Consider the following 1,153,433-nt stretch of genomic DNA (forward strand, 5'->3'; position numbering starts at 1 on the left):
GGGGTTTACAGGAGAGAGCTTGTAGCTCGCTCACCCTCCTAACAGATGTTAGTGCTACCAATAGGACGGTTTTAAGCGTGAGAAATCTCAGCACGCAAGAGTGAAGTGGTTCAAATGAAGTGTCCATTAACAAGTTTAAGACTAAATTTAAGTCCCATAAGGGAACCTGGAATGGTTTTGGAGGGTAAACATTAGTTAGTCCCTTGAGAAATTGTACCACTAGAGGAATTGTGAAATACAAAGGTTCCTCCGCAGTGCGCTTAAAGATAGAAAGCGCTGCAAGATAGCCTTTTACAGTGCCCACTTAAAGGCCTGAATTTGCCAAGTAGAGTAGAAACGATAACACCGTTGGTGTACCACATGAAAAAGGGTCGATATTCCCTTCCCTACACCAGCTGCAAAATTTGTTCCAACGGCAGCGGTATAAAGACTTTGTTGCCGGTCTTCTGGCCGAAAGCAATACCTCCATGACGTCATCAGGGAGATCCAAATCCTTGTACCTCAACCTTTCAGAAGCCAAGCGTGAAGGTTGAGGGTTCTGGTGTCTGGATGGAGAACCTGACCTCCCTTCTGCGAGAGAAGATTCTCTGAGTGGAAGACGGATTGGAGGACAGATGGACATATCTAGAAGGTCCGGGTACCACGTTCTCCTGGCCCAATCCGGGGCAATTAGGATCATGGTTTTCCAGAATCTTCTCAACCTCCTGATCATTTGAGGAATAACAGGGACTGGAGGGAACACGTAAAGGAGTGGAAACTCCCAGTCCACTACGAATGCATCTCCTAGAGCTCCTCTCGGGGGAAATTCCCTTGAACAAAACAGATCGCACTTCTTGTTGTTGCTTGTGGCGAACAGATCCACCTGAGGGGTTTCCCCAAAGGGTGAAGATCTCTTGAAGGACTTCCTGAGCTAGCTCCCACTCGTGGGAGACTGTGCTCTGCCTGCTCAGAGCATCCGCTGTCAAGTTCTTCTCTCCGGCTAGGTGGACAGCCGATAGAGAGATTCCTTCTTGGATTGCCCAAAACCAGAGCTGCATTGCCTCTCTGAACAGTGGCAGTGATCCTACGCCTCCTCTTTTGTTGAGTTAGTGCATGGCCACCGTGTTGTCCGTCATTATCAGGACATTTCTCCCCTGTACTGATGGCAGGAAAGCTTTCAGCGCTAGTCTGATTGCTCTCAGCTCTAATAGGTTGATGTGTAGTCTGGACTCCGATGGAGACCAACGACCGCTGATGGTCAAGTCGTTGGCATGGGCTCCCCACCCCATGAGTGAGGCGTCTGGGACTACTGTTATCTCCGGCCATGGTTGCCAAAACAGTTCTCCTTTCAAGATGTTCTCTGGATAGGCCCACGCGGGCTACCTTGTCCGGAATCCGGAGGAGATCTGTCATTCTCCCTGAGAATTGCGACCACTGACTTCTCAGTGCCCACTGAAGAGATCTCATTCTCAGGCGAGCCTCTGGCACAAGGAAGATGCAGGATGCCATGAGGCCTAGCAACCTAAAAAAGTCGAAGGCTGGGAGACGTTGGGCATTTTGAAACTTGGTGGCCATCTATAGAATATCTTGAGCCCTCACCTCTGGTGGCGAGGCCTTTCCCAGGGAAGTGTTCAGGACCGCTCCAATGAACTGGAGTCTCTGCGATGGTATCATCTGTGACTTCTTTAAATTGAGGGAGAAGCCCAGTCTGTGAAGGAAGTGGCAGACATAATCTAGCTGGGCCTGGGCCTGTTCCGAAGATACAGCCCTGATCAGCCAGTCGTCCAGGTAGGGGTAGACGTGGATCCCTTCCCTCCTTAGACTCGCCGCCACTACCGACATCAGCTTGGTGAAGACCCTCGGGCGGAGGTCAGCCCAAATGTCAGAACTCGAAATTGATAATGAGAGTCGCCAATTGCGAACCTCAGGTATTTCCTGTGTTTGAGATGGATTGGCACATGGAAATAAGCATACTGAAGGTCCAGAGATACCAGCCAGTCCTGGAGCTGGAGGGCCTGAAGGACCTGAGAGAGAGCTACCATCTTCAACTTGTCCTTTCTGAGAAACTTGTTCAATTCTCGTAAATCCAGGATGGGTCTCAGTCCTCCGTCCTTCTTTGGTATGAGAAAGTAGGGGGAGTACCAGCCCTTGTTCCTTTCTGCTACAGGTACCGGTTCTATGGCACCTTTCTCTAGCAGGTCTATAATTTCCTGCAAGAGGAGCGGATCTGAAACTTTCAGAGAGCTGTTCCCCGGTGGATGACTCAGGAATGTGTAGAAAGGGTAGGCAGTAACCTTGGGCAACTGTTTCCAATGCCCAAGCATCTGACGTTATAGCCTGCCATTCCGTCAGATGGTGAGTTAACCTGCCCCCTACAGGTGTATTGTGTGGAAAGGCCTCAGAGTGGTTTGGGGCGGCTGATGCAGATGCCGAGGGTAAAGAGGCACCTGCTGTTGCTGCGGCCTTAGTACTTTTGACCCGTCCACCTCGGGTGGATCTCCTTTGGCCTCTTTGAGCCGGCTGTCCTCTGCCTTTCCCGAATGCAGAATAATAGCGAAAGGACTTTCCTCTTCCAGAGGTTCCTGAGGGGCGAAAAGAAGGTTGGCGGATAGCAGCTCCTAGATTTTGCTGCTGCTTTAGAAGTCTAACTTTTCCAGACTGTCATCAGCCTTTTTCCCGAATAATGAAGAGCCGTCAAAGGGCATATTCAAAAGTCTGGCCTGTACATCTGGAGCAAAGGCCGACTTTCACAACCACGCATGCCTGCGGATTGTTGTACTTGCCGCCATGGCCCTGCTGATACTGTCAGCGGAATCGATGCCAGTTTGAAGTGATTCGCACATGGCATCCTTGCCATCTTTAATAATGTTAAGGAAGGCTTCCTTTTCCTCTCCTTCGGGTATGCAGTCAGCCGCTGATGAAGCACACTCCCATAGTGTGTGACTGAATCTGGCGAGCGTACAGGTGGCGTTGATGGACTTCAACCCCATACTACAGGCAGAGAAAACTTTCTTCGCCATAGAGTCGTACCTCTTGTCATCTCTATCCTGTGGGACAGTAGGGTAAGCGGTCCTACTGCTAGATGAAGTTGCCGCTTGAACCACCAGGCTCTCTGGAGTCGGGTGTTTTGATATGTATTCAGGGTCAGCAGCCGCTACCCTGCAGGGGTATTGACTGCAGGGATAACTTCGGGAGTTTCCCAATTAGATGCAATTTTACTTTGGAAGGCTGCATGGAAGGGGACCACCGGGTCCTCCTGTGGGCCTTTGTCTAATATATCTGTTAGGTCATCCTGTTGAAAAACAGGTGAAGGCGCAGACCAACCCATAAACTCAATAATTCTTGCCATCAGGGTTCTATAGGGTGTTTCGGCATGTTCCCCTGGGTCTGGCTTAACAAATTCCACTTCTGGGGAAGTGTCCAGCCCACTTGCCTCTTGTAGTGACTCCTGTAGGTCCTTCAGCTTTCTTTCCTCAGAGGTGAAATCCTCTGCAATAGGCAGTGTGGTCCTCTGTAACCCGAATGTTTCCTGGTCAGAATCTTCCCCCTCTTCATAAATTGAAGAAAGTACAGGGTATTCCGACCTCTGAAATGGAGTAAAACCCATCTCTAAGGCAGAAGGAGCCAAACTCGTCGTTATTGGACGAGAAAACGTCGATGTCGTCGACGCCGATGTAACAGGCTTCGAAGGCGCCGAAAACGGCGTCAAAAAAACTGGAAGGGGTCTCGAAGAACTCGAGAGGATCGGGATCCTACTCGAGGGCATCGACGACGGTCTCAGCGTCGTGCCGAAGGCCCTTGAAATCACTGTTGGCTGTGGGGTGGCCTTGGTCCTCACTTTCATCGGCGTCGACGATGGCGTCGAGTCGATCGACCGACCGACCGATGCGTCGAGGAACCCTTCGACAACGGCGTCGATGGCGCCGATCCGTGAGTCGAAGGAATCTTCAACAACGGCGTTGAAGGAATCCTCGACGACGGCGTCGAAGATGGTGCATTCTTACCCGATGGCTCATGGCGCTCTCAGGTGGAATGTTTCGCCGGGTGCTGCGACTCGCGGCGTTTTGATTTTTTGGGTTTTTCACCCGGGGTATCACCCTCAGCTGTCTTCAAGGGGGTCGAGGCCGCATTCTTGAAGACGCATAACATTTTCTTTCTGAATTCCTCCCACTCAGCTTGAGAACTGTGTTTAGTGGGACAGGAGACTCTTTCTGGGGACACAGAAGACGACGAGGAATGGGACCTTCGACGTCTCTTTTTTGAGTGTCTTGATCTCGACGAATGGTGGGAGCTGCTTCGAGATCTAGAATGGGAATGTTTGACGGCGAGGAGACAAATGCCTCGACTCAGCCGACGAAACTTTTGAGGAGGTTTTGGCTGACTTACCTCTCTCGAGCTTTCCCTTGCGCTCCTTCAAGGCTTTCGCCGTCATAGACATGCAGTCCTCACACTCCGAACAATGGTGCTCGGATCCCAAGCACCATAAGCAGATCCTGTGTGGATCCGTTATTGACATTTTTTTACCGCAGTCTCGACATTTCTTGAAGCCGGATCGCGGCGTCGTTGGTTCTGATGAAGAAGCCATCGAGAACGATAAGGTATATTCGAGTAGAAATAGATAGTTATCCTGACTGAACTGAGCAACGACGTTCTGAGGCCTCACGAAGCGTGGAAAAACGGAACTGAGCAACGGACGCAGTGCGTGGCTATTCATGGGCATGGTGACGTCGGCGCCGATACGCTGGCCGCTGAAGGTCATTCACTCGGTGGACATCGACGCGCAGCGCCCTCTACAGAAAAAATTTCCGAGGCTAGCAAGCTGGAAACGTATTATCAAAGATAAGGAATACGTCGGAGAACACAATCCCTTGAAAGAGAATTTTCTTCAAAACACTTTGCATAACCCACAGAGCAATCAATGTCCAAGCAGCACAATTTATACAAGGAAAAAATCTCCATCTACAAACCAAACAGAACACCAAGTTCCAGCAATAGCATTCGCCTCGAACCAAAATACACAGAGCAGAAATGTTTTGAATTCACTCCCGGAGAAAAACAAATAGAAGATCACCTACAATTCAGGAAACTGCTAAAGAAATGTCTCTTTAACTCACTGAGCTAAACAGAAAAATAAACTTGAGGAATGACCAACATAACACAAGAGGAAACGCCCAAAATAATCCAATCCCATTTGATCCAAAACCTGGACACTCAATTGGAACAAAGAAATTAACGCAAATCACTCTATAAGAATATGATCCCAGACAGACTGACTTAACCAACGCAGAGAAAGGCACAAACAACACCCATCACTAACCCTCATTTGTTTCCAATATCCTGCTTACTCATCCTCCAACACCAAACTAAACACCCACATACCTTTCCCACAGCATAAACATAAAACCACAGCAAACTGCACACACTCTGCAACACCTAACCAAACCCAACAAACCAGAGAAAACTAAAGCTCTTACACACAAACCATCTCTCTCACAATCATGCACCGAACACCACCCAAAATCTACCAGCTTAACACAAACAAACCCAGCACACAGTGACCGATTTTCCGATGTGAAGCTACCAACAGCACATCAAAGCTTTCTAGCTCTATCCCTCTCGATCCCATTAATCAACCCCCCCCAAGCCCTCTTTCCTTTTTTCAGATCCACCAGAGTGCCTGGAGACCACGAAAATGGCAGCAGTGGGCAGTACAAATCACAACAACATAACATAAAATGCTTTAGTGACTCAAGTTGCAACAAGCCCAGCATGAAACAAACAAGTACTGACTATGGTTCTTTCAATGCTACACATATTAGGTATTCTGCTGGGGCTGATAAAGGTGCCATAGGCACATAAGCTTTCACAGTTTTTTTTATACCTTGACAAGTTCTCATGTTCTTGTTTAAATATTTGTATTAGTGATATCGAATGTCAAAAATTATATCAAAGTTAATACAATTTTTTGGAAATAACATTTGAAGGATGTATACATTGAATAAATATAGTTCATATTAGATGTTATGAGTACTTCAATAAGATAAATGGATGAATGATGAAATTCAGGTGATAACAGAATTAAGGGGAATTTAGACATTAAGACCAGACAAGAGACAAAAGGGGAGAGAAGGGTGGGAAGAAATAACTAGAAGAGCTCATCTATTATACACTAGTATTTAAGTATAGAATTAATCTATTCCATTTCTTATTGAAATTATATAGATTATCAGATAATACAGCATGATAATACAGCACGAGATTGTTCAATTCGATGAGTCAAGCATATTGAATTCCACCAGATATTGTATGAAAGATTGGTAGCATTTTTCCAATTGCATGGAATATGAATAGCGATATAAATTAACAAGTTAAACAAAGAAGTAGAATTAATTTGGCTAATGATAGGATTGGTTAAAGAACCAATAATTAAATTAGTAAATGTTAAAGGTTCTGTAAAGTGAAAAATGTACTGTAATTTGAAGCCAAACTTTCAACCAAAAGGCATAAGCATATGCACAGTTGAAAATTAAATGTATAAAATCAGCTTTGGGTTCATTACATGACCAACATTTATTGGAAGCACCTACTAAGCTCTTAGCAATACAAGATGGAGTAAGATAAGCCCTATGTAAGATAGAAAAATAAGTTTGGGCGAGATTGGCTGCAGAGGAAGTGGAATGACAAATCTTCCAAATTTGAGTCCAGATGTCCGGGGAATGTTGTAGGTTCCAATCTGTTTCCCAATATGCGAAAGCATTGAGATTAAGTGAATTAGGGGAGTTGGCATCATTCAAAAACATATACATTTTAGCTGCTTTGACTAAGGGAGTGTTGATTAGAAGATTTAGAAAAGGAGAAGGGGATTTCTGCTTAAAAGTAGTTATACATTTAGTAATTGATTTGATTAATGAAGCATGAAAGAAGAAATCTGATGTGGGAATATTGTATTGTGTACATATTGTCGGAAATCTGATGACTAATTCCTTTTGAATAAGTTGTCTGATTAATTTAATTCCTGAAGAATACCATCTGTATATAATCGATAGATTTGATTTGGTAGAGTTTTGTTTGTGGAACCATAAAAGAGAATCTTCAGGCTTAATTTTATTAAATGAATTTGGAGGAAGTCGATTCCAAATGGTCTTGAAGAAGTGAAGTGATGGATAAGAAGTAACATTAAGCCAGGAGGAGGTAATTAAAAAATGAGAAAGAGTAAGTGGGTAAATTATATTAGCTTCAATGACTATCCATAAAGGAGCATTGTTTAAGTGGGATTCCTGATGACTAAAGGCTATTTGTTTTAGAATAAAAGCTTTATGATAGAGTTGAAAATTCGGGAATTTAACTCCACATAAGGATTTAGGGAGTTTTAGTTGGTTTATTGTAATACAAGGGGTTGTGTGGTTCCAGAGAAATTTCAGAAGTAATGAGTCAAGTATTTTATAATACCAAGATTGGATTGCAGTGGGAATCATGGATAGCAAATATAGAACAATAGGAGTAACCATCATCTTGATAGTGACTAAGCGTACCAACCAAGAGAGAAAAAGAGGTGAGCATCTTTCAGTCATTTCAGTGACTTTTTCTAATATGTAATTAGTATTAAGATTAATAGTGGTAAATATGTCTTTGGCCACTAAAATTCCTAAGTATTTGATATGAGATGATTGCCATGATAACCCGCAAAGGGGAGTGTCGGATCTGTTACATGTAAGAGTAAGGGGCAAAACCTCTGATTTATCTAAATTTAATTTGTATCCTGAAACAGCTTGATAATCATTAATAGTGGAGATTAAGTGAGGTATAGAAGAAGTAGGTTCAGAAAGATATATTAAGATATCATCAGCATAAGCTGAAAGTTTGGTCTCAATATTCTTTATTACAATACTTTTGATGTCTAGGTTAAGTTTAATATTTTGAAGAAGGTGTTCTAAAGCAAGGTTAAATAATAAGGGAGAGAGAGGGAAACCTTGACGGGTACGTCTCAATTCTAAATGGGGATGAGAGAGAGTTATTTATGAGGATACGAGTGGATGGTGAGGAATATAAAATTTTAACCAAATTAATAAAATTGGGAGGGAGTCCATGCCATGTTAGAGAGTGAAACATAAAAGACCAAGAGACACTGTTGAATGCTTTTTCTGCGTCGAGGGCGATAAGAGCCAAAGGTATGTTTGAGTTTTGGGAGTGAGCTAAAATGTTAAATTATAATCTTGAATTAGAAGAAGCATGACGTCCTTTACTAAATCCTGATTGATCTTGACAAATAAGATTAGGAAGAAGGGTTTCTAAACGTTTAGCAAGAATTTTGGCATAGATTTTAGAGTCTGAATTAATAAGAGAAATGGACATTCAACAGATCTTTGTCTGGTTTAGAAAAAAGAACGAGAAGGACTTCACTAAGATCCACGACTTTATCCAATATTAATAAAGTAGGAGTATAATTCTAAGCGTTTAGGAGCAATAGAATCTATAAAGGATTTATAAAAATCTAAAGTGAAACCATTGGGACCTGGGGCTTTGTTAGGTTTAAGATTGTGTATGGCTTCTTTAATTCCCGAAATGGAGATTGGTGAATCAAGGAGAGAAGGGTCTAATATATTATGTATGCCAAATTTTTTTATTATTTTGGAAGAAAGCATTTATATTGTCAGATTTGATAGTGGGACCATTTGAATATAAATTGGAATAGAACGGATAAAATGTAGTGCTAATGTCTTTAGGATTAGATCATCTATTGCCATCAGGAGAGGTTATTTGAGTGATAATCAATTTTTCTTTTTGAGATATGAAGCTAACATTTTGTCAGCTTTATTAGAATTATTGTACATTTTTCTTTTTGATCGGAGTATGGAGTTGGCTGCTTTGTCCGTATACATTTCATTAAATTCAAAGCGTTTGGTTTTAAGGGTTTTTAATACGATTGGATTTGGTTTTGCATAATATGATTTTTCAAGTTCTTTTATTGAAGTTAAGAGGGAGTTGTGTATAGATTCAGACTGTTTCTTTTTGATAGCGACAATTTGGATTATAAATCCCTTAAGGAGGCTTTGAATGCATCCCAGTTATGTATCGAAGTTTGTTGGAGGAGATTATTTAAAAAAAATCTTTAAAGAAGGAGTTGGTTTTGTCAATAAACGATTGATCTTTCAAAAGAAATGAGTTGACTCTCCATCTCAGTAAAAATGTATTAGGCAAAGACCATTCCAGTGCTGTAGATACTGGGGCATGATCGGAAATAGTTATAGGGTAAATTTTGCAATTTAGAATAGAGGGGGCTAATGTTGAATTGACAAAGATATAGTCAAGCCTAGAGAAAGATTGGTGAGGGGAAGAGTAAAATGTAAAATCAGATGTTTGAGGATGACAGAAACGACATTAGTCTAGTAAGTTTAGATTTGGTATTAAATTTTGGAAGCTATTTCGGGATTTGGAATTAATGAAGCTAGATGATGATTTCCGGTCAAGGGCAAAATCCACCATCTGATTCATATCACCACAGAAAATTAAAGTGTCATATGTTTTTTGTGTAAATTGGGTTAGTAAATAGGACCAGAAAGAAGGATAAGGTGCATTGGGGCCATAAACATTGACTATAGTTGCATGGAGGTTATTAATTATACTCTCAACAATTATCCATCTACTTTCTGGATCTTTTTCTTCACTCACTAGGGTGAAATTAATTTGCTTATTGATTAATATTAATACTCCGGCTTTTTTATCCAAGGCATTAGCAAAAAGTATGTGGCTGGACCAAGAGGCTTTAATCTTAAGATTTTCTTCATCAGAGCATGAGTGAGTTTCTTGTAGAAATTATTCTACAGGGGAAACCCCACACTTTGGTGATATTCCCTCCTACTAAGTGAGGATATAAGATATATTTTTCTACAAAAGGAAGGAACAATCAACATATTCACCTCAGATAGCAATTTCAAGACACAGTCCTTAAACAGATATAGGCTGTATTCTGTGTTTCAAATCATCATCAGAAAACATTTTCTTCACAAAATATCATTTTTAATATATTAATCTCTTGTTAAGCACAAGTAATACAAAAATTCTTTAAAAAACATATACACATCACATAATCATATACATGATAAAATCACTACCACCTCACAGTATCGAAACTAGTATGCTGAAATATTCAACCAGCACACCACACTCATGGCAACTCAATGAATCTCATTTTCCATTGTGTGACAAAGCCCAACTTATATAAGTTTCTGTCCTCTGTGTTCAACGTAACCGGACATTCATCAGGGGCAGAAGTAGTCCTGTGCTTTAGGTAGAGTCTTCCCATTAATACACCAATAGCTATCTCTGAGGATAAAAACATAACACAAACGTATCACTGATACGGGCATAATAGGTTCAATTTATACACCATAGCCAATCCCCCATCACCAAAAGGGTGTCCAGTATACAGTCAATCATATATCTGAACCATGGTAACAAGAATTTCATGTCTTGTACCTCATAAGTCAAACACATTCTGACTCTTCACTACTAGAGTAGGCAGAAAACACTATAGAGTACTATGAATAGTCTATTCACAAACCATAATTAGGTCTTTCCAATTTATACTGACAGGGCCAATACCCCAATCATAGGTAGTTGTAACCTATCAAATAACGTGGGAGTCATATTAAGGTTAAAGATTTCATAAAAAAGGTACTAGGCAAAATGCTCATACAACCCTATGAGTCTGCCTAACCCTGGAAGTTCTTACCTACCATGGGCTATTTCAAAGGTCCTCCAATCTGCAATCAATTCAACGTCCTGCAAAATAGGACCTCTTCTCTCTATCAGGCCGAAATCCCACTGGTTCTAAAATAAATAAGAACCAAGTAAGACCCACATAACGGAAATAATGTCAGTGAAACACACCATACCCCAATCCTCAAATTCTCAGAGCAATATGTCATAGAACTCACTTATTACGGGAAAGTTGCACGTCCAATCATCCAGTTAATGTAGACAGCTGTAATCCAAAATACGGCAACCAACGGACAAATCCTGTACAATGCCGGCGATCAGCCGTTCCAACTAGACCACTGCGGGAAACATCCGACTCCGAAATCCCACTCGTTCTAAAATAAAATAGGAACCGAGTAAGACCAACATAATGGAAACAATGTCAGCGAAACACTCTCTGACCCGATCCTCAATTTCACAGAACAATATGTCCTAACACTCACTTATTACAGGAACGATGCACACCCAGTCTTCCAGTTAATGTAGACAGAGTCCAAATACGGCAACAAGCCGACAAATCCTCTACAATGCCGGCGAACCGCCATTAAAGTTAGATCATTGCGGGAAACGTCCGCAACGTCATGACGATGACGTGCTGAATGACGCGCGATGACATCGCACGTCATGACGTCCGCCCAAGTCAGGCAAAGTCAGGCAACCGTCAGGGCAAGGAGGCTCACAAAATACAACGCGTTCATGAAGGGCCAAAACAGAGTTTCCTCATACCAACGCAGCAAATTCATAAAGCTAAAGGACAGAGTGCCTCACAGTATTAAAATGGAACCCTGATAGGTCAATAGAACACTCTCAGACCGTCAGCATCCAGTACACAGTTCTGTCCCTGATGTAAAAACCGGGTCACCGGGAACACACAGAGACAATAAAGAGGAACCCTCATGGGGCGGGTGTAAGTCTGAATGAAGCAACAACCAATACACCCAGCCATCGCCTTATGTCAATTAACATTTTTTCTTCACTCCTGAGCCTCGAAATAAATCAGGTAACCACCAGAAAGTGCAACAATCATATGTCCTTGAGAGACCCAAGGTGATCTTATTTAACATTGTGCCACTCAATATTCTCATTCAAACCTGTAATGTGACTATTGCTGAGAAAAATTAACTTCTGCTCCAAATTAATTAATTTCCTGTTGATTTCATCTTGGGATCTACCCCTGATCTTTTTTAGTATACACCATTTAAAATCAGAGAATGAATGTCCTTTCTCATCGAAATGTTTTACTAACGGAGCTTTATCAATATGGTTCTTTAGGCAGCTCCTATGTTCGATCATACGAGTCTTGCACTTTCTGTTAGTTTTACCTATGTAAATTAAATCACATGGACATTTAATCATGTAGATCACATTTTCCGTTTTACAATTTGTATGTTCTTTTAAAACCCATTCATAAGGTAGTCCCAAATCGACAGATGTCATCTTCTTGGTAAGGGGGCACATGACGCATTCCCCGCAGGGATGATGACCAATTACTTGTGGTAAACCCCACAACGTACTTTGTGCAACCTCTTTACCTCTCTCCTTTTGTACCTCATTTTTCATTACAAGATTCCGAATGTTGGTACTCTTTTTAAAGGCTATCAACGGCAGAGGGCTGTTCATAGTTTTTTTCCAATTTTTTCGTATGATGTTCTTAATCTTATAAGACATATTGCTAAAAGTGTTAACAAACACCAGTGGGGTATCTTGTTTAGCAATGTCTTTATTTTTCTTTTCCAAAAGAGCTTCCCGGTTATTATTGAACGCTCGTTTGGCAGATAGCCTAATGACCTTTCTCGGGTAACCCCTGTCAATCAGTTTGTTCATTAAAATGTTAGCCCCAACTTCATAGTCATGTTTGGTGCTGCTGTTACGTTTCAACCACAGAAATTGTCCAAAGGGCAGGTTGTCCCGTACATGTTTGGCATGATGGCTTCTGTAATGCAATAAAGCATTTTTGTCAGTGCTCTTGACATACGGTTTCACCCCAAGTTGGTTATTGTGGTGGTAAATTGTCAGATCTAAATAGTTCACCTCCACCGAGCTCATGACAGCTGTAAATTTCAGATATCTATTCTGATTGTTTAACCACATCAAAAAATTGTTGGCTTCGTCCAATGAACCATGCCATAACATAAAAACATCATCGATGTATCTTAGCCACTGAGTTATCTGTTGTTTGAAAGGATTGGTTTCCGAATAAATCACTGTTTGTTCGACCATGTCTACATATAAGTTAGCCAAATTCGGAGCCATGTGTCATGATCTCTGCTTCCAAAAGGTCAGGGTTTTCCCAACTCCCTTGGAAGCAGATCCATAACCCAGGTTCCGAGTGCCAACCAGTCCCAATTGGGACCTTTTGGACCCAGTCCTGGCGCCAGTGGCACCAGGCTCATAAATATGCCCAGTCCCAGCGCTGGAAGCGCCGGGCTCATAATGCTTGGGTGGACTTACCTTCAGCAGACCATGCTGCTTACTTGCCTGCCAGTTGAGCCTCTGATCCTCTTCTGTTTGGAACTACTTTTCCTGTTGGGTGGGGCTGGAGCCACTCCCTAGATTCAGAACACTGGAACTCTTCTGGAAGGCAGGAACTCTTTTCTTACCAGGAACTCTTTTCTTACTTAGGCGTGGCTGTGGAAGGAGACACCTAAGCACTACAGGAGGCTATTTAAACCACACCCGGTGGATGAATCTTGCTTTGCGTTATTCTGCAACTTCTGCAGCAGAACGCTCATTGTGTCTTCTGCATCCGGTCCTGGGCCTAAGGAAAAAGGCTTACCATCCTGAATCCAGTCTTCAGCAACACCTATAAAGACAAGAAAGAACAGGTTGGCATTCCGGCATCTGAAAGGCTAAGGCTTACCATCCTGAATCCAGTCTTCAGCAACACCTATAAAGACAAGAAAGAACAGGTTAGCATTCCGGCATCTGAAAGGCAAAGGCTTACCAACTCTTCGCACGCTCCGGAGGCCTTCGGCGCTGCATCCCGCATCTGAAAGACAAAACAAGGTGCGTTTAAAGACATTGGGGAACTTTAATACTCACGTGCCATTACTCCTTTCCACATCTAATCCAGTGGGTATTCCGGCACCATGCAGCCGCTCCGAACTCGTACCTGCAAAATAAAAAGACAGTTAGAGCGCATAGTGAAGCAGGCAAGAAGCGCTTACTTACGTGCTTCCAGGCGCTTCTATTCATCACACGGGCTCCATCTTCAACTCACTTCAGCCCGTCATCCGCCATCGCCGGAACCCTGCAAAACAAGAGACATCATTACTAAAGACTTTAAAGACATTTGAATGACTCGAAACTTACCGTTCGTGCAGTAAACGACGGACAGCAGTCCCCTGAAGTCAAGAGGCCTGCGCTACCTATCCAGTGAAGAAACTGGTTACAGCACCCTGCCCCGAGGCAGATGGAGAGCTCGGCATTCACTTACCTAAGGTGAGAGCGTTAACCTTTGGGGGTCTACAGGAGAGGAGAAGAGGAAAGAGATAGGGACACCCCAATAACCCCAGTTCATTAACCCCATATTTTCTATCTGCAGACATCTTACTCTACACGTCAGGCATACAGTGCACAGAGGTCCAGCCCAAAGAGCCAACCGGGTGCTACACATCACCTTTGAAGATACGGTAGTCGCCCAGTCAAGACCGGCGCCTCTGCGAGAATCAGGTGAGCGTTACACCATGGCAGCACCCATGGCTGTGCCCTCTAACTGAAGGTAGAATTGGCCCAAGAATTGGAAAAAGTTGTTTGTCAACGCTGTTTCTGTACACCATAGGATAAAGGCGTTGCTAACAGGATGATTATCTTCCCGTTGAAGCAAGGTCTCCTCAGCCACTTCTAAGGTGGCTCGTTGCGGAATGTTTGTATATAAAGATTGAATATCCAAAGAAATGAGTATATCCTGGGTATGATCAAAATTAAGCCCTTCAATTTTCCCAATAGCATCTCTAGTGTCTTGGACATAGCTCTTCATTTTCATTACGAATGGACGTAAATAGATATCTACAAATTTCGATAAAGGTTCCAAGATGGAATTAACACCGGATACGATGGGTCTACCAGGGGGTCTCATCAGGTCCTTATGAATTTTAGGTAGAATATAAAAGATAGGAATTCTAGCTGTCTCTCTTGTTAAATATTCCCCTTCCTGCTTACTAATCTGTCTGGAATCAACAGCACTGGCCACCTTCTCCTTTATCATTTTAATGAGGTCAGGGCTAGGATCTTGATCAATTTTACTATAGCTGGTATTATCTGCCAATAGTCTCTGACATTCTTCAATATAGTCCTTTTTATTCATGAGGACTATGGCCCCTCCTTTATCAGCCTGGCGAATGACAATCTTCTCATTTTTACCTAGACTCTGTAACATGGCAATTTCTTGTTGACTCAAATTGGAATTTTTAGGAATGCCCTTGGTTTCAAGTTTCTTTAATTCCTGTAAAACCTTCTTTTCAAAAACCACTGATTCAGGAGAATTAGTGTGGTGAGGTGGATTCCAAGTAGAGGGATTCCTTAACCCACTATGATTAATATGTGGACTGGCTGGTTGATCACCAAAAAATTCTCTTAGATGTATCTTACGCATAAAAGCACTAAACTCTAGTCTGAATTCAAAAGGATTGTGATATTTGGATATTACAAAATTCAGGCCTTTATTGAGACATCGTTCTTCATCCTTGGTCAAGATAACACTAGACAAATTAACTACCAGCCCCGGTAACTGCGTGTCTGCATTCTGTCTGTCTGCCATTCCTGCCGACTGTTCCCTCTGCCTAAAAAAGGTGGGCGTCTCGATCCATTCCTGGATCCTGTATTGCGACCCCTCTGTGCCGCAGTGTTCTTTTTTCTTCCTCTTTCTTCTACACCATTATTTACTTCATCCTCGCCAGGTGTACCTCCTTCCTCACTTGAACTATATGATGTATTTCTAAATCTTACCCTGCGGTTCGGTCTCTGACCTCCCGTGGATGCTCCAAAATTATAGTCTTTAGTGACATATTGGAAGGCCTTCTCATGGGCAAAATTAATAAGATCTTTTTTTAGTCTTTTGACTCTCTCAACACTAGATTCCGTTTTGAATGTTTGCATGTCTTTCATGTGGGCTTCTAATTTCGTTTTAAATATTTCAATATCGAAATTCTTTTTCATTTCATCTTCTAATCCTTTCAAATCTACCAGGATTTTTTTGGTAGTTTCCTGTGCTGTTTCAATAATAAGAACCAGCCAGTCTCTCCCACATTTATTAGCTATATAGCTCCATTTCAATTTGAATTCTGTGTTATCTAGAAACAACCTCGGCTCATTCCGTACTATGAGGCCCTGAGGTAACGCCTGATTTTTTAAATATTCCAACATGATTATGGCGTGTAGCTCTGTTCGTACCAATCTCTTGCGTGTTTGGGTAAGTTCATCCCATTTGTCAGCTTTTCCTATGTCTCCCAAATCATTGTCTAACCCCAACTCCGGTATGGAATTCAGAAGTTGAAGAATGTAATCTTCAGTATAAGCCAGACTTTTATCTGCAGATGTCGCCATAATGCTCACTCTGGCTACAGATAATTCATACAAACAGTACTCTAAAAAAAACGTTGGCTGTCCTACTAGCTAATATAGTGGAACCCTACGAGACAAATGTTGCCTCACAGACAGAAATTATTCTACAGGGGAAACCCCACACTTTGGTGATATTCCCTCCTACTAAGTGAGGATATAAGATATATTTTTCTACAAAAGGAAGGAACAATCAACATATTCACCTCAGATAGCAATTTCAAGACACAGTCCTTAAACAGATATAGGCTGTATTCTGTGTTTCAAATCATCATCAGAAAACATTTTCTTCACAAAATATCATTTTTAATATATTAATCTCTTGTTAAGCACAAGTAAAACAAAAATTCTTTAAAAAACATATACACATCACATAATCATATACATGATAAAATCACTACCACCTCACAGTATCGAAACTAGTATGCTGAAATATTCAACCAGCACACCACACTCATGGCAACTCAATGAATCTCATTTTCCATTGTGTGACAAAGCCCAACTTATATAAGTTTCTGTCCTCTGTGTTCAACGTAACCGGACATTCATCAGGGGCAGAAGTAGTCCTGTGCTTTAGGTAGAGTCTTCCCATTAATACACCAATAGCTATCTCTGAGGATAAAAACATAACACAAACGTATCACTGATACGGGCATAATAGGTTCAATTTATACACCATAGCCAATCCCCCATCACCAAAAGGGTGTCCAGTATACAGTAAATCATATATCTGAACCATGGTAACAAGAATTTCATGTCTTGTACCTCATAAGTCAAACACATTCTGACTCTTCACTACTAGAGTAGGCAGAAAACACTATAGAGTACTATGAATAGTCTATTCACAAACCATAATTAGGTCTTTCCAATTTATACTGACAGGGCCAATACCCCAATCATAGGTAGTTGTAACCTATCAAATAACGTGGGAGTCATATTAAGGTTAAAGATTTCATAAAAACGGTACTAGGCAAAATGCTCATACAACCCTATGAGTCTGCCTAACCCTGGAAGTTCTTACCTACCATGGGCTATTTCAAAAGTCCTCCAATCTGCAATCAATTCAACGTCCTGCAAAATAGGACCTCTTCTCTCTATCAGGCCGAAATCCCACTGGTTCTAAAATAAATAAGAACCAAGTAAGACCCACCTAACGGAAATAATGTCAGTGAAACACACCATACCCCAATCCTCAAATTCTCAGAGCAATATGTCATAGAACTCACTTATTACGGGAAAGTTGCACGTCCAATCATCCAGTTAATGTAGACAGCTGTAATCCAAAATACGGCAACCAACGGACAAATCCTCTACAATGCCGGCGATCAGCCGTTCCAACTAGACCACTGCGGGAAACATCCGACTCCGAAATCCCACTCGTTCTAAAATAAAATAGGAACCGAGTAAGACCAACATAATGGAAACAATGTCAGCGAAACACTCTCTGACCCGATCCTCAATTTCACAGAACAATATGTCCTAACACTCACTTATTACAGGAACGATGCACACCCAGTCTTCCAGTTAATGTAGACAGTTAGAGTCCAAATACGGCAACAAGCCGACAAATCCTCTACAATGCCGGCGAACCCCCATTAAAGTTAGATCATTGCGGGAAACGTCCGCAACGTCATGACGATGACGTGCTGAATGACGCGCGATGACATCGCACGTCATGACGTCCGCCCAAGTCAGGCAAAGTCAGGCAACCGTCAGGGCAAGGAGGCTCACAAAATACAACGCGTTCATGAAGGGCCAAAACAGAGTTTCCTCATACCAACGCAGCAAATTCATAAAGCTAAAGGACAGAGTGCCTCACAGTATTAAAATGGAACCCTGATAGGTCAATAGAACACTCTCAGACCGTCAGCATCCAGTACATAGTTCTGTCCCTGATGTAAAAACCGGGTCACCGGGAACACACAGAGACAATAAAGAGGAACCCTCATGGGGCGGGTGTAAGTCTGAATGAAGCAACAACCAATACACCCAGCCATCGCCTTATGTCAATTAACATTTTTTCTTCACTCCTGAGCCTCGAAATAAATCAGGTAACCACCAGAAAGTGCAACAATCATATGTCCTTGAGAGACCCAAGGTGATCTTATTTAACATTGTGCCACTCAATATTCTCATTCAAACCTGTAATGTGACTATTGCTGAGAAAAATTAACTTCTGCTCCAAATTAATTAATTTCCTGTTGATTTCATCTTGATTTCATACTGTGAGGCACTCTGTCCTTTAGCTTTAAGAATTCGCTGCGTTGGTATGAGGAAACTCTGTTTTGGCCCTTCATGAACGCGTTGTATTTTGTGAGCCTCCTTGCCCTGACGGTTGCCTGACTTTGCCTGACTTGGGCGGACGTCATGACGTGCGATGTCATCGCGCGTCATTCAGCACGTCATCGTCATGACGTTGCGGACGTTTCCCGCAATGATCTAACTTTAATGGCGGTTCGCCGGCATTGTAGAGGATTTGTCGGCTTGTTGCCGTATTTGGACTCTGTCTACATTAACTGGAAGACTGGGTGTGCATCGTTCCTGTAATAAGTGAGTGTTAGGACATATTGTTCTGTGAAATTGAGGATCGGGTCAGAGAGTGTTTCGCTGACATTGTTTCCATTATGTTGGTCTTACTCGGTTCCTATTTTATTTTAGAACGAGTGGGATTTCGGAGTCGGATGTTTCCCGCAGTGGTCTAGTTGGAACGGCTGATCGCCGGCATTGTACAGGATTTGTCCGTTGGTTGCCGTATTTTGGATTACAGCTGTCTACATTAACTGGATGATTGGACGTGCAACTTTCCCGTAATAAGTGAGTTCTATGACATATTGCTCTGAGAATTTGAGGATTGGGGTATGGTGTGTTTCACTGACATTATTTCCGTTATGTGGGTCTTACTTGGTTCTTATTTATTTTAGAACCAGTGGGATTTCGGCCTGATAGAGAGAAGAGGTCCTATTTTGCAGGACGTTGAATTGATTGCAGATTGGAGGACTTTTGAAATAGCCCATGGTAGGTAAGAACTTCCAGGGTTAGGCAGACTCATAGGGTTGTATGAGCATTTTGCCTAGTACCTTTTTTATGAAATCTTTAACCTTAATATGACTCCCACGTTATTTGATAGGTTACAACTACCTATGATTGGGGTATTGGCCCTGTCAGTATAAATTGGAAAGACCTAATTATGGTTTGTGAATAGACTATTCATAGTACTCTATAGTGTTTTCTGCCTACTCTAGTAGTGAAGAGTCAGAATGTGTTTGACTTATGAGGTACAAGACATGAAATTCTTGTTACCATGGTTCAGATATATGATTTACTGTATACTGGACACCCTTTTGGTGATGGGGGATTGGCTATGGTGTATAAATTGAACCTATTATGCCCGTATCAGTGATACGTTTGTGTTATGTTTTTATCCTCAGAGATAGCTATTGGTGTATTAATGGGAAGACTCTACCTAAAGCACAGGACTACTTCTGCCCCTGATGAATGTCCGGTTACGTTGAACACAGAGGACATTAACTTATATAAGTTGGGCTTTGTCACACAATGGAAAATGAGATTCATTGAGTTGCCATGAGTGTGGTGTGCTGGTTGAATATTTCAGCATACTAGTTTCGATACTGTGAGGTGGTAGTGATTTTATCATGTATATGATTATGTGATGTGTATATGTTTTTTTTAAAGAATTTTTGTATTACTTGTGCTTAACAAGAGATTAATATATTAAAAATGATATTTTGTGAAGAAAATGTTTTCTGATGATGATTTGAAACACAGAATACAGCCTATATCTGTTTAAGGACTGTGTCTTGAAATTGCTATCTGAGGTGAATATGTTGATTGTTCCTTCCTTTTGTAGAAAAATATATCTTATATCCTCACTTAGAAGGAGGGAATATCACCAAAGTGTGGGGTTTCCCCTGTAGAATAATTTCTGTCTGTGAGGCAACATTTGTCTCGTAGGGTTCCACTATATTAGCTAGTAGGACAGCCAACGTTTTTTTAGAGTACTGTTTGTATGAATTATCTGTAGCCAGAGTGAGCATTATGGCGACATCTGCAGATAAAAGTCTGGCTTATACTGAAGATTACATTCTTCAACTTCTGAATTCCATACCGGAGTTGGGGTTAGACAATGATTTGGGAGACATAGGAAAAGCTGACAAATGGGATGAACTTACCCAAACACGCAAGAGATTGGTACGAACAGAGCTACACGCCATAATCATGTTGGAATATTTAAAAAATCAGGCGTTACCTCAGGGCCTCATAGTACGGAATGAGCCGAGGTTGTTTCTAGATAACACAGAATTCAAATTGAAATGGAGCTATATAGCTAATAAATGTGGTGGAGACACGCTGCTTCTTATTATTGAAACAGCACAGGAAACTACCAAAAAAATCCTGGTAGATTTGAAAGGATTAGAAGATGAAATGAAAAAGAATTTCGATATTGAAATATTTAAAACGAAATTAGAAGCCCACATGAAAGACATGCAAACATTCAAAACGGAATCTAGTGTTGAGAGAGTCAAAAGACTAAAAAAAGATCTTATTAATTTTGCCCATGCAAAGGCCTTCCAATATGTCACTAAAGACTATAATTTTGGAGCATCCACGGGAGGTCAGAGACCGAACCGCAGGGTAAGATTTAGAAATACATCATATAGTTCAAGTGAGGAAGGAGGTACACCTGGCGAGGATGAAGTCAATAATGGTGTAGAAGAAAGAGGAAGAAAAAAGAACACTGCGGCACAGAGGGGTCGCAATACAGGATCCAGGAATGGATCGAGACGCCCACCTTTTTTAGGCAGAGGGAACAGTCGGCAGGAATGGCAGACAGACAGAATGCAGACACGCAGTTACCGGGGCTGGTAGTTAATTTGTCTAGTGTTATCTTGACCAAGGATGAAGAACGATGTCTCAATAAAGGCCTGAATTTTGTAATATCCAAATATCACAATCCTTTTGAATTCAGACTAGAGTTTAGTGCTTTTATGCGTAAGATACATCTAAGAGAATTTTTTGGTGATCAACCAGCCAGTCCACATATTAATCATAGTGGGTTAAGGAATCCCTCTACTTGGAATCCACCTCACCACACTAATTCTCCTGAATCAGTGGTTTTTGAAAAGAAGGTTTTACAGGAATTAAAGAAACTTGAAACCAAGGGCATTCCTAAAAATTCCAATTTGAGTCAACAAGAAATTGCCATGTTACAGAGTCTAGGTAAAAATGAGAAGATTGTCATTCGCCAGGCTGATAAAGGAGGGGCCATAGTCCTCATGAATAAAAAGGACTATATTGAAGAATGTCAAGAGACTATTGGCAGATAATATCAGCTATAGTAAAATTGATCAAGATCCTAGCCCTGACCTCATTAAAATGATAAAGGAGAAGGTGGCCAGTGCTGTTGATTCCAGACAGATTAGTAAGCAGGAAGGGGAATATTTAACAAGAGAGACAGCTAGAATTCCTATCTTTTATATTCTACCTAAAATTCATAAGGACCTGATGAGACCCCCTGGTAGACCCATCGTATCCGGTGTTAATTCCATCTTGGAACCTTTATCGAAATTTGTAGATATCTATTTACGTCCATTCGTAATGAAAATGAAGAGCTATGTCCAAGACACTAGAGATGCTATTGGGAAAATTGAAGGGCTTAATTTTGATCATACCCAGGATATACTCATTTGTTTGGATATTCAATCTTTATATGCAAACATTCCGCAACGAGCCACCTTAGAAGTGGTTGAGGAGACCTTGCTTCAACGGGAAGATAATCATCCTGTTAGCAACGCCTTTATCCTATGGTGTACAGAAACAGCGTTGACAAACAACTTTTTCCAATTCTTGGGCCAATTCTACCTTCAGATAGAGGGCACAGCCATGGGTGCTGCCATGGCTCCGAATTTGGCTAACTTATATGTAGACATGGTCGAACAAACAGTGATTTATTCGGAAACCAATCCTTTCAAACAACAGATAACTCAGTGGCTAAGATACATCGATGATGTTTTTATGTTATGGCATGGTTCATTGGACGAAGCCAACAATTTTTTGATGTGGTTAAACAATCAGAATAGATATCTGAAATTTACAGCTGTCATGAGCTCGGTGGAGGTGAACTATTTAGATCTGACAATTTACCACCACAATAACCAACTTGGGGTGAAACCGTATGTCAAGAGCACTGACAAAAATGCTTTATTGCATTACAGAAGCCATCATGCCAAACATGTACGGGACAACCTGCCCTTTGGACAATTTCTGCGGTTGAAACGTAACAGCAGCACCAAACATGACTATGAAGTTGGGGCTAACATTTTAATGAACAAACTGATTGACAGGGGTTACCCGAGAAAGGTCATTAGGCTATCTGCCAAACGAGCGTTCAATAATAACCGGGAAGCTCTTTTGGAAAAGAAAAATAAAGACATTGCTAAACAAGATACCCCACTGGTGTTTGTTAACACTTTTAGCAATATGTCTTATAAGATTAAGAACATCATACGAAAAAATTGGAAAAAAACTATGAACAGCCCTCTGCCGTTGATAGCCTTTAAAAAGAGTACCAACATTCGGAATCTTGTAATGAAAAATGAGGTACAAAAGGAGAGAGGTAAAGAGGTTGCACAAAGTACGTTGTGGGGTTTACCACAAGTAATTGGTCATCATCCCTGCGGGGAATGCGTCATGTGCCCCCTTACCAAGAAGATGACATCTGTCGATTTGGGACTACCTTATGAATGGGTTTTAAAAGAACATATAAATTGTAAAACGGAAAATGTGATCTACATGATTAAATGTCCATGTGATTTAATTTACATAGGTAAAACTAACAGAAAGTGCAAGACTCGTATGATCGAACATAGGAGCTGCCTAAAGAACCATATTGATAAAGCTCCGTTAGTAAAACATTTAGATGAGAAAGGACATTCATTCTCTGATTTTAAATGGTGTATACTAAAAAAGATCAGGGGTAGATCCCAAGATGAAATCAACAGGAAATTAATTAATTTGGAGCAGAAGTTAATTTTTCTCAGCAATAGTCACATTACAGGTTTGAATGAGAATATTGAGTGGCACAATGTTAAATAAGATCACCTTGGGTCTCTCAAGGACATATGATTGTTGCACTTTCTGGTGGTTACCTGATTTATTTCGAGGCTCAGGAGTGAAGAAAAAATGTTAATTGACATAAGGCGATGGCTGGGTGTATTGGTTGTTGCTTCATTCAGACTTACACCCGCCCCATGAGGGTTCCTCTTTATTGTCTCTGTGTGTTCCCGGTGACCCGGTTTTTACATCAGGGACAGAACTGTGTACTGGATGCTGACGGTCTGAGAGTGTTCTATTGACCTATCAGGGTTCCATTTTAATACTGTGAGGCACTCTGTCCTTTAGCTTTATGAATTTGCTGCGTTGGTATGAGGAAACTCTGTTTTGGCCCTTCATGAACGCGTTGTATTTTGTGAGCCTCCTTGCCCTGACGGTTGCCTGACTTTGCCTGACTTGGGCGGACGTCATGACGTGCGATGTCATCGCGCGTCATTCAGCACGTCATCGTCATGACGTTGCGGACGTTTCCCGCAATGATCTAACTTTAATGGCGGTTCGCCGGCATTGTAGAGGATTTGTCGGCTTGTTGCCGTATTTGGACTCTGTCTACATTAACTGGAAGACTGGGTGTGCATCGTTCCTGTAATAAGTGAGTGTTAGGACATATTGTTCTGTGAAATTGAGGATCGGGTCAGAGAGTGTTTCGCTGACATTGTTTCCATTATGTTGGTCTTACTCGGTTCCTATTTTATTTTAGAACGAGTGGGATTTCGGAGTCGGATGTTTCCCGCAGTGGTCTAGTTGGAACGGCTGATCGCCGGCATTGTACAGGATTTGTCCGTTGGTTGCCGTATTTTGGATTACAGCTGTCTACATTAACTGGATGATTGGACGTGCAACTTTCCCGTAATAAGTGAGTTCTATGACATATTGCTCTGAGAATTTGAGGATTGGGGTATGGTGTGTTTCACTGACATTATTTCCGTTATGTGGGTCTTACTTGGTTCTTATTTATTTTAGAACCAGTGGGATTTCGGCCTGATAGAGAGAAGAGGTCCTATTTTGCAGGACGTTGAATTGATTGCAGATTGGAGGACCTTTGAAATAGCCCATGGTAGGTAAGAACTTCCAGGGTTAGGCAGACTCATAGGGTTGTATGAGCATTTTGCCTAGTACCTTTTTTATGAAATCTTTAACCTTAATATGACTCCCACGTTATTTGATAGGTTACAACTACCTATGATTGGGGTATTGGCCCTGTCAGTATAAATTGGAAAGACCTAATTATGGTTTGTGAATAGACTATTCATAGTACTCTATAGTGTTTTCTGCCTACTCTAGTAGTGAAGAGTCAGAATGTGTTTGACTTATGAGGTACAAGACATGAAATTCTTGTTACCATGGTTCAGATATATGATTGACTGTATACTGGACACCCTTTTGGTGATGGGGGATTGGCTATGGTGTATAAATTGAACCTATTATGCCCGTATCAGTGATACGTTTGTGTTATGTTTTTATCCTCAGAGATAGCTATTGGTGTATTAATGGGAAGACTCTACCTAAAGCACAGGACTACTTCTGCCCCTGATGAATGTCCGGTTACGTTGAACACAGAGGACAGAAACTTATATAAGTTGGGCTTTGTCACACAATGGAAAATGAGATTCATTGAGTTGCCATGAGTGTGGTGTGCTGGTTGAATATTTCAGCATACTAGTTTCGATACTGTGAGGTGGTAGTGATTTTATCATGTATATGATTATGTGATGTGTATATGTTTTTTAAAGAATTTTTGTATTACTTGTGCTTAACAAGAGATTAATATATTAAAAATGATATTTTGTGAAGAAAATGTTTTCTGATGATGATTTGAAACACAGAATACAGCCTATATCTGTTTAAGGACTGTGTCTTGAAATTGCTATCTGAGGTGAATATGTTGATTGTTCCTTCCTTTTGTAGAAAAATATAAAAAAAAATGTGAGTTTCTTGTAGGCATAACATATCAGATGTTTGCTTAGCCAATAATGAAATAATCTTATTACGCTTAATAGGATGACCTAGACCTTTAACATGTTTTAATTGACATTGTAAAGCCTTAAGAGAATGTAAACAATAGTATTATATAACTTTAAAATACAATCAATCATAAATAAGATAACTTAAATACTTTTTTCAAACAAGCCAAAAAAATCAGTAGAATAACAATCATTGTATTCAATGGTGAATTTGGAACATATAGGAAGATACATAAGGTAGGGGAGACAACAAAATAAAAAGGAGAATTAGAAAATAGCATGAATGATTGAGATGAGTAGATATAGGAGAAAAAGTAATGGCAAATAAATACAGAAAAGAAAAGGAGAAAAAATACAACTCACATAGGGGATGTCGAGAGTGAAGATGGAATAGGCATAGTTAAGAGAAGTGAGAACAAAGGAAAGAATAATATTAAATAGGTGATTCAAACACACAGATATTGTATACTTTAAGTGATGAATCATATTTAGTGAGGTGGTACATATGATACAGGACAAAAAAATGAAATATAATCCATACGTTGACTGAACTATCAATTATGTAAAGGAGTGAAATAAGGATCCATTGATTTTATTGGAGATCTAGATTTGTCTCTGAGATGACTGGAGGTAGTAGGAATTTCCAATGGAATTGACGAAGTAGATCTGCTATGTTTGGGAGTATACTTGATATGTTGGTTCTTGGGGATTTTGAAGGATGATATAGGTACAAGTGATTCAGATGAAGTAGGTTTAACTACAGGTTTTGAAGATGGTGTATCCAGCGGAGTGGATTGTAGCTCTTGGAGTAAGTTATAAAGATCATCTGGATTGGAGAACTCTTTAGTGGGACCATCCAGAATGGTGATAATCATTCCTGCTGGGTCGAGCAGACCACATCTAATGTTCGGCGATTTTAGAATGGGTCTCATGTCTAGGAATCTCTTCCTTTTAGCTTACGTGGCACTAGAGAAGTCTTATTTTGGAAGAGAATGGGGGAATTTTTCTTGGTTACCTGAAGAATTTGCTGTGCTTGTAGATGTCGAAGAAAACATGCTATGAAGGGTCTCGGAGAAGAGTCAGATCTAGTAAAGCAAGGTCTTATTCTATGAGGCCATTGTAGTTCTAGTGGTGGAGAAAAGGTGATTCCTAGAGTAGAAGGGATCCAGTTTATTAGAACATTTATGGGATCATCACCTTCCGGTTTTTCAGGAATCCTATAAAAACATAGTTTGTCTCTATGATTCCTGTCTTCCAATTCAGTGACTTCGATTTCCAATAGTAGAATTTTGGTTTGCATATTTTCCAAGCCTTCAACTCTATCCTTCACAGTACTTTCCTTTCCTCCGTTTTGTGTAGTCTACCAGAAAAGAGTTTAATATCATTTTTTGAAGTCTTATTTCATCTCGGATGGAAGATGAGCATGTATCAAGAGTGGAGATAGAGGAGCGAATGTTACCTAGCTCTTCCAAAGAATTTTCCATGCATGCGTTAAAGGGAGTAATTTCGGCAGTAGACTTATTTTGAAGAGTTGGTGAGGTTTGGTTAGATAGAAATAAATAAGCAAGTTCCAAATGATTGTTTCCTGAGTGTGAAGATTGAATCGTTGGCAGGCAAAGAGAGATTGTTAGAGTGAGGATGGTGAGCCAGAGATGAAGTATTCCACTGAAGTAAGAAAATGCTGACGTATCCAAACAACAAGTACTTCAAGGGTATAAATGTGTAGGATAAAGTATCACCAGTTAACAATATTTAATGCGGTAGAAGGTTTAAATCAGCATCCAAGGTAGTCAGCTTTATTCCAGGGGTTTTATATGTAGATGGTGCAGAGCTACATTTCCCAAAGTAAGTAGCCTGTATAAAAGTATGAAAAGGAGATTTCACATCTTCAAACTCTTTTGGCAAAAGATTACATCATGTGTGCAAAAAATATCAGAATATTACTGTATGTATCCACTTGAACCTTCCTTGTAGTTTAGTTGAATTATTTAATCTGGTTAGCGGTGGTCTACCAAGTATAATAATATATTTCATATTTATGTAAAATGATATTAATTAAATAGAAATTAAAATTGTAGAAAGAGGGATGCTACTAATGAAGTGAAATGCCAGTAATACAAGTTTATATGCAGTATAATGCTTGTTGGATTTTCAGTAATTCGTTTTTAAGTTGAAAATAAAAAAGCCTGCTTTAAAATTCTAATTGTAGCAATGTCGGTCATACTCTGGAGAAATATGTATGCATAACGTCATATTCAGTATCTTTGTGTATCCCACTTTAAGGAATGTCTGCAGCGCGTCATCCCGAGCAGCTGACTGAAAGCGTTGGATTGTTTCTTACGCAACACCGCTGCTGAAGGCCTGGCCCCACGTCCGTCCTGTGTATGCATACTTCCTGGAACACACAAATATGAATAAAGGAGGTGTTGGATAGTTGTGTCCGAGATTTGTCGGATCATTAGGTAGGTAACTTTGATGAACGTTCAAATTGTAAATGTATTAGGAGTGCTTCTGCGATGTAAAATAGTTCTGCGTGGTAGCGCTGATAGTATAGAAGCGGCTGCAATAGGAAGAAATGAGCTTTACTCTGATAAATAAGATTTCTGCCACATGGAATCATAAGATTACATCAAATATCCGTATCGGTGTTCAGATGAAGTCCAGTAGAGTTAATCCGTTATGTGTTTAAAGCGTTTATATACATATTTTCTTTTTATTTAGTGTGTTTCAGTTTTTAAAAAAAACTTTTCACACAAATTTCATATAAATTTTAAACATGTTTCACCTTTACATAAATGAATGAATGAGTGAATATACATAAAAAATATACATACTAAAAATAATAAAAATCCATTCAAATAAATTCAAATATGAAACGATCAAGCTATCATCCCTTCCACGAATCCTATGGTCAATAGATGACATCATATGGGCCATAGGGAAATTGAATTACTCAAAGGCTTCCGGGCCGGATGGTATACCTGCATGTGTGATAAAGACGGATGCAATATTTTAGGCAGGCATTCTCAAGTTGAAATTTGAAAATATTTGAAACACTGGTAAAATCCCTCGATCTTGGCAAACATGTCTGATCATTCTTGTATATAAAAAAGGCAATCCATTTGAGACGAATAACTATCGTCCAATAGCTTTGATGGATGCATCATATAAGGTTTTCACTATCCTAATTCTAAACGACATTGAAAACTTTATTCAAAAGAACGATATTCTATCGCAACATCAAACTGGCTTTCGGAAATATATGGAACTACTCTAAATGCAACTGTATTATCTCATGTGCTGTATGCAGTCAAGAAAACAGCAGGAGGCGTAGTCTACATGGCCTCACTTCATGTAAACTCTGCCTTTGATTGCGTAATTGGCAATCTTTTATGGACTTAAATGGTTAAAATGGGATTTTCAGTAACGATTATTCAACTAATACCTATGTTATATAGAGATACTTGTTATACAGTCCGAATCAACAAGCAAGGGGCTCTTACAGGAGAAATTCCTACACAAATGGATGTTTAACTTATACCTTTCTGACGTTGAAGAGATCTGGCAGCAGGTGATCACTTTTCCAATGAAAATAGGACATCTTCGATTAAATTAGCTTGCTTTCGCTGATGGTATCTTACTATTCGACAAAACACCATATGGGTTACAGAACAAACTACAGGTTTTTTCGAATTATGCCTCAGAACACAATTTATGGGCTGATGCTGCCAAATCAAAAATATTAGTGTTTACCGGCAGCAAGAAAATCTCATCATTCCGCTGGACACTTAATGGGGCGACCATAGAAAGGATGCCAGACTTGGGTATTTGGGATATGATCTATTGGATGTTTCCTGCCAGGGAAACTGGCACATATCCTTAAATCATCAGAAATGAAGACCTCTGATTTCACAATTAAAAATTATATATAAAAGATACTGCAAGTTTTCACTAATCCGGCAATCCAATTTTACCTGATGAAAGTAGAAGCCTTATTCTTATATGGTCTTGACTTATGCCTATATGATATTAGCAACTATTTAAATTCTATCCAAGCACGCACTTGAAAGGGTTGGCTAATTCCGTACCAAACTCATGCATAGGAATTGGGTTTATCCAGTCTGTCTGCCCGGTTTCAATGGAGACAACTGAATACATATGCCAAGATGGTTAAACCTCCCAGAAACTCCTTATACCAAGAATTTGCTAATATGCTTGCGAGATCAAACCCACAGTTGATTGTACTCTTTCAAGGCAGAATGGAAAGCATTTTAAAATTGGTTAATATTACGAAGAAAGTTCTCTGGATGCGTCTAGCATACGCAAAAAAACAACTATATCAATGGAATTAGGCAGAATAATAGATGAGATTGGTGGCTACCAGCTATATAGAGAATTTGCGCAATACTCACACAAAAGATTGCCCCGATTGAGATATATTGAATGTTTTCCTTGTGAAAAGATTTGTTCAATATATATACATTTTAGAATGAATCAACTACATACGCTGGAACATAATAAACATTGGATAAAAAATACTACAGAAAGTTGTAGATTCTATTTGCAACATCAACAGCTGGAAACTATCAAGCATTTCGTTATTTATTGTGCACAATATGAAAAAGTGGGAATTGCCTGTTTGGGAGAAAACAATGTAAAAAATACATCTTTTGCGAGGGAATCTCTGTGGTCTAAGTGTATGGTCAGCCCATATAATTCATTTATGTTCTCTCTTGGAGGTTTGTTAACAGAAATCTAATCTGATTTGATGAACCTAATGCCAACCTCGTCTGATTAGATGGAAGAGTATTCAATGAATTACAAGTTCTAAAGCGTTTATATTTCCTTTGCTCTGGAGACTCCAAACTATGCGGCCATCTTCAGTGCAGCTCGGCCACGCCCCCCTACAAGTGCTCATGTTCTGTCCTTAACCTATCAAGGAACAAATATTTAATAAGTTACTGTGCATCCAAAGAAGGAATAGATTCAGGGTTCGAGAACCAATGCTCCAAACCTATAGATCTAAACTTTTGTATTCTGCATTCAGCCATAATATTCATTTTTTCAGAGTTCTCTAACAAATATCCTTAATAAACTCCATGGTTAACACAGCTTCAGAATTTTTCCAGAGTTCCCCAGCACAGCCAAGGTTGCACAGGTATCAGGCTGCGTGAAAAAAGAAACGCCCAACTCCATATGCACATTAAATGTTGCTGTGGTAGAAGGCCGACTTAAAATTGTGCACAAAAATGTATTTATTTATATGGCGCTTATACATGAAGACAGTGTTACAAAGTGCCACAAGGCAACAGGGAAGGGAGCAAGGGAACAAATAAATGGTGGAAAAGACGATGAATAAATAATCACAAACTAACAGCGGTCCTACTAGGCCTTGTGACCTTCAGAGCGTGCAAGTGCAGAGAAAAAGAAGAAAGTGGAGGGAGGGGGCGTAAGAGCTAAAAAGGGTCCCTCGGGGCGGAGTGCCAAAGGTGCCTGTTGGGAAGGCAACAGGTAAGTGCGTGGGCAGAGACATCACAAGCCAAAGAGGGAGGTCTAACGCCCATCAAGTAAGCGCAGGGCTGAGTCAAACCACCCAACTGGCAGCTGTAGGCCCAGAGGGCAGTGCAGGGAGAAGAAGATGCTGGTGGCAATTGTGCAGATGGCCAGGACCCTTTGGACTCTTGAGGGACCAGGCCGACAAACTCAGCGGCTGTGGGGATGGTTTACACAGGAGGGTGAGAGTGGGGGGGGAAGGAGGAGAAGAGAAAGGTCTTGAGTTGTTTACGGAACTTGAGGTGATACTCAAGGCAGAGAAAGAGGGGGAGACTGTTCCAGAGGGAGCCAGCCGAGGAGAGAGATCTTCCCCCAACTCTTGGCTTGGACAAGCGTTCGACCAGCAAGAGAGTTGGAGCCAGAAGATAGAAGGGATCTGGAGGGATAATATTTAGTGAGAGAGTTGCAGGTAGTGTGGTCCCAGGCCCCCAGACAGCATTATGGATGATGCAAAGGGTCTTGAATTTGATCCTTGTAGCGACCGGGAGCCAGTGGAGAGATTTTATGGCTGGAGAGAGATATGGACCCTGGGCTGTAAGCCAAGGATAGGTCTCACGGCCCTATTCTGGATTAGTTGAAGAGAGCAGAGGGAAGAAAGAGGTAGGTTGAGAAAGAGGCTGTTGCAGTAGTCCATCCTAGATAGGACCAGAGCTCTAGAGACAGAGCTTCTGGGGGAAGGTAAGGAAAGGGAGAGTGCCTCTAAGGAGGTGAAGTTGAAAGTGGGCCAAGTGGCAAGGTCCAAGATGTGAGAAATGAAGGAGAGAGAGGGGTCGAAGATGGCCCCAAGTTTTCTGGCTTCAGTGGAAGAAGGAGGAAAGCCCATCAAGGGTGGCCAGAGTGCAGGAGGGAAAGGGGGAACAGGTGTTCCAATAGTAAGAACCACAGTCCTATTGGCATTAAGACCGAGATCAATGAAGATTTACCAGGACTGGATTGAAGACAGGCAGTCCGGGATGATAGAGGACGACGAAGAGGAAGAGGAGGAGGAGGAGGAGGAGGAGGTGCTACTTGTAACTTTCTAGACTCTACATACCCTCAAACAGCCGCACCAAACGCTATCGAAACTGGTTTTGCATTAAAAGGGGTCAGTATTGAAACAATAACATGATTATTAATGTTTTATGTAAAAACAAATATTTGTCACATTAACCTGGGTCATTTTCATTGCTTGTTTGCATGCACACAAGATCATCCAAGCTAAGGATGGAATTAAAACCAATATCCAAAGTTTTAAACTTGGTTCATGTGTCCAATTTATTATGTCACATGTATTTAATTTAACTTTACCTTTATATTAGATTTATTAAGATTAACTATAAGGCCCTTCTCTGTCATTTATGTTAGAAATGCCTTCACGAGATAATACAGGGCTGCTGGGTATGGACTAGCAAAACAGTATCATCTGCATAACGTAATACTGGAATTCGGTACCCACTACCCACCACTATGAAGTATGTCCGAAGTAATGTTTTCCAGGTAGTCATACAGGGAATGACCAAGTTGAAAACAGTCTGCACCAGGACACAACCCTGGAACACTCCTTTTTCCATTTGAAATTATTCACCAACGTCTTCCCTGCCATACCTGACTCTAGAAGTGTTTCTAGAATGCAAGCCAATAATAACATCCAATAAGTTAACAGGCACTGGCATTTCACTAGGTGTCACCCAAGGTTGTTCTTTCGACACAAACTTAAGTATGACAGTCAAGTCCACAAATACATCATACACTACACCTTGTAGGCCAAAGAACAATGGCTATCAAATCAATAATAAATGTAACCCTTGTAAAACAGTAACCAGCCCTTGGCGAAAGCCTAGTTTTCTATGACAGACCTTTGAAGTTGAGCATAAGGAAATCAGTCTGCACGTCTCTGGGATAGCATAGATTCCCCTTTTAGTACAATAGAACATTTAAAATGGTTTCCCAAGTCTCCAGGATTCTACCACTGGACAGATATTGATTAAATACTAACATGAGTAAGGGTGCACATAAACTAAGATCGCTTCTCAAAATATCAACAGGAATACCATACAGACCAACAGTTTTTAACCAGTACAGAGAATTCAGGAGAGTTTGCACCTCTTTCCAAGTAATTATAAAAGGAGTCACCATCTTCATTATTTCCATGACACCGCTCTTGAAGACATTTTTGTTGTACTCTGGGGGTTTATTATTCTTTTCATAGTGGTTTGAAAACTATTCCACCCATAGGAAACCCAATATGTGCCCTTTAAAAGAATAGTATCTGGGTTTGTTTGACAAGGCCACAGTATTAGCCTTGTCAATGAGGGAGGGAAACTCCCTACCTCCTGTTTAAAGAAAATATGATCAATGCCAAACAAGTGAGGGGGTTGTGGAGGTTGGGCGGTGGTGATAGTTCTTAAAACCCTGTGTGCTAGCATGTTCCTAGTGTAAGGGTGCAGAAGTGTGAGTGACACAGTGGTGGCATGCTTGTTGGCAAAGACTTGCATTCATGAACAAAAGTAAAGAAAAATAAAACCTATCTTGCCCTATTTCTAAGAGGGGTGGCTCTACCAAAACAAAAAGACTAAGGAATCTGTCAGGATGTCCAATAAAGTAAAATGTCCACCGTCGTGTGTCCAACCCGATTTCCGTCCCTTACACTCTAGATTAACTAAGGAAAAACTGTGTGTCTTCTTGATCCAGAAGGAGGCTTCTCTAGTTCTGGATGCCAATTTAATGTTTAGTACTTGATGAGGAAACACAAGTTGTTCTCCTATTTAACTTAAAGATCCTTGAAGTTGGATGCTCCTCTAAATGTATATAAAAACAACAGGATGGATGGGGAATTATTTATCTTCCCTCCTCTTTTCTTTCACAGTCTCTTATTTCAAAAAGCACAGTTCCCAAGTATCGGGAGAGGGTGGAGAAGGGGAATCTCTTCCTCTGTTCTTTCCCTGGTACACAAATGTTACATCAAGTCCTTCCAGACTTGAGTGTAGATCTTTGTGTTCAAGAAGGTGTCCCTTCTTTTAGCAATGGGTCCTCGGCCCTTCTCTTCACCTCACACACACCTCTCACTCTCTCTCTCATGTGGTCCTGTGAGAAATCGGAGGGTATTCTCCCAAACAGACCTTGAGAATCCCTTAGTCAGGTGGTCATGGATATGCTAGCGCTCTCAGATCCCAACCCTGGGGTGGACGAGCGAGGGAGGATCACCTGGAAGGGGAGCCTGGGGCTGTGCTCAGGCAAACACCACAGGTGAGACGCTGTATCATACCGGGGAAGAAGGAGAGGATGAGATCCCTAAAACCTTTGTAGGTTGTAACACATCTGTCTCCCTTCCTCCCAATGAAGCTCCCTTACTAGAATCCCATCACCCCTAGACCTCTGAAATTACCAAATCCACTGACCCCTCCATATCTGATTGATACCCTAGAAACCCAACCCCCATTGCACTCCAAATCCATAATTCCCAGAATCACTGCTAGCCTGTTTCCTACTCAGATATTCCCAATCATTCTCCTTCACGTCCCTCTGATAATTCATGCCCGAACACCCACTCTACCCTGACAAACACTACCATTCCCACAATCCCTTCTGTTCATTTCACGATCCCAGCTATTCCCCTTCACTCCACAACCCCTACAAAATCTACCCTTCCTAGATCACTAACAACACTCCCAGTACGAGGGTTACAATTCCCTATAACACATCTTCCATCTTAGGATATTCCGAAACACTGCCCCCCACCTTTTTCCGACCTTAACACTTTTGCACACCTTAGAAAACAGACTAATAAAGCTGTTTACCTGGCATGTCCCCAACCAAAGGGTCAGGCAAAGTGATGACCCTTTCCTTTCCCCACAGGGATACAAGGTGGAGTACAAGAGCACAGGATGAGCAAGGCAGAATGCACAACGTATGGGCTAACTCAGCACTGCTGTGCAGAACTGCTGTTCAAGAGGAGGAGAACGACAGCGCAGACCAAGAGGATGACAAGGAGAGAGTCGACCTTGCCCTTTCCGACCAAGGCCTGTGTAACCTCCACAGAGGGGAATGATAAGTCAGTGAACAATAGCCAACGTGTGTTGCAGCAGATGTCAACGTACACAAGACCCTCCTCCGCTGATTACCAAGCCAGGGAGAGACGCTTGTCTCTGTGGTACCAACCTTGACCCCAATGAGGAAGAAAGCCAAGAGGTTCATCACAGCTGGTGAGTCGAGGAGAGTATCGATAAGAAACCGAACTGTGTTGAACGAAAAGTAGCCAAAGGCTAAATTGAACTTTGAAAAGCAAGCAATACTAATAACGAAGGAGGGGTCGAAACCAGCAACCGAGGAGTCTGGCACCACGTGGGTGCTCACACAGGAAACTCTGGGCGATTATTCAACGGTAAAGACTACCGTAACCAGAAGGCCTTGGGAAGAGGGGAAGAAAGGTCAAAGTGGTCATACAGGGGTCTTGGAAAATCCTCTGTACCGTTGAAAGTCTTTGACCGGCAGATGATTGCGAAAGCTAAGGGAAGTGAATCCTGCATGCTGAACATTAGTACATGAACTGTATTACGTAAAGATTAGCATGAGTGAACCCGGCAGAAGAAAGCTAATGACAAGGGGCAAAGTCTAAAGTCCTGTGATGAATTGTTTTAACAGTCGGCGAGAGTGAAACAGCAGTGGGAAGCCAACAACCAAATATCGTTGAGAGTGAACCCCGCAGGGGGAACCGATAACAAGGGGCAAAGCCCGAAGACCTGTTTAAAAAGACATTAAGATTTGTGAATGCAAGACGTATTTGGAGATCAGGGGAAGTGAATTGTTCCCCCTTGTCAAGTGGGTCCGAGCGCGGTCGAGGGAGATTCTGGGTTGAAAAGTCATCACTCAAAGTTCATTGAGAAAGGGACTGTTCAATTGATTGGTTGAATACGATATGTGAGGGGTCGGCGCCCAGAAGAGGGCGAGCCAGGGGTGAAGCCATCACCCAACGTGAATTGTGGAAAATAACTTTTTGTTTGTTTGTTGTGGAATACATCAGGCCCTCGAGGGCAAGAGATTTCTTATTGAAAAGAGACTTTACCACAGAAGAACCTGATAGCTGGAACAGAACTGTCAGCTTGTGCTGAGAAAGCTTGAGTGTGTGCTATGTCAGTTGGAATGGAACAGTCGGCTCGTGCTAAGAAATTCAGAGCGTGTGCTGTGCTCCAAGGTCCCACCTTGTCCGGTGCTGAAAACGTGGGGATGGGAGACCCTGGCAATCACATCCTGACTTATGATTTGAGTACACTTCTTTCTTTATCGATACCCTATCCCACACTCTTTCTGTAATTACTTGTAAGGAATTGGCAATAGGTTTTTCTTAGTATAGGCCCTTTTTATTTTGACACAACGCCACTAGGACTGCCTTGTTTTTTATTTGATGGTCGACGCTTGCTCCCATCTAAGATTTAGGTTAGGCGTTTTTCCACCCTGCGTTTATAGTTCAATAAACACCTTTGAACTGTGATCACTTGTGTCTGTCTTTACTGTTGCCACCATGAGTTCCTTACAGTTCCTGGCCCTTCTCCATGAAACACAGTTCCCAAGTATAAGGGGAGTCGCTCCCTTCCCCTGTTCTTTCTCCGGTTCACAAATGCAACACCAAGTATGGTTCACTATCCAGCCAGACTGGTCTGTAGATCTCAGAGTTCAAGAGTGTGTCCCTTGTTTTAGCAAAGGGTCCTCGACTCCTTATCCTTATCTTCACTTCACCCCCACCCCCTCTCTCTCCCTTGTGTGAGTCCCAGACCCCTCTATGTTGTTTCAGGACCTCCCCGACTTGCTGTTGGCCCCGGCCCCATGGGTGCGTGCTTCTTCGGACTGATATGGGTCCTTGACCCCTAAGTGCTGTTCTTGCAGGGCTTGCCCGACTTCGTATGGGTCCCAGACCCTGGTGCACTGCTCTTGTAGGGTTCCCCCGACTTCGTATGGTTCCCAGACCCTTCTATCAAGTTCATAGCATGTCGTACCCAGGCCTGGTTCGATGACCTGCCAGGCACGGATTGCCATTTATCCCTTTCATGGCTCTTTCCAAGTACTGGTACGAGAGAGATGGGGTTCTTCAGCCTCCCCCAACCACCTTCTCCATTATTCTTTATCTCTACCACTCGCTATGGTAACCCAAGTACCTTTTGTGGCGTTAGCGGCATTATCGGGTGGCTATGCAGAGCTGCTACTGGCTTCTGCACGCCTTCCAGCTGTCGCTGCACGTCTTCACAGCCTTTCCACGTCTGATCCCTGTCAGCATCTGCTTCTCAGTCTGACCGTGTTGTCCAACTCCTGACCCTCTGATTCTCTAGCCTGGACAACAGGGAACACTGTGTTCAGCGAGGCTCCGTCAGCCTTTCCTGTTCTCTGTGGCAAGCCTCCGGCTGGCTCTCGGTTCCTCCAGGGAGGAACAGACAACATATTTTATTGTTCATTTATAACATGCTTAATACCAGTGAGTGGTTTCTAAGCGCAGGATTGTGATTCAAACCTGTGTTGTGCTGCGTTGTCTTGCTTCCAAGACAAACGTGTTGCCCCTGAGCTATCCTTCCTACCTCTGAGGATAAAACAAAATACACAGTCCTTGCCTTTTGATCTTTGGCCCTATCTCTAGTTGACTGTACCGCACATGTAGGTTCTGCGGTAGGCTTTTGCTCCTTGCCTGTTCTTCGTGTCAGTGGTTGTATGAAGTCCATCTGGGTAGCTCTCACTCTTCCTCGTCCCAGTATGGTATGGATGGACGGATGGACCCTTCTGCCCGACAGAAATACAAAGACGCGTGGGTTCCATAGAGGACTGATTGGGGTAAGAGAAAATAGGGGACAGAAATGGAGGGGTGCATACCGTGTTTTACCAAAATAGTCGTCACTGGTCCCACAGAGGTTTTCCAACCCCATGAGATCCACCAGCCGAGTACCACCCAGGGGGAGATTATCACGCCTCAGCTCCCTGGCCTCATGGCAAGGGGTTGCCCCTATGTGAGCAGTAACAATAACCTGGGATTCATCACACTGGGCAGAACCTTGTCTGTAGCCTTGCCTTCCCAAATAAATGCTCACTGGTGTTTCCTTCTGAACGTGTTAGTGGAAGAGTAATAAGCGACAGATAGCTATGGGCTAACAAGGAAGTTACAGCACTCGTTGGTGCAAGCAAGTAGAGAAAGCGAGCCAGATTAAAATCATCCAGTGATGGAGAGAGAGAGAGGAAGAGCCATTGCAGAAAACCATGAACTGGCATGGCGCCTGCCGAGACCACACAATCCGGGCAACTAAAACCAGTGGGAGCTCATGTAATCAACCCGACCCACTATGCCACCAGGGAGTATAAAGCAGTACCACAACTGTCACGGAAACTGAATCTGAAAATATGAACTCTTACTGGCGCTTGGTAAACCATCATGAATAGTATGCAGTAATTCTGCATGGAGCCAGGTGTGGTGCTTAGCCCACTTCTTAAAGAGTAGCGATTGGAGGGTGGAGTGGAGGATGGAGGGCAGAGTAGTGGATGGGGCAGAGTAGTGCTTGGGGGAAAAGTAGTAGCTGGAGGGCAGAGGAGAGGGTGGAGTAGTGGTGGAAGGGCAGCGTATTGGTTGGAGGACAGAGTAGAGGTGTGGCAGAGGGAGCAGTAGTGTGAGGAGTATGAGTAGTGGAGTGGAGACATTCAAAGGGTGAAGGCGAGAACTAGGAGGAGTGAAACTTCAGAGGGGTATAGGTCTGGTGAGACCAGTAAGAAAAGGGAGGTGGGGACTGAGAGTAGGGAGGGAGAGGTGTACATGAGTGTGAGTGAAATAGCTTGAGTCCCACTGGAAGGTGCAAGGCACAAACCCAAACCACTTTGGAACACTCAACTTTTGTTCAGACTAGGGAAAACTAGTATGGAAGTCCTTAAGGGTGTTTAGATAGCCTGCACTAAAGGAACCAGTAGCTATTAGATAGCAAGGTTTACTGATCAGTATTACCAACATGGGGTTACAGACGTCTGGGTTAGGGAGGAATCACAACGGAGAAAGAGGGATGGCCATAGTGCCCACAAATAAAAATCCAAGTGAAACTGTGCCCCACTGCCAGTTTCCCACCACTATTCACTATTCGCTGCTATGATCTTCCAGAATGTTGAGGAATATTTATTTTTCCACTGCCCCAAACCTTTCAAACAAAGTTCCTCTTTAAGGCTGTTAGGAAAGATTTCATAATTGTATGTAATTTTCCCTCCATGTGTACACCCCCAAACTTTTTGCTGCTGTTTGGACACCCTAGACTGACTTTGCCAGAGAAGCACAGCTTTCAGCTGCACTCCGCTGGGCTTTCACTCACTTTTTATGGAGAAACCGACAACTTATGATAGTCAGTACTGGGAGACTTTGTTTCCCTTAGTCCTTTTCCCATGTTGCAACTTTTGTGCAACATGTAACAAGTACACAATGTACCTTCCAGTACAGTCTCCTTGGGTCTGTAGTCATTTTCCAAAGGCCCTAGAAACTCCTGATGGACTTTTTGTGATATGTGCAGATGTGTCATGGACAGGGCTGGTGGCAGCTATCGTTTTGCGTTATTTTTAACCCTTTCCTGCCATGTTAACCGCGTTAGGCACAAATAGGTGGCCTGGCTCCAAAATGGCCATACCACGAGGTTCTTTGTCCTGTCTTTTGGCAATCTTGCCCCTTCACCTTCCCCAGGTCGGGTCGACCTGGGTCCATCCTTATTTGGTCATGCATTTTCCTGCAAAACACAATGCTTTTGCAGGCTTCTGCATGCCATGTGTGTGTGCCTCCAGGATGTGGGCTGGACTGTCTGAGTCCAATACACATCCTGGGTGCCAGAGAGTCTGGAGTGCTCTGAATGACTGGGACCACCGTGGTCCGTGATTGGTACACGTATGGAGTGTGTGCTTGTGAGCAGATCTCCCATTGGCTCCTCTCCGTTTTGGCGCGAAGGGAACTTTGGATAAGAGGAGGCCAAAAACACCCATACCATGTCGATCTCTGGAGTTCTCACTGAACGAAGGATAAGATCCAAGTATCCTGAAACTACAAAGCTGAGTCAAGGAATCACTGGTGACCCGCTGGAAGGTTTGGCACCCTGAGCCCGCTGTCGTCCAGTGGGACCCCTCTGCATCTGGTTGTCCTAGAAGATCTGCGAAGACGCTTCAACCCATTGGATTAGTGGGACCAACTATTCTCGGCACCTTCATCAAAACCTGCAAGTAAGCTTTCTCAGAAGTGTCTGTGGGCCAACCAGTGGACTGACCAGCTTACCCAGTTGCTTTGCTCTGTCACCTCTGCCGTTTCGAGGAGGCCCTCGAAACTTGATATACTGCTAGCTCTGCGTCCACGGCACCCTCACACAATTTCGTACACTTGGCGTTCCCAGGTCTGAAGTGAGACGAGTGCGCCAGGACCGGAGCATATGCGGTTACTGTGTTGCCATGCCGCAACAACCTTTGCAAGTGCGCTGCATTTGTGACCCTCTTGACCCTGAAGCCTGTTGCAGTGAAAGAAGGTCGATTCATCCATCCGAAGCCGAGAAATCACCACTGTCCCGTTTGGGAATCCTCACTGTATCTCAGGAACTGAAAGCCGCAGAGACGTCCTTTTTGTTACGTTCGAACCTACAAGCGAAGTGGACTGAACTGGTGAAGTGTAATTCTAAAACTAATCGGTGACCCCTAGCGCCAGGGCCCCTTTTTACGCATGAGTGGCCCCTGAGGGTCGCTCTCCTTTCCACTGCTAGTGCGAACTAGCAACTCCATCCTGCACTCTGGAATTGCCTCTGCCTTCAAGTGGAGAGCTTCCCTGAATAGTGGGAACTTATTCTTAATCGCCTCATCCACCTTCCTGAGCCGCTAGAGACCCCTGAAGAGACCCTGTTTTGCCAATTTGAACAACCTCGTGCACCTGCATTGTATGTACTTTTGAGCACAAGGCTCCTCTCTTCTTAGGGCTTGGACTGCCTCTTAGGTGTGTTGCTGATGTCGAGGGGCCTAAAGACTACCTGCTCTGCCTGTTTTCTTCCCATCTAGGTTGTCAACCTATTTCGTTCATTTAACCCTTTAGACCCCAATGTCTTGTATATATATTGTATTGATAGTGTTGTGTTGGTTTACTTAGTATTGCTGTGATTCTTTTGCTATTGTCTGAGTTACAAAGGCCTTGTAAAAAATGTGTTTATATTTTTGATATAACACCTGTCTGGGAGTAATTTGTAAGTGTCCTTGCTCTTTTGTGCTCATTGAGGTCTTTCTGTCACCCTCACCCCTCTTGAGACTTACGGCCTCATTACACGGTAGGAGGTAACCATGGCGTTAATAGCACCATGGCTGCCTCCAAAACCTTACCGACTCTGCCCTGGTGAATTGAGCAATTACCGGTCCATTCCAAGGTTGACGGGACAGGTAATTCCCCATTCACCAGGGCCCTTCCCCATTCCCATTTGAGCCCCCATAGGGCTCAATGGGAATGGGGAAGGCGCTAATAACGGTACCGCAAATTGAGGTACCATTATTAGCTCTAAAGTCTCTTTGCGGGTCCTGTCCTTAACGCCTGGAAAAACCAGGCGTTAAGGAAGGATCCGCAAAGGGAACTCGTAGTAGGACGGTAGGGGATTACCGGCACCCTTACCAGTGCCGGTAATCCCCTACCGCCTACCGTGTAATGAGGACCTTAGTCTTGATTGCCGCCATAGCTACCTTGATTGGTCTGGCTTGTCGAGAGGTTACCCTGTTCCAAGAAACGAGGCTGGCCTTCTGAACTTCTGCCCACCAGGTCAGAGTTCAGAAATCCATTTTAACAAAGGCCATGAGTCACCCCACAAGAAGTCATCAAAAAAAAGCATAGGGCCTTGTCAAAGTGCTTACTTGCTTGAAGATACTTCTATTCATAACTTTAAACAAAGAGCACTTTTTTTAATATGCTTTATTGGGTGGGCATGTCATGCTGTCTCTCACTACCACCTCTCCCCCCCCTCCTGAAAGAAAAGCATCAACCATTCTTCCCCGACACCAGAGAGTCATGCATACATTAAAGGAAACCGTGGCTGACACTATAGATCAGTCATCCTAACCCCACACCAGACGACTATTGGAAAATCTCTCTAACAAGCAGCAAGGGAGCTCACCTACTCTACCCTCAGTTCTATTTTTCTGTATGACAAAATCTTGCAATTGTAGAGGTTCCGGAATTCTAAAGAAATCAACAGATCTCTAGCTCGAGCTTTATTTTATTTTATTTTGGATATTTATTGTGCAAAAACCTAGCTTCTGGAAGCAATGGAGCACTCTACATCGGTAGGGGCTACAGGGATATACTGGATGATTATTGACGGGGGTAAGTCCATAGAAAATAGCATTCATTAAAGGCATACCATTTAGTACAGTAGAGAACAGTTAAAGGAATAGTGCACTCAAAAATGTTCATTGTCCCGAGCGTTCGGGCATGTTGTTTTAAGCAAACTGTGATTGATCGTAAAAACATTTCCTATGCACCTTACCTTAGTTTTCCTCACTTTTACACATGCGAAATCAACAAGTCTGTCACGGCCACTTATGCTAATCTTATCCGTGGATCGATCGCCCTTAGTTCAAGTGCCCCTGCAGCACTAAATCATATCACCCTGAAGCAGACATCACTATTACTAGCAATATTCTCCACCTATTTTCATGACGTTAGTGGGCAGCGTAGCCAAACACGTCCAGTCATCACCTACGTCTTAACGTCAGTTGACGCAGAACCCGGAATATCAACACACATCCCCTCACAGCACAGCACGTTCCAAATCGGAATAGAAAACACTATTTTTAAAGGAAACATCAATACGCTGCAATTTATAATGTGCTTTTATTTAACAAAAAACGCTTACAGAACATCCACTCATTTCGATTAACCACAAATGTCTGAATGTCCTTGGGTTAGAGCATCAAAACCTCATCATAAGGCACACAGTGTTACTTTCAGGAGAAGATGCGCATTCGACGCACCTTGAATCGTAAGGCTTTGGCATCAGCTTCTTGCTAGACTGTAAACGATGACAGGTTGCTCCTTGTTGCTGGTACCGCTAAAGGGCATATCAGTCCCGGGCGATCGCCCCACATCAGCGTAATGGAAATCCATCCATTAAGGTGTATCTGCCACTGCTGGCTGAAGAAACCATCTGTCGGCATCTGGAAACTATGGCATTCGCAGAACGGCAGAATGTAGCTGTGTAGAAGACATAAAAATATATTTTAGTAGCCGTTCTTTATTAAAATGTATCCATTTACCCAGTAATTCTGCACCGGGTGAAACTTAATAACGAACACAAACAACAAACAATGGTAACACAGAAAACATTGGGGAAAGTTTGAGTCTACCATGGCCTTGAGCAGTGTTCCCTCTAAGCTGTGCGCATGTGCGCTTGCCCAGCTTCCTTCTGTGTGCCGCTCAGAAGATTTCTAGCAGCGCACACAGACAATGCTCACCTATTCAAAAATATTTAATAAGGCACAAGCCACTGCAATTAATTTAAATTAGCTTTCTCTTAAAATAAGCAACTAGTCTTGATATTCTGCTAATTTTCATTACACTACTATGCAAGGGTGACCGTAAACACCTAAAATCCCTAACTGCAAAATACACACATAAGAGGTAAAAATCTAATATTAAAAACTGGATCCATGAACATAAGAATCTAACCAAGATATGACTGCATACATTAACCAAATAATGTTCCTCCCCACTCATGAATCCTAAGCTTGATTCTACCACACTTTGACCTTATGACTCTAACTTCTGCCCCCGAACACATTAAGATAGTACCAGACAACCTTGACTCCTCCTCTCTTGGCTCTGCGAAAGGTTAGCAGACGTTTACATACATATACTTTTTTGTTTATTGTAATATGAATAATGTTCACGTGCGAGAATATCTGTTACTCATTGTGCCTTACCAAAAGCATCACCCAAACAATACAATCGAACTACCAGCTAAGATATCAGATACTGACTGAAAGTAAACAGGCTACCTGGATGTGTAACCTTATCCCATACTTCCTCTTCTTTGTACATATGTCACGCAAGTGCTTTGAAGCGGCCCCTTGCAAGTTAACGCATTATAAAACTCAAATATTAATTTGCCCTGTACGGATTTTGAAAAGACAAATGTGATGCTCAGTATCTCCAACTTTAGCATTACTAACATTACCCTATAAGTGGAGAGCAACATTGAAATATCATTTACTCTGTCTACAAGGGATAATGGTTATGGGACTATGCCTGGAATTACTCATCCATAGTATCAGGGCACCGTATATTCAGACAGGAGAATGCTTTTCACACCATCGGCTTTGTTTCCAAGTGCTCAGAGTTACTTTGGGCATAGACCGTCACACATTATATGGTAACTCGCGGCTATGCGCACTGTGTAATCCTACACAAAGATATAAGGGTGGGGTATGTTGCAAACAATCTTGTATGCACTACAAAAGAATTGCGTACATGCAGTCATGACATTCTTAAAATGCACATATGTTGAGCATTAAATATGCCTTGCTTGCAAAGTATTGTGGGTCTGCAAATATCCCAGTGAGTGTTTACTGCTACAATCCCTCACTTTTTACAGTGCTCTATCAACTAGCATTGGAGGCTAGCACAGGGCCGGGTGGAAGAGCACAGGTTTTCACTCCTTGCGGGTGATGAACAAGGCAGCAAATTTAAAAAACCAAGTCAGATGTTTCGGCAGTACACTGAAGGAAATGTGTTGCTTGTTTGCTAAAGGATAGGAAATTCTAGTGTCCATGTAGACAACAGCACCTTCTTTTTCTTTCTATGCTCAGCTGCAGAGGGCTTTTCAATATAACCATGTGCTCTGTATCGTCTCTAGCATCTCCCTGCATCTTATTTAACTCATAACAAAGAATTACAGAAGAGGGATCCATAGTTACAGAAGAAGGGACTCAATCTGTCGTATCTCTTGAGATTTGATGCCATTAACTTATCAGGTATATATATATGTGATTTTCTTACGCAGGGATCCATAATAAACCTCTTGTTTAATTTGTCTAGTCTCTGGTGCCGAAGGGTGGGCAAGACTATAGACTACATTATGTTCCCTGTCATTTCACTTTCTATGTCAGGGTTGCAAGCAAGGGTCTAATCAGATTTTGCTCGCTACTTGGAGTCAAATGATTATTCGGGAGTAAAAAAGTAATTAGCTTTGCCACTAGGGATACTTTCTGCTTATTAAAATGTGTTCTTCCCCTTAAAATTCCTGTTGAGATCAGGCATTAATATTATTAGAGTTCCTTTCTATGCCACTGCTCTGCTGGTCACTAATTCGAAAAAAATTCAGTGGGGCTTTGTGGGTTGAAGCAACAAAATGCTCATTGTTTCTCGTTTTTGTTGGGCACATTTTCATTTTTAGGGAGTAAAAATGGATGGTGTATCTGTCTCTTAGCTGTAAGGCTGGTGTTATCACTACAAATTGGACAACGTAATGCAGATAGTAAGCAGAGGCACAGGAGTATTTACTCATCATATTCTGAGGTGGAGTAATTCTGATGCAATTATCATCCTTACACAAATCATTAGAAGCGTGTTCTCCTGGCCCTTGAATTACTTCATTAAAGTGGCACTTGAACTCCTATCAGCATGTTTTTGACACATTGCTTTTAATTGCCATTAATCCATCGGCAAATGTTGTATTCTGTCTGAATTTCTTGACAGCCACATCAGTTTATGACTGGAGATCTTTGTGTTTTGAAGTACACGAGTGATTTTCCAGTGGCATAAAACGTTTGAAAGGTACTGCGGCAGATGTCGAAGTCTTGGACTGGTTGATGAGTTTTCTGTTTAATCACATATGACATGTTCTATTTTAGCCTATGTGTTTGAAAAAAAATGTTGTAAGATTTGTCAAGAATTGCAGTGGCTGGGAAGAGGAAATTCCTTTCCAAACTCTCTTCTGGTATGGCAGTTCACTAAATACGCATGCTCACAAAGTGGCTTACCTCATTAGTCAGTTGGGCACATGGACAATAATGTGCGCACAACAGCAAACCAGTTCCGCACATAGAGAAAAATAATTAGAGGGAACATTGGTTGCAACTTCATTTTATTTGTAAAAGGAGAGTTTTCAATCTGGAACTTTGTGTGGTGCCTGTTGAAGGGGACCGCAAAGTGGGGAAGGTGGAAGGGAGTCATTCCCTCAGAAAATATTCCCTCCAGACTACTGGTATGGTAGTCCACTCTGAAGAAAACAGACTCACTAACCATTTGTTTTTAGTTAGTAATGTAACAAAGTAAATAGGTTTTTGACACAGGACGGTAGATTTCCGATTTCGAACATTAAGACATATCCTTAGTATTAAGCTGAGACAGGTAAACCCCCTCTTAGAGTTAGGGATAGTTAGGGCTTTCCTCCTTTATTTGCATTGAATAAAAGTCTTTAGCAACAATCATGTCACCTTTGTGTCAGCCTCCTCCTTCCACACCCTTACAACATTTTTGCTGGGGGCATTTTCTGTTGGAATCTGAACAGGTACAGCTTTGACGGTGAAGGGGGAGGAATAGTTTATTGCTTCTTTTGGTCAGGCTCAGATATTGTGAACAAGAGTTTCCTGCTTTGCAATAACAGCCGGGTCTAACAATAAGAGCGGGAGTGATAGAATAAAAACATTTATTATAATATTATTCATGGTTTTAAAATTGATAGTACAAACATAAAAGACAATTTACTGTAAGAAAGATGTTGTCTTTCAGTGAACTGACAACTCATGTACTACAAAAAGCAAAGACACAGCAAGAATATTTCCCCTGCCATATTCAAAATGAATTTAAGATCAAACCTAGGAGCAGTACCATAAAAATGCATATCACAAACAACATTAGCCTTCCCTTGGCTTTACAATCATAATGAAAAAGAAGCGTCAGACAATGCATCAGCAACTCAGTCTTGTGTGAAAAATACAGCAGCAAAGAATTTGCAAAGGCCTCCATAAGGTCAGTTTTCATAGACAAAACTTGCTTAGAGCAGGTCAGGGTTTGCAGTTAAGAGACTTCAGTATTGCGTAGCATATCTTGTGAGAGCCATACTTCGCAGCCCTTGAAAGTGATGAGCCAATAGGCCTGTTGAAGGTTCACCCTTTCAGGATGGTTTTCTAGAGCAGTCTCCAAGAATCTTCTGCATGGTCATGGACCCTGGAACTGTAGAACAGGTAATTGTCTGCAGGTGTGTCCGCTGGGAACTCCTATGCTAATATGTTTTAGGGATGAGATCTATCCAGGTCCAGTCTCATGGTTCCTTTGTATGAGAAGCCATTTATACCATGGAATGCGGGCATTAGAGGAACAAATTCAAGCAATAATCTTTCACTGGGAACTGAAGGTGATTGGATGGTCACCCACCTGAACAGTGTTGGGTAGCATCATTCAATGTGATCCCCTTGATCAACTGAACATCCAACTGATTTATGGAGGAAAGGTTTATGTTAAAAAGCTGGATGTACTCTTTAGCCTAGTATTTATGTGGTTGATTGATGCACAGAGGATAAAGCCATGTTGTTGAGGACATGCAGCAGTTACACTTGTTCCGGCGTAGCCACATACCGTCACGACTGATGGAGAAAACAACCAATGTTATTAGATCTAGTACAATTTCTGTTGGAATGGACCATGTAATGTTGGCATGTTGACAAGAATCGTCAGAAGGGCATCTGGAATAAAGTGGTCCACACTTGAGTGTCAATGGATCCCATACCGAAATGCTTCAACCTTGGGTGTGTGTTGGTTTCACCTCATGCTATGCTATGTGAGCAGAGATAAAAGTCAGTGTGAATCCTCTACTGAAGGATAATTTCTTCACACACAAATTCACAACAGATATTTGTCAAGGGAGAAGGAGCTCTGGGTAGTTACAGCATCAGTGGGATGTGGTATGTAGAAATTATATCATACTACAGGCTGTTGCAAAGGCTGAAACCTTTTAGATACGTCAATCCTAAAGGAGACTCTGTTTTGGCCCAATCTCATCATGTTGGTTGATGAATAATGAATGCCATTTTGGTGCTGAAAAGCTCCTGGGGGACTGAACCTCATGCTACAGACTGATGCACTGTGGATGAAACTGATGTGTTCAGCAAGTCTTGTGGTAGGCTCTCACGGGCCAATTGCATTCTTTTCCGTGCCCTTTGGAATGCATCTACAAATAAAACAGGAGACAATTACATTAGGAAGTTACAGTGCACTAAGGACAATTGTTACATTTCATTACCTCTATCCCTAACCATCACACACAACCCAAACAAACCAGGGAAGCAACAACCAGTTTGTACAACAACCAACAGCCCAACATACCAGAGCTTCCAACACTCTGTGCCTTTCTCCATCTCTTCCTTCATTACTTTCTCACGCTCCCATAATCTGAAGGAGAGACTGAGCACCTAACATATACACCACCAAACTTCAAACTCCTCACACTCACCGAATAATTCTAGCTCTGATGGCACCAAACAAGCACCTCCCAAGATGCAAACGAATAATCTACTTCTCATTCCCTGCTCCCTTAGACTGATCATATTAGCAAGCCATTTTAGAGATACAAAGGGCTTAGCAGTGGATGACTCTCTCTGTAATGATTTTGTAGAAGGTCCATTCTTCTAAAGCTTGAAAATACTACTGGGCACATTTGTGTGTTAAGAAAAAGAAATTAAAGTTATGGGGTGTGTAAAGAGAACCATACCTAGAACATTGTGAATTGAAGACTGCTGGCTGAATCCACCAAGCCGGTCCAAAACACTCTGCATTCTCTTCTTCAGAGAGCTGGAATCCATAAAAGCCCTGTGGAAAACACATAAGGGTTTTAAAGACCAAAACAGACACTCGAGGGACAGACAAAATTGTGATTTAATGTGCCAAGACCTGATTCAAGACATATAAAGCCTCAAATCGAACATCGGAAGACTTGAGGTTAGAGTAGTGGGCCAGACATGGAACTACAGCTATAATTTCTAAAGACATGAACACAACCAACTGGGCCAGCTTTCTCGTGCAGATAGTCCAGTAATTTAACTAGAAGTCAGCCTATAACAAAAGATATAGCACTAGAGTTGTACTGCTCTGTGTCTCTAACAAACCACCTCCTAAGATCTGAACCAATTCCTCTAGTCATAACGCTGCTTCAGTGATCAGACATTCCAAGTGTGATACTGGAAATGCATTGGAGGGACAGGGCCTCCCTGCCCTTGTCTTGTACTCAGTTATGTGTGTTCTGTGTGGTTTTCTGCACGGGAGTACAGCTGGGAGCCCTGTCAGTATAGTTCTTCCTCTTATTTGTTGTGGTGAACGGAGACCCTTGGGATACCATTACCGCGCCCATGGGTGGGGGTACAACTAGCGTATGTTTTTGGGTACCTGTATATTGCCCACAGAGCAGGGCATGGGCTGGAGGCAGCTTCATGCTGATATGACAGAAGCTCCGAGTATCCTCCATTTTGGGATACCCAAGCCCTGCCATATGAATCAGTAGATTCCTGATAGAAGGCAAGATGGCCCCTGGGGCCTCTTGGTTTCTATTGCCTGTTATCTTGTTTTCCGAAACTCCTGGGAAGCCCAGACTCTGTCCCTTCCCCTGACTGGCTGTTGGGTGGAAGAAACATATATGGCATTGTGGGGAAGTCCAGGCCAGACTGGCTGGAGCCTTCCCAGTGACTATGTTGTGGGAACACCCTTGGGGTGGGACCTGGGTGAATAGAGTGTGTGACCACTATGCATCTATGTTATGGGTGTCTGGTTTATGTGTGTGTGACACAATGAATGTGACCCCTGTCTGAAACGGACATGAATACAGTGTGGTGTGCTGAAAGTCTGGGTGCTTTCCCCAATCCACATTCCTTGTTATGGGTGTCTGGGTGGAAGTGAATGGCCTGAATGCCTGTGAGCCTGATTGTTTGCCTGCCTACATGAATGCCCTTATGTGGGATTGGCTGACTGAGCCTGGCTCAGCCAGAATGAATGAGGGACAGATGTATATATCTGGGAACCTCTCACTTACCAATTTGTTCAGAAGCTGAAGTCCTCTCTTGGACTGATTCAAGAGAGGACCTGGCTAGGAGACTTCTCCCCGAGCTATGAGGGATTATCATGTAAAAACTGCTGCTCTTCATCAAAGCATCCTGGAAGCCAGTTCTGTGAGTCTGACGTCCGGAGAAGGGGTCCGCGGAGAATACTGAAGAGAGCGCCTGGACATCGAGGGTCGAAGTCCATTGGCGTCGGCCAGGGTCAGAAGATTTCCGTGACCGCTGGAAGCCAAGTCAAATCCTCTCCCCCAGAAGCGGGGACAACTTGACGCCATGCTGCCCGATGCCTGGTGCAGAGAAAGTTCTACCTTGCCTAAGAACACTTGAGAGAGGGCTCCCTTCGCATCACAGTCGAACATTTTGTCCCGCCGGAGATTGTCGAGGTCGCCGGCTACTGAGGAAGGTCTGCCATGGGTTTACCGCCACCAAAAGCCGCCTAAGACATCCCGAGGACACTGACAGCATGAAGATCCGAGGTCCAGCCTGTGGTTGAGTCCCGATCGCCAAAGCTATCCTGAGGTACGTGCTGCGGCTGCAGCACCAACAGGTCTGAGGACCGCAGACCACGAAACCCGATATCCGACCCCTGCTGCCGGGCCTGCATCCATCACTGCCGAAGGTCTTTCAAAACCACAGTCTTATTTGTGGCACCAAACATTTTGCATTGAGGCCTACCACACACCTGCTCTTCCCAGGACTTCCACCATCAATGAACCGATCGATCGTCGAAGAGCACTGCAAAGGTCAAAGCTGCTGTATCAGCGCAAGCGTTCTACTTTTCCTCAAGGATCTCAATGCCCAGTGGCTCCTTCTTCAAAAGGGGTCCATCCTCTAAGGAACTCTCCTACTTCAGGCCCATTGGGGTGGTTAAACATTTTAAATAAGAAGCCAGGCTTATTGAGCATTTATTGACTGGGCTTGTTAATTCTTATATTACAGGTTGCCAAGGTGGGGGGATCCTCATTCAGAATTGTGCATCTATATCCAAAGAAAGCATTCTGCCATTGCTTAATCTTAACCTGCCTTCCTTCCCTATTTTATATGCCGATACACCTTACTGAATGATTTGTATGCTTTATTATAGCTGCCAGCAGTTGATGCATTTTCAAAGGAATCTAAAGTGGTACCACATTGTAGGAGTAGGGGCTCAGATTCTTAACGGTTAGCCTCAGCATGTAGCAAGCACATGTTAGCATGGGTTTGAACTGCAATAGGGGCCCAGGGGGGTGAAACTCATTTCTGGACTCAAGAGTGAGCGTCTCAGGCAGAATTAAATAGATGCCAATGCACAGAGCACATGCTTGAAATTGCACTTTGCTTCAGTATATTTCAATGAACTGAGCACTAAATACAATACTAATATATATTAACATACTAATGTAACCCAACCCCAGTTAACATGCAACTGAATCCCTTATCATTTAGTGCTAATTAGTCCATGATTAAATAAGCTGAACGCAGATTGGGAAAATGCATGATGCTCTGGAAACTGATATTGATATTTTATTTCTATTGCCCTCGTACACAAGTGTTTCAGAGCGCGACAAGGCAAGGGAGGGGAGGGGAACAGGGGAGAACAAAACAATGATCTTACTAGGCCCAGTGACATTGAGAATGCGCAAGTGCATGGGAGAGGGGGAGGGGCAGAGTGCATGGAGGGGGGAGAAGTGGAAAGTGCGGAGCAAAGGAGATACAGATGAATAATAATAAATAAATAAATAAATAGTAAAGGCAACAAACAGTGGTAGAGCAGCCAGCAATTGACAAGTGCTAGTTTAAGGCAGCAGACAGGGTAGGTCTGATAAGTGCGGGAAGAAAAAGGGGGGGGGGGCTGTATGGGTACAGATACAAACCCCAGTGCAAGGGGTGGCCCGGGGGCTGTGCGGGAGGGTGGCAGGGTGAGTAGGTACCTGGGCCAGGAGGACAGAGGGTGGCCAGGTGCACGGTGCCAAGAGAGAACAGATCAGCAGGGGAGAGGGGGAGCAAAGAGGAAGGTCTTGAGGTGCTTCCGGAACCGGAGATGGTTTTCCTCAAGTTTTAGAGTGGCAGGGAGGCTGTTCCAGAGGGAGGCCCCAGCCAAATGCACAGATCTACCCCAACTCGTTTCTTTGAAAAACGATGGACCCTGAGGGAGTTAGAGGTAGAGGAGCAAAGAGCTCGAGAGGGGAGGTATTTGCATAGGGATAGCTGAAGGTATTTTGGACCCAGGCCCCAGAAAGCCTTGTGGACCATGCAGAGGGTTTTGAATTTAATCCTTGCATCCACTGGGAGCCAATGGAGAGATTTCAGAGCTGGAGAGATACGATTCCAGGGCTTGAGGCCAAGGACAAGTCTCGCAGTCCCGTTCTGGATTAGTTGCAGAGGGCGGAGAGTAGAGGTAGGTAGATTTAGAAAGAAGCTGTTACAATAGCCCAAACTAGAGAGAACCAGAGCTTTGGAGACCATGAGCTTCTGGGGAAAGGCAGAGTACCTCTGAGGAGGTGCAGTAGGAAGTTTGACTTTTTAGAGACATCAGAGATGTGGGCGGAGAAGGAAAGTGTGGAGTCAAAGATGACCCTGAGGTTCTTCGCCTCGCAGGTGGGGCTAGAGGGAGGGCCAAAGGAAGCCGGCCAGACAGTGAGGGGAAAGGATGTTGAAGGTGTGCCGATGAGGAGGATCTCCGTCTTGCTGGCATTCAGACAATGATCATTGGCGGCACACCAATCTTGAATGGCAGTTAGGCAATCAGAGATGAGAGAGGGAGAGGAGGTGGCCAAGGGCAGCCTGAAAATGAGTTGAGTGTCATCAGCGCAACACCAGAAATTTAAAGCCGAAAATGGCAATGCAGTGGGTGAGAGTTGCCAGGTATTAGTTGAAAAGCCGGGGCGAGAGGTTAGACCCCTGGGGAACACCACAGGTAGAGAGGAAGATATATGATAGGAAGGACTCAAGTTGGAGTTGGGAGGGTCGATCAGAGAGGAAAGAGGTCAGCCAGTCTAGAGCCTGATCAGTGATACCCAGGCTATCACGAAGACGGTTGAGCAGGATGGCATGGTTGACCGTGTCGAAGGCAGAAGAGAGATCGAGGAGGATGAGGACAGAGGGAATGTTTGAGTCTAAGATTGGAGAGCAGATCTCCACGAATGTCCAGGAGAGCAGTTTCTGTGCTTCTGGCAGCTCTGAAGCCAAACTGGTGGTCATGGAGACAGCCAACAGAATTGGAATGAAGGTTAAGCTGAGAGATGGCCAACTTTTCTAGGAGTTTGCCCAGAACGGGAGTAATGGAAATTGGGCGATAGTTAGCCGGACAAGAAGGATCAGCTGAGGGTTTCTTGAGAAGAGGATGCACAAGGGAGTGCTTCAGAGGGGAGGGGAAAGATCCAGAGGCAAAGGAGTGGTTGAAAAAAGGAGGAGGTGGCGGCTTGGCTTGGGGGAAGAGAGGGAGAGATGAGAGGAGAGGAGGGAGTGATCGCTCCAGGAGAGAGGAGTGGTCAGAGGAATGGAGAGGGGGAGGTCAGAGGAGATCAAGACACAGAATGTGTTCCCTGCAGAATGATTCGGGCAAGAGGGGAGGATGGCCAGGGACAGGGAGTTGCAGAGGTCATGGAAGAGTACAGAGGTTGAACAAGGAGAGTCTAAATGGATATTGCGGTCACCGAGGAAGAGGAGTTGAGTGGTAGAGGCTAGGAGGGAGGAGGAGAGATCCGCCCACTCAGAGGGAAATCAGGGGATTTGACCAGGAGGTCGGTAGATGGTAGCCACAGTAAGGGAATGGGTAGGAGAGAGAGCCTACAGACAAGGCATGAGTGAGAGTTGAGAGTGGCAATATGAAGAAGGTTGCCAGCCTTAAACACCTTCCGGGGAGGGGTACAGATCAGAGGTACGTCCTGCAGAGGAGAAAGAGCCCTAGGAGGGGCAGAGGAGGAGGAGAGAGAAGGCAAGGTAGCCAAGGGGGGAGAGGAGGGGAACAGCAGGAGATGAGAGGAAATTGATGAGGCGAGGGAAGCGCCTATCAAAGAGGAGGAGATTGGCCTGAGGCCCTTGGACCATGACGGTGCCATTAAAGTAGACATTAATGATGACTTTCGAGGAGTCGACGGAAGCTATGAGAACTTCCCAGCGAGTGCCACCATTAATGGGAGAGGAGGAGATAGGGCAGAGCACAGAGATCATATGAAGAGTCCATAGATCTGGCAAAGGAATGACAAAGAGGATGTCGGTGAGAGTCTGTCTGGAGGAAGTATTGTAGTAGGTGTCTGCGATAGGAAGACCAGGGTTAGAGGCCAAGATATCCTTTTTGAACTTCTTCCTACCAGACTTAGTGAGAAGGGAAGGATAGTCAATGGAGATGCAGTTGGAAAAGATAGGAGAAACAGAAAGCACCATGGGGGTGGAAGCGAGGAGAGGATGGAGACACTGGGGGGGGCTAAGGCAGGTAGGTGTGGGGCAAAATAGAGTGGTGATGTCACTGGGCTGGCAAGTTCCAGAGAAGCAAAAGTATACAAGCAAAATTCAGAGAATTTAGCAAAAACAGCAAGATTTGACTTTGTAGCAAAAAGCAAAAACAGCAAGATTTGACTTTCCAATCAGGAATTCAGATGTTAGGGTTTTAAGAAGCACTGCGCATCAGCATGACAACATGGGAGTAACAAGCAGAAAGAACAGTGAGAGTCAAAGGTGGTAGTAGTGAGTCCAGAAGGAGGGAACTAACCCATAGTTCTGGAGGTGACAATGTCAAGCCAGCCCAGATTTCATAGAGGAGTGAGGTGGCAGCATCATTGTGCTTAAGGAGCAAGGAGGACCCCAAATAGCATTACAGAAGCGGACAGGGAGCAGACAGGGGCCTTAGAAGTGGGCCTTGCTGAGAGGGCCGGCTAAAGCCTGCCGGTCCCCTGTTGGATGGAAGAAAACACTCAGTAACCAATGGGAGTGCTGCACAGGGAGAGGTAGTTCAGCCAGCCTGCCTACACAACAAAGAAAACAATGGCAGCCATCTAGGAAGAGGCAAAAATCAGTCAAATATGCAGGCACTCGTTGGAACACCTGTGCCTTCAAAATAGCAAGGCAGCTTCAGGTATTAAAAAGTTCAAAAAAACTGCAGCACAATGAAAATGCCCAATAAAACAGTGCTTCTCCAACAATTTTGAGCACATTTCATTTTTTTCTTCTTTTTTTCAATTTCGATTGTTCAGGTTCTATAATTCCACTGGAGGTGCAGTAATGCACAGAAAGTGCACCTGCCTAATGGAGGGGTCAGCAGCCAGGCACAAACTCCACATGTGCAGGAAACCACAGACGGCCAGGACGGTGGAAACAGGACCTCACTCTCAGTGAAAGGCAGATGAAAGAAACCAGATCCAGGCAGTGGGCCTTGCTGAGAGGGCTGGCTAAAGCCTGACGGTCCCTGATTGGATGGAGGAAAAAACTCAGAAACCAATGGGAGTGTGCACAGGGAGAGGTAGTTCAGCCAGCCTGCCTACACAACAAAGAAAACCATGGTGGCTATCTTTGAAGGGCCAAAAATCAGGCAAATAAGCAGGCCAAAGTGGGAAAACTCGTGTCTTTAAAATAGCAAGGCAGCTTTTTGAATTAAAAAGTTCAAAAAACGGCAGCAAAATGAAAATGCCCAATAAAATAGTCCTTCTCCAACAATTTTAAGCAAATTTTGTTTTTTTTCTTCTTTTTTTCGATTTTGGATTTTTCAGGGGAAGGGGAAATTAAACGTGCAGACTGAATCTGCGCTGGGTGATAAACAAAAAAAATGTGAAGATCCGTTCTACTGAAAACAGGGCATTGTATTAGAGCAGGAAACTCAAGGAGAGATGTATATTTTACTCTCAAGCAATGAAATAACGTGCTATTTCAGTGGAATGATGTGCTCAATGGAATTTGATAAAGGGTTTTGAGAGGGAGTAGCTTTCATTCATCTTCAGGCACTGGGAGAAAAAGGAACAGAGGCTGACTAGGCAGACTGAATTCCGTGCTGGCAAGCTGTCTGACGCTGAAGCGGTCCTCATCTGGGTTGACCCTGGGCGAGGCAGTCAGAAAGGTTGGGGAAGATTTCCATGCCAAACTGAATCAGAAATACTGCCAACATATCTAGGTAAATATGAAATGAAGTGAGGGGCTGTTGTGAATGAGATCAGGTAGTCAAGATTACGTAGGTCACTTCATTTTAGGCACGGCCTATTTTTAACATGCATGCAATCCTGCATTTATGTTTTGCCAAGTTTCACTGTGTTTTTTTAAAAGTGCATTTCTCTTGCCAAATTCAACGATGCCAAGGACAGTTGGCAAGCCTTGGCACTGAAAGCGCTAAAAGCTATTGCACTGTGAAATACAATATGGGCAGCATAAGTCATACTGTGTAAATTGGATATTTCTATTCTACGATAATAAAACAGATTCCAAAGTAACTTTTAGTTTCATTACATTTATTCTGCATTCAGTCCCTTTTATTTGACATGCATAAAGAGACAGAGGTGTGGTAAGGGATATCCCAAAGTAAAGTAGCTGCAGTTAGTCGTTTATCTAGAGAGATTGAATGAATGTGCAGTATTTCAATTGAATGCTTTACAATTGTTGAAAATCAGCGAACAGGGCGTAGTGTGGTATTGTACATAAGGTACCACAGGAAGGCATGATCCATTCATCCAGAGTATATCAAGTCCAGTATTTTGCTTGTTGGTGTCCCTGGTAAAAACATTTTTGAGGTAATATTCTGAAATTAGTCTCACAACTATAAAAATACCCCAACGAGTTACCACAATATACTACCAAGTATTATAAAATATCACCAAATACCACCATAATAAAAAAATACCACTAAGTAATAGATATAATCCCAAAATATATCCAACATATTTGATGCGTTGGCTGGGAAACTTTAAAACAGTTACTGGGCATGGCCTTGCACTCTAAAGCATAACCATATTGTACACTCATTAATTGAATTAGTGCTATGAGGTAGTGTAGTACTGTGTGCTCATTTGACTCACACAATAGTGTCACCATGTCCCAAATCCGGGTTGCGTTTTCTGAATTGGCAAACTATCTTGAGGCAAAGCTTTATGCCCATGCAGTTTGTTCATCAGAAAATGCGACAATATGGAAAGACAGAATTACCACAGAGGTAGAACAGGAGGCATTTGAAAACATTATTGACGAAGGTAGCATTGTGCAGGTGTGCCTCAAGCTGTTCAAAGCACCAGATTGCAAGGAGGAGAGAAATTGCATCACCAGACTATGCACACAATTGTGGTTTCTGCTACACAGGTCAATAAAGATGCAAGGGAAAGACAGTGAAGTTATTAGCAAGTTACAATGCAGTTTGGACAATGAATCCGATCAGGTGCAACAGTTAAAAGCAGAATTGAAAGAGAGAGCTAGACTAACTAACTAAATAGTTTTTTGTATAGTGCAACTCTCACCCAAAAGTCTCAGGGCGCTCACATAGACACAGAATTGCAAGCTAAATCCAGCCATCTGGCTGCTCCATTGGCTCAGAGAGAGAAGCAATTTAATGAGAGTGAGCAAGAATTAACCCACTTAAAAGCAATTTTAGATGAAATAAGACAAGACCAAGATGTTGCTATTTCGGAAATACAAACCCTTAGAGAAGATAACAGGGAGAAGAACTAGTTACTCTTACCTTGTAACGTTCTTTCGATGGGATGTTCCTCCGACGTATTCCTTATCTTAGATAGATAGATATCCTTCAGCTTTGCTGGCCTCGGAAAATTTTTTCGCCAGAGGGCGCTGCGCGTCGATGATCGCCGAGTCGATGACCCTCGACGGCCTCCGTGCCGACGTCGACGTCATCCTGCCTATAAAGGCCGCGCGCAGCGTCCGTTGCTCAGTTCCGTTTTGTAGTCCCCAGTAATGTTTTTGGATTAGACTAATCACCTTGAAGGAGCATAGGCTGCAAACCCACAGGAAGTCATACTGCGGGGATGGATGGGAGGGTCGATAAGGAATACGTCGGAGGAACATCCCATCGAAAGAACGTTACAAGGTAAGAGTAACTAGTTCTTCGAAGGGATTGTGTCCTCCGACGTATTCCTTATCTTAGATAGACTCCCATAGCAGTGGTATTGTGACTGGAGGCGGGAGTAATAAAAGTTATGTTACCCTTCCAGAATGGACAGAGTGTAACACAGCCTTGCCGAATCTAGTTTCTTGACTAGAGGAGGAATCCAGGCTATAGAATTTGGTAAATGTATGTGCGGACGACCATGTGGCAGCCGCACATATATCTCGAATTGGCACCCCTCTTTGAAGGGCTGAGGATGTTGCGATACCCCTGGTAGAATGAGCCCTTAGATTTTGAGGAGGCTCCTTTCCTGCCAATTTGTAGCACTCCAGAATGGCTAAAATAATCCATCTGGAGATGGTTTGTTTTGTTATTGGAAGGCCCAACTTATGTCCTGCATAACCTACAAAGAGTTGGTCTGCTTGTCTGATCTTAGCCAATCTGCTGATATAGAAGCTCAAGGCTCGCTTAGGGTCCAGCCTGTGCAGTCTCTCTTCCTCCTTCCCCGGATGAGGAGGAGGGTAGAAAGAAGGTAATATAATCTTCTGAGTGATGTGAAACTCCGAGACTACCTTCGGGAGGAAGTTAGGCTTCACCTGAAGAACAACTTTGTCCTTGTAAAAGATTGTATGTGGAGGTTTACACGATAAGGCTTGCAACTCGCTAACCCTTCTAGCAGATGTCAATGCTATTAGCAAAACAGTTTTGAGGGTGAGAAGCTTCAATGAACAAGAGTGTAGTGGTTCAAAAGGGGCACCCTTTAGGAAGTTTAAAATTAGGTTTAAATCCCATAAGGGAACTTGAAAAGGTTTCGGGGGATAAACATTAGTTAATCCTTTTAGGTATTGTATTACCAATGGAATTTTGAAGTATGAAGGCTCCTCTGCAGTGCGCTTAAAGATTGATAGCGCTGCGAGATAGCCCTTAATTGTGCCAACCTGTAGGCCTGAATTAGCCAGGTAAAGTAAGAATGACAACACCATAGGTGTACCACAAGAAAAGGGTTCAATATTCTTTTCTCTGCACCAGCTGCAAAATTTGTTCCAACGGCAGCGGTATAGAGTTTTAGTTGCCGGCCTTCTGGCCGAAAGCAACACCTCCATAACATCATCCGGAAGGTCCCAATCCTTGTACCTCAACCTTTCAGACACCAAGCGTGAAGGTTGAGGGTCTTGATGGCTGGATGGAGAACCTGACCTTCCTTCTGCGAGAGAAGATCCTCTCTGTATGGCAGTCGAATTGGAGGGCAGATGGACATGTCTAGAAGGTCCGGGTACCACGTTCTCCTGGCCCAATCCGGGGCAATTAGGATCATGGTCTTCCGAAACCTTCTCAACCTCCTGATCATTTGAGGAATGACAGGGACCGGAGGGAACGCGTACAGAAGTGGGAACTCCCAGTCCACTACGAACGCATCTCCTAGAGCTCCTCTCGGGGGAAATTCCCTTGAGCAAAATCTGTCGCACTTCCTGTTGATACTGGTGGCGAACAGATCCACTTGAGGGGTTCCCCAAAGGGCGAAGATCTCTTGAAGGACTTCCTGAGCTATCTCCCACTCGTGAGAGACTGTGCTCTGCCTGCTCAGAGCGTCCGCTGTCAAGTTCTTCTCTCCGGCTAGGTGAATTGCCGATAGAGAGATTCCTTCCTGAATTGCCCAAAACCAGAGCTGCATCGCCTCTCTGCACAGTGGTAGTGAGCCTACGCCTCCTCTTTTGTTGAGGTAGTGCATGGCCACTGTATTGTCCGTCATTATTAGGACGTTTCTTCCCCGTACAGACGGCAGAAAAGCCTTCAGCGCTAGTCTGATGGCTCTCAGCTCCAACAGGTTGATATGTAGTCTGGACTCCGATGGAGACCAACGACCGCTGATGGTCAAGTCGTTGGCGTGAGCTCCCCACCCCGTGAGTGAGGCATCCGTGACTACTGTTATCTCCGGCCATGGTTGCCAAAACATTTCTCCTTTCAGGATGTTCTCCCGACAGGCCCACCACTGAAGGTCTCGGGCTACTTTGACCGGGATCCGAAGGAGATCTGTCATCCTTCCTGAGAACTGTGACCACTGAGTTCTCAGTGCCCACTGGAGGGATCTCATTCTCAGGCGAGCCTCCGGCACGAGGAATATGCAGGATGCCATGAGGCCTAGCAACCTCAGAAAGTCGTAGGCTGGGAGATATTGGGCATTCTGAAATCTGATGACCATCTGCAGAATATCTCGAGCCCTCACCTCTGGTGGCAAGGCTTTTCCCAGGGAAGTGTCCAGGACTGCTCCAATGAATTGGAGTCTCTGTGATGGTATCATCTGTGACTTCTTTAAATTGAGGGAGAAGCCCAGCTTGTGAAGGAAGTGGCAAACATAATCTAGTTGTCTCTGAGCCTGTTCCGAAGATACAGCTCTGATCAACCAATCGTCTAGGTAAGGGTAGACATGAATCCCTTCCCTCCTTAGACTTGCAGCCACAACCGACATTAGCTTGGTAAAGACCCTCGGGGCGGAGGTTAGCCCAAATGGCAGAACTCGAAATTGATAATGAGAGCTGCCAATTGCGAACCTCAGGTATCTCCTGTGCCTGGGATGGATCGGCACATGGAAATAAGCGTCCTGGAGGTCTAGAGATACCAACCAGTCCTGAAGCTGGAGGGCCTGAAGGATCTGAGAGAGAGTCACCATCTTGAACTTGTCCTTTCGGAGGAATTTGTTCAATTCCCGTAAGTCTAAGATGGGTCTCAGTCCTCCGTCCTTCTTCGGTATTATGAAGTAGGGGGAGTACCAACCCTTGTTCCTTTCCGCTACAGGTACCAGTTCTATGGCACCTTTCTCTAGCAGGTCTAAAACCTCCTGCAAGAGGAGCGGATCTGGAAGCTTCAAAGGGTTGTTCCCCGGTGGATGACTCTGAGGGATATGTAGGAAGGGCAGGCAGTAACCTTGGGCCACTGTCTCCAGAGCCCAAGCATCTGACGTAATAGCCTGCCATTCCGTCAGATGGTGAGTTAACCTGCCCCCTACTGGTGTTCTGTGAGGGGAGACCTCAGAGTGGTTTTGAAGCGGCTGATGCAGTTGCCGAAGGTAAAGTGGCTCCTGCTCCTGCGGGTGCGGCTTTCTTTCCCCTACCCCGTCCACCACGGGTAAATCTTCCTTGGCCTCTTTGAGCCGGTCGTCCCCTGCCCCTTCCATATGAGGAATAGTAACGAAAGGACCGTCCTCTCCACGATGATCCCGAAGGACGAAAGGTATTCTGACGGATAGCAGCTCCCAATGACTTGGCTGCTGCCTTGGACGTTTGCAGTTTCTCCAAACTGTCATCCGCCTTCTTTCCAAAGAGGGTAGAACCGTCAAAGGGCATATTCAAAAGCCTGGTCTGCACGTCAGAGGCAAAACCAGACTTCCTCAACCACGCATGCCTGCGGATTGTGGTACTTGCCGCCATGGCCCTGCTGATACTGTCAGCAGAATCTAGGCCAGTTTGTAGGGTCTCGCACATCGCATCTTTACCATCCCTGATGATGTTTAAAAATGCGTCCCTTTCCTCTCCTTCTTGGAGGCAGTCAGCCGCTGATGAAGCGCACTCCCAAAGGGTGTGGCTGAACCTAGCGAGCGTACAGGTCGCGTTAATAGACTTTAACGCCATGCTACAGGCAGAAAAAACCTTCTTAGCCATGGCATCATATTTTTTGTCATCCCTATCCTGCGGAGCAGTGGGGTATGCAGATGTGCTGCCTGATGAGGTTGCAGCCTGTACAACCAAGCTCTCAGGAGTAGGGTGTTTTGACAAATATTCAGGGTCAGAACTAGCCACCCTGTATTTTGTTGACAGTTTTTTATTTACTGCCGGGATAATTTCTGGCGTTTCCCAGTTTGTCAAAATCCTTCTCTGTAGAGCAGAGTGAAATGGAACCACAGGATCCTCCTGTGGGCCCTTGTCCAGTATGTCAGTGAGATCATCCTGCTGAAAGGCAGGAGAAGGTGCAGACCAACCCATAAATTCTATGATTCTAGACATCAGAGCTCTATATGGAGTCTCCGCATGTTCTCCTGGGTCTGGTTTGATAAATTCTGCTTCAGGAGAAGTGTCCAAGCCACTAGCTTCCTGAAGTGCATCCTGAAGATTTTTTAATCTTCCTTCCTCAGAGGCGAAAGTCTCTGGCTCTGGTGATGTGGTCCTCTGTAAATCAATATCTTGGTCTGAATCCTCCCTTTCCTCAAAAATCGAGGTTAAAGGGGGATACATTGGTTTTTGGAATGGTATAAACCCCATTTCCAATGCAGAAGGAGCCATCATCACAGGCCTTGAAAACGTCGATGTCGTCGACACCGACGTGAAAGTACTCGAAGGCGCCGTGAAAAGCGTCGAGAAATGTGTACTAGGCCTCGAAGAACTCGAAAGGATCGGAGTCTTGCTCGAGAACGACGTCGACGTTCTCGGCGTCGAGTCGGAGGTCTTTTGTCTAACCGTTGGCTGTGGAGTAGCCGTGGTTCTTTCCTTCACCGGCGTCGATATCGGCGTCGACGTCGGCGTCGACTCGATCGACTGATGCGCCGATGAATCCTTCGACAACGGCGTCGATGGCGCCGACCTCTGTTTCGAAGGAGTTTTCGACGATGGCGTCGATGATGCTTTATCTCCCGATGGCTCGAGGCGCTTTCGGGTTGACTTTTCCGCCGGGTACTGCGACTCGCGGCGTTTAGATTTTTTGGGTTTTTTACCCGGGGTATCACCCTCAGCTGTCTTCGAGGGGGACGAGGCCGCTTTCTCGAAGACGCTTAGCATCTTTTTCCTGAATTCCTCCCACTCAGCTTGCGAGCTGCGTTTTGTGGGGCAATGAACTCTCTCAGGAGAACTCGACGAAGATGACGAAGGGGATCTCCTACGTCTCTTCTTCGAGTGTCTCGATGTCGACGAGTGGTGGGAGCCACTTCGTGATCTAGATCGAGAGTGTTTTTTATGGTGAGGAGACGAACGTCTCGACTCTACCGAAGAAGCTTTCGAGGAAGTTAAAGTTGACCTACCTCTCTCGAGCTTCCCCCTACGCTCCTTCAAGGCTTTCGCCGTCATGGAAAGGCATTCCTCACACTCCGAACTCTGGTGCGTGATTCCCAGACACCACAAACAGACCCTGTGAGGGTCCGTCAACGACATTTTCTTCCCGCAGTCTCGGCACTTTTTGAAACCGGACCGAGGGGTCGTCGGGTCGGAGGAGGATGCCATCGATATCGAGGTAAATAGTAGTTATTATATACGTTATCTTGACGAGAACTGAGCAACGGTGTTCCGAGGCACAACGAAGCGCGGAAAAACGGAACTGAGCAACGGACGCTGCGCGCGGCCTTTATAGGCAGGATGACGTCGACGTCGGCACGGAGGCCGTCGAGGGTCATCGACTCGGCGATCATCGACGCGCAGCGCCCTCTGGCGAAAAAATTTTCCGAGGCCAGCAAAGCTGAAGGATATCTATCTATCTAAGATAAGGAATACGTCGGAGGACACAATCCCTTCGAAAGACACAATTCCATGCTATGGAACAGGAGATATTTAAAGTACTGGAAGAAAATGACAAAAAGGACAAAGCGCTTAAATAGCAATAATCAATAAGGTCAGGGATGAGAATTCTGTTCTATGTCATGAGGCAGAACAGCTTCATGGACAGTGCAAGAACTTATAACAGCAAATATTTAGTCTCAAGTCTCAGGAAAGGCGACAAGGCACTAGATTCAACGGAACTGAACTCAATCACAGGTTTGGCCAAGGAAACAATGTACCAACAGCTATTCCTGTGGCCAGACCTGGTTATAACCCAATGGTGGGGTCAGGATAGTCACAATTATTCCTGCCCACAAGAGGACAGAAATGAGGGACAGAATGACACACCAGAATGCACCATGTAGTCCTATCAAAATTATTAAATCTATCAAGACTTTAATTAAACCATCTAAAAAGGGAGGCGATTGTTGCATGAAAGACCTTTTAGAAACTGTTCACGGTATATACTTAAAGCCCTCCAGATACCTAGGGAACAATATAGACAGTACTTTCACCTAATCCTAGATTCAGCAGCTGCTAGTGTCATTCGTGGTCTCAGTGAACAGGAAAATGTGTCATGGGTGGACTTTGAGAAAGAGGTTAGACATCAATTCTCACCTTATCAGTCTATACAGGATGCTGAAAAGGCAGCTTATACTATGACGGCGAAGCCAGATATGTCCCCCCACTAATTAATTAATTCACAATTTGAAAAGAGCATTTTCATGCTTTGATGTGGCCTTTAACCCTAACTGTGTAGAATTTAAGACTGCATACTTTTATGGACACAAAAAACGAAATTGTATACCAGTTAATTTGTGAATTTGACAGGGAAAACCCACTAGAATGGATAATAGAACAGGGGACCAAACTACATGAAGTGATATTTGGTCAGAGAGATGAAGGGTCTAAGAATAAGGAGACAACACCAACATCTAAAGAACCCACGCCAACAATTTTTAAGGTAAAATCTGTAAAGATGCTGCTAGAATGAGCCCAAACTCAGGCAAGAAACAACATGACACCTAGCCAAAGGGGCATGCCTCCACGGAGGACATCACCCCAAACTCCTGTGTTCCAATTCATTGATCCCAGCAATAGGGATTCTTACATTAGCCCTAGATATTTGAGTAATTCTCCCAGAGTCGGATTTCGCCACGATATGTCAAGCCTAAATAACAATCAACATCAAATGTACAATGGCCCATACCAGACACTGGGGGCCCGGAGTAGATTTGACTCTAATACAATGGTATATGGCCACCAAGAAAGACCAAGATATGTGGATAGATTCATTGAAAATGGAAACCAGCATAGGGGACAATTCCCACCAAATAAAAGACAAAATATTAATTATGTACCTCGCCAATATAACCAATCACCACCACCAGTCGACCATGGTCAAAGTATAGTCACTCCGCTTTACTTTACGCTTGTTACGCGCCAAAAGCCCGCAGGCATCCGCGTTCTCCACTTCCTGTGTCACATGAATTCAGAGGTGTAACAAATAAAAATCAATCTCCAGAGAGGTACCACAATAGGTCTAATAAGGGTGAGTTTAATCACTTCTGGCTCAGGCCACAAAGAGGAATTCAGAGACAGGGACAGGTTTCAATGCTTAGAGGCCCAAGTCAAAATGTTGTCTGAACAGATAGGAAAATGACGTGCAGTCCAAATGCAACAGCCAAGTGAAGGTGCAGAATGTCCTTCGCGGTTGAGGTAAAAAGTGGTATCCTGGTTGCCGGGGTGCTTGGCACAGGCAAGGCGGCCAGGAGATGCTTCAGGGAGGCGAAAAGAAGGCAGAAACTGGTTGTCCCCACCAGTCAAGGGAAGAAGACTCTCCCGGCTGGAGATCTCCTCTGTCGTTGGGAAAAGTGGTGAGACGGTTCCGCAGGGCTCCACCGGTGGTGTCGTCTTGGCAGGTCGGCTCGGCTTCTCCCTCTTCGGGTTCTTAGGTCCTGTGGCGACTTCTGAAGAACCTGGGTAAGCCTGGGACACCCTAACTAAACTTTTCTAAACTTGGTAAAACCTTTCCTACTCACCTGTAAAGACTTGTGACATTGTGTGATCTTGGGCATCTTTTCGCCTGGCTTTCCCTAGAGTGGGCCTGGCAACCGAACTTCCTTGCTCCGCAATAGAATGCCTTTCTAAACTTACTGTGAATCTCTGAAAAGTGTTTTACCTTGCTGCTTTCATTACTTCTGCCTTTTCCCCCCCTTTTTAACTAACTTGTTGGAGTGCCATCTAACGTTAAGCGCTCACCTCTGTTTGGAAATAAGTGGTGTTAACTTAGACTTGTCCAACAAATAACTAGGGATGTACATATAAGTAATAGTGACTGTGTTTTGACTTACTTACCTTTTCTGTGCTAGTGTAATTTATGAGTGTGTCTTTTAAAATAAATAATTATATACTTTTACACCTAGCTCTGGTCAGTGTTTGCTTGTACTACTGTGCCTCTGTACCTATTATGTATGCTCTATATACTGCCTAACTCTTCTTGAGGGATGTCTGACTGCTCAGCCACAGCTACCAGGTAAATCTGGGTGGTACAGACTGCTACCAGGTGGGTTTACTGCCAAACACCTGTAGTCTTAAATCTTTTGCAGTGGTCCCAGAGGGAACTGCACAGGTTTCTGCCTAACAAGGACCTGATCAAAGCGCAAAAGAAAGACCTTATTCTAGGCCTATTTTATAACCATTTCTAAGACGCAGAACAAAATCCTCTGACTGAAGAGGACTGCAAAGGGAAAGAGGAATTTAGAGTGTTATTAAAAAAAACTTAAAGAAAATTAGATGACAAGATGGACTGATGAATAGAGAATCTGTGACAGGCCAAATCCAAGGGCTGATGCCTTTGTCATTTCGGGGATTGATCTTACATCATGACCACGATGCCATAACTATAGGACACAAAGGTTCACAAAAACACATTGGAAATTTTAAAAGATTACGCCTATTGGTCACACATGTCCCAAGATGTTGATCGTTACACCAGGGGGTGTTTGGTGTGTGCACAGTTTCAACCTGCGTCACTGGCTCATAGAGCACTGTTGATGAAAATGGGTTTGACACTCCCATGGTCTGATTTACAAGTCGACTATGTCGGGCCCGTAAGAAGATCAACAAGGGGAAACAGGTACATGCTGACAGTAACTTGTCTAATGTCCAAATGGTTGGAGTGCATTCCAGCTCCAAACCGCAGTACGCAAACGGCTGCCACTTTACTTGTAAATCATATTTTTTCAAGATTTGGTTTACCTCAAAGAATAGAGTCAGACCGAGGAAGTCATTTCACCAAAGCATTAATGAAAAAAATATGGCAATCTTGGGTGTGAAGAGAAAGCTACACATTTCTTACCGGCCCTGCTCTTCAGGGGGAATGGAACGGTGTAATAGATCAATAGTGCATATGTTGAAAAAGTTTGTAGCTGAAGCAGGATCTAGTTGGGATTTTCAGCTTCCATTGGTACTAATGGCTATCAGGTTGACGCCCTCTAAATAAACAAATCTCAGCCCCCCATGAAATATTGACAGGAAGGAAAATTGTTTTGCCACAACACTTACTTTACAGAACAAATGAACAGGTGCGTGTAAATGCGTCCACAATTCATGAATATGTGGAAGAATTGAGAAAGCACTTGCAATATGCGTGTGCATTTGCGCAGCGAAATTTGGAAAAGGCTGCTGATGGTGCAAAGACATATTATAATAGGAAGGCATCTGTGAGAGAATAGGAAATAGAAGACCAGGTATACAAGTTTAATTTTAGGAAAGGGAAACATAAAAACTCTAAATTCCTTGCAGCATAGCAAGGGCCATATAGAATTTTAGATAAGGTTTCACCTGTGGTCTACAGAATTGCTAAAACGGAGGGAGAATTAACAGTGGAACAGTTTGTTCATGTTAATTAAATTAAACCCTTTCAACCAAAAAACATGAAGTGAAAAGACTAGAGCGAGTTGAAACTAACAGGGAGGAAAACAAATAAATGTTTTGCCATAGCAAGTGGTTAGGTGTAAATAGTGCGAGGATATCAAAAGGAGATTGAAAGTGGTAAAAAAAATAATAAATATAAAAACATATATAAATATCAATTTAGGGAACAAAAATACAAATTGACAAATAAGGGAAAGGAGTGTTGTGTTTGAGGCTGTTATCTAAAATACCACGTGGCATTAGTTTGTTTAATTAACGTTGTTTCAGATGCTCGAGTGAGAAAGGAAAGTAAAAGGTTTGATGTGCTTGATACTTAAGTTGTGTTTTCTTTTTACTCTAGAAAACTAATTGTTTTCTCCGTAAGCGCCAGATCCTTGAGGCGCCGGATCTCTCAAGGATACCACTGGATTGGAGTCCCTTGAAAAGCCCCCGGGACCAAAGAAGGGGGTGAAGATGAGGATTCCAAAAGATGTGGAGAGGATGACCCCAAAATAAGTCCCATGGAGTCCCGGAATGGAGGAGTTCCACCAAGAACGATTTCCTGTGTGAATAATTTTTTATCATAGACTATTTTATTACAGACTGTTATTTACAAAGACTATTTTTTATCACAGACTATGTTTATCACAGATTATTTCTTATCACAAACCGATTGGTTTTTACTGGTTTATGCATTTGACTGAAGCCAATGACCGTTTTTGTTGGCTGTATGTTTTCTGAAACGGATAATGTTTTCCTTTGATTAAGAAAAAGAAGATACAAAGGTAAACATGTTTATAAAAAATTAAATTGATCACCAATGGAAAGATAAAACAAAGGTGATCAAAAAATAAAAAATAAAACAGATCACCAATTGAAAACAAAAAAGGAAAAAAATAAAGGTGATCAAGAGATTAAAAAATACAAAAAACAAATGATTTTTTCAAATTCTTTTTTAAAGATATTGTTGCTTTCTTTTGATAAAGACTCGAAGTGTATACCTTATGTTTCTCATGTATGAATTTTGCCATTTGCGCGTTATTTTCAACTGATAAGAGAAGCTTCCGTTGGGAGAAGCACATGTGTTTTAGAACATATGTTTTTGTTTTTCCTGAACTTATTTTGGGTTATATCCCAGCAGTAAAAAAAGGAGGGAGTGTAGGAGTAGGGGCTCCGAATGTTAATGGTTCAACTCTACATTTCAACTGTTAGACTCAGCATTGTAGCAAGCACATGTTAGCATGGGTTTGAACTGCAATAGGGGACCAGAGGGTGCATTTCTCGACTCAAGAGCATGAGTCTCTGGCAGAATTAATTAGATGTCAATGCACAGAGCACATGCTTGAAATTGCACTTTGCTTCAGGATGATATTTCAATGAACTGAGCTGCACTAAATATAATACTAATATAAATTGACATACTAATTTAATCCAAACCCAGTTAACATGTAACTGAATCCCTTAACATTTAGTGCAAATGAGTCCATGATGAAATAAGCTGAATGCAGATTGGGAAAATGCATGATGCTCTGGAAATGGGAAATTAAACGTGCAGGCTGAATCTGCACTGGGTAATACACTAAAAAGATGTGAAGATCCATTCTACTGAAAACATTGTACTAGAGAAGGAAGCTCAAGGAGAGATTTATCTTTTGATCTCCAGAAATGAAAAAATGTGCCATTTCAGTGGAATGATCTGCTCAAGGGGAGGAGTTTCCCTTGAATGACAAGGGGATTTGATAAAAAGGGTTTTGAGAGGGAGTAGCTTTCATTCATCTTTGGGCACTTGGAGACGAAGGAACAGAGGCTGGCTAGGCAGACGGAATTCAGTGCTGGCAAGCCGTCTGATGATGAAGTGGTCCTTATCTGGGTTGACCCCGGGCGAGGCAGGCGGAAAGATTGGGGAAGATCTCCATGCCAAACTGAATCAGAAATACCGCCAACATATCTAGGTAAATATGAAGTTAAGTGAGGGGCTGTTGTGAAAGAGATCACATAGTCAAGATAAAGAAGGTTACTTCATTTTAGGTGCTGTCTATTGTTAACATGCATGTAATCCTGTGTTTATGTTTTGCAAAGTCTCACTGTTTTTTTTAAAAGTGTATTTCTCTTGCCAAGTTCCACGATGCCAAGGACAGTTGGCAAGACTTGGCACTGATAAATCGCTAAAAGCTATTGCACCGTGAAATACAATGTGGGCAGGATAAGTGTCATTCTGTGTAAATTGCATATTTCTATTTTATGCGAAAAAAAAAAGATTTCAAGGTAACGTTTAGTTTCATTACATTTATTCCACATTCAGTCCCTTTTATTTGACATGCATGAAGAGAGAGAGGTGTGTTAAGAGATATCCCAAAGTAAAGTAGCTGCTGTGAGCTGTTTATCTAAAGAGATTGAATGAATGTGCAGTATTTCAATTGCATGTTTTACAATTGTAAAAACTCGGCCAAAAGGGCGTAGTGTGGTATTGTACATAAAGGCATGAGCCATCCATCCAGAGTGGATCAAGTCCAGTATTTTTTTGTTGTTAGTGACCCTGGTAAAAACAATTATTAGTCATGAAGTTAAATCAAAGAGTTCCTGATTTAGCGCAATTCTTAGACAAAAATACACTGGTAATGCACGTCAAAAAATATATGTATACATCACATTTCAACATACATATATAACAACAATCATAGATGGGTGGTTTGAATTCTAACAATTAACAACAAAGTTCGAGGTAAACCCAATTGCTATAACAATTTTGGCATAAAAACATATGTGATTTCATGTGGACAGCTTTAAACACTGCGTGAGAATTATGGGGTACAGTGTTGTCCTTTATGCGTACAACGCGTTTCAGGCTTAGCCCTTCATCAGGTACGGGACAGTGAAGTTTCTGAAATACATAAGTGAATAATATATGTCTTAGATTGTGATTCCTTGAGAGGAATGATTGTAAGACTCTGTTTAGTAGATTCAATAGTTAATAACTGACCTGTGTTCCAACCAGTGGCCCAGTGGTCAGGGAAATGTTCAGTTGGATCAGAGTCAAATGTAGAGGAACAGGGAGCTAAAATCTGCAGTGATTCTAATGGAGAAATATCAAATTCACTTCGAAAGTGAGTCGGTCCTCAATTGAATTTCTGGACGTAAAAATCTACTTGAAACCAGGAAAGTTGCAAACTACCAATTATACTATTTATAAGGTGAAAATGTTTGTTGAATTGTCCCACCTTTTGTTTTTTGAGCATTTTTCTGAAGCCTGTTAACCAGAGCTGCGTCAGTACATTGCTAACCAGAACATTTTGAATCCCTTTAAGCTGGCCCGGCTGACTGACAAGTGGGTCTCCCACCATGTGTCCCTGAAGGATCCCAGTGGGAAGGACAAGGACAAAGAGAAGGGGACCTCTCAGAAGCCTGATGAGTCACATACGCAATCACAGTTGAATAAGCCTAAACATCCCTCTCCTAAGACCCAAAGATTTAGTGGGGATACATCTCATCGGGGTGGGAGCAAGAGTAGTGGTTCGCCTACTACAAAGCAGGCTCCCAGTGGATCCAGTACAGTACCTCGCATTCCTGAACCTGTTGGGACTGTGGGGCTCTGGACCACAAGAAGGGTGACCCCAAGTGTAAAGGTAAGGCACTTGGAGCCCAGGCTGTCAGCCTAACCTACCCTTGCTTCATGCCTGAGGTGGAGGCTGTCTTCCCTCTCTCTAGGAATCACCTTCGGTGCTCCTGCAGAGATTTCCCTTGTGTCCCTTGGGGCCTGGGACCAGTACGCAGAAGTACTGGTGACCATCCCACAGAATACCCGCTGATTTTTGCGAAGTGTCCACCTGAATGGCCAGCCTTCCACTGGTTTGAGACACACTGGAGCAAGCATGACAGCGGTGGACAGGACCCTGCTCATGCCAGAGGACTAGGTAGGTGCTCCTCTGAGAACTAACACAGGTAAGAACACTTGCACACCAATTTGAATGTAATTTAGTTAGGTTTAAACAGAATGGTAATCTATAGTAAATAATTCGAGGTGCGGGGGAGAAAGACACAGCCTTGGTACCTAGGCTGGTTATATACAAAAAACAAAGAAGAAATCCAATGTGGATAGCCACGTCCCCTGCACACTTTCTAGACGGCCAAGATAGGCCTTTTGAACATTTTTTGTAAATTTTTTGAAATACAATATTGATAACTTTCAATCAATTCTGTAGAAAATGTCCATAAATGATTCAGTTGAAACTTTGTTTTATAAAAAACATTTTTTGCTTTTTATTTATCTTTTGGTGAGCCCAACGCGTTGGGAGTATAAAAAACTCTTCATCAGGGGCGGCATTTTTCAACAAAGTAAAGTATACAAAAGAAAATACATATATACTTCAATTAGTAGCAATCAGAATAGAAGCAGAGCTCTGCTAATCTTGGATCATTCCATGAGCCTAATATATGTTCCTGGGTAAGATGGTTGCCCATTTTTCACTTTTCTTTTATTCTGAATGCTACTATTTGACCCACCTTTCCTAGCCTGTTTCTCGCACCACTTCCTCTTTATACTCACAGTTGCTTAAGATATTATACCACGTTCTCCAATTCTGTGTACCACAACTATGGATACATAAGGCACATTACCCCACATTCGAAATTTAATAAGAAACTATACGCCCATACTAGACTTAGGTCATTTGGATATCAACCTTAATTGTTGGTTTTTGACGAAATCCTATAGCGTTTAGCTCTGTGGGAGATGGATTTAAAATGAGGACTTAAAAATGGGATGTTGCCCTATAGACTAGGCTGACTGCCTTGAAAACAATGTATCTGTTAAAATGAATCTAAAAGTTTGATATGATGTTTTTCAAAATTGTGTAAAAACTGCTTTAAGTTCAAACTAATTGAAGTATATATATTTTCTTTTGTAGACTTTAATTTGTTGAAAAATGCCGCACCTGATGAAGAGTTTTTTTATACTCGAAACGCGTTGGGCTCACCAAAAGACAAATAAAAAGCAAAAATTGTTTTTTATAAAACAAAGTTTCAACTGAATCATTTATGGACATTTTCTACAGAATTGATTGAAAGTTATCAAAATTGTATTTCAAAAAATTTACAAAAAATGTTTAAAAGGCCTATCTTGGCCGTCTAGAAAGTGTGCAGGGGACGTGGCTTGGATTTCTTCTTTGCTCCTCTGAGAACTACCAGGTTAGCTGGTGGGCATTCCAAATTATCCCCTGTAGCCCTAGTCACCATGCAGAATGAGGACAAGATAGCATCTGTGAAGGGGGCTTCTTCTCTTCCTGCTGTTTCAGCAACACCCACTGGGATCCAAACTCAGGATGGGCTAGGCCCAGTGGTAACCCGAGACTCAACTCCTGAGAGAGAAGAGCCAGAAGACCCTCCTCAGGGAGAGGTACTCAACCCAGAGGATCACCTTGACCTTCAATGCCTGCTGGCTGAAGGTGGTATCTCTAGGGGAGACTTCTATAAGGGTCAGAGATTGCCACTCTCTTGAGGATGTACAAAAACAGACCCAAGCACAAGGTGAAGTACCTAGGTCATTCAAGATTTATTGGGAGGGTGAGCTCCTTTGTAGTGAGCCCACTAAGCCTGAACCGGGTTCCCTCAAGAGGTTGGTAGTAACCAAGGTTTACAGGCCCTTCCTTCTGCAGTTGGCACATGTGGTGCTCTTAGCTGGTCATCTTGGCACTAAGAAGACCAAGCAAATGCTCTCTGAACATTTCTACTGGCCCTGGATGGGAGTAGAAGTGGAGTGCCACTGCCAGACCTGTCCCACTTGTCAGTTATCTGGCAAGACTGGAAGCAGTTTCATTGCCCCCAATGCAGCCTTTGCCAATGGTTGGCACACCATTTGAGAGGGTAGTCATCAGGTGGACACCAGTTCATCCTGGTACTGGTTGATCATGCCACCAGGTACCTTGAGGCTACACCCCTTCAGACCATTACTGCCAAGGTGGTTGCCAGGGCTCTCCTTGGCATTTTTACCAGAGTTGGTTTCCCTAAAGAGGTGGTCTCTGACAGAGGATCCAACTTCATGTCTAGTTACATGCAAGCGATGTGGAAGGAATGCGAGGTAACTTATTAAACCACTCAACCAGACCATTGGTAAGGGGATGGTAGGAGGTGGAGAACTTATAAGACTCTCAAGGGCATGCTGAGTGCTTTGGAAGAGCCCCTAAAGAGGAAATAGGAGCTCCTCCTACCGTGCCTGCTGTTTGCCTATAGAGAGGTGCCTCAAAAGGGTGTTGGTTTCAGCCCCTTTGAACTCCTCTGATGGGGCCCCTTGCCTTAATCAGAGAAAGTTTTAAAGCCACCCCTCCAGGCCCTTCCCAGCAAGTGGGGTACAATGTGTTAGGTCTCAGAAGGAGGATGGCACGCATGAAGGGCCAGGCATCAGCAAATCTTAAGGCAAGCCAATAATTAAATAAGTACTGGCATGACCTTAAGGCCTCACAAGTGGATTGGACTCCAGACCAGGAGATCCTTGTGATGGAGCCTACCAAGCCTCGAGCTATGGCAGATAAGTGGACAGGACCCTTCAGGATAATCTCCAAGATGGGCGAAGTCAACTATCTTGTTGACATGGGAGTCTCTGGGGTAGCCCCTCAGGTATTCCATGTCAACAGGCTCAAGCCTTTCCACAGAAGAGAGGAAGTCTAATGTCTTCTGCTAGCTTCAGAGCAAGAGGAGGATGAGAATGAGCCCCTTCCTGATTTGCTGCATAGGAACCCACAGGATGGCTCAGTGTAGGGAGTATATCTCTCTCCCCATTTGAAACCAGAGCAGTAGAGGGCCAGCAGGGCACTGCTCCGGCAGTATGCCCCTCTGTTCCCACTGACACCAGGCCTCACCCTGTGGTGTAGGTAGGAAATTGACACTGGTGACAGTCTACCCATCAAAAGCAGATGCTATCGGATGTCGGACACAGTTAACCACCACATCCAGGCAGAGGTCGCCAAGATGTTGGATCTGGGTGTAATTGAACCCTTAACCAGTCCCTGGTCCAGCCCTGTGATCCTTGTCCCCAAGGCAAGTTCCCAGGCAAGTACCAATGATTAGAGTCATTGCAGTCACCAAGACTGATGCTCATCCATTGCCCAGGGCTGATGAGTTTGTGGACACCATAGGTGCTGCCAAATTTGTAAGCACCTTTGACCACACCTCGGGCTACAGTCTGCGTCAAGTCCTTCTTGTCCTGCACATTTCCCTTGCTGGATGCTGAAGGGGTTAACTGCTGGAGCCTGGAGGAGGAGTTGCCCTTTCAAAAGGGCTTTTACACGCAGAGCGCGCAGAGCCCGCACCGAGTCCTTCTTGTCCTTCGTGCTCCGGCGTGTAGCTGAGCACTGTGAACACTGAAAACAAAAGCCTCACGTTTTATGTTGTACGGGAGTTCACGGCTGTCCAAGAAAGAAAGAAGAGCTAACTTAAACTGTAGCAGGTACAGCCATTAGGGCTCATTCTTAACTCCGTTCTACATCTACGAACAGCAAGAGGGTGAGGGGGGGGAAAGAGTCGGACTCGGGCAGCTCCTTAAGATGCCGGGCGTGCCCCACCCTCTGCATTACTTATGTCACATACTTTGCCGTTTACCCCTGTGTTACTCTGCAGTATGGGGCGTGTGCCTTGGAAACCCTGAAAGTTGACGTTCTGGATTATAAGGGCCATTTGAAACACTATTTTCTTTCTGCTAAGCAGTGCCTAAGTTTGGGAGCTTGCAACCTTGACAATTGCAGTCTGCAACTGTTTGCAATCGTGTTGACATTTGGGGGCTGCGAAGTAGCTTCTCCCCCCTCCTCTCGGAGAAAGCTGTTTTGGGGGCTGCAAGTTAATCTCTCCCCCTCCCCCTTTCTTCTTTACTGGCCCACATTGACTTTTCCAACTGCTAACTAGAACTGGCTAAGAGTATATGAAGTTTTGTGACTTTTTACCCTGCACATTTCAGCACTTTAGCATTTTAGTATTGTAGTGTATGTTTATTGTGTCAGGCAAATTGTTGCATATACCATCGCTCGGTGAAGGGCTTTATGGTAGCCCATTAGGCTTAGCTGGGTAATTGCTAGCTATTGACAGTCATGGAAAGTATTTACCTACCGAATTTTAGATTTTTCTTTGTTTTTATGTAGCACTGTTCCTATTTTATTTGTTTTTATCTGTTGGGTGGATTCTGAGTGATTAGCAGCTCTCATTGTGAGCCAACAGGCTGATTTTCACTCCCAAGCCCAAGCCCAATTTAGCCTATTAAGATTTGAATTATGGGAAAAAGAAAAGCCGGGGGCGAAGGGAGAAACCAGGGGTGGGGGGGGGGCGGAGGCCCGGGGAGGGGGGCAAAAAAAACGAAAAATGTAAAGACTGTAAAAGCAGGCAAAGCCGGAAAAACCCTGGCGATTACCACATCCTCACAAATATCCCTTGATTCCTATATGGATGTGATGGTTAACAAAATTGTCAGCTGTATGAATGCTGCTGAGGGTGTCTCTAGAGAGACCGCTCCGCTTTTAGCGGACCTTTGTCAAGGTAATAATGGGGCTATTGGCCCCGAACTCCTGCAACCTGAGAAGAGCCTGGGGGTTGGGGAGGAGGGGAGGCTTACCGGGGGACAGGGGATAGGTCGCGAGTATGATCAGGTATTCATCTCGATGGGCATCCCGAGGGTGAGCTATTATGGATGACTCCATAAGAACAATATCACTGAAGCTAGGCGATTTGGCTAAAGGAGGGCCGGAAGGGGTGGCTGAAGGTAGGCATTGTGCCCTGTTTGAGCTAAAAAAGGGAGGCCGCCCTTTGAGTTGTGATAGGGCGGTAGAAGAGCAGGGTCAGCAGCAAACACCGGTAGCAGTGATAGTGGATGTGGAAGAAGGGCCAACAGCTATAAAGGTGGGGAGGGGACCTAATTGCAATGTTGAGTCGGACAAAACCTTGAAAGCCACAGTACCACCACAAGGTGGTCCCATATGTGGGAATAATTACTGGTTTGCCCGCTCTACCAAAGGGCGGTTATGAATCAACACTCTCCCTAATTAATAAGGCTTTGCATTGGCTTAACACTAACCTGATGGGGCCCAAGATAGATCCCCGCCATTATTCGTATGGCTAGAAGAGTGGGCTGGGTTGGTAGCAGGCCAAAAAATCTGCCAGGAGATTGTGTAGTGGTGACCTTTTCGGATGCAATGATGACCAATCACCTCTTAAATTCCAACCTAGCTCAAGGACTTAAGCCTAATGGAAGCCAACTATATAGTAAGCTTCTTCCCCTGGACTATTTCTATGTGAGGGTAGGGGGGCGGGGGACGTGGGGTCAGTCCCATGGGAGCAGGGCTAGGGAGGAGGACAAGGGGAAAGGAAATCCCTTTGCTCGCCTGGAACCAGACTGTAAGATAGTGGGTGGTTGGAGTAGGATTCCATACAGGAGAGGGAATCCTACTGACAGGGTAAGGGGCACTCCAGGCACGCTGGAAATGGCAAATCAATTTGAGATCCTAACTTCTTGCGAGGATCTGGATTGAAAGACAGTTGCACCGGTTGGGCCCCCAAGTCTTGGAAAGTGGTGTGGTAGAGCAACAGAATGTCCTAATCCGAACCGGAGGAGTTCTGGCAGACAAACCGGTTGAGTTCCGTCTGCTCTCGTGGAACATTGCAGGTTCATTCGGAAAATTGAGCAATGGGCCCATTGTTGAATTACTCCAAGCGAACGAGGTAGTACTCTTACAGGAAACCTGGGCACTGGACACCCCACATCTTGATGGGTTTGTCTCCTTTGGAATCCCAGCCAAAAAGAAGTTGAGAGGTAGATGCTATGCGGGTATGTGCATTATGATTAAGTCCTCCCTAGACTGTGGAATTAGGGTGATTGACACAGGGATGGATTTCCTGCAGGTAGTGGTTCTTTCCACAGCAAAGGAGAATTCGATCTGCATCATTAACTTTTACAATAGTCCATACATCTCAGAGGCGGACAGACTGACAAAAGTGAAGGGGTTCATGGAGGGCCTACTGTCTGCGGGTATGCATAAAAATGAATACTACGTTTGGGGAGGTGATTTCAATATCAAAATGGGGATGGGCGTGGATAAGGATGCTCTAGATCCCCAGGAGGACATGTCTGTGAATAGCCCGGCTCCTTGTATGATAGACGAGAAAGGGATTGCAGATGTGTTCGTGGTTGTTGGAATGGGGGTTGCGCACAGTCAATGGCCACCTAGCCCCGGATATTCCGGGCAAGGTGACCTTCAACAACCATATGGGCTCCTCAACAGACTATTTTTGCATTTCTGTGGGTTTATGGGAACGCACCACAAGATTTGAGGTGGTCCCAAATGTGAATAGTGATCATCACCATATTTGTTTGTCTTTTGTGGGTCTGTTGGGGGCAGGGGTCTCATGGGACGTGGCACACTGCCCAATAAAAGGGTTGACCAGTGGATCCAGAAGAATCAAATGGGGGACCATTGTAGAGGAGAAATTGCACTACAAATCGATTATGGAGAATGCACCCCTTATGGGGGATATTCTGGTGGATACCCTACCTGCAAAGGCAGTTGTTGATAGATCTGTAGAACTAGAGGGGGCTCCAACAACCAAGTTTACAAAAGCAATTAGGGCTTAGGGGAGATCATCACAGAAGGGCTGGTTTGACGAGGCGTGTAAAGAAGCTAAGCGAGCGTTATTATTGATCCTCAAGGACCCAGCTTCCAGTAGAAGAGCATTAACTCAGGCGAGAGCTCATTATAAGAGTGAGCTCAGACGAAGGAAAAAGGAAATTGAAGGGGTGGCCTGGGAAGGCTTTCTGGATAATGCTAAAAGAATGGACCAGAAGGCATTTTGGGAGTTTGTGAAGGGTGGCCCAATTGGGTGTGGAATACATGCGGGTAGTGGGACACATGTGGAGGAAGGAGCTTGGATAAAGCATTTTGGGAGTCTTTTTGGGGTTACTCCAACTGAGGGGCCTGCAGCTATAGCGGCATCCTCCCTAAATTTCGCAGTGGAGGAAGTCAGCAAGGCCATTCTTCAACAGGCCCATAATAGGGCATCAGGCCCGGATATGATTCCTGAAGATATGTTTCAGGACCCCTTGGATTTGTGGGCCCCGCTTCTAAAGATAGTGTTCAATGCTTGCATGAAATCCGGTAACTATCCCAGCTCATGGAAAAGGGCCATCATTTTCTCCATTTTTAAAAGGGGGATATGGCGGACCCTGGGGCTTAAAGGCCAATTTCACTGTTGGACTCCTCCTTTAAAATATTTAGAAGAATATTGTTAACCCGCATCAAATCCTGGCTGACGGAACAATCCATCCTTTCTGATATTCAGCTTGGGTTTTGGCCAGGAGTTGGGATTATGGAACAGAGTCTAAACCTGTACCTGTTAGTGGCCAACTCGGTCTTCTGTAAGGGTGAGGCGGTGTATTGGGCATTCACTGACCTGAGCATGGCCTTTGACAAGGTAGACAGGGCAATGCTCTGGGCCGTGCTCGGGTCGCTGGGTTGTCCGGGTGATATCTTGAGGGTGTTGGTTGACATCCACACGGACAATGAGGAATGCGTGCGCAACGGACCTGGGGGGTCACTGCACAGCCTGCTTCAGTGTCGGATGTGTTGTGCGGCAGGGCTGCGTGTTGGCCCCCATATGTTTTTGTTTGTATATAAATGGTCTTTCTGGAGTCCTCATCAACATTTTTCCTGACTTTTTAGTTTTGGGGGGGAGGGCTTTCCCTGTTCTTGCGTAACCAGATGACACAGTATTGATTGCCAGAACACCAAGAGCTTTACAGACCCTGATCAATGCATATACAACATTCATGTGCTAATTGGGTTTAAAAATGAATACCAAAAAATCTGCTGTGATGGCGTGAGTGGGCAGGAAGCGGCCTGTGGCTATGAGACCGATGCTATGTGTGGGAGAGGTGATATCCAGGGTAAAGGTATTTGATTACCTTGGGATAAGCTTCTTGGAAGCTTAATCTGTAAAGGCACATTTGGCTAAACAATCTACGAAAATGAGCCAGCAAACTGGGGGCATTTTCCGTTTTATGTCATGGTGTGAGGGAGAACCACTAGAAGTGATATCTAAGATTTATAGTGCCCAAGCAATGGCCGTCACCATGTATTGCGCCCCAATATGTGGCTTCCAGAGGGCTGACGAAATGCAAATAAAAGAACACATTTATTAGGAGACTGTTGGTCCTCCCAAACTCGGCTGCAAGTATTGCAATTCACTGCGAAATGGGAATGGAGTTTTGGGAAGACCTGTGGGCGTTGGCCCCAATTTTGTTCTGGGTCCGGCTATGGGCAAACAAATTTGCCTCCCTTTGCCATTTTATCATTCGATCTGTATTGGGAAAGGGGGGCTGGCAAAACATTCCTTGGCTGGACTTTATCTCCATAGCCCCTGAGGAGGCCAACCCAGGCACTCTTTTTCCGCCTGAGGTATTAATAACAGTGGTAGAGGGGAAAAGCCATAAATTGGTGCTGAGGGAGGCTGTTAAAAGGAAGAGAATATTATTGGCGTATGGAATTAAATCTGGTCAATTACACTCGGTGATCTGTAGGCCCTCTGTGATTCAACCATACCTAATCTGGGGGTCTCGTAAAAAAGAATGGTGGTTAATCACAAGGGCAAGGTTTGAATGCCTCCTTCTGCAAGGAAATACAGTAAAATGGAAAGGGTTCCCAGACTCTGCTAGTTGCCCGGTGTGCAGATACCAGCGTGAAGATCCGGCACACGTATTATTGTTATGCATTGGCTACGCTGGGATACGTAGAGCCACGTTGTTACCGGCTCTAAAGAAGACAAAGATCCGCAATTATAAGGCAGCACTCATCTTTCTTTTGAGTGCAGATACCATTTATACTGCCTTGGAATTGCTCTCCTTTTTGAAAAGACAAATGTATTTCAGAAAGGGGCTGATGAGGCTCCAGGGAGGTGGAATCTCTTAATGTAATGATGGAATAAAAGGGGACGTGCTTCCTCAGCGACCAAATAATTGTTATATTCTCTTTCAGGGAAGGGATTATTGGAACAGTGGCTATTATGAATATCAGGTTTTACTATGAATAGACACATCAATATGGAATTGAATATTGGGAAACTGTGATGTGTTCTGTTGTATTTGTATGTTTAATGGATCTTTGCATCCGAATAAACTTTTTTGACTGACTGACAAATAGCTCTGACGGACCAGGCCAAGGAAAAAACTGTGATCTCAACACCTGAGGGGCTCTAACAGTTTAGAGTCATGCCTTTTGGGTTAAAGAATGCACCTGCCAAAGGTTGGTCAATCATGCGCTCAGGGACCTGGAGGCCTTTTGTGTGGCCTATCTAGACGACATTGCTGTCTAGAGTTCCACCTGGGATGAGCATTTGAGTCATTTGGATAAGGTGTTGCAGGCTTTGAAAAGGGCTAACCTCACTATCAAGTCCACCAAGTGTCAGATAGCTCAGGGGAAGGTCACATACCTTGGTCATGAGATAGGAGGGGGTTGAATCCAACCTCTCCCCCAGTAAGGTACAGGATGAAAATGACTGGGATACTCCCACTACTCAAACCCAAGTGAGAGCTTTTTTGGGCGTCGGCGGGTACTACCGAAACTTCATGCCACACTATGGCACCATAGCTGCCCCTCTGACAGCTCTGACTTCATCCAAGCAACCTAGAAAGGTTAATTGGACTGAAGACTGTTAGAGAGCCTGCGCTCCTGATTACAGCCAGCCCTGTATTGTTCAAACTGAAGCCTGCAACAACGGAATTGGAGCCGTCTTGTGCCAGTTAGATGACAAAGGGAGGGAAGAACCTATCATCTTCATCAGAAGTCAACTCAAAAGGTAGAGAACTTAGGTGGGCTACTGTTGAAAAGGAATGTTTCAGTATAGCTTAGAGCCTTAGGTGTTTTAGGCCTTACCTTACTGGGTCGAACATCAAGGTCCAAACCGACCATAAGCCCTTAAAGTGGCTTATGCAGGTGAAGGGTGAAAACCCTAAACTGCTCAGGTGGTCCATTAGCCTCCAAGGGCTAGACTTCACTATTGAGCAAAGACCAGGGAAGAGTCATGATAATGCATATAGCGGAGTAGGTTGACCGTCTGGATGAGGGTGTCAATCTCGTGGGAGATTAGATCACCTTAACCTCAGTCTGGGGGGTGGGGTGGTGACTGTGATGCTGGGAATATGTTGGAGGTACAGGGCCTCCCTGTCCTTGTCCTATACTCCCTTATCATGTGTGTTCTGCGTTGTTTTCTGCACAGGTGTCCAGTTGGGACCCCTGGCAGTGTAGCTCTCCCTCTTTTTGGTTGTGGTGTAAAGAGACCCTTGGGATGCCCTTATGGCACCCATGAGTGGGGGTACAGCCCTTTACCCCTAGTTTATGTTTGTGGGTACCTGTGTGTTGCCCGGAGCAGGGTATGGGCTGGTGGCAGCTTCATGCTGATATGACAGGAGCTCAGAGTATCCTCCATTTTGGGATACCCAGGCCCTGCCATAGGAATCAGTGGATTCTGATAGAAGGCAAGATGGCTCCTGAGGCCTCTTGGTTTCTGTTGCTTGTTACCTTGTTCTCCCAAAAGGTCCTGACTCTGGCCCTTCCCCTGACTGGGTGTTGGGTTAAAGAACCATATATGGCATTGTGGGGAAGTCCAGGCCAGACTGGCTGGAGCCTTCCCAGTGACTGTATGTTGTGGGACCTGTGTGAAGATAGTGTATGACCAAGATGCAATCTATGTTATGGGTGTCTGAATTCTGTGCGTTTGTGACACAATGAATGAGACAGCCCTGCCTGCAACTGACATTAATGCAGTGTGGTGTGCTGAAAGGCTGGGTGCTTGCCCCAATTCACATTCCTTGTTATGGGTGTCTGGGTGGAAGCGAATGGCCTCACTGCCTGTGAGCCTGATTGGCTGCCTGCCTGCATGAATGAATGCATGCCCTTCTGTGTGATTGGCTGACTGTGGCCTGGCTCAGCCAGAGTGAATGAGAGACAGATGTGTATATCTGGGGACCTCTCACTTACCAATTGGTTCAGAAGCTGAAGACGAAACTTGAAGCTGATCCTGGATGCCCAGCTGGAGGACAAGACTGCTGCTGTATTTCCATCAATGTAATCCAAGAGCTGTCGAGGGCTGACCAAGAGAGGACCTAGCTAGGATACCTCACCCCGAGCTACGAGGGACCATCGTGCAAAACTGCTGCTCTTCATCAAAGCACCATGGAAGCCAGTTCTGTGAGTCTGATGTCCGTCCGGGGAAGGCATCTGCCGAGAATCCTGAAGAGAGCACCTGGACATCGAGGGACGTCGAAGCCCATTGGCATGGACCGTGGTCAGAAGATTTCTGTGCCAAGTCTAATCCCGTCACCCAGAAGCAGGGACACCTTGATGCCGTGCTGCTCGATGCCCGGAGCCGAGAAAGCTCCACCTTGCTTAAGAACACTTGAAAGAGGGCTCCCTTGCCATCACCGTCGACCACTTTGTCCCGTCAAAGAAAGTTAAGGTCGCCGGCTACCGAGAAAAGTCAGCCGGTGGGTTTCCGCCACCAGAAGCCAACAAAGACATCCCGAGGACACTGACGGAGTGTAGATCCGAGGACCAGCCCGTGGTCGAATCCCGATCGACGAAGCTATCCTGGAGGTACGTGCTGCAGCTGCAGCACCCACATGCCAGAGGACCATCGAGCACGTCTTACGACATCCGACGCCTGCTGCCGGGCATGCATCCATCATTGCCGAAGATCTTTCAAGTCCACAGAGTCTTATTTGCGTCACCAAACATTTTCTATTGAGGCCAACTGCACGCCTCATCTTCCCAGGACTTCCACCATCGAGGAAACAATCGTTCGCCGGAGAGCACTGCAAAGGTCGAAGCTGCTGTATCACTGCAAGTGTTCAACTTTTCCACAAGCATCTCAACGCCCAGTGGCTCTTTCTTCAAAGAGGGTGCATCCTCAAAGGATACTGTCGAACAGTTGAAGAAACTCTCCCACTTCAGGTACATTGGGGTGGCTGAACATTTTAACTAAGAAGCGAGGCTTATTCCACATTTATTGACTGGGCTTGTTAATTATTTTATTACAGGTTGCCCAGGTGGGGGATCCTCATTCAGAATTGTGCATCTATATCTAAAAAATGCATTCTGTCATTGCTTAATCTTAACCTGCCTCCCTTTCCTATTTTCTATGCTGACACACCTCACTGAATGATTTGTATGCTCTATTATACCTGCCAGCAGTTGATGCATTTTAAAGGAATCTAAAGTGTGGTACCACATCGAATTGTACAGATTTGTCATTTTAGTATTACCAGAGTACAAAGTGTTTTATTGAATGTATATATATATATCTGAACCTTAGTTTTATATAAAGAGTTGTGTTAGCACATAACAGTGTGTGGACATTCCTTTGTGGGGGCTTGGGGCCTCACTGTACTTACAAACCAGCCTGCATCCCCTCCTGAGAGCTTAAACCATGGTTGGTTACTCATCCAAAGCCACCATACAGAGAACCTTGGCTGGGGTGCTCTGTCTCTCTACCCTACCATATATGGGCAGAAATACAGATACCCCCCTCCGGTCTTTACACAAAGGTCTGAAACAGTCTCACTGAACAGACACAACTAAGGAGCTCCAACCTCCAAATACCTGCAACAAGCCCACTGAGAATGATAGAGCAACTTATCTTCTGAATATCTCAATCCCACTATGTGGGCCACCCACAGTATTAGACACCTTATCTACGGGCTGGAGACAGCTGTGCTAGTGTTCTAACTTTTCGAAACCCAAACCCATCCTACTTTGCAGGCACAATCTCAGACCTTTAATCTCACAAGATAAAAAAACAAAACCTGACTGCTGGTATAGATATGTTATGTCTATTTGTTGAGGGCCAAAGCCAATGGGCAACAGAGTGCGTACCCACACACACATAGGACAAAAACAAATGACAAGACAAAGAGAGAAAGAGGTCTGGTTAGTTTATGAGTAAATACATGGGATATTCAAGCCTTTCCTAAAAGCTAGGTGGTCCTTTCCTTTCACAGGAAGCGTGTTCCATGCCTGGGCAATCAGCACAGGAAAGGAACGACCGTTCCCTCCTACTCTCTTGAACCGTGGTATGATGAGACAATGTGCATCACAAGACTAAAGTGCAGCCAGGTTTATACATTGCAAATCTTTCCTTCAAAAATGAGCGGGCATTTCCATATAGACACTTTTGGCCCATAGCTATATAATCTCAATAAACAAACATTTTCAGAATCTTGAATTGCACTCTTACTGTGACAAGGAGCCAGTGTAAATATTTCTGAAGCTGTAAACTTTCACAACTTCTACCAAGATTCATTGGACATACAGGGTGTCTATTATCTCTAATGTGCCAAGAATTGAGCCTACCATGCCCAGCCACGCATAGGGCTAGAGATTTAACCCTTGTGGACCTAAACCCAGCCTGCACTGACAGACACTTCTATAAAGTTATTTCCTGGGTGGGGTGCTGAAAGGGCATATGGCCAGCACATAAAGTCCTTATCACAAAGTAAGAGTGACTAATCGACAAAGGGCATGAATCTTCAAATTCAAAGAAACATTGAAAGGGCTATACCTGGACTGCTGAATACAGTGGAATTTGAAAGTGACACTTCCAGTTGTCTCAGTTCGAAAGCCAAACCGGCTTAAGCGATCTCCCTGCAAAGAAAAAAAAATGTAACAATCTTAGTCTAAAGTGCTATAGAAATATCTATTTTCTGGCAAATAGCAATCTATGGACACAAACATTTTAATGGGCAAACACAAACAGAAATACATGCAGAAATGTTCACATACATACCCCACAACACATACTGTGATGAAGCCCGCACCTGAACTTGGATGCCGACAGTGGGGTGGTAAAAGGGGCCGTCGGCTGCCCAACCTAGTGGATGCTAGAGCGGGTATATGGTGGATCCCCAGATAACCCTAGCTGGGCACCCCTAATAAGGCCAGGGAAGTCACACAAATACCCCTTACCACTCCTATAGATATGCTGGGACATCAAGGTGATAAGCACATGTATGTGCCTAACACCAACCCTCCTGCCCATGGGCAGGACCACAAGGGGGATAGTCACAGGGGTGTGCCTAACTACATCCCTCTTACCCATATGCAGAACCACCAAGGGGGGTAGACACTGGGAAACTCATCCCCCACTGCTTTTGCTAACATATCGGTCCACAAAAGAAGTCACAGAAGCACTCACCCACCCCAATGCCCCACCATGAACCGTCACAGGGAGAGGGACTAGAGCTAGCCCTTAAAGAGACTTCCTCCCAGCTGAACACACTGGGAGAACCATTCATGCTTCCTAGCCAGAGTTAAACATCTAGAGTAGGAAAGGAAGCATCTCACGTTAAGGGAACAATGTTGCACTATGTCAAAGTTCCTGGAGAGTGAGGATATACAACTTTAACTCTGCGCTGGTGCCAGAGAAACCCTCACACTTGCATAACCTGTGGACGCCCTACAGTTACAAAGTTGTGTTCTAGCAATGAGGAAACAATTTGAACAGTGCCTGAAAAAACCAAACTCTCCCAGCGTCGCAGGGATTACAGACTTGAAAATTCCCCACAACGAAGGGAGCACAAATTCACACCTTCCTTCCCATGCATACTGGACGTTTTTCAAACACTCAATTCACAAGCCAGGAGAACGGGGGTGACTCCGAATCATGTGGATAATGGCAGCAGGGCTTCCGATGGGGGTGGGGACTTCATACCGGACTATAGACCTACACATGAATCCAAGACTTGAGCCAGAATTCTTATTTTGGGGTTTCAATGTTAACTTTCTGGGATCCCTTATCTGCCTTAGAATGATTGTGGCACTGTTTTTTTTTGTTTTAGTGAACAGGTTGGTGGTAGTTGTGCTTTAATTTTGGCTTCACCGAGTGTGCTTTAATTTTGGCTTCATCGAGTGTGCAAACCATTGTATTGCAATGGTAGCCCAATGCACCTTTTCAGTAGCTATTGGAGTAGCACTGTTATTTTTTAAATCCTGCTCCCGGCATTTTCATTTTCCAGGGCTTCCCTTTGACTAGGTGACCATGAGGTAGGCTCAAAATGGCCGTTCTGACCTTGTGGGTTCGTCGTGAGTCCATCATGGCAGCCCCCATTCTGGTCCTAATTGGTTTAGGCCAGTAGAGGTCACTGGACTCCTCCTCTCACTTGGGGGTGGCTTTGGCTGAGTGGCAGTCTGAGTAACCAATCAGTATGCTTGGTCATCTGACCCTCTGCTCCAGCTCCTTTTTGAGATTGGGTAGCTGACCTTTGGCCAAGCACCTTTTTGCAGAGGGTATTTAGGTTTTGCCCTGCCTCTAAACTGCTTTTTGCTGTTGTATTCCAGGAACCTGGCAATACTTGCAAAGTGCAGTGGCTTGGTCTTATCCCGGTTTAGGTTTTTTGTTTTCATAGGTCCAGTCTGATTTTCTTGGAGTCTCCAGATAACTCCCCACATCTGCCTGATTGAGCTTCCACTTTGGGACAGTTTCTGGGCTGCTCTACCTCTACAACCCACCATTTAGCACCAGTAATTTTTGCTTGGCCATGGGTTGCTGTGAAGAGGTGCAGTGATTCAACACTGCGCTGGATCTTTACTTTGGGACTTCCGAATTTGCCACCAGCCATTGTTCTCCATCCTGGGACCCTTTGCCAAAGTGCTGCTGCCTTTTGTTCTCCCTGTTGCAGGGACCAGTTGGCTCGTGGTCCCTCTTCTCCTTATAGTTTCCCTCGCTGGATCGTTCACTCCTGGCTTGAAGGTAGAGATCCTGGGAGGTGCCCTTGCTGGCTCAGGGTCCAGGTCCTGCAGAACTAAATCATACAAACCGCATCTGAAGAGAAAAGCAGTCTACCTACCAGGTTGTTTCGGGCTAGGCATTTCCGCCGGAACCACTGGCATGAGTGTCTAACCTGGGGTCCCAGGAAGGTGATTATTCATGATATTACCCCTGGGTGTCACCCTGGTCCTTGGTAGTGAGTCCTGGGAGGAGAGTCCTAACCGCAATTCCCCATAGACGTTTACTGGGTGGTCCTCCTGTGCTGCAACTTCTTCTGTGGTCCATCATCCAACCTCTGAAATTCTTCCTTGGGATCTACTGTGGCCTTCATGGGGGTGGAATGTCACAGCCTCCATACCTGTGGGTTATATCTATACATGACTCCTTCAGTGCGGATGGGTCTTTAACCTTCATCATTATATCCTATGGAACTGTGATCTGAGACTGGAACTCTCCTTAAAGCAGAGGTCTGCAAACTGGGGGTTTAGGGGGAGACCCCAGCCTGAAATGGAGGAAAGAAAAAGTGGGATGGGGGAAGCCCTGGGTAGGGGCGGCTTGGCTATAATGGGTGAGGGGGGAGTGGACCCAGTGACCCCCTCACCCATTATGGAGGAGCCAGCACGGTGAAACACTGATAGCACCCTCAGCTGCTTTCTCCAGCAGAGGGAGCACTCCTGGGCTGGCTGAACTGTCGAAGGGAAACAGTGTTTCCCTTCGACAGTTCAGTTACCCAGCTGTACATGCTCAGTGAGCCATGCAAGGCTGGGGGCGTTTTGCTTCACCAACCTTGCATAGCTCATTGGAAATGCTGGCTGGGGAACTGCATGTCTGTATGTGCAAGGGGGAGCTCCTGCGCCTCCTCGCACATACAGACAGAAGCTGGAGCGGGGCATTTCAGCCCCCACACGCAGGCCCCTGCACACATGTGCAGGAACCAGGAAGCTCTTGCTTTCCGATTCCTGTTCATGATGCAGGAGCTTGGGCGCTGGGGAGGAAACGTCCGGAGCAGGGCAGAAGTTAAGTTTATGTTCATTTATTTTTTATTTAAATATGTCTTTGGATGCGTGTATTCTTGTGTTATGCGTGAGCGTATGGAGATGGGTGGGTGCGCGGGTGGGGGGGAATCGGGGTGTGTGTGTGTGTGTGTGTGTGTGTGTGTGTGTGTGTGTGTGTGATTTGAGCTGATTCTGGCGAGCTGGGGGTAGGGGTGGAAGGAGGGTTGTACAACAAAGGCATTTTAAAAATGCCTTTGTAGCACAATCCCCCTACCCACCTGCCAAAATCAGCTCTCCTTCTGAGGCGCTGTGGAGCCCAGGGGACAGGGATGGTATTTGTTTTACTGGACATCTATCATAGATGTCTAGTAAAAAATGATCATGTCTGCCCCCCAAACCCTACCTTGACTGGTTCAGGTTCCCTCGCTAAGCTAGGTTGCTTTGGCATATCTAGGATAAATATGTATGCCCTTCCATTAAAACAATTCACCAGTTGCCACTGGGACTGTGCTGGGAACGGGGTGGGGGGTGAGTCCAGGGACTGTGGTGGCAGCAGGATGCAGGGGGAGCCGTGGGATAGTGGTGGGAGCAGGGTGTGGAGAGCCCAGGGTCTGTAGTGGGGTGAACCCAGAAAACTGGGTAGGAGTGGGATGAGAGACCCCAGAGACTGATGGGAGCAGGTGGGGGGGGGCATGGACTATACTGTGAGTAGGGTGTGCTGATGCTGCATGATAGTTCATAGCCATTTGGACTTCCTGTCCATTTGGCATTTTGGGCCTGGCCTGCCCACATTTTGCACAGGGGGGCCCAGGCCAAAAATGATTGATGACCACTGCCTTAAAGTGAATTTGGGGTACTTGCCTGCCCTTGGATATTTTTACTGGATCCCCTAGGGGTTCAGTGAGCTCTGGACTAAGAATAATCATTTCTGTACTTATCGGTTATTTTGTGCTACAATTTGTAAAGTCATTCCTTTAATTTCTGCAATGGTAAAATGTACATGAAACACTAACTGGAACAGGTAACAATGTGTATATTTTGCCATGAAATGCATCAGGAAGGTAATTATTGCTAAAATGTTAATTGAGTCCTAGAAGCTTTGGCTAACGTTTACTATAGTTCCATCCTCTGAAATCCTAATGTATTGTTCTGGGCAACTGGACATTAATACTGTTATAAGGCCCTAGAAAGTCTAAATTGATGGAAGTTGGTTTTAGGTCTAGGGATTGTAACTCAATTTTGCTTTCTGGAAAGGCCTATGGACCTTCACATCAACTAGTGTTGGGATTTGGCTTTAGGACACCACTTGGTTTTGCAGGCTTCTGGGTACTTACCTACTTGCTGGGTTGTATAGTATCCTGGTTCTCCCCACACTCGTTTTTTTATGTTGGGTCCTCGCCCTTGGCAAAGGACCAACATATAGACATTGTGGTTATAGGCATTACTTTTTTTATAAACATACTTGGTATTTGTTTAATACTGTGTATTATCCCCTGAATTACATATTTGACTTGATAGTTTTATATATGTGACTTTATTAAAGTATATATTTTTCAGTACATCGCTGTGGCATATTTTCTAGATTTATGCTTGTGGACTAATTGTACCTTTGTTTCTACCTCCTACTCCTAGCTGAGAGTTAAGCCTTGTCGTTCTGACCATGCTACCTGCGTTTGAGAGAGGTTTGGCTTCCCTTTCTTTTCAAGTGTTTTAGCCATCCCCCTAGGGTTTGTTGCTTTGGCATTCCCAACGGAGGGAAGTACAAAAACTGCCTTACTAAATATGTTCACATTCCTTCATGTAGCCTCAGGGCAGCCCCCTTCCAAGCCACAAGATGACCCATTCATAATCCACTTATAAAACAGCGTGGCCCACAATACACATGTGTCCTATTCCCACTAAGCACTCTGCAATGGGAGGAGACAGACTATAAAAAAGGAGTCAGATTAGTATGGCAGTGATGGGTGTTAGAGTAGGAGTTGGAGGATGGAGTTTGGCTGAGGGGAGTAGCTATTGATAGTAATGCAGGAGGCGAGAGCTGGAAGGAACGTCCTAAGGAGGTAAGAGTAAGAAAGCATTGTCATTAGTGCAAGAGAAGTGGCAGAGGTAGACTATCAGAGAGAACGTTGGGAGGAGGTTGCAAGAAGTATATCAAGGCGGTTGGAGAGGACAGTTTAAAATCAAGAGTTGTTAGGAGCCTGTAGGAGAAATGAGACCATCTAGAGAGAGTGGGAGAAGGTTGGAGCGCGGGGTGGGGAAGATACCATCAGGAGAACAACTATTCTGGAAGGGGGAAGGAGATGGAAGCCCTTAAAATCAGTGGCAGAGAGAGAAGAGTTAAAGGGGGAGATAACTCTGCTACCTCTGGGTTTGATAGGAGAATAGGTACCCCTAAAGAGGGAAATCCGATGGACCAGGTCGGTGCACAGCAGAATCTCAAGTTGGTAGGAGGAGGACTGTAGGAAAGGCATGGTATCACAAGTATGACACTGACATTATAGGTACAGTTGGTAAAACCTTTATTGAAGTTTCTGGGGTTGGAAAAACTCCTACTTTGCCCTATAAGTAAGATGGGAGTAGTCCTGACCATGAAACAATAAACAAAACAGTCCTAGTGGAGTCCATCAAATAAAATGGCCTATGCTAACAAAACCTAATGCCTGCCCTATCTCTTGTACAAAACGTGTATAAATAAGAAATGTATGTAAAAGAAAAATCAGTGTTCAAAAGAATAAAATGTGGCTGAACCAGCTCTCCTCCCCATGTTAGACCACACAGAGTGATGCGGTCCCTGTAGGCAGGATGACACAATATGGCTTGGGTTTTCAACGAAATAAACAGTTCCAAAACGTGGATTGGGATCCGCCTGGCCTACCATGGTAAAGTCTCTCTTTCCAGACTCCCAAATAATATTTCAACAAAAAGTTCACATAGGTCCTCCTCAGGCGGGCTCAGACCTCTTCAGAACAAACTTCCCATAGGTCTGCCGCAGTCGGGCTCAGACCTCTTCAGAACAAAGTTCCCATAGGTCCGCCGCGGTCGGGCTCAGACCTTTTCAGAGCAAAAGTTCAACAAGACTTGCAAGGGGCAGACTTCCCTAAGCTTATTACACGTCGGGTCTTCCTCAGTCGGTCTCAGACCGCTTTCGGATGTCGAAGACTTTCGAATGTGCGTGGCTTTCTTTACAGACTACCTTGACTAAAAGCTCAAGGTTCAATTTTCACTCTCCCCTTCTCTAGGAGTTAATTTTGCTTACTTCGCTTTTGCAGTTCATTAGTTTTATCATTACAAACAATGCACCTTTCACAGAGACTTTTGATTGGGCTACTTCCTTTCGCCGGACAACTCCGTTACTCAGTATCGCTGATTTCATAGCTGTCCTTACTGTCCTAACTTCGTTCCTTCTTCACTTGCGATATAATTTTGCCACTTCAAACGTTTACACACAACGCACTCTCACTCTTAGGTCGCTTGCCAACTCCCCGGCTGTGTGCGTTTCTTTCTTGGTTTTACAATTTCAAATTCACGAGTCAAGGTTAGTACCATCAGCTTGGCCTCACCTCCCGAACTCTGCCGTTCACCCGGGAGGGTCGATGGGGTCCTTGAAACACAATGCAGCCTTCTGATGTGGGATCTGGCCTTCTCCACGTGTCCTTCGCAACCTATCTGAGGCAACGACCTCCAGTAGGGAACTCTTGGGGTTTTCGACCCGCTGCTCTCGTCCCTTGGTCCGTCGCTCTGCTCCAGTAGGTCTGCCTTCGACCCAGAAGTGCCGCACATACTCTTGTTCCGCCTTGCTCAGAGTGTGTCTCTAGGTTCTGCCTTTTATCCGTGTGAGGAGAGCTAATTGGTATCAGGTGTAGGCGCTTAAAGACAAGTGCCTGACTTTGCATGACCCGATTAACGGGACATGTATGAGAGTTAGTCTTGTTACTTTCAGTCACCCTCTTCCTCGGACCAGTGTTTGTGTAAAAAAATGGGGCAGGGGGAGTTGGGACCTTGGAGAATCCTAAAAAATAGGATGGGTTAAATGAACAAAAAAGGGTGGAATGCTGCCTAACCCCCACTCCACGAAGACCCCTCACCCAGGTGATACTCTCACACTGGTCCACCCCCAGGAACTGGAACCAAAAGCGATCGCCGTGTCCTGGCCACCTGGATGACAAGTCCCCGATGACTAGCAGGTAAGACACCCTTTGGTTCCTCACAGGACCGAAAAAAGAGCAATCTCACCAGGGGCCAGAATGAAGGTGTCCTTGGGAACACCGCAGAATCCGCCCATGGTAATTCAGCCAAAATCCCCTTGGAGTCCAGAAATGCTGGATTAACACTGCCCTTATACCACTTGTAATCCTGTGGTAAGTCAAAAGGGACTGAGTGGTGGTAATAGTACACAAATATTTCAGTAATTTGGTCGATTGAACACCAAATTACCACCAAATTCGCAATGAGGCCCTATGTAATGTAATTTGACCTTTACAGAGACTGCGTCTAGAGAACAAAGACTGACCGCAGAGCTCGACAGCCACGGCCTACATTCCTGCCACCTTGCCCATCGTGGCTCTCTGCAAAGGCCCCTCAGGCTACCAGCAAGGTATGAAGTGCCCCCTGCCCTCTTACCACCTCAAGGAGCCGCTGCACCAAATTCCTGCTCCCTAAGATGGCCGCCGCCCTGCTCTCGCATTTCTTGTTTATTTCGGTTGCCTAGCAACCACTGGCGCGACGAGCTAAATCAGACAAGGTGAGCCAGAAGCGGAAGCCGGCCCACCCCGCCAAAGGCCCACAATGACCAAGGCCCTCTTCCTGTCTGCACCAGCAGTACAGCACGTGACACTTTCCGCAGCCCCCTCCGTCTCACAAAGCCGTTGGTGCCTACTTGAGCCGGATCTACTTACACTCACCAGAGGGCGAGAAAAAACTATTGTTGCCAAGAACTCCATGTACCGAACTGAACAACATCACCTTCAGCCTCCCCCAGGTTCAAACGTTATTTTCTCACTACACAGCAAGTAATCGCTGTATTCTACCATCACCGGACATCCACTATATATTGTACCATGCGCATGCTCGCCTAACTGCAGAGCAACTTACGAATCGTTTGCTCAAGACACCTAATCACAATGCATCTCTTGCACCTCGCCACTGCCTACCCCAAACTCGCTAATATTATAACGCCCTGCATTATCTGCTGGCGCTTCAACTTGGCCCTGTTGGCTCATTGAAGCTTAGCATATATACAACCTGCCAACTGTGTACTATCGTGAACATTCAACTAATTGTCTGCCTAAACCATACGTATACTCTGTTGTATCAATCTTTATCTTTGCCTAATGTATACCTGTTTCTCATCCACCTTGTTACAATTGCTAGCCCTGACCTACTGTCTTTCATGCCCACTGCACATCCCTATCTCTTAATAAGGGAACACCACGCATCCTGTGAACGACCCGCAAATTGACAGCTCAACTAGCTGTGCATACAACCCCCTAGCGGCACCTTTGTTACCACCTAACTGCTGCCCCAGCTCTACCTATTACTCATGGCCTCCGTTTACCGGCCTGCTCAGGCTTATACCTGATCTGATGTTCCATGCATTCATACCCCTCCTATGCATGTATAAGTGTTCACCAGACGTCATGAACAACTATGTCTTCGGCAGCCCATTAAATGACAGTCACCCTCTTAGGAAACTAGACTACAGTCGCTCCTCAAGCATGGCCACCGCACTCATCCAATATCAAACCATCGGCCCTCCTACCAAACATCATATTATCCAGCACAAAACGTATATCCAACACCAATTGAAGTCGAGAATGCCTCAATCCTGAACAATGGATAAACACATTTGCTCGAAAACCTACCCCGAACGTACTGTGCCCAAACATCAGAAATGCTAGACTAGGCTACAGATTCACCAGAAAATACCCTAAGCTCTCGCCCAGCATCCCACTAACGCCTTGCATCAAATCAGATCTGAACAAAGTCAACACCTCAGGCCACCTACATATCAGCCACAACACCTTAGCCAGTAATGTCACACACCCACCCCTCCCATCACAGACAAACACACTTCCACCTTGAAAGGCGGCCTCATCAGTGCAAGGTCACTAACGGCACACGCTTTGGATATTAATGACCTCATAACATCCAACGACCTAGACCTCCTTGCCATTACGGAGACCTGGCTCCACTCCGCATCAGGTCCCCTCCTATCTCTTGCCATCCCAGACCAATACACAATCATCAGACAAGATAGAACATCCTCCAAGGGCGGTGGCGTCGCTATCATTGCCAAGTCCTCCATTGGCATCAGACAGGCCCCCAGTCAAACCATCCTTTCCGCTAAACACCTAGCCTTCAAAGTACCACTATCACCTACTCAGACTGTCTCAGCCCACTTGATCTACAGACACCCTGGCCCACTCTCCTCCCTCGAGGAAGATCTATCACTGTTGCTCACAAACAAAACTAAACCAAGCTCACAAACTCTCCTCCTTGGAGACTTTAACTTAGGGCTTCATGACATTAACAACAAAAATGCCTCAAATATCAACAAGACCATAACTGATCTAGGCCTCACACAAAGGCTTGCACAATCCACACACGCCAAAGCGCAACAGCTAGACTGGATTGCCGACTGCAACATTTCTATCATGTCGAACCACCCTCTCGCATGGTCAGACCATAATGCCATCCTCTTCCCCATTCCTAAAGATACACAGAACTACGAGAAACCTATAGCTCCCTCGAGACTAGCAAGAAACACATGAAACATAACAGCGGACAACTTACTGCCACTTCTACAATCGCTTCTGCAGGCAAACAGTCTCCGAGCATAGTGAAGACCCTTCGCACTTGGTAAACCTCTACAACATGGCCATACTAAATGCCATCAACAAAAGCTCTGCAAAGCCAAGCCGCACGCCCACCTCAATACCTGGTTCACCCCACAATTGAGAACTCTGTGGAAAAACTAAAGAGCAGCTGAATCTAGCTGGAGAAATATCCCTTCACCCTGTAATAAAGAAAATTTCAGATTAGCCGCTACAACCTATAAATCTGCCATTTTCTTAGCCAAATCAGACTCATACAACAAACGCATTCAAAATGCTAAATCCAGCACTAGAGAACGGTTTAAAATTCTCAAAGAACTAGAATCACCCACACCCCCTCCTACAACTTGCCTGAAGGACACTACCTAGTGTCAAAACATCCAAAATGCTTTCTCAGACAAAATTGAACTCTTACAAAAAAAGATTGAAAATAAAAAAGCCACTTTAAAAAATAACCTGCCTGCTCCTACTACAACTATTCCACCCTCTGACCAACATAAATTATATAAATTTACCCCACTCAGCATCAGAGAAGTAGAAGAAGTAATACTAAGTCTCAATCCAGATGCATGGATGACATCTGCCCAGCACCTATCATTAAAGAAACAGCAAAGGAGATCGCCCTGCACTTATCAATGCCTCCTTCAAATCGGATACCGTCCCCACAAACCTCAAGGAAGCGTGGGTCATACCTCTCCTTAAGAAACCAACTCTTGACCCCAACAATCCTTCCACTGCAGACCTATCACCACCGTACCCTTCCTCTTGAAAATCATAGACAGGGCATAGACAAGGCAGCCTATTTGCAAATCCAACACCACCTGGAAAGCAACAATCTGCTAGGGCTAGGCCAATTTGGATTCCGACCTAGACATGAAACAGAAACAGCCCTAATAGATCTAGTAACCCAAATCGAAAACATCAAAACATCATCTTGCCATCCTCCTTTTACTAGATCTATCAGCGGCATTTGACTTGGTCGACCATAAAACCCTCTGTAATCATCTCCCCTAAGCAGCCCACTTCTCCATCGAAGCAATCACCTGGATCCAGTCATTCCTAGACAATAGAACAACCAGAGTGTTCGCACCCTCTGCACCCCCCTCATCTGTCACATGCGGAGTTCCACAAGGCTCTTGTGTCTCCCCCACACTCTACAACATAGTCACAAAACCTCTTTTCGACAAACTTGACCAATTGTGCATTTCGTACACCAACTATGCTGACGACACGCAAATCCTCATACACCTAACATGCAATTATGACACAGACACTCAAAATCTCAATGACATTTATCTTATCATCCAAGCCTGTCTGGCACAACAAAGACTCTGCCTCAACGACGACAAGACTGAGCTCCTCCTTGTGGGTACCCAATCTAGACTCAACAAACTTGACAACAAATTCAACACCTTCACCATTGATGGCAACAATATCAATGTGTCTGAAGACGTCAAAACTCTTGGCATGTACACAGACTCCTCCATCTCGCTCGGCAAACAAATTAACACTACCGCATCTACTACTGCTTACACATGTAAGCTCATCAACGCATGTAGACCTTTCTTGACGACTGCCAACTGCATCATCCTGGCTAGGGCGCTAGTACTAACCAAACTAGACTACTGCAATGCGCTGTACCTGGGCACCAGTCAGCACAATCTAAACAAATTACAAATCTTTCAAAACAACGCCTTAAGAGCAGCTACCAACTTCCCCAGAAAATGACATCTCTCAGAGTTGAGACGTAGTGTTCACTGGCTCTCTATCAACCAAAGAATCAAACTCAAACCTCTCTCCCTTTTACACAAATGTACACACAATCAAGCACCAAATTATCACTGCAACAAATCCAAATTCCAACCTTCATTAAGACAAACGAGATCCTCCAATTCCAACCTCCTCATCATACCATATTTCAAACTGCAAAAGGCAGGGGGCAAAAGCTTCCCAGTCCTAGCAGCCAAAACTCGGAATGCACTACCCTCCAACATCAGGCTTGAACACTCCTTCCATATATTCCGACATATGGCCAAATCCTGGCTTTGTCTGAACGAAAATGAAGCTGCCTCTTCGCCAACATACAAACACTACTTTGCTCTAGAGAGTCTTGTATCTAGTTATCTATCCTTACTGTATATACCTACTGCTATGTATTTTCTATGCCTATATATGCCTATCCAGGCTTGTTATTGATGTGTTTTTTTACCCTGACTGTAATTGTAAATGATGCAACTTAGAATGCCTGTATTTGTAATAATAATTATGTCCTCTGTACCCAAGAAAAGTGCCCAGTTGCCTCAGGGCTTGACGCGCTATACAAATAAAATACAATACATTTTTTTTCTCTCATAGCCTCTTCCTGGAACCTTTTCCCACTTGTCATTAGCCAACGACTTCAATAATCAAGGGTGTAAGGCTTACCCAAGAGGGCTAAGAAAGGGGGCACCACTTAAGCAAGATGGTTTTAATTTCTTTATTGATACTCATCTTCTTTTTAGTCATTCCTAGCTTATCCTGTCAGAATCATGTTATGTCCTACAAAACACACACAACTCAGGAATACAGACATCACTGGGGTATCAGGCCAGATCTGATTTTGGCTCCCTTACCTTCCTGGGGCAGACAAAAACCTGGAAAATATGGCTTCATTCATTTCATTTCACACAAAAGGAACACAGTTTAGCTGAAAAACTCCCACTTGATTTCCAACACAGGCGTCCACAACTATGACATCCTTCATGATATAGCAAGCTGAATCCCAAAAAGGCAATTCTCTGTCACCAACCGATGGCACCAAAAGATAGCGGCACGCTCACTTTCTAGAGAAAACCGTGTACGTTTGGCCACCCACCTTAACTCAGAGCCCAAGGGTCTCTTCTCAAGGGGCACTTCACAGTGTCATCCCTGGTAAGGCCATAGATGTGGCCTTACCTGGCTAAAGGACTGGTAAATCGGTCAGGAAACAGTTTAGGGCCTCTTGCGTGAAGTACAGCTTAGAACTTTCATCCTCACAAGGACCAGGTATGAGCACACTTAAAAGGCTAAACAGAAACAAAAATACCTCTGCTACCTGCCTACAAACAAATACCCAATATCGAGTGCTTGGCTTACCTGAAAGGACAAAGCATTTAATCAGGTAAAAACTTGCCTGAAAGGTCCCTGGAATTCGCACATAGGTGATATCATCAAGCTCCGGAGAGCCACCAATGAAGAATCTCCTCAGCTCAGACACTGTGTTCAGCACAGTAGGGCGCCATGTTCTAGCAGTCAGCAAGTGAAGGCCTGTGACAAAACAACAAAAAATAAGCAGTTGCTCAGGCCTACTGGCATGCCCAGCTAGCTCAGTGACCATTAACATTTGCAATTTTAATGAGCGAAACGGGCAGCGATGAACCTGATGCACCATGCCAAACAAAATACAGAATACAAAAGAATTAAATTACACAGAACATATAAAAAAATCATGAACTTGATAAATTGATAAACACAATTTGCCAAATTGGTATTAACTCCATGTAAAGCCTGCCCATTCTCCCCCCAGAGTTGAACTGGAACAACGTTTTTTTAATACAATGTAGCAACTCTGTTTTTGATGGATTTATACTAGAAAATGGCAGGTCAAACATTTTCAGTCTCTTAAAGGTCGTTTTTTTAAAGTCTTCAAAAGATTAGAACAACAGGTACTGCAATGTACCTTCGGCATGTTTATGAAGATGTCCAGCTCAGCAATTATATTTATTTGTGTTTCAGACGATATTTTCAATTTTTCACAATCATCAAACGATAATTATTATACAATCAAGATACATCGCAATGCATCATCCAAATGGCACGATTGTCGCATGTTGGACTACTCAGTATTTGGTAATGAAACCCAGGGCTTGGAGTACCCAAACCACTTGTATTGCTACATAAACTTCTTCACAGGCTATCAGTCTGTCCCAGAACAGGTCAGAATGAAGTCTAGCTTCCGGGTTTCCTGCATGCAAGAACAATTATCTCCTCACATCCCACGAACCTCTTCATTCCAACAATATATGTTTTATTGTATTGTATTTGTATTTATTGTGTTTATATAGCGCTTTAATCCAAAGCACTTTACATTATAACAGAATACATAGAACATTATAACAATACAAGCAATTTACAATCATGAAACAAACCAATAAACCAGTAAGTAGAACAATTAATCTGTGGGGGAAGGGGTGAGGAAGGGAAGGAGGAAGGAAACAGAAGGGGTATAGGGTGAAAATGAGGGACGGTAAGGGGAAATGGGAGGGAAGAGAGTGGATCATAGAGAAAATTCGAGGTAAGGAAAGAGAATGAGAGGAGGGGAAGGTTTCATGGTGGGGAATGGAGAAGGAGAGATTTCAGAGAAATGCAGAAGGAGGAAAAGGTAGGTATAGAGCGGATGGAGAGAGGTAAGGAGTTCCAGTGCAGGGGGGCTATGAGCTGAAAGGAGCGAAAGTGGGAGGAGGCACATGGGGAAGGAGGGACGGTGAGCAGGAAATGGTCAGCTGAACGAAGGGAGAGGGAAGGAGTGTAGAAAGAGGAGAGATGAGAGACAAGGGGGAGCAAGATTATGGAGAGATTTAAAGACTAGACAGATGAAATTATATTTAAGGTGGAAGTGAAAGGGAGGACAGCTAAGAAAGGAAAGCGAAGAAGAAATGGAGTCATGAGGGGCAAGGAGACAGAGGGTACGGACAGCTGAATGGTAGATAGATGAGGCGAGAGAAGATACGGGAGGAGATTAAAAGTTTAGTAGCATGGAAGGTGAGAGATGAGCAGACTTTACGAATATTGAAGAGGTGGTAGCGACAGGTGCAAGAGGTGAGGGAAATGTGGTGGGAAAAGGTGAGGGAGGAGTCAAAGTGAATGCCTAGATTGCGAGAGTGGGCAGAGATGGGAAGATTAGAGGGGGGGAAAGTGAACGAAAGGTGGAGGAGAGGGAGGGAGGGGGAAGAGTGTTGGAGGGAAAGAATAAGACTTCAGTCTTATCAGTAATGAGCAAAAGAAAGCGGGATATTTTTAATGGCAGTAAGACAGGAAGAGAGTTTAAAGTGGAGGTCAGAGGAGAAAGAAGAGAAAGAAAGGAAGTTTTGGGTGTCATCAGTCATTTAGAGACTTGATTGTATTTTCTTTACACAAATGACATCCTACCGAGGTCAAACCAGACTTATTACGAGCCAGTAGGACTTCTACAGTGGCGATGAGATTAAGCCGTACCGTTAAGAATTCTCGTCTCATCTTAGAGCTCAGAAAGCGCCTTAGATATCTAGGAAGCTCCTTTTTTTTATTGATAGCAAGAAATTATTTATCCAGTGTTAGTGAGTGCATGGTGTCTATAGTGCGCATCCAATCCAGTCTCTTAAGCAAACTCTTTACACGTAAAGGTTTAGCAATTAGCGCATCAATATCGCCATCACATTCTAACAAAGCTCCCATAAGCAAGAGTTTTACCTTTACCAAAAGGTCCGATTAATTGGTTCTTAATGCACTAGCAATATTTTCATATAGGGAGTTCGCCTGTGGAACGATCAATCTATATAGCAAAATGAGACACCAATCCATATATATTTTCAATGAGCCGAGGCCCAATTCAAATCTTAGAATGGCCATTGGCAGGGACAAAGGTAGTCCCAAGACTCTTTTCCACAGTTGACCCTCCACTCTCGACTAATTGATATGCCATATATCAGGGGTTTGGTGTCTATCCCGTATAGCAAAGCTGGAAGGACATTTGCCACATAGAATTTCATAAGCGGTCCCAATGAGAACTTACAGTAACTTGTGAGCACTTTTTTCATCTGGCATGCCAATCTATTGGACTTTTCTGTAAGATCTAAAATTCAATTGGGTTAGTGTCGGGAATGAGTATAGTCTAAAGTTCAAATAGATCACCTTTTTATCTATGGGTATCTGCTCCTCTTCTAGAACCCACTTTAAGTGGCAAGCCTGCTTGCCGGGCCTTTTACAGATCATTATTTTTTATTTCCTTTTGTTGATCGAAAGATCGTTTTCCTCTTCGCAATTCCCCAAGGCCCTCAAAAGGCTATGCAGGCAAACTAGTGAATAGTCCAACAGGAATACATCGTCAGCATAGGCCAGCCATCTGATGGGAGTGTCACCAATCTTGGGGCCGACCAGTGCAGCAGATGCCAAATCTGTATCTAGATCTGCTAGGTAGAGTTTGAAGAGAAGGGGGGCTAGAGGCAGCCCTGCCTTACTCCTCTCGCCACCCCCACCAGCGCTGAAGGCCTTCAATAGATCAATCCAGGCTCCATATAACACTGTCACTCCCTGCACCCAAGATTTTTCGTTGGCTAGATTCAACACTAATCCATTCAGGGAGGTTGATTGTCCTTTCCTGAAACCCATTTGAGCTGTCAATAAGATCTTATATTTTGTGGACCAGCCCTCCAATTCTCTTAATAATAACCCTGCAAAGATCTTCCTCTCCATATCCAGGGGAGTGATCAGGTGTTAATTACCAGGATCCGCCTGATCGCCTCCCTGGTAAATCGGGATGATTATGATTTACAGGAGATGGGTAGACATTTTTCTCCTAAGATCTCATCAAAAAGTACCCTTAGTAGTCTAGACCAAGTTGCAACACTGCTCTTCAAGATTGCGTTGGTGAGCGGATTTGGGCACGGGTCCCTAGAGGATGAAGACTTAACTATCTTCTCTGATATTAATTCCTGATATTTCTATGTACCACAGGAAGTCCCACTATTAGAGTGGTCATTTGAAGACATTCTATACACAGCAGTGGAATGATTGCACCAATACCTTTCTCTGACCACATTGCTTAGAACCAGGGGCTGGGTGGTCTCGGACCGATTGACAAGGGTCCAAAAATTTCGGGAGTCACCCTTCACCGGTGCTCGGAGCATGGACTCCGCCGGGACCAGTTTCTATACTCATTATGTAGGGATTTTGTCTTCGACATGTATACCGTTAGTTGCAAAGAAGTTATTCTTAGTTCCTTTAGAACTTAACGAAGGAGTCTTTTTCTAAAATAAAAAAAATTGGCAGATGTACATTCCATAACCAACTCATCATCATTCATGTCTGCAAATCTTCGAGAGAATCTCATTAAACCTCATGCCCTGTCTCTTGAAGGTTAGTAGTTTATTCTTACCCTTGTTTCCAGCCCCTTGGGTGCACAAACCTAGTTTTAATTTCGTGAACCCCTAATTCAGTGATCCAGAGATTCTGTTATGATCACTATTACCACCTTCCCATACCTGGAGGCTTCCACATCAGTCAAATAAACATGGAGACAAACACATAATCCAATATTGAACAGGAAGTGCCCAGACTCCAGGTAACAGCCTGATGAACGTTTCTTAATAGCACCATTTACCATCATCAAGTTCCAATCAGTAAGGTAGGTTAGCCACTGTTCCCCTTTTACAGAACCATTTATCTTCACTTTTTTCCCCCACTGGTTATGAAGGGCTGCGCATTGAGGTCTTCTACCAGTATAAGCTCAGGCGATCCCTTGAAAGTTTTTTTTTTTTAATAGTAATTCAGTCAAGCTTTCCAAAAATAAGACCAGGTCAACCCAAGCCTCGTTCCAGTAGAAGTTCACTGCTGCTATTGATTTCCGTTCAGCATTGTGATATAGATTTACCATGACTTTTATTAACAAAAGGGGTGCCTGAATACAGTCCCTGGTCCTCCAGGCATCATCTAATAATCAACAAAAATGGACCAACGGAACAGGGAATAGCCTCTCAATACATTTATCTCTTCATAAATACCAATAAATGTTCAATTGTCAATTTCTAAAAACTTATTTGCATATCAAAAATTCATATAGAATACTAATAAAAACATTTGGGCAAACAAATATCTATAAGTTCCACTCGTACTGATTCACTCCTACCATTCATTCTACTTTTTACTTTTTTACCAAATCATTGGCATATATATCTTTTGGCCTCCTCCATGGACCGCCTCTAAATCTATTTACACAGTGATTGGATAGTCCTCTATACAATCCTCTGATGGTTCCGTCTGTGTGTTCCTAATCACACCGACATACGTCTACACATGTTTCGGTTGTCTTTTTTCGGGACGTCAACATTTGTCGCCCCTTAGTTCTTGCAACCTTCTTCAAGACAAATTTTAGGGAGTTTCCTTATTCCCGTAAGCATCAAGTAGGGTGAGTATCACCACCTAAAATACAATACACAATATCAACACACATTAAAATGACTCAATATTAAATATATTTTTAATATATTTTTAATATCTACTAACATAGGCTATTCCCTCTGATTTTTTACCACACCTAATGTGAAGAAAAGATTCTAAACAGTAATCATTGTACCAATGTCTATGAGTGATAATTCTTGACACCCATTTTCATTGCTGGCTGGATTAATCCTGTCTGCATCTATGCATAGTGGCCACCTCTATCTGCCCACCTCAAAGATACAAACAAACATGTATAATATTATACTTACTCAAATTATCTCAGTGTGCAAATTTATTGCAGACCATTCAGACTCTTTCTTCAAGAGAGGTTCTTCACAACACAATTCAAGAGGAACTGTTAGTCCCGAATAACTCCTAAAAAGAAGAAGGGGACTCCTTAGATAGGGGTTTCTTTGGAAAGGGGAATCTATTTGATAGGGGAGCTGTCAAGATACTTACATCCGTCTCTGATCATATTTGACATAGAATCCTTTGTTAATTACCGCAGCTCCAATATTCAGCCGTGGAGATAATCCTTATGGCGGATCTGTAGATAGATTAGGGGACAAACTGAGACCTAGCCCTCTAAACTCACATTGTTGTCAATGAACGTTTGCTATTAATGATACCATTCGATTGATATACACCTATACGTTCTACCATTTTCAACCCTCTTTTCTGTCTGCTCTTTTCTATTCCACGTGTATAATTGCTGCCATCTCAGTATATACCCCAGCATACACATCTTGTTGCCTGATGCATTATCAAATCATGCTGGCCAAAAATTATATTTCTCGTGGCCTTTGTTCTAAAGGAGTTGGGACCCCTTGTATTCCATGTTACGAATGTCCATTCCTCAGAGGCTAGAGAGATTCCTCCCCTACTCCCAATTTCTCAAATATTTAATTTAAGATTTCAGGCAACATTGACCAGACTTTTGATTTGGTTTTGTTCAGTATTTGTACACACTTCTTTATAGTTAGTGATTGAGAAGCCTTCCGTGTGACTGTTTCAGGCCCTTCCATTGAGTCTGCCAGTCCGATTAACCTCCCCTGAATGCTCTTTGGTTCTTTCTCCGGCCGTGTCATGGAGACTTCGTAGCTCCTGCATTTTAATTCCTGGCTCACAGCCAGGATTGCATCTGCTGCCAACTTAGTTTTTAGTATCGTTTCCAGCATATTCACTGAGTCTCTATGAGGAAAACAAACAAATTCAATATCCTCACTCGATAGTAGATATAAGCCTGGGATTTCCTTAAATACTGATGTATGGCAGTTCGGTTAAGGGCCCTCTGTTCTGCCCCCTTTTTTGTCGACTTTAACCATAGCCTAGGAATGGCAAAAGAGCGCAATACCAGTTCCACCGGTATGAACCACCACAGGGGGAGTGATGTCCATCGTTGGAGGGACTGATTCTCACACCAAGCATTGGGATTGACTTTTGCCTCATAAGAAAATTGGAGCAAGCTTGATTGGTATCCCCAGCTGTCTGTTCAATGGGATCTGGGTTCTGAGGTTGAATACCACGCTCAGAGACCATTCTGTCTGAATACCAATATTTTCACTGGCCCCGAAATTACAGGTTACCTTAATTCAATCAACATCCTATAAAGTGCTGGTTCTTCCATTAGATGCATCTCTGAATCTGGCTTTTTGTTTCTCTTGGTCGAAACAGACCTCATATTCCTATTGGCTTGTTTTATCAGTTTACTTTTGGATTTTTGGACTTCCAGAACCGGATTTGAAAGAGCCTGTATGAAGCTTGTGGTAGTAGTGTTATTAATTTTCCTGGATTTTTGGTGTTGCCACTATTGGCGCACAGTCTCCTTTTTTACTTTCAGACTTCTTTTTCCTGGCTTTGTCCCCATCTTGTTGGACTTGATCTGTTGAAGTCATGGCATTCAGATCCGGTATAGCCAGTTCTCCATACTCTATATTATCTTTATATTGCACAGGCTCCCCCTCACGTTCCACCATATACGCCAGCCGCCGGAACTCTTCCAGGACTGAGTCTGACAGCGGGGTATTATACAAAAATTGTGATCGCTGTGGTTTCTGTCAGGGGGTCTGTGGCCAGGTCTGCACTTCCCTTCTGGCCGGTATATAGATCAGTGAGTCACTGCGGTTTTCCAAGATCTTTACGGGTTTTAAGAGCGCCTCTGATGCTTGGGCCTGTATAACCGCTACCTCAAGTGATTGATTATTTACATCAGATTTCAACCCCTGAATATTCATCATCACTGTGGTGTTTATTGCATTTCTCAGGCCTACCAAAGAGGAGTCACAGGCCCCCACCTACTTTGTCAGTTCCAGAAGGATGCCAGAATGGACCTGGACGTCTCCTCTAGGTTCCTCAAAAACATTTACTAATGAATTAAGTACAAAGTTCAAGGTCTGCAGCGTTACTTCTGTGATAGCAGGACCATTCTGGTTATCCGTGCCTCTTTGCCTACAATCAGAGTCCAAGTCCTGTTGTGATACATGGAGAGGGGCTGATGCTGGGATAGGGCTTAAGAATAACGCCCGAAATGACAGTCTTCCCAGGTGTGGGGGGACTCTTCTCTCCTGCCCCCACCTTCCCCAGATGGACCAGGGTCTGGTCCTCAACCCCCCCGATCTTCCAGATCCATTAAACTTTCTTTATTCATTATTCTAGCAGCAGCCATGTCTCCCAGACTGCTATTACTTATTTTTTAAAGAAGTCCTGAATTTTCCTTTTCATAGTAGTTGTAGTAATCATTAGCTCTAGTCCGGATAAAAGAGCTGACCGTTGCCCTTGTCTGGGTGGCGGAGTCACTCCCCCATGCCCAAGGTGTCCCCATTAAAGGTTCCTGTATCCCCTGGCCTCAATGGATCCCTCTGTGGCTCTGTTTGGGGCTGTAGGGATGTGGAATCCATTTCCACTGAATTTGTAACATTGTCATGCACTTGCGCCTGAACCAGTCAAGAGTTTGCATTGAACGGTTCTTTCACCACCGGCGGACACAGATTCCCCGCCAGGGGGCTGACTGCCATATTTCGGTGCCCTGAGATCATCTATCAGGACTCCACTTCTGAAGAAGTAAATAGACGCCATGCGTCTTTCTGGCCTCTGTACCTGCTCTTGCTGTAATTAGCTCTTTTTGATCTACGGTTGTCTAGGATAGCGTTATCTGCCTCCGCTTTCACCGCTCAGTCAGAATCAGTCAAATTCACACAGCCCCCTTTGCACAGGTCGCAAACATGCACTCACCCGCACTGGTTTGTCAACTGTGCGACATATGCGCTGTTCTCCGGGGCTCCGAGTCAGCTTTTCCTGTTCCTCATGGCAAGCTGAACTCTGCTCGCATCTGGGTGGCACCAGACAACACCAAACGACGCCAAACACACCAAACACTGCCACAGCACTCCGCTTGTGGGGTAAAGTTTTAAAGCAGCAGCGAGGTACTACACCCAGAATTACAGGTGCAAGTGAAGACAGACCAAGGAGTCTGTGACTAACACGCCAAACACTCCCACAGCACTTCGCCTGTAACTTTCTTTAACAGTTAGTTACTAAAGTAACCGCTATATTCCCAGTCCTTCAGTCATATGCATCAGACGCTCTACCATTGGACGATACTGGTGGAGGTGCAATGCACATTGAGTTCCATGAACTGTGAGAAAGGGTGGCTCTACAGCATCCATGATCTGACAACACCCACCTAATCTCAACTGTTTCAGTTCCCTTTGGTCAGACTGTATGGAAATATATCAGTGCCTGATTAGAATGGCTGAAAAGGAGGTCATGTGACTAAAGGGCTCACAGACTCTGCCTTAAAATAAAGATAATGCAGGCTTTTCTCAAAGTGGGTGGAACTATCAAATAGCTGCTTTGCAAATAACAGCAATGGGGCATATCCCAGAAAAGATGTCAAGGGTGCTTTGGTCCTGACTGGGTTAACATGGATACCTGATGGAGAAGATACAAAAATAGGTTTCCATTTTTGGGTCCATGTCCAACTAATGCTAAATTGAGTTCTTTCAAATGCAAAGTTGCAAGGCATGGACAGCTTTACTGCCACATTGCCTTAAGTGGAGCGGACATTAAAAAATAAATAAATAAGCACTACTTGGATAGAAGGAAATAGTTTTGCTCGGTCAAGTAAAAAAGGCTTGCTCAATATCCAGGTCAGGGGAGTGTTCTACCTACGTTGTAGTTCTTTTTGAAAAAAGGCTGAGACAAATCTTAGTTCAAATGAAAACCCATAGCACAACTAAAATAACTTTATATCACTTGCTATGGCTTCCAAAGGTTTATGAGCAAACACATCTAAATAAATGTTCAGTAGACACTTAAATCCAATACTGAATGTTAGGGAGAATTCTCTGTTTAGGCTGAATTTCCTAATCTAGTGAGTCCCCCAGCAGCTTTGCTGGATTTTTTGGGGTTTATTTTTTTCTCCTGCCAAGAGTGAGACTCTTTTACCCTCACTCTTGGGCATGATTTGAGTGTGTTTCTTTGAATCTAGATGTGTTTAATGGGCTATGGGGTATTTTACTCCATAGGGCTTCATGTGTTTTTGTGATGTGTGTTACCCAGCACCCTCAGTGCAGTGACACAGGGGTGTCATAATGACCCCCCAGTATAGACTCCATACCCTGGGACTGACTACTGTCTCCCAGGGCATGCAAAGTCACCATTGACTTTACTAGTCTTAAATTCTGAACAGAACCAGTACAAACCATCATATTGTGGACGTACTGGCTGGGGCAATTCAATTGCCCCGGGGTCTGTTAGTCGAGGGGGCACGTCTCTGTCCCCCCTGATTGAGTTTTGGCTGGTGGCAGTGGATACTACTTTTTATATTCAACCGTGAATATTTTCCTATGGGATTTCCCATTGTTTTAGGCTACTACCTTTATTTAATTATTTACGGTAGCCTCGAACATACCGCCGGTTTATTTAATTAATATTAATTCTCCGGTTGATATTTTTTGCCAAAACTTGATTCTAAAATGGCGTTTGTGTTCTCTTCTGTGACTCCAACCCAAGTCGAGCCCTTTGTTCCACTTTTTGGCAGGCTTCTCCACAGAAGCCCTCCAAAGTGGTGCCACTCTGTCTGGGATACTTAGGAGGGGTTGAGGGGAATTTAGGAACCCTGGACTGAGTTGCCTAGGCAACTCAAGTCGCACTCCGTCCTGATTGGCCCAAGTGGTGAGCCGGCCGGCTCACCACTTAACATGTTTGAGTGACACCTAGGCTGAGTGAATGGGGGTTTTCTGCATAAAAGCAGGGCTTTGGGGACTGGAACTTCAGAAGTCGCCACAGGACCTAAGAATCCGACGAGGGAGAAGCTGAGCTGACCTGCCACGACACCACCACCGGTGGAGCCCTGCTGGACCGTCTCACCACTTTTCCCAACGACAGAGGAGATCTCCCGCCGGAGAGTCTTCTTCCTTTGACTGGTGGGGATAACCAGTTTCACCGTCTTTTCACCTTCCCGACGTACCTCGTGGCCGCCTTGCCTGTGCCAAGCACCCCGGCAACCAGGATACCACGTTTTACCACGACCGCGAACAAAGGTACCACTTTTAACCGGAAAACTCTGCGGCTGGTTTCTTCCCTGGTAGTGCAACGACCTTCATCTTTCCTCCAAGTCGAGATCTTCTCTTCCCCTGGACGACGACGCGACTTGCACCCACTGCCAGGAACAACTGCCACCGCTGGAGGATCCTTCCCACTTAAGGTACCGTGTCCCGCCAGGCTTCCCTTGCCACCGACTGTACGGGGTAGATTTAGCCCCGGGCTTTCGAACCTGGGTTGGCCTGGGACACCCTGGCTAAACTTTCCTAAGCCCTCTAAACTCTTTTTGAACCCTCTGCAAGACTTTCAAAGCCTAGTGTAACTGTGTGATCTTGGGCGCATTTGTGCTCTGCTCTCTCTAAGAGTGGGCCCAGCCTTTGGACTTTGGCTCACCAGTGAATTTTGCTCTTCTGCCTTGCTAACAGTGTTCCTGAATCTTAGAGTGGTGTACCTTTCCATATTCTGTCTTTTTCCCTCTCTTTCTCACAAACTTATTGGAGTGCCATCTAGTTAAGCGCTCACCTCTGTATGAAAATAAGTGGTGTTTTACGGTGACTTATCTGATAAGGAAAAAGGGGTGTATATATTACAATAGTAACTCTGTTTAGAATATTTTACAATAAGAGTGCTGGAGTGTTTCAAACAGTGTGTTTTTAAATAAATAATTATATACTTTGATACCAAAGCTCTGGTCAGTGTTTGCTTGTATTATTGTGCCCGAGTGCCTATTGTGTATACTTTGCATACTGCCTAACTCTTCTTGAGAGAAGTCTGACTGCTCAGCCACAGCTACCAGGTAAATCTGGGTGGTACAGACTGCTACCAAGTGGGTTTACTGCCAACACCTGTAGTCTTAAATCTTTTGCAGTGTTCCCCAAGGGAACTGCACAGGTTTCTGCCAAACACTGAATTAGGTTTCCTAATAGGGGTGGGACAAACAAAAGAGACAAGCAAAATTCTACTTATAACATCCAGTGACGTCGGCTTGACGGAGGCCCTCGAGGACAGCGTACCGACGTCATTGATGCAGAAAATTTTCCGAAGCAGCACAGCTGTTGTGATTACCTGTCATAGATATGGAATACGTCGGAGGACCCAATCCCCTCGAAACAAAGCTTTTTCTTCACAGAAAACCTTAATTTGAATAATAAAAATGTATGCATTTTATTCATTTGTAAAGTGCCAAGGGCCCAAACGCATTAAGGCGCACATAAAAAAAAGACAAGAGAAACAAGCAAACAACAACTAGAGAAACGCTGCAGAGCCAAAGACAAATTCATAAACCAGAAACTGAAACCGGCAGACAGAGGTAGTCAGGGACAGGCCATTAAGGTAGTATTAGTAAATCCAGCAACACATTTTTTAAATAAGTCAGTCCTAAGTGCCTTGTTAAAGAGAGGAAAGGAGCTTAGTTCTCTCAGGTCTAATGGAAGGCTATTCCAAAGATTAGGATCTGTTGAGTCAAAGGCCTGTCTACCAGCTCTTTCAAGTTTTACTCGAGGGATGGTCAACAAATTGGTGTTGCTGGATTGCAATGTCTGAGCACAGGATTTAAAGGCCAGCCTAGATTTTAGATAGGCATTTATGGGCAAGAGTAACAATTCTAAAGGCAAACCGGTGTAGGGCATGACGTGCCCTTGCAACATGATCCCTTCGCTTGATTTGGTTCACTATTCTAACTGCGCTACTTTGAAGTGTATGCAGCTAATTTCTTTTGCCTTGCGTAGTACCGCGCAGAAGGCTGCCAAAGTAATCCAATTTTGCTACAACAATGGTACGGGTCGGGCAAGCACAATTCTACTTGAACAGGAAATGGCGAATTTGGCAGAACAGTTGTAAAAAAAAAAAAAAAAGTTTGAGTTGTTAGAGACAATAGAGACAACATTGTTCGTGTAGGCTTTCCTCGTAAGGTAGGCATCAAGATAAACTGCCAACATAAAGCCAGGACGTGTACGCGGGGGGAGGGGAGGAAGTGGAGGGGTTTGTGTCCAGCCCGATTACACTCCACACACCAGTCATTTTCCATATGCTCAGCCAAATGCAACAGGTATCTAAGTTAGCAGGGCAAGCAGGGGCATATATGAAGGAATCAGGACTATGGTAAAGGAATACAGTAGCAAGTGTGGTTGATAACATTTACTACTTATAAATCTCATCGTCTTTACATCATACTTTAGGGAGATTTCAGAATGGAATACAAGGATGTTACTGATCCCAATTGTACATAGTTTACAAAGGAACACTTGACAGAAATGAAAGTCACCACTTTAACTCACAATCCCTACAATAATGTTAATGCAGAAGCCAATGTGGCTGCCTTAAATTTGACATTACTGGAAAAAAAATTCTGAAATGCTACTAAAGAGGTTTTAGTATCAACAGTGCACGAAGACCCTTTGGAGAAGATAGCTTCATAAGCTTGTAAGCATTCAGAATACAGGATATCTATCTATATGACAATAGAGGACGTAAACTGCATGTCCTGTTTGATTGCCTCCAAATATGATGAGTCGGTATGAGGCCCTCATGCACTTTATCTCATCAAAGTACAGTTTTATGGCTATTCAAACATCAAGCGAGTGTAGAGTTGTCTTCAAGTGCAAGGAGGGATTCTTGACAAAGATAAGACGGACAGATTTCCTGATTTAAATAGAAATCGGAATGAGCCTTTGGCAAAAAACGAGGGTGTGTATGAAGGCAGAGTGTCCTTATAAAAGATAGTGTGTGGTTCAGAAGAAGACAGCCTGTAGCTCATTGATTCCTCTTGCTGATATAAATGCAATGTGGAAGAGCGGTTTTCCATGTCAATAAGTTAAGTCTCACTTGTAGGCATGGGCTCAAAGGGTTTATGAATGAAAGCTGTGATGAAATATTTCCAATCCCACATCGGTTGTGGTGCCTTAACTGAGGAAACAGTTGCGATCGTCCCCATATTTGCCTTTTCAGAACAGGGTTAGAAAGATAGAAGAAAACTGCATCTGAATTATAATAGGACCCAATTATTGCTAAGAATGTTTTACAAGAGTCCACTTAAAGCCCTGCGGCATTGCTAAATGCGAGTTAAATACTAAAACATTGACTAAGTCAAAATATGGAGGTTTTGCCTGTCCCGAAACAAAGCCATTTGCCACTATTCAGAACATTTCCTGTCCTAGGCCAAACTTTCAAGAACCCAGCTGCAAAGTTCCTTTCCTGAAGGGAGTGATGTAACATACAACCCCTCTTTTGCTCTCAACGATTCGACCCATGGAAGTAGAATCTAAGTGGGTTGAGTGACTATAAGATGAGGTCTGAAAATACGGTCACTGCCCCTGCCTTCTGTGGCAAATCATAAGAAGGACGTGGGCACTCGGAGGCCATTTCCGAAGTGTGTTTATTAAAGAATAAGTACAAGGCCTATCTTTGCTTATGAATACAGGTTGTTCCCTACCTATTTAACTACAGTGCTTGTCAGTGAATGTCGAAAAGGAATACGTCTGCCGGCTAAAACTAGCCCTAACTGACCCTATCACTATTCTAAACAATCTAAGGTCAGGAGATGATTGCTTATTGTAGTTGTCTTCTTTCTTCCTCTTTTTAATATGCACTTTTTAAATAGTATCTCATTACTTTATCAAGTCAGTATTCTCTCAAGCTATTATTGGCTTTTCTCTCCTCTGTAGAAATGTCTTTCTTTAATATTTGGCAAATCTTTGGATCTGGGTTAATGAGCTTGGAGTAACCTTGGAAAGTATATTTCCCTTTGTGGCTCTTGTTCTCTCAACAATTCTAGTTCAGCTCTTTCCAGCCTGGTCTCTTTTGCATATTATTTATCTTAGGGGTTTCTGTGTCGGTTATATTCTACTGTTTCCTTGTTGAATAATGGGATAGCTCCCCCTCTTCACAGCGTAGTGATCCCAGCACTACTGGTTTCTCTCTAAGGGTCTTCTGCGCTTCTCTTTCTCACATCAATGCAGATCAAGTTAATTAGCGTCTGTTTCAACTGTTCGTCACTTTTATCCGTCTCCGATTACATAACGAGTACCTTTTGTCCTCCTGGCATTCCCTTTCTCCGAGTTACCTTCACTGCTCCCGGGTAACATCCCCCGGGGCCCCGTATTGGCTTGGGACCTTCTCTTTCATTCCTCTGCATAGTCAGTTTGGTTGCCCCACGGTACTCCTCTTCTTGCGGTTCCCTTTCTTCTTCAAAGGGTCTCAGTACCTCCACGGGTAACCGTACCATTTGCTGCGGTTTGTGCTTGGTGGTGTCAGCGTAGTTGGATGGGTAGTCTACCCATGACAAACTCCTTGTGGTCACACCGCCACTGAGAATGGGGCTCCTGTCTCCTCTGTTTCTTCCTTCTTGCACACGCTGGGCTTCCAGCATCTCCTTCTGCCATTCAGAGCCGGCTTGCTCGTTGCAGGCTTTGCGTCTCTCTTTCGCTATGCCACTGTCATGTGTTACATGTCCAGGGGGCTTCCCCTGTCTGCGTATGCAGTCCTCTCTCCCGCCATCGTTCGGTGTGTACTTGTTATGACTACATGTCAGGGTTACTTGTAAAGGATACCCATGGAGGCCGCAGGTATTCTTCAGGTTACTCTATTCAGCTAGCATAGAGAATCAGGTCTCATCAGGTACATTTAGGAGATGGAGAAGTACAGCGGGGAACCGACAGGCTCCCACCGCCCAGGCTACATCTACCAACTGCCCTGGGTGGAATCACATTCACACACAACATTCCAATCATTCTCCTAGCATTCCATTCATGACATCATAACTAGCATTCACACCTTATGCAAACAGGATGCAGGGACCAAGAAGGAAAGTCAATCACAACACCTCCTTCCATTACCACAATCAAGCCCACTTTGAATCAGATCACATCGCACTCAAAGTCACTACTTCCGTTAGCTTAAACACACAAGCAATCGGATATCACCCATGCACCCGCACATCTGACACCAACACAATAGTTTAACCAGGGGAATGGCTGACCAACCGGGCATAAAACATACAGGTAAGAGTGCCATACCAACATTGCAACCAACCACTACCATCTCAGCAATAACTCAGACACCTTCCACCAACCACTGCCAGTGGCGGGTCACCAGCCTGCCACAATGGAGCGCTAGATGCCCCTCTTTGGGCCAACAAACTTACAAACCAAAACATCACGAATGAAACTCTGACACCTCCCGTCCACCACTGCCACTAGCAAACCTCAGGGCTGCCACCCGCAAGCACAAACTGCCCCTATATGGGCTGGCACGTGGCCAGCTACACCACTACAAGAAAGCGGTGCTAACCAACATATCAGACCATTCCAACCAGCACTGAATGGTTGGATGCATACTTTCCACAACACCCAGATCCATACTGTCCACAAGACCCATGACAAAACACTCACCTGACACGCTCATCACACACACACACACACACACACACACACCAGCAACTTACTTGCACCGCAAAATTCAATTCGGTCAACAAACTCCCAATAAACCAAACCCCAAAGTGTTGGCCAGATACCCTGAGCCTTCAACATCAAACCCCAACTGAGAAGGCTGCCCACTACTGGACCAGCTGAACACAGCACAAAGATGTTAAAAGTTGACCGGGCTTCTAAAATTACCTGAAAATGAATCCAAGATGATTGCGGAAAACCAGACATGAACAAATAAATAATACGATGCCAATCCTAGGTGGGGCTGGCACACAACTACTGGATGCCTAACATCCTCCCACAAATCAAAACCCCGCCTGAGGAAACTCAACTGGTGAGATGGCCTCCATCCAATGGTTAACTGCACCACTGGACGCCGGAACCAAAACCAGAGCGATTCTCGACCAGCACACCACACATCTAACACACCTCATGCAACCAGGATGCAGGGTCCAAGAAGGAAAGTCCACCGCAACAGTATTCCTCCTCTAACCCACTCTTCCCAGTTATCTGGAGGTCCTCATTTAAAGGGGCAATTTCATTGCCTTCCTTATAAGTTTGTTTTCTCTTCAGTCAAGTCTCGGGAGTTGAAATCATTTGGCATATTAGATAGTCCCATGTACGCGATCACGTGAAATGGTTTAGGGAGTTCCTTACACGAACGGAGGTCCTTGCCCCCTAATGGGGAGTGTAAGGAACTCATGGTGGCAATAGTGAAGACAGACAAGTGGTACACGGTTTAAGGGTGTTTATTGAACTTCAATCGGTTGGTAAAACGCCTATCTAACCCTAAGCCTAAAGATGGGAGCAAGCTACGACCATCAAAGTAAAAATAACACAGTCCTAGTGGAGTCTTGTCAAAATAAAAAGGGCATATACTAATAAACCTATTGCCAACCCTTACTTCTAAATACAAGTGGTGTGGGAAAATGATGTATGCAAAAGAAGTAATGTTCATAAAATAACAGGTCAGGATAGTTTAGTGGTAAACTCCCCCTTCCCCACGTTTCACCACGGGATAAGGCGGCACACTCGAGCTTTGAACATCCTCTGGCTTCTGTGTCTCGAGGATGTAGTTAAGGACATAAGTCAGGGCTTTCCACGACAAAGCCTTTTCGGCAAAACAAAGTCTCTTGTTCGCAGGATGCCTGGACACATACAAAACAAAGTTCCTTCTCTTCTTCAGGATTTCTTTAAAATTCACAAGTTTAAGTGTTCACGGTTTCTAATGGGTCTCCCTCAGCCGGGCTCAGACCCTGGGTCTCCCTCAGCTCGGCTCGGACCCTCTCAAACACAAGTTCCCAATAGGACTACCTCAGCCAGGCTCAGACCCGTCGTTCACACTCCTCCTTTATGATATATGATATGATATAGCATTTATAACGCGCCTATACACAAGTGTTTCAAGGTGCAACGAGGCAAGGGATGGGAAACAGATGGGAGGACAAAGACAACGACTAGGACTAGTGACATTGAGATTGCGCAAGTGTAGGGGGTACGGGAAAGGTTAAGTGCCAGCGGCGGGGAGGGTGGGCAAGTGCCGGACATGGGATCAAAACAACCAGTAGTGCGTCCAGCAGGTGGCAAGTGCGAGGGTAAAGTGCACACAGTAGGTGTCCAATAAGTGCAAGTAAGGGGACTGTAGGGTTGCAGATACAGACCCAAGTGTAGGGGTTTCCAGGAGGCAGTGCGGGTGTTCAACTGGGTGGCAGGGACCTGGGCCCGAATTCAGAGGGAAACCAGGTGACCAGTGCAGTATCAGACAGGCGATCAGCAGGGGACAGGAAGAGAGAAGGCAGAAGCAAAGAGGAAGGTCTTGAGGTGCTTCTGGAACCGGAGATGGTTCTGCTCAAGTTTCAGAGAGGCAGGGAGGCTGTTCCAGAGGGAGGCACCAGCTGAAGAAAGATCTAACCCCAACTGGTTGCTTGGAGAAGCTACTGACCCTCAAGGAGTTGGAGGTGGAGGAGCGAAAAGCTTGAGTAGGAAGATATTTCCGAAGAGAGAGTTGGAGGCATTGCGGTCCCAGGTCCCAGAAGGCCTTGTGGACAATGCAGAGGGTCTTGAACTTGACACTTGTAGCCACTGGGAGCTAATGGGGAGATTTCAGGGCTTGAAAGATACGATCCTTGGGCTTGAGTCTAAGGACAAGTCTTGCAGTCCTGTTCTGGATGAGTTGAAGAGGGCGGAGAGTAGAGGCAGGCATATTTAGAAAGAGGCTGTTGCAGTAGTCCAGCCTAGAGAAAACCAGGGCTCTGGAGACAGTGAACTTCTGGGGGAAGGTTAGGAAAAGAAGAATACCTCTGAGGAGGTGCAGTTGGTAGTTTGACTTCTTAGAGACATCAGAAATGTGAGGAGAGAAGGAGAGTGTGGAGACGAAGATGACACAGAGGTTCTTAGCCTTAGAGGGGGGGAGCAGGAAGAGGGCCAAGGGAGGCCAGCCAGAGAGTGACAGGAAAGGAAGGTGCATGTGTGCCAATGAGGAGGATCTCTGTCTTACTGCCATTAAGGCCGAGATCATTGTCGGCACACCACTCCTGGATTGCAACAGACAGTCAGAGATGAGAGAGGGAGAACAGGTGGCAGAGGGGAGCCTGAAAACAAGCTGGGTGTCATCTGCATAGCACTGAAAGTTTGAGCAGAGAGCAACAATGCGGTGGGTGAGAGGTGCCAGGTATTGGTTGAATAACCAGGGAGAAAGGTTAGACTCTTGGGGAACACCACAGGTAGAGAGGGAGATAGATGAGAGGATGGACCAAAGTTGAACCTGGGAGGGTCGGTCTGAGAGGAAAGAAATCAGCCAGGCCAGGGCCTGATCAGTGATACCCAGGTTATCACAGAGCTGGTTGAGCAGGATGGCATGGTTGACTGTGTCAAAAGCAGAAGAGATATCGAGTAAGATGAGGACAGAGGGGTGATTAGCATCAAGGTTAGAGAGCAGTTCTTCACGGATGTTCAGGAGAGCAGTTTCCGTGTTTCTGGCGGTGTCCAGTCATAATGTCGAATACAATAATGTCGAAAGTCAAAATGTCGAAAATATTTAGTCGAAAATAAAAATGTCGAATTACAAAAATGTCGAATTTTTTTCGATTTTTTTTCGAATTAATGTTTAAATAAATAATTAATGAATTATATTTTATAAAACATAATTTTTTTAAATGGTTAAAGGTATATCCATGGTGAGTGGGGGGGATGGAGAGGAGGGGGGGGTTGGGGTAGGGGTTTGGGATGGTTTTTTTTAATAATTAATTATTTAATTAATGTTTTATTAAATACTTTTTTAAAAAAATTAAAGGTATATCCATGGGGGGTGTTGGGGGGATGGGGAGGAGTGGAGGGTTGGGGTAGGGGTTTGGGATGGGGGGTTTGGGGGGGGACCCCCCCCCCAATAAAAAACGTTAGTATGTGTGACATTTTACATAGTTATTTTAACATTGGTTTTTCGATTTTTTTTCGACATTTTATTTTCGAATTAATGACTTTTTCTATTATATGTATGTGTTTTCAACATTTTTGAATTCGACATTTTTTTTTCGACATTTTTGTAATTCGACATTATTTTTTCGATATTATGACTATAAACCGTTTCTGGCTGCTCTGAAGCCAGACTGATGGTCATGGAGACAACCAATGGCCAGCTTTTCCAAGAGTTTGCCCAGGAAGGGAGTGAAGGAGATCAAGCAATAGTTAGCTCGGCAGGATGGGTCGGCTGAGGGTTTCTTAAGAAGAGGGTGCACAAGAGAGTGCTTCATGGGGGAAGGGAAGGTTCCAGTGGTGAAAGAGTGATTGCAGAAGTCGGCCAAGGCTGGAGTGAGGGTGTCAATGTGGTCCTTGATGGTTTTGGAAGAAAGGGGAAGAAAAGGGAAGAACCTGTTTTGACGATACTTTCATAGATCAGACTTGCCGAGAAGCCTTGTCAGGGGTGAACAGAGGAAAGGCAGAGAAGGGGGGAGGAGAGGTGGCCTCAAGGGGGCAGGAGATAGAGGACAGAGTAGAGGGAGAAAGAGGAGAGCAAGAGAGGGTGGACAGGATGTCTTGGGCTTTAGAGATGAAATGAGAAGCCAGGGCCATGCAGAGGGCCTGAGAGGGAACAGGAGAAGTAGAGACTGCAGCAGGATTGGCCAGCTCCTTGCAGATTTTAAAGAGTTCGGTGGAGTTGTTAGAAGCCACAGAGACGCAGGCTTGGGTGTGAGCTCTCTTCTTAGTGAGGACAGAGAGCACGTATTGCCTTTGGAGCAGGCGGCAGGGCAGTTTGTCAGAGGTGACAAGATGCCAGCCATTTCCTCTCAGCCACCCTACACTTGCGTTTAAGGGCAACGGTAGACCTCGTTCCAGGAGTTGCACTTGGCTTTGGGCATCAAGCAGATCCTTATGACAGGGGCAAGTACATCAAAAGAATCAGAGATGGAAGAGTGGAGCGTGGAAAGGGCTGTGTCTGGATGAGAGTTAGCCAGAGGTGGAAGAAGGGTCGAAAAAGTGGCGGCGAAAGCCTCAACTGACACACGCTTCATGGGTCGGATGACCAAGAAGGTGGATGGCAGTGTGTGTGTTGGCTCGGCCTGAGTGGGGGGGGGGGGGGAGGAGAGAGAGGGGGGGAGAGAGAGAGAGAGAGAGAGAGAGAGAGAGAGAGAGAGAGAGAGAGAGAGAGAGAGAGAGAGAGAGAGAGAGAGAGAGAGAGAGAGAGAGAGGAGATATATATCACTCCAGGATAGAAGAGTGGTGAGATGGGGAGGTCTGAGGAGATCAGAACCTCCAGAGTGTGCCTTGCAGAGTGAGTCGGGCCAGACAGAGGGAAGAATAAAAAGAGAGGGAGAGTTGCAGAGGTCGCAAAAAAGTACAGAGGAGGGTCAGGAAGCATCCAGGTGGATGGAGGAGTTCAGTGGTCGAAGCCAGGAGGGAGGAGGACAGGTCCGCCCAGGGAGGTGGTCTGACCAGGTGGCCGGTCAATAGCCACTGTGAGGGAGTGACCAGGAAAGAGAGAGAGAAAGCCAGCAAACAAGGCATTCAAAAGAGGAGTAGGCCTGCATAGGAATGGGTAGAGGCATTAATCCACTCCGGGAACTCCCCTTCTGATTAACTAAGTCAGAGAAAGACCCGGAGGGCAGATTTGTGATACTATGGGGCCACATTGAACAAACAGAGGTATGCATTGTGAATTTGTATCTCCCCAATACCAATATCCCAGCCCACCTGAACTCAATGTATGCGAAAATTGCACAGCACAGGAATGGCTTTTTTATTTGGGGGGGGGGGGGGGACTTCAATTGCGTGAACAACCCAAACCTGGACAGGTTTACACCCCCCACAAGCGGCCCGACGGCGGCCACAACAGAACTGAACTCCATGCTCGAATGCCTGGAACTGGCTGACACCTGGCGTGAACTACACCCAGGGGAAAGAGGATATTCTTATTTTTCATCCCCACATGGTCTCTACACCAGACTAGACTATATCTTTGCCGGAAGGGAACACACATTCCAAATAGAAAAGGCGCAATACCCGGGAAGAACCATCTCAGAACACTCACCCCTGCTGGTGGAGTGGAATAATACTGGCCCCAGACCCCCCCATTCCCATGTGGGGAATGCCTATAGAAGCCCTGAAAGACCAGGCATTCAGGGATGAACTCCGAGACTCTATAGAGAATTACATAGAGACAAACATGAGAAGCATAGACAACGTGAGCATGGTATGGGATGCTCTGTAGGTGGTAATGCAAGGAGAGATTATAGCGAAAGCGGGAGGGATTAGAAGGCTGTAAAAGTCGGAATTGGACAGCCGGGAGAAGGAAATCGAGAGGCTAGAGTCCACCTCCCCGGGTAGTCAACAAGGGGAAGATGCCCTTAGAACGCTCAGAGAGGAATGCAAGGAGGCTTGGGGCAGACTTGCTAAATTCTACTACACCACTAGAACCACCAGGGCACACGCCGAAGCGGACAAACCCAGACGCATGCTGGCCTGGCTCTGCAAGAAAGAACACCCCAGACACCTAACCACTGCACTCAAAGACGAAAACAGCAACCTACACCAGACGCAGCTGAGCATCAACAACACCTTTAAGCACTTTTACGCCCAGCTGTACTCCCACGAAGACCAGATTCCCCTAGAAGAGATCACAAACACCCTGGACGAGATAGGACTGCCCAGACTATCCCCCACACAAACTGAAGCACTGGAAGCAGACAAAACCACAGAAGACATAACAGAGGCAATTAAATCCATAGCCACCTATAAGGCACCTGGCAGTGACGGGCTGCCTTCAGAATTTTACAAAACCAATGAATCATCCCTGACACCCATACTACACAAGGTCTTTCATGAGGCACTAGAGCAGGGAGTCTTGCCTGACAGCATGAGAGAAACTCTCGTGGTCCCAATACTCAAACCCAACAAACCCGCGGACGTGTGTGGCTCATATCGCCCCCTCGCAATGCTAAACTACGACGTCAAAATTATTACTACAATATTGGCCAAGAGGCTGTCCGGAGTTATAGGCGAAATAGTGCACACTGACCAAAATGGCTTTGTACTGGGCCGCAACACCACTTTGAACCTACGCAGGCTTCAGCATATTATAGAACAGACCAATCAGAAAGAAGGCTTGTATGCATTATTGTCCTTAGACGCCATTAAGGCATTTGATTCTATTTATTGGGAATGGTTGACAATGGTCCTTAAACGGTTCAGTTTTGGACGAAGGTTCATGAGATGGGTGAAAGTGCTCTACACTAAACCAAGAGCGCGAGTGAAGTCCGGGAAATGAGTCTCTGCAGCATGGGACATAGGAAGGGGAACCAGATAGGGCTGCCTGCTATTGCCCATGCTTTATATATTGGGGTTAGAACCCATCGCTATCTTCTTCAGGAAGCAATTCTTCGACGCGGACATACGGGTGGGGGGGGGGGGGGGTTGGACCACGTATTCTCCCTGTATGCGGACGATGTTCTCTTATATGTCAGGGACCCACATCTGAATGTACCAACCATGCTAGAAATCTTGGACAACTACTCCAAGGTCTCTGGGATACAGTTCAGCAGGCAAAAATCCTGCCTTTTCCCTCTAGCAGAGCTGAGGGGGCAGGAATGTAGAAGACCTCCCTTCGGTGGGAATACAGTGGCAAATAAACTAATTTCGATATCTCAGGTTTAACATCATGCACACCCCTACACTAATGCACAAGCACAACACCAAGGCAGAACTTCCCACCCTGCGCAAATCCCACCCCTCGGTCCAAGCTTCCCACATCCATAATGGGCAGAGCATCAATCATTAAAATGATTGTCCTTCCTAGATTTCTATATGGGTTTCAAAACGTGCACTACTACATTAACGTCCCCTTCTTTTGCCTGCTCGACACACTGCTTCGAGAATTCCTATGGGGGGAAAAACAGGCACAGATTGGCACTCTCCACACTGGGCCTTCCATATAGATACGGAAGGAATACAGCTTCCAAACCTGGAGAAATATTATTTTAGCGGCACAACTTAGCTTCATAACTAAGTGGCTGTCGGACGACACTACGTCCGAAACAGCCCTACTGCGCCAAATGGTTTCCCCAATACAACTGAAGGAACTTATCTGGGCGCCCGACAGCTCCTGAGAGAGGAGCCCTTACTCGTTGAACTGGGCAAGAAAATATGGCACAGGTCCAAAACATTCTTACATGTGAAGCACCCATATTCACCGGAAATTCCACTGATTGCAGACCTATGCACATCTAGCGCCGATCTGAAGAATATTAGACTCTGGGAAAGAGTTGAAGTTTACACCTGTGGGGGCCTATATGCAGGGGGCACTTTCCGAGAGTTCACTTCGCTACAAGAAGAGTATGGCATGCCTAGCGGCCAGTTCTTATGGTACCAAAGAATCCGAGGGATAGCACGGGTTAAGTGGGAAACCTGGCCTGAGGAACCAGAAGCAGACCCCTTTGTGACACTGTTATATAACCTTGGGGAGGGTGGGAGACCAGTATCCCAAATATACGGCCAACTAAGTGACATCCCGAATCCTCGCAGTGCCACACTGAGATCTAGGTGGGAAGAAGACCTGGGGACGGTAATGACTGACAAAGAATGGGACAGGGTGCTTACTTACCCCAAAGAAGTATCTAGGAATTCCAGGTTCCGCCTCATACAGCTAAACGTATTATACCGCGCGTACTTAACCCCACACAAAATAGCGAAGTTCAACGCGCAGACACTACCCAACTGCGTCTGGTGTAACACCGACGAAGCAGACCTCTTTCACATGCTATGGAAATGCACAAAGGTGCAGAGCCTCTGGGCGGGAGTGGAGCAGGCCTGTAAAAGGGGAGGCATGACACAATAAGAATGGTCCCCCAGCGAATGCCTACTAGGAACCTACCCCTGGCTAGCTAAATCCAAACGTACAATGAAACTCATGGACATAGCGTGTGTTCTAACTAAGAAAACAATTGCAATGGCTTGGAAACAACCCGCCAGCCCACAATATAACACATGGTACAGAGAACTGGAACGCTGGGTGGGCGCGGAAACTGAAGCTTGGGAAGACAGCGTTGCCAGATCTGTAAATGGCACAAGCGAAGCATTAGACGCCTGAAAAGAACTAACATGGAGCATGTTCCACCCCTCAGATGACATGCCCCCATGAGCGCCTCTGGACGAACGCCATAGCAACCTGCCACCCATGGTGGCACCTAAGCTGGAACACCCCTGGAAAACGGCTGGGGCCCGCCCAAGTCCCCCCCGCTCCCCGAACAACCCTCCCCCCACAAACTGGAACTGCTTACACTGGAATATATTGTCAACAAATGGACAGTTAATGTTGTTTATGTTTTTTTCGAGTTCTTCTTTCTTTCTCTCTTCCCTTCCTTCCTCTCATGAACAAATCACCAGATTTGCTATGCAACTATAACAAAATGCCAATAAAGAAATTTAAAAGTAAATCCACTCTGGGAAAATCAAGGCTACACCCCGACCTGAACGGATCTGGGCACACAGAGGATCTTGTAGCCATCAGGGAGGAGGGTGTCAAAGCTCGTGACAGAGCTGGCCGTGAACCATGTCTCGTTGACATCAAGGTCGAGTTCTTCCAGGAGGCAGCAGATGTCAGAGGAGTGTTTGACAGCTGAGCGAGAGTTGAGAGTAGCAATATGGAGAAGGGTGCCACCCTTGAAAGACTTCCGGGCAGGGTTACAAGCCAGAAGTACTCCCTGCGGAGGTGTAGAAGGAAGGAGCCCGAAGGAGGGCAAAAGAGGAAGGCGGAGAGGGCAAGGTAGCCAAGGAGGAGGATGAAGGCACCAGAGAGGTGGCAGAGGGGGAAGGCAAGGAAGCCGAAGAAGGGAGAGAAGGGACAGCGGGGGAAGAAAGGAAATTGAGAAGGCTTGCAAAGCATCTATCAAAGAGGAGTAGGTTGGCCTGAGGGCCTTGGACCAAGACGCTGCCATTCAGGTAAACATTAATGATAACCTTAGAGGAGTGGAAGGGGGCCAGGAGGGCCTCCCACCGGGTGCCACCATGAATGGGAGAGGAAGAAAACAGAGCACAGAGACCATATGAGGAGTCCGTAGGTCTGGCGAAGGAATGACAAAGAGGATGTCGGTGAGAGTCTGTCTGGAGGAATTACTGGTATAGGTATCAGTGAAAGGGAGGCCTGGGTTGGAGACCAGCATATCCTTTGTGAACTTCTTCATACCAGACTTGGTGAAAAGGGCAGGACAGTCAACAGAGAAGCAGTTAGAGAAAGTAGGAGAAACAGAGAGCACCATAGAGAAGGTGGGCGAAAGAGGTGCAAGTAAGAGGGGTGGAGGTGCGGAGTGGGAAAAGAACGGTGAGGAGGGAGACAATGGGGGCGGACACAAGGGGGTGGGTGCAAGCAGACAAGAGGGAACAATAAGTAAATAATTACACTGAATGAGACGAAGAGCTTGTAAGGAAGAGCACAGAGGAACACAAAGCAGTAAGGTGAACAACAATCAGGATACCAGGGCATCAAGAAACAGAGCAGTCGCCAAAAGAAAACCTAGAAGGGGGAAGATCACAGCAGAACACACAGCAAAAGACAGCAAAACAGAGCAGCTGATGAAAGAAAACCTAGAAGAAGGGAGAGCACAGCAGAACACATAGCAGTACACCAAAGGACAGGGAAGCAGTTGGAAGGAGGGATAGGGCAGGGGAAGGCAAGGGTAAAGACCCGCAGGGAGCAAGGACGCTTGGGGCACGTGGGGGCTGGTGAGCTGGAGAAGGGAGGGCGCGAGGCACACGTGATCGGGAGTTGCGAGGGAAAACACAGGTAAGGACGCGCTGCGGCAAACAAACAAAGGATGGAGAGTGCGAGGAACCCACACGATCAAGGATTGAGAAGGACCACGCGTGCTAGGGATGCGCCGGGTGAGCGTGACGAGGATGGAAGGGAAGGAGAGACACGCGATCAAGGAATGCAAGGGACCATGTGGGCAGTGGATGCGCAGGCGTGAGCGTAGCCGAAGATGGAAAGGGTGCTGAGGCACACGCGATCACAGGATTGCAAGGGACCGCGCACGCATAGTGCAAAGTCAAGGATGGAAGTGGCGGGGAGGCACACGCAATCGAAGATTGCGTGGTACCAATCAAGCCAGGGACGTGCATCGCGAACGATGCCAAGGATGTAAGAGCGCAGACGCACACGCGATCAGGGGTTGCGAGGGACCAGGCCAGCCGAGGACGCGCTCGCAGCAGGCAAGGTTAGAAGGGCGTGGGTGCACACGCGAATCAAGGAATGCGGGGGCCACGCAGTGAGAGGACGAGAGGGGGGACAAGGATGGAAGGGCAAGAGGGGAACTCGGGGAGGGGTGTGAGGGCAGCGCAGGTGGAATCAGAGGGGAAGGGGGTACACCCATGAAGGGGCAGGGGTGTAGAACGCAAGGGTGGGGGGGACACAGTCAGGGGAGATGCAGTCGAAAGGGCTAAGAAGTGCAGAGCAAGCAAGCTTCCCAACTTCTTACCTGGTGGCCACAGACAGCAGGATGAATCGCCCGCACTCACTTTCTGTGCCACAGACCCCTTTGTTGCCAAACACCTGCGTCGTTCAACACTGCAGCCTTGTCCTTCGACGGCTTTGCCGCAGAGCGTCTGAACCTCAGATTTTATAGGCTCAGTAGCGTGGACATAACATCAGTGTTGCGTGTCGTCGGGCAGCATCTCCTGCAAACCTAAGTCGTTCAACACTGCAGCCTTGTTCTGCAAGGGCTTTTCACCCTTTTCACTGTTCACAATAGACCTCCCTCAGCTGGGCTCTGACCTGTTGTTCGCAATTCCTTCTTCCTTAGTAGACAGAAGACGTTCGACTGTGCGAGGCCTTTGCTTAACCTCCGCATGACCACTTTGATGTATTTCACATCAATTCCTTTTCTGATACGATACACCAAAAACAGAGAGGTTCGACTGGGCACACCTGAGGTGCCAGACCACTTATTTTATCCCTCCTTTGACACTTACATGCACCAGGTTTCTTTCATTCTCGGAACTCGCTGGTTGCCATGTTCACAGTTCTCCTGTATTTCGCCTTCATTCAGGGCATCACCAGCAGCTTGCAGCCTGCCTTCTCCTGGCTTCCTGAAGACACGTCTCCCTAAACCACGCCAAAGCCTCTCTCCAGCACTGAGTTAGCGTCTCAGCTCCACGTTTCCCTCTAGCCTCTCAAGGCTTCTTTCTGCACTCTGGCTTTCTGGGTCCTGTCCGTGCTCTCGACTTCTCCCCAAAAGCTCTTTGGGTTCTCAGACCCCTCCTTAATGTTCTCACACAAGGGTCTCCCTAAGCAGGGCTCTGACCCCTCGGTTTAAAAAGAAAAAATGGTTTTGGACTTCCAGTCCCACAACGCACTTCCTTGTATTTTGCTCCCATTTCACCAGCTCGCTGAAAATCGCATTCTCGCAGTTTGGGAGCAGCAGGAGCACAAGGGGATGTTTGACTGAGGTCAGGGTCCTACCACCTGCCCTTCACAGGCCTGGGTTCTCCTGTTTCAGCCAGTGGAGGAGCTCTGATGTGAGTGTCGCCAGTCAATCCCAGCTGCCCCTGGTTTGGCTCCCTGGTAGGCACAGCTCCCACTCAATACTACAGCCTCCCCTGCACTCACAGGTCCATTGTTTGGGCAGTTCTTACTCTTCCAGGCCTTCCAGGTTCTCGCCAGCTCAATTGGTCTAACTCTGCCTTCTCTGCACCTTCCAGCATCCCCAGCTTGCTCAAAGTGTGCTTTTGTGCTTTGTCTTATATACTGTCCGGGAGATCGAACAGGTTTCAGGTGGGAATGGTTGAGAAGGGAGGCCCGACCCTGCCTGGCCTCATCGGGACAAAATGGATATTGCCCAAAGGAATCCATGGTACATTGGTTCCTATGGGCAATTTTCGTAGCTCTGTTCCTCTTCTTCCGCATCCCAGTTGTTTTTGAAATTGGGGAGGGGAGAAGGGTAAGATTCACAATATCCCATTAGGGTTGGGAAAGAATAGGATGTTTGGTAACTAGGGAAAGGGGAATACCTGCGTCTCACCCGTGGGCATCCCACTCCCAAGGTCCGTCCACCGAGGTGATCCTGCCACACTGGTCCACCCCCAGGGTCTGGATCCAAAGGCGATGGCATTGCCCTGGCCACCTCAGCCGAGGATCCAGGGGAAAAAAGTGAGAATACCCTTGGAATTCTCACAGGAGTCTCTCCCGGTGAGGTCCCACTTGCCTCTACCCTTGCGGAGTGGGCTCACATCCCTAACCTCATGGGGGTGGGGGGGGCACAGGGCTCCCCCTTGGGGAGAAGGGACAAATTAGCTTGAGTCTCAGTTGTCAGCTAGATACATTTGTTTCACCCTTATGTGAACCGGAGTATTAGAACCACTGATGAACAGAAAGCATAGGAACCCAGACAAACAAGCTCAAAGCTATGTTCTTTCTAGCCACTCTAATGCTGAGTGACCGCTTCCAAGAGAGGATAGCCGAATGGAGAACAATGAATATCTACTGTGAGGGGTCAGAAATTAAAGCCGGACACAAAGTTGTCATGTTTTTGGTTAAATACTTTTATTAATGGAAATGGGTTGGGAAAATGCCTCTCTGGCCCTGCACCAAGAGGAGTTTCCCTACCTAAAATTTAAAACTAGGGAAGTGTCTGTATCAGGATATGAGAAATCAAAAGCCACCCTTGTGTCCAAGTGTTCTATCCTGACCCTCACACTATAAACAAAATAAAGTGAAAAGGGAAAGTCTTCAAACCGATACTTGCAAAAAAGTGTTAATAAATACAAATAAAGCAACTCCAATATAAATGTTCTCCAAGATGAAGACTGTGGTTCTAGAGGGGTCTGCCCTTCCCCTGGATTCTTCAATGACATAACAATGCCTCTTGCATCAACAGTTATTTGCGTCTTTCTTGGCCAACAACAATACTGTTAGGTATAATGTTGTGTAGCATTCTAAGTCCTTCAATAACAAAAGTTCCTTCTTTGTGTACGCCCCTGCCAGGACTACTTATGTACTTGCAATTTCCTGGTATGCTCTCCTGCCGGGATTTCTCCTGCACTCGCACCTGCCAGGTGCACTCTCCTGCCAGGACTTCTCTGGCACTCTCAATTGCCTGCTGTACACTCTCCAGCTTCTCCTTCAGCTCTGCTCCACCACATGGCTTCTCTTCGGCTCCCGGTAAGGACCATGCTGCTTCTCCTGCATGCTGGACGCCCAGGGTTCCTAGCGCCTCCAGGGCACGCCTTTCTCGCACCATGTTTCTTTCCTTTTCTGCTGGCGAGCTCCTTCACTCCGCCACACTAGCTCGGGCCTCCAGCTTCCGCACACCGGCTCGGGCCTCCAGTTTCCGCACACCGGCACGGGCCTCCAGCTTCCGCACACTGGCTCGGGCCTCCAGCTTCCGCACACCGGCTCGGGCCTCCAGCTTCTGCACATCGGTGCATGCCTTCAGCTTTCGTCCTCCTTCAATGGAGTGGCTACCTATTTTCCCGAGCTGCTTGCGTCTCGAGTTCAGTTACCATTTTAAAAGGTCCCACGTACAGGTGTTTTCATCCAACAAGTAGCACGCTCATTACGCTGGTTGCTCTGTATCAATTCCTTCATCCTCCTCGTCTTAGGACTTAAGTGGTTGTGGGAATTGAAGTCCACCGATATTAACTGATGTTTAGCATTTGGAAATTTGGTCTCAATAATCTGTTCCATATAAAGGGGAATTGGAGCATGTGCTTTTTAGACCAAGAATGGAAGGCTGGTCTGAATGATGTTGGGAATAGGCCATTAGTGTACTGGGTATTAAGGGGTCTTCTTCATGGTGAAATGGGGAATTGTGAGAATAGTAATCCTTTTGGAGAATATTGTATAAAAGATTGCAATAGATTTTAAAGGCAAACTAGGTTTGGATGTGTGGAGCTGTGAAAAGTGTCTTTCATAATTTTACAAGGCCAGTTAGTTGAGAGTTGGCCTTTGGGATGCGACCAAAGCTTTCCACTACTCTCCATGGGTGAACGAGGGAAGAAACCACAATGGGCCATTAGATCATTGTAAATGGGGGATTTATCCTGAAAGGGGCAAGGGAGATACTGCGTCTCACCCAGTGTGGTCAGGATATCTCCCCGGAGGTCGTCTCCCCCCAGCCCCCATGTGATCCTCCCACATATAGCCACCTCCAGGGTCAGGATCAGGTAGCGGCTGCCGTCCCCTGGCCACATGGAAGGAGGTCCCCGCTGGGAAAACCGTGAAGACTCCATCAGATTCATCACACAGCCCTTTGTAGCCAAACGTTTGGTAAGGCTCTGGGCCCGGATAAGGTGTCAGTAGATTTGTATTCTTCTGAGCCCAATATTTGGGCAGCCTACTTTTTTTTTTTTTTTAAACTATTCAATGTGGTATTAAGGCATGATGTTGTCCCGTAATCATGGACCCACGTAGGAATAATTTCCATCTTTAAAAAGGGCTGCAGGGACTTACCCAAGAACTACCAGCCCATTTCCTTATGAGATGCCGGGGGCAAGATATTTGCGAGGGCTATCTTTGGTCATCTCGAAACCTGGATAGAGGAACACGATATCCTAAGACATCTGCAGGCTGGTTTCTGTACTGCAACCTCCACGGTGGACCAGAGCCTGAGGTTGCCTGGCCTGTGCGACAAATATGTCTTCCTTAGGAAGATGCGAATTTACGCTGTTTTATAGATCTGCAGACAGCGTTAGATACAGTCCCTAGAGTCACTTTGTGGAACACCTTATGTAGACTCGGGATACCCATACCCCTTGTAAAATCCATTCAAAGCCTGTATACAGAGAAGGCAGTGGTTAGGTGGGGCATTGATGGCAGCACCTCAGAGGCATTTGGGATAGAAATAGCCATACGCCCAAATTGTTTTGTATGTTCATCAATGGAGTAATAGAAAGGCTATTGGAAAGTCCATCAGAGGCTCTTATGCTGGCTAAAGATAGTATACCTATTCTTATGTTCGCAGGTGATTAAGTATTACTCTCGCTGACCCCTGCAGGTTTAAGAACGCAATTTAATGTCTTTACTGAATTCTGCGATAAGAATGGGCTTGTTGTTAATGTTGAAAAAGCAAAGTCCTTGATTTTTAGAAACCCCAGGCAGAGATCCAAAAGGAAGCTAAAGCGCTTACTCAGGGAAGGGCCCATCAAGCAGGATGACTACTATGACTATTTGGGCATGAAGGTTGCAGAAGATTGTACGTAGGCAGGACAAATTGCCATAGCAGGAGTTTCTCTGGCAAGATGCTGTGGGGCACTAGCAAGATTCACAGGGGAGCATGGTAATGTAGCGGTAAAAGGGGCCCTTGAGGCATATAAGGATCAGGCAAGACAAGCAGCCCTTTATGGGACCAAGTTGTGTGGCTATTTAAGTAGCAAGAAGCTCTCAACTATGGAAAAAACATTTTTAAAGAGGATTCTAGTGTTACCCACTAGTGCGCCCAACAACCTCCCAATTCATTTAGATACCAATTTGCAAAACATCAGGGACATCCGCAGAGCAAAACCAGTATACTATTGTGCTAGAGTTTGGAACTCGAAATACTTCGATAGGTATAACAAGGCTATTGATGATCTAATGGGCCAAGACGGAGGTAGATCCTCCTGTGGTTCCAGCCCATCAAAAATGAACTGAGTAGTATGGGCCTGGTGAGTACTGGTATTTCCGTACTACTATGGAGGGTAGCAGCAAAAAGGTCAAAGGATGCATACGGTATTAAAACAGAAATTGAAATTCTTGGGAAAATAGTGCGCTTGGATCTGCTGTCAAGATACTGGGAAATAAAGCAAACGTTTGGGTATGAGGTGTATCTATATGAGGTGCACCTGAAAATGTATGAGAGTGTCTTACATGAAGCTCCGCCTCGTTATATTACCGGTGTCCACACTATGCAACAAGGGGGATAGTAACATCAGGCCCATTTTCCCCTTCTTCCTGATCCAGGTAGAAAGCCCCCCTAATTTTTTCCTAATTTTCCCACATTATCTAGATCTCAGGGGGAAATACCTGAAGCCTCTCAGAAAGAAATGTATAAGAGCCACGGGCGAGGCTATGATGTTGTGTAGCCTCTCATCTGACACACTAGCAGTTCATTCCTCTTCAAATGATGTGACGGGAGCCTGGAAAAGAAGGCAGGCTAAAGTACGACCTGCATTGCGCAATCAGAATTATGTTCTGTGATGGTGACGAAAAGGCACATGATAACTAGCACTTGCACTTTGAATGAATTTTGTACGATTCCTTTAATCAATAGCATGCCTATGCCAACTTATCCATCAATTGAATGGGCTGTTTGATGTTTTTATTTTTCATTATATCGAGATTTAAGAAATGTTTTAATTGTGCTTATTAAATGTAGGTCATGTATTGAACATAGCAAAAATAGTATTTTCAGATTGTTCACCTTCAGGAAGTTTGATACTGTAATGATATATGAATTTTATCGAATTGGCGAATTGTGCATTTATGGTACTTGATACCGAAATAAAGCTATACTGAACTAATGCTGAAATCCTCGGCATGGGGTCGGGGTAAAGTGCTGCCTATTTGAGACTGGGTTGGAAACAGACTAGACTTGCTGACACTTACTGTCAGAAACAGTTTTAATAAGTTATGCTAGGGTGCAAAACGAGGTGTAAATTGTTGAAAGGCCCCGACAGTTCACTTAAACACCCCTTACCCCGGCTCCACTCTACTGGTTTACCAGCATTTTACCCAGATAAATCCACATCCAGGACTTTAGCGAGGACAATACACTGTGTACCCTGAGAGGATGCAAGTCGCTCAGAGTTAAAGCGTGCCCTGTTCCCTGCGTTAATAACTTTGTATGGTTAGTTGTGTTGGCTACACGTGTGGAAATAAATGGAACCCAAGACTATCTCCCTAAAGCAAACTTAGCCTGAAAAGAGGCACAGTTTCTTTCCAATGTGGTGCATAGGACTCCCCTATATGGAAAAACCTTGCTTGAATATAATAGAGAATAGGTGTTGCATTGTGTATTAGACTCTACCTAACATGGAGACTGCCTCAATGTAACGCTAGAGGTGCTGAAGGGTCATATCATGTTAAATAAAAATACATTTCTATCCATCATTTGCTTCAGTGAAAGACAGTACTGGAAGACGAGAACTATATCTGCTGAAATAGGGACATTGTTACATCGAAAAGTGTTAAAGGGATGGTCTAGTAAACATTTTTATTTAAAAAATAGATAGGCCACATTAAAAAAAAATACTAGCATCCTCCGTTTTAAAACTTCCTATGTAAAATTTTGAGCTATTCAAGCTCAAAATTCGAAAAAGCAAGCACAGGGGCGCAGCCATTTTGTGAAATGGAGGCCCTCCTGTGCTGGCTTTTGCTTTTGCGGCACTAATGAAGGAAAAGCCAGCCAGCTGTAGTAAACAAAGTCTACCGCTGGGTGGCTTTCCCTTCATTAGTGCCGGGACTCGGAGGACGCGGAACGGAGACCAGAGCAGGAAAGCTGCAGCTGAATCTCGGTAAGTGCTATTTATTTTTTTTACAAAAAATAAGCACTAGCTGCGTTTTTTTTCTGAGTTTTCCAGGCTGGAGGAGCCCGGAAAACTTAGAAATAAAACCGCAGCTTTAAAAACGTTGTATTTATGTTTGCGGTCGCGGTTTGTGATAGATCGTCTAAAGAAAACGTAAAAATAGTCTGAGTCTGTTCTGTGTTATTCTACGGTCTCCATCTTTTTGCGCCTATTCTTTCCTTTTTAGGGCTCTACAGTTCATTGTGCTCATATGTCTTCCGCAGATAGATTTTCAATTTTCTTGAAGATCACCAGTAAGAATTTTGCCACTGCTAAATTGATACGCATTTTCATCCCCTCAAGAAGAATTTTCCACCAGGTATCAATCTCTATCAAGCAATAGTCTTCCCAGATTTCGCCCAAATACAGAGGTCTTTCATTTTAAGCACCAGACATTCCAGTGTTAGATGTTTCTAAGATTCTATTATGTTTAAGTCTTTGCACAGTCTGCAATGCTTGGGCTAATTTTTGTCTCTTCTCCTATAGTGGTTTTCTCTGCACGGCAGGAGATTGAGACGAAATCGTAAATAGGTAGTCCTCAAAAACCAGTTTGGAAAGAGTTAAATATTTTGGCAATCTGTTTAATTTGTACGGGTTAGCCCAAAAGTCTTTATATACATGGTATTTGAATATTTCCTCATGTGTCTCAATCCAATCATATGTAAACATCTTTTTCTTTTCTCGGTCCGGGTCTTTTGATAGGGAGTCTTCCGGTTCGTTCAAATTTACTAGAATAGTGTTACAAGTTGTTTCACATTCTGTGAGTGTCGGCTCTGTGTGATTTTCAATAGCTTTTCTCAGGGCTTTAAATCCTCCCGACAAAGATTTTTCCAGACATTTACAGTAAAAAGAAATGACTTTCCAATCTGCAATTACGTTCAGAGATGTTAGCGCCAGTTCTTTTCAAATTATTTGGATGGGGTAAGATTGAGCCAGTTGAAGTACCGTTCTCCAAAATAATCCTTCCAGAAGTGGCCATATTTTAGCCAGTAGCAAGAAGGACATTTCTGCTCCATATGTTAAGATTGATACAAGCTTTGCTCTGTAAAATGCCACCAACAGGGCCATGGAGAATCTACAGAATCGTCTTAACAGAATTTTAGCTTGGTTCGTCTTGTTTTTCAGATCAGTGATTCTCGGGGCCTCGTTTCTGTCGTTGTTAATACAGACTCCCAAGTAACAGACGTTACTTCTAGGATTTTCTTGTTTTTTAACCAACATCCAAATTTCTTTGTTTCCTTTGCTCTACTGAGTTTGCCAAATTTCAGGATTCTTGATTTGTCTAGATTAATTATCATGTTATTAGCGTCCACATAGGTCTGGAGAGCTGTCCGCTGATGTTGCAGGCCTATTGGTGTGTGGTCGATCAATACTATATCATCAGCGTATATTAGCCTTCCAACTGATGTTCCCGCTAGGTTAGGTGGAAAAGTTCTTACTTCTGAGAAGGCTTCGGCGATGTCAGATATAAAAAGATTATATAGTTCATGCGCCAACGGGCATCCTTGTTTCAGGCCGATATTAAAAGCTATGTTCTCTGTGAGTAGGCCTTGTTTGTTCAGTCTCACTTTAATTGAGGTATTAAGTCCCTTACTGTTAGTTTCTTTAACGCAGCATATATCATTCATCATTTGTTGCTGGTCAGAAATTTAGTCATAAAAAGGTTTATGAATGAATGGCAGCATAGAGAATTTTTTTCTATTTATAGAAAATTGTGTAAAATGTCAAAACCATGCAACCCCTTACTGTGCAATGCACAGGTGGATTGCCTTGTTTAGTGAAAAGGCAGGGGTGCTTAGATCCATTCAGAAAATCTGAACATTCTTCCAGACTGGATAAGGGAGAAATTAAATGGTGTATACTTTGGAATAAATGGAATTACTTCCTGAATACAAAACCTGCCGATCCAGATTATTGTAAGTATAATGCAAATTGCATACACTTTTGTTGGGAATACCTTGTACCACATTTATTTGAGAAGCTGTGTACAAGAGTTTTCTGATTCTGTAAATAGTGAGTGTCATGGGGAAAAATGTAAACTTTATTTTGATGCATTTGAAAAAGGGATTTTATACCTCATGTTGAGAGATCTATACCAACAAGCGATAGGAGTATAATTGGAATGTCCGGTATTATTTCAATAATATGTATATACATATATGCATGTATGTGATCAAACACATTGTTGGTGTGGAATTAGATGGTCCCTTTGTATGGTCTCAAGAGTATAAAAGCAGTGATGGTGGATTAAAATGTAGAAGTGTACATTGAAGAATAGCATATTTTGAAAGAGAAAAATAATTCAAGTGGATTGTTTATGGTGCTTAAAGGTTGATAAATCGAATATATTTATTGTTCAAATTTGTAATCAGATCTACAATTTAACCATAACGTTGGGTGTCTGGACATATTTGGACACAGTATTGGACATCTATTGGCCAGATATTTCCTGCATGGAAAATTGCTGACACAAGATATAAATGAGAAATGGTGCGAAATGTAGACGCAGATATTTGAGCACCACAAAGCCTGCTAGATGATGCCTTGCAAAAATGAAACCTACCTTGCACAAATGCTGAAGAGATCTGCATTGTGTATCCAGCATGGTGGTATTAGCGATGGGTGCTGTTGGCCATTCCTACATTTAAGCAGACATTGCCAACATCTCCTGCAGAAAGGAATCCAAGTCCCCAGCGTTCTCAGTGCTGGAGCCAACATCGTCTGCAATTCCCTAACAGCAGCTATTACTGCCCTGATTGGTGCAGAGTCCCTGACAGAGCAATTGGCCTTTGTTTTCTTTTTCTTGGGTTTATCAGAGTGCCTGTGTTCAGAGGATCAAGAAGGGCTCGAGTGGGATCTCTTGTCGTGCCACCTATTAGAACTGGTAGAAGGACTAGGGCTGGGATTCAAAACACAGGAGTGTTTGTAGGTTGCCCATACTTAGTCTGCAAATGTCTTCTTGCCGCACTACTGGGACATACGGAGCAGACGCTCCTGAGACCATCTGTCCTTGAATGTAATGCCCTGGCATGCCTCACCTTCTTTGCTGTTGTGAGGAGTGCCGAGGCACCAAATGCAGCGGTCAAGGGTATCAGGAATGGACATCATCCTCTGACATTTGCTGCAGGCCTTAAATCAAGTGTATTTGTTAGTCAATTTTAAAGAAACTGAACAATTCTCAATTAAATAAAACAAATTTAATAGAATTCAAAATTGTATGAGTGTTGGAGCCAGCAGTTTAGAGTGTTCCAAAAGTTCCTTACCTGTGGCTTTGCAGAAGGAAATGTGGGGCTCTTACGGACAGTGCCACTTACACCCTAGACATCATTACTTTCGGTAGATGCCACAAGGCACACCTTTGCAACACCCCAGGTGTAGGTGGCACCACTCAGCGCTGTGCAAGTGGGTTGCAAAGACGTCTGAATAGAATGACATGGTTGATATTGCCGGCTGAAATGAACAGTAGGAGGCTCAAGGTTATCATTGTCATGTGAATGTAACTGATATTGGAAAAAATGACAAGTTATGTTTTCAGTTACAATGTTTTGGATCTGCCTAGAGCGCTCCGACTATCAGTTGGGGAGGGACCTCACGATTGTATGACCGGTTCTACGTTATTTCGTCGACCACTTTTTCATCATTGGACTTTTCATCGCCGACCCTTTCATCGCCAACATTTTTTATTTTTTTTAAAATGTTTTTATTTATGGGGGGGCTGCGCCCCCCAAACCCTCCCCTTACTTAAATAATCATACCCCAACCCGCAGAAACACCCCCCCTAAACATTTTTTTTTAAAAAAAATGTTGGCGATGAAAGGGTCGGCGATGAAAAGTCCCACGATGAAAAAGTGGTCGACGAAATGCGTGTATACCGTATGACCAGCCTAGTGTATTAGAGAGTCAAGGCAGGCAGGATTCTCTTGCATTAGCTTATTGGGAGACTGGGGAGGGTTGAGACTAACAGGATTGTCCTGCACTGGAGCACTTTGATTTGTAGTGCCTTTTGACTGTGACCAAGTGAGGGCGACCAGAGGATCCTCCGCATACTGTTTCGGGGGCGCACATCCACTGGCTTTGGTGTCACCTGGCCCTCTGAATCACTCCCTTGGAGGGCCCCAGACACAGGTGGCCAACTTCATTACAATGCTTTCTCAGCCTATTGGTCTAGTAGTCTCTCTCTCCATGATCTCCTCCCCAATCTGTCCCACGTCACCTCCACTCTTAGCTTCTTTTATTCCTCCCCTGGGTGAGCCAACGCTTTCACTTCCCTGTACTCTCTCCTATTCTTGCTTTTCACTGATGTTGTTCTCTCTTCTCATTGTCCACCTTCTCTGTTCTTCACTCCACTCATTTCCCTTTACACTATCCTTCCTCCACTTGCTAATTTTCTCTCTGACTTTTCTTCTCCACCTCCCCCACTCGGTTACCCCCCACAACTCCCTCCCCCCGGTCTATCCACTCTAGCCCTCCCCCAATTTCAATTCTTTCACTTTTCCGGTCTATCTGCTCTTGTATCCCCTACTCCACTCTACTTCATTCGAAAGGTCTCCCAGCTGTATTAAACCTGCTCCACGCTCTACTCCCCTTTATGACATTACCTCTCCATCTCTCCCACTCTCTACATGTTCTTCCAGGTCTCTACTCTTCTCCCCATCGTCTCTCTTTTTTGGTCTCCATATCGAACACTTTCTGCCTCTTTTCACGTCTCCTTCCTTATTCTGTGCCTCACGTCAGTCAGTCTGCCTTTACCTCACCCCAATCATCTTCCTTTCCAATACTTACTTGCACAGCCTACTTGCCTCTGACTGCTTTTGACTGCCACTGCTAGCTTCCTTCCAAAACTACGCCTGGTTTGGATTGAGGCTGGCTTTCATAGTCATGTGGACTCGCTCCCCATGTCCATGAAATGCAGACTGCTCAGCTGTGCAGGAACTACAGAAGACAAGGTTTGGTTACCCGAATTTGAATTTTCTTACTCAGTTGCTATGCATTGCTGTGTACTTAGCAGAGTCGCTCAATGAAGCAAACGTGCGAGAAATAATTCTGGCATATATACTTCTCCCATTGGTGCTGCTTTTTGTCTACCTTGTGGCTTGCAATCGGTCAGACCAGCATTTATCCCATTTAATGATTTCTCAAAAAGTCTGTTTTTTATGAAAGGGAAGTAGCTCTTGGTTTTCAAAACTTGATATGTTTCTTGAATGTTTGTTGGTTAGACACGGCAGGACTCTGGACATTTATTCCCTCACATGCCCACTGTTACAGACAGATTTCCTTGTGCACAAGGCCTGTGGCAAGTAAATTGATGAATGATGTGCAATATAAGTTTGTTGACTCTCAAGCATGCGTTCTGGCATAGGGTACTGTAATTCTATCAGAACTTAATAAACAACAGGTGTGAGATAGGCATGGTATCAAGAGATGACACAGACAACAGATTTCAAGTTTCAAAAAAGAATGTTTTATTTAAGTATCAGGATGGTGTAAGGCCTAATTTGCCCTATAACTAAGGTAGGGATTTCACTAAACAAAACTAAGGGAAGTCCAAATCAAAACGTCCGTCTGTGTCAAAACCTATGCTTATCTTCACGTTTAAAGAAAAGGTGGTGTGGGATTTTAGCCAACAGAATAATGTTCAAAAAGTAAAGTCTCAGCTGTACTTCGCTCAATGTTTTTCATGGGTTTGTCAGGTTCCTTTCCCCAAGTTCAATACAGTATAGTTCACACAAAAAAGGATATCTTGAGTTCCCTTCCCAAAGATTTTGCTGCAGCATTTATACTGCTTTTTATCGTTCAATTTTCAATACTAGAGAACAATACGTCGACTTGACCCACCTTCTGATGTGCTTTGCCAAAGGTTTCACAGTTCTCAGGAATTATTTCCAATGTCCTTTGCTTTATATTACTTGGTGCTCTCTGGTCTAGGCGGTTCCATGTGTTAATTCCGCTGCAAAAATATCGCGATGCACAAATATCGCCATATTTTCTGCGGCAAAATTCACACATGGACCCTGCGGGGGAGACCCCTGCATCATTTTTTTAATGTGCGGGGGACACCCCCGCAACCCACTCTCCCACATAATATCCCCAACAAAAATATCACCTATGGCGAACCAAACGGCCATATCTACGGCAATATTTTTGTTGGGGATATTATGTAGTGATACCGTCTAGGCGCAGTTGTCAGACCACACAGTCCACCCATTACAGGTCACACAACTAGGAACCCTAAGCTTCTCCTTGACTTGATTCGGGATGTCTGCAATCTTCTCTGTGGGAAACTCCCTAGTCCCGGTGCAGTTGTCAGTCTGTACGGTCTACCCATCACAGGCTACGCAACCATGAGTTCCATTAACCTTATTTGGCTCCCCTTTAGGCTCTTCTGCTTCATGCTTCTGATTGCACACACTTGTATTCACTCTGATTTTTTTTTATAAATGTTTTTATTAGCATTTATTATTAAACATACATTTCAAGCTAGCGGCTGTGATATTAGATTTCAAACAACAATTAAACAGTAAACAACAAAACAACAAATACTGTCTGTAGCTGCCAAAGTTAGTTCATAGTAGTTGTGGATCAGGTGGTGTGGTGGTGTTCTTGCTATGTTGGTGGACCTGGAGGTGTTCCGGCGAGGTGGTCCCTCGATGTTCTCTTTGTGCTATGTCCAGTTTATGTGATGATTTAGTGGTTTTTCAGGGGGGTTTGTCGTCTCCTGTGAGGAACAAGTCTCTAATTAGGGCCTTCCATGCTTCCAGGGTGGGGCTTATGTCACTATCTGATCTTTTATTTCCTTCGGTCCAAGCTTTGGTCTCTGCTGTTGCCCATCTTTCCATTTCCCTGCTCCATAGTTTGTATTATGGTCCTCCAGGTGTTTTCCATGCCATGGCGATTGCCCTTTTTGCCAGTATGCATGCCAGGTCCATTATTTTCGCTACATGCTTGTGCTTGCTTGGTTGAGGGTATGTGCCCAGTAGACATTCTTTCGGAGACTAGCCGTACCTGTGCACTCCTGTCCTCCTGCATGCGTGCTCAATTTTGGCCCAGAATCTTTGTATTTTGGGGCAGCCCCAAAACATGTGCATTAAGTCTGCTTGACCGTTACCACACCAAGGGCAGTTTGGCAAGGCCTGTTTGTTGAAGCTTGCAACTCTGAGGGTTGTCATATATGTCCTGTATAGGATGTTCAATTGGATTAGTCTGAATCTGGTGTTTCTGGACACCTCTTTAGTATGTGCCAGTGCCCTTTCCCATTCTTTCTCTGACAGTGTGTCCCCTAGGTATTTCTCCCATTTCTCTTTTAGTTCGTTGCTGCGAGGGTTGGGCCTATCTGTTAGTTGGCGGTACAGTCTTGATTCACTTTGAGTATTGTGACACTCTTCTGTTAATGTAACACTCTTTTGTATCAGTCTTTTGCTTTACCATAGACTTGTGGGCCTTTCTCACACTGATGGTTTGAATACCCAAAAATATGGTTCAATATTCCATATGCATGCGTTCTGCCCACAGTGATGTTTGTGCATAATCTGACATTCAATATGTTTGTTTAACTCCAAATGTTCTATTAGCTTCCAATGTGCCATGATCTTATTCAGATAGTACTTTTTATTAAGTTCAATTGAATGCTAAATTAGTACTTTCAATTCAGTTCGGTATTCAACCATACACTCTTCCCAACACGGCAGGTCTCTCCAACACAACAATTCTCCTCCACAACATGGTGGGTCTTTTCCTCTTTTCCCCCAAAGATAGCAGATCTGTTTCTCCTTCTCCTGTTTTATACACCAGAGCCCTATTAAGGGTGCTCAGGTGTAAAGTGTTAATTTGTCTTGCCTGGCCATATTTAGTCCAATCAATGGGACATGCCCGACTTTCAGTCTTGCATGCCTTCATATCCCTCTTTGTTGACTCAGTACTATAGTGGCGTTTGCAATGAAACACTTGTGTATAGGCGCGTTACAAATGCCTTATCCGATGATATCAATGGGAAGTGTGCATCACTCCTAGTTGCTTCTTCCTCTTTCAGTACTTGGTAAGTATTTACAGGGGAAAACAGGGCATGAATGGAAGTAGCCCATGAGGGCTAAGGGAAAGGTGGGTAAGTCAGTGTTTAAAAAGGGGCGATACCATGTCTCGCCCAAGGGTATTCCACTTGTAGTCCCCAAAGACCATCCACCCAGATGATCCTTCCTCGCTTGTCGAACCCCAGGGTCAGGATCGAACAGCGATGGACTTTGCCTGGCCACCTGCGCAGAGGATCCAGGGGGAATAGTGGGGAGAATACCCTAAAGTTTCTCACACAGGGAAATAGGCAGATAGGGATTTCTTATAAGAGTGTGCTGGCAGCATTTGTGGGTGATCAGATCTCAGAGGAAGTTCCATGATGTGGTGAGCAAATCCCCAATGGCTGCGTTAGTCATCTAAAAAGCTAAGGATTCTACTTCTCATGTTGAGGACTAAAGGTTCTGGGAAAAGTGGTTACAGGAAATGAAGGATTGAGGGGTTGCTCTTGATCTCTCTTCTATATACCATTCCCTTGTTCTTGACCAACGGACAGTATCTTAACTCTAGCCTGGTAGCCTGGGTTCTCAACTGGGGTTCCCCTTCTTCCAGGGAACCTATTTCTCCGATCATAGGGTCCCTTAAATTTTGGGGGAAGGTATAACTTCCAAGGCTGATGATTAACTGGGAAGGTGGGGGGTTCCCAACCTTATCATCCAGTCTGTACATCACAGTTTGTGGTGACACTCACCCTCCCCCATCCTCACTACTTGCCCACAACATGTGAACTCGACAAAGGCCACTGGTTGGTGGAGACCTTCACAAACTACAATTCTCGCAGACGTTTCCTGTTGGGTTGCAGATCAAGCTTCAGCTCTACGAATTCAGGGGGTAAAAGATCAGAAGACATCTTAGAATCAAGCAGATATTCCTTCTTTGCCATCTGACTCCATCTTGGTACGACATGAGTGTCCGATGGCTTTGTTACTCAACATGTATGCTGCCAAACTAACAGAGATCTCTAGAGTGTGTTGGGCTGGTCCAGGGGGCTTCCTGAAAACAAAGTTCACATACCGGTCCATCGATGACACTGGCTAACTGTTATGACTTACCCATGCATGTGGAGCACCACAAACATAGGCTCCCAAGCTGCGATTGAGTAGCTCCAAATGTCTCTCTTCTACTACAGTTCGGGGACCATTCAAAGGGTCTTGGGTGGTCTTGTCCAGCAAGGCCATCTTAAGCGCTTTTAGGGCCAGGACACAGAGGAATAAAGGGATCCATAATATCTGTCCAAACCTCCTCCCCTCCCCCCATCATCATGATCACAACCCATAGCTTGATAACTTGCCTTGCAGCGATCAAAATAAGCATGGATCTTCCCTTTCAGTCCCATTCCACTCTTCATTCTAGCTGTAATCAGAATGCTAAACAAGTAGCATTTCAAGGACCATTTTAGCAGTCCATGACGAGGGTACTTGTGTTCTAGCATAGGTACAGGACACTTCATCAATAGTAGCCACCAGAAAGGTATACCGACCGTAGTATAAATGCAGGATACAGATCGTATGAAAAAGGTGTGCATAATCCAGAATAGACTGACGACTTAGATTAGCTGCTTCACATAATGTAACTGCACTAGAAGTACAAAAAATTATAACTTCTCTCAAACCGTCAAACTGCAAAGGGGACCGCTGCCCCGCACAGATTATAAAAGATGCAGCAAGAGACCTCTCCCCATTCATTTCCAAACTTATAAACGTTTCATTCTCTACAAATTCAGTACCTAATAATTTGAAACAGTCATGGGTCCTCCCTCTTCTAAAAAAAAACAGACCCTGGACCCAGACATTCCTACTAATTACAGGCCCATCACCACCGTTCCCTTCCTGCTAAAAATCCTGGACAGAGTTGCTTACTTGCAAATCCAGAATCACTTAGAGTCCAACCAATTACTTGGATTGTGTCAGTCTGGCTTTCGACCTCAACATGGAACAGAAACCGCCCTTGTTGATCTCAAAAGTCAGATTGACGACATTAAAGATAAGGGTAAGGCTGCTATCCTACTCCTCCTAGACCTTTCAGCAGCCTTCGACTTGGTCGACCATAAAATACTTTGTAACCACCTCTCTTCTGCCACCCATTTCTCCCCCTCTGCTGTCACGTGGATACAGTCCTTCTTGGCCAACAGAACCATGACGGTCTTTTCCCCTGTGGCAGCAGCAGACCCTATCCCCATCACCTGTGGTGTCCCACAGGGCTCATGCATTTCCCCCACCTTATATATCTTTACAAAGCCTCTCTTTGATAAATTGGATCATCTGGGTGTCACCTATACAAACTACGCGGATGACACCCAGATACTCCTCACTATCTCCGGCAATTACAATACTGATGTTACCAGGATCAATGAAATCTTCTCCGTCATTCAGGCATGGATGGCCACACATGGCCTCTGCCGGAATGACGAGAAGACTGAATTGCTCATTGTTGGTTCACCGAACACTTTACAAAAATTGAGCCCCAACTACTCCAAAATCATCATCGATGGCAACACCATCCCTGTCGCCAAAAATGTGAAAACACCTGGCTTCTCTATCTTGATGCCAATACCAACCTCACCAAGCAAGTCAACTCGACCGCCTCAGCCACCGCTTATACAGGAAAACTAATTCGAGCTTGCAGACCATTTCTCTCCAACAACAGCTGCCTTACGCTAGCTAGAGCTCTCATACAATCTAAGTTAGACTACTGCAACAGCCTCTACCTAGGTGCCAACCAAGCTATAATTAGTAAACTCCAAGTCCTTCAAAATAATGCGCTTTCAAGTAGCACTAGACATTCCTAGGCAAGAGCATATCTCTGCTACCAGAATCACATGCAAATGGCTTACCTTTCAACACAAAATGGACCTAAAAACTCTCTGCCTCACCTACAAAGCTCTCAACCACCTAGACCCCCTACCTCACCAACAAATTCACCATGAAATAGTCCATTAGAACTACTAGATCCTCCAACACCTTATGTCTCACGGTGCCCAGATTTAATTTTAAAAGAGCCGGAGGCTCGAGCTTCACTGTCCCCGCCTCCCTACTCTGGAACTCCCTGCCTCTGAACATCAAGTCGGGAATATCCTTCCAGTCCTTCAGGAAACTTGCCATTGGATGGCTACTGACAAAAAGTCAACATTAAGCCAGACATAGCTACAATTTGTATATACTGCACATGCCTCATTTATGTCATTACTGGATGTTTTTTTATTGCCACTGTCTGTATATTCTGTATATAACCCCTGCTATAGAGTATCACTGTTAATAACCATGTATTGTGCTTTGTAACCTGTACTAGCGCCCTTTTACTCCCGGGTCCGGAGCGCTTTATAAATAAATAAATAAAACATAGAAACAAACAAATAATGTTAAAATTAACAAGCATGTACACAGGAGACCAATTGAAAGTTACACATTCCACAGCATTCATAGTGGATGAAGATTAGAAGCTACCAGGAAGGTGTCCATATCCAGGCGGACTAAGATTAGAAGAGGGCCATGGTTATCAAATAGTGTAGCCATTAGAAAGCAAAGAAACAAGGGGCTGTGGTGTGCAATATATCACTGTTCACCTATTATAGAGGAAGCAACAATATAGCTGGTGAAACCATGAGTGTGGCTTTTTTGAAGATCATACTCTGAGACAAATATCACTCTGAAAAGCATCCATTTCGAAAAGGTTCAGGAACCAGCAATTTTGACAGGTTAGTTTATACAAGATTAAATGTGAGGCCCGGATCATAAATTGGTAAAGAGGTGAAATTGGGATTTGTGACCACTATGCAATTTCTGCACTTTACCAATTTCTTTTCCTGTTCTTACCATGAACTAAAATAAACCAGTTTTATAGAACTGACTTGGGAAGTACACAAATCACAAAACTCACATTTGACCATTTTTAAAAACAAAATTTTATAAAAGCATATTATGCAAAATGGGAACGATTCTAGCTTCCTTGTCTCCATCATCAAGGGAAATATATAAGTAACGCTATACTGATTGGTGTGATCTTAAAAAGGTTCCATCTATCTGGGATTCTCTTTTGCATTTTAAAGCTTTAAATATCCAAACTACAGGCTTATGAAATTGTTATTTATAAACATGCAGAAAAACCTTTAAATGGTAGACAGCACAAGGAAGTCAGTGATATAAGATGTTTAGTCCAGGATCACAGTCTCGTCTGCTGGCAAAGCCAGTATACAAGCATGAACCCTTTGGTTTCAAAGTCTTGAATTTGATTAACTAATCACCTTTCCGACTAACACGTCATGCTCATCATTGGAGGTGGCAGCCTAGATTTTACAACTCCCCGTCTGAACAAGCCAAAGTCTATACCCTTCCCCATAATAATTCTATGTTCGTTTTTACAGCAACCGCTTTCTGGTGACAAAAGCATATATTGTGCTACAAAACAAAGCACATATACATGCAAGTTGTTTATCAACTTCAGATATGGGAAAGGCGGAGTCGGGCTTTCTGAAATTTGGTATTTTAATCTTGCATATAAACACAGTTCTCTGAAATGAGTGCTTAAATACTGAGCTATTGTCTGAACCCTTGCTGCACTGAAATGGAGCAATATTTATTTTGACTTTGGCTATTTCACATGATCAATATTATTCCCACAGAAAGGTGAGAATGCTACTCGAGTTGTGCCAAAGTGAATGCACAAACTATGTATTCCACAGTGAACACAGAAAGCACTACAAGCTGAATTGATCAGCGCAGAATGTATTTGTCTACAACAGACAGACAAAGATTAGAAAGACGAAAATATGCCATACAATATCCTGACATTTGCTATTTAAGTTTGGTAAAGAATTGGAACTGGCCTCTTTAAAATAGGCAGGCTTACGGGCCCCTCCTCCAAAGTGTGGGCCCATGGCAAGTGCCCGTTTTGCCCTCTGTAACAGGGCAGAAGTAAGGCTGGCACACAATGGTGGTATGTTTTTGGATATAGACTTTAATTAAAAGAGGGTTGGAAAAGTGCCTCTATCTCTAAAGCCAAGAGGGGTTTCCTTACCTCAAAATGAACTAGTGAAATTGTGAGGAAGTCCAAAACTAAAAGGCTGTCACTGTCATGTCCCAAAACCTAATTCTGTCCCCAACACTAATATCTAAGACAACTGTGCAAGGATGGTCTTTTCTCAAAGTAAAAAGTGTAAGTTCCCAGTTTCGCTGGTAATAAAGTGATGCAAAATAATGTTCCAAAATACAAGATGGGAATGCTAGGGTTGTGCTCCTTGCCCCTAGACTTATCTTAAGTCACTGAAAAATTCATGAGGAACGGTTTCTTGACTTTAAAGTCCTTGACGCCATCAGCTTGATGGGCTCGGCTACCAAGCAAAGGATTAGTTTTACCAGTCCTAGGGTTCTTGACTTTTATTGTCAAACTTTCATGCGGGTGCGTGTCCCAGACTCGCAATACTTTAAATTGCTTGGTTCACTCTCCTGTCAAGCAAGTATTCTCTCATGGGCTGTCTTTTTCTCTCACAGGGTCCCAGACCCTCTTCGCTTCCAACATTCATTTCTCATATGGCCGCAGGTCCCAGACTCGCACTGTCGTTGTATACGCTTGGTTCACTCTCCTGCCAAGTATACAACTCTCTCTAGTTTGCTTCAGGGTCCCAGATCCTCTTACTCTTGGGTGCGGATCCCAGACTCACACTCTTGTGTTTTATCTGCTTGGTTCACTCTCCTGCCAAGTATACAACTCTCTCTCCTGTGCCTCAGGGTTCGCCCCGTTGCTCCCCCAGACTTCTAACAGCTCCCGGGCAGCCCACATACCCATATGCTTCCTTCTCCGAGGTACTGGCGGTTCCCAGGCAGCTGTGTCCCTTCTGGAGGCTATGATAGCATTTGGGCATCCGGTGGGGTGTGCAGCGGCTCGGCAGTCTGATGCCTTTTCCGGCATTCGCGTTCTGTCTCTTCTGCGCTTCGCCAGACCTGGGGAGGCAGAGAGGATTCACCCGGCAGCAATCAGAGTAGCCCTTGCGTCATGGACCATGCTCTGGTGCTCTCTTTGCTCCAGGTCGGGCTCCCCTTGCGGCTTGTGTCAGCTGCTCCAATGCACGGCTCCAGCTGTTCCTCTTCGGAGGAGGCTCTCCTTCTCTCGCATCTCAGCTGTGCTTGTGCTGCTTTCAAACTCCCTGCGTGGGGTTGATGTACTGCTTTGGGCCAATCACTGGCATTATGAAGCTAGACCGTTCGCTTTGCTTCTCGCCAATGATCCTTGGACTCCCGGCCATCTTCTTTGTCATAGTAACAGCCTTAAAGCTGTACGCATGATACTGTTTTTTCAGTGTTGTTATGTAGGTTAGATTGACTGGTTTGACAAAATAAATTGGCTATATCCAGGCGGGGGAAGGAGGATTTAGAGTTGGAGAAGGGGTTGAATATATTAAGGCACGGCGATACTGCGTTCTATGGTGATGGTCGTCCCCAATCTCAAAGGAGGATTCCTTGCCCATGTGATCCTCCCTTGGTGTACCACCCACAGGTGGACTATTGTACTTTGGACGCACTGCAGTGGCCCCATGCAAAAGGTCTCCCCCTAGGGAAGATGGGACGACATCCTCAGATTTGTCACACCTCCCATAGAGACGTCTTTGTATAGTGGAACACAAGCTAGGCATAAAATGGAGGCCAGAGGGGGATAATCCATAAACCACCACTGGGGGTAGCATTGCAGACTAAGTAGCAGTCCCTGGCCCCCATGATCTCCAGGTCGCCCATCCCCTAGCCTCTGGGGCTGACTTTGCCACAGTCCACACAATTTATATGCAACAATATATTCTTTATATAAAGGTTGTGCAATGTAAAAATGACAAGTATCACAAATAAATAAGAGTAACTATTCAGAATTCTGGAAGACAGTGGTAAGGTCCGACCTGAAACTCCAATAACCCACTTCTGCACCTCCTCCTCCTTCTCTGCAATCCATGCTATCCATTGGTCTTTATTTGGGTGCAAGGAAAAGGATGTGGCCATATATGGAGTTGACTACTCTTAAATCAGAATGTCTGGGTCAATAGCAGCAAAGTCTACACCTGACGAATACTTGAATCGGATATCTGGATTCAAGGCTGAATCGACATCCTGTGTGTTTTTCCAGGAAGAAGGTCAGAATGTTCTGAATGTGGGAACCTACAATGAATGGGTGGCTATCAACTATTTGCAACAATGTTTACTACTGATTTGGGGCTGAATTTGCTATCTGCTCCCAATACTCATAAGATAGAGAAACCTGCCCCTAAAGTTTGTCAATTGCTGGCAAAGGTCAGGAAGCACAGAGACAACCGGAATCCAAAGACAACCATGTGCAAGCTCTTCTGTGGCAGACTGCCCAAGATCACAATCTGAATGCAAAGCGCTAAATGGGTATGTGGATTTCAGCCTTCTTAACCAACCAGAAGGAAGTGTGAGTGGTGCTGCCTTTCCTGGATTCAATGAAACCAGCTGGGTTACAAATCATTGAACCCCTATTGCTCCCAGAAGACTTCCTGCCGCTTGCCATGTGCAGCCTGACATGAAGTGGGAACATGAATGGAACCAGGCATAGCAACAGATACACAATCCTACTGTTACAAATGACAATGTAAACTCAAAGAACATTTATCTAGGATCCTGTGAACTCCAACAAAATAAAAACCTGGGCTAGCCTGACCTGTACCGCTGAGTCACTGTATGCACTGCCAGGCTCCTCTAGCTATGTCATCGGTTGCCAGACAGATTGAATTGTTTATTTATATAGCGCCTATAAACAATGTGTCTCAAAGATGCACTGTGGTCCAGTATCCGGGCACCTTTGTCTTCATTATGGCATCACTTCTGCTAAATTTAGAGTTTTTTTTTTTGAAACTTTATTTACACAACATCCATAACAAATCCCAATACAATCAGCGTATATCAAATAACACATGAAAAAAAAAAAAAACACAAGAAAAGCACAACATTTTACACAGTACTATGTACACAGCGAGATATACAATACCCTAAATCCCCAACATCTCAAATACATCTCTCAATTCCCCCCCACCAAACACCTATAATGTCAATTTAAAACAACTGCAAAAATCTACCCCATATTTTCTCAAACAAAGCCAATTTACCAAGTCTCCTATACATCACTCTCTCCATATTTGCCAATTCGTGCATCTCAGACAACCACGTCTCCACATTCAATGTGAAAGCATTCTTCCAGTTCCTCAATATAATTCTTTTACCAGTCATCGCCCCTCTGAACAACCACTTCTTCTCACTTTGAGTGAGATCATCCAAAGACTCATCACTCCCCAATATGATCACACTAAAATCCAAGACCGGGAGACCAACAATCACTTCATCACACACACGTCCAATCTCACCCCAAAACAGTCTCACCAGCCTACAATCCCATAGCAGATGTTCCATCGTACCAATCTCACATGAACATCTCCAACAATCTGCACTCTCCAACAACCCTCTGTTACACATTCTCTCAGGCGTCCAATAAATTTGATTAAGAATTTTAATCTGTCTCGATCTTTCCGTGATGTCCCAGCAAGCACAACTTCACATTCATACACGTTTTGCCATAAGCCCTCTGTGATATCCAATCCGATTCTCCTGCCCCATCCCTCTCTTAAAGAATCATTCCCCTGATAACACGAGACAAATGCTTTATACAGGCGACTGGCCAGTCCCCCATCCGAACCCACCAAATTCCTTGCAAACAGACCCAATGCAATTCTCCTCTCCAAATCCACAACTCCAATCGCACGTTTAAGCTTCACAAAATCAGAGGGTCTAAAGTTTTCTATACCATATTGTTGCTGCAATTCCCTTGCATTCATCCAACGACCATTTGTAAACAGATCAGCAACCCACCTCACCCCACCCAGAAACCAATCTGCCCAAAAGACCACCTTGCCATCTATTTTGATAGTAGGATTTAGCCACACCGAGGCACCGGGCTCCCTCAAAGCGTCCACCTTCAAATAACGACACAAGCCCTTCCAGGCGCTCCTCATGTTATCCATCAGCAAATCATATCCACAACTCTGTCTAGAGACCGAAGTCAACACAGCTCTTGGAGTAAGAGGCCCATGGAAACTGGTTTCAGCCTCTACCCAGACATCCTGCAAGTCCTCCACAAATGGAACCAAAAATTCTGAAAAGAAAGCCAGGTGGTATGCCCTGAAATTCGGCACCCCAAAACCACCCATATGCAATGGCAATTGTAACTTCCACAACTTCAACCTCGGGGGCTTCCTATCCCACAAGAACTCCTGCAGCATCCTGTCCAACTCTCTCAAAAAGTCTCAGGGAACATCAAAGGGACCATACTCAAAACATAAGTAATTCTCGGGGTAGATATCATCTTTAAGGCATTCACCTTACCCCACAAAGAAAGATTCAAAAGACTCCATCTCTCAAGGTCCCTCTGCAAACCACTACACATGACCCACGCATTTTCCTTAACCAGGTCCCCTATCTCCGGAGTAAGCCAAACCCCCAAGTACAGCAATTTATCTGGACACCACCTGAAGCCCAAGTCCACCACAAACCTCCTATCAACTGAATGCGTCAAAGGCATAATCTCTGATTTCATCCAATTAATTTTGTAGCCAGAACAATGATGAAACTCTGCCACAACATCCATCAATGCCGGTATAGATTTCTTAAAATCACTAAGGACTAAGAGCATGTCATCCGCAAACAGCCAAATCTTCTGCGCTATCCCCCAGCACGAATGACCAACCACGTCCTCCGCCCTCCTGATAAACTCGGCCAGTGTTTCCAAAGCCAACACAAACAGAAGAGGTGACAGAGGGCACACCTGCCTCGTACCTCTCTCCATTTTAATCCTCCCCGACCCCATACCATTGGTGACCACCTCCGCAGTCGGCTCACTATATAGCAACCTGATCCATGAAATAAACCTCATACCAAAACCCATCTTGCCCAACACTGCGTAGAGGAATTCCCAATTCACTCTATCAAACGCTTTCTCTGCGTCCAATGACAAAACAGCACTATCCCCCTCTTGACCACTCACTTTCGATACAATACTCAAAATCTTCCTAATGTTACTGGAGGTCTTCCTACCCTTCACAAAACCAGATTGATCCACTTGTATCACAGACGGAAGCAGACGCTCCAACCTGCAAGCCAGCATTTTCGCCAGAATCTTATTATCGACATTAACAAGACTAATGGGCCTATAACTGGAAGGCAGAGTAACATCCCTCCCTCCTTTCAAGAAAACCGATATCAGAGCATGTCGAGTAGTCTCAGGAAGTAATCCGATGGTCAACGACTCCACATACATATCTAGCAACAATCGTAAAGCCGAATCCGGCAGCATCTTATAAAACTCAGCTGGGAACCCATCAGGTCCTGGGGCCTTCCCGGCATTCAACTTACCAATCGCCATCCTAACCTCATCCAGCGAAAAATCCTCCTCCAACAACTCCGAATCATCCACATTAATCCAAGATAGGCCCACCTTATCCAGAAATTCTGTACCCTCACCTGATACCTCCGACTCATTCTTGTAAAGATCTTCATAAAAGTCTCTGAAAATGTTGTTTATCTCACCCGGATGATAACTTATACTGCCGTCATGCATACGAATCAACGGAATAGACCGCTCCGCCTCCCGCTTCCTCAGCCTATAAGCCAACCACCTGTCACATTTTTCACCCTTCTCATAATACGCACATTTCAAATAGAAGTTACTCCAATCATTACGTTCATCAATGAGTGAGTTCAATTCTCTCCTTACCCTTTTAAGTTCACCCACCGCCTCTCCACAAACGGGATCCACCATCACCCTCCTTGACAATTCGGTAAGTTTAGTCTCCAACAATGCCTCCCTTTCAATGCTCTTTTTCCTCAGCCCACTCGATACACCAATTAAATGGCCCCGTATCATACATTTCAAAGCCTCCCAGACAACACTGGGACGCATCACTCCATCATGATTAAACTCCACAAAACCGTCCACTTCCTTCCTCAATGTCTCCAACACATCATCCTTCTGCAGCAATGATACATTCATCCTCCAAAATGTATGCACAGTCAGTGCATATCGCAGCCGCAATTGCAAAACCACATGCGCATGATCCGTCAAAAGTATGCTACCGATCTCACACGTCTCACAACACTCCGTCATCCGACCAGCAGTCAAAAACATATCTATTCTCGAATAGACCGAATGTGCACCCGAGTAAAAACTGTACTCCCTATCCAAGGGATGTTCCAGTCTCCAACAGTCTAGCAAATTATGTTCCAACAGCAAATCCGCCAAGGCCAAATGTTGTCGGTCCGCACCACCCCTATAACGACTTCCACTCCTATCCGCAGACTCATCCAAAACAATATTAAAATCTCCGCCCAACACAACATTCCTGGATCCCAAATCCTGCAATATTTGCACCACCTTTCTGAAGAAGGAACCGTCATCCACTGATGGCGCATAAATATTACACAAGGACACCTCAAGACCCTGCACATCAAGTAGCAGAGCAATTATTCTCCCCTCTTTGTCAGACACCTCCTTCAAAACCCTGATCGGGACATTCTTCCTGAACAAAACCACCACACCCCTCGATTTGGTATTAAATGAGGCACCATAGACCTGCCCCACCCAACCTTTCTTCAATTTAGAGGTTATAAAGTGTTTACTGTACCTTTAACCACCATGTTCCCCTCCTGAGTGCTGTCCTGGCTCCTTCGCCCACTTTACCACAAGCAGAATCAGGTGGTCTTAAAGAAAATGTATTTTCCTAGTTGGGGCACACTGTATTCACACCAGGAACACAGAAGCAGAGAGGAATCCACCCAACAACTATCATAAGCAATCTACAACAAAATGTGTAATATGGAAGACTTTCATTGGCTACATTGTCCTAACATGTGGCATTATTTTACTAATATACAGAGGTGCAAACAAAACCCATGGGTCTTTTCATGTCTCTTACCTGGGGATGATGGGAGAACAATAGATCCATAACCCTCCACACGATATCTCTGCCAGAAGTCCAGGGAGAGGACTTCAAAGTATAATACTGGCCACTGGGGGAGAGAGCCTGGGAGTAGGAAGGAAAGAAGGAAGGGAAATGGGCAACAAAGGGAGGTTAGGTGTGAAAAGGAGGGAAGTAAGAAAGTCAGGAGGGTGATTAGGTGGATGGGAGAAGATGGAATAAATCGGCGAAAGAGAAAATGGAAGAAAAGTAATAAGACGTCGAGAGGTAATATGGAGACAAGGGGAGGGGTGAAAGGATAAAGGTAGAGGCACAATTGGAAAAGAAAAAGGAAAATGATGGAGTCAGAAGGGAACGAGTGAAGAGGAAATATTTTAGGGAAAGCAAAGTAGGGAATGGAAAATGGAACAGGATAAGACAGTGAGTAGAGATGGGATGAAGAGGCGGAAGATTGGTAGAAAAGGAGGTTCAACAAAGAAGGGTTGGAAGGAGGAAAAGAGACAGGGAGAACAAGGGGGGAAAGGGTGCATGGAAGAGATTAAGAGAAGGTAGGAGTCATAGACAGGAAGTGGGAGGTGGAGACGTATGTGGGCAGGAAGGCAATAGTGGGACAAAGATGTGAAAGGAAAGGTTGGAAAGATGTGAAAATATTGGTAAGTGCAGAGTGATGAAAGGAGAACAGAAAAGAGGAATTGGGACAGTAGGAAAGAAAAGAGTACATAGTAATGATATGGAAAATAGAGAAAATACAGAGAATCAAGGAGAGGGAATAGGGTGTGAAGATCAGAAATAGATAAAAGTTGTAAAATGGAGGGGCAAAAACAGAGAAAACAAAGTAAAAAAATGTTAAGAGTGGAAATGGGGAAGAATGAAAGAGAAAATGTATCTGTTCATTACATGTTTTTGCTTCAGTACAGTCAGGAACAGACCATACTAAAGGACAAAAATAAGAAAAAAAAGAAAAAAGAATCGCTTTTCATCCATGACAATTCTTTTGAGCAAATCTTCTCCAAAATGTCAACCACATCTGCAATTTCTTTAACAAACTGCAAAAGATCATAAACTGCAATTTCTATTTGTAGGAGTTTGGTGATTGCAAAGTCTCCAGCTCCACCCAGATATCACTATTAGTACACAACCTGAGTTCATGTGCAATATTGCCAGTTGATTTGTGTTTGAAGTACAGACTTTCCGCTGTTACTGCAAAGAACATACAGAAGAGACTTTGCTACTAGTAGCTGCGTTGCCTCAATAAGCACTCTAAAGGATTTCTACATGAAGGAAAGGGGTGGTAACTATGGAGAACAAATCAAACGGGCCAATTTCTTGCTCCGATAATACTTCACAGGGGGTACATTTATCATTGAATGGCCATCAGCGTCGGGTCTGTCAGGACTTTGCCTACCTTGAGATCAGTTTCAACCAACGCCTTACCTGGAACACCAATATTGCCAAACAGAGGCTGAGAATGAACCAAGTGATTGGGGGCTTGTTCAGATTTGCAAAGATTGAGGCAGACCTCCGTTGGCCACAAGCTGGATATCTATAGGGGTAAGGCGATTGGCCCCAGGGCGTGTGGGTGTGAGTTATGGGATTGTGGGAACCTGGAAACATTAAAGGGAGACATTTATTTTCGTGCTTGTCCCCTTGGTGTTCCTCCAACTACCACAATGTACCTTCTACAATTGAAAACTGGCCTACCTAAGGGCTTAGCTGAGTACTTTACTGTGGTCTTAAACACTTACCATTGAGTTCTTCTGAACAGGGCTGACTGAATGCCTTTCACTTAAAAGCTATAACATGTCAGTGGAAGGGCACATTAAATTCGGGTGATGGCAATTGCAGGTGTGGAGATTTAGAAACATTGCTGCACTTTGTGCTGCTCTGCCGTCTCTACGACATCTGGAGAAAATACCTATTAAATGTTCTTAGGTCCAGTGGGTTAGGACAATGAAGACCAGCATTTCTGCAATTACTGTCCCTCCGGGACTTTCTTTGTCCTTGCCTGCTTTCTGAAAGCTGCATGTCACAGAAGAACTAAACTGTGCTATGAGATAGATATGCAGTAATGTGCCGTGTACACATTGGGCCTTATTCATGGAACATTTTCCTATGGGATTGCGCCATTATAAAACACTTCCATGAATCAGGCCTATTGTGTTTGCTTCTATTCTTAAACTTACTAATCTGTTTTATATTTCCATAGTGAGAATGTGAAGGCGAATCAACCCTGATTTTACCCTTCCATGTGATATGCATTGTTTTTATCTCTTGATTTTATGATGTGATGTATTGTTTATTATGTGTGTGATGGATTTTTGTAATCTGAATAAACATACTTGAACTGAACTACCTAGCAATGATGTTGGAGACTCTTCTGACACTGATGATTCTTCTGGGTAGAGCTGTAACTACAGTACTTCAACAAAAAGCTATAACCAAAATGGGATGTGCTCCTGAAACATACCAACCAGCCTATGTAATGCCACAGAGAACACACCAAAAATATGGCACAAAATCTAAGTTGTCACAAACCACTAGACAAACAGTGTCTAGACAAACCACTAGACAAACAGGTAACGGTTGTACATAAATTAACTAAAGGAAAGGCTTGCTTGAATTGAAATTCAGATCTAGCATTAGCATAAAACAGCAAGAGCATTAAGTTCACGTTTACCCGCTGGAGTGTTGTGGTGGGGGAGGGGACACTTTTACATGTGGTGAAGGTGTCCAAAACGCTAGCCCTCCCTCATCCCATTAATAAGGTAATGTTAAACACATGCTCAGACCTCCAAGTCTACCTCAATACAGCCACATAATCTATGATGGCAGACAACACCCATTTGTAAATTAGCACGGAAGTGAACAATGGTAGCAGCATGGCTGGCTTTGTTTGAGCGGCATGCAGTTCGATACTTTACTTACTTTCAGTTTCATCATGCTGTGTGAAGGAAGCCTCAAATGTGAAGGGATAGCAGAAATAGGATACATTCTCCTGTAAGAAAAAGGCCAGTGGTATGACAGGATTCTTCAGACAGTGGCCATAAGCAAGTGGATGGTACATACGAATGTTTGGCATTTCGAGGAGAGGGAGAAGCGCAAAGTGAAGTGAAGCAGATGAACATGAGCAAATGGCCCTAATGAACTCCTAGGCTTTGCACATCCAAGTGGGCTGACTGAGGGCTGGAGTATGTTAACATTAGCTTCAGAGAATGGGAGGAAATGTATGCAGCCTATGCTCATTCACATTTATTTTGTACATCCAATCTTTGAACATGGGATGGGCTCAGAAAATCCCCTTGTTACCTGTTAGGCAGAAACCTGTGCAGTTCCCTTAGGGACCACTGCAAAAAGTTTAGGACTACAGGAGTAAACAGTAAACCCAATCGGTAGCAGTCTGCACCACCCAGATTTACCTGGTAGCTGTGGCTGAGCAGTCAGACCTCTCTCAAGAAGAGTTAGGCAGTATACAGAGTATACACAATCGGGCTAAAAATACAGTAGCACAAGCAAACAATGACTAGAGCTTTGGTATAAAAGTATATAATTATTTATTTAAAAACACACTTGTAAAAATACACTGGTACTAATATGTCAAGCAAGTTCAAACACAGTCACTATAAGTATATACACATCCCTAGTTAATTATTCGACAAGTCTAGGTTAAGACACCACTTATTTAGCAAAACCGAGGTGAGCGCGTAACCGTAGATGGCACTCCAATAATTAGTTTAAAAAGGGAGAGAAAAGGCAGAATAGGCAAATAACACAGTACCAACACTTTTACGAAACAACAGCAAGTCAAGAAAGGCAGGGTCTACTGTATAGCAAAAAGTTCATAGGCCAGGCCCACTCTTGGAGAGCAAGGCGGAATGTGTCCAAGATCACACAGTGGAAATGCACTCAAAGTCTTTGCAGAAAAGTCAAAAGAGGTTGGATCAGTTCAGAAAGGTAAAGTTAGCAGGTGCGAGGTCACCCCAGGATAGTGAGTCAAGGATTTATGGGACACCTTGGACAATCTGTTGCAAAGGAGACCAGGCGGGACACAGTACCTTAAATGGTGTGGAAGCTCCAGCGGGGGCAGTTGTTCCTGGCAGCGGGTGCAAGTCAGGGCTTCGCCCAGGGGAAGAGAAGATATCGACGTGGAGGAAAGCTGGAGGTCGTTGCACTGCCAGGGAAGAAACCAGCCGCAGAGTTTCCCGGTTAAAAGGTACGACCCTTTTATTCGCAGTAGTGGTGAAGCGTGGCTATCCGGCTGCCGGGGTGCTTGGCACGGGCGATTCGACCACGAGATGATCCAGGAAGGCGAAAAAGGCAAACTGGTTGGTCCCACCAGCTCAAAGGGAAGAAGACTCTCCTGGAAGAAGATCTCCTCTGTCGTAAGGGTAGTGGTGAGTTCGTACAGCAAGGCTCCACCGGTGGTGTCGTCGTTGTAGATGGCAATCGAATTACCCCTACCAGTACTTCCACAATATGATGGTTTGTACTGGTTCTGTTCGCAATTTGAGACTAGTAAAGCCAATGGTGACTTTAAATGCCCTGGGAGACAGTAGTCAGTCCCAGGGTATGGAGTTTATGTTTGGGGGTCACTATGACACCCCTGTGTTACTGCACTGAGGGTGCTGTGTAACACACATACCAAAAACACATGAAGCCCTATGGAGTAAAAGACCCCATAGCCCATAAAACACATTTACAGTCAAAGGACATTCTCAAATCATGCCTAAGAGTGGGAGAAAAAGTCTCACTCTTAGCAGGAGAAAAAAATAAACCCCAAAAATCCAGCAAAGCTGCTGGGGACTCACTAGGTTTGGAAAATTAGCCTTAACAGAGAATTCTCCCTAACATTACCCATAAAGGCCTCTCCACCCCCAGCGCCATCATAACTGGGCGATGAGCACAGAGATAAAGGGAAGTCAGCCCTCCTTTTGCTTCTGGACTTATCGGCTGCTTTCGACCTGGTAGATCATGGGGTCCTTTGCAGGCATCTGGATTCGGCCACTCACTTTTCAAAAGAAGCCATAGTATGGATTTAATCTTTTCTTAACAATAGGACCATGAGAGTCTTCTCCCCCACTGCAGCTGCAGACCCCATCCCCATCTCTTGCGGAGTGCCTCAGTGCTCTTGTGTCTCTCCCACCTTGTACAACATCTTCACAAAGCCCCTGTTCGATGATCTGGACCTTCTTGGTATCACCTACACCAACTATGCAGATGATTCTCAGATTCTCCTACCGCTTACTGGTGATTATGACAAGGATTTGGGCTTGGTGAACAGGGTATATCTCATCATCCAGGCATGGATGGCCACTCATGGACTATGCCTGAATGATGACAAGACTGAGATCATTATCTTGGGCACTTCCTCAACCCTCAAGAAACTGGGACCTAAATACTCTACATTTAATATTGATAGCACCCCTATCACGGTCGCTAGCGAGGTCAAAACCCTGGGTTTCTACCAGGATTCGACCTTCTCCTCCAGAAAACATGTTAATGCAATGGCATCCGCTACAGCATACACTTGTAAATTAATCAGAGCATGTAAAACCTTCCTGTCCAACAACAGCTGCATTACCCTGGCAAGAGCTCTTGTACTGTTGAAGCTGGATTACTGTAATTCTCTCTACTTCGGGGCCAACAAGGAAATTATCAAGAAAATCCAGTTCCTCCAGAACAATGCGCTTAGAGCAGCACTCTGTATCTCTAGGAGAGAGCATATCTGAAAAACCTGGTTGAAAAACCCAGACCCGCATCCTGGCATATGACTCCACTCCACCGTCTACTTTTACCCTGTATATAACAAAGTAGTACCATAATTGTATATAGTATTTTATCTGTATCCTGAATTTGCTTCATCATCTTATCCTGGATTTGCACACCTGTTTCATGTAAATGTACCTATGGAGATGTACGCTTTGTAATAATGTTACCACAATTGCATATAGTATTCTATCTGTATCCTAACTATGCAATTTCATCTTATCCGGATTGTATACCTTATACTATGCAAATTTATCCATGTAAATGTACTTTCTGTAACCAAGCAAGTTGTCTTACGCAATGCGCCCCGATACTTTCGGGTCTGGTGCGCAATACCAGTAATAAAACAAACAAAACAAACATCTATGGAGAACACATTCAGAGGGCCCTTTGAGAATGCCTTCAAGTTTGCATATGTTCCCATTTGCATGTGCGGAGCTGTACGCACAAATCAAACATTTGCACCTGGGAAAGGCAGATTGACCAATCACAATCTGCCTTACCCGGGAGCGATTGTGCACCTGCTGCATAAAATAGAAAAGGGACTAAATCGCTTTTCGGATGACAGTGGCCATTTTTTCCTTGTTTCTTATGGACGCCATTAAAATAGAAAAGGGACTAAGCCATTTTTTTCCTTTTCTTTGGGAGATGGGCTTGTGCACTATGCGCTGAGCCCATCTCTCGACGAAAAAAGAAATTGCAAAGCATCCGCACCCCAGTAAAAACCAGGGTGCAAATGGCTTTCACGCCCCTTGGCGGGGGGCTGATATGGCCGGTAATGGCCCACAGCCCTATCAGAGGCCCTTGCTTTGCTCGGGCCTACCCTGGCGAGGGCTGGCCATGGGAGTGAAAGTTACCTTTTTACCAGGGGAAGGGTGCTCAGCTAATTAGGTGGCTGGAACAGCGGGCGGGAATACACATTTGCTTGGGCCTAACATGGCTTGGGCTGGTGGGCCGATAAAGGCCATGTACGCCCCCTACAGCAGACATGAAAGCCACTGTCTTTGTGAATAAGGCAATCGAACGGAAAACTGAAATCTCACAAACCATTTGCACATACCCATTTGTGATTTTGCTCTCCTCATGTCAGTGTAATCAATGAAAGCTCTTTTTTCAAAAATCTTTTTCATTAAAGGACACTTATTCATCTATGTGTAGTTTCTACTATTAAGGGGGAAGAGTGCTGGAGACATCAGCTGCCACCTAAAAAAAAGATATCAGTCCAAACCCATGTTTGGCCTGCATTTATGAGCAGGAAAACAATGCTTGGAAACATCCAAACACTGTCAAGTGACCATGCCCACTCACATCCTCCTTTTGTTGTTGTCATGTTTAGAAGAAATCTCTTCAACATCTTTCTTGAAGGCAACATGGAAAAGCTGCTGCTGAGGCTACAACAGCATAGAATCACACATTTCTTTCTTTCTTTTTTTTTTGCCTCCACATCATTTGTAAACTGGAAATGGGGACAACAGTTCCTGAAAGCAATGGTTAGATTGAAATGATGGGGAATGTCTGGAAAGAAACTCCTTCAATCAATGACATCAGAAAATCCGACTTGCTGATGGTGGAAAGCTATATTCTTCTTTTACAGGAAACCTGGGCCGTTCATGACTTGTATGTATTTGGATGGTTTTAGTTTGTAAGCAAGGCTGATTTGAATATTGTCATTCCCCTTTTGTAATGGCTTGGCAGGAGAACAGAAATTCAGATTCATTCCAAACCTTCGAGCCATCACCACTCCATTTGCCGTTCTTTTCCCTGCTTAAGGAGCCTTCCAGCCTCTTCTCCTTTGCAGATGGGGAGCAGGTCCAAGTGGATCTAGGTCACCTGGCCTAAGCCCCGCCCACCTGGTGCCTTCCTGGTTGCCGCTCTTTTCCCCCCACTTAGCAAGCCCGACCCACCTGGTCCCTTCCTAGTTGCTGCTCTTTTCCCTATTTAAGGAGCCCTGCAGCCTCTTTTCCTTTGCAGATGGGGAGCAGGTGCAGGTGGATCTAGGTCACCTGGTCTAAGCCCCGCCCACTTGGTGCCTTCCTGGTTGCTGCTCTTTCCCCTACTTAAGGTGCCCTCCAGCCTCTTTTCCTTTGCAGATGGGGAGCAGGTGCAAGTGGATCTAAGTCACCTGGCCTAAGCACCACCCACCTTCTTAGCCCTGCCTCTTCCTTCCTGCTCTCAACTCTTAGATCAAAGGTGTCTCTCGCTCGGGCGTCCGAAGAAAAGGGCAGACGAAGAAAAGGGCAGACGAAGAAAAGGGCAATTCCTGTTCGGACCAGGAGGACCCAGGGCCTGAACCCCTGCTCAGACAGCAGGTAAGCATGCACCAACATGTGTTTACTCTCTGTCCCACAGGCCATCCCCACCCCCTCTTCTCCCCCTGTGCTGCCTGTTTGGCTCGATTCTTCTACCCTGCTCCCCCCTCCTTCCCCTGCAGCCTACTTCTGCAGGAGTCTGTCCTGATACATTCTGGTTTCACCATCAACGTCTTGTGGCCAATGCTGCATTTGACTTTTATGGACTTCACTGATTCATGGTGCGTCACCCTTTCTCACCTCTCATGCTGAACTTCCTTTGCATCTTGCACTCATGGTGGCTCTGATTCATGCTGTTCCCATCTTCATCTTGTATCCTGGCTTGAAACATTATGTGTTACTCCTGACTTCTGCAATTGTATTCGCTCTCCCCTCTTGCTTCTCCACTCTTTTTGACTGCTTACTCTCTTGTTCTCTCCTCCTCTCCCTTTCTCCCTTTTCCTATCTCCTCCCCTCCTCCCATTACTTTATTCCATGCACTTACTCTATCAGAATTGTCCCTGGACCTAGTATGATAGCAACCTTATCTGTCTACTCCGCCCTACCCTTATTTGTTCCCCCACAGCACTATCTGAAATGTCGTCAGGCCTAGTACGATAGTCGCTTGTTTTGTTCCTACCCTCCCTTTCTGCTTCCCTCTTCCTCACCTTTTGTTTTTCTCTGGCTCTACCAGAAATGTCATCAGGCCTACTACGGTAGTCGCCCATCTGTCTCCCTTTCCGTCCCACTCTCCCCTCCCTTCCTTATGTCTTAGCTCTTGCACTATCTGAAATGTCGTCAAGCCAAGTACGATAGTTAATTTCACATCCTTACTGTTCATGGCCTGTAAGAATGTCATTGTATTTTCACTTGATCCCTCCCTTGCCTTGAAGCGCTTTGAAACATTGTATATAGGCGCTATATAAATTCATGATCATATCAGATCATACCTCTTGTTTTGCTACAGTTTTATTAATAATTCAGCTTGTATCAGATTATGGCATCTAAGAAAGAGAGAGGGAGATATGAAGGTGGGTTCCATGTGATGTTACCCAATCCTCTTTTACCGAAAACAGTAACACTGAACATATTTTACCGGAAAAAAGTTTTTCTGTATTTTCTTTTGTGGGGGTGGGAGGCTCCTCCCAAAGCCCTGTTTTTTCCTGTTTCTATCCCCACCCCATCCTCCTCTCTACCTATTGACCCCACTACCCATCTATTTTTTAAAAAACACAGAAAATAAACATTTCGGTAACATTGGTTCGGTATTACCATTTTCGATATAAAATATTTGGTAACATCACTGCATACCATGAAGGTGGTTTGTGAACTTTGGAAAGTATTCATTGGCGCTAGATCGCAGATTAATAGAGACCAATTCTCCACACCTGTGATCTTATCATGGAAAAAAACAGGAGAAGAGATGGTCTACTTCTTGGCCATTTTTATAATAGCTCTCAGTGTGGGAGTTGTGTTCTAGCACACTTGGCTTTAAAGATCAATATTGATGAAGCCATTTCCGATAAGAATTCCTGCTGAATTATAATTGATGGGGATATTAATAGCAACATCGGAAATGGCCCCCAGCCTACATATATGATAGACAGGAAGATAATGTTTATAAAATTCCACTGCCCAAAAATGTTAGATTCCAGGAGTGTACAACTTTAAGGGCCATCAGGCTGTTCTACTATTGATTACTTTTATATTTATGCGGCTAGATTGAATTCTGTAGTAGAATTTAGAGTAATTTCAGATTAATTCAGTGATCATCATACTTTTACCCTAAAATGAATTGTAAGACTGAAAACATGTGTTTGCATCCAAAATTACTATGGTCATTGATTGAATTAGCCATTCAAGAGAGAATTATTATTTTAGGTTGGGTTGGAAGCCCGTTTTGTGGCAGAACGTTTTGTGGAAATCCTGCTGCATTTTCAAGCAATTCCCTCGGAAATGTCACAAGACGGGAATAATAGAAGATGGTTGGGAGGATTAACATCGATAGGCAGAGTGGGGTAGATGAGGGGACCTGAAAAGGAATAGGAGTGCACATGGAGAGTGGCAGTGGAGACACTTAAATCATAGAGTGTTTTCCCATTAGCACCATAATCTGCAAACAATTCCTTACCGCCAAAGACCATGGGCAGTGGGCCCGTGAGAGGATATAGCATAATAAAACCTGTTAAATTCATGGAAAAACAGGGGGTAGGTGGCGTGGCTTGCAGCCGAACAAAGCAGATGTGAGGTGGCTGAGCTCCTTGCTGAGCTCCTTTGCCCAGACTGACTAAAATCCTGGTCAAATACTTCACCCGGGAAAAGCGAATATCTTTCCTGGAGCGGGAAGGTGCAGAGCGCCAGCGGCCCCACTTTCGGCCAGAAAACCATAGAGATTGGTGGCAAAAAGGGGACTCGGAAGTGCCTCAGTGGAGCGTTCGCCCTTTTGCGGCTGCGCTCCAGCAGATCCCTGCTTCCCTGGCTTATAGAGATAGCTGCGAAATGGGTGATGTCCATACACGAGCACCCTGGATTGTTTTGTATATGAGACTCTGACGAGCATGCCAATCAAAGAAGTTGCCTCACAACGTAAATCCACTAGGCCAGTGGTCTTCAAACTTTTTAGGCCTGCCCACCATCCCCCCAGGCAACATTTGGGCAGGCCGGGCCCCTAATAAAATGCCAAATGGACAGTATGTACTGCGCACCATCACTGCACCCTACTCCTACTATAGTCCCTGGGCTCCACCACCTGCTCCCATCACAGTGGCTGGGCTCCCTCATCCCACTCCTACCCAGTCCCTGGGCTCTCCCCACACCATCACACACCCTGGGCTCTCCCCACCCTGCTCCCACCACTACCCCATGGTCCCCTCCCATCCTGCTCCCACCACTGTCCCTGGGCTCCCCCATCCTGTTCCCAACACAGTCCGAGAGCCAGTGGCGGCTGGCGAATTTTTTAAGTGGTGGGCATAACTATTTCCCCGAAAAATGCCATAGCGACTGAGTGCAGTGAGGGAGTCCGAACCAATCAAGGGGGGATTCAGGGGGGTTTCCCCCGTAAATTTTCTTATATAAATAATAGGTTAAAATGAAATGTTGCATTGTAGAGCATTCTTTAAAAAAAATGGGTAAATATCCAAACAGTTTGCAATTGCTGCTGTGGGGGCCCAGGGGGCAGGCATGACATGTTTTACTGGTCATCTATGATAGATGTCCAGCAAAGATATACCATCCCTAGGCCCAACTAGGCCTAACACAATCAACATGGTTATGTGTGTATGTATGCAAGGAGCTGGGGTGCCAAGGGGGAAAGCATGGTATTTTTGACTGGACATCTATGATAGAAATGCAGTAAAAAAATACTGTCCCTGTCCCCTGGGCTCCACAGCACCTCAGAAGGAGAGCTGATTCTGGCAGGTAGGTAGGGGGATTGTGCAACAAAGGCATTTAGGCATTTTTAAAATGCCTTTGTTGTACAACCCTCATTTCCCCATCTATCCACCACTTGCCAAAATCAGCTCAATGGACCAAAACAAACGCACACACACACACACATTCATAGAGCAATCACTATTATTCACACCAGCATCCATCAACATACACTCACACATAACAAAAGCATTCACGCATCCATACACCTTTCAATAAAAAAATGAACATAAACATACCTTCTGCATTGGCCTGCATGTGGGTGCTGAAATGCCCTGTTCCAGTCTGCTCTGTATGTATGTGCAAGGAGGCGCAGGAGCTCCTCCTCGCATATACAGACATGCAGTGACCCAGCAAGCATTTCCAATGAGCTATGCAATGCTGGCAAAGCAAAACGCCCCAGCCTTCCATGGTTCAGTGAGCCTGTGCGGCTGGGTGACTGAACAGAACTGTCTAAGGGAAATAGGGTTTCCCTTTGACAGTTCAGCCAGCCCAGGAGCACTCCCTCAGCGACAAAAAGCAGCTGAGGGAGTGCTCATTGTTTCACTGGGCTGGCTCCTTAGCTCCGCCATAATGGCTGAGGGGGCCACTGGGTGGACGCCCCCTCGCCATTATGGATGAGCCGCCAGGCTCGGACTGGCCTACAGGGCAATGCCTGCCAAAAATACAAAATGCTAGTGTGGGCCAGTCAAAAGGTGCCACCTTTTTGCCTAATTTGGGCCAGTTTGATGAGTTACTTTACTATGCAGTTAGTAATTTTGACCATTGTTGCTGAATAAATATTCTATAAATATCACAATGTATTTACATTTTAACACAAAGCACCCCCTTGGGTACTATTTAAAGTCTGTGAGTGAATATCCATTTACAACTGCAGGCCACTTTTTCATTGGTGCCCGAGACAGTGTCATCATGCTTCAGCCCGACCATGTGAGCCACCCCTGCCCATTTCTTCCAATCTAAAAAAAAAGAAACGTTATCTTTTTCTTACATTTCCTGCTGGGCTCTCACGCCCCCCCTCCACCCGTGACCCACAAGTTTGAATACCGCTGTGCAGGGGGATGAGCGGACCCGCACACAGACGACAGCGGGGAGAGATACACCTGGAGTGGAGGCGAAGGACCCGGGTCGCTTACAGTGCAGAGCAGACCACAGGCGTCCGTGTTACTGTACCGCCGAGCACCGCCGGCCCTACCAGGCTTCCACTGGACTCCACTTCCCTGTGGCCTGCAGGTGCCAGTGCTGGTGTGCTGCCTGGCCTGGTGGGTAGATCCGGGTGGAAAGTGGAAGAGAGAGGTGGCAGCCAGGTGAATCTGAAGGATGTGTTGCTGGTACTGGCATGTGAAGGTCATAGTTCCACTTCTTCTTTTCGTGCACTCTATGGTGCTGATGAGATATGTACTGTTAACACAATCACTTAGAGAAGAGATTCTGGGGCTGCTCAGTGGGTATGCCCCGCCGCCGTTGAATATAGATCTCCTCCAAGAGCTTCAGGGGTTGTTCGTACAACATCAGGTGGAACACTGGCTTGTGAGCAGAGACATTAACAATGTGATTGACAGCAACCGGGATAGGCTCCCGGGATCGAAAGGAACGAATCGGAAGCAAACAGAGTTTGAGAGTGCAAACAGTGTGCTGATGTGTGGCATAACGTGCACGGTGCACCCATACAAACCGTGCTATTCCTTTCATTCGGAGGTACATCCCTCTCTTTCAAGGATCAATTAATTTCTAGTGCCTAACTCTGATTCCCATAGAGTCGCAGAAGCACAGCTCCTACTGAGGGTCATTTCTGATCAATCTCCGCTGTTGGTTTCAATGGGTGCGGCAGTGAGGAGTGATCACTTTTCCTGGCAATTGAACACATACTTTTTGGGAGGTAGTAAGCAGATTGCAGAATAATACAGACTTTTTACAGTTGAATACCCCCCTCAGTGGAGAGCCCCGGGACACTGGGGAGTTTATAAGGCAGTTATATAAGGGGAGGCAATTTGGGGTCCTCATAGCCAGGGAACGAGAGAGGCTAGTAAAACTGAGACACTGAAATACTGTTAATGCGTCTTTTTTTTGTTCTAAGACATTTTATTAGTTTTATAACATAACAAAGAAAGGATCGTTCTCCAAGGAACGATTTGGTGGTCAATCTTTCTTTGGCTGGGGCCTCCCTCTGGAACAGCTTCCCTGCCTCTCTGAAAATTGAGGAGAACCATCTCTGGTTCTGGAAGCACCTCAAGACCTTTCTCTTTGCCTCTGCTTTCCCTCCTCGTCTCCCCTGCTGAATGCCTGGCTGAAACTGCACTGGTCACCTCGCCACCCCCTGTTCTCGGGCCCAGGTCCCCTCCCTGCCAGTTGCACACCTGCACCGCCCCTTTGGCAACCCTTGCACGTTGGGGCTGTTTTTTGTATCCCTATAGCCCCCTACCAGCACTTGACACCTGGTGCCTGCACTTACCCTTGCACCTGCCACCAGCTGGCCGCACTTTATTTATTGTTCCTATTTATTGTTTCTATTTATTACTGTTTATATTATGTACTGCACTTCCCCTCACTCCTCGCTCTTTTCCCCTTCCCCACCTCCCCTGCACTAGCGCGATCTCAATGTCACCTGGCCTAGGAAGATCGTTGTCTGTCTTCCCTCTGTTCTCCTCCCTTGCCTCGTCGCGCCTTGAAACACTTGTGTATAGGTGCGTTCTAAATGCCATATTTATGGTATCCTTGTATTGAACTGCCAGATTGTGGGCCAATGGGGGATAGAGTGGTGGCTTGTCTAAAACCCAGACGCGAGCAGAAATTGACTTGGGGAATTTAGACAAGGGTACGTCGTGAAGAACTTATTGTGGGAAGTTTGTTCTTGACCCCCGCTTAGGGAATATTTTTAAACCTCTAAACGGGGTTTCTATCGGGACACTGATAATGAAACTGCGCAGCATGAAAGAAATGGAGGGAGAAGGGGATGGGTCATATCTAGGTGAGAACTATGGAACAGATATATCCACTAACCCACAAACTTTGGAAAACATACATTCAAATACCCCTGAGCAAATTCAGGTCCAAATACATGCAGAAGAAATACCTGAAACATTGGCGGACAGTCACAGAGAGAAAAAAAGTGGAAACGGGGACTAGAGTACACAATAACAACAAAAAGAATCCAACAAAAATAGAAAATCACTATGGTTAAAAAAAGGCACAAAAGCCATAGTGACGCTGAAGGGAATCACTCATCCTATGGGAAAAACCAAGACGATCCCAAATTCCGTCCTCAAGTACAGAAATTCTTTTATCACCAGCAAAATTGGGGAATGGTATCTCCATATTAAATGGGGAGGAAGGAGAAGTGTCACCTTCACACCCAAGTATTTGGTTCACTGAAAATATAAATCAGAACTCAGAAGAGCAGAAAGATTCAGCTCAACGCGAAGAATCTATGGAAAAGACCGAACTTAACACTGAAACATTAAAAGCATTAAACTTTGTTTTGGCACACTCCTGGAAGTGACAAAAGAGGTGGCATCATGTGATTAGTCTTTGGTTGGGCTAGTGGCTGCAATTAATACTAATATGACCCTACCGCTTCGAGACCTCAGTCTGGAAGTGGCAAAACAAGGACTTGATATTTCCTCTATAGGGCATAATCTGAAAAAAAAATGAAATGGAACAACAGAACAACAAGCTACTGGGAGAAGTTCTCCATCTTTTGAAAGGAAATCCAACGTCGGATCCAACAGAGGGAAAAGAAGAAAACATTCAGGAGCATCCTTTTGATGATACACCACTTTCAGAATCTATGCTGGAGGAATTCAGAAGGCTAGCCAAAGCAGTAGAAGGAGAAATGGAAACTATTGATGTCAATGATTCATTCAGAAATGATTACTGGAAAACGAACGGAGACCGTCTCAGATTGGCAGCATCCCTGCGCCCAGACTTCGAGAAGCTGGAAAAATATGAGAAAATGCCTAGCTGGAAGGGAAAGGTCAAAAATAGTACATCCCAAAACAAAGAAGAATCTTAAGAACGGGGGAAAAAACAATAAAAGTACCAAAAATGCAGCGGAAAAGGTACCTTGTTAGCCAAGCCCAAAAACCTCTGGAAATGTTGAGGTAACAGAAAATCTAGTAAGCAACTCTCAAGACTCAAGTGGATCCTTTGGGAAGAACATAAAAACTAAAGAGAAGAGAACCCGGAAAAAAATCAAAGAGAATATCGAAAAGGTCATAATGGGCAACTGTGAGAAGCCAGAAGAAACTGTTGCAATCACAAAAGTAAGCACAGCCTCCAAACCAATGCTAAATTAGGAGCGAGTGACAAGCTAAGAACCAATATAGAGGAGAACATCCCCAAAAGTCAAACAAGCAGAGAAGATCTACAAACTATGAAAGCATTAAAAGGAGTTCATCAAAAGAACACTGCACCAAAAGCAATAAAGTGGGCACAGCCCTCGAGAAAGAGTAATAGTCCTAGTGATGTCCCAATAGTACACAGCAACTCCAGTATAAAAATAGCCCCAATATTCGCAAAAACAAGCCAGAAGATCAGCAAAAAAGATTGGGTTCTTTCAAAAACTCTGATTACTGACATAACTTTGAACTCTGCAAAATTGATAGCAACAAAAGTAGATAATGTCCAAAATGTGAAGGGAAGTCGGTAATACTAAACGACCAAAGGAGTCAAGAGGTCGTTCGCTTGGCAATACAGACACCATCAAAAGTTTCTGAACGCTCGAGTCAAAGTACTCTCAAAGATTACACTATCCCAAGAGTATGGATGAGACTGTGCTCCAACACTGGGCATCACAAATCGCTGAGTCGCGCAGACATTGAAAGTGTCATATTTCCGATGTCACAGGACCCCTTTTTGGTCGAACTAGTACTTACCTCGGTAAAGACAAAAACCGCTATGCTGAAAGAATTCAGGGAGTTAGAATCTTATGGGCTAGAAGTCTCATTCAATGATTCAGAAAGTAGTACCATTGTTACCCATTGTAACTCCCCCATTCAAAATCATATGGGAGAGTTAAATGAGTCGAAATCGAAAACAGGGGGGAGTAGAGCGGTGGAATTAAGTCCACAGGAAAACAGTCTTTCACTCATTCCGGAGATTTCTCTCTCAAGTGCTGCAGAAACTAGGGTTAGGTACACAGCAACTTTAGAAAGGAGGATTTATATGCGATTAGTTGGAACTCGCGGGGCTCTAGTACTATAAGGGCAAAAGACATGCGGGTACACTTGTTTAACCTGGGAGACGTTGTCTTATTACAAGAAAACTGGTTAGTGAACCCATTAAACATTGAAGGGTACACGGTATTATGCCTCCCGGCATCACAAAAAGCACATGCGAGACCATCAGGAGGTTTAAACATTTTAAAATATAGCCCCAATTTGGAAAAACACATTAGGTATTCAAGCATGTAGAGCAGAAATACATCAAAAAGGACAACCCTCAATTTGGGTACTGATTACTATCTATTGGAACCCCGCCAGTTCAAAGCTAAACATATTCTTAGAAAACCTGGGCCTCCTACTGGAAGCAGTAAAATTGGATTTGGTCTGCAGTGATTTAATTTTGGCCGGAGACAGACCTTAACACAAATTGCTTACAGTCACAAAGTAATGATTTAAAACATTCTGCAACTGGGAAGCTAAGAAGGGGAAAAATGTGGCTGGACTTCATGGAACGCTGGGATCTCAAAATGGTAAATAGCTCAACGGGGGGAGACCAAGGAACACATACAACATGGCATAGAGGGAAATAGACTTCCACACTAGACTATATTTTTGTTTTCCAGAGACTGTATACATTACCCTCAGTTCTTGCCTTAAAACAAGATGGGGGCAGTGACCACAGTAGATTGGAGTTATCGTTCTCTAATATTCTTCGACTTGTGTCAGATGGAGAAAACTAGAAAAAGAGTATAGGAAAGCCTTGCGAGAAATTAAGACAGCAGGGCATCCAGCAGAGATCTATAATGCAGAAATAAAGAAAGTGAAAGCCAACTATAGATCTTGGTCATTCGTACAAAAGGAAGCAGGGATGCAAAAAGACGGGGAGCATGTACTTACAACCCTTCGAAAAAATAACACCAAAAGTTTCTGGGAAAGACTAAGTCAATTTGAGGGGGGAACAGGTAACTCTCCCTGTAACCTAGTCTCTGAAGGCTGGATTGCGTATTTAACAGAGTCCTATAAGAGCCATAGCACCTGTCATTCTGCGATAAACCCAGATATACCCTGGCAACTTAACTTTGATGAGAAGGAAATTTGTGAGATCATAACAAACTCTTCGACCTCTAAAGCATCAGGACTGAACGGCCTGACTTACCAAATACTTCGGAATGAACCGGAATTATGGTCAAAACTATTGTCTTGTCTTTTCAGGGAAATCCTTAGGAAATGGGCAGTTCCAATTTCTTGGAAAACGGCGTTGGTTATACCCTTTTTTTTTTTAAACGGGGATCGTCGAGCAGCAGCAAATTATAGACCAATAGCGCTGCTCGAGATTGAAAGTTAAATATTCATGAAACTCCTGCTAAATCAAGTTTCAAAATGAGTAGAAAAGTTTGATATCTTATCACGTTTCCAAACAGGGTTCCGAAAGGACATGTCGACATCAATAAATGGTCTGATCCTAAATCTGCTGAATGAACAGACAGAGAAAAAGAAATTGCTCCCATTGTATGGAGCATGGATCGATTTATCTAAAGCTTTCGATCAAGTGGAAAGAGCATTACTCTGGCAAAAACTGCGAGGATGGGGTATGCCGGAATCATTATTGTCTATACTAGTGGAATTACATAGAGATACAAACCTGAGGGTTTGTCTAGATGTAATGGGCCACCTCTGAAAACTAATAAAAGTAAATAGGGGGTTAGACAAGGATATTTAGGAGCACCCCTTGTTTTCAATCTGTTTTTGGCAGACATGGGACCTTTTTTGGAATCGTCTGCGTTGGCCAGCCCCATTTTGAATGGGAGAAAGATCTGTTGGCTGGCCTACGCAGACGGCATAGTACTTCTCGACAGAACAACAATTGGTCTTCAGCATCTGCTTACGAGATTGAATGAGTATGTTGGGATCAATAGACTAACAATTAATCCTGCCAAGTCTAATATTCTCATTTTTAAACATCCCCAGACAAAAGTTAAGCACATTAGCTGGAAACTAGGAGGAGAAAATATTAAAGTTGTTTTTATGCTTGATCCAAAATGGCGCGGGTGCGCAATGCATTCTGGGAGCGCTCAGAGCCATGTTGGATATTTACTTCATACCGCAGTGAAACGCTGCACACATTTTGCTGAGTGTTAGATTCACAGTGCTGAGACAAACATGCTTTTCCAAACCTGGTATACGGTCAAGGTCATGTTTGCTGGGAAAGTGAACGTTGCTATGGTTTGCTACTGTTCTCTGTGGAGCGTGTTTTTAGAGAAGGGAGGCACTGCGCTTCTTGGGGGGAGCTCTCGATTGACCCAGCTGGCAACCGACGGCTGTCCCTCAACTGCGCAAGTTCAATTTCCAGAATGTTCGAGAATTAACTCCCCTTTGTGGAGTGTGTATATATGTGGAAGCCCGGAGGGGGTCAGGTGAGACTTCAGCCAGAGAAGGACGCTTACGTCTGGCCTTCCTGTGAGCTGTGGTACTCTCGGCCTGGCTGTTCCCGGGGTCTTCCAGCCGCTTCTGGACGAGATGAGGAATTCTGTTACGCTCACGGTGATGTATTTCTTTTTGACTTCTTTGCTTTTTCTGTGATCTATGTCCTTATTATTTTTATGAGTTATTTCTATGTACCTGTAATCTTTGAATAAATAGCCGTAAAGAGCTGATTATCTTCTAAAGAGTGCGTGGCTGTGAGTTATTGTGTCTGTTCATGGGTTTAAGTATTTGCTCTATAATTGCGTTGGTGATTTATGGTTGTTCCGTGCACTTTTTGGGGAAGAGCAATACAGTTGTAGAAACTGTAAAATATCTGGGCTATAATGTACATGCCTATCCAGCCTTATATAAGGCAGAAACCGAGATCATGGACAAAATATCACAAGCTGCATCACAAATGATCAAACTGAATTACAAGTTTTGCAAATTTTCCATTCTTCCGTTAGTTAGGTACTATCTAGCTAAAGTAGTCCCAGTGATATTACATGGACTGGAAGCTAGATTGGGTCTCTGGTCAGTAAACTGGAAAATCTTTGAAGGACGGCTGTGGAAAAAAGTCCTGGGACTCCCGAGTTGTACATCTATTGGAAGTTTGAGATTTAAGTTAGGTATAAAATCTCTGAAATGTGTGGGGGATTGGAAATTGATTTCTCTTTTTCGAGAGATAATCACAGGAAGAGAGTCTACTCTCTATGGTGACCTTAGGTGTCAAAGGTTGGGGGGCAAATCAGCAATTCTATCAGTTTTGGGGGGGAAAAGTAATGAAAGCTCTCGCAAAAATTGACCTCGACGAGGAAACTCTAGTCTCAAATCTGCTTAAAATAAAAATAAAAAACTGGAGCTTTTAGACTGGATTGAAACAGTAGAGAAGGTCAGATTGGTCCCAGTTCCAAATCCATTCTTGAGGGGGGAAAAAGAACTTGGGTGCCTTTCGAGCTATTTAATGAAATTCCTTGATAGGAAACTGCGTACAAACTTCCTCAGAATGAGGCTAAACTTGGTCCATTGCGGGGAGGTTTTGGAAAAGCGCAATCAAGGGGACAAGGCTTAAACATTATGTTCGATTTGCACAAATACAGCCAAACAAACATTAAGGCATTTGTTAATGGACTGTGAAGGATCATGAAAATATCGTTCAAGACTTTTCAAGAACTTTGTGCGTCGATAGGAGGACATTATTTCAGACTTTTTGTGGAATAGACTCATCTCAGGTGCAAATGCCGCATTATTATCGGCTGCAGTCCAGGTGTTAATCAACTGTGAAATTAACATATAAGATTATATGTTCTTGACACAACAGCTCTTCACTAACGTTGATCTTTTAGAAGCATGATGAGAATACAAAGATCAACAGTATAAATGCCTTAATAAATTAAAATAAGTAGCCGAGTAAAAATTAGGACGAAATGAGAAATTTAAATTGAAATTGTTTATACACAAAAATGTTTATCTGTTTGTTTTTCTTTCCTTTTGTAAAGGCTCACTGAGTCAGAAACACATTTTTAAAAAAAGAAAATGCCATATCACATTGGTCACAGTGAATCAGAATCAAGATACACATGTCAGTACATTGCCCAGTGTTTGCGCTACCATCATTCATTAGGAGAGACTCTGCCCCGCTCCGATTCCCACCCCCCCATAAAACCCTCAGACACCCTCCCACCCACTGTCTCCAGATTTTGTCTGCCTTTTCCGGGCTACCTTGTGCAGCGTAGATGCGCCGCTCCATTGACACACATGTTCACATCCGCCACCCATTGTCTAACCTGGGGGTGTTCCGTAGCCCCCCCATTTACTGGCAATGTTCCGTTTCATCAATCCAATCGTCGTGGACAAAAACAGCTTCTCGTATTGATTATATGACTTTTCACCCCAAATTCCCAAGAGTAACAGCCTGGGATCTAATTATATGTCTGTGCCTAGTGCCCTGGACAGTTTACAGCAGCACATTGCCCAGAAGCGACTGATCCGCGTGCAACCCCAGAGGATTTGTATAAAAGTGTCCTCCTCCTTCCTGCACATTAGACACTGGCCAATCACACAACCCCATCGGAACAGCGAGACCCCGGGGTAATATACCCTATGGAGGATTTTAAGCTGCACTAAGTGGAGTCTAGATGATATTGCCACCTCCCGGGGAACATCAGGGCCTCCACCCATTCCTCGGGTTCAATGGGTCCAAACTCTGCCTCCCATTTAGCCTTCAGGTTGGGGAACTCCGGGGTCGCAAAGGCGATTATGGCCTGGTATAGAGTGGAGGTAACCTTGGTGGTTATGTGTTCTAGGAAAACATTCCACTCAATGGAAGAGCATTGCGTTATGTCAGGTTGGTTTGCAATTTGTGTACGTAGTGCGTGTGACATTTGCAAGTAGTGCTATTGCTCTGTATCTGGTAGCCCAAATCTGTGTTGTAGATCAGAAAAAGAAGAGGTGGCACCCCCACCCATCATATCACCAATGGTTGTGATACCTGCAGTCACCCACCCCGGCAACACCAGTAACTTTCCCATTTCAGGCGATAAGTGGTTTCCCCAGAGGGGTTGGGCCAGGGTTCATTCCTCATCCGATGTATTTGTGCATTGCTCTCCACACCTAGACTATGTGCTGTGCCATAGTTGGGGGGGGAGCGGGGGGAGCTGCAACTAGGGAGGTTCCATAAGGTTCTATATAGTAACCTTAGACCCTTTCAACTTTGATGCCCAATACTGAGCCTTATACAACCAGATTACCTCTAGTATATCTCTATACACTCCTATCACATTTGTTTTCGATGATGCACGATACTACTATTTAGCTCTATTTAATACCGGTGCCTAATACTATAGTGTGTAGCCGGTGTGAGGTATTCAGCTACCCGTGAGCACTCCAGTTAATGGCTACTCATTGAAGATGTACTTAAACTTTAGTCTCCTCCTGCCATTCTTACATACTGATTGTTCCCACTCTAAGAAGTCGATTGAGACTTGCGCACTTACGATCTTCGTAATGAAGCGGCCAGATTCTATTATTCTCCGCACTATCCCAATTGATTTTGCTATATCAATAGGTTATCTCTATGATACTGTATACCATTACAAAATGGCCGATTTATTGCCCCGTCTGCACACTCGATTCAGCGAGCCTCTACGTTGACCTTACCCATGATTGACTATATGAGTTATAGTCCCATCTCTATCTCTGTATGGCGATTGCTCGAAATTTCGTGTCTGAGCATGCGCTTGAAACCAACCTTCATTTTGCTTAGCGTTTAATGTTGCCATAACAACCTAATCCTCCCTTGCTCCACTTGACCAGACAAGCATTCCGACTGACCCCGCGACAAAAGCTATTCCTTCTCCACGGTAAGACTAACATCAGCGACCTCAGGAGTATATGCACACGAGTACTGGCACACGTTTCAGCCCTGCTTATTATTCTATCTTGATGGAGATCCATTGTATTGGCACGGTTACTATATTACGGCCACATAAGTTTTGCTGTTTCACGTATCGTCGTAGGAGATGCAACTGATAGATCTGGTATCATATGTCGTTTCAGTATATCTGAATACTCGTTTCTACGATTCGCCAGGGTCCTTTACTTAACTGAGTGACTTCTTGGGCACTTATCAGCTTTAGACACCTTTATTAGTGCATTGTCCTGTTGTGATCTATAACCACAGCTTAATGTAATCCATCCCTGTGGCTCTCCATATTTGTGAGCTAGCGTCACGTTAACAGTTTTAGAAATACTGCATTGGAACTGATTGGAATTTGTTTCCTTTGCAGGACTCAGAAATCAACACAGAGTCTGCCTAAACGTACGCTACACATACAGACTGATAGCCAGTACCGCACGCATGTAACCTGAGAAGTTATTCACACGTACGCAGAGTAAGTGTGTGATACGCTACCCCACACTGTTCAACGTAGATAGAAGGAGTCATTGCTTATTCATTCTATTATGAGTGTTGACTCGATCTTTTATTTTTATTTTCATTTGTATCTCTTTAGGGATTTTTGTGACTGCCTCACTGAGAACCATTGCAGTAACAATGGACGAATTGCCGACACTAAGAGACGGTAAGCACCCTAAGTATTCCAGTAATATATAGTATACTGGTACACTAGATAGTTCACCAATACTAACTAGCTCCCTTTCTACTTCTGTATCTAGGTTTGGTCTAGACTCTCTGAATTCATTGAAAGACAAGAGACCGAGGGAATACGCCCATTGCAATTTACCCTTAGGGAGTCATACGTGAGATGTCATATTGAAATAATTTTTCAACACTTACAAGTTCCCCAAGAGGATTGTGCAGAAACCACCTCATTAAAGACACCCTGCGGTCTACCTAATTGACATTTTTCACCCCTGAAGAAGTTCCTAGAATCAGTTTGAAAACCTTATAGGAACGTAAAATGTAGGGCTATTTACAGCACTAATGTCAAGTGTGGAGAGTGGCATAAACCCCGTGGTTGATGTAATATAGACATTTTTGTCAAATACATTAATTATAGAGTCATACATGAACCAAGAACTCTGCATTATGTAATTTCTTGTGTGGTTTGTTTACTAATGATATATTTTCAAACTTTTTGTATATGCATATTTGCACTGTTGAGATTGTATTGAGGTTTTTCCTGCAATTTATTGTTCTGTATTCTATTTGCACACATAATCCTCATTCGGGTGAAAGGCACGGGACACTTTTCTAAGCACTCGTCACTTTTGACATTTTATGAGAATATTTTAAACTGTTTTATATTAAAGATGTTATATTTTAGAATATTGCCTACAAAGTCCGGTGGAATTCTCCATGTACTTCATATTGTTTTGGTGGAACGTCAAGTGCGACATACGCCCCCTAGTCTAGCCAATTTGATAACCAAACCTAAAAAGACAGGTAGCTTTGTTGTAATTTTGGGGTGGGGGCGAGGCCTGCCGCACCAGTCGGTATAGGTAGCAGAGTGGAGTCTCACCATCCATCCCCACCCCTTCTGCCAGAATATGTGGTAGATTTGGCTCCCTGTTAGGCAGAAACCTGTGCAGTTCCCTCTGGAACCACTAAAAAAGATTTAAGACTACAGGTGTTTGGCAGTAAACCCAATTGGTAGCAGTCTGTACCACACAGATTCACTTGGTAGCTGTGGCTGAGCAGTCAGACTTCCCTCAAGAAGAGTTAGGCAGTATACAGAGTATTCATAATAGGTCAAAAGAACACAGTAGAACAAGCAAACACGGACCAGAGCTTGGTGTAAAAGAGATATCATTATTTATTTAAAACCACATCTAATAAAACACACTGGCACTAATATCAAGCAGTTCAAAAACACGGTCACTAAAAGATATACACTCCCTTAAAAGAATATTAGACAAGTCTTAAGTAAAGCCCCACTTATTTTCAGACAGCGGTGAGCACTTAACACAGATGGCACTCTAATAATTCGGTTTAAAAGGGAGAGAAAGGCAGAGCATAAATTGAAACAGATCCCAACACTTTCACAAGAACACATCAAGAGAGGAAGGCAGAATCAAACCGTGAAGTTAGAGTTCAGAAAGCCGGATCCACTTTAAGAGGATCAGAGCGAAATGTGTCCAAGGTCACACGGTTGAATAAGTGCACAAAAGTCTCGAAAAGGTTCATAAAGAGTTGGACCAAAAGAAAGGGACCAGTTAGATGGTCAAGGCGGCCAGCCCAGTCCAGAAGGTTAGGGGATTATTATTACCTTGTAGCAATCTTTAGAAAGGGAGGCCTGGGGGACACGGTACCTTAAAGTGGTGAGAATACTCCAGCGGGGGCAGTTGTTCCAGGCAGCGGGTGCAAGTCGGTGCTTCGTCTGGAGGAAGAGAGGATCTCGTCAAGGAGGAAAGCAGGAGTCCGTTGCACTGCCAGGGAAGAAACCAGCCGCGGAGTTCTCAGTTAAAAGGAGCGGTCCTTTTGTTCGCGGTCCAGTGGTAAGTGGCTATCCGGTTGCCGGGGTGCTTGGCACGGACAATTCGACCACAAGACTTCCTGGGATGCGAGAAAAAGAAGGTAAACTGGTTGTGCCCACCAGTCAGGGGAAGAAGACTCTCCAGCCGGGAGATCTATGTCGTCGGGAAGTGGTGAGTCGGTTCCGCAGGGCTCCACCGGTGGTGTCCTCGTAGCAGGTCGGCTCAGCTTCTCCCTCGTCGGATTCTCAGGTCCTGTGGCGACTTCTAAAGTTCCAGTCCCAAAAGCCCTGCTTTTATGCAGCACACCCCCATTCACTCAGCCTAGCTGTCAATCAAACATGCTAAGTGGTGAGCCGGCCGGCTCACCACTTGGGCCAATCACACAAGAGTGCGACTTGAGTTACCAAGGTCACTCAGTCCAGGGTGCCTAAACCCCCTCCCATACCCCCTGTGATACCCAGGCAGAGTGGCACCACTTTTGGAGGCTTCTGTGGAGAAGCCCACCAAAAAGTGGAACAAAGGGCTCGACTTGCGTTGGAGTCACAGAAGAGAATACAAACGCCATTTTAGAATCGAATATAAAAAGTAGTATCCACTGCCACCAGCCAAAACTCGATCAGGGGGGACGGAGACATGCCCACTCGACCAACAGACCCCGGGGCAATCGAATTGTCCCGACCAGTACGTCCACAGTATGATGATTTGTACTGGTTGCTGTTCAGAATTTGGGACTAGTAAAGCCAATGATGACTTTACATGCCCTGGGAGACAGCAGTCAGTCCCAGGGTATGGAGTCCATGGTGGGGCGTCACTATGACACCCCTGTGTCACTGCACTGAGGGTGCTGTGTAACACACATAGTAAAAACACATGAGACCCTATGGAGTAAAAGACCTCATACCCCATAAAACACCTTAACAGTCAAAGGAACCCCTCAAATATTGTCCAAGAGTGTGAAGCCAAGAGACTCACTCTTGGCAGGAGAAAGAAACAAACTCCAGAAATCCAGCAAAGCTGCTGGGGGACTCACTAGGTTAGGAAATTCAGCCTAAACAGAGAATTCTCCCTAACACTCCCTGTGCAGTATGTCATTGATAACCATCATTTGACTTGCTCAGTAGTAGCATCGGATATTCGGTAGCTCAAACCCGCCCTCCCAGCACGATCCTTGTAATCTGGTCGGGCTATCCGTGCCACCCCACAAAAGTTCTCGGAGGGCTGCCTCAATCGTCTTGAATTCCGGGTCAGGGATCTGCAAGGGGGCATTATGCATGATGTATAGGAAACATGGAAGCACCAACATTTTAAACAGGGCAGCTCTCCCCAAAAAGGTTAACAGAAGGGATTTCCATTGTTGGACATCCCTGAGGAAGCGGTCAGTAATTGGTTGCGGATTGCGTGCAAGTTAAAGTGTGTGATCAATTTCGACATTGAACCCCCAGATACCAAAAGCCATCTTTTTCTTCTCGGTATGGACAATTCGGGGGGACTGCCAGTTCTGCACCCTGAATTGGGAAGAGGACGGATTTACCCCAATTCACTCGCAACCCACTGAAGATTTCACAGTCTCATAACCATTGTGTCACAATGGGGCAGGAGTGGGCCAGGGTGCCTAAGTATACCAGTAGGTCATCTGCGTACAGTGAGACTATCTTCCCACCCTTTTGGTCAACGAAAACCAACCCAACAAGTGTCCTGGCGAAGTTGTGCAGCCAGTCGTTCAATGGCAATAATGAATAACAGTGGGGACAGCAGGCACCCTTGGCGTGTGCCCCTTCCCAGCGAAAAGATCCTGGAGATTCTACCGTTCACTCTAACCTCCGCAATCAGTGCCTCATACAGGAGGCAGACCCAGGCCATAAAACTATTCCCAAAGCCCATCCTATCCATGGTTTCCCATATACTAGCCCACACCACCAAATCGAATGCTTTTTTGAAGTCTATTGCTAACAGCGCCAGCGGTTCTCATGTTGACGCGTCTTGATCAACAATGTCTTAGTGATGGTTCCCAGGGAACAGATTGCCAGCTACAGCAGGCGAGGGATTCTTATTGCACCCTGGCAACCGACACCACGATACAAGCCTACCTGGCATCTTAGGCTAGAGTATACAAGGTGGGAGATAAATCTTGGAAACAACTCGCATGGCTGGAACAGCGGGACTCGCCCCCCCAGACATATGCAAAGAGTTACCAGGGAAGCCAAGGAAAGTGGCGACAGAGGCCAAGCAGATCTGTAAGGCATTTGCAGACTATTAGAAGCAATTATGCACAGTCCAGGAAGGACATAAGTCAGTATGAATGGAATGTTTGGAAGAGTTTCTTCTCCCACAAATTAAAGATCTGCACGTGGAAGCTCTGGAGTCCGAAATCTCAGAGGAAGAAGTGGTATGAGGAGGGTGCCGGGAACCAGCAGTTTCCCGGCAGAGATGGGGAAAAGGATTAGCAATGTGGTGTCAGGACCAATGTTATCAATGTTTCAGATAAGCAAGAGTGAGGGAGAACTGCCCCAAGATTTACAAGCAAAAAGTCATACCTAAAAGAAACAATCCGCCAGAGGAATGTGCTTCTTAATGTCAGGTTTCGCTGTTTATCTACCTTATGAAATTTGTGTTGTCGTTTTCTCTGTATGTTTTCGATTGTTAGGCCTTAACTAAATCAATGCAGTGTGTGTACAGCCTCCCAAGCCAAGATGGTGATTCTCACCTGGCACCCTGATTGGCTGTGGAGAGATTAATGGCAGTAGCTGGCCATTCTAAACTGCCTTTCATTGTCATCAGCCCAGTTGAGAGGGTTTTGAAGTCAGGACCCCAGGAAAAAGGGCCCCATCCTTTAGGGCAAACACATGAAGAAAAGTAATTTTAAGATAATACACAATAGAAACGAAGATAAGCAGATTGCTGGTCGAGTTAACTGGAGTAACAGCTCAAGCTAAGCAAAATGACTAATTTGATTTGTATGGCTGTGAAGTTCTACTGAAGTAACGTTATATTTATATTGTTATTGGACAATTTTCAGTTTGGTTTTTCTTTTTAAAAGCAGAATTCAACATTTAATATTTACAAAGAAGAAAGTCCTGAGCGCTTGTGTATGTTTTGTTAGATGTAAGCTTTGTTGTAAGAAAGATTCTGTTTGTCTTTCTGAAAGAAACATTTTTGACAAAAGGACCACTTGTGTGTGACTTTCGGTTGCCAAGGAACGTGTGCACGCATTGGCTTCCTATTGCTGAAAGCTTTCAAGTAACGCAAGTATCGCAGAAGCATTTAATGGTTACCGCTACTAGCGTCAGGTATAAAATTAAGCAGCGCTTAATGCGCAGACAGCACGGAACTCGTTCGCTAAAGGGAATTAAGGTTTACTTGCACGGCCAGCGTAGCGACTGTGAGCTTTTTGTTTTTATTTTCTCTGGAGACCTGGCGAGCTGAACAAGCGTGCAGACAGGATTCTGACACCAATCTCAGAGACTTTAGGGTAACAGTACGAGACAGCAGGAGAATCGGGAAGAGTCAAGCTGGTTTATCTAAAGGAGTTAAACGCACCTATACAACCAATACTTTGTTCCTCTGCAGGGCAGAAGGCTGAGAGGAAACTTTAGTGTTTTTGAATGTATATACTGTTTTAGGATTTTGAAGACACAAGCAGTGTTGGAACAGGTTAAGGAACAATCTTCCTGAAACAAATCTTCACACCCATTTTTACCAGTAGGGAAGGTTCTAGAAAACAGATGTGCTTTACAGAGTTTCAAGATATTCAAGAAATTCAAGTTCTTTAAATCACATAAAAGACTTTCCTCTGGGCAGTTTACAGAGGAGATCCAGACATTTAAGTTTATTTTATTTAATTTAATGAGTTCAGGGGTTTGATAGGAAATAGAGAGAAGTGTGCAGATGTTAATGTGGCGTGAATTCTGCTTCTTCTCTCCTCTGCAGATTCCGACGAAGTAGCCAGAAGTGATCTGGGTTTATTTTATCCACCTCCTTTTCCCCCTAGGGTGTTACGTGCTTAGCTGTCATGTCAAGCAACTGAGTGTGTAACGCTCTCGACGGACTGTTGGAGTTCAGCAGCTTCTGCTGACAAACTCAGCAAGTCTCAGCCAGACACTTAACAGCCCCTTTCGCTACTTAATATGGAAACAGAAATACTGGGCAATGTGCTAGCGTCAAGGTTGTCAAGCGTCCCTGACAAATGTGATCCATCAGGATCAAAACTGCTTCCTACTGGACAGGGCAACTCATATGAAAATTCGCAGACTTCACACAGTCCTGGATAAAGCCGACTGAATTCTGGATTTGCTGGCACTAGCAGCCATTGATTTTGAGAAAGCTTTCAATTCCGTATACTGGGAGTTTGTCTGGGCGGTGTTGTCGGGTATGGGGTTCAGGCCGACCTTCCTACAATGGATCAGATTATTGTACGAGAGCTCACTGGTGAAGGTCCGAGTTAATGGGGTGACATGTAAGCATGTCACACTGGAGAGGGGACCACAGCAGGGCTGCCCTCTTCCTGTTCACCCTAGCTATTGAACCCCAGGCAATCTGGCTCAGGGAGGATCACTTGATAAAGGGATTTGTATAGCCGTCGGGAGAGGAGGACCGTGTCTGCTTTATACGCAGATGACTGGTTGCTGTATGTAGGAGAACCTAAGAGGTTGATCATGAGGATAATGAAGATCTCACAAATTCATGGACGGCATAGTGGCCTCAGGGTTAATTGGACTAAGTCAAACCCATTCCGATAAAACGGGCGTCCGGACCAATCCCAGACAATTGTGCCTTCAAAGTAGCTGTTGGATCGTTCAAATACCTCGCCATTCATATTTGTAGGGACTCTGGTACCTTTCTAGGGCGCAATTTGATGTCCAAAACCAAAAGATGTATAGCGGATACACAATTTTGGTCGGCTCTGCCCTTGTCCCTGTTGGGGAGGGCAGCAATTTTGAAAATGATGATTCTGCATAGATTTTTATATATCCTTCACAATACCCCCCGGCCCCCTGTTAGGGAATTGAAGATTATTGAAAAAGCTCTGAGGAGATTGTTGTGGCGGGATTCTCAACCGAGAATTGCTTTGCAGTCTCTATACTGCTCGGTATGGGTTGGTGGGATTGATCTGCCAGACCTGAAGAAATATTATTGGGCCTCTCAGTTGGCAGTGGCGAACTAATGGTTGCCTGGGACCCATCTCGTCTACATATCAGACTTGAACGTGCCGATATAGTTTACAAGGACCTGCTGTAAACACTTCATGGTAAGGTGAATATGATTGGGCTGCCCACGATTTCGCAACAGATCATAAGGGTCTATGAGAAAGCCAGGAGGGGGATGGGAAAGAAGGTGGCCTGGGGCGTGCAGGCGTGAGTTGGGACATTGAAAGACCCATTATGGAAAAATTGGGACATGCAGGAATTACAGAAATTGCCCTTTGCGGCTCAATGGCATGCCAAGGATATCCACGTTATGGGAGATGCGCTGTAAGCAGGCCGATTCCGATCATTCCAAGAGCTGCAGGAAAGCTCACAACTGTCAAGTTTGGATAATTATCAGCATACAATTCCGACATGCCATGTGGTCACAATTCTGAGGTAATTATGGCTGACCAGAACAATCTCTGGTGCAAGAAAACCCAGCAGGGGTGGGACGTGGCAACCAGCTTAACTGAGTCCCCCACTGTTGCTCAACCCATGAGTACATACATGAGATCACAGCGGGGATGGATCAACGAGATAAAAACAAGCAGTGCCTGGCAAATTCCTAATACTTATACACAAGCCAAACTGTTGGCTTTGCCAATACTTGTTTTTAACAGGAAATTCCAGGATATCAGGCAGCAGAAACGGTAGGTCTGTTTGCTGGTTTCCTGCCGGCATTACTGGGAGGATACCAGCAAACCTGTAATGACCCCCCCCCACCCAATAACTTATCCATTATTAACCTTTCCATGTATCATTACACCTAGAACTCCTACGTCACTTGATGTTTTTAAAAAAAAATATGAAATATGGCATTCACATCCGGCGGGTCGGGGTAGGGGTAAGGTGGACATGGGCAGTGTAACGCTTACCTCTGGTGCCCTGCAGCAGTGCCTGGTCCGGACTGTTCCGAAGCGTTGCCACCCCACAGGATAACTCTGCTATGGTGAATGCCCAAGCCACTCCTTCCCCCCCACTGGTCTGCTGTTGACCCAAAGCACAGGGAACAGTGAGGTTGGGAGGGACCCGGTAGAACTCAGAGCCTCTGGTAAAATGTGCAAGGTGGTCTGGGTGAAGACCTAGGGATAAGTAAGTGCAGATATTTAATACATGTTCCCCAGCTTTCTCCCCACCTCCCGCTTGTGTCCCTGTAGATAAAATGGCTCACGCGCTGGTGCTCGCCATATTTGGATGAAGAAGGCGGGATTGAGATATCAGGTAAGCATCCGACTCCAGTTGCTTAACTGTGAGTAGTGGTCCAGGCCAGCTGCGACGCACTGTATTCTGAAGGTAATTCTTTGTACAACACTGCTTGTCTTCATGGAGGATTTAGCAGATTGCAGCGCGGAGCGCAGCTTGTTTCATGCTGTTCGCTCTCGTCGAGTGGCGCGGTTCACATTAATACGTTTCTTTCTCTTCCTCTCCTTAGATGCGGACCTTGCTGAATGTCTTTTGCTGGGTTGGCCGATGCGCGAAGAATGAGCAAGGTGGGTGATCGCTTGTTCAAGTAAGTTTGTGCTAAATGGGAAACTCGGGTGGGAATTGGCAGTCAAATTCAATCTCTTACTATTGTTTTCTCATTTCAGGAGATACAATTTCTGTGCACCTTGATCGGCTACCGTTCCAAGTGAGTATCTGGACGGAAACTTGAAGCGGAACTCTTGCAATGAAATTCTCGGGTGTGTACAGCTACAGGTGAGTCTGGGCTACGGTTCCAAGGGAGTATCAGGTCAGAAGCTTGAAGCAGAACTCTTACGATGAAGTCTTCGGGAAAGTATGGCTGTGGATAAGTCTGGGCATGCACCGCACGTGGAAGAAAAGGAGCGGTAAGCATTACACTGCTCTGGTAGGTAGCAGAAGAAACGCTAAGCACAGGGTGGGGCCCGAGCGTGGTTTTATCGCCTGGGGCGGTGCACTGTCAACACTAGGCCACCAGGGATGTCAGATCTTCAGGTCTGCCGGGGGGGCATCTTAAGTTCCATGATGGGTTCTGTCAAGCCATGGTAGGTCCACGCTTTGCCTGGGCCTCAGTGAGGATTATGGGCTGTTGCCGCCCATGTCAGCCCCCTTACCCTCTGCCGGGGCATGAACACCATTCACACCCCTGGGTTCATCAGGGTGTGAATGGCTTTCTTTTTTTCCTCCGGAGAATGTGTTAGGCAAGAAACCTGTGCAGTTCCCTCTGGGACCACTGCAAAAGATTTAAGACAACAGGTGTTTGGCAGTAAACCCACTTGGTAGCAGTCTGTACCACACAGATTCACTTGGGAGCTGTGGCTGAGTAGTCAGACTTCCCTCAAGAAGAGTTAGGCAGTATACAGAGTATTCACAATAGGTCAAAAAGAACACAGTAGAACAAGCAAACACTGACCAGAGCTTGGTGTAAAAGAGATATAATTATTTATTTAAAACCACATCTAGTAAAACACACAGGCACTAATATTAAGCAGTTCAAAAACACGGTCACTGAAAGATATACACTCCCTTAAAAGATTAGACAAGTCTAAAGTAAAAGCCCCACTTATTTTCAGACAGCGGTGAGCGCTTAACGCATTTGGCACTCTAATAATTTGTTTAAAAAAAGGGAGAGAAAATCAGAATATAAATTGAAACAGATCCCAACACTTTCACAAGAACACAGCAAGAGAGGAAGGCAGAGTCAAACCGTGAAGTTAGAGTTCAGAGGCCGGATCCACTTTAAGAGGATCAGAACGAAATGTGTCCAAGGTCACACGGTTGCAAAGTGCACAAAAGTCTCGAAAAGGTTCAGAAAGAGTTGGACCAAAAGAAAGGGACCAGTTAGATGGTCAAGGCGGCCAGCACAGTCCAGAAGGTTAAGGGATTATTATTACCTTGTAGCAATCTTTAGAAAGGGAGGCCAGGCGGACACGGTACCTTAAAGTGGTGAGAATACTCCAGCGGGGGCAGTTGTTCCTGGCAGCGGATGCAAGTGGGTGCTTCGTCCGGGGGAAGAGAGGATCTCGTCAGGGAGGAAGACAGGAGTCCGTTGCACTGCCAGGGAAGAAACCAGCCACGGAGTTCTCAGTTAAAAGGAGCGTTCCTTTGGTTCGCGGTCCAGTGGTAAGTGGCTATCCGGTTGCCGGGGTGCTTGGCACGGGCAAATCGACCACAAGACGTCCTGGGATGCGAGAAAAAGAAGGTAAACTGGTTGTGCCCACCAGTCAGGGAAAGAAGACTCTCCAGCAGGGAGATCTTCTCTGTCGTCAGGAAGTGGTGAGTCGGTTCCGCAGTGCTCCACCGGTGGTGTCGTCGCAGCAGGTCGGCTCAGCTTCTCCCTCGTCGGATTCTCAGGTCCTGTGGCGACTTCTGAAGTTCCAGTCCCCAAAGCCCTGCTTTTATGCAGCACACCCCCATTCACTCAGCCTAGCTGTCACTCAAACATGCTATCACACAAGAGTGCGACTTGAGTTACCACGGTAACTCAGTCCAGGGTGCCTAAACCCCCTCCAACACCCCCTGTGGTACCCAGACAGAGTGGCACCACTTTTGGAGGCTTCTGTGGAGAAGCCCGCCAAAAGGTGGAACAAAGGGCTCGGCTTGGGTTGGAGTCACAGAAGAGAACACAAACGCCATTTTAGAATCGAGTCCTGGCAAAAAATACCAACCGGCAAATTAATATTGAATAAATAAACCAGCGGTATGTTCGAGGCTATGAGAATTCAATAATTAAAGTTGGTAGCCTCGAACAATGGGAAAATCCTATAGGGATATATTCGCGGTCGAATATAAAAAGTAGTATCCACTGTCACTAGCTGAAACTCGATCAGGGGGGACGGAGACGTGCCCCCTTGACTAACAGACCCCGGGGCAATCAAATTGCCCTGACCAGTACATCCACAATATGATGGTGTGTACTGGTTTCTGTTCATAATTTGGGACTAGTAAAGCCGATGGGGACTTTACATGCCCTGGGAGACAGTAGTCAGTCTCAGGGTATGGAGTCTATGGTGGGGTGTCACTATGACACCCCTGTGTCACTGCACGGAGGTTGCTGTGTAACACACATAGTAAAAACACATGAGACCCTATGGCGTAAAGGACCCCATAGCCCATAAAACACATTAACAGTAAAAGGAATATCATGAATCATGTCCAAGAGTGGGAAAAAGAGTCTCACTCTTGGCAGGAGAGAAAAAACAAACTCCAGAAATCCAGCAAAGCTGCTGGGGACTAACTAGGTTAGGAAATTCAGCCTAAACAGAGAATTCTCCCCAACAGAATGGCTGCTGTAAGTGATGCCAATCTCCAAAGGAACCCCCACCCTGCTCTCCCAAACCCCTACCTCAAAAAAGCAAGATGGCTGCAACCATAGGGAAAATGGACTACACGTTTTGTTCCAATTTCTATGACCACCGGAGCAGGTGGTGTGCCGGACCAGAGCATAAAGCTAAGCTCCTGCAGGTAAGTAGAGAGGGGGGTGGTGGTGAAGAGGTTTGTGTTGAGGGGGTGGGGGAGTGGTGAGGCAACAGGGGGGGCTCCATGTTGCCTTGCCACATATATACATTTAAAAAATGGCGCCACCCGTGGATGGCTTTGGGTGGCTGGAACAGCAGGCAGAGAATGTATACTCTCACCCGCTGTTCCAGCCACCTGATTGGCTAATAGGCCTTCCCCTGGTGCAAATGTTTTGTCATCCCTTCGTGTGAGAGACCACTGACAAACGCTAGTGCTTAGCATGGTGGGTCAGACTAGCTTACAGGGCAGTTAAACTCTAAAGCGCTTTGTCTTTGAAAGGTTTTCATTGGGGAATCAATCACTGTCATTTACTTACTGGCGCTTCATGAGTATAAAACAATGCCTTAATGTATTGTTTTTGAGTGCCCTAATATCAGCCATGATAAGACTCTGGGTACACATGCACATTTTAGCTGAGCCAGTGAAACCGGAGGATATTGCCCATGAGTGTGCAACGTATGAGGAGAAAAGAGGAAGAGAGGATGAGTGTTAAGAAGGATGCCTTGGAGGGAGTTGAGGTACTTTTTGTTGACGGGTCCTCGACAATCAATCAGGACACTGGTGAGAGGCATACAGGTGCAGCCATTGTGGGCCTTGTGGATGGGGATACCAGGTCAGACTGAAGAGAACGGTGCCTTTGCATTACTCCACACAACCGGCGGAACTAGTGGCACTTAGAGTTGCTTGGAATTAGTAAGGGGAAGGTAGTCACTATTTATTCAGACTCTGCGTTTGTAACCTCCACTGTACATTCAGGGTTGTCAAGATGGCAGAGAAGAGGGTTTAGAAGATGTGATGTGACTCCTGTCCAGCACGCTGCGTTGCTATCCAGACTAATCAAATCGTTAACCATGTCCACAGAGGTAGGCTTTGTAAAGTGCGCTGTGCATACTAATTGTACTAACCCCATAGCATGTGGAAATGATGCCGCAAACAGGGCGGCGAAGGAGGCCGCGTATTTGCGGTTCACAGATTCCCAGAAAATAGAAGTTGGCACAAGCAAGTACAGTTGCCAGCCCCACATACTGCAGTCCCAGTGCTTCAAATCAAGGAGATGCAAGGGAGAACACCTACAGAACAGGAGCTTTGGGCGAAGAGAGGATGTGCCCTCTCTTGCCCTCAGATTTGCTGTGGAGACAGGAGCTAATGGGAAAGTTAATAATGCCAGTAGAACTGCTTCTTGTGGCTCTAGAGCAACATTACCCGTCGCACACTTCTCGACAACAAATTGCAGCAGAGCTCCAGGAAGAATGGTTCATACCAAACTTCCAAGAACACGCAAGTATATTTGTTAGGAATTGTATAGTTTGTAGAACATTTAATCCTGGTGTGTAGGGAATTGTATAGTTTGTAGAACATTTAATCCTGGTAATACCATGAGGACGATAAGAGGAGTTTAGCCCAAGCCCTCAGGGTCATTCCAAGAACTCCATAGATTTTGTTGACATGATCAAGAAGAACAAGTTACTCTCTTACCTGGTAACGTTCTTTCAATGGGATGGTCCGACGAAGTATTCCATATCTATGACAGTAATCACCACAGCTGTGCTGCTTCTGAAAATCTTTCGGCGTCTGCGTCCTGCTTCGATGATGTCGATACGCCACCCTCGAGGACCTCCTCCGACGGCCAACGTCACTGGATGTTATAAGTATGACGCACGATGCCCGTAGACTCAGTTCCCCAGAACGTGTGGCACCAGTCTTCTGCCAGTCTGACCCCACAAAGCCTTGCGGAAACGTAAGCTGCAATCGCATAAGAAATTCCGTAGCCGGGAAGGCAGGGAGGGAGCGATATGGAATACGTCGTCGGACCATCCCATCGAAAGAACGTTACCAGGTAAGAGAGTAACTTGTTCTTCGAGGGGGTTGGGTCCTCCGATGTATTCCATATCTATGACAGACTCCCAAAGCAGTACCAACGTTAGGAGGTGGGAAAAAGAATTTAGAAGATAGAAATTTAGAATGCCCAATCAAATTGCAGAGTAAAGGACCGTCTTGCCAAAGGCCAGATCCTGCCCACGGATACAATCGAGGGAATAGTGATGTACAAAAGTATGGATCGAAGCCCAGGTGGCTGCATCACAGATGTTACGAATAGGAATACCCCTCTGCAGGGCAGTAGAGGCAGCCATACCCCTGGTAGAATGGGCCCGCAAGCCTATCAGAGGGTCCTTACCCGCCAAGCGGTAACATTCAGAAATTGCCAGGATAATCCATCGAGACAAAGTCTGCTTAGTAACAGCTTGTCCCAAACGCCTTCCAGCGTAACCAATAAAGAGTTGATCGTCCACTCTGACCCGGTACACGCATGAAATATAAAAGCTTAAAGCTCTCCTAGGATCCAGCCTATGGAGCCTCTCCTCTTCCTTACCAGGATGGGGAGGAGGATAAAACGTCGGAAGAATAACCTTCTGGCTTAAATGAAATTCCAACACCACCTTCGGAAGAAAGGAAGGATGAACTCTAAGGACAACCCAGTCCTTGTGAAACACAGTGAAGGGTAGCTTAACTGAAAGTGCCTGTAACTCACTCACTCTGCGAGCGGATGTGACCGCAAATAAAAATACAGGTTTAAGAGTTAACAGTCTCAAAGGGCAGGAATGCAAAGGCTCAAACGGAGCACCCATTAGAAACTTGAGAACAAGGTTCAAATCCCAACCGGGCACCAGGAAAGGTGACGGAGGGAACACATTAGTGATCCCTTTTAGAAACTGAGAAATTAAAGGAATTTTAAAATAAGAACACTCTTCAGATGAGCGCTTAAATATGGACAGCGCCGCCAGGTAACCTTTAACGGTACCCACTTGCAGGCCCTTGTGGGCCAAAGAAAGCAAAAAGACAGAACCACAGGAATGTCACAAGAAAAAGGATCCACATTCGTAACCCTGCACCAGTCGGAGAACTTTCTCCAACGGCAACGGTACAGGGACTTTGTTGCCGGCCGTCTGGCCGAAAGCAACACCTCCATCACGTCTTCAGGGAGGTCCCAATCCTTACACCTCAACCTTTCAGAAGCCAAGCATGAAGGTTGAGGGATCTGACCTCTGGATGGAGAACCTGACCACCCTCCCGTGAGAGCAGATCGTCTCGGTAGGGAAGACGACGTGGAGGACAGATGGACAAGTCAAGAATGTCCGGGTACCACGTCCTCCTGGCCCATGCCGGAGCAATGAGGATCATCCGGGAACCGAACCTCCGTAACCTCCGCAGCATTTGCGGAATGACGGGGACTGGAGGAAACGCGTACAGCAGTGGGAAGGACCACTCCACTACGAACGCGTCTCCGAAGGCTCCTCTTGGAGGAAATTCCTGTGAGCAGAACCTTTCGCACTTCCAGTTGATTGTGGAGGTGAAGAGATCCACTTTAGGGGTCCCCCAAAGGGTGAAGATCTCCAGGAGAATCTCCTGAGCCAACTCCCACTCGTGAGAGATTGCACTCTGCCTGCTCAGAGCGTCCGCCGTCTCGTTTGCTTCTCCGGCCAGATGAACTGCCGAGACCGAAAGTTCCTGCTGGATTGCCCAGAACCAGAGCTGCATCGCCTCCCTGCACAGAGGAAGTGACCCTGCCCCTCCCTTTTTGTAGCGGTAGTACATGGCCACTGTGTTGTCCGTCAGAACCAGGACATTCTTTCCTTGCACAGTCGGCAGAAAAGCCTTCAGGGCAAGCCCGATGGCCCTCAGCTCCAACAGATTGATATGGAGTCTGGACTCCGACGGAGACCAACGACTGCTGACTGTCAACTCGTTGGCATGAGCTCCCCATCCCCTGAGGGATGCGTCCGTCACGAGCGTCACCTCCGGCCAGGGTAGCCAAAATGGAGCCCCCTTCATCAGATTGCCTTTGACGCCCCACCACAGAAGGTCCTGGGCGACCGAGGGCGGCACCTGAACGGGGTCCGACATCCTGCCGGAGGACTGAGACCACTGGAGCATGAGTGCCCATTGCAAAGATTTCATTCACAACCTGGCCTCTGGCACCAGAAAAATGCAGGATGCCATGAGGCCGAGCAATCTCAAGAACTCGAACGCAGGAAGACTTTGGGTATGTTGGAACTTGTGCACCATCTGCTGAATGTGATGAGCCCTCACCTGGGGAGGAAAACAATGCCCCAGGGACGTGTTGAGCACTGCTCCGAGGTACTGGAGCCTCTGAGTTGGCGTCAAGTGGGACTTCTTTAAGTTGAGGGAGAAGCCCAGTTTGTGGAGGGAGTGGCAGGTGACGGACAGATGATCCAGAACTTGCTCGGGAGAGCGCGCCCTGATCAACCAATCGTCCAGGTAGGGGTAGACGTGAATCCCCCCTTTCCTGAGATGCGCTGCCACCACTACCATGAGCTTGGTGAAGACCCTCTGGGCGGAGGTCAATCCGAACGGCAGGACCCGAAACTGAAAGTGCGAGTCGCCAACCGCGAACCTCAGGTACTTCTTGTGCTTTGGCTGGATCTGCACATGAAAATAAGCATCCTTGAGGTCGAGAGACACCAAGCAGTCCTGAAGTTTAATGGCCTGGAGGACTTGAGAAAGAGTAACCATCTTGAACTTGAGGAGTTTGTTCAAACCGCGCAAGTCCATGATGGGTCTCAATCACCCGTCTCTCTTTGAAACCAAAAAATAACGGGAATACCATCCCTTGTTCCTCTCCGCTACAGGCACCAGTTCTATGGCGCCTTTCTCCAGCAGGGAACCCACACATCTGAAGTAATGGCATGCCAATCGACAAGATGCTGCGCCAGCCTTCCCCCCAACCGGCGAACCATGGGACATGGCCTCATAACTGAGCTGAAGCAGCTGCGGCGTTGCCTGAGGGCAAAGAGGCAACAGCCCGAGCGACCTTGGCACCTCGAGTACCTTGTTTTCCATCTCTGGCCCCTTTGACTAGCAGCTCCTTTCGCTTTACCAAAGGATGAGTAATAACGAAAGGAACATCCCCTCCATTGCTGTCCCATAGGATGAAAAGGCGGAGGTTGGCGAACTGCAGCGCCCAACAACTTTGCTGCAGCTTTTGAGGTCTGCAACCTCTCAAGGCTCTCGTCCGCCTTGCTGCCAAAAAGATGGACACCATCAAAGGGCATGTTGAGGAGCCGGGCTTGCACATCAGGAGCAAACTCCCCGACTTCCGCAACCACGCAAACCTGCATATTACGGTGCTCGCCGTCATGGACTGGCTGACGCAATCTGCCATGTCCAAACCCCGAGTCGCATGCTTGGTGGGATAAACGACCCGTCGATGGGCGCAGTCCTCGGACGAGGACGGGGAAGGCAACCGATGACGGCGCTTCCGGGAGTGCCTCGAAGAGGCAGAAGAGTGGCGGGACCCAATCCGGGACCGAGACCCCCTAGACTTACGACGATGATGCAGAGAGTCGCCCCTCGAATCGTCCGTCAAAAGGCCCAGTGGACCTCGACTTCTGGGGCTTTGACACCTTACCGACCGACAGTTTCTTCTTGCGCTCCCGCAAGGCTTTGGACGTAAGCGAATGGCAGTCGACACAATCATCCATGTCGTGGGCCTCCCCGATGCACCAGAGGCAGGCGTTGTGCGAGTCCGTCACCGACATCTTTGACCCGCAGTTCACGCATTTCTTAAAGCCCGGATGCGGGGTAGAAGAAGAGGAAGACATCTTGAAAACTTCTCACAACCGAACAGGTTCAAAGAACCGAAAGAACAGAAACTCCAAAGAGTCGAGGCGCGCTGAGATCTCCGAAGCGAACACGTTCGCGGAAAAAACGGAACTGAGGCTACGGGCGTCGTGCGTCCTACTTATAACATCCAGTGACGTCGGCCATCGGAGGAGGTCTTCGAGGGCGGTGTATCGACGTCATCGACGCAGGACGCAGAAAGATTTTCCAAAGCAGCACAGCTGTGGTGATTACTGTCATAGATATGGAATACGTCAGAGGACCCAATTCCATCGAAATGTAATAATTTTCATTATCTGATTGTTGTGGTCTGCCCACATTCCTGTTGGCTCGTGGATGGCCCCCGCATACACCCTGATGCTAAGTCTGCAGCAACATTTTTGGTGAGGGACATATTTCCATGTTGGGGACTCTAAGGTCCTAAAGTCAGACAATGGGATCCCTTTCTTTAATGCCCTATTCACAGAGATTACTTCACTCTTAGGGATTAAGCACACGTGTTTGGTGTACTACCCTCAGGCCAATGGAATAGTGGAAAGGCTAAATGGTGTTAAGTCTCGATTATCAAAGGTATGTAGTGATTTGCATAAACATTGGCACTATTGCCTACCAATTGTTCTGTTTTATTTGAGGAATCAGTCAGGGAAAGATCACCACCTTAGCCACCATGAGGCTGTAACTGGGCGTAGGTTACACACACCGCTCTGACCTGCACACAGCATCAGATGCACCTAAATCAGCAGAGGTATAGGGTGAGGAGTTTAGGGTGTAATTTAGGGACTTAACCAAACGTGTCAATTCTATCTTCACATGTTGTGTCTTCTCACCAACTGTCTACAGGAGGAAGCGGCTAAGAATCCGACATTCTGCACAAGCAACAACTGTTCCCTGGGGATCTAGTTTTCATCCGCTCCTTTGTGCAACACTAGAATAAGCGATGTTTCCATGGGCCGCACTGCATAATTTTCGCACTTTCGACTGCTGTGAAGGGCAACAAGAGTTGGGTCCACATCAGTGACGTACGAAAGGATACTGGCGCCCCTCCACTGGCACAGGAGCAGGCTCAAAGTTAAGTATGCCATAACGATTCGCAGTTCATTCCAGTAGAAAAGGGGGAACGAACGAAAACGAGTAATTGTTATTTTTCAAGAATAAGAAGACAACTTTGGATTTTAAAATGTATGTAAGAAGAACTAGTTACTCTTACCTTGTAACGTTCTTTCGATGGGATGTTCCTCCGACGTATTCCTTATCTTAGATAGAAATCCTTCAGCTTTGCTGGCCTCGGAAAATTTTTTCGCCAGAGGGCGCTGCGCGTCGATGATCGCCGAGTCGATGACCCTCGACGGCCTCCGTGCCGACGTCGACGTCATCCTGCCTATAAAGGCCGCGCGCAGCGTCCGTTGCTCAGTTCCGTTTTGTAGTCCCCAGTAATGTTTTTGGATTAGACTAATCACCTTGAAGGAGCATAGGCTGCAAACCCACAGGAAGTCATACTGCGGGGATGGATGGGAGGGTCGATAAGGAATACGTCGGAGGAACATCCCATCGAAAGAACGTTACAAGGTAAGAGTAACTAGTTCTTCGAAGGGATTGTGTCCTCCGACGTATTCCTTATCTTAGATAGACTCCCATAGCAGTGGTATTGTGACTGGAGGCGGGAGTAATAAAAGTTATGTTACCCTTCCAGAATGGACAGAGTGTAACACAGCCTTGCCGAATCTAGTTTCTTGACTAGAGGAGGAATCCAGGCTATAGAATTTGGTAAATGTATGTGCGGACGACCATGTGGCAGCCGCACATATATCTCGAATTGGCACCCCTCTTTGAAGGGCTGAGGATGTTGCGATACCCCTGGTAGAATGAGCCCTTAGATTTTGAGGAGGCTCCTTTCCTGCCAATTTGTAGCACTCCAGAATGGCTAAAATAATCCATCTGGAGATGGTTTGTTTTGTTATTGGAAGGCCCAACTTATGTCCTGCATAACCTACAAAGAGTTGGTCTGCTTGTCTGATCTTAGCCAATCTGCTGATATAGAAGCTCAAGGCTCGCTTAGGGTCCAGCCTGTGCAGTCTCTCTTCCTCCTTCCCCGGATGAGGAGGAGGGTAGAAAGAAGGTAATATAATCTTCTGAGTGATGTGAAACTCCGAGACTACCTTCGGGAGGAAGTTAGGCTTCACCGGAAGAACAACTTTGTCCTTGTAAAAGATTGTATGTGGAGGTTTACACGATAAGGCTTGCAACTCGCTAACCCTTCTAGCAGATGTCAATGCTATTAGCAAAACAGTTTTGAGGGTGAGAAGCTTCAATGAACAAGAGTGTAGTGGTTCAAAAGGGGCACCCTTTAGGAAGTTTAAAATTAGGTTTAAATCCCATAAGGGAACTTGAAAAGGTTTCGGGGGATAAACATTAGTTAATCCTTTTAGGTATTGTATTACCAATGGAATTTTGAAGTATGAAGGCTCCTCTGCAGTGCGCTTAAAGATTGATAGCGCTGCGAGATAGCCCTTAATTGTGCCAACCTGTAGGCCTGAATTAGCCAGGTAAAGTAAGAATGACAACACCATAGGTGTACCACAAGAAAAGGGTTCAATATTCTTTTCTCTGCACCAGCTGCAAAATTTGTTCCAACGGCAGCGGTATAGAGTTTTAGTTGCCGGCCTTCTGGCCGAAAGCAACACCTCCATAACATCATCCGGAAGGTCCCAATCCTTGTACCTCAACCTTTCAGACACCAAGCGTGAAGGTTGAGGGTCTTGATGGCTGGATGGAGAACCTGACCTTCCTTCTGCGAGAGAAGATCCTCTCTGTATGGCAGTCGAATTGGAGGGCAGATGGACATGTCTAGAAGGTCCGGGTACCACGTTCTCCTGGCCCAATCCGGGGCAATTAGGATCATGGTCTTCCGAAACCTTCTCAACCTCCTGATCATTTGAGGAATGACAGGGACCGGAGGGAACGCGTACAGAAGTGGGAACTCCCAGTCCACTACGAACGCATCTCCTAGAGCTCCTCTCGGGGGAAATTCCCTTGAGCAAAATCTGTCGCACTTCCTGTTGATACTGGTGGCGAACAGATCCACTTGAGGGGTTCCCCAAAGGGCGAAGATCTCTTGAAGGACTTCCTGAGCTATCTCCCACTCGTGAGAGACTGTGCTCTGCCTGCTCAGAGCGTCCGCTGTCAAGTTCTTCTCTCCGGCTAGGTGAATTGCCGATAGAGAGATTCCTTCCTGAATTGCCCAAAACCAGAGCTGCATCGCCTCTCTGCACAGTGGTAGTGAGCCTACGCCTCCTCTTTTGTTGAGGTAGTGCATGGCCACTGTATTGTCCGTCATTATTAGGACGTTTCTTCCCCGTACAGACGGCAGAAAAGCCTTCAGCGCTAGTCTGATGGCTCTCAGCTCCAACAGGTTGATATGTAGTCTGGACTCCGATGGAGACCAACGACCGCTGATGGTCAAGTCGTTGGCGTGAGCTCCCCACCCCGTGAGTGAGGCATCCGTGACTACTGTTATCTCCGGCCATGGTTGCCAAAACATTTCTCCTTTCAGGATGTTCTCCCGACAGGCCCACCACTGAAGGTCTCGGGCTACTTTGACCGGGATCCGAAGGAGATCTGTCATCCTTCCTGAGAACTGTGACCACTGAGTTCTCAGTGCCCACTGGAGGGATCTCATTCTCAGGCGAGCCTCCGGCACGAGGAATATGCAGGATGCCATGAGGCCTAGCAACCTCAGAAAGTCGTAGGCTGGGAGATATTGGGCATTCTGAAATCTGATGACCATCTGCAGAATATCTCGAGCCCTCACCTCTGGTGGCAAGGCTTTTCCCAGGGAAGTGTCCAGGACTGCTCCAATGAATTGGAGTCTCTGTGATGGTATCATCTGTGACTTCTTTAAATTGAGGGAGAAGCCCAGCTTGTGAAGGAAGTGGCAAACATAATCTAGTTGTCTCTGAGCCTGTTCCGAAGATACAGCTCTGATCAACCAATCGTCTAGGTAAGGGTAGACATGAATCCCTTCCCTCCTTAGACTTGCAGCCACAACCGACATTAGCTTGGTAAAGACCCTCGGGGCGGAGGTTAGCCCAAATGGCAGAACTCGAAATTGATAATGAGAGCTGCCAATTGCAAACCTCAGGTATCTCCTGTGCCTGGGATGGATCGGCACATGGAAATAAGCGTCCTGGAGGTCTAGAGATACCAACCAGTCCTGAAGCTGGAGGGCCTGAAGGATCTGAGAGAGAGTCACCATCTTGAACTTGTCCTTTCGGAGGAATTTGTTCAATTCCCGTAAGTCTAAGATGGGTCTCAGTCCTCCGTCCTTCTTCGGTATTATGAAGTAGGGGGAGTACCAACCCTTGTTCCTTTCCGCTACAGGTACCAGTTCTATGGCACCTTTCTCTAGCAGGTCTAAAACCTCCTGCAAGAGGAGCGGATCTGGAAGCTTCAAAGGGTTGTTCCCCGGTGGATGACTCTGAGGGATATGTAGGAAGGGCAGGCAGTAACCTTGGGCCACTGTCTCCAGAGCCCAAGCATCTGACGTAATAGCCTGCCATTCCGTCAGATGGTGAGTTAACCTGCCCCCTACTGGTGTTCTGTGAGGGGAGACCTCAGAGTGGTTTTGAAGCGGCTGATGCAGTTGCCGAAGGTAAAGTGGCTCCTGCTCCTGCGGGTGCGGCTTTCTTTCCCCTACCCCGTCCACCACGGGTAAATCTTCCTTGGCCTCTTTGAGCCGGTCGTCCCCTGCCCCTTCCATATGAGGAATAGTAACGAAAGGACCGTCCTCTCCACGATGATCCCGAAGGACGAAAGGTATTCTGACGGATAGCAGCTCCCAATGACTTGGCTGCTGCCTTGGACGTTTGCAGTTTCTCCAAACTGTCATCCGCCTTCTTTCCAAAGAGGGTAGAACCGTCAAAGGGCATATTCAAAAGCCTGGTCTGCACGTCAGAGGCAAAACCAGACTTCCTCAACCACGCATGCCTGCGGATTGTGGTACTTGCCGCCATGGCCCTGCTGATACTGTCAGCAGAATCTAGGCCAGTTTGTAGGGTCTCGCACATCGCATCTTTACCATCCCTGATGATGTTTAAAAATGCGTCCCTTTCCTCTCCTTCTTGGAGGCAGTCAGCCGCTGATGAAGCGCACTCCCAAAGGGTGTGGCTGAACCTAGCGAGCGTACAGGTCGCGTTAATAGACTTTAACGCCATGCTACAGGCAGAAAAAACCTTCTTAGCCATGGCATCATACTTTTTGTCATCCCTATCCTGCGGAGCAGTGGGGTATGCAGATGTGCTGCCTGATGAGGTTGCAGCCTGTACAACCAAGCTCTCAGGAGTAGGGTGTTTTGACAAATATTCAGGGTCAGAACTAGCCACCCTGTATTTTGTTGACAGTTTTTTATTTACTGCCGGGATAATTTCTGGCGTTTCCCAGTTTGTCAAAATCCTTCTCTGTAGAGCAGAGTGAAATGGAACCACAGGATCCTCCTGTGGGCCCTTGTCCAGTATGTCAGTGAGGTCATCCTGCTGAAAGGCAGGAGAAGGTGCAGACCAACCCATAAATTCTATGATTCTAGACATCAGAGCTCTATATGGAGTCTCCGCATGTTCTCCTGGGTCTGGTTTGATAAATTCTGCTTCAGGAGAAGTGTCCAAGCCACTAGCTTCCTGAAGTGCATCCTGAAGATTTTTTAATCTTCCTTCCTCAGAGGCGAAAGTCTCTGGCTCTGGTGATGTGGTCCTCTGTAAATCAATATCTTGGTCTGAATCCTCCCTTTCCTCAAAAATCGAGGTTAAAGGGGGATACATTGGTTTTTGGAATGGTATAAACCCCATTTCCAATGCAGAAGGAGCCATCATCACAGGCCTTGAAAACGTCGATGTCGTCGACACCGACGTGAAAGTACTCGAAGGCGCCGTGAAAAGCGTCGAGAAATGTGTACTAGGCCTCGAAGAACTCGAAAGGATCGGAGTCCTGCTCGAGAACGACGTCGACGTTCTCGGCGTCGAGTCGGAGGTCTTTTGTCTAACCGTTGGCTGTGGAGTAGCCGTGGTTCTTTCCTTCACCGGCGTCGATATCGGCGTCGACGTCGGCGTCGACTCGATCGACTGATGCGCCGATGAATCCTTCGACAACGGCGTCGATGGCGCCGACCTCTGTTTCGAAGGAGTTTTCGACGATGGCGTCGATGATGCTTTATCTCCCGATGGCTCGAGGCGCTTTCGGGTTGACTTTTCCGCCGGGTACTGCGACTCGCGGCGTTTAGATTTTTTGGGTTTTTTACCCGGGGTATCACCCTCAGCTGTCTTCGAGGGGGACGAGGCCGCTTTCTCGAAGACGCTTAGCATCTTTTTCCTGAATTCCTCCCACTCAGCTTGCGAGCTGCGTTTTGTGGGGCAATGAACTCTCTCAGGAGAACTCGACGAAGATGACGAAGGGGATCTCCTACGTCTCTTCTTCGAGTGTCTCGATGTCGACGAGTGGTGGGAGCCACTTCGTGATCTAGATCGAGAGTGTTTTTTATGGTGAGGAGACGAACGTCTCGACTCTACCGAAGAAGCTTTCGAGGAAGTTAAAGTTGACCTACCTCTCTCGAGCTTCCCCCTACGCTCCTTCAAGGCTTTCGCCGTCATGGAAAGGCATTCCTCACACTCCGAACTCTGGTGCGTGATTCCCAGACACCACAAACAGACCCTGTGAGGGTCCGTCAACGACATTTTCTTCCCGCAGTCTCGGCACTTTTTGAAACCGGACCGAGGGGTCGTCGGGTCGGAGGAGGATGCCATCGATATCGAGGTAAATAGTAGTTATTATATACGTTATCTTGACGAGAACTGAGCAACGGTGTTCCGAGGCACAACGAAGCGCGGAAAAACGGAACTGAGCAACGGACGCTGCGCGCGGCCTTTATAGGCAGGATGACGTCGACGTCGGCACGGAGGCCGTCGAGGGTCATCGACTCGGCGATCATCGACGCGCAGCGCCCTCTGGCGAAAAAATTTTCCGAGGCCAGCAAAGCTGAAGGATTTCTATCTAAGATAAGGAATACGTCGGAGGACACAATCCCTTCGAATGCTTGTTTATATGTCTTTCTAGTTCCTCTTGTCTTCATGTTCAAAGATGGCAAACAGTATGGATGTGAATGGTTCAAATGTATCTAGTATCTTAGAATTTTATGAAATACTATTGAGGTCACAAAGGAATGTGGACGTGGATTTCCTGGGCAGTGAGGACATTGTAAATTTAGACATGATGGTAGATGCACATGGTTTTGCAGCAGCCATACGAGGAAAGTGGGGAGAGAGAGAGAGATCTGTAGGAATTTGCTACTTCTGCTCTCTCATCCCCCATGCTTCTGGTGTCCGTAGGGCGTTTATCCCGGATTAAATAGAGTTAACAGAGGCACTGTGTCTAGTGCACCTAGCTTTGTGCAGGGTCTGAGGGCAGTTTCAAGGGCAATCAGTCACAGCACTTATTTTACCTATTGACAAAGAATGTTCAGTTCCAGATCGCAAAGAGCAGAAGAATTTTTGTTGTTCGCAAAGAATCCAGTTGAGGTTAAAAGGGGCCATTATCATCAACAACTGATGGGAGCAAGGGGTGAAGAGTTGCAGAGCTGAGGGGATATGGGGATTCATAGAAGGGGTGGCATGTATATATATATATATATATATATATATATATATATATATATATATGTAAACCAAGAATGTGGAAATGTGTGGCAGAAATAATTAAAGTATCTGACATGGCTTAAGGAGCCAGAAAACTCTTAAGGATGTGCTAGAAGGTTCTCTGTTATACTGCTTGGCAACAGGCTCGAGTCCTGTCCTCGTTCTGCGGGACGTTCTAAAAGTATGATGAAAAGAGGACTAAGAGTACCATTGTCACCAAGTTGAGTAACCATTTGGAATAGTTAGATCACTGACTTCGACCAGAAATGCTCAGCTTAGCCATCATACTTGTCAGAAGTACTACCCTCTACTTCGGTGACTTTGGACGTGCAATGCTGCAACCTACATTAAGAGTGGTTGTCACCAACAGCCAGATGTACCTGGGATTGTCATTTCTGCCAACCAGGGTAATAGGGAATACCGGATTTATAGTCCCCCTCCATGTTGGACCCCTCCCAGGTCCCCATTCATTAATACTGGGTATAAAGTCCTTACCGGCCATTACTGTTCAGAAAGAGTTTTGTAGGCTTTCCTCCCATAGACTTCTATCAGACACCCTTTTTTTAGCTTGGACTCCTGACCTAACTTTTGGAGGCAAGTAAAACCTTATGCTTTACTTCCCTTGCCTTTTTGTACATTCATATGGGGAAATGGAACAGTCCATAAGACCTCAGTACTGAGAGACTTTGGGGCTCATTACAAGTATGCCGGTCCGGAAACAACGGTGCTGGTAAGCTTACCGGCACCGTTGTTTCTGGACATGCATACTACAGGTCTTCCTGCCAGAGCCGACGTGCCCAACAGATCTGACTATGCCGGGCACAGCGGCCCCAGTAGGCAGACTGTCACTGAAGCACTGCCACCATTATTAACGTTGCCTGTGCTTCCGTGGTCCCCACTCCCAAGGAGTCCTATGGGACTGTATGGAAATGGGGAACAACATGTTACCGGGAAGTCAGGCGCCTGTAAATATTTACGGGTCCGGCGCAACCCACCGGTATCACCGGCACGATTACTGCCGGACCCGTCATGAGGCCCTATGTCTCACTTAGTTAATTTCTTATATTGTTACAAATACACACATTACACTATAGTTAAGTGCCGCTACAATACTTTATATCCTCAAAACATTTTCTGAAATTACTCTTTGATTTTCTTTTACAATATGCCTAGGATGAGATGGTTGCAGCACATATTTGTCTTCTGTGCTTTATACTTTTTACTGGTGTACTTTCTCATTTACTGCAATGGGCTACTAAAAGGTGGCTAACACTCTAAAATGGCCTTGCCATGAGGCTTTTGATAATACTTTGTCCATATTGTTTTCTGGCTTTCTTCCTGCCTTTTAGGGTCTGGAATTGCTTTACATCGGAAGCCCTTTACCCGGCAAAGAGGAGATATGTGTGTGAGCCAGGATATGGGTGCTGGGACTGTCTGGTGCCAGTGCACATCCTGGTGTCTGAATGTCTGTTGCTGGGCAGATCTTGCGGCAAGTGGCTATCCATTACCTTTGGTGCAACAGAGTAAGCTCTTGCATAAAAGGAGGACTCATGCAGCCATTCTTCCGATCATCATTGGAGCCAAGTTCTCTAGGATAGTGTCTCAGAATTCTGGGAGAACACACACGCCACCTCGGTATGCAGCAGCTCCTGTTGTACTGAGTGTGAGCCAAAACAAAGGTGGGCCATACAATACAAGAGCCATGAGCAAAGGTTTAGGTAAATAACAGACTTATGCCAATTAGCAATTACATTGATGTGATGGGACACACTAGGACCACTGAATCGAGAATATTCAGTAAATAGAATCGTTATCAATCTGAATGAGGTTAATGACAAAAGGTTCTACAATACAGGAATACATTTATGAGAGACGTCACAATTTCACCGTCCTGATGAACGTCAAAACACTTTTGGAATGAGCACAATATCAGTAGCTCATAGAGGCCGGAACACATTGGGTTTCATTCTAAGTCTGGCGGTCCAGAAATAAGGGTGCAAGTAGCAATGTACCAGCACCCTTCCCGGACCACTAGACTTCGAGAATGGCTGCAGGGGCCTGATCTCCCGGCAGGTCTGATCTGCCGGGAGTACTGGCCCCTGCAGGCATGTTTCTCACGGAAGCACCAGCACCATTAGCAACGGAACTGGTGCTTCTGTGACTCCATGGGACTAGGGGGACAGTTCCCGTCGCCTGACATCCTGGGCCGCCGCGACTTGTAATGTCCCGGTGGCACCGGGATAGCAGGCGGTGGGAACGGTGTTACGAGGTCGGCAGCAACCCGCCGGTAGCACCAGCGGGTTATCACAAACCTTGTAATTAGGCCAATTGTATTGACGACATCTTCATGACAGTGCCTAAAAGCATTGGCAAATAGTCTGCAATTCATTTTTCTGAAACTGTACATCCAAAAGAATGGATGATATAGGGTAGATAAAAAGAATGTATAACCTCCCAGTAAAACCATATTAAGTGAAATCTAGAGAGAATCTTCTTTTTGCCTATGTCAGTTGTCAATATTGTGAACACTATTTGTAGGTCACCACAGTTTAAAATTGTGAATACTTGTGTGTCATCACAGTCTTGAGTCTTGCTAGATCGATTGTACAAATGGTGTGATGAAATCACATTTAAAAATAAATTGTTTTACACTGTTTGTGATGAAATATTGTGATGTTCCAAGGCAATCCTGATCAGTTAGTGTTACGCTCACCTGGCTCCCACAGGGGCGTCGATCTGAACTGGACAGCTGCGGTCTCCACCAAAGTGACGCGTAGTGCCGAGATGACGGACTGGACTGGCCCACCTAGCTTCGTTTGCTTGGCCCGTAGAAATATTCTTCTGCAAATGGAGAAAGGGAATTAACCAACCGTGGAGTTGAGCGTTAACGCCCCCCACTCGCGCTGATCTCCCCACTGATCACCTTTGATGCGCCCTCTTATAGTCTCACCTGATGGTTTGAAAAGATGAGCTCTCTATCCTGCATTGAGTGTAGGGGCGCGTAGATAACCAGTTTCTTCACTGGCACGAAGGAATTTGCGAGTTCCAGAACAATACTGACTCTGAGATTCCCGGCAAGACGCCGTAAGTATGTAGTTCGTAAGAGTTCAAATGTCTGACTTTCACTCTGTCCAATTCCTTGCAGGTTGCAGCTTGACCCTAGCGAAGAGTTCCTCGTGGCAACCGGTAATATTCAGGTAAGGATTTGTATTATCCAACACAGTTCGATAAAATAATGTCAATATGTAACCTGTTGCTTTCTCCCGTATTCAGGCGCTGAGAGAAAGTATGAAGTCTCAGGGAATAATGCCTCCGGCGGTAAAATCAGGTAAGTCTATTGTGGTGATGAGGTTTCCCCTTGTTTGTGCCTTTGTTTCACCGTGCTGTCCTTTTGTTTCCCCTTAGGGGCTGGGGTTTGGCGAGAATGCAGTGGAAGCTGCGCCGACCCGTGAAGAGGAATAGTAACCCGGTGGTAAAATCAGGTAAGTCTATGGGGGGTAACCAATATTGCCTCTGTGTATTCCCTTGGCTCACCTTGCTGTCCTCATCTCCCCTTAGGTGCCGGAGTGTGGCGGGAACATGCAGAAGGATGCGGTGAAATGTGAAGATGCTGCGAAGGCCGGTGAGTTCAGTGCGGCACTGCAGCAGGCGAGGCGACGCACATAAAATAACTTCTTTCTTCCAGCTCGAAGGCGCGATGGATCGGGAATTCAGGTAAGGATCAAAGGTATTGCTCTTGTTCTAACCTTTTCTCCTTCTTTCTCCCTTTTTCTAGGAGCTCCTGTCTCGAGGCGGGCGTGGCAGAAGACTGGATGCAGACTTGCAGGCACGGTGAGCGTTACTCTGCTGGTTGCAGAATAACGCGAAGCGTGTGCTGCTCTTCGGGCTTGGTTTAAATAGCCTCCAAAGTAGTCCCAGGTAAGTATTCCTCCCCAGCCCCACCCGAGTAAAAAAATAGTCCCTAAGTAAAGCAGTCCCTTCCAAGCCTCTTTTGGCTTGGAGCTCTTGCAGCATGGCCTGCATCAGGTAAGTTTTAATCTAGGAGCCTGGCGCCTATGGCGCCAGGACTGACTCTCCATATGAGCCTGGCGCCATAGACGCCAGGACTGCACCCAAATTGCCCCTAGCAGGGGTTGTTGGGCTTGCTTGGAATGACTTGATGCCTGCTTCCGGGGTTGCTGGACTTGGTCTGGGTCCCCGGGGGTAGGCATTATGACAGTTAGTGTTGTGTGATTTATATGAACTTGGGAGAACAGGGTCATTAGCAGGTACCCCTTTGTTTGTATAATCTAAGAAGAAGAGCAACACATTTATGACCAGAGGATGAGACCCCTGCAGCTGACCCTGCTCCTCTACCTGATCTCAAAAATATCCTTGTTGGTGCTTTGACTGCTGGACTGGTGGGACAACCATTCTTGGCCCCTGCTTGAGGATCTGTACCTTGTGAGCCTTCGAAAGTGTCAATGGACCAACTAGTAGACTGACCAGCTCTCTTCTGGGCTACCTCGCTGCAGCTGTTGCTGTTGCTGCTCCGAATGCATCTGTGCAACTTGGAGGATCTTCAACTTGTACAAGATGCATGCTCCTGTTTTTCAGCCTTGTTGCATCAACGGTGCCGTTGCATCAACATAAGCGGTGTTTTCCCTTGGAAGATCGCCTGTTGCCGCTTGACCGTGGTGACTTGCGTTGCAATCAGTCTCCTTTGCATTTTAGGGCTGTCCTGAAGTTGCCTGCTCCACAGAAGTCTTCTCCCTCTTCTTCGTTTAGGTGTTAAACTGGAAGCTGTTTTAAAGTGATCCCCATGCGCTGCGACCGAAACTAAATCCTGTGTCCGAAAGTGGCCTCTGTACCTGTGACCCATGGGACATCCTCGACCAAACCAAGAACAAAAGACTGTATCCCCAACAGATTCTGGAACTTCAGCAGTGGTCTCTGGAGACATTAAAGTATAAATTGATATACCTGTCCCCCAACACCCCTGGTGCCACATAGGGCTATATGGGAATAAATGCCTGTGCCCTAAATATATCTTTCCTGACTTTTGTCGTTGGAGGTCTGCTTAAGGATTGCTTCCTCGGCCTAACCTAGTGACTGGGATTGAGCAAGTTTAAGTACCTGACCTTTACTTAACTGTTTTTTTAATCATAACCACTGGTATTGTCCAAACCTCTCAATAAACCTACTTGAAAAACATAACTTTGGAACCAATTACTTTAGGGCACAAGGAAAGTATTAGGAATTCGATTTTCTAGGAGTAAATTATTCCCCAAATTTGATGGGGGATAGCCTTATCGGGAAACGACTCTTGAGAATGAAACTGCAGCTGAGGGTGCGGGGGTTACTGTCACATATCGCCCATGGAAAGTATGGAGGAGATGGTCGATATGGAAGAAGGACTGAATTATTCCATGCAACGCACAGTGCTTTCTAGTCTTCCAGTATTAGCCGCCGTAAAGATCAGCAGATTAGAAGCACCTGTGCGTTGCAACTTCCTTACTTTGTTCCCGCAAGGAAGTTTGCGTACGCTCCCTCTTGTGTTCCCTTCCCGGTGTCTGTCTACCTTGTTGGTTGTTTGTTTGTGGGTTGCGTCCCACTCGAACGGCTCCTTGCTTCCTTCCGTTCTGGACTGCTTTCCTCTCCGCTTGTGCGGTGTCTGTCGCCGTTACCTGTTTGGATCTCTCTCCGCCATTCCTGCTACTGCTGTACTCCCTACCGCGCTGGGCGGTTCCTCAGCTTTCATTGTTTTCTGTGAGTGGTGTCTACCGTTGGAACGGTATGTTCCCGACACACACTTCCTTCCTTGTGTACCACTATATCCGCGTGTTATCCGCACGCCAACTGGACCTCTACCCGGACAACAGGCAATTGCCAACTATGACAACAACCAGTGCATTCTGGTACTTGAAGGCAAGACTACTCTTGCCTTCACTCTAACTGGATTCCTCTACGGACTACATCAACTACCATCCATATCAAGATCTACCAGGGTTTTTTCATCCGGTTTTTCCCTGGTTTGGGGTAGGCTCCCTGGAGTCCCCGCTGCCGGGCACATAGCCTCTTTGGCAAAGTGGACTCTAGGCGAGCCCGTCCTTCTATCTTCAAATCCAAGAACAAGATCGAAACCACCTCGAGAGAAAAGAAGAAGGAAAGTTCTACAGACGAATCTACTGCGTCTCCAACAGATTCATCAGGTGAGGAGTGGGCTAGTGGGGCTAGTTGTGTAGACACTGTACTTGAGCAACCTGTCAAACCTGAGAGATTACAACGCCAAAAGAAGATCGCTAGCTTCAAGCAATATCAGGAAACGGCCAATACCATACAGGCTCCAACTGTGGAAATGCAAAACCTCAGAGCGGATAACACCGCTTTGAGACAGCAAGTTCAACAGAGAGAAGACACCAAGGGAGACTTACCTCCCATTTCCCTACCATGTGGAAAATTTGAGGGCAACCCAAAAAAGGTGAAGGAATTCCTCTATGCTTGTACAATACATTTTACCTTTCGCCCTAAAACATATGAGCTGCACAGGGCTAAGGTGGGATTTCTGATTTCCAATATGGTAGGTAACGCTCTATCCTGGGCAACTCCTTTGGTGACCGCTTCAGATCCAGCCTTAAACAACTATGGCACCTTTGTAACACATCTGAAAACAAGATTTGAAAGACCCGAAGTCTTCTATTCAACTTTTGAGAATCTACTAGACATTCGTCAAGGAACCTTGGACCTACAAACTTATGTCACCAACTTTCAGAAAGTAGCAACTGAAGCCGGATGGCCGGACACGGCTCAACAGGCCATTTTCCGTCGCTGTCTGCATGAAGATTTAAAAGACGAATTGGCAAGAGTGACCAGGCCTGCGCCTTTCCAGGAACTAGTGGCCTTAGTTTTGCAGATAGACTACCGTATGTACGAAAGAAGAGCAGAAAAAAAAGAGACCCCGTTCCTTTTCTGCCCTACCTAGCCTACCCCAAACACCTGAAAAGACACCCACTGAAGAACCTATGCAGATAGGAACAGCAAGAGGACCGCTTACTGCATGCGAACGAAAGACGCAAAGATCTCGGGCTGTGCATGTACTGTGGCTCCAATACTCATTTGTTACGGGGCTGTCCCGAGGTACCTCCCAGAAGACAGGGAAACGAAAGACCCCGACCTTGAACAGGGAAAAGGAAGGGGTAAGTACAATTAATCCCTGTGCATTGGCTCAACCCGCTGTAATTGACAGCAACAGTCTAATGGTGATCAAGATTCTTATTGACTGGAACATTGGAAATCCTGTTGAATGTCTAGCCATGTTGGATTGTGGGGCAGCTGGTAATTTTGTGGACGATAAGTGGGCCCTGGAGCATCAGATACCAAGGCACTCCAAGATACGACCTATCCCAGTTGAAGGGGTTGATGGTACCCCGTTAACCTCCGGACCTATCAGTCAAGAGACACAGGCATTAAAGGTCCAGATGTCCAACCACCATGAATATCTATCCTTTGATTTGATAAGAGCAGCACATTTTCCTATTATCTTGGGCATACCATGGCTTCGAAGACATAACCCAAGCATAGACTGGTGTCGGAACTCGGTTGAATTTCAATCCCATTACTGTTGTCAACATTGTTTGATTCCAGTACCTGCAAAGCCGAAAGTACAAACAATGGTACACAAATCCATAAACAGTGTCGGCAGCTTGATACCTGACCAATACCAAGAATATACTGATGTGTTTTTAGACACTCAACCACGGAATCTTCCACCTCACGGAAAGGAGGACTGCAAGATCGAACTGGTTCCAGACGCAGAAGTACCGTTTGGAAGAATGTTCCCTTTGTCACTACCTGAAAAGGAGGCCCTCAAGGAATACTTAGCCACACATCTAAAGAACGGACTAATCCGGGAATCCACCTCATCGGCAGGGGCATCCCTTTTCTTTATTTCAAAGAAAGGGACGACAGAATTAAGACAGTACTTAACAGTCTAACCATAAAAGACCGGTATCCCATGCCATTGATGAAATACATTATAGAGGCTGTCCAAGGAGCTCAAATTTTCACCAAATTAGATCTTAGGGGAGCGTATCATCTTCTGAGAACCCGTGAAGGAGACGAGTGGAAGATGGCTTTTAGAACACCACTTGGACATTACGAGTACAGAGTCATGCCCTTTGGTTTAGTGAACCCACCCTCCCAGTTCCAACGGTTTATGGACAAAATATTTGCGGATGTCCTATATTCTTCGGTTGTAGTATATTTGGATGATATACTTGTTTTTTCCAACACTCTGAAAGAACACTGCCAACATGTTCAGGAAGTACTACACAGGTTGAGAATGAACAGTGTTGGCAAAACCCGAGAAGTGTGTCTTTGAAGCTACAACTGTATCTTACTTAGGATTTATACTCTCAGCAGACAGTGTGCAAATGGACCCCTCCAAAACACAAGCAATAACTCAATGGCCAGTACCCACATCAGTAAAAGACAGAGATTTTTAGGTTTGGCCAACTTCTACCGTAAATTTATACCCAACTTTTCAGACATCATCTTGCCTATTACTAATCTCTTAAAGAAGGGTGTTACATTTATTTGGGACCAAACGACAGAACAAGCTTTCCAAAGACTTAAGACAGCTTTTGTGACTGCTCCCATATTGAGACAACCAGACCAGTCCTTACCTTTCATTGTGGAAACCTATGCTTCAGGTGGTGCAATTGGGGCAGCACTACTACAAAGGAAGGAGGATGGATTGGAACACCCCATCGCTTACTACACTCGTACGCTTAGCCCAAGTGAAGGAAATTACTCTGTCTTGGAAAGAGAACTCCTGGCTATTAGGCAAGCATGCAAAGAATGGAGACATCTATTACAAGGAACCATTCATCCTTTTCAGGTTCGTACTGACCACCAAAATCTGAAGGTACTCCAGAAGATGGAATGTCGCAATTCCAGACATGCCAGATGGGCCTATTTTTTCTCTCAGTTCGACTTTGTGCTGACATCCTTACCTGGAAAGGACAACCCCCTTGCTGATGCTCTCTCACGCAGTCAAGGAGAAATTGGAGGTTATCAGGGTCAAGAGATCCTTTTAGCAGGGAAGCGGTTTGTTAATACCCTTAACACTTTTCGGCAACAAGTACAATCCGCCCAGAGCAAGGAAAAGGACCCTCTAAACAAGGGTATTACTCAAAGGGGAGAACTGTTATTCAAAGAAGGGTCGTTGTTTCTGCCTACGACCGACTTACAAGAACAAGCAATGGCCTGGTGTCATGATGTACCATTAGCAGGACACAAGGGGCAAAATGCCACTTTAGAATTGGTTTCTAGACAATTCTGGTGGCCCACGATGGCAAAAGATGTCAGGAACTATGTTGTCTCATGTCCTGTATGTGCACAGAATAAGTAAACATATTGCAAACCTCTGGGTCTTCTACAGCAGGAAACCCCTCCAGAAGGTCCGTGGCAACACATCTCCACTGATTTCATTGTAGACTTACCCGTTTCTAACGGGTACTCAGCCATCATGGTCACAGTCGATTTATTCAGCAAATTGGCTCATTTCTCACCCTTAAAAGGATTACCCACAGCAGGCATTACTGCAGAGGTGTTTTTGAGAGACGTGGTCAGATTACACGGGCTACCCCAGACCATAGTATCTGATCATGGCTCACAATTCACATCAAAATTCTGGACTGTTCTATGCAAATCTCTAGGGATAAAAAGATCCCTTTCGTCTGGGTTTCATCCAGAAAGCAATGGACAAACCGAACGTCTCAATGCCACTTTAGAACAGTACATCAGGTGTTTTTGTAATCAAGAACAGAGTGATTGGTATCGGCTTCTGCCCATGGCAGAAATTTCATACAACACCTCCAGACATTCCTCTACAGGCATGAGTCCCATCTCATGCACCTATGGATTCCATCCCCGACACATACCTCTGTTTGGTCAGAATTCTTCTAATGTACCCTCCGTTGATCTGCTCATGAATACTCTGCAAGATCTCCACAGGAAGACAAGAGCCAACCTCGAGATGGCACTTCAGAAGAGCAAAAGGTGGGCGGATCTCAAGAGACAGCCCAACCCTGAATGGGAAATTGGTACCAAAGTATGGTTGTCAACCAAATATCTACCCAGGTGGATACACCGAGCAAGTTCTCTCCCCGCTACATTGGACCCTTCCGGATCACGGCTAAAATTAATCTGGTAGCCTTTCGCTTGGCTCTGCCAGCCAAACTACAAAGAATCCATCCGGTGTTTCACACCTCATTACTGAAAGAATACACAGAGGACCTACACAAAATAAAAATAAAAAAGACAATCAGATTCCAGCAGAAAGAAAACACCAAGGAATACGAAGTCTCCAGACTCCTTGATTCCAGGTACAAGAATGGCACCTTACAGTATCTGGTACTATGGAAGGGGTAGCCAATGTCTGAGAGCTCTTGGGAACCTATTAAACATATACCAGCACCTCGGCTCATTCAGAAGTTCCATCGACTGCACCCGGGAGAACCAGGAGGAAGTCTACTTAGAAGGGGTCATACTGTCACATATCGCCCATGGAAAGTATGGAGGAGATGGTCGATATGGAAGAAGGACTGAATTATTCCATGCAACGCACAGCGCGTTCTAGTCTTCCAGTATTAGCCGCCTTAAAGATCAGCAGATGAGAAGCACCTGTGCGTTGCAACTTCCTTACTTTGTTCCCGCGATTAAGTTTGCGTACGCTCCCTCTTGTGTTCCCTTCCCGGTGTCCGTCTACCTTGTTGGTAGTTTGTTTGTGGGTTGCGTCCCACTCGAACGGCTCCTTGCTTCCTTCCATTCTGGACTGCTTTCCTCTCCGCTTGTGCGGCATCTGTCGCCGTTACCTGTTTGCATCTCTCTCCGCCATTCCTGCTACTGCTGTACTCTCTACCGCGCTGGGCGGTTCCTCAGCTTTCATTGTTTTCTGTGAGCGGTGTCTACGGTTGGAGTGGTGTGTTCCCGAAACACAGTTCCTTCCTTGTGTACCACTATATCTGCGTGTTATCCGCACGCCAACTGGACCTCTACCCGGACAACAGGCAATCGCCAACAACCAGTGCATTCTGGTACTTGAAGACAAGACTACTCTTGCCTTCACCCTGGTAGAAAAAACCCTGGTAGATCTTGATATGGATGGTAGTTGATGTAGTCCGTAGAGGAATCCAGTTAAAGTGAAGGCAAGAGTAGTCTTGCCTTCACTTTAACTGGATTCCTCTACGGACTACATCAACTATCATCCATATCAAGATCTACCAGGGTTTTTTCATCCGGTTTTTCCCTGATTTGGGGTGGGCTCCCTGGAGTCCCTGCTGCCGGGCACATAGCCTCTTTGGCAAAGTGGACTCTAGGCGAGCCCGTCCTTCTATCTTCAAATCCAAGAACAAGATCGAAACCACCTGGAGAGAAAAGAAGAAGGAAAGTTCTACAGACAAATCTATTGCGTCTCCAACAGATTCATCAGGTGAGGAGTGGGCTAGTGGGGCTAGTTGTGTAGACACTGTACTTGAGCAACCTGTCAAACCTGAGAGTTACTGTCCCCCAAAACCCCCTCTGGCAAACCCATTGGCCAGGTGGAGTCAGGACTCGGGCTTTGGGCCTCTTTAGCATGCATCCTCTTCAAAAGCCCTCATGGGGCCAGTCCAGGCGCCTATGGCGCCAGGCTCATACACCATGAAAAACAATGTGCTTGGGAACTACTTTATTGTATTGTCAGCCAACATGGAGGCATCCACATAGCTTGGTTCATAAGAACCAAGCTATGCGGTCTAATGTTTTGGGTGTGGTAGCCTAGGGACTACCTTACCTGGACTATTTTGTTGGGGCTATTTAAACCACATCCGAGCAAGACAACACGCTTCGCGTTACTTTGCAGCGTGACGCTCACCGTGTCCAGCTTTTCCCTCGAACCTCGGAGAAGCAGAACCTGCAAAGAGACAAAAGGAACATCATTAGCAGCAGCATCTTACTTGCAGTCTTCATCTTTAAACACTCGCAGCTACTGAGAACAGCTTCCTCGAATCTGCACACCTCCCGGACAGAACGACATGAAAGAGGAAGATAGAGGCAACATTAAAGAAAGCAGTAGAGACATTTACAAATTACGAACTGCTCAAAAGGCTTACCTGGCTGGTCGCCTCTCGGCTGGCACCACTCCGGACATTCCACTTGCGCTGAAGAACACCGCGACCTAAAAGGAAGGAAAACACAGGTTAGCAAAGGCAAGACTTTGCAGCGCTGCACATAGCGCTTACTTTCCGCATCATAGCGCTCTTAATGCGCCATCATTTACCAGCGGGGCTCAACCAAGCCAGTTCGCCACGCTGAAGCTCCGCATCCCTAAGGGAGAAAAAAAGAGACATTTTAAACAAAGAAAGGCATGCAGGATATCAACAAAACTAAAGAACAGCAATAAAACCTACCTGAACAATATCAAACGGGGCAGCGTCAGTGAAGTAACTGGACCGCATTCGCCCATGAAAGACAACGCGGCCCTGCAAAGAAGGCAGGACGGAGAGCACGCCTAATTCTACCACAAGGTGAGGAGAGGGCGCCAGAGGGGCTGAAATCATACGGGGGTGGAGGGAGGATACTTCACCCAGTCGGTCAGTCTTGAACACAGTCCTCCTGTATTTTCAGGCAGAAACTTCCCCGCAGACCACATCAGGGCAAAGCTGAAGCATACCAGCGAGTAACGCGGCTGGGTGGCATCCCTGTGGATACCAGGTGAGCGTAACAGTTACTTGTTTAATGAACAAGTATAAATGCCCTCCCCGACTTGATTGTTAGGGTGTATAACATACAGGCAAAAGCAACAGTGAAATATAGGGCTTCACTTTGGGGAAACAAACAAGATCCAAGAAATAGTTATATTTGCCCAAATCAGCAGCCAATTATGCAACACATGAAGGTCAAAGCGATATACAAGACTAACAGCAGCTAGAGGGTTTAGGCAAATGAGAGTGTCAGACTTGCTGCGTTGTGAAGAGTATTAGGGCCTCTGTCTCAAAGTTTCCCACAGAGAAATACAAGTAAATTCACTGTGCGAGCCTTGAAGCCACAGGTGTTGGTGTTGTATCACAGGAACCAGGCGCCGTCGAAGACTCCAAGGCTATTGGAGGCAAGGTAAGTATTAGCCAAACAATCACAGTACTTCAATTAGTAATTAACGTAAGATACCAAAGAGGCTTACCTAAACCCAACAGGGAATGACTCGGGATCGAGGGTTGTGGTGCAAGGGCAGCGCAATCAGTTCCTGCAGTCTGGCACACGATGGGAGTGCCGACCGTCAACACCCGCAGGATTTGTGGAAGGTGCGTGGTTCTTGATGAAACGTAGTATTACTGAAGGGTCAAACCAGAGACAGGTCCCAAAGCAATCCAAAGGTCAGTAACAGGTGATCGTGATCACTTCGACAAAACCAGGGATGAGGCAGAGGCAGTCCGTGATCCGTTCTCCAAAGGTCATAGATATAGCAGTTCGTGTAGACAAAGCCAAGGGGTAAGAAGTTGCAATCCGTGGTCCGAGAGCCGAGGTCAGTAATCCGTGAGACTTGATCTTGAAACGAGACGCTGAACAGTGTTGCAGGAGAACAGCTGTGAAGCAACGAGTGGTTTGAAATGGACGGCTTTATACGCCGCCCTGGTCACATGATCGGAGAACAAACCATGTGATCGGCAAAGCGTCCCGTAACCAGGAAGTAATGCGATCAGCTGTTCCAGCCCGTAGGCAACCTCCAAGGAAGTTTCCAATGCAACCGGGGAGCCCAATGAGGACAGCAAACGCCCCTGCCCCGTAATAAGGACTGTCTACGCCTCCCTCGCACCACAGGTAACCTGAGACCATGAATTGGGTATGGGTGTAACTTGAGAAGTCTAGCTATCCCATGTGTCTGGGATTTACCGAGTTTAGGCAAGTCAGTCTCCCTACTTCTAATGGCCTGGATCTTGTCGGTGTCCCTTCCCCGCATGACAGAGCCCCCCTAAAGGCCCACGACCCCATGGGCAGGAAGGACGGGACATGTGGAAACGAGCGACCAGGCGAGGGGCATGGACATCACCCTCAGGAACCCAACAATGCTCTTCAGGGCCAAAACCAACCCAATTCACCAGGTATTGGAGACCACCCCTGAAAAAACGGGAACCCAAAATGCCTGCGACCTCATACTCCTCCGACCCACCCACAGAAACAGGACCAGGGGAATCCCGAAGACAGGTAGGAGCGGGACAGGGCTTCAAAAGGGAAGTATGAAACACAGGGTGGATGCGCCAGGAAGCGGGAACTGCAAGACGAAAAGCCACCAAATTGATCACCTTGGCAACCCTATAAGGGCCCACAAACCGAGGCAACAGCTTCTGACAACCAGGCAATCGGAGATGCCGAGACGAAAGCCACACCCTATCCCCCACAGCATAGGTAGGAGACCCCACACTCCGTTTGTCAGCTGTAGCCTTCGCGGACACCTCAGCCTCCCGAAGATGGGTAAGCGTCCGGGCATGGACGGAGGCCAAATCACGTGCACAGGCAACAGAGGCTGGATTGTCAGGAAGGGCGAAATCAGTGATAGGTAAAGTGCGAGGGTGCTGACCTTACATGACATAGAAAGGAGAGGAGCCGGTGGATGAATGTGGTGCATTATTGTAGGCGAACTCAGCGAGATGAATGACACTGAACCAGGACTGTTGATGCTGCAGAATGAGGCAACGTAGATATTGCTCCATGTTCTGGTTCACCCTCTCAGTCTGGCCATCCATCTCCGGATGATAGGCTGACGAAAAGCGAGAATCAATCCCCCGGAGACCGGTAAGTGCCCACCAGAACCGAGACGTGAACTGGGGCCCTCTATCTGAGATAATGACAGTCGGTAATCCAAACAGACAGAAAATGGATTTGAAGAATATTTTTGACAATACAGGGGCCGAGGGAATGCCAGAACAGGGAACAAAGCGAGCCAGCTTGGAAAAGGAGTCCACCACCACCACCCATATTGTATCAAAGCCCTTAATGCGTGGAAGGTCTGTTACGAAATCCATCGTGATTGTATGCCACGGCCTCAGTGGTACGGGTAGTGGATGTAAAAGCCCCACTGGACGGCCGCGGCGATGCTTGCATTGAGCACAAATCGCACACGTATTGACATAACAATTGACATCCCTTGTCATGGACGGCCACCAACACCACCGTCTGAGAAGTGCCAGCGTCCGTTTCCGACCCGGATGACCATTAATAGCACTGTCATGGGACCACTCCAAGGCGAGGTTACGGGTGTCCATTGTGGGCAGTAGTAGTTTGTTTTGGATGAATGGTAATCCGTCCCGTATCACTGGATCCCATTCAGAGACTTGTTCAGGGTGTTGTGACACCCAGGAGCGAATGGACGAGAGAAGCGGGGGTGGTGGTGTACAGAGACAGATGACATGTTGGTCCAGTAGGGTTTCAGGGAAGACAGGTAAGGAAACCCCACCAGAGGATCTTGATAAAGCATCCGCTTTCCCATGAGACAAACCCGACCGATGCTTGATTTGGAAGTCATAAGCCGTAAAGAATAAAAGCTAAATCCTGGAGATTCCGATCTGTGAATACCGTGATTTGGTGTTTTGCCCCTAGCAGATGACGTCACCAGACTTGAAAGGCATCCTTAAAGGCCAATAGCTCCTCTGTCACTGTGTAATGACTCTCAGCAGGGGAGAATTTTCGAGAATGGAACGCCACAGGGTGGAGTTGACCAGACGAAGGGCAATATTGGGACAATACAGCACCAAGACCAAAAGATGATGCATCGGCCTCCACGATGAATGGAAGTTCTGCATCCGGGTGCTTCAGGACGGGGCAGTAGTGAAAGCAGATTTTAACGCGTCAAAAGCCGCCTGGTGGTTGTCCAACCATAAGAAAGGCACACTGGGACTAGTCAGGGCCGTAAGTGGCGCAACAAGAGATGAGAAACTTTGAATGAACCGCCTATAGAAATCCGAGAATCCCAGAAATGATTGGAGGGCCTTAAGGTTCTGGGGTTTAGGCCACTCGAGTACTGCTCGGACCTTGGAATGGTTCATGGCTAGGCCGCCTGGAGTGATATGAAACCCTAGGAATTCTACACTGTCAGTGTGGAACTGGCATTTCTCCGGTTTGGCAAAGAGGGCATATTGGCGAAGACGTGACAAAACCTCCCGGATGCGTGTCACATGCTCTTTTGGTGTCTGTGAAAAGATAAGAAGGTCATCGAGATAAACAGCAATACATACGTCCAGCAGGTCATCGAATACTTTGTTCATAAATCGTTGAAACGAGGCCGGGGCGTTGCATAGCCCGAACTGCATGACCACGTACTCAAACAAGCCGTAACTAGTGCAGAACGCCGTCTTCCATTCGTCTCCGGGGCAGATCCTGATCAGATTGTACGCCCCACGGAGGTCCAGCTTAGCGAATCCGGTAACGTGGGTCAATCGATCCAATAAGGGGGTGATCAAAGGGATTGGGTAACGATTCTTTATGGTGATGTTATTCAGGCGGCGGTAGTCCACACAAGGACGCAGATCACCCTCCTTTTTGGGCACAAAAAATATGGGGCTGGCCGCCGGTGAGGTGGACGGGCGTATGTGACCAATTTTTAAGGCTTTTTGAATGTATTCCTTTAGAGCATTCTCTTCTGATGGGGACAATGAGTAGATCCGACCTGAGGGAATGGCAGAATCAGGAACCAGATCAAAAGGATAGTCATAGGGACGGTGAGGGGGAAGGACTTCGGAAGAACCCTTATCAAAAACCACTTGAAAATCTTGATACTCCGTAGGAATGCCTGTTGCAATGGCCCCCACTAGGTGTGAATCGGCGGGAGAAGCAAGGTCATCTCTCACTGTAAGCTGCGCAATGGCTCCTAAAGCCAACGATGGAGAATCAATACTCTCAGGTGCAGTATGGCCTGGATCACGTCGGTGTCCCTTCCCCGCATGACAGAGAGGGCTTCCCTCATGCAATGTATTATTTGTGAACTGTAAAAAAATGGATGATGCCCGCAAAATCCTGTGGTTAGAACATATAACAGCCTAATGAGTATTAAGGCACAAGCACTTTGCCAGTAACCAATTGTATTGGATAAAAAAGTTGCATCAGAAATAGAAACTGCTCCCAGCTGTTCAGGCTACAGAACTACATGAAGCCAGAGAGTTCTGAATCAACTCGAATTGTAGCCATGCAGTCATTTCAAGTCCATATACCTTTCAAGCTAACCTGACATGGAGTAACAAACCATGCGATAGGTGGTTAATCACAAGGGCGTGTTTTAACATTCTACCATTAAAAGCTACTATGGCAAAGTAGCCTGATCAGCCAAGGGAAACAAGCCTGCTATGTAATCAACCTAATGAAGATTTGCTGCATTTTGTATTATTTTGTCCTGCTTATTTGCACATCAGACAAACTATTTTGGTAGTTTTAAAACAGATTCATTTTAATCCATGTCAACTGGCCCTCCTTTTCTTGCTTATGGCAAATTTCAAACATGTTAACTGTGCTTTCTTTTTTTTTTGTTGAGAGAAGCTTACAAGATAAGGAAGAACGTTTGGTGTTTTAGCATGGTTTTTTAATTGTGACTAATGTAAAGTTGTGGGCAAACTGTTTCTTTCATGTATTCTATATTGATTTATTGAAGGAAATGTTTGTATTATACATTGTTTTATGGAAAACATTATTTTTGCCGAAATAAACATATCTATCGATCTATTGAGTATTAGGGTAACTGTTCTGGGGTTATTCTGTAGTGTCTTCACTAAATTGCATGCATCTGATTACTTACCTGTGATATACTGGTCATTGAATCATATGCTTTCTTTCTTCTCCTAAGTGTGAATGTATATATCTGTTTTATATAAAGTGTGTGACAATATTTGACTAAAGGTTTACTTGCTTAGTGTAGATTTTAAAGGCCTACTAAATCATTACATATGTTTGCACTTAATGGTCTAAATTATTGGTGTTCTGTGTGGACTCATTGTAGCCCTGGACCACATTCAAAGCCCTGTTGAGATTTCACCTTGCCACTCTGCTACCTTACCTTGATTGGGTTTGGCTATTATCAGTGTCTTCCTCTTCATCAGAGCAGGTTGGCCTCCCAAATGATTTTGGAAGTCCATCTTAACAGCTACCTTTACATTTGGTGGTGTAATCTCAGCATGGGACACCTATCTGGGGGTCTCCTGAGATGACAAAGATATGTTGAAACTAGTTCGAAAATAGAGATTGAAAGTTTTCTTTGATGAATTAGACACAATGGAGATTGGAGAGAGAGATCCAGAAGAACTGCAAGAATTCAGAACAAAAACACCTTCATGCCACCAATAAATGTTCCGTCCATAGAAATTTTTCACACACAAGTGCTCAATGATTTCAAGAAGATTTAATTTAAACAGCCCAAACATTGCAACCTGAAACCTAATGAATTCAATTTTTGAAGGGACTGTTTGGAAATGATAATATTACCATACGACCAGCGGACAAGGGGGCTGCACTTGTCCTTATGGATAGCATGGGCTACCATAACGAATGCATGAATCAACTGAGGAACACGGATGTATATTCAGAAATGGATGGTGATCCTACTGTAGAAATATTAAGGAATCTTGAAGAATTGTTGAACAAGGCGGAAGAATTAGGTTGGATAAGAGACCAGACGAAATAATTCCTCACCAACAAACACCTGAGAATTCCCAACTTTTATACTTTTCCAAAGATACATAAACATCAAAGGAACCCACCAGGTAGACCCATTGTCTCCCGTGTGGACAGCTTATTACAACCATTATGGCAAAATATCGACCAATTTCTTCAACCATTAATACAGAAAACTGACACCTATATTAAGGACACCACTCATTTTCTAGAAAAATTGAAAAACATCAAACACACAGAGAACTCAATTCTATTTACAGTTGATGTAAAGAGCCTGTACACATCCATCCCGCACAATCTAGGTATGGAAGCAATCGAATGGCTATTATTGAAAGAAGGTGATCTGAAAGCTATTAAGGAATTTATACAAGCAATATTACAACTCATCTCTGAAAATTCCTATTTCCAATATAAGAACAAATTCTTCATACAGACATCTGGAACAGCCATGGGTGCATCCATGGCCCTGACATATGCAAATACTTTCATGCATAAATTCGAAAAGGACCATGTATTAGAACACGCCATATGGAGAAATTATATATCTATGTGGGTTCGATTTATAGACGACATTTTCGGTATCTGGATCGGTACAGAAGAATCATTGAAAGATTTTTTCATCTACCTGAATAGTAATGACCAACAAATACAATTTACACATGAGATTTCAAAAACCAATATTCACTTTTTAGATGTTGCAATTCAAGCCCATGAAAACAGTTACCTAACAAACATCTACAGGAAAGAGACCGATCGTAATAACTTATTGCATCGCTTGAGTTTCCACTAACAGAATTTGATCAGAAATTTACCCTACAGTCAGATGAGGGTAAAACGTATAGTGAACGACAGAGTAACATGTGAGAAAGAAATTGAGAACATGGGTGAAAGATTCATAGTGAGAGGGTACAAACCTCTAGAGATAAGTGCAGCAAAAGAACGTTTAGCAACTTCTACTGATAAACCTACAACGAAGGAAAAAAGTACACCTCCCCTGGTTTATGTATCATGTTATTCTCTACAGAGTAATAGAATCAAGTCTGTAATAAAAAAAAAAAACTGGTGCACATTAACAAATGATACAAGAGTGGAACACTTGTTCAAAGAGATATCCACGTTTGCCTACAAAAGGAGTGCAAATCAGAGATAAACTAGTGAAAACCAGACCTGCAATGAAAGGACTTGAAACCACAAGAAAAGGAACATACCCATGTTTACATTATAGCAATTGCAACTTTGTAATTAAAGGATACCCCATCGACCACCCACGCACGGGAAAAAAGATCAAACTCAGATGTTATGCTACCTGTGATACACCGAACATAATATAAGGGATCAAATGCCCGTATGGCATTTACTATGTTGGCCAATCGAAAAGACCGGGAAGGCTGAGGTGGAACGAACATAGATCATGTATTCGAACCAATAATGTGAACTCAGCAGTGGCAAGACATTGGAATCAAATGAAACACAACATCAGCCAGATGAGAATACAAGTCTTAGAAGTCATCAGACAATGTAATGCACAATTTGCGGCACCGTAATTAGCACCTTCCCCATTCCCATTGAGCCCTATGGGGCAAAAATGGGAATGGGGAAGGGCAATGGGGGAAAGGGGAATTACCGCCCCACCAACCTTGGAATAGGGTGGTAATTCCCCTTTCCAAGGCGGTGCCGGTATTTTACCGGCATGGACCAAGGTGCTAATAGCACCTTGGTCCACCGCCATCCGTGTAATGAGGCCCATTGACTAGTCAGAACTTAATACTTAAAAATCCCCAGTGGGTCAGCTGCCCCAGGGTCACATGGTATGTCCCACAGGGAATAACCTCCATTGTGGGACGTAAGGCAGTGCCCAGGAAGAACATCAGACTGGCACTAGAATGTTAGAATGTGTTCATAAAATGGAAGAATACTATGAGTGTGACCAATAGTCAGACACATCTTTGAAAGCAAACAATTATAACTATTATGTGATCGGAACTATGTTATGGTGTGGTAACATTAGAAAAGAGAGTATGAGGAAACATGTCTTTGAACATGACACGATGAGGCTGTGAAAAATTGGTTTTACTAAAGATGCTATGAGTAAAAGATTTCTAATCAGTAATGTGCCTCACTGGTATTAACAACCATGTGGGGATCAGAATAATCTGAGTGTAAATACTAGGAGAAACAATAGGAGGAAGATGTTTCACAACAAGACACTACCATACTGGTCGTGCTCATGCGCGATAGTGAAATATAGTAAGCCAATTGCGTGCACATGCACTACCCAACACCACGATCAGCCGCTCGCAGGGAGCGCATTTGAGTCATTATATTGATTCAAATAGTATTGAGAGAGCCGTGAAGAATAGTAGTTGAGATATAAATATCTCCACAAGGTATATGGTAATCATAATAAGCTCACTACTCACAACGCGCATCACGCATTCGCAGTGAGAGTAGTGTCAGATATACGCACACAGTTCGGACGGCAGCTCCAATGAGCAGCTCGTCCTTGGCAGTACGCGGAAGACAGAGATAAGCGGTCACCATGGAACTTACTAGTAACAGCCAAACAAGTAGAACTAGTGACAGACTGCGTTTTAGATATTTTTTCAGAATGAACGAGCTGCACAGATTGCTATCTGGTAAACTGTGGGAAGTCTCTCTTTGTCTACATTTAATTAATACCGTATATATCCAGTAAGTCGGAGTGTATTGAAATACAATCTTGTGATTCATTTATGCAGGAGATTTGAAAAGCTCTGGGTAGTTGAAGCCCTACAGGTAGAGAATTGTATTACTATCACTGTGGTCTATAACAAATACAAGATGGCATAGCAATATATTGACAATGGAATTCCTTTTCTCCTATTAATTTGTTTTACCTCGTCTTTGGATCAAAACTATGTTTGGGTATGTATTTTTGATTTACCTATTTTCAAAAACAGTGGTGAAAAATAATTAACAGTGCCTATAGCCCTGACGATGGACGGAAGTCCGAAATGCTTTGGCAAAGAATGATTGGGCACAGATGAGTCGGGCAGAAAAATAAACAACATCTGTTATTTGAAATACCATATAACAAGCTCCAGTTTTTTAATTTGTGACTGAACATTATTGTCAGTAAAGTAAATGAATGTACGAAAATCGAATTTACGATAACTCCGGAAAGAGGATTCAGAGTGAGCACACTCAGGAACGGAAGCAATCCATCATATTTTTTTCAAAGATTGGTAGCTACCCCATTGCTTTGCAGGAAACTTAATTTGAAAATATTATGACTAATATTCCTGACTAAGGTGCCAACTATAACATTCAGTCCAGTGCTTACAGTAGAACTTTGATGGACTTCTAACACCCCAAAGAAATCAGACCATGCCTCCGATAAGCAACCAAGGAAGCTTTCATTTTCACCAGATGTGCATGCATATGGTTGAAGGACAAAATAAAAGTCAGAGCAGGACATTGCACATTCAGCCTTAAGCGGCCCAAAGTCAGGGTATGCCTATATGTTGTAAAGTTGTTTTGCAAGGTTTAAGTACTATTAAAAGAGCCTCAATTGATGTTAATGTTAAAGGATATTTGTACCACGCACTATCATCACCGGAGTGGTCGCTTGGCGCTCTGGCGGATCTGAAAAGGAAAGGGGGCGTGGGGTGAAGTTAGTGGGAACGAGCAGGATAAGTGAAAGAGAGCAGTGATGTACTGTTAGCAGCTTCAGTTCGGTTAACACCGTTCGCTGAGCTTGGGGGTGCTTTCTGGTCGGTAGCCATTGAGTGCTATTGTGCAAATCTATGTGTGGTTTGTTTTGTTGTTGCAGTGTAGTAAAGTTTGTGCGGTTTGTGGTGCAATAGTGATTGTGCACATGCTACTTTCTGCATCCATTCCACAAAAATTACATTCTAGCTCACTCCATTCTAAATCTTACCCGATCAAAGGTTTTGCTGGCACAGGTCTGTGTTACGCCAGAGAGCTGTTGGTTTGATGGACCCATCCAATCTGCCAATAAAGTGAAATGAGTGAGGAGGCGGGGCAAACAGAAAAGCCTAGCACAGAGCAGCCCTTAAAACAATACATTCAACTTTCATCCAACTATTTATTACTGATAAAAGGTGTGCATTCACAAGAGGGAAGGAAAACTAAATTATATTCACAGTTGATGAAAGTAAACCTAAATAATAACTGCAGTCAAAGAAATAGGATTTCATATTCAACGTCTTAACTTTTTAAAAAAAATCTTTTATTTGTTTGGTTGATAAAATCAACCTTTCAAATTTTACAACAAATGCAAAACAATAAAATATATTTATTTATTATTATTTTTTTTTTATTTGTAACATCTAGTTTTTACAAACTTTTATTACAACTCATTTTCCCGGTCATTGGTGACATTTTTCCTTGTCGATTTGCACTTGTGCCTTTTAGTTTAGTACTATGTCCAAAAAATTTATCACTGAGCAGGTTAGGAGTATCGAACTTCCGCTCAGTATCCGAAGCCACAGATCTTCCATTTCATCGTTTGCGGGTTTAAATTTGTTCAGATGGATAGATCTCAACTCGTTTATTGCCACACATTCAGTAGTTAGATGTTTTAATGACTCCGCATGCAATTTACAGTGCCGACAAGCTTCTTCGGTAACAGGCTTCATTTTTCTTAACACCAACATTTGGTTAGTTTTCAGAAGGTTCAATCTGAGTCTAAGGAATTTATCTCTGTGATACCTCGACGGAAATTTGCACAGATAATTTGGCGTTTTGTCTACTTTATTCTTTGTTGGCCCAAGATCTAATGCTGTCGGCAATGTTGCAAGTTTGTCCACGTTGTCGATCCAAAGCCATTCTTTCAGTTTTATTCTGGCGATCTGAGGCCGATTAATCAATGTTTCCATTGAAATATTTGCGCTGTACATGATGGCTTTCACTTTCTCTGACCATCTTAAGAGCAGGCCATTGTGAAGATGATTTTCTCCTGATTTTAGTATTTGATAGGCCGGTTCAGGATTCGGTGTTTCCATCTTTCGTAATAATGACAGAGATTTCCATAGAACTGATCCGTATAGGCTTTCAAGTGCCAATTCATGACGTATTATGGTCATTGATAGATATTTTGGTAATCTCAGGATTTGGCGCCAGAATAAGCCTTCTAACTTAGACCAGATCTTTAGGTCAATGTTCCATCCTGCTTCTGCCCCAAATGTTAGTGTAGGGACGACTTTTTGGATATAAAACGTACGTAATGGCAGTACAGAAAATTTTCCATATAAGGTATGCAAACGTGCCCCTTGTAAGGCAAGGATTCGGGTCCGCTGGAATAGATCTTGAGTCCAGCGCCATTCACGAATTGAGGTGTTCATCAGGATTCCTAAATAGCGAATTTCCGTGACTTCTTCAAGAAAATTGTTGTCGATTCGCCATTTAAAGGACTTTTTTTTTGCAACCCGGTCACTGCCAAATCTCATGATTTTTGTTTTATTCACATTGATTGATAAGTCGTTATAAAATATAATGCAATCTATTTAGACAAAATAAGAGCATCTTACATAATCTTTACATGAGTGTCATACCTACACCACAGAGCAGAGAGTAATAACATGAAAATTCAATACAAGTCATTTTACCTCCAAAAAAAAAAAGTGTTCAAGAGCCAAGCAAATTAATAATGAACAATGAAATTAGAAGACAGAATACAGTATTAGTACGAATCAGGAAAAATTGCCTCCAGAAATTGTACGGTGGCTATCTTTACTGAAAGGGAAGTAGTTGTAAAGATACATTGCCACATATTTTTCTGGATATACACATTTTGATTCTCAAAGAAATTTTTGAAGCACTTCTTTCGAATAATAAATAATAGTGGACAATCTATTAAACAATGTTCCAATGTTTCCATTTGAGCAGGATTTTTACAAAACGACATTGATTTTCAGCATTTGGAATTTGCTTCCTATGCGCCAAAACATCTAGGGTTGGCCAGAGGTTCAAGCGGAAGCGAAGAAACATTTGACGAAGCTTTGAACAAGGAGCTTTGGCCAAATAATCAGCCATGATTCTAAATCGTTTATGGCCAAATAAGCTTAGATCAAAGTCCTTATATTTTAAACATTGGTTTTGTGTCATACACCAGTCATGTTGGTGAATTTTCAGTTTTGCTCAGGCTTCATTAGATAATAGCAAATCTAGTTTAACCGAAGCATCAGATAGAGCATTCATAGTAAAGTCACACCACTTCAAAGAGAATGTTTGATTTTGCAAGAGTAAATGTGTTGCCACCTTACCCAATGTGTCTAGACACTCCAAGGATAACAAACATTTTCAAAGGTCTTAACAGTAGATGAGCATTAGATTGCTCTTCAAATAAAAATGTAACTACATTTTTCAGAACACAAGAGAACTAGATGTACTTTAAACTTCAAAATGTGAGAACATCATTGTCCAATCATTTGTCTTAAGTGTTCTTAACATGTTAAAATAAACCTCCACCCTCATTTATTTTGCTGCCCCCTTTATCCTGTTTCCTCTAAATACAAGCATGGGTATTGTTTTTATGTTGAGAGATTTGCATATTGGGTTGTGCACTAGGATCCCCTTTGGTTTTGGATCACTCTAGGCTCAGCGTTAAGCCTCTCTCTGGGGCACATTTCTCTTCCTGATTCAGAGCTCAACTTTCAAATACTTCCCTGAGTATGTGACTGAAGCACTAGTAAACTGGAGCCCTATCCCATACACCAATCATTCACAGGAGAGCAGTTCATCCACCATTGCAGAGACAGGTGATCACGGGCACCGCACCATACTAAAAGGGTTGACAACCAACTGGTACCAGAAGACAAATCAAAAAGCTGGTCGCAGTGCAAGTGGGCTTTAGGACTGCGTGGCAGCGGAAGAAGCAAACTGCTAGGTGTGGGGAACTTAAGGCAAGAATACAAGGTACACGCTCAAAGTGTGGTTCAAACTGTATCAGATTGTCAGATATTTCAATGAGGAACACCTACTGGAACTAGAGGAAACACAAAGGAAGGACTTCTATATGGACCTGTGCCCGGGTGGGCCAAACTGTGATCCCTTAGTGTTTCGAAAAATCCCTTCATGATCGAACATAAAGGTCCAAACCAGTTCTAATAAATCTGAACACAACTATAAGAAAGGGGTTCTGGTTTGTCCTGGCAGTATAGGCCTCCTTTCTTTAAGTGACCATGCTGCTACTGGTGACTGGTGAATTGAAAGTTTCAATGCGCAACTTTGAAGACAACCGCAGAGGACAGTAGTTCTCAAAAAAACTTTTTTTTTTAATTAAGTAGGTTTTATTGAACGGTATCACGTAATATTATCCCCACCAATAATGTCGCTATATATATATATATATATATATATATATATATATATATATATATATCTATATCTATATATATCTATATATATATATAGTCGGGAAACGCATACGCAACACTGATGGGGTTAAGATTAGGTTTAAATGGGAGTAGGGGTGTCCCCTGCTTCCTTGAAAAAATATGGGGGTTGCAGGGGTGTCCCCCGCAGGTTCTATGGGGTAATCGCCACAAAAAAAAGCACCATTCTTGTAAGGTGATATTTTTATGGCAATATTAACAAATGGAACCTATTGAACAAGTTACCAGACATCACTGAATTTTAACTAACTACTTATGTCACTCAGAAGACAGAACAAACACATGTTATGCTTTTGTTTTATTCTTTTAGCCCCTGAAGAAGCATGCATGGTGAATATACATACTACACCTTAGTGTCAAACATGTGTTGGTCTAGTCAGACGAAAATCATAGTTATGATTAAGGAGTTCACAAAGAATATGTCATACTCACTCAATTTAATAGAGATGACCTTTCTTGCTGAATATTAATAGATATTAAAAGTAACTGTGAAATCAAATGTTACCCCATGTAATTAAAGTCAGTTTGACCTATCCTACTGTGTTGTTGGTTTATGTTGCTTCAATGAAATAAAACGATACTGATTACATGTTTAAAGTTAATTTATAACACATCAATGCAATGGTGTAATTATACCAATATTAGTACTCGTCTCAGCACGGGTGCCCTACTTCTGATAAAGAAAGCTCCAAAGGGCAAGCTTTGGATTACAGGACTCACAGTAGAACACTCTCATAGGCCTCATATTCAGCATTCACAACAGTCCTCTTCTAGAGTCTGGCCTTCATGCTAGGGCCTGGAACCATCTTTCCCTAAGGGTCGCTAGTGGACCAGGCTTTGGATTTCCAATTACTGCAAAGAGTTCAGGGGCTGCTGTGCCCTTCTGGTTAGTCTTCCCTCCAGGGCTGAGCAGCTCTCCAACTTCTACAGGATTACCCAGTCTTCCCCCAGACAGCAGCCCTTTCAGGAGTCCTCCCTCCAGCAGCATCCCTTTATATCAAGACAGCATCATGAGGTATATCTCTGCTTCCTCTGGGTCCAACATCCTGAATGACCTAACCCAGCCCCTTTTATAACCGTGTGTTAGGTTTCCATCAAGTATTTCCTTTAGAAAAAGGTTCTGGGTTTGGAAGTACAGCAAAGACGTAATATGTTAAGAACATTGCTAGGGGAGGTATCTTGGGGCAAGTGTATCTTTTTCCTTAACTTTGCCTTTCAGGAGACAACAGTGATTCCAATCCAAAATGGTGAATGTTTAGAGTCAATGATTGGCTCTGGGAGCTGTGAGGTAGTTTGGAATCTTGAGGTAGATTCTAAACTGCCTTTCATTCCAGTCGTGATCAAGGAAGGTCTCACCAACTTCACTTCCTGTGAAGATTGTGAGAAACCGAAGAGATTTGCCAGGAAATTGAAGTCTACTGAGAAGTTTCAGTCAGAGGGAACTAGCAGCTGAATCAGATAAGTGATGCAACAAATTTAAAGAAAACAAGTAATTGTTTGTTTGTTTATTTGGTATTGCGCGCCAAACCCATTAGGTAGCCGGGCGCAGTAGAGGTCAAGACAACTTAAACTTGGTTACATAATGTGTACGCAGAAGCATATAATATACAAGACAGTTTGAAAAAAAAGAAAAAAGAAATAGGCTGCCAGGATGGTTACAGTGGCATACAGGAGGAAGCAAATTAAGAGACATACAGTAAATATAGGAGAGCAAGGTACAGAGAGAGGTAAGCTAACAGTCATTCGTTCGTAGCCATTTTATTACATTGAGTCTAAATTGAGGGTATGGTTGTTCCTTTCTGAGGTCATGCGGGAGTGTATTCCAAGTTTGTGCTGCAATAACTGGGAAGCTAGATCCTCCAGCTGTGGCCCGTTTAAATCTGGGCGTTTCCAGGGTATGGGCATTGGTAGTTCTCGTTGGGCGTGTGGACGATCTTCTAATTATCCTTTCAGCAAGGTAGGGTGGGGCCAAGTTGTTTAAGCATTTGGAGGTAAGGGAGGCTGTTTTTAGAAGTATCTTGTCAGAAATGTTTAGCCAATTAACCTCTCTTCTAGCATCAGAGATGTGTTCTCTCCTAGGGATATTCAAGGCTGCTCTTAGGGCGTTATTGTGCCTTCTTTGTATTTTGTTGATATTTTTGTTGGCACCTGAGTAGAGAGCGTTACAGTAGTCTAATCACGACATTACAATGGCACTGGCGAGGGTGATGCAACTCGGGGTGGAGAGGTATGGTCTGCAAGCTCGGATAGGCTTACAGGTATAAGCTGTAGAGGATGCAAGTGAGTTGACTTGTTTCTTAAGCGAGAGGGTGGCATCAAGATAGAAGCCTAGTGTTTTGACCACTGGCATCACCTTGATGAGATTGTTGTCGATGTTGAAGGCGGTATAGTTAGGGCTAAGTTTTTTATGTTAGTTTCAGAGCCTAGGATTAGTATCTCAGTTTTATCGTCATTCAGGCAGAGGCCATGAGATGCCATCCATGCCTAAATGAGGAGGTATACTCTGTTTACTAAGGCTGTGCCCTCCAAAAAGTTGCCCGAAAGGGGAATGAGGATCTGGGTACCATCTGCATAATTTGTGTAGGTGATACCCAGTCTGTCCAATTTGTCGAACAAAGGCTTAGTAAAGATGTAATACATAGTGGGTGAGACACAGGATCCTTGGGGTACTCCACAGGAGATTTGAGTTGGGTCAGCAGCTGTTAGTGGGGAAAAGACTTGCATTGTCCTGTTGGCCAGGAAGGATTGGACCCAGGCTATGGCTTCCCCTGAGAAATGCGCCGCCAACCTAAAATGGCTACATAAGACTGCATGATCCACTAGGTCAAACGCTGCAGAGAGGTCCAGGAGAAGTAGCATAGCTGTTTGTCCCTTGTCCTTCAACTCGTCAATTTGAGTCTTAAAGGCATGGTGTAGTAAAAATTGTTATTGTCCCTACGGGTCGGCCATATTTTTTTAAGCCCAAGTGGCTCGATTTTAGAAAACTTTCCTATGGACCTTACCCGAGTTTTCGTCCATTAAACGCACGCGAAAACAGGCACCAGGGAGCCGCCATTTTGTGATAATCCTATCACTTGCCGCATCGCCCTGGCTGACCTGCTTCTGCGGCACTAAATCAATTCCCCCGCCCCTGAGCCTAACATTATTCAAACATTCATATTCCCCGCCTCTCTCCGTGACGTTACTGTGCTGCGTAGGCAAACGCGCCCAGTCGTCTTCTATTCGGGATATGAAACTGTAGTTTAAAATCAAACAGCAACACAGTACATTTGGTAAAGTACATTTATTTGACATTAAATGTTTAGAGAATATTCAGCAATTGCCATATGAACTCCGAAAGCCATTTATTTACTTTTATCTGTATCCGCCATGGTACACAGGGTGTTGTTTTCGTTAAAAGAAGCACTTTGGAAGAACGGTGAACCGCAAGGCTGTTCCATCAACTAGGCACTAGTCCATCGTAAAGGTTGATATGTTGCTTCTAGCCACTAGTACAGCGTAAGGGCATGTGGGCCCTTGGCGATCGTCCCATAAAATTGTCAGTGTGCTCCAGTTGTTCACACGAAGCTGCAGGTGTCTACTGTAAAAGCCATCTGCTGGTGTCTCAAACCGATGGCAGTAGCAGAAGGGGAGCAAATACCTGTTATGAAAACAAAAAAATTATAATTAGTCTCGCCAGCCGATCTTCATTAATATTACTCATTTTATTTATTACAGCCGATCAGAAACTATTTGCTTGCAAGGATAGTTCAATGGAGTATGTTCGGCTCTAAAATCAATGCGAAAAGTAACGAAATAAATCGAGGCCAACACACAATGATAAACGACAGTTAGTCTACATGCGTGAGGAATGATATGATATATGATATGGCATTTGTAACGCGCCTATACTCAAGTGTTTCAAGGTGCAACGAGGCAGGTAGCGAACAAAGGCAGACAGACAACGATCCTACTAGGCCAGGTGTCTTTCTGATCGCGCATGGGGAAGGGGGGACAGGGGGTAAAAGTGCTGTATATGGTTAGTTGAATACAAATTAAATAATAGGGCCAGCTGGTGGCAAGTGCAAGGTAAATGCCGGGAGAAGGGGCTGAAGGATACAGAGACAGTCCCGTAGTGCAGGTAGGCAGTGCAGGGAAAAGTGGCTGGGCCAACGACCGAGATCGGTGAGACCAGTGGACCTGCATGCCCATGTGCCAACTACGAACACGTTCTTCTTGCTTTTCCTAGCTCTTCATTCATTCATTTATTCATGCACCCATTCATTAAATCTTCATTCTGGTATAAAAGCGTGTAAAGATTTACTTACATTATATTTGAAATTTCCATTGTGTCTCTTCGTAATGCAGTCTGTAAAACGGACCGTGCTCTTGACAACGATTTTTCGTATACTGAACTAAAATGAAACTCGGTCTAGTTTCTGAATTTTCTGCCTTATCGTCTCTTACGTTATTGCGCACCCCCTTCAAATGTAGTTCTTTCGGCATGGTCCCTGTCTCAAGGTCAAAAAACAATAGACCCTTATACTTCCAGTGTGACTTGTGGGCCTCATCTGGGTGCGAGCTGAAAATCAAAGCTGCTGTCCTTCGCATTCTTTATTTGAAACATCACGTAGTATAGGCATCTGTGAGAACTTGAAGTTTAGAATCCCTCTATGTAATGCGCCTCAATGTGCAAATGCGAACTGGCTTCTCTCCCAAATGCCACGGCCGCTTGGCGCGTTCTAAGTGCCCCAATTTTGTCCCCGTTGTCTGCGAGCTTTGCAGCCCAAATTGAGACATTTAATTTTTGGCGAAAGGTCAGGGAAAGTATAAAGTACCACAGGAGTTGAGTTAAAAGTGAGATTTATTGTTTGTTTGTTTTATTATTTGCAATACGCAAGCCTCCCCTCCGTTAACAGTGCGCAACAGTGCGCAGCATTTACATATACATGAGATGAGACATGAGAAAAATATATACATACACATATATGAGGTGAATATAGAGAATTCAAAGATGACACCCAGCTTGTTCGCCACCCATGATGGTGAAGGTAGGGGTTAGGGTTACAGGTACACTGTACAATAACATTTATTTACAAAAAGACAATCGTATTGCAATTATTTAAAACGGGATTTGTACTTCACAACCAGCTGTGCTTCGGGTAGGCATGGCACAGTCGCAATGTTCGGTGGCAATGGATCACTGCTCTGCACAGAAACGTCCAAAATTCCATATCTGTGCTTCTCTAAAACAGCAACAATAAGGCCTTTCACAAAGACGAACTGCATTTCATCATAGACTGGTTTGATCACCCATTGCTTACTTCGTTTTGAAAACACCTTAGTGTAGCGAGGCATCCTTACTTTACCCCTAGTCCTAGATTGTTCACGTCTGACAATGCTGTTATGGGCCAAGACCGCTACTAGAGTGCGATGTTTCATGCCCCGAAAGCTAAAATGCAAGCGCTTTGGCCTGTACTTTAGGCACATATTGTGGAACACCTCCAAATCTCCTGTGTGACAGAATTCTGTCAGTCCTCTCAAATCTCTTGATAGAGTTTTGTCAAAAACAATCTTCTCAATGGCTTTGTGTGTCGGTAAAGATGGAATCAACCACTTCTTCTTCCGTGCCTCCTCTGGGGACAAAGGGCCATGTTCACATTGGTGGAAATGTTGATTTGCTGTCCAGCGGTGAACGTTGGTACAGTGGTGCATCAGTGACCGCCATTTTTCAAGTAGTATTTCCACTGACCCCTCAAGTTTTTGAGCTCCACCAAAGATGGTTGGTGATAGAATGTGAGCACTGCAAAATACTTTCAAAACCTTTTTTTTTCCTGCAGCCGAAATTTTCTTACTGATTGATTTAGCAAGATGCCATACGTCAAATTGATGATTAATATGTGGGAACTGCTCTCTCAATGTCTTGGCAATTGAAACGTGTCTGTCCATGGCTATGAGGTCGATGTGCATTCCCCTTGATTGTAGATATTCCACTGATTTTATAAATCCTAGTTTCTCCATGGCCACTGATGATGTACATTGTGTTACCTGCACAATCACCGAACTCACAATTTTCTTACTATCCCATGTCCTGAAAGTGGTAGGTGGAGTACTTGGCAGAAAATCCAGGGCTGTCGTACTGTCCATCGCCGGCTAGCCTGAAACGTTTCCCTTCGAATGTACTTGCTAGAGACAATTGTTCAATTTTCCAAGCATCACTAATGACCGGAAACAGATAATCACGTTGGTATATGTAGTACAGCGATTTAGAAATGAAATGGAGTCCCACAAACTGAAAGAAAGCCTCTAACTTTCTAAAACTGGAGCCACTAAAAAGTGATGCAGCTGCACACAGTAGATTGCCTGCTGGCATTTTCCCCAGCATCGTTTGTGCAGACCATGAGAACCTATGATTTAATCGACAGGCGGCATTTATTTTGACGTTACTGCCTTTTATTTGACGAGTTACATTAATCAATGGCTTCCCACATACTTTCCCTCTAACTGAATGTCCACATTTCAGCATACTTATAATTTCCATCAAACAACTGTCGAATACAATGTATTTGCTCCCTTTCATTAGACTGTCATCCTGCGTCAACGTTGTTTCGGCCTGTGACGTTGTGGAGATTTCAACACATTGGAAAGTAATATCGCTGATATCAAGTTCTGATGCGTCTATGGATGCTGCGGCTGGTTCATTCTCTGTCATTTCGACATCTATTACTTCAACATTGATGGGAGAACACAACAATTTCGACAGGTTTTTGGGTGGCAAATTTTTGGCGGGTGTAGATTGTGTGAATTGTTCTGCAACTACTTCAGAGCTATCTTCAATACATTCAATAACATCTTCTTGTGGTGGTGTGGTCGCACAGTAGCAATGGTCCAATGCAACTTTGCTGTAGTCTCCAAACACAGTTAATTCATGTTCTGGCCATTGGACATGAGCATCTCGAGCCTGAACACGCCTCGCCTCAATTAATACTTCCTCCATAGTGTACATGGTCTGGCAAGCAACATCTCTCATTCACTTCACTGTCTGTGTATGTATAGTTCTGACACCCACGGGTAACTGGAGGAGAGATTGGAAAAGGGATGTTCAGTTTAAACACAAGATAAAGTGTAGTTCAATTGACTGGAAAAAAACATAAAATAGTCCCCAGCACAAACATTTTTTTAAAGTTATGAACTGTTTGTAACTAAGCTTTTTTTGTTTTTTTTTCTTTGCAACTTTTTTGACTCGACCTTCAACATCTGCACACTGTAGCTCCGATTCGTTTCCGCATGTCCTCCCTTCCTCTTGCGCTGCAACGACTATATTTTCTGTATCCGCATAGACAGCACGGAATGAGGCTCCATCGTCTCCCTGAAACATAGTACTTTCATTACTATGTATCAAAATATTGTTAGCATAAAACACATGTGAGGACGAACACACAGGTACATCTCAATAGCCAAACACGATTTAAACATTGTGTGCAACAATCAAATGACAAGTATTCGACAAGTGATGATCTATTTCGATGGAGCTGTCAGTATCCATACCTCTGGCTCTGGATGGACTGCCATGAATGGTTGTATTGAAGAGGAGGCATCAGCATCTCCCTGAAACACAGTACTTGCTTTAGTATGGTTTTCAATATTGGAAACATAACACACACTTGGGGTCGACGGCACAGGTACATATAAAGAGATAACCACACATGATGCATGGTCTAAAACAATCAAGGAAAATATAAGTATGCAGATTTCATCGACTTATTTCTCTGATTCCTTTACATCTGCATCATCAAAATGGGATGTTGCGTTTGTAGTGGAAGCTCCATCGTCTCCCTGAAACACAGTACTTGCATTAGTATGGTTTTCAATATTGGAAACATAACACACACTTGGGGTCGAACGCACAGGTACATATAAAGAGATAACCACAAATGATGCATTGTCTAAAAGAATCAAGGAAAATCTAAATATCTAAATTGGATGTTGCGAGTGTAGTGGAAGCTTCGTCGTCTCCCTGAAACACAGCACTTGTGTTAATAGGGAAGAAAGTATAGCAAATGGAATCACGTTATATGATCACGCATGATGGAGCTGTCAGTATCCATACCTCGTGCTGCTGAAGATTTATGGATGTTGCAAATGTAGTGCGCACTTCCGAAAGCTGTTGCGCCGATTCGTATACGCATGGTCCCGCTTCCACTTCCCCTGGAATTACTTGAATGTCAGGCTCTGCATCAAGTGCAGGGGTTGACGCTCCATCAACTGCCTGAAACATAGTACTTGCATTAGTGAGGATTACAATAGTGAAAACATAAAACACACCTGGGGTGGACAGCACAGGTACATATCAACGGCTAACCACGAATGAAACATTGTGTAGAAAACGACAAGAATTCCAGCTCTGATGATGACGCTCGATGGAGCTGTCAGTATCCATACCTCCTGCTGGTGAAGAACATCTAGAAATGTTGTAGATGTGGCAGACGCTTCAGCATCTCCCTGAAAGACAGTACTTGCATTAGTATGGATAACACTAATTATAACTGAAAACAAACACCAGTGGACGATAACTGAGGTGTATATCAATTGGAAAGCACTAACCAAACATTCGGTAAAATAATTACACAATAGAATAAAACTATTACTTGACATGCATAAAACAAGTATGTAGCGGATTAGCCTAGTAAGATTACCTGATACGCGCTAGAAGTGGTTGATAACTGCGACCACGACAAGGATGTAGAATATTCTTGCTTCAGATTCAAGGTATAGTCAAGAAGTTGTAAAGGTAAATTAATGATTGATAATGAAACGCCAATATTAAAAATAGCCATGTAAGGCGACAGAATACTTGAAAAATGCTCAATACAGCACAGTTCCCTGTTCCCATATATATATACACATTGCGTTTGTGGGTTATGAAATCGAAAAAGAATATATTGATAAATGTCATTATTCAAAAAACTATACACTCATATCAATATCGAAATTATTACAAGGGATAGAACACCTACAATATCATTTAATCCATTTGGCTACCTACACACTACCGCAAGGCATAAAGCTAAATACGGACACTTGACTCACCGGTGGCGGAATGTGGACGAATAAAGTAGGAATAGCGTTTGAGCAATTTCCGTGTCGTTCGCCGTTTATTCTTCTTTGTTACCCAAGATGTTGTGTACATGTCCAAGGAAAAGTGCCGGCTGCAGATGCGGTATCGATCACCCCTCTTGTCCTGTAAGACTTGTTGGACTCTACTTTCCAGCTCATTCAGTGGATATCCGCAATGTCTGACCCATTCTCTTATTCGATCAACAGTTTTCGGGAATACATGCATTGTAGTGCCTTCAGATTTCGCATGGGTCTTCGAAGGGCAACCGCTAATCGAACAGGCAGGCATTGTTGATAAATCTGAAAAGTAAATATCGACATTATTATACAATCTTCAAGAATAAAGATTTGATACAAAAGTAAATGAATCATACAATGATCAATGCAAGGTTTGTTTTGGTCGCAGGAACTATACCAGTTCATTATGTACGGCTTATTATTTGCATAAATTACAGTAATGTATAAATGATGTGACTAAAATCTGAACATGTGACTCGTCCCTTGGATGTTCGGTCTTGCACGAGAAGGAAACATGCTTACATTATAGACTGGACCCCCGAAGGATGCAATTCGATGACAATAGACACAGATGAAAATAAATAGATCTATTGATAGCATAGCAATGGAAACTCAAGTCAATAGCAATGAGACCAATGAACATAGCACTATTGTGTACTCTACTCGCAAATAGATAGAAATTTAAAAATCTGCGAAATATGACTAGAATACATGGCCTTACCTTGACCAACAAACAGTTGGATTCAGCAAGCAGAGCAGTATGTTGCAGGAGAATAGGTGGGTGGCCACAGGTAGCACACTGATGGGTTTGCTCTAAGCAGTCACAGAAGTTCACGGATAGCACGGCGACGAGCAGATTAGCGTAGATCTCAGTGGTTGCCAGGTAGCACGTTCAGGAGTTGACTTGCTAAGCACAAAGATGTTCTCATGAGACATATCAAGTGGTTTATAAAGTATTAGAAACAGGGGTGCGTTTGTGAATGAATGACGTATGTATGTCATGGTTTTAGGGGGGCGGAATGTTTGAAGGGGAGGCCTGGCTGGAGACACGGGGTCTGAGGAGACCATGTGACCGATGGCCCCTTGGCATGGGATACCTTTTTAAGTGTACATGCAGTTTGGCACCTTGGCCTTTCGCGCCTCTGACAGCGCGCATCCCCGGGTGCGACCCGCCTTTGATAGAGGGGGTGGGATGGATGGGCCTGGGGCGTGCAGATAAGGCACAGGAAGACTGCTGAATGGAGACACACTTATGTGGATTGCAGGGGGGCGGCCTGCTTCAAGGGGAGGCCTGGCTGGAGACACGGGGTCTGAGGAGGCCATGTGACCGATGGCCCCTTGGCGTGGGATACCTTTTGAAGTGTACATGTAGTTTGGCACCTTGGCCTTTCGCGCCCCTGACAGCCCCCCATGCCAGCGCTCATCCACTGGCGCGAACCGCCTTTGATAGTATATCGTTGCTTATCAATAACAAATGCCACATACCGGAGATTCTTGTGAGCACAGACCCACACTTCAACCGGTGTATTATAGTGGTCCAGACCCTGAGGCCTGTATAATCCAATGGTAATTGTTAGTATAGATATATGTGTGACTTTTATAGGGACATAACCTACTGAAAGACTTTGCACAAGTGTTATTTAGTGCATGCATTATCGAGAATATGTTATGTTAGCTTAGATAGATAGTGACCACCCTGCTTCACAGCGACCAGACCTTCACCCATTCAGAGCACAGATGTCTGACGTCCATCCTTGAATGGAGACACACTTGATTCATTTAAAAAATCGAAACAACCGTTGTTAAAATATATGTGGTGTTTTATTTTGTATCTTATTTTCATGACACAAAAATACAAGACTTTAAAGATTATACAGGTCAGGTTGCAGCACAGCGAGAGAAAAACCCCTGTACTGACCGCTGTCACTCGGGAACGTTTCTCTAATGGCACGAACGGCACAGGCGGGTATCACTCTTCTAACGCGGTGTCCAAGCCTCCCGTGCAGCCACTATGTAAAGGAACAATAGGCCACCAGCCTGTACCACCTGTGAAAAGGAATGAAACAAACTGTTTTTATTTGACCAAGATAAGTTTAATAAACGTTTGTTGTCAATGACAATTCTTGTAACTAATGGCATTCTGCACGGACAAATGCTATCTAGACAATGCACACTATTGAACGACTTACATGCGTTACAATGATATGTAGATGTAATTTTGAATATAGTAGAAGAACATGAAATAGGAGTGGCATGACAAGTAGAGTATACTTACTCGTTACTCGGATTACAAGGACGAACAGTTGCGCGAAGTTCGTGCATAAGCACCATCATTATCCTCAACACGGCCCGTGTGAGGCAGGCTGCCCTGAAGTCTGGCAGCTCGGTGATGCATTGCGGTCGTGGCATGCCTTCCGAAATGTAGGCCAGGCATCCCGAGTTTTCTCGGCAGCAGTTCTCCTCCTCGGTTGGCATTAGCTCGCACCGATTGCATGTGCACCAGGTGGAGACGCCGTCCATGCGACTAGGCCCAGGCTCTTCATCTGTTGATTCGTCCTGCCAACTGCCGTCCGAATCCCCATCGTTTTCGCGTGCTTCCCTTTCCAGTAGTTCCTCCTCGGTATACTCGGGCTCGTACATGTAGGGCATTATTGTAGCCATTGTGTGGTAAACAAAGTAAAATAATTTACCGAGATGGTACAGGTGTTCACATGGGCTACAAGCGGCGAAGGTAGCTGACCAGAGCACAGAAACGAGTCACAAAATACTCTAAGTAACACAGAGATAGGAATGGAATCGAAAATCTTCTGCTGTGTGTTGTGAAATGGTCTGTTTATACTTATTGAGGAAAGAGGCGTCCTGCCATTTTCATGGCGACACGTCATTAGCTGAAGCGCAGCGAATGTTGACACAAGACGTGCTTTGGCGTTGGGAAATGGGCGGTACGAATCTGCTGATGACAGGCTCAGGGGCGGGGGAGATGATTTAGTGCCGCAAAAGCAGGTCAGCTAGGCCGATGGGGGAAATGATAGGATTATCACAAAATGGCAGCTCCCTGGTGCCTGTTTTCGCATGCGTTTAATGGACGAAAACTCGGGTAAGGTCCATAGGAAAGTTTTCTAAAATCGAGCCACTTAGGCTTAAAAAAACATGGCCGACCCGTAGGGACAATAAAAAAAATTTACTAGACCATGCCTTTAAGGTCTAGCAAGGCAGTATCCGTACCGTGGAGTGGGTGGAAGCCAAACTGTCGTGGTCCTAGTAGGTGATTAACTTCTAGGTATTCCTGAATTTGATTATAGGCTACTCTATCAATAATTTTAAGTAGAAAGGGGACAGTGGTAATTGGTCTATAGTTGGTAGGGATGGCAGGGTCTAGTATTTGTTTTTTAAGCAGGGGAAGGACCCAGGATTCTTTGAGGTTATTGGGTACTGCATTGGTTTTAAAGGAAGCGTTTATAAGCTTGGGGATAAATGGGGCAAGGTCTCTAGCCGCATCCTTTATAATTTGTGGTGGGCAACTGTCGCCCTTGCAGTTAGATGGTTTTAGAGAGAGAATGATTTTTTCCGTGTCAAGAATAGAGATTTCTTTAAAGGTAAATGGTGTAGTTGTGTTACACCCTCTGTCAAGGGATGGTTGTTGCTCAGAGGGGGGCAGAGAGGCTTAATTGCTATTTTTTGTTGGAGTGTAGTGATTTTGTTTAGGAGGGCTTTTTGAATTGCAGTGCATCATGGCTTGTCCTTCGGGACTGTGTCTGCCGGTGGAGTTGGGGCTTCCATTTCACGTAAGATGGAGAACAGTTCCTTAGTATTGGAGCTAGCTTTTGAAATTCTATCATTGAATATATTTTTTTTGTGTTTGTTATTTCTTTTTTGTAATATTTGGAGAGTTCTGTTAATTCATCCTTATTGACAGTAGTCGGGGAGTGGCGCCAGATCGTTTGCAATTTTCTTTTCTGTAATCTTAACTCTTTAAGTTGAGGTGTGAACCATGCGTTGAGGTGGGATTTTTGTCTAGCTTTGCGCATTTTTAGTGGGGCGGCTGAGTCCAAGGCTTGGGACACGGCAGTATTGAAGATTTCCACTAGAGATTTAGGGTCAGCATTATTGTTAACGTTATTCAGAGAAGGGATGAGGTGTGGGAGTAGTTTTTCTGCTGTGATGTCCTTTTTGCTTCTTGTGGGGGGTGGGGGTGCCGTTTCAATGGTTTTAGGACTGAGGATGTTGAGTGTGGTTTAGAAGGTAATGAGGTGATGGTCGGACCATAGTTGCGGTACATGATCTGTAATAATGATGTTACAGTTCGAGTCAGCCACCCAATCCAAGGTTCTTCCTTTGATGTGGGTGGGGGATAGGACTTTTTGTGAGAGTCCATGATCTATGAGAAGTTCAGCTATAGCTTGGATGTGTTTGTTTTCAGCTTCACTTAAGTCGAGGTTGAAATCCCACAGTAGTAGGGTTTGTGAGTGGATTTTAGTGTTGCTACTTATCATATCTGTAAGGTCCTCCTCAAAGGTTCCTAGTGGGCCAGGAGGTCTGAATATCAAGTGGATCGTTAAAGTACGGTTATTAGATAGGGGGACATGTAGTTGGAGTGGCAAGTCTGATGGAGAGGCTCGTTTTGGCAATTATAGCTAGGCCGCCACCGCGAGAGTTAGGCCTATCCACTCTGAGTAACTGGTAGCCCTCAGGTATTGCTATCATGAGGGCAGGACCTGCCGCATCATGGAGCCAAGTTTCAGTCATGGCTAGAAGATCTAGATTCTCATTGTGCAATGTATCTGCAATTTCAGAGGCGTGGGCTACTAGGGATCTGGCGTTGATAAGTGATCCAGATAGGGATAGTGTGACTTTATTTGTGTGGTCGGGGGGGGTTTGGTTTCGGGTTTATTGGGACTAGAGAGGTTTTTTCTTACTATGTTGGACGTAATCTGATTGTTAGGCGTGGGTAACACTGTGCAGTTGTTGGTGTTTTTAGGGTCATAGAGCCGGGATAATCTGGATCTAAGTCTCATATTTCTATCCAGAGGAGGGCACGTTAGGGGGGTGGCTAAAGACATAATGACTAGGAGGCCAAGTGTAAATACTAAAGGTAGGGTTCTCAAGTTGTCAAGCATGTTCAGGGCTATGCCGTGGGCTCTCAGATGGTGTTTTGGGTCAGTTTAAGATTCACTTAGTGGGCTTGTAGCAGGTTAGTGTTGATTGTACAACAATTGTACTAGTGGGTTGGGTCGGCAAAGAAATAAGTTGCACAAGTAGGCTAATGTCAATAGCACATGTAGGCCAGTATCAATAGCACAGGTAGGCCAAGATCAGTTGCACAGGTAGGCTAAAATCAATTGCACAGGTAGGCTAAAATCAATTGCACAAGTAGGCTAAAATCAATTGCAAAAGTAGGCTAAAATCAATTGCAAAAGTAGGCTAAAATCAATTGCAAAAGTAGGCTAAAATCAATTGCACAAGTAGGCTAAAATCAATTGCACAAGTAGGCTAAAATCAATTGCACAAGTAGGCTAAGATCAATTGCACAAGTTGGCTAAAATCAATTGCACAAGTTGGCTAAAATCAATTGCACAGGTAGGCTAAAATCAATTGCACAAGTAGGCTAAAATCAATTGCACAAGTAGGCTAAAATCAATTGCACAGGTAGGCCAGTATCAGTTGCACAGGTAGGCTAGTATCAGTTGCACAGGTAGGCCAGTATCAGTTGCACAGTTAGGCCAGTATCAGTTGCACAAGTAGGCTAAAATCAATTGCACAGGTAGGCCAGTATCAGTTGCACAGGTAGGCTAAAATCAATTGCACAGGTAGGCTAAAATCAATTGCACAGGTAGGCCAAAATCAATTGCACAGGTAGGCCAGTATCAGTTGCACAAGTAGGCTAAAATCAATTGCACAGGTAGGCCAGTATCAGTTGCACAGGTAGGCTAATACCAATTGCTTTAGGTAGGCTAGCGAGCAGATTGGATGGGTGAGTAGTATTACATATAATCAAGGCTGGGCTGGTTACATGCGGCCGTTGTGTGAGACAGTTGCATATATAACCCATAATAGGTTGTGGGGGTGACTATCTGGTCATACAGGAGGTAGATGGCTCTGGCATTGTTATTCGAGTTGGCAGGCAGCTCTCTTAGGATCTTTAAAGTTTAGGATTGCGAAGTTTAGGCAGTAGGAGGAGTATGTGGCTCAACGATCGTGTCCGCCCGCTGGTTGCTATGGATTTGCTGGTGGGGGATCGTGGGGCCAGTTCATCGTCGTGTGAGAATGAATGATAACATTTGTGTCGAATGGGAATGGCAGGAATGAGATGCAGGGGTTGGATCATACCGTAAGCTATTACCGATGATAGAGACGGTGCGCATTCAAGCGCAGAACAGGGCCTTTTCCAGCAGGCCTTTGCCGGAAGAGATAGAGCCAGCTTCCGCCTGCCGGTGAATCGATGCTATTGTAAAGCACGCTTGTTGCTATGGCAACGTTGTCAGGCAGCCATGTTTGTCTGCACGACAGCCATTTTGGAGGCAGGCAACTTCGGGAATCGGGGATAAATAGGAGATTTCGGGCCCTTTAAGCAGGGTATGCACAACAGGCACAATGGGCGCTATATTCAGCCAGCTCACCTACTTCAATTATATTCAAGGTAAAGTGAAAGGATCATATTTGAATTGTACATATTTTCAGTACACTCCGATACGGGAGCTAACTTGAGACTGTGTAATTAGAAGCTTGTTTAAACTGTCGCATTGTCAAGAACGTTATTGTAATAACAAATACCAAAAGAAGTCTGAGGAGAAAAGCAGCGCTCGTGTAAAAAAATGAAGTTACTGCGAGCCTCTAATTTTTAAGTAAGCGTGAGGCGGATGTATGCCGAGGAGGGCTAGAGGAAAGCACCCGTGTGCAAGCCCATGCGTCTATAATGTGTCAGAAGGGGCAGAGACTGCGTTAGTAACTAAGCGCAGTTCCATGGGAGGTTGCTGGTGCCAGCGGGTCATTTATTTCAACCCACAGTATGTTTGCCCCAAATGTCACGCGTGCGCAAGGAAATAATCTCTTCATGCAGTGCAAGGAATTCATGGTGGCAACAGTAAAGACAGACACAAGTGATCACAGTTCAAGGGTGTTAACTAAACTGTATAATGTGTGAGAAAAACTCCTAATCTAAACCTAAGATAGGAGCAAGCTATGACCATCAAATAATAAGGCAGTCCTAGTGGCATCTTTTCAAATGAAAAGGGCCTATACTAAACAAAAACTATTGCCAATCCTTACAACTAAGTTACAATATGGTGTAGGATAATGCTCACAAGAAAAGAAGAAGTGTTCACCAAATGATAAATCAGGATGTTATGGCTGGGGTCTCCCTTCCCCACGTTTTTAGCACAGGCGGGACCTTTGAGCACAGTACACTCCTGGGCCTCGCCAGCACGAGGTTACAGTCCCTTTCAACTATGCCAGGACCTTCTGGAGCCAAGTCTCTTTCCTGTATAGTCGCTTGCCTTAGAAGGCCTGCTGGACCATAAACAATAAACAAAAGTTTCTCTGGTAATCTTTCACGTTGGGCGATTGCTCTTCGCCCCTTGGATCCCGTTCAGCCGGGCTCTGATCCTTCTTGAAAAGTTAGCCTCCCCTCAGTCGGGTTCACTACAGCCTTTCACACAAAACGTAGCATTCAAAAAGTCTCAATGTCTTCGCAGGCATCCCTCTGTCGGGTTCACATTTGCCCATATCAAAGTTCCCAATCCCATCAGAAAGCAGGGGTTCCCTTCCCCAAGCTTTCTCCTGGCATCGCTCCATCGGGTTCACACTTGCCAATTTCACAGTTCACTCAGTTTTCCTTACTGTGTCAAAGACTTTCGAGTGTACGAGGGGTTTTGCTCAACCCTTCTAGGACCACTTCGACACTTTAATCTGGGTTCTCCTAAGGCCTCTTGGTTCTCGTAGTTTTCACAAAACAATACAACACAAAAAGGCTCCAGTCAGAGTCCTTCGAATGAGCGCCCCCTCAGCGCCGGACCACTCTGCTTCTGGACATTTTACTTTGGTTTCTTTAAAGTTCAATTTACACAAGTTCTTTGTTCAACAATGTTGCCGCCTGCAACCTTGGGCCGAGCACAGTTCGGTTTACTATCAGTCTGCACCAGCTGTGCTGAACTGTTGGAGCTTTTTGTTTTGGGAGTTTTGGGAGTTGAGGGACTTGAGGACGGTACAACGGCGGCAAGTCCTTTCCCCCGCTTTGGCCATCAGCATGGGAGGGCTCTGTGTGCCGTTGACACCTGTCACACCACACGCCAGCTGGACTTCCTGGTTTTGTGATTTCCCTTTTGGAGGCTTCACGTTAAAAAGGTCAAGGGGAATTACCTTCTCGTCCATGCTTTGAGCTGCTACTAATTCTGATTTCTCCAAATTGATCAGGAATCTTAAGTTATGAATCAAGGCGATGGTCATAACCTGCCGGTCAGATAGTATAGTGAACTAAGTACTTGCCCCTGTAATCTGCGTGCAGCCTGCTGTGGTAGGTTGGAATACCGGCAGGGTCAACTAAGCCTTTAATTCTTCAGAGGTCGGTAAATTGATCAATTACTAGCAGCTGAAAGCATGGAATTCTTGAACTTCCCATTGATACTGCAGAAGAACAAGTTACTTACCCGTGGTAACGTTCTTTCGACTGGATGTTCCTCCCACATATTCCTCATTTTTTAAATGAAAGTCTGCTTGCAGTTTGCATCAGAATGTTTCTTTTTTCATAAGGTCGACTGTCGTGCACCGTTGAGTCTTGGTCCTCGATGGCTTTTGTAGCACCCCTTGTGACGTCAATGCTGGTATATGAAGCACACACGCTGACCGTTACCTCAATTCTTTGTTTTTTCCCTCCTTTAATTTGCATTCTGTGTCATAGGAGGAGAATCTTGACGTTGCGAGAAAGTAAGGTGTAATATACGGAAATTCTAGGAAAGTGAGAGAGGATGGATGGGAGGGCGCTGAGGAAAAAGTGGAGGAACATCCAGTCGAAAGAACGTTACAACAGGTAAAACTGGTTCTTCGAATTGATTGTGTCCACCTATGTATTCCTCATCTTTGATAGACCTCCGAAGCAGTTTGACTTAGGAGGTGGGAGCCAAGAATCGCTGATTTGTTTATACTATGAAGGACGGCTTTGCCAAATTTGGCTTCCTCTCCTGACAAAGAATCTACACAGTACAATGTATTGAAAGTATTCAAGGACTTCCAGGTTGCCCCTCTGCAAATGTCCCTCACTTGTACACCTCTTTCCAGAGCTGAGGAAGCAGCCACCCCTCTAGTGGAATGCGCCCTCAAACCTTCAGGCAAGTCTTTGACTGCCAAAGAGTAACATTATGTTATGCACATAACAATCCACCTAGAGATTGTTTGTTTTGTGACCGCCAAGCCTAAACTTTGACCGGCGTAACCGATGAATAGCTGATCATCTTGACGAATACTTGCCATTCTTGTAATGCAGTAGCTTAGTACCCTCTTAGGGTCCAGGCGATGTCTCTCTTTGTTGTTTGATGCACGGAGAGGTGGATAACAAGATTGTAACACGATATGCTGTGCAACAAGAAATTCCGACACAACTTTCGGAAGGAAAGATTACTTAACTCTTAGAATTACCTTGTCCGTGGAAAAAGACGTGAAGGGTTGTTTGGAAGACAGGGCCTGTAGCCCACTTACCCTACAGGCAGAAGTGATAGCTACTAAAAATGCTGTTTTCATGGTTAGCATTCTTAAAGGGCATGAATGTAAGGGTTCAAATGGAGCTCCCATAAGACATCTTAGTACTAGATTTAAATCTTGTGATGGCACGATGAAGGGAATAGGCGGAAACAAGTTTGTTAAGCCTTTAAGAAATTGTATTTACAATTGGCACTGTGAGAAACCTGTAGGTGTCTCACCCGCTAGTCCCCGGAGATCTGTTATCCAGATGACCAGAATACGGCTATCGCTATTGGATCCAGTTCCATGGTGTGTACCAGTGGAGGAGGATCACCTGAATGGGGGGTGGGGGGTCTTCAGGGAGTGGAAGTGGGACACCGACGGGTGAGATGCGGTACCCCCTTCCTTATAACACATTTTCCCCATCCTACCCAGTAGGATATTTAGAAGCTCTACCCCCCACCAACCCTTTCTGACACAAACACTTTCTTACACCATGAGAGACAACGGACTAATACCAGAGCCGTTTACCTGACATGTCCCAGCACAAGGGCTAGGCAGAGTAGGCAATTGACAATAACTACACACACCTGACGGCTCTTTCCCTTCCGCACAGGGATAAAAGGTGGAGCACGAGAGCACACTTTGAGCAAGGCAAACCGCACAAGGAGACAGTTATTCTAGGACGGCAGTTCAAAAGGAGGAGTGAGGTGGCGAGACCTCAGAGGACGACAAGGAGGGAAGTGCCCTTGCCCTTTTCGACCCAGACCCACTAAGCCTCAGTGAAAGGAATCATAAGACCGGGAACTACAGCTGGCATGTGCTGTAAAAGATGTCAAAGGTGCACAGGGCCTTCGCGCACTAATAATCAAGGTGGGCAGATGCGTCTGCTACAGTGGTACCGTCCTTGACTCCAGAGACAACACCAAGGAGTTCAGCACCGCCGGTGGGTCGGAGGGAGAAACGATCGTAAACCGGGCTGTGCTGAGCAAAGGTTGCAAACGGAAACATTATATGAATTGAAAGAACTTATGAGCAAAGAACTTGTGTGTTAATGAACTTTTGAAGCCCAGGGAAAGACAAGCTACAGAGTGGTCCGTCGCCATGTGGGCGCTCATTCGAAAGACTCTGGGCTGGTCCCCTCTTGTTGACACTACAAATACCAGGAGGCCCTAGGAGAGCCCGATGGAAGAGGTCAAAGCGGTCATACGAGGGTCGAGTAAAACCCCTTGTACAATCAAAAGTCTTTGACCCATGGCCATGAGAAAGTTAGGGGAAGGGAACCCCGCTTTCTGATCAACTGTGAAATTGCAAACTAAAGCAAACGTTAACCCGGCTGAGGGATGCCTGCAAGTTGGGGTGAAACATAATAACCCTGTGAACATTGTGTGGACAAGAGTGAAACCGGCTAAGGGATGTCTGCAGTGAAAGGTTTAGTGAAAACTACAGGTGAAAATATTTTGAGTAAAAGGCCGTATTGAACCCGACGGAGGGAGGCTAACATTCAAGAAGAATCAGAGCCCGGTTGAGGGGGATCCCGGGGTGAAGAGTCATCACCCAACGTAAAAGATTACGGAAAGGAACTTTAGTTTTGTTATTGTTGACACATGAGGCCATTGCAAGAGACTTTGTATGAAAGAGACCAGCCCACCGAAGGTCCTGAAATCGCTAAAAAGACCTGTAACCTTGTGCTGGAGAAGCGAGTCCCGCCTTGCCCCGTGCTAAAAACGTGGGGCAGGGAAACCCCAGCTATACCATCCTGACTTATTTTGTGAACACTTCTTTCTTTTCTGGTGAACATCATCCCACACTATTTTGTAACTTTGCGGTAAAGATTGGCAATAGTTTTTTTAGTATAGACCCTTTTATTTGACAGGACTGCCTTATTATTTGATGCTGCCCATCTTAGATTTAGGTTTAGATTAGGCGTTTTTCTCACCCATTTATCCAATTAAATAAACACCCTTGAACTGTGATAACTTGTGTCTGTCTTTACTGTTGCCACCATGAGTTCCTTACAGCACTTTGAAATACAATCCCTCATCTGGAGATCTCTTAAAGATAGATAGTGCTGCAAAGTAAACCTTCACCGTGGCCACTTGCAATCCAGAACATGGGGAAGCTTACATGTGAAAGGGTCTATTTTCTTTTCCCTGCACCAGCTGTGAAATCTATTCCAATGACAGTGGTACAGGGATTTGGTTGCTGGCCTCCTCACCGAAAGCAACTCTTCCATTATGTTGTTGCGGAAGGTCCCAATCCTTATATCTCACCCTTCCAGACACCAGGTGCGAAGATTGCAAGTCCTGATCTCTGGGTGAAGAATGCAACCTCCCTCTTATGAGAGTAGGTCCTCTCTTTGGGGATGACGAATTGGAGGGCAGATGGCCATTTCCAGAAGGTCTGGGTACCACGTTCTCCTGGCCCAATCCGGAGCAATGAGAATCATGGTTTCCCCTAACTTCCTCAACGTCCTGATGACAGAACCCATCATTCTAGATACCTACACCAACCTAAGAAAATTCGGGACTGAATACGCCTCCTTCATAATTGACGGCAACCTCATTAAAGTGGCCAGTGAGGTGAAAACCTTTGTCTTCTATCTCAACTCAACCTTCTCCTTCACCAAACAAGTCAACATGCTGGCTTCCTTGTAAACTCATCAGAACCGGCAAACCCTTCCTCTCAAACAACAGCTGCATCATCCTGGCCAGAGCCCTCATCCTGTCCAGGCTTGATTATTGTAGGGCCCTTTATATAGGCTCAAACAAAGCAATAGTCAGGAAGATCCAAACACTCCAAAACAACGCCCTTAGAGAGTCCCTTGGAGTGGCTAGGAGAGATCACATTTCTGAGATTAGGGGGCAAAACAATTAGCTCTCGACTAACGACAGAATCAAACTGAAAATTCCATCCCTCACTCACAAATCCCTGAACAACGCTGCTGCTAGCTATTTGGCCGAGAGGTTCCATAAAAGGACCTCCACCAGACCCTCCAGAATAGCCCACCCACAGCTACTGTGAAAACTGATGACCTCACGGATATCTCAGACAGTGGTCCGGTTGCGGAGGCCGTTTTACCATTTTATGCACCCTTAAGGGTGAGAGTCATGAAAATTGCTAAAGGCAGATTCTGGTCCATCTGTTAACAAATTATTAACAAAAGCCTAATACAAGATGGAAGAGATACTATGAGGCAATCTTTACTGTCCAGCCTAGATATGGTGGATTCAGTAAGCAGATCCATGGCTTCCAGTACAGTGCTTAGACGCATGTCTTGGTTAAGGAAATCAGGATTTTCTGCAGAACCTAAAGGCATGTTTGCTTGACATGCCGTTTGATGGAACTTCTCTTTTTGGAGAAAAGGCTGATAGTAAACTGCAAGCTTCACAAGCTGCAGCAAAATCATTAGGGACGGCAAACCGACAACCTCAATCTTAAGGTCAAGGATGGAGAGGACGTCCTTTTCGTTCGTATTCCTCGGTCTCTAGAGGAAGAGGTCCATTCTCGCAGAGAGGCCAAAGAAGAGCACCTCTTGGAGGCAGAGGTAAAGGAGGAAGAGCTCCTGTTCAAAGCCTGCAGAGTTGCCCTCAGCTGCAAGTTCATCTGCAAAAGGACTCCCTCACCCACAAGTCTGTTGTAAGAGGCAGAGTGTCACATCATCTCCAGAGTTGGCGAAGCATAACTTCGGACGCATGGGTGCTATAAACGGTAGCAGACTGTTACTGCCTTCCATTCCTAAAGAGACCTCCTGATTGCGGCCCAAAAAACCAGACCAGCCTTGGTTCCAGATCTGCTGCTTCAACTGAGATTCTCACCCTGTTGGGGAAGGGTGCAATAGAATTGGTACCTGCAGCGGAGAGAAACCAGGGTTGCTATTCCCCCTACTTTCTAATTCCCAAGAAGAACATGGGAGTGCGACCCATCTTGGACTTGAGATGCTTGAACAAGTTCCTCAGGAAGGACAAGTTCAAGATGGTAACTCTTTTACAAATACTTCAGGCCCCTCGACTCCAGGATTGGTTGGTGTCATTGGACCTTCAGGATGCTTACTTTCATGTGCCCATACATCAGAAGCACAGAAATTACCCGAGGTTCACAGTTGGTGGTTCTCATGATCAGTTTCTGCTATTCGGGTTCACCTCAGCCACGAGGGTCTTCGCTAAGGTTATGGCAGTGGTGGCAGCAAGTCTAAGGAGGGAGGGGATTCACATCTAACCCTACCTGGATGACTGGTTGATCAGGGCTTGTTATCCCAAACAGTCTCAGTCATCTTAATTGCACCTGCCACTTCCCCCACGAGCTGGGCTTCTCTCTGAACTTCAAGAAGTCCCACTTGACAGCTTCACAGACGCTTCAATTCATTGTAGCAGAACTGGATTCAGCCTCTGGAAAAGCTTTCCCACCCAAGTTAAGGGCTCAACATCTTTTGAAGATGGTCCAAAAATTCCAAAGGGCCCAACGTCTTCCGGCCTACGACTTCCTAAGGTTGCTCGGCCTCATGGCATCCTGCATTTTTCTGGTGGCAGAAGCTTATCTGAGACTGAGATCCCTTCAGTAGGCTCTCAGATCCCGTTGGTCTCAATTCTCTGGCAGAAGGATGGATTTTCAGGTGCCGAAAGGTCACCCAAGATCTTCTGTGGTGGGCCTGCTCAGAGAAGGTGATGAGAGGAGAACCCTTTTGGCAACCATGGCCGCAGACCACAGTTGTGACAGATGCCTACCTCATAGGATGGGGAGCGTGCATGAAAGATCTTTCAATAAGCGGACACTGGTCTCAGTTGGGATCCAGACTCCCAATCAACCTTTTAGAGCTGAGGGCAATCTGACTAGAACTGATGGCCTTGCTGCCCTCAATACGGGGGAGAGGTTTCCTGATAATGATGGACAACACAGTGGCCATGCTTTACCTCAACAAAAGAGGGGGCGTGGGGTCACTGCCCCCATGCAGAGCGGCAATGCAGCTCTGGTTCTGGGCACTGAGAGAAGGAATCGCTCTTCTGGCAGATCGTCTAGCCAGAGAAAAGAAGACGGCGGCGGACGCTCTGAGCAGGCAGAGCATGATCTCCCATGAGTGGGAACTAGCTCAGGCAGTCCTTCTGGAAATCTTCGGCCTTTGGGGAACCCCTCAAGTGGATCTGTTCGCAACCAGTGTCAACCGGAAGTTCAAGCTGTTCTGCTCCAGGGAATTTCCCCAAAAAGGAGCTCTAGGGGACGCATTTGTGGTGGATTGGGAGTTTCCACTTCGGTACGCGTTTCCAAAAGTCGCTGTCATTCCTCATGTTTGTTTGTTTATTCATTTGAAACGTGCTCAAGACCCGAGGGTATCAGGGCGTGGCAGTTACAGGAAGGTTCTCAGCTTGGTTACACAGATAAATAAGTTAGCAATACAGGTACATACATGCACAGAATAGTCACAGGCAGCAGTGGACATTGAAGTTATACATCACTTTACTGTCCACTTGAAAGTGTTTGAATCTAGTAGACACACGGCTGGAGTTAGATATCGGATGATTTGAGCCAGTTGGTGCATTTAGATCTGAAGTTTTGAAAGGGCTGATCTTCTCGGATAGCAGGGGGCAGAGAGTTCCAGAGCTGAGCCGCTTTAGTAGGGAAGCTGTTGCCACCTACCTTAGAAAGTTTAAATCAACCCGAAGTATACAATTTGTAGTATATTTGTGCCATCAACATCAGCAATAAAATAAAATAAAATACAAATTAGCTTTTATGAATTGTTTAATTTTTCAGTGAATCAAGGACAGGCTCACTTGTCTATGATATGATATGGCATTTATAACACGCCTAAACAGAAGAGTTTCAAGGCGCGACAAGGCAAGGAAGGGTGAACAGAGGGAAGACCAAGACAACAATTTTACTAGGCCAGGTGACATTGAGATCGTGTAAGTGCAGGGGAGGGAAAAGTGTGGGGGGGAGGGGCAGAGCAGTTCATAGAATGACAATAAAATAAATAAGATAAAGAATAAATAAGAGACAAATAAATGTACGGCTAGCTGGTGGCAAGTCTATGAGGGACTTGAAAGAATAGTTGGTGCCCCTTTACGCTCACCTACTCCACAACAATCCATCTCCCCACCATTATAACCCACTACAGAACTGGGTGGGTGGGAACGGCAAAGGTGCCAAACATCATGTACACTTCAAAGATATCTTCCGCCCAGGTGCCATTGTTCCCCCAGATCCAGTGTCTCCAGGCTCCCCTGAAGCAGACCGCGCCCCTCCAATCCACATAAGTGTGTCCTCCCATCAGCTGTGTTCCGGGCCTTTTCTGTACGCCTCATGCCTATCCATCCCCCCTCCAGTATCAATGGAAGTTTGCACCTGTGGATGTGCGCTTGCAAGGGGACTGGCGGGGATGTGAACGGCCAAGGTGCCAAACACCATGTACACTTCAAAAGGTACCTTCCACACAGTGGCCATTGTTCACATTGCCTCCCCAGACCCAGTGTCTCCAGGCTCCCCTCAAGCAGACCCCAACAGAAACAGGTCACACATTCACATACACACCCACTTTTCTAATACTTTATAAACCGCTTGATATTTAGCTGGAGAACATCTCTGAGCACTGGAAGTCAACTCTTGATCGTACTACCTGTTCTCCTGCTACTAACTCCCCTGCTTGCTGAATCTAATTGTTTGTTAGTCAAGGTAAGGGCAGGTCACCTATTAACTTCTCTATATTTATCTATTTCTGATGTCAAATTTTCTATCTATTTCGACAGAATGTACCCAGTAGTGTAATGTTCATTCAGCTCAATGACTTTACCATTGTCTAATGGTCCAAGTGTTTTGATCTCGACATATAGCACATTTCATCAGTGTGCATAGAAATAGAATCGCATCATTCTCGGATCATGTCTATAAGCAGGTTTTCTTTTGATGCATGAAAGTACATTCAACGGACGAGGAACACGTTACGATTCGCATTATATCAATCAATTCTATATGAAAGTTATCCCAGTATATATTCGACTACGCTAAACAAGTTTTGCTTCTTTGACCAGAACAAACACTGCACAGAAAGCTGTGATATAATTCCATCAATCTCATGCATACAGTACAATTTTGTTTGTAATTATGTAAACTTTTTTTATACAGATCTTATAGATTTTTCAAGAATGCCTGCTTGTATGGTTTTGGGTTGCCCTTCTAGGAGCCATGTCAAACGTCAGGGCGGCACAGTTCTACATACACTCCCGAAGGTGGGTTCGATATTGTGGTTTTGCGGTGGACGAGATTGAAAGTAGAGCACAGAATGTCTTGAAGGGCCTGAGGGGCAATCGATTCTGCATCTGCAGCCTGCACTTTACAGACGATATGTACGACCAATTGAAGTACACAACAAAGCGTGGACTCAGAATATTTTGTAAATTGCTTCAAAATGCAATTCCAACTCTATTGATGCACACGCTGCCTCAAGTGAGTCCCAGATGAAGAATTAGCTGTAGGCGGTGGGGTACTGAAAAGGTATCTTAATGAACAGATTGGTGCTTTTGGTGTAAATACGTCTTACTAACGTTTGCATATTTACCAGATTGTATTACATTTAAATTATACCACATTTTACTATACCTCTGTCCCTGGTTTATGGATTATGAACATAGAAAACAATTCCATAGTGCCCTTCAAAAGAAGCATAATGTTCTCGTAATCAGGTTGCTTGACATGTCCATTTTATTAGGAAAGCATACTGATGGATACACAGGCCCTCGCAAGTGACGAAACCACCGACACGTCCAGTATACCAATGGTGAGCCCTACAGACTTGCAGAGTTTCATATTCTCGACAGTTGTATCTTCCCACATATCTAATGCAAATCTAATTTTCCCTTGTACCACTTTATGAAAATGCACTGAAAATGAAGGAGCAAGATTCTGCATCCATTTATTTTCCGGAGTCAACAACAACTTTAAGCGCCTATCAGGTAATTTTATTTCACTTTTCATTTACGAGAATGTATTATGCTTGGAATTTCAAATAATATGAAATAGTTTGTATCCTTTTGGTTGTTTACACTAGGCGTCATTTATGGGTTTCTCTTTATGTGTACCATTGTCTGCATCCCATTGTCTCAGTTCCATTTCACTGTTTTCATCCGTACTAAAACAAGTACTGCGTTACAGGGGGATGCTGGTACTTCGACTACAATTACATCATCGTTTGCAGCTGTTTCTGATTATGTGGTATGCGTACTTAGAGTTCCCTTAAATGAAAGAAAGTGAATCCTAGATAGGATACTATTAGACAGTGGCATTCATATAAATGTGCAGTGTTTCAAACTTGTAGGATTTCAGTTCTAACGTTACACTTCTTCCATAATGCAGAATCCATTGCAAAATGTTTGAGGGCAACATTACAATCAGTATGTTTTGCACAGTGATCTCTGATCAAGTACACTTGCCATCTATCAGGTGAAATTTGAAATGTATATTTTGACTAAATGACATACACTGTTTGCAAGGGTATGTGTGTAAGTGATGTGTGCGATGAAAGATTTTAATTTCCAATACGATTGACTTTTTTTTGGGTGAATATTCTGTTCAAGGAATGTACACAAGGTTTGGAATTAGAAGTGGAAGCACATGGATCAGAGGTGGTGGATCAGCTTGCTGGTGCTGTCGTTACAGAGAAGACCACGGTTTCACAGAAAATCAAGAAAACAAGGGTAACTAACAAGCAATTTCATTTCTCAGAAGTGTTTTTGGCTGGTGTTTTCTTCATAACATGTTTTTGGATTTAAAGTGCTATCTGCTGTATGTGTGCTATACATTGAACATGTTTTTACAACACATCTCCTAGAGGCCCAGAAGGAAAAGAAGTATAAAGACACAGACAACAAATGAAATCAAAGATGTCGCTTGCCAAACAGATTTCACCATGGAGCAACTATTTGAGGCGCAGCGTGGTCCAGTCAATAAGCAGACTCGTGATGCTTACACCCAATGGCCTGAAATTGAATTGAATGTGACCGGCGAAGCCAGCAAAGTGTTCTTGGACCATTGCTACAATGTGAGAACTCGACAAGATGAAACTGAATATAATGAAGATGCATTGGAATTCCTTGCAGACCACTTGACACAATCTATACCCACAAAAAAAGTTCCACCCAATAAACATTCCATGTTGACTGTTTCTCCAATTTGTGTGCAAATAACACAAGCTGAGCTAACAGAGACTGAAGCTTCAATGCAATTGACCGAGGAACTTGCCAAAGATCTCGACTTCAGTTTGGCTAGTTTGGCCGATTTATTCACCACAGTTGAGTCACAAACCCCATTCATGCAGGACGATTGGCAAATAAAGGATCCAAAATACATTGTATTCGACAGCTGCCTGGTAGAGATTAAACTGATGCTCAAATGTGTCCATACATTGAGGGGGAAAAAATGCGGGGAGCCATGGGTGAATGTGTCTCGTGTATTACAAGGCACTAACCTGAAAATCCAAGCCAGCTGCGTCCACCTTCATGATACATTTTCATAGTCCGCTCAACCGATGCTGGTTAAAGTGCCAGCTGGAAATCTATGTTCAGAAGCTTTACTTTTCAGTGGCCCGACTTTCAGTAAGATGTCCAGTTTCTGTCAATTTGTGGAAGTTCAGTTCCTTGCTAAAACCCAGTGCTACAAATATCAAAGGGAATTCTTATTCCAGGCTATTAGTCAAGCCTAGAAAATTGAACAGATGTCAATTGAAAGCACATTATCTGGCAAACCGTTCAGGCTAGCTGGCGACGGGCAGTGTGACAGCCCCGGATTTTCAGCAAAGTACTGCACATACAACTTTCAAGACATGGGAACTAAAAAAATTGTGAGTTCTGAGATTGTGCAGGTATCCCAATGTACATCCTCTGTGGCCATGGAGAAACATGGTTTCATCAAATCCCTCAAACATCTTCAATCGAGGGGAATGCAAATAGACCTCATAGCCACTGACAGACATATTTCAATTGCCATGGTCATGCGAGAGCAGTTTCCAAAAAATGTGTCATCAATTTGATGTGTGGCATGTTGCCAAATCAGTCAATAAAAAAATTACAGCTGCTGGATAAAAAAAAGGGTTCGGAAAATATTTTACAGTGGTCTCAGTCTTTCAGCAACCATCTTTGGTGGAGCTCCAAAACTTGTGATGGGTCTGTGGTAATTCTACTTGAAAAATGGTGCTCATTAATGTACCACCTTTCCAACGTTCACTCATGGACAGAAAACCAATATTTACACAAATGTGCACATGGACCTTCATCAGAGGAGCAGGAACGCAAAAATAAGTGGTTGGTGCCATGTTCACCCCACACAAAGCTCTTGAGAAGATTGTGTACAATAAAACTTTTTCAAGAGACCTAAAGGGACTCACAGAATTCTGTCACACCAGAGATTTGGAGGTGTTCCATAATATGTGCCTAAAGTACAGGCCCAAAAGGTTGCATTTCGGCATCGACGGTATGCACGCCCGAACATTACAAGATATATTAGTGCACAATGAGAACTTAGGGAGAGAACAATCGAGAACTGCCAGATGCTTTGGGATGCTTCGTTACACCTTGGCCTTTGCAAAACAAAGCAAAAAATGGGTGGCCAAGACAGTATACCAGGAAATTCAATTTGATTTTGTGAAAGATCTCACTTTGACTGTGTTGGCCATGCATACTCATGGAATCGATCCTGATTTTGTTCCTAGGACACAGACAATGCAACAAAATATTGCAAATGAGCACTGTCCACCTAAAGCTGAACTTGTTGAACAGTTTTTGAACAGTTGACTTCCCAGTATAAATGATTTGCAGCAATTTTCTTAATATGCTCAATTTAACATTTGGTATATGTTCCAAAATGTTTGTACATTGTACATCAACAATTGAATGATACTAAAGTCGAATTTCAATGTTATAAAAAGTATTCAGAAGTATTTAATTATGCTGATTTTAATCTGGTGTATGATTCATTAATGCATATCTTTTGCCTTCCCTTTATTTATATTACTGGCCCTCGATCAATGAGACACATGTCTGTGATTGCTATTGGTAATATATTTCAAAATAGAATTGCCCTAGCACATCGGTGCAACACTGCACATTTGGGTTTATTAATTATTGACAGACAAATGGATATTTGCCATCAGGCAAAGATACACTGAGGCTTGGTGTCTGTAAATCCCTCTGCTAGACCCAAACCACATCCACTCATGCAGTTCATGGCACTGGTGTTGATGGCTTATGGTGGGTACGATATTCATAGCAATGATCAATCGCCTGACCTGTGTCAACCCCATAACTAACTAACATATAATCAGGCCTATATGGTTTTCCAGACTACCTTTCTGCCACATGTTCTTTCCTCACTAAAGAGCTGCAACCTCGTGGAAGGTTCTGAAAGTTGGACCAGAGATATCTTCCTGTCTTCTGACAGGGTCATCCTTGTCATTTGCTAGAACAGCTTCATAGTGGTACCTGTAGCCCGATCTAGCCAAAGGAGGGTGTTACCCTTTCTATTGAAGTGTTTGCATTCTCTGCCTTTTCTTTTTTAGCACAAATTCATCTCACAGTCAGTTCAGCAATGCCAGGTATTAACCACCTTAGACTGCTACTAAGAAAACCACCCAAGACCAGGTCTCGACTACTCCTGTTCCAGGTACTTCAGAAGGGGTTTGTTTGAGAACTGTTGGACCAGAAGGAGTCAGACTTCAGATTAACATTTCAAGGGTTTTATAAGGCCCATCTATCCCTATCGCCAAGAGACATTTCTCTGCCTACAAACAAAATTAAGGGTGCTCGTCAGTGATCAAAAACCAATAAGTAGTCTCTTTTTAAGTTCCTCAGGAAAATGTGCAAGTCTTTGTACAAACCCAATGTCTTAAGTTCTTGCCAGGAAGGGGCTACACTCTTTGTCTGTTTACACCAACTAGGACCTTTACGTTCCCCTAATACTGGGCCTTGTAAAGATTGATTGAACCCTTCTGGTTCCCTTCTGGTAAGAATATCTTGTATATCTTTAGGGCACACCCGGTCCCTTTGGTCCTCTGGATCACTTATTCCTCTTGCCGTTTAATTCCGCCCTGGGCCTCTATTGAGTTCGACTTTTCCTGCCCGTCTCAGCAGCCCCAGTGATTATCACACCAAGAGTGGAGGATTCTTTCCTCTGGTGTAACCTGTTCTCGGCGTCGGTTCTCAGGCCCCAGACCTACCATGGTTGCAGTGTGGTCACGCCACCAGGTAAGACGGTTCTTCCGCCATCTCCGTTTCAGTCTCTGCAATGTTGCCCTTCTTGGTGTTGGCCTTCCAGCTTCTCACTTCTTCGGTTTCCCGCGCTACCGCCGGTTCCACAGTATAGCATGGCTCCGCCCCTCAAGAACATTCGCACCTCAGAGGCTCGCCTCTGGGTAGGATTCTTCCTCCTCCATTCAAGTTACCTCGTCTCTTTATTCTCACTGTTTAATTCAAAGGGGCATGTTTTCCGTCCGCTGCTGATGTCAAAGGGAATTCCAGAATTAGCTTGAGCCACCAATATGGGAGTTACGTCAATGGGTTTGGAATGCAAAGCAGAATTCACATTAATCTTTTCTACTCCCATTTATGCAGCAAGAGTATTCCTCATAGGCAGTTCTTTATAGGAATGGAAGTCCTTGTCCACAAGAAGGCAGTCGCTCAGAGTGAGGTCCTGCTTTCCCAGACCCATAGGAATTGTCCTGTTTTGCAGGCTCAACCCCTAGCCTCACGGGGTGGCTCCCCCTAAGGGAAGTGATGAATTCCCTGAATTTGTCACAGGACCCTCTACCTCTGAACGAGCATACAGTCTGACCTGTATAGCATCAGTTCTCATGTGTGGCCTGGCTATTGCAAGTAAAACCTTACACTTACCAGACAGTTCTTCTTTTAAAAAATGACTTTGTAAACTTTTGATCCATACAAAGATATAGAAACAACAGCAATTACACTTCAGTAGCTGTATTTCACATCATCAGGGATATCCACCACACGTTCCCCATCAGCCACCCGGTGAGACAACCAAATCAAAGCACAACATTCCCACTATCATGACCCCTTTAACTAGGGTATCGGGACGCGCTACAAGAGGGAAGACACAAACACGCAACACCACACATGAGAAAGGAGTGAAGAGGGAGGGGGAAAAAGAGAAGGGGGAAGGCAAAGGGGCACAAAGGGCCAAGCTGGTTGCATTCCAAGACAGGCTGGGGTGGACATTCCAAGACGGGCTGGGGTGGAAGAAAGGTGGGGTTATCAATTCCCGATGCAGGGGTTTGTCCCCAGTTCCCCATGCAGCTCTGTAGGTCCTCATAGTCATGTTCCCTTTCTCTTCTTGGGAACATCATTTTTTCATAATCTGAAAGGCGCAGCAGGCTCTCAACCCAGTTCTCCATTATGGTGCATCTCACAGTCTTCCAAAGTTTCAAGATCTTTCTTCGCACGTGTGAGAGCTCTATATAACATATAACTATCTCCTTGTATGGGTTCATTACACCACTGAGCCCTGGAAGAAGTTAAACATTGCAACCAGAGGTTCCAAAAGGTATGTAAATCCCATTCACCAACTGCATTCACTCAAAGGAATTTCTCCAAAATTCCCATCTACCCCGCTAACATTTTCAGAACATATGTGCCAATGCTCCTTGCAGGTCCAGCAGTCCTCAGCCTCAAAGAAAGAGGGAGTAGTTTTCCAGGTGCCTAGTAGTGGAACAAAATCAAATGTTGCATTGTGTATCTGAGAGTCAAATCACATCTACTTTTTTCATGCCTGCACAAATGGCCTTCCAGACACACTCACATATTCTCATTGCCAAATCAGTCTCCTGTCTTCCATGTATTTGTCCCCTAGGCCTTAACTTTTTTTTAAAAAAAATACGTAGTGGGAAGAAATGGGCACATAATCCCTTAATAAGTCGTGCCATGTTTTTGTCACTTCGGCTGAAAGAGGACAAAGAGCCCATCTCCCGACACTTCTAAGAACATGTGCACAAGAACAATGCTCAAGTCAACAGTGATGGAAAGTAAACATGCATTGAAAATAGCTGTAGACCCAAATAGGGCTATTTTGTTTAATACAAAAACAGAAGCCACCTTTGTTACTTACGTTTCGGAAGTTCAATGAAGAAATGGACATATAAATTCCCAAATTCATATTCCTTTGCTGAAACTGAGAGAAGACAAAAGGCAATAAATATGAGTCACTGGGAAGAGACAAGTTCCATTAGCATTCCCAGAAGTTATAGGACCACTTGCTGGTTAGAGATGTAAGGAGCAGGGGGTTAGTCACTGAGGAGGTAGAAGAGAAAAGGAATGGTCATGCCACGGAAATGAAACAGGTGAAACAGGTGCAGTGAGGAAGAAAGAAACCGTTATTTTATGTCACGAGGAAGTTGCAATAGAGAAAACACCACACATGGACATTTCAACACCTTTATGGATTCTCTGCAGGGAGGGGTTTGAGGAATAATTATAAGGTTTGAGAACGAACACAAAAAGTGAGAGTCTTGGAAAACAGTCTTAGGACCCATTTCATGGACCCCTCTACCCTAAGCTAAAAAGGCAATTCCGAGGTGTAAACTGGAAAGGGATCCCTCACAGTTTCAGGATGGTTTAAGTGCCACAACACACATACTTCTTTATTTGGCTTTGGCAGATGACCCTACAAAGTACAAAACATAGTGTCTCTGTAAACATATGATGCACTCCTACTGGAGAATGACCTAGCATTCCACCTCTTGCTCCAGGGTTTTTTCTTTAGATGGCTACCCAAGCAATCTTTTGCTGTTTTCTTTCTCTTGCCCTAGGGGTCTCTTTGGGTAGTATTTTCTCCCTCCCCATCCTCCACCAGGGTATTTGTCAGGCTGAAGTAATTTTAGCCCCTGTAACAAAGTTAGTTTGGGGGGGGCTGGGGAACAAGCCCCTGGAGACCCTGGTTTTGAGGGAATGCAGTCCACACCACAACAATGACCCCAGGGACAGTATAGGATGGATCTTACAGGGACTATGCCACATCCCTTCCCTCAAAGACTGTAACCCAATCAGAGACCAATAACCTTTGCAGTGGGCTCCAAGCATTAGTTGTAGTACACAACTAAGTATCTGACTTGAGAACGTAAGCTTGGGGGACTCCACAAGACCCTTTTTCTTTACCCTAGAAACCAAGCAACATCAGATGCCAAGAGCACAAACTGGGATCCTGGCACATCCCACACAGTTTCCCCTGCTCTGGCAGAGGGAAGCTCTAGGTTCATACCGCATGTCGGTGGAGCGCACATACAGAGAAGCACCTCAGCGATACAGATCAGCACTACCATCATGGGGTCCTGCACCCATAGAGAAAGGACTGCCTTTTTCCAAGAGGGCAACACACCTTTTAAGCCATCAGCCTGTGGAGGCCTGAGCCACTCAAGAGTAATTGAAACTTCATTCACAGCCCATGGGTAGGATGGAGGGTAAACAACCAGAAACCAATCATGCAGTCAAGTTACTTGAACTCTTATGCCTACAGTCATGTGGCCGTTAATAAAAGGGAGCCCCATTAAGAACAGGATTGTGGGAGTTAGGAGTTGGATGGCATATAGAGAGATGCAACAAGAGAAAGACACAGAAAAAAAGATATGCGATGGCTCAGCGTGGTGTGTGATCCCTTCATAATGGCTTCTGAAGTGTGGGTCCCAGACCCCTTTACAATGCTTTCTTAAGTGGACCAGAGGTCCCCAGGCAGCACCCGTACCATCTCTCGGGGCTCCCAGCCATTTGCCTCCCTCTCTGGTCTCCGTTCATCTTGATGCAGCTCTTTCTCAGCTGTTTCATGTTCTCGCACTGGCTTCCATGGCTCTGCCACTCTCCTGCACCGGGGCCTTAAGTCTTACTCGTTCTGAGCACGTTGCACTACGGCAAAGCAGGTAGGGACTCAAACTCTCCCTGTTTCGTCCCAGTCAGTAGCTGTCGTCATAGCTCTTTCTGCTGCGGGCAAGGACCTCTGCTCGCTGTGCCTATGAGGAGGGACTGACAAAAATATTTGACCCTCTTACATCTTTAAGACACTTGATACTGGATAACTAGACTGTTCACTCTGATTTTCTGAGAGGTTGGTTAGGACTCTTCCTCATCCCAGTACTTATGTCACTGATATGACAGCGATACATAGAGGAACCTATAGGACACGGGGAAGGCAAGGAAGAGGTGGAAGAAGGGTGGGTAACGGTCTGTTGTACCGCGTTGGCGCCTGAAGTCCTCCCGGTTTCCCTGAGGGGGGATTCCCTCCCCATGAATATAGTGCAAAGGGAAGGCTTCGGGATAACTGGTTGCGCAATCCAAAATCACCAAGAAATACCCATTCCCAAGCCTAGAAGGTTCCAGTGGTCCCACGATATCCATTCCTATTCGAGAAAAAGGGATTTCTATAACTGGTTAGGGCTGCAGCTGTGCAGGTGGTGGATGATGTAAAGTAGTCTTCTGGCACAGAGAGCATGTAGTTAAAACATTTTTGACATTGGCATACATTCCGGGCCAGTAAAACTGGTTCACCACTTGCCTTGGTTTTCATAATTCGACCAGCCCTATGATCGGTGAGTGCAATTTGAGTGGCTTATAACTTCGCCCTCCCTGGAGGAATCCTCACCAAACTTTGCAAAAATAAGTATATGGCCCACTCTGATTTTTTTTGCAATGTTTGGTGAGGTTTGGTCAAGGGGGGGCAAAGTTATAGGGGGGGTCCCAACATTTCTTTTTTTCCCATAGACATAATAGGAAAAAACTTTGCTCACGCCTACAGCCCATACCGCTGGACGGATTTTCACCAAATTTGCGGCAGGAGCGGTGGCTTGGTCCCGAAAGCGTGCTTTTGTTCATTTGGTGTAAATCCGTCCAGTCGTTTTTTTAAACGACAAAAATGTAAGTAAAAAAAAATTGTGATATCTATGTCCGCTCCGCGGACTCACTTCCCTGTACGGACTGGCCTCTGATTGGCCCAAAAATTCACTGACTTTTGCGCGGTTATCGGGACGCGCTCGCTAATTGGCTGTTTGGAAAACGAGAAATGCGTCGGTTTTCCTGAAACTCCTGCCATCTCGGATTCGCAGACTTTTTGGGGGTCCGCGGACAGCGCAGTGAAAACATTTTTTTAAAAACAGCATTTCACGTCAAACTCAACAAACTCAACTCAAACTCTGGGGGAGTGGGGGGGTGAGGATTGGATTGGATATGAGCATAAGAAGCCAAAAAATGGGTTTTTTCTCCTCCCGAAAGTCCACGAACACTCTAGATGTCCTGGGGAAGTACTGTGGTGTTCGCGGACACGTCAGATGTCCTAGGACATCTGTACCCATTTATGAATTACAGGGTTGGGGAAAAGCAGTTTTTGGATGGCTTATAATTTTTGCGCCACTCCATGTAATTTTGCAATTTTATTCTAGGACTAATCCTGAATGGTTTTGCAAAGATTTGTGGGATTCTGTCAAGAGCGGGCAAAATTAGAGAGGGGGTCCCAAAATATTGTAAAGGCATATAAATGTGGTGCCATTTGAGGAATCTGCACAACATTTGGCAAAACGATTTTGGATCTAGATATAAATGGTTTTCTAAAGTTTGGTGTGATTTTCTCAAGAGGGGCGAAATTAGAGGTGGGTCTCAATATTTTTAGATGGCTTATAAATTTGTTGCTATTTGAAGAATGTGGACAAAAGTGTTGAGAAAGATTATAGACCCAACCTTCAATGTTTGTGTAAAGACTGAATGGATTTTGTCAAGTGGGGGCTAAGTTATATGACTATTGTATATACATATGTTTTGACACTTTTTAAATAATAAAACATGGGCGGGTGTAAAACCTGATAATTGGGGAGCTTGGGCTGTTGTTATCATTATGGCATCATTACCCTTTGCTATGGAATCATTCCATTATTGTATCCTGTTTAGTTATCCATCATATATTCTGATTAGTACTGACGAGTATCATTGCACTATCCACAATTATTCTGCCACATATAGGTAGCCATTAGCCATTTGCTTATAGAATGACACACTGTCATATTTGAAGTGCCATGTAGTGCCATTTAGAGACACATTGCAATATTTGTAGAGATATGTTGTTATGTATCATGTATGCATGTAGAGAGACACGCACTTAGAATATGCAATGAGTTTGCATATAGATAGCGCTTGGGTTTGTGAGAGAAAGAGTAAACGCTAGAAAGATTTAGGCATATGGCATTATAAAGCCATTTCTGGAAGGAGACAAACAGAAGCGCCACTGGGCTCTGTGTGAAGTTGTTATGAATTAGTGTGAAAGAAGGTATTCGTAAACAGTTGCTTGGCAGGCAGAGACAGATAACACGACCCTTCTGCGAGTAGAGAGACGGCCTGGCTTATTAGCATGGCTGGTGGTGTTCGCAGAGACAGAAAAGGTGGGAGGCAGCGCCATGGCCTCAGCAGAGGAGCTTTTGCCGTGGTGAGAGGGAGAGTGTGCTTTTGCAGGGAGAGCTCTTGCACACAGACACGGAAAGAGGGATTTCGTGAAGCCAACAGTGGAGAAATGGAGGAATAAATGATGTATTGTAGGCAGACATAAGGCCATGAGATAGATATTCTTTGAAATGTCACATTGACAAAGAACACGACAAGAACACATAGTGATTGCAAGGAAAGTACATGCAAACACAGACTTTCAGGCATTGCTCATATTTAGAAATGCTGACAGAGAGAGAGAGAGAGAGAGAGAGAGACTTTCCTAGCTTAGAGAATGAATGTAACCATAGGGATTTGTATACGTCATTGCATAATATAACGAGGGGAGTTGTTGGAGTTCTAGTTGTTGGAGTTGTTGTTGGAGATGGAGTTTTGGATGTAGCTGCTCTCTGAGAGATAAATCGAGAGACGTTTGGATGACTCTGAGATTGAGGGAGAGGTGTCTTGGTGCAGCAGAATCCAATGGCTTTGGGAGATCGAGAGCTTGGCAAAGGCTTGAGGCAGTTCGAGTGACCAGATCTTGAGAGAGAGAGAGAGACCTGGCCCTGACACTGACTGACTGATTGCAGAAGAAGCGGGAGAGGAGAGACAGAGCTGGAGACCAAGGGAAGCAAATGGGAAGTATGGTAAACTGATTGATTAGAACAGACACTCACAAAGAGCTTTGGGTTTGGGAAAGGGGAAATCAGACAGGGATTGTCTTAAGAGAGAGAAAGTGAGGAATGGTGTGGAATGGAGAGGAATGCTGAATGCTGACGATTACATTAGGCTGCATTAGAATCACAGGCTTGCATTAGAAGCCTGTAAGGCTTACAGTAGTACACTGCATGGTAGATTTGCACGAAAAGTATAAAAGGTGCAAATTCAATTTTTGCATAGTTTTAGTAGTGTCTACATCATGCATTGTTATGTATGAAAAAATGTATTCTATTGTTATAATTGAATCGATTCATGCGTTTCCTTTGTGTCTTATGTTATTGTGTCCATAGGAGTAAGATAGAAGTAAGATAGGAGTATGTTGTTCTAGGAGTAACAGTGCACATAGGCCCTGAGATACGAAAGCAGGGGGGGCATAGTGATCCACACCCCCCTAGAAGATTGTCTAAGACTGGTACTTGATCGCCCAAGGGGGGCTAGACCGTGGTAGGATTTGTTTGTCTAATTCTCACAAAATGGCGCCCATAACGCGGGGCTTCACTAATGCTGACTGATAACATGGAACAGAGGGTTTAGTCTGCAGAGTTTTACGGCTGGCTTGTTGGTCCACTTATCGTTTTGCAGCAGTCGAAGTTTGAACATCGGGTGCAGCTGTGTTTTGTTTTCTGTTAGTTCGTCGTGGGAATAGATATTTTCATGTTTTGTCTGTCTAGGGGATGTTATGAATTAAAGCATGCTTCATCCACAATTTTGTTCACCGTAGGAAGGGGAACGCAATTGTCTGACTGACTTTGAATGCGGAATTTGAATTTGGAATTGATCCAGAGCAGTATTTCATGACTGGCAATATTTTGGGACTAAATGTACATTTATTTAGCCGAGCTAAGAAACAGTTTTTTCTTGAAGACGCTTGTGGTATTTTTTTTGTTTGGAAATCCGCGGAGACTGACACTTTTTGAGGAAATCTTACCTTTGTTTCGGGTTCCTATTGGTTGAAATTTGTGTGCACATTTTTGGCAAGGTGACAACTATATCTGCATGTTTAGAGAAGTCTTGGAACTTGTTTTTTGAAAATCACTTGAGTGTTGTGAGAATGTTTGGAGAGAAATCCCGAGGGTGAATAATTGAAACTGCAAAATGAGCACATTTTTTAATGATTTGAAAGCAATAAGAAATGGGCTTAGAAATATACTTGAGGCCTGGGAAGAAATTTCACCCGCACCATCGATAATGATTGCAGGAGTGAATAGTGAAGTAGCAGGAACAGAAATGCCAGACGTGACACCAGATCGTAGTGACTTGCGAGCAGTAATATATCGTCTCAGACATGTAATTAGTAACTGGGAAAATGTCCCAGCAGTATAAGACCCATTGAAGACCTTTTCAACAGCAGTGATGGGCGGGAACAGAGTTCCTGGAGAAATTAATATTGTTTGTGGGGAGAAAGAGTAACCTCAGAATAATACGAGAGATTTGAGGCACTATGAAAGTATATAATTGGAGACACCTTTGCATGAAAACAGTTATGTGCATGAAGGCAGTTATGTGGAAATCTTTGATTTGAATAGAAATAACATTTGTTATGACATTGGTTGCAGGATTGATAAGAACAGTATTTTGCCTATGTTATCGAGTGAGAAAAATATTTTGTCTATTGACATTGAAACTGGGATAGCATTGAAGGAGAATGTTACTAGAGTGAATCGTGCTGAAGTTGGATGTTTTGAGACTTTGCATTGTTGGAATTTTTTGAGTTTGAATGAGAGCATGGATCGAAGGATTGTTGACGTTTTGCAGAAACATTGCGCAGACTGTTTATTTGGAGTAGGAGAAAGCAGTGGAAATAAGGAATGTTGTTTGAATCTGAATTTGTATTTGTATTTATTTGGTTTATATAGCGCTTTACATCAAAGCGCTGCACATTATAACAACAGGATACATTTATCAATAACAGAAGAACTGGGAGGAGGAGGGAGGAATGGGAAAGAGGAGGAGGGGGGAGATGGAGGGGTAGGGAAGAGGATGGAGTGGGGGAGAGGAGGGATCTGATAAGGGGGAAAGGAGGAAAAGGGAGAGGGGAGGGGAGGGGAATCATGGCGGGGAATGAGAAGGAGAGATTTAAGGGAGGTGTGGAATGAGGAAAAGGTAGGGATAGAGCGGATTGAGAGAGGTAAGGAGTTCCAGTGAAGGGGAGCTAGGAGTTGGAAAGAGCGGAAGCGGGAGGAGGCACAAGGGGAAGGAGGAACAGTGAGGAGGAAGTGGTGAGCAGTGCGAAGAGGGCGAGAGGGAGTGTAGAAAGAGAGAAGGGAAGAGAGATAAGGGGAAGCAAGATTATGGAGAGATTTGAAGACTAAGCAGAGAAAATGAAATTTAAGTTGGGAGTGAAAGGGAAGCCAGGCAAGGGAGGATAGGGAGGCAGAGATGGAATCGCAGGAGGTGAGGAGACAGAGTACGGATGGCCGAATGGGAGATAGATTTGAGGGGGGATAGATTTGAAGTGCGTAGACCAAAGAGTAAGGAGGAGCAGTAGAAGAGGCGAGAGAAGATTAGGGAGGAGATTAATAGTTTAGTGGCATGGAAAGTAAGAGAGGAGCGGACTTTACGAATGTTATAGAGGTGGAAGCGACAGGCACGAGAGGTGAGAGAGATATGATGGGAAAAAGTGAGACAAGAGTCAAAGTAAATGCCTAAGTTGCGAGCATGGTGGGAGAAAGTAAGGTTAGAGGGAGGAAAGTGAATGAAGGGAGGAGGAAAGGGAGGGGGAAGGGAGTTGGAGGGGAAGAAAAGTACCTCAGTTTTGCCAGAGTTAAGGGAAAGAAAGCGAGAAGACATCCAGTCTTTAATGTCAGTAAGACAGGACGAGAGTTTAAGGTGGAGGTCAGGAGAGAAGGAAGAGAAGGAAAGAAAGAGCTGCGTGTCGTCAGCATAGAAGTGGTGAGAGATGCCAAATGAGGAGATGACGGGGGCGAGGGAGGGAGGTGTAGAGTGAGAATAGGAAAGGGCCGAGCACCGAGCCTTGGGGTACTCTGTATTCCAGAGGCTGGGATGGAGAGGAGCGGCCTCCCCAGGAAACAGAGAAAGAGCGGGAGGAGAGGTAAGAGGATAGCCAGTTGAGTACGGAGCCTTTGAATCCGAAGGAAGAGAGAGTGTTGAGAAGAAGGGGGTGATCGACTGTGTCGAAGGCAGCTGAGAGATCAAGCAGAATGAGGACAGAGGATTGCTTAGAGTGTCGAGTGGAGAGGAGGGAGTTAAGGATGTAAGTGAGGGCTGTTTCAGGAGAGTGTTTAGGGCGGAAGCCAGATTGAGAAGGGGGAAGGAGAGAGAGATTGGAGACAAAGGTTGAGAGCTGCGAGTAAGCGAGGCGCTCAAGAAGTTTGGAGAGGAATGGGAGAAGTCAGATAGGACGGAAATTAGAGGCGAGTAGGGGATAAGCAGAAGGTTTCTTCAGAATAGGAATGATAGTGGCATGCTTGAAAGCAGAGGGAAATGTGGCCGAGGAAAGGCAGGTGTTGAAGAAGGAAGTTAGGTAGGGAATAAGAAGAGGGTAGATCTTAGGAATAAGAAGGGAGGGGAAAGGGTCAGTTGGAGCAGACAAGGGGTGGGCTTTGGAGAGGAGGATGGAGACATCAGATGTGGAGACAGGGGAGAAGTCAGTCATGCAGGTAGAGGGGGAGAAGGGGGAGGGGGAGAAAGAAGAGGAATTGATTTTTTGATGAAGGGAAAGAATCTTGGAGGAGAAGAAGTTCGCAAAGTCAGAGGGAGATAGGGTGGAGGAGGTAGAGGGATCAGGGGTAGGGGAAGAGAGAAGACGAGAGAGAGTTTGGAAGATGCAGCGGGGGTGGGAGGCCTGGGTTTGAAGAAGGTTAGAGTAGTAGGAGCGTTTAGCCGAGGAGAGGCAAGAGTCATAAAGGGAGTGGTAAGAGAAGTAGGAGGTTTGGTTGGATAGCGAAGGAGATTTGAGCCAGAGTCTCTCAAGACGTCGAAGGAGATGTCGCATGGAGAGGAGTTGAGGAGAGAGCCACGGTTGAGAGGGTTTCCGGGTTGGACGGAAGAGGGAAAGGGGGTGGAGTAGATCAAGTGAGGAGGAGATAGAAGAGGAGAGAGTGGAAAGTGTGTCGTTGGCCGATAGAGAAGAGAAATCTTGGAGAAAGGGGGAAAGAGGAAGAGCAAGTTTCGAGAAAGATGGAGGGATCAAAGGGAACGCTTAGGGGAAGAATGGCAGGGGAAGGGGAGTAAGGGAGAAGGAGAGTAAGGCATGATCGGAGAGATAGACAGGATGTATAGAGACTGAAGAGGAGGGGTAGGAAGAGTTGAAGATAAGGTCAAGAGTGGAGCCAGAGGAGTGAGTAAGGGAGGAAGGAAGAGGGGAAAGGAGGTAGGAGTCAAGGATGGATGAAAGGGGGGAGGAGTGGGGAGGAAGGGATGTGGAGATTAAAGTCACAGAGAACAGTTAGAGGCGAGGGAGAGGGAGAAATGAGAGAAAGGAGGTGGTCGAGGTCATCTTAGAAGGAAGAGAGAGGGCCAGGGGGTCGATATATAATTAGAAAGGAGATTGGGTGAGGAGAGGAGAAGGATTTGTAAAGAAACTCAAAAGAGGGGAAAGAAGGAAGAGATAGAGAGGAGGAAGGGGAAAGCTATTTGGGGTAGAAGAGGAGGCCAATACCACCGCCACGGCCAGTAGCACGGGGGATATGAGAGAAGGAGGAAGAAGAGGTGGATAAGGAAACAGGGACAGTAGTGTTGTGAGGAGGAATCCAAATTTCAGTAAGGCAAAGGAAATGGAGGTTAAGGCGGAGGAACATGTCAATAACTGCTGCGGTCTTATTGCAGACGGCTCTAGCGTTCCAGAGAGCAATGTTGGAGTGAGGAGGGTTGGACACAGGGGGGGTAGAGAAGATTAGGACGGTGAGAGGGGGAAGGTGTAGTACTGGAGGAGTGGGGGAGGGGATTAATGAGGGGAATGGACATGAGGAGGAGGGAGAAGGAGAGTAGGAGAGGACAGGGGAGACAGAGAAGGAAGAGGGAGGGGAAAGGGTAGGGAGGACGGGGGGGAGGGGTGTGGCCGAGAGCATTACAGGGGGTGAGAAGGCAGTATGGTCCTAGTGAGGGCAGAGACCAGGATGGCGGAGCAGTCAATGGATAATCTGCCTGAGGAGGAGGGGTGGAGGGTGACCCTGTGGAACTGAGATCAGAGCACAGAAGTCAGAGTGACAGTGCTGGAACTGCGTGGGAAGAGGCTGCTGGGGGGCAAGTGGGAAGCAGCAGATGAGGAGAGCAGGAGGGTCCTGAAGTCCAGAGGTCAATGCGGAGTCAAGCAGTAGAAGGAGAGTTGTAGGGCACAGGAGTCCAGAGTGCCAGTGCAGGACTACGCAGGAAGAGGCTGCAGTGGGGGTAGCTGGAAAACAGCCGAATAGGGGCCCTGAGAAGTATGCAGCAGATGAGGAGAGCTGGTGGGCCCAGAAGTTCAGAGTGCAGCACAGTAGTGAGTGGTAGATGAGGAGAGCTGGTAGGCATTGAGGTCCAGGTGACAGCGCAGGAACTGCGCAGGAAGAGGCTGGAGGAGGCAGGAAGTCTAGAGGCCAGCGCAGAGTCAAGCAGTAGAAGGAGAGCTGTAGGGCACTGGAGTCCAGAGTGCCAGTGCAGGACTGCATGGGAAGAGGCTGGGTGGGAGCGGAGTTGAGATGCAGCCGATGAGGGGCCCTCAGAAGGCAGGACAACACAGCTCTGAAGGAGGGTGGGTTGTGGTGTCTAAGAGCGGGGAAGTGGACGTTGAGGGGGACTAGAGGGCTCAAGGGTCTGGAGTGCCTGTGTTGGAGTAGAGCGGGAAAAGGCTGCACAGGGGTCTAGCTGGAGCCAGCCTTGGTGGAATAGGCAGGTAGAGGCACAGCAGTGTAGACGAGATTGGGTAGTGAGGAAGAGGTGGTGGCAGCACCCGCTGCGGAATGAAGGAGCCACAGGCCAGGCAAGATGGACGGCACCTGCCGTGGTATGCAGGGAGCAGCAGGCACCGGGCCGAGGAAGAGGCGGCGGCAGCTCCCGCTGCGGAGTGACAGAGCCACAGACCAGACTAGATGCACGGCACCCGCCGTGGCATGCAGGTTACAACAAGCTTCGGACTGAGGAAGAGGTGGTGGCAGCTCCCGCTGCGGAATGATGAAGCCACAGACCAGGCAAGATGCACGGCACCTGCCATGGCATGCAGGTTGCAACAAGCTCCGGTCCAAGGAAGAGGTGGCGGCAGCTCCCACTGCGGAATGATGAAGCCACAGACCAGGCAAGATGCACGGCACCTGCCGTGGCATGCAGGGTGCAACAAGCTCCGGACCAAGGAAGAGGCAGCGGCAGCTCCCGCGCTGCAGACTGAAGGAGCCAGTCAAGGCAAGATCCACGGCACCCGCCGGAGAGTGCAGGGAGCACCAGGCACCGGACTAAGGTGGAGGGCGGGCAAGTTCCGAGGCGGAGAACAGAGGCTGAGGAGGTTTCTATGGGGGCCGATCTGCAACCGCTGAAGGATCTGAAATCACAGCAGACGACTCAGGCAATCTCGGTGGCAGAATATGATGCAGAACACCTCTGCAAGGTGCACAGTGCGCGTCGTGGCACAAAGGAAGTCCCGGCCCAAGCGGGGGACTGGCGCCGCGGCAGATAGGAGGACCAAGGCGGAAGAGGTCAGAGTGAGGGGCCAGCAGATGAGAAGCCTGTGAATGAGTGGAGGCGGGCGGCGGTTCAGTCGAGGAGCACAGGGGTCCCAGGGAGAGAAGCAACATTCACGTCAGGTCCGCAGGAAGCACCAGCGGGAAACTGATGGTAGGCTGTCCCCGCGCCTGACACAGCGAAGGCCGCACAGAGGAGATGAGCTCGGACTGGGAGAACACAAGTCTGATTCTGGGTGAAATCCCCGCTGGAGGAGCCCCCAGGCTCGAGGAGCAGAAACGGAGGTAGGTTAGTTGAGTAATTGCAATAAACACTGTTTTATTTCAACTGATTCAGCCTGAATTGCGGAGGCGCCGGTTCAGGCGACCGAGCTTCTGCGCCCCCTGCTGGAATTGCATTGCACATGTGAGAGGCAGTGTTCGTTTGAATGAAATCGATTTGTTTTATCAACATGGAGTTATTCAGCTTTGTGAATACTTAATGTTGATATGGGAGTGTGTGACTAGAAGACCTGGAAATGACACAGAAAGTAATGTAGGACATGGAGTGCAACTGAATGAGAGAAATGCAGTGGTGCAGCATTTGAATGTGAAATTTTTGAATGTGTATTTTGTGGAGTATGTGAAATTGGCTGTTCTGTTTTGTTTTGAGAAGGACAGAGATGGAATTGCAGGAGGCATGCATTAAGTATGCATGCATTAAGCAGCAAGGAGTGACAGGCATGGTTAGACAGATGCACTGGCACATTGATACACTAGAACTGATTTGCATACACAGAGGAACTAGTATGGATGTCTTTTGAGAGACATGGGGAGTTTAGAACTAGCTATGTGCACTGCAACGCACAATAGAGAAATGCTGTTTTGTTTTTGGCATTGAAAACATCTGAATCTGATTTGAAGACTGATACTTGCACTTTTGTTTTCTTTGCATGACATTTGGAGAAACACCTTGTCCAGACCAAGATCACATTGATGACAGACCAGATTGCATCGCAGGAATTGACCAGACCATGATTGGCAGCAGCATGACAACTGAAAGCAGCATGACCAGAATGATACTGACCAGACCTTGATGACCGTCTGTTCGAGATCCATGATGGCTGACACCTTATGACATTTGCACTGGTCTGTCTTGAAGCAGCACCGAAAAGAGACTGGCTTTTGTCACCTTATGATGTGACACCATCTGACCTTTTACTACGCTTTGCAGCAGAACTTTTGGGGAATGCCGACCGACCGATTTGAGGCCTTGGGGTGTGGCTTTGTCTAAAGGCTGTGCTCTGAGAATGTACCCAGAAACCCGCTTGCTACCAGACTTCGTGGCATGACAACTATTGCCATGGAAAGTGAAGATCGTGACTGACTTGAAACCGAAACCTTGCAGCATTCTGTGACAAGAAAGAGAGAGAAAGAGCAGAGAATAAAAGTTCAGCAAAGAAGGAGAAATTAGTTTGTGAGCTGTTTTGTAAGCTGCAGCGAGAAGAGAATCCATTTGGAATGCCTTATCTTGTGAACCAGAACCAGACAATTTTGGGCCTGAAGAGAAAGAGAGAAATGGGAATGAGCAGTAAGACACGCTCTGAAAGAATTTGAATTGCTGGTCCACGTTTGAAACGGAGTGAAGCTTTGTCTATTGAGTGAAAGAGATAGAGCATTGATCCATGGTGCTTTGAAATGTGCACTTGCATTCAACGTTGGCTGGTCCCTCATTTGAAGAGCAGGGACTGGCATGGCATGAATACTAGCATGGCATGAGCTGGAATACTGGCAACGGCATAACCTGGCAAGGAAGGAGAAAATTTGAAGCTGGAGTTTGTCCTATGGAGAAGGGCCACTGTGCATGGAATTGCCACTGGAGAGTTGCCATCTGCATTGTTTTGCAAACACTCGCCTTTGTTCCCAAATTTGAATGAACAAGAAATGGAGGCCTAGGGAAAAGGGAGCGTATGAGCTGTATCAATCTGCATCAAATTGGAAGTTCTGACACACGGTTTTCCCGGTGCTACCATTGAAAAGTGAAGGACCAGTGTGATCACCTCATGGGGACAAGTGAGGTGCATATGGTACCAACACAATTGATGCTTGCTCCTGCCTTTTTGGAGCTCTGTGCTAAATCTGCTAACGTTTGCTGCTGTGGAGTACTTTGAGATGAACATTGAAACTCTTTACTGAACACATACACTTGCTTTGTTAACACGTTTTGTTGACATTCCTTGGCTGAAACAGTTGCATTAGAACTGGGTTTGTACTGACTTGGAATTGTGCACAGATGTGAGGGCACACATACCTCATGAGTGAGAACCTGGAAATAACTTGGACTGGAAATATAAATGAATTGGCCTATATGACCAATGCACTGGATGTATACACTGATATGTATGCATTGATCATTTTGTGCTCGACACAGTGAACATGAAAAACCTGATATCCACAGTACACATGCATTGGTTCTATGCATTGCATTTTTCGTTTTGAATATCTGCTTGTAGAGACACTTTCACACTTTTTGGCTTTTGACTTTTGGCTTTTGACTTTTGCTTGACTTGAGCTATGATTTGCTAATGAGAAATTTGGATATGCTATTCTGAATTCTGACATTTTGCAGCTATATATTTGAATTTTAGCTTGGCACCGATAGAGTGAAATGCTTGCATTGTCTATCGTTTTTTGCATGAAATAATATGCTTTTTCCCTTTGCTTGGCTTTAGCATGACACATTGCTATGTCATGTTTGACATATAGGGAGAATGATTATATAATGATAATAGGAGAGATTGTAAAACCTGATAATTGGGGAGCCTGGGTTGTTATCAGTATGGCATCATTACTCTTTGCTATGGAATCATTCCATTATTGTATCCTGTTTAGTTATCCATCATATATTCTGATTAGTACTGACTAGTAACATTACACTATCCACAATTATTCTGCCACATATATGTAGCCATTAGCCATTTGCTTATAGAATGACACACTGTCATATTTGAAGTGCCATTTAGAGACACATTGTGATATTTGTAGAGACACATGTAGAGATATGTTATGTATCATGTATGCATGTAGAGAGACACTCACTTAGAATATGCAATGAGCTTGCGTATAGATAGCGCCTGGGTTTGCGAGAGAAAGAGTAAACGCTAGAAAGAATTAGGCCTATGGCATTATAAAGCCATTTCTGGAAGGAGACACACAGAAGCGCCACTGGGCTCTGTGCAAAGCTGTTATGAATTAGTGTGAAAGTAGGTATTTGTAAACAGTTGCTTGGCAGGCAGAGACAGATAACACAACCCTTGTGCGAGTAGAGAGATAGCCTGGTTTATCAGCATGGCTGGTGGTGTTCGCAGAGACAGAAAAGGTGGGAGGCAGCGCCATGGCCTCAGCAGAGGAGCTTTTGCCATGGTGAGAGGGAGAGTGTGCTTTTGCAGGGAGAGCTCTTGCACACAGACACGGAAAGAGGGATTTCGTGAAGCCAACAGTGGAGAAATAGTGGAATAGATGGTGTATTGCAGGCAGACAGAAGGCCATGAGATAGATATGCTTTGAAATGTCCCATTGACAAAACACGACAAGAACATGCAGTGATTGCAAGGAAAGTACATGCAAACATACTTTCAGGCATTGCTCATATTTAGAAATGCTGACAGAGACAGAGAGACATTCTTAGTTTAGAGAATTAATGTAACCATAGGGATTTCTATATGTCATTGCATAGTATAACCAGGGGAGAGGGGAGTTGTTGGAGTTCTAGTTGTTGGAGTTGTTGTTGGAGATGGAGTTTTGGATGAAGTTGCTCTCAGAGATAAATCGAGAGATGTTTGGATGACTCTGAGATTGAGGGTGAGGTGGCTTGGTGCAGCAGAATCCGATGGCTTTGGGAGATCGAGAGCTTGGAAAAGGCTTGAGGCAGTTCGAGAGACCAGATCTTAAGAGAGAGACCTGGCCCCGACACTGACTGACTGATTGCAGAAGTAGCGGGAGAGGAGAGACACAGAGCTGGAGACCAAGGGAAGCAAATGGGAAGTATGGTTCATGGCCTAAACTGATTGATTAGAACAGACACTCACAAAGAGCTTTGGGTTTGGAAAGGGGAAATCAGACAGGGATTGGCTTAAGAGAGGGAGTGAGGAATGGTGTGGAATGGAGAGGAATGCTGATGCTTGCATTAGGCTGCATTAGAATCACAGGCTTGCATTAGAAGCCTGTAAGGCTTACAGTAAGTACACTGCATGACAGATTTGCACCAAAAGTATAAAAGGTGCAAATTCGATAGTTGCATAGTTTTAGTAGTGTCTAGATCATGCATTGTTATTTATGTATAAATGTATTCTATTGTTATCATTGAATCGATTAATGTGTTTTCTTTATGTCTTATGTTAGTGTCCATAGGAGTAAGATATCAGTAAGATAGGAGTATGTTGTTCTAGGAGTAACACAGTGCACATAGGCCGAGATACGAAAGCAGGGGGGGGGCATAGTGATCCACACCCCCCTAGAAGATTGTCCAAGACTGGTACTTGATCGCCCAAGGGGGGCTAGACCGTGGTAGGATTTGTTTGTCTAATTCTCACACAGGTTTTGAGAAAACTTGTGAGGAGCATTGGCAAGAACATTAAAGCATGGTTTTGCAAATGTGCCCATGTTTTATTTTTTGACAAGTGTCATAATGTAGGTACAAAAAATAGTCATATACCTTTGGTGACTGAGGTATAGCCTGTGGCCGTGGGCAGTTGCCAGATTGTCTGGGTCATGGCATAAGGTCATGACGTGGACTATCTGGCTGCTGGCCATGACCGCTAGGGACGAAAAATGGTGTTAAAGTGGCTAGGTCTACCTGGGACCGGCTATGTGGCAAAGTTATCTGAAGGTAGGATAGGCTTGAAAGGGAAAAAAGTGCTTGTGATAATATGTTCGTAGGGTTTTGCAGGCTGCCATGGCATGGCAAGGGAAGAGGGGCTGTGTACGGAGCCCCGCCTTCTCTTTCCATGTTGGCTGTCTTAGAAAAGGATTTTCCCTTCTACAGCGGGATGCCGCAGGCGTCCCGCTGTAGGAAGAATAATCCTTCCATCTTACAGCGGGAAGAAAAATACATGTTTTAGCACCCTGCGCTCCCGCTTTGGGAGCCAGGGGTGCTAATGGCCTTTATCCCCCATTTCAGGGGCTGCCATGGCCGATAATGGTCCGTAGCCCTCCTTATTTATTTATTTATAACACACCAATGCCCGCAGATATCTGGCTGTGTGGTTCCAGTATTTGTTAAAGAAGAAGAGGTGGAGGAAGACAGCTTACTACTTGCTGAGAAAGGAACAACCTTTCTGAGAGCATTGCGGTCATTGGATTTGGTGTGGCGGCGCATGGAGGTGGTCCCGTAGGAGTACTGTCCAGGTAGTCTGCGACTGAGTACAAAATTGCACTCAGTGCATTTCACTTTGGTAGCTTTAGCCTTTGGTACACTCCCAATAGTAGCAAAGAACTGGCACACCCATGATTCAATGTTGGTGCTAGAAGTAGGAACTTCCTCTACCTCATCTTCTTTGTCTTCTTCATTGTCTTTGAAAGTACTGTGCTTTTTTTGTTGTGAAGGTCCTCCAGCTAGTGGTGGCTCTTGGGGAGGAGGAATGGCAATAACTGATGACATTTTTAAGATAAATAGCAGTTTTGATAAAATTCTTCCAACTATATACTGGGTACTAGATTGGTAATGGATAATGAGTACGAAAAGGTGTAGGAGGTGTGCAAGGGAAATTTTGAAGTTGAAAGTTCCTAGATCAGTAGAAAAGGCAGTACCAAACTGTCCGCGAAGAACAGATCTTATTGTGAAGTGCGAGCGGGTTGTCAGACACGTCATCATACCGCGCGCTAGCGTATGGTCATGTGGCACTGTCCGGAAGATCCGCAAAGAAGTCAGATGTTCGTAGACATCTACGGATGCAAAACTAGTTGCAAAAAGAGTATAGAAGTGTTAAAAATGATTCTAGAACGTGGGAAATGGCAGAGTTTTAAGGTGACACTTTGTAAATTGGACACAAATATTGTTATATTTGGTAAGTATGATATTAGTAAGTTGTAGGAAAATAGCATGCACTGTTAAAAACCCATTAAATTCACTGAAAAAACGTTGTTAAAAGGGACGTTATGGTTACGTTGCACTAATAAAAACATGAAATTCCGTAAAAAAATGTTGTTAAAAGGATGCTATGGTTACAAGTAAAATCGAAAAACCCCTGAAATTCGCCAGTTATGGTAAGCTAAGCAACCATAACTCACGCCACCACCGTGCACTGCTAAGACTAACATCTTTGATGTCCTGGGTGTTAGTCTTAGCAGTGCACAGTGGTGGCACGAGTTGTGGTTGCTAGGCTTACCATAACTGGCGAATTTCAGGGGTTTTTCGATTTTACTTGTAACCATAACGTCCCTTTAACAAAATTTTTACGGCATTTCATAGGTTTTTATTGGTCCAACTTAACCATAACGTCCCTTTAACAAAGTTTTTTCAGTGATATATATATATATATTTATTTATTTCTTTGGAACATTCACTTCAGGCTCGGGCTGTATATCAGCTTCACCAACACCTTTGGTTCACCTGTCCATGGTGTCGGTGTCTGGAGTTTCTAGGAACCTGGGGAATAGAGCTTTTTCTAAGACCCCCTTGAGCAATTCTCTTACCCATTTTTACTTGGTAGGCCTGGTTGCTGTTATTCTGAATAATAATGTTTACATCCCCTCAGTAGACGGGGTCCATTACCTCAGCCATCACATCTAGGCCACGTGTCCAGGTCAAGCCCGATTTAGACACTAGCCTAATGTACGTCCCTTTGGGGGGAACCCGGATTAGACCAGTGGGAACAAGTGTCTTATCGGCTTCAATAATTAGGTCTCTACTACTTGAGAGATCAAAGCCAATAGATGCTTCAGTGGCGACAGAGGGGTTGGAGGCCCTCCCAGTGCGGTTTGTAAATTATAGGGCCCTGCTGTTTGTGTCAACTGAGTCATATCCCACTCTGACACCATATGTGAGGGTGTGGAAGAAGAATACTGACACACAGGAGGCATGGTAAAGACTTATTTGATACCAAAAGATAGAAAAGAAAAACGATCTATCCCGAACTATAAATGGGGTTTCCCTGCCTCAAATAAAACTAAGGAAATGTCAGAATGTCCATAACTAAAAAGTCTACCACCCTGTGTCAAAATTCTACTTCTAACCCTCACACGTTTAACAAAACTAAAATGGATGCGCATTCTCATGGCTTTCTCAGGCTTCTCTTGACAGTCTACTGTGGTTGGAGGATGTCAGCCTTCCATGGGCCTTTCATAGGCTTTTCTTGGCAGGTCAATGTGGTTGTGGGAATGACTCCCATCCTCAGGCCTTTCTCAGGCTCCTCTCGCCAGTTCACTGGACAGTCCTGGTGTACTCGCCTGCAAGGGGCAGTCTTTCTCATGTGTGGGTCCCAGGGCCCTTATTGTGCATTATCTTGCTTCTTCACTAGTCAGCCCTAGTGTACTCTCCTGCCAAGATCCGCCTTTCTCAAATGAGGGTCCTGAACCCCTGCTTCTGTGTCTATTTTATGGGTCGCAGACCCCCTTGAATTAAATTATCTGTGGGTTCAAGACCCCTTCGCACAAGTTTCATAAATGCAGGTCCCAGAACCTTCGTTTTGTCTTCTCAAGTGTGGGTACCAGACCCCTTTACAATTGTTTCTTAAGTGTCCCTGAGATCCCCAGGCAGCCCCTGTGCCCTCTCTCGGGGCTCCTGGTCCTTCGCCTCCTCTCGGGTCTCTGTTTGTTTTCCTGCAACTCTTTCTAAGCTATTTCCTGTTCTTGCACTGTCTTCTGTGACTGCGCCACTCTCCCGTGGAGTCTCGCAGCATGTACCTGCTGCCCTGCGTCGTACAGTACTCTCCTGCACTCAGGCCTTCAGTCTTGCCTGTTCTCAGCACGTCGCACTCCGGCAAAGAATCCCTGGTTAGAAACTCCTGCCTAGCACTCGATGGGTTATCAGATGTATACAAGGATTGGTAGTACTCCCAAAATATTTCTCCTATTTCATTGTTTGCGGTCTCGTCTTCCCCAGCTGCATTTCACAGTTTCATGATCGTCCTGGACCAGACATTACACCTCAAATGTCTAGCCAGAAGCCTATCTGATTGTTGGCTTTCATATAGTACAATTGCTTCGTATATAATAACGTTTTCTTGGCTTGCTTTGTACGAAGCGTCTCCATTTGACCCTGGATATGCCTCAGTGCTCTCGCCAGTTTTTTATTCAGACTCTTAATTATTTCCCCTTGAATATCCTTTAGTTTCCCCTGTAGCTCTTTCTCCCACTGCCACCTCGGTTTATCCCTTGCTGCCTTAATTGCTATCACCTGGCCCCTCAATACAGCCTTAAAAGCATCCCAAACCATCTCTGGTGTTGTATCTGGGGTCTCATTCTCTGCAAAATATATCTTCTCTTTAATTAGCTCAACCTCGACTCGATCATGCAGTAGTCCTGATGAACTTCCAGAGAACCCCCCCCCCCGAATATACCCCAAAGTAATCGTTATGTTACTTGGCATTTATATAGCACTCTATGAGGGCCATTACAAGGTTGGAGGTAGCCATGCCGCTATTTGCGGCATGGCTACCCCCATAGCGCATACCGGGCTCGCTGAATGGGGAAATACCGGGCCATTACAACCTTGGAGGACCCGGTATTTCCCCATTCAGGGAACACATCCCCATTCCCATTGAGCACCCATAGGGCTCAATGGGAATGGGGACCATGCTAACAACGGGCCCATTAATAATGGGCCGGTTGTTAGCATGCTGCTCCTTTAGAGGGTCCCTGGTAAAACCAGGCGGCTTAGCGGGACCCGTTAAAGGACCTCGTAATGCGGTTGACGGCTCCGGCACCTTTACTGGCACCGTTAACCCCTTACCGCCAACCTTGTAATGACCCCCTATATATCAATGGTATGATCTCAAAGCGCTGGTAGATTGAACGCCCTCAGGAACTGCAGTTCAGGTCAGTAGAGAAAGAAGGTGTCCTAGGGTGCGTGGGTGCAGCAGTTATGTGTGCAGCGGATGTAATTGCCAGATGGTAACTGCATCCTAGCATTAGGTGTGATGTTGAGGATATCAGTTGGATGTGTGTTGTCTGGTGGGTGGACATCTAGACTGGGTTTGGCTGCGTTAGGCATGAAGGACGCTTATGTGAGCAACTAGGCCGGAATGACATGGGATAGCTGCGTTTTATTAGGGTGATGAGGTGTTCATGGGGTAGTGTTCGTATGTGAACAGCTAGGCCGAATTTATAAGGGGTATAGCTGTGTTCTAGTTGTGTGATGGTGTATAGTAGAGAGTAGGTGTAGTGATGTGATGGTTCATCTTTAAGGGGCTCGATACCAGGCACATGAACAGGATGGCAGGGAACAAATTGACACACACACACAGTGACAGGGGGCTGGGCTTACGGCGACAGGAGGGGGGCATACAGATATATAGCAACAGCACAGGGAATAAGAAAGCAGGGTACACAGTGACAGATGGGTACCGTGGGTACACATGATGACGAGAGGGTTGGGTAATACATTGGGATACATAGCAACATCACGGGAAAAGGATGACAGGGAGCAAAGCGACATACGGAAACACAGCGACAGGGGCCCGGGCTTACAGCGATAGGAGAGGGTCATAGGGATATACAACAACCGCATTGGGAACAAGAAAGCGGGGTACACAGAAGGACATGCACGGTGGGCACACACAGGAACTAGAGGGTAGGGTAATTCCATCCATCCATCCCTTCCATCGATGCATCCATCCATTTCTTTCATTTCTTCATCCATTAATTCCATCCATCCATCCATTCCATCAATGCATCCATTAATTTCTTCCATTTCTTCATCACTTCCGTTCCATCCGTTCCATCCACTCCATCCGCCTGATACAACTGAGAGAACCCCTTGATCCTCAATTTCCCTCCATCTCTTTTGCATATATGGGTTTCTTGGTACATGATATCTGGGTTTTCCTTCCGCTCCCAACCTCCTAGCTTCTTCCTCTTGCCAGGGGTATTAAGTCCCCTTACATTGAACCACAATATCTTAAGGACCTTCCCCATTACCACAAACCCTGAATCTCCCCATTACCCCTTCACCTTGAAACCCTGGTTCTTCTCCCTCAAACACCCCCCTCCATTCCCCCTTGCCCCCATTTCCCCCCCAACTAATGTGTAGCCCCCTCAACTTTAAATCCTCACCCTCCATCCCCTCCCCTGAGGAAGGCACAGGTTCCTATGATCACCCGGACGTATTGCCCGCCGCGCCTGGCCCTCAATATATCCCAGAGAAATGTTGTGATGCGTACTAAACCCCACTTGTAGATTATAAGCCCCATCCCCCCCCCCTGGATCCCTGGGCCGCTAGCTACATTGAAGCTACATAAGTCTTACCCCATAACCAGGGTTCAAAGTACGTCCACATCTCCTCTTTCCAGAGTCCATCCTGATGGTCGTCCACCGTGGTGGGTGCGCCTCTTTCCTTCAGGTCTAGTTTCCCCCCCTTGCATTTCATCGGTAAAGTTTTCCATTCCAATGGCTTATTGCGCCCTCTTTCTCCTCTCGGTTGACCACCTCGACTATTTGCGTTTTCTTCCTGTAGATTTAAAATATGCTCTTCTTCACAGGTCGTAATCCTGTGTTGACGTCCTTCCCATGAAAATAGAAAGCCAATAGGAATGTCCACTTAAACCGGACCAGATTCTGGGCCAGAAATGTTACCATTGGGCCCATCAATCTCTGTTTTTGAAGCATGGATTGTGCAAGATCTTGGTAGAACTGCACTTCCTCTCCATTAATTCGCACCTGTCCCGCGGTCCTCGCCATCCTCAGGATCTGGTCTGACCATATGATGTTATTGCCGCCAAGACATCCCCCTGCTCCCAAGCCCAGTTCCACTACCCTCTGTGGGCTCACTAGGTAGATGGTACACTAGGACCAGATCTTCTCTGCTATTTGCCAAAATATCTGCAAACTGTTGCTGGACGGTATCTTTCAAATCCTTATCCGCCACTGACTCAGCGATTCTTAATCCTAATATTCGATTTCCATGAGCAGTCTTCCAGGTCCTCACACTGGAGCTGCAAATTATGAGAGAGGCGAGAGAGGTCTTCCAGAGTTTCATCGTTCTTCTGTGTATCCTCCTCCATATTTTGTACTACCTTTTCCAGTGCATCTGTCCTCTCCTAGTTTGGCCACATCTATTTTTACCTCTTGCACCGATTGCTTCATTTCATCTTTCAAAGTCTGAAACTGGGTTTAAAAGGAAGCCATAAACAGGTCCTGAAATTCTTTGAACCACCTCAGCATGTCCTCCTTACGTAGTGCCATTGCCCCATCCTCCCTGGATTCAGTGGGCTTTGACTGATCACCCCACTTCTAGTCTGCGAGGACGTCTTTGAACTCCACTATTTTTTTAATACTCGTCTCGTGCCTGGGGTCTCTTCTGGGCTGCAGACACTGCCTTCCCCATAGTTTTGAACATGTAGAAACAACAGGGCTCTCCTCAAGTTGCACTGGTTATCAGAGTCTGCACGCTTGTTCTTCTCTGATGCTGGGGCCCCAGGAGTTTGCTTTATGCTTAGGAAGAAGACATTTTGATTCCTCCAGATCGCCCTGCTCAGTGTACTGGAAGCGTCCTTAGTGCTGGCTCCACTCAGCCCCCCAGTTATTCCTGGGGCCCGGCTTTATTCTTATTCGTACCAAGCGTTGTGTCAAAAGGCTACACTTCTATCTGACCCTTCTCCGCCCCTCTGCCCCTCCAATCCAGAGGGCAGGACCCTCCTCAAAGTCTCCTCCAGGCTCACCTGATTGCCGTGGTCCCCTTTTATGCCCCAGCTTCTTCCGATGGGCAGCAGGCCTAGTGGCTCCACTTCCCCTGGATCCCCCCCCGGCTGACTCCTTTCTCTCACACAGTGGTGTCAGTGGGTGGGCTCCCTTTTCTGCTCCCTCACCTCCTCGTTCATACCTGGTCTACTCTCGGGGGTTCACGCTCCTTCCTTCCTTCCTTCCTCTCTGATGTTGGACGGATGCCTCCCCTGTTACAGTTCCGGCTGCCTCGTCTCCGCTCTCCCCCTCACCCGATCACAGGTGCCTCTCCTCACCATCCCTCGGCCCAGGGAGATCTGCTCCATCCCTGCTTCCTCCGCACTGGGGTTTCCTCTTCCTCGCCGTGGGGCATAACCTGGGACATAACCTGTCCCTCACTCCGCGGGACGCCACCCATACCTTCTTGCTGCTGCCCAGTAAAGAAGCTCCCTTTCTGCTCACACTTCTGTGATGCATAGTTTCACACCAACATCAGCCAGGCTGCTTTATTTTATTCTTCATTTGTGGCCCGGTGGGGACAGACGCGCTGACACAGGTCCTTCTCCATCAGCTGCCATCTAGGAATCTAATTTGTTCTTCTAATGGACTCCTTCCGCCCACAAATTCCTCATCTATGATAGACTCCCAATGACCTGGAGGAGGGAAGGTAGCAAGGACTCCACCTAAACCAGAAAACTCTGCAGGACATCTCTGCCGAAACGAGCACCCTAACCAGATACAGGATCCAAGAACTAATGCTTAGTAAATGTGTGCAAGGAAGCCGATGAAGCTGAGTGGCAAATATCAAGAACAGGTACTCTACGTGGCAGGCCCAAGGTGGCGGCAAACCCTCTGGTGGAGCAAACGCTCAGGCCCTCAGGGACTTCATTGCAGGCCAGATCTTAGCATTCGTAAATGCAGAGAATGATCCATTGAGACAGGGTCTGTTTGGTAACAGCCCTGCCAGCTCGGGCACCTGCGTAACCAACAAAAGGTTGCTCTTCAGTCCAGTTCTCCCTTGTCTGAGAGATGTAGATGTTGAGGGCCTGCATCAGATCCAGCCAATGGAAACTCTCCTCTGCCTTGGAAAGATGAGGCAGAGGAAGGAAGATTGGTAGAAGAATCTTTTGAGAGATGGAAATCAGAAACCACCTTCGGAAGAAGGGCTTCTCAATGTCGCCTTCTCTTTGGAGAAAGCAGAGAGAGTTAACGGACAGAGCCTATAGCTCACTCACCAGTGTAGCAAAAGTGATGGCAACCAAGAAAATCACCTTAAAGGTGAGAAGGCAAAGAACAAAAACGAAGGGGCTGAAACGGATCGGCCATTAAAAATGTCCACACTAAATTCAAATCCGACACGAACAACAAACTGGCATAGCGGAAACATATTGGAAAGACCCCTCAGGAATCGGAAGACCATGGGAATCCTGAAAAGAAACCCTGCTCCTGGGTCCTCTTGAAGACCGGAAAAGCCATAAAATACCCCTTCACCATACCAATTTGTAGGCCCTTCCAGGCCAAAGACAGAAGACATTTCAAAACGGAGGAAGTGGAGCAAGTAAAAGGAACTAGATTCCTCTCCAGCACCATGCTGAAAATCTCTGCCACTTGCAGGTATAAATGGATTCTAGCAGAAAAGAACAAATGCAAAATGTCATCTGACAAATCACACTCCCTATAACACAGCCTTTCAGCATTATGGTGAACCAGAAGAACTCTGACAAAGGTCATTTCCAAGGTGTTTTTATTAAAATAAAAAGAAGAAATGCCTAACTAGCCCCATCGCTATGAGGGAGGGCTGTCCGTCGGGTTTCTCAGGTTCCCGTAACCTTGTCAGTTTTCCCTGCAGCTACTTGTCTCTGCAGCTATGGTCTGATGCACGCAATGCTGGGGAACTCGGGCTGCCTCATACAATCTGGGGCCGGCGTCCGTTATGGGCCTCCAAACCCACCACAGTTTGTTCCTGGTTGCACCACCAGATGAGATGGGAGCATTCCCGTTTCTGCTCCACCTCAGACCTCAGGCAGGTATAACACCAACCCTCAGGTGTTAAGCTCACGGTTTGCTTACCCTTCTCGTTTTGACTGGCTCTGTGGCCCAGGAAGTCAATGATGCAGAAGCATGCCTCTGCGTAGTGGTTCTCCTTCCTCCATAGGAGTTTCCGCTCTTTTACACATTACAGGAATAAACAGAATGGTGTCCTTTGCTGACCATGGCGTTCAGGCTGTATTCAGCACTGCCAGTAGCCAATACATGTAAAGAGGGATTTTTGGGGAATATAGTTGTTGCAGGAGATATTAAAGTCTTTTCTTCATCCATATAAGCAGACTGGGATGTTTGGACAGGGAGTTCTGTTCTGGAATGGGAGTCCTTGTCCCAGAGAGCGGAGTCACTTCCAAGGAGGTTTTACTTGCCCAGGACCCTAGGGAGGATCTTGCATAGCAGGCTCACCTCCCAAGCCTCAAAGGGGGTGGCTCTCCTCTGGGGAGAAGGCACGAATTGTCCAGATTTGTAACAGCAGCCAGGCATGAAGGTTCAGGCTGCGGAGGTTCGGGTGCAGGATCCTCCCCTCCAAGTGGGAGAGGAGGTCCGTTCTCTGCAGAAGACGCCAGTGAGGGCAGAAGGCCATGTCCAGCAACTTTGGGTACCATGTTCTCCAGGCCCAGACCAGAGCGATCAAGATTATTGTAGACCCGAACAGACACAGTCTCATGAGAACCAGCAGAATGATGGGGATCGGCACAAATGCATACAGCAGGTCAAAGTGCAACTTGACTGTCAAGGCATCCCCCAGCAGTTGCAGACAAGGAAATTCCTTGGAACAGAACCATCTACACTTCCTGTTTACACTTGATGCAAAAAGGTCCACCTGGGGAGTACCCCAAAGGGAGAAAATCTCCTCCAGAACTTCCGGGCTGAGCTCCCACTGGTGGGAGCCCGATGACAGTCTGCTCAGTGTATCCGGTAGAATGTCCTTCTTGCCGGCCAGATGGGCCGCTGTCAGATGCACACTGTTCTCCAGAGCTCAGAACCACAACTGCATTGCTTCTCTGCACAGAGGCAAGGAGCTCGCACCACCCCACTTGTTGAGGTAATGAATGGCTACAATATTGTCTGTCAGGACCAGTAGCATGTTACCCTTCACAGAGGGGAGGGAAGCAACCAGAGCCAGCCTGATAGCCCTCAGCTCCAGCAGATCGATGTGCTCCCGGAACTCTGATGTCCACTCACTAAGGTCTTGGAGATGAGCGCCCCAGCCCATCAGGCATGCATCCGTGACTACAGTCACTTGAGGCCAAGGTTAATTAAAAAGCCGCCCCTTCTGGAGGGTGTCCTTTGTGGACCACCATTGTAGGTCTCTGGACACTCCCTCCGAGACCAGTACAAGGTCTGAAGTCCATCCCAGAAATTGACCATTGTGAGCTCAGAAGCCACTATAGCGACCTCATGGGCAGATGGGCCTACAGTACCACCAAGATGCAGAAAGCTATAAGACACAGCAAGGCAAGCGCAGAAAAGCGGAGGCTGGAACCATCGTATGAAGTTGGAAAACCTGGACCCACTTGAAGAGGCTTGCCACTCTGTCCTGTGAGAAACCTGAAGGTGTCTCACTTACTAGCCCCCGGGGAATCTGTCATCCAGGTGGCCAGGACACATCCTTCGCTATTGGATCCAGTTCCTGGGGGTGGACCAGTGCAGGAGGATCACCCGGATGGGGGGTGTCCTCAGGGAGTGGAAGTGGGACACCAAAGGTTGAGACACGGTATCCTCTTCCTTATGACACCTTTTCCCCATCCTACCCAGTAGGATACTTAGAAACTCTACCCCCCCACCACCATTTTTCCAACACGAACACTTTCTCACAACGTGAACGACAACAGACTAATACCAGAGCCGTTTACCTGACATGTCCCAACACAAGGGTCAGACAATTACCTACAACGACCCACACCCAACTATCCTTTCCGTTACCTAGAGGGATAAAAGGCGGAGCACAAGAGTGCACGCTGAGCAAGGCCGAATGCACGAGAAAAAGCAGCCATTCCAGGACGGCAGTTCACACCGTACAACACTGGTGACATCCACTATGATGGGCTCTTTGGACTACTGCAATGGTATTTACCTGGGACAGCCCAAGTACCAAATCCAACGGATGCAGGTACTTCAAAATTCTGCAGCACGACTGGCACTGATGGTGCCTTGCCTGATCCCTTCATTAGCGCTCCTGCACTGTTTGCACTGGTTACCGGTGGCTGCCCAAATTGAATTTAAGATTCTTCATGTCGTCCATCGAGCTGTGCACAATGTCGGTCCTCACTACTTAAAAGTGAAATTAGAAAGGTATTGCCCAGCGAGAAATTTGCATTCTGAATCCCATCTGCTTCTCAAGATCCCCAAATATCAGCGAAAGCGATTGGGTGGTCGCTCTTTCTCAGTTTTAGCCATCAGTCCGTGGAATGCTCTCCTGTTACCTTTGAGAGCACTTACTGAATATCTCCATTTCAGAAGAGCGTTGAAAAACTCATCTGTTTTCATTTTAGTTTTTTCCTCAAGTTAGAGTATGAAGTAATGGTTGCTTTGGCTCGCTGACCCTTCATAGCACCTACATGCCTTTGGGCCTTAGTCTGCGCTCTATAGATTCTCAAATAATAATAATAATAAACAGAGAAGAAAGGTGGCGAGACCTGAAAGGACGTCAAAGTGGGAGTTGCCCTTGCCCTTTTTAACCCAGGCCCGCAAACCTCTGATGAAAGAAATTTATGACCGGGAATCGCAGCTGGCCCATGGTGTGATGGATGTCAGCGGTGCATGGCACCCTCTCGCACCGATAGCCAGGGCGGGGAGACTCGGTTGCCATTGTGGTACCGTCCTTGACTCCCGCGGCAAAGGAATAGTCAACGAGTTCCGCACAGCCGGTGAGTCGGAAGAAGCGGATAGTCACCCAAAATGTGTTGAGCTCAAGGTTGCAGTGGCAACAGTAAGAAGATAATTAGACCAGAGGTATTTTGTGAACACATTGTTACCAGAGCTAGAGTGGTCCTGCGCCATGTGGGTGCCCAGTTGTCATGATCTCTGCTTCCAAAAGGTCAGGGTTTTCCCAACTCCCTTGGAAGCAGATTCATAACCCAGGTTCCGAGTGCCAACCAGTCCCAATTGGGACCTTTTGGACCCAGTCCTGGCGCCAGTGGCACCAGGCTCATAAATATGCCCAGTCCCAGCGCTGGAAGCGCCGGGCTCATAATGCTTGGGTGGACTTACCTGCAGCAGACCATGCTGCTTACTTGCCTGCCAGTTGAGCCTCTGATCCTCTTCTGTTTGGAACTACTTTTCCTGTTGGGTGGGGCAGGAGCCACTCCCTAGGTTCAGAACACTGGAACTCTTCTGGAAAGCAGGAACTCTTTTCTGACCTAGGCGTGGCTGTGGAAGGAGACACCTAAGCACTACAGGAGGCTATTTAAACCACACCCGATGGATGAATCTTGCTTTGCGTTGTTCTGCATCCTCTGCAGCAGAACGCTCATTGTGTCTTCTGCATCTGATCCTGGGCCTAAGGAAAAAGGCTTACCATCCTGAATCCAGTCTTCAGCAACACCTATAAAGACAAGAAAGAACAGGTTAGCATTACGGTCTTCAGTGACAGCTCTTCACTTACCTGGGCCATCGGCTGTCACCAACGCCTCGCGCTGCATTCTGAAAGACAAAGGCTTACCTACTCTTCGTGCGCTCCGGAGGTCTTCACACTGCATTCCGGCATCTGAAAGACAAAAGCTTACCAACTCTTCGCACGCTCCGGAGGCCTTCGGCGCTGCATCCCGCATCTGAAAGACAAAACAAGGTGCGTTTAAAGACATTGGGGAACTTTAATACTCACGTGCCATTACTCCTTTCCACATCTAACCCAGTGGGTATTCCGGCACCCTGCAGCCGCTCCGAACTTGTACCTGCAAAATAAAAAGACAGTTAGAGCGCATCGTGAAGCAGGCAACAAGCGCTTACTTACGTGCTTCCAGGCGCTTCTATTCATCACACGGGCTCCATCTTCAACTCACTTCAGCCCGTCATCCACCATCGCCGGAACCCTGCAAAACAAGAGACATCATTACTAAAGACTTTAAAGACATTAGAATTACTCGAAACTTACCGTTCGTGCAGTAAACGACGGACAGCAGTCCTCTGAAGTCAAGAGGCCTGCTCCCCTTATCCAGTGAAGAAACTGGTTACAGCACCCTGCCCCGAGGCAGATGGAGAGCACGGCGTTCACTTATCTAAGGTGAGAGCGTTAACCTTCGGGGTTCTACAGGAGAAGAGAAAGGGAAGAAGAGAGAGACATTCAATAACCCAGTTCATTAATCCCATATTTTCTATCTGCAGACATCTTACCCTTCGAGTCAAACATACAGTGCACAGAGGTCCAGCCCAAAGAGCCAGCCGTGTGTTACACATCACCTTTGAAGATACGGTATACGCCCAGTCAAGACCGGCGCCTCTACGGGAATCAGGTGAGCGTTACAGAACGCAAAGCCTACCACAAAACTCCCGTCCAGGCGCTATGGAAACCTCGGATACCGACCAGCTAGCCCAGTTACTTGGGGAACTAAGGGCAGAAGTGCATGCAGCCCGTCAGGAAACGAACGCTCTAAGAAGGGAACTGATTATTTCCAAGGAGCGAACAGATGATCTCGCTAGACAATTGCTACAGTCACAAGCCGGACAGACCCCGTTACCCGCATCTGGGGGAAATCTTCCTTCTACATCCTCTATGAATCCAGTGCAGATCAACCTACCTGGGAATGTACCTCTGGCTCCGCCCGAACGATTTTCTGGTGACCCAAAGAGGTTTGCAGTATTTATCAATCAGTGCCGGTTGCATTTCTTATGCCGGCCAGCAGCCTTTCCAACTGATCAAGCTAAAGTAGCTTTCGTGCTTTCGTACCTAAGTGGCAATGCGGCAGACTGGTCGATCCCTCTAGTAAATCAAGATGATCCGGTCCTCCATGATTTTCAAGCTTTTCAGCTCAGTATGGAAAAACTGTTCGCAAGACATTCACAGGGGCAGGCCTTGGACAATGAGCTTCTTTCGTTGCGACAAGGTAATCAAGACCTTTTGGCTTATATTGCGTCTTTCAACAGACTGATAGTGGAAACTCAAAGGCCTGAGGACAAAAGGATTACGCTGTTTTATAGAGGTCTACGTGGAGAGCTCAAAGATGTGTTAGCCCAAGTAGTGAATCCCCCACAAGATTGTTCGGACTTTATAGACTTAGTCGTTCAAATAGATCACAGACTGCAGAACAGGAAGGCCGATCGTTCCAAGTTTGATGCTCGAGTATTTTCCAAACCGCCAACTCCTTCCAAAGGAGTAGACTCCGGGGAACCCATGCAAATAGGGGGTCTGAAAGGTCCTCTAACACAAAAGGAGCGGGAAAGGAGAAAACAGTTGCAATTATGCCTCTATTGCGGAAACTCAGGGCACTTTCTTCGAGACTGTCCGGTGAAACCTGCCAAGAAGGCAGTAGGAGCTGCAGTTAACAAAGTTGCAAACTCTGAGCAGGGAAACGACCTCGCCCGACAAGAATAGAGGTCCTCTTGCCGAGCGTGAAAACCAGTTCCGTGATCTCGCATTTCGTGATACCTATGGTCCTCATTAGCCCTGATAATCCGGATCGATTACATGCAATTGAAGCTTACGTCGACAGCGATGCCATCGGCAATTATGTGGATCATGAAATGGTTTTGAGGATGAATCTAACTCTTTGTCCCAAGGCTGTAAAGGACGTCATTACTACGGTGGATGGTACGGAGATAGCCTCCGGGCCAGCAACGCATACCACTCAAGAGGTGACGCTAGTAAGTCAAGATGGACACCATGAGAAGATCGTGTTCGATGTGATCAAGGCCCCTCAGTTTCAGATTATTCTAGGAATACCTTGGTTAGAGAAACACAATCCTCTGATCGATTGGCGAGCAAGAACGGTCCAGTTTCCAGAATGTGTCTCTACTTGTCACCCTCCACCTGGTGTTGCACTGGCAGCAATTTCTTCAGAGACTCCCCAGTTACCTCCCGAATACCTAGAATACCAAGATGTTTTCCGGAAGGATCAGGCTAACTCTCTACCTCCTCATAGGTCTTATGACTGCCAGATAGACCTGATACCTGGATCTACTCCTCCTTGTAGTAGAATTTATGCCCTCACCGAGCCTGAGAACCTTCACCTTCGACAATACCTGGATCAATACCTGGCAAATGGGTTTATTCGTCCTTCCAAGTCCCCTGCTTCTTCAGCTTTGTTCTTCGTTCCAAAAAAGGAAGGAGACCTTAGAACTTGTATAGATTATCGTTCCCTGAACCAGATCACCGTTAAGAATAGATATCCGTTACCTTTGATCCCTGAACTCCTGGACCAAGTCAGAAAAGCATGCATATATACAAAGCTGGATCTTAGAGGAGCTTACCACTTGGTACGAGTAAAAGAGGGCGATGAATGGAAGACGGCCTTCCGCACCAAGTATGGGCTATTTGAATATCAGGTCATGCACTTCGGACTTTGCAATGCCCCGGCCGCCTTTCAATATTTTATGAACGATGTCCTCAGAGAGCTCATAGATGTGTGTGTTGTTGTTTACATTGACGACATCCTCGTTTATTCTTCATCGGAATCTGAACATCGGAAACACGTGAAAATGGTCCTCGAAAGATTGCGTCAACACAAACTTTTCGCTAAGTTGGAAAAATGTGTTTTCTACGTGACTGAAGTTGAATTCTTGGGATTCATATTATCACCTGGCGGAGTGCGTATGGATTCAAAGAAGGTCGATGCAGTTCTCAAATGGCCATCACCATCCTCCGTAAAAGGTGTGCAAAGCATGTTAGGCTTCGCTAACTTTTACCGCAGGTTTATCCCCGAATTCTCTCGAATAGTCCAGCCCATCACTGCCTTGTTAAAGAAAAACAAACATTTTGAATGGTCTACCGAACAAGCTTTCCAGGATTTGAAGACTAAATTTATCTCTGCACCAATCTTAAAACACCCTCGCCCCGAACTCCCCTACATCGTGGAAACTGATGCTTCAAGCCTTGCCATGGGGGCAGTTCTATCACAAAAGGACCCGGTAACCAATCAGTTGCATCCCGTGGCATTTTGGTCCCGCAAATTCTCGCCTCCTGAAATCAATTACACGATTACTGACAAGGAACTTCTGGCTATCAAGTCTGCCTTTAAGGCTTGGCGGCATTATCTGCTGGGGGCCCGACACACCGTTACTGTGATTACGGATCACCGAAACCTGCAATATTTGAAAACCGCAAAAGCCCAATCCTCTAGACAACTCCGTTGGGCATTATTCTTTGCCGAGTTTGACTTCATAATTACCTATCGACCTGGTACAAAAAACTGTAAAGCTGATGCCCTTTCTCGGATGGGAGTGGAAGAACACTTGATCAGCCCTAAACCTGTACCAATCATTCCCGAACAAAGATTTCTGGGTGTAATCGCCACACAATCCATAGAGGAAGTTAAGGATAAAGCCAGGCAACTTGTAACTCCAGCAGACATACAGAATTGGCATCTGCAAGGAAAGGACTTTGCAGTAAAGGACAACTTATTGTATTTCCAAGAACGATTATACCTACCCAGCACAGATTTACAGAAAGAAGTAATCTCTTGTTATCACGATTCTTTAATGGAAGGACATCCCGGTATAGCCAAGACCTCAGAAAAGATCAAGCGCTACTTCTGGTGGCCGTCTTGGAAAAAAGATATCAGAGACTTTATAATGTCCTGTGGAGTATGCGCCCAAAACAAGAGTCAAAAGGAAAGACCAGCAGGCCTCTTACGCCCTATTGACATCCCACCTCGCCCTTGGCATACGCTTTCTATGGACTTCATCACCGATCTACCTCCATGCTCCGGATACAATACGATTCTAGTAATCGTGGACTTATCCTCCAAGATGGCGCATTCCATTCCGCTCAAAGGCTTGCCAACAGCAGCAACTCTGGCCCGAGAATTTCTCGAAAACATCGTCCGACTGCACGGTTTTCCTTCGGTTCTAATTTCGGATCGAGGTAGTCAATTTATTTCTCATTTTTGGCGAAGTTGCTGTCGGTCGGCTCAAATTGATGTGAGACTATCGACCAGTCACCACCCTCAGACCGACGGACAAACCGAGAGGACCAATCAAACTCTGGAACATTATTTACGCTGCATGCTGCAACAAACTGAAAAAACTTGGAAAGACATCCTTTGGATAGCCGAATATGCCTACAATAACTCTGTCCATTCGGGAACTGGGAAAACCCCGTTTTTTCTTTTGTACGGCAGTCACCCTCGAACCTCGGAGTTGGATCCCCTCCAAGATCTTGAAACACCAGCAGTAGACTACCTGCATTCTACAATCACCCAAGCCTTTAAGGAAGCTGTTTCTCACCTTCAAAGGGCTAAAGAACAATACAAGAAAGGAGCAGATCAACATCGGAAGGAAGCCCCTCAATATCGAGTAGGGGATCAAGTCTGGTTATCCACCAAATATCTACCTCTAAAAGGGCCACGCACATTCAACCCAAGATACCTTGGTCCCTATTCCATCACTACCATAGTAAACCCAGTAGCGGTCAAGTTGGACTTGCCCCCGCACATGAAGATACATCCGGTCTTCCACGTCTCTCTATTAAAACCCGTGCAACCTCAAACCCGACTAACTAAATCTCCAAAACCTATCCTAGTTGATGGGGAACTCGAGTTTGAAGTCAAAAGCATTCTGGACTCCAAGATCTCCAAATCTAAACTATTTTACCTAATTGACTGGAAAGGCTACGGCCCCCAAGAGAGATCCTGGGAACCTGCTGAATATGTCCACGCTCCTCGCCTAATCAAAAGATTTCACCGAACATTTCCTGACAAGCCAAAACCCCCGGAGAAGCCCGGTTTGGGAGGGGCCTTGAGGGGGGGGGGGTGCTGTCATGATCTCTGCTTCCAAAAGGTCAGGGTTTTCCCAACTCCCTTGGAAGCAGATTCATAACCCAGGTTCCGAGTGCCAACCAGTCCCAATTGGGACCTTTTGGAACCAGTCCTGGCGCCAGTGGCACCAGGCTCATAAATATGCCCAGTCCCAGCGCTGGAAGCGCCGGGCTCATAATGCTTGGGTGGACTTACCTGCAGCAGACCATGCTGCTTACTTGCCTGCCAGTTGAGCCTCTGATCCTCTTCTGTTTGGAACTACTTTTCCTGTTGGGTGGGGCAGGAGCCACTCCCTAGGTTCAGAACACTGGAACTCTTCTGGAAAGCAGGAACTCTTTTCTTACCTAGGCGTGGCTGTGGAAGGAGACACCTAAGCACTACAGGAGGCTATTTAAACCACACCCGATGGATGAATCTTGCTTTGCGTTATTCTGCATCCTCTGCAGCAGAACGCTCATCGTGTCTTCTGCATCTGATCCTGGGCCTAAGGAAAAAGGCTTACCATCCTGAATCCAGTCTTCAGCAACACCTATAAAGACAAGAAAGAACAGGTTAGCATTACGGTCTTCAGTGACAGCTCTTCACTTACCTGGGCCATCGGCTGTCACCAACGCCTCGCGCTGCATTCTGAAAGACAAAGGCTTACCTACTCTTCGTGCGCTCCGGAGGTCTTCACACTGCATTCCGGCATCTGAAAGACATAAGCTTACCAACTCTTCGCACGCTCCGGAGGCCTTCGGCGCTGCATCCCGCATCTGAAAGACAAAACAAGGTGCGTTTAAAGACATTGGGGAACTTTAATACTCACGTGCCATTACTCCTTTCCACATCTAACCCAGTGGGTATTCCGGCACCCTGCAGCCGCTCCGAACTTGTACCTGCAAAATAAAAAGACAGTTAGAGCGCATCATGAAGCAGGCAACAAGTGCTTACTTACGTGCTTCCAGGCGCTTCTATTCATCACACGGGCTCCATCTTCAACTCACTTCAGCCCGTCATCCACCATCGCCGGAACCCTGCAAAACAAGAGACATCATTACTAAAGACTTTAAAGACATTAGAATTACTCGAAACTTACCGTTCGTGCAGTAAACGACGGACAGCAGTCCTCTGAAGTCAAGAGGCCTGCTCCCCTTATCCAGTGAAGAAACTGGTTACAGCACCCTGCCCCGAGGCAGATGGAGAGCACGGCGTTCACTTACCTAAGGTGAGAGCGTTAACCTTCGGGGTTCTACAGGAGAAGAGAAAGGGAAGAAGAGAGAGACATTCAATAACCCAGTTCATTAATCCCATATTTTCTATCTGCAGACATCTTACCCTTCGAGTTAAACATACAGTGCACAGAGGACCAGCCCAAAGAGCCAGCCGTGTGTTACACATCACCTTTGAAGATACGGTATACGCCCATTCAAGACCGGCACCTCTACGGGAATCAGGTGAGCGTTACACCAGTCTAAGGTCCCTGGCTGGTACCCCTCTTTGAACAAAGAGACTATTGAATATTGGAGAAGAAAGAAAACTACAAGTAGCAAGAAGCCATAGGGAAGGCCGGTATTGAGATTAAAGGTGGTCATACAAGGGTCGAGACAAATCCCTTGTACAATCGAAATTCCTTAACCCATTACCGAAGTTTTGACAATGTGAAACAGGTATTTGCACCCGGCCGAAGGAATGTTATGCTCACCTGGTCTCTGCGGGAACGTTGGGGCAAGGTTGGAGCCCTCCCTGGATTAGACTTCCCTGGATCAGTTCTCTCCTCCAGCTGCTGCCAAGTAGACTGCTCTGGATACTGGCACTGCCCCAGCGAGAACACGAGAGGCAATGAAAAGGGTGTGGTTGTATCGTGACTTCCCTCGAACCTTTCATGCCAGAATGAGGTGAGTAAGCATTTACCCTTATAAGCTCACCTGATGTAATGTGAGGATGAGCTCTCCGTCCTGCTTCTCATCAGCAGGGGCCCTTCAAGAGGACCTAGTTGCTTCACTGGTCTCTGGATGTGGCGGCCCAGGCCGGCTGCGACCGAACCAATTTGAAGGTAGGAGTTCTTTGTACTGATTATTGTTCCTATTCGTAGTAATGTCTTTTCACATGATTAATGTTCATATCCTTAGTAATGTCTCTTTTCTCCCCCAATAGATGATAAAGGCCCAGCGGAGTCGCGATACTGGTGGAAAGCCCGCAGTGTTGCCAAATAGATGGTAAATTGGAGTCTTAAGGTAAGCGCAATGGAGATATGGCGCGCAACCTTAGAGAATGTCTGTATGAGGTTTCTAACCTTTGTTGTTCTTTTCCCCTGCAGGTATAGCCTGCAGACGCTTGGAGAGGAGCAGCAGTACGAAGACCTGTCAGCGGGTGATGGATGCCTGCAACCATGAGGATGCTGACCATGTAGAACTCTCCAGTGTCGGTATCCAAGCTGCGGATCAGGTAAGGCGCGCGGCCGGCTGATGTATTACTGGAGCCAGGAAAGTGCGCTCAGTAGGTGGTGGATGGAGTCGCTGCAAGAAGGTAAGAGGCGCTTCAGGCGTAGGTAGAATGCGCTCCGGGCGAGGAGTTCACTAGAAACAGGTAAGGTGCGCCTCAGCGATGGTTTTGCTGGTTCGGATGGAAACAGGTAAGATGCGCCTCAGCAATGGCTCTATTGGTTCTGATGGAAAATAGGTAAGATGCGCCTCAGTGATGGTCTTGCTGGTTCTGATGGAAAACAGGTCAAATGCACCTCAGCGATGGTTTTGCTGGTTCTAATGGAAAACAGGTAAGATGCCCCTCAGCGATGGTTTTGCTGGTTCTGATGGAAAACAGGTAAGATGCTTCTTCAGGCGGCGGTGAGAGTGACACTGTATGAGCAGATTAACGTGAAGAGCTGGCATGCGGGCGGGGCAGGCTTAAATAGCCTGGTCCTGGCCACGCCCCCTTGCTCTGCTAGATTGTTCCACACTGCCACTCCCAGATGATGCTGCACGTGCAGCTCCATGTATTCCTATGGCCACGCCCGGCCCAGATACAGGTGGAGGCTCATTAAGAGATGGAATAACACATGCCCAAGGAAAGAAGTGTGCAGAGCACACTTTTTTATGAGCCTGACGCCAAAGGCGCCAGGACTGGGTCCAACTGGACCCTTTAAGGGATATTAACTGTGGTTCTTGTCCAGTGGCCATGACAGGGAAACGCTGTACGAACTGTGAATGTGTGAAGCTTGACTGGAGGCTAAGAGAAAGCCTGACTGAGGGGCTTAAGAGAAAGCCTGACTGAGGGGTTTAGGAGAAAGCCTGACTGGGCGTCTTAGGAGAAAGCCTGACTGGGGGGCTTAAAAGAAAGCCTGACTGGGGGGGCTTAAGAGAAAGCCTGACTGGGGGCTGGAAAACCAAGAGAAGTGAATCCTGCAAAACACCTATGAACATTGTGTTGACAAGTATGAACCCGACTGAGGGATGTCCACAGTGATTGGTTGGTCTGAACCCGATCGAGGGAGGCTGACAATTGAGAGAAGGATCGGAGCCCGGCTGAGTGGGATCCGAGGGCGACAGGTAGTCAGTCACCCCACATAAAGATTACCTGAAGAAACTTTAGTTTTGTTGTTTTGACGTATCAGGCCCTCTGAAGCAAAAGACTTTGCATGAGAAGAGACTTAAGCACAGAAGGTCCCAAAACTGGAAAAAGGAACTGTAAGCTTGTGCCAGAGAAGCCCAGAAGTGTGCAGTGCTCGAGAGTCTCGCCTTATCGCGTGCTGAAAACATGGGCAAGGGACACCCGGCCACACCATCCTGACTTAATAATCTTTCTTTTCTTATAAACATTATCCCACACTATTTTGTAACGTAGCAGTAAGGATTGGCACTAGGTTTTTTAGTATAGGCCCTTTATTTTGACTAGACTCCACTTGGACGGTATTATTTGATGGTCGTAGCTTGCTCCCATCTTAGATTTAGGTTTAGATTAGGCGTTTATCGCACCCATTTTACAGTTTAATAAACACTGTTGAACTGTGATCACTTCTGTCTTACTTTGATGCCATGCCTTTCGTACAGTTCTCGGGTGGGAAACCCGGCTTAGGCAAGTGTGCAAGACTGCATCGATAAATCGGAGGGACTGGGACAGCGAAACCTGAGACCTCCTGAAGTTCAAGGAGAAACCCAGGCTGTGCGACAGGCTGGAACCTCTGGTACAGGTGTGCCAACGCTAGATCTGGTGATTGGCTTGGACGAGCCAGTCGCCCATGCCTTGCCTTATTCTAAAGCGCCTGGGGGTGCAGGAAGATCGCGTCTCCTTCCCAAGAATGCACTTAGCTGCCTCGGTCATCATTGACCACAGGCCAAAAGAAACGTTGGCCAAGTCATAAGAGGCGTTGACACACTTGAGGCCCAGGCTTGAAGAGACGAAAATCTTCTTTTCCTATGCATCCAATCTTTTGCTCTCCCCATCAGGGGGCAAAGATAGAAATTAGGCGGTCTTAAGGTTTGACCTAGCTGCCTGTATCACCAAATGCTACGAGGAAGCATGGGCATAAAGAAATAATGCGGCTGAATGGGCCGGCCTGTGCTTTTTGGCGAGGCTGCAGTCCACCATGAGGACTGACATCGGATTGGCTCACAGTTCCATGACTGGCCCCTCCAATGCCGGATTGAAATGCAGCAAAATATGCTTTTTAGGACCCACATCCAAGATGTCTGTCTGGTGTGAGAAACCTGAAAGGGTTTTCCTAGCTAGTCCCCGGGGATCTGTCATCCAGGTGGCCAGGACACGACCATCGCTATTGGATCCAGTTCCTGGGGGTGGAATTGTGAGGGAGGATCACCTGGATGGGACCAGGGGGTCCTCGGGGAGTGGAAGTGGGAAACCGATGGGTGCGATGCCCCTTCTTTTACTACCTTTTCCCCATCCTACCACACAGGGCATTCAATACCACTACCCCCTCCCCAACCACCCTTTCCGACAAACACTTTTGCAGGACACACCAGAGAACGGACTAACATCAGAGCCATTACCCTGACATGTCCCAATACAAGGGTCAGGCAAAGTCAGGCAATTGATCTGAATCACACACACCTGACATCCCTTTCCCTTCCCCACAGGGATAAAAAATTGAGCACAGTTTGAGCATGTCAGACAGCACAACAGCACAGCTAACCAGACACGCCAGCTCAAGAGAAGGAGAAGATAACGGGAATCGAGAGGGTGGCGAAGAGAGAAGCGACCTTGCCCCTTCGTAATAAGGCCCGTGGAACCTTCGTGGAAGAGGACATAAGACTGCGAACAATAGCACAAGTGTCTTGCAGCAGATGCCAACGGTACACGGGGCAAAGCAGGAGAGAGGAAGCTCTTGCAACCGTGGTATGGGGCTGGACTCCAGGGAAGCCGAAAGCCAAGAGGATTCATCACAGCCGGTGAGTTGAGGGGAGAGCCAATAAGAACTGGGCTGTCTTGAATGAGAATCACAAAGAGGCAAGTTTGAACCAAGTTCAATGAACTGTGAAAAGTGTTAAGGGGAAACCAGCTGCAAAGGGAAAATGGCACCACGTGGATAATAACTCCAGAGACTTTGGTCAATCCCCATCTGACGGAAACTACAAGTACCAGAAGGCCGTAGTAGTGCTGCCAAAGAGGTAAAAGTGGTCATACAGAAGGTCTAGTAAAATCCCTGTACAATCGAAAAAGACTTTGATCAACAAACTGTGTGAATGCAAGGGACGTGAATCCCAGCAACAGTGCACTAGAGTGAACCCGATTGAGGGATGCTGACGAGAGGGGCAAAGTCTAAACTCCCAAGAAACCGTATGGTGACGGACGTGAACTCAGCCGAGGGACGTCCACTAAGAACTGTTTGAAAAGGCATTGAGAAACTAAGAGAAGAGAAATCCTGTTAGTGAGAAGGGTCTGAGCCCACCGAGGGAGATCCGGCTGAGATTTGAGAAGGGTCAGTGCCCAGAAGAGGGAGACCCAGGGGTGCAGCCATCACCCTACGTGAAATGTGGTTTACAAATGAGAAGGGTCAGTGCCCAGAAAAGGGGGATCCAGGGGTGAACCATTATCACTCAAAAGAATTTTCATTTGGGTTAAAGGAACTTTTTGTTTTTGCATATTGAACATGTTGCGCCCTCAAAGGCAAGAGACTTTCAAAGGAAATGAGACTTGGCCATTGACGGTCCTGAGAGCTGCCATTGGAACCATGGTCTCGTGCTGGAGAAACCCAAGACTGTACTGCGTTCTGTCAAGGGTTTTGACCCATGTTGAATCAATAGACTGGGTAGATGTGGGGATGAGCTGTCGCCACCCATTATTCTATCCCAGAACAAACTAAATCAATAGACTGGGTGGATGTGGGGATGAGCTGTTGCCGCCCACATTCACGCCAGAATCCAGGAGAACTGCGCAGTTTGCGCACACCAAAATGGTCACCTAATATGCCACCCACCAGTGCAAAGAAAGGTGGTTCTGTTCAAAATCCGTTTTTTTAATGTCAAAAAGTTGCTAAAATCATGGGCACAAGACCACTCTAAAGATACAACCTTCTTGTGGGGGGGCTCCACATCACCACTCTACTGTAAGGATGCCATCAAAACAATGTTAAGCAAGGGTCCTATACTATCAAGCAAAAGACCACTCTATTGAAATGCATTAATTCAAGACAGATCCCAAAAATGGGTGCAGTACCAGCTTTGTCCACAAACCGGCGCTAGCAGTCTAAACTCTGACAGTAGGACTGTATCTCAGGAGTGCAAGAGGATCCAGCCTAGCAGGGACTTCAAAGCCTGTTGGTTAATTAAAAATCTTAGCCACCTGCTGTTCCCAGAGGCCAAGAGGCTGAGAACTCTTAACACCCCAGAGACTCACAACAGGAGGCAGGATATCACATGGCCCTTCTGAGTGAGAGGGAGGGGGGTTCCCCTTCAGCCTAGAGGAGAGAGACAATAGCCCCTTTCAGTTGAATGGGGTATGTTAATTTTGAATGTTGGCTGTAAACAGAGAGCTGCCTGTGAGCAGAGACATGTGATCCCTGACCCACCCAGCTTCAAGGGGCGGGCCAGACTTGAGTGTGGATTCCTATTGCAGCAAATATATATTTTATAGAAACATTGATAACTTATTGTAACCAAATGACAGGAATGTACAACTTTGAGATTCTTAGTATGAAAAATGCCCTCACGATTTGAGTCCAAACTCCAATCTCTACAGTGTTCCAGGGCGAAACCCCACTATTTATTGATATTACAGACACCGGGTTTATGCTAGAAACCTAGTAAATTACTGGAATGTGTGTAGAAGGAGGGTGTACACTGGTGTAATTTTTGATACAGATTTAACATTGGTAAACCAATTAAAAACAAAATTAAGTTGTCATTTTTTAATGCAAACCCCCAGGAAGATCAGGGTCGGACAAGCATGGACCATAAGGAATCTGTAATATGTACATTTAATTTCAACAAATTGTGTATCTAGGAAATATGTATTTGGGTCACAAATAGATTTGTGTGCAATTTGACAAGGGGAGGTTCCTCTGACCACATCACTCTGACACTCCATTTCTTCCCCTCAATCAAGGGAGAGATGAAAGCTTGGCCAATGATAAGTGAGAGGGGCAGGCTTAGCTAGGCCCAGGCAGACACCCATTTTCAAAACACATAAAAAGTGCCACTGAAACCCAGGTAGACACATTCACTTTCCACTTTCTTGCGGGACGCTTTGCCGGGAGACTTCAGACTTTACATCCAGAGATCCAGACTTCAAATCCATCAATCTCCAGAGACCAGAAATTAACTCTGGAATTTGTAGCAGAGAGGCCTGAAGCCACAAGCTGAATCCTCTTCAGCAGGCCTCAAAACCAACCAAACTATTCAACAGCCGGGCGAGCTGTTTGAATTCTTTGCCAAAAACTTTTGCAAGAACCTGTAGCAGTATCCAGAAAGCAGTGTTGTATCCGGAATCAGAGAACCAGAGACCAGACGCTGTGAGCAGAACCGCCAGAAGTCCCGTTCAACCTGTTGACCAGATCCGTGACGAGGCCCATTCCTGTCCAAAATCTAGTGTGAGTACCCAGCTAGCACTGTGCCAAAACCAATCTCTTAGTGTAAAATGATCTAATTAAAACTGTTTTAACGTATTTAGAACTACCTCATAGGAATCATGTGCGTCATTCTGTCCTTTTTAAAGCTGAAAACTGTCATCTGCCATTTTGAACTTTTAAATTTCAAATCCGAAAAACTACCTTCACAAAATCGTCCCTATCTCTGGAACCGTTTGTGCTTGGAGCGGAATTTAACTTGTATCTTAAAGCTAAGATTTTAGGCTAAGACTTGCTACTCCTTATAGGGCCTCCGTAATTACGCTCGACGCACATGATTAAATTTGCAGCGATTTGACATTTTGCACAATTTCAGCCACGTGTAAAAATCAGCAGCTCCTTGCTTTCCTTTGCTAAAATTCGTTTTAACCTGCTAGTTACTCATAGAGCATTGCTAAAGTGAGCCTGAACTAATATAAACTAGATATCACCCACCGTGAACCTCTAGAGGGAATTAAAAGCATTTTTAGCACATTTCTCACTTAATTGTCATCACATTCAAAGCATTTTGGGCCTGTGTTTCAAACTTCTACCTGTTTTCCTCTAAGCTTGCTGGGGGGGGAACTGAATTTCGTATTGTATTGGATTGCATTCCTGAGAACTGTGTGCTCTTCTTTCCATCTCCTTATATTGCATAAAGGGGGGGGGAGTGAATTGTCAAGGAAAAGTGATTACATTGTCTTTTGTTGAAGCCATATCAAGTTATTTTCTGTACTGCATTTCATTCATCATTGCGTTTCCTTGAACCATATAAAGCATTCTTTCCCACCTTATTCTTCTGTTCCTATTCATAAGTAACCAAGAACTGTGCTACTGTAGGATTACCTCTTGCTGATTACTGCTCATATTCACAAGTGTACTATCCATTATCAATTTATTTATAGAAGTGTGATATATATATATATATATATATATAGTTTAATTTTTCAAATAAACCTTTTACATTTGCAAAACAAGCCTACTTCTTGGCTCAGTGGGGTCAAGGGGGATTCTAAGAGAGGGGTGTTATACAAGGGTTCATCATCCAGATTATAACTTGCCACAAAAATACATAAATAAGGGCTTCCCTTGGGCATCCCAGACAAGGCACTGACTTAGTGGGATTGCTTGATCGGAGTCACTTACAAAGTGGGGGCTCGGAGCCAGGATATTCTGGGTTAGATTTACCACTTGTGCAGCTTAATACAGTGTGCTAACTGACGGGATACATACATCCGGTTGGATCACCACGCTGTGGTACGCTGTATAGCACTCCTCAAAGGGACGCTCTAAGGAGAAGGTCTGTTTTGCAAAATAAAATACAAACTTCGGTAAGTCAGGAAGGAACTCAAATCTCCAGAATGACGACACTGGTAGACATCAAAATAGCCAGAGAGCACTTCTTACATAAGCTATTTGTGAGAGGTGAATGGACTGAGCAGGGCCAGGATGCGTGGTTGCAGGCGATCACACAACAGGTCACTACAACTGGGTCAGATATGTGGAGAGATCAGGGTCCCTTACATGTGGCCCTGAGTGAACTATATATGGCTCCTAAAGCCGAAGATGAACACAATAAGATTGCCAGGATAGCGGCATATTTGTATCTATATATGGGAGCCATGCAGGACAAATGTGCTGAAGGGCAAGATCTGGCAAATAGGCAACTGTTGGCATTAGAGAAGGCCCAATCTGACCTGGTCTCTTCTGAGCAGAGGCTGCAGAGGAGCCAGGAGTCAGAAAATGATAGTAGGCAGTATATCATTAAAATAAGAGAGGACATGGATATACTGCAACAGGAAAAGACAGACCAGGATACCAGAATTCTGGCTTTGCAGAAGGAGCACCAAGACAGTTTGGACTCCTTACTGCAGAGCCAGAAAAAGCTGGAGCAACAGATCAATTTCAACAGGGCATACACAGAGCAGGTAGCCACCCTGCAAATCCAACTAGACAGAGAGAAAGAGGAAAGCAATAAATTGATTTTGAAAGACCTGGATACCCAGGCAGAGTTTGATGAAGAACGCCAGAAAGCTGGTGCCTTTCAAAGGCAGAGGGACGACCTGGCGTCACAAATGCAGACTCTTGGTCAGGAAAGGGATACCTTAGGCCAGGAAGTCTGCCATTTAAAAAGAAAAATTGAATAAAATCACTTGGCCCTCCAAAAAGAGCATCAGGGCTTGCTAGATCACACCAGGAGGGTGGAGGAGGCTCTGGCAAGAAAGGAGCAGGCCAGTACGGATGGGACTCAGGAGGTAACCCTCCTGCATCAGAGACCGGCCCAGTACTCCAGGACCAATCAGGAGGCACAGAGAGAAAATGAGGCTCTCTGCCAGCACAATGATAGGCTCCAGCAACAGGTAGCCATGCAGGAGATACTGATAGAGTCTAGTAAGGCCTTAACTGAGGAACTGAAAGCGCAGGCTCTTGCATTGCAACAGGGAGCAGTGGCTGATAGAGATGAGGTTCGCTGGGAAAGGGAAACGCCCGAGCATAACCTCAGGAGCCCTGGTACCAGAGGCCTTCATCTCTCCCAGTCCCTGGACTCTGCCATCCCCATGTCCCATGGCGCACATGAGCACAGGGCCATAGGGGTGGCAGATTACCATCCAGCCAAAAGGATGGGGCTCATAGGCCAGTACCACCCAGGAATGGATGGGCGGGCACCCGGGTATGGGCACCTAAGTATAGTGCAATTTAGTGGGGAACCCCAGGAAATTAGGCCCCCTAAAAACCTCTGCCCAGTTAGGTCACTGGGGGGGGTACCCATCAAATCCTGGTAGCAAGGAGGGATCTGAAGACTCCTCTGAGCGTCCCAGGACACAGGAGACCAGGTCCCCACATTCTGCCAGCTATTCCCAGGCTCGCAGAATCCGGGAAAACCTGGAAGATCAGACGGGCACCTCTGGGAGCAGTGCTTCTGAATCAGAGGATGAATGGACCAGGGTTACCCGAACCAAAAAGCCCAATAAGGTGAAAAGAGCCTTGCTTAAGGACCCCTTAAAACAGATTAAGGCAATCAGGAGTGTCATCACGCCTTATCATAAGAACGCCAAGTATTCTGTTTGGGAACATTTGGAGCTCTATGAGCAAATGGAGACTTTCCATTTGAAGGACAGCAGTAGCTGCATCCAGTACATCAAATGGACATTCTCCCCTGAATACTCCAGTTTCTTTGCGGGGCTGGAGGACCAAAACCAATCAAGATGGTCCACATATAGGGCGGCCATCTTGAAACATTTTTCTGCACATAGAAATCCCCAAAAGGCTTGCAAGGCAGCCTACAATTTGCAATGTGGGGAGGATCAGGCCCCACAAGAATTTGTGCAAGAATTGAAGCATGCCTTTGCGCAGACCACCAGAAGGGTGCGCACGGACAGCAGAAAATTCATCAACACATTTTTCCATGCTCTTCCCAAGTACATCATGACCCAGCTCGTGAGAGATTTTCCCGAGAAAAGATCTTTAGACTGGGTCATTGAGCAAGCCACCCGGATCTATGAGGTGCAGAAGCCCATAGAAAATAAAAGTAATGCGCAGAAAAACCCCAAAACCAACAGCACCCCTGCTGCTGCCAAGGTGGCAGAGGTAAAGGTTGCCCCCGTTTTAGATTTGGAGATGGGGGGGCCTAAAAACCTGCCTGCACCAGAAGGCCCTCGGGCCAGTCACAGACAGGGAGTCGAGGAGGTAGTCCCACAAATGGGGTCCCCCGCTCCCCTGACTATGTAAGTCCCCGCTACAATTCCAATCCAGACTGGGTAGATGTGGGGATTGAGCTGTCGCCGCCCATCATTCTATCCCAGAACCAACAATACCAAAATCCCATGGGTCAAACCCATCCTGATGACTGGCTCCAAAAAGGGGGGGGCGGCCCAGAGCCCGAAACATTTCCAGTTGCCAACTTTTTCTTTCAGATTCCCCAGGCTCTCCACAGAATTCTGCCAAAATCTCTTCGCTAGCAATGTCCAAAACCAGACAATTAGCCCACCAGTTGTCCAAAAATGTGCATTATCTGTGCCCCCTTGAGGAGAAGGAGGGAAGATACTGTGCCCCGGTACAAGTACAGGGTACAATTTTGGCACTGGTGGACACTGGATCCCAAGCTACCCTTCTGTCCAAAAGGGCCTTTGATGAACTAAATGCAGGAAGGGGGGGGAGAATTACCGTATTCCTCTCACCTCTCTTCCTGGACAACTGCAGAACTTTGACGGGAAGGAAATTCCTGTCGAGGGGACTTCAGATTTGGACATCAAAATTGGGCGACACAAGGTGAAACACCCGGTCATAGTAGTGACTCCAGAGGGCACCCCTTGTTTACTAGGGAATGACCTCCTGAGAAGGTTGTCACCCCTAATAGATTGTGTAAACATGGTCCTCTGGACCCAGACTGGCCGACCAATAAAATTAAAACAGAGTGTCAACCATGTTAGTTTAAACGGCACCTGCCACATGGTTGAACAAAAATCTGACCAAGTAGAATTTCACTTCCAGAACAACCAAATTCCAGACGTGACAGTAATAGCAGTAGGACAACAGACTGGTGATGGGGGGTCCTCTCTAGTTCTGAAAATCAACCTTCCTTCCAGTTTAAGGTGGTATTCCACACTGGAAGGAAATACTCTGAAATTCTTTACCAATCCACAATCAGACACTCCCACTCCTATAGTCCAGAAAGATGTGAAATCAGATCAGAGCCTGGTTGATATTCAGCAAATTGGAGAGCAGTTGTTCATCCCTGTTCAGTAAAATGATGGGAAGGACTCTGTTCTCGCTCGAGTCTGTGTGAACAACGGTAAGAGCTTCATTAGCAAAGCCATGTTCCGACAACTCCCAAAAGATCCAGCCATTCCCACATTCAAACTGATAGACAAATGGGAAATGGACCTGGAAGCACCTAATTCCAAACATCTCCTGCCAAGCAGGCGTATGCTCAAAATCTCCATTGGCAACAAGAGCATAGTCCATAATTGTTGGGTCGTGCGAGACGTCACTGCCGCCTTTTTCTTAGGCAGTGACATTCTCAATCGCTTCGCCATTAGTTTGGACCTAATAAACTTCAAAGCTTGGTCCCGATTAGCAGATAATCCCATGGGCTTTGATGATCAAGAAAAAGCATTTAGGTCAGCTCAATTGCTACCTTATGCAGTTGAAATTCAGCTTAAAGAGGTCGTCACCATCCCAGAAAGGACCCGACAATTCTCCCTGGAAGTGAAAGTTAAAAGAGGACAAAAATTGAAAAACCCTGATGCTTATATTCATCTAAATGCTTCTCTCCAACAGCAAGGGTTAGGGGTAAACCCAACACCATTAGTCAACATAGAACATGACACCATTCCAATAGAGGTGGATAACAGCAACTTAAAGAGTATTACTCTAGCCGCAGGCACCGTTATTGGAATGGCGGTTGATGACCGACATTTCTCCATTGATTTAGGAAATGAACTGTTAGAACCAATCCCCAAGGACTGTTTTGACAGTGACAGTGATGACAATACAACACCATACAGGATCTTTAACCGGCATGGGGGGAACTTCCTGGTGTACATTTCCTGCCCCTAAGGTAAGGAAGATGTGACTTGTGACTTCAGGAGGGATGAGGTGATTTTCCAGGTCCATGAGGGCTGCCTTTCCCACCTGAAGCCTCCAGTCCAAATCAGCACTCTGACCAGGGACTTCTCCACCCAGCTGGAGGAGGCCGCTGAGATAGCCAAACCAGAAGTCTTTCCAGGCTTCAGGCAGATGGTGGAAGAGAGTCAACCTGGCTGATGCCTGCGTGACACACCGACATCCACACGACAACAATTCCCACGGAACCTGGCATGACTCCAGTGTTTGTGAAGCAATATCGCTTGCCTCTCGCATCCATGGAGTCCCTTACTGAAATAATTAAGAACCTTGAGTCCCGGGGAATAATCCGTCCAGTCCACAGCACTTTCAATAATCCGGTGCTGGGAATATTGAAGCCAAACGGCCAGTGGAGACTCTGCGCCGACCTTAGGGAGCTCAACAAACGGGTCCATACTTCCCGATGGCCTCTGCCCTACATTGACCAAGGGCTGGCCCAGATCCAGGGGTCACAGGTATTCACAGCAATAGACCTGACCAATGGATACTGGACCGTGCCTGTCAGTAGGGAGGACCAATACAAACTGGCTTTTACCTTTGGGGGCCAGCAGTACACATGGACCCGGACTCCCTTCGGATACCTCAACTCCGGCAATTAATTCAACATTTACCTACATAAGGCCATGCCCGACCTGGGTGCGAGGGGTAACCTGGCTTATGTAGATGATGTCCTCATCAAAAGTTCATCGGTGGAAGAACACATAGCGGAGATCTGTCATGTTCTGACACAGTTGAGGGCCGCAGGAGCAAAACTTTCCTTTCAGAAAGCACAGTGGTGTAGAACCCATGTTAATTTCTTGGGGCACGAGATTACTCCTCAGGGTCTGTGTCCCCAGGAAAAGAAGGTGGAAGCACTCCAGAAACTGAAGGATCCCACAACTCTGCGGGAACTAAGGAGCCTCCTTGGACTGACTAATTACAGCAGAAAGTTCATTGAGGGCTACGCAGAGATCACCAGACCCCTGATTCATGGGGTACAGAACAATCTGAGGCAGTAAGAGAACTCAAAAGAAGCCTCTCACAGGCGCCTTGCCTAGCTTACCCTGTCAGAAACAAGGAGTTCTTCCTGGAGAAAGGGTTTTCTAATACGTGCTTGACGGCAGTATTGTACCAAAAGCATGACAAGGTCAATAAAGTAATCTCCTATGCGAGCAAAACTTTATCCTCTGTGGAGGAAAAATTCAACGATTGTGAGAAGTCACTCCTGGCAACGGTGTGGGCATTGAAGAATTACCGCCCGTTTATCCAGGGGGAACACATCATAGTGGAGACTCCACACCAGCCTCTGCAATATCTCCAAAGTGACAGAATCCGGGCTGGAAATGTGAGCAATTCCCGAATTACTTCCTGGATTCTGTCAATGCAAGGCTTTCCTGTGGAGGTCAGATATGGCCAAAACAAGAAGAGTCCCCTTGCGCAAGGTCTGGCTGACTTGCATGATTGTGCCAGAGAAAACTGTCTCGAGGACGAAAGTCTAAAAATCAGGGACAACATGGAGGCATACCTTAATTCCCCACACAAAGTCTTTGAAGAAGACAAGTGTGAGGGAATGCCCACTGTCTATGTGGATGGATGCTCTTACCATGTTGAGAACAACGGGGAAAAAGAACTGGTGGCCGGCGTAGGGAACGCATGGGTGAATGAGTCCCCAGAACCCTCCGCTGGATACAAAATTGGTCCCCGAAGTAGTCAGGTGGCAGAATTGATGGCTGTGCATCAAGCCATCCTCACTGCTGTCCAACATCAACTCCACAAACTGGTCATAATCACAGATTCGGATTATGTACGGAACGGGTTCGTGGAGCACCTGGTTAATTGGAAAACCAGAGGCATGTTATGTGCTAATAACAAACCCTTGAAACATGGGAAGTTAATCCAAGACATTGATGATCTGGTCACCTCGAATGGGATGACCATCTACTGGAAAAGGATCAAGGGTCATTCCAAAGTAGAGGGACCAGACAAAACTGGAAATGATTTAGCTGATCAGCTGGCCAAAACCGGGGCCATCCAAGGGGATCTAATAGAAATAGAGTCTCTGTTGGGGGAAATCCAGGTCACCGCTATCACTAGATCCCAGACAAATGCTCACAATGATCTTTCAACTACACAATGGAGTAAGGAGACCCCTGATGTTGATTTGATTACAGCTCAGAAGGGGGATCCAATAATTGGTAAGTTTTACCAATACATTGAGGACCCTGAGAACTTTCCCCTGACGGATACCGATTACATTGGGAAAGAGGACCTAAGAGGGTTGATGAAATGTCCAAAAAGGTCCCGAATCCAAGACGGTTTGTTGGTAAGGAAATCCCAAGCTGGCCATGATCAGTGGGTGGTTCCTACCTCATTCCGAAGCCTGATGTTAAGTCACGCCCATGATGCGGCCACCGCCGGTCATAGGGGGTTTCACACAACACTTGAAATCTTAAGAGAGATTGCATACTGGCCACACATGGGGCAGGACCTCGACCAATACTTGAAGGGGTGTCTTGTGTGTGCACAGTTTCAGCCATCATCCCTCACACACCGTGCGCCTCTCCAAAAGAGGGGGATGGCACTGCCATGGTCAGATTTGCAAATCGACTTTGTAGGCCCTGTAATTCGCTCGTCTAGAGGAAACAAGTACATGTTGACCGTTACATGCTTGTTTACCAAGTGGGTGGAATGTCTCCCGGCCCCAAACTGCAAGGCAGAAACAGCAGCTGCCCTGATGATTAACCACATCTTTTCCCGTTTTGGTCTACCTCAAAGGATTGAGTCAGACAGGGGTAGCCACTTCACCAGTGAAGTAATGACAAAGATGTGGGAGATACTGGGGGTCAAAAGGAAGCTACATATTGCTTACAGGCCAGCTTCTTCTGGAGCAGTGGAGAGATACAACCGAACCATTGTGAGCAAATTAAAAAAGTTTGTGGCAGATTCTGGGCCAAGTTAGGATATCCGACTACCTCTGGTCCTAATGGCCATCAGATCTACCCCTTCATCTGCAACTAAAATGTCACCATTTGAGTTGATGACTGGACGCAAGATGGTGCTTCCCCAGCATTTGCTCTACAGAACCCAAGAGCAAACATTGATCAATGCCTCCACAACTCATGAGTATGTGGAGAATTTAAGGAAACACCTCCAACATGCTTTTGCCTATGCTCAGCGGAATCTAGAAAGATCAGCTGATAGCATGAAGACCCACTACGACCTGAAAACCACCAGGAAAGTATACAAGGTGGGGTACCGGGTCTATCTATACAATTTCCAAAGAAACCAGGCCAAACAGCAAACATTTTTGCCTATGTGGAAGGGACCGTTTGAAATTATAGACAAAATCTCCCCTGTAGCCTATAAGATCCGCATCCCCAAAGGTAGTCTGGCGGAAGGGGAAGACAAGTGGGTCCATATTAATCAGCTAAAGTGTTGCCATCCCAGGCACACTCTGCAACAACTGGAGGAGTCCTCTGCAATACCAGAGGGGACCGCTCCAGATTAATTCAGTTCCCATCCTAAAATATCCCACATATGGCCTCTAAAATATTATGATTTGAAAAAGAAAATGTTTCATATTATATCTTGTTTTTCAAAATGAGAATGCTATGTCTCTTGGGTTATAAAATGTACATGCCGCCCCACTAGATCAATAGTGGTGGAAAAATGTCTCTGGGGGTACCGCCCAATATTCCCACCAGGACAGGCGAGGAGAACCGATCGATCCAACCGGATGGAGGAAAAGATGCTGAACTGTGCCACCTACGGAATTGGAAGAAGATGATGCGGACATACCAGCGCGTGGATCAAAACATCCTTTGCACCCGACTCCCCCTCGACTAGAAATCAAAGCGCCGTCGGGCGGGTGGGCTTGTCAAGGGTTTTGACCCATGTTGAATCAATAGACTGGGTAGATGTGGGGATGAGCTGTCGCCACCCATTATTCTATCCCAGAACAAACTAAATCAATAGACTGGGTGGATATGGGGATGAGCTGTTGCCGCCCACATTCACGCCAGAATCCAGGAGAACTGCGCAGTTTGCGCATACCAAAATGGTCACCTAATCTGCCACCCACCAGTGCAAAGAAAGGCGGTTCTGTTCAAAATCCGTTTTTTTTATGTCAAAAAGTTGCTAAAATCATGGGCACAAGACCACTCTAAAGATACAACCTTCTTGTGGGGGGTTCCACATCACCACTCTACTGTAAGGATGCCATCAAAACAATGTTAAGCAAGGGTCCTATACTATCAAGCAAAAGACCACTCTATTGAAATGCATTAATTCAAGACAGATCCCAAAAATGGGTACAGTACCAGCTTTGTCCACAAACCGGCGCTAGCAGTCTAACCTCTGACAGTAGGACTGTATCTCAGGAGTGCAAGAGGATCCAGCCTAGCAGGGACTTCAAAACCTGTTGGTTAATTAAAAATCTTAGCCACCTGCTGTTCCCAGAGGCCAAGAGGCTGAGAACTCTTAACACCCCAGAGACTCACAACAGGAGGCAGGATATCACATGGCCCTTCTGAGTGAGAGGGAGGGGGGTTCCCCTTCAGCCTGGAGGAGAGAGACAATAGCCCCTTTCAGTTGAATGGGGTATGTTAATTTTGAATGTTGGCTGTAAACAGAGAGCTGCCTGTGAGCAGAGGCATGTGATCCCTGACCCACCCAGCTTCAAGGGGCGGGCCAGACTCGAGTGTGGATTCCTATTGCAGCAAATATATATTTTATAGAAACATTGATAACTTATTGTAACCAAATGACAGGAATGTACAACTTTGAGATTCTTAGTATGAAAAATGCCCTCACGATTTGAGTCCAAACTCCAATCTCTACAGTTTTCCAGGGCGAAACCCCGCTATTTATTGATATTACAGACACCGGGTTTATGCTAGAAACCTAGTAAATTGCTGGAATGTGTGTAGAAGGAGGGTGTACACTGGTGTCATTTTTGATACAGATTTAACATTGGTAAACCAATTAAAAACAAAATTAAATTGTCATTTTTTAATGCAAGCCCCCAGGAAGATCAGGGTCGGACAAGCATGGACCATAAGGAATCTGTAATATGTACATGTAATTTCAACAAATTGTGTATCTAGGAAATATGTATTTGGGTCAGAAATAGATTTGTGTGCAATTTGACAAGGGGAGGTTCCTCTGACCATAAAACCTACAGCATCACTCTGACACTCCATTTCTTCCCCCCAATCAAGGGAGAGAGGAAAGCTTGGCCAATGATAAGTGAGAGGGGCAGGCTTAGCTAGGCCCAGGCACACACCCATTTTCAAAACACATAAAAAGTGCCACTGAAACCCAGGTGGACACATTCACTTTCCACTTTCTTGCGGGACGCTTTGCCGGGAGACTTCAGACTTCACATTCAGAGATCCAGACTTCAAATCCATCAATCTCCAGAGACCAGAAATTAACTCCAGAATTTGTAGCAGAGAGGCCTGAATCCACAAGCTGAACCCTCTTCAGCAGGCCTCAAAACCAAGCAAACTATTCAAGAGCCGGGCGAGCTGTTTGAATTCTTTGACAAAAACTTTTGCAAGAACCTGTAGCAGTATCCAGAAAGCAGTGCTGTATCCGGAACCAGAGAGAACCAGAGACCAGACGCTGTGAGCAGAACCGCCAGAAGTCCCGTTCAACCTGTTGACCAGATCCGTGACGAGGCCCATTCCTGTCCAAAATCTAGTGTGAGTACCCAGCTAGCACTGTGCCAAAACGCATCTCTTAGTGTAAAATGATCTAATTAAAACTGTTTTAACCTATTTAGAACTACCTCATAGGAATCGTGTGCGTCATTCTGTCCTTTTTAAAGCTGAAAACGGTCATCTGCCATTTTGAACTTTTAAATTTCAAATCCGAAAAACTACCTTCACAAAATCGTCCGTATCTCTGGAACCGTTTGTGCTAGGAGCGGAATTTAACTTGTATCTGTAACGCTCACCTGATTCCCACGGAGGCGCAGGTCTGGCTTCGAGTGCTGATGCTTCTTCAATGGTGAAGCGCAGGACTCTGAAGATGGACAGGAAGGGCCCTCTACTCTGGCTTCTCCGGCTCGCAGGAATATTCCTCTGTGCGTGAAAAGGGAGTATTACCTACTGACTGAGTTATGCTCAAGCCTCCCACTCTCTTCCAACCCTCCACGATACCCTTCCACGATTCTCTGTGAAGTCTCACCTTAGGGTCAGGAAGGATGAGCTCTCCATCCTGCTTCTGATGCAGGGGCGCGTTGAAACCCAGTTGCTTCACTGGATTGAGGATTGGTGGGAGTTCAGGTAAGCTTGACTATTCAGGTAAGGCTCTGTAAAAGTTCTGTTGCAAGTTCAAAAGTCCAAGCTTAATAATAATGTTCATTGTCTTTTTGCAGCAAGCGCTAATGCTTATGTCTTTTTTCCCCTTAGGGGCCGGGGTTCGGAATGCCGGAGATATGGCTCCGACCCGAAGTGAAACGTGCTGTTCCAGTTCCAGTAAATGGCAGGTTAGTTCTGGATGAGCGCTCGGGAACTGTCTTTGCATACGCTCATTCAATGTCTGTCTTTTTTCCCCATAGGGGCCGGGGTCCAGAAAATGCCTGGAAGCGGCAAGACCCGAAATGAAATGGGAATGGCCCAACAGGTATGTCTTATTCCCTTCCTTCTCTCACCTTTTATTTCTTGTCTTTTTCTCTAGGCTCTGGGAAGTGGCTGTGTATCCGGATGATCGCTGCTGAAGATGGAGGAACCCAGGAAAGGTGAGTGAAATGCAGCGCTGCAGCGATCGTAACGAAATGCTTTTAAAAAATAATGTCTTCCCTTTCAGGATCGTCGGTGATGTCTCCGTGGTACAGATTTAGCTGGTAAGGTCTCTTGTCTCCCTTTGCAGGTGACCCAGGATGCTGACAGGCGTGGCTGCAGTCCAGATGCAGGAGCTGACACGGTGAGCGTCCAGCTGCGAGGAGCAGAACAACGCGAAGCGCGAGTTGCTGATCGGGTGTGGTTTAAATAGCTTTGGAAGAAGTTCCCAGTGTGTATCCTTCCACCGATCAGGTATGTATCCTTCCCCGACCACACCCGGGTGGAAAGTAGTCCCACAGGTAAAGTAGTTCCATTCAGGCCTCAAGAGGGCCTGGATGTAGCAGCATGGTCTGCATCAGGTAAGTGCACATTAAAACACTTGAACACATGTCTAGCTTTATGAGCCTGGCGCCTAAGGCGCCAGGACAGGGGTCCAACATGAGCCTGGCGCCTAAGGCGCCAGGACTGCGTCCAAAGGGCCCCAGCTTGGGCCCGCTGGCACTCTCCTGGGGGAAATGATGCCTGCCTCTGGGTTGCTGGGTCGGACCTGGCTCCTTGGAGGTAGGCATCATGACAGTACCCCCCCTCAAGGCCCCTCCCAAGGTTCTTCCCTCCGGGGGTTTGGGCTTGTTCGTAAATCTCTGGTGAAACCTTTGCACTAATCGAGGTGCGCGGACATGGTTACTAGGCTCCCACGATCTCTCCTGAGGTCCATATCCCTTCCAGTCAACAAGATAGAAGAGTTTCGACTTTACCACCTTGGAGTCTAAAATGTCTAACTTCAAATTCTAATTCCCCTTCAATTTGAACTGGATCTGGAGGCTTGGACAATCGGGTTCCTGGTTGTACTGGCTTCAAAAGTGATGCATGAAAAACTGGATGAATACGCATGTTGGACGGTCGATCCAGTTTAAAGGCCACTGGGTTGATTATAGCTTTGATGGGATAAGGTTCTATGAATCTGGGATTGAAGGTTCGCGGACCCTTGAGGGGTAAATGTTTAGTTGCTAGCCATACCTGGTCTCCTACTTGGTAAGGAGGAGTTTTACTTCGGTGCAAATCAGCGTTTTCTTTATACTTTTTCTTGGCTTGCTGTAAATGAGTTGCAGCTTCTTTGAAGGCTCGGGTTATTGTGGAATGCAGATGATTTACTGCGGGCATTTCCAGGGTCAGAGGTGGATCTAGGTCAGAGGTCCGAGGATGGTGACCATACAAAGTATAAAAGGGGGTTTGTCCGGTTCCAGAATGCACTGAATTGTTGTATGCATATTCTGCGATCCAAAGGATGTCTTTCCAATTTAACTCGGATTGGTGTAACATGCACCAAAGATATTGCTCGAGAGTCTGATTGGTTCTCTCGGTTTGTCCGTCAGTCTGGGGGTGGTGGCTGGTGGATAACCGCACATCTATTTGTGCTAGTTGGCAACACTTCATCCAAAAATGTGAGATAAATTGACTTCCACGATCCGAGACTAATATGGAAGGGAAACCATGTATGCGAACTATATTCTCCAGGAATTCCTTGGCCAAGGTGGAAGCTGAAGGCAAACCCTTTAAAGGGATAAAGTGGGCCATTTTGGAGAATAGGTCCACAATTACAAGGATTGTGTTGTAACCAGCACAAGGAGGCAGATCTGTTATAAAGTCCATTGACAGGGTGTGCCATGGCGCCGGTGGAATATCCAAGGGTTGAAGTAGGCCGGCTGGCCTTTTCTTTTGAGCCTTGTTTTGGGCGCAAATCCCACAAGACAGCACAAAAGACTTTATGTCTTTTCTCCAAGAAGGCCACCAGAAGTGGCGTTTGATTTTTTCCTCCGTTTTAGCGATACCAGGGTGTCCTTCCATTAAAGATTCATGATGATGGGCAATAACAAGTTCTTGCAATTCTTTACTTGGCAGAAACAACCGCTCCTGGAAGTAGGGTAAGTCATTCTTAACGGTGTAATGAGGACCCTTTTGACTCCATTCCAGTAAGGTTGAAGAGTCTAGAAGTTGTTTTACTTGCGTTTGGATTTCCTCAATAGTTTGCAATGAAGTTAAGCCTAAGATTCTTTGCTCAGGTATGATGGGCACAGGTTCTAAGCTCGAATTAGGTTCTTCCATGCCAATCCGGGATAAGGCGTCCGCTTTTCCATTCTTGCAGCCAGGGCGATAGGTAATTACAAAATCAAATTCCGCAAAGAATAGAGCCCATTGGAGTTGTCGTGACGATTGAGCTTTGGCCGTTTTTAAATACTGTAAGTTTCTGTGGTCCGTAATTACGGTGATGGTGTGTCTTGCCCCGAGTAGGTAGTGACGCCAAGCCTTGAAAGCAGATTTGATGGCCAGTAACTCTTTATCAGTAATTGCGTAGTTGATTTCAGGAGGAGAAAATGTTCTGGACCAAAAGGCCACTGGGTGTAGTTGGTTAGTTTTTGGGTCTCTTTGCGACAGGACAGCTACCATGGCCGAACTGGATGCATCGGTTTCCACTATGTACGGGAGATCTGGGTGCGGGTGCTTCAATACAGGTGCAGAGGTGAATTTGGTTTTCAGGTCCTGGAAGGCTTGTTCGGCCTCAAGAGTCCATTCAAAGCGTTTGTTTTTCTTTAGGAGAGCGGTGATGGGTTGGACTGTTCGGGAAAATTCCGGGATGAATCTTCGATAGAAATTGGCAAAGCCGAGCATGCTCTGAACTCCCTTCACCGAGCTTGGAGATGGCCATTTGAGGATGGCGTCCACCTTTCGCGAGTCCATTCGGACTCCTTGAGGTGTCAGGATGAATCTGAGAAACTCAACTTCTGTGGTATGAAAAACGCATTTTTCGAGTTTTGCAAATAATCTGTGCTGGCGCAGTTTCTCAAGAACTGCCCTAACATGTTTTCTGTGATCAGATTCTGAAGAAGAGTACACCAGGATGTCGTCAATGTAAACAATGACACAGACATCGAAAAGTTCCCGAAGAACATCATTCATAAAGTACTGAAAGGCGGCAGGTGCATTGCACAAACCGAAGGGCATCACCTGATATTCGAAGAGCCCAAACTTGGTGCGGAATACAGTCTTCCATTCGTCGCCTTCTTTTATGCGCACCAGGTGATAAGCTCCTCGGAGATCTAACTTGGTGTACACACAAGCGTCTTTCACCTGGTCGATAAGCTCAGGGATCAAGGGCAGAGGATAACGATTCTTAATCGTTATTTGATTTAGGGCGCGATAGTCTATACACGTTCTAAGGTCGCCTTCTTTTTTCGGCACGAAGAACAGAGCTGAAGAGACAGGAGACTTGGACGGGCGAATAAAACCATTGGCTAGGTACTGATCTAAATACTGACGCAAATGCAGGTTCTCAGGTTCCTTAAGAGCATAAATCCTACTACAAGGTAGTTGAGCATTGGGTACCAGATCGATTTGGCAATCATAAGACCGATGGGGAGGTAACGTGTTAGCCTGTTCTTTCTGAAAAACGTCTTGGAATTCTTGGTATTCTGACGGTAGCTGTACAGGGGTGGAAGTTGCTGAGGCTAGACCCATAGCTGGATTTCTTGGATAACAAGTTGGTTCACAATCAGGAAAACTTACCTTCTTTGCTCGCCAGTCAATTCTGGGATTATGTGTTTCAACCAAGGAATTCCAAGAATTACTTGAAAATGTGGGGCCTTTATCACATCAAACACGATTGCTTCCCGATGTCCATCCTGACCCACCAGTGTCACTTCAACAGTGGAATGTGTTACAGGCCCTGAGGCTATTTCGGTTCCATCTACTGTAGTAATGACATCTTGGGTTACTTTCGGGCGGAGAGGAAGCTTAATCCTGGAAGCCAATTCACGGTCTATGTAATTTCCAATAGCTCCACTGTCGATGTATGCTTTTATAGCATGCAACTGCTGAGGCTGTTTTGGGTCCACGAGCACCATTGGCATGACAAAATGCGAGGTCAAAGAGTTAGTTTTCAAGCTCGGCAAGCGGACCACTACGCTTACCGGGCTAGGTCGTTTCCCGAATCAGGTGTCACTAATTCGTTATCAGTAGCTCCAACCACCTTCTTAAGTGGTTTAACTGGACAATTTCGATGAAAGTGACCGGAAGTCCCGCAATACAGACAAAGTTGCATTTGCCGCCTTCTCTCTCGTTCTTTCTGCGTTAATGGTCCTTTAACACCACCGATTTGCATAGGTTCAGATACGTCGGTACTCTTGGAGTTAGCGTGGGTTTTGATCGGTGCTCGGTTTTCACACTTGAACAGATCTGCTTTTCTATTTTGAAGTCTGTGATCAAGTTGAACCACCAAGTCAATGTAGTCTGCGCAGACCTGGGGTAGGTTTACTATCTGAGCTAGAACATCCTTAAGCTCTCCGCGCAGGCCTCGATGAAACAATGTGATCCTTTTGCTTTCTGGCCATCCAGTTTCCACAACCAGTCTGTTAAAGGTGGCTATGTAGGACAGAAGATCCTGATTACCTTGTCGTAAGGATAGCAGTTCGTTATCAAGGGCCTGTCCTTGAGAGTGTCGAGCGAACAATCTTTCCATGCTGGCCTGGAAGCCCTGAAAATTCCGGAGAATGGGATCATCCTGATTTACCAATGGAATAGTGCTGCCACTGAGGTAAGATAGTATAAAGGCTACCTTGGTCTGGTCGTTAGGGAAGGCTCCGGGTCTGCACAGAAAGTGTAAACGACATTGGTTCATAAAGACGGCATATTTCTTGGGATCCCCACAAAAAAGTTCAGGCGGGGCCAAAGGCATGTGTCCAGGTAGATTAATTTGTACCGGGTTACTCAAACCTATTGATGTGGAAATGTCTCCGGAATTAGGTAAAGGAGTGTGCCCTGCCTGGGCCTGTAATAACCTTTTGGCTAGGTCATCTGTTCTTTCCTTGGATAAGATCAGTTCTCTTTTGAGAGCGTTAGTCTCCTGGCGGGCTGAGTGCACCTCTGCCCGTAATTCCCCCAAAAGCTGGGCGAGCTGGTCAGTCTCGGAAGTCTCCATAGCACCCAGGTGGGAAATTGTGGGTAGGCTTCGCGTTCTGTAACGCTCACCTGATTCCCACGGAGGCGCAGGTCTGGCTTCGAGTGCTGATGCTTCTTCAATGGTGAAGCGCAGGACTCTGAAGATGGACAGGAAGGGCCCTCTACTTTGGCTTCTCCGGCTCGCAGGAATATTCCTCTGTGCGTGAAAAGGGAGTATTACCTACTGACTGAGTTATGCTCAAGCCTCCCACGCTCTTCCAACCCTCCACGATACCCTTCAACGATTCCCCGTGAAGTCTCACCTTAGGGTCAGGAAGGATGAGCTCTCCATCCTGCTTCTGATGCAGGGGCGCGTTTAAACCCAGTTACTTCACTGGTTTGAGGATTGGTGGGAGTTCAGGTAAGCTTGACTATTCAGGTAAGGCTCTGTAAAAGTTCTGTTGCAAGTTCAAAAGTCCAAGCTTAATAATAATGTTCATTGTCTTTTTGCAGCAAGCGCTAATGCTTATGTCTTTTTTCCCCATAGGGGCCGCGGTCCGGAAAATGCCTGGAAGCAGCAAGACCCGAAATGAAATGGGAATGACCCAACAGGTAAGTCTTATTCCCTTCCTTCTCTCACCTTTTATTTCTTGTCTTTTTCTCTAGGCTCTGGGAAGTGGCTGTGTATCCGGATGATCGCTGCCGAAGATGGAGGAACCCAGGAAAGGTGAGTGAAATGCAGCGCTGCAGCGATCGTAACTAAATGCTTTTAAAAAATAATGTCTTCCCTTACAGGATCGTCGGTGATGTCTCCGTGGTGCAGATTTAGCTGGTAAGGTCTCTTGTCTCCCTTTGCAGGTGACCCAGGATGCTGACAGGCGTGGCTGAAGTCCAGATGCAGGAGCTGACACGGTGAGCGTCCAGCTGCGAGGAGCAGAACAACGCGAAGCGTGAGTTGCTGATCGGGTGTGGTTTAAATAGCTTTGGAAGAAGTTCCCAGTGTGTATCCTTCCACCGATCAGGTATGTATCCTTCCCCGACCACACCCGGGTGGAAAGTAGTCCCACAGGTAAAGTAGTTCCATTCAGGCCTCAAGAGGGCCTGGATGTAGCAGCATGGTCTGCATCAGGTAAGTGCACATTAAAACACTTGAACACATGTCTAGCTTTATGAGCCTGGCGCCTAAGGCGCCAGGACAGGGGTCCAACATGAGCCTGGCGCCTAAGGCGCCAGGACTGCGTCCAAAGGGCCCCAGCTTGGGCCCGCTGGCACTCTCCTGGGGGAAATGATGCCTGCCTCTGGGGTTGCTGGGTCGGACCTGGCTCCTTGGAGGTAGGCATCATGACAGTATCTTAAAGCTAAGATTCTAGGCTTTCCAACGAACCTAGAACCGACTTGCTACTCCTTATAGGGCCTCCGTAATTATGTGTTTCAAACTTCTACCTGTTTTCCTCTAAGCTTGCTGGGGGGGGGGGGACTGAATTTCGTATTGTATTTGATTGCATTCCTGAGAACTGTGTGCTCTTCTTTCCATCTCCTTATATTGCATAAAGAGGGGGAGTGAATTGTCAAGGAAAAGTGATTACATTGTCTTTTGTTGAAGCCATATCAAGTTATTTTCTGTACTGCATTTCATTCATCATTGCGTTTCCTTGAACCATATAAAGCATTCTTTCCCACCTTATTCTTCTGTTCCTATTCATAAGTAACCAAGAACTGTGCTACTGTAGAATTACCTCTTGCTGATTACTGCTCATATTCACAAGTGTACTATCCATTATCAATTTATTTATAGAAGTGTGATATATATATATATATATTGTTTAATTTTTCAAATAAACCTTTTAAATTTGCAAAACAAGCCTACTTCTTGGCTCAGTGGGGTCAAGGGGGATTCTAAAAAAGGGGTGTTATACAAGGGTTCATCATCCAGATTATAACTTGCCATAAAAATACATAAATAAGGGCTTCCCTTGGGCATCCCAGACAAGACACTGACTTAGTGGGATTGCTTGATCGGAGTCACTTACAGCTCCAAGATCCCATCTTACCCCGTGCTCAAAACGTGGGGAAGGGAGACCTATGCTGCTGCATTCTGACATATTATTTGAGAACACTTCTTTTCTTGAAAACTATCCAACACAATTTTTGTATTAGTTGTGAGGTTTGGCAACATATTTCTCAGCATAGGCCCTTTTTATTTGACAACAGCGCCACTAGAACTGCTTTACTTTCATTTGATGGTCGACACTTACTCTCATCTTAGATTTCGGTTTTGTTTAGGCGTTTCTCCGCCCTGCAAACATTATTCAATAAACACCCTTGAATCGTGATCACTTGTGTCTGTCTTTACTGTTGCCACCATGATTTCCTCACACTGGTCACACAGCACCTTGTGCCGTGAAATGGGCGACAGCCCTAAGGGGCCCCAAGGTGTTCTTTGCCATCAGGCACTGGAAAGTAGCATGTGGCTTGCCAGGCATGGCCGCATGGATCATGTTGACCTCTGGTGAGGTGTCCAGGCCACTTGCCTCCTGCAAGTCGTCTGCCAGGTCAACCAAGTCACCCTGTTCCCCATAACACTCCTGTGGGAAGTCTCTCACTTCCCTGGGCTCGAACTGTTCCAGCCCGAAAGGAACAGCATAACCATCCTCATCATAAATGTCCTCTAACTGGATGAAGAGATAACCTTAGGATACTTGGCTTTGGCCCTCGTGTGACTTTAATACGACGCTGGTTTGCAAAGGAGTGCGAGTTAGGTATTACAGAAATGAAAGGTGCTTTCTTAGTTTCTTTTTTAATATTTAATAATAACAACATGAGTTTGCCTGCATTTTGACATTTAAAACGTTTTTCAAGTTTGTTTTCGCTCACTTACTCATTGTCGTTGCAAGCTGCGATAAAGAATGTACTTGAGGAAAGCTCCCTGCATCGTTGTGATATCACGCTATGGAGCGTAATGGGGAAGTGAAAATGGAAGGAAAACACTAATGAAACGCTGAACCATCTTCTGTGTGTCTGGGTGTTTTGGCTTCTGCTTGCTCTGCTACTTCCCTCACTGCTCAACCACTCCTCTCGTGTGTTCCTGGAGCTGCAGAGGGTGTTGATCGAGACACTGTTAAGGCGGTGAGTGCGGAATAAGATGCGTGCATGACTGGTGAAGCGATCATCTTAGGCTCTGGTCTCCGCAGTGATTGTTAATAGTTGTCTCATGTTGGATACATATTTGACGGATATTATTTATGCTGAACTTCTGGGAATTTAATGAAATTGGTTCTCCTAGTCCCTGACCCACATATGTATTGGAACACTCTCAGCAAATGGCACAAGACCATTATATTTATACTGCTGCAACGATCTGCAGTTGCCACTGACCTGTACAATGTTTTTATAGAATACCAGACTATGTTATACAAGACTGTCCAAAGCAGATGACATGATATATAGCATGATGAATACAGTGTTGGTAGTAGTGAACTATAACGCTTCACTGTCTTCTGCCTCCAGTCGACAATAACATTAATAACTTAAAATAATTACTGTTGTGGGTTAGTGGTGGAACATGGATAAGGCTATAGTTACATAGGAGTATTTGCTAAATTTAACAGGATTGTGGGTGATGTGAAAGTGCTAAAGATTCCATGGCAAATCCTGCTGATCGTGCAAAACATTTCATAGGGCATTCACAGCATGTCATTTAGCAGCAATACATTGTGCAGGAAAAGTGCAATGGGTAGGGATTGTAAAGTTTATTAACTCCATTTTATGCTACAATGATAATGGGAAGGGCTCTTTTGCGGCATCAATATTGTGATACTTGTTGGCTGTTTTCAAAGATACATTACTACATATTTGAGGCTATATACTGATATGGGGGCCACGACAGGCAATTAATATGGACAAAACAAAGTGTTTATGCTTCTCCTGCCACAACAAAGGCCAGATATCTAGTTGACAGATACACCATTTATGCAAAACAATATCATTTAATTGACATATTTTCATGGGGATCATGCATATTTTGTTTTCCTCTGGGCCATGTGACAATTGTGTGGGCAATGTTGAGAAATATCTATTTGACAGATACTAAATTGTGTTTGTTTCCGTTTTTTGAATAACTATGCACGTTGTTTGTTGTGATGTTTAAAAGGTACTACTAATCACTTGGGATGGTTAGATAATAGCTAGTTATAATAGGGGGGACTATTTTAGTGATGTATTCGGGTCAGGGGGCGTTTGGTTGATTAATTCTTAAATGGGCATAGGTGGATGGGGGTAAACGGTTCGGAATGAGATGTATTGTGTTCAATATATTGTTTACATTCAAACTAGGTTTGGCCAGACTGTTATGTTAAAGTTTCATTGTTTACCCCCCCTTCATTCTGTTTATTTTGTGCTGTTTTATTTGTATGTGGAATGATGTGTGTGGTGTGTTTGTGGAGACATTTTATTCTCTATTGTTCTGTTGATTCAGAGAAGAGCCTTCCTGAATCAATGCCATTATCCTTATGTGTATGTGGGTAAAATGAAGCAGATGTTTAGTTCAATGAAAAATGGGTGATTTGTCTTTTGTCACATGGAATGTAAAGGGATTGAATTGCCCATGAAAGAGGAAGAAAGTGATGGCAAAGATATGGAGGGCAAGGGCAGATGTGTTCTTTTAACAGGAAACTCACTTACTTGATAAAGCTAAAGACTTCCTGACCAATTCTAGATATTCGAGAGAGCTATCTAATTGCTATTGTTCCAAATCAAGATGGGTTTGTATATTATTTAGAAGGGGCATAAATATGAGGATTGAACATCTAGCTATGGACAATGAAGGTTGGATGGTTTTTACGGATGTGTTCTATGGTGGTAAGGTGCTCACTCTAGGATGTGTCTATGGTCCTTGTCCTCTGGGGGAAGTCCTTTTTTGATGAGCTTACTGGTTTATTTTGCGAGATATACAGGGGGTGGGGTGCAGAATATTTTGGGTGGAGATTTTAATTGTGTTAACCACAAAATGGATCGTTCAGCATCGTGCAGATTCACAAGTCTAGGGGTGAGTAAAGCATCTGATCTTTTTCTTCAGAGATTTGATATGGTGATTTATGGAGAGCTATGCACTTGTTAGCGAGAGAGTTCACATTTTATTCACCTGTGCATGATTCGTTTTCAAGGATCGATTAGATGCTGGTATCTGACAAACTTATTGATAGGGTTGCTTGTGTTGATATTAGGGAACTAGAGGTTTCAGATTATGCTTTGGTGGACTTTTAAGTAGATATGGGCGGTGGGGGTTCAATATTTGTTAGGTGGAGACTCAAGTCAGGTGTTTTGCAAGATTTGGGTGTGGTTTCGGGCATTCGGACACTCATTGAAATCTTCTGGGAAAATATAGTTTAAGCAGATATGTTGACGGTTTGGGATAGTTTTAAGGCAACAATTTATTTTCTTCTTTTTATTAGGCGATGGTTAAAATACAAACCTTTTGCCAATTTTTAATACATCAGAATCGTATCAGTAATAAAAAGATGATATCTACATATAGAAGAAACTAAAACAATTGCGACAAACTAAAACATCAAGAAAGTGGCCGATAACAACCAAATATCACATTTAAATGAAATCACTATTATACACAAATAAATACCTACAGGGTAATTCATAGAATTTCGCAGAAAAGTGTCGCAAGCGTCTGGCGCAGAGTGTCCGCGTGCGATTGTCTGCGCCAGGCACGTGCGCTAAAACCGATTTCCGCGCACAGCGTATTCATGGATTCTAGGCTCCCAAACCAGCCGTGGCGCAGAGTATCGCAGCGACCCTGCAGCAGCGCCAGTAACTCCCGCAAGAACGCCCTCGCGCAAGGAAAAGCCATCAAAATCGCTAAATCATCGCAAAGGGCTGCACTAACCTTGGACCAGTTTACAGGGCTGCCAAACAAGGAACGCAAAGCGGGTAACGTTCATATCAGGGGTACGCGGGAAGTTTTACACGCGATTAGCCAGGGTACGTGTATTACAGGGGTACGCGTGAAGTTTTACATGCGATTAGCCAGGGCACGTGTATTTCAGGGGTACGCGGCAATTATCACACGCGATTTGGCTGGGTACGTGTATTACAGGGGTATACAGGAAGTTTTACACGCGATTTGGCTGGGTACGTGTATTACAGGGGTGCACGGGAATAATCACACGCGATTTGGCCAGGTACGTGTATTACAGGGGTGCGCGGGAATTATCACACGCGATTTGGCTGGGTACGTGTATTACAGGGGTGCGTGGGAAGTTACACACGCGATTAGGCTGGGTGGGTCCTCACAGGTGTACCCTGTACACCCTCCACGGCCCCTGCAGGCCGCCCACACCACAGGGGACTACCCTGCACACCTGCTCATGTCCCCCTGCACCCCCACCCCCCAGCAGTGCAGGGGCACCCTCCACCAGGCCCCCACCCATGTCCCCTATCACCCCCAACCCCAGCCACCAGGGGCACCCTCCACCAGGCCCCCACCCATGTCCCCTATCACCCCCAACCCGAGCCACCAGGGGCACCCTCCACCAGGCCCCCACTCATGTCCCCTATCACCCCCACCCCCAGCCACCAGGGGCACCCTCCACCAGGCCCCCACCCATGTCCCCTATCACCCCCAACCCCAGCCACCAGGGGCACCCTCCACCAGGCCCCCACTCATGTCCCCTATCACCCCCACCCCCAGCCACCAGGGGCAGCCTCCACCAGGCCCCCACCCATGTCTACCACCCTCCCCACCCCCCAGCCACCAGGGCCACCCTCCATCAGGCCCCCACCCATGTCTCCCACCACCCCACCCCCCAGCAGTGCAGGGGCAGCCTCCACCAGGCCCCCACTCATGTCCCCTATCACCCCCACCCCCCAGCCACCAGGGGCACCCACCACCAGGCCCCCACTCATGTCTCCCATCACCCCCACCCCCCAGCCACCAGGGGCACCCTCCACCAGGCCCCCACCCATGTCTCCCACCACCCCACCCCCCAGCAGTGCAGGGGCAGCCTCCACCAGGCCCCCACTCATGTCCCCTATCACCCCCACCCCCCAGCCACCAGGGGCACCCTCCACCAGGCCCCCACTCATGTCCCCTATCACCCCCACCCCCCAGCAGAGCAGGGGCACCTGCCAGCAGGCCCCCACCCATGTCCAACCCATGTCTCCCACCACCCCCACCCACCAGCCACCAGGGGCACCCTCCACCAGGCCCCCACTCATGTCCCCTATCACCCCCACCCCCCAGCCACCAGGGGCATCCTCCACCAGGCCCCCACCCATGTCTCCCACCACCCCCACCCCCCAGCAGTGCAGGGGCACCCACCACCAGGCCCCCACTCATGTCTCCCACCACCCCCACCACCCAGCCACCAGGGGCACCCACCACCAGGCCCCCACTCATGTCTCCCACCACCCCCACCCCCCAGCCACCAGGGGCACCCACCACCAGGCCCCCACTCATGTCTCCCACCACCCCCACCCCCCAGCCACCAGGGGCACCCACCACCAGGCCCCCACTCATGTCTCCCACCACCCCCACCCCCCAGCCACCAGGGGCACCCTCCACCAGGCCCCCACTCATGTCCCCTATCACCCCCACCCCCCAGCCACCAGGGGCATCCTCCACCAGGCCCCCACCCATGTCTCCCACCACCCCCACCCCCCAGCAGTGCAGGGGCAGCCTTCACCAGGCCCCCACTCATGTCCCCTATCACCCCCACCCCCCAGCAGTGCAGGGGCACCTGCCAGCAGGCCCCCACCCATGTCTCCCACCACCCCCACCCCCCAGCCACCAGGGGCACCCTCCACCAGGCCCCCACCCATGTCTCCCACCACCCCACCCCCCAGCAGTGCAGGGGCAGCCTCCACCAGGCCCCCACTCATGTCCCCTATCACCCCCACCCCCCAGCAGTGCAGGGGCACCTGCCAGCAGGCCCCCACCCATGTCCAACCCATGTCTCCCACCACCCCCACCCCACAGCCACCAGGGGCACCCTCCACCAGGCCCCCACCCCCCAGCAGTGCAGGGGCAGCCTCCACCAGGCCCCCACTCATGTCCCCTATCACCCCCACCCCCCAGCCACCAGGGGCACCCTCCACCAGGCCCCCACTCATGTCCCCTATCACCCCCACCCCCCAGCCACCAGGGGCACCCTCCACCAGGCCCCCACTCATGTCCCCTATCACCCCCACCCCCCAGCCACCAGGGGCATCCTCCACCAGGCCCCCACCCATGTCTCCCACCCCCACCACCCCCCAGCAGTGCAGGGGCACCCACCACCAGGCCCCCACTCATGTCTCCCACCACCCCCAGCCACCAGGGGCACCCACCACCAGGCCCCCACTCATGTCTCCCACCACCCCCACCCCCCAGCCACCAGGGGCACCCACCACCAGGCCCCCACTCATGTCTCCCACCACCCCCACCCCCCAGCCACCAGGGGCACCCTCCACCAGGCCCCCACCCATGTCTCCCACCACCCCACCCCCCAGCAGTGCAGGGGCAGCCTCCACCAGGCCCCCACTCATGTCTCCCCACCACCCCCACCCCCCAGCCACCAGGGGCACCCACCACCAGGCCCCCACTCATGTCTCCCACCACCCCCACCCCCCACCCCCCAGGGGCACCCACCACCAGGCCCCCACTCATGTCTCCCACCACCCCCACCCCCCAGCCACCAGGGGCACCCACCACCAGGCCCCCACTCATGTCCCCTATCACCCCCACCCCCCAGCCACCAGGGGCACCCTCCACCAGGCCCCCACTCATGTCTCCCACCACCCCCACCCCCAGCAGTGCAGGGGCACCCACCACCAGGCCCCCACTCATGTCTCCCACCACCCCCACCCCCCAGCCACCAGGGGCACCCACCACCAGGCCCCCACTCATGTCTCCCACCACCCCCACCCCCCAGCAGTGCAGGGACAGCCTCCACCAGGCCCCCACTCATGTCCCCTATCACCCCCACCCCCCAGCAGTGCAGGGGCACCTGCCAGCAGGCCCCCACCCATGTCCAACCCATGTATCCCACTACCCCCACCCCCCAGCCACCAGGGGCACCCACCACCAGGCCCCCACTCATGTCTCCCACCACCCCCACCCCCAGCCACCAGGGGCACCCTCCACCAGGCCCCCACCCATGTCTCCCACCACCCCCACCCCCCAGCAGTGCAGGGGCAGCCTCCACCAGGCCCCCACTCATGTCCCCTATCACCCCCACCCCCCAGCAGTGCAGGGGCACCTGCCAGCAGGCCCCCACCTATGTCCAACCCATGTCTCCCACCACCCCCACCCCCCAGCCACCAGGGGCACCCTCCACCAGGCCCCCACCCATGTCTCCCACCACCCCACCCCCCAGCAGTGCAGGGGCAGCCTCCACCAGGCCCCCACCCATGTCTCCCACCACCCCCACCCCCCAGGGGCACCCACCACCAGGCCCCACTCATGTCTCCCACCACCCCCACCCCCCAGCCACCAGGGGCACCCTCCACCAGGCCCCCACTCATGTCCCCTATCACCCCCACCCCACAGCCACCAGGGGCACCCTCCACCAGGCCCCCACTCATGTCTCCCACCACCCCACCCCCCAGCAGTGCAGGGCCACCCACCACCAAACACCCCACCAACCTGGATGACTCCGTGCCATCTTCCCTCGTTGGGCCCTGTGGGGTCCCAGCTGCCTCTTCTGCTGCCGAGGAGTCCAACTCCGACCTCCGCCTCTTGGACCTCCCCTTGCCAGCTGCGGCCTGGGACGCGGCACCAGACTCCTCACTCCCCGACGAGATCACAACTTGGGAGGGGATCTGGCCCTTGCGTCTCCGGCTGGTGGTGCGACCCCTGCCGCTGTGCTCCACAGCACCTTCTCCGTCCTCTTCATCAGTTGACGGTGCAGACAGGGAGAAAGAAAACACAGGCATCAGGGCACTGTAAAATGGACTCATACACACATGACAGTTATACATGAGTGGCATTGGTAAACCTCACACATGGCATCACAATCCCCAACACACATGTCATTTCAACTTGCACACATGAGCCATACCACAGCCATGATGCAACAGCCAGCACCATCCATTCACATACAACAGCATGTGCAGCCAAAGGTCATCCACACATCACATGCAACATAGGGAGTACACTACACATGCACACACAACACCAAACCTGCATGCATGTGTACACCTCCGCCAACTGTCGCAGTGTCTCCATCGACATCCATGTCACACCTGACAATCATTCCTCCACATCCTGTGCCATGCAAGCCCACACACACAAGCACCATCCATGTGTCACACATGAGACCCCTCGCATGTGTCACCCTCACAGCCCTGTACACCCCCCCTACTTGGCCACATAAAAATACATGTTCAACCTGCACACTCCTGGCACACCACCACACGCACAACTTACTATCAGTATGCATGTACACTTACCGCTCGACTCCAGACGGGTCTGCTTCTCAAGGACATGGATGTGGAGCGCAGGGGATATGCGTTCCAGGACCCTCATCTGATCTTCCGACAAGATGCCCCGCCCGCCCCTTAGCATCTGCTGCCATCATGAGGCGCCGGGCCTTGTTGAGGGTGCTGGACCTGAAGTCCTCCCAGCGCTTCCTGACACATTAGTAGTCGCGGACTGCCACCTCCTCCGCGTTGATGGCAGTCACGACGTCCATCGGCGCGCAACCTTCCGAAGAGGGCATCATACTGCCCCACGACATGCTCCACCAGGACAACAACTTCCCTGGCACTGAAGCTGGTGCCCCTCTGCCTCCTTGGCCGGGGGTTGCCACTGGTGCCAGATGTCGTAGTGCCCGACATGGCAACCCCAGAGGCAGGAGTGGGTGGGCAACTGGGTCCTGGTGCTGGGCTGTGGGGTGACGGAAAACCAGTCGGGAGCCTTTGGTTCCAGCAGGGGTGGTCACAGCAATAACACCCCTGGCTGATGTGCAGGCAGCAAATGGCAGGGCACGTGGCCAGCAGGCAGTCAGGCAGCAGCAGATGGCAGGTGGGAGGGTGCTCAGGGCTCTGGGGGGCAGTAATTTGGCCTCCTGGGCAGGAGCGTGGTCTTTCGTGTGAACGCGTGGCCGCCTGATAGGGAGTGATTTTGCACGTGAAAATCCCACACGTCTGCGTGTGAATCGAAGAAAAGCCCTTAGCGCGTAAACCCATCAACAGCATATGCGCGTCCATGAAGTCACGTGCACATGCAGGAAAATGTTGCGTGACACGTCCGAGTGTCAAAGCGTGTGATTGGAGAAAATAGACCTACACGCAGAAGTCACAAAGCGTGTAAATGGTTAAAATGGACCTACACGCAGAAGTGACAAAGCGTGTGATTGGTGAAAATGGATCTACACGCAGAAGTGACAAAGCGTGTGATTGGTGAAAATGGGCCTAGCACGTACACGCCGCGTAAGTGACGCTGTACGTGTGGGCCTGTATATAAGGTACGTGTAGAACACCATTTCCTTGTACGTGCTTTTCGTGGAGAGCGAGTGGGTGAATTCTGTACTTCTTGTCGTTTCACACGCGATTTACTTCACGGCGTTTCCAGTTCGTACTCCCTGTTACCTCTGACAGCTTTTTCTCTTTTTTCTCTCGTACTGGTTTACCTGGGCCTGTTCCCTCAAACAGTGTCCCCTTCTACTGTTGTCCTGTCTCCTCAGACAGTGTACATATCTTCTTTTGGCGGGGGTGTTGCCAACCAAACGCGCTCATTTTTCACGCTCTTTTACCTGGCAGACGGTGAGTCACGCACGTATCTAACTTCTGTGCTTGCCCCGTGTGTAGCCTACCCCTTCAGAGGTCATTCTAGGCTGCGTGTGACACGCATACGTTCATTCTTGTGTTACTGGGTGCCACAGCGTAGTGCAGGTTTTTCTTTCTGCACACGTGGTCTAGGAGGGGTTGCGTGCACGTCATCTCCCTTTTTTGGGCCTCCTGTGCGTTGCGTGACCCGTCATCTTTCCCCAGGGGTTACAATCAGCCTTGCTAGAGCACTAGGGTACAATTACCATCTGGTACCCAACCCCTTTGACCCCCAATTGCCCAGGACTATAGTCTACAGCCACTCCCATACGCACATTAATATCAGTGCCATGGCTGGGAGGCGAGGATTCCGTAAGGGTGGCAAAGGTGGAAGAGCCACAAGTGGTGGCCGTGGTGGATCCGGTAGGGGACGTGGTCGTAACTTGCAGGGTGAGCCTGTCCCCCCATGTGCGGAGGACCAGTCAAGGGCACCCATTATCCCCCCCCTGAGCCCCCCCTCCCGTTGAGGCTGATGTGGCTGACACCATCCATGCTCAGCCCTTGTTGGACCAGCCCATTGTGGCACCACACCTGGCTGACTCCATGGCTGACTTCCAGGTCAGCAGGGCTACGACACGTGCGCTGGTGCACGTTGATGCCATCATGCCACGTGGATCTGGGGCAGCAAGGTCATCTGCTGCCCCAAGTAGGCAGGGCGGAGAGGCTGCAGGGGCAGCTGCGGCTCCATCCACCCCAGCTCTCACACACCCAGCCAGGACAGTGTCCGTCCTAGTCCATTCTGCTGACATTCCCCATGACACCATTACACTTGAGCCAATGCCTGCACCAACTCCCATGCTGAGTGTGCAATCCCACACACCTGATACAGAGCCCACCAGGGCTCCTGCCCCTAGTGTCCAGAGCGGCGCAGGACACTCAGGATCACCACCACCTTCCAAGCGGAAGAGGAAGAGTGCTCGTCCGGCACAGGCTGATGCCCCAGACACGGCTACACAGTCCGGTCCGTCGAGGAAGCCCAGCTTCACGGATGACGAACTGAATGCACTTGTCCAGTATGCGTCCGGACATGATAACGAGATGGTCATTGTTGCAGGATCCAAGACCACACCTGCACAACGCCAGGCACACTGGCAGACCGTTGCGGACATCGTAAGTGCCCTTGGAATCGTGAGGCGCACAGCCAATGATTGCTACAAGCGCTGGAATGACCTAAAGCGCAGGGCAAAGAAGAAGCTGGCCTCAAGTCATGCCGCAACTCTAGTGACTGGAGGTGGGTCTCCAGTAGAAGACATGGAACTCACTCCACATGAGTCAGTCGCTGGGACCTACGTCACGGAGGAACAGATCCAAGGCGTGGGAGATCTGCCTGATTACGAGGCATTGTCCGGTGAGTGCACATGCATGTGTGTGTCATCCATGTGCATGGTGTGTGTGTGAGGGCATCTGTTTGTGTGCCAGGTGAGAGTGTGTGCGCCTGAGTCGATTGTGTCAGCCATGTGCTTCATGCAATACATCCTGCACAGCTGCATTTGGCCATTGCAGTATCCCTTCTGCCAACAGTAGACATCTAGCCCAACAGCACCCCAGTTGCCCTTGAAGTGTCACCTTGCCACAACATTGTTGCTTATTTTCCTATGTTCAATCAGACAGATTGTATGCATTCCACCACTTATACTAGGCATTCCTCAGTCCTCTAGTCACATGTCTGGCATGGCCATGGTAAAGTGGAGTGACTTTGTTACCTGGATATCATATGTTCACACATGTCCCTGTGCAATTGGACCATATTGGACTGGCAGCTCCAGGTGATAAAGCAGACCTGTTTCAATTAGAAAAGCTATTGCATGTGGGAACTGGACAGAATGAATAAGTGCTGCCCTCCTCTCCATCTACACTCAATAGCAATGGCACATGCCATCTGAGTGATGGCATGTGTGTGTCACCTGGCAATCACAGGGCAATGTGTGATGCCACTGCCAGGCAGCATGCAGAAAATGTGTTCATCTTCCATCTTTGTGTAATGAGTGTGTGCCATTTGCCTGCCCTTCATACGCAGTGAGGGTGCATGCATGGGAGGGTCTTAGTCATGTGGGACATGTGTCAATCAAGTACTGGTTCTCTTGCTTCTCAGCCCTCATTGTGTGCCATGGTGCTAATGCGGGTTTCCATTTCTTTGTTATTATGTCATTGCAGGGGAAGACGCACCTGATACTGCTGGGGTTGTGGAGATGGTGCAGAGCCAGGAGGGGTCCGAGGGCCGACCAACCACCAGTGAGGGACGTGGTGTGCTGGTGGGTGAAAACCCACAAGTGCTACAGGTTGTGCTCTCAAGGGGTGTCTCTGGCTGCACCTCCCCCGAGCTGTACTCAGCTGTTGACTCGGATGATGAGACCTACGTGCCGTCGCAGGTGAGTGTTCCAGGGAGGGAATCTGTTCTGTCCCACCCACCTGCACCAGGGTCAGAACCCTCAATGGGGAAGTCAGTGTTGGCAGCTAGGCCTTTGGTGGTTACGGATGCAGGGTCACACTCCGCGACATCTGATCCTGTTCCTGGGCCAGCAGATCAGAGGGGGAATGCAGTCCTGCAGCCTCAGGCAGTGCCGGCACAGCAAGGCGCAGTCCGCCTTGCCCCAGACAGGTGTGGTGCCCGTACGCCACCTGGCAATACCGCATGGGAGCAATCCATTTACGGTATGGCTACCCAACAGGCAGCATCATCCGAGATGATGGCTCAGGCCATGGATAGGGTGGCCACTTCCATTGTCCCCCCTGAAAGGCTGATGGAGCGACTAGAGCAGGCAACCAACTCCATCTGCCAGTCACACAGGGAGGACATGTTGGCGTCCAACAGGGACAGGCGGGCGGCACTGGCGACTCTGCAGGAGGCCATCTCCATAGAGTCCCAGGGCCACAGGGAAGCCCTGAGGCAGGAGCTAAATCAACTCAGGAAGACTCTTGTTGAGCTTGAGGCTTCAACACACCAAAGGACAAAACAGCAGCTGGAGCGTCTCACCCGTACGCTCTCAGCTGAGATGCAAGCAACGAGGGCGGAGGTCCGGGCATCCCGTGAGTTGTTGCATGGGGACCTCCGCACCCTCATCCTCCAGAACGAGACCTACCACACCCGCATGCTTGCAGCCATGGAGGAACAGAGTAGGGCCTTGCGTGGGCTGCCACCCATAGTGCAACCACCTCCGGATGCAGCTGCACAGGGTGATAATAGCGACAGCAGTGATACTCCCACAATAGGGTAGCCGTGTGGGCCTTGAGCCCATGGAGGTGTTTTTTTTTCCCAGGATCCACACAGGTGGTTTCTGGTGTGCACCCTGACCTCGGACCTCCTGGGTGGCCTCCCCAATCCCCCCGGGCCCTTTAATGGCCATTTTTGATTTTTTTTTATTTTTATTTTTATATTTTTCCCAATTTTTTTGGGACAATTTGTTGGCTTCCGTGGTTCCTGTGGGCATACGCTGCATTGTGGCTGGGCACATGCAGGCTTGTCATGTATTAGGTTCAGATGCCTGGGTTTGAGTCACACACACACCCCTCCTGCTTCCCGTTTCCATGGGCTTGCAAAGGGTGTGCCCAAGTGACATTGAAGTACATGGTGACATTGGACTCCCACTACATGTGTGGGTAGTCTAGTCAATACTGTGTATACATTCCTAGTGCATATTGCTGTTGTGTTGTACACTGCATGTTGCATTGATGTGTAACTCATCATCTGTGTCTGCCTCCCAATTTGCAGGTCCCTTCCTCATGTCTACACAAGGCCCTCGAGTCTGGAGATGGGGTCCTTGTTGGCAGCAGTGCACCTACAACTCTACATGGCACCAACACTGTTCAGTTGGAAGTGGTGGGAGTGCAGGCATATCCAGGTGGTGAGACAACTGATTTATTACATTACTGAAGTCATGTTAATGGTAGTACCTGCTCAAGTTTGTTGTTGGTCCTGCATTACAGTGAGCATTTCAGGTGTAGGAAGTTTCAATTGGGGACACTGTACATTGCAACACTTGTCATGTTGTGGGGATTACTTTGTTTACCTGCACATAGCATGACATGGCACGGTGTGTTGTGTGGCGGTGCTGGGGATGGGTTGGGTGACATGGCACTGTCCTCTTGTTGCATTTAGCAAGTGGGTATTCATTTTGGCTGCTTGAATGTGTTTCTTCACAAAACTGCATTGGTGTTGTGTGTGGGTAGGGATGCACACATTGTAACACTTCCAGGTGAACAATCTCAGGCTGATATGCTTTTCACGGTTGAATCTCCAGACATTCAGGATCAGTGTCAGGTTGAGTCATCATTGACTGTCAGATGGAATGTGCCAGGCCAGTGTGCACTCCACAGGGGAGTGAATACTATGTGAAGTAATTAGCCACTAGCTGTGTACGGGCTGCCTCCCCCCGTGCCCTTTCCCCTCCCATGCGCAGCGGCTGTGCATGTGGTTGGGGACGTGGGGCCACCACCATGTCCACGGGCAGGCCCCGGCGTGTTGCAACGTTGTGCAGGACACATGCTGCCACTATGATCCTGCACACTACTGGGGGAGCGTATAACAGCTGCCCGCCAGAACGGTCAAGGGAGCGAAAGCGTGACTTTAGCACTCCGAATGTGCGCTCCACTATGCCCCGGGTTGTAATGTGGGCTGTGTTATATCTTACCTCGGGTGGCGTGGTGGGGTTCCGAATTGGCGTCATCATGTGGGGGCTGAGAGGGTAGGCACTGTCCCCTGTGGAGGTGGTGATTGGTATCATTGGTGGGGTTGTGACCTTGCTCAGTATCCAACATGCATGCATGTGCAGTGGCATACATACTCACCAAGCAGCCATGTATCGCCATGCCGCCCAGCATCCATGTCCCGGCATAGGGTGGACATTCGGTAAATGAAGCTGTCGTGGGTGGACCCGGGATAGTTGGCATATACTGAGGTGATGATTCCCTTGGCATTACATACTACCTGCACGTTGAAGGAATGCCAGTGCTTGCGGTTCCTATAGATGTGCTCAGATGCCCTGGGGGGACGTAGAGCCACATGGGTGCAGTCGATGGCACCTAGCACTTTGGGGAATCGTGCCACACCGTAAAAATCCAGGGCCGCAGCATGCCTTTCTGCAGGTGTTCTGGGCAGGTATATGTGCCTGCGGACTGATGGGCGTGCAGTGATGATGTCCAAGACCTGGTGTAGGCAGCGTGACTGGGTGGCCTGTGACACCCCACCCACTATGGCACTTGTCCGCTGAAATGATCCAGTGGCTAAGAAGTGCAGTACATTGAGGACCTTCTCCAGGGGGCTGAGTGCTTGGGAGCACAGGGTGGGTGATGTGAGGTCATCCTCCCCCTCACTCACCAGGTCCAGTATTATGTGTGGTGGAAACCTGTACCTTCCATACACCTGGTCATCAGGCATCCCGAACAGGCTGGTTCTGGGTGTGAATATTCTGGCCCTGACTCTCCTCCTCCTCTGGTAGCCCACTGCCACTGCTGCTAGGAACGGTATGTTCATCCTGGCATCTGGCTTGTCATTTGAAAAGTGCGCAAATTAATGCTTTGCGCGTGTACTAGGCGAGCGTGTGACCCGCGCACCCCTGGAATCTAGTTCCCAGTCCAATAGCGTGTGGAAATTCCCACGCACCACGGGATACAGGTGCGCTGACGTACTTGCGTGTGTAAGTGCCCGCGCACCCCTGAAATACACGTACATAGGCCAATCGCGTGTAAGCGCACTTTTGTCCAATTACACGCGATGACACTCGGACGTGCAGTATTTTCACGTGTGCTCCGTCATCACGTGCTGAGTGGGGAACACCCGTGCGGGTCACGTCACAGACGCGCTTACGCGCTGAGGGACTCTGGTCCAATAGAATCGCGTATGCGTGCTGACGCGCTTACGCGCTAAGGGCCTTTCCTCGGATTTCACGCTGACGTGCAGGATTTTCACGTGCCAAATCACTCCGTATCAAGCTGGCCACCCGAAAACACACGGAAGACCACGCTCCTGCCCAGAAGGCCGAGTTACTGCCCCCCAGTGCCCCGAGCAGCCTCCCACGTGCCATCTGCTGCTGCCTGCCCGCCTGCCTGCTGCCACCGTGCCCTGCCATTTGGTGCCTGCACATCAGCCATCTGCAGGGGTCCAGTTGCTGTGTCCACCCCTGCTGGAACTGAAGACTCCCAACTGGGATTACATCGCTCCACAGCCCAGCCCCAGGACCCAGTTGCCCACCCACACCTGCCTCTGGGGTTGCCATGTCGGGCACTTCCACATCTGGCACCAGTGGCAACCCCAGGCCAGAGGGGCAGAGGGGCACCAGCTTCACTGCCACCGAAGTTGGTGTCCTGGTGGAGCATGTCCTGGGGCAGTATGATGCCCTCTTTGGATCGTCCCGCGCCAGCAAGGAAGGACGGGAGAGGATCTGGGCCGACTGTGTGGTTGCCATCAACGCGGATGGGGTGGCAACCCGCAACGTCCAGAAGATCAAGAAGCGCTGGGAGGACTTGAGGTCCAGGACCCTTGTGAAGGCCCGGCGCCTCGTGGAGGGGGGCTGGGGCCGCATGAGTTCCATCCAGAAGAGGGTCCTGGAACGCGTACGCCCAGCGCTCCACGCCCAGATCCTTGAGAGGGAGGCCCGGCTGGAGTTGAGCGGTAAGTGTCCAAGCATTACTGTGTGAGACAGGGCATGTTGCGGTGTGCTGGTTCTATGATACTTGCCTGTATGTGTGCCATATGCCATGTATGCATGTATGTGTGCAGGGACATCATGGTAATGTATGTGCAACCAGTGATGTGTGACCCACATGGTTGTTGCATGTGTCCAAATGCGGCATGGGGAGCCCTATGCAGATTTTGAACATGAGAGCATGCCAGTCTCTGTACCTGGACATGGGTGGGGGTGAGGGATGGGTGCTGATGCCAGGTACATATATGGTAGCCATGTCTGTGTGCCTGACCTGCGTGTCTGTGACTTGTGCATGCCATGGATGCATGACACATGTGTGTGACAATGCACAGATTCAGTGAAGCAGCCAACTTACCCTTGTTTCGGCTGTGTTTGGTGTGTTTGGGGCCAGATGGATGTGACTGAGGTGAAGTGTGTGCATGTGATATGCATGAGCCATGATGCATGTGAGTTACATATCATTGAATGTTTCAAGAGTCCATTGGACATGCATGGAAATATCCATGGCATGCAGCATGCCTGTTACTGTGTGTGTTTTGCCTGGACTGACCCATGTGTTGTGGAGGGACATGATGGAAGTGTACTTTGACAGTGGTGCTCATCTGCTATTACTTCCTGTCTAGGGGACCATTGTGCAGTACCCTGATGCTTGTGTTCTTTGTCTCCCTCTACGCAGCGGCTAGTGAAGAAGAGGGCGGAGACGGCGCTGTGGAGCAAGGCGGCGGGGATGCCCCCACGGCTGCAGCGAAAGGGGTGGGTGAGCCCCCACAGGGGCCTGCTACGGCGGGAGACGGTGAGGAGCCATCCAGGTTGGTGGTTTGCACAGAGGAGGAGGAGGCCACCACTGGGGCACACATGGGGCCTGGTGGGGGCATCCCTGCTGGTGCAAGTGGTGCAGTCCAGGGCCAGGGGCAGGAGGCAACACAGGTCACCGTGGAGGGGCCTGTGCATGTCGCTGTCCCTGACCCTGTGAGTGCACCACCATGCACCAGCAGGGATGCCCCGTCCCAGGCCCGTCCGCAGGTAGTGGGGATGTCCATGTCACCTGACTCCCCTCCACCTGCGGACGTGCGAACCCCTGGCCGTGTGGAGAAGGTCCTGATTGGGGTCGCGATGCGCACGGCTGTGATTCGTGATGCCGTGCGTGCTTCCCAGGAGGAGCACGCACGTCATCACGAAGTGCACCATGCCGACGTGGCCCAATTGGGATCGGCCATGTTCGGGGGTTTCCTGCATGTGTTGGCCAATGTGGCGGCCCTCTCCTCCTCTGTGCAGGCTATCCACCAGTCGTTCTCCGTGCCGTCTTCCGGCCCAGATGCCACCAGGGCCCCCTGTGGACCTGCCCCGACCAATGCAGCCAGCTCGGTGGGGATCCCATCCCTGCCACAGTTGGGAGTCGGAGGTCCAGCAGGGGTGGACAACACTGCAACTGGACCCCAGCAGATGGAAGATGTGACAGCATCATCAGGCAGGGCACGTGCACGACGGCGTCGGTGGTTTCCATCAGCCTGGATGCCGTCGTGCTGGCAGAGGCAGTGGCGTCGGAGGCAGCAGCGGGCTCGACGTGGGAGGCATAATGGCTCGGGGCCATCAAGATCAGAGGGGCAGCCATCGGCCGGAGGGCAGGGCAACCCTGGGATGGTGGTGTCTTCCGTGTGGGAGGAGTTGGTCCAGCGGATAGGTGCGGAGCGGCAGCGGGCGGAAGAGGAGCGGCTCGCCATGGTCAGGGCGGAGTTCTCCATGCGTCGGGCATTGAGGCGGGCTGAGTGCCTCGAGGAAGCTCGCAGGGAGTTTGAGCTGAACATGGGGTTATCCCTGCAAGACCTCGGGGCCAGGACAGTCCCGCCTCCAGGACATCGACATGGAGTTCGATGATGCCCTGGCAAGCAACATCAACAAGTGAGCCGCAGGACTTGCCCGCTGCCTTTGTATATAGTTATTTAGTTAGTTAGTGTTAGGTTTCCTTCATTTTGTTTTATTATTTTGGACCGCTCGGACAATGGCCACTTTTTTGTATATATTTTTTAGATTAGGTAGTAGTAGGTTTCATTTATGGTGTTGGGCTCATGGACCCTGGAACATTCCTGTATATAGTTTGCTTTTTGTAGATACTTCATTTTCATTTCTTATTGTGTTCACCATGAGGAAATGGTTTTTCATTTTTTTCATACTACATGATATTGCTTTGGACGACATTTTTTTTTATTCCTTTGTTTTTTTGATTACGACTTTTGTTCTCGGACATGGACCATTAATTTGCTTATCCACATAGTTGTATGTTTGATTTGTTTACTTATTTTTAATCTATAATACATTTTTTATTTTTACTTTCACTTGTGTTATTTTCTCATTGGTTTCATACATGTCATGATATGGGTTTTGACATTCACTTGCACCCATTGTGTATGTGTGTGTGTCGGGCATGTGTCCATTTACATAGTTGCCATTGGGGTTGTATCATGTAATTGCATTCACTATGTGGGTGGATGCTATCCTTGCCTGGGTGTTTGTGCTGGGTATGCTGCCCATTACTGCCATGATTGTGTATCGTCAGGACCTGGGGCCAGGGGGACATGTGTGGGTGCCTGGTGGAGGTTGCCCCTGCACTGCTGGGGGGTGGGGGTGGTGGGAGACATGGGTGGGGGCCTGGTGGAGGCTGCCCCTGCACTGCTGGGGGCTGGGGGGGTGGGAGACATGGGTGGGGGCCTGGTGGAGGCTGACCCTGGATGGTGGGGGGTGGGGGTGGTGGGAGACATGAGTGGGGGCCTGGTGGAAGCTGCCCCTGGATGGTGGGGGGTGGGGGTGGTGGGAGACATGGGTGGGGGCCTGCTGGCAGGTGCCCCTGGTGGCTGGGGGGTGGGGGTGGTGGGAGACATGGGTTGGACATGGGTGGGGGCCTGGTGGAGGCTGCCCCTGCACTGCTGGGGGGTGGGGGGGGGGTGGGAGACATGGGTGGGGGCCTGGTGGAGGCTGACCCTGGATGGTGGGGGGTGGGGGTGGTGGGAGACATGGGTGGGGGCCTGCTGGCAGGTGCCCCTGGTGGCTGGGGGGTGGGGTGGTGGGAGACATGGGTGGGGGCCTGGTGGAGGCTGCCCCTGCACTGCTGGGGGGTGGGGTGGTGGGAGACATGGGTGGGGGCCTGCTGGCAGGTGCCCCTGGTGGCTGGGGGGTGGGGGTGGTGGGAGACATGGGTTGGACATGGGTGGGGGCCTGGTGGAGGCTGCCCCTGGATGGTGGGGGGTGGGGGTGCAAGGGGACATGAGCAGGTGTGCAGGGTAGTCCCCTGTTTTGTGGGCTGCCTGCAGGGGCCGTGGAGGGTGTACAGGGAACACCTGTGAGGACCCACCCAGCCTAATCGCGTGTGTAACTTCCCACGCACCCCTGTGATACACGTACCAAGCCAAATCGCGTGTGATAATTCCCGCGCACCCCTGAAATACACGTACCCTGCTGTAATCGCGTGTGGGACTTCCCGCGCACCCCTGAAATACACGCGCCCAGCCTATTCGCGTGTGGAAATTCCCGCGCACCCCTGAAATACACGTACCCTGCTGTAATCGCGTGTGGAACTTCCCGCGCACCCCTGAAATACACGCGCCCAGGCTATTCGCGTGTGGAAATTGCCGCGCACCCCTGAAATACACGCGCCCAGGCTATTCGCGTGTGGAACTTCCCGCGCACCCCTGAAATACACGCAACCAGGCTATTCGCGTGTGGAAATTCCCGCGCACCCCTGAAATACACGCGCCCAGGCTATTCGCGTGTGGAACTTCCCGCGCACCCCTGAAATACACGCGCCCAGGCTATTCGCGTGTGGAAATTCCCGCGCACCCCTGAAATACACGCGCCCAGGCTATTCGCGTGTGGAACTTCCCGCGCACCCCTGAAATACACGCGCCCAGGCTATTCGCGTGTGGAAATTCCCGCGCACCCCTGAAATACACGCGCCCAGGCTATTCGCGTGTGGAACTTCCCGCGAACCCCTGAAATACACGCACCCAGGTTATTCGCGTGTGGAAATTCCCGCGCACCCCTGAAATACACGCGCCCAGGCTCTTCGCGTGTGGAAATTCCCGCGCACCCCTGAAATCCACGTACCCTGCTGTAATCGCGTGTGGGACTTCCCGCGCACCCCTGAAATACACGTACCCTGATGGAATGGCGTGTGGAACTTGCCGCGCACCCCTGAAATACACCTACCCTGATGGAATCGCGTGTGGACCTTCCCGCGCACCCCTGAAATCCACGTACCCGGCCAAATCGCGTGTGAGACTTCCCACGCACCCCGGTATACACGCACACGTATTTTTTGTCAGCGTGTCCGTGTTTGTGGGTACCCCTTTGCACGTCATTTGTCCTGGAGGGCCACAGTATAGGACATTCATCATGGCAGTATATGGGTGCTATTTGTTGGCGCACCTTTTGGCGCACATTTCTTACAGCCGCAGAGACGCTACCGCCTGCTTTCTTGTGGCGGTCGTGTTTGTGCCTGTGCGCTGGTTTGAGCGTGCGCTTTTTTGCCCTATTCTATTCCATGAATACGTGTTGTAGGCGAGCGTGTGGGCGTTCCGCGCACTTGTGCCCTGTGCTTCCCCCGTGACGCCCACGTTTTTGCAAGTTGTTCCCCATTCCGAGTGTTACGCCTGTGTTCCGCCTACTTTTGTTGCGTGCGCCGCGCTATGTGCGAATTTCGCTGTGGCCTGTGCGATTTTCGCTGTGACCTGGCGCACGCTGTTAGATGGCCTGTGCGCCAACGTGCGCGGCGCACTTTTTATCGCACATCCGCTGGTTTTCTCGCGCACGGACTTCCATGAATCGACGTGCGCTGCTTTTCGTGCGATTTTCGCACTTGCACTGCGATTTTCGCTATTCCACTGCGATTCGCACGTTTTTGCCCACTTGCGCCGCGCTAATTATTCCATGAATCGGCCTCTGAATCTATACATTTGGTACAGTTAAAATAGATATTTTATGTACAGCCACAGTCCATACATGAAAAGCCGCTGCTGCTGTTACAATACTCTCTGCACTGTATAGAGTATTCCAGAATTGATCATCTGCAATCGAACTAATGTTATTTACTGGCATAATAGTAAATAGTACCAAGAACAGAACATTGTGTTAATAGATGGTGGGCGGTCTTCATATGAGCTTTGCACAATCAGCAGATTCTATGGTAGCGCGCCAGTTTGCTCCATCTCCCTATATGTTCTCGTCTCAGGAGTATATTAAACCGCAAATATAAAACAAATCGCTGTATATTAGTGGATAGCATTTTAGTTAAATAAGTCCGGAGCAACCCCCGACAAAAGCCTTGAGTAGAATACAACTGGTACATAGTCTTCTTACTTGAGTACTGAAAATTAACAACAAAATCAACATTATTTTTTTCTTTTTAAAATACAAGAAACATTGTGTCAAGTGGTCTGAAGCAATGCAGCACTTTTAAAATAGCGTTCGCAATATTGCATTATGGCAGTTCTGAAGCAATATTATCAGTATTAGGTTTGTTATGCTTTATCATGCTTTGAAACATGTATGCGACAGTAATATGAGAAATATGAGAAAAGTGCTGTCAAGAAAGCGTATATGTATGTTCAGCTTCGCACAGCTTGGCTTTTGCTATTAAGCAGTTCCAAATATGGAAATCCGATTCCGGACACAAAATGTCGGATTCATGATAACTAATATGGGCAGGTATTCCGGCGTTTAGACTGGCTACTTAAAATGGCGTCTTAAGCATCCGGATAGCCATATATGGGTAGAACCATATATGGACAACCGACATTTCCTATACTTGTCTGTACAAAGGTTACTGACGGGCACTGCCGTACAAAGGTAACTCTAGTGCGTCTTGAATTAACACGAGGAATGAGAAGGGGTTATTCGAGAGCATTTCAGTGAAGCTGGTTGGATAGCGGCCAGGACACGAAGTGTTGGCTTGAACCCAGCCAGGACAAATTGGCTGCCGTCCCAGCAAATGAGTCATTTAGCGATCTCTGCGGAGACTATAAATAAACCGCAAGCGCGGAGACATTAGGAGACGCAGAGCTGGAGGTGACAGGCAGCGAGCAGGTGCTTCCCCGCAGCGCAATGAACCGGGACAGAGTTCAAGCCAAAGCATAGCGCATAGCGCCTAGATGTGAGTAGTTATGTTGGAGATATTTTACCTTATGCAACGATGCTATGCACTGTGATTGATGGAAAAGAAATAAGATAATACCAAACGAGGCTTGTTGGATTATGTGCTAGCATATCATTTAGAAAAGAAATAATGCAACAAGAGATATGCTGGTTCTATACGCAACTATAATCCTAATATTAACCATTTTTGCTTATTTCTGTAACATCGCTATTTTTATGATACTTAGTTTTATATATAGGAAAATAAATACTTTATAAAACTCAAACTCCTGAGTGGATCTATGCGTGAGAGATGTAATAATGTATTTTGAACCTAAGTGCTCACATTTAATAAATTCATGTCTAGCTAACTTATGCGGGCTCTGGGACGAACAGTGGGCGCAGTTCCAAACAGAGATTTCCAATGAGCAGGCTATCCTAAAACTGTGATATAGTTCTCAGCTCTCCCCAGGGGTAACCAGGGGAGGGTGGGGCTCTATAAACACGACCCTAGGAGTGTGAAAACGTGACAAGTGGCGCCCAACGTGGGGCCTTAGGTCAAAGGTTAAAGGTCAAGTTAACCCTTAGAGCTCAAGGGATAATTCATAAATAATATACCTCCCTTTTGGAGACTGAAGAGGCTGCAAAAGGGTTGTTAAGCTTAACAGTAAAAGGAAACCTTCTAAGAACCATTAGAAGGGTTTAACTGCTGCAGCTATGGCTGCCTATGTAGATGTGGACATACCTGCTGTTTGCCGAGTAGCTGTGAATCGCTGGCTTGATGATGGAGGAGTAAGGGCAATTAATCAAAATTTTACGGTAGTAGTAGGACAACCAGGAGGATTGCCAGGGGAAACCCTTTTTACTTACATGAAAACACCCGGTGCTAGAGCAGCAGGAGTTTTTGATAAATTAAGAATACACAAAAACTTGAACACAATAGAGTATAGACCTTATGTATTTTCAGAGTTAGCTCTGCAACACATAGACCATCTGAATTGGTTTGGAGGCAGATTGCAGTATCCTGACACCTTAGCCAGACATGGTCCGTTCATACATGCAGGATTGTCAATCCAACAACTGGCTAAATTTCACCCAAACAGAGAGGGACCATATGACAGGGAGCAGTACAGACTGTTGGCTACACATTTTGAAAATGCAAGAAATCGTGCTTTAGAGTATGCCATGCAAATACCAATGGGTGCACAACCACCAGGGGTTCCGCCACCAGATGGGGGAGGAATACAATTTCAGACACTGAAACCCTTGCTAGGACAGATGCCTAGGGAATTGGGGGATTTACCCAAATGGTATTCAGAAAAAATAGGGCAACTACAAGCTGCATTTCCACAAGTCACAGCTCTGCAGAGGCAGAGAGCTCTAGCGATGGTACTCCCAGCAGGATGTACTCCGCCGTTAGAAAGTTGTGAAAGCTGGATGTCAGTGTACAGCTGGCTATACATACAACTGATAGGCACTCCGTCTATAACAGCCCTGAATACTATACTGAAGGATATAATAAACTCACAAGGAGCAGCAGCAGCCATGAACCTAGGACTGGCAATATCAGGAGGAAATTACCCGATGGTAGAAGGAATAATAATGCCTTTACTTAGAGGAGAGTCTGCCAGGTTAGAGATTAACAATAGGCTCAACCCGCTCACCCTTCAGCAGAAACAGGAACAATTTGGGGACATAGTAACCGCTGTATACAGATCAACAGGCAGAGACCACCTGGGAAGGAAACCAGGGGAAAATGTAAGAAAGGAATCCAAAGATGCGCAGCCTGAAAAAGGCAATTCTCCCAGAGGTAGATCTGATGGGGGGCGCAGAAGGAACTCCCTTCCTCAAAAGAAAGGGAAATATAGGTCTGACCTAAGCCCAGTAGAAGAGGAAAGGGGAGATAATAGGAGAAGATCTTCGGATGGAGATGGTAATCGATCCCATCAGGAGACACCCAGGAATCAAGCACCTTGGGGAAAAAATAAGTATTACAATAATCGCCAGGATAGCTATGACTTTAGAGATAGGACAAAGCTAAAGCCACCTCAAAGGTATGGAGTTAGTGATGCTAGTTCATCTCATCCACAGACAGAGAAATCGCAAGCCCTGCAACCCAAGAAAGACCAGAGAACTGACAAGAAAGAAAAGAAGCAGGTTGCAGCACTAAAAGTCAGTGATGGAAAAACCACAGACACACAGGATAATACCAGAAACAAAGAGGGTAACTGACTGGATTGAAGTCCTATTGGACTCCGGCTCAGAGATTTCCATCATAAAGACTATCCATAGAGATGTATTGACTTATATTGAAATAAATAAGCGAATTGAAATAACTACACCAACAGGACAAGTACTAGAAGACAATGATGTCTATTTAGTGACAATCCAATTGGAAGGTGAACAACCTAAAGAAATTGAAGCATTGTTTTGGGACCATCTACATATAAGACAAGGGGGTCTTTTGGCACCAAAGGATTGGCCACCACCCTATGTTAGGGAGGCTCCTAGAGGGGAAGAAGTCGTGGAACCAGCCTTCTCAGAAGAAGTAGACAGGGATGTAGCAAAACAATATGCAGCCGCATGGGCAGTGTTGGGGGCAGTACAACTGTATAAGAACCATGTAGGGTATGACATTGAGTGTCCACCACATACAATTCCCATACATTCAGAGCCCAAGCCTCAGAGACAATACCCAACTCCACTGCCTGCTGTACCACATATTCAGAAGACTATAACTCAGCTTGTGGACCAGGGAGTTATAATTGAACAGACAAGTCCTTATAACACTCCAGTGCTTCCAGTGATTAAACCAGATCACACATACCGTCTGGTGTTAGACTATAGAGAATTGAATGCACATGCACGCACTGATGCAGTACAGAACCTTCACAGTTCTGGACTCTTGAACAATATTCTCAGAAACAAGTATAAAACCGTGCTTGATTTAGGAAATGGGTTCTTTGCACAACCATTGGCACCTGAGAGCTACAAGTATACGGCGTTCACGCACCGTGGAAAGCACTTTCAGATGACACGGTTAATGCAAGGGTACAAAAATAGTCCGGGAATATTCTCCAGTAGAATACAAACTCTTTTAGCAGATATAGGAAACTGCTGGCAATATGTTGATGACATATACTGTACAGATGATGATCTAGAAGAGCACCTTGAGAGAGTAGACCAGATAGTGCGTACTCTAGCTTCCAAGGGATACATATTTAATTTTAAGAAATCTTTAATAGCACATAGAGAAGTTACATTTTTAGGGTTTACACTTACTGATCAAGGAAGAGGGCTTTCACCCAATTTCTTAGAGAAATGTGCAAATCTGCAGAGTCCTCGTAGTTTGAAGCAACTACAGGCTATGCTAGGATTATTAAATTATGGAAGAACATATGTACCAAACTATGCAGAATTGATTAAACCACTATATGCACTGTTGAAACCCAATTTCCGTCCATCAGACTGGAAATCAGAACATGCAAATATTTTGAATCATGTATATACATTAATGACTCAGACAGGTCCATTGCAGGACAGAAACCCAGAAAAGGATTTGGAGGTTTCGTTAATGCCAGGTAAAAATGCTTTTGCATACACTATGTGTAACAGAGGGGATAATAGGCCAATAGCCTACAGGTCACACATATATACTATACCAGAGCAGAAATTTGCACTGGAGGAGCGGATTCTGGCAGCAGTTCAGATAATACTGCAGAAGGAACGTTCTATAGCAGCCGGAAAGACCATACATATAATAACACCAATCGCACAACTAGAAGCTACAAATCGTGCTAGTATACCTAATTCAAAAGCACAACATACCAGGTGGGTACAATGGATGTCCACTAGGGCAGCACCAGATGTACAGTTCCATTACAAGGAAGAATTATTACCAATGTGTAATCTTGAATGGACACTACAAAATGAAGATGATGTTAAAGAACCAGATATTCCATTATGGATGTATGCTCATGTATTATACACCGATGGATCGGCAATACCGGCTATAGGAACTCGGTCAAAATACTCAGCAGCTTGTTCAGTAGTGAAAGGAAGATTCAATCATCACAACGAATTTGAACCCTTAGACACACAAACTAAACATCTAGGGGACACTTCAGCACAAGTAGCAGAATTGCAAGGTTTACTATTGGCACTCCGACAAGTTGTACCGAACCAACCAACATTAATAGTATCTGATTCAGACTATGTGGTCAGAGCATACAATACTGACCTACAATGGTGGGTAAAAAATGATTTTAAAGATTCAAAAGGAAAGCCCATCTCAGCGAAGCAACTGTGGCAACAGGTGTGGAAAGTAAAAGAGGGAAACTCTCTTTTATGGGTAACACATACTAAAGCACATAAAACTGACCATGTGCACAGTACCGGCAATGCGCTGGCTGACTTATCCGCAAGGGAAAGGTCAACAAAATTAGTGGTAGCGGCACTAACCCGCTCAGCTACACGCATAGATGAGGATATACAGGCATGCCTAAAGGGTGGTCCATACCCTAAAGGCTATCCAAACACTTATGGTTATAGTGAAGAAGATAATGTAGTGCGAGTAACAATTCCTATGAAGAAAGGCGATCCCATCAAGAGGGTTCTACCGAACCAATCTGAAAGAGAGAAAATGATAACAGCAGCACATGCAGGGCTGTCATCTACGCATTTTGGTATAAATGCAACCACTCAGTTGCTACAAGCTAGATACTGGTGGCCGGAATTGAGAAAGCAAGTAAAACACTACATTGCTAATTGTACCACTTGTCTACAGACAACGGTGGATCATACTAAGAAGCCTAAAGAAACCCCATTACCAAGGGCACAGGTACCTTTTGAGTGCATGTTTATGGACCACATTGGTCCATTACCACCAGTGAATAAATTCAAATATCTACTCATCATAGTTGATTCATGTACCAGGTACACCTGGATATACCCTCAACGGAATGCTGATTGCAGGACAGTCATAAAGGACTTGCGATCCTTATTTGCTATGACATCAGTACAAACCCTCTATGCTGACAATGGCCCAGCCTTTACTGGCAAAGCCGTTCAGGAGGCTGTGACAAGTATGGGGGCAAAACTGTCTTTCTCAACCCCTTTTCACCCGGAAGGGAATGGAGTTGTAGAAAGGGCTAACGGGATTATTAAACAAGCCCTGACTAAATGCATTTTGGCTGGAGGAGGTAACTGGCTAGAACATGTACCCTTGGTAATGAGAAGCATAAACAACTTGCCTCGTCAATCACAGTGCAATGGTAAATCTCCTCATGAACTCTTGTTTGGCGTCCCAATGTATATGCCTGACTTACATAATCCCTCCAGTCCCTCAACCAGGCCAGTTCAGCTGCTGCTAACAACGCTGTTGAGAGATTCTCTCCAGGAGACGACTTCAGAGCCACCTGAAGAACCGACCCTGAAGAAAGGAGACTGGGTGTTGGAGAAAATCCATGACAGAACGCCATTGGGTCCATACTACCGTCCGGCAGTTCAAGTGATCAGTGTCAAAGGAACAAGAACAGTGGTAATTCCAGCTCTTCCGCCGAAGAAAGGTACACGCCAAGTGTCCATCGATCATCTTAAACCAGCACCTGATGGTTACTGCAATGTTTCCAAGGGAACTACAGACTCTAAATGAAAGTCATGAGGAATTTGCATTGGTACCTCGAGTAAGAACTAGTGATGTGCCAAGAAGTGTCACGCGAGGACTAAATATTCGACCAAGGTTAGTGACCTTTTTTCAAGAAAAAAGCAGTAAATTTGTCCAGCAAATTCAGAGACTGTATTGGACTAGAAGATGGAAGATGATCTACATACTACTGGCAGCATTCTACTTTTTGCTGTGGCTAAGTCTCATAGTCTTTTATGCCACACTTACCACTGGACACTTTTTAACATCTGTCAATCCACACCCAGAAAGCAGCCTGGTTAATTTAACACCATTAGCGTCCTCACATGTATTGCATAAAAGGGGAATAAAGGATAAGGATAAAACCGTAACAATAAGCATATATCCACTCCCTTTAGGCCAGTTCTGGATCCCACAATACAGAACATTTGATGGGCCGTCATTGCAAATACAAGTACATACTCTATCTGTAATAGATGAGTCACGCCTTTTTACACCTAACATTCCAGTTTCTCAAATGTACAGGGATATGCTTAGGAATAAGATTGTAACATTCACACAAGGGGCACTGCTAGATCCCGAGGATGATATTGAGGATTTACATAGCCTAGCAGAACATATTTGCTATGTGAGGTACTATGACACTTTTCTATTTTATAAACATGAACCTATAAAATGGATAAATCACACACACTGGGAGCATTGTGCAGTACCTTTTGTAACTTCAAGTAATGAGTTTAAAGCTCAATTCCCATATATAACTCCAGGAGTCCAGGGAGATTATAGATATGAGAATCAATATGAATTTCCGCCAGAACCAAAGGGCAAAACATTCTATTGGTCAACCCAGTCAGTAGTGTATGACAGGGGGTTCTATAGGAACATGACAGAAGAATCCTGGAAAGAAGCGGTACCGTTGAACTCCACATGGGGGGGTGAACACTGGCAGATTAGGGGAGATGAATCCTTAGATCTAGCATGTAGGTTTCCCCACCTCATGTACTTTTTAAATTACACTCACTACCAAACAACCTGTAGTAAGCATAATATCTCTTTCTACCCTGATTGGGAGATGGTAGATGGGGATTTCTGGAATGCCAGCTATAGGGACAAGATGAAGCTGAATGGTTCTAAACCAATCACATACGCTTCAGGGATCCCAGTACTCTGGGCAGTACAGGCTAATGAGTGTAACAGGAGACGGTTTGGTGCTAGCATAGGTCCATACAGGGCTTGGGCAACGCACAATAACTCACAGACATATGCAATTTCCATAGGAAAATTGTGCCAGGCTATGTCTCACACTACACATCTGAGTGAGGTATTATCAACGATAGAAGCCTGGGGAAAATCAGAAAATTGGACAGAAATCATGAAACTAGTCTCCCAATGGGAGGATACTAGTTCTAAGCGAACAAAAAGAGAAGTCAGCTGCAAGAGTGATGCTGAGACGTGTAGCAGAGATAGTAACACATACACTTGGAAGGAAGTCATTCTAGCTATCCAGAGAACGGAGCAAGAAGCGGTAAAGGAAGGCTTTAAAGCAGCAGATGAAAACTTCTACCAGCTACAACAGGGATTGTACATTCTAAGAGATGTAGTTACTTCTGTGATAGGAACTCTGCAGCATGATCTATCGGCAATCAGAAATGACCAACAGGCAGCTTCCAGCTTGACTTTAGTATCAAACTTTCTGGATACACTGACCAGAGGTGTGCCAGACTGGACTCTAATAACATGGCCAAACCAAATGAATGAGCTGAATTTAACTAAGAGAGCAAAGCGGCAGGCTATGAAAAGGACTTCTTACACGCTGTTAAGCACTCTCAGCAAAAAGTTTTATTCTTCATCAGCATGGTCAGACGATGTACAATCATGGACGATTCATGGCATTTTGGACATTCCAGTAGCAAGCGTTTCCACCATGTACTGTCATGCCTTAATGAACTGGGGTACTATGCATCGAGTGGAAGGGCAATGGATACGCTCCAGCTACGTGGTGCCATACACTCACGCTTGTGTCACACATGAAGATCCGACAGTGAGACTTTATGCTTTAGTGAACTGTGTAGGGGCAGCACGATTACAATGTCAGGAAATTACGAGAAAAAATCCATGTAGTCAGTCAGTCCAAGATGAATGTGTGCTGCATGCAGATAAAATGGGAACATTTTCGAGCAAAGCGCATCTACTGCCAAATGGATCATATGTCGTCCAGTTCAACACGTCATGTTGTAATATTCCAAAAGGAGTAACAACGCTGATAACCGTCACGTCAACAGTCAAATGCTGTGGATATATGTTGACGCCGCCAGTACAGGTCAGGCCGACCCAACTTAAATGGCCAAAACTCGTACTTCAACCGATGGATTTTCCTGTGCTGACGCTCAGGTTGGCTGAACTCAGTAAAATGAAAATAATCATTAAAAGCACCGCTCAGACATTCGAAGAAGCAGCCTCAAATGCCATACATCTAACAGAGAACCTTTTGGCTGCTACGTCATCTTGGGGCGAGGCCCTGAGTGCATTGCTTAAAAGCTCATCGTTTCAAGGATTCACTTCAATTTTAAGCAACATCACAGACTGGGCATCAAGTGCAATCAGTACAGCAGGAAAAAGTGTCCTCGGTCTGATCTCGACTCTGGCTTCCGGCCTTTCACCTTTGTTCTACATAGCTCTGATAGGAGGGTTGCTTTTAATTCTCTTTCTGTTGCTAAGACACTGACAAAAAGCGATGGCTGCTTTTCCTGGAAATGCTTTGACAAGTGAACAAATGCGCATGCGCAAAATAACTTGTGAAATACTTGGCTATGAAACTATCAGAGAGTATAATGACACCTTCATGTTCTCTCTAGAACGCATCCGGGAGAGACATAAGGTGGTTGCAGACTGTCGTTTCTGCTACGAAAGAATTCTGCTAATACCAGAAGTGCGCAGACAACTGACATTTGACTCCAAGATTAGACGCAGACATAGAACTTGGCTCTCTCAACATCGTGATCGGTGTGCCACACAAGTTCTATATCCTGAAATCTTCTGTTCAGCCTCAATTGCTGAAGGCAACCCGCTATTGCCTGCACCTCAAGATGGGTCAGAGTTGCAGCAAGCAGGAGAAGCGTCAACAGAGCAGGCGTCCTCTGAGCTCACCGAGACCCAACCGGCGGTGCTCACCGAGTTTCAACCAGCGCTGCTCGCCGAGTCTCAACAGACGGTGCTCACCGAACTTCAACCAGCGGCGCCAGGAGGATACCTATGTAACGATGGAACCTCTGCTTCATCCATTGAGACCCATGGGCCAGACTCCATGTTCAACATTGATGGTGCGCCATGGAATGACATCACATCAGAAGAGATCGCAACTTGGCTTCTCGAGATTGCCTCTTCGTCCTAAGAACTGTCCATGGGCCAGGAATGGTTACTATGCTCCAGGAGTCAACAGAGGCCTATGGAGTCCACCAATTGTGAGAAATCCGCAAACATTAGTCATCATACTACATTGCAGATTGTTTAAGAACTTTCCGTACGCCACTCCAGAACCGATTGCGGTGGGTAACGAGAGAAAATATTGCTTTCCGACTCTGCAGCCACGACCAGGACCGGCATTTACCCCTGAAATACACGCGCCCAGGCTATTCGCGTGTGGAACTTCCCGCGAACCCCTGAAATACACGCACCCAGGTTATTCGCGTGTGGAAATTCCCGCGCACCCCTGAAATACACGCGCCCAGGCTCTTCGCGTGTGGAAATTCCAGCGCACCCCTGAAATCCACGTACCCTGCTGTAATCGCGTGTGGGACTTCCCGCGCACCCCTGAAATACACGTACCCTGATGGAATGGCGTGTGGAACTTGCCGCGCACCCCTGAAATACACCTACCCTGATGGAATCGCGTGTGGACCTTCCCGCGCACCCCTGAAATCCACGTACCCGGCCAAATCGCGTGTGAGACTTCCCACGCACCCCGGTATACACGCACACGTATTTTTTGTCAGCGTGTCCGTGTTTGTGGGTACCCCTTTGCACGTCATTTGTCCTGGAGGGCCACAGTATAGGACATTCATCATGGCAGTATATGGGTGCTATTTGTTGGCGCACCTTTTGGCGCACATTTCTTACAGCCGCAGAGACGCTACCGCCTGCTTTCTTGTGGCGGTCGTGTTTGTGCCTGTGCGCTGGTTTGAGCGTGCGCTTTTTTGCCCTATTCTATTCCATGAATACGTGTTGTAGGCGAGCGTGTGGGCGTTCCGCGCACTTGTGCCCTGTGCTTCCCCCGTGACGCCCACGTTTTTGCAAGTTGTTCCCCATTCCGAGTGTTACGCCTGTGTTCCGCCTACTTTTGTTGCGTGCGCCGCGCTATGTGCGAATTTCGCTGTGGCCTGTGCGATTTTCGCTGTGACCTGGCGCACGCTGTTAGATGGCCTGTGCGCCAACGTGCGCGGCGCACTTTTTATCGCACATCCGCTGGTTTTCTCGCGCACGGACTTCCATGAATCGACGTGCGCTGCTTTTCGTGCGATTTTCGCACTTGCACTGCGATTTTCGCTATTCCACTGCGATTCGCACGTTTTTGCCCACTTGCGCCGCGCTAATTATTCCATGAATCGGCCTCTGAATCTATACATTTGGTACAGTTAAAATAGATATTTTATGTACAGCCACAGTCCATACATGAAAAGCCGCTGCTGCTGTTACAATACTCTCTGCACTGTATAGAGTATTCCAGAATTGATCATCTGCAATCGAACTAATGTTATTTACTGGCATAATAGTAAATAGTACCAAGAACAGAACATTGTGTTAATAGATGGTGGGCGGTCTTCATATGAGCTTTGCACAATCAGCAGATTCTATGGTAGCGCGCCAGTTTGCTCCATCTCCCTATATGTTCTCGTCTCAGGAGTATATTAAACCGCAAATATAAAACAAATCGCTGTATATTAGTGGATAGCATTTTAGTTAAATAAGTCCGGAGCAACCCCCGACAAAAGCCTTGAGTAGAATACAACTGGTACATAGTCTTCTTACTTGAGTACTGAAAATTAACAACAAAATCAACATTATTTTTTTCTTTTTAAAATACAAGAAACATTGGGCATAGCCAATAAGTCATACATGTCCCAGGACCGTCTCTAAGTTGAACAAGGAATCTGTTGCAAGTGTTCCCCCTATATAATCTTGCAATGTAGCCATACATATTCTCATCTTCTACTGGTGTGCAATATATCTAAAAAAATAACTTCCATCGCTGATGTGCCCAAAGTGAGCAAATAGATTGTACACCAAGTTTGCAGCGAATGGCTGGATAAGGACAGAGGAGGGAACCCCTGAAATAAACCGCAACAATTTGGCTTCTCTGCCATACATCCATTTCATCATTGACCTAGGAAATATAGCAGAGCCATAAAGGATCATAGGGATGATGCTTTTGGAGTATATCTCAACCAATCTCCTCCACATTGTTACCACGTTTATTACATATAAATCTCCTGATCTTAAGCCACTTCTTCATTGTTTTCGTATGCATGTAGCCACCATATTTTTGTACGGTCGGAGTATTATAAAGAGGAACACCAAGATATAAATAACTATCCACTTCTTCCAGCAGATTCCCATCATAACACCAGTTGAATTTTGTTTCGGAATCCTTTTTTCCCCAAATACCAGTATCTTCATTTTAGCGCTGTTGACATGCAGATCATTAGCCTGCGCATAAATAGCCAGGGCATCTAAAGATCTCTGCAGACCGATAGGAGTATGGTCTAATATAACTGTCGTCAGCGTATCCAATCCAGGACACTGGTATCATGCCAATAGGTGGAGGGAATGTACGTACTGCTTCATTACAGGCTCCCATGTCTGACACTTAAAGATTATATAGAAATGGGGCCAACCCACAACCCTGTTTCAGACCCATGTTTGTTGGTATATCCTCAGTGACTTCGCCCTGCTGATTAACTCGAAGTGAAACCATGGTATCAGTATACAGGGCGAAAATTAAATATTAGAAGGAGCGATCGATATCCCAGCTATTCAATTTAGCCCAAAGTCGGCTACGGGAGACTGAATCGAAGGCTTTCGAAAAAGTCTACAAAACACATGTATATGTTCCCATAGGTTTCATCCCGGCAAAGGCGGATGATAGATTGTAGGGTGCTGAGATTATGTAGCGTACCATGAGATTTGCGAAATGCCGTTTGGAATGGGGATAGCAAATTCCTAGACAAAGCTCATTTGGATAACTTTCCTTGCAATATGCAAGCAAACTTTTTTTTAGATAACATCTTGCATGGCTAATAACTTATAATTGTCTGTGTCATTTCGATCACCCTTCTTAAACACAGGAATGAGAATGGATGTGTGCCAACTAAGAGGAAGTAAACCAGTACTTAAAAAAGATTCCACAGAACCATTGCCCAGAAGTCCCGGTCAGTTTTGAAAATCATATTTGTGATCATATCTGGTCCTGGGGCTCTAGAGCCATTTAAAGATTTCATAATGAGACTTATATCATGTAACTCAAATCCTTTGGCAAATTGGGTGTTATGGACATAAGATATAAACAAGAGAGCCGGAAGCTTCTTTTTTTTATCTCTGGGGCCATATTGTTTTTATTTATTGATGCAATTGCAGTTTTTCCTATATTATTTTTTCTTAACATGCACTGCAATGTCAAAATTGTTGGTATGTGTGAGATGTTGTGTAATTCCCTTATGAGATCGTTGTAGCAGGTTAATTAAAAAAGAGATGATGTTCGATACATCCCAACCTTGATTAGCAAGCCACTGTGAGAGTATATGGGGGTTGACTCTTGATAAGTTTGCTAACTTTTTCAACATTGCGATTATTTAGCACTATGCGGTTAACTTGAGGGTTAACCGAGACCGGTAAACGCTTCAGCTGTGGACTAGAGGATACATTCAAGGTCTATTTCAAAGTAGCTTGGTCACTAATAACATTAAACATGGCATTAAATGACTCACAATGTTCAGCATTGTACCCATCTATAAACAAGTAGGGCCTCATCACGAGTTGGGCGGTATCCCAGCGGTATTACCACCGGGATACCGCCTGGGCTAATAGTGTTACTGGCAACCGGTCGGGTGCTATTAGCGCCAGATCTTTGTTGAGCGGGAATGGGTATTCCCCATTGGGTCCAAAACAAGCAATTTTCCGGCGCATTTACCCCCAGCTTAGAGTTGAGGGGAGGAATGCTGCCAGACTCGAGATTGGGCGGACCCTTAAATGCGGCAGTAATAGCGTTTCCACTGCATTTAAGGGCTATCGCCCAACTCGAGATGAGGCCTGTAGTCTAAATTAGAATGGCTAATGCCATTTGACCACATGCCTTTCGAGCTCCCATCCTTGCAGGCACTTACATTCAGACATACAAGCTCTTGGGTATGAACCAACATCAGCCACATAGAGTCAGAGGAAGCACAAAGATTTGAATTTACTATTTTTTCCTCCTCTGTCTCAGAGTGGTCACTATACAATTCTCATAGCAAACTAGAGGACCACGCATAGGGTGCCTATCCTGCCAAAGGAAAAGAGTATCTTCTATGTTAGCAACAATCCCCCTGCTTTCTGCCCCTCCGAGAGGGTCATAGATGTTAAAGGCATGGTCTAGTAAAATTTTTTATTGTCCCTACGGGTCGGCCATGTTTTTTTAAGCCTAAGTGGCTCGATTTTAGAAAACTTTCCTATGGACCTTACCCGAGTTTTCGTCCATTAAACGCACGCGAAAACAAGCACCAGCGAGCCGCCATTTTCTGATAATCCTATCTTTTCCCCCATCGCCCTGGTTGACCTGCTTTTGCGGCACTAAATCAATTCCCCCGCCCCTGAGCCTGTCATCAGCAGACTCGTACCGCCCATTTCCCAACGCCAAAGCACGTCTCGTGTCAACATTCGCTGCGCTTCAGCTAATGATGTGTCGCCATGGAAATGGCAGGACGCCTCTTTCCTCAATAAGTATAAACAGACCGTTTCACAACACACAGCAGCAGATTTTCAATTGCATTCCTCTCTCTGTGTTACTTTGAGTATTCTGTGACTCGTTTCAGTGCTCTGGTCAGCTACCTTCGCCGCTTGTAGCCCGTGTGAACACCTGTACCATCTCGGTAAATTATTTTACTCTGTTTACCACACAATGGCTACAATAATGCCCTACATGTACGAGCCCGAGTATACCGAGGAGGAACTACTGGAAAGGGAAGCACGCGAAAACGATGGGGATTCGGACGGCAGTTGGCAGGACGAATCAACAGATGAAGAGCCTGGGCCTAGTCGAATGGACGGCGTCTCCACCTGGTGCACATGCAATCGGTGCAAGCTAATGCCAACTGAGGACGAGAACTGCTGCTGCCGAGAAAACTCGGGATGCCTGGCCTACATTTCGGAAGGCGAGCCACGACCGCAATGCATCACCGAGCTGCCAGACTTCAGGGCAGCCTGCCTCACACGGGCCGTGTTGAGAATAATGATGGTGCTTATGCACGAACTTCGCGCAACTGTTCGTCCTCGTAATCCGAGTAACGAGTAAGTATACTCTGCTTGTCATGCCACTCCTATTTCATGTTCTTCTACTATATCCAAAATTACATCTACATATCATTGTAACGCATGTAAGTCGTTCAATAGTGTGCATTGTCTAGATAGCATTTGTCCGTGCAGAATGCCATTAGTTACAAGAATTGTCATTGACAACAAACGTTTATTAAACTTATCTTGGTCATTTAAAAACAGTTTGTTTCATTCCTTTTCACAGGTGGTACAGGCTGGTGGCCTATCGTTCCTTTACATGGTGGCTCCACGGGAGGCTTGGACACCGCGTTCGAAGAGTGATACCCGCCTGTGCCGTTCGTGCCATTAGAGAAACGTTCCCGAGTGACAGTGGTCAGTACAGGGGATTTTCTCTCGCTGTGCTGCAACCTGACCTGTATAATCTTTAAAGTCTTGTATTTTTGTGTCATGAAAATAAGATACAAAATAAAACACCACATATATTTTAACAACGTTTGTTTCGATTTTTTAAATGAATCAAGTGTGTCTCCATTCAAGGATGGACGTCAGACATCTGTGCTCCGAATGGGTGAAGGTCTGGTCGCTGTGAAGCAGGGTGGTCACTATCTATCTAAGCTAACATAACATATTCTCGATAATGCATGCACTAAATAACACTTGTTCAAAGTCTTTCAGTAGGTTATGTCTCTATAAAAGTCACACATATATCTATACTAACAATTACCATTGGATTATACAGGCCTTGACCACTATAATACACCGGTTGAAGTGTGGGTCTGTGCTCACAAGAATCTCCGGTATGTGGCATTTGTTATTGATAAGCAACGATATACTATCATTGCTATAAAGGCGATATACTATATATTGATATAAAGGCGGTTCGTGCCAGTGGATGAGCGCTGGCATGGGGGGCTGTCAGGGGCGCGAAAGGCCAAGGTGCCAAACTACATGTACACTTCAAAAGGTGTCCCACGCCAAGGGGCCATCGGTCACATGGCCTCCTCAGACCCCGTGTCTCCAGCCAGGCCTCCCCTTGAAGCAGGCCGCCCCCCTGCAATCCACATAAGTGTGTCTCCATTCATCAGTTTTCCTGTGCCTTATCTGCACGCCCCAGAGCCATCCATCCCACCCCACTGTATCAAAGGCGGTTCGCGCCAGTGGATGAGCGCTGGCATGGGGGGCTGTGACGGGCGCGAAAGGCCAAGGTGCCAAACTACATGTACACTTCAAAAGGTGTCCCACGCCAAGGGGCCATCGGTCACATGGCCTCCTCAGACCCCGTGTCTCCATGCAGGCCTCCCCTTCAAGCAGGCCGCCCCCCCTAATACCACGACATACATACGTCATTCATTCACAAACACACCCCAGTTTCGAATACTTTAAAAACCACTCGATATGTCTCATGAGAACATCTTTGTGCTTTGCAAGTCAACTCCTGAACGTGCTACCTGGGAACCACTGAGATCTATGCTAATCTGCTCGTCGTCGTGCTATCCGTGAACTTCTGTGACAGCTTCGAGCATACCCATCAGTGCGCTACCTGTGGCCATCCACCTATTCTCCCGCAACATACTGCTCTACTTGCTGAACCCAACTGTTTGTTGGTCAAGGTAAGGCCATGTATCCTGGTCATATTTCGCAGATTTTTAAATTTCTAATCTATTTGCGAGTAGAGTACCCAATAGTGCTATGTTCTTTGGTCTCATTGCTATTGACTTGAATTTCCATTGCTATGCTATCAATAGATCTATTTATTTTCATCTGTGTCAATTGTCATCGAATTGCATCCTTCGGGGGTCCAGTCTATGATGTAAGCATGTTTCCTTCTCGTGCAATACAGAACATCCAAGGGAAGAGTCACATGTTCAGTTTTTAGACACACCATTTATACATTTCTGCAACTTATGCAAATACTAAGCCGCACATAATGAACTGGTATAGTTACTGCGACCAAAACAAACCTTGCATTGATCATTGTATGATTCATTTACTTTTGTATCAAATCTTTATTCTTGAAGATTGTATAATAATGTCGATATTTACTTTTCAGATTTATCAACAATGCCTGCCTGTTCGATTAGCGGTTGCCCTTCGAAGACCCATGCAAAATCTGAAGGCAATACAATGCATGTATTCCCGAAAACTGTTGATCGAATAAGAGAATGGGTCAGACATTGCGGATATCCACTGGATGAGCTGGAAAGTAGAGTCCAACAAGTCTTACAGGACAAGAGGGGTGAACGATACCACATCTGCAGCCGGCACTTTTCCTTGGACATGTACACAACATCTTGGGTAACAAAGAAGAATAAACGGCGAACGACACGGAAATTGCTCGAAAACGCTATTCCCACTCTATTCGTCCACATTCCGCCACCAGTGAGTCAAGTGTCCGGATTTAGCTTTAGGCCTTGCGGTAGTGTGTAGGTATCCAAACGGATTAATTGATATTGTAGGTGTTCTATCCCTTGTAATAATTTCGATATTGATATGATTGTATAGTTTTTTGAATAATGACATTTACCAATATATTCTTTTTCGATTTCATAACCCACAAACGCAATGTATATATATATGGGAACAGGGAGCTGTGCTGTATTGAGCATTTTACAAGTATTCGGTCGCCTTACATGGCTATTTTTAATATTGGCATTTCATTATCAATCATTAATTTACCTTTACAACTTCTTGACTATCCCTTGAATCTGAAGCAAGAACATTCTACATCCTTGACGTGGTCGCAGTTATCAACCACTTCTAGCGCGTATCAGGTAATCTTACTAGGCTAATCCGCTACAGACCTGTTTTATGCATGTCAAGTAATATTTTTATTTTATCATGTAATCATTTTACCGAATGTTTGGTTAGTGCTTTCCAATTAATATACACCTTGGTTATCGTCCACTGGTGTTTGTTTTCGGTTATAATTAGTATTATCCATACTAATGCAAGTACTGTCTTTCAGGGAGATGCTGAAGCGTCCGCCACATTTCTAGATGTTCTTCAACAGCAGGAGGTATGGATACTGACAGCTCCATCGAGCGTCATCATCAGAGCTGGAATTCTTGTCGTTTGATTGTTCTACACAATGTTTCATTCGTGGTTAGCCGTTGATATGTACCTGTGCTGTCGACCCCAGGTGTGTGTTATGTTTTCACTATTGTAATCCTCACTAATGCAAGTACTATGTTTCAGGCAGTTGATGGAGCGTCAACCCCTGCACTTGATGCAGAGCCTGACATTCAAGTAATTCCAGGGGAAGTGTAAGCGGGACCATGCGTATACGAATCGACGCAACAGCTTTCGGAAGTGCGCACTACATTTGCAACATCCATAGATATTCTACTGCAGCACGAGGTATGGATAATGACAGCTCCATCATGCGTGATCATATAACGTGATTCCATTTGCTATACTTTCTTCCCTATTAACGCAAGTGCTGTGTTTCAGGGAGACGACGAAGCTTCCACTACAATCACAACATCCAATTTAGATGATGCAGATGTAAATAAATCGGAGAAATAAGTCGATGAAATGTGATCATATTTAGATTTTCCTTGATTCTTTTGGACAATGCATAATTTGCGGTTATCTCTTTATATGTACCTGTGCGTTCGACCCCAAGTGTGTGTTATGTTTCCAATATTGAAACCATACTAATCCAAGTACTGTGTTTCAGGGAGACGACGGAGCTTCCACCACAATCACATCATCTCATTTAGATGATGCAGATGTAAAGGAATTGTTGAAATAAGTCGATGAAATGTGATCATATTTGGATTTTCCTTGATTCTTTTGGACAATGCATCATTTGTGGTTATCTCTTTACATGTACCTGTGCCGTCGACCCCAAGTGTGTGTTGTGTTTCCAATATTGAAAAGCCTACTAATGCAAGTACTGTGTTTCAGGGAGATGCGGATGCCTCCTCTCCAATACAACCATTCATGGCAGTCCATGCAGAGCCAGAGGTATGGATACTGACAGTTCCATCGAAATAGATCATCACTGGTCGAATACTTGTCCTTTGATTGTTGCACACAATGTTTAAATCGTGTTTGGCTATTGAGATGTACCTGTGTGTTCGTCCTCACGTGTGTTTTATGCTAACAATATTTTGATACATAGTAATGAAAGTACTATGTTTCAGGGAGACGATGGAGCCTCATTCCGTGCTGTCTATGCGGATACAGAAAATATAGTCGTTGCAGCGCAAGAGGAAGGGAGGACATGCGGAAACGAATCGGAGCTACAGCGTGCAGATGTTGAAGGTCGAGTCAAAAAAGTTGCAAAGAAAAAAAAACAAAAAAAATTAGTTACAAACAGTTCATAACTTTAAAAAAATGTTTGTGCTGGGGACTATTTTATGTTTTTTTCCAGTCAATTCTACTACACTCCATCTTGTGTTTAAACTGAACATCCCTTTTCCAATCTCTCCTCCAGTTACCCGAGGGTGTCAGAACTATACACACACAGACAGTGAAGCGAATGAGAGATGTGGCTTGCCAGACCGTGTACACTATGGAGGAACTATTAATTGAGGCGAGGCGTGTTCAGGCTCGAGATGCTCATGTCCAATGGCCAGAACATGAATTAACTGTGTTTGGAGACTACAGCAAAGTTGCATTGGACCATAGCTACAGTGCGACCGCACCACCACAAGAAGATGTCATTGAATGTATTGAAGATAGCTCTGAAGTAGTTGCAGATCAATTTACACAATCTACACCCGCCAAAAATTTGCCACCAAAAAACCTGTCGACATTGTTGTGTTCTCCCATCAATGTTGTAGTAATAGATGTCGAAATGACAGAGAATGAACCAGCCGCAGCATCCATAGACGCATCAGAACTTGATATCAGCGATATTACTTTCCAATGTGTTGAAATCTCCACAACGTCACAGGCCGAAACAACGTTGACGCAGGATGACAGTCTAATGAAAGAGAGCAAATACATTGTATTCGACAGTTGTTTGATGGAAATTATAAGTACGCTGAAATGTGTGCATTCCATTAGAGGGAAAGTATGTGGGAAGCCATTGATTAATGTGACTCGTCAAATAAAAGGCAGTAACGTCAAAATTAATGCCGCCTGTAGATTAAATCATAGGTTCTCATGGTCTGCACAAACGATGCTGGGGAAAATGCCAGCAGGCAATCTACTGTGTGCAGCTGCATCACTTTTTAGTGGCTCCAGTTTTAGAAAGTTAGAGGCTTTCATTCAGTTTGTGGGACTCCATTTCATTTCTAAAGTGCTGTACTACATATACCAACGTGATTATCTGTTTCCGGCCATTAGTGATGCTTGGAAAATTGAACAATTGTCTCTAGCAAGTACATTCGAAGGCAAACGATTCAGGCTAGCCGGCGATGGACAGTGCGACAGCCCTGGATTTTCTGCCAAGTACTGCACCTACCACTTTCAGGACATGGATAGTAAGAAAATTGTGAGTTCGGTGGTCGTGCAGGTAACACAATGTACATCGTCAGTGGCCATGGAGAAACTAGGATTTATAAAATCAGTGGAATATCTACAATCAAGGAGAATGCACTTCGGCCTCATAGCCACGGATAGACACGTTTCAATTGCCAAGACAATGAGAGAGCAGTTCCCACATATTAAACATCAATTTGACCTATGGCATCTTGCTAAATCAATCAATAAGAAAATCTCGGCTGCAGGGAAAAAAAAAAAAAAAGGTTTTGAAAGTATTTTGCAGTGGTCACATTCTATCACCAACCATCTTTGGTGGAGCTCAAAAACTTGAGGGGTCAGTGGAAATACTACTTGAAAAATGGCGGCCACTGATGCGCCACTGTACCAACTTTCACCGCTGGACAGCAAATGAACATTTCCACCAATGTGAACATGGCCCTTTGTCCCCAGAGGAGGCACGGAAGAAGAAGTGGTTGATTCCATCTTCACCGACACACAAAGCCATTGAGAAGATTGTTTTCGACAAAACTCTATCAAGAGATTTGAGAGGACTGACAGAATTCTGTCACACAGGAGATTTGGAGGTGTTCCACAATATGTGCCTAAAGTACAGGCCAAAGTGCTTGCATTTTAGCTTTCGGGGCATGAAACATCGCACTCTACTAGCGGTCTTGGCCCATAACAGCAATGTCGGACGTGAACAATCTAGGACTAGGGGTAAAGTAAGGATGCCTCGCTACACTAAGGTGTTTTCAAAACGAAGTAAGCAATGGGTGATCAAACCAGTCTATGATGAAATGCAGTTCGACTTTGTGAAAGGCCTTATTGTTGCTGTGTTAGAGAAGCACAGATATGGAATTTTGGAAGTTTCTGTGCAGAGCAGTGATCCATTGCCACCGAATATTGCGACTGTGCCATGCCCACCTGAAGCACAGCTGATTGTGAAGTACAAATCCCGGTTTAAATAATTGCAATACGATTGTCTTTTTGTAAATAAATGTTATTGTACAGTGTACCTGTAAACCTAACCCCTACCTTCACCATCATGGGTGGCGAACAAGCTGGGTGTCATCTTTGAATTCTCTATATTCACCTCATATATGTGTATGTATATATTTTTCTCATGTCTCATCTCATGTAAATGTAAATGCTGCGCACTGTTAACGAAGAGGAGGCTTGCGTATTGCAAATAATAAAACAAACAAACAATAAATCTCACTTTTAACTCAACTCCTGTGGTACTTTATACTTTCCCTGACCTTCCGCAAAAAATTAAATGTCTCAATTTGGGCTGCAAAGCTCGCAGACAACGGGGACAAAGTTGGGGCACTTAGAACGCGCCAGCCAAGCGGGCCGTGGCATTTGGGAGAGAAGCCAGTTCGCATTTGCACATTGAGGCGCACTACATAGACGGATTCTAAACTTCAAGTTCTCACAGATGCCTATACTACGTGATGTTGCAAATAAAGAATGCGAAGGACAGCGCCCAGATGAGGCCCACAAGTTGCACTGGAAGTATAAGGGTCTATTGTTTTTTGACCTTGAGACAGGGACCATGCCGAAAGAACTACATTTGAAGGGAGTGCGCAATAACGTAAGAGACGATAAGGCAGAAAATTCAGAAACTAGACCGAGTTTCATTTTAGTTCAGTATACGAAAAATCGTTGTCAAGAGCACGGTCCGTTTTACAGACTGCATTACGAAGAGACACAATGGAAATTTCAAATATAATGTAAGTAAATCTTTACACGCTTTTATACCGGAATGAAGATTTAATGAATGGATGCATGAATAAATGAATGAATGAAGAGCTAGGAAAAGCAAGTAAAACGTGTTCGCAGTGGGCACATGGGCATGCAGTTCCACTGGTCTCACCGATCTCGGTCCTTGGCCCAGCCACTTTTCCCTGCACTACCTACCTGCACTACGGGACTGTCTGTATCCTTCAGCCCCTTCTCCCGGCATTTACCTTGCACTTGCCACCAGCTGGCCCTATTTAATTTGTATTCAACTAACCATGTACAGCCCTTCCCCATGCGCGATCAGAAAGACACCTGGCCTAGTAGGATCGTTGTCTGTCTGCCTTTGTTCGCTACCTGCCTCGTTGCACCTTGAAACACTTGAGTATAGGCGCGTTACAAATGCCATATCATATATCATATCATTCCTCACGCATGTAGACTAACTGTCGTTTATCATTGTGTGTTTGCCTCGATTTATCTCGTAACTTTTCGCATTGATTTTAGAGACGAACATACTCCATTGAACTATCCTTGCAAGTAAATAGTTTCTGATCGGCCGTAATAAATAAAATGAGTAATATTAATGAAGTTCGGCTAGCGAGACCAATTATAATTTTGTTGTTTTCATAACAGGTATTTGATCCCATTCTGCCACTGCCATCTGTTTGAGACACCGGCGGATGGATTCTTCAGCAGACACCTGCAGCTTCATGTCAACAACTGGAGCATGATCACCATATTATGGGACGATCGCCAAGGGCCCACATGCCCTTACGCTGTACTAGTGGCTAGAAGCAACATATCAACCTTTAGGCTGGACTAGTGCCTAGTTGATGGAACAGCCTTGCGGTTCACCGTGCTTCCAAAGTGATTCTTTTTACGAAAATGAACACCCTGTGTACCATAAAGGAACAGCACGTGACTCAAGATGAAACGGAACAGTTATTGCGGATACAGATAAAAGAAAATAAATGGCTTTCGGAGTTCATATGGCAATTGCTGAATATTCTCTAAACATTGAATGTCAAATAAATGTACTTTACCAAATGTACCGTGTTGCTGTTTCATTTTAAAGTACAGTTTCATATTCCGAATTGTGGCGCGCTGTGTTGTGAGTTGATCTGTGTTGGTTTCCGGGTTCTGTGTGGAGTCGCGCAGAAGACGACTGGGTGCGTTTGCCTACGCAGCACAGTAACGTCACAGAGAGAGGCGGGGAATATGAATGTTTTGATAATGTCAGGCTCAGGGGCGGTGGAATTGATTTAGTGCCGCAAAAGCAGGTCAACCAGGGCGATGGGGTAAAAGATAGGATTATCAGAAAATGGCGGCTCCCTGGTGCTCGTTTTCGCGTGCGTTTAATGGACGAAAACTCGGGTAAGGTCCATAGGAAAGTTTTCTAAAATCGAGCCACTTAGGCTTAAAAAAACATGGCCGACCCGTAGGGACAATAAACATTTTTACTAGACCATGCCTTTAATAATAATAAGGTGGCAACCAATATGTAATAGAGGCAGCCTGTTTGGGAGAATTCTCTAATCAGGCTAATTTCCCAAACCTAGTGAGTCCCCCAGCAGCCTTGCTGGATTTTTGGGGTATGTTGTTTTCTCCTGCTAAGAGTGAGACTCTTTTCCTCCCACTCTTAGGCATGATTTAAGGTATGTCTTTGACTTTTTGTGTGCTTATGGACTATGTTTTTTTTTTACTCCATATGGTATCATTTGTTTTTGTGTATGTGTTACACAGCACCCTCAGTGCAGTAACACAGGGGTGTCATAGTGACCCCCAAACATAGACTCCATACCCTGGGACTGACTACTGTCTCCCAGGGCATGTAAAGTCACCACTGACTTTACTAGTCCAAAATTGTGAACAGAACCAGTACAAACCATCATGTTGTGGAAGTACTGGAAGGGGTTAATTCGATTGCCCCTCGGTCTGTTTTCAAGGGGGCACTGTCCAGTCCTCCCCCTTGTCGAGTTTCTGGTTGGTAGCAGTGGTTACCACGCAAATATTCCACCGGAATATTTCCTACAGGATTTTCCCATTGATTTTAAACGCACCACTTTTTGGTGCAATGTTAAAGATACCGCCGGTTTATTTATTTAATGTTAAATCAGTGGTAGGGTATTTTTGCCAGAACTCTTTTTTAAAATGGCGTTCGTGTCGGTCTCTGTAACTCCAACCAAGGTCGGGCCCTTTGTTCCACTTTTTGGCGGACTTCTCCACAGAAGCCCTCCAACTGGTGCCACTCTGTCTGGGTTCCACAGGATGTGTGGGTGGGGGAATTGGCACCCTGGACTGCGTTGCCTTAGAAACTCAAGTTGCACTCTGTTCTGATTAGGCCAGTGGTGAGCCGCCCGGCTCACCACTTAGCATGTTTGAGTAACAGCTAGGCTGTTGAATGGGGGTTCTTCTGTATAAGAGCAGGGCTTTTGGGACTGGAACTTCAGAAGTCGCCAGAGGACCTAAGAAATCCGAAGAGGGGAGAAGCTGAGCCATCTGCAATGACGACACCACCGGTGGAGCCCTGCTGCAACGACCTCACCACTTTCCCGACGACAAGAGGAGATCTTCTGCTGGAAGAGTCTTCTCCCTCTGAGCTGGTGGGATCAACCAGTTCACCATTTCACCTTCCAGGACGTCTCTTGGTCGAATCGCCCGTGCCAAGCACCCCGGCGGCCGGATAGCCAAGTTTCACCACTGTGACCGCGAATACCAGGAATGCACCTTTTAACCGACAAATTCCGCGGCTGGTTTCTTCCCTGGGCAGTGCAACAACTCCAAGTTTCCTCCTCGAGGAGATCCTCTCTTCCCCTGGTCGAAACCTCGAACTGCAACCGCTGCCAGAAAGAGCAACTGCCACCGCTGGAGCTTCCTTAACTTTAAAGGTACTGTGTTCCACCTGGCCTCCCCTTCTTCGGTTTGCTCAAGGTGACCCTTAAATCCTTGGCTTTCCAACTGGGTTGCCCCCCAGACCTTCTAGCTTTATCTTTTGAACCACCCCAACCTCTTTTGAACCTTCCTACAAAGACTTGAATGCATTGCTAAACCGTGTGATCTTGGGCACATTTCGCTTTGCGCCATTGAAAGTGGGCCTGGCCTATGAACTTTGGCTCTACAGTATACCCTGCCTTCAGTAACTTGATTTTGTCTCTTAAAAGTGTTGGGAACTGTTTTATTGTTATGACCTGTCTTTTTCTCTCCCTTTAACCTAATTATTGGAGTGCCATCTAAGTTACGCGCTTCGTGTTCATCCTCTGACAAACTGGCCTGTCGCCTGCTACAAAGGCAATACCGACTCTCTGTCCTCACCAAGAAGTGAGTCCATATTCAAGCTTGTGTCTCCGCGGCATCTAACAACTCAGCTGAACTCTTTAAAATCTGCAAGGAGCTGGCCAACCCTGCTGCAGTCTCTACCCCTCCTGTTGCCTCCCAGGCTCTTTGCAATGCCCTTGCCTCTCACTTCATTTAAAAAAAACAGGACATCCTGTCCACCCTCTCCACCCACACTCCTCCTCTTTCCTCTCCATCTGTGCTTGCTGACCCTCCTTCAGCCACCCTCCCACCATCCTTCTCGTCCTTTCCTCTTTTCACCCCTGACGAGGTTGCTAGACAAGTCTGATCTATGAAAGCCTCTTCAAAACAGGTTCTTCCCTGTTCCTCTAAAACCATCAAGGACCACATTGACACCCTCGCTCCGGCCCTTGCTGATTTTTGCAACCACTCCTTTGCCTCTGGATCATTCCCCTCCCCTCTGAAGCACTCCTTTGTGCATCCTCTTCTCAAGAAACCCACTGCGGATCCTTCTTGTCCAGCTATCGCCCAATTTCCATTACTCCCTTTCTTGGCAAACTCCTAGAAAAGTTGGCCATCTCTCAGCTTAACCTGCATTCCAATTCTGTTGGCGGTCTCCATTACCACCAGTCTGGCTTCAGAGCTGCCAGAAGCACGGAAACTGCTCTCCTAAACATCCGTGAAGATCTGCTCACCAACCTTGACTCTAATTTTCCCTCTGTCCTCATCCTCCTCGATCTCTCTTCTGCCTTTGACACGGTCAACCATACCATCCTGCTCAACCGTCTCCGTGAAAATCTTGGTATCACTGATCAGGCTCTGGTCTGGCTGACCTCTCCTCTCAGATCGACCTTCCCAGGTCCAACTTGGGTCCTTCCTTTCATCTATCTTCCTCTCTACCTGTGGTGTTCCCCAGGGGTCTAACCTCTCGCCCTGACTTTTCAACCAATACCTGGCAACTCTCGCCCACTGCATTGCCATTTTCTGCTCAAATTTCCAGTGCTATGCTGACGACAAAACTCATTTTCAGGCTGCCCTCTGCCACCTCCTCTCCCTCTCTCATCTCTGATGGCCTAACTGCCATTCAAGATTGGTGTGCCGCCAATGATCTTTGTCTGAATGCCAGCAAGACGGAGATCCTCCTCATCGGCACACTTTCACCATCCTTTCCCCTCACTCTCTGGCCGGCCTCCCTTGGCCCTCCTCCTACTTCGACCCGCGAGGCTAAGAACCTCGGGGTCATCTTTGACTCCACCCTTTCCTTCTCCGCCCACATCTCTGAGGTCTCTAAAAAGTCAAATTTCCGACTGCACCACCTCAGATGTACTCTGCCTTTCCTCTCCTTCCCCCAGAAGCTCATGGTATCTCAAGCTCTGGTTCTCTCTAGCTTGGACTATTGTAACAGCCTCTATCTAAATCTACCTGCCTCTACTTTCTGCCCTCTGCAACTAATCCAGAACAGGACTGCGAGACTTGTCCTTGGCCTCAAGCCCTGGAATCGTATCTCTCCAGCTCTGAAATCTCTCCACTGGCTCCCAGTGGATGCAAGGATTACATTCAAAACCCTCTGCATTGTCCACAAGGCTTTCTGGGGCCTGGGTCCAAAATACCTTCAGCTATCCCTCCGCAAATACCTCCCCTCTCGAGCTCTTCGCTCCTCTACCTCCAACTCACTCAGGGTCAGTCGTTTTTCTAAGAAACGAGCTGGGGGTAGATCTCTGTCTTCGGCTGGGGCCTCCCTCTGGAACAGCCTTCCTGCCACTCTAAAACTTGAGGAGAACCATCTCCGGTTCCGGAAGTACCTCAAGACCTTCCTCTTTTTTTCTGCCTTCACTCCCCCTCTCCCCTGCTGATCTGTTCTCTCTTGGCACCGTGCATCTGGCCACCCTCTGTCTTTTGGGCCCAGGTACCTGCTCATCCTGCCACCCTCCCACACTGCCTCCGGACCACCCCTTGCACTGGGGTCTGTAACTGTACCCATACAGCCCCCCCTTTTTCTTCCTGCACTTATCAGACCTACCATGTCTGCTGCCTTAAACCTACCACTTGCAAATTGCTGGCTGCATTACCACTGTTTGTTGCCTTTATTATTTATTTATTGTTATTTATCTGTTTCTCCTCTGCTGCACACTTTCCACCTCTCCCCCCTTACATGCACTTTTCCCCTCCCCCCTCTCCCATGCACTTGCGCGTTCTCAATGTCACTGGGCCTAGTAAGATCGCCGTTTTGTTCTCCCCTCCCTTACCTTGTCGCGCTCTGAAACAGTTGTGTACGAGCGGGATAGAAATAAAATATCAAAAAAAAAAAACTGTTTCGACAAAAAGTGGTGTTTTAACTTAGACTTGTCTAAATAATTCTTAAGGGAGGTGTGTATACTTTTCTGATTGTGTTTTGAACTTGCTTTGATTAATAGTGCTAGTGTATTTTCTAAAAGTGTGTGTTAAATAAATAATTATATACTTTTGATACAAAGCTCTGGTCAGTGTTTGCTTGTTCTACTGTGTTTTTGGCCCTATTGTGTATCCTCTGTATACTGCCTAACTCTTCTTGAGAGAAGTCTGACTGCTCAGCCACAGCTACCAGGTAAATCAGGGTGGTGCGGACTGCTACCAAATGGGTTTACTGCTTACTCCTGTAGTCTTAATCTTTTTGCAGTGGTCCCCAAGGGAACTGCACAGGATTCTGCCTAGCACAGCTGTAATGTAAGTGGAAGGCCTGACCATGGTGTACTCCTTTAATGTGTAATTTACCAGGGTGCCAATGGTCAGGCCACCAGTAGGTCTGCCCTTGGCACCAGCTTTGGCTGCCAAGTGTGGAATATTATAGCCATCAATAGAAAAAACCTTTTTTGTCCAAGTCTCCTGCAACATAAAAATATCACAGTTTATGTACGATTTACCCGCAGGATGAACAAGAAAGGAACGGAAACCTCGGGTATTCCAACAAAGCCATTTCATCAAGACATCACACAACCCAGGTCAATGCACATTCCGGGAGCCTACAATGTTATCATTAGTGCTTGCTGCAAAGGGTGTGTAAAATTGCATACATATGCATTGTTTGACGTGGGTTGGATAATACATTCATCAATGGTATTGACTTCTCTCCCAAGTGCACAATAGAACCAACTGCCTGCAGGGTTTGCTGATATTTCTTCCCATGGGAAACATTGCAGATGGTGAGCTTAAAGCCCCTCTCAATCAACTCTTGTGCACATGTCCATAACAAAGACAAATGCTGGAGACCGAAATTCAATATATACCCAGTTTGAAACACTCTTCCAAGTAGGCAATTCAAGCCTTAATATAACATTACCAGTAATGTTTGCCAAACAGGAAATAGATTTGAACAGATTCAAAAGGTTTGTACAGTTAAGAAACAAGCTCTCTTTCCTCGAGTTGATTTAGTCTATTTTTACCATACACCCCATAGAAGCAAAAACATGCGTGTTCCCTTTTTGTTGGGCCAAAATATTGCCCTGTGCCTGTGGGGTCAACGAAAGTACAGAGGCTGCTGAATTCTGAGTAGGTATTGTTGAAATCCCATAATGAGTCTGGCTAAGATCTCTTTTGTTCCGTGGTAGATTAGTAGGCAAAATTCTCGAGGCAGACTTTTCTATTGGGTCTCAATAAGTCTTTATTGGTCTTTGGAGCAACCCATTTGTCCATGGCCCGAGCAACACAACCTGTCATCAGTCTGTATTTTGGTGATTCTTCTGGAACCATCTGGGAGGGATGTCAGAATCAGAGTCCATAGGTTTAATAAACGAGGTAAATTATGAATTTTCAACGGCCATTCTTTTCTTGTTACTTGTGCCTTTATCAATGCCAGACGTACACTCTTGGAAGCCATCCTCATAAATAGTTGGACTATCAATCATAGAGAGCCCATTGCAGAGGGCGTCCATAGCATTGTTTTCTAACGCAGCCACAATATTAAGAGTTTCAACATGGCTCTGCGCGTGGCTATCAGAACTTTCCACTGCGACAGATCTCATTTCCCGGAATGTAACGGAGCTCTCATTAGATTTAGACGAGCCTACCAGCCCGTTCTCATCCATGGGCGGCACCGAATGTCCATTTCTTGGCAGAACTACCAGTGATTTTCATGTCCCTCTGGTGAACCCAACGGACCAAATGGCAGCAATGGTATTTCCGCCTGGCAATAGTTTGCTGGTAAATCTGCCGATCTCCCGCCATACTATGAATGAGGGCATAGTCTCTCAGTACTGATAGTCTTATGGAGTAATCGGTATACCCATACAAATGAGCAACTAGGCAAGGGAAGTAAAGCAGAAAACTTTAATTATCTCCAAAAAGTCAGGACAGGGTTCAAAACAAGCAAAAAAGAAAGGGTGCCCTATAGAGGTCTATGGGAGGAAAGCAGCAAAGGACAATCTTTCCTAACTGTGGGAACAACCAGTCTCGACCACTGCTTGAGGATCTCTGCCATCTAAGCCTTCGGATATTTCCCTGCACCAACCATTGGCCTGACCAGCTCTTTCCTGGGCTACCTCGCTGCAGCTGTTGCAGGCCAAGTGCATCCATGGAACTTGGAGGATCTTCAACTTGTGTAACAAGACACCTGCATGTTCAGCCTTCTTGCATCAACAGAAGCTGTGCGGTGTTGCTCCTGTGTTCATCCATTGAGGATTGCCTTTCGCTGCCTGACCGTGGAGACTCCTTTTGTAATTAGTCTTTTCTGCATGCTAGAGGTGTCCTGTGATCATTTGCATCGCAGAAGTTTTCATCTTTTCTTTGCCTGGATGTTCTGCTGGAAGCTGTCTGGAACCGATTCCTAAGCCCCATGACAGACCGAAACTAAATCCTGCACTGAAAAGGCACTGCTGCACCCACAACCTCTAGGCCTTCCTTGACCAGATCAAGCACATAAGATTGTTACCCCAACGGTTTTCTGAACCTCAGCAGTGCTCTCTGAAGAAATCGGAGTTAAGTGGGTAAGTTACCATACCCATTTCTGTACACCCCCTGCTCTACATAGGGTTAAATGGGCATAAAGTCCTGCCCCTAAATTACTCTTTCATGACTTTGGCCGGTGGAGGCCTGGGTCAAGGATCCCTTAATAAACCTATTCTAGTGTCTGGGATTGAGTGAATTTACTTACCTGAGCGTTATTTAACGTTTTGACTCTCTTAATCATAATCACTGGCATAGTCAATCTCTTAACAAACCTACCTGTGAAGTGTATCTATGGAACTGGTGACCTTTGGGCACAAGACCCCAAGCCATCTTGGGGTTGGACTCTATAAGAGCTAGGGAAGCTGTTTGCGCTTATTCTAAAGTGTCTATAGCAAGGGTGATTGCATATGTCTCTTTTATAGTGTTGGTGTGACGATATTTGACTGGAAGTTTTGACTTGCTTAGTGTGTATTTTAAAGGCCATGAGGAGTCGGAAGTAAGGCTCGGACACCGGTGGCATGGTTTTGGGAAGATACTTTCATTATATGAAAAAGGGTTGGAAAAATGCCTCTCTGTCCCTAAAACTAATAGGGGATTCCCTGCCTCTAAGAGACTAATAAAATGTTCACAACGTCCAAATTATAAAGTCTGTCCCTATTGTGTCTCAAAAAGCCTACTTCTGTCCCTAACATTAACAACATAAACCAACTGTGCATGGACGATCTCTTCCAAAAGTAAAAATGTTCTTTGTAGTTCCAAGTGACAGTCACATGTAGTATAGCTCAGCGGCAACATGCGCATCTTGGAAGCAAGATGGCGCAAAGCAACACAGGTTCGAATCCCCGGTCTGCGCTTAGAAACCCAACAAAGAATTATAATTATAAAAAGTTGCTAGTCTCTTGGGCAAAAAGTGGCACAAATAAAGACATTTTTAAAACTGTAGGCCTCCATGGCTAGGGTCGTAATCCTTTCCCCTACATTCCTTATTATACTGTTATTCTCCTTTTGAGGCCGCTCAGGCCTGTACTGGCTTGTACAAATGTCAATTGTCAGTTCACACGAATATCCTCCTTATGCTTCTCCTATTCACCCTACCAATTTGGCGCACACCCTATGCCAAGTAGGATTTGTTGCACTGTATTTTCTTCACTTATTTTTGGGGGCATGTCCCAGACTCGCAATATAACTGCTTGGTTCACTCTCCTGCCAAGCAGTTGTCCTTTCATGAAACATCCCGTTTGGGTACAGGTCCCAGACTCGCAATATTCAATCCAGCTTGGTATAATCTCCTGCCAAACATTCACCCTCTCATGGACTGTCCCTCTATGGGTGCGAGTCCCAGACTCTTAACATTCACAGTTGCTTGGTTTATTCTCTTGCCAAGTAACAGTTCCAACATAGGCTCTCTCTCTTTGGGTGCAGGTACCAAACTCGCAATATTCAGTTTAGCTTTGTTTCAGTTTCTCATATGGGTGTGGAACACATACTCGCAATGTTTGAATTAACTTTTGTTTCTGGTTTACGAATGGGTGTGTGTCCCAGACTCACACTTGGTTTCCAGGGTTCCAGACCCCCTTTTTGCAGCCTTCACCCCTTCGCTCCCCAGATGTCCTGCACTACTTGGGTAACCCGCGTATCTTTTAGCTCCCCACTGGAAGGTACCAGCATTTCCCAAGTGGTTGCAGCTTCTCTGGAGGCTCTGGTCACGTTCAGGACTTAGTTGAGACCAGCAGCAGCTTTCCTGACGTCTGCTTCTTGCCAGCAGTACGTCCTCTCTACTTGGCGCAATGACTGCGCTCGAGGTGCCCATAGGTTCCAATCGGCTATAACATGAGCAGTCCTGGCTTCTGGGATCTTGCTCGCGTTCTCCTCTTCCACGCTCTCGGCTTCCGTCCTGCTGGCCGTGGCAGGGTTGGCTGGTTTCCTCCTCGGAGAATCGTCTCTCCATTGCACTTCAGCTGTCTGATATTTAAACTCCCGCTTTGGGAAAGGGAGTTGTTTTGGGCCAATCACGTTCTTTGGGAAACTAGAGCGCTCATTCTGCTTTCAATAGTGATCGCTGGATTCCTGATCATCATCTTCTTCTCAGTACATGTCATATAGTCAGATGTAACATACTTTGTATTTTCTAGGGTTTGAACTTTGTCAAGTATATTACATTGAATAACCAGACTAGAACAGATGAACAAGTTACATACCACCTGTAACGTTCTTTCGATTGGATGTTCCTTCCACGTATTCCTCATCTTAGATATTCGTATCGTCAGCTTTGCTGCTTCGGAAAAAATGTTTCCACACCAGAGGGTGCTGTGCTCGATGTCGTGGCGTCGACGTCCCTCGAGGGCTGCCGTTGAGGGTCGACGTCATACGTAGTATGAATGGCTCGAGCCGCGCCCGTTGGCTTCAGTTCTGTTTTTTCGATATTCTTAAACTGATGAGTTGACAAGGCGTCCCCTTAGACCGTAAGCTCTCAAGAAACATTGAGTGTAAAATACGTAAACTGTACGGAGGGGTTGGCTGGGACGGTTGATGAGGAATACATGGGAGGAACATCCAATCAAAAGAACGTTACATTTGGTAAGTAACTTGTTCTTCAAATAGATTGCGTCCTCCCACGTATTCGTCCTCCCACGTATTCCTCATCTTAGACAGACTTCCAAAGCAGTGAAAATTTGGAGGAGGGAGTACCAATTCATTTTACTCATGGGCCGTATATAGAACGGCCTTAGCAAAAAGACCCTTTGGGAAGAGGTGGAATCTAAACAATAGTGTTTCACAAAAGTGTTCACCGACGACCAGGTGGCCGCTGCACAAATCTCTTGCACCGGGATACCAGTCTGAAGAGCCGTTGAAGTCGCCATGCCCCTAGTAGGATGAGCTCTTAGCCCATCTGGAGGTTCTTTACCCACCATTCTGTAACACACTCCAATTGCTAAAATTATCCATCTGGATAAGGTCTGTTTCGTTGCCACCAGGCCCAATTTGTGGCTGGTGTATCCAATGAAAAGTGGGTCACTTTGCCTAAATTTGCCAGTCTAGAAATGTAAAAACAGAGCCCTTTTTGGGTTCCATCTGTGAAGCCTTTCTTCCTCCTTACTTGCATGAGGGGGAAGATAGACAGATGGCAAAGTGATCTTCTGAGACAAGTGAAAGTCAGAGACTATCTTTGGTAGAAATTAAGGTTTGACTTTAAGTATAACTTTGTCTCTAAGAAAGATGGTGTGAAGAGGCTTAGAAGAGCCTGTAACTCACTCCCCCTGCGGGCTGATTTAATAGCCACTAGTAGGATTGTCTTCAAAGTGAGAAGCCTTAGCAGAAAAGAATGCAAAGCCTCGAAAGGAATGCATGTAAGAAATGCAAGTACTACATTTAGATCCCCAACAGGGACTGGAGGGTACACGTTAGTGAGACCCTTTAAGACTTGAACTATCCGTGGAAATTTAAAGTAAGATGCCTCTTCTGAGGAGTGCTTAAAAATAGAAAGCGCAGCCAAGTATCCTATTATTGTACCAATCTGGAGGCCTCTATTGACCAATTGTAATAGTAAAGAAAGTACCATAGGTGTACCACAGAAATGGATCCACATTCTTATCTTTGCACCAGTTACTGTACTTGTTCCAACGACACCGGTACAAAGACTTTGTTGCTGGCCTTCTGGCGGAAAGCCATTACGTCATCCAGGAGGTCCCAATCCTTATACCTCAGCCTCTCAGAAACCACGCCTGAAGGCTGAGTGTCTTGACCTCTGGATGGAGAACCCAACCTTCCTCTTGCCCGAGAAAATTCTCTTAGTGGAAGACGTATTGGAGGGCAGATGGACATGGCCAGAAGGTCCGGGTATCACGTCCTTCTGGCCCAATCCGGGGCAATTAGTATCATGGTTTTCCTGAACTTTCTCAACCTCCCGATTATGTGAGGAATCACAGGGTCTCGAGGAAACGCGTATAGGAGTGGAAATTCCCAGTCCACTACGAACGCATTCTAGAGCTCCTCTGGGAGCAAATTCCCTTGAGCAGTACAGTTTGCACTTCCTGTGGACACTGGTCGCGAACATGTCCACTTGTGGGGTTCCCCAAAGGGTGAAGATCTCTTGAAAGACTTCCTGAACTAGTTCCCACTGGTGGTATACTGTGCTCTGCCTGCTCAGAGCGTCCGCCGTCGTGTTCTCTCCGGCTAGGTGAACTACCGACAGAGATTCCTTCTTGTATTACCCAGAACCAGAGCTGCATTGCCTCTGCGCACAGTGGTAGTGACCCTACACCGCCACTCTTTTTGGGGTAGTACATGGCCATTGTGTTGTCCGTCATTATCAGGAAATGTTTTCCCCGTACAGAGGGCAGAAAGGCCTTCAGCGCTAGTCTGATTGCACTCAGCTCTAAAAGGTTGATGTGTAGTTTGGACTCTGATGGAGACCAACGACCGCCGATTGTCAGATCGTTGGTATGAGCTTCCCTACCTGTGAGACAGGCGTCCGTCACTACTGTTATCTCCGGCCATGGTTGCCAAAAAGATTCTCCCTTGAGAATATTGTCCTTGCAAGCCCACCATAGCAGATCTTGAGCCACTCTGGTTGGAACTTGCAAAAGATCTGACATATTCCCTGAAAATTGGGACCATTGTCCTGAGGGCCCATTGAAGGGATCTCATTCTCAATCTGGCCTCTGGCACCAGAAAAATGCAGGATGCTATGAGGCCGAGCAACCTCAGAAAATCAGAGGTCGGCAGATGCTGGGCATTCTGGAACTTTGTTACCATCTGCAGAATGTGATTAGCTCTCACCACGGGAGGCGAGGCTTTGCCCGAGGAAGTATCCAGGACTGCTCCAATGAATTGGAGTCTTTGGAATGGTATCATACTTGACTTCTTGTAATTGAGGGAGAAGCGCAGTCTGTGTAAGAAGTGGCAGGTCATGCTAGGATGTTCCTGGGCTTGTTCGGGTGAACGTGCCCTGATTAACCAATCCTCCAGGTAGGTGTTGACGTGAATCCCCACTCTCCTGAAAATCGCTGCCACTACTGCCGCCAGCGTGGTGAAAACCCTCGGGCGGACGTCAACCCAAATGACAGAACTCTAAACTGATAGTGAGAACTGCCAATCGTAAACCGTACTTTCTGTGCTTAGGATTGGTCGGCACATGAAAGTAAGCATCCTGAAGGTCCAATGATACCAACCAGTCCTGGAGCTGGGGAGCCTGAAGGATCCGAGAAAGGGTTACCATCTTGAACTTGTCCTTCCTGAGGAACTTGTTCAATTGTCTTAAGTCCAAGATAGGTCTCAATCCTCTGTCCTTCATTGGGATGAGTAAGTATGGGGAATACCAACCCTTGTTCCTCTCTGCTACAGGTACATGTTCTATTGCACCTTTCTCTAGCAGGGTTAAAATTTCCTGCAACAGTAACAGATCTGGAATTTTGACAGAGTTATATCCCGGTGAATGGTCTTGAGGCCTTTTTTTAAAAGGAAGGCAGTAACCTTGAGCCACTGTTTCCAGTGCCCAAGCATCTGACGTAATGCCCCGCCATTCGTTCAGATGCTGAGAGATCCTGCCTCCCAGCCGGGTCTTGTGGGTCAAGGCCTCAGAGTGGCTTTGCGGTGGCTGAGGGGACAGATGCCGCTGCTGGGGCTTATCTAGCAGCCTTTCCTCGTCAACCCAGAGGACATTTTATTTGTCCTCTTTGACTAGCCTGTCCTTTTCCTCTTCCAAATGAGGAATAAAAACGAAAAGGACGACCCTTCCAGGAAGATGAGCCCGAGTAGGAGTGTTGCTGAGGTTGTCGTATGGAGGTGCTAAGTGACTTAGCCGCTGCCTTGGAGGTCTGCATCTTCTCCAAACTTTCATCCTCCTTGCTGCCGAACAACCTCAAGCCGTCAAATAGCATATTAAGAAGTCTGGCCTGCACATCCGGTGCAAAGCCCGACTTTCTCAGCCACGCAAACCTGCGTAGCACTGTGTTAGACGCCATGGACTTGCTGATGCTGTCAGCAGTGTGTAGTCCTGATTGAAGTAATTTCCCCATGGCCTCCTTTCCATCTTTCATAATCACGAGGAAGCCGTCTCGCTCCTCGCCCTCAGGAATGTGTTCAGCCGCTGCACTTATACAATCCCGCAGAGTATATGTGAATCTTGCAAGGGAGCAGGTCACATTTGTTGACTTTAAAGCCATACTGCTCGAAAAAAAATATTTCGAGACAATGCGTCAATTCTTTTATCATCCCTATCTGGGGGAATAGAAGGCTATGCAGATTGTCTAGTGGATGTAGCTGACTGGACTACTAAGCTCTCAGGTGTAGGATGCTTAGTTAAATAGTAAGGGTCAGAAGAAGGTGGTCTGTATTTCCTAGTGAAATTTTTGTTCACTGCTGGTCCTGATTCTGGGGTTTCCCATGCAGCCAAAACCTTCCTCTGAAGTGCTGTGTGAAAGGGAAGAACAGGATCCTTTTGAGGACCTTGACTGAGAATGTCCGTCATGTCATCCTGTTCATAAGTGGCTGAATTTCTGTTCCACCGCATGAACTCCGCCACCCTATTCATAATATTTCTGTATGCAGAGTCTGCATGATCAACAGGGTCAGGCTTATCGAATTCCAATTCAGGAGACGTGTCTATACCACTAGCTGTTTGTAGACAGTCAGAGGTCAGACATTTTGGACTGAGGGTCAATTAATTCTTCTGGGATATCCCTTGTACCATATTTTACCCCAAAATGGGAAATCTCCTCTTCAGTGGATTGTTCCTCATAGACTTGAAAGTCTTTTCTTGGCAAAAGGTGAAAAACGTTACCCATGGTTTGAGAAGGCATTGACCTTGGTTTCGCCAAAAGGGGTCGATACAGGTGCCGGAATCAATGTTGCCCTCAACAAAGGCGTTGCTGGCGTCGATATAGTCGACGCTGGCTTTGATAAAGTCGAAGGAGCCTTCGATGTAAGCACCGTCGAGGGAGGTGTCGATGCTACCTTCGACACTGGCATTAAGTATGTCTTCGACAGATGCGTCGAGGAGACCTTCAACAGACTTCGATGGCGGTTTGTCACCCGATGCCATTTTGCCTGGCGTCGCCTTCGGTTTCTCTCGACGACACCCTCGACGAATGTTCACCAGAATGAGAGCGTCTAGTCTCTGACCTTCTTCCGTCATGTTTAGAATGAGCCGGGGCATGGTCTTCACGCGATTACTTCGAGGAGGTCTGGGCCACGTTCTCGAAGATTTGCATCATCGAGGCTCTAATGGCCTCCCATTTTCTAGGGGAATCATGTTTTGATGGACAGGTGATAACCCCTGTATCAGAGGACGAATAGGAAGAGGTAGATCGGTGACGCCTCTTCTTCGAAGAAGACAAAGATTTTCTTGACCAACTCCTCGACCTAGATTTCTTCAATTTACGTCTGGACTTTTCCCTGGAATCTGCGGCGTCCTTATTTTTCTTCGAAGAGGCCTTAGAAGATTCCTCCCCCACCGCCAATTTACCTCTTCCTTCCTTGAGAGCTTTGTTCGTCATAGCCTGACAGGAACCACACTCGTACACTCAATGGTCCAGACCAAGGCACCAGAGACAAACTCTGTGGTGGTCAGTTATAGACATTATCTTCCCGCATTTCTGGCACTTTTTAAAGCCAGTTTTAGGGGTAGAAGGGTTAGATCAGAGGTCGCCAAACAGTCGAGCGCGGGCGACAAGTAGCTCGCCTGAGCCTTTTCAGTCTCCCGCTCTGAAGATACCGAAAAATAAACATTTTCCTAAATTATATTATTTAATGATGCGCTTTGCAGTTATTTTCCGTGTTCAGGATCCGAACCCTGGTCGTCCCAATTGCGGGCAGAGAGCTTTGCTGCTGTGCCACTTGGAGCTGCTAGTAAATCCACTGACAGATGTCAGTATCACGTTCTGCTTCTGCAGGCCGCCTGTAGTACCACAGTTGGCCTTGTGCGCCCCCACGACACTGTCTTGCTTAAGCAAGCTGCTCTTGGTTGCCAGAGATGTTGGAGGGGCTGGGGCAGGATCAGGATCATTGGGACCACGTAATGAAAATATCACAGTAGCACTGCCGCTCGCCTGGAAATGTTCAAAATAATATTTATAAAATGGTGCAATTTCCTTCATGTGGCTTCTTTCCAAATTCCACACTGTACATTTCCAATTTAAATCACTTCCATGACACAGGTACACCCACTTTTAGTACATTAAGCGATCCATAGACACGATGTACAGTAGAAGCCTACCAGGGTAGCTCAGCAGGTTGACAGACCGATGCTGAGATGTTATATATTCAAAACTACAGGTTTTTAAATCGTATGACTTTTTGCAATGCCTTATAAAGAAAAAATTACTAAACAATGTGTTTGCCAGGGTATGGGTTGGGCTGGTTGCTTGCTTATATTCAGGGCCTAGGTGGGGATATTTCTGCCCCTGTAGTGAAAATCAAAAGTTGGCACCCATGAACCCACAGTTTAATTTCCTAAAAACTGCTGTCAGCATGACAGAAGCATTTATTTGTGATTAACCAGTTTGACAAGCATATAACATCTTCATAAATATAACTTGTGCTAAAACACAGAGGGGCACACAAATAATGATAATGATGTGTTATTTATATAGCGCCTTAATCCAAAGCGCTTTACAGAGCACATATTTACATGCAATATCGCCCAACCAAAATTGGTACTCATTTATCGACCTCAGAAGGATGAAAGGCTGAGTTGGCCTTGCCGGGATTCGAACCTGCAATCTGCAGATCACGCTCAGATCGCAGCAGCGAGTGCTCAACCCGCTGAGCTATCTTACCGGCAAATAGCAGAGCATGTGTGGTGTCTGACAAAAATAAAATGTCAAAGAAAACTTGTGAACGCAGGCAGCATTTTTCAATTAGGAAATAACTTTTTGTTTTTATTTAAATTTTTTTGGAAGTGTGAAATGCACATTTGGAAAACAATAGTGTGCCTAGCATGTAGAAAGCCTGCATAAAATGCAAAGGAAGGGGCACAAAAATTACAAGATATTTGTGTGGTAGTCCAACAAATATCTGTCTTTTTGAGACAGCTACTAATAAATAATAATGCAACAAAGACGTTTTTGAAGTTCTTAATATATTTGTGAATGCATATGTTAGTCCATCTGTTTATACAGGGGAAATAATCGAGCCCAAAAAAATATTGGTAAAAATTCTGAGGTTTATAAATATCCCCACCCCGATATCGCCCGCTAGTATCTCCCCACTGTTGGCCTCTGCTACAAGTAGCTCTAGCTAACGTAAAGGTTGGAGACCCCTGGGTTAGATGAAGACATTTCGAAAGACTGAAGCGCCGTTTTCGTGCACACGAAGCAAAAGCTTTTGGAAAAACGGAACTGAAGCCAACGGCCGCGGCTCAAGTGTTTTATACCAAGGATGACGTCGACACTCTACGGCAACCCTCGAGGGACGTTGATGCCATGACATCGAGCACAGCGCCCTCTGGTGTGGACATTTCTTTGCCGAAGCAGCAAAGCTGACGATACGAATATCTAAGATGAGGAATACGTGGGAGGTCACAATCCATTCGAAATTGGCTTTATCAAAAGAAGGAAGGGGAATATTGAACATTGGAGGGGTTTTTAGGGGTACCAATATGGGGGCATACTGCATTTTCTCATTTTCTGAATATTAGTAGTCCCAAATCCCATACGGGGGTTCCTCCCCGCTGTCATCCTCCCTCGGCGCATCACCCCCAAGGCGATCTACTGTACTGTGAATGCACCGCCCCAGTGGGAAAGGTCTCCCTCTAGGGGAGAAGGGATGACATCCTCAGATGTGTCACATGGTCTAATAAATAATTGTATTTTTGTACTTACCTCCCCAAATGGAATTATTAAGTGTTCTACGTTGACTCATTGTAGCCCTAGATCACTCGCACATCCCTCTTGAGACTAAGCCTAGCCACTCTGCTACCTTACCTTGATTGAGTGTGTCTAAAATCTCAGTGTCTTCATGTTTACCATAATAGGGTGGCCTCCCAAAATGTACCCCAGGGTTGATTTTGGAAATCCATCTTAACAATAGCCTGATTAAAGTAGAAAATATCCCTTTCCGCTTGCTTCAGGGCCAATCCACACTTTACTAAATGTGGCTTCCAAGAACCAGAGCAAGAACATGGTCTCCCCCAGATAATTATACAACTGTATCGTTTCCACTGGTGTCCTCCCTCCCAGCAACTATCCTGTATCTGAGAGCATGCATCAACCTCAATACCATCATCTTGGTTTTGGAGCCCTGTTAATCTGAAGCACTTTGGCAGCAAAATACCTTTCCTGCTTGATAAGAGCACTTTCCATTTGTGAGAGAATCACAGTGTCATCCTCAAGGAGAGCGGGTACCTTAGTGCCCCCCATCCTTGTGGTGTTGGCACCCGTCCCCTGCAACCATTCATCCAGATAGTAAATAAATGAGTTGGTGTAGTCATGCAGGGCCCCCAAGATTTCCCATTAAAACCTGATTTATGCCATCCTTCAGCAATGCTACCCAATGAAAGTCCCACAGAATTGAGAGCAGTTCTGAGGTCAACAAAGCTCAAGAAAAACAAACCCTTATATAAATTAATATACTTGGCCATGAGGAGCAAAAGCTGCAACACCATATCTGCGCCCTTTTGGAAGCCTCACTATAGAAAAGTGAGGCATTTTCATCCCACCTTAATATCCTAGAGAGAATGATTTTGTCAAATATGTTTTACTCAAGGCCTTAACTTTTAAATTGGCCTACAATTGTCTGGGTAATTTATACTCTTTTTTTTAAATATGGGCACAACTTCTGCCAATTTACAAGGGGCCAAACTTCAGAATCCATAACTTCATTGAAAAGGCTACAGCCAACTTGGACCCATATTTTATTGAAACACATGAAAAGATAAATGAGGTCCTTCACAAAGCCTGGGCCTTACCAGATTTTTGGAATTTCAGACCCAAGCTCACCTCAGCAAGAGTAACGTAGGAGATTTAAAAACCCTGCCCACCTTCAGTCTGACCATCCCAGCAGCTGTTAAGCAATACACTCAACATTTGTAGGCTGCATCAGCCAGTACAGATGGCTAAAGTGGGCTAGCTGTTCCTCTGGGTTACCAATGATGACATTTTTGCGAAGAAATTGGGGCTTTGAGGGCAGTCGCTCTTAAAATAGCGGGACATTGGGAGGAGTCAGGGACTGTACTAAAAAGTCTTCTACGATATTGGAGAAAGTGAGTTAGCTTTAGGGAGGAAGATGGAGCATCACTCATACAGAGGAGAGTAGGGATGGGGAGGAGATACAGAAAGGTAACCATGTTCATGAGAATGAGTCCCCAAGACGAAATGGGTCTGTGAGTACAATGCATTGAGTATTGACAGGATGCGCAAGAAATTACTAAGTAGCCTGATGCCAAGAGCAGGATGTAAAATTTAAATTCCGAACACCTCTTTATAAACAAATTGTAAGTGACTATGGGATATTCGTGAAAGTAGCATAAAATACAGCAACATGCTTCTGAAACCCACCACATAACAAACATATCAATAAAGCTTAAGAAGTACTAGACTTGCATGTGATTTTAGAAAACTACACAGCAAGAAATGTATTGAAGTGCCAAGACACTTACCTATCTCTCCATTTATAAACAGGCGCAGCGTCCCAGGTGGCGGCTGGAGGAGAAGAAAAATGTTTGTAGAATGATTAGACTTTCACACTGCCTAATGAAGGTCCATCTATCTTCACACCCACTCCCAAATCCTGTACCATCACCGCTTTCAAAAATCCGGGATCTATGGGGAACACTAGAAAAATAACAGCGGCAACGAATGGATCAAGAGCACTAGCTAATGAGATGGCATTGGAAAAGACATAGGATCATTATCCAATTTCAGAACTAAAGAGAGACGATTTGAGGATGCAGCAACTGTATTTATGATAACAGACATCTATGCACTTTCCACGGAAATGTTTCTGAACTGCCGGATCACAAATTTGCTTTTTTCAAACTTTGAATTTCACCTTTGATTAGGGGCATATCGCCTACTCTCTAATGACTCCCATTTTATACAACCTTCACATCCTACACTAACCCTGGTTTTCATCCTAATGTTTTCTGGGGGAGTAGAGGGGAGGTTTGATTTTGATCACAAACTGCCTTTTTGTGATTAGGCATATTTTACTGATGTTTGTGAACATTTTGTTTGTGAAAAGACACACATCGTTCATGAGACTCCTACGTAAAATGATGCAGACACCGACAGCTGAGGAATGGCAGTGAAAAATGCAGTAACGTGGTGTGTGCAGAAGCTCCACAGAAAGTGGTCGAAGAGCTGAATGCAAGGCAGGAGAATAGGACAGTTAATGAGTATTAGGCTAAAAAAGGGGTACAATGAATAATGCATGCCTGCTGGAGGTTTGGGGGGACAGGTTATGAAGAGTCGACACTTAATGAAATTTAGCCGTGGGAACTGTTAGAAATGGGATGTGACACAGACTTTTCAGGACCTGTAAATGTGGTGTTCGTTCTACACAAACACAAACCTCGAGCACAGGAAAATGTGTTGATTTCATGAAGTACAAAAAAAGGAAAACACCTAACAGATCAAATTGTTAGATTATAAGGATGAACATCCATGCTTAGAAACAGCATTTGAAGACCCAGAAGAAAAGTCTTGTATCCACCTGTGTAATGCTTTTGATTAAAACCTGGCACCTGTGTGCAGTGCATTTTTGCTGTGCCCAGAGCTATAATGCACATTTTCTCCAGGTTTCAGTGGAAGCTGCACTTGATGCAAACTATTCTCATATTATTCCACTGGTAAACATGTGTTCAGCACTGCCTATTGCTTATGTCATTCTGCATTGCTCAAAGGACATGTTGGAAAGAAGATGCACGCATAAGCTAGAATGAGCCGGCTGGTACCCAATAAGGTTGTTATGGAATTTGCTAAAGCCGAAGAGTAGTTATGCAGTTGTTTTTGGTTCTTCCTTGAGAAAGGGAAGAGTTTTGCCTCTTGCGGTTACCATGGGTCATTGGGGCCGGGGGCACATGAGAGCTGTCAACAGGTAGAGACTTCGAAAGCCAGAAAGCTCTGGAAAATGCCATCACGCATTTGCGGATGGTTTAAAATGAGGGGCCTCGGAGCAGTCAGACGGAAAGCTTCACTGGAGGATGGATGCATCGCTTCAGGCCCGTTGACGCCAAGATCTCTCTGGCTGACTATTTGGGAGCTTTTCATGGACTGCTGGCTAGACGAGGGTGTGTATTACAGTAGTGTTAACGAGGATGTATTTTATCTCGATTCTTCATTTCTTCATTCATTTGTTGCATTCATACATGTATGCTTATGGTGAATAAATAAGCCGTAAAAGAGCAATTTTACAGCCTAGCTGAGTGTGTGCGCGACTCCTTGCCCTCCAACGTCCAAGGTTTTTCATTCAGTGTACTAGGGAGAAAAATAGAATTATACCTCTGCATTCTTTGAAAAGAAAACACACTGTCATCAACACATTCAAAAGAACACACACAAGTTATGTGTCTCAAGCATTAAATGCTGGAATAATGTGAAAGAACAAAACCAAAGTAGAAGGTAGACTAGATCTGTCAGCACGTATTACAACCCTTGTGAGTTCACATTTTTCATAATGGATTACCAATTACCCCCCAACATTAATAAAAAGGATAACATCCTACAGCTCTGGACTCTCAACAGATAGTTGTAAGAAAGAAACTCCTCTTTTGCATACTTTCTGTGATGCTTTGACCATTCATCCCCAGTGAGTTCCATCCCAACCTCACTGGGGACGTAACTCAACGAAGGTGTGCCCGTTACTCTGCCTGGGTCAGTAGCATGACTGGTTCCGGTTGGTGGTACTCTACTTTAGTATAGTGGCTACATGAGTTGTAGCCATTTTAGTGCACAGAAAGCAAGTACTTCATGGAGGCTCCCAAAAAATAAAAAAGCCTCTACTATTGTGAAATCTAGCATCAAGGCACTATACTTTGCTGCTTGTGGGTGATTGGGTGCAGTCCAGAAATTACCATGTTTTCGCTGGTGGGGATCTGCCCAGGAGCTCCAAAAGGAATGTGTGGGTGTGCATGAGGGGTGAGGACTATCTGGGATTCCTCAAGAATTCACATCCCCTTGGTTTGCTTGCAAAGATGCCCATTGTTAAGATGAATTTACAAAATCAGCTCTGGTGGGAGGATTATGGGAGGCCACCCTACTACAGTGAACACGGAAGACACTTAGGCCCCTATTCTCATCCAGGTGTTAAGTACTGAAAAGAACGTTAAAAGGGTTAACAACCTTTTCGGTACTTAAGACCTATTCTGAAGGTTGCGCATTCTTCCGTTCCGAAGCTTCAACGTTGCAGAATACAACATTGAAGATGCTTGCTTTGGTGCATATGAATGTGTTCATATACACCACACGGTTGTATATGAAAATTTTCACATACGCCAAAGCAAACAGCTTCAACGTTGTATTCGCAACGTTGAAGCTGCTTACTTCTGTGTTCACGGCAGCATTTTCGTAAAATAACGATTCTGTCCTTATTTTACAAAAATGCTGCAGAGATTGGATTGCACCTGTTACAACTGAAAACAGGTGCAATCCACACAGTGCACCATCATGCTCTACAAGGACGCCCAGGCCCACTTGAGAATACTAGTGGAGCCTGCACGTACTCTTTTTGCGCAGTGAATCGTGCTGTTTAGCACCTTCACTGCGCCAAATTCTGAATCAGGACCCGAGAGGTTAGCCAAAACCAATTAAGGTAAGGTAGCTGAGCAGTCAAGGCTCAGTCTCTGGAAAAGTGTGAGCGTGGTCTACTGCTACAATGCATCCACATAAAGCATACCAGTAATTCAAGTTAAACAGCAAGTAAATGAAAATACAATTATTTATTAAGCCTTTAGTTCACACACTAAGCATAGAAAAATCACAGGTAAGTATCAGACAAATCCTTATAATGCACATTCACCATTAGGAGAATAGAATTGCATATTAATCAATTAGCAGTGCAATGCAGGTGAATAGTCTGATGCAAGAAAATAAGCAGAACTCTTTACAAATTCCACTGGACAATATCCCTCAATCTTATCAAGTACAACCCTAAAATGATATGGGGCCTTGTGCACAAAGGTCACCAGTTCCGGTAATTTGATTTGATTTTTATTTATATAACGCTATATGCAAAGGCACTTTACAGGAATGAAATACATTGTACAAGTCACAAGAAAACAATTGGAGAAACACAAATTAACAGGCAAGCAAGTGAGTTTTAAGGTATCCAGGTAAGTTTTCTAAAGAACGCGGTGGCCAGGGCCAGGGCACCCCGTGGGAGTCAGAGGGAGAATGCAACAGGTATGTTCACTTACCCCACTGAATCAGGTTGTTCCGGATTCCTCTTGTGTAGGTTCCAGACTTAGTCCCAGGCTTGTACCTCTGTTCTTGTTCCTATCACCAGGGTCGTCTAGACATTTAGACAGAAGGATACTTTGTTTCACAAGACTTAGTTTAGGTTGGTTGTGGTGCACAGGAATGGATTCCGGACAGCTTCTAGTTGAAGACCCAAACAAAGACAAAGGAGGATTTCTGCAGGGGAAAAGACCATGGGACACTGCAGGGACATGAAGATGTCAAGATCCAACAAAAGTCACCATGGTCAGACGGTGACCAGCGATCATACAAGAGCGGACACAGGAGCAGGCAGGGCACAGGTTCCCTTGGAGTGAAATGGCTGAAAATGCGAAGACAGTCACATTGTGGCTCAAGCTGAAGATCTGCAAAGTTCCAAGCCTCTGCTTAGAAGGACGACGGCTGCAGCGAGGTAGTCCATGAAAGAGTTGAGTCAGTCCAACGGTTGGTCCAGGGACACTTCCGAAGGCTCACCAGGTATGGCTCCTCGAGCAGGGGTCAGGACTGGTTGTTCCCACTGGTCCAGGGGTCGAAGCACCAAAAAAGGCCTTCTTGAGATCAGACAGTGGAGCAGGGCTTCACAGGGCCAATCACTGGAGGCAATGATGGTCAGCTACCGGGGTCGTCCTCGGCACCAGAGTTTGTGGATTGGCACTAGATAGTCCCAGCCCCTTCCTCTGACTGACACACATACACTGAATGTGTGTGAGAGAGAGAGAGAGAGAGAGAGAGAAGAGAGAGAAGAGAGAGAAGAGAGAGAAGAGAGAGAAGAGAGAGAAGAGAGAGAAGAGAGAGAAGAGAGAGAAGAGAGAGAGATTTGATAAAATCATCAAACTCAAAACTGTAATAGAAAGCTCAAAAAATAAAACCCTACACCAAATAGTTTGCTGTCGAATTAAGCGTGTTAAGGCTGATCTGAAATATCAAGAATGTCTTAAAGAACCACAAAGCACCCGTCCGCTTTGCATGTTCAGAAGATTGGAGCAGGATAAAAATCTGACCAGAGGCCTTCAACCCGTTATTTATCTGAACTTCACCACTATTAGAAAAGGAGGTTCTTTTTGCTGCTTTCCATCCATAGAAATCTATGATGGAGCCCCCTGGCTTTTTGCTTCTGTTTTAAACCGGATCAGACTTTTGAAAGTAATTAAAGCCTTTTAGCTTACTTATCTTGCTTAGCTCATATTTTGGAGGCACTGAGCGGTCACTACAGCTATCAGTTCAGGGGGACTCTGTCCACGTACGAAATGCCTTGTTTTTAAGATACACACATCACCTTACAGTAAGGTGTAGTAGGGGTATGTTGGATCCCTTTTCCTTTTGTTTTGAGTCACTTTATGTTACTTGCATTAAGTGTCCAAGAAAGAATGGTGGCAGCGGATAGTTTGCAATCGTGATTTTTATTTTTCTCACGTACACTTTTGCATTTTACCTCATGATGCCATTTTGAGTACCATATATGGCCATGCCAAGTGTTTTCTGCTTGTACTTTGGCCATGATGTCCTTTGGCCTTCTACCTGCCCGCTCAGAGCCCATTAGGAAAGCTCCTGCCTTTCCTGGGCCAAGTGTTGGTATGTGGCAGTGGCCGGATGTTTAGGGCTCGAACTGTCTGGTCCCAGTCCCCATCCTGGTCAAAGTGTCTGCTGCTAGACAGATGTGGTGGTCAGATATGCACCATTCAAACCTGCAGGGGATAGCCCCTGCAGGTTTGAATGGTGCATATCCTTACCATTGGTGGGCTCAGGGGCAGCTCTACCTTGAAATGGGGATAAAAGGAGAACAAATTGTGATTGGACCAACAGCTCTCCCTAGAGAAGCGTCCTGCTGAAGACCTGTAGATCGTCATTGCGGCCAACCAGCATTGTCTCGAGCAAAGTCCAGATGAAGCCCTGCTCCTTTGTTCTGATCTACTGAATGTCTTCATCACTGCTTCAACCTCTGGACCAGACAAAACAACCCATCCAGACCCTTCTCGAGGATCCTGTCCTTGTAACCTCCCATACGTGCTCCAGAACCTCCTGTGGACTGACCAGCTCCCTCCCTCCCTCCCTCCCTCCCTCCTGCGCCTCTATGCTGCACAGGTTGCTGTTGAGAGTTCAGACTTGGAACCTTGCAGACTCTCAGCTTGTGAGACAAGAAGCCTTGACCTGGAGTTGCAGGCGTCCAGAATGAAAAGGGGCCTCATAGGACTAGCACGTTTGTATCTGCCACAAGGGTCGCCTTTCTCTGCCTGATCCCAGTGTTAATCGCTACAGCTTGCCTTCCTGTTCGGGGGTGTTCCCCTTAGGTCAACTGAATAGTAGTGGTGGTCATCTCATCGTGCCAGAGCCATCCAGCTGTCCAGTCACAGGCAATGTTTTGGCAGAAGGCCTAACCACTGACTAGCCAGACCCAATCCTGACACTGAAAGTGACCTCTGCACCAGCAACCCATGTTCCCGCTCCAAAGCAAACACTCAGAGTAAGTGGGGCCCATCAGATTCAGAAACCCCAGGTCTGGTTTCAAAAGCAATCTGAGCTAAGGGGGTGAGTATACATATCTGGTTTTATGAGAAACCAGAGGGTATCTCACCCACTAGTCCCTGAGGATCTGTCATCCAGGTGGCCAGGACACGGCCATCGCTTTTGGATCCAGCTCCTGGGGGTGGACCAGTGCGGGTGGATCACCTGAGCGAGGGGTCTTCAGGGAGTGGGACACCGGATGGTGAGATGCAGTACCACCTTCACCCCATCCTACCAGGTAGGATACTTAGGAACTCGCCCCCCCCCCCACAACACAAACACTTTCGCACGGACTGCCCGCTATGGGGGAAAACAGACTAACACCCAAGCTGTGTACCTGACATGTCCCAATGCATTGGTCAGGCGAGGTCAGGCAATTACTCACTCCTGACTTCCATTAAACTTCCCCACACGGATAAAAGGCAGAGCACGAGAGCACACTCTGAGCGAGACAAAGCACACAAAGAAACAGCAGTTTCGAGACAACAGCTAAACGAGAGTAGAAAGACGGCAAAACAGAAGGGGATTGCAAGGAGGGAAATTCCCTTGACCTTTTCGACAAGGAACCGTTGTTTTCCAGAACCCTCGAGAATAGAAAGCGTAAGATCAGGAAACCAGGCTGAAGAATCCTGCATTGTGTGTCGGAGATACCCGGGCCCTCCCATATCAATAATCAAGGCGGGGAGAAGCAGCAGTTACTGTGGTACCATTCTTGGCTCCAAGAACAAAGCAGCGTCTGTGAAATCAACAAAGCCAGTGAGTTGGGGATACTGATACAAGACGAGTCTGTGTTGAAGCAAAGGTTGCAAGAAGCAACATTGTATGGCGAGCGCTGGAACAAACATTGTGAAAAGACGTGTGTGATAAGAGAAGCAGGTAAAGTTGAACTGCTGACGAGTGATTGAACTTTAAAAGCAAGATACAATACCTTTGACCGAGTGGTCTGGCACCGCGTGGGTGCTCAATCGAAGGTCTCTAAGGTATCCAGCCGAGAAATGGCAAAATTGAAAGTGAGAAAAAGATTATATCAAGAAGAAAACTAGCAATTGTGAATCAAAGTAGTCCAGCGACAGGTCGGGAAAAATCCTGCGCACAGTCGAAGAAAGTCTTTGATTTGGTTGAAGTAAAGAAAGATTGGAAAAGTAGATGACCTTGGTCTGAGGCTGGCGGAGGGGGAGCCAGGGTGAACAGTAAATTACCCAAGAAGTTGTACACGTGAAATCCTAAGAAGAAAGGAAACTTTAATGTTTGTTGTGTTGCATCAGGCCCTCTGAAATAAGAGACTTTGAGTGGCAAAGACTTTGGTACAGAAGGCCCTGATATTGAGATTTTGAACTGCATCCTCATGCTAGAGAAACCAGAGAGTGTGCTAAGCTTGAGTGTGCCGCTTTGTTGCGTGCTGAAAACGTGGGGAAGGGAAGCCAACGGCTTGAATATCCTGACACATTTCATGAACACTTTTCTTTTGCATAACTTTGTTTCCCACACTATTTGTATTTAGAAGTGAGGATTGGCAATAGGTTTATTAGTATAGGTACTTTTATTTTGACAAGACTCGACTAGGACTGCGTTATTATTATTTGATGGTCATAGCTTGCTCCAGTCTTTAGATTTAGGATTAGGAAGGCATTTTTCAAACCCATTTGAAGTTCAATAAACACCCTTGAACTGTGATCACTTGTGTCTGTTTTACTGTTTCATATCATGCCTTCCTTACAGTTAACATGCAGGCTTTGCCAACATTTGTTCTGCTACTTTAAAAGACTCCTAACTAGATTCAAAGGGCTAACTTTGGCACTTGTGACTCTTAGGGCACTACGCCACATCCTCTTTGGCAGAGAAGGACAAGTGCTAGGGTCTTATCTTATAAGGCAGTGTATTAGTGTTTTTCATTTTTTGAAATCTTATTCATTTCTATTTTGTACCAACAATAAAAGGGAACAACAGCTCTGACAGTGTGCAAACATAGGCAGATGGAAACCTTTTAGGAACATCAGTATGCAACCATGGGGGTCTACATCAACTGGTGGGGGGTCTTGGCAACACAAATAACAAAGACGGTGCCCTCACCGGGTGACGCCTCAAGCACATCGACTAGGATAGAACAGGCCAACATTAAATCTGGGAAAGGACCCTCGGGATAGCATATACATTTTCTGTTGACCGGTCACATTATGGAAGAAGATAGCCAACAGGTGGCAGCGACAAACCGGTTACCAGACATTTGGTCGAAAAAAATTGGTCGACTGGACAAATGGTCGAACCAATTTGGTCGAAAACCAAACGGTCACATTTTTTATTTTCACCCCTTTTTTTGGGGGGGGGGGGGTCCCCCCAACCCCCTTTTTTTTCTAAAAACCCCTTTTTTTTTAAAAAACGAAAACCCGGAAAATAAATATATAATTTAAAAAAAAAAAATCGACCATTTGGTTTTCGACCAAATTGCGTCGACCAAATGTCTTTCGACCAGTTTTCAGTCGACCAAATGTCTGGACACCGACAAACCAACAAGAATCAATATGGTCCCCATCATAGACCATTTTGTATTAAGAGGTGAAAGGCGAGGAGAAAGTTCTGTCCTGCCAAAAGGTCCCTATCAAGTGTCAGTGCCATGTGACTATTCTATGGCAATGGATTTTAGCAGCTTGTAAGTGCCCTCCGGATACCTAAACAGATATTCCTTCCCATTCCATGTAACCCTCAGTTTAGCGGGTCGTAGCAGTCCTGCCTGAACACCACACCCCCACAAGACCTTTATTGCGTTCAGCAACTGCCTTCTCTTATCAGTGGCAGGCGAGTGATCAGGGAACAGATAGACTTGGAGGGCTTGGTATTCCAAGGTTTTCTTCCCTGTAGCCTCCCTCAGAATCCTGCCCCTGTCGCGTGCATCACTCAGTCGGACTAAGAGCGTGGGCACACCCACCAGTGCGGTTTTCACAGTGGAGGACAGCGATTTAAGCCTATAACATTTATCCACATATATAGGATTGTCCCCCACCTCAACGTCCAGCAACTCTGGCAACCAAGTGGTGACAAAGTCAATCGGATCTGACCCCTCCGCTCTGGCTGGAAGTGCGATGATCCACAACTGTGGGGCTCGCATTGCGTTTGAGGTACTCTAACATATTCTCCATTGCCTCGTTTCCCCGTACCACGACCTCCAGATCCCGGCTGTTTTTCTACGCTAGAGGTAAAGCCTGAGAAAAACGCTTGTCCAACTCGTCGGTCCGCTGCTCTAATGAGGAAGACCTCACCTTCAGCTGAGCCACCCCTTCAGATAGTTTATCAAACTTGCCCACCAATCTGGAATTTAATTGCTCAATCCGGCTCAATGCTGCCATGACTGGGCCTTGAGGGTCCGGATTTTCTTGGCTGAGCTGTCCACTGCGGGGCGTAAAGTCGTCTGCATCCTCCAAGGGAGTTTTTTTTGTTTTTTGTTTTCCCCAATGCTCTTTCACCTGTTGACTTCATTTCCTTCTGGTTCTACAATACTTACCTGTTTTTCTTCACTTACTTTATTGCATACACTTACTTTAATGCATACCGTTTGATGTGTTCTTCCTTGAATCTAATCTAACCCTCTAAAAAGTGAAGTGCAGATGTTCTTTATCAAGAGCACACCTTGGGGAATGAATATATGTGCATAGTCTGGATTTAGTGATATTACTTATTGTGACAAATCCTTGGATGACGTCACTCTCCCGTATGGGGGAGGGGGAGTATCCTTCTCAAGGGGCCAGGGCGGCGCTGCCACAGTCCAATAGACCCCCTGGGGAGGTGCACAGATGGAGGATCACATGGGGAGGGAAAATCCTTATGGGACAAGGGATGACATTCTGGGGAGAACACAATATACCTCTACCCCTTCACAACCTCCCTCGCCCTCTTGCCCTATTCTGGATCCCATAGTCCCCTACATTTCCATGCACCTGTGTAAGGTAGACACTTCCACCTCCTTAACAAGTACTGAGACGAGGAAGAGTAGGGACTACCCATGTAAATTCCACCACAAGATTGATGAAAAAGAATACCTATGACTCACTGGCCTTGGTAGTCCTAAAGATCAGTACTGGGTCGAAGAAGATGTACAGAGCAATGCAGAGTGCCCTGCGGAACAAACATGAGCAGTCTAGACAACTTGGAATAAGCACGGAGATGAAGAGGGGGAGTGGAGGCATGAAGAGTACTCCTAAGAACCACAATGAGCAATCTAGTTGTTGTCAGCTGCTCATTAGTCAATGTAGAGTAGCAAAGAAAGAGACTCAGGAAACAGTTGTCTAGTCCTCCCTCGAGGAGCTGGCACGTTGCAGGAAGGTGGAAGGAAGCAGACCAGATGCCAAGAGGGGAGCTGAAAGGAACAGGGCCAGTCCAGAGTGGAAGGACCAGAAGGCAAGCTGGCAGACAGAAGCTCCCTGTGTTCCTGAAGCCTGGAAAGTGCGTGAAGGGAAGACAGCACTGCACAGAGGGCGATTGAGACTGCAGTGTTCCCGGGTGAACCAAAACCCAATGCAAGGCTCCCTAGAGGTAGGGGGAGCCCTTGCGCTGGCTGGTGCGCAACTAAGAAGGTGCAGTCAGCATCTTCATAGTCACAGTACCTAGCAGGCAAGGGAACCAGGTCTGTCCCACAACAAGAGAAGCTTAAGGGTCTGGGAGCCACTAAACAAAAACACAAGTCATCTTCCTTGTGGTGGTACTTGGGAGAAAAGGGCCCCCAGTATCCGAAGGCAAAGAAGAGGGGTCTGGGACCCACTACACAAGAACCACACGTCATCTTTTATATGGTGGTACTTGGGAGAAGAGGGCTCCAAGTAACCGAACGTTAAAAAGAGGGGTCTGGGTCCCACTACCATGAAAAGAAGGGAAACCAAGACACTTTTACTAAAGACCATACACTTGGCAAGGAAGTGAACCAAGTAGGCCCAAGCAGAAAGAAAGAAAAGAAGAGGTCTGGGACCTACAAGTGACTTTTCCCAAGGATCATAACCAAGTTGGACCAAGCAGAAAGCGAGACAAGGAAAGGTCTGGGACCTACAAGAGACTTTACAATTGGGAACGAAAGCCCAGGGTAAGGGAGTAATTATCCAGGCATTGTGAACTGTGTGGAGTCATGCAAGCCTTGAGAAAGTCAGGGAAAGGGAAACATTCCCCCTGGGAAAGAGAACATTGTGTTGTTGCGTCATACAATCCTTGGAAAGGGAAGAGAGACATTCCCCCTGGCCAAGAGAACTTTGTGTTGTGTCATACAAGCCTGAGAAAAGCCAGGGGAAGGAAGCCATTACCCTGGTGAAGGGAACTTTTGTGTTTTGTTTTGGGAGAACTAGAGAAAGGTTAGGGGAGCGAGCCATGCCACTAATGTAGTGGAACTTTATAAAGTCAACTTGCTCTGCCTTAAGTGGAACTTTGCTTTGTTCACCTCTGGAGGAAAAGGATTGCTGTCTGGGAAAAGGGAGTCATTCCCTCCTGTGGAACTACCCAGGGAGCATCTGGGTGCGAACCTGCTCTCCAGAAGAAGGAAGTCATTGTTCTAGACTTTTTTGTACTTGTTAGAATCGGATTAGAGTGTAAGGGACAGAGTGAGGTTTTTTAACACAGGACAATGGACTTTATTGGTTTCGGACATTCTGACAGGACCCTTCATATTTACGTTGAGGCAGGGAACTCCTCTTAGAGTTATGGAAGTAAGGATTTACTTTTCTTTTAAAAACTTAATAAAGCAGATTGTTTTAACATTCCACCTGTGTGTCAGTGTCCTCACTCGACACCCTTAGATAATGTTTATTTTTACTTGCAGATGGTGTCCCAATGCCTAATAACTATTTTTATACATACTCCCTTGCTTGAATTATTGGAGGGCATGGTGTGTGTGATTCATTGAACCATCACTACCACCACACTCTCCTGAATCTAGGTGTTCCTGCTCATTCACACTACCTTTATAGAGTGTGGCTGGACTTCCCTGTTAACTATAATACGGTGGCCTCTCAGATTCTGCCCAGAGGGTTGATTTTGTAAATCGATCTGAACAACAGCCTACCTTTTTGATAACTTGCAAATCTGTTATTACATTTTCCTCTAAAAAAATAAGTACTTAAACACAGAATGACCTCCTACAAATCTACGTTTAATGAGCCCCTACAAATCTACGTTTAATGACCCAACCGTCTGTTCAACTAAGAGACATGAAACATCGTGCTTCTTTTACCAACTTGCCTTACCCCATCGTCTGCACCTGGCAAAAGTAATGAAGTCAATACGCGGTTATGGGCAAGTGACCAACAGACAACTCAGGGCTCGCACCACAGGGTGCATACAAATGTACACATATGCACATAGACACATAAAGGCCAAAGGTTCAGTAGGGCTTCGTAAATGAAGGAGGATCTCAAAGAAATCCAAGGAGCAATTACATCTTGTTTAGAACTGCAGTCAGCCAGTCATGTGCCTCAGTTCCCTTCGGCTCCACCTCCAGGCGATCAAATGAAAGGTCACTTGCAGACAATGGTGTTTCAAGTTGCCCCTGCACTCTGGCTTTTTGTAGAGGGCACTTCCTGGGTGAGTGGTGATGTCAGGATAGTCCAAATGGAATGTTGGGTGTAATGTCATGAGACTCTGAAGTGGAATGTTATGGTTTGCTGGAGTGCCTGCATTCCAGGGTGTCAGTTGTAAGCAGATAGTGAGAGTGAATCTAGCCTAGGATGTGGTGCCGGTTAACAACTGCCTACTTGAGTTGTAACCTGTACTAATAAAGCGGACTTACCTGTGAACACTTGCGGCTTCCTGACCTTTCATTAACCGCAACACTGGCGACTAGGAGTTAAAAAGTTTTGCTCCTGCTGCAGGGGGTGCAGAGGCCGGTAACTGCCTCCCACTGAATACCAACACCGCAGGGCTCCAATCACTGCCCTGCTGCGAGTAATCCAGAGCTTGGTATCTGCTGTGGTCCACTCCGCGTGCCAGAGGAGGAAGCAGGAGTGGAAAAAGACCAGGGGCCTGAACGTGCGTTTGGCTCGTTAGTAGCCCTTTTATCTGGACAGGCAGCGGGAGCGCAGGGCGCTGAGCACATCGTCCACCCGCCACCGGCAAGTGAAGTGCATCGGTAGTGCCTTCAGTCATCTGCAAGTACCTCACTTAGCAGCCAATTGTGTGCCCCTGGAGAAATCGGCAATTGAGGCAGTGAGGCAGCGAGAAGGGAAAGCTGCATGTGCTGTCTTGGGAGATCCTTCCTCCATGGATCCTACTGAGCAAATGATGATGTAAGCGGACCTCAACGGACATGCGCAGATGTTGTAATCCCTGTGCGCACATTGCAGTCAAGGGAGGACAGTGTGGCTGCAAATCACATGAGCCCTCGAGTGGATGTTTTCGGCTGTGGAGAAACTCCACACAAAGCGCGGCTGAACTTTGATCGTGAGTAGGAAAATGAAGAGGGAGAGGGAGGAAAAACCACCTCCAGTGCTGAAAAGGTGTCGAAATGGGTGAAAAAAAAGATGTTTCCTTTTAGCAATCTGTTCGAATGGCAGGATACTATGATGGTGGGTCATAGCCCCAAAGGTACATTTGCTGTAATGAGCATTCAAAACCGGCGGAAGCAGGACATTTACACAGCCATTTGCAGTGGTGATGCTGCAGTTGCCTTTGTCTAATAACTGGCCAGCAAAGATGTAATCTGCTTAAAACATCTGTTGTATTAAACATGATTTATTTACATTTATTCGTATTATTCAAAAAAGAACCTTTACAAAACATCAATTAATCACATCAACATCATGACATATAACTTAATTATCCTAAACACTCATACATACAATACATACATATCATAACATTTCATAAAGTAACTTCATTTCATTTAATTTCAATAAGGTCCAACGGGTCATTCACATCATAAAATGGAATACCACTATAGATTACATTACTTTCGTTACTGTCTTTATGTCATCAGATAGACAGCGTTATCCAAATTCAGTGCAGCGCCATATGCACTAACTCCGATTCGGAATTTAAACAAAAACTCCAAAAATCTCTGGTTTTAATGGCATCGTAACTTCCCACAAACTGTCCCAAGATGGTCATATAGGTAGGTCCCAACTTTGGGCATTGTGTCAACACATGCCTAGAGGATTCGATGATAACCTGGGACCTGCAGATACAACATATTCTTAGTTCCCTTGGTATCTTAAGAAGTGCACCTTTTAGTGCTAATACAGGCAATTGATTAGTCCGAAATGTTCAACACAATAGTACGCACTGCTGGACTGGGACACTTCAAGAGGTATTGCTGTGTTTTGAGATACCAATGGCTAATATTGGTACATATTTATAATTATGCAATGTTTGGAGAGTAGAATAATTATTAATCCAATCCTACTGCTCAAGCTTCTTTTTGAATAAGAGCTTAAGAATCTCAGGTTGTGTGCCACGTTTGAAGTCTGGAAACCACTCAATGGCAGAAACGCACTCATTCAATTCCAGGAATTTGCAGGTGGCTACTGTATCCTAGGTCAAGCCCATGAATTTCAACAACAGGCATTGGGGCAAAGATCTGGATTTGATATAGAGTGTACCTCTACGCATACGGCCTTGGCACTTCAATTACACAAGTCCCAATTCTAGGTGAAGATAAGCCATTGGTGTAGACGGCGATAAGTTCAGGAGTTTCCTCCAAAACAGCCCTTCAACAGCATTTCTAGGGCTTCTAGCCTGTATAATATAGCTGGAGAAAAGCTATGTTTGTAAAGTTAATGATCCCTTCGACTGAATAGCCAGCTGTCTGCTTGGAGAATTTATTTATAACAAAAGTAAGCTGGCTGACCTTTTTTTTCTTACCATCTATAATGTCCATGTAGTCTATCAGCCATCGGTTCAAGTCCCAAATATAGATAGCTATTCACATACTATGTGATTAGGCTTGTTAATTGACCCCGCTTATCTTACCACCCGACACCACCATCATCTTTGTCTTGCTCGAGTTAATTGCTAGGTCATTTTGCTTTGCATATTCACTAAGGTCCTTATTTATTTTTGGCCCCCTTATAGTGTGATCAAGCAATATAAGATAGTCTACATACAGTAAATTTGCTATGTTCCGGGGACCCATTTTAATTTAACATTATGAGAAGCCATATGGTTCCCTTGTGTATTAAGGGATGGTTCATAAAGTATGGTGCATAAAGTATGTAAATTGCCAACGTGTTTCATCGACATCTTTTGAAGGGTGAATTACTGATTATAGTATGTGTGTTTGCGTGAAGTACAGTCATCTCATGGTGTGTGTTCCTGAGTGCAGCGGTTTTGTGATCTGTTAAACACCGGGTCCACAAGTGGGAAAAGAAATCGGTAGGGCACTCCAAACAGACAATGCACCTCGCTTTTTTCTTCTAAAGGTTATATCACAATGTGCCTAGCTTCTAGCGTTTTTGCAGGATTTTCAGCATTAGAACTGCTACAAGCAGCAATGACTGTTAAGGTTACCAATAAGCATAATGGAATTAAAATGTTCAGTGTTTTTCTTTCCTTTTTTTCATCAAACAAAGGGGGAGGATATAGTTACAGGACACTCTGAGTCCATGAGAAGTGTATGATTTAACATTAGTACGCCATGGGGGTGTTGTTCAATGCATGAGTAATTTTGCCAAGGGGGCGTTGTTTAGTGTGTCAAATGATTTGCCAAAAGGGCATCTCAATTTCTAATTGGAGTATCAAATGGTCTGTGTGTCAGCAGATTCACAATGGGGTCGTCTCTATCTCCAAGGTTGGAGTATCAAATTCCCAGTGTTCGCCAAGGGGGCATTGTTCTATGTGCCATCAGGTATGCCCAGCGGGCGTTGCCCTTTGTGTTGGGGAATTCGCCAAAGGGGGAGTCTCAATTCCCAAATCTTACATCTTGTTTGTGTTGTGTTATGTTAGCGATTACCCTGTTACAGAGTTTTGGTGAGGAACACATGGGGTTTTGGAAGTTTTTAGCAGTGCTCAGTCGTGGCAGGACTCGGGCCACGGTGGGGCGGGGGGCAGGGACAGAATGTGGCGGAAGATATCATGTTGTTTCAAGGTTGTCCTTCATTTTGGAGGGAGTTTGTGCTCGGATGTGGCAGGATCAAGCCTTGGCAGCCCCAAGTGGGAGGTGTACAGTTCTATTTAAGGTTAGTATATTGGTGTGTAGCTGTCAGTGTGTCGTAGACGGCTGTTCAGGGGATATGGAAGTGCACGCCTTATGCATCCTACCTCTCGGTATGGGCATCCAGTAACCACAACACTGATATGTGGTGAAGGGCAGCTTCCACGGAAGGTTCGGGTGTTACTCTTGTGTTCTATAGGTGTGGACTGTATTTTATATGGGTGTGGACTGGTAGTGCATCCTAGACGGCTGTTGAGGGGGTATTGCCTTCATTGAGGCTGTTGAGGGGGTATTGCTTTAATGTATTGCCTTCATGCATTCTACCCCTTCGGTACGGGGGTCCAGTATCCATAACACTAATATTTTCTGAGTTCTTGCTAAAGAAGTTGTTAGAGGGTTAAATCTAGCTGGTTAGGTGAGGGATTTTGCTGGTTCATCCACTTTTGTGTTCTCTGTGGTGCGTCTACCCTCCTGTCCTCTCCTCCACCCCTGCCGTCCCTGTGCTTCCATTGTAGTGTTCTCACAGTCAGAAACTTGAGGGCCCATAGTTGTGATTCGATTGTTGTACGTTATGTCTGTGTAGGTCAGCTGTGCCTAGGCAATATTCCCTTCTTTTGGGGACTATCTTGTGTAAGTTTACAAAGTGCTCCCACTTCCCCATATTGCATTAGGGAAGTGAGGTTGTAGAGTAGTGAGCAGTCAAACATATTGTGTGTAGGACAATATTGTGTATAGTCAACCATATCTTTTGTTAGTTTCTAGTGCTGAGTTTCACAAGAAATGCTTCCAGTGCATGGAACCTTATGTTTATAGTTATGGTACATAGGACCCATAAGTCAAGTCTTCCAGTGGAGGGAGCCTTCGTCATTGGTTTCATTTACCCCTGCATGTGTTTCTGCTCGGTTGAGGACATTGTGATGTTTGCAGCAGCATTTCTGATGTTTGACGTTGGGCAGCCAATCCAGCACAGCAATGTTCATCTTCCTCCTCATTTCCGGTTATTAAGGGGGAAGCTGTGAAGCGGGCACTACCTGGGTGAGTGGTGATGTCAGAAGAGTCCAAGTGTAATGTTGGGGGTGATGTCATGAGTCTCTGAAGTGGAATGTCATGGTTTGCTTGAGAGCCTGCATTCCAGGGTGTCAGCTGTAAGCAGAGAGTGAATCTAGCCTGCGTGGTGTTGCGGTTACCGTATATAACTGCGTTCTTGAGTTGTAACCTGAACAAATGTACACATAGGCACATAGACACAAAGGCGCAATGGTCCAGTTGGGCTTTCGAAATTAAGGAGGTTCTGAAAGAAATCAAAAGAGCAATTCCAGCTTGTTTAGAACTGCAGTCAGTCTTGTCCCTCAGTTCCTGTCGGCTGCACCTCCAGGCGATCAAATGAAAGGTCACTCACAGACAATGGTCTTTCAAGTGGCCCCTGCACTTTCTTGGCTTTGCTTGCATTTTCCACTGTTCTCGTCTTGGTGAGGATGCAGAATCCTCAGAATGACTATGCCAGGCTCAATGGGCCTGTGTTTGTTCCAGATGGTGCAACACCTGGGTTAGCCATTACCATATCTCACTGATTTGAGGTGAGCTCTGGGATACATGTGGTAGGCCCCCTGGTAGACTTTGCCATATTCACAGCCTCAATGGGTGGTAAATTGCCTCTTCCCAAGGTTGCCTCTGTACAATCCCTCACCCTACTTCGATATTCTATTTCTTCTGAATGTATGGTCTCCTCATTCTTGATACTCCACAATGGTTGGGCGCTCTTCAGCTCTTCTTTTTTGCCTCACTCCTGTCATAACCTCCTTGGGTGGTTCTACTACTCCACCTGTGTTATTTACTCCTTTTATCCTTGCTCCTTTCTTGTTCTTATTCCCATTTGCTTCTTTGGCATTTCTCTCCACTGTCTGCCTCCTCTGCTTACTACTCGCCTTTCCACCTTTTTTGCTTTTCTCCTCCACCACTCGCCACTTCCCTCTCAAGGTCTCTCTTCTTTTCACTCTACTCTGCTTTACACTCTACTCGCTGCTCCAGGTTACTCTGCTATCCCTTCTTTGCTCTTGCTTGCAGCTCTTCCTTCACCTCCTTCCTGCTTGCTCTCTTCCTCCTCACCCTGTATCGCCAGTGCCCCAGCTGTGACTGGGCCAGCGTATTTAGTAGAGCAATACCAGCCTCTTAGGTCAGCGAATTACGAAACTGTGCCGAGTTGTGGTGCAGGGACCACAGAATCCAGTTGTCGCAATTTGAATTGTGAGTAGCGCCGCAGAGTGACGTTACAAGAGGGGAGTCCATCATTTTGCTTTTTTACACTGCTCCAGTAACTACTGTTAGTTTCCTCCTATGTGGCTGCTGATCTGTAATTCCAGTATCTTACTTGTTCTACTTATGGCCTGTCTGGAAGCTTAGTTAACAGTATATCAGAGGAAAGCGCATGCCGGTTATTTTCATATGAAATCATTGTTGAATATCCGTTGATTGGAGAAGGCTGGACCCCGTGACCATTGGTCTTGCTGTCCCAGCTGGAATCGTTAGAGAACAATGCAAATGATAAACACCACTTACGGGTGATTTACTATGCTAGAGAAACTGTCTGCATTGCTTCCATTCCATTTGAACTTTACGGCTTGACACAATGGACAATCCACCAATAAGGGTACAGAAAGGTTGAGAAAGAGAGCGTGAGACAAAGTGGGAAAGAGTGCTAGGGAGGGAGAGAGACATAGAGAAAGAAAAAGAGAGGGCGAAAGAGAGGCACCGTCAGTGAAGACATGCACCATATTTTCATCATGTGGGACATATGAGTCCATTCCAGAGTCCTACCAAGTATTTGCATGTATGCCTCTTCCCCACATACTGCAAGTCAGCTAGGCACCCTCTGGGCAGGTGAGGAAAGGAATGATCAGTGCTGCGGCGTACTGGGATCTGGCTTGCGAACTTCCACTCTGCATGCTCACTGGCAGACGGACGGGGGAGATTGACATTGGAGGGGATTGTTTACAGAAAGGGGCCAAGGCCACAAAGTATTTATCCTATCTGGACCCCTTGTACATCGCTATTATTTCTCCATTTCCTGGGATGTGTCAGCCCTGATTTTGTCAGTTTCGGAGAGTATTATTCTGGCACATACTCAGCACTTTGATGGAAAAAACTTCAACATATTGTACCTGAAAGTATTATTATGGATACCTGGAGTTACATATATGGCCACAAGGCTGCATTTTCTCACAGATATAAAAGATTAAATCATCCTCCCACAGAACAGAACTTGTGACCATATGGGTTGGTACGACTTCAGTTAGTCCAATAATTGAGCAAGGAAATAAACAGCGTCTTTAATGTATATATTTACACAAAGGCATCTAGATTCAGAATACAAATTAGAGACACTTACGGTTTCAAAGTCGGTGCCCACCAAGCTGCTTAGGTATTCCTTGTGTCGATTATACAGCTGAAAAAAGAAAAGGAAGGGCGATGGATTAATTTGAAATATTCCTAATTTCAGACAAAACATTGCACTAGAGGTCCCGCTTGACCATGTTATGTTTTCCCCATGTTACCTGATGGCGTTTCACACAGACCCACATCCCATCCCCAAGAGTTCCAGGTTTTACATTTTATGCTATGGTCTAAAGACTCTTTACTACAGCTAGAACAGCCTCATGCTACCAATGATGGCCGAGATGTTAAAAAGAAAAAGCTAGTTAAATAGCTTTTTCTTTTTAACATCCTAGCTGTAGTATAGAAGGGCATCTCTCTGGCTTGTGCGAGCCTTCTGGAAATTGGGACTAGCTTTGCTTGCTAAAGCAGGCCTTGTTCTGTAGGGAGCAGTAGGTCCAGGTGTATAAGTATGTTGTACAGCGGGAGAATACCCAATGTTGCACTGACATGCCAGTTGCAAAATACAATCTTAACACATAGATGTGTCTGTTAAATCTGAACAATGAAACTGATGTTATAAGTCTGAATAGCAGAAATATTAAGCATCGATAGGTTTGTCTCTTTAATATCTTCGCGACTTATCAAGGAATAAAGAGAAGAAACAAAAAGTGAAAGTTAATATAACATAAATTGAGATGAAAAGGCAGAAGGGAGACATTGTGTGTGTAGTGCTAAAAAAATGACACGAGGTGACAATACTGGAAAGCATATTTCACCAATTTGTAATAACTTGCTCAAAAGCATTAATTAATGCAGGTTAACCAAACCCCTCTGCACATTAATCTGAGTGAGAACCACAGTTGCTGAAAGTGTTGAAATGCAAAAGCTTGGATTCAAGCATAAATCTGAAAATACATTACCAATACATGGGATCTGTTCATAAGCAACATTTAAGAAGACATGGTATTGAGAAGAAGCCCCCGGTCATGTTTTGGGGACTTCTAGTGAGGAGACAATAGGTTTGAGGATGGCGAGGATCATCTGGTCACCCCCACTTAGACCCCTCCATCAGGCACGGCACCATCACTTGCATACAGTACCTACTCCCAGCTCCTTAAGAGAACGAACTGTAGGCAGAAACCCCAAAGACTCCTCCACCGAGACAGTCAGGACACCGCAGCAACATCGCGAACATGGGAATGGCAAATCTAGAGGAGAAGAACAAGAGGGTGGAAGGAGGAGAAGAACAAGAGGGTGGAAGGAGGAGAAGAACAAGAGGGTGGAAGGAGGAGAACACCAGGAAGAAAGACCCAGCAGAGGGTGGAAGGAGGAGACCGCCCAGCAGAGGGTGGAAGGAGGAGACCGCCCAGCAGAGGGTGGAAGGAGGAGACCCAGCAGAGGGTGGAAGGAGGAGACCCAGCAGAGGGTGGAAGGAGGAGACCCAGCAGAGGGTGGAAGGAGGAGACCCAGCAGAGGGTGGAAGGAGGAGACCCGGCAGAGGGTGGAAGGAGGAGGCCCGGCAGAGGGTGGAAGGAGGAGGCCCGGCAGAGGGTGGAAGGAGGAGGCCCGGCAGAGGGTGGAAGGAGGAGGCCCGGCAGAGGGTAGAAAGTAGAGAAATGCAAAAAGGAGAGCAAGTGGTAGGCGAAAATTACGTACCAGAAGAAGCTAGAAAGCAGGAAGAAAGGGAGAAGACTAGGAAGGTTATAACTAATCAGAGGACAAAAGGTATGAAAGGGCATGCACTGGCCAAGGAAGGGGGTAGGAGTGCAGAACCCATCGGAAGAGGCTGAGCCCACAGTGGGAGGATTGATGAGGGGGTCCCAGGACAAGTGCAGGGTTAGAGAAGTAGGACAGACCCAAAGAGGGGAAGTGATCAGTCCATCAACACACCCCCTTTGGCACATGAGTCAGAAGCCTGGGGGCTGGTCTTTCCAGGCCGTGGGACATCAGCCTACAACCATTGCTGCACTTTGGAATGCCTAGACTGCCCCCCCTTCAAGGTCTAATTTGGTATTTGTTTTGTTAATAATTTAGAATTGCAGAATCGAAGAAGACAAGAGACATTCTGGACAACTGCACACTGGTTTGGTCCAGTCTTTTGAATGATGTTTATGGTATAACAGGAAGAAATAAATGACAACGTTGTTAAGCTGGTGTTTTGTGGGTATGGGCAAAAGACCCTAGTTTGCTCTGATCAATTGAACAATTTACATTATGGGAGGTGACCTGCAAATTAGTTGAAAGTTAACCTGGTAAGTGTGGGTGGTCACTAATCTCATGTGATATGGACATACGTTTGTGAAGGTCCTGGACTGGGTAACTGAGCCTTAGAAAGAAACTTGTGTCCCTATCAGATTTCTAAAACAGATGTCTGCACGTGGAGTGCCAAAAGGCAAACTGTGCCTCTTTTTGAGTAGAGATCTGAACATGGAGGCTTTGGTGGGGAATTGAAGTGATAAACGTAACTAATTACGTGGTGGAGAGTTCTGTTTTTTCTATTGGTATTTGCGGTTTTACAACCCCTTTATACCTATATTAAACATTTAATATGTGATCTAACAATTAATCTATACAAGTAATAACTTGCCACAGACATGGATGACAAAGATGAACGCAGGCCACACGCATATGATGTAGAGGGTGCCAAAGTTCCTTGTCCCTACAGGTGCAGCAGGGGAGGAACAGTCTACTGGAGGACCCTTTCGGGACCCTTTCTGAAGAGATCTGGCCCAAGGTTCAAGAACCAGCAAGCCCTAGAGAGCTGGTTTCAAAAAGGGCACAATGTTCACTCCAGACAATGGAAATCAATGGTAAAAGGTATGGATTTAAATCCTACTGCTTCCGTTCCGAGGTGAGTCCTGCAAGTGGAGGCCACTGCAGGATCAGGACCCTGGGACCTGGGGGACAGGTACTCATGGCACTGGCTTATACGATTTTTGGCACAAGAATAGCAGGTGCACACCAGAGTTTGGGTGTGGGGTTTAGGTCTGTTTAGCAGTGGCTGGGGATCCCGGGAGGTGCTGCTCAAACCCACTACCCAGCAAGCACCCAGACAAGTAAGTCCCAACAAGAGACGCAGAGAGAGAGAGAACACTTGAGACAAAGAACCTGGCAGCAGTAAAAGGGGCCCTGCAGGATCCAGCGAGGGCACAGGTCAGCCCAGGAGAACTAGAGGTTCCAGTTTGTCATCAAGGAAACAGTTCCATGATGGAGGCAATGGCTGGAGGAGACTTAAGATGTCCCATGACGGAGCAGAGGTTGAGCAGCAGAATGCCACTCAGATTTCGAAGCCAGGAAGGACTCCCTACCTTAGGCACTTGGGCCATAAGGATATTACCAGGGATTCAGCAACTGAAGGCAAGGGAAAATCCATCAAGACCAGCCAGTACAACCAGCGTGGACGACGGCAGGAAGTAAATGAATAGCACTGGATAGGATTTTACCAGCAAGGAGTAGGATATACAGAACAAATGTGCTAGTGCCCAGCCTGTATGTCCAATCCAGGACCCTCAGAAGCAACCCATCTTTACAGCAGTATTCAGGTAAATATTAGGAACGATAACAGACATTTCTTCAGAGTCTGGGCAATGCCAGACCACCAATAACATTCCAGGCAGCATAGCAAGGTTTTGACAGCCAGCCAAACCACCAATTCTTTTTTTCTTTGTGATTTGGTTTACAAAACCTTGATCAATTATTTTAAAACATTTGATCATCACATCATTATCTCACAATTTACAACACTTAATCCCCTTTACACATTGTAAGGGTGTCAAAAAAGGACGGGTTGAGAAATACTTATTTTTATCAAAAGAAACCCTCACTATCCGCATCTTCTAAGAGGGGTTTCCCTCCTCAAACTAATACTAAAAGTGGGCTATCAGAATGTCTGTCGAAATCAAACTCAATTATCTGGTGTCATAACTTGCTTCTATCCCTTACACTACAACTAAAGAATAAGTCAATAGAAAAGTTCCTTCTCTGTAGGTAATGACTCCCTTCTCATGGTAGTTGGGTAAATGTTCTTTGGTAAAAAAGGATCCCAGGGGGAATGAATCCCTTCCCCTGGCTTGTGGTTCCAACAAACCTTTCTACCAGTCAACTTTCAGGAGCAGGGGAATGCCTCCCTTCTCCTGGTATTGGTTCACCATCTCAAATATAGTTCACACAAAAGTCAGGGGGAATGACCCCCCTTCCCCTTGAGCCCCCCCCCCTGACATCTCTTGCTAATGAGAACTTTCAGAACCAGGAGAATGACTCCCTTCTCATGGTAGTCATTCACCCACACCAATACAGTTCAAATCAAAGCCAGTGGCAATTAGTCCCTACTCCTGGTCTCTCGATTAAAAACATCTTTAATTTTCCTTCAACTTTCAGAACCAGGAGAATGACTCCCTTCAACTGGCATTGGCAGAGTCCCAAGTCCTTCTCGGGGCCTCAGTGGACTCTTCCCTGCCACTGCGATTAGGATGCTTTCCTCAGATGCTCAATATACTGGTATTCGGTCCTAGACCCTTTTTAGGTGGTCAGTGGGCTTGTTGCAACCACTGTGAACAGGAAGTTCTCCTCTGATGCTCGATGCGCCGTTCCCAATAGTTTGACTGTTACTACTGGGTCGGCAGAGAGCCTCTCGAGCCTGACTCTCTTCCACCCCAGTGAACCTCCCGTTACCTTTGTTGGGACTTTGATGCGCTCTAGGGCTTCCTGGGACAGGGCCTGTCTCTCCAGCCTGCTTTTCTCCACCTCCGAGCAGCACAGTGGCTCTGCACTCTCCTGGACTGTTCGGCTTCTTCCTGTGTTGCGTTCGGGTCTGCTCCAGCTGGACCCACAGAGAACTCCTCCTAAGCACCTCACCGGCGTCCTCCGCTCTTCTGCTTCTCCGGTCAGCCAACAGGGTCCGAAACTCCCGCTCACACCTGTTGCCTATCCTGCCTGGGCTTGTTGAAATCTTCAGTCCTTCTTTTCTGATACAATGTTGCCAGTCCCACGCTGGCATATTTTTAAAGTTCTTTGTTGTTCCTGATGGATTGATCTTCATGCATCCTCTGGGTCACCTCGTACCAGTATAGCACAGTGAATAATCTTCATGTCTTCTGTGCTCTTCTTCGTCCTGGTACTTTGTTGTGATGGTTTCTCCTACACTACAGAAATACAAGGACCTACCTTCAAGAAAGTTGTTCAGCATGGAGGTGTGGAGGTGGAGGTCGGGGGCGGGGGCTTGTGGTGTGGCGTTGGCTGGGGACTATATCCTAGGCAATCGTCCTCATCCCCAGAGGGGGAGTCCCTCCCAATGAGGTCCTGCCGTATTATACCATCCCAGGAGGACTATTGGGTAGGGGCCACACCTCCCTAGCCTCATGGGAAAGTGCTCCCCCTTGGGGTGAAGTGACGATAACTTGCGAAACGTCAACATTTATAAAACACTCCATTAATCCCACACAAATATGCAATTTATACAATGCATGCCATTTTTCTCATTATTTCATAAACCTCATTGCTATTTAATAGCAAGTAATCCCAGAAACAAAATTATCCTCTAAAATCCATATAAGAAAAGGTTCATACAGTATTTAATGAGTTGCTTTTATAAAAATGAAATGGTGCAATTATCATATGTTTACAATCGCCTTAAACAACATTTGCCAGAATGTGTTGGCTCGATCCGTAGATTGACCCGAAATGAGTCGGCTTAACCAGTGCTGCCGCAGTAGTTCTATTAGTGAACATTCAAGTATTAAGGACTTCAAAGTTTGCTTAGTGTGTTCACACAACCGGCATACTCAATTATTTTTCTCGATCCCTCTGCCGGGGCCCCATGATATCCAAAGTGCATAACATATTTAGACTGAACCTAAGATAGGTCAACCTAATTTTCCTGTCTGGTAACAGACAGATATGCTGGCAAGATGTCAATTCTATTTAATACTAATTTGTAATGCTCGTACATTTTGTATTTTATCGTTATGTTGTGATCCATTCCATAATTTTACTTTGCCTTTCACCCTGTTCGGGTTAAGGGTTAGGTCCTCACTGTTTGAACCTATTTCATCCAGTACCGTCATGCCTTCCTTAAACATTTTGGTGATAATGTCTGAGGTGCCGTCCAGATAAATACATTTTAAATCTGCATATAAGGATTTCACGCTGATGTAAGCGATTGGTGTAAAGTTCGCCTCCATAAAATGCCCTTCAACCTGTCCGGTGTATAATGTTTAGGCAGATTTCGGATCTCCAACCCATACAGTAGTGTTGGAGTGACTCGCAATGAGAATGCACACAATTTTTCATAGATCTTCCTCATATGAGCACCCAAATGGATTGCCTTGCAGCACTGTCTCTCCATGATGAGTTTAGGGTTCTCAGTTGAATACATAGGAAACCCCAAATACACAATGTGGTCTAATATGCTCATAGATGTTCCGCGTAAAACCACTCGTAATTGGATGACCTCTTTCTCTTCCTGAAGGATTTCCCAGCACTTAGTTAACCCATTGTCAACTAAATAATGCTCTAGTGCAGCAACAGCACAGGTTAACCCAAGCGGTGCCTGGTCAAAAACCATGATATCATTGATTTATGCAAGAATGGTTACCCGCAGAGTCCTAATTTTTGGTGAAACGTCAAGAACCGAGTAAAGCGCCAAACATGTCGGCCAAGTATAAATTGAAGAGACGTGGTGCGAGCATGCAGCCCTGTCTCAATCCAAGGTTTGTTGGCACTTCCCTGGTAACTTGGCCGGACATGTTGATCCTGATTTGTACAGTCGTATCGCTGAGAAGGGAAATTATGTTTAGTAGGCTGTTGGGTATCCCCCAGTTAAAGAGCTTGCCCCACAGTCTTGATCGTTCCATATAATCAAAGGCAGACACAAAGTTGAAACAAGCCATGTAAAATGTACTTGCCGCATAGGCTTGCTGCTGTTATATCCTTAGTAAAAGCCCGTTTAGGGTGCACCAGAGCCCGGATCTAAACCCAGTTTGAAATTCAGGAATAGCACCAATGTTCACTAACCATTTGTCAAGATCTTGCAACACCAGACTCTCTAAGGTCAATTGGCCTGTAGCTCTGTGGATTGTCCCTTGGACCTTTTTATATATGGGGGCAATCCAACTGTCTCCCAAGTTCTGGGGAAAAGCAGTTTTTTTCACAATTTTCACAAATAAACTGGAGAGAACATTAGACCATCATTTTGGGTTCCCCTTTAAAGTCAACCATGCTAAGGCCCCATAGCTTTTGATATGTTGGCTTTAGCAATGATACTTTCGATCTCTCTCGGCATGAAGTGTTTATCCCACACTCCTGATTTAATAAACTGTGGGTAGACAGTGGTCCTGGAGATGCCATTACATTTTCCATGGTAAAACACACACCATGTTTCTTCTGGGATCGTATTTAATTGGATTTCGACTTGTGAGCAACCTATCTCATTGATTAGTGTCCAGGAATTCTTGGAATTATTAGTTATCAAGGTGTGGACCATTGTGGAGCCATCCCTTTGATTGTTTTGTATCCAATAAAAGTTCATCCAATTTTTGTATTGTGTAATTAATCTCAGTTTACCTTCGATACATGCGCCATAATTTCTCTAGGTCCTTTATATTTTGCCTGAGCTTCCTTGTTTGATCCTGTACGGTTTTATCAAAAGGGTATTTTCTTACCTATTGGTGTTTAATCCTTGGAAGATTTCTTAGGACTCCAACACCTCGCATAATGTTAAAGATTTCATTGTTGTAGTTTTTGGGGTTAAACTTATCCTCCCTGTATCCAACAGTAGTGCCAAGCGTGAACTAAATTGTTCATAGAAGTCTGCCATACATATAAGCCTAATAGCAGTAATTTGACTGTTAGCTCAGTCAATGCAAGCACTGGGACTGTTTTACACGTTGGAAGATCTATTCTTAGCTCTAACCGTGCACAGTCACTAGATGTTTTGTCTGTAATCTTAAGGGAGTTGGCCCTCCTCAAAAGACCATCAGATACAAATAGTTTATGGTACTATACCGGTCACCAGCCCCACACGTCCATGTGGATGCATATGGAATATCTCCTGCTAAGCTACCGTTAGCCCTGCATATGTTCCTGTCTACCATCATATCATTCCAGGCCATTCCACTTTTGTCTTTGGCACTATTGAGATTTCACCCACTGTCATTCATGCAATTGCAATTTAAGGTCACCCGCAATTATTGTCTCTTTAGGATTGCTGGCATCTATCCATTCAATTAGCAATTCAGCAATTTCCATGAACAATTAAGCCTGCAGTAGCCTGAGCGTATTTCAGTAAACGTTGATAATCAACATTGGCAACCCGTTCCACAGTGTACTCACTGCTAAAACAGACTCGCACTGGGTAGGCCATTCTTTAGCCTTGGCCCAGTGTTTATCATCAAGGTCGATCAAAAGACTCCCAACCGGACGTCCCTTAGGGCCATTGACAGCCTTTTTCAAGAATGTTGTGTATCCATCTAAAATGAATGAATCTGTAAGCCACACTTCTTGGAAAAGGAATACATGATAATTGCTAATGCTAAAATTCAAGTTGGCAACGACTGTGAAAGTGCAGTAACCAAAAGCATTCCATGACAACAAAACTAAATCAGCAACCTCAAAGACAGCACATTGAGGCCACTACATTAGTATCACTTTTTTGCGGTCAATGCTCCAGCAGCCAGAACCAATCACTGGTTATAGAATTTGATCTCTTAGAAATATTGGAAGCTGGGGTCATTGAAACAACTCCTGCCGTCCTGCTTTGAGGTGCATCTAGTAGGCCTAGTATCATCATAGTTAATATTCGATACCCCACTTGCTCATGATGATGCAAATAACTTGTTGCTGACCAGGGTCACACATCAATACCCACTGACAGCATAATATCGATCTGCGTGAGGATGAGGTTGTAAACCAATCTTGACTTCAGATGCAAAACTACAGAAACTAACTTTGTGTTATTCACAAATTCTACCTGCTGCAGATCACGCGACTCAATAAATCTTAAAGCTGGTACAATAGCAAACATTGATAGTATCATGGAACTGTTCAATATCTTGCAATCATGATAATTAAAATACTCTCCACACCCAACATCCAAGTTGTAACCTGTGGGGTTTTAAGTGAGTGACTTAGCTGACGATTGCAGATGTGGCCCCTTGTGAGAATGGAACTGTTCCTTGCCCTTGTAATATGTGCTGATGTCTTCAGAGCTCTGTTTAAATTCAGCATCAAAGGGCAAACAGAACTACAGTTCACCTTTTTAGCGGCTACTTCCACGGTTTTACTGACTATGTCCATTTGTCCTTCATCCTCAATACTATAAGTAGTGAGGTTAATTAAATCGGCCGCTTATGTTGAAAGGAAATGATCTTCCATGATCTTTGCACACTCTCCCGCAGGTGTCTTTTGTTGTGTTTTCTTCAAGTACAGAACCATGGATGATACATTTTTTGGTAACTTTTTTGTAACGCTCACCTGATTCCCACGGAGGCGCCGATCTGTTCTGGACTGCTATGACCTCTTCTAAGGTGATGCGCAGGACTCGGAAGACGGACTGGACCGGACCCCCAAACCTCGCCTGTCTGGCCCGTAGAAGAATCCTTCTGTAGATGGAAAAGGGGATTAACTGTCTGCTGGATAATGTGTCGGATTCCCCCCCTTCCCCCTCTCACACTCCTCAAACCCCCTCTGCGATTCCCCGTAGAGTCTCACCTTAGAGTCTGAAAGGACAAGCTCTCCATCCTGCTTCCGATGCAGGGGCGCGTTGATTTCCAGTTACTTCACTGGATCTCGGGTTTGGTGAGTATTCAACTCCGCTTGACTTTTCCGATATGAGGCCGTAAGTATTCAGTTGCAAAAGTTCAAGCCTTAATTGTCCGTTGTCCTTTTCTCTATTTCAGATGTAGGATGAAGAATCTTTTTCTCCTTAGGCGCTGAAAGGCGACGGATGGTGCCAATGGTGGCTGAAGAGCCCGAGGGCGCCTCGTGAATGTGAGTGGAACGCGGCACTGCAGCGAGCGATGCGATGCGCTTCTAAAAATGTCTTTTCTCAGGATCGTCGGAGTGATGGTTCCGGACTCCGGATGGAGATAGGTAAAGTTCAATTATTCACCTTTCTCTCCTTTCCTTCCTTTTCAGGTGTTTCAGGTTGCAGGTGGGCGTGGCTGGAGCCAGGATGCAGGAGCAGACACGGTGAGCGTCCAGCTGCTAGATGCAGAACAACGCGAAGCGTGAGCTGCTGTCTGGGCGTGGTTTAAATAGCCCCCAAAGTAGTTCCAGGTAAGTATTCTTCCTCAGCCACGCCCGAGTGGTAAAATAGTCCCATAGGTAAAGTAGTCCCTTTCAGACCTCAAGGAGGTCTGGATCCAGCAGCATGTATCTGCATCAGGTAAGTCCATCCAAGCACTCCCATAATGAGCCTGGCGCCTATGGTCCGAGGACTGATGCCTTCTATGAGCCTGGCGCAAAAGGCGCCAGGACAATGTCCAAAGAGCCCCTATAAGGGGTTGCTGGGTCCCTCCCTGGGGACATGATGTCTGCTTTTGGGGACGCTGGCCCTGAACTGGCTTCCCGGGAGTAGGCATCATGACATTTTTGTTCTGTTCCTTCATCAGAGATTGCACAGCAGTGCTTGTAGATTTCACTGGTTCAGACTCTTGGTTCTCATTTTTCTTGTTCTTTCTTATTTCCTTGAACTTGTTTGGCCTCAGCGACCTTGCCAGCAGACATATCTAGGGTGGATAGATCTTCCTCTCCAGGTATTACCATAATATCATTGTGACTGATATTTAAAGATCTGAAACATTTCCTAGAGTTTTTACTTCGAGCACCCTTTGTTTTCTGCTTCTTGCTTTTTCGACCTTTCTTACACCTAGACATAGAATCCTCCTGGACAACTAGGGTTTTAGCACAAGACTCGATTACAGCCGCTCTGATTTGGCACAATTTAATTGTTAGTAGGAGTAATTATAGTTTGTTGGTTACTCATATAAGGGATCAAGAGTAAGACTCTGACACACTGGCATTTTGGTGTTTGGTACAGAATTTTATTCTCACCCAAAAAAAGAACTAGTTACTCTTACCTTGTAACGTTCTTTCGATGGGATGTTCCTCCGACGTATTCCTTATCTTAGATAGATATCCTTCAGCTTTGCTGGCCTCGGAAAATTTTTTCGCCAGAGGGCGCTGCGCGTCGATGATCGCCGAGTCGATGACCCTCGACGGCCTCCGTGCCGACGTCGACGTCATCCTGCCTATAAAGGCCGCGCGCAGCGTCCGTTGCTCAGTTCCGTTTTGTAGTCCCCAGTAATGTTTTTGGATTAGACTAATCACCTTGAAGGAGCATAGGCTGCAAACCCACAGGAAGTCATACTGCGGGGATGGATGGGAGGGTCGATAAGGAATACGTCGGAGGAACATCCCATCGAAAGAACGTTACAAGGTAAGAGTAACTAGTTCTTCGAAGGGATTGTGTCCTCCGACGTATTCCTTATCTTAGATAGACTCCCATAGCAGTGGTATTGTGACTGGAGGCGGGAGTAATAAAAGTTATGTTACCCTTCCAGAATGGACAGAGTGTAACACAGCCTTGCCGAATCTAGTTTCTTGACTAGAGGAGGAATCCAGGCTATAGAATTTGGTAAATGTATGTGCGGACGACCATGTGGCAGCCGCACATATATCTCGAATTGGCACCCCTCTTTGAAGGGCTGAGGATGTTGCGATACCCCTGGTAGAATGAGCCCTTAGATTTTGAGGAGGCTCCTTTCCTGCCAATTTGTAGCACTCCAGAATGGCTAAAATAATCCATCTGGAGATGGTTTGTTTTGTTATTGGAAGGCCCAACTTATGTCCTGCATAACCTACAAAGAGTTGGTCTGCTTGTCTGATCTTAGCCAATCTGCTGATATAGAAGCTCAAGGCTCGCTTAGGGTCCAGCCTGTGCAGTCTCTCTTCCTCCTTCCCCGGATGAGGAGGAGGGTAGAAAGAAGGTAATATAATCTTCTGAGTGATGTGAAACTCCGAGACTACCTTCGGGAGGAAGTTAGGCTTCACCTGAAGAACAACTTTGTCCTTGTAAAAGATTGTATGTGGAGGTTTACACGATAAGGCTTGCAACTCGCTAACCCTTCTAGCAGATGTCAATGCTATTAGCAAAACAGTTTTGAGGGTGAGAAGCTTCAATGAACAAGAGTGTAGTGGTTCAAAAGGGGCACCCTTTAGGAAGTTTAAAATTAGGTTTAAATCCCATAAGGGAACTTGAAAAGGTTTCGGGGGATAAACATTAGTTAATCCTTTTAGGTATTGTATTACCAATGGAATTTTGAAGTATGAAGGCTCCTCTGCAGTGCGCTTAAAGATTGATAGCGCTGCGAGATAGCCCTTAATTGTGCCAACCTGTAGGCCTGAATTAGCCAGGTAAAGTAAGAATGACAACACCATAGGTGTACCACAAGAAAAGGGTTCAATATTCTTTTCTCTGCACCAGCTGCAAAATTTGTTCCAACGGCAGCGGTATAGAGTTTTAGTTGCCGGCCTTCTGGCCGAAAGCAACACCTCCATAACATCATCCGGAAGGTCCCAATCCTTGTACCTCAACCTTTCAGACACCAAGCGTGAAGGTTGAGGGTCTTGATGGCTGGATGGAGAACCTGACCTTCCTTCTGCGAGAGAAGATCCTCTCTGTATGGCAGTCGAATTGGAGGGCAGATGGACATGTCTAGAAGGTCCGGGTACCACGTTCTCCTGGCCCAATCCGGGGCAATTAGGATCATGGTCTTCCGAAACCTTCTCAACCTCCTGATCATTTGAGGAATGACAGGGACCGGAGGGAACGCGTACAGAAGTGGGAACTCCCAGTCCACTACGAACGCATCTCCTAGAGCTCCTCTCGGGGGAAATTCCCTTGAGCAAAATCTGTCGCACTTCCTGTTGATACTGGTGGCGAACAGATCCACTTGAGGGGTTCCCCAAAGGGCGAAGATCTCTTGAAGGACTTCCTGAGCTATCTCCCACTCGTGAGAGACTGTGCTCTGCCTGCTCAGAGCGTCCGCTGTCAAGTTCTTCTCTCCGGCTAGGTGAATTGCCGATAGAGAGATTCCTTCCTGAATTGCCCAAAACCAGAGCTGCATCGCCTCTCTGCACAGTGGTAGTGAGCCTACGCCTCCTCTTTTGTTGAGGTAGTGCATGGCCACTGTATTGTCCGTCATTATTAGGACGTTTCTTCCCCGTACAGACGGCAGAAAAGCCTTCAGCGCTAGTCTGATGGCTCTCAGCTCCAACAGGTTGATATGTAGTCTGGACTCCGATGGAGACCAACGACCGCTGATGGTCAAGTCGTTGGCGTGAGCTCCCCACCCCGTGAGTGAGGCATCCGTGACTACTGTTATCTCCGGCCATGGTTGCCAAAACATTTCTCCTTTCAGGATGTTCTCCCGACAGGCCCACCACTGAAGGTCTCGGGCTACTTTGACCGGGATCCGAAGGAGATCTGTCATCCTTCCTGAGAACTGTGACCACTGAGTTCTCAGTGCCCACTGGAGGGATCTCATTCTCAGGCGAGCCTCCGGCACGAGGAATATGCAGGATGCCATGAGGCCTAGCAACCTCAGAAAGTCGTAGGCTGGGAGATATTGGGCATTCTGAAATCTGATGACCATCTGCAGAATATCTCGAGCCCTCACCTCTGGTGGCAAGGCTTTTCCCAGGGAAGTGTCCAGGACTGCTCCAATGAATTGGAGTCTCTGTGATGGTATCATCTGTGACTTCTTTAAATTGAGGGAGAAGCCCAGCTTGTGAAGGAAGTGGCAAACATAATCTAGTTGTCTCTGAGCCTGTTCCGAAGATACAGCTCTGATCAACCAATCGTCTAGGTAAGGGTAGACATGAATCCCTTCCCTCCTTAGACTTGCAGCCACAACCGACATTAGCTTGGTAAAGACCCTCGGGGCGGAGGTTAGCCCAAATGGCAGAACTCGAAATTGATAATGAGAGCTGCCAATTGCGAACCTCAGGTATCTCCTGTGCCTGGGATGGATCGGCACATGGAAATAAGCGTCCTGGAGGTCTAGAGATACCAACCAGTCCTGAAGCTGGAGGGCCTGAAGGATCTGAGAGAGAGTCACCATCTTGAACTTGTCCTTTCGGAGGAATTTGTTCAATTCCCGTAAGTCTAAGATGGGTCTCAGTCCTCCGTCCTTCTTCGGTATTATGAAGTAGGGGGAGTACCAACCCTTGTTCCTTTCCGCTACAGGTACCAGTTCTATGGCACCTTTCTCTAGCAGGTCTAAAACCTCCTGCAAGAGGAGCGGATCTGGAAGCTTCAAAGGGTTGTTCCCCGGTGGATGACTCTGAGGGATATGTAGGAAGGGCAGGCAGTAACCTTGGGCCACTGTCTCCAGAGCCCAAGCATCTGACGTAATAGCCTGCCATTCCGTCAGATGGTGAGTTAACCTGCCCCCTACTGGTGTTCTGTGAGGGGAGACCTCAGAGTGGTTTTGAAGCGGCTGATGCAGTTGCCGAAGGTAAAGTGGCTCCTGCTCCTGCGGGTGCGGCTTTCTTTCCCCTACCCCGTCCACCACGGGTAAATCTTCCTTGGCCTCTTTGAGCCGGTCGTCCCCTGCCCCTTCCATATGAGGAATAGTAACGAAAGGACCGTCCTCTCCACGATGATCCCGAAGGACGAAAGGTATTCTGACGGATAGCAGCTCCCAATGACTTGGCTGCTGCCTTGGACGTTTGCAGTTTCTCCAAACTGTCATCCGCCTTCTTTCCAAAGAGGGTAGAACCGTCAAAGGGCATATTCAAAAGCCTGGTCTGCACGTCAGAGGCAAAACCAGACTTCCTCAACCACGCATGCCTGCGGATTGTGGTACTTGCCGCCATGGCCCTGCTGATACTGTCAGCAGAATCTAGGCCAGTTTGTAGGGTCTCGCACATCGCATCTTTACCATCCCTGATGATGTTTAAAAATGCGTCCCTTTCCTCTCCTTCTTGGAGGCAGTCAGCCGCTGATGAAGCGCACTCCCAAAGGGTGTGGCTGAACCTAGCGAGCGTACAGGTCGCGTTAATAGACTTTAACGCCATGCTACAGGCAGAAAAAACCTTCTTAGCCATGGCATCATATTTTTTGTCATCCCTATCCTGCGGAGCAGTGGGGTATGCAGATGTGCTGCCTGATGAGGTTGCAGCCTGTACAACCAAGCTCTCAGGAGTAGGGTGTTTTGACAAATATTCAGGGTCAGAACTAGCCACCCTGTATTTTGTTGACAGTTTTTTATTTACTGCCGGGATAATTTCTGGCGTTTCCCAGTTTGTCAAAATCCTTCTCTGTAGAGCAGAGTGAAATGGAACCACAGGATCCTCCTGTGGGCCCTTGTCCAGTATGTCAGTGAGATCATCCTGCTGAAAGGCAGGAGAAGGTGCAGACCAACCCATAAATTCTATGATTCTAGACATCAGAGCTCTATATGGAGTCTCCGCATGTTCTCCTGGGTCTGGTTTGATAAATTCTGCTTCAGGAGAAGTGTCCAAGCCACTAGCTTCCTGAAGTGCATCCTGAAGATTTTTTAATCTTCCTTCCTCAGAGGCGAAAGTCTCTGGCTCTGGTGATGTGGTCCTCTGTAAATCAATATCTTGGTCTGAATCCTCCCTTTCCTCAAAAATCGAGGTTAAAGGGGGATACATTGGTTTTTGGAATGGTATAAACCCCATTTCCAATGCAGAAGGAGCCATCATCACAGGCCTTGAAAACGTCGATGTCGTCGACACCGACGTGAAAGTACTCGAAGGCGCCGTGAAAAGCGTCGAGAAATGTGTACTAGGCCTCGAAGAACTCGAAAGGATCGGAGTCTTGCTCGAGAACGACGTCGACGTTCTCGGCGTCGAGTCGGAGGTCTTTTGTCTAACCGTTGGCTGTGGAGTAGCCGTGGTTCTTTCCTTCACCGGCGTCGATATCGGCGTCGACGTCGGCGTCGACTCGATCGACTGATGCGCCGATGAATCCTTCGACAACGGCGTCGATGGCGCCGACCTCTGTTTCGAAGGAGTTTTCGACGATGGCGTCGATGATGCTTTATCTCCCGATGGCTCGAGGCGCTTTCGGGTTGACTTTTCCGCCGGGTACTGCGACTCGCGGCGTTTAGATTTTTTGGGTTTTTTACCCGGGGTATCACCCTCAGCTGTCTTCGAGGGGGACGAGGCCGCTTTCTCGAAGACGCTTAGCATCTTTTTCCTGAATTCCTCCCACTCAGCTTGCGAGCTGCGTTTTGTGGGGCAATGAACTCTCTCAGGAGAACTCGACGAAGATGACGAAGGGGATCTCCTACGTCTCTTCTTCGAGTGTCTCGATGTCGACGAGTGGTGGGAGCCACTTCGTGATCTAGATCGAGAGTGTTTTTTATGGTGAGGAGACGAACGTCTCGACTCTACCGAAGAAGCTTTCGAGGAAGTTAAAGTTGACCTACCTCTCTCGAGCTTCCCCCTACGCTCCTTCAAGGCTTTCGCCGTCATGGAAAGGCATTCCTCACACTCCGAACTCTGGTGCGTGATTCCCAGACACCACAAACAGACCCTGTGAGGGTCCGTCAACGACATTTTCTTCCCGCAGTCTCGGCACTTTTTGAAACCGGACCGAGGGGTCGTCGGGTCGGAGGAGGATGCCATCGATATCGAGGTAAATAGTAGTTATTATATACGTTATCTTGACGAGAACTGAGCAACGGTGTTCCGAGGCACAACGAAGCGCGGAAAAACGGAACTGAGCAACGGACGCTGCGCGCGGCCTTTATAGGCAGGATGACGTCGACGTCGGCACGGAGGCCGTCGAGGGTCATCGACTCGGCGATCATCGACGCGCAGCGCCCTCTGGCGAAAAAATTTTCCGAGGCCAGCAAAGCTGAAGGATATCTATCTAAGATAAGGAATACGTCGGAGGACACAATCCCTTCGAATAATGGTTTGGGGAAATCCCATCTATTCCCAACTCTGGGAGGGTGTGAGACAGGCATGGTATGAAGAGAGACACAGACTCAAAAGTATTTGTTTTAAAACCTTTATTTACCAAAGTTCCTGGGGTGGTGGAATGCTGACTGGCACAAACTTTAAACGGATGGTTCCCTTAAATGATGGCCGTCGTCATCCAATAGTTCACAATAAAAGTCTGGCTGTGTCTAAACCTATGCTTGCCCTCATGCTGTACAAAAAGGTGATCAGGAATTTCTTTCAAAAAGGAAAAATAGTGGTTCAACAAAAATGGCAAAACCAAAGTTGGTTTCAGGTGGTCTTCTCACTAGGTGCAATTTGGTAAATGTCACAAAGATGGGTTCACGCACCAGGGCTGTTCGTACAACCTTCTCCACAGGGCCCATATAGTGAGTGCCAACTCCTTCAATGTACTTGAGTTCCTTGGGGTTCCCTTCCTCAAGCTTCAGCTGGTTTGCTTTTAGCTTTCAGTACAAAACACAAAGTCTACTTTTCTCAATAGGCCTCACAGGGTTGCCTTCCCCAAGCTCAGTCCTCTTTCAGCTTGCAAAACAAGTCAGTTGGTCAGGATGGGCCTTTTCTTATGTACAATCTTTCTTGCATATCATCCTCTTGTGGGGTAGAATCAGAGGCTTTTGGAAACACCACGCTCTTTGCTTATCCTCAGTGCGACCACTCTGACCCTTTATCCCTCTCTTGATTCTTTACTTTCACTTCCTTTTGTTCTTATCTTCAGGTGCTTCCTGCACCGTTTCCTGTACTCCTTACTCTTTTCTGTGCACACATGCACTGTCCTTTATTCCTAATCTTAGTGGTGCCCTTTGCACTCTTCTTTCATGCTTTTGTGCACTCTTGTACCCGTTTCTTTATGGGTCACTCGCACCGTTTTTATACTGTCCTTTGTTTTCATGCCTCTTGCACCTTTTCCACAGGCTTCTGGCCCTCTTCCATTCATATCGTCTCATTGCCCAGCACACACGAGCGTCTCGCGCTTACACTGTTACTTTCGTCTTTATCAGAGACTTCCTGTTAGTTTTAAATAAACGCCCCAATAAACGCCCCATTCAAACACTGTCTTCTTCCTTACACGTTTCTGGCGTTATCTTGTATTGTGCTCTTCACAACCCGGCTCTGTATTGCTTTAAGACTTACCGTGCTGACTTCTGCAACGCCGCTTCCCACCAGCTCTTCGTTGCAAGGTCCGGGTCGCACCACCCGCCCTTCAGACACTCCTGGGCTGTCTCACCGGCCATGGGGAACGAGCATCTGCATAAACAGGTCGGGCACCAGCACTCCTCTCAGTCCCCACATACTGACCCTTCTTGACTCCTTGGAGACACAGATCCCTTGCCACACTACTGCCTTTTTGCACGGCAGTTCCTCAGCGTCTCGGGATCCCGTTCACCAACCTCTGGTCCTGGGCAACTTTGGCATCTCGGCTCTCCTCCCAACTCGCTCTCCTGCTTGCTCTCCTATTTGCTCATACATTTGTGTCAGACCACACCTTTTATAGTAAAAAGATCAGTCACGTGAGTCAGGTGTGAATGGTTACTATTGAACGCCTGACCCTGCCTGACTATTAGTGGGACAACTTTAGTTCTTTCTATGGTGGGTTTCCCTCACTTGCCCAGTGTTATTCCTATGGGTAATCTTTACTGATCTTAGTTGCCTCTTCCTCATCTCAGTGTTTGTTGGAAATGGGGAGGGGGAAATGGGTGGAGACTGGAGATACCGCATTAAGGCTGAGGAAGAGTAGACTGGGAGTGTTTTGGAACTGGGGAAATAACATGTCTCGCACTTGGGTATCCTCCTCCCAATCCCTAGTGACCCTCCACTCAGGTGATCCTCTAACTTATCCACCCCCAGGGTCGGGATCCAAAAGCGATGGCCCTTTCCTGGCCACCTGAATGGAAAATTGCGAGGGAGTGGGTGGGAGAATACAGTCGGGTTTCTCACAAGGGGTTTCCCAGCCTCAACAAAACTAAGGAACGGATGTCAGGATGTCAAAATCAAAAAGAGTCCTCAGCCCTGTGTTCAAAATCCTAAGCTGACCCTCACACTAAACTCAATCTAGCGTGACGATAGGGCTCACTGTAAACTGTACACCTGCTGTGGAATCATAAAAAATACAATATTACGGCTGTTACACCGAGCAAAGGAAAATACACCGACACGGGCTTATAAAGATTCCCAGAATCTTTATTACAAAACTGAACAGTATTCAACAAAGTACACAAATAGCTATTTGGCCGTCAATACATCACAGAGACCACCAGCAGGTCCAATATGAGCAGTGAGGGGATTTCCTAGCTGGACATCGGTGTTTTTATACAGTTTGTAAAATGATGTCCAGCCCCTTTACGGGTTAATCATGCACTGGGCTACGGTCGCGCCAGGTTCACTTTCCTAATTTACATATCTCGTGCATGCAGTTTACTTTTCAATACATTTACTAACACACTCCATTATTCTTCCATTTAACATTTACACTCTATATATATTGCTTTAATACAGACCAAACAATGTTTCGCATGTTTATATTTGGATAGCATTACTGTTCTTGTATACTTGTAGTTTAATATTGGCATTTCAAGTAATCCCCTGCCCCGAGGTCAACAAAGGACAAGGTCTACATGACCCTAACATGTAGCCTGAAGGCAGGTTGGACATTAACTCCCCTACAGAGGTTGGAGAGGTTAAGGCAAGAACAAGGACACACGAGACGGCCATTTTAGATTACAGGGTGACTTTGTACAAAACCCCAAAATGGCGGTTTCTAACCTAAAATGGAGGCTTGATTCAAGATGGCGGCTTACATCAATTTCTAAGGTCAAGACCTTGCCGCAGAGAGTTATTCGCATACAATTTTTCAAGCAACTTGGCGTAGGCCAATATACATACAAATCGTTTGTAATGAGAGGCATAATTTAATATCCGGTTTGACACTGCAGCTTCCTTTCAAAGTTTCAAACAAAGTTCAAAAGTGAAGAAAAGAAAACAATTAAGTTCGTCCAGAAAAGGGGACCTCCCTCCACCTAGATTTCTTCTGGCTTTTCAAGTGTCACTTTCACCTGTTCCAAATCTCTTAAGGTGGATGGCTCGTCCTTGAGTTTCCTTCATTTACACAGTTCTTTTGGATATACAGTTTCTTGTTTTCTGGACCTTAAATGTTCTTTTGCAAAGGAGTATAATCCTTCCCTTTCAGACTTGTACTTATTCCAGAATTCACCTTTCAGGGAACTTCCTCCCCCTTTTTCTATCCCTGGTTTACTCTCCTGCCAGGGCTTTTTCAGTTCAGAATTCACTCTCTTTTGTATACAGGAAATTATATTCTTCATATATCGGGTCACCAACCCTTTGCCAATTGTCTCAATCTCTGTATCAAATGTTCCAGCTCCCTTATTTGGGCTCAATCGGCCTGTTAACGTTATGCTGCATTTGCCCTGAAGCACCCCGGTGTCCAAATCTCTTTCTCTGGGCTTACTGGTCTTTGTTGGCGGCTTCGATGTCCCTCGCGTCTCACTGTTTCTTTCACGACTTGCTTACTGACTGGGAGCGCATCTCGCCAGTTCCTCGGTTCCCATTTGCCTTCTCCTTCGTTCGGCAGCTCCTGCTATCCGTGCCTATGGTGCGGCAAACCCGTCTCTGCCCTAGTTTTCTGCACGTCGCTCTCAACAGCCTCCTCACTCCGGTCTGCAGCGTTCTCTACTCCCATATCCAAACCAGTGGTACGAGAAGTGAGTCTGCTTCTCTCTTCAGGTGTGCCATTTTTGAATGTCCCAGCACTTGCTAACATCCTACAACAAAAAGAATGTGGCGTTGGCTTAATGCATCTAGTGATTCTTATTACTCCGTCCCTCTTCCTCGTCTCAGTATCATTAAAAGGGGGAGGGAGATATAAATAAGACTGGTGGCCCAAAAAAGATGGAGATTTTTTATCCACTTTACAATATGCCATACAAGAATGGGGTAAAGGCCCATGAGTGTCACCAAGGAATACTGATAGGGGTCTGGTCTGACCAAGTGGTTTCACTTCGTCTCCCCAAGGTTTGTCCTCTGCCATATGGTCCTTCGTCAGTCACCCCCAGGGTCAGTCAGGTAGCTTCTGCCTTTCCCTGGCCACATGAAGGAAGATTTCCCCCATAGAAGTAGTGACGGCTTCACTAGATTTGTCACACTCCGCAGCTGTTACATTGCTTAGACTGTTACACTGGACCACCTTGCTATATGAACACATATGTGGAACATTAAATATACCTTGTGAAACAACCGTTTCAAAAACCCGAAGAGTCCATGCTGCAAACGGTGGCTTCCTGTACCTCAGAAGGTATATATCTTCTTTCTGCAGTGTGACCCTCTGGCAGGAAGGATGTCAGTTGGTTCATCAAGATGCGCTCCACATCATTCATCTGATGTACTAATTTGTACAAATATGAGCGGTGCTTTGTGATTTCTAGCCTTATGTTGCATGGAGTCTCACCAAGGACTGCAAAACCAGGTGCGGGGCTGACAACGTTGTTGGTTCCATAGAGTTCCTGCCCAAACGTAAGTTCTTAAACGCTATTGAAGTGTACACTGTACCCACTCCAGATCGTCTGTTCAGACATCGGTTGAGGCCCTGTTGGTAATGTCCTGATTATCTCCTGTCATCTCGACCTTGTCGAGAGATTGACAAAATTCAAGAAGAGAATAGTCATCGAAAGTGACTTTTGGTTTATGAGGTAATGGTGCCTGTACAGCAGATATCACATAGCTGTGTCCCGTTTCATTCCTTGCCACCTCTGTGTTCGTACAGGTGGACTTCGAAGAACTTATGTATGGTCTGTGTGGATTTATGAGATTGTAACATTGTCCATTTTTAACACAGGAGCGTTTACATTGTTTGTGCTTTCTGGGTGGCACTCCCAGAGTGAAATGAGGTCCCCAGTTGTCTTATTTGCCCCATGACTCTTATTCCATGTCTCAGTAGATGACTCGACAGGTACTTCTATAGGCGATTGACTTATTAAATCCTTGGTACCTGCTGTATCAAGCGTACTTTCTGCTGCGATATTTGTAAAGACTGGCAATCAATGGGCAAACTTTGTGTCTCCCAGTAGTCACATGCCCTGACCATAATTCAATGCCTGCACAGTAATGGTCTTGTCAGGCATCTTGCTTAAGCCCATACATGTATTGTCATTCCCAACTCCACCTTCCAACTCCATTGTTGCGGCACTCCTTAAATTATAACGGTCAGAGGTCATCTAACTCCAATTCAAAGCCAATTCAAATCAGACCCTAATATACAAAGCAAGTGCAAGTAAAGTGCAGGCAGGTACGGCGGTCCGACGGTTCATAGAAAAGGGTCAGCGCAGGCCAACACAGTTGCGCAACAGTGCTGTCCCGAACAGCATGGAACTACCACTTTCAGGCACTCACCACCATCATCATACAGGAGCAGGAGTGCAGACCGCACAGGCTCCCGCCCACCCCTGTGCCAAGTATCGTTGCCTCTCCAGAAGCAGGGGACAGACATAGCAGCCAAGAGGAGCAGCAGGGGGCCAAGAGGTCACAGGCGTTGCATGTGCCAACAGCAGGTAGAAACTGGCAACCAGAGAAAGCAAGTGGAAGGGACCTGGTAATGAGTTTCAGCATCAAACCATACTGATCGAGATCGCGGTCAGCCGCTTCCGATATGAGCCACTAATCAAACCACCAATCATACAGGCACTACCACACTGGATGTAGATTGGAAATTCTGGAGGACTAGTCTACACCAGTTTAAACCACAAGAGTGAGTGCCATTGTGTCCTCAGGATTACTGCATGCCAGCAAAATAGCTATTTTGGCTGTGCCTCCTGGTTCACAAAAAATGGATGGCCAAAAATAAAATGGGTGTGAGCAGAACTTAAAAAAATACTTTTAGTACCCCAATGGCTACCATGTAGGTACATTCGGCTACTAATGCTGTAAAAGTGGCTACAACACTGGTGCACACAAAATTAAATCACAACCGTCACCAACCTACTCCACAACACACTTTCTGGGTGACAATCACCCCACCACCAAAACGGTGTACATAAAAAGCACCCAAGCACTGGAAGACATAAGGAATACTAAGGGCAGCACACCAGAACAGGTATTGCAGTGACAAGGGGACTTGAGGTGAAGTCCCTCTGGTCCCAAAAATGTTTTTAAAAAACAGGGAAGCTAGAAAAAAGGTCAGGAGATCCAAAAAGAATGAGTGAACATAAAAGCTGTATACAAAATATTTTCAATAAGCTATTTCTTTTCTGAAAGATGGATTTTTTTTTTTTTTTTACATTTTGTAGGTTCCAGTGGGATTCCTAGAAATCACAAGAGTATCCTTACTGATTAAAGGATTAGCCTAACCTCCCCTTAAGCATTTGAAGGCTTAAGTGGACTGAACCATGTAAATGTAGGGAGCAAATATCATTACTTATGACACCTTTAAGAAGTAATGTACAATGAATTTGGAAGGATGTGAAAGATGTACATTGTGTGCATATTAAAAATTGTTTTCTAGATTCTTTATAATATTTGGTCACTATGGGTGATACTACTGTTTCAGGGCTGTGATAGTATGTCAGTTCCTTTGTAAAACTGCATTACTGTCTGTAAGAGATTTCAGCTGATTCCATATTTTTGGGGAATTCTATATGATGGGATCTGTCATGTGTGATATTTTACATGGGATATACGAATGGTTTGAAGTGTCGAAGTGTCGACATATTGTGACCCTGTGAGGGTATCCAAATGGTCAATTTTCCTCCTATGTTTCTTGCCTAAAACTCTATGGATTGTATTGAAGAAGGGTAAAGGGTTTTACCTGGTTAGGACGTTGACTGTATAATGTCAGGCTGTGTTTGGAAATCTTTTCTTTTTGCAGCTTTCCCACCTACTTTTGTGGGTCCCACAGTATATCTCGGGAAGAGTCGGCGCAGAGTCTAATCGAGTCTGTTAGTTTGGAGTGTGTGGCAATCCCTTGGCTAATCTGCTAATTTCGCTTACCTGAAGTTTGCTGAAGGAGTCCCATCACTGACTCTATTAACAGAGGAGGAGCCTAATCAACAAAGACTTCGCCACAACGAGGAGTGTCGCAGAGTCGGCGCAGAGTCTTATTAAGTCTTTGCTAGGCTCAGAGGCGACTCTGCAGTGAATTTCAAACATCATCCCCTACTCCAAGCTGAAGCCACAGACTTCCTTTTCTCAAGTAAGGATCGAGTGTATTAAGCGCTGAACTCTTATGTTCACTACTTCGCAACCCATTTTGCCCCCCCCCCCGGTCGATAGTTGTGTGGTTTTGACATCTTGAGCTACTTGGAGACAGACCCAAAGTTGGTACATTTGTTTACCGTTCACTGCACAACATTGTTAAATACTGCCTTCTGAAATGGAGGTGCGTGAAGGTTAACAGTGCCATTTGGTTGAGGGAGAAGAAAGGACTGTTAGGCAGAAACCTGTGCAGTTCCCTCTGGGACCACTGCAAAAGATTTAAGACTACAGGTGTTTGGCAGTAAACCCACTTGGTAGCAGTCTGTACCACACAGATTCACTTGGTAGCTGTGGCTGAGCAGTCAGACTTCCCTCAAGAAGAGTTAGGCAGTATACAGAGTATTCACAATAGGTCAAAAGAACACAGTAGAACAAGTAAACACTGACCAGGGCTTGGTGTAAAAGAGATTTCATTATTTATTTAAAAACCACATCTAAAAAAACACACAGGCACTAATAGTAAGCAATTCAAAAACACGGTCACTAAAAGATATACACTCCCTTAGAAGAATATTAGACAAGTCTTAAGTAAAGCCCCACTTATTTTCAGACAGCGGTGAGCGCTTAACGCAGATGGCACTCTAATAATTCGTTGTAAAAGGGAGAGAAAAGCAGAGTATAATTTGAAACAGATCCCAACATTTTCATAAGAACAAAACAAGAGAGGAAGGCAAGTAAAACCGTGAAGTTAGAGTTCAGAAGGCCAGATCCACTTTAAGAGGATCAGAACGAAATGTGTCCAAGGTCACACGGTTGAAGTGCACAAGAGTCTTGCAAAGGTTCAAAAAGAGTTGGACCAAAAGAAAGGGACCAGTTAGAAGGTCAAGGTGGCCAGCCCAGTCCAGAAGGTTAAGGGATTATTATTACCTTGTAGCAATCTTTAGAAAGGGAGGCCTGGCGGACACGGTACCTTAAAGTGGTGAGAATACTCCAGCGGGGGCAGTTGTTCCTGGCAGCGGATGCAAGTCGGTGCATCGTCCGGGGAAAGAGAGAATCTCGTCGGGGAGGAAGACAGGAGTCCGTTTCACTGCCAGGGAAGAAACCACCCGCGGAGTTCTCAGGTAAAAGGAGCGGACCTTTTATTCGCGGTCCAGTGGTAAGTGGCTATCCGGTTGCCGGGGTGCTTGGCACGGGCAATTCGACCACAAGACGTCCTGGGATGCGAAGAGAAGAAGGTAAACTGGTTGTGCCCACCAGTCAGGGGAAGAAGCCTTTCCAGCCGGGAGATCTTCTCTGTCGTCGGGAAGTGGTGAGTCGGTTCCGCAGGGCTCCACCGGTGGTGTCTTTGTGGTAGGTCGGCTCAGCTTGTCACTCATCGGATAATCGGGGCCTGTGGCGACTTCTGAAGTTCCAGTCCCCAAAGCCCTGCTTTTATGCAGCACCCCCCCATTCACTCAGCCTAGCTGTCAATCAAACATGCTAAGTGGTGAGCCGGCTGGCTCACCACTTGGGCCAAACACACAAGAGTGCGACTTGAGTTACCAAGGTAACTCAGTCCAGGGTGCCTAAACCCCCTCCCACACACCCTGTGGCACCCAGACAGAGTGGCACCACTTTTGGAGGCTTCTGTGGAGAAGCCCGCCAAAAAGTGGAACAAAGGGCTCGACTTGGGTTGGAGTCACAGAAGAGAACACAAACGCCATTTTAGAATCGAGTCCTGGCCAAAAATAGCAACCGGCGAATTAAAATTAAATAAACCGGCGGTATGTTTGAGGCTATGAGAATTAAATAATTAAAGTTGGTAGCCTCGAACAATGGGAAAATCCCATAGGGATATATTTGCGGTCGAATATAAAAAGTAGTATCCACTGCCACCAGCCAAAACTCGATCAGGGTGGGCGGAGACGTGCCCCCTCGATTAACAGACCCCGGGGCAATAGAATTGCCCCGACCAGTACGTCCACAATATGATGGTTTGTACTGGTGTCTGTTCATAATTTGGGACTAGTAAAGCCAAGGAACAAGTTACTTACCTGTAACTATTGTTCTCCAGCATGGGTCTGGCATGGACTCACATGCTCATGAATATTCCCCGTCGTCAGGCCGGGAATCCTCGGTATAGAAAAAAATCAGTATCAGTTTCGTTTCTGATCTGTCTTTCTTAGTAGTAACCAATCACTGGTCTCTGGGTCATACTGCCCCCAGCCAATGAGTGCCCTCTTCCTAAGCCCCGCCTCTGGCAGCCATCCTCAGATTTGGTAGCACGTAAAGTGGCAGTATGACCAAGTGAAGAGCCACAGAGGGGCAGGCGGGGGGGTTCGCATGTGAATCCATGCCAGACCCATGCTGGAGAACAACAGTTACAGGTAAGTAACTTGTTCCTTCTCCAGCATGGAGTCTGGCATGGATTCACATGCTCATGAATAAGAGAATACATAGCAGTATACACAATCAAGGGAGGTGGCAAGGCTCAACATTAAGCAATACAACAACTCAACATTAAGCATCTCTTACCTCCTCATCAGGCTCATCTTAGGCGAACAGGTTGCGCAGCACTGCTTGGCTGACCCTGGACTCCTCCCTGGAGTCCCGATCGACGCAGTAGAATCTTGTGAAGGTGTGCATCGACCTCCACGTCGCACCCCTGCAGAGGTCTAGCAGGGGCACACCAGACAGGAACGCCGTGGTAGCAGCGATCGCTCTGGTCGAATGGGCTCTCGGACGGCCGGGCAGCGGTCGGTTCGCCAACCGGTGACAGTGCATGATGCAGCCGGAGAGCGATCTGTAAATGGAAGTCTTCGAGAGAGCCTTCCCTTGATTCACAGTCCCAAAGTTCACAAACAGCTGTGACGTCTTCCGAAAACTCTCCATGCGGTCCCCGTAGAACTTCAGCGCTCTAGCTACATCCAGCGAGTGCAAAGTCCTCTCGGCCGGCGACGAAGGCGACGGGAAGAAAACTGGCAACACCAAGGGCTCTTTGAGGTGGAAGTCCGACGGCACCTTGGGCATAAAGGAGGGGTGCGTCCTCAGCATCACCCTCGTGTCATGAAAAGTCAAGTATGGAGGCTTGCAAGATAGGGCCTGGATCTCTCCCACTCGTCGAGCGGAGGTGATGGCCACGAGGAAAGCTGTCTTCCATGACAGGAACTTCAGAGGCGCCGAATGCATAGGCTCGAATGGGGCCCCCCCATGAGCCTGGTCAGCACCACATTAAGCTCCCACGCCAGGGCAGGAGCCTTCACCGGCGGGAATGATCAGAATAGTCCCTTCATGAATTCTTTCACCAGGCGATGAGACCACAAGGATGCCCGTCCCGTAGTCCTGGTATATCGGGAGATTGCAGCCAGATGTATTTTGATGGAGGCCTGAGGAACTTTGTGTCTTTTTAGAATGGGGATGTGGAAGTACGCATCCTCCAAGTCCAACGACGCCAGGAAATCGCCCTCCTCCAGCTGTCCCAGCACGTGCGTGAGCCTTGATGTACTGGTTCAGTCGTCGTAGGTCCAGGATGGGGCGCCATCCTCCTGTCTTCTTTTTTACAAGGAAGTACCTTGAGTAAACTCCGGAGCCCCGAAGCCTCTTTGGTACGAGCTCGATGGCACCCTTCTTGAGCATCGCCCTTACTTCCAACAGTAGTTGAGGGACGTGATTTTCCTTCCTGGCCACGGGTGGAACGCGAGGGCACTTCTTCTGAAACTCGAGGGCGTGCCCTTTGGCCAGGGCGTCCAGCACCCAGCGGTCGGTGGAGATGGACACACGCTGACGAACCTCGCCAGCCGGCCTCCCACCGGGGTGCTTTGGCGGGGGCCCGACCCCACGGTCGGTTCAATCTTGTTTGGAGGCCGCCTTGAATCCTTGACCTCCCTGTCGACGACAACGGGCACCACCTGACTTGCCGAGTCCCCTGTAGGCGTCCTGGGACGAAGATCTTGCCGCCTGGCAGTACGTGGAGGAGCCACTGCCGGATCCCTTGGAGGCACCTTGTCTGCCTCCGGAGCTCCGAAAGGACGGCCGTCGTTGTTGGAGCACTCCCAGTGCCCGGGCAGTCTCTGTGCATGTCTTGATGGCCTGAAGGGACTCATCAACCGCCTTCCCAAACAGGTTGTTCCCATCGAAGGGCATGTCCAAAACCTTGGTTTGTACGTCCTGGCGGAAATCCGTGGCCTTGAGCCAACCTCGTCGTCTCAAGCAAACGCTGTTGCCCAACTGATGGAAACCGGTGTCGGCAATGTCCGTTGCCACCGTGATGGCGTGGTCCGAAGCAATCTCACCCTCCTGTAGGAATTTCAAGGGCCTCAGCCCTTTTGGCGTCCGGAAGAAAGTCTAACAGAGGGGAGATTTTGAACCACAACTCCCCGTCGTAGCAGGCTACGATAGCCAGGGCGTTGGCCGCCTTGATAGTCGTCGCTGCAGATGAGATGATCCGTCGTCCCATCGTGTCCAACTTCCTGCCCTCCCCGTCTGGCGGGGGAAGTTGATGTTGAGGCCGATGCCCCACCAGCTTTCTTCTTTGCCGCCGCCGAGACGACCGAATCCGGGGTAGGCTGTGCCCGAAGGCACAAGGGGGCAGCGTCGGGGACCCAGTACTTCTTCTCGTATCGGTCCCTCTTTGCCGGCGCCGTGGCAGGGTTCTTGAGGAGGGCGAGCCCCTCATCCCAGATGTCATCAAGAACCGGTACGGCGAGGACCATCTTCCTTTTAGCCTTGCGCCGTTGGTAAAGGAACCCTTCTTTCTTCTTCTCTTCTGGGCAGAGCTGGAAAAGCTTGGATGCCCTGGAAATCATGGCATGAAAGGATCCAATCTCGTCGGGCGGGGACGCCCGAACAGGGGGCGACGGGGGACACGTCCCGTCGTCGCCTCCGTCATCATCTGTACCTGTCGTAGCCGTGTCCGTGCCTGTATCATCCCTGTGGGTAGTAGACCGGGGGGAAGGCAGAGCAGGCCGCAGAGGTGGGAGAGGTGGCGTAGGATGCGTCCTCCTCCTCTTATGCGGTGGACTCTCCGGAGGTCCTGGCTCCGGTTCCCCCGTCGGGTCTGGCTCAGGTACCTCCGTCGGGGGAAGGGGCAACCTTGTCCTTATCTCCGAGCATAAGGACTGAATCGCTGACAAAATGGCCGCCGAAGTGTCCTGCGGCGCCGGAAACAACAGGCGCGAGGGCTCTTGAGGAGCCTTGTCGGCGACACCGTCGCTCTCGTCGTCGCCCTCGTCGGGTTCCCTCCTGATGGGCTGGGCCTCTTCCACGACTTCGATTAGCTCTTCTTCAGAGGTCGTGTCCATATCCACGATGGCCACCAGCCCCTCCCCCACCTTTTCCAACGAGGACTTCGTGGGGGTCTTCTCAATGGGCCTGAAAGAAGACTCCCTCCGCGGTGGCAGGGAGACTCTGGGTCCTGAGGGCGCCTCCACTGGTGTAGCCTCCACACGCTGAGCCAGGGCCGCGGCGACATCCTCAATCGAGGTCTTAGCAGGGTGAATTAAGGCCATCGCCACCTTCTGGACGCCTGGGGCCTTCACCTTGGGGGGAGGGTCTGAGCCTCGCTCCCCCCTGCCGGAATCTTCGAGATCGACCGGGGCCTCTACAGAAGCTTCGCCGGGTTCTCGGACTTCCTCTTACCCGAGCCAGAGCGTTGGCTCGTGGTTGATGGCGCCGGGGAGGATGTTCCCTGCCTGGCAGCCAAGGAGCCCGACCGTTCGGCGCTCCCGGTGCCCGCGGACTCGCAGTGATTAGCCTTTTGTTGGGCCCCCGTCGCCGGGGCGCCCTCACCGGACTTAGAAAACCGCTCGGACTTCTTTTTCTTCTTCTCGCCTGACGGGCTCTTCCCTTCCAGCCAGTTGGCGAGACGGAGGTGGCGATCCTTCATGGTCGACTCCGACATGTTCCCACAAAACGCACAGTCCTTCTCCATGTGCGTCTTGTCCTCATGGAGACAGAGGCATAACGAATGCTCGTCCTCCTTAAAAACATTCTGAAGCTGGCATCCAGGGCAGGTCCTGAACAGCTTCCCAGGAGTCGAGCTTCCTTTCTCCTGGGCCATGTCCGGGGTAGGCCTCGGAACTTCTGGAATCCTCCAAAAGCGTAACTCGACGAAAACTTCACCCTTGAGGGGCGTAGAAAACTCCAAAACGGATCCCCGTTGATCGGATGAAGAAACGGTGGAGCCTGAGGCTCTATTTAACTGATAAATGAGAAAAAATCTCCTGAAAAAGTGCGAAAACGCAGCAAAAGCTCGAGAGCTAAGCACGAGGACTCCCCACACTTGAACGTGCGGTAAAAATCTGAGGATGGCTGCCAGAGGCAGGGCTTAGGGAGAGGGCAGTCATTCATTGGCTGGGGGCAGTACGACCCAGAGACCAGTGATTGGTTACTACTAAGAAAGACAGATCAGAAACAAAACTGATATTGATTTTTTTCTATACCGAGGATTCCCGGCCTGACGACAGGGAATATTCATGAGCAAGTGAATCCATGCCAGACCCCATGCTGGAGAATGGTGACCTTACATGCCCTGGGAGACAGTAGTCAGTCCCAGGGTATGGAGTCTATGGTGGGGTGTCACTATGACACCCCTGTGTTACTGCACGGAGGGTGCTGTGTAACACACAGTAAAAACACTTGAGACCCTATGGAGTAAAGGACAGGACCCCATAGCCCATAAAACACATTAACAGTCAAAGGAACACCATAAATCATGTCCAAGAGTGGGAGAAAAAGTGTCTCACTCTTGGCAGGAGAAAAAAAAACAAACTCCAGAAATTCAGCAAAGCTGCTGGGGGACTCACTAGGTTAGGAAATTCAGCCTATAGGGAGAATTCTCCCTAACAAGGACAAGCAGAGTTTCCCATTTAACTCTGGCGATGTCCACCAGATATAATTTAAGGAGCGGCTTACTTATGGACGATCTTAGGGCCCCAGAATGGGAGGGATCCTTAGTATCTCAACCACATTCTACAGAGAACAGGCAGAGTACAGAGAACAGGCAGAGTACAGAGAACAGGCAGAGTCCTCAGCTACATCAAGATGTCCCAGAGAGTCAAGAAGTAATAGCGAGCGCTCAGGTACACAGCTCGATCATTACCCAAAGGCGTAGGGAGGGGCGATGAAATTGGAACTCTAGCCCTGGATTCAACATTAAAGGGTGGGAAAGATTTTACTCTTTCAGCCTCAAATATCAAGGGGGCCATAAATCAGTTTTTCTCCAGGCGGAGACACAGGAGTTTTGGAGAATCACATATGGGCCCCTTAGAGTGCTCACACAAACCCATAAAAAAATCTGGTGGGGTCTAGATTGACAGGTCGCACAATTCCTGACCTACATTTTGGACGGGGTCTTAATCTCTCACCCATTCCACAGAACAGCGCAGTAACTCCCATAATCACATCTAATCCGACGGATGATACAAGGTGGGAGTCAATTCCGTTAAATCACAGGGAACATGATGGAACACTCCATAGTCCATCCCACAGTTCCGATCAAGAGGTGGTTACAAATGATATTACCCTTACAGCCTTGAACTTTGTACTCAATTCATTAGTCAGGGTTTTTAAAATATTGACATTGAGCAATGTGACTTTTCATTGGTGGGGTTAAGAAACGCAATCAATACTTTGGTGCACCACCCTTAATAAAGCTGTCAGAAGCAATGGACAAACAAAACAGGGAAATATCCGGAATTAAAGATATCCTTAAAGCCCTGTGAGAGAATGGAAAAGAAACCCAAACCCTGTTAACTGACCATATACCATAATATTTTTTTTTTTTTTGTTTTATTCGTATTTATATAGCGCACAACAGCCCGAGGACATTGTGGCACTTGTTACAGTACAAAGCTTAGTTACTTAGTTACATGGACATTAGCAATATATATACAGGTTGCAATATAGTTACATAGTCATTAGCAGTATATGCACAGGTTACAATATAGTTATATTACATTTGTGTTATATTACAATATACATGGCAGAAGTGGGAGGGGGCAGTCCTACACTTACTAGTTGAGGAGAGTGGCCTTGTGGTTGTTGCGGAAGACAGAGATGGAAGTTTCAGCTCTAAGGGTGGCAGGGAGTGAGTTCCAGAGTTTTGGTGCAATATAGGAGAAGCCTAGAGCTCCCGCTGTGGCTCTCTTTATGCGTGGTATGTGTAGCTGGTTGGTGTACTGAGCTCTGGTGGGGCGAGTGGATGTGGTCCTTGATATTGCTTCAGATAGGTATGCTGGAGCGGTTTTGTTGATGCACCTGTGAGTGATGGTGAGGATTTTCAGAGTAATACGATATGATATGTTATATGATATGATATGGCATTTATAACGCGCCTATACACAAGTGTTTCAAGGCGTGACGAGGCAAGGGAGGGGAAAACAGTGGAAGACAGACAATGATCCTACTAGGCCAGGTGTCATTCAGATCGCGCAAGTGCAAGGGCAGGGAGAAAGGGAAGAGTGCCAGGGGGAAGGGAAAGTGCAGTACATGGGAAAGAAGAATAAATACGATAAATAAAACGGCCTGATGGTGGCAAGTGCAAGGTAAGAGCAGACTTAAGTGCTGGTAAGGGGACTGAAGGGATACAGAACCAGTCCCTAAGTGCAGGGGGATGCTAGGGAGGCAGGGCAAGTGTGCAAAAGGTGGGACCTGGCCCCAAGATCAGAAGGGTGGCCAGGTAACCAGTGCAGAATTGGCAGGGAATTTCAGCAGGGGAGAGAGGAAGAGAAAGCAGAAGCAAGAGATGGGAAAGACCGAGAAGCCGCAGGTCAATATAATGGTCGAAGAAGGCAAGGAAATCCCCATCTTTGATGATAACCCCCTTTCAGAATCTGTGCTGGAGGAAATTTGGCCTATGTGGTGGATGCTGACTCAGGTGATAAAATATCCCCCGTAGAGGAGGATACTCCACCAAAGGAACAGGAAGGTCTGGAAGGGGACAGTTCCTGGAAGGAAAGCTCTCAGCAAAACCCAAAAAAGAGTCAAAGTCAGTTAATGTAACCATTGGTGACTGAGGAGATCCATGTGACAAAAGCCACAGTAGGAATCCAAACAGAGGAAGTTCTAGGGCCCAATTAGGGAGGCCCTGCCTCAGGTTTACCAAATAATACTGGGAAACCGGTCAAATGGGCACCGATTTTCTTGCCAAGACCAAAGCCAGCCAAAAAGTCCAAGTCGGATACTGGTGTTATTTTGAAATTGTCTCTGATCTTTTTGCTGGGGAAGAAGAAAGAAAAGATTATAATCGGTGGGGTCATGAACATCGGAGATCCCACTTCTAGACCCCAGGTACCTCAATTGGAATCAAACCTAGAGGAAAATGCTACCCCTGTACTAAAGGAGCCAGAACAGCAGAGGGCGGAGAGCATGTGAACTGATGATTTGGGAGGCCATGATGGAGATGACACTGGCCCAAATAATACTGTATCTGGCGTTAGACAAACAAATCTTGCTGTTCCAAGACTTTGGCTCTCATGTTCAAAACATAATCTTAAGGAAAAATATTTCAATAGAGGAGCTATTTTGTCTTTTTTCAAAAAAGGTTCCAGATCTGTATCTCTTTTCAACCAAAGATATTGAATATGTCCAGTTCCCTGATAATGTAGCCACACATATGGTTGAGGTTGGGTTTGCCTCGAAAATGGGGACAAATGCGGTTCTCCTAGCGGCAGGATCTTTACAGAACCAAGGTCTATCTGTTCATGAAACTCAGCCCCTCTTAGAGGTGCGAAGTGGTAAGGAAGGCAGCATTGAGGAGGGCGGTGAAAATGGGAAACCAGTAAAAAACTAAGATGGTAAATACTGGTCAGGGAACACATAGTGGTGCAGAAAAAGAGATATGGTCAATGAAACCAGAGATAATAACACAGGTTTGCCATGAATCGGGGGTGGGCCAGGCTCCTCTTTAGTTGTGAGGAGATCAAGTTTGTGAGTTGGAATACGAGGGGCTCCAGTTCCTTTAAAAATGTAACAATGAGGGAGGTGGTTTTTGGTAATAACAATTTAACACTCTTGCAGGAGACGTTGTTAGTTATTTCTCCCCAATTAGAGGGGTTTACAATTATAACGCAGCCAGCTACTACTAAGGGTAGGGGAAGACCAAAAGGGAGGCCTACTGATAGCATGTAAGAACTTGCTTATTAAAGAGGTGATATCCATCACCTGTAAGCAGGAGGGGATCTTAGTAATCAGGATGTTCATTCTATCAGGGGATGTTATGAAGAAATTGGTAGCTACAAATGTCTACTGGAACCCAGCGACTGCCAAACTCACTGACTTTCAAGATTCTTTGGGGGTATTTTGACCCAGATAAAATTGATCCATCAAGATGTCCCCATTCTTATAGCTGACGATTTAAATTCATAATATGTGTCGAGCAACGTAGGAGGCTCAACATCGAAAGCCAAACCTGTGTCTGTTAATGGAAGAAGCTGGTTGTCCTTATTCTTGGATTGGGACATGAGAACCCCAAACTGCTTATTGAGGGGGCGATCCCCCCAGCCGTAACATGGAATCGTGGGTTATCATCCAAGTTGGTCTACATTTTTCTTTCGTCTAGCCTATTTAACAATTGTAGGAGATTTTGTGTTCATGAAGGCGGAACAAGTGATCACTAACGTCTAGTAGCCATTATCTCCTGGAATTTCAAGGGGAAAATAGAATTATGGCCAGAAAGAGTGGTGACTAATAAACAAAAAAAACATTTAGTTAAGTGTAAGAAAGATGGAGTACATTTAAATGAAGCTCTTTTTCTGACCCGACTAGTGATCTTAAGCAAAAATGCAGTCCTCATGGGTTCCACGGATTTCTGTGGGCAGTTGAATACCCTCAGACCCTGCTTGCACAGAGATCTCGGTCTCACACACATATATATTTGATGAAATTACATGGATCAAAAGACGCGAAATATGCCATGCTATGATAGCCATGAGGCAGGAATTCACGGATAGGTTCAATTGTTTGTAAGGTTGAAGAACATCAAGAATGATTATAAAAATGGGTCCAAACAACACCAAATGATCCGGTTACAGAATGATGGAGAGATGATGCTCAGAGCTTTGGGCGACAATGCATCTCGTAGCTTCTGGGCGATAATTAATGCAGTCGAAACGATCAAAAAAATAATCAATCAAATAATGTGTCCGGACTGGATTGGGTGAAACATCTTACAAAGCAATATCATAAACCAAAGGGTGCTACCATGCACAAGATCTTGGATGCTCCCTGGGTCCTGGAATTCACTGAGGAAGACGTTTGAGTTGATAAATAAGTCCTCATCCTCGAGAGCAGCTGGTCCCAGTGGTTTAACCTATTGGCAACTTTGCGCTGGAAGGGTTGGTAATAAATCGTAAAGACTCTATAGCGCCTTTATCGACCTTTCCAGTGCATTTGATTTAGTTAAGAGACCTTTTATGGTCAAAATTGGATAATTGGGGAGCGCTGAAATCACTCAACATGTTGACGTCCCTCCATGAGGGCAATACGGTCAGACTGAGACTTAATATTGAAGGTCAACTTTCTCAACACGTTAAAGTAGTGAGAGGAGTCCGACAAGGTTGCATGGTGACCCCCTTCTTGTTGATCTCCTACCTGGCTGACTTTGGACAAGAGATGGATCGGCAAGTCTTGAAATTGGACACAATTCCATCAAATGGCTAATGTACGCCAATGACATCGTCCTCCTCGATAGGACAGCCGAGGATCTTCAAAGGTTGTTGAATTCTCTGGATGTACATATGAAGGGAAATGACTTGGTTCTAAATCCAGAGAAGTCAAATGTAATCATCTTTGATGACAAGAGGACTGGGGGTCAGAAGTTCTCATGGTCAGTGGGAGGTCGAGTGATTCCAGTTGTTGAGGAGATTGTTTATCTACGCTATTCCAAGTAAGGGCCAAACTATCAGATTTTCTGATCAAGGGCTCTCAGTTGACATCCCAGATGCAGAAGATCTTTGGCCAGTACTGCAAATTCTCTATACTGCCAGTGGTCAAGTTTTATAAATACAAAATAGTCCCGGTACTTCTGTATGGGCTAGAGGCGAACACCCTGGCATGATCAATGAATTGGCAGATGCTAGAAGGTAAGATCTGGAAGAAAGTCTTGGGCTTGCACAATAGAGTACCAACTGCAAGCCTGCGTTACGAGTTGGGCGTTAGTTCTCTTAAATCACAGGCGGAATGGAGGATCCTTTCTCTCTATAGGTTAATAATAGAGCCCCAGGTTAACACATTATATGAGGACCTTTCAGCTCACCTTAAACTTGATTAGTCTAAGGTCCTGCGAGATCTAAAGATCAGGGCGTTGATATTCTCACCAATTGTGATAGCAATGTGGAGACATTAATCTCCAACCCCATGAATACTAAGAAGGCCCCGTCAACTTCAGACTGGATCAACACTATTGATCAAATGCGGGAATCCTCCGCAGTGGCCTCTGTGTCCATGTGTGACAAGAAGTTTGGCTACCTGCCAAAATATATTGTAAAATTTCCAGATGCTAAGAAGAGGCAGAGTCTGCTTAGAGTGCGATTAAACTAAGCACATATGGGAGAAGTTCTCAATCGTTGGTGGTAAGGGGATAAAGCCAAGACACACTCCACAGTATGTATGGACCCTAAAAACAGACTATTGAACATCTGCTAAGAGAATGTCAGGGGACCTGGCCGGCCAGAGAGAAATATCTTGGTCACCTCAATGACTCACTAGATCGCTTAACTTCTAAGATGTTTTGGGAAAGAATGATAGCTGGTCATGAAACATCATTGACGATAAATGTTCTCAGTGTTCTGCAGCAGATAGGGTTATTCTCCACTGATTAATGATGAAGTTGAGAAATTAGGGGACAGGGTCGGGGAGATTGAGTCTAAGACCCTATTGTATTTATTCTTTTTTGTTCAATTTCAGTTTTCTTTTATTTAGAGAAATTCCAATGCACTGTGTAAGATTTCTTTGTAAAAACTATGTCACTGAATTTAATTGTTTTATATTTATTTTATGGTATTTGTGAAAAACCAAATTTGGTTATACCACAATATAAAAAAAAAAAAAGTATATCTCGTAGTGCCTTGTGTAATCCTAGACTGATTGTTTTGTGGGGGTTTCGGGCCTTTTTCAACTCAACTCCTTGCCTTAATTTACTGGTTTCAGGGGCAGCAGTCAGTCTTTATGGCTAACAGTGCAGGGGGGCATGTGCTTTTGTTATTGCAGTGCTACCTCCCCTAAGGGGAGTAGTACAGGGAAACACTGTTTCCAACTTATCTTCTTTTTAGTGTATCAACACTTTTCAGTGCAACATTGGTAACCTAGTGGCAGTAGACATTCTTTTAACTATTGTTGGGTTGCACTACGTGCCATGAGGTGGCCATGTTACCACAACAGTGTTTTAAGGTGGCTAATCCTTGTGATTTTAAGTCCTGTCTTTTTTCTGGTTTGGCTGTCTAACACCCTTTCAGGAAGGAAATGGCATACATGGTCATGCATGTTTACAGGCGTCTTGCAAGAAGTCTATAAAAACGACCAGCATGTGTGTTGAACTGGTAGGAACCTGGTATTGGGGCTGTCTAGCCACAATGCATTTTCCAGCCAGAGTGAAGTCATAGTTGCTGGGCTGTTTGAATGTTGCAGATGTTTCCATTAGTGGGTTCGGGTCACCCTCAGGCCAAGATTTAGCATACCAGGAGGGGATCTGGAGCACAGAGGAATGCTGGAGCACTGCTGCTAAATCTACATTAGCCAAGCCAATCCACCATCCAGCGAAGCTCTGCTTCTTCTTCGACAATGAAGTCCTACATCTGGTGCCTTCTCTCTTTGGTTAATGGGAACTAATCCTGTGGTCCTCTCCTCCTGGAGCTTCAGCAAGGCACTTGGTCTGTAGCTAGTTTCTACCCACTGGAGAGGAGCATGCTCACTGCACTTCTGTCCATCAGGACCTGGGGCTGGAAACTTTGCAGGCACCCATCGTGGTACTGGGACCTCATTGCCCTGCTGATACTGCCTTATGCCCAACGGTGGAAACCTCCTGCAGCCTGGGTTCACTGGTTCTTCCTCCTCATGTCTGCTAACAACTGTTTCGCCAAAAGCTTTTATTTAAGTTGGGTGCTGCTTTCTCGATTCAGAGTTCGAGAATCTGGGGTGTATACCTGTTCTGGTGACACAATTGTCCCAGTTCTCTATGGGCTTGAAGTCCACTCCTGCAGCTACCTGGGCCCGACTGTTGATTGTGGAATCCGAGTCTGGACATCTCTCCTGGGGGCCCCTTGGTGCACTGGAATAGGTAGTTGACCATTCCCTTTAAAGGATATCTGACTTCAATTTTTTACAAACTCTTGGGAGGATTCTAGGTCTACTCCTTGCATCGAAACCCTTTCTTCCCTATAATGGAACAGAGTACTATTATAAAGTATACTTCAACTATACAAGAACTGGGTTACTTACCTTGCACCTTGGAGTCACTGCTCTAGGATAGGGAACGGATTGTTAAGACTTAGTTGTAATATGTTGGTTTGCCATGTGAAACATAGAAGGCTTATGTAAGAAATGTAAAACATTTTCCCCTTCACTTTAGGTTATTGTTAAGTTGCTTTGTTTGAACTGACACATGAACTGTGTGAATTCCAAAGTGTGGTATATGTTCCAAATGGGACACGAAACTGTGTTTTGTATATGTGTAGCTATTGTTTTATTTCATTTTTCCTAAAGCATATGTCTTGCTAAATAAAAGTACCTTTCTACTTAACTGTGTAGACATTCTAATGCTTGTCAAGCTCATGTGTTTGTTAAATGTACTTTGCAACAAAACCCTACAAACCTGTGAGAATTATCAAGAGAGTTAACACTTTTAGACCCAACCTTTGAAGGTCCAACAAGGTTGACTTCAGAGAACCTCATACCAGTATTGGTTCTGAAAGACTTAACAGGTTGGTAATGGTGTTTCACTGGGCTAAAGCAGCTTCATATTCTAAAGGGTCAGATGACTCACATTAATATTAAAGTGGCTATTGGGAAAACAGTGGTCATCTTGGAACGTTAGAATTATGCCAAAGGAGGGACTAAGATAATATGGAATAAGGCTGATTCGTTTTGCATGAGGAGAAAAGCATAACATTCAGCAATGAACAAGTTACTTACTTTCGATTGGATGTTCCTCCCGTGTATTCCTCATCTATGATATTCCTTTCCAGCTTCAGAAAATGTTTTTCCTCGACAGAGGGCTCTGTGCACTGGTCCCGTCGACTATGTCAATCGAGGGCCTCCCTCCGACTGTCGACATCATCACCAGTATATGTAGCTTGCGCAGCGTCCGTTGGATTCAGTTCTGTTTTGCCCCTTCCCTAGAGGAATTACTAGCAATAGCATAGACTGAAGAATACTCTAAAAGAGCGTAAAGTGTAAAACCACGTACATTCTACGGTGGGGTATGATGAGTAATAAGTGGGAGGAACATCCAATCGAAAGAACGTTATCACGGGTAAGTAACTTCTTCAAATGGATTGTATCCACCCACGTATTCCTCATCTTTGATAGACTCCCAAAGTAGTACCAATTTTGGCGGTGGGAGTAAGCATTTAGACTTGTCCTCCATGGACAGAATGGAGGACAACCTTTCCAAATCCTTCTTCCTTCCTGAGTGGAAGTTGCATCCAGACAATGCTTCACAGAATGTGAATAGTAGACCAGATGGCTGCTGCACGGATGTCCTTAATTGCCACCCCTTCATGCAGAGCAGAAGATGTTGCCATGCCCCTTGGAGAATGGGCCCTCTGACCTTCCGGATGATCTTTACCAGCTAGTCTAACATTCCTCAAGAGCCAGAATAATCCATCTGCATAGGGTTTGTTTTGTCACTGCCAAACCTAATTTATGACCAGCATACCCAATAAATAACTGATAATCTTGATGAATTTTAGACATTCTTGAGATATAGAAACTTCTCGGATCCAGTCTACGTAGCCTCTCCTCCTCCTTTCTAGGAGGAGGAGGTGGGTAAAAAGTTGTACAATTATTTTTTGTGCCAAATGGAAGTCAGACCGTTTTTGGCACAAAAGAAGGTTTCACCTTAAGGACAACTTCCCTATAGAAAACCGTGAATGGAGGTTTACAAGAGAGTGCCTGCAACTTGCTCACTCTGTGTTAGGCAGAAACCTGTGCAGTTCCCTTAGGGACCACTGCAAAAGATTTAAGACTACAGGTGTTTGGCAGTAAACCCACTTGGTAGCAGTCTGTGCCACATAGATTCACTTGGTAGCTGTGGCTGAGCAATCAGACTTCCCTCAAGAAGAGGTAGGCAGTATATAGAGTATACACACTAGGTAAAGAGATACAGTAGCACAAGCAAACACTGACCAGAGCTTTGGTGTAAAAGTATATAATTATTTATTTAAAGACACACTTGTAAATTACACTAGCACACAAGAGGTAAGTAAATTCAACACACAGTCACTATTATATATATAAACAACTCTAATTGCTTATTAGACAAGTCTTAATGAGAAACACCACTTATTTTCAGACAGAGGTGAGCGCTTGGCATACGATGGCACTCGAAAAGGGAGGGGAAAAGGCAGAGTTATGAAGCACACAAATTTCGACACTTTTCAAAGAACCACAGGAAGGCAGGTTAGGCAAAGTCTACTGGAGAGCAAGGAAGTTCAAATGCCAGGCTCACTCTTAGAGAGAGCAAGCAAAATGTGTCCAGGATCACACAGTGGGGTTATGCCCAAAGAGTCTTTTAGATAGTTCGCACACAAAGAATGAAATTAAAGTCAGGAAAAGTTAGCTAGGTCGTCCCAGGCCATCCCAGGTTAGAAAGTCGAGGCTTTACTGTCACCTCGAACGATCTGTCGCAAGGGAAGCCAGGCAAGACACTGTGCCTTAAGTGGGAAGGATGCTCCAGCGGGGGCAGTTGTTCCTGGCAGTGGGTGCAAGTCGGTGTTTCGTCCAGAGGAAGGGGAGTTCTCGACGTGGAGGAAAGATGAAGGTCGTTGCACTGCCAGGGAAGAAACCAGCCGCAGAGTTCTCCGGTTAAAAGGTACTACCTTTCTATTCGCGGTAGTGGAAAACTGTGGTATTCCGGTTGCCGGTGTGCTTGGTACGGGCAAGGCGACCACGAGATGCTCTCCAGGAAGGCGAAAAGAAGACAAAACTGGTTATCCCCACCAGTCAAAGGAAGAAGACTCTCCGGACTGGAGATCTCCTCTGTCGTCTGGAAAAGTGGTGAGACGGTTCAGCAGGGCTCCACCGGTGGTGTCGTCGTTGCAGGTCGGCTCAGCTTCTCCCTCCTCAGATTCTTAGGTCCTGTGGCAACTTCTGAAGTTCCAGTCCCTAAAGCCCTGCTTTTATGCAGCAAACCCCCATTCATTCAGCCTAGCTGTCAATCAAACATGCTTAGTGGTGAGCCGGCCGGCTCACCACTTGGGCCAATCACACAAGGCAACTCAGTCAAGGGTGCCCAAACCCCCTCCCACACCCCTGTAGTACCCAGACAGAGTGGCACCACTTTTGGAGGCTTCTGTGGAGAAGCGCGCCAAAAAGTGGAACAAAGGGCTCGACTTGGGTTGGAGTCACAGAAGAAAACACAAACGCCATTTTAGAATTGAGTTCTGGCAAAAAATACCAACCGGTGAATTAATATTAAATAAATAAACCGGCGGTATGTTCGAGGCTATAGGAATTAAATAATTAAAGTTGGTAGCCTCGAACAATGGGAAAATCCCATAGAGATATATTTGCGGTCGAATATAAAAAGTAGTATCCACTGCCACCAGCCAAAACTCGATCAGGGGGGACGGAGACGTGCCCCCTCGAACAACAGACCCCAGGGCAATCGAATTGCCCCGACCAGTACGTCCACAATATGATGGTTTGTACTGGTTTCTGTTCATAATTTGGGACTAGTAAAGCCAATGGTGACTTTACATGCCCTGGGAGACAGTAGTCAGTCCCAGGGTATGGAGTCTATGTTTGGGGGTCGCTACGACACCCCTGGGTTACAGCACGGAGGGTGCTGTGTAACCCACATCAAAAACACATGAAACCATATGGAGTAAAAGACCCCATAGCCCATAAAACACATGGAAAGACAAAGGAACACCTCAAATCATGTCTAAGAGTGGGAGTAAAAGAGTCTCACTCTTAGCAGGAGAAAGAAATAAACCCCAAAATTCCAGCAAAGCTGCTAGGGGACTCACTAGGTTTGGGAAATAAGCCCTTACAGAGAATTCTCCCTTACACTCGCCCCCCCAGACTAAGGGACAGGAGGATTTAATCCACTCCTGGATGAACCTCATACCTCTAGTCGATGACATACATCCTAGAGAGTCCATCAGCATTTTGATGGTGACATCCTGACCTGTGCTCAAAGGTGAAATCAATCCCTTGCAGGCAGATTGACCATCTCAATAGTTTTGGATTTTCCCCTTTCATTTGCATCAACCATCTCAAGGGTTGGTGGTCAGTCTGAATGACAAAAGTAGAACCATACAAGTATGGCCTAAACTTCTTCAGTGCCCACACAATAGCAAAACATTCTCTTTCGATAGTTGCCCACCTTGTCTCAGGATCCTTCAGCTTTCTGCTGATGAAGCAAATGGGGTGCTCCCTACCTTTCTCATCCAGTTGGCTAAGGACTGCACCTATACCTACATTAGAAGCATCTGTCTGCACAATGAAAGTTTGGTGATAGTCAGGAGCTCTCAATACTGGTGCTTGGCAAAGAGCTTTCTTCAGGTTTTCAAAGGCGTGATTGCATTCCTCATTCCATTTGACCTTCTTAGGGAATTTTGGAGAGGAGATTACATTCAGTGGAGAAGCTATTGTCCCATAGTTCTCTATGAAATTCCTGTAATACCCAGTGAGGCCTAAGGCGGCTCTCACCTGGGTTTGAGTAGTAGGTGTTGTCCAATTTTGCACAGCTTCAATCTTACTGGGCAAAGCCCTTATTTCTCCACCTCCTACCTCATGCCCAAGGTAGACCACCTTACTCTGACCAATTTGGCATTTGCTTGCCTTTATGGTCAGATTGGCCTGTCCAAGAGCCTGCAAAACATGTCCTAGGTAGTTCACATGCTCTTCCCAGGATTGGCTGAATACTGCAATGTCATCCAAGTATGCCATGCAGAAATCCTCCATTCCAGCCAGAACCTGATTTACCATCCTTTGGAACGTTGCAGGTGCATTCTTCAATCCAAAAGGCATAACCTTAAATTGGTATAAGCCAACTGGGGTAGAAAATGCAGTCTTCTCCTTGGCATGGTCTGTCAGGGCTATTTGCCAATAGCCTGACGTAAGGTCAAATGTGCTGAGGAACTTGGCTAAACCAAGTCTATCCACCAACTCATCTGTCCTTGGCAAAGGGTGGGCATCAGTCTTGGTGACTGCATTAAGAGCTCTATAGTCCACACAGAATCTCAATTCTTTGGATCCTGCCTTTGGTACTAACACAACTGGGCTAGACCATGGACTAGTAGAGGGCTCTATTACCCCGAGATCAAGCATCTTCTTGACCTCTCCTTTGATGTGGGTCCTTACATTTTCTGACATTCTATATCCTCTGCTTTTGACTGGCAGACAGTCACCAGTGAGTCTATCATGCTGTCCCCAAGGGGTCAAGCCTGGTGAAAGTGAGAACAGAGGGGCAAACTGATTTAACATGGCTTTGCACTCCTCTTGTTGCTCAGGTGTCAGATTTGAAGAGAGATTTACTCCTTCAATCTTTTCGTCCAAGGGTAAGCCTCTGAGGAGATCAGGGAGAGCTTCACTCTCTTCTTCCTCTTCTGTTGAAGCTAGAAGCAAGGCTCCTACTTCAGGCGTGGAGACATACGCCTTTAGTCGGTTGGTGTGGAAGACTCTGGGAGCCTCCTTGGGATTGCCCAAGTCCACCAGATAGTTCACCTCTCCAAGTTTACCCACAACCTTGAAGGGTCCCATCCATTTATCTTGCAAGGCCCTCTGCCTTGTTGGGATCATAATTAGAACTAGCTGGTCTTGAGTGAACTCAACCATGTTACCCTTTTGGTCATGCCAATGCTTGACCAAAGCTTGTCCAGCTTTCAGGTTATCACTAGCTTCTGCCATCATTTGTGACATTCTCCTCCGGAGACCTATCACATAGTCAGTCACTCTGACTGGCTTGGGGGAAGGAGCACTCTCCAACCCCTCCTTAATCAGGGCCAATGGACCTCTGACTGGATGGCCATAAAGAAGTTCAAAGGGAGAATAGCCTACTCCCTCCTGAGGGACTTCTCTATAAGCAAAGAGAAGGCATGGCAATAGAAGGTCCTACTTTCTTTTAAGGGGATCCTCTAAAGCACCTATCATGCTCTTCATGGTTCTGTTGAACCTTTTTACCAACCCATTTGTCTGAGGATGGTAGGCGGTAGAGGACTTGCAAGTAACTCCACAGGTTTTCTACATGGCTTTCATGTAGTGGGACATAAAATGTGACATCCTGTCAGATTACTTCCTTAGGAAACCCAACCCTGGTAAAAATACCAAGGAGGGCCTTAGCCACAGCCGGAGCTGTAACAGTCCTCATAGGAATTGCCTCAGGGTACCTAGTAGCATGGTCTACTACAACAAGGATAAACCTGTTGCCTGAGGAGGTTGGGGGATCAAGGGGACCAACAATGTCAATCCCTACCCTCTCAAATGGGACTCCCACGACTGGGAGAGGCACTAAAGGTGCCACATTCTTGGACCCAACCTTACCAGAAGTCTGGCAGGTATGGCAGCTCTTGCAAAACTTATCTACCACAGCCCCCATTTTTGGCCAATAAAAGTAGAGTGAGGGCCTTTCCTTGGTCTTCTTGAAACTCAAGTGACCAGCCAAAGGAATCTCATGGGCCAGTTGCAAGAACTGTTGTCTGTTTTCTTGAGGTACTACAAGCCGCTTGTAGTCCCCAGGTGCAGACTCAGTTGGTTCACTGTAGAAGAGGCCATCTTCCCAGTGCAACCTATACTTCCCAGGCTCTTGCCCGTCAGCCTGAGAAGCTGCCTGCTGGCAAAGACCTTCCAGAGTTGGCCATTCTCTCTGTCCCTTACTGAAGTCTGCCCTGTTGGGTCCACCTTCTGCTAGTAAAGACTGCAGCTCAGGATGGTCAACAGGATGCAGATCTCCAATGAGTTCTTGGCCTTCCACTAGCTCTTCTTCAGAGTCTAGCTCCACCATACAGGGTTGTACCTCCCTCTAAGCCTCAGCTGGAGGTGGAGTTACAGGTGTAACTTTGGACAACCTAGGGGAAGTCCTTGGAAGCACTGGAGTGCTTGCTGTTGGCTGTTTCTTTGAAGTCTTGGGTTTCCCCTTTGCTTCTTTTTGTTCAGTGATAGCAAGTTGTAACTCCAGTGGAGTAGGAGTGATATCGGTTTTCATCATCTCCTTGGGAGTACCTCTCATTGTTCTCTCCCTTGCAGGTCTGGTGAGCTCCTATAAACTTTTACTAGGAGGTCTGGGGGTATTTGACACTACTCCAAGAGTATTCAGGTCATTACCCAACAGAACCCTTCCTGGTACCTCACTTTGTATGCTGACAGGTATCTTCACAGTCATGTCATTACACTGGATGAGAACTGGTAATTGGGGAAGCATCTGCACAGGCCCTCCAGCTAACTTGGTGAGGCGTTTGGGTACCTTAGCAACATCCTCAGCCTGAAAAAAAAATGTATCCACCACAGTTATGCTGGCCCCAGTGTCTCTAATGGCAGGAGTCTCCTGACCATTCACCTGGACACTGTCCTTATAATACTCTTTAGTATGATCTGGGATAGAGTTATAGACATCTACATTCTGTTCCCACAGACCCAGAGACACTAAAGAAACACTGGCTGAGACTCCAATGGGTTCATCAGCCAGCAGTAGAAAGTTTCCACTTGCCATTTGTACTTCCTCCTCTGGAGCGAAGGCTTAGGAGATTCAAACAATTGGGCTCCTGGTATGGAACCTATTCTACCCAGGAGGGTTAACTGAAGAACAAAGCACACAAGTGAATAGGTTCAAGAACACTATTGCTCATACACGCGAAATCCCACCATTTTTTGTGTAAACTCTGCCGTTTCTTCAATGAGACAATACTCATAGAGGTTATATCGTAGAGAAAAAAAATCTCTCTGACACAATTATTTTATATATTGGAACTGTGTGAGTGGTATACATAAAAGCACAATTCCAGGGAGCAACTGACATCAAAATGGTTTCTTGGACCACAACAGAACAAACAAGAATATGTTTTCAACACACTGTATCAAGGCGTTTTACAGGCAAAAATAAAGACAGTGTGTGTATAACAAACCCAATCTGTGTGGGGGTTAGTCAAAAATGCACAATTCAATGGTGTGAAGTTACAAAACAAGGTTCTTAAAACAACACAAAACATTTGCAAGGACACAAAAGAGACATTTGCATGTGTGGACAGCAATATATGTGCTGTAGTTTCAGGGAAATAGTGCGTCTACACCAGGTGTTTCGGCCATTTGGAGTTGAGCTAGATGAACCTCATCATTCATATGGCCATCATCAGGACGGGTTCTGTGTGAAATGATGTCTGTGCTGCAGGGGAGGGAGACCATAATCAGACGGGTGTATGAGCAAAATCATTTAAAAAAGAATAAATCAGAGGTATTGTGTAATCAATGTGATTAGAAAACACACAGCTTGTAAATTCCCAGGCACTGTATAAGAGATCCGCTAGCAGCGTTGGCTGGTCTCTAGGTAATCCTGTTATACAAAACAGAACAAGTACTATTGGTGGGGAGTTGAAAAACCCTCCAGTGTCATGCACATAATAATTATAAAAGTGCATGCTTTGTTAAATGTAAATGAGTCTTACCTCTCACCGGCAAAATCCAGGTAAGAAGGTCAAGGAGTGCTCTCTCAAAAAACAACAATCCGCCGTTGGGTGCACGGCTAAAAGATAAATATAAAGTAACAATGAGAGTCCATAACTACAGGATCCTCGTTTTAGTCTAAGCTGGGGACCATAGAAGTAGAATTACCTTGGATCGTGTATCAGGCAGAACTGGTAGTCTGCAGGAAAAAGACAGCGGGCAGCGTCTCCTCATGCTGCTTAGTCACTGGGGAGAGCCGGCAGAAAAGTGTTCCCCCAGAAATTGGTGTATAGCACTTGATCCAGATTAGTATAATTGCACTAAAACAAATACGAGTGTGCCTAATGTTCAAGTGATTATGAAAAAGCAATTTAGGGGCTATTTTCAATCTAAAGCTTGCCCATTGCAACCATCGACCACAAATAAATTCAAGAACGGGTGGAAGGGGGTCAATGCATTGCGGCAGTGGTGCATGTCATGAAGTGCTTACAAATGCATAGAAAAATGAATGCATGCTTCATATGGTCCTCAAAAAACACACAAAAACACCAGGCTATACTTGTTGGTGCAGTGCATATATCATATAGTGAGAGAAAACCATATGTTAGGCCAATTCAGACAGTTACTCACACAGATGGAGCAGGGTGAATTAATGCTCTGAAACAAATAGAAACAACATTGCACTGGGGAAAAAACCAACACCACATGAATCAGTAGTTACAGAAAGGATTTCCATTCTACTGAAACATTTACACCAGCATGTACGGTGTCCAGTCTGTGTACCCACCGCTGTTCTAACTGGGTGAGTGTTTTATTCAAATCCCCCTCCCTCCTGGCTGGTTTAACTTTTTGGAGGACAAACCACCTTAAATCCGTGTCCCTGTGGTTCTTAGCAGTGAAATGATCTACTAAGGGCTTGTCTGCTACCTTATTTCTGATGCAGGAACGGTGCTCCGAGATCCGCATTTTAATTGCACGTATGGTCTTGCCTACATACAGAAGGTTGCATGGGCATTGTATTATGTATATGACACCCTTGGTATTACAGTTGGTGAAATCATTCATTATCCATTGTACTTTATCATGTTGAAAGGATTTCTTTTGCAGAGTCAGTGGGCAGGCCACGCAATGGCCGCATTTATGGTCTCCAGAAATCGGGGGTAGGTCCCAGAGTGTATGCTGTGGTTGCGAGGGTGGCTCTATGTAAGTGTGAACAAGAGCATCTCTAAGATTCCTGTTTTTTTTTAAAGCGAAACAAGGCACATTTTGCAAAGTTCCGGGATGGGTTACCAAGTGCCAGTTCTTCTTGATGGTTTTCTGGATTAGGACACTCAGGGGCCCAAAAGTGGTAACGCACACGAGTCTTCCCAAATCGTTCTTTGGTTTGTTACCCAGACAGATCTCTCTCGGAGTGTATGATTTCTGCCTCAATGCATTGACCCCCTTCCACCCGTTCTTGAATTTATTTGTGGTCGATGGTTGCCATGGCAACCTTTAGATTGAAAATAGCCCCTAAATTGCTTTTTCATAATCACTTGAACATTAGGCACACTCGTATTTGTTTTAGTGCAATTATACTAATCTGGATCAAGTGCTATACACCAATTCCTGGGGGCACTCGATCCTAGCCTGACTCTAAGATGGCTGCCATATAAAACAGCCTCTCTGTCCTGGCAACAGCTTTACTAACACTTTTCTGCCGGCTCTCCCCAGTGACTAAGCAGCTTGAGGAGACGCTGCCCGCTGTCTTTTGCCTGCAGACTACCAGTTCTGCCTGATACACGATCCAAGGTAATAATTCTACTTCTACGGTCCCCAGCTTAGACTAAAACGAGGATCCTGTAGTTCTGGACTCTCATTGTTACTTTATATTTATCTTTTAGCCGTGCACCTAATGGCGGATTGTTGTTTTTTGAGAGAGCACTCCTTGACCTTCTTACCTGGATTTTGCCGGTGAGAGGTAAGACTCATTTACATTTAACAAAGCATGTACTTTTATAATTATTATGTACATGACACTGGAGGGTTTTTCAACTCCCCACCAATAATACTTGTTCTGTTTTGTATAACAGGATTACCTAGAGACCAGCCAACGCGGCTAGCGGATCTCTTATACAGTGCCTGTGAATTTACCCCATAGGTAAGCTGTGTGTTTTCTAATCACATTGATTACACAATACCTCTGATTTATTCTTTTTTAAATGATTTTGTCATACACCCGTCTGATTCTGGTCTCCCTCCCCTGCAGCACAGACGTCATTTCACACAGAACCCGTCCTGATGATGGCCATATGAATGATGAGGTTCATCTAGCTCAACTCCAAATGGCCGAAACACCTGGTGTAGACGCACTATTTCCTGCTGTCCACACATGCAAATGTCTCTTTTGTGTCCTTGCAAATGTTTTATGTTGTTTTAAGAACCTTGTTTTGTAACTTCACACCATTGAATTGTGCATTTTTGACAAACCCCCACACAGATTGGGTTTGTTATACACATGCTGTCTTTATTTTTGCCTGAAAAACGCCTTGATACAGTGTGTTGAAAACATATTCTTGTTTGTTGTGTTGTGGTCCAAGAAACCATTTTGATGTCTGTTTCTCCCTGGAATTGTGCTTTTATGTATACCACTCACACAGTTCCAATATATAAAATAATTGTGTCTGAGAGATTTTTTTTCTCTCCGATATAACCTCCATGAGTATTGTCTCATTGAAGAAACGGCAGAGTTTACACAAAAATGGTGGGATTTCGCATGTATGAGCAATAGTGTTCTTGAACCTATTCACTTGTGTGCTTTGTTCTTCAGCGAAGGCTAAGGAGACAAGCTGGACCCCTGAAGGTTTACCCTTACATCTGGGATCTCCTTTCACATAGTCAGGCGAACCACAAACATAGCATTTACCAAATGCTTTCTGGAATGGTAGCTTGCTCTGACCTCCTTCTGGTTTACCACCAGAGGGCACACTACTCTGGTTTCCCTTGTGGTTTACCCTTATTGTTCTGTTTGGGGCCCTCTTTGGGATTGGAATTATTAGAATTCTCTTTGGAGTCCTTTTTTGACTGTTTCCCCTCATTCGTTTTCTGAGTTACCCCAGAGTCATTGTGAGTAGCCCTGTTGGCAACCCACAAGTCAGCAGCCTTAGCTAGTTTCCTGGAATCTAATTCCTTTGAATCAGCCAAGTGCTGTCTGAGCTCAGGAGAGCAGGCATCATAAATTGACTCCAACATCACAAGATTCTTCATTCCCTCATAAGTGTTCACTTTGTAGCCCTTAATCCATCCCTCTAAGTTCTTCAAACTTTCACTCACCCAGGTAGCCCAAGGGGTACCATCATGCTTTTTGAGGGTCCTAAACCTCTTAAGGTACTGGGAAGGGGTCTTCCCAAACCTAGCTATTAAAGCTAGTTTCACACATTCATAATCCTTCTTATCCTCCTCCCCCAACTCCATTACCACATCAGTTGCAACAGGGGGGGAGCCTAGAGAACAACCAGGAAAGTAACTAATTTCCTGTAATGTTCTGGAGCCCATGATTATATTCAAACAAACTCAACCAATCCAACACATCCAACTTGGGCTCATACATACCCACCAACTCCTTAGGCATCCGGGGTCTTTTGGGACTGGAACTCCTAAAGGATTCGGAGAGAGAAGCACTTTCCACAGCCAATTTTTTCATTTCTAGCTCATGGTTGAGCTCCATTTCTCTGAGCCTTAGTTCTTGGTGCCGTTGTTCTGTTTGACCATTAATTCTTTTGAATTCTAATTCAAGTTTCATTTTTTCTAGTTCCATATATTGAGGATTAAGTGTGGGACCTGGTAAAGGTCCAGTAGGTACAGCTGGCAGGGCAGGTAGAGGCCCAGGGGAGAGAACTCTAACATCTTCCACCTCCTCTTCTGCTTCTGACTCAAAGTTATCAATACTAACATTCATATCAATAACATTGCTGTTATCTACAGTTGCTGGAGTGGTAGGTTCCTCTGAACCCCCATCCAGACTTTGGTTTGCTAACAACCTTTCTATTTGCTCCATTTTCTTGCCCTTAGTCAGGAGATTCTTATGCTTACAGAGAACTCTTAAACAATCAGCAGTTTTTATAGCAAGGGACTCTTGACTATAGCTTTCCATAGTTGACATGTTTTAGCAAATAACTTCTTTAGTGGTAAGCTTTGTGGTTAGTTGCACTAAGGTATCTATAAGCACACTAAAATGTATACTCAATACAAATCCCACCGCTGTACACCAGTGTTAGGCAGAAACCTGTGCAGTTCCCTTAGGGACCACTGCAAAAGATTTAAGACTACAGGTGTTTGGCAGTAAACCCACTTGGTAGCAGTCTGTACCACACAGATTCACTTGGTAGCTGTGGCTGAGCAGTCAGACTTCCCTCAAGAAGAGTTAGGCAGTATATAGAGTATACACAATAGGTACAGAAATACAGTAGCACAAGCAAACACTGACCAGAGCTTTGGTGTAAAAGTATATAATTATTTATTTAAAGACACACTTGTAAATTACACTAGCACACAAGAGGTAAGTAAATTCAACACACAGTCACTATTATATATATATATATACAACCCTAATTGCTTATTAGACAAGTCTTAATGAGAAACACCACTTATTTTCAGACAGAGGTGAGCGCTTAGCATAAGATGGCACTCTAAGTTATTAAAAAAAGGAAGGGAAAAAGGCAGAGTTATGAAGCACACAAATGTCAATACTTTTCAAAGAACCACAGGGAGGCAAGTTAGGCAAAGTCTACCGGAGAGCAAAGAAGTTCAAATGCCAGGCCCACTCTTAGAGAGAGCAAGCGAAATGTGTCCAGGATCACATAGTGAGGTTATGCCCAAAGAGTCTTGCAGATAGTTTGCACACAAAGAATGAAATTAAAGTCAGGAAAAGTTAGCTAGGTTGTCCCAGGCCATCCCAGGTTAGAAAGTCGAGGCTTTACTGTCACCCCGAACGATCTGTCGCAAGGGAAGCCAGGCGGGACATAGTACCTTAAGTGGGAAGGATGCTCCAGCGGGGCAGTTGTTCCTGGCAGCGGGTGCAAGTCAGTGTTTCGTCCAGAGAAAGAGGAGGTCTCGACGTGGAGGAAAGATGAAGGTCGTTGCACTCCCAGGGAAGTAACCAGCCGCGGAGTTCTCCGGTTAAAAGGTACTACCCTTTTATTCGCGGTAGTGGTAAACCGTGGTATTCCGGTTGCCGCGGTGCTTGGCACGGCCAAGGCGTCCACGAGATGCTCCAGGAAGGCGAAAAGAAGGCAAAACTGGTTATCCCCACCAGTCAAAGGAAGAAGACTCTCCGGACTGGAGATCTCCTCTGTCGTCAGGAAAAGTGGTGAGACTGTTCAGCAGGGCTCCACCGGTGGTGTCGTCGTGGCAGGTGGGCTCAGCTTCTCCCTCCTCGGATTCTTAGGTCCTGTGGCGACTTCTGAAGTTCCAGTCCCAAAAGCCCTGCTTTTATGCAGCAAACCCCCATTCATTCAGCCTAGCTGTCAATCAAACATGCTAAGTGGTGAGCCGGCCGGCTCACCACTTGGGCTAATCACACCAGAGTGCGACTCGAGTTGCCAAGGCAACTCAGTCCAGGGTGCCTAAACCCCCTCCCACACCCCCTGTGGTACCCAAACAGAGTGGCATCACTTTTGGAGGCTTCTGTGGAGAAGCCCGCCAAAAAGTGGAACAAAGGGCTCGACTTGGGTTGGAGTCACAGAAGAGAACACAAACGCATTTTAGAATCGAGTTCTGGCAAAAAATACCAACTGGTGAATTAATATTAAATAAATAAACCGGCGGTATGTTCGAGGCTATAGGAATTAAATAATTAAAGTTGGTAGCCTCGAACAATGGGAAAATCCCATAGAGATATATTCGCGGTCGAATATTAAAAGTAGTATCCACTGCCACCAGCCAAAACTCGATCAGGGGGGACGGAGATGTGCCCCCTCGAACAACAGACCCCGGGGCAATCGAATTGCCCCGACCAGTACGTCCACAATATGATGGTTTGTACTGGTTTCTGTTCATAATTTGGGACTAGTAAAGCCAATAGTGACTTTACATGCCCTGGAAGACAGTAGGCAGTTAATTATTTAATTCTCAGCCTTGAACATACCGCCGGTTTATTTAATGAATATTAATTCTCCGGTTGGTATTTTTTTTCCAAGACTCGATTCTAAAATGGCGCTTGTGTTCTCTTCTGTGACTCCAACCCAAGTCGAGCCCTTTGTTCCACCTTTTTGGAGGGCTTCTCCACAGAAGCCTCCAAAGGCGGTGCCACTCTGTCTGGGTACCATAGGGGGTGTGGGAGGGGGTTTAGGCACCCTGGACCGAGTTACCTTGGTAACTCAGGTCGCACTCTTGTGTGATTGGCCCAAGTGGTGACCCGGCCGGCTCACCACTTAGCATGTTTGAGTGACAGCTAGGCTGAGTGAATGGGGGTTTTCTGCATAAAAGCAGGGCTTTGGGGACTGGAACTTCAGAAGTCGCCACAGGACCTGAGAATCCGACGAGGGAGAAGCTGAGCCGACCTACCACGACGACACCACCGGTGGAGCCCTGCAGAACCGACTCACCACTTCCCGACGACAGAGAAGATCTCCCGGCTGGAGAGGCTTCCTCCCCTGACTGGTGGGCACAACCAGTTTTCCTTTCTTTCTTCGCACCCCAGCCCGGTTTGTGGTCGAACTGCCCTTGCCAAGCACCCCGGTGGCCGGATAGCTACTCACCACTGAACTACGAATCACCGGACCGCTCATTGTACCTGAGAAACTCTGCGGCTGGTTTCTTCTCTGGCATTGCAACAGACTCCTGTCTTCCTCCACGACGAGATCCTCTCTTCCCCCCCGGACGAAGCACCGACTTGCACCTGCTGCCAGGAACAACTGCCCCCGCTGGAGCGTTCTCACCACTTTAAGGTACCGTGTCCGCCAGGCCTCCCTTTCTAAAGATTGCTACAAGGTAATAATAACTCCTTAACCTTCTGGACTGGGCTGGCCGCCTTGACCCTCTAACTGGTCCCCTTTTCTGTGGTCCAACTCCTTTTTGAACCTTTACAAGACTTTTGTGCACTGCAACCGTGTGACCTTGGACATATTTCGGTTGGATCCTCTGAAAGTGGATCCGGCCTCTGGAACTTGCCTTCCTCCCTTGTTGCGTTCTTGAAAAAGTGTTGGGATCTGTTTCAATTTGTTCTCTGCTTTTCTCTCCCTTTTTAAAACGAACTATTAGAGTGCCATCTACATTAAGCGCTCACCGTTGTCTGAAAATAAGTGGGGCTTTACTTAAGACTTGTCTAATATTCTTTTAAGGGAGTGTATATCTTTTAGTGACCGTGTTTTTGAATTGATTACTATTAGTGCCTGTGTGTTTTTCTAGATGTGGGTTTAAATAAATAATTATATCTCCTTTACACCAAACCCTGGTCAGTGTTTACTTGTTCTATTGTGTGCTCTTGACCTATTGTGAATACTCTGTATACTGCCTAACTCTTCTTGAGGGAAGTCTGACTGCTCATCCACAGCTACCAAGTGAATCTGTGTGGTACAGGCTGCTACCAAGTGGGTTTACTGCCAAACACCTGTAGTCCTAAATCTTTTGCAGTGGTCCCAGAGGGAACTGCACAGGTTTCTGCCTAACAGCAGGAGAAAGAAATAAACCCCAAAAATCCAGCAAAGCTGATGGGGGACTCACTAGGTTTGGGAAATTAGCCTTTACAGAGAATTCTCCTCAACACTCTGCGGGCTGACGTTATTGCTACTAGTAAAATGGTCTTTAATGTTAATAGTCTTAAAGGACATGAATGAAGTGGTCCAAATGGAATACAGGTTAGAAATTTTAGTACAAGATTTAAATCCCAGAGAGGGACTTGAAAAGCAGTAGGTGGAAATACATTAGTGAGACCCTTAAGAAATTCAATTAACAGGATTTTAAAGTATGAAGTTTCTACCGAAGAGCACTTGAAAATGGAGAGCGCTGCCAGATAACCCTTTATTGTTCCAATCTGAAGCCCCAGATTTGCTAAATGTAACAAAAAAGATAACACCATAGGTGTATCGCATAGAAAAGGATCTACATTCTTCTACCTGCACCAGCTTCTAAATTTGTTGCAGCGATCCAAAGATGCTGTTGCTGGCTTTCTGGCCGAAAGCAAGAATTCCATTAAGGCATCTGGGAGGTCCCAAACCTTATATCTCAACCTCTCAGAAACCATGCGTGCAGGCTGAGTGTTTTGAATCACCGGCTAGGTGAACTGCCGATAAGGAGACTCCTTCTTGAAGTACCCCGAACCAGAGCTGCATCCCCTCTCTGCACAGTGGTAATGACCCTACACACCTCCTCTCTTGTTGAGGTAGTACATGGCCACTGTGTTGTCTGTCATTATCAGGTTATTCTTGCCCCCCATACAGAGCTAGTCTGATCGCCCTCAGCTACAAAATGTTGATGTGTTGTTTGTACTTCGATGGAGACCAACGACAGCTGACTGTCAGATCGTTGGCATGGCTTCCCCCACCCCATCAGCGAGGCCTCCGTACCTCCTGTTATCTCCTGCCATAGTTGCCAAAAAGGTTCGCCTTTCAGAAGGTTTTCCTTGCAAGACCACCATAGGAGATCCTGGGCTACTCTGTTTGGAACCTGAAGTAGGTCTGACATCTACGCAATCCCACACGGTGAACATAAACTTTGACAAGGCACAAGTGGCATTTGCCAACCTTAAAGCCATGCTACCAACAGTAAAGATTTTCCGTGCCCAAGCGTCCACCAGTTTGTCATCCCTGTCCATAGGAATAGTAGGGTATGCAGATTGTTTGGTGGATATGGACGCCTGGATCATTAAACCTTCTGGTGTTGGATATTTAGTCAAATATTAAGGGTCACTAGTGGATGGCCTGTACTTCCTAGAGAAGTTTTTGTTGACTGCAGAAACAGAGTCTTGACATTCTCAATTTGAAGTAACCCTTTTTTGGAGAGCAACATGAAATGGTAAAATAAGATCTCTCTGTGGATCTTGGTCCAGTACATCAGTAAAATCATCTTGCTCAAAAGGAGGAGCAGGCCTACACCACCCTAAAACTTCCACTACCTTGCTCATCAGTTGCCTATATGAGGCATCAGCATGTTCAGAGGGGTCTGGCTTTCCAAATTCTAATTCTGGTGATGTATCAAACTGGCTGTTTGAAGATTTTCCTACACATCTTTAATCCTGGACTCCTCTGAAATGAATGCATCTGGTACATTTGGAGTACCATATTGCAAGCCAAAAACTGAGTGTTATCATCAGAAGGCTGATGGTCTTCATATATTGATGTTAAGGACTTAAAGAAATCCTTTTTTGGCAAAGGTTTGTAAGTCAATTCCTTTGTTGTTGCAGGATTTGATTAAGTCATCGAGAACGACTTCGAAGTCAACTACGTTGTTTTTGACTGTATCGTCGATGTCTTCGACACAGGTGTCGACGACTCCAATGGCATCAATGGAATTGACCCAGTTATCATTGAGGTTGTCGACTTCTTTTTCTTGGAAGGGGCCCTTGAAGGGCTGGATTCTCGACTTGTCGAAGTATGACGATTTCTCGTCAGTTCGAGGGTTTGATGACTCGCAATGAGAATCAGACTTGCGTCCCGGACTCGAGGGTGCACAGGATTTAGTCTTCGACTCCCCTGGTCGACTTTATGCAGAGCGACAGAGGCATGATCTTTCTCCTTCTCTTTCGAGAGGGTGGAGCCGCCTTCCCGAAACTTTCATCATTTTTCTCTGAAATGCATCCCACTTTGTCTGGGAGTCAGATTTGGTCGGGCATGTGATTCTCTGAAGGAAGAAATCGCTTGAGGTCGAAAGAGATCTGTGACGTTGTTTCTTTGCCTTCTTGGACTTAGTGTGACATGATCGATTTCTCGATCGAGATCTTTTCTTAGATCTTTTCCTTCGAGAAGACTCTCTCAACTCGTCGTATTTCGTCTTCTTCGAAATCTTCAAAGGGTTCCTACCTACCGCTTATTTACCTTTACGTTCCCTGAGAGCTTTGCAGGTCATTGCCTGACAGGAATTACACTCCGTCGTGCGATGTTCTAAAACAGCTATACGTGGTGGGGGTTGATGATCGACATTTTTGCCCCACCAATTCTGATATTTTTTAAAACCTGTCTTAGGTGTGGATTGAGCTGACAAAGACATTTTGAATATAAATTAGTTGAACCAGATTTCGATGAAGAACCAAAGTGAGCCGTAATTCTTTGAAACGAAAACTGCGTCGGAAAAACAGAACTGAAGCCAACAGACGCTGCGCGAGCTACATATACTGCCGATGACGTCGACAGTCGAATGGAGGCCCTCGAGGGACATCGAGTCAACAGGACCAGTGCACAGCGCCCTCTGCCGAGGAAAAAGAAATTCCAAAGCAGCTGAAGCTGGAAAGGAATATCAAAGAAGAGGAATATGTGGGAGGACACAATCCATTTGAAGAATATTTTCATGGTACATACAAAATGAACAGTTGGGTGCCTTGTATGAAAGGGGTAGTCTGAGACACAGACAGGCATGAGAGACTACAAGTATATACGTCTATATGGAAGAGGCATAAACTGCACGAGTGGAATTCTTGGCTAAATGAAAGGGAGAGGAAGGCACAACAATTGAAGATAAGTATCTACATACATTTTTTCCGATGACAGCAGTTTTCGACTCTCACGATAAGGAAAAAAGGGGGAGCTGTAGACGTTACTTTGTTCTGAGAGAAAGAGTAAGGCAGAAAATAAAGCAGCAGAATACAACACGTTGACATATGTGGAAGGAAGGAAAAGGTACAGTGAAAAAATGTGCCATCTAAGCAATTATACTGTAGAAGATCTTAAGCATGTCTTAATGTGTGCCCTATACGTAATCAGGTCCTTAAAAAACTATTTTCAAACCTGTATTTTTACGTATGGTATAACAATTCCAGATGCGTTAGGTTTGCTATATTTATCATCCGTTTTAAATAATCAATTTTTTTTAATGTGTTGATTTATGTCACGCTTCACTGCAAGGTGCGCTCATCGCTACGCAGACAGTGTGGCCCTCCAAGCACTCTTGCGCGTTCCTGGCAGTTACCATAGCCGCTCTGTCAATTCCAGGAGCATCTAGCCAGACATTCGCCCACAGCGCCTACATTCATGTTGTCCTGGAAACAGAAAACACGGTGGCACGTCATCGCATATCGCTGCAATCCTTAAGAGGACGGACGCCAAACGCTTCTAATTGAAGTTAGTACTCTCAAGGTTCTGTTTTCCTGTTTGACTTCCTCGTTTTTGATCCTGGCCTTCGTTCTCGACTTTCTCTTCGGATTTCTACTACAAGATACTGTATCTTCTGCCCAGAAATCTCAGTCTCATTTCTGTTTTAACGGACTGCCTTCTGGATTACCCTTTGCCTCGTTTATTATGCTCGTTTGTTGTCTGACCTACACTTTGACTATACGGATTGAGATTGGATTACCCTTAAATGTCATTCTTCTTGGAAGCCGGTCTCTTCACTCTTTCACAATGTAGGATTGAACAGTGTTGGATTGGTTTATTGAGATTAACAGGAGATTACGCTTTGCATTGGACTTCCACTAACAAATATGTAATATTTATGGAAAGCGTATCTCCATTAGTCGTGAGTACGTCCTCGTTCCTCCCAGGGGCAGATCCATACTAACTCACACTTGCAACCTTTCCCTTCCGCTTCTAGGCCTTTTGACAATTCCACTCTTCTGGTCTCATCATAGTTCAACCCAGGGTAGGTTCATTTCCATTTCACCTAATAGTGCTCCTGGTCTCTCATTCAGTCCTTCACATCTTCCTTCATTCTCCAGACATAGATGCCGGGTGATCCCACCAGACGTCCTCCCACTCCTTTTCCTAAACAACGACCAGGTGTATTTCATCAGGTTAGTCCTTCTAGTATCACATTCAGTATACTTTCATTTAGGACACACGCTAATGCCATCTGCTCTTTCTTTCCACAGCCTGGTGTATACTGGGTGGTATCTGCTCTTTCGTGTGAAACTCAGTTTTGTCTATCCAATTGAAACAGGCAGCAAAGCGTTTCATAAGAAAGGTCGCCCTCGTTAGAGGAGACCTTCAGATGGAGAGTGTTCAGGCCAGAACACCGGCTGGGCCATACTAGACCTACCCGTAGCCTTGTGAGTATCTTCTTACCTTCTGTTCTACAAGTACATTTAAATTTATGAATGTTGCAGAAGTATTAAGAAATATTAGGAATGTCATAGTTCTGGATTGTCCTCTACAGAAGTTTTTTCATACACTTTTTTTATTTTAATGTTGCATGTTTCAACTGAATCCTTATTTAAAACAAAGAGCCTCATTACAAGTATGACGGAGCGGGGGGAAAATTGTCGGTAATGGAATTACCGCCAATGTTCCCGCTCCACCATACTACAAGTATGGCTCTTGAGTGGAGGATTTACCTCCAGTACTGTGCCGAAAAATCAGCAAAAAGCCCCATAGAGTCCCACGGACGCATATGAAAATGGGGATTTCCACTGCCACCACCACTTGTAATTCCGCCAGACCAAGTGGTGGTAACGGTAATTCAGTTGGGTGGTATTCCAGCAGATTTACTGCCGGAATACCGCCCAACTCGTAATGAGGCCCGAAATACTTTAACAAACTGGAATGAAGGTAAAAAGGAATGGAAGGTCACATGAAGGTTTGTTCTTAGATTAAGCTTATTCATAGCTGCCAAGTGGCCCCTTGTCCCACATAAAACCCTTGAGCTAGTCCTGGTTTCTCCCATTGCATGCTGGGACTTGTAGGCCCAGTCTTACAATGGGAATAACCAAACTAAAACACATGACATGGGGACACTAAGCAATGTAAAGTTGCAGAAGAAGGACTTTGACACAAAAGGTGGCATGTTTGGCGTTAATTACTTTGATTAAGCAAGAGAAAACCCATCTTTCCCTATTCCAAACTGGGGATTCCTCAACTAAAGATCTATGGTGACATCCTGTGACAAGAAAACCTTACTTATGTCCCTTACACTAGAAACTAAAGGATAGACCAGTACCGTTAAGGTGCCAGGTGAATATCTCCCTTCTCCTGGGTTATGATCAAAGTTCCACACAATGGTTCTTTGGTGGGCCAGGAAAATGTCTTCCTTCTCCTGATGTTCAGGCTCAGATAGCCTGGGGGAATGACTCCCTTCCCCCAAGTCAGAACGTTCCAAACAATATTTACTTTGTAGGCCAGGAGAATGTCTCCCTTCTCCTGGCGTTCTGTCTCAAATAGCCAGAGGGAAGGACTCCCCCAGGATAGAAAGTTATAAATAATATTTTCTCGGTGGGCCAGGAGAATGTCTCCATTCTCTGGGTGGTTGGTCTCAGTCTCAAAGGAAACCCGGAGGAAAGATTCCCATCCCCAGGCTTGTTGAACATTCTTTCTGGTCCGAGTTGCTAGGAGAATAACTCCCTTCTCCTGGTAATTACAAAACCATATCTTACAACCAAGGGGAATGACTCCCTTCTCCTGGTCTGTTTCTTCTTTGGTATGGCCCACTTGGTGCACTTCCCTACCAAGTACTGCCAAAAGGAAGATGATTTGCACCACTCTTGGTTTGGGTCCCGACCCTGGTTTCTTTCCGATTCTCTTCATGCCGCCTGGACTGCCTCGCTTGCCAAGTACTGGGAGGAGGGGTATAGTCCTGCTCGTTATGTCCGTACAGTTTTGGACTCATGTACTTACCAGCCCCTACCAGTCCCTGCGTCTCTCTCGTTACTTTGCCTGTTCCCGGGGTGTGCAGGTGGTTTTTCCTTGCATCTCTCTCCTACTCCGGATGCTGCACGGCCATCTCTGTGAATCAGGGGCTTCTCCTTGCCGATGTCCTGCTCGGCCCTTGGACCGACGGTACGGACGCTGCCTCTGGCGTCACAGTCTGCCAGACTCCTGTTATCGTCTGTCCACCGCCGGTTGGCTAAGGACTCCTGTTGTCCTCTTCACTACAGGAGATGACTGCTGTCGGCTCCATTCTGGCCGTCTCTGTGTCTCCTTCAGGCTTCACGGTCTCTCGTCCTGGTTGGCTGTGTCATAGGTAGTTCTTCCTTGGATCTTATGACTTAGGAGGAACCACACCTCTGCGTAGGTCTATACTGCTGCAGTTCTTCATTGTTCCGGTGTCCCACCATGTCACAGCACTTGGATTACCTATGTTCTTGATGTTCTTCTTCGCCTCAGTACTTTCCAGACCCTTGAGGTAGCCTACCATTTAGCAGTACATAGGTCTGCTGTCTACAATGAGATTACTAGAAGAGGGAGTGGTGTTCTCATAAGGGTTGTACCCTGGATGGTCGTCCTTCTCCTGAGAGGGGGGGTGGGGAGTGGAGTCCCTCCCCCTTAGATTCTCCCACATTATACCACCCCCAGGGGAACTATCAGGTAGCAGTCTCACCTCCCTGGCCTCATGGGAAAGGGCTGCCCCTCCGAGAGAAGTGGCACCATCCAGGGAATTCGTCACAGCAGCTAAGCAGATTTACGCATTTGTAGAGAGAAGGAAGCCATTTGATTTTTATAAATGACCCATTCATGGTCTTAATTCAAGTCATTCTCTGTGATGCAGTGACTGAAGGTTAATAGATCCTACCAATATCCTAAGGAAAGTTCAGAGGTGACTGCTCAGACTATGTTTTGATGGATGTCAAATATTTTATCTTTTCCCATGTCTTCCTGGGTGTGCACCTCTTGCTAAAGTTTGGAGAGTAAGCATTGGTCATATTTGTTATGACCAATGTATATGTGTTCAGATATCCTTTCTTCAAGTGCCTTACCTCCGCTGTAAAACCTTGTTACAGACAATGCAAATTGCATATGTGTAAAGGGTTGATTTTCAATGTGCTGCTGGAAGTGCAAATCTGTAATTCAATTCTTTGATTAGTGCATGAGGGCACATGAAGCAAGTGCCAAATGTGTAAAAGGCTTTTTATGGATTTGTCTCCGGTAAACAAAACAAAAAATAACACATTTATAGTATTCAGTTTATGTATGTTTTAAACTTGTTGTTAAGTTGCAAAATGTGTCAATGGTGTCTTAATTTCGTGTTGATAAGGTGATGTGATGCAGAGCAGAGTGTAACAAACCAGAACTTTCCCTGTGCTATAGATGCATTTGGTTCTTTTTCATCAAGTGCTGACTATGGGTGAGTAAAGAAGGCCTCTTCGTGTTGTTGTTGCAGACTAATACAGATTGGATATCTCTTGATACACAACCTCTCGTTCGGAATCGTTTTTGCAAATTGGCAGCTTCTTGCCCAAATGCAGTAATTGCTGCAATTTCTTTTTCCTCTTAGTAGCATGTCTTTAAGTATATTTGAGGAGTGTTGCTTAGGTAAGCCACCTAGAGAGCAGCTTCTGACTTTACTGGCACATGTTTTCTGTTAATTATGCTTCAAAACAGGGCTCTGTAACATCCCAGAAATAATAAACTAGAATGACAATGAATTAATTTAAAAATTGAGACATAAAGCAATTTACATTAAAAGTAATCTGAACATAAAGAATATTTCAATAATAGTATTAATAAGAATAACAAAGTGATTTTATATAGCGACTTTATGCCATTTTTGTTGGCCTCGCAGCAGTTGCTCTATAACATGACAGAGGCGGTTGTTACAGAAATAGTGGGAGAGATTATGCAAAACCAACAGTGTTCATGGGTGGAGGTTGTGCGTCTATGTGATTGCATTGTCGTTTGGGAGAATGTTATCCTGGTGGCGGAGTCCATGGACTCAGAAGTGTAGGGAATGCTTAGAGACGCGCTGTCCGATAATGTGGGGGTGTGTGATAGAGCTGAAGAGAAGAGCTTAATTCCTAGCTTTCCAACCTTCCTGTGATGCTGGCTAGGCCTGTGATCGCCATCAGTAGAGGGCAATCAGTATGGTGTAAGGTTGAGATTCTGGAGGGTGGATGGTAAATGGGGTAGACATTCAGGGTAAGGCTTGTCGGGGGAAGGGGAACACGTAAACTAAGGTTGGCTAGTATTGGGCTAATATGCGTCTGGTGGTAAAGTAGGCAGGCAGCTTGTTGGATGTTTACAGTGGTAGTTAGTTTTCCTTTTAGTTGGGGGCGCCTGCTCCTTTGTGGGGTTCATTAGGATTGGTTCGTCGGTAAGGGGATGGGTAGCTCCCAGTGGTTTCTGTAGTTTGAAGACTAGCTAAGTGGGAGGGGGATAAGACTTGTAAGTCTATTGATCAGGCAGTCCCGAACAGAGATCACATGGTTGATTCAGTTGAAGAGCTAGGCTTTTCACAGCTTTCTGAAGGTTAGATCTTCCTCTGTGTTGAGGTGTTTGGGTATCAAGTTCCAGAGTTTGATTGCTAGGAGTGAAAAACAGGGCCTCCATGTTATTTCCCGTTGAAGGCTAGCACCATTAATAGTGCTCTGTGGCATAAACCTAGTAGTCTTGTTGGTTTGTAGAGTCAGTGTTCACATCTGGTGGATTCTGGGCCTTTCCCGTAATAGGAGCAGTGAGCGGTGCATAGCGTTTTTAAGTGGATCCTCTTTTTGATTGGGAGCCAGAGCAGTGTGAGGAGTGCTGGGGTGATGTGTGTGTATTCTCAGTCTAAGTATTAATCTGGCTGTTGCATTTTAGACTCTTTGTGGTCTATGGTGTTGATAATTGTGTAGTCCCAGGTAGAGACTGCTGGCATAGTCTTGACATACCAAAGAGATAACTTCCATGATCCTGTGAAATGAAAGTCTGTTACGGCATGATGTGTCTTAAGGTTCAGAATTGGAAGAAATAGTTCTATATGACGGCTTTGATCTGTGATTTTAGAATCAGGTCACTGACCATTGTGACTTCTAGCTTTCTCACAGTGTGCGAAGGGAGTGGGGTAAGGTCCCATTCCTTCTGGCCAGGGAATTTGTGTGTCTGCAGTTAGACTGAGGTGTCGTTGATCATACATTCTGTAATGGATGGTGTTTAGGAGGTTTTTGCACAACCCAAATGTGAGGGTTGTGTAACCATCTAATCTAATGGAAGAACAGTGTGCCAAAATGTCTTATGGTAAGCATAGCAGAGCAGTTGGGCTTAACTACAGGAGGGAGGAAGTCTAGCACAGAGGTACAATTATTCCCAATAGTCACCACAAAAGAATACACCAAACTGCTATCCTCTCAGTTTTATGACAAGGTCCCATATATCATATCTATGTTGGGAAAAATAGCTACTCAGATGAAACATACACACAACAGAGCAGAGTGTAGATGTACAAACCGTAAATGGCCAATTAAGGCCCAACATACTCTTTACCCTTAAATGCAAGCCCATAATTGGTGGTAGACACTATACAAATAGACTTCCAGTGGTAAGTTAAGAGTAGACACCGAGAAAATAACACACATATGCGAGGGGTAAGAAATGTGTGGCGGACAACTTTGCGAAGGTTTTTCAAAAGATGCCAAATTTTATTAACTCAAAAGGTTGGATAAACGCCTCATCATCCCTACCCTGATGAGGATTTGCCTGCCTATCAAAATAAACAAAAGGAAACACTGAAAAAAGATTTCTGTCCCTCACAACTGTTCATACAACACCTCAACAAGGTAACACATGACAATTTCAATATAACAGAAATAACAGTAATGTTCACAACCTGGTAACTGTTTCTCCTGATAATCTGAGGGAATACTCCTTCCTCAGATTCAAGCAGGATTCTATTCAACAGTTCCAAAAGGATAAGGACATCATGTTTTGCAACAAAATTCCAATGAAGTTCTTCTTGTTCCAACTGGGACTCAATCAACAGTTCAAAAATGTTCAACAGGTTTTCTTCTTTCCACTTGTGACAAGAGTTCAAAGCAACTTCTTCTCATTAACCAAGAATATGTCCATAGTTCATTAGGATCAACAAAAATGTGTTTGTTAGGATAATTCTGCAACACCTTAATGGTTCTGCCACTTCAAGACTTTTAACCACACCACAGTACTTCAATGATTTCCACATGGTCCACTCACCTACCAGGTCTACTACCACAAGAACCTCTGCCCTGGTGTACACTCGTGCCAGAACAGAATGAAACTAACTACGAGTACTTCTGTGGTAAAGGTTTGCTTCCAACAAGTTATCAATGTCTTTCACATTACAATTTAAGGTTTGACTACTACTACTGGGAAAACAAGAAACACATTGGTGCTGTTTATTACACACTTGTGATTGCGACACACAATGCAGGTTATGCTCTACTCCTCCTGAATATCCTCTGTCAAAGCGACAGCCTTCCTGCCACTCGTTTCCCCACTTCCACTTCAACCAAATGCTGACAATGATTTTCTCTCACTTTTACACTTCTTTGGCAATGTGGGTTTAAGCCAGTTCCTAATCTGGCCTCCTTCACACATGGGCAATATGATCTGCAAACACTTGGATTCTTAATTGCCCTCTCTTGACTTTAGCAATGTTGGATCTTTTTAAAACTTGCCTTGGTATTATTCTCTTTTGGCTTTGGCAATAGTTGTTTCTATTGGTTTTCGTAATATTGCCCTCTCTTGTTGCTTGCACTTTCTCTGACCCATATAAATACAAGCACACCTTTCTGGTCTGTTTGTCAAGTTCTTATTCTGCCACCTTCTCTTTAAATCAGCTTGGTTTTCAACCGGATTATTATTCAGCTTTACAACAGTTCAGTATTCAAAATCATATTTGTTTTGCCACTTCACTCTCTATATTAGTTTAATACTTGGGGCACCCAGGCTTGGCCAGTGGGAGATCATGGAGCGCTCCGGGGTCACAATACAATAGTGAACTCACCGGATCTGGCGTGTGCGTCTTGCTATGCTACCTCCGGGTCTTCTCCTTCTGGTGCTTTGCACGGCCCGGCAACCTGCCTCTTTCAGTCCTCTGCGGCCCGCACCTGGCGGAAAAGGAGCGCTCTCTGCTCCTCAGGCTCTCTGGTGTTCTCCTGCCACCGGAGCCGACTTACTTTGGGGAACATTATAAAGTTTACGCTTCCCGCTGTGCAACCTCTGCAATCAAGGTCTCCAGAGGAAGAGACCCTCTCAGGTCCGGCAACAGCTCGACACACGATAGTGGTCTCAGCACCTCGCTCTACTCCAGTTTCTGCTGCAACGTGGAGGTACCATGACTACTCCACCTCCTGCTACTGCTTTTCATGGCCTTCACCTGGGGGGCCTTTTATGCCTCTCAGTCTCCCTCGGGTGTGGGTCATTAACACTATTGGGTTGCAACTTGCAGTCTAGTGCCGCTGCAGCCCTCTTCTTCATCACAGTACTGGACATTGTGGGACTTGAAGTACCCATTGTTGAAAACATCTTTTCTTACAGCTTTTTTTTTTTAAACCTTTTATTATTCAGCTTGATGACCCAAACGAGTACAGGCAGAGTCCCCACCGGGGCAAGCATGGACAGTTACAAATCATAGCAATAGGTCACAACATTGTTTTTCTTGGCACCAGTGTAATAAGCTTAGGAGATATAGCAGGCCAGTGACAGCCCAGACAAGTCAGAGGTTCAAGACCCGTTGGATGTGGAAGGGCAGGGAGCAGGGGATGCATCAGAGTCTGTGTCAGCAGGTGCCATACAGGATCAGAACTTCAGCCAAATATTCTGGGGCCTTGAATGTGTCGGCTGTTGGTTAGACCAGGCCTCTTCTTGGTCCGATGCCCAGGTCACCGCCCCGAGCCACTGTGTATGTGTGGGTGGAGCAGGGCGAAGCCAGCATTGTAAGATGCAACGGACAGCCAGCAGCATGCAGAGGCCAGCCAGATTTTTTGAGTCGCGACCCAGACCAGGGAAATCATGGAAGAGACACCGTAATGGGGAGGGGACGATTATACAGTCCAGGATAGCTGCCACAGTAGAGCATACCGCTTCCCAGTACTGCGTAAGCCTAGGGCAGTACCAGAGCATGTGTATATATGTAGTGTGGTCAGTTCCGCACCTAGGGCATCTGCAGGGATGGTCCCTTGACATGTAGTGTAGACTGATTGGAGTAAGATGGTACCTTTGTAGTACTTTGAACTGGATCAATTTGAAACGGGAGTTAAAGGACACATTGTGGGTACGCGCACACATTTGTTTCCAGCGGTCGTCAGACATTTCTATCTTCAAGTCTTCCGCCCATTTATGTTTCAGTTTGTCAAAGGGGGGGTTGTTCTAGTTTGCAGTAGAGTGTATAGTCGGGATACCTTTCCCCTAAAGGAGTTAAAGTCACATAACTCAGCGACAACCGGGTAATTGGGGGTTAGTGCGGGAAAAGCAGGGTATCTAATCTTGAGAGCTTTCCGGAAGGATGAATATTGAATATTGAAGCCACGCGGATGGCTTTTGTCGAAAAGCAGGCGGCAGGCATGGGACCCCAGGAAGGAAGTTCCATAAAGGCAAGTCTTGGTGGAATGGATGGGGAATGCCCAGTAATTTCCAGGTTTTGGAAAGGGCCAGAGAGGTACAGACCACAGGGTCCATGGACTCTGACACAGCCGGCAGGGGAGACAGGATTAAGGAACGGACATCTCAGTCTGACATGGAGAGGAGGGTCCTGTGTGTTGAACCGGTGAGAAGCAAACTGAGCCTGCGCCACTAGCCAGTATTTGAGGAAATCGGGGGCATTAAATCCTCCACTCTCCATGGGAGTGGTCAAAGTCGCTAGTTTTAATGGAACTGCCCCAGAGTGCCACAAAAAGGTATTGATGATGCGAGTTAGGGCTTGGAAGAAACCGTCGCCTGGCCATAGGGGTAGGTTTATAAACTTATATAGCAGTTGTGGGAGTACCACCATCTTTAGGATTCTGATCCGGCCAGCCAGAGATCTGGAGTCTCGTCCAGCCAGACGCCTTTTCAGTAAGTTTCGTGAGTTATGTCTGGTAGTTCTCCTCAAGCAATGTCGCATGGTGACGAGTGACTTCTATACCAAGGTAAGTGAAGTACCACTGGGACCAGGTGAATCCCATGAGATCGTGGGGCGGGGGGGAGAGTGCTATCAGTGAGCGGGAACAGTGTAGATTTAGAACAGTTCACCTTGAGCCCAGAGATACGTCCTAACAGTGCAACATCCTCCAGTATCAGGGCAAGGTTGACCGAGGGGGAACGGATATAGAGCAGGGTGTCATCGGCGTATAAAGAAATAATATCAGCTTGACCCGCGGTTCGCAGCCCCCTGCGTGCATGGCACTGGCGTATCCTGTCGGCGAGCGGTTCCATGGCTATAGCAAAAATTAAGGGAGAGAATGGGCAACCCTGCCTCGTGCCTCTAGCAACTCGGAAGAGGGGGGGGGGGGAGAGTCTGTCCTCGGTGCAGACCCTGGCACCGGGCTGGAATAGAGTAATCGAACCAAAGAGCAAAACCTAGGTCCGAACTTGCATTTTTCAAGGACCCTCCACAGGTACTTCCACGACACCGAATCGAAGGCCTTCTGCATGTCTAGTGCTGCAGAAACTGCCTGCACGTTCGGGCTGATTCTACTGATAATATAAAATAAACGCCTCAGGTTCAGAGAGGTGGATCGCCCCGGGATAAATCCTGCTTGATCGGGGTGGAAGATATATGGCATGTAGGGGGTTAAGCGTGAGGCTAGCAATTTGGCAAAGATTTTAACATCGCAGTTAATTAATGACAGGGGGCGGTATTATCCGCATTGGGAAGGGGTTTTGCCAGGTTTGAGAAGGACGGTTATTATGGCCTCTCGGAGAGAAGGAGGGAGCATACCTACTTCGCAGGCCTCATCCCAAAGGGCCATCAGGTGCCGGATTAGAATAGGCTCAAAGCGTTCATAAAATTCTACTGGGAGGCCATCCGAGCCCAGGGACTTGCCGGCAGACAGCGAGTTTATCGCCTCCGAGAAATCTTCCTTAGTGAACTGCCTCTCAAGGGAGCTATTAGAGAGGCCCGAAAGGGGGAGGCTGTCTAGGAAGGCGTCGATTCCAGCCGTAGGGGCACTCTCGTCCTCCGAGTAGAGGGCTTCGTAAAAAGCCAAGAACTCAGCATTGATATCCTGCGGGAGCGAGGCCATGGTACCATCAGTTCTCTCAATGGCTGGGATGTTGGGAGAACCAAACTCGCGGTGGAGGAGTCTGGCTAAGACTCGCCCCGGTCTCTCACTCCCCCCGTATTTTCTCGCAAGCTGGGGATTATCAAGAAATGTCACCTCACCTCTGCGTGGGATCGGAACACGTCCAGATCCAGACCAAGAGACGCTAGGATCTCAGGGGATTTTAGAAGAGAGTATTGGGACTCAAGGGACGCTAGGACTGCCTCGCTTTTCCGGATATCCCCCCGGAATGCCCTCAGGATGCTGCTTTCCTTCCAGATGGCGATGCCCCCAATGTAAACTTCAAATGTTTCCCACAGTGTAGAGTGCCCGGGACCGAGTTGGTATTGGTCTCAAAGAAGTCTTCAATAGCGGTCTCTGGTTCTGAGGCAAAGGCTGTATCTAGCAAAGAGTGCGGTTTCATTTTCCACCCCTGAGCCTTTTCGTAGTCAGGGTTCCAATCAAGGGAGATAATCACCGCGGAGTGGTCAGAGAGGGTTCTAGGAAGGATTGATTGGAGTGAGACATTTCTAATCAGTATGTCCGATATCAACCATCTATCAATTCTGGAATGGGAGTCATGGACTGTAGAATAGAAGGAGTACGTCCGGGCCTCAGGGTTTAGGAGTCACCAGACGTCTACAATGGCCAACCGGGGAAGGGATGTCAGTATGGCATAGGCTGCTCTAGAGAGTTGGCGGGGTCTGGAGCCCGATCTGTCGAAATCTACGTCTAATATTGTATTGAAGTCGCCTCCCCATAGTATCGGTACCATCGGGAAGCTGGCTAGTAGGGAGGCTAATTGAAGGTAAAAGTCAGGGTCATCGATATTAGGGCCATAAACATTCAACAACACCAGTTCTTTATTTTGCAGATCGCCATGGAGCAATACATATCTACCCAGTGGGTCAGTTTGTGAGAATTTACAGGTGAATTTGAGGCTTTTATGGATCAGGGTCATAACCCCCCGGCTCTGGCTAGAGTAATCAGTGTAATATCTTTGGGAGCCCCACCCTTTGGAGAATCTTTCACAGTGTTCAGCACATGCATGCGTTTCTTGAAGAAACAGGATTTTCGCTCCATGGCGCTCGGCATATAATTGCACCTGCCGCATCTTTTTATGGTTACCCAGCCCCCGCACATTCCAACTCATGAATGTTACAGTGTCATCACCATTTAGATTAGGAGCCCCAGACATGCTGTGTATGTCGACCGGCTAACAATCTGGGGCCATGAGTCGGGACATGTAAGCATGTCCCCATTTGGAGTTTGACTGACCTGTCATTGTCGCGCATTCCGCCCTCATTGTGAACATCACGTTTTTTTTTTTAACATAACACCCATCCTAAACCACCCCCACCCCCACGCCCACCCAAATCCCTCCACCAATCAGACGAATGACATCCCCATAACCGAATAACCAAATCCACACCAATGGCATTAACGCCTGGGGGCCTGTGTGCTGGCTTGGAGGCGATGCTCCGGGCACATTAAGGATAGCTAATATGCATGGCAAACATTAACTGAAGGATTGCATAGACACTTGTGGAGGTGGGGCCAGAACAGCATAAGGCAGAGTAAGCTGTATTCACGTAACTGATGGGTAGGCCCCCTGCCCTCATGGGACAAGGTTCATCCCCTCCCCCTGGGTGCCTGAACATGCAACAAGTGACCAAATGGTGATGTAGCCATTAACAGTTAACCAGGAAAGTGCTCATCTATGAATCTGGATGCCTCCTCTGGGATTGTGAAAAAGAAAACCTGGTTGGAGTGCTCGATTCGGAGCTTTATAGCATGGAGTATTTAACCTGTAGATCTTGTAGACGTTTTTTGACTGCCATGAAGGGTATGCATTCCTGTTGAACTGCAACAGAGAAGTCAGGGTATAACTGGATCCTAGAGGACCCCAGAAAGAGCTCCACCCTGGCTCTTGCAGCCCTGAGCAGGGCGTCCCGGTCCCAAAAGTTCAGAACTCTGGCTATGATTGGGCCGGGGGCGCACCAGGCCTGGGCTTAGCTGATAAGGATCGATGGGCTCTTTCTATTGCGAACTGTGGCAAAAGCCTAGGGGAGTCTAGCAGTGTGAGTAGAGTGTGCTCCAGATAGTCTTCCATGGGTTCTTTGATGTTGTCCTCAGGGACCCCAATTATCCAGAGGTTATTCCGTCTAGAGCGCGATTCGAGGTCTTCATTATTTTTGGCTACCTCCTGCACCTGTCTGGACAGTGAGGAGACCTCCGCCCGAAGAGTGCCCAGATTGTCCGCAGTGACCCCGACCCTCACCTCAATTTCAGCCACTCGGCCGTCAGTCTTCTCAATGTGCGCTTTAATCGAGGAGATGGAGCCACTCATATCATCCAATTTGGAGTGTAGTGTAGTGAATCCCTCCCGGATATAGTCGATCATTTTCTGTGAGTCTATGGAGTCTGGGGGGGGGGGGGGGCTGAGGTGGTGGGAGCGGATTCCGGTTCCTCCACCGCCTGCTTGGACGGTGTCTTGGCAAACATATTGATGGAGCTCTGTTTTCCCGCCCCCCTACGCCTTTAGTCATGATGGGAATTGGGGACAGGTCTGTATGTGCGGGAAGCGTACCAGGAAGCTGAGGAGGCCACGAGCACTGGGCCGGGGAGTGAGCGAGAGTGCCCACCATGAACCTCACTAGACCCAGACTGGTCTGTGGAATGCGGCATGATCGTGGCACCCCAGCAAGGCGTAGGCACCCAGGGTGTGTAGCAACGGAACCAGCAGACAAACTGAGCCACCAAAGCGTGTAGTATGTGTGACGACACACAGGGGTTCCAGTGATGGGAGTGTCCAGGACAGCCAATCCAACAGTACTCAGGGTCAGGGGAGCTGGAGCAAGATATGAAGGCACTGTGGTCTCAGGGCCCTGCGGACTCAGATATGCCAGTAAATGGAAGTAGTAGGGCAGCAGGCAATCGAGTGGGGCAGGGACGGTAGGTACCTAGGAGAGCATGGGCTGGCCAAAGTGCAGTCAGTATGCGCCAGGTCAACGGCAAGCAGGTGTTCCCAGGGCATACCGGATGGAGCTGTCGGCGAGAGCCCCACAGGGTGCAGGGCGAGTAGGCACTGCACACAGATCAAGTTGTAGGTTTAGAGTCCACTCCACCTCAAGCACGGGACCCAGGTGGCCACTCGGCAAGATTCTGGAAGCGGGGGCAGCAGCCGACCGAGGACAGATGGGGTTTCTGAGGATCAAAGCACCCACCCCGCTTCCCGTCGGGGCCAACCACGTCTGGGTCAATGCTGGGGGGTATGCCGCCCCACCGATTCACCAATACGCTCCGAATGGACCTGTATGAGCTCAAGTGTTCAAGTGGGTTGTCCCCCCCCCCACATATCCAAGTGTTCAGGTGGCCCCCACCGTCTTCAGCAATTCACTGGTGGACGTGCCGCAGCGCCACCAGTGGTTCGGCACTGCAGCTTCACAAGTTGGCAGTTAAGGGGGGGGCCAGGGTGGGCCCAGCTCCCACCGCGTAGTGGGTATTCAATTATGGTTAGGCAAGCCCCTGTGAGGTGTCCCGCATCCCTGGGGGGGGGGCAGGGGGAGGCCAATCCAAGGAGAACGTTGGGCCCAGTGTTTGATTGCAGGCCCCCCAGCCCCCTGGACTTAGCGCAGATTTCAGGGTCGGCACACGAGGGTCGCGGGAGAAGCGCCCCGCCTGCTGCACAGGCATAGGGGACACCACCACGGGCATCCCACACCTGCAGCGCCCCCCCCGTGCCGCAGCAGAGCCGTCCCGCTCAATGGCAAGGAGAGGCAAGCTCGAAGCAGTCCGCGCTGCAGCCAAAGGACCGCCGGATCCAAGGAAGGCCCCCCGGGCCAGGTCCACAGCTGTCTCCAAAATGTTGCTCCCCTCCCAGGTGCCGCGGGGGCTCAGCGAGAGCAGCCCCAGTAAATCGGAGCCGGGCTGGCCGAAGCCCCTCCCCCAAACTAGGCGATGCATCCCAGGCACTGGCAGTGGCTCCTGTGGCGGCGTCCGCCGGGTCGGGCCGCTGCAAGCCGCCGGGCCGCACGAGGCTATCCACAGCTCCGGAACGAGGCAATTTCAATTGTCGAGTTTCGGGAGGCCGCTGCAGCAGACGTCGGTAAGTGGATTCACCAGGTCCTTATAGTTGAACAAGTGCTGTTACACGCAGGATTTCACCAAGGAGACGCCACTCAGCACGGAGCTCTACTTTTATGCGGCCATCTTCGCCTAGCGCAACAGCGCCCCCCTTTTCTTACAGCTTTAATTTCACAATAAGCCATTAGAATGGGGAGGTCTCAGGGAAAGTTATAAAAGGGGGTTTCCCATTCCTCCCGACCTGTACCCCATGTGATCCTCCCGCAGGACACCACCCCCAAGGTCAGAATCCGAAAGCATCTGCCTTTACCTGGCCACATGAGAAGGGTCCCAGGTCAGGTTTTCTGAGGGCATCATCTCAGATTCATCACACATAGTAATTACCATCCTATTCAGGATCCTAGTAGACACACAGGATATGGTGCAGGTTTCCTTCTACACTTAAAGTAAAAGTGTTACAGATAATATATATGCACACAGCACAGTGGTAATGGAAAGGTAGTAAAACAGGGGCACACAGAGTGCAAAACAGCCAGGAGGCCACCTAATGTGCAGGACATATTTGAGTTTATACTACCAAGACCCAAATGGGCATATTACAGCCCAAGGTGGGAAACAAAGACTTAGTAATATAGTTTATTTAAAATCCATAATACATCAGGTGTGGTCACACAAAATCAAGTGCTTGGTGCAGAATTCCAGCCACCTTAGGTGGACCTTAGGAAAAGGTCACAGTTCAGGTAAGTACTTTATAGTGTCATCTGAGGATTCCTAGTGTTGTAAAAAGTGCCCCATAGAAACAATGGAATCAAGTATGCAGGCCGACGTGTGGTAGTGATGAAAAAGCCAGGTGTTTCTTTCCACAGATGCAGAGATGGAAGCAACCACTCCAGAGGACACCAAAGAAGACCCACAAGAAGAGGTGCAGGGCCAGGTTCCAGACCCAGCTACCTCAGAACAGAATGCAGCCAAGCAGGACATAGCCCCCAATGCAAGTTAATGCGGAAATGCAGTTAATGGGAAGCCTGCAGGGATCTTCTACCGTGGACACCAGAGGGCAAGTGTCGGGAACAATCCACCAAACAAGTACCCAGAAGTAGGTACTTCCAGAACTGGTTCTGTTAAGGCTTTCAATCAGGCGACGGACAACTTAGTCTCAGTCCAGTATGCAGCGTGCAATTGAAAGGCTTAGGTTTTAGATTCGATTCAATATTAAGATGGCACACCACTCATATCAGGCCCCCTTTTCAAATACCCCGGGTCACAATGGACCAACCAGGCTGGTTGGTAAAATATAATATTTATTTATTTCAAAATTAAAAGAAATCATACACTTTTTAATATGGGGCAGCAATCACCAATGGGGTGATAAGAACAATAGGAATGTAATCAATGCACTTAGTTAACCTTCTACTGAAATCTACAAAACACCAGGGAATAGGAGCACTTTTAGTTTTTAGGTAAAATAGCACTCGAGTTAGAATTTCCCCCTTCAATGTTCCTTTAACCCACAAATAATCAATTCTAAATGGATAAACAAACAGCAGGTAATCAGCAATGACAAATGGAAAACAGAATTGAAATCGCACCTTCCCTCCCCAAACAAGAGAGAAAAACAGATTTTAAACCCTGGCAATGCTAAAAATGAATGGATGAATAAATGAATGAATGTGTCTGTGTAAAAACAAATATTATTCCTCACTAAAGCAACCATGCAGAAATACAAACAATCACAAGCAATGTATAACCAAGAGCATACAGTTCGAAAAGGAGTAGCAGGTTTTAAAACATGTTAGCAGCAAATGACATGTTGGAAAATTAGCAAACTTTTGTTTCTGTGTTGGGGTGTAGCTATAGATCATAGGTACAATATGGACGTGAAATTAGGTCTCTAGCTTGTAAATTGAGTGAATTATGCAAGATAGAGTGAAGTTCGTTTTTAGGAAAATATTATAGTAAAAAACAGAAAAGCGCCTTTAAAATGGATTGCAAATTTGACTTAAACTGGATTTAATGACTAAGGAAAAGAGAATGTCACCCGAGAAATCTCCAGTTACGCGGCCGTTGTAACCCTTCACGTGGTGGACCCCGTTTCCTTTATTAATTTATTTAATCAAAATCGCTAATGGCTTCTGTTCTATGCAAAACAAAAATGATGAGAAAATCGGCGCCGACACTAGGAATCAAAGGCAGGGTTTCACAGATAATGCTGACAATTTTAACAAGATATCAGGGTCAGACTAGGATAGTTTAGAGATTAGGATAGGACAAAGCAAGGCCAGGTATACTATGGTTTTCTATGGTTCCTATTGATACTCACAGTCCACTTTTTAGCTTTTGGATTTTGGACAGTCAGCGCTCTGGTCACCAAAAGGATCTGGTCTAACAAAGGACAGCTGGACAAAATCAGTGGGACAGGATCAGCTGGGCATGGACTGGTTACACGGTAGCACCTCTGAAATGGCAATTCTGGTTCTCAGGATAATATAGGTCATCAGGGTAGCAGGATGGCACCAGCATGCACTAAGTGGCAGCAAGCCGATCGGGATGCCAAAAGTACCAAAGTTTTCCCTTTGTTAATGGGAGATTAGTGGGTTTTTAATATTGTAGGCCTTACTGGAGCAGGATCAGCAATGCTTGGGTTTTGCAATGGGCCCTGGAGTAAGATCAGCAATGCTTGGCCTTGTAGTTGGGATCTGGATAGATGAAACAGGTAGAAGACGCAGGCGCAGGAAACTCAGGAAGTGTGAAGGGTCTTGTCAGGGACCCTTATTTATAGGGCAAAATGACATCATCATGGTAGAGGCTGGGCAGGGTTAACTATGCACGCTCCTAAACTACTTGGATTGGGCAGGGGTGCTAATCTACGCCTTGCTCTCAACTGGTTGGATTTCTAAGGGAATGATGTCAGATTTATGAGGTGAGTTTTACAATGTCCAAGAACTCCCACATTTACTTTACTTAAAATCCAATTTTGCCAAAAACATATGTTTACACCATTGCAATCTCTTGGCAAATTATAAACACAGGTTACATGTTACGTGCAGCACAGATCAGTCCAATCCTCAGGTCTGTGCGACCTTGTTTCACCCTTCGAATACATATTTTGGTAATTTTACACATGAAAGATTTGGCCTAAAATTCCACAATTTTATACACGGATGCGAATTATCCCCAGGGATGTATGTACATAATGTATTGTTTGCAACATTAATACTTTCCTTGTAATGGGTCATATTTTATAACTTCTGTTCCCCATGCAGCAATGAGTGCTACCAAGTTTTAAAAGAAAGCCCATAAAATCAGATTTGAAACTTGCAAATATGGTTATCGGTTCTGTATACCGACTCTTATGCTGCGCAAGCGTTTCCGGGTGGTTGCGGAACAAGCTGCAACGCTCTAGTGTTTTTGCCGGATCTCAACAGATTGTTGGCCACGCCCGCAGGCTTCCGCACAGTATATCTGGACATTCAACCTATGGCAACGCGCGTTGCTTCTCTCTTCCTGAGTGGCGGTACGCTCCGTAAGTTCGTGTTAGATTTCAATCTGATCCTACTACCTTACTTTCCTCACTTTAGTGCTTAACGCTGTTATCTCTAATATCCCGTGATGTCCTTTGTTTCTTCTTAGTTGAACCAACCGGGCTTCCAGCTGATTGTCTTTCCACCATTACGGGTTCTGTTAGTGCGGAGTACGCTGGTCTCTTCAGAGGCTTGTTTAGGTGCGTTGCAACGTACTTATTCTTACAGCCCTTTATTTTTGAGAATCATACTCTGGATATTCTTTATCATTGTACGTGTCCTATTTTCCCCGTAGCACTTCTGATTCTAGTCACTGCACAAGAAGAAGTAGGAGATTCTACCCAGAAGTACAGGAAAGGGATTTTCCTTCGGTTTATTGGCCCAGGCGGTAAGGGAAGCGATCTTAGTGTTTCTAGACAAAACTATTTGCACAAACTTCGAAGATTAATAATCTTATCCTTCTTTAGCTCATTAAGATTAGGAGTGAGCCTCTACCCGCCTTTCTCTTACATTTAGGATTGGCCGAATAACATCAAGGTAATCCTTGTTTCACCCTATTCTCATTTCCTATCCTTTCTACTCTCAAGTATTGACTAGTCTATTACCTTTTATATTGTCACTCTCAGTTTTCTGTCCTACTGACTTACCAACGACCTTGTGGCTGAGGCACATCATCCTAGCAGTCCTCAGGATTCTACGAACCCTAGCAGCCCAGCACAGGGTTTTTTCCCCACGTTGGGGGTTTTCCCTGGAGGCTCCTTTACGTCCCGACACTTGAAGCGGGTACTGAAGGGATCCCTAGGAGGAACCTCATTAGTCTTTAAATAGAACAATCTCAAGCTCCAGGGAACAATCAAGTCTCGAGGTGGGTAATATCTTGTATGTTGACACTTGTGTTTGATAATAAGTACGAAATTGGAAGTTAGACATTACAGCAAATCCAGCCCATGTATTCTAAAAGCAGTCATTTCTTATTTTGGGTCCTGAATTAAAACAAACCTATGAAAGAAGATAGCCTATGTGTGCATTACCACCACTAACACAATCCCTTTACATTGTTAAGTGAGCAGGCTTTCCTTCACAATTTATTTTTAAACAAGCCAATTTTTTCTTCAGTCAGCAAAGCCCATTTTCCACATGTTTTAAAAGCTGCTAGCATTTCTTTAAATTCAGTTTGCAGCTCCCTCAGATGCCCACACTGTCTTTGCAGCTGTAGTCATTTCCTTGAATGCAGGAGTTTTATCTAACGTATAGATACATTTACACTTAACCTGGCTCAGAGAGTTAAAGTCTCTTTGAACTGCTGAGCCTGGATACATTTGGAAATAAATAAACCGGTGTTCCCGAGCAAGTGAAAGTAAAGCTGCTTATTGATTTCTCTCAGAGCTGGTTTGACTGGGCCTGTCACTCAGGAATTATGCCTGGTTTTGGTGAAGCACAGTGAAATATCCTGGGCATGACAGGGCCTTTTTACTCACAGTGGTTTCTGAATGAACAGATGGAAATAGCGTCAATGCAGCATTTTGAAAGGGTGAAAAGGTTTCATTTTGAAGTGGATTTTTGGCTTTTGCAGCAAAGCAACGCTGCTTTTTCACTTGATTCCATTGAAAGGTTTCAGAACACACTGGCATACTTTTTCCGGGTGTCCGCTTGTTCCATTTTGCCTGAGGTGTTCTATGCAGGATCATGCAGCCATTTTTTTTTTGCTGCCAAAACGTAGTTTTGAGGTCCTGGTGCGCACAGGAGCCAGCGCAGCCAGGTTGCTGTTTCTTGCACAAATGTAGCTTAGTGATGTGGGGCAATGTATCCCACAGTTCCTGAAAACACAGTTCCAGGAAGGAAGCACTACCCGGTAATTCAAAGTTTCCATTTACTGGGACAAACTTAGGTATCTGTTACCCGAGGCATGAACCCTGAGTCAGCGACGACCCTAAAGGCCCAAAACAAGAACAATTTCTTTCACAGGAGTGGGACACATCATTTAGAAGCAGAATCAGTGACAGAGTTTGCCCCAGGAGGACAGAGAGCCGCTCAAGGCAGACCCTGGTGGCCAAACAGGCAAATGTGGCTGGCACATCAGCAAAAACAGCCAATGCAAAAGGACAACTGAAATGGCAATCTAGGCAATCTAGGCTGGTCAGCAAAGCAGATGTGGTGGGTATTGGGGGCCCTGCACCCTTCCAGGGGGGGCGGGGGGTAGCATCCAACACCAAGGCAGGAGACCTAGACTGTAAATGGCAGTAAAACAGCTGGGAATAAGGATGGAAGACCTGGCCCAAGCGTGTGAGGATCTGTAGCAGGATGAGGAAAAGCCGTGAAGGAAAGCCAGCACCCAAAAATGTAACATGGAGCACATGTAAGAGAGAACAGTCACACCAGTATGGCCTGCTTACTTTACAAAAATACAGTAGAACTGAGAGGAGGAATAGGGTTTCCCCTATAATTATCTCCACTGATGGGAGATGGTTTCTGCCAGCCCATCAATCCCATTAGGGGGCTTGAAACTAAATATTTTAGTGGCAAGCCAATCACTCTGTCCCCAGAAACCTAAAAACACAGGATGTATAGTGGCCTCCCTAGGACCAGGAACTAGTATAAAAGTTGGGTAGAGCACTAGGATGTGCAGATCACGGCACTGATCATTTTAACACGTTAGTAGATCCTGCTGCCGGTGAGGGGTTCTTACTGTTACGCTCACCTGGTCTCTGCGGAGGTGTTGGGGCACGGATGCAGCCCTCCCGGAACTTGAATCACCCCCTTCAGGCCTCTCCCTCAGTAGAAAAGCTGTGAGCGGTGGTACGTGGTGATACTGCTCCTGCGTGGAGATAAGAGTGTGTGAGTGCGCCAATCTGTGATTGTTGTACCTCTCGAACCCTTCACCCCGAAGTACGGTTTCTGTGAGCATACGCCGGCCCATAAAGCTCACCTGTGAATTATGGAAGATAAGCTCTCCATCCTGCTACTTCTGGCAGGGCCGCGTTGAATGGGATCTAGTTCCTTCACTGATCCCGGATCAGGATTAGTCGAGTCCAGCTGCGACTATGCTTCTCCTTATGTTTGGTAAGTCTTTCTTGAGCTCTTGTGATCGTTAGGCAGAAACCTGTGCAGTTCCCTCTGGGACCACTGCAAAAGATTTAAGACTACAGGTGTTTGGCAGTAAACCCACTTGGTAGCAGTCTGCACCACACAGATTCACTTGGTAGCTGTGGCTGAGCAGTCAGACTTCCCTCAAGAAGAGTTAGGCAGTATACAGAGTATTCACAATAGGTCAAAAGAACATAGTAGAACAAGTAAACAATGACCAGAGTTTGGTGTAAAAGAGATATAATTATTTATTTAAAAACCACATCTAGAAAATCACACAGGCGCTAATAGTAAGCAATTCAAAAACACGGTCACCAAAAGATATACACTCCCTTAGAAGAATTTTAGACAAGTCTTAAGTAAAGCCCCACTTATTTTCAGACCGCGTTGAGCGCTTAACGCAGATGGCACTCTAATAATTCGTTTTAAAAGGGAGAGAAAAGAAGAGTATAATGTGAAACAAATCCCAACACTTTCATAAGAACAAAACAAGAGAGGAAGGCAAGTAAAACCGTGAAGTTAGAGTTCAGAAGGCCAGATCCACTTTAAGAGGATCAGAACGAAATGTGTCCAAGGTCACATGGTTGAAGTGCACAAGAGTCTTGTAAAGGTTCAAAAAGAGTTGGACCAAAAGAAAGGGACCAGTTAGAAGGTCAAGGAAGCCAGCCCAGTCCTGGTACCTTAAAGTGATGAGAATACTCCAGCGGGGTCAGTTGTTCGTGGCAGCGGATGCAAGTCGGTGCTTCGTCCGGGGGAAGAGAGGATTTCGTCGGGGAGGAAGACAGGAGTCAGTTGCACTGCCAGGGAAGAAACCAGCCGCGGAGTTCTCAGGTAAAAGCAGCAGTCCTTTTATTTGCGGTCCAGTGGTAAGTGGCTATCCGGTTGCCGGGATGCTTGGCACGCACAATTCGACCACAAGACGTCCTGGGATGCGAAGAAAAGAAGGTAAACTGGTTGTGCCCACCAGTCAGGGGAAGAAGCCTCTCCAGCCGGGAGATCTTCTCTGTCGTCGGGAAGTGGTGAGTCGGTTCCGCAGGGCTCCACCGGTGGCGTCGTCGTGGTAGGTCGGCTCAGCTTCTCCCTTGTTGGATTCTCGGGTCCTGTGGCGACTTCTGAAGTTCCAGTCCACAAAGCCCTGCTTTTTTGCAGCACACCCCCATTCACTCAGCCTAGCTGTCAATCAAACATACTAAGTGATGAGCCGACCGGCTCACCACTTGGGCCAATCACACAAGAGTGCGACTTGAGTTACCAAGGTAACTCAGTCCAGGGTGCCTAAATCCCCCCCCCCCCCTCTCACACCCTCTGTGGTACCCAGACAGAGTGGCACCACTTTGAGGCTTCTGTGGAGAAGCATGCCAAAAAGTGGAACAAAGGGCTTGACTTGGGTTGGAGTCACAGAAGAGAACACAAACGCCATTTTAGAATCGAGTCCTGGCAAAAAATACCAACCGGTGAATTAATATTAAATAAATAAACCGGCGGTGTGTTCGATGCTATGAGAATTAAATAAATAAAGTTGGTAGCCTCGAACAATGGGAAAATCCCATAGGGATATATTCGCGGTCGAATATAAAAAGTAGTATCCACTGCCACCAGCCAAAACTCGATCAGGGGGGGACGGAGACGTGCCCCCTCGACTAACAGACACCGGGGCAATCGAATTGCCCCGACCAGTAAGTCCACAATATGATGGTTTGTACTGGTTTCTGTTCATAATTTGGGACTAGTAAAGCCAATGGTGACTTTACATTCCCTGGGAGACAGTAGTCAGTCCCAGGGTATGGAGTCTATGGTGGGGTGTCACTATGACACCCCTGTGTTACTGCACGGACGGTGCAGTGTAACACACATAGTAAAAACACATGAGACCTTATGGCGTAAAGGACCCCATAGCCCATAAAACACATTAACAGTCAAAGAAACACCATAAATCATGTCCAAGAGTGGGAGAAAAAGAGTCTCACTCTTGGCAGGAGAAAAAAACAAACTCCAGAAATCCAGCAAAGCTGCTGGGGGACTCACTAGGTTAGGAAATTCAGCCTAAAGAGAGAATTCTCCCTAACAGTGATGCTGTTCGTTCTGTTTAATGTCTTTATATGTTGCTCCTATTTATGCCTGCAATAATGTCTCTCTTCTGTTTTCTTCCCTTAGATGGAAATGCGGCCTCAATGCAGCTGTGAGACACGAGACGCGGCCGGATGGAAGATGGATGCTACCGCAATGTTCGATAGCAGATAAGTGATGGTTTAAGGAAAAGCACGAAGTATGGCGAAGCGCAACCTTAAACTGTTTTTTCGATGTCTAACCTTGTCTTCTGTCTTTCCTTGCAGGCGCTGCTGTCGACGATGGAGCGTGTCATGCTGCGGTGCCAAGATGAAGATAACAGCGTTCCCGAAAGTGTAAAGATGAATACTTGGTTCGCTGAAGAGATGTACAGGTAAGAACAGCTTCCCCCAGTTGGTAAGTATGCTGGCAGGAAGCAGGATGTCCAGGAAGCAGGATCTTCAAAGTAAGTCTAACCTCAGGCAACGGGGAGTGTTACGCTGCTTGCAAGTGAAGAATATCGCAAACCGTCTGTCTTGAGGATCGGGGCAGCTTATATAGCTGAGATCGTGGGCACACCCACTAGGGCCGGCTTAGCAGCCACACCCTGCCACTCCTAGAGAGTGAGCATGTGCAAAGGCAATCCATTAGCAACCACACCCAAGAATACACTTGGGGCTGCTTAATGGATGGAATGTCCAAGGTTAATGCATCCTGCTTAATGGATGGAATGTTCAAGGTTAATGCATCCTGTTTAATGGATGGAATGTTCAAGGTTAATGCATCTGAAGTGCTATGTCCATAATAAAAGCTTTTTGGTGTTAAATGGATGTTCTTGTTTACTTTTGTTCATGAGCCTGGCGCCAAAGGCGCCAGGACAGTGTCCACCCAGGTCTCCTGTGCATGCGACCCCTGCATGCCTGTGCCCCTGACTACATGACCATGACACTTACAAGATGGTGTTCCTGTGTCTTGGCGAGGTTTAGAGTGGATTTGGATAAGGATCGAATAGCCTGGGCCGTAGCTCAGACCTTTTTGTTGACTGTGTAATTTAGATTGGACTCTTAAAAATAAATGAGAAATCTTGTCACTTCATGTATAGGGTGATTATTAACACGCTTAAACCGACACGCGTTTAGACCCAACATGGGTCTTTTTCAAGGCGTGGTGGGGTTCTGACTGGTTTCTCATTTATTCTTTTTTTAAAAAATCTTTTTATTACATTTTTTAAACATAAACAGCTCCAACATTCGTTCACTGTAGGTCCAATAACCTAAGGCGATGCGGGCGCCAGCCAATCCTGAAGTAGTCTCTAAGAAAACCCATCACTTCCCCCCTTTCGCTTGCAAAGCTCTGCAGCGCATTGTTCATAGCGTACGTCGCCCATTCCACCGCAACTATTTCCCAAATTGTTCGGAGCCAGTCCTGAAATGCTAGTACCCTCGGGCTTTTCCAGTTCTGGGCGATCAATGTCATTCCCGCTAAGATAAGCATCACCTGCGCTCTCTCTCTGGGTCCAGGTGCCCAAGCCACGTCATCGTGCTGAATGCCCATCAGGATCAACTCCGGAGATCTACTCCCCCCTGGTCCAAATACCTGCTATTAAGCTCGCCGGATTTCCTCCCAGAAGGGCAGTATTTTAGGGCACCTCTACCAGATATCCTCCGCTATTCCCACCTCTCCACACCCCCTCCAATAATTACTCGATGACCCAGGATATAGCCTGTGTAGACGGGCTGGCGTATAATACCACCTATATATAACTTTGTACCAGGCCTCCTGGGTTTGGAACGCTCTCACTAGTTTCGGAATTATCTTCCAAAGTCTTTCCCATTCCCTCTTCTCCATTTCTCTCCCCAAGATTCTTTCCCATTGGTCCATAAAGGCCCAGCTTTGCCTCAGAGTGGTCTCATCTAAAACCTTGTACAGTTGCGAGATCAGCCCCTTTGAGCTGCCATTGGACATTAAGAATTTTTCAAACTTAATGGGGTTCATGACGGCCGCCTCCTTATTTTCTGGGTGCAATAGCCAACAATGCAGCTGGTAGTATCTCAATCTTTCCTCCTCCCCCAGGGCGAAGTCCCTTTTACACTCGGAAAAAGAGCTAATTTCCTTCCCAATGAAACTATCCCGCATCCGCCTGCATCCCTCTTCCTGACATTTTTTAACAGCTCCCCTTTCCAACCCGGGTGTGAAATCCCCATTATCAAATATTGTGTGAAAGGGGACGGGTAGGTAGTAATACCCCTTAGGCCAACCTATCCCAGTTATCTGCAACCAGTTTAGTGATGGAGCTCATGTACATGTTGCTTCGGCTTATGGTGTTTGGGAAGCCACAGAACCACGTCCAGATCACACTTAGTTACTGCCCTGTCCATTTTCACCCAGTGCTTCTCCTCTCCTTGGTGAAGCCACTCTCTAATGACCCGCAACTGAGTTGCCTCATAGTACTCCCTAAAATTAGGAAGGGCCAGCCCGCCCGCCCCCTTCGGGGCTGTAAGTAGCTGTCTACTAACCATAGCGGTCTTCCCCTCCCAAATGAATTTGTTCGTTATGGTACGAAGCTCCTTGAAGAAGCTTTCCGGGACTGCTTGAGGAATAGTTTGGAATAGATATAGAAGGCGCAGCGTTATTACCATCTTTATAGCGGCGATCCTCCCAAGCCAAGAACCCCGGAGGTTCTGCCACTTATATAGGTCCTTTTTAATGCATTTCACTAGAGGGGGATAGTTGGCCGCGTACCATCCCGGGAGCTTTGGAGTGACCTTTACTCCCAAATAGACAGTCCCACCAAAGCACCATGCAAACATTGAAGACCTTTTGAGCTCTTACCGCTCCTCTTTCCCCAGATTCCGATCCAACAATTCTTATTTACACATATTGATACGTAGCCCCGACACTTCCCTGAAATCATTAAGCAGTATTCCACTGGCCTTGCAAGATTGGGGTGAATTGGTGAGGGTGAGCAACATGTCATCAGCAAAGGCTGCCACCTTGTGCTGGGACCCCCCGAACGGGATTCCCCGGATGTCCCCTGACTCCCGAATAGCCTGAAGTAGGGGTTCCAAATATATAACAAACAGTAAGGGCGACAAGGGACAGCCCTGCTTTGTACCCCTTTGTAACCGAAACAGTCTAGATGCCACCCCATTTACCACCACCCTAGCCTGTGACCCGTCATAGTTAGCTTTGACCATCTGCAGGTAGGCCCCTACAAGCCCCATGCCCTTCATGACTCTAAAAAGGAACGACCATTCCACCCGGTCGAACGCTTTTTCATGGTAGAGCTACAGAAGGGCTGCAGGGATATTTGTTTTATCCACTTTTTCCAGCAGGTGCGCCACCCTCCTGATATTGTCTGCCGTTTGCCTGCCCTTGATGAAAGCCGCTTGATCTTGGTGTATTAAATCAGGGAGAAGCCCCTCCAATCTATTCGCCAAGATCTTAGTATAGATTTTAGCATCCACATTAATAAGGGCTATCGGTCTGTAGGAGGACCTTTCCAGAGGGTTTTTGCCTGGTTTCAAAAGCAATGAGATCTTAGCTTCTTTCATAGAGGGGGTTATACTGCCAGTGACTTAAAATGTGTTGAATAAGTAGGTTAAGTGGGGCACCAGCAGCCCAGCAAACCCTTTATAAAAAGCGGCCGAGAAACCATCCGGGCCTGGGGCTTTGACCAAGGGCAACTTCCCTATGACCCCCCTCACTTCATCCTCCGTGATTTCTTGGTTTAAAATTTCTTGGCCCCCCCCCCCTACTCTGGATAATTGGACCCTCTCTAAGAACTTCTCCTAGAGCTGCGCCCGGGGCTTTTGCGACCTGTATAATGATTCATAATACCCGGTCATGGTTACTTGAAGGTCTTCCAGTCGGGTGACCCTTTCCCCTGCCTCCGTATGCAAGGCAGTGATTGTATTTCTCGACCCTACCCCCCGGAGAAGGCGCGCCAAAAGGGTGCCGGTCTTGTTGGCCTTCGCATAGAATTTTTGCCTTACAGACTAGAGGGCTCCTTCTGCCTTTTTAGTTCATAGTAGGCTCAACTGACCTACCGCCCTTCTATAGTCCCTGTGGTTCCATCTGTTGGGAGCATCCGCAGCTCTTTTCCTTGCCTCCTCAACCTCAGCTTCTAACTGGATCTCCAGGGCTAGCAATGGTTTACGTTTTTGTGCTGTAGCTGCCATAATTTCACCCCTCAATGTAGCCTTGAATGCATCCCATTGGATATCTTCCCCCGTTTCTCCCCTGTCATTGCAATCAAAGTATTCTTTTATCTTACTCTCCATTTCCCCCATAACTACAGGATCCCGTAACATACTCGTGGTATTTCCAGCCCCACCACCTCTTTCTTCTATGTCCCAGCTCGAGTAGCATTATGATTATCTTGTGGTCTGCTATCCCCATAGGACCCACTTCCACCCCCTTGATCCTCCCCACCATGTCAGCTGAGACCCAGAAGTAATCTATTCTCGATTGAGTCCCATGAACTTCCGAGAAGAAAGTAAACCCCTCCTCGTCCCCTCTCACTTCTCTCTAGACGTCCCGTAAGCCTATAGCTGACATTCTCTCCCGCAGGTCAGGTGAAGCCACCACCACCCCCCTCAGATTATTGCCTGACCTGTCCCTTGCCCTGTCCCACCCGATGTTCAGATCCCCCATTAGAATTATTGGGCCCTTTGAGTGTTCCCCAATCCTCTGTAGAAGTTGCCGAATGAGTGCTTGCTGTCCTGAATTGGGAGCGTAGCCTACGACTACCTTGCAGAGTCCACCATCCACTAATCCTATTACCATTAGATACCTGCCCTCTTTGTCCCTAATCGTATTGTTTACCCTGAAATTAGTTGTATTTCCAATCGCCAGGGCCACTACCCCTGATTTTGTCTCCCCCGAGGCATGCACTATTTGGTCAAAGCCTCTTAATCTTAGCCGGTGTAGGTCCCCTCGAAGTAGATGAGTTTCTTGCAAGCCCAAAAAATTTGGTCAGACCCTTTTCGTGAAGAGCTCGAGCTTCTTCCTCTTTAATGGGGAGTTACGCCCCCTCACATCATGCGTAACCCACTTGAACAACCAGAAATAATGAACTCCCCCTTCGTAGTCCCCCTTGACCTCTCCCCATCCACCCGGGGCCCGGGCTTACACTCCAGATAACCCTTTCCTCTGACAAAGATAACACTGTGTGGCTTAACTTTAATCTCCCACCCCTTTTCCCCTCAACCCATCCCCAACCCCTTCCCTCCCAGGGCCTATAACACAGGCTAGCTCCCCCGAAACCCTCCCGCAGGCTTCCACGCCTTTATCGATCCCATGATGTTTGCTCCTCACCCCTCCTCTCCTCATGGTCAACCCTTCTGAGCACCACCCCCTTTTGTGTGAACATACTCCTTTTCAGTCCACGTTCGCCTCCGCTCCCTCATCCGCTACCGGACCCCTCTCTCTATTCCCTCCGGTGGGAGCCCGCCGAGCTCGCCTTCTACGTTTCCCCTCCCCCGTCACTGACCATTCCCATGGTCTAAGCCTAGGACCATGCCCCGGGACTGGCATTCTCCTCGGACTAGGTACCCCCTGGTCTTGATCCAGATCAATCTGTAGAAGAGCCGCCCCTTCCTGCGACAATGTAATCCGCCTCTGAGCCCCATCCCACTCAAACAGAAGCCCAAAAGGAAAAGTCCATTTGTACTTAACCCCCTGGTCCTGAAGCTTTGCCACAATAGGGCCCATCTGCCTCCTCTTCAGTAACATACTGCTGGCGAGATCCTGAAAGAGTTCAATTCTCTGCCCATTATACGTTATCGGCTCCTTGGGCCTTGAAGCTCTGAGCACTGCCTCCTTTTATGCATACCTCGTGAACGCCGCCAACACGTCTCTTGGTCTTGCATTCCGGGCGTTATTGAGGCGACCCACTCTATGCACTCTATCCAACTCAATCTTATCCGGCGTTTCCTCCCCCAACACATCTACAAAAATTCCCTGGATTGTTACTTTCAGATCACTGTCCAGAACTGTCTCCGGCAGCCACTTCAGCCTGATATTGATCCGTCTGGATCGGTTTTCCAAGTCCTCCATTCTGATCTACAGGTTTCGAGTCGCTGCGTCCAATCTATCTATCGCTTCACTATTCTCGATTACTTCCTTGCTCACTTTCTGTAAGCCTCTTTCCACCATGTCCGTTCTCTCCCCCAATTGGCCTACCTCCTGCTTGATGTCAGACAAGGCCTGATTTAAATTCGACCTTATGAGCTGGAGTTGGTCCTGGAATGTCTTTGCCAATGGATTTTGCAGGGAGAGTATCATCTCCCCATGCAGATCTTGTCGGAAAATAGGGAAGCCTGGTGGACTTCATCTGGCCGGGCCTGAGCTGGAGCCCCAACTTGTTGACTGCTTCTCTCCGCCTGGGTGTCCTTACTTTCCCACATAGAGATGAAGGGGCTCGAGATGTCCATCTGTGGGAGCCCGCTCTTGTTGGATCTATTCTTGCATTTGGCCGCCATGCTACTGTTGTCTGGTAACAGGTATTGAGTTTGGCCGCCACACATCCCCTCTGGGACTCGCGTCTACTCGGACCCCGAATTTAGTCTCTCCTCATCTCGGGGGTGGGGGAGGCACATATGTGGAAGCAGGGGTGGGGGGGGGGGGGTTGGAGTCCCGGGTCAGTGCACCCCCCGCCCGCTGGTGATCCGGCCTGCAAAAGTGCACTCCCTTATCCCCGGACTCTCCTTAGAGGAGGGCCTCTTATAAAGCCCAGTCTGTGCCCAGACAATGCGGCTCCCGGAGATCCAAAGCCTCCCTTCGGTTGTTCCTTGCAGGACGTGCTCCTGTGAGCCTGCCTCTGGAGGGATAAGTAATTTTCACCATACCTAGGCCTCTCTAGCTTGGCCCCCCCCCACTCCTCAGGACGGTTCATCCTCCTCTTCAGGTCATCCCTGTGCCTCCTCACCGTGATCTTCCTGGTTGCTGGCTGGGAACTGTCAATCCGAAATGGCATTGCTGAAGGCCACGCTTCCACCTGCTATGCTGCTTGCGCCTCCTTTCTGTAAGGCCTCTCCTCGTCCTGCTGACTGGTCCTGGGTTGTCAGCCCATCGTCTCGGTCGCGCCTCAGTTTTCCAGTCCCCGCTCCCGGGCGCCCTCCTGAGCCTCAGTCTCTTTGGGGCCGGTGTCTCCGCGGGGACCGGTGGGCGAATCCCGCAGGCCCTCGGACCCGGGCCCCTGCCTGAGCCAAGTTCACTCCGAGAGACCCCCGGGGCAGACCCCCGGTGCTCCGCAATCAGGTGCTCCCCTGGGGCGGTGCTGCACTGCTGGCCCCACGTTCGGGTGCTCTTGCGGGCCTGATTCTCTCAATGGCTCCAACGGGGAGAGGTGGGAGAGGGGTGAGGCGCCGCGGGCCTCACTCTCCTGTGCACCACCGGGCTGGGGCTGCTCCGGAGCACCAGGGAGCCCCGCAGAACCTCTGCTCTGCTGCAAACCGGTCTGCCGCGACTCGGCCAGCTCCCGCTTCTGCAGCTTCCTCTTTGTCTCTCTCCTCGGCAGGGGGCTCCGCTCAATCTGCTCCCAGAGCTCACCCGCCGCAGCCTCAGGCGCCGCTCGCCGCGTGTGGCTAGCCGTCGCTGGGCTCAGCTTGCCAGCTATAAACCACCCGAAAAGTATGAACAGGCTGGAACCAACAAATACCAACACAAAAAAAACCACAAATGTTCAAAGTATCTCACCTCTCCGTTGCCTTAAAGGGGGTGGTGGAACGCTTTCCAAGCTAGAGGCTATCGGAGCGCCGTCGACACGCATCTACCTAGTGTTGGTGGTCTTCTTGAAATCTTCTTATTTATTCTTAAGAGTCCAATCTAAATTACACAGTCAACAATAAATATTTCTGAGCCAGTGCCCAGGTAACTCAGTTCTTACCCAAACCCACCAGGAACTACTATAGACCACTTGAAGCACTGCAGCGAGTGCCATTTTGGGCTCACATGTGTGTGCACATGACCATTTTAGGCCCGCCTCATGGTTTCCCCTCGACAAGACAAGCCCCTAAAACAAAATGGCAGAGAGTAGGACTTAAAAATCCCCATTGGTACCCCAATCACTACTGTAAAGATAAATTGGTCTAGTAATGCTGTAAATCCGCTTGCATCACTGGTGAAGCCAAAACTAAATATTAGCTGCCACCAGTCTTACCCCTAAAACCAATGTAGGATAATATAATCACCATAGGACACAAAGACGGTGCTTAAGAAGCACACTTGAGCCAGGGAGCCTTATGACATCCCAAGATCATATGCTCTTTATACGTGAAATACGAATGTAGTGGCAAGTCCCTCCGACCACCACAATAAATTAGAAAACAAAAAACACAAAGGAAAAATGCACAAAGAGAAGGAAGGATTCCTGTTGCATCCTGTAAATGTATGTATCTCGAATGTATGACTAGGCTTATGAAACAGAGTGGAATTTCTGAGAGTGTTGCCATGGTGAATGTTGGCTCGGTGCGCCGAGACAGTCCGTTGGTGCTGTGACGAATCGCAGGATTCAATCACTTTTCCCCAGGGGGAGCCTTTCCTCGTCGGGCTAAGGAGGTGATTCCATTAGGTGATACCCACCCAAGTGGGACCTCACCGGGAAACACTGCCCCCCCAACCCCGGCCTCCCAGTCCCCCCCTTGAGGAAAAGAACTCCCTTTTCGAAGACGAACTCCCAAAATAACTCACTCACAACCCACCACCAACAGCTTCCAATCAAAGAAGATATGAAGAACAGGGTAATATTTGTTATTGTGGTGAAGAAACATTATATCAACCTGAGAAGGAATATGTGTGAAATACTGAGAAGAAGATGATTGTGCGAGTAATACAGAGTGGTCATGCAACAGTGAAAAAGGATTTGGACGCCCCACTCTGTAAGGCCCAGCAATGCATCATAAATGAAGGAGGAGTCCTGCAAGAGGGAGAAGCTGGGAGTTTTGAATCAGCTGTGCTAAGAGAGGTAAAGGAGACCAGGATGTGCAGCATTGCATGGTGGAAGAAAACTGTAGTGTAAAAGCTGTGCGAGAGCAGTTGAGCGAAGGAAACCTCAGACGAGTTACCCAGTCATAGGTGGTGGCGTGGCCGAGAGTTGATGGATTGCTAAATCCAACAACAATGAGACCACAGACCCGTTGGAAGCAGGGAGAGGGCACAGAGAAAGAGAAACAGAGAAGCCAGAGGCCAAACTGACGAACCAAGGAAAGGATCCCACCCTGAACACAGGCCTGGTGACGCTAACCCCAAGAGAAAGAGGTTACAGGGAATGCGGGAGTCCCAGGAGGGATCTGGATATAATGAGTGTAGGAATCCTACTCGTCCCAGTAAGGAACTAAAGTTAATGTTCCCTAAGAAGAGTGGGAAGTCACATGGAAACACTCCTACTCATCTCAGTAACAACAAAATAATGGAGAAAACTAAGAATTATCATTTGAACCCAGATAGTCATACCAAGAAGGCAAAAAAGGAAAGAACCTAGAGAATCATTACTTGTACCTTCATACTCGTCCCAGTAATACCAAAGAGGTGGAGAGAAGCAAAAATCATTACAGGTACTCTCATACTCATCCCAGTAAAACCAAAGAGGAGAAGAAAGTGTGAATCATTACTGGAACATTCATACGCATATCAGTAAGACTAAAGAAGTGGAGACAAGTGAGAATCGTTACTGGAACCTTCAGACTAGTCCAAATAACCGTGAAGAGGAAAAGGAAAGCGATAACTATTTTGTTAATGTCTCTAGCTGGTCCAGCCAGGGAAAAGGGTGGACATTGTGTAAAGCACAAGTAACAAGTGTGATAAACAGAGAGAGAGAGAGAGAGAAGAAGAATCACAGAAGTGGAAACCAAGGTGTCAAAGACCGAATTGAGATATTGAGGGGCCCTTTTGCTGAACTGTATGAACTGGCAAAAACAAAGAGGTGATGGCTGGAAGGTTTAGAATTAATCTTAACCACTGGCAATGCTCTGGGCAACCCTCCAGACCACCATTCTTCGCCCACCAAGCCATTACAGAAGGGGAAAGACCATATGCAAATCAGGGTTGGCCCCACCCCAAAAGGGGCAGTCCAGCCCGAACTGCTAGGCCACATCCCTTCTGCACGAGACCACAAGCATCCCCAAACATGTTTCGCCCTTGTTGGGGCTCATCAGTGAGGAGTAGCTTGGGTCTCTCGGCCCAGCAGGCATGGGACCCACGTCTGGGCATACCCGTCCCACTTGGGGTGACAAAGCAAAAACAAAGAGGTGATGGCTGGAAGGTTTAGAATTAATCTTAACCACTGGCAATGCTCTGGGCAACCCTCCAGACCACCGTTCTTCGCCCATCAAGCCATTACAGAAGGGGAAAGACCATATGCAAATCAGGGTTGGCCCCACCCCAAAAGGGGCAGTCCAGCCCGAACTGCTAGGCCACATCCATGCTAGAGACCCAAGCTACTCCTCACTGATGAGCCCCAACAAGGGCGAAACATGTTTGGGGGTGCTTGTGGTCTCGTGCAGAAGGGATGTGGCCTAGCAGTTCGGGCTGGACTGCCCCTTTTGGGGTGGGGCCAAGCCTGATTTGCATATGGTCTTTCCCTTCTGTAATGGCTTGGCAGGCGAAGAACGGTGGTCTGGAGGGTTGCCCAGAGCATTGCCAGTGGTTAAGATTAAGTCTAAACCTTCCAGCCATCACCTCTTTGTTTTTGCTAGGTCACCCCGAGTGGGACCGGTATGCCCAGACGTGGGTCCCGTGCCTGCTGGGCTAGAGACCCAAGCTACTCCTTACTGATGAGCCCCAACAAGGGCGAAACATGTTTGGGGATGCTTGTGGTCTCGTGCAGAAGGGATGTGGCCTAGCAGTTCGGGCTGGACTGCCCCTTTTGGGGTGGGGCCAAGCCTGATTTGCATATGGTCTTTCCCTTCTGTAATGGCTTGGCAGGCGAAGAACAGTGGTCTGGAGGGTTGCCCAGAGCATTGCCAGTGGTTAAGATTAAGTCTAAACCTTCCAGCCATCACCTCTTTGTTTTTGAACTGTATGAACTGATCATAGTAGTTGACAAGAACTACCTGTGAATAAATCACTAAAGTGACTGCTGAGAAGCAGACCACACGAGAAGGGATTAATTCCCCCGTGCCTTAGTTGGTTTTGTTAGTGGTAGGGACAAGATAGATTAGCTTTGGACAGAGCACAGATCTTCCTTTTGCACTAACAGACAACTGACGGGCACACTGCTTAGCATGTGTTAGGTAAGGAAAACCCAGAGTTTAAGGATAGATTTGTTCAATAAAGTTCTTCAAATGGAAGATACAAGTCTGTGTCATTCTTCTGGCCCTGCACAGTGCCTGGAAGCCGAATGTGATGGTGTGTCCAGTTGAGTGTTTGTGTATCCTCTTTGTATCCTGAACTAACATGTAACTGGAAAGAATAATAAACCATCTTGCAGCTGTACCTCAGGCTCCAGTGTCATCCTTGGCATCCTTGCACTTCCAGGTTCCATAAAATGAGACTAGAGAATCCCCAAAAATCAATTTCTGGCCTAACAGATGGGTTGAGTTAAAATCGGTTTTTAAAATGAACCTCATATTTATTTAGTTTTTTCCAGAAATTAAAACATGAACAGAACATGCCATATCCAGTCACATTCATCAATAACATTGATAAGAGCAACCTCTCTATGTAAGTCCTGCTTTGCTGCAAAAATGCACCCTCCAACTCATTCGAACCCCACCCCCATCACACCTTCAACATTTCCCAAATAGTTCCAGCAATAACATGTCTTTACCGTTATAACATTGATCTCGACCCCCGCCCTCCCTTTAATAATGCCATATTGACACCTGGAGCAGGCTCACCACCTCCCATCAACCCAATCTTTCTGACATTCGTCTCATGGGGGTTTTAGATCTGGGGAGGAAGCCAGATCATTCAATAATTGACCCCAATCCATCTCTGCTCCCTTTTCCTCATCTGGTTGCTTATTTCGCCTCAGACATTCAATTTCCACCATTCCCCATCTATGTGCATCGTGGACCTACTGCCCGATTGTCGGACACAGGGTGTTTTTCCAGGCCATTGCTACTCTGGCACTTGGCTAAGACCATCAGAAAACGAGCCATCCTGCACATAGTTTTGTGGGATCTTTTCCTAGGAATGAAACCCAGTAGACAAACTGTTGGAGAGCATTCGTAAGTACTATTCAATAAGGAGTTTGAACAATCTATCACCTCTTTCCAATATCACCAGACATTCCCACATCATACACCAAAAGCTAGCGGACTCCGTTTTACATCGCAGGCATTCATGTGATACCAAAGGGTTAATTTTGTGTAATCTAGCTGTGGTCATGTATACCCTGTGTAGATAATTGAATGTAATCGGAAATGTATGCTCAGAGAAACCTTTTTCACTTGCTCCCATATTTGGGAACATCATTTCTCTGTGATAGAGTGGCCACATCTTGCTCCCATTTACTTTTGACTGCTAACTCCTCCATTGATTGGGTCGCCTGTAGGGCAGTATACAGTCTAGGAATCCTGTGTCCTCCCCCTCCTAATGTTACCAACGTCTGCATAAGGGAGCTACTCTCTGCCTCCTGCGGAATACTTTGCCACAGTGCGGCTAACCTCCTACATATCCTGGTATACACAAGAAAGTGAGCAGGTAACATATGTTATGTACATTTATAAAGCGCAAATGTACACCAGCTAGGGCATCACAGCGCTAAAGAAAGGACTGAAGACGGAAGCAGAGAAGAGTGAAGAGAGGAATCGGGCAGAAAACAGGAACGTTTTGAGAGCGTGCCATAATGACAAATGATCCTGGATGCTGCAGAGGAAGAGGGGGGAAGAGAGTTCCATAACAGAGCTGCAGAGATAAAAAGGAGCGACCCTCAACACAAGACTGCTTGAACCGGGGAATGGAAATGCACAGAGCGGTGGCAGAGCGAAGAGGCTTCGGGGGAACATAACACGTGAATTTATTCTGCAGGTACTCTGGCCTGTCTAATAGAAGGTGCGATGTACAATGAAGAGTGCCTTCAATTTAACACAGTTGGAAACCGACAGCCAATGCGGGGTATGTAGAATGGCAGAGAGAGGCAAGGCGTGAGGCCCCAGTGGCCAGACAACCCGAAGAATTCTGCAGGATCTGGAGGCCATGAAGAAGGTAGCCAGGTTGGGCAAGATAAAGAGAGTTACAGTGTTCAAGCGAGCCAGCGATCAAAGAGGAGACAAGAGGACAGAGTAAAGGAGAAAGAAAGGGAAGCACTTTCCGCAGGATCCGCAGCTTAAAATTAACGATTTGGCAGGTTGCGCTCACCTGGGACCGCATGGAGAGAGTGGCAGACAGCTTAACCCCCAGGTCTTTGACCACTGTGGAAGGCGGATCAGTAGAACAAGGTGAGGTGTCGGGAGGGGCGTGTGAGAAACCAGAGGCGTTCTTCCAAGTTATTCCTGGGGATCCTTTGTTCAGGTGGCCAGGGTAGGGCCATCGATCTTGGATCCCAACCCGGGGGGCTGATGAGCTTGGGAGGATCACCTGGGCAGGGGGTCCTTGGGGACCATGGGAGACACGTCCTCGGGCGAGATATTGTATTCCTCCCGTTCTGATACACCCATACCGGGCATAGCCACAGTTGTCCTTGGATATTGTCAACAGAGTCCCATCATACCACAGTACCTTTCTGTAAGGAAAAGGCGAAGGTATCACTACATAATATCCCCAACAAAAATATCGCCGTAGATATGGCCGTTTGGTTCGCCATAGGCAATATTTTTGTTGGGGATATTATGTGGGAGCAGGGGTTGCGGGGGTGTCCCCCGCAGGGTCCATGTGTGAATTTCACCACAAAAATATGGCGATATTTTTGCATTGCAATATTTTTGTGGCGGAACACATGGAACCAAGGCGAAACCATCAGGGAAAACAAAGACCATCCCTAAATTCCAACATGAGTTTTACCTCTTTCCTCAAAATCCACCTTTCAACAAGAACATGTTGTGAGAATCTTGTGAGGTTGGCGCAGCGTATGAGTTTTTGGACAATCGCTTAGGTATTTAGACAACCTGTCTCACAATAAGTAAAGAGCATTCTAGCTCTGGTTTCTCGCCATGGAGTCTCTATTGTTGCTTTGAGGTGCCGACACATGTTTGGACCCCACACGAGTCTTTATCATGGCTGTAGCATTAGTATGTCATACCAAGTGCTAGTAGGTAAAGACCTACCTTTATTTGAGCAATGTCTATGCGATCAAGAGTGGCTACATACCGCGCCCTATGCTCAAACTGAGATCGAAGATAAGTCACATCCAAGACTTAAGAAGACAAAAAGAGAAGTCAGAGAGAAACAAAAATTGTGGCATGAAAGTCGTAGATATGTAGGAATAATCGACTGGTTACCAGAATCAGGGACCAGGTCCTTCCGGAGTGAACTGTTAGACCCGACTTTAAAACATGCTCGAGATCAAGCAACATCAGATAACAAGGAAGGAGTCTATCCGTGGTTCAAGTCAAAGAATGATCTGATATATCGAGTAACTTTGAATCAAAAGAAGGATGAATTGGAACAGTTACTAGTACCCCTGGTCTTTAGAGAGACCGTACTACACATAGCACATGATGATGCTGTAGGAGGACACTTGGGGAAGGAGAAAACACAGGAGAAATTACTAAAGAGATTATTTTGGCCCGGAATATAACGAGAAGTGGCCAAATATTGCGAAGAGTGTCCTATATGTCAAAAAACCAACCCACAAAAACCAAAAAACGCTCCTTTACAATCCATGCCACTTATAAAGGAACCTTTTTCCAGAATTGAGATAGATCTGGTTGGACCATTAGAACCCGGTAGTCATGGATATTCCTACATAATGGTCATAGTAGACTACGCCACAAGATACCCTGAGGCATTTCCTATGAAGGGCATTAGCGCTAGACAGGTATGCAACCAATTAGTTCAATTTTTTTCAAGAGTTGGCTTGCCCACAGAAATAGTAACCGACCAGGGACGCAACTTTATCTCAGGAGTGATGAAGAAAGTTTGCCAACAGCTAAATATCCGACAGATACTTACTTCAATATACCACCCTCAAACCAATGGGTTGGTGGAGCCATATAATAAAACCCTCAAAATGATTCTCAAAAGAGTCACGGCACCAATAGGCAAGAATTGGGACAGAGTCTTACCATGGGTATTAATGATACTGAGGGACACACCTCAATCGTCTACGGGATTATCTCCCTTTGAGTTGTTATTTGGTCATAAACCCAAAACAGTCCTGGATATAGCCAAGAAAGAATGGGAAGAACAAGAGAAGGAAACCCACCTTACTGACTATGTTCTGGATATGAGAGAACATCTAAACAACCTAAGGGAGATGGCCAGAGAAAATCTGGGGAGAGCCCAAACCTCCCAAGCTCATTGCTACAACCATAACTCTCGAATTAGGAAGTTCCAAGAGGGTGATATGGTGTTGGTTTTGCTGTCCATGTCATCCAATAAGATGTTGGCACAGTGGAGGAGACTTTACAAAATCATACGCGTTCTGGGTCCCGTGAATTATTTGGTGGAGCAACCAGACAGAAGAGAGAAACAGCAAAACCATCATGTAAATCTTTTGAAAGAATGGAAGGGGGCCGAGACAACCAACATGAACCCCCTAAAGGTAACTGGAACAGACTCAGCTATGCAGGCAGTTCAATGGGGTCCCCAAATCAGTCCAAAACAGAAGAAAGAACTGGAGGTCCAGCTACAACCATTAGAAAACGTTTTCTCGTTCTTTCCAGGAAAAACACATCTAGTAGAACATGTCATCAACACGGACCCCTCTCAAACTGTGAGAGTCAGACCCTATAGACTACCTGAAGCAAAGAGGGCAGCAGTTCAAAGGGAGGTGGAAGAGATGTTACGATTGGGGGTAATCGAACCCTCGGACAGTCACTGGTCATCACCCATCGTCTTGGTGCCTAAGCCGGATGGAAGCATCCGGTTCTGCATGGATTATAGAAAATTGAATGCCATTTCAACCTATCAGGCTTATCCCATGCCCAGAATCAACGAATTAATAGACCACCTAAGCACAGCCCACTACATCAGTACCATGGACTTAACCAAAGGTTATTGGCAGATCCCACTACGCGAAGAGGACAAAATTAAAACAGCATTTTCCACACCTTCAGGATTGTACCAATTTACGGTATTACCTTTTGGGTTGCACGGGGCCCCTGCTACCTTCTAAGCCTTGATGAACCGGGTCTTAGCTCCCTACAAGGAATTCAGTTCAGCATACCTGGATGACATGATTGTATTTAGCAAAACATGGGAAGAACATCTAAGTCACCTAACAGCAGTGATCACCGCGTTGGGAAAAGCAGGATTACATATAAATCCAAAGAAAACCATTTTGGCGGCCAAGGAAACTAAATACTTGGGGTACCTTGTTGGACAAGGGTTCATCAAACTACAAATCGAAAAAGTGAAGGCCATCTGTTAGGGAGAATTCTCTGTTTAGGCTGGATTTCCTAACCTAGTGAGTCCCCCAGCAGCTTTGCTGGATTTCTGGGGTTTGTTTTTTTCTCCTGCCAAGAGTGAGACTCTTTTCCTCCCACTCTTGGACATGATGTCTGGTGTTCCTTTGAATGATAATGTGTTTCATGGGCTATGGGGTCTTTTACTCCATAGGGTCTCATATGTTTTTTTTCTATGTGTGTTACACCACACCCTCCATGCAGTAACACTGGGGTGTCATAGTGACCCCCCACCGTAGACTTCATACCCTGGGACTAACTACTGTCTCCCAGGCCATGTAAAGTCACCATTGGCTTTACTAGTCCCAAATTACTAACAGAACCAGTACAAACCATCATATTGTGGACGTACTGGTAGGGGCAATTCGATTGCCCCTGGGTCTGTTGTTCGAGGGGGTACTGTCCCGTCCCCCCTCGTCGAGTTTTGGCTGGTGGCAGTGGATACTACTTTTTATATTCAACCGCAAATATATCTCTATGGGATTTTCCCATTGTTCGAGGCGAATACTTTTTTTAACATAGCCTCTAACATACCGCCGGTTTATTTATTTAATATTAATTCACCGGTTGGTATTTTCTGCCAGAACTCGGTTTTAAAATGGCGTTTGTGTTCGCCTCTGTAACTCCAAACCAAAGGTCGAGCCCTTTGTTCCACTTTTGGCAGGCTTCTCCACAGAAGCCCTCCAAAGTGGTGGTGCCACTCTGTCTGGGTACCACAGGGGTTGTGGAAGGGGGTTTAGGCACCCTGGACTGAGTTGCCTTGGCAACTCATGTCGCACTCTTGTGTGACTGGCCCAAGTGGTGAGCCGGCCGGCTCACCACTTAGCATGTTTGATTGACAGCTAGGCTGAATGAATGGGGGTTTCTTGTATAAAAGCAGGGCTTTTGGGACTGGAACTTCAGAAGTCACCACAAGACCTGAAAATCTGACGAGGGAGAAGCTGAGCCGGCCTGCTACGACACCACCGGTGGAGCCCTGCTGAACCGACTCACCACTTCCCAACGACAGATGAGATCTCCCTGCTGGAGAGTCTTCTTCCCCTGACTGGTGGGCACAACCAGTTTATCTTCTTTTCTCGCATCCCATGACGTCTTGTGGTCGAATTGCCCGTGCCAAGCACCCCGGCAACTGGATAGCCACTTACCACTGGACCGCAAATAAAAGGACCGCTCCTTTTAATTGAGAACTCTGCGGCTGGTTTCTTCCCTGGCAGTGCAACGGACTCCAGCTTTCCTCCCCGACGAGATCCTCTCTTCCCCCGGACGAAGCACTGACTTGCACCTGCTGCCAGGAACAAATGCCCTCGCTGGAGCGTTCTCACCATTTTAAGGTACCGTTCCGCCAGACCTCCCTTTCTAAAGATTGCTACAAGGTAACAATAACCCCTTAACCTTCTGGACTGGGCTGGCCTCCTTGACCATCTAACTGGTCCCTTTCTGTTTGGTCCAACTCTTTCCGAACTTATTGCGAGACTTTTGGGCACTTTGAACCGTGTGACCTTGGACACATTTTTGACTGGAGCCTCTTAAAGTGGGTCCGGCCTTGTTAACTGACTTTACGGTTTTAACCTGCCTTCTTCTCCTACTGTGTTCTTCCGAAAGTGTTGGGATCTGTTTCTATCTTTGCTCTCCCTTTCTCTCCCTTTTAAACCGATTGATTAGAGTGCCATCTTCGTTAAGCGCTCACCGCTGTCTGAAAATAAGTGTTGCTTTACTTAAAGACTTGTCTAACTAATCGTTGAAGGGAGTGTATATCTTTTAGTGACCGTGTTTTTGAACTGCTTAGTATTAGTGCCAGTGTGTCTTACTAGATGTGTTTTTAAATAAATAATTATATCTCTTTTACACCGAGCTCTGGTCAGTGTTTACTTGTTCTACTGTGTTCTTTTGACCTATTGTGAATACTCTGTATGCTGCCTAACTCTCCTTGAGAGAAGTCTGACTGTTCAGCCACAGCTAGCAGGTAAATATGGGTGGTACAGACTGCTACCAATTGGGTTTACTGCCAACAGCCTGTAGTCTTAAATCTTTTGCAGTGGTCCCAGACGTAACTGCACAGGTTTCTGCCTAACAGCATCATGAGACTACCCATGCCCTGCAACTGAAAGCAGATAAGGGTCTTCTTGGGTTTCGTGGGTTATTATTGATGGTTTATCCCATTGTTCTCCAGCATCGCCAGTCCATTAACAGAGGCCCTGAAGTCTTCCTAAAAAGAAGACGTATCACAGAATTCGTCTGCAAAAATGGCCTTCTGGAACTTAAAAAAACACAGCCTCACTCCCGGTCTTGAGATGTCCTGATTTTGAGAAGGAATTCTACGTAGGAACAGGTTTGGGGGCCGTACTCTCACAAGGGACCGAGGATGATTTGCATCCGGTAGCGTTTATTAGTCGTAAACTTTTACCACACGAAATGGCATATTCAACACTGGAAAAAGAATGTCTAGCCATAAAATGGGCAATTGAAGGTCTACGCTATTATCTTCTGGGAAGACACTTCACAGTGTTCACAGACCATGCCCCCTTGCAATGGCTAGCCGTACATAAGGATTCAAATCAGAGGGTTCTGAGATGGTTTCTGACACTCCAAGATTACTGTTTCAAAACTGTACACAAACCAGCTGCGTTTCATGTTGTCCCTGACTATTTGTCACGGAGTCTAGAGCAGCCCGATCGGCTTTATACAGGAGGGGGTGTGTGTGACAACCTGACAGAAGCTCCAGGCACGGAATACCCAAAGGAGGGTTGGTTGGGACAAGAGACAGAAAATAAAACAGTGCTGGATCATGAAAACGAAACACACCCATACCCTGATATTCACGGCCGCGGCCGTACGAGTACAGACTTCATAAAAGCACCGGCTCAGGCAGCCGCGGAAAAAGACATGACTCATGTAAATAGTTTACACATCAAAGGCAACACGTTCCCTCTGAAGTCAGCGCCGGCTCAGGCAGCCGAGGGAAAAACTTGTTTAACCTGTTTTCAGATTAAGGGCAGCAAGTTCCTTTCGAAGTCAAACCGCAGTTATAATGACCGGAACAGAAAACCATACCAGCGTGTTAGTAAACAAAAGAATGCGCCACAGAAAACTGTAGAAGACAGCATTATTGTATCACAGAACTTACCGTGTACTTTTACAATGAAAACCAGCGCTCTCCACGAGGCACCAGTGCGGGCTCCATTTTGGCGACCAGGATCCTCCAAGAAGGGGGCGGGGCTAGGAGGGGCTTTTCAAGCTTTCGGGCGGGGAAGTATCCTGATTGGGTGGAATTGTTTACGCCCCTAAATAAGGGAGGAGATAAGGAAAAACTGACGGATTTGTTTCCTTTCTGTTGCAGAGGTCAGCAGAGTGTGAGGAAGCAGCAGAGAGGTTCCAGTGGGCATACGAAGACTAAACTATGTTTTTTTCCTTATTCTCTAACCAAGCCTGCTGGTAACGAATTTTGGACTCTAAACAGGGGTTCTTACCCAACTTAATTTTCTTTTGTTACCATTTTTGAAGTCAATAAAGACAAATTTTTGTTAACCTAACTCCTGCTCATAGTGATCCCTTACAGATCCATTTAGCCAACCAGGGATCCTGTTTACTAAAAGTAATTGCTTCTAGATAGCTTGATTGATAAGGCTGGGTGCCAGAGGGTGTTCCTTTTAGGTTTAAGCTGGTTTGTGATCTGTGAAGCAAGGTTACAGACAGGTATTAGTTGGTTATGGGTTGGCAACCATTGCTACATGGGTATGCTAGCGTGTTGCAGTATCCTTGATATATTTCTAATTGTCCATGCTAGTGAGCTGCAGTATCCGTGATACTTAGAGGGGGTCGGCACAAGTGGTGTGCAGAAGTAATGGCGGTGCATGGCATGAGTGCTGGTGTGTGGGGAAAAGTACCACATGTTGCAGTTATATTCCATCTGCTTTTCATCATATGTGCAGGTTGGCGTTCTACGCGTAGTAGCTTCTAAAAAGAGAGGGGTGTGTGGACGATGACTCATTGTGCTGGCAGGCATTATTACATTAACATCGTTTCAGACTGCCCCGACGGGAGGTTAGCCTTAGCCATGAAAAGTGAACATGTTCTCTTTTAGTCTGAGAATGGCGATATGAACATTATTATATCCAATACAGTGGTAACCGGTTAGGAGGCAGCACATTGTTAGAGCTTATCGGTGCTCCGGTGTGGTGGGAATAGTTAATTCTGTGAATAAGCATGGTGATGTCGTGCGGATTGGTTGGGAGAGGGACTTGGGTGCTTGTGCTGGGGTGCCGTGCTGTACAGCAGCTGTCATATGGTGAATCTAAATTGGAGCCTCGCTGCCGAGCAATCTGGGGGGCGGCGTGAGGATAGAAGTGAAAATAAAACGAGTTGGCTATGCGGGTCAGCAGGGCTTAAGTTAAGCTTAACTTGCAAATGTGTGGGTTCCCTAACATGAGGTAAATACTAACAACGATCTACAATTGTGTTTATTATATTTTTATAAATGCCAATAATTGTCAACCAAAATATGTACACATGTCAATATTGGAACACTTACTCCATTAGTTAAACATGTGCATGCCAACCCACCCACTTGTCACCAAACACAATCACCATGCAAAACATCACAATTTTTATGCACAAATTGGGCTGCTATATGCGTCACCAAATCAACCCGACGCCAATTTCCAATCTGCTCAAACTGTGGTATGACTTACTAATGCTAAAGCCTTGATAAAGACCCTACTGGGGACGTAAACCAGTGTCAGCACCTCGAAGAAACAATAAAGACCCAATGGTGAGAAACCAGAGCTAGAGTACTCTATTTATTGTGAGACAGGTTGTCTAAATACCTAGGCAATTGTCCAAAAACTCATACGCAGTGCCAACCTCTCAAGATTCCCACAATACTTTCTTGCTCCCTCATTTGGGGCACATGAGCACTGCCCCATGGGAATCTTACAACTGGCAGCTCACAGTATCAATACTTATTAGACCAGTTCAGCCCAGCATCCCCATGTTCCATGTGCTCTTACCTAACTTTTGATACCACTTTTCAACAACCCTACATTCAAACCCCTTTTCCTGACAGAAATCCACAACATCTTTATCCTTTTTGGTAGAACACCACAATTCCCATAATCCCATTCCCCTATTGAAATACCCAAAGACTGGGAAGAAGAGGCATATGGGAGTCATGAGGATTACCCATAGGAATAGATGGGCAATGGGTTCCTATGGACAGTCTCCATGTTGTCCAGATAAGGTCAGGCAGAGTCCGGCAGGTAGGGACAACTACTCACACCTGACTCCAATCCACTCTAGCTGGGAGTATAAAAGCAGCAGCCAAAAACAGCATTTGGAGTGAGCTGGGGATGCTGAAAGGTACTGAGAAGCCAGGGGAAGACCAAGACCTGGGTATCACGGATCATGCCCTGGCCTGGCCGACCGCTTTCCTTTCCGACCGCCCCTCCCAGGTCCAACATGGGTCCTTCCTTTCCTCTATCTCACTCTCTTCCTGTGGTGTTCCCCAGTGGTCTAACCTCTCCCTGGCTTTTCAACCAATACCTGGCACCTCTCGCCCACCGCATTGCCGCTCTCCGATCCAACTTTCAGCGCTATGCGGATGACACTAAGCTCGTTTTCAGGCTCGCCTCTGCCACCTCTTCTCCTCTCATCTCTGACTGTCTGCAATCCAGGAGTGGTGTGCCGCCATTGATCTATGCCTTAATGCCAGTAAGACGGAGATCCTCCTCATCGGCACACCTGCACCTGCCTTTCCTATCACTCTCTGGCCGGTCTCACTTGGCCATCTTCCTGCTCCCACCTGTGAGGCTAAGAACCTCAGGGTCATCTTTGACTCCACACTCTCCTTTTCGCCTCACATCTCAGACGTCTCGAAGAAGTCAAACTACCAACTGCACCTCCTCAGAAGTATTCTTCCTTTCCTCACCTTGCCCCAGAAGCTCACTGTCTCTAGAGCTCTGGTTGTCTCTAGGCTGGACTACTGTAACAGCCTCTTTCTAAATCTGCCTGCTTCTACTCACCACCCTCTGCAACTCATCCAGAACAGGACTTGCAAGACTTGTCCTTCGCCTCAAGCCCAGGGATCGCATCTCTCCAGCCCTGAAATCTCTCCATTGGCTCCCAGTGGCTGCAAGGATCAAGCTCATGACGCTCTGCATTGTTCACAAGATCTTCGGGGTAGCCTTGGACCTCTATACCTCAACTCTCTCTTTGGAAATATCTTCATACTCGACCTCTGTGCTCCTGCACCTCCAACTCCCTCCGGGCCAGTCGCTTCTCCAAGCAACGAGTGGGTGGTAAATCTCTTTCTTCAGCTCGGGCCTCCCTCTGGAACAGCCTCCCTCCCGCTCTGAAACTTGAGCAGAACCATCTCCGGTGCTGGAAGCACCTCAAGACATTCTGCCTTCTCCCTTCCTCTCCCCTGCTGATCTCCTGTCTGACACTGCACTGGTCACCTCGCTACCCTCTGAAGTCGCTGCCCGCCCAGATGCACACCTGCACTGCCCCCTGGCAACCCTTGCACTTGGGTCTGTATCTGCAACACTACAGTCCCCTTACCTGCACTTATTGGACACCCGCTGTCTGCACGTAACCCTTGCGCTGCCATCTGCTAGCCGCGCTACTTGTTGTTTTGATCCCTTGTACGGCACTTGTCCCCTCCCCTCTCCCCTGCACTTGCTCAATCTCAATGTCACTTGGCCTAGTAAGATCATTGTCTCTGTCCTCCCTCTGCTCCCCTCCCTTGCCTCGTCATGCCTCGAAACACTTTTGTATAGGTGCATTATAAATGCCTTATATCATAAGTGAGCGGCAGAGACCCTGGGAGACCTGGAGTAGGAGGAAGCCTCCTAGACACTGGACCTTTGAACACAGGGGAGGCAGCAGTGAAGAGAGGGAACTGTACCTCCAGGAAGCAAAACCAGGGGCAGCTGGGGTCTCCTGGCGGTGCCACACCAGAGCTCCTCCCCAGAGCCAAGGATGTGAGCCTAGTTCTCCGAGGGGCAGGCGGTGAGACACTGACCTCAATACCCATCCCCATTGAAACTCCTCCTGCTCCCAAAGCTTTGGAATGTCATTTTGGGGAGCTGTGAAGTGGCAGCAAAATACATCACAATGCATTCTGGGACCGGAAGTCCTAATTGGCACTTTGTGACAACTGAGAGGAGTCTGAGCCCGGCTGAGGGAGACCTTCGTGTAAGTCATTAAGGAAGGGTCCGAACCTGATGGAAGGAGAACCCTAAAAACATTTGGGGAGAAGTTGGGAACACAGAGAGGACCCGGAAAGCCAGAGTGTATAAAAAGAAACCGTGAGACCGGAGAAGAACGTGAAGCAAAGATGCCGATTCAGGGCGAGAAAGAGGCTGTGGCGTGGCATGGCAAGGCAAGGGAGACGTATATCCAGGCAGTTGGTGAGTTGAGAGCAAGGCCGAGCTGTGTTGAACAAAGGTTGCCAGCGGCGAGAGTGTCACTGATGAAAGATTGGTGAAACCGCAATTGAGGTGATCCAGACAAAAGTGGATCATGTAGAAGAAAGCCTCCCTTTTCTACACGATAGCACAGTGGTCCGGCACCACGTAGGTGCCCAGTCGAAAGATCTCTGCCAGGAAGGTATACTGCAAATAAAACTTTTGCGATTGGATAGAAAGAGCGAAGTCGTCGTGCAAGGGTTAAAGAAAACTCCCTAGCACAATCGAAAGTCTTTGATCCCAAGAAATACCCAAAAGAATGAAAGATAGGCTTGAGCCCGGTAGAGGGGAGCCTGCAACAGTGACATAGGATTGAAGTTACTCAAGCCAAAGGACATTACGTTAAGTGAAAGGAAGGTCTGAGCCCGAACAAGGGGGGCCTACGGTGTCTTTGAAAGCAAAGGGAGATTGAGCCCGCCTGAGGGAGACCCCGGGTGGATGATCCACCTGATATGTGCTACAAGCGGAAGGAAGAGAAGTTTAAGTTGTTAGACCTGTTTGGTTGAACAAGACTTTCTTCGAGCAAGAGACTATTTGTGCTTTTAAGAGACTCGGTCTTCGAAGGTCCTGCCATGCCTTAGAGACTGCCTCCTCGTGCTAAGATAAGCCAGAGTGTGTTCTAGAGCCCGAATGCTTTACCTGACCCCATGCTGAAAACGTGGGGAAGGGAACCTTATTGCTCTACCATTCCGACATATTATTTTGGACACTGTTCCTTTTTGCATTTCATAACCCATTCACATTTTGTTGGATTTAGAGGTTGGTATTGGCAATAGGTTTTTTAGTATGGGCCCTTTTATTTTGACAAGACACCAATAGGACTGCGTTATTTGATGGTCGTAGCTTGCTCCCATCTGTAGATTTAGTATTAGATAGGTGTTTTTCAAATGTTTTTTAAGTCAATAAACACCCTCGAACTGTGATCACTTGTGTCTGTCGTCTTACTCTTGATACCATAGTTTCCTTACAGGCGCCAACGATAAGAACCACTGTTGAGCCGGAGCCAGTTGAGTCCCATGCAGACGCGAGTTGCGGAGAAGCAGGAGCGGCAACGGTCGGCCGTGTAGGGGAGGGCGAGATCAAGCCGTATCAAGATCTGGGTGTCGTCAGCGTAGAAATAGCACCAAAAACCAAAAGAGTGAATAAGGTTGATGAGAGGCTGGATATATACGGTAAAGAGGATGGGGGAGAGAGAGAGCAGAGCCCTGTGGTACAGCACAGATGAGGGGGAGGGAAGGTGAGGTGAAGGGAGAGATAAAAGAGATTAAGATCGTTCAGAGAGAAAGCAGAGAAACCAGTCAAGGACCCGGCCAGAGACACCCACTGATAATCTCTGAATCAGGATGGCATGATCAATGGTATGAAATGCAGCAGAGAGATCAAGGCAGATCAGGGCTCCAATCTACGATCTGCGCCAGGTTATCAACGGCAGATACCAGTTCTAATTTGGTGCCCTGACCAGGTCTGAATCCGGACCGGAAAGGGTCTAGGAGGGGGGGAATCCTTAAGAAATGAGCAGAGGAGTGGTGTGACAAGAGCCTCCAGCAGTTTCATAGGAGAGGAGAGAAATCGGATGGAAGTTAAACGAGAGAGAAGGATCCATGTTATGCTTTTTGAGAAGAGGAAATACCAAAGCGTGCTTAAGTGCAGGGGGAATTAAACTATTAGAGACAGATTAACAGCTGACAACACTGAGGTTGCAATGTGAGGAATGACGTCTTGAGTGTGCATAGGGCAATGGGGTCCAAAGGGTGAGGCGGTCCGCAAGGGAGATGTATTTCAAACCCAAAGTGGCCGCAATAATATCGGCCGCTGTAAAGACTTGAAAGTCTGACCAAGAATTAAGTGAGGCCTCAGAAGTAGAGACAACAGCAGAGGCCGTAGGAAGGGCCAGAGAACTGAAGATCTTCTGTTCCATGGTGGAAATGTTATCAAGAAAGAAGGGGGACAGGGATGTGCACAAATGTTGATCACTGTGTTAGCTGAGGGTAGGGACAAGAGAGCTTGAACAAGTATGAAAAGTTCCTTAGAGGAATTCACTGCTAATTCAATACAAGACAAAATGTGCGAATTTCACCTTAGTGATGGCCATCTGATAGGCTGCAGTAGTCCTGCGACCTGCCAGACAAGCTAGGGGACAGTAGTCCGTCCGGCATTTTGCCTCTGCCTGTCTACGCTCGTCAGAAAACCATAACCATGAGGCTTAGAAGCTTTGTGAAGAGCCAGGCGATCAGCTATGGTGAGTAGCGCCACAGAGGGCGACAAGATCAGTCGACATACCACATGTAGACTTCCATTGTTCAAATGTCATCCACGGTACGCCCACAAAGAGATCCCCCAGCCCTCTTCAATTGCACCCTTCCTGTGCGGCCAATCCTATGGACTTCCAGGTTAACATCTCTGAATCAAACCCTATTGGTAACTCGTGTGAGGAACCTGAGGGCTTCCTCACTTCGTTTTTCCCAGGACGCTCCTCCCAGTTGACCAGGGAAAGGCCATTGCTCTGGCATCTTGAGCCTGGGGGTGGATATGCAAGGGAGGATCACCTGGGTAGAGGAGACTTGGGGAATGAAGAGGGACGCCCTTGGGTGAGACACAGTATACCCCCCCATTTCCATTCCAAGAGGAACTTTCAGTCCCAGCAGCCTTTATGGGATATTGTCACCCTTTTCCCTTTTGTTCCTTCCAGGATGACCTTGGAAAATTCTATCAAGGTAGTGACAATAGGAAGAGGTTGAATAAGACGATGTCTTGAGGCAAGACATGGTATCCCCGTTTCCATTTTTGAGAGCAAACCTTACCCTCCCGCAACCTTTATAGGTTGCTACCAATCACTTCCTTTGATTCCCCATAAGTCATACCACTCTAGTACTGCGACGAGGAAGAGGTGACTAGGAGTTGTACACACTAACATGCAGTTACAACACGCTGGTTCTGAGGCCTGGAAACTATTGTGAGGGTCAGGCATGTTCAGAGAACACCCTTAATTGTAGTCAGGCAATTGCACTCAAGCGCTCACACCTGTAACCTGTTAATCGGTCAAAGGAGCATAAAAGGTGGAGCGACAGCAAGGAAGGGGAAACCAGCAGGATGGCGCCGGGCTGGGAGAAAGAGGCCTGATAGGGGTGAATTCCTGCAAAGAAGAAAGCTGCAGAGGAGGGTCCTGCCTTGAGACCAGCACACCTGCTTTTGCTATAATAAGGAAACTGACCGTGGGGCCCGAGCGGGCTGTGAAAGGACGAAGGGTGGCAGAGTGCGCTCTGTTGGGTGCCCACAGCCAGAGCTGTGGGTCACGGAGGACTTAGAAGCTCTGCAGGCCACTGGTAAAACTGCGAGTGAGAGGCGGCGCTACCGGCAACCTACAGCAGGATTCAAAGCAGGCGAGCGCTGCTCGCAGACACGCAGAGAAGTGTGCGTGGAGCCGAGAAGGAGAACACCCGGAGGAGCCGCTGAGGACCGGTGAGTGCAAAGGGAATACTTGTCACGGGGCACTGATGGGGCAACTACAAGGCATATGGTGATGCTGGTTGAAAGGAAATGTATATGCAAGAGACCCAAAAGTAAGTGGTGTTTTGAATACTACGAACAAACGTTGAACTTTAAAGTGAAGGAATGTAAATGAGAAGCATGTATTATTGAATATTGAATCAAAGGAACACTTTACAAGCTTTATTGAAAACCGAACTAAAGGAAAGCTTTGAGTTGGCCATGAATGAAATAGGTGTGAAACACACGTAATGAACATTTAAATGCAAAGAATGAAACGTTAAAAATGAAGTAAAAAGCAAGTGATGAACACTTACCAAGTTTGTGAAAGCAAGGTGGTGAAAGAGAGAGCACCACAGAGTGAGTTGTGTGGAAGAACACATGAAGGCAAAGCCAAAAGATTGTCAAGAATAATCCATTACGTTTTGTGGAAGAACACGGTGGCAAAGCCAAAAGACTGTCAAGGAGAATTCAGAGTGAATGCAAACTAAAGCAACAGTGTGGTGAAATAGAAACCTGTGGTGGCAAGAAACCTAGGGGTATCAGTTGCGTGACCTGAAATCGGTGGACCGCTTGGTCCGACAACTGTGCATAGACCGAGGACCCTGTCTGGAAAATCCAGATAAAGAATATTCACTTTTGACTAAGATTGCTGAAGTGAATGGGAAAGATAGCAATCTGAACCTGAAGGATTACAAAGGTAACCTGGAACTGATTGTAAGAATTAACAGGCTTGAACTGATTATACATTGGCAAGCTGGAAGAGCGGACGTCTTTTGCGAAGGGAAAACCCAAGATGGTAAACTATGTTGTCAAAGAGTTCAACTTAAGAGTATGTTCAAAACCTCTACTTGCCCTCACAACTAAAGCTAAACAATGTGTAGGGATCTCAGCAACAAAGAAATAGTGTTCCAAAGTTCTGAGCTTCTTTCAGCTCCTGGCTTACTCTTCAGCTCCCCTTTCAAGTTCAAACCATTGCACAAAACTCTCAGGGTTCCCTTCCCCAAGTTCAAGACAGAAAGTTCACAGTTCAAATAAAACTGTTCTCAAAGGATTGGGGTCTTCCCCAACCCTCTTACCAAGGGGGATTTCTGCGGTTCACCAATAAACATCTGCTGCATCACAAATCTTTCTATATTTTCATGGACTTGCTCCTTCTGTATATTCACACTTTTAATTTCTCTTTTCACTTGCTTTGCACACAGGGCACTCGTTCTAGGCGCAGTTGAAGACCACACGGTCCACCCATTACAGGTCATGCTACTGATGCCCCTTTCTTGGCTGTTGCTCATTACTATTGTTCCCATGCAGGGGTTCCCTCGGTCTAAGTGCAGTTAATAGACCACACAGTCCACCCTTCACAGGTCATGCAACAGATACCCCTCTTCTTCAGCGTTTGCAACAATTGTCCACCGCTTGACAGTGAAAGGTACTTCTTGTATCAGAATTATCCCCTTCCAACCCTTTATAGTGGTTACCTTGATCAACATTCACTTGGTTATGCTGTGGAACGTCTCTGTCCCTCACCAATACAGGTTTTCATTCAACCTCCAGTTCCTTGACCACTTGGCTTGTGTCAATACTGGTTCCTCTTCTCACAACCTTTGTGGAATTTTACTTGCTTTGCCAACACTTGTATTTCAATATACTTGCTCTGTGGTATTTGCCACTTGCACCACAGGGCTTTTGTTTCATTCCAGACATTCCCATCATTTGCTTCATTTCTTTGCGGCATTCGAAAATGCTTACTTCAATCATACTTTCATGTTGCTTTAATTCTGTACAGTATTCAATAATGCTTTCACTTTGTTCGGTATTCACAAGGTTATCTGTTTCACCCTTGAAACTATCTTTACTTCTTTTCAAGATTAGAAGTGCTTGCTACAGGATTCAAAAGTACTTCACTTGCTTTTCACAATGTTCAACATTTAAGAACGGCTTATTGCTGGTTTTTGGGGCAACCCGGTCTGAGTGTTTGCCATCCGCGCAAACCAGCTTAGACGGCAGTTCCCGTCGGCTCCGTTCCTTTCTCTGCAGTGTCTTTCCTGCTTTCACAGCCTCCACTCCTCTCTCGGGGAGGTCAGGGGAGAGGGCTGCTCACTCTCTCGCTGGTCCACGACGACCAGAGTTCTTCGGTGACCCACAGCTCCTGCTTGAGCCTGACAAGAGGGGGTACAAAGGACTTCCTGACCTTTTCTGAGCCTGCCCCGGCATCTCTGGTCCTCACCTGACACGGCTTCTCGAACTCGCGTGTACCGCTCTGGTCTCTCTGTGTCACCAGCTTCCAGCTCAAGCCGGCTCCACCTTCCAGCCTGCTGTGAGACGCCCTCTTCTCTGGTGAAAAGCATGCATTTTTATATCCGTTGGGCTTTCTAATTGGCCACAGGTGGTGGTGCCTTAGTCCAATTGGCTGACCATAATTGAAGGGACGTGGCTGATCTTAACAATACTCGGCAGGCCTCTTCCTTATCTCAGTAATAGAGTGATGAAATGGCCTACAAGTGTTCATGACTCAGAGTTGCCTCTTTCTCTTCCCAGTACCATAGTGGTTTGAATGATGGAAAATGTGGTGAAAGGTGTTACAATAGCCTATAAAGGCTGGGCGAGGGTTGGGCTGCTCTTCAACAGGGAAAGGGGGATACCATGTCTTACCTGTGGATATCCTCCCCCCATTCCCCAGGGACCCTTCACTCAGGTGATCCACTTACAATAGGGTTCCCCTGTCTCACCTAGCGAGTCTTCTGCTGAATCTGAGGACCGTTCTTGTGGTGATGCAGTAGTCCTTCTCGAGGAGCGCCAACCCTCCTAGAGAAATGGTTTGTTTCGTTAGATAGCCACTACGCCCGTCTGAGTTGAGACAGCTGGTACTGGTGGCCCTCCTCCCAGACACAGCCAATAGCCTGCTGTGTTCTAAAAAAAACCTGGTACCTGTCTGTTGGGGGTGTAGTGGTAAGGTCTTCCCAAAAGGCTGTTATGTTGATCGGAGTGAAGGGCAAGAACAAAGATTTCCAGAGAGCTGCTGTTCCACCCTTGTAGAGGGATCTGGTGACTGTAGCACAATAGCAGGCAAGAGAGACATTGGTAGAAACGCATAGGCGGAGAGCCGATCAGAAAGGAGCAGAATGGGGGCGTCTGGCAGGCAAGCAAGAAAAGAAGCAGGGGGCAAAAGAAGGAAACACATCGTCTTACCCAGACCGGAGAAGGCAGGGTCGCAACACAACATGAGAAGCGTTTGGTCTGAGGATAAGGACACAGGAGGAAGACATCTTGAAAACATCTAGACTAACACTGCATGTTGAAAACAAACGTGATAGGAAATTCAATGGCAGAGTTTCCAGGTATGCTATAACTTCCAGGATGGGCAGTTTATGGAAGATCCTCCCTTGTTTCTCCACACCCAGGGTTAAGCTGCAAAAGCGATGGCCACCTGAGAAGAGGACCCATGGGGAGTAGATGTGAGGATGCCCTCAGGTTTCTCACACAGCCGAGTGTTCCCGCTTCTTGGTACACTCACCGGTCAGAAACTTTCTTTCACTTCAATCAATATTCAAAAGTGCTCAAACTTGCTTTCACTCCGATTGGTATTCATAGAAATAAGTGCTTCTGTTCAAATCAATGTTACTTGTTTTGCATGTTTACCTGCCAGCCTGGTGTTCCCGCTTCTTGGTACACTCACCGGTTGAAGCTTACAGCTTTCCTGCAAGGTCCTCTGCAGCCACAGGTTCTTTCCTTCCTGTGCCGTACCTTGCATGTTTTCCCAGCGTCTCTTCTTTGCTCTGCTCGCCCAGCAATGCTCCTCCGGCAGCTCGGAACTCACGACTGCTTCCCTCTATCACGCCGATCACCCTCTCACGGTCTGCCACCGGCCTCCAACATCCTTCAGCTTTGCTTCCCTCTGCATAAACTCTGCATTCCTCAAAGAGTCTCAGGCACTCCGCTTGCCACACCACTACTCTGGAGAGGTCTGCTGGCACCCAACAGTCCATAGCTCTTCTTCCACACCTGCCTCCATCTCCGCAATGATTCCATCTTTTAAAGTTCCCACCACCATGATGGGCTCAAAAACAACACTGCTCCCTCTTGAAACGGTAGTCCTGCCTTACTCGTGCTGTCCTCCTCATCTCAGTACCCAGCTGAGGCCAGTATGTAGGTGTATTAATAAAATGAGGCTGTGTCTCTTAAATTGGTATCTTTCTCGTCCCAGTGTCGAATAGGTATTTCCTGGGGCATGTTTTAAGGGAAGTACAGGGAAAGAGCTGACAATAGCCTATAAAGGCTTGAGGGATAGAGGGTTCATTATGAAAAGAAAATGGGTGATACCATATTTCATCTAAGGACGTCCCTCTCCCCACGCCCCAAGTCTCCTCCACCCATGTGATGATCCCTTGCATATCCACCCCCAGGGTCAGGATCCAAGAGTGATAGCCTTTCCCTGGCCAACCGAGAGGAAGATACGGGTGGAAAAGAAGTGAGGAGGGCCTCAGGTTCATTACAACTCCCAGATATTTAAATGATTCCATTTCCCATTTGAGACCCCAATCCGGTAAATTGTCCTGCTTCTCACACAAACCTGCTAAGGGGAACAACACCGATTTATCCCTGTCAATTGGAAAACCTGACAACTTCGTTGTCCAAGACTTCTAATATAATTGGGATTTGTTTAAAAAACTTTTTATTGGTTTTAGAACACAGAAAGTAAAAACATTTCCAGGCATCCGCCCCACTTCCCCCTCCCCTCCCCCTCCAGAGGCAACTTCGTTTTGTCCGTTGGCCGAGAATATCATAGTTCAGATACCTCCGAGTGTCTCGTGTTAACAATCCCAACAATACAACCCCTCCTCCCATCCCCTTCCCCCCTCCCCTGGAGCGGGTTCCACCTTATCCATGGTTCGATGCTTCCGTGAGACCTTCAAAAGCGCTCATCCCAAGTCCAACAGACGTAAGCGCTGTGGACGCCATCCGATTCGAAAATCGTCTTTTAGAAAGATCAGGGTTTCCTCCCAGAACGCTGCAAAGGACTGTAGCTTGTTGTCTTTTGCGTACGAGGCCCATTCCAGAGAAACGATGTCCCAGACTTTTCGTAACCAGTCTTGAAAAAGAGGAACCTCCCCACTTCTCCATCTCTGTGCTATTACTGTCATAGCAGCCAGAGCAAGAATTACTCTTGCCTTTTCCCGAGATGTAGGCTCCACTACCCCAGCGGGCTTCCCCACTCCCAGTAAGGTCTCTTCTGGAGTCCTGCTACTTCCTGGCCCATATGCTTGCTCCTGAGCCCTCTGAACCTCCACCCAAAAGGGTCTAATGCGTGGGCATGCCCACCAGATATGCTGTGCCGTACCCTCCATCCTGCATCCTCTCCAGCAGTTCCCAGAGGTATTAGGGAATATCTCCCTAAGTCTGACTGGTGTGTAATGCCACCCAAACAGAATCTTATACCACATTTCCTGGATCTGAGAAGCTTTCGCCACCTTGGGAATTTTCCGCCAAAGTCTTTGCCACTCCTCCCGCTCAATTGCCCTACCCAAGATCTGATCCCACTTTTGCATGTACCTCCAACGGCCCCTGTTCAGAGTCCATCTAATATCCTATATAGGTTAGATATAAAACCCTTGGATCCATCGTTCGAGAGAAGAAATCTCTCAAACCACGTTTTCCCCCTTGTAGCAGCCGTCTTACTTACAGGATTCATGAGCCAGTGGCGCAATTGCACATAGCTAAGTCTCTCCCCCTCCCCCTCCCCATATTCCTTTTTACAATCCTCAAAAGAGAGCATCTTCCCTCCTCTGAACATATCGCCCAACCATCTGCATCCTCCCTCTTCCCATTGCTGAAAGGCCCCACCTTCCATTCCCGGGGTAAACTTTCCATTGCGAAACAGGGGTGTAAAGGGTGAGGGGAAGGTCGTAATTCCCTTGTTCCTAACCAGTTTGTCCCAGTTCTGCACCATCAAGCTTGTAATGGTGCTCTTGTATAAATGGCCAGGTCTTAGCTGCCTAGGGAGCCAGAGAACCTCTGCAAGGCTGCGATGTGCCACAGCCCTATCCATTGCCACTCACTGCTTGTTTTGTGTGACTTCGCCCTCCCGCAGCCAGTCCCGGACCACCCTTAATTGCGTCACTTACAATACCGTTGGAAATTCGGCATTGCTAGACCCCCCTCCCGCTTGGGAGCCAACAATATTTGTTTATTAACCCGTGGCTTTTTCCCAACCCACAGAAAGTCTTTAGTTAGCAATCCCAATTTCTTGAAGAAATCCTGTGGGTCCGCCTGGAAGAGGAATAAAAGGCGAGGTAGAGTCAACATTTTAACCGTCGCCACCCTGCCCAACCATGAAATCGGGAGATTCCTCCACCTGCGAAAGTCCCCTTCAATGTTCTTTAGCAAGGGAGGGTAGTTAGCCCGATACCAGACTGCCATCCTCCGAGTGATTCGCACACCAAGATATCCAATTCCGTTTGGGCTCCAAATAAACAGGGTAGATTCCAGCAAGGCTTCCCGCTCCTTCCTCTTTAGGGTCAGATTCAATAGCTCCGATTTGCCAAAATTAATCCTGAGACCTGAAGCTTCCCCAAAAGTTTCTAAGAGAATCCTACTCAGCCGGATAGATTCTGCTGTGGTCGTTAAGGCTAACAATAGGTCGTCTGCAAATGCCACCACTTTTTGTTCAACCCCCCCCGAATGGAATGCCCTTTATCCCCTCCGCTTCCCTAATTGCCTGCAAGAGAGGCTCCAGATATATGGCATAAAGCATGGGGGATAGAGGACAACCCTGCTTGGTACCTCTACTCACTCCAAAAGGCCTGAACATAGCCCCATTTACTGCTATTCTCAAGCTAGGCGTCTGGTAATTAGCCTGCACCATACGCAGAAAATTTCCCCCATACCCATCTTCCGCATCACCTTAAACAAAAAGGACCACTCCACGCGGTCAAAAGCTTTTTCTGCGTCCAGGGATAGGAGGACCGCGGGAGTGTCCATTCTGTGTGACTTTTCTACCAAGTGAGCAATCCTTCGTATGTTGTCTGCAGTTTGCCGACCCTTAACAAACCCCGCCTGATCAGGGTGAACCAAACCCGGGAGGAGATCCTCCAGCCTATTCGCCAACACCTTTGTAAAATTTTAGCATCGATGTTAATCAGTGCGCTAGGTCTATAGGATGTCCACTCCTCAGGGTTCTTATTGGGCTTCGTAACAAGGGTCAACCTAGCCTCCTCATAGGAGTTATTCTCTCTGATTCCCCAAAGGTATTAAAAAGATAGGTCAATTGTGGGGCTCGAATATTAACAAAGGTTTTATAGAAATCTGCGGTATAGCCGTCGGGCCCTGGTGCCTTGTTCAGTGGTAAACCCCCAATCACCCTTCGCACCTCCTCCTCCCTGATCTCCCCATAATTGGGACATTTTTCAGAGTTTTTTTTAAAGATATAATTATACATCGACTGCATATAATGATACGTAGCGCCCATACTACTTGTATCCCTGTCTCCCTAATGTACATCCTAAGTACTTAGCGAGTGGTTCTAGTGCTAGTGAAAACAAAATAGGTGATACCGGACAACTCTGTCATGTGCTTCCTTCTAATCCCCATCTTGAAGACCAGTCTTAACTCGTGCCATGGCACCAGTATATAAAAAAAGTTTAAACCAACCCCTCATTCCCGCCCGGAAACCAGATGCCTCCAGAACTTTAAACATCTACGCTCACTCCACAGAGTCAAAGGCCTTCACTGCATCTAGTGATTCAATAGCCAATTCCAATCCCGACTCTCGTAACTGATCCATGACATGATGTAATCGGTGCAGGTTCATGGTGGTATTGCACCCTGCATAAAACCACATTGGTCAGGATGTACCAGACAGGGCGTTACCCTAGTTGCTAGTACTTCCAAGATTTTAGGATCTCACCATTCAATAACGAAATGGGTCTATACGACGCACACTCCAAGTCTCTATACCCCTTGAGCAAGACCGTGATCACGGCCTAATGCATGGTTTCCGGCAGAGAACCCGTCTGGGGCGCATGGTGGTAAAACCTCTTAAATTGGGGCACCAAAAGATCTGCATACGTCTGATAAAATTCCATCGAAAACCCGTCGCTGCCTGACGCTTTATTCCGTTGCATGGTTTTAATGGCATGCAAGATTTCCACCTCCTCAATAGGTACATCCAATTCCTCCCGAAGATCTTGAGCTAATTTGGGCAGTTTCACTAGGGTTACCAAATCTGTGATTTCTATATCACAGTAGGTAACTTCACTAAAATACAGTTGTGCATAATACACGTTAAACACTTCATTTATTTTCTGCTGAGATACCACTATATCGCCATTCTGGTCTTGCCAATTCCTCCCCCACCTGGATCCCTTTTGCCAACTCTCACTCTAAGTGCTGAGTCCATTTTTCCGTCCTGGTCAGGGAATCACCCAGTGTTTTCCGGACCCAAACTGTCGTATACATATAGACCCTTAGCATCACCTTACATGCTTCCCGTTGTGTTCCCACATGAGACACCGATCCCTGATTCAATTAAAAACACATAGTAATCTCCTCCCATAACTTAGTGCGATAGGCCACATCCTCCAATGCTCCTGCACAGAACATCAGTGGTGAGATCGCCTGTCTCTGAAGCGGTCTCGTCAATGTCCCCGCCAGAGGGAATGATCAGATAGGACCCTCCCTAGATATACATCTGCAAACCAATGAAAATGTTCTCCCCCTATTAATGAATCTAAGCAAGAGTGCGAATCGTGGGTTTTAGAATAACAAGAGGAACCCTTTTCCTGCCCATGTGTCTCCCTCCATACTTCAACCAGATCTAGGTCAGCCGAGACCTGACACAGCGAGGCTGAAGCTGGGGGCTTCACTGGGCCTGGTCTCCGCTTATGGTCTAGTTTGTGATCCAGAAAACAATTAAAATCCCTCCCCACCTCCACAGAACCACACCAGATCTATATTGCCCCACAAGCCGAAAACACAGAAGGAAAAAAGTTCTTATTATCCTTTTTAGGGGCTTATGTATTGTCCACACAAATATCTACCCAGTAGTGACATTGTCCTGCCTTCAGTATCCCCGATGGTCACACCCGGAGCTACCCACATCAATACCCATCTAGCAAAGGATGAATACGAAGATCCAAATACCCCCCCCCGCCCCCAATCGAGTCTCCAATCTTTTCAAGTGTGCCCCTTTTATATGAGTCTCCTGGAGTAAAGCTAATTGTATCTGCTGACCCACCTGATCCCTCTTCACCCCCTTCCCCAAACCTTGCACATTCCAGATGCATATTCATAACGTGTGATCACCCATTGGTCTCATCAAGTGATGCCCACTGCAACATCCCCCCACTGGGTAGTATCCCTGCGTCCATATTTCATGCAATCCAAGCCTTTGACAAACATGAGAACAATAACAAAAACACCTGAAACCCTCAAGAGACCCTCCCACTTTCCACTTCCCCTCAATAGCATATCCTATCCCACCCTGGCCCTCTCCCTCCCCTCCCCTTCCCTGCCCTCCCCTCCCCTCCAAACTCCGCCTCCCCCTGCCCTCTCCGCAAACAACCCATCCCCTAATATACTTGACCTGCCAAGTCCACGGATCACACTCAACATACCTCCTCCAGCCATCGGACCCAGGTCCCTTGGAGGGAATCCAGTCTGTGCTCCCCCGACCAAGCCGCGTAACACCCCAATCATCCACTTTCCGTCCCATACCGAGAACAATAACCACCTCAAGAGAACCAAATCATCCCGTCCATCTATCGGCCTCCCATCCGAAGCACAGGACCTTTGTCCCAGCGTCCATTTCAGAATCTTGCTTTCCATGCCTCAGGGTGGGCCAGTCTTGTATCCAACCAGATCTCTGCCTCCTGCAGAGATAGAAAAAATGTGACTTCCCTTCATCCAACACTTTCAGCTTCGCCGGGAAGAGAATCATATATTTCTTGTTTGCTTCTCGTAAGCGACGACGAACCCCATCGGGTGACCTCGTCTGTTTTTGAACTTCTTTCGTGAAATCAGAAAAATTTGAAATCCTTGCATTGCCCACCTGAAATCAACCTGCTCTACGTAATTCTTGCAGGATTGCATCACAATCTCTAAAATTGAGCAGTTTAGCCACCATGGATCTCGGATGGCTTCCTGGGGGTGGGGGTCTACCCAGCAGCTAAGGCGCTCTCTCTATTGTAAAGAGTCTGGCGAGGCCTTTGATTTTCAGTGTTTCTAAAATCACCTTTTCCACATACAATTCTGCACTTGGGCCCTCCTCACCTTCTGGCACCCCAACCAGGCGAATGCTGCATCTGCGAGAGCGGCCCTCCGCATCCCCCGCTCTTGATTCCAGGGTTCACGTCACCCCCACTAATCCTTTCACTTGATTCCTTAACACTGATAGCTCATCATCCACTGTGCTCACTCGCTGAGCTTAAATCTGTTTGCGGTTATCGAAGAGTCCACCCGTGCGAGGCATGCTTTGAGATCTATAGTATCTCGTGGGGTTGTAGGCAATTTGAGGGTTAACACAAGTGATGTCCATGTTGATGTGTTCAAGGAGGTGTAATGAATATAAATATGTACATATATATAACAGTAACAACAAGTGGTTAGGGCCTTTGGATACTCTGCATGAACGGTTGTGAGGAGATGATCTGAAGGGTCTTTGAGAGTTGTTTCTGTACTCCCAGTGTGAAGGCATCATGACGCAAGACACAGACAACAAATTCAAAATTCAAACAAACTCACTTTATTTAACTGAAATGTCAGGATAGACGAAGGCCTAACTTGCCGTAAGCGAAGGTGGGATTTCCCTACCTAAAGAAACTAAGGACAGTTTGAGTCAAAGAGTTTGCCTGTGTCCAAAACCTATACTAGCCTCACATCTAAAGCTAAACAATGTGTAGGGATGTCAGCAATACAAGAAATAGTGTTCCAAACAATGTTCTGAGCTTCTTCCAGCTCCTTATTTATTTTTAGCTCCCCTTTCCAGGTCCAAAAACAGTTCCACAAACCTCTTGTGGTTCCCTTTCCCAAGTTCAAGATAGAACGTTCAAAGTTCAAACTATCCAACTCTCAAAGGATTGGGATCCTCCCAAACCATCTTGCCAAGGGTAGTATTGCTGGTTCACCAAAGCAAGGTGTACACTCTATATTCCTCCTTTCATTTGCTTTCCATGCAGGGCCCTCGGTCTAGGTGCAGTTGACAGACCACATGGTACACCCACCACAGGTCACGCAACCGATAACCCTTTCTTGGCTGTGGTTCTTTAATACTGCTCCCATGCAGGGGTTTCCTAGCTCTAGGCGCAGTTAACAGACCACAGGGTCGACCCATCACAGGTCACGCAACCATCAGCTTTTGTAACGATTGTCCACTGCTTTTCCTTGACAGTGACAAGTATTTCTACTATCAGAAATATCCTCTTTCATCCCTTTATTGTGGTTAGCCTGCTCACCATTCACTTGGTTATGCTGTTGATACTTGCTTCTCTTCTCACACCGTTCTTGGGATTTTACTTGCTTTGCCAACACTTGCATTTCATTCAACTTGCTTTGTGGCATTTGCCACCTGCACCACGTTGCTTTTGCTTCATCCAGAACATTCTCTTCATTTGCTTTATCTTTGTGCAGCATTCAGAAATGCTTATTCAATCAAACTTTCATGTTGCTTTAATTCTGTACGGTATTCAATAATGCTTTCAGTTTGTTCGATATTCAAAAGGGTGCATTTGGAACTCAATACACATTACTCCCTCACTTTGCTATTTAGGATTCTAAGTATTCTCCCTTATGTAACTCTAGGTTCTCTCTTGCACTTATGCTTCATTCAATTTTGGGTATCTCAAGATATATCAGCAGTCTTTATGCATGTCCCCCTTCATATATTAGACTCTTCCCCACTGGTGTCTGGCAGGCTCAGAGGTCCTTTCAGCGTTCCTTTAGCTGCACACGACCCTCCTCTTAATGCGGCGTCTGCTGCTTGCTCACTTGGGAGATTCAGCTGCCTCTCCCACCTGTTACACGGCTTTGAGAACACTTCCCAGCCTTCTCTCCGTTGGTGGAGCAGTGCTCTCTGGGCGGATGAGCGTCCCGGCCCTCCGAAGCGGTTGCTTTGCTTCCAGTCCTCTTGCGGCCCCTTCTGCTCTGGTCTGGCGTCTTGCCGCCTACTCCCACTCTTCGCTCTGCCTTGCCAAGTGTCACAGACTCCAGGTTGCACTCTGGTTCCCTTCACACAGCTAGCCACAGCTCCTGCTTCCCGCCAACAGGTTTTTCCGCCTCTTCTTCTTGAACTGCCTGTCCTCACTCATGAGGATTGTCAAGTGACCTCAGGTGTGGGTCATTTAGCCCAATTACCTGACCATAGTTAAAAGGGACATGCCTGATCTTTACAATATTCTGCAGTGCTCTTCCTCGTCTCAGTACTAGAGTGGTGAAATGACCTACCTGTGTTCATCTCTCTTAGTTGCCACTTTCTTGTCCCAGTACCACAGAGTGTTAAATGTTGGGAATTGTGTTCCAATAGCCCATAAAGGCCGGGGAAGTGTTAGACTGGTCTTCATAAGGGAAAGGGGGATACCATGTCTCGCTATCCACTCCCCAACCCCAGGGAGCCTCCACCCAGGTGATCCTCCCTCGCTTCGCTGCCCCCAGGGCCAGGATCCAAAAGCGACAGCCTTTTCCTGTCCACTTGAGAAGAGGATCCAAGGGGAGTAGGTCTGAGGATACCCTGAGGTTTCTCACACTAGTCAGGGCAGACTATATAGCATAGGGAGATATTTGCGCAGCCATTAGGGCTTTGTAACCGTCCAACCATTAGGAAAGACCAGATCTCTCTAAGGGAACTGTGGCAGAGCATTCAGAAGTGCAGTTAGTTCATACATTTACCCTATTAGCTGCAGCGTGATGCTCCGTCCCATCCGACGCAGAGAAAGGAACTGCTGGTTGGGCGGGGCATGCAGAGGAGGTACAGAGCAGGGCATGGCAGGGTGTGCTATGTGCAAGATTCTGAAGAATGTGTTGCAACACGCTTCGGTCCCGTTCCGAGGGACATCCCATGAGTATGGAGGAAAGGGGGGAGGGGAAGGGACTTACAAGTACCACTTTTAATACCCCACACATCCTGCACAAATAAGTACTTAAGTGAGCCATACTGGTAAAAATATACAGTACATGTATAAAAACAGTAAATGTCTAAGTCACACCACTACGATACTAAATTGTAAGCCTACTATCTGGAGATAGGGAAGAAAAGGAGGAGGAACCATAGACTATAAAACAGTCAGTAAGATAATCATAAACAGGACCCTAAATGTGAATGCTAACACACTCCCAGCATTCCTAATGTCTGGGACATAGCATTTTACATAATACAAATGCTCACCTAATAGTAAATGTAAGACCTACAGAGAGAAAGGGGGAAAACCCTCAGGAACACAAGGCCAGAGGACACCAAAAGTTAGGATACATTCTGTCTCATAGTACCAACATTTCGCACTCATAAGAAAGATAGTTACAGGTTTACTTTGCAGTTATACATTCTAGGCAAGCATTTCTCATTCACTAGAGTAGAATTGAACGCTTTAAGAATGCATATAAAAATCCCTAGTACAGGCTAAAATTCCATTCTCTGGCCTTAAACTCACTGGACCCAAGGGGAGGTGGGGACGACGACAGGGAAAATGCCCAGAAGCATTTAGGTACCTCTAAAGTCACTTTAGGAAAGTTCCAGATAAGTTCCAAAGTGCCCCATTGGAATAAAAAGGAGATGCAGGTTCACTGTTGAGATTTTCTCTGGGTTTATAGGTCATGTGTCTGTAAAGAATGAAGGGGTGCCCCCCAACCCTGCAAACCAGGAGGATGTTGAAAGACTAATCCCTGACTGGCTGGGGATGGAATCCACTAGTGAAGGTCTTGTTTCATCGTTGACTGTTATTTGGATGCAATGTGACTGAGGCTGCATTGCTGTGGACCAATGTGAAACCAAAACATAATTGCTCCTCTCTTATGCAGTCTTGAGTGGGGGGCCACCGGTATGCAAGGGGACAGGAGTCTCAAAACCCTCTAGAAACAAAGAATCAACGCATGTGAGCTATTGAGGAACTGAACACACAAGGTGTGAATATCCTGGAGTCTCCCCTGCTGGTGTCCCAGAGGAGGCCAGTAAAATGGATCTGTTCTGAATAAATCAGTGACACTTGCTTGACTGGGTTAAATGAGTACACTCCTCCGACACAGAGGCAGTGGCCATTGCCAACACCTCAGTAAATACTCTTGGGGCAGAGTGGACCTGTGCGACTGAGCTAGGGTTGTAAACAGTCGGTACATCCGGTGATGTAGCCACATGGCGATATGCATTTATGAGTCTTGGGGGTTGAGGATGCATAGGCACTCTACCACCATCCCTCAGGAAGGCAAGGATTTAAGACGGTGTAAACATTTCAAACTTTTCCAATGGAAAGAGTTGGTCTTTCGTTGAAATCACAATGAAAGAAAAAAAAACGATCACTGAGGAGGAACTGTTTCTATTGTATTCTAGTGAACCAGTTGACTTTGCCTCCCTTTATTCTAATAAAGTTGTTTAGGGAACTAGGGGAGGTGACTAAAGGAGAGACAGGAGGGAGAGGAAGTCTGAAACCTTGCTTAATCAGAGGTTCCCCTGTCAAAATCTGCCAAATAGCAAGATGTTGCGAGACCCTAACCCATCACCCTAATTGTGTGATGTAAAGACATGATTCCCATTTTGGGGGATTCTAGGGACACTGTTCAGGGCCCCTCAACGTTTAGTTTTTTTCCCTTTTTTTGTCACAGTCTTCGTTCTGGTGGCCAGATGGACTTCTCAGGAAGTGGCCCTGCCATTGCAAAAAGGTTTACCTTACTTAAGGTATATGGTATTGGGTCATGGTACTGGGACACCCTTAAGGTGCCATGCCCCAGGAGTGCCTCTTGGGCCTATGGTGATTATACCATCCTACATTAGTTATTGGTGGCAGCTATACTTTAGTTTTGGCATCACCACGGTGCAAGCCATTTTACTCCATTGGTAGCCCAATGTACCTTTTTGGTAGCCATTGGGGTACTCCATATTTTTTAAAATCCTTCTCTGACATTTTGTAGTTGAGGGCTCCCTTTAATCAGGGCTACCACAATGAAGGCCCAAAACGGGCGTTTTGCCCTTGCTTAAACTGGTTTATGCCACTGTATGTCCCTGACCTCTCCCTCTCGCTGCCCGTGGGGGTGTTCTAGGCTGAGTGGCAGTGCTACTGAGCACTCAGTATGGTTGGCAATCTCAACTTTTGCCCCCAGCCCCTTCTAGTGAATGGCGGGCTGGTGTTTGGCCAACCCCTTTATGCAGTGGTACTTCAGGCCAGGCTCAGTCCCTGCTCCTCTTTTGCTGTTTTGTTCTGCTACTTGGAAGAAGCAGGCTGCCAACGTGCTGAAGGCTTTCCCGCTATTCCTGCCATTTTCTATCTCTGCCTGGGTTTAGTGGTGTGGGCATATCCCAGTTTTCTTTTTTTTGACTCCTGGAGGTACAGTTCGGGCTTCTTGAATTCTCCGGCTGCCTCCACACATCTGCTGGATCGAGCCTTCAATGCTGGCACCATTTTCTGGGCTGTTTCCCTCTGTATCCCACCGTTTACAGCACGGATCTTCTACATGGCTGTAGGCCCCACCATCCCCTGGAAATGCTGCTTGGTATGTCCGAAGGTGTGTTCAATAGTTATCCTTACCCTGCAATACGTTTCTGCTGAGCTGCCAGCCTTCTTTGTCCACCGATTCTCTGGTAGCCATCTTCATGGATTCCCTTGTCTTATTTGTCCAGTTCTTTGCTTTAGACTTGAAGGTCGATGTCACAGGAAGGCCATTTTGGTTCCTTTCCTTGGTTCTGACTGTTGTTGACTCAGGGTTCAAGCCACTGGAAATTGGATCCAGTAAAACACCTCAATAACAAGCCATGTTTTTCTGTGCAGGAGCAGTTTTTGCCGGGTCAAGATTCTTTGGAGGGGAGTCTCAACAGTGTTCCCCTAATTACTAACATTGGGGGCCCTCCTGCTGTATTGCATCTTCTTCTGGTACATTCTCTAACCTCTGGATCTCTTAATTGGGGGTCTCCACTGGTCCTCTAAGGGGTTGTTTGCCTTGGTATCTGCACCTGTTGGTTAAAACCGACTTACCTCAATTTTACCCATAAAAAGGCAGATGACCGATTTAACTTGTATCCCATTGATCCCTATTGAACACACTACCTGTACTGGAACTCTCCTTAAGTGACTCTGGGAGTACTTACATGCCCCTGACCATTTTTTCTGTACCCACATGAGGTGCTGTGAGCTCTGGAACATGAATTAGAAATGTAAGACTTACCTCTGTTTTTTTATGTATTTTTAAAGTCGCGCTCTGCACGTCTCTCTTTGTGAATGCATTATTACACTGTAGCGAATTTTGGCGACTACATGACAAATATATATAACATATCAATATCTTTCCTTGAGGTGCATTTCAAAAGTAACTGTTTCTAAAATGTATTTTTAATTATTGGAGCTATTTGGCTATGTTTTTTAAATGTTTTCTATCCTCCATCACTAGGATTAAGTTATCTGTTCGCAATTGTATTATTTTGAGTAATATGTTGTGTTTAAGTGTTGGTCGTAGGGATTTTTAGGCTATTGTTCCTGCTGGTTAAATTATGTGGTTCCTTTTTCCTCTTATCCCCTACATATATGTCTTAGGTCCTGACCACGAAGATATAGAACAGGGGGGTTGTGTCTTTAGGACATTGTGCTTAATTGTGCAGGCTGTGAGAAACCTGAAGGCGTCTCACTTACTAGTCTCCAGGGATCTGTCATCCAGGTGGCCAGGACACTGCCATCGCTATTGGATCCAGTTCCTGGGGGTGGACTAGTGAGGGAGGATCAACTGGATGTGTGGGCGGGGAGGAAGTGGGACACCGACAGATGAGACACGATATACCCCTTCTTAGAACACCTTTTCCCCATCCTACCATGTAGGATACTCAAACACTCTATCCCCACAAGCCTCTTTTCTGGCACAAACACTTGCACATCACGAAAGACAACAGACTAACAACAGAGCCGTTTACCTGACATGTCCCAATACAAGGGTCAGGCAAAGTCAAGCTATTGACCAGAATCGCACACACCCGACGGCCCTATTACGTCCCCAGGTGGAGCACAATAGCACACAACGAGCAAGGCAGACCACACGACAAGACAGCTATCCAAACACAGCAGTTCAAGAGGAGGAGAAAGGCAGCGAGAATCGAGAGTGTGACAAGGAGAGAAGCAACCTTGCCCTTTCCTGCCCCGAATCGTGAATCCTCCGCACAAGGAATCGTAACACAGCAAACAATAGCCAGCGTGTGTTGCAGCAGATGTCAACGGTACACAGGAGCATGTCTACAGTGATAAGCAGGACAGAGAGCCGCCTGCTACTGTGATCCCCTCCTTGGCTCCAGATACAAGAACAGCCAAGTGGTTCATCACAGCCGGTGAGTCGAGGGGAGAGCCGATAAGAAACCAAATTGTGTTTAACGAAAATCGCAAAGTGGCAAATTAAGGGAAGTTCAAAGAACTGTTAACATTAAGAGGAAAACCAGCTGCAGAGGGGTCCAGCACCCCGTGGGTGCTCACTCGAGAGCCTCCAGTTGATCCTGCATTTGTTGAAACCACCAATAGCAGAAGACCTTGGTAGAGCTGCAAGGAAATTGTCAAAGTGGTCATACAGGGGTCTAAAAAAAAAAATCCTCTGTACAGTCTAAAGTCTTTGACGACAAACCATTGGAAAGCTAAAGAAGATGAATCCTGCTTAGTGAGGAAAGAGAAGGAACTGTGTAGTTAGCAAGAGTGACCCCAACATAAGGATGCCGATAGGAAGGGGCAAAGCATGATGCCCCAAAGAACATTGTGATGACAAGAGTGAACCCGACAGAGGGATGTCCACAGTGCGTTATTTAAAAAGACATTAAAATATCTTAATGTAACAGGTGAAAGCGTTTTGACAAAAGCCGTAGTGAATCCGACAGAGGGAGGCAAACCATTGAGAAGGGTCTGAGCCTGGAAAAGGGGGACCCAGGGGTGAAGAATCATCACCCCTAAGTGCAATCCAAAAGGAACTTTCGTTTGTTATTTTGAGCATACCAGGCCCTCAGAAGAAAGATACTTAAACCTGAAGGTCCCGATATGACAAGGAACTTTTTGTGGATCTGAGCCCGGAAGAGGGGGATCCAGAGGTAGAAAGCCATCACCCAACATACATTGGAAAGGAAAACGTTTTTTTTAACACATCAGGTACTCAGAGGCAAAAGACTTTGTTCTAGAAAAGAGACTTAACCCCAAAAGGTCCAGATACCAGAGAACGGAACTGTTGTCTTGTGCTGGCAAAGCTCTAGTGTGCTGTGTTCAGGAGTCCCACCTTGTCCCGCGCTTAAATCGTGGGGATGGGAGACCCCTGCCTATCACATCCTGACGTACCATTTGTGAACACTTCTTTCTTTCTTGTGAACCCTATCCCACACTCTATTTGTATTTAGTTGTAAGGGTTGGCAATATTTTTTTTTTTTTAGTATAGGCCCTTTTCTTTGACAAGACACCACTAGGACTGCCATATTATTTGATGGTCATAGCTTACTCCAATCTTAATTTTAGGTTTATATTAGGCGTTTTTCTAACCTACCAATACAGTTTAATAAACACCCATGAACTGTGATCAATTGTGTCTTTACTGTTGCAACCATGAGTTCCTTACAAGGCCCACAGGGATGTTATCTGCATTGCTAGTTTGTGTGGTCCCCTTGTTCTCCCACCCACCTTCTTCATTTATGTTGGGCGCCTGTCTAAAATAGTGGGCCCACATATAGGCAGTGGGACGAGGAGAGACCTTAGACATTTACTGTTTTTATAGAATACCATGTATTTTGAATACTATATATTATGTGTTAAGCATGTATTCAATCTGATAGAGTTCTTTATGTCTAACATAATTAAAGTATATATTTTTCAGGATATCAGTGTTGTGTATTTTCTAGAGATAATTGTGTGGAATAAATGAACGTGTGAATGAATTGGACGACTCTAGAGGGTAAGTTCTGATGACAAATGTTGCATCTACCAACTTGTGTACCCTCTGTTTGGGTACGTTATGAATTGGGTTTGATTTCACTCTATGCCCGATACTTATGGCAAATCATCGCCCTGTTTAGGAAATGTCTTCTTGCTGTACAATCCACAATTTTTATTGGTTTATTAGCAGATTATATATTTTCCTCGAAAGATAAACGTATATCGAAATGGCGCAAATTAGTTGTCCATACCTTGGCCTCTATAGAAGTCTCTTTTTTAACCTTGATCCAGAATCCCATGCGGGTGAAGACCAAGTTATTCCAATGGGACTGGTGTTGAACAATAAATAGATGTAATTCTTATCAATACTTCTATAACAATGATTTCCAGCCAAAAAAAATATGGTGTCCCGGAGAGGTACATCTCCATCTGTAAAACAGCGAATAGAATTTATGCACATTCGATTCAACTTATGGTTGACAAAAGATGTCCTAGCCAGAAGGAAAATCATTGTACAAAATGAAAACATATGTAAGTTTTGTCTCTCTTTAACTCAGAGAGAAACCTTAAGACACATTTTGGTTGAGTGTCCCACTTTACGTAAATTGAGAAAGAAATATTTGATGCATTCTTTGAAAGAATATAGACATGTTGATTCTGATTATTTATGGTTGTTGATTCACAGCGGGCATTTAACAAGTGTTAAAATCGGAGCAATAGGCTTCTTGTACGCTGTGAAAATAAATGAAGGTATGAGTGTAGCCTAAATCATATGCGTAGATGATGATTGATAACAACCCTTTTCGGTATACAAAAGTAAAGTGGTATGCTTGTTTTTCTTTATTTTTTTTTCTCCCCTTTTACCATTTATGAGCTTTGATTATTGGAACAGCGCAATAGGAGTTTGTGAAAGTGTTCAAAAAAATTATGAGTCTGCAGGTTTTTGGTTTAAATTTTTGTACTGAATTGAATGTTTGTTGTTTTAAACTGTTTTATATTCCTATGTTCTTTTTTAATATCTGTATAAAAATATTGTAAAGTTGAAATTTCAGCTAAAAAAAAAACATTTTTTTAAAAATAAAATACATTTATTATTATAAATGAACGTCTGTGACAGCCTGCAATTCCCTACCTGAAAGTTCAGCTATGTTGCTCTCTCCATGTTACTTAGCTTTAAGAGAGATTTGACTTCCCTTTCTTGTCAGGTGTGTTAGCCCCCATTAAGGCGAGTGATTGTCTATCCCTCAGAGGGTTGTAGAAAAACTCCCTTAACCGGCAACATAGAACACGAAAGAGATCAAACTATCGTTGTTTCCGCTGATGAATATAAGGGCTGCAAGTAGAAGCACTGGCTTTTTTGTTAATGAATAAAATGATGCTGGTAATTTCATCTCTGAATAGGTGGCCTGCTAATCAGACCCTTCTTTCACAAGTTCCATGCCAAAAGGATAGAATATACTTGTGCCCTGCTGTTGTCAGGGGCACGCAGGTGATTACCTGCTTGGTGCTTCACACTCATGCCAATGATGGTGATTTACAACTGTATGGCCATAGAAAAAGGGGGAACAGCCTTTATTACAGGACATTGCTTTATGTTATGTGCAGGAAAGAGGTTTGGGTGGGCAAAAGACCCTCTGGGGCAGAAGAGACACCAGGAAACTACATTTCCCAGAAGGCTTGCGTGCCCACAAGTCTCCGGGATTCCCCATGACATCGCCCAGCCATTTGCACATGCGCGCAACGCCCAGGACAACGCCCATCCATTCGCGCACAAAGATCCTTGCTTGTGCTCATGGACGCCGGAGAGACAGGACGTGTGTTTCGAGGGCTCCTGCAGGCTGCGAACCGCGGGGCCATTCTCCGACTGCGAATCCTGCAGGCCCTGCATACGGCAACAGATAAGTGCAATTTGCTAAACATTCTGGCCGCAGTTTACAACGCTGTCAGCATTTGAAGGGAGCATTGGGTTCGGGGTGAAACAAAATGAACGCAGCAGCGTTCAGGCAAGGCACTCTTAAGGGATAAAACAGTAGCGTGCATGGAGCGCTGAGGTGCTCATTGTTGAGAGCCACTACAGAGGAGTTTTGGGAGCGCTGAAGCGCTCACCGGCAACACAACAGTAGAATAGTGCCGGAGCACCGGCACCGCCATCCGCCTACGTTCACATGCAGTAGGCTCAGTGATTATTACTGCTACGCTGTTCCGCAACGCAGGCTCACACGGGCTTTCGCTTTCTTTGTAGCACCACCCATTCGTTTCAATACGAACATTAGACCACAGCCTGTAGCAGATCTACCGCCGCATGATATGAAGCCAAGTGTCCTAATCTTGTTCTTCAATGTTGGTGTGGTTGTGAATCCTAAACAGCCAAAGCATAGAGGTGTTCAGAGGGGTATATGCTTGCACTATACTAATGAACTAGTTGTATACTTAACCTGTCGGAGTGCTAGGTTGTGGGCTCAGACAATCAGTATGTGCATGTAGATAGGTGCGAGCCAGAAACGCATCAGAGAACTTTTACCACTAAGTGTCAGGTATCAAGGTGGTAGGCCAGAAAGGCCCAAGTAGGCAGGGGATTTGGGGGCACAGTGTGCAAGAGTGTGTGAGTGGAGATCAGCGACTGCAGAAACCCCAGCAGGCGACACAAAGGCAAACCTTTCCACAAACCCCCTTACCCATCCATTACCTCTCCCTAACCCTCCATCCGGTTATCCTAACCTCCCCTACCTATCCAGTCCAGCTGACCCTACCCCTCTTTCCCCGGCGAGTCACGACGCCTGTGATTGTGTACATTCCAGGCATCATGACCCAACGGGGAGGCAAGTGTACATGCTACCTCCGTGCTCCGTGCAAGGCCAGGAAACCGGACAGCTGTATAGTCTTCGGATCTATAGCTCCTGCTCTCCAGTGGCTCAGAGCAGGCTCAGAGGTCAGAGGTGCCCTGTATGGCAGATGCCATAGAAAGTGAAAAGAAAGTCATTGCAGCACAGAGACTGCATTTAAATCTGCACGTCTGTCCCAAAACCACATAGTTATGAACGTAACTAACCTGATGGCAGTTATAAATTTGAAATGTAGGCCACACCTGAAGGAAGGTAATGGTGGCATGTAATTCTCAATTATATAAGCCACTTCTGATTTCACCCCAGAAGGGCTACTCCTGCTGCACCCAGCAGGACTGGAGGCTGCCTCTCTTTGAACCTTTGGGAGGTCAGGTAACACCATGCTCCTACAAGACAGCCACTTGGGTCCCAGAACATCTTTCCTGCAGGAGCAGGCGAGGAATCCTCCAGACCCCCTAAGCTTGCCCACTCTACAATCTTTTTTTTGTAACAATTTTTATTGGTTTGTCACATAGAAGCATATACATTTACACACCATTGATCAACTGCAAACTTGCACTTTCAGTTATATGCTTTTTCTCCCTTCCCCCTAATTCCCCCCTCCCAGCCCGGCCTACGTCGCACTTCACCTCCCATACCCCTCTTCCCGCCATAGCTGTTCTGGTAATGTCATTCTGCTTCCAGGACTAACTCTGTCCCGAACAGCTTGTTCCGAGATAGACAGAGTGGCAATCAATTGCCTTCAAGCCTCAAGCCCTCCATCCTCTGGATCCTCGTTCCTCCCTCTTACTTCTTGCCACACCACTGTTTCCGCATTAGCCCATTTCACAAGATCTCGCCACCATCCTTGTACCGACAGTCTCATTTGCGCCTTCCAACTCAACGCAATTCTGCGTTTAGCCAGTCCTTTAGTTTATTTACATGCTTAGCTCTTCTAGGTCTTGGGAAGCCACCTAAAAGACACGGCCAAGGGGATCCCACATCCAGGTTAATTTCCACTCTAGCCATGATTTTGGCCACCTCTCCCCAGAATCTGCCTATCTCTGCACATGACCAGAACATATGCACCAGCTCCGCATTCACCGCCTCACACTTTGGACATGTCTGTGTACCCGTCTGATGGAACTTAGCTATTGTATTCGGGGTTAGGTATGCTCCATGGGTTACATATAACTGGATCTGTTGTAACCGCACATTTCTCGACACCATTTTGTGGTCCCTTGTACTCTGCCCCACATCCCATCTGACACTGGTTCCCCCGCATCCGTCTCCCAATTCTGCCTTGTGCGTACTACCTCTTTACCCACGTTAGACATCAATAACTCATATATACGGGAGACTTCATGTCCCCCTTCCGACATGTCATAGAATGTTTCTATTGCTGCATCCGGCTGTAGGGCCAGTTCGGCTTCGGACCACTTGCTCTTTAGGAGTCGAGAGTATGTGATGTATTGTCCCCGGTGTAATCCCGTGTCCTCAACCAACCCTTCAAAGTCCCTGGGCCTCCCTTCCACAAGTACATCTCCTACCGTCGCTATCCCCACAGGTTCCCATTTCCTCCTGACATTGAGCCTGACCTGTACGTCCACCCCTTCCAACGCCACCAGTGGTATTTCCAGGGGATGGTGGGGCCTACAGCCATGTAGAAGATCTGTGCTGTAAACGGTGGGATACAGAGGTAAACAGCCCAGAAAATGGTGCCAGCATGGAAGGCGGCGCGCACGGAATGGGATTGTTTATCAGCTGACAAGCCTTACGCTAAATCGTACTTCCCAGGCGTAGCAGTAGATGCTCTCCGGCTCCTTGTTGTTTAGTTAGCCATATTATCTCATTTAGGAAGTACGGGGTACTCTCAGCACATAGCAACATAGATTCAGGCGTATGTTCCTCGGATAGCCACTTGGCCACAAATTGGAGCAGACTAGCCGGGGAATATACTTCGAAATCGGGCAGTTTAATCCCTCCCTATTCATATGGGTTCTGCAGCTTCCACAATGCTACTCTACTTCTTGAATTGTGCCTGATGAAGCTCCTACATTACCGTGCACCTTGGCAAAAAACTTTTTTGGTATTGCGTATGGAATATTTGCAAAATAATGTAGTAGTCTAGGTAGCATCACCATCTTTAGTAATGTGGCGCGTCCCATCATGGACAATAGTAATTTAGAAAAGGCGGTGACTAGAATTGAGAAAAGTATGGCATTCTGGACTGTGTTATGTCTATGTTCTGACTTAGGGTCGTGGTATACATCTATCCCCAGGTATCTAAATGTATCCAATTCCCATTTTATCGGTAGCACCGGCAGTTTGTGTATGGGCTTCCCTGCATATGCACCAAAGGGGTATAGGCTCGACTTCTGCGGGTTAATCGTTATACCCGACAGCGCAGTGTATCGTGCCAACACATCTAGAACAAATTGTAGGTTCTCTTCCGGGTGCTGCATGTACAGGAGAATATCATCAGCATACAATGATATCAGGTGTTGTCCCCCCCATAGTACTAATACCCGCCCCTCCATACTGCTCTCTCAGATAAACTGTGATGGCTCCAACGCTAAAATGAAAAGCATCGGGGACCAAAGGCATCCTTGTCTTGTGCCCTTACTCAACTGCCACTGTTCGGAGATAGTGGAGCCCGTCTTGACTCTTGCCACCGGCGCACTGTACAGCAACTGCACCCATTTGATGTATGTGGGCCCGATTCCGTATTCTTCCAGGACTGCTATTAGCCAGGGCCATTTGACGGAGTCGAATGCTTTTACTGCAGCCCGTAAAACTACTGGAACTTCCTGCGATCTTCTCTGGGTGTAATCGATTATGTGATATAATCACCTTAAATTATTAGTTATATTTCTGTGTGGAGCATATCTAGTCTGATCTGAGTGTATGAGTTTACCTATGACTGGTCTTAACCTATTCGCCATGACTGCAGTAAGAATCTTCCCATCTTGGTTAAGTAGTGAGATGGGTCTATAGGATCCAGTCTGAATCTGGCTTATTAGGCTTGAGGAGTGGGATAATGATCGCCTGGCAGTTTTCCGATGCTTAGTGCCTCATTTAACATTGCTAATAATGGGGGAAGTATTTCCGCCATTTTTATTTCATAAAATTTGCTAGGGAGTCCATCTGCTCCTGGAGCATTATTGGTTGGTAGTTTCTTTATCACATGCTCTAATTCCTCTAGCTTAATAGGGATTTCAAGGCTATTTCTCTCTGCTGTATCGAGTTTGGGCAGAGTAATCTCAGTCAATGCCTCCCGTAGATCTAATCCTTCCTCTTCTCCAGAGTCTCCATATAACTGCATGTAATACTCATGAAAGCATTTGTTCACACCTTCTTGGGTCTCCCGCAACTGTCCCTCTATCCCCCTCACTGCCCCGATTGTCGGCTGGGAGGTCTCACTTTTATACAATCAGGCTAACAGTCTGTCTGCTTTGTCCCCTTCTGAATGCTGCCTCTAAATATATTTCTTAGAGCTTAATTTGCCTAGCCGTTCCCAGTGATCGCTACACTCCTGCTGTAAACAGAACATTTCCATGGCCTCCTCTGGAGATCTTTTGCAGTCTTGCATAATCATTTCTAATTTCTTTTCCGCTCTTTGCAAATCGCGCGTTATGACATCTTGCAACCAGTCCAGCGGAACCCTAACCAGCACCTGCAAAATCACAAGGAGAGGGGGCATGATCTGACAGGACCCTAGCTTTGTACTCTGCAAGTGTTATCTCGGTTCTCATTAACTCCCCAGTGAACACATAGTCTAGCCTTGTGTATATGTTCTGTGGGGCAGAATAATGTGAGTATACCCGGATGCTTCATCCTCCACACATCCACTAACTGATAAGCATGTAGCAATGTGCTCAGAGCTTTGGCTGAAGGGGTCGGATGAGCTAGCTTGTTGTCTGACCTATCTATTGTTGGGTCCAGAGTACAATTAAAATCACCACCCCATATTACCGCCCCGTCTATATAAGGACTGATCTTTGGGTATAGAGATCTGAAGTAAGCGGCAGTGTCCTGGTTCGGAGCAGCCACATTGATGACACAAATTTCCTTACTTTCCACCAACCCTCGTATCATTACCATCCTACCATCTTTGTCTATAGAGGACTGGAGGAGCTTGAATGGAACATGTGGTGCTATCCATATCAGAACTCATCTGGCATACGCTGAGTAGGTTGCGCCCAGGGTCATCCCATTCCATTTCCGTGTGATTGTATCTTGTTTCTCTTTAGTCAGGTGGGTTTCCTGCAACATCGCTATGTGTATTTTCTGACATCTCAAATATGTCATGACCCAATTCCACTTAATACAACTGTTTAAGCCCCTTACATTCCAGGTTACTATTCTGAGTTCACCCATCTTACCCGACCTTATTTGTTTGTTTTATTTATATAGCGTGTCTGACCCAGGGGTATCTGGGCGCTTAGGTAAAGGAAGTGGTTACATGATACAATATATACAATGGTTACATGATGTAGTAATAAAAACAAATTACAAGTAATGAGTACAAATATAAATTCATAAGCAAGGGTGGGTGGGGAGCATGGGAGAGTGTATAATACAAAAAGGGGACAAGATATATATATATATATAAGATAAGGGGAGTGAGGCGAAGTAACAGGTGGTCAGCAAATGGTGTTAGTCTTTATTCAGTAACCAAGTGATGACGTGACTTCTGAATTTTACAAAGGTTTCAATAGTTTTGATGTCCTTTGGAAGAGTATTCCATAGTTGGGCGGCTAGAACCGGGAAACTGGTTCCGCCAGCGCTTTTTAGGTTGTACCTGGGCACCACCAGGCTGTCATGATGCATACTCCCGGAGAGCCAGTCCAAGACCGGCAGCCCCGGAAGCACACATCAGGTACCGAAGGGAAGGTCCAGCAACCCCAAATAGGGGCCCTTTGGACACAGTCCTGGCGCCGTAGGCGCCAGGCTAATAAAGGGAGTGCTTTTGGTGGACTTACCTGATGCAGACCATGCTGCCAGATCCAGACCTCTTTGAGGCCTGAAAGGAACTACTTTACCTGTGGGACTATTTTTGCCACTCGGGCGTGGTCAGGGAAGGATACATACCTGGTTGGGGAAGGATACATACCTGGGACTTCTTTGGAGGCTATTTAAGCCACGCCCAGACAGCAACTCACGCTTCGCGTTGCTCTGCTCCTAGCAGCTGGACGCTCACCGTGTCTGCTCCAGCATCCTGACTCCAGCCACGCCCGCTTCAGTTCTGGAACACCTAAAAGGAAGAAGAGAGGAAGAGAAGGTGAATAAAGGACATTACCTGATATTGCATGGGATCCGGAGCCAACACGCCGACGATCCTAAAGGGAAAGACATTATTTTAGGATTCCTCGCGTTGCTCGTTGCAGCGCTGCGCTCAACTCACCTGTCCACAAGGAATTCCGCACTCCTACAACCACCCGCACGTTCTGCTGCATTCCAGCACCTAGGAAGGAAAAGAGAAGAACAAAAGGTGAGGCAGAGGAGACATTGGGAAAAGACTGATTTGCCCGAAGGCTTACCTGGCGATTGGTGGGGGAGAATCCTTCCTCATCTCGGGTCGGCACGCCTTTTGGCAGTACCGCGCCCCGGCCCCTATGGAGAAAAAAACACGCGCATTAGTGGGTGAACATACAGACATTAGAAAAACCACCCCAACATAAGCTCACCTGAATTATCCACAGCGAATTGTCTTCTCTACGTGGAATCTTCGCTCAGCACCTGCGCTAAAAGACTAAAAGCAGTCCATTGAAAATAAAGGCCAAACAGAAAGGGAGACCAACCCTTGAACTTGATAAGTCATATACTTACGAAAGCGCCTTATTCATCCAAAAAACCAGTGAAGCAACTGGACCTGAATGCCCGTCCGATAACCAGTGAAGTAACTGGATTCTACCGCACCCCTGCACCAGAAGCAGGATGGAGAGCTCGTCATTTCAAATCTTAAGGTGAGAATTAACGGGACGGTTCAGAGGTGGTTTGAAGAGAGAGTAAAAGGGGAAAGGAGGGGTTCGACTCGTCACTCCGCAGGTGATTAAAATCCTTTCCCCCCCATCTACAGAAAGATCTTCCTATGCATCAGACAGGGGAGGTTTGGGGGTCCGGCCCAGTCGGTGTTCTAAGTCCTGCGCATCACCTTAGAAGAGGCTGCAGCAGCCCAGACCTGGTCAGCGTCTCCGTGGGAGTCAGGTGAGCGTTACACAGGCAGGATGTTTTAGTAGATCTTGCAATTCTGTTTGACAGTTTCATGGTGAATTTGTCTGTTAGATATGGTGGGGCTTGGTGGTTCAAGGCTTTGTGGGTAACGCAGATGGTTTTTACATAGATTTTTTTCTTGAATGGAGAGCCATTTATAAAGCTTTCTAGTTGCTGATATGTGCTCTAATCTAGGTATGTTTAATGCAGCTCCGAGCGCATTATTTTGCAGAACCTGTAGTTTATCGATTATAGAATTGTTGGTGCCTACGTATAGGCCATTGCAGTAGTCCAGTTTAGACTGTATAAGTGCTCTGGCCAGTATGAGGCAGCTATTACGAGACAGTAGGGGTCTGCAAGCCCTAATCAGCTTGCCCGTGTAGGCTGTAGATGAGGCAGTCATATTAACCCGTTTGGTTAGATTGGTATTGGCATCGAGGTAGAAACCCAAGGTTTTTACCTCTTTGTCAATGGGTATGTTGTTCCCATCGATGTGGATGCTCTTGTAATTCGGACTGAGTTTCTGAAGGTTGTTAGGTGAACCGACTAGGAGCAGCTCAGTCTTGTCATCATTCAGGCAGAGGCCATGTGTGGCCATCCATGCCTGAATGATAGAGTAGACTTTGTTAATCGGATAGAAATCTATGTCTTAGGTGCCTGATAGTGTTAGGCGTATCTGGGTGTCATCTGCATAGTTCGTGTAGGTGACACCCAGACGGTCCAATTTGTCGAATAAGTGCTTTGTAAAGATATTGTACAAAGTAGGCGATATGCAGGAGCCTTGTGGGACACCACAGATGATGGGGATTGGATCAGCCGCATCTGTAGGTGAGAAGACCCGCATGGTTCGGTTCGCGAGGAAGGATTGGATCCACGTGACAGCAGAGTTGGAGAAGTGTGCTGCCAGTGACAAGTGGTCGCATAAGGTTTTATGGTCAACCAAATCAAAGGCCGCCGATAGGTCTAAGAGTAGTAGGATGGCAACTTTAACTTTGTCTTTTATTTCATCGATCTGGCTTTTGAGGTCGACAAGGGCGGTTTCCGTTCCATGCCAGGGTCTAAAGCCAGATGACGGGTTCCTAGTAGTTGATTATTCTCAAGGTATTCTTGAATTTGCAAGTATGCAACTCTAAGATTTTCTGTAAAAAAGGGACTGTGGCATTTGGTCTATAATTAGTGGGTATAGATGGATCTAATGTTTGTTTCTTGATTAATGGGAGAACCCAGGATTGTTTCAGATTGCGTGGAACTGAGTTGTTAGCGAATTAAGCATTTATTAGTTTGGTAACAAAAGGAGACAAATCTCTGGTTGCATCTTTTATAATCAGGGATGGGCAGCTGTCACCTTTACAGTTAGATGGTTTTAGAGATGCTATAATTTTTTGTACCTCAGGTATGTATACGTTGTTGAATTTGAATCCAGAGTTGAGGTGTACAGTCGAGGGCAAGATTGTGCTGGTGAGGTTGTCAGAGGTAAATTGGAGAAGTTTGTCAGCAATTTGGCTTGATGCCCTGTGATTTTGCTGGAGAGAGCACTTTGAATGCTAGTGCACCAAAGTTTATCCTTAGTGCAGGTGTCTACCAGTGGATTCGGGTTTTCCAGTTCTTTTAGAATGTTAAACAATTCTTTAGTACTGGATCCTGCCTGGTTTATGCTCTTGTTGAAGGTTTCTTTTTTGGTACGGAGTATCTCGCTTTTATATGTGGCGAGATGTTGGTTAGGTTACTTTTATTTTCTATTGAGGGAAGTGTTAAGTTTTCTTTTTTCTGTACGTAATAATTTAAGTTCAGGGGTAAACCAGAAGTTCAGATGTGGTATAGGTTTGCCTTTGCACAGTTTTAGCAGGGCAATGGTGTCTACGGCTTTGGTCATACATAGAGTCATTGTAGTTGTTTACCATTAGATTAAGGTCGTTAGTGGCAGGAAGTGCATTGAGAACGGGGATTACCAGGGGTATTATAGCCTCAGCTGTGATGTTACGTTTGTTCCTGGTCAGACAAGGAGATGCAGTAGCAAGTTTTTTAGACTCAGGGTTGTTGACATTGATTTCTAGGGATAGGAGATGATGATCAGTCCATACGAGTGGTGAGAAGTCCTTAAGGGTAATGTTAGAATTAAGGTCGGCTACCCAATCAAGTGTCCTACCTTTCTCATGAGTGGGTAGGGTGCTTATTTGTATGAAGCGTTGGCTAAAGAGGTGGCTGGAAGGTCGTTCAGGTCGTTATAGCCAAGGTTGAAGTCACCTAGGATAATATTTTGCGCCATGGGTTTAGTATTCTCAGCTACTAGTGACGTAATGTCTTCTTCGAACGATCCGGGGGGACATGGAGGCCTATATATTAGGTGGACAGTGACAGTATTTTTAGGAGACGTTTGGAGCTTAACTGAGAGGAGTTCACAGGATGTTGGGGTAGAAGAGGTGGCTAATCTCATGTCAAGGGTAGATTTAAAGATGATACTAATCCTCCTCCTCGAGCGTTGGGTCTGTAAGCTCTGAGGATGGAATAGTTATTGGGGATAGCTTAGGCTAGGGACGGGCCAGATGCGTCATGCAGCCAGATTTCTGTCACGGCAAGGAAGTCAAAATGACATCTGCAATTTCAATTGCATGGGCGATAAGGGACCTGGCATTTAGTAGTGCTCCTTTCATAGGGTGTTTTTGGGTATCCTTCTGTGTGTGGCTGGGGTTGTTGTCCACTGAATTCTTTGTCCTATTGATGTGGGAGTTTTTGCGCCTATAACTGGGATAGTTGGAGGCAGCACACGGCTTACTAGTGGGCTTGGTGTTAGTTTTGGCTGGTGGGTTGATGTTCATAGGAAGTCTGGTACCTATTCTGTGGTTACACTCTGTTGTGTTGGGGTTGGTAGTAGGTGTGCCTAATTGTGGGTTAGATGTGGTAGGTGAGAGTATAGGCATATCATGATTACGGTTAGGTGTGGAGTGACAAGTCATGCGAGATCTTAGGCAGTGGTGCCTGGTCATGCCAGAGATGGGATAGGAAAGGTTGTTTCCAGTGTTGGAATAGGGCTGGGCATGCTCCGTTGTGCGTGGCTTGGTGCAGGTTTTAGTATCTCAAGTGATGTCATTAGTGCCGGTTGTGGAGAATGGCTGTTGTCAAGTGGAAATGGTGGCATGGAAGGCAGGAATGGAGTGGGGCACGTGATGGGGTGATGCCGGGGACAGACAGGTTTAGTCAGTCCATTTTTGTATGTTACATAGTGGTTGCCAAGGCATGGTACACTTTCTTGAATAATGCAATAAGGGAACATGATTAAGATAAGGCAGATTAGCATAGTGACAACAGCAAGGTAGGCTATTCCAACAGTATGTAGTAGGGCAGACAACAGCAGGATAGGCTATTTCAGTATTGAACACAGGGCTAGCAACAGCAGGATAGGCTATTTCAGTATTGGAACACAGGGCTAGCAACAGCAGGATAGGCTATTTCAGTATTGGAACACAGGGCAAGCAACAGCATGATAGGCTATTTCAGTATTGAACACAGGGCTAGCAACAGCAGGATAGGCTAATTCCAACAGTATGTGGTAAAGCTAGTAACAGTATATAATAGGGCTAGTAACAGCAAAGTGGGCTGTTTTAGCATTGGAGCAGTACATTTTCTGATGTTATAGTCTACTAACATGAGGGCAAGAATACATGCGGTAGGCTGGGTCACAGTTTTGGCACAATGGGTGATTTGTAAGAATTATAAACAGTATTCGTAATAGGCTACTTCAGAAGTCATAGCATATTTTGAAGATTGCGTGTAATAGGTTGGAGCAAGTGATGGTAATACAGTAGAAAAAAAGGAGACCCATGTACATATGGGGAGATCATGCATTTTAGAGATAGTACTACGGTGTACACCGGACGAAGAGTGGAGAAGTCAGTCAGTACCTTGGCAGTAAGGGCGAAATGTCCTTGCCCAGAAAGTTAGAGCAGGTGGCAAGTGGCGCCCACCGGCAAACAAAGGCAAACAAGGCCTTTTTCTTTGCCCTTTGTCTTCTGGCTGGCGTTTCCGCCTGCCGGCGGATGTTGTTCCCTGAAAAGGGCTTTGGTTGCCTAGCAATCGGGCATTGAGCCAGGAGCCTCACTTTCGTGCTGCGCTGCGCCCAACATTGCAGGGCCAGGCGGAATCATCACGCCACTTCTCATTTACAGCTCTCCTTTTCCTGTGCCGTAGTGCGTGTCTGTAGGCCAAACCTTTAATAACTCCCCCAACTTCCCCCCCTCTTCCCCAACCGTCTCCAACATTTGCCCAGCTCCAAAACTGAAACTCAGACTTCCCCGCTTCTCCCTCTTTTCCCAGCACATTGCCGGTACTCGGAGTGCAGCAGGAGGATACTGTACTACAAGTATCCCAACTAACTAACCTAGTGTGGGGAAAGAGTGATTCTTAGCGCTGCCTACTCTTATGTAGCGCACACGACTCCTGCATTTCGCTGGCTATAAAAACATAGTTGCTTAATAGTTAGAGTGTCTCTATCGCCACAGCATATATCAGCCCGTCCTCATTGTAAAATGTACATTAGAACACCCATTGCTGCTTTACTTATCACTTTCTTCTACCAGTTGATTGCGTTGCTCCGACGGCATATTCTGCGAGTCCATCCACTTGTTCACATCCTCAGGGTTCTCTAAGAAAAGAGCACGATCTTTGTGCAGCACCTTCATCTTCGCCGAATACAATAGCATATATTTGAGGTTGCCAACGCGTAGCCTTCTTTTCACTGCCCCATAGCTCATCCTTTATTTCTGCACCAAGAACATATAATCCGGGTAATGCAGTGATGGATGCGGACGCCCGACTAATGGTACCTCCTTTTCGGAAGTGTTCCAGAATTCTCTCCCTGTCCTTGCAGTTCAATATCTTAGCAATTATAGGACGGGGTGGGGCTCCAGGCGGCGGTCTTCTCGTCAGGGCTCTATGCGCCCTGTCCACTGTAAACCCCTGGGTGAGTGATCCAGCACCTATTTCCTGCAGGAGCATGTCCTCAATATAGTTAGTCGGGTTTTGGCTTTCCTCCCCTTCCGGGAGTCCGATAATCTGCACATTATTTCTCTGTGCCCGGCCTTCTGCTTGTTCCATCCCATTTTCCACGTTCTGCACTTGTTGTTTCAAGATCGAGACTTCCTGGGAGTTGTCTTTGCAGCTGCTAGTGTTGGCCTTCACCTCCTTTTCCAACACCCGAGTACGTTCCGTCAGTGATGTGACATCTTGTCTCAAGAGGTTCATGTCTATTTGCATAGCATCTATTTTAAATTCCAGTGATGCTTCCAGTTCCGCTATGGCGACCAATATTTGCTTGTCCATCCTTCCTTGCGTTTCCCCTTTGGCCGCTTCATGCGGTTATGTCTTCGCGCCTTCCGACATCTGAGTAGGTTTGGCAAACACATCCAATGACGACTGCTTCCCTTTACCTTTATTTGCTTTAGCCGCCCTTGCCGTTACACCTCACTCAGGAGCACTCCTTTATGCCGAGCCCTCGTAGTGCAGATTGATGTCTGATACTGTGTTAAGTTGGGGTTGCGCTCCGTCGTTCGTGCTGTGGCGCTACTCATGTACCACTTTACAGAGTCTCACCACTCTCCCACAATCTGAACGTTCATTTCCGGCGACTCCACTCCTCTATCCATACAGACAGGAGCTCAGTGTACATGCCCTGCGCGTGTTCTTCGCTCCACCGTCACGCACCTTGCTGCTCGGCACACTGTCCAGTAGCTACGGGAGGTGCTCAGTGTTCCGTTACCATAGCTGGTCATCCTTCCCTTCTACCGGGGGTTCCCGTTACTCTCTTGTACAGCCACCATGCGCTACAAGCTGCCCACACAACCCTTGCCGCCACACTTATCTGCCAGTTATTCGTTGTCTGCCTTTGGCATCGCTTAGTGTCTGCCCTGACTTGGGCTAAGAGGGCTGACCTGAGCAATCTCTGCAGGGCTAATATGTCTTCGCCAGCTCCTTTTCGTCTCTTCACTGGTGTGTGAGGCCCATCAGAGCCTCAGGATGTTGCAAGTCCTCTGCATCACCTACTGTTCTGAGGCTTACACTTCGCTGGGGGTAGCACAGCAATCAATGTGACTGGTGTCTGCCAGGCGCTCACAAGCATATGTACCTCAGGGCATAGCTGTTGCCAGCTGCGTTATAGTGGGACCCCTTCTGTGTCTTCGGCCCAGTTCAGCTTTGTTTGGTTCTGCATGTGTCACTGTGGCGTGGCACCGGTCTCTCCAGCCTGCGTCTGTCCACCAAATCTAAATCTGTGCATGGTTTTCCTTGCGTGCCTTGGGGCTCTCAACCCCCCTTGTATGCCTCTCTCCACAGCTGCGTAGTCCACAGGGTACGCCAACACCGTCTCTAATAGGCAGGGACTCTTGTGTGCGTTTGCTGTCTTCGCAGCTCACAGAGTGTCCTGCACTAGTAGTCTGTTTGCGAGTGCCACACTTAAAGCTTGCGGTAGGCCCCCACAAGAGTTCTCCTCCGTTAGCACGTCTGTTTCCGTGAAACGTAGAAAATGCTTTGCCGCCTGCCTTCTTTCTTTTCCTATTACATATCTCGTTCCCTCCGTACGATCTCGTCTCCGACAGCATGCATATAAATCCGCCGCAGGGCCTTCTGAACTCTCTTCTTACAATAAATGCCAATGCAGGCCTTCTGAACTCATATCACAGTGTTTCTTTATCGCACTTGGAGTCGTTCACATTGACATGGAGGCCGCCCGCTCTTGTCGACCGTGCTGTTGCTGTCCATAAAATATATTAAACTTCCGAATCACTTAATCTGTTCCTTCACTCACGCTGCGCAACAATGTATCCTGATCAGCTGTACCACGCGCTCCTGCCATTTGCCATCTGCGGGTCAGCTTCAATCTGTACTGCTGCCGTTGGTACAATCTTTCCGCCTTTCTTGCAATACACCGGGTCTGCTTCAACGAAGGACGTCTCAACGCTTCGGTCCTGCATTGCTACAATGTTGAGCCTGTCACTTGGTTCATCGCTGGGCGCCATTTTGTGTCCTTTGTCGGTGGAATCACGCTATTTTCTTAGACTCATAAGTCGCTTCTACATGTACGTTCCACATCTTATTTTCCACTGCTGCCTTCCTCCGATATTCATACCGCTACAGCTCCAGATCCAGATCCAGATCGCACAGCAGGCTCAGACCACCTAGAATCAGCAGGATCATTGATGGATCGGCAGGAGCACCCAGAATTCACGTCTTAGTCTGTGGCCATGTAGCCACCCCCCCCCCTTCCCACGCTACAATCTTTTTTCAGAATTGCAAGGTTGGCAACCCCGGGTGGAAAAGGGAAGTGGATAAAATAATAAACCAGGTCTATGCTGTACTCATTCTTCCTCCACTCGACCTTTGACTGACCGACCTGAAAACAAATATTATTCGATTAAATAGTGACAATCATTCCTTTTCTCCTGCCCCTCAATCATTAATACCTCCACTTAATTTGTGATGTATCGGTGAGCCTTTGCCACTAGCTGAAAGGCCTTTTGTCAAACTTGCTTCTGAGTTTTAGGGGCAACTGGTTAGGTTTCAATGTTTTTTCAGTCTGGCAAAAACTTGACTGCAAACCGTTCATTCCTTATAGCAGGGGTCTCCAACCTTTACGTTAGCTAGAGCTACTTGTAGCAGAGGCCAACAGTGGGGAGCTACTAGCGGGCGATATCGGGGTGGGGATATTTATAAACCTCAGAATTTTTACCAATATTTTTTTGGCTCGATTATTTCCCCTCTATAAACAGATGGACTAAAATATGCCTTCACAAATATATTAAGAACTTCAAAAACGTCTTTGTTGCATTATTATTTATTAGTAGCTGTCTCAAAAAGACATATTTGTTGGACTACCACACAAATATCTTGTAATTTTTGTGCCCCTTCCTTTGCATTTTATGCAGGCTTTCTACATGCTAGGCACACTATTGGTTTCCAAATGTACATTTCACACTTCCAAAAAAATTTAAATAAAACAAAAAGTTATTTCCTAATTGAAAAATGCTGCCTGCGTTCACAAGTTTTCTTTGACATTTTATTTTTGTCAGACACCACACATACTCTGCTATTTGCCGGTAAGATAGCTCAGCGGGTTGAGCAGTCGCTGCTGCGATTTGAGCGTGATCTGCAGATTGCAGGTTCGAATCCCGGCAAGGCCAACTCAGCCTTTCATCCTTCTGAGGTCGATAAATGAGTACCAATTTTGGTTGGGCGATATTGCATGTAAATATGTGCTCTGTAAAGCGCTTTGGATTAAGGCGCTATATAAATAACACATCATTATCATTATTTGTGTGCCCCTCTGTGTTTTAGCACAAGTTATATTTATGAAGATGTTATATGCTTGTCAAACTGGTTAATCACAAATAAATGCTTCTGTCATGCTGACAGCAGTTTTTAGGAAATTAAACTGTGGGTTCATGGGTGCCAACTTTTGATTTTCACTACAGGGGCAGAAATATCCCCACCTCAGCCCTGAATATAAGCAAGCAACCAGCCCAACCCATACCCTGGCAAACACATTGTATAGTAATTTTTTCTTTATAAGGCATTGCAAAAAGTCATACGATTAACAACCTGTAGTTTTGAATATATAACATCTCAGCATCGGTCTGTCAACCTGCTGAGCTACCCTGGTAGGCTTCTACTGTACAGCGTGTCTATGGATTGCTTAATGTACTAAAAGTGGGTGTACCTGTGTCATGGAAGTGATTTAAATTGGAAATGTACAGTGTGGAATTTGGAAAGAAGCCACATGAAGGAAATTGCACCATTTTATAAATATTATTTTGAACATTTCCAGGCGAGCGGCAGTGCTACTGTGATATTTTCATTACGTGGTCCCAATGATCCTGATCCTGCCCCAGCCCCTCCAACATCTCTGGCAAACAAGAGAAGCTTGCTTAAGCAAGACAGTGTCGTGGGGGTGCACAAGGCCAACTGTGGTACTACAGGCGGCCTGCAGAAGCAGAACGTGATACTGACATCTGTCAGTGGATTTACTAGCAGCTCCAAGTGGCACAGCAGCAAAGCTCTCTGCCCGCAATTGGGACGACCAGGGTTCGGATCCTGAACACGGAAAATAACTGCAAAGAGCATCATTAAATAATATAATTTAGGAAAATGTTTATTTTTCGGTATCTTCAGCGTGGGCGACTGAAAAGGCTCAGGCGAGCTACTAGTCGCCCGCGATCGACTGTTTGGTGACCTCTGCCTTATAGGCACCCCTTTCTCCTTAAAAGAACTGCCTTTAGTTTTTTCAACAAATTAAGTAACAAAGGGTCTTTGATTTTGTCAACTATTTACAGAGGATTGGCTCCAAGCACTTACTGTGCTAAACTCCCCCTCACCCACATTTTGGCAACAGACATTAATCCACTGCACATTAATTCACTGCACTAATCCCTTGTTCTCTCCCCACACAGCTGCTATCCAGCCTCCTTAATCAAGGAACATGACTCCTCAACTATCCTCCAGTAAGAACCTCCTTCCACTCTCTATTTTCCCTCTAATATTGAGCTTCACCATGTCTAATCATCTTACTCTTCTTCACTTCTTTTCGCCCGTTGGTGCACCTCCGGCCTCTTATCAACTGGGCCTTCCAACTGTCGACTATCATGTTTTATTATATAATTTTCTTAAACAGGACATGCATACAATTGTCACATCTTACTCACATTGTCACTATACTACTCAAATGCAATCCGTATGCTTTAATGTAATCTGACAATGTTTTTTGTCACGACTCACATTATCACTCACAGCAAACCGCCACCCACCACACCACCACTTGGCAATGTCACTATGGCACAACATCACAGCCTTGATAAAGACCTGCTGGGCGAAACACGTGTCGGCTTTTTTCAAGTGAACGGCACTACTTGTGCTCCAACAACAGCAGCAATCTCATGCTAATAAAATCCACACTACACTACTAACCAATTAGTTAGACTCATTTGCTCGTGCTAGACACACTACCCTAACCGGTGACCGCTTTTGAAATCCAGCGCCAAAACAGATAGGGGTCCCCACACCCCCTCACCCCTCTTGTCTACAATTCATTACACTGGACTTTTTGAGCATTGTCCCTCGGGACCCCTTGACCTGGCAGCAGGACAAACTATTGAAGACGGAACAAGATCAGCGCAGGGATCCATCGTTCCACTAATGCTCTTGCCACTACCTACCCTGAAATAGTTAGCCTCTGTGAATTATCACTAAACATTTTCTGTGAAACTTTTGACTAACTTTTCCAGGAGCTGTGTCTTGGTTTCAACGTACACGCTGCCAGCATATTCACACTTTACCCGACACTTCGCCTTCACGGAATTCCAGTGTCAGCTCGACTCCCGTGATGTGTGTCTTAACACAAAAGTAAACCACTGTTCACCCGATAAGCATGTCAATCACAATCACGTGCAAAAAACAAAGGTCCTTTACTCGAGGACTTTCAGCAAACTCTTTCGGTCTCCAAATGGAGAGTACACATGAGTCTTCACCGTGCGCACCTTCCCCGAGTTAAGCCAAAGAGAGATGCTTAAAGTAAATGTTAGTTTGCACGTGCTGGTTTTAGTTACTTAATACCCGCGCACCGCGTTACGCTGCTTTATCAGTGCGCGTGCACACAACCCTTCGGCTCTGCAGTTCCTCCCATTTGAAACAGCTGCTCTCAAAACGATGGCGATGTGAGTGCATTACGGAATGAAGGGCTACCCTTCGAACACTCACTGTTTTTCCCTGTAGCTTTATCTCCAACAGTCTATAATTCGAAATACATACACACACAAACAGCACTGCTTGATAGAAAAACAAACTAAGTTCATTAGTAATTGTACACTTAACTTTGCTGTTGCTGAAGTACTCTTGAGCTTCTTTTCCTCAGTTCTTTCTTCTAATATATTGAGCTTTTCTGGCAAGTATTTACATTGAAGTTCTCTGGAGCCCTAGGTTCTGTGATCTTCTGATAGATGGCTGAATAAAAGGCAGTTCAGAATCTTAGAGAGAATTCCAAACTACCTCACAGCTGCAGTCCAACCAATCGGCTCTGGGAATCTGCTCCACCATCTTGAACTGGGATCACACCTGCCTGCTGCAATAGGAAAGTTAAGGAAAACTAGGCATTGGCAAGATTCTTTCTGTTGAACAACTTAATCGCTTCAGTTTTCATCCCTTCATAACACTTCCAGGGTCCCTTCCTAGCGTGCAGACTAAAGGGCAACCGACACTCCTGCTGCAGGACTGTAGGCTGCCTCTCTTTGATCCTTTGTGAGGTCAGGTAACGCCACTCTCCTGCAAGACAGCCACTCAGGAAGAGCTCTCCTGGGAACCCGGAATCAAAGAGCAAACCCTACACAAAAGAACTAGCCTCACACCAGGGTGTTGCATACTAAATCACCTTTGATGCTGTTGGCAAAAGATGGGGTGGGGTTAGTGTAGACAGAGAGCTCAGCATAGTTGGAGGAGGGTTCCACCATCTTGCTTCTTTCTGTACCCCTCATTCCTAACTGATGAGGACCAAAAAGGCTGAAACATGTCTGGGGATGCTTGTGGTCTTGTGCAGAAGGGATGTGACCTAGCAGTTCAGCTGGACTTTCTCTTTTGGCGCGGCACCAAGCCTGATTTGCATATAGCCTTTCCCCTTCTGTAATGGCTTGGCAGGTGAAGAACGATGGTCTGGAGGGTTGCCCAGAGCAATGCCAGAGGTTAAGATTCATTCAAAACCTTCCAGCCATCACCTCTTTGTTTTTAAGTGAAGTGCAGTTAGGATATTTGTTATCCTTATGTGTTTTTATATAATGGCTTTTTAGTAACTTTTACCAAGTGCCTAAAATAAGCTGGTGGCAGCTGTGATATTGTTACCATTTGTGACATTTTAATCATGCACTTATCGCAAATGGCTTCTAAGGGTGGCTTTCACCCTAAAAGGTTATGCCACAAGATTCTTTGCTTGTGCTTTGGCCTTCCTGACTCCTCAGGTCAGGAAATGCCTTATATGGAAATCCCTTTCCATGGAAATGAAAGGTAGTCCATACTTACAGGGATAGCTCTTAAATATATTGGGGTACCCCTAATCACGCTCACACCACATTAAAGTTCATCCCTCTACGGAATTAAGGCCAAGAGTCTTGTCTTGCAAGCATAACAATATAATCTGTACAAAAATTAGGGATGCTGCAGTTTTCCTTCTTGCATGGCCAGGTTACAAACTACTTAGCATACTGCTACCTAGGCAGGAATACATTGTAGCTCCTGTTTGTCATCATTTGCTGTATTATGAACATTTATATATAAATTCACCTTACCGCCATACTCTCAACACTTCACTCAATATTCTTATAGTTTATCTGGTCCAGTAATTCCGCTTAAAATCTTGTTTTCCCATACTGTTACATTGTGTATATGAGCCCCATCCTGCCTTGGTGTTTTGATGGACAGGGAACAGCTGCTGAGTTACCTTGTGTGCTCTGCCAGCCTTGGCGAACACTACGGCAGTGCCTGTAGTCTATTTTTAATACAGGCTGCATTCCTTTTGGCACGGAGGATTCTGCTCTTTACCGTGCTCTGAGAAAACTAAATACAATGTAACATTTTTACAAATTCATTCAACTAATAGTTATTTGCAACTTACATTTAAATACTAACTATTTTCATTTAGTGCCAGGCCACACCTGTGTGATTATTGTTGCATGAAAAATGCTTTTTCAGTGTTATAGTGCTTAGAGAAGTCTTGCCTAATTGTAAAGTGCTTGGGGGGGGGTGCAGGAAGGTGCTAGCCAAGGGGCTAGCTCCTCCCCAACAGAAAGCTGTGGCTTTTGTGAGCTAAGGGAAAGTTACTGTGTGTGACCAGAGGAAGAGACTGGGACTGTCTAGCCCCAATCCACATCCCTGGTGCCTGAATAGGTCTGTCGTGGCCGAGCGTCTAGGTAGACGTGGGCAAGCAAAACTAAATCCTGCGACCGAAAGTAACCCCTGCAGCCTAGACATCTATACAACTCTTGCAAAAGGAACCAAGACAGAAGAACAAGCCTGCAACGGATTCTGAAACCTCCACAAGTAGTCTCCAGAGAACTCGTAGCCCGGGGGGATAAGACTACCTACCAGTTGATGTCCTCCTCCCCAGTCCCCAATAGGCTAAGAAGGCCATAAGGTCCTAACCCTAAGTCACTCTTACCTGACCTTTGTCACAGTGAAGTCCTGCTCCTGTGACCTGATCTTAAGAAGGCCTTCACTGGTGCTTCGACTCCTTGACCAGTGGGAACGACCAGTATCAACCTCTTCTTGGGGATCCGTGCCTGCTGAGCCTTCGAAAGTGTCCCTGGACCAACCAGTGGACTGATCAGCTCTCTCCTGGCCTACCTCACTGGAGCCATCTGCATTCCGAGCAGAGCCTTGGAACTTTGCAGATCTTCAGTTGTGCTTGAAGTTGCATGCTCCTGTATTTTTAGCTGGCTTACACTAAGGGATGCTGTGCTGGACTTGCTCCTGTGTTTGCCTTTAGAAGATTGCCTGTCACTGCCCGACCGTGGTGACCTCTGCTGAAAATGGTCTTCATGTCAAAGATGTGTCCCGTGGTTGTCTGACCCACAGAAGTGTTCACCTTTGTTCGTTTGCTTGTTCTACTGGAAGCTGTCTGGAGCAGATGCCGAAGCACTGCAATAGACCGAAACTAAATCCCAGGACCGAAAGTAACCTCTCCTGTCTAAACGTCTAGACGACCCTTGCAAAAGGAACCACAACAGAAGAACAAGCCTGCAACAGATTTTGGAACCACCCAAGTGGTCTCTGGAGACCTCTGAGCAAGGGAGGCAAGTCTGTCGCTGTGCCCCCCTGTCTCCCAAAGGGTAACAAGGGTGTAAAGTCCTGACTAACTCACTCTTACCTGAACTTTGGTGATAAGACCTAGGTCAAGGATCCCACTCTAGGTCTTACCTGGTGAGTTGGGATTGAGTTGAATGCTTACCTGGACTTTAACTTTTTGAACCTTATTATTCATAACCACTGGCACTGCACATCTCTATATAAACCTACCTGCAAAGGATCTACTTTGGAACTGGTGACATTTGTGCACAAGGCCCCAAACCATCTTAGGGCTGGACTTCATAAGAGCCTGGGGAGCTGTTCTAGGACTATTATAAAGAGTCATTTTCTATTTCTTTGCATCTGACTACTTAACTGTGTTCCACTGGCCATTGGTGGTTCAAATGCTATTTTATTTCTCCCAATGGTGAATGTACATATCTGTTTTATACAGGTTTTGTGTGACAATGTTTACCTAGAAGTTTTATCTGCTTAGTGTGTAATCTAAAAGCCTAGTAAATTAATGTATTTTTATACTTATCGATCTAACTGGTATTACCGGTGTTGCTCTGTGTGGACTCATTGTAGCCCTATACCACTCTCACACCCTTCCTGAAACTAAGCCTTGCTGCTTTGCTATCTTAGCTTGATTGGGTTTGGCTCACTTTCCAATGTCTTCCCTGTTCACCATAATAGGATGGCCTCCTAAAATCCTTAGCCCAGTACCGATTTTGGAAATCGATCAGAACATTAGAAGATGTGAGGCAGCAGACTGACCATGATTTGACAACAGCTATCTGTTTGAATGGTGTGAATCTTTCGCATTGGTGGGGTAGAGCAGTCCTCAGCCAAGATTTTGAATACGACAGGTCTTGAGCCACACTGGATGTTGACCACTGGAACCAAGAGTCTGAAGAAAGAAGCTACTGTAAAGAAAATCCAAAGGACTATTGCTGAATGAGCAAGCATAGTGAAGACAGACACCGGTTAACCTGTGAACCTTGTTCAGAAACCAGAAACATACTTTTGTTGGTGCCATCCTCTCTTTGGCTTGTAGCCTAACCAGTCAACTCCTGCGACTGCTGTCCTGCTACCAGTGGACTTCGGAAGTGTACCTGGAGAATCCTGGGGGCTGGACATCGAGCGAAGGGGCATTATCGCTGCACTGTACACCATCTCATACCATTAACCTCCAGCACCTGCTCTCTAGTGTGACTAGGGACCTGTAAGGAACCTGCATTTCACTGCTACCAAGATCTGATCCCGATTTGGGTCACTTGGTCAACTCGCCTTATCTGCAGTGTCTTGAGTAATCCCTCATTGTGGGAGTTGCAGTGGTCACCTTTCAAGGTCATTTGCCCAGTCCAGATGGAAAATCTCTGAACCCGGATCTGCTTCGGGAAATCTGAACTGCAGCTAGCCAGATCCAAACTAGACACTGAAATTGACCTTTGCACCTACAACCCCTGGACAATCTAACTAGACCCAGACAAAATGTGTGGGTAGTTGGCCCCAGTGATTCCTACTTACCTGGGGTGATATTTTTGTGAGAGAGGGGCTGGGGGTTCTTACCACTTTTGGTGCCCCCATCAGCGCATAGGGATTCAATAAGCATTCCAATCCATAGTAACTACTATTACCTGACCTTGGGCGGTGGTGTTATAGTGGGGAATTTCTTCCTGGGCCTCTTCAGTGAGCTGTATTTGGAGTTAACCCCTTTCTCGTTGGGAAAGTGTGCTGTTAACTTTCGGCTTTAGTCAAGTCTTGTTAAAAGGGGAAGTTTCTTACTTCTTAAACCCATATCCAGATACCTGTCTGAACTATTCCTTTAGAACACTGGGATTTACTTACCCGTCTGGGAAGGACTGCTTATTGTGGTAAGTCAGAAGGAGTCGGGCAAAGGGGTGACATTTCAACTCATGGTTTTATTAAAAAAAATCAGAAAAGGACATTTCTTTCCCTATACCTAGAGGAGTTTCCTTACCTAATTGAACTCTAACTCAGTTACTTATCATCAGGGTGGTTGTCAAACTTAAGAATCAGTCCTCCATCCAAAAACTATCCTACTCTGACCCTACCACTAATCAACATATTCAGCAAACTGAAATGAAGCCAGGAGAATCCCGCCCTTCTCCTGGTCAGGCTGGTTCAGCCTTATGGGCTGGTTTCTGATAATCGCTAGCAACAGTTCTTATAAATTCTTGCAATTCCTCCATAGGACTTCTTTGGACTTTATGAAATGTCCAACAGTTATTCTTTCTCAGCTTTCTATATATTCCTGGACTTTACTCATCTCCCTCTTGGCTCCTGCAACAAGGGAAATTACTTCTGTAATGTCTTTGGCTTTTTCCACAAACTCTCTGATGAGGGAGTTTGTTCCTGAAGCACTCTTCAATCTTGGTCTCTTTTCTGTAATCACTGTGACAAGGGGGATTACTACGGAAACATTCAGTTTCGCCCAAACCCCTACCTGGTCTCCCGTGGCTCCTGTTACCTTCATTCTGCTGGAGTGTCAGGAATCGAGGCCGTGTAGTCCATCTACAAAACAAGGGAGATTTACGGCATCCATTTAGCAATCATGTACGTTCCCTAATTCGGCGCAGTTCCTGGCAGGATACAGGTTGCCATGGCGATGTTCTGTGCTTGCTCACTCACGGCAGCTACCCGGAAGTAGCTCAACAGCTGATCGCCGTAGAACGCAGAGATGTGCACTCAGAACTATTAAAACACGCCCCCTTGCTAAGGCGGGTGCTTCTGATTGAAGTACTACCCGCTCTTGCTTTGCTTTGTATTTTTGTCTTTCAAGCATTGTTTTCTTGGACCTAGCCCTTGCTTCCCCTTCAGCCCCTCCCGTCTGCTCCTATTTCCTTCTGTCTTTTCCCTCCCTTGCTCCCCTTCCAATTCAACTCCAGTCACCCTTTGTCTGCATCTACGATACAGTTGATAGGACCTAGACTGCTATAAGAACTCTCTCTGCCTCACGTTTTGTCCTTGGTGTGCCCACAATTGGAAAAAGCCCCAGATTCTTTAATGGACTCACTCTGCCTCACGTTTTGTCTTTGGTGTGCCCGCAAGTGAAACAGGACCTGGATTGCTTAAGGACTCCCTCTGCCCACACGTAAACAGGACTCGGATACTTCCCGGACCCCTTCAGCCTCACATTTCCACTCCACCTTACCCTCCAGTTGCCGGATACGGACTGCAAGTGACTGCCCTTTGGTTTTTGCCTTCTTCTAGCATCAGGACTAGAGACGCTTGCTGTCAAGGTGCACTTTAGGCGTCCTCGTGCCGGCGGGTAGGGTTCCAGGACTGGCCTGGGAATTAGGCGCCCTCGTTCCGTCGGGGATAGGTTCTGGGAATCCATCATCCTGAGCTGCCCAAGTACTGAAGACTACAACAACTACTCCTGGAGAAAAAACATCTTCCTCAGGTATTGTGAATGACTGTATTGTATCCTTGCATCCTAGTATTTATTGTTCTCTCTTGAATGGTCTCTCATGTCTTCGAATTGTCCCTTATAGATTCCATACTGGACATCGGGAATATTGGGAGATCTCTATATCACCTAGATTAACCTACTCTTCTAGGCATCTCCAGGTTGGTCTCCACATTCATAGAGCGGGGAGGGTACAGTATTATTTATCGAAGTACTGACCTGTTTCTTCTGTTTCTACAGCTGTTGTGTCCTGCACGTGTCTCCTCTTCTGACTGCTAGACCTCGCTATCTGTATTTTTTACAGCAGATAGGTACAACAGTAGGAAGAATTCTTTGACTACTACTCAAGCTTCCTGGACCTCGTCCCCCACCACGTTGCACTTCTTATGTGTAGTGGGTTGTGACATGGAGGCATGTCACTGGTTCTTCCCAGCGTCTTGGTCTCGCTTTCTCTGGTCAAATGCTCTTCGTGTCTCTCTCTCTACGCTTCCCCCTGCACCACGCGGGCTCTGCTTGCTTCTTGGCCTTTCGGTGTTAGCATAGTTGAAGGACGCTCAGTCCACCTCTACAAGGTCATGCCACCGTCGGCTCCTCTCCAGCTTCTGCATAGGTCGGTCCTCCGTCCGACTACGGAGTACTCTGCCGGCCATTCCAGGTTGTTCTCTCTAGCCAGGACCAGCTTCTTCTACTCACTTCCTTGTTCCCAGGTTTGAATCTCCCCAGACGGACATGCTTCATGCTGGGTTCTCCTCTTATTGAGTCCCTTCTTGCTTTTTATGCCCTGCAGCTTTGTCCTCCGCAGCAGAGTGCCATTGTCCTCCTTTGATGTGAACAGACTATTCTTCATGGTAAAGCAGTAGTTTGCATCAATCATTCAATCTTCCACTTTGGAGTACTTTTGGGAGATGACTTATTATCACTCTGTATGTTCTTCCTCGTCTTAAGTGAGGAAAGGAGGGAATATTACAATAAAACTGTAGTGCTACCGGTTGGTTCTTAGAGGACCTCAAGGATTTCTTGGTCTCAAAGGCTAGGAGGTTAGGGAGTACCATTACAGCACAGGAGTCCTTGTCCCCATGAGGGAAGTCTCTCCCTGTGAGGTCCTGCATTCTGCCATGCCTAGGGAGATTGCTGCATAGCAGGCTCACCTCCCTAGCCTCACTGGGAAGGGCTCCCCTCTGGGGAGAAGTGATGAGAACCCATGAATCATCACATAATGCTTTTAAAAAGATAACTGCCTTATAGGTATGAGGCGTACTGTTTTTACTTGCCTAAATATTTTTCCTTCCACAACTTTACTTAAAATAATTGGGGTATTACTACTTTGCGTTGGGAAACGTTTTGTGGGAACCACATGCGCTGAATATTTAGTGCTTAGAATTAGTCCAAATTGGTTTAGTATGTGGAGCAAGAGAAATAATTTGTCTTTGTCAACGCCATTGGTTTTGGGTGCTGGTTTATTAACATATATGGTGCTGACCAGTGTTTCGACCGAACAGGGGTCTTTATCAAGGCTGCAGAGTTTCAACCGTTCCAGCGATGTACATTTATTGTATATTCCTTGACAATACACAAGGTGATAATTGTAGTTAAAAAAGCATTCAGTTGTGGTGATTAAAAAACGTGTGCGTGATGCGACATTGGCGCAGTGGTGTTCAAGGAGTCATATTAATGAAATATGATGACCAGAGATTATGCAACGGTGATGATTGTATACAGTGCATAGAGTGTATGTGGGCAGTTGCGGTTGGTGTGATTTAAGCTATTCATATTACAGGATTGTGTCATATAGTGGATGATTCGATACATTGTTAACGTTATACGTTGCATATAATAATATGTTACATAGTACAAGGTTTATGCATTAAAACAGGAGAGAAGGAAATGAACCATGGGAGGAATAAGACAGAAAACAAGTTGTTAGTCGCAGTGTGTGTCCGGATGGGATGAGAGGGCTACTTGTGGCCCCTAGAGTGTGGGATTACAGATTAAAGCTTACCAGGTAGTGGTTTGTTCGTGACAGGTGTTCCGGGTGAACAGCTTCAGTAATGAGCTCTGCTGAGTAGCGAGCTATGGGAGAAAGGGATGAAGGTAGGTGTTAGAAGCGATAGATCATTTGACCTTTGGGGGTTTTCTTCAGGGGTAGTTTGGCCACACATGTTGGTGCTGCAGGCTCATAGGATACATGTGGCACAGTGCCTAGTGTGGTAGGCGAGTTTGTGTTGGACTAGGGGATTGATGAGGCCCTGGGTGGTTGGCGTTTTGTGGATGAACGGTGCACAGTTGTTGGACTGGTATCAAGCAAGTGGCCCTGGGAGCTTCTGGGTGGTGCTAGGTTGTGGGTCCCTGACGTGGTAGGGTATGAGAGGGTTTGAGAATGGAAGTGTTGCTGACTGGGATATTGTGACAACTCGTGCGACCTAGAAGAATGGTAGTCCCTCGTGGTGGATATTGAGTTGACATGGGTTGACGGCAGCGACGGAGGGTGATTTGTGGGGGGCGGGGGGTGAGAAACCCGTCAGTGTCTCCCTGGCTAGTCCCCGGGGATATGTCCTCCAGGTGTATTCCAAAACACTACCCCCTCCCCCTTTTCCGGCACAAACACTTTCGCACAACAAGAAAGACAACAGACTAACACCAGAGCTGTTTACCTGACATGTCCCAATACAAGGATCACGCAAAGTCAGGCAATTGACCACAATCATACACACCCGACAACCCTTTCCCTTCCCCACAGGGATAAGAGGTGGAGCACAAGAATACAAGATGAGCAAGGCCGACTGCACAACGTGAGAGATAACTCAGCGCGGCAGTTCAAGAGGAGGAGAAAGACGGTGCAGACCGAGAGGTTGACCAGGAGAGAAGCGGCCTTGCCCTTTTTGACCAAGCCCGTGAAACCTCCGCAAAGGAAATCATACGCCCGAGAACAACAACAAGCGTGTGTTGCAGCAGATGTCAAAGGTTCACAAGACCCCCCTCCGCTGATAACCAAGGCGGCGAGAGACGCTGGTCTCCGTGGTACCAACCTTGACTCGAAGGAGAAGAAATCCAAGAAGTTCATCACGGCCGATGAGTCGAGGGGAGTGTCAATAAGAAACCGAACTGTGTTGAACAAAAAAAGGCAATGGCTAATTTGAACTTTCAAAGGCACAAAGATGCTATTGAAGCGGGGGGGGGGGACCAGCAACAGAAAAGCCCGGCACCACGTGGGTGCTCCCTTAGGAAACGCTGGCGATTACCCAATTGGTGAAACTACGATAACCAGAAGGCATTCGAAGAAGGAAGCGAAAAGGGGGTCAAAGTGGTCATACAGGGGTCTGGCAAAATCCTCTGTACCGTCAAAAGTCTTTGACAGACAGATGAATGAGAAACTAAGGGAAAGGTTGGCAAGAATGAACCCGGCAAAGGAATGCTGTTGAAAAGGGACGAGGCCTGAGGTCCCTGTGAACGGTGTGTTGACACGAGTGAACCGTACCGAGGGATACCCACAGTGAACTGTTGTGCAAAAGTTAGCAAGAGTGAACCCGGCAGAGGGAATCCGACAAAAGAGGTAAAGCCGAAAGAACTGTTTAAAAATACATTAAGATTCATGAATGTAAGAAAAGCTACAGTGAGCCCAAAAGAGGCAGGCGAACGTTACAAAGGGGTCTGAGCCAAAAAGAGGGAGATGCAGGGTGGAAAGTTGTCAACCAAAGGGCATTGAAAAAGGAACTGTTTAATCGATTTGTTGAATACGATTTTGTGTAGGGTCAGCACCCAGATGAGGGGGACCCAGGGGTGACATCATCGCCCAAAGTATATGTGGAACTGAACTTTGTGTTTGTTTGTTGGATACATCAGGCCTCGAATGCAAGAGACTTCTGTTAAGAGACTTAACTTCGAAGAACCCGATAGCTGGAACGGAACTGTTGGCTCGTACTGAGAAAGCTTGAGCGTGTGCTGTGCTCCAAGGTCCCACCTTGTCCCGTGCTGAAAACGTGGGTAAGGGAGACCCCTGGCAATTGCATCCTGGCTTATTATTTGTAAACACTTCTTTCTTTATTGAAACACTATCCACCACTCCACTCTTTCTGCAATTAGTTGTAAGGATTTGGCAATATATATATTTTTTTAATAGGGCCTTTATTTTGACACAATGCCACTAGGACTGCCTTATTTTTCATTTGATGGTCGACGCTTGCTCCCATCTTAGATTTAGGTTTAGGCTAGTTGTTTATCCACCATGCATTTATAGTTCAATAAACACCCTTGAACTGTGATCACTTGTGTCTGTCTTTAGTGTTGCCACCATTAATTTCTTACAGGGGACGGTGGGTTGGTCTTCCTGTGTTAGCGGGGAAGAGTAGGGTGAGGCGGCGGTTGCCTGGATGCTGTTAAGGCGCTCCGTTGCTCAGGAGGGGTGGAGATTCCTTGTGGTGGGCTGTGTACTGATGGGGGTTGCCAGAGTTGCTGGTCGGGAGGCGGTGGTGTGGGTGGATGGTGCTATGTAAGAGGGCACAGGTGTGGTGAAGCGGTGGCAGCCTGGATGGAGCAAGGGGCGCTAGGGTCCTGCGTGTCGAGGCGATTGCTAGTGAAAATGTAGCTAGCAGAAGATTGATGGCATTTTTAATGCATGTCAAATGGGGCACGAAGAAGGCCCCGCTCTGGGAGTCTTGTGAAATATTATGTGGCGTTCATCACATGAGGCCGATTAAAGATACAATAAGTGAAAAGGAAAACCTTGGAGGAGTGAAGGCGTGGGCAGGCAAGGACGGAACAAGGTGCATGGGATGGGGGACGTTGAAAGTCCAGGGGGTATAAACTTACCGTCTAGGCCTCTGCGGTCAGCATGTGCAGTCACAGTGATCTTTGGATCCCGTCCGCCATCTTGAATTCCAGTTTTTATATTATGAGACGAGCCACGCAATAGGGTGCATGAGAGTCGTCCTCTGATTGGTATAGCACTGGGCGAGCCCTTAATGAAACTGTTATGGTCGGAATTGCCGTGTATTGGCATATAGTATCATATAATTAGTCGCACATGGGCTATTCATACAGAGGAATTCAGAATGGATTCCTGTTTTGTATTGGGGATGCTGTAGTGCCAATTGGCGAGGCCAATGCTGGGGTAAGTGAGGTGAAAGGTGGTAGCCTCGGACCCAAGGGCGCTTGTGGGTGGTTGATAGTTCATACAGAGGGATTGAGGATTACTTTGTTTCATCTTGGGGATGCTGTAGCACCAACATGGCGAGGCCAATTCTAAGTGGAGTGGTGTGGGAGGTGGTGTTCTCTGGCCCAAGGGGACCGGTTAATGGTTGATGGCTAAGGGGTTGGAGTTGTTTCTGAGGTGTGTGGAGGGGTAGGTGTTAGTAAGGGAGGGGTTGAGCGCTCATGGAGTAGAGCTGTGGAGATGTGGCGTCTCATTGCTCCGAGTTAGTTTATTAAAGAAAGACATTCAGTTTGTGTTCCGTATTTAGGCCTAAGTTCACACATCTGTATTTGTAAAATCAGTCTTGCTTCCTTTTGTCAGAGTCTGAGCTCACAGTTCCGTCCTTGTGAGTCACATTTGATCATTTCTAGTCCGACAACCTGGATGTCCTGTTTGTTGTCTAGTTGGTGGTTTTCTTGCCAGTGGGCGGTATAAGGAAGGCATGTCTAAGGAAGGTATAATATCAAACAGTAAAACAAACACAAGTGATCACAGTTCAAGGGTGTTTATTGAACTTCAATTGGGTTTGAAAAACGCCTGTCTAAACCTAAATCTAAAGTAAGGAGCAAGCTACGACCATCAAATAAGAACTCAGTCCTAGTGGAGTCTGCTAAAATAAAAGGGTCTATACTGATACACCTAATTGCCAATCCTTACTTCTAAATACAAAATGGTGTGGGATAACTAAGTATGCAAAACAAAAGTGTTCAAGAAATTATATGCCAGGATAGTTGAGCAGTTGTCCTGTGCTAAAACTTGGGGAAGGGAAGCCAAGGCGGCAAGTGCAGGCTTTACACACACTCTGGCTTCTTGGCCACGAAGTAACAGTTCAACACATAGGCATCAGGGCCTTCCACAAAAGTCTCTCTCACAATGACAGTCTCTTATTGCAGAGGGCCTGATTTAACAAACAAAAAACAAAAGTTCCTTTCCTTTGCCAGGGCTTTCACTTTCGCAAGTTCAAGACTGGTCTCCCCCTTTGGGCTCAGTTCCTGTTTTCCACAATATTCACAACTTGGTCTCCCTCATTCGCGATCGGACCATGGATCCCCCTCGTCCGGGCTGAGATCACTTTTGATACCAAAATCTAATACTTTAGAATGTGCATTGGGTTTTGCTTAAACCGTCGTACGACCACTTGGATTCACTTCACACAATTTACACTTCACATCAAACTTCTACTTTTGTTTCTTTGTCAGGATACCGTACAGAGAACTTCGAAGGAGCACATTCACAGTGCCGGACCACTCTGTCAATGGGATCGTATTTTTCCTTCTAATGTTCAGTTATTCCCCAGCAATTTAGCTTCACTTACATCTTTCATCACACGCGTTTAACAATGTTCTTTCCAGCGCTCGTTTTGGAATGTTGTTGCTTGCAACCTTGACTTCAACACAGAGCGGTCTGGAATCAGTCTCCCTAACTCACAGGCTGTTCTCGATCGCTTCTTTGTTCTTGGAGCCAAGGACATTACCACAGCATCTGCTGCTCCTCCCCGCCTTGGTCAGTTACGCAAGAGGACCCTTGGTATCTCTGACACACAATGCGGGAGTCATCAGCCTAGTTTCCTGGTCTTACGTGTTCTGCCTTGAAGGTTTCTTGGAAGTAACAACTTCCTGTCAAAAAGGTCAAGGGTGTTGCCCCTCTCATGAACCTCTCATGCCTGGCCGTCTTTCTCCCCTCATTTAGCTGCAAACTCAAAACTGCTGTACCTTTGTGTGTTTTGCCTCGCTCAGAGTGTGCTCTTGTGCTCTGCCTTTTATCCAGGTGGGGAAGTGTAATGATTGTCGATAATTGCCTGTCCTCGCCTGACCATAATATTGGGACATGCCAGGTACATGGCTCGGGTGTGAGCGTTTTCTCCCAGAGCAAGCTGTCTGTGTAAAAGTGTTTGTGCAGGAAAAGGGGGCTGGCGGGGGGGTTGGGGAATGGGCAGGTGAGTTTCTAAATATCCCATCTGGTAGGATGGGATAAAGGTGTTAAAGGGAACTGAGGGATAACTCATCTCACCATCCTGTGTCCCACTCCCACAAGAACCCTCACCCAGGTGATCCTCCCGCACTGGTCCACCCCCAGGGTCTGGATCCAAAGGCGATTGCTGTGCCCTGGCCACCCGAAAGACCGATCTGTGTGGACTAGTGGGTGAGACACCTTCTGGTTTCTCACAATTGCCAGTGGGTATCTTGCATCTGACGAGTAGAGGAGGCTCAAATGTTCCTGTATCCTTGTTCTGAGTTCCCGGATCGTGCTTCCAATATACTTCAGATTGCAGACACAGATAATCACATATACAACGAATTTAGTTTCACAGTTTATAAATTGGTTGATTTGGTAACAGTGTGTCATTGATGTTGATGGACTTTGAATTTGGTGCATGTGCGCACATTGAGCATGTTCCACATTTGTGAAAGCCTGCAATTTTTGCGTACTGAGCCAGTTTAGGCGGGTTTGCTCTAGAGGTGCCATGTAAGATGGGCTGATCATGTTTTTAAGGGTGGGAGCTTTGCAAAATGAGAATTAAGGTCCTGCAGGAATCCATTTCTGGATGCCCGTATCATGCCTCCACATAAGGTGCATAACAGGCCTTTTTAAGCATGAAAATTTTGTACATGCGACAGCTTTATTATTTTCCTGTGTACATTTACACACAAGTTTAGAGCAGAGGGCAGTGCAAAGGTCAGGTTACTTGACACAAACCAGAACACTTATTTTTTTCTACAAGGATGTAATTGTAGGCCATGGAGAAAAGCTTATAAAACAATATATTTCTGTGAAGCCTTTCAAAAAAAGAAACTGCACACTGTGATGAAAGGAATGGTTTCTTCCCATTCAGCTTCTGCTGTGTTGATGTTCATGGAGCAAACAGAAGCACTGTGCATATTTATTGCCTAGCATTTTAGGATTGTATAACTAATAAGATGGAAAACTAAGTTGCAATTGAGAATTAATCTTTTGTAACAAATAATGTTTTTTTCCCCAGTGAAAGCAAACCAGTATTGCACAATTGTATAATAGAGTTCCTGTGCTGTGTGCATAATCATGCAGAGACAGATCATTTTTACATTCATAATTTAATTTGCACTCGAATGATAAAAACAGTGTGTAAAATGATCAGTATGCACGGTCAGGTTTACATCCATTAAACCTTGCAGTAAATGGGGTACATTACTATAAATGGTCAGTGGCAGCAGAGTCTTTGCTCAAGGGCGAGTGATTGGTGGAATGACAATCACAGGTGTGCTAGCCTCATAAATCTTCAAGACTACAATTAAAAACATCCAAAACCCGACTCTACAGGAAGTGCAAGCGCTGTTCAAAAACATACAAATGAAAGTTACAGTTGTATTTGAAAAAGAAACTCAGTGAAACCTGTCCATGTGATAATCCAGATAGGTATTTAACACGATTTGTCCAACATCTAGGCCCTGTTATTATTATACCTCAGTCGATACTCAGTTTACCGACCTCTGAAAGATGTTGGCCAACATAATAGCTAAGTCGGTTGAGCGCTCGTTGCTGCGATCTGTAGGTTGCAGGTTTGAATCCCGGCAAGGCCAACTCAGCCTTTCATCCTTTCGAGGTTGATAAAGGAGTACAGACTTTGGTTTGGTGACAATTGTGATAAATATGTTCTATGTAAAGTGCTTTTTCCAAAAGTGATATATAAATAACCATTTGACCATGAGATTAGATATAGAATTTAGCATGGTGTCCTTGCCTCTCTGCACTGTTGTTTCATAACAGTGGTATACCATTAGGTAATTGCTCCAGGAAATGAGGCCTTTCATTAAACGTCAAAAGACAATTCTGCTATCGAACCTCAAAAGACAACACAATTCATGTTTCCTTTACTGTGTAATTAGCTAGATTTTTGTGTTTTCAACATTTAAGAGAGCAAATGGCCAGACTGTAGAGAAATAATTAAAGGTGTATTCTGTCACAATGCAGAAAGCTGGCGCAAATGAATGATTTCCATCCAAATTCTGCACATGTAGGCTGCATGTCACATACATTGTACTATTTTGCAAAGGAGAAAAGGCCTTTTTACTCTTTTGAAATCACATTTACTCTCAAAGTTTAAAAATAGGGAGTAAAATACTCCCACTTCAAAATCTTATCTGGAGCACTGTCCGTATCCATTGTAAGTATGTGCCAATGTTTGTTGAGGATTTTTTGCACGTTGTAGCGGTCCTGGTGAAACTGGATGACATATCTTATTGTCTCCTCTGTGGATTTAGACTTGGCTTTAAGGGTGAGGAGTGTGTCTGAGCGTTCTTGTGGCCTGAGTGATTGTGTTTCAATTGTTTTTGTTGGCATCCTCTGCTGGTAAATCTTTCTTTTAGAAGACAGCATTCAGCTAGGTATGCTGTGTCATTGCTGCAGTTTTTTTGCACGAATGAGTTCACCCTTTGTGATATTGTCAATGACAGGCTTCCTGTGGCAACTGGTGGTGAATAGGACAGAGTGGACCTCTGTAGGTTTTCTGTATGTGGTGGTGTGTAGTACCCAGCTGTCCACTGTGATTTTGAAATCTAGAAAGTGTGTCTGCTTTATTCCATCCCTGCATGCCCATCCTTTCACTGCTCCAAGGTTTAACTTTTCACTTCTTGTAACTTTAATCGCCCTCATGCGGTCAATGCAACATAACCGCGCATACAAAAAGGAAATACAAAAAGAGAAGAGGAGACACTATGACAACCGAATCTTTGAAGCACCAAACACCCAAAAAGAACTCTTCAAAATCATAAATAAAATCAAAATTTCACCAGGCTGCAACAATACACCAATTCCTTCGATGAAACTATGCAATGACCTGGCATACCACTTCAAAAACAAAATCAGCATCCAACGGACCATACAAAGCAGACCACCCGATCATACTACGATCCCCACCTATCCTCGGGAGGAACAACCGAACAAACTATGAAGCTTTCCTGAAATATCAGTGTAGACTTTCGTCAAACTGGTAAATCAAAGCAACAACGCAGGGTCTCTGGAGAACCCCTGCCCCCCGGACATATACAAATCAATTCTTAAACAAGGAACTCCCATGGAATATCACAGAAACATCCTCAACCTTTCAATCACGACAGGGAAAGTGTGACAAGCCTTCAAATCAGCGTACATCAGGCCACTACTCAAAGATACTGCGGGAACCGTAGAGGACCTCTCCAACTACAGACCCATCTCTAACACCCCATACACAGCCAAGCTGCTCGAAACGACCCAAGAATTCATAGAAGAGCACTGCCTACTAGACCAGGCACAAGTTGGTTTCAGACCAATGAGCGGAACAGAATCAGCTCTCCTCTCAATATGGGACGACCTAAAAAGAAACCTAGACTCGGACAACTGTACGGCCTTGATACTTCTAGACCTATCTGCAGCATTCGACACAGTTAATCATGACATTCTCATAACGAGATTAGAAGGACTCGGAATAACCGACACCGCCCTACTGTGGATCAAATCCTTCCTAACAGAATGGAAACCATATGGATGAAACCTTTCAAATCCAACCTGAGAGACTCCACAAGTGGAGCACCACAAGGATCATCCTTCTCCCCACTATTATTCAACATCTACCTAGCTCTACTAATCAAAATCATCAAAAGTCAAATCCTCTCCTGCTATAACTACGCCAATGGCACAAATAATCTTCAAAATGCAAGACACCCCAGAAATAAACTCAACGCTAGAAAACTGCCTTTGAGATGTATTCAACTGGATGATCTCCAACTACCTCAAAATCAACCCAGTTAAAACAGAAATAATGATCGTCACAAAAAAATGGAGGAGAAAACCACTACATCCCTTGGCCAAGGGAACTCGGGACAACCCCAGCACCTTCGCCGACTGTAAAAACCTGGAGGTCCTGATGGACAATAATCTCACCCTAGAGCCACAAGTAAACGCTCTACTCAAGAAATGCTTCTTTCTCCTTCGAGCAGTAAAAAGGATCCTACCGTTCCCATCATTTGCCAACAAAACAACCACCATCAGCGCTCTCGTCATGTCCAGAGTAGACTACGCCAATAGCCTATACTTGGGTATGCCTGAACTACTTCTAATAAAACTACAATGCATACAAAATGCTTCTCAAACTACTCAGAAGAGAACACATCACAGCAGTGCTAAAAACACTACATTGGCTACCAATAAAACAACTAATACAATTCAAAACAATGTGCATCGTGCAGAGCAGTACACAAACAAGGCACTGAGTTCCTGAGAGACAAATTACGCCTACATCAACCAACAAGCATGCTCAGATCAAGCAACAACATCCGCCTGGAACGGAAAACCCTACAATAAAAGAAAACTCAGAGGATCTTCTTTCTCTCACCAGGCGCCGAAAACCTGGAACGACCTACCAAAGAACATACGCAACACAAGAAACCACCTACTATTCAGGAAACTACTCAAAACCTGGCTCTTCAATTCATAACTAGAAGACCGCCCACAGTAAAACACACACAACTAAAACAACGATGAATGAAGAGACAGTTCCCGATTCACACTAAGCAATCGACTGGGAAAATTCTAAGGAAGACACTCTATGACATACCGAACGATTAACCGAGAGATAGCCATGATAGGACACTAAAGACCGAATACATAGCAAGAAAGACCAAGACGGAAGCACTAGGACGAATCATCAATAACACCTTGCCCCTAAACCACTCCCAAGCTCCAACTGACCCTGTCGCGATAGACAGCAAGGAAATAGGGAACACCCATCCCTCAGCTCCGAAACCAGAGGGTGAGGGATAGACATACCCAATCACATTACACAAAGCTCATTAGTATACAGCAGGGAGCGCGCCGCGCCATCACACACAAGCAACAACCAAACAATAGATTTCAAGGAAGACACTCCACAACATACCGGACGACTGAGAGATAGCCTTATTAGGAGGACGTTAAAGACTGAATACATAGGATGACCAAGACGGAGGCACTAGGACGATTCATAAATAGCACCCTGGCCAAGAACCACACCAGGCTCCAACAGACTATTGTCACAATAGATAGCAAGGGAATAGGGAGCACCCATCCTTGGCTCCCACACCAGACGGAGAGGAATTAGACATAGCCAGTCACACTATACAATGCTGATAAGGATACAGAGGGGACTGCGCCCCACCATCACACATTACAGTCAGACGGGCAATAACCCTACCCGTCCTTCTTGCGCACAGATCCACCAGAGCGCCTGGAGACCAATTCTATTGGTGACGGTGTGCTATACAAGTACCTTTAACATAACATAATATTTCACAAGACTCCCAGAGTGGGGCCTTCTTCGTGCCGAGTCAGAGATGTATTAAAAATGCATTCACTCTTCTGCTCGCTACATATTTACTAGCACTCGCCTCGCAGGACCCGAGCGCCCCTCGCTCCATGCAGGCCACTGCCGCTTAACCGCACCTGTCCCCTCTTACATAGCACCATCCACCCAAGCAACCACCCCTAACCAGCAGCTCCGGCAACCCCCATCATCACACAGCCCACCATGAGGGATCTCCACCCCTCTTGGGCACCGGAGCGCCTTACAACATCCAGGCAACCGCCGCCTCACCCTACCCTTCCCCGCTAACACAGGAACACCAACCCACTGACCAGCCACAAATCACCCTCTGTCGCTGCTGCCGCAAACCCATGTAAACACAATATCCATTGTTCTAGGGCGCACAAGTGTCAACTTGTCCCAGTCAGCAACACTTCCATTCTCGAACCCTCACACAATGTACCACGCCAGGGACCCACGACCTAGCACCACCCAGAACCTCCCAGGGCCACTTGTTTGAAACCAGTCCAACAACCGTGCACCATTCATACACAACATGCCCACCACCCAGGGCCTCATCAATCCCCTAGTCCAACACAAACTCACCTACCACACTAGGCACTGTGCCACATGTATCCTATGAGCCTCCAGCACCAACACTGTTGACCAAACAGGCCCCAGTACAAAGCTCCCAAAGGACAAATAATATATCCCTTCTAACGCCTACCTGCCACCCCCTTCTCCCATAGCTCGCTGCTCAGCAGAGCTTGTAACTGAAGCTGTTCACCCGGCACACCTGCCACAAACTACCCACTACCTTGTAAGCCTTAATCTATAATCCCACACACGAGGGGCGACCAGGCAGCCCCCTCATACCATCCGGACACACACTGCCACTACCAACTTGTTTTCTGACTTTTTCCTCCCTTGGTGCAGTTACTTCTCCCCCGGTTTGACGCATAAACCTTGTACTATGTAACATATAATATGCAAAGTGCAATGTTAACAATGTAATTCAATCATCCACAATGTGACAAAATCATGTAACTTGAATTGCCTAAATCACACCAACCACAACTGCCCATATAAACTCTATGCACTGTATACAATCATCACCATTACATCAACTCTGGCCATTATGTTTCATTAATGACTTCTTGAACACCGCTGCGCCGATGTCACATTACGCACACAGTTTTTAATCACCTACGCACACAGTTTTTAATCACCACAACTGAATGCCTTTATTAATTACAATTGTCACATCACGTATTGTCACGGAATATACAATAAATGTGCATCGCTGTACAGTTGAACCTCTGTAGCCTTGATAAAGACCCCTGTTGGGTTGAAACCTGTGTCAGCACCATAGATGTTAATCAACCAGCACCCAAAACCAATGGAGTTGACAAAGACTAATAATTTCTCTTGCTCCATGTACTAAACCGATTTGGTCTAACTCTAAGCACTAAATATCCAGCGCCCATGTGCATGTGGTTCCAACAAAACCTTTCCCTATCTCGCTATCGGGACAAAAAAACACTGTCCCCTGGGTACCAACAAACTGGCAGCAGGATCCACACTCCAAGACAACTATGATCAGCGCAGCGATCTAGCTTTCCCAGTGTTCTACCCCTTACCCTCATATTACTACTTTGCATTTGTCCTTTATAACTCTGTTTAATTATAAAGTGTTGTGTATTATCTCTTTGGGGCAACCTAGTGTGTTGATACTTGGGTTTGTAGTTCATAGTTTCCAGTATATGTTTGGGCTCAAACAGTGGACCTATAATAGTTGACAGTCTACATGTTGCTAATGTTACCTCCATACCAACTCTCAATCGCCCAAGTCTTACTGCTCAGACTACGCTACCCAGAGATAGTTTGGTCAGACCAAGTATGAAAAAACACATGCTTATCTGTATGTTGGCTTTTCAGGACACAGAGACAGACACACAAAGAAAATCCCTCCAAACAAGGCCTAAAAAGCATTAAATTAGAAGGCGAAAATAAGGTGTCCTTCAAAAGGAGCTAATCACTCCAACCCTTAGATGGAGGATGGGCTTTTCTGGTATGGAGAGGCTCGACTATTCGCTTATCCCCTGGTCAGTCTGGGTCATAGTGCACACCTGAACTAGAGTTCGATCTCCCACATCGAGGAGCAAGATAGAACATGTTTGCAGGCAGCTGTGGCTAGGTTAAAAAAAAAAAAAAAAAAAAAAAAAAAAAAAGGACGTACCTTTTATTGTTGACTCAAACTCATGTGTATGGAGCATGCATGGAACCCTTCATTTACTGAGGTGTCATCTGAGCATCGCAGTATTCTACTGAGAAGGAATCGCAGAAAGTGAAGAAGACCTTTGCACCCCAGGTAACGTGTGAGGAGCTGCTGGTGAAATGACAGAGCAGGGCGTGCAGCTCTTAAACCTGCTGTCACGGGGCATAAGCGTGGGGAGGTTAAATAAAATAAGAATTTGGATGCCGGTAGGAACAGTGGCCACACAGATAAATCAACAGATAGTTTGGGCAGAGAACATGTGCAAAAGTACGGGCCACATATGGGGGCCTGCCCACAAAAGAAAGTGTTGCTTTTACTTTTGAAAATGAATACTACTGTACAGCAGCCAGCTGTCCTAGCCCCTTCCTGAGACAACATCCTCCAATTATTGTGGAATAGGAACTTGACATAGGAGTATAGCAAAGAGAGGTGGGTAGAAGATGGTGCAGGTGCTGACTTTTAGGCCATATGATGTAAAAGTAAGGGGAGAGGAAGTGGAGAGTTTGAGATACGGAGTGATCATGGAGGCATATCCTACTCAGGCAGAGGGGCTGGGAAGGAGCTTGGTTCAAGAGCATGGGCACTGCAGGACAAGAGCAAGAGTATTGCAGGAGGGGCAGAGAGAATAGGCTGATTAGCGTATGGCAAGTGGATGTTGGTGCCAAGGCTTGTGATGGCCCTGGCTGTACCAACAGAGTTATTTATCCCCACGGTTGATTTATGGCCGTTGCGCAGGTTGGGGAGGTGATGGGAGCCATCGGTGGCCGGTGGAGGGTCTCCCATCATGTGTCTAGGGAAGGGCAGAGGAAACCTACACTACACTGGCCAGAAGACGAAGCTTACTGCTGGGTAACGCGCAGACTGTGGAGAACGCTGAAGCAGCTAGGAGAGACTGGTGAGCCCACACCGCGCGCCAATTCAAAGTAATTGGAAAGCCTGGGAGAACCCAATCAGGGGAGCATGGGAAGCACGTAAAGTTGTGAATGAAAGTCGTGCAAAGGCCCAATACTTGAATGAAAAAGAATCTGAACATACAAGTGTGTTAAAACATTGGCAAAGTCCTGGCAGGAGAGTATTCCAGGCACCTTACATGAAAGTCTGGGATCCGCACCCAAATAAAGGAAATAAAGAAGTCTGATAAGTCTTGGCAGAAGAGTATACCAGGCGTTTTGAATGAGAGTCTGGCACCCAAGCCCAAACTACAAGTAGTCAAGTCTTAACCAAGTCCTCGCAGGAGAGCACACCAGGCCCCTTTTGTTTACGATTGAGGAGACTCACCCATGAATGGTGTTGAATACAAACAAAGATTGAAAAGACCAAGCAGGGAAGGAGCAACTTCTTTGTTTCTTTTTCTTTTGTTGTGAAGAGAGAGAAAGAGTAAGAGTAAGAGACACAGAGAGAGAGAAAGAGACACAGAGAAAGAGAGAAAGAGACAAAGAGAGAAAGAGACAAAGAGAAGAACAAGTTACTTCTTACCTTGTAAAGTTCTTTCGATGGGATGTTCCTCCGACATATTCCTTATCTTAGATATCTCCTTCCAGCTTTGCTGGCCTCGGGAAATTTTTCTCTAGAGGGCGCTGCGCGTCGACGTCCCTCGACAGCCGCCGTATCGACGTCGACGTCATCCTGCCTATAAAGGCCGCGTGCAGCGTCCGTTGCTCAGTTCCGTTTTGTAGCCCACAATTTTTCTTTCTGGACTAGACTAATCACCCTGAAGGAGCGTAAGCTGCAACAACAAGGGAAGTAGTACTGCAGGGATGGATGGGAGGGTCGATAAGGAATACGTCGGAGGAACATCCCATCGAAAGAACGTTACAAGGTAAGAAGTAACTTGTTCTTCGAAGGGATTGTGTCCTCCGACGTATTCCTCATCTTAGATAGGCTCCCATAGCAGTATTCTGTTATTGGAGGTGTGAGTACTGACTTCATGCTTCCTTTTATTGATGAATAGAGTGCAATACTGCCCTTCCAAACCTAGTCTCTTGACTGGAGGAGGAATCCAAGTTGTAAAATCGTGTAAAGGTATGGACGGACGACCATGTGGCAGCCGCATATATGTCTTTAACCGGCACTCCTCTTGAGGGCCGATGAAGCTGCAATACCTCTGTCGAATGAGCCCTAAGATTTTGAGGGGGCTCTTTTCCTGCCAGTTTATAACATTCCAAAATGGCTAGAATGATCCATCTAGAAATGGTCTGCTTAGTTATAGGTAACCCCAGCTTGTGACCTGCGTAGCCTACAAACAGCTGGTCTGCTTGTCTTATCCTAGCCAGTCTACTGATGTAAAAACTTAAAGCCCTTCTTGGGTCCAGCCTGTGTAACCTCTCTTCCTCTTTCCCCGGATGAGGAGGAGGATAGAAAGATGGCAGGGTAATCTTCTGAGTGATATGGAATTCAGAAACCACCTTTGGGAGGAAATTAGGCTTCACTTGCAGGACAACTTTGTCTTTGTGAAAGATTGTATGAGGGGGTTTACAAGAAAGAGCTTGTAACTCGCTCACCCTTCTAGCAGATGTAAGTGCTATTAATAAAACAGTTTTAAGGGTAAGAAATCTTAACGAACAAGAATGGAGTGGTTCGAAAGGTGTGCCCATCAGGAAAGTTAGGACTAAGTTTAAATCCCACAGGGGAACCTGGAATGGTCTTGGGGGATAAACGTTAGTTAACCCCTTTAGAAACTGTATTACCAAGGGTAACTTGAAATAGGATGGTTCTTCTGCAGTGCGCTTAAAGATGGATAGCGCTGCGAGATAGCCCTTAATGGTGCCAACTTGAAGGGCTGAATTCGCCAAATAGAGTAGGAAGGACAAAACCATTGGTGTACCACATGAAAACGGGTCGATATTCTTTTCTCTACACCAGCTGCAAAATCTGTTCCAACGGCAGCGGTATAAAGACTTTGTTGCTGGCCTCCTTGCCGAAAGCAACACCTCCATAACATCATCAGGGAGGTCCCAATCCTTGTACCTCAGCCTTTCAGAAGCCAAGCGTGAAGGTTGAGGGTTTTGATGTCTGGATGGAGAACCTGACCTCCCTTCTGTGAGAGTAGATTCTCTCTGAGTGGAAGTCGAATTGGAGGGCAGATGGACAAGTCTAGAAGGTACGGGTACCACGTTCTCCTGGCTCAATCCGGGGCAATTAGGATCATGGTTTTCCGGAATCTTCTCAACCTCCTGATCATTTGAGAAATGACAGGGACTGGTGGGAACGCGTACAGAAGCGGAAACTCCCAGTCCACTATGAACGCGTCTCCCAGAGCTCCTCTCGGGGGAAATTCCCTTGAACAGAACAGATCGCACTTCCTGTTGACACTGGTGGCGAACAGATCCACCTGAGGAGTTCCCCAAAGGGCGAAGATCTCTTGAAGGACTTCCTGAGCTAGTTCCCACTCGTCGGAGACTGCTCTGCCTGCTCAGAGCGTCCCCTGTCAAGTTCTTCCCTCCGGCTAGGTGAACTGCCGATAGAGAGATTCCTTCTTGGATTGTCCAAAACCAGAGCTGCATCGCCTGTCTGCACAGAGGTAGTGATCCTACGCCTCCTCTTTTGTTGAGTTAATGCATGGCCACTGTGTTGTCCGTCATTATCAGGACAGTCTTCCCTTGTACAGCTGGCAGGAACGCCTTCAGCGCAAGTCTGATGGCCCTCAGCTCTAACAGGTTGATATGTAGTCTGGACTCCGATGGAGACCAACGACCGCTGATGGTCAAGTCGTTGGCGTGGGCTCCCCACCCCGTGAGTGAGGCATCCGTGACTACTGTTATCTCTGGCCAGGGTTGCCAAAACTGTTCTCCTTTCAGAATGTTCTCCTGACAGGCCCACCACTGAAGGTCTCGAGCCACCCTGTCAGGAACCTGAAGAAGATCTGTCATTCTTCCTGAGAATTGTGACCACTGAGTCCTCAGTGCCCACTGGAGGGATCTCATTCACAGGCGAGCCTCTGGCACTAGGAAAATGCAGGATGCCATGAGGCCTAGCAACCTCAAAAAGTCGAAGGCTGGGAGACATTGGGCATTTTGGAACTTGGTAACCATCTGTAGAATATCTTGAGCCTTCACCTCTGGTGGCGAGGCTTTTCCCAGGGAAGTGTCCAGGATCGCTCCGATGAACTGGAGTCTCTGCGATGGTATCATTTGTGACTTCTTTAAATTGAGGGAGAAGCCCAGTCTCTGAAGGGAGTGGCAAACGTAATTTAGCTGGATCTGAGCTTGTTCCGAAGATACAGCCCTGATCAACCAATCGTCCAGGTAGGGGTAGACGTGAATCCCTTCACTCAGACTTGCAGCCACTACCGACATTAACTTGGTGAAGACCCTCGGGGCGGAGGACAGCCCAAATGGCAGCACTCGAAATTGATAATGAGAGTTGCCAATTGCGAACCTCAGGTATTGCCTGTGTTTGAGATGGATAGGCACATGGAAATAAGCGTCCTGAAGGTCCAGAGATACCAACCAGTCCTGGAACTGAAGGGCCTGAAGGATCTGAGAAAAAGTTACCATCTTGAATTTGTCTTTCCTGAGGAATTTGTTCAATTCTCGCAAGTCCAAGATGGGTCTCAGTCCTCTGTCTTTCTTTGGAATGAGAAAGTAAGGGGAGTACCAGCCCTTGTTCCTCTCCGCTACAGGTACCGGTTCTATGGCACCTTTCTCTAGCAGGTCTAAAATTTCCTGCAAGAGGAGTGGATCTGGAGCTTTTTGAGAGCTGATCCCCGGTGGATGACTCTGAGGTATGCGTAGGAGAGGCAGGCAGTAACCTTGGGCAACTGTTTCCAATGCCCAAGCATCTGACGTGATAGCCTGCCATTCCGCCAGATGTTGAGTTAACCTGCCTCCTACAGGTGTCTTGTGAGGGAAGTCCTCAGAGTGGTTTTGGGGCGGCTGATGCAGATGGCGATGGTAAAGAGGCACCTGCTGTTGCTGTGGCTTTTGAATATCTACCCCGTCCACCTCGGGTAGTTCTTCTTTGTCCCCTTTGAGCCGGTCGTCCTCTATCTCTTCCGAATGCGGAGTAGAAGCGAAAGGACTTGCCCCTCGCAGAGGTTCCTCTGGGACGAAAAGGTGTCTGACGGATTGTAGCGCCTAGGGATTTTGCTGCTGCCTTTGATGTTTGCAGTTTTTCTAAACTGTCATCCGCCTTTTTCCCAAACAAAGAAAATCCATCGAATGGCATGTTCAAGAGCCTGGCTTGCACATCTGGGGCAAAACCAGACTTTCCCAACCAAGCAAATCTCCTGGTTGTTGTACTTGCCGCCATTGCTCTGCTGATACTGTCAGCTGAATCAATGCCCGTCTGGAGGGATTCGCACATAGCGTCTTTACCGTCCTGTATGATATTTAGGAACGCCTCCCTTTCTTCTCCCTCCGGGATGCAGTCAGCCGCTGTAGAAGCACACTCCCAAAGTGTATGGCTGAATCTAGCAAGGGTGCAAGTAGCATTAACAGATTTTAACGCCATGCTACATGCCGAAAAAACTTTCTTTGCCATAGCATCATATTGCTTATCGTCCCTGTCCTATGGGACGGTAGGGTAAGCAGTATTGACGTCAGTAGAAGATGCTGCCTGTACCACCAGACTTTCTGGGGATGGGTGTTTTGACAAAAACTCCGGGTCTGCAGAAGATACCCTGTATTTAGTAGACAGTTTTTTATTTACTGCCGGGACGACATCTGGGGATTCCCAGTTCGTCATGATTTTCCTCTGAAGAGCTTTATGAAAAGGCACTACAGGATCCTCCTGTGGACCTTTATCAAGAATATCCGTGAGGTCATCTTGTTGGAAAGCCTGTGAAGGTGTTGACCACCCCATAAATTCTGTGATCCTGGCCATTAAGGCTCTATAGGGGGTTTCAGCATGCTCCCCCGGGTCTGGTCTAGCGAACTCCACCTCAGGGGAAGTGTCTAACCCACTTGCCTCATGTAAGGAATCATGGAGATCCTTTAACCTGCATTCTTCTGAGGATAACTCCTCTTGAACTGGGGTTGCAGGTCCCTGCAACTCAAATGTCTCTTCTTGGTCAGATAGTTCTCCGTCTTCCATAATTGAGGACATAGTTCTCAATTGTTCTGAACTCCCAAAGGGTGTGAAACCCATCTCCAAGCCAGAGGGTGTCAAACTTGTTGTAATCGGCCTCGAAAACGTCCATGTCGTTGACGCCGACGGCTTCGGGCGTGGCGTCGAAAACAAAGGCGGAGGCCTGGAGGTCCTCGATAAAATTGGGATTCTGCTCGAGGAAGTCGACAATCTCGACGCCATCGTCATCAAGGACCTGGGGATAGCCACTGGGTGCGCCGCAACCGTGACTTTCCTTGGCGTCGACGCCGGTCTCGAAGATGGCGTCGAGTCGACAGACCCGTGTGTCGAAGGTCCCGAGGTCATAGCTTTACTAGAGGGTTCGTGACGCGCTCGAGAAGCTTCCTTCGCCGGGTACTGCGACTCGCAGCGTTTTTGACCTTCGGGTCTTTCGACCAGAGCATCGCTCTCGGCAGTCTTCGAGGGGGTCGAGGCCGCTTTCTCGAAGACGCTCATCATATTTTTGCAGAATTCCTCCCATTCAGCCCGGGAACTATGTTTCGTGGGGCAAGGGATTCTCTTAGGAGAAACAGAGGAAGAGGAGGACGGAGAAGGGGATCTTCGACATCTCCTCTTAGAGTGCTTCGATCTCGAGGAGTGATGGGACCCACTCCGAGACCTGGAGCGCGAATGGTGACGAGGAGACGAATGTCTCGACTTCGTCGAGGAAGAAGAAGCTTTTGAAGTCTTACCTTTCTCCAGCTTCCCCCTACACTCCTTCAGGGCCTTAGCTGTCATGGACATACAGTCCTCGCACTCCGAACAATGGTGTTCAGCTCCCAAACACCACAGACAAACTCTGAGGGTCAGTCAGCGACATCTTTTTCCCACAGTCTCGGCATTTTTTGAAGCCGGACCGAGGGGTCGTCTGTTCCGACGAGGAAGCCATCGAGTATGGATCGAATATCTCAAGGTAAATAGGATAAATTCTCTACGAAACTGAGCAACGATATTCCGAGGCACTGAGTAAGCGCGGAATAACGGAACTGAGCAACGGACGCTGCGCGCGGCCTTTATAGGCAGGATGACGTCGACGTCGATACGGCGGCTGTCGAGGGACATCGACTCGGCGGACGTCGACGCACAGCGCCCTCTAGAGAAAAATTTTCCGAGGCCAGCAAAGCTGGAAGGAGATATCTAAGATAAGGAATACGCCGGAGGACACAATCCCTTCCAAAGAGACAAAGAGAGAGAGAAAGAGAGAGAGAAAGAGAGAGAGAAAGAGAGAAAGAGAGAGAGAAAGAGAGAAAGAGAGAAAGAGAGAAAGAGAGAAAGAGAGAAAGAGAGAAAGAGAGAAAGAGAGAAAGAGAGAAAGAGAGAGAGAAAGAGAAAGAGAAAAAGAGAGAGAGAGAAAGAGAAAGAGAAAGAGAAAGAGATAATCTCTCCACAAGGCAAACCATTTCCAATAATTGAAAAAAGAAGCTGAAAGACCAAGAGGACAGAAATAATTTCTTGGCGTTTTTGGGTTCAATTTGTAAACCACTGTGCTGAAAGCAAGCAAGAGGAGAAAGTAAATAAACCTTGCAAATGTGTGAAACTCTGGGTGACGAGATACGAGTCCCCTGAAAGGAAGATATTGTAGGGAGAAGAAAGGCAATCTCTTAATACAAAATCCTTACCATAGATTATAGATTTGAAAGTGGTGGAAAGGCAGAGCGGAGGTGAACACCCTCTTGCCGCGTATGAGACTCTGAACTGTGAACTGTAAAATAACTAAGAAACTTAGGGGAAGGGAACCCCCTTCCAATGATGCAGAAATCTTGGCTCGTTTATTTCTTTGAGACCGTTTTGGAACTTTGAGTTTAACCTGGGAACTACAACTGCAAATCGCAGCTAGAGAACATTAGGCCTTTTTGCACTTTATGATAGGTTTAGCGTGAGGGGATCAGCGTAGGGATTTTGGATATAGGACGGGAGACTTACTTTGTAAATCTTGACAGAGACCGTAGTTAGTTTTGTTGAGGCAGTGAAACCCCTTCTAGAAGTAGGGAAAGATATGCTTTTCTCCAACCCATTTATTTTAATAAAAGTTTATAGCAATGAACAGTATACCTCTGTGTTCGAGTCTTACGATACCTCACAGTGTGCACTGAGGAATATGAGCTGGCTCAATTCAACATTAGACTACCCCATCAATCAGATGTGAGACAGCAGTTCTATAACAAAGTAAAACATTCCAGCATCCCAAAACTTGACCAGTGTTTTACTCCTGTTCACCAATTAACAGAATCTCAGATCAAATGAAAGAACGTGGGAACAAGGAAGTCCAAAAAACTACTGCAAACAGTGTGTGGGGGCTCTAAGGAGAAGGGCCAAGTTCATACCTGTGAAACATTTATTTTTAGTAAGCTTGATTTATTTTCTTTTTTCTAACTGTTTGTTCGATGGACCTCAATGTGAACTCACTATGTAAATAATTCAGAAGCATCTGAAATAAAACCATTATGACAATCAACATTGCTCCAAGAAGGCAGTGCACCACTTACTATAATAACAGCAGGAAAGTCCGTCCAGTAATTATTGCCTGCAGTGAAGTCTGTATAATAATCAATGGTAACAAGTAGAGTTATAGTGCCCATTATCACAGAGGTTATTTCCCCATTAATCACCAACTTCCACAGAAATTGTGCAGTAATCATATTCCTGTTATGCTGCTGCAAATCACTGCCAACAGGAGACACTGTACAAAAGCAGCAATCAAATATTGAGTCTCTTCACTAATCACTGATCAATAGCTATAGGGTGCTACTGTTTTAACAATTATTATTTGCACAGTATCTACTGGGGCCACAGGTTGGTGAGGCCAACGATTACCAAGCAACTTGATGCAGTGATCAAACTGCATCCGACATGTATAGGAAACTAACAGTGCAGAACCCTAAAGACAAACAAACACATTCTCCAAGTTAAATTAAAAGTTCACATTCATGGTGTCAAATTCCAAGCATTGCCCTGTATACCTTTCTAGTATTGGAGCTACAAGCCTATATGCACAAGTGATCTCTTCTTAACATTTGAATATATTTTAATCATGTTGCCTGTGGTCGGTCTTACATCTTTATATATGTGCAGTTCCCGCTCCTGCTCTTCCTTCTTGACAGCTATCGAGGCATTCTCAATGGTGTATTTCCACAGTTCTCGCTTCTCTCCATCCATCTCAATCCTGGGTTACCAAGATGCACAGAAAAAAAAGGGGGGTGGAAGCATGTTAGAGCAGTGAAGAGGCAGTGTATTGATCCAACTACCCATTTACTCAAAAATATTATCATGAAAGTGAGAACTGAGAGGCAAGAGCATCGTGTTGTTACCTTATTACATGCAGAGTGGGATTACTCCGACCCCCTTCATTAGGATGATTCCCCATGCATTATAAATAACAGCAATGTTGTACTGTTCACACCCTTCTACCTAAAAGTTCACAATGTCAAAGTACTGTCTGCCATTTTGTTTGAGGCAAAGGGGAGGTTTAGAATGCTGCAAGCTGCCTGAAAAATAGCTTTAAAATGATAGAATCATTCACTATTAAAAATAAAAGACAGCTCTAATGTCCCGTCAGTCAGATCTTCTGTGCATCACCTACAAAGGCTGCATTTGGTCTGACCCTCCAATATCATGTACAAAACACCTACAAGACACTGCAGTTCTGACAAACAACTCCTGATCTGCATCCCTACTAAACAATTTAAAGACATTGCTGAAATTTTACTGCGTAGTCCGCCATCCTAGGGACCAGGAACGAGAAACCACAGGAAATCAGGACATGGCAAACCCACCATTATTTAAAGAAATCATTAAAATCCACATATTTGAGTAATATCTCCTCCTTTAGAGGAGGATGGATTGGCTGGGAAAATTACTGTAGGCAGGTGCAGGTCACGGAGCAGTTGGAACATTGAGGTGTCCTGAGGCCAAATGAGGGAGAATGGCAGACGCTGGGTGTCTAAGAGCAAGAGGATGCAGGTGGGGGGTGTTGGTTATCAAGAAGAAACCCCTGAAGCCTGCGCTCAGGCACTAAGATCACCACACTGATCGAGCAAAACATATGATATCTTTAAAGTGCCTGTACCCCACTGAAAGTACCTATGATCAAGCAGTCAAGGCTGCATCTCCAGAAGGCAAGAGGGTTGCCACAAAAATATAGTATAGCAAGCAATTGGTTAAAATAAAGAAATGTACTTTTAGACCAGGGGGCGCAGATAGATATGGCCGCATGAGCGTTGGCTCCCGTGCCTGCTGGATTAATGTGAAGAAACTGTGCTAAACTATATACAGTCCAGCCGAGAATTGAATCTGTACCAGTGGGGGAACAGCACGACGGGTGTGCGAGTCCCCGTAAATAAGGTCTGAAGCTTAATGGCTTAGAAAGAGGCAGGCTGCAGGTGAGTAGAGACCGAGCCGAAAAAGATGGATGCGGTGAGGCGCAAGGTCAGTGCAGTCGACAGAAAAGAACGAAGAGCCGAGAGGCCCGCATAGGGCAGAACCAGTACCACCGATGACCCAGTGCTTGCAAACAAACCAACCATGGCGGCCCATGCAGTTCCCGCGAGGCATGACAGATGCAAAGAGACCCAGCAGGGCCTACGCATTAGGCCCAGGAGGAGGCCAAATCTATGAGGGGTGTCTGCGGGAAAATCATAGAGTGTGGAAGAGTGGCGTAGATCCTCTGACCCACTCCACACCCTGCCCCATGTTGGACAGCACAAGCGGTTGGCCCAGAACTCCCCACATCTAGCAAAAGACACCAGAAAACAGACGGAGGAGTGATCCGCTGGGGTGGCCGGCCCTAGAACACATCAGAGAGAAAGGGAGTACAGGCAACTGAGCACCGAGGGCAAGAGTGGCTCAGTAGGCTGAATCGGGTGCATTGCAGGGGTGAAGCAGGATTTTTCAGCAGGAAAAACAGTGCATGGACTGAAGTGGCGCAGTGGTGGGAAGAAGGCAGGGCAAGCTGGAAGCATAAATTGTGCAACTATGTTGAGGTTGTGACAGGGCGACCTCTCACAATGAATCACGTCGACTAAGGGGGAGCGCAGCCGGTGGGAGCCTGATGTAGTAGGAGAACCGCGACGCTCCCGCTGGCGCCTGATATCCTGACATCATCCTAGTTGCAGCATTGATCAACGGCCTAGGGACCAGAACTGTGCAGCGGAAAGCGGGGTGCATCCGGAGCTGCCACCCGTTTCCGGCAGAGAACAAGATTCACAGAGAAACCCGGACGAAAAGAAAAAACACGAGGCGTCCTGGAGGTGAACCAAGATGGCTGCCCGGAGAGACCAACGCCACCGTAGTGACCAGGGAGAATGGAGAGCGCCGGCCCTGGCTGGGGGAAGCTGCGCCGAGCAGACCGGCACTTTGCAGACACCTGTGGAGCTTGCGGGACACAGAGACCCAATGGGATCAGCCACTCGGCTGGCTGCAGCCCCACACAGCAGGGCGCATCATAGGGAAGCACAGAGCAGCGCAAACTGGCTGGCGGGAGCGGTGGATGCCAGGCAGCAGTGAGGAGCGGCCACCCTGCGAGACACTGAGAAACAGTGTCTGGGGAAATCAGAAGAGAGCGCAGGCACCGCTCCACAGATCCAGGGTCAGCCGGCTTGCCGGTGAATGGGATTGGGAGCTCCTCGCCCCCGCTGTTCAGATTACTTGCCGGTCGGTGATACGGCCAGGGCTCTAGGAGGATTTGACTGTACTCACACAGAAAGCAGGCCAGTTGCGGGGACCTAGAGTGGCACAAGAGAGTGGCTCTACCCAGGGTGAAGAGGCACTGCTGGCATCGTGGCTGGGTGGCAGCCTGGCAGACTGAGGCTGCAAAGAGGAGGCAAGGCAGGTAGGGACAGCCCCTGTCACACGGCACACCAGGAAACCCAGGGCCCTCTCAGAGGAGGTGTTGGAGAAGGACTGGGGGCACCTGGACACTCGGAGGGAGAGCCTTGGTGCAGACACCCTTGGCGGCCACTGAGATGCATCGTCCCGCACAACAGGGGCGCAAGGATGCAGCCAGAGGACAGACTGGTTGCAGAGTGCGGGGAGGACAACAGTTGCGAGCCAAAGGCCCTGTGCAAGTTGGGACATGGAGCTGAGGGACTGGAGACCCCATAGTGAGCTGCGCAAGGAGCCCAGGGGCGCCGGCAGACAACTGAGGACAGTAAGACTGGCAACCTGGCATTGCCCATTGTGATATGATTGATATGATAGGTTATTTATAACGCGCTTAATACCCAGAGGTTTCTAAGCGCGGACCTGGGGATCGAACCTGTGTTGCTCTGTGTCGCTTTACTTCCAAGGCGATATTTTGCCCTTGAGATATCCTCCCGAGACTGCCAGCTGTGAACAGGCAGGCAGACAGGCCAGCGAGGAGGAGCCCACTGCACAGACATCTGCTGGATTGCTGGAGCCTGGGGGAAGGGCATCTAAAGTGCAGCCAAGACAGCTCAGATCAGGCACTTGACAGCCCCCCTCTGGATAGGCGGTGAAGGGGGACCCCCACTGGGGGAAGGACTGCAACCCCAGACAAGAGTGCGACCACTCCAGCCGTCCGGGAGAGCAAGCGCCCCATTATGGGAAGGAAAAGCTGGCAGCCCAAGATGGACAAATACACAGACCCGATCCTGCACCCACAGCCTCCATGGGCCTCGCTGCCCCCCGCCCCAACAGCAAGATCTGCAGACAACTAACCTTGAGAGGGAAATTGCTGAATCCTGCATGTGGTAGAAAGCTGCGAGATGGCCCTGGAATCCAAGATTGGAACTATAGGGGAGAAGTTGAACCTTCTTAGAAGCAGACATGAAAAAGTCGACAGAGGAAAAAGGCAACCGAATTGAGAGTCCCAGCAACAGAGGTGGGGGTACAGATGCTCAAGAAGCAAGTGGCCACACTTCGGCAGACAACCAAGGTCCTGGAGGCTCGAGCGGAGGACTCTGAGGGACACGCAAGAAGAAACAATATATGGATAGTGGGCCTCCCTGAAGCCGCAGCAGGTGACTTCATGGAGCTGTTCCTAGAAAGTTGGCTGCTGGAACATTTGGCCGAGAAGGGCCTCTCGCATTGGTTTTAGGTGGAGCAAGCTCACAGTGTCCCAGCACAAAAGCCAGTGCCAGCCCTTGACTGGTTGTGGCCAGAATATTCAACTACCGAGACCGCAATGCCCTCTGTGAGAAACCTGAACGTGTCTAACTTACTAGTCCCCAGGGATCTGCCATCCAGGTGGCCAGGACACGGCCATCACTATCGGATCCAGTTCCTGGGGGTGGACTAGTGAGAATCACATGGATGGGGTCCTCAGGAAGTGGAAGTGGGACACTGGCGGGTGAAACGCAGTATCCCCCTTCTTATAACACCGTTTCCCCATTCCACCACGCAGGATACTCAAAAACTCTACCCTCCCCTCCGACCCCCCCCTTTTCCGACACAGACTTTCACACACCAGAAATAACAGACTAACACTAGAGCCATTTACATGACATGTCCCAACACAAGGGTCAGGCAAAGTCAGGCAATTGACCAGAATCACACACACCTGATGGCCCTTTCCCTTCCCCACAAGGATAAAAGGAGGCAGAGCACAAGAGCACAAGGAGAGCAAGGCACACAGCACAACGAAACAGCTATCCAATCATGGCAGTTCAAGAGGAGGAGAAAGGCGGCGAGAACCAAAAAGGCAACAAGGAGAGACGCGACCTTGCCCCGCGAAGCCTCCCTGAAAGGAATCGTAAGACTGCGAATAGCCAGCATGTGTTGCAGCAGATGCTAACGGTACATGGAGCATGCCTAACTGATAATCAGAACAGGGAGAGACGCTTGCTACCATGGTACCGGCCTTGACTCCAGAGACAAGAAAAGCCATGCTGTACATCACACCCAGTGAGTTGAAGGGAGAGCCAATAAGAAACCAAACTTTATTGAACAAAAGTCGAAAAGGGCAAAGTAAAGAAAGGTTAAATAACCGTTAACATGAAGGGAAATCCAGCTGCAGAGAGGTCCGGCACCACATAGGTGCTCATTCGAGAGACTCTGGTCGATCCCACGTTTGTTGAAACTACCTATACCAGAAGGCTCAGGAGAGCCGGAAGGAGAAGGTCAAAGTGGTCATACAGGGGTCTAGCAAAACCCCCTTTACAGTCGAAAGTCTTTGATAAAACATGGAATTTAAAAACATGGAATTGAAAAGCTAAGGGAGCTGAATCCCACATAGTGAGAAAACAGAAAGGATTGTGTGATTGGCAAGAGTGAACCCGACAGAGGGATGCCGATAAAAAGGGGCGAAGTCTGAAGTCCCAAGGAACAGTATGCTGACAGGAGTGAACCCGGTAGAGGGTTGCCCGCAGTAACTGTTTACAAAGACATTAAGACTTGTGAATGCCACAGGGGAAATTGTTGTAAGAAAAGCTGTAGTGAACCCAACGGAGGGAAGCTGATATTCGAGAGGGGCCTGAGCCCGGAAGAGGGGGATCCAGAGGTGAAAAGCCATTACCCAATGACACGTGAATAGAGCAGATGTAATCTTTTGAATTCAGGCCATGGTGAACCCGACGGAGGGAGGCTGCCATTCGAGAGGGGTCTGAGCCCAGAAGAGGGGGACCCAGGGGTGTAGAATCATCACCCTAACAGCAATCAGAAAGGAACTTTTCTTTATTATTCAGAATCTATCAGGCCCTGGGAAGCAAGAAACTTAACCACCGAAGGTCCTGATATCGCTAGGAACTTTTGTGGATCAGAGCCTTGAAGAGGGGCATCCAGGGGGTGAAAAGGCATCATCCAACGTTCATTTGGAAAATAACTTTTTTGTTTTTTATTTTGAACACTTCAGGTCCTAGGAGGTAAGAGACCTGTTGCAGAAAAGAGACTTCACTACTGAAGGTCCTGATAGCTGAAAACAGAACGGTTGTCTCGTGCTGGGAAAACTCGAGTGTGCTGTGAGCGTTGCACCCGGCCGTAACTCTGAGCAGCTCCGCCCCTCAAACGGAGAAGACCATCCAGGCTCTGGATCCTCAAGGCTAGCGCTGGACTACAGTTAGCATGGCAACTTATTTACTGCAACACGAACTTGGGTGGGGGGCAATGGGGAGCCCATTTATGTGAGCGAACTGCACTCAAGACCCCCGGATGCAAATTAGCGACCCGTCACCCATGCAGAATTTTGTGTGACTACATACCCCCGACACGAGCATGGTTTATAAGGAAAGGGGGGGGTCATTGAGGAAAGGGCAGGGGAAGAGGGAGTCCAGCTTAGAAAACAAACCAATTGGCATGCAGTGAAACAGTGTGCACTGTGAGGGTACGAGAAGGAGGTCTGTAATGGAAACCATTGGGTAATTGATTATCCTCACATGGAACGTGAGAGGGTTGGGGCAACCAGCCAAGCGTAGGGAGGAAATGGGGTTTCTGAAGAGTTGGGGGGTGCAGGTGGTTCTGCTCCAAGAAACTCACCTCAATAGGGCAGAACTCGAGAAGATGAAGGCTAGCTAGGGAGGTGAACTGCATGGCACAAACTATTCCACCTACTCTAGAGGTGTGCTGACCTGGATAGCGGGAGGGATTTCCTTCCAGGTAACTAAAGTTCAGCGCGATAAGAAAGGCAGGCCTCATTTTACTGGGGCTGCTAGATAGGAGGGAAATGTTCTTCATATGCCTCTAACAAAGACACCTATTTCCCTGGGTTAGTAGGTATGATGGGGGACATGGGCACAGGGAGCAAATATGGGGGAAGGATAGACTTTAATCGAGTGCTCCAACCGCAGTTAGATAGGTCGGACCCCATGGAATGCAATTAGCCAATGGCCTCTAAATCCCTGGGTCGCATGTTGTCAGACCTAGAGATGGTCGATCTTTGGTGTGAGAAGTAAGGCGATGAGGGGGCTAGTCCTTCTATTCTTACCTAAATGGCACATATTCGCAGCTAGATTATATCTTCGTGGGGAGGAAGCAGCTTGCCCAATTCCGGGAGGTTGAATACATGGGGAGGACAGTATCGGATCATGCCCTCTTAAGAGCCACAATTGTTTGGGGAAGGAGCGGGGAATCCCCTACTTGGTGACTGCAAGCTGAGGCCTTTACGGATGTGGCATATACAGAGGCGCTTAGGCGAGCCATAGGGAACTATTTTGAGGTCAATGAAGGCTGCGTCAGTGACTATTGAGTTGTATTTTCAAGGTGGTAAAGGGGAAAATGAATAGCCGCCAGACATGGGGTTCGCTCAGCAATACTGTCCACCCTAAAATACCTTGAGGAAGACGTTGGGGGTGCTTGAGGGAGATATTGCAAAAGGGGTCGCCATGTGGGGCAGAGCTCCTTTGGGGAAGGGTACACAAATGGCAGGCACAAGAGTGCCTGGGCAAACAGGACTATGCACACTATCTAACGAGGATTCACAGGGAGCGGGACAACGCAGGCTAGCTCCCGACCAGCCCCAGAACTTGATCACCCAGGTGGAGACTGAGAACAAGGTCCTGACCACCACACAAGAAGACCTTAATGTGGTGTTGCAAAGATACTATGAACAGATGTGCACGAGTAGGGTGCTGGGGCACACCCAGGACATGGAAGAGGTGCTAGACCAGGCCTCACTTCCTAGTATGAGTGAGGAGGCAGCCTCCACGCTAGAGGAACCCCTAACAGAAGATGAGATTAGAAACGCCATAGAATTGCTTGGAAATGGGATAACGCCTGGAGACAATGGCCTCCCGGACACATTTTATACGACATATACGGACCTACTGGTTCCTCGTCTCCGACAACTTTATGATTGGGGCTTTAAGGAGGGGAGGCTCCCCGTCAATTATGCGGGAAGCAGCAGACATCGCTGACCGCATCACTACACACTTCTTTGATACCATCTTCATCACCGAGAAGCATAATTGTAGCAATGCTTAAGCCAGGCAGGGATCCGTGCCACAGCGGATCATATCGACCTGGCCTATGCCCTGCCCCCCTGTCAATCACCTTAAACTGTTGGCGCCTTCCTGGTTTACTGCCCTTTTTTCCCTACTTAAGCAGCCCTCCAGCCACTTTCCTTTGCAGTTAGTGAGCAGGTGCAAGTGGATCTAGGTCACCTGGCCTAAGCCCTACCCACCTTCTTAGCCCTGCATCCATCTTCCTTTCTGCTCTGAACTCTTAGATCATGGGTGTCTCTTGCCCTTGCGTCTGACGTGAAGGGCAGAAGGAGAAACAGGCAATTTCAGTTTGGACCGACAAGACCTAGGGCCCAAACCCCTGCTCAGACAACAGGTAAGCATGCGCCAACATGCGTTTTATCCCTCCATCCCCATAGGCCATCCCCACCATCACCAAGCAATGCCAACAAAATTGGCCCCATTTCTAAGGCATGGACTCTGTAATGCAGCAACCTTACCCACATTATCTTCAAGCTCATCAACACCCCCATACCATCCGCAACACGGAAGTTGATCCTTGCCAATGTTCGCTCAGCTATCACCAATGCAGCAGACATCGCCAACCTCATCACTACACACTTCCTTTATACCATCTTCATCACCGAGACCTGGGTGACACCCACCTCCTCTCACATCCTAGACATCCTTGTCTGTGGCAGCTACTTCATCGAATACAGAATCCGGCCGAACAAGACAGGCGGAGGCCTTGCAGTCATACAGAAGACATTGTGGCCCTGAACCAGACTTGACAAATCGACAACATTGGCTCCTTCGAAGTGCTCTCCTGCCACTTCCCGCTCCCCCGACAGATACAGTCACATTCCATCTCACCTACAGACCACCCAAACCAAACACCGCCTTCATCCGAGACTTCACAGACCTGGTCACCACCATGTACCTCACGCACGCAAACAACATTTTCCTGGGAGACTTCAACCTCCCAGTCAACAAAGCCACCAAACCAATGAAGGAAGCTCTCCTCAGCCTTCGACACCCTCAGCCTCACACAACACACAAAAGACCGAGCACACGAGAAAGGTAACATCCTCACCCCAATCATCCCTGCACGGTCTTCCCTCCCCTACAGCTCTCCTCTTCCGCTTGACTGGTCGGACCACCCGGCCGTGACTTTCAACATCCCACACACCACCCCAGTCAAGCACTCCCAGCAGATACACCTTCCGGTCCTTCAAGAACTTCCCAGTAGAAGCCCTCACAGAAGACCTTGCCAACCTACACCTTACAGGGACCGAACACCCCCAACCAAATTGCGACTCTTTACTGGAAGCACTCAACGCCACCTTCGCAGCCTCCATTGACCAACACGCGACTCTGAGACAAAGCAAACCGAAACCGTCAGTACCCTGGTACAGAAAATAACTCAACCTCAGCAAAAGAGTCATCAGGAAAGAGAAAACACAGCAACGTTCCAGGACTGCATCTGACCTGGCGCTCCTCTAAGAACTCTGAGCAACCCACCAACAACTAATCAACACAACCAAAGACTCCTGCTATCAGAACACCATAGCAGAAGCTGACAACAAAAGCAGAGCCCTCTTCAAAGCGGTCAAGCAGTGCATCAACCCGTTACACAACCCTGCCATACCACACTCAATCGAAAAAAATCCACTGCCATCAATACTTTCATCGACAAAATCAGCAAGATTCGCCAGCACATAGACACCAGCTCTGCATCCACAGACCCACCACACGTCCCTCCTCGTGATATCTCCACACCCTGGACAACATTCAAGATATTCTCGACAGAGGACCTGGCAGAAACCCTGGCCGCACTCAAACCCACATTGTATGCAGAGGACATCCTCCCAGCATCCACCATCAAGACCCTCCCTGAAGAAGCCTCCTTCCGTACCTGGAGATCATCAACAGCGTCCTAACTCAAGGCACCTTCCCATCGACCCTAAAAACAGAACAACTCCTCCCTCTACTAAAGAAACCCACTCCGGATCATGACAACCTAGTAAACTATCGCCCCATCATCCATCTTTCCTTCCTGGGTAAGATCAAATCGAGAAAGCGGTAGCTGCGCAACTGCAGTAGTACATCAATACCAACAATCTGCTCCAAACCTACCAGACCAAGATGCAGCACGGAGACGGCAACCATACAGGTGGTCGACGACGCCCACAAAATCCTTCACGATGGCCTTCCCTGCCTTCTGGTTCTACCTCGACCTCTCAGCCGCTTTCGACACAGTAGACCACTAGGCACTTACGGACACCCTACATCGGCCCATCGGGATCAGAAACCTTGTCCTACACTGGTTCAAGTCCTACCTCGCAAGCAGTTTGTTCTGATGGACTCCTCTAGATCGCCAATGCTACCAGTCACCTGTGGAGTACCGTAGGGTTCCATCGTCTCCCCAGTAATCTTCAATCCATACATGGAGTAGCTGGGAGCGCTCCTAGCCCCACACAACATTCACCAATACACCAATGACACACAGCTATACCTCAAGATCGACTTAATCAAGGGCATCCATAGGCTCAAAAAATGACCTCTCGCTGATCCAGTCTTGGATGTCCAGTGCATACTTGTAGCTCATTCCCTCAAAGACCAAATTCCTACTCCTCACCAACACCACCAAACACTGAGACATACAAGCAATGCTATCAACCTGTTAAAACATTGCTATTTGTCTAAATAATGACCCCCAGCCCGCCGTGGAGCTCCCTTATGTGCCAGTTGCAAATGTATCAGCTGCATGCAACTTCATTAATGTAACCTTATACTGAGCAAAATTTCTTTGCTCACTGTAACTTGGAGAGATGTATGTACTTCCCATGAAACCAAGACACCTTCGTATGTATCTTCCTTGCAACTAAGATACATTCATGTAACAGCACCTCGATGACTCTGGGCTTTAGTGCGCTTTATACATTTAAAAAATAAAAATAACCATGAACCTGGAGGGTTTCACACCCAAACTCGCCTCCTGCACCAAGCCCCTCAGGTTCCACAAAGACAAACACCTCTCCTTCAAGACACACATAACTAAGAAAACTAAGACAGCTTGGCATCAGCTTGCCTTCTACGAAAAGTCAAGCCCTTCCTCCGGACAGCTTTAGATTCACTGTTCAAGCACTGGTCCTATCCCACCTGGATTCGGGCAATGCACTCCTCAAAAGGCCTCCCGTCATCCTCCCTTGTGCCCCTGAGAAGTGTACTACACATGGATGCACGCCTCATCAAGGGTCTATGCGGATACGACCACATCACTCCAGCCCTCATCGACCTTCACTGGCTCCCACTGCATGCATGCATCACCTTCAAGTCTTGCTGATCATCTATAAGGCAATCGCCTTCAAGTCACCCAGCTACCTCGTGGAGAAACTCTGCATCTCTGGTGGACAGCGCACCACCAGAAGCCAGGACACAGGCAGACTTGAAATCTGCTGCTGCAAAAAGGAAAGGACAAGAAAACAAGTCTTCTCTGCTTATGCCCCAAGACTATGGAACCTCCTCCCCATCGGCATCAGACTCGCCTCCACGCTCCTACAATTCAGAATAGAACTCAAGTCGTCAACACCTAGGCCATCACGTCGCCCCTCGCAGCACCTGACTCGCTAGACACTGCCTGCCCCTCTCCTCCCCGCCACCCGGTACTGCTGTACCTCTCCCATGTCCCCCACTGTATCCTACCACCTGCTGTATATCTGTTCTGTTACCACTGAAAAGAGCTCTGTTATGCATCTGTAATGTTGTACACCTCTGTAAAGCGCTCCATTGTATCTGTATTGGTGTATACCTATGTAAAGCGCTCCGTTGCTTCTCAAAGCTGGGTTAACGCTCAATAAATACCATAATGATAATCTTGTTGCTAAACAGACACCAAAATACTAAGTAAGATGCTGGTGGCCAAGCTTCTTAAGGAGTTCTCTCGTCTGGTCCATCAAGACCAATGCGGATTTGTATGGGATAGAAGTACAACAATGAACCTCGAGGCCCCAACACATTATCAAAAAGGTTCAAGGGTCGGTGGAGGAATTGGAGGTGGTTTCCCTGGACGCAGTCAGGACCTTGGACTCCGTTAACTGGGAGTGGCTCTTCCGAGTCCTGGAGAAGAATTGGTTAGGGCTGAATATGCTGAAGTGGATCCAGCTGCTGTACCAGGTGCGGGTGAAGACGGGTAAGGTGGTCTCACGCAGCTGGCAATTGGGGAGGCACAACGCGTCAGGGCTGGCCGCTGTCACCCATTTTATTCACACAAGCAATGGAGCCTATGGCATGGATCTTCCATGCACAATTCCATGACACACGGATCAGCGTGGAAGGTCGGCAACACATTATCTCCTTCTACGCTGATGACGTACTGTTCTATGTGCATAGTCGCAGGGTACATATCCTATACATTACGGAGTAATCCAGAATATGGTGGTTTTCACTGGATTCAAGTGAATGTGGGGAAATCATTGGCGTTTCCCCTGGGCTCACTGTGGGGGTTGCAGGACCTGCCAGAGGTCGTACTGTGCTGGTAGGAGTCCTTCCATTATTTGGGTGTCCAGATACACCACTTTACGGCAGACACCTTGCAGTATAATGTTGGAAGGGCACTCGCGGGGATAGACGACGGGATTGTATTCAAGAACAGACTGCCTCTGTCCTTAATGAGAAAAATTGCGATCTGTAAAATGCCGATACTCCCCAAACTGCTTTACATGTTTGTGAATATCTCCTACATGGCCAGGGTTGTGTTCTTTTTAACCTACTAAACAATAACATGGTGGACTTACTATGGGAGGGAAACAGCACAGTGTGTCACTGATCAGATTACGCAAGAGACACTGGGAAGGGGGGCTGGACCTCCTCCCAGACTTTGAGTTATACGTTTTGGTGGCCCAACTGCAAAATGGCACCAGATGGGAGGCAGGAGTGGGGAGCACTGGACCGGCAGCTGATGGGGGAAACAAAGAGGCATCATACAGGGATGGAGCTGCTATGGCAGGAAACAAGGGAGTCTGAAGGATCCTGCCTGAGCAAAGTGGTGAGACAGGTACGGAAAAGGGCATGCATCAGGTTACGATTGGGAGATGGCTACAGCCCCGGGATAACCTTGAGGGCCGATGCTAAGGTGGAAGGGATAGTATGGGATGCAAAGTGTACACAAGGTATCCAGAAACGCGTGCTTTAAGCTGATCCAATTTAACTTCCTGCATAGTGTTTATATGAACCTGCAGAAACTACACATGATGCTCCCAGACCACCCGCATCACTGCCCCAGGTGCAAACAAGACAAAGCCAGTTACTGGCCCATTGTGTGGATGTGCCCAATACAAGAACAGTGGTGAGAGGTGGTGGCGAGGATTATTGCCCTGGTAGGAGCCCAGCGAGACTGCTCCCCCAAGACATGCCTAATGGGGGTGGTACCCAGGGAAATCTGAGGAAGAAGGTGGTCGATTCTTGTTGCTGCTGGCAAAAGGTAGGTTGGCAATTGCATCGAAAAGTCCATGGGACCCCGTGCTATCACAGTGGCTGGCCTACGCTCGGAAATGGGTAGCCGCAGAACAGCAGATGGTGCAAGACCTAGGGAGGAGGGACGGGAGCGAGAACAAGGGACTTGCAAGGAACATGCTCTGTATGATTTGCAAACCTCCACTTATGATCTGCACCCCTGAAGCACAGATCGCATTAGGAAGGGGAAGGAAACAATCAACAGACGGCAGGCTGCTAAGAGGCATGAACTGGAAGACAATAGGTAGGCAAGCGCGGGTGGAGAGGATCTTTTTGGACATTTGGCAAGGACTGGGCTGGCCCACGGTGGGGCACTGGATAGGGGAGGGGGGAGAGAGGGATAGTATGCAGTTGCTTATGTTACTTGTTTGCCAAAAATCAATAAAGATATTTACCCCCCCCCCCAAAAACAAACAAAATCACGCTGACCCCTAGAGTAAAATTCAAGGGCATTTTTTGAAGATATTGATGGTCAGAGTGGCTGAACTGCAAGGTTCTTTGGGGCCTAATGTGGCTGGGGAAATTAGGCACTAGGGCTAGCCCTTTCCTCTGTTGACTTCCCCGGGCTTGGTTCCCATCTCCCTAGACCAGACATCCCTATCAGGGTGGTTAGTAACTCTCAGATCGGTAACCCCTAGCCATCTTTGTTCTCTCTACACTTTAAGTGTTTGCCCTGGGACAATGGCTACCTGACCCCCTAGGGAACTTCTAACTTTCCCTCTCCTGTCATTCGTTAGTACTCTAGGAACAGGAAACATTGCCTTCTACCACCCAGCGTCACACACACACACCTTTTACACCATCTTGTACCTGACCCTTCGCTATACTTATCTCTTAAGCTGTTCTTCCACCACCCTCCAATCTCTCACCCCGCCTTGTCCACTTCCACCCTTTGATCTTACTTCCTTTCCCACTCCTATCTTATTCCCACTTGTAATTCCAACTGCTCCTTTACCTCTAGTGTTTCCTTTTCCCTCCTTCCTCTCACTCTACTTCCCCCACCTCTTGCTATTTCTCACAAAGGGGTAGTTTGGACAGAAATTTGATTGGCGCAATTGATTGGGCATGTACTTCCGAGCATACATCTAGCGTTCTTAAAAAATATTTCAATGCAATTTACCTGAGTTTTTCTCACTTTAACACATGCGAAAACGACGGCTCGGGTACCGCCACCTTGTGCTAATTTTATCCGTTGACCCATCGCCCTAAATTCAAGTGCCCTTGCGGCACGAATTCAGATCACCCGCCCCCAACGCTGACATCACTAGACGCTCACAATGAGCTCCACCTATTTTAATGACGTTAGTGGGCAGCGTAGCCAAACGTACCCTGTCATTAGCAACGTCATAACGTTATTGAATGCAGAACAAGGAACAAACGTCCACAACACATGCAAAACTCTTCTTTCTTTGCACAAAAATTATCAAAACTGTTTATTTTGAAGAAAATAGCAATATTCGGGAGCTTTACGATTACTTTTAATTTTGACATAACGCTGAAAAGCGGTAATTAAGTCCACGAAAAAGCATGGGTAACTTTTTCCAATAGGGGTGAACATCGTATGGTTCTCATTTTTTGTTTAACTGAACAGTGATCTTATAATGCCGATTCAGTTCATCAATCGACTAATCCCAGTCTTAGCATTTTTCACAGAAAGTTATGTTCCATCACCGATTTTTGATCGACACACACAGCGTTCCATTACAGAAAAGAAATGAGTGGTTTAAATTTCAATTCCAACACTTTCACATTTGCACGTTTTCAGAACATACAGGCTGCCATGTTGCTTCTTAATACTGCAACCATGAAAGGACAAGTGTGCAGTGAAAAACAACATCATATTTCAAGTATCTCACATAATGAAAATATTTACCTCCAGTTTAATGGTATCAACACGCCTGGTCCCACAACATTTACGTATTCTTTCAAAGATGACCCTAGGTGAAGTGCAGACAGGCTCCGATTTCCCTGTACGTCAATAGTGCAATGCCCAAAAAGACGCCAAATGAATAGTGTTGGGCAGTTTTTTTGGCCAAACTGATCCACTTCTTTTCTGAAGTAAACAGAATTCGAATACACATCCGGAAGACAGGCTTTTGCATCTTGAGCCCAATGCGACGACCTCAGCAATTCTGTCAATTGGTTAAATAATTTCACCGTTGGGACTATGCAACCTATTTCAACAGTACTCTGTGCACCTAGTACCCAACACCTCAAGAGTATGTATTGCTGTTAGCTAAGTAGCTATTTGCTACCTACCATCAGTGCGGATTAAAAATGTACTAATTTCAGTAATCATGCTTCAAATATAGAGATGGTTACAGCATGAAATACAGATTCATTGATATAGATTAATGAAAAGCAGTGGGTTAATATATAGAGACATCACGATCGGACTGGGAAGGGGGGGAGCAATTTCACATCAGGCTGGGTGGACTGTTGCACCCAGGGAAAGACGTGCAATGAGCAACAATACATTAAAAAAAAAAAGAAAAATCACATCACTAAAATTCCAGCATGCCTCGAATTAGTCCAGTATTGAAAGGCTTGCTAGCTTCTGTGTAGATCTATTCAAGCAATCCTATTGATTTCTGCATTGATCTAGACTCGCCTGGTTGTCCTCCACATGTGGGCCTCCACAGTAAGATGTAAATGTGCAAAGGCCACATTCCTTCACCCATTAAATGTTGGCTAACTCTGTGGAACATAAACCTTTGGTCCATTGCAATCTGCAGCCACTTATCATGATTCCTACTTTCCAGCGAGGTTAGACTTAATTTTATTTATTTATTGGTTATTTGTAAAGCACCTATACAACAAATGGTGTTTCAAGGCGCCACAAGACAAAAAGGGGGTGGGGTGCAGGGAAGAAAACAATAATGGTCATACGAGGCCTTATGCCATTCGGGTCGTGCAAGTGCAGTAACAAGAAGTGCAGGGGGGAGGGAGTAGGGTGGTGGGGAGTTGTAAGTTGGGCAGAAGGGAAAATGCTAGTTTGGGAGGAAGGTGCGGGGCAAGAGGAGGTATGGAAGTGCAGAGTGGGAGGAGGGGAAGAAGAAGTCAATGGGGCTAGGCAAGTGTTAAGGGGATGCCAGGTGGACAAGTGGCAGGGGAAGTCAGGAGTGAGGACCACATGCAAAGCGCAAGGACAGGGTGAACCAGGCTCGGTAGGGATGCACACCCTGCCAGGTTTGGTGGGGGAGAAGGGCCCCGGAAGGGCATGTGCAGAGGTGGAGGGAGGGCATGAAGACAGTGTGCTGGGTGTTAGGCAAGATTATATGCAGTACCCTTTGGGTGCACTACAACAACCCTGACCTCCTGGCAATAGGAACCCAACCTTTGGTATAAGTCTGTACTACACAGGTTGGTAGTGTGGTCGAGTAGCCAGGCTTATCGCAAGAGGGGTAAATGTGAGCTGTAAAGGAGTTACACAGAGATTCACAGTGACAAGTATTCAAATAAACTCTTACACACAAGGTTTCTTGATTAAACAATTTTTAATTTATCAGTCAGTTAGAATAAGCAGTCTCCAGAAGGGAGAAATATAAAGCAACACACAAATACACTCCAAAAATACACACTCTTAGTTTTCTAAATCAGCAAATACCCATTTGGGATGGCATCCAGGCACTACCTATACCATCAGGTGACTTCAATAGTTAGGGTGCTGTTGACATTAATATATCACTGTTGCATTTAGAATATCCTTGAGGGGTGTTCAAGAAAAGAGTTCAGAATAAAACAGGTATTCACACAGTTATCCTTAGGCAGGTAAGCACTTTCAAAATAACCCCCCAATGCAAAGTCAGTTAACCCTCTCCCGGAAGGAAGGCAACACACACAAGCAAGGGAGAGAAGAGTCATTCAGGGAGCCAGGCCAGCCAATGTTAAGTTAGCAAAAGTCAAGGTGAACTGAAGCACTTCTTGCAGGTAAGTAGAAAGTCTTTCACAATGTTTAAAAAGTCTCTGTAGAATAGAAGAAATCAAAGTAGCGCCACAAGCTGATTAGGCTTGAGAGGTATAGAACCTGCAAGCAACTCTACAAGAGCAACCAAGACAAGTCTCCAACGAGGACGAGCAAGGCAGCACAACAAGAGGTACGTTCACTCAGACTTTACAGTTCCTTTAGGTTGAAGAAATGTGCAGCAGGTGACTTCTGTTCCTGTACAGCTCTGCAGATCCTGGTGTTCCTGCGCCTCAGTTGTGGGGACAAGAGGGAGGACGTCTGGGGACTCCTGCACTGTAATGTTATGGTCACCGACCACAACCGGCAATCTTCAAACAAGTGGCACTTCGGTGTTTCAGCTCCTCACGTCTACCCACAAATAGCAGCACCACAGTTCCCGGCTGCCGAGATGAGCTTTACTTGCATCTGGGGTCCTGCACTCTGTTGAGGGAGCTCAGGCTCGGGTGTCCTGCTTCCTGGGAGTCTGGAGGGTCTTCTTGGAGCTCTTGGCCAGCTTAAAAGCAATGCACACAATCAGGTGTTCCTCTCCCTGGCTATTCGGTTACAGCAGCAACTGCAGTGGAATTTTAACCAGCTCCAAGAGGATGTCCAGGTGGCCAGTCAATGCATCAGAGGGGGGCATTAGCGGGGGGAGTGAAGAAGAGAAAAGGTCAGTCTTGTGAAGCTTCCGGAACTTAAGGAGATCAGGCAAAAGCCTGAGAGGACAGGGAGGCCATTACAGAGGGAGGCTCCTGCCGAAGAAAGATCTACCCCACACTCTCTGCTTGGAACAGCATCTGATCTGCAGAGAATGCAGCTAGATGGCCAAAGGTTTCTAAGCGGGAGGCATTTAGGGAAAGAGTCAGATGTAGTGGGGTCCCTGGCTCCAGAAAGCCTTGTGGATGATGCAGAGGGTCTTGAACTTGATCCTTGCAGCCACCAGATGCTAGTGGAGATATGTTTGGGCTGGAAAGATGCGATCCCTAGGCTTGAGGCCAAGGATAAGTCTTGCAGCCCTGTTCTGCATTAGTTGAAGGGGACAAAGGGGGGGATCAAGACAGATTGAGAAAGAGGATGCTGCAGTAGTCCAGCCTGGAGAGGACCACAGCTCTGGAAACATTGAGTTTCTGTATACCTGCTGCACCAATGTTCTGCTTAGATATAAATATTGTCAGTGCATTACAAACAGGGCTCGAAATTAGGATTGGATAAGCAGGAGTTGCAAGCAGTGCCTGGGTATCTAGCAGTAACCGGTCACCAGGAGCTACCTCATAGAGTTACATTAGTTGGCCTGGGCGAGCCAAAAGTAGCTCCTGGTAACTGTTGGTTGTAAGCTCACCTCGTTCTTCTACATTTGATTTGATGTGAGTGACAATCTAATTAATTAGTGACATTTATTGTTGTAATATAAATGAATTATATTGATGGTAATAAATACAAAAAGCAAAGAAAAATTGAAATGTTAAGGCCTATCTAGTGACATTTCTTCACAAAGAGTTATTAATTTAAAACACATTATTTAACAATTACATCTCAAGTCACATACTATCGTTGTTTTGTTCGCCCTTGTTCCCCTCCATTGCCTCGTCACGCTCTGAAACACTTGTGTACGAGTGCAATACAAATAAAATATCAATATCAATACTATTCAATTTTTTGTACAATGAAAACAGTTTCCAAACACTGTACAAAAGGTTGGAACTTGCTTTGTTAAACATTGTAAAGAGAGCTGCACATCATTTGAATCTTGAAGTCAACCTTTCCACATGTTCAAGTCTGGGAGGGAAAACCTCTTTTTCAATGTTTCATGGCATAGACTGGGCCTCGAAACAAAATCAGGATCAATTCCATGAGTTTGCACGGCTTGCACATTCGATGTGAGTTGTTCCACAAATTCAAAATCCATCTGCTGGATGAATGGCTTTGCCACCCACTGTTTGCTTCTTTTGGTAAACTCCTTGTTCTAACGAGTCATCCCAAAAATTCCTGCAGTTTTTGCTTTTTCCCTTCCAATGTTCTCGTTGTGTGCAAGTACAGCCAGTGTTGTTCCGACCGCAATACCGTCTATGCCAAAATGTAACATTTTAGGCCTGTCCTTTAAGCACATATTATGGAACACCTCAAAATCCCCAGTGTGGCAGAATTTGGCGAGTCCCCTCAGGGCTCTTGAAATTGTTTTGTCGTGCGCAATCTTCTCACGTGCTGTGTGAGGAGGGGAGCCTGGAACCAACCACCTTTTCTTACGCTCCTGCTCCTTGCTCAATGGTCCATGTGCACATTTCGTGGAAATGTTTGTTTACTTCGAGAGTGTATGTTAGAACAATGGTGCATCAATGAATGCCATTTTTCAAGCAGAATATCAACCGGTCCACCACAAGTTTTTGTGTTCCACCAAAGATGGTTGCTAATAGACTGACCAATTTAAAATGTTTTCTGTAGCCTTTTTTTCTTCCAGCAGCTGTAATTTATATCAAAATTGCTTTTTCGACGTGCCATACATCATATTGATGCTTTATGTCTGGAAACTGTTCTCGAATGGCCCTGGCTATTGCAACGTGCCTGTCAGTGGCTATACGGTCTATTTGCATTCCTCTGGATTGCAAAAGTTGAATGGATTTAATGAAACCATATTTTTGCATGGCAACAGAAGATGTACATTACGATACTTGCACAACAACTGAACTCACTATTTTTTTGGTTTCCATGTCTTGTAAGTGGTAAGTGCAGTATTTAGCAGAAAAACCTGGACTGTCACACTGTCCATCACCAGCAAGACCTAGCCTTATGCCAGCGAGGGCATTGCCCAATGACATCTGTTGGCGTGTCCATGCCTGGCTAATAGCGGGTAACAAAAAATCCCTCTTATAGTTATAGTATTGGGTTTTTGAAAAGAACTGAGTCCCACAAAGTTAGAAAAACCTGAAATTGTACTGAACCTTGATCCGCTAAACAAAGCAGATGAACAAAGTACATTTCCAGCAGGCGCTTTTCCATGTATAGGTTGAGCAGGCCATGAAAATGGGTTATGGTGGTGTACACAGGTACCCTTGATCTTCAGGTTGGTGCCGTTGACTACACGAGTAAACCTCACCAATGGCTCCCCCCCAAATCCTCTTACACAATTTATGATCACATTTAATCATTTTCAGAATCAATCAGGCAGCAGTCAAATACAATGTATTTTGGTTCCTTTAATAGCCAATCGCAGTATAGTTGTTTGCGATTCCATGGAGGTGGATAAGTCCTCAAAACTAGGAAGAGTGAACTCCATATTACGAGCACAATCGGTAATCAGTAGCAAAGATGTTCAAGTTATTTCTGTGTGTGATTTTTCCTATTTTTCCACATGTTTTAGGGAAACGGGGGAAATTGTCTGTTTCTTAGATAGAATTTCTTTAGAGGGTGTGGATTGTGTGAGCGGTTCTACAAGCAATTCAGAAACATCTCTGTTGGTCACTTTTGGGTGATGTGTGCTGTAACTATGATCCAGAGTTACTTTCCATGGGTCACTGTTAGGGAGAATTCTCTCTTTAGGCTGAATTTCCTAACCTAGTGAGTCCCTCAGCAGCTTTGCTGGATTTCTGGAGTTTGTTTTTTTCTCCTGCCAAGAGTGAGTCTCTTTTTCTCCCACTCTTGGACATGATTTATGGTGTTCCTTTGACTGTTAATGTGTTTTATGAGCTATGGGGTCCTTTACTCCATAGGGTCTCATGTGTTTTTACTATGTGTGTTACACAGCACCCTCCATGCAGTAACACAGGGGTGTCATAGTGACACCCCACCATAGACTCCATACCCTGGGACTGACTACTGTCTCCCAGGGCATGTAAAGTCACCATTGGCTTTACTAGTCCCAAATTATGAACAGAAACCAGTACAAACCATCATATTGTGGACGTACTGGTCAGGGCAATTCGATTGCCCCGGGGTCTGTTAGTCGAGGGGGCACGTCTCCTTCCCCCTTGATCGAGTTTTGACTGGTGGCAGTGGATACTACTTTTTATAGTCGACCGCGAATATATCCCTATGGGATTTTCCCATTGTTCGAGGCTACCAACTTTAATTATTTAATTCTCATAGCCTCGAACATACCGCCGGTTTATTTAATTAATATTAATTCACCGGTTGGTATTTTTTGCCAGGACTCTATTCTAAAATGGCGTTTGTGTTCTCTCCTGTGACTCCAACCCAAGTCGAGCCCTTTGTTCCACTTTTTGGCGGGCTTCTCCACAGAAGCCTCCAAAAGTGGTGCCACTCTGTCTGGGTACCACAGGGGGTGTGGGAGGGGGTTTAGGCACCCTGGACTGAGTAACCTTGGTAACTCAAGTCACACTCTTGTGTGATTGGCCCAAGTGGTGAGCCGGCCGGCTCACCACTTAGCATGTTTGATTGACAGCTAGGCTGAGTGAATGGGGGTGTGCTGCATAAAAGCAGGGCTTTGGGGACTGGAACTTCAGAAGTCGCCACAGGACCTGAGAATCCGACGAGGGAGAAGCTGAGCCGACCTACCACGACGACACCACCGGTGGAGCCCTGCGGAACCGACTCACCACTTCCCGACGACAGAGAAGATCTCCCGGCTGGAGAGGCTTCTTCCCCTGACTGGTGGGCACAACCAGTTTACCTTCTTTTCTTCGCATCCCAGGACGTCTTGTGGTCGAATTGCCTGTGCCAAGCACCACGGCAACCGGATAGCCACTTACCACTGGACCGCGAATAAAAGGACCGCTCCTTTTACCTGAACTCCGCGGCTGGTTTCTTCCCTGGCAGTGCAACGGACTCTTGTCTTCCTCCCCGACGAGATCCTCTCTTCCCCCGGACGAAGCACCGACTTGCATCCGCTGCCAGGAACAACTGCCCCCGCTGGAGTATTCTCACCACTTTAAGGTACCGTGTCCGCCAGGCCTCCCTTTCTAAAGATTGCTACAAGGTAATAATAATCTCTTAACCTTCTGGACTGGGCTGGCCGCCTTGACCTAACTGGTCCCTTTCTTTTTGTCCAACTCTTTTTGAACCTTTGCAAGACTCTTGTGCACTTCAACCGTGTGACCTTGGACACATTTCGTTCTGATCCTCTTAAAGTGGATCCGGCCTTCTGAACTCGGTTTTACTTGCCTTCCTCTCTTGTTTTGTTCTCATTAAAGTGTTGGGATCTGTTTCACATTATACTCTGCTTTTCTCTCCCTTTTCTAACAAATTATTAGAGTGTCATCTGCGTTAAGCGCTCACCGCTGTCTGAAAATAAGTGGGGCTTTACTTAAGACTTGTCTAAAATTCTTCTAAGGGAGTGTATATCTTTTGGTGACCGTGTTTTTGAATTGCTTACTATTAGTGCCTGTGTGTTTTTCTAGATTTGGTTTTAAATAAATAATTATCTCTCTTTTACACCAAGCTCTGGTCAGTGTTTATTTGTTCTACTATGTTCTTTTGACCTATTGTGAATACTCTGTATACTGCCTAACTCTTCTTGAGGGAAGTCTGACTCCTCAGCCACAGCTACCAAGTGAATCTGTGTGGTACAGACTGCTACCAAGTGGGTTTACTGCCAAACACCTGTAGTCTTAAATCTTTTGCAGTGGTCCCAGAGGGAACTGCACAGGTTTCTGCCTAACAGTCACTGCTGACATTCAATTCAGATTCTGGCCACTGGACATCTACATCACAACACTGAATCTTGCAAGGAACATGCTGAACCTCAAATTGTAGCTGCTCCCAAGGGACAATGGTTTGGCAACCGACATCATTAGTTTGTGTGGTTCTCTGAGTCTTTATGCTCCTCTTCTTCCTAGGCCTCTGTCAGGTCCATGGGTAGATTATATTCACATTAGATCTGTATTAAAAAACTATCATCATTCTTTTGTAAAAATCTATCCTTTTTAAAATCCCTTATGAGTTTGGTTTGGGCCTTGACTTTCCAGAGTATTGGTGTGTTCCCTAGCCAAGATGGAGGAAAGGAACAGGCTTCTGGATTGCAGGATGAAAGGACAAAGGGAAAAGAATGAACATTCTAAACAGCCTTTCATTTTAGATTATCTGTGAGCAGGTCATGTACAACTTTTCTTCATCAAGAAGTTCAAGAATTCAAGTCTGTCAACTTAGGTGGAGGACAAGAAGATTTTAGGAGTTTCATGAAAGAAGAAACCACTGAAAAAGATTAAAAGAAATCTTTAAACCAAGTAGCGGTCTGTATAAACAAATTATTACTGTGACACAAAGTGCTATTGCTTAGGGATTTATTTGACTCTGAGTTTGGGTTCCTGGGATGACTGTACATTTATGCGCATGTATTATCCAATGTATATTTCACTGGCGTGCGCAACGTAGCGTTTCCTTATTACTTTGACAGATGGCTTCTGTTGCCGCGTGTGATGATCGGGGGAGGAGATTCCCAGCATCGCGATCAGCTGTTTATCTTCTGAAGCCTTTCCAAACTGCGAGCTGCTCTCCATTTGGGCGTCAGCGTATCTGTGATGTGAGCTGCGGTCTTCAAGGCAGTTGTCGTTGAAGAGGTGAGATCCAGTCTTCAATGAAGCGATCGTTGATGAGGTGAGCTGTGCGCATTCCTTTCCATTTTATGCGCAGCGTATATTTTTCAATCTGCTCCGAATCTTACATGGCAGCACAGAGACTTGGGAAGGGTAGGATTCTGTTCTGACTTTTTTATTTGTTATTTAATGAAGCGCAGCGTGCCCAGCGACTGAAGGTACAGCAGGCTATACAATTAAAAACAAACTTCATGAACTTGGAATTAATTGTGAACAGCATTTCTTGAGTACCTTGGCAAGGAAGGTTTCTCGTGAAAAAACAATTTATAAACTCATTTGAATTAAAGTATAAGCTTCTGAATTGGCAACTACACAACGTCATTCTAAGACTCATATGGCAAAATGATTTCCAATCCAGCACACAAGATACAGAATGATCGTTACCAATTAAGGGCAACTTAGCTCTTTGGTCATTAAAATTCTTGCTTTCAGAACTTTTATAAAGAAAAGACTTTCTTCATTGGAACATTTAGGCAAAATATTCTGCCAGGAAACAGTTGAAAAAGTTGTACAAGTAGTTATGTTAGAACTCTTTCAAGTCAACAATGACCAATAAAACTTAGAGTTCCTCTTTGATGTCAATCTGTTCCAACACAAAGATTGAATCCTCTAGGCTTTTGGAGAGAAGTGTTCAGGTATTTAAATCATTTGTTTTAAGTAAATGCTTTAGGATAGGAACTTAAAAAAAGAGGTTTATTCACATATTTATATTTTCTCATCCATGCAGATGCCAGGACGAGTTGGGAGATCCAGTGTCTGATTTTGTTATGTTATACATTTCCCTTTCCTCCTGGGTTGTATCGAGCTCAGCTGCATCTTAGTAAGTTGAGAGCACAACATCTTAGTGGACCTGTGGTGTTCAGCAGCTCCTGCAATGTTCAGAAGACAGCCTCTAATGGAAGAGAAAGAAACCATGCTTAATAGCAGACATACAGAATATATAAATTACGACATGAAAATGTTGCATCAATGAAATAACTCCTGAACAACTTATTTTGTAAAAAAAAACCCTTTGTTATAAACCCTTGTTTTCTGAATTTTCCTTGAAACAGTTAAATTGGATTTGCCGACCACCAGACCAAGCTGATAAACAGGATTTAGAAATTATATAAACCTTGAAGTTTGCTCTTCACTTAAAGAATGATATATGCATATATACATATATACAAATATAACAAAATGTCAATATGGAAACCAGTAAAAGCAGCAAAACATTAATTACATCACAGTTAAAAAGGATAACTGATATTTTACAATATCTTATGTATATCTCTTGTCCATGTGTCTCTTCAATTTCGAACACTTCAGTAGTACATTCCTTGTAAACAAATACAAAGAACATGGATTACATTGTTAAACAATTTAATCCTAAAATCTTTGATCTCACAAAGTACATCTTGAGAAAGTAGATTTAATGATTGTCATCTTTGAAATATCAGTTAAACTATGTAAAACAATATGGTTAATCGTCCGATTAAAAATGTTCAAGTAGTGTTAACATCAAGTCGAACACGGTGTACATGTAACATTTTGAAAGTGATATTTGAAAACTGTACCTGATAACCTTCAGAGATGTTGCAGTGAGTTGGTGCGAGATTATCCTCCATAACACTGATTAAATTGTCGCCCCTTTAATGCGATGTAATATTTTGTTTCACCAATTCCATTTTTCGCTACATATGTAACGTTTATGAACAAAAACATACAACATTCATATAGTGAAAGGGTCTATGTTATTCAGTAACAAAGTACATTTTTCTGACAGTTTACTTTCATTGTTGCATGGGTTTCTGCGATAAATACATCAAGGTTGTTGATCTATTGCTTTGCATTTGCTGACATTATTGCAAATTATCATGTAAAAAATATATTGTTAATCCATAACTATTAGTATAAGACAATATATTATCACTTCTCATACCACAGACTGGTTGCAGTAGAAGAATAGTATGTTGTTGAAGTTCCAGGCTACGCTTATATAACTGCAATAATTAAGATATAAAAGCAAAAAATGACATGTAAAAAGATGGTCGTGGTCGATATTGACAAAGAAGTCTACAAGTCACTTTGTATGAAAAGCTAATATTATACATAACAATAATCAACATGTTTTAAGTTGAACTTGATTAAATACATATTTTGTATAGTCGCATCAGAAGGATTATTCTAAAAAAATTACTTGAAAGGTGAGTGAGGTTGCTGTTGAAGCTGGAATAGTGGTTGATGTAGCGGTCCTTTAATCTATGTATATATGCATACCATTGTTCGATAGAAAAAAATACATTAGTATTATAATTTAGACCACATCAAAAACGATTAAAAAAGTTTGTGTGCAAGCAGCTTGGCCTCACCACTAGGATGTTGGACATGTCTGCGGTTTCCTCCATGGTAACGGTCTGTACTTCCATCAGTGCGGTCTATGTAAAGACCATCATGGTCATTTTTTTTTAAATGACCTATTTTTAAAGGACGCAATGTGAGTGTGTTTGGAAAAGCTCCCATTGCACTGAACTATTGGAGTATCCCTAAAGTAGGGATATACAAAGTAATCTAAAGTTTAAAAAAATATAAACCACAGTACATTGTGTCGTGAAGGAAACTTGTGTAATAAAACATCAATGGAAATATTCCCCATCTGAAAACCGTTCATTACGTTACCTGTTCACAGACTATTTCAATATATTGAGTGGGCATTTATAAGACCTATTATACAGGAACATTTAGAAAATGGTACAATGTATTTACAAATTCAGCATGCACAACTCATCGGGGTCAGCGTGTGCTGAAATTCAGTGGAACAGCATTGGGAAGTAATTTGCAAAGGAGTCTGGGGCAACATTTTTTAGTGTTCTGTGCGTACAAATCTTCTGAGAAGTGCATGCTGCAGACGCGGAATTAATTGCCCCTCACGTCATCCAAGACATCCTTGGCTCTGCTTTCAATTTCAGAGGCTGGAACCCCGTAGCTTTAAATCCTTCGGCAATACATGCAGGACAGTACTTCAACTTAGCATGGCTGTTATTAGAGCAACCCAAAATGATACAAGAAGGCATTGTTGGATTGCCCTTATGACCTGCTAAAGAAATATAAATAAATATTAGAAAAGAATCACAATGAGTAAATCAAACATCACAATCCTTTAATTAAAACAATGATGTACGTTATAAAAGAATGGCACCTAAAGCAAACATGCATTGAAAACATGAGCTACGAAAGATTACATTTGGAAACAATACTCTGTAATGGTATGTGCTAATTACAGAGATAAAAATGCATAGGACGGTTGATAATGGTGTAGACCTTTTGAATAAAATAAAATGAGAATAGGGTGTACATTGTGCATAAAGCAATAGAAAGTGGCCTAGCAGAGAACGTTGACACTACAGAAAACAATAGAAAAAGTTGACTAACCGTTACTTAGATAATCAGATGAGCCGATTCAGCGAGCAAGATAAAAAGTGGAGAGAAGCCGATATCCGTTGTCGATTTCACAGATGTTTTCTTGGGGAGAGAGAGAGAGAGAGAGAGAGAGAGAGAGAGAGAGAGAGAGAGAGAGAGAGAGAGAGAGAGAGAGAGAGAGAGAGAGAGAGAGAGAGAGAGAGAGAGAGAGAGAGAGAGAGAGAGAGAGAGAGAGAGAGAGAGAGAGAGAGAGAGAGAGAGAGAGAGAGAGAGAGAGAGAGAGAGAGAGAGAGAGAGAGAGAGAGAGAGAGAGAGAGAGAGAGAGAGAGAGAGAGAGAGAGAGAGAGAGAGAGAGAGAGAGAGAGAGAGAGAGAGAGAGAGAGAGAGAGAGAGAGAGAGAGAGAGAGAGAGAGAGAGAGAGAGAGAGAGAGAGAGAGAGAGAGAGAGAGAGAGAGAGAGAGAGAGAGAGAGAGAGAGAGAGAGAGAGAGAGAGAGAGAGAGAGAGAGAGAGGAGAGAGAGAGAGAGAGAGAGAGAGAGAGAGAGAGAGAGAGAGAGAGAGAGAGAGAGAGAGAGAGAGAGAGAGAGAGAGAGAGAGAGAGAGAGAGTATATATATATATATATATATATATATATATAGGGGGATGGATCTGGATGAGGCGAGCGCAATAGGCTCGGAACACAGTCAATTGACACAGAAATATGTTGATTGCAAGGACGGGGTCTTCAAAGGAGAGTCTGGGGACACTTGGTCTAGGATGGCCATGCGGCCAATGGTTCCGTGTAAAAGAAGCCTTTGTGGTGTACATGGTATTCAACACCTTGCGCGTTCCCATCCTCCCAGCCCCCTTACGAGCACACACCCACAAAGGCAAACTGTCATTGATAGCAGAGGGGGGATGAATGTGGATGAGTGGAGCGCGACAGGAGAGTCAATTTTACTTACAAAAAATGTCTAGCAACTGTTCACATAACCTACATTTTTATTTTTGTATTTACTTTGGTAAAGTGGATGGCAATGATACTACAAATTATACTGCTGCGGTGTAGGTGCTCTGTATAAATCCATGTTCTTGTCTGTGATCACTGGGGAATTCATCACAAATGTCTCGAACCACACAGGCAGATATTACTCGTCAAACGCGAAATTCCAGTCTTCCATGAATCTACCACGATATGCCACAAGCATGTACCACCTGTGTAAGAGATACAGAAATAGTTTACTTGAATTAACCCTATAATTGCATTTTTTGTGTTTGCATTACTGTCGTAAAATTTAAGGCATTGTTTTGCTTTAAAAAGTACCTTTTCGTGCAAAGTAATGAGAGTACTTGTGAACAGTTTGGGAGATACTTCAAGGGGAAAGAAACATAATTGTTCAGACGATAAATCTAAAGATGAACACTTTGGTTTCACATTAGAATGAGTAATTTATTCAATTTACAGAACAATTCTTTCATCAGTGATCCATCAAAGTTATATTGATATAGGTGAACAACATATTATGTTTGCCGTCTCGGTTGTCAAATACACAACATATATTGGGCTTCATCAGGGGTTGGGCCGAGTGGTAAAAATGCAGCAGTAATGCTATTACCGTTTCATTACCACTCAGCCCAATCCAGAGTTTGGCCAGAAAGTGGGAGGTTTACCTACGGCTTTTTGATGGAGGTAAAAATCTCCCCTTTCCACCCATTTTCGGCACTATTACCGCAAGCGCCAAGAACCCCTACAGACCCAAATAAATGGGGATTAAAAGCACCACTACAACTTGGGATTCGGCGCAAACTGCACCGGAAGGAGTTGCGCAAACGCTAAAAGCATTGGGCGTATCCCGGCGCATTTACCGCCGGGATACCGCCCAACTCGTGATGAGACCCATGGAGTGAACTTACTCATTACTTGGATTACGAGGGCGAACTGTAGCTCGAAGTTCATGCATAAGGACCATCATCATTCGCAACACGGATCTTGTAAGGCAGGCGGCCCTGAAGTCATGCAAATCGGTAACGTATAGCGGGTTCCATGTCATTTCATCGCGGGATGTTTTTTTGCTGGGTTTTTTACTGAGATTTGTTTTTTTCCAAAAACCCATTGAAAATTTTTTGGGGGGGTGCTACCCATGCAAACTCCCCGAATTTCAAAAAAATTAGATTTTTTTTTTAAAAAACTTGCGGTAAAAATCCCTGCGAAAAAATTATCCCACCACGAAAGGACGTTGTACCGTATAGCAGTGGTGTCTCTTCTTCGACAATGTAGGCCAAGCACCCAGAGTTTTCTGTGCAACAGCAGTTCTCCACCGGAGTAGGAAAACCCTCACAACGATGGTAGGTACATCAGGTAGAAACGTGTTCCAATGCGACTGGGTTCAGGCTCCAGTAATCGTCTTGACTTTTTTCTCCTTCAAAGATTTCCATTTCTGAATATTCAGGCTCATACAGGTAGGGCTGAACTGTTGCCATAGTTCCTGAATAGTGAAGAAGCAAAGAATCAACAGTGAAGTAAATAAAACAGTTCTTGTTTGTATACAATGTGAGAAACCAGAAGGTGCCTCACCCACTAGTCCCCGTGGCTCGGTCATTCCAGGTGGCCAGGACACGGCCATCGCTTTTTGATCGAGTTCCTGGGGGTGGACCAGTGCGGGAGGATCACCTGGGTGAGGGGTCTTTGGGGAGTGGGACACCGGATGGTGAGATGCAGTATCCCCTTCCTTGTAACACCTTTACCCCATCCTACCAAGTAGGATATTTAGGAACTCTAACCCCTCCCCCCTCTTACGACACAAACACTTTCACACAGACAGCCACAATGAGAGAAAACAGACTAACACCTGAGCAGTATACCAGATGTGTCCCAATACAATGGTCAGGCGAGGTCAGGCAATTACTGACCATCACACACAACTGACTTCCATTAAGCTTCCCCACATGGATGAAAGGCGGAGCATGAGAGCACGCACTGAGCGAGGCAAAGCACACAAGGAAACAGCAGTTCCGAAATGCAGCTGAACGAGAGATGAAAGACAGCAGAACAGAAGGTGATCGCAAGGAGGGAAGTTCCCATGACCTTTTCGACAAGGAACAGTTACTTTCCAGAAACCTCAAGAATAGAAAGCCAAAGACCAGGAAACCAGGCTGAAGAGTCCTGCATTGTATGTTGGATACCCGGAGCCTTCCCGCATCAATAATCAAGTGGGGAGACACACCAGCCACTGTGGTACAGTCCTTGGCTCCAAGAACAAAACAGCATCAGTGAAATCAATACAGCCGGTGAGTTGGGGAGACAGAACAAGACCGTTCTGTGTCGAAGCCAAGGTTGCAAGCAGCAACATTTTATGGCGAGCGCTGGAACGAACGTTGTTAAAACGTGTGTGATATGAGACGGAAGCAAAGTAATTGAACTTTAAAAGCAAGATACAATACCTTTGACAGTGTGGTCCGGCACCACGCGGGTGCTCAAACGAAGGTCTCTGTAAGGTATCAAGCTGAGAAGTGGCAAAAGTAGATCAATTTGGTCCCGGCTGAGACAGACCAATTGAAAGAGAAGCAATTGTGAATTGAAGTGTTCCTGAGACGGGTCAAGCAAAATCCTGCGCAGGCGATTGGGCCATTAGCATTTCTGACCGAACTACCCCTTTAATACCAAATAGCTCCTCCTATTCTCCTACTCACTGTCGCTCTTACCGCTCTACCTCTACTACTGTTCCTATTCTGCTACTACCCCTACCTCTCTACTACCACTGTCTTCCTCTCACCGGAACTCCAGGGACATCATTCCCTGCTCACCTCTCGTCAGACCTCCAGACACACCCAGACACACCCCTGTACTACCCACTACCACATATCTCCTTCACTTCCTACGCCCACCGCCTACTTTACTTCCAGTACTACCGCCACCTCTACCACTACCACTATTACTACTACTACTACTACTACTTCAGTCCGCCACTACTCCTACTCTACCTGTAATACTCACATAAAAACACTCCACAGACCCCCTTGTTAACAATAGCGTCTGCACTCGAATCGCTCGCGCCTCCACTCGTCTTTCCGGCATCCTCCACCATCTCCTGTCCTCAATCAAGTAACTCCCACTTGCACACTTGCCTGCTTAAATACCCCACCCCCTCCTAGGATTGGCTACTTACCCTGTCCCGGTCCAATCAACTACCTGCCTCCAAGCGGTGTGACAGGGGAAGGGCATGGCAGGGCTTAAAAGGGCTAGTAAGAGTTGCCCCTTTTCCAACATGGACCCTGCTGTAGTCCGGGGACGCTGGAACATTCAAGGCATGCAGGGCCTTTAATAATAATAATTATATCCCTGGAGGTATTGTTGTTACGGCCTTAATGGGGGCCTTTATTTATTATTTAAATTCCCTGGTGGGCTAGTGGGCTTGATCCCCACGTGGGCTCCGGTGTTGTCGATAGCACAGGTCCTCTTTGGTGCAGAGCATCCCTATTCATGTCCTCTGCCTGCCGGTATTGCCACATTCTGCAGCACCCCTTGACAGGAAACTGCGGCCTCACAGTTTCCTGGCATCCTGCTTGGCATCTCCCTGGATGACTACAGTGCTTTTTCTGCGGCCCAGAGGCCGCCTTCAATGCCTTTAAGGAGGGGTGGGGATGGTGCCTACCTACATCCAGGCACCCATGGGAAGTTTGGGTGCCCCCAACCCCATCTTTCCTTGACAGAGACTGATCAACAGCCCTGTCACAAGGTGGTGAGGCTGGCCGAGGGCGGCCTGGGAGGGCACTTAAGTACTCTTTGTGCTCACTTGAAGAAGTCAGTGAGGGCCCATATGACAAGGGAGGCCCAAGTAAAGCCATGTGTATAGCCTTAGGCCAGAAGAAGATTGGCAGAGACTTGCAAAAGCCTAGCTGCCCAGAGGGGAAACAGGAATCCCCCCTACCCTTCCAGCCCCCCCCCCAGCAGAGTGCTAGGATTTGGAAATTACTGACTGGAGTACAGCCCCCTAGAAGGTGTAACATGCAATTGGTGATGGTGGCGCATGCATCATCACAAAATTACAGAAGGGAGGTGGTGGCGGACAAGATGGCAACAATGCCTGTTGAGTTTGCAATGGTGAACTTTTCCTCTAAAGAGGACATAGGGGGGATTCTGGCTGAAATCAAGGCCCTCTGAAACGACATCAAATAATCCTTAACAGACATACAGGGCAAAGTGGAAGTGATTGAAGGGAAAATAGAAGGCCTTGAGGGCAAACAGCTAAACGCGAACTTGGTGGAGATGCACCACGCCAATAGAGGTACGAGACAAACACGTACCCCCAGCTGCCTTCCACAGTGAAAGAGGGCAGATGGTGGCTGTAAAAGTAAGAAAATCAGCGGACCTTCTCCAGAGAAGCAACCTTGAAAAGGTACCCCCGAGACAGACACCGAAACAATGGAGTAGTGGTTCCTAGGGATGAAAACTGGACAGTGGTATATATGAGTGATGAATCATTGATTCAGCAGGCAGTAGCAGACCTCAGGCGGCCCTCTCCAGAAGAGAGGGTATCCCAAAAACAATGTTCGTAAACGGTTTGGTTACATTCAAGTTGAAGAATCAGGTAACTATAAGGGATTATTCTATGCTAGCAGGGGATAAAGAGACATGTGAAAATACTGATGGGAGATATTTTTTCCAGAAGGAACAAAGGCAGCTTGTAGGAACTAGACAGGGGCAGCACACGTACATATGGCTACTGTGACAAGGGCACAACGAGGGGAGCAAAGGTTGACGGTGGGAACGCTCAATGTGAAAAACTTCCCCACAAAAAGCTCTCCAATTCCTCGTGAGTTTCGTAATGCTGCTTTAGATATACTGTTTCTACAAGAGAAAAGACTGAAAGAAGGGGAGGAGAAACCGCTTAGCTGGGTAGGTGTGGGTCAAGTATAATGTGCATTCAGTAATGTTAAACGGGGTGGAGTGGGCATTCTATTGCACAAGCGTCTCAAATTAAAGCAGGTAACGCTATCCAGAATGGTGGATGGTCGTTTGATAGCGATACAGGGCTCGCTAGAAAGGGTGCAGATGGCGATGGCCTCAGTGTACGGCCCCCCAAACCCCCAATCAGCGCCAAGCAGCATTTGATGACCAGGCGCTTGACACAATCATGGCCCTGAGAGGAGAGCGAATTATCATAGGTGGAGACTAACTCCTGGGCTGATGACAAAATGGACACAGCCTCTGTGAAAGACGCAAACGCAACAGAGGGAAGGGACCAGGACGGAAGCCTTGGAAGGGCTATAGACCAGAAGGGTTTGATTGATGGCGGAAGTCACTCACCCTGGTCAAAAAGGCTACACGTTTTACTCAATACCACATGCAACATATTCTAGAATTAACTATCTATTGCTGAACAGGGACCAAGAGAATAGAATAGGCCAGTGTGAGAACAGACCTACTGGGTGGACAGACTATGAATGGTCCACATGACTGTAGACATTACCGGAATTAGTAGAAACGTCGCCAAATGGAGATGTAACTAATCCCTGTGGCGGGACCTGCTGTTAGGTAAGACTTTCATAGCAATGATGAATCTTCCTGACCTGCGTCCAACCCAGCGCATTTCGCTTTACTGGTACCTCAGTGAGTGGGAACCTTTTTCCACTCACAGAATCTTTTAATCTTTTCATGGGTGTTATTTTTAAGACTCTCCATAGTTTCTTTTTAACTTTATCCCCTTTGACAACTTTTGGCACATACTGCCTATTGTTGCTGGGTTGCCCTTGCGGCTCCCTTTTTTTTTTTTTTTACTTTCTCTGGCTAACCTTACATCCTTGCACATTAGTCTCATCTAGGCAGATTCTGAGCTCGTCCAGCAGCAACAAAAACCCCACACACAAACATCTGGATGTCGTACAACACACTGGAGTTTAAGGGAATTCTCTGTGGCGCCCCCACTGGGAAACACCTTGTGCCAGACAGATAATTTGCCTCCAACCTGTAGAACACTCAGTCATGTGCGAGTATTCACATAAAAAAACAGGGTACTTTCTGTACCCTGAACCCAAGAGCATTAGGATCTGCAAGCACATCAGTCACATATCCGTTACTGATTAGGCTGGAGATTAGGACTTTGTAGAAAAAAAAATGAATAACCAGTAAGGGCCAATTACAAAATGTGCACATGCCTCTTGCCCAAATCAGTTTAAGACTTTTTCTCACACATTGGGCTGCCTCAGACTTCAGCAGAGGGGGGAACATTCTCTCAAACCCTCAAGACTAAGTATTACCAAAAGCCCCCAGCAGAAAGGGAAATTATGTGGAGGGAGGAAACCATCCAAAGTGCTCTAGCTGACATGAGAACCTCTGCAAATGTCAGCCTGAGCAAACCTGGAGAGAAAGGGGTACTTAATTGTGCCACCATTCCTCTATGGCTGAAGAAACCACACAGATTCCCTTGGCAATACAGTAAATTCAAATCTGGTATCCACGAGAATTTCTCTGTGTTATTATACCTTTTGGTGCATTATAAAGGTAATCTTGTTTATCTTTCAACTGCTGTGTGCCATTACCTTCAATTGTGAGGAGCCATCAATATTCGTTTTTCAGTTTAAGTACGTCTAAATATTTAAACTCACGGTTATGTGGGACTCCATTAGAAATACACTATGGATAACATTTTGAAAGATGGGGCTATTACCTGTAGGGTCCTTTGGTGCCAGTCATGTCGGGTTTCATGGTGATCACTCCATTACTATCAATCTTAATTGTGCACAGAACCTGTTCATTTTCCCTGTGGCCGAGCCTGAGTGCAAATAGAAAAACATTACTGGATGCCAACATGGAAGCCAAGGAAACTAGCAATGGCAAAGATTTGACTTTTGCAGTTCACTGAATTTTGCATTAAAAAGGTGCGAATTTGTTTGGCCTCATAAAGAACAGCCACAGCTCAAAGAACATACAAGCTGAACAGACGGTTTTCATGTGGCCCGTTAGCCTTTGCTTAAGGATTAAATACTTCTGACATTTTACATCAGCAGTTGAGGCACAGAGCCTACAGCTTACCCAGCCTACTAGTAAGGCCCATAACAATACTTCAGATCTCTGTACCAACAGGCATGACATCAATAATATTAGAATCGACTTTCCAGGAGCAATTCTGAATGGTTATAAACAATGTCCAATAGAAACAGGTTTCTCCCAGAAATCTTTACATCACACAGCTGAACAGTGGGACTGTACCACTCTGAAACAGAATACAGACCCTACAGTATATGAGACTACAAGAGGCAGGGCATGTACTGCTTGCAAATTATCGTTTACAAAATAAGAATATTGTGCTTTACCAGTCATGCCAAAGAGGATATCAGCATTCATATAAACATGATAGTTATAATAGAAGTAAGGAAGAACCGATAGCACAAAGGCATATGCAATTTCTGGCTGAGAAATATTTCAGCAGTATGCCTTGCCATTTACTCTGGAACAACTAAGATTCTGCTCTACTCAGTGCTTGCCTTTAAATTTCAAGCTTAATAAGAGTTTAGGTTCCAAGCAGACCTCAAACCCTCCAACTAACTGAAGCCATCAGTTGTGGAATGTAAAAATACCACATTCAGATATATCATTTTTAAGGGTGGTTGTCTAAACATAACAGAGCAACATTTTCATAGATTACATCACATTTCATGCTTTCAGCATAAGGTTCACTGACAAACTCTCTGTAGACTTTAATTCTTACTTCACTTTCATTTGTGCATTTCCATACCAACCAGCTGTCCCAGTGAGATAAAGGGAGAGCGAGCAACGGAGAAAGAGAGACACACAGAAAGACAAGCAGGGGTAAAATAAAGATGAAGCAACACAGAAGGGGGTTGAGAAAGACTGACTAAAAGACTGGTAGACTTCTACACGTAGGACGGGGAAAAGGATCTGGGGACAATAAACTGGGACGAGGGATGGGGGTCTAGGAACTGGGGCAAGGGTCTGGAGTCAGAGCCTGGACCAGTCTCTGCGCTATTCCTACTCTTTCCCCTCAGAGCAGTACAGCACGAACGCATCAGAGAAAAACAAACTGCAGACCTGAATAGGAAAGTGAGAACCCCAAAGTGTATTTTATAAAGCAAACTATTGGTACCTCATGCAGCACAATTTGCTTAATTCATGCAGTTGCCAATAACCGTGACAAATTGAGCTTTGGTGATGTTTTTGATAGACATAAAAATGTGTAAATAGATTTTTTTTTTTAAATGTTTTTAGGAATTCTCCACTTGGCCTGTGACCCCAAGACTTGGGAAACCTGGAAATAATTGCTATCTTACATGTGTTGGAGTGAAAGAAATAGTCCTATACGTTTTGCTCGTTTGTTTCCATCAAACAGACATTTGAAAAACGTACCTTAAACCACGTTTAATATATGGAGCAAGAACCTTAAATAGGGTGACATGTTGTGTAAATCAACACAAACCCCTGCTGTGGCGTTTGCAGTGTCAAATGTCTTAAAGTGAGCCTGGGCACATAGGAAAATATTGCTTAAGGTTGCACAGTGATATTTTACCTGTCGTGTGTAAAATGAGTGAATTGAGACCTATTGACCTCTTAGAAATGTATGGTAATACAGGTGTAGGTCAGGAGTCTACAACCTTTGGCTCTCCAGGAGTATTGGACTACAACTGCCATTAGCGTTGCAAGCATAATCAATAGTGAAGGATTATGGGAGGTGAATGTCCTAATACTATGTTTAGACGCTCTTCTATGCAAGTATATTTGATGTAATGATGTTGCAGTGAGAAAGAATGGTGTTGGATAAAACTGATATTATGAGCTTGTAATTGTTTTTCTGTCTTGATATTCTATTTTTTATACGATTAGAGTTTTATAAAGTGCAGCGTAGGTTTACTTTTTGACAATATGTTCACACAAAATGCAGATTTGATCCATTTACTGGACTAACTGGAAACATTATGAAGTAATGAAGCAATGCATTAGCCTTTGAAGTCCCATAGACGACTTCATCAGATAGAGCAGAGACAAAAAGTTGAAATAAAGACAAAGGAAAATGAAAGAAAATTGAAAAGCGATGGGAGGGGGGGAGGGGGAGCGAGAGGAGTCAGATGGTGGGAAGAGGGGCATTAGGGGCAGAGGGAGGTTTTGGGGGCAGAGTATGAGGTCGAGGAAAAAGTTGTGGGAAACAGAGGGGCCTGGGGGAAGACTAAGAAGAGGAAAGTGGTGGAGGAAAGAGCAAGTACTAGGAAGAGGAAAAGTAATGACCAAGCAGAAGAAAGTCTAGGAACAGGGACAGCAAAGAAAAACTAGCAAACAGGGACAAGGAAGATTAGGAGAAGAGGTGATACGAAGAGTAAGAGGCTAGGAAAGGTAAGCGGGACAAGGTAGTGGGTCCAGAAAGAAAGATTGGCAAGAGTAAGAAGCAGGGGAGTTGCTAGGTCTGGAAAAGACCCGGGGCTAAGCTGATGTCGGAACTGTTGGGACTGGGGGCTAGCTAGTCTTTTGGCTGTAGCTCCTGAGATTCTATCCGGGGTTACAACCAAAAGATCAGGGGCTATAGCCCCCTTAGCACCCCCTAGCAACGCCTGTGGTAAGAAGAAATTCTAGGATGAGTGAGGCGGGCTGAGGCATAGCAGAAAGGCAGAGAAGGGAAGACTAGGAAGAATGGCTAGGATGCAAAAGAGGAACTTGAAAGAGGTCTAAGGTAGAAGGAGGAGGGTGGGAGATAAGGGACTGAAAGGAGGAAGAAAGACTAGGTCACAAAGGGTGACAGACTACGAAGAGACAAGGATGAGAGAGTTGAGAAACTAGGACGAGGACATGGGTATTAGGATGAGGGACTAGGAGGCAGAAGAGGAAGAGAATAGGACGAGGAAGAGGGAATAGTGAGGAGTCAGTAATGTGAGGCTCACGACTGAGTTTAGTTTTCTCAAGGTTTGACATTTTATTTTGCAAAGAAACAATATATAAACCCTAACTAAACCTATTTTACCAGGGTATTCCCTACCTGTTCTAAGATCTAAGGGAAAACCTCCTAGCATACACAAAACAAACTCTCAGACTAGACAATCAAACAATTAAAGTAAAACAACAATAACATAAATAAAAGGTTATCAAACAATTAAGGTCTTAGTTGACTTCTGCTTGTTCTGGGCAGATTCTGCTCCCCAGAAATGTCCAAAGTCAATTTCTCCCAAAAAAAACAGTCTCAGATAAGTTCTTGAAAAGTTCCATAGAAAATAAAAAATGTACTCAAACAAAAATCCATAGGTAAAAGTTGCTTCCTATCTGGATGAAAAGCTCCCTTTTCAAAGTTACATAAAGAAAAATGGCACCAATGGTAATCCTGGATACGGTTAAAAAACAAAACTGTCACATCCACTTTAACAACAACTTTACTTTCTGCAGCACCTTGTATACAACTGGTCAGGATGTTTCTTTTAAGGAAAATTCTCCATTTGTGACAATTTCCTTTTCTCTGTGTTGCTGTGAGAGCAGTCTTCTCGGTCTCACAACCTGCTTCTACTTCAACTTCAACATAGGACAGCTCTGACAAAATTCTAGACAAACACAGTTTACCTTCTGCTGCTACAACTTGTGAAAATGTTATTGGGTAACATAAACAACACTCTTTGACCTCTAGAGATTGGCAAAGCACTCTTCTTTCCACTTCTACCAGAATGGGAATACTCTTTGCCTTTCCTCCAAGTCTTGTAGCTACCACAGAATCTGCTTCAGCTTTTAACTGCCACAAGGTCAGCTTTACTGATGCGTAATTATTTATTATTACAAGCACCCAGCTCCCTTCCCCAGCTTTATATGCATCTCTGTGTCTCCAGGGTTTGCCCCAAAACTGTAATGCCACTCTCCCAGTTTAATTTGTCTTTGTCATCAGAGGACCCTAGGTTAGTATTAGCTCCAACAACTTCAAGACAACAAGCTTTAGTTCTTATTTTGGCTTGTTTCCTCTTTGGAAGGTGCTGCCTATTGGGTTGGCCAAAGATTGCTCTACTTCGGAGTTCAATAACTTTAACAAATTCTGCAACACTTGAATGTAGGATGTTACAAGAGTTCAGGTTCACTTCAAAAACAACTTTAGGCACACGCTATAGTTTCTGGATGCTAAACTTCAACTTGCTACTTGCGTTTCCTTTTACAAAGGCAGCTTTCATCTTATCAGGAAACATAATATTGCATACACTGCCTCTCAGAAGTGATGTTTCCTTGTAACTGAATGGCAAAGTCTGCTACTGGTTATGTGCAATCATTAACGCTACCGTTCTCCCTGTTAATAGGAGGCATGCGACTGCTTCGGGCAATGATTTTAACATTACAATGGGAAAAGAAAGCCTTTCTTCACACGTGAGCACTTCTGTTATTGCAGGGTAAGCGTGTGATACATTGCCCTTTGTTAAACAAGACTTCCCACAAATATGAAGACTTTCACTCGCTTTACCTTCAACGCAAATGAAGTTAAGCTGGAGCCAGTTACCAGCAAGGAGTTTCTGCTGTTTTGGAGTACGGACCCTCATTTACCCACTCCAGTATTACAGCAACTGTGGGCCGTCTCGATTTCCTGACTTTTTTTCCTCTGCTACTGCTACCATGGGCACCATCAGGATCAACATCTTCCCTCTGCACAGGTGTCTCGGATCTGGTCTCATCAATGGAGAGTCTTCCTTTCACCAGCTTCCCCCAGCTTGCTTCTGCACATGGGCTTCGGGTTAAACACCAGACTTCAGCTCTGCATTCACGACAATTAGGCGTACCTGGAAAGACTGACAGCTTTCTCCAGTCTCTTCCAATGCAGCCACATCCAGACAGGGTTCGTGAGCACAGGACCAACTCAGAGCCTACAGGTGAAAAATGTGTGTTCTTTGCTCCGGCGTCCCTTCCGTGTTCACACTTCCTTGTGAACTGCCAGCCTCCCATTATTTTTCTTCTCCTACTGCCAACCTTCCAGCTCCTGCTTCTTTCTGCGACACCCTCCTGCAGCAGCCTTCTATTCCCCTAAGGTGGGTTAGTTGGCTTTAGGTGCAGACCCTCAGTCTAAATTGCCCGACCTTGCCATAGGCTTTTAGGGTTGCCTACCTGTTTTCTACCCCTGCATGCCTCTTTAGCCCTCTTCTTCGTCACAGTCCCTGGGGGATTCTGCGTTATGTAGTCCTTTCTTGGAGAATTTGATCTTTTTACCTCTCTGATTTGGCAAAAAGGCCATCAGAAAGGCAGGATCATGGGGAAAGTTAAAAAGGGGTTCCTCTCAGTCTTCCTGGCCCAATTCCCCCCTCATGTGATCCTCTGCAGTACACCACCCCCAGTGTCTGAATCAGAGAGGGTCCCAGACGAGGTTCGTGGGGAGATTCCCATCGGATTCTCCGCAGAATATGACAAGGAAGGGAGACTAGGAAGAAGAGGGAACCTGAAGGGGGACTAGAACTGTGACTATGAATTACAGGGCTCTACAATTTTCTTTTTTTCATTGATGCCTGCTTTGAGAAACAGTGGCAAAGAAAACATGGTGGGTGGCAGGACACAAACAATAACAATCTTTGGTGCAGCCAAAACATTCCACTAGCAGCACCAATTGCCAAGTCAACCAACACCCTCCTTCTTCCCTATTCTCTCTGTAGCATTTGTTTTGGCCACGAGGAGGTGCTAGAGCACCACCATACATGTCAAAACCAAAAAGGAAAACATTAACGGACCATGAAAGGGAAACAATAAAATAAGTGCTTCAGGAAATCATGGCAGAACCCAGGTTGGAAGACTAAAGAAGACCTCCTACATTACTGATTAATGGGGAAATCTCAGGATTTTATTTATGGACTGTTGGGAGAGGGGCATACACACCATAATATTCCAGACATGTAGCTATGAAATGAAGGGTATACCGCCCTCAAGCTTTCAAGTGACATGACAAACAACATGAGCTAGGCTGCTATTGCTCTGAATCCCTCCAACCCCCATCTGCGCTGCATGAATACATCTGTGTTTTAACGGCTAGTTCTCTACAAATCAATACGTTTTCAAAATTAAATTACTTTCTTGTCTTTGGGGAAATGGGCTCAATTACTCCAAGAAAGAGGAGGGTTTTGTATTAGAGAGTATTAGAAAAATTCATTAGAAAAGAAAAGAGAAGTGATGAGCCAAAGAGGGAATGCTAGATATGATCTTTTGAAATGCTAAGGCCCTCTTACATCAGGGGTGCATTTTAAGTTTCACAAACTCTAGTACACTCATGAATACTATCTTTATGCCAGAGCTGTCAAAAATAATAAAAGGTGCAAAATGTTCCTTCGCCTTAACTCCAAAAGAACATCTTTCGCTAATTTCAGGAGAGGGCGCTAGTGAGCACAGCCAAGATTCCCAGGAGTCTGAGCTCCCGGGCGCGCTAACAAATCCAGACTTAATCCTGATGATTACAGTCTTCCCATCGCCTCAATGAATGTAGCATCTGCAGTGGGAACATCTCGAGGTCGCCCCTGTGAAGTTTGCGGGCCCAGCTTGGGACCACTACAGCGTTATGGGCACGTCGCTGGAGCCGAGCTCATCCCGGAGCAGCGGAGACCGGTGGATGCTGGCTCTCCGTGGAGTATATCGCAGAGCCCTGGAACGTGCTTAAAGCTAAGGTGGGAATGTTGATCGGAGCCCGGCTCCGTGGTGACTGCCTTCAATAGGCACCCCAGAGGTGGCGTGGGCACAGTTCAGGCCTCGGACCAGTGACAGAGCACCTGTGAAGGAAGATTGTGGACTCGATCGGCACCAACATAACATGGCGCAGATCGGAAAACTCAAAGAGGGCTGCAGTGTTCTGCCGCATGACGGCGAGGCGTGTAGGCCCAGGGGAATCCTCACCGGAGCAGTGCCTGAGAACCCGTAATGTGGTGGGCACAGCCACCGGCTACTAACGAAGGTGTGTGGCCCCGGGGAGTCTGCATTTCCGTGCCGAACACCAGGCCTGCAGCTGCTGGCCGGTGGAGAACTCCACACTTAGGAGACAAGCAGACCACTGGATTTGGGTTAAGTGCCCCAGTGACACCTAAAGCTGGAAGACCACATTAGATGCTACAGTGTGATATGCTGAAGGGGAAGGCCAGTAAAGCGGCGCACTGTGATGCCCTGTGTGCAGAGTTAGACTCCGGTGAAATTCACACGCTGGAACTGCCACTAGATTTCCAGCATCCCAGGTTAGCATTCCTGAGATAGTGCTTGGGGAGAACTGTGTGCTGAGGGCTATAATTTAGGGCGAAGAGCATGGTTATTTTGGAGTGTTTTGCCCTATGGATGCTGGGGAAAGATGGCATGAACAGGCTGGTCGCTATAATGAAGAAATTGACAAAACAAGGAGCTTCACGGTTGCTGGCCACACAAGATCGGCGAGAAGAGTGTGTGAAAGACATGGAAGGGGCTTGTGCCATCCTATAAAGCACACTGTCAGACACATGAGCTCTCCATCAGGGTGGGCTGCTCTGCTATCCCAATTGATCTGGCATACTGCCAAAGCGGTGCTGGGCCAGCAATGGCCGCGTTATCAGGGTTGTTTGGGATATTCCCCCCCCCCCCCCTGACACTGGTGGCAGTGCTGCATTCGGTTTACATATACAGAAGACAAGGATTGGTTCAGGGATTGAGAGTCCTCCCAGATTGTTGATGGGAGGCGAGGTATAGGAACTGGATTGGTGAACGACTCACTGGGAGTGCCCAGCGAAGATCAGCCTCTGGGCGCGTGAAGCAGTGCTGTGCTGCACAACGTTTCAGGAGACATCAGTGGGACGACCAAGGCTTGTTGTTCCCATGGTAGGGGCTGTGTGGTACTGGGGCCAACTGATCCTATATTGATCCGTGGGTGACTGAGAGCAGAGGGTGAACATCTGCTGGGGCGTCAAGGCAGGGTGATGGAGAGAACCACGGACATTGCTCTGGTCTCATGAGTTCAGACTGGAAATACAACGTGGGTCCCTGGAGGCGTAGTGGATGATAAGGATCCGCAGCGCAGCAGAAGGTCTAAGTCCAGGAAAGTAAAAAAACAACAGGTGAAGTTACAATCTGAAACTCCTTCTCAAACTAAAAGCCATAAAGTGATGGAATATTCTGCAGGCACAAGCTCTCAGTCCGTACCTACAGATGCACACAGAGCGTTCAATGATATCAAAGCAATGTTCAATCAACTCCAGGCCAGAATACAATCGTTGGATGGGAAAACAGATACCCTGACGTGCAAAGTAGAACACATGCAGGTATGCTTGGACAAACATGGAGCGAGAATAGATGAGGTTGAAGGGAGGGTCTCCACGATAGAGGATAAATCTTCAGCCACTTCGTGGGAGCTTATTCAAGTCAAGGGAGCTTGAAGGAGCTAGCTGATTAGCAGGAGGTCCTTGAATCGCGCTCCAGGAAAAACAATCAATGGATAGTAGGCGTCCCTGAATCAGTGTAACAGCAGTACATGGAACCTCTGGTGGAATAAATACTGCCGGACATACTGGGAAGTGAGGATTTCTCAGCAGTGTTCATAGTGGAGAGGGCGCACTGAATTCCCAGTGGCAAGAAACCAATTCCTGGAGCCCCTGGAGTGCCAGCCCAAATGCTGAACTATCGGGATAGAGATCTCGCTCTCGGAAAGGCCAAGGAGAAGGGACGCTGAAATATAGAGGGGATCCTATTAAGATCTTCCCAGACTTTTCTGGCATCCAGGAGGACGTACATCGATATCTAAAAGTGATTGAGGGAGATGGGCATGAGATACGCCATTGATCTTTCCCCGGTAAACTCTGAGTGGCGGATGAAGGGTGGGCACTGTTCTTTCAATCCCCGGATGAGGCCAACACACTCCTTGAATCACTGCCGAGGGTACCCAGGCACAGGGGAAATAATGAACAAGGGGGTGACTTTCCATGAAGGGTTGTGGCATATTGAGGGCAGATGTATACTGAGTATTTGAATAGGGGGAGGTGGGGAGGAGGCACCTACAGTGGTAGGGTGCAGGTGGTGGCTGGCTGCTTGGTCTGCCCTTGTGTGGAAGCTTATGGCATCTGAAGTTTGGGGGGTGGAGATAACTGGCAGGTTGGGGTTTCCGTTGGGGGAGAGGGGAGGTTGTTGTTTTTTTTCTTTTTTGAGGAGGGCAGTGGTTTGGAGGATCACCCTCATCTGGCGATTGGGATCTTCCTCCTGTACGCAGTAGCAGCGCTGGAGATGTCCGGGAATGAACTGGTTGGGGAAGAGGATAGATTTTACAGCTTATGTAATAATGATGAGCATAATGGTAAACATAGGGATTTATATGGGGGATTTGCACCGGTATGGCTAAGGGGCTGAAATGCAGGACATGGAACATCAGAGGTTTGAACTGCCCATCTAAGGCTCATAAGGTGCTATTATACATGAAACGTCATATTGGCATAGCGCTTCTGCAAGAGATGCATTTTACTTCAACAGGTGAACCACGCTTTAGATAGGGATGGGGGTTCCATCGCTACTTCTCCACCTACTTCTCATATTCCCAGGGATTTGCATACTGATACAGGGCTCGGCTGGGTTTTGCCTGACAGATGTGATTAAAGCTCAAGAGGGAATGGCATTGTTGGTGGTGGAGCTATACACGGTCAGGCGATTAGCTTGATTAATTACTATGGCCCTAATCCCGACATAGTAGACATGTTGGAATGGATAGCTGAACAACTTGATAGGAGCTGTGCTGGTGTGATTGTGTGGTGTGAAAAATCTGAGGGTTTATCCCTTTCGCACTGCTGGGGGATCTTCCAACCAGGTGGCAAATGGAGGGCCATCGCTTTTGGATCCAGACCCTGGTGGCAGACAAGCAAGGGAGGATAATCTGGGTGGAGGGTCCCTTGGGATTGGGGTGGGATTACCTGAGGGTGAGACATGGTATACCCCCCCATTTAGATGACCCCCTCCCTGACGTGTCCTCAGCCTACTGTAAGCCAGAACTCTGGTTTTCCCAATGCTTCTCCCGACAGAACAATATACAGACAGAACAACTACACTCAAGGGAACTTTACCTTTTCTATGAATGTCCTTCTAATAAGGCCAGGCAGGGTCAGAAACACCCGAATCCAATTGCGAACCGAACTAAGTATAATAGGTGGAACCCCAGACTCGTTTAAGGTGAACAAGCAGGAGCGCAAGAACGAGAAGCCAAGATGGCAAGAGCGAGCCTGAGAAGGAGAGTGAGCGAGATGGTGAGCAGCTGAGCAGAGGCTGGTAAGAACCAGGCTTGCAAGAGCAGGACGCCAAGACGCTACAAGGCTGCAGGCTAAAGCAGGAGAAAGCGTGGCAAGGGAGTCGTGTCTCCAAGAAGCCGAAAGGGTTCAAAGAAAGCTGCGAAGCTGGTTAATCGCTCCGCACTACGTGCCAAGAGATTGCTGGTTTCCCTGGGACAGCGAGGCTGCCCAGGAAGGTGTGAGGGGCAGGTGGGAGAGACCCTAACCTCGGATAAAAGAATTGTGAAGTACGCATTGAAGAAAGTATAACCAGTGAATTAACGTGTTGAGAGCCCGATTTGTAAAGACGCAAAGGATTACTAAATTGCAAGCAGCACTACGCGTGAGAATCATGACGCGTTGAAAGAAAGCTCTGATTGTTTGAACTGTGATTAAACAAAGTAAACAAAGTAAACAAAGTAAAAGAGTGGTCCTGAGGAATACCGTATAGTCGAAAGTCTCTGAAATGTAAAAGATAACCAAAGTATTGCTGAGTTGAAAAGCGAGTTAAGCAAAGTTAATAATAATAATTTAATAATAATTTGGCATTTATATAGCGCTACGAACCCTCAGGTATCTGAGCGCTGCTTATTATTACCCACGGTGTGTGGTGCTCATTTATCAACCTCGGAATGATGAAAGGCTGAGTTTGACCCCACCGGGATTCGAACCTGCATGAGCAGGCTCTGCAGGGATGTCAAAGGGAGCGCTCTACTCGCTGTGCCACTTGACCAGCTTAACGGATAATGGAATTGAAAGCCGAGGGGTGAAAGCTACTGAAAAGAATACAGAGTGAAGCAGGATCCCGAGGTGGATCAGATTAAAACAGAACTGAATGTGTAACTGAACTGACAAGCAAGTGGAACTTGTTGTGGTGCCACGCTCGAGGAAAGATTGATCAAGGAAAAGAAGTACAATAACCAGAATGCAACAGTGTCGGAGTGGTCAAGAATAGGAATGAGTAAGTCTATGCCGTTTCGAAAGTCTTTGACTGAGCCGCATGGTGAAAGCAGGAAGATTGGGGAAGGGAACCCTGTATATGAAGATGATGCTATGTTGTAATATGAATTGCAATAGAAGCTAAAGTAACGAATAAAGAGGACCTAAGGTCCAGTGAGCAGGGCCTGAAAGATCGACCCAAGAACATTGTTAAAATAGAACTGTGTTGTGCTAGAGAGCAGTGGAACAAGCAAGGGAAGACTAAGGAAAAGAACAATGCTAAAGCAGCATTGTGTGATAGTGGAGTGTGTTGAATCAGGCGAGGGAAGCCCGAGAGAGGTGCATAGAATGTGCTGGATATGAAAATGATTGAACTGCCTTTTTGTGAACTGTTTGGGAGGAACTGAACTTTTGAAGATCCCAAGTGGCTAAAACTTGGGGAAGGGAGTTAAGAAGCAGCTCTTTGGTCATCCTGATATTCCTTTGAGACACATATACTTTATTTGAAACCGTACACATTGTTAAGTGAGAGAGCGAGGGGAAGCACAAGTTTGACACAGACAGTTTCTTTAATTTTGACAGACAGTTTTGGACTATTCTTTCATCTCTATTTTTATGGTCAAGACTACTCTCATTTAGGAATAGGTCAAGTTAGGCAATTGGCAAACCCCATTATTTTAAATAAAGGTTTTCAAAACTTGTATCCTTGTCGAACTCTGAGCACCATGCCTTTCTGACAGCGGGCAGAGGACTTCAACATGGTGATGGAATCGGAAGTGGATAGGACTGGGGGAATTTGGAGGCCTCCTTCGAACAGGCAGTACTCCAGATAAGATTTTAAGGTGGGACTATGTTACTCCCTATTTTTAAACTTTGAGAGTAAATGTAATTTTAAGAGAGTAAAAGGGGGGCGTGGCTCGGAGCTGCCGCGAACGGCATGGCTTCCTTGGAGCTCCTGTCTGGCCCAATGCGCCGTACCTAATAACGCCGCTCTTAGGCCCCGTTAATTGCCACAATTTAAATATATCGTGTCGGAAGCTCTCCTGCAGGTATCGTTCGAGTGGGTCCCCGCGTCGCTGCCAATTTACCATGTTTTCGGTTCATTTATCATGCAGAACCCACCAGATCCCAAGATGGCCGCCACGCTCTGCAGTAAGGAGGAGCCGCAATAAGGGATACTAGCGAGCGTTCTTCAATACAACTACAGCCGCTGAATGCTCTTAGCATACTCTCCAGCATAGCAACGAACATACCAGCCTCATATATCCAGCAAGTATCACTCCTTACGACATTGATTGGTCAGTGGAATGCCTCCTGGAACCGCGGAACAATACGGAGTCGGAAGCACAGAGCTGCGGAGGCTACTGTGAACTGCAGCCCAGCTGCTCCCTTCCTGGGTTCGTTGATCCAAGTTCCGGCCTGCAATCGCCCCTGCTCGGCCTCCAGGGTTCGCCGAGGGTGATCATCAGAGCGACATGCGAGGGCTCGCCGGGAGCTTCACTGGCTCTGCCTAACAGCAGGCTCTTCCCGTCTGGCTGCGGAGGGCTTCTCGCCCTCCGCGGAGTGACGGTCCGGGGCGAGATACGCGCCTCTGCGGCCTCGGATCTTGACAGAGGGGCCTGCACACCGAAGCGCTCACGAACCAGGGCAAGTTTGCAATCGAAGCATACCACCAGCGGGCAATTGGCGAAACGCGCCCCCACCCAACCAATCATCCACAATGTGAGCGCTGGGGAAATTGCAGCCACGAAGCTTGGGCCCAGAGAGGGGGAGACTCCTGGAGCAGAGGGGTCACCCAGCACTGGCTAGAATCTACATCAGCTCAAGTGATATGAGGTGAGGAGTCGGGAGAGGAAAGTTCCCTATGCTGACTCATGTGGGGCCCTGAAGTCAGTACCCGCAAGCAAATTTGCCTCAGCACCAAGTGACAATTGCCATGAGATCCCGTTTGACCCACAGCCTACGCCAATATCGCCTCCTTAGAATTCAGTCGCCTCACCACTACCCAAGAGTCACCAAGGAGCACGCTGAACTCTAGCCTAGCCGGCAATAGCTAAACCCTATAAGCGTACATCCTCCTTCTCTAGTTCCCCACTAGTGACAGCTTGGTAGATATTGGGGGCGTGAAAGATCAGCGCCAGTCCCTGGGCAACCTAGCGCACGAAGTAGAAGCAGAAATATCTAGCTAGAAGCAAGGCCATACAGATCCACCAGCGGCAAAATGTCTAAAAGTGGGAAGACGGCCAAACAAACATATATTGCCGCCCTCATGGCTAACTCAGCCACTGAAAGATCTAGAAAGATGGATTCACCGGAGGACTCCGCCAAGAATACTACGCCAGCCTCGGCAGCGCCAGATCTCAACCCATCACAAGTAACCACTAAAGCCGACCTTCAAGACCCATTGTCGGCACTAACAAGGGAAATCCAAAAAAGCACAGAAGTCACTAAGAAAATCAACTCTTTGGACAAAAGGGTGGTGGAAGTAGAACGCCGAACCACCGAACTGGAATCCGAGGTCTGCGACGAAAGATTTGAAACTGAACATGACAGGGACAGAATAGCAGCCCTCGAGGCGAGATGCAATATCCTGGACGCTAAACAAGAGGACGCAGAAAACCGATCACGAAGGAACAACATCCGCATTCGAGGGATCCCATCCTCTATCCCAGACGCAGACCTGAAATCCTATGTATCGGATCTTCTTCGATTAATAGTTACCCTCCCGGATGACTCACCCTTGGAGTTAGACCGGGTGCACAGATCAATCCCGAGGAAAACATCCACATTCCCCCCTGATGTCCTGGCGAGGGTACACTTTTTTCAAATAAAGGAGGATATAATGCGTGAAGCGAGACAGATGCGTCAAATCACCTTTCAGGGATCAACAATATCATTATACCAGGACTTGGCGAACTCAATTCTCCCATACCACTGGGGATTCCCTACCTCAGTGAGATTCATATGGGAGGGATCCCAGAGGCCAATTCAGTCACTAAAAGAAGCAGAGAAATGTATAGGCCATGGGAGAACAGAGGAGGATTCCGAAACCGAAGAACCAAACCAACCCCCTCTTCCCCCCCCCCCCCCCCGAGCAAATCTCTGGGGGGAGAATGAACAAAAACCAGCAGACGGCGCAGACTCCGGGGTCCCCCTAAGAAACACATCAACATGGGCTGAGTATCCTTCAGTACTGCCAGAGAACACAGGCTCTCGGTCCTCGAGCAACTACTCCTCATGAACTATAACGAGGCAACCCCGGAGAGAGAAAATTACACACTAATACTCTAACAAAGCGGGAGCACTGACTGAGCTCCACCAAACTTCATTTTGGTGGCCTAGTTGGCCAACAGCAAGCGCATTGGTGCAACCAGTTTCCCAGTGGCTGTAGGATGACGTTTCTCCTACCAGTTCAATGCGGGGAGGGAGGAGACCGAGGGGTGGGGGGGGGGGTGGTTTAAAAGGACCAATCTAAAGTTTGGTACTCCAATCATCTCAGGTTGCGTCCTTTCGAACAGCATTACAACATACATCAACAACAAGATATATACCATACCAACACAGCTACACAGCCCGCTTATCAATCTCACAGCTCCAGGTGGGGGACGAACTACGGTGCATACTCAACACAAAAGTATTAGGTGATGGCTGATGCAAGCGAGATACAAATCCTCTCATGGAACGTTCAAGGCATGAACTCACCAACAAAGCGCAGGTCAGTGGAACCCCGGCTGGATCAATTGTCCAGAGACATTGTACTACTCGAAACCCACCTGCTACAAGAGGACGAACACCGCATAAGATTCAATAGATATAAGAAAGCTTATTTCGCTTCAGCAGGGAAGAAGAAAAGAGGGGTAGCTATATTATTAAGCGACCGAGTCCCACTATCAAAGAGCACAATAAGGGACTGGCCACCAGGGGACGCATGGATGCAGCTTGACTCCGTGTGAGCTCCGTGACTGGTATACACGCATTTCGCCGACCTATTTTTGGTCGTGGTACTTTTCATCGCCGGATTTTACATCGCCAGAAACCCCGTTTTTTATTTTTTTTATTTTGAGGGGTGTTTTGTTGGGGTATTATTATAATAGTAAGGGGGTGGTCTGGGGGGGGGGGGGGGGGGGGGGGGAACCCACCCAGAATAAAAAAAAAAAAACAAACAGGGTTTCTGGCAATGTAAAATCCGGCGATGAAAAGTACCACGACCAAAAATAGGTCGGCAAAATCACGTAGAACCCCGTGACTCTGGGTCCCTAAACTTTACGATCCCCCCCCCCCACCCCCGAGACCCAAAAACTTTGTGGTGCTGGCTGAAGGCCCCCTCCTCAAGCTGACATAAAACCCGAACGAAATCAGTCCCTGGAAGCCCGAGAAACTTGTCTTCGAAAAAGACACCACGTGCAGCAGTTCCGCAGCCTTCTGCGTAACAGTTAAAGGCGGACCCTCGGCCTGCGGAGCGGAGGAGGCCCGGAAACACCTCGCTCCCTTTGCAGATGCCCTCATTCCCTCAAACGCTCTACCCCACAAGATAAAAATAACGACCTGCACGGTGACACCCACACCCGGGGAAGGGAGGGGTGGGTATCCTGATCAAGAAGGGAATCGATTTAGAAGTAGACAAGACCTGGTCCGATGTGAGTGGTCGTGCCCTCTTGATAAATGGGAAAATCGCAAAGGTAAAAGTAACGATCGCAGTGATATATTCCCCCAACATAGGACAGGTCAAGTTCTTAGAGAAGACGATACCCAAAATAATGTTGGAAGCCTCCGGCCACATTGTTCTGGGGGGGGGGGGGGACTTTAATCAATGGGCAGACCCGACAAAGGACTGGGAACCAGGCAACCCCGAAACGAGAAATCAAACAAGAGGTGATCGCACTGAGCTATTCGACATAATGGGGATGTACGATCTGAAAGATGTGTGGAGAATCAAACATCCTAATGAAAGGGGTTATACATTCTATTCCAATCCGCACAAAACATTCACCTGAATCGATTACTTATACCTTACCAAGGACCTCCTCGAACCCACAACACACTCAGAAATAATCCCGATAACATGGTCAGATCACGATATGGTCCTGGCAGACATAGGGTGGATAGACTTAACTGCTCGGGTGGGGGAGAGGGGGAATGGCGGTGTAACGAGAGTCTATGGAAAGATGCGGTCTTTAAAACTGAAATGGAAACTGAAATTAACAAATACTTTAAATTGAATAATAGAAGTGAGGTCTCCAAACAAAAAATATGGGAAGCGGGTAAAGCTACCTGGAGGGGCATCCTAATACGTGAATGGTCTACCAAGAAGAGAGAGCGAAAGATCATAGAACATAGACTCAGATCTGAAATATGTCAATTGGAAAGCGATAAGGGGAAACCTGGACATGGACCAAGATAAAATAAATGCAGCCCAGTCCAAAAGGGAAGAACTAAGACTACTGGAACAAGAACAAATTGTGCGTAAGACAATGCATTACTTACCGTAAAAGCATTTCTGATGGTTGTATCTGCTTAGATTCACATGCTGTGCATAGGTCCGACATCCAGTGGTCACTGCGGAGTATTGCATTTTGTTTTTCGTAGTCGAAAAGGGGACGTCGACAAGGCGTGTCTGTAACACTATCCCTATAGTGACGTGCGTTGTACCCACAATCCCTCACGCGTCGAGGTCCCTCTGTTTGTATTTTTCTGCCCTGAGGGAGCCTTCTAGACGTGAGTGAGTACAGAAAAGAGAGAAATATAGTAGAGGATGTCTATGTTCCTTCCATCTGAGCGGGGAGGAAGGGCGGGCGCATGTGAATCTAAGCAGATACAACCATCAGAAATGCTTTTACGGTAAGTAATGCATTGTCTTCTGATGTTTGTTAATCTGCTTAGAATCACATGCTGTGCATAGACTCGCGAGCAGTACCCGGAGTTGGCGGTGGGTTATGAGAAGGAACAGTAGAGAAAAGATGTCTTAATACTGCCTGTCCCACCTGGGAGTCAGATCTAGAGTGTGCATCTAGACAGTAGTGTTTTGTAAAGGTGTGCACAGAACTCCAGGTAGCCGCTTTGCAGATGGACTCAAGGGGAACATTTGCAATGAATGCTATGGAAGCCCCAGTGCCTCGAGTGGAATGTGCTCTTGGCTTGAAGGGTAGTTCTCTCTTAGCAAGAGTGTAACAGAGAGTGATGCATTGTACAATCCATCTAGATATAGTGGACTTAGAGACTGCATCTCCTTCTCTTCCTGCTGCCACCGAGACAAAGAACTGATTAGTCTTTCTCAGTGATCTGGTTCTTTCCATGTAGAACATGACAGCTCTGCGTACATCTAGTGTATGCAGACTTTTTTCTCCCAAGCTGGAAGGGTTTTGAAAGAACGTTGGTAGTTCTATAGATTGGTTTACATGAAATTTCGAGATGAATTTTGGTGCAAACCTTGGGTGTGTGCGAAGAACCACCTTATCCTTGTGAACTGATACGAAGGGGTCTAGTACAGAAAGAGCCTGTAGTTCACTTACTCTCCTAATGGAGGTGATAGCTATTAGGAAAGCAGTCTTAAGAGTGAGGTATTTAAGAGTTGCCTTGTTCATGGGTTCGAAAGGAGTGCCCATGAGTCTAGAAAGTACCACGTTTAAGTCCCATCCGGGAGCTGGGTTAGCTATCGGGGGGTGTATTCTCTTTACCCCTTCCATAAAGGCCTTGATAACTGATATCTTCCACCACGACACTTTAAGTTGGGAAGTGGTGTATGCAGAAAGTGCCGCTAGGTGGACTTTAATGGAATTAAACACTAGACCTGAATCCAGTATATGGGTCAAATACAGGATAATGTTAGTGGCAGAGCAGTCAACCGGGTTGATGTTCTTACTTCTACACCAGATGACAAATCTTTTCCACTTGCTAGAGTAGCAGTGGCGAGTATTAGGTTTTCTGGCTTCCCTGAGGATGTCCATACATCTCTGAGGGAGATGTAAATGTCCAAATTCTATGATCTCAGGAGCCAGGCTGCTAAGTTCATGGTCTGAGGGCATGGATGCAGAGTCCTGCCCTTGTCTTGTGACAGCATGTTGTACGGGCAGGGAAGTTTCATTGGGGGAGATAGGGACATCTCCATCAAGTGAGCGAACCATGGCTGCCGGGCCCACATTGGGGCTACTAGTATCATGGTAACCTGCTCTTGGTGCATCTTGTGCACCACTTTGTTGAGGAGGGGAGTCGGGGGAAAGGCGTAAACAAATTTCCCTGACCATTGAATCAACAGACCGTTCCCCTTGGACTGGTTCTGGGGGTACCTGGAGGCGTAACTTTGGCATTGTGAGTTCTCCAGGGTTGCGAACAGGTCTATTTCCGGGAAACCCCATTGCGTGAAGACGTCGAAGACGATGTTTTCGTGTAATTGCCATTCGTACTCTTTGGGTAGGGGGAAGTCTCTGCTGAGTTTGTCTGCTAGCAGATTGTGTTCCCCTGGTACATGTTGTGATAGTAGGAACATGTTGTGTTTGAGAGCCCACTTCCATATATTCTGGGACAGCATGGACAGTCCTGGAGAGTGAGTGCCCCCTTGCTTGTTGAGATAGTTCATGGCTGTGGTGCTGTCTGCGAGGACCATCACTGTCTTTCCTTGTAAGTGTTCCTGAAAGGCTTTCAATGCTTTGAACACTGCTAATAGTTCCAGCAGGTTTATATGCTTGGATGCTAGGCTCGGAGTCCACACTCCGTGAGCAGTCTGATGGGATAGGTGAGCCCCCCATACTGTAAGGGATGCGTCTGTGGTTAGAGTGGCTTCCACTGCGGGTGTGGCAAAGGTTTTCCCTAATAACAGGTTTTCCTTTGTCCACCACCGTAGCGAGAGGACCAAGGCCTGCGAGACCACCACCATATCGTCCCATTGTCCGCTGGCCTGACACCACTGGCTGTAGAGCCACTCTTGCATTGGGCGCATGCGCAGGCGCGCGTGAGGTACCAAATAAATACATGACGCCATCATCCCTAGCAAGCGCATTGCTTTGCGTACCGTCACCTCTCGACCTGCCACATATTGGGGGATCTGAAACAGCATGTTTTGGACCCTCTCGTTGGAGGGGAAGACGAGGCCGTCCTTTGTTCGAATTAGAGCCCCTAGGAATTGTTTGATTTGGCTGGGGTCTAAGCTGGACTTCTTTTCGTTGATGGAGAAGCCCAGTTGGGACAAAAGGTCTACGGTCCTTTGGGTATTGGAGAAGCATGTTTCGTAAGAATCCCCTGTTATGAGCCAGTCGTCGAGGTACGGGTAAACCGGGATGGATAATCTGCGCAGGTGGGCCGCTGCCACTGCCAGTACTTTTGTAAATACCCTTGGTGCAGATGCTATCCCGAAGGGTAGTACTCTGAACTGATAGTGTTTGTTCTCTATCTTGAACCTGAGGTATTTTCTGTGCGCTGGCAACATTAAAATATGAAAGTATGCATCTTTCATGTCTAGCGTTGTCATGTAATCCCCCTGTGATAACAGTGGGATTACTTCCTGCAAGGTCAACATACGAAACTTTTGGGGTTTGACAAAGTTGTTCGCTGGGCGCAGATCTAATACAGGGCGCATGGTTAAGTCCTTTTTGGGTACAAGGAAGTACACTGAATAAATACCTTCTGTTACCTGAGATAGGGGGACAGCCTCTATAGCTTCTTTTTTCAGTAGCTCTTCTACTTCTTGAAGAAGAATAGTGAGGTGTTCCGGTGTCATGCGTCGGTTCCGTGGGGGTCTGTATTTCGGGGAACCGTTGAATTCGATGCAGTATCCGTGGGCTATGGTGGATAATACCCAGCGGTCTGACGTTATTCCCTCCCATGCTGAAAGGAACGATGTTAGCCGGCCCCCGACCGGTGATGCATGGGAGGGGACCCGAATCTTTGGGTCATTTGTTGGTATTGGGCGTGGGGCCTTTTGGACTGGAGCCGCGCCCTCTTCCTTTGCCACGACGTTGGCCTCTTTGACTGAACTGGGTGCTTTGGTTAGAGGAGGGCCAGTTGGTAGCAGAGTAAAATTGTTGTTGGCTTTGCTGTTGGCGTTGGCCACGAAAGGAGCGTCTATTGCCATAGCTGCGTCTGTTAGGTGGCCTAGAAATTTGGTCAAGAGTCTTGATGGTATCAAACTCCTTCTTCGCATGTTCTAGGGCCTCATCAACTGCTTTCCCAAACAGATGTGTTTGCTCTATGGGCTTATTTATTAGGGAAGCCTGAGTTTCTGGCTTAAATCCCGAATTGCGCAGCCAAACATGGCGTTTGAGAAGTATTCCCTGAACCAAGAAGCGGCCAGCTGTCTCTGCGGCATCTAAGGAGTTCTTTACGATGCCCTGGTTTACAAGAGTTCCCTCTGATATAGTAGCCAAAAGGCGTGAACGCAGGGGTTCTGGTGCGTCCTCTGCTTCGCTGCGCAGCTTGCTCCACTGTGCATCTGCGTAGCTAGCTAGTAGGGAATTGTTATTCGCGATCCTGGTTGAGAAGGCGGCGGAGGTCGCTATTCTCTTCCCAAGTGCATAGAGCTTTTTGCCCTCTTTGTCAGGTGGTGCTTCACTAGTAGATAGTGGTACCCCCGCTCTCTTTCTTGTGTTAGTCACTACCAGAGAGTCCGGAATAGAATGTCCCCTGATGTACAAAGGGTCAGAAGACGAAGGGCTGAAGAGCTTTTCTATCCGAGGGTTGACCCCTCTGACTAAGGCCGGATTGGAAAGGGAAGGAGTTATTCTTCTCTTTATAGAAGCCAGGAGCGGAATGGACTGGCTGACCGGGGCTTTTTCTTTAATAACTTTTTCTACAAAGTCTATGTCCGGAAGAGTCTCCCCTGTGTCTATTTCAAAATGCGCTGCTGCCTTGCGCAATAGTGCATTAAGTGAAGGCTGGTCATCTATGGGGGAGGTGTTCCCAATAGGTGAGTCCTTGGGAGGAGAAGGATGAAAGACATCAAAGTCTGAGTGCACTGATGGGGCGTGCCAGGGCTGTGAGGTAGATGTATCTTCTTCAAAAGCTCCTGCGCTAGTGTAAGGGTCTTCCTCAAACCTTTCCTCCTCAAGTTCTTCCTCTCCACCTAACCACTCCTCATCTTCCTGGAGGTATTGCTCCTCTTCAGTGAGGTCATGTGCATCTGTAGAAGGGGGAAGCAGCCTAGGAATCTTGACCCTAGGGTCATCCTGGGTCCATTCTCTTGGTCTTTTGGGTGTGGGTGGGTTTTGGCTACCCAAAAACCTCTCCATCTTTTCCATACAAGAATGGAGTCTTTCCAGGGTCTCATGGGGAACCCCTGAATAGTCTAGAGGGGGGAAATCAGTGTTTTCACCTTCAAAACGCTTCCAACGCTCTCACAACGTCGACGAAAGGTTTCCGTCGCCCTCAGAAAAGCCCTCCGGTAGTTCAGAAGTGCCTTTAGATGGATGGGGCAGTTCCTGGCTACTCTTGTGCTTTTTCGGCGTTTCTATTTCCTTGGGTGCGGTATTCGACGTCTGTTTCGTCATCCGCTTACGTTTGTCCTCGGAAACAATTCTCGCCAGACTCTCGACGACGAGTTCGTCAGTCGAGGGTTCTGGAGTCGGCGTTGCCTGCGTTGCGTGTTGTTTTTCGACGGCCGCTCTATGGAGCGTTACGTCGGATGTTTTTGGGGTAGCGCCCGTATTAGATGAAAGCCCAATCGTTGGTCGCGGCTGCGTTTGCGGGTGGGGCTTGAGACCCTTGCGGTCTGAGGTCGACGCCGGAGTGCCCTGCACCCCTTTCGGCGCTGGTGGATCCTTCGTCCTGGACGAAGAAGAGCCGTGGGTTGTGTGCTTAGGCCTATGGGGTCTGTGTGCGTCCTTGTCGCCGGGGTGTTCATCCCCATAAGCAGGGCGTGAGCCGAGCCCGTCGGGGCCGGGGACGGACGTCGAGGAGCGCGAGCGCTCCTTCTGGGGGTTAATGACTTCCGTAACGGACGTCGAGTTATCACCCTCCTCGTCACTTTCTGTAACAGCGGCGGCGGGTGAGGCAACTGACTTCCACATAGCGTAGTCCGCCCACCTCTTAACTTTCCGTTCTTTAAGAGTTCTTGGTTTCAAGAGCTTACAGGCCGCGCAGCTGTCCTCTTTATGATTGAGGGGCAAGCAACGATTACAGAGCTTGTGTTTGTCCTTCCAAGTGTATTTGCCCCTACAGCGTGGGCAAAACTTAAAAGGTGTCCTCTCCATAGCTGAGGCAATAAAAACTGGTGATAACAACCCCAAGGGAAAGAAAGGGGAGAAAGAAAGACATTCTCGACGAGAAGGTAAAAGTTCGACACCCCCACTCTCCCTACTGTATGTTGGCCGGCGAGGCCTGGCCACGTGTTCGGCAGCGCCGAAGGATCTCCTCCGTCTGTTCTCCTCCGTCGAAAACTTGCTCGGCGGAGAAAACAGCTTCACAGCTAACGTCGAGGGGAGGGATCTTTAACAATAAGTATATATTAAGGACCGAGGTCCGTAGTAATTGTTTAGCAATGTCTCTCTAGGAGCTCCGCGTAAGGCGACCATAAGCTGGGCGGAAAAAAACAATCTGAGGGACCTCGACGCGTGAGGGATTGTGGGTACAACGCACGTCACTATAGGGATAGTGTTACAGACACGCCTTGTCGAAGTCCCCTTTCCGACTACGAAAAACAAAATGCAATACTCCGCAGTGACCACTGGATGTCGGACCTATGCACAGCATGTGATTCTAAGCAGATTAACAAACATCAGAAACTCTGATTCCTCAAACAGAAATTCTAAAAGGGAGACAAAGCTGATGCACTACTAGCAGCCAGACTTTGAGAGCAAAGGGCAGAGCAAAAAGTGAAAGATAACTGAAGAAAATCCCTCAATAGCTCATACCTCCCACACCATCTCAGAGAGTTTTGCTAACTTCTTCGAGACGCTATAAGCCTCAGAAGCGAGTCCCGGGCAATCACATACTGACCACTACCTATCCTCAATAGACATGCCCAAAATTTCGTACCTAGAATCCGAACTTTTATAATCCCCAATATCTGAAACTGAGGTCCGAGATGCAATTAAAAGATTAACCATAGGTAAATCCCCCGGAGAAGATGGCTATACCGCTGGGTTTTACAAAACCTTCAGCGTACAGCTAACACCATTCCTGACTGAACTATTAAATGAGATAATAGAAACGGGAGAAGACCCTGACTCTTTTACGAAGGCGCTAATAACAGTGATTCCTAAGGAAGGGAGAAACCCTAAATATTGTAGATCAAACCGCCCCATCTCCCTACTCAACCTCGACGCTAAAATCTATACCAGGGTACTAGCCGCCCAACTTGAGGTATTGATGCCTCATCTTATACACAATGACCAAGTTGGATTTATAGTGGGTAGGCAATGGGCTGATACTATGCGCAAAACACTCCACCTTGTCCATTCATCACAGGCACTAACAGGCGCCCCCGCCCTATTGTCGATAGACGCAGAAAAGGCTTTCGACGGAGTGGAGTGGGAATTCCTGAGGGCGGTCCTGCGTAAGGTGGGAATAGGGCCGAGATTTAGGAAGGGAATACAGGCAGTGTACACATCCCCGAAGGCATCAATATTTGTCAATGGAGAATACCCCAGATGGTTCGAAATGGGACGTGGTCCTAGACAGGGATGTCCCCTTTCTGCAATTCTCTTTGCGCTCTCCCTGGAACCCCTATCCCAAAACATGCGAACTGACTCTAGAATAGAAGGTATGCGATTGGGAACTATAGAATACAAGATAGCGCTTTATGCAGATGACATACTCTTACACATAACCAACCCCTCTGTATCTGTCCCCCATGCTCTCCGCCTATTAGAAGAATATGGTCAACTCTCTGGGTTCAAAGTGAACAAGACTAAATCGATATGGCCTTTACAAGGAACGAAAGAGGAAAATCAATCTAAATTTCTATCCTTAGGCCTCAAACTTGAAAATTCCGCACTGACCTATCTGGGCATACAGATCATCAAAACTCTAACGGATCTATATGAAGCTAACTTCCCTCCTCTCCTCCAGAGCTTCTCAGCGGACCTAAAAAGGTGGAACAAACTTACGATCTTGTGGTTGGGACGGGTCAATGCCGTTAAAATGGTATGCCTTCCCCGATTCCTGTACCCCTTCCAGATGCTACCTATCGAGATACCAAATGGGTTCTTTCAGGAAGCTAAAAAACTTATGGTCAGGTTCCTCTGGCAAGGGAAGAAGGCGAAGATTGCATATAATACTCAAACACTCCCCAAAGATAAAGGAGGAGTAGGTCTCCCCAACCTACGTACATACTATAAAGCCTCCCAATTACGTATCCTCATCCCACACTTACGCGACCATAAACACCTCCAATGGATTCACATGGATAACCACTATCTCTCACCAGCTACCGTATCAGAATGGCTATGGACTCCACATAGGAGAGTTCAACGCAAAATCAGAGGCCACCCGATATTGAGTACCATTTGGAACATATGGCGACCAGGCAATGAGATGCGTAGGATCACCACCTGGCCATCCCCGCTCAGCCACCTATGGTCCCCTGGCATAAACAATCACATACCCAACGTAGGAAGATTCCAATCCTGGTATGAGGCAGGCCTGGAAAGGGTGCGGCAGTTGCAGAAAAAAGACACTTTCATCCCACTACCGGAACTAACTAAAGCCCTAGAGATAGGCCCATTATCCACCTTCCAATACATTCAGATAAAAGGTGTCCTAACAAAATCCGAACGGAAAGCCAAGTCGAAAAGAGATCTCACTCCGTTCGAAAAACCCCTAGACTCTAAGTCTAGAAATGAAAGGTTTGATATCTGTAATGTACAAAGAACTCAGAGGCGGGGGACAGGTCAAAGGAACAACTTAAAAGCAGATGGGAAAGGGATTTAGGAGAAGAGATAAGCCCTGACCAGTGGGAGACAATGTGCAAAGCTACATCCAAGAAGTCCATATCAAGCCAATACCAATTACACACCATTAAACTCCTACACAGATGGCAATATGACCCACTCAAGCTGTCCAGAATGTTCCAAACAACGAGCCAGAGATGCTGGAGGGACTGCGGCGAGGTAGCCGACTATTGGCATATGTGGTGGAGCTACCCATACATAAAGATATTCTGGGACGAGGTCTTGGGGTGGATTAAGGAAATAGACGGCATACAAAAGAGACACCAATCCCTTCCTGATCCTGTTCGGCCTGGAAAAAGACGAGGACGATTGGACTAGATTAAAAGGACTGGCCCCACAGCTACTGCTAGCGGCCCGTGTCCTGCTAGTAACAAAATGGAAATCCAAAATAGTCCCAAGAAAAAAGGAATGGATCAATTTGGCAACCAACATTTTCACAATGGAAATGATCACTGCCTCTCTACACAATAAAGCATCGCAATGCGAGATCTTATAGTCAGACCTTGGAAATACGTGTGGATGGAGAGAAGAGCACTACTTTAATTCAATCTGCGTGTAATAAGATTCTTTGTATTCATCAAAATCAAAGTTCAAAATGTTTTAGCCTGGAGCTGCCAGTCCACAATGGTCCCAATGCACCAGGACCGGTCAAAAATTGAAATCTCCAAAAACAAAGTAGCTCTACTTTGTTAGGAATGGCGCTTCACAGTTTGCCCCATGAGGTTGCTACCAGTTTGTAAAATATATGACTTTCTGGGTCAAAAATGTACTAGTAAAAAGATTCAAACGTATTTGTTTGTAGCAGGAAATGTTTAATTGACATTCTTGTCCTTCTCTTTAAAAAGACTTAATCTTGCAAATCCAAAATTAGTCAATGGGTTTACATCTTGAATTGCCCATAATACACAAGTGCCAATGCATTTCGGATTAAACCTTCTTCAGGGCGGTGTAAATGCAAAAAGATATTACATAACCGATATTGCATTCATATCTGAGTCATGTAGGATTCTCGACTATGTACGTGCCTGTACACGGAAATATCTAAAAGTAAAAAGTGGAATGTCACTCGGCTTCTACTTTCAAGAAAATATATGCGCTGCATCTATAGAGCGAGCCGTGCTTACCATTCAGCAGATTCTCGCGAGTCCTTCGAGCCGAGTGAGCCGCTGCAAAGCGTGCTCGCGCCGGTTCTCTTTCTTTTTGTACATTGCCATGGTGACGTTACCAGGCGTCGTGGTCTCCCTGGAGCACGCACGCCTCGCGCCCCACCTCCGGGCGCAGGCCCTGGGGCGGGGATGTCGTCATGGGAACTCGCTGTCAACAGAAGCATTACGTGGAAATGTGCCAATTAGTCATCACCCATGTTTGTGCGTGTATTACTACTGATGTGTTGTGTTTAAGCGGTATATGGGAGTGTATCTGCAATGCAAGGAGACATTTGTAAATGGTTTTAAGGAACCCTAAAGCGAGGGAGAAGCACTGAGAAAGTGAAAGTAAGCGCCATAAGAGCGTAGGTATGACGGGAGCTGAAATGGGGACAGATCATTTGTTATAAGAACCGGGGAGTTAGCATTTTCCTCCCCGTTATGTTATAAGATATGTGAACGGGCCTAGTCTTGTAAGGTCTGTTGAAGGTCTGTAATACGCTTAAAGATGCATAATGTCTAGAACCAAGATTTAGGGAGTGTACACTGGTGAATATGGTTAACTCCACTTTGGGAACAACAGTTTAGCATGTTGAACGTAAAAATACATTAAGACAACAGAGATACATGGAAACTCAGTGTCCGTCACAAAAATCATAGTGAAACTCACAAATAAAGTTAAACTTAAAGCCAAAAAATGATCTCCCGGTTAGGGACTCAAGTGTGCTGTAGTTTCAATATCACAAGTGCCAATTCCCATTAGGGTATGACCCATCAAGCATTATGTTATAGTAATCATTTATAAAAAGCACAAGAAGGGACAATTAGACTCAAAAGTTTTGCAATTCCCAAGCTTAGTCCGCGTCGCATCTAGATAGAAATATGATGGTCAGCATGTGCCACACTCAGATGGAATTCCCAAGCTTAGTCCGCGTCGCATCTAGATAGAAATATGATGGTTAACATATGCCACACTCAGATGGAATTTCAGGAATGGGACCGTTAGCATATGTGACTCTTAGCATGCACCACACTTAGAATTGTGAACCCTAGCTTGCGTCGCATCTAGATAGAAATGTGACTGTTAGCATGTGCCGGACCTAGATGGAATCCCACGGTTGCAGGGACAGCAATGCCAACTAACCAACCAACTAACAATTCCATCCCTCTGCAGACACCTCTCAAACTATAACCAAACACAACCACAAGCCTTAAACGCAGCAATCCGCACAAACCTCACAACAATGCAACAACAAAACAAACCACACATAGCCTTGCACAACAGCACACGACGACTACAGACCATAAAACACCCCAAGCCCGGCCGACGGAACCACCGGGCTGAGGCTGCCAACAGCACATCACTGCTCTCTTGCACTTTTCCAGCTTATTCCTACTAACCCACCCCCTCTCCTCCCCTTTTCAGAGCCGCCAGAGCGCCAGGGGACCACTTCGGTGGTGATAGTGCGCGGTACAAATGACCTTTAACATTAACATTAACGTGTGACTCTTCTAACGTGATTTATGCTATCAAGTGCCTGTGTGGCCTATACTACGTGGGCCAAACCCTAAGGGCAGCTAAAACAAGATGGAATGAACATAGGTCTTGCATAAGGAACAATAATCCCAACTCAGCTGTGGCTAGACATTGGTTTGACAGGAAACACAACCTGGCTCAGATCCGGTTTGTGATTTTGGAAGTGGTAACTAAAAGAGATCCACGAGAATTTACAGAAAAGGTTGGATCAAAGAGAATCCTTCTGGATTGACCGCCTGAGTTCCCTGATACCAAGGGGGCTCAATGAGGAGATCAATTTCTTGTGCTTTTTATAAATGATTACTATAACATAATGCTTGATGGGTCATACCCTAATGGGAATTGACACTTGTGATATTGAAACTACAGCACACTTGAGTCCCTAACCGGGAGATCATTTTTTGGCTTTAAGTTTAACTTTATTTGTGAGTTTCACTATGATTTTTTGACGCACACTGAGTTTCCATGTATCTCTGTTGTCTTAACAATGTATTTTTACGTTCAACATGCTAAACTGTTGTTCCCAAAGTGGAGTTAACCATATTCACCAGTGTACACTCCCTAAATCTTGGTTCTAGACATTATGCATCTTTAAGCGTATTACAGACCTTCAACAGACCTTACAAGACTAGGCCCGTTCACATATCCTATAACATAACGGGGAGGAAAATGCTAACTCCCCGGTTCTTATAACAAATGATCTGTCCCCATTTCAGCTCCCGTCATACCTACGCTCTTATGGCGCTTACTTTCACTTTCTAAGTGCTTCTCCCTCGCTTTAGGGTTCCTTAAAACCATTTACAAATGTCTCCTTGCATTTCAGATACACTCCCATATACCGCTTAAACACAACACATCAGTAGTAATACACACGCAAACATGGGTGATGACTAATTGGCACATTTCCACGTAATGCTTCTGTTGACAGCGAGTTCCCATGACAACATCCCCGCCGCAGGGCCTGCTCCCGGGGGTGGGGCGCAAGGCGTACGTGCTCCAGGGAGACCACGACACCTCGTAACGTTGCCATGGCAACGTACAAAAAGAACGAGAACCGGCGCGGGCACGCTTTGCAGCGGCTCACTCGGCTCGAAGGACTCGTGAGTATCTGCTGAATGGTAAGCACGGCTCGCATTATAGATGCAGCGCATATATTTTCTTGAAAGTAGAAGCCTAGTGACATTCCACTTTTTACTTTTAGATATTTCCGTGTACAGGCACGTACATAGTTGAGAATCCTACATGAGTCAGATATGAATGCAATATCGGTTATGTAAGATCTTTTTGCCTTTACACCGCCCTGAAGAAGGTTTAATCCGAAATGCATTGGCACTTGTGTATTATGGGCAATTCAAGATGTAAACCCATTGACTAATTTTGGATTTGCAAGATTAAGTCTTTTTAAAGAGAAGGACAGGAATGTCAATTAAACATTTCCTGCTACAAACAAATACGTTTGAATCTTTTTACTAGTACATTTTTGACCCAGAAAGTCATATATTTTACAAACTGGTAGCAACCTTATGGGGCAAACTGTGAAGCTACTTTGTTTTTGCAGACTTTCGAAATAAACACCTCCCAGTGATCACTGACTCCCAACCCGAAGAAACCCCAAGGTCCTAATGCAAGCCGGAAAACCCACAAACTGACATTGAGAGACAGTTCTGACCCAGCAATCAAGAAAATCCCACAGCAGCAGATCTACAACTGCCCTTTTCACACATGCTAAAAAACAGAAAGATGACCTTATGATGTCTGCCCAACCAACAGGGGGGAGGGGTGGGTAAGGGATATGTTTTGTTGACTGTTACAACTAAAGAATAGAGACGAATATAACGATGAGCTAAAATATAAAAAAAACAAAACTTTGTTCTTCTGATGTAACCACAAGCTAATAGCTATGTATTATGTAATGCGTATAACCTTAGTTTAAAATCAATAAAACCAAATAAAAAAAAAGAAGATCACAATAGGAAGAGATCCAGAGGGCCGCTTTCTATTGCTTAAAGGCCTTTTTGAAGAACTTCCCATCACAATCGTCACCGTCTATAGCCCCAACACATCCCAAACCAGCTTCATCGCGGACTTAATTCCGATTATCCTAGCTTTACGCGAAGGTCACCTGATCATCGGTGGGGATTTTAACTCCATGCCAAACCCACAACTGGACAAGACTCTCCCCCCCCCCACAAATGCAGACTTCGCACAAGCTTTATCCCTAGCTAAACTGTTCAGACAAACGGAGATTGTTGACGCCTGGAGGCTATTTAATGACAACTCACGAGACTACTCACTACTCTAATGTTCATAAAGGATACTCAAGAATAGACTTTATCCTGATATCTGGAGTGCTGTTCCCATGCCTAAACAACGCAGAAATTCATACCTGCATGATTTCTGATCACGCTCCAGTTTCTGCAAATTTAGCCATATTAGGCCAAAAAAAACCTGTACAGAGGTATTGGAAATTAAACGACTCCCTACTACTAGACGAAAGTATCAGAACAGAAGTGGAGTTCACAATAACCAACTATTTTAAAGAAAATACTACAGAGATCTCTCCTATCAACATCACCTGGGACGCAATGAAAGCTGTAGTCAGAGGCTCCCTAATTGGTGCAGGGGCGGAGCAGAAAAGAATATCAAACATCGCAGCAACTAAACTGGAAAATAAGTGAACCAACTAGAAGCTGAACTGTAAGGGTGCCACACAAAAAAACAGATCTCTGAGAAAGGCTAAAATAGCGCTAGAAATGCACTGCACCGACCGAACAGACAAATCATTGGCATACACAAATCAGTTCTATTACAATAAAGGGAATAAAGCAAATAAAGTACTAGCGCAGAAGCTGAAAAATAACCGCTGCCGAAACAACATTTTCAAACTACGGGGAGAAGATGGGAAATTGCACTACTCCGAGATAGATAAAATTAATGAACTGGTGAGGCATCATAAATCGGTAATGTCCTGAGATCCTACGGTTCTAGACAATCTGTCAGAATACCTGAGGGCTATACCCCCCCAAAGCTCAACCCAGCTGTAATCCCTGGAAGAACCCCATCAATATTGAAGAAATGAATGAAGCCATCAAATCCCTCAAATCTAACGCTCCTGGACCAGATGGACGCTCCGCAAACTTTTACAAAAAATATGCCAGAATTTTAGCACCCCAGATGGTCGCCTTATTTAACTCCTTCCTGTCTGCAAGATCGGTCACTAGATCAATGGCGAGTCGCTCACAGTCCTGTTAAATAAGCCCGGGAAGGATCCCAAATTACCTGACTCTTACTGCCCAATAACACCCCTGAACAACGATGGTAAGATCTTTGCCAAAGTACTAGCGAAGAGGCTGGGGGCGGTTATCCCGTTTTTAATTGACCGAGATCAAACAGGATTTATACCGGGAAGAGGGACTCACGATAATATCAGGCGGACAATAAACATAATTGAAAGCGCCCACAAAATGAAGGTAGGGATGTCTGTGATTTCATTAGATCCCCACAAAGCCTTTGACCGGGTGGACTGGGGGTACATTCGAGCGGTTCTTGAACATTTTGGCTTTGGCCCTAATTTCACCACTTGGGTAATGGCTAATTATCAAGTTCCCACAACACAACTGCGGGTCAATGGCATTAGGTCGGGAAATATACACATATCTAGCGGCAATAGACAGGGATGCCCACTCTCACCCCTGGTTTTTGCCTTGTCTATGGAGCCTTTTGCTGCTAGAATTAGGCATAACAAGAATATAAAAGGGCTAACTGTGGGGGACCAAGAATACAAAATTGCGTTATACGCAGATGATGTGTTAATCACAGCATCAAACTTGGCAACGTCCCTGGAGGCACCATGGGAAGAAATTAAAGAATTCGGTGCCCTATCAGGGTTTAGGGTGAACCTGGCCAAGTCCTCAGCTTTAGCCATCAACCTCTATACGCAAGAAAGAGATTCTCTAGCCCCCCTATCACCAATCCCATGGGCTAAAGGCACAATTGAATATCTCGGGTTCCAGATCACAAAAGACCCACTTCGCTTGTACTCAAGCAACATCCCGCAACTAATCAGTAACCTGCAAAACGATCTTAAAAAGGTGGAAACCGCATGAAATCTCGTGGTTCAGGCGAATTACCGCCATTAAAATGAATCTAATTCCCAGATGGCTGTACCACTTCACAGCACTACCAATCCATATCCCGGGCCCGCCCCTAAAAGCTCTACAAAAGAAAATACAAGAATTGGTTTGGGGAGGGAAAAAACCCTGAATTACCAAGCGAATTATGCTGAGGGGGAAAACACAGGGAGGGCTGGGAGTACCCAACTTGGCCAGATACACCCTGGCCGCTCAGCTATTCTCCTGGGTACAAGAAACAGATTCCCCGAAATGGACACAAATCGAAAAAGCCTGGTGTCCGGTCCCATTATCTAATCTACCACACCTACCAAACAAAGCCACAGGCATAACTACGATTGCAACGATCCATTGCTGGAAAGCTGCAGTTCGGAAATGGGGCATACGGGGATCCTTGGGACCCCTGACCCCCATCTGGAATAATCTGCACTTCTCACAAGGAATGTCCCCACTTGAATTTCAATCCTGGATTGAGGGCGGTAAAACTAGCGATTTTTTAGAAGAGGGCTCCCCCATCACGTTCGAGAGATGCTGTTAGGGAGAATTCTCTGTTTAGGCTGAATTTCCGAACCTAGTGAGTCCCCCAGCAGCTTTGCTGGATTTTTGGGGTTTATTTTTTTCTCCTGCCAAGAGTGAGACTCTTTTACCCTCACTCTTGGACATGATTTGAGTGTGTTTCTTTGAATCTAGATGTGTTTAATGGGCTATGGGGTCTTTTACTCCATAGGGCTTCATGTGTTTTTGTGATGTGTGTTACACAGCACCCTCTGTGCAGTAACACAGGGGTGTCATAGTGACCCCCCAGTATAGACTCCATACCCTGGGACTGACTACTGTCTACCAGGGCATGTAAAGTCACCATTGACTTTACTAGTCTTAAATTCTGAACAGAACCAGTACAAACCATCATATTGTGGACGTACTGGCTGGGGCAATTCGATTGCCCCAGGGTCTGTTAGTCGAGGGGGCACGTCTCCGTCCCCCATGATCGAGTTTTGGCTGGTGGCAGTGGATACTACTTTTTATATTCAACCGCGAATATTTTCCTATGGGATTTCCCATTGTTTTAGGCTACTATCTTTATTTAATTATTTACGGTAGCCTCGAACATACCGCCGGTTTATTTAATTAATATTAATTCTCTGGTTGGTATTTTTTGCCAAAACTGGATTCTAAAATGGCGTTTGTGTTCTCTTCTGTGACTCCAACCCAAGTCGAGCCCTTTGTTCCACTTTTTGGCGGGCTTCTCCACAGAAGCCCTCCAAAGTGGTGCCACTCTGTCTGGGGTACTTAGGAGGGGTGGAGGGGAATTTAGGCACCCTGGACTGAGTTGCCTAGGCAACTCAAGTCGTACTCCATCCTGATTGGTCCAAGTGGTGAGCCGGCCAGCTCACCACTTAGCATGTTTGAGTGACAGCTAGGCTGAGTGAATAGGGGTTTGCTGCATAAAAGCAGAGCTTTGGGGACTGGAACTTCAGAAGACGCCACAGGACCTAAGAATCCGACGAGGGAGAAGCTGAGCCGACCTGCCACGACACCACCACCGGTGGAGCCCTGCTGGACTGCCTCACCACTTTTCCCAACGACAGAGGAGATCTCCCGCCGGAGAGTCTTCTTCCTTTGACTGGTGGGGATAACCAGTTTCACCGTCTCTTCGCTTTCCCGACGTACCTCGAGGCCGCCTTGCCCGTGCCAAGCACCCCAGCAACCGTGATACCACGTTTTACCACGACTGCGATACCAAGATACCACCTTTAACCGGAAAACTCTGCGGCTGGTTTCTTCCCTGGTAGTGCAACGACCTTCATCTTTCCTCCAAGTCGAGATCTTCTCTTCCCCTGGACGACGACGCAACTTGTACCCACTACCAGGAACAACTGCCACCACTGGAGGATCCTTCCCACTTAAGGTACCGTGTCCTGCCTGGCTTCCCTTGCTACCGACTGTACGGGGTAGATTTAGCCCCCGGCTTTCGAACCTGGGTTAGCCTGGGACACCCTGGCTAAACTTTTCTAAGCCTCTCTAAACTCTTTTCGAACCCTCTGCAAGACTTTCTAAGCCTAGTGTAACTGTTTGATCTTAGGCGCATTTGTGCTCTGCTCTCTCTAAGAGTGGGCCCAGCCTTTGGACTTTGGTTCACCAGTGACTTTTTGCTCTCTGCCTTGCTAACAGTGTTCCTGAATCGTAGAGTGGTGTACCTATTCATATTCTGTCTTTTTCCCTCCCTTTCTCACAAACTTATTAGAGTGCAATCTAGTTAAGCGCTCACATCTGTATGAAAATAAGTGGTGTTTTACTGTGATTCATCTGATAGGGAAAAAGGAGTGTATATATTACAATAGTGACTGTATTTAGAATATTTTTCAATAAGAGTGCTGGAGCGTTTCAACTGTGTGTTTTTAAATAAATAATTATATACTTTGATACCAAAGCTCTGGTCAGTGTTTGTTTGTATTATTGTATCTGAGTGCCTATTGAGTATACTTTGCATACTGCCTAACTCTTCTTGAGGGAAGTCTGACTGCTCAGCCACAGCTACCAGGTAAATCTGGGTGGTACAGACTGCTACCAAGTGGGTTTACTGCCAACACCTGTAGTCTTAAATCTTTTGCAGTGGTCCCTAAGGGAACTGCACAGGTTTCTGCCTAATAGATGCAAAACAAAATTCGGGGTTGGGGAACGGGAGAGATTCTGCTATGCCCAAATCAGGCACTGGATGTCCATAGGATAACCCGAGAAAAATGCTCCAGAGAGCTCTTTGACAACACCAACCAGAAGAGGTAGGACCTCGATCATCTATCGCCTCCTAGACAGGACAGACCCTGCAAAAAAAGAAAGATATATACTACAGTGGGAAAGGGACCTGGGGCGAGAAATAGAGGTGGAAGAGTGGGGGAAAATATGGGCTAGATTGCACAAAAGCTCTCAATGCATCACGAATAGGGAAGGGGGATATAAACTCTGTTTATATGTCACCCCAGCTCAAATTCATAAGGCCAACCCGGATATCCCTGGAACCTGCTGGCGCGGTTGCCCGGTCCCTGGCTCATTATTCCACATGGTATGAACCTGCCCAAAGGCGGAGGCATACTGGAGAGAAATATTAAAACACATTGAAGAAATCTCCGGTCTCTCCATACCTTGGGACCCGGGAATCATTCTACTGGGCGAAACAGGAGACGGTGCATTTCCAATCTCAGGTCAAATACCCTGCCTATGCACGCACCTACTTCTGGCAGCAAAAATCGCAATGGCCCGATTGTGGAAAAACTAAAACGGTCCTTCAATAGCTTTATGGTGGTCCAAATGTTGGGACATAGCAGTGGCCGAAAAAAATCACGGCAATGCGAGCAGGCTCCCTGAACAGAACCATGAACATATGGGATCCATACATGGACTACGCGGCTAAATTCCCAGCCCTCACCAAGAGACCTCCACTCACAAGATGGCTCCAATGTAGCCGCTTTATTGAACATCAGACTTCACTCAAAACACTTCAGAAACCGATACCATGAAAAGAATGGATCATGGACAATGGCAACAAGACCATCGACAGTCCCATCACCCATAAAATACCTCGAGAGACACTCTACTATGAGGAAACTAATAATTAATGCATCGTTATGATTGTTGTATTGATTTGGAAAATCCAATAAAATGTTATAAAAAAAAAAGTAAAAAAGACTTTTCTCCTTTGCAAGAGAGTAACATGTATGTGACATCCAGCCTAAGTGTGCAGAAACTGTATAGAAATCATTATTATGCAGCAGCTTTCTGCACTGTGACAGAATACACCTTTCATTATTTCTCTAAGGTCTAGCCATTTGATCTCTCCTGTATAGATTTTAATGTTGAAATCACAAAAACCTAGCCAATTACATGTTAAAGCAAACATGAATTGTATTGTGTGTTTTGAAGTTCGATAGCAGAATTGTCTTTTGATGTTTAATGGAAGTCCTCATTTCCTGGAGCTACTACTACCCAACGGTATGCCAATGTTATGATACAACAGTGCAGGGAGGCAAGGACTCCATGCTAAATTCTATATCTAATCTCCTGGTCTAATGGTTATTTATATAGCGTTTTTGGCAAAGCGCTGTAAATAGAAGATATTTATCACAATTATCACCAAACCGAAGTCGGCACTCTTTTATCGACCTCCAAAGGATGAAAGCCGGGATTCAAACCTGCAACCTACAGATCACGCACAGATCGCAGCAACTACTGCTCAACCAGCTGAGCTATCTTATTGGCTCCTTCTGAGGTCGGTTAACTGAGGTATAATAATCACAGTGCCTAGATGATGGAAGAACCATGTATGAAGCGCTACATAAAGTTAAATACCTATCTGGATTATCACAAGGACAGGTTTCGCTGAGTTTCTATTTCTATTACAAATGTAGCTTTTATTTGTTTGTTTTTGAACAGTGCATATACTTCCTGGAGAGTCAGGTTTTGGATGTTTTAATTGTAGTCTTGAAGATTTGAGAGGCTAGACCACCTGTGATTGGTGTAATGACAATCACTCACCAATTAGAAAAGACTCTTCTGCCACTGACCATTTATAGTAATGTACCCACTGACTGCAAGGTTGAATGGATGTAAACTAGACTGTGCATAGTCATCATTATAGACACTGTTTTTATAATTAAAGTGTAAATTAAAGTATAAGTGTAAAAATGATCTGCTTCTGCATGATTATGCACACTGCACAGCAACTCTAAAAAATACAATTGTGAAACACTGGTTTGCTTTCACTGGAAAGAAAAGCATAATTTGTTACAAAATGTTAATTCTCAATTGTAACTTAGTTTTCCATCTTATTAATTATACAATCCTGAAATGCTAGGACAATAAATATGCACAGTTCTTCCGTTTGCTCCATGAGCATCAACACAGCAGAAGCTGAATGGAATTAAACCATTCCTTTAATCACAGTGTGCAGTTTCTTTTTTTTTTTTTTAAAGGATTCAGAGAAATACATTCTGCTTCAGAGGCTTTTATCCATGGTTTGCAATGACATCCATGTAGATAAAAATCAAAAGAAGCGTTCTGGTTTGTGTCAATAACCTGACCTTTGCACTGCCATCTGCTCTAAACGTGTGTGTAAATGTACACAGGAAAATAATAAAGCTGTCATATTTACAAGATTTTCATGTGTAAAAAGACATGGTACACACCTATCTGGAGACCTGGTTACAGGAGTGAAGCTGAGCATGGGAGCGGATTGATATTTGGAGGACTAGCCATGAGGAGGAACGAGGCTACAAGTTTAGCTCCACGGTTCATCAGTCGGCATCCCAACTAGATTATTTCTTAATAGCGGCTAGGGTTACAGGGTGGGTGGAGCGAGTCGATATATTTGCACGCAAGATGCAAGATGTCGGATCATGCACCAGTGGTGATGGTGCTGGGGTGCCTAGGCGGGAGAACACCCTGGGTGTTTAAAAGTGTCTGATGTGGTATTTCGGACAGGGATTTCACAAGTTATTGACAACTTTTTGGAGGAAAATATGGGATCAGTCGCTTTGAATGCAGTGTTGTGGGAATCCTTTAAGTGTTCACTGAGAGGAAAGTGCATCTCGAAGGAATCCCGGATATTGAAGCCAATTCAGGGAGAGCTTGCGGATAGGGATGCGCACATCCCGGGCTTACAAGCAGAGTCAGATTTTCTCAGCGATCCCGCCAAGCAAAAGGATGTTAAAGAAGAACTAGAGAGATTTCGGGAGGCGGCTCAAAGAGAAGTGAAGTTCTTGCTGAGGAAGGTGGCCGTTAGGCAGTATGGGGAAGGGCAGCACCCTGGTAAATTACATGAACGGGCAGCCAAAGCTAACACTCCTAGAACATATATTAAGTCTATTAAGGATGTGCATGGGACCATGAAGCTTGCAGATGGGGATATTGTTCAGGCATTCTTTTGCTTTCTATACCCGCATTTATTCCTCGCAGGCTCATGTCTCACAGTCTGAGGTATGCAACTTCCTTGATCTGGTGGCTATGTCACCCAATTACGGAGCATGAATTTGTCCAGGCGATTACGGAGAGGTCATCAAGGAAAGCCCGAGGGCCGGATGGTTTTACGGTTTAGTTTTATAAGCACTTTACCTCAAAGCTAGTTCCAAATCTTTTGGGGGTGTATCAGCAAGCTTTATGGGAGGGGCAGTTACCGCAATCTATGAGGGAGGCTGTGATTACTGCATTGTTAAAACCCAGGAAGGCAGCAGATGAATTCTCTTCTTACTACTCTATTTTATGTAATAATTAAGAAAACATTTTGGCTAAATTGCTGGCTAAGAGGCTAGCACCTCTGATGCATGGATGTGTTAAATCAGATCAATCTGCTTTCATTTCGGGAGCGCTCCACCTCCTAGGGGTTGAGGCATATGCATGTTTTAATGTCTGCGGGAAGCTGGGATGATTCCGTGGAGGCAGCACTAGTGGACGCCGAAAAGGCCTTTGACTCAGTGGAATGGCCTTTTTTCTTCACAGTTTTAAGGAGGATGTGGATGGGTGAAGAGTTTGTGTCTATGGGTTCTTTACTGTAAGCCTGTCCTAATGCTAAAATCAGAGTGAATTGCCAACTCACACCGGCCGTCCCACTGGAGAGGGGAACAAGACAGGGGTGTCTCCTTTCACCTTTGCGGTTTGCCTTCACGACTGAACAGCTGGCAGAATTGCTAAGAGATAGCCATATCCACAGAGGGATACAACTGTATAATCACAAGGTGGCAGTGTCACTTTATGTGGATGATATGGTAATCTGTATAAAGGACCCTCAGGATAAAGTGGGGCCGATTATGACAGATATGTTGCACTTTGGTAAATTTACAGGTTTGAAAATTAACACTATGAAATAGTACCTTTCCCATTCACTGACTGTACTGAGCAGTTAAATGATGGGTTTGCATTTCAGTGGCATTTGGTTTATAGTTGGTATCTGGGGATGGATATGGCACAGTCCCCAGAGATTTTATATCAACGTAATTACGGACAGGTGTTGAAACAAACTAATGTAGTGGGACAGTGGATGGGGTTTCCACTTAATTCCTATTGGAGGATTTTGTTGATGAAAATGGCTCTACTACCTCGATTTATGTATGCGTTTCTGATAGTAGACATATGGAGATAGAGGGTCTCAGTGCTCCATTTCTGCTTCAGGCAGTCATACTAGCAGCCCCCAGTAGGTTGGTTAAATCAAATATGGAAGGGAAGCGAAAAGGGGAGGTTCTTCACTCCCCTAAATTGCTGGTTACTCACATCCACGGACAGCCGGTAATGGAGTAGGCTCGAACATGTGAATTGTATGAAGAGTTTAGGCATCTCATGCTTTCAATACCTGTTCCCGGAGGGACAGTTCCTTTCACTGGAGGGGTGGGAAGGTAAGGGGAATGTTAAGTCACTGATTGTGTTCTTATTCTTTAGGTTACAGGAATCACTGAAGGGATTGTTCTCGGTATTCCCAATTACACCGGGAACAGCCCCTATATTAGATGGAGCGATGGGAATGGAAGATGCCAGTAGAACTGTGTCCAATCTTTTATAGTAAAGAATTGGAGGCGCGAGTCGGATGGGCGGAGTCCTCCCGGGGGAAAAGGGAGCCCACATTGGGGTTTGCCATCACTGAGGAGATGAGGGAGATACTGCTGTGCACAAACCAGGAAAATAGCATAAAGCAGCAGATTTAAATTGATATATGTTAAATATATCCACCAATTCTACTACACTCCTACGGTTTTACACCGGTTCTTTCCTGACACTCTAGATGAACGTGTTAGATGCACAGCTACGCTAGCAGGTTTTCTCCACATGGCATGGAGCGGTCCCCCCCGTGTTTCTTTTCTGGGTGGAGGTTTTTGAAACAATGAGTAACATTACAGGGAAACAGGTCGATCCAACACTGGTGGTAGCTCTATCGGGATACACAAAGGGGATCACTAGCCAGGTGAAGAGGTTGAAGGGATTAATATTACCCTTGGCAAAAAGAAGGGCGTCAATGGTGCGGGGTGGGTGGGGGCTGAGGAGGGCGCAATGTCCTACACATTGAAAGTGGAAGAAGATATTTTATTTTGTAACGAGATGGAGACGGAATATGGTATGACGATTCATACATGTACTCAACGCACGGATATTTAGAATCTGTATAAATAATACCCGGTTTCACAATCACGAGAGAATGAAACAAACTCTGAGGAAGGGATAACCTGAGAGACTGGGGGAAAACAGGCCACTGGAAATTGAAGAGGGGGTGGGATAAGTTGCATGCTACTACTCGTGATCATAGCAGCCACATTCCACTTGATATCAGACATGGGTTGTCGTGTGAGTCAACTCAGCTGTGAAAGGTGATGTGTATTCTGACCAGACAGGCGGAGCCTGGCAACTGACAGGACAGGAATCTGAATGACCAAGCCTCTTCTTTCTCTTTGTGAGGGTAGTGAACGTTGTCCATCCCTCTCAACATTTCCTCCATGGCCTTCACTTTTTCCTATTCCTATCAAGTCCCTGTCCTCTGGCACACTCTCAAACAGCCTCCTGGCCATTCTACCGTCTCAAATCCCATCTACCCTCCTTGCTTCTGCACCATCAATCCTTCAGTCTCCCCATTTTTTCCACACCTCTTGCACTAGAAATGTCCAATCGGTCTGCAACAAAACCTCATTCATCACCGATTCCCAACTCTCATAACCCCCCTTTCACAGCCATGAGTACCAACAACACTTGAATCTGTTGTGTTGACTCGACAACCCTGTTTTCCTTTGCATCAAATCTGCTACCTTTTCTCACTCCTCATACTTACTTTAAAAATGCAAATAAATAAATACTCTTCCAACAGAGGTATTGCGGTTGGCCCACTTTTGCTTTCCTACCACCTTCTTCTGAATGTCTACCACTATCCTTTGAATTTACTGCCATTCAGCTCCTCCTATCCACTCCTCACACCATCCTCAGAGTGTATCAACCCATGGGCTTTCAATTCCTCTGATCTGGAATAGCTCCTTGACTTTGTTCCCAGTAAAACCCCATTGGCACTCAAGGGTTACTTCAACCTCCCCCAAGATCTTTCCTACCAACTAACTTGAACTCCACTCTGATCATTCCTTTACCTTTCATTACAATCTACCCACTCACTCTAAAGGAAACACTCTACCTTGTATTCCTTTGCTCCTTTTGGCCACATGTCCAATCTGACCATAGTTTCCCCTTCTCATCATTCCAGCATTACTGTCTTCACTCACTTACTCCCCCACACATCTCTGTCATCTCAAATTGAAAATTCAACCCTGCCGTCTGGCCCATTACCAGGTACAAGTCTGATCTTCTTTGCTCTCTTGCTCTTCCCCATCCCTCCTATTCTGGGATAGACATCTCAGACGTTAGACCTGCCCCCCAGTCACCCATCAAGCTACGCTATCCCTCCTGTACTTTCACTCTTTGCTCTTATTGCAACAGATTTGCAATGCCACCTCCAAAAGTGGATTAAAAACCAGACCCTTGGCGGGGGTGGCTTTGTGCCAGAGGAAATAGTCATCTAATCCGTCTCTCCTGGCCCATGTAACCAAAAGTCACTTACTGGACCCATAATCATGAAATACATGGAGAACTTTCCTGAATAATGAATGTAGCGTGTTCGTAGAAACAAAGTGTTGCAGTGCTCACCTGGCTGGGTGGTGAACGATGCAGACTCTCCCTGCCATCCCAACGTGTGAGGTAAAGACGTGGCTTTGTGTAACATCAAGGCAGTAGGCCTATGCGTGGAGCTGCAGCGATTTCTGAAGTGCACCATGTCATCGAAATTAAACAACAAGTTGCTAAATTCAAATGTTTGCAAATATTATAGTGGGTTGTGATAACTATCATCCTACTGACAAATTTGCTTTTAATTTGGAACGTTTTGTTAGGGTGATATTTTTCCAACAACCCCAAATTCTAGAGCATATTGCGAATGCCTTTTGCTGAAACCAGCATTTATCTGCAAGCTGAGGTATTCTTCTTGAGTTCTATCTGTTAACTCAGTATGGCATCCAACAAACAGTCTATACAAGGCTCTGGTGGCAAAGAGCACATCCTCTGCCCAATCCACATTTACACTAAAAAGACCCAAAAGTTAATTTCCACCTCCACTGCACCTATCCAGTGACTCAGGCATGGAAGCCATTCTAATAGAGATAAGGGCTTTGACACCCTTTATGATAACTACTAACAACAAAGTCCAACAATTGGATGATAGACAGTCTATGTTTGAAACCAGGATTGGAGAAGTGCAGAGAAGAATAAGTGGAGCAGAGGATACAGCTATGAGCGTTGGTATTTTAGAGAAATCGGTAAAAGACCTACAAAAACATAACAAGGAATTAGAAAACAAAGGTCGTAGGAATAACCTGCACTTTTCATGCCTTCCTGAGGGATGCAAAGGAGATGAAACAATCCTAAAGCAAATGTTAGCAAAGCTTTTTAATCTTCAACGCTCTTTAGCTCGGACCATAAAAAGAGCTCACCATATTGATATGAAAGACTATGCAGGTCAGAAAAGATCAGCGCCTCGCACTATGGATTTTCTGCTACAAGACAACACACAGTTGCAGCTCATTATTAAAAATGTAAAAGTTTAATCAGCTTGCATGGAATGGTCATAGAATTAATATTTTACAGGATGTGTCTAAAAAGGCTGCACAGAAAAGAATTGACATACTGCCCGGCTATAAGAGAGCTTGACGAGATGTGGTTTGATCCACTCATGTAGTTTTAAGATCACCATAAAAGGGCAAACGGCATCTTTGATGAACCAAATGACTCTCAAAATTGCCAATATGCATACATTGCTGCCCTTAAATAGCCAACAAACGCCATCATCTGAAATCCCATGAGGTGTCTGCATCTTACATATAATGGCATTGGTTCTGGTGGAATTATTATTCCGTTCTACAATAAGGTATCTGGGGTGAGTTTGTCGACAGCTCTTTTTCGTACCAACCTCAAATGTGGTGCTTCCCATCACTTTTGACATTTTCTGCAATCTTGACAATGTGTTTTTACTTTTTTTTTTTTGCATTGATCCCTTCAGCGGTCATTGTGTTCTAGCATTGTCTCTCATTGCGAGACTTTATTCATATGATTCAATGTTGCATGTATCATTTCATGAATTGCAGGCATGTTGTCTTTGTCCTCCTGTTTGTCTTGTTTCCCTGATGTGTCCTCTGAGTTAACCAAGTAAATCGATATGGTGGAAATGTAGAAATAATGCTAGCATCAGTTGTTTGAATTACTGTGTTTTCTCATTGCTATGGACATCAGAATGTGGCTGTAGTGGCTTGATGGTGGTTTGCAATGGCATTTAAATGTATAATATGGAATCAATAACCCTATCGAAAGGCAGAAAACAAATGTAAACCTTCAATTGCTTGCATTCAGGAAACCCATGTGTCATTACATGAATAGAAGAAAATGAAAAGGTATTTTGTGGGTGATGTTATTGCAAGCCATGTGGATGGGAAACGTAACAGGGTTGCCATTTGAATCAACTACAAGTAGAATTATAGTATCCTATATACTGAATCCGATGAGAAGGGAAGATGGATAATAGCCAATCTCCAAATTGATTTGCAAATTATTTCCATAAGGAATATACATGGTCCTAAGAAACCGGACCCTGAATATTGGATTAATATCAAAAACATATTTTGCAATCAGATCTTCCAAATCCCATTATGTGTGGGGACATTAATGAAATTATTGATCTTTTTTTGGGATATAAAACCCAAATGTATTTTTAAGAGCTGTAAAAGTCAAGAATTTACCCAATGTATATCTGAAACAGGTTTACTGGATTTATGGCGACTCACATCCCGTAGACCTTGAATATACCTTTCATTCTATATCACAAACTACCCACTCACTTATCGATTATATATGCATCTCCAGGTCTCCATCTGGTTTAATTTAAAATATTTTTATTAGGATTTATATAAAAACAGTTAGACATGTATCAAGCGATTCCTATTTTGCATCATATTTCCATGTATACATAGTGACTTGTCATTAATAAGCGGTTAACACAGTAAAAAATTAAAACTTTCTTCACATGTCAGACAACATGCAATGTTGAACACCTCTTTTTCTTTGCAGGCGAGTAGGAGTTTTATGTGTTACAACCATTGTTTTACGTCGGGGAGTTGGACCCGGGGTACCACCATCCACGTGTTATTTATTGATGGTATGGTTTAGCTGGCATATTAAAAGCCTATGGGTGTTTGTCATCTGAGGAATGGAACATGTCCCAAACCAGCACCTTCCAAGCTTCGTAAGTATTGCTCGCATTCACCTCTGATCTGGCTACCCCTTCACTCTAGACTCTGGTTTCTGCTTCTGCCCAGCGCTCACATTCTTTGTACCAGTGTGCGTATTGTGGGCCCATGGCTGACTTCCAAGCCATTGCTATGGATCTCTTGGCCAGTATGCACGCCATGTCCATGAATTTAGACACATGTTTAAATGTGCTAACCCTTGGGTATGCACGCAGCAAACATTCTTTCGGGGTCTAATCATATCATACAATTCCAGCCTTTATACAGGCTGGTTCTATTCGTGCGCAGAACCTTTGTATATCCACACATCTCCAAAACATATGCATCAGCCCTGCTTCCTCCGCTCCGCACCAGGGGCACAGTGGATGTGTATTGCTGCTGAATTTAGCTATCCTATGCAGTGTCATATAGGTGCGGTACAGGACGTTCAGCAGGATTAGCCTGAATCGGGAGTTCCTAGACACTCTCCGGAGGTATAGCAGTATTCGTTCCCATTCCCTTTCTGAACCACAACTACAGAACGCAATCCCACAGTCTGGAACAAGAATAGAACCAACTCAGAGAAGAGACAAATCCCTCTACTTAACTCCTTAGCTCGCTGACAACTGGTCACCAGAGCAAGCCAACCAAACGCTAGAAGCAGCAACATCAAACTATCCAACACAAACGCGCAGAAGAAGGACAAACAACACAAGAAACAACAAACACACAACCAATGCGATAACACCGTACATCACCAAAACAAGAAGGACTTCCAAACTACACCCCCAGCTCATGGAAGACGAACCCGATGAAAAAAAAAACCCAAGGCAGAACCTAGAAGAACTCATCGAAGAAGCCGACACCCCAAAACCTACACCTCGGCAAGAGATCGACCAGGAAGGAAACCAAAACACTGATCAGAAGACAACCTCTACAAGAAAGCCCAACCCAAACAACAACTCTGAACTCCACTGCCATCTTATAAACGCAAGATCCATGTCAAAACACTCAGAGATCTTCAACCTACTCTATGACAACGACATTGACATCCTATTAATCACAGAAACATGGCTGGACGACAACTACAAAATCACACTCCAAAGCTGCCTTCCAACCAACTTCAAATGACTTCAAATAAACAGGAAAAACAAAAAAGGAGGAGGCATCGCAATAGCATTCAAAGGACACCTGAAAATAAAAAACAGACGAACCGCTCAACATCCTCAACTGCGAAACCATGGTAGTACACCCAACAGCAAGCCCAAAAACCAACGTCACATTCATCCTGGCATACAGACCACCGACATATGATGCAACCTTCGTTGACAACTTCATAGAAGCCATCACCAACATAGCCATCAACCACAAACACCTAATCATCCTGTGGGACTTCAAGATCTGGTTTGAAGACAGTCTAGCCAACTCCCAAAACTCACTGATCGAACAACTCGCTACCATGAAACTACAGCAACTAGTCAAAGGGGCAACACACTCGGCAGGACACACCCTCGACACAATTTTAGCCAAAAAAAAAAAAAACATCACCACTGCACCACCGATACAAATATTGTGGATCGACCACCTCATCATCCCATTCGTAATCACTCTTCGTACTCAAGTCTGCATCCAACCCCCTAAACTCACAACCACCTTAAAAAGAAACTGGAAACACATCAAATAAAGCAACCTATTCGAACAACTGGAGTCAACCAAACCCTCAACTACAGAACTAGAGCGAGCTGACCTATACGGGAAAGCGGAGCTACTACACAAATGGATTGCAGACGCAATCGACAAGAGCGCCCCAGAAAAACCATTCACCCCATCAAAAAAAAGAGCAATGGCTAAATGGTTCACCCCACTATTAAGCACCATGAAAAAGGAAAACAAAAAGATGGAACTGCAATGGAGAAAAGAATACAACCCAGACAAAAAAACTCTGTTCCAGAGACAAATCCGCGCATACAAGAAGGAAATTCAAAAGGCAAAGAGAAGGCATTGTGATGACAAAATCACCAATGCCACCAACACACAAAAAGAAATGTTTAACATCATTAAAGAGATTAGAAACCCACCAGGCTGCGACAAGACCCCAAACCCCTCAGAGAAACTATGCAACGACCTTCAAGAAAAGAATCAATGACATCCGACATACCATACAAAACATACCAACCGACCACAACATACTACCAAGCGTACCTATCACAGAACCTCAGCACAAAATGAAAAACTTTCCTGAAATATCAGCAGAGGCATTCGCAACGCTGGTAAAACACAGCAAGAAAGCGTGATCACCCATGGATCCCTGTCCACCGGACATCTACAAATCAATCCTCGCACAAGGAACGCCAGCAAAATACTACAGAAACCTTCACTAGCAACAGGAACTGTACTGACGACCTTCAAATCAGCATATATCAAACCACTTCTGAAAAACACAAGTGGCGACATAGAAGACCTCTCCAACTACAGGCCGAGTTCAAACATTTTGGTGGGTTGACAAAACCTGGTTGGTTGGTGGCGCTGGCAAGAGGCTTGGTACCTCAGTGTTGTCACTAGTTATTTCACAATTCAGTCCAGAGTTTTGTTTGTGCAGGAATATTTATTATTTCAAGTGCAGTATAACACTTGGGGCACAATGTACCAGGTTGGTGAACCATAAAAACAGAAAAAACAGCCGACGCACATTTCAACCGAAGTCTTTCTCAAGGCTGTGTGACGTGGGGGTTGGTGAGTGGTGGGAGTGTGAGTGGTTCAGTGACATGTTGCATGTGGTGAAATCATGACAAAGAGAATCATATCAATCCGGACATGGTACGACACAGTAGTGACATGTTCATGATGGAAAAAGACATTCAATGTTCATACATTTAGGGCCACAGAAAGACACGGATAAAGTGGCATGATTTGCGCATGGAGATACGTGGTGAGTGGTGGGTGAGGTGGTTAGTGCAAATTGGTACAGTAGATATGTAATAGGTGACATCAATGATACAGTAGGTATGTATTTTGAGAAAACAAGGAGGAAGTCCGATTTAGACAATGAGTACCAAGGATAATGGACAAAGAGAAAAAGTGGAAAAAATGAAGAGAGAGAGTTAGAGGGTGGCTGGTTAAGCTGGAAGTCACTGAGGTAAGTCCTAGTACAAAGCTAATGAAGCTGTGCTTACCATTGAAGTTGGGGTGGGGGCTCCCATTTGAACCAGAAACCAACAGCCCTGAGTATGGTGCTGGGTAGATGCTGGTTAGCACTTCTGGAGGGAGATACAAGAATGTCAACAGAGAATTGCAGCAGGTCGGGTGGGCAAAGAACAGTCCGAGTGGCGTTACATAGGTGCGCGAGAGGGGGCCGGCTGTGGCCGGAGGGTGCTAGTGTGCACAGAGCCAAGGCAGATGTGGGGCGTGATTACGAGGTGTGGGGTGAGGGAGGCCCCGCAGGGCCCAGGGGTACTGGGGGACGCCCAGTGGCGAAGTGGCGTGCAGCAGAGACGTCACCTAGCTAGGGGGCAACCCCTGGTGGGATGGCACGGGTACGTAAATAATCAAGTGAGTTATGGGAAGTCCCAGGTTGAGGGGGCGGGGCAAAATGGTAAAGGCCAGTGGTGGGCCCCATGGTCCGGAGGCGAGGGGGTCCAAGAGGGGAACCATCAAAGAAGTACATGGGGAGTGAGCAGATTGCCGGCATGTGCCGTGATGGCGGCGTTAGCGAGGACGCCCCGGTGCGATGGCAATCCTCGGCTGCTAGGGGGCGGCTGTTGGAGTGCGGCTGCCGCGTTGTGCACAATGAATGCATTTAAGAGAAAAGACCGTATGTCACGGTAACATTATGCCTGGAAGGTTGTGTAAGTCAACCGCCAAGGAGCATGCAAATCCCGTTGGAGGTTGCGGATTGGGACCCACGATCGAGTGCAGCAGTGATCCGGGGTAGAGGCAAGGACTGGAGTGGCATCCCATGCGGAGTGGCGAGGTCTTACCTGGGCCGGTGGTCCGTGTGCGTCCGGGTAGAGTCCAGTGATGGAACAAGTCATGCTTGCAGGGATAAAGGAAACTTCCGGGTTGGAAGTGAGGCAGGGGGACCCGATTGGATGATGGGTCCGGGGCGGGTCATGACGTGTGCCCGGTTGATTGGTCGAGAAGGCCGTCAGCCATGGATGGTCCTGCCGCTCAGTGTTTGAGACAATAGGCAGCTGTGAATTGTTACAGGAGCCTGTGTTATCCAAGATGGATGCTGGTCATGTGGCAAGGCGGCGTGCCTTCAGGTGAAGGGATTAGGAAATTAGTGTGACTATGAGCCCTGGAGGTCCCCGAGGTAATGTGGCTGGGCAAAGGGGAAGCCCCATAGGTGAAGGGCGACACTGGTCAGATTGACCCATCAAAAAGATAAACACACAGAGATGCCAGTGTGTATGGGTTGGTTGGTGCATCCAGGAGTATGGGTGCGGAGCCAATGCCAGATGGAGTAGGAAAAATTAGGTTTGGGCAAGTAGGAGAAAACAGGGAGCAAAAGCACGATAAATTTGGAAGTTCATAAGAAAACATGGAAATCATGGTCAGTGTTGAGGCCAACAGTTACGCCTCTATGCTTGCAGATTAGTTTGGCTTCTCTCTGACGTAGGTGGAGTTCCCCGTTTCCTCCTCTTGCATGAGCCGATATTGTTTCAAGTCCCACAAAGGCAATTTCCTCTTTGCGTGCCCACTGGTGTTCTTCTTGCCAGTGCAGAGCCAGTGGGTACTTGGCATCTTGGGAATGCAGGGTGCTCGGGTGTTCTCAAATTCTGATCCTGAGTTCCCTCTTGGTGCTTCCAATGTATTTACGATCACACACACATATTATAGCATATATGACATATTTCGATTTACAGTTAATAAATTGATTGATGTTGTGTGTGTCAGTCTCACTGAAGGCCATTGTTTTGGTGTTTCTGGCATGTTTACACATGGAGCAGGTTCCACATTTAAATAAGCCAATCGGTTTAGTTCTGTTGACAGTGGTCATCCGATTTTGGAGTTGGTGCCATGAAGGATGGGCTGAGGATTGTTTTCAAAGTTTTGGCTTTAGTATAGGTCAGGCATGGTTTGTCTGGGATCCATTCACTGATGTCTTCATCAATTTTTAAAATATGCCAGTGTCGTCTTAGGTTTTTTTTGATTTCTTGATTGTCACTGCAATATTGTGTGATGTACCGTTACACAAAAGACTTATTATAGAAATTGACCAACTCAAAATGGAGATCGAATCAAGTTATTCGCCCACAGCTACGAAAGAGAAAAATTACAAAATCATGTATGAGATACTCAAAACTCACCAGGATGAGGTGAAAATAAGGAAATGCAGGAAATTCGCTAGAGACGAATGAGATTACCAGGACAACAGAGTATTCACTTTCCAAGCGAAATTTGACAACATACAAGGCACCAGCTCGAAGGACAACACCCCGAACAGCTCACCTGTAACATCAGCTGGCGACAGTGAAGCAGAGCTAGAAGCAGATATGGAACCGGACCTAGAAGCAGATACCGAACCAGACCTTGAACCACAAGAATCAAACACTAGTTCCAAGGAATCAGTACGAAGGTTGTCAAGATTACATGAAGCAAGTAGAAGCATAGTATACAATTTTTTGGATGAAATACAATGCTACAAGAAAGGAACACGTGCACCAACCAAGAAACAGGTGACTTTTTTAGAGCCCCCCCCCCCCCCCCGTGGCAACATCCCACCAGGATTACATCCAAGAGAGGCAATTGAGCAGGGACCAAGAAACGCCCAAGAAGAACTCGAAAGTGCTACAAGGTTGACAAGATCCCAAACTCAACTCCAACAGAGAACTCCGAGACCCCGAACCTAGTAATGAATCTCTCCAGCCACAATCTCACTGCTAATGATATCAACATACTTAACAAGGGCCTCTCGTTTGCACCCTCTAACTACACTAACTATGTGGACGCTCACATTGATTTGTTCAAATATACCAGAAAGCTGAAACTTAAGAAGTTTTTCGCCAAACAAATCAAATGGAACAATCCCAAAACCACACATGTACCTTTGAGTAAAATCAACATGGAGCATCTAGATAATACCCACCTACTAGCATCCCTGGAGGATCCAACTGGTACCAATCGACAGACCATACAACAAACAATCAAAGACCTTAACATCAAAGAGACTAACCTCAAAATTCTCAAAATCAAGCCCAAATCAAAATTCACACCCAATCTACAAGGTGACAATGCAATTGAAATCTTCACCAAAGCAGTAACCAGGGACCTACAGCTACTTGAGGATCAGATTAAAATCAAACGGACCAGGATGTCCGACAATATTACCAATCTGGAGAAACTTGCACTTAAGAGCCTGCAAGCAAACCAATAAATCATAATCAAGGAAGCCGACAAAGGGGGTAATGTGGTGATCATGGACAGATCAGACTACATAGCAATGGCTAACAACCACCTTGCATCCCTTGGCTATTTTGAGACCTTAATCAGTAACTCTACCCAGGAAATGACACTTACTGCAAACACAATGTTGATCAAACGGCATCGACGTGGTCTCCTATCAGACGACGAAATCAAATACCTACAGCCCAGACACCCCAGGATGCCTACCATCTATTTCCTTCCCAAGGTGCACAAGAAATTCAACCAGGTACCCGAAGGACGTCCCATCCTGAGCGGGATTGGATGGATAACAGAAACCTTGAACAAATATATCAACAATGTACTGGCACCAGAAGTTCCTAAAATACCAATTTATCTTTGTGATACCATGCATACACTCCTGGTTCTACAGGATGTCACTTGGCACAACGACTATACACTTGTGACTCTGGATGTGAAATCCTTGTATACGGCCATAGACCACAGACTGGCCTTAAAAGCTATTGACTTTGCATTCGCGCAAGCCTCTGCCTCATTCTGCTCTCACCTAGCACTCACAAAAGAATTCCTCGAATTCTCTTTAACACACACCATCTTCCTGTTCAACCAGCAATACTACAAACCAACCAAAGGTATAGCTATGGGGGCAACCTATCCACCATCCATGGTCAATCTGTTCATGCATCACTTTAAGCAGGTACATGCTCTCGCCAACTTGGATTTCAACAAATCTATACATAAATGGTTTTGATATATAGATGACATCCTGATGATCTGGTCGGGTACAGCAGACCAACTTGAGCTATTTTAAGAATACCTTAACAACAATCAGTTTGGACTAGAACTATCTGGATTTTCAAGCTGCACCAAAATTGATTTTCTGGACATCACCATCATGCCAATAGGAGCTGAATTAACAACCGTGACTTTTAGGAAACCAACGGAAGTCAACTCAGTCCTACACGCCTCAAGCTGTCACAAATAAACGGTTATCAACAACATTGCCAAGGGTGAATTCCTGAGAGCGAAACGTAATTGCAGTACACAGATGCACTATGGCCAAGAATGTTCGACGCTCACAAAACGATTAACGGAGAGAGGATATCCCCAACATGCAATCAATACAGCCAAAGATACGGCTAGTAAAAGAGAAAGGACCACGTTGCTTACACCCAAAGATCCATGTACAGGGGAGACCACTACCCATACTGAACTCCAGTACATCACACAATATTGCAGTGACAATCAAGAAATCCAGAAAATCCTAAAACGACCCTGGCATATTTTAAAAATTGATGAAGCCATCAGTGAATGGATCCCAGACAAACCATGCCGGACCTATACTAAAGCCAAAACTTTGAAAACAATCCTCAGCCCATCCTTCATGGCACCAACTCCAAAATCGGATGACCACTGGCTCAACAGAACTAAACCGATTAGCTTTTTTAAATGTGGAACCTGCTCCATGTGTAAACATGCCAGAAACACCAAAACAATGGCCTTCAGTGAGACTGACACACACAACATCAATCAATTTATTAACTATAAATCGAAATATGTCATATATGCTTTAATATGTGTGTGTGATCGTAAATACATTGAAAGCACCAAGAGGGAACTCAGGATCAGAATTTGAGAACACCCGAGCACCCTGCATTCCCAAGATGCCAAATACTCACTGGCTCTGCACTGGCAATAAGAACACCAGTGGGCACGCAAAGAGGAAATTGCCTTTGTGGGACTTGAAACAATATCGGCTGATGCAAGAGGAGGAGTCAGAGAGAAGCCAAACTAATCTGCAAGCATAGAGGCGTAACTGTTGGCCTCAACACTGACCATGATTTCCATGTTTTGTTATGAACTTTCAAATTTATCGTGCTTTTGCTCCCTGTTTTCTCCTCCTTGCCCAAACCTAATTTTTCCTACTCCATCTGGCATTGGCTCCGCACCCATACTCCTGGATGCACCAACCAACCAACCCATACACACTGGCATCTCTGTGTGTTTAACCTTTTGATGGGTCAATCTGACCAGTGTCGCCCTTCACCTATGGGGCTTACCCTGTGCCCAGCCACATTACCTCGGGGACCTCCAGGGCTCATAGTCACACTAATTTCCTAATCCCTTCACCTGAAGGCACGCCGCCTTGCCACATGACCAGCATCCGTCTCGGATAACACGGGCTCCTGTAACAATTCACAGCTGCCTGTTGTCTCAAACACTGAGCAGCAGGACCATCCATGGCTGACGGCCTTCTCGACCAATCAATCGGGCACACGTCATGACCCGCCCTGGGCCCATCATCCAATCGGGTCCCCCTGCCTCACTTCCAACCCGGAAGTTTCCTTTATCCCTGCAAGCATGACTTGTTCCATCACTGGACTCTACCCGGACACACACGGACCACCGGCCCAGGTAAGACCTCGCCACTCCACATGGGACCCCATGCCAGTCCTTGCCTCTACCCCGTATCACTGCTGCACTTGATCGTGGGTCCCAATCAGCAACTTTCAACGGGATTTGCATGCTCCTTGGCGGTTGACTTACACAACCTTCCAGGCATAACGTTACTGTGACATACAGTCTTTTCTCTTAAATGCATTAATTGTGCACAACGCGGCAGCCGCACTCCAACAGCCGCCCCTAGCAGCCGAGGATTGCCATCGCACCAGGGGCATCCTCGCTAACGCCGCCATCATGGCACATGCCGGCAATCTGCTCACTCCCCATGTACTTCTTTGATGGTTCCCCTCTGGGACCCCCTCGCCTCTGGCCCACCACTGGCCTTTACCATTTTGCCCCGCCCCCTCAACCTGGGACTTCCCATAACTCACTTGATTATTTACGTACCTGTGCCATCCCACCAGGGGTTGCCCCCTAGCTAGGGGACGTCTCTCCTGCACGCCACTTCACCACTGGGCATCCCCTGGGCCCTCCGGGTCCTCCCTCACCCCACACCTCATACTCACGCCCAACATCTGCCTTGGCTCTGTGCACACTAGCACCCTCCGGCCACAGCCGGCCCCCTCTCGCGCACCTGTGTAACGCCACTCGGACTGTTCTTTGCCCACCCGACATGCTGCAATTCTCTGTTGACATTCTTGTATCTCCCTCCAGAACTGCCAACCGGCATCTACCCAGCACCCTACTCGGGGCTGTTCGTTTCTGGTCAAATGGGAACCCCCCACCCCAACTTCAATGGTAAGCACAGCTTCATTAGCTTTGTACTAGGACTTACCGCAGTGACTTCCAGCTTAAACAGCTACCCTCTAACTCGCTCTCTTCATTTTTTCCACTTTTTCTCTTTGTCCATTCTCCTTGGTACTCATTGTCTAAATCGGACTTCCTCCTTGTTTTCTCAAAATACATACCTACTGTATTCATTGATGAGGTCACCTATTACATATCTACTGTACCAATTTGCACTAACCACCTCACCCACCACTCACCACGTATCTCCATGCGCAAATCATGCCACTTTATCCGTGTCTTACTGTGGCCCTAAATGTATGAATATTGAATGTCTTTTTCCATCATGAACAGGTCACTACTGTGTCGTACCATGTCCGGATTGATATATGATTCTCTTTGTCATGATTTCACCACATGCAACATGTCACTGAACCACTCACTCTCCCACCACTCACCAACCCCCACCTCACACAGCCTTGAGAAAGATTTCGGTTGAAACGCACGTCGGCTGTTTTTTTTGTTTTTATGGTTCACCAACCTGGTACATTGTGCCCCAGGTGTTATGTTGCACTTGAAATAATAAATATTCCTGCACAAACACAACTCTGGACTGAATTGTGAAATAACTAGTGACAACACTGAGGTACCAAGCCTCTTGCCAGCGCCACCAACCAACTAGGTTTTGTCAACCCACCAAAATTCTCCTCAACTTCCTGGGAACCATGGAGTCTGGTTCCCTGACAAAACCACGTGCTAGGCTGCAGGCCTAACCTTTTGCATAGACGAGTTGCGCAGGGGACTTGGCTGTCCCGACACCAAGCTCCTCACCCCTTGCAAACCGATTTCAAACATTCCCTACCCGGCAAAACTCCTGGAAAGCTTTGTATCTAAACTAACCCAAGAATACGTAGAAAAACACCACCTGCTAGACCAAGCTCATGTCGGTTTCAGACCCGCAAGAGGAACGGAAACAGCACTACTATCCATCTGGGACGACCTTAAAACTAACGCAGACTCAAACACAACCGCAGATCTCATTCTACTCGACCTCTCCACAGCCGTCGACAGTTAGTCATGACACCCTAACCAAAAGGCTAGAAGACATAGGCATAACAGACAGCACTACTCTGGACCAAATCATTCCTAGCAGACAGAACAGAAACCGTATGGATTAAACCCTTCAAATCCACTCCAAGAGTTAACGTCTGGAGTGCCTCAAGGATCCTCACTATCACCTCTGTACTTCAACATCTACCAGACCCCGGTTATCTGAATCTTCAAAAAGTACATGCTACAACTACGCATGTGATACCCAAATCATCTACAAAATCAAAGACACCCAAGCTGATCATTCGACCCTAATTGAATGTCTAAAAGAAGTCTTCAACTGGATGACTGCCAACAACCTGAAAATCAACCCAGGAAAGACAGAAATCATGATCATATCCAAAGACCTAGAGAACGAAACAACCATCCTGTGGCCAACGGAAATGGGAACCGCACCGTCATCGAATGTAGTAAAAAAATCTGGGAATCTTGATGGACAACAGCCTAACCCTGGAACCACAAGTAAATGCAACAGTCAAGAAATGTTTCTTCCTCCTCCACACAGCAACACGAATCCTACCTTTCCTCTCCTTCACGCACAAAACACTCACTATCGTCGCCCTACCTCTACCTCGGAATACCAGAATACCTCCTGAAGAAACTACAACGAATCCAAAATGCAGCAGCCAGACTACTCCTCAAACTATCAAGAAGAGAACACATCACTCCTGCCCTAAAAACACTACACTGGCTGCCAGTAAAACACTGCATCACCTTCAAACCAATGTGCATAACGCACAGGGCAATCAGCGGACAAGGAGCAGAATTTCTACAAAAGAAAATAATCTACAAGCCAACAAGACTCCTCAGGTCAAGCAACAAAATCCGCCTGGAACCAAAACCGTACCTCAAGAAGAAGCTTGGAGGCACCTCCTTCTACCACTTAGCCGCAAAAACCTGGAACAACTTCCCAAAAGAAATAAGAAACACCAAAAATCACCTAAAATTTAGGAAACTACTAAAAACCTGGCTCCTCAACACCACAGACTCAAACTGAAAACCTAAACAGGAAGGAAAAGGGATGACTAAACTGGAGTGGACACGGACAACTCCCAACACAGATCGTTAACAACTCCCTATGTGAAGAAACTCCCACAGCACCTGGACGATGGGCGCCAGTCAGAGTGGAACACAGGAGAGACACACAGACACAGAGTCAACAACCCACACTTATTCCCACCCAATACCCACACACGCACCATAGCTGCCACCAGGTACCACAGTGCGGTGGAATTACCAGGATATTGGCAATTACCACACTATCAGAGCTGTGGACACTGACAGGGGCACTAGCCCTACGAGTGGAAAGGGAAGACAGGTAGCGCTGCAAGGGAGGCTGGGGGAGGAGGGGGCAGATGTGAAAGGGACCCTGAAGGCCGTACGGATCCAGATCAGAACAGATGCAGAAGGGTGCTCCCGAAGCCCACCTGGGGAGATTACGTAAGCGCAGCGCCTCAAATTAAGGATAAAGATGCCAATTAACCAATTGCACTAACAATCCCCCCCCTCTGCATACACTTCTCAAACCCCAAACCAAACACAACCACAAACCTTCAGCACAACAAACCGCACAAACTTCACTACACTGCAACAACAAAACAAAAGAACTCGCATAGACTTGCACAACAGTACACGACGACTAACGGCCGAATACACCCCAGGCCCAGCCAACGGACCCACCGGGCTGAGGCCGCCAACAGCACATCTTGCACTTTTCCAGCTTCTTCCCACTAACCCCCCAACCCCCTTCCTCTTTCAGAGCCGCCAGAGGACCAGGATAGAGCGCGGTACACATGTCCTTTAACATTAACATTATATCTCCTCCCAGGTCCACCTCTCACCGTTCTTTCAGCACTGTACCTTTGGGGTTGGGTCTGTCTATCAATAGGCCATATCATCTGGACACCGGTTTCCAGCAATCGCTCAAGTTGTGCAGTAGGGTCATTAAGGGGTTTGTCGCCGGTTCCTCAGGCCATTTTCCCCACCTCTCTTTTGCCACCTTCCGAGTCCTTTGGTATCACATGAACTGCCCTTTACGTAACCCTTCCTTCTCCAATAGGGATCCAAACTCTCTAAAGACTCCCTCCTCATACATATCATCCCAGGTGTAGATAGCCCATCTCTCCCAGTGTCTCACCACTGCTAGATCTATTCTGTCTTTGCAGACATCAGCAACGATTGGCGTCTCAGGTGAGTAAGGACACCCATGTTTTAACAATGTGGTGGCCGTTTGGCACACCTGCCTCCCCAGTGTTACAATCATGGGGGCGCTTCCCAAGCAGCCCAGTGGCACCCATAGTATTTCCTTCAGGCGTGCCGGGGCCACCAGGCACTGTAGTAATTCTGTTTCCGAGGTAGCCTCACCTGAAAGCCATCTAGCTACGAAGCTGAGTTGCGCTGCAAGATAATATATTTCTAGATCCGGCAGTTGCATCCACCCTCCATATAAGGCAGGCATAGTGTTGCAAGTGTCAGTTTATGCCTGGCTACACCCCATAGGAATTCCCGCAGCAGCACCTCTAGTAAACGGAAGAAGGAGGCTTTGACGTAATAGTGGACGTTATTGAAGTTATATAGGTATCGTGGCAAGATTATCATTTTGGTGATGGCCACCCTGCCCATCAGCGATAACTGTAACCTGGACCAAAATGTCATGGATTTTCTTACGCCCTTCACCACAGCCGCCGTGTTGCTATCATGCATTTGCTCAGGTGTGTGTCTTACGTTCACCCCCAAATGTTCCAGCTGCCATTGGAGCCCCATCCTCAGTAATTCGTCCACGCCCTTTCCCTCAGGCCCGCCAACGGGAATATACAAAATCTTTCGCTGCTGAAGCAAATTTCAGAAACCTTTGCATAGTTGTCCAACATCTCCAGTATCACTGGGATGTTATGGTTTGGGTCCCTTAGGTATAGTAACACGTCATCCGCATATAGTGATACCAAGTGGCCAGCTCCTCCCACCCAGATGTCCGCTTCCGGGAACTGCTTTCAGAAATACATTGCTATCAGTTCCAGCTCTAGCACATATAGCATGGGTGACAGAAGGCACCCCTGCCTGGTGCCCCTTTGTATATCCCAGACCAATGACACCACCCTCCCAGATTTGACCCTTGCCTCTGGTGCAGTGTATAGTATCTTTATATATTTAATAAACTGTTCACCAAACCCACTCAATACTGCGAGCAGCCACTCCCAGTACAGCGAGTCAAGCGCTTTTATTGCGTCAAGCGAGATTATTGCATATTGCGCATGTGAATCAACCGTTTGTGCTATAACATGCTGTAGTCAGCGCAGGTTCATGGCCGTGATGCGGCCTGGTATGAAACCATTTTGATTCCGGTTTATCAAATCGGCAATCACTCTGGAGAGCCACTTAGCTAGTATAGTCGTCAATATCTTTATATCATAATTTAACATCGCTAGTGGCAGATATGAGTCACATTTGTCAGTGGCTTTCCCTAATGTTTCTCTCATACTTTTCGGTAGTACCCCTTTTTCATAAGCATCTTTGAACACCTCAAGGAACACCGGGGTCAAAACCGCTGCATATACTTTATAGAACTCTGGGGGAGTCCATCACTCCGAGGAGTCTTGCTAGTGGCTAGCGATCTAATTGCTTTGCCAATTTCTTCTGCTGAATTATCCTGTTCTAGCCCTTCGCATTGCGTTTTCCCCAACCTAGGCAACCCTATTTCTTCTAGCGTGCCTATTAGGTCCTCTTGGGGTACCAATTTTTCGTGTCTATACAGGTGGGAATAGAATTCCATAAAGGTGTCATTGATTGCTTGTTGCGACCTGTGTACATTACCTTCATCATCTTTAAGTTCTGTGGTTAAGTGTCTCGGATGTTCCCTCTTGCACAGCCATGATGGTAACCTGCTTGGCTTATCCCCCTCTGCGTGTGCCCTAGCAGTTTTCACAGAGTAATCACATTTTCACAGCCTCACCCAGGCAACTCTGCAGTTACTCCTGGCTTCCGCCAGGCCTACCTCCTCCTTCCGGTTTCCAAGTGTTCGAGTTTGCATGCGCTGAATGTCCTCCTCCCACTTCTCCAGTTCCGCCCTCAGTGTCTTTCGGATACCAACTGCACTGGCAATGACCTCCCTCCTCACTACTACTTTCATTGCCTCCCACACCGTGCTCCAGTCTTTTAAACTACCTACATTTTGTTCCATATATTCCTCTAATTTAGTTTTAAGCTCTTCTCTAAAAGCTTGGTCAGTCAGGGCGTCCGTGGTCATGCGCCACAATGGTATGGGAGGCCTTGGACCCAGCATCCTCCACTCCAGCAGTAGCAGTGAGTGGTCCAAGACTGACCTGCCTAGGTATTGCGCCGATTCTACTTCCACTAATTGGGTCTTGCCCCTAAATAGGTGATCTATCCTGGTGTGGGGGCAATGTGGCGGAGAGAAATAGGAATAGTCTATCATTGGGGTGTAGTTCCCTCCATACATCTACCAGATATAGGCTCCTCAGCAATATGTTCAGTGCCTCAGAAGCTGCTTGTGATCGATTCACTGGTGGGAAAGACCTGTCCAAGTCTATGTCCTTAACACAATTGAAGCCACCTCCCCACCGCCCCCAGATAAAAAAAACATTCCCGGTACAGTGTTATTTTGGCACACAACATATTCAGGTGCGCTGCGTTTATCCATGTAAAGACACCTTGAGCATATTTGTAGTATGCCACACCATATCCCTGTCCCCCCCAGCGTTCTTTCACCTTTCTCATATCGCCCTCCGTGAGATGGGTTTCTTGCAGTAGTGCGATGGACACTTTTTCCTGCTAAGGAAGGATTTCACGCGGTTTCTGCGCAAGTATGTACCCATTTCCGTAATATATTCCACGTTAGTACCTTCATGTTAGCCGCCATGGTTATGCCAAGCTACTCCCCTTTGTTCCCCCACACTCTCCACTCGCCTGCACAGTCTACACCCAGCCACCTCCACCTTCCGCCTTAGTATCCCCAACCCTGCCAACTTCCTGCCATCCCAATTAACCTTACTTCTTCATTTGCCCTATCAAGTGAAGTACATAAAACCGTCTGAACAACAAACAGAACTAAACATTCGTGACCAGGTGCTGCTCCCTCCTCGCAGCGCTCAGTCGCCCCCGCACCGCCATGACCCATCCAGGTCGTTGTGTGCAAGCTGTATTCTATCAGCAACAGGTCGACACCAACCGTTTTGTGGGTTAGGTCAGTGAGCCCAAGGTTAGTGGGCAGGCGTCATCGTCGAATTTAAGTTTCATTTACGTGATTTCAGTGAGCACCTTGCTTCCATTCAGCAAACAATAATGCAAATTTAGTGAACTGCTGTGTTTCCCCGCTCCCACCAACCCTTTGGGGCAGAGAGCTGCTCATGTGACAGCTTCTTCTCCTCTGTCCAGGTTGTTGTGCTCCAGCCACATAGGAGCCGCGGCTGGAAATTCAAGGAAAATAGTTCGACCTTTGTAGATCACCTTAAGCCTGGACGGATACATCAGCATGTATTTGGGGTTCAACTGTCAGAGTCTGGCTTTAATTGGCACAAAGGAGTTTCTGGCCCTTTGGACTGAAGGCATGTAATCTGTACATATGGCTATTTTAGAGTTGTCTTGTATCTCTCCTCCTTCTCTCGAGTGTTTTAGTATGACTTCCCTGTCTTGAAAGTTCAAAATTCTTGCGATCATCGGTCGGGAGTGTGATCCTGGCAGAGGTAGTTTCTGTAAGGTTCTGTGGGCCCTATCCACCACAAATCCGTGCGAGAGCTTGCCAGCACCAACCTCCTGTAATAGCAAGGTCTCCACGCATCCCGCAGGGTTCGGGACCTCCATCCCCTCAGGAACTCCCAGTAAACGCAAATTTCGCCGGGCTTGCCCCTCTACATCTTCCGAGCGCAATTTCAGCATTGCGTTTCACCTCTCCTGTTCTTTCAGTTTTATTTCTAGGTCTTTCGTAGTCCCAGTGGTTTCCTTTAGCCCGGTCTCTGTGGCCGTTACTCTTTCCAACAAGTTGCGTATATCTTGCCTCATCAGCTGCATATCAACCTTGACCTCTTCAATTTTCGTGTCTTTAAATGACGGCAGCGCCGCTATCGCTTCTAGCACTTGATCATCCTTGTTGCCAGCATACGGAGCCCTCGCTTCATGCTGCGTCGCAGTGCTACCTTGCGATGACTCACAGGGTCTAGCTGCATTAAAGGAGTCTATGATCATAGACTTTCTTTTCCCTTTAGATGGGGACATTCCCCTGTTTGCTTACGTCAAGGAAGATTCCTAGCTGTGGTCTGGTGCTTGCCCCTTCTAGTAGTGCGTATTTATCGGTCTTTGTTTAAGTATGTTGTTCGTGGGCACTACTAGTTCCCAGCTGCACCCGTGATTGCCATTTGTGAGGCTGCCCTTGTAACAATTTTCAAGTTGCACTTGCGCGTCTATCAATGCTGCCTTTGTGTCTGCCCTCAGGTTTCCAGCACCTTCACCTTACTATCGTCGCAGCCTTTAGGCCAGAGTATCACTCGGCATCGCTGTTTGCCCCCATTACACCCCATATCTGGAAACTCCCCAGACCTGTCTCCAGTAATTCACCCCTGTGACCCGAATATAGGGCCTGAGGGTCCACTCACGCAGCAGACCTCTCACGTTGCACCAATCTGTATGCACAATGATTCAGCAGTTCCCATTTCTCGCTTGACCTCGCTCTTACCAGGCTATCTGTCCTCTCCAACTCAGCGTCTTGGTTCCATCTCTGGTTACACTGGCGCGCCTTCTCCTGCCACAGCTACAGTAGTCCGCTCTGTCCCTTGTTCGTGCAGACAGAGTGCCTGCCACGGTGCGTTAATTACCGCCAATTGTTGCTAGTTGTGGGTAGATTCCACCAACGACTCAGGTATGCAGCCGTTTGATGCCTTGTTGTGTCTTGTGTGACACTGCTTCTGCTCTTCCAGGCAGCGTGTGACCACCAGTGCTGTATAACGGCGGGTCAGTCCATCATGCCTCAGTGGTTGCATACCCTCAGGCTGTACTTGCGACGCAATGTCTCCTGCGTCGTAGTGGGGCTATCCACTCGCAGTGCCCTCCAGCTTTATGCTGCCTCACTGTAGTCCCCTGTGCCTCTTCCACCTCAAACTACTGCATGCTTAAACAGCAATTTGCCACGGAGTCAGCTTCGCAGTGGTGTATTGTTTTAGCTTCCTGGGAGGCAGACAGGTATTAGCAATTATGGATTCCTATCTCTGCTTTATTATTTTGCAATATCTCTAGTTCCATCTGACACCCACTTCACAGCGCGCCAGTGTACCCTTGATACTATATTTAACTCACTGATTGCAACCAATTTGTTGGGACTGTTAAATTGTTCCTGTTAATTCTTTTTGGACGTTAGCTGTGGTTTTGTAATGTTATCTAGGTTGCCATAGATAGTAGTTAATTAGACTTTCAAATGTTTACAATTCCACTTGCGACATTCCAATATCAATTATAATTTTTGAGTGCCATTCCAAGTTGTCTTTGGAAGAAAAGACCTTCACGTTCTCATTTAGATAATCTCCATTTTATTAATGCATTAGTATACTTTTGTGGCCATTCTCATCACTCTCCAGTTTTCGTTGGGGTTTCGTTTTTTAAAATGATTTGTAGTCATATTTTCTATGAAAGGTGTAGATCCTCTTTTGTAGATAGTCATTCTCATCACGTATAACTTTCTTTTGTTTTTTAAATTATTTTTTGCCTGCGCAGATACAACATGACCTTATTTCTCTTTAGATAACTATTGAGCCCCCTTACATTCCATGTGACTATTAAGATCCCCCATGGCTTATCAGAGTTCCATTCCACCTCCCACAGGTGCTGTCCAGACCTAAGTTCCATTCCATTCTGTATAGGCTTGTTCCCCGGTTTAAACTCCCCATAACCACACACACGCCAAACTCCCCGATCCTCCCCCCTCCCTTCCCATCGCCAACAACACACCCCTCAACTGTTGCCCAGCCCCATCCCTGGATCTCAGGCACCCCCACATCTAGCTCTTTCTGGCTATCGCCTACGCTCGAAGCTCCGCGGGGTGAGGACACCCTAATGGCTATCCTACTGCTACTACTACTATTGCACAGGGGTAGGGTGCTTTCGTCCCGCAGCTCCTATTTGCTTCAGTTCAGTCACACTTTACTACTTAATTTAATTCAAACTGCTATATTCCAGTCCATTAAATTCAACACAGTCCAAGGTATAATCGCCATATACCCGCTTTACACGGTCTCACCCCATTATCTTAATCTCTCTCATAGTCATTGTTGGGGTACCCGCACTGCGTCATATCAATATACATGCAACATCCCAGTCACTTATAGTGTTCCTCTTGAGCCTGCTCCGCATCTCGTGCTGGGCAACCCTGCAGGTCCAGCCATTGTCGCTGCTTCTTCCGTAGTGTCAAAAAAAGAACATCCTGCTTTTGTGCAACACTTTCAGTTTCGTTGGGTACAAAAGCATATATTTGATTCCAGCCATGCGTAAACTCCTTTTGATTGCCACATAGCTGTACCGTTACCTCTGGACCAACATTGTATAGTCGGGATACGCCGTGATGGTGCTTGAAGCTCTTTCAAATCGTTCCACCTTTACGAAAGTACTCTAAAATCTTCTTGCGATCTTTATAGTTCAGTATCTTTGCGATGATTGCACGGGGAGGAGCTCCAGGCTTCGGCTTCCTCGTAAGGGCTCTGTGTGCGCGTTCCACTGCGAATCCCTGCGAGAGTTTGTCGGCCCTTATTTCTTGCAGGATCAGGTTCTCAACATAGTCTGTAAGGTCTTGGCCTTCCTCCCCCTCCGACAGTCCGACCACGCGGATATTGTTCCTTCTTGCTCCCCCTTCCGCTTCCTCCGCACAATTCTCCAGGTTAGCTACCTGTTGCTTCAGTACGTGAACCTCCTTTGCATTGTTGGTGCTAGTGTCCGTGTTGGTTTTCACTGCACTCTCCAAGCTGCTCGTTCTCTCCACCAATGTCCTAACATCTTGTCTCAGCAGGGTAACTTCTATGCCCACTGCGTCTATTTTAGCCTCCAGGGAAGTGCGCAGATCGGTCATCGCTATCCCCTATGAGTCCCTCAGCTCCGTAATCGCCGCTAGTATCTGGTGATTTTCAGTTGCTAGGGTGCTCTCCACGGGTGCTGTCACGCCTTTGGGCGTTGTCGTCGCAGGAGATTGCTGCGTTTTGGCAAATGCCTCCATTGTGGATGGTTTGTTTTTGTTTTTACTTACAGCCCCTCGCCCTGTCATCTTGCCGCCTTAGTTATGTATCCGTGGTTGCTTGGTCTATGGTGTATCAATCCTACTTTACTGTCTTGATGCAGCACCAGGGTATCCCTCCAAGCCTGGCGCAATTGTCCTCGAGGTGCCCCTGTGTAGGTTCAGCTCGATGGGCTATTTCACCGAGTGGGTTGCGTCCTCCCATGTATTGAGTTGCCTTGCTGTGTGTTAGGGACTATTCTTTCTCCCATCATGAACACCCATCTTTTGGGCTCCTTGCACTATTCACACCATTGCTCATATCCGCAGCAGTCTCTCCCATTTCCTCTTTAGCTTAGTTCCTCCTTGTGCGCCGTGCCCCTCTGTAATTGCTCTCACCTTCTGGGTCATTCACTCCTCAGGGTCCTCTACTAGGCTTCAGCACAACAAAGGCCTCACACTTCTCAATAAGGCACTCCCCTTTATCTCTAGGAGAGACATATCTCCTCGGTTTAATAATTTGACCTCTCGCGGCCGTTGCTAAATGGTATCCTTTCCCCCGTATTCAGCTGCTGGCATCAACAGTGTGCAGCCTCCATTGGGAGCCAGCTGCCCTTTCTGCTGGGATCCCGATGGCTTTGCTCCCAGCACAATTTTCGCACTTTTCCGTGCCTCCTATCTCTGCGCTGCCCTCCAGAGCACCCTTATCTTAATATCAGCATCTGCTACTTATGTAGCCCTCCGTACTTGCAGCGCACCCGCTACCTCTGCCACAATGCATCTTATCGTTGGAATCCATTTCATTTATGCTCGCGCGTGGACGTATTCAGGCAGCCGCTCCTCATTCTCTCAGCTGCGCGGTGCCCGGCTGCACGCAGCCAGCTCTCTTAGATGGAACGCTCGTGGAGTCATGCGTTCGGTTAGTTTCACCTCGATCCGCTCCTCCGCTCACCGGCTTGCCGCGCCCTGCTGCTTAGCGTGGGCTACTGTAATTGCAAATGTATACTCCGCTGGGCACCCCGTCAGGAGTCAGCCCTCCGCTCACTTCTCCCAGCCCAGCTCTGTCGTTTCGCTGGTTGGGGTTGCGGTGCCTTTGTTGTCCGCCATCTTGCGGGGATACAAGCCCTCCGAGTCCCACACACAAAAGGAAACAACTCCGGCTTGCTTACATCAAGAAGCTTGTTTGCTGGTGTCGCGAAGCGCACCTTCCAACGCCTTTGCCTATGTTTCCAGGAACTTTTAGGTAGTTTTAAGCATGTTACCAAGGGTCAACGACAGATCAGCCGGAGCTGCTGCAACGGAGCACTTCCTATTTCATGGCTAGTTAGCCACGGCCCCCCTCGAGCTGCATAGATGTTTGAAAAATGTGTGCCCCACATTTGTTGAGGTACGTTAGCAGTTAGCTTATGCTGCTTTTGGGCGCTATCGTTAAGGAGATTCCAGAGTTCTCTTGTGTTGTATGAGTTGAATGTTTTCATTATAGTTTCTGCATCTGTTTGTAGAAGAATATTTTGTTGAGATTTTTTCCAATTGTTGTATGATCGTTTCAGTTTTGTAATCTGTACGCGGTTTTCTTCTGTTCTAGTTTTCTTCAGTTTTCGTAACGATCTCGCCAAGCATTTTTTCTTGTCGGCTATTTCCTGGTTGTATGTGTGAAGATGGCATTTTTGTGGTCGGTTTTTGACTGTGTCTAAATGGTAGAAGAATCCAATAGTAGTTCAATTTTTCGATGTCTGTCCTGGAAGAAGCGAGAAGTTTTGTTGGTAGGTGGGTTATCGCTGCTTGTGGAATGCAGAGTCTTGATGAGGTTCCATCAAGTTCTATTGCGCATGGTGTCGAAATTGAATCTTGTTTAGTAGTGACCTGTGAGTGCACGGTCAGTTGGTTGTGATCACTTTTGTCAGAAACTATCGTTTTGGCTGACTTCACAGATTCGTACAGGGTTTGTGAGAGGAAAATGTAATCGATGATTGCAGTTGAGGATCCTCTGGACCATGTTGGCATGTACGAAGTGGGATTGTTCCTTGCATGGTTTATGAGGGTGAGATCACGAGTAGTAATTTCGCTCATCCAGCTAGTTGCTTTTGGTGAAAGTTGAGCTTGGGTACGGAGAATGCCTTTGTGTGTGAATAAGTTGATGTTGAGATCCCCACAGAGTATTATTTCTAGTTGGTAGTGAGTTCCAAATAGTTTGTCGAGTGTTATGCAAACTCTGTTAATGAATGCTTCAGTTGTTATTGCTGCGGGGTTCCAGTAGAGGTTTAATATTGCAATTCTTATTTCATCGTTTTTTTGAATATGGTAGTTCTCCGTCGTCCTTATTATTGTTAGTTGGGTCCAAGGAATGTTTTTACTGGTCAGTACTGTCCATTGGGGGTTTATTTTGATTAAGGTGAGAAGGCCTGATGCTGGTCTTCCTTGTTTTTTTACTATTGCAGGGTTTAGGAATGTTAGGAAACCATCGCATGCTGGCATTTCCCTAATCCAGGTCTCTTGCAGGCATATGATTTGGTAGTTTTCTAGGTCAGTTGAAGGGTGGATAAACAAATCTAAGTTTCCTCTAGTCTTCCATGAGCAAAGTGACCGTGTGAGTTCTGGTTTCAGTGATTGTTATGATTGGGAGTTAAATGAAATTCTTGAAGATGAAGTTTCTGTAATTGAGGTTTCGAAGTCATAGATTCTTTTGATTGGTCGTTCTGTTCTGGTCCATTGTTCTGGTTGTTGAGCGTAGGTCCGTGTTGCATCATTTCCTGTGCGCTCGTGGATGTAATTGCTCATCTGCGTCCTGGGTTGGTATTTTCTTGTTGTTGTGGCGGCCCAGCATCTAAAACCCAGTTTAAGGAGCTGGGCACGTTTTGATAGAATCAGTTCTTGGTCATTTATATCAGAAAGTTCAGCAATGATATTGTATAAGTGCTTGTCGTCTTTGAATGTTATAAGATCAATCTTTTCTGTTATTTTTTGTAATTGTGGTATCGCTCCAAAGAGGCGAAGGGTGTTGGTTCTATTGAGTATTAATGGTTCGAGTCTGTTGAGGTCGTTTTCGATGTGAATTTCGTAGATTTGGTTTTATTGTAAGGGATTGACGAATGATGGGAGTGTGCAATCAGTGTACTCTGATGCTCGTGATCTGAAAGACTCGTCTGAAATTTGTTCATACGATTCTGTTGTTGATTGGTCTATTGTGTCGTTGTTGGAAGATGTAACTGAGGTTTCTTGTAATGACTTCAGAAATGTCTTCATACATGTCCGATAGTTGTGGTTCAGTAGTGTACTCGTCTATTATGATGAAGCTTCAGGGCGCAAATGCTTGTGGAGGTGGTGGTGTGTCGTCCGTTATCTGTTTTCCATGGGTTGAAAGGTTGAGGAGGTCCTCATTGTTAATGAATTGGTCAGATGTTGGCTCCGTCTGATCACGGGTCCGTGACGCTACAGGATGCCGCTGCTGATTGGAATTGTTGTTCGGTGTGAGGGAGTTGCGTGTCTTCTCTGTTGGTAATAGCAACATTTTATCCGTCATTTTCACTGTTCTTAGAAATGCTCTTGAACCTGTTTGTCGTTTAATAGGTTTAGACTGTGCTGGATTCGTGACATGTGCTTATTTTTCCTTTGAGAAAATCTGATATTGCTCCGTAGTATTCTTCGTTGGATGATTGGGTTCCTGAATCTCCATTTGCGGGGTTGCAGTAGATACGGTCCTTTGGTGTAGAGGACACTCCTCAATGGTTGGGACTCCTAAACTTGATTGTTGGGGTATGTTTTTGGCAGAGGGAGCTGGTGTTGTTTGATCGATCATTGTGTTCGATTGAGGCACTGGTTGATGTTGATGGTGTGCTTTAAGCAAAGCTAGTACTTCTTTGTTTAGGTTGTTTTTTTCTTGACGGTCATTTCTTGCTATTTCTGACAGTCGTTGTTGCCATCGATTAGATTGTTCCGCTTCCAAGTTCAACCGGGATTCGATTGTGGTTATATAATTCTTTATGTAAATCTGTTTGAAGTGTATAAGTGCTAAAAGAGTTGCTTGTTCTTTGATGTTGTCGTTCATGGTTTCGTGTAATTTCAAAAAGGGGATCATAGATTGAGACAGCACTGCAATAAGCATATTTTGTAAGTCCAACATGGTAGTCGGGATCCTGGGGTTGGTACATTCATCAATGTCGTGGCTTTTGGATGTTGTGTTAGTGGTTTTAGTTTCTGGTGCGCTCAGTTGAGGAGTAGGGTGTTGGTTCTTGGTCGTAAGATTAGTAGGATTCCTCTGTGTCGTAATTGAAACGGAATGGAATTTTTTGGTTTCCTGCCGAATGTGTTTCCGTTTCTCTTTTGATGGGTCTTTGACCAGTTCCCTGTGTGACGGATGGGGTCGAAGTTAAGGGCGGGTGGTGGTTTCCTGTTATATTGCCAAATATTTCTTTTCGTTTGTTGAGGCTTTAGCATGATTGATTCAATTTCTGCGATGTCCATTGAAAGTCTTCTTGCCTCAGTTATGGGTTGGTTGGCAGCAGTATCTAAGCGTTGAGCGAGCTTAATTGAATTATGGGTATGTAACCATGCGAGTTTGGTTAATCTTGCCTTTTCTTTCTTTGTTGAGTTATACTGCTTGGTGGTTTTTGTAGGGTGATGTTGAGTCTTGGTTCATATGATTGAGGTTTGGGAATGGATTTGCCATCTTCGTAGCTGTTAGAATCTTTCATATTCGCACATGGGTCTTCATCAATGACAGGCTGGAGCACGGGAGTTTGGACGTATTGCTCCTTTGTTTGGTTCTTGGTAATATCATTTGCAGTCTCGTGTTCATGCAGATCGGGCGATGGAGCAAATGCTTTTGATTGTGAGCCCGCAGGAGAGTTTGCAAATAGGTTGATTGTTTCATCTTGTAGTGCAGAAGCAGAAATTGGGGCTTTTGTCGCTCCTTGCAGACTTGGAGGTTGATCATGCGAGGTTGATGCCTTGCTGTTAAGAGTTTGATTTCGTAATAATGGTATTCAAGGTGTCATTGTTGGTCAGTTCTGGTTTTTTCTTGTCCAGAGTCGGAGGGTGGGTTTGCTGCTGGGGAATTTGTCGATTGCAGGGTGTTGGTTCTGTTGTTTCTTCCTGATCGATGTAGCTTCGTGGGTTAGCTTCTGTCGGTTGAACATCGTTGGAAGACTGAGTAGTCGGGGTTGTTGGTTGAAGGGATGTTGTTTTGGCATGCTTGTGGATAGAAGTGGATTGGGTTTCGTAGTGTTCAGTCGTGATGCCAATGCTGTGAATTTGCGCTTGTATGTTGAACTGATTCCGGAAGTCTTCCTGATCGTTCGGTTGGCGATTGGTTTCTGAATTCGGTTGGTTGGACTTTGTTATGAGGGGATCGTCTATTCTAGTAAGATGCTCATTGTCCAGATCCTCGTGTTGCTGTGGATGATTCATGTCGGTTTTTGCGGCATGGGCTCTTGAAAGTGATTGTTCCAAAGTTAGTTGCGAGGAATCTAAAGCCGACATGGCAGCAGTATTGAGTTTTGCTCTTAGTCTGCTTTTAGGGCGCACAACGGGTTGTTTGGGTCGAGTTGAAGACATTTCTTCTTTGTTTGTTGTAGCGTCTATGTTGGGATGGGAGGTGCGGACCGTTTGAATCTTTTTGCAGTGGTGACAAGTTTCTGTAGGTTCAGGATCCAAGGGTCATGCCCTTTCGGTCTCCTGGATAGAAATGTGTCAATTAGTCTTTTGAAGTTGTTGTACGTTGTCCTTTTGACCTGCTGCCCAGGTAAAATAGCGTTGTTGTTTCTATAGTACAGGATCCAAGGGTTTTTTACCCTTTCGGTCTCTTTAGTATAGGTGTGACGCTGGTTCTGGGAGGAGAAGTATTGCGTCTGTGTTAGGAGACCGAAAGGGTTCGGCCCTTGGATCCTAACAGGGGTTGGGATGCGGTGGTATCACCTTACTGTACAGAATCCAAGGGGCAAGCATTTTTCGGGGTCCTGAGCAGAAGGTCTTAAAGTAGCTCTGTTAGGATCCAAGGGACGAGCCCTTTCGGTCTCCTAACAGAGGTGGTCGGTGCGTTGGTGATTCTTTGTGCTACAGGATCCAAGATCTTCAATAGGGCTGACCGATTCTATCTGCTAGCGCAAATAGTTGGTAGTTTACGGTTTCCTTGAGCTATGGGGTCCAGGATCTCTTATAGAGGAAGTAGCAATAGTTCTGGATGGGATTTGAAGAGGCAAGGTAGGGGAGTAGGGTTCTTGTATAAATGGTTATTCTTGATATATTGAGATAGGTGTAGGGGACAGGGCCGTTGATTCCTTGCTGGTGGTTGAAGATCAGGTCCTGCTCTTGCCAATTCACACCAAATCGTAAGTAGTCACAATATTGCCAACTCACGTGAAGGATGGGCTTGTGAGTGAAGAGTTTGCAGTAACAGTGCTATTGCGGGGGTAAAGTTCTTTATGACCCGTAAACAGGAGAAGTGACTTTGAAGTGATGATGGGAAGCACAGTGGAATTGGTTGTACTGTGGCTCTGCACAGGGGAATGATTGTGTCGTTGTAGGTGAGTTGGCAGGCTCTGCCTCCAAGTGACTGCCGAACGTTGGAGGAAGGCAAGGGAGCACTGGAGCTCGTCGAGGAAGTGTTTTGTGTCGTTACAGAAAGGCAGGGGGGCACTGGAGCTCATCGGGGAAGTGCTCACTTTGTGAGGGTTTAGTTGGGAGGCTCTGCTTCTGAAAGACTGGCGGACGCTACAGGAAGGCAGGGGAGGGCTAGGGCCCGTTGCGGCACCCTCGGGGCTTGTTCACCGCAATGGGTGGCGAGACTTGTGGAGGTGAAAAGTGCCACGGTGGCCCGGGGTATGCTTCACACAGCAAGGCAGCGCTCAAACCGCCTCAGCCGCGCGGGCCGGCTCTGCCTCCGGAGGGCCTGCAAACACCACGGGCGAGCGAAGGAGGAGTGGAGCTCGTCACGTCCCGTCACATCATGGAGCCCCCACGTCAGGATCGCAGTCGCAGGCGTGGAGGGCTCCGAACCCATCCACTGCTCGCCGGAGAGAGAAGCGCAGGAGGTAAGTGTCAAGTGTCAGCCAGCAGTGGCTAATTGGTGAGGAAAGAGGGTGCCCGTGCCGGTACCTGTGATGTCAGTGGGCGTCTTCTGTGAAGTGTAGAGGCACTGGGTAAGGTCTGTCCGTGTCTGGTAGATGGACCCGGCCGCGGCAGCACAGCTGACGGCGATGGAGCGGCTTGCAAGCTGCGGTCTTCTCTGGTTGCCAGAAGTGCTGGGGTGCTGGAAGGGGGGTGAGGGGCGCTGGTGCCTCGATGAGGGAGGAGAGCAGGCAAGGTACTTGTTACTGGTTTCTGGTTGCTGGCAGTTCAAGCTCAGTGTGTAGTTTTGGGCGAGCAATAGCTGTACGATGATATCCACATCGGTACACCGCGGGCGGTGCCGTGGAGCCCGCAAACCCAAAGACGAAAAGACTCTGCAGCAAGAGAACCTCCTCTTGAAGACAAAAAGACTCTGCAACAGACTGCAAAATGCAAAATGAACCACTGGACTGCTCAAAGTCTCTGTAGCATTATCCATTAGTTGTTCCTTATTTGCTGCATGTTACAAAAAACATGTATAGTTTATTTCTTCATCGATTCCGCCAGGCTTCAATAAGTCCAGCCTGTCTATCCAATAGGACTCACGTTGATTAAGTCTCTTAGTGATATCCTCGTGTCTGTCTCTTGGTTTAACCACTTCCAGGACCTGAACCCCGATTTGGTTGATGTTATGTTTTTTTCCTCCCAGTGCCTAGCTACTGCGGAATTCTTGTTGTTAGTACGTATGTTTGACTTGTGTTCATTCCATCGAAGTCGGCCTGATCTTGTTGATTGTCCCACATAATACATGCCACATGGACATTTGAGAGCATAAAGTATGTTCATTGTGTCACACGTTGCGAAACTCCTTAGTTGAATTTTTTCTCCTGTACGAGAATGATTGGGGATGTTACCCTTGGTGATGAAATTACAGTTGCTACAGTGCAGACATGGGTATGGGCCCGATCTTCGTGTTATAGGTTTCTGCATCTTGGGTCTTATTTTGACAAGTCTGTCTCTCGAGTTCCTGCTTCTCTTGTATGCAAAAATGGGGTTATCCTCAAATAGATGTCCCACTCTTGAGTCATTCCTCAATACTTGCCAGTTCTTGAGTAATGCTGTTTTTATTCGACTGCTCTGTAGGGAATAGCATGATACAAACACCATAGGATGCTCTGATTTTTTAGATTTTGTGCTCTCTTCTGATTCCGGTGTCGATAGTAATAGGCGTTCTTTTGCTGCTGTGATTTCTGTTTCCTTATAACCCCTAGCTAAATACTTCTTACCCATTACTTCAATTTCTTTGTCACATAATGTAGGGTTATTGACTATACGTTACACTCGTCCCATTTGGCTGTACAGTAAATTTCTGAGTAGACTCGGCTGGTGAAAGCTGAGTTGATGCAGTAAGTTATTCCGATCTGTCTCTTTGAGGTAGATGTTGGTTTCATATTTACCTTCTTTGACAACAAGTATCGCCACATCAAGGAAGTGAATATCGGTTAAGGAGCTCTCATAGTGAATTGTATTCTGGAGTCTATGGTGTTCAGGTACACAAAGAATTGCTGTAATTTTTCAAATGACCCTGTCCATATTCCAAAAATATAGTCTATATATCTTGTCCAAAGTGCTATCTCCCCTTTCCAATTGGTTTGTGATAATATGTGATCTTGTTTAAACTTATGCATGAAACAGTTCGCATAGGTCGGGGCCATTGTCGCCCCATTGATGTTCCTGAGGTTTGGAGGTAAAATGTGTCTTTGTACTGTAAGTAAGAGTCCTCAGCAATAAATTACAGTAAAACCATAATAAACTCCTTTACTGCTCACATTTCCTCTTCTTCATTAACTAACAAGAAACCATTCTGGGGGGTGTGGCCAACTGGCCATCGAAAAGGACTTGCCTGAGGGAGCTGCTCCGTGGATCAGACATTGATTCGTTAGCACATGCACTAATAATTAACAAGCTGCTCAAAGAATGGAGGCACTGTTGGGGAGAATTCTCTGTTTAGGCTGAATTTCCTAACCTAGTGAGTCCCCCAGCAGCTTTGCTGGATTTTTGGGGTTTATTTTTTTCTCCTGCCAAGAGTGAGACTCTTTTACCCTCACTCTTGGGCATGATTTGAGTGCGTTTCTTTGACTCTAGATGTGTTTAATGGGCTATGGGGTCTTTTACTCCATAGGGCTTCATGTGTTTTTGTGATGTGTGTTACACAGCACCCTTAGTGCAGTAACACAGGGGTGTCATAGTGACCTCCCAGTATAGACTCCATACCCTGGGACTGACTACTGTCTCCCAGGGCATGTAAAGTCACCATTGACTTTACTAGTCTTGAATTCTGAACAGAACCAGTACAAACCATCATATTGTGAACGTACTGGCTGGGGCAATTCGATTGCCCCGGGGTCTGTTAGTCGGGGGGGGGGCACGTCTCCGTCCCCCCTGATCGAGTTTTGACTGGTGGCAGTGGATACTACTTTTTATAATCAACCGCGAACATTTCTCTATGGGATTTTCCCATTGTTCGAGGCTACTATCTTTATTTATTTAATTACGATAGCCTCGAACATACCGCCGGTTTATTTAATTAATATTAATTCTCCGGTTGGTATTTTTTGCCAAAACTCGCTTCTAAAATGGCGTTTGTGTTCTCTTCTGTGACTCCAACCCAAGTCGAGCCCTTTGTTCCACTTTTTGGCGGGCTTCTCCACAGAAGCCCTCCAAAGTGGTGCCACTCTGTCTGGGGTACTTAGGAGGGATGGAGGGGGATTTAGGCACCCTGGACTGAGTTGCCCAGGCAACTCAACTCGCACTCCGTCCTGATTGGCCCAAGTGGTGAGCCGGCCGGCTCAGCACTTAGCATGCTTGAGTGACAGCTAGGCTGAGTGAATGGGGGTTTTCTGCATAAAAGCAGGGCTTTGGGGACTGGAACTTCAGAAGTCGCCACAGGACCTAAGAATCCGACGAGGGAGAAGCTGAGCCGACCTGCCACGACGACACCACCGGTGGAGCCCTGCTGGACCGTCTCACCACTTTTCTCCAACGACAGAGGAGATCTCCCGCCGGAGAGTCTTCTTCCTTTGACTGGTGGGGATAACCAGTTTCACCGTCTTTTCGCCTTCCCGACGCATCTCGTGGCCGCCTTGCCTGTGCCAAGCACCCCGGCAACCGGAATACCACGTTTTACCACGACCGCAAAATAAAGGGTAATACCTTTAACCGGAAAACTCTGCGGCTGGTTTCTTCCCTGGTAGTGCAACGACCTTCATCTTTCCTCCAAGTCGAGATCTTCTCTTCCCCTGGACGACGACGAGACTTGCACCCGCTGCCAGGAACAACTGCCACTGCTGGAGGATCCTTCCCACTTAAGGTACCATGACCCGCCTGGCTTCCCTTTCCACCGACTGTACGGGGTAGATTTAGCCCCCGGCTTTCAAACCTGGGTTAGCCTGGGACACCCTGGCTAAACTTTGCTGAGCCTCTCTAAACTCTTTTCGAACTCTCTGCAAGACTTTCTAAGCCTAGTGTAACTGTGAGCTTGGGCGCATTTGTGCTCTACTCTCTCTAAGAGTGGGCCCAGCCTATGGACTTTGGCTCACAAGTGACTTTTGCTCTTCTGCCTTGCTAATAGTGTTCCTAAACCTTAGAGTGGTGTACCTTTCCATATTCTGTATTTTTCCCTCCCTTTTTCATAAACTTATTTGAGTGCCATCTATAGTTAAGCGCTCACCTCTGTATGGAAATAAGTGGTGTTAACTAAGACTTATCTGATAAGGAATAAGGGTTGTAAAGATTATGATAGTATCTGTGTTTAGAGTGTTTTACAATAAGAGTGCTGGAGTGTTTCAAACAGTGTGTTTTTAAATAAATAATTATATACTTTGATACCAAAGCTCTGGTCAGTGTTTGCTTGTATTATTGTATCTGAGTGCCTATTGTGTATACTTTGCATACTGCCTAACTCTTCTTGAGGGAAGTCTGACTGCTCAGCCACAGCTACCAGGTAAATCTGGGTGTTACAGACTGCTACCAAGTGGGTTTACTGCCAACACCTGTAGTCCTAAATCTTTTGCAGTGTTCCCAAAGGGAACTGCACAGGTTTCTGCCTAACAGGCACAGAGGTGTGAATGGGTCCTCCTGCATAATTATAAAAACCAAGGGAATCGCGCCACACAGTAGTGAAGAAATTGACTCTGAAACTTTCGGCGGCTCCGCAACAACGTATCTAAAATGGCAGACAACAAAGGAGGTGCAGCCGCAGCAGTGGAAACAACGTTGCAGACCCGAGCGCAACGCAGATAAAGGGACACGGTCCCTCTGTGTGCTTGGAGCGGTGAGCGGGGACAGCCAGCGGGGATACGGAGCCATGGTGTGCGGCTTGGGGCGACGTGTGAGCCTGGGGCGTGAGTGCGGAGGCCGCGTGTGGGGGAGGCATCTGGAGCCAGCACGGCCCCCCCAGCTACACAGGACTGTCGGGCTCGTGGCTCCTTGCCGCCCGTAGATGGGGGTGCCTCTGAGCAAAGAGGCTTATGTGAAGAGCTGACGAGGACACCAACTGCTCCATGATCGTGCAGTAAGGGCACTACGAAAATATAAATGCACCCGTGCGTGCGGAACCGGGGCGCAGGGGCTTGATTCCCTGAATAAACACTGGCAGTCAGATCGAACCGAGTGAGGGATCGGCGCGGCCTGCCAGGCACTTCCCCCTGCGCGGTAGGCGAGGTCGGAAGAACAGCGGCTAGAACGAAGCGCTGCCAGCACACAAGTGGATGCGCAACAGTACGGGCCCCACGACAAGGCGCCCCTTGCCCTGTGCACGCAGCAACGATCATTGGCATGATCACGGCGGAGAGGCACTCACAGGGAAGAATGGCTGGGTGAAGGAGGTGCTACTGGTGAGACTCTGAACAAATAACGTGGGCCCCGGGCCCACGTCTGCAACCACCCGGGGGGCGCTGCTGGGCGGACCGCGGCTGCTAAAGATCAGTTGATGAATGACAAGTTGTGCGGTGGGTGATTCGAGGGAGCTGCACAAAGTGGGGGTTTTAATCAGGAGAAATCCCGACAACCACGAGCTGCACGCCCACGCAAAACAAATAAAGGAAGCATGGTGACTCTAAAGCAAAAACAACGTAGGTGCAGCGCTTAAGGAGAAGCACTGGCGCGGCCCACTAAGACGCCTACCCTTATAAGTACGTATGAGACCGTGAACCTGGGGCAAAACTCGAACTGTGGCTGCTACCAGCCATTGGAGGTACCGATTGAGCACCTCTTACAAATAGAATTGCACCATAGTGGTGACAGTACAAAAGTGTCAGCAGCCAAGGGATAGGAAAGGAGTTCCCGCTCTGGCTGAGACATAAGCCTGAGTGGCTCCTCCGCCACACTATCCCTGGGGACACAATCTACGGGAGGCAATCAGGCTAATTGAAAACGTGGGAGGACATAACCCACCCGAGGCCATAGCTCGGCGCACTCGGGCCCACACGGGGCACCCCAAGATAACAGCCCGGGCCTGAAGTGACCCACTGCCGATACGGCGGAACAGAGGAATAGAATTGCCACACCAAGAACAAAGTGGCCTCGAACACTTGAGCCAGATCACATGATGGCGGGGAGAGGGGTTAAGGCCAGAAGCAAACAACCCACGATGGACGCGTTTGCTAAGACACAGCAGTCTCCAGCGGCATCGACACACAGTGTCGCAAATGCACCCATTGAAAGTCCCATGGGGATTGACAACCACCAGATACTAACGGCCATAACGGAACTAAGAGACTCATGGGGGATAGCAATGGCGGACCTGTGGACCTCTTTGGAGGCTAAAATAGAGGCACTGGGGATAGACGTCAACCTACTGCGACAGGATGTCAGGGCGCTGGCAGACAGAACAAGCAACTTGGAGAGTGCGGTCAAGACTAACACGACCACCAGCACTGATATTGCAAAGGAGGTCCACATACTAAAGCAGCAAGTGGACAACCTGGAGAACCATGCAAAGGAAGCCGAAGGGAGAGAGAGACGGAATAACATTCCCTCCGGCAGGCCAACCATGCGAGAAGGCGGCCAGGACACCACAGATTATGGGGAGAACATGATCCTGCAGGAATTAGGGGCCGATAAACTCTCACAAGGATTCACAGTGGAGCGAGCGCACAGAGCCCTTATGAGAAAACCGAAGCCTGGAGCCCCTCCCCGTGCAATAATTGCCAAGATACTGGACTATAAAGCTCGCAAAAAGATTTTGAAGTACTTCAGAAAAGGGGGAACGATCGAGAGAGCTTTGTCTACTATCACAGCGTATCCTGATTATACAATGCAGGTCCAGCGACAAAGGTATAGCTACTTGGCGGTGAAGAGGAGACTGCGCATGGCCGGCATCAAATAATGCTCCTGTACCCTGCAAGGTTGAAAGTGCTGCACAAAAGTAGAATGTTCTTTTTTGACACTCGAGGATGCTACTACATGGTTGGACCTACAGGGCTGCCCGGAACAAGATGCGGAACGAGCCCAAGAAGAGCAAGATAAGTGACTGAGACATTCTATATATACTGGTATATCACACTGGAGGGTATACCAGTAGAGACTGGATAATACACGATAGTCGTGTAGTGATGGGCGGTGTCAGAGCCAGGTTATGATATCCTTGATTCTGCTGATATGTAACGGACTGGAATATAGAGTCTTGAATACATGAGTAAATTGATAGTAGCAGGTGGTTGAATTAAAGCAAATAGGAGTGGCAGAACACAGGCTCCTTACCCCCCGACCCCACCAAAGTAATAGTAGAAGTAGTAGGATAGCCATTAGGGCGACCTCACCCTGCTGAGCTTCGAGTACAGGCTATCGCCAGAAAGAGCTAGATGTGGGGGTGCCTGAGATCCAGGGATGGAGCTGGGCAACAGTTGGGGTTGGGGGGGTAAAGTTGGGGAAGGGAAGTGAGGTGGGAGGGAAAGGGGTAGGGGTGTTTGGGTTGTTTGTAGTTGATGGATGTTTGAAGTGGGGAACGAGCCTATATAGATTGAGATGGAAGTTGGATCTGGACTGCAACGGTGGGGGGGGTGGAACTCTAATAGGCCATGGTGGACCTTAAAGTAATTACGTGGAATGTCAGGGGACTCAATAGTTACCTAAAGAGAACCAAGGTCTTGTTATACCTGCGTAGGTAAAAGAAAGACATTGCAATGTTGCAGGAGACTCACCTGACGCGAGAAAAGATGGAGATGGTGGCTAAGAAATGGAAAGGGGTTGTGGCGGGCTTGTCATATTCTGCTTATGCTAGGGGAGTGCTCATCTGGGTGGCGCCGTATGTCCCGTTTCAGCTGTTGCAGGAAAGGGCGGAGAAGAGGACTGGTAGAGAATAGGGAAATAAGCTTTGTAAATACATACGCCCCCAATCAAAATACGGCGGCATATTTCAGAACCTTGTGTACTAACCTAAGCATGTGTATGGGGTCTGCAGTGATCTGGCGTGGGGACTTTAACTGTGTATTAAATCCTAGGGTAGACAGATCAGATGGGAAGATTGATAGACCTGCCTCAGCTGCTAAAGCGTTACAGACATTGCTAGATGACTTTGGTCTGGAAGATGTGTGGAGGATGAGACACCCCCAAGAAAGGCAATACTCGCACTACTCCGCCCCGCAGCAGTTACATACGAGGCTGGACTATGTCTTTGCCACGTCAGAAGTAGTTACATAGAGTATACAGGTAGAATATAAAGCGAGGGTCCTTTCGGACCACTCGCCCCTGATCCTCGGGTGGCAATACTGCCCCCTCGAGAGCAAGGATTCCGACATGGCGCCTCCGGGTGGAGGCACTCAGGGATCCCTTTTTTAGGGAGGATATGAGGGAAGAGATTATAACCTATTTTGAGATGAACACTGGTAGTGTGGACTCGGCGGCCACATTATAGGAGGCCTTCAAGGTTGTGATGAGAGGCATGGCCATTGCTAAGTCTAAGGGCCTACAAGGTGGGAGCTTGGTTGACCTACAAGAAACAGAAAGGGAACTGGAAAAGGCATTGAGAGAAGGAAGTAACACGGAGGGAGATATGGAGCTGATACTTAAACTGCAGCAGAAATGCGCGGGGCACTGGGAAAGACTGTGTAGCCTTAACTATAAAAAATATATAGAGAAACAGCATGCGGGAGGGGATAAAACAGGAAGGCTTTTGGCATGGTGGTACAAGAGCGAAACCCCCAGACCCACGATTAGAACAATAACAAGAGAAGATGGCAGTGTAGCTGATACCCAAGAGGGAGTCAATCAGGAGTTTGTGGATTATTATAGGTTACTATATGGGGATGAGGGAGGGTTCCCATGAGGGAATAGTCATGGGACGATTATAGAAACACTGGAGGACATAGGATTGCCAAAGATAAGCACTGAGGAAAGAGAGGAGTTGGACGCACCGATTACTTTGGAGGAGTTAGCAGAGGTGGTGAGGCAGCTGCCCACTAGTAAGACCCTGGGGGCTGACGGGTTCCCAAGTGAATTTTATAAAGTATATAAAGAAGAAGTGCTTCCCCCAATGTTAGAAATGCTAAATGAAGCATTTGAGCTGGGACGGCTGCCAGAGTCACTCAGAGAAACGATTATAATACTGCTTCCTAAGCCCAATAAGCCTGTGTATAGCTGTGGTTCCTACAGACCTTTGTCGATGTTGAACCAAGACAGTAAGATATTGACGGCTGTCTTGGCAAACAGACTGTGAAGAGTTATTGGCAAACTAATTCACCCTGACCAGACAGGCTATATCCCGAACAGGAATATAACTCCTAATCATAGACGTCTCCAACGGGTTGTTGAACTGGGGAGTGAGGATGAGGGCAAAATGGCTATTGTGTCCTTAGACGCAGTAAAGGCTTTTGATTCGGTCAAGTGGCCATGGCTGCTAGCAGCCCTGGCAGGCTATGGAATGAGGCCTGGATATATACAGTGGGCAAAGATATTATAGTGAACTGTTGGCCAGAGTTAGAACAGGAACAGTGATATCTGAAAGATGGCAACTTTGTAGAGGCACCAGACAGGGATGCCCATGGCCTCCAATGCTCTATATACTAGCCCTGGAACCCCTAGCAATATACCTTAGACAACAATATGATACTTTAGGCATCGCAGTGGGTGGGGAACGACATTTGATCTCTTTATATGTGGACGATTTGCTACTCTATTTGAGGCACCTAGAGGAAAATCTCCAGTACATCTCGGAAGTGATGGAAAGATATGCGGGGTTATCTGGTATAGCAGTGAATCCTCAAAAATCTAGCATTTTCCCGTAGGTGGTTATAGGGGGATCCCTGTGGGACAGTTACCGGTGTTACAAATACCATGGGCGGGGAGTACTTTCCGTTATCTGGGGATAGACCTGTACCATACAGTGGAAGAGGAACACAGGTACAACACGGAGATAGCCATTAAAAAAAAAAAAAAACAGAATTGTATGAAATTCTGGGTGAAGTTGCCCGTAGCAATGATGGGACATGGGGCAATGCTAAAGATGGTGGTCTTGCCTAGGCTCCTGCACTATTTTGGAAATATACCATACTTGATACCCAGGAAGTTTTTCACTAAATTGAACAGTATGTGTAGGGATTTCCTGTGGCATGGCACGCGAAATAGAGTGGCACTATGGAAGTTGCAGAACTTTTATGAAAAAGGGGGGATAAAACTGCCTAATTTTGAGGTCTATTATGTGGCAAGCCAACTGCAGTATGTCGCCAAATGGCTCTCAGATTAAGTGACCCCCGAATCCAGGTTGTTTGGACATGATTGTACTACATTTTACTTGAGAGATGATCTGGATGCCTGAGACAGAATTGGAAGGGCGTCTCAGGATGAGGACGCTTGGGTGGAAGATGTGGCGCCAGGCATGCCGGATGATGGAGAACCCATTCCCATGCTCCCCGCAGTTACCACTAGTTGCACTGGCAGGGGGAGATAAGCAGCGGAGGATGATAATCAGGAACTACAAGGGAATCGGTTGGGCTAGTGACTATGGGAGATATCTGGCGAGAAGGTATCATTGTAGATTTTGGAGCATTGGGAGAAGAAATGGGATTACACACGGTCCAATATATTACGTATCACAGAATGGTGCAGAGAATTAGAAGAACGTGGCCTGAAACGGTACTGGAAGAAGAACCAGATGCTACCATAGATACAATATGTGATATAGCGGAAGGGGGGCACGAGATCTCTAGACTGTATGAGATGATGATGTCTAAGGTTGGGAAGGATTTAACGCAATTATGGCTGGACTGTGAAGCGGAAGTAGGGGCCCCGATAGAGGTCGGGATGTGGGAACGAGCACTGGGGTATCATAAGAAGGTGTCGGGGAATGCGAGATTAAAACAGATACAACTATATATTAGACACAGAGCATATATGACACCCCAGAGGATATCTAGGTTTGCAAATGCAGGACGACAAGCATGTCCCAAATGTGATGAAGAAAAGGCTGGCATGGTGCACATGTTTTGGTCATGCCCAATTATTGAGCAATTATGGGGTGAAGTAGCACAGAAACTGGCGGAGAAAGGGGCCATGATTATTATAGATACAGTCTGGGCCTGCTTGATGGGGGGGTTTCCCAGATCGCAGAAACTAAAGCATGTTAGTAAATTGAAAGACCTATCATACGTGCTCGCAAAAAGGAGGATTGCCATGGGATGGAAGACATGTCAAAGACCTCGGGTGGAGGTTTGGTGGAAAGAGTTGCAGAAATGGGCAGAAGCAGAAACCATGGTATGGCAAGAGGCGAGCAATGTAGGGGGAGAGGAGGAGGCGGGAACCCTGATGGCCTGGAAATCATTAATAGCAGAGTTGTTTGGATCAATACAAGATCTGACAGAACCTACGGAAAGGGAGACCCTGCCATGTGATGCAGAAGCAGAGTGTGGGAAGGAATAGGCTCATAATGGGGGGTGGGATAAGGGGAGCAGTGACCGAAATTAAGCAATGTACAAATGCGCTGTTGATATATGCACTGCATGTTTGGTTTGTATTGTTTTTGTTTGAATAAATCAATAAAATTTGTTTAAAAAAAATAAAACAAGAAACCATTCTATCGCTTCCTGCCCCATATCATGGGGGATCAATGTATAAAGGCTCTTAACGTCAATTGTAAACATGATAGAGTTATTGATGTAGCCAATGCTCTTTAAACGGTCCAAAAAAGTGTGAAGTATCCTTAGTGTAGGTACATGTCTTTTGTACCAGCGGTTGAAGAAAGAAATCTAGATATTGACAAAGAGGCTGTGATAGACTATTTATGCCCGATACTATGGGTCTGCCAGGTGGTTGCGTTGGATGTTTATGTACCTTTGGCAGTGTGTAAAAATGTGGTATTCGTGGATGTTTGTTCAGTAAGAAAGCTTTGGTTTTGTCATTTATCCACTCTAGTTCTTCTGCCTTATCTAGCAATCTCTCCAGTTGTCGCATGATGTCTATCATCGGGTCTCCTTCCAATTTCGCATAGGTGTTGGTGTCACTAAGTTGTCGATTGCATTCCCCTATCATAATCTGCACTGTCCATGATTACAAGGGCTCCCCCCCTTGTCAGCTGGTCCGATGGTGATTTATTCATTTGCAAATAAATCTGAGTATGTCTAACTCACTCGGCTTTAAATTACTGTATTTTGGACGCTTGTAGGAGATATTTTTGAGATCATTGAGAGTCTGTTTTTGAAAAATATCAATAGAAGGTGTGTTGATCGGTGGCATAAAACTACTTTTGGTTCTGAATTATTTTAATACTTGTTCCTTAGGGTCTCTGTTCCCTGATGGCTCCAGTTCATTAAAGAAAACCTTGAGTTTCAGTTTCCTTACCAGTTTAAAAAGATCGATTTTCGTTTCAAACAACGTGGTGCTGTGTGTTGGAACAAAGCTCAAACCTTTCTGTAATACCTCCTTTTCCATTCTATTTAGTGTCATTAACTTATCCTCAATCACTAGTTCTTCTTTTGTTGTAGATGTGCTACTCTCATCTCTACTCTTGAGTCGCCTTTTCCCTCGTCTTGTCTTCTTCCTTCTCTGGGTCGTCCTAAAAAAGGTTGTGCCGATGTTGTTGCTCTTGCTGGTGTTGGTCGATTATCCCTCTGTGCTGGTGTTGTTCCCTCTTCTGGTGTTCTTCGCTGAATATCTCTATCCTCTGAGTCAGTACTGGAAGAGTTATCCGTACTATTTTTATTGGGTTGTCTCTGTGGTGGAGCCGTGTATCTGTCCATCCACGTGTAGACCTCTCCATTCAAATAGTCATATGTGTCCCTTCTGAATTTTCTTACTTTCTTCCCTTCCATTTTCATTTTATATGCTTCAAGTTTCACGTTGATGTCTTTAACTATTTCATCAAGCTCCTCCTTACCTAGTGTTGTGCTCAGTTCGCTCTCAATTTCTTCTATTTCTGCGTTTCCGCAAACTTGTGGTTTATTTTCCTGAAAAATCAACACTTATGTTCTTTGAAATACCTACATTTTTTGATATTTCCATGTTGTTTATGAATTTGAGGCGATTGGTCAAATGAACATTGCACAAAGGCTAATTTTAGGTATATTTGCAGGATCCGTCAGGGGTGATAATTCGCGTTTGAAACTTGTTTTAAGCGGGACGCAAGGCCGTATTTCCTGCCGTATTCACCCCATCATGGGACACTGCAACTACTTTAAGTTGCTGTAATCACTAGTTCTGTGAATAAGTATTTCTGCTTATTTTTCATTATTTTCTTTAATGACGTGCAATAGTGAGTGATAAGTATAGTCAAACAATACCTAGAGAGATCACATGCAGATCCCCGGGATCGGATGGTTTTGGTATAGGGTAATGCCCATAGTATATAACTTGAGTGTGACAAATAACAGAACTGTATACAGATTGTGAGCATTGGATTCACATTACCAGCAGATGGATAATGAACCACGCTGTCACTTTAAGGTAAAGGGGCCGTCGGCAACGCCAACGTGCAGCAAGGACGAGAAAGTGAAAGTAACTTTCACTCGCGCGCACGCACGCGGCTCTCCTAGTAACACAACCCAAACTATGAAAGCCGGCGTCTAGCGAGGACACAGGTTTTCTCGCAGCGCAGATGTTACGAGGAGCGTATTGGCTGACAAAGGTAAGCAGGGACTACGGCATTACAATTGATGGGCTTATAGATACGTGAGGCACACAAAAATAAACATGACTCTTCACAGGTTAGCCTTGTGAACACGATACTGAGGCAAGAAGGGGAACAGATATTACCGCCACTAAACAGGTACACAACATGTCTTGAATAGCAGTGTTAATTTAACAATAATGCCCGACTAAGAAACTTACCTTTATTTATCTTTTTATTTATCTGTGGTGAGACACATCCTGGGAATTGAAATCTGCACAAATGGTATGTGTTTGCATTTGAATCAATTTGATTATTTTCTCACACTTCACTGATAATGGATAACCTGGATACATATGTGGTTACAAAGCACAATGGTATGATGTGAATATTTTGTGACAAACAACCTGTGAATATAATTATGGGCTGCAACTCACAATGATTTTTGGACATGAATAACTTATATACATGACAAATGTTTGCTTATTTGAATATTTTTATTATTCCTGCATAATAATGTAAAGTGATGGCGAGAGCGCCTAGAGCCCTGATGACGGACAATGTCCGAAATGCATTGGCATAACACACTAATAGGTGCTAAATGGTTGCAGGACGTCTGAGCCTCAGTAATAAAAGAAGACAAAAATCTTCATGATTTTACTAATGAGTACTGAGTGATGATTTTGGAACTAACATAACTATATTGCAACAGAATTTGAGCAACTCCGTGTTGGAGAGCAGGGGAAAGCGCATCTGGGACCAGATTAAGTGCGGTTTCTTTTTTGCTTATGTTCTTTCTTACCCTGTGCCAGGGTTTAAAGGTGTGCCCTAAATACCAAATACAAAGTAATTCAGTTCAAGAAGGAATTTCTAAATATTTAGCAGTGGCCACCCTTTCCAACCCAATCTATTCCTTAGAGGAAAGTGCCTGCAATTCATTCACTCTGCGAACGGATGTAACCGCAACCAAGAAAACCGTCTTGAAAGACAACAGTCTCAAAATGACAAGAGTGCAAAGGTTCAAACGGAGCACCCATCAGAAATTTCAAGACCAAATTCAAATCCCAAACCGGCACCTGAAATGGTGACGGAGGGAACACATTATTGAGCCCTTTTAGAAATTGAGAAATCAAAGGAATCTTAAATTAAAGACATTCTTCAGACGAGCACTTGAAGATAGACAGCGCAGCCAGGTAGCCTTTAATGGTACCTACTTGAAGACCCCTGTGGGCCAAAGAAAGCAAGAAAAACAGAACCATGGGAATGGAACACTGAAAAGGATCGACATTGTGTCGTCTGCACCAGCTGCAAAACTTAGGCCAACTGTACAGGGATTTGGTTGCCGGCAGCCTGGCCGAAAGCAACACCTCCATCACGTCATGCGGGAGGTCCCAATCCTTATACGCCCCCCCCAATCCCCTCCTCCCCTAACCTGAGAGAGAGAAGATCCGCTCGGTAGGGAAGACGGCGTGGAGGAGAGATGGACATCTCTAGAAGGTCTGGGTACCACGCTCTCCTGGCCCAATCCGGAGCAATGAGGATCTGTGGTGTCGCTGGGGACGAAGACCGAGACCTGGATCTAGCACATCTCTGGCGATCCACCTGAACCTTGTCCGAACGGGACCTTGACGGTTCCTTGAGTATCGCGCAGAGGACAGGGCACGAAGGCGGGCGAGCATCGGACCAAGACCGTTCCCTGCCGGCTTCTTTCCGAAGGCACATCTGCTCCCTGAAGGCCTCCCATTCCTCCGGAGTCGAGGACTTGGTGGGACAAGCCCCTTTCCTCGCGGGACCATCATCCGACGAGGGCGGGGAAGGCGACTGGTGACGCCGCTTCCAGGAGTGCCGAGACGAGGAGGATGAGTGACGGGACCCACTCCAGGATCGAGATCTCCGGGACTCCTTCCGACGAGGAGAGTCACCCTTCGAATCGTCGGTGGACATCCCTTTCGCAGATTTTCAGGACTTACTGGGTTTAGAACCCCAACCTACCTGTAACTTCCCCTTACGCTCCCGCAAGGCCTTAGCAGTCAGCGACTGGCATTTCGAACAGTCGTTGGTGTCATGACTCTAGCCCAGACACCACAAACATATGCGGTGCATGTCTTTAATCGACATCTTAGACTTACAGTCCCGGCAAGTCTTAAAGCCAGACCACAGAGTCAGAGGGGTAGATTCACGAAGAATACACGAGGCGTGCCGAGATCTCGAAGCAAACACGTTTGCGGAAAAAAAGGAACTGAGGCTACGGGCGCCGTGCTTCCCATTTATAACATCTGGTGATGTTGCCCTCGACTGAGGCCTTCGAGGGACATCAACCCGACGCCATTGACGCAGGACGCCCTCTGCCGAAAATATTCCGAAGTAGCACAGCTGTTGACATTACATGTCAAAGATGTAGAATACGTTGGAAGACACAATCCATTTGAATGGACCTTTTGTCGTGGGGGGTGGTTTTGGGAAAGTTGGAGGAGCTCTATACAGTATCCGCCTGCTACTGTGGACAGCACCCATCTGTCTGAGGTGACTCTCTCCCATGCGTGGGTGAAGCTGGAAATGTGCCCTCCTACTGGAGAGGCATGGGAGGACACATGAATCGGATAGTCACTGTTTTTGTGGAGGGGTACCCCCACGAGAGGAGTTGCCTCTGCCACGAGCTCTGGCTCTACGCAGTCCTCTAGGATAATTCTGGGAGGACTAACCTTGATTATTTCCCTAGGGAGTCCCTCGGCTTGGATTGTAATTGGACACCCGGTGTGAACCTTGGCCGTGAAAACAGCGAAAATTGCCATTACCCCTCTGGCCGGGTTGCTTGTTGGCGACTTGACCCAAAGATTTAAGTGTGTCATACACCTCTTCAGCTGTCTTAAGGGCGTCCTTGGTGGCCTTGCCAAAGAGCACGTTCGGTTCGACTGGCATGTTAATTAAGGTGGCCTGCATTTCCGGTCTAAAACCTGATTGCCGCAGCCACACGTGACGTTTAATAACAGTACCCTGAGCAATAATCCGTCCGGCGTTGTCTGCAGCAACAAGGTTGGTTTTAAGAAAACAGCTTGACACTGCTCTCCCCTCTGTGGCTACCTGTGCTAGCTAGGATTTCAATGGTTACGGGGCAGATCACAGTAAGGCCAACACTTCCTCCCATTTGTGGCAGTTGTAACTGGCCAAAAGGGTTGCATTGTTTGCAATTCTGGTCTGGTAAGCCGCGGAGGAGGTGACCTTTCTGCCCATTGTATAAAGCTTTTTGCTTTCCTTGCCGGGTGGGGCCTCAGATGAAGCAAGGGGAGTGCCCGCTCCATTCCTAGTTGTAGTAACGACTAAGCAGTCAGATTTCAGCTGCCCTCTAATCTATCGTGGGTCTGAAGGTGCGGGTTTAAATAGCTTTTCTATAAGGGGGTTTACATCCCGTGTGAGGTTAGGGGTCTCTATTGACGGTTGTATCTTGCGCTTTATTGACTTGAGTAGAGGAATAAACTGCGCCACCGCCTCCTGTACCTCCTGTGTCTCAATGTGAAAGTGCTCTGCCGCCCTTGCTAGCACCTCATTAAGAAGGGGTTGGTTGTCAATAGGAGAATCAGTGATAGAGGGGGTCCTGATCAATAGGTGAGTCGATAGGATACATATTGGCCTCTGGGTCAGCCTCTTGGTCTTCATGGTCCCCATAATAAGGGTCTGCTGCAACCTCATCGTACTGAAGGTCAGCTGCCTCTACAATTGAGTGGTCTTTGTGTTCGGAGTCCGGGTCATAGAGCTCTGACTGTGTTACGCACTGGATTTTCTGTACGAGACCTTTTAGTAGGGGGTTGAGAAGGTTGAGCAGCGACCTGTGACCCAGAGGGTGCTCTAGTAGGGGGAGTGGAGTGGAAACGTTCAAAGTAGGCAGGGTCCTTTTCGTAGAAATTGGCCATAAAGGACATTCTCCTCATGACCCTGTCTATGTCTTGGGATGACCATTGTGCTGAACGTGGGAAGACAAAGGGTTGGGAAGGAAGTCCTAACTCTTCATCTGTGGGAGGAATTACCCCAGATTTCTTAGGACTAGCCTCTAGAGGTTTATCCTTATGAGGGATGGGCCTAGATTCTTGACTTTTTTCCTTATGAGGGGGGGTTTATCCTTATGAGGGCTTTTATTCCTATGAGGGGTCTTTGAGAACTTTTTTTGTGTTCTTCTCCCCCTGTCCCCTTGGCACCCTGAGCTGTGTTATCTGACTGTTTGGGGCCTACTTCCTGAACTGACGCAGAGCGTCGACTTTCAGGTGCGGGTAGGGCCGACGCCTCATCTGCGGATGATCGGCCCTCGGAAGGAGTTTTACCTGCGCCGTCTTTCGACGGTTGGGCCCCGTCATGTGATCTAAGCAGATTCAACAAGCCTCAAAAATATTTATTTTTGTCTCACAAAAACATTTAATTTAACATACTGTGGGCACAGAAAAAATATAAATGACAGGCACAGTTCAGACAATTCTAGCGACCATGCAAAACAAATAGAGTACAATGTAAAACATGACCTGATTCTACCGCCCACCCCCGCAAACAATATCAACCCCTTCACCACCCCAGAGGACAGATGCCTTCACAGTGATAAAGTGCCGCAAAAAGGGGGGCTTGGTAGCAATTGCAGGGGAAGTCTCTGCAAAGTCAATAAATGGGGTGCAGACGGACATATTTGGCATAGCAAGCACTTCACCACACTGCAACAACACAAACTGCACCAACAGCACACACGGACTGACATCGATCCAATACTCGCATCAAAGCTCAGCACCCAGTGTATACCGAGTTGAAGCTGCCAACAGAACACCACTCCTCTCACTATCCTATTCCCTCCTCACCTTACTAACCCTTCCCACCTTCTCGTTTACAGATCCGCCAGAGCGGCTGGGGACCAACTCCGTTGGTGACGGTGCGCGGTACAAATACCTTTAACATAACAGTGTCCTTCACACAGTGCCGTAATATTGTCAGCAACCAAAATGTCCCATATCTTAACCCACCACATCTAGGCCACCGGGCCATCAACACACTTCCAGGTTCGGGCAATGGTCCGTTTTGGGCCACGGGAAAATGCCCAGTAATGGTGGCCATTGGGCCAGTAAGGGGGAACAGTCCGGCACCTCTATCACCCAGAATTACCACCGGTGGGTCCATGGGGAGTGACAGTCCTGTAATATCCTTTATATTAGACAGCACCTGCTTCCAGAAGAGGCACACCCTAGCACACAACCACACCATATGAAAAAAGAGAACCCACAACATCACAACACCGCCAACAGGCAGCAGAATAATCTCTGGTGCATCTGTTCCGGAGTGAGATACCAACTGTACCAAAATGTATAGGAACATTCCCTATTTACGACACATCTCGAAGACTTAAGCATCCTACCCCATATTCTCCTGTGTTATATTTTTAATCAAAACTCATATATCCAAAATCTATTCACCTAACTATACCCAATACCAGAGAGTTTCTATTTGTTAGGCAGAAACCTGTGCAGTTCCCTCTGGGACCACTGCAAAAGATTTAAGACTACAGGTGTTTGGCAGTAAACCCACTTGGTAGCAGTCTGTACCACACAGATTCACTTGGTAGCTGTGACTGAGCAGTCAAACTTCCCTCAAGAAGAGTTAGGGAGTATACAGAGCATACAAAATAGGTACAGAAATACAGTAGCACAAGCAAACACTGACCAGAGCTTGGGTGTAAAAGTATATAATTATTTATTTAACACACACTTATAAAACACACTAGCACTAAATTGGTAAGATCAGTTCAAAACACAATCACTATTATCATATGTACATCTCCGATTACTTGTTGGACAAGTCTTAGTTAACACCACTTATTTCCAGACAAAGGTGCTTAACGTTCGATGGCACTCCAACAAATAAAAAGGGAGGGAAAAGCAAAATTATGGAAGCACACACACGAAACACTTTTTAAAGAACCACAGCAAGTTAGGAAGGCAGTCTACTGGTGAGCAAGGAAGTTTAGGTGCCAGGGCCATTTTCAAGGGAGCCAGGCGGAAGATGCCCAAGATCAGACAGTTACACGGAGTCTTTGAAGTTTGTGGAGGTAGTTCGAAAAAGGTTTAGTTCAGTTCAGAAAAGTTAGCTAAGGTGTCCCAGGCTAACCCAGGTTCAAGAGACGAGGATTTAATACACCCCGATCGATCGGTTGCAAGGGAAGCCAGGCAGAACACGGTACCTTAAATGGAGAGGATCCTCCAGCGGGGGCAGTTGTTCCTGGCAGCGGGTGCAAGTCGCAGCGTCGTGCAGAGGAAGAGAAGATCTCGTCGTGGAGGAAAGATGAAGGTCGTTGCACTGCCAGGGAAGAAACCAGCCGTGGAGTTCTCCGGTACAAAGGTACTACCCTTTCGGTTCACGGTAGTGGTGAAAACGTGGTATCCCGGTTGCCGGGGTGCTTGGCACAGGCAAGGCTGCCACGAGATGCTCCAGGAAGTCGAAAAGAAGGTAGACTGGTTATCCCCACCAGACGAAGGAAGAAAACTCTCCGGGCTGGAGATCTCCTCTGTCATCGGGAAAAGTGGTCAGACGGTTCAGCAGGGCTCCACCGGTGGGGTCGTTGTTGCAGGTCGGCTCAGCTTCTCCCTCCTCTGATTCTTAGGTCCAGAGGTGACGTCTGAAGTTCCAGTTCCCAAAGCCCTGCTTTTATGCAGCACATCCCCATTCACTCAGCCTAGCTGTCACTCAAACATGCTAAGTGGTGAGCCGGCCAGCTCACCACTTGGGCCAATCACACAAGAGTGTGACTTGAGTTACCAAGGTAACTCAGTCCAGGGTGCCTAAACCCCCTCCCACACCCTCTGTGGTACCCAGACAGAGTGGCACCACTTTTGGAGGCTTCTGTGGAGAAGCCCGCCAAAAAGTGGAACAAAGGGCTCGACTTGGGTTGGAGTCACAGAAGAGAACACAAACGCCATTTTAGAATCGAGTTCTGGCAAAAAATACCAACTGGCGAATTAATATTAAATAAATAAACCAGCGCTATGTTCGAGGCTATAAGAATTAAATAATTAAAGTTGGTGGCCTCGAACAATGGGAAAATCCCATAGAGAGATATTCGCGGTCGAATATAAAAAGTAGTATCCACTGCCACCAGCCAAAACTCGATCAGGGGGGACGGAGACGTGCCCCCTCGAACAACAGACCCCGGGGCAATCGAATTGCCCCGACCAGTACGTCCAGAATATGATGGTTTGTACTGGTTTCTGTTCATAATTTGGGACTAGCAAAGCCAATGGTGACTTTACATGCCCTGGGAGACAGTAGTCAGTCCCAGAGTATGGAGTCTATGGTGGGGGGCCGCTACGACACCCCTGGGTTACGGCACGGAGGGTGCTTGGTAACCCACATAAAAAAAAAAAACACATGAGACCCTATGGAGTAAAAGATCCCATAGCCCATAAAACACATGGAAAGTTAAAGGAACACCTCAAATCATGTCTAAGAGTGGGAGCAAAAGAATCTCACTCTTAGCAGGAGAAAAAAAAATAAACCCCAAAAATCCAGCAAAGCTGCTGGGGGACTCACTAGGTTTGGGAAATTAGCCTTACAGAGAATTCTCCCTAACACTATTCACGTCCGATGTCAAGTCATCTGATTTGCTCTCACCATATTTTTGGTACAATAAAAAAAAAAAATGTTAGCCAATGGTAGACCTATTTTCTGGAGGTCTTGGTTGAATAAAGAGTCAAAATTATATATATCTATTTTCTGGCACGTATATCATTACATTTAATGAATTCAAGCTTAAATTCTCTATGCCAACATCTTACTACATTCAGAATAATATCTTCATAAATGCTTGTACTCATAACATGAATTCATTTACAGAAAACATGAATAGTCCAGATGAGTTTAGATTGTGCTACATCACTCCTCCGATGCTATCCAAGTCAAATGTAATAGGTGATGGAAATTGGTGGTTATGTTATGCACATATTGGTTCATTTAAGTACATGTTTTTTTAATGTGTATATATGAATGCATTTTGGTTACAGGTATGGAACTATATCAAACGCAGTTTCAAAGAGACTATATCCCTATCTTTTTCTAATATTTCTAATATTTAGTCTTTCCCTCAATTTAATAGACAGTAGGAACTCCCTCATTATATGCTCTTTTTATTATATTAGCTATTAGGTTAATAACCATTAACTGTAATCAAATTTAATGAAATCACCATCAATGGGTGGTGGAACAACATTTGTAATGTCCATAGACTAGAGAAATGTGCTGCCAATACACTGGTTCTGTATGACATTAAATGCCATTTATTTATGAACTAGATGCTATTTTATAATGCATCTGCACATGACACTTAATCTAATTCTATGCCGAAAATGATATTAATTTGTATTACTGTATATTGCTTATTTCCAGATTCCCGTTTCCATTTATGTACTTCCCTTGTGTCCGTTGTGGCAGGTTAGAAGAAGGACAGAGTATCTTCAATTTTTGGTGTTTAATTCGGCAAAAGGAAAAATGGTATAAAATCCTAAATGTCCCTAAACTGTGGATTTTTCCTACCTAGCAGCAAACTAACTAGGGTGCATGTGAGTCGTCGGTGAGTCCAAAACGAAGAACTGTACTCTGTCCCCACAACTATCCAAAAGGAACCCAGGTACAGGAGAAGGACTCCCTTCTACTGTCTTCTGCTTCTCAGCAAATTCACTTTACGAGTTGATTTGCAGGTAGTTTTTGGCAACTATCGTTATCACTTTGTACGGTTCAGGATTCTTCAGCTTCTCGAACGTGTCGGACACCTTGCTTTTCCCTTCTGGGATTCCTTCTCTCACTCTTGGTTTAAAATGTGTATTTCCATTTCTTGACACAATGTCTCCTCTTTTTCCAGGTTGGGCCAGTTAACACTGACTAGGTTCCTCACTTATTTTCCACTATCTTCTATCACTGGGACAATTAGGAAGATTCCAGTAATGATCATCACTTGGTTTCCACTTTTCACTCTTAATGGGACGAGTAGGATTGTACCAGTAATGATTATCACCAGATGATTTCAACTCTTCACTCTTATTGGGACTATGATTCATGCACTCATTATGTTCGTTATCCCTCCTAGGCCTCCTGCTTTCCTTGAGGTTAGTTTCACCGAGCCTGTCTGCAGGATGGGAAACTCTTCTTGCATTGTCAGGTTGGCTTCGGTCATCGTTCCCATTTGCTCTCTCCCTCTGCACCGTAATGTGAGAGCTTCTGTGGTTTTGGTGTTGCTGCTAGACTGAAAAGTCCACCTCGTCTCGGTCACGCCACCACTCAATGTTCGGTCTCTTTGTTGGGGTTCCCTTTCCGAGTTTCTCCTGGCTCTAGCCTCTCTCGCGTTGGCTTCAGACACTAGCTTTCTCTTCCAGGTCTACACGCTGTGCTGCCCAGCTTCTCTCAGCTCTCGCTGCACCTCTGAGTTGAAACTCCCGGGCTGCTCATTTCTAGAGCTCCTCCTTTTCTTTTCATGACATACAGGTGAACCTTGCCCAGCGGAGCATCATCGTTTCTTTTTCTCTCTGTTGCTTGAGTGTTTTGCATCACTCGGGCATTATTCTTCTCCTCAGTATTAGCAGAATATGTTTCTTCATAGTAAACCATTGGTTTCATATCACAATAATATAATGAACCGTGGCATGTTCTTCTTGGCTTCTTTGAAGTTTGTCTGTTATTGGTGGGCTGGGGGTGAGCATCCCCAAGAAGGGGGTGGAGGGGTAAGTCTATCCCAGTGAGGTCCCACTTGCCTCTACCCTTAGGGAGGGCATTGTATAGCGGGCTCACCTCCCTAGCCTCACTGGGAGAGGCTCCCCCCTTTGGAGAAGTGACTGAATCCCGTGATTTGTGACACCATGTTGTTTGTATTATTTGTAAAATATTATTGAACTATTTATCAATATATCCCCCATTTATGTACTTGTCTCATTTAAATTAAGATAGATTCTGACCACCTCAATTAATGTCGCTATCGTGGTATTATTATACTCGTCAAATTAAGTTATCTAAACTGCACTAAACTGCATATTTTTGTTTGCCATATTGGTTAGGTTGAGCCTATCCTTTACGGTTAACTCCTTGTATGATTGGTTGTTTTAATATCTCTGCTCAATATTAACTTTCACTTGTTACTCCTAAAATGTAATCAAAATGTTAAAAAGCTAGACCCTCTCACATCGCCACTGCCCTTGGATCGGCCAAAGCATCAGATTTCGCCAACCAATTTACTGTGCTAGGCTTTAATCCAAGCAAGCGCTCCTCCAAACAATTACCCGAGGGCTATCCCTTCCTGGAAATTACTTTTATTTGAAATGGTTCAAAGATCTGTGACAGAACTCACCAACCACTCATCCCTCCCTCTTCCTGTATACCGCAAAACTGTCTAGCTTCTACCACCCTCATGCTCTTTCTCCCAACCGCTCTACATGATCTGTCACCCATCCCACACCCAACCTCTCCTGCAGTCCCATTGATCCGGTTGTCCCCAAGAAAGTGAAGGTGCTAGCAACATTAACCTGTAGCTTCCTCTCCTCCCTCTTCAACTTCACCCTTTCCATAAGTCTTTCCAGCTTGCTTTAAATTGCAACTGTTCTACCAAACTTTATGAAGCACTAGACTGACCCAAGAATCCTGGCAACTCTTGGGTGATTTCTCTCCTCCCTTGATATTAATAAAATCCATGAACAACTCATTTTTAATACATTCTTCACCTAACTGAACTCTAATGAACCCAGGGACCCTCTCCAATGTGGATTTAGAAACAGATATGTCAGAGAATCACCCTCACCCACTTCTCAGTTTGTTACTTATGCTCACCACTGTCAGTTAACAACCATTTCAATCCTACTACACATGCCGGCTTCCTTTGAAATGGTGGAACACTTCTCACTTCTTTGGACCCTCGCCAGCCTTGTAATCCAGGAAGCTACCATTGCATGTATTGACTCCTATCTCTATATCGACCATCAGTCTTTCTCCATCTTCTGGAACATTGGGCACATCTGACCCTAACACTCTTCCTGTTGGCATCCACCACAAGGCTAGGCATTTGACCATCCCCCATTCACTCTTTAAACCTCCTCCCTAAGTAAACGTATCACTTTTGGGTTTTCTGAACAAGACCTTGCCGATGACATGCAAATCTTCTCCTTCCATACCGTTACCCCAGCCTTAGCCATCTACTATTCTCCCCTAGAGTCCCTCCTTTGTTTTATTTTGTGTTGGTTTTCTCCAAGACCACAATAAACAATCTCCCTGCCGCCAAAGCCATACCCTCTACTTCCCTCACTCATCCAGTTTACTCCTAACTTACTGATCTAATCTCCCCCTTCCTCAAAGGCCTTTTCAACAGTGACTCCAAGCTTTATTTCTTCCACCTCGACTGCATCTACGATTAACCTGCAAAATATTAGGAAAAACTGCCACCTACTTGCCTACAACTGCGCCAAACGATCATATTAACCATGATAATCAGTCTCCGCGACTATTGCACCAAACACCTTCTTGGCCTCCATTTCAGCGCTTTCTCCAAGCTTGACAAAGTACTTAACTTTGCCATCCACATCCCCTATTATCTTCCCTGTTCTTCTCCCACCTCTAAACACCACCTGCACTCCGGTTGCCCCTAAATGAAAAATGGCTCCCTCTTAAAATGTCTATTGTTTTCTTAAAACCTTAATGGGGTTGTCACCCCTTACATAACCAACACCATCTCACACTACTCTCCACCATGCACCCTCTGCTCTAGTTCAGTGCAAAACCGCTCAGTTACCTTACCCTTCCTGGGTTCGCTTCTCGCTTCTGCTCCTTCTCCTGCTATGCCCAACATCACTGGAACGCTGCTGCTATCCACATTCAAAGCTTTACTAACTCTCCACCTCTGTAACTAAGAAGCAGCATCCTCTAACTACTCCCAATACCCCCTCCTTAACTGACAACCAACTTCATTGTAATTTTGTATCCTGTACATAGCCAGTGCCTCTGGATCTCTGCAGAATTTGTTCTGCCATCGGTTTCTTTAACATGCACTCCCAATCATCCATTTGTCAGTTATTCTCATCCTCCCTCTCTCATTCGCCCTCTCTCATTCACTCTCTGACCCACATCCTCCCTCTCATTCTCTCTCATGTACAGCATCTGACTCGGAAGTGATTCCTTTTGTGAGCTCATCATTTCTGAATGCAAAACATGGATTCCCAATAAATACATTTCATACCCAGGGTTAGGCACTACGCCAATCGGATGGCTTGAAACGTGGGTGGAACCTGCCAGTGACCACGCTCGTTCTACCAACCAGCTGTGTACTGCAGTCTTTTTTTGTTCTTTGGCACCCTGACTACCCCTTCGCCCACAGCCCTCACCCACACCAGACAGCATCTGGAGACTTGCATAGACCCTTCCTTACCTGAGGCCTGCATAACCTCAGGCTGATGGGCCGTTACCAGCTCTGTAATCCCACAAAGGCATGGGTGATGTCTATTTTATTTCCCAGAGTTCCCAATAAATGCTTTTTTCATGCATCTTAACCGAATCACACCACCACCCAGCGCTGAGTGTTTCATAAAAATTATGATGTTTACTAGATACAAGTATCTGTGCAGGGGTTCCATGCGTCAACATCTTTGGGGCAAAACAGGGCAGAGCATTTATTTTTACATTGACAAATATAGGTTTATTTTATGGGGATGTCGGTACATTCCAATGTTACATTTTGGCTTGTGCTTATTGTAATTGTGTTGGGTTATCAGTGTTCACAAATCAAAAAACACTCCCTATATATTCTAGGAATGGCAATTTACTATTCCAACTCCAGTCCTAGCGTATTTGGGGAAATGCTGAATGGTGGGCTGCAAAACACTGAAAACATAAGAGCTTTTTGTCAGTCAATATAACTGGGTTCCCTTTCAAGGAATTCAAACCCATTACACTCTAGTGTTCTTTATAATTTGTAGCACTTCTACAACTGGTAACTTTTCCCAATCTTCACAGAGATTCAAGAGCTTTCCAAAATGACTCTGCACTTTGGTCCACAAACTCATCTTGGCTTCTCAGCACTTTGTGATATAGGTGTTTCTCAATGCTTCTCTGGGACTCAGGAATTCAGTAATTGTCTCAACATCTCATTTCCTTGTGAGTCAAGTGCACCTCAAGACCTCCCTGCACCTCAGGGATCAAGTAATCCTATATGCTTCTGCACTCCATGTCCGTTAAGTTCTCAACACTATTTCACTGCTACACCTTGGCTCCTGTCATCAGTATTCAATGTCATTCCTCCAGCCGCAACCATTGACTAACCGTCTGGTCTCTTGATGGGCATTTTTATACTCATCCCGTCAGCCTTTTCTTCTTCTGTAAAACATTGTATGCCTCTGACTTTCAAAGGTATTGGCTGGACCCGGAGTAATCCTTCCTTTTCCTTTCCATGGTGATATGGCTTTGTAGAAGTTTACTGATATGCAGTGCACCATTTTGTTGCCGGTGATGCTACCAGTAATGGATGGAAAAAGACTGTGTGGGCTTTACCAAAAACGGATGACCCTGTAACATCAGTGGTACCAACCACAAAACAGAACATAATTGTGTCTTCCCTTTAATAAAAAGTGAAATAAGACATCTTGTAAAACTAGTAATCACTACACCCTTAACTAGCGAAACTGTATATGCACTTCAAATCTTGAATGCAGCATTAAGAGCATAATGCACACGCTTCACTAAGAAAGGTTACTCACCGTAATGACTACTATACTACACGACTGGAGCCTGTTGACGAGCAGCAGTGAACCATTTTTCACAAAGGAATGTATACGGGAAATGCACGGCTTGGATCCTGCTTCACGCGTGCACCTCCCCCTACCATCACTACCTTTTTCGCAAGTTGCTAAGTGCTAAGCAAGGAAGGTTGGAGGATGTATGGACGAAAGGGGACAACAGACTAAGATTAAAGTAGTCACTACTGCAATTAATTATTTCTTACTCTTATGTCCTGTCCCGTTTGTCTATACTTCGGGGAGATTCCTATGCATCTCTAAATATCTAAACAGAGAGACTAGGTTGGAACAAATGATATGTCCCAAAAGGGGTATACAATATTGCCAGACCAAAACTTGCATCTACCTGTGAGCTAGAATAAAGAGCATTCTGCTTGCAGAAAGCATGTGGAGTAGCTCAGATGGATGCCTTGTATATATACTCTAAAAGGATAGGTATTTGAAAAGCAATAGAGGCTGATTTCACTCTCAAAATGTCCTGGATGTATGCCCTCCAAAGGAGTATTCTGTCTTGCTGTCTAAGCTTCTAGAAGTAAGCACCAGGCAGCAAGCCATTATTGCGCTCTAGGCTGCTGTACACCTGCAGAACTACCTCCTCCTGTTACAAAGAGTTGTTTCGTTTTTCAATTTTTTTTGTTCTTTCTGGGTAAAATGTTAGTGTTCTTGCCAAATACAGAGAGTGAAAAGCATTATCTGCATTTGAAGAAAGAGTGGGGAAAAAAGACAGGTAAAGAAATGTCCTCATTGATTTGAAAATTCTTTTACTACTTTAGGGAGCAAAAACGGTGGGTTCCAAGGACCATCTTGTCTCTAGGACAATGACAGTGAAAGTGCTTGTAATTCACACAGTTTACGGGCAGATGTGATTGGAACCAAAAAGGCTGTTTAAGCTCAAGTCAGACAAGGCCATTAGTTAAAATCAATTTTTAGATAAAAATGGACAGGACTATATTTGGACTATATTTATGGCCCAATGGGCCTCATCATAAGTTGGGTGGAGCGGAAAAAAGCCATCAGCAGCGCTATTACCGGTGCATTACCGCTCCGCCCAACTAGGATTTAGGCAGAAAGTCATCCAGCTTTACCTCCAGCTTTGAGTTGGAGGTAAATCTGGTGAGTAACCGCCCATTTGTGGCGCTATTACCGCAGCGCATATTGCGCTGCTCCCGCACCCTCCCTCCCCCCCAACATCTCAGGATACAGCTTTAATTGTGCCCGACCAAGTTGCAGTAACGCTATTAAAGAAGTGGCAGATTTTAGTCTGACATTTTGGTATGCGTCGATAGCAGACAAATGGGTTATGCACATAAGCTACGTAAGTAGGATATGTGCATAACCTATTAATCTGCTTTCAGCACATACTTGTATGTCAGACTAAAATCTGTCACTCTTTCAAATCCAATTATCAAGACATTTGAATATCTAGGTAAACAAAGTCTCTGCCAAAGATGTGATGTAGGAAACACCATTGTCTATATGTGCATCTAGCGAATTGATGTCCCAGTGTAGGGGGAAAATTACAGAATGGAGACAATTTGATCGTACACTGGTAGATTTCTTTCTCGTAGCCTTAACTATATCCAACTTCTTCTCTGTGAGTCCGAAGGTAATATAGATGTAGCCCTCACACACCAGGCTGCTCAGGTTTGAAATTGAAGGGAAGTGTGACAAACCAACCTCTCCACACTCTTGAGAGAATGGATCTGCCGGAAACAGAAGAAGCCACGGAGGCTTGCTCTTCAGAGTCTGCAGGTCTCAGTACCAAACCCTCTTTGGCCAATTCCGTGCCATCAGTTTGTGCAAGATCATTGGTAGAAGTGGTAGATCAGACCTGCCCATCCCAAGTGAGAAGGAAGGCATCACTCAGAGTTCAGACCAGTTCCCTTGTGGCATAGGACACATCTTGTTTGGATAGTTTGTGAATAGATCTAGGAGAGGCTACCCATAGGCCACAAAGTTGGGTTCCAACACTTCCCCGTGAAGTTCGGGCTCATGAGAGGGGGTGAGATTATCTGTTCAACAGTAGCGCTTGCACATTCTCCTTCCCTCCTATATGGGAGACTATCTGAGAGACTGTATAATATAGGCACTAGTTCCAAATCTCCACTGCCAGAAGGCAGTGTGCTTGAGACTTTGTTCTAAGTGGTTTGTTCATAGTCCTTGTAGATTAAAACTTGCTGTCCCGGAAGACCACCAGGGGGCGCAGACAAAATGGCAGCTTGAGCCATCGTCTCCCTCACTGAGAGGAGCATAATGGTGAAATAACCTGTTCATCTTGCATTCTTCCACAAACCAACATTGCAGAACGGAAATGTATGTATAAATGCAACAAAAATAATTAGGACTATAAATGTAACTTAAGTCTATGATACCTCTTCCTATTTAGTCACTTGCTCGCTCAGCTGTTCATTTTTGCTTTTGTGATCTATTGCTCACTGCCTTTGCCTTCAAGGTGATCTGTAACACACCTCCAGTACCTTTATCTGTAAGGAAGGTGAACTGTAACAGTTCAGGCTCCGTTGCAGGATCTGTGTATTATATCTGTAACCATGCATCTATGTATTTAAGAAAAAGCACCCAGATACCCTTGGGTGGGGTGCGCTATACAAGTAAATAAACTAAACTAAAGGATACCAAGGTCAAAGCAGAGCCTCAATGGTGCCCTGCAACCTTTCCGAACGCTGCCCGGACTGGAATGAGGCCTGAGATGATGGGGCGTGAATAACAGATGCCATGAAAACATGGAGGAAGTGGCCCAATTCACAAGCACACAGCGTGGAATGTTGTGACCTCGGCTGTACGCCGGATTGTTCCCACATGTCACCGAGCAGAAGCAGTAAGGAGGAGCAGTAAAACGATAATCCACTATGAGTATGTGGTAAGCACTGGGCTGAAACAAACATTGCTCCATAACAAAAGAAAAGATGTGCTGATCTCAGCACACAGAGCTAGCAGTATCAACCTTTAACAGCTCCCGCTTTAGCACGCAGCACGGTCAGCGAGCATTTCCGGCAGTGGAAACACCCACTTAACTTCGGGAAGCAAAGCAGCGGTTGTAGCGGCGACACAGTGCATCATATGAGCGCACCTTTGCAATAGGTCCAGTTGGATCGTGTTGTGAGCCCGCCGGAGTGCGGCAGCGCTTTTTAAGGTCCATAACATCCTGGGTCAGCTCATTAACACTGGTAAATAGCGAACATTTCAGCACCCTAAGAAAAGCATCCTCTTTTAGATAACTCCCTCTCACAGCAAAGTCAGTCATTCCGAGAACCGCTCTGAGAAGCTGCACACCATGGAATGATTCTGTGAGGGTGAGAAGCATTTGAACACAGAGCATATAACATGCATGGTTGAAGTTGTTCATTCCTGATTTTATCATGTTTTTTGATTGCTGAATAAAATGTATATGTTTTTTAAGTACCTCTGAGACTGGAGGGTTTGCTGTTGTGTAGAACTCTTTACCCTGTTACTTTATATATGGTATCTATTATTCCCTGACCGACAGGGTGAACGAACATTCTCTCGCTGTTGAGTGTTCCCATGGGGTTTCCCCTCTTATTTAGAGTTATGAAGTCGTTCCTTAACAAGCCAGCTGGATGCAAAACAAACGATGCTAGTCCGGCAAAGACCACTGCCTTCACATGAATTTGTAACGTGCACACCTAATTCCAATCAGAACTCAGACTGCAAAGCTTCTGCCACAAATTGTTAGGAATGGAACCGGAACAGACAGTGAGCCTGCCAGACATTCCAGGCACAGACCACGATAGTTCCACCAAAGCAGGCACAGGGCTACTTCTAGGGGAAATCCAATCTATTAAATCCAGTTTATTCTGCGAAGGTTATTGATCTGCAATCCAGCATGGTTGAAGTTGAAGATCAAATGGAAGCTCTTGCGAACAATCAGCTCTCCGGAGACCTTGCTGTAATGAAGACTGAAGCCCGCCTCCAAGATCTGGAAGAGAGAGAGACTTGGCACTAAAAATGGACGATCTTGAAAATAGAGACCAGCAATCCAACATTCGCATAATGGGCCTAAAGGAAAAGCCAGACGAGTCCTCATCTTCCCAGGAGAAACAAGTGAAGGCCCCGACTGGTTCCCTTTTTGACCCCCCAATGTCCACAAACAGAGTTTGATAGAATTCATAGAGCTGCGGGTCCTGCAAACGGCCAGAGATCCGTCCTTGCCAAGTGCCACTATTTTAAACAATAAATTGATATTTTACAAAAAGCAAGGGAAAAAGAAAGTATTGAATTTGAAGGATCAAGGATCAGAATATATCAAGACCTGCCAGCGACTACTCCCTTCAAGCGAAAAGGCTGCTGCCCACTCCCGACTTGGCTGCAAGAGCAGGGATTTCGATATAGATGGGGGTTCTCCTTTTCATTAAACTTTGAACATGGTGGAGAGGATTATTGTATAACCTCAGAGGAAGAAGCTCGAGGAGATAGAGAGCCTGCAATCAGGTACTCTAGGAACAAGCCGGGAAGACTTGCTTAGGCCTTAGGGTCCCATTGATAAAGCAAAGACCTCTTCACCACGGAGAAGCCATGTACAAGGCTCCAGAAAGTATAAACGTTTTAACACTGCATGACGGCTGAACACACAGTGAATGCTTGATAAAGGGATTTCTTTTTTCTTTTCTTCTTTTCTCTCAGTCCAGCCCCGGGTGATGACTGGATGAGCACTTGTAAGAAATATCTTAAATGGTTAAGACGGGCCTAGGAGGAGTGGCAAGGTTAAAGATGGGCAAGAAAGCCTCACTATGCATGCTCCTTTTTTCGGTCCTTACGATGTTGTTATGTTTGTGAGAACTTAAATTGCAGTGGTTGTGTGTTCCCACTGTTCTAAAATTAGGCAGACTTATGTTGTATATTGTTCAGTGAGGGTCTTCTGAAGTGTGGCCCTTTTTATTCTAGGGCGTCTCTGTTATAAGTGAAGTGTCGATGAGGTACTCTTCATTGGGGGGTGGTGGGGTTTACATCAGGTAAATAAGAACGTTACCAGCAACACACATTTGGTGGGAAAGAAACAGCCATGTAAACACATAGGGCCTCATTACGAGGCGGGCGGAATGGGTTTAACGGTGCCGGTAATGGTGCCGGCGCCGTTAATCCCATTCCGCCCTATTACGAGGTGTTTCTTGCGGGACCCGCTCTGGACGTCTGGTCAGACCAGACCTCCAAACTCGTAATGAGGCCCATAGTCCTTAAGCACTACACACCGCTCTATGAGATCACTGGGCATAATAGTCGATCAACCAAAGCAAAAATGAAGCAATTGACATGTGATCATGACACCAGCTGATGGGATATGGTTTGGGTCCCTTAATGTTAAAGGCTTGAACTCCCAGCAAAAACGCTCCATGCTAATGAGGAAATTCAAACTCTCCAAATTAGACGTGTTTGTTCAAGAGACGAAATTCAAATAGGGGAGAAGAGTTTAAATTGGGAGGGAAGGGACTGGGAGGGGTACTGTGGGCATCGGGTCAGCACAAAAGAGGAGAGGTGGGTATTATATACAGGAAGTTCCTAGGTCTCCAAATAACAGGTTTATAGAAACGAGGAAGGGAAATACATTGTGGTTAATGGGATGGTAAGATTCACTTTGCTCGACATACTCACCCAATCGAAACCAACTTTCCTTCGGTAGGGAATCTTACTTTTTTGGACTCTAGAAAACGTGCCTGTTAATAAGTGGAGGGGACTTTAATATTATATGAGATCCCAATATGGGTTGGGATTCCAGGAGGCAGGGGGCAATCCCCCCCCCCATTGTGCCCAGGTATTGAAAAATTCCCTGATCTCTTGAAAGCTTACTACCTGATTGACACAGAGAGATGCACCCGCAGAAAAAAATAAAATGGTCCTATTATTCCCTGCCACACTTGACATAATCACAAATTGAATAGGTCTTGCTAGAAGCCGCATACGAAAAGGCTATACTCACGTCAACTATTGCGATTGTGGGATGGTATGACCACAAAATGTGTCTATTGGAACTTGATTTGGGCCCATCTCCACAGACAGATTGCAGATGGATTTGTAATGATACTCTCTGCAAGGACGGGATATTCAGGGACAGCCTCTCTGAAGAGATTAAACGTTATTTTACAACTAATGACACTGGTGAACTCACATTAAGTACAGTATAGGAAGTGGCCAAAGACACATTCTGGGGTCTCAGAACCGGGTTGTTGAGGGAATCTGCACTGAATAAAAGAAATCAACCAGAAAGAGCTGCTCCTTCAAACTCAAACTACCCTGAAAGATGAATAATCCAGCTTCGGTTTTTGAAAAAAAAACATTTTATGAGAGGGGCGATAAGGCCCATACAATGCTGGCTGGACACCTGCGAAACCAAACAGCGGATAAGGCTGTACATAAAGTCAAAGATGAGGATGGGAAAGAACTGATTAACCCGGTTGAGATCACTAAACACTTCGTCCAATTTATGCTTCGCTATACAATACTGAGGGAGGGGGTAAGGAACAGCAAATGATGCAATATTTGTCGAATCTTCCTCAAGTTCCCCTGGCTTATGAAAATCTAGTACTACTAAATGCCCTGATGAACGATTGAAGAGGTTCAGAACGCTATATCTAAGCTTAAAGCTGGCTCTGCACCAGGGCAGGACAGTGTTACACCTGCCTTTTATAGGAGCATATAGCAACTCTTTAGCTCCTTTCTTAGTCAAACTCTAATACAATTTTAGAAACCAGTCAAGCCCCAGTATCGTTCACAAAGTCTTGAATTATAGTTATTCCGAAGGAGGGTAAGGATGGCACAGAAGGCGCTTCACATCGTCCCATATCACTAATTAACAGACGCCAAGATTTACGCAAGCGTTTTGGCAGGCCGGCTTTCCCAGGTCCAGCCCCAATTGGTACATACTGACCAGGTTGGATATGTTAAGGGCAGGCAAGGTGCCGATATTTGCAAAACCCTGGATCTGAAAGCCTCCATTAATGATCACAATGATTGCCCTATAACTGCTGTCGATCGATGCAGAGAAGGCATTGGCCTTTGTGGAATGGCCTTTGTTTGTGGGTAGTTTTGCAATGGGCTGGGCCAACAATGGACAACCGGTGCTCAGGCGTTATATCGAAATACTAAAACCAAAGTTGTGGTTAACGGTATTGCATCTGAAATCTTTGTTTTGACTCGAGACCCTCGCCAGAGTTGCCCCTTGTTGCCCCTTTTGTTTGCCTTAGTCTTGGGGCCACTTGCGGAAGCTATTCGTGCATGTCCAGATAAGCGGATTAGTAAAGTTTGGGCATGAATATAAACCTGCATTATTTGCCAATGACATTATGCGGTGTATAACCCAACCTACAGTGTCTATTCCAGCCCTCTTTACAACTCTTCCAGAGAATGGCACAAGATTAGGGTTTCGTGCACATTTTTAAAAAACCAGTAGCGCTCATACTGAAGCAAAACTCCACCCTTACGGTTCATTTGGTGGCAGATGGGGGTGTTCAACTGCAATCCAAAGGAATTAAGTATTTGGGTGTTGTAATCACAAAAGAATTAGCAAATCTGTTTCATGTTAACTTCCGCCCCGTATGAGGAATCATATAGGCTGATCAGCAGAGGTGGACTAAAATAGCACTTTCCTGGACCGCTAGATTCACAACTGTCAAGATGAATATACTACCTAGTTTGTTACTTCTATTCCATTGGTAATCCCAGAATCATTTAATGTAGAGGTAAAGCAATCAATTATTGAAGTTTCTGTGGGCAGAGCAGAGACCTCAGATATCATAGAAAACCATGATAACACCTAAGAATGAGGGGGATATGGGCTACCCAGATATCTTTGAATATTAGAGCATCACAATTACGCATACTTTGAGACCACCTGTGGGAAAACGCAGAAAAACAGTGGGTAGGCCTTGAAAATGGGATGTTCTCCCCACTGACTCTGGACAAATGGTTATGGGTCCCCTATAAATCCATGCCTCGCAAAATCTGTGAACACCCAGTATTCTTAAAATGGCTGTCTCCGATTAACTGCATTTGGGCCCCTCCCATAAGGGATCTGTTGGTTGATCCAATCAGTTTTCAGCCTCAAGGCAGATGTGGAAGAATGGCATCTTTGTGACAAAAAATGTATTAGAATTAGCTCAGCAAGGCACAAGTATTCCAATGCTGCGATACCTACAACTGAGGAGTGCACTACTGGATCTGCGTTGGGGCAAGCACCTCAGAGGATCGTTTACTCCCTTGGAACGCGCTTTGAACGGATGCCATGACTCCAGGGGGTAAATTGCAAAGTTATACACCTCCTTAATCAACAGGGGCCACTTACCAACGCCTGGCACACAGACCAGATGGGATGCAGAGCTGGGCTTACAAAACAACCGTGATACTTGGGCAGTGATATACAGGGCGTTGTGGTCCACCTCAATCTCCATGCAGTACAAAATGCATAATGGGAGGTTACTAATGGGATGGCACCCAACTCCTCAAAGATTACCAAAAATGTTCCCAGGTGTCACCCCGTATTGTTGGAGAGGTTGCCCCGAAGTTTGTGTCAGAAAGTTTAGATATTAGAAGGAAATTTTGGGTTGCCTGCGAGCCATTGACTGAATTCATAGGAACTTATCCCCATTTTGGTATTATTTGGAGTAGAGACGTATGCAGAGGGGACGAACATAGTGTTGTTACATATCCCAAGGAATCTGCTTCTGGCAGTCAGAGTCTTTCTTACAATTTGCTGGAAACACAACACGCTGCCCACAAAGAAGGAATGGTTGAGAAAAGCTCACGAGATATTCCAGAAGAAGAGCATTACAGCCGCATTGTTGGAAACACTCACATATTGACAGGACATGGCTCCCCTTCCTGGAGTATTACACTACGCATAAAGACATACTAGGGCAGGCAGCGCTGAAATATGTGATAGGTGACCCAACAACCTATGGATGATCACCCTATCCATTTAGCTACATGGGCTTTGGTCGAACAAAAAAGGTGTAACAGTTTTTCTTTTCCTTGAAACAAACGTGGCTTGATCCAAAGGAAATGTCATATTGCGATATGAACAATACTTGAAATAAAGATTTAGTTTTTCCCAGATGTGAGGGATGGGTGGTTTGGTTGGGGGGAGAGGAGGTACAGAGGGGAATCTGTTTTAGGTACCAAAAATAATATGGCCATCAAAGTTGCATTTTACAAATGCAAAGCTTCTTGACCAGTTTCATTCCAAAAGATATTATGCATTTCTTGTAATGTTCCACAATGTATGGGGCATCTGATGTGGCTGTGTTTACAGGTTGTTGGTCAATTACTATTTTTTAAAAAATTATAATAATACTTGCTGTCCCCAAAGAGAGGGCAGAAAGGCTTTCACTGACAGAAAACTCACTCTCAGTTCCAATTAAGCAATGTGAAGTTGATATTCTTCCTGGCTCCAGAGATTGCGCACCTCGCAGGAATTGATCACTTCTTGAGGAAGGAAAAGGGGACCCCTGTGATGTGTTTTTGTTTGCCCATCTACCAAAGCAGATCTATGCGCACCTATGTGGCAACTGGGATCAGTTTTGACAGAGGTTGGGTGCTTCCATACCAGTGACTCCATTTGATGTTGGGTGCGACCCATATGAAATTTTGCATGGGGAACCACCAGGACACAACACCATGAGATCCAGAAACGTTTAAAATGTCCATGCCGACATGTTGATGTTCAACAATTCTTTGCAAATAGTATTTCCGGTCATATATAGTCTCTATTGGAGAGAAGCCTTTCACAACTTTGCAGTCCCAAGTTAACCCAATGTAGTGGACACACTGCAGAGAAGTCAATGTTTATTTTGCTTGGGTCACAGTGAGGTTCAGTGCAAAAACCAGTTGGAGAATATGATGGACTGACTTGAGAATGGGTCGAGGCCCGAACTAGCCAATCATCCAACTAGGGGCAAGTATGAATCCCTTAGAGGCATACATGTGAGATTATAGAATCCATTAATTTTATAAAGACCCTTAGGCCTGAAGTGTCTAAAGAGGAGTACTATGTACTGATAGTGGGAATCCATTATTGGAAAATGGAATTTCTTCCTATGAGGCTCCATTATCAGGATGTGCAAATGAGAATTTTAGAGATCCAAGGCAAAAAGCCAATATCCCATCCATCAGAGTCGAGAGATTATGAGCTGGGGTAACTATCTTGAATCTCTCTTTGGGAAAGAATTTGCTGAAGTTGGAGACATCGAAGATCATCCTTCATCCCACCTTGCCCTTCTTGGAAAGAGTAAGGAATCGGGAGAAAACTGTGGCCCACCTGATTTTTTTGTAGACCATACAGAGGAATTGATGAACATTTATGTGGGTGTAATTGCAAAGGAAGAGAGAGAAAGTGAGAGAGAGAGAAAGAGAGAGAAAGAGAGAGAAGGAGAGAGAAAGAGTGTGTGAGAGAGAGAGAGAGAGAGAGAGAGAGAGAGAGAGAGAGAAAGTGAGAGAGAGAGTGAGTGAGTGTGAGAGAGAGGGGGGTGATCTATATCCACTGTGCACAACTGAAATTCTCCAGGATCTGATGCAATTTGCCTCCAAGATGGTAGAGGGATATTTTACCCTAAACTGCAGTAGAATATTCCTGGACCTTTGTGTCCTCAAAGTTTTGTGTTTTCGCCCGGAGCAGAGGTTGAGCGAAACAGCCCCTTGAGGTTCTTCATCTATTGTTTGGGGGTGCAGTCATGGACAGCCCATGTCTATTTCTGCCATGAACTATTGCTTTGAATCACGGAAGCCCCTGCTGCTCGAGAGTTTGCCTTTTTGCTGTAATAAAGAGCTTGCTTTAGCCATTGGCTTGGTAATGGTTGATAGGCTCTTTGCGGTTCAAGTGTCTGTTTTGTCCTCATTTTATTACTCATCTGTTGATGGGTGAAAGTGTATGCCCATTGAAGACAGAGCTCCGACTTTTTTCTGAACCTCAGGGAGGAAGTATTTATTAGCCAAGCCACTCTCTTTACATCTAGGCCCAAACACATGCCTATTTTCACTGTATCTTGCCACAGCCGATTTAAGCATCTCCTAGTCTATGGTCTTAAACTCTCGTAGGTCACCCAAGAATTGTTCCCTGAGATATCCACTTAGGTTTGGCGCAGTCATCCATCTCCTTCCAGAACCTGCGGTTAGATGCAGCCGAAATTGTGTCAGCATTGGCTTGTCACAGGTGTAGGATACTGATTGAGAAGTCCTTCCTACCCATGGTATCCCAGCTCTTTCCTGTTTGCTTGGGTGGTTAACATTGGCTGACCTGAGGCCAACGTCAGAGGATGGAGGTTTGCCCTGTGTAAGGGAAGCGGACATCGCTGATTGCACCAATGGATTCAACTCCCTTTCCCCTCTTGGTTAGGATTCTTCCTTCCTTGCTCTCGTCAGAATCCTTCTCCCTTTATTATTGAATTCTGAATGTACTTGTATCGTCTCCCTTTTTCTGGGTTTTTTATTGTCCAAATGCTTATGGTTCCTCTTTTCCCAAAGTGGTCTTTCTTGTATAAGGTTCATCTTAGGAACCTCTATGGTCTTTAGTTCCCAACTGTCTCTCTTTATTGTGTTCCACTCAGGGTCTCATGGATATTGGGTGATCTTCCCCTTTTCTCAAGGTATCAACACTCCAATTCTATTCCTTTCACTCTTGGTGTTTTCTCGTTACCACATTATTATAATTGAATGTTATGAACTCTTTTTCCACATTTTCGTCATTTGTACTGGGACGAGTTTTGTTACTCCCATTTTAAGTCCCTTTTGGCTTCCCGGTATTCCTGTTCTGCCCGTTACTTTCAGGACTGTAGGGGGAATGTCTCTGCTGCCAGTAGGTACTTGGGATCTTGTCCTTCCTTTGGTTTGCTTCTCGGTTCGCTTTCTGTGATTACCACTTCGTGTGCGTTTCCGTCTCCGGTTTGGCTTCTCGATACTGCTGCGAGTAATCCGTTTTTTCAGTGCTTCCTCTCTGAGGTGGTGTCGGCGTCATTGAGAGGGCAGTCTGCCCACCACGACTGCTGTGTGGTCACGCCACCACCGAGCTCTCTGGTCCAGCCGTCTCGGCTCCCTGTTTGATACGCTGGGCTTCCAGCGCATCCTGCTTCAGCTCTAATCAGTTCTGAATTCTGTGGGCTTTGCCATCGGTGTCAGCTCTGCCTCCTTCAAGTGTTCTCAGCACGGGGGGCTCTCCTCGTCCGTCTCTGCCTTCCTCTCTTTCTCCACCTTCCCTTGGCGTCCCCTCGTTCTTTGACATCTTCAGCACAGTGCATTGGAGATTGTGATTTAAAGGATAGCCTCTCTTTCGCTTGGATAACAGTATACGTTCATCTTATCTTTGTGCCATTCATGTAACTTGGAATGATTTTGTGTATTAGATAGTTCCATATAGGACATCACATGGAGGGCATCAGGCAGTTCCTCACGGGAACTGAAGTCCTTGTGCCCAAAGGTGGGGGTGGGGAGGTAATATCTCCCAGTGTGATTTCCCACTTGCCTCTACCCCTAGGTTGGGTGTTGCAGAGCGAGCTCACCTCCCTAGCATCACAGCGGGGGTGGCCCCCCTGTAATTTTGTGACATTACTCCCAGAATTGTATCCTTACTAAAGGACCTCATTTGGATCTGGTCAAGGTGGGTTGAAAACTAGCAATGGATGACTTGTCTGGTGGGCCTGGCAGGGCCATCTCACTCCCATTGAGGAAATGGACTTGGATATGAGGGACTGCGCACTGTGAAAGCATCATGAAGTATGCCACAGACAACAGAATCAACTTTTTAAATAACAGCTCTATTTTACGTAAATGTGACGATGGAGCAAGGCCTAACTTACCCTATGCGAAGGTGGGATTTCCTTACCTAAAGAAAACTAAGGCTAGACTGTGTCAGTAAGGTCAAATCAAAAGTCTGTGTCCAAAATCTATACTCAATAATGCTTGTTGCAACTTTCAAAAGTATTTCTAATACCTTGCAGCTTGTTCAGTATTAAAAAATAACTTGGTATGGCCTCGCCTTAGCCCTTGCAATAGTTTTCAGTTAGTTCGGCATTCTGACATGCTTGTTTGCAGCCCCCTGAGCGCCCCGGTATGAGTGTTCCCTTCTTTACACTCACCAGTATGCAGCCGCTCCGCAGGGCCTCCCGTTACGGTTTCTATGCTTTCACTCGCTCTGCCTTGTCCTCATGGGAGCCACAGCGAGCAGCACTTGCCTTCCTTTTCCACGCATAGCTCTGCTCTTCCACTGCAAAAGCTACAGAGAGCACCTCTCTCTGGCAGCAATCTGAGGGGTTCAGGAGGCTTCGGTATGCGCCAGCTCCTGCTGTGGACACCGGGCAGAGAGGACAGTGTTAGGAATGCCTGTGTTTGAGTGTCTGTGAGTTTCATAAGATTTACCTTAGTTGTATATAGTTGCTGTACATAGCTACAGATCCAGAGTGACAAGGTTGCATTGTTACAGTGCTAGGTTGTTGTACATAGTTACCAGGCTGCAAGGCACAATGTCACAGTAGAACTGGGAGCCTCAATTGGCAGTTCAATTGTTGTACCCTATGGGAGCCAGAGATAAAAGCCAACGCGTATGGTGATATTCCTATAGAAATTGTGGGGAAGTTCACCAGTGAGCTGAAGTTCAAGGGAAGGCAAGTGGAAGGGACAATTTATGTGGCGAGTAAGGGAGAAGAGTTTTTACCATGGAGTGATCAAGCAGACTTGGAAATAGGGTTAGATGCGAGTCATCCTGTTAGACCAGAAAAATAATCCCATAGTCGAATGATACGTATAATATGTTGGCCAGAAGCAAATCACAACATTTGACAAATATCGCAATCCAAGAATCGTCAATGTAACCAAAGGGCGTCCATCTTGTGAAATGTCTGCCAATTGCTTTTTTCTTTTTTCTGTTAAACGCTTTTTTATATTCTATGCTTTAGACTCGCACACATTGCGAGGCCACGGCTTGAACGCTGAAATGCTAATGCAGACAGGAATGTCAAACTGCAGAAATACATTGTTTTTCTCTCACTAAGTCCTTGAAGTCAAGCATAAACCGCATCTAATCAGTAGTCTAGGTGCCGGTTTGTCTTGCAAGCCCTGTTGGAAAAGGCAGTTAAACATGAATTATATTCTCCTAGCGGTGCTCTTCTGCGAAGAATGGTATTCTCTGCTTCAGAACTATCTGACCCTTAGCTCATGAGCCGTAACACACAGATAACGTAGTATGGAATGTTTCTCTGCTAAAAACAAGATATCCTTACCAAGCCAGAGCTCCATGTTCCCCATAACAGAAATCTGGCTCTGCTGCCTTTGCTAGAATAACTATGTTTAGACTGAATGAAGACTTGTCATAATGTGTCATAATTGTCAATCACTGAACCCTAGCCTGTATGACATGTATGAGGGTGGGTCGAATTGCCTGAACAAAAGATACTGTATAATGTATATATATTGCGGCTTCAGCGCTGTTCGCTCTCTCGTATCTCATGGTGTTTGGGAACACACGTCGTGAGACGTTGAGACCCAGTCGGCCGACTGAGAAAACTTTGAAATAAGCCAGACTTGTTTGGAAAACGAACCTCGCGTCTGACGTGTCATTATAGTACATGGTTATTGTGCCTTAGTTTCCATATGCAGTCTTTATGGCGTAGCAAATATGGCGCCCGAATAGGGACCCTCCCATTAATGCTCCATCGTATACGTTGAAGTTGAAGGAAGGCAAAAACGAGTCGAGGACGAAGCCGTCAAACCGGGATTGGAAGGTGTTCGGGGCACTCCTCTAGAAGTGATGAGACTCCTCCGCAGATCTGTGCACTGCCGATCCCTGATCAATGAGCAGCGCCTAGAGAGCATCAAGGCGAAGGTCCTGGAACGAGGCAGATTGAGTCAGACACGCGGTTGCAACAATTCTTGCTTGCGTCTGTATACGGGCGAATTACGTCCTGAGTGACTAATTGATTGATCAGGTGAGTCGTGCACCGATTCTTAAAAGTCCTGATATTGGTTGAGTGTTGCTCTTGCAAGATCAAACGCCATGGGTAAGAAAAGGGTAAGAATTAACCATGCCTGGGAAATTGTCTTCCTGTTTAGTGAGTTTTTTCACTGCGTTAGACAATCTTTGGAAACTGGCCAGGTCGCGCCACCCGAAGGGTCACCGGCACATGAAATATATATCAAGTATGGTATAGGGGCAATAGTGTTTAATGGGATTTGGCACCGGCAGACTAGACGTGTATCAGACCTTCACGGGCCTAATAATCGGAGCTTTGATTTAGCACATATACAACACCTAGAATCAGTATTACTACGAAAAAAGGCCAGACCTGCAGCCGTTGTAAGAGACTGAAGGAAGGAAGCTAATCTCCTTTTGAGAAGTAGGGAGAAACACGCACGTAGACATAAAACAAATGTAGAGTAAGCGCTAGAGCATGATCAGCATCAGCAGACAGAAGCCATTAGGAACATGGAAAGGGATTTTCAATTAGATGTACAGAAAATCTATCCATTACAAGATTTGCATACATCAGTTGAACTAATAAACAAAATATTAAATGAAGAAATGAACATGAACATACTGACCCAGTTGTACCTCCTCATGTACCTCCTATTCCTGTGATTCCATTCGCACCTGCAGTAAGCAGTTCATCTCCCCCTGTGCCTGTGACATCATTTCCTTCACCGCCTTCAGAGCATGAGTTAACCGCTTTAGCAGGAAATTCTACAGAGATGGGGCCTGCGCAAGGAAGTATTAGACTCGTAGTACGATTAGCAAAGGAAGGACAGAAGAACTGAAAGAATGGGCCAAAACATATATTGATGATGACAATCAAGTGGCTGTGCAAAGTTCCACATCTGATCATAGAGGCCTTGGTGAACAACAGGTATTGTTAGAAAGTATGGGGAATTATCTTGTGAAAATATGGAGTGATTTGACTGATACAGTGGTACCACAAGAGTTGCGTGATTTGGTTGTTCTTTCGAACTTGCGAGATAATGCAGCGAAAGTACGAGAACACGTAGGCCGAATATTTGTGTTTAAGCGAGAACTCGATCGATTGCACAAAGAAATATTGAAAAAAGATAAACCGCATATGTCATACATTCAGCAACGGTTTTTACGGCTGTTGAAACCTGTTAGTGAAGAGATGCGAATTTGTACGTGAGATGCTCTCAGATGGATTACGGATGCTGCCATTTCCCTGATTGAAGTGCATGATACGTTTAGTCAGTATAGACCATAAATGCAGAGAAAGGTATTACAAGTTTTGGTGGAGTATTTACAGGATGAATGTCTGAAGAATAAGATATGTTGTCCCCCTGATTTAATGACAATTTGTAAAAGAATTTTCGCCTGAAACGACTGCTTTTTCACTTGGTCTAGCTTTGTTGCTTAATAGACGAACAAATGTAAAATCGCCTAGTTTGCAATTACCCATGAGGGAAGTGCCTCCCACGTTTTGTCCCGAAAGTAGAGGTTGCTGCCGATGGAGCGGCTCCAGCACGAACAATAGAAGCTCATTATATCGCACAGTTTGTACATGTCCCTTTTTCTAGGCAAGAAGTAAATACTATAAAGCAGAGTATCACCGATATTAGGAAAAACCCAGCAGGATTCTGTAAGGAAATTGAATCTGTTTTAAATTCATCTGTTTTTACACTGAGTGACATTGATTTACTGTTTCCCGTGATTCTTGTAGATATATGGAAACAGGTTAGAAATATAAATGACGCGTCGATGTTAGGCGAAACATGGGAGAGTTTGATTAAAATTGATAGTGAGAGAAAGGCTGGAGAATAGCCACCGCAATTAATGTTGGCCTTGCCATCACGAATAGTAGAGAAATTGAAAACTTTAGTGCCCGAAAAAAGAATAGTTTGGAATAAATTGATTGCTTGTTTACAGGGCAAAGAGGAAGGAGCGACAGATTATTTTAATCGGTTTGAAGAGGTATTTGCAGATTTTAGTGGTCAAGATCCAAGTACCGAACCCGGGAAGAGATTGTTTGTTGATAAGTTTGTGTGAGGGTTGTTACCAAAAATTCTAACTTTAATAAAGACATCTGAAAGTGCATGGCAAGCGTAGACACAAAGTGAAGTATTACATATGGCCCAATATTATGAGAACAGAGTAAATTCAGAAAAAGATAAGGAACTAAGGGATAAAGGAAATTTGAAAACAAGAGTATTGTTACAGCAGGTAGCGAACAATAATAGAGGTGGGAACGCACCTCTAGAGTCCAATTTGCATTAACGTCCAATATGCAAGGGGGGTCCAATAGGGATTAATTAAAGTGCCTATTATAGACAAGAAGGCCATTGGCGAGCACAGTGCCCGCAGATACAGAATAGAAATGGGACTATTCCGAGAAGACAGAATAGAGGTCGCCCAGGAATACCAAGGCAGAATAGAAACCAAAAGATGCCACAATTTCAGGATAATCAGGGTAATCAGAATCAACAACGAAACAATACGAACGATGGAAATGTTTTTGACTATCAGTCCAATGCATATTACTCTGGCGACTTTACATCTGACGATGTACTGTTCTACTAGGACAGGCCGAAACAGGGGTTGGAACCAGTACCGATTCCCATTGATCAGAGAGGACCCTACGTAGAAATGAAGGTTGGGAATAGGTTGCACATTTTTTTAGTGCACAGAAATGTTCAATTGACCATCAGCGGGTTCCAGAAATACCACTGTCTGGGCATAGAAATGTCTCAGTAGGGTTCTCAGGTACGCCAGTAATTAGTCCAGTTTCACAACCAGTACCTATAACACTAGGTCCATTTACAGAGTCTTGCCCATTTCTTTTGACGAAAAATTGCGGTGAAAATTTGTTGGGATTGAATTTGTTGAAAAATTGAATGCAGTCCTTTATTGTTCTCCTGATGGAGTGCATTTGACAATTCCGCCACAAAAGACTCCTGTTTCACAATTTTTATCTATGCCATTACCGACTGAATTGTGTAAAGTACCGGCTTGTATATTGGCAGTGAACAATAATGATGTTGGTTGTTTGAAAGTAGAACCAGTAAAAATTGTTTTGAAAGAAGGAATTACATTGCCGCGTATTCCGCAATATAAAATTTCGGCTGAGGGAGAGAAAGCGTTGAAGTGTATTGTATCAGATTTCATTAAAAGAAACGTAATTGAAGAAACTTCTGGTAGTATTTGCAATAGTCCGATTCTACCGGTTTACAAGAAAGAAGGTAATGATATACCTTACCGTTTTATAATTGATTTGCGTGGAGTGAATAAAGTGGTTGATCCGCAATTTCCATGTCCCGGATTTGACTAGAATTTTGACTATGTTTCCAGACTCTGCATCATATTTTAGTGTAATTGATTTGAAAAATGCATTTTTTAGTATACCAATGCAACCAGATAGTAGATATTTGTTTGTTTTTACGCTAGGAGGACGTTCATTTACATTCACACGCATTCCACAGGGTTCCACTGAAAGTCCAAGTATTTATAGTAGAGTATTGAAGGAACAACTGGATATGCTTGAATTACCAACAGGTTGCGTATTATTACAGTACATTGATGACTTGCTAATAGCAGTAGACACAGAAGAGATTTGTAAAGAAAGCACGGTTGCATTGTTGACGCATTTAGCGGCGCATTGACACAAAGCTTCGCTAAAAAAATTCCAGTATTGTCGAAAGGAAGTGACCTATTTGGGCTACCTCCTTTCGAAGGAGGGAAGAAGATTGACACCACAAAGAATAGAAAGCATCTCGGATATGCCTATTCCAAATACGCAGAAAGAAGTCAGGGCTTTAATTGGCGTGGCTTCATATTGTAGGCAGTGGATCGCTACCTTTTCAATGATTGCGAAACCAATAGTGGCATTGACAAGGAAGGATGTTAACTTACCTTTGCCATGGAACATGGAATGTCAAGAAGCATTTGACCTGCTCAAAGCTGCATAGTGTTCAGCTCCAGTTTTGGCCACGCCAAACTATGACAAGAGTTTTAAGTTATTTGTGCATGAAAACAATGGATGTGCTTTGGCTGTTTTGACTCAAGAACACGGGGGGAGAACTAGACCATGCGGCTACTTCTCTTCCACGTTGGATCCTGTTGCATGTGCTTTGCCGCATTGTTTGCGAGTTGTTGCTGCAGCCGCCGGGTCAGTAAAACAAACCGACGGAATGGTTTTAGGTCACGCTTTAACCGTAATGGTACCTCATTCAGTCGACGTTCTTTTAAATAGTACGCAACATTTCACATCAGCCAGATTAACAAGGTACAAAATTGTCCTATTTGCACCGCATATTCAAATTAAGAGATGTTGCGCTTTAAATCTGGCCGAGTTAATGCCTCCTCCGAGTGAAAAAGGGGGTGAAAAACAATTCTCACATGGTTACTGAACAAGAGACAAAAATAATTGATCTGACACTCCACAGAAAGAGCCAGATGGAGAACTGTTTTGTGACGGTTCTTGTTTTAAATTACCAGATGGCACATCAACTGCTGCTTATGCCATCACAACACTGAAAACTATTATAGAGAGCAAACAAATCCCATATAATTCAGCACAAGCTGCAGAAATAATAGCGTTAACAAGAGCATGTGAAATTTCTGCAAACCTCAATGTAAACATATATACTGACAGTCACTATGCCTTTAGGGTGGTACACAATTTTGGTCGATTATGGGCTGAAAGTGGTTTCCTGACATCACATGGAACAAAAATCCAACATGGCACTTTGATAGTGAGACTGTTGTCAGCACTTGCGCTTCCTAAGCGATTAGCAATAATGAAATGTGAAGCACATAAAAAATAAACATGTAATGTAGGAAAGGGAAACGCATTTGCAGACAAAATTGAAAAACAAACTGCCACTGATTTCCACACAAAAATGTATGTCGAAAAAATAGAAGAAGTACCCTGCATAATAGAAAATGGAATTGAAACAGTTAAGGAGATCCAAGCAGAAGCTTCTCCAGATGAAATTAAAAAAATGGTCCGAGTGTCCAGCAGAATTAGATTCTGAGGATTGTTGGGTGGACAAACAAAATAACGAATGGATGTTGCCAAACACCTATGTAATGGCAATGGATACTATGGCTCACAGTCCGACACACATGTGCTAGAAAAATGATTCAGCACCTGGAGTCTGTATGGCAGAATTCACGTATCAGAAAAACTGCTGAAAGATTGGTTCAGAATTGCAGGACTTGTTTACAACGTAACATTGGGAAGGGAACAGTGACACCAGTAAGAAGTTTTGGCCCACCGTCTATGCCATTTGAAGTAATCCATTTTGATTTCACAGAAATGGAGAGGTGCCAAAACTATAAATATGTCCTTGTGGTGGTCTGCGCATTCAGCAAATGGGTAGAGGCCTATCCCCTGAAAGATTGTACAGCTATGTCCACCGCTAAAGCCATGCTAAAAGAATACTATCCCCGATTTGGGCTACCCCATGTCATATAGTCAGACAATGGACCACATTTTATTGCAGCCGTGATATTGCAAATTTGCGCAGGTCTCCAAATTGATAAGCGATTCCATTCGGCCAGACACCTGATGAGTGCCGGTTTCGTAGAACGCCAAACCGATATCTCGAAAAACAAGCTGAGCAAAATTTGCGCAAGGAGCAATTTGAAATGGCCCGATGCACTGCCCCTAGCTTTACTGTGCATGCGGACAGCGGTGCAGGGGAGGACTGGTCTCTCTCCATATGAAATTGTTATGGGGAGACTAGCCAATGTTTGGAATGTGCCCCGACCGAAACGTTTGAGGGATATGGAGTACCCATTACTTATTGATTACTGCCAACAGTTGACTCTAAACTTGTGTTTGATTAATCAGCAGGTGTAGGAGGCTCTTCCTGTCAGATATACCGGCCCAGGTTATAGTCTGCAGCCAGGTGATTGGACTTTGGTGAAGAATTTAGAAAGAAAGTCTTCACTTGCACCGCGCTGGACGGGACCCTTCCAGGTGCTACTGGACACGCAGACTGCAGTCCGAGTGAGTGGCCGTAAACATTGGATCCACGCAACACACACAAAAAGAGTTCTGTTTCCTTTGCCACATGAGAAAGAGATTGATGATCCTGACGTCGAAAGCAAGACAGCTGTACCTGATCACAAAGATATCATCGCCAAATCCCTGTCAGAAATACTTCCCAAGTCTGAGAAAGGGCCTGGGGAGATTGCAACGAAAATCGAAAGGCCGAAGTTGCATCAACTTTGTCCGACTGCTGCCTCATCATCACTCATTGCATCACGAGTTGGCACTGATCCTGCATGGAAATGAGAGTGCATTGTTCATCGATCATACTGATCATACTATTCATACTGTACCTGGAGCTGTAAGGTACAATCTATGTTCACAAAATCAGAAGTGATCAGCTTTTGTTTCATCTTTGTTTCTAGCTCACGGATGGAGCTGGGAACGGAGGCCTAGGGAAAAGGAGCGTATGAGCTGTATCAGTTGAGAGCTCTGACACGCGGTTTCCCGGTGCTACCATCGAAAGTGAAGGTCTTTGCAACCTGGCACAGACATGCAGGGGCAAATGATACCGACACTATAAAATTGATACTCGCTCCTGCCTTTTTGGAGCTCTGTGAAAGTTTATCAGCTTGCTGTCATCTATAAGCAGGCTAACCTGGATTGGCCTGAACTTTTGTTGCTAACGTGTGTTGCTGTGGAGAACTTTTCCGACGAACACTGAAAAACTTTTCCTGAAATAAACATTATAGACAATGCCTATATTCGCTCCTGCTTCCGCCTGCACCAATGCTGTTGATATAGAGATTGACATTAAGCCTACTCAAAGACTTTAGAAAGAATAATTTGCTGATCCCAATATTTTGGTATCTTGAGACTGTGCATCCCTTAAACTCCCTCTTGTCTGCTACCAATGCTCCTACATGAGCAGCCCGATACATGTGCTCTTTTATACTCTTCCCTCACAAGAAGTGAAACATAGAAAAGGATATGATAATAACATTACTGCGGATTATGAATATGACCCATGCTATCTTGAATAGGTCCAAGTGTTGGGGCTGTTCCCATTTACCCCAGCACGGGGAAAGAGGAATGGGTTGGTATGTACATCCTTTGCCCTTTAATACCGCCTATTATGCATCATTAAGAGCGCTATTTTTCAGAAAATGGAATGATAGTGTCACTGGACAATTTGATGGAACAAATATAAATGAATTTGAAAGATTAGTATTGGAACCGTTGGGTTGTTCCGTATTTACAAGCAGAAGCAAAATAAAACCGGTAACAACAAGTCCAATAGATATACTCTCTAGGCCTTACCAGTACCTAATCACTTTTAAAATGGCTCCGGTAGGAAACAACAATGCTGTATCTCCCCCCTATACTATTAATCATAGTCCACGTTCTGTCCCATTTTGCTTACGGAAAAAGGGCTCCCACCCAGTGGGAACATTTACTAGATGTATGAATACTGCTGTGCTTGAAGAAGAAGAAAAACCATTGTATATAGGAGGTTCTGTTTATTTTGTATGTGAAGATCAGGCCTATCCAGGGTTATCTAGAACCTGGGAAGGGACCTGTTATTTAGGGATACTTTTACCTGGTATATTTCTTGCCAAAACTTCTAGATATTTTTGCTATTTCAGATCTCGGCCACAACGAGATGATACTGCAGGGCAGACTGCTGGGGATATATAGCAAAATCATTTATACCATTTAGGGGACAAGCAATAAACTCATGGAATATAAGAAAACTGTCCAGGGTGTTAGAGAAAACGATAAATGAGACAACTGATATACTCTATAATATGACATTGGAACAAAAAGCAATCAGATTAATTGCACTTCAAAATAGAATGGTGCACGATATAATTTTGGCTAATCGTGGAGGCGTATGCAAATTGGTGAGGTCAGCGTGCTGTGTATTCGTAAGTGACTCCTCCACTACAATATTTGAAGCAATTAAGAAATTGCATGTCCTAAACTCTGATATTCATGTTCCCATAGGTGGCTGGAATCTGAATATAAGTTTGTGAATTTGGGAACTGCTATGATCATGGGGATGGAAACTAATTGCAATCTTGGTTATGATATTTGGAATCCTCATATTCTACTGTTGTTGCAAACAATGCCTGCCAGTCCTCTGCTCCCAAATTACAAATGAGTGTGTACATGCAATTAGTACGAAACCTCCTCGCATGATAGTTGAAGGTGCATAACACGAAAATGAAATAATTAAAGAATTTATGGCAATTAATATTTCTGATGACTATTATAGCGACTTGGGTAGTTCGGAATTGGACATATGGTCCGATGAAGACGCGATGTATGGATGATGCTATTGGTTTAAGGCCAAAAGGAGGGTTTGTTAGACCAGAAAGTAATCCCATAGTCGAATGATACGTATAATATGTTGGCCAGAAGCAAATCGCATCAATTGACAAACATTGCAATCCAAGATTCGTCAATGTAACCAAAGGGCGTCCATTTAGTGAAATGTCGGCCATTTGCTTTTTTCTTTTTTTCTGTTAAACGCTTTGCAAATATATATGCGAGGCCACGGCTTGAACGCTGAAATGCTAATGCAGACAGGAATGTCAAACTGTGCAGAAATACATTGTTTTTCTCTCACTAAGTCCTTGAAGTCAAGCCGAAGCCGAATCTAATCAGTAGTCCAGGTGCCGGTTTGTCTTGCAAGCCCTGTTGTAAAAGGCAGTTAAACATGAATTATATTCTCCTAGCGGTGCTCTTCTGTGAAGAATGGTATTCTCCGCTTCAGAACTATCTGACCCTTAGCTCCTGAGCCGTAACACACAGATAACGTAGTATGGAATGTTTCTCTGCTAAAAACAAGATATCCTTACCAGGCCAGAGCTCCATGTTCCCCATAACAGAAAGCGGTCTCTGCTGCCTTTGCTAGAATAACTATGTTTAGACTGAATGAAGACTTGTCATAATTGTCAATCACTGAACCCTAGCCTGTATGACATGTATGAGAGCGGGTCGAATTGCCTTAACAAAAGATACTGTATAATGTATATATATTGCTGCTTGAACGCTGTTCACTCTCTTGCATCTCATGGTGTTTGGGAACACACGTCATGAGGCGTTGAGACCCAGTCGGCTGACTGAGAACACTTTGAAATAAACTTGTTTGGAAAACGGACCTCGCGTCGGGCGTGTCATTACAATATATGGTTATTGTGCCTTAGTTTCCATATGCAATCTTTATGGCCTAGCAATCCGGAACAAGTATAGGCAGTGGAGAAAGTCATATCTGATGGGAGCTTGCTGGAGTTCAAGGAAAGTAGCCAACAAGTTTTTAATAAAGAAATTGGGTTGTCTCAAGGGCTATGTGCACAAGATCAGACTCAGACGAGATGCTGAACCCAAGGTGGCAAAATTGCGCATGGTACCATTAGCCCAACGCAAGGACGTGGAAGATGAGATTGGCAAGATGGAGAGCGATTTTCATCAAAAAAATTCAAACGCCTGAGTAGATTAGTCCCATTGTTGTAGCGAGAAAAGCCAATGGCTCAATAATATTGTGTATAGACCTAAGATACTTGAATAGCATGGTGGTAGCAGAAAGGTTCCCTCTTCAGAGGATTGATGATCTGCTGACGAGAGTAGCAGTGGCACACATTTTTTTGACATTGGATCTTACATCTGCTTACCATCAGATAGAACAACATGAGAATGCAAGAGATTTACTGGCATTCATCACTCTTGTGGGACATTTTAGATGTCGGAGAATGCCGTTTAGCCTGGTGTCGGCGGCCAACGTGATTCAAAATGTAAAGTATAGGTTGTTGGGGAGTGAAAGGGTGTACTATTCTATCAGGATGACGTACTGGTCTGTGCTGGGAGTGAAGAACATGATGAGCGACTGAAAAAAAGTTTGATATATTGAGTGAAGCGGGACTCACCATTGCCAAGGAGAAGTGTACTTAGGGCATGAGATCGACTCAGAAGGTGTAAGGCCAAAGGAAGATGCTGTGGAAGCAATAAGGAAGATGGAGTCTCTCAGGAATAAGGGCGATGTTTCGTCATTTTTAGGTTTGGTGGAATTTTATGGCAAATTTATTGAAAAGTTATCTGATAGGACGAGAAATATGAGGAGCCTCAGCAGGAAGGGCGTTTCATTTGTATGGGATGTGAGATGTGCAGAAGAATTTGAAGATGTTAAACGGGCAGTTGTGGGAGCTCCTATATTGGCCAGGTTTTTAGAGTCAGAGGACTCCGATTTTTGTGGATGCCAGTAATTATGGATTGGGTGCGGTTTGTAATGCAGGGAGATGGATCTGAGTTGTATACAGTTGCATTTGCTTCAAGAAAGTTGAAAGAGGAAGGTTGAAAGAGGCAGAGTTTAGGTACACTTTGGTAGAGAAAGGGGCATTGGCATGTCTGTGGGCAGTAGAGAAGTTCAAGGTGTATTTGTGGGGTCGGAAGTTTACCATTTGTACTGATCATAAACCATTAATCAGTATTTTATCCAAAGGCGGTTTGGAGGGAGTGTCGAGACGCATTATGAACATGTTCAAGGGAAGAATAATGTGGTGGTTGATGCATTGTCGAGGTCACTGCTGGAGATATGTGAAGCTTGTGAGGGGTTCTGAAGTGGATGATGAGGACCTTGGTGCCATTTTACGTGTCCATGAATGCATAAAGAAGTCCGAGTGGGATCTGGCAAGTGCGGAGGATTCCATATATCAAGATGTGGTGGATTTGGTGAAAAGGAATGCAACCAATGTGAGTGATGAGGATGAAAGGGTATTGGAAGGTGAGAAATAAACTTTGCGTAAAAGGTGATTACTTATGCAGGGGTCATAAAATGGTAGCTCCGGAATGGAGGAGGAACGCAGCAGTAGAGTTGGCGCACATTGGTAATTTAGGATTGGCAAGAACCAAAGGATTGGTAAGATCTGATTTCTGGTGGCCGGGTGTCAATAAGGATGTAGAAGAGCAAGTAAGGACGTGTTTTGAGTGTGTGGAAGGAGGCAAGGGTCTCAGGGTTCCGAAGACACCCTTGGTGGTTAGAGAAAGTCTGAGGATGCCATGGGATGAGGTTGCATTGCATTTGTTAGGTCCTTTTAATATTAGAGGATCCAGGGATACCTATTTACTGGTGGTGATGGATTTATTGCCAAAGTGGCCGGAGGTGTGTGTGTTGAAGGAAGTGATTAGTAGTAATATATGTTTTTGGAGCCGCTCTTTTGGTGAGAAAGTTTTCCCAGGAAGTGTTTCAGATAATGGAGCACAGTTAGTTTTAAGGAATGTTTGGAGAAACATGGTGTGGAGCAAGTTACGTCACTATATCATCCACAAGGAAATGGGTGCCTGGAGAGATTCAATCGTACCTCGATGGATGCTATTAGGATTGCAGTGGCAACAGGTGGAGATTGGGTGCAAACCGTCATGGAGAGGACATTTCAATATAGACTGGCTCCACATGGAGTCACAGGTGTGGCTCCCTTTGAGTTGCTGCGTGGTAGGAAACCTAATTCACATTTGTGTCCTGGATGGATGGTAAGGTCACGATGTGTTGGTGTAGAAGTGTATGAGGTGATGGAGACGTTATTGGCAAGTGGGAAGAGGTCCAAGGTGAGATATAATGTGAAGAATTGCTGCAGAGAATTTGTGGTTAGACCGGGTGAATGGATTAAAGTGAAGCTTCTGACAAAAGTGAGGAAAAGTAATTCTTTGTTTTCTGAACCCAAGGAGGTGATTAAAGATGCAGGCTCTTGGGTGTTGGTTAAAGGGGGAGGAGTTTGGAACAAGGAAAGAGTAGCAGTGTTGAGTAGGAATGGAGCAGGTGTTGAAGATTAGGAGGAAGGAAGGGAGTTGTTAGGAGTGCTTGTGTTTGAGTGTTTGTGAGTTTCATAAGCTGTGCGCTTTCTGTGATGACTCAGTGATGGGCCATTTGGGGGTCTGTTGAATGCATTGTGTGCCCTCTGATCTGCTTGAACCAGTGAAAACACTCAACTGGTTGGTCTCAGAGTAAATTCACATGACGTGCATTGAGTGATGAGCCCCAGATGAGGCCTTCTTTTGTCCTTGACGCAAGCAATTCCTGCAGTTATTCCAGGGGAAACCGAAAAAGAAAAGTGCTCAAAATGTAATTTGAAGAGGGGTAGGGGGGTAGATTTGCAATAAGGTAGCAGTGGTTAGAGGGGAAACAGGACCACATGTGTAGTTGGAGAATTTGTAGTGGGCTAGGGAGCCCATTTGTGGCAGACCATTTTTGCCTTACCGGGGAATTCCACAGGAATGTTGCAAGATTCTCGCAGTAATGTTGCAAGACGTGCTCAGAAAAAAAATTTGTCACACTAACCTTTAAGCGAAAAGGGGTAATAGGAGGGAGTTGGGGAAGATTTACACAAGGGAAGGGGGCAGCCCAGAAAGGAGGAGGGAGGCACATGGTGTTGCAGTGGGATGGGGAAACATTTTTAAAATATGGATGGGGAAACAGTTAAAATATGGAGTAGTTTCCCATTGCCACGGTAGACCACCATTTTCTTTTCGTTGATGAAAGCACAGTAAATTACTGGGGTGGGATCCAAAACACCACTTTACAAAATCTATGCAGGAGGTCACCCCACATTATTACAGCACCCATGCCCAGTGGGATGCCATAATTTAATGGTGAGGGGGGATATGGACCATGGCTTTAGGCCCGGCCCACTGACTACAGCCATTGCTTTTAGCCTATTTCATGCATCAGGGAGAGTGAACATGGCAGAATGCACATGTTTTTTAGCTATTATTTGCAATGTGGACAGTGCACACAGGCAAAGGCCGAGGGCCAAGGCCCAGGTGGGATATGGCAAGTTACTAGGCAGAGGTATATGAAGCACGGCAGGAGTACTGGCCCACTGGCTATGGACGGGGATATAGATCATGGCTGTAGGCCACGGGCCAGTCTTTTTTTTTAACATGGGAGGGGGCCACTGCCGAAGGAATCCGGTTACTTACTATGCAGGGGAATGTGGGCCACGACCGTAGGCCAATAGGCCTCTTACTTTTTACAATAATTGGTGCTACAAGGATAGTGAACATGGCAGTGGGCTCTGGTGAAGATACAGATTGACAAAACTCTTGAAATTCAGGGGAAAACCTGTTAAGACAAGGTTAAGATGATCCAACTTAGTGCAAAAAAACTATGACATTCAAAGTGGGAAGGGACAATCTTCAAAACTCAGAGCCCCCCCCCGCAACTTAGCCCATGTGCACATGATATATATATATATATATATCATCGCAGCAGGGATTAACAATGAGATAAAAACTGGCATCTCTGAGTACACTGATCTGGGGGAGAGGGGAAGAGGTGACTTCGAATTAAGACGATTGCTACTTCCCACACCTGCCGGAACAGAAAATGAAACGTGAAAGTAAATTAACCATTTGAGCATTTCTTCAAGCTTTTTTAAACCCACCATGTTAAACATGCCCCAGTGCATCAACCACAAGGCTGTCAGACTGTACTAAACTGATGATCCTTAAGAAGGGTGAAACCGGTATGCATTTGTCTGCAGCCTGGAGAACTTTTGCTTGGGTTAAAAAAGGCTATATTGAAAATAGCAGTGCCCTATAGGTAAACACATTTCCCTGGAGCAAAGGGATGGCATTTGAGCTAATTTGAATGCCCAGAATGCATTGCCGAGAGATTCTGAACTGGAGGTGAACCTGCAGCAATGACTACTGGGTGGCGCTGTGCTATGTGCAACTTGCTCAAATGGCTTAATCTAATTTCAAATTTCAAGTGGAAGGTTTTTGTTTTCAGACCAGGCAGCCCAGTAGCACCACTATGAGGTTACTGGTTTACCTCTCCCCGAAGGTGTGATCACAGTTCCTCTTGATATGGTCATTGGGATCCAGGCAAGCACAGGATGGGTTCAAGGAGGTTTAACGTGTGATCACAGGAGTCTAGGCAATCCCAAGAACAGGTCACAAATGTCCAGGTCCCACATAATATGGTCACACAAAGTCCAGCCCAGTTGGGTATAGTCAGAGGGACCAGGATATGGGGAAATGGGCCTAAGCCTCCCAGCATATGGTCATAGAGGCACAAACCACTCTTGATTCTGTAACTTACTTCCCATAGGGGGCCAGGTCCCCCATGATATACATGGTCTGCACTGGTGTGTTTATCACGTGGTTGTTCTTGATGAACTCTTCTGATGGTTTCCAGGTGACAATGCGAGATTTCAGCCCACCTCCATCCCTGCCAACGTTTAACCAGGGAAATAGAAAAGGAAAAATGTTTAAATGGAGTGACTTTCAGTTTGACAAGGCATGCAGCAATAAAAGAAAACGGTTAATACAAAAGGACCTCATTACGTGTTTGGCAATAATTCTGTAGTAATTCCACCAAATTATTGCTAAACTCAATACCGCTACTGCCACTTGGTCCGTGGAGTTACCACAGGATCAGAACTGGTGGTAATTGCCTGTGGGGATTTTTGGCGGATTTGCCGCACTGCATCTATGCCGATTTTTGGCAGTAAACTGGAGGATTTACCTGCAGCTACAAGCGAGGGGATTCCTCTGCTTTACCAATCAGCCAAAAACTATAATTTGGCAGTGCATGAAAAATGGTGGTGATTCTGTTCACATCAAAAGTGGCGGTAAAAGAGAATTAATGACACTTTTTTCCCACAACAGAAACCTTTGATGAAGCCCAAAGTGCAGAACTGCAAAAGAAAAATGAAGTTAATTTGCAATGCATGAGAATAAATTAACTATGAAAAATTAGTAATTTATTTACAGATCAAAATGTCTGCATCAAGGTTCGACAAGAGCCGTTTGAGGGCATCAACAGATAGGTAAGGAAAGCCTAAAACGATCCATTGAGAGTAGTATTGTGAAGAAGTTGAGGTTGTTGGCGAGCCACAGAAGATGGACCAAGAAATGGAAGCCTGCAGGAAAATGCACACCAATGAATGTAAAGACAAAAGAAAAGGTTTCCCGAATAAAGAAAAACATTAAAAAGAATGTCAGAGAAAACAGGAAGAAGCTGATGTAAGGATGGCAGGAATATGGCTAAAAGGTTTGAAGAAGGGCCTGGAATAAGTAGTCTGGAAACTTGGAAGGAAGAGGGGTAGGACAGTATTGAAAATATGAAAAGTGTAAAGAGAAGATAAAGGCATACACCGTAGCAAAAAACACAGGTGGAAATAAGAAAGACAATGTTCTTTGCCACAGTTAACAGTTGAGAAAGGTAGTAGCGATTTTAAAGAACTTAACTAGGTGAGAGGAAAAGTGAATGATGGCTAAATGATGGCTAAGCTAACATGAGTGAAAGAATGCCCTATAAGTGGGTGAGCGGTCACGGAAAAAGAAGACTGATCAAGGAGAAGGGGAAATTAAGGAGAGAATAGTAATAATCCAACCACAAAAGAAAGTATGGAAAGAAAGTGCTTGACATTAGGGCAGGGGTTAAAAAATATGAACATTCTGTATAAACTTGGTGACATTACCAAAATAGGCAATGAAGAGATGGGAGAAACTAGAATGCCCAGGAATCCAGGTAATACAAATAGTAGCGGGGAGAGGTCAGGGGGAAGGGCCATGAATCTCCCCAATAATATGCAAATACTGTAGACTACTATACTTGGGGAAGCTGCTACCCATAACCCTTGCACTGGAGTCCCAAGCTGCAACCTTCAATAGAGATTTCTGCTCCAAAGCTTGAGATTGGGCTACATGGACGTTTAAGCTACCAAACCCTATCCACAAACTCTACATGCAAGCCGCATACATTGAGACACCTTCAGCTCAGTTTTAGTAGTTGTGTTGGTGAGCAGACGCTGCTTTTGTGCTGGTCCCGAGATTACTTTGTGATCATCTGTTAGTAGCTTGGTGCAGATGAGTTACAGGGAAGCTGTGCTCCTGCAAATTAATCCTTGTTATGATAAACTGGATTATGCGTTCCACATTGGATAGAGAAGGCAGAAGAGAAACAGGCTCCCAGGTGACATACATCTCTGGCCTCTATTTTCATTGAGACGTGTTCATTGGTGCTCTGGCTGGCACACGTTTCCACCTCTAGGTCCTTCCTCAAGGCCATTACTTTCCTACATTTACAATTTATTTACAAAAGCACAGTACTTTGCAATTTTTAAGCCTATGATCAAATGCCTTGAAGAAATGTGTAACTGGGCTGGTGCCGCCTATTGTATTTTGGTATCCAGTGATTTTATTGAAAAAAGTTAGTTTTATCGAAACATTTACAACAAAGAAATACCGAAAATGTTAATTCAATGTATTTGGGGGGTGGGGTAAAAGCTTCAAACGGGTGAGGTTAAAAACATAGGTAAACCGGGGGCTTGGTGGGGGGAACCCCTCATAAAAAAAAATGTAAATGCTATTTTTTCCTTGTAAATGTTTCAGTGAAAAATAACTAATTTATTTTGATAAAATCACATAGAACCTGTATTTTAATTGCTTAATGTATGTATGCCATGTTGTCGTCCTGATTTCTGAAGGCCTCAGGTGAGGGAGCTCAGATATACCAATTGTAGTGGGCAGGACTCTCAAAGTTAGACCACACTCTCACTGGTAAGTGTGACTAAGCAGCAAGGCTCCACCCTTCAGAGAAGTGAAGACTTATGTAAAGTATAGATCAGCGTGATGAGTTGGATGCAAACAGCATGGACCAGTTTGTGTAAGTTCAACAACCTTTTATTACTGAGGCAAGACTACTACCGCAGGAGGCGTGTGAAGGGTCTGAATTGAAAGCCGGACACAAAGTAGTCATGTTTTGATTACAGGCTTTTATTTTAAATGAAAAGGGGTTGTGAAAATTCCTCTTTGATCATATTTCTAAAGAGGAATTTCCCTACTAACAGCCAAAACTAAGGAACTGTCTGCGTCAGGATGTCAATAAGTGAAAAGCCACCATTGTGTCAAAAACGTCCTATATTAACCCTCACACTATAAACAAAACAAAAGAAATGTGAAAGGAAATGTCTTCAACCTGATATTGGCAAAAAAGTGTCGACAACTAAAAGTTAGAAATGCTCCAGCAGAAATGTTCTTCAAGGTGAAAGACCTTGGACCCAGAGGGTACTTCCCTTTCACTGGGTGTTGAAATGTGCTGGCAATGTCTCTTTTACTAACAGTTCCTTTGTGTCTCTTCCTAATTCACAATGTTCTTGTTTAAGCCACACGTTCTGCAACAATCTTTCTTTAACACAAGTATTTCTCTGATTCAATTAAGACTGTTCTTTTGTAGTTTTCCTTGTCGTTTTGCAACTCTTCTGGTGTACTCCCCTGCCAGGACTTCTTATGCTTTTCAATTGCCTGGTAACCTTCTCTTGCCAGGACCGCTTGCATGTTTCACAGTTTCTCTGTATCACCAAAGCTTCATATACCGAGGTGCACTCAGTAGATGTGTCTGCGGCAATATGTGTTCAAACTTTGCCACACACTTGCATCACATGCATGTTTAAATCATTGGGCATTGGCTCTGTCTTATGCCTTTTCTGCATTCAAATACACTTCTTGTATTTTCTGTATCAGTACTCTTAAAACATGGAAATTGGTGCTGGCGCGGTTGTCGGAATGCCCTAGGGACCCAACTTGCTTTGGGTCGACTCATCATTGTTTTCTCCAGCATCTCCGGTCCTGCTAGCGCTTCTGCGGCATGGCTTTGCCATTAGCTTTCCACTGTGGATGCTGCAGACGTCGTTCCGGCTTCCTTTGCGGCTCCGCAGTCAAACACCTGCTTCCCTTCCGGTCCCGGTCTGGAGAATGCTGCTTCATTGAGCTGCAGAGTGCCCAAGAACTCTCTGGCCGCTCCCATCGTCTCCACCGCACCTTCCTGCTCTCGCTCCGCATTTCTCCTTCTGAGGACGCCTCTGCTCTGCCACACCGATACGAGCCTCTGCCACACGAAAGCCATCTCATTGAAGCGGACGTCTTCTCCGGCACTGCCACACTGTTCCCAGCTGAAACTGGGAGTAAGTCTTTCTTCTCTATGGTTCTCGCTGGTTTTAAACTTCCCAGTTCCAATTGGGTTGATTCAAACACTAGAGCGTGTAGCTGGGTCATTTTTTTAAAAAATTTGGATTATTCTCTTCTTCATAGTTCCAGTACTGTTAGTCGATTTTGGGCAAGGAGAAAAAAGGATTTTTATTGTCATTTATGCCCAAGAGTCTCTGTTCAACAGTATAATGCGTTACAAAATACTGTGGAAATACTGAGGAGCTATGACTTTCAGAAATACATTCTATCCTTATATTAAGACTAGAGGAGAGAGATGTTGGTTCTGGGTTGCATTCTTCACTAGGGTGCTTGTATTGTAGGTGTTTGCACTTTAGGCCTCTACAAGAGGAAATACTGGGGTGGTTCCTGTTCACATTACCATAGACTATGGATGCTTGGGGAGTAGGGTCTTGGTTATGAACCTGGGATTGGTAAGGGGCATACCAAGCCCCATCTAGCAAGTAACACTTATCTCCATGAGGGTCAACCCCCCCCCCCTCCATGATCATTCCTCAAATAGCCACCCCCCCCAAGGGCAGGATCAGAAAGCATATGCCTTAACCTGGCCACGTGCGAGGAGGCTGCCCCCATGGAAACCGCAAGGACATTGCCAAATTCATCACAGGCGCAAATAGAGAATTCTCTCCTGGAACATTTCCGTCCAGGTCCTTCTGCGAAAATGGTTATTTCCCCATAGAGACCATGCCAGTAGAACCTCTACAAAATCTTTGTGATGGTCTTGTCAGCTCCTTGGTGGCCTTCCCCCACTTGGTTATGGGCTACTTCCATCACAGTTTGACACATTTTCAGCGGGACCAGCAGTTGCCCCAAGAGTTCCCGCCCCTTTTCGACCATAACTCTTTAGAAGAGGCCACTGTCCTTCCAGAAATGGACCAGACAGTCTGGGGACAGTGAGTTTCAGTGGTCTCATGTGATAGAGGGTAGGGTCTTGTCCCTGAGCCATTCTGAAGCTATTCCCTTGTTCGTCTAACCTCCAAACCTCCAAGTAACTGTCAAAGAGCACATGTTTTTGATATTCCAGGCGAGTTTCTATCTTTTCTTTGTGTGACGTTCTCTCCTTATTCTCTGCGGGTTCGATGCTTCCATGGGAAAACAGAGCCTCACTGAACCAGAGTGAACAGCCGCTTTTAGGAGCATTTCCTTCTCCTATAACCTTATCTGCACTACCTTTAGAGGATAGGGTTTTACGTCCCCATGTATGCACCTTATAACTATCCACAGATTGTCAGGGTCGGCAGGTCTGACAAGGTCACTCCTCACGGCAGTCTGAAGACTACTGGAGTCTATCAAGGCTCGCGTGGGGTGGCCCTCTACTTCAGCTATACATACATACATACATACATACATACATACATACATTTGCTCCACTCTCTGTACTGCTAGTCCGTGGTTCCTTCATACAGTCCGATATCCACTGGTTATGCTTTCGCCCTTTTTACACAGTGCCAGGCTACCTGGCCCCATTCCCCACACTTGAAACACTGAAGAGCCCTTGGTGTAGGTAGTGGTGTGAATCTTGGTGCTGGTATGGGGATTTCTGTGCTCTTGTACTTTCCCGCCTCTCTTTCTGTTCTTTGGTGGGGGCCCAGGGTACTTCAAGACACTGACTGTTTCGGAGGATTCGAGACAACTGGACTATTGGTTTGACTTATTGTTTCAGTTGTCAGGCGGCCCATTCTGGCCTTCTGGTAGGCAGAGGCTATATTGATGGCCGCCGCTAGACTAAGGCGATGATGCTGCTTTACCCAGCATTGTATAGGTGTGGGGGGTGCCTCTAAGTATTGTTCTAGGAGGATTTGCTTGCCCATTGCGGCCAAGGGGGAGCTGGTTGGTTGCAGCCACTTGTCTGTTAGGTCTTTGATACCGTAGAAGAGCTGTCGGGCAGTCTCCCCGCTATTTAGTCTTGTTTCTCTGCACTTATTCCGTTAAGACGCTTCGTTGTGACCAATGGGTTCCAGGAGGGATTTCTTTATTTCCACGAAAAAGCTGAATACCCTGTGTGGTTGGCAGCCTGAAAGGCGCTTTGCATTTCCCTGGTCATAAGAGTGGCAATATACAATGCCCCCACCTTTCCTGTGGCCAGCCAGCATTACCGGCAACCCATTCGAAGTTTACAAAAAAAAAAACAACAGGGTCCTCTATTGGGGTGCATTTCTGTAAGACAGTTGTGGGGACCTAAGAAGCTTGGCGTAGGGTGGTCAGGTGTACCATCTGCGCTTGTTGTATTTGCATGGCCTGCTGTAAGGCCTGGTGAGCTGCTTGGGCCTGCTGGCCTTTGCTGACTCTCTGTGTCATGTTTGGGCGTTCTGCGCGTTGCAAACAAAAAGCGCATAGCCCTTTAAGACGCGTACAGCCAGGTGCCTGGAAGTTGGCATGGCAACGCTGGCATCCTGTACGCACTTCCTTGTCCAGCCTCAACGACGCGCAGCGTGGTCAGGTGACATGTATTCAAATTCAGCCTGCACTCGCTCACCGGTGCTTCTGAAATTGTCTTCGGTGGCGTTCTGCGACATTGAATCCTCGTTCCTGTTCCCATTCCTCATTTCCCATTCCCTTGAAACCCTACTAGTGTTCCCTCCCTTCCTTCAACAAGACTTCCTTGTGCCTTGACTCCGGACTGCTAATTGAATTGCCTTCTGCTACTTTCGTCAACATTATTGCCCGCACTGTGAACTGACCTTGGATTGTTACGGGACCTGCTTTGCCTTCGTTTTTGTACTTTGCCGCCCGCTCCTCCTTTTTGACGACAGACTGCTTCTGGACCAGCTTGCCTGCCGTTTTTTGCTATTTCAACGCCAGTTTGGCTTTCGACACGGATTGTGTTAGGTTTGCATTGGTATAGACTTACACACGCAGTGTGCGTACACCTTGAACTAAAGTACATGGACTAGAGACTGCCTTAGTGTACTTCTAATTGAGGCGTCCGCGTGCCGTAGGGGTAGGTGTTTTTCATTGGATTATTTCGCTTCTTCCTGGATTCTTCAGTGTATCCTTGAACTCTTGGACTACTCCTGTCATCCTGGGATAGGATTTCTACGGTAAGCCATCCAGAAATATTGTGTTCCTTTGTATAAAGTCAAGATTTAGACTCAGTACTTACCCTTATTGGGTTGTCTTGCTTCAGGGGAGTCGCCGAGTGGCACGGGATTGCAGCCAGTATATTATACCACTTCTGATGATTTATCAGTTCTGTAATATCAGGTTAGTGGGTATCTTAGCCGATTGTGACTACGCCCTACTGTGGATGGCATTGTATTAATTACTTGCTTTCCTTGCAGTCATCAGAACCACCGCCTGCATATCCTGTGTCTCCTACCACGACACCTGAGCCTCATCTGCAACGCCTGGGCCTGGTACTGTATCCTATCTTTTCGCTAATTGACTGTTGTGGTTGTAATTCCTTGATTAGTCAGACTGGTACATTAGCGAGAAGAACTCACCTGTTCCACTACGTGGGGAACGGAGTCTGACACTAGGTCAGTGCTTTCAGAAGGTTTTGCATGGCGTTCGTCGAGGACATCCCACCGGTGTCACCACTTATGATGAGTTGGACGCAAACAGCATGGACCAGTTCGTATAAATTCAAAAACATTTAATTACTGAGGCAATACTATTCCTGCAGGTGGCACCAATGCAGGATTCTCTCCTGGAGCATTTCCGTCCAGGTCCTTCTGAAAGACCTGGGATGTTCCTTCGCGGCTCCCTTGAATCTTCCTTTGTCCTTCTGTGTCTTACTTCTTTTAGTAGGCTCCGGTGTATCTCTGATCTCCACACTCATTTTCTCCTGTGGCCGAGTGTACAGACAAGGAACAGGGACTCTGATATCTCCAGCTGAGGCCCCCCGTTTGCTCCCCCGCCCCCCCACCCCCCGAGTCGCTGTACTTGTTGTATTTGGAATACACGTACAAAACCTTTTTGAAAGTGACTTGTGTGTTCTTTTCTATACGTTTTTCAGGCAGTATTCTGGCACCAAGGTGTGCAGGGGACCGGAGGGTTCATAGATTGGGCTCTTATTTTGCTCATTATTCTACTGCTTTGTGTCAGGGCAGTTATTCCTCCCCTGCACCCAAGTGTTACTCAAATTATCATATTGAATAGCAATTGATTGAGTGCACTGTAACACTTTATATTCTGCTCACATAGGATTCAGTCAGGACGCAGTCAATAGAGGTAGAGCGGTTATATAAAGGACAAGAAAAAGAAACGCTGATACACGTGCCTTTGAGAAGGGCAGCTACCTATTAGGGAGAGGTAGGGAATCCACTGAATATTCTGAAAGTTCTAGTCCTATTATCTATGACCAAGAGGTGTCCATACCTCAGGATGAACCGACCTTTTTTAAATGAGCAGATATGCAGGTCTCATGATCTTCAGGAGGGTGCCAATGGTGGTGTAACACTATGAACCAGTTGTGCCCATTGGTTCAAGAGAGGGAATCACCTGGAAAGACCTTTCTTGGTTGAGAGATGTAGAGCTTTGTCTCACAGGAGTTGGCTTTGGTAACAGCAGAGGCAAAGACTATCCCGGCATCCCGATTGGTCCTCTCAGTGCTTCAGATATAGGTTCCAGTGGTCTACTATCGAATGGCTCCAACGCATAAACCGATATACAAAATGATGGGCTGGGGGTTACAAATATCAAGAGACATCACAATCAAACTCTGAGATATAAAAGATTGACAACATCAGGATGTGGATGGGAATTACAGTATCCAAGACCTATACTCAATCAAAACCATTTCCAAGCGTACAGGTTGTTCTTGCCCGGGCTCTTAATACAGCCTTCGGTAGAACATTACCATATATGGCTATTCCTACCACCGGACAGGATTAAGAATGCCAAACAAAGCAGTTTACAAAGACAGGGCTTAATCAAACGGGGGTAATTTTGGCCACTATATGGACAAAAAGGCAACTTTGTGGTAAACAAAGTAAAGGTTCACAGAACCGATTACTCCGCTCTGTTAATGGTCCTTCAGATTTATTCTCTTACCACCAATTTCTCATCTTCAATACTCATTTTGCAGCAGCAAATGTATACAGCAGGGGGTGTGGTGTAGTGTAGATCAGTGCCTATTCCCTCCAATGGTGCAGCTCTATGGTCAAGAAGAAAATGCATCAGTGTATATGTATTGGGCACACCCCAGGACATCAGTCCCGTCCCTCCACCCGTGTTCAGTAGCAGTGGGAAAGTGAAAACTCCCTCTCTTGTGAAGTTCACAAGCTTCATATATTTGGAGCTGATTGGGAGGAAGATGAGGAATCTGTAGGAGATTAATCCATCGGGAAGAGCATTACCCGAGGTGAGTAATTTAGCCTTCTAATGGATTGCATCCTCTCACAGATTCCTCATCATAAATGCACTCCCATAGCAAAGCAATATTTCCGGTGGAGAGAAAACAGCAAAGAAAACAGTACCTCACATGGAAATGTTTAAGCGCAGCCCTCCCAAAGTGGGCATCTCGGCCATATTGAAAGTCTAGTCAATAGTGCTTTGCAAAGGTATGGAGCACAGCCCCGGTCGCTGTCTGGGAAACATCCAAGCAGTAAAACCCCTCCGCAACAGAGTTAGTCGGAAGTTCCCTGGTAAAGGGAGCTTGTAGGCTTCACCTTTGAGGAAATTAAGTAAGGGAGATTGACCAACAGAGCTTGGAAGTTCGCTGACCCTCCTAGCACAGGTGATTGTTGACGCTAAAAGTTGCCTTCCTGGTGGCAGTCTCATGTAGCAAGAATGGAGGCTTTCGAAAGGATACTCCATTGTTAAGGCAGTTTTTGCATGTTCCTCCAGTGATGGCTGTACAACCTCTAATCTGACGGTGGGGCAGAGCACAGTAACAAAAGGGTAGCCAACTCCCTCCTAGAATGGCAAAGGGAAAGAGCAGTCAAGCTTCACTCTAGGAAGGGGATGGAGGCTTACACAAAAAGGTACAATTATTCCACATACTTCTCCACAGAAAATATATATAGTTGTCTATAGCCAAATCTCCTTCGTTTCTCAATCTACACTCCGTTTCCTCTCTACCAATCTGGTTTCCATCCATCCCACTCTTACTACAGCTCTTGAACTCTTTTCTGTCTGCTCGACAGGACAAGTTGTCTTCTATACACATACTTTGATGTTTCAGCCGCGTTTGATACCGTTGACCACCCTACTCTATCTTCTCGAGCCATCTCGGTTTTTCTGGCTCTTTGCTCCAGTTGTTTCATTCCCAACTTTCCAACTGTTCCTACTCTGGGTTTCTGGTCTGGTCCTCTTTCCTATTCAGGTCTCTGATTTTTGGGTCCCCACAAGGCTATGTATTTGGTCCCCTACTCTTCTTTCTCTACGCACTTTCTCGTTTTTGCTTTATCGACTTTTAATCCCTCATGTCATTTCTCCACGGACATTTCACACATTTTCTTCTCATTTTCTTCCTTCTCAATTACCTCTGCTCCACTGTTTTTTCTTGTCTTGCGGCCAGCCAGTCCTGGGTGGGTGCTCACTTTCTTCACTTTAACTCCTCTAAAACTGAAATGCACTTCCCCCTCCCCTTCTCCTGCTGCATTCTTCAGATGGTAATCTCTGTGTTATCTTTGAATCCTCACTGTCCTTTCCCCTTCTTTATCTTTTTTCATGGTCTATGAATGTATCTATGGCCTTGCCCCACTGCTCATTCCACTCCCCCTCTCACACCCTCATTTGTCAATTGCACTTTATCTCCATCCCAAATCCCCCTTTGTGCCTCTTCCCATTTTCGTTCTCTCACTTCTCACCCCCTGAAAACTGAAACTCCCATTCCACATCTCATCCGCTCTTCCCCCATTTACCATGTGTCAAATTTAAAAGTGCACCTTCTTTCCTCCAATACTGACTTTTACACTATCACTTTTCTCTATGTGCATTATTTATTATCATCTTTGCTGAATTTTATCTGCTGATTTATTTTAGCATTTGTTCAGCACTCTGGTGACAGTACTTTATAAATCTAAATAAAATACAAAAACACTGCACCGGTATACTGAAAAAAAATGTTATTATGTTACACATATATAGATCTCTTTTGGTTAATGAGTACTTTAGCAACAAAACGTACAGTATACAAATAGGTTTCATATTATAAAAACAGTATCGTCATGAAGACACAATACACCACTAAGCTACATTGCAGGTACATGACCTGGAGGTAGGCATGTTCAATACAAAGACAGGGAGTTGGAAAAGAATGGAACCAGACATTGTAACGTTATTTAAATGGCTACACATGGATCCCATTTCTAAGACAATATCACAGAATTTCTAGATCTCTAGGTCATTGTATTTAAGAAAATACACACCCACACATCACAGTCAGTAATGGTTCTAGGGCTGGAAACAACACAACCAAAAGACAAGATACATTTGAACTATTCACACAAAGTCATCATACTCCAAGGAAAAATAATGAGTGTCACCAGAACTAGAGTGTAAATCAGCATTTACATATATGGATGACATGAGTTTAAAACTACAAAAAAAAAAAACGTGAGTAGATTATTTTTAGAAATATACAGGGCAAAGTTGTTAAAAAAGATTTTCTTTTTGCTGCTTTTCTGCCATTGACTTCTATGGCACCCCCTTTCTTTCAGCTTTGTTTGGACTCTGACCGGACGTTTGGAAGAAAATAAAGCCTTCTGCTTTACTTCTCTGCTCCGTTTGCTCCTTGTTATGGGGGAACTGGTCAGTCCGTAAGACTTTCAGTACTGACAGACAGTCTCTCAGCATCAGTATGCATTTCTTGTATTGTTACAACTACACACATCACCCGAAAACGTAGTTCAGTTAGGATACTTTGTAGCCTAGCAACTTTATCTGTATTGTCTTTTTAGTTACATTTACAATGTGCCTATGATGGACTGGTGGAAACAGATACTTTTGACTGTGCTTTAAACTTTTTACTTGTGCACTCCTGCATATACTGCAAATGGCTACTAAAAGGTGGCTAGCACCCCAAGATGGCTGTGCGACAAGGTTTTTGCCTGCTTTGTTATTGAGATTTATACTGCGCGCCACGGTGTCCAGCCGCTCCGGAGGAAGGGGGTAGTTAGTGGGACAGAGAGGAAGAGCACAAGAGATTTTTCTGTGCAGTTGGTAGCTTCAGTTTGGGAAAACAAACATAACTCTGCGTTGGGTTTGCTTATAGATGGCATGGGTTTGGTTTTGTTTTGATGCGCAAGTCAGCATGGAATTGTTTTTTGTGTTTGTGGTGATGCGTTGGAGATTTAGTGCGTTATAATTGAGTGGGATGTCGGAGAGGGTGCCCAGTTTGCGGTTTGATTTCAAGTTGGTGCAGTGGTAAAGGCATGTGTTGGTTCTAAATATTTCAAAAAAGGTAGCTCTCATCTCAGAATAGGTAATCATGCCATGTTCTTTCTGGAGAGGAGTGCCTGCTACCTTTTTTGAAATATGTGTGGGTTGTATTTGGTGGTCGAGGGCTGTGTTTGTTGGAAAATAGGAGGTTTTGATAGGATTAATGGTGGGAAAATATGTGTGTGCTTGTAGGCTATATTTATTCATTTAGGCTAAAATTCAATTCTATGGTGGTTGGCGATATTAGGTTTTCATTTGGCCTTCTGAGTTCAGTCGAGTCGGTTTTAATGGTACCATGGGTTTGTGGTTTCTCTCCTCGAGTTGGGTTTGGGTGTTTGTCTTTGATAGTTCTTCCTGTTTAGATTGGTGAGCCATCATGGACAGCCTCTGGCCAACACATCTGCCCAGTGTGAGGAACCCGAGGGCATTGTCACTTCTTTTACCCCTGTATCCTCCTATCAGGTGGCCAGAGAAAGGCCATCGCTTTTGGATCCGGACCCTGGGAGTGGATATGCGAGGGAGGATCACATGGGTGGAGGGATCTTGGGGAGTGGGGACAGGACGTCCTTAGGTGAGACATGGTATCCCCCATTCCCTTTTCAGAATGAACCCTCTATCCCCTCAAGCTTTTGTAGGCTACTGCCAGCACTTTCCCTTTTCTTCCCTTCAAACTGTCCCTGAGAAACACCACCTCAACACTGGGACGAGGAAGAGACCAACTAGGAAGACACATCCTCATTTGGGTGAGACAAACACATATCAACCCTATATTGTTAATACAGACACACATCAGTCAGGTACCAAGACAAGGAGGAGACAACAGAGTTATACACAGTTTCTTTACTAATTCAGATATCCCAAACACCACTCTGGTACTGAGATGAAGAAGAGGGCTCTGGAGGTGTACAGGTGGAACAAACAGGCACGTCTCCCTAATGGATTCCGGCAGGGTCAGACAACTGAACTTAATGACCCACACCGAGCTCACTTAAGAACCCTAAAAGGGATATAAACATCTTTGCCGCACAGCACAAAGAGGACAGGCTGCAGAGCAGCAAGCGGGAAACACCGGAGCTGGGAGCCGTGTTGAACAGGAGTGAGAGACTGAGGCCGGCCACGAAAGGGTCTGGAAGTCCTATTGCCCTCCTTATCTTATAAACACAGCAGGAGCTGTGGTATGCCCGAGAACCCCAACCGCAGTGGGAAAGCAAGCAATGCTGTCTGTGGCTGCTGCAAGGGAGGCGAAGCTCATGGAAGCTGGTAAGCAGAAAGAGGAGTGAAAGAAACAGAAGGGAGCTGCCGTGTGCAACCGGTGAGTGGAAACAAGGGAAAAACTCATACCGGTGCACTCCAGGAACTTGAAACAAGTACCTTTGAATGCTGATCAAACTGAAAGCCATTATAAGCACTTTCGAATGGCGCACATAGAAAAGAGCCAGTTTTGAGCACTCGTGAGGAGTGAAAGAAAGGTGGTACGTGTAGCAGATACCAAGGACTGGATTGTCCGAGACACAAACATTGGCGACACCAAGAGGGTGGTGCATGCAGCAGATACCTCAGAATGCATTATCTAAGACACGAGTAGTAGAAAAGCCAAAAGAATCCCAAGAAGGGTATGAGAAACCAAGTACTGGCCGAAGCTAAAATAGTTCAAGGAACTGCATGTTAAGAGGAAACTTGTATTTGCAAGAGCCAGAAGAATACAGATATGTGGAACCAAGTGCATGGTGGCCAACCAAGCCACTGTACAGTGTTGGAAGAGTGTGACACTGATGAAAGAACCAAGCTTCCTGTCAAAGGAAGGCAGTGGCCAATTGTTGATGGAAAGCAGTCAAGAAGGGGTATCGGTTGTGTGACCTGTAATGGGTGGGCCATGTTGTCCGACAACTGCACCTAGACCGAAGGCCCAGTGTAATGGAAAAGACAAGGAAAGTATCCATAAAGAAGCTTGTGTTTTGCAACAGCCGCTTATGTGATTTTGAAGACAAATAGAACTACCTATGCGAATCAGTGAAACGTACTGATGTCAAAAGAGCTGGGAAGGGTCCCAAGGAATTGTGTTATTTTGAAAAGCTGGAAGATTTGAACTCTTGGGGAAGGGAACCCTGATACATTATAAACTGTTTTGAACTTGGGGAAGGGGAAGCTGATTACACGCCAAGAGCTGGAAGAAGCTCAGAACTTTATCCTGAACACAATTTATTTTGATGCCGACATCCCTACACATTGCATACAGTTCGTTGTGAGGGCAAGTATAGGTTTTGGACACAGACCGACATTTCATTTGGACTTCCTGACACAGACTATCCTTAGTTTTCTTTAGGTAGGGAAATCCTAGCGTAGCATAGGGCAAGTTAGGTCTCCATTCAGCCTTTTCAAGTTAATAGAAATATTTAGAGCCAATCTTGAACCTCTTGTCTGTCTACTTCATGATGCCTTCACACCAGTGACAGACACTTTGGCTTGGATTTGGATTGGTTCCAGACAGACTCAGCCCCCACATCCGGCCACACACACACACACATACATATACCGCCGCTTTGTCCCAGAAAGGGCTTTCCATAGAAGGCAATTCCGGATCCAAGAGGGCAGGGAAAGGCCAAAGCACAAAATGCCAAAGGACAGGCACAAATCTTGTGCTACAGCCATTTTAGAGTATATGGTACTCTAAACAACATTATGCAGTAAAATAAAAAAAGTGCACGCATGGAAAGTTAAAAATGGGGTAGAAAAATATCCACGGCCACAAGCCCACGCTGGACTCATTGTATCTGCAACAGTGAAGATGCAACAAACAAAATAAGAAAGTAAGGGGGATACAAAGTATCCCTACCGGACGTCATGGTAAGGTCAATCAATCAATATTTTGTGATGCCATAAAAGTGCACAAATCAATAAGACATATCATTGAACATATTTCATATATCAAAACAACATTTCAAAGTGTTTATAAACAATTAAAAAGGTACCCAGTCAATTTACCGAAATTCAGAGTGGTACATTTCACTGAAGACCATAATACAGAAAAAATGAAATAAATAATATAGGGTAGTGGGGTAAGGGGTTGAAATGGGTCGGGATAGGGTTGGGGCGGCGTTATAAGGATAGAAAATCAGGGGCTTGGAGGTGGGGGGCCCAAATGAAGAAAAAGTATTTTTCGGTATTTTGGTCGCGATGAAATGTACCACTCTGAATTTTCCGTCTGTAAGATCACATAGAACTAGTTAAAATTGTGCATATAATAGCCATCTCTGGTAATAATGATACCAGCGTAAAATTGGTAGTTTCTACTTCAGCTAAAAGCCCAGTGCAAAATGAACAACAAAAACCAAAACATCGCCTCATGGCTGTATCATCAATAAGCATCTTCTAATAGCTAGGAAAATAAAGTGATAGAAACCATACAATAGCAGCAAAATCAATTTTAAAGTGTGGATGTTCGGTAAACAAATCACATATTGTCAATCTATTTTATATACAGTCTTCGGATGCAACTGAAAGTCTGACTTTATACACCTAATCAACAATATCCTAGGGCATTGTATATAAACTACTAATAGTAAATGCATATTGTGAAATAAAAATTCACAGAATTATTAATGAACCATTTCCCAAAACCTATCAACATATATAACATATGAATCCATGTGTCAGGTCTCAGCCCAAAAATAGGAGAACTAATAAAAGAACTGTGTTCAAGGGGGGTGCTTCGGTCAGAAAAGGAGAAAGACCGTGTGTTGAGTATATGTTGTTGTGTCAGAGTATGTTTTGGATTTGGGTGAATTAAGGTCCTTGGGTTAAAATCCTTAACTTTAGTTCTTTAGGATTATGGGATCATCCCATCCCAAGATGGTGAACATTCAACTCAACGGTGACTGTTAAGGACAACCTGTGATGATTTGTAACTCACCAGGGTTCTAAACTGCCGTTCATCTTTGGAAACCACCAAGGAAGGTCCCAGCTTCAGCAGCTCCAGAGATTAGATTTTCAGAGGACTAACCGAGAACTTTTTCAGCGGAAGGCCAGAGTTAAGTGTTTTTGGAAGTGAAACAATTTGTTAGGACAGCAGCTCATTTAATTGAAGACAATTGACAATGATTTGGTACTAGCAACTGTTGAACTTGACAGAACTGTGTGTGTATATATATGGCATACATTACTCAACGTAATCATATTTCTGATGCTTGTATCTGCTTAGATTCACATGCTATGCATAGGCCGTCATCTAGTGGTAGTCGCAGAGTATTACATGATTTGTTTTTCGAAACTCGAAAAAGGGAAGTTGACTGGGCGTGTTATTAATACTATCCCTAGTGTGACGCGTCAAGGTCCCTCAGAGTTTTGTTTCTGACATGAGGTTGCATGAAGTATAGCGCTAGTACAGATGTAACAAAGAAGAAAATAGCGATAGAGCAAGAAACATCTATGCACCTTCGACTCCAGGAGGGGAAGAAGGGTGGGCGCATGTGAATCTAAGCAAATACAATCATCAGAAATATGATTACGCTGAGTGATTTATGCCTTCTGAAGCTTGCGGGTCTGCTTAGATCACATGCTATGCATAGATTAGCGAGCAGTTTCTGTAGAAGGAGATAGGTTGTGAGAAGGTGCAGCGGCAAATAGATGTTTTAGCACTGCTTGTCCCACCCGTGAATCTGCTTTAGAGTGTGTCAATGCAGTAATGCTGCGTAAAAGTATGAATGGAACTCCAAGTAGCTGCTTTGCTAATAGCATCTAGGGGTAAGTTTGAAATACATGCTAGAGTAGCTCTTGTACTTCTGGTTGAATGAGCTCTAGGAGTGATAGGTAGGGTCTTTGTTGGATAGTGAATAGCACAGCTGTATGCATTTGACTATCCATCTGGAAATGGCATTTTTAGAGATGTGATCCCCCTTCTCTACACCAGGTACTATGGAAACAAAGCTGATCGGTTTTCCTTATAGGTTTTGTTTACGAAGTACAAGACCACCCTCCTTACCATCTAATGTATGGAGGCTTATTTCAGCTGAATTAGATAGATTTGGGAAAAAGTAGGTAGTTCAATGGCTTGGTTGACATGGAACTTGGAGATGAATTTAGGCGAAAACCGAGGATGTGTTCCAAGCACCACCTTGTCCTTGCGGATTGCAAAGAAAGGGTCTTGTACAGATAATGCTTGTAGCTCACGGACTCGTCTTATCGAGGTGATGTCTACCAGAATGGCCGTTTTGCATGTTAAGTGTTTTAGGCTGGCCTTATGCATAGGCTCAAAGGGCGGACCCATGAGCTTTGAGAGCACAATATTAAGGTCCAAACCTGGTGGTGGGTGAGAAGTGGGAGGGTATAATGTTTTCACTCCCTCCATGAAGCCTTTGATAACAGGAACTTTCCACCAAAACACCTTGTACTGCAAAGCGGTGTATGCGGACAAGGCCGATAGGTGTACTTTTAATGGAGTTAAATACTAGGCCAGAGTCTAGTAGATAAAGCATGTAGTGTAGAATGTTGGATGGTGAACCTTCAATTGGATTTAAGTATTGTGATCTGAACCATACATAAACCTCTTCCACTTATTGAAGTAACAGTGTTTGGTGTTGGGTTTCCATGCTCTCTTTAGGATATACATACACTTTTGAGGAAGGTTTAAGTGACCAAACTCTATGACTTCAGGAGCCAGGCTGCCGCGTTCATAGACCGAGGATGTGGATGGAGTGTCGTCCCCTCGTGTTGAGACAGCATGTTGGAGGTGCACGGCAGCTTGATTGGTTTACACATCGCCAGTTTGAGCAAATGTGGAAACCAAGGTTGTCTTGCCCACATTGGAGTGATCAGGATTACAGTGGCTTGTTCCTGATGCATCTTGTGCACTATCCTGCTCAGGAGTGGTGTCGATGGAAAAGCGTAAACAAATTTCCCTGACCAACTCATCCACAGGGCATTCCCCTTGGATCCTGGTTGGGGAATCTTGGACGCGAAGTCTGGGTATTGCGCGTTTAGGCTTGCGAAGAACAAGTCTAAAGGAGGATAACCCCACTACGAGAAGATATTGTTTAGAATATCTCTGTTGATTTGCAACTCGTGGTCCTCTGGCAGAGGGTTTCTGCTTAGAGTCTGCTAGAGCATGGAGTTCCCCTGGAACGTGTTGTAAGACTAGGAACATGTTTCTGCTTGAGTGCTCACTTCCACATTTTTTGGGATAGCCTGGACACACTTGGAGAGTGTGTGACCCCTTGTTTGTCTATGTAAAACATGGCAGTGGTACTGTCTGTGAGGACTTGCACTGTCTGACTTACTAGATGCTCCTGAAAAGCCTGTAGAGCCTTGAGAAATGCCAGACATTCTGGGAGATTGATGCAGTTCTGGGCTGTGGTATGCGTCCATAGGCCGTGAGCTGTGGGATGAAGGTAATGGGCTCCCCATCCGGAGAGTGAAGTGTCTGTAGTTAGTATCGCTTGAAGTGGTGGACTAAAAAAGGGTTTTCCTTTTAGCAGTTGTCCCTGGACCACCGGCAAAGAGCCTGTACTAAGGTTAGCAAAACAACCATTAGATCGTCCCTCTAACCGCTTGCCTGACCATTGTTTCGCTAAACACTCCTGCATTGGGTGCATTCGCAGCCACGCATGTGAAACTAGATGTCGTCTGTTAGGCAGAAACCTGTGCAGTTCCCTTGGGGAACACTGCAAAAGATTTAAGACTACAGGTATAGCAGTAAACCCACTTGGTAGCAGTCTGCACCACCCAGATTTACCTGGTAGCTGTGGCTGAGCAGTCAGACTTCCCTCAAGAAGAGTTAGGCAGTATGTAAAGTATACACAATAGGTACTCAAATACAATAGCACAAGCAAACACTGACCAGAGCTTGGTTTCAAAAGTATATAGTTATTTATTTATTAAATACACATAAGTTGAAATCACTCTAGCAAAATATAGTAAAAACACTTCAAACACAGTTATAATGAAAGCAGTTTCAACCCTTACTCCTATCTAGACAACTCTAGGTTAACACCACATAATTAAAACAGAGGTGAGCGCTTAACGTTAGATGACACTCTAGTAGGTTCAAGAAAGGGGATAAAAAGAAACAGAAATGGGTTAACACACCACTCTAAGGTCCAGAACACTTGCAATAGGCTCAAAGAAGCACAAAGTCACAGGTGAGCAAAAGTCACTAGGCAGGGCCCACTCTTAGAGTAGCCGGAGCGAAAAATGTGCCCAAGATCACACTGTTATTAGGGATTCAAAGTCTTGCAAGGAGTTAGAAAGAGTTTAGGGTGGCTTAGAAAGTTTAGCCAGGGTGTTCCAGGCACTCCCAGGTTCGAAAGCCGGGGGCTAAATCTACCCCGTACAGTCGGTGGCAAGGGAAGCCAGGCGGAACACGGTACCTTCAGTGGACAGGATCCTCCAGCGGTGGCAGTTGTTCCAGGCAGTGGCAGCAAGGCTCGACGTCGGTCAGGGGAGAAGAAGTTCTCGCTGAAGAGCAGAAGAAGAGGGTCGTTGCACTGCCCGGGAAGAAACCAGCCGCGGAGTCCTCCGGTTAAAGGGTTGTACCGACTTTCGTGGTTGGGGTAAAAGTGGTGGGGTTCCGGTTGCCGGGGTGCTTGGCACTGGCAAGGCGGCCACGAGATACCTCCAGAAGCGGAAAGAAGGTGAAAACTGGTTGTCCCCACCAGTCAAGGGAAGGAGCCACTCCGTTAAGAGTTCTCCTCGGTCGTCGGGAAAAGTGGTGAGACGGTTCAGCAGGGCTCCACCGGGTGGTGTCGTCGAAGCAGGTCGGCTCAGCTCTTCCCTCGTCGGATTCTTGGTCCTGTGGCGACTTCTAAAGTTCCAGTCCCCAAAGCCCTGCTTTTATGCAGCAAACCCCCATTCACCCAGCCTAGCTGTCACTCAAACATGCTAAGTGGTGAGCCGGCCGGCTCACCACTTGGGCCAATCAGGACGGAGTGCGACTTGAGTTACCAAGGTAACTCAGTCCAGGGTGCCTAAACCCCCCTCCACCCCTCCTAAGTACCCCAGACAGAGTGGCACCACTTTGGAGGGCTTCTGTGGAGAAGCCCGCCAAAAGTGGAACAAAGGGCTCCACTTTGGGTCAGAGTTACAGAGGCGAACGCCAACGCCATTTTAGAATCAAGTTTTGGCAAAAAGTCCCCACCGGAGTTATAATAATAAATATATAAACCGGTGGTATGTTTAAGGCTACCGTAAATAAATAATTAAATGTGTTAGCCTAAAACAATGGGAAATCCCATAGGGAAATATTCGCGGTCGAATATAAAAAGTAGTTTCCACTGCCACCAGCCAAAACTCGATCAGGGGGGACGGAGACGTGCCCCCTCGACTAACAGACCCTGGGGCAATCGAATTGCCCCAGCCAGTACGTCCACAATATGATGGTTTGTACTGGTTCTGTTCAGGATTCAAGACTAGCAAAGTCTTTGGTGACTTTACATGCCCTGGGAGACAGTAGTCAGTCCCAGGGTATGGAGTCTATGTTGGGGAGTCCCTAGGACACCCCTGGGTCACGGCACAGAGGGTGCTGTGTAACCCACATCACAAAAATACATGAGGCCCTATGGAGTAAAAGACCCCATAGCCCATTCAACACAAGGTTTAACCAAGAAAACACACTTCAACATGTCCAAGAGTGAGGGTAAAAGAGTCTCACTCTTGGCAGGAGAAAAAAAGAAACCCCAGAAATCCAGCAAAGCTGCTGGGGGACTCACTAGGTAGGGAAATTCAGCCTAAACAGAGAATTCTCCCTAACATCGTCATAATTCTCAGCAGGCGCATTGCCTTGCATACGGTTATCTGGCGACCGGCTAGATAGTGAGGTATTTGTGACAGCATGTTTGTTCAATTTAGGGGAAGACTAGCCCCTCTTGTTTTTATGATTGCTCCAACAAATTGCTTTGTTGGACTGGGCACAAGACTTGATTTTTTTCTTGTTGATGGAGAATCCTTTTTGGAACAGAAGGTTGATTGTTCTTTGTGTGTTGTATTTGCAAATTTGAGGGGACTCCCCTGTTATCAGCCAGTTGTCCAAATAGGGGAACACTGCGATTGACTCACTGCGTAAGAGCGCCGCTACCACTTCTAGTAATTTTATGAATACTCTTGGGGCTGAGGTTATGTGTCAGCAGGGTTGGAAATATCTTCCTCCACTTCTGACGTATCAGTCTTCCCTTCCACCCCTTCCTCCTCACCTGAGGATATCACGTGTGAGACCGGCTTCTTTGTCCTTTTCCGCACTGGTAGTTCCTTTTTTTTTACGAAGGAATGGCCTGTCGCGGAAGGAAGCCACCGTGATCACTATAATAAGTGGATTGGTGACCCCTCTCCTGAGACCATCTGTGACTGGGGAAAAAGCCACTTGGCATAAAAAACCCCCAGCAGGTATATGGTGATCGTAGCGAATAACGGGATCAGAATGAGGCGGACCCTTGAGGATACGAGGGCTTGAGTGGAAATTCCACAACGTGGAGGAAAGTACTGGGAAGCCAGTACCAATATCCAAGGAGGGTGTTGGACAAAGAGGCAGGTAAGCAACAGAAGGGCCAGAAGGGCAAAACAGGAGAGAGGAAACAGAAGGTAAGTGCAGGAGAGGCAGGCCAAGAAAAGCCAGAGCAACAAGGGAGAAATGGGCCGGCAGCAAGCAGAAAGTAGTGCAGCTGCACGCACGGAACCAAATGAAATCAGGGAGAGAACAAAAAGAAGCGAAATAGCTGCCGAGAACAGACAAGCACAGAAAGTAGAATAGCGAGCGGAGCAGCGCTAAGGGAACACTAGGAGGAGCGTAACACAGGAGAAATCCAGGAACGTTGTAACGCATCCGCCACCGGAACTGCCTGGAAGATATAGTTCCAGCGGCGGCTGTGACGCAAAAAACAACTAGACCGTGCAAAGAAAAGCGTGTGAAGAGTGGAGTGACTAGCAATGGCGGACCCGTTTCCATCTATCCCATACTCGCCACCGGCGCAAGGGCATGACAATATGCCAAAAGGGAGCACCTTGAACTATTCGTGTTCTAGATGCTAAACTCATAGGAGGAGCACTTTTTCGGTGGCTTATAACTTTGTTCCCAATGGACCAATTCTCACCAAACTTTGCAGAAAAAGTGTATGGCCGGCTTTGAATTTTACCGCCAAGTTGGGTGAGGTGTTGTGCAGGGGGGGGCGAGGGCGAAGTTATAGGGGGTGTCCAAATGTATTTTTTTCCCAATAGACTCAATGGGGAAAAACTTTAGCTACAGTCCGAAAGGCTGGACGGATTTTTACCAAATTTGCAGCAGGAGCGGAGGCTTGGCCTAGAAAGCATGCTTTTGTATGTTTGGTGGAAATTTGACTAGTACTTTTGTTGCAAATCACAGAAATGTACGTCCCCAAAAATGTGTGATAAGAGCGGACCCATTTCCCTGTTCGCTCTGCGGACGGCAGTCCGATTGGTGTCCGGCACACCGTGATGGCGGCGAAAATTGGACGCGGCCGGTGGTTGGATGGAGGGAAGCGTGCTGTGCGTTAAAGTTTTCGGGAAATGCTGCCATGGTGTTTCCGAGGATAGTGTTGTGGTGTGTGTGGCAAGGCTGTAAGGCATTGTGGGCATTGCTGGGAGTGTTGCAAGTATTGGTATGCGCACTCAAAGTGGTCTGATGAGGCTCCGCTTCGGCGACCCATTTACCTGTTCGCTGAGCAGAGAAAAGTTTGAGTGCACTGCAGTGTGCGGCCACGCGATGTCTGTTAACAGTGTTCAATGATGGCGGCACGTTGTATGGGAGGACAATGCAGCAGCGAAAGGGACGGAGAAACATAATGGACGTTATTTGGTGGTGAGAAGAAGGGATGGAAAAGGTGTGGGAGTGAGTAATGGTTCATGTGATATACCTCATTTGAAGAAGACGCTGCCTTGCCAGTGGTAGTAGTTCATACTGCGCCAATGTGCGGTTACGTGAACAGACAACACTGATGCATGGTGATTGCAGGCAGCGTTCATAATAACATGGCAGCTGTAGAGTAAATGTGTTTCTGTGATGAGTGGTGGCAGGCACATTTGCAGAAGGCCAATGCATTGCAGGACACTTGCGGAAGTAAACATACTGCGTAGTATGGTGTGCTGTGTGAGGTAAGTCAGTAGACCTTTCGATGCACGGTTTCAGCCCTAGCACTGGAAAGTGTGTCCACTGTTTGGAAGTAGGTGCTACATTGTGAGTTTGTGTGCGCGCTTTGGCTGCAGTGCACATAATGTTGGTAGCATGGGTGTGGTGATTGGTAGAGCAGTATACACTTGTCGGTGTATGGGTGGACATGCAGCAGTGCCGGGTCGTGTGGTGTGTTGCATGGCTGCAGTAACAGATTAGTATACACATGGAAGAGGTCGCGGTGCACCTGGTTCTTATATGTGCTTGCCTAGTGGGTACTGCCGAGATTAGTAAGTGTCGCAGTGCACAACAAATCATTGGTTGTAAGTACGTAGAACAGTGTTGAGAGCAAGTGAAATGTATGGACGCTTGTATTCTTTGGTTGGGATGCTTATAGTGCTTAGTGATAGGAAGTGGGTAGCGGTGCCAAACGCAGTGATCTGTGGCTGCATTGCGGTTAAGTCGAACACGTGTGCCTGCCTCCCTGCTTTATGGTGTGGTGGTTGGGTGGAAGTGGTGGTGCGTATGTTGCATTTCTGATGTTTGTTTATGACTATATGTTCGACTGCATGGCTCTGTTATGTTGTGGCGGGGGTGGCCTAGGCCCAGACTGTTGGGTACATGGCCAAAGGCCACAGGCCATGCACCCAACAGGCTAGGCCTGCTTATGAGCCACCAGAACATACTGCAGTGATGCAGTGGTTACCATGCATGCGTTTGAAGTTGGTGAGTAGCACACAATGGCTGTGGACGATATTATACACTTGATAGAACAGCAGAAGTAAGGTGCTAATGCTACATTAGCATTTGGTGTTTATTAGTGGCCCTGCTGCACAACAGGGGGGCACATGTCGCCTTTTGAGTTTCCTTTGGTTGGGCCCGAGTACGATCTTTGCTTGAGGAAGTGCAGTAACACATTGCGCTGTGGAGGGAAGGCTTTTGGATTACAAATGTGCAATATGGATAATGTATACAGCTAATTACGTACCATTTAGCACAGGCAACACAATGTCATGGATGCATGCATGTGAAGATGTAGACCGGGTGGAAGTTGGCAGGCGCTATTGGAGATGGGGAGTGCATTACACAGGACATGAGGAGTAGAAGATGGGTTGTAGTAGAGTGTGTTGTGTGTGGTGAGGGCCAAGCGCTCAGTGCCGGTACAGCAATGGTAGAAGGGGAGTACAATGAAGATGACCTGAAAATTGAAACTTACACTGTAGTACGGCGTGTTACGTTTGCTACGCCTGTAGCTCCTTTGATGAATGGGTGGGTACAATGCACCGCAAAATATGAGCCCTGGGGTGAATTAGGTTTAACATTGTTGCCTTGAGGGCGTGGATTAGCGGCCGATGTAGTGAGACGCGCTGCCGAGGAGCTTGGAGCGATCCTGACGAAATCCGATAAAAACTAGCATAAATTGGTTCTAGAAGACCGCCAAAGTCTCCCCACAGAGACCGGAACACCTGCTGCCCACCCGGCAAAGCCCCCGGAGGAAACCGGGCGGTTCCTGCGAAATCAAAATGGCGGACGCGCGAGCTGTGGGAGGACCCCGGCCGCGTAATACAGAATGAACCGGTGAATCCACAAGAGAGGGACACATCTCGCGCATAACAAAGAAACCAGTGCGGGGCAGACCCAAGCCTGAGTCAACCCTGAGTCAACCCCACGACGTGGAGATAGGCGCGACCGGTGGAAGTGGGACGCGGAAGCGGGAAGGCCCCTGACACGGTGAGGCGACATACGCAGCAGGCACGGGAAAGGCCCGAGCCCGAAGCGACGCCCGACAGCAGACACCCGACGGGGGAGGGAAAAAGAAGCAACGAGGGCCTAACGTATCTACCCGCCGGAAGAGTGTAATAATCCTAATATAAGGAGAGACCCGTAAACACCGGGGAGCAGGGCGGCGGAAGGAGCAGGGGCTACGGCAAGTGGAGAACAGCCAAGACTGGTACCGGCGACGCAGGCAGAGGGCGGCTCCCCCGCAATGCCGAACAAGAAAGCGGAGGGGAAAACCAAGCAAGTAAGCATGGAGACTTTTATGAAGGCGTCCGGACACAAACTGTCGCCGTCAGCGGACAAGGCAGCAGCCGCGGATGACACGTCGCGCCCAGCGGAAGCCGCCAACGAAGGCACGACACTGGAAGCAATCGCCTCCATGAAAGAATCGCTCGAAAACAAAATGGACACAGCAATTGGGGCCCTGAAAGCATCTCTAGAAAGTAAACTGGATACAGTAATGGTAGATGTGGGCCTTCTCCGCCAGGACGCGAGGAACCTAACGGAGAGAGTGACGGCGACGGAACAGCAGGTGCAGCAAAATACGGCGGGGGTTGCAGTAACGCAGACACAGATGTCGGAGGTACTACAGAGAATTAAGGTTGATTGCTAGGATCATGAACTACAAAGACAGGGAGAAAATACTAGCGTTTTCAAGGAGGGTGGGGGTGGGAATCATCAGGAACTCTTCCAAGATCACAATGTATCCGGACTATACAGCCATGGTACAGAGGCAACAGGCACAGTTCGGCCCAACAAAAGAACGCCTCAGGACCGTGGGGGTGAGGTACATGCTCCTGTTCCCCGCTAAACTCAAGGTGATACACCAAGGAAAAACATGTTTTTTCGACTCCACCGAAGAGGCCCACAGTTGGATGGACTCACAAGGCTTCCCTCAGCTGAGGCAGAGAAACGTTAGCAATCCTGGAAATAGACCCCGATGAGGAGTAACAAAGGCAACCTGGAACAAAGAAAATAAGCATTACATAAATTAAAAGAAGCTAGTAGTGAGCATGGAGGAGCAATCGGCCCCACTTTAGCTGTATTGGTTTAGAGAAGCGGCGCCCCCAGGAAGAATGAACTATCAGTCTGGATGTCAGCTTTAAGGCATCACGCTGCGGCGAGTCTGCCCCCCTCACAGGAGCATGGCGAGAGAAGCGGCAGAGCCCGAGCAGGGGGGAGGGTGGCTGGGCGTTAGTTTTTCAGTTTTTGTTGAAGTTATGGACGTTGAATGGAGTGAATGGGCAGTACAAGGCACAAACTAAGGAAGGACTATTGTAAAGGACACTGAAATAATACAGACAATAAGCGACTGAAGCAACATGGGACAGGACCCATGTGACAGCAGCAGCGGCTGCATCAAGAGGCATAGATCCAGGACAACGAGGGAGATGGGTACGAGGAGACTAAAGGGCAGGGTGCAAGGACATGGCAGTGGGACAATGAAGCCAAGCAAACAAAGGAGATCATGGGACCAGATGAACTGACGATCGCTACCTGGAATGTGAGAGGACACAATGCGTATGTCAAGAGACATAGGGTTTATGCCTGGCCAAACCGGATGAAAATCAAGATAGCGATGTTACAGGAGACACACCTCACAAGAGACAGGCAGGCCAAGGTGGACAAGAAATGGGGAGGACAGATTTACAGCGCCACATATTCAAGTTACGCACGAGGTGTACTAATATGGATCGCCCCGGGGGTCCCGTTCCAGCTACTCAAGCAGGAGACTGACACAGAGGGACGGCTGGCATTGGTGCATGGCATGCTAGAAAATAAGGAGGTATACCTGGTCAACACCTACGCACCGAATACTGATGCAACAGACTTCTTCAGAAAGCTAGCGCCCAAGTTGGCGCAATATAGGGAGGCTACGTTCATCTGGGCCGGCGACTTCAACTGCACCTTGAATCCCCTCCTCGATAGATCTGATAATAAATACAAGAAGCCGGCGCCCCCAGCCAAAGAACTGCATAGGATCCTGGAGCAGCTACAGCTAGCAGACGTATGGAGGCAGGTACATGGGGAGGGGAGGGGTTATACACACTACAGCGCACCACATGGAACATTCACACGTATAGACTATATATTCGCGGGCAGGGAATCACTACAAGATATCATGGGAATCACCATTAAAGCACGCACCCTCTCTAATGATGCCCCAGTAATGGCGACATGGGCACACACCAATAGAAAAGCCCCTATCCCAACGTCGCAACTTCGAGCAGAGGCCCTGAGAGAGGGTGAGTTTGAGGAACACCTCCAGGAGGTGATCAATGATTATTTTGAGCAAAACGAGGGCAGTGTTGAGAGTGGCGCCGTATTATGGGACGCATTCAAGGTGGTAATAAGGAGAGCGGCAATAGGCAAAATAGGAGGATTGACAGGGGCGGCCATGAGGGAATTGAATGAACTCGAGAGGGTGATCGAATTGAGAGAACGAGCGGGACTAGAGGGGGAGGTACTTGGAGGGCTGATAGAGCTGCGGACTAAATGTATGTTGCTCTGGGAAAAACTAGGGTGGCTAAACTATGGGAGGTACCTACAGCGATTACACGTGGAAGGGGATAAACCTAGCAGGCTCCTGGCCTGGCTTACCAGACAAGAGAATAAAAAAGATCCCATAACGGTGTTAGAAGATCACACCGGGACAGAGATCAGGGACCAAGGGCACATTAACGCAATGTTTGCGCGTTCCTATGAGCAACTGTACGCTCCGATTCAGGAAATAGACCCGGAGGACATAACAGATGCATTGGTAGAAATAGGGTTGCCGAGGCTAGAGGAAGAACAGGCCCAGCTGCTGGATGCACCCCTCACTGTGGAAGAAATAGAGATGGTGATCGCAGAGCTTCCCACCGGCAAAACCCCGGGCCCGGATAGGCTTCCGGGGGAATTCTACAAGACGTACAAGAGCGCCATTGCCCCGAAACTGCTCGAGACATTCCAAGACGCATATGAGACCATGTGTCTCCCGACAAGCCTGTCGGAATCAATAATTGTCCCGATTCTCAAACCAGGGAAGCCCCCTAGGAAATGCGCCTCCTATAGGTCAAAATCCCTTATTAATCAGGACGCCAAAATACTAACGGCAGTCCTAGCCAACCGCTTAAAACAGGTAATACCCACGCTGATCCACCCGGACCAAACGGGCTATGTTCCGGGAAGGAACACATCATGGAACCTCCGCAGACTTCACCACGTGATAGATGAGACAAATCGACTGCAAGACAAGAGTGTAATAGTGTCTTTGGACGCTGTCAAAGCTTTCGACTCTGTGCGTTGGGAATGGCTGATGGGTGTACTCGCCCACTTTGGTATCGGGGAGGGGTACCTCCGGTGGATCAGGTTACTATACAAGGAACCCAGAGCAGGGGTGAAAACTGGGCGATTAATTTCCAAGGAGTGGAAGATACATAGGGGAACCAAGCAGGGGTGCCCGCTATCGCCAATGTTATATATCCTGGCTCTAGAGCCATTTGCGGTATTCCTTAGAGCAGAATATAGAGACACTAGACTGGACATAGATGGGGTTGCTCCACCAAATCTATGCTATACGCGGATGATATGCTCCTATTCATACGCGAGCCAACCACTAGCCTACCCTGCCTCCTAGAGGCGATCGGGGCATACACTAGGCTTTCGGGCATAGCGATTAATAAAGAGAAGTCCCTTCTCTTCCCCTTGGCAGGACTGAAACATGTCCCCCCCCCCCCATTGTCTGTCGGACCTGGGTCTGACATGGGCGCCCCGCACCTTCAAATATTTGGGTATAGGGATACATCATAATACCGCTGATACCCATGCATCCAACACGCTTGTCGCTCTAGAGAGAACGCAGCGGTCAATGACTTTCTGGGGGACACTACCACTGGGAATGATGGGAAGAGCAGCCCTCCTGAAAATGGTGGTGCTGCCCCGCCTATTATACTTCCATTGAACATCCCATACAGCATACCCAGGGCTTTTTTCACTAAACTAAATACAATAACGCGTTCATTCCTATGAGGGGGGAGGGAGAAATGGAATTGCAGTAAGGACCCTGCAGAAGGACTACTAAGAAGGGGGTATCAGACTGCCAGACTTTGAGAAGTACTATTTAGCGGGGCAGCTGCAATTTGCAGTAAAATGGCTGGGGGAAGAAAAACAATAGACACTCGCATTTTCCAACCTGCACTGAAACAGTATTACCTAAGGGAAATACTATGGCTCGATAGACCCCGGCTCAGAACCCTGCCGAACATGCTCAACATCGCAGTGGACTTATGTAAAAGAGTGTGGAAACTCCAATGGGTAAAGGATCCGCAGTCAACGCAAATCCCTCTAGCGGGTCTCCTGGTAGGGAACACAAATACACTAGCAACATGTCGAGCACACTGGGAGACTAAAGGGGTAGCACAAATTGGAGACCTGAGAAGGGAGGGAAGGTGGCCGGACTTCCACGAAATGGTAGATGAATACGAAATACATATGGGTCAATTCATCCTATATACCGGCATGCTGAGAAACATCATGAGAAGATGGCCAGATTGGGAAGACCAGGATGAGGAAACAACATTAGATGTATGGTATGACATTAAAGAGGGAACGCACACAACCTCCAGGTTGTACGAACAGCTACTGAAGGCCAAAGACCCATAGGAACAACACACGAGGCAGCGTTGGGAGGAGGAGTTGGGGAGGCCCCTCAGCGATCAAGAATGGACTAGGGCCCTACGATACCCAAAAAAGGTATCCAGAAATGCAAGATTTAGGCAGGCGCAGCTATATGTAACGCACAGAGCATATCTCACACCCAAGAAGATGAATAAAGTCCATACAGGAGCCCAGAGCGGGTGCCCCGGCTGCTCATCGGAAGAAGCGAACATGGTACACATGTTCTGGTCCTGCCCAGTGATACAAGAGTTCTGGGACGGGATCAGACTCAAGATAGGGGGAAGTGGACTTCAAATCCAGGCGGAACATCCCGAAAAGTACCTACTGGGCCTCTTCTCGAGAGGGGGTAAGCATAAATCGCATCTGGCTAAGATGAAAGATTTGATAGGTATACTGGCCAAGAGACGGATAGCAATGACATGGAAGTCAAAGGAGGGCCCGCGTGTGGAGGCATGGTGGTCAGACCTTCAGAAGTGGGCGCAGGCAGAGACAGTGGTGTGGACAAGAGCAGTGATAAGAGGGGAAGGTGAAACTGCGCACAAGTTGACTGCATGGAACACACTAATACAAGACCTCTTTGGCCACCCAGAGGAAGGAAAATCTGAACATCCCTCGGAAATAGAGGATCCATAGGTGAAATAGTAAGGCCAAGCACGAAGCCCAAGAATAGAACATTATGCGTACCAGACCTGGTGCTCGACCCCACTGGAGGTCCAGACTGAACTGATAAGGTCGCTGGGGAAACTATGAAACCACAATGGAAAGACAAGATCCGTACAAAGTGCCAATAAGCCATTTATGTTAAAGTTGTTTGTATGTTATGTGTTTGTTGTTGTTATAAAAAAAAACAAAGAAATTAAAAAAAAAAAAACATTGTTGCTTTTGATGTGGTATTTGTGATTATTGTAGAACATGTCGGATTCCTGGGTATGGGGATTGGTTGCCATTTTTACACTGCATACTGGATGCCTGGACCTCATGGAGTGACAACTTGTGTAGTGTGTCCTGTGTGTGCAGTGGTTAAGTACTGGATGATTAGAAGTGGCTAGGTATGACCTGCATGTACCTGGCCACTTGTTTACTTGCATGACTTATGTAGTGTCGGGTGTGGCCCAGGTGTATACTGTTGGGTGTATGGCAAAAGGCAAACAGGGTGTAAGTGATGACTCAAAGAGCTTAGGCATGCACTGTAGTACGCTACCATAACGCAGACATCTAGTTTTAAGTATGTATGTGTCAAATGGTGGCGACGTTCAATAAATGGTTGTGCAGGAGCTTGTAGACGTGGTGGAACAGCACCAGTGACCTCAAATGCATCCAATTCTATATGGTGTACATTATTGCACCACCACTGACATTAGGGAGCCACATGGCGCTATTACAATTTGTCATCAGTTGCCTTTTCAAGCACCCATTGTATGTTACGTATGTGGATTGTGGCATGTGGCAAATGTGCCCCTTAATGAGAGAGATTTGTAGGACGGTAAAAGGTGTCCGTCCTACATTTCCAACAGTGCGGGTCATATCCCACCCTCATCCTAGCAATCCTTTGCGGGAGTTAGTGCCACCTGTGCAGTACCTTCAGAGTCTGATGTCGGAATTAGAGCGAGGCCGTTGAACGCATGGCTCGTCTGCACATTTTGGACCACCTTACATCGTCAATTACCTCCCCTAGGTCCTTTTCCCCCATTGTATCTGTGCTGGTGGAGGATCCCTTGCAACCGCGAGTAGGAGAAGCTTGTAGAGGCGGGATATGACCCCTTTAGAGCCCCGGGTAGAGATGAGCAGTCTCTCAAAGTCGGTCAGGTCCCTCCTAAGAGTGTCCCTCCATGAGGGTTCGGTGCAAACTCCCTTGAGCTGGAGATAACGGAACAGCGACAGGGTGCCCAACCCCAGAGCCTCCTCCAGATCTTTCAGGGGTATAAAGGAGACCCCCACCCAGAGCTAGCCTGCCCCGCTAAGACCGGCTTCGTACCATTGTTGAAATGCAGCTGGCTCGGCTACCTTGTCTATGAACGGAGGGCCCAAATGCAACTCATTGGAGAAGGCCAGGTTGTAAGCCATCTATAGTAGCCCCCTTCCCTCCACACCGACCACAAGACCCCCCAGCACCAGGTGGTGCAGGACCCCTCTAGAGATGCACGCTCTGGGAACCAATAGCCACTCGTCTAACGTGACGGGGGCGAGGACCTTGTCCATCGCTACCCACTGCTTTTCCGTCCCCGGGGTGAAATGATCTATCAACACCCTCAACTGGGAAGCCTTGTAATATGTCTCCAAGTCTGGGTACCCCACTCCACCGCCTTCCTTGGGCCTAGTTAGTAGATTAGTAGATCCTATGCTTTTTGCCCATCCAGAGAAATCTCAAGAGGACTTGTTTTATTTCCGTTAGGAATGTCTTGGGTACCTGCACGGGGAGCATTTGGAACAAGAATAGAAACTTGGGGAGAATCACCATTTTCACCAGGTTGAGACGCGCCATCCAGGAAAGTCCTGATCTCGCCCATCTTTCTATGTCCCTCTTGATTTCTGACCAGAGTGGGATAAAGTTACCGGGGAAAAGGTTGTCAGGGTTGCGTGTCACTTGAACACCCAGGTATAGAAACCCGTCCCACTGAAGTCGGAAGGGGAGCCCTCCCACATAGTCTACCTCTGCGTCTGATAGCTTTTCCGCTATGAACGCCACTGACTTCCCAAAATTCACATTCAACCCAGAGAGTTCTCCATAGCGCACCAGGCCCTGCAGGACCCGGGGGACCGTCTGGGATGGTCTTGTGGTGTAGAGCAGTGTGTCATCGGCAAACAGGCCGATCTTGCAATGCGAGTCTCCTATCCGTACCCCATTGATTGCCTCGTCTTTACGAACAGAAAATCGCCCAAGGCTCCATAACCAGCGCATATATTATGGGGCATAGCGGACATCCCTGCCTTGTGACCCTCCCCAAGGGAAATGTCTTTGATTCAGTCCCGTTTGCAACCACCTTAGCTGAGGGAGTGGAATATAAAGCAGACATCCAGCCTAGCCACTTCGGTCCCATCCCCAGAGAGGAAAAAACCTCCCCCATGAAAGCCCAGCTGACCCTATCAAGGGCCTTCTCGGCATCGAGAGCAAGCAGGATGGCCCCCTCTTCGTGACCACCCTCGAGTTAAGCACATGGAGGGTCTTTCGCATATTGTCAGAGCCTTGTCTGGTTCAAGACAAATCCTACCTGATCTGGCTGGATTAGGCGGGGGAGGCATCTATCTAGTCGAGACGCCAGAATTCTGGCGAAGAACTTAGCATCTAGGTTCAGAAGGGAGATAGGCCTATATGAACCACAGACTGCCTGATCCTTGCCCGGTTTGGGTATTACAGTGATTGGGGCCTGTAGGAACGTCGGTGGGATTGAGGCTCGGTTTCTAATTTGGTTAAACAGTTTGGCCAGTGGCTTCATCAAAGTGGATTGACACTGTTTATAGAGGTCCGCTGTGTAAGCATCTCCCCCCGGGGCTTTTCCCGCTTTTAACCTCTTAATGGCACACTCCACCTCTTCTTATTATATTTCCCCCTCAAGGGCCTCACGCTCAGGCTCGGTCAGTCGGGGTAGAGGGTGATCAGCCAAGTAAGCCAGAATCTCTTCCAACGGCTCACCCCCTTGTTTGGTACAAAGTTCCCTGTAGAAGTCGGCAAAGCATTCCATTAGTTCCTCCCTTTTCTTACACATATTGCCCCCTTTGTCTCGAAGGAGACCCACCCTCCTCTCCGTTCTACATCCCCTTGCCCTGTGTGACAGGAGAGTCCCCACTCTATCCCCCCCGTTCATAGTATCTTTGTCTCATGTATCTCAATTTCTTAATCACTTCCCATATGAGGACCGTGGAACAAGTTACTTACTTGTAACTGTTTTTCTCCAGCATGGGTCTGGCATGGATTCACATGCTCATGAATATTCCCCGTCGTCAGGCTGGGAATCCTCGGTAAAGAAAAAATCAGTATCAGTTTTGTTTCTGATCTGTCTTTCTTAGTAGTAACCAATCACTGGTCTCTGGGTCATACTGCCCCCCGCCAATGACTGCCCTCTCCCTAAGCCCCGCCTCTGGCTGCTATCCTCAGATTTGGTAGCACGCCAAGCGGCAGTATGACCAAGTGAAGAGCCGCAGAGGGGTAGGTGGGAGGGTTTGCATGTGAATCCATGCCAGACCCATGCTGGAGAACAGTTACAGGTAAGTAACTTGTTCCTTCTCCAGGATTGGGTCTGGCATGGATTCACATGCTCATGAATAAAAGAATACATAGCAGTATACACATGCACAACCACGGGAGGTGGCAACAGGCTCAACACTAAGCAATATAACAACTCAACATTAAGCATCTCTTACCTCCTCACCAGGCTCACCTTAAGTGAACAGGTTGCGCAGCACTGCTGGGCCGACCCTGGACTCCTCCCTGGAGTCCCGATCGACGCAGTAGAATCTTGTGAAGGTGTGCGTCGACCTCCACGTAGCAGCCTTGCAGATGTCCAGCAGGGGCACACCAGACAGGAACGCCGTGGTAGCAGCGATCGCTCTGGTCGAATGGGCTCTCGGACGGCCGGACAGCGGTCGGTTTGCCAACCGGTGACAATGCATGATGCAGCCGGAGAGCCATCTGGAAATGGAAGTCTTCGAGAGAGCCTTCCCTTGATTCACAGACCCAAAGTTCACAAACAGTTGTGACGTCTTCCGAAAACTCTTCGTGCGGTCCACATAGAACTTCAGCGCTCTAGCTACATCCAGCGAGTGCAAAGTCCTCTCGGCCGGCGTCGAAGGCGACGGGAAGAAAACTGGTAACACCAAGGGCTCGTTGAGGTGGAAGTCCGACGGCACCTTAGGCATGAAGGAGGGGTGCGTCCTCAGCACCACACTCATGTCATGAAAAGTCAAGTATGGAGGCTTGCAAGATAGGGCCTGAATCTCTCCCACTTGTCGTGCAGAGGTGATAGCCACGAGGAACGCTGTCTTCCATGACAGGAACTTCAAAGGTGCCGAATGCATAGGCTCGAATGGGGCTCCCATGAGCCTGGTCAGCACCACATTAAGCTCCCACGCCGGGGCAGGAGCCTTCACCGGCGGGAATGATCGGAATAGTCCCTTCATAAATTCCTTCACCAGGTGATGAGACCACAAGGACGCCCGTCCCGTAGTCCTGGTATATTGGGAGATGGCAGCCAGATGTATTTTTATGGAGGCGTGAGCCAGTCCAGCTTTGGCCAGCGACAGTAGGTACAGCAGCACTTGAGGGGCCGTAATCCGCAGAGGGTTAATCTTCTGTGCACGGCACCAGACTAAGAACCTCTTCATTTATGACCGTAACACTTGAGAGTTGAGGACGCCCTGGCCTTTGCAAGAACCTCTCTGCAATCAGCTGGGATATCGTACCCTCCAAACTCTAGTGCTGCAGGAGCCAGGCCTGCAAGTTCAGCGACTGGGTCGTGATGGAGAATGGCGCCTCCTTCTCTGGAGAGAAGATCCGCGTCCGCCGGCACCTTCACTGGTGGGGACGTTGACAAGTCCAGATGGTCCGGGAACCAGATCTGCCTCTGCCACGCCGGTGCGATGAGGATCATCCTGCACCTGGACTTCTTGAGCTGGTTGATGAGGCGGAGCAGCAACGGCAATGGAGGGAACGCGTATAGAAACAGGCCGTCCCAAGGGAACGAGAAAGCATCGCCCATGCTCCTCGGCTGTGGGAACCTGCTGGCGAACCTCTGGCACTTGGAGTTCGTCGCCGTCGTGAACAGGTGGATCTGGGGTTTGCCCCATTGTTGGAAGAGTCGATCCACGTGATCCTGGCGCAGTTCCTACTCGTGGCACAAGCGCAGCTCCCTGCTGAGTGAGTCGGCGATGGTGTTTTTTATTCCTGCCAGGTGGAAGGGAACCAGAAAAATCCCTTGGGTGACGGCCCAGTGCCACAGATCCTGGGCCTCCTTGGATAGGGCTGGGGATCTGGTGCCTCCTTGCTTCCGCATATAGAACATTGTGGTGGTGTTGTCGGTGAAGATCCTCACCATGCCCTTGAGGGACGGAAGGAACGACTTGAGAGCCCAGAACACTGCTCAGAGCTCCAAAATGATGTGGAGAGACCTCTCCTCCGGGATCCAAAGGCCTCTTGTGTGGAGGTCTCCGGTGTGGGCCTCCCAACCCTCCAGAAAGGCGTCCGTCGTCACCATCTCCTGAAATGCCGGGATTTGAAATTCTGTGCCTGTCTTGAGGTGAGCACGGATGCCCCACCATGTGATCGCCCGACGGAACTCCTCGTCGAGAGGGATCCTGTCCTCGAAACAGCCCCTCGCCTGAAGCCAGCGGGCGTCGAGGAACTCCTGTAGCGGACGCATCCGAAGTCGGCAAAGGGGTACACGATAGATGCACAAGGACATCATCCCGAGGAGGGACTTGATGAACCTCACCCTGGCCACGTCCGTGGCTAGCAGGCGCCGCACCTTGCCCAGGATGGTCTTGGTCCTCTCCTCTGAAGGGGAGGCCAATTGCCCCACTGTATCGAGCTTCGCTCCCAGAAACAGTGCTATCTGCGATGGAACCAGGTGGGATTTGGGGTAGTTGATGGCGAACCCCAGCTCTGTGAGCAACTGGACGGTCCTCGCCGTGTGTTCGAAGCGAGTTCCCTTGTCCTTGCCCGGATTAGCCAGTCGTCCAGGTAGGGGTAGACGTGGATCCCCTGCAGGCGCAGCCGCGCCACCACTGGTGCCAGGCACTTGGTGAAAACCCTGGGTGCCGACTTTAATCCGAACGGTAGGGCTCTGAATTGGTAGTGGCGTCGCTGAACAACGAACCTGAGGAACTTCCTGTGCCTTTTTAGAATAGGGATGTGGAAGTAAGCATCCTCCAGGTCCAAAGACGACAGGAAGTTGCCTTCCTCCAGCTGTCCCAGCACGTGCTGGAGGGTGACCATCCTGAATTTCTGCGCCTTGATGTACTTGTTTAAGCGACGCAGGTCCAGGATGGGGCACCAACCGCCTGTCTTCTTCCTGATGAGGAAGTACCTTGAGTACACTCCAGAGCCTTCTGGGGACGAGCTCGATGGCACCTTTCTTGAGCATCGCCCTTACCTCCAACAGCAGTTGAGGGACGTGATTTTCCTTCCTGGCCATGGGAGGAATGAGAGGGCACTTCTTTTGGAATTCCAGCAAGTGCCCGTTGGCCAGGGTGTCCAACACCCAACGGTCGGTGGAGATGGACTCCCACACGCTGAGGAACATTCGGCAGCCGGCCTCCCACCGGGGTGCTTCGGTGGGGGCCTGACAACACAACCGGGTCAGTCTTGCTTGGAGGCGGCCTTGCCGCCTTGGCCTCCTTGGCGACGACGGCGGGATCCCCTTTGCTTGCCGCGACCTCTGTAGGCCTCCTGGGAAGAGGAGCGGGCCGCCTGGCGGTAAGTGGAGGAGCCACCGCTAGAACCTTTGGAGGCACCCTGTCTGCCTCCGGAGCTCTGAAAGGGCCGTCGCTGTTGAAGCACCCCAAGGGCCCGGGCCGTCTCCGAGTCGGTCTTGATGGCCTGTAGAGACTCGTCCACCGCCTTACCAAAGAGGTTGTTGCCATCGAACACATGTCTGGACATCTTGGCGAAAGTCTGTCGCCTTGAGCCATCCTCGTCGTCGGAGGCAAACTCTGTTGCCCAGTTGGCGAAATCCGGTATCGGCAATGTCCGTTGCCACCGTTATGGCGTGATCTAACGCCACCTCGCCTTCCTGCAGAATTTCTAGGGCCTCCGATCTCTTGTCATCAGGTAGGAAGTCTAGCAGGGCAACTATCTTGAACCAGAGCTCCCTGTCGTAGCGGGCCACGATCGCTAAGGCATTGGCCGCCTTAATCGTCGTGCCGCCGACGAGATGACTCGTCCTCCCATGGAGTCCAACTTCTTGCCCTCGCTGTCCGGCGGGGAAGGGGAAGTGGAAGTTGAAGCCGCTGCACCCGCTGCCTTCTTCTTAGCCGCTGCCGAGACGACAGAGTCCGGCGTGGGCTGGGCCCTGAGGCACAAGGGGGCGGCATCGGGGACTCAGTACTTCTTCTCGTACCTGTCCCTCGAGGCGGGTGCCGTGGAAGGGTTCTTGAGGACAGCAAGCCCCTCGTTCCAGATGTCGTCGAGCAAAGGCACCGCGAGGGCCGTCTTCCTCTTGGCCTCTCGTCGTTGGTAAAGAAACCCTTCCTTTTTTTGGAAGAGCTCGGATAACCAGGGCATCCTGGCGTGGAAAGAGCCAATTTCGTCGGCTGGGGAAGCCCGCAGGGGGGTGATGACGGGATGTCCGCTGTGTCATCGCTGCCGTCATTGTCCGTTCCCGTCGCTCTGTCCGTCGCCGTATCCTCTCTAGGGTCTGGCGAGGACGAGGGGTCCACATGTCTCGCAGGCACGAAGGGCGGAGCGGGGTGGACTCTCCTCCGCTTGTTCGGAGGGCTTCCCGACGGGCCCGCTTCTGGATCCTCCGTCGGGGTCCGTGGTAATCTCGTCCTTATCTCGGTACATAAGGATTTGATTGCCAACAAAATGGCCGCCGAGCTATCCTGGGGCTCGGGTAATGGCTGAGACGGGCGGGATGGCTGTTCCACTGGGCCCTCTATGTCGCCATTGTCGCTATCTTCGATCACGTCAGCGGGGACCGTCCCCTGGGATCGAACCTTCTCGAACCTCTCGTTGAGGCCCTTCTCGGTTTCCACCAGCTCATCCTCAGAGGCTGATTCCGAGTCTGTAATGGCCACCGCCCCCCCCCCCCTTTTTCCACTGGGGGCTTCACGGGGGTCTTAACGATGGGCTGGAAAGAGGACTCCCTCCGCGGTGGCAGGGATACTCTGGGCCCAGAGGCCGTTTCCACTGGCGTAGTCTCAGCCGGCTTCGCCAGGGTCACAGCGACCACTTCGACAGAGGCCTTTGCCGGATGGATCAAAGCCCTCACCACCTTGGGTGCGTCCTGGGCCTTTGCCTTGGGGGGGGAGGGTCAGCGCCTCGCTCCCCCTTCGAGATCGACCGGGTCCGCTCCAGCGGCTTGCCCGGGTTCTCGGACTCCCTCTTCCCCGAACCAGAGCGCTGGCTCGTGGTCGAACGTGCCGGGGAAGTAGCACCCTGCCTGGCAGCCGAAGAGCCCGACCTTTCGCCGCTCCCGGTGCCCGCGGACTCGCGGTGCTTGGCCTTCTGTTGGGCCCCCGTCGCCGGGGTGCCCTGACAGGACTTAGAAGCCCGCTCAGACTTTTTCTTCGCCTTCTCACCTGCTGTGCCCTTCTCCAGTCAGGCGGCGAGGCGATGACAACGATCTTGTTTGGTCCGTTCCGAAAGGTTCTTGCAGAATGCACAGTCCTTCTCCAAGTGCGTCTTGTCCTCATGAAGACAGTAGAGACAACGCGAGTGCTCGTCCTCCTTGAAAACGTTCTGCAATCCGCATCCAGGGCAGCACCTGAACAGCTTGGATCCAGGCGTCGAGCTTCCCTTGTCCTGGGCCATGTCCGTTGAGGTAGGCCGCAGATCTTCCGGAATCCTCCAAGAAGTGTAAACTCGACGAAAACTTCACCCTTGAGGGGTGTAGACGAATTCCGAAACGGGTCCCTGTTATCGGAAGTAGAAACGGTGGAGCTTGAGGCTCGATTAAACCGAAAAATGAGAAAATCTCCTGAAACTCGAGAGCTAAAGCACAAGGACTCCCAACGTTTGAGCGTGCAGTAAAAATCTGAGGATGGCTGCCAGAGGCGGGGCTTAGGGAGAGGGCAGTCATTGGCTGGGGGCAGTATGACTCAGAGACCAGTGATTGGTTACTACTAAGAAAGACAGATCAGAAACGAAACTGATACTGATTTTTTTCTTTACCGAGGATTCCCAGCCTGACGACAGGGAATATTCATGAGCATGTGAATCCATGCCAGACCCCATGCTGGAGAAATGTAATGCCTGCCTTTTTTCTTGCATTTCCTCCAGGGGGGGCTTCCCAATCCTCCCCATCGAGGCTGAGTCTAGCTCTGAGGGCCCTCAACTCGGATCCTGTTTTCAATAAGACCCCTTTCCCGCTTACGGCTGGAACCCTCGGCTATCAGGAGACCCCGGAAAGTGGCTTTCGCGGCCTCCCACACCATCACCATGTCAGTTTCCCTGCTGTCATTCGTTTCAAAATAGGCTATCATTTTCTTTCTTAGAAAATCCTTGAAGACCGAACCCTTAAGAGCATGTCGTTACAACGCCAACGAGAGGATCTCGGGGAAACAGGCAGCGACCAGTTTGCCACCAGTAACTCGTGGTCTGACCATGTTATTGCTTCCACCCTTGGGAGCTCGGCCACCCCTGCCCCTTCCTCAGAGATCAGTAACAGGTCGATTCTTGTGTATGTGTAGTGTGGGGGTGAGAAGAAGGTGTATCCCCCCCGGACCTGGCCACGCTCTACGCCATACATCCACCCAGTAATGTTCCCTTGGGAGAGTCTGCAGGGCTAAAAAGTCCTTGGTGTTTCCCTTTGTCCATGCACCCTTCGCTGACCACCAGTCCAGTTGGGGGTCCATTATGAGTTTCAAATCACCACCCAGTATCATGTTCCCCTCTGCCCATTCATCCATTATCCTGAAAATCTGGGCCAGGAACCGTTTCTGGCCTGAGTTGGGTGCATATAGGGTGGCCAATGTAATCCGTTCACCCTCGCAGGTGCTTTAACCCCCAAGAATCGCCCCCAAAACGCCTCTTGGTATCCATTTCCGTGAAGTGTTTTGCTCAAGAGAATGCCTACGCCTTCCTTCCTTCCTTAGTACTTCTGTGAGAGGCCCAGAAATTATTTCCAATTTCCTTCCCCTTTATCATAGATTCCTTTCCCTGTTTGTAGTGAGATTCCTGTAGGAAAAGGACCTTGTGAAACATGTTGCTAGTCAAAGATCTCTTGTTCTGTTCAGTGTGCCTATACTTCCTTCAACCATTGTCATCCTTAATCTCATTCTCTTTGTGCGCCTCTGTTATCTGATGCAGAGCCCATTGTGAAGCAGAAGGCCATGGCTCGATCTGGCTGTTCCCATTTCCCTCAACCCAAACAGATTTCTCCCCTTGCCCCACCCTCTTACCTATACCGCCCCCATTCCCTCCCTCCTATTTCCCCTGTCGAGGTGTCCGTCTCCGTCACCCAAACTTCATTGGGCTAAGTCAGCCAACCACCAGGAACTCGTTCCTTGCCCCGATTCAATTGGATAAAGGGGGACTCGCAACCAGCCTCATAACCAAACCACTCTAAGCCACCTATTGCATTGTACTAGGGTTTGGATCTCCCCACCTCCTCCCCACGAATATGTGACCAACCGAGCCACGAGGCCATCTCGGCCTTAGTAATCAATGAAATCAATAAACTGGTTTCTCAACTATAAAGGTAAAGACTCCATCAACATAACTCAATGAGCAATCCCTTCACATTCTGGTGCTCAAGCCCATCCGCCCCCAGAAATTACAACATATTTGCACGGGGCTGTAAATTCGAGAGCAACATGCCCAACATTGTAGAGAACAATTACAAGGTCACTTCAAGTGTGCCTCAGAAGCAGGGGGTCGTGGCTACGTGAGGAGTCGCGTCCTGGAGGAGCTCCTGCGATCCGAGATATGATCCTTGATAATAGTGCACATGCAGATGCACGGAAGTCCTGAAAATGTGTATGCCCGCTTCTGAAGGCGGTGCACAGGTTTGGTGAAATAATGGGGCCTGGGAAACCCATGGGGCCGGAGTTGTGAATACTGCCGTGGCTGCAAGAAAGGCGACACAAAATGGCGGTCAGGAGGTGAGGACAAAGGACCCAGCAGGCGGCGCAAGGAAGGCGGAGAAAAAGCAACGGACAGACACGGCTGCCAGCTGATGCGTGTGGGGGCCCTTGCATAGCAGGCACAGGCGCTGGTGAGCCAGCGTTTGCGGACACCGAGGAGCGGAGACGAGACACAGCGGGATGGACCCCTAAGCACACTGCCCTCGGGACTCCAATCCGCCTCGGGACGGCTGTTGTGAGGCGGCGCGGACAAATATCTGCAGCGGGGGGGAGGACTCGCTCTCTAGCGCTTGCATAGCACAGCATCGCTGAATAAAGCCGAAGGCGGCAGCACGGCGCACTGGTAAGCGGACACGTGAAGGGGACAGGGGTGCCCAGAGGAGTGTACACTGAGACGCCCGCAGGGGCACAGTGTGGCGTCCCCAACCATCCCTGCAGGGGAAAACCACAGAGGACCCAGCCATCGGGGTGCTCCCAAGGTGTAGGGAAACTGGTGAGGCCGTGGTGGCATGAGAGCGGAGCACGGCACTAGCTGCCAGAAGGCGCACGTCCTGACTACGGCTCGCCACTGAGCCCATGAATATAAGCACACGCGGCCGCTTCCAGGAGGGGCCTACGGTGGATACTTTGTTGCGCTGCACCCCGCTACAAGCGCAGACCTCCAATAAGGGTACAAACGATTCCCGAGGACAGATATGAGAGGCTGCCACGGGGGAGGCTCGGTGGGCCCTGCCAGTGCTGCCCTGCAAAGCATTCCGGAGCAGACGGACAAACAAGGGGCAAACAAATACCACAGGAAGCCATATGAGGGACGGTCACATAGGTGCAGTGACCGCTCCCCCTGAGACGGACAGGCCCGGCGAAGACAGTGAGGGCTGCAAAGTGATGAAATTGGCGGCAGCCAGCAGAGCCACCCTGTGTACAAATGAGGCGCTGAGGGCATAACCCGGGGCACAACTTAAAGCGGGGGACCTGCTGGAGCCTTCCCTCACAAATAACATCCCCTGCTGAGGGCAGCCAGGGATGCAACAGCACCCAAATGGATCCACGGGCCCCGGGAGCGCTAGCAGTGTTCTGAGATATCGGCTGTTGGGGCACAAGCATAATAGGAAGCGATAGCGCTCCAGTACGTGGGAGGACACAACCCACTATGGGCGCAAATTAACAGGGCACAGGGAGCCCCACTGTGGCCTCCCCAGTCAGATACTACTGAACACGAGCTGACCCTGAGGAGCTGAAGGCCATAACCAGAGTGCCCGCGGAGGAACGCACGACAATGTCAAGATGGCCACCAAAAAGGCTAAAACAAAGAACAAACAACCCACACTGGACGAGTACAGCAGAACGCTACGTACGGCAGAAGGAGCCAGGAGCAAGGAGAGGACCCCCACCATGGGTCCTGACGTCACGAGCAAAGGTCAGCAAATCATGGAGACAATAGCGGACCTGAAACTGGCGTGGGATACCAAACTGTTATCGGCCATGGTCGAATTGAAAGCGGCACTAGAACTTAAAGTAGGTGCGGTGCAGGAAGAGGTGAACCTCCTCAGACAAGATGTTAGAACACTAGCAGAACGCACAGGCGTATTGGAAAAGGAAGTAACCCCGAACACAGCCGCAAGTGCGTCCCACAAAGCAGAGATCCACATCCTCGAACAGCGCGTGAGCAACTTAGAAAACAGAGCGGAGGAAGCGGAGGGACGGGCCCCGCAGGAACAACATCTGCATTGTGGGCCTGCCGGAAGGAGCAGAGGTACCAAACCCCACGGAATACATTGAAACGATGCTGCAAGAAATAACCAGGGGGGGGGGGGGTTGATGACCCAAGGATTCGCTGTGGAACGGGCGCACAGGGCCTTGACAAGAAGGCCACCACCAGGAGCCCCCCTCCCCCTCCGATCCGAGACCGATAATAGCCAAGGTCCTGAACTATCGGGACAGGGAGAAAATCCTAGAGCACTTCCGGAAGGGTGGTACGATACAGAGGGCATCGGCAAGCATAACGGCATACCCGGATTACAAACTGCTGGTACAAAGAAGATGCATGAACTATGGCTCGATGAAAAGAAGACTGCGGGAAGTAGGCTACAAATACATGTTGATATACCCGGCAAAACTGAAGGTGTACCACAAAAACAGGACACTGTTCTTTGACACCCCCGAGGATGCGTCGGAGTGGTTAGATGCACAGAGCTGTCCGCCGGAATCAGGTATCCAGAAGGAAGACGGCTCATAAGTAGAATAAAGTCTGCGGCGCTAGCGGTGCAACAGACTCAGACACTGGGACTTGAATATGAGATAGGGCTAGGAGTGCTGGGATAGGCGCAATAAAGGCCATATGAATATGATCCTCGGGGCACGGGAACGTAGTGCCAGACATAGGAGCCTAAGGGAACCTGCACTCACACCCCTGTAAATAGACTAGGCAGGTGACCGGTAGACCGGTGACACCCTGCTGGGAACCGGATCTCGGCATTCTGAGTGAGGACCAAATGCGGGGGAGCCTGAGATCCAGGGATGGAGCTGGGACCAGTTGGGGACGGGCAGGGAGGAGGGAGGGGCGGAAAGGTGTGCTGTGAACGTAGTTGGGGGTTAGTGGGGGAGTTATTGTTGTATTTGGGAGGGGTACAAGCCCATATTCATGCCAAACGAGACAGGAGGGAGGAACACAGAGGGAGGGACAGGGGACAAACCACGCATGGCGATGGGTAGTCTTAGAATTGTCACCTGGAACGCGAGAGGCCTAAACAGTTACCTGAAGAGGAATAAGGTAATGATGTACCTGAGAAGGCTGAAAGTGGACATAGCGCTGCTACAGGAGACCCACCTCACTAGAGAGAAACTGGAGGTGGTTAGGAAAAAGTGGAAAGGGACCACCATAGGAGAGACACACTCTGCTTATGCTAGGGGGGTGGTTACCTGGGTAGCACCTCATGTGCCATTCCAAAAGCTGCAGGCCACAGCGGAACCAGACGGGAGGATGGTTTTGATGCATGGGTTGCTAGGAAATAGAGAAGTGATTATTATAAACACCTATGCCCCCAACCAAGACACAGCAGCTTACTTCAGGGCCCTATACGATAAAATCAGCCTCCACCTGGGTGGCCCGATTGTATGGGGAGTGGACTTTAACTGCACGTTATACCCTAGAATGGGTAGGTCGGATGATAAACTGAATAAGCCCACCCCCTCCGCGAAAGCGCTACAGGCCCTGTTGAGAGATTTTGGACTAGAGGATATCTGGAGACAGCAACACCCGAAGGGTAGGCATTACTCACACTACGCTGCCCTGCATGGCCTGTACACGAGATTGGATTACATTTTTGTCGCTTCAGAACTTGTAGGGGAAATGGTAGGCTCAGAATACAAGGCGAGAGTATTATCGGACCACTCCCCCTTGGTCTTGGAGTGGAGACACCAGCCTCCCAGAGCTAGAATCCCGACATGGAGGCTCAGAGCCAAATCCCTGCAGGACTCGGTATTCCGAGCGAACTTCAGGGAGGAGATTATGGAGTACTTAACATTAACACAGGGAGTGTGCAGTCAGAGGGAACCTTATGGGAGGCGTTTAAAGTGGTGGTAAGAGGGGCGGCCATCGCCAAATCCAGAGGGCTCCAAGGGGGCATAGAGCGAGAGCTACAAGAGACAGAAGAAACTGGAAGAAATGATGCAGAATGAGGGCACCTCACAGGAGGAAGCCGAACAGGTGAGCTTGCTACAACACACTAGTATGGAGCACTGGGAAAGGCTATGCAAACTAAAAAAATATATTGAAAGGCAACACGCAGGGGGAGATAAACCAGGAAGGCTGCTAGCATGGCTATATAAAAATGAGACACCCAGGTCAGTTGTCAGGGAGATAAGGGGAGAGGGAGGTCAAATCTGGGACACCCAAGTGGGAGTAAACAAGGGGTTCCTTAGTTTCTACAAACGCCTTTATGAGGACCCGGGGGAGGAGACGGGACGGGAAATTCAGGAAACACTGGAAGATATAGGATTACCCAAATTAAACAATGAGGAACGGGAGAACCTGGACGCCCCAACCACAATAGAGGAATTAGATACAGTGGTTCTGCGCCTACCCACATGCAAAGCCCCAGGGTCGGACGGACTCCCTAGTGAGTTCTATAAAACATATAAGCAGGAAGTACTTCCCCCTGCTGCTGGCCATGCTCAACAAAGCGTTTGAGAAAAGAAGGCTGCCGGAGTCTCAGAGAGGCAGTGATTATACCGCTACTAAAAACAGGCAAGCCAAGCACAGATCGCAGGTCATATAGACCCCTATCCATGATGAATCAAGACAGTAAAATTCTAATGGCAGTGCTGGCAAACAGACTCAAAAGGGTAATTAGTAAACTTATACACCCAGATCAAACAGGCTATGTTCCGGGCAGGAATATAACGGACAACCACAGGAGAATGCACCACATTATAGAACAGACAAGGAAGGATCCAGGCGAAATGGCTATACTCTCGCTGGATGCAATAAAAGCCTTTGACTCTGTGAGGTGGCCGTAGTTGTTGGCGGCCCTGAAAGAATACAGGATGGGACCAGGGTACCTGAGGTGGGTTAAGATGATATACAGCTCCCCAATGGCCAGGGTCAAAACGGGCGCGATAATCTCAAATAAATGGCAGCTTGGTAGGGGCACTAGACAGGGCTGCCCCTGGTCGCCCATACTTTACATTCTGGATTTAGAACCACTAGGGATCTGTCTTAGACAACAGTACGGGGAGATAGGAATCCATACTAAGAAAGGACCACACCTGATATCATTGTGCGCTGATAATGTATTGCTGTACTTGCGCTTCCAGAGGAAAACTTACAGTATGCCCTGGAAGTGATGGACCGTTATGTGACCCTTTCGGGTATAGCGGTAAATCCCAAGAAGTCAAGCATGTTCCCCCTGGGGAGATACAGAGGGGCCCCACATTGGAGCCTACCTGTTCTGCCGATACCCTGGCAGACCAGGACATTTCGATACTTGGGGATAAACATATATCATATGGCCGCGGACGAACATGAACACCACGGAAAGGGAGGTGGAAGGCATCAGGAACAGTATGGGGTTCTGGGCAAAGCTCCCCCTGGCCATGATGGGAAGGGCGGCCCTGATGAAGATGCCCAGGCTATTACATTTTTTTACGAACATCCCATACATGCTCCCCAAACGTTTTTTCACGAAGCTCCATAGCTTATGCAGGGGCTTCCGGTGGCATAATTCCAGGAACAGGGTGGCCCTTTGGAAGTTGCAGAACCCATGTGATAAGGGGGGCATAAACCTACCGAATTTCGAGATATACTACCTGGCGGGACAGCTCCAGTATGTGGTAAGGTGGCTGTCCGACAAAGAGACCGCCGAAGCTAGACTGCGGAGCAAGGATTCTGCCCCATTCTTTCTGAGAGAGCTGGTGTGGCTGCCCCAATCGGAGATGCAAGGTAGTGCGAGATTGCTGGAACTGGGTCGGAAAATGTGGCGCAGGGCGTGGCAAATAGAGGGGAATCCAACCCCAAGATCCCCGCCCGTGGCGCTATGGGGTGAGGACACGCAAATAATAAAAGTGATCCGCAGATACTGGGAACCGATGGGCCTAGCGACCCTCAGGGACATATGGCGTCATGTCCAAACATTTTCCACGGTGGCGGTTGCCATGGCGACTCCTCCACGGCGTGACAAGGGCGTATGGAAACCCACATGTCACATGACCACAAGACTCCCGCAACACCAATCCCTGTCTGCATTGCGTTTCACGTGACATGCAGCGCGGTCACGTGATCGCGTCACATGACCACGCTCGCATTTGAAATGGGCAGAGGCGACGCGGAAACATTGCTTCACAGCTTCTTCACGGAGACCTGTTTTGGTGTGTTGTTACTCTTGCTATTCTTGTACTACCTCGATCACAGAACGTTTACTTGGACTGCCCTTGGATTATTCTTGGATTTTGGCACGCTCTCCGATTACCTGGATTTTTCGACCTCTGGCTTGGAAACTGGACTTGCATTTGGATTTCCCTGGCTCCAGTTTTGATTGGCTCCCGACCTCGGATTGTGTTTAGGACTGATCACGGATTACGTTCTTGTTCCCTACCTGACTCCGGTGTATTCCCGGAGTGACATCAGAACACCCCAGCCTGTTGCCGCTGTCAGCTGTATTACCTGCCTACACCTACAGATTCCCCACCTGTTCCCAATAGGTAAGCTGCTGGTGTTACCCTGTTACTACAGTCCCTCTCATTGTTGCTAGTATTGTCACTGTTTAACATAACCCTTCCTTGCCTTACAGTGGTCAGGGGGCTCTTCCGGCGTTCCTGGTTCCAGGCTGACGACACTACACCTGTGGCCTCAAAGATTACTCGAGTAGTGTTTTTGCTCTTACTCGTGTGGTACTTGGGGACGGAGGTATTTACTATCTACACGACCATCAAGTTAGAACATATGGCAAGAGGGGGAGGTACTAGACTTCCAGAAGATAATGGAGGACACCGGGGTACACAGCGGACAATATATTACATATACAAGAATTATTAAGCGACTGCGAGAAAGGTGGGCCGGGGTAGGACTAGCGGAACAACCCGATACAGTCATCGAGACGATGTACGACATTTCGGAGGGAGGGCACGACATATCCTCAATCTACGAATTATTGATGACCAGGGTGGGCAAGAAGTTGCTCCAACTGAGACGGGACTGGGAGGAGGAGGCGGGAGAACCCTTGCTAGATGGACAATGGGAGAGGGCCCAGAGGTATCATAAGGTGTCCCAGAATGCAAGGCTACAGCAGATCCAGTTAGACGTCACCCACAGGGCATATATGACCCCTAGTAGAATTGCCAGGTTTGGAAGCTCAGTGATACAGAAGTGCCCAAGGTGTGGGGAGGTGGATGCCGGAATGATACACATGTTCTGGGCATGCCCGGAAGTGGGCAGATTCTGGATGGAGGTCAAACAACGTCTGTCCCAAAAGGGGGTACAGTTGGAGGTGAAGTCAGTATGGGCATGCATGCTGGGGGGGGCTTTGTCAGACCACCCAACCTGAAGCACATCAGTAAGATGCAAGACTTCGCTTACATCTTGGCTAAACGGAGAATTGCAATGGGCTGGAAAGCAGCCCATAGACCCAGGATAGAGGTGTGGTGGGCCGACCTCCTGAAATGGGCAGAGACAGAGACAGTGGCATGGTGGGAAGCAGTCACCAGGGGTGGGGAGGAGGAAGTGGGACCCCTGACAGAGTGGAGACAACTAGTGACAATGATGGTGGGACTCCCTCAGGCTGAACTCAGCAAAGATGATATGCTTGAGAACAAAGAGGGGGATAAACCCGGAGGAACAAATTCTGAGGTATTGGAGTAAGGGCTCGAGTTAAGGGGGTGGGAAGGGGGAGGACTGATGTAAAACATGCGGAAATGATTATGTGAAGCATATATGTGAACGTCCTATATGTTGGTAAAGTTGGTGTGTTGTTAAAAAAACAATAAAACGTTTTTTTTAAAAAGGTGCCTCAGAAGCAGAGGAAAGGTGTCTAGTTTTCTGAAATTTACGGGTCCCCTTCACCTTTGTCTTCGCCCTGAACATGTCCGGACCACGTGGACCTCGGGCAGAGTCCCCATCTCCACCACTCCGGTCGTCCGAGGAGCCCTGCTGACCACTCACAAGATCTTCCGTGACTCTCTGGATGTCCTCCTCGGAGACAAGATGGTGCCTCTCCCCCTTCCACTCAAATGCCAAGTAGAAAGGATGACCCCCAACGATACCTGACCCCTTTCTCCTGTAGCCATCCGGTAAGATTGACACATTTTTTCCTCATCAGCAGGGTGAGGGCCGAGAGGTCCCGAAAAGTTGCCACTGTGGAGTCCCCATATTATATGTTCTTAAGATTTTTGGCCTTGTCCAGGATCCTTGCTTTGTCTCTGTAGTAGAGTAGCCAGGCCAGCACCGAGCGAGGGCCCTTCCCTCCCCCGCCCCGGCCAGGGTGAACTCTGTCTAGTATGATCTCTTTGCCTGCCTCGGGGCCCATGACAATATTTATAATGTCCTGCACCTTGCCTTCCAAACCAAGCAGGCTTTCATCCTCCGATTTTGCCAAGCCAAAAATGCGCAGGTTGTTCTTTCTCTCCCTATTTTCCATGTCATCTACCTTGAATTGCATTTCTTCCTACCGACGCAGTACCTCCATGAACCTTGCCTCCATCTGGGTTCCAAGAGTGCTGTGGAGAGCTGATTATTCTCGACCCCTTCCATGCAATCCTCCAGCGTAGTGACTTTTGTTGTGAGGTCCGCCAGTTTGGCCCCCATGTCCGTTCATATCCCTTGAATCTCCTCAAGGATCATCTGAATGTTGTTTTGTATTGCTCCCAGATCTGGGGTAGGGATGGGTAGGCCCCCAGACGCCATCTCACCGTCGCTGGCCTGGAACTGGAATCTAGATAGAGCTTCCTTCCAGCTCATATGGGTCGAGTTATGGTGCTTCCAAGGTCAGCAGGAGCAGTTATGTTTCCGGGTCCGCTACTCATTCAAGAGTGTGGGTCTTTTTGAGGAACAGGGTTGTCTCCCCAGTGTTTTGTTAGAGACCCTGGGTGATAGAGTGTTTTGTCCAGGAAGTAGCGTCCCAGCGAGGGGGGACACGGGCTCCCCCCTTTCACTTAGCCCTGAGTCTCTGTGTGGAGCCCCAGTAGCCAGCAACTTGGGTGAGGCTTGTCTTTCTCAAGCAAGTAGAGGAGCAGAGTAGCACAAGCCCAAGTGGAATTTCACATGTAGGTAGGGGTATTTGCATGCATGGGGTCTGTAAGTATATATATATGGGGAATGTACTGCCAGTATGCAGTATGGAAATGCAGCCAGGACCAGTTTTTAAAACTGCAGGCATTATTTTTAAAAGCAATTAGACTGTGGGCAGTATGCAATATCTAAATGCAGCCATTTCAAAATAGATGCACAATAGGTGCACAGCAGTTTTCAGTAACAGCCAGCAAGCCATTTTTTCAGAGCATTTAGTAAAAAATAAAAATTAAAAAAAACAACAACATTTTAGCACAGTGTGCTGTCATTTTAAAATGAAGAGGTGCACATTTTTATAAATTGGATCTTTTCATGTGTGCGAACTGCATTAGAAGTACATAACTAATTAACCTTGTACTAACTGCCTTACTAATATATTAATTTCAGACCCTCTAACATTATTAATGCAGTTTTTGTGCACAATGAAATGCATTCTATGTTTTTACATGCACGGTTTAAAATTAACTTTATTTTCCATGAAGAGATGCACACTCGGTCCATGTGAGCGTTTTTTTTTTCCGTGGAGAGCAGAAATATGCCTCTGGAAGGAAGGGAGGAAAGAAAACAAACAGTTGCTTTGCAGAGCTGAAATCTTCATTGTCTTGAAAAACGAGAGCTGGTACAGGACACATTCTTTTGTTCTGATTGGTAGAGATTGAAGGTGGATGGGCCACGTCAATAGAGGGCTGACCTAGGGGTGATAGGCAGGAGGAGTTGTCTTTAGAAATAACAAGGGGGAAGAGTTCAGATCGTGCTGGGACAGACGGTGCTACATAATAAATGCTGCTGGACTCCATGTGGGTGTGAGCGCTAGCTACGAACTTAAACAGCTGGGAGCTCCCCACACATGCAAAGGAGTTCTTGGCACTGGATCTGCAAAGCAGCAAGGTCGTACAGACAAAATCCTGACAACGAGAGTTTGACTTCACTGGCCTTGGTGAGTTAGTGCCAAGTCAGGAAAAAGAATGAATGGAAGGTGACATAATTTGTTGGCAGTGCAGGGAGTTAAAAAAAATATACTGCATGTTCATATTTCTCTATGTTTAAAGTGCCGAACACCAAATTTGGTTTTTTTTGCAATGTGCCTGTTTGTTTTCTCTTCTCTTTTATATTTTGTAGGCGATGCTGTGATATCATATGGTAATTTTATTATATAACAATTATAAACAGAAATACACGAGTGTACAAAAAAAAACAAAAGGCTGAGATTTTGGTGTCATTCATGCATCTGTGAATCATTTCTATGCAGGGGAATCACAAGGGTTTGATGTTTATACCAGAGCTGTAAAGCATTTGCTAATTTACCACTGTAGCTAAAATAGCTAGCAAGGAAAAGAGAATAAATACCTTCAAGCTAGGAAGGTGTGTGTGTGTGTAGGTGTTGAGTGATTCTTTCTTTGCATGCTGAAAAGAAGGCAGTGTCAGATGAGACACATAGATTACTGGATGTACATAAACCAGTAATACTAGCCACAAACCATAGGTGGCGTTTTGAATAAACTCATTGGGTTCTCCGAAATGTGATAGGTCCAGGGGTTATCTACAGGCGACCAAAAGACATTCTAATAGAGACGAAATGTTTATTTTATGATGGGGTTGTAGTATAAAAAAACATGCCGACTACTAAACCACAAAAATAAGGTAATTCTGAAAATACCACAAAGTAAGATACAACTAAAATTACCACCAACACAAGCTAATATTATATTATCACCAAAATAGAGCAATACTAAATTATCTCTAAATGTAAGGCCAGTTTACTGCCAAAATAACACAGTAAGAAAATACAGCCAAATCCGGAAATCACCCCAATAAGACAAAACCTCCTACATGTCCCATAGGATGACAGCTCCTCTGTCCGTGTCGTTAGAGCCCCTTCTGGGTCTTGCGTGTGGAGCGATCTTGGGTTTCGTAATGGCAGACACAAGAACAAGGGTAGCACCGAATGGAAACCGACCAATGCTGCAATGTCACAGCTGGGTTGGGGGGGCTGAAGAATCCACCCAGGTAATCCGGCCAACACTCTCTTTGGCCTGTCTATAAAGGGCCTGTTTTTCAAGCCCCTATGGATCCATCAGTCGTGGGGAGTGCGTGAGTTACTTCTCCCAAGTGATTTTCCTTGAAGCACCCGCTGCCTCCAGGTCCGTGAGGCGTGCCAATCGTGTTGCGTGTCTTGTGTTGGCTGGAGGGGGGCTCCTCACAGATCTGCGTCTTCCCTCCTGTGCCAGGCAACCCAATTGTTGGCAGGGCCAGGGGAATGGGGGGGGGGGCAGCGGGAGATACGAGGTCCCATGTCCGAGCCCGCCTAGGCTCCGCTCCCCGTGCAGTGTGTCCTTGGGTCTCTACCCTCGGGACTCTGATTCTTCATGGACTCTGGGCCCTCCCCAGTGAGGTCCTAGGAGGGGGGACCTCGGCGCGGGCATCAAACCGGGCCCGCGTGCTGGCCGGGACAGAAAGAAAAGGGGGCCTTCACTTACCAGCCCAGCTTCACAGCCCCGGTCTCCGGTCCTCTGGGTAGCCGAGGTCGCAAGGGGCACAGAAGGGTTCCACGTCTCATCAGCAACACCTCTGATCCAAGGGGTGGGGTCTGCAGTCTCTCCACCAGTCGATCTGTGTCCGGGGCCCTTGTCATTCGATGGTAGCTCACTGGGGGCTGTTTCTGCGTGCGTGCGAGGGCCCGTCTCGCCCGCCCGGCGGCCTCATAGTACACCTTCAAAGTCGTCCCCTCGTTGGCTGTGCAGGCAGTGCGGGTGTGGGGGGAGGGGCGCCCTAACCAACGCCACGATTATCTCGGCTTAGGGGGCCTCCTCAGACACCGGGATTGCTCCATCGGGGTGAAGGCAAGCTCTGCGAACGATCTCGGAGGCTGAATCGGGGGTTTGATTCCCTTTTCCACATAAACTCTACAAGGTACTCGGGGCTTCGAACGGAGCTGAAGACTCAGGCAGCCATCTTGCCTGCACCCCGTGTGGCCTCTGAAGAATTGTTTAGCATGTGCTTTTAATATGGGATTCCTTTTACATGACCATTGACTGAGGAAGTGTGTTATCATATTGCACTCTGAAAGGAAGTGCTTACCATCGCAAAGTTGCATAATGGACAATGTGCAGAGCTACTGACACACCGTTTAGCAGAGCCAACGCAACGTCATGGTGGCCTGCATGCAAAGATGTGCCCTGGGTGATGGCAGGCACATTTGCATATGGGGAATCCATGACACATGACATGAGGAGTACACTGTGAGGTATCCTAGGGTTGTTCTGTGTGTGGTGATGCCTTAGCATCTTGGATGCATGGCTGGGAGCCTTGCACAAAGACGTGCGTGGGTTGCCTATAAGTACTCTTTAAAATGTTGCCTTTTGTGTGCGGTTTGTGAGTTAGGCATGCATTATTGATTCCATGGGTGTGTTCATTGTTCACACATGGTACATTTAGCAGTGCATGGCAGGAGCTTATGGAGTGTACAGTTATGCAGTGTGTCAATTGAGTGCTGTGTTGAGAAAGTGTGCATGTTGTAGTGCATAGGGTTGACCTCTATAGTGCATGTGCTCGAGTAGTGTGCATTGCGCAGATTAGTAAATACCGTACTGCACTTGGAAGTACTGTATCTTTGCAGTCGGTGGAGTGTTGGGAGGAAAAGAAAATATTGGTACGTGCAGTTGGTGGTGTTGGGTACTAGTGTGAGTAAATGTGGACGATGAAATTGTGGATCACTTAGGAGAGCCGTTACGTGGAATGGGTTTCACATGGCCTACACTGTGAGTGTGTAAAGGTATGTCTGCAGTGTAGTGCAGAAATGAAAGTGTTCGATGCGGAGGACTTGGATGTGAGTGCTAAATGCGTCTGTGCCTATTAAATAGTACGTAATGCGGGAGTGCTGTATGTAGAATAGTGGAAACGGAAGAAGGAGTGCCTCAGATTTAATGGGGTGTGCCCCTCGCTGTAGGTGAGAAGTTGCACGTGGTACAATGTGCCCTTCTGACCATGATGCCTTTGCAAATGGAACTGTGGGGATTATCAAATGAGGTCTGGAGGGTTTGGGTAACAGGAAGGGGCGGTGGTAGATATCTCCAAATGTTGCTGCAGTGTGGTTGACTGAGAAGGAGGGACGCAGAGTTATTATCGTGGGTGATACCTTTGTGCAAGATGTGCACAGGTATGCTGTGGGAAGAGGCTTCAATACTAACTTTTAGTTGAGAGGAGTGGAGGCTTTTTGGTGCACAGTCTATGAGTGGGGTTTCGGTGCTATGGTTCTCCTTTGTACATGTGTGGCATCTGTCGGTACAGTGTATGGTGCGGAAGCACATTATGCAGCACTACATTTGGCCTAGATGTCATACGCACGTTGCTACATCACCTCAAGAAGTGGCGGTCAGCAGTGATGCACATTTTTCCCACTGTCAAGGTGATTTTCTTTTCTATAAAACCAAAAGGTGCTTGGAACCATACTAGTGTAAGTTGCCCACACCCAGAGTTTGGGAGCCGTTTAATAAACAGAGGCTTGTGTGAGTTAATGTGCAGTGCTGGGATGTTCTGCACCGACTATGACAGCATTAACGAGCAAGATTGTCAGTGATCGCAAGGAAATGCTATTTTTTGGACCTCCATTGGCAATGCTGTTTGGTTTGCAATTCTGCACCAAGATTTGTAGACAATCTTGTAGAACTGTAAGAGAGGTGTCGAGGTTTAGTAGGTACAAATGTGAGGAGGATAAGGAAATAAAGTTATTGAATGAGAAAACATTTTTTGTATGAAAGCACTTGCATAACAGAACCAGGACACAAACAAATAAAAGCCTTGTTTTTTGAGACAGTTGTACACACCCAAATTTTACAGTTCCCCTCCTACCCACCCCACTCCTTCCCTAGCACAATAACTCTGCAGATTAAGGTGTACTTGCACATTGTGTCACATACAGACTTTTTAGATGGGAGGTATGAAAATTAAACTGTGGAGCAAAAGACTGCTCTATAAGCCTGAGGGGTCTGGTGTATGCGGAAACAGTGGCTGAAGGTCTCTTTGGAGAAAGAAATGTAGAAGGTATGGTGGAAGTGTGCAAGGTAAGGGGCAGGCAATCTGGGTGTATGCATGCAATGTATGCATTTGTTTGAAGTTAGTAACATGGAAGCTGTGCCGCGTGTGCTCATTATTTTTTCAAAAGTGTACTGTAAGCGGGGTATTGCGGAAAACAAACAAAAACTTTGCAGTGTATTGAATAAGTGGCAGGCATTGTACTATTGTACATGCACTGTGTGTATGACATCACATGATGTGCAATTGTATGCTGTGGCATTTGTCATGCCCCTACACACACGTCTAGGAAAGCGGACCAAGGGAAGGGAAACCGGGGAGATAGAGACAACTACGCTAGTAGGCCAGGTGTGACTTACGTAGCCGAAGGGCATGGGTGGAGGGAGGAGAAGGTACAGTATATGGGAAGAAGAACGAGGGACTATAATTAACAATACGGCCCAATTGTGACAAGTGAATAGATAAGTGTACAGAACAGATGGTGGATGAACTCTGAGCCATACAGAAAAGTGCCGAGGTGAGACTGAAAGCCAGTGTAGTGGTTTCCGTGGTGGGGGTAGGTGATATGGGGCCAACATACCAGAGTTGCACTGTAACCAGTGCAGAATGAGTGTACGTCAGGCAGTTAGCCGGGGAGAGGAGAATAAACATCAGACGCTAAGAGAAAGGGATTGAGGTGCTTTTTGAACTGCCGATGATACCCCTCAAGTGTCAGGGAGCCAGGGAGGCTGTTACAGAGGGAAGATACAGGCGAAGAAGCATACCTACCACAAACTGGTTATTTGTAGAAGTGCGTGGCCCTAAGGGAGTTGCAGGCAGGTGAGGGGAAGCGCTCGCGCATGCAAATATGTAGGAAGTCACAGTTGGAGGTATTGAGTTCCCAGGGCCCAGAAGGCCTTTTGCATAATGCAGTGTCTTCTCACTTTATTTTTAGCAGCCACTGGTTATTGGTGATATTTCAGTGCAGGCCATATAGCATCCTAAATCGCATACTTGTCTTCTGGATGCGTTCCAGAGGGCCGACAGTAGAAGGGAGCAGATTTAAAAAGAAGACACTGGCAATAGTGGTGCCTAGACGTAAGTGCAGCTGTGCACATAGTGATGTTTGGGAAAGCTCCTTTCGCCTATTGCGATACATTCTATGCTGCTATTGGTGCTATTTTATTTATGATTTATGTAGGAGGTGGGTTAGTGGGTAATACCTTTCGTAGAATTGTCAGAAGGAAAGCAAAGAGTTCATGTTTCAATATTACAAAGTATTATGTGGGCAAATAAGAAATTTGCAAGCACATATCGCTGAAGTGCTACTTAATGGTAGGGGATGGGAAAGCATCCAGTTTGCTTGCAAAGAACCTAATGGCCGCTCAGTGGCAGATGTGCACAGGTTTCCCTTAACAGAGTTGTACACATACTGTGGGAGAAGTTAGCATACCTACATTTTGTTGTGCTGGGTGCTCATGTGGGTGAACGTGGATGCAAAAACTTTGCGCTCGGTCACATAACTTTCTACTACAAGTATTTTCCACTGACTGGATACTTGCAGGCTGATTTAGTAACAGTACTTTTGAAGTGCTGCGTAGATCCCACAGTGTTGCATGCTAAGGTTTTGGATGCCATTGGTGGATGCGTGTGCGACTGTTTACACGTAGCCAATTAGGTAGTGGTGGAGAAAGAAATAGTGGAAAGGGAGGAAAGACTGCTACTGTACTGGGGCGCGGCCCTACGTGCAATTTGGGAACCGCACATGCCACATTGTGTGCTTCTCACCATGCGTACCAACAGAAATATGTTTGTGGAGATTATCCAATCAGGTATTGAGGGTGTGGTTCAGTGAAAGGGGCGGTCATACAGTGTTCCATTAATGTGTGTAGTGAGGGTGGCTGAGATGGTGAAACGCATTGTGTTGATTTTGGGTGATGCGTTTGTGCTCGATCTACACAAGTATGCTTCGGAAAGACACTTTGATTGCAATTTTGGGGTGTCCAGTCATTTGGTCGACTACAAACTGGTCGACTGCAATTTGGTCGACGTCATTTGGTCGAAAACCAAATGGTCGAATTTTTTTTTTTTATTTATATATGTGTTTTGTGGGTTTTCGTGTTTAAAAAAAAAAAAAGAAAAAAAAGGGGGTTGGGGGGGACCCCCCCCAAAAAAAAAGGGGTAAAAAAAAAAAAAAAAAAAAAATTCGACCATTTGGTTTTCGACCAAATTGATTCGACCAGTTGTCCAGTCGACCAATTGTTTTTGACCAAATGACTGGCAACCCAATTTTGGTTTGGAAGGAGTGCACGCCTTGTGGAACGGTGTCTATGAGCGCAGTTTCGCCGATATGCATACACTTTGCAGAGACTTGGCCACCTTTGGGATGGTGGATGTCGTCGTCCTTCACCAAGGCGGTATGCATATGGGTTACGTGCTTTGTTTAGGTTTGTTAAGTTGAATTAGAAAGTTGCTGAATGCAGTGAGGTGCCTTTTTCCAACTGCCCAGGTGCTCGTTTCATCTATACTCCCAAGAAGAGTATGGGTGACTGGTGATGAAAGTTGTTCTGAGCAAGATGCTGGGAGGTCTCTCATCAACAGAAGCCTGTCAGATTGTATGCACTCGCGTGGGATGTTCTTCTGCAACAATGACCTCATTAGGTGTGGAAATGCAGCGTTTTTGATGGAAATGGCCTTTCCTTGTCGCCCATTGGCTTCAAGATGAGCATTCCGGGAACATTTGAAAGCAGAAATGCAAGAGTACTTTGTGCATAATACGGGAAATGTTAAGTCACTAGGCACGCTATGGGAGGCCTTCAAGTTGGCGATTAGAGGGATAGCAATTGCTAAGGCGAACATGGTTCAGGCAACAATAAAAAACGACTTAAGCAAGGCCGAAACTAAACTAAAGCTATAAACGGTCAAAGCAACCTCCCTAGCAGGAGCGCCCGAGAGATGGTCACCCTACAGCAGGAGTGTTTGTTATGCTGGGATAGGCTTGGGAAACTGACTTACAGGAAATATATGGAATGTCAACACGCGAGACAGAGCGGAGTGTTATTTGAGTAATTGAGACAAGAGGTTGGGAGCTTTGCGTGACGCAACAGGACATAAATAATTGTTTCTTGTGAATTCTATAAGACATTGTATGAGGAGACGTCAGATGTCCGAGAGTCAGAGATAGAAGAGGCCTTAGAGCAGATTGATCTTCCAAAATTTGACTCGGAAGACACAGACATCTTAGAAGCCCCCATAACTAAAGAAGAGCTGGAACATACCATAAGAGGGTTGCCGACAGGCAAGGCGCCAGCTGCAGACAGGCTGCCTAGCAAGTTCTACAAGGAATTCGAGGCAGATATCACCCCCCCAGTTGTTAGCAATGTTGAATGAATCCCTGGAGGAGGGCATTTTGCCACAGTCATTGCAGGAGTACATTATATTTCCACTGCTGAAGCCAAAAAAATCTGATACAGAGTGTGGCTCTTACAGACCACTCTTGCTACTGAATCAGGATGGGAAAATACTGACGGCTCTAATGGCTAATAGGCTGAAACCCATTATACATAAACTGGTTCCCTCAGACTAGTCGGGATACGTCCCACAGATAAATATCACATGCAACCTACAGCGATTACATCACGTAATAGACCAGACCCAAGATAGCACCCAGCCTATGGTTGTCGCCTCGCTAGACGCAGTGAAAGCCTTTGATTTGGTTAGGTGGCCATGGTTACTAGTGGTCTTGAAGGGTTTTGGCATAGGCCCAACATATATTAACTGGGTCAAGTTATTGTATAGCAATCCGGTGGCTAAGGTGAAGACGGCACCATGATATCGGAACAATGGGAGTTAAGTAAAGGAACCAAACAGGGTTGCCCCTGGTCCCCGATGTTGTTTATATTGGCCATGGACCTGCTGGCGGTATACCTACGGAAGGAATATCATGAGGCCGGCATTAATATACGAGGCAAAACACCTGATCTCCCTATATGCGGATGTTAGGCAGAAACCTGTGCAGTTCCCTCTGGGACCACTGTAAAAGATTTAAGACTACAGGTGGTTGGCAGTAAACCCAATTGGTAGCAGTCTGTACCACCCAGATTCACCTGGTAGCTGTGGCTGAGCAGTCAGACTTCTCTCAAGAAGAGTTAGGCAGTATACAGAGTATTCACAATAGGTCAAAAGAACACCGTAGAACAAGCAAACACTGACCAGAGCTTGGTGTAAAAGAGATATAATTATTTATTTAAAAACACATCTAGTTAAACACACTGGCACTAATATCAATCAGTTCAAAGACACGGTCACTAAAAGATATGCACTCCCTTCAACGATTAGTTAGACAAGTCTTAAGTAAAGCAACACTTATTTTCAGACAGCGGTGAGCGCTTTACTAAGATGGCACTCTAATCAATCGGTTTAAAAGGGAGAGAAAGGCAGAGCAAAGATAGAAACAGATCCCAACACTTTCGGAAGAACACAGTAGGAGTGTCCAAGGTCACACGGTTCAAGGTGCCCAAAAGTCTCGCAATAAGTTCAGAAAGAGTTGGACCAAACAGAAAGGGACCAGTTAGATGGTCAAGGCGGCCAGCCCAGTCCAGAAGGTTAAGGGATTATTGTTACCTTGTAGCAATCTTTAGAAAGGGAGGCCTGGCGGACACGGTACCTTAAAATGGTAAGAACGCTCCAGCGGGGGCAGTTGTTCCTGGCAGCGGGTGCAAGTCGTTGCTTGGTCCGGAGGAAGAGAGTATCTTGTCGGGGAGGAAAGCAGGAGTCCGTTGCACTGCCAGGGAAGAAACCAGCCGCGGAGTTCTCAATTAAAAGGAGCGGTCCTTTTATTCGCGGTCCAGTGGTAAGTGGTTATCCGGTTGCCGGGATGCTTGGCACGGGTATTCGACCACAAGACGTCCTGGGATGTGAGAAAGGAAGGTAAACTGGTTGTGCCCACCAGTTAGGGGAAGAAGACTCTCCAGCAGGGAGATCTCCTCTGTCGTTGTGAAGTGCTGAGTCGGTTCAGCAGGGCTCCACCGGTGGTGTCGTCGTAGCAGGCCGGCTCAGCTTCTCCCTCGTCGGATTTTCAGGTCCTGTGGCGACTTCTGAAGTTCCAGTCCCAAAAGCCCTGCTTTTATGCAGCACACCCCCATTCACTCAGCCTAGCTGTCAATCAAACATGCTAAGTGGGCCAATCACACAAGAGTGCGACTTGAGTTACCAGGTAACTCAGTCCAGGGTGCCTAAACCCCCTCCCACACCCCCTGTGGTACCCAGACAGAGTGGCACCACTTTTGGAGGCTTCTGTGGAGAAGCCCGCCAAAAAGTGTAACAAAGGGCTCGACCTTTGGTTTGGAGTTACAGAGGCGAACACAAACGCCATTTTAAAACCGAGTTCTGGCAGAAAATACCAACCAGTGAATTAATATTAAATAAATAAATCGGCGGTATGTTAGAGGCTATGTTAAAAAGTATTAGCCTCGAACAATGGGAAAATCCCATAGAGCTATATTCGCGGTTGAATATAAAAAGTAGTATCCACTGCCACCAGCCAAAACTCGACGAGGGGGGACGGGACAGTGCCCCCTCGAATAACAGACCCAGGGGCAATCAAATTGCCCCTACCAGTACGTCCACAATATGATGGTTTGTACTGGTTCTGTTAGTAATTTGGGACTAGTAAAGCCAATGGTGACTTTACATGCCCTGGGGACAGTAGTCAGTCCCAGGGTATGGAGTCTATGTTGGGGCTCACTATGACACCCCGGTGTTACTGCACGGAGGGTGCTGTGTAACACACATACAAAAACATATGAGACCCTATGGAGTAAAAGACCCCATATCCCATGAAACACATTAACATTCAAAGGAACACCATAAATCATGTCCAAGAGTGTGAGGAAAAGAGTCTCACTCTTGGCAGGAGAAAAAAACAAACTCCAGAAATCCAGCAAAGCTGCCGGGGGACTCACTAGGTTAGGAAATTCAGCCTAAACAGAGAATTCTCCCTAACAGCGGACGACATGCTCCTTTATCTACGACAACCGGAAACCAATTTACTAGATGTACTGGATGTGCTGGAGCGGTACGCAAACTTGTCAGGGATCACGATTAATCCACAGAAGTCCAGCTTATTCCCTCTAGCTGGGTACAGTACAAGTTCCCAGGAAGCGCCACCGGTATTACCGATTAAATGGAAAACAGTAACATTTAGATACCTGGGAGTGGATATTTTTCATAATCCAACAGTGGAACACGAGCAGAATACGGCGAAGGCAGTCAATAAAATAGAGAACTCTATGAAATGTTGGGTAAAACTGTCGCTTTCACTAATGGTGAGGGCCGCACTGTTGAAAATGGTGGTGCTCCCGAGGTTGCTGCATTATTTTTCGAACGTCCCATGCAACATACCTAAAGCCTTTTTCAGGAAGCCGAATACCATTTGCCGAAGCTTCCTATGGAACAATTTGAGGCGTGGGCTAGCGCTAGAAAGACTGCAGATGCCGTTGGGACAGGGTGGGATAAAAGTGCCGGACTTCGAGGATACTTCGTGGCGTGCCAGCTGCAGTTCGTCACATAGTGGCTATCCGATGAACAGACTCAGGATATGGAGTAACTACAACCGGCGTGTACCCCTTTGTTCCTGAGGGAGATGGTGCGGGACAAAGTTCCATGTGATCCTAGGCAGCCTCTACTGCAGAAACTAGGCATTGAGATGTGGCAAAGGGCTTGCCGCTTCCTGGGCAAAGGCACACCTTACTCACCCCAGATCCCACTGGTGACACTCAAGAGTGAAGATACTCCGTTTAGGCTGAAATTGTGGAAATACTGGGAACCGAAAGGAGTGGTCACGTTGGGAGATATATTGATGGAAGAGAGACCGAAGACCTTTAGCGAGATAGCAGCGGAATCAGGAATTAACGGGGGCAATATGTAACTCACTCCTCACTTCTACACAGGCTAAAGTTGAAATAGCTGGCAGCGGGGGGAGTTGTGGTCAAAGACAGAACAATAGAAACACTATACATTACTTCTGAAGTGGGACACGCAGTATCAAGATTATATGAGACTCTGATGGTTAAGCCTGATGGCCATTTGACATGGATTAAACAACACTGGGAAGCAGATTTAGGGGAGCAATTGTCAGACGGTGCTTGGAGTAGGATTATGGAGTATCATAACAGTGTCCAGGAACGCAAAATTACAGTTGATCCAATTAAATTATATGTCACCCACAGAGCATATTTGACGCCAGGAAGAATTGCAAAATGTAGCACGACGACGACGACACAAACCTGTCCGAAGTGTGGCTTGGTCAATGCAGAACTGATACATTTGTTTTGGGCCTGTGCCGAAGTGCGCTAATTTTGGGAAGAAATATCCCAAATGTTAACCAAGATTGACCTATCGGCAGATTTGGTTACTCCCAAGGCGTGCCTACTGGGTATCTTCACGAGACCCAAACAGACGAGACACGTTATCAAACTGCGAGATTTCGTGTATATTTTGGCAAAACGGAGGATTGCAATGGGGTTGAAGGCACATAAGGGCCCAGTGACAAACGCATGGCTAAGAGATCTTCAGAAATGGGCACAGGCAGAAACGGTGGCATGGCAAGAGGCATCCTGAAAAGGCCAGGAAGAACAAAACATGAATCGGATGGCTTGGAAACATATGATACAGGAACCAGCGTCCTCTGCACAGGACGACACAGACATGAATGCATGCACCATCACAAATAACGGCAAGAGAGATGGGTGGAGAGTTCAAGCAATTTAACTCGGATTACGGGAGGATATAACAGATGGAATAGGCTGGGGGGAGTTGGGACTGTAGAATAGCTGAATAATGTATGTGTCATAAGATAATGTTATTTAGTTGTATGTTATGGTGTGTTAAACATTAATAAAACTTGTATAAAAAAATAAAAAAAATAAAAATAAAAGTGCCTCTGGAGTCACCTTCCTCAGGACAGTGGCTGGTTACATACCACTACTGAAGATAACCATTATAGAGATTACCTCAGGAATCATCCTACTCGGCACAGTGGTTGTATGCAAACCATTGTTGGGAGAGAGGGAGACAGGGAGACAGGCAGGGAGACACCTTTGACCCAGTGAAAGAAAAAATTAATGAAAAGCCTTGAACTGTCTTTTGGGAGTTGGTGTGCTCTGTGGCCATCCAGGTGGGGTCATCGTGGGATTGGTCAGGCCCCCATATAGAGGCTGCCTACGCAGAGAGAACAGAAAAATAATAAGAGGCTGCAGATTCCTGGGTAAAATGGGAGTACTGAGACCTTGAATTGAGAGATTTGGGATATACGCAAAATCCATCCCTCCCTCACATTCCACGCCACCAAACTCCTAATTTCCTCCCTCATCTTTTCCCGCCTCTTCTACTGCTCCTCTCTAATCTTTGGACTTCCCGCATCTCAGCTTACCCCTCTAAAATCCATATACCACTCTGCTGTCCGTACCCTTTGTCTCCTTACCTCCCGTGACTCCTTCTCTTCCTTGCTCCCTCACCTCGGCTGCCTGCCTTTCCACTCACAACTAAAGTTCTATTTTCTCTACCTTGTCTTCAAATCCCTCCATGGTCTTGCTCCTCTTTATCACTCCTCCCTCCTCTCCTACTCCCCCTCCCGCTCCCTTCGCTCCGCTGACCATTTCCTTCTCACTGTTCCTCCTTCCCCTTCCTCCCGTTTCCGCTCATTCCAACTCCTTGCACCCCTGCATTTGAACTCACTCCCTCTTACAATCCGCTCTACCACAACCTTCACCTCATTTCGCACTTCCCTTAAATCCCTCCTCCTCCATTCTCCTCCTTGAAAACTTCTCCTCTGCCCTCTTCACTTCCCCTAAACCCCCTTCTTACCCTCATCTGATTCCTCTCTCCCTTCTCCTACTCCTCTCTTTTCCCCTTCCATTCTCCCCCGCCCTGTCCATCTCCTACTCCCCCCCACCTCTTCCCTCTCCCCTTTCCACCCCCCCACCTAAGTTAATTGCTCTTTGCACTGTTTTGTTGAATGATTCATGATGTAAATTTTGCTCTCATTGTTAAATGTTGTTGTTATTTTGTTGTTCCACTGTACAGCGCCTTGGTATAAAGAGCTATATAAATAAATCAATCAATCAATAAGAGCGGAATTAGAATTCCTAGGTCTCAATCCTTTACCGGAAGAATCGTAGGATTCCGGGGAATTCACAGACGATAATCCAAATGAGACCAACTTTCAGGAAGAAGCTACCATCCTGGCAGGCAACACGAAGATACATGAGGCCCGAGCCAGAACCAGTCAATGGAGTCAATGCCAAGGTAGTGGGAGTGGACTGCAAGGCCTCCCAGCTAGCCCCGCCTTTCAGCAGTGTAAGAGCCCTACAAGTTCAAAAAAGTAAGAGGGGGCAGTAGAACCCTTGATTCCAGGATAAGACCTTAGACTTCAGGATACAAACTCCAATGCAAGACCAATGGAGGACTAACAGAGACCTTGTGGAAGGCCAACTGACCATCAACAACAGTAGCAAGAACCCCACCCCCCAGCTTTACAGGGCGCAATTACGGAAAGATGAGAGAAACCGTCAGTACCCCTGCTGATCCGACAGTAATCTGACCTTGCAACAAGGGGATACGGATCCCTCTCATCCTAGGAGTGGGAGGCCTACCAGGGTGGAAGCCAGACCTACCCCAGCGGAGGACAGTGGCAGTTGAGAGGGCCCCAATTCCTGTCCCTGCATCACCCCATGCCTCTGGAGGAAGATGCTGGCCAAGATTTCTCTTTCTTTCCTAGATCCAAAACAAATGCAGCAGCGGCATGAAGAGACCACTCGAGAGAATTCAACCCATCAGTGTCCTACGCCTATCTGCCTACATGCATACAAGGCCTCGAAGAAGCTTGGAGAGGGAAAGGAAAAGGGAAAGGGGAAGAGAGCCAGCAGATGGAGAAACAGAGCTTACACGGCTGCCTGACATGCCGTGAACCACTCTCGGAACCAGCCCTCACAGTAGCCAGTCAGCTACGCAAAGCATATTACATCAAAGGCATGATACATAGCAGCATTCACACAGCAAACTTCCACTTACCTTGGAGATTGCCATACCATGACCCCCAACACGAATCAGGACACTACACTGAAGGCTGCCAATGTTGCAGCACAGTGGACGTGCGTGGCAAAAAGGGGCGTGGCATAACCAACTACTTTATTTTTCTTCGTTTGGAACTCCTCCCAGGTGAGGAAGACAGGGCCAGAGGGACTAGGGCCAGTAGCTCAATGGTAGAAAGAGCGAGAGGATAAGTGACACAGGAAGGTGCGAGATGTTCTGGTGAGGTCAGGAGGACGACGAGATGGCAAACTAAGAGACCAGCTGGAGGAAGGACAGTGGACTTGACTGTGGAGGCACACTGAAGAAAATCTGAGGTATTGGTTAGTGAGAGCAAGTGGTACTGTATGGTGAGTGTGCATTACAGGAGTGGTGGGTGAGTGAAAGTATTAGAGTGTAGAGACCAAGTGGAAAGTGCTTTTGAGAGTGAAGGGAGGGGAAAGCAGAACAGGGGAGGGAAACGTAGGGGGGAGGAGGGAAACGTAGCAGGGAGGAGGGAAACGTAGCGCAGAGGAGGGAAACGTAGCGCGGAGGACGGATTCATAACATTGATGGGTGGAGGCAAATTAGTAGTAGGAGTAAGACATTGGAGGGGCAGAGGAGGTAGATGTAGGGGAAAGGAGGAGAGAAGGCGGGTGGAGTTGTACGGAGGAGAGCATAACATTTAGAGACTGGGAGAGGACCACCAGGGCTTGAGAGGAAAGCGACAGAGGCGGGTACAGTGTCTGGAAGGAACATTTCATGTCCTCTTTCAGCACGAGCAACAACGATGGAGTGGGGCTAGCCTATGAAGTCCCACAGAGAGTTTAGATAAATAAGGCAGTCGCCTTTAGACTATCAGCATTAGCCAGCTAGCTAATGGAGTAGGGAGTGTATAAGGGTGCAAGTCCACCACTTATGGAAAAAGGTAGCCAGAGCTCTCGTACATTGCCAGCACATGGGGGAGAGCTCATGATTCATTTTGTGCAGAAGCTCCGGGGTGAGGTACCACCCACACAGCAGTTTGATGCTATTCTCCTTAAGTTTAACTGATTTGGACAGTATAATAGCCCCTGTCCAGATATTGTACCACAGTAGGTCGTCTAAGGGTTGCCCAATATCCTCCTCCCACTAGTCATATACTCATGGGGAGGTTTAAACCTCTGACAGTTTAACACCATGTATAAAGTCGAGACATTGCCAGCTGAGGGGTCACCTACAACGATATCCTCAAATTGAGTGGTTGAATATTTTCGTATTAGCCAGCCAGTGTCTCAGTTGTATATAGCCGAATCAATTTGCATCCTCCACCATAAAAGTCTGTTTGCATTGCTAGAAGGTTAGGGGCTTTGATCGACAAACAACTAACCCAGGCTGAGAAGACCTATCCAGCGACTAAAACATCTGGCATCTTCCCCTGAAGGAAAGTCCTGGTTATCCCAGATACCCATCAGGGAGGAGGGGAAGGTAGGTATTACGTATTTACGGGCAGCCTTATCCCAGTATTCTAGCATGACACCAGTTGATGGAAGAGCCCAATATCCCTGTTTCCTCGCCCCTGGAGATTGCCAGCTCCAATGATGTTAGGCCCACCCCACCCCTAGGCTATCCTGCTCAATGTCTGCCCAGTGTTTGGGATTATGTGTAGCTGATTGGCTTTCCAGAAGTGGCGTGAGCTGAGCAGTGTACAGATAGCTTTCGATATACGGAACTGCCAGTCCAACTTTTACTTTTGCTGCCATGAGGATGTGTCGTGCCACCCTCGAGGATTTATTGGCCCAAATGAATCCAGGGATGTGGGATTGGAGGTTCTTAAGGATCGCCCTTGGGATCCAGATTGGAAGCACCTTGAACATGTATAGCAGCCTAGGCAGCAGAGTCATCTTGACTGCCGTTACCCTTCCCAACCTAGATATTTCAAAGCTCCCCCAGCGTGCCAGCTCTAGGTTTTGCCAAAGTGATGAGTGCCGGAACATTGGCCACATATAAAAGTCAATGTGTTGTGCAGTTAACCAGACACCTAGATATTTCAAAGAACTCGAGGCCCATGAGAACGGGAAATTGCCTTTCAAACTAGTAATCATCTCAGGCTTTTTGTCCAACATGGCCGCACCCCCTGCAGAAGCTGTGGTCCGTGTCGTTATTGTCACTGAATCGTCGGGACACGAGGACACCCGTGTTGGAACTCCAAGGTGTGCCAATGTTCGAGAGCATCCAGCATCCATCTGTCCATGGTGATATTTTCCCACGTGCTGACGAACTTCGCCAGCCGGCCTCTTACTGGGGGTGCCTAGGTGCCTGAGGCCACGGCCAGTTCAGGCCTACTTGGGGGTCGGAGCTCTGCCCTACGGGCAGCGCCGCCACTTTCCTCTGCTGCCTTGAGAACGACCCCTGTATGCTTCCTGCGAGGAGGAGAGTGGAGGCTGTTGGTACGGCATATTATATCCCTTGGAGGATCTTCCTGGTTTACCTCTGGAAGAACTAAAGGACGACAGCCTTTATCGCTTGCAAAGACTCATCGACTGCCTTTCCGAAGAGGTTCTCCCCATCGAATGGCATATCCAGTACCTTAGTCTGAACGTCCGGGTGGAAGTTAGTTGCCTTCAACCAACCTTGACGACACAGGGGCACCCCGTTCCTCATCTAGCAGAAACCCGTGTCTGCGATGTGCACTGCCACCTCCCCCTCCTGAAAGAGCTCCAGTGCCTCAACCTTCTTGGTCTTCAGGCAAGAAGTCCAGAATAGGACCCAACTTGAACCATAGTTCCCGGCGGTAACGGGACAAGAAGGCTAGGGCATTAGCTGCCTTGATGGTAGAAGCTGCTGTGAAGATTATTCTCTTGCCCATTGCATCCAGCTTTTTCCACTTCTGGTCCGCAGGTACCATGGCTGCCGACAACTGGTTCAGTGAGCGCTTCCTGGCTGCTATAGAGACCACCAAGTCGGGCGAGGGCTGAGACCTTAAACACCTGGGGGCTGAATCCAGAAGGATCCAACTTCGTTGGGTGGGGAGGCTCTATGGGGCTCGTCCATGTGCAGCATCTCCCTGTCGGCCGTGATGCAGTCGTCATCCTCGTCAGGTGTCCGTGCCCATGGCCATGGCTGTGTCCGTATGTGGGTCCAGGGCTCTGGGTGGGGTCTTTTCATGACAAGGTGGTGGTGGTAGTGGTGGAGGAGGAGGAGGATGATGATGATGGTTGGACCAGCGCCCCCTTTGGTCTTCTTTCAAGGGGGCAAGCTTTGCCTTCAGGGCTCCTGCGTGTCCCGTGAAGGCGTAGGTCCTAGAGGCATCCTCTGTTGGATTTTGGTGACCAGTGTATGCAGGGTCCTTAGAATAGCCAGCAACACATCCCTATGTCTAGGGGGTGAACAGAGCGCAATATCTTTCAAGCAGGTGACCCCTCGTGATCTGTGTAGCAATCGTCCTGCAGATCATTGTCCTCATCAGTACTCGAGTGGATCTGCTCTGGTCTGTCTGGGACAGCCCACTGATGCACATACCAGGGAAGCTCCACCGGAGGGACCATCTTTCTCTTCTTCTTGGGAAGCTGCTAGGTTTGTGCGCCCCCTGGGTTCATCTCCGACTCCGGAGTGGCCATCACCTTCGTCGCTGCTTCCGCAGCTGCATCTCGCTTTGGGGGTAAGGACACTAGTGCAGGGGCCACCACCTCCTTCGCTGACCCCACTCTCCTTCAGCGCTATTGCAGCGGTCGTCGATGACTTAGACAATGAGCTTATCACTGCTTTTGTCGACGGTGCAGTCGTCGACTCCGCTGACCTGACATGCTGCAAGGTCTTTGCCAGCTTCAACGAGTCATCCCCGAATTTGTCCTTCATCTGTTTATCTGCAGACAGAGTTTTGCCAGGTTTGGGGACTTCCTCTTTGAAGAGGACCCTTCCGATCTTATACTCACCGTAGAGGTCGCTGGTGATGGCAAACGCCTTCTGCCCGATTCGGGACCCGCATCAGCGGTGAACCCAGTGGCGCTAGCGCCACAGAGCTTGGCCTTCTCTTGGAACCCCACAAGCAGGGCATCCTCAAAGAATCTCAACCTCCTCTCTGAGGGAGTTTGCTCCTCGCACCAGCCAGTCCTAGATGAGGCTGGACTCTGGCGCCGCGGCTGAGTCAGTGGACTTGCTTGACTTGAACCACGTCGACTGTCTGCTGTAGCAGTCTTTTTTAGTTTTCTTTGAGAAACCACAGCACACCTTGCATCCCTACTCATCGTGGTCCGGATGCAGGTAATACAAGCATTTATGATGCCGATTTTCCACGAAGATGTTCCTTAATCGACACTTTGTGCAGAGTTTGAAGAGGCTTCGGCTATCCTTCTCCTCACTCATGGTTGAAAAGTTGCGAAGGCCTTCTCGAAACTTCGATGACGATCCGACAGTGGATAAAGATCTTCGCCAGTAGCGGATCCCCGCTCCCGGCCTTTGTCGAAGATATTTAAGCAATAATTGGTCAAAACGTTAACTGTTTTGGATTAAATATCCAAAAAACACGAAAATAGCTCAGAGAGCAACTTGAGGACTCGCAACACTGAAGCATGCAGTAAAAATCTCAAGATGGTCACCAGGGGTGGAGCTTAGGGAGAATACGGTTATTGTATGGGGGCATTAAGACCCATAGGACAGTGATTGGTTTAGAGGAGAAATACAGTTTTAAAGTGAAAGCAAAACTGTTTTTTCTTTTACCAAGGATTTCCAGCCTGACGACTGGGAATATTCATGAGCATGTGAATCCATGCCAGACCACATGCTGGAGAAGGAGATGTCTCCACACATTCACCAAGTGCATATCCGCCACAGCCATCTTAAGGGAGACCGTTTTCTATGCTTCGGATTGGATTCCAGGGCCCGATCTATCAACCCCTGCATCTAGCACTACATTGAAATCCCCTCCTATTTCAAGATCCCCTTGTTGGAACTGAGCATTTTGTGGAAAGACCTGGGCGTAGCAGAGATCCTGCTTTATTCGGGCCACAGATAGAAACCAAGGTTAGATCTCTTCCTCTATTCGTATGTGTAGACCCAGGTATCTGCCCTGGGCATCTCTTGTTACAATCATCTTCACAAAATGCAGGGATTTAGCTAAAAGGAATGCAACCCCAGCTTTCTTCTGTGAGAAGAGGCGAAGCATTGGTGGGGAAACCATTTAGAGCAGAGTCTCAGCCAGTCTCGCTGCAAGAGATGGATTTCCTGGAGAAAAATGATATCGGCCTTGAGCTCTACCAATTTAGACAACACACTCTTCCTCTGAGAGTTCAGCCCTTGAGCATTTATCGAGACTACTTTCAAATCAGCCATCTCACTGATTTTAGGTCTTGTCACCCTCAACTGGGCCATTGGCCATTAGCTGATCTGGTTGTTTTATGAGTCCGCCCCTCGAGAATACTCAAAGACCCCCCCATATGTTAGACAACCTTGTAAACTGTAGAAAGCAATTTTGCAGAATTTAGCAAAAAAAAAGAAAAACAGAACAAGCACAAAAATAACAACCCCTTCCCAATGCCCTTATAATTATATGTGAACTCTAACAAGAACAGCATTTAGAAGTCTCACCAACCCTGTGAACAACACCTCACAGAACTCAGAAAGGGGGCAACCTGCGCTGCATCACATAGAGCATTGATATAACTCAGTAACTCAAGAATCAAGTTTTAGATGCTGTTTCTCAGGTAGGGCCCTCAGAGTCCACACTTCTCTCCCTTCTGCTCTCGCTGATCAAGGAGGCGCATTTCAGCACCTAGAACCCTTAGGGTCTCAATCGCTGCACGGAGGGAAGTGAACTGAAGCTCAACTCCCTTGAGCTGGAATAAAATGCGAAATGGGAACTTCCCCTTTCCCCCCCCCCCCCCATCTATATTGGACGCCTGTGTCAATAAACCAATTGGTGAGCGGTCTCATCATCCGGCACCTTTGGATCTTTCCTTGTGACAACTGTAGAGACTCTCCTTCATAGAGCACACCTCACTGCGTTCTAGTCTTTTGGAAGAGGAGGTCTTGGTTTTGAAGAAGTGGACGTGCATTAGAACGTCTTGGAGGAGGTTCTGCCACAGTTGAAAGTTTGAGCACACTATGTGTACGATCTAGTGTAAGATCCACCTCGGCATCTCCTAATATTTTCTGAAACAAGCCCTGGACATTAGACTCCAACTCCCGGTCTCTTACTGTCTTCGGTACTCCTAATACGATTATTAATTCTGCGTGACCGGTTTTCTGCATCTTCCATTTTCCATCTTTTCCTCGGCCGAGCACCAATAAGCTTCCAACGTAGCAACTCTTTGTTCTAGTTGGTCGTGGGAGTCTGCTTGATCGCAGAAGGCTGCCTCAAGCTGCCTCCAGCTCCCCCCCTGTCTGAACTAATTCTGCTGAACATTATGAGACAACTCTCAGAATTAACTTTTGAGGTCTTGCATTGTAGCAGCCATTTCTTTCTGGTTGCCCTAATCTTCCCAGAATGGATTACTTCTTCCATTCTACCCACTCAGCCCTATTCGTCCTTTGAGAGCCTAGTATGCAAATTGGCCATCTCTCCTTCCACCACCTTGACCATTGCTACCATCTACAGGCCCCCAGGCACTATTTCTCTGTTCCTCTGAGTGGGCAGATTTCTGTTCCTCCCTACTCTCTACCACCCCCAACTTGCTACTAGTAGGTGATTTCAACTTCCACCTACACTCCCCTTGCAAAGCAACCACCCTCTTTACTGACCTCTGCTCATCCCTATCCCTTTCCATTCTTCCCTCTGGCCCCAACCCATTCTGCTGCACACACGCTAGACGCCATCATCCACTCCAACCTCACCCTTTCTACTCCCCTGGTCACCCCTCACTCCTGGTCTGACCACTCTCTCCTCACCACTCATCTGGGTCCCTATGGCCCTGTGACAACTCCTCATAAAGCGCTGCAACCTCGTTGACGAACATCCATCCGATGAAACAAGTGTCAGCTGCTGCCTTCTCTTCCACCTTCATTCCCCTTTGCCCACACAACACAGACTACCACTGATTCTGCCCTCAGCAACCTATATCTGTCCATTACCAACACCCTTGACATCCTTGCCCCAGTCATGAGGATCTGCCTGAAACCTGCCTCCAAGTCTAACACTTGGTATGACTCCGAACCTGCAGACCACAAACGTGCAGGGCTGATGAATGGAAGTGGCACACTTCAGGCACACCCTCTGACAAACTGGCCTGACGACTGATCCAAAGACACTACAGACCCTCCATCTGTGCCAAAGAAAGAGCCCACATTCAGGCACAAGGGTCCAATGCATCCAACAACATGGCTGAACGCTTCAAAATCTGCAGGGAACGTGCCAACCCGTCCGCAGTATCTTCTGCCCCTACGCCTTTGTTAGGCAAGATTTGGTGCAGTACCCTTTGGGTGCACTACAACAACCTTGTCCTGCTGGCAATAGGAACCCAACCTTTGGTATAAGTCTGTACTACACAGGTTGGTAGTGTGGCTGAGCAGCTAGGCCTATCTCAAGAGGGGTCAATGTGAGCTGGAGGGTGGTTACACAGAGTCCCAGTGACACGTATCCAAATAAACACTTATACTCAAGGTTTCTTGATTAAACAATTATTCATTTATTTAACAGTCAGTTTGAATAAGCCTTCTTCAGAAGGGGCAATATATAAGTAACACACAAATACACTCCAAAATACACACTCTTAGTTTCTCTAAATCAGCAAATACCCATTGGGGATGGCACACAGACAATTCCTACACCCTCAGGTGACAAATAGTTAGGACAACGTGTCGGATGAGGCTGTTACATTGCGGGCAGCAAAAAGGCAAAGGCAAGCCAGAAGTGTCTTCTCAGTAGACTGTGGTGCTCGCAAACTTCTGGGGATTGAGTTACTGCTCCCCACGGCCACCCATGAGTCCAAGCGGGTCTCCAACAATAGTGCCAACCTCAGTATGATGCAGGATCAAGCCAGGCTAAGTGTGTCAGCAGAGCCTGCTAAACGTTCACACTCCTGATGGCCATTTTGTTGTGGCCCGGGTCCGTGTAACGTGGCCTTCCAGTCGGAATTAAATTAAAGTGCTTCGCCTGGATAAAAAAAGTTCTGCAGTGCAGTCATTCTGTGCTTGAGGGAGTCTGACACCTTTGATGAGAGGCACATATGCTGTTCTATCGTCTCAGGGCTGCGGAGCTCACATGGCTAAGCCAATTTTAGCCTACAACCAGGCCGCACTCCCTTCGGCAACTTTTCTTAGATATTGCAGCAGGTCATTCTATTATTGGTGCGCACTACTATTATTGGTGCGTACTATATAAAATGGTTAAATAATCACACACCTTTTCTCCCTCAGCCTTTCTTTTTGTTGCTTTGGCCCACTGCAGTGATTTATGTGAAACTGGCAGCTACATCTCTACTGCACACTCTTAACCCTCTGAGCTATTACAAAGATTTTGCTTCCAGAGCTGAAAATAAAGCATCAATAGAACCCCTATGAAGAAGGAATGGGTTCGGAAAGTTAGGGGAATCTATGACATGGAATACCTAACATGCCCTGAATGAGTCAAAGACTAGTGTGGAAGAGATTTGGCTTTCCTATTTTGCTAAATATGGGAAATAGCCTGCTGTCCGGGGGAATCAGAATATTTGCTAGATCACATTGATGCTTGACTTTTTCATTGTATTTTCAATTGCTGCATGCTATTGTGGCGTGGGGAGTAAAGGTTCTAAAATGCAGTATATTACATGCTGTAAACTGCTTCAATGCTTGTCATTGACAAAAGATCAAATTTGATTTTGAAAAAAATAATAAAGCATCTAGGAATCTTTACAGCTACTTTTAACACTAATGAAGTTATCAGAAATACAATTATTAGTGTCCTCTATTAATCTGACAAGATGCGCAAGTGGGTTAATGCACATCTTTTTGAAATCTGAACAGCGGGACAGTCACTGGTTCGAATACAGTCAGAACCAGCAGAGATTTTTATTGTTCCATGGTAATTATGCAGATTTAAAAAATAAAATAAAAAGAAGAACAAAGCTATGTTAAAAATAACGAACAGTCAGCTTCATTTTATTGTCTCCCATTGCTGTTGTCCTAAAATTGTAAGGTCTATAAAACTGGTGTGTCAAGTGAGGCTACTAAATATGTTCAAAGGGCTTCAAGCCCAGGTTTTGCGTCAAACAAAAGGTGGAAAATGTAGGTGTGTTCCCACTGCGATCTATGGAACCCACTGTGGAAAAATAGTGAGGGCACCACAAAGTTCAAGCAAAACGTGAAGTTAACTCATGCATTTCAGAACAGGGTTTATTCCCCACAACTGACTCCCAATGTCAAAGCAAAATTAGTCCAAAAACATGGAGCCCTCAATCAGGGACTGATCATCAAGTCTTTAAACCGAGGGTCCACTAAGCCCTTGTGCCCTAAACTAGAGTCTCTTTGAAATCTGGTGCCTTAACCCCAAAGTGCCTTATACCATGTCTGAGTCCTCTATAATATAAACCAGACACTGTACGATCTGCAGTGACAGTATCAGCATTGGTGCGCTATAGCTTAAGACAGACTTTTCAATACCCTTTACTCACATGGGCTTGCGCTCCTGCCGTCGCCTCCTCACATTGGCCATCCTTTCGGCCAAGTATGATGGCACTTCATGATTGGAACTGGTTACTGTCTGGCAGTGCTAAGAAGCAAGAGAGATGAGCGTAGGTTAGCCTTGAACATCAGAGCAAGTCTACACATTGAACGTATGGTAGATAGACCATTTAAAGTAATGCAGAGTCAGGATTGATATTCAGAATTGGGGCACTATTCATTGCAACTGTTCAGTGAGATAAAAGAATCACAGTGGTTGTGCTTCTCCGATCTCCTGGCAACTTTACTTGGCCCTGTGTGTCTGAATGAAGAGATAAAATAAGAAAAATACATTAGTAATGTGTCTAGTAAGCAAAAACACTTCAGGCATGCGCTCCCATCTCATTGTTACTGGGGTTCTTGCTATTGCGTTGCATGCTGCTATTGACAATTTTAGAATACTTTTGACGAAATAAACGGCAGTGACAGGGGCTTCCAGGTCTCAGAATGACATGGGGGAAAGGTGTTAACCTTCAAATGTTAAAGCAAGTAGAGGTAACCAGAGGAGAAGAGCGGCTGATAGCCTGCTGCCAGTGAGGCGGAGGGAGCTCTGTTTCAGACCATGTTGTTTACAATCAGTGACCTATATCTGCACGGGAACCCCTCTCAGCAGTCGGTGGGAAGCCTAGCAGGAAGAAATCCAGAGCCAGGTCTTCCACTGAGGTGAAAAGTGATAGCTGAGAGGGCTCCATCAATATTCCGTGGTGAGGCTGCGTTAAGTGGGTGGAGCTTAGCCTGCTACTTGTAACCTTTGATTCTTCCAACACGTATCGGCTCGGGAAGATCAGGCCAGATTGGCCAGGGACAGAGAACCAATCAGGTGAGGGAGGGGGATAAAAGGATGCCACAGGAAGCAGGAAGTCAGGGGGAGTTAAAACCCTCGTAATTGTAATATTTTCTAATATTGAAGGCTGCACCCAACCGGCCCAAAAACGTTTTTTACAAAATCTGTCTTTTTGGCATTAATATTCGGAAATATCACATAGATCTCCGAGTTCTAGTGGTGTGGAGGGAGGAGCAGTAGTGCGGAGGCGGGTGTTGTGGCATGGAAGAGAGAAGAGTAGTAGTAAGGAGAAGGAAGGTGTAACATCAAAGGGTGTAGGTGAGGTCTAGGAGGCAGGAGAGACTTTAAGGGACAGAGGTGGAATAGAGTACAGGCGGGTGCACCTGGAGGAAGAGGGCGGAAGACAGCCGTGAATGAGAGGAGAAAGTAAGCATGCAAGGAAAAGACTGAATCAAGCTGGGTGTCTGCAAGGCATAATCCCATATCCCCTTTCAACACTAACCACTTGGTAGAGTAGACAGAGGTAGAAAGTCCATGAGTTCAGTGAGAAAAGGCCACAGGTCTTTAGGTTGTAATCCCAGCTCCCTTAGACGATTAGTGTACCAAGGGTGAAACAGGCTCCATCTACTAGCCGCAGGCTCATTCACCTCAGGAACTCACATCCTCATTCTTCTGCTACATCAGAGATACCACTCACACACTATTCCACCCAATACTCTCCTTCCACCCAACCCTGTCATAGCTCTCTTCTCTCCCCAGACCCCCCTAGCCCTACCAGTTGCCCACCTACTACACCCCCAGAATTCCCCCCCAATGTCCTCCTCTGAACCCACCCATCCTTTCCTCTGACACGTTCCCCTTCCTCACCCCAGCACCTTACGGTCCTACACCAACACACTCATCCACCCACACACACACACAGTCAGACCCTTACACTCGCCACCCTTCTCTACCACCGCACATGTCAACGCCCCCCCCCTTTCTCTCCTAACACACTCATCCTCCAGAAACCGAACCCGCTCTCTCGCATACTCAATGCCAGATCAGTCCCAAAAAAAAAAAAAAAGCAACATCTTCGACTTCATCTCAGACAAAAAACTGGACATCCTTTTCATCACAGAAACCTGGTTCTCCGACGACTACGGACCTATAACACACAAGGCATTCCCCGTAGGGTACCGCCTGATTGTACAGAATAGATTCAGCAGAGCAGGAGGGTTGGCCATCCTCCACAAACACCACCCCTCCGTCCTATTCAAGGATAACGTATCCTGCAGCACTGACTGAATCACTGCTAGTAAAGATACAACTCTCCCCCTCCGTCACCCACAGCTTTCTACTCTTATTCAGACTCCCTAGCCACAACAGGAACTTTACAGACTCCCTTAGTGACCGACACCCTACCAGCCACCTTAAGTCAGCATCCATGAGAGGGCGCTAGAGGGCCAAACAAGATGGCCACCTTTGCGTGAGCTCCCGCAAGGCCCGGTATTAATCCTGTGCAATCCTGCTTGTTTCGGGCATTACCGCCCTGCCCCGGCATCTTTTCCTTAGAGACAGGGTGTCGCCCAGCCTGCCACTGGCATCGGGGGCAAAATCGGGAGCCCTATAGCCACGAATGCCGCGCCCGCAGTCCTGAGACCTGACGTGGCTGCGGGAGCCCAGCCGCTTGCCAGACATCCAGGCAGCACCTTGGGACCTGGTGCGGGGGGGGTGAAGGGGGTTTGGGGAGGCCGCCCCGCTATCTGGTCCAGTGGTTGTGGACCGAGGTCGGACTGGGTGCACCCACCTCCTCATCAGCGAGAAGCTTCAGCAGAAGAAGCCTGGCACCTGGACGAGGGCCCCCCTGTGAGGCGCGACACCGCTGCTGCAGAGACCCATAGCCGCGGCGGTCGCTGTGGCCTGCTGACTGCGCCACGGGCCGGAGGCTGCGGGAGTGATGGAACTTAGCTTTGCAGCGGGAGCGTGTGTGAGCGCCGGCCCAACGAAAGCTGTCACGCATACCCCGGCTGCCCCCCAGAGGTGGCGGTGAGCAGCCCCACAGGGGCGGACGCGGCGGGCTGCCCCCCCACCTCTTCTCTCCCGTCCCGAGCGGGTAAAGCAAAAGCAGTGGAAGAACGGCCGGAAGGAGAGCGGAGGCCCCCCCCCCCCAGCGACTACTCAACAGTGATGCCTTCTAGCCGGCCGGAGGAACCCTGCGGCTGCCCGCACAACCTGCAGTACAGTGAAGGTACGGTGCGCACAGCAGCTGTTTGACACCGCGGCGAGTGTATGGTCGTTCCTCCCCCAGCTGGGGTAGCCACGCGCCCGCATGGACAGCCCACGAGAGGATCTCCCGGTCCCATGCGGAGAGACACAGCATAGACTCCCCTCTCCCCCCCCCCCAGGGCCACAGAGAGGAAGGAGGACTGAACAACCCTAACCCACAGAGACACGCCGCATGGTAGCGCACACTTGGTCCCCCCACCTGACGAGTAACACTCACCCCCCCCTCTCCTCAGTGAGCAATCAAGGGACAGCTGGTAGCATGCAGCAACACTCCCAGGCAATAACAGACATAGCATCCTGCATTAGCTCCTTAGAGTGTTGTGATCTCATAAAGAGCTGTTGCCACACGTTGATTGGACCACCAATACCCTGAGTGACATCAAGCGCCACAGCCTCTACCCATCAACACCCACCACCGCACGGGGCTGCCTTCTAGGCTCCAATAGAATGGGGAAAACTGATAGGTTACAGAGGAAACTTACCTTTGAGACCACATCAGCCCCCAAGATACCCAGACTGCTGGGAGAACCTGAACCCCCAATGGACAAGACACACGAGATGGACGAGGGTGCAAGCTCTACCGACATCAAGGAACTCCTTCTGGATCTGAAAGCGGGCATATGGAGCCTAAACAATAAGATGGATGGACTGTCCTCCAAGGTCAACCTCCTACAACATCGCTTTGACACCCACACTGAACGCCTGAACAAGGTTGAGCACCGCGTATCCAACTTAGATGACGGCAAGGCATCCCTCATGACCAGAGGGTCACAACTGGAGTCCCAAATGAATGAGTGAAGATTTGGAAGGCCGTTCCAGGAGAAATAACATCAGAATTATTGGAGTAAGGGAACACCAACCACAATCCAAAATGGAAGACTTTGTGGAGGCGCTGTGTACCACTCTGTTCGGGCGCGAGGCCCTCTCCAGCATTTTTGTCGTCGAAAGAGCCCACAGAATCCCAGCAACCAAACCCATTCCGGGAGCCCCTCCCAGGCCAATCATTGTAAAACTACTCAATTACAAAGATCGTGATACAATTCTCTGCTTGGCCAGGGAAAAAGGGGAGCTACACCATGATGGAGACAAAGTACAGTTCTTCCCAGACTTCTCTCCTGCGGTGCAAGCACAGAGGAGAACCTTCACGGCCACCAGACAAAGGCTTAGAGATAACCAAATTGCCTATTCAATACACTTTCCGGCACGGCTCAGAGTGCAACACGGATGCACAGTCGACTTCTTTCAGTCACCTGAAGAAACAAATGCATACCTAGATCTGGCTGGATGCCCCGCGCTGATCTCTAACCGCCCACGCATGCAAAGAGAAAATAACCAAAGAAACCTGACATAACCAGCCTAGGGCAGCGGCGGGAAAACTCACTGGCAAAATACAGCAACTTAACCGAAACTGATATCTGAATTAAACTTACCTGGGTCACGCAGCTTGGGAAGCCCTAGTGCCCCTTGCACAGCAAACAGTTTGTTTACCAGTTTATTGTAAAGGGTGGGGAACGGGCGACAGACCCGCACCAATGCGGTCCATACCCCAAAAGGGTTTCCGAACGGGCAAGTTGGGGGTTGCCCATGAAAGGAAGAGTATTAGGGAATGGGATGAGGAATGCGCCACCGGACATCAAGCCCCGGCCAGTCCTCCGTTCTGCTACACAGTGACAGGTCACCTCCGCGGACCAGCAATAGGATCTCTTGCACCCCTTGGTGCCCACTCCTCGTGCAGCCTCACACCCCCTCTGAACTTGCCAGACAAAATCTGCTTATATAAAAGGAAGCCACCAAGTAATTCAAGGTCGTCACATGGAACATCGGGGGGGGGGGGGGGGGGGTTAACCTTCCATCCAAAACAAGGAAAATCCTACAATACCTGAGGTGGCCATGATCCAAGGCATCTCCTCCCAGGAAAGGAACATCACTGGGCCCGGAATTGGGGATGCCACAGGTATTTTCCTCATACTCATCCTACGCCAGAGGTGTAGCTATTTTGATCAGTCACAGAGCATGCTTCCGTCTGATAAAAACCGAAAAAGACACTGAAGGCAGAACGCTGTTGGTGAAGGGCATCATGGTAGGCAAAGAAGTTATTTTCGTCAACTCCTACAGGCCCAATTTAGATGGAGCAGATCATTTCAACTCGGTCCTTACACCTCTTACTGAGACTGGCTCCGCAACAATCATTTGGGGAGGGGATTTGAACACTGTTTTAGACCCTGTGAAAGACAAATCACGGAACACAACTATGGCAGTTCCCAGGGCTGGCCTACAAGTGCAGGAAATCTGTAAGGCTTGTGATCTTGTGGACATATGGAGGCACAGCAACTGGGAGAAGCGGGACTACACCTTCCACTCAGCAGTTCACAACACAAGCTCCTGGATCGACTACCTGCTGGTCTGCGCGAAAAGCCCTTTCCTATGAGGCCCCTGCCAAATCCTCCCTAAAACATTCTCAGAGCACGCTGCTGTAACACTTAACTGCAACCCCTCCGTCACTAAACCCCAACCTAGTACAGTGGCGATTTAAGCCGGGAACGCTAAAGGACCAGGTGTTCGCATCCGAGCTGCGAGACGAAATCACAATGTTTATAGAAACAAATCAGGGAACAGTTACCTCGGCAGGCATGTTATGGGAAAAGCTGAAGTGCTTCGTCAGGGGAGTGTGCCTGGCTAAAGAGAATGGCATCTTCAAGCAGATTAGGCAGGAACTAGCTGCAAGTGAAGAGCAACTGAAACGCCTCAAACTACAGCTCTCCGTCACAAGTGATCCACGCACCCAAGAGGCACTTAAAGAAGAGCTAATTTCATTTAGAACCACAGCAGAACGCGAGCTAAAACTTCTAGGACGAGGCAGACTAATCCGTCAATAGGGAGAAGGCCAAAAACCAGGAACCCTCCTCGCGAAATTGATTAACGCTGACAAGAAACAGACGACGCTTGAAAGGATTCGCACCAAACAAGGCACGTTGGTACATACGGAGAATCAAGAACTGTATCCCTCCACGCACAACTCCAATACGTAATGGACACGGAACTTTTCTGGATAGAGTGAGACTTACGTGAACCCCTTAACGAACCCATTACGATAGAGGAGATTTTAGAGGTGATTAGACCCTACCCAATACTAAAGCCCCAGGGCCCGACGGCCTTGCAGGGGAATTTTACAAAGCCTTTGCAAACTCTCTGGCCCCTCTTCTGGTGGGGGTGTATGAGGAGGCGCTGGACACCAAGTCTCTGCGCAGACCCTTCGCGAAGCCAACATAATCCTACTACACAAAACAGGCAAGCCTCCTGAGGAATGTACATCGTACAGACCTATTTCTTTGCTAAACCTAGATAATAAAATGTTGGCAAAAATAATGACCCGCAGATTGCTCCCCCCTGTTGCCAGCTCTGGTGCTCGCAGACCAAGCAGGATTTGTGCCCGGACGCAGCACGATTTTCGGCATCAGAAGGCCGTTCGGAATCATTGAGGCACTCGATCCCACCCACCAGGCCGTCGCAGTCGTTCGACGCGAGAAGGCCTTCGACTCAGTCGAATGGCCTTTCCTCTTTGCAGTGCTTACCCAGTTAGGCGTCGGGGCCCACTTAATTAACCTAATCTTGCTGCTATATACCAAACCCCAAGCCACCATTGTTCCTGGCTCAACAAAATCTTCCCCGATCTTTCTCCAATGCGGTACCAGACAGGGATGCCCGCTCTCAGTGCTGATATTTGCACTGATAATGGAGCCCCTTGACTTCAACCTGCGTTCCCAGCAACTCCACAGAGGTCGGACCTTTCAGACCGCATAGGCTAATAATATCCCTCTATGCAGATGATGTAGCGTTATTAATTTGTGACCCTAGTGAGAACCTGAACCCGATCATGAGGGAAGTAATAAAATTCAGCGCAGTTTCCGGCCTAAAAATCGATCACAACAAATCAATCATATTTCCGCTAACCCCAGCGACCAAGCCATTCACCAACGACTATCATTTTGCATGGGAGACCTCACATGTGCGATATCTGGGGATAATGTCATTAAACTACCAAGATATATTTCAGGATAACTAGGAGATAGCATTGAAGTCACTGCAGGAGAGGGTAACCGGTTGGAAGGCACTTCCACTGACTTTATAGGGGAGGGCCTCATTGGTAAAAATGGTAATTCTCCCAAAGCTACTTTACCTCTTTTCCAATATACCTGTCATATTGCCACAGTCCTTTTTGAAGAAGAATAAAAGTCTAGTCTTAGATCTACTCTGGGCAGGCAAGCCAGCAAGAGTGGCTTACACAACGTTAATACTGCCAGTATCCAGTGGCAGCCTCGCTCTTCCGGACATGGAACGATATTACTGGGCGGCCAAGGCGCAGTTTCTTGGCCACTGGTATGCCACACATTTTGTTAGGCCACACATGCAAATTGAACGAGCTCTAGCGACTCCCCACCTCTTGAGGGTGGTTATTATCAGCCAACTTCCAGTACCCCACAATACTCTGAAAATGGCTCAAAGATATAATGTTAAGGTCAGATTCTCCCCCCTCCTCCCAATCAAATTCATACCAGGGATCCCCCTGACATCAGAAAGGGTCTTCCATCAATGGGTAACGAAACTACAGTTCAACACGCTGGGAGACCTATTCAACGAAGGCACCTTTCTTACGCCCCAACAAGCAACTGAGAGGGGGAGTGTCACTTCTCTAGACACTTTCCTATATTTCAGACTCCGATACACCCTCCAAGCACTCTTCCCCTCATTCCCACAGCAACCACCAACTTGGCCATTACTACACAATGTGATTCAGTCACAAGGTGAGGGAAGACTGGTCGCCTCCATCTACAGATTGCTTCTAACAGACACGATACCGCTTAACAAACAAGCGAAAATGAGATGGGTAAGATCCCTGCACGCATCAATCCCAGATGAAGAATGGACGTATATCCTTAGGCAGATGCAAAAAATTGCATTAAACACACTGTTTAAACAAATCCACTTCAACTTCCTGCACCAAACATACTTCACTCCAGCAAAAAAATGCTTACAGCAACCAGACTCTGCAGCGGCATGCGAGAGATGTGGTGCCCCGGCGGCCGACTTCTTCCACCTGGCGTGGGACTGCCCCATGCTAACCACATTCTGGTCACAGGTCATGCAGAGTGCATCGGCAATTGTGGGGGAAGAACTACAACCCACTCCAACAGTGGCGCTGCTTGGGATGACCAAGCAACTCTCACCTGCAATACGGAAATTGGCAGGAGTTCTGCTGACCCTAGCTCGCAGGAGGATAGCCATGTCATGGGGTCAGGGCCCGATCCCAATGGCGGAAAATTGGCGCAAAGACTTACTTTACTGCCAGGAGGTAGAGACAGACTTTATTAGGACATTACCTCAGCACGCCCGACCCCCAGATGTATGGGGCCCATTAATCGTATACTTACTCAACGAAGCAGAGGAATCTACATCGTCCTCGCCAGAAAGACAAAGCGTACAAGACTTAGTTTCCTAGTCCGCTCTGAAGCACAGGCTAGCGTCTGAGGAGGTGCTGTCTGCAAAACTTCAAATACATCGGTGGTCTTGAAGGGCTGGTAGTGGGAGGGTCGGGGGTGGGGGGATCTTGGATGGCGCATTATTGTTGCACCCATATTTGGGTGCGGTTGTTTTTGTAATGTTTCATGAAAATTGAAAAAGAAAGTTTAAAACAAAATAAAAGTCAGCATCCATCTCTCAGCATATTAAGAGACTCAACATCTGGTTGACTCTCCCTCAAACCCCATGACCTGTTCTCTGTCTGACAACCAAGAAGCCCTCAATTTGACCGACACGCACACCACAGGACACACCCTTGAAGCTGTATTTAGCTCCATGAACCGGTTAGCCACTATGCACCCACCGCCCGCCCTCGACTCTAGACAGATCACTCTGCGATCATCTTCTGCCTGCAGATCTCCCCATACCCCTGCTCCCATCACACCAACCTTCCCCCTCTCCAACCTCTCCCTCCCTCGTCCCTCTCTGGAATAATGTCAGTATTAACCCTGGTCTACTCAGCTCCTTTCTAAATTCACTTTCACTCCAGGAAGGCTCCCCTCCATTGAACTGTTCGATCAGTGGCCCTCCAGTGCCCACATCGCCCTCACTCCAATGATTCGCAACCCTCAGAGACCGTGCTCCAATCCCAAGTGGTACACTGCCCACCTCAAACCGCTTAAAACCCTCAAGCACCAACTGGAGCGGACTTGGAGAACAAATCCCACCTCTCTACCAGTGAGAAATTTCGAAAAGCCCAAAAAATCTTCTATGGTAACCAAATCTACAACTCCTGTAACCCTAGCCAAGAACTGCACAGAATCCTCAGAGTTAAAGATGCCACGCTGCTCAAACCCTCCGAAAATAAAACAGAATTGAAAGCTGAAAGTGAAGGAAAGATTCATGGCGTGCAGAGCAATGTAACAGCGGCGATAGGCCTTGAAAATAGAACGCTCATTGTTCATACAAAATAGGAATGGGGCAGGTATAGAAGTGAAAGATGCAACATTATTGGGAGATTGTGCTAAGTGGAACGCTGCTCAAAAGGTCACAGAGAGATCGAGATGAGTACTGGAAGATTCTGGTATGTGATATGGCCAGAGGTGACATCACGAAAAAAAGCTGGCAAATATTAAAGAAAATATACACATTCATATAGAGGAGGAGGTGTTCAATGAGGGTTTGAAATAGAGGCAGAGAAAAGGGAGAAGGAGACTTCTTAGTGAGAGAGAGGGTGGTGATGTGTGGCTAGAGCTTTGGTGAGGATCGTCTGTTGGGCTGCTGATCAGTTTAGCTGGGAGTGGGAGTTGCCTAGCGAGTTCTCTGATGGCTGTGGTTCGAATCCGGGGTGGTGTCCTGGGAGAGACTGGCTGAGGCATAACTAGCTGCAGGATGGGAGATTGCGAGCCAAAAGAGAGGCTGTCTTCTGAGAGACAGAATACTCATTTGGATGGTGACTAGACAAGCAATCAATTAGAACCCCTTCTGCAGGGTATTTGGCATCGTGTCAGAGTAGACATGAAAGGCGACATTCCCTTGATCTTTAAGGTACCAAAGGATTAATGGAGTAGCCTGAATTCAAGGTCTGGGGTGAGGTTGTCCTTTCATGCGGGGGGGTGGGGTGGGGTTCATAATTTAATAACCATACAATGATAAAAACGATAAGGAGATTGGCAAAGAACGGATATCCGAATGCTATCACAACAAATTAATCTAGGTTAACCAAGAAAAACACATGCTATGACATGCCATGCCATGCCAAAGATGAAATGTGTTCTTGCACATATTCCTAATGATAAATGTTTATCGTAAGTGTATTCATGCTTAACAAGTGGTCTAATTGAGTGGTTAGTTTCTTGCTAATGAAATTGATGAGATAAATTCACCAACTGTGAGAAAAGGGTGTTTGTCTTTATTGCGTCCAGTGGGTAAATTAGTATTTAGCAGAAGGGTATAGTCTAAAGCCCGACGATTCTCTAGCTATGTGCCTGAGGTATAAAAAGTGGAAGGAAGGATGAGGCTATTTCTTCCTATATATTTGGTGTGTTGGCGGTGAACGTTTAGCTAGTGCATCAGTCAAAAGTGGCAATATTGTATTTGTCAGTTGAGACTTTGTGATTTGCGCAGACGCTGTGCACCATGTCCGAGGTTACTGCAGCATTCCTGCGTGAATACGCAGAATTAAAATTCATTGCACGGGAGGTGCGGTTTTCAGATACATTGAATGTGTGGAGAGAACGCCTAATTTCATATATAGAAAAGGAGGTGCCTGAACATTTTTTGAAGGTGGCACAGTGTTACACCCGTGTCTGGTCAGGCTTTTTGATTGTGATAAGAAATCACAGAACAGTATAAATCAGATTGGGTGCGAAGCTTTAGTCCATCCTACACAGGGTGTAGGATATTGGGAGTCATGATAAATAAACCATGGAGTGTGTCAGAGAGAATTGGCAAAATCACGCAAAAGCGTGGCTCAGTTAGAAGATGTCTCAGTGAGCGCTGGGGTTTACAATTGCCAATGTAATCAATTTATGGATGAATGGTCACATTTACAAGCGAACCCAGAGTGTTACGAAACATTACAGAATGTATTGGAAGTTACAAGGAAACCGGCTCTGAAGGATTCTGAAGAGATTGACAAATTAAAAAAGAGAATTAGCTCAGAATCGAGTTGGTAGAGATGAAATGGAAACAGAAAAAAAAAAAAGTGGAGCCTGCAGCATTTTATCTGACCCTTGGTATGAGGGATGGATCCGGCGCCGCAGGGTCAGAAACAAAGCAGACACCAAAAAGGTAAGTAGTGGGTGGGGGAGTGTTTTGGGGATGTGGGCGGGGGGTTTAAATTTGTCCCAATTTGGCAGCAGCAAAATGGTCTTTGCGCCGAATAGAGCACAGTCAATTTGGCCGCGAACAATTGTGCCACGGCCAAATCGTATACATCCGTCTTACCACATAGCATGATCTTGGCTTTGCCTGGATTGAGTAGAAGGTGGTTGGCCGTCATCCACCGTTCAATTTCTCAGAGGCAGGTTGCGATATCGGTGAGGTAGGCACAGGGCTATTTGGTATTTTTAAGATGATTTGGGCATCGTCTGCGTGATTGTAGAATGATAGTCCATGGGATTGAATGAGTGTGGATAGCAGGCACAGGGAGAGGTTGAAGAGGTGCGGGGTAAGAGAGGCACCTTGAGGTACTCCGTGTGCGACATGGAAGGGAGCCAAGGAGAACACAGGCATGCAAACTATTTGAGATCTGTTAGAGCGGAAGTAGGATACCCAATTCATAGCTGTATCCCTGATGCGGAGGGTATGTAGTCTCTTGGTGAGGATGGCGTGGTCAATGGTATCGAACGCTGCCCAGAGGTCAAGTAGGATTAGGGCAGCACTTCTGAGTGTCTCTTAAGAATGTCACAGATGGTGGCTAGGCATGATTCAGTTTGTCGTAGAGGTCTGAAGCCAGATTGAGCAGAGTCAAGGATATTGTCCGATTCTGAGAAGAGGCATAGTTGTGTGCATGTCACAATGTCAGTTAATTTAGCTATATAGCGGTTGTTTGAGAGGGTCTGTAGTTGGTCTGGACAAGAGGGTTGAGTGAGGTTTTTTTGAAGAGGGGTTTGATTTAGGGGGTCTTCATTTCTTCTGGGAAGATACCGGAAGTGAGTTATGAGTTGATGATGGATCTTCCGAGGTCCCCGGCACAGGAGGCGGTCAAGATTTCTTTTAGCAGAGAGGAGAGGACAGGGGTCCCCATGGGATCCTGATGTCCAGCTGAGTGATAGTAGCTCGAGGAATTCATGGGGGTGGAGGGTAAGAAGGTAGAGAAAAGTTGGAGGATGTTTCTGATGTCGTGGCCGAGGAGGGGTGTTTAAGGGCGGGGGGGAAAGGGTGTTGAGGTCTTAGAGAGGATGGATTTGTGTCGCTCTTGTGCTATGTTGTGGAAGTGGTTTGAGAGAGAGAGTCACAGAGGGTTTGGGTGCGGCTCGGAGTGTTGGTGGTGCAGGCAGGGACATTAAATTCAGAGATGATCTTGAAGAGTTCCCTCAAAGGGTGCAGGGCTTTGGAGATTCTGTTCCAATAGTAAGATTTTCTAGGTTTGCATATTTTTGCATGATATAGTTTTAGCTGGGAGGTGCAGGCCATTCTGGTGGATGATGGGTCTGCAAAGCATCTACGCTCCAGGATATGGTTCAAGGTTTTCACTTTTCTGAGGGCTTGGGTGACCCATCACGGTGAATGGTCTTGACAGTTAGAGAAAGATCTGATGGGGGTGTGGGGGTAGAGAGAGGCAAGTGCTTCTGAAAGCCAGTGATCGAAGTTGGAGATGGTGATTTGAACCGAGTAATGGGGTGGAGGTCAGGTCAGTGAGTAGGGTATCTACCAGCTCGAGAGTCACTTTGATTTCCTTCCAGCAGCAGATTGCATTAGTGGCCCCAGAGCTGCCGGAGGGTCCACAGAGGAAAGGGTGAAGAAGATGGCAGAGTGGTCTGACCAGACAAGCAGGCGTAGTGGTAGTGTGGTGAGGTGGTCTGGGGAACAGAAGATTGCATCTAGGGTGTGAACAGCAGAGTGTGTTGGCCCCGAGACTAGCCGCATTAGATGCAAGGTTTCCAGGTTTTCTTATTTTTTTACTTTAGTTTTTATTGGCATTTATGCAAAACATTAACTGTTGAAACAGAGGTTGTTGACCTCCTGATTGTCCTAATAACATTTAACTGTTCCCCCTCCCTCCCCACAACAGTTACCATAAACAGTGGTATCTTGAGTTCGAGACATTGGTCCAGAACAGTGGGTGATATGTTAAAAGTCCACGTCTCCTACCGGGGATGATGTTTCCAGAGCTTGAATTCACAGTTGGTGCTTCCTCTCACTGTGACTCTACTTTGCGCCACCTTGAGCTGGATGTTGCCCCCCCCTCCTACCTTCCCCGCCACATCACCTCCACCCCTCCCCGTTGCCCACCGGACTGGTCATTCCTTCAGTGCACTTCCCATCTCCATTTCTGTCTCGCCCCGTCCCACTCTGTTTGGAAGGTGCCTGGGTCGTCATTCACCGGAGTGGTCAGCTTATCCATGAGGAACATGTTTTCACTTTGTTCTGCCACTCTCCTTTACTTGGGGTCACTGGCCTGTTCCATTTCTGCGCCATGGCTACACTCCCTGCCCTTAACATGGTTTCCCACATTCTGAGGTATCTATGCGTGTCCGAATCCTTAGGTGGGGGGGGGGGGAAAGACCCAGTAGCATTGTTAATGGGTTCTGTGGTAGCAATTCCCCTGTGACCTCCGCCATCCATCCCCTCAAATCTTCCCAATATTTGTGTATTTGCGGACAGTGCCACCACATTTCACCCCTTGATCAGACCTGCCCCTTATCCCCTCAGACGTTTTGGGAAAACCCCTGTAAACATTTTGGATAATTTCAGTGGGTCTCTATGCCATCCCTGGAACATTTTAAGGTTATGCTCCATGTCCGCCATGGAAAGCTATTTTGAAAACCCTGTTCCATCCCTCTTCCGTGAGCTCCTCCCGAGCTAGGCCATTCCAATATTGACAGAACCCCCCGTCTCTCCGCTAGATTGTTGGTATTTATTATCTTATACAATTTAGACATCATTCCCTTCCTTGAATCCGCCGAGTCAAATACTTTTTCGAAGGGTGTCAATGATCTCTGGAGCTCCCCCCACCCCCCATTTCTGGTTGGATAAGAAACCCTTCAGCCTGAGATATTCGAATATTGAGATCATCCCCGGGCCCAGAGCTTCCGCCACTTTCTCATATGATAGGAATTCTCCCTCTCGGGAACGGTTGACCCACCCTTTCCATACCTTTGTCTGACCAGGACTGCACTTTACTGAATCCCCTGTTTCCCAGCCTAAATACAGGGTCCCATAGTGAGGCCATTGGAGAGGGCCATGTTAACAGATGTTCAGTTTGTACCCCCTCCCTCTACAGGAACCACAATACCCCCAGGGTTGCGTGATTCAATATCTTGCTCAAGATGGCCTTTTGGGGGGGGGGGGCACAGAGGAGGTCCTGTAGCTTAAGAGGGTGGGTGTCCATGTCTTCCAAGTAAGTCCAATATGTACCGTTGTCATCTTTCATGTGTTCCAGGAGGACCCAGAGCTGTGCAGCACTAAAATAATGGCGGAAGTCTGGCAGACCGAAACCCCCTTCCTCCCTAGGGAGGGTGAGAGTAGTTCTCTTGGTCCTTGGGGTCTTACCCTGCCAGATAAATGCCTGGACAACTTTCTGGAGTTCCCTAAATATCTGGTCTGGGACTCGCATGGGGAGGGCCGTAAAGAGATAAGTCTCGGTAAGACATTAATCTTTACTGCGGTCATTCATCCATACCAGGAAAAATCATGTTACCCCATCGTTTGATATCTGTCTTGATCTCAGTCATTTTGGGTTCGTAATTGGCCGGTGCCAACTTTTAGAGATCTTTAGTAAGGTGAATGCCCAGGTAGCGGATTGAGGCTTTCTAATCCCCATGAACGTGTCCGGTCGTTCCAAGGTTGTGTCTCAAACACGAATGGGGAGCATCATGGATTGTGATCTATTAATTTTCAGCCCTGAGAATTCCCCAAAGGCTGCTATTAGGAAAAGGAGGGGTGGGAGTGACAGGTGTGGTTCCACCAAATATCCCAAAATATCGTCTGCAAACAAAGCAAGTTTGAATTCCACCTGACCCCTTTAAATTCCCCGGTGTGTGCTCACTGCTATAGCCAAGGGTTCCATTGTAAGGGCATATATTAAGAGGGACAGCGGACATCCCGGTCTTGTACCCCGGGATAGATTAAAGGAGGCCATCAGCTCTCCGTTTACTTGTACTTTGGCTGTGGGGGGCCCTATACAGCACAGCTACCCACTTTCTCATATGTTCCCCAAATGCCATCTTCCAGAGGAGTAGCATCATGTACCTCCATTCCACTCTATCGAATGCTTTCTACGAATCGAGGGAAAGTAAACTTGCATCTAGGTTGGAAATCGGAGCATAGTGGGCCAGGTTTATAATTTTCCGGATGTTGTCAGAGCCCTGGCGCCCTGTTATGAACCCCACCTGGTCTCCGTGGCTCAGGGCCGGCATGATCCCCTCCATCCTTTCGCCGAGTACCTTCGCTAGGATCTTGACATCCGTATTAAGCAACGACATTGGTCTGTAGGAGGAGCATTCAGTTGTGCCTATTCCTTCCTTATGTAGTACCACTATGATGGCTCCCATCATTGTTTCGGGTAAGATATCCCCTGAGAGGACTGCATTAAACACTTTCGCTAGGTAGGGGGCCAGTGTGGAGCGATAGGTTTTGTAGAATTTCACTGAGAACCCATTCTCCCCTTGAGTCATACCTCTTTTCATCCCCTTAAAACCTGAATTATTTCCTCTTGCGATTTTGGGGCCTCTAAGTTGTCAGCAGCCTCCTTCGCTAGGCCTGGTATCAGTATGGTCTTAAGGAAGTCCTCTATTTGGGAGTTGTCACCCCCAAATTCAGACTCAAAGCCTCTCATAGTAACGCCGAAAGGCATCGCCGATGCTCAGGGTGTCGTGTCTTAGTGACCCCGCATTGGTTTACGTGGTTTTCACCATTCTGCTCTTCTGGACCTACCTCATGTTTCCACGCTAGTATTTTATCCGCCCTGTCCCCCTTTTCGTAATATTTCTGTTTAAAGAGCTGGAGGCTCCTCTCCATTTTATTCAGCAGAAGATCCTTCAGTTGGATCTTGTACTGGTCAACTGCTGCAACCTGTGCTGGGGTGGTAGAGCCGCCCGGAGAGTGCCCCGGTTGTAGTTCTGTTATTTTTTCTGAGGGCCTTTTCCTGGGTTTCCCTCTCCCTTTTTTTTTTTAGCTCCTATTTTTATCAGGACCCCCCCCCCCCCCCGGTATAGTCGCCTTGAATGCATCCCATAGTATGGGTGGGCAGACTTCCACGTTATTCATTCAATACAAAATATTCCACGATGTTCTCTAGCACCGACTTAGCGGTTACCATATCCATATCTTTCAGTAGAGCGTTGTTGCACTTCCACCTACCCTTCCGTTGTCGACCCCAGCCTCCCATCAGTCGGACCAGGGGACTGGGTCTACCCTGTGATCCGTCACATGTGGAAGGAGGGAGCCGTCTATCAGGATATAGTTGTTCCTTGAGAAGGATTTGTGTTTCCTGGAATAGTACATGTATGGAGGGTCTCCTGTGATCGTGCACGGGAGCGTATCTTCCAGTCCCAGCTCTTGGTTGCTTTTGCAGAAACTTTGTGAGGTGGGGGTCATCGGCCACCTGGGGTGCCTGGAGGGATATCTTTTTCCTGTCCCTCGGTGGGTCTAGTACCACGTTGGAGTCCCCACCCACTATCAGTGAGACTACAATGAAGAGTTGGAGCTTATGCTTTACTTCCTCCCAGAATTGGGCCAGACCTTTGTTTGGTCCATATATCGCTTACTTGTGTTACCTGTAAACTACCTTTGAGGAACAAATGGCGACCCTCCGGATATTTCTGCAAGGCCTCTATTCTGAAACCCAGGTCCTTAACCAGCAAAATAGCCACCCCCTTCTTTTTAGATTTGTGAGGCATAGAAAATATCCCCTATCCCTTCCCCTCAAATGCTTGGTTCTTTCCCTCTTGCCCAGCGGGATTCTAGTTTCACCCGCCTAAATTCCCTGCTTATTAGGGATCTTTTAGTGGGAGAGTTCATCCCTCCGACATTCAGGGAGCCTATTTCCAGCACAGGTAAGTGATCAGCCATTTCCGAGTTTAAGTTTCTCACTTTCCATCATCCCTGGTTTATCTCCCCGTTCTATTTCCCATTGCCATTGTTTCGCCATTGCGAACCACTGCTTGCTCGAAACCCTTAATAAACTGTTTGCACCCCACCTTCCCTCCCTCCTTCCTTCCCACTCTTCCCTTTACCCTGGGTGAAGCATGACCCCAACTGCTCCGCCCTCCCTTCAAACAACACATCCTGTGACCTCCCGCCCCCTTCCCCCGGCGCCCAGCCAAGTAGTCTACCCATTCCTGGTGCTTGACTGGAAAACTGTCGAGCCCACTACGGCAGGGCCTCATTGGGTCAACCTCGTATTTTGAACCCCCATAGTCCCCCCACCTATCATCCCCCCCCTTTCCCACACCCCTGGTCCGTGTTTTCCAGGCTTTTTCCCTTAGCAAAGGATCTCCCCATACTTGCTGTTTGTTGGGGACCGCGCCCCCTTCCGGACTGAGACCTCAGTTCTGCTTCCTCAGTACCGTTGTGGTTTCCTGCCATCCACTGGAATCTCTCGAGCCCTCGTCGCGAGGAGGAAGAGGGGTGTTCAGCTTCTTAAATTTTCTAGAGCCCGTAATTCTTCTCCTGTCCCTCCAGTTTCCTTTTCCTGCTGTTGCCCCTGTTGCCTTCCGCATAGGTTGTCTCTGGTCACCGTCGGCTTCCTCATATTCCCAGATCGCTCCTCTGATGTCATCCTCCGTTACCAGGCACGATCGCTGCCCCATGTAGTCGAACGAGAGGGAACAGGGCTACCCACACTGGTATGAAATCCCCTTCTCCTTTAGGCATTGCGTTAGAGGGCGGTATAGTCTCCGCCTTGACAGCGTGAAAGGGGAGAGGTCTGCGAAAATAGATATTCGAGCGTTATTGTAAGTGATGTTGCTGGCTTTCCTGGCCTCGTCCAAGATTTTCATCTTCTCAGCATAATGGAAATGCACCAGGATGGAGCAGGGCCCCCCAGCCCTGCCCCCTGCTCTATGTGCTCTGTCTATTGTGGGTTCCGTTGTCGCCTCGTTCCCAAACCGAAGGCGAACCACGTCCCTAACCACACGGCGTATACCTCCGCTTGGCGGTTATTCGTCCTTTCCCTATTCTCAAAGTCATCCATCCGAAGGGCTCTCTCTTCGTCTTTCCTCTCCAGCACCGCCAGTATAGTATCCATCTGCACTTCCAAGATTGCTGATGATTGGTTGGATTCCAACTGTTGTAGCCTGTCCTCCACTCTGTCCACTCTCTGATCCATTTTCTCACATTTTTGGCTTATGTCAGATCACATTTCCCCTATTTCCTGTAGCACGGCTGCAAAGCCCTTTTCCATGGTTGTGATGTCTTTCATGGGTTTCTCAGCGTGTTCCATTTTCTCTTCCGTGCTGAGGTCCCCTGGAGGCCTAGTCACTTCTCGGAATCGGAATTCCTGGAGTGTCTCCTTACAGTTCATACGGCTCCGGTTGGCAGTTCCGCGAGTGTTGGGCGTCTGTTCGCTGAGCGTGCTGGGCGGGATGATCCCCCCCCCCCCCGTCTCTCTTCAGGCCACCTGAGTCCATCTGTGTCCTGTTGGGAGTAGGGGCTGAGTCCTGTTGGGAGTAGGGGCTTACAAGGCAGGCACATGCCCCAGTGCGGGAACCCCGGGGGCCATCACCTTGTAAGGGGGATCAAGACAGAATCTGCGACCCTGTCGCAGTGACTAAGATCACCAATTGGTGTCCAAAGACCTTTCTTGGCTGTGAGGGTTCCCCTTTTCGCCAGTTTTGGTCCCGATCCCCTAGCCTCCACAATGTTGATCAGTGCCCCTGTCCGTGGGCGCTTCCATGAGGCCCTTTGGGGTGATGCATTTCCCCTTTGCCAATCCTGACTCCGGTGTCCAGGGGCCGGGGTTAACCAATTGTAGTTAGGGACTCCTTGGGCCTCTGTATATCCTTGTAGTCCTGTTTGACTTATGGGGGAAGGGGAGAGGAGGGGAGGAGAGGGGAAGGGCATTTCAGGGCAGCTCTTCCTTCAAAGGGGATGTCTCGTCCTTTGATGATCCCGGGGCTTATTGTTCTTTGGCTGGCACACGCACCGGGTTAGATCCCAGGGGCCGCCAACATTGTAAGACGCAGGTTCAGGGGTCCCCGCCGTCTGTATGTTGACTGGCTCCGATGGTACCCTGGCCTTTGTCCCGGAGGGACCTCTTTATTCCTGCCAACTCTTCCTTTCAAATGCGCCTGAGGTTCCCCCTGCCTCTGGGTGGGGGGTATTGACTCCTTCCAGCCCCGTCCCAGTTCAGTGGCTGTGGTCGGAATGCATGCCCTCCTCCCCCCCTGTGCATCGGGGCTGTGGGGTTGCTGTCCTGTCGGTATGCTTCGATATGTGCTCCGAGGGGGAGCACCCCGAATGTGTGGGTCTCCCCTCGCCCAGACAAGAGGGCAAGTTTGTTTGGCACTAGTGGGTCTTATGTCGCACAGGAGCTCTAGAGCCACCCATGTCAGCTGAATGCGCTGGATTATCTGAGTGGGGGGGGGAACGCCCCATTAGTAATGCTTTCATTCTTGCTGTGTCAGCTGTATGGTGCTAACCCGGTTCGTCTCCCCCTCAGTGCTTCCGTCCATTCCAGCCCGCCAACTCTCCCAGCCTGGGCTGATCCGGCTCCATTAGGTGAGTGCAGCTACGGGCCGCTTTCTCCGCCCTACTGTCCTATGCCTTCTGCTGTTGCTCTCCCCACTCTCGTGCTTTGCCCCCGTGTGTTCCTTTGGGCCGGTGTTAGCACAGTGGGCTCCGAATGCTGCCCCTGGCACTCGGGGGTCTCTAGACTTCTACCTCCCTCTCACCTTTTCTTCTCCTCATGTGCTATGGTCGGGAGGGTGGGTGTGGTTTTCTAAAACTGTGGTCCCTGGCCAACTGTGTGCCCAGTCTCCCCTCTAGTCCCGACGTGTGGTCCCTGGGCTCCTCCTCACCTCTCCCACGGGGACGCCAGCTCCCAGCCGCAGAGCGCTTTCTGGGGGGGGAGTGGTCCCCACCCGCGCCGACGGGGTGGCACTACTCCCTACTGGGGATAAGTCCGGAGGGGTCCCGGAACAGCGGTCTCACTACACACGATCGCCTGCCGGACTTCCGAGCAGGGCCTTCCTCCGCGGTCCTCCCTTGTGGTTGTTTGCCGTTCCTGGCTGGTGAGGGTCCCTTCTCTCTCTTCGTGGGGTCCTGCAGCATCGGGATATTTCCCAGTACTGCCTTGGGCGGTCCCTTCACGGATCCCATGCCACGATGCTCTTGGGGTGGCCGGCAAGGGGGGGCTCAAGTCCCTTTGCTGCCCTGCCTCGACGGAGCTCAGCACTCAGGCTGCCATTGCTTCTGAGCCTCCTGGTGGCCTCCTGATTCCAGGATTTCAAGTAGTAATCGAGTCATTTGGTTATGTGGCATGTTGTACCAGATGTTGAAACCCCCTAATACTGTGAGGTGGGAGCCCATGGTAACTGCTATGGAGTCACTTAAGGATTCCACAAAGCTTCTATTGTATCCCAGGGGTATAGTCTGTCTGGCAGGCCTGTTTGTTAGTGTGCAAGGTGGATAGGGAGGATTTGTGAAGGAAGGAAATACTGCCTGCCCTGCTGGCCCTGTTTTGCACAATATGTCTAACCCAGTGAGAAGGCTTCATGCTTTATCGGTCGGAAGTCTCGGGAGAACCAGGTTTCAGTGATGAAGAGGCTGTCAGAGCATTTGGATGAGATTAGGTCGTAAATATGCCGATTTTTTGCGACAGACCTGGCACTGATGAGAATGCAGTTCAGCCGGCTTTGTTTGAAGTAGGGGTGTGGGGGAGGGGGGGTTAGATTCTGGGTGGGGGCTCGGAGGGGAGAAGGGATGACCGCAAATCGATTGGGTTGGCTCGATGCGGAGGTGGGAGAGGGATGCGGAGGTGGGAGAGGGTGATGGCCGATGCAGCGATGTAGCTGTGAAGGAGAGATAGGGCTAAAGGGAGAGGTTGGGCGGTTGGCTTGTGGTATGTTAGAGGTCGATATCGGTGTAGGGTCCATGGTGCATGCGTGTGAGGGGGTGTCTGCAGAGGGAGGCAGTTTGGTTCTGGTGGTGGGTGAAGAGACAAAAGGACCTATGCGTTCTTGGTGGATGTGTGGTGAGGGCTGGGATGGTGGAAGATCTCTTGATGTTGGATTATAATGTGGCTATATGGAATCAGAGTCTATGCTGGGTGCTGGGGTGACGTTGGTTAGCAGAGGTGGATTCTGTAAAGTTAGAGGGGAGGAAGGAATCTGAGATGGGTTAGATTTCCAGTCAGGAGAGCAGAGATCAGTGATAATCTGCTCGCGGTGCATGGAGTGCTTGGCACAAAGGCCTTGGAGGCTATTTGGCAGGATTCCGGGCACGGAAACTGCTCTCCTGAACACCCGTGAAGACATGCTCCCAAATCTTGACCCCAACTCTCCTGCTGTTCTCATTCTCCTCGATCTCTCCTCTGCCTTTGACATGGTCAACCACTCTATCCTCATAAAACGACTCCATAATACCCTCAGCATCACGGACCAGCTACTGAATGGCTGACCTTTCCTCACTAACCGCCCTTCGCAGTTCAAGTGAGCCCTTTCTCCTCCACCACTTCACTCGCTACCTGTGGCATCCCCCAGTGCTCGGCCCTATCGCTGTGGCTCTTCAATATCTATCTCGCCCCTCTTGCTCACCCGATCTCCTCATTCTCTTCTCATTTCCAGTGTTATGCTGATGCAACAACTTTCATCTGCTACCTCCTCATCCTCATCCTCCTTTCTCATCACAGATGGTCTATGATGTGCGGCTAATGATCTCGGTCTTAATGCCCGAAAGACTTGGATCCTTCTCATTTTGACACCTGTGCTCTATTCCCCTACTACCCTCTGTCCGCCCTCCTCGGGCCCTCTACCATCACCATCCTGTCAGGTCAAAAACTTTGGGGTCATCTTCAACTCCGCTCTCTCCTTCACCCCTCACATCTTGGACCTTGCCAAGAAGGACCACTTCCAGCTTCACCGCCCTTTCTCACCTTTCCTCACAAGCTAAATGTCTCCAGAGCTCTGGTCCTCTGTAGGCTGGACTACTGCAACAGCCTCGTCCTCAATCTCCCCCTTTCCTCCCTACGCACCTTTCAGCTAATTCAGAATAGGGCTGCAAGACTTATCCTTGGCCTCAAGCCCAGGGACTGCATCTCTCCAGCCCTAAAATCTCTACACTGGTTCCCAGTGGCCGCAAAGATCAAATTCAAGACCCTCTGCATCATCCACAAGACTTTTGGGGGCCTGGGACCACACTATCTCCAACTTTCCCTCCCTAAATACTGCCCTGGTAGAGCCCTCTGCTACGCTAACTCCAACTCCAACTCTCTACTTGTTAAATACTTCTCCAAGAAGAGAACGGGGGGAGGGTGGAGGGGGGGGGCAGGTCTCCCTCTTCGGCTGGTGCCTCCCTTTGGAACAGCCTCCCTGCCCCTCGCAGACTTGAACCGGAACTCTGCTTTGCTCTACCTCTTACCCTACCCTGCTAATCACCATACAGCCGCCGAGACTGGTGGCAGGGTCCTTCATGAATATCACAGGTTACCAGGCCTTCTACAGAATCGACACCAGCATGCTTCCCCCCCCACCCCCTCAGTCCTGCCCCCTTGCGGGCCTCCTGCCTGGCGGCTGTGCATCCCACCCTGGGATTCCCCCACCCTAGCACTTAGCCAGTGGCCTCCTCCCTTGGCACTTCCCTCCCAGGCTCCCATTAACACTTGACCATACCTTTGCTTCCCCCACACCTTCTTGCACTGAACTTGCACGTCCAAATGTCACAAGGCCTAGTAGGACCACGATTGTATATTTTGACATTTATTTATTCCCCTTGTTCCCTTCCCACTTGCATTGTGGCGCCTGGAAACACTATTCTGTTGTATAGGCACCTAACAAATGCTCAATAAATAAATAAAAGGAGCTATTTAACTGGGTTTGGAGGTGTGGGAGAGGAGGCGAGGGTGTAGGTAGGAGAATTATTATACCTGGGCGGTAAGTACAGAGAGTTTTTTGCGCGATATGAATGGCGCGGGAGACGAGGTGTCTATTCTTTAGGTATTTTGAGGGAGCGGCGGGCGTGTGGGTAACAGTTGGAGGATTGGGCGAGCAGGGGGTGGAGGCAATGATTGCACGTGAAGTGCTTAGACATGCAATCTGGGGTTATGCTAGGGGGGGATACCCAAGTTGAAACGCGGTATGTTACAGGCGATGAGAAGGATGAGATCCTGGAGACCTTTGTGAGCTATGTCATATCTAGCCCTCTCTCGTCTCCCGTATTAACAGCCACCAAAAACTCCCTTTCAGGTGTCTTGCATAAAAACCCGAACCCTACTAAATTGAAAAGCCACTTCCCCCAGAAACTCTACTTTCTATCTGACCACTGTCCACCATTCCTCTGCACATCCGTCGGATTATTCTTTTTCCAAATCCACAACTTATCTTGACAAAACACTACGATTCCCACAATCCTCCCCATTTTCTGATCCCGGCCATTCCGGTTTACCCGGCAAACCCTACCAATCCCATCCTTCTGATTATCATTTTACGAGATCCTAATTCAGTGAAACAGAGTACTACCATTACCACAATTCTTTGTGTTCTGTTTTACATCCTGATAATTTTCGTCCATTTCACAAACCTTCTCCATTTTATTCTGTAGGACAATCTAACCATACCCTTTTCCCATCTTATCCCGTAGGACGCTCAGGAACTTTACCAGCTTCCCTTTCTGTCCTACTTCCTCACCTTATGATATACAAACTTATAATGCACCCGTTTGTTTACCAGACATGTCCCAACACCAGAGTCCGGCAAAGTCAGGCAATTGACTAATTACACACACCTGACGGCCCTTTCCCTTCCCCACAGGGATAAAAAGGTGGAGACGAGCACAGAGTGAGCAAGGCAAGCAAGATAGCAAAAAGCACAACAAGACGGCTAACATGCGGCAGTTCAGAAGAAGGAGAAAGGCGGCGGGAAGAGAAAGGGTGGCGTGGAGAGAAACAACCTTGCCCTTTTCATCCCCGGCCCAAAGAGCATTCCAAGAGGAGAGCCTAAGACCGCAAACAATAGCGCAAGTGTCCTGCTCCAGATGTCAGTGGTACACAAGGCAAGCCTATGCCGATAGGCAGGAGCGAGGGAAGCTCCTGCGCCCGTACTACCAGCCTTGACTCCAAGGGCCAAAAGCCTGCCAGTTAAACACAATCGGTGAGTCAAGGGAGGAATCAATAAAAGCTGGGTTGTGTTGTGTGAGAATCACAAAGGGGCAACATTTGAAGCCTAAGCAATGAACTTTAATTGAACTGTTAAATATGGTGAAGGGGAGATCAGTTGCAGAGGGAAAGCGGCACCTGGTGGGTGCTGATCCAAGAGACTCTGGTTGAGCACCAGATTGAGAAACTACAGAAGCCAGAAGGCCACAGGAACGCCGCCCAAGGAAGCAAAGTAGTCATACGTGAGGATCAAGCAAAAGCCCTGTACAATCAAAAGACTTTGATCCGCAGGTTGATGAAAAGACAAGGGAAGGGAATCCCGAGGCTTATGAACTGTGTAAAACGAACTGCGTGAAAGTCAAGAAAGTGAACATTAAAAGTAAAGTGGGTGAGCCACTTTCACCTTACTTGAGAGCCATAGTAAATCCTAGAAGGGAAGGCTAAGAATCGAGGAGGGTCGGAGCCCAGCAGAGGGGTATCCAGGGGTGAAAAGTCATCACCCCAAAGTGGAACATTGTAAAAGACAAAAGTGAACCCAAGAGAAAAGGGGCTTAAGAAACAGAGAAGGATCCGAGCCCGAGCGAGGGAGATCCAGAGGTAAAGCCGTCAGTCGAAAGGGGTCTGAGTCCTAATGAGGAGATCCAAGGAGTTAAGCTATCATCCAAAGAATTGATTGAGCAAGGGTCAGCCCCAGAAGAGGGGGACCCAAGGGTGAAGTCAGCACCCTATACTAACTGATGTGAACTATGATTTCAAATTGAGAAGAGTAAGCCCAGAAGAGGGGGACTCGGGGGTGAAACCATCACCCATATTGAGTTTTGGACACAAACTTTCATTTTGGTAAAGGAACTTTTGTTTTATTGTTTTGAACACTCCAGGCCCGAAGGCAAGAGACTTTTTAAGGAAACGAGACTTAGCCAATGACGTCTTGAGAACTACCATTGGAACTGTCGTCTCGTGCTGGTGAAGCCAGAGACAATCTAGCATTGAAAAGGTTGTCTCGTACCAGTGAAAACAGATCATACTGTGCTCCAAGCTCCAACCTTACCCTGTGTTAAAAACGTGGGGAAGGGAGACCCAAGCCATCGCATGCTGACTTATTATTTAAGAACACTTTTCTCCTTCATTCTTAAAACGAAACCCAACACCCTTTGTATTTAGCGTAAGGAATTGGCAATAGGTTTTCTTGGTATAGGTCTTTTTTTTACATCACTAGTACGGCCTTATTTTCATTTGGTGGTTAACACCTGTGCCCATCTTAGATTTAGGTTCAGATTAGGTGATTTTCTAACCCGTATACCATTTTCATTATTCAATAAGCACCCTTGAACTGTGATCACGGGTCTTACTTTTGGTCACCATGAGTTTCTCACAGATTGCGGTGCTGGTGGGCAGGGGAAGCTAGTAGGGGTGGAGTGGTCAAAATTGGGGGTAAGATTGGGGAGGGAGAGAGCTGGAAATACAACCTATGTGGGGATGGTGGAGGGTCGAAGGTGTGCTGAGGGGTGGGTTGTCTTGACGGGGAGTAGGAGTTGGTTGTTGCTTCTCATGCATGCTAGGCTGTGGGGGTGGAGGCGACCTGTAAAGACGGTGTCTGACCGGATGAATAGGGGCCTTTCTGGAGTGCCAATTGAAGTGATATGCCATAGTGGGAGATTATCTGTGTGGAGGTGCGAGTTAATTATACATCCAAACCCAGCAGTGACTATAAGAGGCAAAATGCGAGTAAAGCAAAATATCATAGAGGTGGGATTAAAATTGGCAGACTGACATCAGTTAATTCTGGGAAGCAAATGTTTAAGTGTGGCAAAATAGCAGTATGGCGAGATTCCAAGTGGTAAACCTATATTGGGAATAGTATTGGAAGCAAAATGCAAGTGTGGCAAAATATCACAGTGGTGAGATTCAAATTAGCTGACCTATATTAGGAGCACTCCGGGAGGCAAACGTGGCAAAATAGAACAGTGGCAAGATTCAAACTAACAAGCCTTCATTTAGAAAGTTCTGTGAGGCAAAAGGCAAGTGTGGCAAAGTAAAAAAAGTGCCAAGGCTCACAGTATTAGCCCTATAATGAGAGCACAAGTGCCAGTGTGGTCAAACATTATAGTGGCTAGATTCAAAGTAGCAGGCGTATGTTGGGAAGAATCTGGGAGGCAAAATGCAAGTGTGGCAAGATACCACAGTTGCGAGATTGAAAGTAGCAAGCCTAAATCTAGAACATTCTCGGAGGCAAAATGGAAGTGTAGCAAAATACAGCAAATGCGCTAGAGTGAGGAGCCCCTCAGAAAAAAAAAATAATAAATAGCAACATTTGGTTCATGGAAAACGAGGGGCTTCAGTCATCTCTTCAATACAAAAGGACGTGAACTCCAAAAATACAACATCCTATGTTTGCAAGAAACTTGGCTCTTCACTGCCCCTGTAGCTGAGGACTTTGATAATCTCATAAACCCAGCCTTAAAAAGAAAAAAAGGCAGACCTTCATCTGGTCTCCCGACGCTGGTCAATAAAAATGTAGAGGCAAAAATGATGACCTCAATAAATCCAAATCCGTACATTCAAACAACATCTCTCGATTGGCCGTCTGGGAGAAAGCCTAATCAGAGAACCACGATTATCGTGACTGTATACTGGAATCTGATAATGTGGAAAGAAAAATGTTTTACTACTATAGTCATGAAAGAAATAGAAAAATGTCTTGCAAAACATGATGATTCGATGATTATAATTTGTAGAGACCTTAATCTGAACTCTGCAAAAACTGAGAGAACAAGTGAAAATCAAAATGAGATATTAGGTCATTTGTGGGAAAGAAGATAAAGGGCAGAGGTTTGGCTGAATTAATAAGCTGATTGCAATTTTCACATGCTGAATTCACATACCCTGGGAGACATCCCTGCTGCCCACACCTGGAGTAGATGCAACCAACTCTCGACCCTTGACTACTTCTTCATCACGGCAAATGTCCCCCACCCCCAAACCCCCCCTCACCCCGAGTCGAAAAACTATAGTTATCATGAGTTGGTGAAATTGTCCCCATTATTGAGAATAAGTGAAACAAGAACCAAGTGGTGATCCATTAAGGAAGTAACTCCAGGTAGAAATCGTCTGCCCCTCAAGCAAGCAGAAGTGTCCCTCTTATGCGACAGATACAGGTTGCGGGTTAAAGAATCGAATACAAAGTTTTGAGATGCAATACTTTAGAAACAAAATAACCGGAAAAAAAAAAAAAAAAAAAACTCTAAAGCCCCTGTTTTTTGCCCAAAAACCACTAATTTTACCTATACCAAAACCAAAAAGAAAAAAAAAACATTCAAAAAAGGCATTTGGTCTTTTTTTTCCCGATCCTTTTGATTCGAATGTATTGCATTCGATCCTTTTGAATTTGAAATGATGTCCGGACACCACAGATACACTAAAGTATCGAACATCGAGCTCATGGGATGCAATTACCTACCCCTTTTGAGAGACTTAAGGGAAATTAGGGGAGGAGGAGCAAATCCACACTTTAAATCTAAACACATCTTCGACGAAGAAATACAGGCAAAAAAAGAGCTAAGACGGGACAAACTACTACAGCAGTCTTGGAAACTTGATAGCCAACCAGCTATAAAGAAAGCTAAGGCAAAGATATAGAAACTGGATAAAATCGCACAAGGCAATCATAGCCCAAAATGGCGCAGAACAAATGCTAGGGGCTCTCTTTAACAAAGACTCCCGAAATCTATGGTGCTAATAAACGAAACAAGTGGCCCCAAAAAGCGCTTAGTGCAAATGCAGTTACAGAAGACACATGAATCTCCTTTTTTGGGACCCTATGTGGAAATATCTCAAATCGGTTCCCACCATTCCATCGCACATAACAAAATCTTGGGAGCTAAATATATCGAGAACAGGGATTATGGATTTGATCAAGAAAGCAAGCAGTTCGAGAGCCCTGGGACCCGACAGTCTCTCAAACTTCATGCTCATGCAGGCCCCTGAAGAATGGGGGTCTTTTTGCATCAGTCTTTAACACAATTAGAGTCTTGGGAAAAATTCCAGACTCCTGGAAAAAGTCGGTAGTGATACCCATCTTCAAGAAGGGCTCTCGAGCGGATCCTAAAAACTACCACCCGATTGCCCTTCTTGACGTTCGGGCCAAGATTTACGCTGGTTTACTCTTGTCGAGATTGAAACGGTGGGCAACTGATTCAGGCCAACTTGACATCAGACAATCTGGATTCGTCAAGGGAACTGGCTGTAGTATAAATTTATTTTTACTGAACATCCTTAAAGCAAGAGCCCTGACCAAAGGCAAGAAAACCTATATTGCCCTAGTTAACTTTGTGCAAGCTTTCAACAGCATAGATCGCAACTTATGGTCAAAGTTGGTTCTATGGAAATGCCTCCCAGATGGATTGTCCCCTATCATGGCCCTTTACACCGACACTTCCATCCAAATAAAACTGAACTCCGAAGCACTGCTCTCTAGAGAAATAGCCACCACAAAAGGCCTAAAGCAGGGTTGCCCCTTAGCATCAGAACTTTTCAATCTGTTCATCTCTGACATGAAAGATGCTGTGAATGACAAAACGTCTTACACACCCCTCCCCCCCGCCATCCCCACAGGATAAATGGCAAACCACTGGGCGGATGCTATATCTCAACGATCTGATCCTACTAGATCAGACCGAAATCGGCCTACAATGCAAATTAAATCTACTAGACAAGTATGTGCAATCCAACAGCCTCAGAATGAATGCATCAAAATCAGCCATTCTGGTTTTGCAGAATATAAGAGGAAAAGAAAGAAACACAAAACTCAAGTGGCACTTGGCAAATGAACAGATCTGCCAGATATAAAACGTACAATACCTAGGCACTGATATCAATTGAAGCCTCGCAGACGCCCAAAGAGTAACTGATCTAAAATTGAAAGTCAAGATCTTAACAACGCAGGGTAGGATCATCCATCGAAAATTCAGCAAATTTTCCTTCGTACCCACACTCAATTTCTACAAACAGAAAGTTTGTCCCATCTTGACATATGGTGCAGAGGCTTCACGATGCACGCCATGCGATATTTGACCGACTCTCGAGGGCACTTTCTGGGGGGAAATTGTACACCTCCCTCAGTGTGTTCCAGTTTGCATAATAAGGCACGAGCTGGGACTACAATCCTTGTATGCAACAGTAGTATGGAACTCTTTAGCACTCTATCGAAAGTTATTGATAGAAGACTCCGACTCAAATCGATAACCTAAAAGGAAAAGAAGACAAAAAGACACACTGGGCCCTGAACCTATGGCTCAAACAATGCTCCAATCTTCTTTTAGACGCAGAGATATCAATTGATATCTTGAAAGCCAACCCGGAGGCTGCCAAGAAAAAAACCTGGCTCAGAGACTGGTTCGCAACAGAAACAGACAAATCAAAATCCAGTCTATACCCGTGTATAGCTTCAGAAACTAAAGCTGAAAACAAAATTCCAAACTATCTAACCAAATCCCCAGTTCTTAAAACCAAATGAGATTCAGATTTAATTTATTTTACAATAAGGATGTCCTCAAAGCCCGCAAACAACTAGGAGAAGAAGATGTATGTCGTCTATGTAGTGGAACGAGAGAAACACTGAAACATTTGACTCTTCTCTGCCTCAAAGATCTGAGAAGAGGATATTTGGACTCTTTCACGGGTGACTTTCGCACCAAAAATGCTGAGGATTGGAGGCTAGAATTATGCGAGGGGAACAATCTCTCTCTGAATTTTGCTCTAACAAAATTGCTGAGAGAAATATCTAAATTGTCATCACAGACATAAGTTATAAACAGCTGTGCTGTTGTGGAAATCTTTAGAACTAAAGCGACCACAAGACTACCGTCCTGACGGCAAGATGATAGCAAAGATGCTTTCTAAACATCATCCAGCATTTAGATCACCTCTAATGGTTTTCCAATGTTAATGTTCAAAAACTTTTAGATTTACGTTTCTTACTAGCCTTATGCTTTTCACTTGTTTGTGCAATGTATCAGTTTATTTTTATTTTCATATTGTTTTTCTTTTTTTGTTATTCTTTTGCACGAGTATGTGGTAAAGGTTTGAAATAAACCATGTGTCAAATAAAAAATAAAAAAAATACAGCAGTGGCACAATTCAAAGTAGAAAGCTCAAGTTGGGTAAACTCTGGGAGGCAAAATGCAAGCGTTGCAAAATACAACAGTGGCAAGACTCAAAGCAGCAAACCTACACCTAGAAGAAACTGGGACGCAAAATGCCAGTGTGGCCAAATATCATAGTGGCTAGATTCAAAGTAGCAGGCCTCCATTTAGAACAATGCAAGAGTGGCAAAATACAACAGTGGCGAGATTCAAAGTAAGCGTCCCTTACCTGAAAGTCACTATTGATGAAGAGTGTGGCAGTGCTAGGGCGCCAAGCAAACAGGGAGAGAAATCACCCTTATCCTCTGCCCTTCGCCAGCTGCCCGGGCAAGGCCCTACACGCCTTACCAAGTGGTTGTTGTGCAGGATGGATACAACCCCATCCTAACCATCTTCCCCCATTGGTTGCCTCAAGGTGGCCTGTATTTGCAAAGTAGGCCTCTCAGGCCAGCTAAGGTGGGAGGGTCGTGTACATGTGGCACCCGTGGTTTTGTTCAAGGGCCTATGCATCTCTGAGTGAATTTGTTTCTTCCCCTCAGTTTCAAGTTCCTTGTAGACAGCCACACCTTGTCCCCAATCTAGTACCCTGGGCTTAACCGTCTACGACGATCTGCAAATCGCTTCATACTATCCTTACTTCCCTGAAAAGCCAACCGGCCAGTACAAGGTTTTCCCTCATTATTTGTAATCTTTCTTCTACCTCAGGGCATGATACTTCAAAGAAAGGCTCGGATGTTAGAAATCTAGGATGAAAACCCTGATTGCAAAAGAAAGGTGACATTTTAGTAGAATCTTTAGCAACATTATTATAGCAGAATTCTGCCAGCCAAACAAGATCCACCCAACCACAATCAGATTGAAGGAAACATCTCAAAAACTTAGTTCTTGATTTACTCTTTCCATCAGACCATTGGTTTGAGGATGGTAAGCAGAGGATAAACTTACTTTCATTCCCAAAACGCTTTGCATACTGCAGTCCAAAATTTAGATACAAATTGGGAGCCCCTGTCAAAAAAATATCTGAGTAGGCAATCCATGCAATTTCACAATCTTTTGCAAAAATGATTTTGCCAAACTAGTAGCTGAAACTGTTCCCCTTCATCGGTCGCAATAAAATGCCCAGACTTTGACAGGTGATCGACCACCACCAAAATAGAGGTACACCTGAGATCCAGAGGTAAATCCACAATGAAATCTAAGGAGATTGTATGCCAGGGTTGGGGTGGTACTGGTAATGGGCTCAAATAACCAGCTGGTTTCCTGTGTTCTCCTTTAGTTTGTGCACAAACTTCACATGCTTTCACGAACTTAAGCACATTCTCACTCCATTCCACCAGAAATATCTACAAATTAATTCCAAGGTTTTTCTATAACTTGGATGCCCTGCTAAACTGTTTTTTTGGGCATTCTTTTAACGCCTCTTCTCTTAACTCCTCAATGGGCAAATAGAGGCGTGTATCCACCTTGGATAAACAAACCACCCTGAATACTTCTAGTTGGATCACCATGAACCAATTCTAGTAGTTGTTGCAAGGTCATTTGATGTTTCACCTTAACTCCAAAATCTAATCTTTCTGTCTAAGCGTTGCAGGCAAAATGTTTCTCTGAAAGTACAAAAGGTGCCGATTTATCCTCCACATTCTTCAAACTGCCAGGAAATTACTGAGAAAGAACATCTTCCTTTCCGTTTTGTCTACCAGGTTTAAAAGTGGCGATAAAATCAACTTCAGAGAAAAACAAGGACCACCGCAATTGCCTCGGGGTAAGGGTCTTGGCAGACTTCAGGAAAAGCAGATTTCTGTGATCGAGATCAAAAGTTACTGTATGGCGTGTGCCTAAAAGGTAGTGCCTCCATTCCTGAAACGCTGCATTTATGGCAAGCAATTCACTATCAATAATTTAATTAATCTCTGTGGGAGCAAGCTTCTTCGAGAAGTACGCCACTGGGAGCAACTGGCCGGTCTCCTTATGTTGCCGAGATAAAACTGTTCCTACTGCCAGGTTTGATGCATCCACTTCTAAGAAAAAATGTTGAGTGGGATCCGGGTGAATCAAAATTGGTCTTTAAGTAAAACTTGTCTTTGACTCTTGGAACGCCTGTTCCGCCTCTGCAGACCATAGAAACTTCACCCCTTCCGGAGTAATTTGGGGATTGGTGTTACCTTCAGTGAAAAATCCTTAAAAACTCTGTACCTCCTTCACACATTTTGGAGACTGACAATTTGCTACTGCTGCACCTTTCGAGCGTCCATTTACAGTCCTTGTGGCAAAATTACAAATCCTAAAAATTCCATTACGTTGGTATGGAATTGCGACTTTTCTAACTTAGCAAAAAGATTGTGTTCGTGAAATTTTCCCAAAACCTTTCTCACATGTTCCTGGTGTTGATTTTCATCGAGAGTAAATCAAAATGTCAACTATGTAAACAATTACGAACACATCCAAAAATTCTCTTCAGACCTCATTGATAAAGAACTGGAAGGCCGTTGGCGCATTGCATAAACCAAAGGGCATCACTAAGTATTTGAATAGTCCAAATTTTGTCTTAAAGCTGCCTTCCCCTCATCACTTTTGCAAACTCGGATTAAATCGTGAAGATAGTTGAACCCTGGATCCGGTCCAACATCACTGAAATTAGAGGAAGAGGATAATGATTTTTTATGGTGATCGGTTAAGGGCTTGATAGTCTATGTAAGTTCTTAGGGTCTTGTCTTTTTTTAGGAACATAACATTAAGGTGACACTGCTGGAGACTGTGATGGACGAATGAAACCCTTTGCTAAATTTTCTTCCAAATAAGTTTATTGCATATTTTCCTTTTCTGTAAGGGCATATATTCAGCTGCAAGGAATTGGGGCTCCAATTTCTAGATCAATTTTGCAATTGTAAGGTCTATGAAGCAGCAATTATCCAGCTTTCTTTTCATTACACTCAAAAACTCCTCATAACTGACCCATCACTGCACCTATGCTTGTTCCAGGAGATCCACCTTCCGCTAACCAAAGAGCCTCACTATCACTGCCCTCATCTCTTTCCAACTGCTCAGGTCAGAACTCCCCAGCAAAACAGTGCATAGAACAAAAGCTTGAGCCAAACCTATCCTCTGCTTGTCCCATTCTACCAATGGATTGTGTAAGGTAAGCCATGGCATTTCTAAGATAAAAAGCAGGTGTGGTGCATAAATCAGTTCCCATACCAACTCCTAACCGAGACCTTCCTCTATCTCCAGCCACAAGGGGACCGTCTCATGAATGATTGGTCCTGAAGAGAGTTGTGAGTGTCAACTGCCCTCGCTTGTTCTGGATTAGATTTTAAAACCACTGGGATTCCTAGCGACATGGCCAAGCCCCAATCCATAAAATTCCCTGTGACCCCTGAATCCAACTTTACTGGGCCCCTTCCCTTAACCTTCCCAGCCAGGTACAAGTACACATTCAAGGTGATGTGGGGAACGGCAGATTGCAGTGTATTTGCCACTAACTGAGAGTTGGGAACTGACATGAGCATCTTGCGTCTAATTTTAGAACAATCCTTCAGCAAATGCCCTGCTCTGCCACAATACATGCAAAGTCCTTCTGTAACTTTTTTCTTGCTCCTCCTTGGAGAAGAGACCCCACAGTTCGACTGAATTTCTTTATCCTCAATGGAGGGTCTAAAATCCCGACTCCCTAGTCCCCCCCCCCCCTTCGAGTCTGATATTCTACCTAACCTCGGGAAATCCAGCTGCATAACAAGAGACATCAAATCCTCACAAGAAGAGGGCCTGTCCACCACCAATGGCTCGGCATCCTTAAGCTCTTCCCTCAACCCTCTATAAAATAAGGTAACCATCTTCTTCTGTGGCCACCAAGTCTCCAACAGAAAAGATTTAAATTGAGTTATGTAGGTAATCGGTTCTTTAGTCCCCTGTCTCAGCTCCAGCAACTCACTATCCACCTCTTGGGAAACCTGGCACCTGTCAAACATCCTGCCAAATTCTCTCAGAAATTCTTTTAAATCATCTAAAAGTGGACTCTTGACTGACAGTAGCACTGCCCAAGTGGCATCATCTCCAGATAACTAAGAGAGGATAAAAGCCACATTTGAAGCTCCAGTAGGGAAAACATGAGGCCGGCATAAAAAATGTAACTCGCACTGAGTAACAAAGACTGGGAATTTTCTGAAGTTCCCTCCATAACGTTCTGGAACTGCCAAAGGAATTGCATAATGGCTCTGCTCCTAAAATTCTTATTTTTGCTTGGGTCTTCTTGCCCCTCTTCTTGAGTTAAATCCGCAGGGTCAAGGTCTTCAAACACATCAATTGGTAACCAAATAGCCTGGGCCTGCATAACATTCTCCTTTTCACCCAAACTATATACCCTTTGTCTCAAAGATAAAATGTTCACTTTCGACAGCCCTCAATTCCTGACTTAATTTCAAAAAGACCTCACCCAACGTAATCGGAGAGAAACCCGTGGGGTCCATAGCAGCTCAGACGGAAAAAAACATATTGTGCCTTTTATTCGGTCCGGTGCCAAAATTCTCTCATCCACCGTGGGGGCTGCTGAACCCCACAGTCCCTCTCTGATTGCTCTGTTTCTCACTGATGGAGTTCACAGCGCGATACAGATCAGTCCAGGGGGGGGGGGGAATTGGGGGAATTGGAAAAAATAATAAAAACACACTGGAGCTCTTCTTACTTCTTTCCTTGGCTGCCTGTACAGGAATTACATATGTGTTATTGCTACATGTCATGACATCAACTACTAAAGTGAATTTACAACCCCTTCCCTTTAGTTACCTGTGAATTCTCCGCACTAGCCCAGAGGATTACTCGTCAGCTGCACTGAAGCATAAGAAGCTTAATTAACCTGCAATTTTTCTTGTCCAAAAAACAACCAAACTTGAAGTTCTTTTCTTTAACTCATTTCCTGGAGGTTTCCAAAACTTTTCAAGTGAAATTCTTTTTGTTCTTTAAAGGATTTCCTTTCAGTTCCTTTAATGAATGTCTTTAGTGTTACTGTGGAGGCTGTGAACGAAACAATTGCTTTCCTTTCCTTACTCTTTTTACCAAACTGTTTCTGAACTAAATGTGTTTTTACTAAAAATATGTTTCTTTTACTATCTTGCACTGCTTTTCGTTTGTGTAAATTGTCCTTTGATACCTTTTTATCTTTCCCTAGTACTACCTATGCGCATCACTAAACTACACCTACCAAACTTAAAAACAAAATGGCCGCCGGAACTTCGTTACGTGCTTACGGACTCAGAGAAGCTTTTGCAGTTTCACACATTAGAGGGTTTAGTTTTTTCCTCTAACAGAGACTTTCTTCGCTGCGATCTGGTAAGTGATGATTTTATCTTTACTCTCCTTTATTTAACCATTTGCGCTGTGTGGCGACACATTAAAGAGCATTGACCGTTCATAGCGTTCGCTTGCTTAACAGCTGATGCCTTGCAATTAACTAATTTCTCCACTAAACAGCATTAGCAAGCTCAGTTTGCATTATTTGGTGCCTGAAGCCTTTCTGCAACTCCTGCTTCGCTCACAGAGTGTGTAATGCGACACCTCACAAAAGGAAACATGCTTTCCTTTTTCGTGTTAGCTGCGACTACTTGATCAATTCACAATACCAAGTATACTTGATCCAATAAACTTTACATTAAACTCCTGAATTCAACAGATGTGCCAATGAAACCGTAGTAAATTAAGTTGCTTTACAATTTAACTTTTAAGAGCAGAAGGCTCTCAATTACGCTGCGCTCCCATAAGTAAATAGTAATTGCTGCAGATTTCCTAGTGTTCTCTTCCTAAAGTCTGGTTATTTTCTATGAGTAGGCCTCTGTGGAGCTGGACTAAAGCATGTCGGATCCTCACTGGATTAGTTGATGAAAGGCAGTTTAGAATTGTGCTCACCTTGCCCTGGGTTAAAGCCCAATCATCCATCTTGTGCACTGAAACTAACACATCTCTAAAGATGAACATTAAGGAAAATAGGAAACATGTCTTTTTCCCAGCACCCTGCCACTGACTGCAATCTACAACGCCTATATATCCTGGTCCCTAGTCTGGTTCTGGTCCCAACCCTTCCCATGTCCGTAACAGTCACCCTCCTCTAACTCAACTTCCCAGTCACTCTTATTCAACCCCTACTCTCCCTCCGTTAGCCTCACTCACACCCAAGTAACACTTTCTCCACCAACCAATACCTCACACCTGGCACACTCCTCTGTACCATTCTTCCCAGACTTGATCTTTTGGTCTTTCTTCTCTTCCCCTGACCTCACCCGAAATACCTACACCCCCAGTTTTCTGTGCCTTTTTACGTCCTCCCCTTTGCAGCCATTGGTTCTCTCCCTAAGTTGGGTCCCCGGGCCAACTGCAGGCTTGATTCTCCCCAGGGCCTTGGTTAAAGGTAAGAAAAGCATATAAATTGACTGCGAACCCCCACGCATTTTCATATACAGGTCCACCATCATTTGGTAATGGCGGCCTGCTCTAAATATAATCAATGTCCTAGTTCGTATTAGGGCCGAATAGAGCATCTGCAATTCTGGTTTGATAGGGGGAACACTTTGCAGGGCTGCTGAAAGTAAGAATACTGCTGCAGTTAATTTTGTGTAGAGTGTCCGGATTGCTGGCTTGGTGTGCAGACTGCTTTGCAGTTCTGCTACAGGTAAGATGAGGGTCAGAGTTTGGGTCGCATACAACACCGGATGCTGGTATGCTCTGTGGATTGCTCTGTCGTCCAACAGTTTCTCTCCGTCTCTCTTCAAGTTGGGCTGCTCCGTCCCACTCCTCCACTGCCAGGCCTTTTGGGTGATGTAGTCCTCTCTGACAAATAGACAGAAACAGGCCAGCCTTTTGCAATACAGGTATGGGGGACCAAAAGGTAGTACTTATTTCAATCATTCAAGCACAGGTAGAAGTCAGAGACTGGTGCCCTCCCAATTCCCACACCTCGCAGAAGCAGAAGGATTGGCTCTGGTAAAAACCTGGTAGGCCTCCCACCGTAGGTTGCAAGGGGTCCCACTCTCTCTTGACAGAGTCCAGTCCCTGATCCTGTCGCACCAATCCAGATCCCAAAATGCGACCCTCACTGCTGGTGCCGGCAATATTAATCTAGAAAATCTCCCGTTTGAAGTGAACTGAGTGAAACTTGTGAACTGGACTAAGTCTTGTGGGTCCTCTTGTTCTTGTGGAGGTCCTTTTCAGGCCTGAACTGCTTGCAGGTCTGCATGTGCAGATGTTCACATTGCCTACATACGTTAACACTTGCCTATTGATTCATATGGGCATGTAGACATAATGTAACTTGAGGGTAGTTAAGGTCTCCTGAAAATCCAGTTCTGTGACTTGTGTGCGCTTTCCTTTCTTCTCCAACATCACTTTCAGTATTTTAACTCCAGTCTGTAAAGATAATTTACGGTGCTACTCACATGTGGGTGTTGTAGTTAATTCGTTACAAATGCCATATCATATCATATTATGCCTTCTTATGCGATAACCCAAGGTATTTAAACCATCTCAGATCTTCTGCAGGGCTGCCTTGATTGCTAAGACATTCTACCACTTAGCAAGGACCTCAAGGGAACTACCCTTTAATCCAAGTAGGTTGCTATACCTGGGTTCCATAAATATAGCCTACAACTCTCCATAATAGTGACATAACTGTCATTTGATGTGGGACTACACAGCACTCTAGACCAAATTAATTCTGACACAAACTGGAAGGAAGAATTTTCCTACAGATAAAAAAACAATGACATCTTACTACTGCACCATGGCTCAGGGGAACAGATGTCCTCCATAGGCCTTTTGAAGCACTTGATTGCCTCAACCACTTAGCATGATGAAACCAAAGTGCACACCTTGAGGGCAGGTCTAAAAACAACCTTTATACTGAATGTACCTGCCTCCAAAGGTCAAAAACTGTACTTGCTGAAAGCCATTTTGGAAAACATAATAATTACATCAATGGAAAGAGGTATACTACTAGAGTACCTTCAGTTACCCCAGATCTGAAGAATATAGCATATGCCAGGGAGCATCTTGCACCTGCGGAACAATGCAACAGTCAAGATAGATTCCCTCCAATACAGGTAGAGGGACTAACAGTTCTTATAGAACATTTACAAGAGAAACTGTTCTTTTGTTTCACTGGGAACTAGATAACCCTGAAGGTAGGCAACAGGGTATTTGGGTCTCATAATAGCTAGCATCCAATGACGAGCATTAGTCTGCACCTACATTGCCTTAACAATTTCTGTTATCCATAACTTTCAAGGAGACTTAATACAATACCTTGTGTGCCATGAAAGATTGACTCCAACTCCAGTACAGCAAGCAACTCTTTTGGGTAGTAGAGTCAAAATACATGTTCTGTGACACTTCCTCAAAACATTCTTGACGTATTTGCCATAGATGACAAAGCAAGCTCCTCTGACTCAGTAAGAGTTGTCAATGTTGCCTCTCACATGAGCTTATAACGACTTGATTTAATAGACACTCTGAATTGTAATATTATCCTTAGAATGCCCAGGATTGTCAACAATAACCCATGTAACTTGACATTACTTTTCCAGACTACAGAGACTATGCACCTTGGCCAGGCTATAGATGCTGCCACCCTGCTCTCAATTAATACCATCTATATTAATGACCAATACCGGGAGTAGTACAATATCTTCACACTACAAGAAGATACAGTTTTGCCTCTATATCAGCCCTAACATTGCCAGAGATTAATAATGGTTCCCTCAAACTTGTTAGACCGTATTAAGAACAGGAGGCAGCTATATAGCAATTAGGTAAGAGCAAGAGCCAGTAAAATGCTACAACAAGACTGAGAAGTCATGCTCCAAAAAATTGCAACATGAAAAATGTGCGAGATTTGGAAGATCAGAAACTCCCTGAATAATTCGCAACAGGCCCTCCCAATGAACGCGGTGGCTGAGGCCACTTGGTAGCAACATTATTCTGCCTCATTTAACATCGCGGAAAATGACAAAACCAGTAATATCTAGGGGACCTTTAGAGTGGTCATTTGAATCAGACAACGAAACCATCTTGACTATGATAAGGAAGATGAGCAACTCAAGGGCTCCTGGGCCCCGATGCTCTCGCAAATGAATCACTTCGAGAAGAGAAAACTATGGACTGATTTTCTGAGGTTATTATTCAACCACATTAGGAATTTGACAAAGGTGCCAAAATCTTGGAAACCTTCCATTTTGGTACCCATCTTCAAAAAGAGGTATAGGTTTGATCCCAAAAACTATCGTCCTATCGCCCTCCTGGATGCTGTAGGTAAAATATTTGTTGCTCTGCTATTGAGGGACCTTACGGAGTGGGAAAGATCCTCAGGCCATTGCGACATACTCCAATCGGGATTTATTAAGGAGATTGGCAACTCTTCGAATGCCTTCTTGATCAATATTTTGAGATTACAGGCCACTCAAAGGAAGACCAAACTGTACCTGGCCTTCATCATTCTGGCTCAAGCCTTCGATTCAATTGATCGTAGATTACTCTGGAGTAAACTGAAAAGGTGGGTGTGCCGATGGGACCTCCTAAAAGCCATCCAAGAGCTTTATTCTAATACTGCAATAAAAATAAAGCTGGATTTAAGGGGAACATAGTCAGTCCGATTGCGAAAAAGAGGGCATTAAAACAGGTGTGTCCGTTGGCACCAGCCTTGTTTAATTTATCTTGTATCTATCAGAAGTTTGAAACAGTGCAAGGAGCTTCCCCACAAACATCAATGGACAAATCACTTGATAATCTCCTATATGGAGATGATCTGGTCTTAATTGACCAAACCCCGATTGGCCTTCAGCGTCAACTCAATGCTTTGCAGGATCATGTGCTGGAGAATGGTTCAAAAGTTAATGCTGCAGTGCAGCAAATTTTAACTTTGCACCCGGCCACAGGATAGAAAACCCTTGAATAAAGCATATTGGTTCCTGAATAAGGAAGCCCTGACCAGTGTGGAGTTAGCTACATATCTGGGGATGTGTGTAAACATCAGTTCGATAGACAGCCCATGAGAAAGTCTCTTGGGAGCAAAGATTAAAGGCCTAGTGGCCCAGTGTCGTCTGCTACTGAAAAAGTATGGTTGATTCTCAATCGCACCAGTGGTTACATTGTACAGGATGAAAGTCATTCCGATCATGACATACGGTGCTGATGTTTTCTTCTTTGCCCACTCCAGCAAAACTGTGTCCCGACTTCAATATTGCGATTGTAAATCGGCTTAATATCTATCGGAGCTATGGTGATGTGGAAAAAGATATCCTTGTACCATAAATATATTTTGCTGGTTCCTGAAAGAGGTTTTTGGTTAAGGGAGCCCTAGAGTATCTGAGGGTCTACGCATCTCTTAATAGTGCGCTCAGACGCGCAGCAGATTGACTAATTAGCATGTCTGTCTCCTCTTTTTCTTTCCCCTGCCGGGCTCGCTTGACTGGTTGCATATACTTACCTTATCCTCGCCAACAGTGACCACGCTAATACGCATTATCAATTTGTCCGTGCAACAGCATATTAAAGGTATGTTGGTAGCTTCCATGTTGAATTACACTGAATTTAATTCAGCTTATTGAGCTGGTCAATTAATTTTTTACATTTTTTTCTTGCCTTACCATTAACACACAGCACTCGTTAATTACAGTGGAGCCCACGATTTTATTTCCACCTTCGCTTACCATGCTTATGGGTAAGTGCAAGTCAGGCTATAATTCTATTCCTATCTCTCTATAAATGACTGATTCACAAGACCATTTCTAATTAGCTTTGCCCTCCTATATTTTTCTTTCTAGTACTTAAACCAAGGATACTCTTACTTCAGGTGCTCCATAATGTTGAATGACAATAACCAACTGTATGGCCAACACTGCTCACAAATAGCTAACTAAGTTTTCAATCTTGTTTTCCCCTACCTACTTTGTTTTTATTTTCGTCTGGCAATGACTGTATTGGATTTATTCCCACCATATGGTTTGGATAATCTTTTTGTTTTTTTAATACATTTCTTTCTTGGCACCATGCATTTATTTTGTCTTCTACTATTGCCTTGAATGTCATTTCTGATTTTCTGCTTTGACCACTCATTTGTTTTGCCTTGTTGTTTGGGTCTGTCACATGTGCTATGTTTTATTTCTCTTGTATCATTTTATTTTCAATGTACAAAAATGTGTAGCCTCAGTAGAAGAGCAAGTTGCTCGAAACACGTGTCAGGCTACGTCAGCTCTGATTAAATATCCAAACAAATATCCAACCAACTGTATTCTATTTCCGTTTCTGTGCACAGTGTGTTTGCACAACAACCCTTTTTTTTGCTTTACTTAGCTGGTGGAATACCTGGCAAGTCTCCACCCCTGCACTCACCTGCAGCGCTTGTAACGCCACTCCAACTGACACAGGTCCTTGCGCTGAACCTCGCTGTCCTTCCCTGCCAACCTTCGTCCTCTCCATTATACCCCACTCCAGTACTGGGTGGGTGGGAACAGTCAAGGCGCCAAACACCATGTACACTCAAAAGCGATCTTCTGCACGGTGACCATTGTTCTAAAGGCCTCCTCAGGCCCAGTGTCTCCAGACTCCCCTCTGCAAGACCGCACCTTTGCAATCCACATAAGTGTGTCTCCCTTCAGCAGTGTTCCAGGCATTTGCGCTCGCCTCATGCCCTCCACCCCCCCTCCAGTATCAATGTACCAGCATCACTGATGACACAGATAGGGTGCACATTCTAGCATTGCATTGGTGAGGGGCCTACGGAAAAGTTGATACTATATGGGAAAAAAGCTGATAATTGACGGCCGTCTCTCCGTTGCTCTTGGCATACGTGGGTCAGCTGGGCTCATCTCTGTGGTGTGAAGGTCAGGGCAAGGAAGCACACATCTTTCTAACTAAAACAAACAACAGGATCCAATAATGCAGAAATAATGGCACACAAAATCTAGCACGAATAGGTCCATTCTGGTCGCATGAGCTAATATATTGGCATTCTAACCTTTACCCTTTTTTGATTCTCTTTGATACCGCAAACTCTTCACCCAGGTGCCGACCCCAAAGGTTTGATTTGCCATCTGGCCCGCTTGGGTCCTCATAAGATAGACGTTTGTTGTTCTTTGGGAAAATATATTGCCACACAGGATTAGGGCTGTGTTGGGGGTCCATGAGTGATCGGGTGCTGGAGGGAAGGATGGGTATCACCATCAAAAGGAACTGGGGGTGGGGGGGGGGGGGGGGGGAGGGTTCGCAGATGGGGCTCTGGACTGTCGGGGATGGTGGTTGGGAGGGCATGGGAAGTTTAGTGGAGATGAAAGTTGTTAAGACGGATTTCTGAACTCTGTCCTGGCGGCGCAGAAGTTCAGAAGGCCAACCTAATTACTTGGAACAGGGTAACCTCTGGACAAGCCAGACCAATCATGGTAGCGATCGCGGCGGTCAAGACTAGGTCTCAAGAGGGGTGAGGGTGACTGAAAGCCCGCAATGAGCACACAAAGCAAGGACACTTACAAACTACTCCAAACAGGTGTTATTTTAAAAATATATACACATTTATTCCAAGGCCTTTAAAACAATGACCGTAGCGAGAAATCACAATACAACTTTAGTAAACCAACACATACCATACCAATACAATATATATACAAATACAAACAAGTCTCAAGCGTTAGATGCACAAAATGTGTAGTCCACCTAAAAGGGAAGGAAAACAGGCAGTGCGAAATAATGCTTAGACCCAGTCCGCCTTCAGAGGCACCTAACTAAAAGGAAGTCCGAGCCCTACGAAGAGTGGAGCCTTGTGCTCAAAAGTACCTGCACACGCTGGTGCCAACGGGCAAAAGGGGAGTCTCTTCGAGGGAAATCAGGCAGTTCAGTTTAGTGCACAAATGAAGAACAGAGTTCCGCGACTCAAGCGCAGCCTCCACTGTGGGCAGAAGCAGAGCGCGAGTACGGAAAGGTGTGCTGTTTTGACACAGCGGGGAAAAACTATGGGCTCCTGCAGGAGGGCGACCAGTTCCTAGCTATGGTACTCACTGGTCCCCGATGCAAGCAGACCCAGGCTTCTCCGCGTCAGTTTCAGTCGCTGGCAGGTTCAGAAGAGCAGGGGACGTCTCGTCGTCGTGTTGAGTCTGCAGCAGCAGAGTTGAGTAAAAGACATCCCAAACGAAGGAACCCGCACAGTTTGTTACCACAGCAGGGCAACGGAGTGGCCGTGTGCATCTGAGCCAAATGTACACTACTCACTTCAGACCTGGGAACGCCAAGTGTACGAAGCGTGTGAGAGTGACAAGGACTCGAAATACTACACAACCTGGCGGCGGTTACAGAGCAAGACTCCTGTGTAGGCTGGTCAGTCTGCTGGATGGCCCAGAGACGCATCCGAAGGCTTACGAGCAGGAGATGGTGAAGATGCCGAGAATAGCTGTTCCCGCTATTCCAAGGGTCAAAGTACCACTACAGGCCTTCTGGTTCGATCAAAGGTAAAAAGGGTTTCACAAGGCGACAGCAGTGCAGAGGAGCAGTCCTTCAGCGGGTCACCAGCGATTCCTCGGTTCAGCCTCTTGGTTGCAGGATACTTGGCTCCTGTATTCCTTCGTTCGTGAGAACTCAGGAGATCGACATGGTAGTGGTGTTTCCAGCCCCCTCTTATCCACGGTTCCCTTCGCGCCAAAACGGAGGGGACCCAATGGGAGATCCGCTTATCAACACTCACACCATACGTGGACCTATCACGGAGCACGGTGGTCCCAGGCATTCACACCACCCTAGACTCTCTGGCACCCAGGATGTGTATTGGGACCAGACATCCCAGCCCACATCCTGGAGGCACACACCAGGCATGTAGAAGCCCGCGAAAGCATCCGTGTTTCGCGGGAAAGTACATGCCCAAATAAGGAAGGCCCCGGGTCGGCTCGACCTGGGGAAGGTGAAGGGAGCAAGACGGTCAGCGGACAGGACAAAGGAGCCTCGTGGTCTGGCCATTTTGGGAGCCAGGCCACCATTTTGGGCTAAGTGCGAGAAACGCGCTTAAAACGCCAAAAGGAGCTCAAAACACAAGAAACGATCGCTGCCACCATTACCGTCCGTGAATCACTTGCACCGATCAGTTACAATCCTGAAAGAGTATCTAGGGCCTGTAGAAGGCTAGAGACCCAAGAGAGCAGTAACTTAGCTTACAGTGCCCTCTTGTGTCATGTTGCACAAAAGCCGCAACATGATAAAAGAAACTACGGAAAACAGCGTTCCCCGGTACTGATTGTCTTAAGGGCATGTCAGTTTCCCCGTATGAAAGGAGCGAAAGCCCAGAGGAGTGCGGCAGAAGGCTGCACTTCTCTGGCAAAGTCGAGAACAAGGTGAAAAACAACAGCAAAAAGTTTAGGGGTTGCCACATGGAAGGAAAATTACCTACAATTACAAAATCTTTCCTAACAAATGGCCACTTGGCTTATGACTACTTACGGTCACACGCTCTTCGCAGAGCACATTCTTTCGGAAATCCTACCACAGGATTATAACAAGGAATGGCTGGCTTCCGTGAGAACAGTGCTCGCCAGAGCTAGTAAGGGGGATGCGATGGTGTGGGCTGGCTGTGCGAGGCGTTGCGGATGATGGATGAGAGCTGCATTTCTACATAGAGATTTGTTTTCAGGCCTGGTAGAAAAGATGGCTTTGGGACTAGTTCAGAAATGGTTTCTTATTGCTGAGCTGGAGGCTATAAAGTATTGTTTATTTTCTATGGGCTGTGGAGCAAGAGAATGCCGGGGGGGGGTGGTGCTATGCCTCCCCCCTTGGTTATTACATATGGTATGTTTCTAGAGCAACGCAAGGGTGGGGGGCAAGGATCATCTCCTTTCCAACAACGGTGACCATTGGTCTCTCCAGAATCAGTGTCTCTAAGCTCCCCTCTTCAAGACCCCGTCCCGGCAATCCACATAAGTGTGTCTCCCTTCTGTGGTGTTCCGGGCCTTTTCTGCTCTCCCCATGCTCCTCCTTACCCCCCTTCAGTATCAATGGTATTTTGCACCTATGGCCATGCGCAAGCAAAGGGGCTGGGTGGGTATGAACAGCCAAGGTGCCAAACACCATGTACACTTCAAGGGGGATCTTCTGCACAGTGACTATTGTTCTCATGGCCTCCCCAGACCCAGTGTCTCCAGACTCCCCTCGGCAAGACCCTGCAACAAACATGACACACATTCACATACACACACTCTTTTCTAATCCTCTATAAACACCTTGACATTTAACAGGAGAACATCTCTGTGCGCAGTAAGGTATCTGTTCGTCGTGCAACTTGTTCCCCAGATAGTTGCTCCCCTGCTTGCAGAATCGGCTTGGTTTGTTCTTCCAGGTAAGGGTGATAGGTCACCGAATTTCTTTCTCTATATTCATCTACTGCCGATCGCAATTTGTTTTACTATTTCTACCAACTGTACCGGCCATTGAAATGTTCATTTAGCCTAATGACTTCACCATTGTCTAATGTTTCAAGTATTTTCATCTCGGCAAATACCATATTGCATCTTTGTCCATTGCAATAGAATGGAATATTTCATGGGACACGTTTGTAAGCATGCGCCCTTTTGATGCAGGAAAGTATGTACAACGGATGAGTAACACGTTATGAATAGCGGTATCCCAATCATATCTGTAAGACAGTTACCGCTGTGTTTATTCGACAACGCTAAACATGTTTTCACCTCTTTGAAAAAAAAACTAATATTGAATAGAAAGCTGTATAACAAATCACATCAATCACTGGCATACAGTAGTTATTTATATATTTCTATAGAGATCTAAGAAACAATTAAAGAATGCTGGCCTGTATGGTACTCGGTTGCCATTCTAAGAGCCATTCAAAAAGTCTGGGCATGGTACTGCATACATTCCCGAAGGATATTGATTTAATAAAAGAATTAGTTAAATACTGCGGTTTTCGGGTGGACGAGATTGAAAGCAGAGCCCAGGCTGTCTTGACGGACGTCAAGGCCAATCAATTCCGCATCTGCAGCCCGCACTTTACCGACGATATGTACGACCGATCCGAGTACACTAAAAAGCGTCGACCCCGAATTCATCGTAAATTGCTTCCACATGCAATTGCAATGGAATGTATGCACACTCTGCCTACGGTGAGTCCTGTGTAATGAATAAGCTGCGTTTGTTGTTATGTTGGATGATGGGCTGCATAAATAAGTATGATCAATGATCTCTCTATCTAAATCTGGTAGGGTACTGAAATGGTAACTTCATGAACGGATTTGAGCTTTCAGTGTATATTTACTTCAAAAGTGTCTTACTAAGGTTTCCATTTCTACAAGATAGCATTGAATTTTTACTATACTAGATTTCATTACACTGGTCTCCGCTTTCTTTCACCTCTAACAATTATGACCATAATAAAACAATGCCATTGTGGCCTTTAAAAGTTGCATTGTGATTTTGTATTCGGTTGCTTGACATGTTCCTTTTTTGGCATAGAGCACAGTGATGGATGCACAGACGCTCACAAGTGAAGAAACCACCGACCCGTGCAGTGTCCCAATGGTGAGTCCTACTGGCATGCACAAAGTGATATTCACGAGCTCTGGAGTTACATCTAATACAACTATATTTTTCCCTTGGCCCACTTTATGACAATGCTCGGAAAATAAAGGAACAAGATTCTGCATCAATTTCATTTCCAGAGTCAACATCAAGTTTTCTCGCCCATCAAGTAATTTTATTATACTTGTCCTTTACGCAAATGTGTTATGCTTGCAATTTAAAATGAAATAAAAGTGTATGTGTGCTATCGGTTAGTAACACTAAGTGGCATGTATGGGTGTCCCTCTATATGTACAATTGTTTGAATCTCATTGTCACAGTTCCATTTAGCTGTTTTCACCCGTACTAAAACAAGTACTGTGTTCCAGGTGGATGCTGGAACATCAGCCACAATCACTTCATCCTTTGTAACTGGTCCAGAGTATGAGGTATGCATACTTCCTCCCTAATGCAGAATACATTACAAAAGGTTTGAGGGCAACATTACAATCAGTATGTTTTGCACAGTGATCTCTGATGAAGCACATGTGTCACCTCTGAACGTTATCAGGTGCAATGTGAAAGGTATATTATGACCGTTTACGAGGGTATGTTCATACGAATGTTCTCTTAGTGTTGTGAGAACAAACCTTGAAGTATACGGTTCTCGCTCATTTAATATTACTTTGTGTGTAAGTGCACAGTGTGATGAAAGATTTTAATTTCCAGTACGATTCACTTTTCGTTTTTTTTTAATGAATATTCTGTTCAAGGAATGTACACAAGGTGTTGAAATAGAGGAGGCACATGGACCAGAGGTAAACATAACCTAATATTGAATACTATTGGACATCACATTGCATTTGGAATACATTTTAATGTTGTAGTTTTTCCTATTCAATCAAGTTGGTTCTGTTTGTAGATATGTACAGATGTTGATTTGCAATAAAATGAAATGTGCTGGATGTACACCATATAAATACGCTATTTGTTTCAGCTTGCTAGTGCGGTGGAAAAAGAGAAGGCTGCGGTTTCCAAGAAAACAAAGAAAACAAGGGTAACAAACAAACAAGTTTGCTTTGTAGAACTTAAGCTGTTGATTTATCCATATAATGTTATTGTTTAGTGTTAGGGAGAATTCTCATTCAATGGCAATTTCCCTTACCTATAGAGTTCCCCAGCAGCTTTGCTGGATTTGAAGGGTTTGTTTCTTTTTACCTGCTAAGAGGGAGACTCTTTTTACCACTCTTAGGCATGTTTGCTATGTGTGTCCTAGGCTATTTTTGTGTTTAATGCTTATGGGATTTTCTCAACCCATAGGAACCATCTTTATGCACGTGTTACACAGCACCCTCAGTGCAGTGACACCGGGGTGTCGTAGCGACCCCCAAACATAGACTCCTTACCCTGGGACTGACTACTGTCTCCCAGGGCATGTAAAGTCCCCATTGACTTTACTAGTCAATTTTTATGAACTAAACCAGTACAACCCATCTTACTATGGAGGTACTGGAAGGGGTTAATAGATTTCCCCTATGTTCATTTTCGAGAGTGTACCCTACAGTACCTCTCTAAAAAGTTTCTGGCTGGTGGCAGTGGTTACTACCAAAAATATTCGACCGCAAATATTTCTCTAGCGGGTTTTCCCATTGTTCGAGGCTACCACTTTCTGACAGCCTCTAACATGCCGCCGGTGCATTATAATATTAACTTTGCTCCGGTAGGTTTTATTTGCCAGAACTTTGATATAACTTCTTTTTCGTGTCTTTCTCTACAATCCTACCCCAGGTCGGGGATCCTTTGTTCGTCCTTTTGGCAGGCGTCTGCCAAGAAGCCCTCCTTTTGGGCGCCACTCAGTCTGGGGTGGTTCCTTTGTGTGGGAGGGGGAGTAGGACCCCTGGACAGGGTTGCCTCAGCAACTCATGTCGCACTCTATCCTGATAGGCTGGAGGGTCTCCCGCCAAGGTGACCACTCCACTGTGTGAGTGACAGCTAGGCTGTATGAATGGGTCTCTTTCTGCATAAAAGCAGGGTCCTAAGGACTGGAAGGGCAAGACGTTGCCACTGAAACTACGTAACCGAAGAGGAGAGAAGCCAGACACCTGCAATGACTACCACCACCGGTGAAACCCTGCTGCAGCGTCTCACCACTTTTCTCCACACGACGAGTGGAGATCTTCATCGGCAAGAGCCTCCTTCCCTTGAGCTGGTGGGGCCAACCAGTTTGCACATCGCCTTCCCGAACCTGCTGTGGTCGAATCGCCTGTGCCCCGCACTTGGAGACCGGATAGCCACGCAGCTATCGACCCGGACCGTGATTAAAAGGAGCGTACCTTTTAAACTTCATTTGGCAGCACCGCGGTTGGTTTCTTCTCTGAGTAGTGCAGTACCTCGAACCTTCCTCCACGAAGAGAGTCTCTATTCCTCTGCTGGATCCCCCGACTGCAGGAACTACCAGGAACAACTGCCACCGCAGGAGCCACTTCTTCATTGTTAAGGTAAATTGGTCCGCCAGGCCGCCCTTTCTTTGCGGTAGTGCTAAAGGTGCTTTAAATCCTTTGCCTACCTGTTGGGTTGGCCGCCCCCCTCTCTTAACATTGTCTGTTCGCTTTCTGCATCCACCTTTTCAACATCATTAAGCAAAGACTTGACTGCAGCTACAAGAACATTTTGCTCCTGGGCCCTTGCCCTGTACCACTAACTCTGGCACAGGCCTACTGACTCTGGTCACATTTGTTAGACCTGCCTTCTCGAGATTGATTCCCAATTCGAACTGTGTGGTGCAACCCTTTCTTATAACTACCCTTTCTTTCCCACTGCATAATCATTGTGAAATGCCATTTTGCTCAGTTTTGCCTGTACTGATGCACTGTCTTGCTGAACTGGTTCACAACTGATAGGAAGTGTTGCTAGGGTGTATAAGAACCTATTTCTAGATAACTTGTGTTTTTCCTCCCTTGTGAGAAATTGTTAGAGGATCCCTTGTGTGTAGTTGTCACTGTGCCGTTTTGCTCAGTTTTCACTCTGGTTCACTTGGTCTACAATTTATATAGGGAGTGTGTATATTTTTCTATCTGACTTAATTTAACTTGCTTGATACTTGTGATACGTGTACTTGCTTAGAAGTGTATAAAATAAATATATATCTACTTTTTAACTACAAAGCTTTGGTCAGTGTTTCCTTGTGCCATAGTACAGTAGGCATATTGTGTAAACCCTGAATACTGCTCATCTCCCTCTTGAGATAAGTCTGACTGCTCAGCCACAGCTACCAACTAAATCTTTGTGGTACAGATTGATACCAAAGGGGATTTATTGCTCTCGCCTGTAGTCCTAATCTGGTGTAGTGCTCCCTAAGGGAACTGCACTGGATTCTGCCTAACATTTATAAAGTGGTATCTGCTGTTTGTGTGCTATACATTGAGCATGTTTCTCAACACATCTTTTAGAGGCCCCGAAGGAAGCGAAGTATAAAGACAGACAACAAATGAAACAAAAGATGTCACTTGCCAAACTGATTTCACAATGGAGTAACTACTACTTGGGGCGTGGCGTGGTCCAGTCACTAAGCAGACTTGTGATGCTTATGGCCAATGGCCGGAAACTGAATGTAACGTGACCGGCGATCCGTGCAAAGTGTCCATGGACCATTGCTACCATGTGACAACTCGACAAGATAAGACTGAATACAATGAAGATGCTTTGCAATTCCTCGCAGACCCCTTGACACTATCTACAACCGCCAAAAATGTTTCACCAAAGACATTCGATTATATCCGTTTCTCCAATCCGCGAGCAAATATCACAACCTGAAATAGCAGCGATTGAACCGTCAATGGAACTGACCGAGGAACTTGCTAAAGATCTTGTTTACACTTTACAGAGTTCTGTCGATTTGTCCACCAGAGCCGAATCAGAAACCACATTCATGCCAGACGATTGGCTGATAAAGGAGCAAAAATACATTGTATTTGACAGATGCCTGCTAGAGATTGTGGAGATGCTGAAATGTGTCCATACATTAAGGGGGGGAACATACGCAGGGAGCCATTGTTGAATGTATCTCGTGTATTACAAGGCACTAACCTGAAAATCCAAGCCAGCTGTGTCCACCTCCATAGTACATTTTCATGGTCCGCTCAACCAATGCTGGGCAAAGTGCCAGCGGGAAATCTACTATGTTCAGCAGCTTTACTTTTCAGTGGGTCTACTTTCAATAAGATGTCCAGTTTCTATCAATTTGTGGGAGTGGGGTTCCTTGCTAAAACCCAGTACTTCAAATATCAAAAGGAAATTCTTATTCCCCGCCATTTGTGAAGCCTGGAAAGTTGAACAGATGTCAATCAAAAACACATTCTCTGGCAAAATATTTTTGGCTAGCAGGCGACGGACAGTGTGACAGCCCGGGATTTTCAGAAAAGTACTGCACATACCACTTTCAAGACATGTAAAGTAAAAAAAAAATTGAGTTCAGAGATAGTGCAGGTGTCCGAATGTACATCTTCTGTGGCCATGGAGAAATGTGGTTTCATCAAGTCTGTCAAATTTATTCAATCCAGGTGGATGCAAATAGAGCAGATAGCCACTGACAGGCATGTTTTCGATAGCCAAGGCCATGCAAGAGCAATTTCCACCCATTAGTCATCAATTCGATGTATGGCACGTTGCCAAATCAGTCAATAAAAAAAATGACAGCTGCTGGTAGAAAAAAGGGTTCTGAAGAAATCTTAAAGAGGTGTCAGTCTATTAGAAACCATCTTTAGTGGAGCTCCAAAACATGTGATGGTCTGTAGAAATTCTACTTGAGAAATGGCATTCATTGATGCACCATTGTTCCAACGTACACTCATGGACAGAAAACTAACATTTTCACGAATGGCACATGAACCTTTATCGGAGGAGCAGAAACGAAAAAAGAAGCGGTTGGTGCCATGTTCACTTCCGCACAAAGCTCTTGAGAAGATAGTGTACGATAAAACGCTTTCCAGAGACATGAAGGGACAGAATTCTGTCATACTGGAGATTTGGAGGTGTTCCACAATAGTGCCTAAAGCACTGGCCCAAAAGGTTGCATTTCGGCATAGACGGTATGGAGGCCAGAACAAGAATAGCAGTACTTGCGCACAACGAGAACGTTGGAAGGAAACAAGTGGGGTGCATCCTTACCTCAACGCCTTCACAAAACGAAGCAAACAATGGGTAGTTAAGCCAATATACCAGGATATGGAATTCGAATTTGTGAAAGATTTGACATTGAATGTGTTAGCCATGCATACTCATGGAATCAATCCAGATGTTGTTCTTAGGACACATACAGCGCCACAAAACATTGCAAACGAGCTCTTTCCACCTAAAGAGGTACTTGTAGAACAGTTGACTTCCCGATATAAATAATTAGTGGCAGTCGTCACAATCCGCTTACAATAACATTTTCAATATGTTCACCAATGTTTGTACACCAGCAAATGAATGCTATTACACGAACTTTCAATGCTACAGACAGTATTTAAAAATATTTAATTATGCAGATTAAATTTGGTGTACGATTCATTAATGTATTTCATTCACCGATATTTATATTCCTCAAATGATAAGACACATGTCTGTGATTGCTATTCGTGATATATTTGAAAATGGAATTGCCCCAGCACATCGGTGCTGCACTGCCCATCTCGGCTGCTGAAATAATGATGGGCAAATTGGATATTAGCCATCAGTCAACGGGACACAGACTTGGTGCCTGTCAAACCCTTTATTCTTGACCCCAACCACATGCACATATGCAGTGCTTGGCACTGGCACTGGAAGTGGTAAGATGGGTGAGATGGTGGTTAAGATGTTTATAGCAATGATCAATTAACTGACCTTTGTCCACCCCCTAACTTCCAGAATGTTCTGCCTTAGCAGTTTACAAATAAAATGTAATCACCTCTGCGATTAGGTCCCTTTTTACTTTCTCTGATACTTACTATTTCAGTATTTTGATGTGTGATTTTTTTGGGGTTTCTCCATAGCACACCATTGCGTCCAAAATATAATTTTCAAAAGTATCATCTTTGGCAACATTTTGGCAATTAGTGCCTGCCTTTGCTTGGTTTCCATCCAGTGCAACTCCGATTTTTGCTTTGTATGCGCCCCTGATTGTGTCCTCCTCTTGTGTTTTTCACAGCCCCCTCCAACACCATTCCTCTTCTTCCCTCTGCCTACAACTCCCTGGTGTTCCATGTCTCTCCTATCTTTTGTAACCGTTTCTCCGTCGACTACCCTGCTCTCCTCACTAAATCTGGTAGGAAGAAGTTAACGAAGGACTTATTGGTCTCCAACCCCGGCCTCATTACCGCCGATACCTAGACCTGTGCTACGTCCAGGCAAACCCTTGACAACATCCTCTTTGTCGTTCCCTCGCCAAACCTATGGACTTTGCATATGGTCTCTGTCATCTCTCCTTTCTCTTCTTCTCACATTAATGGTGGCACCAGGCGGGGGGCCCTCTTGGCTTCCTTCCACTCTGTGCAAGGTCATCATTAATGGTTACTTAATGCCTCTTAATTAAGAAGTCTCCTTGTTTGTTTGTTTTATTATAGCGCACCAAACCCAGAGGTATCTGGGCGCATTACAAATACATTTCAATATTCAGGTTGCACATAGAAAAAGTTACAGTAATTATACACAAAAATACAACAGGGAATAGACAATATGGTACATAAGGTCGGTACATCACAGCAATTTACATAGCAAAAAACATTGTTTCGATGTGATAGGACATCCGTAAATGTCCTGACGAGCATCATAGGTCCTGAGTGAATAGCCAGCTTTTGGTGTTTTTCCTAATGCTAAGGAATGACTGGTCTGTTCTTAGAGAAGTAGGGAGGGAGTTTCATAACTGGACAGCCATAACAGGAAAGCTGCTAGCTCCTGCTTTTTTCAATTAAAATCTAGGGACTATAAAGCAGAAAGAGTTGGCGGTACTCAGGGGACGTGATGAGGATTTTTAAAAAATGTTTTCCCTTAAGTATAGGGGGGCAGAATTGTTTAGGCATTTGTATGTGAGGGAAATCATTTTTAACTGAATTCTGTCCTTAATTTAGAGCCAGTTCTTTCGTCTAGCCTCCGAGATATGTTGTCTCCTGGCAATACTTAGGGCCGTTCTAAGTGCATTATTTTGAAGTATTTGAAGTTTATTGACAATACATTTGCTAGCGCCTAGGTAGAGGGCTTTGCAATAATCGAGTTTAGAGAGAATGAAGGCTCTCGCTAAGGTGATGCAACTTTCTGTGGAAAGGAAAGATTTCCAAGCCTGTATGATCTTAGAGGTGTAGGCTGTTGCTGAGGCAGTGGCAATAACTTGTTTCCCTAGGTTAAGTGTTAAAGTCTAAGTAGAAACCTAATGTTTTTACTTTCTTTGCCACTTCAATGTCAATGTTGAAGGAAAGGTATTTGTTGCTAAGTTTGTTAAGGTTGGCCGGTGCTCCTAGGATCAGGAGCTCCGTTTTATCATCATTCAGGCACAGGCCATGTGAGGCCATCCAAGCCTGAATGATTAGATAGATTTTGTTCACTAGTGCCAGGTCCGTATCATAGTCTCCCGCAAGTGGTATGAGGATCTGGGTGTCATCTGCATAATTTGTGTAGGTGACACCCAGATGGTCAGTGTCAAACAGTGGCTTGGTGAAGACATTGTACATTGTGGGTGATATGCAGGATCCTCGAGGTACTCCGCATGTTATTGGTGTAGGGTTTACTGAGGCCGAGAGCAAGAACACTCATTGACCTGTTGAGAGATTAATGAATCCATGCTGTGGCTTCCTGGGAGAAATTAGCTGCAGTGGACAGGTGTTTGCATAGCACTTTATGATCCACCAAATCAAAAGCGGCTGATAAGTCTAATAAGAGTAAGAGGGAAAGTTTCCTATTGTGGTTAAGTTCGTCAATTTGGTTCTTCAAATCTATTCTATCAAAGCCGTCTCTGTGCCATGGTGTGGTCTAAAACCGGATTGCTGAAGCCATAAGATATTGTATCTGGAGGGAGGCTGGTTTGTCTATTATCTTAAGTAAAAACGGGAGTGTTGTAATCAGTCTGTAGTTAGTTGGCACTGTAGGATCCAAGGAAGGTTTTTTTAAGAGCGGTAAGACCCATGCATCCTTAAGGTTATTAGGGACACTACAGGTTTGAAATGAGGCATTGATTCATTTGGTAATGAAGGGAGCCAGGTCTCTGGTCGCTTCTTTGATTATCTGAGCTGGGCAGGTATCTCCCTGGCATCTTGAAGGTTTGAGCAAAGCAATTATCTTTCCACCTCTTGGGTAGTTACTTGGGTACATTTGAAGCACTCGGAGGGTTTAGGAGAGTGATCTTGTGTTCTTTGATAGGTGTCAGTTTTGTTAATTAAACAATTTTTATTATTATTAAACAAACAAAACACCAAACATTACAACTTTTTAGGACGTTCATAATCAAAGTCAAAACATCACATTATACAATGTTATTCTCCGTCCTCCCCCCTTCAACCCCACAAACTCGAGCCATCTCACCAGCGTCTTCTGCATGAGGATTTTTGGGAATCCCAGTATTTGTAGACTCATCTTTGTTTACTGTTTCATGATTGGCTTGGTGGGGGTTTGCCATTGAGGTCACCAGTTCCCTCCAGGCTATCAGAGGGCCCACTTCCTCCTCTCCTCCCCTGGTGACAGCTTCAAACCATACAGCGGTTTCTGCTTCAGCCCATCTCAAGAGGTCCGCCCACCACATCTCCACTCTGGCCCTATGGGCTGCTTTCCAGCACATTGCAATTCTGCACTTAGCCAAGATATAGGCCAAGTCCTTTATCTTACTGACATGCTTTGAATTACGTGGCCTGGGGAAAATCCCAAGCATAGATGCCAGGCCAACCCCATGTCAAGCCCCACCCCCCCTCCCCCCCACCAGCCATTTTCATCTTTATTTCTTCCCAGAATCTGTGCACCTCAGGGCAGGCCCAGAGCATGTGCAGCAACCCTGCCTCCTCCTCCCCGCACCTGGGCATTTCTGTGTAGCCACGCCCCCAAACCTGGCTATTCTTCTGGGAGTTGGATAAGCTCTATGGGTGACGTACAGCTGGATCTGTTGGAGTCTCACATTCCGGGACACCTTTTTATGGTACCTTTGGACTCTGTCCCACTGTCATGGGTTCTCCTACCTCCTCCTCCTACCAGTCATGCCTCAGTTGAAGCAGCTCCTTCCCTGCCTTCGCTCTCAGGAGCACATATATCCTGGATATTTCATGCCCACCCTCTGAAACATCATACATCGTTTCTAGGGTGGCATCAGGTTCTTCTGTTAGCACCGTCTCAGGCCACCTCTCCCTCACCAGTTTCATGAGCCTGGTATAAGTGATGTATTGGCCTCTATGCACCCCTGTCTCCTCCTGCAGCCTTTGGAATCCCAATGCCTCCCCATCCTGCCATATATCTCCGAGGGTGGCTAAGCCCACCGGTTCCCAGTATCTGCGGACCACTTCAAACAATTGGGAGTCGTCCCCGCAAAGCACTGCCAACGGGACCTGATGAGAAAGCAGATCTGGGTCACCCATCTTTCGCCATGTCCTGCGCCAGACTTCCCAGCCCAATTTCAATAGTCTCCCCCCCTCGTCATTTTAGTTTTATGCAGCCACACTGTCTCTCTGAAGAAGTATGGAGCTGATTCGCCTTGCAAAAGCCTAGCTTCTGCCGAGTCTTCTGCAGACAACCACCTAGCCACGTACAACTGTCCCGCCAAGTAGTACAGTTCAAAATTCGGCAGGTTTATGCCTCCTTTATCACATGTGTTCTGTAGTTTCCACAGGGCCACCCTGTTTCTAGAATTGCCCCATATGAAGTCCCTGCACATGCCATGAAGCCTCACAAAAAAGCGTCTGGGGATCAGATGCGGGATATTCACAAAGAAATGCAAGAGTCTGGGCAGAACCACCGTTTTGAGCAGAGCTGCCCTCCACATCATGGCTAGGGGTAACCTAGACCAGAACGTCATACTATTCTTAACTCCCTCTATCACTTTTTCTGTATTCTGTTTGTGCTCTGTCTCTATCCTGTGGTAAATATTTATGCCCAGATACCTAAATGTCACAGTCTGCCAGGGTATCTGCAAGATGGGCAGCCTCTCCAATGGGGTGCTCTTGTATCTTCCCAAGGGGAACAGGCTAGACTTCCGGGGGTTTACCGATATACCCGAGAGGGTGGCGTAATGATCCATCACCTCCAGCACATATTGCAGGTTCTCCTCCGGGTAGCGCAAATAGAGAAGCATATCATCCGCGTACAGCGACATCAGGTGTGTGTGCCCCCTGTAGTACGGATCCCCGCCTCCCCGTATTGTTGCCGCAGGCATATTGCCAGCGGCTCTAATGCCAGGATGTATAACATGGGTGACCAAGGGCATCCCTGTCTGGTCCCTCTACTGAGTTGCCATTTATCTGAAATTGGGGTTCTGGTTTTAACTCTTGCAATCGGAGACCTATATAAAATCTGAACCCATCTGATATATCCTGGTCCCATTCCGTATCCTTTCAGGGTCGCTTTCAACCACGGCCATCGCACTGAATCAAAAGCTTTGACCGCGTCCAGTGACACGATGGCCAGCTCGCCCGGGTCTTCCTCGGTTTGGTCAATGATATGGTGCAGCCTCCTGTGGTTATTTCTACCGGGGACGTAACCCGTTTGGTCCGGGTGTATCAACTTACCCATTACCTTCTTTAACCTGTTGGCTAGCACTGCCGTAAGGATTTTGCTATCCTGATTGAGCATGGACAAGGGCCTATAGGACCCTCATTCCACATCCAGGTTGCCTGGTTTTAGGAGCGGGATGATCACCGCCTCGCGGAGGGACGCCGGCAGTTCCCCCCGCTCATAGGCTTCATTGAACATGGCCAGCAACGGCTGGAGTAGCTCCTGTTTATACGTTTTATAAAACTCGCTGGGTAACCCATCCGACCCGGGTGCTTTACATTTAGGCAGGTGTTGAATCACTGCCTCCAGTTCGTCCGAGGTGATGGGGGCGTCGAGATCTGTGCGTTCTAGATCATCTAAGGTAGGCAGCCCTATATCCTCAATTATTTCCAGTATTTCTTGACTCGCATCCTCTCCTGTGTCCTCATATAATCGTTTGTAATACTTGAGGAACTCTTCATTTACCCCTTCCTGGGTATTACAGATTTGACCTTCCTGGTTCCTGACCTCTCTAATCACCGAGCGGGGGTTTGATTTTTGTATAACCAAGCCAATAATCTAGCTGGCTTATCCCACCCCTGCATGTAGCCTCTCCGTATATATTTTTTATAGTTTAACTTGCATAATCTATCCCAGAGTTCGCCACAGGCTAACTGTAAGTCCCTTATCTTGATGCCGTTCTCTCGGGTGGGCCCCTCGCTCTGTGTAAGGCCCTCCAGCTCTCTTTCTGTCTCCTGCAGTTCCCGTTCAATACCCCCTAGGAGCCCTTTGGATTTTGGTATAGCTACTCCACGCACCACCACCTTAAATGCCTCCCATACTGTTCCCATAGAGCATACACTGCCTGTGTTGATCTCAAAGTATTCCTCAATGGCCTCCCTCAGATCCTCTCGAAAGCCTGCATCCTGTAGAGCCTCAGTTCTGAGCCTCCCTGTCGGGATACGCGCTCGGGGGGGGGTTGGTGTCGCCACTCTACGACCATAGGCGAATGGTCGGATAATACCCGGGCCTTGTATTCCCCCCCACCATTTCTCCCCCTATCTCAGCATCAGCAAACACATAATCCAGCATCGTATGCAGGTCATGTGGCGCTGCATAGTGCGAATATTGCCTATCCATTGGCTGCAGCTTTCTCCATACATCCTCAAGACCTAGGTCTATCAACAGTGTCCGCAATGCTTTAGCTGCTGGCGCCGGCTTCCCTGATTTGTCATCTGACCCATCTATCCTGGGGTTCAGTGTGCAATTGAAATCCCCTCCCCACACCATCGCACCACCTACCAGGGGGCTAATTTTACTATTATAGGGACCTGAAATATGCTGCTGTATCGTGGTTAGGGGCATACAAATTTATGATCTTCACCTCCCTGTTCTCCAGGAGTCCCGCCACCACCACCATTCTGCCCTCTGGGTCTATAGTAGAGTTGAGCAACTGAAACGGCACGTGCGGTGCCACCCATGTGATTACCCCTCTTGCATATGCCGAGTATGTGGCACCTATGACATTACCTTTCCATTTTCTTCTGACCACCTCCAGCTTCTCCCTGGTGAGGTGGGTCTCCTGTAGCAAGGCTATGTCAATATGCATCCTCTTTAGGTACATCATCACTTTGTTGCGTTTTAGAGGCCCTGCACATTCCGGGTCGCCACTCTGAGATTACCCGATGCCATCTACTCGATGTACTCCCCACCCACTCTCACTTCCTATGTCTTCCCTGATGGCCCGTAGTCCGGCTCTTATCCCCCCCAACCCCAACAACTCCCCCCCCTACCCTCTCGCCAACTCTACCCCACTGCACACAACCCTTCCCCTCCCCCCACCCTACCCTGCCCCAACAAATGCCCAGCTCCATCCCTGGATCTCAGGCCCACCCGCGTCTGGTCTTGTCTCGTGACCGAGGACTAGGACCCCGCGGGGCGTCACTGATCTAACAGTGACCTAACTAAGTGTACAACTAAGGGGTTCAGGGATAGTCTCCCTGGAGCTCCCACTCATCCGATTGGAATAGTTACATCCAACGGATCCTATCAGCACATATATGTTGCAACGCATTCCCCACATGCTTTATTAAACACTATATTCAAGTCCCAATGTCTTCATCTAAGTAGCATTGTAGCATCTAACGGATCTTGCCAGCCTATATTTGTTACAACACATTCCCCACCAGCTTTATGTGATACTAAATTCTAGTTCCAATGTCTTATGTTATGTCACCGGGGATGGCCCAGCTGCATGCTACTTATCTTCTACGGTTCCCATCTAGATATCCGGTTCCTGAGGGCGACCCTGCATGTCCAGCCAATCCATAGCATCCTCCGGCGTCTCAAAAAAACAGTGTTTTGTTCTTGTAGAACACTTTCAGTTTGGCCAGGTAGAGCAACATGCATCGGTGGCCGGCCTCTCTCAACCTCCTTTTCACCGCCCCAAAGTTCATCCTGCTGCGCTGTACGTGCAGAGTGTAGTCCGGGTAAGTTTTAGGAAGGTTCAACTTTTTTTCAGGTATTTTGTTTTGGAGGAGGGAGATTTTGTTGGACAGTGCATTTTGAATATTAGTGCACCATGCTTTATCCTTTGTGCAAGTGTCCACAGGGGGATAAGGGCTTCCATTTCTCTTAGGATAGCAACGTGTTCCTTGGTGCTAGAGCTAGCTTTATTGATCCTGTCATTATATGTCTCACGTTTGGTTAGTAGTATTTCGGTTTTGTAGTTAGCTGAAATTTTCAGTAGGTTACATTTATTATCCTCGGTGTGGAGATTTTTCCACAAGACTTCCATTTTCCTTTTTTCTGCCTGCAAGGCTTTTAATTGGGGTGTAAACCACAAATTCATGTGGGCTCTAAGTTTACCGTTGCGCATTATGAGCAGGACAATAGTATCTTGTGTGATAATAGAATGATATAAATCTACTAGCATAGCTGGGTCAGAAATAGCCAGCGTGAGGTTTAAGATAGGTAGCAGATGTGGCATTAACTTGTCTACTGAAATGTTCCGTTTATTCCTGGTAAGAAGTGGAGGAGCTATTAGATTAGTCTTTATAGTCGGTATACTTGCTTGTATGGTAAAGGACAGTAGGTAGTGTTGTCCATGTCTGAGGTTAAATGGAGGTGATCGTGGTCTCACAATTGATATCGGCCACCCAGTCTAGGGTTCTGCCTTTATTGTGGGTAGGCTGATTAACTCTTTACTTAAGGCCTAGTTCGGTAAGGGTGTTTGACAATGCAAAAGCATGATGGTCATTAGGGTCGTTGGTTAAGACCAAGGTTAAAGTCTCCTATCATTAGTATTTGAGAAGTAGGTTTGGTGTTTGCAGATAGTGTAGTTGTGAGGTCTTCCTCGAAGGAGCCGATGGGACCTGGAGGTCTATCGATTAGGTGAGCAGTTAGGGTGCGTGAGTTAGTGATGGGGAGTTTCACAGTGAGCAGTTCACAGGACTGGACGTGAGGGGATGTGGATACTCTGAGACCTAGACTGTACTTAGCAATGAAGGCAAGGCCACCACCTCTAGAAACTTCTCTATCTTCTCCATCTACTCTCAGGATGGTGTAGTTATCGGGTATAGTGAGTAGAAGAGAAGGACCAACTACAGCATGAAGCCATGTCTCAGTTATTGCTAAGAAGTCTAGTTTTTCAGAGATTATCAGGTCAGCTATGTCTATAGCATGTGCCACCATGGATCTGCGTTGATTAGGGCACCTTTGGCAGTGTTGGAAGAGTTAGTAAGGGGGTTTCTCTGACTAGCTTTGTTTTTATTTGTATAGTTTCTTAGTGGTGGAGTTGAGACTAAGTTTGGTGGGAAGGCTGGTCTGTAGAGAGTAGGTTCTGGTAAATCTTGAGCCAAGCCTATCATTTCTAGCACTAGTAGAGCAAGGTTGGTTAGGTACTGGTCTGGAGGCAAAGCGTTTAATCCACTGGATGGGAGTTAGGGTACTATCTGAGCCAGTAGAAGTGACGGCATCTGTATTCGGATGCTTAATACCCGAATGTAGCTATGGTAGCTCGAATGGTTATCGACTGGAGGTTGTGCTTCAGGGGTGGCAAGAAATGAGTAGGCTTAATCCATAGTGGTGGTAAGGTAGGAGTGGTCATAATTGGGTACCGACACTATATGTAGGGAATCTATAACTGTAGCATAGTAACTAGCAACCAGTAAAGCAAACAGTCTTACAAAGAGGCAAGTGAAGGCATACATAATATGGGAGAGGCGGGCAGCTGGCTCTGGATGCAAGTCGGACAAGACGTAGGGAGGCGAGTAGATACTGTGCATAGGAATGCCATCTGGAGACATAGGATTAATATACGTAGAGGAGTCGTGTAGTATGGCACAAAAGTTACTTCGCAGACAGCCCGGTAGCTAAGTGTATATTATTAATATGACAAACACACTGTTGAGAAATGCTTATACAATGTAGAAAAATGCTCATCAGGCTATGGCAAGGGCGCTAGCATATAATCACGAGGTTAACAGTATTACAATGTGGTGTATGTCAATGGCAGAGAGGTACATGTCGAGAAAAGCTGCTAAGGCGTGCAGATGAGCTACTACGATTAGCCTGACACATTAGCAAAAGTACATAAGTGGGGCTGTAGTATTTAACTGGTTTCATGTCGAGAAACGGACAGCTGTCCTCATGATTATAAAAGCACATTAGTTGCCTTCATACAAGTAGGCAGTACGGACAATAAAGGTGGGGGAGGCAGTACATTTGTTTAATGCGCTCGATGGGACACAATATGTAGATAAGGCCGGTGAGCGTAGCTTCAAGCGTGGGAATGGCCTGAAAGTTTGGTAAGCTTAGTAACACCATGATCATATATTGCAAGAGTTTGTTAACTGGTACGCCAATGAGGAACAGTCTGGTATATAATTATTGGTTCCGTGGCGTAGTTTGTAACGTTGATTACGTAAAAGCTGCAAGGTGTGCAGCAGGTTCCGACGGAGAAGAAGGATATCGGCACAGCGTGCCGAACTATACAGCTTACCTACAGATATGAAATCTGATTGAGGTCCCATCCGACTTGAGCAAGGAGAGGGGACACGGCAGCACGGCCCTAGCGCGGACAGAGCACAGACAGGGCCCTATCCTCTGGCCTTTTCTGCAAGGACTGGCTTCCGCCTGCGGGCGGCAGGGATGGGTTTAAAATAAGGTTGCACTGCTAGGCAACACATAAACAGCCTCCTTTTGAACCACATACTGGATGTGGGCCAGCCATTTTAAAATCAGGCGGCTTGGGGATTAGCAGGGAAACAGCGAAAGAAAAAGTGCTCAAAATCGAGCGAGGCTCATATTCAATAAACGTGATGGTAGATGGCTTCTGGCAGAATGGTGCTCACCGCTGATGTTAGCACTTTCGTTGGTGCAAGGGTCTGTTGCACAAGGTGCATTGTGAAGATGACTCCAGCTGCTCCTGCAGCACGCGGATGATCCTCAACTGCTACGGTAGTGGTGGGGGAGGTGGGAGAAGGGCTCCTGCCCTCTCCGCCTTCAGGATATGGTGTGGCTGTTCAGGATGCAAAAGGGCCTTATCCTCTGGCCTTTTCCGCCAGGGCCGGTTTCCACCTGCTGGAGGCGGGGATTGGTTTAAAATACGGCTGCATTGCTAGGCAACACATAAACAGCCTCCATTTGAACCACGTACTGGATGTGGGCCGGCCATTTTAAAATCAGGCGCTTGGGAATTGTTAAGGTCTCCTTCTTGCAGAATTTTACATACAACTGGATGCCTCGTGTACTTCCTCAGGACACACAAAAACTGCTCTGCTGAACATCGCTGAGGAAGTGCTTTCCAAACTGGATTCCTTCACACCCCCCCCCCCCCGTCTGTGTCCTCATCTTACTCAATCGCTACTCTGCCTTTGACATGCTGAGCCTTACCATCCTTTTCAATCGCCTCCATGATAACCGGGGTTATCACCGATCATGCCCTGGCTTGGCTAACTTCTTTCCTCTCCGATCGACCCTCCCTGTTCCAACTTGGGTCCTTCCTCTACTCTATATCTGCTTTTCTCCCCCTATCCCCTGCTGATCTGCTCACTGTAAATGTGCTGGTTGCCAGGATAACGTCTGACCCGGTTACCCTTTCATCTTGGGGCCAAGTCCCCTACCCGCCAGTTGCCCACCTGCACTGCCCCCCCTGACAATACTTGCACTCAGGGACTGTTTCTGTATCCCTACAGCACCCCAACAGCAATCGACACCCATTCTCTGCACTTACCCTTGCACTTTCCACCTGCTGGCCGTGCTTTTTATTTATTGGATTCCTTTATTTTTTTGGACTGTTTATCCTTTGCACTCCACTGGCCACTCCACCTTTCCCACAGCACTTTTATCCTTGCCCCCCACCCACCTTCGTTTTGCGCTTTCGCGATATCACTGTCACTTGGACTAGTAAGACCTTTGCCTCCGTCTTCCATCGGTCTCCCTTCCCTTGCCTCATCGCAGCTTGAAGCACTTGTGCATATGAGCGTTATAAATGCCATACGATATCGTTGTGCATTTTGTACACACACAAAATGAATCCTAGGTTACACGAGGCTTTCAGTGCCTTGTACTATCAGTTTTACTTACCTTCAGTGTAACTGTGGTCAAAAACTAATTTGAAGTCATGGCTTCCCCTGCTCTGTGAAAACAAAAAGCATTTTACACCCCAAAGTCCAACTCTCCTTTAATGACAGTTATACAGAATACAATTCATAGTTCTATATCAATTCATAGTTCTATACCGTACCTATTATAGACTTGATTTCTTGCTGAGATTCACGGTACAAAGAATAGAGTCGAGCAAAGGAATTCTATGTTGGCTGGTATGGCCTGCACTCACCGGCCGTCTTCAGATTTCGAAAAAACTGATCTGCCACGAAGGGCACACACTGCTGCAATAGCTGGAACCAATTCTTCATCGCCTCAGGCCCCTTCCCGACTTGCTACGGCCTTCCCAAGTAGATAAGCTTTTTGCTTGACCGTCGCTATTGCGTGACTTCGCACGCTACTGCAATGTTCAGCACAGGGCTACAGACTTCTCTGGTCCGCGTTTAAAATTCAGGTGAAAGAATCAGAAAAAATTGGCTAATGCTCATCCGCGCTTAGCCTATGCACAAGCACTGCCGATTGAGACAAGGCATAGTCGGATGATAAATACTACTAACCGGGTATGGGCAAGCAATGTGACCCGTCTCGCTTGAACCTAGACAGGGCTGCCTCAGGTGGGATTGATAACATGGGACAGCAGTTCACACTATGCTCAGAACCTAATGAATACAAACCTCTCGTGAAAGAAGCAAAGAGATGGGTTGCAGGGTTTCTCAAGGTTAACTTTATTCCGAAATTAAATAATAATCAACAAAGGTAGATGTTGTTGGTGAACGTTGAGACTCCAGATCTAATGCTTTTGCCCATGGAAAGGCCACAGCGTTGTGAATGACATCACATATAGGTTAATAACCCGCACTAGTGATGGGTGAGACAGTATTCAAGATTGCGCGGCATTGGTGGATACCAACAATTTGTTTATTTTTCTTGTTTTTTTTCGAATGCCACGTGCACCTGCTGTGCTCAGTGCTCCATGGAGTGAAGGTCACTTCGTGGGATGATGCTTATGGTGAAAGAAGAAATGTATCAGTTCACACTGCGGCATCTTCTCCGGTATGTTTTAATATTATGGCATTCATTCTCACAAATGAAACTTATCAAACATAAGCGATGAAAACAAGCTTCAATTGTTATGTGACCTTGGACCAAAGGGAGCAATCGCCAGGCTAGAAGGACAGAAGGTGTGGAATACTTGCAAAAATGATAAAATTTGCTATTATAAAAGTGAACATTGGAACATTGTTTCAATTTATGCAAACCGTTGTTCAGATCGGACAGTGGAACAATAAAACATAATTTAAGTTGAACTATACATAATATTTTTGCGATAAAAAAAAGGGGGAAATTGGCCTTTTTGCATATTGTAGAATTTAGCAACGTGCTAAAATGGCATTTTGATGCAAAGAGAGGACAGAATATGTTGTTCCGTATACCGCGCCATATTTAAAATACTGAGTGCGTAACTCACTGTTTATTTATAAGTCTACTAATAATTGTTATTGGTGTTTTGGTTAAGTCAGGTTGAGTAAAGGTTGGGATTTTTGGCCTATATCGATTATTGACATAGTTATGGGTTGTTCGTTGGAGCATATTGTGACGATTACTCCTAGACGAGACAAAAGCACAACCTGTATGCAGGCTAGTGATATCTAAACCACTTCGTCCCATGAAATATCAGGGTGTGCAATCAAGGTTGCATTATTGAAAGGGCCGGGGTCAGAACATTTTGAGGGCAATTGATTTGCTTTTCTATAAATATATTCCCAGTTCCGTTACCATGCCATCTGTCTGTTGTCCCATTTCTGACTCACTTTATCCATACTTTTGGGAGCTATACCGACTTCTCAGCGCTAACCTTTGATGCACAACATAGTCTAAAATAGTCCCCCACGTTGCCAGTGTGTGTTCATTGTGTGTGGTTTGTGTTCGTTATTCCGTTTCATCCGGTGCAGAATTACAACAAATTAGCATAAAGAAAGGATACTAAAATATTTTTTATTCTGTTATCTACACAGACATATTGTACCGTTCTGCGAATGCAATAGTTTCCAGCTGCCGTGGGATGGCGTTTTCAACCAGCAGTGGCAGATACGCCTGACCGCATCGTTCAGCATCACCATCATCTGGGACGATAGACCGGAACCGATATGCTCTTTGGCGGTACCAGTTGCAAGGAGCAACCGGTCATCGTTTACGGTGTAGCAAGAATCTGATGCGTCGAATTCACATGTTCTCCCGAAAGGAACACCATCTGCGTCATTTAAAACCTTTGCCACTGAAGCCTAAGGACACACAACTATAGGTCGTTCATCCCAATCAGTGGATCTCAATGGGGTTTTTGGCGAATTCTTTGATAAATAAAAGCAATTGCGAAATTGCAGATTAATGATGCTTTTTGTAAAGTTGTTGGTATCAAATTCGATTTGTGACACGCGAGTGTGTTGATCTTCCGTGTTCTGCTTCTATTATTACGTGGGTGATGACTGGGCACGTTTGGCTACGCTGCCCGCTAACATCATGAAAATAGGTGGAGCATATCGTTTGGAATAGTGATGTCAGCTTCAGGAGCGGGGGATATGATTTAGTGCTGCAGGGGCACTTGACCTTCATGCGATGCAGCAACGGATAAGATTAGCACAAGATGGCCACACCCGACTCCTTGTTTTCGCATGTGTAAAAGGGAGGAAAACCAAGGTAAGATGCATAGGAAAGTTTTTTACGATCGATCACTGTATGCTGAAAAACACATGCCCGAACGATCAGGACAATAATATTTTTGAGCGCACTATCCATTTAACAACAACAACAAAGATCGAACTCTCCAGGAATGGAAGAAAAACTGTACGAGGATCTTGTTAAATTTGGACTTAACTGAGGGCCAGCTCCTTGATAACCCTATATCGGTGAAAACAAAGCTAGGACGCTCCGACTGGATTAAGACCCAAGATTACTGCCAACTCTATAAACTATATTATCATTGCATGCCGATGTGTAGACCTTATAACATCCTTCAGAAATATTGAATGAAGTTTCCCAATAGCTTCCACTGGATGCAATACATGATGTTTCGCGTAAATCTATATCGTACAAAAGTAGTATTATCATTTAGGAATAGAAATGGTGATACAAATGTGACTTGTAGACTGTGAAAGGCAAAAGAAGAAAAGGAAACTTTCACATTCGACACTTCTTTGCACGGAAATAACTGAGATAAGAACAAAACTTCTTGGCAAATTCTTTGAATATTTTCTGATAGGCAGCCCTGAAGAGTTGTGGCCAATTTTGAGGTTAGGTCAAAGGGTATCTGTGATTATTACTTTGATTTAATTGATCTAGATAATTGAGTGACAGTCAGACTAAGCAAAGCTACCAATACCGAACAGTGGTTAACGTGCAAAGAGAAGCTAATAAGCATTACAAATACTGTACAGTTAAAGAATTACAAAGGTGAGCTAATAACGCTTGCAAATACAGAACCCTTGCACCTTTCTAAGGGCAAATTAATGAATTGTATGCATTAAAACTTACAAAGAGGGCTGACATTAAACCAAACAAGGTTCAGGAACAAAGTGTACGTTTAGTCAAATATCCACAATCTGGTGGGGAGGCCGTAGTAGAAACCCAAATATACCACCAGTACCCAAGCCAAGAGACAATGAGAACCTAGCAATTTCAGTCCAATAGAGGTTGCCAAACAAGAGGTGAATAGTGGGAAGCCCCAAAGTTGTAAAGATTGCCATTGAGGTTGGGGGATAACTATCATAGTGGTTAATGTAGATTCAAATTGTTACAGTCAAGATAGAAGCAGGAGAAGACTTACTCCTGAACATTGTTTTCGGCATTAATGCAGAAGGGATATGAAGGTTCTATCTCTGGAAAGCTGTTGAGCTGCTTATGTTGAAGAAAGTATTGAAGTTATTATTCTGAAGATAAAGTTGCCATCGAAGCACTCAACTATTTTGGAAGACGGGCAGGCGAGTAAACCCGTAGAGCAAGAGGTGATTGCCCGAAGAGACCTGGTGAAAGGTTATGCCAGGTGATAGGAGCAAATGCTAAAGTTTGGTACTATAGGAAAGCAATATATAATTGTGAAGCAAGTCACTCTAATCAGACTATTTGCTGCTGTAAAACTTGAAGCAGCTTATGCTAACCACACCATTTGTTGTTGCCTAAGAAGTAAGGGAGCTCTCGATCCAGGATGTGTGAGAGTTTGTGACTTTTTCAAAGAGACTTTGGGGAAGTTCTTAATCCAGGATGAGCGAGTGCTTTCGACTTTAGAGAGTTACCTCACTGAACCAACGGAACTGTGTTACAGTTCGATTGCCTTGGTTCTCTATTGAACTGCGAACAACATCCTTGTTTGGATCTGGGGAAGGGGAGTTTGCCCAGTCCATGACAAGAGTCATTGATTGCACTGTGGGCCAGTTTAAATGTGGTCTACATTTGTGGAACTGAATTGCCATAATATACCTTTTTATGTTGATTGCTGCATTAATGTGAGGAGTAGATATCCCTTGGTTAGAGTTGCCTTTTAGTTTTACTATAAGCAGGGAAATCCAAGTTAGGGTAGGGATAGTGAGGCGTTTATTTAACTTGGTTGGTTTAATAAAATGGCACAACACACACTTGTAATTGCCCGGTATACTCTCCTGCAGGCTTCTTGAAAACACACACTTGCAATTGCCTGGTATACTCTCCGGCCAGGACTCCTCATCCATGAGCTTCTGCTCGCTCTCCCACCTTTGATGGTTTTGCCTTATTGATTAATATATTTGGTTTCTCATATGTCCTCTTTAGCGTCTCTCTCATATGCTTGCAGCATGTATTGACCGACTTGAAAGTCTCTACTTTTTAGAAAAGTGCCCTTTCACTCTCTCTCTCTCCAGTTTCATTAACCGTTCCTTTGCTTTCTCTCTTTCGGCTTTGTTATGTATAATTCTGTCAGTTTGGAGTATTCGCCAATACGTGCGGTATTCCCTCTGTTGCTTCGTGGACTCACCGGTTCTTGATGGCATTTCTGGTCTCTTTTGCGGTCTGCCAGTGATAGTCCCCTGGTTTGTGACCATTTCTCCAACGCTTTCCTGCTTCCAGAGGCTTCCGCTGTACTAGTCTGCTTTGCATGGAATTTCGTTAAGTAAAGCACTGCTCTCCGACACCAGCGAATGCCCAGTAGCCCTCCGCTGACTTCTGTCATTCTCGCCGCGTTTCACCTACTTCCAGCTGCCCGAACCGGTTGGCTCCACAGACATCTTTCTGCTCAGAAAGGAGCAACCCACTCCTGCCAGCAACTACCTCTAGTGTCTTGCTCTGGCGATTTAAGTGTCCCTGCCACTAGAGTGCTGCCTGTGCTTGTGGATTACCATGCTCTGCATTACTCTACTCCTCTTCCTCGTCACAGTGTTGTGGGGATTGTGGGAATAGTAGTCCCTTGCTGAAACTGCTCTATGAATGTTTGCAATAGGTTTAAAAGGCAAATAGGTTTGGAGGAAGATCGTGTGGAATTGACAAAAGTGTCTTGCATCATTTTACGACGGCCGGTTAGATTTTGAGAGTTGGCCATTTGACTGTAACAAAAAGGTTTTACTACTCTTCATGGATGGAAAAGAGGAGGCCTTTCAACAAGCAATTAGGGCATGGGGGATCAGAGGTGTATCTTCCAAAAGGAAAGGCGGATACCATATCTCACCCGATAATACCATAACATTCTCAAAAGGTTGCCTCCTCCTTCCACCCCCCTCGTCCCATGTGATCCTTCCTCATATAACCGCCCTCAGGGTCAGGATCAGGTAGCGGGTGCCAGTCCCTAGCCACATGGGAGGAGGTTATCGGCAAGAAAAACATAATGAGGCCATCCGATGCCACATCTCGTCTACTGCATAGACCCGTCGTTTTCATCTCCTTAATCTATGCAAAACGTGCACTTTTCCAAGGCTGTCAGGACAACTACATACCTGGTTACACCCTTATTAGGGATCATCAGTGCAGAATAGCCCGGACAGCTTTGAGGTGGGTTGATTAAGCTATGTATAAAACAGCACTGCCCTCTTAGACAAAGACAATTTCTGGAGAAAAGGTATGCATTTGGGCTAATTTGCATACCCACAATGCCAGGGTGAACTTCCAGCGATGGCTACTAAATAGCATGTGGACTTGGCTCAAATGGACTATTCTACATAGAATACAAGGGAAAGGGAACTTGACTGTCCACACAGGTATGTACTCGATATCATCTGTGTTTATTATCTCCATGTTAAACCAATCTCCACTTCTTCTAAGAGCAAAGCTTTACTGCCCAGCCCCATCAGTGATATTTTGGCTCAACAGAAGGGGATACCCTGCAAACAAGTAACAGTTGTTGTCTCTGCGAGCCCCCACATCAGTGGTATTCAGAATAACCCCCCTAACACATGGTTTAACAATTTTGCCAAAATGCAGATATTTGAGGAGGAAAACAGTGTCACGGACAGATTGGTTAATTACAATGGGAATGATCAGCACTTAAAATGGAAGTCCTACTAGATCGATTTCTTTCTATTTTACATAACTTGTGTTAAATTAAGTCTCCAAACAGTTTGCTTTTTGGTTTGAAGAGGAATCTATGGACCACAGGAAGCAATGGGGACAAACGGTGAAACAAAAGACTGCCAAAGCCATGCAGAGGCCTAGGGACCAGAGTGGATGCAAAAGATGCCCTCACATTCCCAACTGGGTACCTCTTCCAAGTTGGTGTAACGATCATAGTCGGTGTAAGTGAAAATCCTGCAGTTCTTCCTGCCGCCAGCTTTTTCCAGCTTCAAGATTTCCTGGTGGTACTGACGGTCAAGAGGGCTCTGACAGGCTGCCTCATTCTGGTACAGCTCGACCTCGAACTGTGGACAATGAGAAAATGGTTTACAAATACATGCCTGATGGAGCAAGGGAAGTCAAGCAAGCAAAGGGCCCTTCAACACAAAAGAGAGAAAACAGATTTATCACGAGAGTGAAAGGAAGAAAAAAAAAAAAAGAATTGTTCAAGGCAAAGAGAAGGGACACCGACGTCCAACGGTTTCGAGAAAAGAATTAGAGGAAGATGGATAACAGAACACCATAACATTCTTTAACACGATAGTAGGAAATATATGGAAACCCTTCTACAAGTCCATAGAGCTAAATAATAAAGATGAAGGGGAAAAGAAGACAGACGTGGAAGAGATACAGAAATGCAAGAGGAGGAGGAAAGAGACATAATCTGAGGGGGAAGAACCCAACCTAAATGTTTTATGCACATGCAGTTGACAATAAGAGCTATATCACAAAAAAGAGATGGCAGAGGTACATGCACCCAGGATTATGTCAGTGTTCTTAATTTTAGAAATTCTAAATAAATGCCAGCATTTTAAACAAATGAGTGCACCCATTTAATCATTTGTCATTCCCCAATAGCTACAAAGGGGTAATCACAGTGGGCAATGTCAGAGTGGGATTGTCAGGTGGGAAGCAGTACTGACATGGCAACATGTTAACATCAAGTGTTTTTTTGTTTTGCTAATAAAACAGGCACATCCTCATGATCTTAATTCCCATTTAAATGTAGTGGAGAGTGGGGATTTGTAGAGATGTCTGTATTGAGAATGCAGATGAGGGCGGAGGAGGGGGCAGGGAAGGATTGGGGGCAAATGTTCAATGATTTGACATCAACAACAGATCTAAAGCCGCCTTGATCAAGGCGAGACACAGTGTTGAAACTGAATAACTTAGAGGTTGGAGCTTGAAAGGGGAAGGGCGGAGGGGAGCATGGGAACACGGTTCGGCATCTATGCTGGGATATGCACTTAGAAGTTTGTGTATAGCTCTGTTGATTATCAATGGTATTAGTAATTTCAAGGATAATAATAGAGATGGAAAGTGAAAGAAACAAGGCGGAAGGACTGGACCCGAGACTGGTGAGAAAAGAAAAGCAAAACTCATGCCGCCGGAAATTAATGTTTGTAAGTGCTAATGGTAACAAAGTCATGTTATTTGTAACAGTTTTATTGTACCATGAAAATAATAAAATAGATTTAAATATTATATATATATATATATATATATTTTTTTTTTAAATACAATCTAGTGGAGAGTGTTGATATTATTTTCCTAAAAGCTAAACAAGCTTAGTGATTAAATGTTTCAAGTTTCTGAGGGAGTGCAACTGACGAGCGAGGGCAGCAACCTCTAACAGAATTGATATCAATGTAGGCCAAAATATTAAAGTTGCAAATTTTGTAAAATAGCAGCTCTTTGTGTACCAAACTTCTTCTATGGCTAGAGTTTTTGTATTTTTTGTATCGAAGAATGCATCACTGAAGAGAGCAGGGGAGGTGGAGGGGAGGGTGAGGGGGCTTGCAGTGTAGAGGTGAAAGGCAGGCACAGGAAATTGATGGCCAAGGAGAGCTGAGACTTGTATTCAGTTGACTGTATAGAAACAATAAGGTTGGGGCATAGGCGCTGCAGCAGTAACTGGAGGGACCAGCATGTGAAAGGTGCAGTGAATAGCACAAGCGGTTCCATAAACAAAGGCCAATTTGCAAGGACATAATGTAGGACAAGAACGTAGGCCTCAAACCTCAGCGCCGCGCAACAATCTAATTCCCTTAAATGACACCCAAAAAGGGTTATCCCAGGAATCGGTAACAAATGTGCTTCTTCAACATGCTCCCAGTGTGTCATTCACCTGACTGAACAGCTTTTCTTGCCAGCCAATCACAGCCTCCTCGTCATCATCAGGTCGATATCCACCTGTAACAACAATGCATTTCTGAGCACTGCAAAGCTTTGTTAAAAGACATTCCCTCCTTAACAACCTAAATCTATTAGCACGCATCATAGTTTGAGGCAAACTCACGAGAGCAGCCGACTAATACATTAAGGGTAACTGCAAGAAGAGGTGGTCAGATTACATTTTTATTTATTCATTTTGTCATTTGAAAAGCGCGCTAAACCCAGAGGCATCAGGGCGCTGGTTACAAAAGGAACTTCAAGTCACAAAAATAATATTAGTTATCAAACATATAAGTTACTTGTTGTATAAGACAAGTTTTGTGAGGAGAGTTACATGAAAGGCTTTTATTTGGATAATACATGAACATTGAATGTTAGTGGCTGGCTAGTAGTGGTATTGCATTTCACAATGCAAAAGGCACAACAGGAGATAAATGCAGCCTAACACAGCTTATCATAATTTTAAATATCTTGGATTCAAAGTGAACAACCGCCATCTCACAAGACCTCATTTAGGGGCAGCTAAGAGCCCATGCGTTTACCATCTTGATTGTGCAGAGCCGGGTTCAGACATCCAAAGCCTCTGCACATTCTAATGACTATCAGAGGCTGTTTGCATTATTTGTAAAGGACTGCACCTCATGGGCCATTCACATTTTCAAGAATATTTCAGACCAATTTTTTTAATTAGCAACCTCAAATCCCTTTAGTATAACCGCATGATAAGTTTCAAAAGGATAGATGGGTGTAAAACTTTGAAAGCTCCGGATAAGATGTTCAGGCAAGATTGATTTAATCAATACTTTCAGAATTGGGTGTTGAATAAGTGTCTCATTCTTGACTGCAGTATTTCAAGGGACGATTTATTTTTTTAAATTGATAATCTTAATCCAAGACATACTTTCTTTGCAGTTAATGTTATGGGGGCCTTCAGGCCTATCACGGCGGTAGCCCTAGGACCACCCATAGATGACACAGGTTATGCATCCAGGCTTCGCGTGTGCAGCCGCGATGATGCCCCTTTTATTCATGCAACAGAGTTACGTCACTATCATTTGCAACTTAAAGCAGCCACACCACACTCCTCCTCGTTCATAAAAACAGAAAGCTTAACACAGCACGCCTAAACATAACTCGACCCCCCCCCCTAAAACCAAACACAAACAGTATAGTCCATAAGCCATACAGAGACCTCCTCACATAGCCCTGCTCACTATCCGTCCAGCACATAGTCATTTAGGTGGGAGGGTCTACTTTGTGTAGTACATTGAGGGTACCGCCTTCCCCCTCACCAGCTTGACCTTCCATCACCTGTCACGCCTTGGTCATCGACACCTTCCTACAGTTCTCCACTTGTGTTGCTAGGCCTCGTCCCCACCAGGCTACCTTCACCGACCATCTTGAAGAGACTTGTGTTCCTCATCAGAGTGGCGTTCCCATCTGATGCAGTCACCATAGACCCTTTCACTGCGACTACGTCCATGGGGCCAGGTTCATACGGACATTCTCACTTTCATTTGTGGCTCTGCTCTCTGCAAATACCCTCGTCATCTATCTCTGCCGCCTCTGCATTCCCCAGGTCCAGTAGCAGACCCCCTAAAACACCTTTTGAATAGCGCATCCACGAGGGCCACCCCGTCGAGCAGTGGGGAGTCGCTCCATTTTCCCCTCAGGAACTGGTATAGGGCCCTCCTCAGACACTGGCCTGGTCCACGAGCAATGCAAAAAACCTTGTTAAGTGTACGCATGAAGCGATCGGCCTCCCCATTGGCCCTACCAGTGAAATCTTCCTATGGTGGATTCCACATTTGCGCATGAACTGTCCAAAACATTCCCTTTTGAATGGCTGCCCATTGTCTGAGCAGCTCTCCTTCGGGAACCCATGTTAAGCAAAGACTTTTTCCAGCACCGGCCCAATGAGGTCAAATGCTGGAGTCTACAAATTCGACTTCCGGGTGCTGAACACCAGGAAGTGTGTGTCCCTCCCAGCCGATCCAAAGTTCACATGTCCCGTCTCACATGGATGGGAACTGCTCGGCATCAACTATCCACGGCTCTCGTTGCACTGGGGCCGCCGCTGGCACTACACACACCCGGTCACAAACTCATCGACACACCTCTTTAGGTTGGGTAACCACACCTTCAGCCTCAGGCGTGCCTTGGTTTTGGCCGCCCCCTGGTAACCTTGGTGCGCCAATGCGATGACCTGCTGAACTTTGCATAAAGGGATTACCATCCTTGGCTCCCTTAGCAGCAGGCCTCAGTCAGAAAACACCAACTCTTCCTTTAACTTCCATAGCTGTTCGAGCATCATGCAGGCCTCCTAAGTCTTCTTGTTCAAACCTTCCAGGATCCCCTTCCATTCACCTTTCTGCAGCGCTCCTCGGAGGAGGCATAACACTCATCCCCTTCAGACACAATGTCAGCTAATCAACGGAAATCGAGTTAGGAGTGGTTGACTCAATGAGGACTTTCACCGACTCCTCCACTTCTGCTTCTCCAGCCTCAGTGCCCTTGTGTCCCTGCAAAGGATGCCGTGAGATAATCTGCGGCATTGTTCGCTCCCTGTCTATACACAAGACACACTATACTCCCAACAGGGCAAGCATCCATCTTGCAATCCTGGCAGGAGGCTTCGACGACGAGCCTGCCATGTTCAGAACAAGGGGTTTGCGGCCCGTGACCACCATCATCAGTCTCCCCAGGATGTATAGACAGAAGTGCCGGCATCCCCCCTGAACTGCCAGGGCCAATATGGTGGCAAGGTTCCTAATGAATTGTCCGGAATAGGTCACCATCCACAGGAAGCTGTGTACCTCCGGCAACGTCTCTGGTGGCTTGGCCTCTGTGATGTCTTTCACCTTCCCTGGGTCCGGCAACACACCCCCTTCTTGGAAGATAAACCCAAAAAGGTTCATGCTGGTTTTGAGGAACTCCCATTTGTCTTTGTGCAAGTGAGCCCTAACAATTTGATCCTCTCCAAAGTCTTAACCAGACGCTCCATGTGTTCCACTTCGGAGCTCACAAATACGGGGATGTTCAAGACAATAATGTTGAAAACACCCTACAGGTCTGCCAACACCACCCCTGATGATGTTTTGGAACACTTCTGCCGCAGATGACACTCCAAAACGGAGCCGCTTGTAACACGATAATTCCCTGTGCATGATAAACTTGGTACCTCAACCTGATGATACCCAGCTCTCAAGTCTAGCTTTGAGAAAAATGTGTCTCCCTGCAGCTCAGCAAGTATGTCATCAATGGTGGGTGTCCGGTGTCTCTCCCATTTGATATGGATACTATTCCTAGAAATAAAATTGTCAATGCGCCCACTACCGGTGCCTCCCCCTTCCGCCACGTCAAAATCCAACTGCAGCTCCGCCTGTTCTTTTTATCTGCTGATCACAGATACGCTAGTGTTACACGCAGGGCCTGTAGAGCGCATTCCCTTCACTTTAATTTGATTTGCCGGCAGCACCGGTCATCATACAAACTCAACTGAGGAATGGCTGCGGAAATGCTCTCCTTAAATCCTCATGGCCATGGGCGATGCTACGATCAGATGCAGCAAGCCAGCTGCAGCCAATGGCTTTGTTACTCTTGCAACAACTCCAACCCCAGAAGCAGGATTGCTGCTCTAGGCAGGCGTAAGCACATTCAGCAGCTGCAATGGAACATGGGTAAGGCGAGAATAGCAAGCACAAGTATATATTTTTCTGTTTTGCCTGGGTTTCTGTGGTTTATAACATAATAACAGGGCATCCAATACCACTACAGCATGTATAGAAAGAGACCATTAAGTCAGGCAAAGGTCTCACAGGTTCTAAGGGCACAATGTCTCCCAAAAAAGTGGGATCAGATTCAGATCCTCCTCCTCCTCCTCCTCCTCCTCCTCCTCCTCCTCCTCCTCCTCCTCCTCCTCCTCCTCCTCGCTGAGATTCAGGGAAACTAATTTCCAAAAGGATCTAGTTCTGAACATTTTTTAATACAATTTCCCATCTCAGTTACAATTTGGAGTACACCCTCCCACCCCCCGCTGCCCCTTGATTCTCTCACTTCGGACAACATTATTAGGGGAGAAAGCTGGACTGGCTGACATTAGATGCGTCATATCTCAGGAATCGGTGGAAGTGGATGAAACCTCAATTCCAAAATTCTTAATGAGAATGTATGTTCTAAAGGGGGCAGGGCAGAGGGGGGGGGGGCTGAGTCTATCCTATCCACATCAGTTCAGGTCAATCCAAGGCAGTTGGATTTGATCCGTCATTCAGTGGTGTCATCCGAGGAGGTTAAGCCCATAGACTGGACGGAACGGGAGCGGTAGGACTTAGAAATTCATTCACAGGGATAGAACTTTGCACTCTGTCTCTGCCTCCTAAATTGCATACAAGGCAAATTCAGACTGGCCACCAGGGGGCGTGGAAGTCTCCGTAAAGGTCTCCTCCCCACAGGGCCTCTTTGTGGATTGAGCCCACCCCACCAAAAAGGCCCCCACCAGGATGTTGGCCCCACCCTCCCCCAACGGGACATGTAAACACTTGCTGCACCCCCCCAGATCGGAGAGTGCATGGAAACGGGTGTACTGCCCGTGTGAAGCTGCAGCGGGGTGCTACGCAGTTGTGTGCTGGCACTGGGCACCAGGCGGGACGGAAGCACTTTGCAGTACAGGCTGAGGCTGCCCAGACCATAGGAGGACCCCAGCAGCCCCCCTTGCCTCCCCCTCGAGTCGCGGGAGGCCCTTCGGAGGGAAAGCTCCCCCCCCAGCATTAACATTAACGGGGGCCAACTTTCTGGGCCCCCGTCGTGAGGAGGTGGAGCCCCAGAGGGCGTCGAGGAACTCAGGCACCTCAGAAGAGTGGAGCTTGGTCCCGGCCCGGCAAGGCTTGCTGTTTGGGCCGTAGGACACCCTCCCCCATTGTGCACGCAGCAGCAAACTCGCCCCCCCCCCCACACAGCAGGACATAAGGAGTGTGGTGCGCTCTGGTGGGAGGGGCACCTGGGACACTGGCGGTGGAGTAGGGTCTCTTCCCGGCACTGGATGAATGTGGACTGTCCGTGGGCCACAGAACCCCCCCTTCCCCTCTCTCCTCCCTCTCCGAGGGTGGGGGAGTGAGGATTGAGCACTGGCAGTGGAGATTGCGGCAAGAGGCAGAGATGCAACTCTTGGAACGCCAGGTACGTGGCAATCATAGTCGGAGGACAGTGTGACACACCCTGGGTCCTTGAGCAGCCGCTGCCCCCCCACCCAGGAGGAGGAGCGAGGTGCCCCAGTAGGAGAAGGGACAAGGCCAGCTGGGCCTGCCAGCAGCAGAGGAGTTGGAGGAGGGGTCCACCCGGAAGAGCCGCCAGGAGGAGGGTGCGGGTCGGCGAGGCCCGGGAGTGAGCTGTGGGCCCCCTGGGTCAGACAGGGGCATGTGCCTGGCTCACTCTGGCGATAGACAAGAAGACCACCTGCAGCGCATTGTGCGCCCCATTCAAAGGAGCCCTGGGGTAGCACACGGCAGCACCTGGGATCCCTGAACAGCAACAGGAGAGGGAGACACGTCAGGATACTCAGGAGGAGAGGCAGGGAGTGGGCTCCCAGGGTCAGCACACACGCAGCCCTAACTTCCCAGCAACACAATACCTGGCGCAGGCCCCAGTACTGAAAGAGGAAGTGGAGGTGATTGGGAGCCCTGGCAGAGCACCCAGGGCCCCGGACATATAGCAAGCTGATCCTACGACATCAGAGGGTTGAGAGCATGGGGCCTGCAAACCTTTGAGTCCCCAGAAGAGCGGGGATGAACTACTTCCCCACTGAAGTCATTGCTAAATTTTGCATGTAAAGCCCCAGCAAACACAAGCAAAGGGGATTCGTGGCCACTGAAGTAGCCCCACCAGGCCTAGAAGTGTAGGAGCACACTCCACCGGACATAAGGAAAAGGTGGGAGCAGCCCCCCGCCCCAGCCAAGGGACAAGGGAGCACTTGGTGGGGTGGCTGAGACAGCTGCTGCCCCTCCCTCACTGTGGACTCATTCTGGTGGACTAGCTGCTGCGTGGACCGGGGCCCCCACCCCAACCAGACCCTACCAGGGAGAAGAGGTGCCACAGGTGGTGGGAGCAAGGTGAGAAGCCTGGGGTGCCCATTGAGGTAGGAGCCCGGCCCGCCCAGGACCGGGAGGTGCAGCCCTTTGGGCACGAGGCCCACAAAGGAGTGGGAGACACAGGCCCTCTCGGGGGAACTGAAGTAGACGCAGCGGACGGGTGTCATCGTCAGCAGGAGGAGAGAGTCGCACTGGGGGACTATTCGACAGCGGAGTGGGAAGTGGTGACCACCCACCAGGGTCATCAGAAAGGAGGAGCAGGACTGTGAGATTGTGGACAGAGGTGTGCACCCCCTGGGACAGTGCTGGGGCCCCTCCCCCCCCGACCACAGAGACGGGACCACTGTAGCACCCCCGAAGGGCGCCCCCACAAGAGTGGAGGAGCAGCACAGAGGGACACCATTAGGTTCGGGGGGCATGAAAAGATAGGTCCAAGGTCACACAGGCCAACTTGCAGACCCCAAGGCACAGGAGAGGAGAGGAGTTTAGGTGCATGGACGTAAGGCAGAAATTGGCCACCTTCGAGTATACCCCACGGGTTCTAGAGAGGAGAGCGCCCGATCCGGGCCAAGGGTCAGCGATGGGAGAAGACACGGGCACAACCAAAAAAAATGTGGCGGCACTCCTGGAAGAGATCAGAAGCATGAGGGCAGACATTGGGTGGCGAGTGGACAAGATCACCAAAATAATTGACAAGATGGAGTGAAGGCTGGAAGAGGTGGAACATAACCATTCCTCCCTCAACACTTTAGAGACCCAGATCGATGTGTGGCTCTCAGAGGTGGAAATCTTCCTAAAAGCGGATGACCTAGAGAATCGCGAGCGACGCAAAAATCTTAGTTTATTCGGGATTCCTGAGAAAGAAGGGGAGGCCGAGAAAGACCTGCATAGTGCCCTCTTCACCATCACCAAACTGATCTTTGACAATGACGCCATCGACAAGTTCAAGATAGAAAGGATACACAGGGCTGGGGGGTGGCGGGCGGCCTGTGGCCCCAGATCAGTGCTGGTCCGCTTCCACAAATACAGTGATAGACTCCAAATCCTGGAACAGGCAAGAAAGAAGGGCTCTGTGATGTATGGCTCGGCAAAGGTGACAGTTACCCAGGACCTGTCATCCCTCACCCTCTCGAATAGAAGGCTCTGTGCCCCTCTCACTAGGTGGCTGACTGAGAAGAGAATCAGATACAGGTGGGGGTTCCCCTTCTCTATCATTCGAAGCAGAGGGGTGTAGGTACCGACACACTTCGGACCAGGAGATTAAGAGGGCTATGAGCGACTTGATGGGAGAGGGAGAGACTCCCCACATCTCAAGGGAAATGAAGCCGGACGGGCGGCGGGGAGTGGGAAAGGCCAGGTGCAAGGCAGAGGCGAATCAGGGGTGCATGGAAGTTCAAGAAGCAAAACACTCGCCTGGCGGAGGGGACCTGAGGCAACATGTGATGGCGGTCCACCAGGGGGGTGGCGGTGCAATCAATGAGGAGTGCCCCACTGAACCTAGACCTCGTGGGGGGTGGGGGGTATGGGGGGGGAGGGCAATTTTTCCTTTCCCCACCCGAGGGGTAGGATATCATATTTGAGGGGGCCCAAGGATCAGTCGGATGGGGGGCGGGGCGAGTGGGCAAGGTGAAGGAACCTTAAGAGGGCAAATAAGGCAAATTTGTGCAAGTACGGGGGCTGAAGAATCAGAGGTATGAAAAAAAGGGGCCCTTTCTAGGAGGGGGACACCATAGGTGTTTCGGTTTTCACCTGTCAACAGGGTGGAGCCGGGCACCAGAAGGTGGGAGGTGGCAGGGGTTAGGGATGCGGGGGGAGGAGGAAGGAGGAAGTCCATTGGAACAAGGTGTTCCAGCAGTAGAGCTATGTTTGAGTAGGGTTCAGGCAGACATGTTTAAGTCTAAGAGGAGGAGGAGTGCAGGCCATCCACGGACAGGGATAACATGAGCATATTGGTGGGAAATACGGATTGGATTGGCACCCTGAATGTGAAAGGTTTGAAGTCGGCAACCAAACAATCTATGGTGGCAAGGGAATTCCGGAGGTTGGAATTAGAGGGTATGTTTCTCCAGAAAACCAAGTACTCCAAGGGGGAGGAAAGAAGGGTCCCCTGTGGACGCATCGGCTGAGAGTTATGGGACTCAGGGCCTCTGAGAAGGGCGGGATGGGCATTTTGGTACAGAAGGGATTGAGGATGGAGGTGACCAAGGTCTGGTCAGACATAAATGGGAGAGCCTTACGGATCTCAGGGAGATATCAGGAAGACGCGGTTCACGTTTGCCACTGTGTACGCGCCCAACCAGGGCCAGTTACGGTTTCTGAAGGACACAATGGCTAAAATTCTTGTAGAGAGTTTGGGGCATTCGATTACAGGGGGAGACCTCAATACATGGGCAGAACCAGCCATGGATAGGGAGTGCCTTGGGGATGGGCTACGGGAGATGCCGGCCCCTGGCACCACAAGTTCCATGACTCAATGGGGGGAGTGGGGGCTGAGGGACATATGGCGCCACCTTCATCCGGGGATAAGGAGCTGCACATTTTATTCCCCACCCCACTGGACCTATACGAGGATTGATTACTTGTACATCTCGCGATATATCTGGGAGGAGGCTCGGGGCTCGGAGATCGTCCCGATTTTGTGATCCGACCAAGATATGGTGACGGCGGATATACAGTGGGCAGGTATCTCTCCAAAAGGATCAAAATGGAGGTGCAATGACTCGCTTTGGAAGGACCCTGTGTTTTTCTCTGAGATGAACAAGAAAATAGTGGAATACTTTAAGGTTAACAATGACGTGGAGAGGGATCCGGATTTGGAAAGGGGCCCGTAGGAAGAGGGAAAGGGTGGTAGTCGAGAAGAGATGGAGGGAGGAGATAAGACCCTTGGATGCGAAGGCCCATGGCCCTTCTGGGAGTCAGGAGGAGTACATACAGGAGGTGAGGGGTAAGAGGGAGGAATTGAGACTCTTGGAAGAAGGGAAAGTGATCCGTAGCCTGCTCTTCCTGAAACAAAAGTTTTATGAAAAAGGTGATAAAACAGACTCCCTACTGGCCGTGAGGCTGAGAGGACAGCTAGCAGACAGGTGGGTCGCAGAAATAGGAGGGAAGGGGTGGCGGAAACGGGGGAGGGAATTCCGGAAGCCTTCGAAGCCTTTTATGAGAAATGATGCGCTTTGTAGGTTTCCCCCGAGGCACAGGATGTTGGAGGCTATTTGGAGGCCATTGACCTGTCTAAACTCTCTCAGGAGGAATTCTCGGTGTTGGAAGCCCCCATAACGGACGAGGAAGTCAAAAAGGCGGTGGCAAGGTTACTGGTAGGGAAGGCACTGGGTGAAGATAGCTTTGCCACTGGGTTCAACAAAGCATTTCTCCCTGCCCTACTCCCTTTCATGATGAAGATGTTCAATGGTATACTGGACACAGGCAGGGCGCCACAATCGGTCACCCGCACGCTCATCACAGTGATCCCCAAGGAGGGTAGAGACCACCGGAACTGTGGTGCATATTGGACAATTTCTCTCCTCAACACGGATGCCAAGTTGTACACCGGTGTTATAGCCACGCGTCTGGAGGGGTATATGCCGAGTCTGGTTCACTCAGTTCAAGTGGGGTTAATTACGGGGCGACAGGGGGCGGATAAGATGAGGAACACACTGCATCTTATAAACGCATCCCAAGACGCATGGGCCCTTCTCTTCTTTCAATAGATGCAGATAAGGCCTTTGATCGGGTGGAGTGGGGTTTTCTCGGGGCGGTCTTAGTCACTTTTGGAATAGGGGAACGACTACTCCATGGGGTCCTAGCGGTGAATGCGGTCCCTATGGCATCGGTAATACTGAATGGGGGGTACTCGACGTGGTTTGCACTTGGGAGGGGAACCAGGCAGGGGTGCCCCCTCTCCAACATGTTACGCTCCGTTGATAGAACCTCTTGCCCAGCAGATCAGAGATGACCCAGGGGTGCGGGGCATTAAAATGGGAGGCGTGGAATATAATGCCACATAATATGCAGATGATATGTTGCTTCATTTGAGCAACGCTCCGGTTTCCGTTCCAGCGGCCCTCGACTGATTGAGCAATACAGTACGATGGCCGGACTGAAGATCAATAGGAGAGATCGGTACTCTTGCCCCTGGACAGAGGTAGGGATGAAGAGGTTGAGAGGTTCGCCCCGCTTGGGCTGGAGGTTAATGTGACCACGATTAAGTACTTGGGTGTTAACCTTAGCAGGGACTTTGAGAGCTTGTTTGATGCCACCTTCCCCCCCAATGCAGCAGAAAATACATGCAGATATCGGAAAATGGGAGACGCTAACGATCTCTCGGTTGGGTCGCCTGAACGCTCGGAAAATGGTGGTCCTCCCGCAGGTGCTGTATTCATTTCAAATGCTACCAATACGCATACCGGAGAGGTTCTTTCGGGAGGTACAAGGGGCGCTACACAGGTTCCTCTGGCAGGGGAAGAAGGCGAGAATTCCCAGCTCGACCCCAGCGTTACCAATAGAGAAAATGGGGGGTCAGAGATGCACGGGTAATTTTTGTAGTCAAGGGCGGCTACCAAATAGAGTTTGCTTTTGCTTCTATTCCTCCCACTTCAAGGTTTAGAGACACTAGACGCCAAGAAGAACCCTTATTGGCTAAGATGCAGGCTCCCCTCCAGAAGAAAGCAATAGAGGAAGTAACACCTGCAGTCAAGACAGAAGGTTTCTTCTCCATGTTTGTTTTAGTCGAGAAGCACCCAGGTGGGTGGCAGCCCATTCTGGATCGCGAAGATCATAAACAATGTATGAAGGACATTTGCTTTAAAATTACTATCTTGCAGCAAATCATCTCAATCAGAAGCAGAAGACACTTTCTCTGTCCAAGAGACATGCAGCATGCCTATCTTCACATTCCATTCTGGCTGCACCATCGCCCCTTCATGCACTTTGCTGGTCTATAGCGGGTCTTCCAGTTTCGGTCCTGTCCCATGGTCTCAAATCCATTCCTGAGGTGTTCTCAAATATCCTTGTCCTGGTGGTCATATTGATTCATGCCAGAGGCATACTAGGTCATCCTATCTTGGCTGGACGATTCACACGCACTCTAGCATGAAAAAGGCCAACAACATTTAGACCATCCTGCAGGGATTCCGGATCCTACTGAACTGGAAAAATAAAACCCTCCGTCATTCCATTGCAGGAGCTCCAGTTCATGGGTGAGGTTCTAAAGAGGCATGGGGGTAGTTCAACCTCCTGAAGCACTGGACTCCCTCAATGGATCATCTGGATGCATGGTTGCCCGACCCATCAGAAAGCAGGCAAGCCCTTCAATGATGGTTTAACAGTAATCATCTGCAAAGGGGAGTCCCGCTATCCCCTCCCCTCAGGCCCAGATGGTGATAACAGATGTCAATATGAAGGGATGGGGTGCACCTGCAACAATCAGGCAGTCCACGGCAGGTGGGAGCATGCCGAGACCTGCAGGCCATTTGATCCCAAGAACCCTAGAAACATTTAATTACACCTTTCAGGTTCAGGCTGTAGGTTCTATAGGGGTAGGCCCCTTTTCACCTTAACCCAAAGTGGTTCCAAGACCGAAGAAGCAAGTGCACGTTTGGTACGTAAAGCAAGTTTATTGTACAATTGTCTGTGAAGGACATGGACGATGCTGTGGAGTCAAACTAACCAGAGTCTCACCGAACCACATAAATTGACACATTATATACATTTTTGCAACAGTTAAAACACTCCCATGTATTTTACTACAATCCACCCTCCACTTGTGATTGGACAAGACCTACACAAATGAAATCCAATCTTTTTCCAATTCTCCCATTCTCATTGGGCACAACTTTCCTTTTATAAATACTCAATTCAGGCAATTCACCCTGGATCCCCCTCAGCTGGGCTCAGATCCCTTTGATATCACCATCGTTATTGTGGATCTTTGTCTTCCATGCTCAGATCCCACTTCTTACAATGTTCAGAGGATATTCTCTCTCGGGTGACTCAAAGGTTCACCCCAGATCCCCCTCAGCCAGGCTCAAATCCTTCCTTTCACACAATTAGTCTCCCTCAGCCGGTCTCGGACCAATTTCAGTTTGCATTAAACTGTCGAAGACTTTCGAATGTGCACAGGGTTTAGCTCGATATGATATTTGGCATTTATAACGCGCCTGTAAACAAGTGTTTCTAGGTGCAAAACGCTTCAGCTGGACACGTTGCAGGAGCACTTCGATGTTAAAATTCCCTTTTGACAATTGCCAACCAGTTGGATACCTAACGGAGACCCCTCGAATGAGCACCCACGTGGCGTCGGACCACTCTGTCTACGGTATCTTACTTGGCCTCCAAAGTTCAATCACTCCTCTGGTTTTCATTTATATTTGCGTCGCTCGTCACATACGTTTCACACACTGTTCTCTCTAGATTTCCTCATACATGGTTGCCGCTTGCAACCTTGGTTTTAACACAGGCTGGTCTGGTATCAGTCTCTCCGGCTCACCAGCTGTGCTGCGTTTACTGGCGCTGCTTTGTTGTAGGAGCCAAGGACAGTACCACAGCGGCGAACGCTCCTCCCATCCTTGGTTATCGACGCAAGAGAACCCCAGGTACCGCTGACATACAATGCAGGTTTCTTCAGCTTTAGTGATAGGTCTTAGATTTCTTACTTTCCAAGGTTCACAAAAGGAACGGTCTGAAAAGGTTGAGGGCACTTCCCTCCTTGCAACCCTTTCTGGTCTCGCAGTCTTTCTCCTCGTATTAAATTGTAATCTTGGAACCGACGTTTCCTCATGTGCTTTTGTGCTCCACCTTTTATCCGTGAGAGGTGGGGGAGGGGGGTGTGATGCAAGTCGGGTGTGTATAACGATCAGTAATTGCCTAACCAGTGTATTGGGACATTTCAGGTATTCGTCCGTTTTCATTCACAGTGAGTTGTCTGTGAGAAAGTGTTCATAGCGGGAAGAGGGAGAGGGGGCTGAGTTCCTAAGAATCCTACCTGAAGGATGGGGAAAAGGTGTTACAGGGGAAGGGACACCACGTCTCACCATTCGGTTTTCCGCTCCCTGAAGACCCCCATCCAGGTGATCCTCCTGCACTGGTCCACCCCCAGGAATTGGATCCCAAAGTGATGGCTGTGTCCTGGCCACCTGGATGACAGATCCCCAGACTAGTGGGTGAGACACCTTCAGGTTTCTCACAATCTGCTTTACAGCGAGTTCTTCATGACAACACCCCTTCCTCGCATCCGCATTATGAAATTTCTCGTCGCCTGGCTTCTAGGCACTTCATAGCACCTCATATCTGAAGCGTGTTTGTATTTCATTTGGCGATTTTGACATTTGCCTTGCTGCGCACGTGAAAATCTAATATGTACCAACTGGAACACAGAGTAACACTTGAAGTAACACATCCCATTCACATTTAACTACACTGGATACATGTATGGCATTGCCACCTCGCGCTAAATTCGCCACACCCCCAGTCACAAATATGGCATGTGCAACATGAATCCCTCTATATCGGTGGGACCTTTCCTAACCAGGATAAATCATATCCCTGTTCTTTAAACCCATCTTCTCGGGAATAAACCCTATCATCTCTCACATTGCTTCCAATATGGGCATACTCCTCCGCTGGACTAACCCAACTCGTTGTCAGGGGCTTGAGGCCAGAGACGTGACAGTATGCCCCGCCCCACACTCCATTTAAATAGTCCAAAAAGAAGACCAAGGGGCCTCATTACGAGGATGGCGGTAACCCGCGGGTACTACCGGCAGGTTGCTGCGGTCCTCGTAAAACCGAATCCGTCATCGGATATCCCAGTGCCACCAGGACAATACAAGTCCCGGCGGCATGGGATATCAGGCGGTGGATTCGGGAAGTTCCCATTCCCGTGGAGTCCAATAGTACCGTTAACAGTCCCGGTGCTTCCGTGAAAACTCTGCCATCCGGGTGCCGTTGCGCCCGGCAGGTCAGACCTGCCGGGCGCAACGGACCCAGAAGGCATAGTTGGAGTTTGGCGGTCCAAAAAGGGTGGCGGTACAATGCGACTGGCACCCTTATTTCCAGATCGCCAGACTTGGAATGAGGCCCTAAGTCGGATTCTTGTCTCACTACAGAAGGCTCTAAAACAGTAATAGTAGCACATGAACATCCAAAACCTGTTTAAGGCTTCAAGGCAGAGACTTTAGCAGAGGAAACGTTGGCATCTTTTATAACTTTGGTGTATGAATCCCAGATAGAGAGGTTTTCAGAGGCACAAAATATTGAAGTGTGTAATAGACTAAAGGAACTGAAGCTCTGCTGGATACTCCACGATTTCTTCTTTTCTAAAGGCAGATGTTTTCCTTGGGACTGCCAATGGTACACTACTGCAGTGTAGAGCTAGGGCTTCAGCTCCATTGGTTCTTTAAGACAGTTCAAAAGTATTGATAGGCAATGTTATGTTTCTTCATTGGAAGGCAAGACAAGAATTTAATCGCACAGTATAAACAGGTGTGCATCCTTGATCAAAAAGGAAACTTCTATGACAATCAGAACCTTGGAAAGGTTCTTTAATGAAGCATTATCCACTAGGGGCTCACTTGTCTCAGTGGATTCAATATAAACCATCTCCACTACACAGTGATTTGAGGGATGTGGATCACGATTCCTTTGAAGAAATGTACCGTCTTTGTAATCTGGAGGAAAGGCTGTGAGCAGAAGGACACCAATGACTGTGCTGAACAGTAGCTATTGGACAACTTTGTTCAAGTTCATGTTTTCCCTGTTGGTTAGGGAATTTTCAGGCAAGGGCAGGCTTTCATGTAGCTGGCATTCAGAGCCTTGTGTGTTCAGATAGACTGTTGTATCTGGGGTATTGACCAATGTCAAAGCTGGACTGCATACTGTTACTGGGTTCAGTTAATAAGTGGCCTCAACGCCTGGCTCATGGTCTGGTGGAAGAGTGTCTACAGAAGCAGAGTAAATATCAGGCTTGGTCACTTAAGTAAAGGCTGACTCAGATGATAGTGCTGCCCCAACTTCTATACAGATCAACCAACATCCCCCAGCGGCAGGTGAAGGGTTCTTCCGTACATTAACTCACACGATTAACACCTTTTTGTGGCACTCACGTGCAGTCCGGCTTAAACTTAGGACCTTGGCCAACCCAATGGAGGGCGGTGGCTTTGGTGCTCCAGATTTCCTCAGATACTGGCTGGTAGCACAAGTCCAATTCACTTCACATGGTTCAACACAGTGGACCCCCCCCACATGTCAGGCTCGAAAAATTGACGGTTAGCAAACGGGACATTCGCTCCCTAGTTATTAAACCCATGCCAAAAATCCTGGATGCACTTGACCCGGTGGCTTGCACGTCCCTGGCCCTAACACACACATGGAAATTACTATGCACTGCCCACCCCTTCCATAGTAACCTCCCACTTTGGAACTTCCTTCCGGGGGTCCCACATGTACCACCTCTCATAGTGCGCCGATGGGCCGAGGTGGGATATGAGTTGATCCGAGAAATTTTTGAACAGGGTAACTTATTTCAATGGCCAGACCTCCCATTGTCCCGGAGACAGAAACAGTCTATATATGGCTCCAGTACTCGCCCCTCCGAAAACCCTTAAACGTAAATACCCCACTTTTCCAGCGATACTACCATCCGACTCTGCAATTGCAGAGCTAACCTCCCCCATGCCCACGAGGGGTAAAGTGTCCAGACTCTATACCATAGTTCAAACCAGAACGGCCCCCCTATTCACCAAACTGAAAGACGCGTGGGAAAACTATCTGGGGATGGAGATGGGCGACGAACGTTGGGCCCGTATGTGTGCACGCATACACAGGGTATCCTTCAACTCCCGATTCAAACTAATTCAGTTTAAGTACTCCATAGATATCACTACACCCCGAACAGACTTCACCACATGTTTAATGACCACTCCCCCAGATGTGGCTATGATAATGCTGACTATTTTCAAATGATCTGGTCTTGCCCCCGCCTCGCCCAGTTCTGGAATTTGTATGCTCTACCATGTCAACTATCCTTGGGCATCCTATCACTCCAGCCCCAATGAGATGTCTTTTCCATGACTTCCCCGAACTCCGCCGAGACTCCAAAAAACTGGCCGGGCTCTGCATGCTACTTGCAGTACGGTCCATTCTGCTCTGCTAGCTTCGGCCTATACCACCTACTCATGTGCAGTGGCTCAAGGTGGTCACATGGGCCTCAGACACTGAAGAATCCTGGGCTCTGCTACAACCAACTCACTCAAGACCCAGAGATATTTGGCTCATGTTTCAATCCTATATGTCTTCTATGGACTCTGCGTCAGACACTACAACTCCAGCCCTCTCCCCTCATCCTCCCCGTTCCCCCTCCTGAACTGCTGTTCACCAGTCCCGCACCCACTCTGTATATGCCCCCTATGTGCATAATCAAGTTGTAAGCTGACTCTGTGTACCTGTATTACTCACACTGTTTCTGTACTGTACCTGCCTTGTATGTTGCTCACCTTCTGTGCTGCCAAGCTCAATAAATAAAAGTTTTTTTTTAAAAAGTAAAGGCGGAATCATCCAGGGCAGGAACCACACAATCTCTTGAATCACCAGCATCTTCACCCAGATGATCACACATGGTTTGTGACGAAATGGCAGGTTGAGCTGTTTTACCAGCAGGAAGTGTAAATTCTTCACTAGCTTTACAAAAGCATGGGTTAATTTGTCTGGTAAGAGAAGTTGAATTAGGAGAAGGATCTGTGTGAAGCCTTAATTGACATGCATATGCCAAGGTTAGTTCTTCCATCTGCTCTCTATAGGTCAGGTCTGTATTTGTTTCATCGTTACCATTCCAGGTCTCCTTGTGTCGATGCTTTAAGTCGAAATGTCAGGTGTTGGGCATAATGTCATATGGTCTGGTGAATCGTAGCCCTTTGCAAAATTCTTACAATGCAAGTAGACAAACATAGATGTTGTCAGTTTGTCTTTTAAGACATTAATACCGTTTCTGCAACTGGTATGTACCTGTAATATTTTCCAGACCAACAATATCAGCATCTGGTGTAGCAGAAGTGCTAGGTGTTGAAATATGAAGGCAGACGTTTGTGTCATGGTGGCTAGTAGACAATGTGGAAGCGTTAAGGGATCCTATGATCAGTTCTCTTGGCAATGGAAAGTGAGCCTGCAGTGTTACGCATGGGTTTCTTTTTCTGGTATAGATATACCTTAGGCTTACATGTGCCTACCCTTAGAGGGAGAGCGGAATAATGAGGCGTTAGCATTCTGTCAGGGGCTTGAGGGCAGAGACATGCCCACAAAGCCGAGGTGAAAAAAGTGCACACAGAGAGAGGGTAAGAAGTCCTGCAGACAAGAAAGGATACGGCAATTACTACAGACAGGCAACAGAGACAGTGAACAGAAAGGGACAGAGTAAAAGTAAGAAACACGTTAGGTTTCCCCTTGGGGTGTACACAGAATGGCGGGGGAGGGGGGGAGAGAGTTTTCCACAGGGTCTGGTGAAACTCTAGCCTGCTGAGCCGGCTACTGTTACAGGGTCCCACTCTGAATGCTCATGGAAAGGAGCAGCAGGAGTGGGTGTCTTTGTCTGGAGCCTAAGAAACAAACAAGGAAACAGTACCCACGCAAGACTGACGCCTGTACGGGTCCAGCAGGAAATGAACAATGACTGCCTCCTGAAGCAGGAATCAGCACACTTATCAATATGGCACAAGATACAATACTGAAACTTGACAAAGGAAAGCGCCAGAGGTAGCCTGCTGGGAAACTCAGCAGCCAAACTCTGAACAAAGGAATTTCACAACCACAAGTGAGGACAAGAACAGAAAGATCCATGGAAGAATAGGAAGTTAAAGTAAGCAAGGTTCAGGAAAGAGACCAGAAATGAAAGAGGAAAGGCAAGAAGAATATAATCTAGGTGCAATGGAACAGGAGAATGGAACTGCAGACTAGAAACTAAGGACCGGCATCAAGGAACAGCCGACTGAACTATAGACCAGGAACAAGAAAACTCAGGACCGAAACTCTGGACTAGGATAGTGTTGGGATGGAAATGAGTCTATCCCACTCCTAGGCACTTTAAGGTGAGGCGAATCGCATATGAAATCGTGTAGTGTACAAGGGGGGGGGGGAAGAGGACTGCACTATGAATGTCTGCGCAGATATAATATAGCGCGAACAATAGATGCATAACCTTAAATGGTGCATAGAAAGAAACGCCATTTTGTAATTATGGCAGAGGCTCATTCTTGCATGGCTGAGCAGCACAAGTCTAGCTCCATGGAAGGATTTGACTAGGCCCAGATCATTAAGGCAGGATGAGTCTGCACCACTAGTTCTCACAGAAGCTCACTTCCCCCTTGTCCTTTCACTGTTGCAAATACTTACTATCATTGGGAGGAATGCACCCTGCAAGGCCATGAGACAACACCAGGCTCCTCACAGTGCCCATTCATCACAACCAAGCTGCTAGCAGATCTCCAACTCCCACCCGGCCAACCCAGAGCCCACACCAGTGACCCCGACACCCGATCCCCACACGCCAGCATTCCATGATAGAGAGTGACCCCTAGCATAAACCAAGTGACCATAAAAGATCTAAGCATGTGCAACTTTTTCACCCCTCAGTATGAAATACATCCTTTGTAACACGAGGTACATGGAGAGATAAATTATAGAACAAAACAAGGGTGGAAGCCTTGAGTGCGAGAGGAGTAGTATCAACAAAGTCCAGAATGTGTGAGTCAGTATGACTGCATTTCTTCCTCCCTTCCCCATGGCACCAGTCCCTGAGCCGCTCAGGTGCAAGCCACAGTGATGTAATAGTAGGCTTAGTATATTATCATAGTTTTCACAATGTAACTTATGAGAGACCTGACCTTCACTCCACTGAGAGATGAGCCCAGCTGACCCACGTGGGAATCGACAGACAGCTGAGAAACTAACCAATTGTAGCCTGGCATCCCCTATGGCGCAGGATCATGTATAATGTCGTACCAATCATCTTTGCGGGTTCAGACCCTATATCTGATGTCATCAGTGATGCTGTGGCCTCTCAAAAGGCATCAACATTCAGTGTGGAGTCAGCCCTGTGCTCCTGCAGGCAGCTGCTTAAATACAGACCAGCCCTGTGCAGAAGCAGACTCATTAGCAGCACCTGGAGCACCACACCTGAAGGCCATCTGCCTCCTCCCTCTCTGGTCCTAAAAAAGTGAAAGCAGCAGTGATCTCTAAGGCTTCTGGGGATTGTGGTTCTAAGACTGCTGCATCAGCATAGCCAGGAAATGAGAAATGGCACAAGGTCCATTATGGAATATGTAGTTTGTGAAATTAATTAAGGAAGTACCAAAGTCTTGCAAACAAAAAATACAGACAAAAATATGAATAGGCATTGTCCGGGGAGGATTATGGGGATTAAGGAGTCCCAAATATTCCACAATGGGTGCCAATTGGTGCTGCAGTGGCTCAGTTGTGACACTCATTCCACCCCCCCACTATTTCCGCAATCTACCCGCTGCTCCACACAATCATCCCAACTTGGTGGCGGACACAAGACAGCTTCAACCGAAGTACCCATGTGATATGAAATTGTAGTGGTTCTAGCTTTGGACATAGTCACAGTCATCATATCAGCTGCTTTCAGTACCTGGGTAGAGCATTTGACAGGAACAAAAGATAAGGAAAAAAATAAAATAATTGGCATTAGGATTTTCATAGCTAGACTTATCCAAGAAAAACATAAAATAAATTTTAAAAAAAGAGAGTCATTTGTGATTCCTGCTTCATTCTCCATAATCACTCTGAGCTTATATAAGGCCACAATAGTCAGAGTCAGGGACCGATTCTTCGAATCATTGGGAGGCACAAACGTACAGCACATGCTCCCTATCTTCTGGCAGACCCTTCCTGCCATAGCTGTTAGGAGGTCGAGAACATACCCATTTTGTAAGGATGCCACTGAAAGCGGATTCGGAAGATTTCACAAACAGTAAATGTTTGTACCAGGTGACCTGAAGTTAATTGGCATTTGCCGCATTATCCACAACCCCAATAAATTTCCAGAAGAGCAGCTGTACGTCCAGCCAGGTCGGCGATGCAAAGCGTGCATCTGCAGTTTCCATTTGTGCCAAAAGGCACTGTGCCATCGCCCTTAAGAGGAACAATGGGTGTATGTATCTTAACAGATTCTTCAGGCTCCGTCAGCCATGTCAGATGCTGTAGATAATTTATTTTCTTTTTTTTTTAAGTTTTATTGGTTTCAAACTAAAAACATAGTAATAGTAAAGGAAAACCTTTAACAATGAAGATAAGAAGAGAATCCCAAGCTCTCCCAGTTGCAATAAATGAAGCAAGAAAAAGGAGGAAGCCAAAATAATTTACATATTTCCTGTTAAACCTAAAAATCCAAAGACCGAGAACAGAAAAAGGGGGAAAAAAAACCCACAAAAATAGCACACATTGATATCTAATATAGATAGTACTGGTATTCAGCCCCAATTCAGCAATCAACATACTCTTTTTTGACTCCAAATTGTCCTTTGTTTCCTAGCATTTCTTCCGATAAGAGACCATTCAAACCCCTTCAGATTTCAACCCAATCACTGAGTCAATACATTTTAGCATTTCTCAAATCTGCCCTATTTTCTGTCCCATTAGCATTCCGTCCCATCGCTCTTCCAAGGTTAGTGATCCCTCCAAGTAATTTCTCATGTAATGTAATCTTTCCTCTTTAAGCCCCTCACATTTCATTGCAATACGAAAGATCTATTCCACTTGTTCACTCATCTTGCAGAAGCGACAGGCATTATTCTCGATACCTCTCTGCCTCCGTTTGAACTGTACTGCTCGTGTGGGCATGATATTCAAACGGCATCGAAACAGATCTCTATAAAATGCCAAAGGAAACTTGCATAAGTATAAAGGGGGATCATTTATACCCTTTTTTTCAATCCACCATCTGAACGTCAGGGGGCCAATTGGTCTCGCTTCACACGTCTTTATCCAGTCTTCCCTTTCCAAAATTGATCTTACTTTAACAGGGTTTTCCCTCAACAAGTCAATGTCCACCCCATAGTCGTGCAATGTCTCCATAATTCCAGACCAGTAGTTGAGCGATTTTTCTTTTGACTTGTTATCTGGTCTTAAAATTGCAAAGGCAGGGGGGAATTCAACAAAATACACTTCCTAAAGAAAGACATTTCTTTCCATAGTACTATGGAGGCCATTGACGGGTGACTTAGTTCATGCCGAATTTTGTGGCCTTCCATCATAGGCCATATTTTTTTTACTTAAATTGGGTAGGGCCTGCAAACCATAGGGGAGGACTTTAATTACCTTTTGCCGGTAGAAGATCAGTATAAGCATCATAGAATAGGCCCCATAGAGTCTATGAATGGCGATTACTTGAGTCGTCAGAGTTTGGAGTTATTTTTAGACGGATCAATTGAGCATTTTCATTTATATTCCTGTTAATTTTTACTCCCAGATATATAAGGCTTTCCACTACCTCCAGATGTATATCTTCAACCCTCCAAGAGAAAGTTGTCGTTATCCGCTTCCTGGCAGAGGCCAGGAGTAGAATTTGAGATTTTTTTTACATTTATTCTCATGTCCTTGTTATTTAGGTAGTTATTAAATGTGGTTATTCTGCATTGTAATCCTATTGCCGTTGGATCGAGAAAGACGATATTGTCTGCGTACAGCAGCCATAGCAAATCGCACCCATTCAGCTTTGGTGGAAAAGTACGAATGGTGTTTTGTGAGATACCCAGATCAGACAAATACAGGCTAAATAAGATGGGGCGAGCGCAAAGCCTTGTTTAAGGCCACAAAATGTCAAGAGCTTTCTAGACATCAGGCCTCCCAACCCCAATCTAATCTATAAAAAGGTATCTGTACACAGAGCCTGTATTGCCTTTAAGATGTCTTCTAGGCACTTTCAGGTGTTCAGTTTAGCCCACGGGTGGTTTCTTTCTACTCCATCAAAGGCTTGATGTAAATCTAAGAAAGCCATATATACTGTGCTATTGTTGATCAGGACCCTCTGTTTTAGCAGGTTCAGAATGAAGAGATTTACAGAGGTCGCCACCCCCTTTGTGAATCCCGTGTGCCTTGGGTCAAGAATTCCCTTAGCAAATGCCCAAGAGCTAAGATCACGAAGAACCACTGAGGCAAAAAGCTTGCCTAATGAATCCAAGAGGGCGATATGATGATAATTCTTAGGATCAGTCCTATCGCCCTTTAACATTGGCACCACCCAAGCCTCCCGCCAGGACTCCGGCACTTTCCTATTCAGCATCACTTGTTTGAAGAGGGATAGAGTGAAGTTAGCCCAGGAATCAGGATTGCTTTTCATCATGCTACTGGAGACCCAGTCTGGTCCTGCTGCTCTGGAGGAGCTAAGCTTCATAATCATTGACCTGGCTTCCTCTTCGTCAAATTCAAAGCACCAGCCACCCGAGCTCCGATTCTTTTGAGCCAATGATATTGCAGGTAATCCCTCAAAGGTTTTAGTGGAATGGCTAACCCAACCTTCTTCCGTCACCCCCCCCTCATCAGTTGATTTTTCTTACTACGTCATCCAATGTTGATAAGGTCCCACATGTTAAGTGAGTTTTTTCTGCAGACTGCAAGCAGCATTTTCTCTGCATCTTTTTGGATGAGAGTAGATTTATGAGCCCTCACCCAGTTTTTGTAAGCCTGCCTGCATTTTTTAAATTGGCATCTTCGAGGACACAGTATTTAACCGCCTCAATTTTCTCACCTCCGCCCGATGAATTCTAGGAATTTTCACTAATTCGATATAAGTATGTTTGGGTGCTAGATGGGAGGAGCCATTTTTACCCACTTTTTTTTATGAAACCTTTCAGGACCCAAGCATATTCCACAAGCTATTCATCTCTGGCAATCTCTTGAGCAAGCCAAGGTGCCAGGAGAAAGATTTTTCAGGCAGGGAATTTTAGTCTATTTAACCCTTCATTCAACTCTACCACGGGCACGACATTATGTGTGTAGCTGCCTGCTGGAATCTCTATAGCGATAGATAATAAATCCTACTCTGAGGCAGATGTATAACCTCAAACCTAGAGATCCTACCCCCCAAGGTTGATGAGACAAAGCAGAAATACAAACTGGACACCTGTGCGCCATTGCTCCAGGTGTGCGCACCAGGGCAATCACCCACAGTTTGCCCATTCAGCAAACTCAAATCCCGGATACTTGCCTCCTCCATCCATCTCTTTGCAGAGTCATCAAGCTTCTCATACTGTAAAGGCAAGCCCCCCTTGACAATAAGCAAAAGTTAAAGTCTTCACAATTGAGAATGTCAAGGTTTCCCCCCTCTATAAGAGACTGATCAACTTTCTCCATAATCAACCCCAACCATTTTTCCACTGAGGGGCCTTTCATGCCCCTATACACATTTATCAATAACAGTTTGGAGGTTTTGTATGGAGCCTTTCAATTTCCAATATTTGAGTATATGGATTTGGCACACGATAATGGAGAGTCTTAGGCCCGAGACTGGATGGATGGGGAGCGGATCCCCGACATAGAGGTAAAGGGACGACGACCGCGCTGAGCCACACCACGATGGCGGCGTTCGGGCCCGAGGATCCCCATGGGCCCCTCCACGCAAGTGCCAGCTTGACACAGCTGAATAGATTTTTTGCTGCGAGGCACCGGAGTCGAACACTCTTCCACCCCCGGAATCTTCCTTTTTTTGGGTATACTCATACCCGCCCGTAGGGCACCAGGCGACCAATGCACGGTCTAATGGAGCGGAAACGGGACAGTCACAACGAGGGAGACCTCGCTCGACCTGTTATTAGTTTGGGTTGTTTAAGGTTACGGGGGGGGAGGGAAAACGGGAGTTGGCACGAATGTTAGGTGCCGGAAAAGGGAAACACCTAGACCACTGACGTCCACCACACACAGCCCGCAGACCACACAGCCCCTAGGCCTGGCGACCCCCAAGCTACCGAGTGGGGGGATAGGAGGAAGTGGCTCCATAGTTAAGCACCTCTATCTAAAAGCACCAAGACCACTGATACCCTCTGCACGCCTCTTGCCACTAACATGGCCCCCACCTGTACCCCCAAATAGACGCTATACCCCCAATTACCCATGGCTGATACAATAAAAATCATCACGTGGAACGTCAGAGGCATGAATAGCTATGTGAAACAACGTCGCATCCACGCATACTTGAAAAGATGCAAGGCCGGGATTGCCATGCTTCAAGAAACACACCTATCTGCTGATAAACTAAAGGCATTGGCCAAAACTTGGCGTGGGACCTTGATAGGATCATCCTACTCCTCTTATGCGAGGGGAGTCCTGATATGGGTTGACCCGACCATCCCCTTCAGACTAATAAGCACAAAAACGGATGATGAAGGTAGGATGGCACTGGTGTGCGGCACCATCGAAGGTAGAGAGGTATGCCTAATTAGCACCTACGCACCCAACCATGACGCTACGGCTTTCTTCCATTCCCTATACCCAAGGCTCAGCCCCTACAGGGACAGCGTCATGATCTGGGGAGGTGATCACAATTGCACTCTAGACCCTCTAAAAGATAGATCGGATGATAAACATACCCGCCCGTCCCCCCCGGCCAAGATTCTGTCCAAACTGACTAGCCAGCTGTTACTCCGAGATCTGTGGAGAGAACTGCACCCTGATCAGCGAGTTTTTTCCTTTTACTCCTCTCCCCATGCTGTCCATACGAGGCTGGACTACTTGTTTGTAAGCCAAGAACAACAAGCTATGTTTGGCGACGCCCTTTACCTGCCCAGGGTCCTGTCTGACCATTCCCCGCTGCTGGCCACCTGGGTAGTATTCCCGCCTAGACCCCCGGTCCCTACCTGGAGGCTTAGGGCCGAAGCCCTCCACGACGCGACTTTCCGGGAACACATAAGTGACTGCACCGAAGGTTACTGGGAACGAAATTCGAATAGCGTCAGATACATAGGCACTGCATGGGAGGCATACAAGGTGGTCATGAGAGGTGAAATGATTGCGTCCATAGGTGGAGCCCGCAGATCTATCACATCCTCTCTAGAATGCTCGGAGGGGGAGCTGGGCGAATTGGAAAGCAGGGCTGACTTAACCCCAGAACTCATACAAAAAATAACCGACCTAAAGCAAACCTGTTTAACTCACTGGGAATCCCTGGGTAAATTGAGTTACGCTAAACACATAGAAAGAACCCACGCCCTGGGTGATAAACCCGGGAAACTCCTAGGCTGACTGTATAAAAGAGAAACCCCCCGAACTCCCATTTGCCAAATTCTTAAGCCAGATGGCACCACGGCACATACCCAAAAAGAAATCAACTCAGTCTTTTCAGATTTCTATCATAACCTGTACTCCGAGACCCCGCCCGTGGTCGATGCCAGTATTGAGGATATCTTGGACATCATGGAGTTGCCTAAATTGGACTCACAGATGGCTGAAACACTAGACGAGCCCATCACTCCCGACGAAGTAAAGGTAATCATTAGATCCCTCCCTTCTGGGAAAGCCCCTGGTACCGATGGCCTCCCTGGTGAGTTTTACAAAACTTACGAGGAGGCTCTGGCCCCCCTGCTGACCCAGGTGTATAATGAAGCTTATGAGCGCGGCACCCTCCCTGACACCATGAGGGAAGCCGTTATCATCCCCCTCCTCAAGCCTGGCAAGGAGGGTACGGACTGCGGCTCCTACAGGCCCCTTTCCATGTTAAACGTTGACAGCAAAATCCTTACCTCCCTCCTAGCGAACAGATTGTGTAGGGTAATACCACACTTAATCCACCAGGACCAAACGGGCTACGTGCCCGGGCGCTCCATAACCGAGAACCTGCGGAGATTGCACCACGTTATATACAGTACGGAATTGAGGCCCCAGAAATACGCGGTTGCGTCATTAGACGCCACCAAAGCCTTCGATTCAGTGCGATGGAAGTGGCTATATGCCACCATGGTAAAAATGGGAATAGGACCAGTTTTCTTGAAATGGACCAAATTGATTTACACCAACCCATCTGCCAGGGTGCGGACCAACACGACATACTCTGATTCGTGGTCCCTCCATAGGGGCACCCGCCAGGGATGTCCACCATCCCCGATGCTATATATCATCGCCAACGAACCTGTGGCCGCATACCTCAGACAGGAATACGGTGATGGGGGCATTGAGATTGACGGGATAACCCACCTGGTCTCCATGTACGCTGACGATACCTTGTTATACTTACACAATCCCGAACACCTCTTGCCCTACATTCTCGAAACCCTAGAATGCTTCCAAAATCACACGGGAATTCGGATTAACAAAGACAAGTCCTGCCTCTACCCGCTAGCTGCACTATACAGGGAAGACTTCAGATCCCTGCCCCCCTTGGATCTTCAATGGCAGTTGACCTCCTTTAAATACCTGGGAATCACCATACACCGTAATCCTCACACGGAACACATCCTCAACACGATCAGAGCTAAAGATGCCCTAGCAAAATCCATGGACTTCTGGGGGAAGCTTCCGCTTTCCATGGCCGGGAGAGCGGGTCTCCTCAAGATGGTAGCACTTCCACACCTATTACACAATTTCACCAATGTTCCCTTCGACATCCCCCCCTCCTTCTTTAGAGACATTAATAAATTATGCAGGCAGTTCCTTTGGCAGGGGGGCAGGCACAGGGTAGCGCTGGAGACGCTTCAAAGACCCTACGAAAGGGGAGGTCTGAAAGTCCCCAACCTTGAACTGTACTACCTTGCAAGCCAGCTAAGACACGTGATGCGATGGATGGCCGATGAGATCACTACAGATACCAGACTTCTCCAACCAGCTCTGACAGGCCTCCTACTCAGAGACCTACTCTGGGTCAAAGAGGACACCCTAAGGCAGTACCCATACCTAGCGAAGCTCGGAACCCGGCTCTGGAGAAGGGCTTGCAGAACATTGGGGTTCCCGGATCCATACTCCCCACAGATCCCCATAGCAGCACTCATGACCCATCACCCATGGGGCCAACTGGAAACGCGAGCACAATGGGAGCCCTGCGGGGTGGCCACCCTTGGGGACCTGGTTCAGGATCATGAAATCCTAACATTCTCTGACCTCAGCGAGACCACGGCGCTACCTGCAGGACAATTCCTGCTCCACAGAGCAGTGATCCAGGCTATGAAAGACAGATGGCCTGTGGCGGCCATTCTTGCAACGGAGGACGGGATTATAGAGACAATGTTGAACACCGCCGAGGGAGGCCACGAGACCTTGCGGCTCTATGAAGCCTTAATGTTAGGCACGACCAGGAATGAGCTCAAGAGCAGAGGAAAGTGGGAAGTGGGAACACGAACTGGGCCTGGAATTTGACGACAAAGATTGGGAAGGAGTAACCCTCTATCACAAGAAAATCTCCAGAAACGCCCGCTTACAACTTATACAACTATACATCACCAACAGGGCTTACCTAACTCCGGAAACTATATCGAGTTTCAAGGGCGCCGCAATCCAGCTATGCCCTAAATGCAATGAGCCGAGGGCGGGAATGACTCACATGTTCTGGGGTTGCCCAGCGATACGCTCTTTTTGGACACAGGTGCGGGAAAGGGTGGCAAAAGCAGATATTGAACTGGAGGTGCATGACCCTGTGGCCTGCATCCTGGGCAGATACAGCCGTGACCACAAAAACAAGCCCCTAAATAGACTCAGAGACTTAATTTATATCACGGCGAAAAGACGCATAGCCATGGGTTGGAAGAGCCCCAGAGGCCCGATCGAAGCGCAATGGTGGAACGACCTCACAAAGTGGATAGCTGCCGAGACCGGAGCATGGGAAACCGCTATCCATGAACAAAGGCTGGACTCCAGTGAGGAATTACACCGCTGGGTGTCGCTGACCGTGCCTTTACTCCACCCCAGAGCGGTGGACGACCCCTCAGATGGATCGGCCAGCCCTGACCTCTAAACTGGCTTAATTTTGAACAGTGGAGTTGACCGGGGTCCTGAGGGTGGGGGAGGTGTGGAGGGTGGTAGTGGGGAAGTTATGGACGTGTAATACATACACAATACATGATAAGTTTGTGGTCTGTTAATCTGTTGAAAATCAATAAAGAAAGTTTAAAAAAAAAAAAAAGATAATGGAGAGTCTTAAAGCCCTGTTCCACTTTGATTAGGGTGAACAAGCCAGAAAAAGGTCTACCCCGCTTAAGGGCCGGGTTTAAATAGACTTCATACCCATCACAAGCCGGCTTCTTCCGTACCCATGTCTCCTGGAGGTATATGATATCATAGCCCCCAAGAATCGACCCTTCATCTGTAGACAGGAGCTCAAAGCCATGTGTGTTCCAAGATTCCACTCTTAATAGTCCTCTCGTCTCTTTAATAACAGTCTATTCATCCCTCTTTTTCACCAGACTTCCAGCAATCCAGCTCCAATACGTCTGTGCAGGAGCTTCTTTCCCTACTGGAGCAGAGTTGTTTTCCATGACTTCCGCATCCTTCATTTCTGATCGTGAAGCTACCCAGCTGATATACATCTTTTTTGGTATGGATTTTGCCAGCCTTTTATGTTCTACCTCTATTTTTCTTGTTGAATTTTTTGAAGATAGGTAGTTGAGCACCCTGCTTCATAGCTGGTTTACCTCAGGAGGATTCCTTCTTCACTTGATCGTCCTGCTGAGGTGCCCCAGTATAGTCACTAAAATCATATCCCAACAAGAGTAGTCTTTCCCTTTGTTCCAGCATAGCTTCTTTTAGGAGAATGGAATCCAAGTGGAGGATTACCCAGGCTACCCGATCTTCCGATGGAAATTACACTATTCTTATATCTCCCATGGATATAAATCATAGTGCTGGCATACATTGGAGGAGCTTCATCACATTGCTCCTGTTAAGGAGCAGGAGCTTTTGGTCTGTTATTATTCTTGTCAAAAGTAGTTTAGAGGTCTATTTTTACTTATTCTGGGAGTTTAAATGCTCTTTGACTGGCAGATTTAATCTAGGGCTTTTAGTTGCTCTAATAGGTTGTTTATTTTCCCTGGTTTTGGCACTCCTTGATTTTATTGCTCCTAGACGTCAAGCCGCTCTTTTGGACCGCAATTTTTCTTTTCCCTTCCATTGGTAGAAAGGACTGACCCACAATCTAGGTCCTAGAGCTACTATTCCTTCCATTTTTCTTACTGCTTTTCAGTGAGATCAAGGCTTCTTGCTTTTCAATTTCCTTCCAATCTGATTCACTCGATTGTTCCATTTCTCATCTTTTTCACCCTCCATGATTTCTAGGAGGTCATTAAGACATGCATCTGATCGGAGTGAAATTTCCTCCAGACTGTGGCAGAAGCTTTAATTTTGGTCAAGCTCTACAATAGGCTCTTTGGGCTGTGCGAGGTTCAACAAGCTCATCTCCTCTTGTGGTCTTTTCATATTGTCACAAGGAACAAACCGGGATGAAGTTTCTATGTTTCTGCAGAAAGGCTCTAGATCCATTCATCTTGTAGGACACCACTCTTCCTTTTTTGTCCGCGAGTTCCTTCTTTACTAGATAGTGATAACGAGGATGATTTGAATATAGAAGGCATTTTTCTTTGACGGCTCTGTACTGGCTATTTTAGTCAGATCAATCATATTTTGATGAGACAGTTTCACCCCCAATGTTATCACGGGGTGCGCTTTGCCCTTTACGGCCTCTCGTTCTTTCGCCTTCCAATGCTCCATCATCCACTTCCCATCTTCACTGATGGCATCCATTAAGAGCGATTTATCTTCGGTCTCACTCCTGGGCAGATCACATAGCCTTCTCTGCCATTGATCGGAGGTCTCAGCTTCCAAATTAAGACGTAAATGCAGTTTCTTTGTGAATGTATCCAAGTTTGATAATTTCAGCTGCCAAGTATGCATTAGATTTACTTGTTCTTGGATTGACAAATGAATTGATTCGTACAGTTTGCAGAAAGGGGATAAAGAGATGGTCAGAGAAGCCATTACCGCATTTTGTATACTGGCCAGTTCCTCTGTGGAGATACCGTCTTACTGGCGTCTTTCCTCTCTTACATCACTGTAATTTCGTGCATATTCAAGTCAACTGATGATGAATCACTATGGATGTCCTCAGTATTTCCGAAGCAATCGTCATCTTCTCTATTGTCTTCTAATCAGTGAAATATCCTTTGGCACTTTAGGACTTTCATGCATCTTGGTTGGATTTATTACTGGAATTTGCAGGGATTTTTCAAATACGTTTACTACATCCAAAGTAGCCTGTTAGTTTTCCCATTCCGGCATTTGCTTTAGCTCATTAGGAATAAACCTTTTTTTTGTTGCGGGATCCGCAACCAAAGCATCCAGTCTATCCTTTATGAATGACATACTCTGGCATCTTTGGGTGCTGATTTTGTCTGAAAGAGCAGAGAGATCAGCAGCCAATTTTGCTGAAAGGTCAAAGTTTGAGAGTCCCGCCACTTGATTAGTATTAATAATATCCTCATTATCCATCAAAGCATGTTGTCTGCCCTGGACTTCAATTTCTAATCCAGTTGTTTCATTAATCTGAGAATCCCCCATTAAATCACAATCTAGCAGAGCAATCGTACCTATCGGGGAAACTACAATCTTTGCTGGCGAACCATTTCCAGGCAGACTTTTAGCTGGTCTCCGTTGCGATTGTAGGCTCAAATTTGGGTCGTCATCGGGTTGGTTCCAACTGAGCCCAGTTTGACCTGAAGTTGGGTTCTGGCACCCGCTTGGTTTGTGGGCTCCATTCTTCTTTTCTTATCCCACACAAGACCAGAACGGGAACCAATACCCGGTTTCCAGGCAACTGATGCAGTAGGAATATACTTTTACACCCCGAAGCAAGGAAAAAAAAAAAAAGAAGAAAAAAAAATAGTTTTTGATGAATCACTGTGTGGGAATCCACTTAATTTTTTTTCTTCACTTTATATTGTGCTAGTCTTTGTAAGTATAAATACATGATGATTCATCAAGTGGTTTTGTAATTTTCACAAAAGATTGTCTTTATTCTAAAAACGGTTGAGAAATAGGCCTGTTGCAAATTGTGTCCAATGCATTTTGGTCACCCAAACCATCATAGTTGCAGCACTAGCCGCTGCTTCTGCGTTTACAATGTCTAAACTCCTCCCATGACCGATTTAAAAAAAAGCGGTCGCTTTAACAAAAGTCCGCTGCAGTCAGTTTAAGTGAGCGAATGAAGTCCCCTGCTCCAATTACGTGCGGTAAAACAGATGAGAGCCGCACACAGCTACAGTCAGTTTGTAAGAACATGCAAAGTCCCCCGCTCGCCACAGATGTTCTATCGCAGGGACTTCAAATTACATACAGTAGAACATATGAGAGCCGCACACACAGAGTGAGACTTACCTTTAAACAGTCGCGGTTTTAGCAGCCTCTGGGCTAACACTCGCAAACACTCCACACACGCTGAGCATACGGCGGAGACATGGGTTTTAAAAAGGGAATGCTCCACTTCCTTCAGTGCAGGTAAACAGCAGCCACTGTAGACAGACTCCAAAATGGGAAGAGTTGCAGTGTAACAACGCCGTCAATGCACCCCACTCTCAAACTAGGGACAGAACACACTGCAGGGTAAGGGTGTTCTTCGGCCAGGGTCAGAATAGGTAACACAATATTAGTATTGCCAACTAAAGAAATTTTTAATAACAACCATAGTCCTGTTTATGTTTTGTGCGATATGCGGTTTAATGTGACAGAAAGGTCTTTATACCCGCAGAGGTTTATCCAAATCATAATTGTTTCACCTTGAGTGTTTTTTTAGCTCCTGCAGCACAACAGCCCAAAACAAGAACTCAATCGGTTCTCACCAGGTCTGCTCTCGAATTCCCGGGACAAAACTATTACCCCATATCGCGCTGTCACTATAATATATATGCAAACGCGCTACTTCTCTTACCGGATAGAAACCTGGAGTCAAGCATACTATACCTTCCTCCGTGAAAGCAATAGACATTCAAAGCTGGCTTAAGAGATCTCTATCCAAGAGATTAGCTGGGGTACCTGTACAAGACAGCAAAGGAGCAGATATGTTTTGTGTACCGACCTTAATACATAGATCATCAGTTTAAGGAACCGCCATGATAGCCCCAGAGAATCCCTTTGTGTCCATTGTTTTGCCTGACAGGGGGACTCCAAATCCTTGATGCAGGATTTTGTGCCCCCAGACCACTGTATCGACCATGATTGAAACGGTTCTGTCACCTACTTGTACACCTATCAGTGGTTCCTCTTCCGGGTCAGTAGTAACGGACAGGACACATCGGAGATCCCAGTGGACTGTCCTACTCTTGGTCTATATGAGCACCGGGGAGCGAATAAGGATTTCCTCCAAAAACACTTTCTCCGGTTACCGTTCCTTGGGGTAAGGGAGCTTTCTCCCTTGTCAGTACCGGTGCCTGTGCTGGCATAGTCGGTGAGATCACATAGGTCTGTGCAGCCCTAGTGGCTGGGTTCTGTTCAACACATACCTACTGGGATTGCACAGAGCCCGGGGCACATGGCAGTGTCAGTGATTGCATTTGCTGAGCTCCCATGTTAAAATTCTGTGACCTGAAGCCACCATGAAAGTTGAAATGTCCAAATTCCTTACTGAGGGGGCGGAGGAGGGTGGCTTCATCCAGTTTGTGGCTCAGAATGATAATCCTGGACTTTCTCATAAACCACATGACATGATTTAATTTACATTGCTGTGATGTGATGTTATTACCTTGCTGCACTACCCTTACGAGATTGTCAATCTCCCCAGTCAGTGCTCCAGAAAGATTTTGAAGTGGGAGTATTTTACTCCCTATTTTTGAAAGTTGGCAGTAAAATGTTGTTTTAGGGAGTAAAAACACGAGTCCTGTTCCCAATGGGAGTAGTTTTTAAACAAGTACAAATATGTTCAACTGTAAAACAGAAATGTTTTTGTGAGAATGACTTCTTTGCACCAAGTGATTCTTGCACAATAAAAAAGGTACATTTGACCTCTTCCATAATTATAGTTATTTCTTCTTGTGATACTACATGAACTACTGATTCCAACACATCCATGAATCAGTTTGGGTGCAAGCAGGGGCACAAGGTCCTGTGTCCTTTTATTTTTTTTATTGGGAGTATTTATTTTTTTAATTTAATTTCATTTGCGAGTTAGCAGTCAAGTCAAGTGTAATCATTACATCAACATCCCTTGTGCATTTCACAGTCAATTTTTCCCCCAACAATGTCTCTCCCACATACCCCCATCCCTACCCAAGCCCACTCCCCCCTCTTCCACATACATCCCTGGGGTTGTCAATTAAGTGTCTCATTAGTGCAGTGGTCTTCAAACTTTTTGACCCCGAGCACCCCCTAAGAAAAATTTCTCCGGCCCAGGCCCCCCCTATACACATGTACTCCAAAATGTTACTCGGTTGCGAACGGTTATCGCGCGCTAGAGTATAATGGTGCCCCCAACGAAGGAGTGCATGCCACACACCACGTTGTTTCAAAATCATTGCTTGCAATGATTCAAATCAGATGAGGACAAATATTTGTGAACAAAGCATTCCGATTATTTTGTTATAATACAGAGGACTCGACTAAAAATAGTGTTGGGTATTTATTTCACACAAACGAAAACACCCAATATTGCTGTCCTGTAGTAACATTTGCTATGCAAGTGCTGTAACAATTTGTTTCTGAAGTACAACAACGTACTGTCAATGCTGTCACTTGCAAGTTGGACAGTGGCATACTGGAGAACTAGTGTGAAGGGTGGGCCTGCCTTTCACCAGCCAGCCTGTCAATATTGGGTTCAATTTTTCCAATAGCCAACCGCAGGCTTTCTTCCACCTCCAGCTTTGACCGATATTTTGTCTTTAGGGCTGCAAGTGCAGAGAACCCAATTTCGCACAGGTACGAGGTGCTGAAAGGTAAAAGTACATTGACTGCACATTTCGATAAAGTTGGATACTCTGCAGACACATGTTGCCAAAATGCACCCAAAGACAATTTTCTGAATTGGCTCTCTACTAGGCGGTCACTTTGGAGCTCCATTAGTTCCTCCTGGAGTTGTATTGGGAGATGGGCTCCTACGTCAGCTAGGAAAGGCTGAACCACCCAGTCATTCATGTTGCAATTGTCGTCAGGAAAGTACTTTTCGAGACTGGTTCTGAGAGCATTTAAATGGTTTCCAATTACTTCAGAAACACATGAGAGATCATACTCCGTCTCCTCAAGAGCATCTTCTAATAATGGGAACGCATCGGCTATGCCAATATCAACCCTCCTCCTCCAAAGCTCCAGCTTCTTCTTGAATGCCGATATTTTTGCATTCATGGCAAATGATGTGGTTTCTGTGCCTTGCAGGGAGAGGTTTAGAAAATTTAGCTTTTCAAAGATGTCGCCAAGGTAAGCCAACAGTATAAGCCAGCGTGGATCACACAGAGGCTCTGCTTTTGTCTGGTCTAACTCCAGGAGAAAGTGTCTCACTTCGTTTCTGAGTTCATAGATGCGATTTAAAACCTTTCCCCTGGATAGCCACCTGACCTCTGTGTGAAACAGCAAAGCATCATGGTCAGCTCCCATTTCTGCACATAAGGTGGCAAACAGACGGGCTCTTGTGGGGTGCATCTTAATAAAATTTACGATCTTTACAACAGAAGTCAAAACTTGTGTCAGTTCATGCCCCATATTGCGCACAGCCAAAGCTTCTCGGTGTATCATGCAGTGTGTCCACACAATATGTGGAGCTACTGCCAATACTTTTGCTTTTAGCCCAGCTCTAGCACCACACATTGAAGGAGCACCATCCGTGCAAATACCAACACACGCCTCCCACTTTAGGCAGTTGGAATTTAGGAAGTTGTTTAAAATTTCAAAGAGTTCGGGTGCGGTTGCTCTGCCCTTAATTTGCTTACAAAACAAGAAGTCCTCCAACATCTCCTTTCCATGGCAGTACCTCACATAGGCAATCAAGTGAGCTTCTTTTGATATGTCAGTGGCCTCATCCAACTGTAGGGCGAACTGGCTGTCTTTCAACCGCAATACCAATTCTGTACTGATATCAGAGGACAGGTCAGCAATACGGCGGCAAATTGTTGTGTCTGACATAGGGATACTTTTGCATTTCTCTGCTGCACTTTCACCAAGCATTACCCGGTTGACAGCGAGAATGGTTGGGAGAATCACTTTCTCAGCATCTGTAAAAGGCTTCTTGTTTTTGCCAAGAAAGTACGCAATGTGGTAAGATGCTTTCAAAGCATTTGCAGGTACAGATGCCACACTTTTAACAGTCTCCTTTTGCTTTTTCATGCCTTGCAGCTGCCGTACGAAGAAATCCCTGGTCTTTTTTGCTAAATCGGCATGTTTGGTTTCCAAATGCCGCCTTAATTTTGTTGGCTTCAGGCTGTCATTTGCTAATGTAGCACCACAAATCACACACTGCGGCTTCACTTCCCCAGCGACTGTGATGCATGTGAACCCAAAGTCCAAATAAGAGTGATCATATTTCCGTGTTTTTGCATTTCTTGTGTATGTTCCCACCTCTCCTTCCGCTTTACGTTTCAGATCCCTACCATCTTTGGGCACTAGAAAACGATCCATCGAGAAAAGGAGCCTGAACCTGTCGAAACATTTCAAACGGTTTTAAAAAAGTAGAAATGCACCCCAAAAAAAGCATAAACATGGCAAACACCACTTGCAAAGAGTTGAACTGAGCCATGTGAAAATGTTGGGGTTGGTGGGAAACACCCCATGCAAAAAAGGGTCAGAAATATGGGGTGGGGAAAAAAGGAGGGGAGATTTTAAAAAAGCAAAAATTCAACAAAAAACGTTCTGAAAAGTTTGGGAGTGGGGGAGGGAAACCCCACACAAAAATGGGTCCGAAACACTGGTTGGATAAAATACATTGGTACAAGTCTCAGAAGAATTACTATTCAGATCATGCAGGCCCAGTTCTAATTTCTTTTTGCAGTGTGGCCCCGGACTAGGTTGCAGGTGATAATGTGCCCCCCCCTGGGTTGCCCTTGATGATGCGTATGTCCCATCCCCCCGGTCACCCGTGATGTGGCATCAAGCAATGCAGCGCCATACAGTGATAGAAATCAGATGGGCAGTTAGTAGTGCAAGAGGACAGCTTTGTGGGGAGGTCAGGCAACTAAAAGCAGATTGGAGCTTTACCCACAAATACAGGATATGAGAATCCAAAGGAGATGGGTTTGCAGTGAGAGGTGGCATACGGCATGAAGAAAATGGGGCCTTGTGAAATCCATACCGGCAAGGGGTGGTGGTGGTGGATGGCGGAGCTCTCAGTTTTGGGAAAAATGGAACGGTAGCGCAATCTGAGCAGGAACGAGGAGGGCAAGCATTGGCTAGGGGTCCATAGATAGCTTGCGTTTAGGGGAGGAGAAAGGAAATGAGCTTAGTGTAGTAGTTGAATTTGCAGTAGTGACAGATGTGGTATTACATACCATTTGGGGATTTTCCCTAGAGCCAAGAACCTTAGTTATGGCCAAGTGCCATCAGTTTGTAGGAGAGGCTTTGCCGAAAGGAGTATCAACCTCAGAATTGGGAAAGAAAAAAGGTACCACCAAAAGTTGAAAAACATTCTCCAAAAGTCAGTAAATCATCTGTCAAACAGGACCAACACTGAAAACGAACCTGACTTCATATCCAGAGAAATAAATTTCAAGCTGCAAGTTACTACCAGGCATGAGAAGTCACTCACCACTTCAATTCGCCAAATGCACACCATATATATACTCCCCATGATCACTCGCTATTGGCGGGTGAAGGTTGAGAGCCCTGGTTTAACCAACACATTTTTTCCAGAACGAGGAGCATTGCGCAAGCTAGGGATCCAATGGATGACTGGAAACACAGCCATGGCAAATGAAGCAGGACCGGTGCTGCATTAACAACGCGGCTCCCCCATGGCAGATTGCTGGGCTCCAGCAATCTGCCATGGGGGAGCCGCGTTGTAAAAAAAAAAAAAAAAACACCAGCAGAGCAGTTCCGGTCCCCCGCTCGCCTCCTCTCCTCCATGCATGCCCCCCAATGTGGGGGATGCAGGGAGAGAGGGGCGCAGGGGGACCGGTGCTGCATTAATAACGCGGCTCCCCCATGGCAGATTGCCACGGGGGAGCCGTGTTAAACATAAAGCGGAACGAGTCACTTACCTCGGACTCGTCGGCGGCAGCAGCAGCAACAACAACAGGGAACACAGGACACCACAACGCAGCCTGGACGCGCGATCCAAATGCAGGAAAGCGCGCGTCCAGGCTGCGTTTATTTCCTGTTTCCATGGCCACGCCCCCACCACATCGGCCAAAAAAAAAAAAAAAGCGTTACTCGTTTTCTTTTCTTTTGGAAGGCATCACGCACCCCCCCCCCAGGCATGGTGGCGCGCCCCCCAAGGGGGGCGCGCCCCACAGATTGAAGACCTCTGCATTAGAGCCTTTGGTTCAAACTCCTCCCCTCACTAGTTCCACCTTGCAACAAGTCTTTATTCCATGACCACTTTTTAATTTCTTGAAAATCTTCCCAGGGTCTGGTCTAGGGTTCACCTACTCATTTTACACTTTCTAGTGCCTTTGGCTTATGTCCCCATTCGCAATCATTATTATTACTGTCTGGGGCCATCATGCATACTCCATTCACTCCTCTTGTGGGTGGTCTACCGTCACCAGCCCCTCCTCCCGATTGATACCTCTCTGGGCCATACCTCTCAAGGAAGGCCGCCCACTCCATTTCATTGGGAGTATTTTCACTCCCCATTTTTATTTTGGGGAGAATTTGTCTATTTTTAGGGAGTAAAGGTGGGTCGATACACCCCTTATCTGTAGGGCTGTCCCCAGTGCTGACCATTTTATGTTTTGATGCGACTCATTACTCACTATTGGTTTTATTTTTCCTTTTACTGTTTGGTGGTTTCTCATTTCAATCCATGATGTAACAGTTTGATGTTTTGTTTATCCAGATTGGGAATTATTTCATGCTATTCAATGATAAGGCTTGTTTGGTTATACAATGCTCTAGAGTTATGTACCCGCTTGCTACTTTTAAATTGTAGGAGTTGAACACAATTCTGTCTTTTCGCTCTCAATAATATTTGAAAGGCAAAGTTTTTTTTTAAGACAATACTGTGACCTGTCTTGACAATCTTGCGACACGTGTCCCATCCTTCTGCATGACCAACACTGAATGCCATACAATACTAAATAGTTATTTTCCATTGGCCAATTCCTCAGAACCTGCAAAATTACCCACTTCCTCTGGAAAATCCTCCCCTACCCCTCTGAAACCCTCTCATTTGCCTTGGAACAGGAACATACCGTCCAACCAACCATGTGTCATACCCGATTCACCATGTCCTTGTTGTCCCAATTGTCCCTGCTGTCCCTCCACGCAGCTGGTAATCACTGCCTCTTACAAACAGATTTTCACTATGTTTTTCTTAACCAGCTTGGCCTCTGCCTTTTGTGCCTATTCTATACTCTCCTTTTCTTGCCTCCTTTTACAGAAATGCACAATGTGTGCCTACATTTCCATCCCAACTGTTGGCCTCCATCCCTACCACTATCAAAATCGTGCTAGACTTGAATACATTCTTATCCCACGCTTCTCCAGTCTCTGCCCTCCACATCTCCTGAATTAACTGGATGTGTGCAGCAGGATCATCAACCAACTTCACTGTTTTCGCTAAAACAAAATTTACATAGGCTTATGGGGATACATAATCTGCAGGGCCTGCCCCCCATACCTGCACCCTCCAATTATTCAAAACTGCTCCATCATGAGCATTTGAATCCAACTGAACTCCCGGATATGCGCTCTCTTCCAAAGCTCGTCTGACCGTTCCCCCATTAGAGTCGTGAATAAGCTTTTTATATCCCCTAAGGCCAACATGACATCGGCAATGTGTTTCTCTAATGCATAAATACACTTCCCTGCCCCTGCAGTGAGCCAAGGGAGTGTCTTCATCAAGTTATTCCAGTGCATGTGTGAACACAGGACATAATACGCCTTTCCCAGAGCCTTCTGGAGCAACGGAAACTGAGCTGCACCACCCCCTTTTACTGGGGCTTCCCCTATGTGTTCCACGCTACTTAGTACGGCCATGCGAGTACCACGGTGCATCCTAAGACTCCATGGTGTATTCCCTGTCACTGCTCCTGGAGCGGGAGTTTTTGCATTCTCCTTCATCTCCTACTACCGTTATCACATGTCCTGACACTTTATTCGCACGGAAGCATACTCAGCACTACCGTAGGGTGCTGGTTCCTGTTCTCCCAGCTTGAACCCTGTCCCATGGTAATATTTCTGTTGTAAAGGTCCACATTAACCTTTATAATAATAGATTAATCCAACCCATCAAGAACTGGTCCATGCCTCCAACTTCCTTCCTCTACATCCTTTGCCTAACCATTCACTTGTTCCTGCTATTCATTTCTCTGCTGCCGTAACAGCACTACCTCTACCTCTGCTAGCCGCAGCGTTTTACAATTTATTCCGCTCATGTGTCTCTACTGCCATTTGCAACCTTTCCTCAATCCCAGCAATAAATGGCACGATATCCTGCTTTTCCCCCCTCATTCTCAACCCTTAATCTACTTGTCTAGATGCTGTCCTCACAATCTCTCGTTTCTCTACCCTTAATCTCTCAGCTAACCTAGCAGTCGGGGGAGTTATTCCCTTTCCACTATCATTCTGAACCTTTCTTCAGGCCGAACCATTGAAGGAGTTATCCTTCCACTTTACTCAAGTATCCATTTTCTAGGCGTTGTAGCTGATGAAGGCGTTACAGGTGTCCGTCTCGAAACCACTGAAGTGGCCACTGGAGAAAATGGAGGTTCAAACTCAGTGTCTGTATGCCCTTCTCCGGGCGATAAAGGATAGCACCCATATGGGGTCAGTGTGTAAGGAATTCCCGCTCCCTCCTTTATTGCCCCACCCTCAGAGACTTTAACAATATGGGCCTTCCCTCCTTTCTCAAACATCTTAGAATTCTGCAGGATGTATAACAGCTTCTCTGACTTTGAGCCCTTGTGCCCTGTAGTAAAAAAAAAAAAAAAAAGTATGCATATTCTCCAATATCCACTTATCATAGGTCCCCTCAGTAGGCCAGAAATTTAGCATTTTATCCTTAGTTTCCCGCAGCCATTCCCGATGGTATTTTAGAATCATCACCTTATAACCAAGAAGTACCGGACACATATTATTCAGCAGAGACCATACTCCAACCCAACTTACCTAAAATAATTTCATGAAAAATAACACCAAATCCGAATCTGCAGCACAAAAAGGTCCACCCACAGAACCTACCTTTTTACCCCTTGGCAGTTTCTTAGTCTTTCCTCCACAATCACTCACCTTACTCGCTTTCACCGCAATCACCTCGCTTAGCTATTCACCTTGATTATACGTCTCACTCTTACACAAAAGAGAGCATCTTATCCAAAAAACACACGCCGGTCAATATCTTAGAGATCTCTCCTTCACTCAAGCAGAGGAGTGTAATGTTTTCCACTACAACACCACTGCTCTCTTCATCAATAGTACGGTATTCTCTACTACAATACCGTCTTTTTCTGACTACATGAAGTAGTCAACTAACACTTCACTACTTCAACTAACCAAGAAAAGCAAGGCAAGGGCTCCATCCAAACAGTCAATACAAAATGAAGGGTGCCAATGATATACTTCAGAAAGGTGGGGGGGGGGGGTACTCTTACCATAAGATGCCACCTCACCCCTAGGTGAGGGCTCCAGCCAACCAGACAAGCAACTGAAGGGTATCAGGACAAACCTGGACGTGCTGGGTGGGATACCACCTCACATGTCTAAAATAAAAAACGAAGCACAAATACATACAAAGGACTTACAATGTAAAACAGTTCACTCACTCCTTCAAAGCATTCACTCCGTTACCCCGACTAACTCCACACACTCACTCCGATTCTGCCCTGACCAAACCCCTTAAATCAAAGAAATCCTCGTTTCCCACTCTTGCTTTACCCCCCAAAAGTGCACTCACGTGAACTCGAAGCGCTCTGTCAAATCGCCCTGTACTAATACCACGCCTCCATGGAGCAGACAAGCCTTGAACCAATATGGCACCCGTAAAACTCTCTTTTTCACCATGCATAGAAGACTGGTCCCCGTGAAGAGGCTCTGCAGCTGAGTTGTGCGGACAGGAGGCGCCACAATGGCTCAGGAAGCCCGAGGTCCCTTTGTGGTTGCCAAAAATGTAGCAGAAGGCTCCTAATCACCTTAACCCAAAGCAGGCCCACAACCTAAGAAGCGAGTGCATGTTTTGTACATAAAGAGAATTTATTGTACAATCATCTGGGGGAGGCGCTAGATGATGCTGTAGAGTCAAACTAACCCGAGTCTCAACGAACCACATAGGTTGACACATACATTTTTGCAACAGTTAAAACACTCCCATATGTTTTATTACAATCAACCACATTTTTTTCCCCATTCTCATTGGCTATGATAATCTTAACTGCCATCTTCAAATCATATTCATAGCCCACACCCTTTTGAGGATTCATCCGTGGTAGCTCATGACATCACACAGTTACACATTCACATACAAACATAATTCATTACAATTTCCAACTGGCCTGTAACCTCTTAACCCTAAAATGTAATTGCACATGGTTTGCACGGATACTTAAAACAACTTGAGGAAGAGCAGAATGGATAGGTACCCTTTGAACTGTCAATAGCCATCTCACCCACCTCGACTTTACTGGCGTCATATCCTGAGAAAATAATAAAAACCCAGGGAGTATCCGTCACTCTGGCCTAGAGCATGTCTACACCCCACGTTTAATGTTGGTCAAAGCAAATGTCCAGAATCCTCTGCAATCTCCTATGATATATGATATGGCATTTATAGCACGCCTATACACAAGTGTTCCAAGGCACGATGAGGCAAGGAAGGGGGGAACAGAGGGAAGACCGAGATAACGATCTTATTAGGCCAGGTGCATTGAGATTGCGAAAAGTGCAGGGGAGGGTGGAGGGGAAAAGCGTGAGGGGAACGGGGAGGGGTTGTGCAGTACATGGGATCAACAGTAAAAATAAAATAAATAAGTGCAGATATCAAGTGTCAAGTGCTGTTAGGGGACTGTAGGGATACAGAAACAGCCCCAGAGTGCAAGAGTTGCCAGGGGAGCAGTGCATGTGTGCAACTGGCAGGGATGGGACCTGGGCCCAAGATCAGAGGGTAGCCAAGTGACCAGTGCAGTTTCGGTTTCAGACAGGAGTTCAGCAGGGGAGAGGAAGCGAGAATGCAAAGAGGGAGGTCTTGAGGTGCTTCCGGAACTGGAGATGGTTCTCTTCAAGTTTCAGAGAGGCTGGGAGGCTGTTCCAGAGGTAGGCCCCAGCTGAAGAAAGATCTACCACCAACTCGTTGCTTGGTGAAGCGACTGATCCTGAGGGAGTTGGAGGCAGATGTGCGAAGAGCTCGAGAAAGAAGATATTTACGAAGGGAGAGTTGAGGGTATTGAGGCCCCAGCCCCCAGAAGCCCTTGTGAACAATGCAGAGGGTTTTGAACTTAATCCTCGCATGCACTGGGAACCAGTGCAGGGATTTTAGTCCTGGAGAGATACAATCCCTGGGCTTGGGGCCAAAGACAAGTCTCACAGTCCTGTTTTGGATATGTTGCAGAGGGTGGAGAGTAGAGGCAGGCAGATTTAGAAAGAGGCTGTTGCAGTAGTCCAGCCTAGAGAGAACCAGAGATCTAGGGACTGAGCTTCTGGGGGGAGTAGAGGAAACTAAGAATACCTCTGAGGAGGTGCAGCTGGTAGTGTGATCTCTTAGAGACGTCAGAGATGTGAGGAGAGAAGGAGAGTGTGGAGTTGAAGATGACCCCAAGGGTTTTAGCCTCACATGTGGGAGCAGGAAGAGGGCCAAGAGAGGGCAGCCAGAGTGTGACAGGAAAGGAGAGAGCAGGTGTGCCGATGAGGAGAATCTCAGTCTTGCTGGCATTAAGGCAGAGATTATTGGTGGCAGACCACTCCCGGCTAGCAGATAGATAGTCAGAAATGAGAGAAGGAGAAGAGGTGGCAGAAGGGAGACTGAAAATGAGCTAAGTGTCATCCGCATAGCACTGAAAGTCGGGGCAGAGAGCTGCAATGCAGTGGGCAAGAAAGTGCCAGGCATTGGTTGAACAGCCAGGGAGAGAGGTTAGACCCCTGGGGAACACACCACAGGGGGGGGGGGGGGAGAGAGAGAGAGAGAGAGAGAGAGAGAGAGAGAGAGAGAGAGAGAGAGAGAGAGAGAGAGAGAAAAGCAGGCAGCCAAGCCAGAGCCTGATCGGTGATACCCAGGTTATCACGGAGACGATTGAGCAGGATGGCATGGTTGACCGTGTCAAAGGCAGAAGAGAGATCAAGTAGGATGAGGACACAGGGGGTATTGGAATAGGAGAGCAGTTTCTGTGCTTCTGGCAGATCTGAAGCCAGACTGATGGTCATGGAGACAACCAACAGATTCAGTGTGAAGATTAAGCTGGGAGATGGCCAGCTTTTCCAGGAGTTTGCCCAGGAAACGAGTGATGGAGATCGGGCGATAGCCGGGCAGGAGGAGTCGGCTGAGGGTTTCTTAAGAAGAGGGTGCACAAGGGAGTGCTTCAGTGGGGGGGGGCAGGAGACTCCAGTGGCGAACAAATGGTTGCAGATCTCAGCCAGAGCAGGAGCCAGGGTGTCAATGTGGTCCTTGGTGGTTTTAGAGGAACAGGGGAGAACCTGTTTTGACAAGACTTTCAAAGATGGGACTCATCTAGAAACATTGTCAGGGGAAAACAGGGGAAAGGCAGAGAAGGAAGGAGGAGAGGTGGCCAAAGAGGGGCCAGAGGAAGAGCAGCGAGTAGGGGGGACAAGAGGGAGAGGAATAGAGAGAGGACAGGATGTCCCGAGTTTTAGAGATTAAATGAGAAGCCAGGGACTGCAGCAGGATTGGCCAGCTCCTTGCAGATTTTTAAGAGTTCGGCCGAGTTGTTGGATGCCACAGAGACGCAGGTTTGGATGTGGGCTCTCTTCTTGGTGCAGACAGAGAGCCAGTATTGCCTTTGGAGCAGGTGGCAGGCCAGTTTGGCAGAGGATGTACCAGAAGCACGTAATTTCCTCTCAGCCACCCTGCACTTGCGTTTAAGGGTAACGAGGTCTGAGTCGTACCAGGAGTTGCACTTGGCTTTGGGCTTCAAGCGGATCCTCATGACAGGGGCAAGAACATCAAGAGTATCAGTATAGCAGAGTGGAGAAGGTAAAGGGCTGCGTCAGGGTGTGAGTCAGGATCTTGTAGCCATCAGGGAGGAGAGTGTCAAAGCTTGTGACAGAGCTGACGTGAACCAGATCTCGGTGAGACAAGAGAACATTGAGGTCCAGTTCTTCCAGGAGGCAGCAGATGCCAGGAGTGTTTGACAGCTGGGCAAGAGTTGAGAGTAGCAATATGGAAAAGGTTGCCGTGCTCGAGAGACTTCCGGGGAAGGGTACAAATCAGAGGTACTCCCTGTGGAAGTGTAGAAGAAACCCGAGGGGGGGAGAAGAGGAAGGAGGAGAGGGCATGGTAGCCAAGGAGGAGACAGCGAGGGGAGGCAAGTAAGTCATGGAGGGAAGAGGGGATAGCAGGAGAAGAAAGTAAATTGATGAGGTGCTGGAGCTGTCTATCAAAGAGGAGAAGGTTGGCCTGAGGCCTTGGACCAAGACAGTACCATTCAGGTAAACATTAATGATGACCTTGGAGAAGTGGAAGGGGGCTAGGAGGGCCTGCCACAGGGTGCCACCATTAATGGCAGAAGAAGAGAAAGGAGAATGCACAGAGACCATATGAAGAGTCCATAGGTCTGGCGAGGACAAACCACAAACAAAAAGGATGTCGGTGAGGGTTTGCCTGGAGGAAGCACTGGTATAGGTGTCAACAACAGAGAGGCCTGGGTTGGAGACCAGTAGGTCCTTTTAAAACTTCTTGCTACCAGATTTAGTGAAGAGAGCAGGATAGTCGATAGAAAAACAGCTAGAAAAGATAGGAGAAACAGAGAACACAATAGAGTAGGTAGGGAGAGGAGAATAAATGGGGTTGGAGGGGTCAGGGAGACACGAGGGAAAGACACAGGGAGGGATGCAAGCAGACGAGACAAAGAGGGACGAGACAATAGTAGACAATTGACTTAATGCACTGAAGAGATTACATCGGCCATCTGCGAAACTACCAGGCCATAGATACCCTAGCCGGTTTGTTGGCCGACCATCTGCTCGGTTCATCATTACTTCTTCTCTGACCTCTGAAGCCATGCAAAACCAGTTTTCCAGTCACTCTGAGTCCATCCCGCAAACTCCTGCTGCAGAGCTTGATCCATTTATAAAAAAAAGCCACTGCATGTAGATTAATAAATTCCGTCTATGTGCATCAGTGTGCATGCACGTTTAAAATAAATGTTGTGTCCTCTTCACAGTGACTTCTTCAAGACAAGTCACCTTCCTTGCATGCGCATTATGAAACTCTTAGTTGCCCAGCTTCTAGGCACTTCATAGCACCTCATATCTGGATTGTGTTTGTAAATCATTTGGCGATTTTGACATTTGTCTTGCAGCGCACGTGCAAATCTAATATGCATCAACTGGAACACAAAGTAGCACATCCCATTCACATTTAACTACACTGGATACATATATGACATTGACCTTGCACTAAGTTCACCACACACCCAGTCACAAATATTGCGCGTGCCACATGAACCCCTCTTATCTCGTTGGGACCTTTCCTGACCACCCAACAGTTTAGATGGACAGCAGGGTGGCCACAAGCTATGTGAACACTACAGGGGGACCTCCGTGCGTGGAAGGAAGGGTGGAATCAGACAGGGTCATCATCTCTAACCGTGGCCCATCTGCCCACCTCATTTGCCAATGCATTTAATCTGCTCTCTCTAGTGGCAGTCCACATTTGGGGAATTGGCACCTAGGCAGAAGATACCCTAAATGTCATCTTCCGGGTCTCTGGCCCCTTTTAGTCTGGAACACAGGTTTGGCCATCCCAAAATAGATAAAAAAACACCATGGTACTGCTTGAGGTACAAAGGCCTTCAAGCATTGGTAATAGATGCCATGTCATGTCCTCCATACCTCCTCTATACCTCAACCCTTTCCACTAATCTGGTCAGTTCAGTCCTGATGCAGGTTTTGAGCTCAGATGGTCATAGTAGTCCCTTCTGGAAAGGAATGACTTTGTTCCCGTTATTATGGAAGCTTTACCAGGCACCGGCGTGCTTTCTCCTGCAGAACCTCTGCCCCTTGGACTATCTCCTTGAAGCCTGTGTGTCACTGTTACAAATGTGCTTAGCGTTGCAGGGGTTGAAAGGGAAGGACTACAGCAAGAATGTTTTATCGCGCAAACTGACAGTAGCAATACAAAACACTTACTGGTGAAAGGGCTTTAAGTCTTTTTAGCACCAATGGAACACTTTTCACACTTTGTGTGTGTTAGGCAGAAACCTGTGCAGTTCCCTTGGGGACCACTGCAAAAGATTTAAGACTACAGGTATAGCAGTAAACCCACTTGGTAGCAGTCCGCACCACCCAGATTTACCTGGTAGCTGTGGCTGAGCAGTCAGACTTCCCTCAAGAAGAGTTAGGCAGTATGTAAAGTATACACAATAGGTACTCAAATACAATAGCACAAGCAACCACTGACCAGAGCTTGGTTTCAAAAGTATATAGTTATTTATTTTTTAAACACACATAAGTTGAAATCACTCTAGCAAAATATAGTAAAAACACTTCAAACACAGTTATAATGAAAGCAGTTTCAACCCTTACTCCTCTCTAGACAACTCTAGGTTAACACCACATAATTAAAACAGAGGTGAGCGCTTAACGTTAGATGACACTCTAGTAGGTTCAAGAAAGGGGAAAAGAAACAGAAATGGGTTAACACACCACTCTAAGGTCCAGAACACTTGCAATAGGCTCAAAGAAGCACAAAGTCACAGGTGAGCAAAAGTCACTAGGCAGGGCCCACTCTTAGAGTAGCCGGAGCGAAAATGTGCCCAAGATCACACTGTTATTAGGGATTCAAAGTCTTGCAAAGAGTTAGAAAGAGTTTAGGGTGGCTTAGAAAGTTTAGCCAGGGTGTTCCAGGCACTCCCAGGTTCGAAAGCCGGGGGCTAAATCTACCCCGTACAGTCGGTGGCAAGGGAAGCCAGGCGGAACACGGTACCTTAAGTGGAAAGGATCCTCCAGCGGTGGCAGTTGTTCCAGGCAGTGGCAGCAAGGCTCGACGTCGGTCAGGGGAGAAGGAGTTCTCGCTGAAGAGCAGAAGAAGAGGGTCGTTGCACTGCCCGGGAAGAAACCAGCCGCGGAGTCCTCCGGTCAAAGGGTTGTACCGACTTTCGTGGTTGGGGTAAAAGTGGTGGGGTTCCGGTTGCCGGGGTGCTTGGCACTGGCAAGGCGGCCACGAGATACCTCCAGAAGCGGAAAGAAGGTGAAAACTGGTTGTCCCCACCAGTCAAAGGAAGGAGCCACTCCGTTAAGAGTTCTCCTCGGTCGTCGGGAAAAGTGGTGAGACGGTTCAGCAGGGCTCCACCGGGTGGTGTCGTCGAAGCAGGTCGGCTCAGCTCTTCCCTCTTCGGATTCTTGGTCCTGTGGCGACTTCTGAAGTTCCAGTCCCCAAAGCCCTGCTTTTATGCAGCAAACCCCCATTCACCCAGCCTAGCTGTCACTCAAACATGCTAAGTGGTGAGCCGGCCGGCTCACCACTTGGGCCAATCAGGACGGAGTGCGACTTGAGTTACCAAGGTAACTCAGTCCAGGGTGCCTAAATCCCCCTCCACCCCTCCTAAGTACCCCAGACAGAGTGGCACCACTTTGGAGGGCTTCTGTGGAGAAGCCCGCCAAAAGTGGAACAAAGGGCTCCACTTTGGGTCAGAGTTACAGAGGCGAACGCCAACGCCATTTTAGAATCAAGTTTTGGCAAAAAGTCCCAACCGGAGTTATAAGAATAAATATATAAACCGGCGGTATGTTTAAGGCTACCGTAAATAAATAATTAAATGTGTTAGCCTAAAACAATGGGAAATCCCATAGGGAAATATTCGCGGTCGAATATAAAAAGTAGTTTCCACTGCCACCAGCCAAAACTCGATCAGGGGGGACGGAGACGTGCCCCCTCGACTAACAGACCCTGGGGCAATCGAATTGCCCCAGCCAGTACGTCCACAATATGATGGTTTGTACTGGTTCTGTTCAGGATTCAAGACTAGCAAAGTCTTTGGTGACTTTACATGCCCTGGGAGACAGTAGTCAGTCCCAGGGTATGGAGTCTATGTTGGGGAGTCCCTAGGACACCCCTGGGTCACGGCACAGAGGGTGCTGTGTAACCCACATCACAAAAATACATGAGGCCCTATGGAGTAAAAGACCCCATAGCCCATTCAACACAAGGTTTAACCAAGAAAACACACTTCAACATGTCCAAGAGTGAGGGTAAAAGAGTCTCACTCTTGGCAGGAGAAAAAAAGAAACCCCAGAAATCCAGCAAAGCTGCTGGGGGACTCACTAGGTAGGGAAATTCAGCCTAAACAGAGAATTCTCCCTAACAGTGTGGAAAGAATTCAATTTGCCTCTCGAAATCCAATCCATTCCTTATACTTGCATTTCTTCATAAAGGATTCCAGTTCGGTTTATCAGTGCCCACCTAAGGGGTTCAGAGGGGGACCATTCAGGTAAGTCAAGAAGGGTGGGGAGCCTAATCCTGTCTCCAGTCTCGTACTATGCCTCTCAGCTACTCAAGTGTTTTAACTTTTTTAGGCCACCGATCAAAACCAGTATTCCTCACTGGGTCTTCGGCTTGTTCCGAAGGCTCTTCAGGTTGATCTCTTTGAGCCATGAAATCTTCAACCTTTGGCTCCCCAGATGTTTAGGACTGAAACTCCCATCAGCAGTCTTAGTCCAAAGCACCTGGAGATTCAAAAGTTACAGACCACTGCATTAGAGGACGTCCCTTTGAAGTTCTTATCCTGGAAAGTCACCTATTTGATTGCCATAATCTTGGCTTGTGTGGGCAAAATCTGTTCTCTTATCTTCTCAGCCTCATTTGCAGACTTACCTGGACAGATAGTACTGCACACAGATCCTTCCTTTTTCCCTGAATGTTTTTAAAAAAAAACGTTTTATTTTATTTTTCATTAGTTATACGGCTGACATGCAACCTTTAACCATACAATCCATCAATCAAAATCACAGGACATAAAATACAGTACAATATTACACTAAACCAAAAAAAGGAGATAAACAAACCGTAAAAGGGAAAAAGGAAAATAAAGAAAAACTACCTGTAATTTAAAAAGAAATTGTTTACACTAAAACCAAATTAAACACTCAGTTCAGTTGATGGTTCTTATTAGCTAGTCAAATATAAATATATAGAACAAGATAAAAAAAATAAACATCACTTACTAAATCTACAATATAGATCTGTCACCTCCCAAAATTCTGTTTGATATTGTATTTGTATTTTATTGAAGTTATATAGCCCTTTAATCCAAAGTGCTTTACATAAGAACAGGCAAAATACAACAAGCATAAAATGGTAATTGAATCATAACACGAAAACAGTTTAAAGAACAATTTACAACATTGCAGAGAGCGAGGGAGAGGTAGGAGTTAGTGGGGGTAAGAGCGGGAGACGAGGGAATGTAAGAGTGAATGAGGAAGAGTAGAGGAAAGAGTGGGACTATATGAGAGCAGGGGGTGGGGAGGAGGAGGTAGAGAGGGAAGGGAAGAGCAGCGGTAGGAGGTGAGGCATGAAGGTGAGGGACAACGAGAGGAAACGAAGGGTGCTAGGGAGGTGAGTGAAAAAGGTAAGATTCGAGAGAAGAGCGAAAGGAAGGGAAGGAGAGGGAAAAGCGGATGTGAAGCGGGAGGCGGTTCCAGTGGAAGGGAGCAAGGAGTTGGAAAGATCAGAAGCGGGAGGGGGCACAGGGAGGTGGAGGAGGAGAGAGTAGGAAAAGATTAGCAGAATGGAGAGAACAAGAAGGGGTATAGAAAGTTAGAAGGGAGGAGAGATAGGGGGGCAAGACCACAGAGGGATTTGAAGACAAGACAGAGGAACTTGAATTTGAGATGGGAGTGAAACAGGAGCCAACCTAAAGAAGTGAGAGAAGAGGAGATGGAATCAAGAGGTAAGAAAAGGCAGAGGGAGCGGATGGCAGAGTGGTAGATGGATTTGAGTGGGGAGAGATGAGAGGAGGGGAGTCCAAAGAGAAGAGTCTGGAGAAGATGAGGGAGGCAATTAAAAGTTTAGTAGCATGAAAGGTAAGGAGGGGGTCGAATAATTTTACGTATGTGGTAGAGGTGAAAGCGACAAGATTTGGCAACAAGAGAAATGTGGTGAGATGGTGAGAGTCAATATAGAGACCAAGGTTACAGGCATGGGGAGAGAAGGAGAGGAAGAGAATAGAAGGGGGAGGGGAGGGTGGAGGAAGAGAATTAGCAGGGAAGAAGAGGAGTTCAGTTTTTTTCAGCATTAAGAGTAAGGAAGTGAGAGGAAATCCAGGATTTGATAGCAGAAAGGCAAGAAGATAGTTTATCATGAATTTCGGGAGAGAAAGAGAAGGAGAGGAAAAGCTGGGTATCATCCGAATAGAAATGGTGCGAGATGCTAAAGGAGGAGATGATAGGAGCTAAGAAGGAAGTGTAGAGAGAGAAGAGAAAGGGGCCCAGGACAGACTTGGGGGACTCTGTGGTTAAGAGGATAGGAGGGGGGGGGGGGGGAAGAGCCACCCCAGGAGACTGAAAAAGAGTGGTTGGAGAGGTAAGAGGACAGCCAGTTAAGAACAGAGTCCTTGAAGCTAAATGAGGAGAGGGAGTGGAGAATAAGAGGATGGTCAACAGTATCAAAAGCGACGGAAAGATCAAGGAGAATAAGAATGGAGGAGTGTTTTGAGTAACGTGCAGAGAGGAGAGAGTTAAGAACAGAGGTGAGAGCAGTTTCAGTGGAGTGCAGTGGGCGGAAGCCAGATTGGGTAGCAGGAAGGAGGGAGTGGTTAGAGATGAAGGAAGAGAGTTGAGAATAGACAATGCGTTTGAGAAGTTTGGAGAGGAAGGGTAGGAGAGAGATGGGGCAATAGTTGGAAGAAAGATTGGGATTAGCAGAAGGTTTTTTGAGAATAGGGATGATGGTTGCATGTTTAAGGGGGGTAGGAAAAGTGGAAGTTGAGAAGCAGATGTTGAAGAAGGCGGTAAGGTAAGGTATCAGGAGGGGGTAGATTTTCGGGATGAGGGGGGTAGGAATGATGTCAGCAGGGGAAGCAGTGGGATGAGTGTTGGTGAGGAGGAGGGTAACATCAGAATGAGTGACGGGAGAGAAGGAGGACATAGAATAGGTAGAGGGACGAGAAGGAGATTAGGAGGGGGGAAGAGAGAATAGTTTGACGAAGGTTGAGGACTTTGTTAGAAAAGAAGGAGACAAGATCAGTAGCAGAGAGAGAAGAGGCAGTGGAGGGATCAGGAGTAGATGGAGACAGAAGACGGGCTAAGGTTAGAAAAATGCGACGAGGGTGGGAGGATCGAGACTGGAGAAGGTCAGAGAAGTAGGTGCGTTTAGCGGGATTGAGGTATGAGTCGTAGAGGTAATGATAGGAGAAGTAGGCAGATTGGTTAGCGGGGGTTGGGTGCTTGAGCCATAAACGTTCGAGGCGGCGCATGGAGGAGAGATGAGAAGAAAGCCAAGGTTGAGCAGGACGGTGAGAGGGGGAAAATGAGGAGAGGGGGTAGAGAAGATCGAGAGAAGAAGTTAAGATGGAGGAGGCCTCAGAGCCAGAGAGATAGGAGAAATGGGAAATGGGGGGGGGGGGGAAGAGGAGAGGGATGTCAGAAAGACAGGGGTTAAAGCCACGTAGGTCACGCTGGAAGAACGAAGTGGAGGAAGGAGGGGGAGGAGGAGAAGGGGAGGGGAGAGGGAAAAAGAAAGTAGATGGGGGAGGCAATGAGAGAGGAAGTAAAGATGAGGTCAATGGTAGAGGCAGATTGGGGATTAGGAGGGGAGGGGAGAGAGGAGGTAGGATTCAAGAATGGATAAGAGAGGAGAGGAGGGAGGATTCGAGGAGAGGTGGAGATTAAAGTCACCAAGTACGAGTAAAGGAGCGGGACTGGGGGAAATGAGGCTGAGGAGATGGTCAATGTCCTCATAAAAAGGAGCAGAGTGGCACAGTGGGGCGATAGATAAGGAATGAGATAGCATGAGGAGAGTTAAAGATTTTGAACATGTATTCAAAGGAAGGGAAGGAGGGTAGAGAAGTAGGGGAGGGAGAGAAAGTGAAGTGAGGCCGAAAGAGAAGGCCAAGACCACCTCCGCAGACAGAAGAACCGGGGGACATGTTCAAAGGAGGAAGAGGATGATGTGAGGGAGGCAGGTACAGAGGTGTTGTGAGGAGGGATCCAGGTTTCAGTAATGCAGAGAAATTGGAGGTTAAGGCGTAGGAAGAGGTCAAGGACAGCCGTGGTTTTATTACAGATCGATCTGGTGTTCCAGAGGGCGACGTCAAAGGCATTGGTGGTGTTAGTAAGAGAAGGATAGATAAGGTTACAGCGTTGGGGAGAGGCGTTGGGGAGAGGGGGGGGACTGAGTGGGTATGGGTAGAGAGGTGAGGATTGAGAGAGGAGATTGCCATTAGGAGGAAGAAGAGTGGTTTGGAGGGGAAAGAGGTAAGGGAGAGGGGAGGAGGGGAGCGGAATGGGACGGAATTGAGAAAGGGATGGAAACATAACAGGGAGAGTGAAAAGAATTGGACAATGGGATATGAAGCAGCAAAAGGGAGAATGCTGGAGAAGGAGGGAGGTGGGTGGGGGAGAAGATGGGGAGCAGGGAGGAGGGGTAGGTAGGGGAGCACTGGCAGGGACACTCTGATGTGGTCCGAAGGAGGGAGGGCTTAGGCAGGAGGATCAGGGAAGGGAACTAGAAGGGTCAGAAAAGTAGCAAATGGCAGTAATCAGAAGCAGCTGGTGAGTCAGATCAGTGGGATGGAGAGAGACACAGGAGCTGTATTAGAGCAGGTCCATCGGAGATGGCAGCAGAGTGGGGTAAAGTAGCCTACAGCGGATGGTAGTGGCAGAAAATTGCAGTCGCTCGTGACATGTGGGGTGGAGCAATAGGTTGGAAGAGCCACAGGGACAGAGGGGGAAGTAACGGAGGGTGCAGGAGGCAATAACATAATTAGAGGGCAGGGGAGCAGCAGGGGTCAGCGGCAATCAAGGGAGGGGGTTGATGGCAGCCATCAGGAGGAGAAGTGGGCCAGGAGTAGAAGGGTGGGGGGGAAGCAGCAGATCAGTGGGACCTGGGGGTGTAGAAATCAGAGAGGAGGCGAGGGCACAGGAGTGGTCAGGACCACCCTTTGTAGCAGCGGGGGACAAGTAGCCCGTAGAGTGCGAGTGGAGGCAAAGCAGCCAGCAGATTATGAGGGTAGTGGGGTTCGCTGTAGGCCGGAGTAGATGGAGAAGGCCTGAAGGCAGAGGTCCTCAACAGCCAGTGGTAGGATTGCAGTCGTCAGGGGGAGAAGTGGGTCCATGAGTATATGACTGGAGGAGCTGCAGCAGCCAAGTGGGATTTGAGATGTAGTATTCCGAGAGGAGGAGCAGGCAGAGGAGCAGCAGGGTCGACACTTGGCAGACACGGGGGGGGGCAAGCAGTCTGATGAAGGCAGAAGAGCAGCAGGAGAGGATGAAAAGGCGAATGCGCCACAGATCTCCAAACAGGCGAGGCTGGCCAAATCGAAGGAGGAGAGCACCGTAGTCATCAGCAGTTGGAGCAGGTCAGGAAGCTGAGGGGCCACGGACTGAAGGAGGAGCAGGCCGCCCGGAGCCGCTGCTTGCAGTGGTGGGGGCACGGCAGCCCGGAGTAAGCAGGAGACCACAGTAGCCCGGAGCAGACTAGAGCGGTAGGAGGCGGAGGCGCCGCAGCCCGCAGTAGGTGGAGCTGGCCGCCTGGAGCTGCAGACAGGCCGGAGATACAGATGGAACAGGAGAAGCAGGTCGCAGAAGGCTGTACTGGGAGCAGCGGGGGGCACAGCAGCCCACAGACAGGGTGAAGGAATGCTGCTGCCCGAGATGGAGCTGGCCGCCGGGGGCACAGGTCAGCTGGAAATGTGAGGGGCACAGGAGGTGTAGGCCTCGGAAGATAGAGGCAAAAGGCACTGTGGCCCACAGGACGTCCCAAAGGCACAATAGACCGCAGACAGCGGTGGAGTCAGCTGCGGTCCAAGAAGGAGTTGGTCACCAGGAGCTACCATCTGAGGAGGAAAGAGGCAGACGGCACCGTGGTCCGCCGGACGGTGCAGGGCTCAACAGGCGACAGCAGCCGGCGAAGCATTGGAGCCTGTGGAGAACTACAGCCCGTGGAGGAGCTGGCTGCCGGGAGCCACCGTCAGAGGCGGAGGAGGAGGCACCGTGGTCCGCCGGACTGTGAAGGGCTCAGCAGATGACAGCAGCCCGTGAAGAACTGGAGCCCGTGGAGAACTGTAGCCCATGGAGGAGCAGGCCGCCGGGAACCACCGCCAGAGGCGGAGGAGAAGGTCTCGGAGGGCAAAGGCAGAAGGCAGTGAGGCTCATCGAAGATGCAGCAGTCTGCCAGCGATGGGACAAACACAGAGGCACAGCGCAGTGGTCCTCCACCGGCAGAGGAGGCAACAGAAGGCGAGCGGGTGTTAGAAGCTCGCTGAGTACATAGGAAGCCGACAGGACGATGCAACTAAATCTGAGAGATTCATTTCTAAAAGATCTACTGTGGTAAATAGTTAAAAAAGGTGCTTCCACCCCCTGATTCTTGCGCTCAAGACTTAAATGTGATAAGGATGAATAATCATGTCGCGATTCAATGGTATCAATCCAATCCCATAATCTCAAGCGATTCTTAGTGTGCTGTCCTCTATGTTGTAGCTCCTCTTGATTAGAGCCATTTTCTAATAAAAGATCCTCACACCCTTTCCCCAAATAAAAATGGCCCTTTAACATGCTCACCCTTTGACGAAACATTCAGGGACAACAAAACATCACTATGGCGTGTAGTACCTCTCCAGTCAAACTTTTACGATATAGATTCAGGAAGTACCACATTCCCCTTGATCGAAGCGATTGGATACCCAATTCATACCGGAGCAACACCCCAGGAAGAGCTGGGAACCCTAAACAACTTCATCCATAGTAACAACATCTCCATCTGAGGGAGCAAGTTCAAAATTTTAAAATCCTGAATTTCTATACCATCAAGTAATTTTGCCTTGATAGAACTTTAATGCTGGAAGTACAGAAAATGTCCCGTATTTCCCATCGACCTTTTGAAGTTGGTTTAATAGGCCAATGGTTTTCTGGGCTAAATAGGCCCTGAAATTTGCCTTTGTGGGTTTGGCCTCAATATGAAATCCCAAGTAAACAAGCGAGTCAACAGTCTCCAATTTTTGACTGTCTACCCACCAAGATCCTGGGATTTTCTTCCTTATCCATGCAAATACAGTGACCTTTGTTTTGGTGGAATAACCAGATCATTAGACTTCGCATAAATCATAATTGGGGTATTTATAACACGCTTAATACCCAGAGGTTTCTAAGCGCAGACCCACGGATCGAATCTGTGTTGCTCCGCGTCGTCTTGCTTCCAAGGCCACGCATTGCCCCTGAGCTATTCTCCAAATGCATCTATCAGTTTCTGCAAACCACATAAAGTCAGATCGGATAATAAAAAAATCTGCATATGAAATCCACGTTAGTCGCTGGTTATTCAAACTTGGTGATGCAAATGCACTTTTCTCAGCCTCTCCCACAGCAGACATATATAAATTGAAAAGACAGGGAGCCAAAATGCATCCCTGTCTGACTCCAGAGATAGTCTGATTAGGGCCAGTTGTTTCGCCCCTCAGATTCAATCTAACCCTAATCTTAAAATTTTAATGAAGTGCTATAAGAAGTCTTAACAATCCAGTTGGTATATTCCAACTTGCCAGCTTTTGCCATAGAAGAACAAGTTACTTACCAACTGGTAACGTTCTTTCGATTGGATGTTCCTCCAACGTATTCCTCATCTTCGATGTATTCCATCCAGCTTTGCTGCTCTACTGAAATGTTTTCAGCAGAGGGTGCCGTGCGTTGATGTCGTGGAGTCGATGGTCCCTCGAAGGCATCCGTCGAGGGTGACGTCATCGGGTGTATAAGTAGCACGCGCGGCGCCCGTTGGACTCAGTTCTGTTTTTCCCCCTTTTTTTGCCTGTGATCTTGTACTGTGTAGATTGTGCCGGCAGACAGGTATCAGCCTTGCGAGATTTGAGATTGCAATAACCCGGAAAAATCTACAGAGGGGTAGGTTGGGAGGGCGATGAGGAATACGTTGGAGGAACATCCAATCGAAAGAATGTCACCAGTTGGTAAGTAACTTGTTCTTCGAGTGGATTGTGTCCTCCAACGTATTGCTCATCTTAGATAGACTCCCAAAGCAGTATTTTGTTACTTTCTCTGGAGGAGGGGTCAGATTTTTTTTTTAAAACATTTTTTATCAATGCCTTTAGATGGCGGAATAAAGCACTGCTTTTCCAAAAGTCAGTTCCCTAGACTGGGAAGCATCCAGACTATAGAATTTTGAGAAGGTGTGAAGTGAAGACCAAGTTGCTGCTTCGCAAATGGACCTTATTGGGACACCTCTTTGAAGGGCCGTGGAAGAGGCGATGCCTCTGGTGGAATGAGCCCTCAACCCTTCTGGTGGGTCTTTTTGTGCTAGTCTGTAGCATTCTGAAATGCAAAGTACAATCCAGCGTGAAATTGTCTGTTTTGTTACCGATTGACTCAGTTTCCTTCCTGTGTAGCCTATAAACAACTGGTTGTCCACTCTAAGCCTAGAAAGTCTAGAGATGTAAAAGCTTAAAGCTCTTTTTGGATCCAGTCTGTGTAATCTTTCTTCCTCCTTAGAAGGATGAGGTGGAGGATAGAATGAGGGTAAAACAATTTTCTGACTTAAATGAAAATCAGATATTACTTTCGGTAAAAATGATGGTTTAACCCTCAATACAACCCTGTCCTTATGGAACACAGTATAGGGTGGAACAGAAGGCAGTGCCTGCAATTCGCTCACTCTTCTTGCCGATGTTAGAGCAACTAAAAAGGCCGTTTTCCATGTTAGTAATCTTAATGGACACGTGTGCATAGGCTCAAAAGTGGCACACATTAAGAATTTTAGGACTAAATTTAGATCCAAAATCAATACTTGAAATGGGTGAGGAGGACACACATTAGGGAGACCTTAAGAATTGTGTAATGAAAGGAATTTTGAAGTAGGAGCATTCTTCCGATGAGCGCTTGAAAATGGAAAGCGCTGCAAGGTAACCTTTTATTGTTCCGATATTCAGACCTCTATGTGCTAGGGTCAGAAGGAAAGATAGTACTTCCAGAATAGAACATAGAAAAGGATCGACATTCTTTTCCCTGCACCAGTTGCAAAACTTTTTCCAACGGCAGTGGTATAGAGACTTTGTTGCTGGCCTTCTTGCCGAAAGCAACACCTCCATAACATCATCTGGAAGGTTCCAATCCCTGTATCTCAGCCTTTCAGATACCAGCCATGAAGCTTGAGTGTTCTGACCTCTGGGTGGAGAACCTGACCTTCCATTTGAGAGAGAAGGTTCTCTCTCTGAGGAAGATGTACTGGAGGACAGATGGACATATCTATAAGGTCCGGATACCGCGTTCTCCTGGGCCAATCTGGGGCAATTAGGATCATGCGGTTCCCGAAGCGTCTCAGCCTCCCGATGACATGAGGAATGACGGGAATCGGAGGGAACGCGTACAATAGTGGGAAATTCCAATCCACCACGAACGCGTCCCCCAGGGCTCTTCTCGGGGGAAATTCCCTTGAGCAATACCTTTTGCATTTTCGGTTGGTACTGGTTGCGAATAGGTCTACCTGAGGGGTTCCCCAAAGAGCGAAGATCTCTTGAATGACCTGAGCCCGTTCCCATTCGTGGGACACCGTGCTCTGCCTGCTCAGAGCATCTGCCACCATATTCTCTTCCCCGGCTAGATGAATTGCCGTTAAAGAGATTCCCTCCTGAATCGCCCGATACCAGAGCTGCATTGCCTCTCTGCACAGGGGTAGTGACGCCACACCTCCTCTTTTGTTTAGGTAGTGCATGGCCACTTTGTTGTCCGTCATTATCAGGACATTCTTTCCCCTGACAGATGGCAGGAAGGCCTTCAGCGCTAGTCTGATTGCCCTCAGCTCTAAAAGGTTGATATGTAGTTTGGACTCCGATAGAGACCAACGACCGTTGATTGTCAAATCGTTGGCATGAGCTCCCCACCCCAGGTGTGAGGCGTCCGTCACTACTGTGATCTCCGGCCATGGTTGCCAAAAAGGTTCTCCTTTTAGGATGTTCTCTGTACAGGTCCACCATAGAAGGTCTTGTCTGACCTTGTTCGGAATCTGAAGAAGATCTGTCATTTGACCCGAGAACTGGGACCACTGAGTCTTTAGGGCCCATTGAAGGGATCTCATCCTCAAGCGTGCCTCTGTCACCAGAAAGATGCAGGATGCCATGAGGTCGAGCAACCTTAAAAAGTCGTAAGCCTGGAGATTTTGGGCATTTTGGAATTTTGAAACCATCTGAAGAATGTCTGAGCCCTCGTCTTGGGAGGCGAGCTCTTTCCCAAGGATGTGTCTAGTACAGCTCCTATGTACTGAAGCTGATGGGAAGGTGTCATTTGAGACTTCTTGAAATTGAGGGAGAAGCCCAGTTTGTGGAGGAAGTGGCAGGTGACTTTCAAATGATCCAGTGTTGCTCGGCAGAGCGCACTCTGATCAACCAATCGTCCAGGTAGGGGTAGACATGAATCCCCCCCCTCTCCTGAGGTGTGCTGCCACCACTACCATTAAATTGGTGAAGACCCTCGGGCGGAGGTCAACCCGAATGGCAGGACTCGCAACTGATAGTGTGAGTCGCCAACTACGAACCTCAGGTATTTTCTGTGTTTGAGATGAATCGGCACATGAAAATAAGCATCCTGGAGGTCCAATGACACCAACCAGTCCTGGAGTTTAAGGGCCTGAAGGATCTGAGAAAGGGTAACCATCTTGAATTTGTCTTTCCTGAGGAACTTGTTCAAGTTTCTTAAGTCCAAGATGGGTCTCAGTCCTCCGTCCTTTTTGGGGATCAATAAATACAAGGAGTACCATCCCTTGTTCCTCTCCGTTGCAGTTACTGGTTCTATAGCACCTTTCTCCAGCAGGGTTAGAACTTCCTGCTGTAGGAGCGGATTTGAAAACTTCAACAGGTGTCTCCCTGGTGGATTGCTTTGAGGTTGCTTTATAAAAGGAAGGCAGTAGCCTTGGGCTATTATTTCTAGAGCCCAAACATCTGAAGTAATGGCTCGCCATTCTTGCAGATGCTGCGACAGCCTGCCTCCTACAGGTGTTTTGTGGTGCAAGTCCTCAAAGTGGTTTTGTGGCGGATGTTGCAGTCGCTGATGGCAAAGAGGCTGCAGCTGGAGCTGGCTTAGCACGTTTTCCTCGTCCACCACGAGTGGCCTTTCTTTGGCCCCTTTGACTGGCCATTCCTCTCGTCTTTCCATATGAGGTGTAATAACGATAGGATCGTCCCCCTCCATGATTGCCCTTGCGCACGAAAAGGCTGAGGTTGCCAAATAGCAGCTCCTAAAGATTTGGCTGCTGCTTTTGAGGTCTGCAACCTCTCAAGGATCTCGTCAGCCTTGTTGCCAAAAAGGTGAGACCCGTCAAAAGTCATGTTCAGAAGACGGTTCTGTACGTCCAGTGCAAAACCCGACTTCTGTAACCACGCAAACCTGAGCATTACCGTGCTAGTGACCATGGACCTGCTTACACTATCCGCAGTGTCCAATCCAGATTGAAGGGATTCCTGCATGGCCTCCTTTTCATCTCTAACGATGGCTAGGAAACGTTCCCTTTCTTCCCCTTCTGGTATGTGCTCCCCCGCCACTGCGATGCACTCCCACAGAGTGTACGAAAATTTCGCCAAGGCACATGTGGAGTTGGCAGATTTTAATGCCATGCTCCCGGCTGAAAATACCTTCCGTGCCCAACCATCGACACGCTTATAGTCCCCGTCTGGAGGGATAGACGGGTACGCAAGTTTGTTGGAAGCTGTGGCTGCGTGTATGACCAGACTCTCGGGAGTTGGATGTTTTGACAGATAGCCAGGGTCGCTACTGGCTGGGCGGCATTTTGATGCGAGGGACTTATTTACCGGAGGAATAGAATCTGGAGTTTCCCAATTCTTGGCCACCCTGTTATGTAAGGCTACATGAAAAGGTAGTACTGGGTCTTCAGTGGGACCATGGTACAATATGTCTGTTAAATGGTCTTGGACGAATTGGGCTTGTGGTCTAGCCCATCCCAAGTAATCTACCACCTTGGTCATTAACTGACGGTAAGATGGACTGGCATGCTCTCCTGGATCTGGTCTACCAAAGTCATTCTCAGGAGAAGTGTCAATGCCACTTGCATTATGTAAAGACTCCACCAAATCCCTCATTATGCTTTGCTCGGAGATCAAGCATTCTGGGACATTTGGGGTGCCATATTCCAATCCAAAAAGGTACATTTTCCTCCTCGGATCGCTCCTGTTCCTCAAAAATTGATGTCAAGGATTTGAAAAACTCCTTCCTAGGGAAGAGGCTTGAAAACCTTCTCTGGAAAAGGAGGAGAAAGAGGTGTAGTACCAGGCTCTGAAGAAATTACATGTTTTGTAACTTTCTCCTTCTCTTTTTCTGGCTGCCCTGGCTTGGTTGGAGCCGTTGGCAACGGGGGTTTCGCCGTCGACAGGGTCTGCTTCGAGGCAGTCTTCGATTTTCCCTTTGAGGTGCGACAGGTCTCGGACGGCATCGGTGACCTTGAGCGGTCGACTCGACTCGAGCGTTTTTCGCTCGGTGTCCTGGAAGGTTCCCTATCCTTCCTTTTACGATCACCCGGGCTCGAGGGCGCGCGAGTGTCGGAGCGATGACGCTCCCGGCCAGCTTCCGAAGAAGGCACGCCTTCTACAAGTGTTCCCAGCACGTCCGCTCCCAGAAGAGGAGCAAAACGAAGTAAGTGGGGTTGGGAGGGCGATAGTGGGAAGAAAAAAAAAAAAAAAAATATATATATATATATATATATATATATATATATATATATATATATATAATAATAAAAAAATACCTGCGTCCCCGGAGAGGGACGAGGGAAGCCTCCAGCTGTGTGGAGGCTCGGAGCGGGGATGGCCCCGCTCAGACCAAGGCATAGAATGTAAGTGGGGTGGGGAGGGAGGGTGGAGGGAAAAAAAAAAAAAAAAAAGAAGCCCCACCTCTATCCCCTGCGGGGGCCGAAGGTAGCGTCTCAGCCGTGGGGAGGCTCGGAGCGGGGATGGCCCCGCTTCGAGCATCCTCATTGGCTGAGGGGCTGCCACCCCCCGCCCGCCAGGGACAAAGGCCGTGGAATCCCGACAGAGGGATTCCCAGCCTGGTAATGACTCGGCGAGGGCCAATCAGAATGGCTTTCATTCCGGTTGCGCCCTCGCCGGGTACTAATGATTTTTATAATACTTCGCACTTCCTCAAATTCAATTGACAAATTCCAGCTATCCCCTATACCATCTGGAAATTTGAGCGAGGGAACCTGCATCAAAGAATTCCACCCAAATTTAGCCTCATAATAGGACATCCACTGATGTTCCCCCTATAGATTTAACTGTAGGTCAGCCTGGTTTCTTCCCAGGTGATTAATGAGACGCCAGAATGTAGTGGTATTAGATTGGAATTAAGAACCCATCATGCATTCGGGCTCCTTTTGCAAAAGTTGTCCTTTGTACAATCTGCACCAACTACGATAGGATTGTTTTACCATTTTGACCTCCTGCTGGGCCATTAAGTATGTATGCACAATAGACTCCCTGTGGAAAGTTGAATTTAGAAGTGTGGCCAACGGCCTTCCTGTGAAATTTGGATTCTGATGTCCACCCAATAGCCTCCCTGTGAAACTGAATTAAATGTATGCCCAATAGCATCTCTGTGGAAAGTTGAATTCAGAAGAACAATTGGAAAGCTGCATTTAGAAGTGTCCCCAATAGCTTCTCTGTGGAAATTTGCACTTAGAAGTGCGCCCAAAAGCCTCTCTGTGAAAGCCGAGATTAAAAGTGTGCCCCATAGCCTCTCTGTGAAAAGCTGAACTCAGAAATGTGCCCATTAGCCTCTCGGTGAGAGTTGATTTCAGAAATGTACTCTCTGTGAATTTTAGAAGCATGCCCAATAGCCTCTCTATGAATTAGAAGTCTCCGAAAGGGCATGTAACCCATCATATCTCACAAACACGCTTACTCTCTCCTTACATCACCACTCAACTAGAACACAGAGATACTATGACACCATTCGGTATAACTGTTCTCATATCAACATTCGCCGCTTACTCCACATCATTCTAAGTAATCACTGCTGGTTACACACCCCCCAGCGAGGCGTTCTCCTCAGGCCTAACGCAGCCACATCCGATCTGGATAAATCCGGCCAGAACGAACACATACTCCTGACCTCTCAACCACCACACCCACCACTAGAAAACAGCTATCACACCGATGCCGCACGAGCTGTACACATACCCGGTGCTCGCACCTTTTGACTATCTCTACTCTCTCTACTGATATGAACTTCGGTTCCCAAGGGCGTTCAACCTACCAGCACCTTCAGACCATACCAATGGTATATAAGGCGCTATATAAATGCAAAATAACAATAACAATAAAGTCATCATGGCATTTACTCTTAATTACCTTAATTTGTTCCCTTAACTCAACTCCCCCTTTCCCCCACCAATATACAGTCAAACTGATGGAGACATTTCACAGTACCCGTCTACATTTTAGATTCAACCTTATCAAGAAGATTCCCCCAAAAAAAATAAAAAGGAGTCAAAATGATTTGTATTAAAAGTATGCATTTTACAGTAGAAGGAAGTAGATGCCAGTAGCTCATTTGCCATACTATTAACCAAAGAGGCCTTATGATGGTTCCATATGATTCCATTTAACCCTTGGTTTACAGTAACTGCTGCAAAGGGTACCCTAAAAGCCTTTATAAGGGCAAATCAAACTCTGCAACAATCACGTCATGATCGCTCCACTCTCACGGCAGCACTTCAAAACGTGAACACATACAAAAGAGACCCTCATCCACAAAGATATAATCCAGTATTGATTGGCTCAGGCTTTTTGCCCAAGTATTGTGGCACAGAACATCACCTGAACAGATCCATTCAATCATGAGAGAACAAGGGATTCCAGGCTTTCAAACCATCTCTTACCATTTTTGCCCCAAAGGGGTCTGTATAACCTCAGTACAAGTGCTTGCACTAGAAAAACTAAATGAGTTTAGATCTTCTCCCAAGATTACAAAACCCTCCATCCAGCTTGAGAACCAAGTTTTACCACCTCATCTAAAATATGTTTTATATGGCATACTACACTATGCCAGTAAATATTCAGAAATAAGAATTTGTGTTTTCCCCAGAGAGGGCGCTAGAGGCCCATCCAAGATGGCGGCTAACTAGTGAGCTCTGTGAGAACCCCAGAAAACATCCTGCAAATATAGCCCAATAAGCCTCTAAACTGCCTTCCAGCAACGAAGCTTGCAGCCTAAATCCCTACACGACTGGACTCCGTGTGCGGCGCCACCCGCCTTCGCCTTGATCGACATGGCGGAGGAAGGGCTGAACTACAACAGTAGCACCGCGCTGCAGCAACGCTAGAGTCGGGCACCAGTCGCGCCATACTTGTTGGCCTCCCTGGCTGTGGCCCCCGGCGATGCTCCACACACCACCAGTGCGGCGCTTGCACCTCACGCGGCCCGCGAAATGGAGGGGTGAGCCGCAAACGGATCAGCACCCAGAAGAAACGCACAGCAACCTACGAGCCCACAACGACAGGCGCGCCGAAGGCAGTGGGGAACCCGCCAGAACAGGCGAACAAGCGAAGGCCCCCAGGAGGAGAGCGTCGGGGGGGGGGGAGACTGATGGGCGCCGTCCGCCCTCCAACACCACGCAGCATCGGAGAGGCAAAACTCACCGCGGCCCGGAGGCGCTGCGCATCAAACACCAGGTAAGAGCGACGCCGCGCCCGGTCTCCTCTGCCCCGCTCCAAGACTTTGCCCAGGGCTGGCAACACATGCGAACGGGGGGAGGCCCGGGCAGCAAAGCGGCCCGCTCCAGCTGTCATAGAGCCCGGCACCCTTGCCCTCCCCTCTACCCACATAATACTGTAGCAGTGCACCACAGTGAGCCAGGAGCCTCCGGACCTCGGGGGCGAACAACCTCGGGCCCACCCTCCATTGTATCCGCACCACAGCCCAGAGTGAAGTGCCAAACCTGGGGACAAGAGTTGCCCATAATCCCTCAGCTACATATGGCACACCTACTAACCAGACCGCAAGAAGAGAGGGGACACACCTCAACCGCCCACGTGCCGCCCCCGGAGCAGCCAGAATCCTCCACAGATCAAACACATCCCAAAAAAAACACCCCGCCTCCACTGTGGAAGCCCCGTTTTGGTCCTATAGCCACCCCCCAGAGGCCAAGCTGACCCAAGCAGGACCACCACACAGCACCACTCAAGAAACCCAATACAGGTAAACGTGTCTAGAAACAAAAACGGACATTACCACCAGGGTGTGGTGACAACAGCCACTTAACTACCTAACACACTATAGTGGGAACGAGACCCCCAGGATGGGCAAGATAGATAAGTCACCACGCAAGCTGACTTTTGATATAGGGGCCACAGCAAAAAACATTAAACATTCAAACCAAGAACCCACCCCAATACCACGGATGGAACAAGACAACTTACACCCCCCCCCCCCCAACAACCCTCAACATATGAGAAATCCTTCTTGACCTTAAGGCAGGTATAGGTAATCTTGACGCTAAAAATCGATACCCTCACATCCAAAGTAGACCAAATACAACACTGCCTTGACAAACATGGTGAACGGCTGGACACCGTTGAACACAGGGTCTCCGACCTGGAGGACAACACCACATCCCTGCCAACCAAGGTAATGTCACCAGAATGCCAGGTGAAGGAAATCGTAGCTAAAAACAAAGATTTGTAAGGGCGCAGCCATCGAAACAACATGAGGCTGGTGGGGGTAAGAGAACAACAAGCCTAAGCAAAGATGGAAGACTTCGTGGAACAGAAGTGCAAGGATATCTTTGGAACGACTGCTTTCTCCTCGCTGTTCATCCTGGAAAGGGCACACAGAATTCCAGCTAATCGCCCGATCCCGGGAGCGGAACCCCGTCCCATCATTGCCAAACTATAAAATTTCAGAGATTGTTATTGTTATTGTTATTGTTATTTTGCATTTATATAGCGCCTTATATACCATTGGTATGGTCTGAAGGCGCTGGTAGGTTGAACGCCCTTGGGAACCGAGGTTCGGGTCAGTGGAGCGATTAGAGAGAGTCAAAGGTGCGTGTGCGCACCAGGTATGTGTGCAGCTGGTGCGGAATTTCTGTGGTAGCTGCTTCCTAGCGATAGGTGTGGTGGTTGAGGAATCAGGGGTATGTGTTCGGTCTGGCAGGAGTTATCCATTCCGTGTGAGGCAGCGTTAGGCCTGACGAGAACGCCTGGCTGGGGGTGAGAAACCAGCAATGTTTACTTAGAGTGATGGGGAGTGAGCGGCGGATGTTGATATGAGAACAGTTATACCGAATGGTGTCATAGTATCTCTGTGTTCTACTTGAGTGGTGGTGTAAGGAGAGAGTAAGCGTGGGGTGTGAAATGAAGTATGCTTTTACAACGGTTCCTTGCGTTCCACATCAAAGTCTGCACATCACGCAATTCAGAGGGGTCCGGTCCGTGCGATGTGTTTTGTTTCTCATCTGCTCTTATGCACTATTCATCGGCTCAGCAAATTCATCCGTATAGCATACTCCTCCATCTAGCATAATCATGCGCTCTGGTCCATTTATTCATTTGTTTTGTGCGTTCACCCGCTCCCCAGGCTCATCTGTTACGCACTCATTCGCTTCAGAGGCTCATCTGCCACTCACTCGTCAGTTCTGCATTCATCAGCTCCATTCACTCTCCGTACAATGTACTTATCTGTTTTGAGTACACTCGTTCTCTCGCTCTTATTCTCGTTCGTTCGACGCATACCCGTTCTCTCGCCATACTCAGCCGCTTACCACACTCGGTCGCCCGACAATACTCAGCTGCTTGCCATACTCAGCCGCTCGCTACACACCGTCGCTTGCCAGATTCAGCCGATAGCCACACTCAGCCGTTCCCTAAGCTCCTCCGGGGTCCATGTTCTTCCCCGCGTTACACTCAACTGTTTTCTACATTCATGTGTTCTCCATATTCATTCAGCCGCATTCTACACTCATGTGTTCTCCACATTCATCTGTCCACCACATTTATTTGCTCTTCATATTCGTTCGCTCTGTACGCTCACTGCTCAGATTGTGACGAATACTCAGGTTAGTCAGAGACAAATGAGCCATCCAATACAATGGAGACAAAATCCAAATTTTCACGGACTTCTCCCCAGCGGTACAAGCATCGCGCAGAGCCTTCGGAGGGGTGAAACGTCACTTACGAGAGGCGCAAATACAATAGTCAATGCTGTTCCCAGCTAAACTGCACATCCTCCATGCGGGAAAAACACAGTTCTTTCTGTCCCCCAAAGAAGCCAAAACCTTCCTAGAGAATATTGGATGCCGCCCACTATGAGGATTTCCTAAGCCGCAAAGAAGAGAGAAATGGGGGAGAACCACCTTGAAAACAATCGAACAGACACACTTCGCACCATGATGAAACTCACAGAAAGAAGCATGAGCACACAATTTAGATGAACGCTCCGGGATCAGCAGCTCTTGGAAGGCACTAGCGCCCCGAGCACAGCACTGACAACCTTTCTCGAAACAAACCAAGGCACAGTGTCGGCGGTGGGCACGCACTGGGAGGTGCTGAAGTGCTTCATTAGGGGAGTGATCCTGGCTGAGGAAAACGGGTCTTAAAGTTGATACCAAGAGAACTGTTAGCAAGCGAGAGTCGCCTAAAAACGATCGAACAGACTATACTGTCTGAAAATAACCCCAGCACACTGGCAGCACTTAAACTGGAACTGGAATCCTTTAGAGCAGCAGCAGAGAGAGAAGTCAAGTTCCCAGCGAGGCACCACAAGATTCGTCAATACGGCGAAGGACAGAGACCTGGAGCTCTCCTAGCCAGACTAGTCACAGCGGAGAGAAGACCCACGACAGTCGAATCAGTCCTAGATCAATCAGACAATCTGGTATACACGATGAAGGCATTGTGAAAACATCTAGCGAATTCTACCAAAACCTATACGATTCCCACTACAGCACGGACCCCAATGAATTAGCGCAGTATAAACACAATAGTACTCTACTGGACAAACGCTGACCTTCGAGAACCCCTGAATGCACCCATCACCAAAGAAGCAAACCTAGAAACAATTAAAGAACTACCAAATACCAAAGCCCATGTCCCAGATGGCCCGAGAGGCGAATTGTACAAATTCTTTGACAACCTCCTAGCCCCACTCCTGCGACAAGTATATTAGGAAGCCATAGAAAAAGAGCAGCTCCTGCCTACACTCTACATGGCGAACAGTATCCTCCTCCATAAAACAGGCAAGACCAAAGAAGATTGCACCTCCTACAGACCAATATCACTAATCAATCTGGACAATAAAATCCTTGCGAAAATCCTCACCAGGAGGCGGATGCCACTAATGCCTGCACTGGTATTGGCAGACCAAGCAGGGTTCTTCCCAGGCAGAAATACATCATTCGGTCTGAGACGGATGTTTGGAGTGATGCGAGCCCTCAACCCAGAAACTCATGCAGCAGAGGTTCTATTAGATGCCGAAAAAGCATTCAACTCTGTCGAATGGCCCTTCCTCTTTGCTGTACTGGAACGTATGGGTCTCGGTAAACGGTTGCTACAAATGATTGCCCTCCTGTATAAACAACCAACGTCCAGAATAATACTTGGCAATAAAAGCTCGACTGAAATACATCTGCGAAGAGGGACGAGACAAGGCTGCTCACTATCAGCATTGTTATTCGCCCTAATTATGGAGCCTTTGGCATCGGAACTCAGGCTATACCATCTGCACAGAGGCCTGGCTCTAGGGCCGCACAAACTAGTGGTGTCGCTGTATGCTGAAGACGTCGCATTATTTCTTCACAACCCCGGGCGAGGGAGACTTGGTTCATGAAGACCGGTGCATGGTCTTGATGTTCACCGTTTAATTATGTTGAAAACCCAATTAATTTTTTTTTTTTTTTTACATTTTGTTTTCCCCCCCCCACCTAGCATGCTGGTTATTTTAACTGCAAGGAGACTCCCATTTACAAGAACTTGGTGATCAATCACAACCCCAGAGCTTTCTTTTATCAAGGTTACAAGGCCTCCTAATGGTCTGGTCTACCCTTTGGACCTTTTTCAGCAGCAGAGAGTATAGTTACATACCCATCCACAACTGGTGCCTGTCATCCAAGGTTCCTAAATGAAAATTATCACATATTCATGTAAATGTTTCCCCAAATTCAAATTGGTATAAAGATGAGTTTGGCCACAGCTGTTCCAAGATAACATCCTTAATTCAAGTGTAACTTTACCAATGCCTCGAACATTGACATTTAGTACCAGCTTCAGGAGCCAGAGTTTGTTCATGCCTCTCAGTCAGATTCAAGGGAGCCGCTCGTCTATGGGTCTGAGTAAGATTATATCCATCGGTCTCTCCCCTAAAGGGAGCTCTAAGGTTCATACCAATCTACCCAAAGCGATCACGCACTCCATCAGAAATGTTATATTCCTTCTAGGGATCCTCTTGGAGGAAAGCAAAACCTAAATGATGCAGGGAGCCCATTTCACTCATTATGAGATCAGAGACTATTTTGAATACAATCGTGATCAGTACTACATCGGTTCTCCCTCTAGAAGGAAATTCAATTCTTTTAATGTTTTTTGAGGATATAGCCCGTAGACTTGAGACCTGTGAAAGCAACTTCAAAATCCCTGTACGGTTCAATAGAACAAATCTTTTATAATGAGATATACATTCCACTTTGAAATTTATACTCGACCAGTTTTTATAATCAACACCATTCAAACAATATTTGTTCACTTGTTGCCGATTAGAAGAATGAGCAGAGTAAGGGGTGACTCCATCGTCTCTGACTACTTGAATGGCCACCAGGAGAAGATTGAGAGGAATCTTTTATTTTCTGTTTAATACATTTTTATTGAACATACAAGAGTGAATCACCAAACATTGGTAAACTTGGAAAAGTTAAGGGGACCTGTGCATTATACATTGATACAAAAAAGCAAGACAATATATCAAAATCTTAATAAGCAGAGAGTAGTGAATGGATAAAAAAGGTGAATTGGATACATTAGCATGAAAATAATAAAATAATGTGATAAACACAAGTGGATAATTGAGTTTTGGACAGACTGGGGAACGAACAAGAGAGACACCATACACAAGGAAAATATACAGCTAAGCATCTTGCAGTAAAAATAATCAATGGTAAGAAAATGCATGCGTTACAGATATAAAAGAGGATTCATGAACCATGTGCAGACATATTATGATGATCAAAGTAATTAACAAAGGGAGCCATTTCAAGTTGTGTTTGGGGACAGCATCAAGATAGAAAGCCGTGCAGTGTTCGATTCCATGTGTATGGCAGATATTATTCCACCAGCCCTTTGCAGAGATGTTTTGAAGGTTTTTCCAATTGGTGGTAATGAGTCTGAAGGCAACAACAATAAGGAGGTCATATAGAATGGGGGAGGAGAGAGATTCCTCACCATGGACAGCGATACTACCCAGAAACACATTTGTAAGGGATAGAGGAACATGTATGTTAAAAATTGCTGTTAGGAATTTCCAGATATCTTGCCATAGCTTGAGCACAAACGGGCATTCATAAAACATACGCTTGTAAGAGCCCGGGGCATTCCCACATGACTAACAGATGCCAGCTGATTGAGTTTTAGCTTAAGTCAGCTTTAAAGAGGTGATGAAGGCTCTGTGCGTGAAGAAAAAGAGGTTTTGAGTGATGTTGGTAGAGGTGGAAACATATCCAATCTTGGACCAAAGCGGAGACCAAGTATGATCATTAAACCCCCAACCCACAGTCAGTCGCCCATTGGGATTGTATGAGCCATTTGATTGTGGGAGAGTCAGCCGTAATCAGTTTGTAAAGTTTGTCAGCAGGAACGTCAGGGACTGTGGTAACGAGAAGTCATTTGTGGTGTCTGGTGAAAGAACTTTGTTGTTGTGAGCTAGAAGACCATCCAGACAGACATTGACCAACTTGTTGGAAAAGGTAAAGTCTGAGCTATGTAGAGTGAATGAATTCTTGAGGTCTTGGAATGCAGTAATGGTGTGATCTTGTACAATCCGATAAATAAATGCAATGCCCTTGGAGAGCCAAGATTTTCTATAAAGCGCTCTGTTATTAATCGTAATAGACTTGTTATGCCACAAATAAGGGGAAAGTTCTTGAGACAGGGTTTTGATGGAGGAGAAGAGGAATGCTCTTATGGCAGATTTGGAAGCTTTGATTGGGTCGGAGAACGTATTGTAAGAGCAATTAGTGAGGTAAAACATTTCTGCAAGATTGTGAGGGGAAACTAACTGCTTTTCAATTATGAACCAGGTGGGTGGGTCTTTAAAATCAGAGCGGGAATACCAGCAGCAGGTTGGTTTAAGAATGAAAGCGTAGTGATAAAGTTTGAAGTCTGGAAATCTGACACCACCACTTTCATAAGGGGCTTGGAGTTTGTTGAGTGCAATTCCTTCGCTTTTGCCTTTTCCCTATAAGCAATTGAGCAATACGGAGTTGATGGATTTGAAAAATGTAGCAGTAAGAGGAATTGGGAGGATTTGTAGTTTGTATAGCACAATGGAGGAAAACATCATCTTAATAGTGTCCAAGCGACCCCACCAGGATAGATAAAGAGGGAACCAGGTGGAGGATAAATCTTTAAGCCTATTGAGCAAGGTGTCTGAATCTATTTTAAAAGTGTTGCTAACCGAGGAAGCAAATTGCAAGCCTAAATACTTGAATGAGTTATTGTACCATTTGAAGCCAAAGACATCCAATTCATGTTTGAGGCAGTACGAATCTAAAGGTAAAAGTTCTGATTTGTCTCGATTGAGCTTATACCCTAAAACAGATGAGAAATCTTGAAGTCTGTCTAGCAAGTAGGAAATGTGTTTGGGAATTTTCATAAGAATATCATCCCCATACGCAGCAATCTTGGTTACATGGACGCAATCCCAGGAATATTATTATCAGATCGGATGAGTTCTAAAAGGGGTTCCAGCGATAGGACATATAAAATAGGTGGCTGGGGGAGTGTCAGGGGGGGGGGGGGGGTAAGAGGGCAGCCCTGCCCATTTCCTCTTTGTAAAGACAAAAAGGACGAGGACTGACCATTTATACATATCGAGGATTTGGGGTCAGAGTACAGAAGTTTGACAAGGGAAATGAAGTCCTCACCACATCCATTCCATTGTACAGCTTGGAACATATAGTCCCAGTTGACCCCAGCAAAGTCCTTTTCGGCATCTAGGCCAATGGCGGCATAACCCGATTTGTCTTTTTTGTCCTGAGAAATAATATGCAGGGAATTAATTAGCAGTCTGGCATTGGCCAAAATGTTTCTGCCTTTGACGTATCTTACCTGCGTATCCTACCTGGTTGGATTTGATGAGATTGGGAAGGTAGGATTCAATTCTATTGGTGACAATTCTGGCAAATATTTTACTTTTTACATTAATGAGGGATATGTGTCTATACTTTTTTGGAAGATCTAGGTCTTTATCGGTTTTAGGAAAAAAGGATAAGGAGGGCTTCAGAAAAGGTTCCAGACGATGAGCCCTTAAATAAAAGAAGAGTAAAGGGTTTTGAGTCTAAGGGACTAGGATCTAGAGAACCGATTAAAAATATTCAGTGGAAAGACAGTCAGGTCCAGGAGACTTACCTTTTCCCAAACCATTGCTGGCCTGTACGATTTCCTGCGTGGTGAGGTCGCCTTCCAGGCCACCCAGATCAGTTGATGGATAAGATTGTCTGTTAATATTATCAAAGAAGGATTTGAGAATGTTGTCTGGGACCGAGGATTCCGGAGTGTATAGATCAGCATAGAATTCTATGAAGACCTTAATAATCTCGGAGCGATTAGTAACAGTGGCACCAGAGGGATTTTTAATTTGGGAGATTAGAGTTTTCTCTTTCCTAGCTTTCAGATAGGAGGCAAGTGCTTTGCCAGCTTTATTGGAGGTTTGGTAGATTTTGGATTTATATTTTAAGATTGCGCCAGCAGCTTGTTCGGTGAGTTTTTGTCAATTTGAAAGCGAAGGGCTAGGACGGTGTGAAGGTCTATGTTTGAGGACGAGCGATATTGCTTCTCAGCAGTAGGAACTGAAGGTATAGAGAGTCAAGGTCTTTTTTGTATAGCTTCGTTTTCATGCTGGAGAAAGCGATTATATGACCTCTTAGGGCAGCTTTAAAGTAGTCCCAGTTAGTGGAGATGGAGGTGTCTTCATCTAGATTTTCTGCAAAAAAAGGTTCTGTTGGAAAGCCATAAAAGACTGAATAAAATGTTGGTCTTGGAGAAGACAGTTATTCAATTTCGATCTGGAGGATGGTTTCCTGATGTCAGAGAGATCAAAAGGTGGTTATGACTGGGGTATGATCAGATATCTCTAATATTATTATAAGGGAGTCAGTGACAGTGTTTGTAAGGGATTAAGTAGTGAAAATGTAATCAAGGCGTGAAAAGGTATTGTGGAGATGTGAATGAAATGTGTACTCTAGGTCAGCCGGATGGGCCAGTCTCCAAGTGTCAAAAAGGCCTGTTTCAGTCAAGCAAAGTTTAAAGGCTTGGTGTGACATGGAAATCTTGAAGGAGCATTTGGATTTTGTATCTAAGAAAGGGTCATGAACTTGGTTCATATCACCACATATTAGATTGGAGAAATTTGAACCAAGTATGGTTTGTTTGATAGAATTCCAAAAGTCTGGATCAGGCAGGGTGGGACCATAAATGCACATAGCAGTAATGACATCAGATCCAACCAATAGTTTAACCCACGCCACCTCCGATTGGCATCCACATCTTTACCAAGAATCTTATATGATAACCTCTTATTAATTAGTATGGCCACACCATTTTCCTTCCCCACTGCTGGACTAGCGATAACATAATTGGTCAAAAGGGTTTGAGTTTCATGGCTTCTCCAAGGGAGATGTGCATTTCCTGCATACACGCAACTAATGGATTTAGTTTTTTGAAATGAGAGATCATTTTTTACCACTTGATTGGATTATTACATCCCTTAATGTTCCAAGAAACACATCTTAAAACCATCGAACAGGAGCAGCATGGTTAGAACCGTAACACAAAAATAGCTAAGGATGAAGGTTTCATTAAATGCAGTACACAGTACAGTTGTAAGAATAGCAACTGTAAATAAATACCTGAGTGAGCGGTGTATCCAAAATAGTGAGGGTGAACTTAGAAGGATGACACATAAGGAAGGAAGGGAAGGAAGGGAAGGAAGGGGGTACTTGATCAGGAGAGGTGAGATAAAACAGAAAAGCATAACTATGAATGAGATGACAGATTGAGACAAAATGTATAGGGAGAGCAGACAGGTTCAAGTACATCCAGGAGACTAAAAAGGGAGAAAAGAAGAAAGGGGTAGGCGACGCTAGCAGGGCCAGAAAAAAAACCTGGAAGAAGAGGGGGTATCAAGCGGAGTCCGGCCCACCATTATTGGGGGGGGGGCAGATTAGAGGTTGCAACACTTTAGAAACATTTAAAAAGTAAGTCAAGTCCAAGAAAAAGATGGGTCGATAGGGATTGACGTATCCATGTTGTCGATCTTGAGGGAACGGATGAATGTCTTGAGGTCAGAAGGTTCGTCAAATATTGAAGTGTGACCATCATACGTAACTTCAAAGGCTATAACGGACATTGAGTGATTAGCATAGGAATTCCTTCCTGCGCTGGGCAGTTTTTTTTAGCTACATCTTGAGAAATGTAGATCCTTTTCCCCCATGTCAGATGAGGGTGTTTAAGAATGAGCTGCAATTGGGTGTATTCAAGTAGATAAAAGAACAAAGTGTGCGATGGGAGGTGTGCAGATTGTGGGTTTCTTGATGGGCCGATACAATGAGCGCGTTGGATGTTGGGAGATATTTCTGTCGGGATGTTAAGTAGGGCAGGTACTAGATTTTGGAGAAACAGTATTGCATCATTCCCCTCACAGCCCTCAGGGAAAGGTGTTACGCTCACCTGGTATCCACGGGGATGCCACTCACTTGCGGGGACTCTGGTACCCTTCTCAGCCGCTCCCTGGTATTATCAGCGGGGAAGTTCTGCCTGGAAAACAGGTGGGCAATGTTCAATACGGGGCAACTGGGGTGAGAGCCTCCCAAAAACCGGTATGCCCGCAGCCCCCTCCCCGGACCTTTCCTCACCTTGTTATCTGTTTTGGCGTGCTCTCCGTCCTGCCTTCTTGGCAGGGGCGCGTTGTCCTTGTGGGGGTGAGCGATCTAGTTACTTCACTGATGCTCCCCTTAAAGTCTTTCAGGTAGGTCTTATTACTGGTATACTGTAAGCCTTTCTTGCACTATTGTCTTTTCTCTCTCTCCTTAGATGCACGAAAGTTTGCGGTGGGCCGTGGGCGGAGTTTGGAATCGCAGGCAGGCGATGATGGCGTTTGCGAGCGCCTTGATGCAGTAAGTAGGCGCTTGTGCGCGGCGCTAAGATGCCTTGCCTTTTCTAATAATGTCTTTTCTCTCTCCTCAGCTGCACGAGAGTACGTGGTGGGACGTTTGTTGAATTCGGGATCACCGATGGGTGATTATGGTGAGAGTGCCTTGAGGCGGTAGGTAAGCGCTATGCGCAGCGCTCAAATGCCTTGCCTTTGCTAACCTGTTTGTCCTTTGTTCCCGTAGGTTGCGGCGCTCACCAGAGCAAGAAGTTCCAAGGCGGTGCTGGCCGATGGGCAACTCGAGAGGTAAGCCGCCGGTGCAATTGTAAAGGTCTAATGTCTTGTTTTTCCTCCTTTTGCAGGTCCGACGATTCGGGAGGCTCGCTGTTCCTTGGATGTTGTTTGTAGGAGCCGAGGGCAGCTAGCGGTGGAATCACAGGTAAGCTGCTGCGAAGAACGATGTTCCTTTGTCTTTCAGGTGCGGTTCTTTCCTGGTTCGCAGATGCTGCTGGACACGATGAGCGTCACGCTGCAGGACTGCAGAGTAACGCGAAGCGTGTTCTCTAAATCGGGCATGGTTTAAATAGCCTCAGGAAAAGTAGTCCAGGTAAAGTAGTCCCTCGGCTACCACACCCAAAACACTATACCGCATAGCTTGGTTCCAAGGAACCAAGCTATGTGGATGCCTCCATGTTGACTGGCATCAAGTAAGGTAGTTCCCAAGCACAGTCCTCATTAAGTATGAGCCTGGCGCCAAAGGCGCCAGGACTGGCCCCAAGAGGGCCAGGGCAAAGTATGCTTCAGCTTGGTGGGGGCCCGAGTCAGGACCCCTCCTGGTTTATGGGCTTGCCTGGGGGGTTTTAAGAGGTGGGTCGTGACAGAAGGCCCGTAACATGCAGGTTGTTGTGCTTCCTCCTTTTTTCCAATTCTTTGTTGTACTTTTGAAGGTCTTTCACAGCTTTTTCAAGTTGAGACATCCTGGGTGAAATGTCTTCCTTTAGACCTATTCTACTTTCCATCGCACTAATTCTATTTTCAAATGCGTCTCACCTTTCATCAAGCTGCTGCAATTTTTGGTTGGTGGTTTCAATAAATGGTTTGAGCGATCTTATTTCCTGTAGAATGGCCTCAATGGCAGGGTCCTGTGAAATTGATGGTGAATACCTTTTAGGGCCTTTAAGAGATACAGGGGAGATTTGTGCATCCTTAGAACCATTTGCCACTTTCTGGTTGTTTTTGCTGGAGGCCATATTAACTAATTAAGCCCTAAAATGTAGGAATATCGAGCCCAGAGGAATCCCACTGGCACAAATAAAAATAAGAAACAAAAAAAAATTAAGACTACAATTGAAGAGAATAAGGGTAGAAAAAAATGAAATAAAAAAAAACAAACTGTGGAAGTTATGGGATGAAGTAGAATTAATTTCACTTTATAATCTGGTTCGAATACATATTGTCCACGAGGTGGCACTGAGAGGAACTTGATGGGTCAAGTCCGGGAAGTTGCATCACCACCCCGGCCCGGGTTCTCCTCACAGATGACGGCAGGAGACTGTTCACCGCTGCTGGGCCTTACAGGGTGAAGAGAAAGTTTCCCAAAGCACCGGAGCATGCCAGAATTGAACTGCAGGTACCCTGCAACTGCAGCTACTTGAAGGTGAGAAGAAGGGGTAGGCTTGGAAGGCAGAAAACAGTTTTGCAGGATGGTATTTGTGATGGTGGGCCAAAGCTTCGTGCTAAGCCGTCATCTCCATCGGCACCAAGCCACGCCCCTTCAGAGGAATAATTTCTTATTACCTCCCCTCCCCGATGTTAATAGAAGAGCCTGAGGGATGATACAAGGAAGGCCCCAATTGGCTGTCTGGAGGGGCAGAAGATTCTAGATTATGTCTATCATGCCACCCCAAACCCTGTAAACTGAACTGCCTTTCTTTACCGCATCCCACTCCCTGCGAGCCTTCACGCAGGATGTTATTTAGAGGTTAACTACCAAAGGCAGTTCCCATAAATCCCACCAAGGGTAATCCCACCAAGGGATTTTGGTTAGATCTCCCACAATCTATGTCAGATTCCCATTTTATGAATGAAGTAGTTAACAGATCACACTGGGTTTGTTTCTCCACTGGAGAAGATGGTTGCACCGCTGAGTCCATAAAACAAACCCTTACATTATTAACCAGAACCGACTTAATGTGTATGGTTTTTGTTGCCGAGTGGAGTATCTCTTTGAACTGTACCTCCCCAACTTGGGTCAAAATACTAACATGTTTTCTCGCAGGCTTCTTAGTGGGCGACTTCCCTGAAGGCCTTTGTAATGGAATTAGGGAGAGTCTTAGATTTTTGTTAAGTGTTTGCCCTTTATTTTAACTGCACATTTAGAAGGGGGCTTTATCATCAAACCAACTCCTGCGCCATCCTTCCCTGACTCCACTATATATATACTTCTTGGGACGTTATTGTTTGGGAATCATCCTTAAAAACAGTATTATCAAGGTCCAGTGGTAACTTTTCGGAAACCAACTCAAGCCCTACTAAAAGGGGCCTTTTCAACAGTATTCACCACACACATTTGTTGCAGTTTACCAGTTTAACCCATATTAAGTAGAGCAAAACAGCGTGATATTGAGAATCCCGCTGTAAATTCTCAAACAATGTCAGTAGTGAGCTCAGGACATAATCAAATTCCAACAAAATGGAATCAGACACCGCAGTGCTGAATGTTCTATAGTTTTAATCACTGAGGAAAGCCTTCTTTGTTGCGCTGGCACCCGAGTACTCATAAAACGTTATTGATGGTGCAGAGTCTGTATCTGTTTCAGGGCTTCAGAAAATATAGGGGGGGTAATTCTCTGTTCCCTCGCCCTCATCCTCTATGGCCAAGAGTTCAGTATCATTCACGAGTTCAGTCTGTTGACCCAAGTCTGCAGACGTAATGATATGTTCTCTCCCAACTCCTGATGTAGATGGAATGTAATAGTCCAGTACGTTGTTCTTTTGTAATATAAAGAAATAGGATTTTATAGAATCTAAAACTTTGATTTTGTTTTTAGGTATGGCTCCAGCAGCCCCCTCCCCCGCAACATGCAACATGCAACCTTAGATGAGACAGAGGCAAAAACAATGCCAACCCGGCAGACACATCCGTTGGTGATTTGGGCAAGGACAATTCCATAGCATAGGTCAGTGCAGCTCAGGCAGCACCCAGTTTAGTAAGCATTCAGTAAATGTATAGATAGCTGAAACTTGGGCGAATTGTCGCCCATGATTCACTTGGCTACTATACTTACGAGACAAGTATCAGGTGTCACTCTAAAATAGATTGTTTGTATACTTTTGCAGCAATCTGCAAGTTTGTCTCTTTTTTCCGAGGTGTGGCAGCTTAGGTATACTTTTACATTATTAAGTAAGGTGATGAGGAAGAGGTACAAGAGGTTAAATCAAATATTACATGTGGTAATCTTCCTTTACGCAAAGTCCAGCTCTTCCTGGTCACCTTCTATCCTATCTCTCCCTACACGGACATGTCTAGGTCTTTATGGTGACCTGGCAGAAGGGGGAGGAGCCAAGAGGACTCCAAGATAATTCGTTTTTAGGGTCAGTGTCCAGGGGATACCATGTGCAGTCTGGTAAAAGATGCAGACATCATTAGGTAAGGCGGAATAGTTGGACTCAGACTAATGAAGATTGCCACAAAGAATTAAGGCCTTCCCAAATATAGAAAAAAAATATGTTTTTATCTTAAATGCCATGTTCAAACCAAACAGCTTAGCTCCTTTGCATGGCACATGCTGCAGATAATCAATATAAAATCTCAGCAGTTCAGGGATCTTAAAAGACATCTTCATAACTGTTACGTTTTCGGTGAGGGCTATGAGACTACAACAACAGGCAGGTGCAACACTTCTCTGGGGTTTTGGTACTCATGATTGATCAATGACTGCAACTAATCAAATAACATGATTTGCTATGTCGAAAGTCCCTGGTTTTATGAAAAACTCCAAGTAAGTGGTAATGTTGTCAAGATACCCAAGTTAGTTTCAGAGCTCTCAAGGTCATACACACCTGTTTTTACTTGGAATTCTGGAACTTGAAGTTTTACTAAATTTCAACTGGGAAAGAAAAAAAAATACAAATCCCAGAATACAAGGGGAAAAACAGGACTAGATGGTCTCCTGACACATGGCTGTGGGAAATTTAAGAGCTCTGTGTTTTGCAGCGACCTGCAGACATTTTTATGGACGAAATGAGGTTTGAAATTATGAAAACTACAGCGATACAAAGAGATACATCCCAGGAAGATCACCAACCCACACATCAAAAAGCACACCCTAAGTAGGTGCAATATAAAATGTTACAATGATAGGCAGGTGCAAGAGAAAAGGGTACTTTAAAAAAAAAATATATATATATATATATATATATATATATATATATCACCTACCAATAACGCTTCTTAATGCGTATGTGGAAAGGAGAGAAGAGAGATGGGTCTTGATCATTCTCAACCTTGGAACATTACAGATCAGTTACGTGTTTGGGCAGAAGAGCTGGGTAAGTAACAAAACATAAAAAAAACAGTAGGGTGGGTGCATGCATTGAATGTTAAATGTAAGGAAAGGGGAAAGAGCAAGCATCATACAAAACAGAGCCCTGCTACCAGGACACTAGTTTGTTGGACTAAATCCTGTAGAATCCTGGCGATAATTAATCGCGAGCGGTGGAGGCCCTTCCAGAAGTCATATGTTGTTAAGAATACAAATATCTTGATAGAAATATCTTTTGAACAGCCGTTGGTTGTCAAGTACTCTCAGGAACGTTTAAACGGTGTTGCAGAGGAAGATTCTTATTCATGGTCAACATCCCGCAACTTGAACCGTTGTCGGAACTATACCAGGAGGAGAGATCATTGACAACCCCCTTGCTACAGAGAGAGCTGCAACAGCAACGATGATATCATCGCCAATAAGTTGAGAAGGGCACTAATCACCACAGGGAGAGAGTTACTCACATTAAAGAGGACACTAACTCCTGGGGATACAAAATAAACACATTGCTCATCAAACGTAGGCTTAGCAGAGCTACCTATTTTGCACTTCTCACTTCCTTTGAAGCTGATGCACTGCCAACACAGACTTGGTTGTGGGGCATTGGAAGGAGACGGCGATATTTGTAAACATGCAAAGCTACTGTAACAGTGCCTTTGTGGAATTGGCTATAAAATAAAAGCCTGCTTCAGAAGGAGCACAAGTTTCCCCCTGAACGGTTCTAGGGGTCTATGATGTGAAATAATTCAAAAGACATCTGGTCCCAAGCCAGCAATACCACAGCACACCTACTTGCTGTATGGGTGTTGAAGGTGGAGAGTTCGAGGAGGCCCTTTCCATGCTGCACCACAGGCTCCTGCACCTTCTTCAGAAGGACACTCGTGGACGTGACCCGCTGCAGGTGAACCCTATGGGTAAAACGGAAACACATAAGCTAAAAGCTGATGCATCCAAGAATGCCAACACATCGTATTAGATGGAGCCCCACAATATATTCCGTAACCCACATCTATCTCGTTTCACGTGTGTTCTTGCCAATCAATGCATAGCTAACTCATAACATCTATCTTCTCCCTATCCATTGGTGGCTGGCAGTGGCATCCCGCGACCCCCAGCAATCCACGCAGTCAATAATGCTGTGACTGCCACTCCTTCCCCCAACATACCTTATCCGTAGGTTCTTCACGGGGTCCCGGGACCTGTAAACAGCTTCCCCAGTATCTCGGCTCCATTGCTCAGCCATCAGCTTAGGATAGCAACTAGCTTCGCTAAAAGAACTAGCGAGAAGCGGCCTTAGCAACGCGTCTTCATCACGTGACTTGTACGCTTACTGCTTGGAGGATACGTATTGAACTACTTCCTTGTTGTTTGGCGTCAAGTTGATTCATTTTATGCTGTTCTACTAAAACCAGCCCTGAACGTTCTAGTAGCTTTAACGTACCACAGAAAACGGCGCGAGATTCGTGTGTGGATTGACAGGCATTGACTAAACTTGTACACGCGACACACGTGTCTCTGCGATCTAGCGGGACGCAATCGGAGAGGTGCGCACCGTTCAACCTTTTTGGTCCCCAGGGCGGTTTGAAAACACAAGATTTACTTTTAGGCGGATGTGAGCCCATTGAATGTAATAGACAGATTAATGGCGTGGGTGGGGTGATTGAACTAATTCCTGGGCGGCTGATACCCGGGGGGGGGTGGGGAGAGTTGGGCCAGGGGAGAGATCCGAATAGTTTACGAAGGAGGGTTTTCGGCTATGCAACGGCTAATCTAGACCGACTAGATTTCAGATGGGGGGAGGGGAGAGAGAGATTTCATGGGTAGGGCCGAGCCTGGGGGTCAGGCCTGGCTCTAGGAGTCCACCACGGGCTGAGACCTGGAAATGGCTGCACAAAAGGCGTTCTCCAAAGCGCTGTGCATAAAGCATATTTGCATGTCAATAAATGTGTTCCTTAGTTGGTACTCATTTACATACATGCCAACAGTCGAGTACCTGGGAGGGAGATTTTGCAACAGAAAGCGGGAGACAGGAATTTCCCCTTAGGATTGCAATGGGGATTTAATTATTTTAGGCGGGATTAAGTAAAAATAGCAATATTTTTCCTTAAAAAATCAGTAGTCTCCCGCCTAAATTGGGAGGATTGGCATGTATGCATTTATCTACCTTAGAAGGATGAAAGGCTGAGTTAGGCTTGCTTGGAAGAGAAGCACATCGCAGCAGCAAGTGCTCAACCCGCTGAGCTATCATACCAGCTGTGGTATAGAATTAGGACACTCCCTGTTATTCTTTAGTATGGAGTTCATTAATAAAGTGATGGTGACCATAACTGTTACTAAGTAAGCCCGCAAGGGTGCAGTGTTAGCGCAACTGGAGACCCGTGCAGGGAGGATTTCTTTACTTTCCTTTAATGTGAACACGCCCTGCCTTCAAAACGTTCAGTATTCACCCAGGGCGGTGTAAGCATGCAGCCGTGCGGGCGTGGTGTTGGTGCCGCTGGAGACTTGTGCTGGGAGGCTTTCTTTACTTTTCTTTGATGTGAACATGTCCCCGCCTTCAAACGCTCAGTATTCACCCAGAGCGGTTTAAGCCTGCGGCAGTGCAAGGGTGTGGTGTTGGCGCCAAGGGTGGTTTAGCCCGCACACAAGTGAAATAACAGGGCTGCAAGGTCTTCTGTGCTCTGGCCTAACACCTTTGACCATCGTGACGACTGGTGAAAACCGAGGTGGAAGTTATATCGAGCAGACTGATTACAATGGCGATAAGCAAGTAATTTGCGTGTGACGCACATTAATAGCTGGATGTCTCTTATTATAGCAACGCATTGAAAAAGTATCTAAGTACTGAGATTAAAGTAAGGCACGGCTAGCGAGTAAAGCTTTTGCAGAGCTTGAGATCTGAATCACGAGATTTGAGAACTTCAGGCTTTTCAGTCCCAGGGAGCGAAGGAGGGGAGTCAGACTCTGGGTGCCCCTCAAGCCAATCGGACGTTCTACGCCTCTTTGGTCTTTGATCTTGGATTGTCTGATTTACTGACTTTGACTTCGAGCTATTGTCTATTAATTCTGAGGAATTGAGACTTTTAAAAAGTTGGGGATCAACTTTTGGGTGTGACATCTGGGCACACCCTCATTTCTTTTTAGTGACTCAGCCCTGGGTTCGCATTAGTACCTTTTGAATTATTTGAAATTGGTAAACTGTTTTGAAAAATTATGTAATTTGTATTGTAATGTATATTGTTTAATACTTGATTTTAACTGCATTTTTAGATACATTTTTAACTAATTTTATATTACTGCATCTTTGCACATCAGCATATTTGCACAAATTACCCAGTGGACAACTATTGGAACCAGTAGGAACTAGAAGAGATCGGGAAATGGTTAAAAAGAAAGCAGAGGGGTCTGATAAAATATAGGGGCAACGAAAAACAAAATTTCAAGGATGTTCAACGATCAGCCTGCTTAAACAACTTTAAATGGCCATAACAGATCCTCGCTCATAGACTATATTTTTATTTCAGGTATAGATTGGGCCAGGGGAGGAGATTTTGATATCCGGGCAAAATCGGAGAGTGATCACCATCCCCTAACAATATTTATTAACAGGTTAGGGTGTAGGAGCACAAATCATCAAGGCCAAACAAATAGTCAACTATTGGCCATAGGAGCTCATGCTCGCAAAACGGTTAAATGGGCTAAGGTGCTCGAACAAGATGCTAAACCAGCAATTTATGCATCAATATTTTCCAACATTGAAGTAATTTGTAACTGTGAAACCAGTGATACATCTGTATTGGAAACGTTTGAAAGGCTCAAAGTAAATATGCTCCCATATATCTCTGTTCATATGGGAATGATAAGGAAGAAAGCCCTTTGTAAAAATGGTTGTCATAATGTGGAGTGCTGTGAGGCCAAAAAGAAAGTTGTGGATTGTGCATACTACAAGGAGAAGGTCGATAAAGTTAGCCTGCGCTGGGCACGATTAGAGAGTAGTACTTGCACAAAAAAAGAATTTGTGCAAGATAAACAGAGATCTCTTTGATGCCTTACAATCCCAAAATAATGTGTTATTTTGTCAATTAGTAAGAGATAGAGAATTGAAGGGAGACTAATTATTGGAATGCCGTATCAGCGCAGACTGGCGACATTTTGCAAGCCTGTATGTTGGTTTGGATATTGAATTCCCCCCCCTTATAACATAGTGGGTGCCCCCTTGAACTTTGACCATCTGTGTATTACAATAGGAGATGTAGACCAAGCAATACACTCGCAAAAAGAGTCTTAAAGCAGCAGGGCCTGACAATTCTGGCTTATTTGTTCACGGTCGAGGTGGGCATTTGGGTGCCTGTTTTGTGTAGGGTATTCAACGGGGTTGTAAGGGAAGGTGTAATCCCAGATTCTTGGCGAAAGGCTACAATAGTTCCCCTCTATAAAAAGGGAGGCAGGAATATTTCTGCCAACTATCTCCCGATATCCCTCCTGGATAGTGCGGGTAAACCTTTTGGAAAGGTTATCCTTATGTACTTACAAGACTGGGCAGATAGAAAATTAGGCTACTGTATTCTGGAAATAGTGCATCGGTCCGATATGGTCTAGTGGGTGAAAATACTACCTCGTTTGAAGTCGGCAAAGGGGTCAAGCAGGGCTGTGTCCTGGCACCCCTTCTATTCAATTTGTACATACACGTGATAACTGATGCATTGTTGGGGTGCGGGGGGTGCCAGGATTGGTCCAAAATAGTTACAGATGTATCCTTCCCTATTTTATGCAGATGATGCAGTTTTATTGGCAACAGCCCCGCAGATACTGGAAAAGGCTATGGCGATTTTTATGTCTAAATGCAAGGAGCTGCAATTGCATCTGAATATTGATGAATCAAAAGTGCTAGTATTCAAACCACGTTTTGCAAAGTCTAGGGCCCTCGTTATTAGGGTGAATGGAGTTCGGCTTCACCAAGTTAAGAATTTTGACTATCTCGGAGTACGATGAAGGCTGGGTTGCACAGGTGGGTCGATCAGTTGCCACTTAGGGAAAATGTAGTGGGTCGATTAATGCTTTCCATGCAAGTCACAGACAATGTGCGATTTCACCTGCTCTGGACTTGTATGCATAGCAGGCCATTTCTGCAGCCCTGTATGGGGCTGAGCTATGGGGGTATGCCAACACAGCCAAACTCACAACAAGTGAACATAAGTTTCTGAAAAAGTTGGTACTGCTGCCCAGGAGCGCCACCTCATCCTAGGTACTTTTGGAACTTAATGTTATCCCAGTGGGTGTCTTAGCTACACTGAGACCTATTCTTTTTTGGTTAAGACTGTGGAACCAGGAAGGGTTGGAAAAATCTAGAGAAGCCCTATGCAATGTTATGTCTCTGGACGGAGGGAAATCAATTGTTTGTCTCTGCTATGTTAAAAAACGCTTAGCTTGGGCAGAGTCAATATATGGATAATCCTCAGTGCAAGCCCATTGGAATGAAGAGAGTAATAAAGTTTGAGGTGATTCAAAGAGTCTTACTGGTAATTGACACTATGAAGCTGAAGATGGTCCCAGGATACCTTGCATTGAAAAAAATTGCTATTTGGACATAATTTCTTCACCATTCGAAAAATCTTTATACATGCGATTGAGACTTGAAATTCTCCCTGTGGCCGCCTTAGCACAATCTTGGAATGAATTGAACTTGAATCAGTGTTTGATGTGTGGGACGGCAATGAATTCTATGTTGCATTTTATGTTGATTTTTCCAAAGACGAAGTATCTGTGGTGTTTGTGTCTGAAACCAATACTAAAAGAGGCAGGGATCAGGGATACAGGTTCAGCTATGATGTACTTGAGACAAAATCTTCAAACCCATGTTACCTTTGCAAATGCACAATATATGCATAGATGCTGGCTGCTAAGAAAGAAGTTACTGTCCCTTATCCACAGATAGGTATAAGGACGTAGTGATAATTGCCTGAGGCTGCGAGCAGGGCTCTCCTCAATTTTAGAAATTAATTCAATGTGCTATTTGATTTTAATTTTATATCATGTATGTGAATGTATGTAATAACTTGAAGGTATAACACTGAATAAAAGTTTGATGACTGACCGACTCTAAAAAGTGGGAGAGGGGGCAGCAATTCACTGACATTCAGAGATGGAAGTTAGTATAAATGATTGGTGCTGTACCACTATTTATTTTTATTTTTTACAGAGCGTACCTTTAGTTCAAAGGCTCGAGAAACACGTCTTTGACACTTTCTTTCCCCTGAGCCAAATATAGAATTGGCTCAAGTCGGACCTTCAAGCACTGCCAGTCCCCCAGGTCTCAGCTAGAAAGACACACACATCAGTGGTAGTCAGTCTTTCATATGCATGATGGAACATTTCCAACTCAAAGAGCTCGCAGAGCCCCAGTTACCTTGCAAATCTGTGCTAGTTAAAGTGAGGGACACAAAGCACCCATTTAAAAATGTGTTTATATCCATGATGTCTACTATCTTGATATGCAAAACAATGAAGTTGCTTTAAGTCACTAGCTAATGGTGTTCAACAGCATGAATAACCTAAGAAAAAAGAACAGACTGTGGTCGGCGTCATCACAGCAGCACAGTGCAGCCCTGGCAAAAAATCTGCACTGAGAGATGCCGTGGCAGAATAGGTTAACAGCTGTTGGATGCAGAAAGCCAGCAGAGTGGTGGAGAAGGATGCGCTCTCCCGGGCAGGGTAAGTTTGGGTCAGGCGGCCGAAATAAAGGAAGGCACGAGCGCGTTTTCTTTTTAAATAGGAGTGGGTGAGCACCCGGTAGGGCTAGTGGCCGGCCCCTGCTTTGAGCAGGCACTGGCCTGAGAGGGGGGGTCAGGCCAGAGCCGTAGGTGGAGCTCACCCAGCTCTAAGTTGGCTGTACGTAAAGCATTCTAGTGTGGGCCAAATGGCAACTGTGCAGCGGACAAAACCAGCCCATTACCGGACCGGGAATGGCACAAACCGGGTGCACAGATGCCAACGGTTCACGGGCTCGAGGGTTATTTCTTTGTTGCTCCCATGTCCCGCCCTCCCCAAATTTTCAATAATTGAGTAATTTGTCTAGCCCCACAAACCACTCTAAAAGGACACACTGCTCTGTTTACCCACCAACCACACCAAGGACATGCAACAGAAACAGTTCACATTGATTTACCCTTTGTACTAGTTTTTAACAGTGGAGATGAGTATTTGCTCAATGGAATGACAGTTCCTTAGTTGACTGCAATCTGGAATTAACTTGACAGTGTTGTAACATAGGCTGTAACCACTATCAGGTGACGACCTATGCTGTAAGCTAAATAAAAGAAGACCCTGCCCAGGCACCGGCAGGATTTCGACCGCTACACGTGGCCCATCACAGCAAAGACCCTGTGGAACCAGCCTTACTGTGACAAGTTGTCAGTGTATGCGGAAGTTCCTTCCCCCTGAGACTCCTCACCTGGATCTTCAGTGGGGTTTGATGTCCTCTGTCTCCTTCTTTCCTTCGTGGGATTCTCTCCTTCGTCACTCGATTTGACAGTCCTTCTTCCCTTCTTGCGTTCGAAGAGGTAGGGACGGTCTCCCCCCGAGGCCACCTTGTCCGCCTATGGATCTGGCAGTCAGGTGAACCCAAGGGAGTCCGTCCCTTCAAACAGGGAAAAAGCCAGGTATGGCAGAAAAAACCCTGTGTAATAGCAGATGGTATTGGCCGATCCGATGTGGAGATTGGAGAGGCTGGTATAGTCGTGGATCAAAAGAGAAATTGAAAATTCGAACGAAAACTGATAGAAGTCTCTGATCTTCCTGGATTAGGGTTAGCTCCAAGCTTATGCTCTGTATGGGAGTGGGGATCGGCAGCACCCTTGGTACAAAGGAACAACCCCCAAACAGAGGGCAAACAGGTAAGATGACAGGAGGCTGAAAGAAATAGGGAAAGCCACCAAGAGAAATCCGGAGGAATCAATAAACTGAAGATAACAAGCACGAGGGAGAACCAGAGAGCGCGAGAGAGAGCGCGAGAGAGAGAAAGCGAGAGAGAGAAAGCGAGAGAGAGAACGGAAAGTGGGTGAAACTCGGAATAGAATGTGACCGCTCCGAAAACACAGCGGACGGATATTTGAGAGCCCACTAGACCCCAACGTAGAATATAAAGAAACAGAAACCAGAAAGCACAATCGGAGCTGCAGTTTAGTCGGGGAAAGCGGCAGCGGAGAGGCTGACCGACAACTGAGAGAAGCGAAGGAAAGAAAGACCGGAAAAGAGGCAGGGCAGGCGAAAAAAGGGATATGCACGAGAGGGGAAGCCCAGGGAAGAAACAAGGCTCCGGGAAGAATCGTAACGAGGGACGTCTCGTAAGTGGGGCACTGCAGCACTGGCGAAAGTCCAAAGACCGACTGATGCGAGTTGCAACGCGACTCGCAGGGGGCGTGGCCTCCTTATATCCCTGCCGGTCCAAAAACGACTAGAGCGTCAAGCAGACCTGTAGAGGGGATTAATGCCGCCTCCATCTTGCCCAGAGTTTCCACGGCCGCGGTGTGACACAAGTCCACACAGACCAAGAAGAAATCCAACCCACGCCTACACACTCAACCCGAGAGGACGGAGTAATGAGGCTCAAGCCTCGATATCCAATAACCACTGCTGATGGATAAAATCTTTCAGCAAGAAGAAGTAAGAAGCTGCACGGGCAGGAGTCTCTGTACTAACACAGCTGTGGTTGGTGTAGTAATTGTGAGCTCCCAGGCTTAGACCCGGGTAACATGCAACAACTGGAAATGAGGTGGGCACGGACCTGCTGTCCGCCTGACGAAGAACTTCACGCTACCACAGGCAGGTGGTGTGCATAAGAGGCGAAGCGCCTCCGTTAAACGGCTGCACTGGCCGCCGATGATCCAAGACATCACACCCCTGCGAGGGTGTGCGCGAACTGGAGCTCAGCTCCACAAGGATGCCACCGATGTGCACAGCCCGGTGCTCACAGTATTGGTGCAACCAAGCTCTGAGGAGTGCCGATGCCCATCCACCAACGTCAGCCACAAGCTGACATGCGGCCCACCAGCTGGTGCCAACATACGGCACAGTAAGGTTGGTGTACTCAGCCAACAAGTGGCTGAAGCAGCCATGGGGGCACAAACATGCAAACACCACACACTGCTGGATGACCCGGGGTGCTGGCCGTTACTAGGGTGAAAGAAGCAGACTCAGGGGAAGCGGGTACACAGTACATAGTCAGTGGCCCTAACAGGGTGCTTGTGCAGCTGTGGCCTCTGAACAGTCCCTATCCCATGGCAGGTCCCACACAAACACTGAACCTCATGCGTGGAACCCAAGGTCGAGGCCCCTGCTGAAAAAAAGGAGGTGACCAGGCAGACATCAACATGGATGCCGACCTTGAAGATGATGTAGTCATTAGGGCCACGGTGGGACATGTAGGCCGAGAGGCTCGAAGTGACACCACCAGAGAGACTGACGATAGAGCAGTGAAGTCCATGCTACTTTTTCATGCAGGGAGCGAAGTACATCAGATCTTCAAGACACTGCAACCTAGGGACATGTCATGCCTGCTGATAATTCCAGGACCGCTGATACAAAGCGCTGTCCTCCTGTTTCCCCTGCATTCAGGGCCTCAGATGTTTTCTGAGCGAGACATTCTGTTAAGTGAGTACTCCACGCCTTTCTTTATTTACTTTAAGTTTTATTGGAGTAACGATTCGTGACAGCAGGCACTTCAACATACAAACTCCAACTGAATAACAGCTGGTTCCAGAATACAACAACGTAGGTAAACATTCTATATGGAACACATGTGAGCTCACAGTATTTCTGAGCTCCACATGAGGATTCTAACACTTATAATACTTTGAAAACAATATGTTACAACTATGTGATAAGTTACATTATGTTTTGATTATTAAACTATGTTTTAACATAAATGTCAATCATAACACATCTCCCTTGGCGATTGCCAATTGAGTTTCATTCTACATAAAAGTCCTTGAGCCATGTTGGTCTGTTTCTTACTCTACCTAAATTCAGACTTGTGCTTGTATTTACATCATCATCATTCACATCTTCTTCCTTTCGACATTTCTCCCTTTCCTTGTTCTCTTTGTTCATGGTTTTAACACTGACATCATTGTTGTACTTCATGTTCTCACTTTCATCGGCTTTGGATAAACACTTAACCAATATCGACATTGACCAACATTCTCCCCCTTCTAATATTACCACATTACCTCTTACAGATGCAATTTTCTTTGGTCCTAGAAATTTGCTCTCAACACATTTGGAACTTATTCTGGGGTTTTTAATCAACTAAATCACCTTTCTCCCATTTTGTTTCCTTGGTCTTGTTTACATCATCAAACTTTTGTTTGTACATATTCCGTGCCTCCCTAATAAGTACCATGATTTTACCACGATCTATATCCTCACTCTTTGCCATATCATCCAACCTGGACAAAGTTTTGTACCAGGTTGTTGACATGAATGGGGATATTTTCGCGATCGAATGTGGAGCGGTACAATAGTTCCAGACTAGTTCTTTAAGTACTTTTGACCATTCCAACCCTGAAGCTATTGCCAGTTGTATACCACTCTTCACAAATCTATTGGCCCTCTCTACTAGGCCATTAGCCCTGGGATGATATAGGGCTGTCCTCACGTGTTTTTATACTGATTTTTCGTAAAAATGTCAACATCCTATCTGAACAGAACTGTACACTGTTGTCAGTGACTATTACTGAAGGAAATCCTTCCCTGTAAAACACTTCTTCAAAGAATAAGATCATTTCTGCTGTACTAGCATCACATAGAGCTTTCCACTCTGCCACTTTGTATGGTAATCTACCAATACCACCAAGTACTTATAACCTTCACCTAGTTCTTGAATGGGTCCTACTAAATCAACAGCTACTTTCTGTCAAGGTTCACTGGGCACGCACACTGGTATCAAAGGAACTTTTCTCACAATTTTGCCCTTATCGCTCTTCACACACTCTTTACAGTTTATGACACATTTCTCTACTACACTCTCTAACCCTGGCCACCAAAATGATTGTCTCAGATACCCTTTTGTGCCTCCCATACCTAAATGCCCTTGATGAGCTAATTTTATAAATTGGGATCTGACTCCATTCGGAGGCACTAATTTACTTCCACCTCTAAGTTTTTGTCCATCTTAAGTCATATTAAGTTCCTTTCCAACTTCATAGTATCTCTCATAACTTCTTTCAACCTCATTTTTGTGAGGCCACCCTTCCTTTGTCCACAATTTGATCTGATTATATACCAAATCTTCTGTGTCTGCACCATTCCTTTTTGTCAATAGGATTACACTCAATTTCAGATATACTGAATTCTTGACAACCTGTACTTTCAGTGTTTTCATCACTTCCCACCGGTAGCCTCGATAAACAGTCTGCCACAACATTTTCTTTGCCCGGTATATAGCATACTTTGAAACTGTATCCTAGTAATTTCTCCATCCACCTTGATATTCTTGGGGATCCCTTGGCCCAATCAACACTGTCCATCAGCTGAACCAATGGTTTGTGGTCAGTCCTTACTTGAAATGTCTGACCCCATAGGAAAAACCTAAAATGTGAAATGGCCCATGACACAGCCAATGCCTCCCTCTCTATGACTCGATAGTTTCTTTCTGCACCTCTAAGTGGTCTTGATGCAAAAGCTATTATGTGTTCAATCTTACCTGAGTCATAATGGACTAAAGTGGCACCCAACCCTAGTATACTGACATCAAGTGATAGGGTGGTTTTTCTACCTGAAATAAATCCTCCTAGGGAAGGTGCTTGTGTTATTCCTTTCTTGATTGACAGAAACGCCTCTTGGCATTCTCCAGACCACACATATTTCACACCTTTCTTTAGTAATTCTCTCAATGGAGATGGTATCACTGCAAATCCATCCGAATTTGTGGTAATATTCCGCCAGACCCATGAATGAACGCAACTGGTCCTTATCCTTCGGCTGGGGAGCATTACTGATACTCTCAATAAGTGATTATTTTGGTGAAATACCATCCTTTGATATTTTATGGCCTAAATATTCCACCTCTTTGACAGCAATCTTACACTTACTTCTTTGAACTTTCAAACCTGCCTTTTTAAGCATGCTTAACACATCTCTCAACACTCTATCATGCTCACACTCATCTTCCGCAAACACCAATATGTCATCTTGACACACCGTTACTTTGCTTAAGCCCTTCAATATCTCCTCCATAACTTTCTGAAATACTGATACCGCTGATGCTAGTCCAAATGGCATCCTATTAAATTTGAATGTTCCCTCAGGAGTAATGAATGCTGTCAGGTGTTGCGACTGTTCAGAAAGTGGAACCTGGTGGTACGCTGCCGACAGATCAATAACGGAAAACCACTTTGGTTCACCCAATGTAGCAAGGGTTTCTGAAATATTGGGTAGGGGATGCCTCTCCACCAATATGTTCTGGTTCAAACTCTGCAAGTCTACACATAATCTTAATTCTCCATTGCTTTTGGTGACTAGTACCACCGGTGATAACCATTCTGTGGCAGTCACAGGTTCAAAACTCCTTTATTCATGAGGCTTTTAAGTTCGTCATGTAGTTGTTCTTTCATATTCAAGGGTACATGTCTCACTTTGTGAACAATTGGCTGGTCATCTCTTTTGAGTTTAATGTGATGTTCGAACTGCTTGAGTTTGCCTAACTCCTCAGTGAACACATCTGGGAACTCTCTGGACCATGTATCTTCAATCTCAGCAATGGTGACAGGTTCTGATGCGTTTGCTTGAACTCTCACCCCTAATTTTCTTTGTTCCTCCCATCCAAGTAGTGAGGCACCTCTTTCTGCCACCAATATGTCTGCAGAGCATTTCCTGTCTTTGTACTTCACTTGCGCATGAAACTGTCCTAGTATGTCTATTGACGACTCTCCATAACCGCAGGGCTGGACATCAGTTGGTGTAAGAGAATCTTGCCCTTTTCCCTGTGTTTTATTTAGGGTTTCCCTCCATATGATGGTCCATGGTGAACATGTATCCTCTTTCATTATCATCTTGCACCCCTCAATCTCAAATTCATCCACTGGTTCCTTTGAAACGGCTGAGATTTCAAATACATGTCTCGGAGAAGTTTCTTGTGTGCTCACCATCTCTGGTTCATTGTATGTCATCTGGTTTGTTGTTACATTGCTTCCTCTTGGTTCCACCAGATTAATGGATAAACTCTTGCATACATACATGGGCAAAATGTCCTTTGGCTTTGCATCTAAAACACTCAGCAAACTTGGCTGGATAAGTGGGATAATTTGGGCCATGCTTGGGGCTGCCACATCTTGTGCATTTTTAGTTCCATGCTTCCCTTTTGTTTGCATTGAAGTTAGGTTTCCTGCTTTGACCTGCTGCACATACGGCACGAGTGGTCTGCTTGTCGACCTTGAATTCTTTAATATATTGAGTTGTTTGCTCTATGCTTCTGGCCAATTCGATGGCTTCTTCTAACTTGATGTCCTTGGCAAGCAGCTTTTCTTGGATTCTCATATTATTCGTGCATCTCACAAGCTGGTCCCTTATTAGTTAGTCAGTCAATAGTTCAAAGTCACAGGTATGGCTCAATGTCCTTAAAGATGCAATATAGGATTCGACCGACTCTGATGGTCCTTGTGTGTGCTGAAAGAATTTATGCCTTTCAAATGTCACATTCTTTTTTGGTTCAAAGTGCTCCTCCAATTGCTTTATAGCCGTGGCATATTCATCAGCATCACCCGCTTCTGCTCCTTGGGTTCTAGCCAGTCCATCAAAAATGCTGCGTCCTTCAGGTCTCAAGTTGTGGAGTAGTAGGGCTTTCTTCCTAGCAGAACTGAATCTATCTCCTCCCATTGCCAATAGATAGTTCTCAAAAATGTCTTTCCACCTATCCCATCTGATGGGTGGACGACCAGGTTCAGACAGAAATTACGTGGGTGGTGGTATCGTAGCTGCCATGCTTCAACGGAAATAATGTCACCGATACCGCTTTGCCTTAACTGTTGTTGGCGGTTTTCCCCAGTCTCTCATCAATGTCTATTGTGGTAGCTGTGCCCAATCTGCAACTTGCACTTGCTGGTTCGAAAAGCCCAACAATGACTGCAAAAGCTGTAGCCAGGCTCCTGTATTGGTGATTGTTTGTGTCACAAAGTCCTTGGAACACTGGCTTCCCAGTGCAGGCGTTGCTATGCAACCTACGTCACAATAGCAGCCTTGGCTTGGGCTCCGGCTTGGCTCCGGCAGCGCTCACTGATTTGCGTGCAAGGCCACGCCCACTAATGTGCGCCCGGGAGGAGGGAGATTAAAAGTAAACAATCGTGGCGGAGGCCGCAGCTCGAGCGGAGCTGATGGAGGATGGAGCCGCCTGAACTCAATGGTAACCCGGCCCAGTGGGAGCATCGGTACTGCACTAACGTAGCCTGTGATCAATCCCTATGCAGGGAAAACACACAGTGGCTCGCTGTCAGGCACAGTACGTTGGAGGCAGGGGCCGCTGGCCACCAAGGTCATGCCCCGCTCTCAGGAATGCCCACCGGCTCACTCGCAGAATTGACACGGCAGTGTCAAGGAAATCCTCCAGCCCCACCATACACCACCTGACCGGAACTTCTTGCTTCCGCCTGCTGTCGCGACGGTCGGGAGGCTCTGTGATGAGGCACCAGCTGAGAGCAGACGCTGGCTGCAGTCGGGCAGGGGGAAATGCCTTCCAGTTAACCCTTGTCGCCAATGTTAAGTGAGTACTCCACGCCTTTCATTATTTACTATAAGTTTTATTGGAGTAACGATTCGCGATAGCAGGCACTTCAACATACAAACTCCAACTGAATAACAGCTGGTTCCAGAATACAACAACGTAGGTAAACATTCTATATGGAACACATGTGAGCTCACAGTATCTCTGAGCTCCACATGAGGATTCTAACACTTATAATACTTTGAAAACAATATGTTACAACTATGTGATAAGTTACATTATGTTTTGATTATTAAACTATGTTTTAACATAAATGTCAATCATAACACATTCACTGTCTGCATACAGAACAGCTGCTAACCATTGTACACACGTTGGAAGTTGTTGGGGCGGTCGCACACCCTTTCAAAAGATATACTCGTCTAGCTTTTGATGTTCATCTTAGCTAGTAGGGAGTATCATTGGTAAGGTCTGTTATTGAGGTAGTAGTCCGTGACTTGCCTGTCCTGTCCGGCTGAAGCAGATAGGCACCACCTTACCTTGATTATTGCTTATTACTGGCTATGTCATTGACAGATAAGCATAACAGGACAATTACTATGAGGAAGCAAATAATGTGCTGCAAACTTACTTCCGGCTCATGGTCAACAGAGATTGCAAGAGGTTCAGGCTGCAGCAAGTGCACCAAGGTCCTGCAGAATCTCTGGACGCATTCACGGCTGTCTGCGAGGCCTGCCCATGTCCTGTCGTCTCCATGAGAAAATGGATAAATTCTGAGCGCAAGTAATCCAACACTGCACTTCCACAGCACTATGCAGATAGATCCTTAAAGAACCTGACACCACTACAATGAATCCATGAGTGACGCAGATGGCGGAAGCATCTAAAGCAGGCAGGACAGACATGCAGCTTGTTATAGCTGCAAGAGGCCTGCTGAAACCCACGGGTCGGTTCAGTAAGCCTGCAAAGAAGCCAGTCGTGCAGCAGGAGGACTTGCCACAGAAAAACTGTGACAACTGTGGAGGTCCGACACCAGATGAGCAAGGGTGCCCAGCTGCTGGCCAAAATTGCAGACCCTGTGGAAAGCCCAATCACTTAGCCAGGTTGTGTGGGGTGCCATGGCCAACTATACAACAGTCGCAACCACCACCCGGCCGGCCAGAGGTGGGTAGCAGCTCTGGATGACGCCCAGAGCCCGGTCCCATCGGGGCTTGAGGGGGCAGTTGACAGACAGATCTTCGTCATATCTGCAATAGGTCTAGGAGGTCCGAGCCAGCGACGCAAGCCACGCTGCTTCCTCAGTGTCCATATTAACCACTGGCATGCCCATCTTGATTGACACAGGGGCATCGATCAACGTCATGCTTGCCATCCATTTCAGGAGGCTACGGCTCTTGCCAAAGCTGGTGCACCAGGGATTCGTATCTTCACTTAATTCCCTTTCACCTGCATCAGAAGGTGGAGGAAGATTTAGCCAAACTGCAGAAGGCTGATAACATCGACCAAGTCATGGGTCCTACACAGGGTTGTCCCCCATAGTTGGGGCAAATAAGCCAAAATGGCAGGAGAAAGTCTGGATATATGTGGACATGGGGGTGCCAAACAAAGCCATCCACCGGGAATGTCAGCCCACACCCACACTAGAATACATTCTAGACGATCCTCAGGGCGCCAAAGTGTTTTTCACTTTGACCTCAAGGCAGGATACCATTGGGTACCACAACAAGTGGCCTCTGGCTCTATCACCACATTTTTGCCACATGTAGGCCTCTTCCAATACAAGCGGCTAAGATTTAGGGTGTCCTCCATGGCCAAAGTGTTTCAGCACACGATCAGGGGTGTGCTGCCGGGGCTCCCCGGAGTGCTCAACATAAGTGATGATGTGCTGATCTTCTCTAAATCTCACAAGCACCACTTACCTCGGCTCAAAGCAGTGTTCACCAAAATTGATTGCCAAGGGCTGATGCTGAAGAGGAGGAAGTGCCGGTTCATGTAATCCCAAGTGGACATCTTTGGGTTTGTGTTTCATGATGGTGGCCTGTCGCCAGACCCTCGGAAAGTAAGAGACCTCAAATGTGCCGTTCCACCAGCAACTCGCTCAGAAGTAAGAAGCTTTCTGGGCATGGTACATTTCTGTGGGCAGTTTATCCCAAACCTGGCAACCCTCACAGAACCATTTAGAATTCTGTCAAAAAAGGATCAGAATTGGCAGTGGGGCAGACTGATAACGATGCTGTTCGTGCAGTTGGGACGGCCTTGGTAACGGGTGCGGTGATGGCATACTTTGACCCTGCGCGCACGACAAAGCTTGTTGTTGATGCCAGTTGTGAGAAACCTGAAGGTACTCTCACATCTACTGCCCAGGGATCTTTTGTTCAGGTGGCCAGGAAAAGGCCATCATTTTTGGATCCTGACCCTGGGGGTGGACAAGCAAGGGAGGATCACCTGGGTGGAGGGTACTTGGGGATTGGAGAGAAGGTAAAGGAAGGAGAGACATGGTATCCCCTTTCACTAACACTGACCTACCCAACCTTCCCTCAGTCTTCATTAGATATTGTCAATCTTATCCTATCCTTCCCTGTAGTTTCACAGCAAGTACTGAGAAGAGGAAGAGGCTTCTAAGGGTAGTGCACACTTCCTATTGCAAACAACACTTTAGTACTGAGATGAAGAAGAGGGACTTGGAGGCATCCAGCAATGAAAATCAGGCATGTCACACTAACGGGCTGATACAAGTTCAGGCAATTGAGCTTTACTCACTTTACCTGCAACCTGTTAAGACTGGAAAAGAGTATAAAAGGTGGAGCACAAAAGCATACAGGCAGCAGAAGGGAGAGAGAGGAGAAATCCAGCTGTGCTGGAGAACCAGGAAGCTGACACGCTGGCAACGATCCAGGGAGTCCTGCCAGAGGAACTCGGCAGAACCAGGAATCCTCGTATGGGAAGGCGGGCAGCAGGCACTGCTGTATAGCAGAGGTGGAGCAGAGAACAGAAGCCAGTGTGTGTGTGGCTGTGTGCCCGGCTAATGGGTGGTTGGTTTCCCGTTCAGGAGAGCCGCCGGGAGAAGCAGCGAAAAGCTGGTAAGTGTCAGAAGCCACTGGGGATACCGGAGCGCTCCGAAGGGACCGAAAATAAGTAACGGTCCATGAATGCAAGTTAACGCTTCATTTATTAAATGCCGAACTGAAAGAAAGTTGTTATTTGAGTAAGCACAAGAAAATGCTGCATCTATTGAATACCGAACTGAAAGAAAGCTGCTATTTGACAAAAAATTTGATGTGCTGAATGGTGAATGAACTCTCTAAGTCAAATAGACATATCAAGTTGCACACCGCCAGTAAAACGCAGTATGAACAGAATTAAAGACAGGTGATGTGACTGAAGAGTTGTTGTGAACATTACAAGTGCAAAGAAGAAGAATATCAGTTATAACTACAAACATGAGAAAGAGTCATACGTGCATGACAAGCCAAGAACTGGTATAAAAGACTGTTACAAGGAACACAAGTGTGGAAAGTGAAAACCCCAGGCAGAAGAGCCTATAAGGGGCCGAGCAGCTTTGGGGAGATGTATGGTTGCACAACCTGTGATAGGTGTACTGTGTGGTCTGACAACTATGCCCAGACCAGAAAGTCTCCTAATGTGAAAGTTAAAAATTAGTCATGGGCGCTCATCTATGAGAACTAACGCAGCAAAAATGGCCTGTTTTCTGGGAAGGTACCCACTCTAGAGTCTGCAGCCACACTTTAGCTCACTGTACCTTTCACAGATGGGAAATATCCATTTGCATATCAGTCTTTGTCCCGCCCACATGGGCAGTCCAGCACCGAAATTCTATGGCAATTCACTTCTGAACAAGAGTACCAACAGCAACCCCATAAACGTGTTTCAGCCTTGTTGGACATCATCAGTGAGGTGGGGCTGTGCCTCTCTGAGCACAGTGAGCAATGAGTCCACTTCTGGATGAACCTGGGAAACTAAGGGTGACTAGACCTAAGGCCCTTCAAAAAATCAAACATTTGTCATGGGCGCTCCTCTATGAGAACAAACACAACAAAAATGGCCTGTTCTCTGGGAAGGTACCCAAGAGCGCCCATGACTAACTTTTAATGTGAAAGTTACCAACATCAAGAATCAAGCCAAAGAAAAAGTATAGGGTTACTGGTTGCATGACCTGTCTTGGGTGGACCCAGTGCTCCAGATAAGATTTGGAAGTGGGAGTATTTGACTCCCTATTTTTTAAAGTTGGGAGTAAAATGATTTTTCAGGCAGTAAAAATGTAAGACCAGTTCTCAACTGGAGTATTTTATAAGCGAGTAAAATGCTGTTTTAAAAGAATGCCTGATTTAAAAAAAAAAATTTCTTTGCGCCTAGTTATTCATGCACATTAAAAGATACAGATTTACTTCTTCCGATCAGGCAGCAATTATAATAGTTTCTTCCTTTGGTACTACGTGCACTACTGACCAAACATATCCATGGAGCTGTGTGGGTGAAAGGAGGGGCACACAGTTCTACGTGTCTGTTTCTTGTTTTTTGTTGGGAGTATTTTGACTCCCTTTTTGTATTTTTTGGGACTATTTGTCTATTTTTAGGGAGTACAAGTGGCCGATACACCCCTTATCTGAAGGGCCGGGTGAGGGATTTAATTTTTCATGAAATTATTGTGGCTAGTATATCCATGGGCAGTCTTGTAGTACTCCTATGGTTAAGCTTCAGACATTGAAGTGAAAAGTGACAATTCATCTAGAATCTTGAGGAATCTGGGCTAAATCTAAGAGATATCATCCGAAAGACAACAGCAATACTTCATTTCGCAAAATACATAATTCCCTTCAATGTAGATGGAAAAACATCCATTTCACATATTGGAAGAAATCATTTCTTTGTATTTTTTTAATTTGAGTTATTTAAAACAATCTAAAACACACACTGAACAACTATAAATGAGATGAAAAGATCTAAAAGACACATTTTCATTGTGCCTAATAAACATTTCTCAACTGCAAATCATACCAAAGTTTCGTTTAATATTATTAGAAGTGTACATGCTCGTAGAAATTTTCTAAAATCATATTTCCTCAGAACCGCGTATGATGATGGATAGTACATTAAAACAGCATTTAGTTAGAATTGTGTGTGAACACATATGCTTAGTCCAAAGGAAGTTTGGCTCCTGGCCACTGCTCCAGATTAGATTTTGAGGTGGGAGCATTGTACACCCTATTTTTATTATTAGAGTGTAAATGCAATTTCAAGATAGTAAAAATTAGTTTTCTTCTTTGCAAGGGGGTAAAACGTGTGGGACAGCCCATGGTTTCCAATTCTGAGCTTGTCACACCACAACTGCAATCACACATAGCCCACCTAGAGTGCAACATAAAGGATGACACGCCAAAACAAGCTCTTAAATAAAAAGAGTACCAAGATGTGCAACAGCCTCAATCCATTATTACTACAAACAAATATTTACACAGGCTTTCTTTGTCCCTACGCAAAACATTTCCCTTATCTGCAGCAGCATTAAGGCAGTAGGCAGTGGTGAGGGTCACTGTGCCGCTGTGTGCCCATTAGAAGTGACGGATCCAGAGATTATGGGTCATGTGTAGAGACCAGCGAGAACACAATAGGTGGTCTAGTTTGACCTTAAGTCCCAAACATGGGCCCAGCTGACAAAAGGCACACGCCAAGCATCTTGTCTCCTCTACCCCCACAACACAAAGCCCATATGTGGTGTTGCAATCATAACAGATATGAAACAGAGATAAAATGACCTGCCCATGATAACACACTGGTGTTAAGAGGTGTAGCTGGGATTTGATCAGAGTGTGCCTTTTAACACATTTATATCATTTAAAGCATAGAATAAATGTGGTCCAGTGTGTAATGTCTGGTTTACTGCTAGAATAATACTCTTTCACACTTATAAGGAGGGCTTGCCCCATACAACTGTGCATTCCCCACTCACTCTATATCTGCTTCCCCCAACTGAAAAGCTTTCAATTTAAAGTGCTTTGCGGATAACCGATGTGTTAAAAGGGATTGTATCACTATTTTCCTGCGCGTAAACAAAGCAACTAATCTGTGGTGCAATCAGTGGTTTGGTAAGAAAAGCACAAAAGCAATTATGGCACAAAGAAAGGTAGCCTTGCTTCTCTTTTTTTGGGGGGAAAAAGATTAACATTTATTTTGTCGTGGGAAAGTGGTAATTTCAGTAAACACAGTATTTTGGGAAATATTTAAATGCAGTACTAACATTTAGAAATGCATGCTGTTAATGAAGCCAAAAGATCAAACCCTAAAAGTAGAGAAGAAAGTAGAAGGGAGGAACCTAAAGGAAGCAGACCACCCCCCATTATCTGCTTTTCATGCAGAGAAAATGGCCATTTGGCCGGGCAATTTTTTGAAAAATTTGAAAGAACCACCTATGGAAATAGGCTGTTTAAAGGGAGAAGAGTGGGAGGAACCTGTTGAAGATCTAGGGACCTTCAGCATATGTTTATGTCAGTCTTCTGGTGACTTCACATATGAAAAAGATTGGGTAAATGGGAAGCAAGTGAAAGCATTGATTGACTCAATTGTAGCAAGCAAACCATCATAAGAACCAACTTGGCCACAACAACGGACCTCGAGAATTCTACCTGTGTACACGGGGACTGAAATATACCTCAAAATACCTATGTATAACATCAGAGGCGAGTCATGTTTAATATTTTCAGCCATTATTCCTGGGCTCCCAGAGGAAGTAATTGTGGGTCGGGATTTCCCTACATTTTCCACTCTTTTGTAGGAACCCCTATCTTCCTATGGAGAGTTTTCATCCCAGGACTACTGGCACCCTAATTACTATTCCCCAAACTCTCCAATATGGGAATGGGAAATGACCGAATCCCATGAACCTCCCACAAGATATAAAGAACCCATAAAACCAGATTCAACCCCTAGAGACAAGTTTGTTGGTTATTTTTGAGAGACCAATAAAGCCGCCTCTACCTACACAGTCTAAAGAATTATCTGTGGAATATGCAAGAGTCCTTAAATGTATCTAATCCCTGTTCTTTCCCAGGTCTTAACAATGAAGAACCTGGGCAAAGACCAGTCATATCCACCTCGCATAGGGGAAAGGTATATAAGAAACCTGAAGGTGTCTCACCCGCCAGTCCCCAGGGATCTGTCATTCAGTTGGCCAGGACACGGTCATCACTTTTGGATCCAGTTCCTGGGGTGGACTAGTGCAGGAGGACCACCTGGATGAGGGGTCTTCAGGAAGTGGGAGTGGGACACTGCATAGTGAGACACAGCATCCCCTTCCCTGTAACACCTTTTCCCCATTTTACCAGGTAGGATACTTAGGAACCAAACCCCCCCCCCCTTTCCCGACACAAACACTTTCTCACGGACAGCTCACTGAAAACAGACTAGCACCCGAGCGGTCTACCTGACATGTCCCAACACAATGTCGGGCAATTACTGATCATTACACACACCTGACTTCTATCACAGTTCCCCACACATGGATAAAAAGCAGAGCACAAACGCACGCGGAGAGCAAGGCACAGCATGCGAGGAAGCAGCAGTTCCAAGATGGCAGTTTAATACGAGGAGAAAGACAGGCAAGACCAGATAGGGTTGCAGGGAGGAAAGTGCCCTTGATGTTTTCAGAGAAAAAACGTTACTTTCATGAGCCTTAGAGAATAAGAAACATAAGACCTGGAATTAAAGCTGAGGAAATCTGCATTGTGTTTCCGAGGTACCCGGGACTCTCCTGCGTCGATAGCCAAGGCAGGGGAGAAGCATTTGCTGCCGTGGTAGTGTCCTTTGCTCCTACAACAAAGCAGCACCAGTAAAGTCAGCACAGCCGGTGAGTTGGGGAGACTGATAGCAGACCGGTCTGTGTTAGAACCAAGGATGCAAGCAGGAACATTTTATGGAGAAATCTGAAGAGAACAGTGTGTGAAGCGTATGTGACGATAGACGCAAATATAATTGTACATTGAAGGAGTAACTAAACGTTTGATGGGAAGATAGATACCGTATACATAGTGGTCTGCCGCCACGTGGGTGCTTATTCCAAGGTCTCTGTTAGGTATCCACCTGAGAGGTGGCAAATGTAAAAAGGAATTGTGAAATCAGAATGGTCCTGCAACGGGTAAAGCTAAACCCTGTGCACATTCGAAAGTCTTCAATAGTTAATACAAACTGAAATTGGTCTGAGCCCGGTTGAAGGAGACTAATTGTGTAAGTGGAAGGATCTGAGCCTGGCTGAGGGGCATCCGGGGTGAACCGTAAGTCACCCAAGAAAGAATATTCTCTGAACATTGGAGCAGGGGATCTGAGCCCGAAAGAGGGGGATATAAAGTAATGATTGTGGTATAAAAAGGGATCTGAGCACGGCTGAGGAAGATCCAGGGTGAAGAGTGAATCACCTGAATTGAATACTAGTAAGAGGAAAGGAACTTTTTGTTTGTTTTGGTACATCAGGCCCTCTGAATCAAGAGACATTGATAAGTAAAGCGACTTGGGCAAAGAAGGCCCTGATGCTGGTAATTAAACTGTATCCTCATGCCGAAGAAGCCAGAGAGTGTGCTATGCTCGAGTGAACCACCTTGTCCTGTGCTGAAAACGTGGGGAAGTGAGGCCGACGGCCTGAACATCCTGATATATAATTTTTATGAACACTTATTTCTTTTTCTTAAGCACTACACCACACTATTTGTATTAGAGGTAAGGATTGGCAATAGTTTTTTTTTAGTATAGGCCCTTTTATTAGACACAACTCCACTGCAACTGTATTAATATTATTTTAATGGTCGTAGCTTGCTCCCATCTGTAGATTTAGGATTAGATATGCATTTCTCACTCCCTTGTTGAAGTTCAATAAACACCCTTGAACTGTGGTCACTCGTGCCTGTCTTACTGTTGATACCATGCCTTCCTTACAGTTTCCAATGGATCAACCTTTGTAATGTGTTTCTATGATACTTGGAATCACAAATTGCTTCCACTTCATATTCTTGTTGATCTCCTCGAACCACCGGTGGAGGGACAGAAAACATGGAAGAGCCGTGATAGGGTTCCAACAAGGCCACATTAAAAAACAGATATATGCAATGCCATGCTTTAGGCAGTCACTGACAAAACGCCACAGGGTTGATTCTTTTTGCGATACTAATGGGTCTAAAATACTTTGGAGAATATTTTATTGGGGTCAGATGGCGAGGCAGATATGTTGCTGATAACCACACTTTGTCTCCTACTTGATATTCAGGTGTGGTTATTCTTTTGCGATCCGCAAAATGTTTGGTTGATTCCTGAGCTTGTTCAAGGGCTTCTTTAGCTTGCTAATGTACAGTAAGTAGGTCTGCTATGTGGTCTTCAACGGCAGATGTTAACAAACCACAAAAAGTGATTGAAGGAATCCACTGGGGATGGTATCCATACGTGCAGTAAAATGGACTCATCTGGATCGCAGTATGCAAGGAATAATTATATGAAAATTCTGCACCAGGAAGTAAAGAAGCCCCATTATCCTGCGTGGCATTTGTAAGGCACCTAAGGTACTGTTCCAGGGACTGAATTAACCTTTCAGCCTGGCTGTTGGTCTCAGGATGAAAACCAGAAGAAAAAGCCCTATTGATTCCCAATTCTCTGCATAAGGCCGTCCAGACTTTTCACGTATATTTAGTCCCACAGTTTACTATAACTTCAGGTAACCCGTGCAAACGGAAAACATCCTTCATGAACACTTGACTCATTTGTTGTTTGTAAGGATGAGCTCTCCGTCCTGCTTCTCTTCAGCAGGGGCGCCGTTGATAGACCTAGTTGCTTCACTGGTCCGTGTGCGTGGTTGCCCAGACCGGCTGCGACCAATCCACTTTGGAGGTAAGTGTTCATAACAATGATTATTGTCTGTATCCTTTTGCAATGTCTTTACCCAATGATTATTGTCTGTAATTCTTATAATGTCTTTTCCTTTCCCAATAGGTGTGAAGATGTCCACGCTGCGTTGTCATGTTGGAAGTGAGTCTCCACGGTACCAGATGGGAATGGGGAGGTCTCCACTAGAAGGTAAGTAGGATTTCAAGGTGGTACGCAAGGCTTAAGTGTTGCACGGCCAAGCGTAAAATGTTTATGCAGTTTGTAACCTTGTGCGTACCTTTTCTCTTGCAGGGATGGCCTGGCGACGCTTGATGGAGAGCGGTTATTCGAGAACCTGCCGGCGGCTGCCAGATGGATGATGCATGAGGATGCTGGACGAGAAGAAGACTCCTGGGTAATTGGATGCTCGGAATAGGTGAGGATGCGATGCGCTGCAGGCGACGGATTTGCAGAGACAGGTAAGATGCGCGCTCTAGATGCAGGGTTGAAGTTAGCTGCACTTCGAGTGATGATGTGGCTGGATTTAGGTAAAATGCGCGCTGAAGATGCAGAGTTGAATTTAGCTGCGCTCCGAGCGATGGTGTGGCTGGATTCAGGTAAGATGCGCGCTGAAGATGCAGAGCTGGAATCAGGTGAGTCGCGCTTTGAGCGATGGAATGACTGGAATCAGGTAGGTGCGCGCTGAAGATGATGTCCAAGAACCTGATGTGATGCGTGCTGAGCCGGAAACAGGTAGGGGAGCTTCAGACAGCGTTAAGCGTTACGCTGCACCCAGCAGACTAACGCAAAGTGCCTGCATGCGGGTGGGGCTGGCTTAAATAGCCTGGCCCCAGCCACTCCCCTTTAGCCCTGCCTTGTGGCCCCACCTTACCACTTCCACAGACTTCTGCACGTGCCTTCCAATGCTTCCTAATGGCCACGCCCGGCCTGGATGCACGTGCTTTAGACACAAAGTGTGCAGAGCACACTTTCTTATGAGCCTGGCGCCAAAGGCGCTAGGACTGGGTCCAGTTGGACCCTTTGGAGAATAAAAGTAATGGGCTTTGGCTAGTGGCCACGACAGTGCCATGAGATAGCTGAAGAACCTGCTCTGTAAATCCTTGGTAGGAACATAAATATTATTCCTATATCTCAGTAAACCACACTGAGGGACGTGTTTTTTCCTTTTTATATGGTCTGGTGGATATCGTACCGTGGCTTGAATAATCTGTTGAAATAAAAGGTGCCAATCACACCTAAAAAGGTATCTTTTGGTAGCATGCGGTTCTTTTAACAGAGGAGTATGGGTTTCCCTCCATCCATTCCTTGATAAAGCTTCTGCAATCAAATTCTTTGAACCGGGTATGTATGTGATTATTAGACCATGCTGTGTAAATTAATGGGCCCATCTTGACTGTCAGCTGTTTTGAAAGTCAAAGTTCTTAAGTAACTGCAGGTTACAATGGTCTGTACGTATGATTACAGGCCACACTGCACCCAGCAAAAGATGTCTCCACTCCTTGCAAGCGTGTTTTATAGCAAGTAATTATTTTTCTAAAACAGAGCAGTTTCATTCAGAACTGGTTAAGGTGCGAGAATAATGGACAGTGGGGTGCTCTTCGTCTTGTTGTTGCAGCAACATCGCCCCAATGGCGAACTCTGAGGCGTCTGTCTCGACAAAGAAGGGATATTCGCAGGAGGGTTGTAAAAACACTGCTGCAGTATTGAAACATTTCTTTAGAGCTTGAAATGCTTTCTCTGCAGCAGCTGACCAACTTAAAGTACCCCCTTTTTTCAAGAGTTTGGTAATCGGTAATACCAATCGCGAGAAACCATCGATACATTTCCTGTAGAACGTTGCGATGCCTAGGAATCACTGGACTTCCTTCGCCAAGGTGGGGACTGCCCATTGAATGATGGACTCTACTTTTCGAGAATCCATCAAGAATCGCTCATCGCAAAGAATTTACCCTAAGTAAGACACTGAGGATAGGCATTTTTCTGGCTTTGCTCTCAACTGATGGATTTTCAAGTGACGGAGTACTTCTTGTGCATGTGTTCCTCGGGGTCTTGCAAAAACACCAATATGTCGTCCAAATATACAACTACTGTGTGTAGTAAGAGATCCACAAACATATGGTCCATTAGCCTTTGGAAAACAGAGAGAGCATTAGCTAAACTGAAAGGCATGACCTGATATTGGTAATGTCCAAAGGGGGTTCGGAAAGCAGTCTTCCATTCATTCCCTTCCCTTCCCTTACACGCGCAAGATGGTAAGATCCTCTTAAATCGAGTTTGGTAAATATATGATTGGATTTCACTGCTTCAAGAATGTCCGGAATTAAGGGATGGGGATATTTATCCCTTACGGCATGCGGTTTAAACCACGAAAATCAATGCATGGTCTTAACTCTGTTTTCTTTCTTCTGAATGAAAAACAAGGAAGCACCGCCTGAAGACTTGGGCTTAGAAATTAGCCAATTTTGGAAGTTTTCATGCAGATAATCTCGTAATGCCTTCTTTTCACTGGACGATAAAGTGTACATACGGCTGAACGGGACTGTGGTATTAGATAAAAAGGTCAATACAACAATCATGTCGGTGTGGAGGTAAGGACTTGGTCTATTCTTTTGGGAACACTTCCTCGAATTCTGCATATTTCGAGGGGATCAACTGATTTACTTGTAGAGACTGGGTAGCAGATATTTTCAGCAAGGAGATCAGTGTCTGGCGGCTTTTAAGGTCTTACAAACAATGTTGGACACATGTCCCTAATCCTAAAAACAATGTGTGTGCTGCCCAATTTATATATGGGTTGTGATAAGACAACCATGGTATTCGTAATATGATGGGAAAATGAGCTGCAGTGATCAAATCAAAAGACAAAGTCTCCTGGTGTTTCTGGATTCTCATCTGTATCAGGGGTGTGTTCTCATTTATGAGACCGACAGAGAGGGTTCTGCCATCAACCCCTTCCACAGGCAAGGCTTCTTTTTTAGGTATCACTGCGATTCCTATCTTGTGTGCACATCCCAAATCCATGAACATATCAGTTGCTCCCGAATCTACCAAGGCAATAGTCTCCACAGAACCTGTAGGGCTGACAGTCAATTGTACCTTCAGTACCAAAAGAAGCGTAGTCTTTGCTTCCATACTTGTCCCAAGTGAGGTTATTGTAGGGCGACTGGTAGCTTTCTCCTACTCATGTGTCCCTTCTATGGACAGGAGCTGGCGTTTCCTCCTCGCCTGGGAGGTGCAATAGGAAATAGACAAACGAGATGATTGGCAGAGCCACAATACATGCACAGACCTTTGGTTCTTCATCTGGTACGTTTGTCTTCAGACAATGGACCTCGGGCTGTTCCAATCTGCCTAGGTTCAATACCTTCATCTTCTGAGGAGGAAGGGTTCATGGAAGGGAGCAGAGGTTGCAGAGAGAAACTGCGTTGTTTCTTCTTCTCCTGATTCCTTTCATGCATTTATGAGGAAGGCATGGTATCAAGCAGTAGACACAGACACAATGGAGACAAGTTTCAAAAACCTTTATTAACACATTTGTTTGGAATGGTAGAATTCCTAAATGGACTTAACTCTAAAATGGGAGATATCTCAACCATTAAACAATGACAAACGCATCCAAATCAGTCTGGTCAAAAAATAAAAAAGGCCTATACTAAGAAAACTCAAATCTTGACCGTTCTTCTCTAGATAACAAATGTGTTAAGGGAATACAAAAAGGAAAATAGTGTGTCAAAAAGAAATGTCAGAATGGCTTCAGCACCAACTACCTTCTACAGGTTCAACCCCACGGGGTCTAGAGAGTCTCTTAATAAACAAAGGAAAGGTGGATGGGACAGTTCGAACAGTCTTGCACACTTTGGCTTTCGATTTCTGGCAGTTCAATCACTTACTTAGGCTTCACGCGCCTTGTCATTAATACTCAGTTCATATGTGTTACGCTCACCTGGTATCCACGGGGACGCCACTCAGCCCTGGTTGGATGATATGCGCCTCGAACCCTCTCCCTGATCCCTAGGAAGTGCCTCCGATGGAAGTTGAGCCTGAAATACAGGAGGGCTGGATTCAAGACTTAACTGTCTCTGTTAGGGTGTCTTCTCACCTCCCTTGGATTCAAAACCTTCCCTTGGCCCTCTCCTCACCTTAATTTCTTAGAAGGTGTGCTCTCCGTCCTGCTCTTCGTGGCAGGGGTGCGTAGTCTCGTGTGGGCATGAGCGACCAAGTTGCTTCACTGGTGCGAGCCCTCTTGAGTGTCTTTAAGGTAGGTCTTGCTGCTTTGCAGTATTTGTATTCTATCCTGTTCTTTCCTTCCTTCCTCTTATTGTTATTAATGTCTTATTTCTTCTCTTTAGGTTTGCTAAGAGATGTTGGCGTTTTTGTGCCGGTTGGAGCTGAGCACGAGCCGGTAAATGAAGGCGGTGTGTGCGCGATGCTGTCCGGTAAGTAAAGCGCTGCGCTGTTTTGCCTTGCATATGCTAACCTGTGACTTTCCCCTTCCTTCGTAGGCCGTGGTGCTCTTCGTCGGTTGCAGTGATGTTCCGGAATGATGCTGAACAAGAGGCGACTAATCCAGTAAGAATCTTGTGATTTTCGTTGTTCGTGTGGAAACGTGAGTATGCGCTCACTAATGCTGTTCTTCTCTCTCCCCTTTTCAGGTTGCTGCGTTCTGGGAAGCATGCGGTGCCCCGATGATGAAGTTCACTGGGTCGAATGTCTCCAGGTAAGCAGAATCAGGAGCGGACGATGGGCTGAAGACAGGATGCTACTCATAGGTAAGATTCCAATAATGATGTTCTTTTTCTCTCTGCAGGCACGCGGTTCCAAGAATAGCTGGCATCAAAGAATACTGGAGACCCAACTGGACACAGTGAGCGTTAGGCTGCAAACAGCAGAATAACGCGAAGCGTGTTCTGCTGTTTGGGTGTGGTTTAAATAGTCTTCAGGTAAAGTTGTCCCAAGCCAGCCACACCCTAAACACTATACCACATAGCTCAGTTCTTAGGAACTGAGCTATGTGAATGCCTCCATGTTGACGGAAGCCCCATGAAAGTAGTTCCAAGTAAAATAGTCCCAACCTAAAGGTGTTCTCCATAATGATTATGAGCCTGGTGCCAAAGGCGCCAGGACTGACTCCAAGAGAGTCTCAGGTGAGATTTTAAGGCCTTTAAGGCCATAATAGAATCCCTAAACCTGGCCTTACCTGGGAGGCTGACTTGCCAGTGGGGGCCAGGGGTAGGGATCATGACAATATGCTCTCAATTTCTCACAGTTCTGCACAAGCATCCTTCTGCCGGGCTGAACCCTGTCTGGTTTTACTTCATCACACAATCTTTTACAGTTCTGTACAGGCTTTACTCTGCCGGGCTCGAGCCTGTCTTGTTCTTCGTGGGGGTTCCCTTTCTTAGATCTCTTTCACTGTCGAAGACTTTTGAAACTGCAAGGAATTTACATAGACCTCTGCATGACCACTTCAACCTCTCTTTCCATATTCCTTCAATTCACAATCTTCTCTTGCAGCACCAATTGGTACTTGCAGTTCTTATATTTATTTATTCATTTCTATAGCGCCGTTAACTTGCAAGTCTCGGGGCGCAGCTACATGGACACGTGAGACAGACAAGAATTGGACGAGACAAAATCTGGGTGCTTATTGCGTGTGTTGAGTCGGCCATTGTGGGAGTTTTAGTTGAAGAGATGAGTCTTCACCAGTTTGCGGAAGCATAGGTAGTTAGCTTCTTGTCATGGCTCATTGGCACCGCCGCTCTCTTTGGCAACGCTGGAGGTTGCGAGCATTGTCTATTTTTCCTTCTTCCAACCTGGCTCCTCTTACTCGGGGTAGCAGTGCAGCGTTTCCGTGTTTGGAAGTCAGACGTCCTCTGACGTCATCACGTTGTTCCGGGGATTCCGGATATGGCCCAGCGGATCCAAAGCTCAGCGCGTCCCTTCTCTCCCCAGACGCTACATGAGTTCGCAGCTAGGGTGCATGTTAACTACATTCTTGCTTCTACTTACCTTAACCTTCTATTCCTTCCCACAGCCTTGTGTCTTTATCCTGCCATTTACTCCCGTCATCCAAGACCCTTCAAGAACCTTTGTTAGGCTGTTCCTCCCGACACACTGGGAACTTCTCCATCCCTTTTCATCTGATTTAAATACGTGTCTGTACTTCGGCTCATATCCTGTTTGTTTATTTAGAGTCCAGACGTTTTCGGGATCCCGCGGCTAGAACCTGTGAGTTCAATCCCGTATTGAAGAGCGGCATACAAGGGACGAATTGATCCATCCAGCTACACATCCGTTCCAGCAGGGTTTTATTCCCCAGGAGGGTTTCCCTGGGATCCCTCGCACCTCCCCTTCTTTCCCTTTTAAGGGGAAGGGAGGTCTCAGGGTCCTCAGGGGACTCCCCAAGTTCCTCGTTGATTGCTGCACAAAACAGGTTAGTTTTGAATTATTACACTTCTTTTATATTCTTTCACTTGCCTTCTTAGCCTTCTCCAAATTTTGCCCTCTTGGCATGTTTTTACTTTTGCCCTCTTGGCGTACTTGTTTTCCTCTTATTTAACTTTCTTTCCTTTGATCTCTGCTTGTAATACCTTTCAAAAGTTCATAACATTTCACAGAGACTTTCGAATGTGTGACTTCCTCTCACAGGACCACTCTACTATCCTTTTCTTTTAACAATTGCTCTCTTCATTTGTGTTTTATCAGCATACGCGCAACCTTCAACTTTCAAACCTCAGACACCTTTGTGAGAAACTTGAAGGTGTCTCAATTACTAGTCCCCGTGGATCTGTCATTCAGGTGGCCAGGACACAGCCATCGCTATTGGATCCAGTTCCTGGGGGTGGACCAGTCCAGGAGGATCACCTGGATGGGGGGTCCTTGGGGAGTGGAAGTGGGACACCGATGGGAGAGACGCGGTACCCCCTTCCTTATAACACCATTTCTCCATCCTATCCTGTAGGATATTTAGAAGCTCTACTCCCCCCTTCCAACACGAACACTTTTGCACATTGTGAAAGACAACGGACTAACACCGGAGTCGTTAACCTAACATGTCCCAACACAAGGGTCAGGCAGTGTCAGGCAATTGACAATAACCACATACACCCGACAGCCCTTTCCCTTTCCCACAGGGATAAAAGGCGAAGCACAAGAGCACACATTGAGCAAGGCAAAAGCCACAAGGAGGCAGCTATTCCAGGACAGCAGTTCAAACGGAGGAGAAAGGCAGCGAGACCTAAAAGTACAACAGAGTGGCCTCGCTCTTTTCGACCCAGACCTGTGAAGCCTCTGTGAAAGGAACCGTAAGACCAGGAATCACAGCTGACGTGTGGTGTAACAGATGTCAACAGTGCACAGGGCCCTCGCACCCTGAAACTAAGGCGGGGAGATGCGCTTGCTACCGTGGTATCGTCCTTGACTCCAGAGACAAGAAACGTCAAGGAGTTTAGCACAGCCGGTGAGTCGGAGGGAGAACCGATAGTAAACTGGACTGTTTTGAGCAAAGGTTGCAAACAGCAACATGATATGAGTTGAAAGAACTTGTGAACAAAGAACTTGTATGTTACCAAACTTTTAAGAGAGTACAAGGAATATCCTGCTGCAGAGTGGTCCGGTGCCACATGGGCACTCATTCTAAAGATTCTGTTTACCCCTTTTGTTGAAACTACAGAGTGCGTGGAGTGTTTCTTGTGTTTAACACTCTGAGCTTTCACAAACATTTTTAGTTTGTGTTTTTTCACTGTCTGCACCTGAGGAGGAGGAGCCAAGGACACAAGAACTCACCCCACTATGCGGAGCTGCGTGGAGTCCGGGGAGTGTTTCCTTGGGTTGACGCGGGGTAGAGCATGGCCATACCACCCCCACCGAAAACTCCTGAGTGCCTCGACTCACCCAGGAACATGGCCGGCAATCCTTGCACCCACAGACGAGATTGCAATGTCGACACTGCAAAGTGATACTGCCTGAGAGACTGCTTTAGGAACTGCCACAAGAACGTTCATCAGAACAAATCTATCCAGCATATCAAGCCTACCAAGTAAGCGGAACAAATAAAATGCCTGAAATCAGTGGTGCTCTTGTCACTTTGGATAATAACTCTTTGCGTTCAAATCTGCGGCTCAGCATAAAGTGCCCGGTAATGCCTGTGGCTGGTTCTAGATGCCCTTCCCCTTGCCCCCCTACATTACAGACCTCAAACCTGTGTCCGATGAAAATGTTGTGTGGCGGGCTTGGTGATGGGTCCTCTGCCGAGTAGAACAGTGCATGCTTTGATTACACGGGGTTCACTGGATGTGGGTCTGCCCTCAGATACGTGTGCAGATTTCCTGACCCTTCCCGCAGTCCCAAATCTATGCGTGTTGGCCTGGAGAGCTGCTGAGGCACCTGGAAAAGAGCTCAGGGAACACATGGACGCTCTGATAATCTGATTGCCTTTTGACGAGATTGATGCTTATAGCTTGGTAGTGAATGCGCCACCATTTAACCCGGCAACAGTGAAAGCAACCCTGCAGAGGGGTGCAACCGAATTTGAGTCATCAAACTGTGTACAAGCTGGCTATATGCTCACCACAGTCATCACAGATGGGGAACAGGTGCACATGGATCTAGGTCACCTGGCCTAAGCCCCGCCCACCTGATGCCTTCCTGCCTACCGCTTTTTTTCACCACTTAGCAAGCCCCGCCTACCTGGTGCCTTCCTGCTTGCAGCTCTTTTTCACCACTTAGCAAGCCCCACCCACCTGGTGCCTTCCTGCTTGCCTCTCTTTTTCCTACTTAAGGAGCCCTACAGCCTCTTCCTATGCAGATGGGGAGCAGGTGCAAGTGGATCTAGGTCACCTGGCCTAAGCCCCGCCCGCCTAGTGTCTTCCTGCCTGCGCTCTTTTTCACCACTTAGCAAGCCCCGCCCACCCTTTTCCTATCTCCTCCCCTTACTTTCTTCTATGCACTTACTCTAGCAGAATTGTCCCTGGACCTAATATGATAGCAACCTCGACTGTTTCCTCCAACCTCCCATTACTGTTTTTTTTCTCCCCACCCCCCCTCCAGCACTATTTGAAATGTCGTCATGCCTAGTATGATAGTTGCTTGCTTTGTTCCTCCCCTCCCTTTCTGCAATCCTCTCCCTCACCTTTTGTTTTCTCCGGCTCTACCAGAAATGTCATCAGGCCTAGTACGGAAGTCGCCTGTCTGTTTCCATTTCCTTCCCACTCTCCCCCTCCCTTCCTTATCTATGTCTAAGCTCTTGCACTATCTGAAATGTCATCAGGCTGAGTACAATAGTTAATTTCAAATCCTTACTGTTCATGGCCTGTAAGAATGTCATTGTATTTTCCATTGTTCCCTCCCTTGCCTTGAAGCGCTTTGAAACACATTGTGTATAGGCGCTATATAAATAAACTATCATATCATATATCATATCTCAAAAGAACACAATGAAACAAGTGCCAAACCTATCTGTATTGCTCGCCCAGAGTGCACGGACAGTCATTAATCACCAGTGCAATTACGGAGCCAATACTTTAAACGCAGGTAGACGCAATGACTTGCAACCACACACACTCTTAGAAAATAATGAGCACTTATACGGCTATTTATTCAAAGCTTGGAAGCAACAAGTGATAACATAGAAATAAATCACAGAAGAAACAGAGAATTCAAAAGAAAATACATCACCGTGGGCGTAACTGAATCCCTCATCTCGCCAGAAGCGGTTGGAAGACCCTGATGACAGCCAGGCCAAGAGCACAACAGCCCAGAGGTATGCCGGACGGAAGCGTCCCCCCTCCGACTGAGGTCCCGTCTGACCGTTAAGGGGTTCCGCATATATGCACTCCTCAAAAAGGGGTGGTAATTTCTCGAACCTTCTGGAAACGCACTTGCGCATTGATGGGCAGCCGTTGGTTGCCAGCTGGGTCAACCGACAGTAACCTCAAGGAGCAAAGTGCTTCCCTCCTCTAAAAACAAGCACCACGGAAAACAGTCCCATAACTCATAACAAGACATAACAAAGCCAGCTTTCCCAGCAGAATGTCCTTGACTGCATACCAGGTTTGGAAAGCATGTTTTCTTCAGCATAGTAAATCTAGCTTCAGCAAAATGAGTACAGCTTTTCACTGCGGCATGAAGTAAATATCCATTATGGCTCTGAGTGCTCCCAGAATACACTGCGCACCAGCGCCATGTTTTAGCTCAAGAATAACACTATCCAAGTTCAGAACTAAATATAAATGTGAGCAATCCTGAGGAGTTGTTGAATCAATCAGAGGCCCAGACGATATTCAAACACCTGCAACAGAACCCTTTGGACGAAGTCTTTGAAGTAGTGCAACCTGGGTTGCACTCACAACTACTCATGGAAGACAAGGTTGATGGCTCAAACCATGAAGGGGAGGGCACCAAACAATGGTGCAATTCTCTAGCTGTAGCGGACAAGCTTCTCCGTGATTTGACGCAGCTGACCAATAAGGTCAGCAGCAAATCGCGTGATGGGACATCTGGGAAATTATCCACACAACCATTGGTGTCTGCTGCTGAGAACGGCCAGGCTGGTGATTCAGGACTTGAGCACTCTGTAATTACAGGCAATAGACCCCAAAAACGAAGACGAGTGACCTCTAGTAGCTCACTATCAATTGTCTGCTCCCAACGAAGAGGCAAATTTGTCTCTAAATATGGTGCAGTCAGAGTAGACAGCTCAAATGATTCTAGGGCACTAAAGGGTAGAAATGGGTCTTGCATGGAAAACCACAAGGATTCTTCTGATGACTCATCTTCTGACTCTTCATTTATGGTTCGCGAATACCCAAAAATCAGAAGAAATATTCCTGTGGGAGTTAATGGCTCCATAAGTTCCAATGGCAACATAAAAGACATCGTAGAAAAAGTGATTTGTGAACTAAACCCAAATATTATGTCTGCCTTAACAATCACGGTTGCACCGTTCTTGAAAGTGTATGAACAACTCAACGATAACTTCAAAGATCAGAGTACTCTGATTGCAATGTTGAACTCCAAACTTGTAAACATTGAAGTGGGAATCAATGCAACCAAAACGCATATCACAAATGAAAACGAAAAATCGGAAAACCGTGTGAATCTTCTGATGGAGCATCTTTTATTTATTATTATTTTTTAATTGTTATAGCTGATATTAACCAACTTTTCAATATAAAATTGAAATACACAATTCTTTTCTTTTTTAAAAAAACAACATTCTACATAAAACCTTTACATTTTACAATTTAACCATTTGATGTCCATTTAATACCTCCACTACCACATATCATCTTCCAACTTCCACTTGCATTTTGTTATTACATTTTGCTCATTTATAACATTTATTAAAATACCACAGGTTCAAAGTTCTCTTATTTCAACTCATGCAAAAATGCAAGTGTTCATATTGAAACTAGTCGAGATACCAGAATAAATAGTTCTCCATAATACATCCAACGTATGGACACCGAATGGTACTGTTACCTGTTTAAAGTATTTTATATGTTGGTTGAGGAGTTTCTCACACTCAGTAATTAAGTGTCTCAAGGTTTCTATTTTCTCTTTTTGTTTGCAAAATCTACAGTATTTTTGATCTATGTTAATTAGTTTCCCCCGTGCCATCACCTGTCTTGTAGGCCATAAGTTTAAGCGAAATCGAAGAAAATCATTTCAATGCTTTATAGATGGTGACCTGTACAAGTATCGTTCTGGATAGGAATGTCTTTTTACCGTGATTGTCAGAGGATCATAGATGTTACACTTACCGCGACTATCTTTTGTTTTATCCCAGTCCATCGCGAAAATTCTTGTCTTTATCTGTGTTGGATTTTGTAGCAGAATTGCCAATGAAGCATCTATCATCGCCAAAACATTGACCACAAAATGTCACCATTTGGAAATAAAGCAATCTTTCGATGAAAAAATGTAAGCAGCCAACGTTCCCAACACTGTAGGTGATTTCCATGTGAATATTCATTTTCTAAATAATGATATTACTAACCATGTGTACCTCATGTTGAGTGATATTAGTCCCAACTCATATCTGATTATCGGTAATGGAGTCGATGTGGGTAACTGAAGTACTTCTCTCCAGTATTTTGCTTCTAAGCTGTTCCAGAACTCCTCCTTTATGATGGCTTTTGATTCTGATGAATACAACAGTTTTGCTGATACTTTTTGATTGTAAAAAGTTAAAGCGGGGGCCAAGGTAAACTTTCCATATTTTCTCAAGATAATTTTGGTTTATTGAATATATGTAGTTACCCTGTCTAGTTGTTGTTGTTTGAACACCGCGAGTTGATTGACTGGCAATATATGGGCTCCTAGGTATATGTAGTGATTCACTACTTCGAGATTCTCTCCCGTGAGATTTTTTCGCTGTTTTTTTAGGGCCGTTAAAAATCATAACTTTAGTTTTTTCCCGGTTGATACTTAAATAGTTGTTATTTGTATAAGTTATCACTGCGTCCAATGCTTCTTGTAAACCCTTAGGAGTTTTCGACATTATTACCAGATCGTCCGCGTACATTAGGAAGGGTATACTTTTATTTTCTCATTTGGGTGGGTACATGCAAATGTTGAAAATCTCTCCTACATCAGATATGAAGAAATTAAACAGTGCTGATGCCAGCGTGCATCCCTGTCTCAACCCTCTAAATGTTTTGATCGCTTGAGATAGTTTACCATCATTTGTTAATCTAATTTGTACACTATTGTCCGTGTGCAAATCTGCAATTAAATTAATGATATATTTAGGGCACCCTTGATGTGTGAGTTTTTTAAATAACAACTCATGAGAGACAGAGTCAAATGCAGCTCGCAGATCTATATATGTAAAGTATAGCGGCTGTTAAATTATTTTATGATGTTCAATAATTGATGTCAAAGTAAAAAGGTTAACACAGGTTTCCATTCCAACTACAAATCCAGTTTGTAGTGGATCTGTTGCTCCTGAATGTAATGTCCATTGGTTGAGATCTCTAAGAATGAATCTCGAAAAAAGCTAGCAAAGAGATCGGCCTATAGTTTTTAGGTCATTTTCTATCTCCTTTTTTAAAAATCGGGATGATAATCACTGATCTCCACGTTTCCGGTATTCTGTTTGTTTTTATTATCTGAGTAAATATGAGAGTTAAAATCTTTGCCCATTGTGCAGGATTTTGTCTGAACATGAAGTTGCTCATCCTGTCTGGTCCGGGAGCTCGAGAATTTGATAATTTGTTTATAAAATGCAAAACATCTACTTCTTCAATGATTAGTCCTTCATAATTGGAGAGATCAGTACGGGTTTGAGTATCTTTCGATTTTTCCTTTTCGTAGATATAACTAAAATAGGATATCCATTCTTGTTCACTCACCCCATTGATCTGTATTTCTTTGGGTGGTGTTAGTAATAGCATTGATTAATGCCCATGTCTTTAAGACTGCTTCTCAACATGCACTCGCCATCTTTTTGATGCATGTTAATTCGATGTGCTCTAAGCCAATTTATATAACGACAGTTGAGTGTTTTTATTCTCTGTAATTTATCAGAGCAATTTGAGCTACAAATAAGTCTTTTGTTTTTCCTTAAAGTTGTTTTTTTAGCTTGAACGAGAGCATCAAATTCATGCTTCGGTTTAAAATATTCTAGCTTGTTATCCTTCTTCGTTACAGTATAGAGATGCAGAAATGCTGTATAATCAATAGAGCTCGTTTGATCGTCTTGGATGTTTGACTCGATCTTTCTTTTGAATTCAGTTCGATTCTGCCCATTCCATTTTAATCTCGTTCTCGCGTTGTTTACTATTAGTCGATGTTCGTAGGTTTCACTATTTCCCTGAGTGGTCGAACACTCCATTGTCCATTTTAAATTTAATACTTTATGGTCACTGTGTAACTGTGAAAGAACGGTGAAGCTCGTAGCTCTGTTAAGTCTCGTGGTTAAGATATACTTAATCTATTATTGATGATGTTGATCCTCTTTCCCATGTTGCATTTGGAATAATGTCCCCCGAGATTGATCCATTAAACATGATTAGTCTATGATCTTTAACTAGTCTTTTCCATCTTAAAAAGATCAAATTTAATTTTTGACTGTGAGTTGGAATAAGTTGTAGGTTTAAATCACCTGCCATTATCACCGTCGTGATCTCCGAAGACTCCATAATGATATTCAATATTAGTTCCAAGTCTAAGAAGAAGTCATCGGATATGCCTTTGGGATTTCTATAGATATTTAATATGGCCATTGTACCTCCCAGGTGTTCCAATCTAACAAGCTGCAAATACGGGTTTGGGGCAAGCCAACATGAAAGATGCCAACTTCTATGATTTGTAATGATCACCATTAAGCCAGAGGAAGGTCTGCCATTTTTTCCAGATTTTGCCGGGTTGAGTAGAACAGTATGGTTCTCCCAAATCGGGCTATTGACTAACCATGTTTCCTGTAACATTATAATATCATGTGGAGCAAGAACCTCCGCACTGGCGCCAAATAAATTAATGTGTCCGCAGGTGTTCCAGCTAATCAGGGAAACAGAACTTTGATCTTCGCTTAGTTATTCATGGAATCCCTTTCTTCAAAATGTGAGTGCGGAACATTACTTCCAAATGACTGTTTTTCTCAGTAGTTTTCTTTCTTTTCCAACAAAATGTTTCCCTCACTGTCCATACACATAGGGTCTCTGGCCAAAACAAATCCTAGAGCGAATATCTCCATTCGGGCTAGCCATAGAGCATTTCTGGTCAGATTAGATTGTATCCAGAGTCTCACTATTGAATGGTCATTCTCTTTAAAGAATTCAACTTGTGCAATATCGATAGAGGTTATGTCTTGTAGCGAATGTACTTCTTCGCAAATTGCCAAAATGCTTGTGCGATTTAAGACATAGTCTGGAAATGGAGCCGGACGACGCTTTAATATTCATCTATGATGTGTATTCCATTTCTTTCTTAGAATGTTTTTATTCACATTTGCTTGTTTAGTTGCTGTATTAACCGTTTTCCTTTTGTCATGCTCCTGAGTGTTGACTAATCTGCACTGCATGTTTGTTGGTTGTTCTTTGTTCTCTTCAATTATGTGACTTTGCTTGGTCATATTGATTTTGAAATAATTTTCAATTGTCCTTGCAACTTGAAGATCAATGTCAACAGGTTTTGATTGTTGACCTGTAAGGAGTAAAATGCTTTCTCTTTCCATGTTCTGGTGTGAACAGTTATTACCGTTCGGTTCATTTCCAACCATTTCTATCTGATCTGAACTCTTCTTCTGTGGCAGATTCTTAGTAATTGTTTGTCTGAATTGAGAGTTCTGTGTCTGTTCTTTGAGGGTCAAGAAGCGATTTGATTGTAATTTTTGCACTTGTTGTTCATACAAGGCAGACTGTGTCTTAATATTGTTTTGCGCTTGTGCGGATGGTAACTGGCATATTTCTTTGTTCTCATTGGCTCCCTTCATTTGTAAGTTTGTGGCAAAATTTTGACTCGATAGAGATCAAAGATGTGTCAATACTTGATTGCTGAAAGTCTATATATTTTTTTATCGAATTTTCGATCTCTGCTTTGATATCTGCCAGCTTTGAGATTCCTTGTTTTTGCTTCAAGGCCAAATTTTCCTCAACGGTGTTACTGTTAATGTTAATATAAGATTCATCGCTCTGCGCTTGCTCGTGTTGTAGTTTGATGTTAGAATTCAACAATAAGATTTTTCCGAATTCCTGGGTGCTCTTTTGTTGCATTTCCACTTGCCCTTTGTCAGACAGAACTATTTGCTCATCTGTTAAAGCAAATTCAGTAGAGTTTTTATTGTGAATATTGTTTAGATTTAACTGCTGTTGCTTCGATGTCTCTGGGTCTATAACAATCTCTACTGCAGGAGCTGTTTTCGATGTATGTGTCTGGCCAAGGGCTAAATTCTTGATTGTAGCATGCTCAAGTGTTTTCCCCGGTAACTCCTTACAGACCTCTATAGTCTGTATTGGCAGACTGGGTACTTGAGAACTTGGTAAAGTCTTGTGTTACTACAAGGCTCTTCGTCCTCGTACGTCGATACGTTTATGAGCATATCCAAGACATCGGTAATGCACGTATGAATATTTTCAGAGTCTACTGCCATCTCCTTATTAGATTTACCCGTTTGCTTTTTTTCCAGAGGGGCTTTTCGATTTCCACACGTGCTTTTCGACAGCAGTCCATTCACCATGACATCTACAGTTTTGATATGGCGGAATCATTTTCGGGAGTTGTTAGCTCTCCTCTTAATTTTCATAGCCGGTGCATTTTTGATTTTCTTACCAGGGCTGCTTGATATATGTTCAACAATTTTATTAATCTTGTGTTTGACCATTGGACTCTTAAAAATGTCATAAGTGGAAGCTGATTTTCCAGGTGCATCTGTTGTTTCTTTGAATGGTTCCTGCAGTACCATCTCCTGACGCACAGGACGTGTCGATGCCGATGGCATTTCTGGATTTTGTAATGCTAGATTTGTATCATCGTGAGCCTGTTTTACAGCTTCCTCAAACCCACTATTAATCGCAGATGAATCTCTACTGCTGTGAGTTTTTGCCTTTGTAGAAACAAGGCGAAACTCTCTAGACGGAGTAGTAACAGACAGACTAGAGCTGTCAGCTCGAGTTAAATCAACACACCTATTTGGCACCAGAGGAACTTCTGCTGTGACTTGTACACTCTTTGTATTGATCGTAGTTTTGACGTTTTCCTTGGACAAAACTACTGCACATTCCGGATTGTTCGCCATTTCAAGATTTTCTCGTTTGGAACAATTAATGCAGGTGTCTAAAACCGTTGCAATACTGCACTTCTGGCACTTGTCAACAGCCAATGTGTTTTTTTGAAAGATATTTAAGGCCGTTTTAGCGCCCTCCACCAAAAGTTTTTTGTCAGTATTAGAATTTCTGACATTGTCTAACAAGGCTGCATGCGTCACATCCATTTTCTTATTGATGTCTTGCAAGACCACATTGTGGTCATGGGACTGTTGTTCACTTTTGGACACTTTGTTGGACAATATATGGACTGCAGATGTTAGATCTTTCAAGTTGTCGTTGAGTTACTCATACATTTTAAGGAATGGAGCCATAGACAAGGTCATCGACGATAATATCACGTTCTGCAGCTCATGCAAATTTTGTACATTCCCTAAAGTTGCTTGTTTAGGCTCACTGCGACATACACTTTTTTTTTTTTGCGATTGGCGCGGCGTCTAATTTTTGGAAATGGCCGCTCCATAAGTGAGGAATCTGAAGAAATTTGGTCTAGTTCATCTTCAGTTAGTAATAATTGTGTTTCAGCCCCACTTTGTTCTAATTGCCGAGTTTTCCTTCAGTGTGTTGTATTTAATCGGAAGTTATAAAAATACCTTTTCGCCTTTTTATTTTGTGAGCATCTTAGATTTGGGGAAATGCTTTCGTCCACTCTTCTGCGTTTTGTCAGGCCGCCAGAACGATATGTTCTGTATTTCCCAGATTCTGGTAAAGATGTTCTTTCTTGATATGGCAGTTCCAAAGATGGAGTTTTAGTCGACAGGACATCCGTTTTTATTCCAGAGTCACTTTTCAACTTTCTTTGTTTGTTGATGCTTGTCAAATCGGCCAACAGTTTATTCACAACTTCAATTGAATTTCTACGATTTATGCCAACAGTGCTAGCATTGGCAATGGTAGATTCATGGTTTCCTATCGTTGTTGTCCAGGAGTGATTTACTGAGTTTTCTCGTTGGTTCATAAGATCATTATCTGAACATTTGAAAACAACATCCTCACCTTCATAAGTCGAGCCAGATAGGGAGGCAGAATGAAGCTCTGTGAGTGTGGATTCACCTACAGAGCCTATCGATGAGACTGCACTAAAATAGCGAGCATGAAGTGACTCCCCACCGGACATGCATACTGGTGTGGGTCTTTGAAGAGGGCATAAGCTGCCTTGATCGCTTACCATACTTAATGACCTACCCAGTAGTTCCGGCGCTATGTTCATTTGAGGTTTGTGAGTCACAATCACAGGAGGGATATGTTCATCTGATACATTGGATGAATTAATCTCCTTCAACATCTGTGTGGTATCCAACACTATTATGGCATTATTGATGCTAATAAAAGCTGTCGCCACATTATTTCCCACATTACTACTGCTCCCACCTATGGGACACACCACGGCCGATGGACCGCCATTTTTCTCTTCATCAATCACTTCCTGAGAACGCTGGGGGAGTGCTAATGCAGTATTCACAAGATAATAATTTTCATCGCTCGCGTCGTTTCTGTCACTTAAAGCCACTTTATGAGCATCCATACAAGTCCCAATAACTTTCACCATACAGTCACTTACTTGTTGGGCTTGAGGATCGTCTACTGGCAGTATGATGGATGACGGTGCAATCGGTGAAATCAGGGCACTCCTGATAGAGGTATTCAAGCATGCGGGCTCGCAACATTTGTTGTGAGATACGATGGATGCTGTAGCTAAGCTTGCCGATTGGTTCAGTAGCGCCACTTCCAGTTTCTGCTGTGCACGTGTCTTCGCAAGATAGACGTCTTTCGTTTTCATTTTCTGTATCTCGCAAGGCCACGGTAATTTCCCTCACAGCTCCGAACAGGATCCAAACAGGAAACGCCCGCTGCCCTTCACTCGCCGGGCTTAACGCTGCAAGGGCGCTGCTGATGGTCTTTTAAGTTCTTCCCAAGAAGTCACGTGATAGATCACGTGACACGCAGGTGCGCGGATGTCCCAATGGTAAGTTAAAGGGACAGGGCCTCACAAGCACAATCACAGGATCCAAACAGGAAACGTCCGCCGCCCTTCACTCGCCGGGCTTAACGCCGCAAGGGTGCTGCCGATGGTCTTTTAAGTTCTTCCCAAGAAGTCACGTGATAGATCACGTGACACGCAGGTTCGCAGATGTCCCAATGGTAAGTTAAAGGGACAGGGCCTCACAAGCACAATCACAGGATCCAAACAGGAAATGTCCGTCGCCCTTCAATCGCCGGGCCTAACCCGGCGAGTGGAGCATCTAGAACCTTCTGATGGAGCATCTCAAAATTAACACAGAAGTTAAAAGCTTCTCGCAGAGGATGCAAGAGAAGCACTGGCTCTATTAAAACGCAATCAAGGAGCAAGCAATTTATATATATATTGTAACCCGAGAAGCACATGCATCAGCTCATAAGATAGAACGTTGTCACATAGAGACTCAATGTGACATGCCGATTGGTAGTGATGAAAGTGAGCAGTCTAACTTGGCAGGGGAAAATATACCATTGTCTGTCCTCGAAACTCATGCAACCGAAGTGAATAATCTTGAAAGTGTCAGGACTTCAAGGGAAAAAAAAGTGTTAAGGCTGGGATGCCTTCAGAAATATTCACTGGCTCTACGGTTGAGGATGATGACCTATCAATTAGAGCTTCTACCTCAGTGCATGCAGAGGGCCAAATTGACAATCCAGAAAGCACTCTGCCTGATGTGGTGGATGATGTCAACAAAGACGATGGAAACTACTCAATCTTCCACTCTAATAAGTCTCACACTTGTAAGGCGCGCGCTGAAAAATCAAACAAAAGGCAAGAGCCATAATGCTAATAATTCTTGCAAATTTCATCGGAATATCAAGTCCTTGAATGTCACATTTGGATCATCTAATATAGCAAAAATACATCTACCGCCAGTAAAAGTGCAAGAACCAATAAAATCACCCCAGGTGACTTTAGCTAATGACCTGGAAAGCAAAGACAAAGAAGATATCTCCGAGCACCTAAACCTGTCAACATATGAAACAGATGAAGAAGCTGAGGTAAATGAACAGGGTGATGAGACGAGAAATGCTATCTGCATTGAATCTAATGGGGACATGGAGAGATCAAGCTGTGAAGTACCGTTTTAGTCTAATGATGATCACACACTTAGAGTATGCAGACTCATTCCAAGACCTGAAAGTAGATCCAGAAGTGAAAATGAGATGAGAAGCCATGATGAAGAATTCACTAGCTTCTGTACTATTGATGAAAAGAGGGTGAAAATAGAAGCACAAAACCTCTGAAAGGATATTCTACTAGACCACGATCGTTCATCTCGAAGCAGAAGAGCTGTAAACAAAGGCAAAGTTGATCCGAAAAGTCTGTCACTTCGCGGCAAGCACCATCAGGAAAGTGGTGAGGGGTTCCAGGAGGCCATTCCCAACCTTAAGGACACACAGAGTATATACAGAGGATATACAAAAACTACAATATTCTTCACTCCCAAGTAAAAGAGGAAAACAAATTAAACACTCTAATTATTGTTTACTACTAGATCGTAGGCCTCATCCTGAATAGAAAAAATGTTCTTCGCTTGTTACATCACGTGCCCATCTTGAGAACAATTGTATCAGATGACATTATAGAATTTATGGAAGAAGTAAAGTATGATCGAGTGATTCTGCATATCCAGTCAAGAATGATACGTGACATGTTACTAAGTGCAATGCAGTTTCTCAACCCATTAGGGTTTGACATTTTGGAAGTTCATGTGGACTACTGAATCGATGAAAACTGTGAAAACTTAAACCTCAATGATGATCGAAATCTATACGACAAAGTGAAGAAGGTGTTGTCACAAGGACTGCTCAACCAAGTCCCGATCAGGGATAGTAAGCCCATTTAATTCTGAAAAAACTTGCAATAAAAGTTCTCAGGAGTCCTCTGAAAATGTGCCAATGGCCGATAGAATAAGAAGGCAAAGCTAAAAACATCAAAAAGGATAGACTCCCCGCAGATGAAAAAGGTGATGATTGGAGTTGGATTGCGGGTGCCTTAGGTAGCTACAATTAAAGCTAATGCCGACAGAATACAAAAAATAACACATATCATATTGGCACATGGGATACGAGGGGCTTTGCTCATCTGTATAACAAAGAGTCTCACAAGCTGAAGTCATTGGACATATTGTGCCTGCAAGAAACCTGGCTCGCTGTGGCACCTATAGTATAAGGTTACGAGATAACCATAAATCCTGCTATAAAAAGAAAAAAAGGATGACCCATAGCCGGACTGATGAAACTGGTAAAGAAAGAAAGCGGTTGCCGTGTTATTAGTACAATTTGTCACCTTATATACAACTGACTATGATCGAAATGCCGCACCAGCTGAAAGACATTTGGAATAAAATATATATTCTGAATGTATATTGGCAGCATCACGCAGTTGGTGCTCAATCATTTATTAACCAGATGTCAGAGATTATAGATAACATCAAGTCCTTGGATCTGTGCCCAAATATCATACTATTTGGTGACCTTAATATTGATTGTGTACTTTCCACGCAAACTGGAAAATCTAAAACAGGAAAGGTGAAATGTCACAATCAAGTAGCTACTCGATGGATGGAATAAATGGAGGCAAGGGATTTGTCCCTGTTAAATTGAAACATTGCTGGTGACATCCCTCCAAGCACCTCCTGGAAGAGGAACCAACAAGAATCTAGTCTCGATAATTATTTTGTATATGAGCAAATTGCCAAGAGAATAGCCACACTGCATGTCATGTTCATGGAACAGAGTGATCACAACCTTTTAGTAATAACAGCTATTGGATCCGCAAACACTTGTTCTGCCACTTGGAAACCATCAATAATTGTATAACCCGGCAGAAACAGACTGCAGATGTATGCCAATAAGGTGAGCAATATTACAAGTGAACTGCGAAACGACACTTAACAAGCTCAATTGTGACAGAATTGAGTATTGTGCATTGTTAGAACAATATATTGTGAGCACTCTAGGCTCACGCAAACGGTCGTTTGAGAAACAACATGTTCACGACAACGAAATCTTCATAAAGAAAAGAGAGCTTTGAAAAAAATCAGATCCATTATGAAGTCTGGCGATGTGAACCGACAAGAAGAGAAAAGGAAAGCCAAACAAAAGTATAAAAATTGGTTAATCTCACATAGATACATACTGGAACAGCGCGATGCAGAGGCCATGTTGAGTACTTTGTCACACAAAAACTCAAGGGACTTCTGGATCTCCTTAATGATATAAATGCCCCCAACAAGCCATTGTGAGCAATTGTCACAAGCTTCCTTCTTTCTCACCTTTTTCTCCTTGCTTGTGTTCTTCCGGGACGAGGCTTCTTTCTTTTTCACCAACCGTGACTTGTACAAGCCGGAACGCGAGTCCTCGGGTTCCATAGTGGAAGCCGGCTGCCAAGCCGGTAGCGTTCGATTTCCAGGAACAATGTCAATGAATCCAGGAAGGAAGATATCGGAAAGTAAGGATAAAGGGGAAAGGAGTTCCAGGAACAATGAGGAAGATATAATGCACGAAGCACAGAGAGCGAACTCAAACAACGTCTAGTAACTCATAGGGGTAGAGTTGAGACGCGCGGAGCCGCGGGGGCATGCTGGTTTTATAGGAAGCTGGTGAGTGCACGCAAAGACTAGACTACAACAGTTCTGACTCGTCGGCCATCTTGGATGAGTCGCAGAGTTAATGCCACGGTGCATCATGGACCATGAAGTCCAGAAGGGTCGAACCCGGCTATTCATGACAGCATGCCTCCTCCTGAGCCTGGACACACCAGGTTTGCCCGGGTGTATTCAATGAAACCTTTGTAGTAGACAAGGAGCATTCATGTTAGAAACTGGTTCCCAGGTCCGCTCGCTGGGGGGGGTAACCTTTCCATTTTACCAAGTATTGTAGTTGTCCTCGTCTATACCTGGAATCACAAATACTGGAGACTTCGAATTCAACCTGATCATTGATGAGCACAGGATTAGGTCTAGGAACTGTCTGATTGGATTGTACATATGGCTTCAATAAGGAAGTATGAAAGACCGGATGAATTCTTTTCCAGGATTCTGGAAGCTGAAGTCGTTATGCCACTGGGTTAATGATTTCCTTTATGGTGTAAGGTCCATAATACGTGGGAGCCAGTTTGTTAGGCCGTAGATGTCGAGGAAGGAGTTTGGAGGATAGCCAGACTTCATCCCCTATTGAATAAGAAGGGCTAGGCCTCCGCTTGGCATCTGCATATCGTTTTACAGCTATCCTGGCCTTTTCCAAATGTTCCTTAGCATCCTTGTGAACATTTACCAACTTTTCAATCCAGGAATCAACTGCAGGTACTGGAGTACGATGTGGTAAAACTGATGGTAAAACTGAAGGATGGAATCCTTGACTGCAAAAAAATGGGCTTGTCTTGATGGCCGAATGATCTGAATTGTTGTAAGCGAATTCAGCTACCGGAATCAGTAGCGACCAATCATCCTGGACCTTGCTAGCAAAGCAGCGAAGATATTGTTCTAAAGTCTGGTTGACTCTTTCTGTGATCCCGTTGGTTTGGGGATGGTATCCTGAAGACAATGCCCGCTGAATGCCTAGTATTTGGCAAAGGTGTTTCCAGAACTGGGAAATATACTGGGGACCTCTCTCGGAGATGATCTTGGAAGGTAATCCATGGAGCCTAAATATGTGTTCAATAAATATCCCAGCAAGTTCAAGTAAAGAGGGTAATTTGAACAGCAGTGTGAAATGAGCTGTATGGGTGAACAAGTCAATTGTAGCCATTATAGTCATATATCCCCGGGATGGGGGTAATTCCATAATAAAATCTATAGCAATGAACTCCCAAGGACGTGTTGGTAATGTAGGTTGATGCAGAAGACCGGAAGGTCTCCTATTGTCGTGTTTGTTTTGATTGCACACAGCACAGGATTGGATGGAGGTTCTTATGTCAATAGTCATTCTTGGCCACCAGAATTGCCTATGTATGAGATGAAGGGTAGTAGTAATGCCTCGATGTCCTGAATGAAAGGTGTCATGACAGAGATTCATGATTTTATCTCTCAGTCATTGTGTAGGGATGACCAGTCATTTGTCCTTGAAGAGAATACCATCTTTTGTGTTCAGGTTCCATTGATTATTCCGGGTGTATTCTTTCCAGAGATCAGAGGAAGATGTATGAGCATGGATGTCTTCCAGGAGGAATTTAGCTTGTGCCACAAACACAGTTTTTGGAAACATCTTGGGAAAGGCCCTGACCTCGACAGATTCGTAGTCAGGACGTCTGGATAAGGCGTCTGCGACAATGTTATTGATTCCAGGAAGGTGGTTAATTTGAAACTGGTACTGCGCGAAAAAGAAGGCCCAACGGGCCTGGCGACTATTTTTACATTACAGGGATTGTAGTACTTGTAAATTCCAATGATCTGTTCGTACTTGCACTGGATATTTAGCTCCCAGGAATAAATGACGCCAATCAGTGAATACTTGTCGGATGGCCAATAGCTCCTTCTCCAGGACGGAATAATGGCATTCACTTGGCGTAAATGTACGGGACAGGTAGGCAATAGGATGTTCCATCTTGTCCTCAAATTCTTGTTTTAGGACTGCCCCAATGGCATAGTCAGAAGCATCTGTTTCCACCAGGAAGGTTCGATCAGTGTCGGGCTGGGCTAGGATAGAACCTTCAGTGTATTTTCTTTTTAGATGTTGGAAGGCCTTATCTTGTTCTGTAGACCAAATAAACGGTGTATCCTTCTTTAAAAGTGCCACGATGGGATGTATAATTTCAGAAAATGTTGGAATAAATGTTCTGTAAAAATTTGCAAGCACCAAGAAGGATTGTATCTGCTTCACAGTGGTAGGCGCCGGCCACGAAAGTATGGAATCTATCTTACCCGGATCCATTCCAATTCCATTAGGACTGAGCACAAATCCAAGGTAATGGACGTTTTGCGCATGAAATAGACATTTTTCAGGTTTGGCCAGGAGTTTGTTTTCTCGTAATCGCTGCAGAACTGCCTTAACATGCTCTTGATGAATCTGAGGATCTTTAGAATAAATCAATATATCATCTAGGTATACGTTAACAAAAAGGAACAACATATCTGAAAACGCTCTGTCCATGAATCGTTGAAATACCGCAGGAGCGTTGGCAAGACCGAAGGGCATGACCAAATATTCAAAGTGGCCAAAAGGTGTTCTAAAGGCTGTTTTCCATTCATTACCTTCCTTAATTCTAATGAGATGTTAAGCACCCCTGAGGTCGAGTTTGGTGGAAAATAACAGCTCCTCGAACGGCCTCCAGAATGTCAGAAATGAGTGGTAATGGATAACGGTCATTGAGAGTACATTGATTAAGACCACGGTAATCCAAACAGGGTCTTGACTCCTTTGTGTTTTTCTTGGAACAAAAAACAAAGACGCACCAGCGGGGGACTTTGAAGTCCGGATGGTTCCATTTGCCAAGTTGGTATCGAGGTACTCGCGTAAAGCCTTCTTTTCAGGTTCGGATAAAATAAACATTCTGCCAAATGGAATCACGGTGGAGGAATCTGTTTCAATGGTGCAGTCCTCAGGTCTGTGGGGTGGAAGAGCTTGAACAATGTCTGTTGAAAACACGTCAGAGTAGGTCTGGTAGGATTCCGGTACTTGGATAATGTTGGACACGCTTAAGGAGGATGGTTCGTGCTTCTGAGAGTTCACTAGGGAAATCCGGGATGTGTCCTGACATAAACAGTGGGACATAAAAAACTCCGAGCCAAGGAACAAAGAACCTGCTGTCCAATTGATGTATGGGTTGTGCTTCTGTAACCAAGGCATGCCTAAAACCATGGGATAGTGGGTAGCCTTTATGATGTCAAATCGTATTCTTTCCTGGTGGTTGTTTATTGACAGTTGCAATTCGTTTGTTTGGTGAGTAATGTGGCCTGAAGACAAAGGTCTACCGTCGATTCCTTCCACTGGTTGTATCGGTTCTTTGAGCTCTGTCGGAATTTTATGAGTGGCGGCCCATTTGTGATCAATGAAAATCCCCATGGTACCGCAGTCCAAGAGAGCCAGGATGGGAAAAGATTCATTCTTGGTAGATGTCAGTACAGTTTGTAGAAGCACTAAGGTATTTTGTCCAGGAGTATTCAAGGAAGGAATGGATGCGGAGCAGGCATCTTTCTCCCGAAGCTGTGCTCTGTTTAGGATCGGGAGCTGGCGTTTCCCGAACGCCGGGGTGGTGCTATAGGACATTCTCTAACTAGATGTTTGTCAGAGGCACAGTACATGCAGAGACCAGTATCGATTCTACGGAGCCTTTCTGCCTGAAGGCACCTAGTTGCATGGGTTCTGGATCCGGGGTACGTGGAGCAACGGTCTCTTTGGTAGTTGGGTATTCAGTAGTTGTCTTTGGAACTGTTTTCACCTTTTTTTCCCCAGTCTTTCTCTCCTGGATCCTACAATCTATCTGCAAGGAAAAATCCATAAGGGCCTGGAAGGTTCCTGGGCATGCCACTCTGGCTAGCTCGTCCTTTACTTCATCATTTAAACCCCTTCTGAAGAGAGTGAAACTGGCTTCTTGCGACCAATCTGCTTCTTTGGCTAGCTGCTTGAAGCGAGTCACATAAGAGAGCATATCCTGGCTCCCTTGTTTAAGTTCAAGAAGTCTTTCTTGTGCACTGTAGACAAGCTCTGTTCGATCGAACATGGCTTTTAGGGCATCCACAAATCCTTCGTAGTTATCCAAAAGTTGATCTCCCGAATTAACCAAGGGAGTTGCCCAGGTTAAGGCATTACCCGTTAAGTGGGATATCATGAATCCAACCTTTGCTCGCGGTGTTGAAAAAAAGTAGGGTTTGAAAGTGAAGTGCTCATGCTCTAGGTCGTACGTTCACATCAGGTGGTACCTTCCCTTGCAGCAAGCACTTTAGGGCCACATGCGTTAAATACTAAGTGCTACAGCATTATTAAGGCCAGTCCACCCATTGGCTCCAGAACCGCTCTGTTCCTTAAATGTCCGTTTCAGTTAGTGCGCGCTTCCCCCTGTGCCCAGGCACTTCACATACAGCCACTCCGCTTCGGGCAGCCGCGACAGATACCATGTATCCCTGTTCTAGAGCACTAAGCATGAATCTAGGAAGGAACGCAGGGACCTAGAAGATCCATCATACTTGTCCACAACACCTTCTACCAGAATGCTTTCTTTGACTGCAGAATCCCGGGATAGAACCAGCTGTTTTAAAGCTGCCTTTTCGGCTTTGAGATTTTGAACCTAGATAGTTAATTCTTGCATACCTCTCATGAGGTCTTGGACTGCCGCTTCCATATCTGTTTCCGTATCAGGTTCTTAGCGTCTTAATCTGTCACAAGCTTCCTTCTTTCTCACCTTTTGCTTCTTGCTTGTGTTCTTCCGGGATGCAGCTTCTTTCTTTTTCACCGACCGTGACTTGTACAAGCCGGAACGCGAGTCCTCGGGTTCCAGCGTGGAAGCCGGCTGCCAAGCCGGTAGCGTTCGATTTCCAGGAACCATGTCAATAAATCCAGGAAGGAAGATATCAGAAGGTAAGGATAAAGGGGATAGGGGTTCCAGGAACAATGAGGAAGATAGATTGCACGAAGCACAGAGAGCAAACTCGAACAACGTCTAGTAACTCGTAGGGGTAGAGGTGAGACGCGCAGAGCCGCAGGGGCGTGCTGGTTTTCTAGGAAGCTGGCGAGTGCACGCAAAGACTAGACTGCAACAGTTATGACTCGTCGGCCATCTTGGATGAGTCGCAGAGTTAATGCCGCAGTGCATCATGGACCATGAAGTCCAGAAGGGTCGAAACCGGCTATTCATGACAGCAATGTGGTTTCAGAGCTACAATGGATACACCATTACAACAAACTGTTTGAGAAAAAAGGTTCCATAGAAGATCCAGATCTTCCATCCTTGAATCAATGGAATATTCGAATGGAGAGAGATGACATCATGAAAAACATCAGCCAAATTAGCTCTTCTCGAGCCCGAGGTCCCAATGGCCTTACAAACCAAATGTTAAAAGAAAATCCTGAGGAGTGGGCCAAATTTTGCACGTTGTTGTTCTCTTTAATATTGAACGAGCGTTCAACCCCGAAATCGTGGAAGCATGCAAACGTGGTGCCTATCTTTAAAAAAGGTCTAAGATCAGAGCAAAAAGACTATCGCCTGATTGCGCTCCTCAGCGTCATAGGAAAGATCTTTGCCACCCAAATTCAACATCATCTAACAACATGGATCAAAACCTCTTGTACAAATGATCTGAGGAAAACTGGGTTTGTTAAGAGTGTGGAATGTGGACTGAACCTGCTACTGATTGAGGGGGTGCGTTGCTAAGGAGCCATGTAGGAGGACGTGACCCTCATTGAGCTCCTGCTGATCTTGCCGTTATCCTGCAAAATACAGTGCGAAAACTGAAGCAATTGACCACAGATTGAAGGATTGAGCGTGGGAAGCCTGTGGGCAGAAGGAGATGTAAGGTGAGGCTAATCTGCAGAGCGGGTGATTGCCAACACCCAGAAGAGTTTGCCAGGACGTTTGTTGCCAAACAAAGGAAGATGGCCGCCGCCTAGCTGACAAAGGAAAGCTCCGAGTAATCCGGAAGGCGTGCTGACAGAACAGGGATACATGGTATCCGTCGCGGCTGCCCGAAGCGGAGTGGCTGTATGCGAAGTGCCTGGGCACAGGGGGAAGCGTGCACTAACTGAAACGGACATTTAAGGAACAGAGCGGTTCTGGAGCCAATGGGTGGACTGGCCTTAATAATGCTGTAGCACTTAGTATTTAACGCATGTGGCCCTAAAGTGCTTGCTGCAAGGGAAGGTACCACCTGATGTGAAAGTACGACCTAGAGAGTACTCGGGCTAAAAAGAAGTGTAAAGCAGCAAGAAACATATGGGACCTAGACCAAACTTTGAGTAGCTCCCCTAGGGAGGGAAGAGCCTAACATGTCCATGAGGACACACACGAGACAGCCACAATGAGCACAGCCCAGCGTCAAGCAAGTCAGGTAGTGCATAGAACAACACCATGATAGACGCAACCAATCCATAGTTGATAGCGCCTAAGAGGTACAACCCGGATTAAGGAGGGGCAAAGGCGGAAACCAAGCTTGGGAGGCACAGCTGGAGACAGCGGATCCTGGGCAAACACGTCTAGACTAGTGCAACTATTGCAGCACTAACATTTGAATATGCATCTTGCACCTGGCAGGCCCTGGTGACAGCCACCAATAAACCCAAGCAACATATGAGCTGAGACTGGATGGAGGGCCCTAGGGACTAGCCCCGGTAACGGTGAGCAGACACTGGGAGGTATTAGGATGGCGTCCAAGTTACCCAAAAGGAAAAGAACCGACAATTGATGAATTTGCAAAAACACCTCAATCATCCGATGGAGCCAGAAACAAGGAGAGGAACCCACAAACGGACTCTGTACCAGTGCGAAATGATCAACAAATCCTGGACGCGATTGCAGATCTGTAAATTGCATGGGAAACCAAATTGGGGGCAGCTATGAGTGAAATCAGAGCACCATTGGACCTTAAAATAGGGGCAGTACAAGAGGACTTCAATCTACTGAGACAAGACGTGAAGAAAACAGCAGAACTCGCAGGCGAACTGGAGAAGGAAGCAAACTCAAACACGGCTGCCTGCGTGTTCAATACCTTGGAGATCCACATACTGCAGCAACAAGTGAGTAACTTGGAAAACAGAGCAGAGGAAACGGAAGGACGGGCCCAAAGAAATCGTGGGACTCCCCGAAGGAGAAGGACTCAGCCCCACACACTATATTGAAACCATGTTACTGCAGGAAATAGAGGGTGGGGCACTCACCCAGTGATTTGCGGTGGAGAGAGCACACAGGGCTCTGATGAGGAAACCTCCGCCTGGAGCCCCCCCAAGGCCGATAATAGCCAAAATCCTGAACTACCGAGATAGGGAGAAGATCCTGGAGTTCTTCCGGAAAGGAGGTACGATGCATAGGGCGTCCACTCCTATCACAGCAAACCCAGACTATACTCTCCTGGTGCAGAGGAAGAGGCTGAACTATGGAACAGTGAAGAAGAGGTTGCGTGAGGCAGTCTTTAAGTACATGCTGATGTACCCGGCGAAGCTGAAAGTGTTTCACAGGAACAGGGCCTTGTTTTTTGACACCCCAGAGAATGCGACGGAGTTGCTGGATGCACAGAACTGCCGCTCTGGGACAGACACCCAGAAGGAGGATGCCACAGAGAAGTGATAAGGTGGCTTCAGAGACTGAGGTGCTTTATAACTATGACATTGGGACTAGAATATTGTATAGTGCACATAGGCTGAAAATAGCCAGGTTTTGGATAGAAGAATTTGAGCGCACATAATATACTGAGGAAAATGTGCAGGAGACACAATGGTCTCACTCTCACACCCCAGAAGTTAGTTTAGATAGGCTACCGATAGTATGTTAGCCTCCTGCTGAGTTCCTATTGTCGGTAACCCGGGACAGGACTAAATGCGGGATCGCCTGAGATCCAGGGATGGAGCTGGGCAAAAGTTGGGGACTGGAAATGCAGGGGGTTGGAGGGGAGTTGGGGGAATTGCTGTGTTATTTGTTAGGGGTAGTTTATATGTTGGGAAACAAGCTTACACACATGTGCACCTGCGCTTAAGGCAGATGAGGGGGAAAGACAATGGAGGGCACTGGATATGCTGAAATATGGGGGACCTTAAGGTAATTACCTGGAATGTCAGGGGGCTCAACGGTTACCTGAAAAGGAACAAGATAATGATGTACCTGAGAAGGCAAAAAATAGATATTGCCCTAATACAGGAAATGCACCTCACAAAAGAAAAATAAGAGGTGATCCAGAATAAATGGAAGGGGACCGTCATTGGTGCAACGTACTCGGCATATGCCAGAGGGGTGATCACTTGGGTAGCATTGCATGTCCCCTTCCAACTGCTACAGACTACAGTAGAAGCGGACGGGTGGATGGTGGCAATAGGGGGGCTGGTGGAAAATTAAGAAATATGTATTATCAATACATATGCCCTGAATCAAGACACAGTGGCTTACTTCAAGACCCTATACAACAAAATGAGTCCGTACCTGGGGGGGCGGTGATATGGGGAGGCGACTTTAACTGTACATTAGACCCAAGGGTAGACAGGTCAGACAAGAAATTAGAAAAACCCGCCCCTGCTGCCAAAGCCCTACAGACCCTGTTGACAGACCTCCGGCTAGAGGATATGTGGAGGTTACACCACCCACACGATAGATATTACTCTGCCCCACAGAATTTGTACACAAGGTTAGACTACATCTTTGTCACACAGGAGATGATGGCGGAAATAGTGCGGACAGAGTACAAGGCGAGGGTCCTATCGGACCACACGCCATTGGTTTTAACATGGCAAGACCTACCTCCAAGGGCTAGGATCCAAACGTGGCGACTCAAAGCTGAAGCACTAAAAGACACTGAACATTCCGAGTTTGGAGGTATTGGAAAAACGATGCCGGTAAAGGATTACCGGCATCACATACCGCTCCGGGCTACTCCGACCTAAGAACCCGGTATCAGAGGCACTGCTAATAACAGTGCCTCTAATAGCGGCAAGTGCGCGGGCACGCGGCCCTTCAGGCCGGCAATACCGGGATGCCGCTAACAGGAGGACATCACAAGTCAGGCAGACATGCAAATACCGGCATCATGAAGGCGCTAAAAGGGGATACCGACATGGCAGCAATACCTGCATCGCAAACCACTTGTAAACTGCTATGTGCAGTGTTCCCAACTGCCACAGGTGCACACAATCAGCACAGGTGTAGGCAATGGAGTCTGGGCCAGCACAAAAGGAGCACACCCACACACCACACCCCTTCCCACACCAAAATGGTTCCACTAGTAGTAGCAATGCTGGGGCTGGAGGACATGCTTGCATTGCCACACCAGCAACAACAACAACAGCTGGCACCACAGAGGAGACTCAGGAGGAGAAGGAGGGTGAGACAGGCCCGGCAAGTCCCACCAGTGCAGCCAGTCGTACCAAGCAGACAGCCACCAATCCCTCGCATCAGAGCCAGTCCATTCAACCTAACCCCTGAGAGGATCCACACCCTGTACCGTTTGGACCGGGACACCATCACCAACATCGTGGACATGATACACGACGACATTGTCAGCCTCATTGAAATACGCACCGCCATCCCCCCTCTACTGAAGGTAGTGTCAGTGATGCACTTCCTTGCCACAGGCACCTACCAGTGGGGCACATGCATGGCATATCACAACCCTTATTTTCTCGCATTTTGAACCAAGTGCTGGATGCCCTCTCAAGCACCCAAGGGACTACATATCCTTACCACAGACTCCCCAGGAGATTTCTGATACAAAAGTTGGCTTCTATGCACTGGCAGGCATGCCAAATTGTATAGGTGCCCTCGACTGCACCCACATGGAGTTGCTGGTCCCGCATGCCATGGAGGTGGTGTACCGCTACCGCAAGCAATACCACTCCATCAATGTGCGGAACTCCATGCTACATGGAGCGACATGCAGGACGACGTGCCTGCTGCTTGGTAAGTTGCATGACGCCAGTGAAATGGGGGGATAGATGCACACACCACCATGGTGTCATTGTTGATGTGACAGCACGATGTGACAGCACGATGTGCACATCACTAAACACTGTGCCCCAAATCATCCCAAACAGAACATGACAACCAAATCACATAGGAATGAAGTAAGGTGGACACCTATCACAACATGCCAAACAGTAAACCACCCCACACCCCACATCCCTACTCATCAGCAGACCTCACCCTCCGTAACACCATCCAGCAACATGCAGTGAATATGCACTATGTTGCTGTCTCCAGCAAATCACCACACAGGACAAGCATCCATGGGAGTGTATTGAACAAAACAACAGGGCCGCCACACCCACAGGAGTGCAGCGTGTCACCATGGGAAAAAACAGTGCTGAATGCCTAATATTGCAGAGCCTACTGCCAATGCTGCCAGTCAGAATATCTTACAGAACACAACACATCACAAATTTGACACAAACACAGCTGTATGCGTCCACAATGCATGAGCAGCATCAAGGCAGTGCACACCGTGTACCATCTTGGAGATGCAACCCACACCATAAGTCCATGGCACAGGACACACTGAGGGCATAACAATGGTGCGCATACAACCAGGGACATGTGCATGTGACCAACGATAATCTGCAGGCATGTGTGACTAGTACAGCTGCCCATCATGAATCGACTGACATATACCTTTTATTGCCTCCCATGCAGGTCATAGTGGCTATCGCTTGAAGCCGTGGCTCCTCACCCCTGTCCGAAACCCACAGAACAGGCATGAGGAGGACTACAATCGCTCCCATACCCGTACCCGTGTGGTCATCGAGCAGACCTTTGGCCCATTGAAGGCATGGTTTCACTGCCTTAGCCGGTCGGGTGGGGCACTCCTCTACAGGCATGAGAAGGTGGCCAAGATCATCATGGCATGTGTCATGCTGCACATGTGTATCCGACGGAACGTGCCCCTGCCCCTGACATTGAACTGCTACCACCTGGTGATGCTGAAGAAGATGTGGCAGCACATCATCGCGGTGCCGATGCACAGGAGAGACGTGCTGTGTGTCATTCAGTGATAGCACAATATTTCTAACACACATGGGTGCAGAGGCTGACATGATAGTTGGAGAGAGGGCACTGGGTGTGGGAGTACATGTACATTCTGCACTGTATATGAATAAATGACACATGCGCAATGAGGAATGTCCACTCAAAATATTTTTTCACACAACAGGTGTATTCAACTGTCCAATAAAGATGAAAGTGCACTAACCCTCCACCACAAACACCCTCACCCCCATCCCCCTCCCCCCACAACTCCCCCACACACCCTAATCCTCCTCCCCCTCCCCCCAAAACTCCCCCACACACCTTCACCCCCCTCCACCTCCCCCCACAACTGCCCCTCACATGGTGTCCAAGCAATTGTCTGTTGCCTTCATCAGGCTGGCCAGTCTACATCCTGCCACTCCCTGCACCTGGTGGCGGCATTTGTCAGAGCGGCGCAGGGTGCGTGCCGACCTGCATATGGGACTGGTTTGCGTGGAGCTTGAGGAAGATGGGGTGGCCGCCTGCTTCATTTGGGGGGCCGGACGCTCAGCCTACATTGAATCAGCAATGCGGCTGAGGACCTGCCGCAGGGCAGACACCTCCTCGCACAATCTACTGGTGCTATCCACGATTATCTGCCCCAGGGAGGTGGTGGTATCGCGCCACTCCTGCCTTATTTGGGCCCTGTCTGTGACAAACTGTCTCACCAGGGCAGTTAGCACCTCCTGCCGCTGCTAAGTGTACCCTGCCTGCTGCATCCCTGCCGGTACACCAGTGGAGGTGGAGGGTGCTTGTGTGTCATGCTCAAATGCATTTGGGTCCTCTATGGGACTCATGCTCCCTTGGATGTACTCCCCCCCCCCCAGACTGCTCCAGGGTGGTGCCGTGGTTGGAGTCGACAGATGTGAGCTGGGGGGATGGTGCTGGACTTGGTGTAGCCGGTGGGTCGGAGGAGTCGTCCTCGACGGGCACGCACAACTGTCCCCGCACATCGTCATCAGTCAGGGGTGCTGTAGCTGCCGCCTGCCCGACAGAGCTGTTCTCTACAGAGAGTGCCCCTTCAACTGTCTCCTGGGCAGGTGTCACAGGAGTTGTGGGTACAGTTGTGATGGGCCTTGGTGGCACCAGTGCTGTGGCATCCTGGGGTGGTTTGTTCTTCGGTGCCTGTCGTGGCTTGTGTGGGGCTTTGGAGGTGGAAGGCCTGTTGCCTTCATCCCTGGCACTCTTCTGGGGTGTAGTCAGCTGTGGGGGTGAGTCCCAGGCCTCGCTGTCAGGATCTGAGCCTGTGGGGGTGGAAGAGAGGGACGGCATGAGTGATGGTTTGACAAGCATCATGCATACATTTGTATAATTGCTCATCTACACAATAGAGGGGAACTATGCAGTGGAGTTTGGATGATCACGTTGCTTGCTATATGGGTGGTTAATGCAGGCATCCGTCAGAGCCACTCATGTTGGGGCGGACGTATGCTATGTGACATGCATATCTGTTGTGGCCTGCGTGCAGTGTGACTTATGCCATTAACATCTTAGTGTGGTGTATGTCAGGTATGGCATTGCGTTGCTGCAGGCATCTACATGTGTGTGCTGCAGACGACAACTAGGCTGGGAATGTTTGTGTATTGGGGAATGGCTTGCCTCTTTAGACAGACAAATTGGTGGACTATCATCAGACTTTGCATTACAGTGTTTTCTTTGGACACTCACCTCCTTCCGCCGATGAGGTGGCGCCACACTCCATGTCACCCACGCCTTCGATGGCCTCGATGACAATCGTGCTGGCACATATCTCCTCCCACCGGCTCAGCGTTATCGGTGAGCTTACTCCTCCACCAGTTGCCATGGCCTGGCTCCTGTTTGCGGACAGGATGTTCCTGACTCGCAGGCGCAGGTCATCCCACCTCTTCCGGACATCCTTAATTGTGCAGGGGGTGTTGCCTACCGCGCTGACTCTTTGTGCGACTAGTGCCAAGTTTTCCTTCTTCTTGATGACTGCCTCCCTCTTGAGGCTGTGAGCAAATACAACATCGACATTCTCAGCCAGGGTCTCAGCCAGCATAGTGAGCTCTTCTTCATTAAAGCGCTCCTTGCGCAGGCGGGAGGCGCCTTTTTTCACTGCCTTGGGCATTATATAGTTGTTGTGGGTTGATGTAGGTACACAGCAATATACTCCAGGTCCTGGGTGCTGAGGATGGCAATGGATTGTGTATTTAAAGATGGCCGCCGTGCTCTTTCCCGTTCCTATGCGATGACTCTACTTCCGGTTCTGCTTATTTACGGTGACCATTATTAGCGATCACCGCTGATAGCGGTCACCACTAATAGCGGTGACCACTATTAGCGGTGACCGCTAATGCCGTTTTAATTGATGCCGGAAGTGCTGTCTGCGCTTTACATGATGCCGCTAAGGGCCATTTTTAGGACTTTAACGGCATGGCAGTAATGTCATTACCGGCATGGCGCAAAGCTCATGCATGCGAACTCATAATAGCCCTCTATTAGCGGGCTCTTTACAACACAGACACAGTATTTGCTCCATGCCGGTAAGTACTTACCTCCAAACTCAGAATGAGGCCCACAGTGTTCAGAGATGACCGCAGAGAAGAAATTATTAATTACTTTGAAAACAACACTGGGAGTGTTGAATCGGCCGGCACTTTATGGGAAGCATTTAAAGTGGTGAGGAGGGGATCAGCGATTGCCAAATCTAAAGGGCTGCAGGGAGGTATACTCAGGGAACTGCAGAAGGCAGAGACAAAGCTAGAGACAGTGCTGGCAGGGGAGGTAACTCCGAGGAGGAAGCTGAAACTATAAGCCAACTGCAGCAGGAATGTGCAGGGCACTGGGAAAGATTGTGTAATCTAAACTATAAGAAATACAGAGAGAGGCAGCATGCGGGTGGACACAAACCGGGGAGAATGCTGGCATGGTTGTATAAACATGAAACCCCCAGACCAACGATTAAAGCAGAAATGGGGGAGTGTGGGCAAATAGTGGATACCCAAGAGGGCGTAAACGAAGAGTTCCTTGAATTTTATAAATGATTGTACGGGGATGAAGGAGGGAGTGACAGCAGGGAGATAATGGACACGCTGGAGGACATAGGCCTGCCAAAAATAAGCGCTGAAGAGTGAGAGGACCTAGATGACCCAATTACGCTAGAAGAGCTAGAAGAATTAGAAGCGGTGGTTGTGCAACTAGCAACCGGCAAGACCCCGGGGCTGATGGACTCCCCAAGTGAGTTTTACAAAATGTATAGGAATGAGGTGCTCACCCCACTGCTTGCAATGTTAAATGAGGCATTTGAAACAGGGAGGCTACAACAATCCCTGAGAGAAGCGATCATTATCCCACTCCCCAAACCCAATAAGCCAGGCATGGATTGCGGATCGTATAGACCGCTGTCGATGCTGAACCAAGACAGCAAAATGCTCACATCGGTGTTGGCAAATAGAATGAGACGAGTCATAAGCAACTTAATACACCCGGATCAGACTGGATATGTCCCGTGCAGAAACATATCGGACAACCTTAGACGACTTCACTGTGTCATAGAGCACACAAAAGGAGCCTCGAGCGAGATTGCAATTGTATCACTTGATGCAATAAAAGCCTTTGACTCTGTCAAATGGCCCTGGCTGATGGCAGCCCTGAGTAATTATGGGATGGGGCCTGAGTACCTTAAATGGGTGAAATTACTGTATAGTGCACCGCTAGCCAGAGTCAAGACTGGAGCGATAATTTCAGAGAGGTGGCAACTTAGTAGGGGTACTAGACAAGGATGCCCGTGGTCTTCGATGTTGTATATCCTAGCATTGGAGCCCCTGGCGATATACTTGAGACAGCAATGTGAGGTAATCGGGATCTATACAATAGGGGAACCGCACCTAATTTCGTTATGTGCAGATGACATGTTACTGTACTTAAGATACCCTGAGGGAAAACCTCCAATACATTCTAGAAATAATGGAGCGATTTGCGTCGCTATCTGGCATTGCAGTGAATCCCAAGAAATCGTGTATATCCCCTCTGGGAGGTATGTGGGGGTCCCGCAGGAACAATTGAAAGTCTTACAAATTGCATGGGAGACCAACACTTTCAGATACCTGGGGATACACATTTATCACACAGTGGAAGCAGAACACCAGCACAACACTGAGAAAGCGGTAGTGAACATTGAAAATAGCATGAGGTTCTGGACTAAGCTCCCCTTGGCCATGATGGGAAGGGGGGCGCTGTTGAAGATGGTTGTATTGCTCAGACTACTACATTTTTTTGGGAACATACCATATATGATACCAAAGCGATTTTTTTTTTTTGTCAAGCTTCAGAGCCTATGCAGGGGATTTCTTTGGCACGGAACTAAGAACAGAATAGCCTTTTGGAAGATGCAGAACACGTATGATAAAGGGGGTATACAACTGCCTAATTTTGAGATCTATTACTTAGCCACTCAACTGCAATACGTGGCCAAATGGTTATCTGAAGACTCGACCTCAGAGTCCAGACTGTTGAGATTGGATATATGATACAGCAGATGGAGGGCATGAAATTTCCAGAATCTATGAGCTATTGATGTCCAGGGTGGGAAAGGAAGTGGCCCAATGAAGACAAGATTGGGAAGAAGAAGTCTGGGAACCCATGAGTGACGGGCTGTGGGAGCGGGCCCAAGGGTACCATAAAAAATGTCTAGGAACGCGAGGCTACAGCAAATACAGCTATATGTAACCCACAGGGCACACATGACACCCCAGAGGATAGCTAGGTTTAAGAAACGCCGAACGACAAACAGGCCCCAAATGCGGGGAAGAAAACACAGGGATGACACATATGTTTTGGCCATGTCCAGAAATTGGGAAGTTCTGGGGAGAAGTAGCCCACTGGCTAAATGAGAAAGGGATCAAGATAAATGTTGAATCAGTGTGGGCATGCATGGTAGGAGGGTTCCCTAGACCGTACCAATTGCAACATGTGAGCAAACTTAAGGACTTGGCATATATACTTGGAGGGGGGGGAGGAGGAAGCAGAAACCCTGACGGCCTGGAAACACTTAGTGACTACATTGTATAGGTCCACCCAGGACTGCTCAAGCGACCAGGAATCTGCTGAGAATGCGCAAAAGGACATTCCCCCGGAAGAAGGAGAAGCAGAAAGCGAAGTGGAGTAGGCTCAAATTGGGGGGAGGGCAAAGGGTAAGCAGCAGATACTTAACGATATGTGCAAGATGCTAAAGTATTATGATAAGTACTGCAGGTTTTTGTTGATTGTTGTAAAAATCAATAAATATTGTTTTAAAAAAAACTGCCACTGATTAACCTGTTGAAGATGGAGGCAATTCGGCAAGGAACGGAAATATATCTTGCATTCGTTGACTCGTTGACTTGGCCCACACCTTCGACAGCATGGACAGGGAACATTTGTGGACAAAATTGAAACAATGGAAATGTCCACCAAGCTTGATCGTGGCGTTGAAAGATCTGCGTTCTGGAACAGAAATAAAAATTCGCCTTGACCATGCAGGAACCCTGTGCGCGCCTATTAAGACCTACAGAGGGGTTAAACGGGGTGTCCATTAGTCTCGATTCTGTTCAACCAGTTTACATCAGACATTGGCGTAACCCTGGGAGGCGTGGCTGCGTTTCCACCAAAAATTAAGGGGAACCATCTTGGTTGGATGTTACAAGCAGACGACCTGGTTCTTCTAGATGTCACTCCCATTGGTCTCCAATGGAAATTGTCCGCGCTGGAAAAGTATGTTGACGCAAATGGACTTAAGATTAACCCTGTGAAATCAGAAATGTTAATATTCCAAAACCTCAGAGGAAGGAAAGGAGTGCCTAAAAAGAAGCTACGGTGGCACTTGGGGAATGAAGTCCTAAAATGTGTGATTCACACTCAATATCTAGGTACGTGTATTAACAGCAGCATTAACGATGCTCCCTGTGTAGAAAAAAGCAAAGGCAAAGGCAAAATGTAAACAATTAACAGCCCAAGATATTGTAATAAACAAAACATTTGGCAAGTTCTCGTTAGCCTCAATTCATCAAGCCAAATGTGCACTGGGCAGTTCATATACATTATGGTCTTCTTTTGAAAAAACCTTCTGGCGGAGAGTGCTCGCGCTCCCAAAGGGTGTTCCGACCTCTTGCATCAGATACGAGTTGGGTCTGACATCTATAAACGCGCGAGTGGCCTGGAGCATGTTGTCGTTATATAAAAAAACGATAGTTGAAGATTGTCCACCACAATTTAACATACTACACAATCCAAGCGGCAACAAGAAGGAAACAATCTTGTGCCAATAGGCTGACAGATGTGAACATATTCTTGATGAGCTTGACACTAATAACAACACATTGCAAGGCAATCAGAATTTTGTTAAAAAAAAATAGTGGACTCAAGACTGGATGGACACTGCTGAACAGAGATCAAGACACAAGCCAATACAAAATGCGGCTACAGAGACTAAATCTCTGAATAAACTACCAAACTACCTGGAAAAATTCCCAAATAAATATCAGAGAATTATATTCATGAAACTCTGCTTGAACTTATTTGAAACCAAAGAAACAAAACTCCTAAGAAAAACCAACGTGACTCTAGATTCCAAGTGTAGATTGTGTACCAGTGCCAACAAAACCCTGAAACACTTAATCCTATTCTGTCCGGCACCTAGAGCCCTGAGAACAAAGCACTTGTGAACTTTCATTTTAGAAAGACCATGCATGTGCGGAGAAGAGTGGTGGGCTGTGTTCTCAGATGGAACAAATCAAAAATGAACTTATGCATTGACGTTCCATTTGGATCAAGTGAGTATGCTGTTACCAAGGGAGGACATGGAAATAAAAATTGCAACTGCCCAAAATGAATAAATGAAACAAGAACAAACGTGTCTCTTCATCAGACTGTTAACATTGAACTAAAGGATTGAGTTGAGAAAACTTGAATATTAATTGAAATTTGATGAAATATCTGTTTTAATGAAAGCAGTGATGGAGAAAATATGTATTTTAAAAGTTTGTAACAAACTGAATAGAAAAAACAAAAAATAAAAGAAACTACAGATACCAGGAGGCCCTTGGAGAGCCCGACACAAGAGTTCAAAGTGGTCATACAAGGGTCGAGGAAAACCCTTTGTACAATCGAAAGTCTTTGACACATAGTCAAGGGAAAGCTAGGGGAAGGGAGCCCCACTTTCTGATGAACTGTGACATTGAGAACAAAGGCAAGGATTAACCCGACGGTGGGATGCCACGGGAAATCCTGACTGGGTGCTCGAAAAAGCTAAGGGAGGTAAATCCAGAAAGGTGTTACAACTAAGTGAACTGTGTTTAAAACTGGCCAATGTGAACCCGGCTGTGGGATGCCAACGAATGAGAGCAAAACGTAACACCCCGTAAACATTGTATCAACAAATGTGAACCAGGCTGAGAGATGTCCACAGTGAACAGTTGTTTGAAAGAATATTGAGACCCTTGAATACTAAAGGTGATAATACTGGGAGCGAAAGGCCGTAGTGAACCCGACTGAGGAAGGCCAACTTTGCAAAAGGATCAAAGCCTGGTTGAGAGGGATCCACGGGTGAAGGGAAACCACCCGACGTGTAGAAAAACTGAAATGAACTTTTGTTTTGTTGTTTATAGCACATCAAGTCCTCTGAGGGCAAGAAAGGAGACTTGGCCACAGAAGGCCCTGATATTTTCAAAACTAATTGAAAGCTCATGCTGGAGAAGCCCAGAAGTGCGCTGTGCTCGAGAATCCCGCATTTCCCCGTGCTAAAAACATGAGGAAGGGAGACTCCAGTAATACCATCCTGACGTATCATTTGGTGAACACTTCTTTCTTTCTGGTGAACATTATCCCACACTATTTTGTATCTTAGCGGTAAGGATTGGCAATAGTTTATTTTTAGTATCGGCTCTTTTTAGTTGACAAGATGCCACTAGGACTGCCTTATTATTATTTGATGGTTGTAGCTTGCTCCCATCTTAGATTTAGGTTTAGATTAGGCGTTTCCTGCACCGATTTATAGAGTTTAATAAACACCCTTGAACTGTGTCACAGTCCGCCATGCGAAGGACAGCTTGCATGGCAGACGGCTTCAGCTTCCCTTATCATTTTGGCGTAGGTGGCAGTTGCCATGGCGCCTATGGCAACGTACTGAACATAAACAATCTGCAGCTGCTCGCTCGTGTCGGGCAAACTCCATTGTTGCTATGGTTACCCAACACGAGGAGCCGACCAGCCAGAAGGAACTTCCGGGTTCTATAAAGGTGGAACGATTCTGGGTACCAGCGCTTCTAATTAAAGTTGATGCCGTTTCCTTAGCGCTGTTCGTTCCTCCTGATCAGCTGCTATTCCTTGTTCTCCGATTGACTGTTTGTTCCTGCAATTGGAATTCCCTGCTCAGTTTCTTTCATTGCCATCCCCCGGCAAACTGACCTTTCCTTCCTTGCCGTCCCATGGCAAACAGACTTCCTTTACTTGCCGTCCCGTGGCAAACAAACCTTCTTTCCTTGCCATCCCGCGGCAAACGAACATTGTTCCTCCCTTTAATCTGCTTGCTGTTCCAAGTGAATTGAACTCCTTGCTCCTTCCTTGTTGGCCTACGGCTAACGTCCTTTGATTATCCCGCAGAATTCTATTCCCAGCCCAACTTGGAACTGACCTCGGACCGTGTTACTAGATTGATTTGGATTATTCTTGGCCTTGGATGTAAACAGACCTTTCCTTTTGTTATTATCTTTTGTTACTTGGATTCCAGTGGAAAATAAACTTTGAGGATTCCTTGCTAGAAAGAGACTCTCTGCAGTGTTCTGGTGCTTCCAAAGAGTCGTTAGAGCGTCCTTGTGCCATTTGGGGTAGGTCCTTACTAACCTTCCTTTTTGTTGTTTTATCTTCCTCGTTTCCCTGGGAACTGTTTCTACTGGCTGACCCCTCCTCCCTCTTCAATTGAGAAATTCCATCTTCCTTTCCATCAGAGAGAGTGAAGACAGAGCAGTGTCACCAAAGAATAGGATAAAGGATTTAGCTTTTTTGCTATCAGGTTAATTACACTACCTTTACTAGGCTAACAATTCATCATCATTTCCTAGTACTAAATCTATCCTTTCTTCTTTACAGCTTGGCGCATACCAGGTGGTAGTACTGTTCTTACACTCTAATTACTGTCCTGTTGGTAGAATTAATTAGATAGGGTGGTGTCTAGAGGAAAATGTCACCCTGTATTCAGGAGACCCCAGTTTGTTGGGTTCAATGCAGAACAAAAGAATAATATCAGTCTACTCTTAATCCTCATGTGTATTACTTCCACGGTGGTGGTGTAACAACTGTGATCACTTGTGTCTGTCTTTACTGTTGCCACCATGAATTCCTTACACTTTCCCTTTAACGTCAACCAGACTTTTGTTGTGCTCGATCGCTCACCGGTTGTGTTAAATTAATGTCTTTCATCTTTTCCTCACAGCTCAAGGCCATTACCAAAGCCTCCTCTGCTCCTCCCCAACTCTGCTATTCACCCGGGAGAATCGCGGGGCGTTTCCTGGCACCTTGAAGATTTCTTTTCTCTGCTCGCTTGGCTCTACCCTTCGAAAACCCACGGCTTCCCGAAAGCTTGGAAATCTTGCCTGGCTTTCTCTCGATCTTCTCACTTGCTAATCAGCCCGCTGGCCTTCTAACTCCCGGAGCCTGGTTCGCATCAGCCTCGGAATGCTTCTTGTACCCAGCCTTTCTCAAAGTGTGTCTGTGTGCGCCATATTTTATTTTCACAGGGAGCCTTAATAAGTGGCAGGTGTACATTATTTGAACTACGTGCCTGACTCTGTCTAGCCTCATTGCAGGGACATGGCCAATGGAAGTCAGGGGAGGTAATCCTTCTGTCCTCATTCCACATCGCCCTTGGTGCAGTACCTTTGTCAAGACAAGGTGGGGAGGAATTATGGGAGTTGTAGTTTCCCATAAAATAAACAGGGATAGGGGTTAGATGGGTTGTGGAAAAAGGGGGATGTCATGTCTCACTTTTGGGGGCTTCTCCCCCACTCCCTGAGGACCCCCAACCCAGGTGATCCTCCCTCGCTTGTCCACCCCCAAAGTCGGGATCCAAAAGCAAAGGCCTTTCCCTGGCCAGCTGAGTAAGGGATCCCCGAGGACTAGGTTGTGAAACACACTCTGGGTTGTTCACACAATCGAGAATTCCTCTGATGAACAAGGCTGGATCAAGGCGTTAAAGTTGGCAGGACGCGGAGCACAGGCTAATTCATCCTTACGTTCATCACACAATCCACATTGGTATAATGTGAAACAGGCCTCTTCTGGCCAAGTTGTCGGCTGTATCGTAACAAGGAAGGGTGTCCTAACCGTTCAATTCTTTATGCATAGATTGTGCATCAATTTTCAAATAAGGGTTTACAATAAATGTTTCATAAATTCCCCAAACTAAGCATCAACACAAGAATAATCGCTTTATTTTACGTAAAGTCAGATAGTGGAGGTGTTATTTAATTGCCCATATCTTCCCTTATCTCTATTTTATTTGTTATTTCATTTTTTCTTCAAATACAAAAAGACATCTTACTTATTACATCAAGTTTTTATGCACAGTGACAGGAAGGTAAATTCAAGAAGGTAGCTAAAGGTTCTTTCGCTCCTATCAACCATCATATACTTCATTGTTTAACAGGCAGTGAAATGCAAAGATATAGGTATAGTCCGTACTTATACAATACATAGAACAGTGTTTCAATCTACAGAAACATACAGAAAACTTGTGTTCTTAGTGTGTGCGCAGTCACATAAACAACATAACTGTGTATATAAATGTGTATACTGATGATCCAAACGCTACTATTTGGTCCATGTGTCCATGTTTTCAGCTGTGGTCATCATGTGTATTGATTTTTCTATGCTCATATTCCTAGATTAGTACCTACGCAAGATAGAGGTTATATTTGGTTTGCTGTGCCAGCTGTTGGAACTTTGTGGTGTAGGTGAGAACGTCCAAGGCCTCTTGCACAAAATCCAAAAGGTTGTCCTGTCTTGTATAAGTGAGTTTGGGGCGATCAAAGATGCTTGCAAATGCTGCCAAGAACCCTCTGTAAGCATCCAACAATGCACTTCTTGCAGTAACCAAGGGGGGAATCCAAGACAGAGCTCTACCAGCCATTTGTAAAACTAGGAATCCAACTTTGGCACTCTAAGAGTAGGGAAGGCAGTTTGTCGAAACGGAAACACAATGGTGCAAGCGTCAACAAATTCCTTACATTTCTTGGGATCTCCTAAATATTTATCTATGGTAGCCCCTCTTGGCTGAGATGCTTGCTTCAACACATCTCGATGTACCATTGATTGACGCAAAAAGTGTTCTCGAGTTTGAGGTTCTGCACCTCTTGGGTCAAAGAATCCACTGCAGCAGGTAATTCTTGCAGCTGAGCCATCGCCTCCTTTTGAAGGTGGTGTTGCAATCTCTCAGTGACATGCCTTAGCTTTGAAGTGTCTCTGGGGGGAGATGCCTAGAGATAAAGTCTGTCCCACCGAAGAACCACCTCGCCTCTCTGAATAGAGACAGAGGGCTGGGAGCTTCCCTGGAGGGTCTTTTTGGCCAATGACCACAGAACATGATTTACCCCATCAACTAGCAGTGACAGATCCTTCAGACAATGTGTGCCTAATAGGAATGGTGTCTCCTCAATCGGCTTAAACCATCAACTCTTGTCTCATCCTGTCCATCACTTCTTGTCTCAGTCTGTGTTTCTCAACCTTAATGTTAACTTCAGTAGCACCATCCACAGGGATCTTTTCACTATTAAAATTATGCCAAGGGCCCTCAATCTGTATTAATTTCAAAATTTTCTGTTGTGGTCTTCCCTCTTTTATGCTATTCAGCATTTTCCTTGACATTACAATAGCCTGTGTTCCGGTATCCACCATTGCAAACACACTGCAATGTTCTTCCACCATGATAGGGGCATAATATCTATCTTCACATTCCTCAAGTATACATAGGAAATGTGAGTTGCTGCTGATCTCAGGACTGATTTTCCTTAATCCCGCTTGACTTCTTGTTAAACACAAAGGCATGTTGAATGATGCTTTAATCCCCCCCCCCCCTTTTTGACTGTTTCATTTTATACGTTCTTGTCCTCTTTGCGTATCCTTCTGTTCTGTGATTCCATTTAAAGCTTCACTATTGACTGGCCGTCCTGGATAATAAGTGTGCTTAAGTTCTCACCCAATTCCTTATCTGCTTTTTCTACATTGTTTTCAGTATCATCACTTACCTTCTCAATGGTATATGATTTCTCAGTGGTTGCATTAACTTCTTTTTTATGTGTTAACACCTGAACATGTTGTGCTTGGAACTTACCTTGCACTTTACTTGTTAACTGCACCTCATCAAACATTTGTGGTGTGAAATATTCCTTTTGGGACTCATCTGCCTGTGTCCTTTAAGGAGTTTCTACCACTGTGAAGATATGAACAGTATCCGATTGATCGGGTAATAAAGCCCTATCACTTGTTTTTGTATACATTCTACCCTCAATGGTAATTTTGTTTCTTTTATTTCTGACGTGTTCTCTGCTCTTACTGGTGCTCTTTTAACTGAATCATCCAATGAAATAAACATGTGATGGCCCTTTTTCCTCATCACACATTTGAACACTTTCTCTTTCACCCCACTTGTCGTGAGTGTGCCATCCTTCACCATAAACAGTGAGGCGTATTTGTTTATTTGTACCTCCCTCATCATTTCCATTTGCAATGTTACTTTTTCTTGTCTGTTTTCTTTCCCGCTGCTCTTTGGGTTCACCACTAAAATTGGGGTAACCATGTGTATTTTTCTTTTAACTTTCACTGTCTTCACTCACCTGAATGGAGTCAATACTTTGATTTAACTCTAGGTTAAACCACCATCCTTTCTTGTCTGTGTTTTTATTTCCTATGTCATCACCACTTTGTTTCTACTAATCTAGGTCACTGTGCAGTCCTGTGTGTCTATCTAATGGTGTGATATTTTGTTTCTGTTCCCCAGTGTGGGGTGTTCACCTGATTATTCATGTTGTGGTTCCTTGGGCAGTGTCACTCTTGTGCTCTTCATTCTGATTTGTGATTTGTTGGTGATCTTTGTCTCCCAATTTGCTCATGAAGCATCTTCACTTAGGTTTAAGAGCCTAGAAACACGTCTTGATCCCTATAATCATCTGTCTGTACTCTGGTTATACTGTTGTAGGCTATAACAAAAAGTATGTTTGAACTCAGTTAACATCACAAACCACATCAAATCGCATTAGCGTTTGTAAAAATTGCCTGGCTGTCTCATCTATGCCGGCTGACAAAGCATAGGCTGCCCTTTTTGACCCTCCAACCGGCTTATAGGGCGAAAAGAACCTTCTTACCTCCTGCTGGTAATCCTCCCACAATGAGATATTCTGTTCATTTAAATTATGCAGAAAACCAGAATGCGTTTGGTCAAATGTCCAATGAAAGAAGCAAATATATTGATCCTTTGGGATTTTTAAGGTCTGGCAGATTTGTACAACCTGCTCATCTATGTATGAATCTGAGTCCTTTTTAAAGGGTTTTACCCTCCTTTAAGTGATTTCTTAAACTTAAGTGGATCAATAAGCATTGAATTATGTGTGCATTCCTTCGCCTCCTGGCTTGAGTTCACCTCTCTCCCTGCAGTGCAGGCATCCCTCTCTTACATAGCTTTTCTGTCCCTCTCTACATTATCTATTTCCTCCGATAATGGAAGTTGGCCAGTTCTTAGCAAGCATGCCTCTGCTGGCTCGGCTCCAAGACTGTGGTTTGGCACATGTCCATTAATTGACATACTCTGCAGTTCATAATGCCATGAATGCAAAATGTGTCTTCTTAAATCTGCATTCTGCAATTTTATTTCCCACAGCTGTTCATTAAACATTTGTGTTTCCTCGTGAAAGTTAACCATTTTGGATTGTTCTCTTTTTAGTCTTATGACTAAAATATTCATGTCTGTGACCTGCTCCTTATAGTCGGCAATTATTCTCAGACTCTGATATTAAATGAGTGCTTTCACTTTCTAAGCACTGCACATCCAAGACTATGGGCCTCATTACAAGGCAGGCGCTCCCGTAATGAAGGGTGCGGAACGGGACCGGCACCCTTCATTACGGGACGCCCTAATACGAGGTTCCCTTGCGGGACCCGGTAAGGACGCCTGGTAAAACCAGGCATCCTTAGCGGGTTCCGCGAGGGGATCAGGGAGCTAATAACGGGCCCGTTATTAGCTCCCTCACCATTCCCATTGAGCCCTATGGGGGCTCAAATGGGAATGGGGATGGGTTTTTCCAATGAGGACTTACCAGGTCCTCCATGGTTGGAATAGCCCGGTAAGTCCTCATTGGAGGAACCCGGTACTGGAACCCAGTATGGAGGCCCTATTTGTTGTTGTCCTTGTGCAACGATTCAATTTTTGCATTAGTGACATCCATATCCACTCAGACCGGAGTTAATTCCCCTTTTAAAAGACTGATCCGTTCCAAATTTTCCTGCGCTTGCCTTCTTGTAAGTTCCAATTCAGTTTGTAATATTTTGCAATGCTGTGGATTTGCCCATAATTGTGACAATTCATCCATCAAGTCATTTAATCTAGCTTGCAACCGTAAAAGCAGTAGCTGCCGTCCGTCTGCTCCACTTTCTAGCACAATCACCCTTATATGTAATTCTGTCACCTCACCATAGTTTGTCCGTGACTTTTTCTGATTTCTAGTACTCTGTGCGGGATGGACCAAAGTTTCGCCCTAACTCAGATAATGCGGTCTGTTTGAGAATTTTTCTAATCACAATCAAAAAGTCTGATCAAGCACATGTGTAACACTGTTCCCTCTTCAAATAATTTTTCAGGAATCTCCTTTTCTAATTGGCAATTTACGGCTCTCTCCACACATTGATACTATCGGAAGACCACATCGCTAGACAAAGAATTTGGCATCTGCATACTCGCACAAGTTTGCAACATTAATCTCGGACATGTAGCCCACTATCTGTGTAAAGCACAATGTGTCATTTTAGAAACCACTTAAATCACAGCAGTATTGACAAACACAACTCAACGTGTGCCCAGCACAACACTCTATTGACGAATATGATGTTGCCAGTCTGACTGATGCACTTAGCTAAAATGCTTCCCAGCCAATGCACCAAATTTGTAGGAGGAATCCTAACCCTTCTCGTTTGCCACTTTTCTATATACCACGGGATCTTAGCTAGGCATCTACAAACGTTGCACAGTGCCACCCATTCATAACGCCAATTTAACTCTATATGTAAGAAATAAAACAGGCTCTAGAGACAATAAAAATCACTGCACACTTTAACAGTTATGCACTTTATATACAAACTCATCAGTAAGAACAGTTAAATAATCCAACTAGATTACTTATTGGACAAAAATGCATATGTGGTCATCATTTGCATTGGGTGCATGTGAAAACAAGAGAAAGACACACTTCATATCATACGCATTTTTTTGTAGGGTACAGGGAGGATAACAGAAAAACACACCCTACATCAATAAACATTTTGCATTTCAAACATTTGTGATTTTCATTTAACCTGGAAAATCACTTGCGATAAAGGCAATGCAATATGAGTTTAGTTTCAGCTCTTGGTTACTCCCTTATCTGTCACGACCCTCGCCCAAAACCCCCTCTGGCAAACCCATTGGCCAGGGTGGAGTCAGGACTCGGGCCTCTAGAGCCTGGCACCCTCTTCAAAAGCCCTCATGGGGCCAGTCCTGGCGCCTATGGTGCCAGGCTCATACACCATGAAAAACAATGTGCTTGGGAACTACGTTATTGTATTCTCAGCCAAAATGGAGGCATCCACATAGCTTGGTTCCTAAGAAACAAGCTATGCGGTCTAGTGTTTTGGGTGTGGTTGCCTAGGGACTACTTTACCTGGACTATTTTGTTGGGGCTATTTAAACCACACCCGAGCAAGACAACACGCTTCGTGTTACTTTGCAGCTTGCAACGTGACGTTCACCGTGTCCAGCTATTCCTTCGAACTTCGGAGAAGCAGAACCTGCAAGGAGACAAAAGGAACATCATTAGCAGCAGCATCTTACCTGCAGTCTTCATCTTTAAACACTAGCAGCTACTTAGAACAGCTTCCTCGAATCTGCACGCCTCCCGGACAAAACGACCTGAAAGAGGAAGATAGAGGCAACATTAAAGAAAGAAGTAGAGACATTTACGAATTACGAACTGCTCAAGAGGCTGGTTGCCTCTCGGCTGGCACCACTCCGGACATTCCACTTGCGCTGAAGAACACTGTGACCTACAAGGGAGGAAAACACAGGTTAGCAAAGGCAAGACTTCGCAGCGCTGCGCATAGCACTTACCGCATCATAGCGCTTTTAATGTGCCATCATTTACCAGCGGGGCTCAACCAAGCCAGTTCGCCGCGCTGAAGCTACGCATATCTAAGGGAGAAAAAAGAGACATTTTAAACAAAGAAAGGCATGCAGGATAGCAACAAAACTAAAGAACAGCAATAAGACCTACCTGAACAATATCAAACGGGCCGGCGTCAGTGAAGTAACTGGACCGCACTCGCCCATGAAAGAAAACACGCCCCTTCAAAGAAGGCAGGACGGAGAGCACGCCTAATTCTACCACAAAATGAGGAGAGGGCGCCAGAGGGACTGAAATCATACGGGGGTGGAGGGAGGATACTTACCCCAGTCAGTCAGTCTTGAACACAGTCCTCCTGTATTTTCAAGCAGAACCTTCCCCGCAGATCACATCAGGGCAAAGCTGCGAAGCATACTAGTGAGTAACCCGGCTGGGTGGCGTCCCCGTGGATACCAAGTGAGCGTAACAGAACGCGAAGTCTACCATAACAAATCCACCTGGGCGCCACAGAGACATCAGAAATTGACCAATTGGCCCAATTACTAGGAGAGCTTCGTGCTGAGGTTCATTTTGCCCGACAAGAGACTAATGCCCTCAGGAGAGACCTAATAATGACCAAAGAACGCACTGAAGAGATTAGCAGGCAATACTTGCAATCACAGGCAGGACAGACGCCTCTACCTGGAAGCAATCCAACGATGCAAAACCCCATCATACCACCCACTCTGGTACAGATCACGTTACCTGGAACAGTGCCCCTGGCACCACCGGAAAGGTTCTCAGGCGACCCACGGAAGTATGCGGCATTCATCAATCAGAGCTGCCTTCATTTTCTTTGTAGGCCTGGAGCATTTCCAAACGACCAAGCTCGGGTAGCTTTTGTCTTATCATACCTCAGTGGTAGTGCAGCAGATTGGTTGGTGCCGTTGGTAACCCATGACGATCCTCTAGTACATGACTTTGGGGGGTTCCAGAGAGAAATGGAAACACTTTTTGCTCGCCATACCCAGGAACAAGCAATAGACAATGAACTCTTGTCCCTCCGACAGGGGAATCAGGACTTGTTAATGTACATTACTACCTTCAACAGACTGGTTGCCGAAGCTAGGTGGCCAGAAAACAAAAGAACCATGTTATTCCATCGAGGCTTATGAGGCGAATTAAAGGACATCTTAGCCCAGGTGGTTGATCCACCCAGAGACTGTGCAGAATTCATAAATCTGGTCGTGCAGCTAGACCACCGGTTGCAGGACCGAAAGGCAGACCAGTCTAAAACGAACCCTCGGACCGTGTATGTTCGACCAAGGGAAAACACACCCTGTGTACCTGAAAATGCTGTAGAACCCATGCAGATTGGAGGGATACGGCCTCCATTAACAAAACAAGAGCGGGACAAAAGAAGACAACAACAGCTTTGTTTGTATTGTGGGAAACCAGGACATTTCCTGAAGGACTGTCCAGTAAAACCCCCAAGAAGAACAGTCGGGGCCACAGAGAAGGATGAAGCTAAGGAATCGGAAAACTAGCAAGCTCGACAAACGTAGAGGTCAGTTTGTCGAGTGAGAAGAAAGAGTTGCTGACCTCGCACTTTGCAATACCAGTGATCTTAATTAACCACCAACAGTCGTCAAGAATTCATGCCGTTGAAGCATACATCGATAGCGGAGCAGTTGGAAATTATATTGATCAAGAACTGGCAGCAGAGATGGGGCTTCCTTTGTGTTCTAAGCCAACTATGGACAAGGTAACCATCGTGGATGGGACAGAAATCGCTTCCGGACCAGTAACCCAGTGCACAGCCAAGGTAACCTTGCTGTGCCAGGACGGACATCGGGAGTCTATTTCATTCGATCTCATCAAGGCACCTCAGTTCAGGCTAATACTAGGGATGCCATGGTTAGTTGCTCACAACCCTTTGATAGACTGGCGGGCACGAAAATTAACCTTCAACGGTGACTGCTCCCCTGCCTGCTATTACCAAGAGGAGAAACCCGAGGTCTGTATCCCCATGACTCCAGGAGCGACAGTATCAACCCTGGGAGCAACTAATACCTTGCCAAGTGAATACCATGATTTCCAGGATGTTTTCCGAAAGGACCAAGCCAATACATTGCTGCTGCACAGGCCCTATGACTGTCAGATCAACCTTGTTCCTGGTGCACAAATCCCTTGATGCAGGATCTACGCTCTCACAGAACCAGAAAACCTTCATTTGAAATCCTATTTAGACCAGTACCTTGCGAACAGATTTATCCGTCCTTCGAAGTCCCCCGCAGCCAGTCCTTTGTTCTTCGTACCGAAAAAGGAAGGAGACTTGAGAACCTGTATTGACTACCGTGCATTGAACCAGATCACTGTGAAGAACCGCTACCCTTTGCCACTTATCCCTGAGATGCTCCACCAAGTTAAAGATGCCCAGATTTATACCAAATTGGACCTTCGAGGAGCATACCACCTGGTCTGAGTCAGAAAAGGAGATGAATGGAAAACCGCCTTCCGTACTAAGTACGGCTTGTTTGAATAACAAGTCATGCCCTTCGGGTTATGCAATGCTCCTGCGGCATTCCAGTATTTCATGAATGACGTTCTAAGGGAATTAATTGATGTGTGCGCCTTAGTGTACATAGACGACATCTTAGTATACTCAGCCTCAGAACAAGATCATGTCAGGCATGTTCGTTCAGTCCTCACCAAGCTCCGTCAACATCGCATGTTTGCAAAGCTTGAAAAATGCTTTTTTCACGTCACCGAGGTAGAATTCTTGGTTTTATCCTTACTCCAGGAGGCGTCAGAACGGACATGCACAAGGTAGATACTATTCTGAAATGGCCTTCACTGACGTCTCTGAAAGGCGTACAAAGCATGCTGGGCTTTGTGAACTTCTACCGCTGCTTCATCCCAGACTTCTCTCAGGTTGTGCACCCAATCACAGTACTATTACGAAAAAACAATAAAAAGTTTGCGTAGACCGAAGAAGCAGAAGAAGCCTTTCAGTAACTTAAACAAAGGTTTACCTCCGCACCAATCCTGCGACATCCTCATCCAGACCTCCCTTATGTCGTTGAAACTGATGAGTCCAGTCTTGCAATGGGGGCTGTCCTTTCACAGAGAGACCCGGAAACCGGCCAGCTACATCCTGTGGCCTTCTGGTCGAAAAAATTCTCACCTCCAGAGATTAATTATGCCATCACAGACAAGGAACTCCTGGCTATCAAATCCGCCTTTAAAGCCTGGAGGCACTACCTTCTGGGGGCCAGACACACCATTACAGTCATCACATACCACCGAAACCTGCAATATCTCAAAACAGCCAACTCCCAGTCCTCGCGCCAATTACGGTGGGCCCTTTTCTTTGCCGAATATGATTATGTAATCACATTTCGACCAGGAGTCAGAAACGGAAAGGCGGATGCCTTATCTCGCATGGGCATAGATGAAATAGTATATACAACTCCAGACCCAGTACCTATTATACCTGAAGACAAACTCTTGGGTATCACGACAGCCTTAACAAAAGCAGAACTATGAAAGAAGTCCAATGGACAATGAATCCTGATGCCTACCTCGCATGGCAAACTTAAGGAGAACAATATACCATCAAGGACCATCTACCCTTTTTTAGGGATCGCTTATATGTACCCAAGAGGGAATTACAACAGCATATTATTTCAAACTATCACGATTCACTGATCGAAGGGCATCCTGGGATCGCCAAAACCCTAGCTAAGGTGAAAGAGAACTGTTGGTGGCCTACCTGGCGTAAGGACATCATTCAGAATATTCAGTCCTGCTGTGTCTGCGCACAAAATAAATCACAGAAACAAAGACCATCTGGTCTTCTACAACCATTGGACATTCCTCCAGTTCCATGGCACACTCTTTCCCTTGACTTCATTACTGATCTACCTCCAAGCCAAGGGTTCAACACCATCCTTGTAGTTGTGGATTTATTCTCGAAGATGGCCCATTTTATTCCTCTCAAAGGCCTCCCAGACGCAGCCACTTTAGCAAAAGTGTTCCTGGAGGGCGTGGTTAAGCTACATGGCTTCCCTTCGGTTCTGGTCTCTGATCGAGGCAGCCAGTTTGTTTCAAACTTCTAGAAAAAATGTTGTGCAATGGCGCAGATCGACGTTCTGCTATCTACCAGTCACCATCCCCAAACGGACGGCCAAACCGAGAGAACCAATCAGACACTCGAGCAATATTTACGGTGCATGCTGCATTACGAACAAAGGAATTGGAAAGACCTACTATGGATAGCCGAATATGCATATAACAATTCTTTGCATTCAAGCACGGGACAAACGCCCTTCCATACCCTTAATGGCAGACATCCACGTACCTCTGAACTAGACCTTCCAGCCAGCTTGGAAATGCCAGCGGTAAAGACTCTACACACAACCATTACTCAGGCTTTCAAAAGGGCAAAGGAACACCTTATTCATGCCAAAGAAAAACAAGAGATTTGCCGACCAACCCCAGAAAAAGGCCCCTGATTATCAAGTAGGAGACAAAGTTTGGTTAGCCGCTAAATTCGTACCCATCAAGGGAACCCGGGCCTTTCATCCCAGGTTCTTAGGGCCTTATACCATTAAGGAAATTATCAACCCAGCAGTCGTGAAACTGGATTTACCACCTAATCTACACATCCACCCGGTATTCCATTTGTCCCTCCAGAAACCAATGCAACGGATTGGGACACTACCTAAGCCCATACTTGTTGACGGAGAACCAGAATTCGAAGTCAAAGATATCTTGGACTCTAAATACTCTAGGACCAAGCTATATTATCTCGTCGATTGGAAAGGATTTGGGCCACAAGATAGATCCTGGGAGCCCAGTGAGAATATCCACGCACCACGTCTAATCAGGAAATTCCATTGGAACTTTCCAACCAAACCTAGGCCAGTCAGAAGGAACACCATGGGAGGGGCCTTAGAGGGGAGTGCTGTCACGACCCTCGCCCAAAACCCCCTCTGGCAAACCTATTGGCCAGGTGGAGTCAGGACTCTGGCCTCTAGAGCCTGGCATCCTCTTCAAAAGCCCTCATGGGGCCAGTCCTGGCGCCTATGGCGCCAGGCTCATACAGCATGAAAAACATGGGGCCAGTCCTGGCGCCTATGGCGCCAGGCTCATACAGCATGAAAAACAATGTGCTTGGGAACTACTTTATTGTATTCTCAGCCAAAATGGAGGCATCCATGTAGCTTGGTTCTTAAGAACCAAGCTATGCGGTCTAGTGTTTTGGGTGTGGTAGCCTAGGGACTACTTTACCTGGACTAGACTATTTTGTTGGGGCTATTTAAACCACACCCGAGCAAGACAACACGCTTCACGTTACTTTGCAGCTTGCAACGTGACGCTCACCGTGTCTAGCTATTCCCTCGAACCTCGGAGAAGCAGAACCTGCAAGGAGACAAAAGGAACATCATTAGCAGCAGCATCTTACCTGCAGTCTTCATCTTTAAACACTCGCAGCTACTGAGAACAGCTTCCTCGAATCTGCACACCTCCCGGACAGAACGACCTGAAAGAGGAAGATAGAGGCAACATTAAAGAAAGCAGTAGAGGCATTTACGAATTATGAACTGCTCAAAAGGCTGGTCGCCTCTCGGCTGGCACCACTCCGGACATTCCACTCGCGCTGAAGAACACTGCGACCTACAAGGAAGGAAAACACAGGTTAGCAAAGGCAAGATTTTGCAGCGCTGCGCATAGTGCTTACTTAGCGCATCATAGCGCTCTTAATGTGCCATCATTTACCAGCGGGGCTCAACCAAGCCAGTTCGCCGCGCTGAAGCTCTGCATACCTAAGGGAGAAAAAAGAGACTTTTTAAACAAAGAAAAGCATGCAGGATAGCAACAAAACTAAAGAACAGCAATAAGACCTACCTGAACAATATCAAACGGGCCGGCGTCAATGAAGTAACTGGACCGCACTCGCCCATGAAAGACAACGCGCCCCTGCGAAGAAGGGAGAGCATGCCTAATTCTACCACAAGGTGAGGCGAGGGCGCCAGAGGGACTGAAATCATACGGGGGTGGAGGGAGGATACTTACCCCAGTCGGTCAGTCTTGAACACAGTCCTCCTGTATTTTCAGGCAGAACCTTCCCCGCAGACCACATCAGGGCAAAGCTGAGAAGCATACCAGCGAGTAACCCGGCTGGGTGGCATCCCTGTGGATACCAGGGGAGCCTAACACTACCTTTGCCCAACATTAGATTGGTAATAACATTATGATATTATGACCGCCCTCTGCGTAGAAGAACAAATCCCCCATCTAATACTTTTGGATTCAGGCTACTTCATTGATCCTTTGGTACCTCCCTCCTTTCCTGTAGCTCTCTGGCCAGCCTCTCTTGGCCCTCTTCCTGCTCCCACCTGCAAGGCTAAACTCCACACTTTCTTTCTCTCCTCACATCTCTGACGTCTCTAAGAAGTCACACTACCAGCTGCACCTCCTCAGAGGTATTCTTCCTTTCCTCTCCTTCCCCCAGAGGCTCACTGTCTCCAGCGCTCTGGTTCTCTCTGGGCTGGACTATTGCAACAGCCTCTTTCCAAATCTACCTGCTTCTACTCTACACCCTCTGCAACTCATCCAGAACAGGACTGCGAGGGTCCTTGGCCTCAAGCCCAGGGATCGTATCTCTCCAGGACAGAAATCTCTGCACTGGCTCCCAGTGGCTGCGAGGATTAAGTTCAAAACCCTCTGCATCGTCGTCAAGGGGGGCTTCTGGGGCCTGGGGCCTAAATACCTTCAACTCTCTCTTCCTAAATATCTTCCCTCTTGAGCTCTTCACTCATTCGCCTCCAACTCCCTCCAGGTCATTCGCTTCCCAAGCAACTAGTTCATGGTTGATCTCTCTCCTCGGCTGGGGCCTCCCTCTGGAACAGCCTCCCTGCCCCCCTGAAAATTGAGGAGAACCATCTTTGGTTCTGGAAGCACCTTAAAACCTTCCTCTTTGCTTCTGCCTTCTCTCCCCCCTCTCCCCTGCTGAAGTCCTGCCTGATACTGAGACTGCACTGGTTACCTGGCCACCCTTCTGATCTCGGGCCCAAACCCTGCCAGTTGCACGCCTGCACTTCCTCCTTGGCAACCTCTGCACCTGGGGGCTGTTTTCTGTATCTCTACAGTCCCCCCACCAGCACTTATGTCTGCACTCACCCTGCACTTGCCACTAGCTGGCCGTTTTTTTATTTATCTTATTTTATTATCCCATGTACTGCACTTTCCCCTCCACCTTCCCCCTGCACTTTTATTTTTCCCCCTTCCCTTGCACTTGCGCAATCTGAATGGCACCTGGCCTAGTAAGATCGTTGTCCGTCTTCCCTCTGTTCCCCCTCCCTTGGCTCGTCGCGCCTTGAAACACTTGTGTATAGGTGCTTTATAAATGCCATATCATATCTTATATCATACCTCAAGGATCAATGGAGTTTTGCCTTCTGTGTCCACTCTGACATTTTGCCAATTACTCTGCAAATTACCCTGCAGAAAGTCCTGCTTGATTGTGTCCTAATTGATTGTTCACCTATTTATACTCACCCCTGAAAGGATTTACGGACTCTTTGCCTTTCAGAAGGTTCTGCCTCTGCTCTCGCCCCATGGCCTTCAGAGAATTCTCTCTGCAGCTCTAACTCCCAGCTACACTGATCGGCAGCCAGGCATGCGATCCTCGCCAACGTCCCAAGCCACGCAGCACAGCCCTCTCTCTCCAGGAAGCTTCCAAAAGATAGCGAGTAGCCACATTATCCAAGAGCCCAAGCCCCCAGCCTTTTGCAACCTCCCAGTTTCAATCAGGAATAGCAAGAAAACCAGACTTTCTTTGCGGGAGTAGCAAAATTAACGAGTCAGTCCTAAGGTTTCTCCCTCAATTCGATCGGAGGAAGCAGAGCAAGTCTCTTTAACCAACACTGCCCCCTCCATATGGCTCTGTATGTATTCTTTAACATTTTTCCTCCTACTCCGTGATGTCACCGGTCACCAACCCTCGTAATTTTCCAGCCTTTACTGTGGCGACCTCTGGACAGCATTCCTGTTCATCAACCCATCCTGTGGCCTGGAGGAATATGTCTTTCTTTACAAAAGAGGGGGACAAATGGGTAGCACCTGTATTGAAATATATGTGCTGTCCTGACCTCTCCCAGGCTTCAAAATATATAGCTGTGCCCTCTATTTGTCCATAATAGTTTCCCAGGAACTCAAAGAAATTGTGAGTTAGAGCCATGTCGGCGCACCACATAATAAATGAATTGGGCACTGGGTCAGTATCGGGTCTGTGCCACAAGACGTCCTCTATCACTGCCAGAGTCGCTGGTTGGGGTATGTTGGGGTACAACGAAACTATATCCAATTCTATTAGGAGATTGTTGTTAGGATTGAATTCAAGGTTCTCACATTTTCTTATCACTTGAGTATTATCTTTAAGGTATGATTACATTTGGCTAACAAAGACTTTCAAATAATGGTAGGCAAACTTAGAAAGAAAGGGGTTCTAGAATGGAATTCATCCCTGCTACTATAGGTCTACCTGCGGGGGTTCTGTAAAGTTTTGTGAATCTTAGACAGACAATAGAAGGTAGGAATAGTAGATTTAGTGTTAATCAGAAAATCAGTTTCTTGTTTTCTCAGCCAACGTCGTTGTTCAGCTTTCAGCACTTTAAAGTCTCTGTACTGGTTAACAGTAATTTTGTGGGATCTTCTGGCACAATACTGTAACACTCTGTGCTCATGAACTGTCTTTGGCATTTGTTAATATAATCTAGTTTGTTAAAAACCACAATACCTCGACCCTTATCCGCTTTTTGTTATAATGATGTTGTCATTTTGCACTAGGGACTTTATTGCAATTTTTTCAGTTTTGCTCAAATTCTGAAAGACTTCTCTATGTGAGGATTCAAGTTGTTCTAGGTCTGCCAGAACTTTGCTTTCAAAAACTAAAGATTCTGGAGATTGGGTATTGACCGGAGGACAAAAGGTAGAAGGTTGTCTCAGGCCACTCGCATTACTGGAAGGATTCTCTTGATTATTGTCAAAATTCTCTTTTAAGTGAATTTATCTCCCTTTGAATTTTTAAGACCAGTAGCACTAATTGACGTTTGTTTTAGATAACCCACAGTGCACTGACCAGAAGCCCAATCTCGGTATGGGCTTTCTCTTTGAGCTATAGCCAGGGGTTCTAATAAGAGGACTGTTGCAAAAAACGTGACCCTATTTGTACCAGCTCCTGAAGAAAGTTCACCACTTTTTAGAGGGTTGAAGAACTGCAACATCTAGAGCATGTCATGGGAACATTATCATGATTGTTGTAGAAATAGCTGACACTGCAACAGAGATATATCTCGTAGGGATTTGACGTCAATTTTCAGACCCTACGATTTTTGGAAATATTGAGTCTAATTTGATTGGACCGTCGTCGCCACTAAACAAGTTTTCCATAGATTGCAAATGTTGATGTTTTTTTAGATTAAGAAGTGAAATGGTGTACTGTCACTTTTATAAATTGTTGTGTATGTTGTATATATTCATGAACGAACATTGTTTTTTAATATTGATAGATTAAAACAGTTCTTTACTTGAACTCATGTGCGACTAGTTAGCTAATTAGCAGCTATTATATATACGCATCTGCTTACACCTTGTCTATGACTGCTCTAGGTTATCTGTACATTCCTGATCTCAACTTTTTTCATTGACTGGAGGAATATCTTACATTTCTACTTCCTTCTATCCTTCCTGCATTTGCCTTTGTATGAACAATAAGCATGCTCTTTTCAAGGACCATCGTATCTGTCAAATTGTGCGCTCTGTCTGGCAAAGCACTGCCATTCAGCTTTCAATTTTGCATTACGTTCTGAAACTGACAATGTTAGTGCACCTGCTGCTACCAACATTTCTGTGGCCGGTAGCCTAACAAATCCAACCCCCTCTCCCCCAATATTAATTGTTAGTAACTAATGCCACCCCTTGTTGCCCCCACCCCTTGTTCCCCCCAATACTAAGTGTTTGTAGCTACACATTGAAAATATTGTACAAACCCTTCAGCTTCATAAACATTCTAACTACTAACAGTTTCAATTGTAATGTCCTACGTTTGCAGGATACATCTGTGCCCATATCATTTCACACCTCAGTCTTTGAACTCTGCATGGCACCCTTCAAACCTATCTTTCCTTCCCACGAAACCACCTGCAGTACCTTGTATCATTTTCTTATATTCATCTATGAGGAAACCACTCTAACCCCTAATTTCAGTTGCCATGAGATAAGAGGCAGTTCAGCCTGTTGTATGCACTTTATGAATGAACAATATTGTTAGGGTGTAAAATGTGCACCCACAACTAGCCATTGGCTTGTTATATTGGACTCTTGGTGAGAAAGAAATGGTGTGCTGGATGTATCGAATTGAGGTGGTGAGTGACCTTTATGGCTGGCTTGTAGCTTGCAACTTGAATTGTTGCCCATGATATTGTTATATATTGAGCAGTACAGTAGTCTATTCAACCATACATGAGTTAGACTTGTAATATTGCACAAACTTACATTTATCAATTCTAGGCGATTCCAGTTTAGGCAGGTAAAAAAATAAGGTACAGTGATCTAAAGTGATTTTCTTTAAAGCCTACATGTTTTCTCAGAATCTACAGTGTATACCGTCAAGTCGCTAAATAAACAATGAACACCTATCTGTAACCAAAGGAGGGAAGGACAAGCTATCTACGGAGCAGAATATCTCTGCAGGAATGCGTTATGGATGTAGAGTCCAAAAATATAAAAGGCAGGACTACAGTCCATCATAGACCCAGGGGTATGCAGGGAACAGGAATTTGACCACCAGTAGGCTCTGTAAATGGATGAGAAGAGAGAGAGAAATGTCCCTAGATGTAGCTGCCCTCCCAAAGCACTACAGTACCTGCTTGAACAGGTAGGAGGAAGTCATGGTGTGATGTCGATTGAGACAGTCATAGCAAATCTGTGTCATAGGTCTGGCATTCACAACTTGAGGAAAACACAAAGCAGATAGCAATCCTTCCTCCTGGTAAACTGGCACCAAAGAGTCATTCTGCTACAAGGCCAGGGATCATGCGAAAGGTGAGAAGAATGCAGATGGCTTTCATCCAGACTTCAATGCAGAGAAAAAGTTTGGCATCATGTTAATCCAGTTTCGAAATTAGACAAAATTCAGGTTTTGATATTTTTTATTTGACTAACTGGAAATATACAGAGATGTTACAATGCATGAGCTTTCGAAGTACCATGGACTTCTTCATCAGATGGTGCAGAGTGAAATGATTGAAAAAGAAAGACTCACTCATCAGTTCATTTTAGCAACAAAAACTAAACAGCATTTTCAGTTTAAATTGGGTGGAGGAACAGAATGCTGACCTAGAAAGTGTGCCTTTATTATAGAAACATAAAACCAGGGGTACAAAAATTCAAGTTGGAAGCTATTATCCAGGCATAAAAGGTAACTCGCCCCTTCAGTTGCAAACATGCACACAACACAGTATATCTTGCTTGCTGAGAGTACATTATCACTAGCCAATGGCTCTGAGCGAGCTCACATTTTGAGGCTTGATCAAACTTTCGGAATCTGGGATTAGCACAATAGTTGTCTGTGAACAAATCCACCTTTGCAGCGATAGTTGCATTTCAAGAAAACAAACCATTTTCACTTGTACATTTGGAATAGAATATGTCCTCCCAACTAGGCACAGCCAATCTTAAAGTGGGCCACAGCAATTTCTTAAAATGACTGAAGTTTATTTAGAAACATTGACGTGCACGTTTTAAAAACACACAATTGGAAAGCAAGTCATGTGTTGCATTTTCCCACACAGCTTCTAAAGGTGTGTTTCGAAGCTTCTATGTAGTCCCAGGACCACATAGTGATTTCAGTGCATCTGCTAAGGTTTATGGTTAGTAATCAGTGTGACACTACAAAATATGTTCTCAAGGTTAAACCGCTGCAGCCTACAATGCTACCTCAGTACTCAACCTTCACAAGGGCATCCTGGTCTGCATACAATGTGGCAAATACAAAATAGGTTACCCATTTTTGAATGGTGCAATACCAGCTGTTATCTTAGTGTGCCTCACACTCGATAATGGGTGCCTAATATTTGGGTTAGACACCCAAGATCTCCACTGTCGATGTCCTGCATCTTCACCTATTAGGGGTCTTGAATAGTTGTGTCAAACTGCTGTGGAAGGGAGGTGGTTATGGAGGGTTGTCTTCTGACTTTGTTGAGGTGATTTCCATGCCAGTTCTGGGCTCAAAGGTGGCTCTAGTGTGTCATAAACCCTATTTATATGTTCAGACCTCTGATTTTTAGGTTGAGCATTTTCAGGTACTTGTACTCCCACATTCTTCTGTTTGTGGTATTAGAGAAGTCACTTTTTAACACCATCTACTATCACTGTTAGATCCTGCAATGTGTGACCATCCTTTATGAAGTGTCAACATACTGCTGTTTTTGTTTTGTGGTTTTTTGATAGTGTATCCATGTAGGTTCATCCTTTCACGCACCTTTTAGAAGGCCACACGTACATAGTTTCACTGTGGGATTTTTCCTGCGTTGGATGAGGTATACATCATTGGATGATCAGCAGTTGTATGCCCCTTGTTGTATGTCTCTTGTATGGGTGTATATGTGGGGTTATGGCAGATACAGTGCAATTGTTTCTGTAGTTTTGCATCTCCTGACATTACATGGGAACGTTTCAGGTCTTCTGTGTTCTTGGTCTAGTGGAAATTATTCCTGGTCAAAGACTGTGCTAGGTTTCTCAGTTGCTTGTATGCAATAGGGGAGCTTCTTTGAAAATGTCTCCCAGATCCTCATCCCTGCTGCATCTTGGTTGTAGTTACTTACCTAATAATTTATGTTAGTGCTAGATGATAGGTGACAACCAAGGGTATTCATTCTGTATTTCCGCTGTCTCTGTATTGTAGCAGGTTATCTCTGGTTATTTCAAAGCCAAATCAAATTCCCTTTCAATGTATCTGGCTATGTGACCCTTTGGCAAGAAGGATGTGGGCAGTGTGGCAAGATGATTGTCTTGTGACTTCCTGTTGGAAAATATCCACTGGTACTGGATAACCTGGTGGTACATAACATACCGTGTTGTATGGCTTTTATGGAAACTTGCCCTTTGTTTGTACCTGTCCATGGGTTAATTGTTTACTGTTGTTTACAGGTGGCTATTCCTTTCATCGTAGATAGTTGTATCCAGTAAGTGTATGCTCTTCTTGGAATATTCCATGGCGATCTCGATGCATTGGTGGAAGCCATTTTAGTGATTCACTGAATTGTTTAAGATAATCTTTTCCTTCTGACCAAATCAAGCAGATGTCATCAATGTATCACAGGTATGTTCATGTTTTATGAGATTGTTGTAAGAACTCTTGTTTGAGGTATGCCATGGATAGGTTAGCATACTGAGGCTTTCCTTAAACGCAAAAATTGTTGTTTGTGAGTATGAATCTCCTGGGCTCTGGGATTGGCGTGGTTTGGGTGTCTACTTTAGTGTTCACTTTTTGCAGCAATCATGGAATCTTGTAATAAAGTGAGGCGACATCCGACACGATTAAGAGTTGTTACATGGTGTGCATTGTACAGCGGCCCAAATGTTTTATTGGGGCTAACTGCATTTGCCGTCTGCTGTTTTATTCTCCCTTTGGTCTGGAGCACCTTTTCTTGATTTATAGCATCAACTCATTTAATCTCCAAGTTAGTGGACTTAAATGACCTTTTTGGGCATTTCCTTTCATTGCACCCCATGAAAAATGCCTTGCAACAGGGCATGGAAAAACTTATTTTCTTTGATGCTTGACTAATGTTAGCCAAGTTACGATTGAATGACAGAGTGGTGGGCATCAATCGTTGCCTTGCGAAGTTTGACTGAAGTCATTCAGGTAGGCGGCAAGATACACCAACTATGTGGATTTGTTGCAGCTCATAGACTTTGGTTAAAAATACTATGGTTATTTTGTGGCTAATTGGTGGTTCACCTGAAAGTAATTGAATGTTAACTTTCTCTTCTGCTGTAGTTTTATTGCTGATAGGAGCAGGATGATGGTTTGATCTTGCTTTTCAGATTACATAGGGGTGTCCTATTTTTACTGTATAGTCTGTGCCTAATTGTATAGCGTGTTTACACATTTGGAATTAAGAACTTTTGCTGTGACCCCTTATTTTATGGAACATGGTTAAACGCAAAGCGCAATCCTGTTTATGCAGCAATGTATAAGAAGCAATCTAGTGCAACCACATTCACTAGTGGAGCAAACATTCTGATAACTGAAATTGAAGCACTTTTCAAAGGGCTGAATGAGAATGTAATGCGCCCTTCTGCAAATGTACTCATGTCAAACAAAAGATTGACATTAAACTGAAACTAAGGCCCATCTCTGTGGCTGTTGAAAATAACATGTTTACCCTCACCTTCTTCGGTTAAATACCATTCTAGACTTATTAGTTTTGTAATGGTTGCATCTGGTTTCAGAGGTGTATCGAAGGACCCCTTAAAGCAACTTGTCCTGCATTATCCACGTTAGAAAGCTAGCTGTAATTTTCGCAGCCCTACTGAAATAGATCCCAAAAAAGTTATAATCTTAAGCAATGAAAATTCAATTGATTAGTCCTTTAATTTTCGATCTGAGGTCCTGTCTGTCTGGATGGTCCCTCCTTATGTTGCACTTTCTAATAGATTCTCAGCTTTGATCTGTGTAGATGATACTTTTAATCAGATGTTGAATGATACCTTAGCTACAAGAGATGTATATAAAAAAGCTTAAACAACTATTGAATCCATTGTACCACTTGATAAATAAACTGAACTGAAGATTGATAGTTCACCCAAGTGTAACTGTAACAAAATCTCATGGTGGTATCCACAGTACTAACATTTTACAAGTAGAGATTAATAAACTCTGGCATTTAGTGAAAGATTGGACATTTTGTTTATTTAATTCTTTTATTGTGTTCTAGACGAGGCATCAGCTTTTCACACCATAAAAACATAGCATAAAAGACAAACCTATTCACTTGTTGAAACACATTTTAAAATCATAATACAAATTGACACTACAGCCATCCCCGTTGAGTCAAAAACACTTCAATGACATTACAGGTTTCTGATTTACCATTTAGTACATCACATGTCTACGAGTCCATGTGGACGCTAATTCCTAGCTAATGCCCCTTTATCTAGATGAAACTATACTCCTGCAACACTCTTAGGACCTGCATAGTGAGGAAAATATCCTGACCAGCTATCCCAGAACATTTCAGAACCCAAGCTTTCCAACCTGTCAACAAAACGTTCCAAAAGGGATAACCTCAACTTCCATGTGCCACTACAGTTGATCATTATCTATTTTAGGGTTTGTTTACCCACTTCTTCACACAAGGAGCAATTGTTTGGTCCAGGTGGACACTTATTACGTGTGGAACTAATTTCTCCTGCATTGATCAAGTTTAACCAAAATCTTAAGAATTCTTGTCTCTGCTTCAAATTTGGGAATTGTCTCGAGTATCTTGGGAGGAAGCCACAGGGTTTGTCATAGATTGATAGAGATTTGGCCAAAACCAACTCCCTCATACCTTCAATGGTACGACTCCAATCCATTCTACCCAGGGTCTTCTTAACACCCATAAGATAAGAAATTAAGCCCTCCACCGTTCGTTCACATGCCCTCAGTGTTGTATTCGCATAATCTTTTAAGTCTCTCAGAAAACGACTGACATACCCATCCAGCACGGTACCAATTTCTCTGTACAACGAGTTGTTTGGAGGGACCATAATCTGTCTATACATAGAAACAATCCTCCATTCCACCTGCATCTGTAAGGAATGGAGACCCAGTTCGTATTTTATACTGATCACAGGTAAACTCTGCAGGAGGATCACAACCTTTTTTCAAAGTACCCCCTCTATATATTTCCAGTTCCTTTTCATTGAGAGAGGTCCTATATCAATGCCGTACAGCAAATTGGGCAATGTTTTCCCATTATAGAATCTTATATGTGGAATTAGAGAGAATTTGCAATTAGTAAGCAATTTCCTCATTTGACAGGATGATTGTAACACCCTGTCCTTTAGATCTGCCAATTTCTGGGCCAGTGTTGGAAATGAGTACAGTTTGAAGTTCAAATAGACCATGTCCTTGCCTACTGGCACAGTCTGTTCGCACAAAGACTACTTATAGTTTGAACTGGTCTTCCCTGGTGTTTTGAAGGACACTATTTTAGTTTTAGAAGGGTTAATCTGCAATTCATTTTCCAATGCATATTCTCCCATAGCTATCAGTAATCTCTGTAAGCCCACCGGCGTATAGACTAGTAGGACTATATCGTCAGCATACGCCAACCACGTTATGGGACACATCCCAATGTGTGGGCTGCCCAGCGTGTGGGGCCTCAGATACTTCTACAGGTTGGCTAAGTATAGGTTCAAGAGGAATGGGGCGATTTTACACCCTTGTTTCACCCCTCGTTCCGCTGGAATTGGGGCTATTGTGAAAATTGGAAATTAGCAGAGGAATTAGAGCATTTGCCCTTTCAGATTTTTAACAATCATCCCACCCATTGTTCAAGCCCAGATTTGAATGAAGTACCTACCTCATCTAACAAACTCTTGAAAGACCCTAGTCAAACCCGTAGTTATCCCTATTACTTATGGAATAGCAGACTATGAGAGCAAAACAAAATCCCAGAACTCTGTGACTCTAAGAATTATTATACATGTATAAAGCTACACCAGTTACGAAAACTCATATGTATAATATGGAGGGGTACACAAAACCCCAGCCATCTTTATGTGATTTGAATCAGAAAAATACATGCAAGTCATCATTATCTATTGGGCATTTTGTGGGGGGAACACAAACCCTTCAAAGGTTCATTTCAGAATGAAGATTCGTTGAAGAACTAAACCATTCTGTAGCTGTACCATGTAAAGGGTTATTTGGCAGTTATACGGTCTGACATTTCAAGGATGGCTCGTCATTCTGCCCAAAGTGACTGCATTATGGATCTTAAAATAACCGTACAGGAAACATAGATAGTTGAAGGTATTCTATCAAATGCATTTAATTTCATACTTTGCCACTACTTACTTCTAAGATTCAGCTAATACCCACTCCTTTGATGAGCTCTGGCTGTAATAAAAGAGGTTCCTCTAATCAATGGAATCCAATTAATCTCGTCATCTTCTGCGACTCATCTTCCACTACACCTGTAATACCCACAGCCGCAGCTGGAGAACTAAGACTACATAATTCTTAATTGACAGCCAGAAGCCCATACCTCTCTCTGCACCTATAAACTTATTAGAACTTAATAGAGCTTTTCTGTTGGCTACTATTTGTGCAGATACATGTATAAAACCAGTGGAACATTGTGATTTGTCTCAAATCAACTGTGACTTAGTTCAAATTAATTGTACTCTTACACAAAGTCTCTCCTTTACCACTGGAGCACTTTCTTTGCATAACGAGAGCTTTATGCCACTCCGACTGAGATATCTCCACTTTTAATAGATTGAAATAATGTTGCTAATCCTAAGAATGTTTTTTGGCTCAATAATACATCTTATTTCCTGGAAAATAGTTGACCTTCCCCACAAATGATCCGAAATGGACTTCTGTGTCTTTATTCTAGACTTTGCAAAAAATATTCTGCAAGAAAGCTGGGCACCAAAACCGATGCATGTAAAATGGTTTCTACCTACCTTACCCAGCCTCCCAGCCCGCTGTGGTAATTCTAACAAGGAATTATTACATATGTTTCAACTAATATCACTGGTTCCATACAAGTGTTGCAGGAATTTAACTAAATACGCTATTTCGGAACCTAGAATGCCCATTGGGTAATGCTGCCTTGATTATTTTTAACATCTATAGCAATAGAACAGGCAATAGCAAGTATTGGTTTTATTGCCCAAGGCATGTAAACTCACCTTTTTGCATTTGCACAGTATGTGCCTGATTTGTTTGTTCTAATACCAAGAGACTTGAATGCCAGAATCAGAAATTTAGAAGGGGGTAGAAGAGTGGGGGCTCTTCCGGGTCTTGTTCACCCCCTTATGCGCCAGTGCCTATTTCTTGCGTAGGCCCTGTGATGCGCCCTCACCTGGGCTGAGCTCTCTCGTCCTCTTCTTAGGGGCTGTTGCAGTGATGAGGGATTCTAGCGCTGCCATGCACTCTTGTATGGGGTTCACCCCTTGGGAAATGGCTATTGCTAGTGAGTCCCCTAGGACCCTCTTAAATTTGAGCGACAAGTCTATGTCTCCCTCCATCTCCCACTCGCTGTACTCCGGAGTGGTAATCTCTTCCTCCACTCTTAAACCTGAGGAGAGGCCAGTCTCTATTTTTGTATATGGTACTATGTGCCTTAGGTGCCAATGCCTAGCAGAGGGCAATATAGGAGAGAGACTTCCCTCTGCATCTTTCCCCATGGACTCTAGCTTCTAATGCCTTTTTTTGTGCTGTCCGCCCAGGAAACGCATGCGCGATAACCCACTTCTCCCACATGATCGAGAGAAAACAAGGGGTCCTTTCCTCTAAACTGCAACACAGTCGCAAAGGACCTGCTAGGAGAGCCGCAACGCCCTGGGGAGAGCACCAGTCACCCCGAACGAGCAAGATGACTCGCAGTCTCGGTGCTCTTCCTGCTCTGTTTCAGGCAAACTAAATATACACCAGAGATAAAAGGCGGCAGCTGCCGCTACCGAAAACGCAGGTCCCCGCTGACTCGTCCACCTCAATTACCGTGTCCTAGATCTCAGCAACTGGCATATGCCGCTCACCCGTGCAACTAAATAAAACATGATACATTAACCACAAACCCACGTGCTGTTAATCTACTCTCTTATCTGCTTTCCCTGCCCAAAAGACACTGAGCAAATAAAGGTGACTTATCTTCATGAGGAGTGGCAAAGAAAGAGGAGGAAGTATTGATATTGATATTTTATTTAGATCGCGCTCGTACATAAGTGTTTCAGAGCGCGACAAGGCAAGGGAGGGGAACAGGGGAGAACAAAACAACGATCTTACTAGGCCCAGTGACATTGAGAACGTGCAAGTGCATGGGAGAGGGGGAGGGGAAAGTGCATGGAAGGGGGGAGAAGTGGAAAGTGCGAAGCAAAGGAGAAACAGATAAATGATAATAAATAAATAATAAAGGCAACGAACAGTGGTAGTGCAGCCAGCAATTTGCAAGTGCTAGATTTAAGGCAGCAGACAGGGTAGGTCAGATAAGTGCACAAAGAAAAAGGGGGGGCTTTATGGGTACAGATACAGACCCCAGTGCAAGGGGTCGCCCGGAGGCAGTGCGGGAGGGTGAGCAGGTACCTGGGCCCGGAGTACAGAGGGTGGCCAGGTGCACGGTGCCAAGAGAGAACAGATCAGCAGGGGGGAGGGAGAGCGAAGGCAGAAGAAAAGAGGAAGGTCTTGAGGTGCTTCCGGAACCAGTGATGGTTCTCTTCAAGTTTTAGAGTGTCAGGGAGGCTGTTCCAGAGGGATACCCCAGCCGAAGACAGATCTACCCCCAGTGTCGTTTCTTTGAAAAAGGACTGACCCTGAGGGAGTTAGAGGTATAAGAGTGAAGAGCTCGAGAGGGGAGGTATTTGCGGAGGGATAGCTGAAGGTATTTTGGACTCAGGCCCCAGAAAGCCTTGTGGACAATGCAGATGGTTTTGAATTTAATCCTTGCATCCAATGGGAGCCAATGGAGAGATTTTAGAGGTGGAGAGATATGATCCCAGGGCTTGAGGCCAAGGACAAGTCTTACAAGCCCTGTTCTGGATTTGTTGCAGAGGGCGGAGAGTGGGGGCAGGTAGATTTAGAAAGAGGCTGTTACAATAGTCCAACCTAGAGAGAACCAGAGCTTGGGAGACCATGTGCTTCTGGGGGAATGAAAGGAAAGGCAGAGTACCTCTGAGGAGGTGCAGTAGGAAGTTGTTACGCTCACCTGGTATCCACAGGGATGCCACCCAGCCGGGTTACTCGCTGGTATGCTTCTCAGCTTTGCCCTGATGTGGTCTGCGGGGAAGGTTCTGCCTGAAAATACAGGAGGACTGTGTTCAGGTCTGACCGACTGGGGTAAGTATCCTCCCTCCACCCCGGTATGATTTCAGTCCCTCTGGCGCCCTCTTCTCACCTTGTGGTAGAATTAGGCGTGCTCTCTGTTCTGCCTTCTTTGTAGGGGCGCGTTGTCTTTCATGGGCGAGTGCTGTCCAGTTACTTCACTGACGCCGGCCTATTTGATATTGTTCAGGTAGGTCTTATTGCTGTTCTTTAGTTTTGTTGCTATCCTGCATGCCTTTCTTTGTTTAAAATGTATTTTTTTTCTCCCTTAGGTATGCGGAGCTTCAGCGCGGCGAACTGGCTTGGTTGAGCCCTGCTGGTAAATGATGGCGCATTAAAAGCGCTATGATGCGGTAAGTAAGTGCTATGCGCAGCGCTGCAAAGTCTTGCCTTTGCTAATCTGTGTTTTCCTTCCTTTTAGGTCGCAGTGTTCTTCAGCGCGAGTGGAATGTCCGGAGTGGTGCCAGCCGAGAGGCGACCAGCCAGGTAAGCCTTTTGAGCAGTTCATAATTTGTAAATGCCTCTACTGCTTTCTTTAATGTTGCCTCTATCTTCCTCTTTCAGGTCATTCTGTCCAGGAGGTGTGCAGATTCGAGGAAGCTGTTCAGTAGCTGCGAGTGTTTAAAGATGAAGACTGCAGGTAGATGCTGCTGCTAATGATGTTCCTTTTGTCTTCTGGCAGGTTCTGCTTCTCCGAGGTTCGAGGGAATAGGTGGACACGGTGAGCGTCACGTTGCAAGCTGCAAAGTAACGCGAAGCGTGTTGTCTTGCTCGGGTGTGGTTTAAATAGCCCCAACAAAATAGTCCATGTAAAGTAGTCCTTAGGCTACCACACCCAAAACACTAGACCGCATAGCTTGGTTCTTAGGAACCAAGCTACGTGGATGCCTCCATGTTGGCTGACAATACAATAAAGTAGTTCCCAAGCACATTGTTTTTCATGGTGTATGGTGCCAGGACTTGCCCCATGAGGGCTTTTGAAGTGGATGCCAGGCTCTAGAGGGCCGAGTCCTGACTCCACCTGGCCTATGGGTTTGCCAGAGAGGGTTTTGGGCGAGGATCGTGACAGAAGTTTGACTTTTTAGAGTACAGGCAGGATGTGAGGCAAAGGCTGTGCTGGTCCAGGATTGGTTGTGGGACAAGGTTCAAAACTACAGAGACACTGAGGACTTGTGGGGTTTGGTAGTCCCAGGTGCTGGAAGTTTTGATTGAAAGGTTTTGCTAGTGTTAAACAGATAATGTTACGTTTTTAAGAAGCTGCTATGAGAAGTGGCATTAAAGAGTTAAAGCATAATGCTTAACTCTAGTCTTCATATAGAATTGACTTGGGTGTAATTACATATATGGGCTGGAGGAAAGCTGCTACATTTCAGGGGATTACTAGGCCAAAAGGTATCCAGTAATGTGGTCGCCGAAAAAATTGGCAGTTTTTGCAAAAGAATCACGGCAAAAAGGCAGTGGTGTGACCCAGTAAAAAGTGTTTGCATTATACCACACAAGGGGAGTGGGAGCTTCAGGGGTATCCCCCGCTCCCTTTGTGCTGTATAATGGGTCCGGGGTTTGCAGGGGTGTGCCCCGCATCCATTACATGGATTGTGGGGGCCACAACCCAGCCTTTTTGCCACGATTTATTTTAAAACAGCCATTTTCGTGGAAACGTTATTACATGGAACCGCCAGAAAGTGATAATTCTCTCTTACCCATTGTGCTATAGTGCCACAAGGCAAATGATATCCTGCCCCACAGTTCAACACCCCTTACTTCTGGGCAATGTGCGCAAAAAGTGAAAAAGTCTGATAAATTTAAGGCCAAAATACTGAAACAGGTGATTGGTCCGCAACAGAGTTAAAAACATGCTTATCTGAATTTAATCATTCTGAAGCGATCACAATCTTTAATACATTGAACACGATAATTAGGCACACCATGACTCATCTAGCCAGTGCTTTTTTTTTTCGTTATTAAAAATGTAACTCGTTGTTTGATTCTGCATGTACATTAGCCAACCTTGATTAATTATGTTTATTAAAAGATAGAACTACAACAAGGAATCAAATTGTAGAGGTGCCATCCAACTATAAAATTAATATAGCCAGAGCTACAAAAACAACTGAAAATGTGGCCTGGGAAAATATTCAGTTGTCATGTGCTTCAAAACATTCCAAAACGTTAGTGCCTGTTGACTAATGTGTTATCACCAGTCCAAGTGATAATATTACTGCAGCTGGTTGGCTTGAATATTTTGCCAGGGTTAACGTCGATGGCATTGATCAACCTCGGTTGCCTTCACTGGCTAAGAATGGAACTGTTTCTAAAATGACTAGATATATCCAAATCCTGAGATGACTAAAGGCACTTGGACAAGGTGGTTGTCACAGTGATTCATATAAAGCCAATATTTCTTACCGACATCCATGCTCACTAACGTTTTGCTTGCATTATCATCAAGAAGGCTCCCAAGCTCATGGAATTTGTCATCAATTGCACTGATCTTTAGAAAAGGCGGTCGTTCAAATCCGATCTGCTACAGGACGATATCGACCATTAACATTTTTCATTAATGTTACTGGGTACATTTCTATACCAAGCTATTTGTTTGGGTGCTTTAAAATAAGATTTGATCTATCAATTAGAGTTTTCGCTCAACACTCTTTCCTGTCAATTGTGTTATATTGTGGAAGGTTCATATTGATTTGGGCACAGAGATCAGTTCAGTCTATAATCTCAGCTCTATAGTGACACATCTGCTTTTGACTCCTTTTGACGTAATAGAGAACAGAAGAAATTGAAATTGTAATGGGAGTCCAACAAGGATGTGGTATTGCACCACTACTGTTTAATTTATATCTTAACCTATACTACCATCTTTTTTCTTTCTCTGTGACTCTCCGCAAGCACCCCTAATTCATGCCGCTGTCCTCTACTCTTGGTGTCCATGGTTTGCATGCCCTGCTACCTCAGGCAACATTCGTTTCTGATTTGCCCCTGATGCACACCATCTGCCGACTTCTCTCCTACAAAATCCTCTTGGTTGTCTACCATTCCTCTTTGAAAGAACCCTCCGAGCCCAAGCTGTTGGGGGTTTATAGCTTTTCAGGGCCTTGAAAAAGGCCTGATAGCCATTTTATGAGCAAGCTGATGTACTGTACCTGCTGTGGAGCTCTGCATCGGTCCACTGTGGCTCCAGAGAGTTCCCAGTGAGGTCTCTTTTTGCAGTGTTATGCTCACTGAGGTGGTCAAGTTTCAGATTTGTAGAGACTACTCACTAGTCTACTGGCACGATGTGTGACGCCCACGCGTCGAGCCCCATTCCGAGTGCGGGGATGGCACGGGTGAGACGGCTGCCCCAGCGCTCCTCCTGAGGCTCCTCCTAAAGACTTTCCCTCCCTCCCTCCCTCCCTCAAGAACTGGTGTTCCCACATACCCTGTACATAGTTCATTAATACTTACTCACAGTGATGTAACTGTGCCCTTTACACTATTTGAAAGAAGAGCAAAAGAGTTGCATGACCAAGAGGGTCGTAAACAAGTACACAAGGACAAGGAGACTGTGGTGGACAAATCGATCAGGGCTATGCAGAACCCACCTGAGGCAAGATGTCAGAGAGTTCAGAGGAACAAGAAGTGACATGGCAGGTGGAATGTGAGCTGCAAGAGGAATCAAGTGAGGTGGCTGAGAGGCCGCAGCAAGGTGAGGGCTACAGAGAAACCCGTCCCCAACGAGAAAGGAAAAGAGCAGCACGATTTGCAGATTTTGTCTTGGAGTAGCTCCATGCTGCTCAACAAAAGCAGGTATGTAGAGACTAGGAACGGATGGTTGCAGTTTGGAGGACGAGAGAACCCCTGCGCTAACTGGTGGTTGATTTGTTGTTGTAATATTTCCTGCAGCCTTACACATGGTTTGTCTGGGAACCAAACACTCAAAGATTCCCAATGAATGTTTATAGAAAACCTTGTTTAGTAGAGGCGCTGGTGGTTGGTTTTGACCAATTGGATATGACCATTGATTTCTTACTTCTTGATTGTTGAAAGAATTGAGCAACTCTTGATTTGTTGTCATCAATGAAGGTTTAATATTGTTCAACTGAATAAACCAGACGGCCTGGCCGAATGTTCTAGGTGAATGTGAGTGGGGAGCCAACACGTGTTTCGACCGTAGTCTTTGTCAAGGCATGGGCAATGTTAATTGGTCCTGTTAAGGGATTTTCTCGCCTGGTGAGCAGGTCACTGCTCCTTATAGGCGGCGGGCTGACTAGCCAATCTGTGGGAGCTGAATAAGCGTTCCTCTGTTCGGTGTTCCGAGTAGAGACTACTCATCACGAGATCTTGGGAGCCCGAGATCTCGTGCGACTACTGGCACAATGTGTGATGCCCGCGTGAGGGATGCCATTCAGAGCACGGGAACAGCGCGGATTAGACCGCTGCCCTGGCGCTCCTCCTGAAGCTGCTCCTAAAGACTTTCCCTCATACCCTGTATATAGTACATTAATACTTACTCACAGTGATGTAACTGTGCCAAGTCAGCATGTGTTCAAGAGAATAAAGCACTGACACACCAGTCAAGCCTCATAGTGATCATTGAGGGCCACAACAAGATTTTATCAGTAAGTGATCATAGGAGTCACTGATGGTTTGTGGGAAGCCCATATATTCTTTTAGATTACACAGTGGTCTCTGTCTGGGGTTCATTGCAAGTCACTGTAGTACGTCTCCACAGGGTTGAGTGGCCATCACGGGATCCTGTGGTGCTGGTTTTCCCAGGGCAGGACCTCTCATTTCCAACTCTGCATTTCACTCCTACCATTCAAACAAAATGAGTTTAATGTTTTGGGGAAGGTGTCCTGGTCTATTCATTGCCTGGCTCCCAGACCAACATGTGGGTGGGGGCAGGGATATGCAGAGTACCCTCCATGCCCTGTGATAGAGTGAAACATATGCCAACGAGGGGGGGGGGGTGAATGTATGGGATACCAGCTGTCTACAATTGTTCAAGCCACACGAGCACCAATGCACTTTAGGAAGATACTGTTGGACCACTGGGCCCAGCAGGAAGCAATTTTCTTTGCCGCTGAATACAGAGACTCTCTTCTGCAGAGGTAATATTATGATTTAGCTAATCTGCAGAAAAACTTCCACAGGGTGATAGATAATGGGAGAACCCCAGATCGAACAGTCTTAATGTTATAAGTGCAGCTATTGGCCTCTCACAAACCAGCCATGTAAGTGCTGCTAGGACGGCACTGTTTGCATCGGAAAATATATGCCATTGTAGTTAGCAACTTGGTGAAATCTAAAGGAAAAGCACCGAGGTAAAGCAAACACGTGCTGTTACTGGCAGTACCAGTTCTCCCACATCAGCTGGCCATTGGGCCTGCAAGATGGGAGACATAGAACAAGTGGGTTGTTTTACGTCAGCCAAGCACACCCATCTGCCGTCCTGTTACGTTTAGTTTGGGAAAAAACAAATTGGAAATAATATGAATAGGGATCACGTACATAATCACCTGGCTATTGTTTGCGAATTTGAATACATTGATTCAAATGGATATTGCAAAGTAAATAACTCGGAGAATTCGGCCAATGATTCCACTAGGACTCTACCATGTGTGCTGATTCCACTTCTCGCTATATTTTGGACATGAACACAATGTGCCATTATTGGCATCTCTGAATCAAATGAGCTTCTAGGGGCATTAGCTCCAGAGGAAACTTTCCATTTCACCCAAACAGCTGATAGACTGATGTAAGTGGCGTCATTTCTAGAAATGCCAGTTTCACAGAAGGCAACGTGGTCTCTTGCATTTCAAAATAAATTCAAATGGAACATACAATTAAACCTACATGGGCACGTGCATTGCAAGTGTTGGGCTTGTGCTTACAACACCCTATGGTTTCGGACCTTGAAATGGTGGCAGAGCAAATTAATTCTGAGCTGGTGACCATAATATTATCTGGGCTTTACTGTAATGTTGTTATCTTGCATTTGTATAGCGCCGCCTGTCATAGGCCATGGCGTCAAAGCGCTTTGCCTGTCAGAGAAGGAAAGGAGGAGTATGATAGAACATGCAGTAGTGGTAGGGAGGAGCAACAGTCGGGTAGATAGTTTGAATGAGGGCGAAGGATAGATAAGATGCTCAGGAAGGCATGAGAAGGAAAATGTGGAGTAGCTATGTGTACAATTGGACCACATTTAATTAATGTATCTTTTATAATGCGCTTAACACTGGAGATCAGTCTCTAAGCGCAGGAGCAGGATTCGGTGTTGTATTGCTTCCAAGGCACACACTACTCCTGAGCTATCCTCCCAGGCCATTTATCGTGGGACTCAACTGTATTCTATGTGGCACAGTACCAAAAGGAGAGCTAGCTGGATAGAGGTGTTCGCTGCACCAGTTTATGTCTGGAATTTACTCACCTCATGGTGAGCCTCGGTATGTTGAAAGCATTGCCAAGAAACCACAGATCAGAAATCCCTTCTGCTTACTTCCCTATGCCTGCCCTCTCCTCCTTTATGTAGTGATTATCACAAGGAGTTGTATACTTGGTCAGGCCTAAGGCTCGTGCTTCTTTGCAAGCTTTGAGCCTTTGCACCTGTTCCTTGCTCTTAGGTCCTGTTAAAAAAAGTACTAACAAAAGTAAAAGTATTGGCTTTTCTATAGGTATTATGTGATGTAATTTAAGTGGTCTTGTATAGTAGGTAGGAGGTCTTAGAAGAGAGGCCGTTAGCTGGGGGGAGTAGGCCTTACAAAGCAAAGCAACCTGCATTCCCACCACTAGCCTCCTGCATACAGATCCCATTTTACTAGCTTGCACTGTGCTGTCAATATCTCTCTCTTACACAACAATACATTGTATGCCATAAGCTACAAAACAAGCATCTGCGAGTTGGCAGATGAGAGGAAGGGGCAGTCTGTAAACTCCAGTCAATAGCCATTAGCCATTAGCTACAGCTATGGGTAAATGACAGACAAATCCCGAAGCGGGAGAGGTAGCAAGGGGTAGGGCCAGGGAAGGCCCCTGATGGGATCGGCAATGCAGACGGGGCAGATGAACAGTTATCTGGGACAGCAACCCCAGCAGCAATTCTGGGGGCAACGAGATCAGCAGAGAGCTTGGGGCCTGAGTGGTCAGCAAAGATAGCAGAGGTGGCCAGGTCAGTAAGGCGGTAGGGCAGCTATGCCCAGCCCTTTGACTTGTAACTATTGTAGGCATGAAGAACATTGGAAATAAGAGCAATATAGACCACAAATATTATACTATCAGGGGGATGCTGGGCCAGGAAATGTCCCAACAGGAAGGACCACCTCAGGCCTCTGAAGCCAAGCAGTGAGCCCCACGACTCATCCCCAACCCTAATGTAAATTGATTTACCTACAGGGAGCCCAATGTTACCCCAATCGTTCAAGATGTTTTCTGACAACCATGGGAGGGAGGGACTCTAGAAGAGCAGGAGGTAAATCAGGCCCCCACTGACAAACAGCCAGTATTACCGGTGCTGGAAACCAGCAATCCACTCCATGGAGTCCTATGGGACTCCATGGAATGGGGAATTACCCATTTGTAATATCCCGGGAATACCTGGATATCAGGCGGTGGAAACGGTAGGCCAGTTTGTCGGTATCCGCCGGAATTACCAGCGGAATACCAGTGAACTTGTAATGACCCCCATAGTATTTGTAAAATACAAATCTATATCTCACGTCAATGTAGGGCCTAGAGGGATGGAACACAGCACCAGAAACAACCAAAAGTAAAAAAGCTAAATTCAGCCTGATTGCACCAAGACATTACACTTCAACGAAAAATAGATACATTGTCACTACAAATAGTTTACGGGGTAATCATGCATTCACATAAGCAGAAGTGGAATGAATGACTTTAAAACTAAATATACAATCACAGGTACAAGCTAAGACTCTAGTCTTTGGCAGAAAACGCACTGGACCCATACTGTGTGGAACAGAACAATGTGCAGGGGCTGTTAAGTAACCCACACAGTCACCTTAGAAGAGTTTCACGTGAGTCAAAAGTTCTCCAAAGAAGTCAATAGGTAATGGTCAATATCCATATCCGTGTGTATGGAGAAAAGGAGGTAAGTCGCAGTTCGATCACTCATGTGCTTATCAAGAGTAAATTGTCATGGTGCTGAATCCCGAAAAGACAGTAAGGGTGAAGGAAGCAATATGGCAAGATGAGGAAGAAATACTGACTTTAACACAGGTCGGAGGATGTATAGAGGTAGACAAGGTGGCAATAGAAGAAATGCCAACAGAGGAAATCCAAATGACCAACATTTTTTAGGACGGGACCGGACAGAATGGGACTCAGACCAGAGGGTAACACGGAGCATGAAAACACTCTGGTAAACTTATCTGACTATACACTCAGTGAAGTAGAAACCAAAACATTTCAAAAAGGGGTTTAGGATTTGTCACTACAAATAGACATAACCATTTCACCTTTAGAGAGGAGTTTGCAGAATTAATGAGGAATATCCATTTAAAACAGTATTTTGCAGACAAGGAGGAAATTAATAGACAAGATAGTGGACTCCATAAAAAATCTGACTTTATCCCACCAATAAGTCTACAAAGTGCAGAAGCAAGGGTCTGCAAAAGGAGAGTCCGACAAGAAATTGGGACACTAGAAGTGAAGACAGAGAGAGAAAAATGCTTTCAGAATACAACAAAAGATGAAAGATTTGCCCTGACACAACTATTTGAGAATGACTCGATAGTCATTCGAAAAGCTGATAAAGGGGGAGCTATTGTAGTCCTAAATAGAAAAGACTATATAGAAGAGTGTATGAGACAAATTGATGATGCAAACAACTACCAACTATTGGATGAAAATCCAACCGAAAGATTGGAAAAACGAATTGATCTCAAAGTGGTGAAAGCCTTAGAAAAAGACTGGATTACAAAAAAAGAGGTGGATTTCCTACAACAAGACAAACCTAGGATTCCGCAATTTTATGTTCTCCCCAAGATCCATAAATCCCTCACTAGACCACCAGGGAGACCGATTGTGTCAGGCTCTGAGTCGGTTCTAGAACCACTCTCTAAGTTTGCAGATTCATTCATGCAACCTATGGTCAAAAAGATGCTGTCTTTTGTAAAAGATACCACCCAGTTAATAAAAGAAATAGAAGGTAGACCTTTCAATCCTGAGGAAGAAATCCTTATATGCCTAGATGTGGTTGCACTTTATACTAATATACCACAGCGAGCATCTTTGGAAGTTCTAGAGGAAAGACTATTGAGTGAAACAAGAGATAATAAGACCCTGAGCTCTCTGATCCTATGGTGTGCCGAAGTAGCACTTACGGAGAACTATTTCCATTTCAATGGAAATTATTACAAGCAAATACAAGGAACAGCAATGGGGGCCATGCTAGCCCCCAGTATAGCTAACCTATATATGGAGGCATTTGAAAAAGAATCATCTTTATAGAAAGTAACCCATTTAAAGATAACATCCAATTATGGAAAAGATATATAGATGATGTTCTCGTGCTATGGAAAGGAAATGAACATACAATGCTAGAGTTCTTCTCATGGATAAATCCACAAAATCAACATCAGAAGTTTACCCATAACCACAGTAAAGAAGAAATGAACTCGACATCACAATAAAAACAGATAGAACGAATGGAACACTATATGTAAAACCATATAGAAAACCAACTGATCGGAATGCTATTTTACATTACCAAAGCTTCCATCCAGTCCACATACAAGATAACTTGCCTTTTGGCCAATTTTTGAGGCTCAAGCGGAACAGCACTAATAGAGAAGACTACAGAGAAGGAGCGAGAAAATTGAGGAAAAAATCTGAATAGCCGAGGATATCCAGCAAGTTTAACAAAAAAGCAATGAAGAGGGCAGATAACAATAAACAAGAGGCCCTCCTTGAATATCAACACAAGCCTATGAGAAATAAAAAAATTGGTGTAGTGTTTGCAAACACATACAGTAATCTATCGAATATAATTCGAAAGATCATTAACCGCAACTGGAAGATTTTAGAAAAAAGCAGTACCCCAATAGAGAAACCCTTGATTGCGTTCAGTATGAGTAAAACCATCAAAGACCAGGTGATGAGGAACGACATCACAACACAAAGGAAAAAGCAACCAACATTGACAGAAAAGTGGGGTTTAAGAGCCCCAATAGGTCATTAACCATGTGGAAATTGCACATGTTGCCAACAGACTAAAAAAAACATCAGAAATTAATATAGGGCTGGAAACAAAATGGAAACCAGGTAGTCTGACAAACTGTAATTCCACATTCGACGTATATTGCATGTGGTGCCCTTGCAAGAAGCTCTATGTGGGAAAAACAGAAAGAAAGTGAAAATAAGGATAACATAGCACAAGAGCTGCATTAAGAACCGTGTCCATACAGCACCACTAGTAGGACACTTTGTAGAAAAAATACACAGAGTAGAGGAACTGACATGGTCCGTTATTTTCAAATTGAAAGTAAGTAATAACATCAATATGGATCGTAAGAGACTCCTGAAAAAGGAAAAATAATTCATCTTTCTCACAAAAAGTGTGGAAAACGGCCTAAACGAGAGATCTGAATAATTCAGGAATCAGCAAAATAACATATGGATACATCAATTGCAGTGGAATCCTTAGGTTACCGCTTTGAGATCACGGAGCAGAGTTGAGAGAATAAATAAATGAATATAGGTGTAGATGTAACACTAAGCCTTTGAATTATATCCAAGACAATATGGAAAATGTATATATGGGGTATGAGCTTGACATTAAAAGACTTACCCAGTACTTTGCAGAGGAAGAAAAACGAAAACAAAACACAGGTACTGGGATAACGTCAGCCGTACATAATATCTGAAGAAAATAAGACGAATATAGAACATACTCTTGAAAAAAGGACCTAAAAACGGAAATGACGTGATGACATCAGTACAAACATAACACACGTGAGACTATGGACAGAATAGATGCAAGGTGGGGCAGACGGATGTTTACGGCCAGCGGACGGGAACACGGAAGAAGGATTCAAACAAAGAGGAAGATGCGCCTCCTCCGACACAGTTTCCTGTGAAGAAGCAGCAACAGGATAACGGGACGGTGAGTACACAGTGCTCGCCATAAAGAAGAGGGCGGACTGGAATGTAAAGAAAAGTACGCAGGAGTGGAAATTGTCGACCGCGGGACACATCGCAGCAAGAGGACGCGATCCAGCAGTAAAGCGATTGCAGGTAAAACAAGTAGATCACTTCACCGGGGGCAGCCATTAAATGAGGATGACTGCTAATACGCTACAGTTAGAGATACCTTTTAAAATATCTTTTAAAAAAACGTTTACATCTCGCCACTACAGGGAATTGAAAACCGATCTGCACACACATTCCATAGAACCACCAAGAAGCAGTCTAAGTATTGCCAAAACCCTAAATTACTAGCCTCTAGAAGAGGAACATAAAAACTACTAAACAACAACAAAACTGAATGCTGTGGGAAAGGATAACTCACAACGAGATAAAAGAAAATAATGAGGAAACAGGGCACAGCTTTTGACTGCATGAATAGGATACTAGAATCATAAATGATACCCTGTTTCTTTTAACTAGTATTCAGACAAAAGAAGAAGTGGAAGACGCTTAGAAAAGCCTCAGAATATTAGGAACGCCTATCGAAGAGTAAGAACTGACAGAAATATGAGCAGGAGGATTAATCCACTAAAATATCATAGTTATTTATGAGATTCCTTCTATATATAAATAAGAATTAAGGAACAAAAATAAATTAATTAAAGGAAAGAAGAGGAGGACATTTATGGGATGGATGTACCAATACCATGTTGTGATAGTTTGACAAACAAGATTGAAAAGGATGCAATAGCGAAAAAGAAATATGATAGGGATTAATGTACCCATCAGATATGTAACTAAGATATTTAAAAAGATGTAGGAATTGAACTACATTGAAAGACTGGTGATTAATAGAGCCATCTTTATACCTTGTTTTTTCACAGAACATCATCCAGAAGTTGACCTAGAGCTATAATCAAAAGGGACAAGAAAGGAAACCTAGAGACCAGGCGAAAATTAAGGACAAGAAGCAATTTGGAAACAGAAATTGTTTTTACTTATTGTGTTTTTCTTCCCCTGAACAATTTCCTGAAAACTAGTATGAGAGTTGAGATGAGGAATGAAACATGTCGGGTATGTGTGTTTGAGTAATGAAAGAATGGATGAATGAAAGGCCATCTATGCAAAAACAATAAGGACACTATCAGTCCGTACCACATAGCAGATGAGACCGACAGAGAATATCTTATTGTGTCATTAAAAACAACAGCACATTATATTCGAAATGAATTGCTTCTTAATGATTTGCCATAGAGAATGGTTGTTAGTTTAGAAGACTGTTTTTTATATGAAAAAATAGTGAGAAATATAAAAGAAAAAATCAATATTATCTTACTCAATGAAGTTTGTGTCTTTGTAAAAAACAAAAAGATGTTACATATTTTTATATGAAAATACAATTGTGATTTTTTTTATACAAAATTTAGTTGTCTAAATTTAATTGGGAAAAACATGCGTCTAGGGTCAAAAACAGGATGAAGAATGGAAAAACAAGGGACCCTTTGCACATATGATACCATATTGTAGGCTGTGTATTGAAGAGGGCTGTTGCAAAGAGGTCCAACACAAAAATATATGTTTCCATCCTCTAGTCTCTTATAGTTGCGGGTGGAAATGGTAGGCCAGTTTGTCAGTATCTGCCGGAATTATAAGCAGAATACCAGTGAACTTGTAATGACCCCCATAGTATTTGTAAAATACAAATATATATCTCACATCAATGTAGGACTAGAGGGATTGGACACAGCACCATAAACAACCAAAAGTAAAAAAGCTAAATTCAGACTGATTGCACCAAGACATTACACTTCAACGAAAAATAGATACATTGTCACTACAAATAGTTAACGGGGTAATCATGCATTCACATAAGCAGAAGCGGAATGAATTACTTTAAAACTAAATATAAAATCACAGGTGCAAGCTAAAACTCTAGTCTTTGGCAGAAAAGTCACTGGACCCATACTGTGTGGAACAGAACAATGTGCAGGGGCTGTTAAGTAACCCACACAGTCACCTTTGAAGAGTTTCAGCAAAGTCAAAAGTTCTCCAAATAAGTCAATAGGTAATGGTCAATAGCCATATCCATGTGTATGGAGAAAAGGAGGTAAGTCACAGTTCGACCACTCAGGTGCTTATCAAGAGTAAATTCTCATGGTGCTGAATCCCGAAAAGACAGTCTCAGGGAGGCAAAATAACCTGGTGAGCAATATGCTTCTTTTCCAGGTGCAGTTTACGGGATCCAAATAGCCAGGGACTTGAACCCCACACTGATGACGACACAGACTACTGACATTAAGAGCAATCGCCCTGCCTAGGAATGGGATCCTCAAGCCAGAAGAAAAATCAGTTGCAAGGATGATTCCAAAAAGTGGAAGAACCCAGCAATAACGGTCTCAGCAGTTCAACGAAAAAAACAAAGGCAGCTCAGCCACAGAAAACAGTCCTAGGATGAAGACTATCCAGGATGGTCCTGTAGAGCAGTTGAGGTGAAGTGTTGGTGTTTCAACATACTTCAAGGCAGTGGTAGTGAACAAGGCGGCGCAACCATAGCAGTAGTTTGGGAAGGAGGCAGGAAACCAGCCTGGAGAACGAAGGAGGACGCAGGAGGCCTAGGGAGGATGCTCTGCAGCCAAAAATGGTAAGCCGACATAAGCCCCAGACATAGGGTCTACCAAGTGCAGCCAGATTGTGCTGTGGGACAGGGAAGAGGGAGGCAGGGGTAATGCAATAGATTACTAATAGGGAACTATCGTCCTAAATCACGTGTCATGCTCCGTGCATGGTCAGTGTGTAGACAGCAGGGATAGCCTCCTAAATTGCATCTCTTGCATTGCACATGGTCAGACCTTAGACAATAAAACTATCCTCTAAATTGTATATAATGTACCTTACATGTACAAGCTTTAGACAGCAGAGCTATCCCCCTAAATCACATGTCCTGCATGGTACATGGTGTTAAGGTGGATTTCTGAACTTTGACCTGGTGGGCAGAGGCTCAGAAGGCCAGCCTAATTTCGTGGAACAGGGTAACCTTCTGGGCAAGCCTGACCAATCAAGGTAGCATTGGCGGCGGTCAAGACTAGGTCTCAGGAGGGGTGAGGGTGATTGAAAGCCCACAATGAGCACACACAGTGAAGGACACTACAAATTGCTCTCAGTCAGGTGTATATCAAAAATACATACACATTTATTAAAGGCCTTTTAAATCAAACACAAGCAAAGATCAAGAGTAAGACTTAAACCAAAACCAAAACAACACTACTATAGAATATATATATACAGTTACATTGGCATAAAGGAATGGCACACAGTTAGGGTCCACAACCTGTAAGGGAAAGGAGCAAACAGTGCGAATATACTTTAGGTAGTCCTTCACTTTATCAACCCTAACTGACAGGCAGTCCGGAGCAAACAGTGCGAATATACTTTAGGCAGTGCTTCACTTTATCAACCCTAACTGAAAAGCAGTCCAGTCCCTACCAAGAGTGGAGCCTAATACTCAAATGTACTTTCAGATACAGATGCACGTGATCGTGCAGTTGGGCAAAAACAGGGTCTCTTGCAGGGGCTGTAGCAGCTCACAAAGGCAGGTGAGGCAGTGAAGAATAAGTTCCCACTATTGAAGGAGAGTCTCCCCAAGAGGGCAGAATAGACTCCAGGAATTGGTAATAGCTCAGTAGCACAGACTACCTCGATAAAGGTGAGTGGCACTCAGGGGACACTTGTGCGTAATAATTGATGGATGCGCCAGGGGCCACCAGATAGGGTTGCAAGTAGTCACCGACCTAAGGCGTACTCCGGACCAAATTTAGCCAGTTGAGTCCACTTCGGTTGCGGGTTCAAATGCTGCAAAAGTGTAGCTCTGTGGTTTTTAGCGACTGAGTTCCAGGGATGATTCTGTGGTGGGACTGGCGATTTCTCCTGTCCTGGTGAAGGGATCAACTCTATTTCACTGCAGCTCATCTCAGGGCAAAGGGGGGGCACAACAGCAGCACACCCACTAAGTTCGTCACCATGGCTGGGCGACAAGGTGACCGCGTGTACTCAGGTTCAGGCATACTCTCCAAATTCCAGACCTAGGGTGACTTGGTGTACGAAGCTCTGCAGGAGAGTGCCTTCAACCCTGTACTTACGATCTCCAAAGTCTCAAGAGTTAACTCAAGACGGCGGTGGTACCAGAGCAAAGGTCCTGCGCAAGCTTGTCAGTTCACTGGCTGGCCCAGATACACTTCCGAAAAGGCTCACTTGCAGGTTAAGATGGAGGTGCCGTGAATAGTTGTTTCCACTATTCAAATGGGGCGAAGCGCCTTTGCAGACCTTCTAGTTTGATCAGAGGCAGAGGAGTCCTACGGGACAACATGGGGATCAGGGGGCCAAACCTTCCAGCAGGTCCCCAGCGGTTCCTCGACTCGGCTTCTTAGTTTCAGGATGTTTGGATCCCATCCTAGGTTCAGTGAGAACTCAAGGTATTGACCTGCTGTGAGTATTTGGGCCCTTCTCTTATCCAGAATCTCCTTCGCGCCAAAACGAAGATGACCCAATGAGAGACCTGCTCAGATACAGCCATGTTAGACATAGACCAATCACGGACCATGGTAGACCTAGTCATTCCCAGCACACCAGACTCTCTAGCACACAGGATGTGTATTGGAACTAGACAGTCCAGGCACACACACAAGGCATGCAGAAGGCCACGAAAGCTTGGCGTTTTGCGGGAGAATGCATGACCAAATAAGGACTGATCCAAGTCTGCTCGACCTGGGGAAGGCAAAGGGACAAGATGGCCAAATGACAGGACCAAGAACCTCGTGGCATGGCTATTTTGGAGCCAGGCCACCTTCCTGTGCCAACCGCGGGAAATGCGGTTTGCATGGCAAGAAAGGGTTAAACCTGTGCAAAAGTAAAAGTTTCCATCAGCCCTGTCCAAGGCACATCTGTACTTCTACCCAAAAATCCTTTGAGCGAGTCTAGGGCCTTTGGAAACGAAAGGAAGACCCCAGCGCACTGTACTGTAAGGTGCATTGTGCCCTGGTAACATGTTGCAGAAAAGTTGCAACATAGGAAAGGACTAAGGGTAACAAAGTCTCCCAGTACTGACTGTCTTTAAGGGCATGTCAGCTTCCCCATAACAAAGTGAGCGAAAACCCAGCTGAGTGCAGCAGAAGGCTGTGCTCAACTGGCAAAAGTCAGGCTAGGCCTGTCAGACAACAGCAAAAAGTTGGGGGTACACAACTCGAGGGGAAATTGCACATACATGCCTAAATCACATGCCCAGCACCTTTCAAGGTCAGGTTGTAGACAGCAGAACTAGTCCCCTAAATTGCATGACCTGAACCCTACATGGTTAGACGGACAACTAAAGCTAAACCTCATGTCCTGCACTGTACAGAGTCAGGGTATAAACAGCAGGGATACCTCCCAAATCGCAAGTCCTGCAATGTGCATGGTCATACCTTAGGCAACTGAACTATCTATCCTGAATTGCATATACTGTGCCCTACACACGCAAGCTATCGTCAGCAAAGCAGTCCCTCGAAATGAAGAGCCCAGGCGCCATAAGAGTAGATTATGACCAGGCAACCAAAGGGAGCCCAAATGGCTAATAAATAAGTATTTTATGTAGCTTTTGGAACCAGTTCAAACTACGCAGGTACAATTCTCTGACATTCTTCCTCAGGCATCACAACAACTTGTGGAAATATTGTAAATGCAAGTGTACAATTTAGTCAGCCCCATCTTTTTCTGCAGAAAGGCAGCCTTTCTGCACCTTCCTTTCTTTTGTAGTGTAAAACAGTAGTTAATGTGTGGGGCAGTATCTTCCTGACTACAGGAGACCCCCTTTAGGGAACAGCGCACGCCTTGTGCATATTCCTATCCCTGACAGCCTCTATCTAGACTGGGAAGGGCAGCCTTAATGCCTGTATGAATAAAGCATGGCAGTGTTTGCGCAAGACTCATTCTTTAGCTGTGCTGCAAAACCTTTGAAGGGACATTGGCCAGGGACTCTTACTTAGCAAGGAGTCAGATAGACTGCAAACTAGAGATTTCAGTGTTTTTGGAATGTTTTAGGGAGAATTCTCAGAACTGTGCTAATTCCCTTCTACCTAGACCCCAACACTTTCTGCTGTACTTTAGGACTTTTAATTTCTAATGTGGAGAGAGTGAAACCTTTTTGCCACCCTCTCATGTATTTCTTCTGTGATTTGAACTCTCAGTTTCTTTTGACTTTGGAGTCCGACAAACTCCATAGGCATCATCTTTACATTGTGACACAAAGCACCTTCAGTGTAGTGACACTGGGAAGTCTCTTAGACTTCCCAAAGGTTTAAATACCTTCTCTTGGTGAAACTACTCTTTCCAAGAGCAGTGAAGTGAAATTTACTTTACTTACATTTTGTAACTTTCCAGGCCCAGCACACACTATCTTACAATAGGGTGCTGAAGGGGTTACTTAGTATCCCATTTGTCTAGTTTCTCATCTAACAATTTTGAGCTTGGAGGACAGCCATCCTGCTGTGGGAGTGACAACTAGGCTGTAAATGAATGGGGGAAACCTGCATAAAAGGTGAGGCTTTTGGCTTGGAAGGCAGAGTCGACCACTGGAAGAAGGAATCCAAAGAAGAACTTGGAAGAGATGCTTGCTGCAACTCCTGGACCGGTGAAGCCCTGCTGCAGTGCTGAAGCTCCGAATTCACCTCCACTAGAGAAGCCCTGCAACGGACGACTTCTCCCCTTGGGTTGGAAGGACCAAACAACCCCAAACAGAACTCGTCTGGACATCCTCTCAGAGCTGGCTGTACTTCCATTGCTGCTGCAGGAACCGATTGCCAGGGAGAGGAACACCAGATCGAGTGCATCGTTTTTAGTTGGACCCAAGCTCCAGGAAGGTCCTTGTGACTCCCATGAAGCAGGACTGACCAAGCCTGAGCCACCTCAACAGATTGCTGGACCCCAGATGCGAGGAAAGTCCATTTAGGTATCCGAGAATCGCAGTGGTGCTGTTTGCAAGAGCTGCAAGGAGCTGAAATCGCTAAGTGCCGCTGCTCTGAAGCTTGCCCATTGTTGCCGCCAGCCTTCCATTCATAGTGCATGAGTCCCCAGACGTCCTCCCTCTTGTCCCCACAACTGAGGCCCAGGAACACAGGATCTGCATACCTACACAGGAACAGAAGCCATCTCGAACCAGTTTTCTTCTTCAAACCAAAGATACTGTGAAACTAAGGGGACTTACCTCTTGTTGTGTAGCCTTGCTACCTCTCAGTTGAGACATGTCTTTGTTGCCCTTGTAGAGTTGCTTGCAGCTCTACCTCTCACAAGCCTCCGAACTTGAGGCCCTACAGTGATTCCATTTGCTGCAAAGACTTCTAAAACATTGTGCAAGACTTTTTACTTACCGACAAGAAGTGCTTCAGCTCTTCTAGACTTTTGCTTAACTAACATTGGCTGTCTTGGCTCCCTGACAGACTCTTCATACCTCTGACTTTGTGCTTTAACTATTCCCCAGGAAAGGGTTAATTTACTTTGCATTGGAGGGTTCAAAAGGTACTTACCTGCTTAAGAATATTTGTTAACCATTGTTTTATTTCCCCCCTTTTCCTTTTGGTAATAAACTCAGTATTGCTCTAAATGTACCAGTGATACATCAATGTCCACAGTGTCCTAGCTATTTAAGTTACCTCAGGGTGTAGGAAGTGCCTGTGTGCCATCCCAAATGGGTATCTGCTGATTTATTGAAACGGAGTGTGTGTGATTTTGAAGCATATTATTGTGTTACATATATTTGCTCACTTCTAAAGAAGGCTTGTTCCACCGACTGTTAAATTAATAAATAATTGTTTAATCGAGAAACCTTGAGAGTAAGTGTTTATTTGGATACTTATCACTGTGAATCTTTGTGTGATGACCCTACAGCTCACTTTAACCCCTCTTGAGATAAGCCTGACGGCTCAGTCACTCTACCAACTTGTGTATTACATGCTTGTACCAAAGGTTGGGTTAACTATTGCCAAGAGGACAAGGACGGTGCAGTCTCCCACAGGGTACTGCATACAATCTTGCCTAACACTGGTGGCAAGCGGTGAGGATCTATTGCAGGGTTATTGCATTGCGTATTTGCTTTGCTTTTGTTCAACTAAAACCTTCACAAGGCTAAGCTCCACTAGGACAGCAATTGTAACATGCCTAATATGGATAACTTCAGTCAGGACTCACTGATCATTTTAACAATAGAACAACTGAAAGAAATGTGTAAGACCAGGAATCTCCTTGTTAAAGGAAAGAAAAATGAATGTATTTATTTATTTAGTTCACAGAACCTATACAACTACCAACACAACAAATGACAATAAATATACATAGAATATCTCTTAGTAAATAATACCATAATTCATATATATACAATTCACTAATAAAAAGGGGAAAATAAAATAAAGTAAGAAATACAAAGTGTAAAATTGTGATGGGTATACAGATCTTATAAAACGTACATCAATAACCAACCGATCATATATCATTTTGTTAGGTTCCGTTACAAGGGCAACATGTATTATACAATTGTTGACTCAATGGCCACCATTTTCCTCCAAAAGAACTTTGGCTGCAGACCATACTCGGTGCAAGGCTATTAAAAGAGCAGAAGGTCACTCTGAGGATTACATTTACCTTTTAGAATCAAAAGGCCACGCTGTTGCAACACAATTGATTTAAGAGACTGAAGGCCAAGCTTGGCCCTAACACATTGAATTGGGCATGATGGAGGTAATGCCAATATGTTACGCCAACGTCAAGCCATGATAAATTTACCATGGACATAGCTTCGAGACCATAAGTTACAACAGGGGTTAACCGTTGCTTATACAACAGAATAATTCCCTTCAAGGAGTATCCAGTATGGTGATTAACAAAGTTCTTAATTAGAGGCGTTACCTGTTTGGCCCACTGTGTTTTACAACTGATTAACAGGTCGAAACCACCTAAGTTGCTAAACATAATGCCCAAATATTTATAGCTGCTGGTATACTCAATTGTACCCCAAGACACCTCCATTTTAGGTTGATTAACATGTTTAGATGAAAAAAGCATGGTTTGGGTTTTCTTAAGATTAATAGTTAATAAAAATTCAGTGGCAAAATGGCCCAATTCTTCAAGAATGGACTTCATGCCCGAAATTGTGCGATCAACAATAGCGAGGTCGTCAGCATAGAGTATTGCTGTAATTAGTTCTTTACCAAATTTAAGTGTGTGGAGTAGGGAGAGTGCTGTCCGGTCTGCTACGTGGGCTTCTAGTTGGGCTCTTGCTTTCCAAAGTGTTCTTAGTGTCTTCTGCGATTGTCTAATTTTGTGTTATGCCTCTGCTTCATGTAGTTCCACTTCCAGTTTCTTTTTAATGAGACCCCTTTCACGCATGTATGCCGTGGTCTGTGATATGAATTCCCCCTGGAATTACCGCTTTCCCTGCGTCCCAGATTGTACCCCAGTTAGTTTTTCCATTGTCATTTTTCTGGAAGTAATCATTTAGTGTTTTCTCCATGTGTGCTCTAAGTGCAATGTCCTTCAAAATCAGTTAGTTCAGTCTCCAGTTTTTACGGGCTTTGTTCATGTCCTTAGTTATTACGATTTGCACTAGGACTGGAGCGTGATCAGAAAGACGTTGGGTGCTGATTTTTACTATACCCCATGGGGGGGATCAAGGTGGCCGAGACCAGTATCATGTCAATTCTTGAGTACCCCCCGTGCACTGCCTATTTATTTAATTTTTTCTTCCTTTTGAAAAAATCTCCAGGTTTCCATGACCCCCAGGTCTCTAAAAAGTTTCCCCAGCGCTGGTCTATTTCTTAGGTCTGCGGGCGTGGGTGGTAAAGTTTTGTCCAGGGCCAGGTCCATAACAGTTAAAATCTGCTCCTATCACTACCTGGCCTTCACACCAGCTCCCCAAGTTCTGTAGTATTTCCCCTAGGTAAAGGTCCTGTTTTTTGTTTGGGGGCATATATCGCTATTAGTGTGCATGTCTGCCCGTCGAGTGTGCCTTTGAGAAGTATCTGCCTTCCTTATCTCTATGTAGCGCACGTTTCTTGAATGCTACATTCACCCCCAAAAGTATGGCTACGCCTTTGGTCTTTCTCCCCCCCCCCTGAAGCATAATATTGCCTCGGGAATGCCTTGTGGGCCATCCTCTTCTTGCAATCACCGGGAAGTAGGTGTATTTCTTGTAAAAAGGCAAATCGACATCTGGAGGTCTATGAGCCTTGTCAGGATCGAGCAGCGCTTAACCAGCCGGTATAAGCCCTGGACATTAAGGGTTATAATGTTTAGGTCAGCCGTATCCCCATGCTTGCATTTTCCCTGATTGTTCAGTGTGCCTCCCCCAGCTACCAAGCTGCACTTCCTACGTTTCGGTGGGACATATCTTAGAACTTTCCCACTTAACCGAACTTCAACTTCAACTTTCCCCTCTCCCCCGTATCCCTCCTCAGCTCCCTTTCCGCTGGGCCAAGGTCATTTCGGACCTTCCCCGAGGCCGCCTCGGAGCAGCAGGCCCATATCCCTTCCATGTTCCTTATCCTGCATTGGGTTCCAAAATTGTCTTCTCCTCCCTCCCCGCCTGGGCGTGGGTTTATTCCCTTACCATTCTCTTTATTTCGTGAACTCCTTCCCTCCTTGTGCTATGGGTTACATTTTTGCCATTGACTTGCGTGCGGGTCTGTTTCTAGTGCTCATTTCGGCCGTGGACCCCTTGGGTTAAAGTTCTTATTACGGCTCGCGCCTGTGTTAGATGACCATTCCCATTGTCTGGAGCCTTCTCCTGTTTGGCTCGGTCTTGGCGTTTCGTCCCGTTGAGGCTCTTCCTCCTCAAGCTGTAGCACGGACATTCCTTCTTCGCAGGTGGAGATTCTGTGCTGTCTGCCCTCCCAGGTAAACCGCAAACCAAAGGGGTACACCCATTGATACGTGATTCTCTTAGCTGTTAGCACCCTTCTGACCGGCTGCATCAGCCTTCTTTTGCGCAAAGCAGACAGGGCTAGGTCCTGGTATATTTGGATCTGCGTACCGTTGATGGAGACTGTTTGCTGTTTCCTTGCTGCCCGCAATATGTCTTCTTTCGTGGTGTAAGATGTCATTGTCAGGAGGGCATCTCTGGGTCTGGTCCCTGTGTCCTTTTTATTGGCCCCCACTCTGTGCACTCTATTAGTATGTCCTCCGGTTGGGTTTCCGGGTAGTAGGCTGATGAAGCAATGTTGCATCCTGTCTTTCAGATCTTTGTCCTCAATCGTTTCTACCAGGCCTTTTACTCTTATGTTGGATCTCTGTGACCTGTTCTCGAAATCCTCTGCCTGAAGCTCAGGGTTGTGCTTCGCCCTAGCGACCTGCTCGTGGAGTATGCTACTCTGTTTTGTCTCCTCTGCCATTTCCATAAACCCCGTTTCTGTGGTATCCACTCTGTCCCCTAGGGCGGTAATGTCTTTCCTGACCCCTTGTAGGGATGCAGTTCCTCCCTTATTTTCCCCAGTTGGTCATGGAGGGATTCCATCATTCTGCTTTCCATGCCCCTTAGACATTCCTGTAGCTCTTCTTTGTTCAGGGCCCTCTTGGTGTCTTCTTCCGGCTTCTCCTGCTATCTATTTCCTCCTCCGCCCTTATGCTTTGCTGTTGTTCCTGGCGGGGCTGTCTCCAGCAGTGTTCTGATTGTCACCCCCCTTGTCTTGATTGGGCCTTCGGCTTTCAGCAAAGTGTTCTGGATTTGGCCCCTGGCATCTGTGACTACACTTAAGCACCCTGAGCAGCTGAGCTAACCGGGAAGGGGGGATCTCCTGCTAAATTCTACGTGGTTCTGCACAGTTCTCCCACCTCTGAGGGTTTAGGGGTGCTTAAGTAGTGCTGTGAGTGTTTCTTAGGGTCTATGTCGTGGGGGGCTCCTGGGTTCCACCTCTGTGCCGGGCTGAGAGCCTCTATGTGGAGTCTACAAGAGTTCCCAGGAAGAATGGGCACTGCTCCAGTTGTGGCGGTTATATTCCTCCCAGTTCATTTTATACAGGGTGACCAGGGAGTCCTAGGTAAAATCCTTCCTGCCGGTTGCCAGCCCTCTGCTCGTGCAGCCCTGCGACGGAAGGCCCTAGACAAAGAACGGCTTCAACAAGACGGCTCCAGATCGTATCTGCAGGTCTCCGCAGGAAGCCATTAACCTGACCGTCAACCAGCAACAACCAAAAAGTAAGTGTGGCAAGGGGGGGCTGAAGCAATTACTTCACGCCAGACAACCCTACCACCCAAACCTACAAGCCCCACTGCTGTAATCCCTGCATCTAGATGATACCCCCAACAATTTTGATTGTACCTAAATTGCTAGAAAGTTAGAAAGTGTGCCTAATAGCGTAACTGCGCTATAGTTGAACTTAGAAAGTGTGAATCATATCATCCCATGGTATAGCTGTACTTAGAAAGTGTGAATCATATCATCCCATGGTATAGCTGAATTTAGAAAGTGTGAATCATATCATTCTGTAGTACAGTTGAATCTAGAAAGTATGAACTTGGAAGTGTTATAGTTGAACTTAGAAAGTGTGAATAATATCAGCCTATGGTATAGCTGAACTTAGAAAGTGGGAATAATATCAGCCTATGGTATAGCTGAACTTAGAAAGTGTGAATCATATCATCCCATGGTATAGCTGAACTTAGAAAGTGTGAATAATACCATCCTGTAGTACAGTTGAATCTAGAAAGTATGAATTTGAAATGTTATATTTGAACTTAGAAAGTGTGAATAATATCAGCCTATGGTATAGCTTAACTTAGAAAGTGTTAATAATATCATCCCATGATATAGTTGAATTTAGAGTGTGTGAATTTGGAAGTGGTATAGTTGAAACTTAAAGTGTGAATTAGAAAGTGTGAACCATATCAGCCTGTGGTATAGCTGAATTAGCAAGTGTGAATAATACCATCCCATGGTATAGTTGGATTTAGAAAGTGTGCATAATATAATCCCATGGTATAGTTGAATTCAGAAAGTGTGAATAATATAATCCCATGGTATAGTTGAATTTAGAAAGTGTGAACAATATCATATCATCCTGTAGTATATCTGAATTTAGAAAGTTTGAATAATATAATCCCATGCTATAGTTGAATTCAGAAAGTGTGAATAATATAATCCCATGGTATAGTTGAATTTAGAAAGTGTGAACAATATCATCCTGTGGTACAGTTGAATTTAGAGAGTGTGAATTAGAAAGTGTGAATATTATCATCATGTGCTATAGTTGAACTTAGAAAGTGTGAATATTATCATCCTGTAGCATAGCTGAACTTGTAATAATATCATCCCATGGTAGAGTTGAATCTAGAAAGTGTACATTTGGAAGTGGTATAGTTGAAACCTAGAAAGTGTGATGAGAAAATGTGAATATTATCATCCTGTGCTATAGTTGAACTTAGAATGTGTGCCTAACTGTGTTATAGATAAACTTAGAAAGTGTGAATAATATCATCCCATGGTATAGTTGGATTTAGAAAGTGTGAATAATATAATCCCATGGTATAGTTGAATTTAGAAAGTGTGAACAATATCATCCTGTGGTACAGTTGAATTTAGAAAGTGTGAATTTGGAAGTGGTATAGTTGAAACTCGGAAAGTGTGGTTTCATAAAATGTGAATAATATCATCCTGTGATATAGCTGAATTTAGAATGTGCGCCTAATAACGCAAATGCGGTATTGTTAAACTTAGAAAGTTGTGCATAATATCATCCTTTGGTATAGTTGAACTTAAAAAGTGTGAATCATATCATGTTATAGTGTAGCTGAACTTAGAAAGTGTGATTAATATCATCCCATGGTATAGTGAATTCAAAGTGTGAATAATATCATCCCGTAGTACAGTTGAATTTAGAAAATGTGAATTTGGAAGTATTACAGTTGAACTTAGAAAGTGTGAATAATATCAACGTGTAGTATAGTTGTACTTACAAAGTGCACCTAACTGTGTTATAGCTAAACTTAGAAAGTGTGAATGAAATCATCCTGTGGTATAGTTGAATTCAGATAGTGTGCCTAATAGCGAAACTGTGGTATAGTTAAGCTTAGAAAGTGTGAATATTATCATCCTATAGTATAACTGAATCTAAAAAGTGTGAAACATATCTTCCTGTGGTATAGGTGAACTTAGAAAGTGTGAATATATCATCCTGTGATAAAGTTGAATTTAGAAAGTGTGCCTAACTGTGGCATAGTTAAACCTAGCCTGGCCATGAGTCCATCCCGCCAAGCGAGGTCCAGAGAAAGAGCCTCACTCTGTCGCACCTCCCCCCTCACCCTCCCTCCCCTCCCTCCCTCACCCTAGCTCCCCTCCCCCCTTCCCAAACCTGCCCACACGCCACCACGGTGGCACCCCAACCCCAATCCAAACATCAAGCCAGAGGAGCCTGATGGCGCGGCGACCATTCTAAGACCCCTATACCTCCCATCCCCTCCACCCAGCCATCATGCCCGTACCCCCGGCCCCTCCAACAAAATCCCAGACACACCTACCTCCACCACCACCCCCTCCCCTTCCTCACATCAATTCCCACCAACATCCTCCACCGACCACATACCTTCCCCTCCCTAAAAACTGTATGTCCTGGCAAGAACAGTGGCCGCATCCCCTTCGCCCTCTGACCCCGCTACCCTCTCACACACACCAGCTACAACAAAAACCCTGAAAAAAAGAAACTAACCTGTCTCCTTCAATCTCTCATTACTCCTTGCCCCTCCTGTCTCGACCTACCACCTCAATCCCTCAATCTCAAACATCACCACCACCCTCCCCTTCCTCACCCTGTTTCAAACCCCTCTCCCTTGAATTTTCACCGACCACAACCAGAACTCCTAACCCCCTACTCCTCACCCTCGAATCCCCAGACGTAAATCTGTCTTCCCATCCGACCAACCTCACACACCAGTCCAACCCCTCCCTCTCTACACCCCTTCGACCATCCGCCTACACTTCCCAACCACCATCGACCAACCCGCCTCTCTCACCCTCCAGATTCCACTCACTCCCCTCTCTCTCCACCACCCCCTATCCCCTACCACCTCCCCAGCCACTCACCCACTCCTTCCAACCCCCCCTACAACCTCCACAACTTCCACCTGTGTCGAAGTAAGATGCATCCTTTTTAATACCCGATCCGTAGCAAAAAACAGACACAGCATCTTTGACGTCCTCGCCTCAGACAAACCAGACCTAGGGCCTCATTACGCGGTAGGCGGTGGACCAAGGTGCTTTTAGCACCTTGGTCCATGCCGGTAAAATACCGGCACCGCCTTGGAGGAAAGGGGAATTACCGCTCTATTCCAAGGTTGGCAGGGCGGTAATTCCCCCTTCCCCCATTGCCCTTCCCCATTCCCATTTTTGCCCCATAGGGCATAATGGGAATGGGGAAGGTGCTAATTACGGTACCGTAATTAGCACCCTGGTCCCTTTGCGGGTTGGTTTTTAATGCCTGCTAAAAAGCAGGCGTTAAAGTACCAACCCGCAAAGGGACCTCGTAGTAAGGCGGTAAGGGTTAACGGTCACCGGTACCATTACCGGTGACCGTTAACCCTTACCGCCTTCCGTGTAATGAGACCCCTAGTCTTTATCACGGAAACCTGGTTCTCCGACGACTTCGTCCCTATCGCCAATGAAGCCTTCCCCCAGACTACTCCCTCATCCCACTCAACCGACCCTCTAGAGGAGGAGGAATAGCAATCGTTTTCAAGTCACACGTCTCCTCAATCACTGACTGCCAGACAACATCCCTTCCTGCAAATCGCTTCTCGTCAAACTATCCCTCCCCCCAACGTTCTCCCACAGCTTCCTAATCATCTACAGACCTCCTGGCTACGACAGACAATTCTCAAGCAACCTCTGCGATTCGGTAGCCACAATCCAAATAAACCATCCCAACCTCACTCTTCTAGGACACTTCAATATCTGGGTAGACATCCCCACCAACCCTATGACCCACTCACTGGTCGACTGCCTAGATGCGCTTAACCTCCGCCTCCATATAAACGGCCCAACTCACTCCAAAGGACACACCCTTGATGCCATCTTTAGCTCCCACAACAGATACATCTAAACCCCCCCACGCCCATCATCTGGTCCGATCACTTCATTGTGCCCTTCAACATTCGTGTGCCCGCCCCCCTCCCGATACTCGAACCAGAACCCCCAAATCAATGCAAATGCTGGAAGAAACAAAAAATCCGCCCATACCTAGCCAATGTGCTCCTTCAATCTCCCTCCCCAACCAACCGACGCAATGAACCCTTAACCACCGATGCCATTGACTCATGGCTCAATATCTCATTAATCCCGCTCAACCCCACTTGCCAAACCCCCACTCGCCGTGGCCCTTTTCCAAGAAGGTTCACACCAGAACTGAAGACTGCAAAACAACTGTATAAATCCCTCGAACGAAAATGGCAGAAAGATATAACCAACCTGAGTAGATCCACCCTGGCCCGGCACCATCGCCACTACAAAGCCAGATCTGAAAAGCAAAAAAAGTCCACTACAACTCTCGACTTCTCAGCTGTGAAAACCCCAGCAAGGAACTCCACAAAATCATTTCTGAATTCACCAAACCAACCTGAACTACCACCCAATCGACCCCATCTCAGTCACTCTGCGACTCACACTCTCTCCACTTCTACACCCCTGCTCTCGAAAGAACAAATTCTCGAAACAACAAACCTGCCCTCATGACCCCGCCACATAATCCACCCACATTACCTGTCACCCCCCCACACCCCTGCCTGCCACAGCAACTGCAACCCATCCCACTTTCAACTCGTTCACACCAATATCAACAGACCCATTTCTCAAACCTCTCTCCGTCCGGAAACCATCCGGCTCCTCCCTAGACCCCTGCCCAGCCTCAACCCTCAAAGAAATATTTGCATCTACCTGTGCAGGAGATTACGCAAGAACCATCATAAATAACTCCCTCTCCTCTGGAATTTTCCCTGACGCCTTCAAAACTGCTCATGTCAAGCCTTTTCTAAAAAAAAACCTTCCCTCGACCCCCTCGACCCCAAAAACTACTGCCCCATCTCAAACACCAGGTTCCATGCTAAACTCATCGACCAAACTGCATACTCCCAACTAAATGCCTTTGTCGAAGCCAATAATCTCCTAGACCCTGCCCAATCAAGCTTCAGACCTCGACACGGAACCGAAACCACGCTGATCTCAATCTGGGATGGCCTTAAGAACACTGCAGACTCTGCAGGATGCGCTGCACTAATCCTTTTAGACCTATCCGCCGCCTTTGACACAATCAACCACTCAATCCTCCTTGACTGCCTCTACTCCCTACAAATCCGTGGAAACGCTCTCTAAGTGGATAGCATCCTTCCTCAACAACAGGAACCAAACAACCCTCCTCTCCTGGTTGCTTCCGCCGCCCGACCAGTCAATACCGGAGTTCCACAAGGAGCATGCCTATCAGCCCTCCTGTTCAACCTTTATATATCCACCCTCCCAAGAATAATCTGCTTGCACAATATCCCATGCTATAACTACACAGACGACACCCAATTAATCCTAAAACTCCTCAACTCAAACCCCAACTGTCAGCCAGACCTCGCTGCCTGCCTCCTTGACATTGATCGCTGGATGACCACAAACCACCTCCTCTTAAACCCCACCAAAACAGAAATCATGGTGTGTGGCAACACCAAGCTTCTCCCTCACCCCCTTCCCTGGCCATCATCCATGGGCAATCAACCGACCACCTCAACCTCAGTAAAAAAACCTTTGATACACTCTAGACTCTGACCTAACCCTCTCTCGCCAAATCAACAACTTCTCTAAGTCCTGCCATTACCACTCTTAGATTAATTTTTCCGTACCTCTCCTTTCCCACCAGACTCGCTGCTGTCCAATCTATTGTAAGGTCAAGACTGGACTATTTCAACTCCCTCTACCTCGGAGTCCAAGCATACCACCTCATTAAACTACAAAGAGCACAAAACGCTGCAGCCAAATTGCTTCTAGCACTTGGCCCAAGAGATCACACCTCTCCAGCTCTCAAAACACTCCACTGGCTCCCGGTTGGACGAAGGGTGACCTTCAAAACCTTATGCATCTCCCACCGAGCAATGCATAAAACCGGACCTCTATACCTACAGGAAAAGCTAAAAGCCTATCACCCACTGTGCACTCTAAGATCAAGGTCTGCCCTCCTCCTAGTAATACCAAACACCAACTCAGTCAGGTTAGGAGGATCAACATTCTCAGCCTTGGCCCCCACTCTGTGGAACTCGCTTCCACCCCACGTTCGACACACCGAAGACTACACGTCTTTCCGCAAATTACTGAAAACGTGTCTCTTCCCTTAAAGAAACGACACTTAGAACAAACGGAATAAATAGCCACAATAAACAGAAACCCAAAGTTGTTGAACAAAGAAAACAATAGAGCAAAAAGACCTGATCGAACATATAGAAAGACTAAAATGGATAGTGAAACTAAAATGGATAGACTGAGTAGAATGGATGAAGTGGATGGAACGGATGAAGTGGATGGAACGGATGAAGTGGATGGAACGGATGAAGTGGTTGGAATGGATGAAGTGGTTGGAACGGACAAAGTCGATGAATGAATGCAACGGATGCAACAGATGGAACGAATGAAGTGGATTGAGTGGACGGAACGGTTGGAACGGGATAGAACCGGATGGAGTAGACAGAACGGATGAAGTGGACGGAACGGATGAAGTTGATGGAACGGTTCAAGTGTATGGTGTGGACCAAGTGAATGCAGTGGATCAAGTGGATAAAATGGATGATGGGATAAGTGTATAGAGTGGATAGAATGGATGTAACAGATAAAGTGAATGGGACGGATAAAGTGGATGGAACGGATGAAGTGATGGAATAAATAGAGTGGATAGAACGGATAGAGTAAATAAAACGGCTTGAGCAGATGGTACGGATGGAGGGCTTGGTCGCAGGTGCTTTACTGATAACCACCATATCACACTATTACGCTTACTCTCTCCTATACACCATCACTCAACTAGAACACAGCTATACTATGACACATTTGGTATAGCTGTTCTCATACTAACAAGACTCCACAAACTCCTCATCATCTTAATTAAACACAGCTAGCTGAGCACATACCCCTAGCTTAGGTGTCTCATCAAGCCTAACGCAGCCAGAACTCAGTCTGGGTTTCCATCCTCCAGACCGAACACATCCAACTGATTTCCTCATCACCACACCTACCGCTACGAAGCAGCTATCATGCAACTACCACACCAGCTGCATAAATATGCGGTGCGCCCACGCACTATACGACACTCTCTCTCTCTACTGACTCGAACTGTGGTTCCCGAGGGCATTCAACCTACCAGCGCTTTGAAGTCAAACCAATGATACATAAGGCGCTATATAAATGCCAAGTAACATAACATAACAAGAATCCCTAACGTAGTTTGCCATTTCAGATTTAGTTTTGTATGTTTTCTATGTTTTCTACATTTACGAATCTTATGAATGGAAAAGACACGAATTTAATATTTTATATGATGAAGGTTTTTTGTGAACATTTTAGAGATTTTAACTGAATTATCAAATGGTGTTTTAAAATTTTTATAGTGATATTTTTTAAGTAGTGAAGTTAAAGCGTATGAAAGATAACATGAATTGTGATAAAGATGTGATTTTATGTACAATATATGTAAAACTGTAATGTTATATGCATATTAAATCAATAAATAAATATAATTGTTAGACAAATGCTTCTTTTGTTCCATATACATAGTGGTAGGGAGTTTCATGTTCTTCAAGTGGCGTAGGTCACCTCTATATTTCCGTTTCATAGCTTGGAGTTCACTATCAAAGACTCTGGTGGTATTTTTTCCAGGAATCACTGCCACAGAGCTAGGGGCAGTAGCAATCTCAACTGCTAAATTTCTAATGGCTTTGCTCAATCTCATCAGGATTAAATTTAGACTTATTGGTGGTTAACTCGTGCCATAATTTCGTTACACAAGTAGACATTTGTTTACATTTTCTAACATTCACTTTGAGAAGGTTGCCCCCCCTTATTGACATCAATATTAGTTGGGCCATAGTTGGGTCCGCTCCCACCATCAAAGAGAAAATTAGCACATATGGGAAATTGGTCACTCCCCTTGAGGTTGTGTACTGCAAAATCCACAATATGATTAATCTTTTGGAAATGTACCCAAAAATAATCAAGGGTAACAGATTTTTTCCACTTGTCCAGGTGCATTTACCCAGCGTATCGCTGACAGAGCGACCATTAAGTGCCCAATAGTCCCATTCAGTTAGATAAGATCTCCAGAGGCGACCTGTACATTGTACAACGGTTTCATCATACTGTTAACCCTCACAATATTTTGAAAATGACCAGCACCATGCATAAGTCCATATTGGGCATTAAGATCACCACCCAATATAGCCATATTGTCAAAATTGGAGGCTACCCAGTTGGTCAGCAATAGATCAATCGAGTCCTGTATATTGTCAGTGCATTCGCCACTCAAGGGGGTCATAAATATTAATTCTAAGTAGTTTGCAAACACATTAATTATCTTTAGAAGTAACTTGCACAGCCAATACGTTGTCATTAGCGGGAGACATCACAACCTCACTAGCATGAAAATCATGAGAAATCCCAATAATCAAACCACCATAGGGTCTACCCAGGGCACCTCTTCTAGCATGTCACTGAAATGTCACATGGGAATCAACAAAAAAGTCCTGTAACAACCACGTTTCCTGTAATAGAAATATAGTGTTAGAAGTAATATACTTAAGAGAACTGCCCGGATTTATAAAGTGCTAATGCCCCCGAGTGTTCCATGATGAAATAGTACAAACTCATGGTTTCGGCTGCAACAATTGAGTAACCAGTTTTTGCAATAGTTTCAAACCGGCTTAGTTCTCAGTTTCTACATTCATGTTAGAGATAGATTTATCATTATTTTTGTTTGGTTTACAATGGGGACATTGTAGTTGCACTGTAACAGATGGCAACGTTTGTCCAATTCATACCCTAAGTAGTCAAGGGATTCGACTTGTGATCTAATAAGGGAGGCAGTTACAGGCAGCACACAATGAATTTTAGTTGTGCCCCCAAACTCACATCTCAGTGGTTCAACAAACTACGCATGAATTGAGAACCCGTAATGCAGGAATTTTTTAAAATAAGGCTAACAGTGCAGGTCTGTTGATAGCATTTTTAGTTTTGTTAGCAGCTTTTTCATTCATTGTAACTGTGCGGATATCAAGAGGGTTCGTGTTAGGAGTTTGCTTGAACACATGTGGAGCTGAAGGTTGATCAGTTTCCTCATTGTCATTGGTTTCTATGGTGCAGTCGTCAGAATTAATAGAAGCGTCAGATTCACTATTAGAAAGAGCATTTGGGGGATTACTGGAGCCATGTAGTTTCCGACTTGAAGAAGTACTTTCAGAAATTAACCAGCTCGTAAGCATACCAGACTTGGCAACCTTACGCTTTCTCCTACGGTTAGCCCGTTTACGCATTCGCCTATTTTTGATTTTACCTGGTTTAGGAGTAGAGGCGATAGAGTAGTTAAGATGGTCAGGAAGGTTTTGAGTACCTTCAGGTAATGGTCTAATTTCGATAACGTCACGGCTAGGTTGGTGTTTCTTTGTAGCCTTCCATGTGCGTTTTCGGCACACATGGGTAGAAATAACTTGATTAGGAAGATCAGAGTTGATTTTAACAGCAATCGCCTCGTTACCTTTAATAACAACAGAGTCAGTTGCGTCAACATTTATAAGTTGACTGTTGGCTTTGGGGTTTACAGACTGTCTGTTTTGAGCATATAGCAATTCCAAAGTCTCATCATGCTTTAAGGATTGCGTGTATATTCGGTCGCAGAGCTTAATAAGAATCTTCATAGCAAAATTAAGTAAACTTAAAGAGGGGGCAAGACCATGGTAGCCCATTTCATTAGGGCTATTAGAGGTTAATTTAGCAGATGCTGCAGTTGTTTCCTTAGAATGCTCCCCTGCATTAATTTCGTCAACAAGTTCTTGCATCAGGGATGGATTGTGTTGAAATGACGTTGGAAACAACACAGGGGTGCATGACAGTCTCGGAGAAGAGCAGGGTTGTACTTTTTTTTTGTGTGTTGCAGTACGTCGAGGTCAATGGCGAGAGGCCCAACATTATTTTGTTCAGACTCGGCAGCAGTGTGATTTGATCCGCATAGCCGGTAGCATAAATCTAACAAGGAGTTGTCTTCAATTGCTCCCAGCAAAGGTGCTGAGGTAATACTAAGGTTGGCTATGCCTTCATTGTCATGTACTTGGGCAGTAGTTATAGAACAGGGTACCGGCCCGTAACTTTTGTAGAGTCAGTATCTCGCTTAAAAAAATCAGCAATCTGTGGAGCTGATTTCTCTGAAAGCGATCTTTTTTTAGTTCGCTTATTTATCACAGCAGGGTCGCCAATAGCACTATTCAGGCTTCTGTCGCCAGTGCCACCGAGGCTTTTCCATAGGGTTTAGCCTTCCTGAGATCGTGACGTTTGTTTTTGTTGGAAGCCTTCCCGGGCATACTGAGCAAAGCAAGCTGACAGGGCTTATAAGCGGGAGAAAATTCGGTACAGGCAAGCAAAGTATTACCTACTCGCCTCTCCACGCCGAACACCAGCAGAACACTCTCCGACTCGCTCTGCGACACGCTCCGCGTGTGTGGCTGAGTCTTAATATAGGTCGTGGCAGGCTAGAGTGTCCAAACAATGAAGCAGGAAAACAGACTTCCAAAGGAACGAGTCGATCCACAGCAGCCCAGGGAGGTAATGAACACCAGCAAAACACTCTCTGACTCACTCCGCAACCAATGAATTTATTGCAAGGTTGTTGAATCACCAAAGTTTGGGTAATAGATCTGTCACACCTACTAATCAAGGTAATGTGGAAATTGGTAATGAGGATGATATTTCAGAGTCTAACTCTAATGTCTTAGAAGAGTCAGAGGAGAGAGAGGAGTCCCAGGATAGGAGCCCCTCTTTACCGCAGCAGGCCCTTTTGCCTCAACCTTTGTCCACTGGGACCCCACAAGGTCCATCACTGAGTCCAGAATATGTGTCTCGTGAGAAAATGAGACTTGAATTGGAATTTAAAAGGTTGCAAGCTCAACATGAAGCCAAACATCGGGACATCAAACTCAGAGAATTGGAAATGCAACATGCTCTTGAAATGAAAAAATTGTCTCTTGAAGGCGTATCTGACACCTCAAAGAATATCCAAGTTCAAAAATGTGGGAAGGCAGGCATGCCCTAAATGTGACGAGGAAAATGCGAGCATGGTGCATATGTTCTGGTCATGCCCAGTCATAGGGCGCTTCTGGGGGGAGGTCGCACACAAATTGGCAGAAAAGGGCATCAAGGTCGAGGTGGATACTATGTGGGCCTGCCTGCTGGGGGGGGGGGGTCCCTAGGCCATGGAAAGTTAGGCATGTCAGCAAACTGAAAGACCTGGCATATGCACTGGCGAAGAGGAGAATTGCTATGGGGTGGAAGACATGTCACAAACCGCGATTGGAAGTATGGTGGATGGATTTGCAGAAATGGTCGGAGGCGGAAACTGCGGTATGGCAAGAAACTAGCAGCGCTGGGGGGGGAGGAAGAGACTGAGACCCCTGATGGCTTGGAGGCTCCTGATAGCAGAACTATTTGGGTCAATACAAGACCCATTGGATCCCATGGGTAGTAATACCCCATCCCAAGATGCAGAAACAGAACATTAGCAGAAGTAGGCTAGTAGTGGGGGGTGGGATAAGGGATGCAGTGAGCATAATTTGAAAATGCACAATTGAACTGTTTTTGTATACACTGCAAGTTTGGTTTGTATTGTTGGTTTAAATATTCAATAAAACATTTTTAAAATGTTTAAAAAAAGATTGTCTCTTGCAAATGTTTCCCTCCCAGAGTCCTCTAGGTCTTCCAGTCCCAAGAGGCCTCACCTGCCTAAAGAAGCAGTGAGTATGTATGATGTGAAATTTGATATTTTGGATTGGTTGGGTGCCTTTGAATACAATCATGGGATTTAGGGTCTCACAGGGAATCAGTTGATTCCTTGGCTTTTGTCCAGGCTTCGCCGGGTTGCAGCTGATGCTGTAATGGAGGTGGGTGAACTTGAAAGACATGAGTATGAGAATGTGAAGCTGGCTTTGATAGCCAGATTTGGGAAAACTCCTTCCCAGTACCTTAAGAGGTTTAGGACCCTCAAAAAGACTGATGTTACCCCTTGGGCTACCTGGGTGTGTGAATGTTTGAAACACTTAGATGGTTGAAGGAATGAGAAATCTATTTTTGTTAGAGTCTATTTTTGATGCCTGCTCTCCTGAGCTGAGACAGCACTTGGCTGACTCAAAAGAGATTGATCCCAAGAAATGAGCAAAGGCTGCCAGCTTGTGGGTTGCCAACAGGGACACTCACAAGGAGTCTGGGGCCACTCACAAAAGGATGAGGGGAAGCAGCACAAGAAGGATGGAAAAGAGAATTCAAATTCCAACCACCCAAAAGAAGGCCACAAACAGAAAAAGGGTAAACACCATGGGAAACTAGGCCAGTCTAGTAAAACCTCTGGTGCTAAACCAGAGGGAGGTCAGAAGAAGCCCCCATTCCAGAAAACACTTGGTAAATGTTATGCTTGTGGGTCAACCAACCATGTAAAAGCAGATCCCATATGCAAGAGTAAACCTTCAGGTGTCCACACTGCCTCCTTAGCCTTCATCCCTGAGGAAGAAGTTCATATTTTGGTAGTGGTAACTTTCAAGTATTGGCTGAAGACCCCATTGGAGTCTCAGCCAGTGTTTCTTTAGCATTCCTGGGTCTGTGGGAACAGCAGAATGTAGATGTGTATACATCTATTCCAGATAATACCAAAGAATATTACAAGGCCAGTGTACTTGTGATGGCCAGGAGATCCCTGCCATTAGAGACACTGGGGCCAGCATTACTGTAGTGGATGAAATGTTTTTCAAGCTAGTGGATGTTGCCAAGGCACACAAGGCTCCCACTAAGCTTACTGGAGGCCCACTCCAGATGATTCCTAGACTACCAGCTCTCATCCAGTGCAACAATACGACTGTGAGGATTCCTGTCAGTGTACTGACTTAAAGACTCTTGGAGTTGTATCAAGCACCCCCAGGCCTCCCAGTAAAAGGAAGCAGGAGCAGCCGAGATTGGCCAGAGAGGCAACTTTAAGTGACTCTCCAGAGGAACCTATAACATCCAGTCCACAGGAAGGACACCCTTCAACTTCTAGGACAAGGAAGGAGAAAAAGGGGAAACCCAAGGTCTCAGGAAAGAAGAGAAAGGTGTCACACCTGTTCAAAGGACAAGGACATCCCAAGGTCACACCTGTGACCCCTCCACCAGTTGAGGCAGAGTGTAAGGAACAACCGGAGAATGGTGATACAGCTACTGGTGAAAAAGAGCTGGAAGAAGCCCTTCCCTATGTTGGAGATCTGGATCCTAAAGACCACCCTGAGCTGCAGACTTTGCTTGCAGAAGGTGAACCCTCTAGGGCAGACTTCAGCAGAGGTGAAAGAGAGTGTCCTACTCTTGAAGGACTTTGCCGACAGGCAGCTTCCCAACTGGAAGGGCAAGAGCCAGGAAGCACAGGCTATGCTGGGAGGATGGCCTCCTTTACAATGAGCATATTCATTCTACCCAAGGGGACTACAGGAGACTTGTAGTGCCTCAGGAGGTGAAACCCCAGTTTCTACAGTTAGCCCATGAGATTCCTCTATCTGGTCACTTAGGTTTTAAGGCGATCAAGGATGGGGTCTGATGTAGATAAGGTCTGTAGAAGCGGTCACACTTGTCAGACTTCTGGCAAGAGTGGAGCCAAGAACGTGACACCCTTGGTGCCCCTCCCAGTGGTGGTTGTTCCTTTTGAGAGGGTAGGGATTAACATTGTTGGTTCCCTAGACCCTCCCACATCTCCAGGCAACTGATTTAGATTGGTTGTGGTAGACCATGCTACCAGGTATCCTGAAGCCATACCTATGAGGACTGCTACTGCCCAGGCAGTGGATAAGGCCCTCCTTCGTATTTTTACCAGGGTAGGTTTTCCTAAGGAGGTTATCTCAAACAGGGGGACCAATTTTATGTCCCACTACATGTAGGCCATGGCGAAAAACTGTGGAGTGACCTACAAGTTCTCAACAGCCTACCATCCCCAAACCAATGGATTGGTGGAGAGGTTTAATAGAACTATGAAGAGCATGATAGGTGCTTTAGAAGAACCCCTTAGAAGAAAGTGGGACCTTCTACTGCCATGCCTTTTCTTTGCTTATAGAGAGGTCCCTCAGGAAAGAGTTGGTTTCAGCTCCTTTGAGCTCCTCTATGGTCATCCGGTTAGAGGTCTATTGGCCCTAATCAAGGAAGGGTTGGAGAGTACTCCTTCCCTCAAGCCAGAAAGAGTCACTGACTATGTGTTAGGTCTCCGAAGGAGAATGACACAAATGATGACAGAAGCTTCTGATAACCTGAAAGCAGGTCAAGCTCTGGTGAAACATTGGCATGACCAAAAGGCCAACATGGTTTACTCAAGACCAGCTAGTTCTAGTTATGGTACCTACAAGGCAGAGGGCCTTAGAGGACAAATGGATTGGAACCTTCAAGGTTGTGGGCAAACCTGGAGAGGTCACCTACTTAGTGGACTTGGGCAATCCCAAGGAGGCCCCTAGGGTCTTTCACACTAACCGCCTAAAGGCATATGTATCCAGACCAGAACTAGGAGCTTTGCTCTTACCCTCTGATTAAGAGGAGGAGGAGAGTGAACTCTACTTGACCTTCTCAGGGGACAGCCTTTAGAAGGAAAAATAGAAGGAGTTAATCTCTCTTCTGTTCTGACTCTGCAACAACAGGAGGAGTGAAAAGTTCTGTTAAATCAGTTTGCCTCCATGTTTTCACTAACACCAGGCTTGACCCCTTGGGGCCAGCATGATATCCTCACTGGTGACTGTCTCCCTGTCAAAAGCAGGGGTTACAGAATGTCAGACCAAGCAAGAGGCCACATAAAGGAGGTCAAGAAGATGCTTGATCTCGGGGTAATAGTCATCTACCAGTCCATGGGCTAGTCCAGTTGTGCTAGTACCAAAGGCAGGATCCAACGAGTTGAAATTATGTGTGGGTTATAGAGCTCTTAATGCAGTCACCACGGCAGATGCCCATCCTTTACCTAGGACAGATGAGCTGGTGGACAAACTTGGTTCAGCAAAGTTCCTCAGTACATTTGACCTAACATCAGGCTATTGGCTAATAGCTCTGACAACCCATGCCAAGAAGAAAACTGCATTTTCCACCCCAGGAGGCCTCTACCAGTTTAATGTTATGCCTTCTGGACTAAAAAATGCACCTGCTACATTCCAAAAGGATGGTGAATCATGTGCTGAATGGGATGGAGGACTTCTGCATGGCATACTTGGTGTCAGGGCTAGGGCAGTTGTAGGGGCAGTGGGGGAGGGGGGGGGTAGTTGCCTCTGTGGTGGCTGCTGGGGGAGTTTGTGAGGCCTTGAGGCACCCAACCAGGTTTTCCAGGCGTGTTGTCCATCCCTTTTGCAGGACCAAGACCCAGGGATGGAGAACAGCCCGGAAACTACATTTCCCAGCAGGCTGTTTGCAGCACGAGCCTGCTAGGAAGGGGATCACCATGCCCACAGCTACACCCGCATGAATGCGCATGCGCGAGCTGCGCCCGGTCAGTGCTGCTCGCAATTCTGACTGCCGGAGAGTGAATATTTGTAATCCGCGAGCTCCTGGAGGCATGCCAACGCGGGGCGTCTGCCCGCCTGCATCCACACCCCAGGCCCTTCGTACAACTACAAATACAGATAAGTAGCAGCTTCATCATTCATTACGCGCAGCTGATTTTTCCTCTCAGAAGGGAGACGCGCTTTTGGGGGAACGTTAACTAATAACTGCCCAGAGTCACAAACACGGGGAGACGCAAACAGACAATGCATGTTAACCCTTGCATGATACGCATTCCTAACCGCTCCTAGCATGTACTTTGGGGGTATTCCGTTTCACTAGAAGTGGTGAAAGTAACCGCAGAGAACGGATTGCCGGAGACTCAGCCTTAACCCTTTAAGGAGCGTTCACAGGAGCAGAGCTTAACGCTCACATGTACTGACTTGTACTTTGATAATTTCAGCGGCAAACAGAGCCGAGTGACGGCGCATTGGCCCAGCAACACGAAAAGGCCAGGCGAACCTGGGACTCACGCAGAAAACAAAGCTAAGTGTATTTGCATACTGTTTCTATGGGCATATCCTTGCATGGGGTAATGTGGGGAATATGTTTTCTCTGCATGGAGTAAATGCAGGGACACTGCCTACATGATGTAATGTGGGGTGGATGCCAGGGCTAAGCATAAATTCTGCAGGATTGGGCAGTGTATGACCATCACACAGGTCTGAGCAGCACACAGCTGTCCTAGCGTTTGCTAGTTAGGGGCTCCAGCACAAAGGCCCCCAATTATTGTTGGGCACACAGTATGATTGTGGAATATGAGTGTTCAAGGGCGGAATCATCGTAATCTGGAGCCGGAGCAGGAGCCAAGGAACATGTTTCCCTAATGTCCCCCTACCTATCCATTCAAATTCCCTGAACCTCTTTCCGGTTACCCTGAACCTCCCCCTACCCATCCACTCAACGGACCCTAACACTCTTTCCCTGGAGGGTTACTGTTGCCTGTGGTTGTCATATCCCAGGTGCCAAGACCCAACGGGGAGGCAGGTGTTTGTGCTGCCTCTGCACCAGTCAAGAGAACAGAAGATCTGACACTTGGATGTCATTCCAGTGTTCAGCCCCACTTGGGAAGAACATCTTGACCACCTAGGATATGTAGTGCAGGATCTTGAGCAGGCCCATCTGACCATAAAGGTAAGCAAATGTCAAATTGGTCAGACAAAGTGGTCTACCTTGGACATGAGGTAGGAGGAGGTGAAGTAAGGCCATTGCCTAGCAAAGCACAAGCTGTACAAGACTGGGCCACCCCTACTACTCAAACCAAGTGCGGGCCTTTCTAGTTCTCACAGGTTACTATAGGAACTTCATCGAGAACTATGGGACCATAGCTTCTCCCTTAAATATGATCTCCTCACCCAAATTCCCCAAGAAGGTCAGGTGGAATGAGCAGTGCACTAAGGCATCTGAAGGACTTAAGAAAGCCCTTTGTCAAGCTCCAGCCTTGAGAGCTCCTGACTACAACCAATCCTTTATTGTACAAACTGATGCTTCAAATACAGGAGTAGGTGCCGTTCTAAGTCAGCTGCATGAGAAAGTGAGGGAACACCCTATCTACTTCATCAGTAGGAAACTGAAGCACCGTGAAACAAGGTGGGCAACCATAGAACGCAAATGTTTTGCCACCTGTGTCTTCTACGGAACTCCCCTGAGTTTCAGATTCCTTCTTCCGGCGTGGATTTCAAGGTTCCTTAGGTTTTTCCTCCTTCTTCTGATGAAGGTAGGGGCGAGCTTCCTCAGAGGCCACCTTGGCCTGACAAGTCACCCAAGACTAGGAACTCCGAGGAGCAAGTTCCCAAAATCAGGGAAAAAGCCTCTGTGGCACAAAAACCCTGAATGTAGAAATGTTCCGGGACTCCTGTATAGAGCACGTAGGTGGACCACAATCTTCTCTTCTTGATGAAGGTAAGTTCCCAGATAGAACTGAAGATGAGTGTAATACAAAATGGTAGGCTTCCAGAATAAACAGCAGGAATGCCTCCTGTCACCAATGTGCAATGGATATCTCTCAGACCGATACCTTGGTATTTTAAAGTTAGGATTTTGAGGTCTTCTACCCAGATAGATAGGGAAGATTTATATCTGGTGTGCTGCGAATGAATTGGAGAAACCTGCATAAAAGGCGAGGCTTTTGTCTTGGAAGACACTGGACGAAGGAATCCAAAGAAGAACTTGGAAGAGACACTTGTTGAAACTCCTGGACCGTTGGTTTGCCTGGTGAAGCCCTGCTGCATGGGTGAAATGCCGAATTTGCCTCGACTAGAGAAGCCTTGCAACCGACTACTACTCCTCTTGGCTTGGTGGGACCAATCAACCCCAAAGCGAACTCGTCTGGACATCCTCTCAGAGCTGGCTGTACTTCCATTGCTGCTGCAGGAACCGTTTGCCAGGGAGAGAAACACCAGATTGAGTGCATCGTTTTCAAGTCAGACCCGAGCTCCAGGAAGATCCTCCAGACTCCCATGAAGCAGGACTGACCAAGCCTGAGCCACCTCAACAGAGTGCTGGACCCCAGATGCGAGGAAAGTTCATTGAGGTATCCGAGAACCGCAGTGGTGCTGTTTGCGAGAGCCGCAAGGAGCTGAAACCACAAAGTGCTGCTGATCTGAAGTTTGCCCATTGCTGCCGCTAAGCTTCGATTCGTAGTGCAGGAGTCCCCAGACGTCCTGCCTCTTGTCCCATGACTGAGGCCCAGGAACACAGGATCTGCAGACCTACACAGGAACAGAAGCCAGCTGAAACCAGTTTTCTTCAAACCAAAGGTACTATGTGTGAAACTAAGGGGACTTGCCTTTTGTTGTGTAGCCTTGCTAGCTCTCAGTTGAGACTTGTCTTGGTTGCCCTTGTAGCGTTGCTTGCAGCTCTACCCCTCACAAGCCTCCCAGTTTATGGCCCTACATTGATTCCAATTTCTGCAAAGATTCTAAAAAATTGTGCAAGACTTTTTACAAGAAGTGCTTCAGCTCAGATAGACTTTTGCTCAACTAACATTGGCTGTCCTGGCTCCCTGACAGACTCTTCTTATCTCTGACTTTGTGCTTTAACTAGTCCCCAGGAAAGGGTTAATTTACTTTGCATTGGAGGGTTCAAAAAGTACTTACCTGCTTAAGAATATTTGTTAACCATTGTTTTCTTCCCCCTCTTTTCCTTCCTCTCTATGGTTGGGCAAGACGCATCGCTTCTGTTCGCTGCACCTCGCTGTTAGCGCTGGTGCTTTTTCCAGCGTTCTGCTGTACAGCCCGTTGAGACTTCTCTAAGCCTATTCTCCTCTTTTCTGCGCCCTGCGCACTCTGAGTTCCGCCTCGACTTATTCTACCTTTTTCTTACCGTCCTTATTTCCCTATTACTCGTCTTGCTTTCCTGCCCCGTGCACTCGTGTGCGGTTTCTTTTCACTACGCTGCTTCTTACCTCGTTTCTTTTCCTCTTCCCCTTACTTCATATTCTACAGCATTGAGCACGACCGGGCTTCTTTCCACGTCGCTGCTCGACTCGTCCTCACCGAGTGGATTCCTGGATCCGTTCCTTCCTCAGCCTGCGGTACTTACCATTCTTCCACAACTACTTTGGAGACACCATCCTCTAAGAGACAGAATTGGGTTTTCTTCCCCACGAGGGTTTCCCAAGGGTGCTGCCCCCGGGGTGCACTGAGTCCAGTTTTCTGGCCTCTGAACACTTTGGGGGAATTACCTATTTACTTCAGAGCCAATTCACACCTCTGCTGTTTCCGGACATTCGTGAGTACCTAATTGTTACAATCAAATAGAATATTTATGTTCTAGTAAATGGCTCTGCCTCATTATCCTTTTGATTTCAGACACAAAAGGATACATTATTCACTATAGGTCATTGATACTATTGGGTGCGGGTTTTCACGGCTCAATATTCACTCCATATTGGCCTGTAACACTCAATATTGGAGGATAATACGGACTGTTTAGAATTTCATTTACAGTGCAGCAGACAAGATTGATCCTTAATATGAAAGTTGCAATTACAAGTTAACATGCAAATAAAACATCACTGAGTCTGGCGCAACAAATCGGATTCCTATCTTTTTTTCATGTAAGTTTCAAGGTCAATGGACAGCCTCAGTATCAATTGAATCCGACTCTGCAGCCGATCAAAAAGTAGACAGACAATCTGTAATATAGGAAAAGCTGGGATTCGCCATCAGCTGTCATAAGGCTATGTTCAATCACCTCAACATGCTTCCCACAGTAGACTGTACACTTCCCCAGTCAGTTTGCTATTTGTTATAGTTGAGGCTATTTGTTATAGTTGAGGCTATCTATTGCTCAAAATATATTGGTGGTCAGATGAATCAAGCAGTCAACTCCCTACTTATCTCCCATTGACACAAATAAGCATACCTAAAATACTCTTGCTCACTAAAAAACAGACTCCTACGGGCGAGAAATATTTAATTGTCTCTTCAGAGATGAGCTGTTAAGCACTCATAACTGTTGAGATAATTGTTGCTCTTTTCAGCAAGTGGCAATCCCTGATCTAACATTACCTGGTATACAAGGTAGTCCCTTACTTCATGCAGGGGAAATCACTACAAGATAATATAGATGTAGATAATATATAATATAGATATATCACGGTAGTGGCCGTGTAGTTATGGTTACGTTGCTGTTTCCATGGTTCAGGGGAGGAAAAGTTATAGGGGGGGTTCCAAAACCTCTTTTTTTTCCCCATAGTCTGAATGGAGGAAAGACTTTGTGCACGCCTACAGCCCAAACCGGTGGACGGATTTTCACCAAATTTGCGGCAGGAGCTTGGTCCCGAAAGCGTGCTTTTGTAAATGTGGTGCCAATCCGTCCAGTAGTTTTTTTTTAAACAATCAAAAAGTAGGTCTAAAAAAATTAGTGATATCTATGTCTGCTCCGCGGACACACTTCCCTGTTCGGTCCGCGGACAAGATAACGATTGGCTAAGGGGCTCACGTCATGACCGCAGACACGTGACATGTCCTCCGATTGGCTGGAGTGAGGCGTGATGTGCGTCAGATTGTTTGGATGTGCCCGACATCTTGGATCCGTCGACAGCGCGGCGGTGAACAGAGGCGAAATGCTATTTTGGGGAGTGTTTTGGTGTGTCAGAGTGCTTGGGGAGGTTTAGAGAGTAAGAAATAGGTGAAATACTGTATTTGTTTAGGCGGCAGGTGCTAATGATGTATTCGCCATGCCCGCGCTGTCTGGGATGTTTGTAATTACTGAAAATGAGGGGTCTCAAAAGGATAGTATTTACGTCTGTGCTGTGCGCAGGCAAGCTGAAACTGTTCTAAGGACACGCATGGTGTTAGCGAACATTAAAATTGAGTACATGCTGCAGTTAAAATGTTTGTTTCTATGGGTGTGGTCCTGACTTGTAAGTCGCCATGGGTGTGATATGCTGCGGTGGTTGTGGCCAGGGCCTAAAGTCTTGGGTGCATGGCAGTAGGCCGTAGGCCGTAGGCCATACACCCAAGACTCTAGGCCCTGGCCACAACCACCGCAGCATATCACAGCAATACATACACCCGTAGTATTGAATATGTATTAGGTGGTTGTGGGGAGGGGCTAGAGTTTTGGGTGCATGGCCAGAGGCCATGCACCCAAGAACAAAGTTATAAGCACTGAAGTTATAAGCCACCGTGGGTTTTCTATACTGCACGCCCATAGATTCGAATATCTATGGCCATACACCCAAGACTCTAGGCCCTGGCCACAACCATTGCAGCATATCACAGCAATAGATACACCCGTAGTATCGAATATCGATCAGGTGGTTGTGGGGAGGGCCTAGAATCTTGGGTGCATGGCCGAAGGCTATGCACCCAAGACCAAATTTATATGTAGTGAAGTTATAAGCCACAATGGGTGTGATATGCTGCGGTGGTTGTGGCCAGGACCTAGAGTCTTGGGTGCATGGGCGAAGGCCATGCACCCAAGAACAAAGTTATAAGCACTGAAGTTATAAGCCACCATGGGTTTTCTATACTGCACACCCATAGATTCGAATAGCTATGGCCATACACCCAAGACTCTAGGCCCTGGCCACAACCACCACAGCATATCACAGCAATAGATACACCCGTAGTATCGAATATCAATCAGGTGGTTGTGGGGAGGGTCTAGAGTCTTGGGTGCAAATTGAGTACATGCCACAGTTAAAATGTTTCATTGTATGGCTGTGACAATGAGTTATAAGCCACCATGGTTCGGATATGCTGCAGTGGTTGTGGCCCGGGCCTAGAGTCTTCGGTGCATGGCCCCAAAGTACTAAGTACTGAAGTTATAAGGCACAATGGGTGTGATATGTTGTAGTGGTTGTGGCCAGGACCTACAGTCTTGGGGTGCATGGCCAAAGGCCATGCACCCAAGAACAAAGTTATAAGCTGTGAAGTTATAAGCCAGCATGGGTTTTATATAATGTGGTGGTTGTGGCCAGAATGTAGAGTCTTGGGTGCATGGCCGACCCAAGACTGAATTTATAAGCACTAAAGTTATAAGTCAGCATGGGTGTGATGTGGTGCGGTGGTTGTGTGCACGACCTAGAGTCTTAGGCGGCCATGCACCCAAGATCAAAGTTATAAGCAGTGAAGTTATAAGCCACCATTGGTTTGATATGCTGCGGTGGTTGTGGATAGGACCTACAGTCTTGGTTGCATGGCCGTAGGCTGTAGGTTATACATCCAAGACTCTAGGCCATGGCCACAGCACAATATTACAGCCACAGATCACACGTATAGATTTTAATATGTATGAAATGTGTGAAATTATACTTACTGTTTCATTTGTTGAGATTCAATATATTTTTTTACATGAGTTTAGTACTTGGAGGAAATATTATTTTTCAATTTCTGTGATAAAAGAAAAGAGCATGTTAGTGTTTGTATTTTATAAACACTTATTACATTGTATAATAGACATTTTAGCTTTTTTTTACCCTCATATTTAGTTTTCAAACCAGTGTACTGTGCATTTTGCTCAGTTTCTGTGTTTGTTTTTCAAATCATTGGGTCTGGGGGAAAAAAATCATTGTCGGATTAAAAAAAAACCTTTCTTTGCTATGCTACAAACTATTTCTTTGTTTCATTTGAGTGTTCACTTGTTGTTTCTGGTTAATGTTCTATATGTGGACTTGTTGCAGATTTTTTAAACAGTTAGATACCTGTTGGCATATTCTAACTGTGTATTTTGTGTTACAATTCAGTGGTATTCATTTACCTGTGTGGTTGTTATACAATCTTGGGCAGTTAGATACCTGTTGGTGTATTCTAACTGTTTATAGTCTTTTAATTGAATTTTTGTTAATGTTGCAGTACACATTAGTTATTCAATTTTGGCTTTAAATAAGCGTGTGTAAGATTTGCTGGTAATCTCTGCTTTAGAGTAATGCTACTATCATTACATTTGAACCATCCACATTTCTTTTTAATATATGCAGTTTAGTGACCTACATTGGTTGTGGCTCCTGCGTGGTAGATTATACCTATTGTTGTGAAGGTTTTCTTACCATGTGACACTTGACCGTGTGTGAATCCAGTCAGCTTGCAGTTGTTTTGGTACCATCTGCATTGTAACGTAGAAGCATTAGTATTATGTAGTTACTATGTGTTTGTATCAGTAAGGTGGAGTTATTATCTGAATTGCAGATAGTACATAATCTGCCATGGTTTGCATTTTGTACAGGTTGCTGGAATGGATTCACAATTAGGTATGGATACATACACGAATCGCTCATTAGGGATTTGTTCCTGTGTCACATTGCTGCAGAGAGTGCATGTATGTTTCCACATTCATGAAATCTAGAAGATTTCATTTATAGGTATGTTTTTGTTTTCCAGTACTTGTATTAAGTACATTCAAAATTCTTGTGGATCTTCTTGTGAGTTTATAGTGAACCTCACCATTCCAGCACAGTAGTCCAATTCTTGTCTTATTCCGTGAACACTATACGTGTTGTCAGGATTGTTTGTTGCATTTCTATGGAGGACTAACATTTGCAAACACAATTGGTCTGTACTTTGTAAGTAAATGTTGTTAATAATTGGTGGCAATTGAAATATTCATTGCTACATTTGCGTAGCAACTTACATCAGTTTCATTTGAAAATTTGAATGGACCAGATAGTTCTGTGTCCGAGTGATTTTTTTCGGAGTTTGTGTTCCTTCTTTGAAGAAGTACCTGATTTACTTTCACTGAAAGGTTCTTCTTTGGTTGTGTTAATTGATGAAGTATTAGCTTCTTTTACTCTCTTTGAAGGATTTGCAGTCAGATTCTGTTGCATTTCTGTTTGAATTAGTTTTCTTTTACAACGTTTTCCTTTTTGCGGAACAGGATATGATTTCAGATGGGGGGTGCATAGTGAACGTAGTCTATTGTATTCTAAAATGCAAGGAATATCAGCGTTCACTTTACTTGCATCAAAGTTGATTAGAAATAGACCGTCAAGCGTACGTAAGCGTAATAATGCTACGTAGCTCATGCCTTCTTTAAAGACTGTGTTTCCAATATCTCTCAATGCTTTGTCTAGGGTAAGACCTTGGGATTTATGAATGGTGACTAAATATGCAAGAGTTAGAGAAAATTGTTCTCTACGTACATACATGTCTTTGAAGAGAAGGAATCGAGCTGTTGAGGGCCCTATCTTTTTTACTTCTGCAAGTTTGTCAAAGAGAATATTGACAAACTGAATGTTGTTGTCACGTGGGTGTGTTTGAAAGCCAACAACTGTACCCAGTGCCCCATTAACTAGTCCTTGCTCCACGTCAAGGTTACGTTTCAGCATTACTCTACAATTTAAGGATAATTTTAATGCTTTTTCCAACCCAGCTGTTTTGGAGATTGAATTTTCTAAGGTATTTAGTCTTGTTGTGGCTTGCTGACACATGGGTAGTGTCATACCATGTACGTCCAGTTTGTCTGTGGAGCAAATTTCAATTATTGGTTGCATTTCTTTTTTTAACATTGTTTCATTGAATTTGGAACAGCTTGCAGGAGTTGGCATTAAGGCCATACAATTGACATTTTTGTGCGCTAATTGTTCCCTAACATCAGTAGCACATGCGTTATCGGCATAAAGCGCATGCATGGGCCGGGTTTTCAATATTACTTGTGCTTCTTGAGATAGTACACCAATTCTAATACTTTTTAAAATGTTGACATAAGTGAGGTCTGCAGATTGACGCATGTTTTCTGTTAATTCTCTGTATTGGAAATGTTGCCAAAGGTTGACATTTCCTATGCTTCCAACAGTTTTATGGCAGAGTTTGTGTCCTAAGGTTTTAAAAATAGGTTCACCTTTCACTGGTGTCAATTGTAGAAGATCTCCGAAAACGATAATGTGTTTTCCTGCAATGAGTTCTTCGTAGTTTGTTTAAAGTACTTCTTGCAATCTGAGGTGAATCAAAGCCAAAATTAGGTTGGAGACCATGCTCACTTCATCTATTAGTAGCATTTTCATTTCTTTTAATATTCTGCATAGTTCCATTGCAGCTTCTGTAGAAAGTTTGTAATAGTCTAATTTGTTTTCGTGTTCTCCTGGAAGGAGTAGTAATTGGTATAAAGTGACACCGACTATGTTGTAGGCAGCTAAACCTGTAGGGGCAGTTACAACAGCTGACAGTTTGTTGTTTGTCAATTGTTGAAGGAACTTGCTGATGATTTTGATTAAGAATGTTTTGCCTGACCCAGCTTCACCACTGACGTACGGCAGTATAGGTTTGTAATTTTGGCAGGTACATTATTTTCGTGTTGTACACCATGTGCAATATCTTTTGTTACTTCTTCAAAGATGGTGCGCTGGTCTTTGTTAAGTTTTGATTGTAGTACAGTTAAGTCTTCTGTGTCTTCTTCATAGTGACGCTGTCACGACCCTCAACCCTGATCCCCACTGGCAAGCCCATTGGCCAGGTGGAATCAGGGCTCGGATCACTAATACGGCCTGGCATCCACTTCTCAGGCCCTCTTGGGGCCAGGCTCATCAGTAAGGAAAGACATCTCCTTGAGGAACTACTTTATTTAAGCTTTCAGCCAACATGGAGGCATCCACATAGCTTGATTCCTAGAACCAAGCTATGCAGTCTAGTGTTTTGGGTGTGGTGGCCTAGGGACTACTTTACCTGGACTACTTGACAGTGGCTATTTAAACCACACACTAACAAGACAACACGCTTTGCATTACTTTGCTTCTAGCAACGTGACGCGCACCGTGTCCAGCTTTCTCACGAGCCTGGTGAATTCCGGACCTGCAGAAAAACCAAGAACATCGTTAGCAGCAGAATCTTACCTGCATCCATCATCCTTCACTGCTCGCTGCTCCTGAGCAGCTCTGTTGGTGGAGTTCACCACCCGGATCGAAGGACCTGAGAAAAGGAGGAAGACAAAGCGCTTAAAGACTTACCTGGTTGGTTGCTTTTCGGCCGGCATAGCTCCAGAACTCCATCTGCGCTGGGAACTCACCGCGACCTACGAAAGGAGAAAAGCACAGGTCAGTGAGGACAAGACATTGCTGCGCTACGCAAAGCGCCTCCTTACCGCATCATAGCGCTATAGCGCGCCATCATCTCCCGGTGAGAACCAGCATATCCAGTTCTCCAAGCGAACACTCCGTGCTCCTAGGGAGATAAAAAAAGAGACATTAGAACAGAGAAAAGGCATGCAAGAATTACGACGCCATCAATCACAATAAGACCTACCTGACCGACACTACAAGGGCAGCAGTCAGTGAAGTAACTGGACCGCCCGCACCCACAAAAGACAAAGCGCCCCTGCTCAGAGAGCAGGACGGAGAGCCCACCAATTCCAACAACCAGGTGAGAAGAGAACCTGGAGGGGCTGGAAACACAAGGGAGGTGGGGGAAACCTTATCTTGGTCGCCCAGTCCTAATATAGTCTTAATTTCCAGGCGGAATCTCATCGACACCGAGAGCACACCAGGGAATCATTGGGAAGGGCACCAACGACCAACTGGCTGGGTGGTGTCCCCGTGGATACCAGGTGAGCGTAACGGATGCATGGTGTTTTCCACTTCTGTCATAGCTAATTCTGCCTCATTTGCTATTAGTGGCTGTCCTAGTGGTTCTTGGCTTTCTGTTGCAGAAGGTTGACTACTGTCTGAAGTGTCCTTATCTAGTTGGGCCTGGAGTTCTTCTTCGTATTGTTGTTCATTGTGCAACATTGTTTTGTACTGCGTAAAGTTCACATCGGTGATAGTGCTTTCATTTGCTTTGAAAGCGTCTTCATAGCAGTCATAGTTATTTAGTATGTCTTCTTCTTTCTCCATGGGTTAAAAAGTTGTAGCAGGGACATGTAATATAGTTCTTTCTGTTGAGGAGTTTTTAACAAAAATTTGACATGATTAATTAAGCTTCGTTTGGTAAGTTTCACTAAGCTGCCTTCACAATCTGTCACTCTATATCTACCTTTACTTTCATCAGGTTTTACATTATTTTTGTATGCAAAGTTTTGGGTTATGTGGTATAGACACATGGTTTCCAAAGTGGTACTCCTGTTCGGGTAGTATGTCTCTAGTAAATTGTTTTTCAAAATGTCTTGGCTGTTGGGATCTTTTTTGGCTATTGTTTCTATGTCTTCATATGATTTGAGAACTCTTTTTCTAGATTTAGCATGACCAAGACTTAGCCATACTATATTTTCAGGTTTTTCATACAAAGCAGTACCGTTTAAACGATCTGCAGCTTCATAGGCGCCACATTCTCTATGAGAGAGCATTTGTATGCCTAGGCTGAACAATTTCTGAGATAGTGTTTTGTCTGATGATAGGTCATTCCAGAGGTCTTTCAGCTCTGTTTTTCTGCTTTTGTTAAGTAGGCTGTAACATATAGTGCAACTGCAGTGGAATTGTCTGCAATGTACTGCACATCTATGTTTGCATTCCATAAGAGGGCAATGATTGCATTGTGACCATTGATATATTTTGATTCTTCTGTTCTTTTTATGTAATACGTGTTCTTAGGTGATTTACCTTTAACACTATGTCGAACTGAAGACATGAAGTTGTTCACTTCACCTGTTTCTGTAACTGGTCTAGGGAAACCAAAGAAGCATTTGGTGTAGTATTTCCCTTGGTTTTTGTATTTGCGACAACAATATTTGCCACATTTGTGTCTTTGAAATTGTACAATTTGTCCATGAAGGTCACTAGGTGTCGTTTGTGAAGGGATTTCACAAGTGACATATTTTTGGATGAACTGCAAAACAGTGGCATCACTGTCCTGACCAAATTTAGGTGCACCTTTAATCCATAAAAGCATCTGGATATGTGGTGCTCCTCTGGCTTGGTATTCTTTTCTCCAAAAGAAGTGTTGCACTTCTCTGAGGGGAGGAACAGTTTTATTACAAATAAAGTGTAGCATAGCAATGAAACGATGGTGGAAATATCTTGAAACATTAACAGGATCTAGAGAGCAAGGTTTTCCAGGTTTTAGTATATCTATGTTGGTTTTGTTCTTGTTTGATATGCGTAGGAAATTATGTAAATCTTCCCATGCATATTCTGCACAACTTAATGTCACAAACCAAGTGGGTGGTCCAAGGTTTCTGACCATACAACGTACATCTCCGTGACGTCGGAACCAGTATTCTTTCGTACCACGCATGTTTGCAAACAGATTAGTTATGCTTGATTGTAAAACGTCATCTTTTTCTTGCACTTTTTGTATTAATTGCGTAGCTGACATATTTTGAAAGTGGGTTCCAGATTTCAATATGTGTGCAACTCCGTAACATAGGGTTGCTAGTTCACTTTCAAAGAGTAGGTGGAATATGTATTCCACATTTTGTCTAAATCTGGGGTCTTCAAAATACATTTGTAATGAGCGGTATTCTGATGCTGTTATCTGAGTGGATCTATCATTGTATCTTCCTCCTTTGCCAGTAGAAAATAGTAGTGGAAAAGCACGTGCTTCTATACTTTTTTCCCATATGCTTGTTGGTGAACCTTTGGTTTGTCGCATTTGGTAAGTTTCTAGTGCATCATCTCTGCTCTCAGAGTGCAGTGGATGAATTGTATAATGATCCAAAAGAGTGGATACTTCAGCAGGATCCAGAAGTTAAAATTGACCAGTTTCTGATGATTCTTGAATTATTTCATTTGTTTCCCTTAAGTTTTCTTCAATATTTATTTTTTGTAGTATTCATTATTGTCTTTCATATATTGCAAGGCTTGTCTAACTTTGTGTAAATCCACGAGTTGTTGCCACATTTTTTTGTCTTTTGTTGGTACACCATTTACTAAGACAATTAAAGAATGCTCTATTGGATGTTGCACTCCTAGAGTGTGCACATTTCCTGTCAGATCTAATGGCAAATAAACTACTTTGCCACAAATGCCTTTCACCAATTCAGAGGGAGGTAATTTTGCTGTTTTTGGTTGAAGGCATATTATTGCTTGAAATGGGTGTACTGATTGAATTATGATGCTCTCATACAAATTGAGTTGTTGCAGGGGTTTTGGTAGTGGGAATAATTCCAAGTTATTTGTGATAGCACGTGAAGGAGTTTGGTTGTTAAGTTTTGTAGTGCAGTAACTGCAACATATTAAGGGTTCACTTATTTCGTATTTGTTTTCTGCTAAAAGGTAGAGAGCTAATTCAAACCATTTGGAATCTTCATTGTCTTCTATTTTGTATGTTACGTCTATAGTTTTTGTGTTACTTTTGTAAAAGTTCTGCGGCAACACACACACACATGGTTTGGTACTTCAGCGGATGTACTTTTAAATTTTAGTATTTCCTTTTTGTATGTGTGTAATAGAAGGTTGCCATGTGCAAAATTGTTGCTAGTCTGTTTTAAACCTATTGCATTTTGTAAGTGGCTTTCACTTCCAAAATATTTTCTCTGGATACGGTCGATTTCTTCTTGTAGGTATTTGGGTGCACCATGCAGAAGAGTATTATTTAAATTGGCTAGTTCTAAAGCTGGACTTTTAGCATAGTACAGTTTATACATTAGATTTCTTACATTTGAATGATGTGTTGATATTTTGATATCATGGAAGGTGCTTTTGCAAATAGGTCCTGAAAAGCAGGCTAATGAATGTCCTTGTAGTCCTGTGGATTTGCGCCCTGGACAGGTATCCATATTTTGCAGCACTTTGATTTTGTCTTTACCTTTCACATACTGATTGAGGAACTGGCGTAAAGATTGGAAAGATTTGTTGGGAATGTTACACATTGACGTGCACAGTCATTTGTATACTGGACTTCTGGCTCAGTCGAATGGAGAGGTAATTCTGAGTTTTCTGGGGATACTTTTGTAAGTAGTTGTGTCTTGTTCCATGATGTTATTAAAGATTATTTCATATCCTCGTCCACTGCTATGGATGGCAATTCTGTTTGTTTGATTTTGTTTGTATGCTTCTTCATTAAAATATGGTTCTGTGGTTGTCGTGTGACTCCATTCACCTCCACAAATATTTAAGAAGTAATTTTTGTTGACATTCCGTTTATTGAGAAGTTTCTTTTGTAATTTAGTACTTAGTTTTGTTAGTGGTTTCATCCGGTTTAAAACTAAAATAAATAACTTCCTTTTGAGAAGGATTGCACTGACTACGAGAGCTTCTAGAATTAATTTTCTACTGTAAGTTTTAAGGGTTGTGGATGATTTCGCTCCTCTTCTTATTGTATTCTGAAGGACTCTGTGGCGGAACATTTTTGCTAAAATACTTTTTTTACTATGGTTTCTTGCTAGTATATGAGGATTTATAGGAGCAGTGTTAGCAGTAGTGGTAGCCGAATTCTTGTTAAGCATTTTCTGTTTCGTGCCACATTTTGACAGAGGAGGCAAAGTTTCTGTAGTTGAAGCTTCTTTTGTTTCGCTAAATGACTGCATTATCTGTTTTGTATCAACGTTTTGTACAAACTCTGGTAGAGATGGATGCTTACTTTGGACACTTTTATTTCATTTGCTCTATTTCTGCGTTCCTTTCTATGGACTTGCTTTTTGGTAGGCATTCTTTGGGGTCTGTTGAAAAAAAAGAATGTATGGGTTGGTCTGTTTTACAATGTATGTGTGCTGTGTGCATGCGTGTATGAGTTTGATGGGGAAGATGTTTGTGGTGGTGTGTGAATGTGCATTGGGCGGTTACAATGACTTGGGAAGGCTATTTTTCTGTTTGTATGTTACTACACTGTGCTTCAGATGAGAGTAGAAAGTGAGCTAGTGGTGAGGAGAAGCATTAATAGTAAACGTAATGGTATAAAATTAAAACAGGTATTTGTTTGGTAGTACTAACATTCTAAGGCTTGTGTATGTTATTTGTGTTCGAAAGAAACAGGGATTTGTGTGCCATTCTGTCTGTTAATCTTTGTTTAATAAATGGGGATCTGTGGGCAGAATGGTTCAGAAATCAATTTTTTTTTGGTGCACAAATTACATGAATAACCCACACAGTGTCTTTGAGGACCAGTAACAATATAAAGGTAGTATTGTACTTACTTCTTTTTGTGGAATGAGCAGGTTTCTTCGGATATGTTGTTTGTAGTGTAGATGCTGTTGATTTTCAGGAGAGTGGTGTTCACTGCAATTGTAAAAGGAAGAAGTTAGTAATGTTTGTTTATAGCAGTGATGTTAATGTACACGTTCATTTTTATGCTTACGTGGAAGTACACTTTTGATATCTCAACACAGTGTATGCGTGCATTTCATTTGACTATGTGCAGCCTTTATATGTTATTTGCAGTATGTTAGTTCAACCTACTTCGCAAATGAGTACAATTTTAATTTCATGAAATTCCCTTGTTTTTTTGCAGCTGTGTTGTAGATAGCAGAGAGGTTTGGAAGTGATAGGTCATTATAGTAGATGGGAAAAATTTGAATACTTTCATATTATAAGTAGGCATGCGAAAAATCGGGAGCACCTGAGAGGGAGATGTCACCACAGCAATCGGGAACATTTATTTTTCTCATACGATCGCATTGGGAGTAGCATTAATTTAGGCGCAAGACAGTAAAAAAAGTGACATTTTTAAATGAAAAAACGAGTTTCGCGCGTAAATCGGGAGGGTTGGTACGTATGTATAGGTTATGCGGGAGATAGTAAGAAGTAGTGCGATTTTTCAATGAAAAATCGGGAGTCTTGCGTTTAAAGCGGGAGCGTTCGTATGTATGTTTTGGTTATGCAGATTTAGTGGCATTAATTTGTTTATATGGAATCATAAGAGTTGTACATGTACTCTGAATAAAATATGCATACCTGTACTTTGTAATCATGCATGTGGGTATGCATGGAGCTGTAAGTAGAAATCCTCAAGACTTGCACAGTAGTTTTTGTAGTAGGTGCTTTGCAATGATATGAGACTTGTATTCAGAGTGATCAACAGTACAATTGAAGTGCAGAACTCTGATGATGGAGTTAGATGTAGAGGTCTTGGATGTGATTGGTGGATGGTTGTGTGACTCCTTAGCTGTGTCCAATGAGGGAATGGATTTGCGAGTGATGTGGAAAGGGTAGAAGGACTGGCTAAGAGTTACATGCCGCGCGGACACCACACCTGTCCGCGGGTAGTGCGTGCCACATACAGGGTTTTACAGCAAATCCAGCATGGAAAGGGGACTGTAGGGATAAGCCAGTCAGATGTTGACATTGTTGATTTGTGTAGAAAGAGAGTGTGTGTAGTGAAGATGGCAGAGGTGGAGACTGTCAGGGTGTTGGTGCTCTGAGATATTTTTGTCCATGGTTTCTAGCACTATTCTCAATGTAGGCATGTGGCAAACAATTTTGATGTAAGAGGAGTGGAGGTGGTGTGGAGTGCTGCGACTGACTGCAATGTAGAGGCAATTTTCCAAGTTTGCAGAGAAATGCGTAGGATGAACAGTCCCCATGTTTTAGTTTTGCACTATGGTGCTTTCCATTTGGGCTACGTGAGTTCACCTACTTTGTTGGGAGATTTGGAACAGTTGGTTCAAGCAGTCATCAACATCTTTCCAACTGCGAAAGTAATTTTTTCTGGATTACTTCCTAGAGCAAAATGGGACCACAGTTCTGTTTTTTGTCCTGATCAAAGTATTGCTAGGCGTGCAATCAATCGCGGCATGCATGCTTTCATGTTAAGAGCTGGTTTGTTTTTCTGTAGCCACGAGAACATTGTTTCCAGTAATGCGGCTTATTTTGAAGCAGATGGTGTTTCTTTATCTTTTTTTGGGAAATGCCATGTTCTTTTGGAATGTAAGGCCTGCTTTGGAGCAGGTTATGTGATGATTGTAGGAGTAAAGTAAGAAGAAACCCCCCCCCAAAAAATACAAAATAACAGGTGTCTGTCAGGCATCTGCAAAAAAACAAAAAAGGCTCTTTTCAGAGCCCACCTTAAAGGGGAAATGGGGAACGCTATTTATAGTCATCATGCTTGGATCCTCTACATGTCCGCGGACATGGCGGTAGTCTGCAGGCAGCGCGTATTACATACGGGGATTCTGGGGTGGAGAGGCATGCAAATGAGAATGAGTGAAGCTAGGGATTGGTCAATAAAGTTCAGTGGGTGTGTTGTGAATGGAGAGATTTAGTGAGAACGTCTTTTTCCTGAGAGAACAGACAGCTATGGCTGTGTGTGCTCGAAAACAGATTATCTGGATGTTGGGAGACTCATGGATACATTGGTTGAAGGTACATGCAGAACGTTGCGGTATATCTGCAGATCCTGAATTCCCTCATGTGGAAGTGCACTGGCATGGAGTGCGTGGAATAAAGTGGCTGGACTTGGTACCTCTCTGTGCTACTTTACAGACAGAGCGTCATCCTGATATAATTATCATTAATTGTGGAGGGAACAGTTTAGGGCATTTGTCTGTAATTTCTTTGCAATTTGCAATCAAGGAAGGACTTGAGAAGGTCATGGACATGTTTCCAAATTGCCAAATAATGTTTTCTCGTATTGTGCAATGACAAATGTGGCTCTGTTCTTCTTTATTTGGTCCAAAAATGGAGAAAGCGAGGCGCAATGTCAATAAGGCTGTTTGTGCCTTTCTAAGAGATGTTGGCGTCTCTTTCCACAACGAAAATATTATGTTTCGTAGCACATTCATTTTTCTGAGAGATGGAGTCCATCTTACATATGCTGGCAATCAGATTTTTCTTCAAAATGTACAAAATGCATCGCAACCTTTTTTGGAATTATAGTCACCTATTTAGCATTACATATTGACGAATCCAAGTTTTTCAAACACACAAAACACCACCAAAAGGCTCTTTTCAGAGCCACCACTTACCCCCAGAGTAAAGTGCATTGGTTTTGCTACGGTTGCACCCTAAAATTTTGTCTGTCCTAGGACTGTCCGTGGACTTTTTGAAAAATTTGCGGGGGCCTACACCGTTTACTTGATATTTCCATTTTTAAACTGAGAAAGGCGGCTCTGAAACGAGCCTTTTTTAAAAATGTTTTTGTTGTTTTATATTTTTGGGGATTTTTTACACATGACACACTAGAAGAGGAGGGGAAAGGAGGGTAAGGAAGGGACACCAACCACGGGGATAAGAAATGGCAGGTGGAGAGTGAAAGATGTAGGGTGGGCCTTATTTAGGTAGGTAGCAGCTCTTCTGGTGCTCTGTGACCGTAGTCTCGAAAGCACTTTGAAGACTCTCCCCCCTGCAGAGTCCTGCATCGCGGTACATACACAATATTGTGACCCTCGAAAGGTAAGGGTCAACAGCATTGCGAATGGCCTGTGAAGCAGCTGGAGGGATGCGCTCTCCCACAGGAGTGTCTCTTGTGGTGAGAGGATCGGAAACGGAGGATGTTGCGGAGGAACTCAACCTACTACGTTCTTTGCATGGTACAACCTTGCGAATGTCCGCACCGTGGAACGAAGTTAGGTGTCGCTTCATGGTTGTTGTACCAAAGCTATACGCCCCAGGTCTCCCACCACTCTGCATCAACTTGCACTGTTTACAGGTGACCTGGTTTGCACGTGCTTTTGGTACGTTACCATAAACGGTAAACAACCGCCACACCCACGACTCCCGGCGAGTGCTGGTAGTAGGGAGTTCCTCCACCTCATTCTCTTCATCCTCTTCATCCTCGCTCTCTACATCCTCACACGTATTCCCCTCTGCAAGCCCTTGGGGAGGTGGTGGTGGAGGGTTTGGGGGTGTTGCTGAGGCTGATGTGGCAACAGCAGCCATGGATGCTATCAGGGTTGGTGAGGTATTCTCCGCTAGAGCACTAAAGGCAGCAAAACTCAATCTGCAATCACCAGAAGTACAATGAAGATGAGCTCAGGGGTGTGGCCTTTTATAGGGGTGGAGGGGTACGCCTCGTGACCATATGGATCACTCAAAAGCGTTAAAAAAGTTCCAAACAATATGTGGAAAGCTAGGGCCATTGTATGGGACATGTGAAATGGTGATTTTGTTATTGTAAAATAATTTGGCTTGTCTGCATAAGTTCTTTTGAAATGTTGGGGAAGCAGACAAAGTGCGCAAATTAGGACACACGCTCAGCATGGGTGCGGTCACATGATGACGTTGTGAACACATCCGCAAAGGAAATGGGTGCCAGCAGGACACCAAATCCGGTCAAGTGGCACAGCGAGTAGAGCGCTTGCTTTGACATCCGTGCAGAGCCTGCAACGCAGGTTCGAATCCCGGCAGGGCCAAACTCAGCCTTTCATCCTTCCGAGGTCGATAAATGAGCACCACACAACGTGGGTAATAATAAGCAGCACTCAGATACCTGAGGGTTCGTAGCGCTATATAAAATGCCAAATTATTAATTAATTATGCCAAATGCACAGGAACGGTTGTGCGCATACTCGCGGGTGTTCTACGGACAGTGTTCGGGTCTTGAAACTAATTGAAAGTGCGACCCAAGTGAGACGGACAGTTACGGACAGGCGCAATGTTCGCAGGATTTACGGTGGTGCGCATGTGCGTAGATGTTCTGCTGACTGTATGGCCAGGTATAGTGTCCTTAGGACACCTCCATTTTGTTTGACTACGGACATGCCAGACACCGCGCCTGTTCTACGGACAGTTCCATCTTGACTGTGGACGGTACAGACAGGTATAGTGTCCTTAGGACACTCACATTTTCTTCATTTACGGACAACCCGGACACATGGTGTGTTCTAAGAACAGTTCCATCTTGGTTGCGAATGGTACAGGTAGGTGTATTGTCCTTAGGACATCCATATTTTATTAATTACGGACAGGCCGAACAGGCGCGCTGTCTGTGGACATTTTAACTCTTTTAAAAAAAAAAAGAAAATTAGACGCAAACAATTCCATTGAGACAAACATAACATTTTTTTAATTAAACACATATACAGCAATTAAGAGAGAGAGAGGGGAAAGCAGACACTGAAACAAATGTTGGGTAATTAGGGGTTTCCACAGGCTGGTTGTGAGGGGATGAAGGGATGGAAGTTTCGTTGAAACGTTTATGTTGTTCTTGAGGGTTTGGGGATAGTTCACTGGGAAATGGAGAAGGGGGACAGGTACAGGTAGTACAGTGGTATCTAATTTTTCCTTTGAAGTGGTCCTCCACAAATTGCCGTAAACTATTGAAATTATCTTTGAGCATGTCCACTTTCTCTTCTATGCGTTTCAAGGTGTCTTGCACTGTGTCTTTTGGTTGAATTTCTTCAATTTTTGTATGGTCTGTTAAAAATAAATATACATATGTTAAGTACACATAAAGTACTGACTATTAATTTGCTTATGCAGAGAAGTGTGTACCATTATTTATCGCTATCTTCCGACATTTCGTCATGCAGAAAATTCTCCTCCAGCCACTCCAAATTACTGCACATTTCTGTGTGAAAACAACAAATACATTATTTATTCTGCACCTCATACAAAAAGTATACAAACATATGAGAAAAATGAAGTTCACTTACTACTTTCTTGTACTTTGTATTCGTTGTGTTGTGTTTGTGTACTGTCGCTCCTAGCTGTGCAGTTTCTGTGAGGTAATTACGTTGGAGGCATATCTTTTTTTGTTATGGTATAATCCATTTCATTATATATGGTATTTAAATGGATGGGTGATGTGTTAGATGTGTAGGTTCCACTGCTTATTTTTTATTACTTATAATGTGTTTATGTGCTGCTTTTTAAACTTGTGCATGATAGAACAATTTCAGATACCCCCTGAGTGTTTGGATAGTGTTGATCTCGTCCGTGCCCGTCCACGGACATACGCTCAGTCCGTGGCCTTCAAATATCATTAGCGGGGGACGGGGGGGTTCACTATGTTCTATGTTACATGTATATAAAGTAAGGAATCCTAGTAAATATCTCCTAAATCCACATGATGAAAATGTATATTCAGTAAAAAATCTTTGTTAAAAGGGATGTTATGGTTAAGTTGCGCTACTAAAAACCTGTGAAATTCAGTAAAAAAAACTTTATTAAAAGGGACATTATGGTTCAGTTGCGCTACTAAAAACCTGTGAAATTCAGTAAAACAACTTTGTTAAAGGAACATTATGGTTCCAAGTACAACCGAAAAACCCTTGAAATTAACCAGTTATGGTCAGCTAAGCAACCATAACTTGCGCCACCACCGTGCACTGCTAAAACTAACACTCAGGACATCAAAGATGACATCCTCAGTCCCATATTAATCGCACTTCACTGTTTCTTGTCACATTCCCCCAGTACCCCTCCTTACTCTTTCTCATCACATTCCCCAGTACCCCACCTCACTCTTCATGGTCACAGTCTCTACTTCCCCACGTTACTCTTCCTCGTCAGTCCCCCACTACTCCCACCTTGCTGTTTCCAGTCACCGTCCCCCACTACACACACTACACTCTTCCTCATCACAGTACGCCAATTATAATCAATAGCATTATCCCCACATCCGTCTTCCTCGCCCCAGTACCCAATAGTAATATTACCTTTAACTCACATCCCGCTTCTCCATCCTAGTACCCAATAGTTTTACCTTTACCCCCACATCCCTCTTCCTCATCATAGTCCCCCACTAGTCCCACATCCCTCTTTCTCATCACAGTCCCCACAACCCCACCTCACTTTTCCTCACCACAGTACCCCAATAGTAATCACTAGTGGTACCCCATATCCATCTCCTGCGTCCCACTACACCATTAGTAATCCATTCTTATCTAGCAGACACAAAAAAGATGAAATGCTTGGTAAACTCAATGTTGCGTAGCTGAAGAACAGATGATAACACATGATATGACATCAGGTATGTTATCATAAAAAATTCAGTGTTACAGGTGGTGAGATATATAGCATCACAAAATGCTTGACATTCAGTGAAAAAACATCAGTGACAGTTAAGGTGAATAAGTTCAGTGCAACAAACCTTTGAAATTGGCGTTTGGGTGCCTTTTTAATGCAACAAACTGTGATGAATCCTATGGATCCTCACTAAAACCCTGCCTAAAGTCTCCACCCAGGTGGCCAAGGAAAGGCAGACGCTTCCTGATACTGACCTTGGGGGTGGTGTACTGCAGCAGGAGCACCTGGGAGGAGGTGAGGTCCAGGGAAGTTAATTGCTCCAGTGGGATGAGACACAGTATGTATCCTTGAAAGGAAATAACCCTTTAAAGGTGTGTGAGCCAGACATGGTATCACAAGTAAGGACACAGACACAAAGGTACAAGTTTCAACACCTTTATTAAATTTGACTGGGGGTTGAAGACAACCTAGCTGGCCCTAATTCTATAATTCTATAATGGGAGTAGTCTCGATCCTCAAAGTAAAATAAAATGGACCAAGTCAGTCAATCAAACCAATGAAGTCTGTCAGAAACCTGTACTTGCCCTCACGTTTCACAATAACTAAGTGTGGAAACAGTTATGAAAATAAAGATCAAAAGAATGTCAGAATGGCAATGAAAGTGCTCACCACTTCCATCCCCAAGTTCAGTTCACTGGGTTCTAACAATGTTCCTTCAAGGTGGGAAGTATGCACAGTTCAAAGATTTCCCATAAATCTGTAGAAGCTTATTTCTTTTTTACATTTTAAAAAAAATATATTGTATTTTATTAAAGGTTTTCGCACAACAGAAACATTGAACCTTTTGAACAAGGCTACAAATCAACCATCTTTTCTCCCACCACCCCGTTCACCCCAAATGCTCTCATGAGGCGCAGCCTTCCCATGGAGTCCCGCAGTTATTCTTTCCATAGTACATATGTTCAGTGTCACATTGATCCAATCCCTCTTACATTTCCATTTCATCACTAGGCAGGCCTGTGCTGCAAGCATCAGGGGTGCTGCCAACTCCCTCACCCTGCACAGTTCTCCCTCTATTTCCTACAGGATCAGGAAGGGCGCGCTGGCTCGGTGAACCCACTCCAGTTCCTTGATCCAGCCCAACACTTCGTCCCAAAACACCTTTACTCAAGGACATCCCCACCACATGCCAATAGTCAGCTCTGTTCCCACATAGGTGCCAGCAATCGGTGCTCACAGTCTGAATCATCTTTGAGAGCCTGACGGGATCATATTGCCACCTATGGAGGAGTTTGATGGCATGCAGTTTGTATTGGCTTGAGATCGATGTCTAAAAGGCCCCTTTACACAATCTCAACCACAGCTCCGGGTCTATTTCCCTCTTCATGTCACTTTCCCATCTCCGTCTCAACTTTTCAGTGGACCGTTCCCTGCAACCACCTGTACATAACCAAAATCAGGCCCTTCATTTCCGTTCTTTTGTCTAAGAGCTTTTCAAAGGGAGTAAGGTCCCTCTGTTTCCCGTCCCTTCATTTTCCCCCTGTGAGCACCCCTTTTAACTAAAGGTATGAGAAGTCCGAGAGGGTACCCAAACCCAACTTCCCCTCCAAATCCGTTATAGTGTAAAGGTGCTGTCCCTCCACAGTTGACCAACCCTCTCAAGGCCTGCCTCAAACCATGCCCGAAATCTTTTAGTGTTTTCGGATTGCGTCTCAGGGAGAGGGCCATGTCTTTACCCCCTGCATTGCCACACCCTGCCTCCACAACATCCATATTGTGCCCAGAATCGGGTGGTCACGAATTTTGCGGGGGAGTCTGCCTCTGGGTACCCACAGCTATTCCCCCACAGTGGAAGGGGACAGGTGGAGATTATCCAAACCGTCCCACTGGTACTCCCGCTGCATTCCGAGATGGGGTATGAGGACCCTTAGATGTACCGCCTAATAGTTCAGTTTCACATTCGGGGGCCCCGCCTCGCCCCAAACTTTCAGTAAAGTGAGAACCTCAAAGGATATTGTCGGACTTTTCCCTGCCACAAGAATTTCATCATATCCCCCTTTATCTCCTGGAAAAACCAAGACCTGAATCGGAAGCACTTGGAGCGCATAGAGGAACCTTTGGAAGCACATCATCTTAAGGGCATCTTCCCAGATCAGCCTGAAATTCGGACAGGAGTGTTAGGAAGTTGGCCTGAAATAGGTCTCCCATGTCCCTCGTGAGGTTAATTCCCAGGTATCTCAGTGTGCTCAGTGTGCCCAGATTGACCAGCAATCCCAGTGTAGCGAACCTATTTATCTCTAAATCCCTGTCCCTGTCCCTATCCCTATCCTGGGAGAACAGGACTGATTTAGCCCTGTTAGTCTTAAAACCGGAGAGGTCTCTGTACTGCTCGATCAACTCGATTATACTGGGTATGGAGGCTAGGGGGTTCCTCATATGCAAAAGCATGCCGTCCGCATATAACGCAACTTTGTAGTGCACTCCCCTCCCCGTGAATCCTTCTACACAGGGATCCTCTCCAATTCTCTGAGCTAGTGGTTACAGGGAGAGCGCAAATAGGATAGGGGAAAGAGGGCACCCCTCTCTCGTACCCCTACTTAAGGCGAACCAGCGGGTGCAATTGCCATTAACTACCACACAAGTCCGGGGGTACGTGTAAACTGCCATGATACCCAGTCTGATCCTAGAGCCCATGCCTACTTTACCCAGAACTTCCTTGAGAAAGCCCACCTCAACCCTGTCAAAGGCCTTTTCTGCATCCATCGAGAGGAGAGTGGGGTGTGGGGTTTCCCCCATCCTGCGCGCCTCATGCATGAGTTGTAGGGTTTTCCTGAATGTGTCTGCCCCCTTACGTCCTTTTTTTGAAGCCCACGTGGTCAGAATAGATCAGTTGGGGCATATATAGCTTAGGTTTTGCCACCAGAACTCGCGTGTACATTTTAGCGTTGATATTCAGGTGGGAGCTAGGGCAATAAGATATGCATAACCAGGGATCCCTACTGTCAAAAACACCATAGGGGAGGAAAGTATCGACACTCTCCCCCGAACCCCAGAAGCCAAATGAAGTCGACCCTCCACCCGTGGTTGGCACAGATACCTGATATTCAAAAACACAGGTACCACGTGGCAGCCAATGGGGGGAAGAGGGTTAGGGAGAGGTTGTGGACGGGGATGGGGAGATTAGGAAAACCGGATAGAGGGTTAGGAAAAAACCTACAGTGGATAGGATGGGGGAAGTAACAGGGAAAAACCCTACGCTGTCTAATATGAGAAACCATGAAACATAACACACACATCGATCACAAATATGCCCCCGTAATACAGGCTGAATAAGGACCTTAGATAGTGTAATTGTTCTCTCTAATAGCCTCTTGATACAGGCACATGTAGTTATTACTAGTACATGGAATACATATAAGCAGGCATGAATGAAACAAACTCAGGGGCTATGACTGCCCAACATGAAGAACATGACACATGGCCCCTTTTTGGGCAAGCAAAAGCAACATAAACACTCATAAAACATGTAGGACAAAAGTTGTGATTTTCAACACCCACATAGAATGAACTCCAACACATATATATATATATATATATAATGAGGTAACAGGCCCCTAATGATAAACTGTATGTTGTACAGCGTGACCGCTGATTGCCTCCTTAGTGTCAAACATTCAGTAATTCCCAGACCTGGTCTAATCAAGAGCTCGACCCATATGATATGCTCAAAGAAGTCCTGCAAACATTACCCTACGTTAATTCACGATAAGCAACAAAGCATTGAGCACTTATCGGAGCGACTGGGAGACTCGCAAGCCGTCCCAGATGAGAAACGATGATGCCTTGATGAAAATGAGAGCGACCCCGCTCGCAATGTCCGCGCCGGGAGAAGAGCGGAGCTTTAATGAAGTAGCACAAGTCTACTTGCTGCAAGTGCTTAGCCGCGCATACTTTCTAGGACCGCATGGTTCACCATGTGCTGCCAAGATTCCTGAATCCTGCTGTAAGCGTGCGCTGGACCGCACGAACCTCCGGCATGGCTTCGCCTCGTGGAAACAATAAGTCACACCTGCCGTGCGCCGTTGGCCCTTGATAAGCTGTTGTTAATTACAGAGAGCTGGTCAACGCACACGGCAAGGACTACGATATGACAAAGGACTGCTGGGAAATGTAGTTTTTTCCAGTCCAGGTACCAATACTAAGCTCTTTTCAGCTTTAAACACCTCTTTCGCCTCCACCATCCCATATTCCTGACACCTACCCTCCTTGGGTATCACAGTTATCAGCGCGTGCGAGAAGGATTCTGGGGCTTCCCCTGTCTCCAAGATATCATTAAACAGTTCTACCATGAACAGGATGAAGGGGGTAATAAAAGCCTTGTAAGAGCCCGCTAAGAAGCCATCCTCCCCTGGGGCCTTCCCTGTAGGTACTCTTGCCACTGCCCTCTTAATTTCTTTGGCCGTTATTGGGGCTTCCATTACCTCAGCCTCCTCCAGGGGGAGCCTGGGCATCAGAATCCCCTCCAAATACTTATTTCTCCAACCTCTGAATTGGCGTCTGTTTTACAGATATTTTCATAAAAGGATGCAAATGCTTCTTGGATCTCATCCACCCCTTGGTCCTGTGTTATATCGACCCCTTCTATGGCCTTCACCCACCGTTCGGCAGGCTTTCCCTCAGTCTGATCTGATGGCCAGTAATGCGTCTACTTTATCCCCGTTTTCATAAAAAGTTTGTTTCAAGAACTGCAATTTCCTAATTATTTGACCTTCCTCTTGGAGCCTTAGCTCTTCTCTTTTCCCCGTGCTTCCATTAGCCTTTCCTCCCGCCCCTCGGTGCTGTCACTCGCCCTCTTATCTAGTTAGGTAATCTCGGCCCGCAGCCTGTTTTCAATTAGCGTCCCATCTCATTTTTTTTAGCCGCTTCCCTGATCTAGAATCCCCCTCTATGTTGCCGTCCCTGCTTCCCACACCATTCTCTTCGAGACCTCTCCCGTATTATTTATTTTAAAAAATCTCTTTGGTCAGTTCCGCGTGGAACACTGGTTCTTTCCATAGGGATTCATTGCATCTCCATTTATACGCCCTGCGTACCATTCCGTGCCAGTTCAGGTCCACTGATACCAGATCATGGTCTGACCACGCAATTGGGGGACCTCTCCGAACTCAATGTTTCCTCCCACAGACCCCTCGAGATATACATGTAGTCAATTCTAGTGAAAGTGCCGTGTGGGGCCTAGTAAAAGGTGTACCCTCTTTCATCCGGGTGCATGTACCGCCATATGTCCCGCAGCCCATAGACCTCCAACATTTCCAGGACCTCACTGTAAACCAGCCTCGGCCCTGAGTTTGTCCATCGTGCCCGGGCCTGTCTGTCAAGCTTGAAATCAGCCCACATATTAAAATCACCACACAATATTATATCGCCTGAGGCTTCAAGCATTTTCTTAGGGGGAGTTTTCATCAGAAACCTCAGTTGACCCTGATTCAGGCAGCAAATTGTGGCAAATGTGAACCCCACTGTTTTTTATAATCCCGGAAACCAGTAGGGTCCTACCTTCCTCGTCGGCCCAAACTTTTGTTACCTTCATTCTCACCCCTTTACCGATGAGAATTCCCGCTGAACCCCAGTATTCCTGAACCAAAACCCTCCAAGGACCCTCCGTTCTTCCCCTCTAGCGTATTTAGTCTCCTGGAGGAACATAACGTCAAGCCCAGCTCTGTGAAACTCCCTAGCCACTAAAGACCTTTTCGTGGGTGAGTTCATTCCCTTTACATTAAGCATCCCCACCCTCAGGTGGCCTCCCCCGTGTCATCTGGTACTATAACAATCCTGCTATTCCCCCGCACCTGGATCGCATTAGCTCTCCGGGAGGCCTGTACACATACATTTGTCTCCCAACAACCGAGAAGCACAACTTTGCAAAGGCCAGTATTCTGCCCCCCGTTCTGGTATCCCCCCCCTCCCCTAGTAACCCTAAAGGGTGCCTGACTCCTCCCGGTTGGCATCACCAGGTTAAGGTCAGACCCCCAGCTGGCACCGGTTCCCCTCCGGTCCTGTGCCCAAAACACCTAGTTAGCTTTGAGCCGCCCCCACTGAACCGAACAGTAACTTTCCAAGCTACAGCTGTCCTCCTCCATCAGCAATGCCCCTTTCAAACTGCTTTAACAAAACACAATAGGGGTCCACTTGGTCATACATCACCACCGTACTCCATCAAAGAGACCTCCCATGACCACGCCTTGGTTGCTTCTGACTCAAGTGTCTGCCATGGGCAATGTGTTTAACTTCCTATATTTCTTGGATCCCAGCATCCGTCTTCTCCTGGGTCCCTTGATAAGCCACTGTCTGTCACCCTCTGCCTCAATCGGTATTTGTGTCCATCAAGTTCAAAGGAGACAGAGAACGGAAACCCCCACCTGTAGCCGTTAAGATAGCTCAGCGGGTTGAGCACTCACTGCTGCGATCTGAGCGTGATCTGTAGGTCGCAGGTTCGAATCCCGGAAAAGCCAACTCAGCCTTTCATCATTCTGAGGTCGATAAATGAGTACCAGTTTCGGTTGGGTGATATTGTATGTAAATATGTGCTGTGTACAGCGCTTTGGATTAAGGTGCTATATAAATAACACATCATTATTATTATTACCTCACTCCTTTCTCATTTAGCCACTTAGTCAGGGGCCAGCACATCCTCATCTTGGTTAGGTTCAGCGATGACAAGTCCTGGAAGATCGTTACTCTGAATGTACAGTACATGACCGGGCTCTCCGTTTTGCTTTTTCGAGGATTTTGATTTTGTCCGAGTAGTTGTGGAACCGGGCGAGGACCGACTTCGGACCTCCTGCAGCTCCACCCGCTCAGTGAATTCTCTCGATCTTAGCTTCGTCGATAGTGTCATCCTCGAAGAACAATTTTGCGAACTCGTGTTCTCTTCAGGTCTAGCTCTGTCTCCCCCTCTCTGTTCGGAATTCCGAAAGCCTAAGGTTGTTCCGCCTTTCGTCCCATTTTCAACCTGACCTCTTCCTCACGCCTCTCCATTTCGGACATTTGCATATCCATTTGTATCTCTAGGGTGTCGAGGGATGATTGATTGTGCTCAACTTCCTCCAGTCTATCCTCCATTTTGTCTATTCTTTGGGTGATTTTATCCACCCTGCTCCCCATGTCCACCTTCATGTTCCTGATTTCTTCCACCAATGCAGCAACATCTTTGTTAGTGGCTGCGGTCGCCATATTCGGCTGCACTATGAGCCCACCTCTCGGACGACCCGGAGGGTATTTGAAGGTGGCCAACTTCAACCTTGCCTCCATAGACCTCTTCCTGCTGATCCGGATGGGTCTCCCTTTGGGTGCCCCCTTCCGTTAACAGTGGACGCCAGTGGTCGGTGATCTCTTCGCGTCTTCCCCTCAAGAGTACCTTCAAGTCAAGGTGTCTCTTTCATCCGAGGCCCGGAAAGCAGGCACACGCCCCAGACTCGGGGGCCCTCACCTTCTGGACAGCCTAGCACCTCTTCTCCCCCCTTCAGAGGAGTCCCTCACCTCCAGTCGATAGCCCAACACTTCTGCTGGGGGAAGCCTTCGTCCTATGTTATCGTTCAAATTGTCAGATTGGCCCCACACCTCTTGTGGGGAATGGAGTGAGGACCCCTGGGTGTATCAGAGGGTCACCCTTTCTCCCTGTGCCCCCAGGCTCCCTTCTACCTGCTCAGGGCCCCCAACATCACTCCAGGCTGGAATCCTCCTTCTCAGATAGGCCACAACACCAATCACCCCAGGCTGTAACCTGCCTCCAGTTAACTCCTCTGTGTGGCAGGGATCTCCACTGTTGTGTGCCCCTGTGCGGGCTTTCTCCTCCGTGGGCACTATTGGTGCAGGGTCACCCACCTCACCCCTGGCAGTGTTTGGGGCCGGGACCTCCTTTCACTTTGAGGGGTGTAACCCCTCCCCCGCACTCCCACTGAGTCTAGTTTGGGCTCCTGCCCGCCTCCTCCTCCCTTCTATGGCTGTGCCATCCGGTCACAACAGGGACCAGCAGTCTCTGTCAGGCCACCCCGCCCGCGAGTCTGGGGTGCCCTCCTAGCCTCCCATCTGCAGTCTACAGTGGGGTCTCCCCTTCCCCCAGGCGGGACGGCTCCAACATGCGCGCCAGCGATGCTTTCCTAGCTGGACAAGTGGGGGGGGCTCAGGCTTACCTCCCCTCTCGCCCCCGGTCCATCTTCCGCACTCCTCCGGTGCTAGTGCTCCGTCTGTGGGATGCATCCCTCCTTTGAACGCCTTACCAGGCGTAATCCTCCACTTTCGTTTTCACTGCAGAGGCAGGCGGCCGGCTCTCCATCAATCAGGGGCCGATTTTGCCGATTTTGGAACTGCGGGCTTAGCAGGGGTTCCCTTGTCCTCCTGGCCAGTCGGCGGGACGGGGGGCAAAAAAGCAGGGGCTCAAGTCACTTTACGGGCCCACGATAAGGGAGGATCATGCTAAGGCAACAGCATCAACGCACCGCCTGGTGGCTATTTCAATGTCAGTTCAACATGCATCACAGTTCTCTTCAATGGATTATTTCGGGCTTCTCTCACCCGGCTTCACAATTCTCAAACAGATATTCACAAAGTTCCTTCTCAGTTACTTTCCTTCAAACACTTAAACATAGCTGAAACACTTTCCAGCTAAACAGCTCCGCTTCATAGACCTTAGGGAGAACTCCCTTCTCTAATCTTTGTACTTCTCTTTCACAATTTTCACCTGTCCGAGACCTTAGCAATCGCACAATATTCTCACCCCTATGCGTGACCACTCTGACAATAGGGTTGATTTCTCAATGTCCGTGCCTCTTGTACTTGGTTTCGCAGAACGGGCCCTCAGCCACTCTGTTCTTTATTTCACAAAAATATCACGGTTCTGTTATCTTTCAAGAAGTGACCTCACATAGCACCTCTCTGTTACTTTGTTTCTCATCGGCTCCCTCGCCAGCTACATACAGTCAAGCTTTCAGTTCAATGTCCAATATCCTGGGGGGCGTGGTTAAGCGGCCATGTAGATGGTTGTGTTTCCGAGGGGTTCCTGCAGATCCGACAGCTTTGATCCGTAAACTGTGCTTTAAAATATACAAAAATTCCAGGACTAGCAATACAGATACATGAAGGCCCGCTGCGGAAGGAGAGCGTGAAACAAGAGGAATTTCCCCAGAAGCTCATGGTATCTCAAGCTCTGGTTCTCTCTAGCTTGGACTATTGTACCAGCCTCTTTCTAAATCTACCTGCCTCTACTCTCCGCCCTCTGCAACTAATCCAGAACAGGACTGCGAGACTTGTCCTTGGCCTCAAGCCCTGGGATCGTATCTCTCTAGCTCTGAAATCTCTCCACTGGCTCCCAGTGGATGCAAGGATTAAATTCAAAACCCTCTGCATTGTCCACAAGGCTTTCTGGGGCCTGGGTCCAAAATACCTTCAGCTATCCCTCCGCAAACACCTCCCCTCTCGAGCTCCTCGCTCCTCTACCTCCAACTCACTCAGGGTCAGTCGTCTTTCTAAGAAACAAGCTGGGGGTAGATCTCTGTCTTCGGCTGGGGCCTCCTTCTGGAACAGCCTCCCTGCCACTCTAAAACTTGAGGAGAACCATCTCCTGTTCCGGAAGTACCTCAAGACCTTCCTCTTTTCTTCTGCCTTCGCTCCCCCTCTCCCCTTCTGATCTCTTCTCTCTTGGCACCGTGCACCTGGCTACCCTCTGTCTTTTGGGCCCAGGTACCTGCTCATCCTGCCACCCTCCCGCACTGCCTCCGGGGCCACCCCTTGCACTGGGGTCTGTATCTGTACCCATACAGCCCCCCCTTTTTCTTCCTGCACTTATCTGACCTACCCTGTCTGCTGCCGTAAACCTAGCACTTGCAAATTGCTGGCTGCATTACCACTGTTTGTTGCCTTTATTATTTATTCATTGTTATTTATCTCTTTCTCCTCTGCTTCGCACTTTCCACCTCTCCCCCCTTCCATGCACTTTTCCCCTCCCCCCTCTCCCATGCACTTGCGCGTTCTCAATGTCACTGGGCCTAGTACGATTGCGGTTTTGTTCTCCCCTGTTCCCCTCCCTTGCCTTGTCACGCTCTGAAACACTTGTGTACGAGTGTGATAGAAATAAAATATCAATCAATCAATGAGGGATCAGCGAGCTACCATAGCAGGGTGACAAGAATCTAGCTTCAAATGTAGCAAAATGGCAGCTGACTGCAGACAAAGGACATAGCTAGGGGAGAACAAAGGCGAAGCAGGAGCGCAGTGCCCACCACGCGTAAACTGCACCGTTATTGCACCGAGGAAGGGTGACTTGGACCGGGGCAGCGGACTCCCACACCCCGGCACCGAGGCTACATTGTATACGGCGACAAGAGCACAATGGAGAGTGGAGGAGGGGTCATGCAGGAGAAGTAAGGAAAGATCGATCCGGCACAACGCAGACCGAAACCAGCCATCAGCACCCGAAGAGAGCGGAGGGTGTCCAACAGACAGAGTGGACACCCTCGGTCAGCACCGGCTCCACAAGAAAGCGGTATAAGCAGCGCCTGGCGAAAACACAGCAGAGTGGCTGGAGCTACACACACAAGAAGCGAAAAACTCTACCCTAGCACTAATGTGGTCATAGCCAGCGGGTCGGCCTGCATTAACAGACAGGATCTGAAACCACGATCTGAACCGCACAACAACCTTGTTTAGAGGAAATCGCGCAATGCCCGCTGATGACAGGAACGGAACAAGGTGCTCCCCTGCTGAAGAGTGTGGTTGAACATAAGTCTTCAAACAGTACGGAAATATCACTGACACTGAAGCAATGCGCGCAGAGACTGGGGAGCAGAGACAAACAATGCTGTAGATGTTAAGACACATCTAGTAAGCTCCTGATTCAGGGGGCCCTTAGCCTGCTACATATAAATCAACAGCATTTGAGTTACGTAGTGAGTTAAGCAGCAGCCCTGGTTAAGAGGGGCTCGCGCACCACCCCGCCGATGACAGGAACAGAATAAGGTGCTCCCCCTCTATAGAGTGCCGCTGGAAACAAATTTTCATACAGCACAGAAATATCAGTGAAGCACTGCGCACAGGGACTGTGGAACAGAGGTGAAAACTGCCAATAGCTGTAAGACACACCTAATAAGCTCCCGATCCAGGGGTCCCTCGGCCTGCTGCACACAAAGCCAATGCCATTTCAGTCATGATGAATTATGAGGAGCAACAGTGAACAGCCAAGGGCGCAAGCAAGATGGTCATAGATGGGGGGCAGCTACTGAAGACAGCTGAGGGGGCTCACTGCACGCTGGTGCCCAGGAAACGGGTAAACCAGCAGGATATAAACGCTGACCACCCATCGGCCATGCAGAAGGAACAAAAGTGAACCCCATGTTGGAAAGTCACGGGCGGCATATAACTAAGAGTGCCACGCGAGACCCCAGCTGGTAGATACAGAGAACCGCGCGGGGCATTGCATGTCACCGCGAGTGGTCAGGACCAAGCTACTGCTGGGCAGACAAGGCGTCACACCACCACAATACTGACCACGGACAGTGAGAAGGACTTGAGGAGCATCCCCGGAGATGAGACAATCACCCCACGTATCGAACTCGACAACCTGTCCCGGTACAGTATCCAAGGCAGGGATACTCCTCCTGAAATGGACATGGCCTCAAGGCAGACTAAAGTCAAAGGGAAACAACCAACAATGGAGGAGTTTGTTAAATCACTGCAAATAACGGATGTCGCTAAAGCCAAGGGACAGAACATGAAAGGGGAAGTGACCCCGACACAGAATGACCAACAAATCCTGGAAGCGATAGTGGAATTGAAGGCATCGTGGGAGAACAAGCTCGACACTGCTATTGCTGACTTGAAGACCTTACTCGAATTTAAGATAGATGCTGTAAGTGTGGACGTTAATTTGCTACGACAAGATGCAAGGGCATTGGCTGGGCGCACAGGTGGACTGGAGAAAGAGGTGAAGGCAAATCCAGCCACCTGCACGGTGAATGCCAAAGAAGTTCACACGCTACAACAAGTGCACAACCTGGAGAGCAGGGCAGAAGAGGCAGAAGGGCGAGCGTGCAGGAACAATGTACGAATCGTGAGGCTCCCGGAAGGAGAGGAAGGATCAGACCCGACTGACTATGTCAAGAACATGCTGTTGCAGGAAATAAGGGGAGGGGCACTCTCCCAGGGGTTTGCAGTGGAGAGGGCGCACAGCGTACCCGGACTACACCTTTTTGGTACAGAGGCAGCAACTGAATTATGTGGCAATCAAAAGGAGACTATGCAAAACAGGCTACAAATATATGCTGATATACCCTGCGAAGCTGAAGGTGTTTCATAAGGCCTTGTTTTTTGAGTCACCAGAGGACGCAACAGCGTGGCTGGATGCACAAAACCGTCCAGCGGGTGCGGAGGGCCAGACGTAGAGCGGAATGGACAAGTGAACTTGTGGAGTTGGGGGGAGGTGGGATAGTTCAAGTGGGCAGGGTGGGAGTTGTGGTGTTTGAAGGGGTGTTTAAAGGAGGGGAGCGTGCTTATACCTATATACCATAGCGAACAATCAGGGAGCGAGCTTACATCTATACACCGCTGCGCATGGATCGGATGACGAGGGAGGAAAGAGGATGGTACTGATTAGGGGCCTGGTGGAAAACAGAGAGCTGAGTATCAACACGTATACCCCGAACCAGGATACAGTAGGTTACTTCAGGTCCTTATACAGCAAGATCAGTCATTTTATGGGAGGGGCAGTTATACGGGGAGTAGACTTTAATTGCACGTTGGACCCCAGAGTGGATAGATCAGACAAGAAGATAGCTAAACCCACCCCAGCGGCTAAGGCCCTGCGAACCCTATTGGGAACATTTCATCTAGTAGATATATGGAGGATACAAAACCCACAGGACAGGCAATATTCCCACTATGCAGCCTCATAGGACCTGTACACACTTCTAGGCTATATGTTTGCTACATCGGAGCTGTCAGGCGAGCTAGTTAGTGCGCTCGGAATACAAAGCAAGAGTCCTTTCAGACCACTCACCACTGATTATAGTAAATGTATAGTAAATATATTAAAGCGCCCTGATGCCTGCGGGCTGCCGACGCTATACAAGTTGACATACATACATACATACATACATACATACATACATACGTAGATACATATAGAGTGGCAATATTCGCCACCCAGAGTACGGATCCCCACGTGGAGACTCCATGCGGAGGCCTTAAAAGATGTAGCGTTCAGGGAGGACCTGAAAAAGGAGATAGTAGAATACTTTGAGCACAATACCGGGAGCGTGGAGTCAGCTGGCACAGTATGGGAGGCATTTACGGTGGTAGTGAGGGGAGCAGGAATATCTAAATCCAAAGGGCTACAGGGCGAGATCACGAGAGAGTTACATGAGGCAGAGATGAAACTCGAAAAAATCAAATGCACGGGAAGGGCATTCCCCTGAGACGAGAACTACAAGACAATTGCAACTAGATTGCGAGGATTATTGGGGGTGGTTGTGCAATTTGAACTACAAAAAATATGTGGCAAGACATCATTCAGGAGGAGGGGGGGATAAGCCGGGCAGGCTGCTGGCTTGGTTATATGAATGCGAGACGCCCAGACAAGCCATCAGAGCAATAAAAATGAAAAACAGGCAAACACTCGATACTCAAGGGGAAGTGAACAAAGGCTTTGTAGAATTTTACCAACAGTTGTATTAAGACACTGGGGGCGGGACAGAGATGGATATGATAGACACGTTGGAAGACATAAGCCTTCCTAAACTGAGGCAACAGAAAGGGAGAACGTAGAGGCCCCAATTACCTTAGAGGAACTGGAGGAGTTGATCAAGCTCTTACCCACCAGTAAGGCCCCAGGGGCAGACAGACTCCCTGGGGAGTTTTATAAAACCTACAAGGCAGAACTGCTCCCCCCGCTGCTAGCAATGCTAAACGAAGCATTGGAGAAAGGGGTATTGCCGGAGTCTCTGAGGGAGGCGATCATCATCCCGCTCCTAAAGCCTAACAAGCCAAGCATGGAGTGCGGGTCATACAGACCGCTATCCATGCTCAACCAAGATAGCAAGATACTTACTGCAGTGCTGGCGAACAGGCTGAGAGTGGTTATTAATAGACACATACATCCCGACCAGACCGGGTATGTCCCGCATAGAAACATATATGACAACCTCAGGAGGCTCCATCATATCATTGAACAAACGGAAAAGGACTCAGAGGAGGTTGCAATAATATCATTAGATGCGGTGAAGGCCTTCGACTCAGTCAGGTGGCTTTGGCTGATGGCAGCCTTAAAAGGATATGGGTATATCCGCTATATAGCGCGCCACTAGCTCGAGTTAAGAGGGGAACGATTGTCTCGGATTGGTGGCAACTCAGTAGGGGCACCAGACAGGGATGCCCATGGTCTCCAATGTTGTTTATCCTAGCACTGGAGCCCCTGGCGATATGCTTGAGACAACAGTACGGGGAAGCGGGGCTCAGTACGAAGGGAGGGCTACATCTGATATCAATGTATGCTGATGATATGCTGCTGTATCTAAGATACCCCGAAGAGAATCTACAATACATATTGGAAGTGATGGAGGGTTTCTCTGCATTATTCGGGATAACAGTGAATCCTAAGAAATCATGTATATTTCCCTTGGGTAGATACAAATAGATACCACGAGAGAAGCCGTCGATACTACAAATACAGTGGGAGACAGAGACCTTTAGATACCTGGGGATTGATGTATATCATATGACTGGGGCCGAATACAAACATAACAGAGAAGTCGGTAACTAACATTGAACGCAGTATGAAGTTTTGGGCCAACAAGCTCCCCCGACAATGATGGGGAAAGTGGCATTGTTAAAGATGGTAGTGCTGCCTAGGTTGTTGCACTTCTTAGGGAACATACCATACATGATACCCAAACAATTCTTTGTCAAGCTTCAAAGCTTGTGCAGGGGATCCATATGGCACAACACTAGAAATAGAATTGCACTATAGAAACTGCAAAACATATATGATAGTGGGGGAATTAGATTGCCCAACTTTGAGATCTATTTCCTGGCCAGTCAATTACAATATATAGCCAGGTGGATATCAGATGACTCAACATCAGAGTCTAGATTACTGAAGGCGGAATGTGCCCCGGTCTTCCTAAAAGAATGCATATGGTTACCAAAATCACAACAAAGGGGGTGCACGAGAATGATGGAGTTGCGACGGAAGATATGGCAAAAAGCTTGACAGGCTGTGAAGAACCCAACCCTGTGTTCCCTGCAGATGCCGCTAGTGGCACTGACTGAGGTGGACGAACAACTGAGGCAAATAATCCATAGACACTGGGAACCAACTGGCATTGTAACACTAGGGGATTTATGGCAAGAGGGGAAGGCTGTGGGATTCGACACACTAGTGGAAGATACCGGTCTGCACCGGGGACAATATATCACCTATACTAGGTTGGTGAGGATGGGCTGAAACAATGCTGGAGGGTCAGCCCGACACGGCCATAGAAACAATCTACGATATATCAGATGGAGGCCACGAAGTCTCCCGAATTTACAAACTGCTCATGCCCAGGGTGGGAAAAGAGGTGCTCCAGTTGAGACGAGACTGGGAAGAGGAAGCCGGGGGAACCTATGAATGACGGGTTGTGGGTCAGAGTCCAGAGGTATCACAAAAAAGTGTCTAGGAATGCGAGATTGCAGGAAATCCAGTTATATATCACCAATAAAGCGTACATGACCCCTCAGAGGATTGCACAGTTCAAGAATGCAGGGATACAAACATGTCCTAAATGTGGGGAGGTGAACACAGGAATGATACACATGTTTTGAGCGTGCCCTGAAATAAAGAGATTTTGGGGGAGGTGGCCCACTGTCTGAACGAGAAAGGGATTAAACTGGAAGTGGACTTTTTGTGGGCGTGCATGGTGGGAGGGTTTCCTAGGCTGTGCAAGATGAAACACGTGAGTAAACTTAAGGACTTGGTCTACATATTGGCCAAGCGCAGAATTGCCATGGGCTGGAAAGCTAACAATAAACCAAGGGTGGACGTGTGGTGGCACGACCTTCAGAAATGGGTGGATGTGGAGACAGTGGTGTGGACTGAAGCAGCTAACAGAAGGGGGATGATTTAGGGGAGACACTGATGGCTTTGAGGCATTTGGTGGCCACACTGAGTCGGCCCAGACCAGTCCTGGAGACGATGGGCCTCATTACACGGTAGGCAGTAAGGGCACCGGTGACGGTAATCCCTTACCGCCCTACTACGAGGTCCCTTAGCGGGTCCCTTCCTTAACGCCTGGTTTTACCAGGCGTTAAGGAAGGGACCTGTTAAGGGACTTCAGAGCTAATAACGGGCCCGCTTTTAGCGGGCCCGTTATTAGCTCCATCCCCATTCCCACTGAGCCCTATCGGGGCTCAATGGGAATGGGGAATGGTTCCCGGAATGGGGTCTTACCGGGTCCTCCAAGGTCGGAATGACCCGGTAAATCCCTATTCTGGGAACACGGACCCGTAATGCGGTAAGGGGGTAGCCATGGCACCAATAGCGCCATGGCTACCGCCTACTGTGTAATGAGGCCCGATGACTCCTCGTCAGGCGCAGAAAGGGGAACACCCTTGGATGATACGATGGATAAATGGTGAAGAAGCGTAAGCTCGGGAGGGGCGGGAGTAACAGGATGGCAATGGATATATCATGATTGCATTGTAATTAAGACTGTTGTGTATTGTTCGTTTGTTTTGGTTGTTTGTGTTATTAAAATCAATAAAAACTATTTTAAAAAAATGTCTATATCCTTCAACGCGTAGCCATCCAACAATCCCGCGCATCACAAACCGGTCTCTCCCTTTCTTTGAACTCACTGGGCGATTGATTTCACGCGTCCTTTGGTTTTCAGCTCGTCATTTCGCTGGTGCATAGAGGAAGGGATTAGCCGGCCCCTTGGCTCCCTTTTCTGAACTCTCCCGGCTTCATGAAGACACAGCTCCCTCACCATGCTTTCTCCTGCCTCAATTTGTAGCCTATTAGCCTATCAGCCTGTCAGAGTTCCGTTCTCCCTGGCCTAGTTTTCGGCAGCTCTCTTGCAGCGGTTCCTCCGTCGCGCCATCCGGCTTGCCTTCTCAGGCTGCTTTCAGGAGATGCAGCTCGCAGAGGGCTTTGTCCCCTCCCTCCCCACCACGAGGCCTCCATCTCCTGGCCAGCTACATCAGCAGCTGCAGTGAAGCCCACTTGGGCAGATCTCCAGCTGGAATTGCTACGATGGTCCTATATTTTCTTTGAAAAAAATTACTACTTCATTCTGACTTCCTTTTGGGCCCACATCTTTGTCAGTGCCTGCACCCACCTATTGGCTCTATGCACCTCGTAATTACAGTGCGCGATGCTCCAAGATGGCTGCCTGAATTTAGCACTGGAGTGCTTCTGCTGACCTGAATGCCCGTTACCTGTGATTGGCCAAGCCTGGGATATCAGGGCCAATCAGGGTTGCCAGCAGGTGAAGCCAGCCCCCTTCCAAAGGCCCCACTCCTGTCCATTCCTGTCAGTGCCTGGCCGTGCTTCGGGCCCAACTTCATGGCATCATCACTGAATATGCTTTCAAACACATATGCACACTCAACGCCCCACCTGACTGCTTCTTCCCAACCCGCGCCAGCAAGTGAGCTGAGGGGTTGCATCATGCCCACAGAACCTTGCTTCTTTGCCTTCCAAGTCTTCAATTCTGAAAATAATCCCTTGCTGCCCTACAGTGACTGTTTTCTGCACTAACACTGTGATTCACTCCACCATCCATTTACTGCCGCGCTGCCCTTAATGAGTCCTTCATATTGTGATGTTTGTTTGAAATTCATATTTAGCTGTGCCCCCTTGCTGCTTAGTGCCTGTTTGTTTGAAATTCATATTTAGCTGTGCCCCCTTGCTGCTTAGTGCCTGTTTGTTTGAAATTCATATTTAGCTGTGTCCCCTTGCTGCTTAGTGCCTGTTTGTTTGAAATTCCCATTTAGCCGTCGCCTGGTTGCTGCAGAGCAATGTGCTTATTCATCTGAACCCCCACCCCCGGCACCCTCTGTGTTCCCCCCACTGTGTTTTTACCACCACCCACCCTTCTTGTGTCTCAGTGCATCAGCCTGGTAAGTGTCCTCCACACCATTGCAGCTAGCTACGTGACTAACTCTCCCATCTTCTCTAACTGCTTCCTATTGCAGACACCTGTGTCATGGCTTCCACCAGAGACTCTCAGGGGTGCCAGATAAGAAATGTCAAAGTGAAAAGGTTGAGATATCAGTTTCCATGTGCCACCTTCATTTTGTGGAAGAGCTTCCCAGACATTCCTTACGTACACATAGTGGTGTTGTCTGTATCATTCATGACCTGGGCAGGCAACCCTTCTAGCCTGTGGAACACCACGTAGATTTGTGGGCATCCACCCTTTTTGCCAGCCTTTATATATAGTGGCACCTCCCCCTAAAGACTGACCAGATTGGACAAAGAAATAGCTGTTGGCAGCTACTGGAACAGAAAGGGTAGCCAGGAAAAAAACAATTAATCAAGGAACTGTCAAAAATTGGAAATTTCGCTCACATTTCCCGAAGCACACATGGCCCTAATGCTGTTCCATGCCTCCATAAAGCAGGTCCTAAAGTAATAATAACAAAAAATGAAAACTTGCATAATAAGGTCGCAGGAGTGGTCTGTCGTGGCCCATAGTGCTGTCTGGCTGGGACAATATTTGTACACTCTCTACTGTGTGAGGCAGACCTTGTGATTGGACTAGGAAAATATTCTTAAAAACCGGCAGACCCATGCAGGAGTGGTGCAGGACTAGTGGATAGTGGCTTCATACTTGAGTGAGGCGCTGGCAAATGATTTTAGCATGAACTGTTGGCAGTAGCGGCGTGAAATCAAGAGACCCGCTTTGTGGGTAAGTCTACTGTGTTAAAGTGACATTATGCTTATTTTCAATTTTGCATTTTGCCAGCTTAAATATGGCATGCCACATGGGGTTGAGGAGCCAAACTGGGGTGTTGCTGTTGTAAGGAAGGCATGGTATCAAACAGTAAGACAGCCACACGTGATCTAATCCTAAAGATGGGAACAAGCTATGACCATCAAATAACAGTCCTAATCGAGTCGGTCAAAATAAAAAGGGCTTATACTAATAAACCTTTTTCCAATCCTTACTTCTAAATACAAATAGTGTGGGAAACAATGTTGTGCAAAAGAAAAGTGTTCATGAAATGATATGTCAGGATATTCTAGCCGTCAGCTTCTGTTCTGGCGTTTTCAGCAAGGGATAAGGTGGCACACTAGAGTTTAACACACTCTCTGGCTTCTCTAGCATGAGGATGCAGTTCAAGACTTCAACATCAGGGCCTTCTGTGCCAAAGTCTATTATTTCAGAGGGCCTGATGCAACATGACAAAACATTAAAGTTCCTTTCCTCTCACGATTTTCACTTGTACAATTTATCGGGTGATTTACTGTTCACCCCGGGTCCCCCTTCGCCGGGCTCAGACCCACCTCAACACAAAATCTTCAATTGGACTACCTCTGATGGGCTCGGACCAAATTCTTCCCAAACTTTCTCTACTTCATCAAAATCAAAGACTTTCGATTATGCACAGGATTTTGCTTAACCCGTTGCAGGACCACTTCGATTCACATTTATTTTTTCTCTTTCAATTGGCCTCCCTCTCCCGGGCTCGGACCAAATTTATCTACGTTTGTTGTCACTTCTCTGCTGGATACCTTACAGAGACCTTCGATTAATCACCCACACGGTGCCGGACCACTCTGTCAAAGGTATTGTAGCTTGCTTTAAAGTTCAATCACTCATCAGCAGTTCAACTTCACTTGCGTCTCTTATCACATGCGTTTTTAACAATGTTCTTTCCAGCGCTTGCCATACAATGTTGCTGCTTGAAACCTTGGCTTCAACACAGACCGCTCTTGTATCGGTCTCCCCAACACACCTGCTGTGTTAATTTCACTGAAGCAGCTTTGTACTTGGAGCCAAGGACGGTACCACGACGGCTGGCGATTCTCCCTGCCTGAGATTATCGACGCTAGAGGGTGCCGGGTATCTCCAACACAATGCAGGATTCTTCAGCCTGGATCCTTGGTCTTACATCATCTGTCTTCGAGGTCACTGGAAAGTAACGGTTCCTTGTCGAAAAAGGTGAAGGAAATTTCCCTTTTTGCGATCCCCTTCGGTTTCGCCGTCTTTCCTCTCTTGCTCAGCTACCGTCTCTAAACTGCTGTTTCATCGTGTGCTTTGCCCTCGCTCAGTGTGTGTTCTCGTGCTCCGCCTTTTATCCGTGTGGGGAAGTGTAATAGAAGTCAGGTGTGTGTGATGGTCAGTAGTTACCTTACCTTGCCTGACAATTGTATTGGGACAAGTCAGGTATACTGCTCAGGTGTTCGTCTGTTTTCTCTCATAGCGGACTGTCTGTGAGAAAGTGTTTGTGTTGTAAGGCAGTGGGGGAGTTACAGTTCCTAAATATCATACCTGGTAGGATGGGGTAGAGGCGTTACAAGGAAGGGGATATTGTGTCTCACCATCCGGTGTCCCACTCCCACTCCCCGAAGACCCCTCACCCAGGTGATCCTCCCGCACTGGTCCACAACCAGGAACTGGATCCAAAAGCGATGGCCGTGTCCTGGCCACCTGGACGACAGATCCATGGGGACTAGTGGGTGAGACATCTTCTGGTTTCTCACACTGTCGACCAACCATTGTACAAATGAAGTTTCTGGGGCCAGTTGTTGCACTGAAGGAGGGTCCAACGGGAACTGTACTGTGCACCTAGAAGAGGAGCTTGTGGCAGAGTTGATGCACAATTTGGGTGACATTAGAACGTGTACGGATGGGTCGGACGCACGAGTGCACAAGCTAAATCTGGGAAGAAAACCCAAGTCTATATTTAATTCTCATCCCAATACTAAATATTCTGTGGGCTCTACACTTTCTCCTATTGCTCGCCAGAAAATAACTGACTTTTTCCGAAGAACTGGCTTTAACACTGAAATTAGGTTGATCAACCCCATACGGGCAACCACCACTAGTGATAATTTGCATATGAATGATCCAAGTATGATATGATTGAGTTCGCCGAATTGGCAGCAATGGAAGCAGAAGAAGCTTGTCCCTCCGTGAGCGTTGTACAGCAGGCATGTGATGCTTCTGGCATTGGACCTCCTACCGAATTAAATCATTTGATGGACAATAGTCCAATGACTAATAACTTGTCACAAGTGTCAGGGAAAGACGACTTCCAGGGTGGAGGCTCTATGCATCATACTTTCCGGGAGATTGACGAGAGACTATAGTGCTTAGCTCGTTTGTGGAATTGTACGATAATATCCGTGACAAGGTTAAGGCACGTTTTACTTCTGAGTGATATCAGTTTGAAATTGGAATTGTTGGGTAAAGTCCCTCGCCCTCTCCTTTACTTCAGGGAGCTTCTAATGTATTGCAAACTACCACTAACACTATCCTGACAGTAATAAGGGATAAAACTGATGAGGGAGAAGGCATTGGACCCCCTATCTCCATCATTGATATTGAGGAGGGTGATGCTGAAGAGTCTAGCAAGTTGACCACCTGGGGTGTGGTGAGTGAGGTGGGAGCGTCTGCTTTCTCGCACACTGGGGGTGTAATGGGATGCATAATGGCTGTGGGTGATGATGTGGTGGAAGAATATAATACAGTGGCTACCCAGAGGACAGTGAGGCATGAATTAATGAATGGAGGGGCGAGGGCGGTAAAAGGAGCAAGAAATCAAAAAATGTAAAACCTGCCAAAAAAGGGTGTTACATCACGAAGGTTTTTACGAAACAGTATTATTGTTGAATCTAGGAATTGGCTGAAATACTTGTGCTAGTAAACACATGGCCCAGAGGATGGTGAAAATATCAGTGTGGTGGAAATGTGTGTCCCTGTTGGAGAAGAGGTTGTGAATTTAGGGGAAGATAGTGCGAACCACAGAGCAGTGGAGCACACAGGGAGGATCAGGTCAGACTGGAAGTACGTGCAACTGTTGGCAGCCCAGACGGATGGAGTCCTTGGCCAAGAACTTAGCGAGTGGGGGGATTAGTCTTTTCCATATACATCTACTGGGATGGGATCTACTGTACCATTGGAAATACAGGCAGAAATGAAGTCCTCTGCTTCCCATGGTAGTCCCCTAGGAGCGTCTGCGCCCATATAGGAGGCGATTGGTAAAATGTATATTCAGAATAGTACTAAACGGATGTGGACCGGCTTTTGGGAAAACTACACTGGCCTGGCCCTGTGCACAGTACAAAAAAAACAACAGCTGCCCCTCTGATAGTATTTCTCAATCTAACAGTCCACAGGGGAAGTAGCTCTCAGCCCTTTGTCGAGCCAAGTGGGAAGGAGTTTGTACGTTTGGAAGCTCTCCAGAATACTGGGGGGGGTGAGTGAACACTCAGTTTAGTATTCGGAGGTGTGCAAGGAGTTCAGATGAGGGGTGGGGGTGAACAACAAGGTTTACAGATCATTCAACTCTAATTTGGCAAATTGCCCCAGAAAAGATACCTCTCCGGGAAAACAAGGGGCTAACAAAGTATGCCTAACTAGCACACTCAACCAAAATATCCCAGTCTGTTTAAATAGAAACAATGTTTTGCAGATTTTATCTGAAATTGTAAGCCTGAGAGCCCTGTCCTCCCTTGATATTGAAAGGGCTGAATTTCCAGACAGGGTAAAAACTGAAAGGTGGATTTTACACTTTGGTTCACAAAGGGTTATGGACCTGGTTCTTTCAGAAACACCATTTTGGTATCGATTGTTGGGAGTACTACAGGGTGGAGCAAAAAGGGCAGAGGAGATTCAGCGGGCTCACGGTTTCGATGTATGCAAATGGCACCCAGAAACGGGAGGTTGCTGGTTAGACAGAAAATAGCAGGTTCTCACAAGTAGATTGGTCGGGGGTTATGTCAACTTTGTGGGAAAAGAGTGATACGAATGTTGGACACAGCAGTCTTTTTAGCAGCACAGAAAGAATACAATTTCTGTCATGGAATTCATGCGGGAGCGTGCACTTGCTCTCCAATGTGGATGCCATGTCTCTTTTGACACAACGTAATTGTGTCTTTTTACAGGAGACATGGCTAACCTCACAACCTGTAATAGATGGTTACCAGGTATTTTGTCAGGCTGCCAAACCAATTACTGGCAGCCGTCTGGCCGGAGGCCTGATAACGCAGGTTGGTTCAGGTCCGGGGTTAACTGCTAGAGAGGTCCTCAGTCTCCTGTTTGGGGCCATGGCCATAGAGCTATCAAAGTCATGAGACCACAACTCATTTTTGTTAATCAACATTTATTGGCATAAGGGTATCGCCCATCTAGAAGTGTTCTAGATTGTATTGTAACCTGGCAATGCAGTGCACTGATGGGACATGTCCTACTGGCTGGCGATCTAAACGCAACATGCGTTGAAGTCAGTCCAGAAGATGAAACGTGGGATGTAACTTCAGATATGATGGCCTCCGATCCATTCAAAGCGCAGTCAGGCAGGAAATGGTGTGTAGCCTTATCATCTGTAGGACTTCAGATGCTCAATGGTAAGGTGAAGGCCATTGCTGTGTTAGTCATTCTACTTTGGACTACATTTTCGTACACAATTATTTGTTTAGCAGCTGTGTTGAGCTGCAGATTACCAAAAACACGGAGTCATCATTGTATGGTGCAAGCAGATTTTAGTGCATTTTTCTGCAGTATAACGCACAGCGACCTAACAAATTTAACGATTAATGGAAGGAACAATAGAATTTGCTGGTCACCCAATAATATAAAGGTGCCTAAACAGCATAGCAGAGGTAACGGAAAAAAACTATGCTTGAATGGAAGCTAGCTGTCTTTAGCGTTGATAATATTGATATACTGAAAGCGAAAAAAACTCCAGCTGCAGGTTTTAACCAACTTCAAGCAGTTAGGAAAAAACATTTGAGGAAGATTTTGAGGAAGGCTATTGGAGAAATTAAGAACTATGGTCCCTTTGCCGAAATGAAAGTTAAGTGTAAGCATGTAAAACAAGAATATACGAATATTTCAAAATTCCATTGTGCAAAGTTACTCCAGAGGGGCGCAGAAGTAATGTTACAGATGATGATTAAAAGGGATACAGGTTCCTTTTGGAAATTAATAAATGGCCACAATATTTCAGACTCTACGGAGCAGTTGAGTGCGGTACCCGAGGCCACCTCGGTTACACACTTTGAAGACCTCTATGCTTTGGGGCCCAGTAATTTGAGGACGGTTATTGCTGTGCCTAATAGTAATGAAGGGGGGAATTGGACTCTTTGGTAGAATTAGAGGGGGCACTGGAGCTAATTCAATTTATTAAGCGTTCCAGGGCTCACAGCCCTAATGGCTTAACCAACAACATTTCGAAAGAGGATCCCTCAACCTGAGACACCGTGCTGATTATATCATTTAAGAGCATTATAGCAAAAGAATGCTTTGCATAGTCCTGGCAGACCTCTTGTGGTACTGATCTACAAAAGGGTTGTGAAGATAAACACCAAAAACTATCAACAGATTACTTTGATCGACGTAGATAGCAAAGTCTTTGCGTCCCTTTTGTTGAGGCATTTGGAAGAATGGGCATGCTCTACCGGAAGGCTCAATAGATTACAAACCGGTTTTCTAAAAGGCCATTCGACGAATATAAATGGCCTGGTTGTAAGAGCCATATAGGAACATGCATGGGCTGATACGACCCAGTGTTATGCCGCCTCAAATGATCTCTTTGCAGCGTTTGACAGAATCTATTTGGGTCGACTTTGGTCAAGATTGGCTAAGTGGGTGACTTTGATCATACGACTACATGAAGGTTCTCAAATTAAAGTGAGATTGAACAATGAGGGGGCTTTATCTCACAGATTCAAGACGGAATCTGGTTTGAGGCAATAATGCGTCTGGCTCAATGCCTCTAATTTGTATGCATCGGATGTCAGGGAATATTTGAACCGAACCCTCCACACCCGCCAAGTTCATCGCTCCTAAAATTCGTTCTCTTAAAAAATTCCATGGATTGCTTATGGCAATGATTTTT

At 46.1% G+C, this 1,153,433-nt stretch overlaps 1 protein-coding gene across 2 annotated transcripts; it reads right to left on the bottom strand.

Moving 5' to 3' along the window:
• Positions 1-46,559: 46,559 nt before the first annotated feature.
• MKS1 (MKS transition zone complex subunit 1) lies at positions 46,560-974,151 on the bottom strand. 2 transcript variants are annotated; one of them, XM_069614786.1, is made up of 18 exons: positions 973,955-974,151; positions 973,581-973,696; positions 893,331-893,395; positions 891,352-891,507; positions 820,095-820,192; positions 745,149-745,277; positions 617,875-617,979; positions 583,031-583,139; positions 404,610-404,666; positions 384,813-384,855; positions 259,226-259,288; positions 222,865-222,935; positions 155,179-155,248; positions 152,251-152,358; positions 98,180-98,313; positions 84,996-85,078; positions 48,638-48,735; positions 46,560-48,097 (listed from the first exon to the last, which is right to left on the bottom strand). In XM_069614786.1, the coding sequence occupies exons 1-18, from the start codon at positions 974,029-974,031 to the stop codon at positions 47,991-47,993; spliced, it is 1,689 nt and encodes a 562-aa protein (XP_069470887.1). In that variant the 5' UTR covers positions 974,032-974,151; the 3' UTR covers positions 46,560-47,990. The 2 variants fall into 2 exon arrangements, with proteins under 2 accessions (XP_069470887.1, XP_069470888.1); XM_069614787.1 differs by having other exon boundaries at positions 47,629-48,097; positions 84,996-85,074; positions 98,176-98,313; positions 973,955-974,107.
• Positions 974,152-1,153,433: the final 179,282 nt, after the last annotated feature.

The sequence above is a fragment of the Ambystoma mexicanum genome, chromosome 9 (assembly GCF_040938575.1).
Source record: "Ambystoma mexicanum isolate Mex_15411 chromosome 9, UKY_AmexF1_1, whole genome shotgun sequence".
Classification (NCBI taxonomy): domain Eukaryota; kingdom Metazoa; phylum Chordata; class Amphibia; order Caudata; family Ambystomatidae; genus Ambystoma; species Ambystoma mexicanum.

Coding starts and splice junctions, on each gene's coding strand:
- MKS1 (XM_069614786.1), bottom strand. CDS start 974,031: ATGGCTGAGCAATGGAGCCGAGATACTGGGGAAGCTGTTTACAGGTCC. Junction 384,856..404,609: donor TGGGCACCGACTTTGAAACC/GTAAGTGTCTCT, acceptor CTTCTCCTCCAG/CCGCCACCTGGGACGCTGCG. Junction 222,936..259,225: donor CTTCATTGAACTTCCGAAAC/GTAAGTAACAAA, acceptor CTTTATTGGCAG/ATTGGATGGGTCCATCAAAC.